The following is an 885,393-nucleotide window of genomic DNA, read 5'->3' as shown; positions in this document are numbered from 1 at the left end:
TGGAGTCCCTCAGGGTTCAGTGTTGGGTCCATTGTTGTTTTCTGTATGTATAAATAATATTGATGATGGTATATCAAGCTTAATGTCCAAGTTTGCAGACGATACAAAGGTTGGCAGGTTTGTTAAGGACACTACTGATGCTATGCTGCTGCAACAGGATCTGGAAAGGTTGAGCAGATGGGCTGAGAGGTGGCAAATGAAGTTTAACATTGACAAATGTAAAGTACTATATATGGCAAACAGCAACCCCAGAGCAACGTATCAACTCTTTGGTACTACATTGACAGTGGTAGAGAATGAAAAGGACCTGGGAGTAATTGTGCAGGCAGATGTGAAATTCTCTGAGCAGTGCAGACGGGCTGCAAGAGTAGCTCATGGTGTCTTATCAATGATATACAGGAATTTCTCTAGCAGGGATAGGGAGGTGATTATTCCCTTGTATAAGGCAATTGTCAGGCTGCACCTTGAGTACTGTATACAGGCCTGGAGGCCTCATTTCAAGAAAGATGTAGAGCTGCTGGAACGAGTACAGAGAAGGGCAACAAGGTTAGTGAACGGAACAAAGGATTGCTCTTACGAAGAAAGGCTTAAGTTTTGCAAATTACAGTGTCTGGAGACTAGGCACCGATGAGGTGATCTGATAGAGGTGTACAAAGCCTTGAATGGTTTGAGCATGCTCAATGCTGATGAGATACTGCCTCTTGCTCAGAATAATCACCTGAGAGGGCATAAATTCAAATTGAGGAAAGACAGATGTAGGATAGGTGTGCGGAAATTTGCCTTTAGCCAGCGGGTAGTTGGTTGGTGGAACAGACTTCCATCCCTTGTTGTGGAAGTTGATAGCCTAAATAAATTTAAGGCTCAGCTGGACAGGTATTTCAAACGAACGGAGGGGTAAAATGGAAGTTTTTTTTTTTTTTTTTGGCTGATGCTGCATAAGCTTGCTTTCTTGCATCATATGCCTCTACTAATGATAATGCTAACGCTAAAGTGGGATTTACTCAAAGCGGTAACTACCATCAGGGGTAAAGGGAAGAGTTTTTGCTTTCGTAAAGGTGACTACGGTGGTCTGAGACAGTATTTAAATTCTATATAGTGGGACCAACTGATGATGTTACCAATTACAAATTCAAAATGGGCGGCATTCAAAGAATTAATCTTAGAAGCTACTAGGCTTTACATACCAACTAAGAAATATTGTTCAAGGTTTAGGTCTAAATGGATGTCAGATGAACTAATGAGACATGTGGCAGAGAAGAAAAATGCATGGGATACATTTAAATAAATGGGTTACATGAAAGCCTATGATAGATATAAGCTGGTCTGTAACCAAGACACAAAGGAGATTAGGTAGGCAAAGGCAGATTATGAGAAATCTTTGGCAAAGGATGCAAAGAAAAACAGCAAAAAGTTCTTTACCTATGTAAACTCTAGAAGGAAAGGGTTGAATCAGATTGGTTCACTGGATATCGATGGTTCAACTGTTGATGATCCTGCTCAGGTGGCTAACAAACTAAATGAATATTTTGCTTCTACATTCACACATGAGAAATTATTCAGGGATGGGATCTAGCATCTGGCAGTGAGTCAGATGATTTTGTAATAACTGAGAGGAAAGTGGAGGAGAAATTGTTGAAGATAACCATAAAAAAGGCACCTGTGGTGGATGGGATCTATCAAGTTAGATTAAAGGAGGCAGCAAAGAAAGTAAGCAAACCCTTAGCCATAATTACAATTGCTTCCTTGGACTCAGAGGAAGTACCCATGGACTGGAGATGTGCAAATGTGACCCCAATTGACAAAGGAGGATTAAATGGCGACACAAGTAATTATAGACCTGTTAGTTTAACTTTTGTTCCAGGGAAATTATATATTTGATATCATATATTTGGATCTTAGGAAGGCTTTAGATACTGTTGCACATGGAAGACTGCTGCACAAATTGGAGCAGTGTAGCATTGGAGGGATGGTTGAGTGGGAGAAGACAGAGAGTGGTAATCAGTGTACACTGCTCTTTATAATGGATTAATGGATATATAATGGATTAATGTTATTGGTCCCTCAGGGTTCAGTGTTTGGTCCATTGTTGTTTTCTGTATTTATAAATGATATTGATGATGGTAAATACAGTATATATAAGTACAGTATATACCATCATCAAAATCATTAATGTTCAAGTTTTCAGACGTGCGAAGGTTGGAAGGGTTGTTAATGACACTAACGACAGCACACTGCTGCAACATGGTCTAGAAAAGTTGAGCAGATGGGCTGAGAGGTGGCAAATGAAGTTTAGCATTGACAAATGTAAAGTACTACATATCAATCTCAGAGTAACGTATCAACTCTGTAGTATCACACTGACAGTGCTAGAGAAGGAAAATGACCTTGGGGTATTTGTGCAGGCAGATATGAAGTTTTCATGGTGTCTTGTCAATGATATACAGGAATATTTCTGGCAGGGATAAGGAGGTGATTATCCCTTTGTATAAGGCAATTGTAGGATAGATGTGTCGAAGTTTGCTTTTACCCAGCGGGTAGTTGATAGGTGGAACAGACTTCCACCTTTTGTTGTGGAAGTTGATAGCCTAAATAAATTTAAGACCGAGCTGGACAGGTAATTGGAATGAACAGAGGGGTGAAATGGGAGCGGTTTTTCTTCTTCTTTTTTTTTTTGGTGATGCTTCTTGATTTCTTTCCTCTATTAATGCTAATGCTAACTTGGACATTAAACCTGATATAACTTCATCAATATCATTGATAAATATACAAAATACCAAACCCTGGGGAACTCCACTAGTAACATTTGTCCGCAAAGAGCAGTGTCCATTGATTACAACTCTCCATCTCCCACTCAAACATTCCTTTATCCATTGTAGCAATTTACCCTTAATGCCATACCAGTCCAATTTGTACAGCAGTCTTCCATGTGTAACAGTATCTAAAGCTTTCCTGAAATCCAAGTATATGATATCAGAATTATTTTTGGCATTCAGTTCCTTTGTGACCACATCATGGTAGCCAATCAAATTGGTCTGACAAGACCTCCCTTTAACAAACCCATGCTGTGTCTTAACTATTACTGCAGTCTTGTCTAGATGATCCTGCAATGCTTCTTTAACCAGTGATTCCATTATTTTCCCCCAGAACACAAGTTAAATGAACAGGTCTATAGTTACTTGTGTCACCTTTTAAACCCCCTTTGTGAATTTGTGATACATTTGCACACCTCCAGTCCATGGGGACTTACCCTGAGTTTCAGGAAGCTCTCATAATTATGGCTAAGGGTTTGCTCACTTCCTTTGCTGCCTCCTTTAATATAACTGGATAGATCCTGTCCATGCCTGGTGCCTTTTTTTTTATGTTTAACTTCAACAATTTCTGCTCCACTTTGCTCTCAGTTATTACAAAATCACTTAGCTCCCTGTTAGAGTTTGATAAACTTCTGGCACTCCCCTCATTGAATAACTCCTCATGTGTGAATGTAGATGCAAAATAGTCATTCAGTTTATCAGCTACCTGAGCATGATCATCAATAGTCAACCCATCTATGTTAAGTGGTCCAATCTGATTTATCCATTTCCTTCTAGATATTACATAAGTAAAGAACTCTTTACTGTTTTTCTTTTCATTCTTTGCCAAAGATTTATGGAGGTTCTTGGATTTATGGAGATTCTTGGAGAAGAGCATTCCGTTTTTTAGCCAATCATTTGAAACTATCTTATGTATGTAGTCCTGATGGAAGTCATTGTAATGTCTGCCACGAACAGGATCGTGTCTTTGTCCATTTTTCATTTTTCTTCAGCCTATGTGAGTGCGATCTCTTTGTTGAGCCCTCAGTGTTGTGTTTTGTTTGTCTGTTTCTTATGGCTTCTTAGATTGGTGCCATGTTTTTTTGGAAGTAATCCCACAGATTCTTGCGCCTCCGTAGCCAGGTGGGAAGGAGCAGCAGTGCGTAGCACACACTTCTTGATTAGACCGGGGTTCGAGCCCATCACCACCAAATACGGAGGATGCGGAAAGGTCAAGGGAATGACCACCGCATATTCCCGGAGCAATATGGCCTTAGTTGCTAATGCTCCTAAAAAAAAACCAAACAAACAAACAAACAAACCACAGATTCTTAATCGCCACTGTCTCACGTTCACTGAGATCAGTCAATCCTCTCCCTCCTTTACAGACAATGGTCAGTCTCTTGATGGCCAACTTTTAGTGGTGTTGGCAGCTCTTGGTCGTCATTAACCTGGTCGCTCTCATAATCTCCATCAGCTCAGTGTTGGTCCAGTTTATGATCCTGAAGGAGTATGTTATTACTGGGTCTATGGAAATGTTTATGGCTGTGCCTATGTACCTGCCATTCAGCTTTGATTTTAGCAGGCTTTTCAGTCTCTAATGGTATTTCTCAGTGAGGCAGGTCTTGATCTTCTTATGTTTTAACTGGTGAGCATGCATCATCCCCAGATATTTGTATGTCTCTCTCTCTGCCATGGCTTCAATTTATTTACCGGTCTTCAGATGGTATTTCTGTCCGACTATGTGTCCTTGATGCAAACCATGAGTCTTGCATTTGTCTAAGCCAAATTGCATCCTGATGTCAGTGCTAAACTCTTTAGTGATCGAGTGGCTTTTGGAGTTGAGTTTCGGATACAGCATAGAGTTTGATGCTATCCACGTACATCAGGTGAGAGATGGTGTGTACTGGTTCTTTCTCCCTTCTTTTGGGCTATATCCATAGTTGCTGTTATTGAGCATAGTGGCCAGTGGGTTGAACCCTAGACAGAACCATAGTGGGCTCAGTGCATCTCCCTGGAAGATTCCTCTTCCAATGGGTATTGTCATGATCTTGATGTTCTTTACCTTGATGGCAGCTACCAGAATAATTTCATTGACACAAACTCCATAAATACAGGATCATATTTAAACAGTAATTCAACCATTAAAAAAAGAATAAAAATCATGCCTGTTATCATTTTTCATTGTTATAATTCCAAAGCAATGTAAGGCTCAGAATGGCCATTTGACAAAGGCTCTATTTAAAAAGAGATAACCAAAGTTTAATCTCAAATATCTAGAGGGTAACTGATATTAATTGTGTACTTCGAAGAGATATCTCAGTAAAATTTGATCAGACTGTAGTAATGGAAGAAAAATAATCAATTTGACTGAGCTTGCTGGTATCACCATCTATTGGTCTGATAGTATTTGTGGAATTATAGTATGCCATTTGTTTGTAGAATTTGTGGAATGGAAAAGGAGATAACTGTAACTATTTAGAGAGTAACACATTATAAGACACAATGTTGCTATCAAATATAAAATATCACATACCTTCTGGTGTTACTTTTAAATAAAGAATATCACATACAATGTGCATTTCCAGTGCTTGCATTATTTCACACTAATATTTTGAAGTTCCATCTTAATACTAACAGTGGCTGTTGTTAGTATAAATAAATGCTAACAGCAGGCTTTATTTTTAGTGTAATGTAATTTACTGCAGAGTAAACACATTTTGCAGTATATTTATAGTCTTGTAGTAAACAATTTGCTTTGTAAATGGTATAAACTGCTCCTTAAGAATGAATATTGCCGTATAATATATTTCTAGTGTTTAAAAATTTTATTTACATTCATTGTCTTTCAAGATGACTTTTCCAACAAGTCATAAAACAGTGTTTGTGCTAGATCATGGACCTCAGTTTGCTGCTTCATGTAGACAGAATATGGAATTTGACATTTTTACAAAAACTAGACAGCCTGGTATTATTCCTCTAGCTCCTATTGCCAAATCATTATGGACCTGTACTGTTGAGGCATTTATGGAATATTGCCGCATTGTTTGGGATATATATCCTACAGGAAAGTTGGTAAGTTTATAGGTAGAATATTTAATGGTTTCCAAAATTTAAATGTGTAAGTTCAAAATTAGCAGAAGAAATGGTATTTTATAATTATTTTTCATATAGAATAAATATTGAAAACAAAATTTTATCTTTCTATATGCTTATTGCTCTACATCTGAAGATCCTTCAAATCTTATTAAGTTCTTTTCTGAATGTGAATTCGCAAAAGAACTTAGGAATTATCAGGTTCATAGCTGCAATGTCTCTAGTGAATAAGCTAATTGTGAAACTGTACAATTGAAGGATGCTCTGCAGACAATATTTATTTTAGCATTAGCATTAGTAGAGGCATTTGATGCAAGAAAGCAAGCTTATGCAGCATCAGCCAAAAAAAAAAATAAATAAATAAAATAAAATAAATAAATAAATAAAAAATAACCACTTCTACTTCACCCCTCTGTTCGTTCGAAATACCTGTCCAGCTGAGCCTTAAATTTATTTAGGCTATCAACTTCCACGACAAGGGATGGAAGTCTGTTCCACCAACCAACCACCTGCTGGCTAAAGGCAAATTTCCTCACGTCTATCCTACATCTGTCTTTTCTCAATTTGAATTTATGCCCTCTCAGGTGATTATTCTGAGCAAGAGGAAGAATCCCATCAGCATTGAGCATGCTCAATCCATTCAAGGCTTTATACACCTCTATCAGATCACCTCGCTGGTGCCTAGTCCCCAGACACTGTAATTTTCAAAACTTAAGCCTTTCTTCGTAAGAGCACCCCTTTGTTCCATTCACTAATCTTGTTGCCCTTCTCTGTACTCATTCCAGCATCTCTACGTCCTTCTTGAAATGAGGCCTCCAGACCTGTATACAGTACTCTAGTTGTGGCCTGACCATTGCCTTATACAAGGGAATAATCACCTCCTTATCCCTGCTAGAAAAATTCCTATATATCACTGACAATACACCATGAGCTACTCTTGCAGCCCGTCTGCACTGCTCAGAAAACTTCATATCTGCCTGCACAACCACCCCCAGGTCCCTTTCATTCTCTACCACTGTCAGTGTAGTACCACAGAGTTGATACGTTGCTCTGGGGTTGCTGTTTCCCCATATGTAATACTTTACATTTGTCAATGTTAAACTTCATTTGCCACCTCTCAGCCCATCTGCTCAACCTTTCCAGATCCTGTTGCAGTAGCATAGTGTCAGTAGTGTCCTTGACAACCCTGCCAACCTTCGTATCGTCTGCAATTGGACATTAAGCTAGATATACCATCATCAATATCATTTATAAATACAGCAAATAATAATGGACCCAATACCGAACCCTGAGGGACTCCACTAATAACATTAGTCCACGATGAGCAGTGTCCGTTGATTACCACTCTCTGTTTTCTTCCCCTCAACCACCCCTTTATCCATAGCAGCAATTTGTCTCCAATGCCACACTGCTCCAATTTGGGCAGCAGTCTTCCATGTGCAACAGTAACAAAAGCCTTTCTAAGATCCAAGTATATAATATCAAAGTTATTCCCTGCATCTTCAACAATTTCTCCTCCACTTTATTCTCAGTTATTACAAGATTCTCTAGCTTACTGCCAGAGTTGAATACACCTCTGGCATTCCCCTCGCTGAATAACTCCTCATGTGTGAATGTCAATGCAAAATATTCATTTAGTTTGTTAGATACCTGAGCAGGATCATCAACAGTTGACCCATCGATATCAAGTGGACCAATCTGATTCATCCCCTTCCTTTTGAGTTTACATAAGTAAAGAACTCTTTGCTGTTTTTCTTTGCATCCCTTGCCGAAGATTTCTTGTAATCTGCCTTCGCCTGCCTAACCTCCTTTGTAACTTGGTTACAGATCAACTTGTATCTATCATAGGCTTCTGTGTCACGTGTTAATTTGTATGTATCCCATGCATTTTTTTTCTCTGCCATATGTATCATTAGTTCATCTGACATCCACTTAGGCCTAAACCTTGAACAATATTTCTTAGTTGGTATGTAAAGCCTAGTAGCTTCCAAGATAAGTTCTTTGAATGCTTCCCATTTTGAATTTGCTGTTGGTAACATCATCAGTTGGTCCCACTGTATAGAATTTAAATACTGTCTCAGTCCGTCGCAGTCACCTTTACGAAAGCAATAACCCTTCCCTTTACCCCTAATGGTAGTCACCTCTTTGAGCAAATCCCACTTCAGAACACTGTGATCACTGCCACCTAGTGGTTCATTTACCTGCAGATTCTTAATGCATGAAGAATCACTACTGATAATCAAATCAAGAGTATTACTCCCTCTAGTTGCCTCCCGGACATGCTGATGTAGAAAAAAATCATCCAATAAATCCACAAAAGCCTTGCTAGTGTGTGAGTGACCAGCCCCCAAATTCCAGTCAATATCTGGGAAATTAAAATCCCCCATTATAAGACTCTGATTTACTGGCCCACTCTATTTCCCCGTACAATTTCTTATTATACTCATCAGAGTCATTAGGCCTATAGCACACTCCTACTCTCAGTTTTGATCTCCCAATGCTTATGTTACACCAAACTGACTCGACACTGCACTGTCCAGCAATGTTGACTGGCTTCACTTCCTTGGATTTTATGTATTTCTTAACTAATAGCATAACCCCTCCTCCCTTCCTATCCTGTCTATCCTTTCTGTAGACATTGTACTCCCCAAATTCCAGTTCTGCCTTCCTTATATCTGTGTGACACCACTTCTCTGAAATCCCTACAATATCTGCCTTTGATGTTTTGAGCAATACCTCAAATTCATCAAATTTATTTACTAAACTCCTAGCATTGGTGTACACGCAAGTATACATACACCTGTTCTTTTTCTTAGCTACCCTAACACAACTCGTGTGTTTATTTGTACCCCCAATGATTCCCGGCTCATTCCAATAGAAGCAGTACAAGAATCACTTTCAACTCTGCCAGTGGCTACTGTTAATCTGTTTGTCCTTGTATCCCCCCAATCTAGCAGTTTTCCGACCCACCTAACACTGCCTTGATAGCATCAGCAAACATTCTTGCACCCTTTCTATTTAAGTGTATCCCATCCCTGTAGAAGCAATCTCTCCTGTTAACAAGTACAGACCAGGCTGAAAAAAATCCTACCCCTTGAGCCTTGCACAATCTTTCCAGGGCCGAATTGATCGACAGGGCTCTCATCATATACTCCCTCCCATCATAAGAAATTATATATCTCTTTTGGCGGTTACCCCGACTTCTAATCTCTCTTGGCACAAGCACATTACAAATATTGCTTCCTCTGCATCTAAAAAACTTGGTTTCTCTTTCGCTCTCGATGTTACTTTTCTTCCAAACAGCTGTTCATTCTGTACAAATCGCAAATCCGCCCTATCATGGAATATTGTTCCCACAGCTGGGGTGGTGTCCCCAAAACCTCTCTCAGGCTTCTAGATTCCATTTAGAAGAGGGCAGTTAGGTTAATTAATGATTCATCTCTAACAGATTCTCTCCACTCGCTGTTTCAAAGACGTACTGTTTTTGCTGCATGCCTCTTCTACAGATATTTCCATGGGCACTGTTTTTCTGAATTGGCGTCTATAATTCCCACTCTCTCTTTCAAAACAGTCTGAACACATGCCACCACTATTCAACATCCATTTATTGTTCAACTTCAAACTCACAGGTCCAACTTTTCATCTTCCTCATTTATTCATTCAACTGCCGTTTTCTGGAACAACCTTCCTTCATACGTATTTCCTGAAAATTACAGCCTACAGAAGTTCAAGTCCAATGTTAACAAATATCTTCTTTTGTCTTCTCAACCTCCAACCCTCCAACCCAAGCATGGTACTAAGTACTATAGGTTCTAATACCTCTCGTGTTTGGGGTTTCCATAAAAAAAAAAAAAAAAAGAATTACCTTTTCATAGTCAGGCCATGAAATTTTCAATTCCCTCTCCCAAATAAGTATAGAATCAAGTGTACATGTAGGAAGTAAAATGTATATTTTTAATAATGTAAATTTTATGATCACTTTTTGGACAGCATTTGCCTTGCATTGTACAATGTTATAGGATTTCTGGAGTATTTGTGCCAGACTGGATATTGTGTATGACTGTTAAAAATTTCCACAACTGAAAACAGAAGTTTCTGGAAAATTATCTTGTAATTATTGAACTGTAGTGTTTTACATTGTGGTAAAGGGCCTAGTCATGTAGGTTGCTTATTTTTGTATTTAGCTAAGCATTTAGAAAATCATTTGCATTGTTTAGAAATGTAATAGCATACTGTATACTGGCTTTGCTGGGAATAGTGTAGTATTATTATACTCTTAGTTGTGTGTGTGTGTGTGTGTGTGTGTGTGTGTGTGTGTGTGTGTGTGTGTGTGTGTGTGTGTGTGTGTGTGTGTGTGTGTGTGTGTGTGTGTGTGGTATTTTTAAAAAATTAAAAATCATGCCTTCATTTAAATTAGATTATCGTGTCTCAAACAAAGAGAGAGCAGCAAAGCAAAAAGAGAAATGTAATGAGAATGCTTTGGCTTGGGAGAGAATCGTCAATGGCAGTTCTCTTCCAAATCAAAACTACATACAGTGTGCTGCTTACCATCTTTTTGCTCTAAGCCAAAGGGAATTCCTTTATATGCTTATGTTTTATGGCCAAAGGGAATGTCTTCATATGCTTTTTTTATACTGCCAAAGGTATATATATATATATATATATATATTTGTTGCACAGAGTGTGAAGAAGAATGTTAAGCACCAATTCAGCATTCTGATGGGCTTTTATGAATGTCTGAGGAACCGGTTGATGCCCTTAAAGCAATAAAGTTGAGAGAGAGAGAGACAGAGAGAGAGAGAGAGAGAGAGAGAGAGAGATCCATCAGGCACGACACTGGATGCTACACTCAAGCATCACACAAAATACAACAATATCCTACATGGCGGAATGCTCTATTCCTACAGGAAGTATTTATTGTCAAGAAAATGGGAAATATATTTTACAAAAAAAGATTGGTGGAATAGGACAAGGACACATTTTCCATTAGAAAAAGTTGGTGACATTGTGCTATTATGTTTTAAGGGCACAAAATGTGTTATACATGTTGGTATTGGTGGTATTAAGAGTAAGAGATCTGAGCACTTAACAAGTACAGAGTAATGGTGAAGAAAAAATCACAAGTTAGGATTAAATTTGAAAGCGTGCAATTCTATCCAGACAGAATAGGTGGAAGTACTTGATGAGAGCCACATCACTTAATTCAGAAATGGAGAGACTGTGAAAGATTCAAGGTACACTTGAATAGAAGGTATGCAAGAATATTTGCTGGTGTGCTATCAAGGAAGTATTAGGTGGCATGGAAAACTGCTAGTTTGCAGGGGGATATACAGACTAGTAGATTAACAGCACCTGCAAGCAGAGGTATGAGTAATTCATGCATTGCTTCTGTTGGAACATGTAGCAGCCTGAAAAGTAAGATGTGGGGAAGTAAGGCCTTCTGAGGCTCATCATGAAACAGGCACTTACATGGGCTAGTTAGAGTTACTATGAGCAGAAACTGGTGCATCTATTTTTGTTTGTCCACTAAGGTTAGGGATATAGCAAACAAATTTGATGAATTTGAAGTACCTATTATGTTATCAAATGTGAACATTGTAGAATTATTGAATATGGTGAATTTGGATTATCAAATATGGTGAGTACAGTGTGTACAGAAAGAACAGGTAGAATTTGGGGAAGTTATACTCTTGGTTAAGAATCACTTTGAGTCTAAAGCAGTGCACTCAATTGAAGTGGGTGGCAAGTACAATATTGAATCACTTTGGCATGACATAGGCACATGGAAGACAAAAATGAAAGTAGGAGTGTATTATATTCAAATAACTGTGGTGAGTATAATGAACAACTGTACAGACAAATTGAGTGGCCAGTAAATAAGAATGTTTAAGGATGACATCCTTACTGTTTTAGATAAAATAGTTATAAGGGTACATAAACTTAAATTGTAAAAGGATGAGTTGGTTGTAGAACAGATGTGTGAAAATTTGCATTTAGTCAGAGAATAATTGTAGGGAAAATAAATTCCATCTGGGATTATGGAAATAGGTAGTTTTAATATGTTTAAGAATTAGATGATTTATTAGAGGGGATGGACAGGTGAGATGAGTACTGTTTTTTTTTTTTTTAGCTGATGCTCTATAATCCTGTTTAGTTGCATCCTTTGCCACTGCTAATACTAGATGTTTATGCAAAAAAAAAATGCATGGGATGATTATAAATTATCAGGGGACACAGAAGCCTACAGTAAGTATGGAAGAGTTTGGAATTAAATCACTAAGAAGTTTAAACGAGTCATCTAAAGCAGATTATGAGAAGCCTTTAGCTAATAATATAAGAGCATCAGTTAAACATGCAAAGAAGGGTAGTGAAGAGGGTATCTCTTCAATTATATTAAAAGAATTAGCAAAAGAGGAAAGCAAACCCTTTAGCAATAATTATGAGAGCATCCTTAGATTAATGTAAGATCCTATAGATTATAGATTAATGTAAGGTCCTATAAATTATAGATGCCTTCCTGTCCTCCAAGCAGGATCAAAGGGTGAAGAGAATAATTACAGATCTGTAATTTACGTGAGAAGTATCTGTTCAAGGAGAAAATTGTGGAGTCACTTGTTAAAGAAGTAATATGTGATCAATCTAGACAGGAAATGCAATTATATGGCAGTCACAACATGGATTTCTTAAAGGGTCTTGTCTGACCAGACTGACTACTTACTCCCAAACAACCAAACCAACCAAACCTGACTACTTACTATGGTGTAGTAAGAAAGGAACTGGATACAAAAAATAATTTTCACAGTATATACTTAGATTTCAGAAAAACTTTTGACACTGTTCCACATAAAACACTGCTAAACAAACTGGAGCAATGTGGCATTAGGGACTAGATACTAATGGATAAAGGATGGTTGGGTGGAAGACAGAGTAATGATGAATGGGCACTGCTCTAGACTAGTGTTATTAGTGGAATGCTCCAGGTTTCAGTGCTATGCCCATTTTTGTTCTCAATATTTATTAATGAAGATATATCAAGGGTAATATCTAAGTTTTCAAATGATACTAAGGAGAGTTGGGTGGTTAATGACAGTAATCATGGTATGCTTCTCCAAAAAGGTCTATAAAAATTAGGCAGATAGATTGAGAAGTGGCAATTAACAAATCAAGTTAACATTGACAAATTCCAGGTACCAAATGGGTAGCGATAATCCCAGAATAACATACCAGTTGGATGGTACCACAGTAAAGGTGGTGAAGAATGAATGAGACCTACGAGTAATTGTGAAGTCCAACATGAAGTTCATGTAGCATTGCAGACAGGCTGCTAGTATAGCTTTTGCTGTTTTATCAATGATATGTAGCAATTTTTTGCAGCAGGGATAAGGAGGTAATTATTCTGCTGTGTAAGGCATGGTAAGGGCACATCTTGAGTATTGCATACAGGTCTGGATCCTGATTTTTGGAAGGATGTAGATCTCTTGGAATGGGTGCAGAGAAGAGCAACAAGATTAGTGAGAGTTACAAAAAGGACTCTTACCAAGCCAGGGGCTCACATCTGGTGAGTATGGGCTTGGCACACCCAGGGTCCTGAGCTGGATATCATCATTCTTCTCTTTCTTGGTGATTCCCTTCTACTTTTGACTCTCTCTCTCTCTCACGCACACACACACAGTGTAATTCAAATTTTTTTTGCTGGTGTAGCATAAGCCTCAGGCTTCCTTGCACATCATATGGCTAATAATAATAATAAAAAAAGACTGATCAGTTCTGCAAATTGCAGCATCTGGGAACTAGGCACCTAAACAAGATATGATTGAGATGTTTAAGGCTCTGAATAGATTGGGTGAGCTATATGTTGGTGGGATGTATTTACTGTAACTCAAAAAACTCACATAAGGGGTTAAAAATTTTAATTTGAGGAAGAATGGATGGTTGCAGGATATTTGCTTTCACTTAGCAGGCAGTTCTGTGTTGGGAACAAACTTCCATCTGGTGTTGTGAAAGAAGTGAGTAGCTTGAATACTTGAATAAATTTAAGACAGAATTTGGCAAATTATGATGTGGGTTTTTTTTGCTAATATTGTATATGCTTGTTTACTCACATCATTTGCCGACACTAATACTATTTCAATATACTGTTGAAAATCAAATCAAAAATGCATATGCGTTACCAGCATTTGATTTCATTTGTGGAGAAACTTTCTTCTCTCATTGAACCATTCAAGAACTGAGTACTTGATGCCCAAGCTTTAGCTTATTTTCAGCTTAGAAACAAATACTATTATCCACAGTTTGGTCTAAGATGCTCATATTTTTTAAAATTGTATAGCATTGCCCAAATAGGCACATCTGCTTTATATTTCAAAATCTGAGATACTGCCATATTACTTCCATACAATTTAATCCCGTTTCATCGTAATTACCACTTATTCATCCCCTTAATTTTTTAAAAAACCAATTACCTTAAAATTAGCCAATCTCTTATTATTCAAACCATAACAATTGCAGATCGATCAAAGGTGAGTACTGGAAATTTAAACTTTTGCTATTTTTGAATTTATTCCATACACTGCTTGACTGTTGGCTTAAACAGAATACATTATTCATAATTTGGTAGTTTGCTAACAGAAACTACTCCTCAGCTGACGGGAAGTCAGTAAGCTTCAAATCATCTGTCCTGGCAGCATCTCAGATTTTTAAGCTTGTAACAGATTAATTTATTCAGTTAAAAAGATATTAGCGGTTTAGGCAGAACTGTAAATTACAGTATTTGTGTAAGTCAAACATAAGCCCATGCCTTAACACTGAATAGCAGTACTAGTAGTAGTGACAAGTGATGCAAGAATGATGCAAGAATGAAGCTTATAAAGTGCCACTACACACTTTATCCATCTGCATCTTCCAAGAATTTGTTTAGTTTTTCCTTGAATTTATTCAAACCATCTACTTCCACAACAACAACAGATGGAAGCCTGTTCCAACAATCAACTGCCCGCTGGCGAAAGGCAAATTCCCACACATCTATCCTACAATCACCTTTCCTCAAATTTCCTTAAATTTAAAATTTATGCTCATTCATGTGTGTTGTTTCAGCAAGAGGAAGAATGCCATTTTCATTCAGCTTACTCAACCCATTCAAGCACAACACATCAGTCACTTTGCAGGTGCCTCCAGATGCTGCAATTTACAGAACTGAAGCCTTTCTGGGTAAGAGCTCCCTTTTGTTCCCTTCACCAATCTTGGTGCTCTTCTCTTCATCCGATCCAGCAGATCTACATTCTTCCTGAAGTGAGGCCTCCACAGTTGTATAAAATACTCAAGATGCAGCCTAACCATAACCTTATATACAAAGGGATGATCACCTCCTTATCCCTGATAGCAAAGTTTCTGTATAGCATTCTAAAAACTCCATGAGTTGTCCTGGCTGCATGTCTGCACTTCTCAGATAATTTCATATCTGACTGCACAATTATCCCTAGAAACCTTGGCAGAAAACTCCTCTTGCCAAGGGCTAAAAGGAGCAAACATGGCAAATACAGACCATATTGATATGGAAAATGACAATCCAAAGAGACAGAAGACTGATCGGATGGAGCAACCCTACCCATCTTTCTTAATCTTCCAATCTCTTCGTAATCAGCCTATGAACAAATTCCGCTGACATGGAGGATAGCCATTATCGTACCGATCCACAAGAAAGGTGATAACTGGGATTGCAAGAACTACCGTGGCATCAGCCTCCTTTCCATCATTGGAAAGGTCTTTATGAAGATCATCCAGTCAAGGCTGCAAAAACATCGCGAGCAAACCAGTTGAGAAGAACAGGCGGGATTTAGACCCGGGCGAGGATGCTATGATCAAATCTTTGCCATCCGTCAGCTGATGGAGGAGAGGATCCAGTGTGGACAGCGAACCGTCATTGTTTTCATTGACTTTAAGTCTGCTTTTAATTGTGTCCATCGGCCTGCCTTATGGAAACTACTAGAGGTCGAACATGTACCTCGAAAAGTCAACACACTCCTCCCAACTGCATACAATGGTTTAACCAGCCAGGTGCGCATCCAGAACGATTTATCTGAGGAATTTACTATCCAAACTGGAGTCCGCCAAGGGGATGTAGCCTCCCCGTTGCTTTTCAACATCGTGGTTGACGCCATTATGAGGCAAGCATTCAGAAACAGACGGGGCATACAATATGACAAGGATTACTATGTAACTGACCTGATGTTTGCCGATGATAGTGCTATCTTTGCTGGTAATGACTCTGAAGCTACGGACATCTTCTACGACATTGCCCGCATTGCCCGGCCATACGGTTTGAAGATCAATGCTGATAAGACAAAGGCCCTGACAACAGATGGGTCGCAAGCCACCATCTATCTCGAAGGCGTCCAGATCGAGCAAGTGCAGGACTTTAAATACCTTGGGTCGTGGTCCAGGAGAAGAAAGTTGCATCCACCATGGAAATCCACAGCAGAATTGGACAGGCGGCCACTGCGTTTGCCTCGCTCAAATGGTCTGTGGAAGAGGACCAACATTTCCTCAAAGACTAAAATCCGACTCTTCCGGACTTTGATACTGCCCATTCTCCTTTACGGATCAGAAACATGGATTTGTCTCAAGCTAGATTTAAACAAACTTGAGGTATTCCAAATGTGATGCCTGCGGCAGATTTTGGGCATCTCACATCGTGACCTCATCACTAATGATATCATCCGTGCCAGATGCCAACAGCAACCAACCAGTGCCGACCAAATCCAGAAGCGAAGGGGCTTAGATGGTTTGGCCACGTATGTAGAATGGGCACGAACAGAATACCATCCACACTCCTTTGGAGACAACAACCCACCCAATGGAGCATCCAACGGACCGCGCCTAGGAAAACGTGGGCCAAACAAGTGGAAAATGACTTGAAGAGCCGACGTCTTGACCTTAACCAGGCCAGGACTGATGCCATGGATTGTAAAGTATGGAAGAACATCACAGAGCAAGTCCGAAACCCTGCGGCACCTACAGCAGCATACTGGTTGCGTGGCCAACCGCCTCCCCCAGCTGCCAGCTAAGGACCAAGAAGAAGAAGAAGAAGAAGAAGAAGAAGAAGAAGAAGAATCAGCCTATGAATAAATTGTCTCCCTTTGTTATACAGAAACATCTGGAGGGTATTGCAGGATCTCCCAAGATGGTGAAGAGACTGCAATAAGGAGATTTACTAATAGAAACCATGAACCAAAGACATTCTATAAAGCTTTTACAACTAACAAGCTTTGCTGGCATTCCTGTAAAAATATCTGCTCATGCAACCCTAAATTCATCTAAGGGTTTCATATATTGTTCGGATTTATTAAATGTCACCGAGGAAGAAATAACCCAAGAACTGCAGGGACAGAATGTAATTGAAGCAAAAAGAATAATGATTAAAAAAGATAATCAACTGGCACCTACCAGAAATATTATTCTTACCTTCAATACGCCCAACTTACCCTCCGTTGTAAAAGCAGGTTATTTATTTTGTCGCATTCGCCCCTACATTCCCAACCCTTTAAGATGTTATAAATGCCAAAAGTATGGCCACTCTCAAACTGTATGTAGAGGAATTCCTGTTTGCCCCAATTGTGGGTCCTCAGACCACATACAAAGTGACTGTACAACTACAAAAATGACCTGTCCAAATTGCAAAGGTGACCATCCTGCACATTCCAAGACGTGAAAAATGAAAAACCGAGAAAAAAAATAGTAAAATACAAGGTTGAGAACAAAGTCAGTTACCAAGAAGCAAGAAAACTAGTTGCACCAACTATAAACCAAAATATTACCTATGCAAATGCTGTAAAAAAATATCAAACAGTCTTTGTTCAAACTGATGTCACAGTTCCCACTACTAAATCAGTTTCTGATTGGGCTAGAAATGGCCTCGCTGAGTTGCAACCAAGTGTACATAAGCAACAATCCAAGACCTCAGACCAAGCAAATAATACTTCTTTGACAATTCCAGCAGCATCTCCTCCTCCTCCAGTGATTGCTATCACATCCCATATTACAAAATCAGATGCTACCAAAAATATTCAGGACACAACCATGGACACAAATGATACATCTATACAGGAAGATCCCATTTTAGAAATCTATGCTGAAGAAGAAGAAATGGACACTGGTTGGCCAATTTTCCCAAAAAAAAGACAAACCAAAATCGGAACGTCATAAACCAGTCACTTTCAAAAAGCAGTCAGAATCAGCTCCATCAACTAAACACAAATAATGCCTTGTATTTTACAATGGAACTGCAAAGGCTTTCGTTGTAACACAGGTGATATCCAAGATCTAAATAACCATTATTCCCCAGTTGCCCTTTGTCTTCAGGAAATGTACCTAACCTCACAAATTTCTCCTTCGATAAAGGACTATTGTCTTTATCAAAGAGATCGAAATACAGCTAATGCTGCCCATGGCAATCCTAGTAAATTCAAAAATCCCAACTAAATATATCCCACTTCAAACGGAAATAGAAGCTGTTGCTATTCGTATAACTATCCATATTGCATATGTCTTAATCTCCATATTGCGTATATATGTCTTAATCTACCTACCGCCAAACCATACTTACCCTTTAAAAGATCTTGAAGACCTCTTTATACAGATACCTCCACCTCTCTGTATATTAGGGGACTTTAATGGGCACCACCCCTTATGTGGTGCTACTAAATTAGATAGACTGGGTCGACTATTTGAAAGCTTTTTAGAGTTACTAAATCTCACCATACTCAATACTGGTGCACCTACACATGTACAGCTTCCAACTGGACACACCTCAGCAATAGATCTCTCAGTTTGTTCTTCTCCAGTACTGGTCCCGACCATGATACATATTAAGTGATCCTATGGGCAGTGACCACTTTCCAATAGTATGAAACTTTTTGATAGCGCAGACTCCTTCAATTCAATTCTGCAGAAAATGGAAATTTGTCTGTGCAAATTGGGCTAAACTTCAATCATCAATTGCTTTTGATGACTGAAATTGACCTCCAGCCTATTGATAACGTGATAAATTACATCACGTTGCATCTTCTAATGTGGCTAAAGATACAATACCACGATCCAATCCCCCAGGCTGAAAGCATTGTAATTACTGGTGGAATAAGGATTTCACCAAAACTAAGAAAGCCAAAAATAAAGCCTGATGTTTATTTCGGCAATGTCCAACCACACCCAATGTCATTAATTATAAGAAATTAAAGGCAAAAGCACTTTCATGCAAAAGCGTTTCATACAAAGGCAAGCCAAGAAAGAATCCTGGCCTCGTTTTGCATCAAACATTAACAAAAACACTGACATCAAAATAATATGGGAAAAAATTAGACAGCTTTCTGGTAAGTTTCCTACTGTACCTTCTCCAATCCTGTCCTGAGTGAGATCTATCTAGTCCTTAAGATATTGCAAATGCTTTAAGGAACACATTTGCTGAAATCTCAGCAGCATCAGCTTATACCCCATCATTCCAAAGAATTAAAAACACTGCAGAACAGCATTCTATCAACCTGCCTCAGCAAAATCCTTGAAAAAATTGTCCACAGAAGACTCGTCTGGATCATTGAGTTAGAACATCTAATGAGGCATAGTCAATACGGCTTTCGACAAAACAGGTCATGCTTGGATCTCATGGTCAAGGCTGAATTTGCCATTTGTAATGTCTTCATTAAACATAAACATCAAGTAATGGTTTCCATAGATATAGAGAAGGCTTTTGACACCACCTGGTTACATGGCGTACTTAGTGATCTTTACTGTCGGCCTACGGGGCAACCTTCCTATATTTGTGAAAACTTTCCTACATACTAGATCGTTTCAAGTTCAATACCAACATGCCCTTTCAGAAATGTTCATTCAGGAAGAAGGTGTTCCATAGAGATCAGTGTTGAGTGCTACTCTTTTTGCTCTTAGAATAGATTCTATCACTAAACAGCTTCCAAATACAGTAGAGACTTACCTTTATGCAGATGACCTTTCCATCTCCTGCCATTCCCAAAATATGAGGTCTATTGAATGACAGCTTCATATATCACTTAATAAAATACAGCAGTGGGCCAGGCTTAATGGCTATCAACTCTCACTGCACAAAACAGTTGCTATCCATTTTTGTAGACAATGCAAGCTTCATCGCAACCCTGAACTTCATACCTATAATATCTCCATCCCAGTCACCAATAACTTCAGATTTCTAGTATTAATCCTCGACAAAAAATTAAATTTCTTAGATCATATTAAAATGGTAAGTACTTCCTGTCTGAAAAAGCTAAACATACTCAGAGCTTTATCTGCCCAAACTTGGGGGTGCAGATCTTACCTCCCTGCTACACTAGAATGAGTACATTATGCTGGTTTGATTAAATTCAACACAGTGCTTTGAGGATTGCATTTGACGCATTCAGAACATCACCAGCGCACGGTCTCTACACTGATACTCATGAGCCCCCATTAATATTAAGAAAGAAAACACTGTTACTGAAGTATACTGTCAAGATAAAAAGTTATGCCTCGCATCCCATTCAGCCATACCTATTCAATCCGCCATTAGAAATCCTCTGCAGAAATAAACCTAGCATAGTAAAACCAGCTGGTCTTTGCCTTTTTGAACTGATGCAGGTTTGGAATGTTTCTATCCATTCTGTACAACAGGTAGCAACCTGCACTCAACACCATGAGTTCCTCCTCCTATTCCAACCTGTGACACCTTTGCCAATGGGAAAGAATATTTGGCAAACATCAAATGTCAGACAACTTCATGTAGTTCACACTCAAAGATATATTGATTTTTTTCCCAATTTATACAGATGGCTCTAAATCTAATTCAAAAGTCGGAGAAGCTGCAGTGTTTCTGAATACCACTATTTCAGCATCCCTTCCATCTGAATTCAGTATATTCTCAGCTGAATTATATGCAGTTAAACTAGCTTTAGAAAATCTTTGTTGTGACTGGTCTTTAAAATCTGTTATTTACACTGATTCTCTCAGCTCAATCATGCCATTATGTAATTCCTCAGACAAGGTTCATCCTGTTCTTGATGAAATTAGAGACTTATTACTGCAAATCGAAGAATGCCATCAATTGGCTACCTTCTGTTGAATTCTGGCACATTCTGGAATTTTGTGGTGCACTATGGCCATAGTTGTCGATGCGCCTAATAAATCCCAAGACAAATAAACAAACAAACAATCTGGAATTTTGGGCAATGAACTAGCCGATAAAGCTGCAAACAATCCAACCACCTTAGATTTAACAAATATCCCTGCGTTTATGCACCAATCATAAATGCTGCATGCCTATCAAAATGTACAGAACTATGGCACTTTCAAACAAATAATAAACTCTTTCAATTTAAACAGGATCCAAAAATTTGGTGCTCCAGTGTTCGTACATCAAGACAAGAAGAAGTAGTCCTTTCATGGGCAAGAATAGGTCATACCCATCTGACCCACTTTCATTTACTCACAGAAAATGATCTACCACTATGTCCACATTGTTCTTTAAATCTGATTGTTAAACATATTCTCATTGATTGACTGCCCCTACCATAAACAAAACAGAACTTCAACCCTGCTATCACTGGTTAATCTTCGCAAACCATTAATGCTAGAGAATCTGATTGGAGACAAAGCAAATCTTTCCGAATTTTTTAATTGCCTCAAGGAAACTAGAGTTTTTAATCTTTTTTGATTACAGATTTTTCTGACCATACAAGAATATCTGATTTCTTTATATAATAAATGAATAGGTGCATTATAGCCAAAGCAGCTTATGTGCCATTAAACCCCCACAACAACAACAACAACTCTCTAATGGATGATTAGTTTCTGCTGCATCCTTTTTCAGTAGATACCTCTGTGGGCACTATTACATCTGTAATTCCATCACTGTTCTCCAAACCAGCTTAAGCATGTACTTAAACCAGTCAATGTCCAGCTCCAAACTCACAGAACTAACTTTTTCTCTCCCTCTTTATCTTTTCTATTTCTGCTCTATGAATCAACCTTTCTTCACATCTCTTCCAAAAATTACAATCTACAGAAATTCTAGGTATAATGTCAATAATATCTTATATCTTCTCAACCTTTGACCCTTGCACAGTAGTAAGTACTGTAGGTTCTAATACCGTTTGTGTTGGGGATTTTCTCTAAAAAAAAATTTACATCCTGATTTATAATTATTTTTGTGTATTCTTCACATATTCATTGCTTGATTTTTTACAATTATACAGTAGCCCTTGATTTACACTGGTGTTAGGTTCCACTTTGAGGGTTCCATTTGTATCATGGAGTCAATGGGCGATCACAGAGTTAGGTTCCAGGTACCAAAAATTTTACCTACCACTTTGCATCGATTGTTTTATTTTATCAGCATTCTTCATAGTTGTAGTAATAGTCAATGGAGGCATATTCATAGCCCTACACACATTAGAGCAGCTTTCATCCTCCAAATAACCTTAATCCTATTTTCCAATGTGATAAATTGACATGCCATTTTTGCACTTTCATTTGCACTAGGATTCATTAAACTTCTTTTGCAGATACGGCATCTCTTTATTCTATTAAATTAAAAACTTTATAACACGATTGGCAAAAACTGCATATAAAATGATTGGCAAAAACTGCATATAAAACGATTGGCAAAAACTGCATATGGCTATCTCTATTATCTTTCTATACATTAAAATAATTTTCCTCCTAATGATATTTATTCATCTAATGGGGGAAGAGAGATGTGTTATGTGGTAATAAGTAACAAATACAAAAATACTTAATAGAAGCTTGTTTTACTGTGGTAAAACAAACGTATGTTTAAGCACGGTCTATGTTTTTCTATGTCACGGTCTATGTTGTGCTATGTTTTTCTAACCTGACCATGTGATACCATTCTTGATTTCCATATGTAACATATTAATTTAAATAACTAAATGCAACAAGGCATAATATTTTAAGAGTTTAAGATTCTATATAATATCGGTGTAGATACACCTTAGGCAACTCTTAAAGAAAAACTATGATCATAGTGTGAAATGCACCCGCCGATGAAAAGCCAACTAGCTTTGAAACAGTGCCGTCTGGGTGATGGTGCCCACAAAGAAAAAATGACAATAGTCTTTCTCTATTAGTGAAGTGTTACTTATTCGAGGTAGTACAATACATGGCAACTTGTTGTGAAGGATGAGCACAATATGAGATAGATGAGATAAATTTCACACTACGATCGTAGTTTTTCTTTAAGAGTTGTCTGTGTATCTACACCGATATTATATAGATATAGTAATGTATTTATGCATTCATAACTGAGGGAGAGACACACATAGAGTCGAAAGCTTTTGTATTTTATTTTATTTTATCAAAAGAAGCACGCACAGCCCCTTAGTTAATTATTATTTAATTTATTAATTTTATGAAACAACAGGGATTACCTTTATTTTAGATATAGGAAGCTTCTTTTCTAACCAACTCTCCTGGTCCAACGCGCTAATAATTCTTTGGGAAGGCGATATCAATTTTACAAAACATATGGGACATCTTCCCAACTGTCAGAACCGTAGTGTTCAGACCCCTCGGTCTCAACCTTGAGCACTCAAGACTTCTGTCTTCAAACACCATACCTCTGGCAGCAAGGAAACCATTACGTGGATTGACATAAAATTAAATTTTGAAGGTCTAAACCGCTTAATAAATATGATGGAAGAAAATAATCGGTCCATATTTATTAAGCGGTTTAGACCTTCAAAATTTAATTTTATGTCAATCCACGTAATGGTTTCCTTGCTGCCAGAGGTATGGTGTTTGAAGACAGAAGTCTTGAGCGCTCAAGGTTGAGACCGAGGGGTCTGAACACTACGGTTCTGACAGTGGGGAAGATGTCCCACATGTTTTGTAAAATTGATATCGCCTTCTCAAAGAATTATTAGCGCGTTGGACCAGGAGAGTTGGTTGGAAAAGAAGCTTCCTGTATCTAAAATAAAGATAATCCCTGTTGTTTCATAATATAATAGAATATAGGAATTATTGAGCACTTAATAGCTCTCTATTATCAAATCTATTAATTTATTAATAACACAATTAATAAAAATGTTAGCATAATAAATTTCCAACACATGTAAATGGTGTAAACAACAACAACCAACTGAATGCTACACCACATGGACCTTTACCACTCACATACACGAGTGGCTACTTTGAGGGTGGAAAGCTTTCTTGTCTCTGATACGGATGCGCTAATTGCTGATTGGCTCAGATTGTCCTCAATCCTGTGAACAGTGCACAATACCTCGTACAGTATGATGCCAATAAAATTTGCCTGACAATTTTAAACTTTCAATTTATAATAAAAAAATTGCAAAATTTTTTTTAAAAATTTCAAAATAAATTAATAAAAATAAAAATGGCTACATGGTTAGTGATCAGCGCTATTGTGTATCGGTGCAAATCGGACTGACGCTAAGCGAGAACAACCTGTATTTTGAATATTTAAAAAAAAAATTTTTCCCCTTCAACATTTGTCTTCATCCTTTTTATTTCCATAAAATTTCATAAATGCAAATCTGACTCTCTATATTTCTCTTCAAATAAATCGTTTGTACTTTTCACATGAAGCAAATTTTCTGTTTTGATCTCACTTTTTATATCTGTATTCTTTTTACTATGTGGATAACAGTAAATTCAGTTTCATCTTTTTCTTGTATATATTTCTTACACAATTTTGTTGTCATTTTTATTTCCATTTAATAAGAAAAATTTTTAAATGACTGTTTTTTAAGTGCTTAATTTTTACACATTTATTAAACTAAAATTTTTAAAAAAAGTTCAAAAAAGTTTTTAACTCCATTTATAAAGAATTTTATAAACATTTGCTTATAATTAAAGTTAATAAAAGACTGAAAGCTGTTATTCAGTTTCAATCTGTTTGAACCAAAAATTAATTTGTATATCTTAATACATCTTATCCAATTAAACGATTTTAAATAATAAAAGCAATAAGCAGATGAAATGCTTGCCTATATAAATGATTTTAAACTATTTTTATTGTGATAGATTTAATCTTGAAATAATACATGAGAATATTACTGATATTAATTTTAAAAAATTAGTAATTTATAAATGTCAGGAAAAAATTGGAAGATATAATACTCATATACTTGATTTTAAGAAACAAAATATGGAAAAGCTATAAATATATTTAATTCAGTGGGAGAGAAGGTTTCACTTGTGTGAATTTCTCTATTTTGTTAAAATGTGAAAATTTGCATATAATTTAAAGTATATGATATGGGCAGTTTATGTTAATAATATGGATTTTTTTATGGAAATGTGGGAGTTTTTATTGGAGGAGGATTTTTTTAGCTAGAATCTTGTTATCTTTACTACCACAGATCTAATATTCTTAGGTAAACTGATTTTTACATTTTCAAATACTATCTTTTTATTTTCTTAACTTTATAATTAGACATTTGACATTTCAAAGAGCTCTTATTTATTTATTAATTCAATAACACAGTATGATGTATCATCATCCATGTGTTTATAAGGAAGGGGCAGAAATTTAATACTTTTTATATCTGTTTAAAAAAATTGTTTCATTTTATAGATACAGTGTATTGTTAGTGATAACAGTGCCCATTTCTTGAATTCATGGAGTAAAGAAGAACAGAGCTTATCCCATGTAAGTTACAAATCATTTATTGGTTTTTATTATTTGAATATCTGGCTTTTGAACTAGATACCTTTTTTCTTTATTCTTTGTTTTGAAAAGGATATGGGAATACTGCTATTTTGATAATTTTAATTTAATTTTAGATTTTTAACCTAGCCATCAGCATTTCTGAAATATTAGTAAGTCATTCATCAAGTTCTTAGCTGGTTCTCTTCAGAATAGGAAGCTAGTGATTGTTCATAGATGATAAAAAATGTAGATTGTTTTTCATGTACTTCTTTGTCTGAGACCAACTAAGTCAGCTATGTTGTGAAAAAAGCCCATAAAAATTTTTTGGATCAATGATGAGATTTGAACTCTGGTCTTTTTCACCTGTTATGGGAGAAAGGTTATTATAGTAGTTGTGCTACCAGTGAGGGCCTAGTGGATGATTCCTGAGTCTGGGGATGCAGGTGCACATATTTTTAGAGGCCCTAATAATAAGGCAATGAGAGCCCCGGACCAGCAGTAATTTCCTTGTTCCTAGGTCTCCCATGGCCTTAGGAACTCTGGAGCAGCCGTGCCAATGTGCCTCAGTAAATCTGCCTTGGTAGCATTTAGAACAAAGAGAGGAGATTTGTTTATGATTCACCCTCTCAATAACACACTTGTCAATACTATATACACTGGTGTTCAAAGAAAGTGCATCACCCATTAAAATTGTAATTGTCGTCCGAATAACGTAAGTATATGGCAGTATTTCTTACAGATAAGATTGACACACATTGGTGATGACGTAATATTGCATCAGCTGTTACTTTCAGCTATATATGCATGCTCTGCAAGAGTTGTAGTCATTCCTTGCTTGTGTCAGGATGGCGAGTTACGTGCAGTTGATGCCACAAGGATGTTCTTCCCATCATATTGTTTATAGAGTGTCTTGTAATCAGTCGACAGTGAGTAGATTTCTTTCCAAACTCAAGAATACTGGTTCTGCTGATAGGAAAAAAGGAACTGGATGCAAATGAGTCTCTATGCCAAAACAGGACCGTGTTTTGAAATGTTTATGCCTTAAAAACTGTAAAGCTTCTTTGTGTGAGCTGAAAAGAGAATGAGAAGAACAGACAGGAGTGGTAGAAAGGGCAGTAACAGTCAGAAGATGTCTCTTCAAAAATAGACTTGTAGCCCATTGTCCTAAGAAGCCCTTCCTCACACAAAAAATGAAAAGGGACAGATTAATTTGGTGTAAGGAGCATGTCAAATGGACCTCCGAGCAGTGGAAGTCAGTTATTTTCTCTGATAAGAAGAAATTCAACCTGGATGACTCTGATGGGAGACAAACGATTTGCCGTAGACATGGTGAAGAATATTATCCAGACTGTATTGTGTCCACAGTGAAATTCCCTACCAGCCAAATGATATGGGCATGCATTTCGTATCATGGAGTAGGGTCACCTGCAGTTTATAAAAGGTTCTGTAAATGCCAATGGATACCTGGCTATATTGGAAGGCAAATTGCTGCCAACCATTAGAGACCATTTCAACCTGCCAAGTAACTGCATCTTTCAGGACGACTCTGCTCCTTTTCATCGGGCAAAAAGTGTAAGTAGGTACTTCTGTAGTTACTTTAGCTTCATTTCTGCATTAGAGTTTCAACAGTAATGTATTTACATTTGTTACAGTTGAAAAAATGGTTGGAAGAATGGTCTTACTGTTACCGGACTGTTTCCTGGCCAACTGTTAGTTGACCAGGAAACAGCCCGGACCTGAATCCTATAGAGAACTGTTGGCATCGTATGGAATCTGCAGTTGCTAGAAAGAAACCAAAGACCCTTCGTGAACTTCAGGACGCCATAATTCATGTTTGGAACCATAAACTGTCAGTTGATTATCTTCAGAAATTTTTCTTGTTAATGTCATCAGGGGCAGAGGCGGTTCAACTAAATATTAGTTTGCACCTGGTGAACTTTTCATTTTGTTTTCCATTTAAAATGATAAACTGAAGCAAACTGAGGGCTTCTGATAACTTTTCAACAAATATTACTTAGCTTTGCCTTAACTATTAATAAATATCTTTTGTTTATATTTCTATTTGTGATGTTGGTCATTAATGTAACATACCATAGCGAAAATGGATTAGAAATGTGAAATTCCTAGGTGATGCACTTTCTTTGAACACCAGTGTATGCCAGGAGGTAACCGGACTGTGATGAGAGGTAACTCATCACAGTCTGGATCCCTTTTTTGGCATAAATTTAATAACACATCTAGTAACTATTAAGATAACATTTTTATTTCCTTTTATGCAACTTTTAAGAAAGTTGCATTCAATATAACTTATGATCATTTTTTTAAATGTTACATATCAGATTGTTTGTTGTTGTTTGTTATTTGGTTTTTAGGAGCATTAGCAACTAAGGCCATATTGCTCCGGGAGATGCGGTGGTCATTTCCTGACCTTTCCGCATCTTCCGTATTTGGTGGTGACGGGCTCGAACCCCGGTCTAATCAAGAAGCGTGTGCTACGCACCGCTGCTCCTTCCCACCTGGCTACGGAGGCGCCCTACATATCAGATTAAGGGAATTTACAGAAATGCAAAAGCAGAAAAAAATTATTCACACAGGTTCAGATCACTTGTAATCCTTGAAAAATTGTTGGTCATCTGCTATTTGGTGACCCCTTATATATATATCTATTTTTGACTTGATTTCATAATGCTTTGATGTCACTATATTTGTTGCACAGTAATGTAAAATAATTATTTTATCTTTTATAAGAAATATTGCATTTATGCTATGTAAATAAAATTTCCTTTTTTTGCATGCATTTTAGTGGCATAATTATTGTTTTTCCCATAAGCCCCTCTTTTATATAGGACTTAGTTTTGCCAGTCTCAGTTTTTCCAAATAGACTACTTTTCAGGAACATATCCCCCTTTGATTTACTCGGAATTCTTGTACCAGCTTAAGAACTCACGAAGCCCTTAGACAGGAAGATCAAACTGGTTCTCAATGAAAATAAACTGACTTAAACATTTATATAGTATTTGATCCCAATAACTGAGAAACAACCTATATCTTTGTGAACAGTAGAAGTATTTAAAATTCTTTATGTTACGTGTATTTAAGAACGTAATGTGTATTTCTGTTTATTGTATTAGTATTAGTAGTGGCAAAATGTTGGAAGGAACTAAGCATGGAAGCATTGGCCAAAAGAAAAAACAAAACCCTATATTACCTCCATCATTTGCCCAATTCTTTTTAAAATTTACTCAAACTATCCTATTCCACAGTGCCAGGTAGAAGTTTAATTCCACTGACCAGTTACTCTGGCTGAAAGCAAATTTCTACATGTCTGTCTCACAACTGTTCTTTTCCAATTTGAATTCCTTTTCCCTTTTGAGCATCATTCAAAGAAGATTAAAAATGGATAAGCATTTAAGCAACATTGTACATGTAATTTAAATTCACCATTAATATTGAACATGTTGCTGCTTACATTTGTTTTTAACCTGAAGTTTGAAAGAATGTTAGACTACTTTGTTTGGATAGCAAAAAGAAAGACAAAGTTGTTACTAACCTTTGTTTGTTGATATCTATTACATTTGAGGCTATATATTGAGCAAGCACTCTGTTACAAAGATTATATTCTCATGCACATTAATATAATTCATATTTTACTTAATTCTTTTGAAATAAATATATTCTATTATATTGCAACAGATTGAAGTGTATTTTGTATCTGATGAACAAAATGTATAGAGCATGTGAATGCATTGGAAAAGACACTCATGTAATCAGTGTTGTTGAAGTTGAAGGGAAGTAGAACAGCTGAGAGAGAGAGAGAGAGAGAGAGAGAGAGAGAGAGAGAGAGAGAGAAAATTTTGAAAAATGTAACTTCAGTATTTTTTTTTTTCAGTATTGTAGAATTTTTTTCAATGTTGTCCATGAGAAAATTGATAAAAAGGAAGATAAAATGTAGTTTATTTCTATTGATAAAGGTTTATTCAAGTTACAGCCATTGTTACATAAATGAAGTTAGTCAGTTGCATATACATCTAGTATTAAAAGTGGCAATAGATGCAAAGAAACAAGGTTATCAGCAAATTAAAAAAAAAAAAAAAAAAAAACTACCCACCTCATTTGTCAATTCCTCTAATAAATTACTTAATTTTTTCTTAAATTTTTCAAACTATCCACCACCACAATGCCAGATGGAATTTTTTTCCATCAGTCAATCATTCTCTGGCTGAAACAAATTTTAACATTAAAGTTACTCAATCCATTTAGGGTCTTAAACAGTTCAATCAGGTATCCTCACAGATGCATAGTTTCTAGGTGCAGCAATTTGCAGAACTGAAGACCTGGGTAAGAATACTGTTTTATGTCCTTGACTAATCCTGTTGTTCTTCTTTGCATTAATTTCAACAGATCTGTATCCTTCTTAAAATGAAGCTTCAGACTTGTGTGCGGTATTTAAGATGTAGCCTAAACACCTGCCTTATACAACAGGACAATCACTTCATTGGCCCTCTGGAAAAATTCGTGTATATCACTGACAAAGTTCAATGAGCTGCCCTAGCAGTCTTATCCCACACTCCACTTTAAAATCTCATTCTTTATCTAAACCTTGGTTTTCCAATAAATGTGCTAAGGCTGTTCAAGAGAAGAATGTTGCATATCGTAATTGGCTTGTTTCTAATTCTTTAGTTTCATTTTCTGCCTACACCAAAGCTTGCAACAATTGTAAGGCAGTTTTTAATCAGTCCAAACTAGAATTTGAACAGGCTAAGAGTAGAAAACTTGCTTCTTGCCCTAATGGTAGCCGATCATTCTGGTCTCTTGCCAAAGTTATTGGTTGCAACTTTTGCCCATCTCTTCTCCCACCTCTGTCCAAACCAGATGGTTCTGTTGTGTCTTCAGCCAAGGATAAAGCTGACCTGCTAGCATCCCATTTTTCTTCCAGCTCATATATTAATGATCTTGGTAAAACACCTTCCACCATTCCCAACACGCTCCATTCAATGCCTCCTGTGGTCTTCTGTCAAAAGGATGTCAGAAGGATTTTGACGAATCTTAATGCTAAGAAAGCTCCAGGTCCTGATGGTATTTCTCCACTTGTTCTCCAAACCTGTGCTCCTGAACTTACTCCTGTTCCTTGCCGCCTTTTTTTCACTTTCTTATTCCAAAGGTATTTTTCCTTCTGCTTGGAAATTTGCTCATATCCAGCCAGTTCCTAAAAAGGGTGACAAATCCCTCTCATCCAATTATCGTCCCATTGCAGTTACTTCTACTCTTTCTAAAGTAATGGAGAAATCAATTAACCACCAACTCTAAAACTACCTAGAAACCTTCCATCTGATCAATGATTGCCAGTATGGATTCTGTCAGTGTAGATCCACTGGTGATATTCTGGCTTATGTTACCTACTTATGGACTAATTCAATGGAAATGTTCGGTGAAACACAAGCAGTTGCTCTTGACATCTCAAAGGCTTTTGATCGTGTTTGGCATAAAGGTCTTCTAAACAAGCTTCCTTCTTATGGTTTGCCAACTGTTTTTTTGTAATTGGTTATTCAGTTTTCTCTCTGATCGCTCACTGAGGGTGATGGTAGATGGCTCTCTGTCTTCTAACTTCTCCACTAATGCCGGTGTCCCCCAAGGTTCAGTTCTTTCCCCCACTCTTTTCCTCTTGTACATTAATGACCTTCTTCCATTGACTGGAAATCCTATCCATAATTTTGCACACTGCGTTCCACTTTCCATTGTGAGAAACCTTGTCCTGCTCGATCAGCTTCAACTTCTCGAAAATCTGCTACCAGTTCCTTAAATGCTGATCTCTAGGTAATTCTCCAGTGGGGCTATGGGGCTAGTTGATTTCAGTCTTGTCTTATATCTCGCAAAAAGGTTTCTTCTGCTCCTATGCTTATCTTTGGTGACACTCTGATTTCTAGGCAAAATGATATATCTCTTTTGGGGATTACCCTGACTTCTAATCTCTCTTGGCACAAGCACATTACAAATATTGCTTCCTCTGCATCTAAAAAACTTGGTTTTCTCTTTTGCTCTCAGCGTTACTTTTCTTCCAAACAACTGTTCACTCTTTACAAATTGCAAATCCGTCCTACCATGGAATATTGTTCCCACATCTGGGGCGGTGCCCCCAAAACCTCTCTCAGGGTTTTTGATTCGGTTCAGAAGAGGGCAGTTAGGTTAATTAATGATTCATCTCTAACAGAGTCTCTCCACTTGCTGTCTCATAGATGTGCTGTTTCTGCTGCATGCCTCTTCTACAGATATTTCCATGGGCACTGTTGTTCTGAATTAGTTTCTATAATTCCCACTCTCTCTTTTTCAAAACAGTCCGAACACGTGCCGCCACACGCCAACATCCATTTACTGTCCAACGTCAAACTCACAGAACCAACTTTTCATCTTCCTCGTTTATTCATTCAACTGCCGTTTTCTGAAACAACCTTCCTTCATACGTATTTCCTGAAAATTACAGTCTACGGAAGTTCAAGTCCAATGTCAACAAATATCTTCTTTCATCTTCTCAACCTCCAATCCAAGCATCGTACTAAGTACTATAGGTTCTAATACCTCTCGTGTTTGGGGTTTACATTAAAAAAAAAAAAACCCCACCATTATGCCTGATATGTCTTCATTAAATAAATATTGAAAACAAAAATGGGCCTGGTACAGAACCGTGGAGCACTTCACTGATAATATTAGTCCAGACCTGTACCAACTCAATCACCCTTTCTTTTATCCATAGCAGTAGCTAACTCCTAATGTCACACTGCACCAATTTGTACAATAGCCTTTTCATGTGGAACATTATCAAAAGCTTTCCTGAAATGTAAGTATATGCTGCCAAAATAATTTTTTGCAGTTATTTCTTTACCGCATCATAGTAAGCAATCAGATAGGTCAAATGAGATCAGGCCCTTAACAAATCCGTATTGTGATTTCCATATATTGTTTTCCTATCTAGATGGTTCAGCATTACTTCTTTAACCAGTTACTCTATTATTTTCCTCTGGAACAGAAGTCAAGCTTACAGGTCTGTAATTATTCCCTTCACCCTTTGTTGCCTTTGATTGAATTGGGAGACATCTCTAATCTATAGGGTCTCCCATTAATCCAAGGATACTCTCATAATAATGCAAAGGGTTTGCTTACATCTTATGCTGCCTTTAATTTAATTGGATAGATTCCATCAGTGTCAGGTACCTTATTTACTTTCAGCTTCAACAATTTCTCTTCTTCTTCTTATAGGTATTTCTTGAAAATGATCTATAGTCTTTATATTTATCAAAACCATACTTGAATATATTTTTGTTCACGATATTTACCTCAATCTTGTCATCTACAAAGATAAATAATTTATTGTTTGAAAAGTCACAACAAGTAGTCACATTTACAGTATTAATCAGAATTTATTGAGCTAATTTTTAAATAAGAAATTAATTGATGCATTTGCACCAACGACTAACTGATATCATAAATCAGGATATTATAAGCATAACAGTAAGAGTTGAACCAGTAATGTAGTGGATTTAAAAATATAACCACATGTTTTTATTATTTTTGGGTATACATGGTCAAATCCAGATGTAAGTGTTTTGTTTTTTGTGTGTGTATTTTCATTTTAACTCCTACAAATATTGAATGAAGGGATATAAATGATAGATATAAATAAACAAACACGTCACCAGGAAGGAATTTACCAATTAAATAAACTAAATTGGAACATTAGTTTTGATTTTTATATTGCATCATATATTTAATTTGGTAATAAAATATCTAGCATTTCCTTTTTTATAAGCAAACAATTACTTTTTTTTGTAAAAAGTAAAAGTATTTATTTTCCTCTTCTTGACAGATACTGGAGTTGTCTGGATACATTGTCATCATAAACAGGTGAACTTGATTGGTGATGATAGAAAGTAAGTGTTCTTATCGAACCATTGATTAATGGTGACCAGTGGACCCAGGCATGTAATGAAAATAGTCTTCAAACCGTACTCCACCACATAACCTCCTCCAGCCTGCCAAACACCAACAATGTGTTCAGCTGCCATGGCCAACCACCCTACTAACTTTAGTAAAATTCAAAGAAACTACCTCATACTAATGGCTCTAAAACAGATACAGCAGTGAGTGCTGTAGCACTTTCTTCCACCTTTGGTAGTGATATCCCTTTCCAAAGAATACAGTATTTACACTACAGAATTATTTGCAATAAAACTAGCCCTTGACAACATAAGTATCACCATATCAAACAAGCTATAATATATATACAGACTCAAGTGCAGTTACAACCATTCAGTATATTTTTTCTCTCTCTCATCCCATCGTGAAGCAAATCAGATCTAGGTTATTCCTCATCTGAACTTGCAACCAAATAGTCACCTTTTGCTGGATATTGTGTCTTGTTGGCATCCCAGGGAATGAATATGAAGATCATGCTGACAGACAACCTGACTGGACCTTCCAATCACCCAAAGTGCCCTACGCAGATTATAAAAGCATTATTAAAACAGCATACAAGAATTATGGTCCCAATCACAACAAGTTGTAGCGAAATCAAAGCAATAATAAACTCCTGCAAATACAAAATAAACTACATTTATGGTATTTTAGTTTCAGCTGAAACAGAAGAGGAGGAGTGATTCTGGTGAGACCCTGTTTCGGTCATTTCCATTAAAATCTTTTTTTTTTTTTTTAACTTATGGGAGAGAACCCTCCTCAGTGTACAGGCTGCTAGTCCCAGCTGATAATCAAACACATCCTTGAATGTCCCCCAGCAGTCAAATATTTGGAAATCCTGTTTTACTCTTCCATCCAGCTTGCAGGATCCATTAAAACCTTATCACACATTCTTAATAGTGAGATATCCTGACGAATCATTTCACCACTTGAGATGCATAAATTTATATAATAATATTTAAGCTGAATAATATTGAAAACTAGTCACTTCACTGTGCTTTAATAATCATAAATTTATTATGCGTATGCACGCACACACTCACACACACTCGTTACTGCTGCACTTTATAGGGGGACAGCCCTAAAGAAACTATAAGCATGCCTCTTTTTAGGAGCTGTTCAGTGTACAATCAGACCTCTATATAACGAAATCAATCATCTCTTGAAAAAAATTCATTTATACAGAAATTTTGTTATAAAGAAATTGACCTTTTTAACAATGAAAAATACTGTACTTCAACTCAGAAATATGAGAAATAAATCAGAAATAAGTGGGAATGAATAAATTTTCTAACATTTTAAAACAATTTATTAATACACACATATTAAGAAATGACTACTTACATGATGCACACAATATATTAGTACACTTTTAAGAATTATGTTGTAAAATATTTAGTTATTTTTTGTTGTACGCTGAATTTTACTGTACATTGTTCATAAAAATGTTCGCATTTGTTTAAGCACTCAAATATATTTTCTGGCACATTTTCTTCACACTGAAGGCCTTGGCGCAAAGTTTCAAATGCTGCCAACATTTCATGTTTGGAAGGTTTAATGTTGCACTCATTACACTCATCCGTTGCCCTAATTTTCATCCCGCTCATCATCGATATTGTCACTAGTTCTTTGAATACTCTCCAAAATGTTGGAGTCACTCGGGTATTCAGCTACTATGACATTGTTATCAGCTCCTAAAAATTCTTCAAGAACAATTTCTGCACTGATCAAACCTCTCGCTTGGAGTTCGTCCCAACATTGCTCAATTTGTAGCAGTTCATCCCTCTCATTGCTGTTAATTGGCATTTTAGCAAAACCTGCTTTTGCAAAACAATTCTTATAGATATGCACATCCGCAAATCTATAACTGAATCTATAGATTGGTTGGTTTCTATTCTCAGTATAATTTTTTTCAGTATGCGTCTTTGGTAGTGCATTTTCAAATTCTTGATAACGCCTTGGTCCATTGGCTGCAGTTTAGATGAGTTATTTGGTGGGAAGAAAACAAGCTTCACACTTGTAAATTTCGAAATTACCGAGTGAAGGCGAGCAGGGCAGTTGTCGACAATCAATGTGATTTTTCTGTTTTTTTTTCGTCATCTTTTTATCTAAATTTTAAATCCACTGTTCAGAAATTTCACTTATCATCCAAGCATTTTTGTTGTAGTTGTAGTCCATCTCTAATGACTTTACTCCTATGAAACATCGTGGTTGTTTACTTTTGCCTATTACCAAAAGCTTCAGTTTTTCATTACCAGCCATATTTGCACCACTCAAGACTGTAATTCTTTCCTTACTATTTTTACTACCTACACATTTGTCACCTTTAAAAGTCAGTGTCCTGTTTTGCAAACATTTAAAAAATAGACCTGTTTCATCAATGTTGAATGTCTTTGGGCTAATAGTCCTCCATAATTTTTTCCAAACTGTTTCTTTCCATTGGGTACAGTCTTCTTCAATTGCAACCCCACTTTCACCAGAAATAACTTTTTCAAGTAAGCCATGGCACTTTTTAAATTTGTCCAGCCAACCAGAACTGGCTTGGAAAGTTTTATTCCCCAGAAAAGATGCGTACTCCATAATCTTTTCTTTTATTAATAGCCCTGATATCAGCATGTTTTGGTCTCGAATCAACTTCACCCACTTAAAAACTGCTTTGTCCGCATTTTCATACATGTTTAATTTCGCACGCTTCCAATGGGCCCTGTTTCCTCAAACAGTTTGAGAATTGAAACAGTGTTTCAGAATGGCTGACACACTACTGGCAGGGATACCCAATTTTAAAGCGATTTCATCGTGTTGGTTATCCAGTTTTCTCTTTGACTGCTCACTGAGGGTGATGGTAGATGGCTCTCTGCTTCTAACTTCTCCACTAATGTTGGTGTCCCCCAAGGTTCAGTTCTTTTTCTCAAATCTTTTCCTCTTGTATATTAATGACCTTCTTCCATTGCCTGGAAATCCCATCCAGAAATTTGCTGTTGATAGTACATTGCATTCCACTTTCCAGTTTGAGAAACCTTGCCCTGCACAAACAGCTTCAACTTCTTGAATATCTGCTACCAATTCCTTAAATGCGATTACCAGGTAATTCTCCAGTGGGGCAAAGACAACTTAATTGATTGCAGTCCTTCTAAAACTCAGTCCTGTCTTATATCTCGCAAAAAGCATTCTTCTGCTCCTATGCTTATCATAGGACACTCCGATTTCTAGGCAAGATGATATATCTCTTTGGGGATTACCCTGACTTCTAATCTCTCTTGGCACAAGCATATTAAAAATATTGTTTCCTCTACATTTAAAAAATTTGGTTTTCTGTTTCGCTCTCAGCGTTACTTTTCTTCCAAACAGCTGTTCGCTCTCTACAAATCACAAATCCGACCTTCCGTGGAATATTGTTACCAAATCTGAGGTGGTACCCCCAAAAACTCTCTCTGGCTTTTAAATTCCATTCAGAAGAGGGCAGTTAGGTTAGCATTAGCATTAGTAGAGGCATTTGATGCAAGAAAGCAAGTTTATGCAGCATCAGCCAAAAAAAAAAAATAATAAAATAAATAAATAAATAAATAAAAAATAACCACTTCCACTTCACCCCTCTGTTCGTTCGAAATACCTGTCCAGCTGAGCCTTAAACTTATTTAGCCTATCAACTTCCACGACAAGGGATGGAAGTCTGTTCCACCAACCAACCACCCGCTGGCTAAAGGTAAATTTCCGCACGTCTATCCTACATCTGTCTTTCTTAATTTGAATTTATGCCCTCTCAGGTGATTATTCTGAGCAAGAGGAAGAATCCCATCAGGATTGAGCATGCTCAAACCATTCAAGGCTTTATACAGCTCTATCAGATAACCTCGCTGGTGCCTAGTCTCCAGACACTGTAATTTGCAAAACTTCAGCCTTTCTTCATAAGAGCACCCCTTTGTTCCATTCACTAATCTTGTTGCCCTTCTCTGTACTCGTTCCAGCAGCTCTACATCCTTCTTGAAATGAAGCCTCCAGACCTGTATACAGTACTCTAGGTGTGGCCCGACCATTGCCTTATACAAGGGAATAATCACCTCCTTATCCCTGCTAGAAAAATTCCTATATATCATTGACAATACACCATGAGCTACTCTTGCAGCCCGTCTGCACTGCTCAGAGAACTTCATATCTGCCTGCACAACCATCCCCAGGTCCCTTTCATTCTCGGCGCCTCCGTAGCCAGGTGGGAAGGAGCAGCAGTGCGTAGCACACGCTTCTTGATTAGACCGGGGTTCGAGCCCGTCACCACCAAATACGGAGGATGCGGAAAGGTCAGGGAATGACCACCGCACCGGAGCAATATGGCCTTAGTTGCTAATGCTCCTAAAAACCAAATAACAACAACAACAACCCTTTCATTCTCTACCACTGTCAGTGTAGTAACACAGAGTTGATACGTTGCTCTGGGGTTGCTGTTTCCCATATGTAGTACTTTACATTTGTCAATGTTAAACTTCATTTGCCACCTCTCAGCCCATCTGCTCAACCTTTCCAGATCCTATTGCAGCAGCATAGTGTCAGTAGTGTGCTTGACAACCCTGCCAACCTTCGTATCGTCTGCAAACTTGGACATTAAGCTTGATATACCATCATCAATATCATTTATAAATACAGAAAACAATAATGGACCCAATACTGAACCCTGAGGGACTCCACTAATAACATTAGTCCACGATGAGCAGTGTCCATTTATTACCACTCTCTGTCTTCTCCCCCTCAATCACCCCTTTATCCATAGCAGAAATTTGCCTCCAATGCCACACTGCTCCAATTTGTGCAGCAGTCTTCCCTGTGCAACAGTATCAAAAGCCTTTCTAAGATCCAAGTATATAATATCAAAGTTATTCCCTGCATCCAGTTCTTTTGTGACTGCATCATAGTATCCAATCAAATTAGTCAGGCAAGACTTCCCCATAACAAAACCATGCTGTGTCCGAGCTATAACTGAAGTCCTGTCTAGATGATCCTGCAGTGCTTCTTTAACCAGTGCCTCCATTAATTTTCCGGGAACAGAAGTTAAACTCACAGGTCTATAATTACTTGTGTCAGCCCTTCATCCTCCTTTGTGAATTGGTGTCACATTTGCACATCTCCAGTCCATGGGTACCTCCCCTGAGTCCAAGGAAGCTCTCATAATTATGGCTAAGAGTTTGTTTACTTCCTTTGCTGCCTCCTTTAATATGACTGGATAGATACCATCCACCTCAGGTGCCTTTCTTGTGTTTATCTTCAACAATTTCTCCTCCACTTTACTCTCAATTATTACAAGATTCTCTAGCTTACTGCCAGAGTTGAATACACCTCTGGCATTCCCCTCACTGAATAACTCCTCATTTGTGAATGTCGATGCAAAATATTCATTTAGTTTGTTAGCTACCTGAGCAGGATCATCAACAGTTGACCCATCGATATCAAGTGGACCAATCTGATTCATCCCCTTCCTTCTAGAGTTTATGTAAGTAAAGAATTCCCTGCTGTTTTTCTTTGCATCCCTTGCCAAATACTTCTCATAATCTGCCTTCGCCTGCCTAACCTCCTCTGTAATTTGGTTACAGATCAACTTGTATCTATCATAGGCTTCTGTGTCACGTGTTAATTTGTATGTATCCCATGCATTTTTCTTCTCTGCCATATGTCTCATTAGTTCATCTGACATCCATTTAGGACTAAACCTTGAACAATATTTCTTAGTTCGTATGTAAAGCCTAGTAGCTTCCAAGATAAATTCTTTGAATGCTTCCCATTTTGAATTTGCTGTTGCTAACATCATCAATTGGTCCCACTGTATAGAATTTAAATACTCCCTCAGTCCATCATAGTTGCCTTTACGAAAGCAATAACCCTCCCCTTTACCAATAATGGTAGTTACCTCTTTGAGCAAATCCCACTTCAGTGATCACTGCCACCTAGTGGTTCATTTATCTGTAGATTCTTAATGCATGAAGAATCACTACTGATAATCAAATCAAGAGTATTACTCCCTCTAGTTGCCTCCCGAACATGCTGATGTAGAAAACAATCATCCAATAAATCCACAAAAGCCTTGCTAGTGTGTGAGTGACCAGTCCCCAAATTCCAGTCAATATCTGGGAAATTAAAATCCCCATTATAAGACTCTCTGATTTAGTGGCCCACTCTATTTCCCTGTACAGTTTCTTATTATACTCATCAGAGTCATTAGGCCTATAGCACACTCCTACTCTCAATTTTGATCTCCCAATACTTATGTCACACCAAACTGACTCGACACTGCACTGTCCAGCGATGTCGACTGGACAGTGCAGTGTCCAATTCTTCACTTCCTTGGATTTTATGTATTTCTTAACTAATAGCATAACCCCTCCTCCCTTCCTATCCTGTCTATCCTTTCTGTAGACATTGTACTACCCAAATTCCAGTTCTGTATTCCTTATATCTGTGTGACACCACGTCTCTGAAATCCCAACAATATCTACCTTTGATGTTTTGAGCAATAGCTCAAATTCATCAAATTTATTTACTAAACTCCTAGCATTGGTGTACACGCAAGTATACATGCACCTGTTCTTTTTCTTAGCTACCCTAACACAACCCATGTGTTTACTTGTACCCCAAAGATTCCCAGCAGTCTCTGAAATATCCTGCATCTTATTTTCCAGGCTGCTGCTCATTCCAATAGAAGCAGTGCAAGAATCACTTTCACTTCTGCCAGTGGTCCTGTTAATCTATTAGTCCTTGTATCCCCCCAATCTAGCAGTTTTCCGACCCACCTAACACTGCTTCGATAGCATCAGCAAACATTCTTGCACCCTTTCTATTTAAGTGTATCCCATCCCTGTAGAAGCAGTCTCTCCTGTTAACAATGACTTATCTCTAACAGAGTTAATTTAATTAATGACATCTCTTACAGAGTCTCTCCATTCTGTGTCATAGATGTTCTGTTTCTGCTGCATGCCTTTTCTGCAGATACTTTCATTGGCAATGTTCTTCTGAATTGTCTTCTATAATTTCCCCTCCCTCTTTCAAAAGTCTGAACATGTGCCGTCACCAGCCAACGTCCATTTACTGTCCAACTTCAAACTCACAGGACCAGTTTTTTATCTTCCTCGTTTATTCATTCAACTGCTGTTTTTTGCAACAACCTTCCTTCTTACTTTTTTCCTTAAAATGGCAGTCTACAGAAGTTCAAGTATAATGTCAACAAATATCTTCTTTTGTCTGCTGAACCTCATACCCATGCTTGGTACTAAGTACTATAGGTTCTAACACCTCTCGTGTTTGGGGTTTTCATAAAAAAAAGTAGAAGGATACAAACAGGTAGGAATTTCTATAGGCAGACAAGAGATCTGTCTGGAACAGGAAAATACCACTTAGATGTAAGAATGCTATATATCAGGCCTATTACATACCAGTTGTGACGTATGCATCTGAAATTTGGACTATGAGAGAAAAGGATGAAAGCAGAATTCACGGGGCAGAAATGAGATTTGTGAGAAACATGGCCAGAAAGGCAAGATGCGAGAAAGTTAGAAATCATGTGATTAGGGAGAGAATTCAGGTTGAAAATCTATAGAATATTCTAAATTACTCAATTGGACTTCTGCTTAATGAACTCCTTTTATAGCTAATTATTTTGAATTCCCTTGAAAGGTCCTGTTTGAAATGGTTTGGACATGTCAAGGGGATTCATGAGACATGTTTGCCAAGAAGAATGTTTGATTTACAATTAAGGGACAAAAGACCAAGGGGGAGATCAAGAATGAGGTGACAGGACATGATACAGACCAATGTCATTAAGAGAGGAAGAAACTGGAGTGAAATCAATTGATGGAGAGAAGTGCACGGACAGGACATGGTGGCGAGGCTTCATACGCTGACACGTGGAATTGCGGAACGATGACAGATGATGATGATGATGATACTGGGCTGCATTTGCCAATGTTGAAATGAAATTGAAGTTTTAGTGAAGTTTTAGGGTTTTAATGAAATGCTGCATTGGGCCAATGCGACAAAGTAATAGGAAGTGATATTATACATCTAATGAAAGTTACATTTTCAGTCATAAGTTTTCTTCTGCGCTCTATTTTCCCCTGCTCATTTGGATTCAATACTTTTATTCACTCATCACAAGGTCACTAATTGAGACTATATGTTATCTGAAGAAGGAATTAAATAGTTTTTAAACTATTTACAATAGTTCCTTAGAGTTTTTAATGTATAACAGATTCTCCTTCTTAGTTAGGTGGACGTGAATGAACACAGTCTTTTGTAAAGATCCAAAACCTCTTGTCACTGTCTCTGGAGAGGACAATATGCTCTGCAGGCAATAAAGACAGAAAAACATAATATAGAATAGTGTTATTTATGGAACAATATCAATTTTACTTTCCTATGTATTTGGGTGTGGTTATAGAGCTAAATATAGTATAAATTTTGAAAGATAATCAGCAGCTGATTAGTAATTCTATAATATTACTACTTTATAATAATAATAAATATGTTGTTGTTGTTGTTATGTTATTTGGTTTTTAGGAGCATTAGCAACTAAGGCCATATTGCTTCGGGGATATTCCCCTGACCTTTCCGCATTTGGGGGTCAAAAGGCTCAAACCCCGGAAGCATCTGCTATGCACTGCTGCTACTGTCCACCTGGCTACGGAGGCGCCATAACAAATTTAGTAATCCATGATTGAAATGCAAAGTCCATTGGGTATATCTCATATATAATACTAGGATTAAAATAACAATTTACTGAACTAGAATTTCACTCACCCAGCACCCAGAAAGACATGAACTGATTTTGAAATGGTTGCTTATTGACTTGTTTTAGTTCTTAATAAGGTGGTCAGATCATGAAATTAGAATAAAATATCACATTGGTGTTAATAGTAATCATATAAATTAAATTGAAATGTTAATGTTAGTACATCTTTTAATATAAGTAATGATGTAGGTAATTAATAGTATTAAATTTTATTAAATAAGATTTAATAATATTCACCTGTTACTAGTTATAATCTATTGCTAGCATAATTTAAACGCTAAAACAAATACAGATATGAAAATGTTAAGGGTTGCAAATATCACCTCATAATTCTACAATATAACAGTCCATTCTTGCTCTTAGTCAGATTACGAATCTGATTCAAAGATTCGAATTGATTCTTTGAATCAATTTTTTTTTTTCTTTTTGCTGATGGTGCCTAAGCTTGCTTTCTTGCATCATATACCTCAACTAATGCTAATATGCATAACCTTAAAAAAATTGGAATTTTAAAATACCTAGCATAAGCTGTATCCCGAGCATTTTGGATCTGTGAAGTTCTATTGTGTGTTTGTGTGTGTATGTATTTACACACACAAACAAGTAGTAGCAAAAGCTTAAGGTATATTAACCTTCAACTTTCTAAATATTTAGATGGATACAAAAATAATAAATCTGGATAATTAAGGTACTTAAAACTATTCCTTTACTGAAAATTAGATTACACAAAATTTACACAAAATTATTAAAAGAAAATGGCCTGAATTTACAAGCTTACATCACAGATAGCCTCATTTCCAGAATCTAGTTAAGTGTTAAACGAAAATAAAAGATGGCCTCTTACATAGGTTTTAATAGGAATATCAAACTTAAATTGGATGTGGAATTTGTTTAATAATTAGCAGTTTTTGTCACAGATGACCCGAAGTCATCTGTGACAAAAAACCCGAAGAACCCGAAGCTAGATCATTAAAAAAAAAGGAAAGAAACTGTTCATCGTATTTGTAGTGTCATTCCCTTAATGATTTTGAATTGTCTAATGTAATGTTTTCTAGTGAGAAAGAATAATCACATTGTCTTCAATGTATAGTTGAGTCAGCATCAGAGGTAAAGTCATTTTGGTAAGTGGTATCAAAGCAAACAGTCTTACTTACTGTTTTCATTAAGGTAAAATTAGAAATCATTAAGAGTGTCTATCTCTATATGCTCACAATGTCTGCATAGTTCCAATGATGATATTGGCAATATATCTTTCCACAGCACTGGTTTTCTTTTCAGTGGAAATCCAAATATTTTTGCTGTCAACTTCATTCCCAGTTAATTGTGAAACATGAGCTTAAGTGTCCAGATAATTTTTTCTTAATCTCTAACTGGTCATTCCAGAGTTTTTTGAGGATCAAACATGCACTCATTATAAAGTTACCCCATTTATTTTTTTGTACCTTAAAAATGGGCAAAAATTATTCAAAATTGTTTACTTTTTGATGCCTTCTTTATTTTCAATCTGTTATGAACATATCTATAAAAAATCCCTTTTTTATATTAAAAACATATTTTTTTAATTATTAGTAAAACCTGCATGCTTCAATTGGAGGTGCTGCCATAAAGCAAAGCCAGTGCAGTGCAGTAATTGCACAAGAGAGATGGCATTAATTTTAAATTCTTGCATTTCAACACATGCATATAATTACAGTAATCAATCTTGAATTTTTTGCATTTACACAGCAACTATAAGGAAACACTTTTGTTGAAAGGTATGGGGAAGTTCAGCTGTGAGGACCAAGTAGACAAAAGATGGGTCGTTGAAATCATGTGAGAGGCCTCAAAGACATTTTTTCAGTTCTACATTAAAGTACACACACTTCAAATGTTTTCCTTTGTATTTTCTCAGAGGAAATCAGAGGAAATGTGAGCATTAACAAACACTTAGTATGAATTAAGTGAAAACAAACTCGGTAGTCAGTCTTCTTGTCACCAGTCATCCAAATTGCATTTGTGTTGAGAAACAAAGTTCCTCTTGGCAGAAATATCTGCTTATGTGAATATATTTCAACACAACATTGTGCTGTCGGTAGATAATAGATTACCATCAAACTGTGTAACAAAATTATTCAGCCTCTGGTTTTGCCATAAAACAGAAAATAATTGACTGCTGAAGTAAAAAGGCACTTGATTAAAGTAAAAAATAGCTAAAGCAATGTGATATTGCTTGTACATCACTTAAATAGCATGAAATATCAGTAAATAAGAACAAACCATAGGAAATGCAGTTTGTTCATGTGTTTTAGTAGCAGCAACAACAAATGTGGGGATTATAAAGCCAGTTTTTCTATTTCATACAATCATTATTTTGTAAATAATGAACATATTAAATAAAAAATTTGAAATAAAAATTTGATATAAAAACTATGAAATAAAAAGTTTTGATTTAAAAAAAAAAAAAAAAAACCCAAACAAACAAACAGATACTGAGATATTCTACCAATAAATTGTCCAGGTTCAAGAAGGACACATTAAATTTTAATATATTTATTAAATCTTAACAAATATATTGATTTAATCTTAATGTGTTTACAGCAGTGTATACCTGTTCATCTTATATTTATATTTCTTATTTATTTATTTGCTGTTTCATGTTTTCACTGAAAAATACATATGCAAGTTCAGTATAAAAAAAAAAAAAAAAAAAAAATTAGACAAAAATGATGGGGGAAAAGGTACTTTAAGGTACTTTGGAAAAGGTGGGAAAAAAAGGCTTCCGTTTTTGTCTTACAAAAAAACGGAAGCTTTTTTTCCCAAATTAATAGAAATAGGCACTTAGAATATTTTGCTTCAATATCTGGTTTTACTACTATGAAATAAAATAATGTTCTAAATCTTCTGAACAGTGTGAAACATTCTAGAATATTCCTTGAACTCTAGGAATGTTCCTAGAGACAAAAAAAAGACATAATTATTCCATTATATAATGTTTAGGTTACAACTTGAGTGCAGTTGGTCTTCCTCTATAGTGCAATTCACTCAGTGCTTGCTCAGAATTGTATGCACTCTATATTTTGATCCCCCCTGCCCCCACATTTAAAGTTAATAGTGCTATTAGTGCTATTAACTTCAAACACTTTCCATGGAGCTACTAATTAGCAGGAATTTGGGAGCTTCTCATGCTCAAGCATTTTGCAGTTGTGAGCACAAATTTCCTGTGCCCACAACTATAAAATGCTACAGTCACATGCCATTTGCTGCATATTACACCTCTCACTCAGTGGTATTATAGGAGAGAAAGGACCCACTAGAGTTCTAATTAACTGAAGTTTATTGATGTGTTGTTTATAAAACTTCACTTTAGCAATTATCATTGACAAGGAGGTGCTTTTAGCTGCACATTACTTAGTAGCACCAACTCAGCAATGCTGTTTTCAGTTTAGTCTTGATTTACAGAAAATCTGGTTTATGTAGGATGATAGCTGACCTGCTAGCATCCTACTTTTCTTCCAACTTGTATATTGATGATCTTGGAAAACCACCTCCTACCATTCCCAGTACACTGCATTCAATGCCTTCTGTAGTCTTTCATCAAAAGGATGTCAGAAGGATTTTGAACAATCTTGAATCTAAGAAAGCTCCATGTCCTGATGGTATTTCTCCATTTGTTCTCAAAACCTGTGCTCCTGAACTTACTCCCGTCAGTGTCACCTTTCTTCACTTTCTTATTCCAAAAGTGGTCTGCTGACGAGGCTAGTAGGGGCCAGATGTGTTCAAAGCTGCTAAGTGGATTTTTCTTATTTATTGATTTGAAATTATTGTTTTTCTAAAACTTTTGATTTAAATTTAGTAGTATAGCATTATTTTGTGATTTTCTGATTAATTTGGCATATTTTTTCTTTACTCGGCCTTGCAATTGCATAAAAGAATCGGTAAGGGTATCCACGTGTTACAAGTCGCAACTCCGCTGAACGAGAAGTTTTTATCCATATTTAGCCGCTTATTGAATATTTTTTACATCAAATTATTTTTTGTAAGTAGTTTATAGACCTAGTAAGGATCGTTAGTTTATTCTGAATCGAGACAGTGAGATTTGAAAGTTAATTAATACTTAAGTGTCCATAGATTGACCGTTTGTAACTTCCCGCCTTTGTCTTTGTCATACGATCGTTATATATCGAACCTAGATAGCGTTAGTATAGTATAGCTTATAATATTTTCAGTGATCGGTACAATCTATTAAACTTGTTGAACTTCGTTGGCATTTAAATTGTACTTTTAAATAAATACATATACCGACTTAGTTTACAAACGTAACATAATTAATTAATACATAACTGATACGGAAGTTTTATAAAAGGAACTCGGAGATAATTAATACTTGACACTAAAAAATATATATCCCGTTATAACTGTGTAGGGAGACAAGTTAGGGTTATAAACTGAAATTGAAATTTTATTTAAATTAAAAGAAAGATGACTCAGACCAGAGCTGCAAAACAAAAGGCTCAAGCTAATGGAAGTGCTGTGGCTCAGAGGAGAAGTGAGGGGGGCCAGTTGCCTTCTGAATCACAGCCTTCTAAAATGCACAGCTTGCATGATGTTTGTGGAGCATTCAGGAACGGGACATGATATTGCCATGGGGGATGTCTTTGTGTGTGCGCGATGCAAGGAGTGTATCGAAATCAGGCAACAACTCAGCATTCTTATGGGCCTATATGAGAGCTTGAAGGACAGGGTGTATGCCCTTGAAGGAACTAAATTGAGGGGCCCATCAAGCTCTCAGCTGCCCACATCAACGCCAGAGCTTGCACTTGGTCATCGCGCAACACAACAGCAACCCCCAAGGCAGAATGTGCTGGTCCCAAAGGAACTAGTAGTTGTTGGTGACTCTATTGTCACGGAAACGGGGAACATGCTTTGTAAAAAGGATAGGTGGAACAGGACCAGGTTATGTCTGCCAGGGGCAAAGGTTGATGACGTTGTAGAGCTGATATCATCTTTTAAGGGCACAAAAGGTGAAGAGTAGGAGACCGGCAGAATTGCTTAACAAGTACAGGTCACTGTTGAAAAAAAGCCGTGAAATAGTGTTGAATTTGAAAGTGTCTGCAATTCTGCCCAGACATGATAGGAGGGAGTATATGAAGAGAGCCTTGTCGATCAATTCGGCCCTGGAAAGATTGAGCACGGCTCAAGGGGTAGAATTTTTTTCAGCCTGGACTGTACTTGTTAACAGGAGAGATTGCTTCTACAGGGATGGGATACACTTGAATAGAAAGGGTGCAAGAATATTTGCTGATGCTATCGAGGCAGTGTTAGGTGGGTCGGAAAACTGCTAGCTTGGGGGAGACAAAGACGAATAGATTAACAGTAGCCACTGGCAGAGGTGAAAGAGATTCTTGCACTGCTTCTATTGGAATGAGCAGAAGCCTGAAAAACAAGATGCAGGATATTTCAGAGACTGCTGGGAGTTATTGCGGTACAAGTAAACACATGGGTTGTGATGGGTAGCTAAGAATAGAAATAGGTGCATGTATACTTGCGTGTACACCAATGCTAGGAGTTTAGTAAATAAATTTAATGAATTTGAGGTATTGCTCAAAACATCAAAGGCAGATATTGTTGGGATATCAGAGACGTGGTGTCACACAGATATAAGGAATGCAGAACTGTAATTTGGGGAGGTACAACGTCTACAGAAAGGATAGACTGGATAGGAAGGGAGGAGGGGTTATGCTATTAGTTAAGAAATACATAAAATCCAAGGAAGTGAAGCCAGTGGACATCGCGGGACAGTGCAGTGTCGAGTCAGTTTGGTGTGACATAAGCATTGGGAGCTCAAAATTGAGAGTAGGAGTGTGCTATAGGCCTAATGACCCTGATGAGTATAATAAGAAACTGTAGAGTGGGCCAGTAAATCAGAGAGTCTTATAATGGGGATTTTAATTTCCCAGATATTGACTGGAATTTGGGGACTGGTCACTCACACACTAGCAAGGCTTTTGTGGATTTATTGGATGATTGTTTTCTACATCAGCATGTTCGGGAGGCAACTAGAGGAAGGAATACTCTTGATTTGATTATCAGCAGTGATTCTTCATGCATTAAGAATCTGCAGATAAATGAACCACTAGGTGGCAGTGATCACAGTTTGCTGAAGTGGGATTTACTCAAAGAGGTAACTACCATTAGGGGTAAAGGGAAGGGCTATTGCTTTCGTAAAGGCAACTACGATGGACTACAGTGGGACCAACTGATGATGTTACCAACAGCAAATGCAAAATGGGAAGCATTCAAAGAACTTATCTTGGAAGCTACTAGGCTTTACATACCAACTAAGAAATGTTGTTCAAGGTTTAGGCCTAAATGGATGTCGGATAAACTGATGAGGCATATGGCAGAGAAGAAACATGCATGGGATACATACAAATTAACACATGACACAGAAGCCTATGATAGATATAAGTTGATCTGTAACCAAGTTACAAAGGAGGTTAGGCAGGCGAAGGCAGATTACGAGAAATCTTTTGGCAAGGGATGCAAAGAAAAACAGCAAAGAGTTCTTTACTTATGTAAACTCTAGAAGTTAGGGGATGAATCAAATTGGTCCACTTGATATCGATGGGTCAACTGTTGATGATCCTGCTCAGGTAGCTAACAAACTAAATGAATATTTTGCATCGACATTCACACATGAGGAGTTATTTAGCGAGGGGAAAGCCAGAGGTGTATTCAACTGTAGCAGTAAGCTAGAGAATCTTGTAATAACTGAGAGTAAAGTGGAAGAGAAATTGTTGAAGATAAACACAAGAAAGGCACCCGGGGTGGATGGGATCTATCCAGTTATATTAAAGGAGGCAGTAGAGGAAGTAAGCAAACCCTTAGCCATAAATATGAGAGCTTCCTTGGACTCAGGGGAGGTACCCACACACTGGAGATGTGCAAATGTGACCCCAATTCACAAAGGAGGATCAAAGGCTGACACAAGTAATTATAGACCTGTGAGTTTAACTTCTGTTCCAGGAAAATTATTGGAGGCACTAGTTAAAGAAGCACTGCAGGATCATTTAGACAAGACTTCAGTTATAGCTCGGACACAGCATGGTTTTGTTAAGGGGAAGTCTTGCCTGACCAATTTGATTGGATACTATGATTCAGTCACAAAGGAACTGGATGCAGGGAATAACTTTGATATTATATACTTGTATCTTAGAAAGGCTTTTGATACTGTTGCACCTGGAAGACTGCTGCACAAATTGGAGCAGTGTGACATTGGAGGCAAATTGCTGCTGTGGATAAAGGGGTGGCTGAGGGGGAGAAGACAGAGAGTGGTAATCAATGGACACTGCTCGTCGTGGACTAATGTTATTAGTGGAGTCCCTCAGGGCTCAGTGTTGGGTCCATTATTGTTTTCTGTATTCATAAATGATATTGATGATGGTATATCAAGCTTAATGTCGAAGTTTGCACTGCTTAAATGGTGCAAAGATGGGCTGAGAGGTGGTGCAAAGATGGGCTGAGAGGTGGCAAATGAAGTTTAACATTGACAAATGTAAAGTACTACTCGTGGGAAACAGCAACCCCAGAGCAACGTATCAACTCTGTGATACTACACTGACAGTGGTAGAGAATGAAAGGGACCTGGGGATGGTTGTGCAGGCAGATATGAAGTTCTATGAGCAGTGCAGATGGGCTGCAAGAGTAGCTCATGGTGTATTGTGAATGATATATAGGAATTTTTCTAGCAGGGATAAGGAGGTGATTATTCCCTTGTATAAGGCAATGGTCATCCCACACCTAGAGTACTGTATACAGGTCTGGAGGCCTCATTTCAAGAAGGATGTAGAGCTGCTGGAACAAGTACAGAGAAGAGCAACAAGATTAGTGAATGGAACAAAGGGGTGCTCTTACGAAGAAAGGCTTAAGTTTTGCAAATTACAGTGTCTGGAGACTAGGCACCAGCGAGGCAATCTGATAGAGGTGTATAAAGCCTTGAATGGTTTGAGCATGCTCAATGCTGATGGGATTCTTTCTCTAGCTCAGAATAATCACCTGAGAGGGCATAAATTCAAATTGAGGAAAGACAGATGTAGGATAGATGTGCGGAAATTTGTCTTTAGCCAGCGGGTGGTTAGTTGGTTGGTGGAACAGACTTCCATCCCTTGTCGTGGAAGTTGATAGCCTAAATAAGTTTAAGGCTCAGCTGGACAGGTATTTTGAACGAACAGAGGGGTGAAGTGGAAGTGGTTTGTTTTTTTTTTTTTTTTTTTGGCTGATTCTGCATAAGCTTGCTTTCTTACATCAAATGCCTCTACTAATGCTAAAGTGTTTTCCCTTGTGCTTGGAAATTCATTCATACCTGGCCAGTTCCTAAAAAGAGTGAAAAATCCCTCCCATCCATTTATCATCCCATTGCCCTTAGTTATACTGTTTCTAAAGTAATGGAGAAATCAATTAACTACCAACTCTTAAAATATCTAGAAACCTTCCATTTGATCATTGGTCGCCAGTATGGATTCCATTAGTGTCGATCCACTAGAGTTATCTGGCTTATGTCACTCATCTATGGACAAATTTAAGGAAAACATTTGGTGAAACTCAAGCAGTTACCCTTGACATTTCAAAGGCTTTTGATTGTGCTTGCCATAAAGGTTTTCCAAATAAGCTTCCTTCTTATGGTTAGCCAACAGTTTTAACCATTGTTTGTAATTGGGTATCCAGGTTTCCTCACTGCTGGTGAGGATAGATAACGCTCTGTCTTTTAACTTCTCCACTAATGCTGGTGTTTCCCAGGGTTCAATTCTTTCTTTCACTCTTTTCCTCTTATGTATTAATGATCTTCTTCCATTGACCAGAAATCCTATCCATAGTTTTGCTGAAGATAGCATATTGCATTCCACCTTACAGTTTGAGAAACCTTGCCCTGCACAAACAGCTTCAACTTCTTGAATATCCACTACCAATTCCTTCAATGCTGATCTCTAGGTAATTCTCAAGTGGTGCAAAGATAACTTAATTGATTTCAGTCCTTCTAACTCAGTCCTCTCTTATATCTGACAGAAAGGATTCTTCTTCTTCTTCTTCTTCTGCTCCTATGCTTATCTTTGATGACGCTCTGATTTCTAGGAAAGATCATATATCTCTATTCGGGATTACCCTGACTTCTAATCTTTCTTGGTGTAAGCAAAAGTTTTCTCTTTTGCTCTCAAAAGAGAAAACCCAGTTTACTTTTCTTCCAAACAGCTGTTCACTCTGTACAAATTGCAAATCTGCCCTACCATTGAATATTGTTGCCACATCTGGGACTGCGGCATCCACAAAATTTCTCTCAGGTATCTAAATTCCATTTCAAAGAGTGCTGTTAGGTTAATTAATGACTCATCTCTAACAGAGTCACTCTCTTTTTCATAGACATTTTGTTGGATTAAGATGTAGATTAATAGTAAAAAAGTTATGCAGTAAAAGGTTATTTTATTATTATATTTATGATTTTATTTTTTTATTACAAAAAAATCACATTACAGTGAATATCATTTTAATCTAAATATTTTCAGATCCTTGTTAATTTTCCTCATTAAGAATATAATGTAAATTTTACACGAGCAAAATTTTCTTATGAAAAATTCAATACAAAGAATTATTTTCAGTCATCTATGCCTAAAATTTATTCATTTACATATGTGAAAATTATGAATGATACTCATATTGCAAATATAGCTACATTTGGGGGGGGGGTTAGAAGGTATGGTAAAGGAATTCAGTTTCCCACCCTCTGTTGCCTCGCCACCCAAAAAAAAAAAAAAAAAAAAAAAAAAAAACACAGGTGGTGTGAAAGATGATGTGATCTGTAAAATGATGAATTTGTCATTTGTGATCTACCTACTTTTAACTGGCCACTTTTTTTTAAATTTTTTTTTTTTTTATTCTATAACAGAAGTAAAAAATGCTAACTCAATTTGATAGAAAATGGTTCTCTTGTGTTACTAATTGAATTTAGTGCAACTGAATCAACACATTTTTAGCATAAAAGTTGAATTTTTATATTAATGTTGAAAAAAAAAAATACAGTATATATAAAAAAACCCAATAAATATTCAATAAAAAAAAAGTTGTATTAATTTGTGCAAAATAATGATAAATTGTGTTTATTGTAGTGTAGTTTATCAAAATTTTATACGATACAGTATGCTTTCAAAACAATAATGTAGTTTGTAATTTTATTTGTTTATTCATTTTATAGTCAACATTAAACTAAAATAAAGTGTAAATTGCTACTTTTATGTACTTCTTCTTCTTCTTCTTTGGTCCTTAGCTGGCAGCTGGGGGAGGCGGTTGGCCACGCAACCAGTATGCTGCTGTAGGTGCCGCAGGGTTTCGGACTTGCTCTGTGATGTTCTTCCATACCTTACGATCCATGGCTTCAGTCCTGGCCTGGTTAAGGTCGAGACGTCGGCTCTTCAAGTCATCTTCCACTTGCTTGGCCCACGTTTTCCTAGGCGCGGTCCGTTGGATGCTCCATTGGGTGGGTCGTTGTCTCCAAAGGAGTGTGGATGGTATTCTGTTCGTGCCCATTCTACATACGTGGCCAAACCATCTGAGCCTTCGCTTCTGGATTTGGTCGGCAATGGTTGGTTGCTGTTGGCATCTGGCGCGGATGGTATCATTAGTGATGCGGTCGCGAAGAGAGATGCCCAAGATATCTGCCGCAGGCATCGCATTTGGAATACCTCAAGTTTGTTCAAATCTAACTTGAGACAAATCCATGTTTCCGATCCGTAAAGAAGAATGTGCAGGATCAAAGTCCGGAAGAGTCGGATTTTAGTCTTTGTGGAAATGTTGGTCCTCTTCCACAGACACCATTTGAGCGAGGCGAACGCAGTGGCCGCCTGTCCAATTCTGCTGTGAATTTCCATGGTGGATGCAACTTTCTTCTCCTGGACCAGCGACCCAAGGTATTTAAAGTCCTGCACTTGCTCGATCTGGACGCCTTCGAGATAGATGGTGGCTTGCGACCCATCTGTTGTCAGGGCCTTTGTCTTACCAGCATTGATCTTCAAACCGTATGGCCGGGCAATGCGGGTAATGTCGTAGAGGATTTCCGTGGCTTCAGCGTCGTTACCGGCAAGGATAGCACTATCATCAGCAAACATCAGGTCAGTCACATAGTGATCCTTGTCATATTGTATGCCCTGTCTGTTTCTGAATGCTTGCCTCATAATGGCGTCGACCACGATGTTGAAAAGCAACGGGGAGGCTACATCCCCTTGGCGGACTCCAGTTTGGATGGTAAATTCCTCAGATAAATCGTTCTGGATGCGCACCTGGCTGGTTAAACCGTTGTATGCAGTTTGGAGGAGTGTGATGACTTTTCGAGGTACATGTTCAACCTCTAGTAGTTTCCATAAGGCAGGCCGGTGGACACAGTCGAAAGCAGACTTAAAGTCAATGAAAACAATGACGGTTCGCTGTCCACACCGGATCCTCTCCTCCATCAGCTGACGAATGGCAAAGATTTGATCACAGCATCTTTATGTACTAGAAAGATGTAGTAGAATTTATTTGAACAAATAATGTTTAATGGTGGAATGAAATAATGTTCAGGGATATTTATTGTAATAAAATTCGTATACAAAAAATAATTTGTATACTCCTTAGAAATTTGTTAATGAGGATTTACTGTAGTTATAGTTGCAAGGTCTAGAAATTAAGCATCTGTTGGTAGCAAGTAATGTTTATTATAACTTTGGGATTGGGAGGTATAAGTTTACATTTCTGGGCTTTAACTTTAATTTAATTTAGGCCTATTTTCCAGTGTATTATCCCTAATGAAATAAAAATAATGGAATTATTATGCTATAATTCCATTGTTTTTTATTATAAATTGTAAAGGGCTATCAGTAACATAGTAAGGTATTAAATGTATTAAAAACAACCCAGAATCATTTTTAATGATTCTGGGTTGTTTTTAATACATTGATGAATGCAGTTCATTCATCATTTTAATACAAACATGATGAACGCAGTGCAACAACTGTTGCTTGTCAGTTAGAAGTTGGGACCTGGGAGAAGAATTATTAGCAAATTTCAGAAACTTTCAATCCCATTAAATTTTTTTTTTTTTTTTTATGAAAACCCCAAACACAAAGGTATTAAAACCTATAGTACCGTGCATGGGTTGAAGGAGAAGTATGGGGGGGTGGTGCCAGAAACTTTGCTCTAGAGACTAAACATGGGTTTCACCACTTCAAGCCACCAATAAGCTAAGTGGTGGTATTGCATCTAGAATTTTACATACTAATGGGATTGTAAGTCTAGTTGTTGATGTATATTCAAGCATTACACATTGTCAACTATATTCAATCATTAACTGATTTTAATTGTATTTGTAACATAATTTTAATAAGGTATTTTTTTTTTCCCATTATCATGTAGTTAATGATAGAACTAGCAAGAGTTGGAGCACCAGTGGTAGGTGTTAATTCCAGAGATTGTAATATTTTACATGGATTGACTGCAGCAATTGAAGTCTTATGTCAGTGTAGTGAGGTTCAGCACGAGAAAAGAACTTCATTAACAGAAAGTGCAGGCAAAGTAATGAACAGAGGACGAGTTATCTGTATAACTTCAGTAAAGAGGTAATTTTTAATCTTTACTTCAGTTTTTTTTCTTTAAGGGACAATTCTCTTATGTGTTTATATGTCTTACTTTAGAGTTATAGTAAGAAAACAGTTGACTTAGACCACTTTTCAGGTCTAAAGAATGTGTTCCTAGGCAATATTCTCCAGTTCTTCAACAGCCTTGGAATAAACTCAGATAAATTTTTCAATGATAAAACTTAGAGACAACAAAAACTTGAAGAAACCTATTGTCAAGCCAACCTGTAGGATCTACTACAGGTAGATCCTACAGGTTGGCTTGTAGTTTGGACTGTCTCCTCTACAAACATGGAAAGATTGTATATAGATGTGTATAGAATGTTTAATTCTAAACTCCAGCATTACTCCTGGGCCTATGCATTTTTAAATGGGATTCATATATTATTTCATTAATAATACATGTTATATATTGTTATTATGTAAACATATAATGAATTTAAAATAAGATCTGTTGTTCCCGATAGTGTACACCCTTTTCTAGCCTGTAGGGTGTTCAGGGAGAAGAACCAATATGGTTAATAGAGCTGATTTAATGGTAATATTTGTATAATACAGATGTTTTGACACATATATCTTCATTATATATCTCCATTTGTAATTTAATGATTATTTATTAGTAAAGGCCAAAATATATTTATTAGTAAAGGCCATAATTGATAAGCTTATCGAGATTAGCTCAGTGTAAGCAAAGTTTATATGGCTCCAGCTAATAGAGAAGTTTTTCTTAAATTTTTACCATTTTATTGACTAAATTGGCATAATTTATTTTCTAGAAGTAGCTTTATATTCCTAGTTATGATACTTAGTTTACTTTGAAATTAGATAGAGATTTTGTGGGTTATTACTTAGTATCAGTAAAACTTGTACCATTCGAATGGCGCCTCCGTAGCCAGGTGGGAAGGAGCAGCAGTGTGTAGCACATGCTTCTTGATTAGACCGGGGTTCGAGCCCGTCACCACCAAATACGGAGGATGTGGAAAGGTCAGGGAATGACCACCGCATATCCCGGAGCAATATGGCCTCAGTTGTTAATGCTCCTAAAAATCAAAAACAACAACAACAACAACCATTTGAAACTTGCTGCCATTGTGTAGTATCGATACTGAATAGCATTACGTATATCTCAAACTTGATAACTTAAACTAGATAGCGCAATATGTAGCACTGTAGTAAGAATCTGTTAGCTTAGTAACATATTGGCAATTACTCAATTAAATTTATAAATTCTTTTAATTTTTATTGTTAATAAATTTGTATTTAACTGGAAATCATGCCCCAGATTAGAGCAGCAAAGCAACGTGTGCAAAGTAGCGAAAGTGTTGTGGTTCGTGGGAAAAACAAAGGGGGCAATTCTCCAACAGGTCAGTTGCAAAATGTGACATGTTTGCAGATCTTTCTCGAAAAGGACATGATCTGGCCCTGGCCATGGAGGATGTCTTTGTGTGTGTGTGTGTGTGTGTGTGGTAGGTGCAGAGAATGTGAAGAAATTAGGAGCTAACGGAGCATTCTCATGGGTGTCTATGAGAGCTTGAAGAGTCGGATGGATGCCCTCGAAGGAATTAAAATGGAGGCCCATCAAGCTCTCAGCTGCCCAACCTAACGCCAGAGCTCGATCTTTTGCACCAGGTAACACAGTGGCAACCTTCAGGGCAGAATGCACTGGTCCCACAGGAGCTAATTATTATTGGTGACTCAATTGTCAGGGAAATGGGAAATATAATTAAAAAAAAGGATAGGTGGAATAAGACTAGGGTATGTCTGCCAGGGGCAAAGGTTGATGACCTTGTAGAGCAGATATCATCTTTTAAGGGCACAAAAGGTGATATCGTTGTACACTTTGGCACTAATGACATTAAGTGTAGGATATCTGCAGATTTACTTAGCAAGTACAGGTCTATGTTTAAAAAAAAGTTGCAAGTTAGGTTAAATTTGAAAGTGTCTGCAAACCTGCCCAGACATGGTAGGAGGGAGTATATGATGAGAGCCTTGTCAATCGATTTGGCCCTGGAGAGATTGTGCAAGGGTCATGGGGTAAAATTTTCTCAGCATGATCTGTGCTTGTTAACAGGAAAGATTGCTTCTACAGGGATGGGGTACACTTAAATAGAAATGGTGCAAGAATATTTGCTGATGCTATCAAGGCAATGTTAGGTGGGTCCAAAAATGGAATGGGAGGGATTCACAGACTAATAGATTAATAATAGCTGCAGGCAGAGATGGAAATGATTCTTGCACTGCTTCTATTGGAATGAGCAGCAGACCAGAAAGCAAGTTGCTGGGGATTTCAGGAACTGTTGGGAATCATGAAACAAGTAAATACATGGGCTGTGTTAGAGTAACTAAGAGTAAGAACAGGTGCATGCATTCTTGCATGTACACCAATGCTAGGAGTGTAGTAAATAAATTTGATGAACTGGATTGACTGGAAGTGCTGGTTAAGACATCCAAGGTGGATATTGTTGTGATCTCAGAGACGTGGTGTCACTGAGATATAAGGAATGCAAATTGGAATTTGGGCAGTTCAATCTGTTAGTTAAGAAACACATTAAATCTAAGGAAGCGCATCCAGTTGACATAGATGGACAGTGTAATGTTGAGTCAGTTTGGTGTGACATAAGCACTGAGAAAGCAAAAATGAGGGTAGGAGTTTGTTATAGGCCTAATGACTCTGATGAGTACAATGAATAATTATACAGAGAAACAGAGTGGGCCAGTAAATCATAGTGTCTTACAATGGGGGATATTATCCTTGCAGATATAGACTGGAACTTGTGGGTTGGTCACTCTCACACTGGCAAGGCTGAGAAGTGGCGACTGAAGTTTAGTATCGACAAATGCAAAGTACTGCATATGGGTAGCGGTAACCCCAGAGAAATGTACCAACTGGGTGGTATTACATTCAGGGTAGTGGAGAATGAATGAGACCTGGGGATAATTGTGCAGTCAGATGTGAAGTTTTCTGAGTCGTGCAGACAGGATACTAGAGTAGGTCATGGGGTATTGTCAATGATATACAGCAATTTTGCAAGCAGGGATAAGGAGGCGATTATCCCTCTGTATAAGGCAATGGTCAGGCCACGCCTTGAGTACTGTGTACAGGTCTGGGAGCATCATTTTAGGAAGGATGTAGAGTTGCTAGAACGAGTAAAGAGAAGGGCAACAAGACTGGTGAGGGGAACAAAGGGGTGCTCTTACGAAGAAAGGCTTAAGTTCTGCAAATTGCAGCATCTGGAGACTAGGCACCTGTGAGGTGATCTGATTGAAGTGTGTAAGGCCTTCAATGGTTTGAGCAGGCTCAATGCTGATGGATTCTTCGTTTTGCTCAGATTAGAAACATGAGGAGACATAAACTGAAATTGAGGAAAGACAGTTGTAGAATAGATGTGTGGAAATTTGCCTTTAGCCAGCGGGTAGTTGATTGCTGGAACAAACTTCCATCTTTCGTTGTGGAAGTTGATAGCTTAAATAAATTCAAGGAAGAAGTGGATAAATGTTTGGAGTGAATGGATGGGTGAAGTGGGAAGTTTTTTTTTGGCTCATGCTGTATTAGCTTGCTTTCTTACATCATATGCCTCTACTATGCTAGGTCAAGAATATTCTCACCCGTAGTATTTTCTCTCTCTTGCTGGTACAAACGTCTAGTTTATTTGCTGGTAACAATCATCTAGTTTATTTAAAAACTTTGTTCCCTATGGCCAGTTTCTCTTTCACTTATTCCAATCAATTAGGGACAGATTGAAGTCATCCATAATAAGATATTTATGCTTGCTTGCTCCTTCCATCTGTGTGTAGAGATTATTGTACCATTCATAATCTTCTGCTCTGTATATTACTTCTACTCTCATTATACCATTGCTTTCAACTAACCTACACCTATAGATTCTGGGCTGCTTAGCAAAAGCAGCCCAGAATCTATATTTGCTAAGTCATAAGTGACTATATGGTCACTTCTGAATTAGCAAAAGCTCTTGTATGCTCAGGCTGCCTTTGTAAGAAAAATGACCCATCACTCCTATCTTCCCTATAGTTCCTAAATACATTATACATGTCATAGCATAATTTGTCATCTATTTCGAATTCAGCCATTTTATTGACTGCACTCCTGACATTACTGTAGACATAATTAAGTATTCTTTTGTACTTTACTACCCTGACACATTACTTGAAGTTATTCAGCCATGTTTTCCTAGAATTATCTTCCCACTCATTTAAAATTTTGCTACTCTCAGAAGCGCTTGCCAACATTGTCTGTTGCAACAATAAAAAAAAAATTCTTCAGGTGGGTGCAAACATTACTTTGATCTATATTATCAGATAAACATGGATCTATAATTACCCTTCTTCCCCCCCCAACTAATAGTTTTTTTTTTTTTTTTTATGAGAACCCCAAACACGAGAGGTATTAGAACCTATAGTACTTAGTACCGTGCTTGGGTTGGAGGTTGAGAAGACGAAAGAAGATATTTGTTGATATTGGACTTGAACTTCTGTATTTTCAGGAAATACGTATGAAGGAAGGTTGTTCCAGAAAACGGCAGTTGAATGAATAAATGAGGAAGATGAAAAGTTGGTTCTGTGGGTTTGAAGTTGGACAGTAAATGGATGTTGGCTGGTGGCAGCACGTGTTCGGACTGTTTTGAAAGAGAGAGCGGGAATTATAGAAGCCAATTCAGAAGAACAGTGCCCATGGAAGTATCTGTAGAAGAGGCATGCAGCAGAAACAGTGCGTCTATGAGAAAGCGAGTGGAGAGACTCTGTTAGAGATGAATCATTAATTAACCTAACTGCCCTCTTCTGAATGGAATCAAGAAGCCTGAGAGAGGTTTTGGGGGCACCACCCCAGATGTGGGAACAATATTCCATGGCAGGGCGGATTTGCGATTTGTACAGAATGAACAGCTGTTTGGAAGAAAAGTAACATCGAGAGCGAAAGAGAAAACAAGTTTTTAGATGCAGAGGAAGCAATATTTGTAATATGCTTGTGCCAAGAGAGATTAGAAGTCGGGGTAACCGCCAAAAGAGATATATAATTTCTTATGATGGGAGGGAGTATATGATGAGAGCCCTGTCGATCAATTCGGCCCTGGAAAGATTGTGCAAGGCTCAAGGCGTAGGATTTTTTTCAGCCTGCTCTGTACTTGTTAACAGGAGAGACTGCTTCTACAGGGATGGGATACACTTAAATAGAAAGGGTGCAAGAATGTTTGCTGATGCTATCAAGGCAGTGTTAGGTGGGTCGGAAAACTGCTAGATTGGGGGGATACAAGGACAAATAGATTAACAGTAGCCACTGGCAGAGTTGAAAGTGATTCTTGTACTGCTTCTATTGGAATGAGCCGCAGCCTGAAAAATAAGATGCAGGATATTTCAGAGACTGCTGGGAATCATTGGGCTACAAATAAACATACGGGTTGTGTTAGGGTAGCTAAGAAAAAGAACAGGTGTATGTATACTTGCGTATACACCAATGCTAGGAGTTTAGTAAATAAATTTAATGAATTTGAGGTATTGCTCAAAACATCAAAGGCAGACATTGTACGGATTTCAGAGAAGTGGTGTCACACAGATATAAGGAAGGCAGAATTGGAATTTGGGGAGTACAATGTCTACAGAAAGGATAGACAGGATAGGAAGGGAGGAGGGGTTATGCTATTAGTTAAGAAATACATAAAATCCAAGGAAGTGAAGCCAGTCGACATTGCTGGACAGTGCAGTGTCGAGTCAGTTTGGTGTAACATAAGCATTGGGAGATCAAAATTGAGAGTAGGAGTGTGCTATAGGCCTAATGACTCTGATGAGTATAATAAGAAACTGTACGGGGAAATAGAGTGGGCCAGTAAATCAGAGTCTTACAATGGGGGATTTTAATTTCCCAGATATTGACTGGAATTTGGGGGCTGGAATTTGGGAGATTAGAAGTCGGGGTAATCCCCAAAAGAGATATATCATTTTGCCTAGAAATCGGAGTGTCACTAAAGATAAGCATAGGAGCAGATGAATCCTTTTTGCGAGATATAAGACAAGATTAAGTTTTAGAAGGGTTCAAATCAACTAAGTTGTCTTTGCCCCACTGAAGAATTACCTGAAGATCGGCATTTAAGGAATTGGCAGCAGATTTTCGAGAACTTGAAGCTGATTGAGCTGGACAAGGTTTCTCAAAATGGAAAGTTGAATGCAATGTGCTATCATCAGCAAAACTATGGATAGGATTTCCAGTCAATGGAAGAAGGTCATTGATATACAAGAGGAAAAGAGTGGGGGAAAGAACTGAACCTTGGGGGACACTGGCATTAGTGGAGAAGTTAGAAGACAGAGCCATCTACCATCACCCTCAGTGAGCGATCAGAGAGAAAACTGGATAACCAATTACTAAAAACAGTTGGCAAACCATAAGATGGAAGCTTGTTTAGAAGACCTTTATGCCAAACACGATCAAAAGCCTTTGAGATGTCAAGAGCAACTACTTGTGTTTCACCGAACCTTTCCATTGAATTAGTCCATAAATGGGTAACATAAGCCAGAATATCACCAGTGGATCGACACTGACGGAATCCATACTGGCGATCGTTGATCAGATGGAAGGTTTCTAGGTAGTTTAAAAGTTGGCAGTTAATTGATTTCTCCATTACTTTAGAAAGAGTAGAAGTAATTGCAATGGGACGGTAATTGGATGGGAGGGATTTGTCACCCTTTTTAGGAACTGGCTGGATATGAGCAAATTTCCAAGCATAAGGAAAAACACCTTTGGAATAAGAAAGTGAAAAAAGGTGGCAAAGAATAGGAGTAAGTTCAGGAGCACAGGTTTTGAGAACAAGTGGAGAAATACCATCAGGACCTGGAGCTTTCGTAGCATCAAGATTCATCAAAATCCTTCTGATATCCTTTTGACGGAAGACCACAGGAGGCATTGAATGGAGCGTGTTAGGAATGGTGGGAGGTGTTTTACCAAGGTCATTAATACATGAGCTGGAAGAAAAATGGGATACTAGCAGGTCAGCTTTATCCTTGGCTGAAGTGACAACAGAACCACCTGGTTTGGACAGAGGTGGGAGCAGAGATGGGCAAAAGTTGCGGCCAATAGCTTTGGCAAGAGACCAGAATACTCGGCTACCATTAGGGCAAGAAGCAAGTTTTCTACTCTTAGCCTGTTCAAACTCTAGTTTGGACTGATTAATAACTGCTTTACAATTGTTGCGAGCTTTGGTGTAGGCAGAAAATGAAACTGAAGAATTAGAAACAAGCCAATTACGATATGCAACGTTCTTCTCTTGGACAGCCTTAGCACATTTATTGGAAAACCAAGGTTTAGATAAAGGACGAGATTTTAAAGTGGAGTGTGGGATAAAGGATTCCATTCCTGCAAGAATAATTTCACTGACACGATCTGAGCAAACGTTGACATCAGAAGTTTTGAAACAGTAATCAGACCAAGGAAAAGAAGAAAAGAAGTCTCGCAGGTCATCACATTTTGCATTCTTTGTAATGCCAAACAATACAAGTTTGGGAATAGCCATGAGATAAAGGTTCCATTGGAGAAGAGACAATCACCAAGTTGTGATCTGAAGTGCCTAAAGGACCTCTCACTTCAACCTTGTACTTAGAAGGGTTGTTTGTGAGAAAAAGATCAAGCGTATTGGCTGTATGATTAGGATTGTCTGGTATTCTTGTAGGTAAATGAACAATCTGTGCTAGGTCATTAGTAATTGCAAAAGCCTCAGCATCTCGACCTGCTGGGTCGGTGTGACTAGAAAACGGAAGCCAGCTGGTGTTGTGAACGTTAAAATCACCAAGGAAAATTACCTCACTGTTAGGAAAGTTGGACTGGAGAAAGTCAAGTTGCAAAGAGAGGAAGTCAAAGAGCTCCAAGTGATTAGTGGAGTTGGGAGAACGGTAGAGACAACAGATGAATATGACACAATGAGGTAGAGAGATTTTAAGCCAGAGAAGATCAAAGAGAGGAGATTCCAAATTGCCAAGTCTCTGACAGGGAATATCAGAACGGACATGTGCACATTCTTGTATGATTCCTTTCGCCTCAAGTACCACCTTTGAGGCGAAAGGAATCATACAGCAAATAATTTGGACATCTGAGATGAGCAGTGGTTGAATCAACTGATAACTGAGATTCAGTCAGAAAAAGTACATGGGGTTTGGAAGACTGCAAGTGGAAATGGACATCGTTGAGATTGGAATTGAGACCACGTATATTTGTGAAATGAATTAGGAAGTCCTTGGGAGGTTTAGATCTTTTCGCAGATAAGCTTGCTCTATTATTTTGACAATTCATGGTGTATTCAATAGTAAGAAAAAGTGGGTGGGACATGCTGTATGAAGTAATGAAATTTTTGGATATGGCGTACATGTGGTAAGAATATACCCAGATCCTTGACATAACGTGGCCTCGACAATGCTCCCCGCATACACACTACTCAGACTCCCTCCAGTCACTATCTGGCAGAGTAGAGGTAGCAAGATTATACACTAGCTGATCCGGAAGCCTCCTAGAGAATTACCAATAGGTTTGGTCCGGTGTACTATCTAGCGGCCGGCCTGCGAACACCGTTTTAGAGCTGTACCCTCGAAATGTAAGGAATGTTGGATCTCGCCACGACATTCATCATAACCTCAAAAATCATCAATCATACTGCATGATGGAAGAGATAGGGAAGGGTTGGCCGGAACTTAGCTCTAGAGACTAAACATGGGTTCCACCACTTCAAGCCTCCAATAAGCAAAGTGGTGGTATTTCACCGGTTGATGAGAGTCATCTACCACCTAGTACTGCCTGGTAACATAGAGGGGCGGCGTTCCTCCATGTGGTGTGGGCGCCACACCTCGACCCCTGCTTACGTTGGTTCACACCTGGGTGGTCACCCACCGTGTACTTGTGCATGAAGGTTATACCCAGGATTACTAACAGTCCCACCATCGTGAAGGTGCAAGCAGAGGATTTGGCTGTCATAGACCGTCCGGACTTCACCGAAATTGGGTCCACTTGACTTGAGTGTCACCCGAATATCAGTTCCATCAGCGTTTTAGACTCCCAGGTAGCAAGAACAGCTTGTCTGGCATATCTGAGAGAATATCTGTGACAACCTCAAGGACCTTATAGTTTCCTTATAAGTGTGGGTCACACTGATAAAAATCCCCCCCCCTCCAAGAGTCTTGCAGATTCCCTCAAGTCTTGAATTAATTCACAAGGTTTTCAGTGTATAATTCCTCCTATCACGTTTGGGCAGAATTGTTTTGGTTTGTGCAGCTAAAGCTTATGGCTTCCTTGCACTATATGGCTAATACTAAAGTTAGCAGAGGCTCTAGAAGCGGCCAGCATATGGAGGAGTTCCTGGCAAACAGCAGCTTTGTTGTTATTAATCGTCCTAACAATCTTCCCAAATTCAGCTGAACCCTATGGGAGGCTACTCTCAATGCCAGCACGACTACCAGAACCCTTGCCGGCCACTGGACAGACTGGATGGTGCAGGAGGACTGGACCAGCTCTGACCATAGGGCCATCACCTTTACCATGCAAAGATCACTCTACTGAGCTCCAATAAACAGCCTCAAACAGAACAGATACGCAGTTAACAAAGCAAACTGGGATGCAATCAAAGTTGCCATCATCAACAATGCACACAATCTAATAACCGACCAACTACAGAACCAAACCCTGGATCAACACCAACATGCGGTCACAAATGCCATTGTGAGTGCAGCCAATCAAACAATCAAGAAGAGGATTCTGATGCCCGGTGCTGTCCCATGGTGGTCACGAGAACTCGACCTGCTCAGGAGAACCATGAATGAGAAGAGGCGTACCTTCCAAAAAGCCAGACGAACTTGCCCCCCCCCCCATGAGGTAGAGTTCCTCAGGCATCAGTACAGGGAGGCTAGAAACACATACACTGTAAAAAACGCTGTCCTGGGAACATCTGGTCTCCACTGTGGGCAACTCTGGCCCATGGAGCATCATTTACCGAATAACTACAAATAAGCTGCCCAGGGGAGAGGTGGTACCCTCCACCACCACTCCTCAAGGCGCCATGACAACAACTGGCAAGTCTAACCTGGTCATCACACTGACTACTTCTCTTTGCAATAGACTCCTTCAATGGCAGGTGCATGACACAGCCACTACTAGCGACCATCGCCTCATCACTTATCTTATAAAAAACTGTCACCGATTCTGCCATCCCTCATCAAGTGTCTATTCAAGATATTGCAAGATTCTCTACTAAAACAGCGAACTGGGACCGGTTTGACAATGTAATTCAAGATGTTCTTCAGGGCCCAGCTAGCAGCTCCTACCAATCAATGAACAGTGTGCAGAAAACAGACTTTGTGCAGAGTCTGCTTCTCAAAGCTTCTGAGGCTTCCATGAAAGTGTTCTAGGAACCCAAGATCTGTGAACCTGCCTCCGTAGCCAGGTGGGAAGGAGCAGTAGTGTGTATCACATGCTTCTTGATTAGACCGGGGTTTGAGCCCGTCACCACCAAATATGGAAGATGCGGAAAGGTCAGGGAATGACCACCGCATATCCCGGAGCAATATGGTCTTAGTTGCTAATGCTCCTAAAAAAAAAAACCAAAAAACAACCAAGATCTGTACCATGGTGGTCGCAGGAACTCACTAACCTGCCCAATTCTCTGAAGCAGCTTGCAAAGAGTACCAACATAAGCTATTTGGTTTTGTTTTTAGGAGCATTGGCAAGCAACTAAGGCGATATTGCTCCGGGGATATGCGGTGGTCATTCCCTGACTTTTCCGCATCCTCCGTATTTGTTGAGCATGGGCTCGAACCCTGGTCTAATCAAGAAGCGTGTGCTACGCACTGCTGCTCCTTCCCACCTGGCTATGGAGGCGCCACCATGTTCTATGACAAATGATACAAATAAACATTTGGCATCACCGTCACCACGAAATGCAACATATATTTTTGCATTTCTTTCATGCATTGAAAGCTGTTATGGTTATCTTTTGCAAATGTCTGATTAACACTGAATTTCCCACTGCACAAAATTGAAAATCACATCTACGTACAGTATACAAGGCAAAAATGTTAATTTTTTTAGATTTTATGATCTGTGGAATATCCTGCATATATGTCTTCTGAAAAGTCATATCATATGTTTTTTTTGGCATCTTACTAAAAGTCCTTGTATGAGGCTGTCGCAGACATTCTCTCAGATATGCCAGACAAGCTGTGCTTGCTACCTGGTAGACTAAAACGCTGATGGAACTGATATTTGGGTAACACTCAAGTCAAGTGGATCCAATTTCAGCGAAGTTCGGACGGTCTGTGATAGCCAAATCCTCTGCTTGCACCTTTCACCTTATTTGGTTTTTAGGAGCATTAGCAACTAAGGCCATACTGCTCCGGGGATATGCGGTGGTCATTCCCTGACCTTTCCGCATCCTCCGTATTTGGTGGTCAAAGGCTTGAACCCCGGTCTAATCAAGAAGCATGTGCTACACACTGCTGCTCCTGCCCACATAGCTATGGACGCGCCCCACCAATGCAAGCGAAGGACTGAACCTGCTCACATCGTAGAACAGTATAGAGACCGATTCAAAGCAGTCCGCTGTGAATATACTAACAAAATTTACCATGCCAAGCAGAGCTCTTGGCATTCCCTAGTCTTGACAAGGGAATGCCATAGTTCCTGGCATTCCCTTGTCGAGACTGAGGGGAAACGGAATCAGTGGGGTTTAGTTCACAAACTCATGAGGAATAAGCTGTGATCCATGGATGTCATAAACTTTGTTCACTCTAATGACCCATCTGACACTACACACTGGGAAGATACAATCAACCGGATTCTGGATGAACTAATATATCAGGACAACGCCAACTCTGACACTGACATCCACAGGAAGATTGCAGCACAAAATGTTAGCTTCCAGCCAGACATTATGGAGGAACCATTCACAGAGGAAGAAGTCAATGCAGTAATAAAAAATCAAAAAAGGTAAAGCTCCTGGTCTGGATTTTATTGAAGGCAAGATTCAACGTCTCTGAGCCATAGCTCCAATGATACTTCTTCAACTCTTCAACACCTGGCTGAGTGAGGGCAACTTTCTCTCATGTTGGAAGCATGCTAACCTGAGGCTCTTACCTAAGGATCCGACAGGTGCCTTCAAGGCATACCACCCGATTACACTGCTTCCCATTCTCGGCAAGGTTTTTGAGAGACTGCTGCTCTCCCATTTCCAACCCAGATATGAAGCCAATGGTTTGGCATCCTCGCTTCAATTTGGATTCAAACAAAGGTGCTCCACAATTGATGCTCTATCTAAAATTCTCAAAGTGACAGAACAGTCAGATACAACTTATGTATTGGCAATCTTCATTGACTTCAACTGTACCTGGAATTTCTACCACTGCCCCAAAACTACTTCTCTAACTGCAAGGTCATCAAAACAAAATATTACTGCATCACTCGACATCTAACCCGAGGCTGTCCCCAGGGCTCCGTCCTGGGGTCAGCTGTCTGGAATATGATACTCTACGACTGGCTCCTGAGGGACCACCCACACACTACTCAGCTTTCTTATGCTGACAACATGGTTATCATCGTCAAGGGCCCCAACCGTGCCACCATAGAAACCCAGGCTGCAGTCGTTCTCTATGCTCTGTCTGTATGGGCCGCGGAAAATAAACTGTCTCCACTGAGAACAGCAAAACCCTCCAATTGAAAGGCAAACTGGACTTCTCCAGACCTCCTACCATACGTTTTAATAGCCGCCCACTGAAAAACTACTGATCGGTGAAGTACCTAGGAGTAATTTTGGACAACCGGAGAACTTTCATCCCCATATCCAAGCTGTCAAAGAAAAGATAAAAAATTACATCACTATGTTAGCATGCTTTACCTGCAAGGACTGGGGTCTTAAAGGACCAACTCAGCGCCTTCTGTATTCAGCAGTATTCATACCAATTGTCACATATGGAGCTGCGGTATGGTACCGCCAAATGACTATATTGCACGTCAAATTCAGCAAATTCAACGACTTATGCTAGTACAAATGACTCTCGCATGTAGAACGACATCAACTGCCATCTACAGGTACTAACATGCTGTCTCCCCTTTGACCTCCATGTTGCTTTTATCGGATTCTCTTATGCTATTAAGAAGAATAAGGAAGCAGAATTCCTCTCTATTCAAACCCATACCGATACCGATATCAAACAGGAACATAAACGTGTGTGGCTAGAATTAATAAACCTATGGCAAACCCGCTGGAATAACTCCACAACTGATGAAACTACTAAACTTTTCCTTTCTGCTGTAACCTACATCAACAAACAACGTTCCACTTGGTTCTTCCCTAACGTCTATGTTTCCTTCCTATTAACTGGCCATGGGTCCTTCAAGAGATGCCTTCTAGAGTTCGGCCTAGTTGAGGATGCCCTCTGTACCTGCAGAGAACCCGAAGACTGGGACCACATGATTCACTCATGCAATGTATACTTAGACCTAAGAACCCAACTACTCCTAAACCTCCACACTACATCACTTCGGCCAGAAACCAAGTTATTGGAATCTAATGATGATTTTCATGCACTGACCAGTTATGCCAATGAGGTCTTTTGTCGTCTCTGGCATCACGTGCAACTCCCTAACACTCCTCCTGGATAACCTCCTCCACACAGCAACTGATACCCAGCACCGGAAACGTCCAGTCATGAAACTGCAAATTGCGGCCAGCCCTGTCGATGCCGCTCCGTGATTCTCCATTGTGACGATCCCGGACTCTTTAATTTAAAATTTACCTGTTCTCTTCTCCCTACCCACAGTCCTTCTCCAGGACTCCCACAACTGCACCTAGCACTCTTCCTGCTCCTTTCACCTGGTGGAATTCCTACGCGCTGTCATACCCCGCTATCTTCCACTTTCCTGTCTCTTCTCTGCCAGTCAAACAACACAAATCACACTACTCACACTGACTCTATATCTCTCCTTCTATATCTCCACTATATCTCTGCTTCTGCTTCTTATGCATTCTCCTTCTAGAGCATTACAGGTGGTGCATAACGGTATAAAATTGACTTCTCAATGCTCCGCTCCTTTCCATACAACCAACCTTTACATTAATAGAACTGCAAGAATCATTAAATAGATCTCCCAACAGTGCTTCAGGGCCAGATGGTGTTCATTACATTATGCTAAAGCGTTTACATGAAGAGGACCTGTGTACCCTGGCCCTCCCCACTCTCGCTCCTGCAGGAGTGTGGACGGCCCGTCAGATGTCTTTTAACTCCCTGGTCTGGCTCCTCTATGGACGGATGCTGGGAGGTTCCTTCCTGGTGATTGCACCTCCCATTAACGAAGAGACCAGTCAAACAACACAAAACACACTACTCACACTGACTGGCTTTACAATGTTAACAGAGCACTTAATGCGGATTTGTGGGAAACCACGGGAACCGCATAACAATAACACTATGTCCACTATATCTCTGCTTCTGCTTCTTATGCATTCTCCTTCAAGAGCATTACAGGTGGTGCATAACGGTATAAAATTGACTTCTCAATGCTCCGCTCCTTTCCATACAACCAACCTTTACATTAATAGAACTGCAAGAATCATTAAATAGATCTCCCAACAGTGCTTCAGGGCCAGATGGTGTTCATTACATTATGCTAAAGCGTTTACATGAAGAGGACCTGTGTACCTTGTTGATTTTCTACAATCGGATCTTCTCTGAAAATGCCTATCCTTCTTCCTGGTGGCATTCCTTCATTATCGGCATATCAAAACCAGGCAAAGATCCTTCCCTGATTCAAAATTATAAGCCAATATCTCTTGTGAGCTGCATAGGGAAAATTTTCGAAAGGATGGTTCTTACAAGGCTCAGTTACATCCTGGAGTCACAGAATCTCCTTCCAGACCATCGGTATGGAGTTTGGAAGAACAGATCAACGCTAGACATGCATATCAAAGCTGAATTTCATATTCGAAATGCCTTCATCATGAGACAACATCTAGACCTCTTTTCAAGATCTATTTAGATCTTGAAAAGACATTCGACACTACTTGGTGTCACGGTATTATAATGGATCTTTACCATCTAGGTCTAAGGGGACAGTTGACTGAAATAATTCAAAATTTCTTCCTACGATCTAGTTGTTACATCACAGTACATAAGGATTCCTTAATATATCATCATTCAAAATTTCTTGTAACTTAGGTATTTTCAGAGATAAAAAACGTACTCTCTACATCTCACATTCAAGAGGAAGGCATGCCACAGGGTTTGATACTTAGTCCAATGCTATTCACAATTCGAGTTAGCAATATGACATCCCAAAAAACATATGTATGCAGACAACCTTACCTTTTCCTGTTAGTCTAAAAGTATGAACACCATCGAACAGCAGTTCTAACTAGCCATAACTAAAATAGAATCCTGGGCTTCGCGGAATGGTTATTGACTGTCAGAAAATAATTGCACTGCCACTCACTTCTGCAAGCTATGGGCTCTCCATCCTGATACTGAACTAGAAATAGACAAAATTCCAATCCCACTTGTTAATACCATTAGCTTTCTTGGACTGATATTGGACAACAAACTAAACTTTCAAGCTCACATCACTCATTTAAGAACTACTTGTCTAAAGCATATGAATGTACTTCGATCAGTCTCATCCATGTCATAGGGAGCTGATCGGTATACCTTACTACACATGTACAAGTCCCTAATCTATTCATGCTTGGATTACGGTTTTCTAGTATATGACTCTGCTAGGGTAAGCACATTAGAACGACTTAAAATATTGCTGTTCTCAATATGCTGCTAAGATCCGAAGTCTCCCTTCCCATCCTTGTTGGGAGTACCTATATAATACCTGGTGGAATTCCTTTTATGAAAGTAAGCCACATGAAAACCGACCTGTGTCCCCAGACTTACCAAATATGAAGAACTTCTTCATACTTGGAATGTTGATCTAAGTGACATTTCTGAGGACACCACTCTTCCTATACGACCTTGGTTACGTTTTCATACCTCTGATGATGACTACTTTCTCTGATAGGGAAAGGATGTTTTAGCTCTTGCCCATATCAGACAGTTGCATGCAGCCCATGCCAACCTCAACTGCAATTCCTGTGCAATATACACTGACGGATCGAAAACTGAAAATGCTGTAGGTGCCGCAGCAGCAGTTTTCCCGTCATTTACCGTTACAGCCTCATTACCAGCCACCTGCAGTATCTTCACTGCTGAGCTGTATGCCATAAAGCTTGCACTTGAACAGATTGTTGAATGCTCTATTTCACCAGCCCTAATCTGTACTGACTCTCTCAGTGCAGGCTTTGCATTAAGGGAGAATTTCTCTGCCTGTCATCCTGCATTGAAAACTATTCACTATCAGTTACTCTCGTGCGAAGAGTCCAATCAATCAGTAACATATTGTTGGGTACCGGGACATTCAGGAATTCTGGGAAATGAGTCTGCTGATCTTGCTGCTAAAAAAACCTCTTAACCACATTCTCACAGCGTTTTCAGGTTCCATATACAGATTACAAGCCTGTAATTCACCAGGCATGTTATAAAAACTAGTCACGAATCTGGCAAAGTAGTACCAACAACAAACTTTATCAGATCAAACAAAAACCAGACTGTCTTGATTCAGACAAAATAGATGAGAAGAAGTTGTATTGGCAAGACCGAGAATTGGGCATACTCGTATTACCCACCTGTTTTTATTATTGGGAGATGATCCACCCCAGTGCACATCCTCTCAGACACAACTTACAGTTCACCACTTTCTTGTAGACTGTCCTCTTTATTTATCGATCCGTTCGAGTACCTTTCGGTTATTCAGCAAATTAGACGAATTCCAGATTTTATCTCATTTTCTTGGAAACCATGCAAACATAGAAGAATTATTAATATACTTAAATGGTACTGGCCTATAAGCAAGTATATAATTAAATTGTTAAAAGTTATATGGATATAAGAAATAAACTATGAACTGACACAATGGCCTTGATAGCCCTTGTGTCATTAAACTTAATAACAACAATAACTCCTGGATGAATGTTTACCCCTCACACTGATACTTACAGGTTAAAATTATTATTATTTTAATTATTTATTTATTTTTCATCACTGCTTAAAAGATATATGGAATTCCTTTTCAGTGATGATAAAATGCGGTCTTTAGAAGAATACTTTAAAGATGCTTTAATTCAGCATAACAAGCTAGCATCAGGATCCGATAGGTAAGTATTCCCTCCTGATATAATAAAAAAAAAAATTTCTGTTAATTGCAGTTAGTCAAAAATAACTGCAGAGTGAATTAAAAATAACATTTATTTTTAACATTTATTGTTACTTGTTATTAGATCTCAAAGAGCTTGCATATAAATGTTAAAAATAACATTTATTTTTAACATTTATTGTTACTTGTTATTAGATCTCAAAGAGCTTGCATATAAATGTTTTCTGTTATTGTGTCATCATATTATGCTTATGATGACAGTTGTTTTAAATCTCTTGTCACCTGGAAATGTGAAATTCTGTTTGTATTCAGTTTACGCATGTATACAATTTTGGTCCTTTGACCCCCCCCCCCCACCAGATCTGTTGATGCTACTAATAGAAATTTCTCAGATGTGAACCAACATAGACAGAAGACAAGATGTGGATTCCATACTCCTGCAGAGGAAAGTTGGTGGTGGTTGTAATAGATGTTAGATGATTCTCATTACCCAGCATGATACCATCATAATGATTACTGCAAGTATAAATCTATTATTACACACACACACACACACACACACACACACACACACACACACACACACACACACACACACACACACACACACTTGACTCGAATCTCTTCAGCCAGATAATATAAATGAGTTAAATGTTTAATTATGTTCTTGAATTACAAAAGCCACTGTCTCCAAAAGTCACTTGAATTACAAAAGTCAAATTCTATGTCTACATATTTACTGTAGATTTTTTTTTTTTTTTTTTTTTTTGAAAACCCCAAACACGAAAGCTATCAAAACCTATAGTACTTAGTACCGTGCATGGGTTGAAGGAGAAGTATGGGGGGAGGGGGGATGCCGGAAACTTTGCTCTAGAGACTAAACATGGGTTTCACCACTTCCAGCCTCCAATAAGCAAAGTGGTGGTATTTCACTGGTTGATGAAAGTCATCTACCACCTACAATATACAATTTATTCGCAAGAGAGGCTAGTGGGAGCCAGACGTGTTCAAAGCCACTAAGTGGATTTTCTTATTTATTGATTTGAAATTATTGTTTTTCTAAAACTTTTGATTTAAATTTAGTAGTGTAGCATTATTTTTTGATTTTCAGATTAATCTGGTGTATTTATTCTTTACTCGGCATTGTAATTGCATAAAAGTCATTGGTAAGGGTATCAAATCCACGTGTTACAAGTTGCAACTCTGCTGAGTGAGACGTTTTTTAGCCATATTTAGTTGCTTTATTGACCAATTGTTACATCAAATTATTTTCTATAAGTAGCTTATAGACCTAGTCAGGATCATCGAGACTGCGAGATTTGGAAGTTAATTAATACTTAAGTGTCCGTAGAGTTACCGTTCGTAATTTGCCGCCATTGTTACACGACACAACGTTACATCCCGAACTAAATAGCGTTAGTATAGTATATAATATAATATTGTCAATTAATCAGTAAAATCTATTAATTTTTTTAAACTTCGTTGTCAATTAAATTTTACTTTTAACTAAATACATATAATGACTTAGATTACAAACGTAACATAATTAATTAATACATAACTTGATACAGAAGTTATATAAACGGAACTCGTAGATAATACTTGATACTGAAAAATATATATAGCATTATAACTGTGTTGGAATACAAGTTTAGGGTTATAATTTTGTACTGAAATTGAAATTAAATCGAAATCATGACTCAGACCAGAGCAGCAAAGCAAAAGGCTCAAGCTAATGGGAGTGCTGTGGCTTAGAGGAGAACAGAGGGGGCAGTTGCCCTCTGAATCACAGCCTTTTAAAATGCACTGCTAGCATGATGTTTGTGAAGCAATCGTGGTACGGGACATGATATTGCCATGGGGGATGTCTTTGTGTGTGTGTGTGTGCGCGATGCACAGAGTGTAACAAAATCAGGCGATAACTCAGCGTTGCTATGGGCCAATATGAGAGCTTGAAGGACAGGGTGGATGCCCTCGAAGGATCTAAATTGAGGGGCCCATCATGCTCTCAGCTGCCCACATCAATGCCAGCACTTGCACTTGGTCATCACGCAACACAGCGGCAACCCCCAAGGCAGAATGCGCTGGTCCCACAGGAACTAATAGCTGTTGGTGACTCTATTGTCAGGGAAACAGGGAACATGCTTTGTAAAAAGGATAGTTGGAACTGCACCAGGGGCAAAGGTTGATGATGTTGTAGAGCGGATATCATCTTTTAAGGGCACAAAAGGTGATATAGTTGTACACATTGGCACTAATGATATTAAGAGTAGGAGACCGGCAGAATTACTTAACAAGTACAGGTCACTGTTGAAAAAAGCCGTCAATTAGGATTGAATTTGAAAGTGTCTGCAATTTTGCCGAGGCATGATAGGAGGGAGTATATGATGAAAGCCTTGTTGTTCAGTTGGGCCCTGGAAAGATTGTGCAAGGCTCAAGGGTAAAATGTTTTCCAGCCTGGTCTGTACTTGTTAACAGGAGAGACTGCTTCTACAGGGATGGGATACACTTAAATAGAAAGGGTGCAAGAATATTTACTTATGCTATCGAGGCAGTGTTAGGTGGGTCGGAAAACTGCTAGCTTGGGGGGGGGATACAAGGACTAATAGATTAACAGTAGCCACTGGCAGAGGTGAAAGCGATTCGTGCACTGCTATGCTAGGAGTTTGGTAAATAAATTTGATGAATTTGAGGTATTGCTCAAAGCATCAAAGGCAGATATTATTGGGATATCAGAGACGTGGTATCACACAGATATACGGAATGCAGAACTGGAATTTGGGGAGTACAATGTCTACAGAAAGGATAGACAGGATAGGAAGGGAGGAGGGGTTATGCTATTAGTTAAGAAACACATAAAATCCAAGGAAGTGAGGCTAGTCGACATCGCTGGACAGTGCAGTGTCGAGTCAGTTTGGTGTGACATAAGCATTGGGAGATCAAAATTGAGAGTAGGAATGTGCTATAGGCCTAATGACTCTGATGAGTATAATAAGAAACTGTACAGGGAAATAGAGTGTGCCAGTAAATCAGAGAGTCTTATAATGGGGATTTTAATTTCCCAGATATTGACTGGAATTTGTGGGTTGGTCACTCACACTAGCAACGCTTTTGTGGATTTATTGGATGATTGTTTTCTACATCAGCATGTTTGGGAGGCAACTAGAGGGAGTAATACTCTTGATTTAATTATCAGTAGTGATTCTTCATGCATTAAGAATCTGCAGATAAATGAACCACTAGGTGGCAGTGATCACAGTGTGGTGAAGTGGGATTTACTCAAAGAGGTAACTACCATTAGGGGTAAAGGGAAGGGCTATTGCTTTCGTAAAGGCGACTACGATGGACTGAGACAGTATTTAAATTCTATACAGTGGGACCAACTGATGATGTTAACAGTATATCCAAAATGGAAAGCATTCAAAGAACTTATCTTGGAAGCTACTAGGCTTTACGTACGAAATAAGAAATGTTGTTCAAGGTTTAGGCCTAAATGGATGTCAGATGAACTAATGAGACATATGGCAGAGAAGAAAAATGCATAGGTTACATATAAATTAACACATGACACAGAAGCCTATGATAGATATAAGTTGATCTGTAACCAAGTTACAAAGGAGGTAAGGCAGGCGAAGGCAGATTAAGAGAAATATTTGGAAAGGGATGCAAAGAAAAACAGCAAAGAGTTCTTTACTTTTGTAAACTCTTGTAGGAAGGGGATGAATCAGATTAGTCCACTTGATATCGATGGTTCAACTGTTGATGATCCTGCTCAGGTAGCTAACAAACTAAATGAATATTTTGCATCGACATTCACACATGAGGAGTTATTCAGTGAGGGGAATGCCAGAGGTGTATTCAACTCTGGCAGTAAGCTAGATAATCTTGTAATAACTGAGAGTAAATTGGAGGAGACATTGTTGAAGTTAAAAACAAGAAAGGCACCTGGGGTTGATGGGATCTATCCAGTTATATTAAAGGAGGCAGTAAAGGAAGTAAGCAAACCCTTAGCCGTAATTATGAGAGCTTCCTTGGACACAGGGGAGGTACCCACAGACTGGAGATTTGCAAATGTGACCCCAATTCACAAAGGAGGATCAAAGGCTGACACAAGTAATTATAGACCTGTGAGTTTAACTTCTGTTCCAGGAAAATTAATGGAGGCTCTGGTTAAAGAAGCACTGCAGGATCATCTAGACAAGACTTCAGTTATAGCTCGGACACAGCATGGTTTTGTTAAGGGGAAGTCTTGCCTGACCAATTTGATTGCATACTATGATGCAGTCACAAAAGAACTGGATGCAGGGAATAACTTTGATATTATATACTTGGATCTTAGAAAGGCTTTTGATACTGTTGCACATAGAAGACTGCTGCACAAATTGGAGCGGTCTGGCATTGGAGGCAAATTTCTGCTATGGATAAAGAGGTGGTTGAGGGGGGGGGGGAGAAGACAGAGAGTGGTAATCAATGGACACTGCTCATCGTGGACTAATGTTATTAGTGGAGTCCCTCAGGGTTCAGTGTTGTGTCCATTATTGTTTTCTGTATTTATAAATAATATTGATGATGGTATATCAAGTTTAATGTCCAAGTTTGCAGATGATACAAAGGTTGGCAGGGTTGTTAAGGACACTACTGACGCTATGCTGCTGCAATAGGATCTGGAAAGGTTGAGCATATGGGCTGAGAGGTGGCAAATGAAGTTTAACATTGACAAATGTAACATACTACATATGGGAAACAGCAACCCCAGAGCAACATATCAACTCTGTGGTACTACACTGACAGTGGTGGAGAATGAAAAAGACCTGGGGGGTAATTGTGCAGGCAGATATGAAGTTCTCTGAGCATTGCAGACGGGTTGCAAGAGTAGCTCATGGTTTCTTGTCAATGAAATACAGGAATTTTTCTAGCAGGGATAAGGAGGTGATTATTCCCTTGTATAAGGCAATGGTCAGGCCACACTTTGAGTACTGTATTCAGGTCTGGAGGCCTCATTTCAAGAAGGATGCAGAGCTGCTGGAACGAGTACAGAGAAGGGCAACAAGATTAGTGAATGGAACAAGGGTTGCTCTTACGAAGAAAGGCTTAAGTTTTGCAAATTACAGTGTCTGGAGACTAGGCATTGGCAAGGTGATCTGATAGAGGTGTATAAAGCCTTGAATGGTTTGAGTATGCTCAATGCTGATGGGATTCTTCCTCTTGCTCAGAATAATCACCTGAGAGGGCATAAATTCAAATTGAGGAGTAGGGTAGATGTGCGGAAATTTGCCTTTAGCCAGCGGGTGGTTGATTGGTGGAACAGACTTCCATCCCTTATTGTGGAAGTTGATAGCCTAAATAAATTTAAGGCTCAGCTGGACAGGTATTTCGAACGAACGGAGGGGTGAAGTGGAAGTTTTTTTTTTTTTTTTTTGTGGCTGAAGCTGCATCAGCTTGCTTTCTTGCATTATATATCTCTACTAATGCTAATGCTAAAGTACAAACATTATCTTTTATATTAATCTTTTCATTAGCTTCAGATCAGGCATTCCTTCAAAACTTAGGTTTGCTCACCTTTCTAGACAAAGATATAACTTATTGCTTCCTTTGCATTTAAAAATAATGAAATTTTTTTCTTTTATTGCAATCAGTATACTTTTCTGAATATTATTATTTCAAGAACATTATTCATCTTCTGAATAGCTGTTAACCCTGAATCTTTTATCTGTCCTGTCTTGGCATGGGCAGATATATTGTACTCACATATGAGTTGTAGATGTCCTTAACACTTTTCAACCGTTGGTGCTATCCAAAAGAGTGTAAATTTATTAAGGAGTGACTTCCATCTCATAAAAACTCACTTCAATAGTAACATATTTGGGTGACTTGTATTGGATTGCCTTTCTCTTGCAAGTCCTGGTTTCCTATCATGACAGGCACTGTGCACCTTTTATTTGTAGCTCTTAAATGTTATAATACATTAAATGAAATTTTTATGGTACAATTCTTCTGTATTGGTATGATAATTATACTTCTTTCTTCTAAAGAGGTAGAATTAGTCTTATCACATGTATATTAACCATCTAGTACTCACACACACACACACACACACACACACACACTAGAGACCTCATTTTAGGAAGGATGTAGAAGTTGTTTGAGCAACTGTACATTCTTCAGATGGGTTTCTGATGTTGTATGTGACCCCTCTCTCTCTTTAACCAGATGTCTAAAAATGGCAAGCCATGGTCTTTCTTGATTTTTATGGCGAATTTTAAAAAAAAAAAAGGCGATTTGCTGTTAAGATAGGTTAGAAATGTCATTTCGGTACCTCGCGGGATTACTGTGAGGATGTCATCCCTGTATCTATGCCAGAGGATGATGGGAATGGGTGGGGGGATTGGTAAGGGAATCGGTTTCAGATTACTCCATGACCAGGTTTGCGACGTCTGGACCAATGGTTGAGCCCATGGCTAGGCCTCAGGTTTGCTTATATACACCGTTCTCGAACATGACAATGGAAATGTTAAGACATAGCTGTATTGCCTCACAGATATCCGTGATGGAAAGTTTTGTCCTGTCACATAAGGTGTGGGCGCATTCAAGTCGGTGGCGGACACTATCTATTTCACATTATATGGTGATGCAGGTGTATAAGGAGGTGACATCGTAGAAGATGAGGAGGTCACTGTTGCTGTGGATCCTTAAACATTGTATGAGTTCCTCTGGCTGGATTGGATTGTGAAGTGTGTTCGGCCCACCAGTGGTTTGATGACAGTGGTAATGAAGTGAGAGAGTTCGTAGGTAGGGGATGTCCATGCCAAAAATGATTGATCGTGGGGGGGGGGGGGGAGAATGTCCATTTTATGGATTTTTGATAGACTCTAGAAGCAACCCCAGTTGCAGCCAATGGCATGAGATTCCAGTACTGTTTTTTGCTTATTTTTGCCTGGTTAAGCCATTTCCTCAGAAGAGTTCATCTTGTTTTCTAGACAGAGTAGAGAAGGTGGACGGCACACCTTGTATGTCATGTGATCGGCAAGTTGTTCCTAAGCTTTCGCCTGGTAATCCTGTTTATCCATAATGACAGTCACGTGTCCTTTATCTGCAGGCACAATAATGTCAGGATTGATCCAGATTTCTTTCAGGTGATGGACTTGTTTCTTGGTGACGCTTGGTTTGGCCTTTTTGTCGATCTTATTAAATCAAGTGCAAAGTGTGTTAGTTGTCTGACAGCACCAGGGGTTTCCCCCATCTCCACGTTGTGTGCTCTGTTTGTGTAGCACAGAACTCTGTGAAGGCCAGAGATTTAAAAAGTTAGTGGGGAGTGGAAGGATGTGTAGTGTTGTGTACTGTTGTTCTTCTGACCATTTAGCCATTGGGCCCCTGTTGGGACCCAGTTACCACACTTGGCCCCGGGGAGGCAGGTCAGGTACCCAGTAGATATTTGTACTCTGGCAGTCCCTGCCACCTAGTTTCCAAAGATTTCAGTGGCAAGGGCCTATGTGAGAAAAAAATATATAAATATAAATAAATACATAAAAAAAAAAAAAATAAAAAAATAATAACTAAATAAATAAAAAAATAAATAAATTTAAAAAAATAATAAAAAAAGAATAATAAAAAAAATATAGAAAGGGGGTTAACACTAGAATATAAAAGGCCAAGAGTAATATGTAAGCGTGGTTTAAATTTGGACATTATTAATTTATAAGTTGTGTGGGGTGTACACTGCGAGATAGACAGAGTAGGGGAGGGTGAGTTGAAGGCTGGGAGGAAAACACAGAGGTATGGGCACGATAGAGAAGGCAACCCCAGAAGTTAGTGAGGCAGCCCCAGGCCACACCTGATGGAGGAAGGGGTTCTTAAGCTGGGTGCAGGGGGAGGAGACAGGAACCAATCTCCCCCTGGTTGGGGAGGAGAGTAAGAGAAAACCAGGCTAGAGTGCTTGGTTTGATTGCCAATGTGGCTTGTGGCAGAAAAGCTGCTGATGTCTCCAGTGTCTGGGTTTTGGAGTCTTCAGTGGGATCAGGTACTGGTTGATCTTGCCTGGAGATTCAGTTACAGATATCAGCCCGATGGAACTTGGATGAAGCAAGTGAATTTCAGTTCAACTGAGCTTCGATGAGATCAGTGGTTGATGCTACTGGAGAGGGTACTCAGAATCTGTCTCAAGTTATTGCTCTTTGTGGTTTAGGCTCCTTAATGTTCTTTGTCTGTTGAAGACATCATGTGCAAAAGTGAAGTATTTATAATTGTCATGGGTATGAATTAATATATGTTCTTGGTCCTTTGGCAAATTAATAATCTTTGTGATCAAAATAGATCTCAAGTCTTCATAGTCAGGACAGTCATACATTATATGGTGCCAAGATTCGTCAGTGCCTCAGTGGCAGCATGGATCATATGTGATGACCAGAGACGTTAATTTTTCTTGTATCGACCTGTGGCCTGTTAGGAGGTACATTATGTACAGGCCAGGGTAAAACTAGCTTGGGGCTTTTGGGAACGTGAACATTATTACTTCAGGGATGAATTTCTTTGTATTTGCTCCCTTAATGGATGTTGCCCATCTGTCTTGCCAGGCTTGCTGCAGGTGAGCGAGAAGGTGCCTTTTCTCTGTCTTGCGATTGATTGCTGGGTTGGTGGTGAATCCAGCGGTGGTAGTGAAGATTCCTATGGACAGATGATACAACATGCTGCATCTAATTATTTCAAGATCTAGAGGGAGGACTCCAGTGAGGACTTGGAGAGCAGGAGTGCTCACCGTGCAACAGGCTCTGGTGATGGTAAGTAGTATTGCTCTTTGAATGGTGGCTAATTTCTTCTGATTTGTGACAATAGTTGCCCGATGATACCAGACCCCTGCAGCATATGAGATGGCTGGAATAAAGACTGCTTTGTAAAATAGGGCTAGGGTACGTCAGTTTAGACTCCAGTCCCTGCAGGTGACCCTTGCCACCAATGCTGTGTAATTTCTTATCTTCTTTTGGATATACTGTAGGTGTGGGAGGAAGGACAGTTTTGAGTCCAGGGTTACACCAAGGTGCTTAAGCTGGGTGCAGTGCTTGATGGTTGTGGCATTGATCTTAATCTGTGGTGGTCTGGTTGAGCTTAGGTTCCCTTTCAGGAGGATGCTGGAGGTTTTCTCAGCCGAGATTGTCAGGTTGTGCTGGGTAGTCCACTCCTGGAGGAGCCAGAGTGCTCAGTTAGCAGAAATTTCAAGCTGGGCTCTTGAGCTGGCAGGCATGGAAAGGATCAAATCGTCTGCATAGGCTTAGGACTTAACATGCCCAAGATCTTGATTTAGGAACTCATCCAGGACCATGTGGTCCTAGGACCTAGCCCTGTGGGCATCCCCTGTGGATCTTTCTGATCACCCTGGGAGTCTCTAGATCTGTCACATAGATAGCTTTTAATGCAGGAATAGAGATTTTGAGGAATCTGTGCTTGCCTGAGCCTGCCAAGGATGCTCAGCCACCAAAGAGAGTCGAACGCTTCGGCAAAGTTGACTGCAATTGCAAGGAAGTATTTTTCATGTGTGGATTGAGCAGATGTTATCAGGTTATTTAGTGCGTCTACTGTCGAGTGCCCCTGACGGAATCCATACTGGTTGTTGGCCTGTAGATTTCTGTTTGTATAATACTTGTGAATCCTGAAGAAGATTAGTCTCTCAAGGAGTTTGCTGAGAACAGTTAGAAGGCCGATTGGTCTGTATGATGTTGGCTGTTGTGGCGGTTTATTCGGATTCTTGAGAAGAAGTCGAAGATCAGCTGTCTTCCAATCAAGTGGAATGGATCCTTTTGCCAGACAGTAGTTGAAAAGGTTCAGCAGTAAGTATGGCATGTAGGCTGCTACTCTTTTGACAATCTTGGGCTCCAGAAGGTCAGGAACTGGGCATTTTCTGTCCTTGAGTTTCAATACTGCCCGATGAAGTTCCTCCAGGGTGAAGGGCTCTTCAATTTCTTGCGTGGTGTAGCACTCATTGGAGGTACACAGTTGGGTTTGTATTTGTGTGAGGTCAGAGATTGGTGGCTGGAAAATGGTACTGAGTATATTATTAATTGACTCCTCCCAGTTAGTGGTTAATGCGCCTTGTGGTGTGAGAGTGGTTGTCAGAACCTCTACTGTGGGGAGTTTATTGGTGGTAATTTTATATAGCACCTCCAAGGGTCGGCATTCCCAGTTGATGCCACCAGATGCTCCCAAGATGTCCTTTTCCTTTGGCGGATTAGAGCTGTATAGGTGTTCCTGGCTATTCTATATTGTCTCAAGACCTCCACCTCTGGCTGTGACCATGATCACCTTACTCTTTGAAAAGCTTTCCTTTTACTGTTTACTTCTCTGCGGAGGCGCTGCAGCTCTGGGGACCACCAGGGAACAACGCTGGGGAGCGGATTTTTTCATTTAAAGGTTGTGGTACAGGCGTTTGTAATGACCCTGGTAACAGTTCGCTGGTGCATTTCTGGATCCAGCAAGTTACAGTCCCCCATCGGGAGTTGCATGACAGAGATGTCCAGAGCTGCTATGAAGTTGTCCCAGTTAGCATTTTCTGTTTTAAATCTGTTCAATGTGAGTTTAGGATTCAATGGTTGCTGTTGGATTCTGGACATTTGGAAGGTTATGTTCAGTGGTCCGAGGTGGTCCAGGCCTCCTGGACACACCAGCCAGTGATGTAGCCAGCCAGCCATCTGTCTGCTAGCCAGGGTGATATCAATATTTGATTCCCAGAGAGTAGATGAAAATGTTGGCAAATTGTGTGGCCTATTTAATATTGTAAACTGTGAATTGGAGATAAACTCTTCCAATTGCTGTCCATTGCTGGTGCCACTATGGTCATCAGACCCCGCAAACCAAGCAGGAGAGCGGCAGTTTAAATCCTCCCCCACGATAATTTTCTCATTGGGAAAAAGGGCCACTATGTTTTTCAGATAGTTTATTGTTGGTAGAATATCCTCTCCAGGTCTGTTATATATAGAAACAACATAAAAGGTTCCAAGGGGACCTATGACATGCAGGCACACAGCCCAGGATATGCAGAGACTTGATGGTGGTGAGTTCTGGGTTCCTGACTACAATTGCCACCCAGGGAGTCCTATTATCTGCTTGGATTATTTTGTATGCAACTGGGTAACCACACACCTGTTTGGCATGGGTATAAGGTTCTTGAAGGATCATGATGTCGATATTTTCCTCATTTGCAATTACTTTTAGCTGGTCTGGAACTACCTTGGCCCGCTGCGCATTAAGTTGGATGAATTTGATCTGTTGGGTGTTGAACTGTTTAAGACGTAGGCCCATAATCAGTTCTACTTTGTTGTGCTCGTTTTGCGGTTAGATAAACTGGACAACTGTTGTCTCTTATTGAGTGATTATGAGGAAGTTTTGAGCTTTTGCAGTTGGCGCAGACCGGCTCGCTGGTTTTGTTGGGGCAGTCCTTATACTGATGTCCCTTCTGGGCACAGTTCCCACAGGTTGACGCAGCTTGAGTGCAGGTGTGTGGTGTGGCCAAACCTGCAGCAGTTGAAACACTTTGGGACTGTCACATGTTCTTTAAAATGATGGCTGCCCCATTCTCTCTTGATTTTTTATTGTATTCCAAGCTGGTGGGATTAACTCCACCACCCAATTGACATTATTATTTGACTTTTTATGAAATTTTGGCTTATTAAGCTCTTCTGGGACCAAGTCAGGGTGAGACGCTTACAGGTTACGGTAGTATAGTTCCTCAGTGATTTGCATAGATGTGGAGTCCTTGCTGATATCAAATATGATTATTGAAGGGCCTTTTTTCTTCGGTTGTTCTGCAGTAAGGCCAGTTGAGATGGCAGGATTTTTTATGATGTCTTCTATTTCTTTTGATGTCTCAGTTTCGATCAGTACCCCAACGTTTCGGGTCTTCCTGATCAATTTAATTCTTGTAGTTTTAAAGTGTTCCTTCAGTTTATTGACGACTGTATTCTTCACTTCCTCGCTAGTCTTAATTTCTTGGTTGCCAATAGGTTTTAGAATAACTAAATTTGGGGTTTTTAGTAGTGTTTTCCTTTTGGTTGTCGGTACAGAGGCTTCATTACTCAGCTTGGTAGCAATCCTCAGTGCATCTGTGTACAAACGCGGGCACTGTTGCATTTGGTTTAGCATTAGCATTAGTAGAGGCATTTGATGCAAGAAAGCAAGCTTGTGCAGCATCAGCCAAAAAAAAAAAAAAAAAAAAAAAAACCCACTTCCACTTCACCCCTCTGTTTGTTCAAAATACCTGTCCAGCTGAGCCTTAAACTTATTTAGGCTATCAACCTCCACAACAAGGGATGGAAGTCTGTTCCACCAACCAACCACCCGCTGGCTAAAGGCAAATTTCCGCACGTCTATCTTACATCTGTCTTTCCTCAATTTGAATTTATGCCCTCTCAGGTGATTATTCTGAGCTAGAGATAGCTCAGATTATTCTGAGCTAGAGATTCCTCGTGTCTCCATAAAAGCCTCTAATTTGGCCGCAGCCTTCTCGCATTCGATGTGCGTATTCAACAATAAGTATTCGATATTTGACTAGATGGTAATTATCTTTCCTCTCAGGGCTGTAGTTATGTGATTACTGGAGTCAATCATAAGGTTCTCCAGTTCCCTTCAGAAAGTTTTGACCCGGTCCATGATAGGGTCATCAGGGGGAGGAGAGTTGGATCCGGCGCCGTATGATTGTCATGAGGTGTATTTGGTTGCTCTTGAAGCTCTACAAGGTTGCTGTATCTTGTAGTATCAATGTTTTTCCTTCCTGCCATCTTCTGGGTTATTGGTTTCGTCTAATCATGACTCCTCGACAGACAAGTCCACAGGAGTGAGAAAGATTAGGTCACTTGTTACGCTGTCTCTCTCTGTGTTGTTTTTCCCAGCAGTTGGGTCGCTGCTTTTGCATTGGCTACAGACATATCTAGATCGAGCCGTGGCATTAATCTTTGGAATCGGTCTTCCAGAACAGCACTCTCCCAGGGTTCTTTTGCAGGGGCCATTACAAATCAGAAAAGTTTTTATATTTTTACCGCAGCAATCGCAAGTTTGTTTGGTTGCATGACCAGACATAATTATTAAAAGAGGGGGAACTTGGCAACGAACAGATGGTTAAATAGCACTTCCGTCGTGGCAGAAGGCTTCTGCAATTTTTTATATATATATATATACACATATATAACTACTGAAAATTTTATATAGTTTCTAAAGTTCCTTTTTTCTAGTTTTTGACTGCCAGGCAATAAAATCACTTCTTACACTATGAGGACGTAGTTTGTCATTCAGTTAATTTTAGCATAGCATAACACGACTTTCCCTTCTTTTAAGTACCCCAGTGGGTAGTTGTTCTACGCTACAGAAAAGACAACATAAACAGACCACCTGCAGGTTGACCTGATTAGGGAGAGGTGGTGATCTCTAAGACGCTGATCAGCATGACCTTGTACTGGATAGCATTTCGCTGGCTATTATGATTGAAGGGCTTGGCTGAAAATGGCAAGATATGCATTCAAGTTTTTAAATGGAAAATAAAGTTGTTTACCTGATCATTTAGTAGGAGCAACTTGCCTCAGGAACAAGCACGCCAGAAACTGAACCGCTGGATACCAAAAACTTGACAAGATGTTGAGATGTACCCTTTAAACTATTCATTGAACAGGAGCATAAAAATATGCGACCGCACAGGCAAAACCGTACCACTGGACCTCAATCTTATTAAATCAATGGCCTTGTAATGATGTGCTTCCATTGCGGTTTTTTCATTTAGTCTAGAGAGGATGGCTTCTACACCTGGATTTTTATTTACAGCCATCATTATGTCTCTTGTCCGTAACAATGAAAAAATCATTATATATGCAGACTAAATAAAAATTCAACACATATCGCTTCCAACAATCACCTTTAGGCTACAGCCATTTTGTTTGTTTTTTAGGAGCATTAGCAACTAAGGCTATATTGCTCCGGGGATATGCGGTGGTCATTTCCTGACCTTTCCGCATCCTCCGTATTTGGTGGTCATGGGTTTGAACCCCGGTCTAATCAAGAAGCGTGTGCTATGCACTACTGCTCCTGCCCACCTGGCAACGTAGGTGCCAGCAGCATGTATTAATAATAGTCTCATCAACATCGCCTCTTACCTCAAACAGTGTGGACTCTCAATCAATCCACAAAAAACAAAACCAGTGGTGTTTTTCCTCAAACCAACCCCTACAGTAATAGCTTCAACAGCCGACGGAATTGTAATATCTGCCACTCCTATCCATGCAGATTTGGGAATTGTATTTGATCCAAAACTTTAATTTTATGCTCATGTAGATAAGCTCATGTCCAGAGCAGTCTCTCTTCAATAGGCATCTAAACAGCAATTAATCTATGTAAGGATCCTCAAATAATTAGGAAATTCATTAGAACAGTAATTTATACTCCACTCCTCTATGCTGCTGAAGTGTGAGAATCAGCAGCTACTACAATGAAGAAGCGAATCCACACTGCATAATTCTGGCTCCTTAAGTGGGCTAATCAGAAAGCTTGTCTCCCACCACAGGACAGAACTACAACTTTAGCTACTTCACTGGGGATGGAGTGACTACCTGATATTATTGAAGTACAGCAACTGGTAGCCACAGCTAAGATGGTCACAGACCAAATCTCAGCACTGTCCTTTTGGGATTTGTGTTACAGTCGAATACCCAAGCCAGAATGTCCGTCAATCCCGACACTCTGCTTGAAGCATCGGAGACTTCATATCTCAGATCACTTCTTCCCAAATCAAATACTAATGGAAGTACAGCACCTTGATGCCGACTTGAATAAGTTTTGCACCAATAAAGCCTATAAGAAAGAGGCCTTAGCAACCAGCTTAAATCCCAGAAGCCAATAAGAACAAACTCGTGCTCCTCTCCACACCATCTACCAAGCTCTCCTGTGCTACAACAGTACTCGTTTGCTACATGTGGGGTCGAAGTCTCACCATATCCATGCATCTTTAAACAAGAGCTCATTGATGCATCTCCACAGAAAAGATATGTGCCATTCATATATTATATATATTGTAAATATAGCCTTATGCAATACAGAATGTAAATACAGTTAATACTGCATTATGTTGAAAAATCATGATAACATGTTACATTTATTTTAATTTTTACTTTTTATATCATTGTGTACATTATTAATTATTTAATTCTGATGTGAGCCTTTGGCCATGACGGGGAAGTTGCAACTTTACTTATTTATTACATTGTATTCGTCTAGTTGCATTAAAGGTTTTTCCCTCTCTTACTGTTATTCTGAATTTCATAAATGGCATTGACAAAGGATAGAGGGTATGATGTCAAACTTTGCAAATGATGTAGTAGTAGTAGTAAAGGCATGTGATGCAAGAAAGCAAGCTTACGTAGCAAAAAAAAAAAAAAAAAAAAAAAAACATTTCACACATTCATTCCCTCTAAAAGTTTTTCCAGTTCCTCCTTGAATTTATTTAAGCTATCAACTTCCACGACTGATGAAAGTTTGTTCCAGCAATCAACTACCTGCTGGCTAAAGGCAAATTTTCACACATCTATTGTACAACTGTCTTTCCTCAATTTGAATTTATGCCCCTCAGGTTCGTAATCTCAGCAAGAAAACGAATTCCATCAGAATTGAGCCTACCCAACCCATTCAAGGCCTTATACACCTCATTAAGATCACGTCGCAGGTGCCTAATCTCCAGACACGGCAATTTGCAGAACCTTGGCCTTTCTTGGTAAGAGAACCCCTTTGTTCCCCCTCATCAATCTTGTAGCCCTTCTCTGTACTCGCTCAAGCAACTCTGCATCTTTCCTAAAATGAGGGATGTGAGTAGTGCTCCTTCAGGATAACCTGGATGGACTTAACAGATGGTCAGAAGACTGGCAGGTATGTTTTTATTCAGGAAAATGCACTTGTGGAACAACAACTCCAAAATAACTTATACATTTAGTAGAGTTGAATTAAAAACTAGAGATAGATAGGGAGTTGGGATATGGATGGACATGAACATGAAGTTCTCTGTGACTTCCATCAAAGAGAAGGCCCATGGTATCCTATTAACAGTATATATCAAACATATGCTTGTTGACACAGGCAGGTCATAGTAATGCAAAATTTGTATTTCTTTAATTTTATGAGGCAATTGTACTACACTCGACTGACATCTTGTGGAAATTCAAAGGTCATCTGAAAACTTGAAGTTCACACTGGAAGAATATTAAAATTCAACCTGATGTAATTGTAATAGATATTAAATTAAAGTTAAAATTCCAGTCAAATGAATTGTAATAATTCCAGCATGACTGGGATTAGCTTATTATATAAATTTATTCAGAAAATTGCATCACAAAAATTCAGCAGCAACTAGATTCTCTGTACTTCAGAAGTCATTAAGATAAAGAATAACATATTCTTCTTTGTACTGTGTACAATAGTCATACAGTAATTAGGAGTTTGATTTTTACTTAAGTCATCTCTTCATTTGCCATGTATTAGGATCATTTTGATAGCTCTTTTTCTTTCTAAAACTACTGCTTTTGCTGGTTTATTATTACCATTTTATTGGTTTGCTTTTTTGTATTTTTATATTTAGATTAATTTTTTCACATATATAATTTTTTTGCCACATAAGTAGCTATAAAATATTTTAAATAATTAAATTATTTTATGTAATTTTTTTTATATATCCCAATCTGATTCAAATTTCATTTATTTCCTTATTTGGTATATATCTCACATCGTAAGACTTGAGTTCATGTCATTCCCACCACCATTTGGTTTCCTCTAATGCTTTCTGCTTTTCATGACTAGATTCTGACTTTCACAAAAGGAGTCATACGACCTGTGTCATTGTACTATGGCTTCACACTTATGCTAGCAGTCTATCCTTGATATACGGATAGACTGCTAGCATACTTGTGTTTATTTTGCAATAGTAAACTTGCAAATTGATCAACATTTATAAACATAATGTAATTAACTAAGTAATTTCAATAAGATAGTATATCAGTATGCACACAGTAAAATTGTCACTCTCAGCATTTAATTAGTGTCTGTAATTTTCTTTTTTTCAGCCTTATGCCAGTCCACCATTGTGAATTGATAATGATCCATACTTTTTCTGTCAATGAAGATAGCACAGTAACTTCAGTTTCCAAGAGGGAGGTTTGTGCCGACATATTTCCATTAAAAAAATAAAATAATTCTTATGTGGTTAGGAAATGATATATATAGTTAATGTCCATTGAGATAAAAAAAGCACTCTTATACTAGGTGAATTGGGAAAAAATATAAAATATTTTTAATATTTTTATTTGATACTTATATATATATATCATTTACAAGTATAAACAGTTTAATGTTGATATTATGCTTGTAGCTGATGAAGAATCAATAGAAACCTTTCAACCCCAATCCCCATGATATAAAAAAAATTCTTGATATACTTATACACACACTGAGTGGCCACTTTATTAGATACACTTACTTCTTTTTTTTTCATGAAATTGCTCCTCCAGCAATAGCATAATGTGTTTATATGATGCAGAATGTGATCTAAATCAGGTATCCAAGGGTGCTGTATGTGTGTAATTCAGTGTTAGAATGGGAAAATCAAAAGATTTCAGTGAATTTCAATGTGGCACAATAGTGGTGCCCGGTGTAGTAATATAAGTATCTCTGAAACTGCAACCCTGCTGTGTTGCAGTTTCAGAGATACTCATGTCAGTACATCTAGTCTTTTTAGTGGGATGGTGCACAGATAAATTGAAATGGAGAATAATAACAAATGAAACACTTTAACTGGCATACAGCATAATCTGTCTTTAATTTCATAAGGGACTACAGATTATCCTCAGATGTTTTGTAGTACTTCATGTGCCATTTCTTCAGTGATTGAATTGCTGCCATTATTACCATGTTAGCTTCATACACTAAGGCGTACTGTGGATGCAGGAAGTACCACAAAATGTCTGAGAATAATCTAGTTCTTTAAGAGATTAAACAGTATAGATTAAAGAAATACTAAATCTTCCTTAAATTTATTCAAACAACCCACTTCCACAACACAAGATTGGAAGTTTGTTTCAATGATTAATTACTCTCTCGACTGAAATCAAATTTCCCCACATCTATCCTGCAACTATCCATTTTCAGTTTAAACATATATCCCCTGAACAAGGGTAAGGATGCCATCAGCATTTAGTTTACTCAATCCATTCAAAGCCTTAAACACCTCTTCAGATCACCTTACATATGCTGTAATTGGTAGAACTGAAGTCTTATTAAAAAAGAGTACCCTTTTGTGCCCCTGACCGATCTTGTTGTTCTCTTCTCCTCTCTTCCCAACACATCTACATTCTTCCTAAAATGAGGTTTCCAGAGTTATATACAATATTCGAGGTGTGGCCTAACCATTACCTTATATAACAGGATAATCATCTTGTCCTTACTGATAAAATTCCTTTATGCCACAGGAAGAACCCCCATGGGCCTAGCAGCCTGTCTGCGATGCGTGTATTTCTTGTTACCATTGTACCTAGTTCTCCCCTTTACTGGAAACAGCAGGGTGGGAGGTAAACAAGATTTATCTGATGAAGCTACATTTTTCCAATCCATAACAGCCCAATGTTTGTGTTCTCGAGCCCACTGTAAACATATATGAGTACTGTCTTGTTTTTGGCTGACAGGAGTGCAGCCCAGTTCTGTCATTGGCTGTGATGTCAGTTTGTGAAAAGATATAAGCTTATTAGTTATTATGATGTTGTCATGGTAGCTAATCAGATTGGTCAGACAAGATATCCCCTTAACAGATCCATGCTGTGATTACTATATGATGTCATTCTGTCAAGATTATCCTGTATTTCTTGTATCTTGTGAACTCCTCTGACCATGTGGTTGTCCCATAGTATAAACAGAATTTATTATTCATTTATTACTTGTATAATCACAGACTCCATTATTTTCCTAGAAAAGAAGTCAAGCTTATAGGTCTTTAATTACTCACTTCATCCTTTGATCACCCTTTGTGAATAGTAGGGACATTTGCAATATGTAAGTGCCTCCCCTGAATTCAAGGCTGCTTTCATAATTTCTTCTTACCCAAAATTTCTCATAATTTTTCGCCATTCTCCAGCCCTGCTGCAGTTTTTATGTATGACTATATGTCAGGGTATTGAGATTGGTCCAGTAACCAAATCAAATCCAGTCAGTGGAGGTCAACAAGCATTGTGCAAAGTAACGGAAAAGGCACTGTCTGTCATGTAACAATCCAGTACCTCTCTGATTACTACAACAATGGTAATCAGAGAGGAAAGCATTTCACAACTCATCACACCTTGTCACAAATGATGCCACAGCAAACCACCAAACTGCTCCTATCAGCAAAAAAAACAAGTACATTGGGCTCAGGAATGCCAGCCCTGGATAGTTGTGGATTGGAAAATGTAGCTAGTGCAACAAATCCTGCTTCTTGCTGTTTCAGATAACCTATTGATTGAAGTACCAGAATATGATGAAAATATCACAAGTTAGACCCATCCATGGAGGTGGTGTATGAAGTGTCTTCTTCATGGTGCAGTTCATCAGTGGAGCAAGGTTTGGATGACACAGTTATCGGGAAATTGTTTCTGATCAGGCCTTCATTGCTGCGGTGTATCCCTCTGCAAGCGGGTTCTTCCAATAGGATGATGTGCCATGTCAGAAGGCCAGAACTGTATAAAACTGGTTCCAAAAATTATTAATCATTTATTTAAATATAAAAATTCGAGGTACATTTTGACTATTTCCAGAAGTTGCAATAAATTTTAGAAAATTTTCCATTGTTTTGCTTGAATTGTATATTATTCATTTTGCATCTGAACTTTTTTTAACTCTGTATTCCTTAAAAATTTTTTATGAATTTTTTTTATTGCTTGTATTGATCCTGACCATTATTTTTTTCAGATTATTATGATTTGCTGTATTGCTTTTTGTACTAAAATGACTTATTTTTAAGCCTCTTTTAGGCATTTAATTCATTCATTATAATAAAGTTCTCATAGTTTACTGTAATGAAAGTTAAACTCAAAAAAATTAAAATTCAGAATTAATTTATAATTTTCCAACTTTAGTTTTCAAACAAGTTTCTTAAAGTTAGAATCATGTGTTTAGTACACTTCCAAAAATGGATGATTTACAGTGGTTTTTTTTTTTTTTTTTTTTGACCTGATAAGCAATTATATTGACATTATAATGCTAAATCATAATATTCATAATAGTGATAAAGGTTATTTTTAAAAATTAACAATAATAAATTTCACAACTTTCAAATTTCTCAATTTTCACAAATTTCAAAGTATTTTCAAGTTATGATTATGCACTAAATTTAGATGCCTATATCATGCAGCCAGTAGAGATTTCTGTTTTGAATTTATTTCATCTAATCAGTTTCATGTACGATGCACCTAAAACAAATACACTGTGATTGTATTATTATTATTATCATAGTATATTATTTTATTTTATTATTTTCAAAAAAACAACCCACTGAGTTAGCAGCCCATTAGTTATGTAGTGTGAAGAGGAAAAGGCCAAACCCTCCAGCATATGACAGCACGACAAAACAAATGGCCCTCAGTTCCCAGCAGCTTTCACTCTCCCTCTTACGGCGGCGAGAGGATCAGAGTGGAAGCAGAGGGTGCTAAGAATCTTTGGGTACGACCAGGCTGCCATGCACAGAAACTGAACTTGGCCTGTTATAATGTAAGATCACTCATTGGCTGAAACAAGAAGAAGAAATGAATCACTTATAAGTTTATCAAGTGGAAATCTGCTGTACACCAATGGAAACAGTGAAAGGAGTGAAGGTGGAGTTGGCTTTCTGGTCCATAAAGATATAAAAAACAACATTTTGGAATTCAAAAGTACATCATCAAGGGTGTCAAGACTAATATTCAAGATTTCTAAGAGGTACAAGCTAAAGATTATAATGATTTATGCACCAACATCGAGCCATGATGATGAAGAGGTTGAAGAAATGTACACCGAAATTGAGAGTCTTCTAGATGAGCAGAAAAGCCACTACACTATTATTATGGGGGACTTCAATGCTAAGGTTGGAAAAAGGCAAAACATCGCAGAAAGAGGAACTATAGGAAATTTTGGAATTGGTGAAAGAAATAAAAGAAGTGAAAGACTTGTGGAATTTGCAGAATCTCGAGGACTGTCAGTAATGAACACTTTTTTTCAAGAAAAGAGTGAACAGAAAGTGGACATGGAAGAGTCCAAATGGATTAACAACTGGTGAAATCGACTTCATCCTCACTAACAGAAGATATATTGTGAATGACGTTACTGTCCTGAATAAGGTAAATGTTGGAAGTGATCACAGAATGGTAAGATGCACACTTGATATAGATGTAGGAAAGGAAAGGAAAAAACTGACTCAAGTAAATAATCCAAAGGTCTTTGAGATAACAGAGGAGGAGAAAAAGCAGTATGTACTGGAACTTAAGAACAAGTTTGAGCTTCTGCAGACTGCTCAGGACCAAGATATCGACAAAGAATATTACAACTTTCTGAAAGTGATAAAGCCCAAGAAACCTATAGGGAAAAAGAAATCCAAAGAAGAAAAAATTAGTCAAGAAACACTTGACATGATGAACTGAAGATGACAAATGAAGAGCAAGAAAAACACTGACAGGGAGAAAATTGAGTATACTGAGTTATGCAAAGCCGTTAGAAAGAGACTCAGAGAGGACATAAGAAGATTTAACACAAGAATAGTAGAACAAGCATTAAGGGAAAACAAAAGGTTTAAATCAGCAGCCATGAGCAGTAATACAGAAAGACAAATGATACTGAAACTGAAGAATAGTAATGGTGTACTTATAAACAGCAGAGAAGGCATAATTCAAATAGCAGAAGACTACTATAGAGAATTATACAAGGAGCGAGGGAATGATGCCAGCAGTGGGGAAGATGGATTGCAAAGTAGCAACACATACGACATACCCGATATTCTTCCTGATGAGGTAGAACATGTATTGAGGAAAATGAAGAATCAGAAAGCCCCGGGGGAAGATGAAGTTACTGTAGAGTTGTTAAAATTGGGAGGAAGAGACATAACACAAAAACTGGCAAGGCTCTTCACAAAGTGCATTAGAAAAGGTGTGACGCCTAAGCAGTGGAATAATGCAATCATAGTTTTGCTGCATAAGAAAGGAGATAAATCAGAAATTGGAAATTACAGACCAATTAGCTTGTTATCCCACATCTACAAGTTGTTCACAAGGGTCATTACTAACAGATTAGAAAGAATACTTGATGAGAATCAACCGAAAGAGCAAGCTGGCTTTAGGACAGGATTCTCAACTATGGATCACCTTCACGTAATATCACAGCTAACGGAGAAAGCAAATGAATATAAAACACCATTATGCTTGGTATTTGTGGATTATGAAAAGGCATTTGACTCCGTACAGCATAAGGCAATGTTTCGGGCACTGGAAAGACAAGGCATAGATACCCCATATATTATGATTTTGAAGAAAATATATGAGAGTGCTACCTCCTTTATTAGACTAGACAAAGACAATAGGAAATTTAAAATCGAGAAAGGAGTTCGACAAGGAGACACAGTATTTCCGAAGCTGTTTACTGCTGCCCTTGAGGAAACTTTCAGAAGATTAGACTGGTCGCAGAAAGGAGTCAATGTGAACGGAGACTACCTAAACCATTTACGATTTGCAGATGACATTGTGGTCATAAGCGACGATCCCAAAGAATTAGAGGAAAATCTTAATCAGTTATGCACAGTTAGTAAGGATTTTGGACTAAAGATGAATATGGCTAAAACAAAAGTAATGATGAACAAGTATGCCACGGAAAGGGATATAATGATTGAAGGAGCAGTAATTGAAAAGGTGGAGTCATATACTTATCTGGGACAAGTTATTAGCTGTAATAATGATAAATGGCTGGAAGTCAAGAGAAGAATAAATTTTGGATGGATAGCATTCAGGAAATATAGTCACATACTGAAGAGCAATATCCCAGTTTGTCTGAAATGTAAAATAATGAACCAATGTATACTCCCCACCATGACATATGGAAGTGAAACGTGGGCACTCACCAAAAGAATGGAAGAGAAGCTGAGAACTACACAGCGAAGAATGGAACGAATTATATTGGGAATCAGACTGTTAGATAAGAAGAGAAACACATGGATTAGGCAGCAAACTCAAGTAAAGGACATTCTTATCAAAACTAAAGAACTAAAATGGTCTTGGGCAGTACACATAGCTCGAAGATGATGACAGATGGACTAAGAAAATAACAGAATGGTACCCAAGAGGAGCTAGAAGAAAACCTGGAAGACAAAGCTGGAGATGGATAGATGAAATTCATGAGTTTTTGGGTAGTAAATGGATGGCCAGTGCTCAAAACAGAAGGAACTGGAAAGTTGCTGGAGAGGCCTTCATCCTGCAGTGGATTGAAAATGGCTGATGATGATGATGATGATGATAGTTATGCAGGTATTATAAAGTTATTGTGTGCATCGGCAAAAAACTTCTTAAAAACCTAATATTATTAATGGAATATATAATTAATGGAAACCTAAATCAAAAGCTTGTAGCTGCATATTTGAATTTTTTCCTCTGTCAGTAATGCTGTAATACCAAACTACCATATTTTGTAGTGGTAATAATTATTAGATATAATAAACATACTGCATTGGCATCATTTAAGCAAAGTTTGCGTAAAAGACATCATAACACATGTCATATTGCAAATGTCATGAAGAGATTTGCAATAAAATAGGGCATGCTTTTTCACCATGAAAAAGCAGAACTTCCCCGAAAGGAGATACATACCACTGTTTATTTTCATTAGAGTGCCGCCTCCAAAGTGGCACCATTTTTGTGATTGTTGTTTGGAAGACTGCTGCACAAATTGGAGCAGTGTGGCATTGGAGGCAAATTGCTGCATGGATAAGGGGATGGTTGAGTGGCAGAAGACAGAGAGTGGTAATCAATGGACACTGCTCAACGTGGACTAATGTTATTAGTGGAGTTCCTCAGGGTTCAGTGTTGGGTCCGTTGTTGTTTTCGGTGTTTATGAATGATATTGATGATGGTATATCAAGTTTAATGTCCAAGTTTGCAGATGATACAAAGGTTGGCAGGGTTGTTAAGGACACTATTGACGCTATGCTGCTGCAACAGGATCTGGAAAGGTTGAACAGATGGGCTGAGAGGTGGCAAATGAAGTTTAACATTGACAAATGTAAAGTACTACATATGGGAAACAGTAACCCCAGAGCAACGTATCAACTCTGCGGTACTACACTTACAGTGGTGGAGAATGAAAAGGACCTGGGGGTAATTGTGCAGGCAGATATGAAGTTCTCTGAGCAGTGCAGACGAGCTGCAAGAGTAGCTCATGGTGTCTTGTCAATGATATACAGGAATTTTTCTAGCAGGGATAAGGAGGCGATTATTCCCTTGTATAAGGCAATGGTTAGGCCACATCTTGAGTACTGTATACAGGTTTGGAGGCCTCATTTCAAGAAGGATGTAGAGCTGCTGGAACGGGTACAGAGAAGGGCAACAAGATTAGTGAATGGAACAAAGGGTTGCTATTACGAAGAAAGGCTTAAGTTTTGCAAATTACAGAGTCTGGAGACTAGGCACAGGCGAGTTGATCTGATAGAGGTGTATAAGGCTTTGAATGGTTTGAGCATGCTCAATGCCAATGGGATTCTTCCTCTTGCTCAGAATAATCACCTCAGAGGGCATAAATTCAAATTGAGGAAGGATGGATGTCGGATAGATGTGCGGAAATTTGCCTTTGGCCAGCAGCAGGTGGTTGGTTGGTGGAACCGACTTCCATCACTTGTTGTTGAAGTTGATAGCCTAAACAAATTTAAGGCTCAACTGGACAGGTATTTCAAACGAACGGAGGGGTGAAATGGGAGTGGTGTGTTTTTTTTTTTTTTTTTTTGGCTGATGCTGAATAAGCTTGCTTTCTTGCATCATATGCCTCTACTAATGCTAATGCTACTCATCAACTGGCAGATAGGCACCCTGAGTGCAAAATTTGACATCCCAGTTGTCACTTGACTCCCCAATATGATAGATGCTAAAAGGTGTAATAAATTTAACCTCCCTGTAAGACATGATATATAAGCATAAATGCTCAAGCTACAGGAAGGAATACTAAGAATAAATAGCAGTTCTCTTTCTGGGCAAGTGCTACTTTTTTTGAGTGCGGCAACTCATTCCAAGTCAGTTAGTCACTTGGCTTCCCACTATATGCTAATTACAATGCAAGAAAAGGCCAAGTGAGTGAGTGACCTTGAGATGCATGTTTTTTTTTTTTTTTTTTTTTTACCTGCTGTAGTGTATTCTTTTCTATAGCTTGAAGGTTTATGCTCTGGTTTTATATGGAGTTTCAGTTATTAGCTATAAAAATAACTTTTTTAGGTACTGGTCATTTTTGCACATTCAGTTGCAATAACTTTCACACTCTTTATAGCATAACTACCAATAGATATTCTTATTTAGAATTCTTTTACTCAGTCTCAAATATTAATAAAAAATTCTGTATTGATATTATTTTATAAAAAGAAACTGCCATGTTTACAGAGGTGATAATTTCGTAATATAAATTGTCTCATATATATACATGGTTATGTAGGTACATAATCATATCTGAAACAAAATCAAAAGTTTTGAAAGTTTGGAGAGACAAGTCTCCTAACTTTCAAAACTTGTGGTTATCTTGGAACAGGTTTAATGAAGATGAAAGAATAGATATGAAAATAAAAAAATAGAATAGGTAAAGCAGCATAGGCAACCAGGTAAACAAATTCATCTGGAATAAAAGAAAAGTTAGCAAGATGATTTTTTTTTTTTTTTTTTTTTGTTAGTTGTTGGCGCATCATCTTCTGTGGCCATATTGCACCTCCCAAGGTTTTTGCATTTTCTACTCTGATCCAAGCCCGAGGCGGGATTCGAACCCGTGACCTTTGGGTTGCCAGGCAGGCACTTTACCCACCCGGCTAGCCTGGTGAGCAGCAAGTTGAGTAAAAATTAGTTGTTTATAATGTTTAGCTCTTAACACATTTTTAAATACAGCCACTCTCCGACTTACGTAAGGGTTGTGTTCCGGGAAACAAGTTTAATTTTACATAAGTCGGAATTTCTCTAAATGCTTATGCAGCACTTGCAACTATGCATGCTGAATTTGATTGAAGTGAAATGTAATAGAATTATTTATTCAATTTTTTTATCTCATGCGCAGGAAAAATTACAAAAGTCTACAAAATTACAAAAATTTCCAAATTATAAAATTACAAAAAACTATTCATTTTAGGCCACCCAAATAATGAAATTCATCTGCTGTGCTGTGTGTTTTATGTCTGTTAATTGTGTGTGTGTTATATAGTCGATTTGTCTGTTTTGCTGGGTGAAAAACCCCATTTCTGGGGATTATAAAATTAAAAAAGACAGAGGAGACAGGCATCTTTTGAGCATCCTTGCCAGAATTAACTCTCCAGGTGATAAGCACGCCACTGCAGAAGTTGAGGGCTATGGAGATTTAGAAGGGGTTTTTTTCAAAACATCACAAAATTTCTCTGCAGCTGCAGAATTGGCACTGACAACTTCACCGCATATCTTAATATTTTGGAAACCAGCGCGATGCTTGAACCTATTAAACCACCCGTTGCTTGCCACGAACTTGGCTTGGGGTTTGCCTTACTTATCCTTAATATCTTCATAAATACGTGTTGCTTTTGCTTGAATGGCCATTGAACTCAGGGGCACTTGCCACTTAATCTCATTTTCCATCCATATTATTAATAGCTTTTCCATCTTTGATACAGCATCTGAACACTGTTTTGTGATCACTGTTGATCTTAAATGCGTTGATCCTTAAAAATGTTTTCTTATATGCACACTGGCCCTTAAAATAGTATTCACTGTTGAAGCAGCGAGACCTAATTCCATGCAATAGATGACAAACTTTGTCCTGCTTTGTAATTCTTAATTAATCATCTTCATTTCTAAATCAATTTTGTTTCGTTTTCTAGCACTACCAGCACTTGCACTTTCCATTGGTCCTTTTCCCTTCTCAGACCAGGGTTAGAGTCCATGACCACCAAATACGGAGGATGCGGAAAGGTCAGGAAATGACCACTGCATATCCCCGGAGCAATATGGCCTTAGTGGCTAATGCTCCAAATAACAACAACAACAACAACAACAACAACCTTTTCCCTTCACGATTGTAATAAGTAAATAGGAATGAAGAGAAGATTTTGAAAATTTATTTATGTTTTTTATATGAGCATCGTTGCCAGAAGGGGAACTCATTTCATCATAATACCGTAACGTAAAAACACGCAGAATTCCAGTTATTGGTATTATTGCAAATGCAATAAGATCGAGTTTACTATCCATTTATAATAGATTGTGCTAACAATCTATTATAAAAATCTATTATAAAACCCCAATAAACCAGAAAGTGCAAATTGTTTTTGTTTTATAGTAGTAACCTCCAGAAATGTGTTTTAGAAAAATATCACAAAGGCATTCAAAATTGATTCTTATAACAGAACATATGATAACGATGAGAGTGTAGTGCAATTTCCATTATAAAAATGCTATTTATCTCTCTTTTAGATTGATAAATAGCTTAGTTATATAGAAAAAATTTCAACTTCTGACGTCTTGGAACGAATTACCAAAAAAAAAACCAATGTGTTATTGGGTTCACATTGCGATATTTTGACAATACCTCCATTTATTCCTGTGGAATTAGATAGTATGAATCAGAGCTGTACTACTCAATATGTTCTACGTTGATAATAATATTAATAAAATAATAAGAGGAGTTTACCTCAAGTAAGTGTTCTATGCACTATATTGAGGTAAACACCTCTTATTATTTTACTAATTCCTGTGGAATGCAAAATCGCCTTCCACAATTTTTTAAAGTTTGCACCAGCCAGCAAAAATTTTCGCAAAGTCGAGTATTACGTAAGCCGGGGAGTGCCTGTATTAGAACTTCTTAGGATTTATTCCGTTATTACAATGGTTCTCTCAACCTAATATCAAAAAGTCATTCTTTATTCTTTTTTTTCCCCCCATTTTCTTCTATTTTCCCAATCTCCATCCACCAGTCCTCTTTTATTCATAGCTGCTCTCACACCCTCTATCCAGGTCCTTCTTGGTCTTCCTCTCTTTTTTCTTCTCAATGGCATCCATTTCATGATTCCTCTGGGTAATCTGTCATCCTCCATTCTCTTCACATGGCCAAACCACTCCAATCTATTTTATCAATGATGGTATTTTGGACATTTATTGTATTCCTTATCATGTCATTTCTAACTTTTTCAGCCCTAGACTTTCTTGCTGATCTTTGCCAGAAACCCATCTCAACAGCCAATAGTTTATTTTTTTGTCTTTCATTTAAGGTCCAAGTCTCATATCCATCTAATAATATACTTTGTAATATCACATTATATATTTAATGTTTAGTTTTGTTAATAATATTTTTATTCCATAACACAGAATTGAGCATTCCTGTGATCTTTCTACCTACACTCAGTTTCCTGCGCAGATGATCCATCAGCCAAAACAATTGCACCCAAGTATTTAAATTTCTGTACAGTTTGACCTGTATTCCATATATTCTAGTTACTAGAAGCATATAAAACATGGGGGCTGACAGTAAATTTTAATAAGACAGAGTACATGAATCGAAATGAGGATGTTCTAGATTTATATGGAATACAGGTCAAACTGTACAGAAATTTAAATACTTGGGTGAAATTGTTTCGGCTGATGTTTCTGACTATGTAATTTGCATCATCATCGTCATGTGCTACCACAACTTGGTTGTCTGTAAACAGTAGATTGTAAATGTACTTATTTTGACCAAGGGGAATACCCATTGAACTGCATTTCTGTGACCACGGTCTTAGAACAACTTCCAGGTATTGCTTAAAGAAAGTAGGCGACAAACAGCATCCTTGAAGTAGTCCTTTTGAAGTCTTAAATTTTCTTGATAATTTTGAACCAATTTTAATACAGTATGTATTGTTCTTGTAGATTTTTCTAATTATATCAATTAATGGCTAGCTTATTGGCATTTTTTCCATAGCCTTCCACAGAAGATTTCTTGGCACATTGTCATATGTTTTCTCTAAATCTATGAACAGCATACCTACATCTTGTTTTATAGTCTGACATTTTTTCAGAATCTGCTTAACAGTGAATACAGGAGCTATACATAAGCACCAGTCAAAAAGCTACATTGTTCCTCAGAAATTATAACCTCTTGTTCCAGTTTTGATTTTATCACTTTCCCAAATAGTTATAGAGGTCATAATGCAAATTCCTCTATAGTTGGAGCATCTTCTTTTATCATTTTTCTTAAAAATTAATGTAAGTATCCGATTGCCATCTCATCTGCTTCATCGCCATCACATATTGAACAGTCGAGTTAGTAGATTTATAACTCTTTGACCTCCATATTAATTCCACCTGGACCTGGTGCTTTTCCATTTTTTTGCCATTTTTGTTTCCAGTTCCACTTCTTTAATTTGGATGTTCAATCCTCTTTTCATGACAACTGTCTCTGTTTCAGTTTCTCTATATTCCTCTCTTCCTTCGTTCAATAGCCATTCATAATAATTTACCCATTCCTCCACATCTATCATTTCCAGTCTAGCATTTTGCTTATGAGGTTTCCTTAAACTCTTCAATACTCTCCATGCCTCTGCAGATCTTGTACATCCCAGTTTGCTGTTCACTTCAACACATGGGACTCATTCTTTACCTTGATGACTTCTGCCTTCACTTCTTCATTTTTTTTTCTTTATATATTTTTCTGTGAACTTCACTTTTTGAACTCAGCCATCTTTGGTATGCTTTTCTTTTTTTTCCATTATTAATTCCTTAATTTCCATGTTCAACCAATCATTTTGTTTCATCTTTTGAGATTTTCCTATTGCGTCTCTAGCAATTCTTTCACTGTTTCGTTTAGGTATTCATATATGTCTTTTGCACTCTCCCCGTAGGTTTCATCTAATTCTTGGCTAATCTTTGTTGATACAAACCCTTTCAGTTTCAGAAAGATTCAGTTCCAGAATTGAATCTTTCAGTGACAAGTTGTTCATTCCTCTCAAAGTCTTTCTTCCTTTTCTGGCACACCCATGGGAACAACATAGTCTTCACCAAAAAGTGATCAGAACCACAGTTTGCCCCTCTCTGGGCCCTAACATCACAGACAAAAATTGTGTTTGTTGTTTAGTGATTGCATAATCAACTATTGATTTTAGGCCCTTTGTTTCTAGGAACCATGTGAACTTAGGAATATCTCTATGTTGAAAGAAGGCATTACTAATCCTCAGCTTATATTGAGAGCAAAGTTCTATCAGTTTTTCTCCGTTATCGTTCTTTACATTTTCTCCATGTCTTCCCACCACTTCATTGTCTGCAGCTTGTCCCACTCTTGAGTTCAAATCCCTCATTATGACTTCCTCTCTGCAATGTGGAATTGCTTCTATTACTTCTGACAGGTTTTCCCAGAAATTTTCGTTAATGTCCGTAGGAGACTCATTACTAGGAGCGTATACTCCAATAATAGTAATTTATCTTCTATATATTTTAATTTCAAGTGTCATGATTCTTTCATCAACAAAGCTCCATTTTTCAGTAAACTTTCTGAGATTTTTGTGAATAAGAACAGCCACCCCTGCCTTGGCTCTGACATGTCGGTCGACACCAGGCCAAAGGAAAATATATTCTCCAGTCATTTCTTCACCTCTCCCTTTCTTCTTTGTTTCAGCTAAGACTGCCACATCCAATTTATATTTTCCCAATTCCAATAAAATTTCATCTTGTTTTGTACTAACTCCTTGTACATTTCAGCAGCCAAAATTCATAAACCTTTTCCTTTTGCCAGTTCAATTCCTATTTGTCTGTCCAATTTTTTTTCTCTGTTAGGTCTTTTAGCATTGAAAGGATGTATTATGACGAATGGGGAGCTGGCCCATTGCATCAACCTCCAACCTGGAGGACCAGGTATCTTTTTTTCATCTGGTCTCTAGCTACAAACCTTTCTGGCTTGGGAGCCCTCTACCGGTAGCAAGCCCCACCACCACAACAAGGTAAAGATACCATTGGTGGAGAATATTAGAACTAAAAGTTGAATATTAAAATGTATCCAACTAAATCTAAATTTTTAACTGTGGTGTTGAGAGTTGAATTAAATCCTGCCCTGATGTAGGTAAGTGGTTGGGAGTGAGAAGCACATGCTCTTTGAGTGGACTATGGTTCACACTCACATGACTGCTAAATATGATTAACGTTTGTATTCATGGTTTATTATAAACTCTTCTGACCATGTAGTTCAGTCAGAATATAAACAAGAACATATAGAGCCAACCGGGCTAGCCAGGTGGGTAAAGTGCCTGCCTGCCTGCCAACCCAAAGGTCGCGGGTTCGAATCCCGCCTCGGGCTTGGATCAGAGTAAAATGCAAAGACTTTGGGAGGTGCATTATGGCCATATTACAAATATGCAAATTGATTATTAATGCTTATATGAAAGGGTGTAAAGGCAAAACCATAAATACAAAGAAATGACTGACTAGCAGTTAGAAGATATTTTAACAACTAGCATATTGATCTAGGCTTTAAGAATTGACATTCTGTACTTTATAGCACAAAGAAATGCAGCATGTAGATAATTGATTAGCTTCAGTACATTTAAAATATTAAATAAATATTAGAAAACAATTGCTTTTGACATATACAGCTGAAATCTACAAAAAAATGTTTGTTTTCCAATTCATCATTTCTGTAAATGAATGTTACAGTGATGTTGAACAGATATGTTGTGTAACATATAATTTATTTGTACAAACATCTTTGGTCAGTAGATATATTTCCTTTTATAGAATCACTTTAAGCACATTCTCAAATTTTAAATTTTAAACAAACTATTTCAACATATTTTCTTAGTGTTACTGGCATTTAACTGCAAGTACCACAAAAACTACTATAAAGTTAATAAATTAAACTAAGTAAGCGAGATTTAAAATAAGATACTTTGCCATGTTAAGTTTTTTAAGTAGTTTATTGGTATGCAAAGAACAGTTGGAAGAGATAGACCAAAAACATTTCCAATAATTAAATAAAGTAGCTATGTTTTGGATTTCAGTATCGAAATCTGTTTTCATGGTTCGTTTTTTGATTTTGGGAGTTCTAAAACTTGAAATTGTACCATTAGAGGGAGAGAGACCAAAGAGTTTCTCAGTTTGGTCTCCCCCCCCCTTTAGTGGTACAGTTTGGGCTCCCAAGTCAAGTTTCAGAACTCGTCCCAAACCTGGGACTAAAGATGAATTTCAATACTGAAATCCAAAATGCAGGCATTTTAATAAACTTTTAAAATGCTTCACTTGGAAAAGTCTTATTTTAAATCTTTCTTATTTAAAGGATATAAATATTATATGTTCTTTATCCTAACATTTTAATGTTAGGTTAAAAACCATATAGTATTTATATACTTTACCTTCCATAATCTACCTCCTTTTACTTGTTTTTAATATCATTCTTAGCCATTGTTAACATACTTTTTATTCTGGTTTCCTTTAAATTTTATGCATGCAGTGTATTATAGTTCCTCCTGATGAACTACCACAGTTCAAAGTAATTTATAGCTTCAACTTCTCAGAATATCTACTACTCATTCCTTAAATGCTGATCTCCAGATAATTCTTCAGTTGGGCAAAGATAACTTAGTTATTTTTGATCGTTCTAAATCTCAGTCATGTCTTATCTCTCTCAAAAAGGATTCTTTTGCTCCTATGCTTACCTTTGATGACATTCAAATTTCCAGACAAGATCACCTATCTTTATTAGAGATTACCCTGACTTTTAATCTCTCATGACATAAGCATATCAAAAAGATTGCTTTCTCTGTATCGAAAAAACTGGGCTCTTTCTGTTGTTCTGATCATTACTTTACTTCTGAATATCTACTCACTTTGTACAAATCTGTCCTGCCATATATTATTTCCACCTCTGGGGCAGTACCCCCATAACCTCTCTGAGGCATCTAGATTCCTTCAAAAGAGGGTAGTTAGTTTAATTAATGACCTGTCCCTTACAAAGTCTCTCCACTCTCTGTCTTATAGACATTCTGTGTCATCTGCATGCCTTTCTATAGACACTTCCATTGGCACTGTTATCCTCCCTCTCTCTCTCTCTCTCTCTCTCTCTCTCTCTCTCTCTCTCTCTCTCTCTCTCTCTCTCTCTCTCTTCCAAACCAGTTAGAACACATGTTGCAACCAGTCAGCATCATTTCCCTGCTTAAAACTCACAGAACCAACTTTTATTCCTTCAACTTCCATTTTTTTCATGTTCTCTTCCTTCAACACACACACACACACACACACACACACACACACACACACACACACACACACACACACACACACACACACACACACACACACACACACACACACACACAGTACTGAGTACTGCAGGTTCTAATACCTTTTGTGTTTAGGGCTTTCATTAAAAAAAAGTTCCTAATTTATATTTATAACATACAGTGTATTAGGTAGATTAGTGTATATGTAATGTGTCTGTTGTCTTCACCATATCTGTCTGTCCATATCCAATAATTTGGGTCCTACTTGATGGATGGATTTTTATGAAATTTTTTATTTGGGTCTTTTAAAATGAGACCCAAATCTGGCAATTATTATTTCTTTGTTTATATATCTTGACTCTAGCAGATGGATTTTCATGAAATTTTTATATTTGGGTGTCTTAGAACGATTTGTTGAGCCTTTCCAAATTTAATTAAAATCAGACCAGTATTTAATTAAAATCTGCCAATTATTGTTTCTTTGTCTGTTCATCCACATGTAATAACTCGACTCACAATGAATATAGTGAAAATTTGATGAATGTTTTATCAAATTTTCGCTATATTTTGATGTGTTAGAATGATTTGTCACCCCTTCCCAAATATCATTAAAACTATGATAATAGAAATCCAGCAATTATTATTGTTAGTATTATTATTATTTTTTTTTTCATGCATATTATGTAGGTTAACCATATACTGTATATTGTAGTTGAAGCACTGGTGCTACAATATGTACAGTATATAGTTGGTCCTTTCATTATTTTATTTAATTTTATTGTTATGAATCATGAATTTTTACTATTTGCCAATGTGCCTGAAATGTAACATGATGCATATGTTAACTTACTTGTTCTTGAGTTAGAATAGACACAATTAGAGAATTTGACTGAGTGATAAAAATAAAATGTAATTATATAATTTATATGTAATGACAAGTTTGGAAGTAAATTATATACATGTTTTCCCTCTTAAAAGTTTAGATTCACATTGAACAAAGCCAAATATAACTTCTTTTTTTTTTTTTTTTTACGTTTATGGCTTGTTTATGCTCATCACATCCAAGAATATACTTTCTGATGGGTAAGGGAGTCATTTTGCAAACCTTAGCATTTGTTTGGCACCTTTGGAGACACTTGAAGAACATTTAGACTTGACAACCAATTTCCGATTTGGAAAGCAACCAATTAGGGACTTTAGGATAGTGATGCTGACCCAGGCCGATCACTCTATGTCGCCAACATAATAACCCTATACCACACCACATCATATAAACATATTCACCACTACACTGATTGGCTCTTTTTGGGTACAGCATCTTCAAAAACACTGATGGGGTTGGCATAATCTGGCTCGAGGCCACTCTCACACACACAGACACAAAAAATAAATAAATAAAACTGCATCTATACAATATTATTTGCATGTTATTATTAGCATTAGTAGAGGCATATGATGCAAGAAAGCAAGCTTATTCAGCATCAGCCAAAAAAAAAAAAAAAAAACAACACACCATTCCCATTTCACCCCTCCGTTCGCTCAAAATACCTGTCCAGTTGAGCCTTAAATTTGTTTAGGCTATCAACTTCAACAACAAGTGATGGAAGTCGATTCCATCAACCAACCACCCGCTGGCCAAAGGAAAATTTCCGCACATCTATCCGACATCCGTCCTTCCTCAATTTGAATTTATGCCCTCTGAGCTGATTATTCTGAGCAAGATGAAGAATCCCATTGGCATTGAGCATGCTCAAACCATTCAAAGCCTTATACACCTCTATCAGATCACCTCGCCGGTGACTAGTCTCCAGACTCTGTAATTTGCAAAACTTAAGCCTTTCTTCGTAAGAGCAACCCTTTGTTCCATTCACTAATCTTGTTGCCCTTCTCTGTACCCGTTCCAGCAGCTCTACATCCTTCTTGAAATGAGGCCTCCAGACCTGTATACAGTACTCAAGATGTGGCCTAACCATTGCCTTATACAAGGGAATAATCACCACCTTATCCCTTCTAGAAAAATTCCTGTATATCATTGACAAAACACCATGAGCTACTCTTGCAGCTCGTCTGCACTGCTCAGAGAACTTCATATCTGCCTGCACAATTACCCCCAGGTCCTTTTCATTCTCCACCACTGTCAGTGTAGTACTGCAGAGTTGATACGTTGCTCTGGGGTTACTGTTTCCCATATGTAGTACTTTACATTTGTCAATGTTAAACTTCATTTGCCACCTCTCAGCCCATCTGTTCAATCTTTCCAGATCCTGTTGCAGCAGCATAGCGTCAGTGGTGTCCTTAACAACCCTGCCAACCTTTGTATCATCTGCAAACTTGGACATTAACTTGATATCCCATCATCAATATCATTCACAAACACCAAAAACAACAATGGACCCAACACTGAACCCTGAGGAACTCCACTAATAACATTAGTCCACGTTGAGCAGTGTCCATTGATTACCACTCTCTGTCTTCTGCCACTCAACCATCCCCTTATCCATAGCAGCAATTTGCCTCCAATGCCACACTGCTCCAATTTGTGCAGCAGTCTTCGATGTGCAACAGTATCAAAAGCCTTTCTAAGATCCAAATATATAATATCAAAGTTATTCCCTGCATCCAGTTCTTTTGTGACTACATCATAGTATCCAATCAAATTGGTCAGGCAAGACCTGCCCTTAACAAAACCATGCTGCGTCTGAGCTATAACTGAATTCTTCTCTAGATGATCCTGCAGTGCTTCTTTAACCAGTGCCTCCATTAATTTACCTGGAACAGAAGCTAAACTAACAGGTCTATAATTACTTTTGTCAGCCTTTGATCCTCCTTTGTGAATTGGGGTTACATTTGCACATCTCCAGTCTATGGGTACCTCCCCTGAGTCCAAAGAAGCTCTCATAATTATGGTTAGGGGTTTGCTTACTTCCTTTGCTGCCTCCTTTAATATAACTGGATAGATCCCATCCACCCCAGGTGCCTTTTTTATGTTTATCCTCAACAGTCTGTCCTCCACTTTCCTCTCAGTTATTACAAAATCATCCAGCTCACTGCCAATGTTTACTTTACCTACATCATTCTCCTTCATGAATAACTCCTCATGCGTGAATGTAGATGCAAAATACTCATTTAGATTGTTAGCCACCTGAGCAGGATCCTCAACTGTTGAACCATCAATATCCAATGGACCAATCTGATTCATCCCTTTCTTTCTTGAGTTTAAATAGGTAAAGAACTCTTTTCTGTTTTTCTTTGCATCCTTTGCCAAGGATTTTTCGTAGTCTGCCTTTGCCGGCCCAATCTCCTTTGTGACTTGGTTACAGACCAACTTATATCTATCATAGGCTTCCATGTCATCCATTAATTTGTATTTATCCCATGCATTTTTCTTCTCTGCCACATGTCTCATTAGTTCATCTGACAACCATTTAGGCCTAAACCTTGAACAATAATTCTTAGTTGGTATGTAAAGCCTGGTAGCCTCCAAGATTAGTTCCTTGAATGCTTCCCATTTTGAGTTTGCTGTTGGTGACATCATCAGTTGGTCCCACTGTATAGAATTTAAATACTGTCTCAGACCATCATAGTCGCCTTTACGAAAACGAAAACCCTTCCCTTTACCTCTAATGGTAGTTACCTCCTTGAGTAAATCCCACTTCAACACACTGTGATCACTGCCTCCCAGTGGTTCATTTATCTGCAGATTCTTAATGCATGAAGAGTCACTACTGATAATCAGATCAAGAGTATTGCTCCCTCTTGTTGTCTCACGAACATGCTGTTGTAGAAAACAATCATCCAATAAATCCACAAAAGCCTTGCTAGTGTGTGAGTGACCAACCCACAAATTCCAGTCAATATCTGGGAAATTAAAATCCCCCATCATAAGACTCTCTGATTTACTGGCCCACTCTATTTCCCTGTACAATATCTTATTATACTCATCAGAGTCATTAGGCCTATAGCACACTCCTACTCTCAATTTTGATTTCCCTATGCTTATGTCACACCAAACTGACTCGACACTGCCCTGTCCATCGATGTCGACTGGCTTCACATCCTTGGACTTTATGTGTTTCTTAACTAATAGCATAATCCCTCCTCCACTCCTGTCCTGTCTATCCTTTCTATACACATTGTATTCCCCAAATTCCAGTTCCGCATTCCTTATATCTGTGTGACACCACGTCTCTGATATCCCAACAATATCTGCCTTTGATGTTTTGAGCAAAAACTCAAATTCATCAAATTTATTTACCAAACTCCTAGCATTGGTGTACACGCAGGTATACATGCACCTGTTTCTATTCTTGGCTATCCTAACACAACCCATGTGTTTACTTGTACCGCAATGACTCCCAGCAGTCTCTGAAATATCCTGCATCTTGTTTTTCAGGCTTCTGCTCATTTCAATAGAAGCAGTGCAAGAATCACTTCCACCTCTGCCAGTGGCTACTGTTAATCTATTAGTCCTTGTATCCCCCCAACTAGCAGTTTCCCGACCCACCTAACTCTGCCTCGACAGCATCAGCAAAAATTCTTGCACCCTTTCTATTTAAGTGTATCCCATCCCTGTAGAAGCAATCTCTCCTGTTAACAAGTACAGTCTAGGCTGAAAAAAATTCTACCCCTTGAACCTTGCACAATCCCTCCAGGGCCGAATTGATCGACAAGGCTCTCATCATATACTCCCTCCTATCGTGTCTGGGCAGAATTGCAGACACTTTCAAATTCAACCCTAATTCATGGCTTTTTTTCAACAGTGACCTGTACTTGCTAAGTAATTCCGCCGGTCTCCTACTCTTAATATCATTAGTGCCAACATGTACAACTATATCACCTTTTGTGCCCTTAAAAGATGATATCCGCTCTACAACGTCATCAACCTTTGCCCCTGGCAGACATACCCTGGTCCTATTCCACCTATCCTTTTTACAAAGCATGTTCCCCGTTTCCCTGACAATAGAGTCACCAACAACTACTAGTTCCTGTGGGACCAGCGCATTCTGCCTAGGGGGCTGCCTCTGTGTTGCCTGATGACCAAGTGCAAGCTCTGGCGTTGATGTGGGTGGCTGAGAGCTTGATGGGTTCCTCAATTTATTTCCTTCGAGGGCATCCACCCTGTCCTTCAAGCTCTCATAAAGGCCCATAACAAAGCTGAGTTGTCGCCTGATTTCCTTGCACTCCTTACATCGTGCAAACAAAAAGACCCTTGGCAGTATCATGTCCCGTACCCGACTGCTCCGCAAACATCAAGCAAACAGTGCATTTTAAAAGACTGTGATTCAGAGGGCAACTGCCCCCCTCAGTTCTCCCCTGAATCACAGCACTCGGATTAGCTTGAGCCTTTTGCTTTGCTGCTCTGGTCTGAGTCATGATTCCGATTTAATTCAATAAAATTTTAAAACAAAATTAAATCCTTCAATTCATTCTCTTCATTATACTTCATTCTCTGCATTTTCTCTCTGAGATTCCACAATTTAACCTGTATAATAATGGATTGCAGATAGGCAGTTCCTGCAATCCATTATTATAAGGTAGATCTTCCTGTCTACCTTATGCAGGAACTTCCTAGTACAATAAATAAAAAATAATAATAATAAATAAATAAATAAAATAAAAAAATCTACTAACATTTGACATAGCAAGTCCTTTTTGTAGAGTTTAAGCACCACTGATTATTTCATTTGTTTTTTTGTTTTTTTTTATCTCCACTTGGAATTACATTATCTATATCTTTCTGTAATGTAATCTGGTTTTTCTTGACGATAAATCTCCATATGATGGGATTCACATCACATCTGTACTTAGTACCCTGAAGAATGTTAGGATCTCTGATAACCTCCTCACTGTACTCAATAAAATTTTTCAGGAAAGACAGCTCCTTGTAGAGCAACATGGTCTCTCTCGGTCCTTTACTGTCTTCAGAGGATTGCACAGGGTGGTGTTCTGTAAACAGCACTGTTTACAGCTGCTTTGAAAACTCTGTTGGCAAATTTCCAAAACATGATATTGTACACTGATGATCTGAAGCTCTTCATTCATTCAGATCAGCCAGAACAAGCACTATCGGTCCAAAGAGTTGCAATAAAATAAATCTGAGATAAACACCTTCCTTCAGTACATTAGATTTGAGCTAAATGCCGAAAAATCTGCCCGATTGAGGTTTACAAAGAGAAGAATAAACGCAATGCAAGTCTCTATATATGGACATCAAATCAAACTTGTCAACTCTCAAAGGGACCTTGTTTTCATCTGGGATTCAAACCTGTCTTTTCTGGAGCACTTCAAGGAAGCAAGAAACAAATTCTATGCAGCCCTCTGGTCTGCTTGACAGGAACTGATTGGTTACGGCTATAATGAACTAATAACTAGATTTGTCCAAACTTGTGTTGTACAGGTGGCTCTCTATGCATCAGAAATCTGGTGCCTCTCCAATCTACCTACAGCCCCTCCGTCCCACCTACAGCAGTTCTTGGGGCTTCAGTATTGGCTTCTACAATCCCCCCAATAGAGCTTCAGGACATATCCTTACTATCTCTAGGACTATACTACATTCACTGCATGGAATATTAGTAAAGGCCTCCCCTTGGAAACAAATCATTACCACTCGCAATATAATTACTCTCTCCTAGCTAATTTCAGGTAGACTAGATGCTCTCAACATAAATAGCCTCATCTATGATCTGACCTGCTCTCAACCAAATCAGCTTCCTCAGTCATATGTCCCCAGCAAACACGATTGGACTCCTGAATGACCTAAATATTAGCCCTGACGTGATTTGCTTGGAAAAGGCCTACAGATCAAAAATTTTTACAATGGTCTGTTTTCCCAAATTTCTGGAAATCTGCCATCTTAAGAATTCTGTTGAAACCTGGCAAGTCTCCTAGTCTTCTCCGGTCTTATAGACCTATTGCTTTATTATCTAATTTCAGTAAGATCCTAGAACGTTTGATCTCATATAGAATCCTGGCTTTGCTTCAGGACACAGACAGCTATTCTAGTAATCAATATGGATTTTATTCTGAAGTTGGTGCTCTTGTTACTCTTCTGAATTTCCTTAATGAATCATCCTGGCAATTTTTATCAACATCGACAATGCCTTTGACTCTCTTTGGTGAGAGAGTGCTCTCGAACATCTTAGAACTCTGAACTACCCTGCTAAACTATACAATCTTATTAGGAATTATTTTTCAGACAGTTTTCTTGGAAAGTCTTACGTGGAAGTCCGCAAGGAACTGTTCTTGGACCCTTGTTTTGGAAACTTGTTCTCACTCAGTGGTTGCTAAATGTTTTCTCAAATTATTCATCAGTTGCAAGCACGAATGATTTAGTTCTTTTTTATGGAAATTCCCACCATTCACTAGAAGAAAATGTGAATTCTGTCATTCAACAACTTTCTAATTAGTCAACGCTTAACAAACTTACTATTTCTCACAGTAAAACTTGTATGATGGTCTTCAAAGGCATCCTTTTACCAATTTGCCCTCCTCTCTATGTCCACGCTATGTTTGAGAATTCTAAGCTTATTTTATGTGAGAGTTTGAAGGAGATTGGTGGTAGTAAATCTTCCAGGGACCACGGTGTGAAGGTGGCATACATTATACCTATATACATTTTATACAGATATATCTACAAATATATACATCTATTAATATATCCAAAAATTTGGCTACTCCGAAATGCCTGCAGTAGCTTAGCCACTTGTACTGCCCACTCCAGTGATCATCCATTGTGGAAAACTGAAAAAAAAGTTTCAACAGATCAGAACTGTACATTTTCTGCTGATATACTATCTAGACTTAGGTGCCTCCATAGCCAGGTGGGAAGGAGCAGCAACAGTGCGTGGCACACGCTTCTTGATTAGACCGGGGTTCGAGCCCGTCACCACCAAATACGGAGGATGCGGAAAGGTCAGGGAATGACCACCACATATTTCCAGAGCAATATGGTCTTAGTTGCTAATGCTCCTAAAAATCAAATAACAAACAAACAAACAAACAAACAATCTAGACTAGAAGCTTTATTGGGAGCAGCAAAGTGGAACTTGATTTATTGATTTAAAATGATTGTTCCTTATAACTTTTGATTCAAAAGTAGCAATGTAGTAATTATTTGTAATTCTCTGATTAATTTGATACATTTGTTCTTTACTTGGCCCTTGTGTTGTATCGATAAGAATGTTCGAACTTTGCTGGCATTGTTTTAGTATTGATATAGGCAATACTTGGCGGTTTCTACACAGTCATGTAGCAGCATAATCAGTATTAGTAGAGAGTGATAAACTATAATTTATAGCAATACATACATGTTTTAACAAGTTAACATCATCACATACTATTTATTGTATAATATAAATAGAGCCAGGGGCATTTATAGGGAATGTGGCATCCGGGTGCTAATCACAATTTGGTGCCCCCCTCAAAAAATTTATATATTTTGAGGGGTGCTCCCCTCAAAATATAATGATAATTTATAGCAAAAGTGATACAATTATAATTGTTGATAATGAAATTTACATAATAACAACTAATAAAAAGTATAAATTAATTACAAAAGAAACAGTGAAGTAAAGGTTATGCACACAAATCTTATGTTTATACATATAAATCATATAATAAAGAAGAAGAAGAATACAATAATATCATAAGTAATAACTAAGTAATATACACCATGAATTATCAAACTAATAGAGTAAGTTTTATGCGAAAAGATCTAAGCCTCCCAAACACTTCCTAGTTCATTTCACAAATATACGTGGTCTCAATTCTAATCTCAATGATGTCCATTTCCACTTGCAGTCTGCCAAACCCCATGTACTTTGTTTGACAGAATCTCAGTTATCGATTGATTCAACCACTGCTCATCTCAGTTGCCCAAATTATTCGCTGTATGATTACTTTCTCCTCAAAGATCATATTTGTGCATAAGTCCGTTTCAATATTCCCTGTCAGAGACTTGGTAATTTGGAATCTCCTCTTTTTGATCTTCTCTGGCTTAAAATCTCTCTACCTCATTCTGTCAAATTCATCTGTTGTCTCTACTGTTCTCCCAACTCCACTAATCACTTGGAGCTCTTTGACTTCCTCTCTTTGCAACTTAACTTTCTCCAGTCCAACTTTCCTAACAATGTTCACAACCCCAGCTGGTTTCCGTTTTCTAGTTACACCGACCCAGCTGATCGAGATGCTGAGGCTTTTGCAATTACTAATGACCTTGAACAGATTGTTCATTTATCTACAAGAATAACGGACAATCCTAACCATGCAGCCAACACGATTGATCTTTTAAACAATACGAGGAAACAGGCATGAAGTGAGCATTCTGATGGGCATTTATGAGAGCTTAAAGAACAGGGCAGATGCATTTGTGAAGCAATTAAAATGAGGAGCCAATCAAGCTCTCAGCTGCCCTCAAGCAACTCAGTGCCAGAGCCCTCGCTTGTGAATCAAGTAACACAGCAACAATCCCAAAGGAGGTAGTGATTGTCAGTGGCTCCACAAGGGGGGTGTCAAAATATTTGTATTCACCCAGAAGTAGTTGTAATAGAAATATGAAAAAAAAAATTTTTTTTTTTTGTTTGATACTCTGAAATCTCTATAGCATCCATGCAAATTTTGGTTTTGATCTGACAATTCATTTTTTTTTAGTTCCACATAGTGTTTAAGGATAAGATACCACTGGTGGTTCCCCACAATTTCACCATTAGTACTCTTGTGAAGATTACAGACTCTGTACATGCCAGATCAATGTGTGGTTTTTGTCATGTAGTGTGGTGGTATGTTGTATTTCTGGCATTTGGCCACAGGGCCCCTGTTGGGACCCCACATTATTGTCCACAGCCAATGGAGAGGTAACCAGTTCAGTAGGGATTATTCTCTGGCTAGCTTCTGCCTGGGTCACCTGAGCTTCCTGACTGAAGCCAAGTAAAAAAAAAAAAAAAAATAGTTTTTATTAGAAAAGAGCATGGAGAATATAGTAAAGGAGGGTCAGAATGGGGAATGAAGTACAAGTGGGCCATAGAATAGATAGTCCACCAAATAATGATAGGGGAAGAGGGAATGGGTTGGAAAGTCACAGCGGCAGTTGTCCCTGTGTGAGTGCCATTGCCCATGCTCAGATGGTGATCCCGCACATCGGTGGGGGGGGGGGGCGAGCCGTGATGGATTTCTCCGAGGATCCTGCACTCAATGAGTGCCTGCAGTATTCCTTCCCCGTGAAGTGGTTATCATGGCAGCTTGTCAGCTAGCTTGTTTTGATCCTGCACTCTGTGGAGTGCTAGCAGTTATCTACCCATGTTGGGGTTAGCTTGGGGGATTTCATAGTCCAGGGCTTCCTACAGCACTCTGCCAGTCACTTAGTGGGAATTTATTCCATGTTCAATGGTGATTGATCAAGGTCGAAGTCACTACTCGGTGTTCCTGTCTACTTTGATGTTCATTCTGTGTCCACCTGGTGGTGAGAACTGCTATGCAAAAGCAATATAACCGCTTTCATCAAGAAACAAGATGTGTTCTTGATTATGAGGGCTATTTTGTATTTCTGTATTCAGCCTTATTTGGTGATCTTCATATGTGGGGCAGAGGTACATTATGTGCTCTCACACCTTGTGATTTCCGCAGTGGCATTGAGGATCTTGTTCGATTCCCACGGTAGTGAGCTTATGCTGGAAGGGCCATGCCTTGTTAGGAGAAAGGTAGTCTGCAGTCTGGGGGTGTACCAAGGAAGAAACCTGCAGCAGGTATGTCTGACTGATGGGAGGAACCTCTTGGTGACAGCACCCTTCTCAGTAGTGTCCCAGCCAGTTTACCATTGGTTTAGCAGGTAGTCTGTGATTCATTTCCTTTCCTGATGTTGGTTATTCGCTAGGTTCAGCTGAAGTCCCATGGAGATTCCTTTTTTCAGCGCTGGAACATGCTGCATCAAATGACTTCCAAGTGAAGTGGCAGATATCCTGTGATAACACAGAGAGCAGGTGTGCTGACTGTATGGCACACCCTGGTCACAGAGAAGACCATGAATTGCTGAATCGAGTCCAGTTTCCACCTGTTGCATTCTAATGTGACTTTGGTGCACCAAATCGAGGCACCATAGCAGACGATGGGCACAAAGATCGCTTTGTATATTAGTGAGAGAGTTCTGTGTTTCAAGCCCCAGAGTCAGCCCTGCTAATGTGCCTAATCATTGCAGAGTATTTCTGTATTTTGGCTAGATACTTCAGGTGGTGCTGGAAGGTGAGCTGTGCATCCAGGTATAAGCCCAGGTATTTCACCTCTTCATACAGGTGGATAAAATTTTTGCTGATTTTCATAACAGGTGGTCTCCGGAGCTATAGCTTTCCCTTGAGCAGAATATATTTCACTTTTTCGCCAAAGATGGTGAGGCGATAAATGGAGGCCCAGTTCTGCAATTTAGTCAGTGCATGTTTTCTCTTCTAATAAAGCTCTCATGTTGGACTGGACAACAAGCACAAGATTGTCTGCAAAAGCGAAGGGACTGACTCCACCGAGGTCCATTCCCAGGAACTTCTCCATAATGATGAACCAGCGGAATGGTCTCAAGACAGCCTTGATACCTTCTGGTGACTCTCTTGGATTTGGTGGTTATCAGGACTTTTCTGTTGGATAGGTAGGTTTCCACACAGTTATATATGTTGGCTGAGACACTGGCCTTGCATTGTATGCTTGGCCACCAGAGGTGGTCAAACAAAGTCGATTAGGATCACAAGTGAGTACTTTTGGTTTGTATTGATTAGACTATTGATCACATCCTCTGTACTGAAGCTTGGTTTAAATCCGTACTGTAGTGGGGGGGAGCAGCAGTTCTCATCCATCCCAATCAAGATTCTTCCATCTGAGAGTAGATTGAGGGCAGTTTGTATTATTGCCAGTGCAGTTGCAATGTCTTCACCTGGATGGGGGTGTAGACATTGCAACTGCACACTCCCCACATGGACATATGGCTCTTGCAGCAGAATCACATAAACCCCCCCCTCCTCCTGGGCTTTTACCTTTATCTGGTCAGTGACCACTCTTGCCTTCTGTGCATTTATTTGTAAAAACTTTATTCCTTGGAATGATGTTGTAGAAGGGTGGCTATCCATAATTGATTCTTTGATGGTACTGGCTCTTCACTTTCTTATAGACCAGACAGTTGACATCCCTAATAGAGTGGTCATATGGGGTCATAGCGTTCTTACAGTTTGCACAAACTGGAGATTGATCCTTAGCGAAGCAATCCTTAAATTTGTGCCCTTTCAGTGCATGACCACATGTAGATGCCCATTGGTTACATGTGTGGCTTGTGTGACCAAAGCACAAACACTGGTAGCATTTAGGAACTGGGATGTGCTCTCTGTATCTATGGCTTCCTCAGTTGATGAAGATCCTGATCTGGGTGCTGATGACCTGGCAGGCCCTTGGGGAGAGCTCAACCACCCAGTTGACAGTGTTGGTGGATTTTGATTTGGTGTAATATCTGGGGATGATATCTGCCCATCTCAGTACCTACCAGAAACTGAGATGATATCTGCCCATCTCAGTTTCTGGTAGGTATGCTCCTAGATTCTTGTGATATATCTCCTCCCTCAGTTCATCAGATGTTGTCTGATCGATGTCAAAGGGGACTATAGATGGCTCCTTTCTTTTGGGAGCTTCAGCCCTCAAGCCATGATTGGGTATATCCGGTTACTCAGGATAGTGAGTGCCTCCTCCCTTGTCTCAGTGATTACTCCCGGATTCCTCGTTTTTCTGATATTCTTGATTTTAATTGTCTTCATCTGGTCTTTAAGGTTTTTTGTGAGCGCTTCCTTTACAGCCTTACTGGTTTCGAGTTGGTTATCCTCTGCTGGTTTAACTAGTATTACATGCGATTTCATTGGTTTCCTTTTTCTTCCAGAAATAGGGGCTTTCTCTCAGTCCTGTAGGTGCAGATTCAGTCAGACCATTCCTCAATGCTTCTGCAATGGAATGGGGGCACTGTTGCATTGTATTTTCCCATACCTGGGTCAGTAGGTCTATTTTTATCTCAAGCTTTTCATTGGTAATATAAAGGTGGAGGACCATTGTCTCCCTCCTGCTGAATAACTATAATATCCATCCTAATCTTAGCTGTTATTCAGTTGAATTGTTTGACCATGTATTTCTCCAGTGTCCTTCGTATGGCAATGATCCAGTCACTGGGGATCCACTTAGAGGTTTCTACTGGTTTTTCTTGTTCCGAATCACCAGAGGATTCTTTAGCTCCTTCCTCTTGTATTTCTTTCAGTGTTGGGAAATTGGTCCCAGATCTGTGTTTGTGCCATTTTTCTCCCTGCTTAGTTTTACTCCTGTTAGCTTTGGAGGTGTCTTCATGTTTGTTCATGATTCACCCTTGCCTTCCTGGGAAGACTTGGCACGATCCTTTGGAGTATTTCCTAGTTCTGAGTTGTTCATTGTGGGTTATGTCAAGATCCAGATAAACAGTCAATTCGAATTACCAAGTTAAAAGTACCTCAGTTCTTCAATAGGCCTCAGCTGGAGCAGAATGGTGTTTACCACAAGTTGGGTCAAACACATGCCAGGTCTAAAGTAGGAATGTGCCACAAAGATGCCGCTTTTTCCTGATATATAACAGAAAGTCTTTATTTTTCTCTTCTTTTATTTTCCTCTTATGCAGTACTCACCAAGTTAGAACAGGTAATGTTTCTTGTTTACAAAGTTTTTCAGAAAATTTTGTTTTCAATGCTCAATTTCTAAGGAAATCACAATTGAAATCAATTCTATGTTGTGAGAACATTCCGTTCAAGTGTAGTCGATTCTATGTAGTGAGAACATTCCGTTCAACTATACAGTATAGTATAGTTGTAGTAAAGTGGGCAGCTGTAGGGAGTTAAGCACAACGTAAACCTTCCCCTTCCGGCACTTAGTAGGGGGACAAGCTTGACCTTGTGTTAAACACCAATGCAAAAGGGTAGCTTTAATAGACTTATCGATAGCAAAAACAAAAAAATAATATAGAACATTATCTAGTAAAAATCAGTGCAGTAGAGGTAACTATCGGATCCAGGATGATAAGATGAAAAATTTGATATCAGTTCATACTACAAAACACAAGGTACAATTTAAAATAGCACCTTATATGAGGAGTTTTCCTACAAGCAGCCTTTCATACTCCCCATGCTCACACAGTTATTCCACTCAGTGCAATACCCTGAATAGGTGAGGAACAGACACTTTTTTTTTTTTTTTTTTTTGCATTTGTGTTTGTGCTAAGTGGACTCATTTTTCACCTAGCACAGACACAAATGAATGAATATTCTGTCTTGATGGAAAACACATTCTGATAGGCCGGTCTTATTTAGGTTTTTCTATATTGGGAATTGTTGCGGTCCAGGTAGTTGTGACTGTCAAGTGGGAGGGTATCTCACAGTCTGGGTGGTAAAAACTTGGCTACTTCTCCTTGACTCAAAGAGCTCTTGAGCAAAGTCACAGAAGGCCATATAGTGTATTTCATCAGAGATGAGTAGATGTTCATCTCCACAATTTATTGGTCCTATCTTTAAAATTAGTATACATTTGTGGGGGTGGTAGTTGGGACAATCATGTGCCCAATCCTCATCTGCTCCTCGGGTACATTTAGAGCCTGGTTGTGTCTTAGTTGACACGGTTTTGCATTCAAGTAACCATGCCCTGTAAGCAAGAAGTCTGCATAGAGACTGGGGGGGGGGGAGAAATAGAGTTACCTGAGAAAGAAATCTCCTAGTGACTTCTCCTTTGGTGGTCTCATTCCATCTCAGAATTCCATTTGAATTCTGTCTGTTTTTAGTTATAGTAAAAAAAATAAATAATGTAAATAAGCAGTATTTGTGAATGCTGTTTGAAGTTTTCATTTTTTTTCTTTTAGTTATCAGCCTTGCTAAGCAGTGAAATACATGGAGCAAAATCAGGACGGAATCTAGCAGCCAAACTAGGCTATTTAGTACAGCAGCATTATAACCTTGCTTCAACTACAGTCACTGGAATACCAATGAAGGTAATTTATATCCAGGGAAGTTGAGAAAAACTTATCTTGTTTCAATTTTATATGTAATTATTTCAATTATCCTATTGGCACTTAAATGAAAACTCTGGCACAAGGAGATCATTTTATTTTTATTCCTTAGAAATTTCTTATAATTATGATAGAGAAATTAATCCTCTAGTGCCATGGTTTTCAACCAGGAGTATGTGTACTCCTGGGGGGGTGGTACCCTTAGGCATTGCATCCAAAATGGCAATTTTCATTTGATTAGTTTTAGTAAAATATTTATCAGCTAATTGTGAAATTTTACTGATTTTGCCGTCTATTTATTTCTGATGCCCTAGAATTTATCTTGCATTTAAGAAAACTAAATGAAAACCAAACTGTCCAGGCCATCATAATGCCAAAGTGAAGTCACATGATTTCTCCATAAATCACTCGTCACTTCATGCATATTTTTGTCTAGTTTAACCCTCAGCAGTTTTTGCTATCCTAACTTCTAGTCGATGAAAGGGTGTCGTGTGCTGTTGTTTACAAAAATTTACTTTGTAACTAATGTACCACACTTGATGAATGGTAAACGAAAAATAAATTTTCTGTTTGTACTCCGGAAAAATTATACAGTCAGACTCCTCTGACCGTGTGGTCATCCCGGTAGCCATATTCTCCTCCAGAGGTAGCTGTTTGTAATTAGTGTTCCACTGAAACACTCTTTTATTGCATTTTTGGCTGAGAGGAGAAATTGGGCGTTTACAGTAATTATTCATTGAAGAGTCCTGTTGTTTACAAAAATGATTAGGCAACTGAATATATCAAAATGAATATACAGCCAATTTTTCAGCTATTTCCCCCCCCTCCAAAAAAGGCAGATGTACAGTAGATAAAGAGTCCCAGATTTTTCTGAGACTCGTATCTACTGTATATCTGTATTTTGTAAAATCTGAATTTGTGCTGGATGAGTGGTTAGCAATGGTTTTTCTGTGTAAATATATTTAATTTTTATTTCACAACATCCAATCATGGATAATTTTTAGTAAGAGATAGAAAGAGAAAGATTTTCTAAGAGAGAACAGAAAATCCTGAGAAAAGATACCAAAGATGAGTCAAAAACACCTCAGTATGATAGACCAAGTGGTGAATATGATAGACCAAGTGGTGAGTGTAATCATGACCATTCACCAAGTTCATCTATGAGCAAATTAGCTCCAGATAAGAACCAGAAAAAACTACAACATTATCAAAATGAATATCTGAAATATGGCTTCTATTATTGGGGTGATGAGCATAGTCCAATCCCTCTGTGTATAATATGTGAACAGAAATGCTAACTCTATGAAACCCTCTCTGTTGATGGGATATTTTGAAAGAAATCGAGACTTGAACGGTAAGTCCATTGCTTATTTTGAATAGAAAAAGAAGTATCACGTAAAAAAATACTTTGTTGGTGGTAAAATCTATTTGTGATTTGTAAAAAAGAATTATCAGAAGCCTTACTGAAAGTAAGCTATTGCATTGCTTGTCAAGGAGAGGACCGTGCTATTCATGAAAATTTGATAATGCCACGTGCTATTGACCTATATGAGACTATTCTAACCCAACAAATCAGCAAAAGTAAAACAGGTGCTGCTCTCTAATGACACTGTAAAAAGAATTTTACTTTGCTCGGCCAATCTTCTTAACAAACTCATTAATAGATTGACCTAGTTATCGCCTTATTTTAACTTGCCACTCAATGAGTTTAACATCTGTTCTAGAGGAAATAAAGGAGTCACTGGTTAAAGGAACATTGCAGGATCATCCAGACAAGACTGCAGTAATAATTCAGACACAGCATGTATTTGCCAAGGTGAAGTCTTGTCTGACCAATTTCAGTGGATACTATGGCATGGTCACAAAGAAACCAGATGCAAAAAATAATTTTCATATCATATACTTGGATTTCAGAATATCTTTTGATAATCATGGAAGATGACTGCTGTACAAATTGGAGCAGCATGGCATTAAAGGCAGGCTGCTACAATGAATAAAAGGATGGTTGAGTGGGAGAAGGCAGAAAGTGTTAATCAGTTTATCTGCTCTTTGTGGACTAATTAGTGGTGTCCCCCAGGGTTCAGTGTTGAGCCCATTGTTGTTTTGTATATTTATTTTTGTATAGTTATTTTTGTATATTTGCAGATGATACAAAGGTTGGCAGGGTTGTTAATGATAGTATGCTACTGCAACAGGATCTAGAAAAGTTGGGCAGATGGGCTGAGAAGTGGCAACTGAAGTTTAACATTGACAAATGAAAAGTACTGCATATGGGTAGCAGTAACCCCCCCCCCCCCAGAGAAATGTACCAACTGGGTGGAGTTACACTCAGGGTAGTGGAGAATGAATGAAAGAGACCTGGAGGTAATTGTGCAGTCAGATATGAAGTTTTCTGAACAGTGTAGATCAGTGTAGATAGGCTGTAGAGTAGGTCATGGGATCTTGTCAGTGATATTCAAGAATTTTGCTAGCAGGGATAAGGAGGTGATTATTCCCTTGTATAAGGCAGTGGTGAAGCCACACCTTGAGTACTGTGTACAAGTTTGGAAGCCTAATTTTAGGAAGGATGTAGAGTTGCCAGAATGAGTACAGATAAGGGCAGTAAGACTGGTGAAAGAAAGGCTTAAGTTCTGCTAATTGCAGCATCTGGAGACTTGGGCACCTGCAAGGCAATCTGATTGAGGTGTATAGGGCATTGAATGGATTGTGCAGGCTCAATGCTGATGGGATTCTTCCTCTTGCTCAGATTACAAACCTGGTGGATACCTTGTTTATGCTCCCCTCAGATTACAAACCTGAGGGGGCATAAACTGAAATTGAGGAAAGACATTTGTCGATTAGACGTGCGGAAATTTGCCCTTAGCCAGCTGGAACAAACTTCCATCGGTCGTTGTGGAAGTTGATACCTTAAATAAATTCAAGGAAGAAGTGATCAAACGTTTGGAGCGAATTTATGGGTGAAATGGGAAGTTTTTTTTTTATTTTTTTGGCTGATACTCTATAAACTTGCTTTCTTGCATCATATACCTCTGCTAATGCTAAAAAGAGCAGTGCCCATTGATAACAACTCTGTCTTCTTCCACTTAACCATCCCTTTTTTTTTTAATTGCAGTAACTTGCCCTTAATGCCACATTACTTTGGTTTGTAGAGCAGTCTTTTATGTGCAACAGTAACAAAAGACATCCTGAAATCCAAGAACAGTAGATTCCAGTTATTTGGGACACATCGGGACTAGTGCATTTTGGCCTGATTCAACGGCTTTCCCAATTATCTGAAGTTTCACGTAAATAGTTAAAAACACAATGGACCCCCGCTTTATAATTGGTTTGCTGTACAATCAAATCACGTTACGATGGACTCACCATAGTAAAGTACTATACGATGTGTAGTAAGCGCGCCGGTCATTTTGATTGCATTTGTGAATTGAATTTTAATTCTATTAAACAGCGATTCTAATTAGCGAAAATAGGAGGAATATTATCCACAGGCTATGAAAATAAAGATATATTAATCACGGATTTACGCTTTATTACCTTACCAATTAAAAAATTATATAATATGTGAAAATCCAAAGAATATACGTGATAATTGGAATAATTAATACATACTGTAATATGTACATATTAACTAGTTGACATTTCTGTTCACTGACATTTGTGGGTCAGAGTTAAAATTTAAAATATTAAAAAGATAAGTAATTAATAACAAAGAACACGACACACACAAATTGTAAGTAACACGATATGCGCAAGTGAGAATGGAGTAGTAAGTTACGAAGCTTTAAAAATAGGAATGAAGAGAAGATTCTGAAAATTAATTTTTTTATATGATTGAAGATTTCATGGAAGTGTAAACACATTTCACCATAATAACCCACAGAATTCCAGCTTTTGTTATTATCGAAAATTCAATACGATCGAGTTTACTATCAGTTTATGATAGATTGCACTAACATAAAACCCCAATAAACAGGTGACTGTTAATTGTTTTTATTGTTTTATGGTTGTGACCTCCAGAAATCTGACCGAATCACGTGATACGGTTGGAGACAATCGTAGGGTAATCTCCAGTGCTGCGGTCTCCTGCCCCGATTAAACGGCATGTTGTCCCAATTAAGCGAAGTAAACCCTGGTTTTTTTCTCGATGAGTTCTGTTTTTTATGATTTGCCCCAAATAAATGGCTGCCCCGATTAACCGATGGCCCAAATAACTGGAATCCACTGTATATGATGTCAAAATTATTTTTGATATTAGTTCCTTAGTCACTGCATCATCGTAACCTATCAGATTAGTTACACAAAACTGCCCATCGACAAATACATGCTGTGATTGTAGTAAAATTGCATGCCTATCCAAATGGTCCTGCATTACTTCTTTAACCAATGGTTCCATTATTTTCCATGGAATAGGATCTACTCATGCTGCCTGTTGATCCCACTTTCTATGAATTGGGGATATATTTGCACATCTTCAGTCCATAGGTATCTCCCCTGGATCCAAGAATGCTGTCATAATTATGGCTAAGGATTTGTTTACCTAATTTGCTCCCTCCTTCAATTCCCTGAAGACCAGAGGTGCTAACAGTGCATTCCCAGTTAAGTCTCATGTAATCCGTTCGTTATATGGAAATTTTTTTCATTCTAAGGAAACTATTTTAAATGTAATTACCAAGGGGAATTGAAAAAATATCATAAAATAGAAAATTTCACTATAAAGGAAGGTTGTTAAACAGAGGTCCGACTTGCATATGTCAAAAAAAAATTTTCCACCCTCCTGAAATGCTGCCCGTAAGTGATGCTTACCTCACCTACCCTCTTGCGGCGGCTCTGCAAAGCAGTTTGGTATACTCATCACAATTATTAGGCCTATAAGACACTCCTCCTCTCAATTTTGTTTTCCTAGTGCTTGTATAACACGAAACTGACTCAACATTGCATAAATTGTTTGGCTAGATTATGTCCAAAATACTTCACCATTGACTCATCAATAGATGAGTCAATGGTGAAGTATTTTGGAAATAATCAATAGATGAGTCAATGGTGTATTGGACAAGTATTTTGGACATAATCAATAGATGAGTCAATGGTGAAGTTAGGTGAAGTTAGGTGAAGTTGAGTCAATGGTGAAGTTAGGTGAAGTTGAGTCAATGGTGAAGTTAGGTGAAGTTGAGTCAATGGTGAAGTATAAAGTTAGGCCAATAATATTCATTATTGGCCTAACTTTATACATTCGATCTTAGTTGCAATTTGTTTATGCCTGATATTGAAATTGATAAAGAAAAGAGAAGATTATCTTGGAAATAAATGCCTCCTGAAACATTTCTGAAGAAGACAACTCCTTGTGCAACAAACCAACAAGTGCCAAGCCAATAATGAGGGATCAACTAGTAATGTCATTTTAAATGCATAATATTGAAAATTGCATAATTTTTCTTGGCCTAAAGAATTTCTAATGTAATTTTTAATTCTTTTAAGTACATTGAAAGAACGTTCTGCCAATGCGTTAGAAACATGTATGGTTAAATATATTTTAAAATTATGTCCACATTAGGAAACGTAGAAACTAGCCCTTCTTGAATTGCTTTATACATTAATAAAGGAGAATTTAAATTTTCATTTTTTGCAAAATGTACAAAGTGGGTAAGTTCTTCCTTAAAAATACTAACGCGATGTCATTTGAATACGTATTTATTAAATTTAAAATAAATTCATTGTACTCATTTGACGAAATTTCTTTTAAGTTGATATTTATTAATATGGCAAAATAATTTAAAATATTTTGATAAGCCTCAACACATCTTTGAATGTCTGATACCAACTGATCGCGGATAACATTCAAACAATTCATTATAAATCCTTGTTTGCCTGCCAATTGCACATCCTCATTTCCATCTCTTTTCTCATCAAAATGTAATTTTCTTTTGCATTTTCACCCTTTGCCTGACTCATAATTTGTATTTTTTGTTAATGCAAAACATTCTGACTCTGTAGTATCAAAAAATTCATTGTTGTTTCGAATGTCTTCTGATATGTACAAAGATAATGATTTTAAAAGATTTACGGCATTGTGTAAATCAGAATTTTTATTTTGAAGACTTTTACTAGTTGCATTCCATCTTTGTAGAATTGCATTCCATATGAAAAGTAAAAGCGTTGTTTCAAAATCTTCAAAGTTTCATATAGCTTTTTTGCTTCTAATTTTGTTACAGGTTTTTCATTACAATCTTCAAAAGTTTTAAATAAAGATTCTTTTATGGCCAAAAAATTCATCTTAACAGCTAAAATTGCATCTGCTCTTGAGGACCATCTTGTAGAACAATTTTTTTTAATGTTACATTTCCTTTTGCAGTTGCTTTCATTAAAATATCCCATCTCTTTGTAGAAGAAGAGAAACATACAAATAAATTTTGAATAAAATTGAAGAAATGGAGTGCTTTTGGATAAGCTTCTGCAGCAGAATTTCTCACTAAATTTAGCCTATGAGCTGCACCAAGGACATAAACTGCAGTTTTACTATGGCTCTTAATCTTCACTTGTAACCCATTGTATATCCCGGACATGTTGGCTGCATTGTCGTAAGATTGTCCTCGACAGTTTTGGATATCTAAACCATATTCCGTTAATTTTGAAGTTATAATATTTTCTAAATAGCTAGCGTCATGCTTTTCAGTATGTGGGAAAGACAAGAAACATTCCCGAATTTTATTTTCTTTATCTAAATATTGTATAATAAATGATAATTGATCTGTGTGACTTATGTCGGGAGTAGAGTCAACAATAAGTGAAAAGTATTTAGCCTGTTTGATTTCATTAACAATTGTATTTCTTATGCTGGTGGCCATTAAATGTATGAATTCGTCACACGTAGTATTAGAAAGATAATTCACCTGTCCTTTACCACATTTACCATAACTTTCTAAGTGGATTTTCAAAAACATATCAAAATTAGCTAAGTATTCAAAGCAACTCATAAAATTTCCTGCACTACTATCATGCCCTCGAAATCCCAACCCTAATAAAGCTAACAGTTTCACAGTCGCAACAACTCTTTTTAGAACCTCATGCCAATAATTTGTTTGTTTTTCATAAGCTTTTATCAACTCTAAATCAATTCTTCCTACACTTTTCAAGTGCTTTACATACACACACATATTTTCCTTATGTTCTTTAGACTCATCATGCCTTCTTAAAATATTAACAATATGTTTCCAATCATTACATCCAGTAACTAATAATTTTTTTTTGATTTAACTGAAAACAATTTGCAAATAAAACAGTACACAGATTTTGTGATTTCTCAAAATATTAACCACTCTCCTTTTTCTGTGGTACCATTAGCTCTATTTAAATAGAAATGGGATTCGTTTAATTTTCTTGTAATGATTTTTCCATCACAATTAAAATTTCGGTTTGAATTTTTAATGTTTCCAAAATTTTTCGGTTTTTCGCGAAGGCAAAACTCAATAAAATCATTTGTGAAGGGTTTGGCCATAAAGCAATATCTTTAGTGTATGTTTTATGTTTGATATTATTTGTATGTATTGCATTCATATTTTTATCATTATTATCATTGATATTGTTTGTATTAATATTTTGATCATTATTATCATTGATATTTGTATTAATATTTTTATCATTGTTATCATTAATATTGTAAACAGTTGCATTGTTGGTATTGTTTTCAGTTTGATCAATAATAATGCCGGCTGATACTGTAGAGTTGGAAGGTTCATTTTCTATTCTATTTTCTTCTGTTTTTCTGCTGTCATCTTTTCGATTTTTTTATTGCTACAAAATCCTGTAATGAGGTTTGTTTCTTTTTTAATTCCGCCTCTTTAATTTTCTGCTTCTTTCTTTTTTGAAACCCTGATTCGTACATTCTTTTCATCACCCTAAAATATTTTTATATTCGTATATTGTATAATTTATTATTTTTTTACTTTATTCAGCTAATCGTTTTTCATAATTAAGTAAAATAATATTTGAATGTACAATGTAAAATAGAAATCCAGTATTCTGCCCCAATTACAGAAAATTTGTTTAAATTAATTGTACATTATCGTGGGAAAGAGCCTGCACCAAATCATGTGTTAGAATTAGTATAAAATATAAAATAAATATTTTAACAACAAAACAAACAAAATACTAGTATTAATACCTACCTCGAATTTTCTCTTTACAGTAAATCCCCGCTATTCACGATATCTGTATTCGCGGTCGCTGATTTAATATAAAATGAAACCTAAAAAAAATATGAATTTTAAAGCGCCGTGAACATTTTCCGCCATAAAAAAAACATGGGCGTGGCTAAAATTATCTTTCCTGGTCAAAACAGTGCTCAGTGGGTGGGGGGAGAGGGGTGACAAAATCGCGAGCGTGGATGTTTCTCGCTAATCCTTGTTTAGTATGTGTTATGCGCTTGTCATGGAAGGTTTCGTAGTTTGCTTTAATTTATATGTTTATAAACTGAATAAATTTATCAATTCATAAATTGATATGCTTACAAAAGTGATAAATCTACCGTTCTGCAGTGTAAAACAGACTTTTTCGAGTGTGTTAATGGAAGAAAGTGACTTTATTGTGGACAAGTTCTTTCTAACCCCTACAAAAATATGGCTACAAATAACAAGGGAAATGTGAAAAGATCAAAGAAGGTGATAACATTAGCGAATAAAATTGGGTTATTAGATAAAATTTCTAATGGTGAAAGTGTCTCCTCAGTGGCAAAACATTATAAAATCAATGAGTCAATGGTACGATCAATCAAGAAATCGGAAGAAAAAATCCGCCGTAATGTCCGTGAAAACACGCTAATTGCTTCAAAAATTTGCTCTGTAACTCGTGATGTTAAATTAGAAAAAATGGAAAAGGCTTAAAATCTGTGGATAGAAGACCAAACTCAAAATAAAATTCCATTAAGTTCACTCATCATTCGTGTAAAGGCACAACTCCTTTATCAACACTTTAGCGAAACTGGTGATAGCACTGGCGGGATGTTTTTTTAGCTAGCAAAGACGCTGGTTTGAAAGATTTGTTTGAAATTTCTAATAAATATTACATTTAATATTAAATCGTTTCTTATTTTCATTTCGATGCCATATGCTTGCATTTCACTATGTACTGTCTATGTACATAGTCATATTATGAAGGTACATATAATACAAACATAGACAAAATTTTAGACTAGTTTTTCTTATATATTTCATACTTTGGACCGGAACTGCATTATTACTGTGGGAGCCATAACTCAGTATTTGCATTTTCGGTATTCGTGGCGTTTCTCTGGAACTAACCCCCGCGAATAGCAGGGGTTTACTGTATTTATTAAACAACATTTGTATCTTATACACTTATTGTTAATACAATAATACACAATACACTTGTTGGCACACACTATGTTGATATCAGCGATCAGCCATATGTACTGTCTGTACCACGGGGATGACATAGCTCGTTATAGTTGTCAATCTTAATATCCCATTCGGGCCGAAGGACCTCCAGCGGCAAAATCAGTGCGGTAGTAAATGATATCTACTACTTATCAACAATAACCAGAGCAAATGTAACCGAATTTTCCGTGTAATGTGATATAGGATTTTAAGATTGACAACTATAATGGCCCGTTTCACGGAGATGGTTTCTATTTTGAAATAAAAACAATAAAATTCAGTTATATATTTGCTATGGTTACTGTTGATAAGTAGTAGATATCATTTACTACCGCGCTGATTTCGTCGCTGGAAGTCCTTCGGCCCTTGTCAGCAGAATAGGGGTGGAATGAAACTCTAAGGTCTGGTAGAAAATACATTACGGGATAGGGTTGTTGCATAGGGCTGGTCTGTATACGGCAATGCACTCTGCCCTGCGCCAAGGTGTTTATATTTCATTTGTTGCCATACGCCCGCATCACACCTGCAATCTAGGGTCCTAGGTTCTGATTTTTTTACTACAAAAATGAGTTTATAGAATATTGATTTGGGGACTTTGGGGCCGCCCTGTTGATGGGGGCCCCAGGCAATTGCCCTTTTTGCCCATAGGATAACTCGCCGCTGCATGGAGTAACAAGTTTATGAAGCTTAAAAAAAAAAGGAATGAAGAGAAAATTCTGAAAATTTATTTATGTTTTTTATACGATTGAACATTTTAGTAAAGGGGAAACACATTTCACCATAATAACGTAAAATCCACCCAATTCCAGCTATCGGTATTTTCACAAATGCAAGAAGATAGAGTTTACTAGCCTTTTATAATTGCTTACAGTAACAGAAAAGCCCAATAAACCGGAAAGTGCAAATTGTTTTTATTGTTTTATGGTCATGACCTCCAGAAACGTGTTTTAGAAAAATATCACAAAGGCATTTAAAATTGATTCTTATAACGGAACATATGATAACGATGAAAGTGTAGTGCATTTTGAATTGGTAACTAATACAATTTTCAAACCATGCTCAAGACCTTTTATATGGCCTTAAGGTTCTTTACCTTAAAATGACATTTTAGAGAGTTAAATAGCTTAGTTATACAGCGAAAATTTCAACTTCCGAGATCTTGAAACGAATTACCAAAAAACAATGTGTTATTGGGTTCACATTACAATATTTTAATGATACTATAGTGTCTCTGGAATTGATTAATATCTTATAGCAGGGTACACTGTATTGTATAGCTACGCACGTGGTTTGGAATGCGATATTTATGAATGTTTAACACGTTCGCTGCCAGTCATGAGGCAGCATGCTATCGTTAATAGCCCAGCACAGAAGGCGGAGACTATCGCCAGAAGCTGACTGTGTTTCCATAACGAAAAAGCTTGAAAATTGGTAACGAAAAATGAAAACAGTTTCCAAAAGATTTGGAGATTCACGCGCCAGCATGTGATAGGCACTGGAAGTCAAATTTGGCTTTAAATGCCGAATCACGCGCTGGCGCGTGACACAAAAGCATAATAATGTAGTTTGTAAATAATAAAACAAAAAACATGGTAACATTAAGAAATACGTTTTATTTCATACCGAACAACTACAGATTATAAATACTATGTGTAAGAATGTTACTTATGAATAATTTTCGCACAATCTAAGCAATAGCTGGGTGATCCTTCACAAACACTGCAGATATAGATTGTATCCTTACGTTTCCCTTCAGAATAGCAACGTTTGCATTGCCTCCTCAATATCTTTCCACCTTTTCTTTCATCCCGTGGTTTGAGCACATGTTCCAGTTCAGGTACATCATGCACAGTATGAGGGAGATCAGATGGCTGTTTCAATAAAGATCTGATCACTGATAAACGGAAGTCATAAAGTTGCACCTTGTTGTGTGAATATTTATTATAGATATGGTGTGCATTGATCATTATTAGTTGCAAAATATGCATAAATATTTTTGTAGGCCACCTAATGGTTTTCCTTTCGCAAGGATAATAGGCAAGCATTTGATCTTGCTTGTCAATGCCTGACATAAACCTATTATACTCAATTATAGGCAATGGTTTTGACTTCAGTTTGCCTCGTTTTTTCTGCATCTCCACCATATCATTTTGGTATTCTGTAGATATGTAACTGACATCTCTTCTGTCCTTCCACTTAGCAATCATTACACCACGGGCACACCTTGATAAAGTTTTCCCTTTCTTCAGCTTTTTTTCTCGAACCTCTTTCGGAAATGTTTTCCTATTACTTCTGATTGTCCCAGTACAATGGGTTTGTCTGTCAGCGAGACACTGAGTAAGTTCATAGCTATTGTAATAATTGTCCATAAATATGCTATACCCGACATCTAACATCCCATCAAGTAAGTTCATGACGACTTTTTGTGCATGTCCTTTTCCACCAGAATCATCCAACATACCGGTATACACTTGAAATTTGATAACCATGCCAGTAGGCGTTATGATCATATATAACTTGATGCCGTACTTATGGCGTTTGTTTTGAATGTACTGTCGAAAAACAAGCCTTCCACGCCACAATATCATAGACTCATCTAAGCTAATCTCACGTCCTGGATAATATATTTCTGACATTCGTGCATTGAACAGATTCACCATTTTTCGAATTTTATATAGGCGATCCCATGGACATACCTCTTTCTTTTCTGGATTTTTTGCAAAATGCAAGGCCCGCAGTAATAATAAGAAACGATTCCTGCTCATGTTATCTGCGAACACATGTACTCCGAACAGCTTATCTGTTTTCCAATAATCTTGTATGCGGTTCAGTCGAATGGTTCCCATATGTAAAATTAATCCTAAAAATACCAGCATTTCATCTCTAGTGGTGTCCTTCCATGCATTTATTCGAGAATGTTCTTTATTTTCTCGGGGAAGAAGTATTTCAGGAGCATAAACATTTGTTTGTGTAATTATTTCATCCAAGATATTGTCGGTAAATAAATGACGAAAGTAATCTATTGGATTATCACCTGGCACGGGTTGCAGCAAAGACTCGGATTTTGTGAAACGAAACTGTTTCATCGATGTTGCATCATTTTCCCACATGACGTTTTCCAACTTACCGGGATACACTTTCCGAATCGTCCTTTGGAGGGATAAAATCTTCGTCATCGTCGTAACTGACGTCACTGGGATATACATCAGATAAATCCTCCTTTGCAATTTCTTCATCTGTAAGAGATTTTTCATATTGCACTTTTCTTCTTTTTGGGCACGATTGGCCTGCTAAACTGTCATCTGCACAACTCATATTACAAGGCTTTTCTGCACGTCACATAACAAAATATTCAACACCACATACAACTACATATAGTTTACATCCTTAACTTGATGCCAAAACAAATATACACAGCAGAAACACAATGCCAACTGAAATTGACAACTTCATACAAAAGTCTAATGAATCCTGCACCCACGCATGATTGGCTACTGGGTAATGATGCCACATCCCGCGCCAGAGCGTGATCGGCTCTTCAATACTGCTACTGCTGCGACATCACGTGCTGGTGCGTGATCGGCAGCGAATGTGTTAACATTCATTTTTTGCAATTAATGTTTTTATTTTCGATTTTGTTCACTTGAGTAAAAAAAACACTTTTAAACCCAGGAACTCGTAAAGCGAGAACTGCCTGTATTGACTAGATGTACAAATCTCTTTATTTCTAGATATTGATCTTTTGACATGGCATTATAATGCACAAGACACCCGAGTCCTCATCCAATGACCAATACATTCTTTCTTGAGAAAGGTTGTGATATCCTATCAAAAGCAATATTGCGATAAAACTTTGCATTTATTTGTTGGCGATAGTAAATTCATGATTGTTTTTGTTGAGTGTATATTATCGTTTGTTCGCATATTGTATAGTCTACGATTTCATCACTAAAAATTTTTCAAATATTTTGGGTGGGAACAAATCTTTTAAGTTATTTTTCACAGCATCTAACTCATTTGTAAAACAATGTTCATTTGTTCTGAAAGGTGCATATTCCAGATGTCTCTTCAGCCATTTTGCTTTTTCAAAATCAAGATATACGTTGAATCACTACCACTTTTATCTTTTGCCACATAATCTTCTTCATTGGTATTTTCAAATGAAATTTCCATAGAACCAGGAATTTTTTTTGGAAATGAATTAAGGTCCTATAAAACATCTTCATAAAACTCTTCACAATCTGTCAACTCATCCAAATTTCGAGGTAATATGCAAATTTCAAAAACCTCATTATCATTAGGTTCTTGATTTGCAATGTCTTTGATAGCTTCCTCAAATCTAGTGTATTTCTTCTTGCCAAAGAAAATCTCCGGTCCCATTGTTGCCTGGTTTATTATTCACTATAAACAAAAATAAAACATGCAATAATGTCTAACGCCCCCATTTGAGGATGGTAAGATATAAACAAAAAAAAAAAAAAAAAAAACTAGAAAACATTTAATAATTAAATTTTGTTCATATTTACAGCATATATTGTGTCTCTAAATTTGAATGTAAAACAAAGACAATCAAAAAACACTTTGTATTAAAAAAAAAAAAAAAAAAAAAAAAATTATAATAACTTCCGTGAGTCATCAGAAAAATAAATCGGCCTCTTGCAACGGTTACAAAATCGGTACTGAAGACATCTGGTGCTGATAGCTGTATATGAATCATTTCCTGATATTTATAGATAAACAATATAGAGAAATATTTCATGGAATTGCGACAGTAGTTTTTTAAAATAATAACATTTTGAATTAGCATTCCCATATGAGTACGCCCGGCGTAAATGGGTTAAGCTATGAACTTCCACAACAACAGATTGAAGTCTCTTCCAGCAAGCAACTACCCGCTGGCTAAAGGCAAACTTCTGCACCTCTATTCTACAACTGTCTTTCCTCAATTTAAATCTATGCACCCTCAGGTTCTTAATCTCAGCAAGTGAAAGTGTCCCATCAGCATTGAGACTGCTCAAACCATTCAAAGCCTTGTACAGTCAGATCACTTCACAGGTGCCTAATCTCCAAATGCTGCAACTTACAGAATTTAAGCCGCTCCTGGTAAGAGAGCCCCCTTGTTCCTTTCAGCAGTCTTGTTCCCCTTCTCTGTACTCGTTATAGCAACTCTACATCCTTCCTAAAATGAGTCCTCCAGACCTGTATGCAGTACTCAAGGTGTAGCCTGACCATTGCCTTATACTATAATCACTTCCTTGTCTCGTCTAGCAAAATTCCTGTATATCATTGACAAAACTCCATGAACTGCTCTGGCAGCCCGTCTGCACTGCTCTGAGAACTTCATATCTGACTGCACAATTACCCCCAGGTCTTTTTCATTCTCCACCTCCCTGATTGTAGTATCACACAGTTGGTATGTTTCTCTTGGGTTGCTGTCACCCACATACAGTACTTTGCATTTGTCAATATTAAACTTCAGTTGCCACTTCTCAGCCCATCTACCTAACTTTTCTAGATACTGTTGCAGTAACATACTGTCTTTACTATCATTAACAGCCCTGCCAACCTTTGTATCATCTGCAAACTTGGACATTAAGCCTGATATACCTTCATTAACATATTGACTGCCAAATTAGAGTTAACTCTTATTTGGCTATCTGGCCCAGGATGCTGCCTACGAGTTAACTCGGACTGGTATGACTTGCTTTTCAGGCACAGTTATGAGTATATTTGTAGCAAATACGTGCAACTGATGGTTTTGGGATAAGAATGAAAAATCAACCATGCCATCAGAAAACAGAAAATTTATTCACAAATACATAAAGAAAAGTGTATTACTAAGACACTACGAAAATAATATTGTTTATTGGTGATATTTCTTGAAGTATTCTTCTACACAAAGAGCAGGATTTTCTTGGCACACTGTACAATAATAGCATGTTTTGCAGCATTTTTTATTCCTTGTGCATAATCAACAGGACTTAATCGTGTCTTTTTTTCAGTTGGTGGTTAAAAAAAAAAAAGGTAAACTGCGGCCATTATCAATCCACTGCAGGATGGAAGCCTCCTCAACAATTCATGTTGAGGGAAATGGACCATAATCTGCCAGGCTGGTCCAGTGCGGGTTTGCAGATCAACCTTATTTAGCAGTCAGGGCTTGAACCCTGGTCTACTCAAGTAGCGTGTGCTACTGCACTCCTGCTCCTGACCATTTGGCTACAGTTGGTAGTATAGCCTCTAAAGAATGAATTTCACGTTTGGACCTAATCTTCTTTGGAACGTTTAGAACTTTTTCTCAAATCAAAATTCAATGAATGTTTCTCTGAATTTTAGAGATTTTATGGTGGAACCTGTAACTTGACAGAAAAAGATGTATGCATAATGTATATATATTTCTAAAATATGTAATGCAATTTTTTTCAGCCATCTGATAGTTTTCCTTAGCGCTGAATAATATGAGAGCATTTGATACAATTGATCTTTGTCAGACATTCCACTATTGTAATCTTGAATGTTCGGTTTTATTAAAATTTTTCCATTCCGGTTACGTACCTTGACCATTTCAACAACATGTTTGTTAGAAATAGTGAGAACTTCCCTTTTATCCCTCTACTTACATACTACAACAGGCCATTTTGTTGCCATGCAACTTCCCCTTTCTTCAATTTTTGCATCGCCAAATCTTTTGGATTTTCTTTACTGTTGGTGCATAATGTTCCACATATGTAAGTTTTTTGAGCAGATAACAATTTCGTCAGAGCAACAGAATTATAAAAATTGTCCAAATATAAACACATCCCTTGTATAAGAAGTCCTCAAGTAAGTATAGCACAACTTCAGCAGTATGACCTATGTTTTGTTCAGTTTCTGATTTTCTGGAAGAAATTTTTATTTTCAGAACAAGGCTGTTGGATTCGCACAGTTCGTAAAGTTTGATTCCGTATTTGTGCTTTTTATTTTTTACGTATTGGCAGAAATTCAGTCTCCCATGCCACAATATCATTGACTTGTTAATACAGATGTTTTTATTCGGTACGTAATTATTGCGCATAACATTATTGAAATGATTCAAAATTGGTCTTACCTTGTATAGCCTGTCAGCAGATTGTAATGTCAGCAAATTATGTCAGCAAATAATATCAGCAAATTATTGTCATTATGTGCGAAGCGAAAATATCGTAATATCAACTGGGATCTATTTTGACTCATAAATGATCATGCACTTGTACTCCAGTAATGCTCTATTGAAGGAAAAGAACAAGGACTCATTTGAACCAAAAGTCCAAGAAACACTGTCATTTCTGAGATGTGAGTGTCCTTCCATCTTGATGACCTGGTATATTTTTGCGATTGTCCACATTTTTCAATTTCTTGCAAAAGCTTATAAATTAGTTTGTTCGTCCACCTCCCAGTTCCGATAATGATGACAACCTGCCACTTTCCCCATAATTCCACTGCTTCAACCCTTTCTCAAGCCTTTTCCCCCTGAAACTGTCTTCATTTATTTTTAAGGTGAATCTAAATTTAAATGATAAAATTATTAATTTTACATTTTTCAACTGTGTAAGTGTTTTATTACGATTATTTATTGTGTTTGGTAATGATTTGGTTACAAATGTGTGTCCAATCTTGGGTGGTCGACACCTAACCCTATTTTTGCCATAGGGCCTGTTGTTTATATTGCATGATTTTGTATTGCACGAGGGTTTCTAGGAACACAACTATCGTGTTATACTAGGACTGACTGTATTTGGGAAATGAAAAAGGAAACGTTTGGGAGGTTTAGATCTTTTCACAAATAAGTTAGTTTTGTTAGTTTGACAATTCATGTTATGTTCAGTAGTGAGAAAAGGTGGGGAGGACATACTGTATGAAATATACAAGGCAAGAATATACTCAGCTCCTTAACATAATGTGGCTTCGACAACCCCCCCCCCCCACATACACACTATGCAGACTCCCTCCTGATGGGATCCTTGAATTCTGATGGGATCCTTCCACTTGTTCAGATTACGAACCTAAGGGGGCATAACTTCAAATTAAGAAAAGACAGATGTAGAATAGATGTGCGGAAATTTGCCTTTAGCCAGCGGGTGGTTAATTGCTGGAACAAACTTCCATCTGTTGTTGTGGAAGTTGATAGGTTGAATAAATTTAAGGAGGAACTGGACAGGCATTTGGAGGGAATGGTGTGATTTTTTTTTTTTTTTTTTTTTTTAGCTGATGCTGCATAAGCTCATACACATGCTTTCTTGCATCACATGCCACTACTACTACTACTATCTGGCAGAGTAGAGGCAGCAAGGTTATATACTAGCCGATCTGGAAGCTTCCTAGAGAGTTACCAATAGGTTTGGTCCAGTGGACTATCTAGTGACAAGCCTGCGAATACTGTTTTAGAGCTGTACTCTCAAAATATAAGGAAGATTGGATTTCTCCATGATGTCCATCATAACCTCAAAAGGCGTCAATCACACTGATGATGGAAGAGATGGGGAAGGTTTGACTGGAACTTAGCTCAGGAGACTAAACATGGGTTCCACCACTTCAAGCCTCCAATAAGCAAAGTGGCAGTATTGCACCCGTTGATGAGAGTCATCCACTGTTGGTTTTCATCTGAGTGGTCACTTTTGGTATGTTATGTGCTATATTTCGAGACTTGCAATTGGTTACTAACAGTCCCATCATTGTGAAGGTGCAAGCAGAGGATTTGGCAGTCACTTACCAACCAGACTTTGCCAAAATCAAGTTCACTTGACTTTTGTGTCACCTGAATATCAGTTCCATCAGTGTTTTAGACTCCCAGCTAGCAAGCCCTAGTTTGACATGACTGAGAGAATGTCTGTGACAGCCACATTGACCGGCGTCTACGTAGCCAGGTGGGAAGGAGCAGCAGTGTGTAGACCGGGATTCGAGCCCGTCACTGCCAAATACGGAGGATGTGGAAAGGTCAGGGAATGACCACTGCATATCCCGGAGCAATATGGCCTTAGTTGCTAATGCTCCTAAAAAAACCAAACAAACAGACAGCCACATTGACCAAGTATGACAAGTGTCTACCTAGTCTTCAATTATGGGTGACTTCAATCTGCTCCTAATTTATTGGAATAAATGGGAGGGAAACAACATGAGGAAAGATTTTTTTAAAATAAACTAGATTATTATTATTTGTACCAGCATGTTAGAGAAAATACTAGGGATGAGAACATAATCATTATTACTCACAAACCAATCACAGGCCTCATCTAGTGGAACAAGTTTGGAAAATACAGAAAGATGTTGTAATATTTAAAGGTAAAAGCACTGGTTTTAATATTAGAAGGGGGGGGGGGTCTGTGATAGTTTAAGGCTCAATATTCCATGTATTAATTGGGCAGATCGCAGAGTGAGGACAAATACATATATATTACAGAATACTTTTAAATCAAAAATCACAGAAGCCACGAAAACACATACGTACCATTAAGAAAATACAGTAAACCCTTGCTATTCGTGGTATCTGTATTCGCGGTCGCTGATTTAATATAAAATGAAACCTAAAAAAAATGTGAATTTTAAAGCGCCGTGAACATTTTCCGCCATAAAAAAAACATGGGCGTGGCTAAAATTATCTTTCCCGGTCAAAACAGTGCTCAGTGGGTGGGGGGAGAGGGGTGACAAAATCGCGAGCGTGGATGTTTCTCTCTAATCCTTGTTTAGTATGTGTTATGCGCTTGTCATGGAAGGTTTTGTAGTTTGCTTTTAATTTATATGTTTATAAACTGAATAAATTTATCAATTTATAAATTGATATGCTTACAAAAGTGATAAATCTACCGTTCTGCAGTGTAAAACAGACTTTTTCGGGAATTGTGAAAAGATCAAAGAAGGTGATGACATTAGCGAATAAAATTGAGTTATTAGACAAAATTTCTAATGGTGAAAGTGTCTCCTCAGTGGCAAAACATTATAAAATCAATGAGTCAATGGTACGATCAATCAAGAAATCGGAAGAAAAAATCCGCCGTAATGTCCGTGAAAATGCGCTAATTGCTTCAAAAATTTGCTCTGTAACTCGTGATGTTAAATTAGAAAAAATGGAAAAGGCTTAAAATCTGTGGATAGAAGACCGAACTCAAAATAAAATTCCGTTAAGTTCACTCATCATTCATGTAAAGGCACAACTCCTTTATCAACACTTTAGCGAAACTGGTGATAGCACTGGCGGGATAAGTTTTTTAGCTAGCAAAGACGCTGGTTTGAAAGATTTGTTTGAAATTTCTAATAAATATTACATTTAATATTAAATCGTTTCTTATTTTCATTTCGATGCCATATGCTTGCATTTCACTATGTGCTGTTTAGTACATAGTCATATTATGAAGGTACATATAATATATACATAGACAAAATTTTAGACTAGTTTTTCTTATATATTTCATACTTTGGAACGGAATCCCTTTATTACTATGGAAGACATAACTCAGTATTCGCGTTTTCGGTATTCGCGGCATTTCTCAGGAACGTAACCTCCGAATAGCGGGGGTTTGCTGTGTTGCACAAGGAGGCTGCCAAAATAGATGACTTCAAAACTGGCCGGCCTAATAGAACAGAAAGAGATAGAATGAGCCAGTTACAGAGTAACGAAAAGTACTGAAGCCTACAACTAGAAGTTGATCTGTAACACAAATAAGATTAGAGAGAACAAATAAGATTAGGGATTAAAGAACAGGCTAAGAGAGCAAAGTATGGAGACTGAATTTTTCATGTATGTGAAAAATTCCTAGTCTCAATTCCTTAACATAATGTGGCCTTGACAATACTTGTATATTGTCAAGGTATTGTTGACAATACCTTCGACAATACGATTCTGTATATTATTTTTACAAAGAAGAGGAAAACAAATTAGATCGGACTCTTGTGTACTGGGTGTGGGAAAGTTTTAGATAACCTAACTGATGTTGCTTATGAATTAAACAGGTACTTTACATCAGTCTTTACTCATGAAAGACCTTTCATGCTGAGAATGTGCTGCACAAATGGGCTACGGAATATGAAATTAGTGATTCCAAAATTATTAGCATTAGTAGTGAAATATGATGCAAGAAAGCAAGCTTATACAGCATCAGCCAAAAAACCCCGCCCTTTTCAATTTCACCTATCCATTCACTCCAAATGTTTGCTCATTTCTTTCATGAATTTATTTAAGCTCTCAACTTCCACAACAACAGATGGAAGTTTGTTCTAGCAATCAACCACTTGTTGGCTACAGGAAACTTTCTGCACATCTATTTTACAACTTTTTTCACTTTGAATTTATGCTTTTTCAAGTGCATAATCTGAGCAAGAGAAAGAAATCCTACCAGCATTGAGCTTGCTCAAACCATTCAAAGCCTTATACACCTCTGTAAGATCACCTTGCATATGCCTAGTTTCCAGATGCTGGAATTTCTAGAACTTAAGCCTTTCTTCACAATTAGCCTTTCTTTTCTTAAGCCTTTCTTTCTTTTAAGCAATCTCATTGCCCCTCTCTGTACTCATTCTAGCACCTCTACATCCTTCCTAAAATAAGTCTTCCAGACTTGTATGCAGTACTCAAGGAGTGGCCTGACCATTCCCTTATACAAAGGGATAATCACTTCCTTATCCCTGAAAGCAAAATTTCTGTATATCATTGGCCAGACCCCATGAGCTGCTCTGGCAGCCTGTCAGCACTATTCAGAAAACTTCATATGTGACTGCACAATTACTGCAAGTCTTTTTCATTCTCCACTAACCTGAGTTGATACATTACTGTGGGGTTACTGCTATCCTTATGCAGTACTTTACATTTGTCTGCAGAATGCTGGAAAATGTTAAAAATGCAGTTGTCAATTCTCAGCCCACCTGTCCAGCTTTTTTACATCCTGTTGCCGTAGTGTACTGTTATTAACAACCCTGCCAACTTTTGTATCATCTGTAAACTTGGATATTAAGCCTGATACCTTCTTCGGTATCATTGATGAATATAGAAAACAACAATGGTCCTAACACCGAACCCTGGGGGAGTCCACTAATAACATTAGTACACGAAAAGCAGTGTCCATTGATCACCACTCTCTGCCTTTTCCCACTCAACCATCCATTTATCCATAGCAGCATCTTGCCCTCAATGCCTTACTGCTCCAATTTTACAGCAGTCTTTTATGTTCAACAGTATTAAAAACTTTCCTGAGATTCAAGTATATGATATCAAGGTTATTTTTTTGTATGCAGTTCCTTTGTTGTCACATTGTAGTATCTAGTCAAATTGGTCAAACAAGCTTTCCCTTTATCAAACCCATGCTGTGTCGGAATTATAACTGTAGTCTTGTCAAGATGATCCTGCATTGCTTCTTTAACCAGTGATACCATTATTTTCCCACAAACAGAAGTTGAACTAACAGATCTGTAATTACTCTTGTCACCCTTTGATCTCCCTTTGTGAATTGGGGATACATTTGTACATCTCTGTGGGGACCTCCCCTGAATCCAAGGATGCTCTCAAAATTATGGCTTTGGGTTTACTTACTTCCTTTGTTGCCTCCCTTAATATAACGGTTAGATCCACCCATTCTAGGTGTGTTTCCTATGATTAACTTCAACAGTTATCTCCTCCACTTTCCTCTCAGTTATTAAAAAATCATTTGATAAATTTCTGGCCTCCACTTCCCTACAGAATTTCTCACATGTGAATGCAGATGCAAAATACTTGTTATATATACTGAAAATACTCTTCATGACTCTTTTAGAAAAAGTTTCAAGCATAAAGCAAAGTAAGGCTCCTGGGGTTGGTCTCACATACCCATTAATTTTGGGGAGGCTGCCATACAGTGTATTGAACTATTGAGGTTAATTATGAGGGCATATTTTGACTCGGGAAATATTCCATTGGACTGGAATTGTGCCAAAGTGTTGCCAATACATAAGAGCATTAAGTCGGTAACTATAGATCGGTTAGTCTGACTTCAGAAGTAAGGGAATTCTTAGAGGCAATAATTATGAGTGCAATCCAGGGACATTTAGATAGATATGGTATGCTGAAAAACCCACAACATGGTTTTGTTAAGGGAAAATTACATCTAACTAACCTAATAAGCTATTTCGACAGTTATTCATGTGCTGGATATCACAAACAATTTTGTCATAGTTTATTTGGATTTTAGCATTGCATTTGATTGAGTCCCTCATGAAAGCTTACTGTATAAGCTGGAATGTTGTGATTTCTGGAAAGATTCTAAATTGGATTGTTGGGTGGGTGCAGGGCAGAACAGAGGGTTGTGATTAATGGATATTCTTGAGATTGTTATTTCTGATTTTTATAAAAAACATCAACACAGGGATAGAAGGCATGATATCAAAATTTGCAGATGACATAAAGATTGGTAGCATCATTAATGATCAGTGCCAAGCAGTACTACTTCAGGATGACTTGAACTGACTTTAAGAATGGTCAGAAAAGTGGCAGCTAATTTTAAATGCAGCAAAATGAATTACACAATTTGTAGGGTTTAATTCAAAACAATAGAGGAAGAAAAGGATCTGAGACTTATGATATGGGCAAATATTTGAGCAGTGCAAACAGACAGCCAGGAAAACCCATGGTATCCTATTGATGATTTATCAGACATTATCCTTTAGAGATAGGGAGGTCATGATCTCACTGTATAAAGCAATTGTAAGACTACATTTGGAATAATGTATCCACAATTGGAAAAGTTATCTGAAAAAATTACATTGAGCTTCTTCTGAGGGTCCAAAGAGTGAGATTGGCAATGGCAATACCATACGAGGGAAAATTCGGATTATGTGGGCTACAGAGCTTGGCAACTAGGCACCTTAGAGGGGGGGGGGGACTCGATTGAGGTTTAGAAGGCTCTGAGAGGGGTTAATAAAATGAATGATGGTGGAATATTCAGTGTTATAAAGAATTCCAGAACTAGGGACCGTAAATTAAATTACAGGGGAAGAGGTTTACACTAGATCATAGGAAGTTTTCTTTTAGCCAGAAAGTCATTGATTACTGGAACAAGTTGTCTCTGTAGACAATCGGCTGACAATCCGAAGAAATTCCGAGATCAGGTGGTTAGTTAACTTCATCTGGAGGGAAGTGCATACTTTTTTTTTTTTTTTTTTTTTTTTGTTTGGTCGGTGCATTAGGAGTGTCTGGTTTTCTTGCACTCTTTTGGTTATTACTTTTATGAAATATACCCTAAGGACTAGAGCACCAAGTAACTGGTGCAAGAAAAATTTCTAAATACAAGATGTGGTGTATCAAGATCGTGTGCTTGCTATATATGCCATGCTGTTAGCATTAATATAGGCATATGATGCAAGAAAGCAAGCTTATATAGCATCAGCCAAAAAAAAAAAAAAAACCCCTTCCCATTCACTCCAAAAGTTTGTCTAGTTCAGCCTTCAATTTATTTAAGCTGTAAACTTCCACAATAGACGGAAGTTTGTTCCAGCAATCAACTACCCGCTGGCTAAAGGCAAATTTCTGCACATCTATTCTACAACTGTCTTTCCTCAATTTGAATTTATGCCCCCTCAGGTTCGGAATCTGAGAGAGAGGAAGAATCCCATCAGCATTGAGCTTGCTCAAATCATTCAAGGCCTTATACACCTCAATCAGATCACTTTGCAGATGCCTAGTCTCCAGATGTTACAATTTACAGAACTTAAGCCTATTTTTGTAATAGCAACCCTTTGTTCTATTCACCAATCTCGTTGCCCTTCTGTATTCGTTCTAGTAGCTCAACATCTTTCCTAAAATGAGGTCTCCAGACCTGTATGCAGTACTGAAGGTGTGGTATATATCTTGTGTAAGATATATATCACACCTTGAGCTGACCTGACCACTGCCACAAAGGGATAATCACCTCCATTTCCCTTCTAGCAAAATTCCTATATATCATTGACAACACCCCATGAGCTTTTCTTGCAGTCTGTCTGCAGTGCTCAGAAATCTTCACTGACTGCACAATTACCCCCAGTATTTTTAATTCTCCACTTCCCTCAGTGTAGTAGCACACAGTTGGTATATTACTCTGGGGTTACTGCTACTTGTATGCAGTACTTTGCATTTGTCAATGTTAAACTTCAGTTGCTACCTCTCAGCTCATCTGCTCAACTTTTGTAGATCTTGTTGCAGTAGCATACTGTCATTAACAACCCTACCAACCTTCATATCATCTGAAAACTTGGACATTAAGCCTACTATACCTTCATCAATGATATTGATGTATATGATATGAAAAATAATTTTCATATCATATACTTGGATTTTAGGAAAGCTTTTGATACTGTTGCACATGGAAGACAACTGTACAAGTTGGAGCAGTATGGCATTAAGGGCAAGTTGCTACAACGGATAAAAGAATGGTTGAGTGCCAGAATACAACAAAGCCCCCTACACACATCTCCGGTCAACTTCGCTAATAACATTACTCCATGAAGAGCAGTGTCCATTGATTACCACTCTCTGTCTTCTGGCACTCAACCATCCTTTTATCCATTGTAGCAACTTGCCCTTAATGCCATACTGCTCCAACTTGTACAGTTGTCTTCCATGTGCGACAGTATCAAAAGCTTTCCTAAAATCCAAGTATATGATATGAAAATTATGTTTTACATCCAGTTCCTTTGTGACCACATTATAGTATTCAATCAAATTGGTCAGTCAAGACTTCCCCTTAACAAACCCATGTCGTGTCTGCACTATTACTGCAGTCTTGTCTAGATGATCGTGCAGTGCTTCTTTAACCACCGACTACATTATTTTCCCCAGAAAAAAAAAAGTTAAAACTAGTTAGAAAAGTTAAAACTAGTTAAAAAAGTTAAAAGTTAAAGTCTGTAATTACTTGTGTCACCATTTGATCCCCTTTGTGAATTGGGGAAACATCCGTATATCTCCAATCTGTGGGGACCTCCTCTGAGTCCAAGGATGCCCTCATAATCATGGCCAAGCGCATGCTTACTTCCTTTACTGCCTCCTTTAATCTAACTGGATAGATCCTATCGGCCCCAGGTGCATTTCTTATGTTTAACTTCAGCAATTTCTGTTCCACTTTGCTCTCAGTTATTACAAAATCATTTAACTCATTGTTAGAGTTTGATAAGCTTCTAGCCTCCTCTACTCTACAATATTCGTAATGTGTGAATGTAGATGCAAAAATAAAAATAATTTTTTTTTTTTTTTTTTTTAAGTATTGTATAAGACAGTAGGTGAAAAAGAGACCCCCATATTTTTATTTTTTATTATTTTTTTTTAATACAGAGGCACATCACATGTTTATGTTTGATTTGTTTTAATATATATTTATCTTTTTTTAATGTCTTAAGTTCATTGTTTGTTTTAATAAGTAGAATTAATAATTACTTTTGACATTTTTATATGATGCTTATTTTCAGAGTGCCTCCCTCTCCTGCTTTTGGCTAATAGGTCTAAGAATGCAATTTTAATTTAATAATGACATGCATAATGTGTGTCATATAATATATACATTGATTACTTATTATTAATTTATAATGAAATGTTCCAGTAATTTTCATATGGAAGACAGATCTTTAATAAAAGTCATCCAAATTTTGCTAATTTCCGGTGTATCACTAAGCTGCTGTGGAGTCCCTATATCAGTTCACTTAATATTTCTCCCCTTCATATAAGTATTCTTGTCTCTTTCTGAGAAGTGGGGCTGCAATATCTGTTTATTTGCAGTCAATTTCCTAGCTGTTTTGAAATTCTAAATCTGGGCAATTTAGTAAGCATGAGTGAATCAAAATAGATATCTATTTTTAAATTTTATCACACACACACACACACACACACACACACACACACACACACACACACACACACACACACACACACACACACACACACACACACACACACACAATTGCCCTATTTTTTTCTAAAGTTTTGAATTGTGCTTTTACTGCAGGAAGAACAAAATGCTAACTCTTCTGCAAATTATGATGTGGAACTTCTACATCCAGCAGCTGCTCATGCAGAAGTGTTTAAAACAGGTAAGTTCGTGCACAAAAAATCAGAAGTTCAACAGTTCACTTTCATTTGTTAATGTAAAGTTAGCTTAGTTTATATATATATATATATATTAAAAAAAAAAAGCTTAAATTGATGTTAATATAAAAATATTATCTTCTGTTATATATTATCAGATCTGGTCTTGAATATGTGTTTGTTCAAAAGGTTAGCATCTACAAAGACATATACCATGTAAGTTGATCATTTGAGCACTAAAAAGCATATAGAATTTTAAGTTTGACTTACATGCCAGGTACAAAATCCTAAGCTTAAATTAAAGGTACATAGGTGTTAGGATGATATGAATTTATACCAGTATATTTACAGATTATCATACATATATTTTTACAAAAAATTACATTGTTTTTCATCTTTCTTTCAAAATCTAAACAAAAATTTTCTCATTTTCATCAGATGAAATCTGTTTATGGAATTCATTAAGAATTATGTTTTCATAATTCTTAACAAATTACTTTATTTACAAGAACTGAAAAAGCAATAGTGTTTTTTGAGATCTCGAAAAGTAAAGTTTCAAGATTGTCAGTAATTTCTCAAGTAAATGTTCTTCCATATGGAGGCATTGTTTGCAGAGAAACCATTTGCAATACCACACAAAATTAGTATATGTAACAAAGCCAAAGGAATGGCTTTGTTACATATTCAGAGCCTCCCATGCATATATAGCATCAATGAGAGTGATGTCACATCATCACTAATACTTCTAGGTTTTGGAATTTTGAACATAATGGGGTGCTGTGTAAGCTTTCTACTTTCTTTGCAGTTTACTGTGTAGTGTAACAAAAAAACACAATATAACCTTTTAAAAGAAAGAGCAGAAATAATTGAATTAAAAAACTTGACTGTGGTTTGTTATACAAATTTTATTGTAACACACACAACTGTGCAAGATGTGGAAGATGACAAAAGGGGGGGGGGGAAGCGACTTATAAGGTGAACATACAAATAAGCACAAATTTTCAAGGCTAAAAATAAAGTTTGACCTATATGCCAGAATATATAGTATAAATTCTTGATGAGGGAATCAACTTATAATATTAGCCAGAAGTAAATAATTCAGTTTTAATTATGAAATTAGACTATGTATAAATATAGTGCAAGCGCATTAGAAATACGTAGCTATATCTGAATAAATCAGAATATTAGTAAAACGGCATTGTTTTAAGTTATTTCATATTATGAATACCTTCATAACGAGTTGCCATGATATTGCACTACCTCAAATAAGTAACGCTTCACCTAAGGAGAAGACTAATGTTACTTATTCTCAGATGGATACCACCACCCAGACGGCACCGTTTTCAGGGCTATTTGGCCCTTCTTCGGTGGGTGGGTACCCGAGTGATGCAATGATGGCAAAACAGTTATGAAGTATAACTCCACAATATGAGAGATGCCTGATGGTGTATCATGTATTTAGACTCTAAAGCATTTAGGGCATAAGCCTCAAGCTATGGGAGTGTCTAGACCAGGGGTGGGCAACCTTTTTTGAATAAAAAGCCATATTCGTTTCGGAAATAGTGGAAAGGCCGCACCAATCCTTCGAACTACTACTTACGAAGTAAAACATACTTAATTATCAGTGTTAAATTTTATTACATATAACTGTAGAAAAGGCAAATAAATTTCAATAAAACATACATATTTACAATATTCTCATCATAATACATCCACCTACATTTTATATGAACACAAAATTTAAAAAAATATAATTATAAAGATAATAAATTATTTTCTAAATTGTTATTCAAATGAAAATTTATAGCAATTATTTAACATTCTCTCCGTGTATTATACAAGAATAATTAGAAAAAACTGTACTATTGTAAAAAATAATTTAATATGAGATAACTAATGAGTTGAAGATTTGATGCTTTGGTGATTGAGTTGTTTACCAAAAAAGATGTCTCACTTCGATTGCACATTTTTAATGAGCTAAACTCATCAGAATGCATTGGTTTCAGCCAAAACATCTTTTTTGATAATTAACTAATGAGATTTTTGGGTTTGTTTTTTATTAGATAACAACTGGATATTAGGCTTCATCTTAGTTGTACGCAACTTGAGTTGGTCTTCTAAATGAATATCAGATGTCTGAGTCCTTAAATGACTTTTAATTTGTGTAAGGTATGAAAAAGTTGATTCGCAACAGTACGTAGTTGCAAAGCAAGACAGCAGTCGACAAGCATGTTGACGTAAATGTGGGTATTCAACTGCATTTTTCAATATTTCAATAGGATCTTTCTTTGTATCAAAAAAAGTCTTTATCATATTATCTTCTCCTAATTCAATTAATTCCATCTGTAGTTCCGTGGGTGCAGATATCAACTAAATGTGGTTCATACGCCAATTTCATTTTTAAAGTATGTTCTTCGAAATCAGAAAATCTATCATTGTATTCTTCAATTAGCATGTCCAATACGGTTAAGTAGTCTTACAACATATTTCTGCTCCTTTAACATATTTTTTAAATGAGGGAAATGTTCCCCAGATATTTCTGATTTAGAGAAAAGAGTTTTGTAAAAAATTAATTTTTTTCGAAATACCTGAATTTTTTTCCACATGTCATATATATATATGTCTTGTTTTTCCCTGCAAATAAACATTTAATTCATTTTGCCTTTCCATAATATCACACAAAAACGCAGCATTTCTACAAAATTCTTCATCTAAAAAATCACATTCTTGTTGTTCTTAGTAAAATTTTTTAATTTGTTCTCGCAAAGCCAAAACTTTTACTAAAATTTGTCCTTTTGATAACCAGCGCACTTTACAGTAATATGGCAAGTCGACATCGTATGTCTCATCATCCAATATAAGCATGCTTTGAAATTGGCGATGTCTTAAAGCGTTTACACGAATAAAGTTAACAGTTGCAACAATTTTGTCCAAAGTATTGCTCAATGTGGAGGATTTAGCACAAAGGCTTTGTTGGTGTAATATACAGTGGAACGAAATTAACTTTTTTAAATTGGGCTTTTCTTTTTTTAACAATGAAACGAATCCTTCTCGCTTTCCTCTTATAGAAGGTACACTGTCCGTGCATACACTCACCAGGTTACCAAGGTTTAGTCCTCTCTCTCAAGGCACATTTCTTTAAAGTTGTTAAAAATAAATATCAATTCCACGAGTCCTTCAGTGAGCGTACCCAAAGCCAGTAGTTCCTCGTAACAATGAAAATCTTTAGTTATAGCATGAATAAAATATAATATTTGAGCAGAGTCATTTCTATCAGTGGTTTCATCTAACGCTATTAAAAAATATACATCTTTAGAGTGAATTATTACCTGAAGTTGTTCTCTTACATTCTGAGCTAATTCATTTGTCTATTAGTTATAGTTTTTCTTGAGAGAGGTAATTGTTTGTATTTGTCAACTTTTTCCGGATCTAAACATCCTACTGCATCCTTTTATCATCCTACTGCATCCTTTTATCAATACATTCTTTTATCATTTTGATGTCACTAAATGGTTTGCCTTTTTTTCCAAGTACATGCGCTATTTTGTATGTAACATCATTTGCAGAAGTTCCTTGCTTAATAAAAGCATCAAAAGCCTTTTCTTTCTTCATTTTTTGAAGTGCAGATTTACGAGCTTCTCCTTCTAATTTTACATATTTATGGTCCTTATGAGATAGATAATGTTGATTTGCATTGTATTTTTTTAATGTTGTTAGTGCTGTATTACATATCAAACAAACCATTTTGTCTTTCAGAGAAATAAGAAAATACTGCATAGTAACGAATGGGCCTGGTGTACTGGGGTCCATGGTTGAGAGAAAAAATAGATACGTATAATGATAACCCAGTTTAATGTAATAATAAAATATATAATAACAGGCAGTAGCTTTCAAGACTAACGAGTCTCTTTTTTAGTTGAAAAAGAGACTCGTTAGTCTTGAAAGCTACTGCCTGTTATTATATATTTTATTATTACATTAAACTGGGTTATCATTATACGTATCTATTTTTTCTCTCAAAATACTGCATCTCCCAATCTTCTTTAAATGTTCTGTTTTCTTCATTTAACTTCCTTTTAACTTTTTTGGACATGACTGGCAATCTAAAAATTAAGCAATTGTTAAATCAAACATAGGAAATTACAGGATTACAAAATTCAAGACAAGAATACATACGGTTGTCAAAATATTCACAGTTACAAATATGCACATAAAAGCAATAGATAAAAAACCACGATGTCACAATTTAAAATTTTAAAATAAAAAACTATTTTCGTCAAATTATTAACTCTGTTAAAACATTTTTTTTTATTTCAACAAACTTAACAGAGGATTAGAATTTTTCTTTTATTAAATAGCTTTCATTTTTTTATCATTTGTGGTACATAAAAATGATTTTTAAATAGATAAATTGAGGGACCCATCAAGCTCTCAGCTGCCCACATCAACGCCAGAGCTTGCACTTGGTCATCAGGCAACACAGGGGCAGCCCCCTAGGCAGAATGCGCTGGTCCCACAGGAACTAGTAGTTGTTGGTGACTCTATTGTCAGGGAAACGGGGAACATGCTTTGTAAAAAGGATAGGTGGAATAGGACCAGGGTATGTCTTCCAGGGGCAAAGGTTGATGACGTTGTAGAGCGGATATCATCTTTTAAGGGCACAAAAGGTGATATAGTTGTACACGTTGGCACTAATGATATTAAGAGTAGGAGACCCGCGGAATTACTTAGCAAGTACAGGTCACTGTTGAAAAAAAGCCGTGAATTAGGGTTGAACTTGAAAGTGTCTGCAATTCTGCCCAGACACGATAGGAGGGAGTATATGATGAGAGCCTTGTCGATCAATTCGGCCCTGGAGGGATTGTGCAAGGCTCAAGGGGTAGAATTTTTTTCAGCCTGGACTGTACTTGTTAACAGGAGAGATTGCTTCTACAGGGATGGGATACACTTAAATAGAAAGGGTGCAAGAATTTTTGCTGATGCTGTCGAGGCAGTGTTAGGTGGGTCGGAAAACTGCTAGTTGGGGGGGATACAAGGACTAATAGATTAACAGTAGCCACTGGCAGAGGTGGAAGTGATTCTTGCACTGCTTCTATTCAAATGAGCAGAAGTCTGAAAAACAAGATGCAGGATATTTCAGAGACTGCTGGTAGTCATTGCGTTACAAGTAAACACATGAGTTGTGTTAGGGTAGCTAAGAATAGAAACAGGTGCATGTATACCTGCGTGTACACCAATGCTAGGAGTTTGGTAAATAAATTTGATGAATTTGAGGTATTGCTCAGAACATCAAAGGCAGATATTGTTGGGATATCAGAGACGTGGTGTCACACAGATATAAGTAATGCGGAACTGGAATTTGGGGAATACAATGTATATAGAAAGGATAGACAGGACAGGAGGGGAGGAGGGGTTATGCTATTAATTAAGAAACACATAAAGTCAAAGGAAGTGAAGCCAGTTGACATCGATGGACAGGGCAGTGTCGAGTCAGTTTGGTGTGACATAAGCATAGGGAAATCAAAATTGAGAGTAGGAGTGTGCTATAGGCCTAATGACTCTGATGAGTATAATAATATATTGTACAGGGAAATAGAGTGGGCCAGTAAATCAGAGAGTCTTATAATGGGGGATTTTAATTTCCCAGATATTGACTGGAATTTGTGGGTTGGTCACTCGCACACTAGCAAGGCTTTTGTGGATTTATTGGATGATTGTTTTCTACATCAGCATGTTCGTGAGGCAACAAGAGGGAGCAATACTCTTGATCTGATTATCAGTAGTGATTCTTCATGCATTAAGAACCTGCAGATAAATGAACCACTAGGTGGCAGTGATCACAGTGTGTTGAGGTGGGATTTACTCAAGGAGGTAACTACCATCAGAGGTAAAGGGAAGGGTTTTTGTTTTCGTAAAGGCGACTATGATGGTCTGAGACAGTATTTAAATTCTATACAGTGGGACCAACTGATGATGTTACCAACAGCAAACTCAAAATGGGAAGCATTCAAGGAACTAATCTTGGTGGCTACCAGGCTTTACATACCAACTAAGAAATATTGTTCAAGGTTTAGGCCTAAATGGTTGTCAGATGGACTAATGAGACATGTGGCAGAGAAGAAAAATGCATGGGATACATACAAATTAATGGGTGACATGGAAGCCTATGATAGATATAAGTTGGTCTGTAACCAAGTCACAAAGGAGATTAGGCAGGCAAAGGCAGACTACGAAAAATCCTTGGCAAAGGATGCAAAGAAAAACAGAAAGGAGTTCTTTACATACTTGAACTCGAGAAGGAAAGGGATGAATCAGATTGGTCCACTGGATACTGATGGTTCAGCAGTTGAGGATCCTGCTCAGGTGGCTAACAATCTAAACGAGTATTTTGCATCTACATTCACGCATGAGGAGTTATTCAGGAAGGAGAATGATGTAGGTAAAGTAAACATTGGCAGTGAGCTGGATGATTTTGTAATAACTGAGAGGAAAGTGGAGGAGAGATTGTTGAGGATAAACATAAAAAAGGCACCTGGGGTGGATGGGATCTATCCAGTTATATTAAAGGAGGCAGCAAAGGAAGTATGCAAACCCCTAGCCATAATTATGAGAGCTTCTTTGGACTCAGGGGAGGTACCCATAGACTGGAGATGTGCAAATGTAACCCCAATTCACAAAGGAGGATCAAAGGCTGACACAAGTAATTATAGACCTGTTAGTTTAACTTCTGTTCCAGGTAAATTAATGGAGGCACTGGTTAAAGAAGCACTGCAGGATCATCTAGACAAGAATTCAGTTATAGCTCAGACGCAGCATGGTTTTGTTAAGGGCAGGTCTTGCCTGACCAATTTGATTGGATACTATGATGTAGTCACAAAAGAACTGGATGCAGGGAATAACTTTGATATTATATATTTGGATCTTAGAAAGGCTTTTGATACTGTTGCACATGGAAGACTGCTGCACAAATTGGAGCAGTGTGGCATTGGAGGCAAATTGCTGCTATGGATAAGGGGATGGTTGAGTGGCAGAAGACAGAGAGTGGTAATCAATGGACACTGCTCAACGTGGACTAATGTTATTAGTGGAGTTCCTCAAGGTTCAGTGTTGGGTCCATTGTTGTTTTCGGTGTTTATGAATGATATTGATGATGGGATATCAAGTTTAATGTCTAAGTTTGCAGATGATACAAAGGTTGGCAGGGTTGTTAAGGACACTACTGACACTATGCTGCTGCAACAGGATCTGGAAAGGTTGAACAGATGGGCTGAGAGGTGGCAAATGAAGTTTAACATTGACAAATGTAAAGTACTACATATGGGTAACAGTAACCCCAGAGCAATGTATCAACTCTGCGGTACTACACTGACAGTGGTGGAGAATGAAAAGGACCTGGGGGTAATTGTGCAGGCAGATATGAAGTTCTCTGAGCAGTGCAGACGAGCTGCAAGAGTAGCTCATGGTGTCTTGTCAATGATATACAGGAATTTTTCTAGCAGGGATAAGGAGGTGATTATTCCCTTGTATAAGGCAATGGTTAGGCCACATCTTGAGTACTGTATACAGGTCTGGAGGCCTCATTTCAAGAAGGATGTAGAGCTGCTGGAACGGGTACAGAGAAGGGCAACAAGATTAGTAAATGGAACAAAGGGTTGCTCTTACGAAGAAAGGCTTAAGTTTTGCAAATTACAGAGTCTGGAGACTAGGCACCGGCGAGGTGATCTGATAGAGGTGTATAAGGCTTTGAATGAGCATGCTCAATGCCAATGGGATTCTTCATCTTTCTCAGAATAATCACCTCAGAGGGCATAAATTCAAATTGAGGAAGGACGGATGTCGGATAGATGTGCGGAAATTTGCCTTTGGCCAGCGGGTGGTTGGTTGGTGGAACCGACTTCCATCACTTGTTGTTGAAGTTGATAGCCTAAACAAATTTAAAGCTCAACTGGACAGGTATTTCGAACGAACGGAGGCGTGAAATGGGAGAGGGTTTTTTTTTTTTTTTTTTGGCTGATGCTGAATAAGCTTGCTTTCTTGCATCATATGCCTCTACTAATGCTAATGCTAATGCTAAATAGAAAAAGTTAAACATGATATATTTTACTTTTTAGATCAAAAAATTTGTATTTTCCTTTTTTAATTATCTGAATAATGTTTCTATATTGTGAAAAAAAAAATAAAGCTTTTTATTATTAAAATGTTTTGAATATTTAATTTTAAAAAATATTAGTTTAAAAGTAGTAGGATTATTTAATGATTTTATTTCATCTTTGTGTGACAAAGGCCGCACATAAGATCTTAGAAGGCCGCGGGTTGCCCACCCCTGGTCTAGACTATGTATAAATATAGTGCAAGCGCAGCAGAAATACATAGCTATATCTGAATAAATCAGGATATTAGTAAAACGGCATCATTTTAAGTTATATCTCATATTGTGAATACCTTCACAATGAGTTGCCATGATATTACACTACCTTGAATAAGTAATGCTTCGCCTAAAGAGAAGACTAATGTTACTTATTCTCAGATGGATACCACCACCACCACCACCCAGACGGCACCGTTTCAGGGCTATTTGTATATGTGTGGGATAATAACTCGACTATTCCCTTGTCCCTATTAAACTTAGAAAAGCAAAAAGGTAGAGGGAAAGTAATAGTAGGAGTGGAAGAGGAAAAGAAACAGTGTAGAAGAATGAAAGGGACAGTAATTCCTTCAACTCACACCACTCAAAAACTCATAAACTCCTCGAATAGGCAACGCTTCCCCAGTGGAGAAGGCTGTTGTTACCTTTTCTTGGAAACTCCAGACATCATCAGGCTTCCCCTGGTGCTGTTTCAGGGCTATTTTGTATTTGTGTGGGATAATAACTCGACTATCCAGTTGTCCCTATTAGACTTAGAAAAGCAAAAAGGTAGAGGGAAAGTAATAGTAGGAGTGGAAGAGGAAAAGAAATGGTGTAGAAGAATGAAAGGGACAGTAACTCCTTCAACTCACACCACTCAAAAACTCATAAACTCCTTGAATAGGCAATGCTTCCCCAGTGGAGAAGGCTGTTGTTACCTATTCTTGGAAACTCCGACATCATCAGGCTCCCCCTGGTGCCGTTTTAGGGCTTTTTGGCCCTTCTTCGGTGGGTGGGTAGGTACCCAAGTTCTATTTGGCCCTTCTTCAGTGGGTGGGTAGGTACCCGAGTGATGCAATGATGGCAAAACAGTTATGAAGTGTAATTTCTGATGCGCTTGCACTATATTTATACATAGTCTAGACCAGCGGTTCTCAAACTTTCTGAGCACACGCCTCCCTTGACCTGTAAAATTTTCTCAGTGCTTCCCTTGAAGTAAAGCATCTATAATTGTGCAATTTGTTATTTTTAATATGTTAATATAATAATTATTAATACTACATGAAATAATAAGCATCTGTAGTTCTAAATTACTAACGTAATTTAGTACTACAACTTCTAAATTGCTAACGATTATTATCAGTAAGTAATCACGGCAAAAACAATACAAAACACAATCGCACACCGCTGAAACCATATTTTCAACCATGTAGCTAATGCTATACTATGCAATCTATCTATATATGTCATACATAGTATGCACCAAATTATATATATTACATTACATCAACATCAATCTTAATTCATCAATCCATTTCAGCAAACTATAATATTTTTTTTCAAAATAAATGTTTATCTCATGTTTATATCAAAGTTAGAGTGAGATAGGTGGAGATAAATTTTTTAAAAAAATGGGTTATAAAATTTAATGTTATGTTATGAAATTTATTTATATATATATATTTTTTTATTTATATATGTTATGTTATGAAAATTACATTTCTGTTAACCTTTTTGCATCTCCTTTTGCACTAGTCCGTGCCTCCTCAGGGAGGCGTGCCTACCAGTTTAGAAATTGCTGGTCTAGACTCTCCCATAGCTTGAAGCTTAGAGTCTAAATACATGATACACTATCTCTCATATTGTGGAGTTATATTTCATAACTGTTTTGCCATCATTGCATCACTCGGGTACCTACCCACCCACCGAAGAAGGGCCAAATAGCCCTGAAACAGTGCTGCTGGGTGGTGGTATCCATCTGAGAATAAGTAACGTTAGTCTTCTCCTTAGGTGAAGCATTACTTATTCGATATCATGGCAACTTGTTGTGAAGGTATTCACAATATCAGATATAACTTAAAACGATGCCGTTTTACTAATATTCTGAATTATTCAGATATAGCTATGTATTTTTGATGCGCTTGCACTATTTTTATACATAGTCTAGATTCTCCCATAGCGTGAGGTTTATGCTCTAAACGCTTAAGAATTATGAAATTATTATTATTAGAAATTCAATAATGCCAGAGAGCAATCTTATATGGTATCAACCAAAAAGTAAATAAATAAATAAAAGGAGTTACTTTTTAATTTCCTGTGAAATACTTAAAATTCTCAAGTTTCTACTTATAGAATGTGTATTACCCTTCTCCCTTTTGGATTATCAAACATAGATAAAAACGTGACAAAACTATTTTTTGTCACATTCATCCCATTCTTTAATTAGCATGATTCATTCCTTGCATATGCTACTAAATTGAAGTATAATAAATCTGCCTTTACCAGCTTAACCTCTTTTGTATACCATGAATTACAGGATTTTATTGAATACTTAGCAAATGTTTGCTTGAAATGGAACATGAATAAAACCAAGTATGTTTGTTTTTTTTTTAGCCAACTTCTCTGCCTTGTTCAATCTGTGCATTAATGAAGTTCAGTTAATGCCTGTCTCTATTGCAAAATTTCTTGGTATAATATTGGATGCCAGTTTATCCTTCACTGAACACTGTAAATATATTAAGAAGAAAGCTCATGTAGCATACTTCAATATAACATATAAGATATAAGAAATTATATCTTATATATGTTAAAGATCATCTTACAAGAATGAATGGAGATTACATATGATTATATCATATGTAATCTCTATTTTTACTCATACCCCTTTAATGTAGTAGTAGTAGTAGTAGTAGTGGCATGTGATGCAAGAAAGCAAGTGTATGAGCTTATGCAGCATCAGCCAAAAAAAAAAAAAAAAAAAATTCACACCATTCCCTCCAAATGCCTGTCCAGTTCCTCCTTAAATTTATTCAGCCTATCAACTTCCACAATGACAGATGGAAGTTTGTTTCAGCAATTAACCACCCGCTGGCTAAAGGCAAATTTCCGCACATCTATTCTACACATCTATTCCGCACATCTATTCTATTCTTAATTTGAATTTATGCCCCCTTTAGGTTTGTAATCTGAACAAGTGGAAGGATCCCATCAGAATTCAGCGTGCTGAACCCATTCAAGGCCTTACACACCTCAATCAGATCACCGTGCAGGTGCCTAGTCTCCAGCCACTGCCAATTTGCAGAACTTACGCCTCTCTTGGTAAGAGGATCCCTTCATTCCCCTGACCAATTTTGTTGCCCTTCTCTGTACACGCTCAAGTAAATCTACATCCTTCCTAAAATGAGGCCTCCAGACCTGTACGCAGTACTCAAGGCGTGGCCTGACCATTGCCTTATACAGAGGGATAATCACCTCCTTTTCCCTGCTAGCAAAATTCCTATATATCATTGACAAAACCCCATGACCTGCCCTGGCAGCCTGTCTGCATTGCTCAGAAAACTTCATATCTGCCTGCACAATTACTCCCAGGTCTTTTTCATTTTCTACCACCTTAAGTGTAGTACCACACAGTTGGTACGTTTCTCTGGGGTTACTTCTACCCATATGCAGTACTTTGCATTTGTCAAGGTTAAACTTCAGTTGCCACTTCTTAGCCCATCTGCCCAAATTATTCAGATCCTGTTGCAGTAGCACACTGCCATTACTGTCATTAACAACCCTGCCAACCTTTGTATCATCTGCAAACTTCGACATTAAGCCTGATATACCTTCATCAATATCATTGATAAATATACAAAACAACAGTGGATCTAACACCGAACCCTGTGGGACCCCACTAATAACATTAGTCCACGAAGAGCAGCACCCATTACCACCCTCTGTCTTCTCCCACTTAACCATCCTTTTATCCATTGTAGCAACTTACCCTTAATACCATTCTGCTCCAATTTGTACAATAGTCTTCCATGCGCAACAGTGTCAAAAGCTTTCCTGAAATCCAAATATATGATATCAAAATTATTTTTTGCATCCAGTTCCTTTGTAACCACATCATAATATCCTATCAAATTTGTCAGACAAGACTTTCCCTTAACAAACCCATGCTGTGTCTGAATTATTGCTGCAGTCTTGTCTAGATGATCCTGCAATGCATCTTTAACCAGTGACTCCATTATTTTAGCAGGAACAGAAGTTAAACTAACTGGTCTGTAATTATTCGTGTCACCCTTTGATCCCCCTTTGTGAATTGGGGATACATTTGCACATCTCCAGTCCGTGGGAATCTCCCCTGAGTCCAAGGACGCTCTCATAATTATGGCTAAGGGTTTGCTTAGTTGCTTTGCTGCCTCCTTTAATATAACTGGATAGATCCCATCCACCCCAGGTGCTTTTCTTACTTTTAACTTCAACAATTTCTCTTCCACTTTACTCTCAGTTATTACAAAATCATTAAGTATCCTGCTACAATTTGATAACCTTCTGTCATTTTCAAACCTTAATAATTGCTCACGTGTGAATTTAGATGCAAAATACTCATTCAGTTTGTTTGCTATCTGAGTAGGATCATCAACAGTTGAACCAACGATGTCAAGTGGACCAATCTGATTCATCCCCTTCCTTTTAGAGTTTATATAAGTAAAGAAATCCTTGCTGTTTTTCTTAGCATCTTTTGCCAAGGATTTCTCGTAATCTGCCTTTGCCTGCCGAACCTCCTTTGTGACCTGATTACAGATTAACTTATATCTGCCATAGTCTTCTGAGTCACTTGATAATTTATATGCATCCCATGCATTTTTCTTCTCTGTTACGAGTCTCATTAGTTCATTTGACAACCATTTAGGCCTAAACCTTGAACAGTATTTCTTAATAGGTATGAAACTTTTAGTAGCTTCCACGATTAATTCCTTGAATGCTTCCCACTTAGAATTTACTGTTGGTAACATCGTCAGTTGATCCCACTGTACAGAATTTAAAAACTGTCGGAGACTACTGTACTCTCTTTTACGGAAGCAAAAACCCTTTCCTTTACCCCTGATGGTAATCAAATCTTTAAGTAAATCCCACATCAGTACACTGTGATCACTGCCACCTAGTGGTTCTTTTATCTGCAAATTCCTAATACATGAATGATAACCAGATCAAGATCTGCTGATAACCAGATCAAGAGTATTACTTTCTCTGGTTGCCTCTCGAACATGCTGCTTGTAAAAAACAATCATCCAATAAATCCACAAATGTCTGGCTAGCGTGTGAGTGACCAATCGCAAGTTCCAGTCAATATCTGGGAAGTTAAAATCCCCCATGATAAGACATTCCGATTTACTAGCCCACTCTATTTCTCTGTACAATTGGTCATTGTACTCATTCAAGTCATTAGGCCTATAACACACTCCTACTCTTATTTTTGCTTTTGGAGTGCTTATGTCACACCAAACTGACTCAACAGTGCACTGTTCATCTATATCAACTGCATGCACTTCTTTTGATTTTATGTTTTTCTTAATTAACAGCATAACACTCCTCCATTCCCATCCTGTCTATCCTTTCTGTACACATTGTACTCCCCAAATTCCAGTTCGGCATTCCTTATATCTGTGTGACACCAGTCTCTGATATCCATTGTAGCAACTTACCCTTAATACCATTCTGCTCCAATTTGTACAATAGTCATCTTCCATGCGCAACAGTGTCAAAAGCTTTCCAGTTCGGCATTCCTTATATCTGTGTGACACCACGTCTCGGATATCCCAACAATATCTGCCTTTGATGTCTTGACCAACACTACAACAGGTAAATCTACAATCTTGTAGTTTTTAGATTTTGAATATTGGCTGCTTAAATTGATCAACTTCAAAACCAAAGAACTGAAAACTCAGCTATCACAAGTTCAGTATATTCTGGTTGCTTTTCGGTGGCTTTTAACATTATTGATGTGACTTGCAATAAATGTCAGATATTGACAACTTTACTAGAGTGGCAGTTATTAGACTGGTATATTCCTGCTGCCTATAGTACTGTTCAACTGACCAGTACTGCATTGTAAGACATGTAAGGTAGCTAAGACAGATCAGTTTTTATTTTTGTAGGTATTAAGATTATTAAATTATATAATATTCAGCCTGACTTATGATGTAATTCCAAATACTATACTTCTGAGATTAAGACCAAATTAGTGACGTGTCAGTGAAATGCTTGTAATGTTTGTTTATCCAAATGTTTGGTTTTGTAGATAGTGTAAATGAATTGGAATAATGATTTTATAGCTCCCTTTTTAAAACCCTGCCATGGTGTTTGGGGTTTTTTGCTCTTCTTTTGTGTTATTTGTATTGTGTATTTATGGTCATAATTTGTGCAATAATGGAGAATTATATATATATATATATATCTAATAATTAAAATAAATATGATATTTAAAATAAAAACATCAGCCAGTAGTACGGCAATAATGCAGAGCGAAACGAAACGTAAAATAATATAAAATAAACAAACAGGGAAGGGAAAGTAGCGGTAGTAGGACAAAAGGGGGTGTGGTTTGGTTCTTCGATATTTCCGCCTTTGCGATGATTTGTATGACGATTGAAATGCAGCGATTCCATGACCATTATTGGCCTCGTGGTCCTCTGTCGATATGGGGCATGATGGTCAGTCTATTATTTTGATATTTTAGTTTTTTGGTAGTTTCTTTAACCCTTTTTTTGGTGATATTTCACGTCTTTTGGAAATGGTACCTTCGAGGGGGTTCCGCTAAATTATGTATAATTGGCATTATTTTAAATTACATCATGTTTTATTAATTGGGTTTAATGACTTAATTGACTAAATTATACAGGGGATTATCGACTACCTTTTGTCCTACTACCGCTACTTTCCCTTCCCTGTTTGTTTATTTTATATTATTTTACGTTTCGTTTCGCTCTGCATTATTGCCGTACTACTGGCTGATGTTTTTATTTTAAATATCATATTTATTTTAATTATTAGATATAATTAGGCATCATGTGGAGGATGTGCATTTGCTGCCTCTAATGATAGCTACATAGCCATATTTATTTATTTTTATCACTTTTACCTAACTTTTACCTCACATAATATAAATTAATGGTAGTAGTGGGTTGTTATGCTAAATAAGCAGCGCCTGTGCCGCCATCTATTTCTTTCCTTTCTATTATATAAGCTGGTTAAGCTTGCATTATGTCAGTGGTGTGGCTCTGATCTAGAGTGCTGTCTGTTCTATAGATTATTTTTCGCTGCATAAGGACCACCGCCATGCAAATCCTTTGCATTGGTTGATCTATCGGAGAATGGGGGTGTGGTTTGGTTCTTCGATATTTCCGCCTTTGCGATGATTTGTATGACGATTGAAATGCAGCGATTCCATGACCATTATTGGCCTCGTGGTCCTCTGTCGATATGGGGCATGATGGTCAGTCTATTATTTTGATATTTTAGTTTTTTGGTAGTTTCTTTAACCCTTTTTTTGGTGATATTTCACGTCTTTTGGAAATGGTACCTTCGAGGGGGTTCCGCTAAATTATGTATAATTGGCATTATTTTAAATTACATCATGTTTTATTAATTGGGTTTAATGACTTAATTGACTAAATTATACAGGGGATTATCGACTACCTTTTGTCCTACTACCGCTACTTTCCCTTCCCTGTTTGTTTATTTTATATTATTTTACGTTTCGTTTCGCTCTGCATTATTGCCATACTACTGGCTGATGTTTTTATTTTAAATATCATATTTATTTTAATTATTAGATATAATTAGGCATCATGTGGAGGATGTGCATTTGCTGCCTCTAATGATAGCTACATAGCCATATTTATTTATTTATTTTTATCACTTTTGCCTAACTTTTACCTCACATAATATATATATATATATATCTATATATTAAAAAAGTTTTCCTCCTAGTGATATTTATTCGAGCCAATGGGAGAAGACGGTGAGACAACTACATCACTACAAATGCAATTAATTATTGACAACTGCCTCCATAACATTCACCAACCTTGTGCACGTGATTCATTGTCTAACATTTGATGTTCCATTGTAACATTTTTTGCATATTAATGAATATTGTATATTTGTAATGTAGTGTAGTATTTTGTAAATATTTTAAATATTTGTATAGTTTGTAAATGTTTCAGTTAAATATTTTGTCCTGTGCTTACGGATGCAATAATATTCCTCATGTATTATCAAACCTGAAGCAAAAGGCCTTTTCCTAAGTGACCTAGTAAATACAGGTAAATAATTACATAGTGATATTGGCTGAAGTCCAGTATAGTATACGCCGGCAGATTCTTTGAGGAAGGCGGCTATAATTGACAGATGAAGGTACCTCCCTTTTCTGATTGTTTTGTGTTGTTGATGAGGGGGGGAGAGGCTTAGCTTAGATATGGTGTTTATCCCTCCATCCCGCTGTTTTAAAATGGGAAAACAAGTTTCTGATTTAAAAACAGCAGCAAATATCAGGGAAAAACACCTTAGGCATATCAACCTAGGAGGACAGTGGGCGAGGAAAGCAGTGGCATCTGCCAATCACTGCTTTGTTTCTGTCCATTTGTCGAAATATAAGAGTCGCAACTTGTCAATCACTGCTTTCCCACTGTTTTGCTTGCCGCCATGTTGGAGGGTGTACACCGTTCTGGAGTTTTACTGTGATATTTATTCGACCTTGAGAATGCCACACACTATAAATGCACAGGTAAATATTACATAGGTCATTTCCTGATTAGATATCGACCGGTGCGTTTTGACGGGTGTGTCTTGATGGGTGTGTCTTTTACGTAGAAAAGATTTGGCTTACTCCGTATACCTCTACATTTTATATAGAAAAGCATTGCTGAGCAAGGGGAAAAGCCCTCTGGTATATATAAATAAAATTCTTCTATGTCATTGACATAATTTCATGAGTTTTCTTAGCAGATTGCCTGCACTACTTAGAGAACTTCATGAGTTTTCTTAGCAGATTGCTAAGCAGATAGCAGATTCCTCTTCATTCTCCAGTACCTTTGCTACCAATTATTTTATTCTGGAATTACTGCTGCCTATGTGCAATTCCAGGCATTGCACTTGCCACAGCTGTGGCCCACAGTATTGGCCAAGTGATTTATTAGTGATTTCAAGTGGTTTATAGAGCTTTTTAGTAATTATACTAGTTTATTGTTTTGATTTTTAACTGTCTTTTACTTAAGGAAACTTGTTTTTCTTTCCCCCTCTCTCTCTCTCTCTTATTCTAATGTTATTAATCTAACCCAATAGTTGCTTGATCACTAAGTGACGCTCTCTTGTAGTGAGGCTAGAAACCTGGAAGAAGAAGAAAAGTAACACTCCCAGGGCTTCGAGAAAAATTTCCTTGTAACCAATTTATAGATAATTTAGGAAACACGAAAGCAAAAAGACAGAAAGATAGATATAGACCTGCAAAAAATGCTGACATATCCTGTCATATCCTAACAAATGCTGACATATCCTGTCATATCCTAACAAATGCTGACATATTATGTTGAATATCTCCATTTATGATCCAAAAAATTTAGAAGGCCTTAGATTTGGATATACTAGTGGAAAAAACTAACCTCAAACACTCATAGAAGATGTTAGCAACAACACTTTTGGAGGAATAAATATCCTTTCAAACTCTCGATGCGTGTTCTCATGTAAATAGTAGTTGGTGTAAGGAAAAGGAGCTTGATCATTTAAACTCATCTGCTCTGCAATTTGAGAAATGTTCCTTTGTGCATAATTAATATTCAATTTGGGTACATCATTATTAGATGGAGTGGCATTGTTGATTGAAGGCACTGCTAAATCCAATGCTCGATTTTCTGTTTGTCTTTTTACGCAATCTCTATAGTCTTTGTTGTCCTTGCGCACTCATTGCTACCTCTGTCTTTATTTTCCTAGGTTAGGTTGCTCAATACTCTCAACAACACTCTGCATTTGACTTTGGCATCTTTGAACACAAGGGCTATAGCAGTGTGGAATTCAGTCCCTTTCACTAATCAGAAAATTGTTGGTGTGAAAACATCTATAGTGGCACCTAACAATGGAATGTAACAAAATACAGATTGCAACAATACAAATACAGCAATATCTCGCTTAGCACGGCTTCAAACAGCACGGGTTTCACTATAACACGGTTTTCAATTATGTTTAAGTCTGTGAAAAGGCCTTTGGTATCAAGTTCCATAATAGTCATAAAATTTATTGCTTTATGAGTATAATGTTCCATTGCCCCGAAAGCTCATGTTTGTTTATATTTTTGTATCTTAACTTATAATAAATTCATTAGTTTTCAGAGGAAGCAAACTTTGACTAAATTTAAGTTGAAAATTTACACTAATAGCCTTGACATGTACTCTACATAATTATATGCTGCATTGTCATAGCCTAGGTACACATACATATATGCTGCGGTGCCAACTCTGTCTCACATGCACATGTGCCAACAGCTCTCCTCAGGCAGTCATCAGCAGTGTGCAACAGTGTTCAGTGTTCCATCCTGACGAGACAAGGTGATAGCTTTTCAAACTTTATTTCACAACTTATTTTTTACCCCTTTAAATATGAACCAATGAGTCAAAAAAGGAAAAATAATGAAAGCGGTGGAGCTGCTAAACGTAAATGGCTTACATTAGAAAAAAAACTTGATATTATCAAGTGCCATGAAGGTGGTGCATCGTATGCTAAAATCGTGCAGAAAATGGAATGAATGAAGCATCAGTGGGAACGATTATTTGAAAGAAGGATCAGGTTAAAGAGCAGGGAATTTCTACAACATCTTACATGATGAAAGTGATAACTAAGCAAAGAAGTTCGCTATTCATTAATATGGAATGTTTTTTATTAATATGGAGAGAAGATTGTAATAAGAAGAGAATTCCTTTGAGTCAAAACATCATTCAAGTGAAAGCCATGAGACTTTATAACACATTCAAGGAAAAAGAAGAAAATGAAGAGGAGGAGACTAAAGAAATATTTACAGCCAGTTGGTTTTTCCGATTTAAAAACTGCATTGGGCTTCACAATGTTCGTATCTCAGGTGAAAGTGTAAACAAAGTCACTGCTGCAAGATTTCCCAGTGAATTGAAAGACATCATTGAAATAGGTGGCTACAAGGACGAACAAATTTTTAAAGTCGACGAAACTTGGACTATTCTGAAAAAATATGCCCTCATGAACTTTTTTAGCTGAAAATGAAAAGGCCCAACCTGAATATAAAGCATGAAAAGATCATTTAACACTTTTATTGGGTGGAAACTCATCTGGGGATTTTATATTGAAGCCTCTACTTATGTTCAGAACAGAAAACCCAAAAGCTCTAAAGGGTTGCGTAAAAAGCACATTGTGTGTAATTTGCCGATCCGGTAAGAAAGCATGGATTACAAGAGAATTGTTTACAGAATGGTTCACAAATTATTTTTTTCCGATAGTTGAACATTACTGCAAAGATGAAGGGATGGAGTTCAAAATTTTTCGATGCTACAAAGACTTGTATGCTGAGAAAAAGAAGAAACAACTTCACCAGACTTCATTATTGAAATACCTAAATAAATATAAAGCTATTTTCTCATCTCTCATTGTTACCTTTTCATTAATAAAATTTTTCCAATATTTTTTATTTCAAATCCTTTTAATTGGTATCAAGTGCAAATTGTTTATAGATTTATTATAATTTGTTTAGAGACTGTTTGTCTGGTACACATTCAATTAAAACCCATTATAATTATACCTCAATCAGCACGGTTTCACATATGGAACAGTTTTGGTACCAATTATCAGTGCTGTGCAGGGTATTGCTGTACTTGTATTGTTACAATCATACTGTTCAAGAAATGACTACAATCAAATGGGTAGGCTATTGGCTTGGATTTTGCTAACCTCTTACAAATGTTGGTTCAGTAGAGTAAGTAGCCAGCATGAGCATAAAACGTTACATCATCCATACTAAATATTTAGGAGTGAAGTATGATGCTAATGTCGCTAACGTTGATTTGGTAGAGTAAGTAGTGGGCATGAGCATAAAATGTTATATCATTAACTTTGGTTCTAGCTGTTCAATTTTAAAACTTTTTTTTTTTTTTTTTGTTGATGCTCTTGAATTTGTGCATCATTTTCTGCTACTAATACTATAATAAAACTTCATGAGGACTATGATATGTTTAGAAGAGACCAAACAAAAATCTGTGTATAATTTTTTGAAAGAGCATCAGTAAGATGAAAAATGTTTTAACATTTAGATAAAAATATCAGGACATGGTGAGAAACAATAGCATAATCAGAAATAATTTTAGGGCAAAGTTGAAACTGAAGAGAAGGATATTTTAGATGTTGGAGTAAATACTTTGATGATTTGCTAAATGAAGCAGCTGGAGACCACTGAAATTGCAAAGAACAGCTAGATTTTAGTCCAGACAGGTGATGCTAAGATCAAATATTTACACGATAACAAATTATAGAAAATAAAAGGGAACAAAACAAGGACCTGTATCGATTTGTTGATCACGTGAAAGTATACAATAAAGTAAAGTAGAATTCTGCTTCTTTTTTTTAGAAAAATATTGTTAAATAGCCTCCTAAGAAAATTCAAAAGTTTACATGAAAATAACATCACACTAAGTTTAAAACTTGGTGTGATGCTGATAATGTGAAAGTAAAAATCAGAACAGTATTATATATGGATGATATTCATATATTATGTAGACAATTATTAATTTTTATTTGATCTTACGGTATAAATTTTTACAATTATTTTTTGCACATGTAGAATGCCATGGAATGCTATTAGAAAGCATGTAAAAGTGATAAAATTCATTTTGATTTTCAATTTAATTGATCAAGAAAAAAATGAAGAGTAGCATTCATGATGTATCGGCAGTACTTGACTGAACAAGGGTACTGGAGGGCATGTGGAATATTAATTCTTAAAAAAAAAAAAAACCCTTATGCAAGCAATTACATGCAATTACTCTTCTTCACGTTCTGTGTTCAATTTGAATATTGGAGACCAACATTTTCCAGACAGCTTTGTCTCTTGCATTGTGAAAAAGTTCTTGTGTTAAGACCCCCCCCCCCATCCATTCTTTGATGTTATTAAGCCAATTTTTTCTTTGTCTTCCTTTTGCCTTTAATCTTTCCTTGCAGGATTAGTCTCTGCAGATCATATTGCGGGCCTCTTATAATATGCCTGAGGCAGGCAGTCTTTCTCCTTGCAATTGTAATTAGTAGTGTTCTTGTTGTCCTTGCCCTCTTAAGGACCTGCTCATTGGTGACCTGATCTGTCCATGGAATTTTGAGAATTCTTCTGAGCATCCACATCCTGACAATTTCCACTTTCACGATTTTCGCATGACCCAGGTTCACATCCATATAGGAGAGTGCTCCTTGTGTAGCATTTGGCTATTCAATATCATTTCTTGAAATCCAGTCTCGTGCCATAGAGGAAGTTCTTAAGATTCTTATATACCTCTTTGGCCCTACAAATTCTGCTCCTAATTTATGTGCCGTGGTAATTTTTTTTGTAAAGATCTTCCCTAGATATTTAAAGCTACTCATTTGTTTGATGTGGGAGTTGACACAGTGTATTTTGATTCTAGGCAATGTCTTTTTGACCATAGTTTTGGTCTTTTTGGCATTAATTATTAAGCCTATCTGTTCGCTGGTTGTTACCACTTTGGTGAGGAGTGTTTGTAGCTTTTCCTCTGATGTTGCAATGAGTATCATCTGCATATTGCAGGTTACTGATAACTGAACCATTAACAGTAATTCCTTCTTTAGAATCTTGTATTAGATCTATAATGGTTTCAGCATAGAGATTGTATAGCATAAGAGACAACACACACATCCTTGCCTCATTCCTTTCTAGATTTATACCCAGTCAATGTTTTCTTCCTCTACAGTGATTGCCACTTCTTGCTCAAGGTATAGTAACCATAGTATCCTTGGGATCAATGTTTAGTTTGTTCAAAAGCTGGAATAGGATATCTTGATTAAAGCAATCAAATGCTTTGTTAAAGTGAGTGAAACGGACAAATAGCTTCTGCTGGTGTTCAGTTGCTCTTTCTGCCAGTATATTCAGAGCAAATATTGCTTCTCTTGTGCCAACCCCCTTTTTAAAACCTATCTGGTTTTTTCCAATTTGTTCTTGAATCTCACCTTCAATTCTGTATAGAATCATCTTCAAGAGTACTTTCATGGAGTGGCTTATGAAGCTTATTGCGTAGTGGTCTACACATTTTGCTGTTGCTGTTGCATTTTTTGGTATGGAAATAAAGATGGATCTCAGAAAGTCAAGGGGTAGTTTCCCTCCATTGAGGATATCGTTGAAAATGTTAATATCGAGGAGCTATTGTTTTCCTCTTGTTCCAAGGTATTTGAGCATTTTGGCTGATATGTTATCAATGCCAGTTACTTTGTTATTGTTCATTGACTTAATCGCTTTCTTCAGTTCTTTCATCAGGAACTTTTGATGTTCACCTTCTGTTTGGGTGTTGTTATTTCCTAATTGTCTGTCCTTGCAGTATAGTTCCCTCAGATATTATTGCCATCTATCCTTTTTCTGTTGCTTGTCCACAATTTACCTGTTGTTTTCATCCAGAATGTGACCTCTTGTGTGGCTTTTTCTTGATGTTTCATAGTTCATTTACTTCTTTGTTTATTATTTCCCTGTCCTCATTTTTCAGATATTCAATCCTTTCACATCTCTCCTCCATCCATATTTGTTTTGTCTTTCTTATTTCCTTTCTAATCAAGCTTTCATACATTTTATATTTTTCTACATCTTTGTTCTTAAAGTTTTTCCTTCACTCTATTAGATCTAGTATCTAACTTGTCATCCATTGCTGTTTGGCTTTCCTTTGGGGCCCTTATCTGCCATTATCCTCTTGAACACAGTCCATTCAGATTCTGGATTCTAGTAGATTGAAATTACTATCCTCCCTCCATTTGCTGTTCAGTTGTAGTTGTGAAGTTGTTGGCGCATCAGCTTCTGTGGCCATAATGCACTTCCCAAGGTTTTCGTATTTTTCTGTGATCCAAGCCTGAGGCAGGATTCAAACCCGCGACCTTTGGGTTGCCAGGTAGGCACTTTACCCACCTGGCTAGCCCGGTCGGCAAAGTGTCTCCCATATACAGGCTGGCTAAATTTTTCTTTGTCCCAGCCTTTCTTTAGTCCATTACTCTTGATTGTCTTTAATTTTATAACCAGCTTTTCTATTAGTGGGCAGTAGTCTGAGCCGATATCAGCTCCAGGATAGGTTTTGACGCTTTTGATTTTGTTTTGGAATCTTTGGTTGGTAATGATGTAGTTGATCTGATTTCGATTAATCTTTGATTAGGCATCATTGGGGGCCTTCCATGTGTATAATCTTCATGTTGGTAGCTTGAACCAGGTGTTCGTAATGACCATTTCATGCTTTTGGCAAAATTCAACCAGTGCAAATTTCCCCTTTCATTTCTTGTTTCCAGTCCAAAAAGACCAATAGTGTTGCCAATCCTGTCTGTTCCAACTTTGATGTTGAAATTTCCCATAACTACATTGATTCCTTTTCTTTTGGCCCAGTTTAGGATGTATTTGAGGTTTAAGATGTCCATTTTAGGATGTCCAGTTTAGGATGTCCATTTTAGGGTGCTCAGTTTAGGATGTCGATTTAAGCAATTGTAAAAATAAAATATTTTTATAACTAAGAGAATACCTTTGTAAATCAGTGCATGTGTTTCATTATTTTTATTTCTTACAACACTTTTATTTACAATAACATTGAAATGGATAAACCCTTCCCACTTCTTTCCAAGGCATACTTTAACATTTAACAAAGTGACTCTTTGTTTTTGCATTTTTGATTTAGCAGAATTCATAGACAGGATTGTTTGACAGTAAACATACCACAGAATGTTTACTGTCGAACATTCTGTGGTATGCACAGAATGGATCTATAGGCTGCATGTGGTCTGTTGTCAATTCCTGCACCACTTGACTGAATAATCCATCATCAAACTGCATATGACACCATTTAACACATCAAAATACCAATATTAGTAGCAACTACTTTACCAAAAAACCTAAACAACATATAGAGCTAACTAACCATTTGTTAGTGCTGCAAATAAAGAAATGGAGGCTTGGAATTAATTTTGAAAAACCTAACTACTGCCAGTCTCATCTGTAGTAAGAAAGTGAAAGCATGTATCTATTACATGAGATGGAAAACTAAGATGTACACATTTCATTTTGCTATGATTTGAAAAAAAAAATTCATTCAAAAGTAAAAAATGAAGAATATTTTGTGCTTCTACACAAGGTGCAGTATGGAAGTATAGAACTTTGGATAGAACTTTGCACGTATGATAGTAGATGTAGGCCACATGTAACTTATTTGTTATTAGTTGTTTTCAACTAAAGAAATACATTTAAAACTAGGTTGTAAAATACAAATTTCATGCAGAGAGGGTTTATTCACCAACTAACATCTCTCAAACACCAGATTTAATTATTATTGCCATTCTATATACTACATGATAACTTTTCCCCCTGTCTTTCCACCTTCTGAAGAAATAGCAGCACCTGAAGCAGTTGCGAGTGGTGGTAATAAGGGGTAACTTGTATTAATTTTCCTATATATGAAAGATCAGTATTTAATTATAAAATAGCAATCAAATTTTACTTTGTTTAAGCCATTATAGAATAGAGTACTCTTTTTAATTATTAAAATATATGGCAATAATGCTTCATAGAAGCTGTTTTATATGAAATTTTCCAGGAGTTATCAACACCGAAGGTGTTCATATAAGTACAGTGAAAGAAGGTCAAGTCTATGAGACAGTAACTCTAAAATGGTGTACTCCAAGATCCAGTTCAGTTGGTAGGTAATATGTTGAGAAATACACAAATTTTTACTGCTCATTTTTTTCAGTAGATTCATTTTTTTAAGCATGTTATATGCACAATGCACCAGTTGTTTTCACCGTGCCATCCTTTTGTCTACAATAACAACTTGACTCCCAATCGACATTTCATTAAATTTTATATTTGAGCTTTAAATAAGATTTGTTGAGCCATGCCAAATTTCATTATCATCAGGACAATAGAAATCTGGCAGTTATTATGTCTTTATGTAATAACTTGACTCCCACCACAGAGGAACCATGATTTTGAGAGCCAATCCAAATTTCATTAAAATTGACCAATAGAAATCTAACAATTATTATTTCTTTTTCCACCCGTCTACACATAATAACTCCAATGGATGGATTTTCACGAAATTTTATATGTGCATCTTTTAGAAAGGTTTGTAGAGCATCTGAAATTTCACTAAAATCAGACCAGCAGAAACCAGGCAGTTATTTCTTTTTTTTTTTTTTTTCATACATAACACATATATATATATATATTATATATTATAACACATATATCATTATATGCATGAAAGCTATGCATATACGGTATATTGGCTGAAAAATGTACTCAATGTACTGCATATTAGCATTAGCAATAGAATCAGTAGAGGCATATGATGCAAGAAAGCAAGCTTATAGAGCATCAGCCAAATAAAAAAAAAAAACATTCCTATTTCACCCATCCATTCACTCCATAAGTTTGTCTGGTTCAGCCTTCAATTTATTTACACTGTCAACTTCCACGATACATGGAAGTTTGTTCCAGCAATCAACCACCCGCTGGTTAAAGGCAAATTTCTGCACATTTATTCTACAACTGTCTTTCCTCAATTTGAATTTGTGTCCCCTCAGATGTGGAATCTGAGCAGGAGATCCATCAGCATTGAGTTGAGCTTCCTCAAACCATTCCAGGCTTATACAACTCAATCAGATCACATCGCAGGTGCCAAGTCTCCAAAGGATGAAATTTGCAGAACTTAGCCTGTCTTGGAACAAGGGGTTGTTCCACTCACTAATCTCGTTTCCCCTTTTCTCTACTCGTTCAAGTATCTCAACATCTTTCCTAAAATTACGCCTCCAGACCTGTATGCAGTACTCAAGGTGTGGCCTGACAAGTGCCTTATACAAGGGGATGATCACCTCCTTATCACTGCTAGCAAAAGTCCTATATATCACTGGCAAGACCCCCATGAGCTACTCTTGCTGCCTGTCTGCACTGCTCAGAAAACTTCACATCTGACTGCACAATTACCCCCAGATCTCTTTCATTCTCCACTACCCTGAGCGTAACACCACCCAGTTGGTACACTTCTCTGGTGTTACTACTACCCATAAGCAGTACTTTGCATTTGTCAATGTTAAACTTCAGTTGCCACTTCTCATCCCATTTGCTCAACTTTTGTAATGCTGTTGCAGTAGTACCATCCTTATTGTTATTAACAACTCTGCCAATCTTTGTATCATCTGCAACCTTTAACATTCAGCTTGATTTACCTTCATTAATGTCATTGATAAATACAGAAAACAATAATGGATCCAATACGAACCCCTGGGGAACTCCACTAATAACATTAGTCCATGAAGAGCAGTGTCCATTTGATACCACTCTCTGTCTTCTCCCACTCAACCATCCTTTTATCCATTGTAGAAACTTGCTCTTAACGACATACTGCTCCAACCTTTGCAGTAGTCTTCCATGTTGAACGGTATCAAAAGCTTTCTGAAAATCCTAGTATATGATATCAAAATTATTTTTTACATCCAGTTCCCTTGTGATCACATCATAGTATCCAGTCCAATTGGTCAGACAAGACTTCAGCTTGACAAACCCATGCTGTGTCTGAAATATAACTGCAATCTTGTCTAGATGATCCTGCAGTGATTCGTTAACCAGTGACTTCATTATTCTGTAATTATTCATGTCACATCTCCATTCTGCTTTGAGAATTGGGGATACATTTGCATTGTACTCCCCAAATTCCAATTCTGCATTCCTGCAATATAACTGCAATCTTGTCTAGATGATCCTGCAGTGATTCTTTAACCAGTGACTTCATTATTCTGTAATTATTCATGTCACATCTCGATTCTGCTTTGAGAATTGGGGATACATTTGCATTGTACTCCCCAAATTCCAATTCTACATGTGCGACACCACTTCTCTGATATCCCAAGAATATCCACCTTTGATGTCTTGACCAGCAGTTCAAATTCATCAGATTTATTTATTATATTCCTAGCATTGTTGTGCATGCAAGCATACACACATCTGTTCTTACTGTTTGTATTTACTTGTTTCATGATGACCCTCCCCCCCCCCCAGCAGTTCCTGAGATCCACAGCAACTTGCTTTTTAAGCTGCTGTTCTTTCAATAGATGCAGTGCAAGAATCACTTTCACCTCTCTGCCTGTGGCTATTATTAATCTATTAGTCTGTGAATCCTTCCAAACTAGCAGTTTTCAAACCCATCTAACATAGCTTGATAGCATCAGCAAATATTTTTGCAAGGCACAGACCACGTTGAGAAAAAATGTACCCCATGAGCTTGCACAAATCTCTCCAGGGCCGAATTGATTGACAAGGCTCTCATCTTGTACTCCTCCTATCGTGCCTGGGCAGAATTGCAGACATTTTCAAATTTAACCCTAACTCCCAACTTTTTTTTTTTTTTTTTTTTTTCAACATTAGCAATAATAGAAGCGTATGATGCAAGAAAGCAAGCTTATATAGCCTCAGCCAAAAAAAAAAAAAAAAAAAAAGACCTTTCCCATTTCACCCATCCGTTCACTCCAAATGTTTGTCTAATTCTGCCTTGAACTTATATAAGTTTCTGACCTCCAGATGGAAGTTTGTTCCAACTATCAACCACCCACTGGCTATAGGAGAATTTCCGTACATGTATTCCACAATTGTCTTTCTTCAATTTGAATTTATGCCCCCTCAGGTGAGTAATCTGAGAAAGAGGAAGAATCACATTAGCATTTAGCCTGCTCAATCCATTCAAGTCTTTATACACCTCAATTAGATCATCTCACAGGTGCCTAGTCTCCAGAAGCTGCAATTTGTAGAACTTAAGCATTTCTTGGTAACACCAACCCTTTTTTCCACTCACCAATCTCAATGCACAAGAATGCACTCTGGTATTGAGTTGGGTTGACAGCTTGATGGGGCCCCCACTTTAATACCTTCAAGGGCATCTACTCTACTCTACTCTTCAAACTCTCATAGACAACCATCAGAACACTGAATTAACACCTAATTTCGTGACACTCTCTGCATAACACACACAAAGACATCATCCTTTTCTAGATCATGTCCTATTCCAGAAAGTCCACAAACATTTCACAAGTTGTGCATTTTTTAGGCTGTGATGCATTGGGGAATCGCCCCCATTGCTTCTCTTCCGAACTACAGCACTTCTGCTACTTTATGAATGTTGCTTTGCTGCTTCAGTCTGGGGCAGGTAATAATTTTAGTAATTACATACAATGTAATTAATAAAAAATGAAAATTAATAAGGTTAATAAATTTAATTGCTTAAATTAATATAATATTCAAGTATATTATACTATACTATACTATACTATACTTGACTATATGATACTATACTAAGCTAATGCTTGTTTGTTTGTTAGTTTGTTCTTTTGTTTTTAGGAGCATTAGCAACTAAGGCCATATTGCTCCGGGATACCCCTCGACGTGGGCACCTGTACATGGTGAGGGGACCTCCCAGTGATGCTGCTGGACTTCCAGAATAGCATCACTGGGATCCAACGCCCACAGCCCAGGTTCCAGGCTTACATCAATGGAATCCGGCATGTTTGCCATGCGCTGCGACCTGTGGAAATTCGGAAAGGGGGATCCTGGTGGTTGAGAGGCCCAGCTTCAATACACCACTTTGTCCCCTGCTTCAACAAGACGGGTGGTCCTGGAAGGCCCGGCTAGGATCAATCGGCTAGTAAGCTCGCCTGCGAGGATCAACTGTGTCAATGCCACGCCCCTACCCTCATGGTCCGAGGGACAGGATTCAGGCTGGCGGCGGTGCGGTTATAGTGTCTGGGTAGCCCTGGTGTTGCACTCCCGAGCGCATTTATTGCATGCCGGGTAGTGGGCGTCCCTTTGGGCTCCGTGGTGGGTGGGGAGCCCGGGCACTGAACCACTTAAAATTTACATGAATCCTGATAAACTTACTTCCTCAGGGGCCCCAACCCAGTCCCTATCTGAAACCATAGACAAAGATTCAGATAGCATTATTGCTAAAAAGAGGCGGCGAAAGGAATTACCATCAGGGCCTGTCCCAAGGTTCTTAATTATGCATTCTACCAATGAAACACCGATTGGTAAAATGTCACCCTTTTTTATTCAAAAAGGGTTAGACGGGTTAGCAGGTTCACCCAAATCAGTTAAGAGGCTTCGTTCTGGAGACGAGGCGCCTCCGTAGCCAGGTGGGAAGGAGCAGCAGTGCGTAGCACACGCTTCTTGATTAGACCGGGGTTCGAGCCCGTCACCACCAAATACGGAGGATGCGAAAAGGTCAGGGAATGACCACCGCATATTCCCGGAGCAATATGGCCTTAGTTGCTAATGCTCCTAAAAAACCAAATAACAAAAAATAACAATCTGGAGACGTTTTTAATTGAAACTAAAAATGACAGGCAATCTGAACATCTACTCCGAACAACATCAATCGGAGGAATCCTATAACAGTGACACCACACAGAACACTCAATTCATCGAGAGGTGTCATTTCGGAGTGGGACCTTCTCGACGTAACCGAGGAGGAAATCTGCTCCGAATTAAAACCACAGGGAGTCATTGCCGTCAAGAGAATCACTGCGCGAAGGGATGGAAAAATTGTTAAAACCAGGAGCGTTATCCTGACTTTTAACTCTCCTAAACCTCCTGACGAGATTAAAGCTGGATACATCAATTGTTCAGTACGTCCATATGTTCCGAACCCTTTACGGTGTTTTAAATGCCAGAAGTATGGACATTCTCAAATGGCCTGCCGTGGAGTCCTTGCATGCGCTCGATGCGGTGCAAAGGACCACGAAACAACAGCATGTTCAGCCGTAAAACCCACCTGTATTAACTGAGAGGGAGAACACCCTGCCTACTCACGAGCATGCCAGAGGTGGAAAGAAGAAAAAGAGATTCAACGGCTGAAGGCAGAGCTAAACATATCATACCAGGAGGCAAGGAAATCGGTGAAACCCCTGAATATCAACAGACCTACCTACGCCCAGAAGGTAGCAGGGAGATGTTCCGTCGGAACTCAGACGGACATGACCATTCCTCCAAAGGAGTCTTTCACTCTCATCGCACGTTATCTCTTAAGTTCTCAAAAACCTGCACAGAAGGACCAATCAGCTGCCACTCCTATATCGGTACCTCCTAATGCTCCACAAGTAACAAAGGTAATTATGAAAGAAAAGAATAAGAAAGGGGAAGTCCCCCCCCCCTAGTACCCAAGAAAAGATGGATGTCGAGCAGAAGGAGGTACCCGAAGATTCAGTCTTGGAACTCTTTGCGAAGGAAGAAATGGACACGGGACAGCGTCCATTCTTCCTCAAAAAAGATAAACCCAAGACTGATAAAAGTAAGCCCTCAGCACCTCGGAAGCCGCCTGATGGACCCACCAAGCCAAAATAATGGCTAAATTCCCACAATGGAATTGTCGTGGATTCCGGCGAAATATTGATGACATCGAGGCCCTCCTGCAAAAGCATGAGCCAGTTTGCTTTTGCTTGCAGGAGACATATCTAAAGGCAAATGATCCCACCATGCACAATATCACATTTTTTCGAAAGGATAGAATTGCGGATGGCTCTGTACATGGGGGAGTAGCTATCCTTGTGGGTAACCAGACCCCAGTGCAGCCCTTGCTAATTACAACTAGCATAGAAGCTGTTGCAATTCGCCTTGCGGTGGGATTTTTATTAACCGTCTGCTCTATCTATTTGCCACCTGGGACTGACATCTCCCAGGAACACCGTGATGATCTTTTAACGCAGTTTCCTCCCCCTTTCTTACTTCTCGGGGATTTTAATGGACATAACACCCTGTGGGGTAGTGCTAACATCAATGGAAGGGGACGAGTCATTACTTTTTTCCACATGCCTACCCGTACTTTTTCTGCCATTGATCTCTCTATCTGCTCCCCTTCTCTACTCCCTTCACTCACTTGGGAAGTGGAGGAGAATCCATACGGAAGTGATCACTTCCCTGCGATAACCTTGTTACACAGTGGGAGACCATGTCTTCCCTTCAGGTTACCACGGTGGAAGATTGATCAGGCTGACTGGACTGCCTTCCAACATCAGGCAAATTTTGATCTTAGCACAGTCAGTCAAGAGCCTATCAATGATGCAGTTAAGTACATCACAGAAAATATTGTTCAAGCAGCTGCGAATGCTGTTCCAAAAACATCTGCCCGGTTTCCACCATTTCCCAAACCTTGGTGGAATTCACAATGCACAGCAGCAAAAAAGGTTCAAAACAAAGCGTGGGGGATATTCCGCCGATATCCTACCACGACCAACCTTATAGCCTTTAAACGTGCACGAGCCAAAGCACGATATATCCGCCGTCAGAGTCAAAAGGAATCGTGGATCTGTTTTACATCGTCTATTAACCAGTCTACCAACTCTAAGGTAGTCTGGGATAAAATCCGGAAAATGAAGGGAAAATATACATCCCACCCTTCTTCAATCCTAGATTATAATGGATGCGCCATTGCAGATCCAACTGCAATAGCCAATTCTCTTGGGGAAACATTCTCTAACATCTCTGCAACATCTTCGTATTCCCCAGAGTTCCTGGTCCTGAAATATAAAATCGAAAAACAGGCACTTAACTTTAAATCTAAGAGCATTTATCCCTACAACGGGGATTTCACTATTCAGGAACTGAAAAGAGCCCTCGCTCTTTCCAAAGCAAGTGCTGTTGGACCAGATGGCATCCATTATGAAACGATTAAACATCTTTCACCAAAATCTATGGATTGTCTGCTCCTTCTGTATAACAGAATCTTTACTGAATGGCAGTTTCCGGACTCCTGGCGAAAGGCAATCATTCTTGCCTTTCCTAAGCCAGGAAAGGATCCAAAAGTCACCACCAATTATCGTCCTATTGCTTTGACTAGCTGTCTGTGCAAAATCCTAGAGAGACTGGTTAATTCTCGTTTAATATCGTATTTCGAATCAAATGACCTTCTCTCCAACATCCAGTGCGGCTTCCGAAGGAACCGGTCCACTTTGGACCATCTTATTAGATTGGAAGCATCCATCCGGGATGCTTTCCTAAAACGCGAACACTTGGTGTCGGTGTTCTTTGACATGTAGAAAGCATATGACACAACTTGGAGATTTGGCATTTTAAAAGATTTACATAGCCTAGGCCTAAGAGGGCATCTCCCCTTTTTTATTCACAACGTTTTAGCCATTCGATCGTTCCAAGTTCGTGTGGGATCCTCACTCTCTTGCTCCTTTAGCCAAGAGGAGGGAGTACCACAAGGATCAGTATTAAGTGTCACGCTTTTTGCCATCAAAATAAATTCCATCACAGAACAACTTCCTCCAACTGTAAACAGTGCCCTCTATGTTGATGACTTTAGCATTTTTTGTCAGTCGTGCAACATGAGGGTTATTGAAAGACAACTGCAGAAAGCCATTGATAGTCTGAATTCCTGGGCACTTGCTAATGGCTTCAGGTTCTCGCCGGAGAAGACCGTTTGCGTACACTTTTGTCGCAAGCGTAATCTTCATCCTGAACCTGAATTAAGGCTCGGACAAAATGCTATTCCAGTAGCAGCGAACACAAAATTCTTGGGACTCATATTCAATAAAAAACTGACCTTTTTGGATCATATTCGTCAACTCCGCACAAAGTGCACACGTGGGCTTAATATTCTCCGCTCGCTCTCCTCTACATCTTGGGGAGCAGACCGATGGACCCTTCTTTGGCTTTACCGTGCACTTGTGCGATCCAAACTAGATTATGGGTCCCAGGTATATTCCTCAGCCAGAGACAGTGTCCTTCGATGGCTGGACCCCGTCCATCATCAGGCCCTACGTATTGCTACTGGAGCATATCACACATCTCCTGTCCAGAGCTTATATGTCGAAGCAAACGAACCACCGTTATCGCTTCGACGTAAGCAGTTGTCTTTAAAGTATGCTTTAAAACTGAAATCCCTGCCAGACCATCCTACGTGGCCATTCGTTTTTGAGCCACAATGGGAAAATTTATACAATACTCGTAAGACTGCCAATCGTCCTTTTGGTATTCATCTCCAAGAGCTACTCAAAGAACTTAATATCAAGGTAGACAAGGTTGCCCAAACATCAAAGCAACCCTTTCCACTCTGGCATGCTCGTGTCCCGGCATGTGACATGTCACTTAGAAACTGGGGAAAGTCGGACACTCCATCATGTGTCTACCTGCAGCTTCATTCAGCACACCGAACTGAATATTCCGACTTCGCGCCAGTCTACACAGACGGTTCGAAGTCAGAATCATATGTGGGATCTGCTGCTGTCTTTACAGACAGCACTATATCGGAGCAGATTCCCTCTGAATGCAGCATATTTACTGCAGAGCTGCACGCTGTAGAGTTAGCCTTGGATCACATTAGTAAATGCTAACACCAACGGTTCATTTTATATTCCGACTCTCTTAGCATGTTACAGGCTTTAATATCTGTGAGATATAATCCTCATCCAGTTCTGTCTAGTATTCAGCAGAAGATTCACTTCCTCCGTGGACGTGAATATGATATCCGCTTCTGGTGGATTCCCAGCCACATCGGGATTAGGGGAAATGATTTGGCTGACGCCGCAGCCAAATCAGCAATTCCCAATAATAACCGGTGCCTGTCAGTCCCCTATACAGACTACAGGCAAATAATACACGAGAAGATACACTCCCAATGGCAGGATTTGTGGAATAGACAGACTGTGAATAAATTATATCATATAAAGCCTGTAATTGAACCGTGGCAGTCTAGTCTGCGCAGGAATCGTAAGGAGGAAGTTGTTCTTGCCTGGACCTGCATAGGACACAGTCATTTAACTCATTCGTTTCTGCTGAGGGCTGATGACCCTCCTGTTTGTGAGTTCTGTGGCACAATTTTAATAATAAGACACATTTTAGTTGAATGTCCAGATTTTAGCAATATCTGTGTTACCGCTTTTAATCATCTGATTGAGCCGTATACACTCAGTCAGATTTTATCTGACAATTACCATGTGTCTGCTATTTTTAGCTTTTTGAAATCAGTAAACCATTTTACCCATATTTAAAAAATCAACTCTTTTAATGTTTCTTGTTTACTGATATTTGCCTTTTACCGTTTATACTTGTTTTTATACTTTGACTTGGTGACCTAATTCGTTAGGCCACTAAAAATTTTATTTTTTAATGACTAGGTTTTGGCGCATTATAGCCTTAGTCGCTAATGCGCCAATAAAACCCAACAACAAACAAACAAACAAGCTCTGGGATATGCGATGGTCATTCCCTGACCTTTCCGCATTCTCCGTATTTGGTGGTGACGGGCTCGAACCCCGGGCTAATCAAGAAGCGTGTGCTATGCACTGCTGCTCCTTCCCACCTGGCTACGGAGGCGCCTTAAGCTAATGCAGCGATATATACTCTGCTATATAGTTTTATGTTATACCTTAGTTATTAAGTTCAAGATATACACTATCAAGTTATATATATTGTAGTGAAGCACTAGGATTTTATGTTTGTTGACATGTGCTGGTTGGAGAAATGAATGGGAAAGTTGACAGCTGTGCAGAAATGCAATTTTCTTGATTCACACAAAATTTATTATACTACGCTAAAAAAAATTTTGGTATAAATCATTAATTATTACTTGTCGCTATTGTACTGAAATTCATACATTAACTGACTTGTTTCTGTATTCTATGACAGTAGCAACTTAAATGACAAAAGGAAAACATTTTTTTTTTGTCATTTAAGATACTCTAGAATTATAAGTACAGGATCATCATGAAAAGACAACATACAGGATCATCAAAAATGAGCCGACCAGGCTAGCCGGGTGGATAAAGTGCCTGCCTGGTAACCCAAAGGTCGCGGGTTCGATTCCCGCCTCGGGCTTGGATCAAAGTACTGCAAAAACCTTGGGAGGTGCATTATGGCCACAGAAGTCTATGCACCAACAACTACCAAAAAAAAAATAAAAAATAAAAAATGATACAGTTTTAGATGTCTATTTTTTAAAGTATTGGGCTGCCATCAGTGAGGATGGTGTTAATGAACATTTAAGACATGCATCACTGGCTGGCGAAATTTTTTGCAGGTTGATGTTACACCCTAGTGGGAAAATTTTATAAGAAAGATGGAGCACACTTTGTGTGGCTTTCTTCTCTATGTGCAGCCATTTTGTCAAGCTTTTTTTTTATTAAACTAGTAGTTTTATTACAGTGTAGATGAATTTAAAGTGAGATTTAATAGTAGAAAAGTGAATGAATTTGGAAAAATCATTTTTCCAAGAGGATGGGGCAAAACCACATATAGCAAAGGCAGTTCATTTCCTGAAGGAATGTTTTAATGATAAGTTCATCTCAACTTGATATTCTAAATTAGCAACAGCAACCTTTTCCAGTTTGTGTGACAAAAATAAGCTGAAAAATAAATAACAATTTGTACATGCCATATTAAAAAACAGACTAAAATTAGTAAACAGTTATTATTGTAATTATAAGAAGTTCATAATACTCGCAAGTTTTTAATGAGAACTTTGTTGCTGCATAATTTTGCATTTTTATGGTCTTAATTGTTAGGTGTGGCTGATAGACCATAAGACAAATTTCTCTTCTTTTTTTCCCTAATACTCATATAAACTATTAATGATGACCACATGCCTGTATATTTTTCTGTGGGTGCCACCATGGCACATGCCATTGGTTCACCATTTGTATTGTATTTTGTAGGTGATATGGGTTTAGATGATCTTAAATGTAATCTTGCATCCTAAGCTTAAAGATGTATTTTAGAAGTTTCATTTTTTAGTCATATTAGCATTATGTGCATAATGCACCAATTGTCTTCACCAATGTCCAGCTGTCCACATGCTCGAACATGTTGCTGTAGAAAACAATCCTCCAATAAATCCACAAAAAAGTCTTCCTAGTGTGCAAGTGACCAATCCACAAGTTCTTTGCATACGTGTATCCCAGAACCAAGGGTGGCTCCTAGGAAAAAGCCCATCTACAACTAGTTAAGCTTGACTTCCAGTGAATGCATTTTCATGAAATGAAAATCCATCCACTGAAAGAAAGAAAGAAAGAAATGCAAAAATGGACATTACATTTTGTGGTGATGATGATGTCTTATGTGCCAAATTTTATTTGTATATTTTGTCGCAGAACATACACACACATACTCTTCTTTTGAGTGTGTTGGTCCTGCAGGCATATTGTTCAGAAATATGATTCCAGATAGTAAAATAGCAAAAAAATGTGATTGTGGAAGAACCAAAACAACAGGCGCAGTTAGTGAAATTGTACGAATAGGGAAAGGAGAGGTAGTGATGGCTCTGAAAACCTGTCATATCTGATTGCAACAGATGGCCGTAATCAAAGTGATTCCAAACAATATCCTATTGCGATAACCTTTTGTAGTAAAGAAAAAAAAAAATCATAAAATCAAAAGCAGCTTTCTTTCAGTTGCCAGCATTGGTAGGTGACGTTACAAGGTACTATATTGAACATCTTCTGAACAACCTCTTAGGTTGTTCAGAGAAGATTCCTTCAGAGAACTGTCTGGACTTTACCTTAACAAATGCACCTATTGTGATGGACCTAAAAACAGGAGTGGTAAGGGTATTAAAAGAGGAGATTGATCACTTGGTATTAATAGGCTGCCCTTGCCATCTCATTAATTTGTATGCTGGAAAAAGGAACTGCATGCTGCCATGTGAAAGTAGACAAGTATTTGATGGACATTTACTATTATCTAGAGAGAGAGAAGGAAAGATAGATTTAAAAAAATTTAATTAAAAAATTTCATTGCATGCAATGAAGTAAAAAAAATATATATATTTAAACATGTATAAACTCATCAGCTATCTTTGGTTAAATGTGAAACTAGACTGACTAGTCAGAAAAACCATATGAGCACCTTTCAGAATTACCAAATTGAAAAGTACAACAAGCAATCACTACTGAGTGCCACTGATTTATATCCAAACCCAGTTCCAAAAGAAGCTTTGAAAGAAGACAAATTAATGAACTCCTCCAAGAAAAAGAACTGGTGAAAGGAATCCCAGAGGCCAAGCAAGCTGATAATTCAAGACATATTATCCCTAGTCATGCAGAGCTTGCTCATGTGTCTCTTGTCTATCTTGAATAAAGCATTTGCTTAATTCTTTCAAAAGTATTATGCTAATGTTTGAAAATCCAAACATAGCTCTTCAATCCAACGTACCTCACGTCCATGTACTGAGGTCATTACTCTTAAATATGTTGAAGGATGTTATATGCAAATTTGTTTTACCAATAGTTTTCAATCTTTCACTTCCATGTTGGAAATTGATTAAAATAGCAGACTATAAGTCAGAAGTATGACTCTGACTCTGTCAAAAGCATTTCTATTTCCAAGATTGTGGAGAGTCTAAAACAAGAAAAAGTTCTGTTTTTCTTGTTCTGTGAGAAAGTACTTTATGACTACATGTGACTAAGTGGTACACAAGTTCCCACTGAAAAATAATATTCTTTTGAATGCTGAAGTAGCAAAAATTTTATCAGTTGGCAGTGCATTGTTTTCAAATTTGAAATTTTTTGTGGAAAAGTTTCAGTACTCCTTTGTGTCATTAAAGGTACAGCAACAGATGTCTTGCAGCATCAGTTAAATCATTTTAAGTGTGCACACCTGCCATATACTATTATGAAGTATTAGAATATTCAGCCTGTTTAAAAAAACGAAAACTGAGTTCAGAACTCCCCTGTCTGGTGAAGCTTTGGAAATGCTTTTGACAGCCAAGTCTGGACAGTAGGACCATTATGCGCAAATGTCTCCCCAATTCACAAAGGGAAGTCATTGGGTGAAGTGAGCATTTATAGACCTTTAAGCTTGTCTTCTGTTCCATGGAAAATAATGGAGTCACTGGTTGAAGAAGTAATGCAGGACCATCTGGTAGTGAATGCAGTTATATGATAGTCACACCATGGATTTGTTAAGGGGTAATTTTGTCTGATAAATCTGATTGGATATTACGATACAGTAACAGTGGAACTGGATGAAAAATATAATTTGGACATCACATATATAGGTTTCAGAAAAGTTTTTGATACTGTTCCATGGGAACTGCTATTCTTGGACTAATGTTATTAGTGGAGCACCCAAGGGTTCAGTGCTGTGCCCATTTTTTTTTTTTTTTTCTATATTTATTAATTATGTTAATGAACATACCAGCCATTAAAAAAATTATTAATTGTGTTAATAAGGCTTAATGTCTAAGTTTGCAAATGATATGAAGGTTGGCAGAGTAGTTAATGACAGTAATCAGGATATACTATTGTAGCAAAATCTAGAAAAATTAAGCAGATGGGCTGAGAAGTCATTCATCTGCCTACCAATATGCAGTAATCCCATAACACACTAAGTGTGTGATACCACACTCAAGGCAGCAAAGAACAAAAATGACCTGAAGTTAGTTGTGCAATCAGTCATGATGTTTTCTGAGCAGTGCAGATATCCTAGATTGAAATCCTAGGATAATCATGGGAGACCCTAAGTGCTAAGCATTAATATTAATTAGCAAAACTTCCACATGGATAGATGGAGTTTTTTCCAACAATCAACCATCCTTCCTCAATTTGAATTTATGCCCTCTCATGTGTGTAGTCTGAGCAAGTGGAAGAATGCCATCAGCATTAAGCTTGCTCAGTCCATTAAACACTTCAATCAGATCACTTTACAGGTGCCTAGTTTCAGTTTGCAGAACTGAAGCCTTTCTTGGTAAGACCACCCTTTTGTTTATTTCTCCAATCTCATTGCCCTTCTCTGCCCTCCATTCCAGCAGATTTACATTCTTTGTGAAATTAGGCCTCCAGATCTGTATTCAGTTCTCAAGGTGCTACATAACCATTACATTGTACAATGGGATAATCACTCCTTATCCCTGCTAGCTAACTTCCTATATATATATATATATCATATACAAAATCCCATTAGCTGGCCTGGCAGCCTGTGTACATTGCTCAGAAGTCATCACATCTGACTGCACAGTTATTCCAAATCTTTTTTATTCTCCACAACTCTGAGTATGGTACTACAAACTTGGAACATTAATCTGCGATTACTGCTAACCACATGCATTTGTACATTACATTTGTTAATATTAAACTTTTAATTGCCACTTTTCAGCCATCTTTCTAATTTATCTAGATCTTGTTGCAGTAGCATACCCTGATTACTTTCATTAACCACCCTGCCAACCTTTGTATTATCTATAAACTAAGACATTAAACCTGATATACCTTCATCAATATCATTAATAATATAGAAGCAACAATGGTCCAGCATTGAACCATAGAAAACTCCACTAATGTTAGAACATGAAGAGCAGTGTCCATCAATAACCACTCTTGTCTTCTCCCACTCAACCATCCCTTTTTTCCATAGCACTAACTTGCCCCTAATGCCACACTGATCCTATGTATGGGACAACTTTCCTGAAATCTGTATGATATCAAAATTATTTTTTGCATCCAGTTCCTTTGTCACTGCATCATAATATCCAATTAGATTGGTCAAAAACAGATTGCCCCTTTACAAATCCATGCTGTGACTGCAGTATAATTGCATTCCTGTCTAGATAATCCTGCATTACTTCTTTTACCAGTGACTCCATTATTTTCCCTGGAAAGAAGTTAAGCTAACAGGTCTGGAATTATTCATGTTACCTCTTGACCCCACCTCTGTCAATTTGGGATACATTCTCACATTTCCTGTCCATAGAGACCTCCAATTAATTTTAAGATTCTCATAATTATGGCTAAGGATATGCTTACCTCCTTTTCTGCCTCCATTAATATAATTGTTTAGATCCCATCCACCCTATGTATCTACCTTTCTTATGTTTAGCTTCAACAATTTCTCTTCCTCTTCCACTTTCCTCTCAGTTATCACAGAATCATTTTGCTTCCTCTTAGAGTTTGATAAACTTCTGGTATCTCCTTCCCTAAAGAATTCTTCATGTGTGAATGTAGATGCAAAATTCCTATTCAGTTTGTCAGCAGCCTAACAGAATCATTAACAATTAGACCATTGATAGTCCCAATATGATTCAACCCCTTCCTTTTACTGTTAATATAATCAAACAAGACTTTGATAAATTATTTTCATCCCATGCATTTTTCATCCCTGCCACAAGTCTCATCTGATGTGTGTGGCGCCTCCGCAGCCAGGTGGGAAGGAGCAGCAGTGCGTAGCGCATGCTTCTTGATTAGACCGGGGTTCGAGCCCGTCACCACCAAATACGGAGTATGCGGAAAGGTCAAGGAATGACCACCGCATATCCCGGAGCAATATGGCCTTAGTTGCTAATGCTCCTAAAAAAAAAAAAAAAAAAAAAACCAAACCATCTGATGTGACTTCCATTTAGGTCTAAGCCTTGAACAGTATTTCTTAGTTGGTATGAAAAGCCTAGTAGCTTCTTCGGTTACTTCCCATTTAGAATTTGTTGTTGATAACACATTATCAGTTGTGCCATTGCATAGAAATTAAAAACTGCTTGAGATCACTCAATTCACCCTTATGAAATCAAAAGCTCTTCCATTTACTCTTGATAGTAGTTATGTCTTTAAGTAAATCCCATTTCAGTACACTGTGGCGCTACCGTCCAGCAGGTTTTTCACCTTTAGATTCCTAATGCATGAAGAATTTCTGTTGATAATTAGATCTTTAGTGATTTGGAAATTTCTATGTGATTATAAGGTGATTTTTATATTGAAAAGAATTCTATGTATTCTTTTCGATGAATACTCCTCCTTCCTCCCCGTGGCAGGGAAACCCTGCAAAAAAAACTCACACTTAGGGATAACTGGAGTAAACATGAGTGATTCAAACATCGCAACCAGGGATTCTAAAGATCTAGCTTCAATGAGTTGGAAAAATTAGAATAACAACATCTTTGTTACCAAAAGAAAAGAAAAAAAAAAAAGGAACATGTCATTGCTTCATGCATCTACACTTATAATCCTTCATTCTACATTAAAAGACCAGCCATTAAAATAAACTATTTTCATTTGCTATCCAGAAACTAGAAAGCATGGCTAGAACATCTAAAATTGTTAACAACTTAAATCAGGCAACATTTTAGTCAAGACATTTAACGCAAAATATCCAGAAAGGCTGCTTCAAATGACAACATTTGGTGGGCTTCCAGTAACGGTCTCTCTCTCCATAATACCCTGGACACATCAAAAGGAGTAATTTCTGAATGGGACCTTATCACCATCTTCAGAGAAGAAATGAAAAATGAGTTGGAAAAATGTGTCATAAGTGTTAGAAGAATAAAGATAAATAGAGATGGGACAGTTACTTCAATGAGAAATCTCATTCTGACCTTTAATACTTCCAGACCTCCTTCATCAGACTATATATTCCAAATCCTCCTGTTGTTTCAAATGCCAAATATATGGTCATTCACAAATGACATGCCATAGAGTTGCTGTCTGTTTCCATGGTGGATCTCAGAAACAAACCAATGAGAAATGCCTGGCCAAGAAACCGAAATGTTCAAACTGTAACGGGGACCATTCTGCCTATTAAAAAAACTATGAATAATGGAAAAGAGTAAAGCAGATGATATAAAGTAGAACATTGTGTTACATACCAAGAAGCCAAGAAAATGGTACTTCTGACTACCATAAGCAGACCTTTCTCTGCACAAATCAGCATACAATAGAAACCCAAATACATTTCACAATCCCCCCCTAGAGAAGTTCATTTCAGACTGGGAACGAGAATTACTAATATTCACTACTAAGAATTACTTCTTCAACTGTTGAAGAAGGAGACAGCAGTCTCCGAAAGCTTCAGGTTTTATCGCTTTTAATCCAGTTTATTTTAGATAATTTTATTGCTTCAGTATATTTTTAACGTTTTATCGTAATTTATTGTAATATTTTAGTCTTCTGATAGTGTATCACAGTATTTCATTATATTCTGTATATTTTATTTTTATAGTAAAATTTTTAATTCCTTGGCTGGTGTTGGTCTTTAATTATTGCAGTATAGAAAACGGAAACCAGCTGGAGTTGTGAACATTAAAATCACCAAGGAAATTACCTCACTGTTAGGAAAGTTGGACTGGAGAAAGTCAAGTTGCAAAGAGAGGAAGTCAAAGAGCTCCAGGTGATTAGTGGAGTTGGGAGAATGGTAGAGACAACAGATGAATTTGACACAATGAGGTATAGATATGATATTTTAAGCCAGAGAAGATCGAAAAGAGGAGATTCCAAATTACCAAGTCACTGACAGAGAAAATTGGATTGGACATATGCACAAGTACCACCTTTGGGGCAAAAGGAATCATACAGCAAATAATTTGGGCAACTCAGATGAGCAGTAGTTGAATCAACCAATAACTGAGATTCTGTCAGAAAAAGTACATGGGGTTTGGCAGACTGCAAGTGGAAATGGACATCATTGAGATTAGAATTGAGACCACGTATATTTGTGAAATGAATTAGGAAGTGCTTGGGAGGTTTAGATCTTTTTGCAGATAAGCTTGCTCTATTAGTTTGACAATTCATGGTATATTCAATAGTAAGAAAAAATGGGTGGGACATGCTGTATGAAGTAATGAAATTTTTGGATATGGCGTATGCATGGTAAGAATATACCCAGATCCTTGACAAAAAATGGCCTCGACAATGCTCCCCGCATACACACTACTCGGACTCCTTCCAGTCACTATCTGGCAGAGTAGAGGTAGCAAGATTATACACTAGCTGATCTGGAAGCCTCCTTGAGAGTTACGAATAGGTTCGGTCCGTTTTAGAGCTGTACCCTTGAAATGTAAGGAATATTGGATCTCGCCACGATGTTCATCATATCCTCAAAAGTCACATCCTCTAAAACACCGTTTTAGAGCTGTACCCTTGAAATGTATGGAATATTGGATCTCGCCGCGATGTTCATCATATCCTCAAAAGTCATCAATCATACCATGATGGAAGAGATAGGGAAGGGTTGAATGGAACTTAGTTCTAGAGACTAAACATGGGTTTCACCACTTCAAGCCTCCAATAAGCAAAGTGGTGGTATTGCACCGGTTGATGAGAGTCATCTACCACCTAGTACTGCCTGGTAACATAGAGGGGGTGGCATTCCTCCATGTGTTGTGGGTGCCACACCTCGACCCCTGCTTTCGTTGGTTCACACCTGGGTGATCACCCATCATGTACTTGTGCATGGAGGTTATACCCAGGATTACTAACAGTCCCACCATCGTGAAGGTGTAAGCAGAGGATTTGGCTGTCACAGACCATCCAGACTTCGCCGAAATTGGGTCCACTTGACTTGAGTGTCACCCGGATATCAGCATTTTAGACTCCCAGGTAGTAAGTACAGCTTGTATGGCATATCTGAGGGAATGTCTGTGACAACCTCAAGGACCAAAGGGAATGTTGTTGGGTTTTAGGTGCATCAGCAAATTAGGCTATATTGCAGCCATTTTCCCATGAGAATATGAACTTATAAGGTCTAAACCAGTCACTGTATGCTACACAGGAAACTACCCTAAAAAGGAAAAACAATAAAAAGAAGCAGGAATATCTTCAAACCTGGCTGTGGACCTCAGAACTCAGATCTGCACAGTGAATGTAAAAAAATGAATAGGAACTATGAAACAGCACATGAGATGCAGTAAATGAAGGAATGACCTGAAATATTCCTGAAGAACAAAGAAATGACAACACAGTAGATCTTAAACAGAAACAATGCTTAACTGAAGAAATTCCAGAGAATTCAAATTTTGGGGCTCTAACCATTTACTGGTTACTTCATTAATAATCAAGTAACCAGTAACCCTTGAATCGTTTGAGCAGGCTCAATGCTGATGGGATACTTCTGCTTGCTCAGATTAAGAACTTGAGGGGGCATAGATTCAAATTGAGGAAAGACAGTTGTAGAATAGATGTGCAGAAGTTTGTCTTTAGCCATTGGGTAGTTGATTGCTGGAACAGACTTCCATCTGTTGTTGTGGAAGTTGATAGCTTAAATAAATTTAAGGCTGAACTAGACAAATATCTGGAGTGACCAGATGGGTGAAATGGGAATTGGTTTTTTTTTTTTTTTTTTTGGCTGATGCTGTATAAGCTTGCTTTCTTGCATCATATGCTTCAATTAACGCTAATGCTAATTATAAAAGATTTCCTTCTCACCACAATTCAAAAGCTTCTTAAACCACACTTTACAATCAGTGCCATGCAGATAGGAAAGTTAGCATTAGCATTTAGCATTAGCATTAGTAGAGGCATTTGATGCAAGAAAGCAAGCTTATGCAGCATCAGCCAAAAAAAAAAAAATAAAGTAAAATAAATAAATAAATAGTATGAATCAGAGCTGTAATACTCAATATGTTCTACGTTGATAATGATATTAGTAAATTAATAAGAGGAGTTTACCTCAATATAGTACGTGGAACACTTCCGTATGATACCCTCCAGAAATTAAAACGGAAAAAACGAAAAAATCGACAACTTACCGGTACATTAAAGTAAAATATAAATAATTAAAGTAAATTATAAATAATTAAATAATCAATTTAACACAATTCAAAATCAATTCAAAACAATTAAAATTCAAATTAACGCAATTAAAAGAATCTAACGAAAATATTCAAAACGATTTTCCTTCCTTAAAACGGAAAAAACGAAAAAATCGACAACTTACCGGTACATTAAAGTAAAATATAAATAATTAAAGTAAATTATAAATAATTAAATAATCAATTTAACACAATTCAAAATCAATTCAAAACAATTAAAATTCAAATTAACGCAATTAAAAGAATCTAACGAAAATCGTTTTGAATATTTTCGTTAGATTCTTTTAATTGCGTTAATTTGAATTTTAATTGTTTTGAATTGATTTTGAATTGTGTTAAATTGATTATTTAATTATTTATAATTTACTTTAATTATTTATATTTTACTTTAATGTACCGGTAAGTTGTCGATTTTTTCGTTTTTTCCGTTTTAATTTCTGGAGGGTATCATACGGAAGTGTTCCACGTACTATATTGAGGTAAACTCCTCTTATTAATTTACTAATAAATAAATAAAAAATAACCACTTCCACTTCACCCCTCTGTTCGTTCGAAATACCTGTCCAGCTGAGCCTTAAACTTATTTAGGCTATCAACTTCCACGACAAGGTATGGAAGTCTGTTCCACCAACCAACCACTCGCTGGCTAAAGGCAAAAAAAATAGCAATTGGAGGCACCGGGCATCGATCCCGGTACCTCTCGCATGCTAAGTGAGCGCTCTACCATATGAGCTACGCCCCTTGTAAGTTATATTAAAACATGTCACAGAATTCAGTTGGAATGAATATTAAACAAAATCCACAGAGTAAGCGATAATCTTGATGCAAACAAACTATTTCAAGCAGCCCTAGATGGAGTGTAAAAAGACATTACATTTTCAAAGAGTGCAAACAACTAGTTCAACCCACACTTAGTTTTCTTCAAAAAACAAAAGTTTCAAAAATGGTAAAAATCAGGACTTGTATCTCCAAAGACATCTACACATCTGTTTTATCAAATTAAAAAAAAATAATAATAATAAACAAGAACATGCAAAAACTGTATGGTAGAAAAAGAAAGAAAGATATTAAAAAAAAAAAGATTGTCACCCTTAGACCACTGCACTTTACTGGATTGGACATCATGCACTTTTGGCACTCCACATGGCATAAACCAACAGGATACTTAAGAAAACAAAAGTAAAATTATGCAGTGGCTTAAAACAAGAAGAAAATAGCTCACAAGGACCTTTATCAATGTTGGAATCCAAACTAGTTGAAAAGTGATTGTAAAAAAACTCATACTCGTAATAAATAAACTCTAATAAAATAATAAGTCCAGTTTCCCAAAAATTTGGTGCAATGTCTGACCAGTCCTCAAATTGAATAATCTAAACTGTTAGGAATTATAGAATATTTGTGATTGGTCTATAGTCCTTGTGCTTTGCAAAAGGATTTTGAAATACTCCTTCCTGAATGGTCACATTGTCTTAAGAGATCAACAGACTTATGGGGCTCTAACCTACTTTCATTTAGCAAGCCCTAAACAGCAAATAAACAACTAGATATAACCTTTTTAGACATTGTAATTGCATGTGATAATGTCTCAGTCCCAGCTCTCTTAGGAAGCCAGTGCCATCTCTAATATTAAAGGAAATATTTTGAAAATACTACATACTATGTTAAAATAAAGAAAATCTTTACACAATACAGTCGATTCCGGTTATTTGGGACACGTCGGGACTAGTGCATTTTGGCCCTATTAAGCAGCTGCCCCAATTATCCGAAGTTTCACATAAAAAAAGGTAAAAATACAATGGATCCCGTTTTACAATTGGTTCCCTGTACAATCAAATCATGTTACGATGAACTCACCACAGTAAAGTACCGTTCACTATACGATATGTAGTAAGCGCCGGTCATTGTGACCACGTTTGTGAATTGAATTTTAATTTTATTAAACAGTGATTCTAATTAGCAAAAATAGGAGGAATATTATCCACAGGCTATAAAAGTAAAGATATATTAAGCACAAATTTACCCTTTATTACCTTTCAAATTAAATAATACATGAAAATCGGAAGAATATATGTGATAATTAGAATAATTAATATTTAATGTAATATGTACATACTATTGTATATACGTACATAGTTCACATTTCTGTTCACTGACATTTGTGGGTGGGGCTTAAAATTTAAAACAGTAAAAAGATAAGCAATCAATAACAAAGAACACGGCACACACAAATTGCAAGTAACACGATATGCGCAAGTGAGAACGGAATAGCAAGTTACGAAGCTTTAAAAATAGGAATGAAGAGAAGATTCTGAAAATTAATATTTTTATATGATTGAAGATTACATGGAAGTGTAAACACTTTCACCATAATAACCCACAGAATTCCAGCTGTCGGTATTATCGCAAATTCAATACGATCGAATTTACTATCCATTTATGATAGATTGCACTAACAGAAAAGCCCAATAAACAGGTGACTGCTAATTGTTTTTATTGTTTTGTGGTTGTGACCTCCAGAAATCCAACTGAACAATCGGAGACAATCATAGGGTAATCTCTAGTGCTGTGGTCTCTTGCCCCAATTAAACGGCATATTGTCCCAATTAAGCAAAGTAAACCCTGGTTATTTTCTCGATTAGGTTCTGTTCTTTAAGATTTGTCCCAAATAAATGGCTGCCCCAATTAACCGGTGGTCCAAATAACCAGAATCCACTGTATTAAGATCTACAGGCCGAATTCTCCATCTCAAGGGATACCCATTCCCAAGGCACATTCTTGTCAGCCACACTTTTTGCAGCTGCACTGGAACCTTTTCTCACTCGAAATAACAACTTTATAACAAATACTGACCAGGTATCAGATCAATCAACAAATATGCAGTATAATAAGAAATTTGTAAGCATATTTAGAGTGTTGAACAATTAAACTTTACACCAGCCGGTATTCAAATAAACAAATTCCAATCTTGCAACTAAAACACTTTATTTACAATAAAATAAAATAAAATACAAGCATATGAAATGAAATAAAATATATAGTAGTCTAAAAAAAACTGATGTGATTTAATTTACAATACAATACAAAAATATAAAATATGATGATAAAAGCGATAAAATCAATTAATAAAATAAAATACCGTAACAACTGTAGCTTTCAGAGATAGCAATCCCCTTTCTCAACAGCATATTTCTGCTGTGTGGCACATCCTTAAGTAGCAGATCCACAGCACTCATCACATGGTTCCTCGGGAGTAAGGCCGGAATTTCCCATTTATGCACCGGAACCGGAAATGGCTCGGGAGCGCGCTAGCTGAAACCATTCATCTCGCCCAAGAACCACGCTTTCCAAGAGGGGATGTAAACATACACCCTTGTCTCTATTAATGGAATTGCTAGCTATCCTAATACGTAAACTCTCAAGCCAATTACGGTCCCAGAACCCCTGTGCATGATCCGCGATGACAGCATCCTCCGGGGAGATTTGATGTTGCTTCTCCCAAAAATGTTCTGCCACGGCAGACTTCCCATAATTTGCGGACTTTATTACATTCATATGCTCCCCCAGACGGTCTTTCAGGCATCGCCCCGTCTCACCTGCATAACACACCCCACAATCCGGGCATTTAATCTCGTATACCACCCCCACTGTTGGCTTCTTTCGCTATGGGGTCTTTGACACAAGATATCACTGTGTACAACCTCCATCCCGGGAGTTGCACACAGCGTATCTGGCACCCCCGAATTACCCGTGCAATGTGGTCTGAAAGGCCCGGATAGTAGGGAATGTATGCAGTGCTCACAGGGGCAAACGGCTCGGTACGGGTGGACTCCGCTCCTCTAATAATTCTGTCCAACACCCTTTGGGGGTAGCCGCATTTCTTGAGATCTGCCGTGACACGAATAATTTCATTATCTCTGCCCTCGGAGGTGCTACAGTGGGACCACACCCTATCGACTAAAGCCTTGACAACACTACCCTTGTGATGGCTGGCTTGTGCCGAGGTATAATGAGTATATTGACCTCGGCACATGGGCTTTCTAAACACCATGGTCTTGAGCCTACAACCATCTCTAATAACCAACACGTCAAGGAATGGTAGGGTTCCCTCTGCTTCCACCTCCGAAGTAAATTTAATAAAAGGGGAGAAGCTATTAAGTATATCAAGTATCTGATCCTCCCTCCCCTTTTGTATAATGGTGAATGTGTCATCAACAAATCTTTTCCATTATGCATGGGAAATTCCAAATCCTCAAAAATTCGAACTTCAAACTCTTCCATAGCTAAGTTAGCCACTATGGCACTAATGGGGGAATCCAAGGCTGTGCCATGGTTCTACTTATACATGACATCTTGGAAAATCATGGTGGTACTGGATAAACAGAACTCCACACCCTCACAAATATCATTAACACTTAGAGGAGACATTACTTAACAAAACATCCTTTTCTAATGCCATTCTGACACACTGGACTCCGAATTTAATAGGGATACAAGTAAACAATGATGTAACGTCAAGAGAAATCATAATGTCGTCTTCTCGTATAGTCTGTCCTTTTATAAAATCCACAAACTCTTTGCTATTCTTGATAACCAAGTTGGAAAGTCCTACTATGGGTGCGATCAACTTGGCTAAGTACCTTGATAGAGCATACGTGGGACTATTGACAAATGACACAATTGGCCTGAGTCGTACACCCACTTTATATATCTTGGGGAGCCCGTAGAATCTGGGTAAGCGGCATCCAGCAGCATGTAATCACCAATATACCTCCTTGGATATCCATCCTGACTTGTGCCAACACTGTGTAAGGTTGTCGTTCCACACTAACCAACGAATTTCTACGGACAACTTTGTACGTAGTGGTATCTTTCAATAATTCCAAAGCTTTATTAAAATATTGCTCCTTATCTAAAATAACTGTGGCTCTACCCTTGTCTGCAGGTAAGACTGTGATTTCATCGTCTTGTGTAAGTTCCCTCAAAGCCCTTTTTTTGACTAGTACTAAGGTTGGAGGGGGCCGACTTGGCCTGGCTCAGGATAGCCGCAGTTCTAATGCGTACTTCATCAGCCTGGATCGCTGGTAACTTATAAACAGCTCTCTCGATGCCCATGGCTATTTCCACGATGGGAGGTTTGTTGGGCATCAGAGCAAACTTGGTGCCCAAGCTTAAAACCCCCTCCTGTTCCTTAGTCGCTTTCTACTGAGATTACAAATAAAATTAGTATTAACATGGTCATGAGTAATCACTGCCTCCTCTAATAATCTGTTAAATTTGCTGATTTGCATCTGTTTATACACATCTGAAACCTTAGTTGTTTTCTCCAAAATTAATTTCATTACCAATGATCGATGTACAGGAGTTATATTATTAACACATTCTAGAGCCAAACCAATTTGTCTTCTGGTAATCCTTAGATCATCATTTAGTGGAAAAGATTTGTTGATGACACATTCACCATTATACAAAAGGGGAGGGAGGATCAGATACTTGATGTACTTAATAGCTTCTCCCCTTTTATTAAATTTACTTCGGAGGTGGAAGCAGAGGGAACCCTACCATTCCTTGACGTGTTGGTTATTAGGGATGGTTGTAGGCTCAAGACCATGGTGTTTAGAAAGCCCATGTGCCGAGGTCAATATACTCATTATACCTCGGCACAAGCCAGCCATCACAAGGGTAGTGTTGTCAAGGCTTTAGTCGATAGGGTGTGGTCCCACTGTAGCACCTCCGAGGGCAGAGATAACGAAATTATTCGTGTCACGGCAGATCTCAAGAAATGTGGCTACCCCCAGAGGGTGTTGGACAGAATTATTAGAGGAGCGGAGTCCACCCGTACCGAGCCATTTGCCCCTGTGAGCACTGCATACATTCCTTACTATCCGGGCCTTTCAGACCACATTGCACAAGTAATTCGGGGGTGCCAGATACGCTGTGTGCAACTCCCGGGACGGAGGTTGTACACAGTGATATCTTGTGTCAAAGACCCCATAGCGAAAGAAGCCAACAGTGAGGGTGGTATACGAGATTAAATGCCCAGATTGTGGGGTGTGTTATGTAGGTGAGACGGAGGGACGACTGAAAGACCGTCTGGGGGAGCATATGAATGCAATAAAGTCCGCAAATTATGGGAAGTCTGCCGTGGCAGAACATTTTTGGGAGAAGCAACATCAAATCTCCCCGGAGGATGCTGTCATCGCGGATCATGCACAGGGGTTCTGGGACTGTAAATGGCTTGAGAGTTTATGTATTAGGGTAACTAGCAATTCCATTAATAGAGACAAAGGTGTACGTTTGCATCCCCTCTTGGAAAGCGTGGTTCTTGGGCGAGATGAACGGTTTCAGCTAGCGCGCTCCCGAGCCATTTCCGGTTCCGGTGCATAAATGGGAAATTCCGGCCTTACTCCTGAGGAACCATGTGATGAGTGCCGTGGATCTGCTACTTAAGGATGTGCTACACAGCAGAAATATGCTGTTGAGAAAGGGGATTGCTATCTCCGAAAGCTACAGTTGTTACGGTATTTTATTTTATTAATTGATTTTATCGCTTTTATCATCATATTTTATATTTTTGTATTGTATTGTAAATTAAATCGCATCAGTTTTAGACTACTATGTATTTCATTTCATTTAATTTTATATGCTCGTATTTTATTTTATTTTATTGTAAATAAAGTGTTTTAGTTGCAAGATTGGAATTTGTTTATTTGAATACCGGCTGGTGTAAAGTCTAATTGTCCAATATGAATTGTCCAAGCCTTGTAGACCTATTTAGAGATATTTAGAGTGTGCTAAAGTTAAATGCAAAAAATCACCTTAAGTGATAGCCTGAAAAAAGAAAGTACAAAATGATATTGAAGTCTCTGAGGATGGCGATCTCACCTTTAAACCACCTTTTGCCTGCATGAAGGACAAAAAACATACTCTGCGTTATTGTCTACCAGAGACAGGAGCTTGTGGGAACTGAGAACGCTATTCTTGCCATTTATTACATTTTGAAATGTGTTATATTAGTACCCCTTTATGTTTCTGCCTTTAGTATCAACTTACCATATTAAAGCTATTTTTGGCCTGGATATTGGCTTTTGAGATGTGTGAATAAGGTTACTGGATATCCCTTCAACATATCTAGGGTCATATTATACATAAACCAAGCATGCAACCCTAGAATCAATTCATCCACATGTGGAATATTTATACATTTACCAGATTGCTTACTAGAAAGCTTGATACTCCACATGTAGAAACCTGCATTATCTGGCCATGGACCAGTGCAACCCATGTTACAAATCCTTCCACTTTATCCAGTGCTTAGCATACTTGACTCTCTGAAAAGATACTTCCAATAAACATGCTGTTCCAATGAATCTTTAATAACCTAAAAATTGACCAAGAAAGGTTTTGTGAAAATGCTGGCTACAGAAAGTAAGTACGGTATTAGATAAATAATTGTTTTTCAGTTCTCGGATCATCTACAATAGCATAATTTGATAACAAAAACAGTACAGCTTCAAATTTTTGAATTTCTGATTCTAATACAACTAATGGGAATCTATTAAAGTGTTCATTTTTCTATGTGCCATTTAAAACTGAAAGAGATTAGCGTAGCAAGTGATAATCCTACTTTATGTAATATATATACCTGCATAAATTCAAATATTTGACATAATATAATTTAATATTTAAATATTAAATATTATTTAATGTTTAACTTCAACTAATTGTAATAAAACTGTAATAACTATATGTAAAATAAAAGATTGTCAGCTACCATGCATCAAGAAATAGTAATTTCAGAATTTTTATATAATTTCAAACCTTTGTTATAATTCAATGTTTATGTATATTTTCTTAAGTTGAGCCGATGTGCACTCTGTATATTCAGTGGTCACTTTATTAGGTATATCCCTACCTATTAGTGAGCAGGTTTCCCATTAGCCTTCAAAAAACAGTCTAGATTCATCATGGCATGGCATGGACTCAGTGAGGTGTCAAAACCATATGCCTCAGGGATGCTAGTCCATGTTGACTTATTTGCTTCCTACAGTTATGATTATTAGCCATATGGTGCAAGGAAGCCTGAGGCTTATGCTGCACCTGCCAAAAAAAAAAAAAAATTCCCGAGTTACTCTTATAGAGAGAAGTAAAGAATCACCAAGAAAGAGAAGAATGATGATGATGATATCCAGCTCAGGACCCTGGGTTGGCCAAGCCCATACTCACCAAATGTGAGTGTTTCAAATTGGATGATTGCAGATATCTACTGTGAAGAGCTCATTTTACTTCGTCCCACAAGTGCTCCATTGGACTGAGATCTGGTGATTGGAGGAGGCCACTACTGTAGACTGAATAATTCACTCTCATGATCCTGGCATCAATTCTTTTAAGGTTTGGCCTTGTGACATAGTGCATTATTCTCTTATACAAATCCATTCTCAGATAGACACACTGCAACCATGCAGTGTATCCATTTGATGCACTGCATGGCTGCAATTTATCAGATGCATATGTCCTGGTTGGAAACAACTTCCAGATAACCTGTAGCATCCAAACATTGCACCTTTACTACCAAGAAGCCTAATGTGCACTACGAAAACATTCTGCACACTGTTATGCTGTATTATTGGTAGTTGGCAGGATGGGTCTATAGACTCATGCATTTGTCATATTTTGGTTTTCCCATTATTGCAGAACAGCAGGAAGTGGAATTTGTCAGACCAAGCAATGTTTTTCCAGTCCCTCACTATCCACTGTTGGTGTACCTGAGCTCACTGTAACTTCTCATTTTCTGCTGATAGGAGAACCTGGTTTGGTTATCTATAGCAAAATGAATTCACTACACGGAACAACAAGTTATCCATTATGAAATGCCTCTCTTGTTATTACCATGTTGTACCAGGTTATTATTTGGCTGATTGTAGCCATTCTGTTACCCTGCACAAGTCTTCTCAGCTTCCATTGGTCTCACATCACATTTGAGCACAGGATCACCACTTGATAGTTGTTGTTTGGTCACAGGACCAATTTTAATCCATCTGAAACACAGTTGCATGAGAAAATCTCAGAAGGGTTGGTGGTTTCTGAGATACCTTTATTGACACATCTGGCACCAACTACCCTACTACATTCAGTCACTTAGATTTTTCATCTTGCCCATTCTTGTACTGAATTGCACACATACAGCACCCCTGTATATCTGCCTACCTGCTTTATATCACATGATATTAACATGATGCTGTTGCTGAAGGAACAGTCAGTTTTGTGGAAAGGGTAGGTGTACATGTAGCACCTCGCAACTCAGATTAAAAATAGCACGCACTCCTGGCACATAGCCATCTCGGTGTTGTTTGCATTTGTAGATAAATAAACAGATAGTAATAATAATAATTTCACTGCTGAAACACACTGTTTTCCCCCCTTATGTAAGTTGCCATCACCCTGCAGGAACCACTTCTTTATGGCTGCAATGACACTTTGCCATTGACAAAGTGTTTGCATAAAGATTACATCCTTCATAGGGCCAAACAGGTGAAAGCCTGATGGCATAGAGTTCGGACAGTTGGCAGGTGCAAAAAGTCAAAATCTGCAGTGATATTCATTGTTAGGTTACTAGCGTGGCGATACTCACATTGTCGTGCTGAAGGAGAAATTTTCCTTTCTTCTTTCTTGTAATTCATATCATTTAGCTTCAGTGTTCCAAATAGCAAGCAGAATTGATCCTATGTCTCCAGTCCAGGAAATTCACAAGGATAACTCAACCCCTCTCTTGTTCCAAATAAGAGAACAAGTGATTTTTCCAATTCATAATAACTGCACAATCATACACCAACCATTATTAACAATATAAATAGTGTTATGTTATATTAAAATAATGATGTAAATAAATGAAATAAATAGAATGATATAATTCCACCAGATAAAACTGATAAAAAGGTAACTGTCTGTACAGTAAAATATGAAATTTTAAACTGCAAAGAATAATTTATAATAAAACAATGTAGATAAAACACAGGATAATAAAACCACTAGAAGCGCTAAAACACTGTAGCTTTCAGAGGCATCCGCCTCCTTTTTCAACAGTGAGGTTTATCGTACGGCACATCCTTAAATATCAGTAGGCTCACAGTTCTCAGCACATGTTTCTATAGGAGCATGGGCAGTATTCTCCCCACGTGCACTGGAACCGGAAATGGCTCGGGAGCGTGGAACCGCTCATCCCATCCAAGAACCACCGCCTCGAAGAGGGAATGAATGCGGATTTCCCTCTGTCTGTTGCTCTCAGAGGAACAAATCTGCAAGCTCTCGAGCCATTTGCGGTTTCAAAATCTATGTGCTGGTTGACAATAACAGGCCCCAGCACATGGGTTAGGCCCATGTGGGGAGAGAGGATGAGGTGCTTGGTTTCTTTAATAGCTTCTCCCCGTTTATTCAGTTTGCCTCGGAGGTGGAAGTAGAGGGTACCCTCCCTTTCCTTGATGTGTTGGTTCATAGGGAAGGCCCTAGGGTGAAAACCAGTGTATATAGGAAACCCATGTGCCGGGGGCCAATATACACATTACAATATGGCACAAACCAACCATCATAAGAATAGTGTTATTAGGGCATTGTTGGATAGGCTCTGGGTCCTATTGCATCACCTTCGAGGATAGAAAAGAAGAAATTAAACGTGTCACAGCAGATCTCAGAAAATACGGCTCTTCCCAGAGGATCATAGATAAATATATCCGAGAAGCAGAGCATGGCCTAAGAGAACCTTTTACACCAGTTGTCACTGCGTATATTCCCTACTATCCGGGCCTAATTGAGCGTATAGCTCGGGTATTGCACAATTGCCAGACATGCTGTGTGCAGCTTCCAGGGCTGAGGTTGCACACACAGTTGTGTCACAGGTCAAGGATCCCATACCAAGGGAATTTACAAGTGGGGTCGTGTATGAGATCAGGTGCCCAGATTGTGGGCAGTGTTATGTTGGTGAAACAAAACGTCGGTTTAAAGATCGTCTGGGGGAGCATATGAACGCGATAAAGACCGCAGATTATGGGAAGTCTGCTGTGGCAGAACATTTTTGGGAGGAGCACCATCAAATCTCCCCAGATGAAGCTGTTATTCTCGACCGGGCACATAGATTTTGGAACCTCAAATGGCTTGAGAGCTTGCAGATTTGTTCCTCTGGGAGCAATACCATTAAAAGAGACAGGGGAATCTGCATTCATCCCCTCTTTGAGGCGGTCGTTCTTGAACGGGATGAGCGGTTCCACCTGGCACGCTCCCGAGCCATTTCTGGTTCCAGTGCACATGGGGGAGAATACTGCCCATGCTCCTATAGAAACATGTGCTGAGAACCATGAGCCTGCTGATATTTAAGGATGTGCCATACGATAAACCTCACTGTTGAAAAGGAGGTGGTTGCCTCTGAAAGCTACGGTGTTTTAGCGCTTTTACTGGTTTTATTATCCTGTATTTTATCTACATCAGGAGTGGCTACTTAATTTGTGATGTGATATACTTTTTTCCTTCAAAATGTGCCGCGATCTACCATCTGAAAAATTACATTGCAAAAGGTGCACAAATCGAGGGATGACTTTATATTTAAATTTTGTCGTGATCGATTGAAATTAAATCTGCGATCGACTGGTAGATCGCAATCGACTTGTTGGCCACCCCTGATCTACATTGTTTTATTGTAAATTATTCTTTGCAGTTTAAAATTTCGTATTTTATTGTACAGACAGTTACCTTTTTATCAGTTTTATCCGGTGGAATTATATCATTCTATTTATTTCATTTATTTACATCATTTTTTTTAATTTAACATAACACTATTTATATTTTTAATAATGGTTAGTGTATGATTGTGCAGTTATTATGAATATGAATATTCCCAACCCCAGAGGCCTATTTGAAGATTTGATTTTTCCAGTGAATAGCCCTGAATTTCTTCGTTATTGGTGAACCCTTGTGTTGCCTTCAGCTTCAGTTTATAGTGGTGTACCTAGGTCCCACCTCAGTGATGGTGCTGTCAAGAAAATTGTTGCCTGTGGTCTTGCTTGTATCAATTTTCTGGTGCAGCATACTACACCAGAAAATTGACACAAGTCTACAGTCTTCGCTCTTTGTGATCTAGCATTCATAGAATTTACTTGGCATCCAATTTCCTCTATCCCAGGTTATGCAGAATTGTTTACATTACATTAAAGACTCCTCTCGCTCTCTCATACATTTTCCGCCACTGGCACTGCAGTGCGAGGATGATGGCCTTGACATGCCCTTCAAACCATTACCTAAAGCACCTTCTGTGCCCACATGGACTGTCGAATCTCCATAAACATTCTTCAAATATCAGCGAATCTCAGTAGGTGTAATGTTCTCTGTATTCAGTAACACACCACTGCTTCATATTCACATTGATGTTGCTTCCATTTTCCCAGACTACTGTTGTCCTACCACTTCATGTGCATTGTTGAAACTTGCAGAATTTTCATCTGACACAACATTTTCTATGCAACATTACACGAGTGGGAAAAACATTCTGAAACATTAGTTTCGGAGTGGCCATCATAGGTATGTATGACCCTGGAGATCCTATGCGTGAAATATGTACATGTACTTAGTCTTAGTCAATCATACATACCTACTCCAGAACAGCAGTTCACAAATGAACTGCTCAAACTGTTTTTTGGTAATTTACTTCTTGATAAACTATATCACCTTGTATATCATAAAAAAAAAAAAAAATGTAAAAAAAAAAAAAAAAAATTGTTAAAAATAATTACCACATTTCCTAGACCACAAGATGCACTTCTTCTTATGGAAGTTGTTTGCAAAGTAAACAATTTCTATAGGAAGCTGCCCTGCATCCTGTGATCCAAAGGTATAAGGTGCATTCTGTAGTGTTTTTGTTTAGCCATGGATGGAGAAAATATGGTCAAAACATCCAGTTAGTCTTTGACAGAAGCTAGCTCTTTTAGTATGTGACCATTTCAGATCTTGGTAACAGCTGTAATTCCAGAAGGATACAGCCAGCTGCAGCTTCTGAACATCTCAATTAACAAACCCTGCACAAGGAGTAGACCAAACAGATGGAGACACCAAATGATGATTTTATACCAACAAGATAAATGAAGTGACCAACAATTTCACAGGTATGTGAATAGGTGAAAAATTCATGGAGAATTAATACAGTTACCAAGTCTTTCACAAAATATGGAACCAGTGTCCTTGATAGCTATATATGCTATCAAGCAATGAATATATCTTCATTATAGCAATGAAGATATATTCTTTGAAGAAAGTGAAAGTTCAGTCTATAGCATTAGTAATGATGAATTTCTACAATGAGTAAAACTCCCTTCTTTAGTAAACACTTTTGAATTTGTGTTTTTCAAAAGTGAAACAGAAATTCAAAAGTGTTTGAAACACAGATAAGAGATTAAAGCACATATTGGAAGGTTTCAAGCCAGGTCATACATTAATGGACACATTTGGAATGACCTTCAGAATGCATGTACTTGTGTGAGACCAAACTGATAAAAAAATATTTATGTATGTACTACTAAAAGAACTAATGATCAACTATTATGAATAATAAAAAGTTTAATTAATCATTTAATGTGAACAGTTAGATGTAATATTTTTTGCATTAACCTTAGTTAATGCATACTCCTTTGTTTTTTGATTTGTCTTGTAGAGCTACAGTATTGCATATGTTCTTACCGTATTACTCCTGTTGATGTCAATAGTAGGCCTTCATCATGTTTGACCAATTTTCTTCTTAATGGTAAACTAAATTCTTTTTTTTCTAAAAACTCAGTTCTTATATATAATTTTTTTTTATATATATATTTAAACAGTGAATTTTTGACCATGCCTTTATTTAGTCATACAGTTAGTCCTCGTATAACACACATTACACGAATTCGATCATCCACGATTTATAAATAGGGGGATGATATCATATATAACACGACCGAATTTGCTTATGCACGATTCGCCTTTGTGTTTACAAGATGTGGCAGTTGAATGTGGAATGACTCCAAATGAATGCAACACGATAGGAATGAAGAGAAGATTCTGAAAATGTATTTATGTTTTTTATATCGGTGAAGGGGAAACACATTTTGCCATAATAACATAAAAACCCACACAATTCCAGCTATTGGTATTATCGCAAATGCAATTAGATCAAGTATACTACCAGTAACAGATTTCACTTGCAGAAATGTGCTTTAGTAAAATGTGAGCTAGTGAGGTGTTAATAGTGTGTCTCTGCCTTTATGGTGTTGTTTATTTAGTTGCTACACAGCTTTGTTTATGTGTATCAAGCGTGCCTCCTCATTTTGTAATTGCACTTTATTCCCTAAAAATGAGTAAAATACTTAAAAAGTGTGAAAAGGAAGCGTCCTGGTGAAGACACTACAGATTCAGAGAGAAAAAGAAAAGCAATATGGATAGACAGAGGCGGACTGGGTCAAAAATTCTTACCCAGAAAAATTTGTAGTGGCCTCATACTAGCATTTATGGCCAAAAGCACACCGGCCTCCATCCTCTTCTGGCCTCCGGCCCACCGGGGTTCCCCCAGTAAGGCTTATGGCCAGTCCGCCTTTGTCGATAGAGAAAAAATAGGAAATTGTGAAAAACTTTGAGTGAAATGAAAACCATGTGATATTGCACGTGCTTCAGGCCTAAATGAGGCAACGCCGAGAATTAGAAAGAATGCAGAGAAAATAAAAACAACTTTCATAGCAGGAATAACTCAAAGTATAACAAAATCCATTAGATCAAGACACAAAGAATTGGAAGAGACGGAACGTCTGTTTGGATAGAAGATCAAACAGAGAACAAGTTTGCTTACGATAGAAGCAAAAGCATTAGCAATATTTTATTACATGATAGTAGTAATAAAATATGTAAGTATTTTATTATGATTATTTATTGTGTTTGGTAATGTTTTGGTTACAAATATGTGTTCAATCTTGGGTGGTCGGCACCTAACCCTATTTTTCCCATAGGGCCTGTTATTTATATTGAACGATTTTGCATTGCACGAGAGTTTCTAGGAACACAACTAACGTGCTATATGAGGACTGACTGTACGCATATTTTCTTATTATACTTATAACTTTTGGTGGTGGTGACAGTAGTATTTAAAAGATTGTTCTTTATGCTCTTGAAAACTGCACATGTATACATTGATAAAATCGGTGAGTTCCTCTTTCTAGCAGAGGTGAAGGATTGTGAACCTCTTAACTATAGCTGCTTTGATTATACTTCTTACATGATTTGAAATGAAATTCAGGAACTTCCTTCAACATTCCATATCTGTTGAGGAGAGGAACCCACTGATTAATTAAATCATATTCCTTCAATCCTATAGCAGGACCAATACCCGTGTATTTGAGTTATAGAATAATCAAAGATATGCTGATTAAGTTCTGCATACTTTCATCAATCTAATTTTGTTTGGAAGTTCTTTTGGAAGTTCTTCAGGCTTTTGGAAGTTCTTCAGGCTGAAGCAAAATTAAGCTGAACTTGTGAGTCATTGATTATTTGAAGATTTTGTTAACAGTTGCTGCTTATACAGACAGCATTCTCATTTAAGCCATCAGGGAAAATTGAGTCGATACACTTCTCAAAGCAAGAAAAGAGATCAGAGAGCAAATTGAGTGGTAAAAATTAAGTTGGTTATGACACTGTTCATTCAGATAAGAAGATGCTATGCCAGTTCTAGATCAGCAAGATTTTGACAGCACTGTTAAAAAATGCTATCATTTTTTATCCCTTTCACCTGTTTTTTAAAAGCATTTATTCTTTAAAGTGTCCTATACTTTTTCCACGGTCTATACAATTAATCTGACGGAATGAACTCCATTTAACTTTCAGTTTCGTAATGGCAGTCAGTCGCCTCCCTTGGGGGAAGTTGTGGTTGAAACGATACACCGCATTTAGTGCCCAGAGCAATTAAATGATGTCAGTCACCCCTCTCCCCGACGGCAAAGGGCAGTCCAGTCCGCGTATGCTTAATTGCTCACAAGTGAAAAGAGCAGATTGTGACTTTGACAGAAGAGCGTGAGAAATTAGACCATGAGACATAATCCCTTGCGAGAACGAAACTAATAAACTCAATGACTGTCATTCTAAAATTCCGTTCGTATGAACATATCGATTTATGTTCGATGATGCGATTTTAAAACAAAAGGAACTGCCTTACACAAACATGGAATTTCCTTTCCTCTCACAATATTTCATTTTTAGTGGTGCCAATTCACAAAGTTGACAGTCCCCAAATAAAGTTCTTTGCCCAGCATTATTGACCTGTGATTCCAGTACAGGTCAGGGCAAATTAAGGGGGGAAAACCAGAGGTATTTATATGAAAAAGGGGAAAGAAAAGGAATCTTTATCTTTGGACAGTCTTACGGTAAGTTTCGAAGTTTCGAGGTTGAAAAAGTGAGAGTGGATTCGTGAAGCCAAGTGAAACATTAAGTCGGCAGAGAGAGAAAGTAAAAGAAGTTAGTCCAGAGTCGTACGAATGGATAGAAGAGAAGGACCAAGAAGTGCCAGGGTCAAACTACCACTTGTCGGTAAGTGAGTTTTTCTTAAACAACATAACCTAATCGCTCAAAGTTAATCATATTTTCCCACTGCCTTTAATTCACACGCACTGATCTCTCTTTTCATTAAAGTCATTCTGACAAATGTATATCTATTTTTATAGTTAGAAGTTAACAGTAAGCACTAATTGCCTAATTAGTTGTTTTAATACTAATTGTAATTGTTATGTTGACAGATGCATTCGTATTCAATTAATGGAACAATTGTATGACATAACTGTCATCAGCGATTGTGAATCAATGTTAGAGACTTAGTGGAAAAGCCACATGAAGAACATTAGAAAACTGTAATACTGCTATCAGCAAGATAATGCTTGCATTCAGTTAATTTACCTATCAATCACATATCAATTATTCTAATTTTTGACCAGTTCAATTATACTCATGTATATGACTTATATGTTAATAAATCTTGTTTTGTTGATCATTTTGCCTTGTGACAATTCTCTGATACACATAATTTATATAATTATTGAGTAGTTTTTGAGTTGGAGTTATGCGGGCTCTAGGTTCACCTTAAGGAGAACCTTTGAGTTAATCACAACGCGATCTTGATGCTGCGGGCTTACTCATATTTAAGTCTGAGTGGGCTTGAGGGTGCAAGATTTTGTCCTAATCCAACTACTTGACTTTCATTTGAAACCCAGGCCTTCTGGAAACACATATTAGCATGCAGCCTTGTCAGAAGCTGAGTGATTCATTGAGAACATTTTTTTAGGCAAACATACACGTTAAAACAGAAGGAATACTGCGGAACAGCACCTTTCCACTGAGCTTGTGAATAGTACAGTGCTATTATATAACAGAATATACAAGAAAAGGTATGATCAGATGCCCACCAAGTTGCATGGAACTGAAGTGAGTAAAAAGGAGATGGAAGAAATTCAGATGACAGTGGAAAAAAATATATGCTGTTTAAGAAAATTATTGAGCTAGATATGAATGGCGAGAAGTGTAAAATTAAAGCTCCTAAGAATAGGAGCTTTAAACCTTTCAACTTCAATGTCTTTAACCTTTCAACTTCAATGTCTTTAACTTCACACATTGGCATTCTAATATCTACAAAAAGATGCATGCTAATATCATTCTGTCTCAATGTACCAGAATAGCCACTATGTGTAATAGCAAAAAATTGATAGTTAGCAATATCAGAAATCTCTACATAAGTTCTGTACAACGAGTTTCCTAAAGCCTACCTGTATTACCATATCAAAAAAGCACTCCTTATTATTGAATATAAAAAGTTGATTAACTACACCATTGATATCAATAATATCATGGCTAACTGATATTCTGTAGCTTTTTTTTTTTTTTCAGTAGTTGTTGGCGCATCGGCTTCTGTGCCCATAATGCACCTCCCAAAGCTTTTGCATTTACTCTGATCCAAGCCTGAGGCGGGGTTCAAACCTGCGACCTTTGGGTTGCCAGGCAGGCACTTTACCCACCCGGCTAGCCCGGTTGGCATTCTGTAGCTGCTAGGCTTGTATGTAATGTATAGTCTATACTCCTGGCCTCTTTGGTGTCTTACAAACGTAGAAAATTTTTACCCACCAATTGGCTAACCAAGGAGTATTTTGATTATTAATTTTTTTATTATTCATTTATTTTTTAACTTTTTATTATTATTATTATTAGCATTAGCATATATGCCTGAGGCTTATGCTGCACCAGCCAAAAAAAAATTCCTGAGTTACCCTGGGGGGGGGGGAGAGATGAATGATGATGTCCAGCTCAGGACCCTGCGTGTGCCAAGCCCATACTCACTGGATGTGAGCCCCTGGGGTAGATATTATATACCACACAACTGGCTTGAACACTGAAGTATGCTCATAGAACTATGTTCAGGGTCCTACTATAGGAACAGGAATAGAAACCCCGAAATGCCCAAGCATGATCTATTTGTGCCTTCTTCCATATTTTTTATGCTTTCTATATACTTTTATTTCTCGTGAGCCATTAGTTTATCTTCCACAATAATTGAGACACTCCTTTTGCTGTAAACAAAGTTTAGCAACTATTTAACACTACTTTGCAAGCTTGTTACTCCTTTCTAACCTGGGAAGCATTACTTCATGTGTTTAATACCTATCTTTATTAAACATTTGTAATTTAATTTAATCTAACTTAGTTTCTAACTGATGACGTGGAGTAGCCATGTAATTTCATTTACTTTACATTATTTTATTTTAATTTTGATTATTTCCTTAACTTTCTGATTTCTTACACATGGGGTCGCTAGCTTATACTATAAATACTTCAGAACAGAGATATTTTATACTGTTTATTACCCTCCACTGGCACCTCCGTAGCCAGGTGCAGCAGTGCATAGCACACGCTTCTTAATTAGACCGGGGTTCGAGCCTGTGACCACCAAATACAGAGGATGCGGAAAAAGTCGGGAAGGACCACCGCATATCCCGGAACAATATGGCCTTAGTTGTTAATGCTCCTAAAAACCAAATAACAAACAAACAAACATACCCTCCACTGCTGTGCAGATCTTCTTTGGGATCATATACCTACTCAACCTCAGTAAGTTATCCTACTTCTTTTTAATCTTTACATTCTGCCTCTGTCAGATGAGCCATTAAATATACATAAGCCTCTTATGATTTAAATTTTAACCCTTATCTTCAATACTGACTTTTCACATGTATCACATGCTGCATATATTTCATGTTAGAAACAGAGGCTGTACTTCTTGCTGTTTTTCCCTTTGATTTCTGCGGCTGGCCCCATATGAAGGCACTGAAATCATAGGACACACAGCATCAAGTACTTCTAATTACTTATTATTATCATCTTTCTCTTCTTTGTTCTCCGTAATTACAATTTCAGTGCCGTTAGCACTTTGACATTATCTTTCTACCTTTATACTCTCCACTTATGTAAATTGTGTATGTATATATATATGTTCTAGATATGATAGAATGTGGTACAGTAAAAATTTTATCGGATTGGCAATGAGGTAGCAGGTTGAGTGAGATTAGGTGCAGTCTGCGAAAGACCTGTGCATCAAAAATGCCCAAGTAACGTGCAAAAGCCCAACGCTGGCACTGTGGCAAAAACCTAGAAGTACAATATGTAATATAAAGTGAAAGTAAAACAAAATGAGATAAAATGTAAAGCAAAAAAGGCAAAAAAAAGGTAGTAGTGGTAGTAACATAAATAGAAATATGATAGATCAAAAATATAAAATAAAATAAAAAGGCAAAATTATAAGTTGTAAAATGTGTTAATTATAGGTTAGTAGATATATTGAAAGGGACTTTTTCTAGGGCTAACCCTCTCCATATATCGGCCCATAATTAACGTGGCTATCTGTTTCTGTTGTCAACTGCCCGCAAAACTAGGTTCGAATATATATATAAGATAGTATGATAGTAATAATGTAGTACCATAATGAATCAAGAAATTTTGCAGTATTATAAAATAAGGGTCGAAAGCTGATAATAAGCAAAATCTAGTAAACTGATCTCTATGTTAAAATTTACAAATAATTCTTCGCTTAATTCAGATATATATATATATATATATATATATATATATATATATATAATGTTTATAAAAATAATAGGATTTAATCACATCACTGAACGAGTAAACAAGCAAGAAAAAGTATTAAATAATTAAACTGGGGCACTACTAGTTATAGTAGAAATACCTGGCAGCCATAATGAAATATAGGCAAATGTGTATTTTCGGTGTATTGGGTAGGAGTGCTGACCTGTCAAATGTAATTACCATGGAAAAAATTGAGAATGCCAACAAGGTAAAAGTAGATAACCTGAAATTAAATTAGATTAGCATAAAAATAATAATGATAAAAAAAAGACCAAACGGAAGGAATAAAATTCAAACATAAATAAAAATAAATATATAAGTTAAAAAGCTAAAATAATGCCATTTATTGGAAAAATGAATGAAAGTTTGAATTCAAAAAGACCAAATACAGTTGAAATTTAAACAAAGCAACCCTAGATAACGGAATAAAGTCAGGTTAATGCCAACTTACAATTTGCTTAGACTGATCGATCGGTGAAGTTAGCTATGTGTGATGATTACAGAGCAACATCGAAGACCTGAAGATGAAAGCCGATAGTTCTCTGTACGGTATATTTATATCAGTTGAAGTAATCCCGAGTGGGGGGGGGGGAGTGTGAAATCATGAAAGTGAACCATACCCATGTGATGGAGAAGTAAGCAATTAAACAAATGAGGCAAAATGTCAGCAAAGGGAGAATCAATGACTAACAAGGTAGTGTAGAAAAGACATTAAACTTTGTTTAAGAAGAAAAAAGGAGCAATAGCAGAGGAATATCATCTCGATATTACTTTCTGCCAGCCTAATTGCACACGAGAAATAAGTTGTAGTAATTAAGGACAGTAAAAAGCAATTGGAAGAAGGGGATTATAGTTGTGCTCAGGTTGTCCGGGGTTGCTAAACCCTCCCATAGTCGGTCCCTGGATGGATTTAATTTAATTCAGGTTATCTGCTTTTACCTTGCTGGCATTCTCAGTTGTTCCCATGGTATATATATATATATATACAGTCCATTCCGGTTATTTCGGACACATCGGGACTAGTGCATTTTGGCCCGATTAAGCAGCTGCCCCAATTATCCGAGGTTTCGCGTAAATAGTTAAAAATACAATGTACCCCCTCTTTACAATTAGTTCACTGTACAATCAAATCACATTACGATGAACTCAACATAGTAAAGTACCATTCACTAAACGATGTAAAGTAAGCACCGGTCAGGCGCCTCCGTAGCCAGGTGGGAAGGAGCAGCAGTGCGTAGCACACATTTCTTGATTAGACCGGGGTTCGAGCCCGTCACCACCAAATATGGAGGATGCAGAAAGGTCAGGGAATGACCACCACATATTCCCGGAGCAATATGGCCTTAGTTGCTAATGCTCCTAAAACCCAAATAACAAACAAGCCGGTCATTGTGATCACATTTGTGAATTGAATTTTAATTCTATTAAACAGCGATTCTAATTAGCGAAAATAGGAGGAATATTATCCACAGGCTATAAAAGCAAAGATATAGTAAGCACAAATTTATCCTTTATTACCTTAACAATTAAAAAATTAAATGATACGTGAGAATTGGAAGAATATACGTGATAATCGGAATAATTAATACGTACTGTAATATGTACATACTAACTAGTTGATATTTCTGTTCACTGACATTTGTGGAAGGCGGTTAAAATTTAAAACAGTAAAAAGATAAGCAATCAATAAAAAGAACACAGCACACACAAATTGCAAGTAACACAATACGCACAAGTGAGAATAACGAGTTACAAAGCTTTAAAAATAGGAACAAAGAGATCTGAAAATAATTTTTTTTATACGATTGAAGATTTCATGGAAGTGTAAACACATTTCATCATAATAACCCACAGAATTCCTGCTGTCGGTATTATCGAAAATTCAGTAAGATCGAGTTTACTGTCCGTTTATGATAGATTTCACTAACAGAAAAGCCCAATAAACAGGTGACCGCTAATTGTTTTTATTGTTTTATGGTTGTGACGTCCAGAATTTCGACCGAACCATGTGGGTAATCTCCAGTGCTGCGGTCTCCTGCCCCGATTAAATGGCATGCTGTCCCAATTAAGCAAAGTAAACCCTGGCTATTTTCTCGATTGGGTTCTGTTTTTTAAGATTTGCCCCAAATAAACGGCTGCCCCAATTAACCGGTGGCCCAATTAACCGGAATCCACTGTATATATATATATATATATATAGAGCAAAAAATTTAAATAAAAATAAAACAACAAACAGGGAGGGGAAAGAAAAGAAAAGGTAAGACAGAAACTGTAGCCAAAAGCCTCCAAATAATTTATAAATTCAGTTAAAATCCAATTCAAAGTAAATTCGTATTAAAATTTAAAATACAAAGCCAATTATACAGGGTGTCTCAAAAATATTGGGACAAACGTTTAGGGGAGATAGATAACATCTAAAGGAATGTGAATCGCCTAGGAACCCATAACCGGAAACATCACGGGAGAGTAGTAGCAGAGGCATAAGATGCGATGCATGCGTGACATCGATGCAGCATGGATTGGCAGACACGGTCAAACACACCTGGAGTTTCGTTGACAGTAGCAGCAGTGCGGACGAGTCTCGCCACGAGATCCATTTCCATCTCCACAGGCGATTCATACACGATAGATTTGAGGGCCCTCCACAGAAAGAAATCAAGGCTCGATAAATCAGGTGAGCGTGGGGTCCAGGCAACGGGTTCACCACGGCCAATCCATCGATGCCCAAAACGCCTGTTCAAATGGTCACGAACACACTTTCCATAATGGGCAGGTGCCCCATCATGTTGAAACCAAATGTTGCGTCTCACATTTGCTGGAACATCGTCAAGTAACCCTGGTAGAACTTGTTCAAGAAAGATCCGATATTTAGTAGAGTTCATGCGGCATGGTAACATGTATGGGCCGACTAAGCAGTCACCGACCATACCTGCCCACACATTTATTGGGAAGCGATGTTGTGCCGCATGGGGGCGCACACCATGTGGGTTGTAGTGAGCCAACACATGAGCATTGTGCTGATTGAATAAGCCTTCCTGAGTGAAATAAGCCTCATCCGTGAACAAAACATAGGCTGGAAAATTCAAGACTTGAACACTTTCTTGGAGAACCCACTGCACAAAAGCCACACGTGCAGGATGATCTTGGGGGAGCAGTAACTGAACCCTTTGGAGATGAAAGGGGTGTAAGGAATCGTTGTGCCAGACACACTGTACACTGCAGCGAGACTCCTAAGGCAGAGTAAACGGCCCGTGTGCTGGTAGTAGGATTATTCTTGACGACATTCAACGCTCTTTCTTCCATGGTGGGAGTTTGCATCGAATGTGATCTGCCTGCACTACTCCTGTTACCTCTAAATGATCCATAATCGCACAAATTTTGATGCACACACGCAAACAAACGGTGGTCCGGTACATGTTCTCCATAAATTCGTTGAGCGGCTCATCCATTGCCCTCTGCTAATCCATACACTAGGTGCATGCCTGCCAGCTCACAGTTCGCATATCGATTACTGCTTGAATTAGTAAACCAGAAATTTTCCCTCTTGCGAACTTATGAACAGCACCGTCTACCGACTTACGGTGACGTTTCCGGTTATGGGTTCCTATGCAATTCACATTCCTTTAGATGTTACCTACCTCCCCTAAATGTTTGTACCAATATTTTTGAGACGCCCTGCTTTTATAGAAATTTAGCGGAACCCCCCCCCCCCCCAGTAAGGTGCCAGTTCCGAGAAACGTAAAATATCACCAAAAGAGACTAAACAAACCACTAAAATAAAACAAAGTAACAAAATAATAGACTGACCATTATGCCCCATATCGATAGAGGACCACGACGCTAATAATGGTCATGGAATCGCTGCATTTCAATCGTTAGACAAATTGCTGCAAAGGCAAACTGATTGAAGGACCCAACCACGCCTCCATCCTCCGATTGAACCACCACTGCAGAGGATTTGAATAGCAGTGGTCCTTATGCAGCAAAAAATAAACTATAGAACAGACTAGCACTCCAGAGCATAGCCACACCACCAACATAATGCAAGCTTAACCAGCTTATATAAACAGAAAAAGAAAAGATATAGATGGCAGTATAGGGCAGCTTTAGCATGTCAATCCCAATACTACCACCTAATTTACATATGTTTGAATATTGACATTATGATAATAGATTAGAAAATAAAGAAAGTACATAAAAGTACTGTCTTACCTTTTCTTTTCTTTCCCCTCCCTGTTGTTTTATTTTTATGTTAGATTTTCGCCCTACAGTTTTGCCATACTACTGGCATATTTTTTAATTTTGATTTTAATTTTATATTTAATATCGGTTATATAGAATTATATATATAAATATATATATATATATTTTTAAACTATGTGTGAAATTATGTAGAAGAATATGGAATATGAGGAATAGAAATAGAAAAAGAGTATTAATGCCATCAAAATAATGATTGAACATTACATCAGTCTGTATATAACCTTATTTTTTATTGTTTAAACTTAATACCAACTGGATAAATTGGAGAAATTGCATTCAACTGGAGCAGTTTAATAAGAATTTAGGATATAAGTATTAGGGGTGAAAACTATACCCATGAGGCCAAAGGGCCAAGTATATAGGTAGCCTAAGTTGGACTTCTTTGTTCTACCCTATAAATAAACATATAGATTATAATAAAATAGTAAAATTAAAATGACGATGTAGCTAAATATTGATATTTGGATACATTGAATGGAACTAACTAGGGCTAGCTCCACTCAATATATCCCCATTAATAATTAGCTTTTTTTTTTTTTTTTTTTTTTTTTATGTAAACCCCAAACTCGAGAGGTATTGGAACATATAGTACTTAGTACTGTGCTTGGGTTGGAGGTTGAGAAGACGAAAGGAGATATTTGTTGACATTAGACTTGAACTTCTGTAGACTATAATTTTCAGGAAATACGTACGAAGGAAGGTTGTTCCAGAAAACAGCAGTTGAATGAATAAACGAGGAAGAAGAAAATTGGTTCTGTGAGTTTGAAGTTTGGAATTTAAATGGATGTTGGTTGATGGCGGTTGCACATGTTCGGACTGTTTTGAAAGAGAGAGAGAGCAGGAATTATAGAAGCTAATTCAGAAGAACAGTGCCCAATGAAGTATCAGTAGAAGAGGCATTCAGCAGGAAGTATGTCTATGAGACAGCGAGTGGAGAGACTCTGTTAGAGATGAATCATTAATTAACCTAACTGCCCTCTTCTGAACAGAATCAAGAAGCCTGAGAGAAATTTTGGGAGCACCCCAGATGTGGGAACAATATTCCATGGTAGGATGATTTGCGATTTGTACAGAGTGAACAGCTGTTTGGAAGAAAAGTAACCCTGACAGCAAAAGAGAAAATCAAATTTTTTAGATGCAGAGAAAGCAATATTTGTAATGTGCTTGTGCCAAGAGAGATTAGAAGTAAGGGTAATACCCAAAAGAGAGATATCATTTTGCCCAGAAATCGGAGTGTCACCAAAGATAAGCATAGGAGCAGAAGAATCCTTTTTGCAAGATATAAGACAAGACTGAGTTTTAGAAGAATTGAAATCAACTAAGTTTTCTTTGCCTCACTGGAGATCGGCAATTAAGAAATTGATAGTAGATTTTCGAGAAGTTGAAGCTGATTGAGCAGAACAAGTTTCTTAAAATGGAAAGTGGAATGTAATGTGCTATCATCGGCAAAACTAAGGAGAGGATTTCCAGTCAATGGAAAAAAGTCATTAATATACAAGAGGAAAAGAATGGGAGAAAGAACTGAACCTTGGGGGACACCAGCATTAGTAGGGAAGTTAGAAGACAGAGAGCCATCTACCATCGCTCTCAGTGAGCGATCAGAGAGAAAACTGGATAACCAATTACAAAAAACAGTTGGCCAAACACGATCGAAGGTCTTTGACATGTCAAGAGCAACTGCTTGTGTTTCACTGAACTTTTCCATTGAGTTAGTCCATAAATGGGTAACATAAGCAAGAATTTCACCAGTGGATCAACAATGACGGAATCCATACTGGCGATCGTTGGTCAGACGAAAGGTTTCTAGGTAGTTTAGGAGTTGGCGGTTAATTGATTTCTCCATTACTTTAGAAAAAGTAGAAGTAATTGCAATGGGACGATAATTGGATGGGAGGGATTTGTCACCCTTTTTAGGAACTGGCTGAATATGAGCAAATTTCCAAGCAGATGGAAAAACACCTTTGGAATAAGAAAGTGAAAAAAGGTGGCAAAGAACAGGAGTAAGTTCACGAGTACAGGTTTTGAGAACAATTGGAGAAATACCATCAGGACCCGGAGCTTTCCTAGCATCAAGATTCGTCAAAATCCTTCTGACATCCTTTTGACGGAAGACCACAGGAGGCATTGAATGGAGCATGTTGGGAATGCTGGGAGGTGTTTTACCAAGATCATTAATACATGAGTTGGAAGGAAAATGGGATGCTAGCATGTCAGCTTTATCCTTGGCCGAAGTGACAGCAGAACTATCTGGTTTGGATAGAGGTGGGAACAGAGATGGGCAAAAGTTGCGGCCAATAGCTCTGGCAAGAGACCAGAATGCTCGGCTACCATTAGGGCAAGAAGCAAGTTTTCTACTCTTAGCCTGTTCAAACTCTGTTTTTTGGCTGATTAATGACTGCTTTACAATTGTTGCGAGCTTTGGTGTAGGCAGAAAATGAAACTGAAGAATTAGAAACAAGCCAATTACGGTATGCAACATTCTTCTCTTGAACAGCATTAGCACATTTATTGGAAAACCAAGGTTTAGATAAAGGATGAGATTTTAAAGTGGAGTGTGGGATAAAGGATTCCATTCCTGCAAGAATAATTTCACTGACATGATCTGAGCAAACAGTGACATCAGAAGTTTTGAAACAGTAATCCGACCAAGGAAAAGAAGAAAATAAACCTCGCAGGTCATCCCATTTTGCATTCTTGTAATGCCAAACAATACGAGGTTGAGAACAGCCGTGAGATAAAGGCTCCATTGGAGAAGAGACAATCACAAAGTTGTGATCTGAGGTGCCTAAAGGATCTCTCACTTTGACCCTGTACTTTAAAAGGGTTGTTTGTGAGAAAAAGATCAAGAAAAAGATCATGTTGGCTGTGTGGTTAGGACACAGCCAACATGCTTGCAGCTAATTGAGCAGAACAAGTTTCTTAAAATGGAAAGTGGAATGCAATGTGCTAGCAATGTGCATGTCCGGAATTCTTGTAGGTAAATGAACAATCTGTGCAAGGTCATTAGTAATTGCAAAAGCCTCAGCATCGTTCTTCTCTTGAACTGTCGATGTGACTAGAAAACGGAAGCCAGCTGGAGTTGTGTACATTAAAATCACCAAGGAAAATTACCTCACTGTTAGGAAAGTTGGACTGGAGAAAGTCAAGTTGCAAAGAGAGGAAGTCAAAGAGCTCCAAGTGATTAGTGGAATGGGGAGAACGGTAGAGACAACAGATGAATTTGACACAGTGAGGTAGAGAGATTTTAAGCCAGAGAAGATCGAAAAGAGGAGATTCCAAATTACGAAGTCTCTGACAGGGAATATAAGAAAGGACGTATGCAAAGTTCCACCTTTGAGGCGAAAGGAATCATAGAGCAAATAATTTTGGCAACTGAGATGAGCAGTAGTTGAATCAAGCGATAACTGAGATTCTGTAAGAAAAAGTACATGGGGTTTGGCAGATTGCAAGTGGAAATGGACATCGTTGAGATTAGAATTGAGACCACGTATATTTGCGAAATTAATTAGGAAGTGTTTGGGAGGTTTAGATCTTTTCGCAGATAAGCTTGCTCTATTAGTTTGACAATTCATGGTGTATTCCATGATAAGAAAAAGTAGGTGGGACATGCTGTATGAAGTAATGAAATTTTTGGATATGGCGTACATATGGTAAGAATATACCCAGATCCTTGACATAACGTGGCCTCCGGGCAAACAGAAACAGATAGCTGAGGCTATCTGTTTCTGTTTGACATTTGACAGTTTTTCTAGGTTGAAATATACTGAGAATTTGCCATGAATATACTATCAGATTAGTTTAATTACTTTAATATACATTAAATTTAGCAGAAAACTGGTAGAATAACTGCTAGCCCAAAAGATAGCAGTGAAAATTAATAATGAAAAATAATGGAAGTGAATCAAGAATAATAAAAGTGAGTATCAACTATAGTTGGTACTCGCTTTTATTATTCTTGATTCACTTCCATTATTTTTTATTATTAATTTTCACTCTTATCTGTCAGGCTAGCAGTTATTCTGCCAGTTTTTTGCTGAATTTAATGTGTGTATTAAAGTAATTAAACTAAATTGATAGTATATTTGCAGTATATTTCTCAAATTCTCAGTATATTTGAACCTAGAAAAACTGGCAAATTGCAAACAGAAACAGATAGCCTCAGCTAATTATTGATGGGATATATTGAGTTGAGCTAGCCCTAGTTAATGTTCTATTCAGTGTATCCAAATATCAGTATTTAGCTACATCATCATTTTAATTTTACTATTTTATTATAATCAATGTGTTTATTTATAGGGTACAGCAAAGTGGTCAAACTTAGTTTATCTAAATACTTGACCCTTTGGCCTCATGGGTATAGTTTTCACCCGTAATACTTATATTCTAAATAAATTCTTATTAAATTGCTCCAGTTGTATGCAATTTCTCCATTTGGTATTAAATTTAAAAAATAAAAAAATAAGGTTATATATATAACCAATATTAAATCAAAACTAATGCTAGTAGCATGGCAAAACTGTTGAGCGAAAATAATAAATTAAACATAATGATTAATCAACAGGGTGGGAGAAGAAAAAGTAACAAGAATAAAACTTGTAGCAGAAAATCTCGAAATAATTTAGAAAATCCAATTAAAAATAATAAATCAATTTTTAAATTTAGAGCCAGTTACTTAAGAATTTAACGGTGCCCCCCCCCCCCTCGTAAGTTTCCAGTTCCAAATTACATGAAATATCACAAATAGAGACTAAACTAACTACAATAAAATAAAACCAAAATAACAAAAATAGACTGACCATTACACCCCATATCAACAGTGGACCACAAGGCTTTATATTTCTTTTCTTAAGTTTCGTATTATATGTTTTTTACTATTTTTCTTAACTACTTCATTATTCTAATATATGTAAATCATATGGTAGTAGTGGGTTTGATGTGCTAATGCTGTGCCCATACCACCATCTATAGTATTTTATTTATTTATTTGTCTATATAAGATGGTTAAGCTTACATTGTATCAGTGGTGTGGCTCTGCTTTGACATGCTAGTCTGTCTGTTCTATATTTTTATTTTTCGCTGCATAAGGACCACCGTTATTCAAATCCTCTGCATTGGTGGTTCGATTGGGGGATCGGATAGTGGACTGATCCTTCGATCGGTTTGCCTTTGCAGCGATTTGTCTAATGATTGAAATTCAGTCATTCCCTGACTATTATTGGCTTTGTGGTCCACTGTTGCTATGGGGTATAATGGTCAGTCTATTTTTGTTATTTTGGTTTTATTTTATTGTAGTTCGTTTCTCTTTGTGATATTTCACGTAATTTAGAATTGGCACCTTACGAGGGGGGGCCGGCGTTAAATTCTTATGTAATTGGCTCTAAATTTTAAAATTGATTTATTATTTTTAATTGGATTTTCTAAATTTTTTGGAGATTTTCTGCTACATTTTTTATTCTTGTTACCTTTTTCTTCTCCTTCCCTGTTGATTAATCATCATGTTCAATTTATTATTTTCGCTCAACAGTTTTGCCATGCTACTGGCATTAGTTTTGATTTAATATTTAATATCAGTTATACATTGGGCATCATGTGAAGGAATATTGCTATCATTAAATATTCCTAAAGCTATCATTAGAGGCAGCATTTTGCTGCCTCTAATGATAGCTTTATATTTATTTTCTTAATTTTCATATTATATTTTTTACTATTTTTCTTAACTACTTCATTATTCTAATATATATATATACAAGTCACCTCCGTACAGTATGCTAATGACTGATCAAAAAGAATTAATCAACTAACTTCTGAAGAAAAGTTGTTAACATTCTAACTTTCTACCTAATATGAACAAACACAAAAAAATAATTTTGCTATTATATACTTGGATTTCAGAAAATCTTGGATAAAAGGGTGGTTAATGACAGTAATCAAGGTATACTACTCCAACAAGATCTAGATAAATTTGATAGATGGCTATGGAGTATCAGTTGAAGTTTAACATTAACGAATACAATTTATTTCATATGGGGAACACTGAAAGGGCAGAATTCATGGGATACCTGGCTCCTCAGCAATGCGACGCTGTCACCCCTCTCTCTAATGGATGAACCCACCACTTGGCAGGTATATAGGTACACTGCATTCATGTAGACAATAATTCAATGTTAGTATGGCTAAATGTTGTGAGTTAACCGACCTTGAAAAAAGGATGATGGTGCTTGATGCATGGGTCACTCTATTGCACTATCCCTGTTCGACAGTATCAAGAGTGTATCGGGAATATGACATTTCCAGAATAATATCTCATCATGGACAGCGCTGTGGGTGGAGAAGGGTGGTGGATGAATGTCTGTTGATGTCTGTCTTGCATCGTTTCAGCAAACCAAAGAGCAACAGTGCCACAAATGACTGCTGACTTCAATGAGGGAGGTGCCAGAAACATCTCCACCAAGCCCATCAGGCGATCATTAGCTGCAGTAAGTTATGGGAGCTCCCAACCCACCAGAGTCCCATTGTTAACATCATGACACAGGACTACACCTCAGCTGGGCAAAAGAACATAGGCACTGGACCTTGGATGATTGGATATGGGTCTCCTTGTATGGTGAGTCCTGTTTCCAGTTATTTCAAGCAGACAGGAGGGTGTGTATCTGGCAGAAACCGCATAGAGCTGTGCACCCGGTCAACAAGGAACTGTTCAGGCAGGTGGACAGTCGGTAATGGTTTGGGATGTGTTCATCTGGCACACATTGGGACCTCTGGTACGTCTGGCACATCTCTGAATGGTCCAGGTTGTGTCCATCCTTGCAGACCATCTGCATCCCTTCGTGATCATCGTGCACCCACAGGGCAATGAACACTTCCAGCAGGACAGTGCACTTCTTCACAGAAACGTGGTGACTAGAACATGGTTTGAAGAGCATTCTGTAGATTTCACAACCATGGAATAGCCTCCCCGCTCACCAGGCACGAACCTTGTGGAGCATCTTCGGGATGCTGTGGAAAGGTCTCTTCTAGCTTTGGATCCTCCACCCAGGAATGCAACGGAATTATGGACAGCAGTGCAGAAAACATGGATGGAAATACCTGTGGAATGCTTTCATGAACAATGTAGTAATCCAGGATTAATGTACCAAGTTTGTACCACTCTGAGTAGTAGTGAAGAATGAAAAAGATCTGGGATAATTGTCTAGTCAGATATGGAGTTCTCTGAGCAGTGCAGATAAGTTCCCATGACAGCTTATGGAGGTTTGTCATACAGCAATTTTGCTAACAGGGATAAGGAGTTAATTATCCCATTGTATAAGGCAGTGATTAGGCTGCATCTTGAGTACAGGTCTGGCAGCCTCATTTTAGGAAGGAAGTAAATCTGCTGGGATAGATGCAGAGAAGGGCAACAAGGTTGATCAGCAGGACAAAAGGGTGTGCTTATTATGAAAGGCTTCAGTTCTGCAAATTGTAGCATCTGGAGACTTGCGACCTGCAAATTGTTCTAATTAAGATGTTTGCGGCTTTGAATGGATCGAGTAAGCTGAATGCTGATGACATCTTTCCTTTTGTTCAGACTACACAGGTGTGGGCACATAAATTCAAGTTGAAGTAGGATGGTTGCAAGATAAATGTGCAAACGTTTGTCTTCAGCCAACAGGTAGCTGATTGTTAGAACAAACTTCCTTCTTCTAGGAAGACTAGGCACCTGCAAGGTGACCTGATTAAGGTGTATAAAGCACTGAATGGGTTATGCACGCTGAATTCTGATGGGATTCTTTCACTGCTCAGATTACAAACATGTACTGTTGTCATATAATTATTACTTTTGCATTTTATTTGATTAACTCATTAATTAATAAAGATAGTTTATGAAAAATCCCTAGAATTACTCTCTAAATTAGTTGGAAGGGCTTAAACATTAACGTAATCTTGGCATGAAGTCTCTAGGTTTTGTTGGGAAAGACTGGGGACGAAGGAGTGGGTTGACTGTTTATATAGGTTGGAGTTGACTTGGTGTAGCCAGTTTGAGGTTGTTATATGGCAAACCTGGTGGATTTTTGTGTACTGGGATAAAACACTAGGATAGAACATAAATAAAACATTCAACATGGCAGAATCAAAAAAGTCCGAAACATCTATACACAGCTTTTCCTGTAGAGGCACATGGGATTTCTTGAACACCATAGTTCTAATGTCAGATTCATCCTGCTCCAGAAGAACCTTTAAAAAAGCCTACTTCATACAATGTTTCAGAAACTCTGTAATCAACAAGAAACAAGTTAACATCCACAATGCTTATTACAACCTATTCCATACAGATATCCTGAAGAAGTTCTCAGCAAAAAGAAGAACCCAAACCTTTTAATAAGAAAAAGAAATCCACTCAATATTTAAAATTTTATTTTTTAAGCCTTAACTTTTTAATAAGCCGTTAATCAACAAATAATAATTATCATTATTGTAATAATCATAACAATTTTAATTTAATTTTGTAATTTTATTTAATTTTAATAGTAGAGTTGCAATACAATCAATTATTGAATACTTCATATGTCAATCTAATAATCCATAACAGAGTAAAAAGCTTTCAAAACCAGGCCTCCTTCCCCCCCCCCCCTCAGAACCATCCTGATCTCTCCATAATATATCTCAGTACCCAAATATGTGCCAGGTTTGCCATGCAACAACCTCCTACAGACTACATCAGGTCAACTCCAACCTAAAAACCTGTCTGTAATCAGGTCACAAAGGAGGTTAGGCAGGCGAAGGCAGATTACAAGAAATCCTTGGCAAAAGGTGCTAAGAAAAACAGCAAGGATTTCTTTACTTATATAAACTAAAAAGAAGGTGATGAATCTGATTGGTCCACTTTACATTGATGGTCCGAGTGTTGATGATCCTGCTCAGATAGCAAACAAACTGAGTGAGTATTTTGCATCTACATTCACACATGAGGAATTATTAAGGTTTGAAAATGGCAGAAGGTTATCAAATTGTAGCAGGATACTTAATGATTTTGTAATAACTGAGAGCAAAGTGGAGGAGAAATTGTTGAAGTTAAACATAAGAAAAGCACCTGGGGTGGATAGGATCTATCCAGTTATATTAAAGGAGGCGGCAAAGCAACTAAGCAAACCCTTAGCCATAATTATGAGAACATCCTTGGACTCAGGGGAGGTTCCCATGGACTGGAGATGTGCAAATGTATCCCCAATTCTCAAAGGGGGATTGAAGGGTAACACGAGTAATTAGAGACCAGTTAGTTAAACTTCTGTTCCGGGTAAAATAATGGAGTCACTAGTTAAAGATGCATTGCAGGATCATCTACACAAGACTGCAGCTATAATTCAGACACAGCATGGGTTTGTTAAGGGAAAGTCTTGTCTGACAAATTTGATAGGATATTATGATGTGGTTACAAAGCAACTGGATGCAAAACATAATTTTGATATCATATATTTGGATTTCAGGAAAGCTTTTGACACTGTTGCGCATGGAAGACTATTGTACAAATTGGAGCAGAATGGTATTAAGGGTAAGTTGCTACAATGGATAAAAGGATGGTTGAGTGGGAGAAGACAGATGGTTGAGTGGGAGAATCAATGGGTGCTGCTCTTCGTGGACTTCGTGGACCACTTGTTCACGCAGTACTCAAGGCTGACCTGACCATTGCCTTATACAGAGGGACAGTCACCTCCTTTTCCCTGCTAACAAAATTCCTGTATATCATTGACAACACCCCATGACCTGCCCTGGCAGCCTGTCTGCACTGCTCAGAAAACTTCATATCTGACAGCACAATAAGGGGGCATAAATTCAAATTAAGAAAAGACAGATGTAGAATAGATGTGCGGAAATTTGCCTTTAGCCAGTGGGTTGTTAATTGCTGGAACAAACTTCCATCTGTCGTTGTGGAAGTTGATAAGCTGAATAAATTTAAGGAGGAACTGGACAGGCATTTGGAGGGAATGGTGTGATTTTTTTTTTTTTTTTTTTTTTTGGCTGAGCTCATACACTTCCTTTTTTGCATCACATGCCACTACTACTACTACTAGTACTATATAAACAGTCAACCTATTCCTTCCACCTCCAGTCTTCCAGAATGGGACCAAGAGATTCTACACCTGGATCGCATTAACAGGTAAGCCCTTCCAACTAATTTAGAGAGTAACTCTAGAGATTTTTCATAAACTGTCTTATTAATAAATGAGTTAATCAAATAAAATACAAAAGTGTAATAATTATATGACAACAGTACATGTAAAGAAGCATAGCATAATTAGAATACTTTGTATTGTACATAATCAAATATCATTATCAAACTGAAAACTTGTAGTAGTAGTAGTAGTAGTGGCATGTGATGCAAGAAAGCAAGTGTATGAGCTTATGCAGCATCGGCCAAAAAAAAAAAAAAAAAAATCACACATTTGCGCCTCCAAATGCCTGTCCAGTTTCTCCTTAAATTTATTCAACCTATCAACTTCCACAACAACAGATGGAAGTTTGTTCCAGCAATTAACCACCCGCTGGCTAAAGGCAAATTTCTGCACATCTATTCTACATCTGTCTTTTCTTAATTTGAATTTATGCCCCCTAAGGTTTGTAATCTGAACAAGTGGAAGGATCCCATCAGAATTCAGCGTGCTCAACCCATTCAAGGCCGTATATACCTCAATCAGATCACCGCGCAGGTGATCTGATTGAGGTATATTGAGGTCTCCAGCCACTGCAATTTGCAGAACTTAAGCCTCTCTTGGTAAGGGGATCCCTTAATTCCCCTCACGAATCTTGTTGCCCTTCTCTGTACACACTCAAGTAAATCTACATCCTTCGTAAAATAAGGCCTCCAGACCTGTACGAAGTACTCAAGGCGTGGCCTGACCATTGCCTTATTCAGAGGGATAATCACTTCCTTTTCCCTGCTAGCAAAATTCCTATATATCATTGACAAAACCCCATGACCTGCCCTAGCAGCCTGTCTACATTGCTCAGAAAACTTCATATCTGACTGCACAATTACTCCCAGGTCTTTTTCATTTTCTACCACCTTAAGTGTAGTACCACACAGTTGGTACGTTTCTCTGGGGTTACTTCTACCCATATGCAGTACTTTGCATTTGTCAAGGTTAAACTTCAGTTGCCACTTCTTAGCCCATCTGCCCAAATTATCTAGATCCTGTTGCAGTAGCACACTGCCATTACTGTCATTAACAACCCTGCCAACCTTTGTATCATCTGCAAACTTCGACATTAAGCCTGATATAAATTCATCAATATCATTGAAAAATGTACACAACAACAGTGGACCTAACACCGAACCCTGTGGGACTCCACTAATAACATTAGTCCGCGAAGAGCAGCACACATTGATTACCACCCTCTGTCTTCTCCCACTTAATCATCCTTTTATCCATTGTAGCAACTTACCCTTAATACCATTCTGCTCCAATTTGTACAATAGTCTTCCATGCGCAACAGTGTCAAAAGCTTTCCTGAAATCCAAATATATGATATCAAAATAATTTTTTGCATCCAGTTCCTTTGTAACCACATCATTGTATCCTATCAAATTTGTCAGACAAGACTTTCCCTTAACAAACCCATGCTGTGTCTGAATTATTGCTGCAGTCTTGTCTAGATGATCCTGCAATGCATCTTTAACCAGTGACTCCATAATTTTACCCAGAACAGAAGTTAAACTAACTGGTCTGTAATTACTCGTGTCACCCTTCGATCCCCCTTTGTGAATTGGGGATACATTTGCACATCTCCAGTCCGTGGGGACCTCCCCTGAGTCCAAGGACTCTCTCATAATTATTGCTAAGGGTTTGCTTAGTTGCTTTGCCGCCTCCTTTAATATAACTGGATAGATCCCCTCCACCTCAGGTGCTTTTCTTATGTTTAACTTCGACAATTTCTCCTCCACTTTGCTTTCAGTAATTCCAAAATCATTAAGTATCCTGCTACAATTTGATAACCTTCTGCCATTTTCAAACCTTAATAATTCCTCATGTGTGAATGTAGATGCAAAATACTCATTCAGTTTGTTTGCTATCTGAGCAGGATCATCAACAGTCGAACCATCGATGTCAAGTGGACCAATCAGATTCATCCCCTTCCTTTTAGAGTTTATATAAGTAAAGAAATCCTTGCTGTTTTTCTTAGCATCTTTTGCCAAGGATTTCTCGTAATCTGCCTTCGCCTGCCTAACCTCCTTTGTCACCTGATTACAGACTAGCTTATATCTGCCATAGGCTTCTCAGTCGCTTGATAATTTATATGCATCCCATGCATTTTTCTTCTCTATTACGAGTCTCATTAGTTCATTAGATAACTATTTAGGCCTAAACCTTGAGCAATATTTCTTAATAGGTATGAAACTTTTAGTAGCTTCCACGATTAATTCCTTGAACGCTTCCCACTTAGAATTTACTGTTGGTAACATCATCAGTTGATCCCACTGTACAGAATTTAAAAACTGTTGGAGAGCACTGTACTCACCTTTACGGAAGCAAAAACCCTTTCCTTTACCCCTGATGGTAATTAAATCTTTAAGTAAATCCCACATCATTACACTGTGATCACTGCCACAAGTGGTTCCTTTATCTGCAAATTCTTAATACACGAATGATCACTGCTGATAACCAGATCAAGAGTATTACTTTCTCTGGTTGCCTCTCGAACATGCTGCTGCAGAAAACAATCATCCAATAAATCCACAAAAGTCTGACTAGTGTGTGAGTGACCAACCAACCCACAAGTTCCAGTCAATATCTGGGAAGTTAAAATCCCCCATTATAAGACATTCCGATTTACTAGCCCACTCTATTTCTCTGTACAATTGTTCATTGTACTCATTCGAGTCATTAGGCCTATAACACACTCTTACTCTTATTTTTGCTTTTGGAGTGCTTATATCACACCAAACTGACTCAACAGTGCCCTGTTCATCTATATCAACTGGATGCACTTCTTTTGATTTTATGTTTTTCTTAATTAACAGCATAACACCACCTCCCTTTCTGTCCTGTCTATCCTTTCTGTACACATTGTACTCCCCAAATTCCAGTTCAGCATTCCTTATATCTGTGTGACACCACGTCTCTGCTATACCAACAATATCCGCCTTTGATGTCTTGACCAACACTTCAAATTCATCAAATTTATTTACTATGCTTCTAGCATTGGTATACATGCAAGCATACATGCTCCTACTCCTATTCTTAGTTACCCTAAAACATCCCATATACCCACCTATTTCAGGATGACTGCCATCCGTCCCTGAAACCCCCAACACCCCATGCCCCAGGTCTCTACTTATTCTAATAGAAGTCGTGCAAGAATCACCTTTACCTCTGCCTACGGCTACTGTTAAACTATTAGTCCTTGTATCCCCCAAGCTATCAGTTTTCCGACCCACCTAACACTGCCTCGATAGCATCAGCAAATATTCTTGCACCCTTTCTATTTAAGTGTATCCCATCCCTATAGAAGCAGTCTCTCCTGTTAACAAGTACAGTCCATGCTGAAAAAAATTCTACCCCTTGAGCCTTGCACGTTCTTTCCAGGGCCGAATTGATCGACAAGGCTCTCATCATATACTCCCTTCTATCGTGTCTGGGCAGAATTGCAGACACTTTCAAATTCAACCCTAATTCTCGGCTTTTGTTCAACAGTGACCTGTTCTTGTTAAGTAATTCTGCCAGTCTCCTACTCCTAATATCATTAGTGCCAACATGTACAACAATATCACCTTTTTGTGCCCTTAAAAGATGATATCCGGTCTACAATGTCATCAACCTTTGCCCCTGTCTGACATACCCTGGACCTGTTCCACCTATCCTTTTTACAAAGCATGTTTCCCGTTTCCCTGACAATAGAGTCACCAACAACTACTAGTTCCTGTGGGACCAGCGCATTCTGCCTTGGGGGTGCGCCGCTGTGTTGCGTGATGACCAAGTGTAAGCTCTTGCTTTGATGTGGGCAGCTGAGAGCCTGATGGGCCCCTCACTTTAGATCTTTCGAGGGCATCCACCCTGTCCTTCAAACTCTCATATAGGCCCATAACAACGCTGAGTTGTCGCCTGATTTCCTTACACTTCTTACATCGCGCACACACAAAGACATCCCCCATGGCATTATCATGTTCTGTTCCAGAGAGTTCGGCAAACATTTCACAAGTTGCACATTTTTTTAGGCTGTGTGCAACTTGTACCACTCCTCAAACAATTCTATCCCCCCATAGGCCTGAAGACAAGGAAACAATGAGTTCCTGAAATGCAGTTTTGGAAACTCACTGTTTTCCCATAAATAGTTTAAATGTTTGCAAATGAGGTGATTCAATTTCTTTAAAACTGTATCATTTCAATAATAAATTACTTAATCTACCATGTGATATAATAGTTGTTGTATCTATCAATTCATTGAGAAATCTTTTTTCTTGGAATTTCTTATAATTCCACTTGCCGTTGTAATTTCAGTATCTTAAGATAATAATCAGGGTGATGAAATTAAATTTTTGAGCTGAAATGCACAAATTGCATTTAATATAAAATAAAAAAATTGTATATCACCCTCCCTCAGTAATGTTATAAACTGCTTACTGATAATTTTCTTCAAATATGCTGGTTAAAATATTTATATTAAATTTTAGGACGCGCAGTAATGTTAGAAATGCCTCGTAAATCCGGATCTAAAGTATTATCTCATATGTTAGCCAGCCATGGAGGAGAGATTTACATTCACACTTTAGGCACAGGAAGATCCATTTTGGAAGATCCTCCTTCCATAAGTGAGGGATGTGGAGGAAGAGTTACAGATTACAGAATCAGTGTAAGTATGTTATCTTATTAATTGGGAACAAAAACAAAGCTATTTAATTATCATTGTTTTAGATATACATGTATGGGATAATTCAAACTGATCTTCTTAATTTTGAAAATTTATTTCAACCAAACCAGTAAAAATACACAAAAAGAAAACTTCCTTTAAATAAATGAACTTTTTTCAAGCTAATAAAGTTTTCACTTTAGACAAGATTCTTGGGGCTTATATTTGATAAGATTGACATTCCCCCAACACATCTGTCAATTGCGGACAAAGTGCACAACGGGGCCTGAAACTCCTATTTGCTATTCCATCTAACAATTAGGGTGCAGATCATTGCACGTTTTTCAAATTTTTCATTTACTTGTCTAGTTTAAGCTAGATTATGGGTCCCAGGTTTATGCTTCTGCTAGAAAGAACCTATTGTGATGACTAGATGGAGACATTTAGAATGCCTCCCTCTCAGAATCTATATGCCAGAACAAATGAACGTCCTTAATGCTTAGGCATGTGTAGTTGTAAACTCATACAACTACATATGCCTACATAACTTTTAATCTCAAATTCCTGCAAGACCATTCCAACTGAACATCTCTGAGCCACAATGAGAAAATCTCTAACACCCATCAGACTGCCAACTGTTCCTTTGGTATTTGTGTGCAAGAGCTATTCTTAAAGATCTTAATCTTGGCATTACAATTCACAGTACTGCTGTGTCCCCTGGGCAACTACTTCCACTATCACTTGCTCATCCATAACTATGCAATTTCTCCATTAAAAACTGGAGACTGGTTTGTACTCTGTTCTCTGTCTTGCAAATGCTGCCCATTGAGCTAAATACTCTGACTTCTTGCCTGTCTTTGCTGATGGTTTGAAGTCATAATCATCAGTGGAATCTGCTACCACCTCCCCAGTTAATACTGTATCTCAGAGTATTCCCAATGAGTGCCTCAAATACTACAGCATACAACAGAGTTGTATGCTATAGTATTTAGTATGGTATTAACCATATAGTGCACGGACACTACAGGCTTTAATGCACTGGCCAAAAAAAAAAAAAAAAAAAGAAATTTAGATTAGAAAATACAAATTATGTATTTCCCTCCTTATGTAATTAATATCCAGTTTACTTTTGAATTTCTTCAAACTATCAGCTTCAACTACTTAAGGAAGCAACTTGTTCCAGTAATCATTGGCTCGCTGGCTAAAAGAAAACTTCCTATAATCTAGTCTGATTCTCTCTTCCTATAATCTAGTCCCAGGGCCATACATTTGAATGTATGGCCCTGGTTCTGGAATTCTCTGTAACAGTGTAAATTCTGCTTTCATTCATTTTACTGACCCCCTTCTAAACAGAACTTTATAAACTTCAATCAAGTTTATAAGATCAATTAGTCTTTCCTCTTACAGTTATCCTTTTGGTAATCTCACCCTGTAAGTTGCCAGTGTTGGACCCTTTCAAGAAGGTCAATGTCTCTTTTCAGATGAGGTCTCCATATTTGGGCAGGGTACAGTAGAATGTCAGTTATCCGGAATGTCAGTTATCTGGAATAATTTGAAAGGCTGATTTTTCTTTTCTCTTATTTTTTTATCAATGGTAGTATAGTCAGTTCTTCTATAACGCTAAAAAAAAAAAAAAAAAAAAGTTAAATCCAATAAAATTGCTAACACAGGTATAAACATCTTAAATTTAATAAATAAATAAATAAATATCACAGTAAATATAGCACTTTACCTTGACAAGATAAGAAGTTTATTTGATTGATATTTCTGTTCACTAACATTTTCTTTTTCTTTTTTTTTTTTGGATTGTAAAATTTAAAACAGTAAAAAAGATAAGCAATCAATAATGACGAACATGGGACATACAAATTGCACTAGTGAGACAAGTTTATAAAGCTTATAAAATAGGAATGAAGAGAAGTTTCTGAAATTTTATTTATGTTTTTTATATGATTGAAGATTTCATGGAAGGAGAAACACATTTCACCATAATATCGTAAAAGTCTACAGAATTCCAGCTATCTGTATTATCGCAAATGCAGTAAGATCAAGTTAATTACCTTTTTATTATTATATTGCACTAACTGAAAAACCCAATAAACCGAGAACTGCAAATTGTTTTGTTTTATGGTAGTGACCCCCAGAAATGTGTTCCTCTGCTCATGCTATTACACCTCACGAAATTTCTGTTTGAACAGAAAAATGTGAGCTCCTGAAAGCATGAGTCAGCCTACAATATTACATGTTATCTTGTGAATACAGCGAATTACAACAGTGTGTCTCCGATCAATACAACTACAGTAAATGGGAAATACAGCTCTCACACATTTGACATTTTTTTAAGCTTCATAAACTTGTATGCATTGTTGCCCAGAGATCTACATTCAGCTTGGTGTCGGGTTTTGCGTTCACCGTGTTACTTGCAGATGAAATTGCGCATGATCCAATGCAAAAATTGTGTTATACTCACATTCTCACATTTATTATGCTACAAGAGTATTTCTGTCTGTGTTTTTTACATTGCATATCTGGTGAAGTGTTGGATTAGGACTAATGGGTTTCCACGAGTGATACAGTTTAGTTATTGCTTCTGTGAATCCAATTTTCCATGACATATTTTCTCTTCATTTCATGTTATGTTTATTTTAGGTCCAGACTCGGTAAGAATACAGCAATATACAGCAATTTGGCAACAAGATTAGTGAATGGAACAAAGGGGTGCTCTTACGAAGAAAGGCTTAAGTTTTGCAAATTACAGTGTCTGGAGACTAGGCACCAGCGAGGTGATCTGATAGAGGTGTATAAAGCCTTGAATGGTTTAAGCATGCTCAGTGCTGATGGGATTCTTCCTCTAGCTCAGAAAAATCACCTGAGAGGGCATAAATTCAAATCGAGGAAAGACAGATGTAGGATAGACGTGCGGAAATTTGCCTTTAGCCAACGGGTGGTTGGTTGGTGGAACAGACTTCCATCCCTTGTGGTGGAGGTTGATAGCCTAAATAAGTTTAAGGCTCAGCTGGACAGGTATTTTGAACGAACAGAGGGGTGAAGTGGAAGTGGGTTTTTTTTTGGCTGATGCTGCATAAGCTTGCTTTCTTGCATCAAATGCCTCTACTAATGCTAATGCTAAATATTGGCCCAAAACTGTGCAATTTATGCACAGTTTTGAACAGAAAAATGTCAACAAAAAGAAACAGTGCTTAAATGGGCAGAAAATCAGGAAGAATGTGATATAATCAAATTGATATTATTGAGGAACTTGAGAGATTTAGCAGCAAGAAAAAAAGGTCACAACAAACGAAACAAAAAATTATCGAACATTGTTTTAAAAAATAACTTTGTAAATTTTTTTTCTACATAAAATTTGCGGTAAAATACCTATCCGAATATATATACATACATATGTAAATATGTGAAATTTTATGTGTAAGTTATTATTATTATGTATTTTTTAATTAAATAAATTTATTTTTTTTCACACTGTTTAAAGTCTTTTTCTTTTACCTTATTTACGGCTCCAGCTAATAGAGAAGTTTTTCTTAAATTTTTGCTGTTTTATTGATTTAAATTGGCATATTAATTTATTTTCTAGAAGAAGCTTTATATTCCTAGTTACGATACTTTAGTTTATTTTGAACTTAGATAGAGATTTTGTAGGTTATTAATTAGTATCAGTAAAGGTATCCAATCCAATCCACATGTTGGACAAGATATTGCAGCTCCGGCTGCAATATCTTGTCCAACATCGCTACGTTTTTAATTATATTTAGCCATTTTATTGACTTAATTGTTATATTAAATTATTTTCTGTAAGTAGCTTATAGTCCTAGTCAAGCTCCTTGATTTATTTTGAATTTATATAGTGATTTTGAAAGTTAATACTTAGTGTCCATAGATTTACCGCTTGTAACTTACCACTATTGTTATACGATACAACGTATATCCCAAACTAGATAGCGTAAGGTTTAACATAAAACTATATAGTGGTTGTTATTTGCTTTTTAGGAGCATTAGCAACTAAGGCCATATTGCTCCGGGGATATGCAGTGGTCATTCCTGACCTTTCCGCATCCTCCGTATTTGGTGGTCACAGGCTTGAACACAGGTCTAATTAAGAAGCGTGTGCTATGCACTGCTGCTCCTGCCCACCTGGCTACGGAGGTGCCTAAAACTAGATAGTGAAACACATAGCACTGTATTAGAAATCTGTTAGCTTAGTATAGTATAGCATTATCAATTAATCAGTAAAATTTATTAATGTTATTAAATTTCATTGTCAATTAAATTCTACTTACTTAAACGGAATCATGACACAGACTATAACAGCAAAACAATGCTCACAGATTCGCCAGAGTGCTGTGGCTCAGGGAGGAATGTGATGTGTTGGAGAATCGTCCCTGGGAAGTGGACGTTTAATATTGTAGAGCAGGTATCATCTTTTAAGGGCAGAAAAGGTGATATTGGTGTACACGCTGACACTAATGATCTTAAGAGTAAGATATCTGCAGATTTATTTAACAAGTACAGGTCAATGTTTAAAACATCTAAACATTGACCTCCAACACATCTAAAAACTAAAAAATTGCACGAAATGTGAAATGTTTGTGGGCCTATCTAGAACAGGATATGATCTAGTCAATGAAGATGTCTTTGTGTGCTAGGTGCAGAGACTGTGAGGAAATTAGGTGCCAACTCAGCGTTATGATGGGCACCTATGAGAGTTTGAGGTGTAGGGTGGATGCCCTCAAGGAAATTAATAAAAGGGGCCCATCAAACTCTCAGCTGCCTAACTCAACACGAGAGCTCACTCCTGTGCATCAGGCAACACAGCAGCAGTCTCCAATGCAGAATGTGCTGGTCCCACAGGAACTAGTTATTGTTGGTGACTCTGTTGTCAGGAAGACTGGGTATATATATTATGCAAAAAGGATAGATGGAACAGCAACGGTGTATGTCTGCCAGGGGCAAAAGTTGATAATATTGTAGAGCAGGTATCATCTTTTAAGGGCAGAAAAGGTGATATTGGTGTACACGCTGACACTAATGATCTTAAGAGTAAGATATCTGCAGATTTATTTAACAAGTACAGGTCAGTGTTTAAAAATAGTCGTGAGCTAGGGTTGAATTTGAAAGTGTCTGCAATTCTGCCCAGACAAGATAGGAGGGAGTATATGATGAGTAATCAGTTATGCACAGTTAGTAAGGATTTTGGACTAAAGATGAATATGGCTAAAACAAAAGTAATGATGAACAAGTATGCCACTGAAAGGGAAATAATGATTGAAGGAGCAGTAATTGAAAAGGTGGAGTCATATACTTATCTGGGACAAGTTATTAGCTGTAATAATGATAAATGGCTGGAAGTCAAGAGAAGAATAAATTTTGGATGGATAGCATTCAGAAAATATAGTCACATACTGAAGAGCAATATCCCAATTTGTCTGAAACGTAAAATAATGAATCAATGTATACTCCCCACCATGACTTATGGAAGTGAAACTTGGGCACTCACCAAAAGAATGGAAGAGAAGCTGAGAACTACACAGCACAGAATGGAACGAATTATATTGGGAATCAGACTGTTAGATAAGAAGAGAAACACATGGATTAAGCAGCAAACTCAAGTAAAGGATATTCTTATCAAAACTAAAGAACTAAAATGGTCTTGAGCAGGACACATAGCTCGAAGACATGATGACAGATGGACTAAGAAAATAACAGAATGGTACCCAAGAGGAGCTAGAAGAAAACCTGGAAGACAAAGGTGGATATGGATAGATGAAATTCATGAGTTTTTGGTTAGTAAATGGATGGCCAGTGCTTAAAACAGAAGGAACTGGAAAGTTGCTGGAGAGGCCTTCATCCTGCAGTGGATTGAAAATGGCTGATGATGATATGATGAGAGCCTTGTCAATCGATTCGGCCCTGGAGAGATTGTGCAAGGCTCGTGGGGTAGAATTTTTTTGAACATGGTCTGTGCTTGCTAACAGGAGAGACTGTTTCTACAGGGATGGGATACACTTAAATAGAAAGGGTGCAAGAATATTTGCTGATGCTATTGAGCCAGTGTTAGGTGGGTCGGAAAATTGCTAGCTTGGGGGGGGGAATTCACAGACTAAAAGGTTAAAAGTAGCTGCAGGCAGGGGTGAAGGTGATTTTTGCACTGCTTCTATTAGAATGAACAGTGGCCTGGAGGATGGGGTGCTGGGGGTTTGGGATTGATGGCAGTCATCATGAAACAAATAAATACATGGCCTATGTTTGGGTAACTAAGAATAAGATTAGGTGCATGTATACTTACCTGTACACCAATGCTAGAAGTATAGTAAATAATTTTGATGAATTTGAAGTGCTGATCTAGGCATCAAAGGCAGATATTGTTTGGATATCAGAGACATGGTGTCACACAGGTCTCTGTGCAGAATTGGAATTTGGGGAGTACAATGTGTGCAGGAAGGGTAGACAGGGTAGGAAGAGAAGAGGGTTTATGCTGTTAGTTAAGAAACACATAAAATCTAAGGAAGTGCATCCAGTTGACATGGGCGGACAGTGCAATGTGGAGTCAGTTTGGTGTGACAGAAACACTGGATAAGGGAAAATGAGAGGAGGAGTGTGCTATAAGCCTAATAACTCTGATGAGTGCAACGAACAGTTGTGCAGAGAAAAAGAGTGGGCCAGTAAATAAGAATGTTTTGTAATGGGGGATTTTAACTTTCCAGATATTGACTGGAACTTGTGGGTTAGTCACTCGCATGCTAGCAAGACTTTTGTGGATTTATTGGATGATTGTTTTCTACAGTAACACATTCGAGTGGCAACCAGAGGGGGGTAATACTCTTGATCTGATTATCAGCAGTGATGATGCATGCATTATGAATTTGCAGATAAAGGAATCACTAGGTGACAGTGATCACAATCTACTGATGTGGGATTTACTTAAAGGAGTACCACCAAGGGTAAAGGAAAGGATTTTTGTTTTCATAAAGGTGATTACAGTGGTCTCAGGCAGCTTTTGAATTCTATACATTGGGATCAACTGATGATTTTAAAAGCAGTGAATTCTAAATGGGAGGCCTTCAGGGAATTTATCTTGGAAGCTACTAGGCTTTTCATACCCACTAAGAAATACTGTTGAAGATTTAGGCCTAAATGGATGTCAGATGAACTAATGAGGCTCGTGGCAGAGAAGAAAAATGTGTAGGATGCATACAAATTTGCAGGTGACACAGAAGCCTATGGCAGATATAAGCTAGTCTATAATCAAGTCACAAAGGAAGTTAGGCAAGCAAAGGCTAAATTACGAGAGATCCTTGGCAAAGGATGCAAAGAAAAACAACAAGAACTTCTTTATTTATGTAAACTCTAGAAGGAAGGGGATGAATTACATTGCTCCACTTGATGTTGGTGGTTCGACTGTTCATGATCCTGCTCAGATAGCTGACAAACTGAATGAATATTTTGCATCTACATTTACAGATGAGGAATTCTGTAAGGAAAGGGAGGACAGAAGCTTACTAAACTCTAACAGGGAGCTAAATGATTTTGTGAAAATAGAGAACAAAGTGGAGGAGAGATTGCTGAAGTTAAACATAAAAAAAGCATCCAGGGCAGATGGAATCTATCCAGTTATATTGAAGGAGGCAGTCAGAAGTAAGCAAACTCTTAGCCATAATTACGAGAGCATCCATTGATTCAGGGGAGGTCCCCACGAACAAGAGATGTGCAAATGTATCCCCCATACACAAAGGGGGTCAAAGGTGAAGCAAATAATGACGGACCTGTAAGTTTAACTTCTGTTCCAGGGAAAATAATGGAGTCACTGGTTAAAGAAATGATGCAGATCACCTAGACAAGACTGCAGTGATAGTTCAGACACAGCACGGGTTTGTTAAGGGTAAGTCTTGTCCGCCCAATTTGATTGGTCATAATGCATGAGGAGTATTGTTGCATCCGAAAGAGCAGGACTAAAATATTTAACTGAGCTTACTAACTATACGAATACAGCAGACTCTCAATTTACCGGGACACTTCAAGATTCCAAATAAAAAAAAAATAATAATAAAATAACCAGAAATCATAAAATTCAAGTAATAAATATAAATATAAAGGTAAAAACAGATGTTTTGTAAGTCGTAAATAAGTGGCAAAAGCGGGATTATAAGTCGTCATTGGGAGATTAGTGTTTTTTTTTTTTTTTTTTTTTTTTTATGTAAACCCGAAACACGAGAGGTACTAGAACCTATAGTACTTAGTACCATGCTTGGATTGGAGGTTGAGAAGACGAAAGAAGATATTTGTTGACATTAGACTTGAACATACGTAGACTGTAATTTTCAGGAAATATGTGTGAAGGAAGGTTGTTCCAGAAAACGGCAGTTGAATGAATAAAGAGGAAGATGTAAAGTTGGTTCTGTGAGTTTGAAGTTGGACAGTAAATGGATGTTGGCTGGTGGCGGAACGTGTTCGGACTGTTTTGAGAGAAAGAGCAGGAATTATAGAAGCCAATTCAGAACAACAGTTCCTATGGAAATATCTGTAGAAGAGGCATGCAGCAGTAGGTCTATGAGACAGCGAGTGGAGAGACTCTGTTAGAGATGAATCATTAATTAACCTAACTGCCCTCTTCTGAACAGAATCATGAAGCCTGAGAGAGGTTTTGGGGGCACCACTCCAGATGTGAGAGAACAATATTCCATGGTAGGGCAGATATGCAATTTGTAAAGAGTGAACAGCTGTTTGGAAGAAAAGTAACGCCGAGAGCGAAAGAGAAAACCAAATTTTTTAGATGCAGAACAAGCAATATTTGTAATGTGCTTGTGCCAAGAGAGATTAGAAGTCAGAGTAATCCCCAATAGAGATATATCATTTTTCCTAGAAATCGGAGTGTCACCAAAGATAAGCATAGGAGCAGAAGAATCCTTTTTGCGAGATATAAGACAAGACTGAGTTTTAGAAGGATTGAAATCAACTAAGTTGCCTTTGCCCCTCTGGAGAATTACCTGGAGATCGGCATTTAAGGAATTGTTAGCAGATTTCCGAGAAGTTGAAGCTGATCGAGCAGGACAAGGTTTCTCAAAATGGAAAGTGGAATGCAATGTGCTATCATCTGCAAAACTATGGATAGGATTTCCAGTCAATGGAAGAAGATCATTAATATACAAGAGAAAAGAGTGGGGAAAATAACTGACCTTGGAGGACACTGGCATTAGTGGAGAAGTTAGAAGACAGAGAGCCATCTACCATCACCCTCAGTGAGCGGTCAGAGACAAAACTGGATAATCAAATACAAAAAAACAGTTGGCAAACCATAAGATGGAAGCTTGTTTAGAAGATCTCTATGCCAGACATGATCAAAAGCCTTTAAGATGTCAAGAGGAACTGCTTGTGTTTCACCGAAATTTTCCATTGAGTTAGTCCATAAATGGGTAACATAAGCCAGAATATAACCAGTGGACCGACACTGACGTAATCCATACTGGCAATCGTTGATCAGACTGAAGGTTTCTAGGTAGTTTAAGAGTTGGCAGTTAATTGATTTCTCCACTACTTTAAAAAGAGTAGAAGTAATTGCAATGGGACGATAATTGAATGGGAGGGATTTATCACCCTCTTTAGGAACTGGCTGGATATGAGCAAATTTCCAAGCAGAAGGAAAAACACCTTTGGAATAAGAAAGTGAAAAAAGGCAGCAAAGAATAGGAGTAAGTTCAGGAGCACAGGTTTTGAGAACAAGTGGAGAAATACCATCGGGACCTGGAGCTTTCTTAGCATCAAGATTCGTCAAAATCCTTCTGACATCCTTTTCACGGAAGACCACAGGAGGTATTAAATGGAACGTGTTGGGAATGGTGGGAGGTGTTTTACCAAATCATTAATACATGAGTTGGAAGAAAAATGGGATGCTAGCAGGTCAGCTTTATCCTTGGCTGAAGTGACAACAGATCCATCTGGTTTGGACAGAGGTGGAAGTAGAGATGGGCAAAAGTTGTGGCCAATAGCTTTGGCAAGAGACCAGAATGCTCGGCTACCATTAGGGCAAGAAGCAAGTTTTCTACTCTTAGCCTGCTCAAACTCTAGTTTCGACTGATTAATGACTGCTTTACAATTGTTGCAAGCTTTGGTGTAGGCAGAAAATGAAACTGAAAAATTAGAAACAAGCCAATCACGATATGCAAAGTTCTTCTCTTGAACAGCCTTAGCACATTTATTGGAAAACCAAGGTTTAGATAAAGGATGATATTTTAAAGTGGAGTGCGGGATAAAGGATTCCATCTGTAAGAATAATTTCACTGACATGATCTAAGCAAACAGTGACATCAGAAGTTTTGAAACAGTAATCCGACCAAGGAAAAGAAGAAAAGAAACCTCGCAGGTCATTCCATTTTGCATTCTTGTAATGCCAAACAATACAAGGTTGGGAATAGCCATGAGATAAAGGAGAAGACACAATCACCAAGTTGTGATCTGAGATGCCTAAAGGACCTCTCACTTTGACCGTGTAATTAGAAGGGTTGTTTATGAGAAAAAGATCAAGCGTGTTGGATGTATGGTTAGAATTGTCCGGTATTCTGGTAGGTAAATGTACAATCTGTGCAAGGTCGTTAGTAATTGCAAAAGCCTCAGCATCTCAACCAGCTGGGTTGGTGTGACTAGAAAACAGAAGCCAGCTGGAGTTGTGAGCATTAAAATCACCAAGGAAAATTACCTCACTGTTAGAAAAGTTGGAGTGGAGAAAGTCAAGTTGCAAAGAGAGGAAGTCAAAGAGTTCCAAGTGATTAGTCGAATTGGGAGAACGGTAGAGACAACAGATGAATTTGACACAGTGAGGTAGAGAGATTTTAAGCCAGAGAAGATTGAAAAGAGGAGATTCCAAATTACGAAGTCTCTGACAGGGAATATTGGAACAGATATATGCACAAGTACCACCTTTGAGGTGAAAAGAATCATACAGTGAATAATTTGGGCAACTGAGATGAGCAGTAGTTGAATCAACCGATAACTGAGATTCTCTCAGAAAAAGTACATGGGATTTGGCAGACTGCAAGTGGAAATGGACATCATTGAGATTAGGATTGAGACCATGTATATTTGTGAAATGAATTAGGAAGTGTTTGGGAGGTTTAGATCTTTTCGCAGTTAAGCTTACTCTATTAGTTTGACAATTCGTGGTGTATTTAGTAATAAGAAAAATTGGGTGGGACATGCTGTATGAAATAATAATATTTTGGATATGGCATACACATGGTAAGAATATACCCAGATCCTTGACATAACGTGGCCTCAACAATGCCCCTTATATACACACTACTCAGACTCCCACCAGTCTATCTCTCTCCACTATCTGGCAGAGTAGAGGTAGCAACATTATACAATAGCTGATCCAGAAGCCTCCTAAAGAGTTACCAATAGGTTCAGTCCGGTGTATTTGTACTAACTAGTGGCCGGCCTGTGAATACTGTTTTAGAGCTGTACCTCCGAAATGTAAGGAAGATTGGATCTTGCCACGATGCTCATCATATCCTCAAAAGTCATCAATCATACTGCATGATGGAAGAGAGATGGGGAAGGGTTTACATACGTATTATCTTGCAAACCCCCCGATCTCTTCACACCTGTTGCTCAAAAAAAAAAAAAAAAAAACATATAGAGTGACGAAATGTTTACTTTGCTTTAGTGCATCGGTTCGATTGTTGTGTTCTGTCGCACCGCGAAAGGACAAATTTTGTTTCATTATTTATATCAAGGATCTCATAATTTTTTTTTATGGTACTTTTTTTTTTTTTTTTTTTTTTTTTTTTGTAGAAATCACAAAAATGATGGGCAAATACATGAGTTGTGCTTTCAATTAAACAAAAACTTGAAAACGGTGCATCCCTTAATCTGGTGTGTATGGGCTTGGCAAACCCAGGGTCCTGAGCTGGATATCATCATCCTTCTCTTCCTTGGTGAGTCCTTGCTTCTCTCTCTCTCTCTCTCTCTCTCTCTCTCTCTGTCTTTCAGGGTAACTCGGGAATTTTTTTGACTGATGCAGCATAAGCCTCAGGCTTCCTTGCACCATATGGCTAATAATAATAATGTTGGTGACCAAACCATACACGAAATTGAAAAAATAAAGAGAAGTTATTAGATTTAAAATCAACATCATAAAAAATAAAAGGAACACTCGAGTAGTGTAGTGCATGATAAGTTTTTTTCATTTTTTATCTTTCGCCATACTTTTTACATAGGTTGCTGAACCTTTTTCGATACAGTAAGTCCATCCCCAACTTACGTAGCTTCGGACTTAGTTACGTTATTTATATTTTTTTATATAACTGTAGATTTCAGTGAAGGGGATATGCATTTCACTGTAATATCGTAAAAACCCACACAATTACAGCTTTTGGTATTAACGCAAATGCAATAAGATCAAGTTTACTACCCGTTTATAATTAGATGCACTAACAGAAAAGCCCAGTAACCCGGAAAGTGGAAATTGTTTTTATTGTTTTATGGCAGTGTGCTTTAATAAAATGTGAGCTCGTGTGGGGTGATAATAATAAGTTTTCGCCTTAACCCTGTAAAGTTCTTTACAGAAAATTTCATTTTGAACATTATCATGGTACATTTACTAGTGACAACGGTACTAGTAAATCTATAAAGAAAAGGAAAGCGGTTGAGTTTGATCAGAAAATTAAAATAATAAGGATGTGTGAAAATGGCCAAAGGTAAACACAATAAAGGAGAAAGACAAAATACAAGAAGTGGTGAAGCGATCGGAACCAATGAAGATGAACAATAATAACCATGACTACGATACACATCAGTTTTTACGGTACAATAACGTGTTTTTTCTTCCTTTTATGTTTTCTTTTCTCATGTGCCACCCCAGCTACTTCACTCCTGTCACCAGATAAAGTTTTTAATTGAACTAATTAAAAATATATAACTATTTTTCTTCATTCTTCTGAGGATATTATGTGTTTTTTTATAATTTTGGTTTATCAGGGATATAGTAGCAATATTTTATTAACCATTCCCGAGTTATGTAAAACTCGACTTACGTAAGAAGTTCTGGAACGTATCTCTCTCGTATGTTAGGGATTTACTGTATTTTTGGATTAACCGGGAAATCAATTTATCTGGGAATATTTTTTTACCATCTATCCTGGAAAATTGAGTGTCTACTGTGTTTAAAATATCTGCAAAACCCGATATATTTTGTATATTTACAAATATACAAAATATATCGGGTTCCTTCATCCGCTGACATTACAGTAGAACATCAAATGATGCCAGGCATGCTCACATATTAAACAGTGAAGCATGTGCACGAGGTTAGTGAACCTCATGGAAGCAGTTGTCTTTCAATGGAAGACAACAATGTAATTATTTACCTGTGCATTTGTAGTGACGTAATTGCCCTGCACTCTTCTCCCATTGGCTTGAATAAATATCATTAGGAGGAAAACTTTTTTAATGTATAGAGAAATAATATATAATACTATTAAAATAAACATAATAGTAAATGTGTAAATAATTAATAAAAATATATAATAGGAACCAAATGCCTTACGTTTACTAGCAACCTTTAGATGAACTTGGAAGCGAATAGCAAGCTAGTGTTTCTACATGACACAAAAAAAAAAGACTAGATGCACTGGAAATCAGGTGGCACTTTGGGAACCAGCCAATGGGAACTTGACCAGGTTGGAGATAACAATAATGTCATCATAATAGTCTGTAACACTGAATAGTAAATGATGTAACTATTTACTGTGTACATTTCAAATTGCACCAAATACACTGGGACTGAATAAACTAAAAAAATAGTTAAGAACATAACTCATGGAAAAGGAGAACGAGAGTAGCCTTGTGCAGGCAAAGTTTTTTTACTGCTCCTGGAATAGAGAAGTTTTTTCTGTTTTATTAGCTTAAATTGGCATATTAACTTATTTTCTAGAGTAGCTTTATATTCCTAGTTACAATACTTAGTTTAAAGTTTAACTTAGATAGAGATTTTGTGGGTATTACTTAGTATCGGTATGGGTATCAAATCCACGTGTTACAAGTTGCAGCTCCGCTGAACGAGAAGTTTTTTAGCCATATTTAGCCGCTTTATTGACCAATTGTTATATCAAATTATTTTCTATAAGTAGCTTATAGATCTAGTCAGGATCTGTAGTTTATTCTGAATTGAGACAGCGAGATTTGGAAGTTAATTAATACTTAAGTGTCCGTAGATTTACCGTTCGTAACTTGCCGCCATTGTTATACGATACACCGTTATATCCCGAACTAGATAGCGTAAGCTTAGTATAGTGTAGTATACAATGAAGTATACTTCATTGTATACTACACTATACTATAGATTAATAGTTTTTACTTCAATCAGTAAAAACTATTAATCTTGTTAAACTTCATTGTCAATTAAATTGTACTTTTTAACTAAATACATATAACAACTTAGATTAAAAACGTAACATAATTAATTAATACATAACTTGATACGGAAGTTATATAAATGGAACTCGTAGATAACACTCGATACTGAAAAATATATATAGCATTATAACTGTGTTGGGATACAAGTTTAGGGTTATAATTTTGTACTGAAATTGAAATGTTATTGAAATTAAATCGAAATGATGACACAGACCAGAGCAACAAAGCAAAAGGCTCAAGCTAATGGGAGTGCTGTGGCTCAGGGGAGAACTGAGAGTAGCAGTGGCCGTCTGAATCACAGCCTTTTAAAATGCACTGCTTGCATGATGTTTGTCGAGCAATTGGGTACGGGACATGATATTGCCGTGGGGAATGTCTTTGTGTGTACGCAACATAAGGAGTGTGAGGAAATCAGGCAACAACTCAGCTTTGTTATGGGTCTATATGAAAGCTTGAAGGACAGAGTGGATGCCCTCGAAGGATCTAAATTGAAGGGCCCATCAAGTTCTCAGCTGCCCACATCAACGCCAGAGCTTACACTTGGTCATCACGCAACACAGCGGCAACCCCCCAAGGCAGAATGTGCTGGTCCCACAGGAACTAGTAGTTGTTGGTGGCTCTATTGTCAGGGAAACGGGAAACATGCTTTGTAAAAAGGATAGGTGGAACAGTACCAAGGTATGTCTGCCAGAGGCAAAGGTTGATGAAGTTGTAGAGCGGATATCATCTTTTAAGGGCACAAAAGGTGATACAGTTGTACATGTTGGCAATAATGATGTTAAGAGAGTAGGAGACTGGCAGAATTACTTAACAAGTGCAGGTCATTGATGAAAAAAAGCCGTGAATTAGGGTTGAATTTGAAAGTGTCTGCAATTCTGCCCAGACACGATAGGAGGGAGTATATGATGAGAGCCTAGTCGATCAATTGGGCCCTGGAAAGATTGTGCAAAGCTCAAGGGGTAGAATTTTTTTCAGCCTGGTCTGTACTTGTTAACAGGAGAGACTGTTTCTACAGGGATGGGATACACTTAAATAGAAAGGGCGCAAGAATATTTGCTGATGCTATTGAGGCAGTGTTAGATGGGTTGGAAAACTGCTAGCTTGTGGGGGGATACAAGCACTAATAGATTAACAGTAGCCACTGGCAAAGGTGAAAGTGATTCTTGCACTGCTTCTATTGGAATGAGCAGCAGCCTGGAAAACAAGCTGCAAGGTATTTCAGAGACTGCCGGGAGTCATTGCAGTACAAGTAAACACATGGGTTGTGTTAGGGTAGCTAAGAATAGAAACAGGTGCATGTATACTTGCGTGTACACCAATGCTAGGAGTTTGGTAAATAAATTTGATGAATTTGAGGTATTGTTCAAAGCATCAAAGGCAGATATTGTTGGGATATCAGAGACTTGGTGTCACACAGATATAAGGAATGCAGAACTGGATTTTGGGAGTACAATGTGTACAGAAAGGATAGACAGGATAGGGAGGGAGGAGGGGTTATGCTATTAGTTAAGAAACACATAAAATCCAAGGAAGTGAAGCCAGTCGACATCACTGGACAGTGCAGTGTCGAGTCAGTTTGGTGTGACTTAAGCATTGGGAGATCAAAATTGAGAGTAGGAGTGTGCTATAGGCCTAATGACTCTGATAAGTATAATAAGAAACTGTACAGGGAAATAGAGTGGGACAGGAAATCAGAGAATATTATAATGGGGGATTTTAATTTCCCAGATATTGACTGGAATTTATGGGTTGGTCACTCATACACTAGCAAGGCTTTTGTGGATATATTGGATGATTGTTTTCTACATCAGCATGTTAGGGAGGCAACTAGAGGGAGTAATACTCTTGATTTGATTATCAGTAGTGATTCTTCATGCATTAAGAATCTGTAGATAGAGGAACCATTAGGTGGCAGTGATCACAGTGTGCTGAAGTGGGATTTACTCAAAGAGGTAACTACCATCAGGGTTAAAGCGAAGGGTTATTGCTTTCGTAAAGGCAACTACGATGGTCTGAGACAGTATTTAAATTCTATACAGTGGGACCAACTGATGATGTTACCAACAGCAAATTCAAAATTTGAAGCATTCAAAGAACTTATCTTGGAAGCTACTAGGCTTTACATACCAACTAAGAAATATTGTTCAAGGTTTAGACCTAAATGGATGTCAGATGAACTAATTAGACTTATGGCAGAGAAGAAAAATGCATGGGATACATATAAATTAATGGGTGACATGGAAGCGTATGTTAGATATAAGCTGGTCTGTAACCAAGTCACAAAGGAGATTAGGAAGGCAAAGGCAGATTATGAAAAATCCTTGTCAAAGGATGCAAATAAAAACAGAAAAGAGTTCTTTACCTATGTAAACTCTAGAAGGAAAGCGATGAATCAGATTGGTCCACTGGATATTGATGGTTCAACAGTTGAGGATCCTGCTCAGGTGGCTAACAAACTAAACGAGTATTTTGCATCTACATTCACACATGAGGAGTTATTCAGGAAGGGGAATGCCAGAGGTAAAGTAAACTCTGGCAGTGAGCTAGATGATTTTGTAATAACTGAGAGGAAAGTGGAGGAGAAATTGTTGAGGATAAACATAAAAAAGGCACCTGGGGTGGATGGGATCTATCCAGTTATATTAAAGGAGGCAGCAAAGAAAGTAAGCAAACCTTAACCATAATTACGAGAGCTTCATGTACTCAGGGGAGGTACCCATAGACTGGAGATGTGCAAATGTGACCCCAATTCACAAAGGAGGATCAAAGGCTGACACAAGTAATTATAGACCTGTGAGTTTAACTTCTGTTCCAGGAAAATTAATGGAGGCACTGGTTAAAGAAGCACTGCAGGATCATCTAGACAAGACTTCATTTATAGCTCGGACACAGCATGGTTTTGTTAAGGAAACTCTTGCCTGACCAATTTGATTGGATACTATGATACAGTCACAAAAGAACTGGATGCAGGGAATAACTTTGATAATATATATTTGGGGAAAGGCTTTTGATACTGTTGCACATGGAAGACTGCTGCACAAATTGGAGCAGTGTGGCATTGGAGGCAAATTGCTGTTATGGATAAAGGGATGGTTGAGAGGGAGAAGACAGAGAGTGGTAATCAATGGACACTGCTCATCGTGGATTAATGTTATTAGTGGAGTCCCTCAGGGTTCAGTGTTGGGTCCATTATTGTTTTTCTGTATTTATAAATGATATTGATGATGATATATCAAGCTTAATGTCCAAGTTTGCAGACAATACAAAGGTCGGCAGGGTTGTTAAGGACACTGCTGACGCTATGCTGCTGCAACAGGATATGGAAAAGTTGAACAGAAGGGCTGAGAGGTGGTAAATGAAGTTTAACATTGACAAATATAAAGTACTACATATGGGAAACAGCAACCCCAGCGCAACGTATCAACTCTATGGTACTACACTGACAGGGGTAGAGAATGAAAAGGACCTGGGGTAATTGTGCAGGCAGATATGAAGTTCTCTGAGCAGTGCAGACTGGCTGCAAGAGTAGCTCATGGTGTCTTATCAATGATATACAGTAATTTTTCTAGCAGGGATAAGGAGGTGATTATTTCCTTGTATAAGGCAATGGTCTGGCCACACCTTGAGTACTGTATACAGGTCTGGAGGCCTCATTTCAAGAAGGATGTAGAGCTGCTGGAACGAGTACAGAGAAGGACAACAAGATTAGTGAATGGAACAAAGGGGTGCTCTTACGAAGAAAGGCTTAAGTTTTGCAAATTACAGTGTCTGGAGACTAGGCACCGGCGAGGTGATCTGATAGAGGTGTATAAAGCCTTGAATGGTTTAAGCATGCTCAATGCTGATGGGATTCTTCCTCTAGCTCAGAAAAATCACCTGAGAGGGCATAAATTCAAATTGAGGAAGGACGGATGTCGGATAGATGTGCGGAAATTTGCCTTTGGCCAGCGGGTGGTTGGTTGGTGGAACCGACTTCCATCACTTGTTGTAGAAGTTGATAGCCTAAACAAATTTAAAGCTCAACTGGACAGGTATTTCGAACGAACAGATGGGTGAAATGGGAGTGGGGTTTTTTTTTTTTTTTTTGGCTGATGCTGAATAAGCTTGCTTTCTTGCATCATATGCCTCTACTAATGCTAATGCTAATAATAAATGCATGGTTTGTTATTATTATGAACCAATATATTGTGACATGATTATGTATTTCAATAACATTTAAAAATGATCTCTAGCTGATATAGACATTTGATAATAGAAAATATTAACAGAAAGGAACATTAACACAAAATAAATGCCAAATAAAAATCATTTAAAAAATTGAAAGATAATATCACAAATATTTAATATTTAAAAGTTATCATTCTTAAAATGAAATTTTAAAACACACAAAGCGTTATTTGCTCTATCCAATCTAGTTGATCTTTGTTTCATGGCAAATATTCCAGATGCAGAAAATTTTGCATTGATGTTGGTTGAATTGTTAAGAGTGCTTTCTTGCATCATATGCCTCTACTAATGCTAATGCTAATAATAAATGCATGGTTTGTTATTATTATGAACCAATATATTGTGACATGATTATGTATTTCAATAACATTTAAAAATGATCTCTAGCTGATATAGACATTTTATAATAGAAAACATTAACAGAAAGGAACATTAACACAAAATAAATGCCAAATAAAAATCATTTAAAAAATTGAAAGATAATATCACAAATATTTAATATTTAAAAGTTATCATTCTTAAAATGAAATTTTAAAACACACAAAGCGTTATTTGCTCTATCCAATCTAGTTGATCTTTGTTTCATGGCAAATATTCCAGATGCAGAAAATTTTGCATTGATGTTGGTTGAATTGTTAAGAGTGCTGTTCCGGGGAAAATAATAGTGTCATTAGCAGTGGCAAATGATGCAAGAAAGCAAGCATATGTAGCATCAGCCAAAAAAAAGAGAGGGAAAAAAAACCCGACACCTCCCATTTCGCCTATTCATTCCCTCCAATAGTTAGCCAAGTTCTTTCTTAAATTTATTTAAACTGTTAACTTCCACAATGACAGATGGAAGTTAGTTCCAGCAATCAGTCACCCATGGGCTAAAGGCAAATTTCTGCACTTCCATTCTGCAACTGTTATTCCTCAATCTGAATGTGTGCCCTTATGTGTGTGTGATCTGAGCAAGAGGAGGAATACCACCAACCTTGAGCTTGCTCAATCCATTCAAGGTCTTAAACCTCAATCAGATCACCTTTCAGGTGCCTAGTCTCGAGACACAATTTGCAGAAGCGAAGCCTTTCTTGGTAAAGCACTCCTTTATTCAACTCACAATCTAATTACCCTTCTCTATGCTTGTTCCACAGCTCCATATTCTTCTTTATATGAGGCCTCCTGGGATAACCCTTATCTCCAGTCGCAAAATTCCTGTTTATCATTGACAAAACTGCATGCACTCTCTTGGCAGCCTGTCCACATTGCTCAGAGAACTGCATTTCTGACTGCACAATTACCCCAAAAATCTTTTTAATTTGCATTATCCTGAGTATAGTACCACACAGTTGGTACATTACTCTGCAGTTACTGCTACCCATATTCAGTACTTTGCATTTATCAATGTTAAACTTCAATTTCCATTTCTCACCCCATTGCCTAACTTTGCTAGATCCTATTGCAGTAGCATACTGTCCATAATGTCATTAACCACCCCACAAACTTAGACATTAAAGCCTGTTATGCCTTCATCAATATCATTAATAAATATAGAAAACAACAACGGGCCTAACACTGAACTCTGAGGGGGAACTCCACTAATAACTTTAGTCCACAAAGAGCAATGTCCATTGGTTACCACTCTCTGTCTTCTTCCACTCAACCACCCTTTTATCTGTAGCAGCAACTTTCCCTTAACACTGGTCCAATTTGCACAGCAGTCTTTTATGTGCAACAGTTTCAAAAGCTTTACTGAAATCAAAGTAAATGATATTCAAAATAATTTTTTGCATCCAGTTCCTTTGTGACTATATCATAGTAGCCAATCACATTGGTCAAACAAGGTTCCCCTTAACAAACCCATGCTGTGTCTGTTGTATAATTGTAATTACATGAGTCACCCTTTGATTGGCCTTTTTGAATTGGGGATGCATTTGCACTTATCTCCAGTCAAGGGACCTCCCTTGAATACAAGGATTCTTTCAAAATAATGGCTAAGGGTTTGGTTACTTCTTTCGCTGGCTCTCTTAATATAATTGGATAAATCCCATCCAACCCAGGTGCCTTTCTTATGTTTAACTTAAGCAATTTTGCTTCCACTTTCTTCTCAGTTGTTTTCAAAATCATTTAGCTAACTCTCAGAATTTGATAAACTTCAGGCATCTCCCTTCCCTAAATAATTCCTCCCTTGTGAATATAGATGCAAAATACTCATTGAGTTTGCCAGTAACCTGAGAAGGTCATCAGCAGTCAAACCTTCGATATTGAGGTACCATTTTGACTAATTTGACTCTTTGCCTTCTTTCTAGTGTTTACATAAGTAAATGAAATCTTTGCTGTACTTCTTTGAGAAATCTTTGGTGTACAAAGAAGTACACCAAAGATTTCTCATAATCTGCTTTCACTTGCCTGACCTCCTTTGTGATTTAATTACAGATTAATTTATATCTACCCTAGGCTTCTCTACCACCGGATAATTTTTTATGTATCCCATGCAGTTTTCTTCTCTGCCACAAGTTTCATCAATTCATCTTATATCCATTTAGGCCTATACCATGAAGAGTATTTCTTAGTTTGTGCGAAGAGCCTAGTAGCTTCTGTGGCTGATTTCTAGAACTCTTCCCATTTAGAATTTACTGATGATAACATCATCAGTCGGTCCCACTGTATAGAATTGAAAAACTGTCTGAGACCACTGTAATCACCTTTATGAAAGCATAAACTTGTCCCTTTACCTTGATGGTGGTTACATTTTTAAGTAAGCCACAAATCAATACAATGTGGTGACTGGCTCCTACTGGTTCTTTTATCTGCAGATTCTTAATGCATGAATAAATATAATCACTGCTGATAATCAGATCTACAGTATTATACCCTCTTGTTGCTTCTCTAGCGTGCTGTAGAAAAGTCATCCAGTAAATCCACAAAAGTCTTGATAGTCAATGAGTGACCAGCCCACAATTTCCACTCAACATCTGGAAAGTTAAAATCTCCCATTATAAGACATTCTGATTTACTAGCCCACTCTATTTCTCTGTACGGCTGTTTGATTTTATCATCACAGTGCTTATATCATACCAGACTGACTCAACATTGCATTGGTTACCCACGTTGACCGGATGCACTGGTTATCCATATTGACCGGATGCACTGACTGATTTAATATACCTCTTAACTAAGAGCATAATGGGCGCCTCCGTAGCCAGGTGAGCAGGAGCAGCAGTGCAGAGCACAAGCTTCTTGATTAGACCGGGGTTCGAGCCCGTGACCACCAAACACGGAGGATGCGGAAAGGTCAGGGAATGACCATCGCATATCCTTGGAGCAATATGGCCCTCTTAAAAACCAAATGACAACAACAACAATAAGAGCATAACCCCACCCCTCCTGGCCTGTCTGTTCTTCCTGTATACATTGTACTCCCCATATTCAAATTCAGCATCATTTATGTCTGAGTGACACCACGTCTATAAAATCCCAACAATGTCTGCACTTAATGACTTAATCAGTACTTCACATACATCAGATTTATTCACTATGCACCTAGCATTAGTATACATACAAGTGTACATGCACATGTTTTGGGGCGCCTCCGTAGCCAGGTGGGAAGGAGCAGCAGTGCGTAGCACACGCTTCTTGATTAGACCGGGGTTCGAGCCCGTCACCACCAAATACGGAGGATGCGGAAAGGTCAGGGAATGACCACCACATATTCCCGGAGCAATATGGCCTTAGTTGCTAATGCTCCTAAAAACCAAAAACAACAACAACAACAACAACATGTTTTGGCTGTTAGTAACCCTAACACAGCCCATGTATTTACTTGTTTCATGATGACTCCCAGCATTTCTTGAAATTCCAAGCACCTTGCTTTCAAGTCTGCTACACTTTCGAATAGAAGCAGCACAAGAATCACTTTCACCTCTGCCTACGACTATTGTTAATGTACGTGTCTGTGCATCCCCCAAGCTAGCATTCCAACTACCTAACATTGCCTCAATAGCATCAGAAAATACTCTTGCACACTATCTATTTAAGTGTATCCCATCCCTGTAGAAGAAGTCTCACCCTTTCTGTTTAAATGTATCCCATCTCTGCAGAAGCAGTATTTGAAATACAACTAAATAGGCAACGCAATGTTAAGGTACTCACAATATGAAATGAAACGATACGATGCCACTATAATAACTTTGGTTAATTTACTACATATAGACATGATGCATTTGTATTAACTCATATGGCTTTAAAAGTGTTAATTAACCTAAATGTTAGTTGTTCATTTACCTCTACAAGGTTGTAGAGGTAAATGAACAACTAGAGGACAATCTTGTAGAATCTTGTTCTACAGTCTTGTATTGTTTTAAAAGATGCACAGATTGTTCATTTACCTACAAGAATAATGGACAATCCTAACCATGCAGCCAGCACGCTTGATCTTTTTCTCACAAACAACCCTTCTAAGTACACAATCGAAGTGAGTGGTCCTTTAGGCACTTCAGATCACAACTTGGTGATTGTCTCTTCTCCAATGGAGCCTTTATCTCATGGCTATTCCCAACCTCCTATTGTTTGGCATTACAAGAATACAAAATGGGATGACCTGCGAGATTTCTTTTATATCTCTTTTGGGGATTACCCTGACTTCTAATCTCTCTTGCCACAAGCACATTACAAATATTGTTTCCTCTGCATCTAAAAAACTTGGTTTTCTCTTTCACTCTTGGCATTACTTTTCTTCCAAACAGCTGTTCACTCTGTACAAATCACAAATCTGCCCTACCATGGAATATTGTTCCCACCCCTGGGGTGGTGCCCCTAAAACCTCTCTCAGGCATCTAGATTCCATTCAGAAGAGGGCAGTTAGGTTAATTTATGACTCTTCTCTAACAGAGTCTCTCCACTCGTTGTCTCATAGACATGCTGTTTCTGCTGCACCTTTTCTACAGATATTTCCATAGGCACTGTTCTACTGAATTGGCTTCTATAATTTCCGCTCTCTCTTTCAAAACAGTCCGAACACATGCCACCACTAGTCAACATCCAGTTACTGTCCAACATTACTCACAGAACCACCTTTTCATCTTTCTCATTTATTCATTCAACTTCCGTTTTCTAGAACAACTTTCCTTCATATGTATTTAATGAAAATTACAGTCTACAGAAGTTCAAGTCTAATGTCAACAAATATCTTCTTTCGTCTTCTCAACCTCCAACCCAAGCACGGTACTATGTACTATAGGTACTAATACCTCTCATGTTTGGGGTTTTCATAAAATAAAAAAAAAAAAAAAGATTTTTTAAAATTTTTTTATGAGAATACAATGGATTTATGCTAAATATCTCTGGAAAATAGCTTCGATTGAGGTATTCGATCTTGTAGTTGAAATTGAGCAATTAGTGTTGGGAGTTAGATCAAACGTTTCTTGCAGGAAAGTAATTAACAGTTTACTTTCTTCCAGTCTGAAGTTAATGTTGAAATCGCCCCTCATGATCATGGGTATGCCGGTTCAAGTATAGCAACAAAACAAAATGAATGAAGTCAATTATATCCTGTATGTCACTGTTTGGAGAAATTAAGACAACCTTTGTATCACTGGCTATTGAGTAACACTTAAGATCCTTGTTCTTAAGTGATTCTCTACAGCTATTACACATAAAGATGATATCAACATCAAGATGATAAATGCAGTGCTGTTATTTGTTGTTGTTATTTGGTTTTTTTTTTTTAGAAGCACTAGCAACTAAGGCCATATTGCTCCGGTGCGGTGGTCATTCCCTGACCTTTCCGCATGCTCCGTATTTGGTGGTGACGGGCTCGAACCCCGGTGTAATCAAGAAGCGTATGCTACGCACTGCTGCTCCTTCCCACCTGGCTACGGAGGCGCCTGATAAATGCAGTGCATATCAGTGGTGTATAGCGTATCTTTAGCAGCTGGTTTCTTTGTGTTGTTTTCGAACAATAGACGAATTCAAATGTAGCATAAAGAACAGAAATAATTTTTCATAAATATCCTTTCAAACTCTCGATGTGCATTCTTATGTAAATAGTAGGCGGCTTAAGGAAAAGGAGTTTGATCATTTAAACTCATCTGCTCCGCAATTGGAGAAATGCAGAGCAGATTACATTAGTCATTTTGCATACATCACTGTTAGATGGAGCAGCAGCATTGCTCGGTGAAAACACTGCTAAATCTAATGCTTGATTTTCTGTTTATCTTTTGTACAATTTTGATAGTTTTTGTCATTCTGGCTCACTCATTGCTACCTCTTTCTTTGTTTTTTAGGTTGGCATCGTTGAACACTGAGCCATAGAGTGTGGCATTCAGTCCCTTTCATTAATCAGAAAATTATTGATGTGAAAACATCTCTAGCGGCACCTAAAAATGGAATATAGCGAAAATGCTGATTGCAACAATACTTGTATTTTTGCAATGAAATGTGACGCAATCAAAAGTACAAATACTTGTATTGTTGCCATGAAATGTGACGCAATCAAAAGTACAAATACTTGTATTGTTGCAATCATACTTCGTACAGTAGTCATACTATTCAACAAATGGCTGCAATCAAATGGGTAATTATTCTATTGGCTTGGATTTCACTAACCTGTTCCAAATGTTGATTCGGTAGTGTAACTAGTGGGCATAAGCATAAAATGTTAGATCGTTCATAACTATGGTTTTAGTTGTTCGATTTTAAAATGGTTCTGATTTTCATCAGAGATGTTTTCACATAAAACATTTTTCATGCATACAGGGTACACACTCGTGTTTTTTTTTTTTTTTTTTTTTGGCCTTATAGTTTCTGATGGGTTTGAGGCCCTGGTGGTTGAAATCCTTTATACAATTTTTATTATACTTTGTTTTGTTTTACAAATTTTAATCTTCAAAAGCATTAGCAATCAGCAGAAACCAGACAGTCCCCCCAAGCATTATGTACTTTCAATAAGTATCTTCAAAAATATTTCTCCTTATTCAATGCAATGCAATGTAGTATAAAATATGTACACTTGTAATTCCATTGTATATTGCCCTTCACTTATGTGTTATATAAAAACTCTAAGTTACTGACGTGAAATGTCAATTATTGAATTGAAAAGAAGAGAAAAGATTTATTTTGATTATTCGAAATATAATTTTTGATATAAAAGCACAAATGTTATTATTTGCAATATTGTTTGATACCTTGCCCATCTTGTGCATATTTAAAACTACTTTTAGAGAAAAAAAGTGAAGAAAGGAAAGGGTTCTTGTACCGTACATGGATACAGAATATTATTATTTGTTGTTAATACCAATTGATAGGTTCAGTATTAAGTTGTGTGGCATATGCAAGAGTAGTCTCATATTTATTACACAAATATATGTGGTCCCACAGTTACAATTTGCATATGTAAGAGATGCCATCTGTAGATTGTAACCATGAGCATTCCATATTCTAATATGGTATTTAGTGATGAGAAATGTCACTGTGGGAGTGAAACTCATTTGCCAGAAGAAGGAATTGTCATAGTAAGAAAAAAATGTTTTTCTCTTATTTTAAAATGCTCCAAATGTGCCCTATTGAAAATCATTATTATTATTATTAGCCATATGGTGCAAGGAAGCCTGAGGCTTATGCTGCACCAACAAAAAAAAAAAAAAAAAATTCTGAATTACCTGAAGAGAGAGAGAGAGAGAGCGAGAGTCAGAGTCAGAAGCAGAAGGGAATCACAAGAAAAAGAAATATGATGATATCCAGTTCAGGACCCTGAGTGTGCCAAGCCCATACTTACCAGGTGTGAGCCCATAATTGATTGATATAAATTATGATTGCTAATTATGATTAGGATTACCATAAATCTAATAAAATATTATCAATAAACTTATTACAGCATAATGTTGATTTTTATCATTTTAGGATTTCGGAGAATTTATGAAACAAAATAAGCTTGGCCCGTACAAACTGCCATCTAGTGAAGCAATTGAACTGCCAGTTGAGAAAGGTGAGAATTTGTTTTAATAAATATTTTTTCTCATTATTCTGTAATATGTAAACATATTCATTTTGTTTTAATTTATTCATTTTCATATTCATATTTATTTTTAAACATATTCAAATAAAAACATATTCATTTTGTTTTAATTTATTCATTTTCATATTCATATTCATTTTTAAACATATTCAAATAAAAACATATTCATTTTGTTTATTTATTTTACTATATATTAATATAAACTTGTTTGTTTCACGTATATGTGGTCTCAGTTCGAGTCCCAGTGATGTCCATATCCACCTATGGTCTGCCAAACACCTTATATTTTCTGACAGAATCAGTAGCCTCAACCTAATTATCTGATCTACAATTCCTTTTTACTTCGAACGTGATGCCTGTGCATATGTTCATTCTGATATTCCTTGTCAGAGACTGACTAATTTGTAATCTTCTCTTTTTGATCTGCTCTGGCTTAAAATCTATCTACCTCATTCTGTAAAATTTAACTGTTGCCTCTATATCGATATCCCAATTGCACTAATCGCTTGGAACTCTTTGATTTCCTTTCTTTGAAGCCCTATTTTCTCCAGCCCAGCTTTCCTTAATAGTGAGGTGATTTTCCTTAGCGATTTTAATGTTTGCAACTCCAGCTGGCTTCAGTTTTCTAGTCACATCGACGTGACTGGTTCAGATGCTGAAGATTTCACAATTATCTTACTCAGCTTTACCCCAGAATACCAGATAATGCTAACCACATACCCAATATTCTTAATCTTTTTCTCTTGAACAGTACTTCAAAGTACATAGCAAGGTTAGTGGTCCTTTAGGCACCTCAAATCTTTAGGCATAGTTGACATAGATGGACAGTGCATTGTAGTCAGTTTGGTTTGATATAAACATTAGGAAAGCAAAAATGAGGGTAGGAGTTTGTTATAGGCCTAATGATTCTGATGAGTAAAATGAACAATTATACAGAGAAATAGAGTGAGCCAGTAAACCAGAGTGGCTTATAATGGGAGATTTTAACTTCCCAGATATAGACTGGAACTTGTGGATTGGTCACTCGCACACTAGCAAGGCTTTTGTGGATTTATTGGATGATTGTTTTCAGCAGCATGTTAGAGAGGCAACAAGAGGGAGTAACACTCTTGATCTAATTATCAGAAGTGATTATTCATGCATTAAGAATTTACAGATAAAGGAACCACTGGGTAGCAGTGAACACAGTGTACTGATGTGGGATTTACTTAAAGATGTAACTACCATCAGTAAAAATTGAAGGGTTTCTGCTTTCATAAAGGCAACTACAGTGGTCTCAGAGATTTACTAGGTTCTATACAGTGGGACCAACCGATGATGTTACCAACAGAAAACCCCTCGACATGGGCACCTGTACGTGGTGAGGGGACCTCCCAGTGATGCTGCTGGACTTCCAGACTAGCATCACTGGGATCCAACGCCCACAGCCTAGGTTCCAGGCTAACATCAATGGAATCCGGCGTGTTTGCCGTGTGCTGCGACCCGTGGAAATTCGGAAAGGGGGATCCTGGTGGTTGAGGGGCCCAGCTTCAATACACCACTTTGGCCCCTGCTTCGACAAGACGGGAGGTCCTGGAAGGCCCGGCTAGGGTCAATCGGCTAGTACGCTCGCCTGCGAGGGTCAACCGTGTCAATGCCATGCCCCTACCCTCATGGTCCGAGGGACAGGATTCAGGCTGGCGGTGGTGCGGGTATGGTGTCTGGGTAGCCCTGGCGTTCCACTCCCGAGCGCATTTATTGCATGCCGGGTAGTGGGCGTCCCTTTGGGCTCCGTGGTGGGTGGGGAGCCCGGGCACTGAACCACTTCAAATTTACATGAATCCTGATAAACTTACTTCCTCAGGGGCCCCACCCGGTCCCTATCTGCAAACAGAGACGAAGACACAGATAGTATTATTAGTACAAAGAGGCAGCGAACTGAAGTACCATCGGGGCCTGTTCAAAGGTTCCTAATTATACACTCCACCGGTGAAAAACCGATTGGTAAAATTTCACCCTTTTTTATACAAAAAGGGTTAGATGGGTTAGCAGGTTCACCCAAATCAGTTAAGAGGCTCCATTCTGGGGATCTCTTGATTGAATCTAAAAATGACAGGCAATCTGAACATCTGCTCCGAGTAACATCAATCAGAGGAATACCCATAACAGTGACACCACACAGAACACTCAATTCATCGACAGGTGTCATTTCGGAGTGTGACCTTCTCGATGTAACCGAGGAGGAAATCTGCTCCGAATTAAAACCACAGGGAGTTATTGCCATCAAGAGAATTACTGCGCGAAGGGATGGAAAACTTGTTAAAACCAGGAGCGTTATCCTGACTTTTAACTCTCCAAAACCTCCTGATGAGATTAAAGCTGTATACATCAATTGTTCAGTGCGTCCATATGTTCCGAACCCTTTACGGTGTTTTAAATGCCAGAAGTATGGACATTCTCAAATGGCCTGCCGTGGAGTCCTTGCATGCACTTGATGCGGTGCAAAGGACCGCGAAACAACAGTATGTTCAGCCGCACAACCCACCTGTATTAACTGTGAGGGAGAACACCCTGCCTACTCACGAGCATGCCAGAGGTGGAAAGAAGAAAAAGAAATTCAACGGCTGAAGGCAGAGCTAAATATATCATACCAGGAGGCAAGGAAATCGGTGAAACCCCTGAATATCAACAAACCTACATATAAGCCCAGAAGGTAGCAGGGAGATGTTCCGTCGGAACTCAGACGGACATGACCATTCCTCCGAAGGAGTCTTTCACTCCCATCGCGCGTTACCTCTTAAGTTCTCAAAAACCTGCACAGAAAAACCAATCAGCTGCCACTCCTATATCAGTACCTCCTAATGCTCCACAAGTAACAAAGGTAATTATGAAAGAAAAGAATAAGAAAGGGGAAGTCTCCCCTAGTACCCAAGAAAACATGGATGTCAAGCAGAAGGAAGTACCTGAATATTCAGTCTTGGAACTCTTTGCGGAGGAAGAAATGGACACGGGACAGCGTCCATTCCTAAAAAAGATAAACCCAAGACTGATAAAAGTAAGCCCTCAGCACCTCGGAAGCCGCCTGATGGACCCACCAAACCAAAATAATGGCTAAATTCCTACAATGGAATTGTCATGGATTCCGACGAAATATTGATGACATCAAGGCCCTCCTGCAAAAGCACGAGCCAGTTTGCTTTTGCTTGCAGGAGACATATCTAAAGGCAAATGATGATCCCACCATGCACAACATCACAATTTCTCGAAAGGATAGAATTGCGGGTGGCTCTGCTCATGGGGGAGTGGCTATCCTTGTGGGTAACCAGACCCCAGTGCAGCCCTTACTAATTACAACTAGCATAGAGGCTGTTGCAATTCGCCTTACAGTGGGATTTCTGTTAACTGTCTGTTCAATTTATTTGCCACCTGGGACTGACATCTCCCAGGAAGACCTTGATGATGTTATAACGCAGTTGCCTCCCCCTTTCTTACTTCTCGGGGATTTTAATGGACATAACACCCTGTGGGGTAGTCTTAACATCAATGGAAGGGGACGAGTCATAGAGCATATGCTAAATGACAATGACCTTTCCCCTTCTAAATACTGGAACAAATACCTTCTTCCACATGCCCACCCGTACTTTTTCTGCCATTGATCTCTCTATCTGCTCCCCTTCTCTACTCCCTTCATTCACTTGGGAAGTGGAGGAGAATCCATACGGAAGTGATCACTTCCCTGTGATAACCTCGTTACACAGTGGGAGACCATGTCTTCCCTTCAGGTTACCACGGTGGAAGATTGATCAGGCTGACTGGACTGCCTTCCAACATCAGGCAAATTTTGATCTTAGCACAGTCAGTCAAGAGCCTATCAACGATGCAGTTACGTACATCCCAGAAATTATTGTCCAAGCAGCTGCGAATGCTGTTCCAAAAACATCTGCCCGGTTTCCACAATTTCCCTGACCTTGGTGGAATTCACAATGCACAACAGCAAAAAAGGCTCAAAACAAAGCGTGAGGGATATTTCACCGATATCCTACCACGAACAACCTTATAGCCTTCAAACGTGCATGAGCCAAAGCACGCTACATCCGTCGTCAGAGTCAAAAGGAATCGTGGATCCGTTTTACATCATCTATTAACCAGTCTACCAACTCTAAGGTAGTCTGGGATAAAATCCGGAAAATGTAGGGAAAATATACATCCCACCCTTCTTCAATCCTAGATTATAATGGATGCACTATTGCAGATCCAACTGCAATAGCCAATGCTCTTGGGGAAACATTTTCTAACATCTCCACAATATCTTCATATTCCCCAGAGTTCCTGGTTCTGAAACATAAAATCGAAAAACAGGCACTTAATTTTAAGTCCAAGGGCCTCTATCCCTACAACGGGGCATTCACTATAGAGGAAAAGAGCTCTCACTCTTTCTAAAGCAAGTGCTGTTGGACCAGATGGCATCCATTATGAAATGATTAAACATCTTTCACCAAAATCTATGGATTGTCTGCTCCTTCTGTATAACAGAATCTTTATTGAAGGGCAGTTTCCGGACTCCTGGCGAAAGGCAATCGTTCTTGCCTTTCCTAAGCCAGGAAAGGATCCAAAAATCACCACCAATTATCATGCTATTGCTCTGACTAGCTGTTTGTGCAAAATCCTGGAGAGACTGGTTAATTCTCGTTTAATATGTAATCGAATCAAATGGCCTTCTCTCCAACATCCAGTGCGGCTTCCGAAGGAACCGGTCCACTTTGGACCATCTTATTAGATTGGAAGCATCCATCCGGGATGCTTTCCTAAAACGCGAACACTTGGTGTCGGTGTTCTTTGACATGTAGAAAGCATATGACACAACTTGGAGATTTGGCATTTTAAAAGATTTACATAGCCTAGGCCTAAGAGGGCATCTCCCCTTTTTTATTCAAAACTTTTTAGCCATTCGATCGTTCCAAGTTCGTGTGGGATCCTCACTCTCTCGCTCCTTTAGCCAAGAGGAGGGAGTACCACAAGGATCAGTATTAAGTGTCACGCTTTTTGCCATCAAAATAAATTCCATCACAGAACAACTTCCTCCAACTGTAAACAGTGCCCTCTATGTTGATGACTTTAGCATTTTTTGTCAGTCGTGCAACATGAGGGTTATTGAAAGACAACTGCAGAAAGCCATTGATAGTCTGAATTCCTGGGCACTTGCTAATGGCTTCAGGTTCTCGCCGGAGAAGACCGTTTGCGTACACTTTTGTCGCAAGTGTAATCTTCATCCTGAACCTGAATTAAGGCTCGGACAAAATGTTATTCCAGTAGTGTCAGACACAAAATTCTTGGGACTTGTGTTTGATAAAAAGTTGACCTTTCTCGAACATATTCGTCAACTTCGTACAAAATGCACGAGGGGACTAAATATTCTCCACTCTCTCTTCTCCCCACGTTGGGGAGCAGATCGATGCGCCCTACTACGGCTTTACCGTGCACTTGTACGATCCAAATCGAACTTAGATTACGGGTCCCAGGTATATTCCTCAGCCAGAGATAGTGTCCTCCGAAGGTTGGTCCCTGTCCACCATCAGGCCATCCATATCGCTACTGGAGCATTTCGAACATCTCCTGTCCAGAGCTTATACGTCGAAGTAAATGAACCACCGTTACCCCTTCGATGTAAGCAGCTGTCTTTAAACTATGCATTAAAGTTGAAATCCCTGCCAGACCATCCTTCGTGGACACCCGTTTTTGAGCCACGTTGGGAAAACTTTTACAATACCCGTCAGACTGCCATTCGACCTTTTGGTATTCGTGTCCAAGAGCTACTCAGAGAGTTTAGACAAGGTTGGCATCACGGTAGACAAGGTTGCAAAAACACCAAAAGAAACTCTTCCACCCTGGCATGCTCATATCCCATCCTGCGACTTTTCCCTTAAGAAATGGGTAAAGTCTGAGACCTCATCATCTGTCTACCAGCAACTCTATGCTGCCCACCGATCCGACTACTTTGATTTTTTGCCTGTGTTCACCGATGGCTCGAAATCAGAGTTGTCTGTAGGATCTGCTGCTATCTTTCCAGATAGTACTATCTCTGGGAAGATTCCCCACGAATGCAGCATATACACAGCTGAGTTGTATGCTATTGAGCTAGCCTTGGACCACATTAAAACTCGTAAGCACCAAAGATGTATGGTGTACACTGACTCTTCAAGTACACTGCAGGCTTTATCGGGGATGAGGTATAATCCTCATCCGATTGTGACACGGATTCAGCAGACGTTACATTCCCTGTTTGAGTGTTCATTCGACATCCGTTTCTGCTGGATTCCGAGCCACATTGGGATCAGGGGAAATGAACTGGCAGATGCTGCGGCCAGATCACCAGAACCACACAACACTTATTGCCTGTTAGTCCCCTATACAGACTACAGGCAGCTAATACAAACTAAATTACATTCCCAGTGGCAACAATCTTGGCATGAGAAAGTCACAAACAAGCTCTATCAGATAAAGCCTTTAATCCAACACTGGCTGTCTAGTCTGCGCAGGAACTGCAAAGAGGAAGTTGTTCTAGCTCGTCTCCGCATAGGACACAGTCATCTTACACATGCTTTTCTGCTGAGGGTGGATGACTGTCCTATGTGCGAGAACTGCAGCACCATTTTAACTATTCATCACATTTTAACTGTTTGTCCACGTTTTAGACAAGAACGTGATTTATATTTTACCGTTTTTAGTCATCCGGCTGAGCCTTATACACTCAGTCAGATTTTATCCGACAATGACCATGTGTCTGCTGTTTTTAGCTTTTTAAAATCAATAAACGTTTTTGCTCATATATAAAAATTTACATTTTATTGTGATTTTCTATTTATTTATCCTTTATACATTTGTTATATATTTTGACATAGTGACCTAAGTAATTGGGTCACTGAAAGTTTAAAATTTTTTATATATGACCTGGTCTTGGCGCATTATAGCCTCAGTAGCTAATGCGCCAATAAAGTCAAAACCAACCAACCAAACCAACCAACAGAATATTCTAAATGGGAAGCATTCAAGGAAATAATCTTGGAAGCTACTAGGCTTTTTGTTCCAAATAAGAAATACTGCTCTAGGATCAGGACCAAATGCAGAATGTCAGATGAACTAATATGACTCGTGGCAGAGAAGAAAAATGCATGGGACGCACATAAATTGTCAGGCGACACAGAAGGCTATGGTAGATACAAGCTGGTCTGTAATCAAGTTACAAAGGAGGTTAGGCAAGTGAAGGCAGATTATGAAAAATCTTTGGCAAAGAATGCAAAGACTTCTTTACTTATATAAACTTTAAAAGGAAAGGGTGAATCATATTGGTCCATTCGATATCAATGGTTTGACTGTAAATGATCATTCTCAGATAGCTGCTGAACTAATTGAGTATTCTGCATCTACATTCATACATGAGGAGTTATTCAAGTAGAACAGGGCCAGATGTTTATCAAACTCTAATAGGGAGTTAAATGATTTTGTAATAACTGAGGGCAAAGTGGAGGAGAAATTGTTGGAGAAAAAGTTAAACATAAGAAAGGCACCTCGGGTGGATGGGTTCTATCCAGTTATATTACAGGAGGCAGCAAAGGAAGTAAACAAACCCTTAGCCATAATTATGAGAGCATCCTTGGACTCGGGAGGAAGTCCCCACAGACTGGAGATGTGCAAGTGTATCTCCAATTCACAAAGGGGGGAATCAAAGGGCAACACAAGTAATTATAGAACTGTTAGTTTGACTTGTTCCAGGGAAAATAATGGAGCCACTGGTTAAAGAAGCATTGCAGGACAAGACTGCAGCAATAATTCAGACAGAGCATGGGTTTGTCGAGGTGAAGTCTTGTCTGACCAATTTGATTGGATACTATAATGTGGTCACAAAGGAACTGGATGCAAAAAATAATTTTGATATCATATATTTGGATCTTAGAAAAGCTTTTGATACCGTTGAACATGGAAGACTGCTGCACAAATTGGAGCAGTGTGGCATTGGAGGCAAATTTCTGCTATGGATAAAGGGATGGTTGAGTGGGAGAAGACAGAGAGTGGTGGTCAGTGGGAACTGCTCTACATGGACTAATGTTATTAGTGATGTCCCTCAGGGTTCGGTGTTGGGCCCTTTCCTGTTTTGATATACCTTCATCAATATTATTGATGAAGGTATATCAAGCTTAATGTCAAGGTTTGCAGATGATACAAAGGTTGGTGGGGTTGTTAATAACAGTATGCTGCTGCAACAGGATCTGGAAATGTTGGGTAAATGGGCTGAGAAGTGGCAACTGAAGTTTAACATTGACAAATGCAAAATACTGCATATGGATAGCAGTTACCTCAGAGAAATGTACCAACGATGTGGTGTTAACTCAGGGTAGTGGAGAATGAAAGAAACCTTGGGGTAATTGTGCAGGCAGATATGAAGTTTTTTGAGCAGTGCAGACAGGCTGCAAGAGTAGGTCATGAGGTCTTGTCCATGATACACAGAAATTTTGCAAGCAGGGATAAGGAGGTGATTATCCCCTTGTATAAGGCAATGGTCAGGCCACACAAACCTTGAGTACTGCATACAGATCTGAAAGCCTCATTTTAGGAAGGATGTAGAGTTGCTAGAACGAGTACAGAGAAGGGCAACAAGAACTGGTCAAGGGAACAAAGGGGTGCTCTTATGAAGAAAGGCTTAAGTTCTGGAAATTGCAGCTTCTGGAGACTAGGCACCTGCGAGTCGATCTGATTGAGGTGTGTAAAGCCTTGAATGGATCGAGCAGGCTTAATGCTAATGGGATTTTTCTCTTGCTCAGATTTCAAACCTGATGGGGCATAGATTCAAACTGAGAAAAGACAGTTGTAGAATAGGTAGAAGTGGAAGTTTGCCTTTAGCCAGCAGGTAGTTGATTGCTGGAACAAACTTCCATCTGTTGTTGTGGAAATTGATAGCTTAAATAATTTCAAGGCAGAACTAGACAAACATTTGGAAAGAATGGATCAGTGAAATGGGAAGGTTTTTTTTTTTTTTTTTCTGGCTGATGCTGTATAAACTTACTTTCTTGCATCATGTAACTCTGCTAATGCCGACGCTCTTTTTCATTGGAGATTTTTTCTCATGGCCATTCTCAGCCTCAAGTTGCAGCAGCAATAGTAGTAGTAATTGTTTGGTATTACAAGAATACAAAATGAGATGATTTATGATATTTCTGTTCTTGTTTTCCTTTGCTGAAGGAAATCTTCTGATTTGCCGAACTCTCTGGAACAGAACATGATCTAGCCAAGGAGGATGTCTTTGTGTGTGTGTGCCAGGTGCAGAGAGTGTCTAGAAATTAGGCATCAACTCAACATTGTACTGAGCATCTATGAGAGCTTGAGGTGTAGGGTAGATGCCCTCAAAGAAATTAATATGAGGGGCCCATCAAGCTCTCAGCTGTCCAACTCAACGCCAGTGCTCACTCTTGGGCATCAGGAAACACAGCAGCAATCTCCAAGGCAAAATGCGCTAGTCCCAAAGGAACTAGTTATTGGCGTTGTAAAGCATATATCATCTTTTAAGGGCACAAAAGGTGATATTGTTGTACACATTGGCATCAATGACATTAAGAGAAGGAGATCTGCAGATTTACTTAACAAGTACAGGTCAGTGTTGCAAAAAAGTTGCGGGTCAGGGTTAAATTTGAAAGTGTCTGCAATTCTGCCCAGACATGATAGGAGGGAATACATGATGAGAGCCTTGTCAATCAATTCGGCCCTGGAAAGATTGTGCAAAACTCAAGGGGTACAATTTTTTTCAGCGTGGTCTGTGCTTGTTAAGAGGAGAGACTACTTCTACAGGGATGGGATACACTTAAATAGAAAGGGTGATGCTATCGAGGCAGTGTTAGGTGGGTCAGAAAACTGCTAGCTTGGGGGGGGGGGATTCACAGATTAAAGGTTAAAAGTAGCCGCAGGCAGAGGTGAAGGTGATTCTTGCATAACTTCTATTAGAATAAGTAGAGACCTGGAGCGAGGAGTGCTGAGGGTTTCAGGGACTGATGGCAATCGTCATGAAACAGGTGGGTATATGGGATATGTTAGGGTAACTAAGAATAAGAATAGGTGCATGTATACTTGCATGTATACCAATGCTAGAAGTATAGTAAATAAATTTGATGAATTTGAAGTGCTGGTCAAGACATTAAAGGAGGATATTGTTGGGATAGCAGAGACGTGGTGTCACACAGATATAAATAATGCAGAACTGGAATTTGGAGAGTACAATGTGTATAGAAAGAAAGGGAGGAGGTGTTATGCTGTTAATTAAGATAAACATAAAATCAAAAGAAGTGCATCCAGTTGATATAGATGAACAGTGCACTGTTAAGTCAGTTTGGTGTGACATCAGCACTGTGAAAGCAAAAATAAGAGTAGGAGTGTGTTATAGGCCTAATGACTCGAATGAGTACAATGAACAATTGTACAGAGAAATAGAGTGGGCTAGTAAATCGGAATGTCTTATAATGGGGGATTTTAACTTCCTAGATATTGATTGGAACTTGTGGGTTGGTCACTCACACACTAGTAAGACTTTTTTGGATTTATTGGATGATTGTTTTTTGCAGCAGCATGTTCGAGAGGCAACCAGAATGGGTAATACTCTTGATCTGGTTATCAGCAGTGATCATTTGTGTATTAAGAATTTGCAGATAAAGAAACCACTAGGTGGCAGTGATCACAGTGTACTGATGTGGGATTTACTTGAAGATATAATTACCATCAGGGGCAAAGGAAAGGATTTTTGCTTCCATAAAGGTGAATACAGTGGTCTCAGACAATTTTTAAATTCTGTACAGTGGGATCAACTGACGATGTTACCAACAGTAAATTCTAATTGGGAGGCATTCAAGGAATTAATCGTGGATGCTACTAAAAGTTTCATACCTATTAAGAAATATTGTTCAAGGTTTAGGCCTAAATGGTTATGAAATGTACTAATGAGACTCGTGACAGAGAAGAAAAATGCATGGGATGCATATAAATTATCGAGCAACTCAGAAGCCAGTGGCAAATATAAGCTAGTTTGTAATCAGGTCACAAAGGAGGTTAGGCAGGCGAAGGCAGATTACGAGAAATCCTTGGCAAAAGATGCTAAGAAAAACAGCAAGGATTTCTTTACTTATATAAACTCTAAAAGGAAGGGGTGAATCTGATTGGTCCACTTGATATCGATGCACTGTTGATGATCCTGCTCAGATAGCAAACAAACTGAATGAGTATTTTGCATCTACATTCACACATAAGGAGTTATTAAGGTGTGAAAATGGCAGAAGGTTATCAAATTGTAGCAGGGTGCGTAATGATTTTGTAATAACAGAGAAAAGTGGAGGAGAAATTGTTGAAGTTAAACATAAGAAAGGCACCTGGGGTAGATGGGATATATCCAGTTATATTAAAGGAGGCAGCAAAGCAACTAAGCAAACCCTTGGCCATAATTATGAGAGCATCCTTGGACTCAGGAGAGGTCCCCACGGACTGGAGGTGTGCAAATGTATCCCCTATTCACAAAGGGGGATCAAAGGGTGACACGAGTAATTACAGACCAGTTAGTTTAACTTCTGTTCTGGGTAAAATAATGGAGTCACTGGTTAAAGATGCATTGCAGGATCATTTAGACAAGACTGCAGGAATAATTCAGCATGGGTTTGTAAAGGGAAAGTCTTGTCTGACAAATTTGATAGGATATTATAATGTGGTTACAAAGGAACTGGATGCAAAAAATAATTTTGATATTATATATTTGGATTTCAGGAAAGTTTTGACACTGTTGCACATGTAAGACTATTGTACAAATTGTAGCAGAATGGTATTAAGGGTAAGTTGCTACAATGGATAAAAGGATGGTTGAGTGGGAGAAGACAGAGGGTGGTAATTAATGGGTGCTTCTCTTCGTGGACTAATGTTATTAGTGGAGTCCCACAGGGTTCGGTGTTGGGTCCTCTGTTGTTTTGTTGTTTCATCAATATCAATATTGATGAAGGTATATCAGGCTTAATGTCAAAGTTTGCAGGTGATACAAAGGTTGGCAGGGTTGTTAATGACAGTAATGGCAGTGGGCTACTGCAAGATGATCTAGAAAATTTGGGCAGATGTGCTGAGAAGTGGCAACCGAAGTTTAACTTTGACAAATGCAAAGTACTGCATATGGGTAGAAGTAATCCCAGAGAAATGTACCAACTGTATGGTACTACACTTAAGGTGGTAGAAAATGAAAAAGACCTGGGAGTAATTGTGCAGTCAGATATGAAGTTTTGTGAGCAATGCAGACAGGCTGCCAGGGCAGGTCATGGGGTTTTGTCAATGATATATAGGAATTTTGCTAGCGGGGAAAAGGAGGTGATTGTCCCTCTGTATAAGAGAATGGTCAGGCCACACCTTGCGTACAGGTCTGGAGACCTCATTTTAGGAAGGATGTAGATTTGCTTGAGCGTGTACAGAGAAGGGCAACAAGATTGGTGAGGGGAATGAAGGGATCCTCTTACAAAGAGAGGCTTAAGTTCTGCAAATTGCACTGGCTGGAGACTAGGCACCTGCACAGTGATCTGATTGAGATGCATAAGACCTTGAATGGGTTGAACACGCTGAATTCTGATGGGATTCTGATCGTAATCTAAACATCCACTTGTTTAGATTACGAACCTAAGGGGGCATAAATTCAAATTAAGAAAAGACAGATGTAGAATAGATGTGCGGAAATTTGCCTTTAGCCAGCGGGTGGTTAAATGCTGGAACAAACTTCCATCTGTCGTTGTGGAAGTTGATAGGTTAAATAAATTTAAGGAAGAACTGGACAGGTGTTTGGTGGGAATGGTGTGATTTTTTTTTTTTTTTTTTTTGGCTGATGCTGCATAAGCTCATACACTTGCTTTCTTGCATCACATGCCACCACTACCACTACTACTACTAGTACTACTACTATTTTAATGAAATTACTTGTCGGGATGAAATCCTGTTTTCCACACTCCACCTTAAACTCTCATCTTTATCTAAACCGTGGTTTTCCAATAAATGTGCTAACACTGTTCAAAATGAATGTTGCATAACACAATTGGCTTACATCTGAATCTCCAATGTTCATTTTCTGTCTACACCAAAGCTTGCAATAATTGTAAAGTGGTTATTAATCAGTCCAAATTTCGAACAAGCTAAGACAAGAAAACTTGCTTATTGTCCAGATGGTAGTCAAATATTCTGGTCTCTTTCTGAAGCTATTTGCTACAATTTATGTCCACCTATAAATTGCTCCCACCTGCATTAAAACCTGATGGTACTATTATCTACCCAGCTGAAGATAAGGCTGACTTACTAGCATCCTAATTTTCTTCAAAAATTTGTGTCAGCTAGTTTGGTAAACCTCCACTACCATTCCCAGTAACTGTGCTCAATGCCTGGGGCCTTTCAGCAAAAGGATGGCAGAAGAATTCTGTTGCTGAAATCCTGATGCCAAGAAAGCTCTAGGTCCACTTCTCTACATGTTCTCAAAATTGTTCTCCTGAACCAGCTCCTATTCTATATTGGGTTTTATAATTCTTATTGTACTGGTGTTTTTTCTTTGCCTAAGAAATTTGCTCATATCCAGGCAGTTTCCAAAACAGTGATAGATCTTTACCATCCAGTTGTTGCCCCAATCCACTTACCTCTATTCTTTCTTAAATAGGGAAGAAATCCATCAGCTGCCAACTCTTAAACTATCTCAAAACCTTCAATCTGGTCAACAATAGCCAGTATGGATTCCATCAGTGTCCATCTACTGTGTGATATATTAGCTTAATTTACCCATCTATGGACAATTTCAATAGAAAGGTTTGGTGGAATTCTTTACAGTTGCTCTTGACATCTCTAAGGCTTTTGATCATATTTGGCTTAGAGGCCTTCTAAACATGCCCTCAACTTATGGATTGCTGACTGTTTTTTTTTTTTTGTATTTGGTTATCCAGTTTTCCCTCTGACCACTCACTGTTGATGATGATATATGGCTCTCATTCTTCTCACTTCACTAATGTTGGTGTTCCCCACGGTTCATTTCTTTCTACCACTTTTTTCTCTTGCATATTAATGACCTCCTTCCATTGGGCAGAGATCCTATCCATAGTTTTGCTGATGAAAGTACAGTGCATTTCACCTTACAGTTTTGGGAAAGCTTGCCCTGCACAAACAGCTTCAACTTCTGAAATATGCACCGGTGGTTCCTTAAATGTTGATCTTAATCCTTCTAAAATTCATTTCTTCCTTATATCTCACAAAAAAGTCTCCTACTCTTTCTTCTAAACAACCACACACTCTGTACAAATCTCAAATCCTCCAAACCGTGGAATGTTGTTCCCACACCTTGGGTAATATCCTCAAAAAACCTCCTTTATTTCAAAGCTGGCAGTCAGGTTAATTAATGACCGGTCCCTTTCAAAGTCTCTCCCATTCTTTATCTCCACTTTATCTGATGATATGGGGTCAAGGTAATGCTTGCTCTCACCTCATGAATTCTTGTTTGTTGCCACAACAGCTAATGTTGATAAATTTCTGAGGGTAGCAATGTTTCAAATGAGAGGAAAGATAAAGCTTGGGATACAAACCTAATTAACTTCAAGGGATGTGTCAGAATAGAAGATTACTTAGTCTCAACTGTGTCGACAATAATGGCAGGAGTGTTGTCAATAAAATGGCTGAGCTTGAACTCGTGGGCTAGGACAACTAATGCTGTTATAATAGGGCTAACAGAAACGTGGTGCCACTTAGAAATTGGTATGACAAGTTCCACTGTAGTATGTATAAATGTATTTAGGAAAGATAGAATGGGTGAGGGATCATGCTTTTTATCAAAAGCAGCCTGAGCACAAAAAGAGCTTTTGCTGAGTCTGAAGTTACATCTGCCAGCATAGAATCTGTATGTTGTGAGTTAGTTGGAAGCAAAGGAACAATGAGAGTGAGAGAATGCTGATATAATAGGGCTAACAGAAACATGGTGCCACCCAGAAATTGGTGATGATGAGTTCCACTACAGTATATATATAAATGCATTTAGGGAAGATAGAAGGGGTGGAGGGGGTCATGCTTTTTATCAAAACCAGCCTGAGCACGAAAAGAGCTTTTGCTAAGTCTGAAATTACATCTTCCAGCATAGAATCTGTATGGTGTGAATTAGTTGGAAGCAAAGGAACAATGAGAGTGGGAGTAATATATATAGACCAGAAGATATTAAAGAATATGACAAGTCTACATGCAGATGGAATGGACAAGCAAGCAGGAATGTCTTATTATAGGTAACTTTCATCAGCCCCAGATTAATTGGCATAAGTGCAAGGGAAACCCATGATGGGGAAAAACATTTTAAAATAAATTAGATGACTATTATTTGTACTAGCATGTTAGAGAAAGTACTAGGGGCGAGAATGTTCTTGACCTCATCATTACTAATGAATCAGATGACATCACAGGGTTTATATTAAAGGAACCATTGTCAAGAAGTGATAATGCAGTCGTCAGTTGGAAGATGAATAAAGATGTTGCAGTAGTGAAAGATAAAGGCATGTGTTTTAACTTCACAAGAGGGTTTACAATTTAAGGTGCAATATGGCATCTGTCAACTGGGTGGATTGCTGAGGGTTGGCGAATACATTTGAATTATGGAATACTTTTAAAACAAAAATCGCAGAAGTCATTAAAGCATACATACCTTTAAGAAACGTAGCCGAGTGGTCAGGAGCGCAAGTAGCACACACTGTTTGAGTGGACCTTTGAGTGCTGTAGCACGCACTCTTTTGAGTGGACCTGGGTTCAAGTCCACGACTGCTAAATATGATTAACATTTGTATTGATTGATTTTTTGTAAACTCCACTGACCTGATGGTCATGCTGGTGTATAAACATGAATTTTTTTTTTTTTTTTAAATATTACAGGAGAACGATACTGAAATGAATGACTGTGGAGCTGGCTGGTTAAATAGAGGAGAAAAAGATAGCATGGGACAGTTACAGAGCAATGAAAAGTACTGAAGCCTACAACTGGTACAAGTTGATCTGTAATAGTACTACAAATAAGGTCAGAGAGGCCAAGGCTGCATGAAAAAGCATTGGCTAAGCAGGCACAGAATGGGGACAAGGAATTTTTCAAGTATGTGAATACAACAAAGAAGAAAGCTAATTAGATCAGACATCCCTCTGCACCGGTCGTGGAAAAGTCTTAGATAACTTAGCTGATGTTGAGGATGAATTGAATAGGTACTTTACATCAGTCTTCACTGATGAAAATGCCTTCATGCTGAAAAGAGGCTGTGTGAGTGAGCCTGAGCCATATGAAATTAGTGATTTTGTAATTACAGATGATTGTTTATTAGAAAAACTTTTTTCATGAGCATAAAGGCAAGTGAGGCTCCTGGAGTTTGTGGTATATACCCTGTAATTTTGAGGGAGAGCACAAACAAGTGTATTGAACCATTAAGGTTAATTATGAGGGCACCGTTGAACTCGGAGGAGATTTCTTTGGATTGGAGAAGTGCCACGGTATCACCAATACATAAAAGCTGTTCTAAGAGTGACATTAACTACAAACCAGTTAGTCTGACTTCATGGTATGAAAAAATCTAAGAGGCAATGATTAAGACTGCAATCCAGGGAATTTAGATAGATATGGCTTTGTTAAGATTAAATCATGCTTAACTAACTTAAACTAATTTTGACTTGGAGGTTGAGAAGACGAAAGAAGATATTTGTTGACATTAGACTTGAACTTCTGTAGACTGTAATTTTCAGGAAATACATACGAAGGAAGTTTGTTCCAGAAAATGTCAGTTGAATGAATAAACAAAGGAAGAGAATGGGTGGTCACCCACAGTGTGCATTTGCATGGAGGTTATACCCAGGGTTACTAACAGTCCCACCATTGTGAAAGTGCAAGCAGAGGATTTGGCTGTCACAGACCGTTCGTACTTCGCCGAAATTGGGTCCACTTGACTTGAATGTCACCCGAATATCAGTTGCATCAGCATTTTAGACTCCTAGGTATGGATTGGAAGAGTCATTAATGATCAGTACCAAGCAGGTTTCCGTAGCCCAGTGGTCAGGAGCGGGAGTGGAGTGCAGTAGCACATGCTCCTTGAGTAGACTGGGGTTCAAGCCCCTGACTGCTAAATACCGTCGATCTGCGAACCCACACTGGACCAGCGTGGCAGATTATGGTCCCTTTCCCTTTCCCTCAACGTGAATTGTTGAGGAGGCTTCCATCCTGCAGTGGGTTGATAATGGCTGCCAAGCAGCACTCCTTCAGGATGACTTGAACAGGCTTCAAAGGTGGTCAGAGATATGGCAGCTATGTTTTAATGCTGCTAAATGTAAGGCCTTACACTTGGGGAATAATAGCAACCCACAATTAAATTATACACTTGGTGGGGTTGAATTAAAAAGAGTAGAGGAGGAGAGGATTCTGCGAGTTACAATATGGGCAGATATGAAGTTTTCTGAACAATGTAAGCTGGCAGCCAGGAAAGCCCATGATGTCCTATCAATGATTTATCAAACGTTACCTTGTAGAAATAGGGAGGTCATAATCTGACTGTATAAGGCAATTGTAAAACTGGAATACTGTGTTCAAATATGGAGACTGCATCTGAAAAAGGCATTGACCTTCTTGAAAGGGTCCAAAGACGAGCACCTCGAATGGTGAAATCCACAGAAGGACGACCGTAAACAGAAAGACTGATTATGTGGGCTTGGCAACCAGGCACCTCAGAGATGACCCGATTGAGGTTTACAAGGCTCTGAGAGGGATTTGTAAAATGAATGAATGTGGAATTCTCACTGTTATAAAAATTGATAGTCACGCAAGCATTTCAGTGTGTGGTTGCATGTTTTTGTGCTCCTGTTCAGTGAATGTTTAAAGGGTTGATCCCAACATCTTGTCAAGTTTTTGGTATCCAGTGATTCAGTTTCTGGCATGCATGTTCTTGAGGCAAGTTGTGCTTACTAAATGATCAGGTAAACAACTTTATTTTCAATTTAAAAACTTGAATTTCACATTTTGTTTTGTTCAGCCAAACGCTTCATTGCATAATAGCCAGCGGAATGCTATCCAGCACAAGGTCGTAATGAATTCCCCTTAATTAGGTCAACTGGCAGGCAGTCTGTTTGCGTTGTCTCCTGCAGTGGACAGTGGCTACCCTCTAGGATACTTAAAAGAAGGGAATGCCATGCTAATGCTAAATTTAACTGAATGACAAACTACGTCCTCATACCATATGAAGTGCTTTTATTGCCTGGCAGTCGAACACTTTAGAAATAAGGAACTTTAGAAATTATATAGAATTTACAGTAATTTTTTCTAAACAAAATTTTGCAGAAACCTTCTGCCAAAAAGGAAGGTTGTCATTTTGGCCGTTAAATGTGCTTGCCATGATATTTTTTGCTGATCCCCCAGTTAATGTCTTTTAATGGGGGATTTTAACTACACAGATATTGACTGGAACTTGTGGTTGGTCACTCGCACACTAATAAGACATTTGTAGATTTAGTGGATGATTATTTTCTGCAGCAGCATGTTCAAGAGGCAACCAGAGAGGGTAAATACTCTTGATCTGGTTATCAGCAGTGATCATTCGTGTATTAAGAATTTTCAGATAAAGGAACCACTAGGTGGCAGTGATCACAGTGTACTGATGTGGGATTTACTTAAAGATATAATTACCGACAAGGGTAAAGGAAAGGGTTTTTCCTTCCGTAAAGGTGAGCACAGTGGTCTCAGACAATTTTTAAATTCTGTACAGTGGGATCAACTGATGATGTTACCAACAACAAATTCTAAGTGGGAAGCATTCAAGGAATTAATCTTGGAAGCTACTAAAAGTTTCATACCTACTAAGAAATATTGTTCAAAGTTTAGGTCTAAATGGTTATCAAAATGAATAACTCTTAACCCCGGGGGCTCACATCTGGTGAGTATGGGCTTGGCAAACCCAGGGTCCTGAGCTGGATATCATCATTCTTCTCTTTCTTGGTGATTCCTTTATACTTCTCTCTCTCTCTCTCTCTCTCTCTCTCTCTCTCTCTCTCTCTCTCTCTCTCTCTCTCTCTCTCTCTCTCTCAGGGGGTAACTCGGGGAATTTTTTTTTTTTTTTTTTTTTTTGGCTGGTGCAGCATAAGCCTCAGGCTTCCTTGTACCATATGGCTAATAATAATAAAGGGAAGGGGATTAATCTGATTGGTCCACTTGATATCAATGGTTCGACTGTTGATGATCCTGCTCAGATAGCAAACAAACTGAATGAGTATTTTGCATCTACATTCACACATGATTTTGTAATAACTGAGAGCAGAGTGGAGGAGAAATTATTGAAGTTAAACATAAGAAAGGCACCTGGGGTGGATGGGATCTATCCACTTATATTAAAGAAGGTGGCAAAGGAAGTAAGAAAACCTTTACCCGTAATTATGAGAGCATCCTTGGACTCAAGGGAGCTTCCCATGGACTGGAGATGTGCAAATGTATCCCAAATTCCCAAAGAGGGATCAAAGGGTGACACGAGTAATTACAGACCAGTTAGTTTAACTTCTGTTCTGGGTAAAATAATGGAGTCACTGGTGAAAGATGCATTGCAGGATCATCTAGACAAGACTGCAGCAGTAATTCAGACACAGCATGGTTTGTTAAGGGAAAGTCTTATCTGACAAATTTGATAGGATATTATGATGTGGTTACAAAGGAACTGGATGCAAAAAATAATTTTGATATCATATACTTGAATTTCAGGAAAGCTTTTGACACTGTTGCTCATGGAAGACTACTGTACAAATTGGAGCAGAATGGTATTAAGGGTAAGTTGCTACAATGGATAAAAGGATGGTTGAGTGGGAGAAGACAGAGGGTGGTAATGGGTGCTGCTCTTCGTGGACTAATGTTATTAGTGGAGTCCCACAGGGTTCGGTGTTTTGTCCACTGTTTTGTATATTTATCAATAATATTGATGAAGGTATATTAGGCTTAGTGTTGAAGTTTGCAGATGATACAAAGGTTGGCAGGGTTGATAAAGACAGTAATGGCAGTGTGCTACTGCAAGAGGATCTAGAAAATTTGGCCAGATGGGCTGAGAAGTGGCAACTGAAGTTTAACCTTGACAAATGCAAAGTACTGCATATGGGTAGAAGTAACCCTAGAGAAACATACCAACTGTGTGGTACTACACTTAAGGTGGTAGAAAATGAAAAAGACCTGGGAGTAATTGTGCAGTCAGATATTAAGTTTTCTGAACAGTGCAGACAGGCTGCCAGGGCAGGTCATGGGGTTTTGTCAATGATAAATAGGAATTTTGCTAGCAGGGAAAAGGAGTGATTATGTCTCTGTATAAGGCAGCGGTTAGGCCAAGTCTTGAGTACGGCGTACAGGTCTGGAGGCCTCATTTTAGGAAGGGTGTAGATTTGCTTGAGCGTGTACAGAGAAGGGTAACAAGATTGGTGAGGGGAATGAAGGGATCCTCTTACCAAGAGAGGCTTAAGTTCTACAAATTCAGTGGCTGGAGACTAGGCACCTGCACAGTGATCTGACTGAAGTGTATAAGGCCTTGAATGGGTTGAGCACGCTGAATTCTGATGGAATTCTTCCACTTGTTCAGATTACGAACCTAAGGGGGCATAAATTCAAATTAAGGAAAGACAGATGTAGAATAGATGTCCGTAAATTTGCCTTTAGCCAGCAGGTGGTTAATTGCCTGAACTGACTTCCATCTGTCTTTGTCGAAATTGATAGGTTTAATAAATTTAAGGAGGAACTGGACAAACATTTAGAGGGAATGGTTGTGTGAAATTTTTTTTTTTTTTTTTTTGACTGTTTCTGCATAACCTCATTCACTTCCTTTCTTGCATCCCATTTTTTTTTTTTTTTTTTTATCTATGTAAACTCCAAACACGAGAGGTAATAGAACCTATAGTACTTAGTACCGTGCTTGGCTTGGAGGTTGAGAAGACAAAAGAAGATAATTGTTGACATTGGACTTGAACTTCTGTAGCCTGTAATTTTCAGGAAATACGTATGAAGGAAGGTTGTTCCAGAAAACGGCAGTTGAATGAATAGATGAGGAAGATGAAAAGTTGGTTCTGTGAGTTTGGAGTTGGACAGTAACTGGATGTTGACTAGTGGTGGCATGTGTTTGGACTGTTTTGAAAGAGAGAGAGCGGAAATTATAGAAGCCAATTCAGTAGAACAGTGCCTATGGAATTATCTGTAGAAAAGGCATGCTGCAGGAACTACGCCTATAAGACAGCGAGTGGAGAGACTTTGTTAAAGATGAATCATTAATTATCAAAACTGCCCTCTTCTGAATGGAATCAAGAAGCCTAAGAGAGGTTTTAGGGGCATCGCCCCAGATGTCGGAACAATATTTCATGGCAGGGCGGATTTGCGATTTATACAGGGTGAGCAGCTGTTTGGAAGAAAAGTAACGCCGAGAGCGAAAGAGAAAACCAAGTTTTTTAGATGCAGAGGAAGCAATATTTGTAATGTGCTTGTGCCAGGAGAGATTAGAAGTCAGGGTAATCCCCAAAAGAGATATATCATTTTGCCTAGAAATCGGAGTGTCACTAAAGATAAGCATAGGAGCAGAAGAATCCTTTTTGCGAGATATAAGACAAGACTGAGTTTTAGAAGGGTTGAAATCAACTAAGTTGTCTTTGCCCCACTGGACAATTACCTGAAGATCGGCATTTAAGGAATTGATAGTAGATGTTCGAGAAGCTGATTGAGCAGGACAAGGTTTCTCAAAATGGAAAGTGGAATGCAATGTGCTATCATTGGCAAAACTATGGATAGGATTTCCAGTCGATGGAAGAAGGTCATTAATATACAAGAGGAAAAGAGTGGGGGAAAGAACTGAACCTTGGGGGAGACCGGCATTAGAGGAGAAGTTAGAAGACAGAGAGCCATCTGCCATCAACCTCAGTGAATGATCAGAGAGAAAATTGAATAACCAATTACTAAAAACAGTTGGAAAACCATGAGATGGAGGCTTGTTTAGAAGACCTTTATGCCAAACACGATCGAAAGCCTTTGAGATGTCAAGAGCAACTACTTGTGTTTCACCGAACCTTTCCATTGAATTAGTCCATAAATGGGTAACATAAACAAGAATATCACCAGTGGATCGACACTGACGGAATCCATACTGGTGATCGTTGATCAGACAGAAGGTTTCTAGGTAGTTTAAGAGTTGGCGGTTAATTGATTTCTCCATTACTTTAGAAAGAGTAGAAGTAATTGCCATGGGATGATAATTGGATCGGAGGGATTTGTCACCCTTTTTAGGAACTGGCTGGATACGACAAAATTTCCAAGCAGAAGTAAAAACACCTTTGGAATAAGAAAGTGAAAAAAAGGCGGCAAAGAATAGGTCTAAGTTCAGGAGCACAGGTTTTTAGAACAAGTGGAGAAGTGGGAAATCATCGGGACCTGGAGCTTTCTTAGCATCAAGATTCATCAAAACCCTTCTGACATCCTTTTGACGGCAGACCACAGGGGGCATGGAATGGAACGTGTTGGGAATGGTGGGAGGTGTTTTACCACGATCATTAATACATGTATTGGAAGAAAATTGGGATGCTACCAGGTCAGCTTTATCCTAGGCTGAAGTGACAACAGAACCATCTGGTTTGGACAGAGGTGGGAGCAGAGATGGGCAAAAGTTGCGGCCAATAGCTTTGGCAAGAGACCAGAATGCACGGCTACCATTAGGGCAAGAAGCAAGTTTTGTACTCTTGGCCCGTTCAAACTCTAGTTTGGACTTATTAATAACTGCTTTACAATTGTTGTGAGCTTTGATGTATGCAGAAAATGAAACTGAAGAATTAGAAACAAGCCAATTATGATATGAAACATTCTTCTCTTGAACAGCCTTAGCACATTTATAGGAAAACCAAGGTTTAGATAAAGGACGAGATTTTAAAGTGAAGTGTGGGATAAAGGATTCCATTCCTGAAAGAATAATTTCACTGACACGATCTGAGCAAACGTTGACATCAGAAGTTTTGAAACAGTAATCCGACCAAGGAAAAGAAGAAAAGAAGTCTCGCAGGTCATCCCATTTTGCATTCTTGTAATGCCAAACACGAGGTTGGGAATAGCCATGAGATAAAGGTTTCATTGGAGAAGAGACAATCACCAAGTTGTGATCTGAAGTGCCTAAAAGACCTCTCACTTCGACCATGTACATAGAAGGGTTGTTTGTGAGAAAAAGATCAAGCGTGTTGGCTGTATGATTAGGATTGTCCAGTATTCTTGTAGGTAAATGAACAATCTGTGCAAGCTCATTAGTAATTGCAAAAGCCTCAGCTGGGTCTGTGTGACTAGAAAACGGAGACCAGCTGGAGTTGTGAACATTAAAATCACCAAGGAAAATTACCTCACTGTTAGGAAAGTTGGACTGGGTAAAGTCAAGTTGCAAAGAGAGGAAGTCAAAGAGCTCCAAGTGATTAGTGGAGTTGGGAGAACGGTAGAGACAACAGATGAATTTGACACAATGAGGTAGAGAGATTTTAAGCCAGAGAAGATCGAAGAGAGGAGATTCCAAATTGCCAAGTCTCTGACAGGGAATATCAGAATGGACATATGCACAAGTACCGCCTTTGAGGCTAAAGGAATCATACAGCGAATAATTTGGGCAACTGAGATGAGCAGTAGTTGAATCAACCGATAACTGAGATTCTGTCAGAAAAAGTAAATGGGGTTTGGCAGACTGCAAGTGGAAATGGACATCGTTGAGATTAGAATTGAGACCACGTATATTTGTGAAATGAATTAGGAAGTGCCTGGGAGGTTTAGATCTTTTCGCAGATAAGCTTGCTCTATTAGTTCGACAATTCATATGGTATATTCAATAGTAAGAAAAAGTCGGTGGGACATGCTGTATGAAGTAATGAAATTTTTGGATATGGAATACACGTATTAAGAATATACCCAGATCCTTGACATAACGTGGCCTCGGCAATGCTCCCCGCATACACACTACTCAGACTCCCTCCTGTCACTATCTGGCAGAGTAGAGGTAGCCAGATTATACACTAGCTGATTCGGAAGCCTCCTAGAGAGTTACCAATAGGTTCGGTCCGATGTAAGAACTAGTGGCCGTCCTGCGAACACTGTTTTAGAGCTGTACCCTCGAAACGTAAGGAATATTGGATCTCGCCACGATGTTCATCATAACCTCAAAGTCATCAATCATACTGCATGATGGAAGAGATAGGGAAGGGTTGACCGGAACTTAGCTTCTAGAGACTAAACATGGGTTCCACCACTTCAAGCCTCCTCTGGTTAAAAAGGATATTGTTTTATTAGGAGACTCCATTGTCAGCGAAACGGAAAATATTTTTTGTAATAAGGATAAGTGGAGTAGAACCAGGGTATATCTGCCAGGAGCAACTATTGATTATGTTACCAACAGATTGTCAGATTTTAAAGGGGCTAAAGAGAATATTATTATTCATGTGGGGACTAATGATATTAAACGTACACGATCTGATGATTTGTTGGAAAAATACAGGACTGTGATGAGGAAATGTCGCGAGCTAGGCCATAATGTCTGTGTGTCTGCAATTCTGCCCAGACACGATAGGAGGGATTATATGTTAAAAGCCTTGTGGATTAACTCAAGACTTGAAGTAATCTGCAAGGCTTTAGGGGGGAAATTTCTATCGGCATGGCCCACACTTGTACGTAGAAGGAATTTGTTATGTAGAGACGGGATACACTTAAACAAAGGTGGTGCAAAAGTTTTTGCCAGTATTATTGAGGATACCTTAAAGGTTCAGGGAAACTGCTAGCTAGGGGGGGGATGTGGGTAATACTGACACGCGTTTATCTGATAATATTGGTCAAAGTAACTCTTGCACATACCTTAAGAGTTCTTATCTGCTACACCAACTGGACATATTATCTAGATGTTCTGGGGGCAGAAACGTTTCACGTGAGCGGGTAGCTAATATCAGGGAAGAGAGCCTAAAAAACTTCAAGGGTTGTGTTAGGGTTGTTAAATATACAAGAACAGTAAATCTTAATTGTTTATACAGTAACGTTAGAAGTGTCGTCAATAAAATGAGCGAATTCGAACTGCTGGTTAAAACAAGTAACACAGACATAATAGGGCTTACAGAGACGTGGTGCCACCCAGAAATTTGAGGATGATGAGTTTAAGTACGGCTTGTATAATGTATTTAGGAAGGATAGGGTAGATAGAAGGGGTGGTGGGGTAATCCGTCTTATCAGCAGCAGCCTGAGTGCGACGATAGCTTTCCCGGATTCAGACATTTCACATGCTAGTATAGAGTCTGTATGGTGTGAGATAGTTGGAAACAAAGATATAATGCGAGTAGGAGTAATCTACAGACCAGGTGATTGTGAAGATTATGTCAAAAGCGTCATAATCTTCACAATCAATGTGTCAATGCCTTATTATGGGTGATTTCAATTTACCTCTAATGATTGGAGTAAATGGGAAGGAAACTCGACATGGGGAACAAAATTTTTAAATCAACTAGATGACTGTTATTTGTATCAACATGTCAGGAAAAGTACTAGAGAAAAGAATATCCTAGACCTCTTCATCACACATGAATCAGTTGACATAACAAAGCTGACAGTAGAGGAACCAGTAGCAGGAAGTGATCACGGAGTTCTACGGTGGATGAGGAGGAGAGAGGTAGCAGAAGTAAAAGGCAAAGGAATGGGTTTTAATTTCAGAAAAGGGAATTACGATGCCTTAAGGTACTACATGGCCTCTATTAACTGGGTAGATATCGTGCAGAAAATGAATACATTTGAACTGTGGTATGCTTTTAAAACATTAATCACAGATGCCTTGAATGTGTATATATAGCATTAAAAAAATACTCCACGAGGAGGGTTCCAAGCTGGATGAATAGTGAAGTTGCACATTACTTGAGCAGAAAAAGGTGGCATGGAAAGTTTACAGAGCAGTAAAAAGTACTGAAGCCTATAACAGCTACAAGGTGATGTGTAATAGAGCCACAGAAAAGGTTCGACAGGCAAAGGCAGTTTATGAAAAATCACTAGCAAACAGAGCAAAGAGGGAGGATAAAGAATTCTTCACATATATAAAAGCCAAGAAGAGCAGGACAAGGTCGAACCTTTACGTAAGGGATAGGGGATAGTATTAAATACACCAGTTGCTGTTGCAGATGAACTCAACAGTTATTTTGCATCGATATTTACAAATGAAAAGCCTTTTGTTGCATAGTGTACATAGTATAAATGTCAGGCGCCACCTGTGCTTTCCGACATCTGCGCCATATGTTCGCTGTGAAGGAATACAGTACTACTGTAAATGCCAGAAAAGTGTTGTGTGTTGTATATGACATATTGCGTTAGGTTCTGTTGTGTGTCCTGGCATTTGGCCGCAGGCCCCCCAGTGGGACTCCACGTTGCCCGCACACACCACTAGGAGGTAGCCAGTCTTCCCATTATTCTCTGGCTTGTCTCCACCAGGGCAGCCTTTTGTGGCAATGGGAAATTGTGGGAGCGAAGTTAAAAAATATGTAATTAATGATATTGAAATTTCGCAAGATAATTTAATGAAAAAACTTTCGAGCCTACAGACCAGTAAGGCTCCTGGAGTTGATGGAATATACCCTATAATCTTAAGGAAGGCAGCAAGTGAGTGCATTGAACCATTGAGGCTAATTATGCGAGCATCGCTAGATTCTGGGGAGATTCCCCTGGATTGGAAAAGTGAAAATGTATCTCCCATACATAAGGGTGGCTCTAAAAGTGAAGTTGGAAATTATCGACCTGTCAGTCTGACTTCAGTAGTAGGGAAAATCATGGAGGCAATGATCAAGGGTGGAATTCAGGATCATTTGGATCGAATTGAAATTCTCAAGGATACTCAGCATGGTTTTGTAAAGGGAAAATCATGTTTAACAAATCTGGTTCGCTAGTTCGGAAGGGTCACTCACGAGCTGGATTTAGGGAATAATTTCGACATTGTTTATTTAGAGTTCAGCAAAGCTTTTGACTCAGTCCCACATGAGCAGTTGCTTTATAAGCTAGAACAGGTTGGAATCACTGGGAAAATCCTTAGATGGATAGAAGGATGGCTTCAGGGCAGGAGGCAGAGGGTTGTGATAAATGGCTATTCCTCAGATTGGGTTGATGTAAGAAGTGGGGTTCCCCAAGGAGCAGTATTAGGACCACTGTTGTTTTTAATTTTCATAAACAATATTGATGAAGGGATAGAGGGCATGATATCTAAATTTGCAGATGATGTCAAAATTGGTAGAGTAGTTAATGATCACTGTCAAGCTGAGCTTCTTCAGAGAGACCTAGATAGACTTCAGGAATGGTCAGAAAAATGGCAGCTATGCTTTAATCCAACAAAATGTAAGGTATTACACCTGGGAAACAGTAATCCGAAAATAACTTATTCACTTGGTGGAGTTCAACTAAACCCAGTACTGGAGGAAAGGGACTTGGGTGTTACGATACGGTCAGACATGAAATTCTCTGAGCATTGTAAACAGGTTGCAAGGAAGGCCCATGGTGTCCTATCAATGATCTATCGAACTTTTGCAGGTAGAGATAGGGACGTGATAATCCCATTATATAAGGCTTATGTTAGACCACACTTGGAATAATTTGTTCAAGTATGGAGACCGTGCCTAAAGAAAGACATCGAGCTTCTTGAAAGGGTGCAAAGATGGGTAACTCGCCTGGTGAGATCGGCAAAAGGGCGTCCTTATGAAGAAAGTCTTCGAATATGTGGGTTGCAGGGTTTGGAAACTAGATACCTTAGAAGAGATTTGATTGAAGTGTTTAAGGCTCTGAGAAGCATCAGTAAAATGAACGAGGGTGAAATTTTCAAGATTATAAATGATGCTAGAACTAGGGGACATAAATTCAAGTTACAGGGGGAAATGTTTAGATTGGACTGCAGGAAGTTTTATTTTAGCCAGCGAGTTATAAATTACTGGAATAAGTTGCCGTCATGGGTGGTAGAGACCGACAGTTTGGCGAAATTCAAAGGTCATCTGGATAGTACTTTCGGGTAAGGGAAACGCATTTCCTTTTTTTTTTTTTTTTTTTTTTATTAATTATTTTTTATTTTATTTTATTTTTTTTGTTTATATCATTGTTTTGTTCGGATTTTTTTTTTTTTTTTTTTTGACTGGTGCAGCATAAGCCATAGGCTTTCTTGCACCATGCGGCCATTACTAATACTAATACTAATAAGCAAAGTGGTGGTATTGCAACGGTTGATGCGAGTCGTCTACCACCTAGTAGATGCTACTACTACTACTACTAGTTTTATGAGTCCAAGGTGCCTATAAATTCTTTTAATTTGTGTTTGCAGGATACTTCTATAATGAGGATTCCGATGATGAGGCCTTTTTAGTGTTTTGTTGGGTGCAACAGTCAGCTTTTAACATTTTTATTCAGTTCTTTAGTTAATGGGTCAGGTCACCATGCTGCCACTATCAGGGAACTGAAGAGTGCATCCTATGTGGTTTGCTCGGCTGCCATGTTAAACCTGACTATTTTGACTGGGGAGGAGCCTCTCCTTGTGTTTCTTTGCTTGTGGAGCACATTCCAACCTATCGTTTCCATATATATGTCTGTCTTCGAGAATTGGAGGCGTCTTTTGACTCCATTTAGACCTCCTATAACCTACTGCATCTTCCGACCAGCTTATTCTCGATTTTCCAAATTTTGACCAAATCCAAAATAACTCAACATGCAGGATATCACTGATCATACCCCAAGCATACTCCATGCAAAAGCCAACACTGACCCAGCAATCACTGATTTACAAGAAGAGACAGGATTTCAGGCCTGGCTCGGGCTCACTGACAAAGACCAATGATGAAGCATCAACGGAACCTGAGATAGCTTTGGACCTCATCATATCTGATGGCATTGTTTTGGAACAGTTCTGACCCTCATAATGCAGCTTGAAAACTTGATGAAGGACTCAAGTAACCATATCACCACAGCTGTTTGTGAAAACATTGTGAACTTCTGTAGAAAACTGGAAATAATTTTACTCAACTAGAGTCTGAAAAGAATGCCACTAAATTAAGAGGCATTCCTACCAGATAGGGGCAACCAAATGATACAGTGTGCTCCTGCCTATGCAGACACACTGAGAAACCCTAAAACTGACAATCTCCAATAAAGGCCCCACTCCTAAATGGAAAACTCTTCTACTGAAAACCGCACCTAGTTGTTTTGAAATCTGCCTCTCCAGACACACCTAAGACTAGTGAGGAAAACACAGTTATCTCTAAACTGAGGTTTCAAGACCATCAGAATAAAATCAATCTGGAAAACCCAGAATACAGGAGTGATTATTGGGACTCACTGTCAAGCCCCAAGAAAGAAAGAAAGAACTGGATATCCTCATCTTTGATGTTGATAAAGACTTAGACCCTTTTGCTATTATTGATGTGCAACTTCCAATAGAACTTCCCAGAAGAAGACTCGACTGACATTATTATCCCCAAGTATCAGACCAACTCGAGAACAGGGAATTCCTCTAACTGGGTAGTGGAACTTACACCCTCTGCCCGGCAAACCCTTTCTAAACAGAACAGAGTATGTATAAACTGAGATAATCATCACTTTAGGGAGCATGTGGCTGTCCCCAAATGCTTTAAATGCTGCCACTTTGGTCATTGGTACAATTGGTACACATACATGTACATACACAATCTGAACTGATCTGCGGCCACTGGACTGAAAAAGGCCATAGCTCTAATTCATGCCCCAATAAGTCATTGGAACCGACATGTGCTAATGGCAATGCCCAGAAACTACCACACATCCAATCAATGCGTGAGAGCAAATAAAGGCAAAGAGTGTTCATAAAAATTGAATCAACTATGGGGACCTACTATAAACAGTTCAACTCTACCAAGATTAAGTTTCTCTAGATTAATGCACAAAGAGCCAGAGCTGTCGCTGGCCAGATTACACAGAAGATAGAAGAAAACTATGACCTTGTCATAATACAGGAACCCTACTCCTATGCCAACAAAGTTCATGGATATCCACTCATCTACAAAATTGTGCAAGCTGAGGGGGAAATCCCCTGGGCTGCCATTGCAGTCTGCAATCCCAACCTAATGGTCACCAGAATTGCACACCTCTGTTCGGCCTGTGCCCTCTGGGGGGGGGGGGGAATTCTACATTGTGTCGATGTACTGCTGATGAGGAGAGCAATCCTTCCGGCAGTGACCTACCATGAAATACCTTGAAAACATCTTTACAGAGTTACCCAATGCCAGGATACTTGTAGGAGCTGATGTTAACTGTCGATCTCCGGCTTGGTTTAGCACTACCCAAGACGTCGTGGCTCAAGGAACAGCCAACACTTGGAGGGATTCCTTACCAATAGTAGTTACACCATACTTACTGAACCAGCTTAACAACCTTACAACATTTGCAAGCTTCCTCTTGGAGGCCACCATCAACATCACTGTCTCTACAAGATCCTTCGCTAGATACCTTTCTGATTGGATAGTCTGTGAGGGCTGGACTAGTTCTGATCACCAGGCGATAACTCTTGAGATATTTAGGTCTGTCATCCAGACTCCTGCCTCCAGGCTGCTGCTACACCGTCGTGCCGTTGATAAGCAAATTGGGAAAACTACAAAGAAAACCTCATCAATTTCACCCAACAACTTCAGGCTGAAAACCCACAAGTCAGAGACCCCGATTACCATCAGAACATCATTACTCATTCCATCGTTCAAGCTTGCAATGCATCCATCAAATGCAAAATCTCCCAGGCGGGGCACGGTTCCCTGGTGGTCACAGGAACTCCAAACCCTGAGGCGTGAAGTGAATCACAAATAATGCACCTTCCAAAGAGCGCAAAGATCATGGCCACAAGTAGAGGTTGACTACATCTGGCAACAATATCAGGAGTCCAGGAACACACATACTACAATGATGAGGTAGCAGATAAAGCTGTCCTGTGAGCACCTGGTTTCAATGATTGGCAACACCGATCCTTTGGGGATCGTGTACATAACTGTGACTATTAAACTCCTCTCCACCAAGACACCGCAAGGACAGATGACTACAACATTGTAAGACTCCATCAATAATATTCTTGATGTGATCTCTAAGCTGCTGGCAACTTTTAATACTCCACAACAAACCCAGCTCTGCATAGAGAACACAGTCTACAGTCTCACCTCACTAGAAGAACCTTTTACTCAGCTTGAGTTAACAACTGCAGCACAGAAAGTGAAAAACAAGGAATCGCTGGGCATTAATCTCCTTGAACTGGAGATCGTAAAAAAATAGAATTCATCCCATATCTGATCCTGAACCTGTTTAACCATTGCCTGAAAGAAGGCCACTTCCCGACTGACTGGGAAACTGCTGTCACGAGCAAAGTTTTTGAGTGCCTGATCCTACAGAGGCTGGAAAAGCAGTACAGTGCACCCAGACTTCCTTCCCAGAACCAATATGGCTTTAAGAGGAATCACTCCACTATTGATGAAAGTATTATTACTACTGCCAACAATTGTGATGATCACAAGTATTTCTTAGTTATCTCAATTGATTTTGCCAGGGCGTTTTATGCACTTTGGTGCCAAGCATCCTCGGCCGGCTGAGGGAAGCCTACCTCCCCGGAAAATTTAAATAAATGCCTCTGAACAGATGGATATCTCACACAAAGAACTATTGTAGTTCGAGCACCCTTCTGCCAAGTGACTTGCCGAGTCTTCTGTGGCTGCCCACAGGGCTCTCAGTTCTTGGTCCCACATTATGGAACATAGTCCTTGATGAATTCCTGAACAAAGATATTGGCAATTTTCCCACCCAGGTGGAAAATCGATGATTTAGTCTTATGCCGATGATTTAGTCCTGATGTTGGCCGCTGACATGAGGGCTCAGCTTTGACCATCCTGCAGGACTGGGCCAACCACAGTCATCTCCATTTTGCCAATGAAGACTTGTTCTATTCTTCTGAGAGAACATTTGCTCCAACAAGACCTATACAAATCAAAATTCAGGGCACTACAATTAAACTAAAGGATCAGATAAAATATCTAAGTGTCCTCCTAGACAAAAACCTCAGCTTCCTTCTTCATCTTACCAACATCCGGAAGAAAGAAAATTCGGCCCTGGTGGCCAGAGTGATGCGCTGGGACTGGGGCTTGAAGAAAAGAACCCACTCACTATTCTACAAGGCAGTGTTCATCCCCGCCATCACCTATACTTCTGATGAATAGTTTAACAGAGGTACTATAGTCACCAATAAAAATAAGCTGGAAACTATCCAACGATCTATTTTTCTTACCATTACCCAAGCCTGCTGCACTGTCAGCTCACATTCCCTGTAAGTGCTGGCGAGCATTCTACCCTGGACCTGGAAGTTATTTGCTGCGGTATGCTCTTCCACCTGAGCAAAGCAAACTCTACCATCTGCAGGGGCTTTACCACTGACCCTCTCATCAATCACAGCATTAAAAGAGGCGCCTCCGTAGCCAGGTGAGCAGGAGCAGCAGTGCATAGCACACGCTTCTTGATTAGACTGTGGTTCGAGCCCGTGACCACCAAATACGGAGGATGCAGAAAGGTCAGGGAATGACCACCGCATATCTCTAGAGCAATATGGCCTTAGTTGCTAACGCTCCAAAAAAAACCAAATAACAACAGCATGGAAAAGAAAGAGCTTCTCACCTTCCTACAGCAGGCTTGGCAAACAAGATGGACTGCATCCACAAAAGGCGTAATAACCTAGAAAATCATCTCTCACATTCAGAATACCTATCCCAGGTCACCGGCATGGTTCTCTCCTGGCCTCCTGACTACACCATCAGAGAGGAAACTCACTTCCCTTGGAATAACATACAACTATCTCTGTCATTGTGGTCTCCAGGAGTGGAACCACTTATTGTTTGACTGTCTCCTGTACGAGTATCTCCGATGTATTCTCATTTCACAGAGTCATTGCCTCCCCAAAGTCAGGAAGAGTGTCTACTGGAAAATGAGGAAGACTACAAAGCATTTTCTAAATTTGCAAAAGACCTCTTTGCCAAATGCAGAACTTTCCCACAGCCATAAAGGGACTAATCAATCCAAACCAATCTCCACAACTTCCTGAGGATGTTCATGCAGGGACTTTCCACTCTGAACCCCCAGAACCATAATTCTGACAAACAAGCTGCACCCAATTACCAGAACCATTAACCCCTTTAAGTGCCAAGGCTCCAAATATCCTCACCGAAGAACCTGACTTGAAACCACCAGATGGTTTCAAGTCAGGTTCCACTTGAAGCAGAAGCCTGTGGCTTCCTTGCACTATATGGCAAATAATATTACTAGTGCACTCTCTTTCTCATAGATGATCTGTTTCTGCTGCATGCTGTTTTTATAGATACTTCCATGGGCACTATTCTTCTGAATTGGTTGGCATCTATAATTCCCTCACTCTCTTCCAAACTGGTATGAACACATGCCACAACCATTTACTAATTATTGAGGTTCTATTTACTGTGTAGCTCCAAATTCACAACACCAACTTTTCTTCTTCCTTGTCTATTCCTTCATTTTCCCTTTTCTGGAATAACCTTCCTTCACATGCAAATATCTTCTGTTTTCTCTACCTTCAATCCATGCACACTGTTAAGTACTGTAGGTTCTAATACTGTTGATGGTGTCATATATATATATATAAACTTGAATTGAGTATGTATATGAATAGTGAAGAGAATGATAACAAAACTGCTTTAACTTCTTTATTCTTTACCATAGAATGGGTGAGCTCAAAAATGCATATAAATCATTGGGAGACACAGAAGACTGTGGGTAGATATAAGCTAGTCTGTAATCAAGTCACAAAGGAGGTTAGGCAAGCAAAGGCAGATTACAAGAGATCTTTGGCAAAGGATGCTAAGAAAAACAGCAAAGACTTCTTTACATATGTTAACTCTAGAAGGAAAGGGATGAATCTGATTGGACTACTTGATAGCAATGGTTTGACTGTTGATGATTCTGCTCATAGAGCTGACAAATAGAATGAGTATTTTGCATCTACATTCACACATGAGGAATTCTGTAGGGAAGTGGAGGCCAGAAGATTATCAAACTAGCAAGGAGCTAAATTATTTTGTAATAACTAAGAGCAAAGTGGAGGAGAAATTGTTGAACATAAGAAAGGCACCTGGGGTGGACGGGATCTATCCAGTTATATTAAAGGAGGCAGCAAAAGAAGTTAGTAAACCCGTAGCCATAATTATGAGAGCATCCTTGGACTCAGGGGAGGTCCCCATGGACGAGATGTGCAAAGGGGAATCAAAGGCCGACACGAGTAATTGCAGATCTGTTAGTTTAACTTCTGTTCCCATGAAAACAATGGAGTCGCTGGTTTAAAGAAGCACTGTAGGATCGTCTAGATAAGACTTCAGTTATTGGAAAACAGGCTTTGAGCTTCGGGTTGCATATCACAAAACTTCCTAGCGCCGACCAACAAACTGAATTAACATAAATTTTAAATAAATTTATTAAAATAAATAAATAATATCTACATAAAATACTAAAACAGATATAAAATAAAAGCGTTAAAATACAATAAAATATATAGTAGTTTTCGAGACGCTGAATGAAAATATGGAGTGCAAGTGCACTCCATATTTTCATTCAGCACTCCATATTTCCATATTTTCATTCAGCGCTTCAAGCCATGAGCACTGGTGGTAATCACGTGAATAGTCGAGGATTTCAATATCCTGTCAGGGATCAAGATCAAATCTCTCGAAAGTTACTGTATATTTTATTAGTTTCGTCCATATTTTATTGTATTTTAACGCTTTAATTTTATATCTGTTTTAGTATTTTATGTAGTTGTTATTTATTTATTTTAATAAATTTATTTTAAATTTATGTTAATTCAGTTTGTTGGTCATCACTAGAAAGTTTTGTGACTGCAGTTATAGTTCAGGCACAGCATGAGTTTGTTAAAGATAAGTCTTTTCTGACCAATTTGATTGGATATTATGATGTGGTCACAAAGGAAATGGATTCAAAAATTTGATATCATATACTTGGATTTCAGGAAAGCTTTTGGTACTGTTGCACATGGAAGACTGCTACACAAATTGGAGCAGTGTGGCATTGGAGGCCAGTTGCTGCTATGGATAAAGGAATGGTTGAGTGTGGTAGTCAAAAACAGAGTGTGGTAATCAATGGACACTGTGCTTCATGGACAAATGTTATTAGTGGAGTTCCCCAGGGTTCAGTGTTGGGGCCATTGTTGTTTTCTGTATTTATCAATGATATTGATGAAGGTATATCAGACAAAACTTGCAGATGATACGAAGGTTGGCAGGGTTGTTAATGACAGTATGCTACTCTATCAGGATTTAGAAAAGTTGGGTAGATAGGCTGAGAACTGGCAACTGAAGTTTAACATTGACAAATGCAAAGTACTGCATATGGGTAGCAGTAACCCCTTAGTAACATACTAACTTTGGGTACTACATTCAGGGTAGTGGAGAATACAGGTGCATATAGAAGCCACATTTTAGGTAGGACCTGGATCTGTTGAAATGAATTCAGAGAATAGCAAGATCAATTAGGGAAACAAAAGGTTACTCTTACTAAGAAAAGCTTTAGTTTTGCAAATTGCCGCATTGGTATTCCCAGTTTGGTCAAACCTATATTGTGAGCCTGTTGTAGCGTGATAACATAGCTTGTGGGAAACACTCTTCATCAAAGTCTGCTAGTAGTCTCTGAGATAATGTTGTTTTTCATTGTTACAGGCTGTCCATTGCATAAACCTTCTGCACCAGCCAGTGCTTCCTTTGAACAAACTGCAAGGTAAATCCAAGTTATTGGAATTTATAATGCCATTAACTGTGTAATTTCATAACTGATAGGCATCATTCAAATGACTGCATCATTTCTTTTTTTCTTACATTAAAGGTTTGGTTTTTTTTTTTTTTTTTTTTACGAGCATTAGCAACTAAGGCCATATTGCTCCGGGATATGCGGTGGTCATTCCCTGACCTTTCCGCATCCTCCGTATTTGGTGGTGACGGGCTCGAACCCTGATTTAATCAAGAAGCGTGTGCTACGCACTGCTGCTCCTTCCCACCTGGCTACAGAGGCGCCCTTACATTAAAGAAATGCTTATAAATGATGTTTGTTGAAACTGCTGTTAACAGTTTCTTTCATGAGTAGTTCAGTGATGCCTACTTGATTTATCAGCTCCAAACACTTTAGTACTTCTGTTAATCATTGTTTCTGCGTGCCACATGATAGCTATTTTGAAATTTTCATCCTAAGCATATTGCAGTCATTTACTTTTCACTTCTCCTATTTCATTGTGATTTCTCAGATCTGTTCATAATTTGTAATATATTAGGCAAACAATATATAATGTATCTGTCATTTAGATACATTAGTTTATCTAAAGGGAATCTATCCCTCGCATTAGATTGTAGGAAGTTTTCTTTTAGCCAGTGAATCATTGATTGCTGGAACAAGTTGCCCTCACAGGTAGTTGAGGCTGACAGTTTTAATAAATTCAAACTCATTATTAATTTGTATTTATTTTCTTATCTACTTGTTCCCCCCCCCCTTTTGCCAGCGCAGCAAAAGCCTGTGACTTCCTTGCACTATATGGCAAATACTGTTAAAAATGCATTATTGGGTCTTATTAATAAAACAAAATGTGCATTCTTGCAATGCTTATCCCACCTTCAATTCAAGGTGATCTGATAGAGGTGTATAAAGCCTTGAATGGTTTGAGCATGCTCAACCCTGATTGGATTCTTCCTCTTGCTCAGAATAATCACCTGAGAGGGCATAAATTCAAATTGAGGAAAGACAGATGTTGGATAGACATTTATAGGTAGAAACCTATAAATGTAGTTTATAGGATACTTGAAAAATAAATTAGTTTGGAGACAAGCAATTATGAATTCCATTTCTTGATTAGCATTAGCATTAGCATTAGTAGAGGCATATGATGCAAGAAAGCAAGCTTATGCAGCATCAGCCAGGAAAAAAAAAAAAATTTCCACTTCACCCCTCCGTTCGTTCGAAATACCTGTCCAGCTGAGCCTTAAATTTATTTAGGCTATCAACTTCCACAACAAGGGATGAAAGTCTGTTCCGCCAACCAACTACCCGCTGGCTAAAGACAAATTTCCAGACATCTATCCAACATCTGTCTTTCCTCAATTTGAATTTATGCCCTCTCAGGTGATTATTCTGAGCAAGAGGAAGAATCCAATCAGGGTTGAGCATGCTCAAACCATTCAAGGCTTTATACACCTCTATCAGATCACCTCGCCGGTGCCTAGTCTCCAGACACTGTAATTTGCAAAACTTAAGCCTTTCTTCGTAAGAGCACCTTGTTGCCCTTCTCTGTACTCGTTCCAGCAGCTCTACATCCTTCTTGAAGTGACGCTTCCAGACCTGTATACAGTACTCAACGTGTGGCCTGACCATTGCCTTATACAAGGGAATAATCACCTCCTTATCCCTGCTAGAAAAATTCCTGTATACCATCGATAAGACACCATGAGCTACTCTTGCAACCCATCTGCACTGCTCAGAGAACTTCATATCTGCCTGCACAATTACCCCCAGGTCCTTTTCATTATCTACCACTGTCAGTGTAGTACCACAGAGTTGATACGTTGCTCTGGGGTTGCTGTTTCCCATATGTAGTACTTTACATTTGTCAATGTTAAAATTCATTTGCCACCTCTCAACCCATCTGCTCAACCATCCCAGATCCTGTTGCAGCAGCATAGCATCAGTAGTGTCCTTAACAACCCTGCCAACTTTTGTATCGTCAAACTTGGACATTAAATTTGATATACCATCATCAATATTATTTATAAATACAGAAAACAATAATGGACCCAACACTGAACCCTGAGGGACTCCACTAATAACATTAGTCCACGATGAGTAGTGTCCATCGATTACCACTCTCTGTCTTCTCCCCCTCAACCACCCCTTTATGCATAGCAACAATTTGCCTCCAATGCCACACTGCTCCAATTTGTGCAGCAGTCTTCCATGTGCAACAGTATCAAAAGCCTTTCTAAGATCCAAGTATATAATATCAAAGTTATTCCCTGCATCCAGTTCTTTTGTGACTGCATCATAGTATCCAATCAAATTGGTCAGGCAAGACTTCCCTTTAACAAAACCATGCTGTGTCTGAGCTATAACTGAAGTCTTGTCTAGATGGTCCTGCAGTGTTTCTTTAACCAGTGCCTCCATTAATTTTCTTGGAACAGAAGTTAAACTCACAGGTCTATAATTACTTGTGTCAGCCTTTGATCCTCCTTTGTGAATTGGGGTCACATTTGCACATTTCCAGTCCATGGGTACTTCCCCTGAGTCCAAGGAAGCTCTCATAATTATGGCTAAGGGTATGCTTACTTCCTTTGCTGCCTCCTTTAATATAACTGGATAGATCCCATCCACCCCAGGTGCCTTTCTTGTATTTAACTTCAACAATTTCTCCTCCACTTTACTCTCAGTTATTACAAGATTCTCTAGCTTACTGCCAGAGTTGAATACACCTCTGGCATTCCCCTCTCTGAATAACTCCTCATGTGTGAATGTCGATGCAAAATATTTATTTAGTTTGTTAGCTACCTGAGCAGGATCATCAACAGTTGACCCATCGATATCAAGTGGACCAATCTGATTCATCCCCTTCCTTCTAGAGTTTACATAAGTAAAGAACTCTTTGCTGTTTTTCTTTGCATCCCTTGCCAAAGATTTCTCGTAATCTGCCTTTGCCTGCCTAACCTCCTTTGTAACTTAGTTACAGATCAAATTGTATCTATCATAGGCTTCTGTGTCACATGTTAATTTGTATGTATCCCATGCATTTTTCTTCTCTGCCATGTCTCATTAGTTCATCTGACATCCACTTAGGCCTAAACTTTGAACAATATTTCTTAGTTGGTGTGTAAAGCCTAGTAGCTTCCAAGATAAGTTCTTTGAATGCTTCCCATTTAGAATTTGCTGTTGGTAACATCATCAGTTGGTCCTGCTGTATAGAATTTAAATACTGTCTCAGTCCATCGTAGTCGCGTTTACGAAAGCAATAACCCTTCCCTTTACCCCTAATGGTAGTTATCTCTTTGAGTAAATCCCACTTCAGCACACTGTGTTTACTGCCACCTAGTGGTTCTTTTACCTGCAGATTCTTAATGCATGAAGAATCACTACTGATAATCAGATCAAGAGTATTACTCCCTCTAGTTGCCTCCCCGAACATGCTGATGTAGAAAACAGTCATCCAATAAATCCACAAAAGCCTTGCTAGTGTGTGAGTGACCAGCCCCCAAATTCCAGTCAATATCTGGGAAATTAAAATCCCCCATTATAAGACTCTCTGATTTACTGGCCCACTCTATTTCCCTGTATTGTTTCTTATTATACTCATCAGAGTCATTAGGCCTATAGCACACTCCTACTCTCAATTTTGATCTCCGAATGCTTGTCACACCAAACTGACTCGACACTGCACTGTCCAGCGATGTCGACTGGCTTCACTTCCTTGGATTTTATGTATTTCTTAACTAATAGCATAACCCCTACTCCCTTCCTATCCTGTCTATCCTTTCTGTAGACATTGTACTCCCCAAATTCCAGTTCTGCATTCCTTATATCTGTGTGACACCACGTCTCTGATATCCCAACAATATCTGCCTTTGATTTTTTGAGCAATACCTCAAATTCATCAAATTTATTTACCAAACTGCTAGCATTGGTGTACATGCAAGTATACATGCACTTGTTCTTTTTGTTAGCTACCCTAAAACAACCCATGTGTTTACTTGTACTGCAATTATTCCCAGCAGTCTCTGAAATATCCTGCATCTTGTTTTCCAGGCTGCGGCTCATTCCAATAGAAGCAGTGCAAGAATCACTTTCACCTCTGCTAGTGGCTACTGTTAATCTATTAGTCCTTGTATCTCCCCCCAAGCTAGCAGTTTTCCGACCCACCTAACACTGCCTCGATAGTATCAGCAAATATTCTTGCACCCTTTCTATTTAAGTGTATCCCATCCCTGATGCCTATTGACACTGAGAATGCCAAAATACAAATCTCCTATGACACAGTATAACCAATATCTCTGCTTTACTGCATTGTACTGTGAAATTCTACATATAACATTGAAAATAATGTTACATGTAAACAAACATGTTTACATGTAACATTGTTTTCAGAATAAACAAACTTCATGTTGTTACATAACTTAAAACATGTTTTCTTTGGAATCATCAAGAGGCTCTGATAACATCAAAATATTGGGTATGATGTATTTCTATTAGGACTCCACCATTTGGCATCATTGATTTGAATCAATCTGACATTGTTATAACTTTGAATCAAAGCCAAAACATTTGTAATCATAACAATGGAATAATACATGTTCTAGATCTTGATAGTATATAACAGAGCTATGATGCTCAATATGTTCTTCGTTGATATTTGTAGAAGAATAAGAGAAATTTACCTCATTATGATACGTTGAACACTTCCATGTGATACTCTCCAGAAATTAAAATGAATAAAAGATTAACACAAAATGATTAGTAAAAAAGCAATTTAAAAAATTAATTAAAATTAAACATAAATTTTTGAAAATCGTTTTTCAAAATTTAGGTTTAACTGTAATTAATTTTTTAATTGTTTTCAATTTATTTTTCACTGTAATCATTTTGCATTAATCTTTTATTCGTTTTAATTTCTGGAGAGTATCATATAGAAATGTTCTACGTATCATATTGAGGTAAATTTCTCTTATTCTTCTACAAATGTTCTAGATCTAAACAATCTGATGACTTTTTTTTTAATAACCGCTTATAAGCCTCAACATTAAAAGTGTCAGTTTTTGAATGGGAGGAAGGGAAAAAAAATTGGCTTTATATCCAAGCAAATACACTAATATTAATTAATGCAATTTCCTGACTATAAGCCCATCAACCCTCAGTTAGTTTTTACGAGATCTTGTCTAATTCTGTTGTATTAACCACCTTGGTTTAATTATTCATTGTTGCATGCCACATTCCTAGTATGAGTTATTTAGTAATATGAATGCCATTATACACACTTGAAGAGTAAATTCATGTGATATTGCTACTATAAGTTAGCAGGGGATAGACAGACTCAGAAAGATTGTCTGCTTAGTCCTCAAAATACCAAAGTCAAACCACACACATTCATTGGAAAATTGAATATGATGTTTTGAATGGCAGCAAAATGTTACTCAAGAAGCAGGAGTTAGTTATGCATCAGTGGAAAGTGTGATAAAAAGGCATAAATATCATCCCCAAAAATTATACTAAGCTCAAGATTAAAGGTAGAGATTACAGTGACCTGATTTGATTTTAATGACAGATTGCAACTTAGTCTATAATGCACCAAATGTGTGTGACAGTGATAGGAAAATATTTAATATGGAAGTGGATATCAATAATTCAGATACAGAAGTAAACTACTCTTTCAGGCAAAAGCTTTTAGGCTTTTATTTCAGTGGTTTAACAGTAACAGACAGTATAGTTCAAGGTATAGACCAGGGGTGGCCGAGTCGATTGCGATCTACCAGTCAATCGCGGATTTAATTTCGGTCGATCACGACGAATTTTAAATATGCAGTCATCCCTCGATTTGTGCACCTTGTGCAATGAAATTTTTGAGATGGTAGATCGCGGCACATTTTGAAGGAAAGAAATAGATCGCATCACAAATTAAGTTGGCCACTCCTGGTGTAGACCATTTATTTGTATGTTGTCACATGAACTGATGAGACTTGTGGCAGAGAATAAGAATGTATGGGATGCATATAAATTATAGGTGTGCATATGTTTATAGTTGATATAAATTACATATGCAGTGGAAGGAAAGTGTTGAATCACTTTGATCCACTAGATATGAATGGATTAAACGTTGATTATTCTGCTCAGGTTGCAGACGAACTGATTGGGTATTTTGCATCTACATTCACACCTGAGGAATTTTTAAAGAATGGAGATGCCAGAAATAGCAGGAAGCTGAATGATTTTGTGATAACTGAGAGGAAAGTGGAAGAAAAATTGTTGACACTAAACATAAAAAAAGGCATCTTGGAGTGGATGGATCTATCCGGTTATATTATAGGAGGTAGTGAAAGCGATAAGCAAATCTTTAGCCATGATTATGAGAGTATCCCTGGATTCAGGAGAAGTCCCTATTTTCTTGAGAGTGCTTTTTGATTCCCCTTTATGAACTTTGGTATCCCAAAGTTCATAAAGGGGAATCAAAAAGGAGACAGGCACAAGTAATTAGATTTATGTTAGCTTGTCTTCTGTTCCAGGGAAGATAATGGAGTCACTGGTTGAAGAAGTAATGCAGGACTATCTAGACAGAATGCAGTTATACTGCAGTCATAGCATGGATTTGTTAAGGAGCGAGCTTGTCTGACCAGTCTGATTTGGTATTATAAAGCAGTAACTAAGGACAAAATAATTTTGACATATACTAAGATTTCAGAAAAGCTTTTTGATGCTGTTGCACATAAGACTGCTATACAAATTGGAACAGTGTGCAAAATCAGAGATCAGTTATCAATGTGCACTGCTCTTCTTGAATTAATATTATAGCAGAGTCCCAGAAGGTTCAGTGCTGAGCCCATTGTTGTTTTCTATATTTATTAATGATATTGATGAAGGCATATCAGGCTTAACATCTAAGTTTGCAGATGATATGAATGTTGGCACGGTGGTTAATTACAATAATCATGGTATGCTGCTGCAGCAATATCTAGACAAATTAGGCAGATGGGTAGAGAAGTGGCAGTTGAAGTTTAATAATTTTGTACGAGGAGCACTAATCCCACATTAACATTTGGCTGTGTGGTACCACATTCAAGACAGTGGAGAATGAAAAAGATTTCAGTATAATTGGGCAAGTCAGATATGACGAGCAGTGCAAATGGGCTGCCAGTACAGCCCATGGAGTTTTGCCAGTGATATACAGCAATTTTACCTGCAGGGATAAGGATGTGATTATCTCTTTGTATAAAGCAGTGGTTGGGCCATACCTGCATACAGTTCTGAAAACCTCATTTTAAGAAGGACATGGATCTTTTTAAACAGGTGCAGAGAAGAGCAACAAAATTGGTGTGTCCTCATCAGGAAAGGCTGCAGTTTTGCAAATTGCAGCATCTGGAGACTAGGCACGTGCAAGATCGGATTGAGGTGTTTAAAACCCTGAATAGATTGAGTAATCTCAATGCTGATGGAATACTTCCTCTTGCTCAGACTACACACATGCAGTGGGGCATAAATTCAAATTAAGGAAGGATGTTTTCAGATCACTTCTGCAGAAATTTGCCTTCAGTCAAATTTGATTGTGGTTGATTGTTGAAATAAACCCCCATCCATCTGGTGTTGTAGAGGTGAGTAGTTTGAATAAATTTCTAGAGCTAGGTGAATAAACTGTTAGAGGAGATGACAGGTGAAATGAGAAGTGTGTTTTTTTTTGGCTGATAATAATAATAATTAGTTTCTTTATTGACTGACGATTGATGATGTATAAGCTTGCTTTCGTGTATCATTTGCCACTAAATAATAATAATTTTACTAATCATGAAATAGTGGGAATTCCCATTCTAAAACCATAATCTGTGGATTACACTGTAGACAGATATTCATGAACATGCCAATGCAGTGCCATATTTTTTTGATGAAACTGTTAACTACCTGGTGGTACAAGACCTGGCAGGTCTTGTGCCACCAGGTAGTTAACATAACAGCCAGATTGTTACGCTCTGTGATGTGTGCCAAATTTCAAATGGAATTTTAAAAAAATTGAAAATTGAAGTGTATAATAGTAAATGTACATATATATTTTCACTTTCTTAAATGTATATGTACATATAATAAGCAGAAATATATGAGTATTCATTCAAGATAGATTTGTGTCTATATTTTTTTTTTGCCTGTGTGTTTTTTTTTTTTTTTTTTTTTGTAATTTTCAGAATTAATTTTTTATAAAAATTAATTCTGAAAATTTTACATTTTTATAAAATTCAGCATTTTATAAAAATTAAAAAGATTCTTATAAGAGAAGCTGAAATATTGGTATAGTCCCTGGACAATTCAAAAACTCCCAAAAGTGTTTCCAGAAATTAAAATGAAAAGTTCCAGCACATCTTCCACAATGTTTATCAGGTGACTTCTACCTGATAAACATTGTGGAAGATGTGCTGGAAAATTGCACTAGCAAAATTCTTTTTACAGCTGAAATTGTTTTTTTGTTCCATCAAGATAATATGCCTCCTCATTTCACCACTATAATCAGATATGAGGACAGCAGGAGGTAGATTATTGTGGTGCAGTTGAGTGGTTAAAACATTGCTGTTTTGCAAACAGATCTTGGCATGAAATTAGATAAAATGCATTTTAAGCATCAAATGTAAATACTGTAAATTATAAACAAATTTTCCTGTATATACATGATATGAATGAAATATAATATAATTATTGAGAATACTGATATTAAAATAGAGATGTTAAGGATAACTGCATTTTTTGTATTTATTTTATATTACAATTTTGTTTTCCAGCAAAGCGGCGATTGTTGAGGCTTACACAATACTGGCCAGTAGTTATTAGTCACACAACTATTTTCAACATGGCATCAGTACGTATTCTTTTAAAATTTTCTAAATGCTTTGTATCAGGCAGCTCCTGGCCAGGTTGCATGTTTGTGCAACCACAAATTATTATTTTTTTCAATTAAATGAAGTTGATATATAATTATAAACTTTTTTAATTATTCACTACTTGCCGTGCCACATGAAAATTTACATTCATTGGTGTATCCATTCACACACAAACATGGCATCATCAGAGCCATACTTATATTACAGTTTGGTTATGGTGCAGAATGTTTGCAATGCAATAGCTCAATCAGTGTTTTGTTAGATATTGTGCAATTTATTGTTCCTTTGCATAGATGAGAGGGAAGCAGAATTTCTTAATTATAAATTATAGCAATTTTATGAATATAGTTTAATTTTAAATTTTGAAACATTATAATTATTATTATTATTGTTGCTCTTATATTATTTCTCCCTGATTGGGGGATTCCACTCCGTGAGGAGTGCTGCTACCAAGTACACAGGGCAGTTGTAATGTCTGGAGTTACACTGTTGGTCGAGGAATTCTCTGACTATTATACAGGTGTTCAGATTGCGACCTTCTCGAGTTCTTTGTAGATGTTCTCTGGGAGACCTATTGCTGCTAGGCTGCTATGTAGAGTCATTAACGACCATCTTGATCATCGTGTCAACCGGTGGTTGACACGATGATCAAGATGGTCGTTACTTCTTGCATATGCCACATCTCCTTGACCTCATGTCTTAGGTTCGTGTACTTCCTAATTTTTTCCTCATGGGTTTTCTGGATATTGCTAGTGTTGGGCACCACTATGTCAATCAAGTAGGTAGCCTTTTCCATTTTGTCCACAAGGGTTATGTCTGGTCTGTTGTGTGGGATGGTCTTTTCCGTTATTATGGCAAAGTCCCAGTACAGCTTGTGGGTTGGGGTCTCTAGTACTGCCTGGGGTTCATACTTGTAGTATGGTGCACTTTCTTTGGTCAGCTGGTATTTCCTCTCTAGCTTCTGATGTATTACCATGGCTACCTGGTCGTGTCTATGAGTGTACTCAGTCTGGGTGATCACCTTGCACCCCGCGGTGATCTGTTGGATCATTTCTGAGGCCAGGTTGCATCGCCGACATGTGTCATCTGACATTCTGGGCTTCTTGGCAATGTATTTTCTACAGTTTCTGGTGTTGATTACCTGGTCTTGGATGGCCAGCATGAATACTTCAGTTTCAGGGAAGAGCGTCCTGCTTGTGAGCCATGCATTTGAAGCAGTGTTATCGATGTGATCTTGATGGAGGTTATTGTAGTGTCTGCCATGGAGTGTCTTCTTTGCTCATCTTTCTAGTTTGTTTCTTGTGCCATCTTGGCCTGGAGGGGGCGCCTCACTTAGGTTGAGTGGGGTATACCACTTATCTATCTTCCTTATGGCCTGGTGGTGGAGTGGTGCTGTGTTGTTCTTGAAGTAATCCTTCAGGTTAACTATCGCTGTTTATTATTATTATTGTTATCAGCCATATGGCGCAGAGAGAGAGAGAACGAGCGAGAATCAGAAGTAGAAAGTAGTCACCAAGAAAGAGAAGAATGATGATATCCAGCTCATTAACCTGGGTGTGCCAAGCCTATACTCACCAGATATGAGCCCCTGAGATTACTCATAATAACAATTTATTCACCCCTTAGCCTTAGAGATGAATTCAGTAGCGAGTTTATGGTCAGAGCCTTTTTTCAGTGCATTCCATGAAGGAAAGGACAAATTAAAAATCATCTAAAACCTGTTCTAAACTTGATTATAGTACAAACTATTAAACATAAAAGTAGGCAATGCACAAGAAGTTTTAAAAAGGAAATGCATGAGTTTTTTTTATGACATCAGGATTACTCTGTACTGCATTTTTTTTTTTTTTTTTTTTTTTTTCAGGAAAAGATCTCTGGAAAAAATCAGGCGTGGGAGTGATAATTCATTTAGTGAATTGTATTAAAAAATGCAAAGATTCAGCAATTCTATTAAAAATGTTCAGTTCTAGTATTTTTTGGTCAGAACATTAATATTGCAGTACATAACAAAAAGTAAAACATGGATTTATTCTTAGATGGGAAATACAATGGGCCAGGAAAAGTTGTTTCCCCTAGCTGTGCTTTCTATAGAAAGAAATTAGTTTCGACATGCAAGATTTTAATCAGATTTTGCAAAAAATTTACTCAAAGCACAGAGTAAAGAACATTTTGTGTTTAAGTATGGTAAACTTGAACAGATGTCTTATTTTTCATTAGTTACTTATTTTTTGTTAATAAATTAATAATTATTATATAATTAATTTATTAATTTAATGAATTCGAAGTACTGATTAAGCCAATAAATGCGGTATAGTAGGGATATCAGATCCATTCAGACATAAGAGATGTGGAATTTAAATATAGTGAGTACTGTGTGTACAGGGAGGATGGGGATAAATTTTCTTGTTGAAGAAGCACATAGAATCCAAGGCCTTGAACTGTCATCACAAACATTCTTTCAGGTATGACCAGATAAGCTTTGCTACTCAGGTGTCTAAAATGCTGATGGAACTGATATTCAGGTGACACTTAAGTCAGATTGACTTAAATGTCACCTGACGAAATTTCGGTGAAGTCCATTTGTTCTGCAATTGCCAAATCCTCTGCTTGCACTGTCATGATGGTGGGACTGTTAATAACCCTGGGTATACCCCTGATGTGAGGGCCCTGAAATGTGAGTATACAGAAAGTGACACCTAGGTGTGAGCCAATGTAAGAAAAGCAGGGGCTGAGGTGTGGTGTCTACACCACAGAGAGGAATGCCATCCCTCTGTGTTACCAGGCAATATTAAGTGGTAGTTGATTATAATCAACTGGTGCAATACCACCACTTTGTTTTTTGAAGGCTTAAAATGATCGAATCCATGTGTAGTCTCCAGAGCAAAGCACCAGCAACCCCCCCCTCCCCCAGATCTCTTCCATCATGCAGTATGATTGATTTTTTTGGGTTATGATGTTCATCACGGTGAGATTAAATCTTCCTCTACATTTTGAGGATATGGATCTAAAACAGCGATTGTATGCCCAGCTGCTATATAGTCCACCAGATCGAACCTATTGGTAGCTCTCTAGGTCCAGATCAGCTAATTTATAACTGCTGCTTCTGGTATGCCAAGTACTGACTGGAGGGAGTCCGAAGTAGTGTGAATCCGGGGGTGGGGCCATTGTCAGGACCACACATTATGTCAATTTTCTGGGTATATTCTTACCATGTTTACGCCAAAACAAAAATATCATTACTTCATACAGCTGTCATCACCACTTTTTCTTACTTTTGAATACAACATGAATTGTCAAACTAATAGAACAAACTTATTTGTGAATAGATCTAAACCTTCTAAAAACTTCCTCATTAATTTCAGTTCTAATCTCAGTGATGTCCATTTCCATTTACCATTTTCCAAACCCCATGTACTTTTTCTGGAAGAATCCCAGTTATTGGTTGTCCAATTTATTCACTGCATGATTCCTTTCTCTTCAAAGGTGGTACTTGTGCTTATGTCTATTCTGATATTCACTATCAAAGACTTTGTAGTTTGAAATCTCCTTTTTTTTCGATCTTCTTTGTCTTAAAATCATCTGTGTGCCTCTATCATTCTCCCAACTCCACTAATCAGTTAGAACTCTTTGACTTCCTCTCTTTGAAACTTCATTTTCTCCAGTCCAACTTTCCAAACAATGAGGTAATTTTTATTGGTGATTTTAATGTTCACAACTGGCTCCATTTTCTAGTCACACAAACCCAAGTGGCCAAGATGCTGGGGTTTTTGCAGATACTAATGACCTTGCACAGATTGTTCATTTACCTACCAGTATACCAGACAATCCTAACCATGCAGCCAACACGCTTGATCTTTTTCTCACAAACAACCCTTCTGAATAGGCAGTCAAGGTGAATGGTCCTCTACATATCTCAGATCACAACTTGGTGATGATCACTTCTTCAATGGAGCTTTTCTCTCGTGGCCTTTTTCAACCTAGTGTTGTTTCGCATTACAAGAATGCCAAATGGGATGATCGCAATTTCTTTTCCTTGGTTGGATTACAGTTACAAATCTTCTGATGTTGACGTTTGCTCAGATTGTGTCAGTGAAATTATTCTCGTAGGGATGAAATCCTTTATTACTCAGATTGTGACAGTAAAATTATTCATGTAGGGATGAAATCATTTATTCGACCCTCCACCTTAAAATCTCCTCCTTTAGCATTACCATTAGTAGAGGCATATGATGCAAGAAAGCAAGCTTATGCAACATCAGCCAAAAAAAAAAAAAAAAAAAAAAAACACTTCCACTTCACCCCTCCGTTCGTTCGAAATACCTGTCCAGCTGAGCCTTAAATTTTTTAGGCTATCAACTTCCACAACAAGGGATGGAAGTCTGTTCCACCAACCAACTACCCGCTGGCTAAAGGCAAATTTCTGCACATCTATCCTACATTTGTCTTTCCTCAATTTGAATTTATGCCCTCTCAGGTGATTATTCTGAACAAGAGGAATAATCCCATCAGCATTGAGCATGCTCAAACCATTCAAGACTTTATACACCTCTATCAGATCACCTCGACGGTGCCTAGTCTCCAGACACTGTAAATTGCAAAAATTAAGCCTTTCTTCGTAAGAGCAACCCTTTGTTCCATTCACTAATCTTGTTGCCCTTCTCTGTACTCGTTCCAGCATCTCTACATCCTTTTTGAAATTAGGCCTCCAGACCTGTATACACTACTCTAGGTGTGACCTGACCATTGCCTTATACAAGGGAATAATCACCTCTTTGTCCCTGCTAGAAAAATTCCTATATATCATCGACAATACACCATGAGCTACTTTTGCAGCCCGTCTGCACTGCTCAGAAAACTTCATATCTGCCTGCACAACCACCCCCAGGTCCCTTTCATTCTCTACCACTGTCAGTGTTGTACCACAGAGTTGATACGTTGTTCTGGGGTTGCTGTTTCCCATGTGTAGTACTTTACATTTGTCAATGTTAAACTTCATTTGCCACCTCTCAGCCCATCTGCTCAACCTTTCCAGATCCTGTTGCAGTAGCATAGTGTCAGTAGTGTCCTTGAAAACCCTGCCAACCTTCTATCGTCTGCAAACTTGGACATTAAGCTTGATATACCATCATCAATATCATTTATAAATACAGAAAACAATAATGGACCCAATACTGAACCCTGAGGGACTCCACTAATAACATTAGTCCCCGATGTGCAGTGTCCATTGATTACCACTCTCTGTCTTCACCCCCTCAACCACCCCTTTATCCATGGCAGACATACCCTGGTCCTGTCTTTTCCCCCTCAACCACCCCTTTATCCATAGCAGCAATTCGCCTCCAATGCCACACTGCTCCAATTTGTGCAGCAGTCTTCCATGTGCAACAGTATCAAAAGCCTTTCTAAGATCCAAGTATATAATATCAAAGTTATTCCCTGCATCCAGTTCTTTTGTGACTGCATCATAGTATCCAATCAAATTGGTCAGGCAAGACTTCCCCTTAACAAAACCATGCTGTGTCTGAGCTATAACTGAAGTCTTGTCCAGATGATCCTGCAGTGCTTCTTTAACCAGGGCCTCCATTAATTTTCCGGGAACAGAAGTTAAACTAACAGGTCTATAATTAATTGTGTCGCCCTTTGATCCTCATTTGTGAATTGGGGTCACATTTGCACATCTCCAGTCCATGGGTACTTCCCCTGAATAGAAGCAGTGCAAGAATCACTTTCACCTCTGCCAGTGGCTACTGTTAATCTATTAGTCCTTGTATCTCACCCCAAGCTAGCAGTTTTCCAACCCACCTAACACTGCCTTGATAGCATCAGCAAACATTCTTGCACCATTTCTATTTAAGTGTATCCCATCCCTGTAGAAGCAGTCCCTCCTGTTAACAAGTACAGACCAGGCTGAAAAAAATTCAACCCCTTGAGTCTTGCACAATCTCTCCAGGGCCGAATTGATCGACAGGGCTCTCATCATATACTTCCTCCTATCGTGTCTGGGCAGAATTGCAGACACTTTCAAATTCAACCCTAATTCATGGCTTTTTTTCAACAGTGACCTGTACTTGTTAAGTAATTCCACCGGTCTCCTACTCTTAATATCATTAGTGCCAACGTGTACAACTATATCACCTTTTGTGCCCTTAAAAGATGATATCTGCTCTACAACGTCATCAACCTTTGCCCCTGGCAGACATACCCTTGTTCTGTTCCACCTATCCTTTTTACAAAACATGTTTCCCGTTTCCCTGACAATAGCGTCACCAACAACTACTAGTTCCTTTGGGACCAGCGCATTCTGCCTTGGGGGCTGCCGCTGTGTTGCGTGATGACCAAGTGCAAGCTCTGGCATTGGTGTGGGCAGCTGAGAGCTTGATGGGCCCCTCACTTTTAATCCTTCGAGGCATCCACCCTGTCCTTCAAGCTCTCATATAGGCCCATAACAACGCTGAGTTGTCGCCTGATTTCCTTACACTCCTTTTGCTATGATAAGGCAAAACATATTCAATGTATAAAACATGAGTTAAATACGTTTTGCTTTAACTACTCATATATAGACACCAAATTCAAATGAGCATAATAAATTTGTTATGTTAAATGCAATTATCTTCTTCAAATAAAAACATGGAAAAATGCCTAAAATTAGTTCTTATTTCATTTTTTAAAAAATGATAGGCCTCTCCATGTTAAAATATAAGAGGTTGATGAACAGCATTACTTTAATTTTTTTTTTTTTTTTGTCTGTGAAAGAATATGGTTTTGAAATAATGCTCATATACAAATCAGTTTATTATCTGAAAGACTTAAAAATATGAAAATCTATGATAGTAACCTTTGACCATGTACACGTATAATTATACAGATGATCATTTCTTATAAATTTTTATTTCACTGCCCAACAAAAAAAAAAAATTTTTTTTTTGTACCTCCATTACAGAAGGTGCAAATTCTAAAAAAAATTGATCCAGTGATTCCAAAAATGTCAAAATTATGTCTCTGTCACATCACTGTCGAAAGATTCAAAATTTTAGTAGTAGCTTAATGAATGACAAATTTCAAATTGTGAAATAATATATTTGCTATCATAAAAATGAGTATTATTCACTTTAAAATACTTAAAATAATCAAATATATAATGTACTACATACATACATTCTATTTCCTTTGAAAAATGTTTACCATTTAAGTTTTGCTTTCGTTCTTTAAGAAATCAGCAGTATCCCAGCAATCTTGGTACCGCTTTAACATCATGGATATGTCCTGATGAAACATTCTTCTTCTCATCATGCACATCTAAGAAGGATGTAGAGCTGTTGGAACGAGTACAGAGAAGGGCAACAAGATTAATGAATGGAACGAAGGATTGCTCTTACGAAGAAAGGCTTAAATTTTGCAAATTACAGTATTTGGAGACTAGGCACCTGCGAGGTGATCTGATGAGGTGTATAAAGTCTTGAATGGTTTGAGCACACTCAATGCTGATGGAATTCTTCCTCTTGCTCAGAATAATCACCTGAGAGGGCATAAATTCAAATTGAGGAAAGTCAGATGTAGGATAGATGTGTGGAAATTTCCCTTTAGCCAGCGGGTAGTTGGTTGGTGGAACAGACTTCCATCCTTTGTTGTGGAAGTTGATAGCCTAAATAAATTTAAAGCCGAGCTGGACAGGTATTTGGAACGAATGGAGGGGTGAAATGGGAGTGGTTTTTTTTTTTTTTTTTTGGCTGATGCTGCATAAGCTTGCTTTCTTGCATCATATGCCTCTACTAATGCTAATCTCCAAATTTTGAATTAAAAAACAAAGATGGGAATGAAGAAAATTAATTTTCAAAGACATTTAGTAGCCATATATTCATAACATTGCAGTAAAGTTGACACCAGACAGTCATAATTATCTACTTTCTTACTTTCAAGGAATCCCTGCACAACAGGCTTTAAATTCACAGGAACTAGTAGTTGTTGGTGACTCTATTGTCAGGGAAACGGGGAACATGCTTTGTAAAAAGGATAGGTGGAATAGGACCAGGGTATGCCTGCTAGGGGCAAAGGTTGATGATGTTGTAGAGCGGATATCATCTTTTAAGGGCACAAAAGGTGATATAGTTGTACAAGTTGGCACTAATGATATTAAGAGTAGGAGACCGGCGGAATTACTTAGCAAGTACAGATCACTGTTGAAAAAAAGCCGTGAATTAGGGTTGAATTTGAAAGCGTCTGCAATTCTGCCCAGACACGATAGGAGGGAGTATATGATGAGAGCCGGCGCCTCCGTAGCCAGGTGGGAAGGAGCAGCAGTGCGTAGCACACGCTTCTTGATTAGACCGGGGTTCGAACCCGTCACCACCAAATACGGAAAGGTCAGGGAATGACCACCGCATATCCCGGAGCAATATGGCCTTAGTTGCTAATGCTCCTAAAAACTAAATAACAAATAACATATGATGAGAGCCTTGTCGATCAATTCGGCCCTGGAGGGATTGTGCAAGGCTCAAGGGGTAGAATTTTTTTCAGCCTGGACTGTACTTGTTAACAGGAGAGATTGCTTCTATAGGGATGGGATACACTTAAATAGAAAGGGTGCAAGAATTTTTGCTGATGCTGTCGAGGCAGTGTTAGGTGGGTCGGAAAACTTCTAGTTGGGGGGGGATACAATGACTAATAGATTAACAGTAGCCACTGGCAGAGGTGGAAGTGATTCTTGCACTGCTTCTATTGAAATGAGCAGAAGCCTGAAAAACAAGATGCAGGATATTTCAGAGACTGCTGGGAGTCATTGCAGTACAAGAAAACACATGGATTGTGTTAGGGTAGCTAAGAATAGAAACAGGTGCATGTATACCTGCGTGTACACCAATGCTAGGAGTTTGGTAAATAAATTTGATGAATTTGAGGTATTGCTCAAAACATCAAAGGCAGATATTGTTGGAATATCAGAGACGTGGTGTCACACAGATATAAGTAATGCGGAACTGGAATTTGGGGAATACAATGTGTATAGAAAGGATAGACAGGACAGGAGGGGAGGAGGGGTTATGCAATTAATTAAGAAACACATAAAGTCCAAGGAAGTGAAGCCAGTCGACATCGATGGACAGGGCAGTGTCGAGTCAGTTTGGTGTGACATAAGCATAGGGAAATCAAAATTGAGAGTAGGAGTGTGCTATAGGCCTAATGACTCTGATGAGTATAATAAGATATTGTACAGGGAAATAGAGTGGGCCAGTAAATCAGAGAGTCTTATAATGGGGGATTTTAATTTCCCAGATATTGACTGGAATTTGTGGGTTGGTCACTCGCACACTAGCAAGGCTTTTGTGGATTTATTGGATGATTGTTTTCTACATCAGCATGTTCGTGAGGCAACAAGAGGGAGCAATACTCTTGATCTGATTATCAGTAGTGATTCTTGATGCATTAAGAATCTGCAGATAAATGAACCACTAGGTGGCAGTGATCACAGTGTGTTGAAGTGGGATTTACTCAAGGAATTAACTACCATCAGAGGTAAAGGGAAGGGTTTTTGTTTTCGTAAAGGCGACTATGATGGTCTGAGACAGTATTTAAATTCTATACAGTGGGACCAACTGATGATGTTACCAACAGCAAACTCAAAATGGGAAGCATTCAAGGAACTAATCTTGGAGGCTACCAGGCTTTACATACCAACTAAGAAATATTGTTCAAGGTTTAGGCCTAAATGGTTGTCAGATGAACTAATGAGACATGTAGCAGAGAAGAAAAATGCATGGGATACATACAAATTAATGGGTGACATGGAAGCCTATGATAGATATAAGTTGGTCTGTAACCAAGTCACAAAGGAGATTAGGCAGGCAAAGGCAGACTACGAAAAATCCTTGGCAAAGGATGCAAAGAAAAACAGAAAAGAGTTCTTTACATATTTAAACTCGAGAAGGAAAGGGATGAATCAGATTGGTCCACTGGGTATTGATGGTTCAACAATTGAGGATCCTGCTTAGGTGGCTAACAATCTAAACGAGTATTTTGCATCTACATTCACGCATGAGGAGTTATTCAGGAAGGAGAATGATGTAGGTAAAGTAAACATTGGCAGTGAGCTGGATGATTTTGCAATAACTGAGAGGAAAGTGGAGGAGTGATTGTTGAGGATAAACATAAAAAAGGCACCTGGGGTGGATGGGATCTATCCAGTTATATTAAAGGAGGCAGCAAAGGAAGTAAGCAAACCCCTAGCCATAATTATGAGAGCTTCTTTGGACTCAGGGGAGGTACCCATAGACTGGAGATGTGCAAATGTAACCCCAATTCACAAAGGAGGATCAAAGGCTGACACAAGTAATTATAGACCTGTTAGTTTAACTTCTGTTCCAGGTAAATTAATGGAGGCACTGGTTAAAGAAGCACTGCAGGATCATCTAGACAAGAATTCAGTTATAGCTCAGACTCAGCATGGTTTTGTTAAGGGCAGGTCTTGCCTGACCAATTTGATTGGATACTATGATGTAGTCACAAAAGAACTGGATGCAGGGAATAACTTTGATGTTATATATTTGGATCTTAGAAAGGCTTTTGATACTGTTGCACATGGAAGACTGCTGCACAAATTGGAGCAGTGTGGCATTGGAGGCAAATTGCTGCTATGGATAAGGGGATGGTTGAGTGGCAGAAGACAGAGGGTGGTAATCAATGGACACTGCTCAACGTGGACTAATGTTATTAGTGGAGTTCCTCAGGGTTCAGTGTTGGGTCCGTTGTTGTTTTCGGTGTTTATAAATGATATTGATGATGGATATCAAGTTTAATGTCCAAGTTTGCAGATGATACAAAGGTTGGCAGGGTTGTTAAGGACTCTACTGATGCTATGCTGCTGCAACAGGATCTGGAAAGGTTGAACAGATGGGCTCAGAGATGGCAAATGAAGTTTAACATTGAAAAATGTAAAGTACTACATATGGGAAAAAGTAACCCCAGAGCAATGTATCAACTCTGTGGTACTACACTTAAAGTGGTGGAGAATGAAAAGGACCTGGGGGTAATTGTGCAGGCAGATATGAAGTTCTCTGAGCAGTGCAGACGAGCTGCAAGAGTAGCTCATGGTGTCTTGTCAATGATATACAGGAATTTTTCTAGCAGGGATAAGGAGGTGATTATTCCCTTGTATAAGGCAATGGTTAGGCCACATCTTGAGTACTGTATACAGGTCTGGAGGCCTCATTTCAAGAAGGATGTAGAGCTGCTGGAACGGGTACAGAGAAGGGCAACAAGATTAGTGAATGGAACAAAGGGTTGCTCTTACGAAGAAAGGCTTAAGTTTTGCAAATTACAGAGTCTGGAGACTAGGCACCGGCGAGGTGATCTGATAGAGGTGTATAAGGCTTTGAATGGTTTGAGCATGCTCAATGCCAATGGGATTCTTCATCTTGCTCAGAATAATCACCTCAGAGGGCATAAATTCAAATTGAGGAAGGACGGATGTCGGATAGATGTGCGGAAATTTGCCTTTGGCCAGCGGGTGGTTGGTTGGTGGAACCAACTTCCATCACTTTTTGTTGAAGTTGATAGCCTAAACAAATTTAAAGCTCAACTGGACAGGTATTTCGAACGAACAGAGGGGTAAAATGGGAGTGGGTTTTTTTTTTTTTTTTTGGCTGATGCTGAATAAGCTTGCTTTCTTACATCATATGCCTCTGCTAATGCTAATGCTAATTATTGCCAAGCTGCTAGTTCAGTAGCTTGTGGCTTTGTTTCAGATAGTGTCTTTGAAGAGTTTCTTTATTTGAGGTCCAGTGAAGCTTTCTTCTTTCAATTTTGCATATGTTAAATTGGGAAAGACTTCCCTTAGGTAGCAGAATCCTCTTCCTCCTTAATCCAGAGCCTTAACAAACTTCTTCATTAATCCAAGTTTTATATACACAGGTGGAAGAAGAGGAACATTTTTTTTTTGATCAACCAAAGGAAAATATTTTATATTACTTCTCCTTGGTAAAAATTCCTCCCTCTTTTCTCACTGCTGCACAACATAATGTTTTTCTGTTTCACAACTGTCCCAAACATTGAAAACAAATCAACAGTATTTTGTGAAACCTCCTTATAGACCAATGTGTAATCCAATTACCATAGGGTCAGAATTATGTTTCTTTCAAGCCAACAGCATGTGGTAGAGGAACTGATGGAAAAGCCAATGAAAAAGGCATATTATTAACTTCAATGATAATTCGTATCCTCTTAGCACACAGCATTATTACAATGAATTATTTAATGTGCTCCAGCTCTGTGCCAGATGAAATTAAGATTTGGAAAGACCCATTAAAATCAGTAGAAATAAAATGAATATTCAAAAATTTCCTAAAGGTCATGAACATCAAGAAAGTTCATTCTCCACCATTCCCAACTTCTCTCGTGGTATACTGGCTCTGCCACCCGCTGCCCATTTGGAAAAATCTGTGAGATTTGATTCTAGTCTCAGAACAAGGGATTTCTCTAATAAATACCTTTCATTTTGGTCCATAACCTGTTCTAGACAGATCATAGTGTTTTCCTTCCACATGCAAGTTTACTGGTATATTAATATACACAGTTTACAGACAGTATATATTAATGGCTCTTGGCCTTGATGAACTAAACTTCCCCCATCCAGTTTTTGTTTTTGATTAATTTATTAGTGGAGAAAAATTCAAATGTATGCTATATTAAAATAGAGGTATTTCTCTTTATAGCAATTAAATCCACTGTTATCTTTAGTCACAAAAGAATCTTTGTCTCCTGATAACGTTATCGAATGCAAAAAAGTAATCTATAATTTAGTTGGAATGGAAAGTAAAGGAACATCTCTTCCAGTTCCTACAATGGGAACCAGAGGAAAAGGTCCTAAGAGGTAAAATTAATAGAATATAATTTCATTCAAAAATTTTTCAGATAATGTAATATTAGTGCCCTGTGCACTGTACTTTGTATACCTATGTGTGGTTACTAATTTCTTTGATTTGCAATATACATGTTAACATATTATTCCACTTATATCATGTTTTTAAAGGCATTTTGATCATTCTTGTTGTAAAATCTATCATTTTAGCAGTCTATGAAGACTTCATCACTAGTCTTCCTAGCAGAGACCAGTTCAGAAGGTTGTGAACACAATCTTTTGCCATTTAAAATAACCTGAAATCTGGAGGTGGGGAGGTATATTTAGGCACTCTAGGGCCCCCTGTATCGCCATTACTCTCCAGATTTACTGGAAAGCAGTGGTGCAGTTGATGATGCAGTTAGTTTTCAATTTGTTTTATGTGAGCATTTTTTCTGATAACACATAGAAAATTGTCTTCCAAAAGTTTAAGTATCTAATTACAAGGTGGTGACTCCTCAACCTTGGAATCTCCAGCAACTGCACCAATACTTCCCCATAAATCCAGCCTTGATTGATGTTGAACTGTCCATTTTCAGTTTGCTTTATTTTCCTAACACAAAAAAATTTCTTTCAAAAAACATAATTAAATTTCTTTTTAATAGTTTATTTACCTAATTACAAGATTGTGACAATATAAAAAATTTGAGAATTCTTGTGCTTATTGTACACACGGCCTTTGTACACATTTGACGTCACATGGAAAATTTTCTTTGCCAATTGGAAATTATAATGATAATATTGTATTGATTAATGTTTTATTTCTGAACTGATAAATGAAATTCAAGAATTTGATGTTTTCCATTTTACTGAGCTTTGTTGCTTGTCGAAAGTGTGGAATAAATGATTAATATTGATTTATTATTCTTTTTTTTTTTTTTTTTTTTTCAATGCTTTATTTTATTTTTATTATTTATTTATTTATTTTTTTTTTTTTCAAATAGATTTGGCACTGCCTATCAGGAGCTAAATTATACAATTATGAAGACTCAATTCTTCAATTAAAATCCTTCCCTTAATGCCATATACCTTATACTTTTGAAAGTATTTGAATACTTTCTTGACACCAGTGCAGTAGTTTCATAACCAAAGTAAGAGTAACTATGGGGTGAACCATAGATAACAGAAACAACCAGGGTGAATCACATTCTTGAGCTTACTAAAGTCACAGAAATTTGGCTTTCAGATCAGCCATTTGTCATTGCATATATGCTACGGTTTGGAGAGCATGTTTGGACCTTCCAAAGTAAACTAAAAACAACAGCCAAGGAATGATTTAGTTGGCTAAGAACCCTTAAGGACTGGTGATCACTGAAAAGAGTTTGTAACTTTAGTTGTCAGAAAAATGATATTTTGCAGACTGTAAGGTTGGCAGTCCTGACATCAAAGGGGTATAGACCAGCAGTTTCCAAAGTGGGCAATACCCCCCCCCCTTGGGGGACAGTGGGATTACTTGGGGGCACTAAGACCCTTGGGGGACAGTGGGATTACTTGGGGGCACTAAGAGGCAAGGGGGAAGCAGGGGATCGCTGGAGGAAGTGGACCCCCCTCTGAGCATGTTCATTGCTTATTTACAATTGACTAAGGAACTGCTAGGGCAAAACACCTTCCTTTTCATATTTAAAAAAGAAAAATGATATCATGCAGTCTGTAAGGTTGGTAGTCCTGACATCAAAGAGGTATAGACCAGCAGTTTCCAAAGTGGGCAATACCCTTGGTCATATTTTCAATTTTTATTGCTCTTATTGCTTTAAAAGCTATTTCCTTTTGGTCAACTGGTTTGTATTTACAATTCAGAGTTAATACCTACTGATTTTCTTAAAAATTAGTTACTGTACATCTGTGGTAAGTGACGGTTTGTACACGTTTGGTAAGTAGTTATATATAAATATTTTATTCTGGTTTTAGTGCAATCATCTTCTCTTCTCTGCAACTTCTTTCCAAGCAAAGAAATAGACTCCAGATTACTAGACATGGTTTAAGACTACTGCTGAGTGACTTTAAACCAGACATTGAGAAACTGGTATTACTTCATCAAACCCATCCATCTCATTAAGAATTTATTGAACAGTGGAGTAGTTACTAAATGTGGTATCTAAGACTCTTGCTAAATGATTATCAGACTTTGAAAAGCTGGTATTACTGGATCGAGTTCATAGTTTTGTGGAATTAATTGAACTAAAAAGTTTTAATTGAGTATTTAATAGATGTGAAATTAATTGTTAATATTTTGAATTTTATTATGTTATGATCTTCCTTGGTGGGTAATGCAAACCCACCAAGGAAGATGATAATGCTTTTTATAAGGTAGGATAGGGGGCGCTGGGGATGAATTTATGGAATAAAAGGGACGGTGGCCAAAAAAAGCTTGGGAACCACTGGTATAAACAGAATGGAGAGTTGAAAAAATGGTAAATGGCTGATAGCTCATGAATTTATGCATATTTAGGATTATGGAAAAATATATATCAATTTTTAAAAAATTTTCAATACCACAAAGGAATTTGTATGGTTTCTCTTTCCATAAAAAAGATTATATTTTTGTGTGAAGAATCTCAATACAGAATCAAGAAGCCTGCTTCTTGATTCTCTATTGTCTCTGATCTAAAGTCTACAGTGGCACTGGCAATCAGTGATACATGATTTGAATTGAATGAACATCCACTCTAAATTCCCCCCACCCCAATCCCAAGTAACTTCCATTCATTTCCAAAACTGAGAAACATCTTAGAAATGAAATTTTATGATGGCTGGAATATAATATAGACTGAATAATTGGATTTTTTTCAAATGAAAACAGAAATTTTACAACTGGAATCTGAAATGTGTGCCAGTATCTCTTCAGGGATTGTATTGAAGGAATTTAAAAAAAAAAAAAAAAAAAAGATGAAGGAATAAAAAGTCACTTAGCTAGAAAAGATATTTTGAACAATCTTTATAAGGTAATTTTAATTAAATATATTAATTCATAATTCTTAAATTCTGCAGAAGGATTTTAATAATGCTGTAGTGCAATTCAGATTTTCTTGTTCCTTTTCAGCTTCATCGGTGTCAAATGTGCCTGTTGATAATTTAACTTGGGTTATTGCAACGACATTGCAGAACCTTTATTTTACTAGCATTAAAACATCATTGCCACATTTTAGACTGGCTGTGAAATTTGTAGCAATATATATTCTGGTTCTTATTGTTTACAATCCTGCACACTTTAATTGTGATCAGTAAATTTGACCTGAAACTTGTAATACCATCATCAATATCATTAATAAAAATTAGAGACAACAAGGGCCCCGAGGGTCCGTACTCTGGTCTATTCAAAACACTGCCCATATATAATCACTTGGTCTTTTTACCAGTTAACCATCCCTTTATGTAGGAGATTCACATGGAGCTGTGTAAAAAAAAGCCTTTTATAAAATCTAAGTAAAAGTTATCTAAAAGTTATTCCTTCCATCCAGTCTTTTTATGACAACTTCGTATACGAGGTGACCACCTTATGCAGTATTACATTGTTTGGACATGAACTTTCCCTAATAAAACCACATTGACTGTTTTTAATATCATTACTATCAAGGTGACTTGGAAAATTTCTCAGCATGGTCTGCTTGTGAACAGGAGAGATTGCTACTACTGCAAGAGACTGCAATTCACGAAGGGAATCAAAGTGTGATACAAGTTTATGTTAGTTTAACTTCTGTTCCAGGGGAAATAATGGAGTCACTGGTAGAAAAAGGAGTAATGCAGGATCATCTAGATAAGGCTGAAATTATATTTCAGACAGCATGGGTTTGTTAAAGAAAAATTTTGTTTGACTAATTTGATTGCATACTACATCATGGTCACAAAGGAACTGGATGCAAAAAATTATTATGTTAGTATCATATTCAGGCATACTCTGCAGTTATGACAAGTTAGGTTCTGTGCCTTTGTCATAAAGTGGATCACTATCTTTTTTTCACTCGCAGATGCATGTGATGCTCGAAAATCGCACACAATTAAACATAGCACTTACCGTTAACACTTCAATTAAATATTAATACAACAGCTTACATAATTGTGAAAGAAAGTCCCTCCACCATGCATTTACGTAAAGGTTTGTGATCTTCAAACTTAAAATGTAAACACTTTATGTTTGGCAGCATTAAATGTATGAAATAATTAGTAAGAGTAAAAGATAGGAAAATTTTAAAATTAGGAGGTTGCAGATATGGTTAAAGGGAAGTGATCATTTTAAAATCTTACTTTTGACAAAATAAATGATAAAAACATGCTTCTGCATGACCTCAATACATTCACTTTGTCTGTACATTCTGCTAGGTGGTGTACAATATAAATTTATTGAAGCAAACCTGAAGGGGATGGCACATATTTTACATCATCTGGATCTTCTTCATCTACAGCTAAATGCTTCCTTGCAGACGATTTGGATGGACTGACTTTTTGTAGGCCTAGCTCAAGAAGGCCTTTCAATTGATGTTGAAGGCTGCTCTAAGCTTTGAGAGGATGAAAGAAGGAATTTATGAAAGAAGGAATCCGTCTTTTATGAAAGAAGGAATCCAATGAAGTTATTGTGGCTCTTCTTTACTTTTCTCTGTAGATTTCTCTATAACAGGCATATTGATCTAAAATACCAACATTTACTTTGGAACTTACTTCAAAATTGGGATCCACCTTTCCGAAAATGGACATAGCTCCTTCTAAAAGCCTAAATGCTTTTAAAAATTTCGTGCAAGTTAATGCACAAAATTTTTAAAAGCATTTAGGCTTTTAAATACCCATTCAGTACATCCTCAGGATGTACTGAATGGGTTTCAGTACATCCTCAGGATGAGAATCCTCTTCATTCCTCCTAAGCTCTTCAAGTTCTTCATTACTTAGGGGCTGTGGATGTGACCAAAACAGTTCAGTAACATCTTCAGGCTCCACTTCTAGCTTTAACTGCCTTGCCATATCTACAATATTTTTAGTAGCCTCTTCAACGTTATTTTTAAATCCTTCAAACTCATCGGTAGTAAACTGAAGATACAACTTCTTCCAAAAGCCTTTTAAGTGTTGACTGTTTCACTTCATCCCATGCATCCCTAATAGTCTTGATGCCATCCAAGATAGTGAAGCCTTTCCAGAATTCTTTTTACTACATTTGCTGTAGGTGTACTTTCAGATTCACTGTCTGTTGCAGCTACAGCCATCAACCAAATGGACCTTGGTCCATTGGTTGAAGCAATGAAGTAGTATTTGCAAGGAGGAAAATTACTTGAATGTTTAGGATAAGGTTATCTAATTATTTAAGGTGGGCAGGTGCATTATCCAAAAGAAGTAAAATTTTGAAGGGAATTTTGTTTTCTGTACTGTATTCCTTAACTGCAGGCACAAAGTAATTTGAAAACCATTCTTCAAAAAGTGATGCAGTAAACCATGCTTTTTAATTTGATTTTCAGTAAACAGGAAAACTGGATTTTGCATAATTCTTTAAAACTCTTGGGTTTTCTGAATGATAAATTAGCATAGTCTTCAATTTAAAATCACCTGCAGCATTGGAACCCAATAAAATGGTTAACCTATCTTTTGCTACTTTAAATCACTTCACTGACTTCTCTTCCTTTGATATAAATGTTCTTGAAGGCATTTTTTTTCCAGTAGAGTCAGATTTCATCGACATTACAAATCTGCATTTCAGAATAATCGCCCTCATCAACGATCACTAGCTCATCAGGAAAATTAACTGCAGCTTCTGTATCTGCACTGGCTGCTTCGGCGCCTCCGTAGCCAGGTGGGAAGGAGCAGCAGTGCGTAGCACACGCTTCTTGATTAGACCGGGGTTCGAGCCAGTCACCACCAAATACGGAGTATGCAGAAAGGTCAAGGAATGACCACTGCATATCCCGGAGCAATATGGCCTTAGTTGCTAATGCTCCTAAAAACCAAATAACAAACAATAACAAACTGGCTGCTTCACCTTGAACTTTAATGTTGTGGAGGTTGCTCTTATGCTTGAATCTATTATACCAGCCTCTACTGTCAGCACATTCAACATCCTCAGCTGCCTCTCCTCTCCTGGCTTTCAGGTCAGCAATGAGACTTGGGGCCTTATTCTGGATGGCTGCTTGGCTTAAGGGAACATGCTGGCTAGTTTAATCATTTATCTAGAACAATTAAAAATTTTTCCATATCAGCAATAATATTGTCAGTTTATGAATTATTGTTGTACTGACTGCTCCAACATCGAGCCATGATGATGAAGAGGTTGAAGAAATGTACACTGAAATTGAGTCTTCTAGATGAGCAGAAAACCCACTACACTATTATTATGGGGGACTTCAATGCTAAGGTTGGAAAAAGGCAAAACGGCGCAGAAAGAGGAACTATAGGAAATTTTGGAATTGGTGAAAGAAATAAAAAAGGTGAAAGACTTGTGGAATTTGCAGAATCTCAAGGACTGTCAGTAATGAACACTTTTTTCAAGAAAAGGGTGAACAGAAAGTGGACATGGAAGAGTCCAAATGGATTAACAACTAATGAAGTCGACTTCATCCTCACTAACAGAAGATATATTGTGAATGCTGTTACCGTCCTGAATAAGGTAAATGTTGGAAGTGATCACAGAATGGTAAGATGTACACTTGATATAGATGTAGGAAAGGAAAGGAAAAAACTGACTCGAGTAAATAATACAAAGGTCTTTGAGATAACAGAGGAGGAGAAAAAGCAGTATGTATTGGAACTTAAGAACAAGTTTGAGCTTCTGCAGACTGCTCAGGACCAAGATATCGACGAGGAATATTACAACTTTCTAAAAGTGATAAAGCCCAAGAAACCTATAGGGAAACAGAAATCCAAAGAAGAAAAAATTAGTCAAAAAACACTTGTCATGATGAACAGAAGACGACAAATGAAGAGCAAGAAAAACACTGACAGGGAGAAAATTGAGTATACTGAGTTATGCAAAGCCATTAGAAAGAGACTCAGAGAGGACATAAGAAGATTTAACACAAGAAAAGTAGAACCAGCATTAAGGGAAAACAAAGGATTTAAATCAGCAGCCATGAGCAGTAATACAGAAAGACAAATGGTACTGAAACTGAAGAATAGCGATGGTGTACTTATAAACAGCAGAGAAGGCATAATTCAAATAGCAGAAGACTACTATAGAGAATTATACAAGGAGCGAGGGAATGATGCCAGCAGTGGGGAAGATGGATTGCAAAGTAGCAACACATACGACATACCCGATATTCTTCCTGATGAAGTAGAACATGCATTGACGAAAATGAAGAATCAGAAAGCCCCGGGGGAAGATGAAGTTATTGTAGAGTCGTTAAAATTAGGAGGAAGAGACATAACACAAAAACTGGCAAGGCTCTTCACAAAGTGCATTAGAAAAGGTGTGACGCCTAAGCAGTGGAATAATGCAATCATAGTTTTGCTGCATAAGAAAGGAGATAAATCAGAAATTGGAAATTATAGACCAATTAGCTTGTTATCCCACATCTACAATTTGTTCACAAGGGCCATTAGTAACAGATTAGAAAGAATACTTGATGAGAATCAACCGAAAGAGCAAGCTGGCTTTAGGACAGGATTCTCAACTATGGATCACCTTCACGTAATATCACAGCTAATGGAGAAAGCAAATGAATATAAAACACCATTATGCCTGGCATTTGTGGATTATGAAAAGGCATTTGACTCCATACAGCATAAGGCAATGTTTCAGGCACTGGAAAGACAAGGCATAGATACCCCATATATTATGATTTTGAAGAAAATATATGAGAGTGCTACCTCCTTTATTAGACTAGACAAAGACAGTAGCAAATTTAAAATCGAGAAAAGAGTTTGACAAGGAACACACTATCTCCGAAGCTGTTTACTGCTGCCCTGGAGGAAGCTTTCAGAAGATTAGACTGGTCGCAGAAAGGAGTCAATGTGAACAGAGAGTACCTAAACCATTTACGATTTGCAGATGACATTGTGGTCATAAGCCACGATCCCAAAGAATTAAAGCAAAATCTTAATCAGTTATGCATAGTTAGTAAGGATTTTGGACTAAAGATGAATATGGCTAAAACAAAAGTAATGATGAACAAGTATGCCACAGAAAGGGAAATAATGATTGAAGGAGCAGTAATCGAAAAAGTGGAGTCATATACTTATCTGGGACAAGTTATTAGCTGTAATAATGATAAATGGCTGGAAGTCAAGAGAAGAATAAATTTTGGATGGATAGCATTCGGGAAATATAGTCACATACTGAAGAGCAATATCCCAGTTTGTCTGAAATGTAAAATATTGAACCTACCCTACTCGAGTTCTCATCCTGACATTCAATACCGCACGGCCTCCAAGTTCTATCAAGGCAGGCTACTTAAACTATCCAGTGAGGATTTACATCTCAAACCCACTGAGGTGTTTTAGATGTTAAAAATACGGCCACCCACAAACAGCTTGTCGTGGTAATCCTGCCTGTGCTTGATGTGGTGCAAAGGACCACGAGAGCAAAGAAAGTTTCCAAACCAAACTATGTAAATTGCCAAGGAGAGCATCCCGCCTACTCAAGAGCATGCCAGAGGTGGAAGGACAAAAAAGAAATTAAAAAAATAAAAACAGAGCTAAACATATCCTATCAGGAGGCCAGAAATGCGTTCAACCAATAAATAGCGGGAAACCTTCATATGCCCAGAAGGTCTCTGCAAAGTGCACCATCGGTATACAAACTGAGATGACTGTACCACCAAAAGAATCATTTACTCCGATTGCACACTATTTATTGCGTTCACAAAAGCCCACCCAAAAAACACAGTCAGCTGCCACTCCTATTTCCATACCTCCTAATTCTCCACCACTACCAAAACCAAGTGGTAAAGAAAAGGAACAACTATCAGAAGAGCCACCTGCAATACAAGAAACAATTGATGTCGAGGAAAAGGAGGTACGGGATGACTCAATCCTGGAACTCTTTGCAACAGAAGAAGATATGGACACAGGTGAACATCCTTTCTTCCCAAAGAAAGATAAAGCTAGGGCTGAGAAAACCAAGCTCTTAGCCCTTCGGAAGGCACAGGATGGACCCAACAAACCTTAGTAATGGGTGCATTCAAATTTCTACAATGGAACTGTCGTGGATTTCGTCGGAATAGTGATGACATCACGGCTCTTCTGCTTAAGCATGAGCCAATTTGCTTTTGCTCGCAGGAGCCATATTTAAAGGTAAATGAGGACCCGTACTTCCTTAATTTTTCAATTACTCACAAAGACAGAACTGGGATTGGACCTGCCCATGGAGGAGTCGCTATCCTTGTGGGCAACCATGTCCCCTTCCAAGCTATGCCACTTACTACCACCACCTTAGAGGCCGTAGCAATTTGTATTAGAGTAGGGTTCCTCCTAACTCTTTGTCCCATTTATTTGCCACCTGGGAATGATATCTCTCAGGCTGCCCTTGATGATCCCATTAAGAAATTGCCACCCCCTTTTTTATTATTAGGGGATTTTAATGGACACAATACTCTGTGGGGTAGCACTGACATCAATAGGAGGGGTCAGATTATCGAGCATATGCTTGAAGACAACGATCTGGTGCTCCTAAATGTGGGTTCTAGCACCTTCTTCCACATGTCTACCCGTACGTTTACTGCAATAGATCTGTCTATATGCTCCCCGTCACTCCTTCCTCTTTGTATATGGGAGGTGGATGATAACATTTACGGTAGTGATCACTTCCCCGTGTTATCCACCCTTTTCAGTGGGAGACAATGCCATCCATCTAGGTATCACGGTGGAAGCTTGATCACGCTGACTGTGTTGCCTTTGGATATCTGGCAACGTTTAATACCATCACAGTCAGTCAAGAACCTATAAATGACGCAGTTATGTACATTACAGAAAGAGTTGTCCAAGCAGCAGCAATTGCAATTCCGAAGACTTCAACACAGTTTCCACGACTTCTAAAACCATGGTGGAATGGAGATTGTGAAGCAGCAGCACGAAAGGCTCAAAACAAAGCATGGATATATTTCGCTGTTACCCCACTACAAATAACCTAATAGCCTTCAAATATGCACAAGCACACTATATTTCAAAGCACACTATGTTAGACGTCAGAGTCAGAAGGAATCTTGGATCCACTTCACTTCTTCTATTTCCCAGACAACGTCACCAAAAGTCTGGAAAATGTAGGGCAGACACATGTCGTACAATATATCGATCCTAGAACATAATGGATATGTAATTGCAGATCCAAATGCAATTGCAAACACTCTAGAGGAGGCATTTACCAAAGTATCTGCCAAAACATCATACACCCCCTGATTTCCTGGCCCTGAAACAAAAAACTGAAAGGTTATCGTTGAAGTTATCTTCAAAAAACTCTGAGGCCTACAACCAACCAACCAACCAACCAACCATTTACAAAACATGAACTGAAAGTGGCACTATCTCTGTCCAAAGCGAGTGCCGTTGGGCCAGATGATATCCATTATGAGATGGTTAAACACCTTTCATCTCATTCTATGGGTCAGCTGCTCTTTCTTTATAATAGAATCTATCTGGAAGACCAGTTTCCGGACTCCTGGCATAAAGCAATTGTTTTTGCCTTTTCTGAGCCAGGAAAGGATCCCAAAATTCTGAAAAACTATCATCCTATCGCTCTGACAAGCTGCTTATGCAAGATCCTGGAAAGGATGGTCAATGCACGGCTCATGTGGTATTTAGATGCAAATGACCTCCTTTCCAAAGTACAGTGTGGCTTCCGAAGGAACAGGTCAACACTCGACCATTTAATACAATTGGAAACATCCATCCGGAATGCTTTCCTGAAATGCGAGCACCAGCTGTCAATTTTCCTTGATATGGAAAAAGCGTATGACACGGCTTGGAGATTTGGAATTCTAAAAAATATCCATAATCTTGGCCTTAGGGGTCATTTAGCCCTTTTTATTAAAATTTTTTTATTAAACCGCTCCTTCCAAGTTCGTGTTGGATCCGTTCTTTCTCGCTCTATTTGCCAAGAAGAGGGAGTCCCCTCTTCAGTTTTGAGTGTTATACTTTTTGATATCAAAGTTAATTCTATTACTGAACAACTTCCTCCAACCGTAAACAGTGCCCTCTTCATCAATGACTTGACCATTTTTTCACAGTCATGTAATATGAGGGTTGCTGTTGTTGTTATTTGGTTTTTAGGAGCATTAGCAACTAAGGCCATATTGCTCCAGTGCGGTGGTCATTCCCTGACCTTTCTGCATCCTCCGTATTTGGTGGTGACGGGCTTGAACCCCGGTCTAATCAAGAAGCATGTGCTATGCACTGCTGCTCCTTCCCACCTGGCTACGGAGGCGCCAATAATATGAGGGTCATAGAAAGGCAATTGCAACTTGCCGTTGACCATGTTAACTCTTGGGCAATGGCTAATGGTTTTAGATTCTCTCCTCAGAAGACCATCTGCATACACTTTTGTTGCAAACGGAACCTTCACCCTGAACCAGAAATCAAGCTCAGACAAAATATTATTCCAGTAGTACCTGAAACAAAATTCTTGGGGCTCATATTCGATAATAAGTTGACATTTCTACCACATATCCGTCAACTGCAGACAAAGTGCACAAGAGGATCGAACCTCCTACGAGCCATTTCATCCAATAATTGGGGAGCAGACTGCTACACCCTGCTCCGCCTATATCGTGCACTTGTCTGTTCTAAATTAGATTATGGGTCCCAAGTGTACGCATCAGCAAGAAACAGCGTACTATGATGGCTAGACCCAGTCCATCATCCAGCATTCGCGTTGCTACTGGAGCTTTCAGAACATCCCCAGTCCAGAGTTTATATGCCGAAGCAGGTGAACCGCCACTGTCCCTGCGACAAAAGCAATTGTCACTAACATATAATATACTTTTAAACTGAAATCCCTGCCAGACAATAATATGTGTACATCCGTCTTCGAACCACTATGGAAAACTGCCACTATGGTATCTGTGTCCAAGATCTCCTCAGAGAGCTTAATATAATGCTAGACAATGTTACCCAGTCACTTCCACCTTGACATGCTTGCTTGCCGTCTTGCGACCTCTCCATTAAAAATTGGGCTAAGGCTATCACCCCATCTTCTTGTCTACCAACAACTCTATGCTGTCCACCGAGCCGAGTACTCTGACTTCTTGCCCGTCTTTACTGATGGCTTGAGGTCAGCATCATCTGTAGGATCTGCTGCCATCTTCCCAAATAAAATTATATCTGGCAGACTTCCCCATGAATGCTGCATATATATGGCTGAATTGTATGCTATAGAATTAGCCTTGGACCACATAAAAACCCACAATTTTTTTTTTTTTTTTTTTTTGTAGTTGTTGGCACATCGGCTTCTGTGGCCATAATGCACCTCACAAGGTTTTTTTGTTTTTTTTTTTGCAGTACTTTGATCCAAGCCCAAGGTGGGATTTGAACCCACAACCTTTGGGTTGCCAGGCAGGCACTTTACCCATCTGGTTAGCCCAGTCGGCAGGGCTATCACCCCATCTTCTGTCTACCAATAACTCTATGCTGCCCACCGAGCTGAGTACTCGGACTTCTTGCCCATCTTTACTGATGGCTTGAGGTCAGAGTCATCTGTCGGATCTGCTGCCATCTTCCCAAATAAAATTATATCTGGGAGACTTCCCCATGAATGCAGTATATATACGGCTGAATTGTATGCTATAGAATTAGCCTTGGACCACATAAAAACCAACAAGAATGAAAGGTGTATGGTGTATACCGATTCCTTAAGTATACTCCAGGCTTTATCTGGAATTAGGTTCAATCCTCATCTATCTTTGACCTGGGTCCAGCAGACGCTACTTTCTCTTTCTGAGTGTTCATTCGACATCCGTTTCTGCTGGATCCCAAGCCACATTGGGATCAAGGGTAATGAACTGGCTGATGTTGCAGCCAGGTCACTGCAACACGACAATACTCTTTGCATGTTAGTCCCCTATATAGACTACAGACATCTAATACATGCAGAATTACTCTCCCAATGGCAACAGTCTTGGGCAGGCCACAAACAAGCTGTATCAGATAAAGCCTGTAATCCAACACTGGCAGTCTAGTCTGCGCAGGAACCGCAGAGAGGAAGTTGTTTTAGCTTTCTGCACAGGACATAGTCATCTTATGCATGCATTTCTGCTGAGGGCAGATGACTCTCCTATGTGTGAGAATTGTGAAACCTTTTTAACTATTTGTCATATTTTAACTGAATGTTCACATTTTAGACATACTAACGTGATGGTTTTTTTTTTTTTGGCTGATGCTATCAGCTTGCTCATCTGGCTGAGCCGTATACACTCACCCAGATATTGTCTGACAATGATCATGTGTCTGCTGTTTTTAGCTTCCTAAAATCAGTAAACCTTTTGAGTGGTTCATTGTTGTAACAATCATTCCATCAATTGTTGTGAAAATTGATAGCTTAAATAAATTCAAGGATGAACTAGACAAACTATTGGAAGGAATGAATATGTGAAATGGGAAGAGTCTTTTTTTTTTTTTTGGCTGATGCTGTATCATCTTGCTCTTTTGCATCATTTGCTAATGCTACAGGGACGGGAAACACTTAAATAGAAAGGGAAAGGTTGCAGGAATATTTGCTGATGCTGTCAAATCAGTGTTAGGTAGGTCGGAAAACTGCTAGCTTGGGGGAAACACACATATATGAATAGATTAACAATAACTGCAGGCAAAAGAGAAAGTGATTCTTGCACTGCTGCTATTGGAACATGCAGAAGCTTGGAAAGCAAAGTACCGGGGATTCAAGCCCTGCTGTGGGTAATCATGAAAACGTGAACTCCATGGTCTGTTTTAGAGTAACTAAAAGTAAGAACAGGTTCAACTATACTTGCATGTACACCAATGCTAGGTGCATTGTAAGTAAATTTGATGAATTTTAAGTGCCGGTCAAGTCATCAAATGCAGACATTGTTGGGATATTAGAGACATGGTGTCACTTGGATATATGGGATGCAGAAAACAACTGTACAGAAAAATAGAGTGGGCCAGTAAATCAGAATGTCTTATAATGAGGGATTTTAACTTTCCAGATATTGACTGGAATTGGTGGGGGGGGGGTCAGTCACACACTAGCAAGACTTTTGTGAATTTATTGGTTGACTGTTTTCTAAGGTGCCTCCGTAGCCAGGTAGGAAGGAGCAGCAGTGCGTAGCACACGCTTCTTGATTAGACTGGGGTTCGAACCCGTCACCACCAAATACGGAGGATGCGGAAAGGTCAGGGAATGACCACCGCATATCCCGGAGCAATGTGGTCTTAGTTGCTAATGCTCCTAAAAGCCAAATAACAAACAAAACAAACGACTGTTTTCTACAGCAGTTTGTTAGACAGGCAACAAGAGAGCAATATTCTTTATCTGGTTATCAGCAGTGATTCTTCATATGTTAAGAATCTGCAGTTAAAAGAACCACTAAGTGGCAGTGTATTGATCTGGGGTTTAATTAAAGATGTAACTATCATCAGGGGTAAAGGGAAGGGTGTTTTATTTCTTAAAGGTGACTACAGTGGTCTCCGTTTTTATTTCTGTAGAGTGGGACCAATTAATGATGTTTCCAACAACAGTTTTAAATGGGAAGCATTCGGGAAAACAATCGTAGAAGCTACTAGACTTTTCATACCAACTAAGAAATACTGTTCAAGGCTTAGACCTAAATGAATGTCAGATGAACTGTTTAGTCACGTGACAGAGAAGAAAAATGAATGGGAGGCATATAAAACTATCAGGTGATACATATAATAGATATAAACTAGTCCGAAAATCAAGTCACAAAGAAAGTTATGCAAGCCAAGGCAGATTACGAGAAGTCTCTGGCAAAGAATGCCAAAAAAAGCAGCAAAGACTTCTTTACTTATATTAACAGTTGAAGGAAGAGGGTCAAATCACATTAGTCCACTTAATATTGGTGTTTTAACTGGTGATGAAGTTGCTCAGGTTGCTGACAAGTTGAATAGGTATTTTGCATCTACAATTCACTCATGAGGAATTATTTAGGAACGGGGATGCCAGAATTTTATCAAACACTAACAGCAACCTGAATGATTTTGCGATAATTGAAAGGAAAATGAATGAGAAATTGCTGAAGATGGGCATAAAAAAGTGCCTGGAATGGATGGGATCTATCCAGTCATATTAAGGGAGGCAGCAAATGAAGTAAGCAAACCCTTATCAATAATTACGAGAGCATCCTTAGATTTAGGGGAGGTCCCCATGGACTGGAGATGCAAATTCATAAAGGGGAATGAAAGGGTGACATGAGTAATTATAGACCTGTTAGCTTAACTTCTGTTCCAAGGAAAATAATGGAGTCACTGGTTAAAGAAGTAATGCAGGGCCACCTGGACAGGAGTGTAGTTATATTTCAGTTACAACATGGGTTTTTCAAGGGAAGATCTTGTCTGGCCAATTTGATTCGATACTATGATGCAGTAACAAAGGAAATGGATGCAAAAATGATTCTGATATCATATTCTTAGATTTTAGGAATGCTTTTGATACTGATCCACACAAAACACTGTTATACAAATGGGAGCAATTTGGTGGCACTAAGGGAAAGTTTCTGCTGTGGATAAAGGGGGATGGTTAAGTGGGAGGGGGAGGAAGTTATCAGTGGACACTGCTCTTTTTGGACTAATGTTATTAGTGGAATCCCACAGAGTTTAGTGCTGAGCCCACTGATGTTTTCTGTATTTATTAATGTTATTAATAAATACAGAAAACATCAGTGCACTACAGTCCTACACTGCAACCCTTTGTATATGATACAAAGGGTTGCAGTGCAGTTAATGGCAGTATAGAACGTATGCTGCTATAACAAGATCTAGAAAAATTAGACAGATGACAATTGAAGTTTGAGAAATGCAAGGTACTGCATATGGGTAGCAATAATCCCAAAATAACGTATCATCTGTGTATGGATCCAGATGATACACTCAGGGTGGTAGAAAATGAAAAAGACCTGGGAGTAATTGTACAGTCAGATATGAAGTTCTGTGAGCATTGCTGATAGGCTAGCGGGCACAGCTAATGGGGTTTTGTGAATGATATACATTAATTTTGCTAGCAGTACCTGGATAGGGGCGGTGTTTCTCCATGTGGTGTGGGTGCCACACCTCGACCCCTGCTTATGTTGGTTCACACCTGGGTGGTCACCCACCATGTACTTGTGCATGGAGGTTATACCCAGGATTACTAACAGTCCCACCATCGTGAAGGTGCAAGCAGAGGATTTGGCTGTCACAGACCATCCGGTCTTCACCGAAATTGGGTCCACTTGACTTGAGTGTCACCCGAATATCAGTTCCATCGGCGTTTTAGACTCCTAGGTAGCAAGTACAGTTTGTCTGGCATATCTGAGAGAATGTCTGTGACAACCTCAAGGACCAATTGAACATTGACGGTCTAATTTGCACAGGAACCATAAAGAGGAAGTTGTTCTAACTAGGCCCCACATAGAACTTGACGCAGAGCTATCTGCTGAGGGCATACAATCATCCTATTTGTAGAAATTGTGAGACCATTTTCACAGTCCGTCACATTTTAATTGAATGTACATATTTTAGTAATGAACATCATTGGTGTTTTACCCATCCGTCTAAGTTTTATATGCTCAGATTTTATCAGACAATCATGATGTGTAGACATATTTAATTTTTACAACTTATTAATTTATATAATTTAATTTAATTATATAATCGGATAATCACTTCCTATTTCCCTTATAGCAAAATTCCTGTATATCATTGACAAGACACAATGAGGATTCCAGTCAGCTTGTCTTCACCACACTGCTCAGAGAACTTCATATCAGACTATACACAATTATATCCAGATCCTTTTCATACTATGATTTTTTAGTGTTTCTCACCAACCATTGAAGTAAAAAAAACGAAAGACGAAAAAACCAAATTCTTAAAATTTTAATATTTACAATAAATTTATTTACAAACAAAACAAAATACCATATTACTGATGATAGCAATTTTAAAATAAGACAACTGTGATATACAGTAAATATACAAGGTGATAATACAAATACCGAATTTAAAATACAATAAAATATACTAGGTTAAAAGCGCTAAAATATTAACTGAAGCTTTCAAAGGCCTCTGCCTTCTTTCTCAACAGTGTATTTCTATTCTGCGGTGCATCATTAAATACCAGCAGGTTCCTTTTCATTTTCCAATGTAGTACCACAAAGTTTATATATTTTTCTGTGATCAGTACTCTACATTTATCAATGTTAAACTTCACTTACATTCCACAGCCCAGCTGATTTTTCTAGATTTTTTGCAGCAGCTTGCCTTTGTTACTATCATTAACTGTCCTGCAAACATTTGCATCATATGCAAACTTAGACATTAAGCCTGATATACCTCATCAATATCATTAATAAATACAAAAAACAACAATCAGCCCAGCACCAAAACCTGTGGAACTCCACTAATAACATTAGTCCACGAAAAGCAGTGTCCACTGATAACCATTTTCTATCTTCTCCAACTCATCCATCACTTTTCCTTAATGTGACACTGCTCCAGTTTGTATAGCAGTCTTTTATGTGCAAAAGCTTTCCTGAAATCCAAGTATATGATATCAAAATTATTTTGTGCTCCCAGTTCCTTTGTCACTGCATCATAGTATCCAATCCAATCAAATCAAATTGGACAGACAAGATTTCCCCTTAACAAACCCATGCTGTGACTGAAGTATAACTGCACTCCTATATAGATGGTCCTGCATTACTTCTTTAACCAGTGTAAGATTAACCAGGGACTTCATTATTTTTCCTGAGACAGGGAAAAAATAATGGAGTCACAGGTTAATCTTACAGGTCTAATTATTCATGTCACCCTTTAATCCAGCTTTTTCAATTGGGAATATATTCACACATGTCCAGTCCAGGGGGTGCTCCCCTAAATACAAAGATGCACTCATAATTGTGGCTAAGGATATGCTTACCTCCTTGGCTGCCTCCCTTAATTTAATTGAATAGATCCCACTCCCTTTTTTATGTTTAACTTCATCAATCTCTCTCTCTCTCTCTCTCTCTCTCTCTCTCTCTCTCTCTCTCCTGTAGCACATGCTTCTTGATTAGACCGGGGTTCGAGCCCGTCACCACCAAATATGGAGGATGCAGAAAGGTCAGGGAATGACCACCATATATTCCCGGAGCAATATGGCCTTAGTTGCTAATACTCCTAAAAAAAACCAAATAACAAAGGAAAAATCTCTCTCTCTCTTTTTTCCGCTTTTCTCTCAATTATCGCAAAATAATTTATCTCCCTGTTAGTTCGACTTCTGGTATCTCCCCCGCTCACTAAAGAACTTTTCTGTGAATGTAGATTCAGAACACCTATTCAGTCTGTCAGCAACCTGAGCAGCACCAATATGATTCAACCTCTTTCTTCTGCTGTTAATATAAGTGTAGAAGTCTTGGCTGTTTTCCTTGGCATTCTTTGCCAGAGTGTTCTTATAATCTGCCTTGGTTTGCCTAACCTCCTTTGTGACTTGATTTTCAGACTAGTTTATATCTCTGCCACATGTCTCGAAGATCATCTGCATCCAGAAATACAGTTCAGGGTAAAAGCCTTGAACTGTATTTCTTAGTTGGTATGAAAAGCTTAGGAGCTCCTATGATTGCTTCCCATTTTGAGTTTGTTGTTGGTAACAAAATTAGCTAGTTCCATTATATAGAATTTAAAAATGTGTGAGACCAGTGTAGTTTCCTTTACAAAAGCAAATACCCTTCCCTTGATGGTAGTTGCATCTTTAAGTAAATCTCCAACTCTTAATTTTTATTTTCCCAGTGCTTAAATTATCAGTACACTGTGATAACTGCTGTTTAGTGATTCTTTTATCTGAAAATTCTTAATGCACGAAAACTACTGCTGATAATCAGATTAAGAGTATTGTTCTCTCGTGTTGTCTCTCTAACCATGATGTAGAAAACTGTTATCCAGCAAATCTACAAAAGTCTTGCTAGTGTGTGTGTGTGTGTGTGTGTGTGTGTGTGTGTGTGTGTGTGTGTGTGTGTGTGTGTGTGTGTGTGTGTGTGTGTGTGTGTGTGTGTGTGTGTGTGACCAATCCACAAGTTCCAGTCAATAACTGGAAAGTTAAATACCCAATCCATTATAAGACATTCTGATTTATTGACCCACTATTTCTCTGTACAGTTATTCATTGTACTCATTACAATCATTCAGCCTATAACACACTCATACTCCCAATTTTGTTTTCCCAGTGTTTATATCACACCAAACTGACTCAAAATGCACTGACCACCCATGTCAACTGGATGCACTGCTTTAGATTTTGTGTACTTCTTAAATAAGACCATAACCCATAACCCCTCCCACCCTCTCTTCACCAATAATATCTACATCCTGTGGGATCTTTGCTTTGTGTTTTGAGGATTGCTGCTGCTTTGCTTGAAGTGCAAGTGCAAACTTTGGCTTTGAGGTAGGCAGCTGAGAGCTTGATGGACCCCAACAATTCCTTTGAGGGCATGCACTCTGTTCTTCAAGCTCTCATAAATGCCCATCAGAACCTAATTTATTTTTTGTTCGTTTCATTTTTTGCATGTGGATCATGCAAAATTGTCTATTTAAATTTTCAGCTGTGTGTAATTATCCATTTTCTGTCTAAAAATCTACAAAGTGACTCAATTTGGTTAAAATCATCCTGTATTTTACAAATAAGGATGGTACTTAGTGGTATACTTATACAATTAAAGTTTATTCTGTAAAGTGTCCTGTCAGTAATTCATACTCCAGTCAGAAAATCTAAATTGAGGGAGAGGAATCGGGGATAAACAACATTTTGCAAAAGGTAGGAAACTTGCATTATATCTTTTTTGAACATTTATAGGTAAGTTATTAAATTCTTTATAAGTATGAAATAATTTTCATGTACTTTATTAATTATACTGTTAGAGAGGAGCAATATCGAATGTTATGGAATGAACTTGAAGTTTTCATCCGAGTCAACTGTGTTACTGCAGAACATCGTAGCATTCTTGACTGTTTACTGGAATGCCGAAAACCTAACAGTGATAGTGACAGCAGCAGTACCATTAATAATAATAAGTTGCAGCAGTCTGCATCTTCATCAGCTTCTTCATCAGTTGCAAGTAATTTAATGGCAGGTGTAAAGAAAACTGCCGAGAAAATATTTGTCAAAGAAGAAAAGATGGATATTGAACCCAAAAAAGAAGAACAGTAAGCAAAAAATTTTCTGATTTTTAAATTATGATAATCATTTTTGTTTCATTGATTAATTGAACTCAGCTTACAATTTGTGTTATGCATTATTATATTATGGTGTTGGTATGTAATTTATATACTGATGTATAAAGGCAATATGTTATTTATATTTTTATGTTCATCATTCTTTCAAAATTTATGTGAAACATAACCATAATTGAAATTAAGGAAACAGAACAGTAAACTCTTGGTATTTGCCGTTTTGTATTCAGTGTTTCAGTTATTCGTGGTTGTTTTTTTTTTCTTTTAATAATTTTTTTTGTTAAGAAGTTGCAAGCTGTTAAAAATTGCCACTAGAATATTCAGTAATCAGTTAACTGCTATTAGTTATCAGTAGACTACAGATTATATGCAATTGCATATGTGCATATGCAAATGCATATTGTGGCCATTGTAGTCATTAGTGCATATAAATGCATATAACATGAATATTACAAACAATACTGCATATTGCTTAACTTGATAATTCTTTCAAATGTTGATCTAAGTAACAAGTCACCATGTTGCAATTAAATTGGCATGGGATAATATTTCGCTGAGCATGGGAAAATTTCTCAGATCAGCATGGGAAATTTTATTATTAGTAATTGGCCACACGGTGCAAGGAGGCCTATGGTTTACGTTGCACCAGCCAAAATAAAAATAAATTAATAATAAGAAGAAAATTTAAAAAATAATAATAATAATAATTAATAAGAGAAAAGGAAATGGACAACCTATACATTTTCCTCCTCCCTTGGGTAATTATCCAGCTGACTTTTGAATTTCCCCAGGCTGTCAGCCTCTACCACCCATGTGGATTAAAGCATAGCTGCCATTTTTCTGACCATCTCTGAAGCCTATCTAGGTCATTCTGAAGAAGTTCTGCTTGCCAGCAATCATTAACTATTCTACCAATCTTTACATAATCTGCAAATTTAGACATCATGCTCTCTATCCCTTCATCGGTGTCATTTATGAAAATCAAAAATAACAATGGTCCTAATACTGATTCTTGGGGAACCCCACTTCTTACATCAACCCAATCTGAGGAATAACCATTTATCACAACCCGCTGCCTCTGGCTCCTGCCCTGAAGCCACCCTGCTATCCATCTAAGGATTTTCCCTGTGATCCAATCTGTTCCAGCTTATAAAGTAACCACTCATGTGGGAATGAGTCGTATGCTTTGCTGAAATCCAAATAAACAACGTTGAAATTATTCCCTGTCCAGCTCTTGAGTGACCCTGTCAAAATAGCTAACCAGATTAGTTAAACATGATTTTCCCTTTACAAAACCATGCTGAGCATCCTTCAGAATTCCATTTCTATCTAAGTGATCCTGAATTCCACCCTTGATCATAGTCTCCATTATTTTCCCTACTACTGCAGTTAGACTAACCAGCTGGTAATTTCCCACTTTACTTTTAGAACTGCTCTTATGTATTGGAGATACATTGGCACTTTTCCAATCCAACGGAATCACTCCCAACTGCAGTGATGCTCTCATAATTAGCCTCAATGGTTCAATGCACTCACTTGCCGCTTCCCTTAAGATTATAGGGTAAATGCTATAAAATCCCAGGAGCCTTACTGGCCTGTAAGCTCAAAAGTTTTTTCATTAAATAAACGTAAAATTTCAACATCTTTAATTACATTTTTTTCAATTTCACTTCCAGAATTTCTGATTGACGTGAAGGATTTTCTTCTGTAAATATTGATGCAAAGTGACTGTTGAGTTCATCTGCAACTCAACAGTTCAGCTGGGGTATCTAATATTATCCCATCCATTACATAAGGGTCCGATCTGGTTTGTCCTCTTCTTTGCATTTATATATGTGAAGAATTCCTTATCCCTACCCCTCTTTGCCAGCGATTTCTCATAATCTGCCTTTGCCAGCCTAACCTTTTCAGTGGCATTATTACAGATCAATTTGTAGCTGTTATAGGCTTCAGTACTTTTTATTGCTCTGTAACTTTTCTATGCCATCTTTTTCTGCTCAAGTAATCTGGCAACTTCATTATTCATCCAACTTGGAATCCTCCTCTTGGATTATTTTTTTTTTAATGGTATATAAGCATTCAGGGCTTCTGTGATTAATGTTTTAAAGATATGTCATAATTCAATTATATTCGCTCTCTGTGAGATACCTACCCAGTTAATAGAGGCCATGTAGCATCTTAAACCGTCGTAATTTCCCTTCCTGAAATTTTAATTCATTCCTTTGCCTTTAACTACTGCTGCCTCTCTCTCTTTCTCTCTTCATTGTCCATCATAGAACTCCATGATCACTTCCAGCTACTGGTTCTTGTACTGTCAGTCCTATTATGTCATCTGGTTTATGTGTGATGATGAGGTCCAGAGTATTTTTTTGCCTAGTACTTTCCCTGACATGTTGATATAAATAGTAATCATCTAATTGATTTAAAAATTTTGTCCCCCATGTGGAGTTTCCTTCTCATTTGCTCCAATCAATTAGAGGCAAATTAAAATCACCCATAATAAGACATTCACACTTACTTGCCCATTCCATTTGTATGTAGAGGCTCACATCGTAATCTTCACAGTCACCTGGCCTATAGATTACTCCCACTCTCATTATACCTCTCTTTCCAACTATTTCACACCATACAGATTCTATACTAGCATGCGAAACATCTGAATTGGGAAAGCTTTAGTCACACTCAGGCTACTTTTGATAAGAAGCATAACTCCACTGCCCTTTCTATCTTCCCTGTCCTTCCTAAATACATTATACATATCATACTGAAACTCATCATCTGTTATCTCCAGGGGGCACCACATTTCTATAAGCCCTATTATGCCAGCATTACTTATCCTAACCAGCAGTTCAAATTCACTCATTTTATTGATGACACTTCTGACATTACTGTATAAACAATTAAGACTTAATGTTCTTGTATAGTTAACTAGCCTGACACACCCCTTAAAGTTATTTAAGCTCTCTTCCTCCGGCATTTGCTACCCACTCATTTGAAACACTTTTGCCCCCAGAACATGTTGCTACACTGTTCAGTTGTGGTAACAAACAAATACTCTTGAGGTATGTGCAATAGTTAATTTTACCAATGCTATCAGATAAACGCGTATCTATATTGCCCTTGTTTCCCCCCCCCCAACTACCAGTTTCCTTGAACCTTTAAGGTGTCCTCAATAATACTGTCAAAAACTTTTGCACCACCTTTATTTAAATGTACCCCGTCTCTACAAAACAAATTCCTTCTAACTTGAAGTGTGGGCCAAGCTGATAGAAATCCCAATCCCCCCCCCCCAAAGCCTTGCAGAGTCCTTCAAGTCTCAAGTTAATCCACAAGACTTTCAGCATATAATCCCTCCTATCATGCCTGGGCAGAATTGCAGACACATAGACATTGTGACCTAACTCGTGACATTTCTTCGGAATGGTCCTATATTTGTCTAACAAATTGTCAGATCATGTATGCTTAATGTCATTGGTCCCCCAAGTGAATCAGGAGTGCATCACTTGGTAGGTTGCTAGAGTCTTGAGTCCCTGACGAGCTTCCAGTTACATTATTCTCGAGAGCAAGCACCCGTTTTTTTCAGTGACTCAAATTGTTCTAGCAATGCACCAAATTGTAACTTAAGATCAGTGCACTCCTTACAACAGTGACAAAGAAAAGACTCTCCAGATGAGCTAGAATTATCCACTAGGTTTGGGTAAAGTACCTGCCCGGCAACCCAAAGGTCGCGGGTTCAATTCCCGCCTCGGGCTTGGATCAAAGTATTGCAAAAACCTTGGGAGGTGCAATATGGCCACAGAAGCCGATGCGCCAACAACTACCAAATCAAAAAAAAAAATCCACTAGGTCGACCTTGGAATACATGCCACAGGTTCTGCAAAGGATAAAATCATGACTCACCTGGAAATTGCCATCGGCTATTTATGTATGAGTCATGTACCCTCTGAGGAAGTGTTGAAGGCGACTCTTGTAATAACCATGGCGCCTCCGTAGCCAGGTGGGAAGGAGCAGCAGTGCATAACACACGTTTCTTGATTAGACCGGGGTTCGAGCCCATCACCACCAAATACGTAGGATCTGGAAAGGTCAGGGAATGACCACAGCATATCCTGGAGCAATATTGCCTTAGTTGCTAATGCTCGTAAAAAATAAAAATAGCAATGTAATAACCATTATAAAATTTACTAATTATTAATAAAACAAACTTTCAAAAAATTATATTTATAATATAAAAAAATGAATCAAACTATTATGGGGAAAAGAAAAAAACTTATTAAAATTTTGTAAGATCCAAATCTTACATTAAGTTGATGTTATGTTTATATGTGTATATTTTTATTGTTTTGGAAAGAAAGAATATGGTATAAAAAATATGAGACTTGTGTCTTGTGTTAAAGGGAGGCAATCAGCAGACTCCTTGTAATTTTGAAAAAAAGGAAAGAAATATGTTTATTTCTGGTGTTGAGGGAGCACCACCGGTAGAGAGTAGGTAATAGGGAAAACATTAAAGGGGAAAGGAAATAAGCTGTTTGAGAGTAAACTGCACAACACTTAGTAAACATGAGAAAAAAGTTGGGCCAAGTAGTACCATCTGATGATCTTCAAGCAAATGAAGTAGTAGGTAGTATGTCAAAATAGTGAAAACGAAATGAAAGAGACTGAGCAATTCCAGATCGTAACGCGTAGCAGGCACTTAACCGGGGTGGGTAAAGTGCCTGCCTGGCAACCCAAAGGTCATGGATTTGAATCCCGCCTTGGGCTTGGATCAAAGTACTGCAATAACCTTGGGAGGTGCATTATGGCCACAGAAGCCGATGCGCCAACAGCTACCCAAAAAAAAAAAAAAATAAATAAAAAGATCGTAACGTAAATATGAAAAAACCCCTTACTACACTGTCAGAGAGTGGAAATCTGGTAGACATAGAAGACTCCAGTGGGGAATCGCTGTTCTAGAGTTGCAAGAGGACAGTGATGAAGCATCAAAAATAACAGATAAAAGGGACTGCTGATAAGTGTTGCCCGGCAAGTGGCAGAGATAGAAAACAACTGGGAATTCCATGGGGAAAGGGTCCCGGAAAGAGATGGTAGTATGCAAATTGAGAAAATATTGCTAGAAAGTGAACAAAAAGAAAATAATAAATAAAATAAACGTGTAAATACTCCACAGTTTTATTGCTATTTTGCTATTCATTCTCATGCTATAAAACTACATCAGATAAGACATTTTCGGTAAAGAAGCCAAAAATTAAATCTGTTAGAAAACTTTGTATGAAAATGTGGATTGCCAATCACAGAAAGGATTTTGCTATAGATGGCATTATTGTGTTCTGTGTTGTTTGCGGAAAGATCATTCCAAGCAAGAAAAAATTCCAAATCAACCAACATCTGAAAACAGCGTCGCATATTATGGCCAAGCAAAGGAAAAGTAAAAAAAAATTTCCAGAGCAGTCACTTTTAACCAAGCCACATAATTCAAAAAAAGAGAAAAGTGATTTTGCAATATTCCTTTCAATAAGTTAAACAGAGTCTTCAAGCAATTTTTGAAAAAATATTGTATAAATCAAAATATTCCAGACAAATTTACCTTGAGAAAGAATTACCTTAATGCTATTTATGATGACATTATTCACAAAATTCATCAAAATATTAGAGAAAACTACATTTGGATGTCCATCAACAAAATGACAGATGTTTGTGGCCACTATATTGCACATTTTATATGTGGGAAATTAAATGCAGAACTGCATTAGCACATACCATTATAGTGATGCAATCTTTTTGCATCTTATATCCCGGTGCTGTATATTCAGTCATTGAGGCCAGTGTCTTCCAATTAAGGTAGACACTTGCCTTCCAGTTAAGGTCAGTATATCACAGTTGTATATTTGGTCTTTAACCAAACTTCAATCAGCTATTTCCTTCTGTAGTTTTTCATGATAAACAGAAATTGCTGCACTATCTACTTCTCACCCTGAATCAACAACTGTTGAAAAAACATCAAAACTTAAATTTGTTCAACCATTCAATGTTAGCCTTGAATGAAGGATCTCCGCCTAGTTTTTTTATTGATTTCAGTGGCTTTTTTGATTATTATATGTCCCAGCAATGGAATTCTGTGGCTACATTTTTGAACAAACCATTGAAATATTACAGTATCCAATTGTTCATTTTTAGCAAGCTTCATTGTTTTTACAACTTTTAACATAACCATCAGTGGTAACACCATCAAAAGTTACCTAAGCAACAGAACCATCAAAGTCACCGCCCCCCCCCCATGGCACACTCTCCAGGCATGTCCATTGGGGCTGCCCTCAAGGTCTTAGTCCTTGGCCCACTACTGTGGAATATTGTCTTGGACCTTTCTTAACATCGATCTCCATGAAGTACAATCTCAGGCATTTTCAGATAATCTCATTCTGATGATACAGGCAAACTCAAGAGCCGCGTTAGAGGTCCTTGCAAATTGGGCCCTGACCACTCTCCAAGAATGGACAAACGGAAATCAACTCAAAATATCCCCCACAAAAACAAACTTCATCCTACTAAAGGGATGCCTTGATCTTAGGCAGCCTCCGCATATAAAAATTGAGCAGGAAACTATCAAATTCTCCACCCAACTGAAATACCTAGGTGTAATATTGGACCAAAACCTGTCATTTCGGGACCATCTGAAATATCTCCATGAAAAAATAAGACGCTACGCAGCCATGGTTGCCAGGGTCATGCGTAAAGAATGGGGCTTGAAAAAGTGAGTCCTCCAACTGTTCTACAAAACTATCTTCACTCCGATCGTCACCTTCGCATCCGCCACATGGTTTCAAAAAACTACAACAGCAGTAAACAGATGTATCACAGACCAAATTCACAGATCCATCCTCCTAACCATCACTCGCGCTTGCCACACGGTGAGCACCCATGCTCTGCTGGTGCTCGCCAGCACTTTTCCGCTGGACTTAGAAATCATACAACGTGGCCTACTGTACTACCTAGACAAGGGTACCCCACAGACTTTTCTCGAGTTCACTATTGACCTAACCAGCAACAGAAATGTGGAAAAGAAGAGGATACAAACTCACCCCCAGCAGGCATGGCAGGAAAGGTGGAGCAACTCTCAAAAGGGAGAGATCACAAAGAAGTTTCTACCAATATTGAACAAAACTACCCAACCTCACCCAACTGGTTCTCCTGAGGTCTACAGAGGTACGTTAAGAGTAACGTACCTCTTAACTGGACATGGGGTGATTAATGCCAAACTGTCTCTACTTGGGATCCAGGATGATTCAACTTGCACTTGTGGGGGGCTGGAGAGCTGACAGCACCTCATGTATGACTGCAGGCTCTATGAAGTTGTTGTTATTTGGTTTTTAGGAGAACTAGCAACTAACGCCATATTGCTTCGGGGATATGCGATGGTCATTCCCTGACCTTTCTGCATCCTCCGTATTTGGTGGTGTTGGGCTTGAACCCCGGTCTAATCAAGAAGCATGTGCTACGCACTGCTGCTCCTTCCCACCTGGCTACGGAGGCGCCACTCTATGAAGAACTATGTGGTGTTTTACTCACCAGAATCCACAACTTACCACAGGGACAAGAACATCAACATCACCTCCTAGACACGAAGGAGGAGTATCAAGCCGTCTCAGATTACGCACAGGCACTGTTCGCGAGGAGGAGAAACCAAATGGCCGCAGCCCACAACCCACTACCATTATAACCAAAGAACATCTGTTCTTCAGCTCGCTTGGACTGGGACACCAGAAATGACCCACCCCCCAAGAATTAGAAAACTCAGGAAACAAACTATACCAAAATAAATTAACGTGGATGGGACCCGTGTCCCATGAAAGACAAATGGAGATGACTACCAAACTTAGACACCCCACCAGCTGGGTCTAGTAGTAGTAGTAGTAGTAGTGGTGGCACATGATGCAAGAAAGCAAGTGTAGGAGCTTATGCAGCATCAGCCAAAAAAAAAAAAAAAAAAATCACACCATTCCCTCCAAATGCCTGTCCAGTTCCTCCTTAAATTTATTTAACCTATCAACTTCCACAACGACAGATGGAAGTTTGTTCCACCAATTAACCACCTGCTGGCTAAAGGCAAATTTCCGCACATCTATTCTACATCTGTCCTTTCTTAATTTGAACTTATGTCCCCGTAGGTTGGTAATCTGAACAAGTGGAAGGATCCCATCAGAATTCAGCATGCTGAACCCATTCAAGGCCTTATAGACCTCAATCAGATCACCGCGCAGGTGCCTAGTCTCCAGCCACTGCAATTTGCAGAACTTAAGCCTCTCTTGATAAGAGAATCCCTTCATTCCCCTCACCAATCGTGTTGCTCTTCTCTGTACACGCTCAAGCAAATCTACATCCTTCCTAAAATGAGGCCTCCAGACCTGTACGCAGTACTCAAGGCGTGGCCAGACCATTGCCTTATACAGAGGGACAATCACCTCCTTTTCCCTGCTAGCAAAATTCCTATATATCATTGACAAAACCCCATGACCCGCCCTAGCAGCCTGTCTGCACTGCTCAGAAAACTTCATATCTGACTGCACAATTACTCCCAGGTCTTTTTCATTTTCTACCACCTTAAGTGTAGTACCACACAGTTGGTACGTTTCTCTGGGGTTACTTCTACCCATATGCAGTACTTTGCATTTGTCAAGGTTGAACTTCAGTTGCCACTTCTTAGCCCATCTACCCAAATTATCTAGATCCTGTTGCAGTAGCACACTGCCATTACTGTCATTAACAACCCTGCCAACCTTTGTGTCATCTGCAAACTTCGACATTAAGCCTGATATACCTTCATCAATATCATTGATAAATACACAAAACAACAGTGGACCCAACACCGAACCCTGTGGGACTCCACTAATAACATTAGTCCACGAAGAGCAGCACCCATTGATTACCACCCTCTGTCTTCTCCCACTTAACCATCCTTTTATTCATTGTAGCAACTTACCCTTAATACCATTCTGCTCCAATTTGTACAGTAGTCTTCCATGCGCAACAGTGTCAAAAGCTTTCCTGAAATCCAAGTATATGATATCAAAATTATTTTTTGCATCCAGTTCCTTTGTGACCACATCATAATAACCAATCAAATTTGTCAGACAAGACTTTCCCTTAACAAACCCATGCTGTGTTTGAATTATTGCTGCAGTCTTGTCTAGATGATCCTGCAATGCATCTTTAACCAGCGACTCCATTATTTTACCCGGAACAGAAGTTAAACTAACTGGTCTGTAATTACTCGTGTCACCCTTCGATCCACCTTTGTGAATTGGGGACACATTTGCACATCTCCAGTCCGTGGGAACCTCCCCTGAGTCCAAGGATGCTCTCATAATTATGGCTAAGGGTTTGCTCAGTTGCTTTGCCGCCTCCTTTAAAATAACTGGATAGATCCCATCCACCCCAGGTGCCTTTCTTATGTTTAACTTCAACAATTTCTCCTCCACTTTGCTCTCAGTTATTAGAAAATCATTAAGCACACTGCTACAATTTGATAACCTTCTTCCATTTTCTATGTGAACAAGACACACTCCTAAGAACTGGAAGGCTTAAGAAATAAACCACACTAAGGTAAAGGACTAACATGGACGGGACCCAGGTCCCAAGGATGGCAACTCGGACATGACACCAGATTGGACACCACCAAAAGGGTCATTGTATAGTTTTCCTGCAGACGCTTGTTGGATATTTTGTTTGTTGCCATGTGCTGGTTGAAAGATTGAATCGGCAATCTAGGAGAGGTGCAGAAACAAAATTTTCTCAGTTCATTCATAAAAGTAATTTTTTTTGCAATATAAGTCATAAATTATTACTATTTGCTGACATGCCCGAAATGTAATGCACTGTATACATTAACTAACTTGTTTCTTCCGCTTCCTCTCTGTTATCACAAAATCAGTTAGCTCCCTGTTGGAATTTGATACACTTCTGGCATACCCATCCCTTAAAAATCCCTTGTGTGTGTCACTGTAGGTGCTAAACATCTATTCAGTTTGTCAGTTAAATCATTCATATCTAGTGCACCTATGTGATTTATCCTCTTCCCTCTGGAAGTCTTTGCTGCTTTTCTTTTCATTCTTTGAAAGAGACCTTGGTTATGTGCCCTAGTTTTCCTAATCCCCTTTGTGACTTGATTACAGACTAGTTTATATCTACTGTAGGCATTTGTATTAGCCGATAATTTATATGCATCTCATGCATATTTCTTCACTGACATGTGTCTTATCAAGTCATCTGGCATCATTGTCTAAGCATCAAACAGTATCTCTTAATTAGTATAAAATGTTTAATAGTTTGTATAATTACTTCCCTGCATGCTTCCCATTTAGAATTTGCTATTAGTAACATCATCAGATTGTCCCACTGAATACAATTTAAAAACTTTCTGAGACTACTGTAATCACCCTTAGAAATGCCCTTTCTTTTATGCATGACAGTAGTTATGTCTTTAAGTAAATCCCACATTAGTACAATGTGATCACTGCCACCAAATGGGTCTTTTTCCTGCAGATTCCTAATGCATGAAGAATTGCTGCTGATAATCAAACCAAGAATATTGCTTACTCTTGTTGCCTCTCTAACTTGCTGCTGTAAAAAACATTCATCCAATAAATCCACAAAAGTCTTGATAGTGTGGGAGTGACCAATCCACAAGTTCCAGTCAATATAAAAATAACTAAAATCCACTATTATAAGACATTCTGATTTACTGACCAACCCTCGTTTTCTGTACAGTTGTTCATTGTACTCGTCATAGTCATTAGCTTATAACACACTCCTACCCTCATTTTTGCTTTCCCGGTGCTTATGTCACACCAAACTGACTGAACATTGCACTGTCCACCCATGTAAACTGGATGCACTGCCTTATATTTTATGTGCTTCTTAACTAAGAGCATTACCATCTTGCTTCCTTTCTGTCCTTTCTGTATACATTGTATATTCCCCATATTCAAATTCTGCATCCCTTATATCTGAGCAACACCACATCTCTGATATCCATACAATCTCTGCATTTGATGACTTAATCTGTACTTCAGATTTATCAAATCTGTTTACTATGCTCCTAGGATTAGTATACACTTAAGTATACGTGCAGCTGTTTTTACTCTAACTATAATGCAACCAATGTATATACTTGTTCATTGAGGACCGCTGCAGGCTTGAAATCCCTGACACCTTGTTCCAGGTGTCAGGGATTTTTGCTGCATGTTCCAATAGAAGCAGTGGAAGAATCATTTTCATTTCTGCATACAGCTGCTACTAGTGTATGTATCACCTTCTCCCATGACAGCACTTTTCTGACCCACCTGACATTGCCTTGATAGTATCAGCGAGTATTTTGTGAAAAATTCTATGATTTGAAAAATTCGACCACATGTCTATCTCCTGTTGTGTCTTGGCAGAATTGCACATACTCTCAGTCCTAACTCACAATTTTTTCTTAATATTGTCCTGTATTAGTTGAGTAAATTCTCAGATCTCCTACTCTTAATATAATTAGTACTACGTACAACAATGTCATACTTTGTGCTCTTAAAATTGATGACCTACTCTCTGTCATCATTTTTTGCTCCAGACAGACATACCGTATTGCTTCTTCCTCCATTCCTTTTTACAAAACACATTTTCCATTTTCCTGACAATAGAGTCACCCCAACAAGAGCTAGTTCCTGCAGGACCAGCATATCCTGCATGGAGAATCTCATGCCATGTTGTCTGAGTGTAGTCTCCAGCATTGTGCTCTGTAGCTGAGTGCTTAAAGGGCCCTCTTTATAATTCTTTGAGGACATGTACCCTGTACTTCAAGCCCCCGTGGAAGCTCATCAGAATGCTGACTTGGCAACTAATACACCTCACACACTCTCTACAATTGTAAGCACACAAACACCCTGGCTGTATCATTTCCCACTACAGATAATTGCAAAAACCCACAATTATCACAACGAATGTAGCTATGATTCGGCAGAGACGTACATGAACAGTTCTCTCCTAAGCCAAATCATTCCTGCAACTTTGAGCCTTTTGTTTTCTGCTCTTGTTTGAGCCATGATTCTAGTATAAATTTAATTATAAATTAAAATTAGCATTAGTAGAGGCATATGATGCAAGAAAGCAAGTTTATGCAGCATAGCCAAAAAAAAAAAAAAAAAAACCCCTTCCCATTTCACCCATCCATTTGCTTCAAAAGTATGTCCAGTTCTTCCTTGAATTTATTTAAGCTGTCAACTTCCACAATGACAGATAGAAGTTTGTTCCAGCAATCAACTACCACTGGCTAAAGGCAAGCAAGAAGAAGAATCTCATCAGCATTGAGCCTGCTCAAACCATTCAAGGCCTTATACACCTCAATCAGATCACATCACAGGTGCCTCGTTTCCAGATGCTGCAATTTGCATAACTTAAGCCTTTTTTGGTAAAAGCACCTCCTTGTTCCACTCACCAGTCTTGTTACCCTTTTCTGTGCTCTATCCTTCCTAAAATGAGGCCTCCAGACCTGTATGCAGTACTCTAGGTGTGGCCTGACCATTGCCTTATACAAGGGAATAATCACCTCCTTATCCCTGCTAGCAAAATTCCTGTATATAATTGGCAAGACCCCTGTGACCTGCTCTGGCAGCCTGTCTGCACTGCTCTGAAAATTTGATATCTCACTGCACAATTACCCCCAGGTCCTTTTCATTCTCCACTACCCTGAGTATGGTACCCCACAGTTGGTACATTACTCTGGGGCTTACTGCTACTCATATCCAGTACTTTGTCAATGTTAAATTTCTGTTGCCATTTCTCAGCCCATGTGCTCAATTTTTCTAGATCCTGTTGCAATAGCATACTGTCATTAACAGCCCTGCCAACCTTTTTATCATCTGCAAACTTGGACATTAAGCCTGATATACCTTCATCAATGTCATTGATAAATATACAAAATAACAATGGGCTCAGCACCGATACCTCCGGGACTCCATTAATAACATTAGTCCACAAAGAGCAGTGCCCACTAATTACCACTCTGTCTTCTCCTACTAACCATCCTTTTATGCATTGTAGCAACTTGCCCTTAATGTCATACTACTCCAATTTGTACAGCAGTATTCCATGTGTTCACTCTCCCTCTTACGGCAGCGAGAGGATCAGAGTGGAAGCAGAGGGTGCTAAGAATCTCTGGGTACGACCAGGCTGCCATGCCGGAAACTGAACTTGGCCTGTTGTAACGTACGATCACTCATCGGTGAAGACAGGATATTAGAGCTGGAAAAGGAATTAGAAAATGTGAATTGGAATATCATCGGTTTGGCTGAAACAAGAAGAATAAATGAATCACTTATAAGTTTATCAAGTGGAAATCTGCTGTACACCAATGGAAACAGTGAAAGGAGTGAAGGTGGAGTTGGGTTTCTGATCCATAAAGATTTTAAAAACAACATTTTGGAATTCAAAAGTACATCACCAAGGGTGTCAAGACTAATAATCAAGATATCTAAGAGGTACAAGCTAAAGATTATAATGATTTACGCACTAACATCGAGCCATGATGATGAAGAGGTCGAAGAAATGTACACCGAAATTGAGAGTCTTCTAGATGAGCAGAAAACTCACTACACTATTATTATGGGAGACTTCAATGCTAAGGTTGGAAAAAGGCAAAACATTGCAGAAAGAGTAACTATAGGAAATTTTGGAATTGGTGAAAGAAATAAAAGAGGTGAAAGACTTGTGGAATTTGCAGAATCTCAAGGACTGTCAGTAATGAACACTTTTTTCAAGAAAAGGGTGAACAGAAAGTGGACATGGAAGAGTCCAAATGGATTAACAACTAATGAAATCGACTTCATCCTCACTAACAGAAGATATATTGTGAATGATGTTACCGTCCTGAATAAGGTAAATGTTGGAAGTGATCACAGAATGGTAAGATGTACACTTGATATAGATGTAGGAAAGGAAAGGAAAAAACTGACTCGAGTAAATAATACAAAGGTCTTTGAAATAACAGAGGAGGAGAAAAAGCAGTATGTACTGGAACTTAAGAACAAGTTTGAGCTTCTGCAGACTGCTCAGAACCAAGATATCGACGAGGAATATTACAACTTTCTGAAAGTGATAAAGCCCAAGAAACCTATAGGGAAACAGAAATCCAAAGAAGAAAAAATTAGTCAAGAAACACTTGTCATGATGAACCAAAGACAACAAATGAAGAGCAAGAAAAACACTGACAGGGAGAAAATTGAGTATACTGAGTTATGCAAAGCCATTAGAAAGAGACTCAGAGAGGACATAAGAAGATATAACACAAGAAAAGTAGAACAAGCATTAAGGGAAAACAAAGGATTTAAATCAGCAGCCATGAGCAGTAATACAGAAAGACAAATGATACTGAAACTGAAGAATAGCGATGGTGTACTTATAAATAGCAGAGAAGGCATAATTCAAATAGCAGAAGACTACTATAGAGAATTATACAAGGAGCGAGGGAATGATACCAGCAGTGGGGAAGATGGATTGCAAAGTAGCAACACATACGACATACCCGATATTCTTCCTGATGAGGTAGAACATGCATTGACGAAAATGAAGAATCGGAAAGCCCCGGGGGAAGATGAAGTTACTGTAGAGTTGTTAAAATTGGGAGGAAGAGACATAACACAAAAACTGGCAAGGCTCTTCACAAAGTGCATTAGAAAAGGTGTGATGCCTAAGTAGTGGAATAATGCAATCATAGTTTTGCTGCATAAGAAAGGAGATAAATCAGAAATTGGAAATTATAGACCAATTAGCTTGTTATCCCATATCTACAAGTTGTTCACAAGGGTCATTACTAACAGATTAGAAAGAATACTTGATGAGAATCAACCGAAAGAGCAAGCTGGCTTTAGGACAGGATTCTCAACTACGGATCACCTTCACGTAATATCACAGCTAATGGAGAAAGCAAATGAATATAAAACACCATTATGCCTGGCATTTGTGGATTATGAAAAGGCATTTGACTCCATACAGCATAAGGCAATGTTTCGGGCACTGGAAAGACAAGGCATAGATACTCCATATATTATGATTTTGAAGAAAATATATGAGAGTGCAACATCCTTTATTAGACTAGACAAAGACAGTAGCAAATTTAAAATCGAAAAAGGAGTTCGACAAGGAGACACAATATCTCCGAAGCTGTTTACTGCTGCCCTTGAGGAAGCTTTCAGAAGATTAGACTGGTCGCAGAAAGGAGTCAATGTGAAAGGAGAGTACCTAAACCATTTACGATTTGCAGATGACATTGTGGTCATAAGCCACGATCCCAAAGAATTAGAGGAAAATCTTAATCAGTTATGCACAGTTAGTAAGGATTTTGGACTAAAGATGAATATGGCTAAAACAAAAGTAATGATGAACAAGTATGCCATGGAAAGGGAAATAATGATTGAAGGAGCAGTAATTGAAAAGGTGGAGTCATATACTTATCTGGGACAAGTTATTAGCTGTAATAATGATAAATGGCTGGAAGTCAAGAGAAGAATAAATTTTGGATGGATAGCATTCAGGAAATATAGTCACATACTGAAGAGCAATATCCCAGTTTGTCTGAAACGTAAAATAATGAATCAATGTATACTCCCCACCATGACTTATGGAAGTGAAACTTGGGCACTCACCAAAAGAATGGAAGAGAAGCTAAGAACTACACAGCGAAGAATGGAACAAATTATATTGGGAATCAGACTGTTAGATAAGAAGAGAAACACATGGATTAGGCAGAAAACTCAAGTAGAGGACATTCTTATCAAAACTAAAGAACTAAAATGGTCTTGGGCAGGACACATAGCTCGAAGACATGATGACAGATGGACTAAGAAAATAACAGAATGGTACCCAAGAGGAGCTAGAAGAAAACCTGGAAGACAAAGGCGGAGATGGATAGATGAAATTCATGAGTTTTTGAGTAGTAAATGGATGGCCAGTGCTCAAAACAGAAGGAACTGGAAAGTTGCTGGAGAGGCCTTCATCCTGCAGTGGATTGAAAATGGCTGATGATGATGATGATGATGATGATTCCATGTGTAACAGTATCAAAAGCTTTCCTGAAATCCAAATATATGATATCAAAATTATTTTTTCCATCCAGTTGCCACACAAACTAAAAGATGAGATTATTCCAGTGCAAGTTATTACCAATTTTGTTACATGTTATGCTGTTACATTTCTTAATAATGCTACTGCCTTAATTTTTCACTAAAAACAAAAAAAAAAAAAAAAAAAAAATTACATAATTAGAACCATCAAGCTACTTATTTCCTATAGTTAAAACTTTACAACTTACTAATTATGGGATGATATTGCTGCCGAATTTGCCGATAATAAAGGCTACATGATTATTAAGTTGAAATATCGATGAATGTACCTAGGACTATTAAAAATGTTTACTGCACACAATTTAGTGTTACTTAAGTAAAGCATAGCAAAATTTTTCAAAGGAACTTATCAATTTTGAAGAACTCATTCTCCCAACTCCACTAATCACTTGGAACAATTTGAGTTCCTCTCTTTGAAACTTGACTTTCTCCAGTCCAATTCTCAAAACAGCAAGGCTATTTTCCTTGGTGATTTTAATGTTCACAACTCCAGCTGACTTCTGTTTTCTAGTCACACACATCCAGAAGGTTAAGATGCTGAGGCTTTTGCAGTTCCTAATGACCTCACACAGATTGTTCATTTACCTACTAGAATAACAGACAATCCTTACCTTTAAAAACCCAGAATAACTCACTGGGAAAACCATACTCTCTCCACATGATATTGCTAACTGTAAACCTCATTCTCGATTTAAATAAGATTTGAGAAATTATTTCAGTCAATGGGAATTAAACTCAAACCTCTCCAAACAAGTGGTACATGATAATTCAATGTGCCAATTGAACTGCCATGGAGGACTCAGGTAATCAGCTCGAGAGAACATTGTCCATGTACAACAGTAAGGCAAGTCATAGGAAGGATGTTTTCTAAAGCTTTTGCACAATATTCAGTCAGTCTTTTTACTCATATTGAACATATTATTATTATTATTATTATTATATTATTTCTCCCTGATTGGGGATTCCACCTCGTGACGGGTATTGCTACCAAGTACACAGGGTGGTTTTTTGTTATGTCTGGTGTTACTGTTGGCCAAGGAACTCCTGACTATCCCACAGGTGTTCAGGATTGCAACCTTCTGGAGACCATTGTAGGTGTTCACTGGGAGACCTATTGCTACTAGGCTGTTATGTAGGGTCTTTGGCACCATACCTGTGGTTGACACGATGATCGGGATGGTCGTTACTTGTTGCATATGCCACATATCTTTGATTTCCTGTCTTAGGTTCGTGTACATCCTGATTTTTTCCTCATGGGTTTTCTGCAGGTTGCCAGTGTTGGGTACCGCTATGTCAATCAGATAAGTAACCTTTTCCTTCTTGTCCACAAGGGTTATGTCTGGTCTGTTGTGTGGGATTGTGCTATCCATTATTATGCCGCAGTCCCAGTACAGCTTGTGAGTTTGAGTCTCTAGCACTGCCTGGGGTTCGTACTTGTAGTATGGTACACTTTCTTTGATCAACTGGTATTTCCTCACTATCTTCTGATGTATTATCCTGGCTACCAGGTTGTGTCTATGAGTGTACTCAGTCTGGGTGATCACCTTGAATCCCGTGGTGATGTGTTGGATCGTTTCTGAGGCCAGGTGGCATCGTTGACATGTGTCATCAAACATTCTGGGGCTCCTTGGCGATGTATTTTCTATAGTTCCTGGTGTTGATTACCTGGTCTTGGATGGTGAGCATGGATCCTTCAGTCTCGGGAAAGAGTATCCTGCTCATGAGCCATGCATTGGAATCAATTTTATCTATGTGATCTTGATGGAGATCATTGTAGTGTCTGCCATGGAGAGTCTTCTCTGCCCATCTTTCTAGCTTCGTTTGTACCTCCTGGTTGGAGGGGGACTCCTCGCTTAGGTTAAGTGGGATATACTGTTTGTCTGTCTTCCTTTTGGCATGGTGGAGTGCTGCTGTGTGTTTCTGGAAGTAATCTTTCATGTTAACTATCACTGTCTTCTGTTGCTCAATGAGGTCTATCAGGCCCTTCCTCCCGGGCAATTGTGAGTCTCTGTACAGCAGATTTCAAGCTGTGTTGGCAACTCTTGGTCATCATTGTCCTGGTCTTTCTCATGATATTCTCTAGCTCGGTGTTAGTCCAATCTGTGACCCCAAAGAAGTATGTTAGCACTGGGACTTCGTAGGTGTTTATGGTTTTAACTGTGTTCCCTCTGTTCAGCTTTGCTTTCAGCAGGCTTCTAATGGTATTTTTTGCTCAGGCAGGCCTTAATTTCCTTGTGCTTTAACTGCTGAGCCTGCATCATCCCCAAGTATTTGTAGGCCTCTCTCTCTGCCATGGCTTTGATTTCTTTACCACTCTGCAGCTGGTAGTTTCGGTTGACTAATTTTCCCTGACACAATCCATGGGTCTTGCATTTGTCTAGACCAAATTCCATCCTAATATCATTGCTGAATTCTTCGGTGATCCTGAGTAGTTGCTGAAGGTGCTTCTCGGTTCCCTGTTGAGTTTAATGTCATCCATATACATCAGGTGGGTGAGGGTGTACACGTTCTTCCTTCCTTCTTTAAGGTTATATCCGTACTTGCTACTGTTCAGCATGATAGATAGCGAGTTAAGTGCTAGACATAACCACAGTGGGCTCAGGGCAACTCCCTGAAAGATTCCTCTCCTGATGGGGATTGGCCAGGTTGTGATGTTTTCGACCTCAATGGTGGTGGTACTCCATTTCGCCATCATTTCTCCTAGGAAGTTTGTCCCTATCGGATTGACTTTGTAGATGTTCAGCGCCTCTATTAGCCAGCTATGAGGCACAGAGTCAAAGGCCTTGCGGTAATTGATGTAGGCTGTGTACATGTTGTGGCACTTCTTGTAGGCTTGCTCCATAACTGCGGCATCTATGGTTAATTGCTCCTTGAATCCTGTGCTCAACTGCTTGCATCCTTTCTGCTGTTCGGCCATTATGTTCTGGCTCTCCAAATGGTCTGATATCTTCCTGGTTATGCAGCTGGTCAGGATCTTGTACATTGTTGGAAGGCAGGTGATTGGCCTATATTTTGCCGGGTTTCTTGTATCTTCATCTTTAGGCTTCAGATATGTGATTCCTTGAGTGAGAAATTTCAGGATTGTCTCTGGGTGCTTTATCATTCGGGTGAACTGCTCTGCCAGGTGCTTGTGTGTGTGTGTGTGGAAGTGAGCTTCTTGTACCAGTAGTTGTGGACGTTATCTATTCCTGGAGTTCTCCAGTTATGAGAGTTCTTGATCATATTTACTTCTTCTTCCCAAATCTCCCACCCTCTCATTTCTTGTACGTCCTTGGTTTTCTTGCGTTCTACTTCTATCCAGGTAGCTCAGCTTTTATGTCTTACTTCCCTGCTCCATATGTTTCCCCAGAACTCCTCAATCGTCTTCTTCTCGGGTGGTCCATTCCCTTCTTTCCCGTCTTCTCCGAGATTCCTGTAAAGCCTCTTTAGTCCTCATCGAAGATTCGGTTGTTTATTTTCCTCTGGGAGCTCTTTGTATCGGCGTAGTCTCTTGTGAGTGCAAGGAAGTTCTGCCTCAATGTGTCCAAGTATTCTCCTATTCTCTGATTTTTTGTTTCATGTTTGCTGTGGACGCTGCCTCTCTTGAGGATGCTCTTCACTTTTCCAATTAATTTCTTACTCCTATTGCCCCGTTGGTACGGGTCAGTTGGCCTATCTCTTGACTCTTAATTCTTCGCTCTTCTGCTGAAGTCTTCTTTTCCAATCTGTTTTTTGGTTCTTCTGCTGCTGGTCTCTCGCTTCTCTTCCATTAATCCTTGTGGCTGCTGCCACAGCACAATACACGGCTATGTGGATGGTCTCCAGTGTTGCACCATTGCTATCGAGGTAATGCAGTATTATGTGCCGATTCAGGTGGTCTGTGACTCTCCATAAGGTTCTATTCGGTCTCTGCTTCGGTATCACGTGAGTCTTTGTGGGGTCCATTCCTTTGAATTCTGTTAGGGCCTTCTTCCACTCATCCTCTCTTCTGGATATCATGAACTCATCTCTTTCCACTTCAGCTGCTGTGGATTGTATATTATCTTGCTCTTCCACCTCTGGTTCCATTCTTTATCCTTTGTAGTAGATCGCTCACGTCCTGGTGATTTTTTTCAAAGATTGCAGGAGCTATCAGGTTCTTCGTGACAATGGTCCTTCTCTGGTCCGCTATTTGGTGACCTGAATATCCGGGAATCATTCGAGTCACTTGGTATGTAGTCTTGCCCTGTAAGTTGCCATATCGGTCTCCAGCTTTGTTATTTCGTAGTATGCTTGCATGATGTACGTATTCATTTTGATGCTCCACTTCGTATGTTGGCATTTTTTTCCCTTCCTGGGTGGTCACCAGCGCAGTTGCACAGGAAGCACTTCCAGTTGGTGGGGCTGGATGGTCTTGCCCTTCTCTTTTTGCCATAGGGGAGACAGCACCACTCGCTCTACTGTCTTCCTCAGGAGACCATCTCTGAATTTTCAAACCGATCCCTCTTAATAAGGCCTGAATGTGAGTGACTTTATCCTGCGACACACCCAATGCAGTATGATTAATATTTCTCATCGACATTATCCATCTATGGAGGTGGACCTGTTTAGCTTCGGCCTATGTGCAGTGGTAGTTCTTGCAAGTGACACCAGGTGGCACCACAATCTGCCTTAGCTGCCACTCCAACCTTAGGGTAGGTAGGTACGTTGGAGCAACTTTCATGGTGTTTATTTATTTTATTAATTTATTACTATTATTATTACAATTTCTTACTCCTATTTCTTACTCCCAGCTTGATGGAGCCGCGTTCACTTCTGCCAAGGCAGTACTCGAACCTGGGTCCATCAGGCTGATAGTCCAGTGTCATAACCACTGGGCCATCGCGCCCCTCATTATTATTATTAGTAGTAGTAGTAGTTGTAATAGCAGCAGCAGCCATATGATGCAAGGAAGCCTGAGGCTTATGGTGCACCAGCCAAAAAAAAAAAAAAAAAAAAAAAAAAAAATTTCTGAATTACCCTGAGAGGGAGAGTTGGAAGTAGAAGGGAATCACCAAGAAAAAGAAGAATGATGATATCCAGCTAGGACCCTGGGTGTGCCAAGCCCATGCTCACCAGATGTGAGCCCCTGGGGTTAACTTATTGAAATTATCTATATAGAGTAATATTCAAAATTTTAACCACGCATGAAAATAATTTAAACAGTAGTTCAAGTTTACAAGGAAAAAGTCACAGATTCAGCAGTCATCATAAATTAAAAATTTTGATCAAAAGCAGTACGCTATAATCTCTACATTGTAAAAAATGTGATGATTAATAAAATAGTATTATCATATTCTCATGAAAAGAGTTTGTTATTCTTTTTTCACATTTTTTCATGGCAGCAATTAATTATCAGTACAGCAGAGAAAATGTGGAAATTGTATTCATATATCTCAATAAAAGATTAAGGTTATAATATAAAAATATCACATACAAATTGTTGGTGGATGTGCATCATGTGCTTCCCCCCCCCCTCTAATGAACATCCATTCTTATTTAGAAATAAAGTCAAAGAGGCAAATACCCAAGATGACGAGCACTTTAAATTTCCTTCGTTGAAGAAGATGCGAACTAATACAGAAAATTTTCGGCCACGATCTTCTGGTCCACAATCAGTTCTTTCTCTGTGGATGAACCGGATTAATTCTGAGCATGCCAAACATCACATGGAATTTGCTGGAAGAATTGCAACTGGGAATGGAATTGCTAAACTGTATGCAAACCTAAATACAGATGGGTAAGTTAAGAAACTAAGAATAGTGCTGCTTTTTTTTCTTTTCTTTTTTTTTTGTGAACAGTGTAATTTCTACATGCTTACTCAAATTTGAAAGTTTGATTACACCACCCAGCATGGTTTTAAAATGTTTGTAAACTAATAGCTGTTTTTAACTCAATTTTTTACACTAATTTCAGATTTTTTTTTTTTTTTTTTTTTTGCCATTTACCATTTTTTCATAAATTAATGAAGTTGATGTCATGAGTTGTATTATTGAATGTATTAAGTTAGGAGTAAATGCTGGAAGTTTGTAAACTAAATCTTCACTTTGGCAGCACTGCCTTCGGTCATTTGTTTCTTAACCTGCTGTATTGAGAGCTCCATACAGCAGTGTTTATCACTGTGAGCTCGGGTAATTTTAGAGGTTATTGTGTCAAATTTGTGCTGAAAAGTGAGTAAAATGTCTTCACGCAAGTGTTTGAACAATCCAAACTTATTTTGTTATATTTGTGAAAGTTATGTAGTCCTCAAGCAAAGAAAAGATATTACAGAATTATAAAAAACATGTATTGTGCTTATTTTAGAATGAAACTCAGTGACCAAGATAAACAATGGGACTCCACTTAAAGTTTGCCAAACCTGTGTTGAAGCATTGAGATTGTAGAAAATGGTAAAAAGAAGGCTAGGTCATTTGCAATTCCATATGATTTGGCAGGAGCCTACAAACCACTGTGATGACTGTTACTTTTGCTTAGTTAATGTAGAGGGAGCAATGCAAAGAACATTGTATATCCTAATATTCCATCTGCCATTAGACTTGTCCCACATGGAGATAACCTGCCAATTCTATGCCCTATACTTATATTGGAGAATGTAGGCAGAGAGTGCTGAAAGTGAAACTTCTGTCAATGAAACTGAAGTCTACATGTGTGTAGACATTGAGTCCAGCTGTTTTCACAGCATAAACTCAACTGTTTTCACCTCTATGGTCTGGTGAGAGATTTAAATTACCAAAGAAATCTGCAGAACTCCTTGGTTCTGACTTAAGTCAAAAAATCTTCTAGCACATGGGATGTTTTTCTCATGATACATGAGAAAAGCATCCCATGTGCTAGAACTGGTTCCCTACTTTTCTGAGGACGATTTTGTGGTTTATGTAAACTAATGAACTATTTAGGAATTAGTTACAATCCTATGCAGTGGATTGACTTATCAAAGAGAAGTGTAAAGGTGTGTTGCTCAATGAAAATAAATATTAGAACTTGAAGAAGTTTTTGACAAATACTAAGTATGAAGAACACGGTTGGTTGGTCTATGCTACCTTTTAAAGGATAAGCATGTTATTTGGACAGCAATCTGGCTACACAAAAATGCCTTGCTTTTTGTGTGAATGGGACAGTTGGGCAAGGAGTAAACATTGGGATTTTAAGGTTTGGCCAAAGAGGGGGCAGTTTGTTGCCTGGATCAAAGAATATAGTTTATAAATCACTGGTAGACCCCAAAATTGATGTGCAAATGTATCCCCAATTCACAAAGGGGGATCGAAGGGTGACATGAGTAATTACAGACCAGTTAATTTAACTTCTGTTCCCGGTAAAATAATGGAGTCACTGGTTAAAGATGCATTGCAGGATCATCTAGACAAGACTGCAGCAATAATTCAGACACAGCATGGGTTTGTTAAGGGAAAGTCTTGTCCGACGAATTTGATAAGATATTATGATGTGGTTACAAAGGAACTGGATGCAAAAAATAATTTTGATATCATATATTTGGATTTCAGGAAAGCTTTAGACACTGTTGCGCGTGGAAGACTATTGTACAAATTGGAGCAGAATGGTATTAAGGGTAAGTTGCTACAATGGATAAAAGGATGGTTAAGTGGGAGAAGACAGAGGGTGGTAATCAATGGGTGCTACTCTTCATGGACTAATGTTATTAGTGGAGTCCCACAGGGTTCAGTGTTGGGTCCACTGTTTGTATATTTATCAGTGATATTGATGAAGGTATATCAGGCTTAATGTCGAAGTTTGCAGATGATACAAAGGTTGGCAGGGTTGTTAATGACAGTAATGGCAGTGTGCTACTGCAACAGGATCTAGATGATTTGGGCAGATGGGCTAAGAAGTGGTAACTGAAGTTTAACCTTGACAAATGCAAAGTACTGCATATGGGTAGAAGTAACCCCAGAGAAATGTACCAACTGTGTGGTACTACACTTAAGGTGGTAGAAAATGAAAAAGACCTGGGAGTAATTGTGCAGTCAGATATGAAGTTTTCTGAGCAGTGCAGACAGGCTGCCAGGGTATGTCATGGGGTTTTGTCAATGATATATAGGAATTTTGCTAGTAGGGAGAAGGAAGTGATTGTCCCTCTGTATAAGGCAATGGTCAGGCCACGCCTTGAGTACTGCATACAGGTCTGGAGGCCTCATTTTAGGAGTGTAGATTTACTTGAGCGGGTACAGAGAAGGGCAACAAGATAGGTGAGGGGAATGAAGGGATCCTCTTACCAAGAGAGGCTTAAGTTCTGCAAATTGCAGTGGCTGGAGACTAGGCACCTGCGCAGTGATCTGATTGAGGTATATAAGCCCTTGAATGGGTTGAGCATGCTGAATTCTGATGGGATCTTTCCACTTGTTCAGATTACGAACCTAAGGGGGCATAAATTCAAATTAAGAAAAGACAGATGTAGAATAGATGTGCGTAAATTTGCCTTTAGCCAGCGGGTAGTTAATTGCTGGAACAAACTTCCATCTGTCATTGTGGAAGTTGACAGCTTAAATAAATTTAAGGAGTAACTGGAAAGGCATTTGGAGGGAATGGTGTGATTTTTTTTTTTTTTTTTTTTTTTGATTTTTTGACTTTATTTATTTATTTATTATGTTTTTTTTTTTTGGCTGATGCTGCATAAGCTCATACAGTTGCTTTCTTGCATCACATGCCACTACTACTACATAGTTCATAAATCACTGGTAGACCCCAAAACTGTCCTCCTTCCACATCAAACTGGGTTTGATGAAACAGTTTATGAAAGCTTTACCTCAGGAAGATTCCTTCTTCAAATTACCTTTGTCTTAAATTCTCATCAATCACCCAAGAGAAGCTAAAACAAGGTATTTTTGTTAGACCTCAAGTTTGCAAACTGATAAGGGACCGGGATTTTGAGAGAACAATGGATAAAAGAAAAAAACAGACAGAACTTCTTAGGGAACAAGGATATAGTTGAAAATATGTTGACAAATTTCAAGAAGCTTTGCTGCAAGATACATTTTTGTCAAGGTACATTTTTTATGCTCCCACATTGACTGCTTCTCAGAAAATCTAGGATGTGTTAGTGACGAACAGGATGAGAGGTTTCACCAGGACATTAAAGATGTGGAAATGAGGTACTGGGGGAGGTGGAATGTCAACATGACTATTGCTGGATGCTGAAAGGGACTGTAAAGTAGAAGGATCTGCAGGACAAAGAAACGAAAATTTGACCCAATGTAGATTGGTTATTAAAATGAGAGGTGAGTGTTTAGTGGACTTTCTACCTCTCTCTCTCTCTCTCTCTCTCTCTCTCTCTCCTTTTTAATCGTATTTTCAACATGTATTTAAATATAAAACTCTGATAAAAATGGCATTTTGTTATAATTTCAGTGCACAAATTCTGCCAAAATTAATAAATATTTGTGAAAAATCAAATTATTTTCTTTTGTGATTTTTTAAGAAATCTAATGTGATGGAAACAAACAAACAAGTCATTTTTGAAATCAGCATTAGAAAATTACTCAGAAATGCCCTTTTACGAGAAAACATCAATGATTTTTTTTTTCAAAATGCAGAGTTATGTTTTATTATAAATTCCAGAACCAATGTATGTGTACAGAAAAGAGTTATCTAGTTGTCACAGAAAGGCTGAAGTTTAACACTCAATCACTAACTTAAGAGATTTTTATTGTCCACATTTAGTTTTAATAAACATGCTGTACATTTCAGTCTTGCTTTTTTTAAGTTATTTTAAAACAAGTAATATAAAAAAAAATTTTGAAGTCAATTCCTACTTAAGTCAACAAAGAAAAATTTTATTTTGGTTACTTTTTATTACATAATTACAATTAATATAAATATGTATATACATATGACAGAATCACAATATTAAGTGGCAAAATAGAAAGCGAATTTCCTTGCAATTTTCCATTTTCCTTTCTATATATGGTGTTGGACTATTATTTTTATTCACATGTTTGATTTTCCATTTTGTTCCCTCCTTGACTCAGACTAGAACCCAGAATGAAAAAAGAATCTGAAAAAGAAATTTTTTTCCAGCGATCTACACGCTTCGCCACTGACGGTATTTATTCCTAAATTTATATCCTGCTAAATATCTTATATAAGAGAAATTTTTTTCTCCCATATAAAACTAAAATTAATTAATTAAATTTAATTAATGAATTAATATTTGAAAAAACTGTATTAACATGAAGTGTCATCCACTACAAGTTTAAAAAAATTTATTTGAACTTGAGTGGATGAATAAAAAGTATTTTATTAACGATTGAAAATTTGAACAAGATATATAAATATATATAGGGAGAGTGTGAACTAATAGTAGGAATTGAAAAAGAGACGTTATACATTATATTACTATGCTGGCAATAAATATTAATCATGAGCATCAGTATTAGTAGAGGCATATGATTCAAGAAAGCAAGCTTAGCTTAGCAAGCAAGAAAACATCAGCCAAAAAAAAAAAAAAAAAACCCTTTCCGTTTCACCCATCCATTCACTCCAAAAGTTTGTCTAGTTGAGCCTTGAATTTATTTAAGCTGTCAACTTCCACAACAACAGATGAAAGTTTGTTCCAGCAATCGACCACCCGTTTGCTAAAGACAAATTTCTGCACATCTATCCTACAACTGTCTTTCCTCGATTTGAATTTATGTCCCATCAACATTGAGCTTGCTCAAACCATTCAAGGCTTTATACACCTCAGTCAGTTCACCTTGCAGGTGTGTCCTTATACATCATCTGCAAACTTGGACATTAAGCCTGATATATCTTCATCAATATCATTGATAAATACAGAAAACAACAGTGGACCTTACTAATAACATTAGTCCATGAAGAGCAGTGTCCATTGATTCTCCAACTCAACCATCCATTTATACATTGTAGCAACTTACTCTTAATGCCATACTGCTCCAATTTGTACAGTAGTCTTCCATGTATACTACTACTAATAACATTAGTCCGCAAAGAGCTGTGTTTGTTGATTCTCCCACTCAACCATCCATTTATCCATTGTAGCAACATGCCCTTAATGCCATACTGCTCCAGTTTGTGCAGTAGTCTTCCATGTGTAACAGTATCAAAAGCTTTCCTGAAATCCAAGAACATGATATCAAAATTATTTTTTTCATCCAGTTTCTTTGTGACCACATCTAGTATCCAATCAATTTGGTCAGCCAAAATTTCCCCTTAACAAACCCATGCTGTCTCTGAACTATAACTGCAGTCTTGTCTAGATGATCTTGCAGTGCTTCTTTAATCAGTGACTCCATTATTTTTCCCAGAACAGAAATTAAACTAATAGATCTGTAATTACTCATGTCACCTTTTGATCCCACTTTGTGAATTGGAGATACATTTGCACAACTCAAGTCTGTGGGGACCTTCTTACTTCCTTTGATACCTACTTTAATATAACTGGATAGATCCCATTCACCCCCCAGGTGCCTTTTTATGTTTAAATTCAACCATTTCTCCTCCACTTTGCTCTCAGTTATTACAAAATCATTTAACTCGCTGTTAGGGTTTGATAAGTTTCTGGCCTGCACCTCTCCACAGAATTCCTCGTGTTGAATGTAGAGGCAGAATACTCATTCAGGTGGTCAGCTACCTGAGCAGAATCATCAACAATCAAAACATCAATGTCAAGTGGACCAATCTGATTCATCCCCTTCCTTCTAGAGTTTACATAAGTAACAAAGTCTTTATAAGTGAAAGTTACATTTTTTTTTTAGTGTCCAGAATGAGCCCACTAGTGTAACTCAGATCACAACTTGATGATGGTCTCTTTTCCAGTGGAGTTTTTCATATCTTTTCTTCTTTGTTTTCATCACATATTTTTACTCTCAGTCGTGTGGCATTAGGCATTATATGAATGAAATGGGATAATCTGCTTGATTTCTCTTTCTCTGTTCCTTGGTCAAGCTGCTTTTTTAAATCTCTGATCCTAATATTTTCTCAAATCATGGCAACGAAATTATCCTTGTAGGGATGAAATCTTTTTTCTCTTACCGTCCTGAACTTTCATCCTTTATTTAAACCTTGGCTTTCCAATGAATATGCCAAGGCATTCAAGGTAAGAACATAGCATGTCATAATTAGCCCATATCCAAATCTCCATCAGCACTTTCTTCTTACAATAAATCTTTCAACAATTGTAAACAAATTATAAATCAAAACTTGATTTTGAAAGGACTAAGATTAGGAAAACTGACTTCTTGACCAAATAGTAGTTCTTTTTTTTTTTTTTTTTTTTGTCCTCACCTCTTTCCGATTATATATATGAGGTCAGCATTTTTACTGTTTTGGCATGAAATTTTTACAGCCGGATGCCTTTCCTGACGTATAACCCCCACCCTTTATCTGGGCTGGGGTTATGCAGTGGTCATTCCCTGACCTACTGCATCCTCCGTATTTTTGGTGGTCACGGGCTTGAACCCCAGTCTAATCAAGAAGCATGTGCTCCAGCCCACCTGGCTACGGAGGTGCCGCTCAGTCTAGCTGAGCCTTTTATTCTTTGCTCAATGCTATTGCAACTTTTATCCATCCATGTTTCCATCTCTGTTACATTCTGATAGTTCTGTTGAATCCTCATCTAAAGATAAAGCTGACTTGTTGACATCTTACATCAATGTTTTTGATAAATTTCCACCTGCCATACTAAATACATTCCATTCATAACCTCCCTTAGTCTTCAAACAGGAAATTAGAAGAATTTTAAACGATCTTCATGTCAAGACGACTAGGTGTATCTGTACTCCTGTTTTGTGTCACCTTTTTTTATGCTGTTATTCTGTTGGTTTTTTCTTCTTCCAAAAATTTGCTTATAACGAGCCAGTCCTTGAAAAAAGATCGATAAATCGCTCCCTTCTAATTATCTTCCCAGTGCAATTATCTCAATTCTTGCTATCTTGAAACCTTCCATCAGCGTCAATTCACTAGTGATATTCTGACTTACATTATTCATCATCTTCGGATGAGCAATGAAAATGTTTGATGACACTTGAGTAGAGTTACTTTTGGTACAGTAAAACGTTAATTTAATGAACTATATTGGGGGGGGGGGGTATTTCTGTTCACTAGGTCTGATTATCTGTCAAACTGAAAAGAAATACATATAGTCTCCAGAATATGTGAATTGAATATATTATCTCCAGAATCCATAGTCTCCTACAGAATTTTATGAAAAAGTGCTGTACTACAATATAGCATTACAACATATACAATAATATAGCATTACAACATATACTACAATATATCATTACAACATATACTACAATGTAACATATAGCATTTTACTTCAGTCGTGGAGTAAAGCAGCTTGAAATTTTGCTGTATTGTATAGTGACTAGAGCTTATTCTGAGTGTTAATAGCTTCTGAGTACCCACATTGCACATTCAGATGACTCTACTGATGTCTGACATACTTGATGGAAGGTGATGGGGAAAAAAATCCTGGCTTCTGTGTACTCTACATTATTTTGAAAATATTTTAGCTGAAAGCATATACCAGTGGTATCCAACCTACAGCCCGCAGATAATTTTTATAAGGCCCGCAGGGAAAGTGAAATAAAACAGCATCGATCTCCACTGCGTGTACAAGCATGAAAGCGTCCAGCTCGACTGTATCACACGTGTACATGTGGTTCACTGCAGTCATATGTACGCTAAATACAGTTATGTACTTTGATATAGCTTGTTCATTGCATTGAAGTAATTATTAATTTATATTGAATTAAAAAAAAATTATTCTTAAAAAAAATTTTCCAAAAGGCGAAAATCAATTTGGAGGGTCGTGTTTGTGATCCAAGGTGGACTGAAGACTATTTCTTCATTGATTACCATGAAAAAGCAGTGTGTCAGGAGGCTGTCAGTTTTTAAAGAATGTAACACTGATTCCAATTATAAATCTTATGATCAACATAAAGGAGTGCTGCGAAAAGAAAAGTGTTCAAAGTTACAAAACAAATTAAGAAAACAACAAAACATACTGAAAACATATCAGTCAAGAAATTTATCAGCTGTACGTGCCGGTTATCAAGTTACACATTTCATCACTTTTGAAAGTAAATCGTTCAGTGATGGTGAATTTGTTAAGCGTTGTTTGTTAAAAGTTGTGGAAGAAATTTGTCCAGAGAAACAAACAGTGATACAAGACATTAGTTTGTTTCGACAAACAATTATGCGAAGAGTAGAAAATATTGGAAAAAATTTGTTCGAACAACTTTTGGAAAACATAAAACATGAAATATTTTAGTGTGGCACTGGATGACAGCACTGGTGTAAATAACACAGCCCTACTCCTCTTCTTCATACGTGGAATTAATGATAATTTTGTACCAGTTGAAGATTTAGTTGATCTACAGAGTATGTGCGGAACAACTATAGGTGAAAATCTTTGCCAATCTATCGAGAAGTTAGGATTAAATATTAAAAACCTGGTAGGAGTCATGACTGGCAGTGCAAAAAATATGATTGGTAAAAATGTTGGGGTTATCGGTAGAATAACCAAGAAAATGATAGATATCGGAGCTGAAACTCTAATTGGAATTCTGCATTGTGTATGAAGAAGCTCTTTATGGGAAAGCATTGGATCTCCGACACGTTTTGAATGTGGTTATTTCAAATGTAAATTTTACAAGATCACATGGCCTTAATGTGGCTGTTGAGACATCACCGAATGTTTCAACACAGAAAAACAGAAACCAATAAAACAACTATCAAATATGGAGTGCCTGTTTGATCTTGCAATTCATACATACATTTCTAGTCATTTAAATGCTCTTAATTTAAAACTAAAAGGGAAAGGAAAATTTGTCTAATTTGTCTAAAATGTTGGGGTTATCAGTAGAATAACCAAGAAAATGATAGATATCAGAGCTGAAACTCTGATTGGAATTCTGCATTGTGTACGAAGAAGCTCTTTATGGGAAAGCATTGGATCTCCGACACATTTTGAATGTGGTTATTTCAAATGTAAATTTTACAAGATCACATGGCCTTAATGTGGCTGTTGAGACATCACCGAATGTTTCAACACAGAAAAACAGAAACCAATAAAACAACTATCAAATATGGAGTGCCTGTTTGATCTTGCAATTCATACATACATTTCTTGTCATTTAAATGCTCTTAATTTAAAACTAAAAGGGAAAGGAAAATTTGTCTAATTTGTTTGGTGACATCAAATCATTTCAGAATAAGTTGTTATTATTTAAATCCCAGTTGAGCAAGATAATTTAGTTCATTTTGAATGTTGTACCGAGCTAAAGGAGAAACACATTTCCAAAGAATCGTTGCCTTTCGTAATTACAATTACGTTTTGACAAGTTTGAAAGTTGATTTTCTGATATAAAATCCCATGAAAAAACATAAAAATTTTGTTTGAGAACCCATTTACTTCAGTGGCTGAAAACTACAATCCCAGATTGGAACTTGAAATTATGGATCTTCAAGCCAAAATATAATTCAAAAAATGTATAAAGACTGCAAAAATAAACTATTTGAATTCTACAAGGCTTTCCCATCTGAAGAATTTCCGCTAATAAAAGAAAATGCAATGAAAATGGCTACTTTTTTTGGATCATTGTATGTTTGCAAGCAGATTTTTTTTTTTTATGAAAATCCCAAACATGAAAGGTATTAGAACCTATAGTACCATTCATGGGTTGGAGGTTGAGAAGACGAAAGAAGATATTTGTTGACATTACACTTGAACTTCTGTAGATAGACTAATTTTCAGGAAATACGTAAGAAGGAAGGTTGTTCCAGAAAACAACAGTTGAATGAATAAATGAGGAAGATGAAAAGTTGGTTCTGTGTAAATGGATGTTGGCTGGTGGCGGAACGTGTTCGGACTGTTTTGAAAGAGAGAACGGGAATTATAGAAGCCAATTCAGAAGAACAGTGCACATGGAAGTATCTGTAGAAAAGGCATGCAGTAGAAACAGTACATCTATGAGACAGCGAGTGGAGAGACTCTGTTAGAGAGGAGTCATTAATTAATCTAATTGCTCTCTTGTGAATGGAATCTAGAAGCCTGGAGAGGTTTTGGGGGCACCACCCCAGTTGTGGGAACTCTATTCCATGGTGTGGAGGATTTGTGCTTGTGCCAAGAGGAATTAGAAGTCAAGGTATTCCCCAAAAGCGATATATCATCTTGCTTAGAAATCGGAGTGTCACCAAAGAAAAGCATACAAGCAGAAGAATCCTTTTTTTGCGAGATGAAGACTGTGTTTTAGAAGGATTGAAATCAACTAAGTTTTCTTTGCCCCATTGGAGAATTACCTGGAGATTAAGGAATTGATTGCAGATATTTGAGAAGTTGAAGCTGATTGAGCAGGGCAATGCCATCAAACTGGAAAGTGGAATGCAATGTGCTATCATCAACAAAACTATGGATAGGATTTCCAATCAATGAAAGAAGGTCATTAATATACAAGAGGAAAAGAATGGAGGGAAAGAATTGAACCTTGGGGGACTCCAGCATTAGTAGTGAAATAAGAAGACAGAGAACTATCTACCATCATCCTCCATGAGCGGTCAGAGAGAAAACTGGATAACCAAGTACAAAGAACAGTTGGGAAACCATAAGATGGAAACTTGTTTAGAAGACCTTTATGCCAAAGACGATCAAAAGCCTTTTAGATGTCAAAAGCAACTGCTTGTGTTTCACTGAACTTTTCCATTGAATTTGTCCATAAATTGGTAACATAGGCCAGAATATCACTTGTGGATCGACACTGATGGAATCCATACTGACAATCGTTGATCAAATGGAAGGTTTCAAGGTAGTTTAAGAGTTGGCAGTTTAATTGATTTCTCTATTACTTTAGAAAGAGTAGGAGTAATTGGATGAGAGCGATTTGTCACCCTTTTTAGGAACTGGCTGGATGTGAGTAAACTTCCAAGCAGAAGGAAAACCACCTTTGGAATAAGAAAGTGAATAAAGGTGGCATAAAACAGGGGGGGGGGTAAGTTGAGGCGTGCAGGTTTTGAGAACAAGTTGAGAAATACCATCAGAACCTGGAGCTCCATCGAGAAATGCCATCAGGACATAATCTTCATTATGTATTGAGATTGTTGTCACAAACCAAATTTTGAACAATTATTTAAAAATATCCAGCCTCAATCATCTCGTTATACGTTAAGTTTTGTCCATTAAATGTTATTGTGTATTGTGCTTAATAAAATTTTTGAATATTTCAGTTTTAGGTCTTTTAATTCTGTTTGAAATAGCTCTTCTATCAAAGAGCTTATGGTTTAGCTTCTGTTTTTGCAACTGGGCAGTCAATTTTTCCTGCAGTCACTCTGATGCTGGAGAACTTTCTATTTAATGTCACTCAGATGCTAGATAGTTTTCTCTCTTTTAGTACTGGAGTTCTCCAAGGGTCTATTCTTTCTATCATCTTTTCCTCCTGTATATTAATGACCTTTTTCCAGTGACTTGAAATCCTCTTCCTAGTTTTGCCAACAATAGCACACTACATTCCACCTTCCAATTTGTGAAACCCTGCTGTACACAGACAACTACATTTTCTTAAATATTCACCATTAGTTCCATTAATGCTGATCTCTAGATAATTCTCTGGGTTTACAGATAACATGTTTAACTGTAATCCTTCAAAAACAGAGTCCCAGTTGCTCCTTTGCTCATTTTCTTTAACAAGACTGATCTTTCTAGACAACATCATATATCTTTATTTGGGCTAGGCTCTCTTGTCATAAGAATATCACAAATATTGCTTTCTCGTTTGCTCTCAGCATTACTACTTTTCTTCTAGATAGGTAATAGCTCTCTACAAATCTATCTTACCATGGAATATTGTTTTCACATCTGGAAAGTGTTGTGCCAAAACTCTCTTAAACTCCTAGCCTCACATCTAAAAACAGGCAGGCAGATTAATTAATGATCTAAACTATCCCCACTCTATATCACATGGACATTCATTTTTTGCTGCATTCCTTTCCTACAGATATTTTGATGGGCACTGAATTCACAATCTGCACAGTTCTTTCACCTTCTTACAAACCAAACTAAACATGTGCCTCAACATCTACTCGCTGTTCAATTCAGGATTAATAGAACTAACTTTTTTTTCTCCTCCTCATTTATCCTTTCTATCTCTTTCCTTTGGATTAACATTCCTTCACATGTATTTTTTGAAAATTAGTCTGCAGAAATTCAAATCCAGTTCCAACCAGTGTCTTCTGTCTTCTCACCCTTCAACACACACCCACCCACCACACACACACACACACACACACACACACACACACACACACACACACACACACACACACACACACACACACACACACACACACACACACTTTAGTATTATAGGTCCTAATTCTTTTTAATATTTTAGATTTACAATAAAAGAAGTAGATCCAGTTTCCATTATGTTCTCTCTCTGCATTTGTCTTTGAATGTATTGTCATGTGTGATTTGTTAAAACATCCACATCTGTTGATCTAAGAAGTTTGTCTTTCAATTATTTCTTTAAAACTTCTGTTTATTCCGCTTAACTGATCTTCTTGTGAATGAAAACTTGTAATACCAATAAAGAACACATCTCACTGTTTTGAGTGGAGATGAATTTTAATGCTAAAAGATTTATATTACATTTAAGTTATGGAAAACCATTCTGAACATGTGCCTCTACACATGTTCAGATTGGTTTTCCTACCTTTTGCTATTCCCATCTTTTGGAAGTCTTCTAAAAAAGAGGTTAGAAGTTTGTTTGTTATTTAGTTTTTAGGAGAATTAGCAACTAAGGCCATATTGCTCCAGGATATGCGGTGGTCATTCCCTGACCTTTCCGTATCCTCCGTATTTGGTGGTGAAGGGCTCGAACCCCGGTCTAATCAAGAAGAGTGTGCTACACACTGCTGCTCCTTCCCACCTGGCTACGGAGGCGCCAGGTTAGAAGTGGTGAAAATAGCAATATAAGTAGTTTCAAACTACTCATATTGCTATTCATCTGACTACTCATATGATTTTCAAATAACTTATTTTGCTTTTCAAATTGATTATTTTTCTTTTCAAACTGTAACGTAAAACGAGTGTCAAACCAAAAAGTAAAACATACAACTCACTACCGAGTGGTACTGTCTAATTTTCAAATCCACCAACAACAAATTGTCTACCGACAGCAAATTTAAAATGGGAAGAATTCAAAGAATTAATCTTGGAAGCTACTAGGCTTTTCATACCAACAAAGAAATATTGTTCAAGATTTAGGCCTAAATGGATGTCAGATGAACTAATTAGACATGTGACAGAGAAGAAAAATCCATGGGATACATATAAATTAACATGTGACACAAAAGCCTATGATAGATATAAGCTGGTCTGTAACCAAGTTACAAAGGAGGTTAGGCAGGCGAAGGCAGATTACGAGAAATCTTTGGCAAAAGATGCAAAGAAAAACAGCAAAGAGTTCTTTACTTATGTAAACTCTATAAGGAAGGGGATGAATCAGATTGGTCCACTTGATATCGATGGTTCAAACGTTGATGATCCTGCTCAGGTAGCTAAAAAACTAAATGAATATTTTGCATCAACATTCACACAAGAGGAGTTATTCAGGGAGAGGAATGCCAGAGGTGAAGTAAACTCTGGCAGTAAGCTAGAAAATCTTGTAATAACTGAGAGTAAAGTGGAGGAGAAATTGTTGAAGATAAACAGAAGAAAGGAACTTGGGGTGGATGGAATCTAATCAGTTATATTAAAGGAGGTGGCAAAGGAAGTAAGCAAACCCTTAGCCATAATTATGAGAGATTTCCTGGACTCAGGGGAGGTACCCATGGACTGGAGATGTGCAAATGTGACCCCAATCCACAAAGGAGGATCAAAGGGAGACACAGGTAATTACAAACCTGTTAGTTTAACTTCTGTTCCAGGGAAAATAATGGAGGCACCGGTTAAAGAAGCATTGCAAGATCATCTAGAGAAGACTTCAGTTATAGATCGGACACAGCATGGGTTTGTTAAGAGGAAGTCTTGTCTGACTAATTTGATTGGATACTATGATGTGGTCACAAAGGAACTGGATGCAGAGAATAACTTTGATATCATATATTTGGATCTTAGAAAAGCCTTTGATACTGTTGCACATGGAAGCTGCTGCACAAATTGGAGCAGTGTGGCTTTGGAGACAAATTGCTGCTATGGATAAAGGGATGGTTGAGTGGGAGAAGACAGAGAGAATTTTGCTTTAATTGAGAGTGATAATCAATGGACACTGCTCTTCGTGGACTAATGTTATTAGTGGAGTTCCTTAGGGTTTAGTGTTGGGTCCATTGTTGTTTTTTGTATTTATAAATGATATTGATGATGGTATATCAGGCTTAATGTCCAAGTTTGCAGATGATACGAAGGTTGGCAGGGTTGTTAATGACACTAATGACAGTACACTGCTGCAACAGGATCTAGAAAAGTTGAGAAGTTGGGCTGAGAAGTGGCAAATGAAGTTTAACATTGACAAATGTAAAGTACTACATATGGGAAGCAGTAAGCCCAGAGTAACGTATCAACTCTGTGGTACCACACTCAGGGCCGGTTCTGGTAGGTGTGCAGTACGTGCATGCACGCAGGGGGCCAAATCCCTAGAGCGGCCGATAGTGCACTTTGAAGAAAAAATTAAAATGTAATTTAATATTATTTTAATATAGTGGTTGGCAATGAAATAGCGAACGTGGCATTGTTAATAAATAATATTGTATTCTCTAAAGACCCATTCACAATGAAAATTAAACATAAAAATAACGTAACGTAACAAACGTTACTGTAAAATTAAGAGGTCATACCAACATTCACAATGGGAACATTAACATGACTGTAAACATATTTGGTAACCATGGAAACACAACATGCCCTTCTTTCCTACTTCAAAAAAATAATGTTTGCATGATGACGGATGATATAGCTGTGCAGTTTATGGTTATAAATAATGCCGAAGCATACATGTTAGGTGTTTTCATCTGAATATCATGTGCAAGCACAGGCGATGGTGGGACCGTCCTATGAACCAGAGAAGGATTCAACAATGGGACTTTCATAACCTTTACAATTGTGTCTTGTTTTAAGCCACGTAAACAAAAGCATAAAAGCTTGGAGATTGCAAACTTTCATGTTAACATCTTATGACTAAGTTTAAGTGTAACCTTAAACTTAATCATAAGACTTAAGGTTACACTCAGTCCCGGATTAAGATCCGTGACTGACCTGGCCACTGCAGCAAAGAAAAGTCATTGTCATGTTCCTGGAACCATTCCATAGCAATTCGGGCTTTGTGCACTGGCACATTATCCTGCTGGAAGTAACCATCTGACAGGATAAACTGCCAACATGAACGGATGAACTTGGTCTGCAACGATATGATATTCAGATGCGAATCTATGGCTATCAATGGCCCCAACGTGTGCCAAAAAAACATTCCCCACACCATAATAACTGCCCCCACTACCTTGCACAGTAGTCGTCAGACATGACAGGTGGCGCCTCCGTAGCCAGGTGGGAAGCAGGAGCAGTGCGTAGCACACGCTTCTTGATTTGACCCGGGTTCGAGCCCGTCACCACCAAATACAGAGCATGCGGAAACTTCAGGGAATGACCACCGCATATCCCGGAGCAATATGGCCTTAGTTGCTAATGCTCCTAAAAACCAAAACACAAACAAACAAACATGACAGGTCAATGAATTCATGTTGGTTTCGCCAAATTCTGAGCCTCCATCAACATGATGCACCAGGAACTTTGACTCTCAGACCAAGCAACTGTTTTTCAATCCTCGATAGTCCAGTGCTGGTGTTGCTCTGCCCACAGGAGGCGTGCCCTCTTGTTCTTCATTGATAACAAAGGTACGCGATGTGGCCATCAACTGTTGTAACCCATTCGTGACAAAGTGCGACTAGTGTTCCGTTGTGATATTTTGTTCTGCGCACCAAGGTTGTATTCTGACTTGATGTGCGACATTGTGGCCCGTCTGTTTGCTTGCACAATTCTAGCCATCCTCCTATGACTTCTCTCATCAACAAGCGATTTTCTTCCACAGGAGTGCCGTTAAGAGGTTGTTTTCTGTTCGTTGCACCATTCTCGTTACACCCTTGAAATGGTGTGCGTGAAAAGTTCAGCAGACCTGCCTTTTCAGAGATGCTTTGCCAGCACATCTGCCACCTACTACCATGCCATGTTCAAAGTCTGTTATATCACGCCTTTTCCTCATAACTGATACTAGAAAGGTTGTTTTCTGCTGCATTTTTATCCACAACTGTGGTCATGTGACTTTCAACGTTGTGGGAAAAACCATTTGTGCACAGCAGGGGCATACCCAATAAAGTGGCAGAACATTGTATATGGAACGGTCATAAAAACATACTAGAAGGCTCCTATGGCCCCAACTTAGGTTAGGTTAGGTTATGAATATACTCGTGATCCATATTGATAGGGCAGCCAAATATCTCTAGCATGCAGGCGGCTAACAGCCCAAAACTGGCCCTGACCACACTGATAGTGGTAGAGAATGAAAAGGACCTGGGGGCAATTGTGCAGGCAGATATGAAGTTTTCTGAGCTGTGCAGACAGTCTGCAAGAGTAGCTCATGGTGTCTTGTCAGTGATATACAGGAATTTTTCTGGCATGGATAAGGAGGTGATTATCCCGTTGTATACGGCAATGGTCAGACCACACCTTGAGTACCATATACAGGTCTGGAGGCCTCATTTTAAGAAGGATGTAGAGCTGTTGGAACAAGTACAGAGAAGGGCAACAAGATTAGTGAATGGAACAAAGGGTTGCTCTTACAAAGAAAGGCTTAAGTTTTGCAAATTACAGTGTCTGGAGACTAGGCACCTGCAAGGTGATCTGATTGAGGTGTATAAAGCCTTGAATGGTTTGAGCATGCTGAATGTTGATGGTATTCTTCCTCTTGCTCAGAATAATCGCCTGAGAGGGCATACATTCAAATTGAGGAAAGACGGTTATAGGATAGATGTAAGTTGTAGGTTATAGGATAGATGTGCGGAAGTTTGCCTTTAGCCAGTGGGCAGTTGATTGCTGGAACAAACTTCCATCTGCTGTTGTCGAAGTTGATAGCTTAAATAGATTCAAGGCTGAGCTTGACAAACATTTGGAGTGAGTGGATGGGTGAAATAGGGGGGGGGGTTTGGCTTATGCTATATATTGCTATTGCTAGCAATGTACTGCTCTCCTCTTCTGCTGATCGCTTGGTCACTGGTTGGCACCGCTCCTGCCCCCACGTGGCGGGGTCGATAACCTGGAAGAAGGAATTCCCTCTTTCAGGGCTAAAAGGAGCAGCGATGGATTGCGATGCATATCCATCGCTAGAGCCTACAGGCTCCAGACCTGTGAACTCTGATTCAGAGCATGACTTGAATCGTCCAAAGAGACTACAGACAGAAAAGCAAACTACAGACATGCCAGCATTTCTTATAATGCATTCCTTATCCACACAACCTGTTGGCAAGCTATCGGCTTTTCTAATACAGAAATGTTTAGAATCGGTTGTTGGATCTCCCAAGTTAAACGTCTCCAATCTGGAGACCTTGTAATTGAAGCTTCTAAGCCAAGTCACTCAGAAAAATTGTTAAAATTAGCAACTTTTAACAATATTCCTGTGTCAGTAACATCCCATAACGCTCTGAACACCTCTAAAGGAGTTATTAGCGAATGGGACTTGCTAATTGTGTCTGAGGAAGAGATCATTCAAGAGCTTAGTGAACAAAAAGTGACTCATGCACGGAGAATTATGACAAAAAAAGATGGCAACCTATTACCCACAAGGTCCATTATTTTGACATTCAGTACTCCGAATCTCCCATCTTATGTAATAGCAGGTTACTTAAACTGCAAGATTCGACCTTACATCCCGAATCCCATTCACTGCTTTAAGTGCCAGAAGTACTGCCATTCTCAGATGGCATGCCGAGGCGATGCTGTGTGCCGTATTTGCAGCTCCAAGGAGACTATACAGCTTCCACTCCCACTTAACCAAACTGTAAAGGAAGCCATCCTGCATTTTCTAAAGTGTGTAATCTTTGGAAAACAGGGAAAAAAAATCCAGAAGTATAAAGTGGAGCATAAAGTCACATACCCTGAAGCAAGAAAGCAAATAATGCTAACCATGCCTAGCCGATCATATGCATCGGTCACCAAAAATAGCCACTCAGCTACAACCCAAACAGATGTCTCCATCGAACCGAATATTTCCTTTGCCACCTGGGCCAAAACTGTGCTAACTTACAATAAGAAAACTACAGTCAGTGAGACCAGCAACACCCCAATCAGCATCCCAACTGATGCTATCTCAACTTTGCCTGAAACAACAAAATCAGCTACTATTGAAAACCAGAAGAAAGTGAAACCACACATTAGCAACATGGAAATGGAGGTTCAGTCAGAGGATTAAGACACAGTACTAGAGTTACATGCTAATGATACCATGGATACAGGATGCCCAACCTTTCCCAGAAATGAAAAATCAAAACTAAGCAGACAGAAACCTTCTCAGCAAAAACAGTCAGATCAATCTTCCTCAAATAAATCCAACAAATGAATAAATTCCTTCAATGGAACTGTAGAGGATTAGGAATCAGTAATATGGATGACTTGAATGATTTACTCATACAAACTAAAGCAATAGGTGTATGTTTACAGGAAACCTTTTTATTACTACAAGTTTCTCTGAAAATTAAAAATTATACTATGTTTAGGCGAGACATGGATTCTGACACTCCTGCTCGTGGTGGGGGTGGCTATTCTTATCAAAACTAACATACTGTCAAGACATCTCCAACTACAAACCTTCTTAGAAGTTATAGTAGTTCGGATAGCAATGGGAATATCGTTAACCCTTGCATCCATTTATATCCCACCGAATTATCCTTGCTCCCAGACTGAACTTGACAATCTTATCAGACAACTGCCACCTCCAGTCTGTTTATTCGGCGATTTCAATGATCACCATCCATTGTGGGGATCTTCCACCATGGATAGGAGAGGACAATTAATAGAAATATTCCTGGATAACCATAACCTGACTCTGTTAAATTCTGGCTCTCCAACTCATATCCAACTACCTACAGGTACTACATCAGCCATAGACTTATCCATATGTTCAGCATCTCTTTTTCCAAGCATGGAATGGTTAGTGCTAAATGATCCATTCCACAGTGACCATTTTCCTATCATCAGTTCAGCATATCAATTCAAACACAGACGGTGTCATGTCCTAAAGGCCGTACTTCTTGGAACTTTCATAAAGCAGACTGGAAAAACTATTCAACTTGTGTCCTACTTGACAAACTATATGTACAACAAAAACATATTGATTACATTACTAGCCATATATTATCTGCAGCAGAAATTTCCATACCAAAATCTGATCAGCTCAAGCATGTACACCAAAATCAGTGGTGGAATGAAAGATGCTCCAAAGCGAAGCGAGAAAAAAACCATGCCTGAAACCAGTTTTGCAAATTTCCACCTACCTCCAACCTAATTATGTACAAAAAACTCAGAGCCAAAGCAAGACAAATTAGGAAGACAGCAAAACATGACTCCTGGGTTAAATTCACCTCAGCCATTAACAAAAATACTGACACTCGAATCATTTGGAAAAAAATTCAAGCTCTCAATGGGAAATTTCTACCGCTGCAATCTCCGATAATACAATGCAATGGGCAGGACTTGTCCTCTTCAACTGACATTGCAAATGCTTTAGCCGAATCTTTTTATAACATTTCTGCCTGTTCCTCTTATGTGATCTCCTTTCAACGCAGTAAAACTGATTCAGAACGTCATAAGTTTAATTTCGCAACTAGACGTTTACTTCCGTATAACCAGCTGTTTCCTCTATCTGAACTGAGAGAATCTTTGAGCAAATCTCCGAACAGCGCAGCAGGACCAGACGGCATTCACTACAGTATGCTGAAGCATCTGTGTGAAGCTAATCTCGGCACACTATTACTCTTTTATAACCGGATCTTCTCAGAAAACATGTATCCTCTGTCATAGCGTCATTCCTATATTTGTGCTATTCCAAAACCAGGAAAAGATCCTTCTCTAGTTGAGAATTACAGACCAATATCGTTGACAAGCTGTTTGGGCAAAATCTTTGAAAGGATGGTACGTAAGAGGCTCACCTGGATTCTAGACTCCGAAAATCTCCTTTCTGATCACCAATATGGCTTCCGTAAAAACAAGTCCACCCTAAATGTACTTGTAAAAATTGAATCCAACATTCGTAATGCCTTTGTCAGAAGGCAACATCTAGTGATGGTCAAACTGGATATTCATAAAGCATTTGACACCACATGGCGTCATGGTATTATTAAAGATATGCATCAGTTGGGGCTGAGACATCTCCCTTTAATAATTCAGAACTTTTTAAAATTGCGTACATTTCAGGTCCAATATAAAAACATGCTGTCAACATTTCACATTCAAAAATAGGGTGTCCCGCAGGGTTCCATATTGAGTCCAACCCTATTTGCAATTAGGATCAACAATATTTTGGAAGAACTTCCAAAAACGATTGAAGTATACATGTATGCTGACGATCTCACCATATCCTACCAATCGCAAAGCATGAATACTATCGAAAGACAGCTACAAATTGCTTTAACAAGAATTCAATCCTGGACCTTTCGAAATGGATATCATCTCGCTGAACAGAAAACCACTACCACTCATTTCTGCAAACTTCGGTCACTTCATCCTGATTCAGAGCTAAAGATAAATAACGTGCCAGTTCCTCTTGCTCACACTGTCCGTTTCCTTGGCCTGATACTAGACAGGAAACTGAAATTTCAAGCACATGTGGCCTATCTTCGAACCATCTGCTTGAAGAAATTAAACATCCTCCGGTGTATGTGTGTCATCCATGTCATGGGGCGCTGATCGTCATACCCTCATCCATCTTTATAGAGCTCTCATCAGGTCTCGCTTGGACTATGGCTCTCCAGTATATGATTCAGCGAGGAAAAGTACTTTAGAACGACTAAACACCATCGAGCACTGTGCTTTGAGAGTCGCTCTAAGCGCATTCAGAACCTGTACATCGAAGCTCATGAACCTCCCTTACATCTTCGCAGAAAAACATTACTTCTGATGTATGCTGCAAAAATCCGTAGTCTGCCCTCTCATCCTTGTTGGAGATGTCTCTACAATACTGAAAACTAGTAATTTTACATCAGTAAACCTAATGAAAACTGACCTGCTCCACTTAGATTTAAGGAACTGGCTCAATCATGGAATATATAAATCAGCAATATATTTCAGGACAAAACACCACCAGATCCACCCTGGAAAAATATCTGTGCAATATATGATGACTACTTTCAACAGTGGGGAAAGAACACACTGTCTCCTTCCAATATCGCACAGTTACATGCAATTTACACTCTTTCTAATTCAAACGCATGTGAAATCTATACAGATGGATCAAAAACCGAGACCCAAGTAGGTGCTGCTGCAATCTTCCAGTCATTTAGCACTTCTGTCTCATTGCCAATAGAATGCAGTATCTTCACTGCTGAGCTCTATGCTATAAACTTAGCTCTGGATCACATAATTGAACATCTAATTCCATCTGCTTTAATATACACTGACTCACTCAATGCTGTCTCTGCCATAAATACTAATACCAACTCCTCTCACCCTGTAATAAAACAGATTCATTCTAAGTTACTTGCCTGAAAGGAATTGAACCAAACTGTGACATTCTGCTGGATCCCAGGACATTCTGGAATAGCTGGGAAAGAAAGAGCAGATCATGTAGCCAAACAACCAGAAGCCACTATTTCGCAGACTTTTCAAGTTCAATATACAGATTACAAACACGTTATCCATAAAGCATGTTATAACAGCTGGTCATTAATCTGGACAGGTTATCCAGGAAATAAACTCTATCAAATAAAACCGGAACCAAAGCTGTGGCACTCCAGCTTCCGAAAAAACAGGCGAGATGAAATAATTTTAGGAAGGCTAAGGATTGGGCATACTCACCTCACTTACCTGTATCTATTAACTAATGACAGCACTCCTCAATGTACATCATGTCAAGTACAATGGCGCCTCCGTAGCCAGGTGGGAAGGAGCAGCAGTGCATACCACACGCTTCTTGATTAGACTGGGGTTCGAGCCCATCACCACCAAATACGGAGGATGCGGAAAGGTCAGGGAATGACCACCGCATATCCTGGAGCAATATGGCCTTAGTTGCCATTGCTCCTAAAAACCAAATAACTAACTCACTCAAGTGCAACTGACCATTCGCCATTTGTTAGTGGACTGTCCCCACTTTCAAAATATCTGCTTAAACACCTTTAAATCAATAGCTAATACACAGTCATCAATAAATTTATTACAGATTCTGGGAGATGATTCTAATGAAAAAGAACTATTTACTTTCCTAAATCGTATAGGAATATATCATAAAATATAGTTATCAAAATTAAGCTAATATTTCATATTCACCATTAGAAAGACACGATATGGCCCTAGCAGCCTATGTTTCGTTAAACTCAGCAACAACAACAACAACAACATCCACAACAACCGATAGAAGTCAACTTCCAGCAATCAACCACCTGCTGGCTAAAGGCAAATTTCCACACATCTGTCTTTCCTCAATTTTGAATTTATGCCTCCTCAGAGGGAGAAACCCATTGGCATTGAGCTTGCTCAAACCATTCAAGGCTTTATACACCTCAATCAGGTCATTATGCAGGTGTCTAGTCTCCGGACACTGCATTTGCAGAAGTTAAATCTTTCTTGGTAAGAGCAACCCTTTGTTCCCCCTCATCAGTCTTGTTGCTGTCTGTATTTATTCTAGCACAGCTCTACATCCTTCCTACTGCAGACATGTATGCAGTACTCAAGGTGCGGCGTGACCACTGCCTTTTAATCACCTCCTTATTCCTGCTAGCAAAATTCCTGTATATCATTGACAAGACCCCATGAGCTGTTCTAGCAGCCTGACTGCACAATTATACGGTCTTTTTCATTTTCCACTAGACTGAGTGTAGTACCGCACAGTTGATATGTTACTCTGGAGTTGCTGCTACCCAGATGGAGTACTTTGCATTTGTAAATATTAAACTTCAGTTGCCAGTTCTCAGTCCATCTGCCCAACTTTTCTAGATCCTGTTGCAGTAGCATACTGTACTGTCATTACTGTCATTAACAACCCCGCCAACTTTCGTATCATTTGCAAAGTTGGACATTTGGTATGGGCTTGGCATACCCAGGGTCCTGAGCTTGATATCATCATTCTTCGCTTTCTTGTTGACTCCCTTCTACTTCTGACTCTTGCTTTCTCTCTCTTTCTCAGGGTAACTCAGAATTTTTTTTTCGGCCAGTGCAACATAAGCTTCAGGCTTCCTTGCACCATATGGCCAATAATAATAATAATAATAATAATAATAATAATAATAATTAAGTCTGGTATACCTTCATCAGTATCATTGATAAATATAGAAAACAGCAATGGGCCCAACACCGAACCCTGGGGGACTCCACTAATAACATTAGTTGACGAAAAGCAGTGTCTACTGACTACCACTCTCTGTCTTCTCATGCACAGAACCATCGCTTTATCCATAGCAGCTACAGCTACTTGTCCTTAATGTCATATAGCTCCAACTTATAAGTAGCCTTCCATGTGCACCAGTATCAAAAGCTTTCCTAAGATCCAGGTATATATCAAAATTATTTTTTGCATCCAGTTCCTTTGTGACTGCATCACACGAGGGGTTTCCGAAAAGTAAGGTACGACATTTTTTTTCTTAATAATGGTGAAAGGGAATGAGATGAAACACGGTGGACAGATAGACCCATTAATAAACGTTCAAAAAGACCACCAGTGCAGTGTTGTGGTACTGTCACCTCACAGCAGATTCAGTTGCAAAATGGTTGCTACCATGCGATTGTGATCCAAAACAGGTGTTCATGAAGTTATTCACTTTTTGCAAGCAAAAGGGTCTTCACCAAGTGACATTCACTGTGAACTGGTTGCTGTGTATGGTGAAAAGGTGATGACAAAGAAGCAGGTGTGTTTTTGGTGCAATGAATTTAAAGTGGGCTGTGTTGACATTGAAGATCGATATCGGGTGGGCAGGCCTTCATCGAGCAAGACAGATGACTTTTGCACATAAGGGCATCATTCTTGAAAACAGGCAAGTGAAATTGTACAAATAGTAAACATGAGTAAATCGACTGTTCATGATGTTCTTAGCTTTTGAAAGGTGTGCTGCTGCTGGGTGCCCCGACGATTGTCAGAGGAGGACAAAGAAAAACACATGGGGTTGTGTCTGGAGAACCTGTTGTGATACAATGATGAAGAAGAGGATTTTCTTGCTCACACAGTCACAGCAGACAAAACGTGGGTTCATCACTTTACCCCAGAGAGCAAACAAGACTCCATGACCTGGAAACATCCACAATCTCCTGTGTGCAAAAAATTCAAAACTGTTCCCAGTGTCCGAAAACTCATGACCACAGTGTTCCGGGATCGCCAGGGCGTTCTGTTGGTGGATTTCTTGCCGAAGGGAGGAATAATAAGTGCACAGCTTTACTGTGCAATGTTGGAAAAACTGGAAGCCAACATTCAACGCAAATGACCAGGACTCCTAACAAGCGGCATGATTTTGTTGTACGACAATGCAACTCCACACACTCCCCACACCACTCATGAGTGGTTGCACCATAATCATTGGGAAACTCTGCCACATCCCCCCCCCCTACAGCCCAGACTTAGCACCTTCAGACTTCCATTTGTTCAGCCCTCTGAAAAAAATACCTTTCAGGAAAGCATTTCACCATGGATGAGGAAGTTCATCAGGTGGTGCGATGTTCGTTACTGCATGTGGCCACAGACTTCTTTACTGGTATTGATAACCTGATCCATTGTTGGGATAAGTGCATCAATAAAACTGAAGACTTTGTGGAGAAGTAGTGCATGTTCACTAATTTCTTGGTGTGTAATTTCTAACTTTGTATTATTAAACATCATCGAGAGAAAAAATGTGTTACCTTACTTTTCGGAAACCCCTTGTAGTATCCAAACAAATTGGTCAGACAAGGCTTCCCCTTAACAGTCCCATGCTGGGTCTGAACTATAACTTCAGTCTTGTCTAGATGATCTTGTAATGCTTCTTTAACCAGTGACTCCATTATTTTCCCCAGAACAGAAGTTAAACTTACTGGTCTATAATTACTCATATCACCCTTAGATCCCTCCACTTTGTTAATTGGGGATACATTTACACATCTCCAGTCCGTGGGCACATCCCCTGAATCCAAGGATGCTAGTTATTACAAAATCATTTAGCTCCATGTTAGAGTTTGATAAACTTCTGGCTTCTACTTCTCCACAGAATTGCTTGTATGAATGTGGATGCAAAATACCCTTTCAGCTTGTCTGCTACCTGTGCAAGATCATCAACAGTCGAACCACCGATGTCAAGTGGACCAATCTGATTTATACCCTTCCTTCTAGAGTGTACAAAAATAAAGTAATCTTTGCTATTAGAAAGAACAAGAAAAGCAATATGCTTTAACTGATTATCAGCAATAACTGTTCGGCTATTAAGAATCTTCAGGTAAAAGAACCACTATGATATTGTACAGTGATCATAGTGTGTGGATGTGGAATTTATGTTAATATACTGGTAAACGGAAGGGATTTTGCTTTGACAAAAGTGGTTTCTATTTGGTTTTCACAAAGGTGATCTTACAGTTTTTAAATTGTTTTCAGTGTGCCAACTGATGTCATCAAATACAAATGGGAAGTGTTAAATTAAGTAATCATACAAAGTTTCTAAGCTTCCAACTAAGAGATGTTGTTCAAGGTTCAGATCTAAATGGATGTCAGATAAACTGATGAGACTAGTAGTGATGAAGAAAATATATATGGGATGATTATACGAGAAGGGGTATGAAAAAGTTCATACCCTTACCTAGAAATAATAGCCCTATTCCTTCACAGGAACTTTAATCCTTTTCTGTGTACTCTCCATGTATAGTAACACATTTCTCCCATCTATGGATCAGTTGTTTAACGTCTTGATCATAGAAGTCCGCACTTTTTTTTTTTTTTTGCATAAAACTATGATTCCACTTCATTGATGACTTCCTGAGACGAATGAAAGCGGCACCCACACAATGGTTTCTTAATTTCTCCAAACAAGAAGTCGTCCGATGGTGCTAGGTCAGAAGAATAGGGTGGGTTCACCCTAAAAAAGTTCTCAACATCTGCATTACACAAATCCAACAGTTGGTGAGAACATTGCATTCGACATTGCTTCTGCAAAAGCATCAGCAATCTTGGAACACATCGTGGAGACCTTAGACATGTGCAGATGGTCATGTAAAATGCTGTGGACAGACTCATAACTAATTCCCACTGCATTTGTGATGAATTGAATTGTCACATGTCTGTCACTCAGCACCAGCTGCTCAACCTTTACAACAGTTTCACTGTCTGTACATGTTGATGGTCTTCCTTCTCTTCGCTCGTCAAAGACACTTGTACAACTGCACTGAAACTCCCATATACAACTTTTTAGTGTCATAGGATGGACAATTTTGCCCATACACAGCTTTCATTTCTTTGTCAATTTCCTGAGCTTTCTTGCCCTGCAAATGCAGGAACTTGATCACTGCTCGATACTCCACTTTGTCAACCATAGCGTCCTTCCTCAGAAAAAAAAAAAGAAAGTGATCAGAATGATATTTCTGTTCACTTTCAGCCTACGGGAATGATATTTCACATGTTAGTTATTGAATATGTAGACAACTTATATTAAAATCAGCATCTTCCTACTGATGTTTTATCTAGGTCAGGGTACGAACTTTTTGATACCCTTCGTAAATACTAGGGAACACAAGTCTAAAGGAGTTAGGCATGTCTTTGGCTAAGAATATAAAGTAAAAGTAAAAAAAAAAAAAAAAAAATCTTTGCTTATTTTAACATTAAAAGGAAGGATTATGAACCACATTGCTCCATTGATTGTGAATGGCATAACTACTCGTGATATCATACAGGTTGCTGACAAATTGATAAATACTTTGAATCGACATTTCCATATGAAAAAATGTTTATTGTGACTTTAATAATTTTGTAACAACTGAAAAGAAGCTGGAAGAGAAATTGATGCAACTAAAAGAAAAGTAGCTGGCGCTGATGGAATCTAGCCAATTATTATTATTAGCAGCCATAAGATGCAAGGAAGCCTGAGGCTTATGCTGCACCAGCCAAAAAAAAATATTTTCTGAATTACCCCGAGAGAGAGAGAGAGAGAGAGTGAGTAGAAGGGAATCACCAAGAAAAAGATGATGATATCCAGCTCAGGACTCTGGGTGTGTCAAGCCCATACTCACCAGATGTGAGCCCCTGAGGTTATTATTACTATATTGTCGTTTGGTTGCAGCAAAAGAGGAAATCAAATGATTAGTTCTATAGTAAGAATTGGCAATAAAAGTGGATATTTTTTTTATTAAATATATATATATATGTGGCTGGCATAAGGTTTGCTTCTTTGCATCATTTTTCTGATACTAATAGTCAGGTGCAGCTGTTCTTTTGTGTTAGTTATTATTCATTTTCTTCTGGAATTTCATGTACATACTGCACAAGTTAATCTCCTAACTATACCCAGTTTTATCTTGTATATAATTAAAATGTTGATAAACTTTAGCAATTCTGTTTATGTTTTGTTTCCAAACTGCGATTAGTTCATTCATGAAACAGCCAAGATGTTTATTTGAATGGATCACTAGAGACCAACTGCTGTCTGAGGAGAGAGAGAGAGAGACCAATAAGTCTTGAAACATGCTTTTATAAAATTTACACTTTGAGAATCGGCCATTTATCTAAAAGTAATAACAAAGAAAATTGTGGAAACACAGTCGTCGTTTATAAGACTATACTTTTCAATGCAGTTAAAACTCTGCAGAGTTTAAAATAATTGTAGATGAAAAAAAAAAAATCAAACAAAAAAAAATAACAAAACAAGGTAGTTTTGTGTTTTAAATTGTATGAAGGATAGCTTTCACTTGCTTCATCTTTCAACTTTTCTGTTAAAGTATCTGCCAAGAAGAGGAAATGTAGATTACCCATACTTGTTTGGTGTTTTGTATGTAAGACTTCTCTTGGAGTTCAGAATGACCTTTCTACAACTAGTTCTAATTTCTATGTTTATAATTCAGTAATTTCCCATTTGTTTGAAGAATTTTTAACTCTTCTGATCTGCTTCCATCAGTGGTATATTGGTGCCTCCATAGCCAGGTCGTCAGGAGCAGCAGTGCGTAGCACACGCTTCTTGATTAGACCATTGTTCAAGTCCGTGACCACAAAATATGGAGGATGCAGAAAGGTCAGGGTTAGCAACTAAGCATTAGCTTAGTTGCTAATGCTCCTAAAAACCAAATAACAACAACAGCGGTATATAAATGAACAGAGTCCACATTCATACTGGCAAGTATTGAGTCCTTTTACTAATTGTGAGATTTAGAGTTGTCTGATATGATCTAATTATTTTTATAAGACACAAGTTTTGTCCTAGACTTTTCTTACTTCTGCCAAATTTTATGAATTTTTTGTAAAATTTACTAAAAATCCTCGCTTTTACACTTTCAGGATTTTCCTTTATCAGAAATTCACTGAGGTTTTTGTTTTACTTTTCAAATAAGTATTTTTGTTATTTTTTTCTAATATCGACCAACCCAAATATTGGAATCACAATAGCTATAATTATGTTTATAGATAATATTCACAATAAAATAAATCCATAGGTTAACTGCATATATTATTTTTTAAAATTGCATAATGAAGAGTTTTGAAGGAAACTTGTCGTGAAGCAGTAATTTAATGTGAGCAAATTACATAAAACATTACCAAACTAAACCAACAATTATCTGTTTGTTCAACTAGATTTTATTTGCTACACTGCTTCTTAAATAAATAATTTCTCGAGGAAGGAGAGAAATTGTTGTTCTCGGTGATTCTATTGTCAGGGAAACGGAGAACATATTGTGAAAAAAGGATAGGTCAAACAGGACCAGGGTATGTCTGCCAGGGTCAAAGGTTGATGACATTGCAGAGCAGATATCATCTTTTAAGGGCACAAAGGGTGATATTTTTGTACAAGTTGGCACTAATGATATTAAGAGTAGGAGACCAGCGGAATTACTTAACAAGTACAGGTCAATGTTGAAAAAAGACCGAGAGTTACGGTTGAATTTGAAAATGTCTGCGATTCTGCCCAGACACGATAGGAGTATATGATGAGAGACTTGTCGATCAATTTGGCCCTGGAGAGATTATGCAAGGCTCAAGGGGTAGAATTTTTCTCAGCCTGGTCTGTGCTTGTTAACAGGAGAGACTGCTTCTACAGGGTTGGGATACACTTAAATAGAAAGGGTATAAGAATATTTGCTGATGCTATCAAGGCGAAGTTAGGTGGGTCAGAAAACTGCTAGCTTGAGGGGGGATGCACAGACTAATTGATTAACAGTAGCCGCTGGCAGAAGTGAAAGTGATTCTTGCACTGCTTCTATGAAATGCAATTGAGCAGCAGCCTGGAGAGTAAGGCAGTGGGGATTTCCAGGACTGCTGGGAGTCATAGTGGAACAAGTAAATACATGGGCTGTGTTAGGGTAACTAAGAGTAGAAACAGGTGCATGCATGCAGTGCTAGGAGTATAGTTAGTAATTTTGATGAGCTTGAAGTGCTAGTCAAGATATCAAAGGCAGATATTGTTAGGATATCAGAGACGTGATGTCATGCAGATATAAGCAGTGCAAAAATGGAATTTGAGGAGTACAATGTGTACAGAAAGGATAGACAGGATAGGAAGGGAGGAGGGGTTATGCTGTTAGTTAAGAAACACATAAAATCTAAAGAAGTGCATCCAATTGATGTTGGTGGACAAAGCAATATTGAGTCTGTTTGGTGTGACATAAGCATTGGGAAAGGAAAAATGAGAGTAGGTGTGTGTTATTGGCCTAATGAATCTGATGAGTATAATGAGCAATTGTGCAGAGAAATAGTGGGCCAGTAAATCAGGGTGTCTTATAATGGGGGATTTTAATTTCCCAGAGATTGACTGGAATTTGTGGGTTGGTCACTCACACACTAGCAAGGCTTTTGTGGATTTATTGCAGAGTTTTCTACAGCAGCATGTTCGGGAGGCAACTAGAGGGAGTCATACTCTTGATCTGATTATCAGTAGTGATACTTCATGCATTAAAAATCTGAAGCGGGATTTACTCAAAGAAGTAACTGTTATCAGGGGTAAAGGTGACTACAGTGGTCTGAGACAGTGTTTAAATTCTATCTGTGGGACCAACTGATGATGCTACCAACAGAAAATTCAAAATGGGAAGCATTCAAAGAATTAATCTTGGACGCTACAAGCTTTCCATACCAACTAAGAAATATTGTTCAAAGTACATATAAATTAACAGGTGACACAGAAGCCTATGATAGATATAAACTGGTCTGTAACCAAGTTAAGACAGATTACGAGAAATCTTTGAAAGAAAAGACAGATTATGAGAAATCTTTGGCAAAGGATGCGAAGAAAAACAGCAAAGAGTTCTTTATTTATGTAAACTCTAAAAGGAATAAGATGAATCAGATTGGTCCACTGGATATCAATAGTTCAACTGTTGATGATCCTGCTCAGGTAGCTAACAAACTAAATGAGTATTTTGCATCTACATTCACACATGAGGAGTTATTCAGGGAGGAGAATGTCAGAAATGAATTAAACTCTGGCAGTGAGCTAGATGATTTTGCAATAACTGAGAGCAAAGTGGAGGAGAAATTGTTGAAGATAAACATAAGAAAGGCACCTGGGGTGGATGGGATCTATCCAGTTATATTAAAGGAGGCAGCAAAGGAAGTAAGAAAAACCTTAGCCATATATGTGAGAGCTTCCTTGGACTCAGGGGAGGTATTCGTGGACTGGAAATGTGCAAATGTGACCCCAATTCACAAAGGAGGATCAAAGGGTGGCACAAGTAATTACAGACCTGTTATTTTAACTTCGGTTCCAGGGAAAGTAATGGAGGCACTGGTTAAAGTATTGTAGGATCATCTAGACAAGACTTCAGTTATAGCTCAGACACAGCAAAGGTTTCTTAAGGGGAAGTCTTGTCAGACCAATTTGATTGGATACTATGATTGGATACTAAGATATAGTCAGAAAGGAACTGGATGCAAAAAATAATTTTGATATCATATATTTGGATATTAGAAAGGCTTTTGATACTGTTGCACATGGAAGAATGCTTCACAAATTGGAGCAGTGGCATTGGAGGCAAATTGCTGCTATGGATAAAGGGATGTTGATTGGGAGAAGACAGAGATTCGTAATCAATGGACACTGCTCTTCGTGGATTGATGTTATTATTGGAGTCCCCCAGGGTTCAGTGTTGGATCCATTGTTGTTTACTGTATTCATCATTGATATTGATGATGGTATATCAAGCTTAATGTCCATGTTTGCAGACAATACAAAGGTGAGCAGGGTTGTTAATGATAACTAATGACAGTACACTGCTGCAACAGGATCTAGAAAAGTTGAGCAGATGGGCTGAGAGGTGGCAACTGAAGTTTAACATTGACAAATGTAAAGTACCGAATACGGGAAGCAGTAATCCCAGAGTAACATATCAACTGTGTGGTACTACACTGACAGTGGTAGAGAGTGAAAAGGACCTAGGGGTAATTGTGCAGGTAGATATGAAGTTTTCTGAGCTGTGCAGACAGTCTTCAAGAATAGCTCATGGTATCTTATCAATGATATACAGGAATTTTTGTAGCAGGGATAAGTAGGTGATTATCCCCGTGTATAAAGCAATTTTCAGGCCACACCTTGAGTACTGAATACAGGTCTAGAAGCCTCATTTTAAGAAGGATGCAGAGCTGTTGGAACTAGTACAGAGAAGGGCAACAAGATTAGTGAATGGAACAAAGGCTTGAGTTTTGCAAATTACAGTGTCTGGAGACTAAGCACCTGTGAGGTGATCTGATTGAGGTGTATAAAGCCTTCAATGGTTTGAGCATACTCAGTGCTGATGGGATTCTTCCTCTTGCTCAGAATAATTGCCTGAAAGGGCATAAGTTCAAATTGAGGAAAGACAGTTGCAGGATAGATGTGTTGAAGTTTGCCTTTAGCCAGCGGATGGTTGATTGCTGGAACAAACTTCCATCTGTCGTTGTAAAAGTTGATAGCTTAAAGAGGATTCAAGGCAGAACTAGACAAATATTTGGAGCGAATGGATGGGTGAAATGAGAGAGAGAGAGAGAGAGAGAGAGAGAGTTTTAGGATGTGTTATATAAGCTTGCTTTCTTGCATCATATGCCCTTGCTAATGCTAATTCTTTAAACAGACCAGAATTCAAATAAAATGCAGGAGTACACTTCAGTTTTAAAATGTCAAAAACTGGGTCTTTGCTGTGAGGAAGTAAAGAAGCTTAATCTTTTGATATCTTGTTATATCAATGCCTGGTTTTATGCAATATAAACCAGGCATAAAATATACTAACATTAACCCTTTCAAGAGTACATACATAAATGTTTTTTGTACGTGTGAGCTCTGGATAAGTAAATTTAAGTTTTCCAAGTTCCAAGGATGTTCTGATAATTATGGTTAAGAGTTTGCTTACTTCCTTTGCCAACTCCTTAAAAGGTGGTGTTATCCCTTTGTATAAGGCAATGGTCAGGTCACCTTGAGTATTGCATACAGGTCTCGTCGCCTCATTTTAGGAAGGATGTTGAGTTGCTTGAGCATTTACAGAGAATGGCAACAAGATTGGTGAGCAGAATGAAGGGGGTCCTTAAATGGGTTGAGCATGCTGAATTCCGATGGGGGTTCTTCCACTTGCTAAAATTACGAATCTGAGGGGGGATTAATTCAAATTGAGGAAAGACAGTTGTAGAATAGATGTGCAGAATATGGCTTTAGCCAGCAGGTGGTTAATTGCTGGGAGGAACTGGACAGACTTTTAGAGGGAATGGTTGTGAATTTTTTTTATTTTCTTTTGCCGATGCTACATAAGCTCATACGCTTGCTTTCTTGCATCATATGCCATCATTGGTACTACTACTACTATTTCCTCATCATTATCATAATTGGCCATTTTCAATCCACTGCAGGATGAAGGGCCCCCCCTCAATAACTTTCCAGTTCCTTCTGTTTTGTGCAATGGCCACCATTTACTACCCACAAGCTCTTCAATTTCATCTGTCATTCTCTGTTGTTGTCTTCCAGGTTTTCTTTTAGCTCCTCTTGGGTAGCAATCTGTTATTTTCTTAGTCCATTTGCATTCATTTCTTTGAGCTATGTATCCTGCCCAAGACCATTTCAGTTCTTTATTTTTTATAAGAATGTCCTTTATTTGTGTTTGCTGCCTGATCCATGTGTTTCTCTTCTTATCTAATCAGTCTGAATACAAATATAATTCGTTCCATTCTTCGCTGTGTAGTTTTCAGCTTCTCTTCCATTCTTTTGGTGAGTGCAAGTCTCACTTCCAACAATTATGTCATGGTGGGGATATACAGTTGATTCCGGGTATTTGGGACACGTCAGAACTAGTGTATTTTGGCCCGATTAAGCAGTTGCCCCTATTATCCGAAGTTTCACCTAAATAGTTAAAAATACAATGGACCCCCACTTTACAATTGGTTCATTGTACAATAAAATCAAGTTATGATGGACTCACTATAGTAAAGTACCGTTCAATATACGATATGTAGTTAACGCCGGTCATTGTGATCTTTAGCATTAGTAGAGGCATATGAGGCAAGAAAGCAAGCTTATGCAGCATCAGCCAGAAAAAAAAAAAAAAAAAAACTTCCACTTCACCCCTCTGTTCGTTCGAAATACCTGTCCAGCTAAGCCTTAAATTTATTTAGGCTATCAACTTCAACAACAAGGGATGAAGTCTGTTCCACCAACCAACTACCCGCTGGCTAAAGGCAAATTGCCGCTCATCTATCCTACATCTGTCTTTCCTCAGTTTGAATTTATGCCCTCTCAGGTGATTATTCTGAGCAAGAGGCAGAATCCCATCAGCATTGAGCAAGCTCAAACCATTCAAGGCTTTAACACCTCTATCAGATCACCTCGCCGCTCCCCGGTGCCTAGTCTCCAGACACTGTAATTTGCAAAACTTAAGCCTTTCTTCATAAGAGCAACCCTTTGTTCCATTCACTAATCACCTTGTTGCCCTTCTCTGTACTCGTTCCAGCAGCTCTACATCCTTCTTGAAATCATGCTCATGTGTGGCCTGACCATTACAGTACTCAAGGTGTGGGCCTGACCATTGCCTTATACAAGGGAATAATCACCTCCTTATCCCTGCTAGAAATATTACTCTATATCATTGATAAGACACCACGAGCTACTCTTGCAGCCCATCTGCACTGCTCAGAGAACTTCATATCTGCCTGCACAATTACCCCCAGGTCCTTTTCATTCTCTACCACTGTCAGTGTAATAACACGGAGTCAATATCTTGCTCTGGGGTTGCTGTTTCCCATGTGTAGTACTTTACATTTGTCAATGTTAAACTTCATTTGCCACCTCTCAGCCCACCTGCTCAACCTTTCCAGATACTGTTGTAGCAGCATAGCATCAGTAGTGTCCTTAACAACCCTGCCAACTTTTGTATCGTCTGCAAACTTGGATATTAAGCTTGATATACCATGATCAATATTATTTATGAATAGAGAAAACAATAATGGACCCAACACTGAACCCTGAGGGACTCCATTAATAACATTAGTCCACGATGAGCAGTGTCCATTGATTACCATTCTCTGTCTTCTCCCCCCCCAACCACCACTTTATCCATAGCAGCATCTGCTCCAATTTGTGGAGCAGTCTTCCATGTGCAACAGTATCAAAAGCCTTTCTTAGATCCAAGTATATAATATCAAAGTTATACCCTGCATCCAGTTCTTTTGTGACTGCATCATAGTATGCAATCAGATTGGTCAGGCAGGACTTTCCCTTAACAAAACCATGCTGTGTCCGAGCTATAACTGAAGTCTTGTCTAGATGATCCTGCAGTGCTTCTTTAACCAGTGCCTCCATTAATTTTCCTGGAACAAAAGTTAAACTCACAGGTCTATAATTACTTGTGTCATCCTTTGATCCCCCTTTGTGAATTGGGGTCACATTTGCACATCTCCAGTCTATGGGTACCTCCCCCCTGTGTCCAAGGAAGCTCTCATAATTATGGCTAAGGGTTTGCTTACTTTCTTTGCTGCCTCCTTTAATATAACTGGAGAGATCCCGTCCACCCCAGGTGCCTTTCTTGTCTTTATCTTCAACAATTTTTCCTCCACTTTACTCTCAGTTATTACAAGATTATCTAGCTTACTGCCAGAGTTGAATACACCTCTGGCATTCCTCTCGCTGAATAACTCCTAGTGTGAATGTCGATGCAAAATATTTATTTAGTTTGTTAGCTACCTGAGCAGGATCATCAACAGTTGAACCATCGATATCAAGTGGACCAATCTGATTCATCCCCTTCCTTCTAGAGTTTACATAAGTAAAGAACTCCTTGCTGTTTTTCTTTGCATCCCTTGCCAAAGATTTCTCGTAATCTGCCTTCGCCTGCCTAACCTCCTTTGTAACTTGGTTACAGATCAACTTATATCTGTCATAGGCTTCTGTGTCACGTGTTAATTTATATGTATCCCATGCATGTTTTTTTCTCTGCCACATGTTTCATTAGTTCATCTGACATCCATTTAGGCCTAAACCTTGAAAAATATTTCTTAGTTGGTATGTAAACTATAGTAGCTTCCAAGATTAATTCTTTGAATGCCTCCCATTTTGAATTTGCTGTTGGCAACTTCATCAGTTGGTCCCACCATATAGAATTTAAATACTGTCTCAGACCACCATCCACCTTTACGAAAGCAAAAACCCTTCCCTTTACCCATGATGGTAGTTACCTCTTTAAGTAAATCCCACTTCAGAACGCTGTGATCACTGCCACCTAGTGGTTCATTTATCTGCAGATTCTTAATGCATGAAGAATCACTACTGATAATCAAATCAAGAGTATTACTCCCTCTGGTTGCCTCCCTAACATGCTAATGTAGAAAACAATCATCCAATAAATCCACAAAAGCCTTGCTAGTGTGTGAGTGACAACCCACAAAATTCCAGTCAATATCTGGGAAAGTAAAATCCCCCATTATAAGACTCTCTGATTTACTGGCCCACTCTATTTCCCTGTACAGTTTCTTATTATACTCATCAGAGTCATTAGGCCTATAGCACACTCCTACTCTCAATTTTGATCTCCCAATGCTTACGTCACACCAAACTGACTCGACAATGCACTGTCCAGCGATGTCGACTGGCTTCACTTCCTTTGATTTTATGTGTTTCTTAACTAATAGCATAACCCCTCCTCCCTTCCTATCCTGTCTCTCCTTTTTGTAGAAGTTGTACTCCCCAAATTCCAGTTCTGCCTTCCTTATATCTGTGTTACACCATGTCTGATATCACAAAAATATCCGCCTTTGATGCTTTGAGCAATACCTCAAATTCATCAAATTTATTTACCAAACTCCTAGCTTTGGTGTACACGCAAGTATACATGCACCTCTTCCTATTCTTAGCTACCCTAACACAATCCATGTGTTTTCTTGTACCGCAATGACTCCCAGCAGTCTCTGAAATATCCTGCATCTTGTTTTCCAGGCTTCTGCTCATTCCAATAGAAGCAGTGCAAGAATCACTTTCACCTCAGCCAGTGGCTACTGTTAATCTATTAGTCCTTGTATCCCCCAAACTGAATTGAATTTTGATTCTATTAAACAGTAATTTTATTTAGCGAAAATAGGTGGAATATTATCCACAGGCTATAAAAGTAACAATATAATAAGCACAAATTTACCCTTTATTACCTTACCAATTAAAAAATTAAATGATAGGTGAAAATCGGAAGAATATACGTGATAATCAGAATAATTAATACATACAGTAATATGTACATTTGTACTAACTAGTTGACATTTCTGTTCACTGACATTTGTGGGTGGGGTTAAAATTTAAAAAAGCAAAAAGAGAAGCAATCAATAACAAAGAATGCGGCACACACAAATTTCAATTAACATGATACGCGCATAGTGAGAACGGAGTAAGAAGTTACAAAGCTTTAAAAATAGGAATAAAGAGAAGATTCTGAAAATTGATTTTTTTATAAGATTAAAGATTTCATGGAAGTGCAAACATATTTCACCATAATAACCCACAGAATTCTAGCTGTCAGTATTATAGCAAATTCAATCAGATCAAGTTTACTATCCGTTTATGATAGATTGCACTAACAGAAAAGTCCAATAAACAGGTGACTGCCAATTGTTTTATTGTTTTATGGTTGTGACCTCCAGAAATCTGAACCTCGTAGTACAGTCAGAGACAATTGTAGGGTAATCTCCAGTGCTGCAGTCTCTTGCCCCAATTAAACGGCATGTTGTCCCAATTAAGGAAAGTAAATTCTGGCTATTTTCTCGATTGGGTTCTGTTTTTTATGATTTGCCCCAAACGGCTGCGTGATTTTTTTTTTTTTTTTTATGAAAACCCCAAACACGAGAGGTATTAGAACCTATAATACTTAGTACCATGCTTGGGTAGGAGGTTCAGAAGATGAAAGAACATATTTGTTGACATTAGACTTGAACATATGTAGACTGTAATTTTCAGGAAATATGTATGAAGGAAGATTCTTCCAGAAAACGGCAGTTGAATGAATAAACGAGGAAGATGAAAAGTTCGTTCTGTGAGTTTGAAGTTGGACAGTAAATGGATGTTTGCTGGTGGCGGCACGTGTTCAGACTGTTTTGAAAGAGAGTGGAAATTATAGAAGTCAATTCAGAAGAACAGTGCACATGGAAGTATCTGTAGAAAAGGCATGCAGCAGAAACAGTACATCTCTGAGACAGCGAGTGGAGAGACTCTGTTAGAGAGGAGTCATTAATTAACCTAATTGCACGCTTCTGAATGGAATCTAGAAGATTGAGAGAGGTTTTGGAGGCACCACCCCAGATGTGGGAACAATATTCCATGGTGGGGCGGATTTGCTATTTGTACAGAGTGAAGCTGTTTGGAAAAAAAGTAACGCAGAGAGCGAAAGAGAAAACCAAGTTTTTTAGATGCAGAGGAAGCAATATTTGTAATGTGCTTGTGCCAAGAAAGATTAGAAGTCAGGGTAATCCCCAAAAGAGATATCATTTTGCTTAGAAATTGGAGTGTCACCAAAGATAAGCATAGGATAAGAAGAATCCTTTTTGCGAGATATAAGACAAGACTGAGTTTTAGAAGGGTTAAAATCAACTAAGTTGTCTTTGCCCTACTGGAGAATTACCTGGATATTGGCATTTAAGGAATTGGTAGTGGATATTCGAGAAGTTCAAGATGATTGAGCAGGGCAAGATTTCTCAATATTGAAAGTGGAGTGCAATGTGCTATTGTCGGCAAACCTATGGATAGGATTTCCGATTAATAGAAGAAGGTCATTAATATACAAGAGGAAAAGAGTGGGGGAAAGAACTGAATCTTGGGGGAACAACGGTATTAGTAGAGAAGTTAGAAGACAGAGAGCCATCTACCATCACCCTCAGTGAGCGATCAGAGAGAAAACGGGATAACCAATTACAAAAAACAGTTGGCAAACCATAAGGTGGAAGCTTGTTTATAATACCTTTATGCCAGACACAATCGAAAGCCTTTAAGATGTCAATGGCAACTGCTTGTGTTTCACCAAACTTTTCCATTGAATTAGTCCCTAAATGGGTAACATAAGCCAGAATATCACCAGTGGATCGACACTGACGGAATCCATACTGCAATCGTTGATCAGATGGAAGATTTCTAGATAGTTTAAGAGTTGGCGGTTAATTGATTTCTCCATTACTTTAGAAAGAGGAGAAGTAATTGCAATGGGACAATAATTGAATGGGAGGGATTTGTCACTCTTTTTAGGAACTGGCTGGATATGAACAAAGTTCCAAGCAGAAGAAAAAATACCTTTTGAATAAGAAAGTGAAAATAGGTGGCAAGGAACAGGAGTAAGTTCAGGAACACATGTTTTGAGAAAAAAGTGGAGCTTTAGCATTAGTAGAGCCATTTGATGCAAGAAAGCAAGCTTATGCAGCATCAGCCAAAAAAAAAAAAAAAAAAGAAAAGAAAAAAAGAAAAAAAATAAATAAATAAAAAATAACCACTTCCACTTCACCCCTCTGTTCTTCGAAATACCTGTACAGCTGGGCCTTAAACTTATTTAGGCTATCAACTTCCACGAAAAGGGATGGAAGTCTGTTCAACCAACCAACCAACCACCCGCGGGCTAAAGGCAAATTTCCCCACGTCTATCCTACATCTGTCTTTCCTCAATTTGAATTTATATCCTCTCAGGTGATTCTGAGCATGAGGAAGAATCCCATCATCATTGAGCGTGCTCAAACCATTCAAGGCTTTCTACACCTCTATCAGATCACCTCGCTGGTACCTAGTCTCCAGACACTGTAATTTGCAAAACTTAAGCCTTTCTTCTTAAGAGCACCCCTTACTAATCTTGTTGCCCTTCTCTGTACTCGTTCCAGCAGCTTTACATCCTTCTTGAAATGAGGCCTCCAGACCTGTATACAGTACTCTAGGTGTGGGATGACCATTGCCTTATACAAGGGAATAATCACCTCCTTATCCCTGCTAGAAAAATTCCTATATATATCATTCACAATACACTATGAGCTACTCTTGCAGCCCATCTGCACTGCTCAGAGAACTTCATATCTACCTGCACAACCACCTCCAGGTCCCTTTCATTCTCTACCCCTGTCAGTGTAGTACCACAGAGTTGATCCGTTGCTCTGGGGTTGCTATTTCCCATATGTAGAAATACCATCAGGACCTGGAGCTTTCTTAGCATCAAGATTCGCCAAAATCCTTCTGACATCCTTTTGACGGAAGACCACAGGTGGCATTGAATGGAGCGTATTGGGAATGGTGGGAGGTGTTTTATCAAGATCGTTAATACACAAGTTGGAAGAAAAATGGGATGCTAGCAAATCAGCTTTATCCTTGGCTGAAGTGACAACAGAACCATCTGGTTTTCACATAGGTGGGAGCAGAGATGGGCAAACGTTTCGGCTGCCATTAGGGCAAGAGACCATAATGCTCAGCTGCTATTAGGGCAAGAAACAAGTTTTCTACTCTTAGCATGTTCAAAATCTAGTTTGGACTGATTAATAACTGCTTTACAATTGTTGCAACCTTTGGTGTAGGCAGAAAATGAAACTGAAGAATTGGAAACAAGCTAATTATGATATGCAACATTCTTCTCTTGAACAGCCTTGGAAAACCAAGGTTTAGATAAAGGACGAGATTTTAAAGTGGAGTGTGGAATAATGGATTCCATTCCTACAAGAATAATTTCACTGACATGATCTGAGCAAACATTGACATCAGAAGTTTTGAAACAGTAATCCAACCAAGGAAAAGAAGAAAAGAAATCTTGCAGGTCATCCCATTTTGCATTCTTGTAGTGCCAAACAACACGAGGTTGGGAATAGCCATGAGATAAAGGCTCCATTGGAGAAGAGACAATCACCAAGTTGTGATCTGAGGTGCCAAAGGACCAGTCACTTTGACGGTATACTTAGAAGGGTTGTTTGTGAGAAAACAATCAAGCATGTTGGCTACATGGTTAGGATTGTCCAGTATTCTGGTAGGTAAATGAACAATCTGTGCAAGGTCGTTAGTAATTGCAAAAGCCTCAGCATCTCAACCAGCTGGGTTTGTGTGACTAGAAAATGGAAGCCAACTGGAGTTGTGTGACTAGAAAACAGAAGCATCTGGAGTTGTGAACATTAAAATCACCAAGGAAAATTACCGCACTGTTAGGAAAGTTGGACTAGAGAAAGTCAAGTTGCAAAGAGAGAAAGTCAAAAAGCTCCAAGTGATTAGTGATTAGTGGAGTTGGGAGTATGGTAGAGACAACAGCTGAATTTGTCACAGTGAGGTAGAGAGATTTTAAGCCAAAGAAGATCGAAGAGAGGAGATTTCAAATTACCAAGTCTCTGACAGGGAATATCGGAACGGACATATGTACAAGTACCATCTTTGAGGCGAAAGGAATCATACAGCGAAAAATTTGGGTAACTGAGATGAGCAGTAGTTGAATCAGCCGATAACTGAGATTCTGTGAGAAAAAGTACATGAGGTTTGGCAGACTGCAAGTGGAAATGGATATCGTTGAGATTAGAATTGAGACCATGTTTATTTGTGAAATGAACTAGGAAGTGTTTGGGAGGTTTAGATCTTTTCGCAGATAAGCTTGCTGTATTAGTTTGACAATTCATGGTGTATTCAATAGTAAGAAAAAATGGTGGGGGACACTGTATGAAGTAATGAAATTTTTGGATAAGGCGTACACGTGGTAAGAATATACCCAGATCCTTGACATAACGTGGCCTTGATGATCTCCCCCCCCCATATACACTACTTGGACTCTCTTCAATCACTATCTGGCAGAGAGGTAGCGAGATTATACACTAGCTACTCTGGAAGCCTCCTAAAGTGTTACCAATAGGTTAGTCTGGTGTTCTAACTAGTGGCCGGCCTGCAATCAACATTTTAGAACTGTACCCTCGAAATGTAAGGAAGATTGGATCTCATCATGATGTTCATCATCATCACCTCAAAAGTCATCAGTCAAACTGCATGACGGAAGAGATGGTGAAGGGTTGACCAGAACTTAGCTCTGGAGACTAAACATGAGTTCCACCTCTTCAAACCTCCAATAAGCAAAGTGGTGGTATTGAGAATCATCTACCACCTAGATTAACCGGTGGCCCAAATAACCGGAATCCTCTGTACATTGGTTCATAATTTTACATTTCAGACAAATTGGGATATTGCTCCTCAGTATTTCCTGAATGCTATCCATCTGAAATTTATTCTTCTCTTGACTTCCAGCCATTTATCATTATTACAGCTAATGATTTGTCCAAGATAAGTATATGAATGCACCCTTTCAATTTCTGCTCCTTCAATGATTATATCCCTTCTGTGGGATACTTGTTCATCATTGCTTTTGTTTTTATCATATTCATCTTTAGCCCGAAATCCTTACTAACTCTGCATAACTGATTAAAATTTTCCTCTAATTCTTTGGGATCATGGCTTATGATCACAATGAAATCTGCAAATCGTAAATGGTTTAGTTACTCTTTATTCACAAAGACTCAGCCACAAGCGCCAAGCTATTTTTGTTGTGCAACATGTAGTGATTTTCCAAGTGATTTCATTGTTTTATTTCTAGTACCTTTCATATTCTCAGTTCATTGTAAGTGGGTTTGTACTTAACAGATTTTGAGTAAGAAACAGAAAGGAAAATCACCTTTTTCTTAGTATATATAATCTTTCACTAACAAACTATCCTCTCCAGCCACTTGGTCACTAGGTGGTACCGCTCCTGCCTCAATGTGGTGGGGCGGTAACCTGGATGAAAAGTTATCCTTTGGGGAAAAAAGTAGCAACCATGGATATAAATAACTATCCACCTCTAGAGCCCTCAAGCTGAAGACCAGACACATCCTCTGATGACCTGAACCAACCCAAAAGGCTTTGAAGGGAGCACAGTGACTTGCCAAATTTTCTAGTAATGCACTCCCTGTCCACCCAGCCTGTGGGTAAGTTATCAACATTTTTAATTCAAAGATATTTGGAATTCATCGCCGGATTACCAAAAATGGTGAAACAACTGCAGTTAGGAGACCTCCTGATCGAAATAGCTTCCTCAATACAATTCTGAATGGCTGTTAAAAACAACATTTGGTGGGCTGCCAGTATCTGTTATTCCCCACAATACCTTAAATTCTTCTAAAGATGTTATCACAGAGTGTGATCTACTTGATGTCTTTGAGGAAGAATTAGTTCAAGAATTTAGCAGCCAAAAAGAGATGGAAGTCTCATTCCTACTAGATGCATCATTTTAACATTTAGCACTCCAGAATTTGCCATCCACAGTAAAAGCTGGCTATTTAAACTGCTGAATTCGCCCATACATCCCGAACCCTTTTCATTGTTTTAAATTCAAAAAATATGGCCACTCAGCAGACATGCAGAAGGGATGCAATTTGTCCAATTTGTGGATCAAAAGACCATACACAAGCAGACTGTTTGGCCTCAACTCCTGTTTGTCTCAACTACAAAGAAAGCCACCCTGCCTTCTCTTAATCATGTGAAATGTGGGAAAAAAAAAATCGAAAAATACAAAATTGATTATAAAGTCACATATCCTGAGGCACAGCACACAGTCAAGTTATGTTGACTGTGTCCAGTAGATCCTATGCATCTCACACCCGGAACTATTAACTGTAGTTCAAACAGTTGTGTCAATACCACAGAATGCCTCTCTGGTGAACTGGGTTAAAACAACTCTGTCAACCTCTGGAAAAGACACACCTAAAACTAAAACCAGTGAAGCCACCAGTACTCTGATTAGTATCCCAAATGATAATCCAGTGGTCTCAAATGACACTGAAAAATTGAAAACTGCTAAAGACTTAAAAGAAAACTGAACCACCCACCAACAGTATAGAAATATGGAAGATTATGAGGAACCCATCCTGGAACTTATGCCAACAACACTATGGCTACTGGACATCTCTATTCCAAAAAAATGGCTACTGGACATCCATATTCCCGAAAAAAATGTCCTGCATACAAAAAACAGTCAGATGAATCATCCTCAGCTAAACCTATATAATGCACATCATACAATGGAACTGCAGCAGTCATTCAGATGACTTAAGGATTTACTCACTCAATTTAATGCCATAGGTGTATGCCTCCATTAAACATTCTTGTCGCCAAACGTTTTGCCAAAATTTTTAAAGTATATCGTGTACAGATGAGATAGGAGATCATAATTTTCTGCATGTGAAGGAGTAGCTATTCTTGTTAATTCTAACGTTCCATCGAGGCCCATCCAATTTGTAATTGACTGAGTTCTTAGAAGCTGTGGCAGCTCATATTGCAGTTGGTAATTAATTTACCCTTGTTTCTGTTTGCTATCCACCACCTCTGCTATTTCCCAATTCAGAACACGACAACCTCCTTACACAATTCCCAACACCAATTTGTCTTTTTTGTCACTTTAATTGCCACCATCCATTTTGGGATCCACCACAATGGATGCAAGAGGCAGATTGATTGTAGAATTTTTGAACAATAGTGATCTGAATTTACTAAACACTGAATTTCCTACTGTAGCTTACCTACTTACCTACAGGAGCTACTTCTGTAATTGACTTGTCAATTTGTTCACTAACTTTTCTAGATCCTGTTGCAGTAGCATACTGTCATTAACCACCCTGCCAACCTTTGTATCATCTGCAAACTTGCACATTAAGCCTGATATGCTTTCGTCAATATCATTGATAAATATAGAAAACAACAATGGGCCCAACACTGAACCCTGTGGGGACTCCATTGAGGGACAGAAAGTGGTAATCAATGGACATTAGTCCATTGATTGCCACTCTCTTCTCCCACTCAACCATTCCTTTATTCATAGCAACAACTTTCTCCACAACAAGGGAAAGTTGTGGAGAAAGGTGTGAAGAATGGTGTCGCTATGGGGACTCCGTTGAGGGACAGAAAGTGGTAATCAATGGACATTAGTCCATTGATTGCCACTCTCTTCTCTCACTCAACCATTCCTTTATTCATAGCAACAACTTTCCCTTAATGCCACACTGCATTAAGGGAAAAAAAAATTATTATTTTATACACTGAGTTCATTTGTGACCACATTGTAGTATCCAATCAAATTGGTCAAACAAGACTTCCCCTTAACAAACCCATGCTGTGTCTGAAGTACAATTACAGTTTTGTCTACATGATGTTGCATTACTTCTTTAACCTGTGACTCCATTATTTTTCCCGGAAAAGAAGTTAAACTAACAGGTCTGTAATTATTCGTGTCACCTTTTGATCCCTTTTGTGAATTGGGGATACATTCATACATTTCCTGTCCATGGGGTCTCCCCTGAATCCAGGGATGCTCTCATAATTATGGCAGATGGTTTTGAGAGTGGTTTGAGGATGTTTAGAGATGAGATCAGCACTTTCATTTTCCGGAATGCCAGAAAGGCCAGGAATACAGAAAAATCTGATTGGACACACTGCAGGAAAATAGCTGGAAATGAATGTATTTCAAAATAGGATGAGAAGATGAGAAATTCTTCCTTATGGCAGAGACAGCACTGAGGGAGTCAGTGTAAAATTATGGCAGGTGAAATGAAAATCTCAATAATGTTACTAGGTACTAATTTGATGGCATATAATTCAGCTGTAAAGATGCTAATTGTAATGAAGATGTAACCATAAGCAAAGAAAAAACTGTAGCACACCCACTATACTGGCAGTCTTCAATCCATAGATTTTATAGGCATGGGAGTTCAGAGTAGTGCAAGCTGAGAGTGCAACTGCCTGATATTGCAGTGAGGTACAGTTTTCTTCCTCTGCTGGAGAAAATGTGTTATAACAAGAGGCAGAAATGTATGTCGAAGGTATAACAAGTGCAGCTGTGTCCTGAAAAATATCGCTTAAATTGATATTCCAAATCTGAAAAAACTCTTTAATCCCAAGTGAAGCAGGTCTATTTTCATTTGGCTTGCACTCATAGAACAAATCCCACCAAGTAATATAAAGGTACTCCCAACTGGGATGCGATAGAAGACTCTAGATCTTAGCAGCGTAGCGGAGCAAGCCAAAAGTCCTGAAGGCACCCACGCAGTCCTCAGAGCACTGTGCTGGATGACATTTAGACGTTGTAGTAGTGCTCCTGGCAGAGTCATACACTGACAACCATAATCTAGGCGTGAATGGATTTAAAGTTCTGTAAAGATGCAGTAGAGTATGCCAATCAATTTCATGTCATGGAAGAGTATATGTCTCTTCCATGACATGGAAGAGACTGATCAAAGTATACTCAAATGTTTAGACATGTAGTTCTTAAATGAGTGATGTGAGCTTGGAAGTTCAGCTCACACTACTCTGAACTCCCATGCCTATAAAAACTAAGTACAGTAATACCCCGACTTACGCTACCCCGACTTACGCGAACTCTGAGTTACGCGGTTCTTGATTTTTTCGTTTGGCAACGTTGCCGCCCACTATCTTCAAGGTCGTTTTTCATATGTTATCGATATACGGTGCGACGGCGGAGAATGAGAGCGAAAGATGAACAAAATTCAACTTTGCTGCTTTTATGTTTTTTATATCAGTGAAGGGGAAACACATTTCACCCTAATAACGTAAAAACCAACACAATTCCAGCTATCGGTATAATCGCAAATGCAATTAGATCGAGTTTACTACCAGTTTATAACAAATTTCACTAGCAGAAACGCAACTGGACTTTTATTGTTTTATGGTAGTAACCCCTAGAAGTGTGAGGTGTTAATTAATAGTGTATCTCTGCCTTTATGGTGTTGTTTATTCAGTTGTTACATGCACGCAGCTTTGTTTATGCATATCAAGCGTGCCTCCTCGTTTTGTAATTGTGCTTTATTCCCTAAAAATGAGTAAAATACTTAATTAAAAGGTGTGAAAAGGAAGCGTCCTGGTGAAGACACTGCAGATTCAGAGAGAAAAAGAAAAGCAATTATCGATAAACAGAGGCGGACTGGATCAAAAATTCTTACCCGGGAAAATTTATAGTGGCCTCATACTATGGTTTATGGCCAAAATCACACTGGCCCACCGGGGTTTCCCCGGTAAGGCTTATGGCCAGTCCGCCTCTGTCGATAGAGAAAAAATATGAAATTGTGAAACGCTTTGAGCGAAATGAAAGACCATGTGATATTGCACGTGCTACAGGCCTAAATGAAGCAACGGCGAAAAGCACATGACAACTGCAAACTTGACAGGTTGAAAATTGAAAACGGCTCAATTGTAAAGGGCTTAAAAATTTTAGAAAACATAGACTCCAACGTAGAACGCGTTATAGCTACAAAGCAAGGAATAAAAAAAATTATTAGCTTGCTACGAAGAAATTCTGCGTGAAAAAAAGAACGCGCTGTGTCGTCAGACGAATTTGTTAGATTTTATGAAGCCATCGACATCGAAATAACTTTTTAACGTAAGTAATTTGTTTTTTTAATACATATTTTGTATTAATATGTATAAAGAACTGCAATTTTATTAATATTTTTCTTCTAAACTAGTGTTTATGTTAGTCCTTGGTCCCAATTAAGCAAAATTTATATGTATTTATATGCAAAGTTGTACCCCGACTTACGCGAATTCGACTTACGCGATTTTCGTCGGACCCACCTATCGCGTAACTTCGGGGTATTACTGTACTGCATATGGGTAGCAGTAACCCCAAAGTCACATACCAACTAGAAGTACTACAATCAGTGGAAAATGAAAAAACCTGGGGGTAATTGAGCCATCAGATATGAAGTTCTCTGAGCAGTGCAGATAGGCTGCCAGAAGAGCTCATGGAGTTTTGTCAATAATATACAGGAATATTGCTAGCAGTAAGGAGGTGATTATTCCATTATATAAGGCAATGGTCTGGCTACATCTTGAGTACTACACAGTCTAGAGGTCTCATTTTAGGAAGTATGTATACCTGCTGGAACAAGAAGGGCAATGAGCCTGATGAGAGGAACGAAGGAGTGATCTTACCAACAAATGCTTTAGTTCTGCAAATTAGTATTAGTAGAGGCATATGGTGGAAGAAAGCAAGCTTATACAGCATCAGCCAAAAAAAATCAATTTCACACATCCATTCCCTCTAAAAGTTTGTCCAGTTCCTCCTTGAATTTATTTAAGCTATCAATTTCCACAACAAGAGATGCAAGTTTGTTCCAGTAATCACCTATCTGCTGGCTAAAGGCAAATTTCCACCTATCTATTCTACAACTGACTTTCCACAATTTGAATTTATGCCCCCTCAGCTTTATAATCTAAGAATCCCATCACCATTAAGCCTGCTCAAACCATTCAAGGCCATATACATCTCAATCAAATCACTTCACAGGTGCCTAGTCTCCAGACACTGCAATTTGCAGAACTTAAGCCTTTCTTGGTAAGAGGACTCCATCGTTCCTCTCGCCAATCTTGTTACCCTTCTCTGTACACGCTCAAGCAACTCTACATCCTTCCTAAAATGAGGCCTCCAGACCTGTATACAGTACTCAAGGTGTCTCCTGACCATTGCTTATACAAAGGGATAATCACCTCCTTATCACTGCTAGCAAAATTCCTGTATATCATTGACAAGACCCATGAGCTGATCTACTGTCTGTACTGCTCAGAAAAATTCATATCTGACTGCACAATTATCCCCAAGTCTTTTTCATTCACCACCACCCTGAGTGTAGTACCACACAGTTGGTACATTACTCTGGGCTTACTTTTTTTTTTTTTTTTTTTTTATATGAACCCCAAACACGAGAGGTATTAGGACCTATAGTACTTAGTACCGTGCTTGGGTTTGAGGTTAGGAAGACGAAAGAAGATATTTGTTGACATTGGACTTGAACTTCTGTAGATTGTAATTTTCAAGAAATACGTATGAAGGAAGGTTGTTCCAGAAAATGGCAGTTGAATGAATAAATGAGGAAGATGAAAAGTTGGTTCTGTGGGTTTGAAGTTGGACAGTAAAGGGATGTTGGCTGGTGGCGGCACGCGTTCGGACTGTTTTGAAAGAGAGAGCAGGAATTATAGAAGCCAATTCAGTAGAACAGTGCCCATGGAAGTATCTGTAGAAGAGGCATGCAGCAGAAACAGTGCGTCTATGAGAAAGCGAGTGGAGAGACTCTGTTAGAGATGAATCATTAATTAACCTAACTGCCCTCTTCTGAATGGACTCAAGAAGCCGGAGAGAGGTTTTGGGGGCACCACCCCAGATATGGGAACAATATTCCATGGCAGGGCGAATTTGCGATTTATACAGAGTGAGCAGCTGTTTGGAAGGAAAGTAACGCCGAGAGCGAAAGAGAAAACCAAGTTTTTTAGATGCAGAGGAAGCAATATTTGTAATGTGCTTGTGCCAAGAGAGATTAGAAGTCAGGGTAATCCCCAAAAGAGATATATCATTTTGCCTAGAAATCGGAGTGTCACTAAAGATAAGCATAGGAGTAGAAGAATCCTTTTTGCGAGATATAAGACAAGACTGAGTTTTAGAAGGGTTGAAATCAACTAAGTTGTCTTTGCCCCACTGGAGAATTACCTGAAGATCGGCATTTAAGGAATTGGTAGCAGATTTTCGAGAAGTTGAAGCTGATTGAGCAGGACAAGGTTTCTCAAAATGGAAAGTTGAATGCAATGTGCTATCATCGGCAAAACTATGGATAGGATTTCCAGTCAATGGAAGAAGGTCATTGATATACAAGAGGAAAAGAGTGGGGGAAAGAACTGAACCTTGGGGGACACCGGCATTAGTGGAGAAGTTAGAAGACAGAGAGCCATCTACCATCACCCTCAGTGAGCGATCAGAGAGAAAACTGGATAACCAATTACTAAAAACAATTGGCAAACCATAAGATGGAAGCTTGTTTAGAAGACCTTTATGCCAAACACGATCAAAAGCCTTTGAGATGTCAAGAGCAACTACTTGTGTTTCACCGAACCTTTCCATTGAATTAGTCCATAAATGGGTAACATAAGCCAGAATATCTCCAGTGGATCGACACTGACGGAATCCATACTGGTGATCGTTGATCAGACGGAAGGTTTCTAGGTAGTTTAAGAGTTGGCGGTTAATTGATTTCTCCATTACTTTAGAAAGAGTAGAAGTAATTGCAATGGGACGATAATTGGGACGATATTTGCAATGGACGATAATTGGATGGGAGGGATTTGTCACCCTTTTTAGGAACTGGCTGGATATGAGCAAATTTCCACGCAGAAGGAAAAACACCTTTGGAATAAGAAAGTGAAAAAAGGCGGCAAAGAATAGGAGTAAGTTCAGGAGCACAGGTTTTGAGAACAAGTGGAGAAATACCATCAGGACCTGGAGCTTTCTTAGCATCAAGATTCATCAAAATCCTTCTGATATCCTTTTGACGGAAGACCACAGGAGGCATTGAATGGTGCGTGTTGGGAATGGTGGGAGGTGTTTTACCAAGATCATTAATACTTGAGCTGGAAGAAAAATGGGATGCTAGCAGGTCAGCTTTATCCTTGGCTGAAGTGGCAACAGAACCATCTGGTTTGGACAGAGGTGGGAGCAAAGATGGGCAAAAGTTGCGGCCAATAGCTTTGGCAAGAGACCAGAATGCTCAGCTACCATTAGGGCAAGAAGCAAGTTTTCTACTCTTAGCCTGTTCAAACTCTAGTTTGGACTGGTTAATAACTGCTTTACAACTGTTGCGAGCTTTGGTGTAGGCAGAAAATGAAACTGAAGAATTAGAAACAAGCCAATTACGATATGCAACATTCTTCTCTTGGACAGCCTTAGCACATTTATTGGAAAACCAAGGTTTAGATAAAGGACGAGATTTTAAAGTGGAGTGTGGGATAAAGGATTCCATTCCTGCAAGAATAATTTCACTGATACGATCTGAGCAAACATTGACATCAGAAGTTTTGAAACAGTAATCCGACCAAGGAAAAGAAGAAAAGAAGTCTCGCAGGTCATCCCATTTTGCATTCTTGTAATGCCAAACAACACGTGTTTGGGAATAGCCATGAGATAAAGGTTCCATTGGAGAAGAGACAATCACCAAGTTGTGAACTGAAGTGCCTAAAGGACCTCTCACTTTGACCGTGTACTTAGAAGGGTTGTTTGTGAGAAAAAGATCAAGCGTACTGGCTGTATGATTAGGATTGTCCGGTATTCTTGTAGGTAAATGAACAATCTGTGCTAGGTCATTAGTAATTGCAAAAGCCTCAGCATCTCGACCTGCTGGGTCGGTGTGACTAGAAAACGGAAGCCAGCTGGAGTTGTGAACATTAAAATCACCAAGGAAAATTACTTCACTGTTAGGAAAGTTGGACTGGAGAAAGTCAAGTTGCAAAGAGAGGAAGTCAAAGAGCTCCAAGTGATTAGTGGAGTTGGGAGAACGGTAGAGACAACAGATGAATTTGACACAATGAGGTAGAGAGATTTTAAGCCAGAGAAGATCAAAGAGAGGAGATTCCAAATTTCCAAGTCTCTGACAGGGAATATCAGAACGGACATATGCACAAGTACCACCTTTGAGGCAAAAGGAATCATACAGCGAATAATTTGGGCATCTGAGATGAGCAGTAGATGAATCAACCGATAACTGAGATTCTGTCAAAAAAAGTACATGGGGTTTGGCAGACTGCAAGTGGAAATGGACATCGTTGAGATTAGAATTGAGACCATGTATATTTGTGAAATGAATTAGGAAGTCCTTGGGAGGTTTAGATCTTTTCGCAGATAAGCTTGCTCTATTAGTTTGACAATTCATGGTGTATTCAATAGTAAGGAAAGTAGGTGGGACATGCTGTATGAAGTAATGAAATTTTTGGATATGGCGTACATGTGGTAAGAATATACCCAGATCCTTGACATAATGTGGCCTCGACAATGCTCCCCGCATACACACTACTCGTACTCCCTCCAGTCACTATCTGGCAGAGTAGAGGCAGCAAGGTTATACACTAGCTGATCCGGAAGCTTCCTAGAGAGTTACCAATAGGTTCAGTCCGGTGTACTAACTAGCGGCCGGCCTGCGAACACCGTTTTAGAGCTGTACCCTCGAAATGTAAGGAATATTGGATCTCGCCACGACGTTCATCATAACCTCAAAAGTCATCAATCATACTGCATGATGGAAGAGATAGGGAAAGGTTGACCGGAACTTAGCTCTAGAGACTAAACATGGGTTCCACCATTTCAAGCCTCCAATAAGCAAAGTGGTGGTATTTCATCGGTTGATGAGAGTCATCTACCACCTAGTACTGCCTAGTAACATAGAGGGGTGGCGTTCCTCCATGTGGTGTGGGCGCCACACCTCGACCCCTGCTTACGTTGGTTCACACCTGGGTGGTCACCCACCATGTACTTGTGCATGGAGGTTATACCCAGGATTACTAACAGTCCCACCATCGTGAAGGTGCAAGCGGAGGATTTGGCTGTCACAGACCGTCCGGACTTCGCCAAAATTGGGTCCACTTGACTTGAGTGTCACCCGAATATCAGTTCCATCAGCGTTTTAGACTCCCAGATAGCAAGTATAGCTTGTCTGGCATATCTGAGAGAATGTCTGTGACAACCTCAAGGACCAATGCTACCCATATGCATTACTTTGCATTTGTTAATGTTAAACTTCAGTTGCCAGTTCTCAACCCATATGCCCAACGTTTCGAGATCCTGTTGCAGTACTGTTGTTACTGTCATTAACAACCCTGCAAACCTAGGGAAAATAAATGCACTGCCACTCACTTTTGCAAGTAACAGGCTCTCCATCCTTATCCTGAAGCCATTTATCAGCCCATCTACCTAACTTTTTTATATCCTGTTGCAGTAGCATACTATCATTAACCACCCTGGCAACCTTTGTATCATCTTCAAACTTGGACGTTAAGCCTGGTATGCTTTTGTCAATATAATTGATTGATATAGAAAACAACAGTGGGCCTAACACCAAACCCTGGGGGGGGGGAGTCCACTAATAACATTAATCCACAAATAGCAGTGTCCATTGATTACCACTCTGTCTTCTCCCACTCAGCCATCCTTTTATCTATTGTAGCAACTTACCCTTATGCTGCATCTGAACTATAACTGCAGTTTTGTCGAGCTGATCCTGCAATGCTTCTTTAACCAGCAACTCCATTACTTTCCCCGGAACAGAAGTTAAACTAATGGGTCTTTAATTACTTTAACTATTTGATCCCCTTTGTGAATTGGGAATACATTTGCACATCTCCAGTCATGGGGACTGGAGAAGTGCAAATGGAGATGTGAAATTGTGCTTTCATAATTGTGGTTAAGGGTTTGCTTACTTCCTTTGCTGCCTTCTTTAGGTGATTTTCTTATGTTGAACTTCAACAATTTCTCCTCCACTTTGCTCTCAGTTATTACAAAATCATTTAGCCCTCTGTTAAATTTTGATAAGCTTCTGGCCTCCACTTCCTTACAGAATTCCTTATGTGTGAATGTAGATAAAAATACTTTCACTTTGTGCTACCTGTGCAGAATCATTAACAGTTTAGCCATCGATATCAAGTGGACCAATCTGATTCAACACCTTCTTTCTAGAGGTTACATAAGTAAAGAAGTCTTCAATGTTTTTCTTTGCATCCATTGCCAAAAATTTCTCGTAATCTGCTTTCGCTTGCCTAACCTCCTTTGTGACTTGATTACAGACTAGCCTATATCTACCATAGGCTTCTGGGTCATCTGATAATTTATATGCATTCCATGCATTTTTCTTCTCTGCCGAGTCTCATTAGTTCATCTGACATCTGTTTAGGCCTAAACAGATGTCAATCCTTGAACAGTATTTCTTAGTTGGTATGAAAATCCTAGTATCTTTCAAGCTTATTTCCTTGAATGCTTGATATTTAGAATTTGCTGTTGGCAATATCATCAGTTGGTCCCACTATATAGTGTTGTGTCTTTATATACATGTCTACTTACATATCGTCGTTGATGTTAGAAAACCTCCTATGTGACCCAAAATGTGTTCTTGACATTTTATCACTGGATTCAGAAGTTTTTTTGCTGCATAACATGGTGACTACCTCCTATGTTTTTAAATTCTGTACAGTGGGATAAACTGACGATGTTACCAACAGTAAATTCTAAGTGGGAAGCATTCAAGGAATTAATCGTGGAAGCTACTAAAAGTTTCATACCTATTAAGAAATATTGTTCAAGGTTTAGGCCTAAATGGTTATCTAATGAACTAATGAGACTCGTAATAGAGAAGAAAAATGCATGGGATGCATATAAATTATCAAGCAACTCAGAAGCCTATGGCAGATATACGCTAGTCTGTAATCAGGTGACAAAGGAGGTTAGGCAGGCGAAGGCAGATTATGAGAAATTCTTGGCAAAAGATGCTAAGAAAAACAGCAAAGATTTCTTTACCTATATAAACTCTAAAAGGAAGGGGATGAATTTGATTGGTCCACTTGACATTGATGGTTCAACTGTTGATGATCCTGCTCAGATTCCAAACAAACTGAATGAGTATTTTGCATCTACATTCACACATGAGGAATTATTAAGGTTTGAAAATGGCAGAAGGTTATCAAATTGTAGCAGGATACTTAATGATTTTGTAATAACTGAAAGCAAAGTGGAGGAAAAATTGTTGAAGTTAAACATAAGAAAAGCACCTGGGGTGGATGGGATCTATCCAGTTATATTAAAGGAGGCGGCAAAGCAACTAAGCAAACCCTTAGCCATAATTATGAGAGCGTCCTTGGACTCAGGGGAGGTTTCCACTGACTGGAGATGTGCAAATGTATCCCCAATTCACAAAGGGGGATCGAAGGGTGACACGAGTAATTACAGACCAGTTAGTTTAACTTCTGTTCCGGGTAAAATAATGGAGTCACTGGTTAAAGATGCATTGCAGGATCATCTAGACAAGACTGCAGCAATAATTCAGACACAGCATGGGTTTGTTAAGGGAAAGTCTTGTCTGACAAATTTGATAGGATATTATGATGTGGTTACAAAGGAACTGGATGCAAAAAATAATTTTGATATCATATATTTGGATTTCACGAAAGCTTTTGACGCTGTTGCGCATGGAAGACTATTATACAAATTGGAGCAGAATGGTATTAAGGGTAAGTTGCTACAATGGATAAAAGGATGGTTAAGTGGGAGAAGACAGAGGGTGGTAATCAATGGGTGCTGCTCTTCTTGGACTAATGTTATTAGTGGAGTCCCACAGGGTTCGGTGTTAGGTCCACTGTTGTTTTGTATATTTATCAATGATATTGATGAAGGTATATCAGGCTTAATGTCGAAGTTTGCAGGTGATACAAAGGTTGGCAGGGTTGTTAATGACAGTAATGGCAGTGTGCTACTGCAACAGGATCTAGATAATTTGGGCAGATGGACTAAGAAGTGGCAACTGAAGTTTAACCTTGACAAATGCAAAGTACTGCATATGGGTAGAAGTAACCCCAGAGAAACGTACCAACTGTGTGGTACTACACTTAAGGTGGTAGAAAATGAAAAAGACCTGGGAGTAATTGTGCAGTCAGATATGATGTTTTCTGAGCAATGCAGACAGGCTGCCAGGGCAGGTCATGGGGGTTTTGTCAATGATATATAGGAATTTTGCTAGCAGGGAAAAGGAGGTGATTATCCCTCTGTATAAGGCAATGGTCAGGCCACTCCTTGAGTACTGCGTACAGGTCTGGAGGCCTCATTTTAGGAAGGATGTAGATTTACTTGAGCGTGTACAGAGAAGGGCAACAAGATTGGTGAGGGGAATGAAGGGATCCTCTTACCAAGAGAGGCTTAAGTTCTGCAAATTGCGGTGGCTGGAGACTAGGCACCTGCGCGGTGATCTGATTGAGGTGTATAAGACCTTGAATGGGTTGAGCACGCTGAATTCTGATGGGATCCTTCCACTTGTTCAGATTACGAACCTAAGGGGACATAAATTCAAATTAAGAAAAGACAGATGTGCGGAAATTTGCCTTTAGCCAGTGGGTGGTTAATTACTGGAACAAACTTCCATCTGTCGTTGTGGAAGTTGATAGGTTGAATAAATTTAAGGAGGAACTGGACAGGCATTTGGAGGGAATGATGTGATTTTTTTTTTTTTGGCTGATGCTGCATAAGCTCATACACTTGCTTTCTTGCATCAAATGCCACTGCTACTACTGTGTGGGAAAATGTCTGAAAATTTCAGACATTTTGCCTAGAAATTATGCCTTGTGCATATAATGCACAAGGCATAATTTCTTATGGGGGGTTTAGGTAATTAACTATATATTATCGGTGTAGATACACCATAGTTTACCCATAAATTTGAACTACGTATGTAGTGTAAAGGCATTGTTTTAATTGTATCTCATATTATGGGTGCCCTCACAACGAGATAGCTGGTATTGCACTACTTCAAATAAATAACACTTCTCTAGTAGAGAAGACTACTGTTATTTATTTTCAGTGGATACCACCACCACGCAGATGATGTTTCGAAGCTAGTGGGCTTCATCATCAGTGGGTGGGCAGGTACCCTGGTAATACATGCCACCACAGTTGCGAAGTTATTTCCACAATATGAGAGATGCTAAATAATAATATAAATAATAATGTATTAGAAGATGAAATGCACAAGGCATAATTTCTTATGGGTTTAGGTTAATTATATAATACGCCATGGTAAACTATGGTGTAGATACGCCATAGTTTACCCATAAATTTGAACTACGTATGTAGTGTAAAGGCATTGTTTTAATTGTATCTCATATTGAAAATAAATAACAGTAGTCTTCTCTACTAGAGAAGCATTATTTATTTGAAGTAGTGCAATACCAGCTATCTTGTTGTGAAGGCACCCACAATATGAGATGCAATTAAAACTATGCCTTTACACTACATGGTGTATCTATACCGATATTATATAGAGTATAAATGTATATTTATTTATTTAAATGTTAATAGCAAATGGTTCAGTAAGATAATGCTATGTTATTTTTTCAAATTCGTATAATATTATTCTTGAATTATGTCTTTTTGCTGCTGAACTAATTTCTAAATGTAGTCTAGGAAAAAAATTTGTTTTCCAGACTACTTTGAAATCTGCTTTACTCATTCAAGTGCAGATTTCCGAAGAATTCTAAAATCTTCACTTAATAAATGAAAATCTGAAGTATAATTTATAAAAAAATTTCTGATTGATATTTCTGATATGAAAATATATCCTATTTACACTTTATTTTCAGGGAAAGAGAAAATACCAAATGAGACATTGATTTTAACTTATGGCACAACAGTGACAGAATTTTCTTTAAGAAAAAAAGCAATAATGGACAAGACAGAATTTTGTGTAGTAAGTGTTTTTTTTTTTTTTTTTTTTTTTTTTATTGGGAATGATGCTAAATATTTATTACCAGTTTGGAGATTAATCAGCGGAAAATTAGAAATTGTCTCTTACTGATCAGAATAACTGTTACACCACTGGAATTACCACATAAATTTATTGGAGTGTGGTATTTATTACAGTAATCTTCTGGAAAGTTGCATGTTAACAATCAGAGTTAAAATTTTATAAAGGTTTTTTATAAAAGAAATACTATTTTAATCTTGTATATTCTGCCATTGAAAAGTTTTTTGCTGTGTATATAGCAGACTCTTCCCTCAGAAATCATTTGAAACATTTTAAGATTACTCAGTTAATCAATGAAAGTGTCAAAAAACAATGTTTATAGTGAATCCTGTTGTTGAAATGACAAAAGCTTTACTATCTCAAGTCTTCGGATGTTCGTAATCTTAACTGCAGGCATTTCTTATAGCCATACTTTTATCAACATCCATTGCACAAATATAGGAACTGAAGGGCAAACAGGTCAGTGTCTCCCACCAGCAGATTTCCCTGTGGACTAAAGAATAATATTGCAAAATTGGTCACCCTGCCTGTCGAGTTTTTCTTTTCTTTACTGTGAAAAATTCCTTTAGGATATAACCTTTTGTGTTATTAACCCTATATATACCATTAAAGATTCCCATGGAGGATATCATTTAAATAAAAATGTGGACATTATGTATATACAAGCTGTATATAATGTGTTAGTGAGAAAGAGAGAATTTATCACAGTGTGTGGTGGTTTGGGTTGTACACTTTATCTCCACCTGCAAATAGTTGCAGTATTTATTTGGCATTTTGTTATGTAAACAGCAGTCATGTCAAAAATAAGCTGTTTTCATTAACCAGTGACACCTAAATTTTGCTAGCTATTTCAATAGATTAAACTTAAACCTTGTGACAGAAAGTTACCCCGCCTACTTTTTCAAAGAAAGGGGGGAAAAACTTTAGTCACATATATTTTCTAAGCCACACTGGGAAAAAAAAAAAAAAAAACATCTAGTGTCCAGAAATATGTTCCTTGAAAGAAAGAATAGAATTACTTATCCAGCCATATAAAATAGCTTATTTCATCCTTCATTATCAGTCCAATTTCTATGTTTATCTCGAAATGGTGTAATGACTAAAAGATTCATTCTTGTTCACTATAATCACTCTCCATTAATAAAAACATCAAAAATCAACCATTTTGGTTTTTAGTATATTCATCAGGTAGTAAGTTCTGTCACACTTTCTTAAACAAGAAATTTGACTAATATCTAAGCAAAGTAACATTAAACTTCTTTTAATAACATTTCTTATTTATACATTTAAACCCCATCCCTTCTGGGTTTTATTAACTTTAAACACATACATGATTGTGGAACTCTTTTCCTAAAATACCCCCAACACCACATCCTCTATATTTTCACACTTAGATTTTCAGACATTGATTTCTATTAAGAAATCATCTATTTGTTAGAGGTAGTACACAAGTTGACTCATCAAGATTGCACATCAGAATACATAATTATTTCCAACAGTTAGTTATAATTTTAGTAATTTCCTTCTGATCATAAAACTAATGCAAGCAGATTTTTTACTTATCTCAGTTGCACACATTTATGGGATAAGTCATTTACTTATTCCATAAATGTCAAATGTAAATTAACATAAAAACATTATGTAAAACACATATTTTGCATACTTGGTTCTCTCCAAAATTGATCCATTCATGGAAAATGAGGTAATAATAAAATTATATATAAAGTTGATTAAAAAGCTTTTATTTTAGTTTTCAACACTGTACAATCTAGTCTCTCATTACACACATCACACCTCTTCATTTTAGCAAATATTTTTCTACAAAGATGCTCCTGAAGTTTTTAAAAAATAGGAAGAAATCACCAGTGACCAAGGATTTTGAACCCCTCCCTCTGTGATTGAAATACTGCAATAGTGAACTTGTCCCATCAACCTAGGCAAAAAAAACCAAAGGAAAACAATAATAAAACTAAAATTCTGGATATTTGTAAATGTAAACCATACTATATTCAACAAAAAAAGTATGTATCGGACAAGCAAAATTTAACTTTTCATTTTTAAAAAATTAATTATAATGCCAATAATCAAAATGGCAAACAGTTTATACAGGTTCCACCAAAGTAATTATTTTAGTTTTGCATTTCAAGTACCTTAATTTTATGTGTGACTTTTTATTAACTTTTTTTCAAATGCAGTCATATTTCTTGTAACATATACTATGAAGAAAACTACTGGAATTGGTGAATCCTGTTATAGAGCTTTCTGATTATATAAGTGCCAGATAAATATATTTTGAAATATGAAATAACTCTCTCTTGATATGCAGATCCATCACCGTAGTTATTTCTCCTCGGCTCATAGTTTTTTGTTTTTTTTTTGTGGTAGTTGTTCTGAATGTCTGCAGTTTAAAGTTTCTCCTAAAATAACTCAATCTTATTACTCTCTATCCTTTCTCTATAAAGAAGGATACAATTGTTTAAATTACTTATGCATATGTTCTCTTGATTGCCATCTTTGGTGTGGTGATTAGGTTGAATTTTTGTAAGAGCAAGGCATGTCTGCCAGGGACAAAAGTTATGATATGTAGAAGAGATATTGAGTTTTAAGGGTACAAAAGGTGATGTTGTTGTACACATTGATACTAACAATGCTAAGGACAGATCTGTTAGGATTAGATTTGAAAGTGTCCACATCTATGCAGTGATTTACACGATGAGAGCTTTGTCAATCGATTTGCCCCAAGAGGTACTATGCAAGGCTCATGGGGTAGAATTTTTCTCAGTGGCCTGTGCTTTTTAACAGAAGAGAGTATTTTTACAGAAATGGGATACGCTTAAATAGGAGGAGTGCAAGAATATATGCTGATTTATTTATTTTGTGTCGGAAAGTACAAGAAAGCAAATAGAGAAATATTCAAATGTTAGGTAACACATAATCAAAGCTAAAAAAAAAAAAAAAAAAAGAAGAACCAATAAACAAATTGCTAAATATCATACATAGCAACACATAAAATAAAAAGTCTGGAATAAGTTCTTTGCACAATTTCTGTCCAGAAACAGGCCACTTCAATAACATTCTCTGTTGCCTCCAAGAGATCAAGCATGGTGCAAGGGGGCAGCTGATAAGATATTTTGTAGTTTGTTCAGTCCACATTCACACTCATGCAGAGTTGAAATTTGGGGTTGGATACCTCATTTCTTCAGGTTGTCCCTGGATCTACCCATGCCAGTTCTAAGATGGTTGAGTGATCGCTAAACTTTCCATCCGTACAGATGCCTGGGGGGTAATTTTTCTTGTGGGGCCATCCAATCTTTAGTTTGTTCACTTCTGTCTCTCCATTTGATAATGCAGGCCAAGGATGGTGTAGTAAGCAGTTCATTTGTAATTTGAGAAATTCTCTTCTTGATTTGAGTCTTTGAACAGAAAGTTGTTGTTCGAACATTGGGCGTAATGGATTCTCCATCACTTTTTGTAGTTCGGTGCTTGCCTGTATCTCTCTTCTCACATCCGGTGGTGCAATACAAAGGGTGTATAGCTTCTCGACTTGAGTAGCCTTTAAGCAGCCAGTTATCAGATGGCAAACTGTCATTTAGTGGTACTTTTACCTTCTTAATATGTGTGGAATGGTACCAGACTGTGCTGGCATATTCGGCACCTGAATAGCATAATGCCAAGGCAGTCTTCTTAAGATATTAGGCTATATACCCCATTAGGAGTTTAGCAGTTTTTTTAGAAGATTGTTGCATGTAGCAACCTTCTGTTTAACATTTTCACAGTGTTTCCTGTATGTTAAGGCTCAGTCTAGCGAGACACCCAGATATTTTGGGGTATCGCAATGTTTCAAGACAATATCCTGCCACTTAATGTCCAACCTTTTGTTGGCGAGGTGGTTTCGCAGGCGGAAAGCATAGACCTGAGTCTTTGTGGGGTTAGGTACCAGCCGATTATTTTGATAGTAGTTTGAAATTCTTGGAGTGCTGCGGCCAGTTTACTCTCAATCTCTTCAAAACAAGTTTCCCTGTGCAACCAGAGCTCGGTCATCTGCATAAATGAAAGATCTAGTTTGTGTAGGTAATGGTTGATTATTTGTATATATGTTGAAAAGGATCGGTGACAGGACGCTACCTTGCAGTAGACCATTAGGTTAGGTCCTCCATCTGCTTCGTTTACCCTGGAACTCCACAAAGAAATGGCAGTTTTGTAACAGGGTAGCAATCGTTTTAGTGATGTTATTGTCTTTGATCATTTGTTGAATCTTATACAGTAGTAATATGCACAAAAAAAAAAATTAATTTTTCACTGTTGGAAGCCATCCTCGATATGGTGGGTTAGATTAAGGATTTGGCTAGTGCAGGACTTTCGTGGTCTAAATCCTGCCTGTTCTTAAGTAAGTTTCAGGTCCACAAAGGGTGTAAGGCGGTTCAAAAGAATACACTCAGGGTTTATATAACTGACAGAGCAAGGCTCTGTCATTTATATAGGTCTATAGTTCATTGAGATGTTTTCGTCCTTCCTTGTTTTAGTATAGCCGTGACTTTAGATTTTCACCATATCTTGGGAATCTGATATTCTTTGAGGCGGGTGTTAAATAGGTAAACAACCCACTTCCTGGTTCCGACTCCAAAGTGTGTAATTTGTTCATTTTGGACATCATTTAATCCCGCAGCCTTCTCCTTCTTTAACTCACTGAGTTCATCAGGAGGAAGGTTCCTGACATTCCTGGTAGTCTGAATTTTCTTCTTTATCTTTTCATCCATTCATCTTTTCATGTGCAATTTGGTTAGCCGTTATGTTCATATGTTCTTTCAGGATTGTAGGATCATTGTTGAGTTTTTCTATAAGTCTCCATTCAGCATGGAGTCCTTTGACATGTCTAGGTTCTCCAGGAGATGAATCCATTGATTACTTTTCTCACTTGCCATGCCCATCACTAGTTGATCTCCAGCCTCAATATCAAATGGGTTGGCCTCAAAAAGTTATGTATATTTCCGGAACAACTTGGTGGTTTCATCAGAGAGTCCAGGAACATATGCTGCCCTACTACATCAAGTACAGAGAGTGGTAATCAATGGATGCTGCTCTTCGTGGACTAATTGGACCTGCTGTTGTTTTGTGTATTTATCAATGATATTGATGAAGGTTTATCAGGCTTATTGTTCAAGTATGCAGATGATACAAAGGTTAGCAGGGTTGGTAATGGCAGTGTGCTACTGCAACAAGATCTAGAAAAGTTCAGTAGATGGGCTGAGAAGTGGCAACTGTAGTTTAACATTGATAGATGCAAAGCATATGGGTAGAAGTAACCCCATAGAAACGTACCAACTGTATGGTACTACATTTAGGGTTGTAGAAAATGAAAAAGACCTGGGAGTAATTGTGCAGTCAGATATGAAGTTGCCAGAGCAGGTCATGTCAATGATATACAGGAATTTTGCTAGTAGAGAAAAGGAGGTGATTATCCCTTTGCAATGGTCAGGCCATGTCTTGAGGCCTCATTTTAGGAAGGACAAAATAGCTTGAGCATTTTACAGAGAAGTGCAAAAGGCTGGTGAGGGGAACGAAGGAGTCCTCTTACTCAAGGCTTAAGTTCTGTAAATTGCAGAATCTGGAGACTAGACAACTGCGAGGGGATCTGATTGAGGTGTATAAGGTCTCGAATGGGTTGAGCACACTGAATTCTGATGGAATTCTTCCACTTGCTCAGATTACGAACCTGAGGGGGCATAAATTCAAATTGAGGAAAAACAGTTGTAGAATAGATGTGCGGAAATTTGGCTTTAGCCAGCGGGTAGTTCATTGCTGGAACAAACTTCCATCTGTCATTGTGGAAGTTGATAGCTTAAATAAGTTCATGGAGGAACTGGACAAACTTTTAGAGCAAATGGATGTGTGAAATTTTTTTTTTTTTTTGCTGATGCTACATACACTTGCTTTCTTGCATTACATGCCTCTACTACTACTACACATTCTCTTGGTATACTTTCTCTAGAGATACTTTTGAGAGCTTCAAGAAAGGAGTTGTAGTTATCTGGAGTTGAGTTAATTATATTAACTGCATTATCCAACACGGTGGCAAAATTTGCCACCCTGTTGCAAAAAAAAAAATTGGGACCAAAAATGGTCCCCTTTTATGGCATTTAAAGGGAACTATTTTTGGAGGAATGTAGCAAAAATATGGCACATAATGGTTCTATGCTGCATGTGAGGGATTGAGCCACAGACAATTTTTGCACACTGTTGTCCAGTGGTTTCGCTTACAAAGGCAAGATCAGGGTACAACCAGATAATCAGGGTGTACTATTTTTCTAACATGCTGAACTCAAATAATGAGAAACTGCAGTCCCTTTGGGGGGGGGGGAGATACATAGACTAATGGAATAATAGCAGCTACCAGTAAAGGTGCAAGAAATTCATGCACTACTTCTATTGGGACATGGCAAGTTATTATTTGATTTGAAAGTGTCTTCATTTCTTCCAAGATACAACAGGAGTGGGTACATAATGAGAGCCTTGTCAATCAATGTGCACCTGGGGAGACTGTGCAAATATCATGAGGATGGCAAGTTATTATTTGATTTGAAAGTGTCTTCATTTCTTCCAAGATACAACAGGAGTGGGTACATAATGAGAGCCTTGTCAATCAATGTGCACCTGGGGAGACTGTGCAAATATCATGAGGATGGCAAGTTATTATTTGATTTGAAAGTGTCTTCATTTCTTCCAAGATACAACAGGAGTGGGTACATAATGAGAGCCTTGTCAATCAATGTGCACCTGGGGAGACTGTGCAAAGATCATGAGGTACATTTTTTCTCAGAATGGTCTGTGTTTGTTAACTTTATAGTGATAGGATACAATAAATAGAAGGACTACAAGAAGCAACAGCCTGGAAAGCATGGTGTATAGGTTACAAGGCTGCTGGGATCCTCACAGGACATGCAAATATGGTTGTGTTAGGTCATCAAATGGAGACATGGTGCTCACACAGAAGATTCAGAATTTGAATCTAGAAAGGGGAGGAGGAGTTATGAAGCACATAGGATCTAAGACAATGCCCCCAGTTGAAATGGGTGGCTAGTGCAGTGTTGAATCAGTTTGGTGTGACATAAGTACTGAGAAAACAAATGACAGTAGGAGCGTGGTACAGACTGTGATGAATATAACTAACAACTATACAGACAAATAGAGTGGGCCAGTAAATGTCTTGTAATGGAGAATAACCAAGTTCTAGATATTGATTGGAACTTGTGAGCAATGTTCTTTTTAATTTTTATTTAGTGCCTGTGTGCACTAAATTGAAAATGTGAAATTAATTTTTAATATGGTCATTTTCATAACTACTATTGTATTTGCACATTTCTACAGAAAATAGGAGCTACTTTGCTTTTTGTTGCAGATAGACAGGAAATTAATATGAATATTGGTTTATTCTTATGTCATGCAAATTATAATGCAAATAAATATAACTACAGTCTGTACAGTGTATAAATAATTTTATTCCTTTATATTTTTCTCTCACTCCTGTCTTTGGGCATTTGCCCATTCTGTATAAGCCTTACCTGTGCAAACCTCTATCCAGTTGAAAGTTTTTAATTCTCATCAGCACATCCAAATTACACTCTCCTAAGTAATTTCTTAATTCGTTTTTGAGTGACTTCATTAAGCTACCCCGTTTATAATCAACACTGGATGCTAGAAAAGTTCCCCAAGGTCACAAAACTTCATTTTGAAATTAAAATGTCACAATATTAGCAAAGTTTATAACTAGTTTGCATTTAATTTTTTCATGTATAACAAATTTAAAGTCATTGTGCTGTTTAACTATGACATCATTTACAGCTAAAAAGGCTTGGTATTTTAAGCATAAAGCATTAACTTTCTCAATGCCATAGATGAAGTCACACTAAGCTATTGCTGAACATCAAAGGCTGACCATTCTTGTACTTCATCTGCAGGAAACCTCTCTCAAAACAGGCTTATAAAAATTAACAGAAAACTCATATCCACTGCAATGTTTTCTTTCCAGCTTTTGCTAAGCAAAGCCTTAATCTGTCACTTCATAAAACATTATCACTAAGATACTGCTTTCTTAATTTGCTCAGTTTGCCATATGCAAAATGAAGTGCATCAAGCAGTGTCAGGCCACGCCATTGCCAAAGCTTACACAATGCACCTAGTTCTTCTAAAACATCATTCAACACTTGTTAACTTCTTATGGCAGTATTTTGAAATGGGATCATTCAATTTATCTTCCTCAAAACACTCGATCAGCCCCTCATAATTACTGATTATTGCTTGCAGTGCAAAGTGTTGGATAACTATCTGACTTCAAATCAATGGACACTACAATTCGTGGACTAATGTTATTAGTGGAGTCCCTCAGGGTCCATTGTTGTTTTCTGCATAAAGTATTTAAGGGCAATCTGAAAGCAACAGATTCATTTTCAGAAGCATTGATAACAAAGGCTAAAGTTTATATCACAATATAAACTTTAGTTTCCCCCCCCCCTTTTTTTTAATTGCACCAGTTCAGGTCAATCTCTTTTAACCTACAAATTGTTAATGTATTGCCCTGAGCAAACCACGTGCACAAGTTATAAAAAGTGATATATTATACTTCATGCTACTCAAGCAACTTAATAAATCAGTTAGGATCGGCTAGGTAGTGATGAGTAACGTGGTTAGTGAGGGGAACAAAAGGAAAGGTTTCAGTTCTGCCAACTGCAGCAGCTGGATACCAGGCATCTACAAGATCTGATTGAGGTGTTTAAGGCTTTGAATAGTAGCTCCATGGTAGTTATATCCTTCCTCTTACCACACAAGAGGGGGCACAAATTTAAACTGAAGAAGGATAGTTGTAGCATAGGTGGGTAGAAATTTGCCTTCAGTCGACAGATATTTGAATAAACTTCCATCTGGTGTTGTGGAAGTGGGTAGTTTAAATAAATTCATGGAAGAACTAGACAAAACAAATTATTAGAAGGGATGGATTGGTGATATGAGATGTTCTGTTTTTTTTTTTTTTGTTTTTTTTTAAATGGCTGATGCTGTATAAGCTTGCTTTTTTGCATCATTTTCCACTAGTAAAACAGAATGCAAAAATTTTATTACAAACTCCTCACGGTAAACAGAATTGTTATGATTACCAAGTTAATTTTCTCATACATTTAGTTGCTAAATGCAAGTCTTATGAGAGTTATGAAGCTGATATCATTGAGATATGTCTTTGTTTATTTAGTTGTTGGCACATCGGCTTCTTTGGCCATAATGCACCTCCCAAGGTTTTTGCACTACTGTGATCCAAGCCTGAGGCGGGATTTGAACCTGTGACCTTTGGGTTGCCAGGCAGGCACTTTACCCACCCTGCTAGCCTGGTCGGCGATGTCTTTGTAAAAAAAAAAAAAACTGCTGCACAAATTGGAGCAGTGTGGCATTGGAGGCAAATTGCTGCTATGGACAAAGAGATGGTTGAGTGGGAGAAGACAGAGTGGTAATCAATGGACACTACAATTCGTGGACTAATGTTATTAGTGGAGTCCCTCAGGGTTGTTTTCTGCATAAAGTATTTAAGGGCAAAGGCCTCATGCTACGAGGTAGAATGACTAATATGTAGGTTAGTGCAAATGCATCATTTTAACATAGCTATCTAGCCTAATTGGCATCATTTTGGTTATATCCAATTAAATCAATTTAATGAATTAATTTAACTACTTTGGTAGCTAGCAATTTTAAAATGATGCATTTGCACTAACCTACATATATGTTTTCTGTATTTAAATTATATTGATGATGGTATATCAGGCTTAAATGGTATATCAAGTTTGCAGGCGATACAAAGGTTGGCAGGGCTGTTAATGACAGTACACTGCTGCAACAGGATCTAGAAAAGTACTAGCTGTACTTTACATTGACAAATGTAAAGTACAGTAGGCCTCGCATAACGCGAGTTCGATTAACGCGATATTCAGTTAACGCTATTTGAAAAATGATACCACTTTTCACTTTACACAATGCAAATTTCCAGTTAACGCGATCTTTTTTTTTTATGCGATAGTTGAAAAATATTTGAATCGCTCGTTAAGCTTACCGCGAGTCGTACAGTCAATAAACAAACGTTTGCCTGCTGCCCGCCTCGGTGTGTTCCATCAACCATCAAAAGAAGACGTGTTTGTCTCCTGCTAATAAAGTCAATGCAGACTTGCATTTAAAAATTCAAATTTTTAAATGAGCCAGATGAAAATGTTACCGCGAAGGAGATAACAGTAAAAGAATTAGATGAAATCTTTCGTATCGCATAGAATGTCAAATGAAAGGTTTGATGTTCTCTGCGATATTTATTTTGCCAGGGGCCAGAGAAGATTGTTGTTGGCTATTGGAAATTGACTGATGAAAAGAGAAAGTCAACACTGTTCAAATATTTCCACAACAGTAATTTCTTCATTGTGTATTTTATGTCAGAGGTTCCCAAAGTTTCTCGATTCATGGCGCCTTTAATGTCTCAGTAATTTTTTCAAGGCGCACCCAGACCAAAAGAAATACCTAACAGTTTCATTTAGTAGTTAGGTCCAAACAATGAAACTGTGAACTACCTCAAGCTAGTAGTTTGCACGGTGTCCGACAGATATCAAGTATCGCTGTGTTTCCCTCGAAAATTTAAAATATTCCACGGCGCACAGTTTAAGAACCGCTGTTTTATGCAATAAACATTTAATTCCATAATTATTTTCATTATCTTTTACATTATATACAGTTAAAAAGTTATTTAAAAGGTATTTTTAAAATTCTTTATGGACATTCCAATAGGTCAAGGACCAATTATAATTTTTCCTATTGGTTATTATATTCGATTAACGCGTTTCCGTTTTGCACGATGCGCTTCCGGGACAAATTAATCACGTTAATCGAGGCCCGCCTGTACTACACATGGGAAGCAGTAACCCCAGAGTAACATATCAACTCTGTGGTACTACACTGTGGTAGAAAATGAAAAGGACCTGGGGGTAATTGTGCAGGCAGATATGAAGTTTACTGAGCAGTGCAGACAGTCTGAAAGAGTAGCTCATGAATTTTTCTAGCAGGGATAAGGAGGTGATTATCCCCTTGTATAAGGCAGTGGTCAGGCCACACCTTGAGTATTATATACAGGTTTGGAGGCCTCATTTTAAGAAAGATGTAGAGCTGTTGGAACGAGTACAGAGAAGGGCAACAAGGTTAGTGAATGGAACAAAGGCTTAAGTTTTGCAAATTACAGTGTCTGGAGCTAGGCACCTGCGAGGTGATCTGATTGACGTGTATAAAGCCTTGAATGGTTTGAGCATGCTCAATGCTGATGGGATTCTTCCTCTTGCTCAGAATAATTGCCTGAGAGGGCATAAATTCAAATTGAGGAAAGACAGCTGTAGGATAGATGTATAGAAGTTTGCCGTTAGCCAGCGGGTGGTTGATTGCTGGAACAAACTTCCATCTGTTGTAGAAGTTGATAGCTTAAATAGAATCAAGGCAGAACTTGACAAATATTTGGAGTGAATGGATGGGTGAAATAAGGGGTTTTTTTTTTTTTTTTTTTGGCTGATGCTATATAAGCTTGCTTTCTTGCATCATGTGCCTTGCTAATGCAATGAGCAGTTATTAAATAACATGCTCCATGGCAACAGTTAAGTTTCAACTGTATAATAAATCAACAACATGCGTGGTTTATCTTTAACAAATCTGAAAAACATGCACAAACTACGGCTGTATGTAGCATTATCAAACGACCATCTTTAAATTCCATTTAAATACTATGCTTTATAAAAACATTCTATTCTTCGTCCCTCTCCCCCCCCTTTGTAGGCATTGTCATTGCTCTCTGTCACAGCACACAATAAGGTATACCCAACTTAGCACACTGTTTTTGTGAGAGAAAACTTGCATGCTAACACAGCGAAAGACACTGCATTGGCCACAAAAAAAAGTATAAAAATGAAAGGTAAGTGTTTTTCTTCAGTTTATTAATTTCTTGTGCAACAGTATCAATCCTGTATGGTATAGGCCACAGTATTTTGACCTGTATCATACCAGCACTTTCATATTTGGTTTTCCAGTGCTTATGTCACACCGAACTCACTCAATCATCATCATCCATTTTCAATCCACTGCAGGATGAAGGCCTCTCCAGCAACTTTCCAGTTCCTTCTGTTTTGAGCACTGGCCATCCATTTACTACCCAAAAACTCATGAATTTCATCTATCCATCTCCGCCTTTGTCTTCCAGGTTTTCTTCTAGCTCTTCTTAGGTTCCATTCTATTATTTTCTTAGTCCATCTGTCATCATGTCTTCGAGCTGTGTATCCTGCCCAAGACCATTTTAGTTCTTTAGTTTTGATAAGAATGTCCTTTACTTGAGTTTGCTGCCTAATCCATGTGTTTCTCTTCTTATCTAACAGTCTGATTCCCAATATAATTTGTTCCATTCTTCGCTGCGTAGTTCTCAGCTTCTCTTCCATTCTTTTGGTGAGTGCCCAAGTTTCACTTACATAAGTCATGGTGGGGAGTATACATTGGGTCATTATTTTACGTTTCAGACAAACTGGGATATTGCTCTTCAGTATGTGACTATATTTCCTGAATGCTATCCATCCAAAATTTCTTCTTCTCTTGACTTCCAGCCATTTATCATTATTACAGCTAATACTTGTCCCAGATAAGTATATGACTCCACCTTTTCAATTACTGCTCCTTCAATCATTATTTCCCTTTCCATGGCATACTTGTTCATCATTACTTTTGTTTTAGCCATATTCATCTTTAGTCCAAAATCCTTACTAACTGTGCATAACTGATTAAGATTTTGCTCTAATTCTTTGGGATCGTGGCTTATAACCACAATGTCATCTGCAAATCGTAAATGGTTTAGGTACTCTCCATTCACATTGACTCCTTTCTGCGACCAGTCTAATCTTCTGAAAGCTTCCTCAAGGGCAGCAGTAAACAGCTTCGTAGATATTGTGTCTCCTTGTCGAACTCCTTTCTCGATTTTAAATTTGCTACTATCTTTGTCTAGTCTAATAAAGGAGGTAGCACTCTCATATATTTTCTTCAAAATCATAATATATGGGGTATCTATGCCTTGTCTTTCCAGTGCCCGAAACATTGCCTTATGCTGTATGGAGTCAAATGCCTTTTCATAATCCACAAATGCCAGGCATAATGGTGTTTTATATTCATTTGCTTTCTCCATGGCGCCTCCGTAGCCAGGTGGGCAGGAGCAGCAGTGCATAGCACATGCTTCTTGATTAGACCGGGGTTCAAGCCCGTGACCACCAAATACGGAGGATGCGGAAAGGTCAGGGAATGACCACCGCATATCCCCGGAGCAATATGGCCTTAGTTGCTAATGCTCCTAAAAACTAACAATAACATAGCTTTCTCCATTAGCTGTGATATTACGTGAAGGTGATCCATAGTTGAGAAACCTGTCCTAAAGCCAGCTTGCTCTTTCGGTTGATTCTAATCTGTTAGTAATGACCCTTGTGAACAACTTGTAGATGTGGGATAACAAGCTAATTGGTCTATAATTTCCAATTTCTGATTTATCTCCTTTCTTATGCAGCAAAACTATGATTGCATTATTCCACTGCTTAGGCGTCACACCTTTTCTAATGCACTTTGTGAAGAGCCATGCCAGTTTTTATGTTATGTCTCTTCCTCCCAATTTTAACAACTCTACAGTAACTTCATCTTCCCCCAGGGCTTTCCGATTCTTCATTTTCTTCAATGCATGTTTTACCTCATCAGGAAGAATATCGGGTATGTCGTATGTGTTGCTACTTTGCAATCCATCTTCCCCACTGCTGGCATCATTCCCTCGCTCCTTGTATAATTCTCTATAGTAGTCTTCTGCTATTTGAATTATGCCTTCTCTGCTGTTTTTAAGAACACCATCGCTATTCTTCAGTTTCAGTATCATTTGTCTTTCTGTATTACTGCTCATGGCTGCTGATTTAAATCCTTTGTTTTCCCTTAATGCTTGTTCTACTTTTCTTGTGTTAAATCTTCTTATGTCCTCTCTGAGTCTCTTTCTAATGGCTTTGCATAACTCACTCAATGTTACACTGCAACCTCTGTCAATATGTATATTTTAGAATCCAAGAGCATGAACTCCCCTGTAAGTCCCTTCATCTCTAATCTTCCTATAATGATAATTTAACCAATATTTCAATTTCTTCATCATTAACTGATATGCCACTAGCATAATATATAAGCAAGTAACAATACACGTGTTTGTGTTTTTACTAACTCTAACACTGCCCATATAATTGCCAGCCTCTCTTGTAATCCTCCTGCTTATGTCTGTCATCAAACTGCTAGTCTGTTCAACTTTGCAAACTAGCAGTTGTTACCACCTAATATTCCCTCAAATTCATTAGCAAATATTCTTGCAAATTTAGCATTAGCATTAGTAGAGGCATTTGATGCAAGAAGGCAAGCTTATGCAGCATCAGCAAAAAAAAAAAAAAAAAAACCCACTTCCACTTCATCCCTCTGTTCGTTCAAAATACCTATCCAGCTGAGCCTTAAACGTATTCAGGCTATCAACCTCCACGACAAGGGATGGAAGTCTGTTCCTCCAACCAACCACCCGCTGGCTAAAGGCAAATTTCCGCACGTCTATCCTACATCTGTCTTTCCTCAATTTGAATTTATGCCCTCTCAGGTGATTATTCTGAGCTAGAGGAAGAATGTCATCAGCATTGAGCATGCTCAAACCATTCAAGGCTTTATACACCTCTATCAGATCACCTCGCTGGTGCCTAGTCTCCAGATACTGTAATTTGCAAAACTTAAGCCTTTCTTCGTAAGAGCACCCCTTTGTTCCATTCACTAATCTTGATGCCCTTCTCTGTACTCGTTCCAGCAGCTCTACATCCTTCTTGAAATGAGGCCTCCAGACCTGTATACAGTACTGTAGGTGTGGCCTGACCATTGCCTTATACAAGGGAATAATCACCTCCTTATCCCTGCTGGAAAAATCCCTGTACATCATTGACAATACTCCATGAGCTACTCTTGCAGCCCGTCTGCACTGCTCAGAGAACTTCATATCTGCCTGCACAACCACCCCCAAGTCCCTTTCATTCTCTACCACTGTCAGTGTAGTACCACAGAGTTGATACGTTGCTCTGGGGTTGCTGTTTCCCATGTGTAGTACTTTACATTTGTCAATGTTAAACTTCATTTGCCACCTCTCAGCCCATCTGCTCAACCTTTCCAGATCCTGTTGCAGCAGCATAGTGTCAGTAGTGTCCTTGACAACCCTGCCAACCTTTGTATCGTCTGCAAACTTGGACATTAAGCTTGATATACCATTATCAATATCATTTATAAATACAGAAAACAATAATGGACCCAACACTGAGCCCTGAGGGACTCCACTAATAACATTAGTCCACGATGAGCAGTGTCCATTGATTACCACTCTCTGTCTTCTCCCCCTCAACCACCCCTTTATCCATAGCAGCAATTTGCCTCCAATGTAACACTGCTCCAATTTGTGTAGCAGTCTTCCATGTGCAACAGTATCAAAAGCCTTTCTAAGATCCAAGTATATAATATCAAAGCTATTCCCTGCATCCAGTTCTTTTGTGACTGCATCATAATATCCAATCAAATTGGTCAGGCAAGACTTCCCCTTAACAAAACCATGCTGTGTCCGAGCTATAACTGAAGTCTTGTCTAAATGATCCTGCAGTGCTTCTTTAACCAGTGCCTCCATTAATTTTCCTGGAACAGAAGTTAAGCTCACAGGTCTTTAATTACTTGTGTCAGCCTTTGATCCTCCTTTGTGAATTGGGGTCACATTTGCACATTTCCAGTCTATGGGTACCTCCCCTGAGTCCAAGGAAGCTCTCATAATTATGGCTAAGGGTTTGCTTACTTCCTTTGCTGCCTCCTTTAATATAACTGGATAGATCCCATCCACCCCGGGTGCCTTTCTTGTGTTTATCATCAACAGTTTCTCCTCCACTTCACTCCCAGTTATTTCAAGATTCTGTAGCTTACTGCTAGAGTTGAATACACCTCTGGCATTCCCCTCGCTGAATAACTCCTCATGTGTGAATGTCGATGCAAAATATTCATTTAGTTTGTTAGCTACCTGAGCAGGGTCATCAACAGTTGACCCATCAATATCAAGTGGACCAATCTGATTCATCCCCTTCCTTCTAGAATTTACATAAGTAGAGAACTCTTTGCTGTTTTTCTTTGCATCCCTTGCCAAGGATTTCTCGTAATCTGTCTTCGCCTGCCTAACCTCCTTTGTAACTTGGTTGCATATCAACTTGTATCTATCATAGGCTTCTGTGTCATGTGTTAATTTGTAAGTATCCCATGCATTTTTCTTCTCTGCCATATGCCTCATTAGTTCATCTGACATCCATTTTGGCCTAAACCTTGAACAATATTTCTTAGTTGGTATGTAAAGCCTAGTAGCTTCCAAAATTAATTCTTTGAATGCTTCCCATTTTGAATTTGCTGTTGGTAACATCATCAGTTGGTCCCACTGTATAGAATTTAAATACTGTCTCAGTCCATCGTAGTCACCTTTACGGAAGCAATAACCCTTCCCTTTACCCCTAATGGTAGTTACCTCTTTGAGTAAATCCCACTTCAGCACACTGTGATAACTGCCACCTAGTGGTTCATTTATCTGCAGATTCTTAATGCATGAAGAATCAATGCTGATAATCAAATCAAGAGTATTACTCCCTCTAGTTGCCTCCCGAACATGCTGATGTAGAAAACAATCATCCAATAAATCCACAAAAGCCCTGCTAGTGTGTGAGTGACCAGCCCCCAATTTATCAGAATTTATCAAAGATCTGTTTCTAACCTTTAGTTTGCTGCATGCTAACAATCACATAACAGCTGTTATGCGATATGTAAATAACACATTTGTGCCTTCCATTTGAAAATGCTTAAAAATATAAATGCTATGAAATAAGCATTTATAAAGCATTTTCATCAAATGTTGACAAAAAAAGGGGGTGGGGGAAAGCTGGCTTACTGGAGTGACATCAAATGATATTTTAAATCTTGAACGTCTACAACTTTCTGATTAACTTTAAGAATCACTTTCCTTGCAATTATTTACCTTAATCTATTCCAATATCATTGCTCATCTCTTTCACAAGTAAGTTTGCCAAATATATGGGTTCACTCGCCGGAGTGAATTTCTTCATTGAACTTTTAAAATTTGTATTAATGAAAACTTAATTTGTTCTTATTTATAATACATCTAGGTAGATGTATTATAAATGAATGAAATGAGTGGTCTGAATGAAATTGAGTTCATATATGTGCACAAAGTGGTGGGAGTGCTGTGGCTCAGGGGAAAACCAAAGGGGGCAATTCTCCAATGGATCACAGCCTAAAGAAATTTCAAACTTGTGAAATGTTTGCAGACTTTCTGGGATGGGACATAATGTTACCAAGGGGGATGTCTGTGTGTACTCGATGTAAGCAGTGTGAAGAAGTTAGGCACCAATTCAGCATGGTTATGGTTGTTATGGGCTTTATGAGAGCTTGAAGAACAGGGTAGATGCCCTAGAAGGACTTAAATTGGGGGACTCATCAAGCTCTCAGCCCATCTCTTGAACTTTTCCAGATCCTATTGCAGTAGCGTACTATCATTACTGTCATTAACAACCATACAACCAACAGCCAACCTTTGTATCATCATGACTTAGACAATATGCCTGATCTACCTTCATCAATATTATTAATGAATAAAGAAAACAACAATCGACCCAACACTGAACCCCAGGGAAATCCACTAATAACATTTGTCCACAAAGAGAAGTGTCCATTGATTACCACTATTTGTATTCTTCCACTCAACCATCCCTTTATCCATAGCAGCAACTTGCCTCCAATGCCACACTGCTCCAATCTGGGAAGCAGTCTTAAAAGCCTTAGCAAGATCCAAGTATATGATATCAAAATTATTCTTTGCATCCAGTTCCTTTGTGACCACATCATAGTATCCAATCAAATTTGTCAGACAAGACTTCCCCTTAACAAACCCATGCTGTGTCTGAACTATAACTGAAGTCTTGTCTAGAAGATCCTGAAGTGCTTCTTTAACTAGAGCCTCCATTATTTCCCCTGCAATAGAAGTTAGACTAACAGGTCTGTAATTAGCATTAGCATTAGTAGGGGCATTTGATGCAAGAAAGCAAGCTTATGCAGCATCAGCCAAAAAAAAAAAAAATAATAAATAAATAAATAACCACTTCCACTTCACCCCTCTGTTCGTTCGAAATACCTGTCCAGCCGAGCCTTAAACTTATTTAGGCTATCAAATTCCACGACAAGGGATGGAAGTCTGTTCCACAAACCAACCACCCGCTGACTAAAGGCAAATTTCCGCACATCTATCCTACATCTGTCTTTCCTCAATTTGAATTTATGCCCTCTCAGGTGATTATTCTGAGCAAGAGGAAGAATCCCATCAGCATTGAGCATGCTCAAACCATTCAAGGCTTTGTACACCTCTATCAGATCACCTCGCTGGTGCCTAGTTTCCAGACACTGTAATTCGCAAAACTTAAGCCTTTCTTCGTAAGAGCACGCCTTTGTCCCATTCACCAATCTTGTTGCCCTTCTCTGTACTCGTTCCAGCAGCTCTACATCCTTCTTGAAATGAGGCCTCCAGACCTGTATGCAGTACTCAAGGCATTGTCAAAGTATTGCCTTACTTATACAAGGGAATAATCACCTCCTTATCCCTGCTAGAAAAATTCCTATATATCATGACAATACACCATGAGCTACTCTTGCAGCCCATCTGCACTGCTAAGAGAACTTCATATCTGCCTGCACAACCACCCCCAGGTCCCTTTCATTCTCTACCACTGTCAGTGTAGTACCACAGAGTTGATACGTTGCTCTAGGGTTGCTGTTTCCCATATGTAGTACTTTATATTTGTCAATGTTAAACTTCATTTGCCACCTCTCAGCCCATCTGCTCAACCTTTCTAGATCCTGTTGCAGCAGCGTAGTGTCCTTGACAACCCTGCCAACCTTCGTATCGTCTGCAAACTTGGACATTAAGCTTGATATACCATCATCAATATCATTTATAAATACAGAAAACAATAAAGGACCCCATACTGAACCCTGAGGGACTCCACTAATAACATTAGTCCACGATGAGCAGTGTCCATTGATTACCACTCTCTGTCTTCTTCCCCTCAACCACCCCTTTATCCATAGCAGCAATTTGCCTCCAATGCCACACTGCTCCAATTTGTGCAGCAGTCTTCCATGTGCAACAGTATCAAAAGCCTTTCTAAGATCCAAGTATATAATATCAAAGTTATTCCCTGCATCCAGTTCTTTTGTGACTGCATCATAGTATCCAATCAAATTGGTCAGGCAAGACTTCCCCTTAACAAAACCATGCTGTGTCTGAGCTATAAGTGAAGTCTTGTCTAGATGATCCTGCAGTGCTTCTTTAACCAGTGCCTCCATTAATTTTCCAGGAACAGAAGTTAAACTCACAGGTCTATAATTACTTGTGTCAGCCTTTGATCCTCCTTTGTGAATTGGGGTCACATTTGCACATCTCCAGTCTATGGGTACCTCCCCTGAGTCCAAGGAATCTCTCATAATTATGGCTAAGGTTTGCTTACTTCCATTGCTGCCTCCTTTAATATAACTGGATAGATTCCATCCACCCCAGATGCCTTTCTTGTGTTTATCTTCAACAATTTCTCCTCCACTTTACTCTCAGTTATTACAAGATTCTCTAGCTTACTGCCAGAGTTGAATACACCTCTGGCATTCCCCTCGCTGAATAACTCCTCATGTGTGAATGCCGATGCAAAATATTCATTTAGTTTGTTAGCTACCTGAGCAGGATCATCAACAGTTGACCCATCGATATCAAGTGGACCAATCTGATTCATCCCCTTCCTTCTAGAGTTTACATAAGTAAAGAACTCTTTGCTGTTTTTCTTCACATCCTTTGCCAAGGATTTCTCGTAATCTGCCTTCGCCTGCCTAACCTCCTTTGTAACTTGGTTACAGATCAACTTGTATCTATCATAGGCTACTGTGTCACGTGTTAATTTGTATGTATCCCATGCATTTTTCTTCTCTGCCATATGCCTCATTAGTTCATCTGACATCCATTTAGGCCTAAACCTTGAACAATATTTCTTAGTTGGTATGTAAAGCCTAGTAGCTTCCAAGATAAGTTCTTTGAATGCTTCCCATTTTGAATTTGCTGTTGGTAACATCATCAGTTGATCCCACTGTATAGAATTTAAATACTGTATCAGACCATCGTAGTCGCCTTTCGAAAGCAATACCCCTTCCCTTTACCCCTAATGGTAGTTACCTCTTTGAGTACATCCTACTTCAGAACACTGTGATCACTGCCACCTAGTGGTTCATTTATCTGCAGATTCTTAATGCATGAAGAATCACTACTGATAATCAAATCAAGAGTATTACTCCCTTTAGTTGCCTCCCAAAAATGTTGATGTAGAAAATAATCATCCAATAAATCCACAAAAGCCTTGCTAGTGTGTGAGTGACCAGCCCCCAAATTCCAGTCAATATCTGGGAAATTAAAATCCCCCATAATAAGACTCTCTGATTTACTGGCCCACTCTATTTCTCTGTACGGTTTCTTATTATACTCATCAGAGTCATTAGGCCTATAGCACACTCCTACTCTCAATTTTGATCTCCCAATGCTTATGTCACACCAAACTGACTCGACACTGCACTGTCCACCCATGTCAACTGGATGCCCTTCCTTAGATTTTGTGTTTCATAACGAATAGCATAACCCCTCCTCCCTTCCTATACACATTGCACTCCCCAGATTCCAATTCTGCATTCCTTATATCTGTGTAACACCACATCTTTGTATTCCAACATCTGCCTTTGGTGTTTTGACCAACACATCAAATTTATTCATTGGGGTACACGCAAGTATATATACACCTGTTCCTATTCTTAGCTACCCGAACACTCCATGTGTTTACTTGTTCTGACTTTCTCTGAAATCCTTCGCACCTTGTTTTCCAGGCTGCTGCTCATTCCAGTAGAAGTAATGCAAGAATTACTTTCACCTCTACCAACAGCTACTGTTAATCTATAAGTCCATATATTTTTCCAAGCCACCTAACACTGCCTCGATAGCATCAGCAAATATTCTTGCACCCTTTCTATTTAAGTGTATCTCATCCCTGTAGCAGCAGCCTTTCCTGTTAACAAGCACAGACCAGGCTGAGAAAAATTCTACCCCATGAGCCCCATCAGTTCTCCCCTGAGATTTTTGCTTTGCTGCATGATTTCCATTCAATTCAAATGCAGGAACCAGCACAACCTGATTTCCTCACATCAAGCACATGCAAAGACATTCCCCTTGGCGATAACTCCACAAACATCAAACAAGCAGTACATTTCAAAAGGCTGTGATTCAGAGGACAACCCCCCTCCAGTTTTCCTGCATGATTTCAATTCAATTTCAATTCCGATACAATTAAAAATATAACACTAACTCTATTGTCAGGGAAACGGGAAACATGCTTTGTAAAAAGGATAGATGCAACAGGACCAGGGTATGTCTGCCAGGGGTAAAGGTTGATGACGTTGTAGAGCGGATATCATCTTTTAAGGGCACAAAAGGTGATATAGTTGTACACGTTGGCACTAATGATATTAAGAGTAGGAGACCGCCGGAATTACTTAACAAGTACAGGTCACTGATGAAAAAAACCGTGAATTAGGGTTGAATTTGAAAGGGTCTGCAATTCTGCCCAGACACGATAGAAGGGAGTATATGATGAGAGCCCTATCGATCAATTCAGCCCTGGAAGGATTCTGCAGGGCTCAAGGGGTAGAATTTTTTTCAGCCTGGTCTGTACTTGTTAACAGGAGAGACTGCTTCTACAGGGATGGGATACACTTAAATAGAAAGGGTGCAAGAATGTTTGCTGATGCTATCGAGGCAGTGTTAGGAGGGTCGGAAACCTGCTAGATTGGGGGGATACAAGGACTAATAAATTAAAAGTAGCCACTGGCAGAGGAGAAAGTGATTCTTGCACTGCTTCTATTGGAATGAGCAGCAGCCTGGAAAATAAGATGCAGGATATTTCAGAGACTGCTGGGAATCATGGGGGTACAAGTAAACACATGGGTTGTGTTAGGGTGGCTAAGAGGAAAAGCAGGTGCATGTATACTTGCGTGTACACCAATGCTAGGAGTTTAGTAAATAAATTTGATGAATTTGAGGTATTCCTCAAAACATCAAAGGCAGATATTGTTGGGATTTCAGAGACGTGGTGTCACACAGATATAAGGAATGCAGAACTGGAATTTGGGGAGTACAATGTCTACAGAAAGGATAGACAGGATAGAAAGGGAGGAGGCGTTATGCTATTAGTTAAGAAACACATAAAATCCAAGGAAGTGAAACCAGTCGACATCGCTGGACAGTGCAGTGTCAAGTCAGTTTGGTGTGACATAAGCATTGGGAGATCAAAATTGAGAGTAGGAGTGTGCTATAGGCCTAATGACTCTGATGAGTATAATAAGAAACTGTACAGAGAAATAGATTGGGCCAGTAAATCAGAGAGTCTTATAATGTCGGATTTTAATTTCCCAGATATTGACTGGAATTTGGGGGCTGGTCACTCACACACTAGCAAGGCTTTTGTGGATTTATTGGACGATTGTTTTCTACATCAGCATGTTCGGGAGGCAACTAGAGGGAGTAATACTCTTGATTTGATTATCAGTAGTGATTCTTCATGCATTAAGAATCTGCAGATAAATGAACCACTAGGTGGCAGTGATCACAGTGTTCTTAAGTGGGATTTAGTCAAAGAGGTAACTACCATTAGGGGTAAAGGGAAGGGGTATTGCTTTCGTAAAGGCGACTACGATGGACTGAGACAGTATTTAAATTCTATACAGTGGGATCAACTGATGATGTTACCAACAGCAAATTCAAAATTTGAAGCATTCAAAGAACTTATCTTGGAAGCTACTAGGCTTTACATACCAACTAAGAAATATTGTTCAAGGTTTAGGCCTAAATGGATGTCAGATGAACTAATGAGGCATATGGCAGAGAAGAAAAATGCATGGGATACATACAAATTAACACGTGACACAGAAGCCTACGATAGATACAAGTTGATCTGTAACCAAGTTACAAAGGAGGTTAGGCAGGCGAAGGCAGATTACAAGAAATCCTTGGCAAGGGATGCGAAGAAAAACAGCAAAGAGTTCTTTACTTATGTAAACTCTAGAAGGAAGGGGATGAATCAGATTGGTCCACTTTGATATCAATGGGTCAACTGTTGATGATCCTGCTCAGGTAGCTAACAAACTAAATGAATATTTTGCATCAACAGTCACACATGAGGAGTTATTCAGCGAGGGGAATGCCAGAGGTGTATTCAACTCTGGCAGTAAGCTAGAGAATCTTGTAATAACTGAGAGTAAAGTGGAGGAGAAATTGTTGAAGATAAACACAAGAAAGGCATCTGGGGTGGATGGGATCTATCCAGTTATATTAAAGGAGGCAGCAAAGGAAGTAAGCAAACCCTTAGCCATAATTATGAGAGTTTCCTTGGACTCAGGGGAGGTACCCATGGACTGGAGATGTGCAAATGTGACCCCAATTCACAAAGGAGGATCAAAGGCTGACACAAGTAATTATAGACCTGTGAGTTTAACTTCTGTTCCTGGAAAATTAATGGAAGCACTGCAGGATCATCTAGACAAGACTTCAGTTATAGCTCGGACACAGCATGGTTTTGTTAAGGGGAAGTCTTGCCTGACCAATTTGATTGGATACTATGATGCAGTCACAAAAGAACTGGATGCACGGAATAACTTTGATATTATATACTTGGATCTTAGAAAGGCTTTTGATACTGTTACACATGGAAGGCTGCTGCACAAATCTGAGCAGTGTGGCATTGGAGGCAAATTGCTGCTATGGATAAAGGGGTGGTTGTGGGGGAAAAGACAGAGAGTGTGGTAATCAATGGACACACTGCTCATCGTGGACTAATGTTATTAGTGGAGTCCCTCAGGGTTCAGTATTGGGTCCTTTATTGTTTTCTGTATTTATAAATGATATTGATGATGGTACATCAAGCTTAATGTCCAAGTTTGCAGACGATACGAAGGTTGGCAGGGTTGTCAAGGACACTACTGACACTATGCTGCTGCAACAGGATCTGGAAAGGTTGAGCAGATGGGCTGAGAGGTGGCAAATGAAGTTTAACATTGACAAATGTAAAGTACTGCATATGAGAAACAGCAACCCCAGAGCAACGTTTCAACTCTGTGGTACTACACTGACAGTGGTAGAGAATGAAAGGGACCTGGGGGTGGTTGTGCAGGCAGATATGAATTTCTCTGAGCAGTGCAGATGCGCTGCAAGAGTAGCTCATGGTGTATTGTCAATGATATATAGGAATTTTTCTAGCAGGGATAAGGAGGTGATTATTCCCTTGTATAAGGCAATGGTCAGGCCACACCTAGAGTACTGTATACAGGCCTGGAGGCCTCATTTCAAGAAGGATGTAGAGCTGCCGGAACGAGTACAGAGAAGGGCAACAAGATTAGTGAATGGAACAAAGGGGTGCTCTTATGAAGAAAGGCTTAAATTTTGCGAATTACAGTGTCTGGAGACTAGGCACCAGCGAGGTGATCTGATAGAGATGTTCAAAGCCTTGAATGGTTTGAGCATGCTCAATTCTGATGGGATTCTTCCTCTTGCTCAGAATAATCACCTGAGAGGGCATAAATTCAAATTGAGGAAAGATAGATGTGCGGAAATTTGCCTTTAGCCAGCGGGTGGTTGGTAGGTGGAACAGACTTCCATCCCTTGTCGTGGAAGTTGATAGGCTAAATAAGTTTAAGGCTCAGCTGGACAGGTATTTCGAACGAACAGAGGGGTGAAGTGGAAGTGGTTATTTTTTATTTATTTATTTTACTTTATTTTTTTTTGGCTGATGCTGCGTAAGCTTGCTTTCCTGCATCAAATGCCTCTACTAATGCTAATATCCCAATAACACTATATATATATATATATATATTTCATATAATATCGGGGTGTAGATACACCATAGACAACTCTTAAGAAACTACAAAGTAGTTGTTGTAGGCATCAATTTGCTCTTTCTCATATTGTGCTCTGCCTTCACGACAAGTTGCCATGATATTGCACTACCTCGAATAAGTAACGCTTCAACTAATAGAGAAGACTATTGTTACTTATTCTCAGTGAGTACCACCACCCAGACATGTTTCAAGGCTATTGGCCTATCATCAGTGGGTGGGCAGGTACCCTGGTATTGCAGACATGACGACCCAGCTGTGAAGATAAACACACAATATGAGAGATGCCAAAATGTGTATGTGACAATATTTAAAATAACTAAATGCACAAGGCATAATACATTAAGAGTTTAATATCTATATAATAGCGGTGTGTAGATACACCATACAACTCTTAAGAAACTACAAAGTAGTTGTTGTAGGCATCATTTGCTCTTTCTCATATTGTCCTCTGCCTTCACGACGAGTTGCCATGATATTGCACTACCTTGAATAAGTACCCTGCCCACCCACTGATGATAGGCCAATAGCCTTGAAACATGTCTGGGTGGTGGTACTCACTGAGAATAAGTAACAATATTCTTCTCTATTAGTGAAACGTTACTTATTTGAGGTAGTGCAATATCATGGCAACTTGTCGTGAAGGCAGAGCACAATATGAGAAAGAGCAAATGATGCCTACAACATCTACTTTGTAGTTTCTTAAGAGTTGTCTATGGTGTATCTACACACCGATATTAAACTCTTAATGTATTATGCCTTGTGCATTTAGTTATTTTAAATATATATTTCAGTATCAAGTTTTATCTCCAACTGAGTTACTTTATATGAATTTCGTATCTCGTATCAAGTTATATGTATTAAGTTATAAAGCTAAATGTTATTAAGTTTGACATTTGTAAAATCTAAGTAGTTATATGTATTAATTTAATAAATTTAACTATCTATTGCCACCCACATGGTTCGAACTCTTTACCTGAGGCTGACTAATTCAGTCAAATTAGGAAGAAAGCCAAAAAGTGTCTCTGCCGAAAGAGGTTGTCAGAAAAGACAGAAAGTGTTAATGTTTGTCATATAGATAATAATGAAACCAAAATAAAAAGTATTTAATTTCTGAAGCACGGGCATTGGAAAAATCAGCTAACACACTAATGGTTTATGTGACACAAACCAATACTAGCATGTTGAAGCAAACAACAAAAATAAATATCATGTATTGTTTACTTGGAATTATTAAAATTAGAACTTAAAACTACTCAAATAAAAGTTTGCATATACAGTAATACCCCGAAGTTACGCGATAAGTGGGTCCGACGAAAATCGCGTAAGTCGAATTCGCGTAAGTCGGGGTACAACTTTGCATATAAATACATATAAATTTTGCTCAATTGGGACCAAGGACTAACAAAAACACTAGTTTAGAAGAAAAATATTAATAAAATTGCAGTTCTTTATACATATTAATACAAAATATGTATTAAAAAAACAAATGACTTACGTTAAAAAGTTATTTCGATGGCTCATAAAATCTAACAAATTCGTCTGACGACACAGCGCCTTCTTTTTTTCACGCAGAATTTCTTCGTAGCAAGCTAATAATTTTTTTTATTCCTTGCTTTGTAGCTATAACGCGTTCTTCGTTGGAGTCTATGTTTTCTAAAATTTTTAAGCCCTTTACAATTGAGCCCTTTTCAATTTTCAACCTGTCAAGTTTGCAATTGTCATGTGCTTTTCGCCGTTGCTTCATTTAGGCCTGTAGCACGTGCAATATCACATGGTCTTTCATTTCGCTCAAAGCGTTTCACAATTTCATATTTTTTCTCTATCGACAGAGGCGGACTGGCCATAAGCCTTACCGGGGCCAGTGTAACCCCGGTGGGCCAGTGTGATTTTGGCCATAAACCATAGTATGAGGCCACTATAAATTTTCCCGGGTAAGAATTTTTGACCCAGTCCACCTCTGTTTATCGATAATTGCTTTTTTTTTTCTCTCTGAATATGCAGTGTCTTCACCAGGACGCTTCCTTTTCACACCTTTTAATTAAGTATTTTACTAATTTTTAGGGAATAAAGCGCAATTACAAAACGAGGAGGCACGCTTGATACGCATAAACAAAGCTGCGCGCATGTAGCAACTGAATAAACAACACCATAAAGGCAGAGATACACTATTAATTAACACCCCACATTTCTAGGGGTTACTACCATAAAACAATAAAAATCCAGTTGCGTTTCTGCTAGTGGAATCTGTTATAAACTGGTAGTAAACTCGATCTAATTGCATTTGCGATTATACCGATAGCTGGAATTGTGTTGGTTTTTACGTTATTATGGTGAAATGTGTTTCCCCTTCATTGATATAAAAAACATAAAATCAGCAAAGTTGAATTTTGTTCATCTTTCGCTCTCATTCTCCGCCGTCGCACCGTATATCGATAACATATGAAAAACGACCTTGAAGATAGTGGGCGGCAGCGTTGCCAAACGAAAAAAATCAAGAACCGCGTAACTCCGAGTTCGCGTAAGTCGGGGTATTACTGTATTTAAAAAAGTAATGAAAGTTTCAGCCATTAACATTATTTAGCAAATAATGTGCAGCAGTTATTTTGGATAAGGGCAAGGACTTCACCTGTCAGGTCCTATACAAGTGCTACCGGGTGAAAGCAGATTATTTAATTTAATAAAACTTCTTTATATTAAAATATATTATTTAAATGAAAACTGGTAAGGATCACACCTTTTAGCCTCTACTGTCCAGTTTGGGATTAAAAAAGCATAAATCCTGGGAAAGTCAGATCCAGAAGTTGTTAATGGATGTAGGGCATATTTTATAATATATATACCATATTATTAGTTTTTGGGGAAGATTATGGTAAGAGTACCATAATTATCTCTTACCATAATTATCTCTGGGTATAATTATATTAAGAGATATAACCAGATAAATCTATGGAGAACGCGTAGGGGAAGTATGTTATATATAAACAAAGAATAGTATACAAAAATGTATCGTTGTATACCTACAATTTGGGCTTCTTCCGGGGTCAACCACCCAAATTGAAAGGAAAAAACAATAGGGGGGTTCTGTTTCTGTAATAATCAATGTGCACTAAGACAAAATAAATCTTGAGGTTATATAATAAATATAATAGAAATTATATAATGCATAGTGCACATTGGTCATTGTTGACCCAGCAGAGAACAAGGGATATGAAGTTGAAAATTAAATAAAGAATAAAGCAGGTTTACCATGTCCAAGCAAAAGAAACTCTTGCAGACTTTACTGTAGTCAAAAAAGGAAATGGATTTGGGTATAAAGTATGGCCCTCTAGTGTGAACTGGAAAATGGTGACCCTTGTGTGTTGGATGTAAAAAGTGTGGAAACGTCAGTAATTAGCAAATTAGTTATATATTAAGTTAACGTACATTGAAACTTGGCAATAGCAAAGTGAGATGAATGGCTAATGGAATACGAGTAACAGTACCTGAACTCCAAGAAGGCGGAGATATAGTAGAATACTTAGAAGTAGTTTCTTCTACATCCTCAGATTGCCCTAGTAATTTCAGAGAAATAAGAACAAAGAGTATAGGATAGCTTCAAGACTGATGCAAGATATAAAGTTAAGCCCTGGATTGCAGGCCCATTCCTATAGTAGGACACTGAGCTGTCAGTATAAAATGATAAGTTTTTGTATAAGTAACATACTTCACCTACACATTCTCCATAGATTTATCTGGTTGGTATATCTCTTACTATAATCTTCCCCATAAATGAATAGTGTGTGTGTTTGTTATAATTAATAATAATGATAAGTTGTAGTGAAAAATCGTAACGTCTAATGAAGAACAAAAAAATTAATAATATACCCAGCAACCATAATGAAATACATTAGGTAAGTGTATGAGTAGGGGTGCTACACCTGTCAGGTGTAGTTACAATGGAAAAAATAATTATTAAAAAGTGCCTGAAAAATAAAAACAATTACATAAAATAAATGAAAATATACAAATAGTACTTAATGTTATAGATCCTATAGATTTTAACTACATTATCAAGGAGCCAGCAGCCAAAGGAAATACAGCAAAAAGCAAGACCTCTGTTTCTGCTATGATATATACATAGCAGACAAAGAGTGAGCAGATGTTTTGCGAGTGCAGTAGCACACACTCTTTGAGTGGACCAGGATTCAAGCCCCTGACTGCTAAATATGATTAACATTTGTACTGATTGATTTATTGTAAACTCCACTGACCTGGTGGTCGTACCAGAGTATAAACAAGAACATATATCACAGCTGACCCAACAGAGACCAAAAAGAAAAGGAATAAAAAACAAAACAAATATAATTCTAAAATAAATAAAAGTAAAAAGCTAAATTTAATACCAATTAAGTCCAGTTAAAGAAAACTTGAATGAAGAGCAGCAAACAGCCCAACTTAAATTTTTACATAACGATGAAAGATCACTTAAAAAGGAAACATCCTGATAAAGTTGGTAAACAGTGAATATTTTAAAACAGAATTTTGAGCAACACATTACACTGTTACTTCCTTATTTAAGAAGCACACACAAACAAATGACAATGGAATCTGTTTTTTAAAACTGCAGAAACATTGCAAAAACTGGTAGTGCTCATAAAGTTGCTGAGACTGTTATACGACCTACATTAGAGACTGTAATTTCAACAGTGATGCATCAAAATCCTTCCAGTATTTTAAAAACATTGCCATTGAGAACGATTCAATTCGAAAATGAATTGATGAGATGTCAGTTGACATGGAAGACCAGCTAATTGCCCAACTAAAAACAAGAAAATTTTCTATTCAGATTGATGAATCCACAATTACTGACAATAAGGTGCTCCTAATAGTATATGTTTGTTATTTTGATGATGATTGTAAATTGCAAAAGAGATGTTGTTTGTAAAATTTATAGAAAATGACTGTACTGCAGCATCCATTTCTGCTGCTGTAAAAACATGGTTTTATGAAAAACAAGTACCATTGGAAAATTTAGTATCTTGTGCCACTGATGGTGCTACCTCCATGGTTGGAAGACAAAGGTTTTATAGCCCACCTAAAGAAAGTGTGTCCCGAAGTTCTTGCAATACACTGCATTGTGCATCGACATCGTCTGGTTGCAAAAAATATTAGTCCAGTTCTTTATCAATCTCTCAGTATAGTTATTAAAACCATCAATAAAATAAAGTCACGTAGCAAATATGATAGTCTTTTCAGAAAATTTTGTGTTGATAATGAATAACAGTGTGTGAGGCTTCTTTTTCATACAGAAGTCAGATTAGTTTTTTAGAAAGCAAAGGAGATCAGAAAACACAAAAACAACATACTATATGGCTTGGATTTTTTGGAAACTTAATGAAGTATCGCTTCAACTTCAAGGGAAATATTTGAAAGAAATTTAATGAGAAAACTATTTCATGGTATGCAAGAGTTAGCTGAAATCAATGAATCTCTCACCAAGAATGATCTTAAGAATTATTCAAATCATTTACATTCTTTAAAAGGTGAAATGAAAATTAGTTTTTCTTATTTATTTTCTTTTGAAGTAAAGCAAGCCATGGATGTTAGATCCAATTGGATGCGATGCCAGGTCTGCTAGTGAAGAAATTCAAGGACTCATTGAATTAAAATGTAATGAAGAATGCATATATAAATTCAAAAATGGTGGAATGGCTGAGTTGTGGAGATTAAAAGCAACTAAACTTCTTTATCCAATAATGTCGTCTGAAATGGCCAAAGTACTTCTTTGTTTTCCATATATTATATGGTTGAAAGTGGTTTTGTTCAGCAAATAAAATATTAACAAAGGAAAGAAACGGAATAGATATATATTCGAGAGGAGAATTAAACTTACTAACATCATAGCAAACATTCAACTTTTAGCTAAGAAGCATCACACTTAGAGATCCCATTGAATAAAAAGAGTAAGTACAGTAAACCCTCACTAGTCCAGATTAATTTGGGAGGAGAGGTCATCCAGATTAAGCAATAATCTGGATTAGTGAAGCAAAAGATAGCCCTAAAAAAAAAATAAAAAATAATAATAAATGGAAAATTTAATGATATAGGTAGTGCTGATAAAAATAAATAAAAAATATCAATGTAGAGCCTTTATTTAAAAACTATGAAAAGACAATACATTTATACATTAATAGATGGATAAATGTATTGTTTTTTTATACATTTATCAAGTGGTACTGGTGTGCGATGCCAATGCGAACAGAATTTTTAATATTTCGATCTGGATTATCCAACATCCAGATTAGCGAGGGTTTCTGTATAAAGTATTTGCTTGTTTAAAATTTCTTGGGGGGCGATTAGGAAAAATAATTATCTAAAAAAACCCTTTAAGGGAGCGATAATTTAAAAAAAATTGAGAAACACATATACAAACACACACGTGCGCAACATACATATCTTTTAACAATTTCTAATTTAACTTGGACATAGGTGAAACTAAACTGTACTACTTGCATCTGTTGCTATTTGTTGTTCTAAAGATAGTATGGAAGGACAGTTGCTGCACAACGAAATCCAAGGTTACCAGCTGATGTATCTGGAGTGTTCTGGCTTCGAGCTGCACATCTGTATCGATAACAGTAACTCTGTCCAATAAAAATTTATTTTAAAAACATTGCATGTTGATTAATTAGAAATCCACATCTGAAATAATGAATATGCAGGAAATGAATGAAGAATGAAAAACATTTCTGGTTTGCATCTCTAAAAGTGAACAAGTAACTCACATTAATTTGATGTTTATAACTACAACTAATTACAAATGATAAAAAGTGAATAACTTTGTTAAAAAGTCTTGTATTACAAATATCAAATTAATCAGTAATATTTTCCAAAGTCAATGATGCAACTGTTTGTTTCTCGCTTGTTACAATTTGATTTCCTCCACCCAAGTTCATTCATCATGGTCATGTTACATTCATACAATTAACCATTTATTTGATAGACTTTGGATTTAACAAATAAAAATAATTGTAATTGGCACCAGAGTGTATTTTGAGTGCTTGGAAAACTGGGAACTCAAATCACAGTAGTCACTAGTAAACATCCCAGTCTAATTTGGATATGCTTACTATTATACTGTTAAGTGCCCTGTTTTTTTGATTTTTTTTTATTATTATAACCTCACAGTGTACCATCATGGGCCTGAGAAAACTGGTGAAAAGAGAAAGTATGATGTGGTGTGCAGGAATTAAACTTTTAAAGAATGCATTTTCCATGTCTGTGTTTTAAAAACCAATATCAGATATTGTAAAATGCAAGGCTGGGCTGGAGTTTGACTCCAGATTTGCCCATACCTGCACTGCCACCAGCTGTCCCTTGAACCATGAGGGTGGAACTATCTACTACCAACGAATAAAATCATGATATATAAAAGCTTGTTTTTTACTGTTTAAATATTTAATTTCTGCTGCATATAAATGGTCTTGAAAAAAAACTTTCGATTTAAAGGAGAATTAAACAATAACAGATACCCCATTGGTCCATTATATGAAGAGTTTACTGTATTTTCTTTGACTAGAATATATATGAATAATAATAGTGTAGACCACGGAACCCTAGGGTTCTGCAATAAAATTAGTTTTTGAGCTCTAATTAATAGTTTAAAATATGTATAAAAAATTTATTTAAATAAAGTTTCAAAAATTATTAATATTCCATAGGGAGAGGGGACCTATGCACAGACTCTGCACGGCTCGCATTTGTGGAAAATAAAATCCGTTTAGTCTAATGGTGGATGAATGAATCGAATACTTGCATTCAATTCTCCCACCATTAGTTGAGTCATATCCCCTAACAAAATCATCTGTAGTGAGGTGGGGTACAGCATATGAGTGGGCATATCAGTCAGAGATTGGTGGTGTTTTGCACTTCAATCATTTTGTGATATCTTATGTACTTTTCATATAAAAATAAAGTGGGCATTGTATTAATTTATAATATTATGATTGTGTATACCCCAAATTAAAATATCATAGATCGTTGTTTGAGAGAAAGAATTTTAAAAAAAAAAGTGTAGCAAGCAGTTCACATGTTTCTAGTGACAAGGAGACTGGTAAAGTGGATACTGACAAAAATACAGATCAAGGCACTAGCATTACTTGCGTAGCAGAAGAATCGAGGAAAAGGGAAATGTTATTTGTCAATACTAAAATATCGCTAAGTCATAAAAAATGTAAATATGACTTGAGTTATTTAATAATCGGATTTGTGACCACAGGAAATCCCAAGGCCCCCAATGCATTATGTATATTATGCAATAAGATCTTATCAAATAGTTCGTTAGCACCAGCTAAATTGTGCAGACATTTTGAAATGAACCATTCAGAATATAAAAATCAAGATGTCAAATTTTTTGAAAGAAAACTTCTCTTGACAAAACTAAACATTTTATGTCAAAAATGTTGTCAGATAACGAAAGGGTAACAATGGATTCCTACAAAGAAAGCTACCGTATAACATTCGCAGGTGAAGCACAAACAATTTCTGAAACTCTCATAAAACCATGCATCAAAGATGTTCAGTGTATGTTTGATGAGAAATCCTGTCAACAAATTGATAAAATTTCTTTCTCAAATAATACAGTTTCATGCAGATTTCATCATGATATGGCTGAGGATATTGAACAGGAACTTATTTTAAGACTTCAGTCTTGTGATGATGAGTACTCCTTACAATTATATGAGATAACGGATGTTGCAAACCTATCAATTTTATTAGTTTTCATTCGTTATTACTATAATAATTCTATTGAAGAAGACGTTACTCTGTGAAGATTTATAAACCAATACAACAGGAGAAATGATATTTAAATGTGTCAACAATTTTATGAAGACTCGTGGAATAAGTTGGGAGAAATGTGTCAACGTATGTACTGATGTGGAAGTCAATAGGACCTGTGAAAGGTGTAGTAACACGAATTAAAAATGTTGCTAAAACGTGTACGAGTAGTCACTGTGTTCTTCATAGACATGCACTGGTTGCTCGAAATATCCCTTCATCTTTAAAATGTATTTTAGATGAAGCAGTGAAAATTATTAACTTTTGGAAAACATGACCATTAAAAACAAGATTATTCCAAATTATATGCGAAGATATGGGCAGCAACATACATCTTTGCTGGTACATACCGAAATTAGATGGCTGTCACATGGCAGAGTTCTTGTTAGATTATTTGAATTATGAGAAGAGCTCACCATATTCTTACACAATGACAAATTTCTATTAGCAGATCACTTTAGAAACATTTTGTGGTTGTGTCAAATTGCTTATCTGGCAGATATATTCAGAAAATTGAATTATGTTTCTCTCTCCCTTCAAGGAAAAAAAGTAAATATTTTCAACACAAAAGATAAATTACGATCATTATTACGAAAGTTACAATACTGGACCATGGCCGTTGAAAAAAATAATATTGATCCATTTCCAACTTTAAATGACTTTTTACAGGAATTGAACTGTGAAATTGATGAGGAAAATTTGAAAAGAAATTATTTCTCATCTAAAATCAATAACTGTGGCAATAAATGAACACTTTCCTCTATTAACTCCTTCCCAGAACATTTTTTCCCGGATCGACTTTTTTTATTTTACAGATTAAAAGTATGCATCATGCGAATACTCACTGTATAGTTTTTTGTGTTTTTTATTAATTTTTTTGTAGAAAATACATGGGAGTAATTAACCCATTTGGGCTATCCCAAGTTATATTGTGTACGCCAAAAAAAAAAGTGTGCAAATTATACAGATTTTTTTAATAAATTAGTGCTTGAGCTAAAAGAAAGGCACAGAAAAAGTCTTCATTACTCATTATATAAATAAATTTAAAAAATCAAGTGGAACGCACAAGCAGTAACACGCGGCCACTACAAGTGAACAGGCAAGGTAAGCATCGCTTACAGGCAGCAGTTCAATAGGGCGCCGAAATATTTTTCAATATTGTTTATGTGAATTATTTTCGTGGGTTCAGTATTCTGCATTTAGGACAGCAAAATTATATTTTGCTTATTGGCAGCAGAGGAACACGTGATACTGTTCTGACATTGCTGTACAATATAAGTAAGGTAGTAGATGACTTTCATCAACCGGTGAAATACCACCACTTTGCTTATTGGAGGCTTGAAGTGGTGAAACCCATGTTTAGTCTCTAGAGCAAAGTTTCCGGCATCCCCCCCTCCCCCATACTTCTCCTTCAACCCACGCACGGCACTAAGTATACTATAGGTTTTGATACCTTTCGTGTTTGGGGTTTTCATAAAAAAAAAAAAAAAAAAAGCCAGTCATTTGCTGCCAGGCATAAGAAAATCCTGAGAAAACTCGGGATTTACCTGCCTAATGCAAAATTAGCCAGATAAATGCCAGAGAAAATATGTTTCAGTCCTAAATTTGGAGGTATTATTGTCTGCTTCGAGTATTATTGTATCCCGAGATATTTCGTGTAGTTCCAAATAACTTTTAAAACTAAAAACAAGATATCTCGGGATAATCCATGAAGCAGTTAAAAGATGACAATAACTATTGGGTTTTCAATCCTTTCAATATTAAAGAAAAACCAGAGGACCTATCTACTTCAGAATATTAAAATCTCATCGACCTGCCATCAAACAGCCAGATAAAAGTTAAATTTAATGAAGTTTCATTAAATGAGTTTTGCTGTGACTTAAAAGAAGAATATCCAAATTTATTCAAAAAGGCAATTCGTTGTTTGTTGCCATTTAGTACCACATATTTGTGTGAGAGTGGATTTTCACTCTACACTGCAACAAAAACAAAATACAGAAGTAAGTTGGATGCCACTCCTGATATTAGAATTCAGCTGTCCACAATCAAACCATTTGAAAGAATATTGAAAGAAAAGAATACACATTAATTACCAGTTTGAAGGATTAATTATTCTTCACATTAATTACCAGTTTGAATTAATAATATTTGCTTTTCCATTATTAATCTTTTTTTTTTTTTTTTTTTTTTTGTATTTTCAATAAATTATTTTTGATTTGTTGTTTTATTTATAAATCAGTAAAAATTGTCAGAGTTGCAAAATTTTTTATCAAGGTGAAAAGGGTTTTGCAATTAAAATAAGTTAGGGACCGCTGGTGTAGACAAACTAAAGAGGACTTGGAAAGGGATTATCTTTCTACTTCAGAGATCATTATACAGTCTTGCCCTGTAAATTTCAACCATTTACTACTGATCTTGTTAACTTTAAAGGAAAGTACTTTAAACATGTTCTGCTCTCTCCCTTCCCCATACTAAAATGTAGAAGTCTCGTTGCCAAACTTTTTAATCCTCACTTTCTGTGCTGGTTCTTCATATGGGCAACAATTAACACATTCTCACTAATCTGGTTACCCTTCTTTGAACCCTTTCTAGAAACTGTCTTTCTGCGAGTATAGTTCTCAGACTTGAGAACTATACTATACTTGAGAACTATAATCTAAATGTGATCTCACGATTGCCTTACATAGAATGGACAATTACATCATTTTCCCTAATTGTGAAGGTCCTGTATTGTGATATTGTATATATCATAGAACTGCATACCATGTGCCTTCCTAAGTATCAGCTTAACCTTACTACAACCCTCCATCTCTGAATAACAACTACACAGTAGATCTGGGAAGGTTAAGACAGTTGCACAGAAAGATTACTGAAATACCGAGGCTGAAAGTCTATGAGCTTAAATCTGTAACCCATACTGGCTTCTAACTACTACTACCACTGCAGGCCAATGGATTTGTATTGTCATGTCTGGACTAGTACATATGCACACGGAACTTTTGGGCACCTCTCCACACCCCTTGATGTGGGCATCTGTATATGATGAGGAATCTCCCAGTGATGCTGCTAGTCTTCCAGATTAGCATCACTAGGATCCAATATCTACATCATAGGAATCCAACATGTTTCCCATGCACTATTATTTCCATGGAAACTATTAAAGGGGGATCCTGGTGGTTGAGTGGGCCCAGCTTCAACACACCACTTTGGCTGGCCCCTGTTTTAAAAAGACAGGGGTGCTCCTGGGATGAGTCGCCCAGAATCAACTGTGTCAATACCATGCCCCCCACCCATCCTCATGGTTCAAGGGACAGAATTCGGGCTGGAGGCAGTGCAGGTATAGTGTCAGGGTAGCTATGGTGTCCCACTGTTGAGCACATTTATTGCTGGCCAAGTAGTGGGCATTCCATTTGACTTCCGTGGTGGGATGTGCCTGAGCCCTGAACCAAAATTAAAAATACTATGAATTCTGGTAATATTTCTTCTGGGACCCCAACGCAGTCCCTTATCAGAAAATAAAAATTGAGAAACAGACAATGTCAATGCTGCAAAGAGACCCCAAACTAAAGTACAGTCAGGTCTCATTCCCTGATTCTTGACCATTCTGTCTACCAACAACCCTATGCTGCCCACTAAGCTGAATACTCTGACTTCTTGCCTGTCTTCACTGATGGCTGTTATTCAGAGTTGGGTCTGCTGCCATCTTCCCTGATAACACTATATCCAAGAAAATTCCTTACAAATGCAACTCAGCAGAGTTGTATGCTACAGAATTAGACTTGGGCTACATTAAAACCCACAATTACCAAAGGTGTATACTACAGGCTTTATCGGGGATGAGATGGCAGCAGACCCTACGACTCATGGGCACATATATCAGGAATGGATATATCTTTATCCATTCGTGACCCAGCTCCAACCTTTGTTATGTTCTCTTTCTGAATGTTCATTCAACATCTGTTTTTGCTGGATGAAGCAACACTGGGATCAAGGTTGTGACAACCTGGCTGCAGAGAAACCGTAATCTGTTAATCCCTATACAAACTATAGGAAAGGAATACACTCCCAGTAGATTACTTTCACAATAGATTACCCTTCCAGTAGCAACAATTGGGCAGGTCACGAACAAGCTATATCAGATAAAGCCTGTAGTGAAACATTGGAAATCTAGAGTATGCAAGTACCACCACAGAGAGGAAGTTGTTCTTACTTGCCTCTGCATAGAACCCAGTCATCTTATGCATTCATTTCTGCTGAGGGCAGATGACTCCCCCTATGTGTAAGCTCTGTGATACCTTTTTAACTGTATGACATTTTATTCAAGTGTTCACATTATAGACACAAACACGTTTTCCATCTTAGTACTTTTAGCTTTTAGTCATCTGACTGAGCTTTATACACCCAGTCAGATTTTATACGACAATGACCATGTTTCAGCCATTTTTAGTTATTTAAAATTATTAAAACTTTTCACTCATATTTAAAATATACCTTTTTTTTACATATTGACCTAATTGATTAGGTCACTGAAATCTTAACTATTATCTTTTATATGACCTAGTTTTGTCACCTATAGTCTTAGTTACTAAGCAGCAATAAAACCCCAACCAGCCAACACCTCTCCACAACAATTGTCAAAGGGTGTCCAAATAATTTGGTCATATACTTGTAGTTTATAACTATGAGATTTTTTTTTTATATGCTAAAAATGTTAAGTGCAAGTATTATTTATTATAATTTAAGCATATACTCCACTCCAGACTGCAATGTTCCTCAATCCTGTGGATTTTTCAAAGGTAAGAAATGCAGGTAAGTAAACAATACAGAACAAGTTAGTTAATGTATGTATTACATTACCGGCATGTTATCAAATAGTAATAATTCATAATTTAAAACAAAATAAGTAAACCCATCAACATGAAAATTTGTTACAAAGATTCCTAAAATACTCTAAGCAAGCACTGAAATTTTGAAATAAATCAGCACTCCAATTCCAAAATTTATAGTAATATTTCTGTAGGTAAAACTGGGGGGAAATGCTATGAAATTCGAAGTGAACTTAGAACCATCTAGGGGGGGCCAACAAAATATATGTTGAAAATTTGGTAGCTTTCCACATTTCTGTTATCAATTAATGCAAAAACACTTCAGTTTATGCTGGTTTTTTTTTTTTGGGTGGGGGAAGAAATGAGGGCCATGAAATCGTAACTGGATCTGAAATTTTCTAAAGGACCAACAACACATAGGTTGAAAATTTGATCTAGATCCAACTTTTCATTCTAGAGTAATGTGTGAAATATACTTTCATTTATATGAACAGATTTCTCTGGTGGGGGGGGGAGCTATGATTAATCTTAAAAGTTTTTGAGGGACCAACAAAACATGCTGAAAATGTGGTATCGATTGAACTTTTTCTTATTAAGTTTTTTAAATTTTATAATACAAAGGGTACTAGGAAAGTTTTGTAATATGACGCAACAATGAATCACAGGAAGCTGCTTGTTGCTGCATGTTGAGACATGTTCATACGTGCATAGTAGCTGCCACGCCAAGTCGATGGGCTCAGTTATTCATTAGTAGTGAGAGTGTAAAGTGCTTGCGATGGCATCGTGGTCACGAAATGAGATAAGGACAGTTTTGCGGTATAATTTCGTGCGTGGTTTAACCATAGACCAGTGCTTAGAAGGAATGACTCTTGCACTAGATGATGGTTGTCCACATCGTACAACGATATTCAGGTGTATAGAGAATTCCAAAGGGGAAATTTCACTCTGGAGGATTCTGAGAGGCCGGGAAGGCCACGAACGTCAGTTACGGAGGAAAACGTTACTGCTGTGAGGAAAATGCTTGATGAAAACAGGCGAGTGACCTACCAACAGATAGAGGATACTTTGGGCCTAAATGCACCAGCAATTCGTTTGATTCTGCAAGATCATTTGCACGTGAAGAAACTTTGTTCTCTCTGGGTGCCGCATCAACTGACTGAAGAGCAGATGACACGACGTGTGACTTGGTGCCGGGAGATGTTAAAAAAGTTTGATAAGGGACAATCTCGGTATGTGAACAACATCGTGACAGGTGACGAGACTTGGCTGTACTATTACGATCTGTCGACCAAGGCTCAAAACAAAGTTTGGGTCTTTGATGATGACGACACAACCGTAATTGTCAGAAAATCCCGATCTGTAAAGAAGAAAATGATAGCTGTATTTTTAAAATCGAGTGGAATTGTGGAACGTGTCGTTTTGGACATGCAGAAGACAGTCACAGCTAAGTGGTATACTGAACAATGCCTGCCTAAAGTCATTGGATCTATGAAGAACCTGCGGCCAAAGTCAAGAATGGACACCTGGTACCTCCATCACGAAAATGCTCCAGCTCACTGCGCCAAAGCCTGCACCGAATATTTGACCACGACAGGACTGAAACTTCTCGAGCACCCTCCCTACAGTTCAGACCTTGCTCCCTGCGACTTTGCACTGTTCCCGCATGTGAAAATGAAGCTAAAAGGGAGGCGGTTTTCCAGTGATGATGAGCTTCTACGGGCTTGGGACAACGAGTGTGCTTTACTCCCTAGTGAAACTTGGCAGAACTGGTTTAAAGATTGGTTTCGGAGGATGGAGAGGTGTATTGAATGTAGAGGAAATTACTTTGAAAAAATTAAATAAACAAAGCTGTATTGCAAAACTTTCCTAGTACCCTTTGTATTTACTGCTTTTTTGAAATGATGGTAGAGGAATGCTGTAGGAAAATTATTGCATAGCAATTTATCATGGAGTTGTTTAATGTTGTCAGCAAAGAGACTGTCACTATTGCATATTGTTGCAATTTAGGGCTTTAACCTGACTTTATCCCATAATCTACAGTTACTTGGTTTAATTTTTGTACCATATTGGTCTTTTTGATTTCAAACTGTTATTCTTTTTTCTTTAATAAGGTTTTATTGGCATTATTTTAGTTATTTATTTATTTATTTTTATGCCTGAATTTTATTCCTTTCTTTTTGGTCTCTGTCGGGTCGGCTATGATTTATACATTTCACACGTGTACATCATAACAGAAACAGAGAACCTGCTTATTGTGGTGGCTCCTACAGTTTTGGCTGCCGACCCTTTGAAGAAGTAGTTAAAGCCCTAGGAGCCACTACTTTATACATACATATATATATATATATATATATATATATATACAGGGTGTTTCAAAATTATGTATACACACTTTAAAAATTTATATTTTATAAACAATATGCACCAATTTAATTTTCTTAAACTCATTTTATAGCTTAAAAATAGACAATTTTTTTTACAACAATTTAATTTTTGTTTTATTTATAGACACCTCTAAAACAATGGAGAGTACCCAATTTGAAGAAAGAAAGAAAGGCAATTATAAAATGGTACTGGAAATATGAAAATGTCAATGAAGTTCAGCATACTTGGAAATCAAGATATGGAATGAAAGCACCATGTTTAACAATTACTTGTTTGCAGGATAAATTTGAGGAGTATGGAACCATTCAGAATATCACTAACAGCATGTTATTTCCTCAAAGCGAGCATTTCGCCTTTGCGGCGATTTGTTTAGCGTTCAAAATGCAGCGATTCCCTGACCATTATTGGCCTTGTGGTCCTCTGTTGAGATGGGGCATAATGGTCAGTCTATTTTTTCTATTTTTGTTTTATTGTGAATGGTTTAAATCTCTGTTTGGTGATATTTACATAAATTTGGGCCTGGTGCCCATCAGAGGGGGCACCGCTAAATTTCTATTTAATTGGCTATAAATTTCAATGAATTAGTATTCGTATAATTAGATTTTCAAAATTAATTTAGAGTTTCCGTTGCAATATATTTTTATTCTTGTTACCTTTCTCTTCCCTCCCTGTTAGATTTGAATCTAAGTTTAATTTTGTTTTTTCGCTCTTGTCTTGCTGGCATTATTTCATTTTATTAATTTAAACCTTATTCTAATTTATATGACTATATTTCAGGCATAGTGTAGAGGAATACGCTTTTTGCTGCCTCTGATGTGTGCTGTACCCTCCTTTTTATTTTTATTAAGTAATACTTCTTTTCCAACATTATTTAAATATAATTATGTCACATGATAGTATTGGGCGAATTGCTAACGCTGCGCCTGTACTGCCATCTATAGTTTATTATTCGTTTATATAAACGGGTTAAGTTTACTTTTGTCAGTAGTGTGGCTTTGTACTGGAGTGCTCTTGTCTGTTCTATTTTTGATTTTCGTTGCATCAGGACCATCGCTGTTCAATTCCCTGCACTGGCGGTTCGATCTGGGGATCGGTGTGGCGCACTGATCTTGCGATCGTTTTGCCTTTGCAGCGATTTGTTTAGCTTTCGAAATGCAGCGATTCCCTGACCATTATTGGCCTTGTGGTCCTCTGTTGAGATGGGGCATAATGGTCAGTTTATTTTTTCTATTTTTGTTTTGTTTTGTTTTATTGTGAATGGTTTAAATCTCTGTTTGGTGATATTTCACATAAATTTGGACCTGGTGCCCATCAGAGGGGGCACTGCTAAATTTCTATTTAATTGGCTTTAAATTTCAATGAATTATTATTCGTATAATTAGATTTTCAAAATTAATTTAGAGTTTCCGTTGCAATATATTTTTATTCTTGTTACCTTTCTCTTCCCTCCCTGTTAGATTTGAATCTAGGTTTAATTTTGTTTTTTTGCTCTTGTCTTGCCGTACTGCTGCCATTATTTCATTATTTTAAACATTATTCTAATTTATATGACTATATATATATATATATATATATATATATATATAGACAGGGAGAGAGAGAATCAGATCGAAAAGGCAGAAAATTGAGTGGGGGTGCTGCAAAATAAAATAAATTATTTAAGGGTGCCGTTATTAAAAAAAGGTCGAAAACCACTGCCTTTATCCATAGCAGAAATTTGCCTTTAATGCCATACTGCTTCAACTTGTACAATAGTTTTCCATGCACAACAGTATTAGCATTAGCATAGGCATACAATGCAAGAAAGCAAGCTTATGCAGCATCAGCCAAAAAAAAAAAAAAAAACGCATTTCACATGCCTGTTCAGCTCAGCCTTAATTTTATTTAGGCTATTAGCTTCCACAACAAAAGATGGAGGCCTGTTCCACCAATCAACTACCCGCTGGCTAAAGGCAAATTTCCACACATCTATTCTACAACCATCTTTTCTCAATTTGAAACTGTGCCCCCTCAGGTTCTTAGTCTGGGCAAGCAGTAGAATCCCATCAGCATTCAGCTTGCTCAACCCATTCAAGGCCTTATACACCTCAATCAAATTGCCTCACAGGTGCCTAGTCTCCAGGCACTGCAATTTTCAGAACTTAAGCCTTTTTTGGTAAGAGCACCCCTTTGTTCTCTTCACCAATCTTGTTGTCCTTCTTTGTACTTGTTCTAGCAACTCCACATCCTTCCTTAAATGAGGCCTCCAGATCTATACACAGTACTCTAGGTGCAGCCTGACCATTGCGTTGTATAACGGATACAACGCAATGGTCAGGCTGCATATATCATTGTCATGGAGTCTTGTTGTATATATCATTGCCATGGAGTCTTGACAAGACTCCATGACCTGCCCTGGCAGCCCGTCTGCACTGCTCAGCAAACTTCATATTTGACTGCACAATTACCCCAAGGTCTTTCACTTTCCACTTCCCTGAGTGTAGTAACACACAGTTGGCATGTTTCTCTTCTGTTATTGTTACCCATATGCAGTACTTTGCATTTGTCAATATTAAACTTCAGTTTCCACTTCTCAGCCCATTTTTCCAACTTATCTATATCCAGTTGGAGTAGCATACTGTCTTTACTGTCATTAACAACCCTGCCAACCTTTGTATCATCTGCAAGCTTGGACATTAAACCTGATATACCTTCATCAATATCATTGATGCAGCCCAAAACTAACACCAAATGCTGGGGAACTCCACACAACATTTGTCCACGAAGAGAAGTGTCTATTGATTACCACTCTCTGTTGTCTCCCACTCAACCATCCCTTTATCCATTGTAGCAACTTACCCTTAATGCCATACCTCTCCAATTTGTACAGCAGTCTTCCATGTGCAACAGTATCATAAGCTTTCCTGAAATCCAAGTATATGATATCAAAATTATTTTTGGCATTCAGTTCCTTTGTGACCATATCATAGTATCCAATCAAATTGGTCAGACAAGTCTATAATTACTTGTGTCGCCCTTTGATCCTCCTCCTTTGTGAATTAGGGGTCACATTTTCACATCTGTAGTCACTTGTATCACCTTTTGAACCCCCTTTGTGAATTGGTGATACATTTGCACACCTCCAATCCATGGGGACCTCCCCTAAGTCCAAGGAAGCTCTCATAATTATGGATAAGGGTTTGCTTACTTCCCTTGCTGCCTCCTTTAATATAATGGATAGATCCCATCTACCTCAGGTGCCTCTCTTATTTTAACTTCAACAGTTTCTCCTCCACTTTGCTCTCAGTTATTACAAAATCATTTGGCTCCCTGCCAGAGTTTGATAAACTTCTGGCATTCTCTGCCCTGAATAACTCCTTGTGCGAATGTAGATGCAAAATGTTCATTCAGTTTGTCAGCAACTTGAGCAGGATTCAATAGTTGAACCATCAATATCAAATTTGACCAATCTGATTCATCCCCTTCCTTCTAGAGTTTACATAAGTAAAGAACTCTTTGCATCCTTTGCCAAATATTTCTCGTAATCTGCCTTTGCCTGCCTAACCTCCTTTGTAACTTTATTACAGACTAGTTTATATCTACCATAGGCTTTGTGTCACCCGATGATTTATATGCACCCCATGCATTTATCTTCTCTGCCACAGTCTCATTAGTTCATCTCACATCCATTTAGGCCTGAACCTTGAACAGTATTTTGTAGTTAGGACAAAAAGCCTAGTAGCGTCCAAGATTAATTCCTTGAATTCTTCCCGTTTAGAATTTGCTGTTGGTAACATCATCACCATATAGACTTTAAAAACTGTCTCAGACCATCACAGTGATCTTTATGAAAGCAAAAACCCTTCCCTTTACCCCTGACGGTAGTTACATCTTTGAGTAAATCTCACATCATCACCACACTGTCACCTAGTAGTTCCTTTATCTGCAGATTCTTAATGCATGAAGAATCACAACTGATAATCAGATCAAGAGTATTACTCCCTCTGGTTGTCTCTCAAACATGCTTCTATAGAAAACAATCATCCAATGAATCCAAAAAACCTTGCTAGTGTGCTAGTAACCAACCCAGAAGTCCCAGTCAATACCTGGGAAGTTAAAATCCCCCATTATAAGACAATCTGATTTACTGGCCCACTATTTCCCTCTACAGTTGTTCATTGTAATCCTCAGAGTCATTAGCCCTACTCTCAACTTGGTTTTCCCAGTGCTTATGTCACACCGAACCGACTCAATACTGCACTGTCCACTCATGTCAACTGGATGCACTTCCCTAGATTTTATGTTTTTTCTTAACTAACAGCATAACTTCTCCTATCCAATCCCATCTATCCTTCCTGTACACATTTTACTCTCCAAATTCCAGTTCTGCATTCCTTATATCTGTGACACTGTGTCTCTGATAGCCCACAATATCTGCCTGTGATGTTTTGACCAGCACCTCAAATTCATCAAATTTATTTACTAAACTCCTAGCATGTACACCATGTACATGCTAGGAGTTTAGCATGTGTACATGCATAGTTCACTCCTTGGTGTACATGCAACTGTTTTTATTCCTAGTACTCTAACACAGCCCATGTATTTACTTGTTCCACGATGGCTCCCAGCAGTTTCTGAAATCCCCAGTAACTTGTTTTCCTGGCTGCTGCTCATTCCAATAGAAGCAGTGTAAGAATCACTTTCACTTCTGCCAGTGTCTACTGTTAACCTATCAGTTTTCCAACCCACCTAACACTGCCTCGATAGCATCAGCAAATATTCTTTCACCTTATAGGTTCCTTAAAGGGACCTGTATACCTTAAAGTTTCAGGGAAACTGCTAGTTTGGGGGGGGGACAAGGTTTATAAAGATATGCACCTATCTGATATAATTGGTCAAAGTATGTGCAAGTGTTGGGTTTGTTACCCCAACAGAACATATTAACAAGGTGTTCTGAGGGAAGAAATGTTCCAAATGAGCTGATAGCTAATGCTAGAGAAGTGAGCTTAAATAACTTTAAGGGCTGTGTCAGAGTAGTTAACTATTCAAGAACACAAAGTCTTAACTGTTTATACAGTAATGTCAGAAGTGTCTTCAATAAAATGAGTGAATTTGAACTGCTGGTTAGCACAAGTAACGCTGACATAGTAGGGCTTACGGAAATGTGGTGTCACACGGAGATAGGGGATGAGTTTCAGTATGGTATGTATTTAGGAAGGATAGAAGGGATGGTGGGGTCGTGCTTCTTATTAAAAGCAGCCTGAGCACTATGAAAGTTTTCCTGGATTCAGACATTTCACATGATAGTATAGAATCTGCATGGTGTGAGATAGTTGGAAGCAAAGATATGAGAGTAATCTACAGGCCAGGTGATTGTGAAGATTATGATGAGAGCCTCTACATGCAAATAGAATTGGAAAGTAAGCATCACTGTCTTATTATGGGTGATTTTAATTTGCCTCTAATTGATTGGAGTAAATGGGAGACAATTTTTAAATCAACTAGATAATTTTTATTTGTATCAACATGTCATATAAAGTACTAGAGAAAAGAATACTCTAGGCCTCATCATCACCCATTAACAAGATAGCATAATAGGGCTGACGACAGTAAAGAACCAGCAGCAGGAAGTGTTCACGGAGTTCTACGGTGGATGGTGAAGAGAGAGGTAGCAGCAGTAAAAGGCAAAGGAATAGGTTATAATTTCAGAAAAGTAAATTATGATGCCTTAAAGTGCTACATGGCCTCTATTAAATAGATAGAAATCTCACAGAGGGCAAATACAATTTAATTATGGTATACCTTTAAAACATTAATCACAGAAGCCTTGAATGCTTATCTCTCTCTCTCTCTCTCTCTCTCTCTCTATACATTAAAAAGTTTTCCTCCTAGTGATATTTATTCAAGCCAATGGGAAAAGAGGGCGGTGCAATTCGAGCCTCCATAACGTTCACCAACCTCGTGCCCACGTTCGCTGTCTAATACATGACCATGACCAGCATCATTTGATGTTCCATTGTAATGAAAGCTTATGAAGGGACTTGATATAGTTTGTATATATGTAAATAGTTTAGTATTTTGTAAATATTTTAAATATTTGTATAGTTTGTACAGGTGTGCGTGTCTGGAATCCGTGACATTTGATTTGCTAATTATACTTACTAACGTAGTAATTAACACAATGCCATGACCTAGATTGGCAATCACTGATTCTGAAAAAATGATGCTGTCATGTGTCTTCACGGAAATATAGAGAGAAACATGCTGAGAGGTTACGAACTTATGATAGAATGACAACGGAGCGAGTGGAAAATCAACGCTACAGGAAGCTAATATGGACGAAAAACAGGCTGAAACTCGGCAAACTGTTAAACGGCTCAGACATAATGTAAGATCTTCAGACGATCCTGATAAAGAAGAAGCCACTGGAGTATGATATTGCAATTTACGTGATATGGTAGATGAATGTCAACATTACGGTGAACTCAAAAGAGCGGCACATTCACGTTGTCACAGAGGGAGTCTCCACGGGTTGCATAGTGGTATCATCACCATCCTCCCCACGCTGGTTGGAAAAAATCCAGGTTCAAATCCTGTCGATGATGCAAGGAACTTTAGTGGCTTTTTTCACTCCGTGGCTGAGTTAGTTGGTCTCCGGCGTAGATAGCAAGGTCCCCCCCCCCCCAAGAAACTGGGGTTTTTTCGTCCAGCAAAGCAGGCAAATCGACCAGAGAATATGCAATTTTCAGAGACACAAATACGGTTTTGTGTATTAAATTATGGGTAACCCTAATAAAATAATTTAAATTTAATTTGTCATGGCAGAGAGGTATGTTTTCCAATGGCAAATACCTATCCAGATGCTTTAAAGACTGTTGTTTTACAACAAGGAAAAAGTGAGAAAACGTTTGCGTCTACAACAATCTTTACACCTCCATGTCTTTTAATGCCGAAAACACAGATTTTCAAGGTGGTGGCGGCCCTTATATAATACAAGGAGGTGTCATGGTGAAAGGAACAAAAAGTTTAATGTCCATTAGAGACGTTCCAAAATTCAGCCAAATCTACATTTATGACGACGGAGAAGCAGTAATGAAATGGCCTAAAAGAGTGAAAAGGACTGATGTCTTGGAAATCATTCAAAGTATAATGAACGAAAACCCATACACGAAGGTGTTTAAAACCCTTTATGAAGTGCATGAATCTGGCGAAGACAAAGAAGTGTTTGGCATTCTACAGCAATCCTAGAGACCACCCACAAATTTACAACAAACCTACCTGTAACGAACTGGCTTCTATTATAGTGTCAAAGGACGGAGAGTTGTCAGAAAAGATAGGCCTGCAAGTCTATCCGACAAGCAATCAAGAAAAACAAGATAATGAGTTTGAAATTTCCTCATTTAGACCCGATATTTTCCAGTGGAGAAACGGGATGGAGTTACGCACTGAAACAGAATGACCATAAGGAGAAGAAGGCTTACAGTATTACGTGAACAGATTGACATTCCGAAAGGACTAAAAATTGAATCAGATATTGTATTTGAAAGAGGCTCACTCGGCATTATATCATAATGGCTCATCTGAAAGTAGAGAAAAGTCGATTGTTTTATATAAGGTGTAATCAAAATAAGATCAGTGTGGAACATATGTCTGGGGTCAAAGAACACGTTCTAAACAGTCTATTGAACTTGACAGATCCTTTCAAATTAGGAAAAGCCATAATCCTCCCTTCAAGTTATCCATCAATGGTCTGACCCCTTCTGGACTTCCACCTCACGATCTGCAGTTGAAAGAGGGCTGTTTGGTGATGCTCATCCGGAATGTGGGTTGTGTAATGGAATCTGCTTGATCGTAAGGCAGATACAACGAATCATTCTCTACTGCGAGATCCTCACCGGCGACAAGAAAGGAGAGATTGTGCATATTCCTAGGATCACCTTAGACATGAGAGGGAACACAGATATGCCTTTTGTTCTGAAGAGACTCGAGTTCCCTGTCAGAGTAGCATTCGCAATGACAATAAATAAGTCAAAGGGACAGACTTCATCGGATTGTTCGTGGTCGATTGCAGAGATTTCATATTCGGTCACAGACAACTATATCTAGCTCTTTCGAGATCCACATACAATGGGCTGACAAAAGACCTAAACTTATAAAGAATGTTATTCAAAGATACATTATGAATTGAGATGAAATCTGTTTTGTAACAATAAAAACTATCACTTAGCTCTAAAGTTTTCTTCCTTAAATCCCTTGATTTCAACTTCCTTGAACTAAAGTGATGTAAATGGAATAAAAGACCTCAGCCTAAAGCCACGCAAAAAAACAAGCAGGGGACAGAACCCCCAGTATACTATTAAAAAAAAAATACTCCACGAGGAAGATTCCAAGTTGGATGAATAAGGAAGTTGCTTTTGATTGGGTGGTAGAGCAGAAAAAGATGGCATGGAAAAGTTAGAGCAATAAAAAGTACTGAAGCCTATAACAGCTACATATTTATCTGTAATAGTGCCACAGAAATGGTTAGGCTAGTAAAGGCAGATTATGAGAAATCGCTGGCAAAGAGAGCAAAGGTGGGGGATAAGGAATTCTTCACATATATTAATGCAAAGAAGAAAAGGACAAACCAGATTGCACCCTTATGTAATGGACTTGGGATAGTATTAGATGTCCCAGCTGAAGTTGCAGATGAACTCAACAGTTACTTTGTATCAATATTTACAGAAGAAAAATCCTTTATGTCAATGACCATCACTGGACTCGGGAATGATTCTGTTGGATTGTATGTGAGAAATTACCAGCCGGTCAGTCTAACCTCGGTAGTCGGAAAAATCATGGAGACAGTGATCAAGGGTGGAATTCAGGATCATTTGAATAGAAATAGAATTCTGAAGGATACTCAACATGGTTTTGTAATGGCAAAATCATGTTTAACTAATCTGGTTAGCTATTTTGACAGGGTCACTCAAGAGCTGGACTTAGGGAATAATTCTGACATAGTTTATTTGCATTTCGAAAAAGCATTTGATACCACATGAGCGTACTACATAGAGAAAATCCTTAGATGGATCGCTGGATGGCTTCAGGACAGGAGGCAGAGGGTTGTGATAAATGGTTATTCCTCAGATTGGGTTGATGTAAGAAATGGGGTTCCCCAAGGATCAGTATTAGGGCCACTGTTGTTATTGATTTTCATAAATGACATCGATGAAGGGATAGAGGGCGTAATGTCTAAATTTGCAGATGATGTAAAGATAGGTAGAGTAGTTAATGATCACTGCCAAGCAGAACTTCTTCAGAGTGACCTAGACAAACTTCAGGGATGGTCAGAAAAGTGTAAGGGGAACAGTAACCCCAAAATAACTTATACACTTGGTGGAGTTGAACTAAGATCGGTAGTGAAGGAAAGGGACTTGGGTGTTACGATACAGTCAAGTTCTCCGAGCATTGTAGACAAGTTGCAAGGAAAGCCCATAGTGTCCTATCGATGATTTATCAAACAATTGATAGTAGAGATAAAGACGTCATAATCTGATTATATAATCCAATAATGAAATCAACTTCATCCTCACTAACAGAAGATATATTGTGAATGATGTTACCATCCTGAATAAGGTAAATGTTGGAAGTGATCACAGAATGGAAAGATGTACACTTGATATAGATGTAGGAAAGGAAAGGAAAAAACTGACTCGAGTAAATAATACAAAGGTCTTTGAGATAACAGAGGAGAAAAAGCAGTATGTACTGAAACTTAAGAACAAGTTTGAGCTTCTGCAGACTGCTCAGGACCAAGATATCGACAAAGAATATTACAACTTTCTGAAAGTGATAAAGCCCAAGAAACCTATAGGGAAAAAGAAATCCAAAGAAGAAAATATTAGTCAAGAAACACTTGTCGTGATGAACCGAAGACGACAAATGAAGAGCAAGAAAAACACTGACAGGGAGAAAATTGACTATACTGAGTTATGCAAAGCCATTAGAAAGAGACTCAGAGAGGACATAAGAAGATTTAACACAAGAAAAGTAGAACAAGCATTAAGGGAAAACAAAGGATTTAAATCAGCAGCCATGAGCAGTAATACAGAAAGACAAATGATACTGAAACTGAAGAATAGCGATGGTGTACTTATAAACAGCAGAGAAGGCATAATTCAAATAGCAGAAGACTACTATAGAGTATTATACAAGGAGCGAGGGAATGATACCAGCAGTGGGGAAGATGGATTGCAAAGCAGCAACACATACGACATACCCGATATTCTTCCTGATGAGGTAGAACATGCATTGGGGAAGATGAAGTTACTGTAGAGTTGTTAAAATTGGGAGGAAGAGACATAACACAAAAACTGGCAAGGCTCTTCACAAAGTGCATTAGAAAAGGTGTGATGCCTAAGCAGTGGAATAATGCAATCATAGTCAAGACTCTGTAATTTGCTGCATAAGAAAGGAGATAAATCAGAAATTGGAAATTATAGACCAATTAGCTTGTTATCCCAAATCTACAAGTTGTTCACAAGGGTCATTACTAACAGATTAGAAAGAATACTTGATGAGAATCAACCGAAAGAGCAAGCTGGCTTTAGGACAGGATTCTCAACTATAGATCACCTTCACGTAATATCACAGCTAATGGAGAAAGCAAATGAATTAAAACACCATTATGCCTGGCATTTGTGGATTATGAAAAAGCATTTGACTCCATACAGCATAAGGCAATGTTTCGGGCACTGGAAAGACAAGGCATAGATACTCCATATATTATGATTTTGAAGAAAATATATGAGAGTGCTACATCCTTTATTAGACTAGACAAAGACAGTAGCAAATTTAAAATCGAGAAAGGAGTTCGACAAGGAGACACAATATCTCCGAGGCTGTTTACTGCTGCCCTTGAGGAAGCTTTCAGAAGATTAGACTGGTCGCAGAAAGGAGTCAATGTGAACGGAGAGTACCTAAACCATTTACGATTTGCAGATGACATTGTGGTCATAAGCCACGATCCCAAACAATTAGAGGAAAATCTTAATCAGTTATGTACAGTTAGTAAGGATTTTGGACTAAAGATGAATATGGCTAAAACAAAAGTAATGATGAATGATGCCACGGAAAGGGAAATAATGATTGAAGGAGCAGTAATTGAAAAGGTGGAGTCATATACTTATCTGGGACAAGTTATTAGCTGTAATAATGATAAATGGCTGGAAGTCAACAGAAGAATAAATTTTGGATGGATAGCATTCAGGAAATATAGTCACATACTGAAGAGCAATATCCCAGTTTGCCCGAAACGTAAAATAATAATTATTATTATTAGCCATATGGTGCAAGGAAGCCTGAGGCTTATGCTGCACCAGCAAAAAAAAAAAATTCCCGAGTTACCCTGAGAGAGGGAGAGAGTCAGAAGTAGAAAGGAATCACCAAGAAAGGGAAGAATGATGATATCCAGCTTAGGACCCTTTGTGTGCCAAGCCCATGCTCACCAGATGTGAGCCCCTGGGGGTGAATCAATGTATACTCCCCACCATGACTTATGGAAGTGAAACTTGGGCACTCACCAAAAGAATGGAAGAGAAACTCAGACTGTTAGATAAGAAGAGAAACACATGGATTAGGCAGCAGACTCAAGTAAAGGACATTCTTATCAAAACTAAAGAACTCAAATGGTCTTGGGCAGGACATATAGCTCGAAGACATGATGACAGATGGACTAAGAAAATAACAGAATGGTACCCAAGAGGAGCTAGAAGAAAACCTGGAAGACAAAGCCGGAGATGGATAAATGAAATTCATGAGTTTTTGGGTGGTAAATGGATGGCCAGTACTCAAAACAGAAGGAACTGGAAAGTTGCTGGAGAGGCCTTCATCCTGCAGTGGATTGAAAATGGCTGATGATGATGATGATGAATCCAATTATATAAGGCTACTGTTAGACCACACTTAGAATGCTGTGTTCAAGTACAGAGACTGCACCTAAAGTAAGACATTGTGCTTCTTGAAAGAGTCCAAAGATGGGTAACTCACCTGGCGAGATTGGCAAAAGGGCATCCATATGAGGGAAGACATCAAATGCTTGGAAACTAGACACTTTAGAAGAGACTTGATTGAGGTGTTTAAGGCTCTGAGAGGCATCCCAAGTAAAATGAATGAGGACAAAATTTTCACGGTTATAAATGATTCTAGAACTAGGGGCCATAATTTCAAGTTATGGGGAGGGAGAGGTTTAGAGTGGATTGCAGGAAGTTTTATTTTAGCCAGAGAGTTATAAATTACTGGAATAAGTTACCTGCATGGGTGGTAGAGGCTGACAGTTTGGAGAAATTCAGAGGCCAGCTGGATAATTACCTATGGGAGGAGGGAAAGGCATAGGTTGTCTGTTTCCTTTTCTCCTATTCATATTTTTTTTTCTTTTTTCTTTTTTTTTTTTTTTATTAGCATTAGCATTAGTAGAGGCATATGATGCAAGAAAGCAAGCTTATTCAGCATCAGCCAAAAAAAAAAACACACCACTCCCATTTCACCCCTCCGTTCATTCGAAATACCTGTCCAGTTGAGCCTTAAATTTGTTTAGGCTATCAACTTCAACAACAAGTGACGAAAGTCGGTTTCACCAACCAACCACCCGCTGGCCAAAGGCAAATTTCCGCACATCTATCCGACATCCGTCCTTCCTCAATTTGAATTTATGCCCTCTGAGGTGATTATTTTGAGCAAGATGAAGAATCCCATTGGCATTGAGCATGCTCAAACCATTCAAAGCCTTATACACCTCTATCAGATCACCTCATCGGTGCCTAGTCTCCAGACTCTGTAATTTGCAAAACTTAAGCCTTTCTTCGTAAGAGCAACCCTTTGTTCCATTCACTAATCTTGTTGCTCTTCTCTGTACCTGTTCCAGCAGCTCTACATCCTTCTTGAAATGACGTCTCCAGACCTGTATACAGTACTCAAGATGTGGCCTAACCATTGCCTTATACAAGGGAATAATCACCTCCTTATCCCTGCTAGAAAAATTCCTGTATATCATTGACAAGACACCATGAGCTACTCTTGCAGCTTGTCTGCACGACTCAGAGAACTTCATATCTGCCTGCACAATTACCCCCAGGTCCTTTTCATTCTCCACCACTGTCAGTGTAGTACCGCAGAGTTGATATGTTGCTCTGGGGTTACTGTTTCCCATATGTAGTACTTTACATTTGTCAATGTTAAACTTCATTTGCCACCTCTCAGCCCATCTGCTCAACCTTTCCAGATCCTGTTGCAGCAGCATAGCGTCAGTAGTGTCCTTAACAACCCTGCCAACCTTTGTATCATCTGCAAACTTGGACATTAAACTTGATATCCCATCATCAATATCATTCATAAACACCGAAAACAACAATGGACCCAACACTGAACCCTGAGGAACTCCACTAATAACATTGATGTCCATTGATTACCACTCTCTGTCTTCTGCCACTCAACCATCCCCTTATCCATTGCAGCAATTTGCCTCCAATGCCACACTGCTCCAATTTGTGCAGCAGTCTTCTATGTGCAACAGTATCAAAAGCCTTTCTAAGATCCAGATATATAATATCAAAGTTATTCCCTGCATCCAGTTCTTTTGTGACTACATCATAGTATCCAATCAAATTGGCCAGGCAAGACCTGCACTTAACAAAACCATGCTGCGTTTGAGCTATAACTGAATTCTTGTCTAGATGATCCTGCAGTGCTTATTTAACCAGTGCCTCCATTAATTTACCTGGAACAGAAGTTAAACTAACATGTCTATAACTACTTGTGTCAGCCTTTGATCCTCCTTTGTGAATTGGGGTTACATTTGCACATCTCCAGTCTACTCAGGGTACCTCCCCTAAGTTCAAAGAAGCTCTCATAATTATGGCTAGGGGTTTGCTTACTTCCTTTGCTGCCTCCTTTAATATAACTGGATAGATCCCATCCACCCCAGGTGCCTTTTTTATGTTTATCCTCAACAATCTCTCCTCCACTTTCCTCTCAGTTATTACAAAATCATCCAGCTCACTGCCAATGTTTACTTTACCTACATCATTCTCCTTCCTGAATAACTCCTCATGCGTGAATGTAGATGCAAAATACTCGTTTAGATTGCCACCTGAGCAGGATCCTCAACTGTTGAACCATCAATATCCAGTAGACCAATTTGATTCATCCCTTTCCTTCTTGAGTTTAAATAGGTAAAGAACTCTTTTCTATTTTTCGTTGCATCCTTTGCCAAGGATTTTTCGTAGTCTGCCTTTGCCTGCCTAATCTCCTTTGTGACTTGGTTACAGACCAACTTATATCTATCATAGGCTTCCAATGTCACCCATTAATTTGTATGTATCCCATGCATTTTTCTTCTCTGCCACGTGTCTCATTAGTTCATCTGACAACCATTTAGGCCTAAACCTTGAACAATATTTCTTAGTTGGTATGTAAAGCCTGGTAGCCTCCAAGATTAGTTCCTTGAATGCTTCCCATTTTGAGTTTGCTGTTGGTAACATCATCAGTTGGTCCCACTGTATAGAATTTAAATACTGTCTCAGACCATCATAGTCGCCTTTACGAAAACAAAAACCCTTCCCTTTACCTCTGATGGTAGTTACCTCCTTGAGTAAATCCCACTTCAACACACTGTGATCACTGCCGCCTAGTGGTTCATTTGTCTGCAGATTCTTAATGCATGAAGAATCACTACTGATAATCAGATCAAGAGTATTGCTCCCTCTTGTTGCCTCACGAACATGCTGATGTAGAAAACAATCATCCAATAAATCCACAAAAGCCTTGCTAGTGTGCGAGTGACCAATCCACAAATTCCAGTCAATATCTGGGAAATTAAAATCCCCCATTATAAGACTCTCTGATTTACTGGCCCACTCTATTTCCCTGTACAATATCTTATTATACTCATCAGAGTCATTAGGCCTATAGCACACTCCTACTCTCAATTTTGATTTCCCTATGCTTATGTCACACCAAACTGACTCGACACTGCCCTGTCCATCGATGTCAACTGGCTTCACTTCCTTGGACTTTGTGTTTCTTAACTAATAGCATAACCCCTCCTCCCCTCCTGTCCTGTCTATCCTTTCTATACACATTGTATTCCCCAAATTCCAGTTCCGCATTCCTTATATCTGTGTGACACCACGTCTCTGATATCTCTAATACCTCAAATTCATCAAATTTATTTACCAAACTCCTAGCATTGGTGTACATGCAAGTATACATGCACCTGTTTCTATTCTTAGCTACCCTAACACAACCCATGTGTTTACTTGTACCGCAATGACTCCCAGCAGTCTCTGAAATATCCTGCATCTTGTTTTTCAGGCTTCTGCTCATTTCAATAGAAGCAGTGCAAGAATCACTTCCACCTCTGCCAGTGGCTACTGTTAATCTATTAGTCCTTGTATCCCCCCCAACTAGCAGTTTTCTGACCCACCTAACACTGCCTCGACAGCATCAGCAAAAATTCTTGCACCCTTTCTATTTAAGTGTATCCCATCCCTGTAGAAGCAATCTCTCCTGTTAACAAGTACAGTCCAGGCTGAAAAAAATTCTACCCCTTGAGCCTTGCACAATCCCTCCAGGGCCGAATTGATCGATAAGGCTCTCATCATATACTCCCTCCTATCGTGTCTGGGCAGAATTGCAGACACTTTCAAATTCAACCCTAATTCACGGCTTTTTTTCAACGGTGACCTGTACTTGCTAAGTAATTCCGCTGGTCTCCTACTCTTAATATCATTAGTGCCAACGTGTACAACTATATCACCTTTTGTGCCCTTAAAAGATTATATCCGCTCTACAACGTCTTCAACCTTTGCCCCTGGCAGACATACCCTGGTCCTATTCCACCTATCCTTTTTACAAAGCATGTTCCCCGTTTCGCTCACAATAGAGTCACCAACAACTACTAGTTCCTGTGGGACCAGCGCATTCTGCCTAGGGGGCTGCCTCTGTGTTGCCTGATGACCAAGTGCAAGCTCTGGCGTTGATGTGGGCAGCTGAGAGCTTGATGGGCCCCTCAATTTATTTCCTTCGAGGGCATCCACCCTGTCCTTCAAGCTCTCATAAAGGCCCATAACAACGCTGAGTTGTTGCCTGATTTCCTTGCACTCCTTACATCGTGCACACACACAAAGACATCCCCCTTGGCAGTATCATGTCCCGTACCCGACTGCTCCGCAAACATCAAGCAAACAGTGCATTTTAAAAGATTGTGATTCAGAGGGCAACTGCCCCCCCCTCAGTTCTCCCCTGAACCACAGCACTCCCATTAGCTTGAGCCTTTTGCTTTGTTGCTCTGGTCTGAGTCATGATTCCGATTTATTCAATAAAATTTCAAAACAAAATTAATTCCTTAAGTTATATCCCAAAACAGTTATAACGCTATATTTATTTTTTCAGTATCTAGTGTTTTCTACGAGTTCCCTTTATACAACTTCCGTATCACGTGTACCACTACAGTTATGTATTAATTATTTGTTCGACCAAGTCATTATTTATATATATATATATATATATATATATATATATATATATATATAGTTAAAAGTACAATTTAATTGACAATAAAGTTTATCAAGATTAATAGATTTACTGATTAATTGATTGACAATATTATATTATGCACTATACTACACTAAGCTTATGCTATCGTGTAAAAATGGCGGGAATTCATGAACGGTACTTCTACGGACTCGTAAGTATTGATTAGCTATCAAATCTCGCTATCTCAATTTAGAATAAACTAAGGATCCTGACTAGGTCTATAATCTGCTTATAGAAGATAATTTGATATAACAATTGGTTAATAAATCGCCTAAATTTGGTTAAAAAAAAAAGACCTCTCGTTCAATTTGTAACACGTGGATTTGATACCGTTACCGATACCTACAAAATCTCTGTCTAAGTTAAACTTTAAACTGAGTATCGTAACTAGGAATATAAAGCTACTCTAGAAAATAAGTTAATATGACAAAGCTAATAAATCAGAAAATAAATCAGGAAAAACTTCTCTGTTCCAAGAGCGTCGAAGAGCTTCGTCCGCACAGGCTAACCTCGTACCCAGGTTTATTTTTATTTTTTGGCTGGTACAGCATAAGCCATAAGGTTTCCTTGCACCATGTGGCCACTGCTAATACTAATTTATATAATTTATATAATATTTATAATATATTTATAAAATATTTAATTAAATATTATATAAATTAATGAAATGAGTGAGGAAAAAAAGCTGTTGTTTTCATGAAAACTGAGTTGAATGCTTTGGTTTGTTTGTTTGTTTGTTATTTGGTTTTTTGGAGAATTAGCAACTAAGGCCATATTGCTCCGGGATATGCGGTGGTTATTCCTTGACTTTTCCGCATACTCCGTATTTGGTGGTGACGGGCTCGAACCCCGGTCTAATCAAGAAGCGTGTGCTAAGCACTGCTGCTCCTTCCCACCTGGCTACGGAGGCGCCGGATGCTTTGGAAAGACTCAATAAAGGTGAGTCTAGAAAAATTGCTTTGAATTAAACATAGGTAAAACAACAACGGTAAAAGACTTGGTAATAAAATTATAAAAAATCTAGAATTATTTTGCCCTCTGTTTCACAAGGGTAGTTCCCACTCCATTCCTACTCCAATTAGTAGTCTCATAAAAGCAGCAAAGAAAAGTCTTTGGTCTTAGCCAGAAAGTTTCACAGCAAGTAACAGATGGCTTGGATGTTAGAAAAATGAATTGAGTTTTAGTGGGAAAGAGATCATCTACTGATCAGCCTGCTGCTCAAAAATTTACAAAATATTTAGGGTCGTTTATCAACAGAGAAAATCTGATTGGAGAATAACTCTACAATCATCATTCTTCTCTTTCTGTGATTCCTTTCTACTTCTGATCCCCCCCTCTCTCTCTCTCTCTCAGGGTAACTTCGGAATTTTTTTTTGGTTGGTGCAGCATAAGCCTGGCTTCCTTGCTGTTGTTGTTATTTGGTTTTTAGGAGCATTAGCAACTAAGGCCATATACTCCGGGGATATACGGTGGTCATTCTCTGACCTTTCTGCATCCTCCGTATTTGGTGGTCACTGGCTCGAACCCCAGTCTAATCAAGAAACGTGTGCTATGCACTGCTGCTCCTACCCACCTGGCTACGGAAGCACCAGGCTTCCTTGCACCATATGACTAATAATTATATGGACAAAACATGTCTAAATTATTATTTTTATTTTTGCATGTTACCTATAAAAATTATGACAAAAAATGGAGCCTATGGCACCAGGATGCAGAAAATTCAAAGAAAGAATCACTGCAGCTGACTGCAACAATGCAAGTGGAACATACAAATTGCAGCTTTTTATTGTTGGTAAATCAACTAATCCTATAACTTTTAAAATTATAAAATTATCATCTTTACTAGCACTCACAAAAATCAGCATAGATGGACTGAATTATTCAGAGAATGATTCAGAGTCCATCTCATGAATTTTTACCTTCTGTAAAGAAACTGAAGAACATAAAACTTACCTGAAAGCAAGAGGCTATTCTTTTTCTCAGTAACACTCCTTCTCACCCAAATTGTGAGAAACTTAAAAGAGGGGGGCCATAAAGGCCATGTTTTCACCATTGAATGTAACATCCTTTATTCAACCTATGGATCAAAGGGTTCAAGAATGTCTAAAGACAACATAAGCAGAGTTTTTAGTTCGATATTATAAAAATAAAGAAACCACAAATATAGGTCTTATATAATTGTTAAAAGTTATCAACATCAAAGATGTGTTTACAATGCACTAGCAATAAAATTGCAAATCTTGGAGAAAACTGTGGTCTGAGGTTGGCAATGCTAACGAAAATCCTGAACTATGAGAACATGATGAAGAATACAGTTTATTAACTGATATACATGCAGATGAAGATTTACAGCAAGAAGACATGTTAATTCAGCAATGTTTTCAACAAATTGTCACTGATTTGTTGAAAAAATAAATTATAGATAAAGAAATCATACACCACAAATGGAAGAAACAAATGGAGCTAAACATGAACATGAGGGAAGAAACAATCAAATTCAGAGCTAAAAATTTCTTAGAAAAACTTTTTCTGCAATCACCAATAAGTTTATAAAAAAAAAAAAAAGTGGAGGAACTATGCCACAAAACATCACATTTCATTATCTAAGTGAAAATCATTTACATAAAATCAAGATAGCTTGATTTTATGTAAATGAATGTATATGTTTTAAGTGAAATTAAAATTCTTAAGGTTATGTATGTATATACAATAAACCCTCAATTTAATGGACTAATAGTGGAGAAGGGGTGTCTGTTAATGCCGAAAGTCCATTAAATCGAAGTAACCTGGGGGGGGGGGCATTTTTAATTGTTCTTAATAGATAGTATGAATCAGAGCTACTCAATATGTTCTACGTTGTCAATACTACTCAATATGTTCTACGTTGATAATAATATTAGTAAAATAATAAGAGGAGTTTACCTCAATATAGTGCGTAGAATACTTTCGTATGATACCCTCCAGAAATTAAAATGAAAAAAATCGACAACTTACCGGTACATTAGAGTAAAATATAAATAGTTAAATAATCAATTTAACACAATTTAAAACAATTAAAAATCAAATTAACGCAATTAAAAGAATCTAACGAAAATATTCAAAACGATTTTCCTTCCTGAAGCTGACAATGCTTTTCGACCGTATGTCATGATCACAGGAATGAAGAGCATTGTCAGCTTCAGGAAGGAAAATCGTTTTGAATATTTTCGTTAGATTCTTTTAATTGCGTTAATTTGATTTTTAATTGTTTTAAATTGTGTTAAATTGATTATTTAACAATTTATATTTTACTCTAATGTACCGGTAAGTTGTTGATTTTTTCGTTTTAATTTCTGGAGGGTATCATACGGAAGTGTTCTAGGCATTATATTGAGGTAAACTCCTCTTATTATTTTACTAATTGTTCTTAATGTAAAAGAAAAAAAAAAAAAACTAATACAATATACAGTACTGTACAATATAAAATTATGTTGCAATTTGGCTTTTAATTTACGGATATCAGAAACTTTTTTTTTTTTTACAGTGTAAATTTCACAAACACGTGCTACTGATATGCCTCGTTCTAATTTCTCAATTAGCTCTAATTTCTGTGCCATATTTAAGTTCACATGCTTTCTTTTAACTCCTCTATCACTTGATGCCATTTTAAATTGTTCTAAGGATTGCAAAATTATTTAATAAATAAAGTCACAATTCAGAAATCACAGAAACACTGTACACAACTTGACCGCAAGATAGCTTGAGGCAGACTGAGACCGAAACAAAGCGAGTCGGTAGACCTGCAGTTTAGTGTAATGAGTCTGTAATCTGGGAAAACAGCTATTTCAGAAAGAATAAAAAACAATTTCCTGAATTTGATTATAAAAATAAAAGTAATAGGTAATTATCGAAACAATAATGGAAATAGGTAATTATTATTAATTTTTAATAACACTGAAGTTTTGTATAACCTAAAAAAATAATATGGTCGAGATTAATATGTACATTATTCTATTATTATTTGTCCGGTCTGTTAAATCTGAAATCCATTATATCGGGGTCCGTTAAATCGAGGGTTTACTGTGTGTATATATATATATATATATATTTTTTTTTTTTTGATTCCCTGCTTTAACTTACCAATTACATTGGATAAGAGGGCTTCTATTCTATATAATATTTTAACTATCAACCTTGAATAACTGTACAAAAAGTCTACTGGGAATCTTCTGTGGAAGTCAATTTCATGATACTATAATGTAATATTTCTGCCTGTTTACACTTTTGTAAACAGGCAGAAATATTACATATGGTAATAAATATTACATATTACATACAATAAAATCTTACCATACTACCTATGGTAAGATTTTATTGATTTATATTTATATATGTAAAACAGCTCAATATTTATATAAATAAAACAGCTCAATTATCAACAAAATTGTTGATAATTGAGCTGTTTATCAACAATTTTTCTACTCACCTTGTGGCACATATATGATCCACCTTTCTTCACCTTATCTGTTCCAGTAGGGGGTCCAGCCTGTAATATAAATCAAATAAATATAAATTATATTTTGTCTATCCAGATTTAGTTTATAAGAATTAGCATGAACCCACTGCCAGACATTTTTTTTTGCACTATTATGTCTATTCAACATTACCTTTCAAGATAAGTTCCCCTCAGTTTTATTATTAAAAATTTGAGAAACCTCCAGTGAATATGAACAAGGTGATCCATTAGTGTGAGCATGAGATTTTGCAAACTGTCCAGTGGGCTAACAGTGGTAAATCTAATTACATGCTAAATTATTAAGCTTTTCTTCTTATAAAAGCTGTATTAAAAATAAAAATGATTTACCCTTTGCCCTTTTCAACTTTTTACTTTCAAAATATGGAGATCAGGTATTTGTAAGCAGGGGGTAAACAGGAAATTTTGGGAACAAAACAGGCAAAAAAAAACAATTTTTTTTGCTAAAAGCAAGAATTTTTAGGAGATTTTTTGTAAAGTCCACACTGCACTAAAAATTAATCACTGGAAAAATACACATATCATGTGAAAATACAGCGATATGGTCATTTACCAATACAGTATGCTTTTAAACATTAGCCTATCTAATTTCAGTCTGTGGATTTCCATTTAGATATTCTATTAGACTTGAACTGATTTTAGATTCTTCAAGAAAGATACTATTTCAGACTTTGCCCTTTTCAAAAATATTGAGTCAAAGTTTTGTTAATAACAGTGGCACTACTGTTCAGAGTTGGCTGGCAAGAGCATTTCGAAATCTTCACCAGAAAGAGAAGAACTGAATTCAGTTGTTTTTTTTTTTCTTTTTTTCACCTAATTAAATCTTATCTTGCACACGGGAAGGGGGGGGTATATCCAGGGTTGCTACATCATGAAGATGCAAGCAGAGTATCTGGTTGATAATTGGCTGCTAAATCTTTCCACAGTAGCCCTACAGCTAGTTTCATAATTTCTTCCTGAGCTTTCTCTTCTCGGCATATGATCTGTTTCTTCAATAATGAGATAAAGCTACTCTCTTTATCAATAGAATATCAAATAGCTTCATAAATCACTAACTGCCAAATATATTGCTATGTACACTGCTATTGACAAGGCTGCCATTGTGCAGCTTCTACCCTCCTAAATCTCCAGCAAGTTAGGAATATATAAAATTACATCGGTTTTCCTCATAATATGATATCCACTATCTTTCAGTACCATTCTCACCTTACAACAACCAAGAAAACATCTTAACTAAATACTTGATCATATTCAGAACATGCTGACTTATCAAGCTAAGGATATGAAAGCTACTGGGTCCCTAGCCATGTTATCATACCTGGAAATTAAAGTGCTAAACCTTTCAAATAAATAAATTACCTATGGAACCAGCTGATACCTCTTTTAAAATTCCTTTTACTAGCTACAAAGCCTTGTAATCAGTTGAAGTATAAATCAATGAGAGAACAGCTGACAAAGTCAAGGAAGCAAAAAACTCATTCAGATTAAACTGAAGGAGTTTGTTGCCTCCTCTAGGCTTGACCATCCAACTTCCACTCAAATAAAAAAAAAAAAAAAGATACCATGCTTACAAGACTAGCTGAGTTGTACACACTTTACTCACTTTTACCTCCTTTCTACCTCAGATCCACCTTTGTGTCTAAACTGGCATACTCAGAATCTAATCTATCACAGTTTACTGTCCTCTTTATAATACAGTATGGCAAACCACATTCTTAATACAGCCCAAATTACTTCTACTTTGAAACTAATCTTGGAGGAGAGATTTCATATAAATGCAGTGTCCACTTTCCAAAAAAAAAGTATAGCATATGAATAACCTCTAAACTTGACTGAAAGGTTCCTATACTGGAAACCATAATCATACAAGTACTTATTCTTTGCATATATAGAGCAATTCAAAAAGAATGATACATTTTCATATGTTTAATGTGAAGTCTGTCTACAATCATGTAATATGCACCAATTGTTAATAAAACACTGAAAGTTTGATTGAAATTAATGTGGGAAAGTGCTTCACTCTTTCACCACCAGGGATGTCCTTTTAACAAAAATGGCAACTCCACAACAATTCTACATCCTGCAGTTTGCAAAGACGACATGTGTGACAGTGGCCTAACAGACATTCCGTACACATTTGGAATTGATCTTCCAACTAAGAGGAACATTTACCATTGGTACACACAATTTGAGGAAAATGGTTGTATCTACAAAAGGAAAAACCACTGGCCATCCTCATGTGTTGGAAGAGAATGCAGACCAAATTCAACAAGCCTTCCAGTGAAATTCATGGAAATCAACATATCAGGGCAATCACAAAACTTTCTAGGGACAACCGACAAACTGAATTAAAATAAATAAATAATATCTACACAAAATGCTAAAACAGATATAAAATAAAATAAAAGCATTAAAATACAATGAAATATACAGTAGCTTTCGAGACGAAGTGCCTCTTCATCAACTTAGTCAGTGAATGGTGTATTGCAGTAAATATATGTTGGTTAAAACAGCAAAAGTCAACTGAGCAGAATTATGTATACGTGACGATCCGGGCGTGTCGGAACATCTTGGTAGGATTTTGCGTCTCACCACATACGATATGTGCAACTTCTGGGGAGGAAGAAAATTACATTCTATTATTTCTAAGGTAAAAAAACACCCGTTCCTCCTCTCCTACGGAGTGGTTCCGGATATTGTATTACATGTCCAGATTGTGGGGGATGTTATGTAGGCGAGTCTGCCAGGAGATTGAAAGATTGGGTTTCTGAACATGAGGTAACTCTTTCAACCACTAATTTTGAACGCTCCGCTGTCGCTGAGCATTATTGGGGTGAGCAGCATAATTTTGATCACTAATGGGATATTGAAATCGTCAACTATTCACGTGATTACCACCAGCGCTCAAGGCTTGAGGCACTGCACATAACTAGCAATAATAGTACCATGAATTGCAATAGGTAATGCACTTGCACCCCATTATGGAATCTACTGTTTTGCAGTGCGATGAGCACTCGCAATCATCATGTATATGTAATTCTGGTGTCTAGCGACACCAGATTCATGATCATGCCCAATTGACTTTTGCTGTTTTAACCAACATATATTTACTGCAATACACCATTCATCGGCTAAGCTGATGAAGAAGCACTTTGTATCGAAAGCCACCGTATATTTTATTAGTTTTGTCCATATTTTATTGTATTTTAATGCTTTTATTTTATTTTATATTTGTTTTAGTATTTTATGTAAATATTATTTATTTATTTTAATAAATTTATTTTAATTCAGTTTGTCAGTTGTCACTAGAAAGTTATGCAACCCGAAGCTCAAGGCCTGTTTTCCAATATCAGGGCAAGTTACATTTGCCCCAGACAACAGTATGGCATGTTCTACACAAATGATTATCCATGAGAAATTCCTGTTGCAGTTGGTACAATCCCTAAAACCAAATAAAAGTTAAGTGATATGATGCAAGCTGACATGGAAGATGAAGAATTTGCAACCTGCCTGACCTTCAGACATCTCACTAAAGCAGTAAAGTGAATCACCATAATGTGCACATCTGGGGCACTGAAAATTCATATCACATCGTAGAGAATGAATGGGATTCACCAAAAGTGAACGTCTTTACACCTATTTCACAAGAGAAGATCTATGGCTCATTTTACTTCATGGAAAACATCACAAGGAATTATTTATCAGAATAGGATGATGAACTTGCTTTTTACTGCGAGGTTTTAATAATTGCTTTTTTGTTATTGTTGTTGGAATCCTTTGGTTGCCATCTAGTGGGGGTCGTGCCTGTTGTTGTGTTGTTGAACATCTTTGTTTCTTTCATGAGACTGTGTCAACTTATTAGTGTGGTTCACGATGTGGTTGGCTCCAGTTTCTTCCTGTGCCTATTTGCCACTTGGTTTTATTTTCTTCTTCCCATCTTGACTCTCAAGTGATGATCCATGCTGTGGAAGACCTGCAACATCAATTCAACCTGCAAAGACCTGTACTCCAGAAGTTGTTCACAGCATGCACAAAATCTGGTAATGAATGATCAATGAGTGACAGTTCGGTACTCATCCAGCATCTGAATGCTTGCACCTTATAATAATGGACATTCTTGCTATGTCAGCACAATGAATCCCAAAGTGGTTGACAGCAGATCCAAAACACAATGAAGTTATCAAGTCAAATGAATGTTTACATTGTTTTCAAGCAGATTCAGAAAATTTCCTTTGCATGTTTTTGACCATGGATGGAACATGGGTCTATCACCTTCAGCCCCAGAGACAAAGGAGTAGTCCAAACAAGGGAAACAGCTCTTCTCCCCCTCCAAAGAAACCCAAGGGGATTCCTTCTGCTGGAAAGGCAATGGCATTGGTTTTTTTGGATTCTGATGGAGTTAGAGGATTACCTTCAGAAAGCCAGACTGTTACAGGGATGTATTACACAGGCCCTTGAGGCATTCACATGAAAACATCAAAGACAAACACCGAGGAGTCTTGTTCCACCAGGACAAGATGCCTGCTCACAAGTCTGTCATTACCATTGCTGCAATGCATGAGTGCTGCTTTGAAATCTTGGACTTTGACATTCCCCATATTCACCAGATCTAGCACTACTGAACTTTCACCTATTTCCTAATTTGAAAAAATACGTAGCTGGCATCCATTTTGCCACTGACAGCGTTGTCACTACTGCATTGGATGCATTTCTGGAGATCCAAGAGAAAACTTTTTTTGCAGCTGGAATCAATGCATTGCAGCATCAGTGGCAAAAATGTATTAACTCCAAAAGGGACTTTGAAAAGTAACATGTTACCAGACTCCTCAAATAAACCCTTCATACTCAGATCAGAAACTTTTCTAACACCCCCTCATATCACAAAGTATGGTAATACACTATGTAGCCATTATGAAATATAAACAGAAAATTTAAATATGAACACCATTAGTTGCTTTACATACATCTAACTATGGCTTACAATACCGGGATCCCGGTCATTTTTTTCCGGTATTGATACAAAAAATACTTGTTTTTCAGTATTAATTTAAAAAAAATAATTGTTTATAATTTAATCACATAAAGGTTATAAAATCATCTTTATGTGATTATGACATCATTATCTCTACTAGTAAATGTTCGATAAATCAGCAATAGGACACCATGCAACATTGCAACCTGTCCACAATTCTCGGACAACTTCATGTCTGACCGTATCGTAACTCCCAAGTCTCTCCCGTTCCTCCACTACTGACTTTAGTTCAACTCCACCAAGTGTATAAGTTATTTTGGGGTTGCTGTTCCCTTGCATTTTGCTGAATTAAAGCATAGCTGCCACTTTTCTGACCATCCCGGAAGTCTATCTAGATCACTCTGAAGAAGCTCTGCTTGGCAGCGATCATTAACTACTCTACTGATCTTTACATCATCTGCAAGTTTAGACCTCATGCCTTCCATCCCTTCATTGATGTCATTTAAGATAATCAAAAACAACAGTGGTCCCAATACTGATCCTTGAGGAACCCCACTTCTTACATTAACCCAATCTGAGGAATAACCATTCATCTCAACCCTCTGCCTGGTGCCCTCATGCCATCCATCTAAGGATTTTCCCTATGATTCCAGCCTGCTCCAACTTATAAAGTAACCAGTCATGTGGGACTGAGTCAAATGATTTGCTGAAATCCAAATAAACAATGTTGAAATTATTCTCTAAATCCAGCTCACAAGTGACCTGTCAAAATGGCTAACCAGGTTTGTTAAACCTGATTTTCCCTTTACAAAACCATGCTGTGTATCCTACAGAATTCCATTTCCATCTAAATGATCCTGAATTCCACCCTTGATCATTGCCTCAACGATTTTCCCTACTACTGAAGTTAGACTGGCCGGTCAGTAATTTCACGTTATACTCCTAGAACCACCTTTATGTTCCAATATACACCAATTCAACCGAATCTCTCCCCGAGTCCAGTGATGCTCTCATAACTAGCCTTAATGGTTCAATGCACTCACTTGCCGCCTCCTTTAAGATTATTGGGTATATGCCATCAACCACAGGAGCCTTACTCGCCTGTAGGTGTGAAAGTTCTCATTAAATAATCATTTGAAATTTCAACATCATTAATTACATGGGCTAAGAAGTGGCAACTGAAGTTTAACCTTGACAAATGCAAAGTACTGTATATGGGTAGAAGTAACCCCAGAGAAACGTACCAACTGTGTGGTACTACACTTAAGGTGGTAGAAAATTAAAAAGACCTGGGAGTAGTGCAGTCAGATGTGAAGTTTTCTGAGCAATGCAGACAGGCTGCCAGGGCAGCCTGTCTGCATTGCTCAGAGAGTCATGGGGTTTTGTCATGGGGTTTTGTCAATAAAAGGAGGTCATGGGGTTTTGTCAATAATATATAGGAATTTTGCTAGCAGGGAGAAGGAGGTGATTGCCCCTCTGTATAAGGCAATGGTCAGGCCACGCCTTGAGTACTGCGTACAGGTCTGGAGGCCTCATTTTAGGAAGGATGTAGATTTACTTGAGCGTGTACAGAGAAGGGCAACAAGATCGGTGAGGGGAATGAAGGGATCCTCTTACCAAGAGAGGCGTAAGTTCTGCAAATTGCAGTGGCTGGGGACTAGGCACCTGCGTGGTGATCTGATTGAGGTGTATAAGGCCTTGAATGGGTTGAGCACGCTGAATTCTGGTGGGATCCTTCCACTTGTTCAGATTACGAACCTAAGGGGACATAAATTCAAATTAAGAAAAGACAGATGTAGAATTGATGTGCAGAAATTTGCCTTTAGCCAGCGGGTGGTTAATTGCTGGAACAAACTTCCATCTGTCGTTGTGGAAGTTGACAGGTTAAATAAATTTAAGGAGGAACTGGACAGGCATTTGGAGGGAATGGTGTGATTTTTTTTTTTTTTTTGGCTGATGCTGCATAAGCTCATACACTTGCTTTCTTGCATCACATGCCACTACTACTACTACATTTTTTTCAACTTCACTTCAATAATATCTCATTGAGACAAGTGTTTTTTTACATAAATATCAATGCAAAGTAACTGTTGAGTTCATCTGCAACTTCAGCTATGTTATCTAATACTATTCCACATCCATTACGTAAGGGTCCAATCTGATATATCCTTCTGTTCTTTGCATTTATATATGTGAAGAATTCCTTAACTGCACTCTTTGCTCTCTCCCAGACTCAGTAAAGATACTATAATGAAAATTACACTTCGCTTAATAAAACGTCTTTCTCCTTCAGAAAATGATGAACATAATTCAACCATGGAAGACCAACATGGAACAGAACATCAGTGTTCCGCAAATTCTTTCCAAAATAAGAAATTGCCTGACTCCAATGAGATTTTAAAAGATGAACTATTTTTTTCTAAAACAAGTTCAAAGCCTAGAAAATATGGACTGAGATCGTCTATGATTACCTCAGTACAATAGTACCAGAATAGAACCGATAGGGCATTTTCTGCCACTAATCAAATACTGTATGTACCAAAATTAGATCTATTTTAAACGATCATACTATTGATTGCTTATGTTTCTTAAGAGCTCACTTTATTCGGACAGGTAGTGTGGATGCTTAAACTAAACTTTGCAGTAATAATATGTATTTTTTTTTTTTGTTTTTAGAATAACTGTATTTTAATGATTTTTTTCAGAATATTTATTATTGCAATAAAAGTTTATTTAAAACATGAATTCAAGTAATTACGGTACTTGTTTTTTTCCTTACTTTATTGCACCTAATTATCATCAAAATTTATTGAGAAAAATGTTTGTTTTTGGAATACCGGTTTCATAAATTGAAAATATCGAAATACCGGTATTGTAAGCCCTACATCTGAGGTATAATTCAGTTGTCTCCCATGCATGTGCCAACATGCCTTGAGTAATTACAATTATCCAAAATATGTTGGATAACTGTAGTATAACTTATATTCTTCCTTTTAACTTCTATAACAATGTCACTTTTGAGAGCACACTTTGTTCTTTACATTAAACCTCAAAAAAATCGAAAGGACTGAGATTACGTGAACAAGGAGGCCAAGTTTTCTTCTGCCTGTCCACATGACACCACAAAGTACACTAATATTCTTGTAATCTCTGTCTTTTGAACCTCTCTGATCCTGGAGTAAAAAATTTTCTGGAGTTTCTCATTGTATATGAAGATATGTGATATATCAAAAATATTTTTGGAGATTCAATGCAAGTACTATGAAGTCCCTGACACATTCAACTGTCTTTGGTGGTGCAGATAATCATGAACTTCTTTAATGCGCTCTAAACTACCTGCTTCTTTAAACCTCCTCATCCAGGCTTGAATTAATGGTATATTTGGTAGGTACTTTCCGTGTGATGAATAACAATTTCTTTATATGAGAACATCCAATTTTTTGTTTATTTTTTCTTGAATCATTATATTTTTATTTCTAGATGGCACATGTGAAAAACTAATATCTGGTGGCGAAAAATCCTTTGCAATAACATATTTTTCAAAATATAAATTCAGATTTTGGCACCTTGTAAAAGCTTAATAAGTAAAATTCATAATATTATGTTAATTATAATTTAAAATTCACTTTACCTAAGAATTTTACATAAATATACAAATTACAAAAATCTTTTGTAACTTGTCTATTGATTAAATAAATACTTATTTGATAAATATTATTTTTCAAATATTTATTTGATAAACATTACTTCATAACATTTATCAGATATTTCATATAACAAATAACAGAATGTTCCTGAAGAAGCATGCTGCTATTTATTTTAAATACATGCTGTAACCCTCACTGCCTACTTCAATGTTTGTTGTATAGTCAGTGAATGACCTGACAACCAGTGATGAGATATCCACAATATGTATGATGCTCAGTGGTGCAATAAGTTAAAACAAGTAAATTTAAGGAAAAAAATCTCAGGTATATATCAATTATAAAAACATTTATTGTATACATAGGGCAATATCCTCTGTTTTGTACAAAGCCACAAGCAAACTAAGAAATTAAGAAACTAAGTTTGGTATGAAATGCAGCAATCTCATATTGTGGAGGCATGAATTAAAGTGTAGGTGCAATAACTAGGCAATGTGGTGACCTGCCTTTACAATATGAAACTGCTGAATTTTATAGCAAACTTAGTTTTCTCATAGCCACGTACAAAATTGAGACTACTGTATTACTTGTATTCAATAATGTTTTATAGCTCTCATATACCTGAGGTCTTTGCCCTAGATTTTCTTGAGTTTCAACTTTTTCTATCATTTAGAAACTCACATATTGTGGATATAACTCATCACTGGGTTACCAAGTCACTGATGGTATCTACTTGCCCATCAATAATATGCCAATAAGCAATGAAACAGGCTGCATGAATAAGGGCATGCATTTCAAATAAATGGAAATATATTTCTCCATTTGGAGTAATACTTTTCATTTGAAGTGCAATATCAAGGCAATAGTGACTGCATAAAAAAACTGAGGCTATTGTCCTACCTGTATAATGACGTTTTACAGTTCTCCTATGCCTAAGATGAAATATAATGATAATTATGATGAAAGAAGAGTGAAACTGTACTTACAGGATTATGCTGGAATTCACTAGAGTGATCGACTGTCCACCAATCACTTGTCCATTCCCAAACATTTCCTACCATGTTCTTAAGACCATATTTATTAACATCAAAAGCAGTAACCTAAAAAAAATAATAACAAAATGGGTAAGAGAGAGATATAAGCATACGTTCCGTTATTATCCTAGGAAATATCACTCATTTCCTAGAAAATGAGTGATACAATAATTTTTCTCTCATAAAATACTTCAATTTACAAATATGAATGAAGATTTGGAACTTTATTTTCAAAGTGGCACAACAATTCAGACACAGTAAACTTTCAGAAATGCTGACAGATTAAGAAATAAGATAGCTTCAAAGAAGCATATCTAAAAGCTTTACTTAAAAAATAGCTGTTTCTTTTTTTCAAGAGAATTAGAGCAAACCCAGGGTTTGCTTTAATTCTCTGTTGAATTTAACTCTCATAATTTTATATAAATATATCTGAAATTCACAATATTTTATAAGACTCATATAAAGTATATGATTCTTAGACCATACGTCAAAAATTCACTGAAATACCGATTCTTTAATTGTTTACTGACTTTTGGATCCCCCTGTATATTACTTTAGTGTAGTATTCTCAATTACTGAATTTTAACAGAAATCATGCCTCAGAATAGAGCAGCAAAGCAAAGGGTTGAAAGTAGCTAGATTGCTGCATCTCAGGGTGAACTGAGGGGATGTAGTTGTCCTCCGAATCATAGCCTCACAAAATGTACTGTTTCGTTGATATTTGTAGATCTTCGAACGGGACAAGATACAACCAAGGGAAATGTATTTGTGTGTGTTCGATGTAAAGAGTGTGTGAAGATATTAGGCATGAACTCAGTATTCTGATGGGCATTTATGAGAGCATGTGGATACTTCAAAGGAATTAAGTTGGGGGATCATCAAGCTCTTAGCTGCCCACCTCAATGTCAGAGCATGCACATGTGCATCAGGGGGAATGTGCTGGTCCCATGGGAGATAACTATTGTTGGTGACAATAGTTATTGTCACCAACAATAACTATTATTATTGTTGTTAGGGAAATAGGAAATATATTGTACAAAAAAAGGGGCCAAAGTTGATGCCACTGTACGGGACATGATACTGCCAAGGGGGATGTCTTTGTGGTGCGTGATGCAAGGAGTGTATCGATATCAAGCAACAACTCGACGTTCTTGTGGGCCTATATGAGAGCTTGAAGGACAGGGTGGATGCCCTCGAAGAAACTAAATTGAGGGGCCCATCAAGCTCTCAGCTGCCCACATCAACGCCAGAGCTTGCACTTGGGCATCGCGTGATACAGAGACAACCCCCAAGGCAGAATGCGCTGGTCCCGAAGGAACTAGTAGTTGTTGGTGACTCTATTGTCAGGGAAACGGGGAACATGCTTTGTAAAAAAGATAGGTGGAACAGGACCAGGGTATGTCTGCCAGGGGCAAAGGTTGATGACGTTGTAGAGCGAATATCATCTTTTAAGGGCACAAAAGGTGATATAGTTGTACACGTTGGCACTAATAATATTAAGAGTAAGAGACCGGCAGAATTACTTAACAAGTACAGGGCACTATTGAACAAAAGCCGAGAATTAGGGTTGAATTTGAAAGTGTCTGCAATTCTGCCCAGACACGATAGGAGGGAGTATATGATGAGAGCCTTGTCGATCAATTCGGCCCTGGAAAGATTGTGCAAGGCTCAAGGGGTAGAATTTTTTTCAGCCTGGACTGTACTTGTTAACAGGAGAGATTGCTTCTACAGGGATGGGATACACTTAAATAGAAAGGGTGCAAGAATATTTGCTGATGCTATCGAGGCAGTGTTAGGTGGGTCGGAAAACTGCTAGCTTGGGGGGAGACAAAGACCAATAGATTGACAGTAGCCACTGGCAGAGGTGAAAGAGATTCTTGCACTGCTTCTATTAGAATGAGCAGAAGCCTGGAAAACAAGATGCATGGTATTTCAGAGACTGCTGGGAGCCATTGCAGTACAAGTAAACACATGGGTTGTGTTAGGGTAGCTAAGAATAGAAACAGGTGCAGGTATACTTGCGTGTACACCAATGCTAAGAGTTTAGTAAATAAATTTGATGAATTTGAGGTATTGCTCAAAACATCAAAGGCAGATGTTGTTGGGATATCAGAGACGTGGTGTCACACAGATATAAGGGATGCAGAACTGCAATTTGGGGAGTACAACGTCTACAGAAAGGATACACAGGATAGGAAGGGGAGAGGGGTTATGCTATTAGTTAAGAAACACATAAAAACCAAGGAAGTGAAGCCAGTCGACATCACCGGACAGTGCAGTGTTGAGTCAGTTTGGTGTGACATAAGCATTGGGAGATCAAAACTGAGAGTAGGAGTGTGCTATAGGCCTAATGACTCTGATGAGTATAATAAGGAACTGTACAGGGAAATAGAGTGGGCCAGTAAATCAGAGAGTCTTATAATGGGAGATTTTAATTTCCCAGATATTGACTGGAATTTGGGGGCTGGTTACTCACACACTAGCAGGGCTTTTGTGGATTTATTGGATGATTGTTTTCTACATCAGCATGTTCGGGAGGCAACTAGAGGGAGTAATACTCTTGATTTGATTATCAGCAGTGATTCTTCATGCATTAAGAATCTGCAGATAAACGAACCACTAGGTGGCAGTGATCACAGTGTGCTGAAGTGGGATTTACTCAAAGAGGTAACTACCATTAGGGGTAAAGGGAAGGGTTATTGCTTCCGTAAAGGCGACTACGATGGACTGAGACAGTATTTAAATTCTATACAGTGGGACCAACTGATGATGTTACCAACAGCAAATTCAAAATGGGAAGCATTCAAAGAACTTATCTTGGAAGCTACTAGGCTTTACATACCAACTAAGAAATATTGTTCAAGGTTTAGGCCAAAATGGATGTCAGATGAACTAATGAGGCATATGGCAGAGAAGAAAAATGCATGGGATACTTACAAATTAACACATGACACAGAAGCCTATGATAGATACAAGTTGATATGCAACCAAGTTACAAAGGAGGTTAGGCAGGCAAAGGCAGATTACGAGAAATCCTTGGCAAGGGATGCAAAGAAAAACAGCAAAGAGTTCTTTACTTATGTTAACTCTAGAAGGAAGTGGATGAATCAGATTGGTCCACTTGATATTGATGGGTCAACTGTTGATGATCCTGCTCGGGTAGCTAACAAACTAAATGAATATTTTACATCGACATTCACACATGAGGAGTTATTCAGCAAGGGGAATGCCAAGGGGGGGGGGGTATTCAACTCTAGCAGTAAGCTACAGAATCTTGAAATAACTGGGAGTAAATTGGAGGAGAAACTGTTGAAGATAAACACAAGAAAGGCACCCGGGGTGGATGGGATCTATCCAGTTATATTAAAGGAGGCAGCAAAGGAAGTAAGCAAACCCTTAGCCATAATTATGAGAGCTTCCTTGGACTCAGGGGAGGTACCCATAGACTGGAAATGTGCAAATGTGACCCCAGTTCACAAAGGAGGATCAAAGGCTGACACAAGTAATTATAGACCTGTGAGCTTAACTTCTGTTCCAGGAAAATTAATGGAGGCACTGGTTAAAGAAGCACTGCAGGATCATTTAGACAAGACTTCAGTTATAGCTCAGACACAGCATGGTTTTGTTAAGGGGAAGTCTTGCCTGACCAACTTGATTGGATATTATGATGCAGTCACAAAAGAACTGGATGCAGGGAATAACTTGGATATTATATACTTGGATCTTAGAAAGGCTTTTGATACTGTTGCACATGGAAGACTGCTACACAAATTGGAGCAGTGTGACATTGGAGGCAAATTGCTGCTATGGATAAAGGGGTGGTTGAGGGGAAGAAGACAGAGAGTGGTAATCAATGGACACTGCTCATCGTGGACTGATGTTATTAGTGGAGTCCCTCAGGGCTCAGTGTTGGGTCCATTATTGTTTTCTGTATTTATAAATGATATTGATGATGGTATATCAAGCTTAATGTCCAAGTTTGCAGATGATACAAAGGTTGGCAGGGTTGTCAAGGACACTACTGACACTATGCTGCTGCAACAGGATCTGGAAAGGTTGAGCAGATGGGCTGAGAGGTGGCAAATGAAGTTTAACATTGACAAATGTAAAGTACTACACATGGGAAACAGCAACACCAGAGCAACGTATCAACTCTGTGGTACTACACTGACAGTGGTAGAGAATGAAAGGGGCTTGGGGGTGGTTGTGCAGGCAGATATGAAGTTCTCTGAGCAGTGCAGACGGGCTGCAAGAGTAGCTCATGGAGTATTGTCAATGATATACAGGAATTTTTCAGCAGGGATAAGGAGGTGATTATTCCATTGTATAAGGCAATGGTCAGGCCACACTTAGAGTACTGTATACAGGTCTGGAGGCCTCATTTCAAGAAGGATGTAGAGCTGCTGGAACGAGTACAGAGAAGGGCAACAAGATTAGTGAATGGAACAAAGAGGTGCTCTTACGAAGAAAGGCTTAAGTTTTGCAAATTACAGTGTCTGGAGACTAGGCACCAGTGAGGTGATCTGATAGAGGTGTATAAAGCCTTGAATGGTTTAAGCATGCTCAATGCTGATGGGATTCTTCCTCTAGCTCAGAAAAATCACCTGAGAGGGCATAAATTCAAATTGAGGAAAGACAGATGTAGGATAGACGTGAGGAAATTTGCCTTTAGCCAGCGGTTGGTTGGTTGGTGGAACAGACTTCCATCCCTTGTGGTGGAGGTTGATAGCCTAAATAAGTTTAAGGCTCAGCTGGACAGGTATTTGGAACGAACAGAGGGGTGAAGTGGAAGTGGGTTTTTTTTTTTTTTTTTTTGGCTGATGCTGCATAAGCTTGCTTTCTTGCATCAAATGCCTCTACTAATGCTAATGCCTTTTAAGGGCAAAAAAGATAATACTGTTGTACATTTTGGCACTAACATTAATAGTAAGAGATGTGAGGACTTAACAAGTACAAGGAAATGTTGAGAAAAATTCATGAGATTGTGCAAGGTTAACAGGGTAGAATTTTTCTCAGCATGGTTTGTGCTTGTTAACAGTAAGGACCACTTCTACAGAGATGGGATACACTTAAATAAAACTTGGTGCAAGATGTTGTTGTTGTTTTGGTTTTTAGGAGCATTAGCAACTAAGGCCATATTGCTCTGGGCTATGCGGTGGTCATTCCCTGACCTTTCCGCATCCTCCATATTTGGTGGTGATGAGCTCGAACCCGGTCTAATCAAGAAGCGTGTGCTACGCACTGCTGTTCCTTCCCACCTGGCTACGGAGGCACCTTGGTGCAAGAATATTTGCTTATGCTATCAAGGCAGTTTTAGGTGGTTCAAAAAACAGCTAGCTTGGGGATACATGGACTAATATATTAACTATAGCCACAGACAGAAGTGAAAGTGATTGTTGCACTGCTTCTATTGGAACATGTAGCAGCTTAGAAAGCAAGTTATGGGGAGTGGATTAAAGGCATGCTGTGGGTCATATTGGAACAAGGAAATACACAGGCTGTGTTCAGGTAACTAAGAGTATCAACAGGTGCATGTACACAAATGCTAAGAGCATAGTAAATAAATTTGATGAATTTGAAGTGTTGATGAATATCAATGAATAACAAATGCAGACACTGCGGGGATATCAGAAACGTGGTGTCATTCAGATATAATGGATGCAGAATTTAAATATGGGGAATAACAAGGTAAACAGAAAGGACAGACAGGTTGGGGGGGGGGGTGATTATTCCCTTGCACATAAAATCGAAGGCAGTGCATTCAGTTCATGTGGGTGGCCAGGGCAATGATGAGTCAGTCTGGTGTGTCACAAGCTCTGAGAAAATAAATATGAGTAGGAGTGCATTATATTCAACTGCACACAGAAATACAGTGTGCTACTAAATCAGAATGTCTTATAATATGGGATTTTAACTTTCCAGATATTGACTGGAACTTGTGGGTTCATCACCCATACACTTAGCAGAACTTTTGATTGATTTATTAGATGAATGTTTGTTACAGCAGCATATTAGAGAGGCAACAACAAAAAGCAATATTCTTGGATTTAATCATCAGCAGTGATTCTTCATGCATTAAGAATCTGCAGCTAAAAGCACCCCTAGGTGGCAATGATCATGTAATAATGTGGAATTTCATAAAGATGTAACTACTATTGAGGATAAGGGAAGGGTTTTTGCTTTCGTAAATGAGACTACAATGGTCTCAGACAGTTTTTAAATTCTATACAGTGGGACTGACTAATGTTACAAATTCTAAATGGGAAGCATTGAGGGAAATAATCATAGAAGCTACTAGTCTTTTCATGCTAACCGAGAAATACTATTCAAAACTTAGATCTAAATGGATGTCAGATGAACTATTGAGACACATGGCAGAAAAGAAAATACATGGGATGCATAAAAATTATCATATGATACACAAGCCTGTGGTAGATATAAACTAATCTGCAATCAAGTTACAAAGGAAGTTAGACAGCTAAGGCAGATTACAAGTCTCTGGCAAAGAATGCCAAGAAAGAGCAAAGACTTCACTTATATTAACAGTAGAAGAAGAAAGGGCTGAATCACATTGGTACACTTAACATCAATGGTCTAACTATTAATAATACTGTTCAAAGTTGCTGACGGGCTGAATAGGTGTTCTGCATCTACATTCACACATAAGGAGTTCTTTAGTGAGGGGGGATACTGGAAGTTTATCAAACTAACAGGGAGCTAAATTATTTTGTGATAAAAGAGAGAAAATTGGAAGAGAAATTGTTGAAGTTAAACAAAAAAAAAAAAGTCACCTTGGGTGAATGGAATCGATCCAATTATATTAAGAGAAGCAGCAAAGGAGGTAAACAAACGTTTGGCCAAAATTATGAGAGTTTCTTTATATTCAAGAGAGGTCCCTGTGGACTGGAGATGTGTGAATGTATCCTAATTCACTAGGGGAGGGGGGGATCAAAGGGTGACATGAGTAATTACAGATCTGTTAGCTTAACTTCTGTTCCAGGAAAAATAATGGAGTCACTGGTTAAAGAAGTAGTGCAGGGCCATCTAAACAGGAGGGCAGTTATATTTTATTCACAGCACGAGTTTGTTAAGGTGAAATTGTATCTGAACAATTTGATTAAATGCTATAATACAGTGACAAAGGAACTGGATGCAAAAAAATAATTTAGATATCATATACTTGGATTTCAGGAAAGCTTTTCATACTGTTGCACATAAAAGAGTGCTGTACAATTGGAGCAGTATGTCATTAAGGGAAAGTTACTGCTAAAGGGATGATTGAGTGGGAAAAGACAGAGTGGTTATCAATGGTTTTGGTTTGATTTGGTTTTGATTTTATTGGTGCATTAGCTACTAAGGCTATAATGCGCCAAGACCAGGTTATCAATGGACAATGCTTTTCATGAACTAATGTTATTGGAATCCCACAGGGCTCAATGCTAGGCCATTGTTTTCTATATTTATTAATGATATTGATGAGGGTATATCAATCTATGTCTAAGTTTGCAGATGATACAAAGGTTGGCAGATGGTTAGGAACAGTAATGGAGGTATGCTGCTACTGCAACAAGATCTAGATAAATTAGGCAGATGGGCTGAGAAATGGCAAATGACGTTTAACATTGACAAATGCAAAGTACTGCATATTGGTATCAATAATCCCAGAGTAACTTATCAACTGTGTGGTAGTACTACACTCAGGCTAGAAAAATAAAAAGGACTTGGAGTAATTATGCAATCTGACAGAGCCGGAACTAGGCAATCCTATGCCTTAGGCAAAAGTAATACAAGTATGCCCACATTATGTGCAGGTAGTCAATCTTTATGAATTTATAAAAATTACTACTACAACAATCTATGATTTGCATATATTTATTAATAATATAATTTAAGCAATACAATGAACATAACAAAACAAAAATATCAAAGAAAAAGAAACTTACAAATATTCATTTATACCTACAGAGACTGTTTCTATATAAATTCACGGGATATAGTATAGTTTATAGTATATAAACTTTGTAGTTTATACTACATAAACTACAAAGAAATACATATAACTAGAAAGAAATTAAAAATTCACAGATATCTTATGTTCATATATCTAATATAAAAATCATAGAAACAAAATATTGCAAAATCTAGTACTTTTAAAATTATAACATAAACGAAAAATATGCAATGAAGATGTATTATTTTAATTTAATTATTCTCGCTTTTGCCATGGCAAAATCGTCAATAATTTTATCATAATTTATGTTTATGTTTGTGCAACCTGATTTTCAATGGATATAATTGTTGGTTAGTTGTTCTTATCTAGTTGTTGACCTAAAGTAATTTTAATCAATTTAAATTTACTGAATATTCCAGCTTTTGGATTCCTAATCATCTCATTTGAACCTCTTAATACAAGATCATTTTTTGCACAAAATAATATTGCATCATCAATAAGTCCAGAATGTTTTAGACTCTTTTTCCATTGATTTCCATATTAGAATGTGTTCACAGTGTTCTCCAACAAATTTTCATGACTTGGAAAGCATCAATATAAGTGTTTCCAAGAGGAAAAGCCTTTCTTTGAATTGACTAGTGAAGGCACATTGCAAGTATTTTTGTTAGTTTCAAATAAAATGCATGGGAAACAATACAAAGATTTAGTTTCTTTGGAGTAAATCAGCCAATTTCTGTGTATAAATTCACCGTTAGCAAGTTATTTTTTTCAAACCACTCTATAGAAAATCAACGCCCGTCCTCAGATAAAGAATAATGAAAATCTGCATCTTTGCCTTGATCCGGTCCATTTCTATTAAAAGCATCTTATTTTATGAGACGTATTCGCTTTGCAAGAGGCGAGATTATTTAAGTTCAGAATAATATTATTTTCATTTTTTAAAACCTGAGGTGATTCATACTTGATTTTCTGAATTATGTGCCTCTGTTTCGCTACAATTTTCTTCAGTTTCAGGAATGACTGAATTGCAGCTAAGAGGGTTTCATTAATTGTGGTCAGTGATCTCCACTGGCACAAGCCATTTTTAAAAATTATCTGACAATTTCTTTGCTGCTGCTGCTTCTTTCAAAATTCTGCTCCACTTGGTCATTTGAACATTTTATTCTTACCAATAATTTATAAATTTTAAATTTTTAAGGATTTTTTATTTTAATTCAATTTGGAGCACAGCTAAATAAATAATGTAATTTATTGTAGACATGTAGACTAGAATTCTAGAACATCTTGTTTCAATTTGTGCATATATTCAATTTGAAATAAATTTTAGTGTATAAACACAGCGATATTTTAGTAGCTACCATTTACTATTTTGCACGATATACTTAGTGCTCTAAAGGAAAAATTTAACAAGAATGCTAAATTTTTTTAATAAGTTAGTATATTACACATATTTTATTGCACATACAGTATTGTAACATTTTAGAAAATAATTAAAATTTAATAAACAAATAAAAAAAAAAGAGTAATGGTCACTTTTTTTTTTTTTTTTTTTTTTTTTTGCCTGCAAAAAAACCATATATGCAGCATTCGAAAACCCACTTAATTGTAGTTGACTGTTCATTCTGGAGCTATGTGACTGCTATGTATGATTAGTAAAAGACAAACTCGATAATACATTATTTTAAATAGGAGTTTGCTCACAATCTGCATTTTTGTAGTATAAAAAAGTATTTTAACAAAGAAAATGTTCTGCTCAAAAAATTACCAAGGGGAACCTTGGTAATTTTTTACTCAAAGTTTACTCAAAAATATTTAACAAGGAGAATCGCACCCTCACAATTCAATTACTGTGTCTAAAACTCATTTTGGAAATGAGACAAAAATCGAATTCTAAAACATATATTTTAAATAATTAAATATAATTTTATAACCTATAAAAATAAAATATATGGTTACAGTTCAACTAACGAAAATTAAGTACATAAAAGAAAGGTTTGTTTATAACAATTTAATAAAACTTACTTTCTTAACATGGAGACAAAACAACTGAACAACAAAATTTAAATTAACACTATAGTTTCTTTTAACCTGCGACTACACTCATACTTGAGCACTTGTGCAATTCAAGCGAAATACTCACCAACTGGCTACTGTAGGATTAGATAGTACTGAAGGACAAGCCAAAAAGCTTAGAAGCGTGATGTCACAAAATGAGCTGTACTTTATGGAAATTTGTAATTGGAGTTTCTATGTTATTTTTGAAATTTGTAAATCACTGTTTCTCCCTGATATTTTTTTTACACAAGTGATTATAAATCCCAAATTTATAATTTTTTTCAATCTCAAAAAATCGCAAAAATTTCTGGAATCATATGTAGCATGTACAAAGATAATGCAGTATTTCTTTTAATGAAATTTTTATTTTTATTATAAACAAAGAATACAGGCTGACCACAGGTAGAGGCTAGCTATTATCCATATCGGGAATAATCTTCTGACTGGCTGCAGAAAGCAGTTGACTTGTGCGACTTCTCGATATGTGGGATAGGTGGCTGCATAGTTTTATGGGCACCACTTACGTTGCGGAACAGGAATGCCTTTAATCCTCAATTCGCACTTTCTAATTGCCTAAAGGCCAGAGGTGAGAACAATGCTTACAAAGTTGTCTCTCGTAATCCGTTCATTATATGGAAATTTTCTTCATTCTACAGAACCTATTTTAAATGTAATTACCTAAAGGAATTTTAAAAAATTCGCTATAAAGAAGTTTATTAAACAGAAGTCTGACTGTAATTAAATCAAAAATGAAGCAATATTAAAATACATAACCGGTCGTTGTTATTTGTTATGTTGTTATTTGGTTTTTAGGAGCATTAGCAACTAAGGCCATATAGCTCTGGGAATATGTGGTGGTCATTCCCTGACCTTTCCGCATCCTCTGTATTTGGTGGTGACGGGCTCGAACCCGTCTAATCAAGAAAGCGTGTACTACACACTTTCTTGATTAGACTGGCTATGGAGGCGCCACATAACTGGTCAAGTGAGCTCTTAAAATGCTGTGCCTGTGGTTGAAGTCCCACTCACCACACCTTTGCAATCTAATATGAAGTTCTCTGAGTAGTGCAAACAGGCTGCAGGAGAGATCATGGGCTTTTGTCAATGATATACAAGAATTTTGCTAGTGAGGATAAGGAAGTCATTATCCCATTGTATAAGGCCACATCTTGAGTATTGCATACAGCTCTGCAGGCCTCAGGCCTCATTTTAGACGGATGTTCCTCATGATGAAGAGAAACAAGATTAGTGAGTGGAACAAAGGGATGCTGTTACCAAGGTAGGCTTCAGCACTGCAAATTGCAGAGTCTGGAGCCTAGACACCTGCAAAGTGATCTGACTGAGGTGTTGAACAGCTTGAGAAAACCTAATGCTAACAAGATTCTTCCTCTTGTTCAGACTATGTATATAAGGAAGCATAACTTCAAATTGAGGAATCATGGTTAATGATTGAGAATGGATGTGCAGATGTTTGCTTTCAGCCAACATGTCACTGACTGCTGAAACAAACCATCTGTTATAATAAATTCAAGGAAGAACTAGGCAAATTATTAGAGGGGGGATAGATAAGTGAAATGGGAATTTCTTTTTTTGGCTGATGCTGTCTAAGTTTGCTTTCTTGCATTATTCTCCAAAAATAATATTAACACTAAGCCCACTTTTCTGGCTATTTTCTCTGAATAGCATCATAAAATCACCATAGAAGTGTTTTGTAGTACTCTAGGTTCACTGTTGGACCACACAGGACATATTGTAGTAAAAAAAAAAAAAAAAAAAAAAAAAAGGTTAAACAATGTTCACATTTTATTGAGTCTTTTGTGCATTTTTTTTTTTTTTGAGGTCTTGCAGAACAGAGAGTCTTCTACAGCAGTATTTCCCAAACTGTTCCATAAAAAATGGTAATTAATAATTTTTAAAAAAATAATAAATTTTGCATATAAAGGTAATGACATCTACGAAAAAGTAGCAATGCAGTGGTCTAATATGCCATTCATATCGATTTAGCCTGGAGTACACGGGTTGAGGGAGAGGGCGAAGCGAACTAATATCATTCAGACACAGCATGGGTTTATTAAGGGAAAGCCTTGTCTGACAAATTTGATTGGATACTATGATGTAGTTATAAGAATTAGATGCAAAAAATAATTTTGATATCATATACAATCAGTCCTCATATAGCATGATAGTTGTATTCCTAGAAATCCTCGTGTAATGCAAAATCGTGCAATATAAATAACAGGCCCTATGGGAAAAATAGGGTTATGTGCCGACCACCCAAGATTGAACACACATTTGTAACCAAAACATTACCAAACACAATAAATAATCATAATAAAATACTTACATATTTTATTATGACTATTATGTAATAAAATATTGCTAATGCTTTTGCTTTCTATTGTAAGCAAACTTGTTTTTTTTTTGTTTGATTTTCTATCCAAACAGATGACTAATTCTTTGTGTCTTGATCTAATGGATTTTAATTACACTTTGAGTTGTTCCTGCAATGAAAGTTGTTTTTATTTTCTCTGCATTCTTTCTAATACTCGGCATTGCCTCATTTAGGCCAGTAGCACGTGCAATATCACATGGTCTTAATTTCGCTCAAAGTGTTTCAAAATTTCATATTTTTTCTCTCTCAACAGAGGCTGACTGGCCATAAGCCTTACCGGGGAAACCCCGGTGGGCCGAAGGCCAGTGTGATTTTGGCCATAAACGCTAGTATGAGGCTGCTACAAATTTTCCCGAGTAAGAATTTTTGACCCAGTCCGTCCCTGTCTATCCATATTGCTTTTCTTTTTCTCTACGAATCTGTAATGTCTTCACCAGGCTGCTTCCTTTTCACACCTTTTAAGTATTTTACTCATTTTTAGGGAATAAAGCACAATTACAAAATGAGGAGGCACACTTGATACACATAAACAAAGCTGCGCACGTGTAGCAACTGAATAAACAACAACATAAAGGGAGAGACACTAACACCTCACATTTTACAAAAGCACAATTCTACGGGTTACCACCATAAAACAATAAAAACTATTTCCATCTGCGTTTCTGCTAGTGGAATCTGTTATAAACTGGTAGTAAACTCGATCTAATTGCATTTGCGATGATACCGATAGCTCGAATTGTGTGGGTTTTTATGTTATTATGGCAAAAAGCTTTTCCCCTTCACTGATATAAAAAACATAAATACATTTTCAGAATCTTCTCTTCATTGCTATCGTGTTGCATTCAGTTGGGGTGATTCCGCATTCGACTGCCGTTTCTTGTAAACACAAAGGCGAATCGTGTATAAGCGAATTCAGTTCGTGTTATATATGATACCGCTCCCCTATTTATAAATCATGTATGATTGAATTCGTGTAGTGTAAACACGTGTTATGTGAGGACCGACTGTACTTGAATTTTAGGAAAGCTTTTTACACTGTTGCACATGGAAGATTACTGTACAAATTGGATCAGTATGTTATTAAGGGTAAGTTGATACGATGGATAAAAGGGTGGTTGAATGGGATAAGACGGTGGTAATCAATGGACGCTGCTCTTCATGGACTAATGTTATTAGTGGAGTCCCACAAGGTTTGGTGTTGGACCCAATGTTGTTTTGTATATTTATCAATGATATTGATGTAGGTATATCAAGCTTCATGTCAAAGTTTTCAGATGATACAAATGTTGGCAGGGTTGTTACTGACAGTAATGGCAGTATACTACTGCAACAGAATCTAGAAAATTTGGGCAGATGTGCTGAGAAGTGGCAACTGAAGTTTAACATTGACAAATGCAAAGTACTGTATATGGGTAGAAGTAACCCCAGAGGAGCATACCAACTGTGTGGTACTACACTTAGGGTGGTAAAAAATGAAAATGACCTGAGAGTGACTGTGCAGTTGGATATGAAGTTTTCTGAGCAAAGCAGACATGCTGCCAGAGCAGGTCATGGGGTACTGTCAATGGTATACAGGAATTTTGCTAGCAGGGAAAAGGAGGTGATTATCCCTTTGTACCTTGAGTACTGTGTATAAGTCTGGAGGCCTCATTTTAGGAAGGATGTAGAGTTGCTTGAGCATGTACAGAGAAGGGTAACAAGATTGGTGAGAGGAACGATGGAGTCCTCTTACCAAGAAAGGCTTAAGTTCTGCAGATTGCAGCGGCTGGAGACTAGGCATCTGCGAGGTGATCTGATTTAGGTGTATAAGGCCTTGAATAGGTTGAGCATGCTGAATTCTGATGGGATTCTTCCGCTTGCTCAGATTACGAACCTGAGGGGGGGCATAAATTCAAATTGAGGAAAGACAGTTGTAGAATAGATGTGTAGAATTTTGCCTTTAGCCAGCAGGTGGTTAATTGCTGGAACAAACTTCCATCTGTCATTGTGGAAGTTGATAAATAAATTCAAGGAGGAACTGGACAAACTTTTAGAGAGAGAGAAAATGGTTGTGTGAATTTTTTTTTTTTTTGCTGATGCTACATAAGCTCATACACTTGCTTTGTTGCATCACAAGCCTCTATTACTATAACTAAATTTACTTCCTTGTATAAAATTTTTTTGATAATAATTAGTATTTTGAAATATCATTACCATGGATTTGTGGTTGAAAAAAAGAAATTTAAAATGAGAAGCAAGTACTTCTAGTATTGCAACTGTGGTCAATGAAAACGAACACAATTTTGTAATACTTCAAAATGAGGATGAATAATCGCAGCCTTTTGTGCCCCAAAACTAAAAGACCAAAACGAAAGTATGATGGCAGTTATTTGAATTTCAGCTTTACACGTGTTGGAAATAAAGATGCTCCTGATGCCCAGTGCATTATATATAATAAAATATTAGAAAACAGTTCTTTGGCTCCCACTAAACTTGTTTTGTAAGTGTTCCATAAATATATTGTGAGATGAAAAGTGTTCCGTGACTAAAAAATTTTGGGAAATGCTGTTCTGCAGAGAGGACTAGGCATCTCTTTCTGGATCACAAATAAACATTTACAATTTATTACCATATACTGATGGAAGAAACAAACCATGGATCAACAATAGCACACTGACAAAGATCCAGACATGTCAGAACTCACTGCTCTCTGTGATCATCAGTGAGGATGCACAATACAAACCTGGCCAACATTTTAAGTACACTTACTTTTTTTCATGAAATGGAGCACTCCCTCATTAACAGAATCACATATTATTACTCTGCAATATAAAGTGGATGAACAAATACATAAGATGCTAGCAGTATGAGTGCAATTCAATGCAAGAATCTATTAAAATTCTAAATTCATACCATTCATACCATACATAAAATTCTAAATTCATACCATTCATACCATACATAAAATTCTAAATTCATACCATTCAATTTTTCTCTTTTAAAAACCACTGTACATTAAAACCAGCAAGAAATGCATAAAATAAAAAGGAAGCGTTAGGTCACATTTCCAACATGAGTTATTATATGTCTTGATCTTTGTCAGTGTGCTATTGTTAATCCATGTTTTGTTTCTTCCATCAGTATATGGTAATGAATCATAAATATTTGTTTGCTTGCATACTAATATAAGCACATTAATAAGTATTGCTGCATTTTTCTGATGCTTTTATGCTTTATGCTATTATTATTATATCATAATATAACAAGTCAATACCAAACAAGAATTTATGAATAGCAGCAATAAATAAGTTAAGTAATGTTATGCATAAAATCATATTTAAAATTTTATAAAATTGACCATTTTAAAATATTCATTATTAAAAATGGTATTTTCTAACCATTAATTTTATAATAATAAAATTCTTTAATGCACTAATGATCCCAAGTGAAGAACAGTAACCTCTTAAACACATTCACTGCTGTTGATGCACATATATATCACAGAAGAACAACACAGAAGTAATGTGCCATAATGCAGTCATTCTTAAGTGGTCAATGAACAAGTGTTGTAAAAGAAAAGGCACATGCAATTAACAACTGCTCATTAATGGCACACTGATTGGATTACAGGCTATTTACATTATAGTTGGTTTTTGCTTATCAGCTGCACTGTCTGGAGAGAATTATAAAGCTGTATATGTGGTTCACAGTTTTGTTTTTCGCTTGTGTTGAAGTTAGTTTATGCAGTTTGGCACATTTTCAAAAAGAAAGAAGGGTTAATTTTTTGAAGATAACACTTGCTCAATTTTTAATTCTTTAGCACAGTGTTTCTCAACCTGTGTGCTGCAAGTACGTTTCAGGCATGCTATGGAAAATGCAAATAAAAAAAATTAATAAATCCAAGTTTTATAATAAAAATTAATTCAAATAAAAAATTTGTTTATTTATTTATGCTGCACTGATCCCAGCAGTCAATGTGACGTAACATTTTGATCCCTAGTACTAGGAATCAAAATGTCATGTAACATTGACGTCACATTAAAGGTGAACAGATATATCTGTTCACCTTTAATCCGTTATTCAGTCATTCTTATCATTTGAGAAACTCTCCCAGGTACCCTGCAGTTGTATAAGTGCAATTTGTAAGGCAGTATAGTAAGAAATTTCCTTTATGTTTAAAAGTACTTTTTGTGTTTTTATATCTCTAAACCGTCATATTCAGTTAATTCGTATAGAATAGATATTTTCAATTAACTGTATTAGTACATTCTAAAAGTAACTTAATTTTTTTAGAAATTATTACCGATGGATAAATTTTTAGTGAAAGGAAATCAGAAGAGACAAATTGATAACAACAAACTTGGAGAAAATGACAAAAACAAAAACGAACAACCATCAATGTCAAAAAAGAAGAAAATATGTTGTCATAAATATGTGGTGATTATTTGGAGATAGGATTTTCGTACACTGGTACCCAAGATTGTCCTCTACCTTTATGTGTGGTATGTGGTTTAAAATTGTCGAGAATCAATGGTGCCAATTAAATTGCAGCATCGTTTTTCTATGAAACACAAGAATTTATCGTCCAAAACTATGAAATATTTTAAAAGACTGCAGGCTCTACTAGAAAACAAGGTACAGAATTTTATAGTATGTCTAAAATATCTGATATAGCTCAAGAAGCCAGCTATTTAGTAGCCAAACTGGTGCCAAAAAAAAAAAAAAAAAAAAAGAAGGAAAAAAAAGAAATCTCACCTGATTGCAGAAAGGCTGATTTTACCAGCATGTGGGGTAATTGTGAAAAGTATTTTGGGAGAGGAAGCTGGAAAAGAAAATAATGACAGTACCACTTTTGAACAGCACAATTAGCAGGTGTATAAAAGAAATGTCCGATGATATTGAAGGACAAGTTGTCGCACATATAAATAATTTTGGGCAACAGTTTGCATTGCAAGCAGATAATTCTACAGATATTAGCAAGAAAGCCCAATTAATAGCAGTTGTCAGGTTTATCGAAAACGACACAATTATTATTTTTTTTATTTTTATTATTATTTTTTTATTTTTTTATTTTTTTGTTGTAAAGAACTCACTGAAAGGACAACCAGCCAGGATATTTTTGAAGTAATGAATAATTATTTACAAAAGTGCGGTATATTTTGTGGAAGTCGTGTGTTGGCATTTGTACCAACAGTGGTCCCGCGATGACAAGAGCACTAAAAGGATTTGTAAACTTAGTAAAACAGCACAATTCAAATATTATTACAACACACTGTTTGTTATACACAGACAAATTTTAGTAGTGGGGAGTCGTACCCAATTTAAAAATTGTACTTAATCAAGTGGTTAAAATGTTCAATTATATCAAAACTAGACCACAAAAAAAATACATATTTTTGAAAATTATGTGAGGAACTAGAAGGAAATCATTTTTAATGCATACTGAAGTTTGGTAGTTATCAAAAGGTAATGTACTTATGCGTATGTGTATGTGGGTCGGAAAACTGCTAGATTGGGGGGATACAAGGACTAATAGATTAACAGTAGCCACTGGCAGAGGTGAAAGTGATTCTTGCACTGCTTCTATTGGAATGAGCCGCAGCCTGGAAAATAAGATGCAGGATATTTCAGAGACTGCTGGGAATCATTGGGGTACAAGTAAACACATGGGTTGTGTTAGGGTAGCTAAAAAAAAGAACAGGTGCATGTATACTTGTGTGTACACCAATGCTAGGAGTTTAGTAAATAAATTTGATGAATTTGAGGTATTGCTCAAAACATCAAAGGCAGATATTGTGGGGATTTCAGAGACGTGGTGTCACACAGATATAAGAAATGCAGAACTGGAATTTGGGGAGTACAGTGTCTACAGAAAGGATAGGAAGGGAGGAGGGGTCATGCTATTAGTTAAAAAACACATAAAATCCAAGGAAGTGAAGCCAGTGGACATTGCTGGACAGTGCAGTGTCGAGTCAGTTTGGTGTGACATAAGCATTGGGAGATCAAAATTGAGAGTAGGAGTGTGCTATAGGCCTAATGACTCTGATGAGTATAATAAGAAACTGTTCGGAGAAATAGAGTGGGCCAGTAAATCAGAGAGTCTTATAATGGGGGATTTTAATTTCCCAGATATTGACTGGAATTTGGGGGCTGGTCACTCACACAGTAGCAAGGCTTTTGTGGATTTATTGGATGATTGTTTTCTACATCAGCATGTTCGGGAGGCAACTAGAGGGAGTAATACTCTTGATTTGATTATCAGTAGTGATTCTTCATGCATTAAGAATCTGCAGATAAATGAACCACTTGGTGGCAGTGATCACAGTGTGCTGAAGTGGGAGTTACTCAAAGAGGTAACTACCATTAGGGGTAAAGGGAAGGGGTATTGCTTTCGTAAAGGCGACTACAATGGACTGAGACAGTATTTAAATTCTATACAGTGGGATCAACTGATGATATTGCCAACAGCAAATTCAAAATGGGAAGCATTCAAAGAACTTATCGTGGAAGCTACTAGGCTTTACATACCAACTAAGAAATATTGTTCAAGGTTTAGGCCTAAATGGTTGTCAGATGAACTAATGAGGCATATGGCAGAGAAGAAAAATGCATGGGATACATACAAATTAACACGTGACACGGACTCCTATGATAGATACAAGTTGATCTGTAACCAAGTTACAAAGGAGGTTAGGCAGGCGAAGGCAGATTACGAGAGATCCTTGGCCAAGGGATGCGAAGAAAAACAGCAAAGAGTTCTTTACTTATGTAAATTCTAGAAGGAAGGGGATGAATCAGATTGGTCCACTTGAGATCGATGGGTCAACTGTTGATGACCCTGCTCAGGTAGCTAACAAACTAAATGAATATTTTGCATCGACATTCACACATGAGGAGTTATTCAGCGAGGGGAATGCCAGAGGTGTATTCAACTCTAGCAGTAAGCTAGAGAATCTTGTAATAACTGAGAGCAAAGTGGAGGAGAAATTGTTGAAGATAAACACAAGAAAGGCACCTGGGGTGGATGGGATCTATCCAGTTATATTAAAGGAGGCAGCAAAGGAAGTAAGCAAACCCTTAGCCATAATTATGAGAGCTTCCTTGGACTCAGGGGAGGTACCCATTGACTGGAGATGTGCAAATGTGACCCCAATTCACAAAGGGGGATCAAAGGCTGACACAAGTAATTATAGACCTGTGAGTTTAACTTCTGTTCCCGGAAAATTAATGGAGGCACTGGTGAAAGAAGCACTGCAGGATCATCTAGACAAGACTTCAGTTATAGCTAGGACACAGCATGGTTTTGTTAAGGGGAAGTCTTGCCTGACCAATTTGATGGGATACTATGATGCAGTCACAAAAGAACTGGATGCAGGGAATAACTTTGATATTATATACTTGGATCTTAGAAAGGCTTTTGATACTGTTGCACATGGAAGACTGCTGCACAAATTGGAGCAGTGTGGCATTGGAGGCAAGTTGCTGCTATGGATAAAGGGGTGGTTGAGGGGGAGAAGACAGAGAGTGGTAATCAATGGACACTGCTCATCGTGGACTAATGTTATTAGTGGAGTCCCTCAGGGTTCAGTATTGGGGCCTTTATTGTTTTCTGTATTTATAAATGATATTGATGATGGTATATCAGGCTTAATGTCCAAGTTTGCAGACGATACGAAGGTTGGCAGGGTTGTCAAGGACACTACTGACACTATGCTGCTGCAACAGGATTTGGAAAGGTTGAGCAGATGGGCTTCGAGGTGGCAAATGAAGTTTAACATTGACAAATGTAAAGTACTACATATGGGAAACAGCAACCCCAGAGCAACGTATCAACTCTGTGGTACTACACTGACAGTGGTAGAGAATGAAAGGGACCTGGGGGTGGTGGTGCAGGCAGATATGAAGTTCTCTGAGCAGTGCAGACGAGCTGCAAGAGTAGCTCATGGTGTATTGTCAATGATATATAGGAATTTTTCTAGCAGGGATAAGGAGGTGATTATTCCCTTGTATAAGGCAATGGTCAGGCCACACCTAGAGTACTGTATACAGGCCTGGAGGCCTCATTTCAGGAAGGATGTAGAGCTGCTGGAACGAGTACAGAGAAGGGCAACTAGATTGGTGAATGGGACAAAGGGGTTCTCTTACGAAGAAAGGCTTAAGTTTTGCAAATTACAGTGTCTGGAAACTAGGCACCAGCGGGGTGATCTGATAGAGGTGTACAAAGCCTTGAATGGTTTGAGCATGCTCAATGCTGATGGGATTCTTCCTCTAGCTCAGAAAAATCACCTGAGAGGGCATAAATTCAAATTGAGGAAAGACAGATGTAGGATAGATGTGCGGAAATTTGCCTTTAGCCAGCGGGTGGTTGGTGGGTGGAACAGACTTCCATCCCTTGTCGTGGAAGTTGATAGCCTAAATAAGTTTAAGGCTCAGCTGGACAGGTATTTCGAACGAACAGAGGGGTGAAGTGGAAGTGGTTATTTTGATTTATTTATGTTACTTTTTTTTTTTTTTTTTTTTTTTTGGCTGATGCTGCATAAGCTTGCTTTCTTGCATCAAATGCCTCTACTAATGCTAATGCTAATGTGCGAGCTATGTGAGGAAAGGCTCATGTTTTTTTCACTGGAGCAATCATAATTTTGTGATTATTTAAGTGATGAATTTGATGCTGCAAATTAGCTTTTCTAGCAGATTTATTCGTGCAGCTAAATAAATATCAGTATGCAAGGCTCATAGGAAAATTTACTCACTCCCACTGACAGGTTGTTTGACTTTAAAGAAAAGTATATGGAAAAAATATGTAAATGAAAAAATTTAGAAATGTTTCCCTTGACTGCCAAAACAAATTATAGTAAAATAATTTATGTAATAAGCAAAACATTAGAGCTGTTAAAGACAAAAATTGAGCATTACTTCCCATCCCTTGATGGCAAAAAATATTTGTGGGTAAGAGGCCCATTTGTAACAAGAAACCTTCCGACATTAGAACTTTGGAATCTGCAAGAAGAAGAATTGGCCGAGATCCGTAATGATCAGTTGCTGGAAATTCACTTTAATAACACTGATATTAGCAAATTTTGAATCAAAATTCAAAATGAATATCCATAAGTTTCTGAAAAAAGCAATTAGAATTTTATGGCCATTTTCCACTTCCTACTTGTGTGAAACAGGGTTTTCTGCTTTAAAAGAGATTAAACAAAAAAAAAAAAAAAAAAAAAAACAGAGAGAGAGAGAGAGAGAGAGAGAGAGAGACACTAAAGTCGGTAGAAGTTGAGCTGAGAGTAAGCCCATTCGCAATAAATCCTCCTATTAAAAACTGTGCTTCCCATCAAACCCAGCTGTCTCACTGATTAAAATGTTATAATTGTATATTTGTTTGTTTTTATATAATTATGTTAATTTTTTCACATATTTTCTTTTAAATTATGCAATTCATGTATGTTCAAAAAATAATATTAAAGCATTTAAAACAAATAATAAATGTATTATTAAATATACCCAACAGAAATAAGTTCCAGTTTGTGAATATATATATATATATATATATATTTTTTTTTTTTTTTGTGTTATTATTATTATTGTTAATGTCTAATTGATTTTTTTTATTTTATCGCTTGCTACGTTAATGCCATTGCCCTGTGGCAATTGGACTATTATACGTGCTTGATGTATATTTTTTATTTTGATTGCTTAGATTACTTAAATTTTTCTGGTATCTATTTTCTATAGGGTATTAAGGTGTATAATGAACAGGAGATTTAGTTAGCGTTTTTATTCTAACCTATTCCTGGGGGTCTGTAATGGTATTAAATTATATAATATATAATGAATTTAGTGTTAATTATAATTATTTTAACATTAATTAATCATCATACAATTCTAACTAACTAACATTCCCTCACCTGGTCATCTATCCGCTACTTCATCGGGGGCTTTGAATGGATCGATAGCCAGTTTTAAAGGAATGTCTCATAATTACCCGTTTCTGTTATCTCCTTACCAGTTTTTCCTTAGCAGTGAGATTATTTTGCTCTTTAAGTCTATTTAATTAATTGAATATGGATATTTTTATTTCAATTTGTCTTTTCGTTTAATTTTAATTTTTGAAAGTATTTTTATCTTAACATCGGATTCGGCAAACTGGTAGAGGGGAAACAAAGCCCAACGGGTAATTATCGGAATAAGCGAGTGGAGTTATACTTATCTGTCCGGTGGTGGTCTTTCGGTAAATGAGGGGTTTGCCCTACTCATTGTTTGTTTTATCACTGGTTTGGTTTTTGAGTGCGCAGCCGCCTATTGTTGCTTGATATTGTTGTAGGGTGATGTTTTTGCAAGTCATTCGATGAGTGGGCTGATTCCTACGTCAGCCGGGGTGGGGCTGAGTCCGGGGTTTTTTTTTTTTTTTCCGGTTTTTAATTGACTCCATGGTGAAAACTTCCGTGACATTATGGAAAACACTAAAATGTTCCTACCTATCCAAAACAGTAATATTAAAGTCAGATATAGTTTCACAAAACCGATAGGCATAACCATGAGTAACTATAAAAACACAATCAAAAATATGAATAATACGGAACAAATATGCCACTGCCATGATAACAAATATAGAAAATACATAGATCCACATCACAAACACATCATCACAGGCGATCTCAGCATTATAGAGGATCACACACTTAAAGAAATAATGGAAAAAGGAACAAAATTCAGAACCAATAGCCCAACCAATTTATTTAGCACACGTAAATCAATAAACAAGGATCTACTGCAATTCACTTTGAAAACTGCACACAAATTCAACACACCTATTATTATTATTTTTTATTATTATTATTAGCCACATGGTACAAGGAAGCCTGAGGCTTATGCTGCACTAGTCAAAAAAAAAAAAAAAAAAAAATTCCCGAGTTACCCTGAGAGAGAGACAGAGAGAGAAGTAGAAAGGAACCACCAAGAAAGAGAAGAATGATGATATCCAGCTCAGGACCCTGGGTTTGCCAAGCCCATACTCACCAGATGTGAGCCCCCGGGGTAGAAGCATTCCAAATATGGATAAACAATACCACAGAAAAAATCATGAATAAAATCCAAGGGGTCCTAACAATAAAGAATCACATCAAACAATACAATCTGAAAAGCATTAACCACAAGAAGAAAGAACTACAACAGAAATTCGTTATAACGAACACAGACAAAGCTAGCAACAATTTTAGCATAATATGCAAAAGGTTTTACATAGACACTATTAAAGAAGAAATGGACCACAGTGAAACATACAAACAAATAGTATCCACACCTAACAGCATCAATAAGAAGATTATAGCACTACACAAAAAACTAAAACTGAAATTAGAAATTACAAAATACCCAATCATTTACTGGATCCCAAAATTCCACAAAATACCCACCTCAAAATTATATTCAATGAATTAACTAGCACCAAAATAATCACCAGCAACAAAACATACCTAGAATACATCCAAAACAAAAACAATAAGATAAGAAGCATATACACCTATGACTTCCAAAACCTATTTACTAGCATACCACATGAAAATCTGATTAAAGTCCAATTAGTCTACTTTCAAAACCACCAAAATAGTTTAAAATGTAACAAACAATACTGGTACGATCTAATTAATCTCAACGTCAAAAATAACTACGTAAAGATGGGAAACAGCATCTACCAACAGACCAGAGGGATAGCCATGGGATCGTGCTGCTCCAACGCGATTGCCAACCTATACTTACACCACTTTGAAAATGACATCACAGAAGAAATCAACATATTTAGATATATCAATGACGTCCTAGTCATCAACCATGACAGTTTTGAAACACTAGCCCAAGTAATCTACCCCACCGACCTCAGCATAGAACGGACCAACCAAAACAGCAACCTACAAGCATATTACCTCGACAGTCAGATCACCATCAACAACAACAATATCGAAACTAAACATTATGATAAAAGAGACCACTTCAACTTCCCAGCTATAAAGCTAGTCCACTGGGACAGCAACATTGCAAAACACATATATGGAAACACAATTAGAAACCAAATAACCAGAATAATAAAAACATGCAATAATGCAGAGAACACAACAGAAGCAATTAACAAACTTATAAAAACACTCACAATAAACAATATACCCTACAATTATAGCAAACACCACATAAAAGCGGCCACAATTATGAATATCAAAAATCAAATGTCTAAATCATAATGCAATATCAAAATTACCTAAATTAAGGTCCGTATTTCTTACGCTCAGAGGAGGCTCGTCCTCTGACCGCACTATAATCCGGCTTCCTATATTAACGCACCCAATTTTTTATAAAAATTTGCACGCAATGAGACACAAGGTAACATTCACTTTACAGGAGGCTGCAAATATGTAAATAGCTATCCCCTAAGACAATACGGGCTGTTATGCCTTAGAAAAGCTATACCGGCCCAGTCCAAAGGGATAGCAATAACAATTAATGTAAATAACAAACCAACTCGTGTAAATAACAAAAAACAACGCTTGTAAATAACAAACAACCAAAACATGTAAGAATTTAATTTTCACCACGGAGTCAATTAAAAACCGGAAAAAAAAAAAAAAACGCAGACTCAGCCCCACCCCGGCTGACGTAGGAATCAGCCCACTCATCGAATGACTTGCAAAAACATCACCCTACAACAATATCAAGCAACAATAGGCGCGGCTGCGCACTCAAAAACCAAACCAGTGATAAAACAAACAATGAGTAGGGCAAACCCCTCATTTACCGAAAGACCACCACCGGACAGATAAGTATAACTCCACTCGCTTATTCCGATAATTACCCATTGGGCTTTGTTTCCCCTCTACCAGTTTGCCGAATCCGATGTTAAGATAAAAATACTTTCAAAAATTAAAATTAAACGAAAAGACAAATTGAAATAAAAATATCCATATTCAATTAATTAAATAGACTTAAAGAGCAAAATAATCTCACTGCTAAGGCAAAACTGGTAAGGAGATAACAGAAACGGGTAATTATGAGACATTCCTTTAAAACTGGCTATCGATCCGCTCAAAGCCCCCAATGAAGTAGCGGATAGATGACCAGGTGAGGGAATGTTAGTTAGTTAGAACTGTATGATGATTAATTAATGTTAAAATAATTATAATTAAAACTAAATTCATTATATATTATATAATTTAATACCATTACAGACCCCCGGGAATAGGTTAGAATAAAAATGCTAACTAAATCTCCTGTTCATTATACAGCTTAATACCCTATAGAAAATAGATACCAGAAAAATTTAAGTAATCTAAGCAATCAAAATAAAATATATATATATATATATATGAATATAATGGTGATTGAAGTGTGCCGCAAAATTTTAGCATTTTTAAAAGTGTGCCGTAACAACGAAAAGGTTGAGAAACACTGCTTTAGCATATAAAAAAATTAAACATAATTCCTATGTGCGTCTACTGATAAAATTGTGTTAAAAAGTTTTCCTATAAAAACTTTAGCCTAAAGGGTTAGCACAAATACACTGCCTGAGCTATCAGAACTGAAATGTGAAAGGGATGGAGCATATGTTGAAACTGATGACATTGAATCAGCTCTTTATAATATGTCACCTAATACTGAAATAGAATTCAATTCAAGTGATGTGGATTCTGAATCTACCTAGTATAAATACATCCGGTGATGTTAGAACACTACAAATAACAGATGCTGGTGTTACTTGACATGATGATCCTTCACAGATGAAATGCCTTCCATTTACTAAAATGTAGTGCATGCTTGTTCTACTTCCCGTCTCACAATGATCCAATTAGTTACTCTGAGCTGCTTGCAACTCATGAATTTTATCATTTGCTTGTGTTTTTTTGTTTTTTTTTATGTGAACCCCAAACACGAGAGGTGTTGGAACCTATAGTACTTAGTATCGTGCTTGTGTTGGAGGTTGAGAAGACAAAAGAAGATATTGTTGACATTGGGCTTCAACTTCTGTAGATTGTAATTTTCAGGAAATATGTATAAAGGAAGGTTGTTCCAGAAAACGGCAGCTGAACGAATAAATGAGGAAGATGAAAAGTTGGTTCTGTGGGTTTGAAGTTGGACAGTAAATAGATGTTGAATGGTGGTGGCACATGTTCGGACTGTTTTGAAAGAGAGAGCAGGAATTATAGAAGCCAATTCAGAAGAACAGTGCCCATGGAAGTATCTGTAGAAGAGGCATGCAGCAGAAACAGTACGTCTATGAGAAAGCGAGTGGAGAGACTCTGTTAGAGATGAATCATTAATTAACCTAACTGCCCTCTTCTGAATGGAATCAAGAAGCCTCAGAGAAGTTTTGGGGGCACCACCCTAGATGTGGGAACAATATTCCATGGCAGGGCGGATTTGCGATTTATACAGAGTGAGCAGTTGTTTGGAAAAAAGTAACGTCAAGAGCGAAAGAGAAAACCAAGTTTTTTAGATGCAGAGGAAGCAATATTTGTAATGTGCTTGTGCCAAGAGAGATTAGAAGTCAGGGTAATCCCCAAAACAGATATATCATATTGCCTAGAAATTGGAGTGTCACTAAAGATAAGCATTGGAGCAGAAGAATCCTTTTTGCGAGATATAAGACAAGACTGAGTTTTAGAAGGGTTGAAATCAACTAAGTTGTCTTTGCCCCACTGGAGAATTACCTGAAGATCGGCATTTAAGGAATTGGTAGCAGATTTTTGAGAAGTTGAAGCTGATTGAGCAGGACAAGGTTTCTCAAAATGGAAAGTGGAATGCACTGTGCTATCATCGGCAAAACTATGGATAGGATTTCCAGTCAATGGAAGAAGGTCATTAATATACAAGAGGAAAAGAGTGGGGGAAAGAACTGAACCTTGGGGGACACCGACATTAGTGGAGAAGTTAGAAGACAGAGAGCCATCTACCATCACCCTCAGTGAGCGATCAGAGAGAAAACTAGATAACCAATTACTAAAAGCAGTTGGCAAACCATAAGATGGAAGCTTGTTTAGAAGACCTTTATGCCAAACACGTTCAAAAGCCTTTGAGATGTCAAGAGCAACTACTTGTGTTTCACCAAACCTTTCCATTGAATTAGTCAATAAATGGGTAACATAAGCCAGAATATCACCAGTGGATTGACACTGACGGAATCCATACTGGCGATCGTTGATCTGACGGAAGTTTTCTAGGTAGTTTAAGAGTTGGCGGTTAATTGATTTCTCCATTACTTTAGAAAGAGTAGAAGTAATTGCAATGGGACAATAATTGTATGGGAGGGATTTGTCATCCTTTTTAGGAACTGGCTGGATATGAGCAAATTTCCAAGCAGAAGGAAAAACACCTTTGGAATAAGAAAGTGAAAAAAGGCGGCAAAGAATAGGAGTAAGTTCAGGAGCACAGGTTTTGAGAACAAGTGGAGAAATACCATCAGGACCTGGAGCTTTCTTAGCATCAAGATCCATCAAAATCCTTCTGATATCCTTTTGACGGAAGACCACAGGAGGCAATGAATGGAGCGTGTTGGGAATGGTGGAAGGTGTTTTACCAAGATCATTAATACATGAGCTGGAAGGAAAATGGGATACTAGCAGGTCAGCTTTATCCTTGGCTGAAGTGACAACAGAACCATCTGGTTTGTACAGAGGTGGGAGCAGAGATGGGCAAAAGTTGCGGCCAATAGCTTTGGCAAGAGACCAGAATGCTCGGCTACCATTAGGGCAAGAAGCAAGTTTTCTACTCTTAGCCTGTTCAAACTCTAGTTTGGACTGATTAATAACTGCTTTACAATTGTTGCGAGCATTGGTGTAGGCAGAAAATGAAACTGAAGAATTAGAAACAAGCCAATTACGATATGCAACATTCTTCTCTTGAACAGCCTTAGCACATTTATTGGAAAACCAAGGTTTAGATCAAGGACGAGATGAGATTTTAAAGTGGAGTGTGGGATAAAGGATTCCATTCCTGCAAGAATAATTTCACTGACACGATCTGAGCAAACGTTGACATCAGAAGTTTTGAAACATTAATCCGACCAAGGAAAAGAAGAAAAGAAGTCTCGCAGGTCATCCCATTTTGCATTCTTGTAATGCCAAAGAACACGAGGTTGGGAATAGCCATGAGATAAAGGTTCCATTGGAGAAGAGACAATCACCAAGTTGTGATCTGAAGTCCCTAAAGGACCTCTCAACCTTCGACCGTGTCTTAGAAGGGTTGTTTGTGATAAAAAGATCAAGCGTATTGGCTGTATGATTAGGATTGTCCGGTATTCTTGTAGGTAAATGAACAATCTGTGCTAGGTCATTAGTAATTGCAAAAGCCTCAGCATCTCGACCTGCTGGGTCGGTGTGACTAGAAAACGGAAGCCAGCTGGAGTTGTGAACATTAAAATCACCAAGGAAAATTACTTCACTGTTAGGAAAGTTGGACTGGAGAAAGTCAAGTTGCAAAGAGAGGAAGTCAAAGAGCTCCAAGTGATTAGTGGAGTTGGGAGAACGGTAGAGACAACAGATGAATTTGACACAATGAGGTAGAGAGATTTTAAGCCAGAGAAGAGATTCCAAATTGCCAAGTCTCTGACAGGGAATATCAGAACAGACATATGAAGTACCACCTTTGAGGCAAAAGGAATCATACAGCGAATAATTTGGGCATGAGATGAGCAGTGGTTGAATCAAACGATTCTGTCAGAAAAAGTACATGGGGTTTGGCAGACTGTAAGTGGAAATGGACATCGTTGAGATTAGAATTGAGACCACGTATATTTGTGAAATTAATTAGGAAGTGCTTGGGAGGTTTAGATCTTTTCGCAGATAAGCTTGCTCTATTAGTTTGACAATTCATGGTGTAATCAATAGTAAGAAAAAGTGGGTGGGACATGCTGTATGAAGTAATGAAATTTTTGGATATGGCATACACGTGGTAAGAATATACCCAGATCCTTGACATAACTTGGCCTCGACAATGCTTCCCGCATACACACTACTCGGACTCCCTCCCGTCACTATCTGGCAGAGTAGAGGTAGAAAGATTATACACTAGCTGATCCGGAAGCCTCCTAGAGAGTTACCAATAGGTTCGGTCTGCGAACACCGTTTTAGAGCTGTACCCTCGAAATGTAAGGAATATTGGATCTCACCACGACGTTCTTCATAACCTCAAAAGTCATCAATTATACTGCATGATGGAAAAGATAGGGAAGGGTTGACCGGAACTTAGCTCTAGAGACTAAACATGGGTTCCACCACTTCAAGCCTCCAATAAGAAAAGTGGTGGTATTTCACTGGTTGATGAGAGTCATCTACCACCTAGTACTGCCTGGTAATATAGAGGGGCAGCATTCCTCCATGTGGTGTGGGCGCCACACCTCGACCCCTGCTTATGTTGGTTCACACCTGGGTGGTCACCCACCATGTACTTGTGCATGGAGGTTATACCCAGGATTACTAACAGTCCCACCATCGTGAAGGTGCAAGCAGAGGATTTGGCTGTCACAGACCGTCCGGACTTCGCCGAAATTGGGTCCACTTGACTTGAGTGTCACCCGAATATAAGTTCCATCAGCATTTTAGACTCCCAGGTAGCAAGTAAAGCTTGTCTAGCATATCTGAGAGACTACCTAGTAGTCTCTCAGATATGTCTGTGAGAACCTCAAGGACCATTTTGTTGAAACCAATACATGCATTAGTCATTGTATCTCAGCTGCTTATAAAAACCAACATGTACATAGCCATTGTATCTCAGTTGCTTGTCGAAAAAAACACATACATTAGCCATTGTATCTCAGATGCTTATAGAAACCAAACACATACGTAGTCATAGTCATTGTATCTCAGTTGCTTATAGAAACCAACACATACGTAGTTATTGTATCTCAGTTGCTTGTCAAAACCAACATATATATATATATATATATATATATATATATATATATATATATATATATATATATATATACAGGGTGTTTCAGTTAAACGTTTCAGAACTTCTAAGAGGGGTAGGGTACATCCTGACAACTCGAAATCATATAGCAATGTGGGGTCGGAAATGCTTTCCTGAAGCGGTGTTGTACACAGAAGCACCATAAAGAAAAGAGACCGTAAGTGAGAAATCGTTTTAATAATACATGAAAAGAAGCAAAAGGTACATGGATTAAAGTAAGTGTTCGAAGTTTCTTCCACGGGCTACAATGCACGCCTCACATCTCCGACGCATGGACATCCGAACATTCTGGAATACTCCAGGCGAATTTCTTCGGCAGCTACTGCGATTCTTGCAACCAGCTCCTCACCATTGTCAACAGGGGTGTCATAAACTAGCGATTTCATATGACCCCAGAAATAAAAATCAAGACATGATAGGTCGAGTGACCGAGCAGGCCAACGCACGGGACCACCACGTCCGATGCACTGTTGACCAAATGTGACATCCAGGTAGTTACGAACATCTCCGCTATAATGGGCAGGGGCTCCATCGTGTTGGAACCACATTGTCTGTTGCGTCGATGCAGAAATCTGTTCATCTCTCAAAAGTTGTGGCAATACTTGCTGCAGAAAGATCAATTAGATAGGTCCGGTTAGACGACACGGTAACAGGTAAGGTCCGATGAGGTGATCTCCCATAATACCGGCCCATACATTGACCGAAAATCGAATCTGTGCTGCACGACGTCGTATTGCATGCGGGTTCTCGACCGCCCAGATATGGTCGTTATGCGTGTTGAAAATTCCTTCCCTTGTGAAGGATGCCTCATCGGAAAACAACACTTCAGCAGGAAAAAGGGGATTTGTAGCACATTTTCCAAGGTACCACTGTGCGAAAGCAATACGAGGTGCATAATCCTCCGGTTGCTGTGTCTGGACACGCTGCACGTGAAACGGATGCATGTCTTGTTCTCGGAGAATCCTCCAGACGCTGCAATGGGAAACCCCGACTGCGTTTGCTATACTTCGTGTACTCGTTATTGGATTCCCCTGTACATGCTGCAGCACATTCTGTTCTACGGCTGGAGTCCGTGCTGTTCTTACCCTGTCCCTGTGAGCTCTTTCAAATGAACCTCTCTCAGCTAACCTCTGGTGCAGTCTTGCAAAGAAATTATGACTGGGAATACGCCTCGTCGGATATCGTTCCGCGTACAAACGCTGTGCGGCTGGCCCACTACAATTTGCAGACCCGTACGCCAAATGCATATCAGCTAACTCTGCGTTCGTGTAATCATCCATCCTACTAACTTGGCGTTCTTGTTCAAGAAATTCGAAATTCGCCTGGAGTATTCCAGAATGTTCGGATGTCCATGCGTCGGAGATGTGAGGCGTGGATTGTAGCCCGTGGAAGAAACTTCGAACACTTACTTTAATCCATGTACCTTTTGCTTCTTTTCATGTATTATTAAAACGATTTCTCACTTACGGTCTCTTTTCTTTATGGTGCTTCTGTGTACAACACCGCTTCAGGAAAGCATTTCCGACCCCACATTGCTATATGATTTCGAGTTGTCAGGATGTACGCTACCCCTCTTAGAAGTTCTGAAACGTTTAACTGAAACACCCTGTATATATAGCGCCATTGCACATGAAGCAGGTGTAAAAACTCACAAATAAATGAATAGAAAGATATCAGTGTCAAGGAAATTAAAATTTTCTTTGGATTAGTTCTTCACCCACAGGAACAATTTGCACAAGAATTCAAGATTACTAGAAAAAGGACCCACTAATTTGCAATGAAATGCATTTCATCATTTATGGGCAGAAAAAGAAAGATTTTGATTAATAATGGTATGCCTGCACTTTGCACAAAATCTCAAAGAACTGCGTACAGACCATCTTTATAAAATCAGACCTTTATTAGACCACCTAAACAGCACAATGATAAAAATTTATTATCCTAGAAAACAGCTGTCACTAGTTGAATCCATGATCCTCTGGAGAGGCCATCTACTTTTTACACAATATATCTAAAATAAAAGACCCAAGAATGGAATAAAACTGTACATGCTGAACAAGCCAAACAGTCTTATACTGAAGTTCTATACAGGAACACCAGATGAGATGGGAGGAAAAGGAGATGCTGCAAATGTAGTACTGAAACTTATGGAAGAGAAAGTGCACATTGCACATTCTTTGTATAAGGATAACTTTTACAATTCTTATACTCTTGCAATACAATTACTCAAAGCAAGACATTCTCTAATGGCACATTACATGCTGTCAGAAAATTCAAGAATGTCTCAACAGAAAAGCTTTAAAAAAAGGGGGGGGGGGGTTAAAGTATATGCAGTTATACCCAAGATGTGGCTGCTTCAAAACAAAAAGACAACGGAGACATTCTGATATTCCTACTGAATCTCAACCATGAAATAGTAGGTAAGAGACAAGAGATGCCAAACAAAAATTAAGACCAAAGCCACTGCTGAATGCAACAAATATATGTCTGGAGTCAATCAAAGACCAAACAATCTCTTACTATCCATGTGAAAGAAAGACCGTTTTGTTGGTACAAGGAACTGGCAATTCATATTTTTCAAATGATGCTACTGAATGCCTTTCACCTTTTTCAATAAGGACCCAGGAAGAAAAATTAATTTGTATGACTTTTGCCTTGCTGTGGTAAGACAGAATGCCTCACAAGGTTGGGGATACCCTAGTACTCCTTCACAGATTGCTGTTAATAGAAGAACATTTTTCACACACTTTTGAAATTCCCTCTAAATACAAAGGGACATGTAATACAAAAGAGATGTCACTCATGCCTTCAGTCTGGCTTTTGACAGACCGATTATATAACTTTTTATATCTTATCATTTTATCTTTCCTTTTGGAAAGAATGATTATTATCATAAAGATGATGTTTATAATAATAATAAACATAAAGTGCTACAGTGAAATATAAATTGACGTTGAATATGTAATATAATTGATCAATACTAAATCAAAAATATTTTCTTACAAAAACTGTGGTGGTTTAATTCAAAATGTTTGTTTGTTGTTTTTTTTTTTTTTTTTTTTCAAAGCAACTAAGGCTACAAGGCCTAAGTGTATTGTCTTTGAATCACATGTATTCTATGATAGCAAACACAGTCCTGAATAGACTTTCACAGTGGGCTGAAGCGCACAAACTAAAGGTATCACCCAGCAAGACAAAAGCCATACTCAAAGGTAAATTAAGTGATAACAGACCCTACAACCATAATAATTGAAAACAAACTAATAACATATGAAAAACACTAGAAATACCTTGGTCTCACTGTGGATAATAAACTTAATTTGTACAGCATATTCAGTATACTAGAGACAAAGTATGGAAGTTTGTTGACCTTATTAAGAGAGTGATGCACTCATATTGTGGGGGGGGGGGGCCTGAGAGGTAAGGCTTTAGCTTTATCAACTCTTTATAAAAGCATCTTTCTCCCCATGGTAACGTATGGTGCCACAGAGTAGACAAAACACTAATCAGGAAAAAACTGGACTGCAAAGGTTGATTGTACTGACTGTCACATGGCATTGAACCACTTCAATCTGTGCCCTGCAAATCATCACGGGTAACCTCCCAGTGGATTTAGAAGTTGTTTATTGGGGATTATCCTATCACTTAAGGAAAGTTACCTGCAATAATCCTGAACATCACAATCAACCCAAGTAATAAGATAAAATGGCTCAGGTAAAGAAAGCCTTCACGAGAAGCACGCAAAAGTTCGATGAAATTTACCGGTAAAAGTACTTTGCTGTAACGGCATTTGTATTTTTGCTCACTCGGTAAACAGGCAGTGGGTGTTATCGGTCTGGAGTAGAAGTTGAATCCCACGGGAGCTTGAAACCCTCACGAAGTGGAGGGGGAGTAGCTTGACCTTTTTTCTTTAGAATCACTAATTGAATTAACTAATTGAATCATGAACAGTCATATTGGAAGTTCTGGCATTGTAAAAAATGTTCGTAATGTAGTTTCACCGGTGAACTTTTTCAATGTTTGCCATGCTTCTCGTATGGGCTTCCTTTGCCTTTTTTTTTTTCTTAATAAACAATTTATCCACTAGTCCACCAGTGATTCAAAAGAAAAAAGGTCAGGTTACCCCCCACACACACACACACACACACACACTTCGGGAGGGTTCAATCTCCCGTGGGATTCAATTTCTACTCCTGACCGATAACACTCACCGTCTGTTTACCGAGCGAGCAACAATACAAATGCCACTACGGCAAAGTACTTTTGCCGGTAAATTTCATCGAACTTTTGCATGCTTCTCGTGCAGGCTTTCTTTACCTTGGCTGATAAAATAAGAAAAGAAGTGCTTCAAAATCTCGATGGGATGTTTACGGCAACTTATCCCCAACATCAAGAATCTAGACACGAGGAAATATTCCTGGTTTGCTCCAGGACTGAATGTCATTACAGGCCAGGCCCCTTTAGCCAAAAATTACACTCCCTTGGGCTAGCAGATAGCCCACCCACAGTGTATTTGGAGAGAAGAGAGACATGGGAGCATGTCTTACACTGTTATCCCAATTATGATCTCTCCAGGAAACTACTGATTTCTAGAACAGGACCACTATTACAGAAGGTAAACACTACCTACTCACTCAGAACAAATACAACTACCTATCAAGTTCAAGAAGTATTCACTACAAGAAGCAACAGACTAAGATAAAACGTGCAATTCCAGCAAGACTACAACGGAACTGATGAATATCCACTCCTTACAATAGCCAAGGGAACCCTTGCACTAGCCAACATTTGATTTATTTTAATTTTTTTTATTTATTCTTTTTAATTTTTATTTATTTTTCATTTTAATGTTTATTTAAAAAAAACACTTGACTCTTAAAAATACTGAAGAATGATAAATCAAAATCTGGGAAAATATTATAAATTAGACTAACAGCACATGGAATGCACTCTCTCTGAAATACAGGCATTGGTGAACATTTTAAACAGCATTTAACTGGATTACTACTTCTAATTCTATTGAGAAAAAAAAATCATAAATTAAAAGATTTAATTAGTAACACAGTGCTTTTACAAACAACATAGTTTGTTCATGTACTGTTGTTCTGTATCCAGAACAACAGTACCATAAATCTGGATCTATTTTGAGTGATTTAACAGGTGAAGAGCAGAGAATGGAGAAGCATTAGTTGATCAGCTAAATTAGAGCTGCATGTTTGGCATCAAAGTCAATTTAGCTCTGACTCTTGCCAATAGAATCCTTGCCATTTCTCTATATAAGAAAACACCCAATATCTAAGTATTGAGATATTGGGTGTTTCTGTATTCAGAACAACAGTACCATAAATCTGGATCTATTTTGAGTGATTTAACAGGTGAAGAGCAGAGAATGGAGAAACGTTAGTTGATCAGCTAAATTAGAGCTGCATATTTGGCATCAAAGTCAATTTAGCTCTGACTCTTGTCAATAGAATCCTTGCCATTTCTCTATATAAGAAAACAACCAATATCTAAGTATTGAGTTTTAACAATAAAATGGCTGAAAAGAGTTTTATTTATTTTTTTTTTTTTTTTTTTTTATGAAAAGCCCAAGCACAAGAGATATTAAAATCAATAGTATTGAGTACCATGCATGGGTTGAAGGTTGAGAAGACAAAAGAAGACTTTAGACTTGAATTTCTGTAGAGTGTAATTTTAGTGAAATATGCATGAAGTGAGATTGTTCCACAAAAATGGAAGCTGACGAAATAAGAGGAAGAAAAAAAGTTGGTTCTACGAGTTAAGTTGAACAGTAAAAGGATGCTTACTGATTGTAGTATGGTTCGGAAGAGAGAGTGGGAATTATAGAAGCCAATTCAGAAAAACGGTGCCCATGGAAGTATCGTATTTCCCCGTGTATAAGATGCACCTTAATTTTGGGGCCCGAAATTTGAAAAAAAATATATGACAAAGTTATTGAACTCAAGGTTTATTCATCATAAAATTCATAAACTCCTCATCACTGTCAAAACTCCCATCCATTAGCTTGTTCTCATCTGTGTCCGATGACGAATCACTGTCTTCATATATTACCTCGTCCTCAGTTCCATCTATGGCATTTGAAATGCCACACTTCTTAAATGACTTGACAACGATCTCAATCTTGATATTATCCCAGGATATTTTCACCCAGGTACAAACTTCTCCTATAGTTGGTTTCTTCACTCTTCCTGCTGGTGTCAAATTGTCCCCAGAAGACTTCATCCATTGGTTCCATTCGTCTCTCATGGCAGCTTTGAAGGGTTTGTTAATGCTGACATCAAGTGGTTGGAGCTGGGATGTCAAGCCTCCAGGTATGACGGCAAGTTTTGTTTTTTTGCTCTGCAGCAATCTTCTTTGTATTTTTTGTTATGTGTGCCCTAAACTGATCAAGCACCAATAGGGCAGGTTTGCATAAGAGCCCACCTGGTCTCCTGCTCCAAACTTTCTCAAACCAGATCTTCATCCCATCCTGATCCATCCAACCCTTGTCATGAATGTGGACAATCACTCCTCGAGGAATGTCTTCTTTTGGCATTGTTCTGCGTTTGAAAATGAGCATAGGAGGCAGCTTAGTTCCGTCGGCACAACAAGCTAGAACAACTGTATAATGGCTCCTTTCATGTCCACTTGTCTTCAAGTTACAGTTTTCACCCCCTTCTTATCAACAGTTCTGTTACTTGGGACATCAAATTGAAGGGGGACTTCGTCCATATTTGCAATCTGTCCCAACTCAAACTGATGTGTCTTCCAAAATTGAATGACAAAACGATGAAATTCGAGGACCTTCTGCTCATAGCTTTCAGGCATCTTTTGGGCAAGTCTGGTGCGTGTACGCATGCTTAGTCCATTCCGTTTCATGAACCTAAAGCACCAATTGTGTCCTCCTTTGAAATCGGTAACTTCTTTTTCATCAGCAATTCTTCTTGCCTCATGCTGAACCATCTTTGTGGACACAGGAATTCCAATTTCCCTTTGCTCTTCAATCCCCTCTCTAAATCAGGCCATTTTGCTGACTTGCCTCTCATGGCCTTCTTCTGCCGTGGCGTTTTCAGTAGGGTTTCTTCTTCCCGTAGCCAGTCTCGGATTGTTTTCTCAGTTGGAGGAGGACCAAACTTACGTTCAGAAGCACGATTTCCATTCACTTTTGCAAACTGGATCACTTTTAACTTGAATTCAGCACTGTATGAAAATCTTTTCTGAGCCATTTCTGAGCAGAACGTGGCAAAACATAACCTAATATACTGGTAACAAGTGCGAAACAATGAGCGCAAAGACAAGTGCGAAAAAGTGGGAAATGCAAGTAAAAAAATCTACAACCACTGTATAAGACGCACCCAGTTTTTAGACCCCAATTTTTTTGAAAAAAGGTGTGTCTTATACATTGGGAAATACGGTATCTATTGAAGAGGCGTGCAGCAGAAACGAATGTTTATTAAACGGGGAATGGAGAAACATTGATAGAGATAATGCATTAATTAACCTAACTACCCTTTCGTGAATGGAATCTAGAAGCCTAAGAGAGGTTTTTGGCACACCCACCCAGATGTGGGAACAATATTCTATGGTAGGGTGGATTTGCAATTTGTACAGAGTACAAATTGAGTAGCTATTTGGAAGAAAAGTAACACCGAGAGTGAAAGAGAAAACCCAGGGTTTTTTTGATGCAGAAGACAGGACAGGAGAGGTAAAGGAGTTATGCTCTTAGTTAAGAAGCATATTAAATCTAAGGCAGTGCATCCAGTTGGCATGGGTGACGAGTGCGATGTTGAATCAGTTTGGTGTAATATAAGCACTGGGAAAACAAAATTGAAAGTAAGAGTGTGTTACAGGCCTAACGAATTTAGTGAGTTTACTTTTTGGTCTTTACTTTGGAAAATTTAGTAAGTTTAGTGAATTTACAGAGAAATAGAGTAGGCCAACAAATCAGAATGTCTTATAATGGGGGATTTTAACTTTCCAGATATTGAATGGAATTTGTGGGTTGATCACTCTGACACTAGCAAGACTATTGTGCATTTCTTGAATGACTGTTTTTATACAACAGCGTGTTAGAGAGACAACAAGAGGAAGCAATACTTTTGATCTAGTTATCAGCAGTGATTCTTCATGCATTAAGAGTCTGCAGGTAAAAGACCCACTTGGTGGCAGCAATCACAGCGTACTAATGTGGAATTTAATTAAAGACATAACTACCATCAAAGGTAAAGTGAAAGACTTTTGCAATTGTGACTAGTGGTCTCAGACAGTTTTTAAATTCTGTGCAGTGGGACCAACTGATGATGTTACCAACATCAAATGCAACATTAAATGAGTGTATTCAGGGAAGTAATCAAAGAAGCTACTAGGCTTTTTGTACAAATGAAGAAATACTCTTTAAGGTTTAGACCAAAATGAATGTCAAATGAACTATTGAGACATATGGCAGAGAAGAAAAGCATGGGTTGCATATAAGTTATCAGGTGATACAGAGGCCTACAGTAGATATAAATTAGTTTGTAATCAAGTCACAAAATAAGTTTATCAAACAAAGGCAGATTATGAGAAGTCTTTGGCAAAGAATGAAAAGAAAAAGAGCAAAGACTTCAATGCTTATACAGGAATACCTCACATAGCCCGGTTTAGAAATTGAAAAAAAATTAACTGCGCTATGCACCAATACATTTGATATGTATGTACGTATTATAATGCCAGCACGTAGGCCAATGCGTTATGGATTCAAGGCCATGCTGACTGTTGTCACAACTCCCATTATATACGGACTCTGCTAGCTTTGATAGATTAGTAAGCACTCTAGATTCCGAGCGGTGAGGTCATTGATTGTACCTAAGCTGTACAAATATTTTTCGCTGTGTATTTTTATTAAAGATTATTTTTTAAAAATGTTACACCTTTATACGCAGATATGAGTGGAAAAAAAATAAATGTAATAGTGCCAAGTGTTCTTCTAGATCCAAACGTCGAACGAGGTATGAAAGTAAGGTAGGCATTGCAAAATGACATTCGATGTTATAAAGAGATGTATGGATAAAAAGAAAAAAAAAAAAAAACTGTGCAAACTAAGCTGATCAGTTATTTTTCAAAATAAAAATACAGTATACACTTCACTTATATTCTTTTGGTATGTACATACTGCAATAAAAATCATTTGTACTATATTTACTAGTATCTTTCATTTTTATCATTTTAGTTTCTTTTTTTGCAAGAATTTCATATGCATGAATTTATAGTAAACAAACACCTATATATTTTTGCAACTCGGCCCATATAATCAAATTGTCGGAACACGTTACATTAAAATATATACTAATAATACCTCGATCAGCGTGGTTTTGCATAACACAGTATTTTTTTTTTTTTTGGCACAAATTAACCATGCTATGCGAGGTATTCCTGTATTAACATTAGAAGGAAGGGGTTGAATCACATTGGGCAACTTGATGTCTATGCATTAACTGTTGATAAGTCTGCTCATGTTGCAAAGAAAATTTAATAAGTATTTTGCATTCTACATTCACACATGACAAATCCTTTAGGGAATGGAATGCAGAAGTTAATCAAACTACAACAAGGAGCTAAATGACTTTGAGATAACTGAAAGGAAAGCGAAGAGAAATTGTTGAAGATGGACATAAAAAAGGCACCTGGGGTGGATGGTACATATCCAATTATATTAAAGGAGGCAGCGAAGCAAACCCATAGCTATAATTATGAGAGCATCCTTGGTGGATTCAGTGGACAACTCTGTGGACTGGAGATATACAAATGTATCCCAAATTCATAAAGGGGGAATCAAAAGGCGACATGAATAATTACAGCCCTGTTAGCTTAATGTCTGTTCAAGAAAAAATAATGGAATCACTAGTTAAAGAAGTAAAGCAGAACTATCAGCAGCAGTCTTGCATCATAGTAACCTGAGAGGTTACTATGATGCAACTGGATCCAAGGTACTGGATGCAAAAGAAAATTTCGACATTGTGTTATTGGATTTCAGGAAGGCTTTAATACTATTGCACATAAAAGACTGCTGTACAAACTAGAGCAATGGGGCATTAAGGGAGTTACTGCTATTTGTATGTTTGTATGATGCTCTTTGTGGATTAATGTTATTAGTAAAGTTCATCATAGTTCAGTGCTGGGGATCTTTGTTGTTTTCAATATTTATCAGTTTTTGTTGTTTTGTTTGTTTGTTATTTTGGTTTTTAGGAGCATTAGCAACTAAGGCCATATTGCTCCGGAGATATGCGGTGGTCATTCCCTGACCTTTCTGCATCCTCCGTATTTGGTGGTCACGGGCTCGAACCCTGGTCTAATCAAGAAGAGTGTGCTACACTGTTACTCTTGCCCACCTGGCTACGGAGGCGCCTATATATATATATATTTATCGGTGATAATAATGAAGGTATGTCAGGCTTAATGGATTAGACAGAATGAGGTAGAGAGATTTTAAGCCAGAAAAGATCGAAAAGAGGAGATTCCAAATTATCAAGTCTCTGACGGAATATCAGAACAAACATACACGAGTACCACCTTTGAGGTGAAAGGAATCATACAGCAAATAATTTGGGTAACTCAGATGAGCAGTGGTTGAATCAACCAATAACTGAGTTCTGTCAGAAAAAGTACGTGGGGTTTGGCAGACTGGAAGTGGAAATGGACATTGTTGAGATGAGAACTGAGACCATGTATATTTGTGAAATGAACTAGGAAGTGTTTGAGAGGTTTAGATCTTTTCGCAGATAAGCTTACTCTATTAGTTTGACAATTCGTGGTGTATTCAATAGTAAGAAAAAGTTGCATGATGGAAGAGATCGGGGGGGGGGGACATGCTGTATGAAGTAATGAAATTTTTGGATATGGCATACACATGGTAAGAATATACCCAGATCCTTGACATAACATGGCCTCAACAATGTCCCCCCATGAGATAAAAGCTCCATTGGAGAAGAGACAATCACCAAGTTGAGATCAGAGGTATCTAGAGGGCCACTTGCATTAAACATGTACTTAGAAGTGTTTGTTATTTTGGTTTTTAGGAGCATTGGCAACTAAGGCCATATTGCTCTGGGTACATGCGGTGGTCATTCTCTGAACTTTCCACATCCTCCGTATTTGGTGGTCACGGGCTCGAACCCCAGTCTAATCAAGAAGCATGTGCTATGCCTCCTTCCCACCTGGCTACGGAGGTGCCGAAGTGTTGTTTGTGAAAAAAAGATCAAGCGTGTTGGTTGTATGGTTAAAATTGTCTGGTATTCTGGTAGGTAAATGAACAATCTGTGCAAGGTCATTAGTAATTGCAAAAGCCTCAGCATCTCGACCAGCTGGGTCTGTGTGACTAGAAAATGGATGCCAACTGGAGTTGTAAATACTAAAATCACCAAGGAAAATTATTTCACTGTTGGGAAAGTTGGACTGGAGAAAGTCAAGTTTCAAAGAGAGGAAGTCAAAGAGTTCTAAGTGATTAGTGGAGTTGGGAGAATAGAGGCAACAGATGAATTTAATGAGTTAAAGAGATTTTAAGTCAAAGAATATCAAAAAGAGGAGATTCCAAATTAAGTCACTGACAGGGAGTTTAGAGCAGACATATGCACAAGTACCACTTTTGAAGCAAAAAGAATCATACAGCAAATAATGAGCATTTGTTGAATCAACCAATAATTGGGATTCTGTCTAAAAAGCACGTGGAGTTTGGTAGACTAAGTGGAAATGGACATCACTGAGATTAAAACTGAGACCACGTATATTTGTGAAATGAAGGAAGTGTTTGGGAGGATTAGATCTTTTCGCAGATAAGTTTGTTCAATTAGTTTGACAATTTATGGTGTATTCAGTAGTAAGAAAAGATGGTGTGGGGGGGGGGGGGACATGCTGAATGAAGCAATGAAATTTTTGGATATGGTGTACACATGATACCTCGACATCTGCCAGAGTAGAGATAGCGAGATCAGACCGAACCTACCAATAGGTTCGGTCTGATGAACTATCTAGTGGCCAGTCTGCAAACACTATTTTAGAGCTGTACCCTCAAAATGTAAGGAAGATCAGAGCTCACCATGATGTCCATCATAACCTTAAAAGACATCAATCATACTGCATGATAGAAGAGATCAGGGTGAAGGGGTTGCCCAAGCTTCATTCTGCAGATTAAACGTGGGTTCCACCAGTTCAAATAAGCAAAATGATGGTACTGCACCAGTTGATGAGTGTCATCTACATTTGGAGAAATTAATATACATAAAATTGGGTGAACTTGGCAGTTTGATTAGGTGTGAGAAGTGTGAGAAGAGATTGAAAACAAGAAGAGATTGAAAAGAAGAGAAAACAAGTGTGAGAAGAGATTTTGATTACTGAATTTCTAGTTTAACCATCTGAGCAACCAATCCTTTGTCACTGAGATTTATTTTTTGATCAGAAATCCAGCTAATCAAATTATTCATTTCCATGTAAGAACAGGAAATATAAACTAATTTGCAAAAACTGTTTCTGAACATATACAAAGTGTCCACTTTATTTGGTACATCTAGTGATGGGCATAACTGAGATTTTGTAATAAATTATTTCAATTATAGCAAATCATTCAATTATTTCAACTATAAAAAATCATTCAATTATTTCAACTATAAAAAATCATTCAGTTATTTCAATAATAGCAAATCATTCAATTATTTTGATTATAATGATCATTTTAATGATTCATTCAGTTATGAAAAATAATTATATAATTTGATTATTGTCGATTAAATGATATAATCAAATTATGTCATTTAATTATTTTATTCAATGATATCATATGATCATTTCATTCAAATGACATAATTGAATGATTGGTGGTTAGTAACTAGTAATCATTTAATTATTTTGTTATTTGAAATCTCTCGATTACTCATCACTCAGTTATGCCCATCATTAGATACCCTACTCTTTTCATGAAATAGAGCACTCCTACAGTAACAGCATGACATGTTTGTAACAAGTGATATAAAGCAGGTGAACAAATATATATGGATGCTGCATTAGCAGTAGTAGAGGCATTTGATGCAAGAAAGCAAGCTTATGCAGCATCAGACAAAAAAAAAACCCCTTCCACTTCACCCCTCCGTTCGTTCGAAATACCTGTCTAGTTGAGCCTTAAATTTATTTAGGCTATCAACTTCCACAACAAGGGATGGAAGTCTGTTCCACCTACCAACCACCCGCTGGCTCAAGGCAAATTTCCGCACATCTATCCTACATCTGTCTTTCCTCAATTTGAATTTATGCCCTCTCAGGTGATTATTCTGAGCAAGAGGAAGAATCCCATCAGCATTGAGCATGCTCAAACCATTCAAGGCTTTGTACACCTCTATCAGATCACCTCGCTGGTGCCTAGTCTCCAGACACTGTAATTCGCAAAACTTAAGCCTTTCTTCGTAAGAGCACCCCTTTGTTCCATTCATTAATCTTGTTGCCCTTCTCTGTACTCGTTCCAGCAGCTCTACATCCTTCTTGAAATGAGGCCTCCAGGCCTGTATACAGTACTCTAGGTGTGGCCTGACCATTGCCTTATACAAGGGAATAATCACCTCCTTATCCCTGCTAGAAAAATTCTTATATATCATTGACAATACACCATGAGCTACTCTTGCAGCCTGTCTGCACTGCTCAGAGAACTTCATATCTGCCTGCACAACCACCCCCCAGGTCCCTTTCATTCTCTACCACTGTCAGTGTAGTACCACAGAGTTGATACGTTGCTCTGGGGTTGCTGTTTCCCATATGTAGTACTTTACATTTGTCAATATTGCACAGTTCAGTGAAAAAGTGTGTAAGGTAAAAGATTTAAATGACTTTGAAGATAGTTGGTGCTAGTATGAGTATCTTGGAAACTGCAACTCTACTAAGGTTTTCTTTTACAACTATCCATATCCAGCCACAGTCGATCCTATGGTTGGAAACAGCTCATTGGTGTGAGGCCAACAGAGGCTGACAAGATTTGTGCAGGATAACAGAGGCTGACAAGATTTGTGCAGGATAACAGAAAGCCTACAGTCAGTCAAATAGCAATCCAGTACAACAATAGTAACTAAGACATTTCAGAACACTCAACTCTTCATACCTTATCAAGAACTGATATTGCAGCCAATGAGCAGAGAAAGTCAAAAAAAAAAAAAACAAGTGGAATCAGGAATACTAATACTTGGACAGCAAAGGATTTGAAAAACATTGACTGTCAGATGAATCTTGGTTCCTGCTGTTCCATGCTAGAAAGGATCAGAGGATCAGAATATAAATAAATAAATAAATTTTCTGTTTATATTTTGGGATGACTTCATAAGGTCAGAAGAGTTCTCAAGATAGAGAGTAGAAGAACATTATATTGTATTATATATACAGGGTGATTCACTACCAGTGCGACAAACTTGCAGGTGTAGGAGGTACAAAGACGAATCGGAATCACATAGCATTGCATGGTCCGAAATGCCTTCGTCATACGGTAGAGGACATAGAACGGGGAGGTCGCGTGAACAGCGATCTCGCTGGAAGTCAACATTTGCGAACCGTTTCTGTTGAAGAAAGCAAAAGTCCTCTGGAGTGGATAATCCGCAGGCTCCAATGATTGGATGCGTTGCAGATGGTATGAACTCATTTGGTTTGGTGACAGTATCCTCCATACAGTGGACTGGGAAATACCCAATCGTTGGCCTATCGTCGTTCGCTCTCAATTCATGGTACCTCTCGTGAAACAACCAGTCTCACGTAACCTTCTGTGCACACGTGCAAAAATCATATGATGAGGAGCACGCCTGTGCGGGAAATGTTTCTAGTACAAGCGCAGAACGGCGTGCCCGTTACAGTCCGCACTCCATATGCAAGGTGCATGTCGGCCAGTTCAACATTTGAATACTCGTCCATCCTACTGCCTCGGGAACCGGTTCCCAAATGCTGACTTCCAGCAGGATCACTGTTCATGCGACCTCCCGTTCAACATCCTCTACCGCATGACGAAGGCATTTTGGACCCTGCAATGCTGTGTGATTCTGATTCGTCTTTGTGCCCCCTACACCTCCTGCAAGTTTGTCGCACTGGTAGTGAATCACCCTGTATATAGCGAAAATAGTACGAATCTATTGACCCATCTCTCGGGTGTTAACAATACACCCTGATAGGATGGGTCCTATGTGGTGACAGTGTAATGATGTGGGGAATGTTTTCATAGTACACATTGGACCCCTTGATACCAGCCTCTGCTGGTAAAGGAACCAAATGTGCACCATGAAATATCTGGATGCCATATGTCAGTGGTTCCCAAACTACTGAGTCTTATGGATCCCTTCAAAAATCAAAAAAAGATTTGCAAATCCTTATACAGCAATACCCCGCTTAGCACGGCTTCAAACAGCACAGGTTTCACTATAACACTGTTTTCAATTAAGTTTAAGTCAAAAATTTACTGTACATATTAAAACTCATTCAATAGCCTAGACAGGTACTATGCATATATACTGCGTTGTCATACCCTAAGTACGGTACATATATGCTGTGGTGCCAACTCTATTGTCTACCATGCACATGTGACAATAGCTCCTTTCAGACAGTCAGCTGCAACGTGCAGCAGTGTTCAGTATTCTTAATTCCATCCTGACGAGATGACATGATAGTTTTCCAAACTTTTCATTTCAAAATTTATTTTTTACCCCTTTAAATATGATCGAAAATATATCTGCATCTTGGCTAGAAATCACTGCCAACAACATGCGTTCTATTTGACAGAATGTTTTGCCCTATTTGGTAAATGATTTCACTGGTTTTGAATCACAAGTTCAGATAATTGCCGAAAACATTGTGAAGGGCGGAAAAGACATGGGATTTGACTGCACTGACTCACATGCAACTTATGATGCAACTCTCCTTGAAATTGAGAAGCAAACTGCATATGCAGAAGAGGAAAACAATTCTGAAGTGCCACCAAAACAATTTTCAACAGAAGAACTGGAGAAAGTTTTTTGGGGGGGTTGACATGGCAGGCAAGGTGATTATGAATGAAGATCCGAATGTTGAACGTAGCATCAAGATACAGCAAATTTTACAAGATGGGATTCGATGCTACAAAGACTTGTACGCCGAGAAAAAGAAGATGGCTTCACCAGACTTCATTACTGAAATATCTAAATAAACAACTACTTTTTTAAAGCTTTTTTCTCATCTCTCATGATGTTACCTTTTCATTAATAAAATTTTTGCAATTTTTTTTTAATTTCAAATCCTTTTAATTGGCTATCAAGTGCAAATTATTTATAGATTTATTATAATTTGTTTATAGACCGTTTCTCTGGTATGCATTCAATTAAAATCCATTATAATTATACTTCAATCAGGACAGTTTCACATAACACAGAATAGTGTTATGTGAAATCTCTCTCTCTCTCTCTCTCTCTCTCTCTCTCTCTCTCTCTGTGTGTGTGTGTGTGTGTGTGTGTGTGTGTGTGTGTGTGTGTGTGTGTGTGTGTGTGTGTGTGTGTGTGTGTGAGAAAGAGAAAGAACACTGGGTTTTCTGAAAAGAAAATTCAAAGTTTTATGTTTAAAACAACTCAACATTATTCTTATTTTTGCATAAACATATAATAATAACTTTATCCTCAATTTGCTATACATAATTATTTGCTTATATAGCAAATAATTTATATTTGCTATATAAATTATACAACTAATAATTTACCAGTTCCAGAGGGTTCATTTTGCAGACCTCCTGGAACTGGTATACAGACCCCCAGGGGTTCAAGGACTCTAGTTTGGGAAAGGCTGCCATGTATTATCTACCAATTGTTTCCAATCAGCACATCTCTTCACAGCTTCAGTGTATCCACCTGCAAATGGACTCTTCCAACAATATAATGTACAATGTCACAAGGCCAGAATTGTACAGAACTGGTTCTAGAAATGTGAAATCTTCAGCCTACTACAGAGCCTCCCCAGTGAGGTGGAACAAGCTCTACTCTTCATATTAGAGATATAGAGCCATCCAATTTTGCAACAACTGTGGGAAGCAATTAAGTCAATTTGCACCAGCATCACTTTGGCAATCTTTTGACACTTTGGGGAGTCCATGCTATGACAAATCTAGGCTGTTCTGATAGCTATAAAAAGGAGGATTCATTAGCCCTCATAACTCACAATTAAGTAAGTGTACTTAATAAAGTGGCCACTTGGTGTCTTTTAAATGTAGTCAAGACTTTTTTTATCTAATTTCTAAGAAGAGCACAAGTAATTATTTAAAATACATTATTGAATTTTTGCAAAAAAATTATGAAAAAACATGCATCAACACACTTACTGTAGCTGTACCAATAAATCCATCTTCTCCCGAATCATTTTTTGGAAATTCTCCTTGCCAAATATTCATCTGATGTATGCCATTTGGCATCAACTTGTTGCCCCAAGGAAACAACCTAAATCGGTATACAGAGCTGCACAAGAGTATCTTTATGTACACATATACATACATACATACACACACACACACACACACACACACACACACACATATATACACATATAAATACACACATATATACATATATGTATGTATATATGTGTCTGCCAGGGGCAAAGATTGAAGACATTGTAGAGCGGATATCATCTTTTAAGGGCACAAAAGGTAATATCGTTGTAAACGTGGGCATTAGTGCCAACGTGTACAACAGTATCATTAGTGCCAACATGATATTGTTGTACACGTGGGCACTAATGATATTAAGAGTAGGAGACTGGCAGAATTACTTAACAAGTACAGGTCACTGTTGAAAAAAAAAAGCCGTGAATTAGGGTTGAATTTGAAAGTGTCTGCAATTCTACCCAGACACGATAGGAGGGAGTATATGATGAGAGCCTTGTTGATCAATTCGGCCCTGTAAAGATTGTGCAAGGCTCAAGGGGTAGAATTTTTTTCAGCCTGGTCTGTACTTGTTAACAGGAGAGACTGCTTCTTCAGGGATGGGATACACTTAAATAGAAAGGGTGCAAGAGTATTTGCTGAAGCTATCGAGGCAGTGTTAGGTGGGTGGAAAAACTGCTACCTTGGGGGGATACAAGGACTAATAGATTAACAGTAGTCACTGGCAGAGGTGAAAGTGATTCTTGCACTGCTTCTATTGGAATGAGCAGCAGCCTGGAAAACATTATGCAGGGTATTTCAGAGACTGCCGGGAGTCACTGCAGTACAAGTAAACACATGGGTTGTGTTAGGGTAGCTAAGACTAGGAACATGTGCATGTATACTTGCATGTACACCAATGCTAGGAGTTGGGAAAATAAATTTGATGAATTTGAGGTATTGCGGAAAACATCAAAGGCAGATATTGTTGAGATATCAGAGACGTGGTGTCACACAGATATGAGGAATGCAGAACTGGAATTTGGGATGTGCAATGCGTACAAGAAGGATGGAGAGGATAGGAAGGGAGGAGGGTTATGCTATTATTTAAGAAACACACAAAATCCAAGGAAGTGAAGCCAGTCGACATCGCTGGGCATTGCAGGGTCGAGTCAGTTTGGTGTGACATAAGCATTGGGAGATCAAAATTGAGAGGAGGAGTGTGCTATAGGCCTAATGACTCTGATGAGTATAATAAGAAACTGTACAGGGAAATAGAGTGGGTCAGTAAATCAGACAGTCTTATAATGGCAGATTTTAATTTCCCAGATACTGACTGGAATTGTGGGTTGGTCACTCACACACTAGCAAGGTTTTGTGGATTTATTGCATGATTGTTTTCTACGTCAGCATGTTCGAGAGGCAAGTAGAGGGAGTAATACTCTTGATCTGATTATCAGTAGTGATTCTTCATGCATTAAGAATCTGCAGATAAAGGAAGCACTAGGGGCAATGATCACAGTGTGCTGAAGTGGGATTTACTCAAAGAGGTAACTACCATCGGGAGTAAAGGGAGGAGTTTTTGCTTTCATAAAGGCGACTACAGTGATCTCAGACAGTATTAAATTCTATACTTAAGGTTAGAAAGACTTAAATTATACAGTGGGACCAACTGATGATGTTACCAACAGCAAATTCAAAATGGGAAGCATTCAAAGAATTTATCTTGGAAGTTAGTAGGCTTTACACACCAACTAAGAAATATTGTTCAAGTTTAGGCCTAAATGGATATCAGATGAACTAATGAGACATATGGTAGAGAAGAAAAATGCATGGGATACATATAAATTAATTGATGGCATAGAAACCTATGATAGATATAAGCTGGTCACAAAGGAGATTAGGCAGGCAAAGGCAGATTACGAGAAATCTTTGGCAAAGCATGCAAAGAAAAACAACAAAAAGTTCTTTACCTATGTAAAATCTAGAAGGAAAGGGATCAATCAGATTGGTCCACTGGATATTGATGGTTCAAATGTTGATGATCCTGCTCAGGTGGCTAACAAACTGAGTATTTTGCATGTACATTCACCCATGAGGAGTTATTGAGAGAGGGGAATGCCAGAGGTGAGTTAAACTCTGGCAGTGAGCTAGATGATTTTGTAATAACTGAGAGCAAAGTGGAGGAGAAATTGTTGAAGATAAACATAAAAAATGCATCCGGAGTGGATGGGATCTATCCAGTTATATTAAAGGAGGCAGCAAAGGAAGTGAGCAAACCCTTAGCCATAATTATGAGAGCTTCTTTGGATTCAGGGGAGGTACCCGTGGACTGGAGATGTGCAAACGTGACCCCAATTCACAAAGGAGGATCAAAGGGTGACAATTAATTATAGACCTGTTAGTTTAACTTCTGTTGCAGGAAAATTAATGGAGGCACTGGTTAAAGAAGCACTGCAGGATCATCTAGACAAGACTTCAGTTATAGCTCGGACACAGCACGGTTTTGTTAAGGGAAAGTCTTGCCTGACCAATTTGATTGGATACTATGATGTGGTCACAAAAAAACTGGATGCAGGGAATAACTTTGATATCATATAATTGGATCTTAGAAAGGCTTTTGATTCTGTTGCACATGACAGACTGCTGAACAAATTGGAGTAGTGTTGCAGTGGAGGCAAGTTGCTGCTATGGATAAAGGGATGGCTGAGTGGAAGAAGACAGAGTGGTAATCAATGGACACTGCTCATTGTGGACTAAGGTTATTAGTGGAGTCCCTTAGGATTCAGCGTTGGGTCCATTGTTGTTTTCTGTATTTATAAATGATATTGATGATGGTACATCAAGCTTAATGTACATGGGTTGTACATTAAGACGATATCGTATCGTCTGCCAAGTTTGCAGACGATACAAAGGTTGGTACGGTTGTTAAGGACACTAATGACAGTACATTGCTGCAGCAGGATCTAGAAAAGTTGAGCAGATGGGCTGAGAGGTGGCAAATTAAGTTTAACATTGACAGATGTAATGTACTACATGTGGGAAGCAGTAACCCCAGAATAACGTATCAACTCTGTGGTACTATACTAGCAGTGGTAGAGAACGAAAAGGACCTGGGGGTAATTGTGCAGGCAGATATGAAGTTTTCTGAGTAGTGCAGATGGTCTGCAAGAGTAGCTCATAGTGTCTTGTCAATGATATACAGGAATTTTTCTAGCAGAGGTAAGGAGGTGATTATCCTTTTGTATAATGCAATGGTCAGGCCACACCTTGAATACTGTATACATGTCTGGAGGCCTGATTTTAAGAAGGATGTAGAGCTGTAGGAACAACTACAGAGAAGGGCACCAAGTTTAGTGAATGGAACAAAGGGTTGCTCTTACGAAGAAAGGCTCAAGTTTTGCAGATTACAGTGTCTGGAGACTAGGCACCTGTGAGATGATATGATTGAGGTGTATAAAGCCTTGAACGGTTTGAGAATGCTCAATGCTGATTCTTCCTCTTGCTCAGAATAATCACCTGAGAGGGCATAAATTCAAATTGAATTTAGACAGATGTAGGATAGATGTGCGGAAATTTGCCTTTAGCCAGTGGGTAGTTGGTTGTTGGAAGATGTTCATCCTTTGTTGTGGAAGTTGATAGCCTAAATAAATTTAAGGCTGAGTTGGACAGGTATTTGGAATGAACGGAGGGGTGAGATGAGAGTGTTTTTTTTTTTTTTGGCTGATGCTGCATAAGCTTGCTTTCTTGCATCATATGCCCTGTTAATGCTAATATACATATACACATAACACATATATACATATGCACCATACACACATACGCATACATACATATGCACCTTACATATACGTATACATACATATGCACACACATACGCACCACACACACACACACATATGAACCACATACATACGCAGCACGCACACACATACATACACAGCACGCACACACACACACATACGCAGCACGCACATACATACGCAGCACGCACACACACATACATACGCAGCACGCACACACATACATACGCAGCACGCACACACACATACATACATACGCAGCACGCACACACACATACATACATATGCAGCACGCACACACACACACACATATGCAGCATGCACACACACACACACACACATATGCAGCACACACACACACATGCATACATATGCAACACGCATACATTTTTTTTTATTTACCCCAAACACGAGAGGTATTAGAACCTATAGTACTTAGTACCGTGCTTGGGTTGGAGGTTGAGAAGACGAAAGAAGATATTCGTTGATATTGGACTTGAACTTCTGTAGATTGTAATTTTCAGGAAATACGTATGAAGGAAGGTTGTTCCAGAAAACGGCAGTTGAATGAATAAATGACGAAGATGAAAAGTTGGTTCTGTGGGTTTGTAGTTGGACAGTAAATGGATGTTGGCTGGTGGCGGCACGTGTTCGGACTGTTTTGAAAGAGAGAGAGCGGGAATTATAGAAGCCAATTCAGAAGAACAGTGCCCATGGAAGTATCTGTAGAAGAGGCATGCAGCAGAAACAGTGCGTCTATGAGAAAGCGAGTGGAGAGACGCTGTTAGAGATGAATCATTAATTAACCTAACTGCCCTCTTCTGAATGGAATCAAGAAGCCTGAGAGAGGTTTTGGGGGCACCACCCCAGATGTGGGAACAATATTCCACGGCAGGGCGGATTTGCGATTTATACAGAGTGAGCAGCTGTTTGGAAGAAAAGTAACTCCGAGAGCGAAAGAGAAAACCAAGTTTTTTAGATGCAGAGGAAGCAATATTTGTAATGTGCTTGTGCCAAGAGAGATTAGAAGTCAGGGTAATTCCCAAAAGAGATATATCATTTTGCCTAGAAATCGGAGTGTCACTAAAGATAAGCATAGGAGCAGAAGAATCCTTTTTGCGAGATATAAGACAAGACTGAGTTTTAGAAGGGTTGAAATCAACTAAGTTGTCTTTGCCCCACTGGAGAATTACCTGAAGATCGGCATTTAAGGAATTGGCAGCAGATTTTCGAGAACTTGAAGCTGATTGAGCAGGACAAGGTTTCTCGAAATGGAAAGTTGAATGCAATGTGCTATCATCGGCAAAACTATGGATAGGATTTCCAGTCAATGGAAGAAGGTCATTGATATACAAGAGGAAAAGAGTGGGGGAAAGAACTGAACCTTGGGGGACACCGGCATTAGTGGAGAAGTTAGAAGACAGAGAGCCATCTACCATCACCCTCAGTGAGCGATCAGAGAGAAAACTGGATAACCAATTACTAAAAACAATTGGCAAACCATAAGATGGAAGCTTGTTTAGAAGACCTTTATGCCAAACATGATCAAAAGCCTTTGAGATGTCAAGAGCAACTACTTGTGTTTCACCGAACCTTTCCATTGAATTAGTCCATAAATGGGTAACATAAGCCAGAATATTACCAGTGGATCGACACTGACGGAATCCATACTGGCGATCGTTGATCAGACAGAAGGTTTCTAGGTAGTTTAAGAGTTGGCGGTTAATTGATTTCTCCATTACTTTAGAAAGAGTAGAAGTAATTGCAATGGGACGATAATTGGATGGGAGGGATTTGTCACCCTTTTTAGGAACTGGCTGGATATGAGCAAATTTCCAAGCAGAAGGAAAAACACCTTTGGAATAAGAAAGTGAAAAAAGACGGCAAAGAATAGGAGTAAGTTCAGGAGCACAGGTTTTGAGAACAAGTGGAGAAATACCATCAGGACCTGGAGCTTTCTTAGCATCAAGATTCATCAAAATCCTTCTGATATCCTTTTGACGGAAGATCACAGGAGGCATTGAATGGAGCGTGTTAGGAATGGTGGGAGGTGTTTTACCAAGATCATTAATACATGAGCTCGAAGAAAAATGGGATGCTAGCAGGTCAGCTTTATCCTTGGCTGAAGTGACAACAGAACCATCTGGTTTGGACAAGGGTGAATAAGTAAATTTTCTGGTGGACTGCAGAACTTACAGAGTTAAGAAAAGAATCTTTTAAATTTCTCTCCTACAGGAGAGCAATTTTAAATTAAGGAAAAAGTTTCAGTGTCAGAGAAGGTATGCAAATTTAGATCTGCTCTCTGTGTATAAATAATTGTATAAAGAAAAGAAGCATCTGTATGTTAGAGCAGTCAGTAGAACTAAGATTAACATGTGGAAGAAGTTTGTGTAGGAACAAGGTTCTCGAGATCCATGGAACTCCTTTTTTAAAATTATAATTAACAAGCATAGTTTAACAGATATAACTTGCACTATTGGTGCTTGTAGTAACCAGACACTTACTTAGACCGAGTCTGTGAGTAAAATCTTGGATGATCTCTTTCCAGTTTGAATAGATGCATGTACAGAACAACAGATACAAATAGTATTGGAGAATGGCCAGTATGATTCAGAAGAGCTGGAGGAAAAATTTACCTTAAATGTTGTTGTTGTTATTTGGTTTTTAGGAGCATTAGCAACTAAGGCCATATTGCTCCGTGATATGCGGTGGTCATTCCCTGACCTTTCCGCATCCTCCGTATTTGGTGGTGACGGGCTCGAACCCCGGTCTAATCAAGAAGCGTGTGCTACGCACTGCTGCTCCTTCCCACCTGGCTACGAAGGCGCCTCCTTAAATGAGATAAAAGAGGCCATGGACTGTGCGAAGGAGAGTAAGTCACCAACCCTTGACAAAGTGGAAGTTATTATTATGAAAAAGTCTTTTCAGCTAAAACCTGAATTGTGTGTAGAATTCTATAATAAATGTATGGAGGAGAGTGCCTTCCCATCTTGCTGGAAAGAAGCTCAAATTAATTTGATTGTTAAAAGTTTAGATCAAATATTAAATGAAATCAGCCAAATGTTAAATCAAATCGGCTAATTGCTCTGCTCCTGGTCTTAGGAAAGGTATATGAACAGTTATGTGTAAACCAATATGGATTTAAACAAGGCTATTCAACTGAGGATGCAATATATACGTTAGTTCAGACAGTGGAGCAGAGTAGTTGTCGATATACTCTAGAGATATTTGTAGATTTTAAAGGAGCATTTGATTGGCTATGGTAGGAAGGTATCCTTGCCAGAATTAGAAGAACTGAATTTTCAAATAAGTTGTTTATTGTATATAAGAAATATTTCTCTGATAGAGAACTAGTGGTTAAAACTAAATATGCTAAGATAACTAAGAAAGTATATTGTGGGTGTCCACGAGGCTCGGTGATTGGCCCCTTTGCATGGAATATCATATCTGATGAGTTTTTAAATCTCTATACCTTAAGTAGAAATTATAGTGTATGCTGATGATTTAGCATTGGTTATGCAAGGAAATGCTAAACCTCAGATTGAGAAAAAAAAAGCTGAAGAGACATTAAAATTTTTGGAGGAATGAGCAAAAATAAATAAGTTAGAAATTTCTAAGGATAAGACTGTTCAGATGTTACTCGGGGGCAAGTTAAGTATGAATCGGGCTCCATCTGTGAGGCTTCAGGGTGATGCTATCCGATATGTTAAGACTACAAAACATTTAGGAGTAATGTTGGAAGAACAGGTCTTTTTTGTGGACCATGTGAGATTTTTGAAGAATAAAATTAGAACTTTGTACGCCAAGCTCCATAGGATACTCCAGTCAGCCTTTACTACCAGAGTACCAGCTGACTGGAGTATCAAAGGTAGATCAATAAGTCTAATATATGAATGTTTATTTGTGTCCATAGTCACCTACGCTTCAGGGTACACTGAGTGCAGAAAGTTGTGCTACAAAAATATTTATTGCAGACTCAAAGATTTGCTTTGGAATAACAAGAGCGTGTCAGACAGTCTCCTCTGAGGCCTTACAGATTATATCTGGAAGGATTCACGTCCAGTTCCTGGTTCTATTGGCAGGAATGTTGTATTATACAAAGAGAAATGTAAATAAAACAATAATGGGATTAACATCATGTCCTGATATAGAGAGACTTTATTAAAAATTTGATGTTAAGTCAGAAAAGAAGCAATTTTTAGATTCTATAATGGGGATATGGCAAGAGAAATGGGAACAAACTGAAAAAGGATGAACAACTTTTATATTTGTACCAAGAGTTGATATTATAGATGTTAAGAGAAAAACATGGTTGCAATTTGGATTAAATGCAACATTCCTGCTCACGAGCAATGGATTGGCATTAAGGTAGAAACAACTTAGGCTAATGAATAGTGAGATATGTGCTTGTGGGGCGCCTGAATCATCTGAACATGTCATGTTAAAATGTCACTGCTACCTTGATCTGAGATCTAAGTTGGAAAGATCTATCAGCATACTGGAGAGAGAAACACTCTGGGTTTTATTCACCAACAGATGTCTATTTTCTTATTTCAATAATTACGTAAGTGCAGTATTTAGGAGGTGACATGCTTTAAATCTAAATAGTGGAAGCCTGGTTCTAGTGCCAGGGACAGAAACTCAGATGATTGAGATTGGTGGACACGATTAAAGTCAAATTTTCTCTCATCCAAGGCTAAGCAGCTGAAATTTACTAAAGTTGTTTGATTTGAGTTTATTTGATGTTTATTTTATTCAAAATTAAATGAGTTCTAAAACTTAAGAATTATATCCTGTTAAGTCCATAACCATGGATTGGCTGTGGCTCAGAGGATGGCTGAGCTTAATTTATAAAAAATACTTAGCACTTATACCATACCAAACTGATCTTGCATTGCACATCTATGTCAACGGGATGCCCTGCCTTAGATTTAATATTCTTCTTAACTAAGAGTATAAACCCCTTCTCCTTATGCTACGTCACTGTTTTGCAGGCATTATATTCTGCTATGTTATGAAAAACTGAGCAACAAATAGAGATCTCACCAGAAAAGCAATCAGAGTAGGTGTGGATTATGTTTTGAAACTTCAGTGGGAAACTTACTCCATATGAATGAAGACCATATCATTGGAAGGTAAAGATCACAGTACTGAACAGTTTGTGGAATCTCTCATAGACCTCAGAACTAAATATAATGCACTTAAGCTTTAGTTAGATTAAAAACTGCAATGGAATTGCCTGCTTATGAGAAAACAGGAGTTCTCAGCAGTGCGATAAAATGCTGTGGCAAGTTTCAATTCTATCTCTGAGGAAGAGTTTTGTTCTGTAAGGGGAGGTGGGCATGGATGAGTGTTAATCTGTTCTTGCCGAACAATGGGTGTCCAATCCACATTACAGCACTGTTAAAGCCCTGAAAAAGACTAATCTCCAGCTTCCTCCTGACATGCTAAATCATGATCTTTAGCATTAGTAGTGGCATGGCATGTGATGCAAGAAAGAAAGCTTATACAGCATCAGCCAAAAAAAAAAAAAAAAAAAAAAAAACTTCCCATTCACCTCTCCATCTGCTCCACAAGTTTGTTCAGATCTCCCTTGAATTTATTTAAGCTATCAACTTCCAAAACAACAGATGAAAGTTTAGCCAACGAGTGGTTGATTTTTCCAGCAATTAACCACTCGCTGGCTAAAGGCAAATTTCTGCACATCTATTCCACAACTGTCTTTCCTCAATTTCAATTTATGCCTCCTCAAGTGGGTAATCTGTGCAACAAGAAGAACTGTATCAGCATTGAACTTGCTCAAATCATTTTAAACACCTCGATCAGATGCCTAATATCCAGATGCTGCAATTTGCAGAACTTAAGCCTTTCTTGATAAGAGCCCCTTTGTACAGAGCTAGAACTGGTACAGAGCCCCTTCTCTGTACCAATTCCAGCAGCTATACATTCTTCCTAAAATGAGGCCTCCAGACCTGTATGCAGGCGGGCCTGACCATTGCCTTATACAAAGGAATAATCACATCCTTTGTATGTATGTATGTATGTATGTATGTATGTGTGTGTGTGTGTATATATATATGTGTATATACTATCATTGAATTATATTAAATATTAACATAAATTAAATTGTAATAAAGTGAATAAATAAATAAATAAATAATTAGGCGTTCATTAGAGGCAGCGACATGCAATTCCTCCATATGAAGCTGAAGTACATCCAATATTTTAATTTAATAAAATAAAACATATGCCAGTAGTATGGCAAAAACTGTAGAGCGAAAATTAACATAAAAATAACCCAAATAAACAAACGAACGAAAAAAAAGGATAGACATAATAGTAGCCCGATAACCCTTGTATAATTTCGAGTTTTAAATCCGATTAATAAAAACTATACAAATTTTAGGATAATGCCAATTATATAATAATTTAGCGGTACCCCCCCCCCCCCCGAGAGGTACCAGTTCCGAAAGACGTGAAATATCACCAAAAGAGGGTTAAAGGAACTACCAAACGATAACAAAATCAAAATAAATCAAAATAAATATAGACTGACCATCATGCCCCATATCGACAGAGGACCACGAGGCCAATAATGGTCATGGAATCGCTGCATTTCAATCACTATACAAATCGTCGCCATGGTGAAAAGATCGAAGTACCAATTCATCCTCCCTCCTCCGATCGATCCACCAGTGCAGAGGATTTGCACGGCGGTGGTCCTTATGCAGCGAAAAATAAACTATAGAACAGACAGCACTCTAGAGCAGAGCCACACCACTGACATACTGTAAGCTGAATCAGCTTATATAAAAGAAAAAGGAAAATATATGGCGACACAGGCGTTGCTAAATTAGCATATCGACCCATTACTATTGAATTATATTAAATGTTGACAAAAGTTAAATTATAATAAAATGAATAAATAATCAAGCATTCATTAAAGGCAGCAACTTGCAATTCCTCCATATGAAGCCGAAATATATACTATCATTGAATTATATTAAATATTAACATAAATTAAATTATAATAAAGTGAATAAATAAATAAATAAATGGTAGTTCCTTTAACCCTCTTTTGGTGATATTTCACGTCTTTTGGAACTGGTACCTCTCGGGGGGGGGGGGGGGGGGGTACCGCTAAATTATTATATAACTGGCATTATCCTAAAATTTGTATAGTTTTTATTAATCGGATTTAAAACTCGAAATTATACAAGGGTTATCGGGCTACTATTATGTCTATCCTTTTTTTCGTTCGTTTGTTTATTTGGGTTATTTTTATGTTAATTTTCGCTCTACAGTTTTTGCCATACTACTGGCTTATGTTTTATTTTATTAAATTAAAATATTGGATATATGTGTATGTATATATATATATCTATATATATATATATATATATATACAATCGGAGCTCCATATAACAAAATCAATCGTTTGCTTGAAAAAATTTGTTATACAGAAATTTTGTTATAAAGAAATATGACCTTTTCAGCAATGAAAAATACTGTAATTCAACTCAGAAATATAGGAAATAAATCAGAAATAAGTGGAAATGAATAATTCTAACATTTTAAAACAATTAATTTATTAATACACACATATTAACAAATGACTACTTACATGATGTGCACAATATATTAGTACACTTTTAAGAATTATGTCATAAACTATTTGGTTATTTTTTGTTGTACACTGGATTTTACTGTACATCATTCATAAAAATGTTTGCATTTGTTTAAGCACTCAAATATATTTTCTTCACACTGAAGGCCTCGACACAAAGTTTCAAATGCTGCCAACATTTCATGTTTGGAAAGTTTAATATTGCACTCACTGCATTCATCGCCCTCGTTTTCATCCAACTCACTGTCGATATTATCACTAGTTCGTTGAATACTCTCCAAAATGGAGAGTATTGGAGTCACTCGGATATTCAGCTACTGTGACATCGTTATCAACTCCTAAAAATTCTTCAAAGACTATTTCTGCACTGATCAAACCTCTCGCTTGGAGTTCGTCCCAAGGTTGCTCAATGTCTTGTAGCAGTTCATCCCTCTCATCGCTGTTAATTGGCATTTTAGTAAAACCTACTTTTACGAAACAATTCTTAATCGTTGTTTCCGTCATATCTTGACTCCACACTTTCGCCAACTCTGATATACACATCCGCAAATCTATAACAGAATCTATAGGATGGTTGGTTTCTATTCTCAGTATAATTTTTTTTCAGTATGAGCCTTCGGTAATACATTTTCAAATTCTTGATAACGCCTTGGTCCATTGGCTGCAGTTTAGATGGAAGGAAGGAAGGTGAGCAGCGCAGTTATCTACAATCAAAGCGATTTTTCTGTTTTCTTTTATCATCTTTCTATCGAAATTTAAAATCCACTGTCCAAAAATTTCACTTATCATCCAAACTTTTTTGTTGTAGTCCAACCTAACGACTACTCCTTTAAAACATGGGTGTTTTTTTTTTTTTATGAAAACCCCAAACATGAAAGGTATCAAAACCTATAGTACTTAGTACCATGCATGGGTTGAAAGAGAAGTAAGGGGGGGGGGTTTGCCAGAAACTTTGCTCTAGAGACTAAACATGGGTTTCACCACTTCAAGCTTACTTTTTGCCTATTACCAAAATCTTCAGTTTTTCATTACCAGCCATATTTGCACCAATCAAGACTAATTTTTTCCTTCCTATTTTTGCCACCCACTTGTCACCTTTAAAAGTCAGTGCCCTGTTCAGCAAACATTTAAAAAATAGACCTGTTTCATCAACGTTGAATACATAGTCCTCCATAATTTTTTTTTCAGAACTGTTTCTTTCCAATGGATAGTTTTCTTCAATTACAACCCCACTTTCACCAGAAATAACTTTTTTGAGTAAGCCATGGCACTTTTGAAATTTGTCCACCCAACCAGAACTGGCTTGGAAAGTTTTATGCCCCAGAAAAGATGTGTACTCTGTAGCCTTTTCTTTTATTAATGGCTCTAATATCAGCATGTTTTGGTCTCGATTCAACTTCACCCACTTAAAAACTGCTTCATCCACATCTTCATACAGGAATCGTTTCGCGCACTTCCAACCGGGTCCCGTTTCCTCAAACAATTTGAGAATCGAGATACGGTTTTTCAGAATGGTTGACACACTACTGGCAGGGATACCAAATTTTAAAGCGATTTCTTTCTTTTTAACACCCCGATCTACACTATTAAGCACTTCCACTTTTCCCACTACACTCAAGGATTTCCTCTTAGACATTGTAAGGTTACACATACAGCAGTAAACAAAACTGATTTACGGACCACTTGTACCTACCATACAGACACGGGTGAAATTTAGTGAAAGAATGGATGACTCATTTCTGCAAAACAACAGATGAATTTCCGGAATAAAGGGAAATCACTCTCTCCTAATTCTCTAATAGGGTGATTGCAATAGAAAACAGGTTGACCAGAACCAATGTCTATGTCAGAAATATTCCTTAATCTTTGCCAATGGCTGCTGTGGACATACAGATAGCAGTTTCCCAGCACAACTTCTCAGTACAGTTAAGGCATTATGGACAACACTAAATTTTGGAATGCTCTTAAGAATTAAACCCTTTAGCTATTAAAAGCTCATGTGATTAATTCTTAATCCTTTTAGCTCTTAATTTGTGCTTTCTACAGCATTACTCTATTGCCTAAAGGCCAGAGGTGGAACAATGCATACCCAGGTCTCTCAAAATTAGTTCGTTATATGGAAATTTTCTTTGTTATACAGAAACTATTTTCAATGTAATGACCAGGGGGAAATCAAAAAAGTTCACTATATAGAAAAATTCATATATGGAAGTTTGTTAACAAGAGGTTCTACTGTATATACAAAGTTCCTGTATATCATTAACAAGATCCCATGAGCTGCATTGGAAGGCTGTCTACACTGCTCTGAAAACTGCTCTGAATTCATATCTGATGGCACAATTACCCCAAGATCTTTTTCATTCTCCACTAACCCTGAGTGTAGTACTGCACATTTCTCTGGAGTTATTGCTACCCATATGCAGTACTTTACATTTGTCAATGTTAAACTTCAGTTTCCACCTCTCAGCCCATCTGCCTAGCTTTTCCAGATCATGTTGCAGCTGCATACCATTGCTACTGTCATTAACAACCCTGCCAAACTTTGTATCACCTTCAAACTTGGACATTATGCCTGTTATACCTTCATCAATATCACTGATAAATATAGAAAGCAGCAATGGTCCCAACACCAAACCCTGGGGGACTCCACTAATAACATTAGTCCACGACAAGCAGTGTCCATTGATTACCACTCTGTCTTCTCCTGCTCAACCATCCTTTTATTCCATAGCAGCAACTTTCCCTTAATGCCATATTGCTCCAATTTGTACAGCAGCCTTCTGTGTGCAACAGTATCAAAAGCTTTCCTGAAATCCAAGTATATGATATCAAAATTATTTTTTGCATCCAGTTCCTTTGTGACCACATCGTAGTATCCAATCAATTTAGTCAGTCAAGATTTGCTCTTAACAAACCCATGCTGTGTCTGAACTAAAGCTGCAGTCTTGTATAGATGATCCTGCATTGCTTCTTTAACCAGTGACTCCATTACGTTCCCCAGAACAGAAGTTAAACTAACAGGTCTGCAATTACTTGTTTCACCCTTTGATTCCCCAATTCAATCATAAGCAGCACAAGGAGGTGCAGGATCCATCCTAGTCTGTTCTCTTTTCATGTTGGTACTGAAAGCTGCAACCTGGTTTGTTTTCTAGTCATTAGCACAAGAAGTCCCTTGATCATGCAGCAGTAGGAGCTGCATTATGACACCGTAGTAGCTCACATCTGAGCAGTAGTTCAGTCACGTGTCATAAGATTAGTTCACAATTATAGTAGTTCAGACATCATTTGGCACTTGCAGATATTATATACTGTTATATATTGTTAAATTTGTTTAAACTTCTAATCTTATATATTGTTATGTGGCTAAACTGATCCTGTTGCCAGCTCTTTATATGCACTGTGACTACTGATCTTTCGTTTTATGGGGCTCCTTCTACTGCAGGATCATACCATGAAATCTGTGAATCTGCAAACAATAAACTTGATTAATTTGCAAATTGTTAATAGAACTTTGTGCTGCAATGTGATTACCTCGTTATGAGTATTTATCTGCACCTGCCGCATGATGCCTGAACTACAACATTTGGACTGACCAGATGTGAGTTACTACAGTGTCATAATGCAGCACCTTCTGCTGCTGCTGACTGACCGAACTACTGCACAATCAAGACACTTCTGCTAATGACTAGAGAAAAACCAGGTTGCAGCTTTCAGTACCAACGTGAGAAGGAACAGACTAGGCTGGATCCGCATCTCCTTGTGCTGCTGGTGATTGAATTACTAGAGTTGTGACACAGCTACTTGTATTATGCCATGATATAGCTCCATGCAGCTAGCTGATTTGTTCAGTAGCAATAATCAATGATACTATTAATCTGTATTTGTATGATATTATCTATACAATAGTATAAATAAGTGGCAGGGTTGCCACAAAAATTGGCTGGGACTACTTAGTATAATAAAAAAAAAAAAAAAAAAAAAAGGAAACAGGTGTGCTGGTCAGATGAGTCAAAATACCTGGTGCAGCAGGCCTGTGTGTGTGTGTGTGTGTGTGGAGAAAGCAACACAAGTCGACAGATGCAACATGCATGGTGCCCAATATATCCAGGCAAGTGGCAATAATTGCATGTTTTGCTGGCAAGAACTAGGTTCACCTGGTGCATATGGACCAACATTTCACTGGTAAAGTCTACCAGTAGCTCTTAGGAGACAATGTGTACCCCCATGTTGCATTTTTTTTCCAGACAGACAGAAATGGATCTTCCAAAACAATGTGCTATATCATTGAGCCTGCACCATGCACAAGTGGTTTGAGGAACACAATAAAGATATTATCCATCTTGGCTGGCCTCCAATTTCACCAGCCTTAATCTGGTTTTATTGTGGAGTTGTGGGATGTTATTAAAAGGAGTTTTAGAACAGGAAGTGAGGCATATGTACATACAACCATCATCTATTCTGACACTGTGGAAAGCTTTGCAGGCAACATGGCTGCAGATTCCTATAGACATCATCAGACATCTAGTGGAGTCAATGCCTAGGTAAATAGTGGCTGTTATTCATGTGAATGGTGGCCGAACATGGTATTAGTTAGGTTGTCATAATTCAATACATAATTCAGAAATGTATTGCATCTATACAACTTAATGTATAAGCAATATTTGATTCATTCCAAAAGTCAAATTTGCTGTGCAATTTAGGTTTCAAAAATCTCTCAATTGCAGCAACGAGCAAATTCCACCCTGTTATGTCTAAGAATTAAATTTAAAATATTTTTGTTCACATATTCCTGCAAGATAATATTCTTTGTAGGAGACACAAAAAGACATTGATTACTATACCAACAAGGTAAGCAGATGAAAAATATTGAATAATAAAAAAACAAAAGCTGAAGAGTGAGTAAAAAATGCAACAATAAATACTACACAGTGAGTTGCAAAGTGCAACGTTTCTACCTCTAAAGCTTCAAATTAATATGAAATAAATAAATGTCCCTTGCAAAGGGAATGATTTCTCTGAAGTAAACAAACTGCACAATAAACAATTCCTAATATTTAGTCTCTATCATCCCTTTACCAAAACCATGTGGGACTCCACTAATGTTATTAGTGGAGTCCCACAGGGTTCGGTGTTGGGTCCACTGTTGTTTTGTGTATTTATCAATGATATTGATGAAGGTATATCAGGCTTAATGTCGAAGTTTGCAGATGACACAAAGGTTGGCAGGGTTGTTAATGACAGTAATGGCAGTGTGCTACTGCAACAGGATCTAGATAATTTGGGCAGATGGGCTAAGAAGTGGCAACTGAAGTTCAACCTTCACAAATGCAAAGTACTGCATATGGGTAGAAGTAACCCCAGAGAAACGTACCAACTGTGTGGTACTACACTTAAGGTGGTAGAAAATGAAAAAGACCTGGGAGTAATTGTGCAGTCAGATATGAAGTTTTCTGAGCAATGCAGACAGGCGGCTAGGGCAGGTCATGGGGTTTTGTCAATGATATATAGGAATTTTGCTAGCAGGGAAAAGGAGGTGATTGTCCCTCTGTATGAGGCAATGGTCAGGCCACGCCTTGAGTACTGCGTACAGGTCTGGAGGCCTCATTTTAGGAAGGATGTAGATTTGCTTGAGCGTGTACAGAGAAGAGCAACACGATTGGTGAGGGGAATGAAGGAATTCTCTTACCAAGAGAGGCTTAAGTTCTGCAAATTGCAGTGGCTGGAGACTAGGCACCTGCGCGGTGATCTGATTGAGGTCTATAAGGCCTTGAATGGGTTGAGCACGCTGAATTCTGATGAGATCCTTCCACTTGTTCAGATTACGAACCTACGGGGACATAAGTTCAAATTAAGAAAGGACAGATGTAGAATAGATGTGCGGAAATTTGCCTTTAGCCAGCGGGTGGTTAATTGCTGGAACAAACTTCCATCTGTCGTTGTGGAAGTTGATAGGTTAAATAAATTTAAGGAGGAACTGGACAGGCATTTGGAGGGAATGGTGTGATTTTTTTTTTTTTTTTTGGCTGATGCTGCATAAGCTCCTACACTTGCTTTCTTGCATCATGTGCCACTACTACTACTACTACCAAAAATCAAGAGGAAGGTGAGTTATATCCAGGTTTATTCCTTCTTGGCACAAAAAAAAAAAAAAAGAAAAAAAAAAGGGGGGGGATATAAATAGGAATGCATTTTAAATGGAAGAATTAAAAATGCATCACATTTCACAGAACTGACTATGAGGCCAGAAGAAAATAATGTTAAAAACAGAAGACACACATATAGATGTATTAATTACATAAAATTATTGTTTGTTTGTTATTTGGTTTTAGGAGCATTAGCAACTAAGGCCATATTGCTCCGCAGATATGCAGTGGTCATTCCCTGACCTGGGAATGACCTTTCCGCATCCTCCGTATTTGGTGGTAACGGGCTTGAACCCCGGTCTAATCAAGAAGCGCGTGCTACGCACTGCTGCTCCTGCCCACCTGGCTACGGAGGTGCTGAATTATTTTGAATGCACGTAATCTCTCTCTCAAAGTAACTTATTATTTTTTTTTTTGGCTGGTCCAGCATAAGCCTCAGGCTTCCTTGCACCCTATGACTAATAATAATAATAATAATAATATTTGTTTATTTCACATTTAACTCGAAACTTTGAAGGTGTAAAGACTGCTCCTTACTACAATATATTAATTATACAGAGAAGCGCACAAAAAAATACAACAAACCATCAATTCTGTGGACCTTGATTTAACAGCCAAAAAAAAATTTTGACTAGCACCAGAGTATGCTCTGAATGTGTTCATGAGATAGGCAAAACTGAGAACTAATGAGTCGTGACAGCTGCCAGCAAGTCTCTCAGTCTGTTTATGGATATGCTCACTATTATATCATTAAGTGCTTATCTTTATCATGTTTCTTTATTATAACCTCACTTACAGTGTATCACTTAGTGTCCCCTAAGAAAACTGATAAAAAGAGAAAGCACACCCATTGAAGTGTTGTGCAGAAATTAAAACTATTAGAGAAGTTAAGCACTGCTGCATCTCTTTCATACATCTGTAAGGAACATAGCACGAAAAACCAAATGTGTTAAAATCAGATGTTTCAAAATGCAAAGCTAAGTAAGCTTAATACATTTTTAAGACATCTAACTCAAAAAATTCGCCATCATCTCAACTTTGGCTTCTTAACTCTGATTCTCTAAAGTTTTTCTAGGCACTACTACAGTGGCGGACAAAAAAACTGCACCACTTGTGAATTTTGCAAATAATGTGTTTTGCACTGCATTGTGAGTGCAGAAATGTTTGAAATGCATTTGTTAGATGGGATATACACCAATGAGCCAAAACATTATGATCAGCAAGTCGTTATGCAAATCAAAGCAACTGCATGTGAACTACGTCACGTGCATGGGTTGGGACATGGTATAAAAAACACCTGTTACTGAGCTCCATTAATTAGTTTTACCCTTGTTCTTCAGATGAGAAAGGCAACGGACTTAAGTGAGTTTGCCAAAGGCCAAATTGGAATGGGCAGACGACTGGGTCAGAGCATATATGAAACGTCATGGCCGGTGGAGTGCTCACAGTCAGCCATGGTTAGTACCTACCAAAAGTGGTCCACGAACTGCCGATGAGATGTTGGACGACCATGGTTCATCAATGCTCGAGGTGAGTGAAAGCTCTCCCAGATGGTACATGGCAACAGAAGGGTGACTGTGGCGCAACCCGCCAGTAATTGGAATGCTGGTGACAGGAGTAATGCATCACAACACACAGTATATCGAACCCTGCTGAAAATGTGGCTGCATAGCCACAGGCCACTCTGAGTGTCCATGCTAACCACGGTTCACCTGCGACAGCGCCTACAATGGACATGCAAGCATCGAAACTGGACCTTGAGTGATTGGAAGAAGGTCATCTGGTCCGATGAACCATGTTTCCTGTTGCACCATGTGGATGGCTGGGTACGTATGCGTCGTTTACCTGGGGGAAGTGATGCCTGGGTGCACCGTGAGACGAAAACAAGCCAGTGGCAGCAGTGTCATGCTTTGGGTGATGTTATGATTTTTTTTTTTTTTTTTTTTTTACCTGCTGGGATACCCTGGGTCCAGTCATCCATGTGCCGGGAACTCTGACGTCTACCACCTACCTAAACATTGTTGCTGACCAGGTACAACCTTTCATGGCAATGGTCTTCCCCTCTGGCGGTGCCGTCTTTCAGCAGGATAATGCACCATGCCACACAGCCCAGATCTTTCGAGACTGGTTCGCAGAACATGAGGAAGACTTCCAGGTATTGCCCTGGCCTCCAAATTCCTCAGACATCAATCCCATCGAGCATCTGTGGTTTGTGTTGGAACAGCAATTCCGATCTGTGGCGTCTCAACCACGGCCCTTACAGGAGATAAAGGGTCTGCTGGTTACGTGTTGGTACCAGATACCACAAGACACATTTAGAAATCTTGTAGCATCCATATCTTGCCAGGTGCGAGCTGTTTTGGCTGCACGTAGAGGACCAACATCATATTAGGTAGGTGGTCATAATGTTTTGGCTCATCGGCGTATATATATATATCTGTGAATGAAATCCAATAAAAAGACTCCCCGTGATACACCTGATTGCCATTAATATCTTCCCAAAGGGTAAAATGCATAATTAATGGATATATAAGAAATCATGCAAATGGCAATCATGACAAACAAACATACATTTTATTGCATTTACATGTACAAACTGAAATGACAAGTTAACGTAATAGTATTATGTACTGTAATTCAGCAAAATAAGTCCTCAATATTTTGTTGTTCCTCCTCAAGCTGCAATTACAGCCTTCTGGCATAGAGCAATTACAGCAACAATCTGGCATAGAGTTAATCAACTACCAGCTATACAGTTGCCCAATTTCATGGTACCAGACCCTTACAATGCTCTCCTGCAGCTGAAACTTCCTTGTTGGCTTCTTCTGAGCAATTTTAGACGACATTATGTACCAGCAATTTTCAATAGGGTTCAAACCTAGACTGTTGCTGGGGATAGTGCAACATTGTAATGCCAGCATTTCTGAGGTATGACTGCACCTTAAGGGAGAAAAACGAGGGAAAACATTGGTGTAAGTAGGTTTTAAGCCTTGTGAGACAAGAAGACAAACTCATCATTAAATCTAAATAGCATAAACTTACCAATTTTACTGCGTTGAAAAATGCAGTTTGGGATGTCTGTGTGGTGATCCCTAATAGCAGGTTTCAGGCACTCCTCCAAGATAGCAGTGTAGATTTCTTCATTCACCATTCTGTTAATAAACTTAATTTGCCCCACCCCTTTGCATGTTATGTATCTCCAGACCATCTGACCAGCGGGGAACTTTACAGTCGGTGTTATGCAGTCAGGATGGTATGCCTCCTATTTTCGTTTTCTGACATATCGCTTCCCATCTGAGCCATTCAGGTTGAATTTCAATTCGTCAGAAAAGATGACAGTGTCCAATTGCTCTTTTGTCCATGAAACATGCATATTAGTCCATAAAACATGCATAGCATAAAACTTACCAATTTTGCTGTGTGACAAAATTCAAGGTGTTGAGTCCTGCTGAAAAATGCAGTTTTTGATGCCATGTTATTAGGGATCACGTGTGGTGATCCCTAAGAACAGGTTTCAGGCACTACTCCAAGATAGCAGTGTAGGTTTCTGCATTCACTGTTCTGTTAATAAACTTAATTCGACCCACCCCTTTGCTTGTTATGCATCCTCTGACTGGCAGGGAACTTTTACAGTCGGTGTTATGCAGTCAGGATGGTATGCCTCCGATCCGATTTTCATCTTCTGACATAACACTTCCCATCCAAGCCATGCAGATTGAATTTCTGTTCGTCAGAAAAGATGACGGTGTCCCAATGCTCTTTTGTCCATGAAACATGCGTTTTAGCCTAAGCAAGTCGCTTCTTCCTCATTTGTTTGTCAACAAAGGCAGCTTCCTTGGGCCGAGAGGCATGCAGACTACATTCCAAAAGCCGTCTTTGGATAGTTCATACACTTGTTTCATCACCAGAGGCCATTTCAAAGTCCAGTTTTAGATCAGGAGCACTAGCATGGCAATTATGAAGGCATAGCCATTTCAAATATCGATCTTGGGAAGGCATAGTCACTCTCTTACAGCCTGATCCAGGTCTTCTTTTCACATCACCGGTTTCACACTTTCATTTCATTTCAACACCCAGGATACTGTTGACTGGTGGCAGCCAATTTTATCGGCAATAGCACACATAGAAAGCCCTTCCTGGGACAGAGCAACAGCTACACTTTTTTTTCTTGATGTCAACTGAACATATGGGGCCATGCTTACACCTCCACAAAACAGGATACTAATGAGCGTGTATACCCTTCCAATGCTGTATTTATAGAAATGGCTGATGCAATATCTTGCAATTACTGTCTGATGCAATAGAAGCATTATCTGACACAATACCTGTGCTTTGCGACAAAAAAAGTCTGTAATCAAACAATACCTTATACGTTTCACTACAAACGTTACTTTTTTTAAGGTGATGCAGTTTTTTTGTCCACCACTGTATATGGCCATGGTAATTTCTATATACAGTGGACCCCCACTTTATGATTGGTTCACTATATGATCAAATCACTTTATGATGGACTCTCCATAATAAAATATCATTCACTATACAATATGTGGTAAGTGCCAGTCATTGTAATCACGTTTGCAAATTGAATTTTAATTCTCCTGAATGGCGATTCTAATAAGTGAAAATAAGAGGAATATTATCCATAGGCTATAAGAGTAAAGATCACAAATTTACACTTGACTACATTACTAATTAACATAATTAAATAATGTGAAAGTCAGAAGAATATTTCCACAGGTTAGCAAAATAAAAATAAATTTATGCTTATGTACATAGCTTAATTAATATGTACTGTATATGTACTTACTAACTAGTTGATATTTCTGTTCACTGACATTTGGAGGGGGGGACGGTAAAATTTAAAACAGTAAAAAAGATAAGCAATCAATAACAAAGAACACAGCACGCACAAATTGCAACTAACACGAAACGTGCAAGTGAAATATGGAGTAGCAAGTTTATGAAGCTTAAAAAAATAGGAATGAAGAATAGATTCTGAAAATTTATTTATGGTTTTTTATGATTGAAGATGAAGGTTAAACACAGTTCACTATAATAATGTAAAAACCGACAGAATTCCAGCTAACTGTATTAACGCAAATGCAATAAGATCGAGTTTACTACCCATTTATAATAGATTTCACTAACAGAAAAGGCCAATAAACTGGAAACTGCAAATTGTTTTTCTTGTTTTATGGTAGTGACTTCCAGAAATATGCTTTAGAAAAATATTACAAAGGCTTTCAAAATTGATTGTTAAAACTAAACATATGATAACAATGAAAGTGTAGTGCATTTTAATGATTTGAACTGTTTTTTTTTTAAATTAAAGCAGCTGATTCCACTAACCAGTGATCATGTTAACCAGTGCCTACTTATTTCCCTTTTACAATGGGATGGGCTTACCACTGTCTCCGACCAGACCACACGGTCCTTCCTCTCAGCCAATAGCAGTGTTTGTAAACATGTTTGCTGCATGTTCTGTTTTTGCATCCTTTAGTTGAAGTGATTTTTTGTGTTGAGCTTTAACTTAATCAATTAAATTTTTAATGAATATGTACAATTTCCATTATAAAAATTACCTTTTAGAAATAGCTTAGTTATATAGCAAAAATTTCAACTTCCAAGGTCTTGGAACGAATTACCAAAAAACAATGTGTTATTGGGTTCACATTATGATAATTTCATAATACAATGGTGTCTCTAGAACAAATTAATATCGTAAAGCAGGGGTCCACTGTACCGGGTATCAACCAAATAAAAACTTGATTTTTATTGTTTAACTTTATTTCAGGTTTATATATATATATATGCAAAGTAATTATTTAAATTGTCGATTATATGGGATATAAATGGTTATGGAAAAAAAAAAAACTTCCAATTTAAAGCACATCTGGCAATAACAAACATCCTATTAATCTGTAAAATTAAGGGTATACTGTACTTATTAATAGGATGTTTGTTATTGCCAGATGTGCTTTAAATTGGAAGTTTTTTTTTTCCATAACCATTTATATCCCATATAATCGACAATTTAAATAATTACTTTGCATATATATATATATATATATATATAAAAACCTGAAATAAAGTTAAACAATAAAAATCAAGTTTTTATTTGGTTGATACCCGGTACAGTGTAATATTTAGTGTAATATTCTAAATATTTAGATAATTACAAAAATAAACAAATCTTGAAAATTAGATACTTTAAACTATTCCTTTACTACAAATTACACATTTGTTAAACTAAAAAAAAAAAATTAAAACAAAAAAAAAGGATGTGCAGAATTTACACGCTAACTAACCACAGATACAGCAAAAGAGGTTGTATCAAAGGGTTTGTTAATTAGTTGTTTAAGGGATACCGACTACTTTGATCATAGTACTTAGCTCATGTGGTTTTTTTATTATGTCTGCACAGCATAATTTACTTAAATGCCATGCAATAGCATGTAAAACCCAAGAAAAAGTAAAATTAATTCTGACTAAATTTTCCTATATTTGTCAGTTACAGTTTTAATCAGCAACTGATTAAAAGGAATACTGATAATTAATAATTAAATAAATACTAAATAATACAGTTTGTAGCATTATGTTTGGAATAATTTGGAAATTATGCACATTTCTTGCTTGAGGATGACTTCAAAGAGAAGCTGACTTTATGTCAACTTCCATCATATTGAGCATACAATTGGCAAATGTATGCTGACTTAAGAATAATGTAACAAATTTATGTAAACATTAAAGAAATAAGAAATGTGTATAATTTACAAATTATTCCAAATATAATGCTACAAACTTTATCGCTTAGTATTTATTTAATTAAACAGATAATACATAAATATTATTGTTCCACACATCTCAATAATAATAAAGGATGTAGTGTTATTGAAAATCATCACTGCATGCAATTTTCAGAGATGTCCCTCTCAGGAACACCTAGTCATCCCATTCACATCAGATGTCAGTGACAACATCATGAAACTAGCCTAAAATTTCAAACAGACGCAGGATTTCCCCCCCCCCCCCACACACACACAAAAAGAAATATCTGTTGTAGCATCTAACATAAACTACATTGTTTTCCCATAAAATACTATTAGGGAAAATACATATGAGACAGTATCAAATTATACATTATGATATACTTTGTTAAGTTTCAATCACGTACTATTAAAAATCTTTAATGAAAACCTGATATATGAAAGTGAAAAAAAGTGCCAAAAATATATTACAATCAGTATATTCATAACTATATCATTTTCCCATAAAATACTATTAGGGAAAAAAAAAAAATGGGATGCAAACAAAAGCAACATAGAAAAAGGCCACACTGGTTCTTCAGATCCTGCAATCCACTCCTAGCCTTGTGACCTCAAATGAAACTTCACAAAAACATGTCACGTGTATAAATACATAAAAGTTCAATTAGCATTAAATGCTAATTGAATCATATGCATGCCCCTCTCTCTTTAAAATAAACAGTTGAAATAAACAGTCTCTTTAAAATAAAAAAAAAAAAAAAAACAGTATATGTCAATCTGTGTTCCAGTTCCAACTACACAGGTTTTCTAGTAAGGTAGTCAATAAAATAACAAACTACAATTACCCCAACATCCACAGTATTCTCAAACTCCAACTCAATTATATCAGTATCCTCAATCTCCAACCAATGAGAGAATTCTCAACCCAATCCTCGAACAGATTTCCACAAGGCAATCGCCATCTCACAGCCTCATCACAGTTCCTGCAGCTGGACCACTTGTTCGTGGAAAATAGTATCTAGATACATTTATTTCAGGAGTTATTAAATGCTCATTATGTTCTTAAAGGTGTGTGTTGTTATTGTATTAACTGGATGTTAATAATTAACAATCATTTTAGTACTTTAGTGTAACACAGAAATGAGACAGCACAGCTCTCACAACTAATTAAAAAAAATTATTTTTCCTATAGGCAAATAAGCAGATATACATAATAAATATTTATCTGCTTCATATGCACTTGAATGCTTCTAATCACATAATATTAAAAATCTTTAATGAAAAGCTGAAATAATAAAGTGAAAAAAAAAAGTGCCACAAATACAGTGTCTCAAAAATACACGGCATAACTTCAGGAATGAGTTCCTCATATGTACACAATAAAAATATTTTATATCAACATAGTTCCGGAAATGCTTGATTTCCGAGTTTTGAAGGTTTGTCTATGACACTTAACTGTTCACATCACCTTATAGTAATTGTTCAAAATGTCCACCTTCTGCCTGAATACAGGCCTCACATCGACGTCTCATGGACTCACGAAGACGATGCCAAATTCCTGGCATGTTTCGTTTTGTCTCACAACCTGCCACAGTTCGATTGCGGAGAGTTTCCACATCAGCTACCAGAGTCGAATACACCAATGACTTTACATGGCCCCACAAGAAGAAATCTAGTGAGTTTAAATCAGTTGAGTGTGGAGGCCAGGCAGTTGGTACACCCCTCTACTTCAGGAGTCGTAGTTCTGGTCGTCCCATGGTCACAAAGGCGGCAATGGATACCTTCAAACGTTTTCCTGTCTGGACATCTTCGTGCTGGGAACCTTTCGTGGTACAAACGATGAGCCTCCAGTGTATTGCCGTCCGCCAAACCATACATAAAGTGCATATCCGCTTGCTCCTGATTTAAGTACCAGATTCTGTCAGTACCTTATGATGAAGGAAATCACCTGCGGGAGATAAGACATTCCGGTTAATAACTCGGGAACCAAGCATTTCCGGAACAATGCTGATATAAAATATTTTTATTGTCTACATATGAGGAACTCATTCCCGAAGTTATGCCGTGTATTTTTGAGACACCCTGTATATTAAAATCAGTAATTAAAATATATTAAAATCAGTAATGATTTATCTTCATGGTATTCACATGTATCCAACTAATTGTACTATTATCTAGGTGCAAACTACCTGTTGTGCAAACCACCTCGACAAGCATACTCCCATTCAGCCTCTGTGGGTAGGCGTTTCTTTGCCCATACACAATAGGATACTGCATCATTCCATGAAACATGCAAAACAGGATGGTCTAACCTGAAAAGTTATATGATGAAGTTTTTAATAAAAAATAATTCTTTATTAAAACTACAAATTTTGTGTAGTCTAGGGGGGTGAATACTATTAATATTTGTGTGCTCCCTACAGGTTCCAAATATATCTAATCAAAGTTAACATAAATTAAGAAGTGAAGAAAAATTCATTTCTGATAGCAAAAAGCAAGGGGAAAAAAAAAAAGAATATCATCACATTCTTTTATTAAGCGGCATGGTGTTCTTTGACAAGGAAATTTAAAATATGGATTACCCTTTTCTCTGTTAATTCCATTCTCTATGAATGATTTTAATACAATTTTAATAGTGAACAATTTTAATATTTAGTATTAAAATTATTCACACTAAAACATCTATGCAATAATAAGCCTAACTTTACTTTTACTTTTCATTAACAATTTGCCATTAGGCAGTGCAACTTAACAATGCTGGAAACTGTGTATCTCTTGTGTGTACCCTGCTTATATAATATTTTAGGCTACGCTATTACAGTTTTCATTAATGGAATCTTTAATCAATATTAGGCAGCATGCCCACAATGGGATATAAATTTAAATTGAAAAAGGATGGCTGCTGATTAGAGGTGGAAAATCTGACATCAGCCAGAGACTGGGAGGTAATTGATGGAATAAACTTCTACCTAGTATTGTGGAGATAAAGTTTAAATTCATTCAAAGAGGGTTTTATTCTTCTTTGTACCAATATTAATATTTATGCCAAATAGCCTTAAAACCATTATAAATAGCTAATTTTGTCTTTTGACCGATTTCTCTTTTGCTCCAAATGAACATTCTATCCTACCCTATCTGCTTTACTTATTCTATATAATTCCATCTCTAATCTTCAATTTTCAACATTATTCCTAGATATGCAAAAAATTACTAAATTGTTTCAAATTTTAAATTTGAAATAATTTCCACTATAAATTTCCGCGTCTCTCTCTCTCAACTTTCATAACTTATTTTGCTTTTGTATAACTAATTTTCATGCTCAATTCTCTACAACTTATAAATAATTTATGCAAATTATTGTCATTATTTGGTTTTTAGGAGCATTAGCAACTAAGGCCATATTGCTAGGGAATATGCGGTGGTCATTCCCTGACCTTTCCGCATCTTCCGTATTTGGTGGTGACGGGCTCGAACCCCGGTCTAATCAAGAAGCGTGTGGTACGCACTGCTGCTGCTCCTTCCCACCTGGCTACAGAGGTGCCAATTTATGCAAAGATTCCTGAAGATATTTTGACTATTTAACAGACAATATCATCTGCATATAATAATAATCCAATTTTTATATCTCCCATGCCATACTTTATCAGTAACCTGCATTCTTTTATCAAATATTCCATGAAAATTATAAAAATAAATGGAGCCTTGTTCTACATCAGAAAATGGTTTAATCATAAAACCATTTTCCAATGCTTCTTTCAATCCTTACTGCAAATTTGTCATTTTTATACAAACTTTTTATTCCCTGTAAAACATTATTCCTTCTAAAATTTAAGAGAGCAGATTTCTAGTACTTTAACAAATCCTAAATACAAGTTTATGTTCCCATAACTTTTCTACACTTTCTTTCTCTTACAAATATTTATTCTTGGCTTTCCCTGTTTAACCTAAAGCATGGCTATTCTTCTCCAGTTACATTTCAACAATACAGTATAATATCTCTAACCTTCTTCTCAAAGATATTTCCATAGATTTTACCTATGGTAATCCTCTCTAATTTCAACATTCAAGTTTATTTCCCTTTCATGTATTACTATTAGCAATGGTAAATGATAAAGAGAGTCAATCTCACACAGCAACAGCAAAAAAAAAAAAAAAAAAAAATTCACGCATCACCTGTCCATCCATTCTAATCATTATTAGAATGAGACAAGTTATAATTTATATAGTTCTTCCTTATATTTATTCATTCTACCACTTCCACAAAACCAAATGGAAGTTTTTTACAACCATCAACTACTCACCTCAAAAGCAAATTTCCACACATCTATCCTGCAGCCATCCTTCCTCAATTTAAATTTATGCCCCCTCACGTGTGATGGCCAAGCAAGAATAAGGATGACATCACCATTTAGCTTACTCAATCCATCCAAAGCCTTAAACACTTCAATCAGATCTCCTTGCAGGAGCCTAATTTCCAGACAGCAAATTGCAAAACTGAGGTCTTTGTTAGTAAGAGTATCCTTTTATTTCCCTCACTAATCTGTTGCTCTTTTCTGCACCCATTTCAACAAATCCACATCCTTATAAAATAAAGTGTCCATATCTGTATGCGGTACTCAAGATGTGGTCTAAACATCATCTTATACAACAGGACAATCATCTCTTCTTTATGCCTGCTAGAAAAATTCCTGTATATCACTGAAAAAATCCCATGAGCTAGCAGCCTGCCTGCACTGCTCAGAGAACTTCACATCTAATTACATTATCCTTGAGTTGTTTTCATTCTCTGCTATCCCAACTAACCTACCACACAATTGGCACCACCCTCAAAGTAATGGGGAATGACATACCACACTCAGTGGTATGTTATTCTGGGATTACTCCTACTCATATGCAGTACATTGCATTTGTCACTGTTAAAACTCATTTGCAACTTTTTCAGCCCATTTGCCTAATTTTTCAAGATATTGTTGCAGAAGCATACTCTGGTTACTGTCATTAACACTCTGGCAACCTTTATATCAACCACAAACTTAGACATTTTGATATGTCTTCATCAATATCATTAATAAATACTGAAAACAACAGTGCGACCAGCACTGTGCCCTGGAGACTCCTCTAATAACATTCTTCAAAGAAGAGCAATGCTCACTGATAATTACTCTGTCTTTTCCCACTCAATCATCCCTTTATCAATAGCAGTAAGTTGTCCCTAATGCCACAATTTGTTCAGCAGCCTTTTATATGGAAGTATCACAAGCTTTACTGAAAACTGAGTATATGATATAAAAATTATTTTTGTGCATCCAGTTCCTTTGTGAATGCTCCACAGTATCTAATCAGACTGGTGAGACAATATTGTTCCTTAACAAGCCCATGCTAAGATTGCAGTACAACTCCATTCCTGTCTAGATGTTCCTGCATTACTTCTTTAATCAGTGACTCCATTATTTTCCCTGGAACAGAAATCAAGCTAACAAGTCTACAATTACTCTTCAACTTTTATTCCCCTTTGTAAACTGGGATACATTTGCACATCTCCAGTTCATAGAGAACTCCACTGAATCTAAGAATGCACTCATAATTATGGCTAAAGGTTTGCTTATTTAACCCTTTTTCTGCCTCTTTTGATATAATTGGATATATCCCAACCACCCCAGATGCCATATTCACATTTAACCTCAGCAACTTCTCTTCCACTTTCCCTTTAGCTATAACAAAATCATTTAGCTCTCTGTAATCTGATTTACTTTTGTCATCTGCATCCCTAATAAATTCTTCAAGTGTGAACATGGATGCAAAATATCTATTCAGTTTGTTGGAAATCTAAGTTGGATCATCAGCAGTTATACCATTCATGTCTAGCAGATCAATGGGATCTCTTACCTTCTTTCTAGTGTCTACATAAATAAAGAAGTCTTTGCTACGTTTCTTACTAGTCTACTCTGCATATGTTACCAACAGTAACATACGCAGAGTAGATCACTGGAACATATGTGTTCCAGTGATGCTCTTTTTTGGCAGTTCACCATACAGCAGTACAGTAAGACCCCCCGTATCCGTGGGGGATACATTCCAAGACCTACCATGGAAGGCTGAAACCGCAGATATAAGCTAACACCTGCTGACCCCATATATATAACTTGATTTTCTCGTACCTACATGCGTATAATAAAGTTTAACTGATAAATTAAACACACAGTAAGACATTACCAACATTAAATATGGTAATAATAAAGTACAGCAGACTCTCAATTTACTCGGATTGGATTAACCAGAACACTTCAAGACTCCAAATTAAAAAAAAAAAAACAAAAAAAGAAATCATAAAATTCAAGTAATAACTAGAATAGGTATAAACAGATATTTTGCAAGTCGTAAATAAGCAACAAGAACCGGCGTTATAAGTCGTCATTGGGAGATTAGCATACCTATTATCTTGCAACCCCCGCTGTCTTCACACCTACTGCTCAAAACAAAAAAAATAAATAAAATAAACAAAAAAGAGACCAAATGTTTAATTTGATTTAGTGCGTCGCATCGATTGTTGCGTTCTGTCACACCTCAAAAGGACAAATTTTGTTTCATTATTTATGTCAGGGATGTCGGAATTTTTTTTTTTTTTTTTTGTTTAGAAATTGTGAAAATGATGGACAAACACAAGAATTGTGCTTCGAAATTAAACAAAAACTTGAAATTATTCAAAGGTTTGAAAACGGTGCATCAGTTAAATCTCTAAAGAACCATTATAATGTTGGTGACCAAACCATACATGACATTGTAAAAAATAAAGGGAAGCATCATATTGGACATGCGAGTAGTACGTGTTAAGTTTTTCCGTTTTTTTTCAGTGGTTAACCATGAGTAACTGAATCAGAAGATACGGGAGCACAACTGTCTATGCAATTTAAAATTTTGACCTGTTCATCTTTGCAAGTTCATAATGCAGCCCCACATAAACTGAAAACTGCAGCCATTATCAACCCACTGCAGGATGGAAGCCTCCTCAACAATTCATGTTGAGGGAAATGGACCATAATCTGCCACACTGGTCCAGTGCAGGTTGGCAGATCGACCGTATTTAGCAGTCAGGGGCTTGAACTCTGGTTTACTCAAGGAGCGTGTGCTACTGCACTCCTGCTCCTGACCACTCGGCTACGGAGGCCTTTGCAGCCCCACATAGCTTTAATTAATTTTAGAAAATTAACCACACGATATAATGTTCTTCCTTAGGAATTAATGGTACCCTCTACTGCTTCCTTTACTCTCAACTAGCAGCTCATGGTGCTTCACAATGGATCATGTGTTCAGTGGATTGCCTGTCAGTTCATACTGCTGCTTCAGTTCTTCAGTAGTGGATGTTATTATATTACAATTACAAATTCTTAAAATAACAGGTTCGTATATCTTCTTTTTTTTTTTTACTGGCTTTTATGTTTATGATTTTGTAGCACGAGGGACGATCATTTAATTAGCGGACTAGTGCAAGATTTTATGCTTACCCCAAAAACTTTCCATAACTGCCACTACAGGAGCTCTCCCTGATCGCTACTGAGCCAACTCTGTGTGTGCATACTAGTACTTGTCGAGCAGGTGTTACGTAAAGAGAGTTTTTTTTTTTATTAATGTGTCACTGACAATCATTTTAAAGCAAGTATCATGTTGGAATAAAGATTGAACAGGGATATGTAATTCATTATTGTGTCAGACTGGACTTAAATGCTTTGTAAACAGTTAAAGAGATGAATGAAGTTATGGTAATGAGTGTCTTGTGTCTTGGTAGGACAGCCATATTCTGGTGTGACCGAACTTTCCTCATGTGAAGTAGTTTCTCCATCAAGACAATGCCAAGCCCCATATGGATACTGCACAGGCAGTGATCACTGCCATAGGTGCTGAGGTTTTTCCACATCCCCCCCTTATTCACTGGACTTAGCTCCGTGTGATTTCCTCTTGTTTCCACATCTGAAGAAAGCTCTGAAAGGCAATGAATCTGACACAATGAGCAGCAATGGAAACACTTTGCAGTCTTTAGAAAAATGGTTTGCAAGAAGCATTTAACATATGGGTACAATACAGGCAAAAGTGTGTAAAGTTCAAGGGAAGAGTATTTCAAGAAGGAGAAATCCACAGAAGATTCAGATGATGACAATTAAAATAAGGTCTTGCACCAGTCCGCAAATTAAATGTTCATCCCTTGTACATTGCAGGGTTGCCAAAGATTGGGCAAGGACTACCCAATACAATAAATGAAAAGAAAAAAAAAAAAAAAGTATACCCAGCCAGAAAGAGAATTTTAAAATTTATCACTAGTCAAATGAGACATCCTAGAGGCAAAATATGGAACTATAGCTTTGCACAGCATCAGTCAGCTTCAAGGCTGGTCAGATGTAATGATGCATCCCAACGTTTTGATACAGCTGTGATATAGTGTACTTTGCAATCATTTCTAGAAGTTCAAATAGTAAATGCTCTTTTTTCTTTTATTGATATTCATAATTAAATATAACTTTTAAAAAATATTTTCTTATTAGCTTAAATCCTGCAGTTATCTTTCCAATAAACAACATAGTGCATCTTCATTAGCTGTTACAGAACAAAACAGTATAAACAGTCTTTATTTATGTACTGCAGAATCTCAGAAAAAACCCCAGTGCAACCCTTCAGCATAAAAATTAAGCACCACTGAATTATACAACAAGAAAGTGAAGAGTGGACATTGGATGAGGACCCCAGTCCGTGATTCTCTCCATGAGCCTAGCTTAGGAGGATTTCTTCTTTCAGACTCTTTCGCAATATGTTCTCATTTCTGGCACTTATCATTTACCAATAGTAATACACATGTTGCACTATAATACTGCATTTTCAATTCTCAGTGTATCACTTTGAGTTTGACCCTCAAAAGTAAAGCTAATTTAATTATGGAGGACAATCCTTTCAGTAATAAAATTAATATAGTTAACAGGCTAAATTTCATCAGAGCTGATTGCAAAACCTATCTTTAATAAGATTAATCTAATCAAATAGAAAGACTTTTTTACTGCAATGATCCCAATCTCCTTAAAAAATTTTAATCCCAATCTCCTTATTTTTTCTGAATGAAAAAATAAACATCAAACAACTTTTCCCTCTATGGTAGTAGTAGTAGTGGCATGTGATGCAAGAAAGCAAATGTATGAGCTTATGCAGCATCAGCCAACAAAAAAAAAAAAAAAAAAAAAATCACACCACTCTCTTCAAATGCCTGTCCAGTTCCTCCTTAAATTTATTCAACCTATCAACTTCCACAACGACAGATGGAAGTTTGTTCCAGCAATTAACCACCCGCTGGCTAAAGGCAAATTTCCGCACATCTATTCTACATCTGTCTTTACTTAATTAAATTTATGCCCCCTTAGGTTCGTAATCTGAACAAGTGGAAGGATCCCATCAGAATTCAGCGTGCTCAACCCATTCAAGGCCTTATATACCTCAATCAGATCACTGCGCAGGTGCCTAGTCTCCAGCCAATGCAATTTGCAGAACTTAAGCCTCTCTCTTGGTAAGAGGATCCCTTCATTCCCCTCACCAATCTTGTTGCCCTTCTCTGTACACGCTCAAGTAAATCTACATCCTTCCTAAAATGAGGCCCCCAGACCTGTACGCAGTACTCAAGGCGTGGCCTGACCATTGCCTTATACAGAGGGATAATCACCTCCTTTTCCCTGCTAGCAAAATTCCTATATATCATTGACAAAACCCCATGACCTGCCCTGGCAGCCTGTCTGCATTGCTCAAAAAACTTCATATCTGACTGCACAATTACTCCCAGGTCTTTTTCATTTTCTACCACCTTAAGTGTAGTACCACACAGTTGGTACGTTTCTCTGGGGTTACTTCTACCCATATGCAGTACTTTGCATTTGTCAAGGTTAAACTTCAGTTGGCACTTCTTAGCCCATCTGCCCAAATTATCTAGATCCTGTTGCAGTAGCACACTGCCATTACTGTCATTAACAACCCTGCCAACCTTTGTATCATCTGCAAACTTCGACATTAAGCCTTATATACCTTCATCAATATCATTGATAAATATACAAAACAGTGGACCCAACACCGAACCCTGTGGGACTCAACAAATAACATTAGTCCACGAAGAGCAGCACCCATTGATTACCACCCTCTGTCTTCTCCCACTTAACCATCCTTTTATTCATTGTAGCAACTTACCCTTAATACCATTCTGCTCCAATTTGTACAATAGTCTTCCATGCACAACAGTATCAAAAGCTTTCCTGAAATCCAAATATATGATATCAAAATTATTTTTTGCATCCAGTTCCTTTGTAACCACATCATAATATCCTATCAAATTTGTCAGACAAGACTTTCCCTTAACAAACCCATGCTGTGTCTGAATTATTGCTGCAGTCTTGTCTAGATGATCCTGCAATGCATCTTTAACTAGCTACTCCATTATTTTAACCGGAACAGAAGTTAAACTAACTGGTGTTCTACTTCTCTGAAGAAGAAGCTTATTAAACAAGAGTTTAATAATTCTGATAGAGTCACTTTTGTTCATATGAGGAGAATCAGATTTTCTTTCTCTATCTGAAGGGGGTTGTCCTTCCCTCCCACCCAAGAGTGTCTTCCTGGTTCTACTTTCTTTGATATTTTCCACGATATATCTTTACAATTCTGACCTTAATGGCTCTTCTCACTTATGCAAATAACATGAAAGTGTATAATGAAATCCACATGCTATGAGACTGTGAAAGGTGAGGTGACATTCTATCAGTCATTTCATTGCTGGTTAGACAGAAGATAACTTTTCACCCTTAATATTCACAAATGCATAATACATTCACTTCATAATATTCATAAGAAATTATTTTTTTTGTATGATTATAAAATAAATTCTCAATAATTAAAAATTCTCAAATGTCAAAAAGAACTCTTAAAATGATGAATTTAGGAGTTCTTTTTTAGCATATTTTCACTTACTAACCCAAAACTTTTTCAGCCTGGTCTGTACTTGTTAACAGGAGAGACTGCTTCTACAGGGATGGGATACACTTAAATAGAAAGGGTGCAAGAATGTTTGCTGATGCTATCAAGGCAGTGTTAGGTGGGTCGGAAAACTGCTAGATTGGGGGGGATACAAGGACTAATAGATTAACAGTAGCCACTGGCAGAGGTGAAAGTGATTCTTGCACTTCTTCTATTGGAATGAGCAGCAGCCTGGAAAATAAGATACAGGATATTTCAGAGACTGCTGGAAGTCATTGGTGTACAAGTAAACACATGGGTTGTGTTAGGGTAGCTAAGAATAGGAACAGGTGCATGTATACTTGCGTGTACACCAATGCTAGGAGTTTGGTAAATAAATTTGATGAATTTGAGATATTGCTCAAAGTATCAAAGGTGGATATTATTGGGATATCAGAGACGTGGTGTCACACAGATATAAGTAATGCAGAACTGGAATTTGGGGAGTACAACATCTACAGAAACGATAGACAGGATAGGAAGGGAGGAGGGGTTATGCTATTAGTTAAGAAACACATAAAATCCAAGGAAGTGAAGCCAGTTGACATCGCTTGATAGTGCAGTTGGGTCAGTTTGGTGTGACATAAGCATTGGAAGATCAAAATTGAGAGTAGGAGTGTGCTATAGGCCTAATGACTCTGATGAGTATAATAAGAAACTGTACAGGGAAATACAGTGGGCCAGTAAATCAGTCTTATAATGGGGGATTTTAATTTCCCAGATATTGACTGGAATTGGTGGGTTGGTCACTCACACACTAGCAAGACTTTTGTGGATTTATTGGATGATTGTTTTCTAAATCAGAATGTTCGGGAGGCGACTAGAGGGAGCAATACTCTTGATTTGATTATCAGTAGTGATTCTTCATGCATTAAGAATCTGCAGATAACCACTGGGTGGCAGTGATAACAGTGTGCTGAAGTGGGATTTACTCAAGGAGGTAACTACCATTAAGGGTAAAGGGAATGGTTATTGCTTTCTTAAAGGCGACTACAATGGTCTGAGACAGTATTTAAATTCTATACAGTCGGACCAACTGATGATGTTACCAACAGCAAACTCAAAATGGGTAGCATTCACAGAACGTATCTTGGAAGCTACTAGGCTTTACATACCAACTAAGAAATACTGTTTAAGGTTCAGGACTATATGGATGTCAGATGAACTAATGAGACATATGTCAGAGAAGAAAAATGCATGGGATACATATAAATTAACATGTGACACAGAAGCCAATGATAAGCCAATGAGAAGCCAATAAGTTGATCTGTAACCAAGTTACAAAGGAGGTTAGGTAGGTGAAGGCAGATTACGAGAAATCTTTGGCAAGGAATGCAAAGAAAAACAGCAAGGAGATCTTTACTTATGTAAATTCTAGAAGGAAGGGGATGAATCAGATTGGTCCACTTGATATAGATGGTTCAACTGTTGATGATCCTGCTCAGGTAGCTAACAAACGAAATCAATATTTTGCATCTACATTCACACATGAGGAGTTATTCAGGAAGGGGAATGCCACAGATGAAGTAAGCACTGGCAGTGAGCTAGATGATCTTGTAATAATTGAGAGTAAAGTGGAGGAGAAATTGTTGAAGATAAATACAAGAAAGGCACCTGGGGTGGATGGGATCTATCCAGTTATATTAAAGGAGGCAGCAAAGGAAGTAATCAATCAGTTAGCCATAATTATGAGAGCTTCCTTGGACTCAGGGGAGGTACCCACAGACTGAAGATGTGCTTTGTTAAGGGAAGGTCTTGCCTGACCAATTTGATTGGATACTATGATCTAGTCACAAAAGAATTGGATGCAGGGAATAACTTTGTTATTATATATTTGGATCTTAGAAAGGCTTTTGATACTGTTGCACATGGAAGACTGCTGCACAAATTGGAGCAGTGTGGCAGTGTGGCATTGGTGGCAAATTGTTGCTATGGATAAAGGGATGGTTGAGTGGCAGAAGACAGAGTGGTAATTAATGGACACTGCTCATCGTGGACTAATGTTATTAGTGGAGTCCCTCAGAGTTCAGTGTTGGATCCATTGTTGTTTTCTGTATTTATAAATAATATTGATGATGGTATATCAAGTTTAATGTCCAAGTTTGCAGATGATACAAAGGTTGGCAGGGTTGTTAAGGACACTACTGACGCTATGCTGCTGCAACAGGATCTGGAAAGGTTGAGCAGATGGGCTGAGAGGTGGCAAATGAAGTTTAACATTGACAAATGTAAAGTACTACATATGGGAAACAGCAACCCCAGAGCAACGTATCAACTCTGTGGTACTACACTGACAGTGTTAGAGAATGAAAAGGACCTGGGGCTAATTATCAGGCAGATATGAAGTTCTCTGAGCAGTGCAGACGGGCTGCAAGAGTAGCTCATGGTGTATTGTCAATGATATACAGGAATTTTTCTAGCAGGGAAAGGGAGGTGATTATTCCCTTGTATAAGGCAATGGTCAGGCCACACCTTGAGTACTATATACAGGTCTGGAGGCCTCATTTCAAGAAGGATGTAGAGCTGCTGGAACGTGTACAGAGAAGGGCAACAAGGTTAGTGAATGGAACGAAGGGTTGCTCTTACGAAGAAAGGCTTAAGTTTTGCAAATTACAGTGTCTGGAGACTAGGCACCGGCGAGGTGATCTGATAGAGGTGTACAAAGACTTGAATGGTTTGAGCATGCTCAATGCTGATGGGATACTGTCTCTTGCTCGGAATAATCACCTGAGAGTGCATAAATTCAAATTGAGGAAAGACAGATGTAGGATAGATGTGCGGAAATTTGCCTTTAGCCAGCGGGTAGTTGGTTGGTGGTACAGACTTCCATCCCTTGTTGTGGAAGTTGATAGCCTAAATAAATTTAAGGCTCAGCTAGACAGGTATTTCGAATGAACGGAGGGGTGAAGTGGAAGGGTTTTTTTTTTTGGCTGATGCTGCATAAGATTGCTTTCTTGCATCATATGCCTCTACTAATGCTAAAACTAAAATCAGCCTCTTCTAAACTGGGATTTCTTGAAATAATTTTTAAAGATTCTGACAATGTATAGTTTGTTATGACTTTTAAAGCCTTTGTACTCCCAATATTAGATTATGCTTGTCCAATATGGAATCCATTTTCTAAGATATGTTAGAGCATGCAGCCATTCTTCCTAATGTAATGAATGGATTAAATACGATGCATGCAAAATAGGAAAAGGCTTAAAAATGTTCAACCAATAGCAAAGATATCACAAACAGTGTGCAAGCACCTTGCATGACTCACAAAGAGTCATGCAAGGTGCTTGTTGAACTTCAAAAGTGATGTCATATCAGTAATTCAGTCACCCCACTATCTTTGTCAACAGATTTTTTTTTGGTTTTTTTTTTAAGGTTTTCCATTTATATAAAGTCTGTGGATATTACATTTCTCTTGATAGCTTCTGCATATCAGGCTCTACTAAAAAGAATAGATTAATATATTTTTCTGCACATTGATTAACAAATTTTTCTGCATATCAGGCTCTACTAAAAAGAATAGATTAACAAATTTTATAATAATCTCGATGAAATTTTTTGCTATTCTGAAAACTGTATATTGTTATTTTGTCGTAAATTTTGATGCAGTATATACTGTATTGTAATTTTTTGTTACATATTTATGAGCATTGCTCTACACTTTAACTTGTAAATAAATATTCAAAAATCTAACAGCTAGTCACAAAATTAATAATCTAATAACTTAATGATTTAGCACATTCAAAACTCCAAATAACCAGAATGATTTTTCATATTCATATGAGCTAAAAACATTTGCCACACAGCACTTAAGAGATAAAAACAAATTTAACATACTGCAGTACAATGCTGATGAGAGCCTGCAAATGTTTCTATGCGATTTCAATACTGTTAACATGTGATTAAAAATGTAAAAGTAATTACAACAGTTCCATGCCCAGTTCCACTTGAACTAAAATTTAAGGAAAGTCACATCAAGTACCTTATAGTGCCAACTCTCACATTCATACTCAAACTATCAAATCACCCATATTACATGAATAATATGCCCAACAGGTCTGAATAATAAAATATATTAGTAATCTGTTGATATGTCTATCAAGGGTTCATAAAATATTAATCAAACAGCTTTTATACACTGGTCTATGAAATATTCCATTATGGTGACTAAATGTAAATAATGAAAAAATAAATAAGTAATTAAAAATGGCATCTATAAAATTTTGCAGCTGAAAATGGTAATTACTCATGTGTTACTTTTTTTTTTCCAGCAATAACAACTTGCCAGTGGTTCTGACAAATTGGTAAATCCATAAAATAAATAAATTAAATTAATTACCAAACAATCTGTTAAGAAAAATCCACAGGATTAATAAAATAATACCTTTCATTGATGCTTGAATCTGGTCCTTCTGGATGTTTCCAATCTGCATCTTTTACAGGTAACCACCATGGGGCAGCTGCTACCTGTAAGAAAAATAATATTCCAGTATTTAAACAATTTGATTTACTGCCAATATACCACATTGATCATTCACTGATTTCTGATATATATATATATATATATATGATTTATATCAGATTAAAAAAAAATATATATATATATATATTTTTTTTTTTTTTTTTTTTGAGAAAAACCGTGCAGGACACAGCTGCATGGTTTTTCTCATTTTTTTATTAATTAAGAAAAAATCTTTAAGAAATTCATCCAGACTTTACAAGCAGGGATGAGTAGTACAATGTAACCCTATGTCATATGAATATTACATACAATAAGTTTTCCTGGGAATATAATGATTGGTCTGCTTTTACTGAATGCACTTTTACTGAAATGCATTTGTGCAATCACTTCAATAAGAATTTGTTAATTTCTGCAATAAGTATCTGATTACACAAATGCATTTTATGACAACCAGCAACCTAATTTAATTCTTAAATTTGAAAATAGATGAAGTTTCATTAATGCAGTTCTTGAGTTAATACTCTGCTTTTTCTAGCTTCTTTACTTTTGAAAATTACAAATTTGCAGTTTAATCCACCTGTGATGAATTTTTCTCCTCTGTTATTCAACTTCTCTTCGTTTCAGCTGAATTTTGTTATTACTTCTGCTAAATAATATTTTGTTTAAAAATTTTGAATTATTTTGTTATATCTTTCATAACTAAAATTTTTTAATGCATGCCTAGTTGCCACAAAAAAAAAAAAAAAATAACAAAAGGTCAATTTTCCAACTGTGAACGTTAACCCTGATGACATCATTTGCCATTATCAGTGGCAAATAATGTAATTCTTCAAGAGATATTAAGTTCTTCAACATCATTTTGCAAATTTAGGACCCCAAATCAATCAATCCACTGTAAGAATTTTGTTTTGGTTCAATATTAATACCCCTTATGCTGTTTTAGTTTATTGTATGTTTAACAAAATATTTGTTCTAAAACAATGCAATATAAATACAAACAGTAAAGGCATACATGATGACTACAGAATTCTTTGAATTAAATTTATATGTAATTCACAATTGTTTCATATTTGAATCAGAGCAAAACTTTATTAATCAACACCTGCTAAACACTCAAAGCATTGCTTCTTTTAGAACAGCAGTTCTCAACCTGTGTGTTTCAACACAGCTTCTAGCAACACATTACTGTGTTGCTAGAAGCTGTGAAGAGTTCATGGATAGTGTCACGTAGATGACACATGTACTACAATTTTAAAAGAAGTAAATTTATAATATATAAAATAACATACATGTTGAATAAAACTATATTAGAAGCTTATAATATTTTTATGAATAATAACTTTAATTAAATAGTCCATTGCATGCATCATGTGAAAATAGTCTGTTGATTGTGGGTGTTTTTCACAACAGAAAAAAGGTTAAGTGCTGTTTCAGCCTAGGTAGCTTGATAGCATGATTAATAGAACTGAACAGGAGCAAAAGGAAATAGCTAGAGCACATAAGATATTCTTGAAAAAAATAAAATAAACAAAACCTCAAACTATTTACAAATAAATAATGACATATTAAATGGAATGACCAATAAAACCTTCCAGAGACATTTATTAAAGCCAAATGAATTTAATATTTAGTGGCTAAATAAACTAAGAATGAAATGAAAAACAAACTTCCTAATATACAATAACATCAAAACTTTAAAGTTCAGTTGAGGTTTCATTGTCTTTTTGCCTCATTAAGGGAATCAGGGAACATAAAGAAAATCATGATCCATCATTATAAAACAAAAGGTAAAGTATGCATACCAAAAATTGGACTCATCCCAGTGGAAGTCAAACTTATCTTGTCCAAAGTGCAATAGGTTCAGTCATGTATGAAAACAATGCTACTTACTTTTTCTGACATATTGTTCATCATAAATTTGTTTACATATGGAAACACATTACAGGAACTCTGTGACTTATGTAGGGATTGCGTTCCACGTAATGCTACGCAAGTCAAAATTTCCCCCATGCTTGTGCAGCACTCGCAGCTATGCTCACCGAATTGATTGAATCAAAAAAGAAATGTCCGATGAACATGTAAATAGAATTATTTTTGGTATTTATTCAATTTTTTATCTCATACGCAGGAAAAATTACAAAAGCGTGCAATTTAAAAAAATTTCAAAATTATAAAATTACAAAAAGAGAGGAGACAGGCATAACGTCGGTAAGTTTTACCTCTCGAGCATCGTTGCCAGAATCAATATCTTCAGCTGATAAGTACGCTGCTTCCGAGGTCGAGGACTGTGGAGATTTAGAAGAGGTTGGCCACTCAAACTTACAAAAGAACATATTAATGGATGACTGGACGGTGGCTTTTTTCTTTTCATCGTAGATTTATTTGTAGCAAGCAAGCATATCATTCACCCCTCTGTTAACTTTTAAGAATCATTCGCTGTTAGGATCCATCTTCTCAAACCTCACCACTGCCGATGTAATTTCACAAAATGCCATTGCCATCGCTCTGGTGATGAAGCATCTCGGCTTCTCATTTGGTTCACCTTGAGCTTCATCAGCATTTTCTTCTTTCACTATCACTGCCTGCAAGTCAATAATTCTTCAAATAGGCCTCTGGGGTTGGGTATACTCATACTATGATTTTTAGTGTTTTCCACCAACCATGGAATAAAACACAAGACGAAAAAACCCAAATTTTTAAAAAATTTTTAATATTTACAATAAATTATTTACAAACCAAATATTACTGATAGTAATTTTAAAATAAAACAACTGTGATATACAGGATAATAATAAAATGCCGAATTTAAAATGCAATAAAATATACTGGTTAAAAGCGCTAAAATACTAACTGAAGCTTTCAAAGGCTTCTGCCTTCTTTCTCAACAGTGTAATTTCTGTTCTGCGGTGCATCATTAAATACCAGCAGGTTCACGGTGCATCTCACGTGGACGTGTACTGTTCCCGTCAGAACCGGAAGTGGCTTGGGAGCGTTTCAGGCAAAAACGTTCATCCCCTCCAAGGATTACCGCCTCAAAGAGGGGATGAATACGTGTGCCCCTATCTCTATTTATATTTTTCTCAGTAGAACTAATTCTCAAGCTCTCGAGCCACTTGCGGTCCCAAAATCTATGCGCCCGATCAGTGATGACCGCTTCATCTGGGGAGATTTGATGTTGCTTCTCCCAGAAATGTTCAGCTACGGCGGATTTGTAAATAATTTATTGTAAATATTAAAAAAATTTTTAAAAATTTGGGTTTTTTTGTCTTGTGTTTTATTCCATGGTTGGTGGAAAACACTAAAAATCATAGTGCAAGTCAATAAGTTCTTCATTAGATAATTCCTTCTCTTCTTCCTCTATTAACTTCTCCATGTCTTTGGCATCAACCTCCAACTGAAGTAGCTCTGCAACCTTTACAATCTTATCTGTAACCTCTTCATATGATTAGTCTATCCTTTGAAGCCTTTTACGTGCCGTGGGCATATTTTCTTCCATGCACCATTAAAACAACTTTTAGTAATTTCTGCCCAGGCCTTATTAATGTTTAAGATGCCGTGGTAAATATTGTAAGATTTCCAAAAGTCTCTTAACATAAAATTTTTCTCATCATGTACTGCAGACAATGCATGAGCAAATGTGCATGAATAGTATGCTTTTATATTCAAATCTGCTTTTATATTCAATAGTATGCTTTTATATTCAATGGATGAGTGAAGTCGTGTTTTGTGGTAGAAATATGACTCTTACATTCGAATTGAAATCATTTAGATGCGTAGGATGACCAGGAGCATTATCCGATAGAAACAAAATCTTGAAAGGAACATAGTTGTGTTTAATTTTTCAACCTCTGGAATGAAGAAGCATTTGAACCAATCCTCAAAGAGTAATTTGTTATCCATCTGGTTCGATCGGAAATGCATGGGTAGGGTGGCTTTATTGATGCCCTTAAATGCATGAGGATTTCCAGAATGGTACACAAGCAGTGGTTTTAATCTGTAATCTCATGCTGCATTAGCCCCAAGCAAGAGCATGGCCCTATCTTTTGAAGCCTTGAAACCTGGCATTGTATTTTCCTCTTTGGCAACGTACGTTTGATCCGGCATTTTTTTCCTGCACACACAACCCTCTGCATTCAAGCATTTTCAACCCAAAGAAATATTTATGTAGTACGCCACCACATGATCACTGCTTGGGTGTTCGCACACAATACTATCTAGAATAGAGCATACTGAAGAGTATCCAACAACAACAAGAAAACACCCAGCCAATAGCAGTCCGCTATGGTAGCTTAATTGGCATGATACATCTCAGTCTGTCACTTGTTTAATGAGGTCTGTATTTGATTCCATCAATGAGGAACATCTAAAGTTCTCTTCAATCACAGCTGAAGTTAACTGATTACGGGTGGAGGGGGAACAGAGTTTCCCAACTAGTTATTCTAGGTTTCTTAGCCAATGCAACATGCAAATCAGCCCATCCAATGAACACACACATTTCTAATTTTAACTCATAGCTATGGAAAATCTTTTATAGCTGCAAAAACTTACATAAGTTATCTTTCCCTGAATCAATGAACTTAATTTGCCACTTCAAGCTGCCAATACTGCACTGTGATTGAGGTGGAGTCAAAAAAAGTTCTGTAAGATAAAAAAAAAATTACAGTTCTGTACCATATGCTTTGAAAAAATGCCTCAGAGTACTCTGGTAACATTCATAATTCTCTATAAGAAAATGAAATGAATCTGGACCACAAATTAAAAAAAAATATTAAAGAGTGTCTGAGGTTACTACAAGTGAAATGAAATGGTTTTCATACTGAAATGAAATGTCAGTATGAAAACCCCAGGGGCTCACATCTAGTGAGTATAGGCTTGGCATACCTGAGGTCCTAAGCTGGATATCATCATTCTTCTCTCTCTCTCTCTCTCTCTCTCTCTCTCTCTCTCTCTCTCTCTCTCTCTCTCTCTCTCTCTCTCTCTCTCTCTCTCAGGGAAATTCAGAAAATTTTTTTTGGCTCGTGCAGCACAAGCCTCAGGCTTCCTTGTACCATATGGCTAATAATAAAGTCATGTGGGTGATCAACAAAAAATTCTGTTAGTGAAATGCAATAAAGAATATCAGAATAACAGTTACATTTTTGCTGTTTTATTGACTTAAATTGGCATATTCATTTATTCTCTAGAAGTAGCTTTATATTCCTAGTTACAATACTTAGTTAATTTGAATTTAGATAGAGATTTTGTAGGTTATTACTTAGTATCGGTAAGGGTATCCAATCCATGTGTTGGACAAATTTTTGCAGCTCCAGCGAACATTACGTTTTTAATTATATTTAGCTCTTTTAGTGACTTAATTTCCTATGGAAATTAAGTCAATAAAAGAGCTAAATATAATTAAAATTATTGACTTAATTTCCTATGGAAATTAAGTCAATAAAAGAGGTGACTCTATTGTCAGGGAAACGGGGAACATATTGTGAAAAAAGATAGGTGGAACAGGACCAGGGTATATCTGCCAGGGGCAAAGGTTGATGACGTTGTAGAGCGAATATCATCTTTTAAGGGCACAAAAGGTGATATAGTTGTGCACGTTGGCACTAATAATATTAAGAGTAGGAGACTGGCAGAATTACTTAACAAGTACAGGTCACTGTTGAACAAAAGCCGAGAATTAGGGTTGAATTTGAAAGTGTCTGCAATTCTGCCCAGACATGATAGGAGGGGGTATATGATGATAGCCTTATCAATCAATTCGGCCCTGGAGAGATTGTGCAAGGCTCAAGAGGTAGAAATTTTCTCAGCCTGGTCTGTGCTTGTTAACAGGAGAGACTGCTTCTACAGGGATGGGTTACACTTAAATAGAAAGGGTGCAAGAATATTTGCTGATGCTATCAAGGCAGTGGTAGGTGGGTTGGAAAACTGCTAGCTTGGGGGGATACCCGGACTAACAGTAGCCACTGGCAGATGCGAAAGTGATTCTTGCACTGCTTCTATTGGAATGAGCAGCAGAATGGAAAACAAGATGCAGGAAATTTCAGAGACTGCTGGGAGAAAACTGCAGTACAAGTAAACACATGGGCTGTGTTTGGGTAGTTAAGAATAGGAACAGGTGCATGAATACTTGCATGTACACCAATGCTAGGAGTTTGGTAAATAAATTTGATGAATTTGAGGTGTTGATCAAAACATCAAAGCCAAATATTGTTTAGGATATCAGAGATGTGGTGTCACATAGATATAAGGAATGCAGAAATGGAATTGGGGAGTACAATGTGTACTGGAAGGATAGACAGGATAGGAAGGGAGAAGGGGTTATGCTATTAGTTAAGAAACATAAAATCCAAGGAAGTACAGGCAGTCGACAAGGCTGGACAGTGCAGTGTCGGGTCAGTTTGGTGTGACATAAGCACTGGAAAAGCAAAATTGAGAGTAAGAAGTGTGTTATAGGCCTAATGACTCTGATGAGTATAATAAACAACTGTACAGAGAAATAGAGTAAGCCAGAAAATCAGAGTGACTTATAAGGGGGGATTTTAATTTCCCAGATATTGACTGGAATTTATGGGTTGGTCATTCACACACTAGCAAGGCTTTTGTGGATTTCTTGGATGATTGTTTTCTTTAGCAGCATGTTCGGAAGGCAAATAGAGGGATTAATACTCTTGATCTGATTATCAGTAGTGATTCTTCATGCTTTAAGAAACTGCAGATAAAGGAAACACTAGGTGGCAGTGATCACAGTGTGCTGAAGTGGGTTTTACTCAAAGCGGTAACTACTATCAGGGGTAAAGGGAAGGGTTTTTGCTTTCGTAAAGGCGACTACGGAGGTCTTTTTTGTTAGTTGTTGGCGAATCAGCTTCTGTGGCCATAATGCACCTCCCAAAGTTTTTTTTTTTACTCTGATCCAAGCCCGAGGTGGGATTTGAACCCACGACCTTTGGGTTCACAGGCAGGCACTTTACCCACCTGGCTAGCCAGGTCGGCCTACAGAGGTCTGAGATAGTATTTAAATTCTATATGGTGGGACCAAGTGATGATGTTACCAACAGCAAATTCAAAATGGGAAACATTCAAAGAATTAATCTTTGAAGCTACTAGGCTTTCCATACCAACTAAGAAATATTGTTCAAGGTTTAGGCCTAAATGCATGTCAGATGAACTAATGAGACATGTGGCAGAGAAGAAAAATGCATGGGATACATATAAATTAACATGTGACATGGAAAAATCCCATCAGCATTGAGCATGCTCAATGCTGATGGGATTCTTCCTCTTGCTCAGAATAATCATCTGAGAGGGCATAAATTCAAATTGAGGAAACACAGTTGTAGGATAGATGTGTGGAAGTTTGCCTTTAGCCAGCGGGTAGTTGATTGCTGGAACAAACTTCCACCTGTTGTAGAAGTTGATAGCCTAAACAGATTCAAGGCAGAACTAGACAAACATTTGGAGCCGAGTGGATGGGTGAAATGAGAAGTTTTTTTTTTTTTTTTTTTGGCTGATGCTATATAAGCTTGCTTTCTTGCATCATGTGCTTTTACTAATGCTAATATCATGAAATAATTATAACAAAAGAAACTTACTTTTTAAATTCAATATTTTTTTTTTTAATGAAAAATTCAAAATTTTGAAAATGTATTCACTTGTTATTTTCTACAAAACAAAGATATCTCAATTTCATTGGGGGGAAAAAAGAAAGAAAAATATCATTTTCAAATTTATAAAACTGTATTTACCAAATGACACAATATAAATCATAACTTTATATAACTGCCCTGGCAATTCCATGATTCTGAGTCTCCTCATGACACTCTCCCACCAGATCCTGTCAAATCCCCCTTTCAAATCTAGAAACACTCCCATCACATATTTTTCTAAACTATATTTTGTGCTGTTCACCACTTCCTTTATGGCATCTTCAGAGGACCTTCCTTTCCGGAAACCAAATTGTCTCGTGGAATATAGATCTCTTCCTTCATATAGAAGCATAATACACCTGGCTATTAATCTTTCAGATAGTTTGCTAATAATTGGCAACAATGATATGGGTCTGTATGAACCAGGTTCCGTGACATCCTTATATGGACTTTTTATTAGTATTTTAACTAATGCCTCTCCACTTCCCAGGAACACACTCTATATGCATGAATATACATAGATCGGGGAGTATCCCCTGACACTTCTTTGCAAATCTAATTATCACCTCTGCTTCAATCGTGTCCTGTCCTGGTGTTTTCCTTTTCTTTATCTGTTTTACTGCTTCATTTATTATTATTATTAGCTACATGGTGCAAGGAGGCCTGAGGCTTATGCTGCACCAGCCAAAAAAAAAAATTCCCAAGTTACTCTGAGAGAGAGAGAGAGAGAGAGAAGTAAAAGGGAATCACCAAGAAAGAGAAAAATGATGATATCCAGCTCAGGACCTTAACTTCATCTCACTAAAAGAAATCTGCTCATTGCTTCCTAGATACACTTTATTCATATATCTAACTTCCTTTTGATAATCACTTTCATCTTGCTCACAGTCCTGAGGAAACATTACTTAATATTCCATGTACACTCTCTTTCCAACCCAAAATACACTCTTGCCTAGATGTCTTTATTGTAAAAAATATTTTGTCCAGTTTTATTTTATCTAAGTTTTTATAGGGTAATCCTATATATATCTCTATTACACACTTCTTCCACAAAATTTTTCCAGGCATTTTGCTTGCTTCAACATATTAACTGCACATATTCTCTCCTTTTTTGAATATATTTCCTCTTAAATCGCTCTATTTAGTCTTCTATTATTGCAAGTCTAGCATTCTGAAACTGTCTTCTTAAGCTGAAAACTGCTTCTCTTGACTGTGAGCTCTGCATTCCACCATGGCACTGCATTATTACGTCTTTTCTTCCTTCTCGTAGAGCCACGTGAAGCTTAACAAGCATGTCATTTACAATCTTGGCTTTTTCCTCTGCCCCACTGCCATTCCAAATTGCTTCTTTTTCATTCATCTCTTTCTTAATCAGCATTTCAAACTTATTCCTCTTCATTGTTTTAATAGCATACTGATCCAATTGATATGCCATCTCTCTCTCTCTCTCTCTCTCTCTCTCTCTCTCTCTCTCTCTCTCTCTCTCTCTGTCCACTATCTGAAAGCTGATACTGCGATGATCACTAGTTGTCAACCCACACTGTACCTTCCAATTCTCAATTTTTCTAACCAATGACTGTGTTACCAAGGTCACATCAATATTCGACTCTCCTATTACCATCAAATATGTGGATGTTTACCCAATTTCATTAATTACTTGCAGTCTAGTAGTCTCTATAGTTTCTGCAAAAAATTCACCTCTGGAGTCTGTCACAGGGCTGCCCCATACAGCAGAATTATAATTTGTCTCCAACGGTATAATCACCCCTGTCCAAACCCAGGACAGAGCAAGCCCCTTCTATATAATGCAAATATGGCTCCACAACTTCAGTAAAGTGACAGGCGCCTCCGTAGCCAGGTGGGCAGGAGCAACAGTGCGTAGCACACACTTCTTGATTAGACCGGGGTTCGAGCCCGTTACCACCAAATATGGAGGATGCAGAGAGGTCAGGGAATGACCACCGCATATCCCCGGTGCAATATGGCCTTAGTTGCTAATGCTCCTAAAAGCCAAATAACAATAACAGTAAAGTGACAATATATGCTGATTAGAAAAACTATTCCTAAGGCACACATAATTTCAGCACTCACACAATTCTGTTATTTGTATAACCACAAATTCTGAGTTTCTTATAATAATGGCCTGCACAATCTTATAATTTAAAGGAAATCCTTTAACAACGTCTTTCCTGACATATGGTTCCTGCACCAGGAGAGCATCAATGTCCTTTTCCTCCATTATCTTTGTTAACTGCAAGGAAACATCATATGCTGTCCTTGCATTTACTTGTAGAAACTCCACCTTTCCAATCAGACTCATATTCAGCCATATTTAAAGTGAGCAGATCCTTAGCATTCCAATGCGGGACATCTAGGAGTGGGGATTTTCAACCCCCCCTAGAAACAATATACACATATTTTTTTATATATAAAAAATATTCACATTACAAAATATAAATTAAATAAATTGACTTCTTTGAACTAAACTTATAAAATAAAATATCAAACTTCTTTGAAAATATATATATATTTGACCCCAGAGGCTCACATCTGGTGAGTGCGGGCTTGGCACACCCAGGGTCCTGAGTTGGATATCATTATTCTTCTCTTTCTTGGTGATTCCCTTCTATTTTCTCTCTCTCTCTCTCTCTCTCTCTCTCTCTCTCTCTCTCTCTCTCTCTCTCTCTCGCTCTCTCTTTCTGGGTGGTTCAGAAATATTTTTTTTTGGCTGGTGCAGCATAAGCCTCGGCTTTCTTGCACCCATATGGCTAATAATAATAATAATATATATATATATATATATATATATATATATAGTGTACAGCATAAAAAAAAATATATACAGTAAACCCCCGCTATTCGCAGGGGGTGGGATCGCCAATATGGCTGCCGTTGTGAACAGACGTGTGTTTCATCGCTCCGCGAAATTTCAGTTTAAAAAATGTGTTTTACTTCCGTCAGTGCCATGAAATGTATCCTCACTTGAAGACAAACTGGACTGGATTCCGCTGGTGAGAAACTTTTGCCTATATATTGGGAATTTGGTCAGGTTGAAGCGTTATTTATCTGTATCCTTTGTTGCCAGACCGCATGGTCACCATGTCGCTGACAACAGGGCTATAGAGAGGCTGCCGATATAACATGGCGGCCGCGTTTCCACCTGACACCTTGACTGGGGAGGTGCCCCAACTAGTGCAAACTGAGCAGTTGTTGTGCTCTATCAATCTGTGCCTTTACCGAATAATATCACCAAAGAAATATGACTTTAATGTGATCCCCCCCCCCCCACCATAAACTCCCCATGGAGAAAGAGAGAGGCTATCTTTGCACCTGTGCTTCTACCAGAAATCTGAATGCCATGAGCGTCTTCGCCGCTACTAGATATCCCGCTGGGAAGGTAGTCCCGTCCTCTTAGGAGCATTTCTATATCCGGCGTTCCCCCCCCCCCTCCAAGTGCTGTGGGGAGACCCCAAAACTTCCACAGTCCACTGTGTGCCTCCAAATACACCCACGAACTTGTGGTTGGCATCAATCGCCATCATTTTTAACAAACCATCTAACCCCAACATTGTGAACCCGATTAACCGAACAGTCCCGGTAATCCGGAATCCACGGATATGGAGGGGAAAGACAAGCACAAACACCCCCTGACAGAGACACAAAATGATGACCCCATCATTATTGATAAACTGGAGGATATAGAGGACACCCGACCTGGGACCCCCCCAACCAAGCGGAAAACCCGCAAGCGTGTGGTTCCCGAACCGGACCGCGAAACACGATCTCGGGTTGAAACAAAAGAACAGCCAGAAGCCAATGCATCGCAAAAAGAAAGAAATTATGAAAAACAACAAGAACTATGTCTGGACCATACCATACCAGAGGGCTCCGTATACGAGAAAACTCTCTTTCTGAAAACGGCCCTCGAAACCATTTTTAAGGAGAATCCCAGTAGGATATCGTCTGGCCTGAGATCACAGATTGTCACCATCTTTCACAAGATGGAGACAATTCTGCATGACACACATGTAGAAAATGAGAGAGCCATCACACGGCTACACGCCTACATCGAATGCGGGGCAAGACAAATGCCACAGCGCGCCCCGACATATTCTGCAGCGCTGAGGACCAAACCTGCCACTACTACTGTCAACACCACCAAACCGGCACCCAGGAAGACACTGCTCCCTACTCCACACCTCGTGATTCTCAAACCTACAACCACCGACACTCTTAAAACTAGCGAAGAAGTCAAGAAAAAGGTCATTGACTCCCTAACTCAAGAGTTTAGAACGGCTAAAATCAGAGCCATTAGGAAGACCCGAAACACAGGGGTGATAATTGAGACTGAAACCAAAAGTGATGCAGATCTCATTATCAATAACTCCAAGATTCCGACGCTTGGACTCTCTGCTGAGCTGCCCAGAGAAAAAGGCCCCTCCATTATCATATTTGATATCGACAAAGACCTGACTCCTACTGCCATATGTGAGGAGATATATATACGCAACCTCCAGCAAGACTTACCCGATAGAGACCATACTACCCTACTAATGCCCAAGCACCAAACCAAGAGTAGGAATGACAACCGGACAAACTGGGTGGTCGGACTGGCCCCTGATGCATGGAAACTCATAACAAAACAAGAGAGACTATACATCAAATGGAGCTCACATCGCTTCAGGGAGCACATTGCCGTGCCAAAGTGCTTCCGGTGTTGCCGATTCGGCCACACCACTCACACATGTGCTCAACGGGAGGCAACCTGTGGACACTGTGCTGAGAAAGGGCACAACTTTGGAAATTGCCCCAACAGAGAAAATGATCCAGTCTGTGCAAATTGCAAGTGGCAAAAGCTTCCCCACGCACATTCAACCAGAGATAACAAATGCCCTGTCTATATTAAAGCAAGAAGTGCCCAACAACTAAGAATCCATTATGGGGACTCTGCCTAAAAGACATAACACCAGTTGCATGAAATTCCTCCAACTTAACGCACACCGAGCAATTGCTGTAGCTGGACAGATCAGACAGAAGGCTGAGGAGGAAAACCTCGACATCCTCCTGCTACAGGAACCCTACACCTGTGCAGGCGCTGTCCGGGGATATCCACCTAACTACAAGATCGTCCAGGTGGATGGCGCAACCCCCTGGGCTGCGGTGGTGGTCAGGAATCCGGATATAACGGTCACTAAGATCTCGCACCTGTGCTCTGAGTGGGCCTCCTGTGCACACATCGTCTCCTCCCTAGGGGAACTCTATGCGATCTCACTATACTGCCATCCAGGGGAGGATATCCTTCCAGCAATTCAGTACTTACAACAAGTCCAAACTGAACTCCCAGGAGCAAAAATTCTTGTCTCTGCTGACCTCAACTGCCGCTCGCCCCTGTGGCATAGCGAGACTCCGGAGCGCAGAGGCTCTAGAAACGGCCAGCATATGGAGGAGTTCCTGGCAAACAGCAGCTTTGTTGTCATTAATCGTCCTAACAACCTTCCCACATTCAGCTCAACCCTATGGGAGGCCACCATCGATGCCACCATGACTACCAGAACCCTTGCCGGCCACTTGACAGACTGGACGGTGCAGGAGGACTGGACCAGCTCTGACCACAGGGCCATCACCTTCACCATGCAAAGATCACTGTACCGAGCTCCAATAAACAGCTTCAAACAGAACAGGTATGCAGTTAACAAAGCCAACTGGGATGCGTTCAAAGTCGCCATCATCAACAATGTATACAATCTGACAACCGACCAACTACAGAACCAAACCCTGGATCAACACCAACGTGCTGTCACCAATGCCATTGTGAGTGCAGCTAATCAAACAATCAAGAAGAGGATCCCGATGCCCGGCGCTGTCCCATGGTGGTCGCAGGAACTTGACATACTCAGGAGAACCACGAATCAGAAGAGGCGCGCCTTCCAAAGAGCCAGACGAACTTGGCCCCCCCATGAGGTAGAGTTCCTCAGGCAACAGTACAGGGAGGCCAGAAACACATACACTGCAATGATCAGGCAACGGAAAAAGCTGTCCTGGGAGCATCTAGTCTCCACTGTGGGCAACTCGAGCCCATGGAGCATCATTTACCGAATAACTACAAATAAGCTGCCCAGGGGAGAGGTGATACCCTCCACCATCACCCCCCAAGGCACCATGACCAACAACTGGCAGGACACCATCAATAATATATTAAATGCCAATTTCAAACCAGTAGAAGGAGACAACACCCATGAACAACAACAGATATGCCAGGCCAATGAGGCCTACCAGTCGCCCCAGGTAGAGGATCCCTTTACTAACCTAGAACTCCAAATTGCCATAAACAAAATTAGAAACAAAAGAACCCCTGGACTCGACATGCTTGAGCCAGAACTGGTCAAGAAGGTGGCCGAATTTACCCCGGACCTGCTCCTGGAACTGTACAACCACTGTCTTCACTCTGGCGCATTCCCCTCAGATTGGAAAGCATGAAACTAATTCTCAAAAATCCAACTAAACAGCCACATTTACCAGAATCCTACCGACCAATTGCACTCCTCTCTGTGCTCAGTAAAGTGCTAGAACAACTGCTCAAACAGAGAATCGAAATACACTACTCTACAGCAAATCTTCCTGCCAACGGACAATATGGCTTCAAGTCAGGAAACTCCACCCTGGACCCACTGGAGCGCATCCTGAACATGGCAGAAAACTGTTCACAGAAATATCTACTTCTCATCTCTATCGACTTTGCGGGGGCGTTCGATGCCCTTTGGTGGCCGAGCGTCCTCGCAAGACTCAGGGCAGCTCATCTGCCGATAAATCTGTACAGCTGCATAAAAAGCTACCTGAGCGGAAGAAGGGTCTTAGTTCAGGCGCCATACTGCAGGGTCGAGCGCCAAGTACACCGGGGATGCCCGCAGGGCTCTGTATTGGGTCCCCTCCTGTGGAACTTTGTCTTGGACGAGTTTCTCCACCTCGACCTAGGGGACGTACAAGCACTGGCGTATGCCGATGACCTTTCCCTGGTGCTAGCCGCAGACTCAAGAGCCCAAATGGAAATTCTTGCAAACACAGCGCTAACCAAACTCCGAGAATGGACGGAAAGGCACCGTCTCACAATCTCGCCCACCAAAACTCAATCCATCCTACTGAAGGGTTACCTAACCCCAACCAGACCACCACAGATTAGAATACAAGACAGAACTATCAAGCTAGTTACTGAACTGAAATACTTGGGAGTTATCCTGGATAGGAACCGGTCGTTCACTCCACACCTAAAGTATGTGCAGAATAAGATAAAAAATTATGCAGCCATGCTCGCCAGAGTTACACGCCGAGACTGGGGGCTGAAAAGGCGTACTCTGGCGACCCTCTATAAAGCAGCAATCATCCCGGCAATCACATATGCCTCTGGCGCATGGTACCACAAGGCCTCAACCGCGGTAAATCGCCGACGGCTTGAAATTATACATAGACCGATCTTATTGACCCTCACCCGTGCATGCAAAACAGTGTCGACCCACGCACTGCAAGTGATTACAGGGGCTCTGCCCCTCGACCTCGAGGCTACCCAAACAGGCATGCTGCAGCAGCTTGGACGGGGAAAGGTTACAACATATCTGGACCATACAACAGATCCGACAAGCAATTGGAAAGCCGAGAAGAACAAGCTTCAAATCTACCTCCGATCAATCTGGCAACAGCGCTGGACAGACTCTGATAAGGGAGAAGTCACGCGAAAGTTCCTTCCAAATCTGGAGCAAGTGTACCCTATATTTCCGACATGGTTTTGCCCCGGACTGCATGTCACCTACCTCCTTACAGGACACGGAGCAATCCGTCACAAGCTTCATCTCCTTGGAATCGCAAACAATCCTGCATGTGCCTGTGGCTCCCCCGAAACCTGGGATCACCAGATGCATGAGTGTGAACTGTATGATGATCTACGTGCCCAGCTGATCACACAAGTGCGCTGCAACCCCAAAGACCAGGAGCACCACCTGCTGGAGGATGGGACAACCTACAAAGCCTTAACTGAATTTGCTCAGAGCCTATACACTAGACGACTAACCCTTCCACTGCCTCCAAATCACGAACAACAAGGACAAATGTAGTACTCCACGCACTCCAAATCTGAAAGCTCCATGATCAAGTGGAAACTTTTATAATTCCATCCATACCAGATTACTGGGGTAGGACCATTAAATATCCCAACTCATCACCAACTATAACCAAACGGAACACGTGTCACAGGAGGAGTATGGGGGGAGAACCTCCCAATTCTACCCCAGTGGATAACGCTGGACATCATGGCAGAACTGAAACTCACCTCAACCATACTCACTTCCTTTTCTCTGCAAATTGACTCACCGACGGGACATGGCTCCCAAGGGCAACCTCCAAACAAAAGAGCAAGCACAGCCTCCGTGCACAATATACGACCCGGACTTGCATTTCGGTTGACAGATCCATTCTCCCAAACAACAATGGAATCCGCCCTAATGGACAATAAATCCTACTCTTCCAAATATCCATGGACGGGACATGGGTCCCCTGAGCGACTACTCAACAAATGCTGCATTAACTGCACTGAATTGACAGACTTATTGAACCTACATCTCCAGCATCAAATGGACCAGGATTTGCTTCTTGAATACTCAGTCTTGACCTACAGACGGAGTATACACCAAAAGCGGCGAGCAGCCCTCTACGCATTATCCTATGGATGCTAAAATCTGATTTAACTGGACGGGTCCCATTTCCAAAGAGCGACCTCCAAATAGGTGACCAAACTTGGCTCACACGGACATCAGAGAAGAGGAGTTAAATCCTACAAGTGGCTCAATCCTACTAGTCTATACCAAATGCCACATGAACAAATCGCAGTCTCTGCATGCACGCCATATTGGCGACCTGAGCCAGCTCCCTTGCCTGTCTCAACTATTCCACCCCTCCCCGGTGGGTGGGGGAGGTGACGGTTCCACCGTATCCCCCCCACGCGCCACCCCCATTCTTACTCTCTGGTGGGGCATGGGCTTGCCCCACTGTAAACTGGAGCTGTCTTCTCTATCGGCTCCATGTCTCTGCCTTTCCCCCCCAGTCTTCAATCTACTCCCCACTCTACCTGCACGCAATGCCCCACACAATCTAAAATCACCTTCGCCCACTACTCTCGGCCTCCCATTCCTAGCGCCTCCCTGCCACGCAAGCGCATAGAGGGTGTGTATATATGTTTGTGTGTGGCATGTATATGTATATATATATATATACACCTGTGTGTGTTTCATATGTATGTATATATATATATATATATATATATATTTGTTTATATATATATATATTTTTTTTTTATTTTTTTTTTTTATTTAAAGGTCCTAGCCACTGAAATCTCAGGAAATTAGGTGGCAGGACCTGCCAGAGTAAATCTTAGTCGACTGGTGTTTCCTGGTCTGCCTCCACGGGGCTAAAGTGGGGCAACGTTGGGCCTCAGTAGGGGTCCAGCGGCTAAATGACCAGATGAACAACGGTACACGACACTACACATGTACAATATCCATACACTTTTGAATCTCTGGCATTTCCAGTAAACTGGCACACCCATCACAATGCAAGCAATGCGGAGATGGGGGAAACCCCTGGTGCCGCTTGACACCAAACACACTTTACTTCACTTTACACTTTATTCGCAGGGGGTACGTTCCTGAGAAATGTTGCGAATACCGAAAACGCGAATACTGAGTTATGGCTCCCATAGTAATAAAGGGGTTCCATTCCAAAGAATGAAATATATAAGAAAAAACTAGTCTAAAATTTTGTCTATGTATGTATTATATGTACCTTCATAATATGACTATGTACATAGACAGTACATAGTGAAATGCAAGCATATGGCATCGAAATGAAAATAAGAAACAATTTAATATTAAATGTAATATTTATTAGAAATTTCAAACAAATCTTTCAAACCAGTGCCTTTGCTAGCAAAAAAAAACTTATTACACCAGTGCTATCACCAGTTTCGTTAAAGTGTTGATAAAGAAGTTTTGCTTTTTCACGAATGATGAGTGAACTTGACGGAATTTTATTTTGAGTTCGGTCTTCTATCCACAGATTTAAAGCTTTTTCCATTTTTTCTAATTTAACATCACCAGTTACAGAGCAAAGTTTTGAAACAATTAGTGCGTTTTCACGGACATTATGGCGGATTTTTTCTTCCAATTTCTTGATTGATCGTACCGTTGACTCATTGATTTTATAATGTTTTGCCACTGAGGAGACACTTTCCCCATTAGAAATTTTAGCATTAGCATTAGTAGAGGCATTTGATGCAAGAAAGCAAGCTTACGCAGCATCAGCCAAAAAAAAAATTAAATTAAATAAATAAATAAAAATAAATAAATAAATAACCACTTCCACTTCACCCCTCTGTTCGTTCAAAATACCTGTCCAGCTGAGCCTTAAACTTATTTAGACTATCAACTTCCATGACAAGGAATGATTCATCCCCTTCCTCCTAGAGTTTACATAAGTAAAGAACTCCTTGCTGTTTTTCTTTGCATCCCTTGCCAAAGATTTCTCGTAAGCTGCCTTCGCCTGCCTAACCTCCTTTGTAACTTGGTTACAGATCAACTTATATCTATCATAGGCTTCTGTGTCACATGTTAATTTATATATATCCCATGCATTTTTCTTCTCTGCCATATGTCTCATTAGTTCATCTGACATCCATTTAGGCCTGAACCTTGAACAATATTTCTAAGTTGGTATGTAAAGCCTAGTAGCTTCCATGATAAGTTCTTTGAATGCTTCCCATTTTGAGTTTGCTGTTGGTAACATCATCAGTTGGTCCGACTGTATAGAATTTAAATACTGTCTCAGACCATTGTAGTCGCCTTTACGAAAGCAATAACCCTTCCCTTTACCCCTCATGGTAGTTACCTCCTTGAGTAAATCCCACTTCAGCACACTGTGATCACTGCCACCTAGTGGTTCCTGTATCTGCAGATTCTTAATGCATTAAGAATCACTACTGATAATCAAATCAAGAGTATTGCTCCCTCTAGTCGCCTCCCGAACATGTTGATTTAGAAAACAATCATCCAATAAATCCACAAAAGCCTTGCTAGTGTGTGAGTGACCAACCCACAAATTCCAGTCAATATCCGGGAAATTAAAATCCCCCATTATAAGACTCTCTGATTTACTGGCCCACTCTATTTCCCTGTACAGTTTCTTATTATACTCATCAGAGTCATTAGGCCTATAGCACACTCCTACTCTCAATTTTGATCTCCCAATACTTATGTCACACCAAACTGGCTCGACTGCACTGTCCAGCGATGTCGACTGGCTTCACTTCCTTGGATTTTATGTATTTCTTAACTAATAGCATAACCCCTCCTCCCTTCCTATCCTTTCTGTAGACATTGTACTCCCCAAATTCCAGTTCTGCATTCCTTATATCTGTGTGACACCACGTGACTGATATCCCAATAATATCCACCTTTGATGCTTTGAGCAATATCTCAAATTCATCAAATTTATTTACCAAACTCCTAGCACTGGTGTACACGCAAGTATACATGCACCTGTTCTTTTTCTTAGCTACCCCAAACACAACCCATGTGTTTACTTGTACCCCAATGATTCCCAGCAGTCTCTGAAATATCCTGTATCTTATTTTCCAGGCTGCTGCTCATTCCAATAGAAGCAGTGCAAGAATCACTTTCACCTCTGCCAGTGGCTACTGTTAATCTATTAGTCCTTGTATCCCCCCAATCTAGCAGTTTTCTGACCCACCTAACACTGGCGCGATAGCATCAGCATATTTAAGTGTATCCCATCCCTGTAGAAGCAGTCTCTCCTGTTAACAAGTACAGACCAGGCTGAAAAAAATTCTACCCCTTGAGCCTTGCACAATCATTCCAGGGCCGAATTGATTGACAGGGCTCTCATCATATACTCCCTCTATCGTGTCTGGGCAGAATTGCAGACACTTTCAATTTCAACCCTAATTCACGGCTTTTTTTCAACAGTGAATTTTTTCAACAAAAATTGAGTTATTTTGTCTAATAACTCAGTTTTATTCTCTAGCCATATTTTTGTACGGGTTAGAAAGAACTTGTCCACAATAAAGTCACTTTCGTCCGTTAACACACTCGAAAAAGTCTGTTTTACACCGCAAAAAGGTTGATTTATCACTTTTTAAGCATATCAATTTATAAATTGATAAATTTATTCAGTTTATAAGCATATAAATTAAAAGCAAACGATGAAACCTTCCATGACAAGCACACACACACTGAACAAGGATTAGCGAGAAACATCCACGCTCGCGATTTTATCACCCCTCTCGCGATTTTATCTCCCCCCACCCACTGAGCGCTGTTTTGACCGGGAAAGATAATTTTAGCCACGCCCATGTTTTTTTGTGGCGTAAAATGTTCACGGCACTTTAAAATTCACATTTTTTTAGGTTTCATTTTACATTAAATCAGCGACCGCGAATAGCGGGGGGTTTACTGTATATATATTTTTTTTTTTCAAAGAAATGCTGAAATTCAGTATACGGTACTCCTCGTGTTACACTATGTAACAAACAGACGGTTGCGTGAAAGATGTGAGAACTGAGAAAAATAATTGTAATTAGAAGGGAAAAAAAAAAAAAAACACTTATTAGAGGAGTTGTGTTTTTAATCAATTTTCATTTTTGTTTAGTGAAAAAAAGTTTTTTTTTATGAAAAGAAAAAAAAAAAAGGTTAGGTTTTTTCTGTGAAATAATTAATAATAATAAATCTTTTAACACTAAAAACAAGATAAATTAAATATTTTTCCGCTGAGTGAATATTTTTTAATAATTCTTCCTTATTTGCTATTTCTTCGTAAAATTTTTCACAAGAATTAGCAAAATTGCACTTAACTTGTAGTATTGCTTTTGGCATTTCTACGGTCAGTTGTGTTTTTGTTGATGTCCACAGCTTATTTACTACCAAAAAAACTCTCCGTTGTACCACTAATGTTTGCCATTAAGTATGGAGGCTACATGTCCAATCCGGGACAGTTTGCAATGCAGGGCAAATGAGTGGAATATGGAACGTCTGGTCACTTTAGCCATATTTCAATTTTTTCTTCATAATTTCTAGCTGCTTTACATATTTAGAACACATTCTATCTTTAACAGAGTGGTCCACTACTTTACTCTTAATTTTGCAGTTAACACAGACTGGACTCTCATTCTTTTTATCACATTTTTAAATACATGCCCCTTCCTGGCACAGTGACCACACTCATTGCCCTTGCAATATTTAGATACATATCCATACGCGAGACATTAAAAGCACTTGAGCCCAACAACAATATCCTGTATTCTGTACGAGGACCAATTAACATACAGTGAGGCCTCGGCTAACGATGACATCGACATCTGATATTCTCAGGAACTGATATATCTTCCATATGATCTTTTATTTTAAGGACCAATGATATTTGCAAGTACCGATGGCTTTCCGATATAGTTGGAACGATACATGGGTGGAAATTTTCAGACGCATGCCGCACAGAATATCACTTGTACAGTTGTTCCCATCCAATTAGTGTCTTTGTTATTGCTCAACAACGTTGAACAATAACAAAATTTTTCGAGTGCTTCGAAAAAAGGCGAATATAAAAAATGTTGAAAGGCATCCAGTGCTGATAAAAAAAAAAAAAAGCAGCTGAGATCGTTAAAATTTAATTCCAAGAGTTTGTTGATCAGGAGGGTTATCTTCCCCAGCAGGTTTTTAACATTAAAGAAACTGGCCTCTTCTGGAAGCGAATGCCCAGAAACTGATATACCTTCACTAACGATGAGGCTAGTTTACCTGGGCATAAGTCTATGAAAGATAGGCTCACTCTTCTGTTGGATGCCAATGCATCTTGAGATTTTAAGCTGAAACCTTTGCTTGTGCATCACTCTAACACTCCCAGAGTATTTAAACAACAAAAGGTTGACAAAGGCATGCTGGGAGTGTTTGCGCAGCAGCAAGAAGGCCTGGGTTACAGGATATGTCTTCAATGAATGGGAGCGTGAAGTTTTCTGTCCTTCGGTGAAGAGTTACCATGAGAAAAATAAGCTTCCTGTGAAGGCACTGCTCCTGCTGGATAATGTGCCAGGCCATGATCCCAACCTTGTTCAATCTCTTGAGGCACAATTTGACTTTGTTCAAGTCAAATTTTTGCCACCCAACACCACTCCTGTTCAACCAATGGACCAGCAAGTGATTTCAAACTTCAAGAAAATCTACACCACAAAAATGTTTGGAGGTCAAAGTTCAACATGCTGGACTGTGTGAGGCTCATTGTAAGTTCCTGGAATGATGTTCCCACCAGGTGCTTAAATTCAGCCTGAAAAAACATCTGGCCTTTAATTATCCATAACGTTGACGGATTTGAAGATGATGGTGCTTTGACAAATGATATTGTCACTCTTGGTAAATCAATGGGTCTGGAGATTGGCAAAGAGGATGTGAAGGACCTTATTGACGCTCATGGGCATGAGCTAACAACAGAGGAGCTATGAGAGTTGGAGAAAATTATGGAGTGACACTGGAGAGGAAGAGGGAGAAAATTACAGAGAGTGACACTGGAGAGGAAGAGGAAGAAAAAACTACCCAAAGAGTGTCAGCTGAAGAGTTGAAGACTATCATTTCTTGTTGGGAGCATTTAAAAGAAGTGGCAAAAAACACCCCGACAGTGAAAACACTGAACTCATAATGTGCAAAATGGAAGACAAAGTCATTTCTTACTTCAGCAAGCTACAAAAAAGTTGTCAAAAACAGTCCACTTTGGACAGTTTCTTTGCCAGTAGTAATAGCAAAAGACATCTTACGTTTGATATAGTTCCACCACCACTTCACCACCATTGAAATTTAAATTTGATACCAAAAAATATTTGTGGGTAAGAGACCCATTTGCAACAAGAAACCTTCCAATGTTAGAACTTCTGCACGTGGAGGAAGAATTGGTTGAGATCCATAGTGACCAGCCACTGGAAATTCACTTTAATAACACTAATATTAACAAATTTTGAATCAAAATGAATATACACAAATTTCCAAAAAGGCAATTTAGAATGTTATTGCCATTTTTCACTTCCTACTTATGCGAAACAGGGTTTTCTGCTTTAAATGAGATTAAACAAGAGAGAGAGAGAGAGAGAGAGAGAGAGAGAGAGAGAGACTAAAGTTGGTAGAAGAGGAGCTGAGAGTAACTCTATCCACAATAAATCCTCATATTAAAAAACTGTGTGCTTCCATCAAACTCACTGTCTCACTGATTAAAATGTTACAATTGTATATTTGTTTGTTTTTGTATAATTATGTTAATTTTTTTACATATTTTCTTTTAAATTTCATGCATGTTCAAAAAAGAACATCAAATCATAAATATATTATTAAATATCAACAGAAATAACTTTCGGTTTGAGAATATATATATATATATATATATATATATATTTTGTGTTATTATTATTATTGTTAATGTCTAATTGATTATTTTTAATTTATCACTTGCTACGTTAATGCCATTGCCCTGTGGCAATTGGACTATTATACGTGCTTGATATATATTTTTTTAATTTGATTGCTTAGATTACTTAAATTTTTCTGGTATCTATTTTCTATAGGGTATTAAGGTGTATAATGAACAGGAGATTTAGTTAGCGTTTTTAGTCTAACCTATTCCTGGGGGTCTGTAATGGTATTCAAATTATATAATATATAATGAATTTAGTTTTAATTATAATTATTTTAACATTAATTAATCATCATACAATACTAACTAACTAACTTTCCCTCACCTGGTCATCTACCCGCTACTTCATCGGGGGCTTTGAGCGGATCGATAGCCAGTTTTAAAGGAATGTCTCATAATTACCCGTTTCTGTTATCTCCTTACCAGTTTTGCCTTAGCAGTGAGATTATTTTGCTCTTTAAGTCTATTTAATTAATTGAATATGGATAGTTTTATTTCAATTTGTCTTTTAGTTTAATTTTTGAAAGTATTTTTATCTTAACATCGGATTCGGCAAACTGGTAGAGGGGAAACAAAGCCCGACGGGTAATTATCGGAATAAGCGAGTGGAGTTATACTTATCTGTCCGGTGGTGGTGGTCTTTCGGTAAATGAGGAGTTAACCCTACTCATTGTTTTTTTTATCACTGGTTTGGTTTTTGAGTGCGCAGCCGCGCCTATTGTTGCTTGATATTGTTGTAGGGTGATGTTTTTGCAAGTCATCCGATGAGTGGGCTGATTCCTACGTCAGCCAGGGTGGGGCTGAGTCCGGGTTTTTTTTTATTTCCGGTTTTTAATTGACTCCGTGGTGAAAATTAAAGTCTTACATGTTTTGGTTGTTTGTTATTTACAAGCGTTGTTTTTTTTGTTATTTACATGAGTTGGTTTGTTATTTACATTAATTGTTATTTACATGAGTTGGTATTGCTATCCCTTTGGACTGGGCCGGTATAGCTTTTCTAAGGCATAACAGCCCGTATTGTCTTAGGGGATAGCTATTTACATATTTACAGCCTCCTGTAAAGTGAATGTTACCTTGCGTCTCATTGCGTGCAAATTTTTATAAAAAAAAAAAAAAAAAAGGTCCGTATTTCTTACGCTCAGAGGAGACTCGTCCTCTGACCACACTATAATCCAGCTTCCTATATTAACCCACCCAATTTTTTTTTTATAAAAATTTGCGCGCAATAAGACACAAGGCAAAGAAAAAATGTAAAAGGCTTTAAAGCTGTGGACAGAAGACCGAACCCAAAATAAAATTCCGTTAAGTTCACTCATCATTCGTGAAAGGGCAAAACTCCTTTATCAACACTTTAGCGAAACTGGTGATAGCACTGGCGGGATAAGTTTTTTAGCTAGCAAAAGCACTGGTTTGAAAGATTTGTTTGAAATTTCTAATAAGTGTTACATTTAATATTAAATTGTTTCTTATTTTCATTTCGATGCCATATGCTTGCATTTCACTATGTACTGTCTATGTACATAGTCATATTATATAGTATGAATCAGAGCTGTACTACTCAATATGTTCTACATTGATAATATTAGTAAAATAATAAGAGGAGTATACCTCAATATAGTGCGTAGAACACTTCCGTATGATACCCTCCAGAAATTAAAACGGAAAAAACGAAAAAAAATCAACAACTTACCGGTACATTTGAGTAAAATATAAATAATTAAAAAAAAAAAAATGATTTAACACAATTCAAATCAATTTAAAACAATTAAAAATCAAATTAATGCAATTAAAAGAATAACGAAAATATTCAAAACGATTTTCCTTCCTGAAGCTGACAACGCTTTTCGACCGTATGTCGTGATCACAGGAATGAAAATTACCGAATCGGGATAAACCTGATACTTAAATAGAGATTATTTGTCTTCACGCATGCGCGTAAAGGTCCACGCATCGGAGATCAAATATGGCCGCCGAACATTAACAGAATTCACGTGTAATTTAATTTCAACGGTTTCTGCAATTAATAGTCGCGTATAATTACGTTGAACGTTAAGTATTTTGGTTTCGTTAAATAAAAAAGTATGTTTTTCGTTAATGGCATGAAAAGCTAATTCTGATGCTGCTGAACGAGAAGCACGAACTGAGGCTTCATGTTGATTTACACGAATATTAAGAGAAAAACGGGTCGAAACCTGATAAGACGAATTGCAATCACCGCAAGAAATGTTGTATACCAGATCATTAATTTGTGTTGCGAACGCTGAAAGAACCGAGCGATTGTTCAGTGTGTAACTTCCGTATTGGCCTAGCTACAATTTTAAATTCGGTATCTTTAAAGAATCTGTTAAGTTGTTTGTGCCATATGGGACAGAAATAAAGTATTTTTTGATATTACTATTGTTGATTGGTGTAGTATTTTGTATCCTATCCTTAGCTTGTACCCTAATTCGGTTTATTGTGGTAATGGAATAACCCCTGTTTAAGAATCTGCTAGTCAATATTTGTATTTCTGAGTCCAAAGCAGATTCCGTCGTTGAATATTTATAGGCATTAAGAAATTAATTAAAGATAATCGATCTTTTGTAGGTGAACGGGTGATAGCTATTATAATGTAGAAGCATACCGGTGTTTGTAGGTTTTCTATAGATGCTAAATTGTATTTTATTCGAGTCCCGGGTAAGCGTGAAATTTAGAAAGTTTAATGACTTAGTATCCGTATCCTCCCTTTCCAATGTAAATTTGAGTCTAGAATAAATATTATTAAACGAATGTAAGATGTCTTGGATAGCATTACTATCGGTAATAACTAGAACATCATCTAAATACCTCCCAACCCTTCGAACCCGTATCACATACTAAATAGTATGTGATACGAGTTCGAAAAGGTGTTAAATGTATCTGTTCAATCGTTGAGATAGACCTCTGACATTAAGCCACTCAGGCTCAAACCCATTGGTAATCCAAAAATTTGTTTGTATACCTTGTCTCGAAAGGTGATGTAGTTAGCTTCAACTAACAGTTTAATTAAGTGAAAAATTTTCTTAATAAGTAGCTTCGTATAATTAATCGGTGTCGAGATTTTATTTAACATATCCCATATAATATCTAATGTGTATTCAACGTTTACATTCGTATATAATGAGGTAACATCTAGTGACAATAAATTGTCATTGTCGCCGAGTCTACAGTCTTTAAGCTTATTAAATAATGTATTGTAGTTCTTAATCCCAAATTGTATTACCTGTCTAAAGGATTTTATAATGTTATATACATGTGTGGCTAAGGATGAAAATGCCGAGTTCCTGTAGGAAACAATAGGTCGAATAGGAAACCCAGTCTTGTGTAATTTTACCTGACCGAAAAGTGCAGGAATATTGTATGTTCTGGACTTCAATTCCTTTAACTGAACCATAGTAATGTAGTCATTTTTTTGATACGTGGTTAACGTTTTATTGTATTGATTGACCAAATTGGTAAACAGTGCCGGGTCTACTTCACGATAAGCGGAGGTATCTGATAGAACTGAATCTAACTTATTAATATAATCATGTTTATCTAGTATTACCACTGTATCTCCTTTATCTGCCCTCTGTATAATAATGTCCTTATTTCCCCGAAGTTCTCGTAAAGCTGAACTGTCATGTGTATTCAATTTAGGAAGTCGCATTTCTTTTATGTTATTCACTACTTGGTTAACTTGTTGAATAAATACATCTTTTTGTGGAACATTACGAAGTCCAAATTCAATATCAATTACACATTGTTTTTTAGGCAGTTTTCGAGGTGGTAAATTATAATTTAGTCCTTTGGATAAAAGTGAAATCTGGTCCTGTGATAGTGTACACGAGGAAAGATTTGTAACCTGTTGATATGTCGGTTCGTTGGATAATTGGTGAGGAGGTGTTCGTGAACTAGCTAACATATTCTGTGGTAACACGTTGTGTGTCTGTGGGGGGGGATGTCACCCAACTCGTATGAACTTGGTCGCAAGCCCGCGACAATGTGTTAGAATTCGTATGAACGTGTCTTAACCTATCCGATAATGTTTGCAACTTATTAACGTGTTTGTTTTTTATTTCTAAGGCCTGTGCTTCCCGTCGCAAATCTATGGAGGTCTTCAATACAGACCAATCATTCGGATGTAGATATTTTTTTAATTTATCGCGAAGCTTCCTAACCTGAGAAAGGTATTTTTGTTTATTCGAATATCGAGATTTTAAGGCAAGCATAACAATATTACGGATGTCGCCAGTGTTAGTTGTTTTATGCCTGAAATTTTTTGATTTAAATTCACCCTGGCAAACTTCGGAACGATGTTGTTTTGAAGGCAATATTTTAGAAAAGAAATATGGTAACTTTGGGCCGAGTACCTTAGTGTAGATTTAATGTAATTTTGTACTAAGCCATTCAAAAAAAATTCCATAGTTGTGTGTATCGATTATTTACTGCTGGAGAGACAGGAAGTGAATGAAATAGTCAATGAGAGTTTAAAAATGAATTAGATAGTATGAATCAGAGCTGTACTACTCAATATGTTCTATGTTGATAATATTAGTAAAATAATAAGAGGAGTATACCTCAATATAATGCGTAGAACACTTCCGTATGATACCCTCCAGAAATTAAAACGGAAAAAACGAAAAAATCGACAACTTACCGGTACATTTGAGTAAAATATAAATAATTTAAAAAAAAAAAAAAAAATTTAACACAATTCAAATCAATTTAAAACAATTAAAAATCAAATTAACGCAATTAAAAGAATATAACGAAAATATTCAAAACGACTTTCCTTCCTGAAGCTGACAACGCTTTTCGACCGTATGTCGTGATCACAGGAATGAAAATTACCGAATCGGGATAAACCTGATACTTAAATAGAGATTATTTGTCTTCGCGCATGCGCGTAAAGGTCCGCGCATCGGAGATCAAATATGGCCGCCGAACATTAACAGAATTCACGTGTAATTTAATTTCAACGGTTTCTGCAATTAATAGTCGCGTATAATTACATTGAACGTTAAGTATTTTGACTTCGTTAAATAAAAAAAGTACGTTTTTCGTTAATGGCATGAAAGGCTAATTCTGACGCTGCTGAACGAGAAGCCCGAACTGAGGCTTCATGTTGATTTACACGAATATTAAGAGAAAAACGGGTCAAACCGTGATAAGACGAGTCGCAATCACCGCAAGAAATGTTGTATACTAGATCATTAATTTGTGTTGCGAACGCTGAAACCTGGAGAGATTGTGCAAGGCTCGAGAGGTAGAATTTTTCTCAGCCTGGTCTGTGCCTATTAACAGGAGAGACTGTTTGTACAGGAATGGGATACACTTAAATAGAAAGGGCACAAGAATATTTGCTGATGTTATAGAGGCAGTGTTAGTGTTAGATGGGTCGGAAAACTGCTAGCTTGGGAGGATACACAGACTAATAGATTAACAGTAGCCATGGCAGAGATGAAAGTGATTCTTGCACTGCTTCCATTGGAATGAACAGCGCCCCGAAAAACAAGATGCATGGGATTTCAGAGACTGCTGGGAGAAAATTGCATGACAAGTAACCACATGGGCTGTGTTAGAGTAGTTAAGAATAGGAACAGGTGCATGAATACTTGCATGTCAGTTTGGTGTGACATAAGCACCGGAAAAGCAAAATTGAGAGTAAGAAATGTGTTATAGGCTTAATCTGATGGGTATAATAAACAACTGTACAGAGAAATGGAGTGGGCCAGTAAATCAGAGAGTCTTATAATGGGGGATTTTAATTTTCCAGATATTGACTGGAATTTGTGGGTTGGTCACTCACACACTAGCAAGGCTTTTGTGGATATATTGGATGATTGTTTTCTACAGCAGCATGTTTGGGAGGCAACTAGAGGGAGCAATACTCTTGATCTGATTATCAGTACTGATTCTTCAAGCATTAAGAATCTGCAGATAAAGGAACCACTAGGTGGCACTGATGACAGTGTGCTGAAGTGGGATTTATTCAGAGGTAACTACCATCAGGGGTAAAGGGAAGGGTTTTTTTTAGCATTAGCAGAGGCATATGATCCAAGAAAGCAAGCTAATGCAGCATCAGCCAAAAAAAAAAAAAAAAAAACCACTCCCAAATCACCCCTCCATTCATTCGATATACCTGTCCAGCTGAGCCTTAAATTTGTTTAGGCTACCAACTTCCACAACGAGGGATGGAAGTCGGTTCCACCAACCAACTACCTGCTGGCTAAAGGCAAATTTAAGCACATCTATCCTACATCCTTTCCTCAATTTGAATTTATGCCCTCTCAGGTGATTATTCTGAGAAAGAGGAAGAATCCCGTCGGAATTGAACATGCTCAAACCATTCAAAGCTTTATACACCTCTATCAGATCACCTCGCCAGTGCCTAGTCTCCAGACACTGTAATTCGCAGAACTTAAACCTTTTTTCATAAAAGCAACCCTTTGTTCCATTCACTAATCTTATTGCCTTGTTCAGTACTCATTCCAACAGCTCTACATCCTTCTTGAAATGAGGCCTCCAGACCTGAATACAGTACTCAAGGTGTGGCCTGACCATTACCTTATACAAGGGAATAAATAATCACCTCCTTATCCCTGCTAGAAAAATTCCTGTATATCATTGACAATACACCATGAGCTACTCTTGCAGCCCGTCTTCACTGCTCAGAGAACTTCATATCTGCCTGCACAGTTACACCCAGGTCATTTTCATTCTCTACCACTGTCAGTGTAGTACCACAGAGTTGATACGTTGCTCTGGTGTTACTGTTTCCCATATGTAGTACTTTACATTTGTCAATGTTAAACTTCATTTGCCACCTCTCAGCCCATCTGCTCAACCTTTCCAGATCCTGTTGCAGCAGCATAGCGTCAGTAGTGTCCTTAATAACCCTGCCAACCTTTGTATCGTCTGCAAACTTGGACATTAAGCTTGATATACCATCATCAATATCATTTATAAATACAGAAAACGATAATGAACCCAACACTGAACCCTGAGGAATTCTCTAATAACATTAGTCCACGATGAGCAGTGTCCATTGATTACCACTCTCTGTCTTCTCCCCCTCAACCATCCCTTTATCCATAGCAGCAATTTGCCTCCAATGCCACACTTCTCCAATTTGTGCAGCAGTCTTCCAAAGTATTAACAAAACCATGCTGTGTCCGAGCTATAACTGAAGTTTTGTCTAGATGATCCTACAGTGCTTCTTTAACCAGTGCCTCCATTAATTTTTCTGGAACAGAAGTTAAACTAACAGGTCTATAATTACTTCTGCTACCCTTTAATCCTCCCTTGTGAATTGGGGTCACATTTGCACATCTACAGTACATGGGTATCTCCCCTGAGTCCAAAGAAGCTCTCAAAATTATGGCTAAGGGTTTGCTTACTTCCTTTGTTGCCTCCTTTAATATAACTGGACAGATCCCATCCACCCCGGGTGCCTTTTTTATGTTTATCCTCAACAATTTCTCCTCTTTCCTCTCAGTTATTGCAAAATTATCTAGCTCACTGCCAAAGTTTACTTCACCTCTGGCATTCCCCTTCCTGAATAACTCCTCATGTGTGAATGTAGATGCAGAATACTCGTTTAGTTTGTTAGCCATCTGAGCAGGATCCTCAACTGTTGAACCATTGATATCCAGTGGAATAATCTGATTCATCCCTTTCCTTCTAGAGTTTACATAGGTAAAGAACTTTTTCTGTTTTTCTTTGCATCCTTTGCCAAGGATTTCTCATAATCTGCCTTTGCCTGCCTAATCTCCTTTGTGACTTGGTTACAGACCAGCTTATATCTATCATAGGCCTCCAATATCACCCATTAATTTATATGTATATCCCATGCATTTTTCTTCTCTGCCATATGTCTCATTAGTTCATCTGACATCCATTTAGGTCTAAACCTTGAACAATATTTCTTAGTTGGTATGTAAAGCCTAGTAGCTTCCAAGATAAGTTCTTTGAATGCTTCCCATTTTGAATTTGCTGTTGGTAACATCATCGGTTGGTCCCACTGTATAGAATTTAAATACTGTATCAGACCATTGTAGTCACCTTTACAAAAGCAAAAACCCTTCCCTTTACCCCTCATGGTAGTTACCTCTGAGTAAATCCCACTTCAGCACACTGTGATCGCTGCCACCTAGTGGTTCCTTTATCTGCAGATTCTTAAAGCATGAAGAATCACTACTGACAATCAGATCAAGAGTATTACTCCCTCTACTTGCGTCCCGAACATGCTAATGTAGAAAACAATCATCCAATAAATCCACAAAAGCCTTGCTAGTGTGTGAGTGACCAACTCACAAATTCCAGTCAATATCTGGGAAATTAAAATCCCCCATTATAAGACTCTCTGATTTACTGGCCCACTCTATTTCCCTGTACATTTTTTTATTATACTCATCAGAACCATTAGGCCTATAACACACTCCTACTCTCAATTTTGATCCTCCAAAGCTTATGTCACACCAAACTGACTCAACACTGCACTGTGCAGCAATGTCGACTGGCTTCACTTCCTTGAATTTTATGTGTTTCTTAACTAACAGCATAACCCCTCCTCCCTTCCTATCCTGTCTATCCTTTCTGTAGACATTGTACTCCCCAAATTCCAGTTCTGCATTCCTCATAGCTGTGTGACACCACGTCTCTGATATCCCAACAATATCTGCCTTTGATGTTTTGAGCAATACCTCAAATTCATCAAATTTATTTACCAAACTCCTAGCATAGATGTACACGCAAGTATACATGCACCTGTTCCTATTCTTAGCTACCCTAACACAACCCATGTGTTTACTTATACTGCAATGACTCCCTGTCTCTGATACCCTGCATCTTGTTTTTCAGGCTGCTGCTCATTCCAATAGAAGCAGTGCAAGAATCACTTTCACCTCTGCCAGTGGCTACTGTTAATCTATTAGTCCTTGTATCCCCCCCAAGCTAGCATTTTTCCAACCCCCCTAACACTGCCTCCATTGCATCAGCAAATATTCTTGCACCCTTTTTATTTAAGTATATTCCATCCCTGTAGAAGCAGTCTCTCCGGTTAACAAGTACAGACCAGGCTGAAAAAAAATTCTACCCCTTGAGTCTTGCACAATCTTTACAGGGCCGAATTGATCGACAAGGCTCATCAGATACTCTCTCCTATCGTGTCTGGGTAGAATTGCAGACACTTTCAAATTCAACCCTAATTCACGGCTTTTTTTCAACAGTGAGCTGTATTTGTTAAGTAATTCCGCCGGTCTCCTACTCTTAATATTATTAGTGCTAACGTGTACAACTATATCACCTTTTGTGCCTTTAAAGGTGATATCCGCACGTCATCAACCTTTGCCCCTGGCAGACATACCTTGGTCCTGTTCCACCTATCCTTTTTATAAAGCATGTTCCCCATTTCCCTGACAATAGAGTCACCAACAACTACTAGTTCATGTGGGACCAGTGCATTCTGCTTTGGGGGTTGCCGCTGTGTTGCATGATGACCAAGTGCAAGCTCTGGCGTTGATGTGGGCATCTGAGAGCTTGATGGGCCCCTCAATTTAGATCCTTCGAGGGCATCCACCCTCGAAGGATCTAAATTGCATCGCGTGCACACACAAAGACATCCCCCATGGCAATATCATGTCCCATACCCGACTGCTCCACAAACATCAAGCAAGCAGTGAATTTTAAAGGCTGTGATTCAGAGGGCAACTACCCACCTCAGTTCTCCCCTGAGCCACAGCACTCCCATTAGCTTGAGCCTTTTGCTTTGCTGCTCTGGTCTGAGTCATGATTTCGATTTAATTTCAATAAAATTTCAATTTCAGTACAAAATTATAACCCTAAACTTCTATCCCAACACAGGTTATAACGCCATATATATTTTTCAGTATCGAGTATTATCAATGATTTCCGTTTATATAACTTCCGTATCAAGTTATGTATTAATTAATTATGTTACGTTTGTAATCTTCGTTATATGTATTTAGTTAAAAAGTACAATTTAATTAACAATGAAGTTTAACAAGATTAATAGATTTTACTGATTAATTGACAATATTAAATTATATACTATACTATACTAAGCTTACACTGTCTAGTTCGGGATATAACATCGTATCGTATAACAATGGCGGCAAGTTACGAACGGTAAATCTACGGACACTTAAGTATTAATTAACTTCCAAATCTCGCTGTCTCAATTCAGAATAAACTAAGGATCCTGACTAGATCTATAAGCTACTTATAGAAAATAATTTAATATAACAATTGGTCAATAAAGCGGCTAAATATGGCTAAAAAACTTCTTGTTCAGCGGAGCTGCAACTTGTAACACGTGGATTTGATACCCTTACCGGTACTAAGTAATACCTACAATATCTCTATCTAAGTTAAACTTTAAACTAAGTATCATAACTAGGAATATAAAGCTACTCTAGAAAATAAGTTAATATGCCAATTTAAGCTAATAAAACAAAAAAACTTCTCTATTCCAGGAGCAGTAAAAACTTCACCTGCACAAGGCTACGCTTGTTCTCATAGTGTCTCATAGTGTCTTACCTGACCGTTTTTGCTTTTGTAAAGACTACTATGGAGCTCTGAGACAGTATTTAAATTCTATACAGTGAGACCAACTGATGATGTTACCAACAGCATATTCAAAATGGTGAGCATCCAAAGAATGCTTGGAAGCAACTATGCTTTTCATACCAACTAAGAAATATTGTTCAAGGTTTAGGCCTAAATGGATGTCAGATCTGTAACCAAGTGACAAAGGAGGTTAGGCAAGAAAAGACGGATTACGAGAAATCTTTGGCAAAGGATGCAAAGAAAAATAGCAGAGTTCTTTATTTATGTAAACTCTAAAAGGAAGGAGATGAATCAGATTGGTCCACTGGATATCAATGGTTGAACTGTTGATGATCCTGCTCAGGTAGCTAACAAAACAAATGAGTATTTTGCATCTACATTCAAACATGAGGAGAATGCCAGAAATGAATTAAACTCTGGCCGTGAGCTAAATGATTTTGTAATAACTGAGAGCAAAGTGGAGGAGAAATTGTTGAAGATAAACATAAGAAAGGCACCTGGGGGTGGATGGGATATATCCAGTTATATTAAAGGAGGCAGCAAAGGAAGTAAGAAAACCCCTTAGCCATATATATGAGAGCTTCCTTGGACTCGGGGGAGGTACTCGTGGACTGGAAATGTGCAAATGTGACCCCAATTCACAAAGGAGGATCAAAGGTCGACACAAGTAATTACAGACCTATTAGTTTATCTTTTGTTCGAGGGAAATTAATGGAGGCGCTGGTTAAAGAAGCACTGCAGGATCATCTATACAAGACATCAGTTATAGTTCGGACACAGCATGGTTTTGTAAAGGGGAAGTCTTATTTGACCACTTTGATTGGATACTATGATGTGGTCACAAAGTAACTGGATGCAGGGAATAACTTTGATATCATATATTTGGATCTTAGAAAGGCTTTTGATACTGTTGCACATGGAAGACTGCTGCACAAATTGGAGCAGTGTGATATTGGAGGCAAATTGCTGCTATGGATGAAGGGATGGTTGAGTAGGAGAAGACAGAGTGGTAATCAATCGACACTGCTCTTCGTGGACTAATGTTATTAGTGGAACCCCTCAGGGTTCAGTGTTGGATCCATTGTTGTTTTCTGTATTTATTAATGATATTGATGGTATATCAGTTTTTTTGTTTTTTTTTTTTGTGCTAGTTGTTGGCGCATCGGCTTCTGTGGCCATAGTGCACCTCCCAAGGTTTTTGCAGTACTTTGATCCAAGCCCGAGGCGGGATTCGAACCCGCGACCTTTGGGTTGCCAGGCAGGCACTTTACCCACCTGGCTAGCCCGGTCGGCCTGGTATATCAGGCTTAATGTACAAGTTTGCAGACGATACAACAAAGGTTGGCAAAGTTGCTAATGACAGTACGTTGCTGCAACAGGATCAAGAAAAGTTGAGCAAATGGGCTGAGAGGTGGCAACTGAAGTTCAACATTGACAAATGTAAAGTACTGCATATGGGAAGCAGTAACCTCAGAGTAATGTATCAACTGTGTGGTACTACACTAACAGTGGTAGAGAATGAAAAGGACCTGGGGTAATTGTGCAGGCAGATATGAAGTTTTCTGAGCAGTGCAGATGGTCTGCAAGAGCAGCTCATGGTGTCTTGTCAATGGTAAACAGGAATTTTTCCAGCAGAGATAAGGTGATTATCCCCTTGTATAAGGCAATGGTAAGGCCACACCTTGAGTATTGAATACAGGTCTGGAGACCCCATTTTAGAAAGGATGTAGAGCTGCTGGAGCAAGTGCAGAGATGGGCAACAAGATTAGTGAATGGAACAAAGGGTTGCTCTTACGAAGAAAGGCTTAAGTTTTGCAAATTACGTTTCTAGAGACTAGGCACCTGCGAGGTGATCTGATTGAGGTGTATAAAGCCTTGAATGGTTTGTGTATGCTCAATGCTTACGGGATTCTTCCTCTTGCTCAGAATAATCACCTGAGAGGGCATAAATTCAAATTGAAGAAAGACAGTTGTATGACAGATGTGTGGAACTTTGTCTTTATCCAGCGTGTGGGTGATTGCTAGAACAAACTTCCATCTGTCTTTGAAGAAGTTCATAGTTTAAATAGATTCAAAGCAGAACTAAACAATCATTTGGAGCGAGTGGATAGGTGAAATTAGAAGATTTGTGGGGGGGGTTTGTTTTGTTTTGGCTGATGCTATATACGCTTGCTTTCTTGCATCATGTGCCTTTACTAATGCTACTGCTATTCAAGAGAAAAATAGTGAAACATTTTTCATCACCAAATAATACTAATCTCAATCTCATTACATATTAAAAACAAAGATGAGCTGAAATGTTTATTTGCAATACACAAATCTAACAGATGAAAATTAAACATCTGTCTGGCAGTAATTCTGCCAAATTCTGAAAACCTGCATCTTCTTTTGATACACTCATATATTAGAAATAATAAACATTATCACATAAGGCATAATGTTAAGATTTCTCATTATATGTAGTACAAATTATGAACACTGAGTGTACAGTTTAAGTCATGAATTTAATAATAAAATAGGAGGGCCTATCAAAAAGTTCTGTTCCAATATTAAGAGTAGTGCTCACCTCATGTGAAATTCACTGCATCACCTGCATTAAATCATCTGTCCCACCCATTAATTCAAGGGCATGTATAAAATCCTCTGTCACAGTTTTCAATGGCTGATTTTAAAGAACATCTGTACTGTGTGTTTGTGTGTATTAAGTTCTGCTTTTAGCTCAGGAAAGCAATTCTGAAACAATGACACAATAAGCCATTCAACAAAATTCCAAAGGTTTTCAAAATCAAAACGCAGCAAATGCAATCAAATGTATTATTTCAAATGTTTAGTAATTTTTTTCAATGAAAAATACCTAATTAATAAGTACCATGAGTACCCACACATATGAGTCAGTTAGATTGAAATGTTAATAACAATGAAAAAATGGCAATTAGCTCCATCATTGGGAGAATGCACATTCCTATACTGCCCTGACTGTAGCTGAATATCTACAACTGGCAAAATTCAACATTCAATATATAGCTAGTAAAATTCAACATTTCTGTGGTACCACATTCTCGCTTAGTTTGGCACCCATTTGATTTCTTCCTCCTTCCCAAACTGGATGCTCAACTTCAATAGAGAACAATTGACAACAGGGAGGACACCATTTAAAAAAAAAAAAAAAAAAAAAAAGAAAGAAAAGAAAAAAAAAATGCTGAAATCTATTATAAAAAATAAAAAAAAATTCTAGGCATCTGTTGACTGAATCTTTTTAACAAAGAATCCTTTGACTGGATAAGGCATTTCAGTCAAAGGAAAACTGCACTGATGTATTATTGAATTAGTGTCCGAACCTTTCAATAGTTCCTTGTATATTGATTGAAATTGATTATAATTCAGATTATATTCACATTAACTAAAGGAAATTGAAATACTTACAGCTTGTGTTATAATTTCCTTTGTTTTTTTGCTAATCAAGTTTTCCAAAACAAACGAATCTCCAAACTTTTCAGCCTAAATAATTAAAAAAAACAAGCATGAGGCCAACTGAGTACAAATTGTAAATTAGAATAAAAATTACAATTATGCCATTTTTAATTACTAATACATTTATTTTACTCTTAAAATGCAGTGGAGAAGGGGTGGATTAACTTCACAAAAGATAAGATATCTTTCTAAGTCTATATTGTATTAGTATCAATAGTGGCAAATGTTGCAAGAAAGCGAACTTATAAAGTATCAGCCAAAAAAAAAAAAAAAAACATTCACCCATCCATACCACCAAGAATTTGTCTAGTTCTTTCTTGAATTTATTCAAACAACCCTCTTCCATCCAAACCAACAGTAGATGTTTGTTCCAACAATCAACCACCCAAATTCCCACATATCTATCCTGCAACTGTCTGTCCTTTCTGAACTTGAATTTATCTCCCTTCATGTGTGTAGTCTCATCAAGATGAAGAATGCCATCAACACTGAACTTACTCAATCCATTCAAAGCCTTAAACACCTCAGTCATATCTACCCCAGACACTGAAATTTGCAGAACAAAAGCCTTTCTTGGTAAGAGCACCCTTTTGTTCTCTTTACCAAATTGTTGCCCTTTCTTGCACCCATTCCAAAGATCTGCATCCTCCCTAAAATGAAGCCTCCAAACCTGTATACAGTACTGAAGATGCAGCCTAACCATGGCATTGTACAAAGAGATAATCACCTCATTGACAAAAGGCTGTGTGAACTGCTCAGAAAACTTCATATCTGACTGCACAATTAACCTCAGGTCTTTTTCAGTTTAATGTTAATCTTGCATTTGTCAATGATAAACTTCTACTGATATTTTTCAGCTCATCAACCAAATTTTCCTAGATCTTGTTGCAGTAGCTCACCCTAATTACTATCATTAACCTCCCTGCCAACCTTTTTATTATGTGAAAACTTAAACATTAAGCCTATATATATATATAAAAAAAAATTTTCTTGTTTATACTCTGGCACAACCACCAAGTCAGTGGAGTTTACAATAAATCAATCAATACAAAAGTTAATCGTATTTAGCAGTCATGGGCTTGAACCCCAGTCCACTCAAAGAGCATGTGCTCCTGACCATTCAGCTATGTCAGGCAATATCATTAATAAATATACAAAGCAACGATGTGCCCAGCAATGAATGCTTGATGACTCCACTAATAACATTAGTCCACAGAGAGCAATATTAATCAATAACCACTATCTATCTTTCTTCTACCACTCAACAGTCCCTTTATCCATGCCCTTAATGCCACATTGATCCAATTTGTACAGCTGACATTTATGTGCAACACTACAAAAAGTTTTCCTGAAGTCCAAGTATATAATATCAAATTGCTTTTTTGCATCCACTTCCTTGATTATTGCATCACAGTATCCAATCAGATTGGTCAGCCAAGTTCACCCCTTAACAAATCTATGCTGTGACTGCAGTATAAATGCATTGCTGTCTACATGGCCTGCATTACTTCTTTAACCAGAGACTCCATTATTTTACTAGGAACGGCTCTAGTAGTAGTAGTAACAGAGGCATGTGATGCAAGAAAATAAGCGTATGAGCTTATGTAGCATCAGCCCAAAAAAAAAAAAAAAAAAAAACTTATTTCATACATTCATTCCCTCTAAATGTTTGACCAGTCCCTCCTTGAATTTATTTAAGCTATCAACTTCCACAATGACAGATGGAAGTTTGTTCCAGAAATTAACCACCCACTTGGCTAAAGGCAAATTTCCACACATCTATTCTACAACTGTCTTTCCTCAATTTGAATTTATACCCCCTCAGGTTCATAATCTGAGCAAGTGGAAGAATCCCATCAGAATTCAGCGTACTCAACCCATTCAAGACTTTACACGCCACAATCAGATCATCTCGCAGGTGACAGTCTCCAGCCACTGCAATTTGCAGAACTTAAGCCTTTCTTGGTAAAAGGGGCCCTTTGTTCCCCTCACCAATCTTGTTGCCCTTCTCTGTACAGGCTCAAACAACTCTACATCCTTCCTAAAATGAGGCCGCGACCTGTACGTAGTAGTCAAGACGTGGCCTGACTATTGCTTTATACAAAGGGATAATCACCTCCCTACTAACAAAATTCCTTTAAATCATTGACAATACCCCATGACCAGCACTGGCAGTCTGTCTCCATTGCTCAGAAAACTTCATATCTGTCAGTTCTTTTTCATTTTCTACCACCCGAAGTGTAAGGTACCTCCGTAGTCAGATGGGCAGGAGCAGCAGTGCGTAGCAGCACACGCTTCTTGATCAGATCGGGGTTCGAGTCCGTGACCACCAAATACAGAGGATGCAGAAAGGTCAGGAAATGACCACCGCATACCCCCAGAGCAATATGGCCTTAGTTGCTAATGCTCCTAAAAACCAAATAACAACAACAACCCGAAGTGTAGAACCACACCAGTTGGTACGTTTCTCTGGGGTTAACTCTAACCATATGCAGTACTTTGCATTTGTCAATGTTAAAATTCAGTTGCCACTTCTCAGCCCATATGCCCAAATTTTCTAGATCCTGTTGCAGCAGCACCCTGCCAACCTTTGTATCACCTGCAAACTTCGACATTAAGCCTGATATACCTTCATCAACATCACTGATAAATATACAAACCAACAGTGGGCCCAAAACCGAACTCTGTGGGACTCCACTAATAACATTAGTCCACAAAGACCAGCATCCCTTGATTACCACTCTCTATCTTCTCCCACTCAACCACCCTTTTATCCATTGTAGCACTTACCCTTAATACCATACTGCTCCAATTTGTATAGTAGCCTTCCGTGCACAACAGTGTCAAAAGTTTTTCTGAAATCCAAGTATATGATATCAAAATTATTTTTGTCATCCAGTTCCTTTGTAACCAAATTACAATATCCAATCAAATTTGTCAGAGAAGACTTTCCCATAACAAACCCATGCTGTGTCTGAATTATTACTGCAGTCTTGTCTAGATGGTCTTACAATGCATCTTTAACCAGTGACTCCATTATTTACCCCGGAACAGAAGTTAAACTAACTGGTCTGTAATTACTCATGTCACCCTTAGATCCCGCTTTGTGAATCAAGGAATCATTTGCACATTTCCAGTCTATGGGGACTTCCCCTGAGTCCAAGGATGTTCTCAGGATGTTAAGGTAAGAGGTCTGTAATTACTCATATCACCTTTTGATCCTCCCTTTGTGAATTAGGGATACATTCGCACATCTGCAGTCCATAGGGACCTTCCCGGAATCCAAGGATGCTCTCATAATTATGTCTAACAATTTGCTTATCTAGTTTGCTGCCTCCTTTAATATAACTGGATAGATTCCATCCACCCTGAGTACATTTCTTGATTTTTTAACAACCAAGAGGAAAGTGGAAGAGAAATTGTTGAAGTTAAAAATAAGAAAGGTACTCGGGGTGGATGGGATCTATCCAGTTATATTAAAGGAGGCAGCAAACTAGATAAGCAAATTGTTAGACATAATTATGAGAGCATCCTTGGATTCAGGGGAGGTCCCTATGGACTGCAGATGTGCGAATGTATCCCTAATTCACAAAGGGAGGATCAAAAGGTGATATGAGTAATTACAGACCTCTTACCTTAACATCCTGAGAACATCCTTGGACTCAGGGGAAGTCCCCATAGACTGGAAATGTGCAAATGTTTCCCCAATTCACAAAGCGGGATCTAAGGGTGACATCAAGTGGCCCAATGTGATTCAGAATAAAATCATAGAAGTCTTTGCTGCTGTTCTTTGTATTCATTGCCAGGGACTTCTCATAATCTGCCTTAGCTTGCGTAACCCCCTTTGCAACACAATTACAGACTAATTTATATATACCATAGGCTTTTGTATCACCTGATAATTTATATGCATCCCACTAATTTTTCTTGTCTGCCACAATTCTCATCAGTTCTTCTGACATCCATTTAGGTCTAACTAAGCCTTGAACAGTATTTCATAGTTGATACAAAAAGCCTAGTAGCTTCTAACATTAATTCCTTGAATGCTTCCCATTTAGAATTTGCTGATGGCAACATCATCAGTAGTCCCAATGCACAGAATTTAAAAACTGTCTGAGACCACTCTAGACCCTTATGAAAGCAAAAGCGTTTCCCTTTACCCTTGACAGTAGTTAAGTCTTTAATCAAGTTCCCCATTAGTACACGGTGATTGCTACCACACAGTGTGTCTTTTACCTGTAGATCCTTAATACATGAAGAATCGCTGCCGATAACCAGATCAAGAATATTGCTTCTTCTTATTGCCTCTCCAACATGCTGCTGTAGAAAACAGTCATCCGATAAATCCACAGAAGTCTTACTAATGTGTGTGAGCAACCAACTGACAAGTTCCAGTCAATATCTGGAGTTAAATTCCTCTATTATAAAACAATCTGATTTACTAGCCCACTCTGTTTCTCTGTATATTTATTTGGTATACTCATCACAGTCATTAGGCCTATAACAAACACACTCCTATTCTCATTTTTGTTTTTTTCAGTGATTATGTTACACCAAATTCAAGAGGCTCACATCTGGTGAGTATGGACTTGACGCATCCAGGGTCCTTAGCTGGATATCGTCATTTTTCTCTTTCTTGGTGATTCCCTTCTACTTCTGACACTTGCTCATGCGCTCTCGCTCTCTCTCTCTCTCTCTCTCTCTCTCTCACAAGGTAACTCCGAAATATTTTTTTTTTGGCTGGTGCAGAAGCAAAAGCCTCATGGCTTACTTGCACCATACGGCTAATAATAATAATTAGTATTAGCCACACAGTGCATGGAAGCCAACAAGCTTTTGCTGCACTTGTCATAAAATAAAAAATAATAATAAATTAAATAAATAAAAATAAATAACACTATAAAAAATAAAAAGAAAATAAGTAATATGTGTTCCACTTCACATAGGTATTTAACAGCTGACCTTAGAATTTCCCCAAGCTGTCAGCCTCAACTATCCCCAGAGGTAACTTATTTCAGTAAAGAAAATATTTGGAAACAGAGAGAGCACACAGATCAGAATGTCTCATTATGGGTAAATGAAACCTGGGTTTCATTTCCCCATTATATATCCCAGACATAACACAAAGATAACATCTGGACAGAATGACAACCTCAGAAAACCCAACTTTAGTGTAACTACCAGACAAATCCCCTTCTACATTGTATACTAGTCCTCTGATACTAGTGGAGTGTCTCACCTGAAAAACCTCTTTATACCTGCATTGCTATGAAATAACACTTCTATCAAATTAAAATATACTTTGTTAGATGCATATATATTTATAATTTATTTTTAAAATAAATAATTTTATAATGAAAATAATCTGTAAATTGCTGAAACACTTAACTTCAGTCACTATATATACAGGGTGTCTCAAAAATATTGGTACGGACATTTGGGGGGAGGTGGGTGACTTCTTAAGGAGTGTGAATCGCATAGGAACCCATAACCGGAAACTTCACCGTAAGTTGGCACACGGCGCTGTTCATCAGTTCAGGAGAGGGAAAATTTCTGGTTTACTCATTCACAGTAGTCACTGCACGATGAGCATGCATCGATATACAAACTGTGAGCTGGCAGACATGCACCTAGTGTATGGAGGCGCCTCCGTAGCCAGGTGGGAAGGAGCAGCAGTGCGTAGCACACGCTTCTTGATTAGACCGGGGTTCGAGCCAGTCACCACCAAATACGGAGGATGCGGAAAGGTCAGGGAATGACCACCGCATATCCCGGAGCAATATGGCCTTAGTTGCTAATGCTCCTAAAAACCAAATAACAAACAACAACCTAGTGTATGGATTAGCAGAGGGCCCACACGGTGTGCGCCCCCATGCGGCACAACATCGCTTCGCAATAAATGTGTGGGCAGGTATGGTCGGTGACCGCTTAGTCGGCCCATACCTGTTACCATCCCACCTGAGCTCCGCTAAATATGGGATCTTTCTTGAACAAGTTCTACCAGAGTTACTTGACGATGTTCCAGCAAATGTGAGATGCAACATTTGGTTTCAACATGATGGGGCGCCTGCCCATTATGGAAGGTGTGTTAGTGACCATTTGAACAGCCGTTTTGGGCATCGATTCATTGGCCGTGGTGGATCCGTTGCCTGGCCCCCACGCTCACCTGATTTATCGAGTCTTGATTTCTTTCTGTGGGGCCCTCAAATCTATCATATGTGAATCGCCTGTGGAGACTGAAATGGATCTCGTGGTGAGACTCGTCTGCGCTGCTGCTTCTGTCAAAGAAACTCCAGGTGTGTTCGACTGTGTCCTCCAATCCGTGCATGCGTTGGTGTCACGCATGCATTGCGTCTCATTTGGAACCTTCGAGCATCTGTTGTAACATCATGAAACGCATCCATCTCTTACTCCATTGTTAATATTATGTCAAATAAATGTTTGCCACTAATTACTGTCTTGTGTCATATCTGCTTCTTGTGCCTCTGCTACTACTTTCCCCGTGACGTTTCCGGTCATGGGTTCCTATGTGATTCACGTTCCTTTGGATGTTACCTTCCTCCCCTAAACGTTTGTACCAATATTTTTGAGACACCCTGTATATATATATATATATATATATATATATATTTTTTTTTTTTTTTTTTGCCAAATTTTCAGAAAAGTAATGTTAGCTTTCCTCCTGAAGTTTTCAAAAAAAGGTTCAAGGAATTGAGGCTTATGCAGTTTCAGCTTTGTATCTCTATTTTATATAAATGTCTAATTCTGTTCTTAAATCTATATAAGCATTATATTTGTACTACATGTTGCGGTAATTGATTACACTTTGGTTAAAAGATTTTTTTTTTTTATATATACAGTGTACCCCTGCTTCGCGATTGGTTCACTATGCGATATGTGGTAAGTGTCGGTCATTGTGATCACATTTGGAATAGAATTTTAATTCTATTAAACAGTGAAACAAAAATATGAGGAATATTATCCACAGGCTACAAAAATAGAGATCACAAATTTACACTTTATTACATTACCAATTAACAAAATTAAATGATACCTGAAAATCAGAAGAATGTTTTCCACAATTTATCAAAATAAAAGTAAATTTGCGCTTATGTACATAACTTAATAATACATACTGTAATAAGTACATACTAATTGATATTTCTGTTCACTGACATTTTTTGGGTTTTAAAATTTAAAACAGTAAAACAGATAAGCAATTAATAACAAAAAACGTGGCACCCACAAATTGCAACTAAAGTGATATGTGCAAGCATGATACGAAATAACAAGTTTATGAAGATTAAAAAATAGGTATGATGAGAAGATTCTGAAAATTTATTTATGTTTTTTATATGATTGAAGGTTTCATGGAAGGGGGAAGCACATTTCACCATAATAACCTAAAAACCCACAGAATTCCAGCTATCGGTATTATCACAAATGCAATAAGATTAAGTTTACTACCTGTTTATAATAGAATTGCACTATAACAGAAAAGCCCAATATATGTATAGGAAAGATACGTATGAATGGAACTTGTGTGGTGTGCTACAGATTACATGATCGAGTACAGTGAGTCTTATATGGAACTGGATTGGACAAGTTGTCTTGTTATGGAAGATTATTTCAACTTAACTCTAATCATCATCATTCAAATAGGTTATGCTAATGTTGTGTAGATCACAGTAGTAGTGCAAATCAATCCTCATAAATTATGGACTTTTCATACACTAATTTTCTCCCTGCTTTTTTTTTTATGAAACCCCCAAACATGAAAGGTATTAGAACTTATAGTGCATAGTACCAAACATGGGTTGGGGGTTGAGAAGACGAAAGGAGATACTTATTGATATTAGACTTAAATTTCTGTATACTGTAATTTTTAGGAAATACTTGTGAAGGGAGGTTGTTCCAAAAAAAATGGAAGTCGAAGGAATGAGGAAGAAGAAAAGTTGGTTCTGTGAGTTTGAAATTGGACATTAAAAGAAGGCTGGCTGGTTATGGCATGTGTTTGGATTGGTTTAGAAGGCTTGAGGGGAATTATAGAATTCAATTCAGAAGAACACTGCCTATGGAAGTATCTGTAGAAGAGTCATGCAGCAGAAAAAAACATCCATGAGACAGAGTGGAGAGACGTTGTGAGAGATTATTTGTTAATTAACTGAACTGCCCTTATTTGAATAGGGTCCAGAAGCCTGAGAGAGGTTATTTGGAGCAATGCCACGAATATGAGAACAATATTTCGTGGTAGGGATTTGTACAGAATGAGTAGCTATTTGAAAGAAAAGTAATTCTGAGAGCAAAAGAAAAAACCCAGTTTTTTAAATGCAAATGAAGATATTTGTGATATGCTAATGCCAAGAGAAATCAGGATCAGAGAAGGCAGGGTATTCCCTAATAGAGATGTGTGCTCTTGTCTAGAAATCTTGAGTGTCATTGAAGATGAGCATAGGAGCAGAATCCTTTTTGCAAGATATAAGGCAGGGCTGAGTTTTAGAATAATTGAAATTAAGTAAATTGTGTTTTCCTACTGGAGAATAACACTAACACGGCTATCAGCAGTTTAAGGAATTGATAGTGTGGATATTCAAGAAGTTGGAGCTGTTCGTGCAGGGCAAGGTTTCTCAAACTGGAAGGTGAAATGCAATGTGCTATCAGCAGCAAAACTATGGATAGGATTTCCGGTCACTGGAAGGTCATTAATATAAAAGAGGAAAAAAAGTGGGAGAAAGAACTGAACCTTTTGGAACTATAGCATTAGTGGAGAAGTTAGAACACAGAGAGCCCTCTACCATCACCGTCAGTGAGCAGTCAGAGAGAAAACTGAATATCCAATTACAAGAAACAGTTGGCAAACCACGAGATAGAAGCTTATTTAGAAGACCTTTATGCCAAACATGATCAAAAGCCTTTGAAATTTCAAGAGCAACCGCTTCAGTTTCACCAGACTTTTCTATTGATGTGTCCATAGATGGGATCATAAGCAGTGGATCAACACTGACATAATCCATACTGGTGATCATTGATCAGATGGTAGTTTAGGAGTTGTGGTTAATGGATTCCATTACTTTAGAAAACTGTGAAAGAAAATGCAATGGCACGATAATTTGATAGGAGGGATTTGTCACCCTTTTTAGGAACTGGCTGGATATGAGCAAATTTTCAATCAGAAGGAAAACACCAGTGGAAACAGAAAGTGTAAAAAGGTGACATAGAAGAGAAGTAAACTCAGGAGCACAGGCTTTGAGGACAAGTGGAGAAATATCATCAGGACTTAGTGCAGGGGTGGTGAACCTATGGCGCACATACAAATTTTTTAGGCATGCGGATTTCAGGGCGTCCCAAAAAAAAATTTCAAACTTCGAAACAACATCATTCCAGGAATCCACCTTGAGTTGTGGACCTGCACATGCCTGCCCATTCTCTCTGCCAGGCATGGAGTGATTTGTTTGAAGTCGGAGTGGTGGGACCTACTGAAGAAATTCTGACAAAATTGTGTGATTAAATGTCTTGAATATTGCCTTCCGAGGGGCATGCAAGGGTAGTTTTTCCAAGATTTATCCAAATAGAAGCAAGTTTTCTACTCTTAGCCTGCTCAAAATGTGTTTGGACAAATTAAGACTTTTTCATTGAATTTGTCCATAGTGATTTAGTGTATGCACAAAATAAACCTGGAGATTTGGATTCAAGCCAGTTGTGATATGCACCATTCTTATCTTGAACAGCCTGAGTACTTTTGTTGGTAAAACCAAGTTTTAGATTAAAGATGATGTTAAAGCAGAGTGTGGGATAAAGGATTTCATCCCTGCAATAATAATTTCACTGACATGATCTGAGAACACTTATCAAAAGATTTAAAATAGTAATCCAACCAAGGAAAAGAAGAATAGAAATCTCACAGATCATCCTGTTTTGCATTCTTGTAAACAACATGAGGTTGAGACTGACAACAAGAAAAAGGTTCCATCGGAGAGGAGTCCATCACCAAGTTGTGATATGAGGCATCTAGAGAACCACTCACGTCGACTGTATGCTTGGAAGGGTCGTTTGTGAGGAAAAGATGAAGAGTGTTGTCTGTGTGGTTAGGATTGTCTGGTGTTCTGGTAGATAAATGAAAAATCTAAGCGAGAAAGCTTCAGCATCTTGGCCATCTGAAGTTGTGAACATTAAAATCATGGAAAATTACTGTGCTGTTAGAAAATTTGAACTGGAGGAAGTCACGTTTCAAAGCAAGGGAGTCAGAGTTCCAAGTGATTAGTGGAATTGGGAACATGATAGAGGCAACAGATGAATTTTATGGAATGGGTTAGAGAAATTTTAAGCCAAAGAAGATCAAAAAGAGGAGATTCCAAATTACTAAGAGTCTTGAAATTTCAAAACTGGAAATGGGTGTTTGGTTGTTTTTTCTGGAAGTGACCAAGTAAAAGAACACGGTGTCACTGTCATTTTGAATAAGGAATGTTCAAGGTCTCTTCTTGGATACAAACCTGTTAATAGTAGAATGATGACAGTTAGACTTCAGAGCCAGCCAGTAAATCTCACAGTTTTAGTTGCATATGCACCAACATCCACAGACGAAGATATGGATGTTTATTATGAAAATCTCCAGTCAGCTCTTGGGTGATTTTAATGCAAAAGTGGGCAAGACAGTTTCTTCTAGTCCGGAATGTGGTTGGTTTGGTCTTGGCATTAGAAATGAGTTGGGTGAAAATTTAATTGAATTTTGTCATCTGAACAGGCTTGTCATATGTAACACCTGCTTTCAGCAGCACCCGAGAAGGCTCTACACATGGAAATTCCTGATCTTAAAAGAAGGAATCAGATTGATTATATCCTTATGCAGCAAAGGTGGCATTCCAGTGTAATCACAGCAAAAACACTTCCTGGAGCAGATTGTGGCAGTGATCATCAGCTACTCCACATCGTTCTCAAGCTGAAGCTGAAAAAGATCATGAATAAGGTTTTCCCTAGACGATTGGATGTAGAAAATATTTCAGACGATTATATGCTTCAAACAGGCAATCGTTTTCAAGCTATTAGAACTAGATGACAGTATGCTGCCTGAGGAAATGTGGGAAAATACAGAAAGCATTATTAAGAATTCAGCAAATAGACAGATTAGAGAAAGGTCAAAGAAAGGCCAGGACAAACAGGATTATATCAATCAAAAGTGTAAATAAATTGAATACCACAACAAACAAAACAACACTAAAAAGATGTATGATGTAATTAAATCCTTAAGGCAAAAGTTCCAACTAAAATTTAATGTAATTAAGGACTCCAAAGGGAAAATTTTAACAGAGAAGAACACAATCAAATGGAAGGTGGAAAGAATACTGTGAGCAGCTCTTCTGAGCACCTGCTGGCACTAATGATCTGCCACCCCCTTTTCAAGAGTGTGATCATGAACCAGTACCACTGAAGGAAGTGATAGAAAAAGCCATTGGAGAACTAACGTGTGGCAAGTCACCTGGAATTGATGAAATCCCTGCGGAATTGATTAAAGCTACAGGTGTGAAGGGCACAGAGTTTTTTCATAAAATGATTGTAAATGGGAAACGGGATGGTGGCCATCAGATTGGAAGAAATCAATTTTCATCCCCTTACCAAAAAAAAGGAGATCTGAAAATTTGCTCAAATTACAGGACTATTAGCCTAATTTCTCATGCTAGCAAGATTCTTCTTAAAATCATATTAAACAGAATCTCAAGAAAACTTGAAGAAATGCCAGAAGAGCAAGCAGGTTTCAGAAGGGGTAGAGGAACCAGAGATCAGATCTTAAGTCTACGACTGATTATTGAAAAATGCAAATAATTCAATGTTTCCATTCGTTTTGTGTTTTATAGATTATGCAAAAACATTTGATTTTGTTCAACATGAGAAACTATGGGAAACGATGACTATTATGGGTTTCCCAATCCATATAATTCAGCTGATTAAGCTACTGTACCAGGAACAGGAAGGAACTGTGAGAACGACCATGGGAAAGACGGACGTTTTTACAATAGGTAACGGTGTCAGGCAGGGCTGTATTTTGTCACCTCACCTTTTTAATCTTTATGCTGAAGATATCATGCATGAAGCTTTGGAAGATTTAGACTGGCATCAAAATTTCAGGACTGAGGATAAACAACCTTCATTATGCAGATGATACTGTGCTAATTTGTAATTCTAAGGATCATCTTAATGAAACTCTGAGGAGAGTATTTGAAGCAAGTAAGAAAAAAGGATTGTTTCTGAATGTGTGTGAAATTAAAATTATGGTGATTTGTGATAATCTTGGTTCCAGTAAAGTGAAGGGTAATGGGCAAGATATTGAAGTTGATGAATTTGATTACTTAGGGTCAAGAATAAATAAAAATAGTAACTGCTCAAATGATGTAAAGAGACAACAGGCAATTGCTAAAACATCGGCCGCTGATCTGATAAAATTATGGAGAGATCATGATCTGTCCCTAAAGACGAAACTGAGAATCATTGATTCGTTAATTTTTCCAGTTGCCACTTATGGATGTGAAGGGTGGAATCTGAAAAGAGTTGACAGGAAGAAAATTGAGGCATTTGAAATGTGGTGTTACAGGAGAATACTGCATATTTTTTACTTGGATCGAAGAACAAATGAATGGGTATTAAATAAAATTAGCAGGCCTAAAATTCTTCTTCATAGCATCAACAAAAGAAAACTCAAGTTTTTTGGTCATATAGTAAGAAGGGAAAACTTTCTGTTGAAGAATATAATGAAGGAAAAACAGAGGAAGACCTGCAACTAGGTGGAAGGATGGGATCAGTGAACTTCTGGGCATGACACTTTGCAATGCTGCTCATAGAGCACACAATTGATGCAGTTGGAGGAATTTGTTGGTGGCCACAACAGCTCCTCAGGGAGATATGTGACTGGAAGAAGTCTCTGACAGGGAATTTCAGAGCAGACATGCACAAGATAACCTGTGAAGCGAAACGAATTGTACAGCAAATAATTAGGATTTTTTTTTTTTTTTTTGATTTGGTAGTTGTTGGCGCATCGGCTTCTGTGGCCATATTGCACCTCCCAAGGTTTTTGCAGTACTTTGATCCAAGCCCGAGGCGGGAATCGAACCCGCGACCTTTTGGTTGCCGGGCAGGTACTTTACCCACTCGGCTAGCCCGGTCGGCAATAATTAGGACAACTGATAATTGGGCTTCTGTCAGAAAAAGTAAGTGGGGCTTTGGCAGACTGAATAAAAATGGACATCATTGGGATTGGAACTGAGACCACATATTTTTGAAATGAAGCTGGAAGTGTTTTTTTTTTATGAAAACCCCAAACACGAAAGGTATCAAAACCTATAGTACTTAGTACCGTGCATGGGTTGAAGGAGAAATATTGGGGGGGGGGGATACCGGAAACTTTGCTCTAGAGACTACACATGGGTTTCACCACTTCAAGCCTCCAATAAGCAAAGTGGTGGTATTTCACCGGTCGATGAAAGTCATCTACCACCTGAGATATAGATATTTTCATGGATAAGTTTTTTTCTATTAGTTTGACTATTCATTGTATATTCATTAAGAAAAAGTCAGGAGGATATGTTTGAAGTACATGTTGGACAAACAACTATAGAATACTAAATATATTAGTATTCTATTTTTATCCCTAAACCCTAAATTCATGCATGGCGAAGAATAGAAGGAAATTAATTTCCTTCTATTCTGATTACATCTTATGTGGATGCAGTTATTCTGGAAAAATATTTGAGGTAAGAGATTTCCTGACTTGAAATATAATCTTAAGATCCCATTTATTATATTTAGTATTCTATTTTTATTTTTGATTTGGTTAAATTTCAAAACACTGATTTAAATTCAAAATGGGAACTTGGTTCTCTGCAAGAGAAAATCACAGTCGTATAGCATGTCCGATTTTACGAATATTAGCGAGTCTCGATCACATAAGTTGTCTATCCAACATGTCTAGTAAAGTTTCAAGACAACAGGATTCCCATAATGTTTTTATACGTTGTTAAGTAATGAAATTTTGGGATATGATATACACATGGCAAGAATATATCCAGCTGCTTGACATAAGGTATAAGGTATGTTCGTGTCAGACGGCACCTGGGATTTCTCCCATCTCCGCGTGTGTTTCGCTGTATCGAGGACAGTACACTGTCAAGACAGAGACTTGAAAATGTGTGGGTCGTGTCTGTGCAGTGTGATATGTTGTGCCCATTGTTTATCCGGCTTATTGGCTGCCAGGCCCCTAGTGGGGCCCGACGTTGCCCATACCCTGCCACGTGGAGGCTAGCCGGGTGTATCCAGTATCACAACAATTTGCTCTGGCAGGTCCTGCCACCTAGTTTCCTGGGATTTCAGTGGCTAGGGCCCATTTAAAAAAAAAAAAAAAAAAAAAAGTTTATGCATTTGACATTAATGCTTAATGGGATTGCTGTTAGGAAATCGCTGGTTAGGGTTGAACACTAAAGAGATGTGTTAAAGGCCAAATAGGTCGGGCAAAATTTTTATGTTATTAAATTTAGACATGTAACGCTAGATAAAAGCTGATAGTGTTAGATATCTTAGAGATTTGCATAAAACCAGTAGAATTTAGACGTTGGTTATAATTTGGCGGCATTGTTAAGGGGTGTACTTGGTCGATTTAGTGAGAGAGAGAGAGGGGGGGAGATTGAAGACTGGGGAGGAAACAGATAGAAGAATAGGGACGGATAGAGTAGGCATCCCCAAAGAGGTCAGTGGAGACGAGCCCCACCAGGCGAAATATGGGGGGTAGGCAGGGAGGAGAGGAGACAGAGATCCGTCTCCTCCATTCCCTGCCTGGGGATGGGGTTTTAAAGGGAACCAGGTTAGAGTACCCAGTTCGGATCGCCAATGGAGTGTTGGCAGCAAAGCCGCAGAATGTCTTCGTCGGTGTCTTGTCCAAGGAGTGTCGAATCTGGTATGAAGGTCCAGCTGCCCATCCCGCTCTGGGGGTGGGATATGTTAGCTGGCAGTGGGGAACCTACCAGGTGAAGGGGGGGGAGACACACACATTTACTTCATTCGTAATGTGCATTCTCACTCTACTTGCATTCTTTTTTTTTTTTTAATTTATTTATTTATTTTTATTTTTTTTTTTATACTTTTTTTCTTATTTTATAATATTTTTTTTTTTATTTATTTATTTTTTTATACTTTTTTCTTATTTTATAATTTTTTTATATATATATATATATATATATATATTTTTTTTTTTATTTATTATTATTATTATTATTTTTTTTTTTTTTTTTTATTTCACTCAACTCATTCATCTTTTTCTCACACACCAGGAGGGGATGCAATGATGGGTAGCGTAAATTTAAATACTAATTAAAACCAGGGTTAGTGTGTACTTAACTTAGCATTTGTGGTTTGTGTTCTTTTCTCTCACGCTTGCACTTTTATTCATTCTTCTAGCTCTCATCTCATTTATTCGACTCTTTCTTTCTGCACTGCACTCTCTGGGCACCGCAACTTACTGTTATTCTTCAGTTGTGGTGCAGGCCTAGCTGCAAGGTTTTTTTTTTTTTTGCAGGCCAGGGGAGAATGCAGTGATAGTGTTTATGTGGTTTGTAAATGTTTGTTGGTACAGTATATATGAAGTAATGTAAGTTATTTTTAACTTTGTATTCTTTCGGCCAATTACATTTGCTCTTCTGCTCACTCCCATTCACTTTCTCTGCATGCATTCCCATCCCCCTCCTCCTGCCGACCGGGCTAGCCAGGTGGGTAAAGTGCCTGCTTGGCAACCCAAAGGTCACGGGTTCGAATCCCGCCTCGGGCTTGGATCAAAGTACTACAAAAACCTTGGGAGGTGCACTATGGCCACAGAAGCCAATGCACCAACAACTACAAAAAAAAAAAAAAAAAAAAAAAAACCACCCCCCTCCCCTACATTGGTTTGGGGCCCCAGGTTCCTACACATGGCATGGTAGTCATGGGGAGTTTTGTTATGTCAGGTTTCTGTCAGGGTGCAGAATACTGCTATCCTAACAGTTTTTAAGTCATCATCTGGGCGTGGTGGGCAATTTTACTATTGATTATTGTTTAATTGCTGGGGGGGCTGAAATTGCTCTGCGCATTTCGAAAACTTTCTGTGTGAAAGATGTAAAAGCTTTATAATTTTGCTCTTCTATGATGAAGAGATGTTCTTCTCCCCTGGGAAGGGGACCAATCTGTGCTATTAGCTCTGTTCTGGGGATGTCATATACAGGCATACCTCGAATAACGAATAGGATGCGTTCCACGAAATTACTTCGTTAAGCGAAACTTCGTTTTCAGAGGTAAAAATACTATGGCCAGAATAGGGATACGTTCCTACGTAAAGAAAATGAAAAGCTTTTTTTTCGAACAAAGAAAAGTTTTATTAAATAAACAGTCAACTTACATACAAAGTGAAATCACATTTTAAAATATGAGTCTAAAGTTGATTGCTTATGCTTTTTTTTCTCTTTCATTTAACAATTGCCCATATGGAGTTATTGCATTTAACACTGATCGCTTAACAATAACACTTCTTCCTAAATCAGGATCATTTTCACTAAAAAAATTTAAAACGTTTTCAATGTCATTTAAGCACCTTTTTAAATCTTTGGTTGTTAACACTTTTTTTGGCAGGAACTTCTTTAACTTCGTCTTCATTATCTTTGTCTTCGTTGCTAACAAGGTTTTCTAAATCTTCCACTGAAAAACCATCATCTTCTGCATTCAATAAATTTCTAACATCCTCTTCATCGACATTTTCGAAACCTATTGATTGAGCCATCTGGATAACTTCATTTCTAATTTCTTGGATGTTATTTTCTTCTTCTAGTACAACTTCTGGCCATATTTTGTGCCAAACTCCATTTAAGCATTTCTTAGTGACTTCTTTCCAAGAACTATCAATGTTTTCAATTGCGTTTTTAATGGTGTAGTTTTTCCAAAAAGTTTTAACTGTCATTTCCTCTTTATCCTCTAGTTCAGTTAAATTGCTTAATGTTCGACGCAGATAATAAGCTTTAAATGATGCTATTACTCCCTGATCCAATGGTTGAATCAGGGAAGTTGTGTTTGCTGGAAGAAACAACTTTGACAGGAATGCATGTGTCCAACGTGTTAAGATCAGTAGGATGTCCCGGAGCATTGTCTAACAACAAAAGAGCTTTTTCTTCAAAGTTGTTTTTTTGACAATACCGTTTTACTTCAGGACAAAAGTGGTTAACAAACCAATCAGTAAATAACTCCTTGGTAACCCACGCTTTTCTATTTGCTTTCCATATTACAGGTAAATTCATTTTTATGTTACCTTTTAATGCCCTCTGATTTTCTGAATGGTAAACTAATAACAATTTTAATTTATAATCGCCAGAGGCATTTGATCCAAAGAGTAACGTTAAACGGTCTTTGGCTGCTTTGAACCCAGCAGCTGATTTTTCTTCAATAGAAATGAAGCTTTTTGTTGGTAGCCGTTTCCAGAACAAACCGCTTTCGTCAACATTGAACACCAAATTTGGAAAATTTTCATGTTCAATTATTTCCTTTAGTTTTTCTGGAAACTTATTTGCAGCTTCTCCTGTTAATTTTACACTATGAATCCTGGCCCGTTTTTTAAATTTCTCGAACCAACCACGAGAAGCCCCAAAGGTTTCCGTAATTTCTTCAGTTTGTTTAGATTTCAGGTGATTAAACTGGAATATTTTTTTTTATGTTAAATGGGGCTTGAAATTGCCGACTTTGTTATATCGAAGCTTCGTTATCAGAGGTAACGTTAACCGAGGTATGCCTGTATTATACATTCATAGAGAATGTGTGCCCAGTCTTCACTTTCGCCACAGATGCAGTTTGGGTCATCAGTCAGGCCTAAGGAGGTTAGTTTCGCCTTTAGGGAGCCGTGCCCTGTCAATATAAATGTTGTAAAAAATCCAGGGGCATACCACTTAGGTGGCTTTGGGCTAACCATTGACACCAGTGGCAGAAACCGTTTGGTGACCAGACCTCTGGTTTCCTGCTCCCACTTTGTTTGCCATAGCTCGTGGAGCTTTGTGGCTATTCTTTTTCTTTCATCATCGAAGGTATTGGTTGTATCAAGGGCTATCCCCAGAAATTCTGTGGGTATGCCCTTTTTAAATCTATAATATAAGCCTCTTTTGGCTACTTCCAGGTAAAGTGGGAGAGTTCCGGCCAGCAACTGTAGTGCAGGTGTGCTTACTGTGCGACATGCTCTGGTAATAGTGAGTAGTATTGTCCTTTGTATCGATTCTAATTTATTCCTATTTCTTACTATGGCCGAGCGGATGAACCATGCACCGGCTCCATAGGTGATAACAGGCAGGAACATTGCACGGTATATGATTGCCAAGGTCTTTCTTTTGAGTCCCCAGTCTGCCCAACTGATCCTGGCAATCATACCTGCATAATTTCGCACTTTCTTCGCCAAGTAGATCAAATGGGGGTAAAAAGTTAATTTTGAATCAAAGACCACTCCAAGATATTTTAGTTCTGTTACCATTTTTATAGTGATTGTGTTAATTTTGATTTGTGGACGTCTTCTCATGTCCAAATTACCTTTTAGAAGTATTTGTTTGGTTTTTTCAGGCGATATTTTGAGCATGTGCATTTGTGTCCACTCCTGCAGCTGCAAGAGAGCGGCATTTGATCTTTGCTCTAAAACCACTCGTGAGTTGCCTTTTACAAGGAAAATCATGTCATCTGCAAAGGCCAGGCTTTCCACGGGGCCCAGATCCAAGGCCAGAAATTCATCCAGAACAATGTTCCAAAAGAAAGGGCCAAGGATTGATCCCTGCGGGCAGCCTTTATTCACAGGGCGTGTCAATTCCTGGAACCTTGTACGTACTGAGACACTTCTGTCTGTAAGGTAGCTGTTTATTACCTTATAGAGGTTTTGTGGGGCATTTGCCTGGCGAAGTCTCCTAAGGACACTAGGCCACCACAGTGAGTCAAATGCCCCAGCAAAGTCAATGGAGATTGCCAGCATATATTTCTCCTCAGCTGCTTGACATAACTTGGCCTCAACAATGTCCCCCCCCCTTCCATATACACATTACTTGGACTCCCTTCAGTCACTATCTGGCAGAGTAGAGGCAGCTAGATTATACACTAGCTGATCCGTATGCCTCTTGGAGAGAGAGCTACCAATTGATTCAGTCTGGTGTACTGTCTAGTGGCTCACCTGCGAACACTTTTAGAGTTGTACCCTTGAATTGTAAGGAAGATTGAATCTTGCTGTGATGCTCATAACCTCAAAAGACATCAGTCATACTGCATGATGGAAAAGATGGGGTGGTTCCAGAGCTTTCCCCTGGAGACTAAACATGGGTTTTGCCACTTCAAGCATTCGGTGAGCAAAGCAGTATTTCATCAGTTGATGAGAGTCATCTACACCATTTGGTATTGCCTGGTGATACAAGAGGTGGGGCTGCATTCTTCTGTGTGGTGTGGTCACCAAACCTCCTCTCCTGCTTTTGTTGGTTTACACCTGGGTAGTCACCTCCAGTGTACTATATGCCATATTTTAGGACTTGCAAATGGGAGTTATACCTAGGGTTACTAACAATCCACCATTATGAATTGGTTGTTGCAGAATGACTGGACTTAGCCTAAATTCAGTCCATTTGACACAAGTGTCACCTGAATACCAGTGTTTTATACTCCATGTTAGCAAGTCCAGCTTGTCATACACGAAAGAATGTCTGCGACATCCTCAAAGACCACAGATGCTATCCTGTTTCCTACTAGTTCTTTAACCCTGCCCAAAGTAAGCTTGCTTTTTCTGTAATGCTTGTTTGAAACCATCAATCTTGGTTTGCGTCTAGGCCTATTATCATTTATTTTTGCTTTGCTCAGCTAATTTCCCTTCTATATTCCCATATCATCTTTTCGTAGCATGCAAATCAGCCTGTAAACACAATGGATATAGATGTAATACACAATGACACAATACAGCCGAAGTTGTTGATGTGCCTCGATCTACCTAAAACCCAACAGCAGCAACCATCTTATCCCCTATGCAGTCCAGATCAGGTGATGCTAGAGCATCTAATTCCTATTACCTGGTCCCGTTCCCCATGCCTGATATGGTAACTAAGGCGTTCAACAGGCCCCTAGGCTAAGAGGTCTAAATAAATTTTTTTTTTTTTTTTTTGGCTGGTGCAGCATAAGCCATAGGCTTTCTTGCACCATGCGGCCGTTACTAATACTAATACTAATATTAATTTCATAGAAAATTAGTATAACATATGGTTAGTATATGATGAAGGAGGTGTTATCCCTGTGTAAAACGCGATGGTTAGGCCACACCTTGAGTACCAAATACAGGTCTGGTGGCCTCATTTTAGGAAGGATACATCCTTCCTAAGGCTGCAATGAGTACAGAGAAGGGCAACAAGATTGGTGAGGGGAACAAAGGATTGCTCTTACCAGAAAAGGCTTAAGTTCTCCAAATTTCAATGTCTGGAGACTAAACACCTGTGAGGTGATCTGATTGAGGTATATAAGTCCTTAAATGGTTTGAGCAAGCTCCATGCCGATGGAATTCTTCCTCTTACTCAGATTACACACTTGTGGGAGCATAAATTCAAATTGAGGAAAGAGTTGCAGAATAGATGTGTGGAAATTTGCCTTTAGCCAGCGGGTGGTTGATTGCTGGAACAAACTCCATCTGTCGTTGTAGAAGTTGATAGCTTAAATAAATTCAAAGAACAACTGGACAAACGTTTGGAGTAAATGGATGGGGAAATGGGAAGGGGTTTTTTTTGGCTGATGCTGTATAAGCTTGCTTCCTTGCATCATATGCCTCTAATGCTAATGCATGTTACCCACAAAATGTAGAATCCAAGCATTGTTATAGAATGCCTAGGCAATGTGTAGAATTCCTGGCAAATATGAAATAATCTTTTCTTTATCGTCCTGTGATACCATTATAACGTGAATCACAGTTCCAGCTTTTATACAAAAGCACACTAGGGAAAAAAAACTGCTCCTCATATCTTACTGTTAAAATGAATATATATATCTCTTATAAGTAGTAAATATGATATTAAAAAATGTTTATAACATGCAAAAATATATTACAATAAATTTTTACATCCACAATATCCTTATTTTATTTCTCAAATTTTCTCTCCATAAATAGAATTCTATTTTCATCCATAATATGGTCCTCTTTGAATTTTGTATACAGAGATCATTTAGTAAAAATATTTCCTGTGACTCACTTTTCTGTATATAGTATTAATAAGTGCACTGGTCCAACTTAATCCTGCCTCAGAAATTCAACAGCTGAAAAAAAAAATAAATAATTAATTCAAATTACATAAATAAATTAATTACTGTGTGAAGGCAGTCCTGAACCAGGCTATGACAACCCCACTTGCATGTTTGTGAAGATACTGTACCCATCAAAACCAATCGATGCAGTTGTGAATATGTTTGTGCAATGTAATCTTGAGATGTGTTGTTTCAGTTGTGATCAGCCTCTTAGCCTAGTGGGCAGCAGAGTATACCAGCCACTGGTTTCCACCCTTGGCCCATGGAAGTGGGCCAGACAGAAACCAATGAGCGAGTAGAAGCATTCCAAAGGTATCACGTAATTATAAATCCCACCCTATTATCCATGGAACAGGATAATAGGCAGTCATCCAAAGAAGATAAGGTCAAGAAAAAGATTGCACAAGGTTGGTGCTAACAGTATTCAACTAGGGATTTATTTTATACTATTAATTATTTTATTTAATTTTTAAAATGTGAGTCCTGGAATCGGATTCAGGGTCATGATGTCCATGTTATAAGAAAATACATTTAAGAGGATGAGTTTTAGATCATTAATGATATATTTAAAAAATTATTTCTCAAATTTTGAAAAGTTCAAATTATTCAAATTATTCTCAAAGCAGACAGCACGGTTTTTGAAACAAACAAACAAACAAACAAACAAAAAATCTGTTCAGTGCAATTAAGGAAACAGTACACTATGGTAAAAATCTCTGTCTACAAAAGTCAAAAAGACCATATTACAAATAGAACCATATTCATGTAAAAAAAATTTATAAATAAAATAGGGATATAAAAATTTATAGTAATATTTTAAAACAAAATACAGTACGTAAGGTGAAAAATTAATATACAGTATAAATACACAAAAAGATAAAAATAAAAAGTTTAAAAAATTCTATATGTTACGAACATATTAGTGGGAAATGCATTTAATAGATGTAAAGTGGATGGAAAGTCCCAAAAGTTTCTTGTTATAAGTTTTTTTTTTTTTTATATTATATTTAGTACTTATGACAGATATACCTGTAACCCCTCATATAACACAGTAGTTTGGTGCCTACAAAATCTCATGTAATGTGAAACCATGTTATATGGTACTAAGAACCAGTACAAAAAGGGGAGTTATGTTCCAAAAGCTAACAAAAATACACTTTTTTTTTTATATAACTATTGGAAACTTAATTTTTATAGTAGTAATAACTTAATATTTTAATTTTATTTTTATAATAGTAGTAACTTAAATACTAATAACTGAACAAACATCTTACCTCACAAACTGTGATACTTATATGTCAGATAATGTAAGTTCATTTAATTTTCTTCCTCTTGATAGTTGCTAAGCACAATTTCCTTTCCAGCATCTAGATTTCATGTACCTTCTGCTCTCTTTAAAAGTCACAATCTGCACGCTTCTAAGTCACAATGTTTTATGGTCTCAAACAAGCACAAGTTCAGTAGCACAGAAACTAACCCAGGGATCTCCCAACAAAATACAGTGGACCCCTGCTTAGATATAAAGCACAAAATTTAACTTTATTACCTTTATTACCAATTAACAAAGTTAAATGATATGTGAAAATCGGAATAATATTTTCCAGTTAGCAAAATAAAAATAAATTTACGCTTATGTACATAGCTTAATTAATACGTATGTAATATGTACATGCTAACTAATTGATATTCTGTTCACCGACTTTTTTTTTTGTTGTAAAATTTAAAACAGTAAAAATGATAAGCAATTAACAATAAAGAACATGGCTCGCACAAGTTGCAACAAACACAATACGCACAAGTGAGATATGGAATAATGAGTTTCTAAAATTTTATTTATGTTTTTTCATATGATTGAATATTTCATGGCAGGGGAAACACATTTCACCATAACTTGAAAACCCACAAAATTCCAGCTATTGGTACCAGAGCAAATGCAAGAAGATTGAGTTTACTACCCATTTATAATTGATTACACTAACAGAAAAGATCAATAAACCGAAACTGCAAATTGGCTTTTTTTTTTTTTTTTTTTTTTTTGTTTTATGGTAGTGACCTCCAGAAATGTGATTTAGAAAAATACCATGAAGGCGATAACAATTAGCGAGTCAACAGCAGGGATTCAGAAAAAGGAATGGAAATGTAACATAATAGCGGGGTTTTCCCAACACAAAAGGTCAAAAATACCGTGTTATGCAAGATTTCCGGTAATTCCCCAACTGTGTTAGAGTGAAACCATGTTACATAAGTACTGTGTTGTATGAGGACTGCCGCAATTTTCAAACCATGTTGTAGAAGTACCATGTTAAAAGGGGGGTTGCCTGTGTTTTTAACAGCGAGATAAAGGAAGCTGTAATTCCACCCCCCCAGTATGTCTTTGTATAAAAGTCAAACGCTATCACAGGACGATAAAGAAAAGTTTACTTCACGCTTTGCCAAGCATTCTGTACAATGCCTGGATTCTACACTTTACCAGTAACATATATATATACAACAATGAATGAAATATGAATATAAAACTGGATGCAATGGCTCGTATAGCTCAACAGTCCTATGAGAAATAAAGAAAAGTAAGAATAAGAGAATAGCAGTAACATTTAAAAGGTGAAAACCTAAATATGCTATATACAACTGAAATAAAATTAAATGAAAATAATAATCGGGTAAAAGAATAGATTAGAAAAATTATAGATATCAATAATGATGTTATCATAACTGGGAAGGGCAGGGTTGTAAGATTTTTGAAATTAACAGTCTACGCAATTTTCTATTGTACTTCATTCATAAAATATATACTAGATTTGATACTAGAGAGCTATTAAGTGCTCGATATTTCCTATATTCTATTATATTATGAATCAACAGGGCTTACCTTTATTTTTGGTATAGGAAGCTTCTTTTCCAACTCTCCTTGTGACAAGGAGAGTTGGAAAAGAAGCTTCCTATACCAAAAATAAAGGTAAGCCCTGTTGATTCATAATAATAAAATATATACATACCGTTACATGTATATCTATATATACACCTTTACATATGTATATCATTGCATTATAGCTGCTTTGTGCTTGAAGATGCTATTTCATAACCTATGCTGTCCTTCCTTTTCTACCCTTACAGTCAACTATACCCCCCCCCCCCAATAAGCACACATTTTCTTTTATTACTACAAAATTATATATATATAAATATACAGTAGTCCCCCTTATCCGCAGATTCGGTTTCCGTGGTTTCAGTTACCCGTGGTCTGAAAATATTAAATGGAAAATTCCAGAAATAAACAATTCATAAGTTTTAAATACAGCATATCCACACTGTATACATTACCCACCCGTTAGTCACTTAGTAGCCATCTTGGTTATCAGATCGACTGTCGCTGTATCGCAGTACTTGTAGTAGTAGTAGTGGTGGTGGTGGCATGTGCTGCAAGAAAGCAAGTGTATGAGCTTATGCAGCATCAGCCAAAAAAAAAAATTTCACACAACCATTCCTTCTAAATGTTTGTCCAGTTCCTCCTAAAATTTATTTAACCTATCAACTTCCACAAGGACAGATGGACGTTTGTTCCAGCAATTAACCACCCGCTGGCTAAAGGCAAATTTCCACACATCTATTCTACATCTGTCTTTCCTTAATTTATTATGGCCCCCTTAGGTTCATAATCTGAACAAGTGGAAGAATGCCATCAGAATTCAGCAGGCTAAACCGATTCAAGGCCTTATACATCTCAATCAGATCAACACACAGGTGCCTAGTCTCCAGCCACTGCAATTTGCAGAACTTAAGCCTCTCTTGGTAAGAAGATCTCTTCATTCTCCACACCAATCTTGTTACTTCTCTGTACACTCTCAAGCAAATCTACATCCTTCCTAAAATGAGGAGGCGACCTGTATGCAGTACTCAAGACATGGCCTGACCATTGCCTTATACAAAGGGACAATCACCTCTTTTTCCCTGCTAGCAAAATTCCTATATATCATTGACAAAACCCCATGACCTGCCCTGGCAGCCTGTCTGCATTTCTCAGAAAATTCGTATCTGACTGCACAATTACTCCCAGGTCTTTTTAATTTTCTACCACCTTAAGTGTAGTACCACACAGTTGGTACATTTCTCTGGGGTTACTCCTACTCATATGCAGTACTTTGCATTTGTCAAGGTTCAACTTCAGTTGCCACTTCTCAGCCCATCTGCCCAAGTTATCTAGATCCTGTTGCAGTAGCACACTGCCATTACTGTCATTAACAACCCTGCCAACCTTTGTATCATCTGCAAATTTCGACACTAAGCCTGATATACCTTCATCGATATCATTGATAAATATACAAAACAACAGTGGACCCAACACTACACCCTGTGGGACTCCACTAATACCGTTAGTCCACGAAGAGAGCACCCATTGATTACTACCCTCTGTCTTCTCCCACTCAACCATCCTTTTATCCATTGTAGCAACTTACCCTTAATACCATTCTGCTCCAATTTGTACAGGAGTCTTCCATGTGCAACAGTGTCAAAAGCTTGCCTGAAATCCAAGTATATGATATCAAAATTATTTTTTTCATCCTTTGTAACCACATAATAATATCCTATGAAATTCCTTTGTAACCACATAATAATATCCTATGAAATTCCTTTGTAACCACATAATAATATCCTATCAAATTTGTCAGACAAGACTTTCCCTTAACAAACCCATGCTCTGTCTGAATTATTGCTGCAGTCTTAGTCTTGTTTAGATGATCCTGCAATGCATCTTTAACCAGTGACTCCATTATTTTACCCGGTACAGAAGTCAAATTAACTGGTCATGTAATTACTCATGTTACCCTTTGATTCCCCTTTGTGAATTGGGGATACATTTGCACATCTCCAGTCCGTGGGGACCTCCCGAGTCCAAGGATGCTCTCATAATTATGGCTAAGGGTTTGCTTACTTCCTTTGGAGCCTCCCTTAATATAACTGGATAGATCCCATCCATCCCAGGTGCTTTTCTTATGTTTAACTTCAACAATTTCTCCTCCACTTTGCTCTCAGTTATTACAAAATCATTAAGCACCCTGCTACAATTTGATAACCTTCTGCCATTTTCAAACCTTAATAACTCCTCGTGTGAATGTAGATGCAGTTTGTTTGCTATCTGAGCAGGATCATCAACAGTCGAACCATCGATATCAAGTGGGCCAATCAGATTCACCCCCCCCTTCCTTTTAGAGTTTACATAAGTAAAGAAATCCTTGTTGTTTTTCTTAGCATCCTTTGGCAAAGATTTCTCGTAATCTGCCTTTGCCTCCTAGCCTTTGTGACTTGATTACAGACTAGCTTATATCTGTCATAGACTTCTGTGTCGCCTGATAATTTTTTCTTCAGTTTCAGGAGTCTCATTAGTTCATTTGATAACCATTTAGGCCTAAACCTTGAACAATATTTCTTAATAGGTATGAAATTTTTGTTGGTTGCCCGATTAATTCCTTGAATGCTTCCCAGAAGCGGATTAAGGTCGGTTGAGGCCCCGGGCACAGAAGAAAATATTGGATTGGGCCCCTTAAAAAAAAGAGAGAGAGATAGGGAAAATAAAAATGCATGTTAGCCATTTTTTTTAAATAAAAAAAATATGTACTATTAATCTTTTAATTTGAATATAATATATGCATTATATTATATTCGCGTCTTTTTTCAGCCCCTGATAGATGTCATTTCATTTTTCTAGCTACCACTGGTAGCCTACCAATGAAAAGAAAAATATAAAATTTAATAGTCTGAATGATTAGAATACTAGAGAAGAGATTTTTTGTTATAGTGCAATAAATTAATGATTAATTAAATTCAAAAATTATTCATAAACTACGAAAATCCAGGCGCTGATGTAACAACAGGAATTAATTTTATCTTAATATAATTTCAACAATATACGATATACGTGTATTTGCAAATATCGTAAGTCTGCACAGCAGGAGAACCTTTGTAAGTACAAAGTAGCAAATACGATTCTATTGCTCCGATGAGCAGTAGCCTATGCAGGGGCCTATGCAGCGTAGTATGTGTATAGTATGCAGTGTAGTAACGAAATAATGAAAATAAGCGAATATAAACATACTATCAGGTTTTACCGCCTATTATAAACTTGTACGTAATTAAAATTGCACATATGAAACCAAACTTGGTGTCATTAGAAAAAAAAAGTGTAAAGTTGGGGTTTTAAGGGCCCTTCAGAAGTCGGGGCCCAGGGCGCGCGCCCTGTGCGCCCGCCGTTAAATCTGTTTCTGATGCTTCCCACTTAGAATTTGCTGTTGGTAACATCATCAGTTGATCCCATGGTAAATAATTTAGAAACTGTCTGAGACCATTATAGTCACCTTTGCGGAAGCAAAAACCCTTTCCTTTACCCCTGATAGTAATTATATCTTTAAGTAAATCCCACATCAGTACACTGTGGTCATTGCCACCTAATGGTTCTTTTATCTGCAAATTCTTAATACACGAATGATCACTGCTGATAACCAGATCAAGAGTATTACCCTCTCTGGTTGCCTCTGGAACATGCTGCTGCCGAAAACAATCATCCAATAAATCCACAAAAGTCGTACTAGTCTGCGAGTGTCCAACCCACAAGTTCCAGTCAATATCTGGGAAGTTAAAATCCCCCATTATAAGGCATTCTGATTTACTAGCCCACTATTTCTCTATACAATTGTTCACTGTACTCATTAGGCCTATAACACACTCCTACTCTTATTTTTGCTTTCACAGTGCTTATGCCACACCAAACTGACTCAACAGTGCACTGTTCATCTATATCAACTGGACGCACTTCTTTTGATTTTATGTTTTTATTAATTAACAGCATAACACCTCCTCCTTCCTATCCTGTCTATCCTTTCTGCACATATGAAACCAAACTTGGTGTCACGTTGTACTCCCCAAATTCCAATTCTGCATTTCTAATATCTGTGTGACACCACGTCTCTGATATCCCAACAATATCCATGTTTGATGTCTTGACCAACACTTCAAATTCATCAAATTCATTTACTATACTTCTACCATTGGTATACATGCAAGTATACATGCACCTATTCTTAATTACCCTAACACATCTCATATACCCACCTGTTTCACGATGACTGCCATCAGTCCTTGAAATCCCCAACACCCCTCGCTCCAGGCCGCTGCTTATTCTAATAGAAGGAGTGCAAGAATCATCTTCACCTCTGCCGGCAGTTACTTTTAATCTTTTAGTCTGTGAATCCCCCCCCCAAACTAGCAGTTTTCCGACCCTAATACTGCCTCGATAGCATCTGCAAATATTCTTGCACACTTTCTATTTAAGTGTATCCCATCCCTGTAGAAGCAGTCTCTCCTGTTAACAAGCACAGACCATGCTGAAAAATATTCTACCCCTTGGGCCTTGCACATTCCCTCCAGAGCCGAACTGATTGACAAAAGCTCTCATCATGTACTCCCTCCTATCATGTCTGGGCAAAATTGCAGACACTTTCAAATTCGGGTTACTTGTGTTCAAGTAACCCGAATTTGACTTAATAAGGAAAGAAAAAAAAATTTATGCTGAGGTTGCTATGATCTATGGTAAGAATGAATCTTCTGTCCGTGAATTGCGAAAAAGGAAAAAGAAATTCATGCTAGTTTTGCTCTCACACCTCAAACTGCAAAAGTTATGGCCATAATGCATGATAAGTGCTTAGTTAAGATGGAAAAGGCATTAAATTTGTGGGTGGAAGATATAAACAAAAAACGTGTTCCAATTGATAGCAACGTGTTTCGCCAGAAAGCATTGAACTTATATGAAGACTTCAGCAAGGGATCCCCTGAAACGAGTGACACCAAGCCATTTACTGCAAGTATGGGATTGTTACATAGATCAGGAATAGGTTTGGACTGAAAAATATAAAAATTACCGGAGAGGCTGTGTCTGCCGATGAAGAAGCTGCTGTCACATTTCCAGCAGAGTTGAAGTTGATTAAGGAGAAAGGATATCATCCCAAGCAAGTCTTCAATTGTGATGAAACCAGGTTCTTCTGGAAGGAGAATGCCCAATAGAACTTACATTCATAAAAGTGCAAAGGAGGCACCAGAGCATAAAACATGGAAGGACAGATTAACTCTGGTACTATGTGGGAATGCTGCAGAGCACATGATAAAGCCAGGCATAGTGTACAGAGCGAAGAACCTACGCGCTCTCAAAAACAAAAATTATCTGCCTGTGTTCTAGCAACATAATCAGAAAGCATGGGTGACAGCCATCTTGTTTATGGAATGGTTCCACCAATGCTTCATCCCAGAAGTGAAAAAATACTTGCACACTTTGGAATTTAAAATCCTATTAATAAGAGACAAATGCACCTGGCCATCTTGAATCTGTTTGCTATGAAAATGAAAATGTCGAGGTTGTATTTTTACCTCCAAATACAACCTTAGTTATTGTTGTTAATCTTTAACTGTGTCTAATTTATAAATAAAAAATTTTTCATAGGTGTGTATGTATGTATAGGAAAAAACATAGTAGAGTAAACCCCCGCTATTCGCGGTCGCTGATTTAATATAAAATGAAAAAATGTGAATATAAAAAAAATGTGAATTTTAAAGCGCCGTGAACATTTTCCGCCATAAAAAAAAACATGGGCGTGACTAAAATTATCTTTCCCGGTCAAAACAGCGCTCAGTGGGTGGGGGGAGAGGGGTAACAAAATCGCGAGCGTGGATGTTTCTCGCTAATCCTTATTCAGTATGTGTTATGCGCTTATCATGGAAGGTTTCGTCGTTTGCTTTTAATTTATATGCTTATAAATTGAATAAATTTATCAATTTATACATTGATATGCTTACAAAAGTAATAAATCTAACATTTTGCAGTGTAAAACAGACTTTTTTTTTGAAGAAAGTGACTTTATTGTGGCAAGTTCTTTCTAACCGGTACAAAAAAAAAATATGGCTACGAATAACAAGAGAAATGTGAAAATATGAAAGAAAGTGATGACATTAGCGAATAAAATTGAGTTATTAGACAAAATTTCTAATGGTGAAAGTGGCAAAACATTACAAAATCAATGAGTCAATGGTACGATCAATCAAGAAATCAGAAGAAAAAATCCGCCGTAGTGTCCGTGAAAACACGCTAATTGCTTTAAAAATTTGCTCTGTAAATCGCGATGTTAAATTAGAAAAAATGGAAAAAGCTTTAAATCTGTGGATAGAAGACCGAATTCAAAATAAAATTCCGTTAAGTTCACTCATCATTCGTGAAAAGGCAAAACTACTTTATCAACACATTAGTGAAACTGGTGATAGCACAGGCGGGATAAGTTTTTTTGCTAGCAAAGGGGCTAGTTTGAAAAATTTGTTTGAAATTTCTAATAAATATTACATTTAATATTAAATTGTTTCTTATTTTCATTTCGATGCCATATGCTTGCATTTAACAATGTACTGTCTACGTACATAGTCATATTATGAAGGTACATATAATACATACATAGTATGAATCAGAGCTGTAATACTCAATATGTTCTACGTTGATAATAATATTAGTAAATTAATAAGAGGAGTTTACCTCAATATAGTACGTGGAACACTTCCGTATGATACCCTCCAGAAATTAAAACGGAAAAAACGAAAAAATCGACAACTTACCGGTACATTAAAGTAAAATATAAATAATTAAATAATTAAAGTAAAATATAAATAATTAAATAATCAATTTAACACAATTCAAAATCAATTCAAAACAATTTAAATTCAAATTAACGCAATTAAAAGAATCTAACGAAAATATTCAAAACGATTTTCCTTCCTGAAGCTGACAATGCTTTTCGACCGACTGTCGTGATCACAGGAATGAAAATTACCGAATCAGGCTAAACCTGCAACTTAAATAGTAATTATATGCCTTCGCGCATGCGCGTAAAGGTCCACGCATCGGAGATCAAATATGGCCGCCGAACATTAACAGAATTCTCGTGTAATTTAATTTCAACGGTTTCTGCAATTAATAGTCGCGTATAATTACGTTGAACGTTAAGTATTTTGGCCTCGTTAAATAGAAAAGTATGTTTTTCGTTAATGGCATGAAAGGCTAATTCTGACGCTGCTGAACGAATACGAACTGAGGCTTCGTGTTGATTTACACGAATATTAAGAGAAAACCGCGTCGAACCCTGGTAAGACGAGTCGCAATCACCGCAAGAAATGTTGTATACTAGATCATTAATTTGTGTTGCGAACGCGGAAAGAACCGAGCGATTGTTCAGTATAGTGTGTAACTTCCGTATAGGCCTAGCTATAATTTTAAATTCGGTATCTTTAAAGAATCTGTTAAGCTGTTTGTGCCACTGTTCAACATATGGGACAGAAATAAAGTATTTTTTGATATTACTATTGTTGATTGGTGTAGTATTTTTTATCCTATCCTTAGCTTGTACCCTAATTCGATTTATTGTGTTAATGGGATAACCCCTGTTCAAGAATCTGCTAGTTAATATTTGTATTTCTGAGTCCAAAGCAGAATCCGTCGTTGAATATTTATAGGCATTTAGAAATTGATTAAAGATAATCGATCTTTTGTAGGTGAACGGGTGGTAGCTATTATAATGTAGAAGCATACCGGTGTTTGTGGGTTTTCGATAGATGCTAAATTGTATTTTGTTCGAGTCCCGGGTAAGCGTGAAATTTAGAAAGTTTAATGACTTTGTATCCGTATCTTCCCTTTCCAATGTAAATTTGAGTCTAGAATGAATATTATTAAACGAATGTAAAATGTCTTGGACAGTACTACTATCAGTAATAACTAGAACATCGTCTAAATACCTCCCATAGTATGTGATACGGGGACGAAAAGGTGTTAAATGTATCTGCTCAATCGTTGAGAGATAGATCTCTGACATTAAGCCACTCAGGCTCAAACCCATTGGTAATCCAAAAATTTGTTTGTACACCTTGTCTCGAAAGGTGATGTAGTTAGCCTCAACTAATAGTTTAATTAAGTGAAAAATTTCCTTAATGGGCAGCTTCGTATAATTAATCGGTGTCGAGTTTTTATTTAACATATCCCAAATAATATCTAATGTGTATTCAACGTTTACATTCGTATATAATGAGGTAACATCTAATGAGAATAAATTGTCATTGTCGCCGAGTCTACAGTCTTTAAGATTATTAAATAATGTATCGTAATTCTTAATCCCAAATTGTATAACCTGTCTAACAGGTTTTATAATATTATATACATGTGTGGCTAAGGCTGAAAATGCCGAGTTCCTGTAGGAAACAATAGGTCGAATCGGAAATCCAGGCTTGTGTAATTTTACCTGACCAAAAAGTGCAGGAATATTGTATGTTCTGGACTTCAATTCCTTCAACTGAACCATAGTAATGTAGTCGTTTTTACGATATGTGGTTAACGTTTTATTGTATTGATTTACCAAATTGGTAAACAGTGCCGGGTCCACTTCACGATAAGTGGAGGTATCAGACACAACTGAATCTAACTTATTAATATAATCATGTTTATCTAGTATTACCACTGTATCTCCTTTATCTGCCCTCTGTATAATAATGTCCTTATTTTCTCGAAGTTCTCGTAAAGCTGAACTGTCATGTGTATTCAATTTAGGAAGTCGCGTTTCTTTTATGTTATTCACTACTTGGTTAACTTCTTGAATAAATACATCTTTTTGTGGAACACTACGAAGTCCAAATTCAATATCAATTACGCATTGTTTTTTTGGCAGCTTTCGAGGTGGTAAATTATAATTTAATCCTTTGGATAAAAGTGAAATCTGGTCCTGCGATAGTGTACACGAGGAAAGATTTGTAACCTGTTGATATGTCGATTCGTTGGATACTGGGTGAGGGGGTGTTCGTGAACTAGCCGACATATTCTGTGTTAGTGCGTTATGTGTCTGTGGGGGGGATGTCACCCAACTCGTGTGAACTTGGTCGCAAGCTCGCGACAATGTGTTAGAACTCGCATGAACGTGTCTTGAACTATTCGATAATGCTTGCAACTTATTAACGTGTCTGTTTTTTATTTCTGAGGCTTGTGCTTCCCGTCGCAAATCTATGGAGGTCTTCAATACAGACCAATCGTTCGGATGTAGATAATTTTTTAATTTATCGTGAAGCTTCCTAACCTGGGAAAGGTATTTTTGTTTATCCGAATATCGAGATTTTAAGGCAAGCTTAACAATATTACATGATGTCGCCAGTGATAGTTGTTTTATGCCTGAAATTTTTTTTATTTAAATTCACCCTGGCAAACTTCGGAACGATGTTGTTTTGAAGGCAATATTTTAGGAAAGAAATATGGTAACTTTGGGCCGAGTACCTTAGTGTAGATTTAATGTAATTTTGTTCCAAGCCATTCATAAAATCTTCCATAATTTTGTGTATCGATTGTATACTACTGGAGAGACAGGAAGTGAATGAAATAGTCAATAAGAGTTTGAAAATTAATTAGATAGTATGAATCAGAGCTGTAATACTCAATATGTTCTACGTTGATAATAATATTAGTAAATTAATAAGAGGAGTTTACCTCAATATAGTACGTGGAACACTTCCGTATGATACCCTCCAGAAATTAAAACGGAAAAAACGAAAAAATCGACAACTTACCGGTACATTAAAGTAAAATATAAATAATTAAATAATTAAAGTAAAATATAAATAATTAAATAATCAATTTAACACAATTCAAAATCAATTCAAAACAATTAAAATTCAAATTAACGCAATTAAAAGAATCTAACAAAAATATTCAAAACGATTTTCCTTCCTGAAGCTGACAATGCTTTTCGACCGACTGTCATGATCACAGGAATGAAAATTACTGAATCAGGCTAAACCTGCAACTTAAATAGTAATTATATGCCTTCGCGCATGCGTGTAAAGGTCCATGCATCGGAGATCAAATATGGCCGCCAAACATTAACAGAATTCTCGTGTAATTTAATTTCAACGGTTTCTGCAATTAATAGTCGCGTATAATTACGTTGAACGAAGTATTTTGCCTCGTTAAATAGAAAAGTATGTTTTTCGTTAATGGCATGAAAGGCTAATTCTGACGCTGCTGAACGAGAAGCACGAACTGAGGCTTCGTGTTGATTTACACGAATATTAAGAGAAAACCGCGTCAAACCCTGGTAAGACGAGTCGCAATCACCGCAAGAAATGTTGTATACTAGATCATTAATTTGTGTTGCGAACGCGGAAAGAACCGAGCGATTGTTCAGTATAGTGTGTAACTTCCGTATAGGCCTAGCTATAATTTTAAATTCGGTATCTTTAAAGAATCTGTTAAGCTGTTTGTGCCACTGTTCAACATATGGGACAGAAATAAAGTATTTTTTGATATTACTATTGTTGATTGGTGTAGTATTTTACTTTAATGTACCGGTAAGTTGTCGATTTTTTCGTTTTTTCCGTTTTAATTTCTGGAGGGTATCATACGGAAGTGTTCCACGTACTATATTGAGGTAAACTCCTCTTATTAATTTACTAATATAATACATACATAGACAAAATTTTAGACTAGTTTTTCTTATATATTTCGTTTGGTGTTTGTTTGTTATTTGGTTTTTAGGAGCATTAGCAACTAAGGCCATATTGCTCCGGGATATGTGGTGGTCATTCCCTGACCTTTCCGCATTCTCCGTATTTGGTGGTGACGGGCTCGAACCCTGGTCTAATCAAGAAGCGTGTGCTTATGCACTGCTGCTCCTTCCCACCTGGCTACGGAGGCGCCATATATATTTCGTACTTTGAAACGGAACCCCTTTATTACTATGGGAGCCATAACTCAGTATTCGCGGCATTTCTCAGGAATAGCGGGGGTTTACTGTATATATAGGGTTTGGTACTATCCACGGTTTCAGGCATCCGTGGGGCCTTGGAACAAATCCCCTGCGGATAAGAGGGGGGGTGAACTACCGTATATAAATAAATGAAAGTATGATTTGGATGTTGGGGAATTACTCAATAAGCAAAAGCCTGTGTTAGCCTGAAAATCTGGCATAAATCAATGCCAGATTTTCAGCATAGATTCTGTTAGTCCCTGGAAAGTTTTACAATCAATTCCAATTCCATAATAATACCCATTTCTCTCCCCATACCACAGAACTCTTAAATGTCATTTGTTAAAAACTATTCAAGAAGAAAAAGTTGGATCAACACTAAACTTTCAGCACACATTCTGTAGTTCCCTGAAGAGAACAAGTGCAACTTCACAGCACCTCTCTCCACTATTTTCATAGTGGGAGCTATGAACACAGTCTCCCCACATCAAAAATACTGAACTGCTTCTTTGGCAAAAAATTTGGAAAAGCAGTTCAGACCATATTTGAAATTTCGGAACTTACTTAGAACCTTTGCGTTAATTGTGTCAAAGGAAATCTCCAGATAAAGAAATTAGACAGTGATGATAATATACTGAGTGGAATCAACTTTTTATTATTATTATTATTATTAGCCATATGGTGCAAGGAAGCCTAAGGCTTATACTGCACCAGCCAAAAAAAAAAAATTCTGAGTTACCCTGAGAGAGAGAGTCAGAAGCAGTAGGGAATCACCAAGAAAGAGAAGAATGATGATCCAGCTCAAGACCCAAGGTGTGCCAAGCCCATACTCACCAGATGCAAGCCCCTGTAAAGATATAACTAGTTTTAAGAGTAAGAGGGAAAAAATTTTGCTTTCATAGAGGAGACTACAGTGGTCTTATGCAGTTTTTAAATTCCTTTCAGCAAGACCAACTGATGATGATATCAACTAAAGATTCCAAATGGGATGAATTCAGAAAATCAAGCATAGAAGTCACTAAGCTTTTTATACTAACAAAGAGATACTGCTCACAATTGAGAACTAAATGGATGTCAGATGAAGTATTCAGACAGTGGCAGAGAAAAAAAATGCATGAGATCCTTATGCATTTTGTATGCAGAGTAGTAGGCCTTGCTAAATGCAAGGCATACTACTGCAGCAAGGCCCAGAAAAATTAGGCAGATGGGCTGAGAATGGTAATTGAGATTTAATATTGGTAAATGGATGGTACTGCATATGGGCAGCAGTAATCCCAGGATAAGATACCAATTAGGTGGTACCACACTCAAGGTGGTGGAGAGCAAAGGAGAGCTGGGGGTATTTGTACAATCTGACTTCTCAGATTTGTACAATCTGATTTGTACAATCTCTAATCTGTGCAGACAGGCTGCTATAACAGATAATGGGGTCTGTCAGTGATATACAAGAATGTCACCAGCAGATAGGCAAAGATGATTATCCCATTGCATAAGGCAACAGTTAGGCTGCACTTGAGTACTGCAAACAGATCTGAAAGCCTCACTTTAAGAAATATGTGGATTTTTTTGAACAGGTGGTGAGAAGAGTAACCAGATTTGTCAAGAACACAAAGGGGTACTCATCGCATAAACTTAAACTTCGCTTCTGCATATTGCAGCGCTAGGAACTTACGCACCTGCAAGGTGACCTGATTGAAGTGTTTAAGGCTCTGAATGGATTGAGTAAACTTAATGATGATATTCTTACTCTTTCTTATACAACACACATGCACATAGTGGTACAAAAACTTAAATTGAAAAAGGACGGGTGCAAGATGAATGTCTGCAAATTCCCTTTCAGCCATACCGTAACTGATTGTTGAAACAAACTGCCATCTGGTATTGTAGAAGTAGATAGTTTAAAAAATTTAAGCAAGAATTGGACATATTATTAAAGGAGATAGAAGGAAACATTACATCAGCGCTGAGATTACTCGGTGAGATGAGGTGAATAGTATTTTTTTTTTTTTTTTTTTTTTTTGGCTGATAATGTATAAGCTTGCTTCCTTAAATCATTGGCCACTACTACTAATAATAAATTATCAGTGTATATAGACACCTGCAAAAATTCAAACTAGTTTGCAATCAAAGAGGTTAAGCAAGCCAAGGCAGATTATGAAAAGTCTTTTGCTAGGAATACAAAGAATTCTTTGTAACTATAAGAAAAGGGATGAACAACATTAGCCCACTAGATATCAATGGCATAAGTATAGATGATTCTGTTCGGGTTGTTGATACACTAACTATATATTTTGTACCTATATTTACCCACAAAGAGGTTTTATGGATGAAAGTACCAGCAGCAAACTAGGCTATAACTGGGAGCTAAATGATTTTGTGATAACTGAGAAATGGAAGAGACATTTAAGTTAAAAGTAAACAAGACATTTGGGACTGTTGAATTTATCCAATTATATTAAAAACAGAAGAAAAACATAATTATGAAACCATCCTTGGAATCAGTTCCCCATACATTACAGAAGCGAATATGGCTCTCCTTTCCACAAAGGAGGAAATGAGTAATTACAGACCCATACACTTAAGTTCTATTATATAGAAAACAATGGAGTCGGTGGTTATAGAAATACTGACGGATCATCTGGATAGGAATGAAGTTACACTGTAGTCACAGCATGGATTTGTTAAGGAGCGATCTTGTTGGACCAATCTAATTGGATACTACGATGCAATAACAAAGGAACTGGATACCAAAGAGGCAGTTGCTGCTATGGATAAAGGGAACAGTTGAGTGGTAGAAGGCAGACATTGGTTATAAATAGGCACTGCTCTTCTTGGACAAATAGTATAAGTAAAGTCCATAAGGGTTCAGTGCTAGGCAACTTACTGTTTTCAATATCATTAACGATATTGATAAAAGCATATCATGCTTATTGTCAAAGTTTACAGATGTTACATAAGTTAGCAGGTTGGTTAATGGATAATATGGATAAAGGGAACAGTTGAGTGGTAGAAGGCAGACATTGGTTATAAATAGGCACTGCTCTTCTTGGACAAATAGTATAAGTAAAGTCCATAAGGGTTCAGTGCTAGGCAACTTACTGTTTTCAATATCATTAACGATATTGATAAAAGCATATCATGCTTATTGTCAAAGTTTACAGATGTTACATAAGTTAGCAGGTTGGTTAATGACAAGAATCAAGACAGAACTGCAACAAGACCTGGAAAAATTAGGCAGGTAGAAGTGGCAACTGAGATTTAACATTAATAAGGACAAGGTAATGCATGTCGGCAGCAGCAAGCCCAAAATAACATACCGATTAGGTGATGCCACACTCAAGGTACTGGAGAGCAAAAGAGACTTAAGAGTAATTGTATAATCTGATATGATGTTCTCTGAGCAGTGCTGACAGCTCATGGGGGGGGGTGTCAATAATATACAGCAACTCTGCCAGCAAGAATAAGGAGGTGATTATCCCATTATAAAAGACAATAGTTACACCACAACTTGAGTACTAAATGCAGGTCTGGAAGCCTCATTTTAAGAAATATGTGGTTCTCTTAGAAAGGGTGCAGAGAAAAGAAATCAGATTACTCAAGGCCAAAAAAAAAAAAAAAAAAAATGCTGGTTGCAAAAGACTTCAGTTCTGCAATTATAACATTTGGAAACTAGGCACCAAAAGGAGAACTAATTGAAGTGTTTAAGTCTTTAGTATTAGTAGTGGAAAATGATGCAAGAAAGCAAGTTAACACATCAGCCAAAAAAAAAAAATTGGCCAATGTGCCTAATAAATTCCCAAACAAACAAAACAAAAAAAAAAAAAAAACCCAAATCAATTGTCTATCTAACAAAAAAAAAAAAACCCAAAACAATTGTCTACTCCTCAAACAATTTATCTAGTTCTTACTGAAATTTATTCAAACTATCCACTTCCACAACAACAAACTTCTGCACATCTATTCTCCAATCATCCTTTCTCAGTTTTAATTTATGACCCCTCCTGTGTGCAGTGTGAGCAGGAGGAAGCATTATATTGGCACTGAGATTTCTCAATCCATACAGAGCCTTAAACACCTCAATCAGATCTCTAACAATCTCCAGATCAGTCTAGTCTCCAGATGCTGCTGAAGCCTTTCCTAGTAAGAGCACCCTTTTGTTCCCCTCACTAATCTTGTTGCTCATCTCTGCACCCACTCCAATAGATCAACATCCTTCCTAAAATCAGGTTTCAACACCTGTATGCAGCACTCAAGATGTGGCCTGACTATTGCCTTATACAATAGGATAATCACATGCTTATCCCGCTAGCAAAATCACTGTATATCATTTACCCCATAAGCTGTGCTGGCAGCCTGTGTGCACTGCTCAGAGAACTTCATATCTGACTGCACAACTACCCCCAGATCTTTTTCAATCTCCATTACACTGAGTGTAGTACTGCAGAGTTGATACATTAATCTGGTATTACTGCCACCCATATGAAGTACCTTGTATTTGTCAATGTTAAACTTCAACTGGAATTCCTGAGCCCATTTTTCTATATTTTGTTGCAGTAGCATACCTTGATTACTGTTGCTAACCATCCTGCCATGTATTACACCTGATATACATACCATCATTAATAACTACAGAAAACAATAAAGGGTAAGCCACCGAATCGTGGAAAAGTACACTAATTGCATTAGTCCATGAAGAGCAATGTCCACTAATAACCACTCTGTCTGCTTCCACTCAATCATCCATAGAATTGCAGTAACTTGCCCTTAATGCCACAATTCTCCAATTTGTGAAGCAGTCTATAACAGTATCAAAAGCTTTTCTGAAATCCAAGTATATGATATCAAAATTATTTTTTGCCTCCAGTTTCTTTGTTAGTGCATCACAGTATCCAATCAGACTGGTCAGACAAGACTGCTCCTTAACAAGCCTATTTTGTGACTGCAGTATAACTGCATTCCTGTCTAAATGTTCCTGCACTACTTCTTTAACTAGTGACGCCAATATTTTCCCCCAGGAATAGAAGTCAAACTAACAAGCTTATAATTACCATGTCACCTTTGTTACCCCTTTGTGAACTTGGTACACATTTGCACATCTCCAGTTCAAAAAGGCATCCCCTGAATCCAAGGATGCAGGGGATGTCTTTATAATTATATAATATATGGCTAAAGGTTTACTTAATTACCTCTTCTGTTGCCTATCTTGATATAATTAGATAAATCCCAACCACCCCAGGTGTTTTATTCACATTTAGACTTAGCAACTTCTCTTCCACTTTCCTCTTATTTATCACAAAATCACTTAGCTCCCTATTAAGAGTCTGATAAAGTTCTGGCAGCCCCTTCCCTAAATAATTTCTCCTATGTAAATGAAAAGTACTCATTCATTTTGTCAGCAACTTGGGCAGGATTGTCAACAGTTAAACCACTGATATCAAGTGGACCATGTGATTCATCCCCACTTCCTTCCAGTGTTTACATATGTTTACATGCTTACAGTGTTTACATGCTTTGTCAAAGAATCTGATAATTTACCTAAGCTTCCTAACCTCCTTTGACTTTATTGCAGACTAGTTTATCTACCATAGACTTCAGTAGCACATAATTTATATACATCCCATGTTTTTTTCTTCTCTGTCACTACTCTCATTAGTTCATCTAACATCCATTTAGGTCTAAACTTGAGAAGCCTAGTAGCTTCTATGATTATTTCCCTCAATGCTTCCCATTTAGAATTTGCTATTGGTTACATCATCAGTTGGTTCCACTTTATAAAATTTAAAAATTGTCTGAGATCACTGTAGTCACTTTTATGGAACCAAAATACTTCCCTTTATCCTTGATGGTAGTTAGATCTTTAGGTTAATCCCACAAATGTATTGAGAATGCTGATGGCATCCTTACTCTTTCTCACACAGCACACAAAAGGGTGCACAGACTTAAATTAAAAGGGTATGGCTGGGTTTGTTGTTTGTTTGTTTGTTTGTTTGTTATTTGGTTTTTAGGAGCATTAGCAACTACAGCCATATTGCTCCAGGATATGCGGTGGTCATTCCCCGACCTTTCCGCATCTTCCGTATTTGGTGGTGACGGGCTCGAACCCCAGTCTAATCAAGAAGCGTGTGCTACGCACTGCTGCTGCTCCTTCCCACCTGGCTACGGAGGCGCTGTATGGCTGGGTGAAAATTTACTTTCTGCCAGAGTAACTGTTTGCTAGAACAAAACTACCATGTGGTGCTGTGGAAGTGGACAGTTTGAATGGACAGATGAGTTAGGTAGTATTTTTATTTTTTTGCTGACATTATATAAGGTTGCTTTGTTGCGTCACATCTGGTGAGTATGGGCTTGGCACACCCAGGGTCCTGAGCTGGATATCATCATTCTCTTTCTTGGTGATTCCTCTCTCTCTCTCAGGGTAACTCGGGATTTTTTTTTTTTTTTTTGGGTGGTGCAGCATAAGCCTCAGGCTTCCTTGCACCATATAGCTAATACTACTAATAATAATAATAATACTAATAATAATCATAGCCACGTTTTGCAAAATTTAAACAGCCACAGCTTCAAGTTTATATGAACTTTTTTCATTTTCTTCAGGTCAGTGGTTCAATCCAAAAAAGTACAGCCTGCATTATAAAAATGCCTATACAAATATTTACATTATTGTACCTTCTAGTCTACTATAATTAACAAGGAAAGGTTTATTTGTAATAAACTTAAGGGAATAAACTGCAGAAAAAACAAAAGAAAATTATGAAAACGAAGCCCAGGAATATACCTTTTGGGGATATATCACCATATCACTTTGTGTTAAAATTCTCAACTGTATTTTAAACATATTTTAAATTCTCTGCTTTCGCTTTTTTTTTTTTTTTCTTTTCCCACAGTTTTTTTTTTTTTTTTTTCGTGATTAAATATATGTATAATGAATGGGCTGGTACACCCAGGGTCCTGAGCTGGATATCATCATTCTTCTCTTTCTTGGTGATTCCCTTCTACTTCTGACTCTCTCTCTCTCTCTCTCTCTCTCTCTCTCTCTCTCAGGGTAATTCAGAAATTTTTTTTTGGCTGGTGCAGCATAAGCCTCAGGCTTCCTTGCACCATATAGCTAATAATAAATAAATAATAAGATCTGATAACCATATCTTCTCTGCACGTAAAAAAAAAAAAAAAAACAACAGTTGAATAACGCGTGAATATCAATAGTATACTTCAAAATAATCAGTTATTATTCACGATGATAGTGTAACATAATCATTTGAAAATACTATAATTATACCTCAGTGACAAAGTGAGTGTCTCTAACAAAAATTTCAAATTCTGAGTTACTGACTTCATGTTTATCCATATAGAAATCATTTATTTGCACTTTCCTTGCTGGGGCTTCTCCATCTGCGGTGAATACAGGATTGTCAGTACCCATAATGAATGTTCCGCCCTTAATGAACACCATCTGATTAGTGCGACTATTTCCATATAATGGCAAATCAGCCGAAATACTTTCACTTCCTTTCGCCTGAGAATGTAATTCTTCAGCTGGTAATACTCGTTCACTGTTGGCATCATCAAATGCAGATTTTTCATTGCATTTTCTGTCCGCATCAGCAACTAATAGATTCCGCCGTGAAATATCGGAACAGCTACAAGCAGGTGTTTCTGGCGTTTGTTTCTTTGATTTTAACGAATCGCAATTATACTCTGATGAAATATGACAGTTCCATAATACCGTTAAATGAACAAATACCACAAACACATCACAACGTGGCACAACTAGCATCTCGCGAAACGAAATTATAAATACAGCAGTATCACTACTTCTGCTCCACAGTATCTACTACTCTGTGTTCTGTTCTATATAGTTCGCAAACGAATCGATTCTTAGAATAAACTTCAGGCTTGGGAATCGAGGCAGTAGACTCCTCGTGACGAGAAGAATCGATTCACGGATATACTCCAGTTTACGGGTACACTATTCTGGCTATTCAGATAGCTGATATCTGAACGAGTACTTTGCAACCATATTCAGACATGAGGAGTTTTTAAGGGAGGAAAATGCCAGAAGTTTATCAAACTGTAACAAGGTTTTACCCCAGGGGCTCACATCTGGTGAGTATGGGCTTGGCACACCCAGGGTCCTGAGCTGGATATCATCATTCTTCTCTTTCTTAGTGACTCCTCTCTACTTCTAATTCTCTCTCTCTCTCTCTCAGGGTAATTCAGATTTTTTTTTTTCTTTTTTTGGCTTGTGCAACACAAGCCTCAGGCTTCCTTGCACCGTATGCTAATAATAATAATAACAATAATAATAAATTAAATAAACCACTGGACATAAGCCGAAACTAAACAAGTCCACCTCCATAGATGGATGATGTCGCAGAGAAATATTGTTCATACTGCATCGAGTGTGGGGCAGGATAAAGTCACTCGCGTTCAAACCTTAGGCAGAGGGGTCGGTTCAAAAGTTGGAGACAGTGGAGCAAGTGGTGCTGTCCCCCGTAAGGCTACCACAAGAGAAGGGCAGGACCATCCAGCCCCACCAACTGGAAGTGCTTCCTGCGCAACTGCGCTATTGACCACCCAGAAAATAAGAAAACGCCAACGCATGAAGTGTAGCATTGAAATGAATACTTACATCATGTGAGCATACCATGAACTAACCAGGCTAGAGAACGATATGACAATGTACAGGTCGCGACTACATACCAAGTGGTTGGAACGATACCCACATATTCAGGTCCCCGAACAGCGATGTGCAGACCAAAGAAGGACCATCATCACGAAGAACCTAATGGCTCCTGCCATCTTGGAAAAAATCAACAATGATGTCAGCGACCGACTACAAAGCACAGAATATGGTCAATGGAACCAGAGGAGGAATATCATACCATGGAACAAAAGGAGGAACAGCAAGAAGAAATACAACCCAGAGTACCTGAAGTGGAAAGAGACAAAGTCATGATATCCAGAATAGAAGACGAGTGGAAGAAGGCCCTAACAGAATTCGAAGGAATGGAGCCCACAAGAACCCACGTGATACCTAAGCAGAGGCCAAATAAAATCCTGTGGACAGTAACAGACCACCTCAATCGGCAAATAATGCCACATTACCTTGACAACAATGGAGCAACGCTGGAGGCTATCCACACAGCCGTATACTGTGCTGCCATAGCAGCTACTATTAGATTTAATGGAAAAGAAACGAGAGAAGCCGAAGAACCGAAAACAGAAGTAACCACCAGCTTGAGAAAGAAGACTTCAGCAGAAGATAGAACAATTGAGTCAAGATAGATCAGTTGACCCAGTACCAACAGGGTAAGAGAAGTAAGAAATTGATTGTAAAGTTGAAGAGCATCCGAGAGAGAGAGAGAGAGAGAGAGAGAGAGAGAGAGAGAGAGAGATAGCATCCAACAGCAAACATGAGACCAGAAATCACAGAGTAGGAGAATACTTGGACACACTGAAGAAGAAGAACTTCGTCGCACTCAGCAAGAGACTGTGCAGATACAAAGAGAGCTCCCAGAGGAAAATAAACAACCGAATCTTCGATGAGGACCAAAGAGCCTTTCAAAGGTAAAAGGAGAAAGCAGAAAACGAACCACCCGAGAAGAAGACGATTGACGTTTGACGAGTTCTGGGGAAATATCTGGAGCAGTGAAGTAAGAGATAACAGGATAGAAGTAGAAAGGGAGAAAACCAAGGACATACAAGAGATGAGAGAGTAGGAGATTCGAGAAGAAGAATTAAAACACCCGATCAGAAATACCCACAACTGGCGAAGCCCAGGAACTGATAACATCCACAACTACTGGTACAATAAGCTCACCTACATACACAAGCAGCTAGCAAAGCAGTTCACACAATGATAACACACCAGGAGACAATCCCGAAGATTCTCACCGAAGGAGTCACATATCTCAAGCCTAAAGACGAAGAAACAAGAAATCCTGCGAAATAAAGGGCAATCACCTGCCTCCCAACGATGTACACGATCCTGACCAGCGGCATAACCAAGAAGATACCAGAACACTTAGAGAATCAGAACATAGTGGCCGCAGAGCAGAAAGGATGCAAGCGGAGGAGCAAAGGATGCAAGGAGCAATTAACCATAGATGCCGCAGTTATGGAGCAAGCCTACAAGAAGCAACGCAACCTATACACGGCCTACATCGATTACCGCAAGGCCTTCGATTCCGTACCTCAAAGCTGGCTAATAGAGACCCTGAAGATCTACAAGGTCAATCCGATAGTGACAAACTTCCTACGAGAAACAATGGTGAAATGGAGTACCACCATTAAGGTCGAGAACATCAAAACCCGGCCAATCTCCATTAGAAGAGGAATCTTTCAGGAGATTCTCTGAGTCCACTGTGGTTCTCTCTATCACTCAACCCGCTATCCACCATGCTTAACGGCAGCAAGTATAAATATAACCTCAAAGAAGGAAGAAAGAACCTGTACACCATCACCCACCTGTACACACAGGGATGACATCAAGCTCTACGCGGCAACCGAGAAGCAACTCCAGGAACTACTCCGGCTCACCGAAGAATTCAGCAAGGACATCAGGATGGAATTTGGTCTAGACAAATGCAAAACCCACACACTGAACCAGGAAAAATTAGTTGTCCAAAACTACCAGCTGCAGACTGGTAAAGAGATCGAAGCTGTGACAGAAGGATAGACCTACAAATACCTAGGGATGATGCAGGCTCAGCGGTTAGAGCACAAGGAAATCAAGAAATGCCTGACCGAAAAATATCATCAGAGACTCAGAAGCCTGCTGAAATCAAAATTGAACGGAGGGAACACAGTTAAAACTATAAACACCTATGCAGCTCCAGTACAAACATGCACCTTCAGGGTCATAGATTGGACTAACACCGAGCTAGAAGATATTATGTGAAAGACAAGGACAATGATGACCAAGAGCAGCTAACTCCACCCAAAGTCAGCAGTGGAGAGACTAAGAATAGCTCGGAAAGAGGGAGGAAGGGGCCCGATAGAGCAACAGAAAACAACGATAGTTAACCTGAAGGATTATTTCGAGAACAACACAGAACCATTCCACCAGGCCATAAGGAAGATAGATAAGTGGTATACCCCACTCAACATAAGCGATGAACCCCCTCCCGCCGAGACGGCACAAGAAACGAAATTAGAAAGACGGACAAAGAAGACACTCCATGGCAGACACTACACCTCCATCAAGATCACATCGATAACACTGCTTCCAATACATTTCCAATACACAAGAGGGACGCTCTTCCCCGAGACCGAAGGATTCATGCTGGCCATCCAAGACCAGGTAACCAACAGCAGAAATATACATCGCAAAGGAGCCCGGAATGTCGGATGACACATGTCGATGATGCCACCTGGCCTCAGAAACGATCCAACACATCGCCGCAATACCAGTTGACTAAAGAAAGTGTACCATACTACAAGTACGAACCCCAGGCAGTACTAGAGACCCAAACTCACAAGCTGTACTGGGACCGCACCATAATAACGGATAAGACCATCCCGCACAACAGACCGGACATAACCCTTGTGGACAAGATGGAAAAGGCTACTTACCTTTTCACATTGATATAGAGATGCCCAACTCTAGCAATGTCCAGAAAACCCACGAGGAAAAATATAGGAAGTACACGAACCTGAGACATGAGGTCAAGGAGATGTATGTGGCATATGCAAGAATTAACCACGATCCCGGTCATCGTGTTAACCACCGGTATGGTGCCAAAGACCCTACTTAGCAGCCTATCAGCAAAAGGTCTTCCAGAGAACACCTACAAGGAACTCCAGAAAGTCGCAATCCTGAACACCTGTAGGACAGGTGTTCAGGATTGCGACTCCTCGACCAACAGTAACACCAGACATTACAACCACCGTGTGTACTTGGTAGCAATACCCATCACGGAGTGGAATCCCCCAATCAGGAAGAAATAACATACCAGCAATAATAATAATAATAATAATAATAAGGTGATTAGTAATTTAGTAATAGCTTAGCGCAAAGTGCAGGAGAAATTGATAAAATTAAACATAAGAACGGCATCTGGGGTGGATGGAATCTAACCAATTATAAGAAAGGAAGCGGCAAAGGAACAAAGGTGTTGCTCAGCCACAATTTTGAGGGCATCCTTGGACTCAGGGGAAGTCCCCACGGACTAGAGATGTGCAAATGTATCCCCGATTCACAAAGGGGTTATCTAAGGGTGACATGTGTAATCACAGGCCAGTTGGTTTAACTTCTATTCCGTGTAAAAGAATGTAGTCACTGGTTGAAGATGCATTGCACGATCATCTAGACAAGGCTGCAGCAATAATTCAGACACAGCATGCATTTTTTAGAGTTAAGTCTTATCCGATAAATTGGATTGGATACTATGATGTGGTTACAAAGGAACTAGATGAAAAAAATAATTTTCATATCGTATACTTGAATTGCAGGAAAGCTTTTAGCACTGTTGCACATGGATGATTACTGTACAAATTGGAGGAGTATGGTATTAAGGGTAAGTTGTTACAGTGGATAAAAGAGTGGTTGAGTGGGAGAAGACAGAAAGTGGTAATCAATGGACGCTGCTCTTCGTGGATTAATGTTATTAGAGGAGTTCCGTAGGGTACGGAGTTGGACCCACTGCTGTTTTGTGTATTGTTCAATGATATTGATGAAAATTTAAAAGGCTTAGTGTCGAAGTTTGCTGATGACACAAAGGTTGGCAGGGTTCTCAATGACAGTAATGGCAGTGTGCTACTGCAACAGGTTCTGGAAAATTTGGGCAGATCGGCTGAGACGTGGCAACTGAAGTTTAACATTGGCAAATGCAAAGTGCTGCATTTGGGTAGAAATAACCCCAGAGAAATGTACCAACTGTTTGGTACTACACTTTATCATCATCAACAGCAGCAACCATTTTCAATCCGCTGCAGGACGAAGGCGTCTCCAGCAACTTTCCACTTCCTTCTATTTTGTGCAATGGCCATCCGTTTACTACCCACGAAGTCGTGAATTTCTTCTGACCTTCTCGGTCGTTGCCTTCCTTATTTTCTTGTAGCTCCTGTAATGTATACTCACCACCATGACTTATGGAAGTGAAACTTGGGCACTCACCAAAAGAATGGAAGAGAAGCTGAGAAGTTGGGTTTGTCCCCAATGGAGGAATGTGCGGTGGGATGCCGGAAACGGGGTTGCATGTAGTACTCCATTGTCCATATTATGCAGACATAAGGTTTCGACTGGAGCGAGGGACGCTCACTCTGTCAGAAGATAATTTAAAGGAATTGTTTATGAGTAGAAGTGCCTTTATGCACTTCACAGAGTTTGTAAAAATAACTTATGCAAGAAGCAAGGCAATGTGTAACACTAGATTGTAGAGACCTACCTCCTCACGGTGGGGACGGAAACTCGTGGTGACGGTGTAATAGACCATTTCCACCGTGAGGCTAAATGGTCAAAGTTATGTAACAACTAACAAAGTTTGTTGTTTTGGGTTGACCTATAGTGGTCTATGTGTTTTATAGAAATTTCACCAACTAAACTGGTAGCATAGAACACGAATGAAAAACCAGTTGCATATGGGGAAGAACCCGGGAGTCAACTTGAAAGGAGCTCACTCAAATGACAAATGTAACGAAATGGCGGGGATGGGGGCTGGGCCGTGGTGACCAGGTGTTGCTACTTCCCAAACGAAAGACACTACTGCCAACTCCGCATTTGGTCATCCTTCGACCAACCTCAACAGAAGGACATGCCACCAGTGAAGCGGTAAAAAACGCAGTCATAACGAAACTAGCAGTAGACCTCAAAAGGACATCTTCTAAGACCCAGATACCGGCCGAAAACATAACAACACACCATATCACTACACTTACACATCCAACACACTACATAAAAATGGCCGGTTTGGGCATAAGCTTATACACAAGATGTACTACGGCGGCTGATGGGGGAACCCTGGGATCCGCCTCAACAACACAGGAACATCCCCTGAATATCCCCTGTAACGGAGTGGAGGGGGAAATGAAAAAATCAAGCGTTCGCAGCAATCAAAACAAACCGAAGACATTCAGATCTTAACGGACCAACTGAAGGAGCTGGAAGACACACGGTCCGCGGCCCTCTCGACCAAACGAAAGAACTGGAAGCCGCCGATGGTTGTCATGTTGGGACGAGAAACCCGTTCAAAGACTGAGGAGAGGGAGCCACAAGAGATAAACACAAAACAAAAGGAACAGCAGGACCCGCCTCTGAATCCTACACTACCAGAGGCCACTGTATATGAAAACTCTCTCTTCCTCAAAAGGGCCCTGGAAAATATTTTCAAAGAACACCCAAACAGAAATTCTACTGGACTCAGAGCCCAGATAGTAACTATATTTAACAAAATGGAGACCATTCTCGTGGATACCTATTTAGAGAGAGAAAGAGCCACTACATCCGAGCATACATGGAATGTGGGCAAACCAAATGCCACAGCGCACGCCCACATATGCCCAAGCGCTGAGGACCAAAACACAGGGACCTCCAACAATGAAAATGCAAACTGTACCCAAAGGAAAGACACTACTGCCAACTCCGCACTTGGTCATCCTCCGACCAACCTCCATAGAAGAACACGCCACCAGTGAAGCGGTAAAAAACAGTCATAAGGAAACTAGCAGTGGACCTCAAAAGGACCAAAATTAAATCTGTCCGGAAAACACGCAATACAGGCGTAATAATTGAAACCCTAACACAGGAAGATGCCCAAAAAATAATCGCAAACCTAAGAATGCAAACCCTTGGTCTGGAAGCTGCATCCCCCACCCAAAAAAAGAGGACCCAGCATAATTATATATAACACTGACACTAACCACGCCACAAGATGAGTTATATGCAAAAAACCTACAGCAGGAACACTCGGATGCAGACCCAACAACACTAATAATCCCAAGATGCCAAACCAAATCCTGAACAGGCAGTACTACCAACTGGGTTGTAGAGCTGTTGCCAGCCGCCTGGAAGACCAGAGTGTAGAGTGTGTTTAGTGTCAAATGGCACCAGGGGTTTCCCCCATCTCCGCATAGTATACATTGTGGATGTGGAACAGAACACTGTCAATGCCAGAGGTTTAAAACAGTATGGGTTTTGTATATGTGTAGTGTCGTGTACCGTTGTTCCTCTGGCCATTTAGCCACTGGGCCCCTAATGGGTTCCAACGTTGTCCACACTCTGCCTCGTGGAGGCAGATCAGGTACACCAGTATTATAGTTATTTACTCTGGCAGGTCCTGCCACCTAATTTCCTGAGATTTCAGTAGCTAGGACCTAAAAAAAAAAAAAACGCTACAGATAGGGGTCAGCCAAAAGGATTACTGATTATGCAACTGATGTTGTTATTACGTTTTTGAGCATAGGGCTCAGGCAATTTCGAGATGGTTCAGACGCTGGTTATAAGTTAGAGAAGGGGGGGAGACTGAAGGCTGGGGCGAAAAGACAGAGATAAGGGGTCCATAGAGAAGGTGACCCCCCAAATCAGTGGAGCAGGCCCATGCCCCACCAGAGGGAAAAGAGGAATGGCGAGGGCAGGCGACAAGGGGTAACTTCCTGCTGCCTGGGTGGTTGAGAAAAAGAACCACGCTAGGGAGCGTGGCAAAGGAAGCTTAATGGCAGCAGCTGAGCTGTGCTTTGGAGTGTCATAGCTGGGACGAAGGTCCCAGCTATGACACTCCCATCTTGTCTTTTTTTTTTCTTCTTCAGAGTCTGGCAAGGCTGTCACACTTGGGACTGTACGTAATGTGCCCCACCCGGTGTATACTTGTCACTACGAGTTCGGAGCTTTCAGGTCTGGTCGTCAAGTGTGTGGTTATCACTAGACTGTGTCACTAGTACGGGTCTCACCGTGGATTTGTCCCTTTTGTTAAGTCAAAATTAGAGATGTACGTACACTGCAGTCTGACTTGGGGGCGGTTTCTGGGCTTCTGTCCATTTAGTCACTGTGTCAGCAGAGCTGCATAATATCACAATTTGTAAAGAGTCTAAATCAGGAAGGTCCAAAACAGTGTTATCATTCATGGAACAGAGGTCCCATCCCAATAACGATGGTAGTCATTGACAGTCCAGCTTGAAATTGATCCAGCAGAGCTACATAATATCACAGTTTGTAAAGAGTCTAAATCAGGAAAGCCCAAAACAGTGTTGTCATTCATGGAACAGAGGTCCCATCCCATTAACGATGGTAGTCGTTGACAGTCCAGCTTGAATTTGGGCAAGACGAGTTAATCAGGTGTACGTTCGTTCCAGCGGTAGGGATCTTCTTCTTGTGAAGAGCTCCTAGCAGTATTGCGAAAAAGCCTTGTTCTCTCTGTCGCTGTCCAACAAGTAATGCTCCTGGAGTTTTGGATTGAAGTTAATTCTGGTAATCAGAATGCAGCGAAGGTCCTCATAAAGGGCAGTCATACATTAGGTGAGACCAACTCTCTAGCTCTCCACAATGGGAGAGGGGATCATCAATAATTCCAAGACTTGAGACTTTGGCTCTGATGGATACGTGACCTTTTAGCATGAAAGTTGTGTACAGGCCGGGAGAGAACCATGAAGGAGACTTGGGATATACCTTGTTGATATGTGGAATAAATTTCCTAGTGATATCTCCTTTAGTAGAGTTAGCCCATCTATCTTGCCATATCTGCTGTGAATGGAGGCTAAGGCGCTTCTTTTTCAGCAATCAAGTTATTAGTGGGATCAATGGTATTAGGTAGGTGCGGGGTCTGACAGCACCTGGGATTTCTCCCATCTCCGCGTATGTTCTCTGTATCGGACAAGCCAGAGATTTAAAAATGTGTAGGATATTATTATTTTAGGGTTGCCCGTAAATAAATACATTAACCCGTATTTGTGTCTGTAAATTTCGTATGTTCTATGGTCGATTTGCCTGTTTTTCTGGACGAAAAAAACCCCATTTTACTGGGGAGAAAAACCTTGCTATCTACGCCTGAGACCGACTAACTCAGCCACGGAGTGAAAAAAGCCCATTAAAGTTCCTCGCATCATCGACGGGATTCGAACCCAGGCCTTTTCCACCCAGTGTGGGGAGGACGGTGACGATACCACTGTGCTACCCGCGCAGACAAGTGTGTGGGATTTAATTATTATTATTTTAGGGTTGTCCGTAATTAAATACATTAACCCATATTTGTGTCTGTAAATTGCGTATGTTCTATGGTCGATTTGCCTGTTTTGCTGGACGAAAAAACCCCAGTTACTCGGGAGAAAAACCTTGCTATCTACGCCTGAGATCGACTAACTCAGCCACGGAGTGAAAAAAGCCCATTAAAGTTCCTCGCGTCATCGACGGGATTCGAACCCAGGCCTTTTCCACGCTGTGTGGGGAGGACGGTGACGATACCACTGTGCTACCCGCCAGACAGTGTGTGGGATATGTACTATGTAGTTTGTTGTGCCCATTGTTCGTCCAGCCTGTTAGCCGCCGGACCCCCTAGTGAGACCCGACGTTACCAATACCCGCCACAGGGAGGCCGGCCGGGTGTTACTAATATTTGTACTTTGGCTGGTCTTGCCACTTACTTTCCTGGGATTTCAGTGGCTAGGTGTGGTCCATGAACGTCATCGATGTGCCTTTTGATAGTTGGTAGAGGAGCCCGCAACGTATCACCTCCAGGTCCAAAGGAAGGGAGCCTACCAGCACCTGAAGGGCATGGGTGCTGACAGTACGGCAGGCCCTGGTAATGATGATGAGGATAAATCTTTGAATAGTTTCGAGCTTCTTTCTGTTTACTGCTATTTTTGCTCTCGGATACCATATCCCTGCAGCGTATGTAATCGCCGGTAGAAATACTGCTTTGTAGAACAGCGAGAGAGTGCGGCGGTTGAGGCCCCAATCCCGACGCGTAACTCTGGCGACCAAGACAGTATAGTTCCTTAACTTTGTCTGCAGGTGTTTCAAATGTGGGAGGAATGTAAGTCCTGAATCCAAGATTATTCCTAGATATTTCAGTGTGGGATAAATTGCCAGGGTTAGATTTGGGTGGGGGGAGTAGAGGGTTTTTTTTGTTTTTTTTTTTTTTTGCTCTCAGACTTGGGCGGCTTGGGGGTGGGATTGCTAGCGCCCTCTGGTCTAGCACTTCCACCGGAGGGTGCGGGAATTTTTTGTGCACAGCACACAGTACAGTTCGCCTTTTGAAGTTGCCTTCTCCACGTTCATAAGGACGAGCATCAGGTAGCAGTTATCCTAGGTGATGACTGCTCTCTGGTGGCTAGATATCCTGTATAAAAAATTTTAAATTATTATTTTAGGGTTACCCATAATTAAATGCATTAACCCGTATTTGTGTCTGTAAATTGCGTATGTTCTATGGTTGATTTGCCTGTTTTGCTGGACGAAAAAACCCCAGTAACTGTGGAGAAAAACCTTGCTATCTACGCCTGAGAACAACTAACTCAGCCACGGAGTGAAAAAAGCCCATTGAAGTTCCTCGCGTCATCGACGGGATTCGAACCCAGGCCTTTTCCACCCGGTGTGGGGAGGACGGTGACGATACCACTGTGCTACCCGCGCAGACTAGATATCCTGTATAAGGATAATAAAATCAAGTATATTAGGTGGATTTGGACAAATATCTAGGGGCCACCAAAGACAATAGACAATAGACCAAAGACAAACGCCGGGGCGTTTGACACCCTCTGGTGGCCAAGCGTCCTCGGCAGGCTCCGAGTGGCCAACCTTCCAATCAACCTATTTAAGTGCATATGTACATATCTATCCAACAGATCTGGCAAAGTCATTGCTCGATACTGCACAGTAACAAGATAAATTTACAGAGGATGCCCACAAGGCTCCGTTCTAGGCTCACTTCTTTGGAACGGGGTCCTGGACAGATTTCTAAATCTCAATCTCGGAAATGTCACATCCCAAGCTACGCAGACCACCTCATTCTGATGCTGGCCAAGGATAGCAGAGTAAATTTGGAAAATACAGCAAACCGAGCGCTTGCCATACTACAACAATGGGCCGATCGAAACAACCTAGCAATATTTTCAGCAAAAACAAGCTCTATCTACTCCGGGGGACACTGGTTGTCAGGAGACCTCCCCAAATCAAAGTAAATTGGACCAATATCAAGCTCACAACAGAAATGAAGCACCTCGGTGTCATTCTAAACAGAAATTTATCCTTCACCCCCCCCCCATATAAACTACCTCCGGAACAAAATTAGAAATTTCTCCTCTCTCTCTTTGTAATAATCACACGTAAGGACTGGGGTCTGAGGAAAAAGACCCTGGCCCTCTTCCACAAAACTGTCTTTCTGCCTTTTTTAAAAAAGCGACAACCGCAACAAACAGAAGAAAGCTTGAAAATGTACAGAGATACACTTTGCTCATGAGCTCCCGAGCCTGCAACACGGTCAGCACTCATGCACTCCAGGTCCTTATGGGAGCACTTCCCCTGGACTTCAAGATAGTTCACTGTGGCCTCCTCTACAACCTTTATAATCTACTGGATACCTGACCTGCCTCCTCGTGGCAAAGTGTGGGCAACGGCGGGTCCCATTAGGGGGCCCAACTGCTAAATGGTCAGAAGATACAACGACATCACACTACAGAACAATACCCATTTACTTTTTAAATCTCTGGCCTCTACAAAGTACTGTGTTTCACAAACAATGCATACAACGAGGAGATGGGGGAATTCCTGGTGCCGTTAGATCCCAAATTCTTTACAATTTACCTAAACATCATTGCTGACCAGATACACCATTTCATGGCAACGGTCTTTCCTTCTGCGGTGACATCTTTCAGCAGGATAATGCGCTGCCACATCGCCCAAATTGTTCGAGAGTAGTTCCTTGAACATAAGCAAGACTTCCAGGTATTGCCCGGGCAATACCTGGAAGTCTAGCACAATGAGAGTTTTAATAGACCCAGGTTGGAAAACGTGCCTGGGACAGGCGCCAGGAAGCAGCTGCCCAGGGGTGATTGCTTTCTGGTGGTGAGGTGGCCTGAATATAATGTTCAGGCCACCTGAAATATTCATAGAGTACATGTTTGATTATAGTTTTTATAGGTGGATTTGGACGAGAATCTTGAGGCCACCATAGAACAGAAACAAAGATGAAAATGAAGGTATTGCCTGGGCATCCAAATTCCACAGACATCAATCCCATCGAGCATCTGTGGTTTTGTTGGAACAGCAACTCCAATATGCGGCTTTACAACCACGGACCTTACAGGAGTTAAAGAATCTCTTCGTTACGTGTTGGTACCAGATACCACAAGAGACATTTAGAAATCTTATAGCGTCCATGCCTCGCCGGCTACGAGCTGTTTTGGCTGCACGTAGAGGACCAACATCATGTTGGTCCTCTACGTGCAGAGGACCAACATCATGTTAGGTAGGTGGTCATAATGTTTTGGCTCATCGGTATATATGGGGTATCTGTGCCTTGTCTTTCCAGTGCCTGAAACATTGATTTTTGCTATATGGAGTCAAATGACTTTACATAATCTACAAATGCCAGGCATAATAGTGTTATATATTCGTTTGCTTTCTCCATTAGCTGTGGTATTATGTGAAGGTGATCCATAGTTGCGAATCCTGTTCTAAAGCCAGCTTTCTCTTTCATCAAGTATTCTTTCTAATCTGTTAGTGATAACACTTGTGAACAAGCTAATTGGTGGGATGTGGGATAACAAGCTAATTGGTCTATAATTTCCAATTTCTGATGTCTCCCCTTTCTTATGCAGCAAAACTATGACTGCATTATTTCACTCCTGAGGAGTCACACCTTTTCTAATGCATTTTGTGAAGAGTCTTGCCAGTTTTTGTGTCATGTCTCTTCCTCCCAATTTTAACAACTCTGCAGTAACTTCATCATCCCCTAAGGCTTTCTGATTCTTCATTTTCTTCAACGCACGTACTACCTCATCAAGAAGGATATCGAGTATGTCGTATGTGTTACTAATTTTTTATGCATCTTCCCCACTGCTGGCATCATTCTCTTGCTCTTTGTATGATTCTCTGTAGTAGTCTTCTGCTATTTGAATTGTGCCTTCTCTGCTATTTATAAGTACACCATCGCTATTCTTCAGTTTCAGTATCATTTGTCTCTCTGTATTATTGCTCATTGCTGCTGATTTAAGTCCTTTGTTTCCCTTAATGCTTTTTCTACTTTTCTTCTGTTATACAGGTCTGGAGGTCTCATTTCAAGAAGGATGTAGAGCTGCTGGAACGGGTACAGAGAAGGGCAACAAGATTAGTGAATGGAACAAAGGGTTGCTCTTACGAAGAAAGGCTTAAGTTTTGCAAATTACAGAGTCTGGAGACTAGGCACCGGCGAGGTGATCTGATAAAGGTGTATAAGGCTTTGAATGGTTTGAGCATGCTCAATGCCAATGGGATTCTTCATCTTGCTCAGAATAATCAGCTCAGAGGGCATAAATTCAAATTGAGGAAGGACGGATGTCGGATAGATGTGCGGAAATTTGCCTTTGGCCAGCGGGTGGTTGGTTGGTGGAACCGACTTCCATTACTTGTTGTTGAAGTTGATAGCCTAAACAAATTTAAGGCTCAACTGGACAGGTATTTCGAGCGAACGGAGGGGTGAAATGGGAGTGGTGTTTTTTTTTTTTTTTTTTTTTTCGCTGATGCTGAATAAGCTTGCTTTCTTGACTCATACGCCTCTACTAATGCTAATGCTAATGCTAAATCTTCTTATGTTCCTCTCTGAGTCTTTTTCTATTGGCTTTGCATAACTCAGTGTACTTAATTTTATCCTTGTCAGTGTTTATCTTGCTCCTCGTTTGTTGTCTTCGGTTCATCATGACAAGCGTTCCTTGACTAATTTTTTTCTTCTTTCGATTTCTTTTTACCTATAGGTTTCTTGGACTTTATCACTTCCAGAAAGTTGTAGTATTCCTCGTCGATATCTTGGTCCTGATCAGTCTGCAAAAGGTAAGGTAGTAAAGTTACCACTTATGGTAGTAAAAAATGAAAAAAAAAAAAAAAACTTGGGAGTGATTGTGCAGTCATATATGAGGTTTTCTCAGCAATACAGACAGCTGCCAGAGCAGATCATGGGGTATTGTCAATGATACACAGAAATGAATTTTACTAGCAGGAAAAATGAGGTGATTATTCCTTTGTATAAGGCAATGATCAGGTCACAACTTGAGTACTGCGTACAGGTCTGTAGGCCTCATTTTAGGAAGGATGTATAGAGAAAGGCAACAAAATTGGTCAGGGGATTGAATGGGTCCTCTTACCAAGAAAGTTCTGCAAATTGCAGTGGCTGGAGACTAGGCACCTGCCAGGTGATCTGTTCGAGGTGTATAAGGCCTTGAGTGGGGTCTTGGTGGAGACGTTTCTGGCATATCCCTCGTTGAAGTCGGCATTCCATTCCATTTCCATTTATTTGTACACACACACTTATTACATATATACACACACACACACAATATTTACCAGAAGATATATATACAATTTTATATATATTAACATTCTCGTTACACATATATAAGACATTACATTACACCTCCTGGTGCACTTCGTACGTGCCCAGAGTCAAGAGTGGCTCCTAGGCAAAAATTACTATCAAATTACTATATTAGTGTTACCCGTAAATGATTACATTAACTCCTATTCGTGTTTGTAAATTGCGTGTGTTCTCTGGTCGATTTGCCTGTTTTGCTGGACGTAAATAGCAAGGTTTTTTCCCTCAGTTTCTGAGGGAAAAAACCTTGCTATCTACGCCTGAGACCGAATAACTCAGCCACGGAGTGAAAAAAGCCCACTAAAGTTCCTCGCGTCATCGACGGGATTCGAACCCGGGCCTTTTCCACCCTGTGTGGGGAGGACGGTGACGATACCACTGTGCTACCCACGCAGACTGGCTCCTAGGCAAAAGCCCATCTCCACCTAGTTCATCTGTTTTGGCGCAGAACCTTAACAAATCTAGCCTAAAAACAAGTGCGAGGTATTTTACCACCGCCAATATAAGACAGCTGTTGCCCGGTCCCCTTCTCTAGGCCCGGGTTTACATTATGTATTTGTGCCGAATGCACAAGTCCCGCACCCACCGGATGTAGTGCAATACCAGTGGATGTCAACAAATGAATTACTAGTCGAGAACTTCCACAAATTATCCTCAGTTACACCCACTAATTATTATATTAAACAGATATATAGAATACTGTTTTTTTTAAATATGCTCAGAGCCTCTGAATTACTGAGAACCAAGAAAACAATATATAACATACATCTTTACAATAACAATTGGCCAAAATCAATGCAACATTAATTAACATAAATCAACACAAATAGCAATCCAATAAGTCAAAACAATAACAATTAACTTAAATCTTCTGTTTACACTTAAATCTTTTGTCTTTTGGTCATTTGTGAAGTCAATTCCCAGGAGAAGCTGAAGTTCTTAGCTGAGTCCTCAATATGAAAACTGATCCTGAAAAGGTTTGCAGAGCAGTAAAGTTATTATAGTCTTCAACTATTTACATTATTCTCCAATAAGTTTGGAACCGCACACATTAAATCCGTTCTAAGTTGAGAGTACAATGGACAGTTCAGAAGTACATGAACCCACATTTCATATTCCCCACATGTGCAGTACGGATCAGGTTCCGGGCCACACTCAAATAACTTAGCCCGGAGGGACCCATGTTCTGTTAGCAGATAAGAAGTTGCCATAGGTCTAAACCATGAAATAACTCCAGGGATTGTTGAGAATTCCACTTGCGCAATATACTTTCTTGTTACAAGCCCAAATTTGCTGTCATCCCATCTTTTTTGCCAGACAACAGTAAATTCCCTCCAAAGCCTTTAGTTCTCCCTTTTAAAGTCGCTGGCAAAAAAGTCGCTGGTGTGTGTGTGTGGGTTAACGTCAACCTCAGGTTAGAATACGCTCGTTCCCAGTAAAATGCAAAAGGTGCGCACCTGTATACTGTCTGGTGGGTCAGGTGCTGCAACACCTATCTCTCAGGTGTGTGATGCCATTCTGGTGGTTTACTTTGCAGGGCATCCTTGCACTGAAAGCCTTCTACTTTCTCTGGGTCTGAGTGGGCCTCTCAGCACAGGAGCCCAACCTTTTACTCCCTCCCTACCTCCCTCATCAAGAGGATGCCTTATTTCCCCATTCTCCCAACTACCTCTCTTATTCTTACTTTTTTTAAAACTTGGTTTCCGTCAGGAAGCTCAGGCAACCCTTGCAAAGTCTAAGAGATCGATGGACTACCTGGCTCACCTCCCTTTGGTGGTGGCGAGCAACGTGGAGTCCCACTAGGGGCCCTGCGGTGAAATAGTCAGAACAACACAACACACACTTCTGGCATTTACAGAGTTCAGTTACTTCACAAGAGTACTGATAGTGCAGTTGTGGGAAACCACCAGTGGCACCGTACCCCCAACACTATGCTACCTTCCACGCCGATTTCTCTGGATATGAATTCCATAGATCATCTCTGCAATTACGTGGATTGACAGATCCGGGTTTGGATCCTCTATCACAGACTTACAGATCTACTGGGTGCAATCTCCTGGCAACATGGTACAACAGAATTCCTTTGTAGAATCCATGCCTCGCCTTGTGGCGGAAAGAGGAGAACATACCCGCTATTAAGTAAGTGGTTATAACGTTTGAGAGCCAATTCATGAGTCCATATGTAATATGTCCACAAATTGCATGTGTTGTCTGGTTGATTTGTTGTGCTAGCGAAAAATCCGAGTTTCCGGGGAAAAAGCTTGCGATGTACACCCGAAATCGACTGACTCAGCCACGTTGTAAAAAAAAAAGGACCATAAAAATTGTGTGTGTGTGTGTGTGTGTGTGTGTGTGTGTGTGTGTGTGTGTGTGTGTGTGTGTGTGTGTGTGTGTGTGTGTGTGTGTGTGTGTGTGTGTGTGTGTGTGTGTGTGTGTGTGTGTGATAATATTTTGAGAGCCAACTCATCTGCCCACAAATTGCATGTGTTCTCTGGTTGATGAGAAAAGATGAAAGATGGAAGATGAAAAGAGAAACAGTGATTAATCTTGAACCGATGATTAACGTACAATACAAATTTCACTGTTTAGTTTGTAAAACCAGGCGTCGCCGCTACAGGGTTAAAAATAAATAACTGGTGGGTTGCACGAATCTGTAATCTGAATAGAAGTTGCAGCTGCTTACAATAAATATTGGCATTAATGTCCCTCCAAGCGATAACGAGTTTTATTTCATAATTTCAGCAAAATCTGATTTCTTGGTTGTTTTTATGCTTCCGTTGCCACCCCCCCCCCTTAAACATCCATCCATTCACTATTTTACTTGATCCCATTCTTCCAATTCTGTGTGAAAAGGTCTTGTATATATTCTCATCAAGATGGGAATGTGCTTTTGTTCATTTTATGATTTGCTTAGTTTGTCTCTGGCAATGGTTTTATGGATTTATCTCCCAGAAACTTGGCTTTTTCATCGAAATAAACTGTCCGAATACTACAATCCAATTACAAACACAACATACCGACATGTTATGCTGTTTCGGCACTTAAGTTTAACACAGTTTAACTCCAAAGTTACTCAACTATATGTTTCTTCTTCTTCTCCTTTTTGCTTCTATTTCTTCTCCTTCTACTTTTTTCTTTTTGCTTCTACTTCTTCTCCTTCTACTCCTTCTCCTTCTACGTTTCCTTTTGCTTCATATTCTTCTTCTTCTGCTGCTTTCGTTCCCCTCTAGAATTACTTGTCTCCATATTTATTTCCTGAAAATAACAAACCAGGCTAATGCAAATTTACGTCAACAAGTTTCTTGTAACTTCCCAATCCTCAATTCGTCTTCCGTACTGGAGTCCTACAGATTTTAACTGTCTTTTATGTTTGAAGTAAAAAAGAATGGACGAAAATTATGATATTAATTCATGCATAATTGGTTGGGCTATTTTTAAGAGAGGGGTAGCTTAGACCAGCCTTGCCATTTACAAAGAAGGCTTAAGTGGCGTTATAATATTTATAATTTAACAATGTCATTGGTTAGTGCATCTGCATCATTACTACATAGTTGATTTTTTTAGACAAATCGAAGTTTGTTCACATTGGCATCATTTATGGTAACATCTGATAATGTAAAATCCTTCGCAACAGTTGCCCTGCTTATAGTAACGCTTCCCGTTAAAGAAGACTATTGTTACTTACCTTCAGTTAAATATTCAGGCTGCACTGTTTGTAAATGTGTGTGGGATAATAAACACTGTTATCTGCATCTCTGTCACTATTAGACATAGAAAAAGTAAAAGGTCGAGGAAAGTGACAGTAAGAGAGGACGAAGAAGAAGAAATTCTGTCGAAAAAGGAAAGGATCAGTTACTCCTCAAATCTACACCCACTCAGGTAGTTCTCTCATAAATCCCTCGAATAGGCAATGCTTCCCCAGTACCGAAGACTGTTCTTACCCATTTTCGGTAACGAAGGATACAATCAGACCTCTTCCCCCAAACGGCACCGGTTCGAAGCTTCTTGGTCTCTCATCGGTGGGCAAGTATAAGGGTTGACAACCCAGTTGTGAGTTATTTACACAGTGTGAGAGACGCCAAAAGGTGTGCTTCTTATACGTCTATTAAACTGAAATTAAGTAGCTGTTGTCGTTGTTATTTGGTTTTTAGGAGCATTAGCAACTAAGGCCATATTGCTCCAGTGATATGCGGTGGTCATTCCCTGACCTTTCCGCATCCTCCATATTTGGTGGTGACGGGCTCGAAGCCCCGTCTAATCAAGAAGCGTGTGCTACGCACTGCTGCTCCTGCCCACCTGGCTATGGTAAGTAGCAGTAGTCTTCTCTAATAGAAAGTGTTACTTATTTGAAGTACAGTATAAGGAGGTCAACTTGCTGTGATGGATTTCACATGAGATGTTACAATAACGATGCCAATGTACAAACTTTGTACATTGGCATCGTCTAAAAAATTTTGTACATTGGTCTCGTCTACAAACTTTGTCTAAAAAAATTCAACTATTTAGTAATGATGCAAATGCACTAACTAATGCCAGAGTTTGAAGCTTTCTGCCCTAAAATATTATTAATTTAACGTCTTTAAATCATTGCTTTATGATGCATTCAAAAAATGAAACGAAAGACAAATCAGAAAAAAAAAAAATTTAATGTTTCATAATTCGGTCTCTTATTTTTCTTATTATGAAAGTCATAGCACATAAAATTCTATGTAGCAGTACTCTTGAATTTCCCAATTATATCCCGTCAGTTTTGCAAGAAGAATTAGTCATCACATTCAGCATTTAAAAAGGCTGGAAATGAATAATGTCATACTGCACCCTAGACACCTGACATCTATTGTTAACGTTATATTGAGATTTCTCTACGTCGTGCTTGAAATGATGCAATGGTTCACTGCAGCTGTGGTACATTCAAAAGGTTTCCGTTAACTCTATGGTATAAGTTATCAGACGCATTTATGTATGTATTAGTTTACTTTTTTCCCTTGCAATACAGCCATAGTTACGAAACGTCGAAAACTCATAAACACATAAAGCTGCAATAGCATCCATACCTTGATTACAATCAGTGAACAATTTATTAGGAACATCATCCAGAAAGAAATAATGATCTAGGACTTCTAGGTCAGTGTCGGTTAGACATTTTCGTTCGTGTAGCTTTAAAGCCATTTTAGAAAACCTTAACTACTAAGTGAAAGAAATCATTATATATCATATGAAAAAAAATCATGTAAATAGTTATTTACACTGAGCGATCACTGAATTATGACCACCCCTATGAAAACTCAATGCGATCCGTTTACCACGTGAGGTACGAGAGTGCGGAGTTAGTCGACTTACGTAGCATAGATAAGGTGTCAGGGGTTCAGCAGGTATATAAGGTATAAGGTATGTTCGTGTCAGACGGCGCCTGGGATTTCTCCCATCTCCGCGTATGTTCGCTGTATCGAGGACAGTACACTGTTAAGCCAGAGACTTGAAAGTGTGTGGGTCATGTCTGTGCAGTGTGATCTGTTGTGCCCATTGTTTGTCCGGCTTATTGGCCGCCTGGCCCCTGGTGGGGGTTCAGCAGGTAGTAAAATTCTGAGCGTGATGGGTAAAAGGAAGGATTTATCGGACTAGTGACATAGTGTTTTTTGACAAGCGGCACCGGTGCTTTCGCACAACTCCGCATTTGGATGTCTTGTGAAGTAAGACAGTACTGTCAAGCCAGATAGCATATGTTAGTGTATGTTCATGTTTCCTTAGTGCGGGTTATGTTGTTCATCTGGCCGCTTAGCCTAGAGTCTGTGGAGCACCACAGACCGCTAGTTACCGTCACTGGCACTGGGAGCCGGACCAGGTAAGTGCGAACTCTGGCGGGCCAACCCTGGGGTTAGCCTGAGCTTCTCAGGGAGGGCAGGATTTATCGGACTTTGATAAAGGACAGGTTGTGGGTGCTCGACGAGCTGGTGCCTCGATTTTCCAAACGGCTGAACTGGTGGGGTGTTCGAGAGCCGCCATAGTTAAAGTGTGTTGTGTGACCATTTTGGAATCAAAACGGTCAAACAACGACCCGAAGGCAAAATTGCAAAGGTCAGCGAAAGGTTGATGTTAGAGGTGAGGGCCGGGTCCGACTACTCGTACAGGCGAACAGGTGCAGCACTGTTGAAGAGTTGACTACCCAATACAACATGGGCCAAGACGGAACAATATCTAGCATAACCATGCGTCGCACGCGCGCACGTATGGGCTATACCAGCAGACAGCCCCTACGGCATCCTCTCCTAACCAAGGTTCATCGGCGTAAAAAAAGACTCGCCTGGTGCAAAGAGCATGCAATTGGACGTTAGAAGACTAGAAGGTGTGCTGGTCGGAGGAGTCAAGTTATTTACTCCACACCGTGGATAGTTGTGTTCGGATTTGGTGCAACAACATGAGGCTCTTCATCCATCATGCATGGTATCAAAAGTGCAGGCCCATGGAGGCGGTTGTATGGTGTGTGGCATATTTCGCTGGCAGGAACTTGAACCTCTACTGCAAGTGGAACAACGTATCAGTGGTCTACGCTATCATAAACTGTTGCTAACTGTGTACACCCCGCTATCTTACACTTTTTCCCGAATGACAATGCGCCGACCCATCGGGCACTTTTTGTGAAGGAATGGTTTGAGGAACACAGTTCTGACTTCCAGCACATCGACTGGCCTCCGAACTCCCCCATATTAATCCCATAGAGCACTTGTGGGACACTATGGAAAGGCATATCAGGCGTCTAGATATACCAATAACCTTCATACTTGCATTGCAGACCTATTACATACAATTTGGTTGGCCATGCCTCCCGATCGCTTCCGACATCTTATCGATGTCATGCCATGTGGGATAGCTGCTGTACTGAGGGCAAAAGGAGGACCTAAGCAGTATTAGGTAGGTGGTCATAATTTAGTGATCACTCAGTGTACATTAACAAAAAAATTGTTTTAATATTTCTGAACACTCCTCAAATAGGCCTGGTGAGTGCAATGATGCCATTCAACTCAGGATTTCTAAACTAATCAATACCATGACTCCCAGGTCGGCTTTACAGTAGCAAAGTGACGCAGTTGCTCCACGGCCCTAAGATCATTGGAAAATTTTGGAAAAACTCAATTGCTGTTGGTCGGGGAGGGGAACGGACCATAGTTTTGCGCGGCTCTAAAAATATGTGCGGAAAGGTCTCGGATTACCTAAATTTCATGAAATTTCTAGTTATCAAATATAGTTGCTCAGCCGTTGAGAATTTCCATTTGGAAGTACACTGGTGTTCAAAGAAAGTACATCACCCGTTAAATTTGTAACTGTCGTCCGAATAACGTAAGTATATGGCAATATTTCTTACAGATTGCATCAGATAAGATAGACACGAGTAGGTGATTACGTAATATTGCATCAGCTGTTACTTTAAGCTATATAAGCACGCTCTGCATGAGTTGCAGTCATTCCTTACTTGTGTGTCAGGATGACTAGTTACGTGCAGTTGACACCACGAAGAAAGAGTGCTATTGTTTCTTCACTTGAGGAAGGATGTTCTTCCCGTAATATTGCTTATAGAGTGTCTTGAAATCAGTCGACAGTGAGTAGATTTCTTTCCAAACTCAAGAATACTGGTTCTGTTAATAGGAAAAAAGCAACCGGATGCAAACGAGCCTCTATGCCAAAACAGGACCGCGTTTTGAAGCGGTTATACCTTAAAAACCGTAAAGTTTCTTCATCTGAGCTGAAAAGAGAATGGGAAAAACATACAGGAGTGGTAGCAAGTGCAGTAACAGTCAGAAGACGACGCCTCTTCAAAAATGGACTTGTAGCCCGTCGTCCTAAAAAGAAGCCCCTGCTCACACATAAAATGAAAAAGGCCCGATTAATTTTGTGTAAGGAGCATGTCAAATGGACCCCACAGCAGTGGAAGTCAGTTATTTTCTAGGATGAGAAGAAAGAAATTCAGCCTGCATGGCTCTGATGGGGGGGGGGACAAACGATTTGCCATAGATGTGGTGAAGTATGCCATCCAGACTGTATGATGTCTAAAGTGAAATTCCCTAGCAGCAAATGATATGGGGGTGCATTTCGTATCGCGGAGTAGGTCACCTGCAGTTTATAAAAGGTTCCGTAATTTCCAATGGATACCTGGCTATATTGGAAGGCAAATTGCTGCCAACCATTAGAGACCATTTAAACCTGCCAAGTAACTGCATTTTTCAGGACGACTCTGCTCCTTGTCATAGGATAGAGGGCGATTCAAGCCTGCCATGACATTGTGTTTGTGTGCTCCTGCTTTTGTTGAATATATCTACCGATCTAGGCCACCTTACTGAAGAAATGTCACCTCGCTTTTGCGAAGTATTGGTAAGTTTAGTGATATAAGTTTGATAAAGATTGGTATAGGGGTTGTTAAGAAATAAGCAGATGAAAATTTACAGACTAGTAATTTTTTTTTAATGAGCTCTCTCCATAGACTTTCAATGGTAATTCTGAAAGCACATGGTATACCTAAGACTAATGTGGCTGACTACCTGTAGTGTAACATAGGAAAAGCATTGGCAGCCATTATACTTAGAGAAGCAGCCAATAGGGAGTCATTGATGTTTTTGGAAGGAAAACTTTTTTCGTAGTGGCCATCTTGTCTGTAGCGCCATCTACATAGAATAATTTAAAATAATATAATTGAAATGGAAAATATAAGACCCTCAAAGTGCTATATGAGTGGACAGTATTCTCATACGACTATATAGAAATATACCGTAAATTAGATGTGGGCTCTTTTGGTATTTTTGGGTGTGCCCTTTGAACTCAAATATATCTTCACCTATTGGTTGAATTGGGACCAAACTTTGTACAGAAATCCCCCTCCAAATTACTCAATTTACATAATTATTTTGGTGCCACCTGATAGCTAGAACGGAAGTTACAAAACTCATTATTTTGCAATTTCAAAAAATTCATGCAATTTTTCATCCAGCTGGTTAGACAGACCATAGTTTTCCAGTATATAAAAACTTTATATACTGTTATTTTTTTGAAAGGTTATTGGTAAGTAATTTGAATACAAGAATCAAGACCAGAAGAATAACTTGAAAGAAGATAAATTCAAATTGGAGCGATACAAAATATTTTAATTTCAGGGAAGACTGGAATATTATTTTAAATTATATACAGGGTGTCTAAAATTTATTGGTACAAACGTTTAGGGGAGGTAGGTAACATCTAAAGGAATGTGAATCGCATAGGAACCCATAACAGTAAACGTCACCGTAAGTCGGTACACGGCGTTGTTCATCAGTTCACGAGAGGGAAAATTTCTGGTTTACTCATTCAAGCAGTAGTCGCTGCACGAAGAGCATGCATCGATATACGAACTGTGAGCTGGCAGACATGCATCTAGTGTATGGATTAGCAGAGGGCAATGGACGACCCGCTCAACGAATTTATGGAGAACGCTTCCCAGACATGTACAGGACCATCGTTTGTTTTCGCGGGTGCATCAAACTTTGTGCGATTATGGGTCATTTAGAGGTAACAGGAGTAGTGCGGGCAGACCACGTTCGACGCGAACTCCCGCCATGGAAGAAAGTGTGTGAATGCCGTCCAGAATAATCCTACTACCAGCACACGTGCTGTTGCCTCTGCCTTAGGAATGTCTCGTTGCAGTGTACAGCATGTCTGGCACGACGATTCCTTAAACCCCTTTCATCTGCAAAGGGTTCAGTTGCTGCTTCCCCAAGATCATCCTGCACATGTGGCTTTTGCGCAGTGGTTTCTCCAAGAAAGTGTTGAAGACTTGAATTTTCGAGCCTATGTTTTGGTCATGGATGAGGCTTATTTCACTCGGGAAGACTTCTTCAATCAGCATAATGCTCATGTGTGTGCTCACGACAACCCACACGGTGTGCGCCCCCATGCGGCACAACATCTCTTCGCAATAAATGTGTGGGCAGGTATGGTCGGTGACTGTTAGTCGGCCCGTACCAGGGTTACTTGACGATGTTCCAGCAAATGTGAGACGCAACATTTGGTTTAAGCATGACGGGGCGCCTGCCCATTATGGAAGGTGTGTTCGTGACCATTTGAACAGGCGTTTTGGGCGTCAATGGGTTGGCCGTGGTGAACCCGTTGCCTGGCCGTGGTGAACCCCCACGCTCACCTGATTTATCGAGCCTTGATTTCTTTCTGTGGGGGGTCCTGAAATCTAACGTGTATGAATCGCCTGTGGAGATGGCAATGGATCTCGTGGCGAGACTCGTCTGCGCTGCTGCTACTGCTACTGTCAAAGAAACTCCAGGTGTGTTCGACCGTGTCCGCCAATCCATGCTGCATCGGTGTCATCGCGTCTCGTGGTGGACCTTCGAGCATCTGTTGTAACATCATGAAATGCATCCATCTCGTACTCCATTGTTAATATTATGTCAAATAAATGTTTACCACTAATTACTGTCTTGTGTCATTTCTGTTTCTTGTGCTTCTGCTACTACTTTCCCGTGACGTTTCCGGTTATGGGTTTCTATGCGATTCACATTCCTTTATATGTTACCTACCTCCCCTAAACATTTGTACCAATATTTTTGAGACACCCTGTATTTTGTGTGTACTGTTTAACTCATCAACACAACACTATGGATTTTAGTGTATCACCTGTGCATGATTCTAATGGGGACTTACCTTCGTCGGTTGCAGAAAAGCCTACTAAATCAGCTAGGAAAAAACATCCTACCGTATTAAAATTAACAAGAAGTGATCAGAACAATTCGGCAATGATAAATCTATTTCATCTGCTTCTGATCCCAGTAGTTCTGACTTGTATAAAAATCCAAATCAAAACAAAGACCTCAGTGGTACTTTCAACAATGACCAAGATTAAACAAGCACTCGGAGAGTTTTTATCTGCAGATAGCAGCAAAGTCTCTAAGGCAGCCTCAAACTATATACATCGTTTGTGGTCAGACTTGGAGTCACTGACGAATGCATTATTGATCGACAATGAACGATTGAAAGTAAAAACATCAGAATTACAAATACGCACTGAGATTTTTCACCATCTAATCAAGGACCAACCCAAACAGTGTACCTTTGCTGAAGCAGTTAGAGGATCAACTGCTGCTGCAGCAGGCATTCAACGTACTGAAAATATTGTACATAAATTTAGAGGAGAAGATGAACAATTACAAAATCATTTTTGTCAACTTCCTTTGGACGAAGGTGTTATTCCCCATCAAAATATAACTTTAATAACCCTAAAAACATCATTAAATTGAGACCTAATGCCGATTCTCAAATTTCATCCAGTCAGGATGTTAGAATTAAAGTGACAGAGGTGTTCAAAAAAAAAAAAAAACATCGAGATATTAAAATCAAAAATGTGAGGTTGCTAAGAAACAAAGGTCTCTTAATTGAAACTACTAACCCGATGGATGCAAATAAAATTAGCAAAATGACGCAGCTGACAAATGCAGGTTTGGCTATGGACAAACCACGGTTACTAGACCGCACGATTTTAATTTACGGTGTGCTGAAGGAACATACAAAGGAGGATATTTTAGAAGATTTGTTTATAAACCTAAAAGATCATGGGTTTGAACAAGAGGAAGTTAAAAAAGGTAAAACGTTCAGATTTAATTCAGGCTCTGGAAATAAAATAACAAACTGAGTAATAGGATTCACCCCTCACCCCCAAAAATTTTTAAATGCTTAATACAGAATGATTGTATCTTTCTTGACTTCATTTCACATAAATTCCGTCGTTTCACAGTGGTCACTAAATGTTTCCGCTGTCTGGCCTATGGCCATTCAGCTTTAAATTGCACACATAAGACCGTGTCTTGTGGCCACTGTGGAGACGGTGGACATGTGTTTGCTGAATGCACGCACAGGGAAGAACCTCCTCGGTGTGTCAATTGTAAAAGACGCAACAGAGATTATCAGCATTCAGTCCGAGACAATAACTGTCCGGAGTATTAACGAGCTGTTGAACTAGTAAACCAGAAAACTCATAATGAATAATACGGCCACTACAAATTTTTCTAACGTTGTGGGTGTGAACTTTATAAAAATACTGCAAATAAACTGGCAGCGTTCACGAGTGGCCATGGAAGAAGTAAGTGTGGCGATGATTGAAATAATTATGATCTTATATGTTTTCAAGAACGTTATTATTCGGCCCAAGTAGGGAGCTTGATTCACAGGGTTATGGGATTCCCGTTATCCCTCAGAATTGTTCATTCTATAGAAACCCCTCCTAAAACTGCAACAGTAATATGCAATCATGAATTAGTAGTGACACCCATCTCGGGAGAGTGTACAGACACTAACTTGTCTTCTGATCTCGTCTCTAATTATTACTTTTCATCTAGTTTCTCTGTATTGCCCTCCGTCAGCAGATATTCAAACGTCCTTACAGCAACTGGATCGTATATGCACAAAATTTGCTTCAGGGAATTTAATTATATGCGCTGATTTCAATGCCAAATCATCTTTTGGCACAGCAGAAAATCAGACAACAGAGGTTCTACTGTGGAAGATTTAATATTGTCTTACAATTTAGTAGTTCAAAATTTGCCAAACAGACCTTACACATTCTCGTTCTTAAAAGAAACATCAAACATTGATGTAACTATCACCTATGTTAAACTGGACGAACAGATAACTAATTGGAATATTCTACCATCACTTATTAACAGTGATCATAATGCTATAGTATTCAGTATCAAACCCACAGTTAGAAATGCGGATCTACAGCTGGTGGACTTGAGAAGATATTCTATGGAAAAAATTAAATGGGACATGTTTAAGAATTTTTTAAATTTGTTCTTTCGTCCTGAGGTGGCTTCTACTTTAAATTCCTTATCTGCCATAGAATATTCAAACTATGTTCAGTCACATTTATTCCTTGCTATGAGCTACTCTGCTAAACGTAAACAATCCAGACGCTCATCTGTTCCCAGGTGGACTTCGGAACTTACTGCATTAAGAACCCAAACCATGAATGATAGGAAAACTTACCAACGAAGCAGGCACCAGGCAGACACTGATGTCCAGAGACTGAAACAATAATACAGTGATCTAAGGAAAAGGCTACATAAAGCCATCACAGATACAAAAATTGAATGTTGGCAAAACTTTGTTCGTAACACGGGAAACACCGAACCGTGGGGTCTAGTATACAAGATTTCCAGGAACAAGTTAATCTCCGGAGACATATATAACACTGTTATAGTGGACGGACAAGAAACCACCGACAGGTATTCTACTGTTGATACTATTGTAAATAAGCTTTTTCCTCAAGACAATCTAGAGGATGATTCTCCCAAACAATCAGAAATTAGGAGAGACAATGAACAATATATTGGAACATGTGACGTCAATCCTTTTACTCTCGTTGAACTAGGAATAGCTGTTTCCAAACTAAACAGTAAAAAATGTCCAGGGATGGATCACCCCTGAATAGAAAACCAGATAATAGTCAAATTTTATGACCTATTTCCCAATATCCTCCTCAATCTCATGAACAAGTGTTATATCGAGGGAGTCTTTCCAAGACTGTGGAAGATTGCCCTACTTAAAGTTTTACATAAGCCTGGGAAGTCGACATCTAATCCCAGGGCATACAGACCACCCTCCCTATTGGCAACTTGGAGAAACTTTTTGAAAGGCTGCTCTCTCCAAGAATACAAAAAATGTTAATCAATTAATCAGTTCGGGTTTAAAAAGATTCTTCAACAGAAGATGCCATTGCCACCCTCAAGAACTATCTAGAAAACTCCCAAGCTAATTACGTGTTGGCAGTGTTTATTGACTTTGAGGGGGCTTTTGACACGGTATGGTGGGAGAATGCCCTTGTGTCAATGCGCTTGGGAAGATGTGACAACTATACTTATAGAATCACCAGGTCCATTAGAGATCCTTACACATCCATTAGAATTTGTTCAAAACTCCTAGTGTATTCAGCTACAGTTTCCCGAGAATGCCCTCAGGGATCGGTATTGGGGCCTCTCCTCTGGAACGCAGTCTTAGATCAGTGGATGACAGACCACGAGGAGGCTATGAAAATCGCTTACGCCGACGACTTAGTAATTGCTGTTGAGGGCCATTCGAGGAGGATACTCGAGGGGAAAATGCAAATTACATTAAATCATCTATTTTTTGTATGGACCAAACTTAGCAAACTAAAAATATCACCAACAAAGACCAAATTTATGACCTTCAAAGCTCATTTTAACTATAAGCGACCTCTTAGGATCTTGATAGACAACTCTCAAATCCCATATGTATCCCAAAACCAATATTTAGGCATCCTAAGCGATGATAAATTATGCTTTCTGCCCCATGTATGTAAACTTAGAGATAAAATAAGGGATTTTACTGCCTCAATAATAAGAATATCAAGGAAAGAATGGGGACTTAGTAAAAGGATCCTGTTTTTATATTATAAAACAATATTTCTGCCAATAGTCTCATATGCGGCAACCATTTGGTATCACAGAGTCATAACCGTTAAAATGAAAATGAAACTTATTTTTCTTCAAAGATCCATGTTATTATCTGTTTTAAATTCCCCTAGAACTGTACCAAACAACGCATTACAAGTCTTAGCAGGAACCATTCCCCTGGATCTATATCGTATTCAAGGGGATGACAGGTCTGCTTAGGAAAGGTTTGGCGTCGGAACTAATGGGAATAACACCTGATCCAGTGAACGAGGTCAAACAAGAGAAGAAAAGATTGTGGGAACATCTGACATCTGTGGCAGGATCGGTGGAATGCCAGCGAACAGGATCCCTTCACCCTCGAGGAAATTAGATGTAGGATGTACAGATGAATTATTAAAGAAACATATACTAAGATTATTTGTTTAGGTTCTCAGCTGGTTGGAAGTCGCAGATCGGATGCTTCGTTAGAACTCTAATGGGAGGATATACAGGGACCCTTAGGTGTTAACAGGATTCTCAAAAGAAAGCTGAATGGTTCTGAGGGTGATACCTGAAATTAAAAACTAAGCAGCTAAATGGAAACATAGTTTACAAGCATAATTTCTTCTGAAACTTATGCAGTTATAAGTTGTGTGGTCTTAAGTGAGATCTAGATCTGTGACCATATAGATGAGAACTACCGCATACACAAACTTGAAAACTACATGAACTTAACGAAACGTATTTTTCACAACGAGAACTTTTGTAAGTGAAAATACCCCATTTTCTTATCTATGGACTATCATTGGAATTCCAAATCATACACAAGTTAGGATTCTCGGTAAAAAGAGAATAATTAGAAGACTTCAGCAACTAGAAGAGAACCACCTGAAGAAGAGTTTTAAGACTTATGCTGGCCCAGAACGGAGAAGACTACTTGGACTGACTTCTTTCTTGAATGAAATCAAACTGGGACAGTTCAACTTGTGACTTCATTTGAAAATAAGAAAATGTACTGAGAATAACTGAACTGTGGTGAAAAAGACTAAGTTCCTCCTTTGTGAATTGGGGATACATTTGCACTTCTCCAGTCCGTCGGGGACCTCCCCTGATTCCAAGAATGCTCTAATAATTATGGCTAAGGGTTTGCTTAGTTGCTTTGCCGTTTCCTTTAATATAACTGGATAGATCCCATCCACCTCAGGTGCCTTTCTTATGTTTAACTTCAACAATTCCTCCTCCACTTTGCTCTGTTATTACAAAATCATTAAGCACCCTGCTACAATTTGATAACCTTCTGCCGTTTTCAAACCTTAAATAACTCATGTGTGAATGTAGATGCAAAATACTCATTCAGTTTGTTTGCTATCTGAGCAGGATCATCAACAGCGGAACCATTGATATCAACTGGACCAATCAGTGTGGACCAATTAGAGTTTATATAAGTAAAAAAATCCTTAGTTTTCTTAGCATCCTTTGCCAATGATTTCTCCTAATCTGCCTTCACTTACCTAATCTCTTTTGTGACTTGATTACATACTAGCTTATATCTGCCATAGGCTTCTGTATCGCTTGTTAATTTATATGCATCCCATGCAGTTTTCTTCTCTGTTACGAGTCTCATTAGTTCATTTGGTAACCATTTAAGCCTAAATCTTGAACAATATTTCTTAATAGGTATGAAACTTTTAGTAGCTTCCACGATTAATTCCTTGAATGCTTCCCACTTACCATTTACTGTTAGTAACATCGTCAGTTGATCCCACTGTACAGAATTTAAAAACTGTGTGAGACCACTGTACTCACCTTTACGGAAGCAAAAACTCTTTCCTTTACCCCTGATGGTAATTATATCTTTAAGTAAATCCCACATCAGTACACTGCCACTTAGTGGTGCCTTTATCTGGAAATTCTTAATACACAAATGATCACTGCTGATAACCAGATCAAGAGTATTCCTCCCTCTAGTTGCCTCCCGAACATGCTGATGTAGAAAACAATCATCCAATAAATCCACAAAAGTCTTACTAGTGTGTTAGTGACCAACCCACAAGTTCCAGTCAATATCTGGGAAGTTAAAATCCCCCATTATAAGACATTCTGATTTACTAGCACACTCTATTTCTCTGTACAATTTTTCATTGTACTCATTCGAGTCATTAGGCGTATAACACACTCCTACTCTTATTTTTGCTTTCACAGTGCTTATGTCACACCAAATTGGCTCAACTGTGCACTGTTCACTATATCAACTGGATGCACTTCTTTTGATTTTATGTTTTTCTTAATTAACAGCATGACACCTCCTCCCTTTCTATCCTATCCTTTCTGTACACATTGTACTCCTCAAATTCCATTTCTGCATTCCTAATATCAGTGTGACACCACGTCTCTGATATCCCAACAATATCCACCTTTGATGTCTTGACCAACACTTCCAATTCATCAAATTTATTTACTATACTTCTAGTTTGGTATACATGGAAGCATACATGCACCGATTCCTATTCACCCTTACACATCCCATATAATCACCTGTTCCACGATGACTGCCATCAGTCTCTGAAACCTCCAGCATCCCTCGCTCCAGGTCGCTACTTATTCTAATAGAAGTTGTGCAAGAATCACCTTCACCTCTGCCTGCGGCTACTTTTAACCTTTTAGTCTGTGAACCCCCCTTCCCACAAGATTGCAGTTTTCCGACCCACCTAACTGCCTCGATAGCAACAGCAAATATTCTTGCACCCTTTCTATTTAAGTGTATCCCATCCCTGTAGAATCAATCTCCCCTGTTAACAAGCAGAGACCATGCTGGAAAAAATTCTCCCCCTTGAGCCTTGCACATTCCCTCCAGGGCTGAACTGATTGACAAGGCTCTCATCATGTACTCCCTCCTATCTGGGCAAAATTGCAGACACGTGATCCGATTGAGGTGTATAAGGTCTTGAATGGGTTGAGCACACTGAATTCTGATGGGATTCTTCCGCTTGCTCAGATTACAACCTGAGGGGGCATAAATTCAAATTGAGGAAAGAGAGTTGCAGAATAGATGTGTGGTAATTTGTCTTTAGCCAGCGAGTGGTTACTTGCTGGATCAAACTTCCATTTGTCGTTGTGGAAGTTGATAGCTTAAATAAATTCGAGGGTCTGGTCAAATTTTTAGTGGGAATGGTTGTGTGTAATTGTTTGTTTTTTTCTGATGCTACATAAACTCATACGCTTGCTTTCTTGCATCGCATGCCTCTACTACTACTATCCGATGGTTTTTTCCGTTCAGGCGGGCCTTGTTCTCCTTCTGTTTTTAACTGCTGTGCCCATATGATTCCAAGGTATTTGTAGGTTTCTCCGCATGTAATGGCTTTGATCTCTTTACCATTGTGCAGTTTGGTAATTTAGGTCGACTTATTTTACCTGATGCGATCCGTGGACCGTGCATTTGTCTAGACCAAATTCGACGTCCTAGTTCACTATTAATATTATTAAAATGGTACACTTGGTACCACTGTAACCCTGAAGCGGTGTGAGAACCGGACCAGAAATGGATGTTTTGCTAGAACCGGAGGCTTAAAAAATTTACGGTTCCATTCCCTAATATCATTTTTTTTTTTTATTTATTTTAAATGTTGCTTTAATTAAATGTCCCCAAGAGGGATCTGAGGTTTCGATGTAGCAACCACAGAGATGATAGCAACTATGATAAACGTAACGTGATGTTTATAAGTGGAAGTTTGATGATGGGGGACGTATGCAATGATGAGCCTACAGGTGATATGGATCTGTTAATGATGAATGAAAAGTTCGAACAAATTTCGCTGAAAGATGCATTGAATCTCGAAAATTACAGACACGCAGCACATTGTTTCATATATGCTCCAGCTCCTAACAAAAAAATATTTCAAAAATATGAAATGAATACAGCCGTGTTGGTATGTATGTATGTATATACTGTGTATATATATATATATCGCTCACTGGCAGCAATAGTGGCTTAACTCAAAAGTCGTAATTGTGAGATAATCGATGAGAAAAATTTGGCTTTTAAAATTAGTTTCTTTAGAAACGAAGAAATTATGTGATTGTTGAAATAGTGATTCATCTTATCATGTTGATAACCAGGTAACCAGAATTTCAAAAATTTAATCCCCTCTTTTGAGTTTCCACTATTGCACCAACAAATACTCAAAATTTGTGACTTGAGTCTCATAAAGATCGAGGGTAATTAGGATGAACAAAAAAAAAAAAAAAAAAAATATATATATATATATATTAAAAAAGAACTTTGTTCATATATAAACCCAGGAACATATATGAACTACATTTTAATCTTTGAGAACAAAATTGTGACAAAGCAAAAATAAGAACAAGAAGTTTGTACCGAATTACTGGTAGTAGTAGTAGCAGCAGCATGTGATGCAAGAAAGCAAGTGTATGAGCTTATGCACCCTGTATCTGCTATATCCCTTCATTCCCCTCACCAATCTTGTTGCCCTTCTCTGTACACGCTCAAGTAAATCTACATCCTTCCTAAAATGAGGCCTCCAGACCTGTACGCAGTACTCATGGCGTGGCCTGACCATTGCCTTATACAGAGGGACAATCACCTCTTTCTCCTTGCTAGCAAAATTCCTATATATCATTGACAAAACCCCATGACCTGCCCTGGCAGCCTGTCTGCATTGCTCAGAAAACTTCATATCTGACTGCACAATTACTCCCAGGTCTTTTTCATTTTCTACCATCTTAAGTATAGTACTACACAGTTGGTACGTTTCTCTGGGGTTACTTCTACCCATATGCAGTACTTTGCATTTGTCAAGGTTAAACTTCAGTTGCCACTTCTTAGCCTTCTGCCCAAATTATCTAGATCCTGTTGAAGTAGCACACTGCCATTACTGTTAGTGATGTGTGATTAGTGTCATTAACAACCCTGCCAAACTTTGTATCATCTGCAAACTTCGACATTAAGCCTGATATACCTTCATCAATATCATTGATAAATATACAAAACAACAATGGACCCAACACGAAACCCTGTGGGATTCCACTAATAACATTAGTCCACGAAGAGCAGCACCCATTGATTACCACCCTCTGTCTTCTCCCAGTTAACCATCATCCTTTTATCCATTTTAGCAACTTACCCTTAATACCATTCTGCTCCAATTTGTACAATAGTCTTCCATGCACAACAGTGTCAAAAGCTTTCCTGAAATCCAAATATATGATATCAAAATTGTTTTTTTGCATCCAGTTCCTATGTAACCACATCATAATATCCTATGAAATTTGTCAGACAAGACTTTTCCTTAACAAACCCATGCTGTCTGAATTATTGCTGCAGTCTTGTCTAGATGATCCTGCAATGCATCTTTAACCAGTGACTCCATTATTTTATCCGGAACAGAAGTTAAACTAACTGGTCTGTAATTACTCGTGTCACCGTTCGATTCCCCTTTGTGAATTGGGGATACATTTGCACTTCTCCAGTCCGTGGGAACTTCCCCTGAGTCCAAGGATGCTCTCATAATTATGGCTAAGGGTTTGCTTAGTTGCTTTGCCGCCTCCTTTAATATAACTGGATAGATTCCATCAGCCCCAGGTGCATTTCTTATGTTTAACTTCAACAATTTCTCCTCCACTTTGCTCTCAGTTATTACAAAATCATTAAGCACCCTGCTACAATTTGATAACCTTCTGCCATTTTCAAACCTTAATAATTCCTCATGTGTGAATGTAGATGCAAAAATACTCAGTTTGTTTGCTATCTGAGCAGGATCGTCAACAGTCGAACCATCGATGTCAAGTGGACCAATCAGATTCATCCCCTTCCTTTTAGAGTATATAAGTAAAGAAATCCTTGCTGTTTTTCTTAACATCTTTTGCCAAGGATTTCTCGTAATCTGCCTTCGCCTGCCTAACCTTCTTTGTGACCTGATTACAGACTAGCTTATATCTGCCATAGGCTTCTGAATCGCTTGATAATTTATATGCATCCCATACATTTTTCTTCTCTGTTACGAGTCTCATTAGTTTGTGGTGTACAACAAGTAAAAATTTGGAAGAATTTAGTCATTTTTATAAAAATCTAATCCTTCCGTAAATCAACTTTTAGACTTATAAAAACAGGCATGACATTTTGGAATTGTGTTATTGTTCAACAAACACTGGGGGTCACTGCTTTTTCTAAATTGGAATGGAACTCTTGTAGGCTTTTTTTCAATTCGAAATCTATAAATGATTCCAAAGATTTATTGTTTTACTAGCTTTAATATTAACTGATTTATAATTGTCCTCTTTGTATGCTGTTTTTCTACTTTAAAGATAGTAGTAGTAGTAATAATGGCATGTGATGCAAGAAAGCAAGTATGAGCTTATGCAGCATCAACCAAAAAAAAAAAAAAAAAAAAAAAAAAATTACACAACAATTTGTCCTCCTTAAATTTAAATGGACAAACTGGACAAACTTAAATGTTTGTCCAGTTCCTCCTTAAATTATTTAACCTATCAACTTCCACAACGACAGATGGAAGTTTGTTCCAGCAATTAACCACCCGCTGGCTAAAGGCAAATTTCTGCACATCTGTCTTTCCTCAATTTTAATTTATACCCCCTTAGGTTCATAGTCTAAGCAAGTGGAAGAATCCCATCAGAATTAAGTGTGCTCAACTGTTTCAAGGCCTTATACACCTCAATCAGATAACTTTGCAGGTGCCTAGTCTCCAGCTGCTGCAATTTACAGAACTTAGCCTTTCTTGGTAAGAGAACCCTTTCGTTCCCCTCACCCTTCAGAAGCTTATAATGCTGCCAGGTGTGGATATTGCCATATCTATATTTTTTCTTGGTCATTAATGTTATAACTATCTTAAAAATATATTGTGAGGCTCACAAATATAATTGGTAAATTTTTACAAACATTTAAAAAAATCATATTTTTGTCACTTTATAGTAACTAAAATAAAACAAGCAATACAAGTAGATAAACTGCTCTAATATAAATCAAAAGGAAAATTAAACAAGAAAAAATTCACCCAATTGGTTTGCCCATCCCCTCTCAAAATTCCCAGACTTTTTTAAATTTATTCAAACTACCTATTTCACAGGGTAGAAGTATATTTCAGCTATCAGTTACTCCAGCTGAAATCAAATTTTGGCACATCTGTTCTACAATCAACCTTTTCTGATTTAAATAATTCCTTTTCTGTGTTCTAGAGAAGTTGTAAGGATGCATTAAATATTTCAATCAGGTTACTTCACAGATTTTTTTTTTTTTTAAATACCAATCCTGAAAGGTATTAGTGTTAAATCTAAATTTCTGTAGATTGTCATTTTTGGTAAATATGTATGAAGGACGATCATTCCAAAGAAGTGGAAGGTAAATGAGGAAGAGAAAAATTTGTTCTATGAATTTGGAGTCGAGGAACATTTTTGGACTGTTTTTATTTCTGCTATATGCATTTTCTACTTCTATTGTCCATATCTATGATACAGTACAGGTTAGTAGAGAGAGAGGTGACATGGCACATTATAACCGTAGTCATTTTTGCACCATAAAAAACCAAACAACCAAACTGAACGAAAGAGAGAGAGAGAGAGTGAGAGTTTGTAAGAGATGATCAAGAATCATTAATTAACCTGATACCCTCCTCTGAATAGAATTGAGGTGCTTGAGAGAGGGTTAAGGGCTTAAACTGCACATATGAAAACAATGAGAGATGTGAGATGACTAGTTCTCAGATGTTTACAGAACTCAGTCTTTCTTGGTAAAAGTAGCCTTTTTGTGCCACCAGCTAATACTTGAAACACTGTAGGCAGTGTAGTGTATTCAAGGTTCAGCCTAACCATTGCTTTATACACTGGGAAACCACCTCCTTGTCCCTGCTGACAAGATTTCATGGTGTCAATGACAGAACCTCATGAGCTGTTTTAACAGCCTGTCTCTATTTCCTTGAGTGTTAAACCACTCAATTGTTATTCTTAGATTATTGCTACTCAACTGCTGTACCTTACATTTATTAGTATTAAACCTAAATTGTCACGTTTTACTCCATCTGTCTAATTTATCTAGGTCTTGTTGAACTAACTGAGCACTTATATAGATTGGTGTGTCTGTCTTCTGCACTTGAACCAGCAACCAACTATAGAGCAGTTGACAGCATTTGTGTAGTTGATTATAGATATCTCCAGTAGCCTTCTTTCTACACAACAAGAATTCAGTAACAGTACTTTGGTTCTAAGCAAGATTTATGGAGGCAGCCATATTATTATTATTAGCTATATGGTGCAAGGAAGCTTTAGGCTTATGCTACACCAGCCAAAAAAAATTTCAGAATTACCCAGTGAGAGAGTGAGTGAGAAGTAGAAGGGAATCACCAAGAAAGAGAAGAATGATGATATTCAGCTAAGGACCCTGGGATCACAACCTGCAGCAGTGCTACCTGTGGGGAGATGATGTCATCAGCATGATAAGAAGCAGGAAGGGTTTATCTCCACAGTGTATTAGTAAGTGCTATAGAAGATTTAAGGCCAGATTTTCAATGGCCCTAAGCTATAACATATATGAGGCCCTTCTCTCTTACAGTTCACCTGTGACAATATTAAAAAAGGATTTTTTAAGATGGAGCGAGGCCTTAAGCTGTAGCTTGTTTAGCTTATATGTAAATCCAGCCCTGAGAACAGTGTTTCTCAGATTGTAGCCCATGGACCCTGAGGATCCATAGAGATGCTTCAGAAGGTTAGGGATAATGTCTGAAATTTGTGTTCAGTATTTAAAAACTGAAAAAAGTTAGAGCATGGAAAGAATATTGTTATGTGTGGATCCACAAAAAATTTGAGGAAAGCATGCTTTAATAAAGCCAGCTTGCTGTCAATAATTGCACCTAACAAATGCCATTCAACATGTGCATATAATTAGGCATAAAACCTGATTCATAGATTTTTTACTATTTGCACTTATGACATGCACAAATAGGTGAAAATAGTCTTAGGTCTTATCAATCTCACACACCTGCCTCAGGGCTAAAAGACTGCATAAAAGAAAATTAATATTAACTATTAAATGTATGTATCCTTTATGTATAAATAATGTTATCAATTATCATATAATTGTCTAGCTGTTTGTTTTTGTATTTATTTTCATTAAAACTTAAAGTTGAAAATGTATAATTCACAGAACAAAGTAGTCATTGTAGGAGAGACTGTTTTTACAGGGTTGGGATTCATTAAATAGAAGGCATGCAAGAATATTTGCTGATGCTATCGAGATAGTGTTAGGTGGGTCGGAAAACTGCTAGCTTGGGAGAATACATAGACTAATACATTAGCCTATGAGAGGTGAAAGTAATTCTTACACTGGTTCTTTTGAAACAAGCAGCAGCCTGGAAAGCATGTTAGGGATTTCAAGATTGCTGGGGTCCTCGTGAAACAAGCAAATACGTGGGCTGTATTAGGATTACTAAGAGTAAAAGTAGTTGCAGGTATACTTGTATATATACTGATGCTGGGAGCATAGTAAATAAATTTGACAAATTTTAAGTACTAATCAAATCATCAAATGCAGACATTGTGGGGATATCAGAGACATTGTGTCATTCAGACATAGGGGATGAAGAATTTTAATATGGGGAGTACAATGTGTACAGAAAGGGTACAGTGTTCAATATCTTGTGGCTCCAGGGGTTTCCCCAACTCTGATGTAACTATTTTTCTTGGAAGAGAACTTAAGTCATGGATAACAGGTGAAGGTGAAAAAGGTGGATGGTGAAAAGACTTCCGCAGGAATTAGAAGATAAAGGGACAGAAAGGCACTCCTGTAAAGGCAATCCACCCTCAATGGGAAGGGGGCTGTTAAGAGCAGAGAGAGAGAGAGAGAGAGAGTTTAGGGTGATAGAGCCCACCAGGAGAAAGTTAGGGATGTGGGCATGGCCGTGGGGAAAGTAGGAGGTTAGTCTTTGGGCAGGCCTGGACAACCTGCGGGCCACATGCACCCTGCCACATTATTTTTTGTGGCCCCACCCGCCAGATGATTTTTATGCTATTGACTACATCAGTGAGAAATCGTTCACTAGCTGCACCAGGCACGATAAATAACGAGAAATATAATACTACACCAGCTGTATTTCCCCGAATCCCCACCACTCCTTCCCTTCTTCGAACTGGAAACTCTTCAGATGGAATAAATTGATTTACAGTGCAACAATGAATTAAAACACTTTCGTGCCACGACATCAAAAATCAAGTTTTACAGCACATATGTGACAGCAGAAAAGTATCCCAAATTAAGATTTTTTGCACAAAAAATTGTGAGCACCTTCGGATCCACGTACATCTGCGAAACTTTCTTTTCAAAAATAAAATTTATTAAAAGTAAATCTCGAGCTTCAACAACAGATGAAAATTTGGAAAATCAATTAAGATGTGCAACTATCAATATTAAAGTAGATTTTAAAAAATTATGAGTGATCGCAAAGAAAAGCAAATATCTCATTGATGTAGACATATAATAAAAATGAATGAATAAAATAAACTTTTATAGCACTGGATTTTTAATTTTAAAAGATTGTTTTATTTTACGTGTGACCCGCGGAAAATTGTAGTTTTGTCAAGGTGGCCCGCAGAACGATTTGGGTTGGACAGGCCTGTCTTAGGGCCAAAGTGCCTTAAGTGGGGGTTCAGATCACCATCTTGGTTGCTCGGTCAAAATGAGACATCCCACATTGGTCGAGCCAGCTGAAACCAGTGTCAGCATCCCACATCTTGCTGCCTAAGAGAAGGAAACAGCATGGCATCAGCAGGGCAGTGGAGAGCTTTCAAGATAGGTTGCCATGAAAACACAATAAATCCATACCAGTCTAGCACACAGCTATCATTCATACATGTATACAAAGCACAATTTGTTTTTTATTTTAATTTTTTAAATGTATATTCAGGTGCACAAGTTTGTTTGTTGTTTGGTTTTTAGGAGCATTAGCAGCTAAGGCCGTATTGCTCTGGGGGGATATGCGAACGTTATTCCCTGACCTTTCCACATCCTCCGTATTTGGTAGGCACGAATCCCAATCTAATCAAGAAGCGTGTGCTACGCGGTGCACAAGTAACCATAGCACTGACACAGTTGTACTCACTCATCATTTGCCTGTCTCTTACTCCCTCTTGAACCTCAGACCAAACAGCACCTGAATAATAACATATAAAGCATGATGCAACATTTTTTTTTTAAATATATAAGCCACAACATTAACTTGATTATCACAGTTTACACACATGACCAATTCATTCATTCATTCTACAGTTACACACCTTAGCCTGCAAGGAAAGCTTTTTTATTTTAAATGAACATATATTTAGGGTGCACAATTAATTAAAACATTAAAAAAGTCAATTGGACATTCTCATTCAGTCAACAATGTTTATTTTCATTTGTCACAGCACTTTGAATGGCATGCACAACCTTTTTTTTTTTTTTTTTTTTTTTTTCAGGCTAATGTTGGATAAGCAGGTTGGACTTGTATAGCATTACTATCTAATTGGTAAGGTCAAGCCTGGAGGCAGATCAGCCTGAAGGTTTTGGGGCTGAGTTATATATTACCATATGCAGTTTACTAGTTCAAGAGGCATTTGTATTTTGTCTAAGGTTCTGCCTTCTTGTTTCAAATATAGTTTGGGCATACTGTGTGAGAGCTTTTTAGTATTCATCTTCAGTGATAAAAGAGGTGTTCTTGATCTGCAGGGAGTGGGCCAATCCTTGAGATAAATTGGCCTCGGGGGTTGTCATAAATCTGACACGTATAGCAAGTGTTTCCAATCTTCAGGTGCACCACAAGCGCAGTGTGGGTCATCAGATAAGCCAAGGGTAGGAAACTTGGCTGGCCCTAAAGTACCCGTGTTCTGTTAATTGTAATGTCATGTACAGTCCAGGGGCAAACCAGGAAGGTGATTTGGGGGCAACTATTGCTGCACTGGGTCTGAACTGTCCTGTCACCTCTCTCTTTGTGGTCTGTTTCTAGTTTGTTTGCCACTGTCATGTAAGCTCAATGACAATTCTTTTTCTATTTGGGTAAACTGCCAAGTCTAGGATGATACCCAGATGTTCAGTGAGCATAGCTTTTCTAAGTTTATAATAAAGACCTCGGCGTAGTATTTCCAAATACAAGGAGAGAGTACCTGCCAAAACTTGCAGGGCAGGGATACTCACCATACTGCAAGCTCTGGTTATAGCCAGTAGGATTTCTGGCTATAACCAGAGGTTTCTTAATTTTTATTAAGAAAACTCTGGTTATTAATTACTAATTTTCTTTTAATTCTATCTGTTGTGATTCTCTTATACCAGATTCCAGCCTTATAAGAGATGAATGGAATGAAAACAGATTTACAGATCAGTAAGTGTTTTCTTTTTAAGTCTTAGTCAGATCTGGAGATCATGGCTGAATAATTCCTAATTTTCTTAACTAGGTTGTCAATATGGGGATAGAAAGAGAGCTTGCTATCAAAAATGATATCAAGTTATTTTAATTCGTGGACCTTGATAGAGGTGTCTTTCAAGGTTCTTATGACAGGTGATATAAAAAGATCACCTGTCATAATCAGTTTAGTTTTTGTTGGATTGGTTTAGTGTTTTATAGAATTGGTTTAGTTTTTTTTTTTTTTCTGGAGAAATTTTTAATTTATGGAGTAGAGTCCACAGTTGCAGTGTTTGAAGAGTAAGGTCTGCCTTAGATGGGTGTTCACCCTCACAATGATAACAAGATCACCTGCAAAGGCATCCACAGGGATCAGGTCCTTGTTGAGGAGCTCATCAAGCACTGTGGTCCAAAAGAATGGGCTCAGCACAGACAACCTATTTTCACTGTCCACATGTTTCTTAGTATCTGGTACAAACTATTACATTTCTATTATCAAGACAGATACAGATAGTACTGTACAGAGTAATTGGCACATACCCTGGTATAGCCTTCTGGGAATACTAGACTACTACAGGGTGTCAAAGGCACCAGCAAAATCTGCAGAGATGGCTAGTATGTATTTCTACTGTGTTATTTGCTGCACTTATTAGCTGTTGCATTGCATCTCCAGTTGAGTGGCCTAGCTTGAAGCCAAATTGTTTGTTAGACTGCAAAGATGCTGGTGGTCAATTAGCCGGCATAATACCAGTCTCCAATGGAGCTTACCCAGCACGGATAGCAGAACTATTGGCTGGTAAGATCTGGACTTGGTACCACTTACCGAGTCCAGATCTTATCAACTTCTCTGGATTTTTTAAGATTAGCCTCAAAAGTTCCTGTTTCCATAGGGTGGAGAATACCCCATGGGCAAGGCAAGATTATAGAAATGAAGTAGTGGGTCTAGGAAGGCTGAAGAAAATTTAACAGTCTCCACCTGCAATAAGTCTAGTCTAGGGCATTTGTTAATTTTTGTGTGGTCTAGAGCAGCCTCTGTTCATCCTGGGAGAAGGGGAGGGGGTAAAATTTCAGTAGAGTGATAGGCTAGGTTATTATTACATATTTCCTGCTAGGCTGGAGTCAGAGCTGTGTCGTCATTGCATAATAGAGTGTCTAAGATGTTATTCACAGTATCCTCCCAAGTAGGGGTAGGGTACTAGCTGTAGTTGTGGTTACTACCTCGCCTGGCAGAAGCTGGTTAGTAACAATGTGGTATGTGACTTCCCAAGGGTCGGCATTACCAGTTGTCCCAATCAGCTGTTATTATTATTAGCTATATGGTACAAGGAAGCCTGAGGCGTATGCTGCACCAGCCAAAAAAAAATTCCCCGAGTTATCCTGAGAGAGAGTCAAAAGTAGGAGAGAATCACCAAGAAAGAGAAGAATGATGATATCCAGCTCAGGACCCTGGGTGTGCCAAGCCCATACTCACCAAGTGTGAGCCCGTGGTTGCCAGGACTCTTTTCCTGCACCTTATAAGAGTTGTGTATTTGTTTCTGAGTGTGTTGTAGGTTTCCCTTAGGGCAAGGGTTGGAAACCTGTGTAATTGGCACATACACACTATTACTATCTTTGAGCATGTAATTGTGGCCCTTTTTACATTTAGCCCACATGAAGCACAATTTGAAATGGAGTTGAGGATTTAAAAATCAAGGACATGTGGAGTGCAAGACTAAATGCCTTAAAACTGATAGCGAGGATTTGGAGAGGCAAAAGGCTGCCCTTGCAATTTTACACAAATGGACGGCGATAGATGCATTGAAAGAGCAAGACCAAATTGTGTTCGATGCTTGGAGCACCTTACTGGACAAGTATATAAATTTGAAAATATTTGCATTTGGACTTCTTAGTTTTTTGTTCGATGTATTTCTGTGGGCAAATATTTTTGACTATGAACTACATTAAAAATAAATCAAGAAACCGTCTGAACAATGCAAGTCTCTCAGGTGTTTAAAGATGAAAATTACGGCATACTCGTGTGATATTGAGAGACTCACTCAAGTTCAGCAGCAAAAGTCACATTAATTTGCACCTGATTGGATGTTTGTTACGTTTTTCAGTATTAATAAATAATACACCTTCCCACTCAATTCCATTTCTTAAAAAACTTGCCCCCCCCCTCTCCCAGCTTGAGCTGAGGCTCTTCACTCAAAAAAAGTTGCTAACCCCTGCCTTAGAGCATTAATCTCATTTTCAGGTCAGATGGTTCTTGCTTACTGAAAGTTTTTCCTTGCCTGGTGGATCCTTCGCCAGAGGGTTTCCAGCTGGGGGGGGGACCACCAGGGGACTGCATTTTTCTACATATATGCAACATGTGCATTTAGCATTACCTGAATTATTTTTATCAGGATGACTTAAGGCAGAATTCTCTGCAGTGATTCTCTTAGTGTTTCCTGGAAGGTATTCCCCATTAGTTTTTTTTTTGATATTGTACCTTGTAATGACATAATAAGGAGAGGGAGGCACCAGTTAATGAACAAGGTTAAAGGTGGTGGCCCTGTGATCAGAAGTAGTTCAGGCATTGTGGACACACCAATTTGTTATTTTAGAAGCTATGGAGGCAGTTATTCCTCCAAACTCCTATTCCCATACACCAGCAGGCAATGTATTTTAAATCTTTGTTCACCACTCAGTGAAACTCTTCCACCTGTTTTCAAACAGGGTTCCCCACTGACAATGTCTTTGAGGCCGCTACATTATTATCATTAACCATATGGTATAAGGAAGCCTGAGGCTTATGCTGCACCAGCCAAAAAAAAAAAAAAAAAAATTCTGAATTACCCTGAGAGAGAGAGAACAAGAGTCAGAAGTAGAAGGCAATCACCATGAAAGGGAAGAATGATGATATCCAGCTCAGGACCCTGGGTGTGCCAAGCCCATACTCACCAGATGTGAGCCCTGAGGTAATTCCAACACTGCTTAAAACACCTTAAGTGTCAGTGCCGTAAAGTAGCAGTGTATGCTACTGATTAAGATGTTCAGCTGCCTAACCTCCTTAAATGCCTTTTAAAATTATCTATTCTTTCTACTCATAGCCCTTTACTTCCCACTTTTAAGAACTCAAAGGTCTCTGCTCTGTCTTTTTTCAATTGTTTATTTCCAAAATCTAATTCCAATCATCGTTTCTCAGACCTGCCCATGCTTCTGACAGGTCTGAGAAACATATTTTCACTAAAAGCAATAATTTGTAAGACTGTATGTCTTAAAGCACCGAGTGTTCAATGGGCTTCTATGAGGGCTTGAAGAATAGAGTGACTGGTGTTGGAAAATTTAAAAAAGATACCATTCAAACACATTGCCACCCAGCACAACCCTAGAGCCCACATTCAGGCAACACAAGGCACAGTGAGATCCTCCATGGCAAAGTGTGCTTGTCCCACAGGAGGTAGCTGTTATCAGTGATACGAATTGTCAGAGATATAGGATATATGTTTTGTAAAAATAATATGTGTAATAGTTGTAGTAGAAGAGGCATATGACACAAGAAAGCAAGCATATGAGCTATGTAGCATCAGGGAAAAAAAAAAAAAAAAAAAAAAACAATTTCAACATCCATTCCCTCTAAAATTTTGTCCACTTCCTTCTTGAATTTATTTCAGCTATCAACTTTCACAATGACAGAATGGCAGTTTGTTCCAGCAATCAACTATCCCCACTCGCTAAAGGTAAATTTCTGCACATCTATTGTACAACTGCCTTTCCTCAATTTGAATTTATGAACCCTCAGATTCGTAATTTGAGCAAGAGGAAGAATCCCATCAGAATTCAGTGTGCTCAACTCATTCAAGGCCTTATACACCTCGCAGGTGCCTAATCTCCAGACATTGCAACTTGCAGAACTTAAGCCTTTCTTGGTAAGAGGACACCTTCACTGCCCTTCTCAGTACTCACTCAAGCAACTCTACATCCTTCCTAAAATGAGACCTCCAGACCTGTACACAGTACTGAAGGTGTGGCATTGCCTGACCATTGCCTTATGCAAAGGGATAATCACCTCTTTTTCCCTACTAGCAAAATTCCTATATATCGTTGACAATACCCCATGACCTGCTCTGGCAGTCTGCCTGCACTACTCAGAAAATGTCTTATCTGACTGCATAATTACTCCCAGATCTTTTTCATTTTATACTACCCTAAGTGTAGTACCACACAATTGGTATGTTTCTCTGGGGTTACTTCTACCCATATCAGGAGTGCATTAAGGTCGGTTGAGGACCCGGGCGCAGAAGAAAATATTAGGCCCCCTTAAAAAAAAAGAGAAAGACAGGGAAAATAAAAATACATGTTAATCATTTTTTTAAATAAATAAAAAATATTATGTACTATTAACGTTTTATTTCCAATAAAATTTGAATATAATATATGTATAATATAATTAATAATAGCATAATAATAATCACAAAGTTTTGAACTAATAGTTGAACATATTATAATTGAACTAATATGTTCAACTAATTTGTTGGGGTTTTGCGTGGGCCCTTCAGAAGTCGGGCCCAAGGCGTGCGCCCGCCGTTAAATCCGCCTCTGACCCATATGCAGTACTATGAATTTGTCAATGTTAAACTTCAGTTACCACTTCTCAGCACATCTGCCCAACTTTTCTAGATTTTGTTCCAGTAGCAGCACACTGCCATTATCAACCCTGCCAACCTTTGTATCATCTGCATACTTGGACATTAAGCCTGATATACCTTCATCAATATCATTGATAAATATACAAAACAGCAGTATGCTCAACACCGAACCCTGGGGGACTCCACTAATAACATTAGTCCACGAAGAGCAGCGCCCATTGATTACCACTATCTGTCATCTCCCACTCAACCACCCTTTTATCCATTGTAGCAACTTGCCCTTAATACCATACTGTTCCAATTTGTACAGTAGTGTTCCATGCACAACCGTATCAAAAACTTTCCTGAAATCCAAGTACAGTTATGTCCCCATATCCGCTGATTCAGTTACCTTAGTGGTTAACCACGTCAACCACAGAAAAAAAAACAAAAAACTTAACCCATACCACTCGCGTGTCCAATACGATGCTTCCCTTTATTTTTATGATGTCGCGTATGGTTTGCTCACCAACATTATAATGGTTCTTTAGAGATCTAATGGATGCACCATTTTCAAACTTTTGAATAATTTCAAGTTTTTGTTTAATTTGAAAGCACAACTCTTGCATTTGCCCTTCATTTTCGTGATTTCTAAACAAAAAAAAAAAAATTTCCGAGATCCCTGGCAAAAATAACGAAACAAAATTAGTTCTTTTGCGGTGCAATGGAACACAACAATCGACGCGATACATTAAATAAAACTAAACATTTGGTCTCTTTTTTTTTTTTTTTTGTTTGTTTGTTTTGAGCGGTAGGTGTGAAAACAGCAGGGTTTCAAGATAATAGGTACACTAATCTCCCAATGACTACTTATAATGCAGTTTATTTATGACTTGCAAAATATCTGTTTATACCTATTCTAGTTATTACTTGCATTTTATAATTTCTGGTTTATTTTTTTTATTTATTTTTTATTTGGAGTCTTAATGTGGCCCGGTTAATCTGCTTCCCGCTTAATCAAGAGTCTGCTACCTGGATCGTTAACATTAAAATTTAAAGTGAAATTCGAAGTTTCGGGTTTCTCTGAATCGGAATCCAAGATTTCTTTAACTGCATCTTCTGGTGACATTATGGTGAGGCCAGTTTCTTCTTCATTAGATACATCAGTTTCTTCAAACTTATCTTGTTGTACTGTTCATTCTTCAGTGTTCTCCTCTGAAGTAGAGGTGCTCGAAGTGCTTGCTTCGTCAAAACTTTCTGTTCTTTGTTTCTTAACAGTTACTGTTGGTGGTACTGAAGTCAGAAATTTGTTCAGTGATCCGGCTAATTTATGTTCGATTTGTCCTTGTTGTAATCATCTTTTTTCTGTTTTGAGCTCCAGATAACTTATTTGACGTTTTTTCCGACATCTGGGGTTTAAATTACATATTATCTAAGAAAATTTTTTTTTTTTCAACAAAATATTTCCTATTTTTACAAAATACATCATTTTTGCAACAATGTTATAAATTTTGCAACAAAAAATATATTTTTTTACAAAATATAGAATTATACATACAGTGTTTATTCTATAAATTCCGGGAAGTAACTTGCACTTTGTTTCAACTCAATACGACTTATTTTATTTATTTATATTTAAGAATAGGTATAATTGTGAAGAACCAAAGAAATACAAGTGAACAGTCATAGGGTTAACTATTGAATGCCTGTCTTATACTTTAACACATGTTTAAATCTATCCCCGAACTAAAAATCATACAATGCCAGCTTTATTGTCTTTATCTCATTCTTCGGTATAACCCAAACATCATTTTCGAGTGCTAAGACATTCAACAATGTTACGGGTCTGGCGCCAGCTGCCCCAGTCTACGAAAGTGTTGCTCACTCAACACGGCTATATCAACACGACTACATTCAAAATTTCAGTTCGGCATTAAACACATTGGGGTGGCGTGGCACGTGGCATTATTTGCATTACTGAAAATAGTCAAAACAAAAGTCATTTCTGAGAATGCGGAATGCATGGATCACACTCCGCATTCTCAGTTCAGTGCATCACTGATATCGACACACTGAACATGTTGAAACCTGCTTTGACGCACCACTCATGAAGCGGTACGTCAAAGCAAAGCGGTTAATCGGTTGTTGAGTTTACTGTTCATTTTTTATCGCCTTACTGTTTATTTTAAGTCATGCAATCTATGTAGTAAAGTTTTACTTCATGAATAAGAGCATTATATAAAAATTTGCTATTATTTATCGTCTTGAAATGGCGCCCTTCCAGATCAGGCGCCTTTGTGGGCGCCTGTTGTGCCCCTGCCACCGTGTTGACGATACTTAAGGGCACAACCTGCACACGGTGGCCCTGGTTTCTGCACCTAGCACAACAAAGACATCCTCCTTGGCTAGATCATGTCCTGTTCTAGATAGGTCTGCAAATATTTCACATTTCACACTTTTTTTTAGACTGTGATGCGCTGGAGAATCATCCCCTTCAGTTCTCCTGTGAACCACAGTACTACTGCTCCTTTGTGCTCATTGCTTTGCTGCTCTAGTCTGGGTCATGATTCCATTTAAATATAATGTATAATTTAATTAACAATGAAATTTAATAAGATTAATAAATTTTACTGATTAATTGATAATACTATACTAATCTAACAGATTTCTAATACAGTACTACGTATTTCACTACACTTGGTCATCAACTTACAACCTATGCGACTTACGACCACAAAAAATAAATAAATAAATGATTTTTTTTTTTTTTTTGGTAGTTGTTGGCGCATAGGCTTCTGTGGCCATAATGCACCTCCCAAGGTTTTTGCAGTACTTTGATCCAAGCCTGAGGCGGGAATCAAACCCGCGACCTTTGGGTTGCCAGGCAGGCACTTTACCCACCCGGCTAGCCCGGTCGGCGAATAAATTAATAATAAATCAGGAAGTCACTATTGAGGACACCCATAACTCAGGTGAGGAGGCACATCGATGATGGAAGGCCTGAAGACACCACCAGGCACATACACTCTGTTGCTCTCTCTCACATACACTCAGTCGCTTTCACGCATCTGTTGCGTGTGGTGTATTAATTAAAATTCTACTGAAATACCCATAAAATGTTTAGTAAAAGGAAAATGCCTTCATCTACATATATGCCACCTAAGAAGTCAAGGAAAACTATTGATTTAGAGTGTAAAATGAAAGTTATCCAGCAGTATGAAGGCAGAAAGAAAGTGAATATGACAGCACGTGACTTGAAGTTATCACATTCCACGGTATTGACGATACTTAAGGACAAAGAAAGAATTTGGGAAGCTGTGACAGGTTCTGCACCTAAGTCTACAATTTTAACCAAACAACGACAGGGACCCATCCATGAAATGGAGAAATTGTTGTTTATGTGGATGGAAGATTTAATACAAAAAAATACACCCATGAGCCTTCACACAGTGCAAGCGAAGGCTAGAAATTTGTTTCAGAGTTTAAAATCACGTGCCGGAGACGATTACGCAGAAGATTTTCAGGCTAGTACTGGGTGGTTTAAGCGTTTTAAAAAAAGATTTGCTTTGCATAATGTACATGTCACAGAAGAAGCAGGAAGTGCAGATGAAGATGGAGCCAAAAAGTTTGTTGATAGTTTCGACTCTTTAATCAAAGAAGAAGGTTATCTACAGGAACAAATATTCAATGTAGATGAAACTGGCTCGCATGCCTAATCATACATACATACACCAAGAAGCAAAAAGGATGCCGGGATTCAAAGCTTTTAAGGATCGATTAACTTTGTTGCTTGGTGGGAATGCCACGGGTTTTAAGCTGAAGCCTTTTCTCATTTATCATTCAGAAAACACTCGTGCATTTAAACACACAACAAGCACACATTGCCCATTTACTACCGTTCAAACCCTAAAGCTTGGATGACTCAAGCACTGTTCGAAGACTGGTTCATGAACTGCTTCATTCCCCCAGGCTCGTGAATATTGTGCAGAGAGAGGTATCCCTTTCAAGATTTTATTGGTTATGGACAATGCCCCTGGCCACCCCCCCCTCATCTGGACGACCTTCATCATGATGATAGAGTGGTTTTTATGCCACATAACACAACCGCTCTTATTCAACCCATGGATCAGGATGCTGTTTCAGCATTCAAGGCTTGCAATATCAGAATGACATTCGCACAAGCCATCGAAGCGATAGATTCTGATGCTGATTTATCTTTGCAAGACTTTTGGAAGCAGTACAACATTCTTCAGTGTATCAAGAATATTTCGACTGCATGGGAATGTGTAACAAAGAATTGTATGTTGGGAATTTGGAAAAAGTGTCTAAAATGTTATGTGAATACTACATTTGAAGGATCTCAAAAAGGAGAGGAGCTGGAAGTGATTACAGAAAAAATAGTTAAACTTGCAAAAAATCTTAAATTAGAATGTGAAATAGAAGATATAGAGGAGTTGCTAGATTGTGAGACAAAAGAACTTTCGGATGAAGAGTTAGTAGTAGTAGTAGTGGCACCTGATGCAAGAAAGCAAGTGTAGGAGCTTATGCAGCATCAGCCAAAAAAAAAAAAAAAAAAAAAAAATCACACCATACCCTCCAATTGCCTGTCCAGTTCCTCCTTAAATTTATTTAACCTATCAACTTCCACAACGACAGATGGAAGTTTGTTCCAGCAATTAACCACCCGCTGGCTAAAGGCAAATTTCCGCACATCTATTCTACATCTATCCTTTCTTAATTTGAACTTATGTCCCCGTAGGTTCGTATTCTGAACAAGTGGGAGGATCCCATCAGAATTCAGCATGCTCAACCCATTCAAGGCCTTATAGACCTCAATCAGATCACCGCGCAGGTGCCTAGTCTCCAGCCACTGCAATTTGCAGAACTTAAGCCTCTCTTGGTAAGAGGATTCCTTCATTCCCCTCACCAATCGTGTTGCTCTTCTCTGTACACGCTCAAGCAAATCTACATCCTTCCTAAAATGAGGCCTCCAGACCTGTATGCAGTACTCAAGGCGTGGCCTGACCATTGCCTTATACAGAGGGACAATCACCTCCTTTTCCCTGCTAGCAAAATTCCTATATATCATTGACAAAACCCCATGACCTGCCCTAGCAGCCTGTCTACATTGCTCAGAAAACTTCATATCTGACTGCACAATTACTCCCAGGTCTTCTTCATTTTCTACCACCTTAAGTGTAGTACCACACAGTTGGTACGTTTCTCTGGGGTTACTTCTACCCATATGCAGTACTTTGCATTTGTCAAGGTTAAACTTCAGTTGCCACTTCTTAGCCCATCTGCCCAAATTATCTAGATCCTGTTGCAGTAGCACACTGCCATTACTGTCATTAACAACCCTGCCAACCTTCGTGTCATCTGCAAACTTCGACATTAAGCCTGATATACCTTCATCAATATCATTGATGAAGGTATATCAGGTTGATTGAATTGGAAGCACAGAGAGTGTCACAAGAAAAAGCGAGAGAGGAAGAAGAGAAAGAAGAAGAGGAGCCAGAAAAGAAATTCATTGCAAAGGGTTTATCAGATTCTTTTTCACAACTGAATAAAGCTCTCGCCAGTTTCGAAGCAATGGACCCTAATGTCGAACAATTTACAAAGGTTGAACTTATCATTCAAGACGCTGTGCATTGCTATCATGAGATATACGAAGAAAAAAAGAAAGAAACTGTTCAAATAAAGCTCAGCATGTTCCTCATCAAGAAAACATCTCCTACCTCAACCCAAGAACATGACCCTGACGATCCACAATCCAGCACAAGCAAAGATTAAAAATTGATTTTGTAAATTTCATTTGTATTAATTTTTACATTAATTTTAGATTGTATTTTTGTGTTTACAGTTTTTCATATTATGTACAATATAATTATAGATTGTAGTTTTGTATTTTTATAAACAGTATGAATAATAAACCAATTAAAATGTAGAGAACGTTTGAATTTAACCTCATAGAGAGAGATAGCCTAGGCGTAGAAACAAAGGTATGTACAGTATTGCTAAGTAAAAGATAAAAACATTACTGTATTTAAAATGAAAAATAAAAGATGATAAAAATTTAAAAGATTATAAAAATAAATTATAAAGATGATAAAAAGATTAGAAAGGTTAAAAAATACTGTTAATAAATATATGGCCGACATACAACTGGATCGACTTACGACCTGTCAGTCAGAATAGAAGTTGGTCGTAAGTCAACGACCAACTGTATTTAGTTTTACATTAAACCTTATGCTATGAAGTTTAGGGATTTATGTTACGCTATTCCGTATCGCATAACAATGGTGGCAAGTTACGAACGGTAAGATCTACAGACAGTAAGTATTAGCTACCTAAATTCAAATGAATCAAGGAGCTTGACTAGGAGTATGAAGCTACTTATAGAAAATAATTTAGTATAACAATTAAGTCAATAAAACAACTAAATATATATAAAAACTTAGTGTTTACCGGAGATGCAGAAATGGTGGCCAACACTGTAATAACCTTGTACCCATATTGTTGGTAGTAAACGAGTAACTGTATGGATATACAATATGGGCCAATAAATCAGAATGTCTTGTTGATTGCTGGAAAAAACATCCATCTGTCATTGTGGAAGTTGATAGTTTGAATAAAATCAAGGAGGAACTGAACAAACTTTTAGAGGGAATGGATGTGTGAAATTGTTTTTTTTTTTTTTTTTTTTTTGGCTTATGCTACATAAGCTACAACTTGTATCTCACTACAAGGAAGAGGATAATTACATTGGTCCACTAGATGCAAATGGTTTAACTGTTGATGCTCATGTTCAGGTTGCTGACAGACTGAATGGGTATTTTGCACGTATATCACACAGGAGGCATTTTTCAGGGATGGAGATGTAAAGTGTATCTAGTTCTAACAAGAAGAAGCTAAATGATTTTGTGATAACCAAGAAGAAAATAGAAGAGAAACTGTTGAAGATAAAAAAAATATATATATAAAAGTAAAAAGAGACAGTGAGCATAGATGGAATCTCCAATTATATTGAGGGATGTAGCAAAAGATGTAAGAAAACCTTTCGCCATAATTATGAGAACGTCTTTCAGGGAAATCCCTTTGAACTGGTGATGTGGAAATGTATCCCCAATTCACGAAGGTGGGATTAAAGGGCAAATAAGTAATTATAGATCTGTTAGCATGACTTCTGTTTCAGGGAAAATAATGGATTCTCTGGTTAAAGAAGTAATTGCAGGACTATCTGTACAGAAATTCAGTTATACTGCAGTTGCAGTATAGATTTGTTAAACTGATCTTGTGTGACCAATCCGATTGGATAGTTTGATACAGTAACAAAGGAATTAGATGCAAATAATTCTGACATTGTATACTTGGATTTTAGACAAGATTTGATACTGTTGCACATAAATGCTATGGATAAAGGGATGGTTGTGAATGGGAGAAGACAGAGCAGTTATCAGTTGGCACTGATCTTTGTGCACTTATGTTATTAGTGGAGTTACACAGGTTTTATTGATGGGTCCATTGTTGTTTTCTGTTTTTAATAATATTTATGAAGGCATATCAGGTTTGATGTCTAAGTTTGCAGATATGAAGGTTAGCAGGGTGATTAATGAAGTAATCAGGGTATGCTAATGCAGCTAGATCTAGAAAATTTATACAGATCAGCTGAGACATAGAAACTGAAGTTTAATATTGAAAAATGCCAAGTACTGTATATGGGTGGCAGTGATCCCAAATTAATGTACAAGCTGTGTGGTGCCACACTCAGGTAGTGGAAAATGAAAAAGACCTGTGGATAATTGTGCAGTTAGATATTAAGTTTTCTGAGCAATGCAGACAGGTAGCTGGAACAGCTAATGAGGTTTTTTCGATGATATACAGGAATTTTGCCTGCAGAGAAAAGGAGGTGATTATCCCATTATATACAACAATGGATAGGCCACATTTGGAGTACTGCACACAAGTCTGGAAGCTTCATTTTAGGATGTGGATCTGTTGGAATGGGTGCAGAGAAGGGCAACAAGATTGGTTAAGGGAACAAAAGGGTGATCTTACAAAGAAGAAGGCATTTCTGAAAATTGCAGCATCTGGAGATCAGGCTCCCATGAGGTGATCTCATTGATGTGCTTAAGGCTTTAAATGGATTGAGCAAGCTCAGTGCTGATGAAATCCTTCCTCTTGCTCAGACTACACACATAAGGAAGCATAAATTAAAATCAAGTGGTTACAGGATTGATGTGCAGAAATTTGGCTTCGTCCAGTGAGTAGTTGATTGTTGGCAACTTTCACCTTTTTTTTTTTTAGAAATTAGAAATCAATCATCTGTCCAGGTGATTGATGCTTCTGGGTAGCCAAGTGGCCAGAACATAACAAAAGAACCACACACACACACACACACGCAAACCTATACTACTCACATTTCTGGCCCTCTTACATAAATTGAAAGAAGAAATAGATAAGCTATTAGAAGGGATGGTCAGGTGATATGGGAAGTTTTTTTTTTTTTTTTTTGGCTGATGTATAAGTTTTTTTTTTCTTGCATCATTGCCACTACTTGATACTCCACCATTTCATTTTCACAGAGCTCATAAATGACGGACAACACACTGGATACGTTAAGCAGTATAGATGCATAACACTAGTAACTATTCCTTCAAAAAGAAAAAAAAAAAAAAAAAATTGTACAACAAATCCCCTGAATGAGACACACACAAGATTGTAACTCCTTTAAATTCACTGCCTTCTCTATATGAACATTTGAATGATCAGGGGAACAATATACACAATTATTTCATTTTATCCCTGAGCATGAATACTGCCTCATTCAACCAAAAATTGTCTGAAAATCGTGCGTTCACATCTATCTGCAGTTTAAACCGTTCGTTAATCTACTCACCTTGGAAATCAGGTTCGCATTCATTCATACTGTGGCAATATACAGAACACTCAGATCTTTTAAGAATGCTGTATGTTTGCTAGCTGATTCTAGCCTCACAAGTGACTCACCTTGCCAATTTTCATGGTGATTATGCAAATCACTACAATACTATATCAGAATTTTGCTCACCTATTGATGAGCTGGGTCCTCTCAAATCTTTGATTCTACAAATCTTGCACATTACTGTACATCTTGAATTTATCACGAATTCTTGAAATTGTTCTTTGTGATGGTGGTTTTGGGACAAATTCTTTATCTTCACTATCTTTGAACTTCATCAACTGATATGTACCCAGAACAACCTCGAAGCCTTCCAGACCTTCGCAGCTGAGGTATTTGCCTGGAGGAGGACACCGATCGCCAATCACCGACGTGGAAATCCCAATCATTAACAATGTCAATGCCAACTGAAAGTCACTTCTACTGACTGTTACTTCAATGCAATTTTTTCCCCCCCTCTAACCTGCATTCTGCACTGTTTCGGGGGCCTGCCCTGGAACTAGGAGCAGCCTTTGCTCACTTTTCTCTTTCTCACTCTGTCCCGTGCAGGATAGAAAACCACTCTCTCATTTTTATCTTTCTCTGCTACTGGCACCCCGACTTACATCTTCCTCTTCACTGTAGCCAGGGTGTGGGATTAAATTTATTTATTATTATTTTTTATTTCTTTAATTATTATTTTTCATTTATTTAACTTTTTTTTTTCATTATTTAATTTTTATATATATATATATATATATATATATATATATATATTTTTTTTTTTTTTTACTCGCACTCTGTTCAGGCACCTGAGACTTAGGCTGTCACTGATGCCAGACAGCTCTCTCTCTCTTTTTTTTTTCTTATCACAGGGAATTTTTTATTTTTATTTATTTTATTATTTTTTTTTTATTTATTTATTTAATTTTATTTATTTAAAATACAATATATTTTTTTTCACCATGGGGAATTATTTTTTTTCCACCACGGGGATTTTTTATTTATTTTATTATTTTTTTTTTCACCACAGGATTTTTCCCCCCTCTCTCTGGAGTGAGAGGGGGAATCCACCCCCCCACCCCCCGAGAAATCTGGCCCACTTTTTGGCAACATCAGGTTAGTCTTGTATTTGAGACAGTACGTGCTCCATTGGGACTGGCTCACCTTCCCAGAATCATCTGTCCAGGTACCGTCCTTCACAGAGAACCCCCCCCCTCGAGAAATCTGGCCCACCTTTTGGCAACATCAGGTCAGTCTTGTATTTGAGACAGTACGTGCTCCATTGGGACTGGCTCACCTTCCCAGAATCATCTGTCCAGGTACCGTCCTTCACAGAGATACGAGGTGGAGATGAACTCGCGTTCTAGCAGCCGCCCCTTACAAAAACACATGTCTTTGAACTTTAAGGTTTTTCCTAAGAGCAGTCAACTGGGATGCCTTAAACAACTCCATCAATAGAGACTTTCCAATCCACGATCCTCTCCAATATGAAGAAGCAACACCAGAAGAATAAAGTGAAGTGCTGTAATATAAACAGCAATTTGCAGAGTCTCGTATAGAGCAGCAAGAAAGAAAGTCCCATGCAACAGACTCTGTGCAGGGTGGAACACGGAACTTATGACATTAAGGAGGAAAGTCCATTGGGCACGAAAGCAATATCAGAACAGATGAAACAGGCCAGCAGCAGACACTGAAAGGCTACACAGAGAATACTAGAATAAAAAGAACACGTACACCAAGGCAATAGCAACTAGAAAGCAAGAAACCTGGGCTACATTCATCCTAGAATCTGAAAATTCCCTAGGAGTTACTGTATAAAATCACAAGGGCAAAAATCTTCACAACAGATATCTCTGGCACTGTCCTGGCTGACCAAAATGAAACCACCAACTGAACTGACTGTCAGCGCCATCACAAATAAGCTCTTCCCAGACAACAATCCTCAGAATGACTTGCCAGCACACAAAGCATCCAGAAGAAGAAAGCCAAATATATATAACACAGGCCCAAGCAGAACCCTTCACCAGCCTGGAATTGAATCAGGTCCTCAAAAAGGTAAATACTAAAAATACAAAATACTAAAAAAATGCCCAGGACTGGATTTAATTGATCATTTATTGTACAATAAATGCCTCCAACAATCAAACTTTCCAAGCAGCCTTCCACAGCCCTGGAAGGTTGTGCTGCTCTGCCTGATACCAAAACCAATAACAAACCCTCGTTCATACAGACCAATTCCCCTGCTGGCAAACACGGGCAAGACCTTGAAGAGACTAATGGCCATCTGAATCACGAATCTTTCTTTCCAAAGGTATGATTTCACCTGCCCAATATGGATTCATCCAGGGCAGATCATGTGAAGATGCTCTCTGATTTGATCCTACATCTGAAAACTTCGCAATCCAAATACGAACTCTCTCTGTTTATTGACTTTGAGGGGGGCCTTCAATAATGTATGGTGGAAAAGTGCATGGGGAGCATCTTCGCACAGCAGAATGCCCAAACAATTTTTACTGGCTGTTCAGAAGCTACTTCTCACAATGCACAATAATAATTAAGTAAAAATACCACCAAGTCTTAGAGGGGAACAGGCATTCTGTGTGTTATCAGATACTCAGTCTAAAACACTGATTTAATACAGATGGATCCAATACCTTTCTATTTCAGAAGATTTAGGAGAAGTCTGGTTGGCCTGCCTCCCTAAAATCCATTCATGCACACCTTCTCGATGGTAAGCCTTGTTACGTCACTTAGATGACAACGAATATGTAGAGTGGTTCTCTTCAAGAAGGCTGGTCAGCGTGAAGTGGAAAAGACCAAACCCTCCAGCACACGACAGCACGATGAAACAAATGGCCCTCAGTCCCCAGTGGCTTTCACTCTCCCTCTTACGGCAGCGAGAGGATCAGAGTGGGAGCAGAGGGTGCTAAGAATCTACGACCAGGCTGCCATGCACGGAAACTGAACTTGGCCTGTTACAACGTAAGATCGCTCATCGGTGAAGACAGGATATTAGCACTGGAAAAGGAATTAGAAAATGTAAATTGGAATATCATTAGTTTGGCTGAAACAAGAGGAAGAAATGAATCACTTATAAGTTTATCAAGTGGAAATCTGCTGTACTCCAATGGAAACAGTGAAAGGGGCGAAGGTGGAGTTGCCTTTCTGGTCCATAAAGATATAAAAAACAACATTTTGGAATTCAAAAGCACATCACCAAGGGTGTCAAGACTACTACTCAGGATTTCTAAGAGGTACAACCTAAAGGTTATAATGATTTATGCACCAACATCAAGCCATGATGATGAAGAGGTTGAAGAAATGTACACAGAAATTGAGTCTTCTAGACAAGCAGAAAACCCACTACACTATCATTATGGGGGACTTCAATGCTAAGGTTGGAAAGAGACAAAACAGTGCAGAAATGGGAACTATAGGAAATTTTGGAATTGGTGAAAGAAATGAAAGTGGGGAAAGACTTGTGAAATTTACAGAATCTCAAAGATTGTCAGTAATGAACACTTTTTCCAAGAAAAGGGTGAACAGAAAGTGGACATGGAAGAGCCCAAATGGATTAACAACTAATGAAATCAACCTCATCCTCACTAACAGAAGATATATCGTGAATGATATTACCGTCCTGGACAAGGTGAACGTTGAAAGTGATCACAGATTGGCAAGATGCACACTTGAAATAGATGTAAGAAAAGAATGATATAGATGTAAGAAAAGAAATGAAAAAACTGACTTGAGTAAATAATACGAAGGTCTTTGAGATAACAGAAGAGGAGAAAAAGCAGTATGTACTGGAACTTAACAAGTTTGATCTTCAGACTGTTAAGGATTGAGATATCAATGAGGAATATTACAACTTTTTGAAAGTTGTAAAGCCCAAGAAACCTATAAGTAAAAAAAAAATACAAAGAAGAAAAATTTAGTCAAGAAACACTTGTCATGATGAACCGAAGACAACAAGTGAAAGGAGAAAATTTAGTATACAGAGTTATGCAAAGCCATTAGAAAGAGACTCAGAGAGGACATAAGATTTAATACAAGAAAATTACAACAAGCATTAAGGGAAAAATCAGCCATGAGCAGTAATACAAGAAAGACAAATGATATACTGAAACTGAAAACTAGCAATGGTGTACTTATAAATAGCAGAGATGGCTTAATTCAAATAGCAGAAGACTACTATATAGAATTATACAAGGAGTGAGGGAATGATGCCAGCAGTGAGGAAGATGGATCGCAAATTAGTAACACATACAACATACTTGATATCCTTCCTGATGAGGTAGAACATGCATTGAAGAGAATAAAGAATCAGAAAGCCCTGGAGGAAGATGAAGTTACTGTAGAGTTGTTAAAATTGGGAGGAAGAGACGTGACAAAAACTGGCAAGACTCTTCACAAAATGCAATAGAAAAGGTGCGACGCCTCAAGAGTGAAATAATGCAGTATAGTTTTGCTACATAAGAAAAGGGATAAATCAGAAATTGGAAATTATAGACTTGTTATCAATTAGCTTGTTATCCCATATTTACAAGTTGTTCACAAGGGTCATTACTAACAGATTAGAAAGAATACTTGATGAGAACAACCGAAAGAGCAAGCTGGCTTTAGGACAGGATTCTCTACTATGGATCACCTTCACTTAATATCACAGCTAATGGAGAAAGCAAATGAATATAAAACACCATTATGCCTGGCATTTGTGGATTATGAAATGGCATTTGTCTCCATACAGCATAAGACAATGTTTCGGGCACTGGAAAGACAAGGCATAGATACCTCATATATTATGATTTTGAAGAAAATATATGAGAACACTACCTCCTTTATTAAACTAGACAAAGACAGAGGAAATTTAAAATTGAGAAAGGAGTTTGACAAGGAGACACAATATCTCCGAAGTTGTTTGCAGCTGCCCTTGAGGAAGCTTTCAGAAGATTAGATTGGTCGCAGAAAGGAATCAATGTGAATGGAAAGTACCTGAACCATTTACGATTTGCAGATGACAATGTAGTCATAAGTGATGATCACAAAGAATTAGAGGAAAATCTTAGTCAGTTATGCAGAGTTAGTAAGTATTTTGGACTAAAGATGAATATGACTAAAACAAAAGTAATGATGAACAAGTATACCAAAGAAAGGGATATGATGATTGAAGGAGCAGTAATTGAAAAGGTGGAGTCATACTTATCTGGGACAAGTCATTGGCTGTGATAAAGATAAATGGCTGGAAGTCAAGAGAAGAATAAATTTTGGATGGATAGCATTCAGGAAATATACTCACCTACTGAGGAGCCATATCCAAATTTGTCTGAAACGTAAAATAATGAACCAATTTATACTCCCCACCATGACTTATGGAAGTGAAACTTGGGCACTCACCAAAAGAATGGAAGAGAAGCTGAGAACAACACAGCAAAGAATGGAACGAATTATATTGGGAATCAGACTGTTAGATAAGAAGAGAAACACATGGATTAGGCAGCAAACTCAAGTAAAGGACATTCTTGTCAAAACTAAAGAACTAAAATGGTCTTGGGCAGGACACATAGCTCAAAGACATGATAAAAGATGGACTAAGAAAATAACAGAAGGGTACCCAAGAGGAGCTAGAAAAAAACATAGAAGACAAGATGGAGATAGACAGATGAAATTCATGAGTTTGTGGGTAGTAAATGGATGACCATTGCACAAAACAGAAGGAACTGGAAAGTTGCTGGAGAGGCCTTCATCCTGCAGTGGATTGAAAATGGCTGATGATGATGATGACCATCAAGTCCATTCTGCACCGGTTCCAGGGTCTGCCCTGGAACCGGTGCAGAATGCGGGTGGAACAAGGTGGGCCCAGTTTCAGGGCCTGCCCTGGAACTGGGAACAGCCCTGGCCCACTTTCTCTTCTTTTTCACTCTGTCCTGTGCGGGATGGAAAACCACTGATTTCTCCCTCCCCTGCTGGCACCCCGACTTACCTCTTCCTCTTCACCGTAGCTGGTGTGGAAGATTAAATTTATTTATTTTTTGCACTCTGTTTCGGCACCTGGGACTTGAGTGTCGCTGGTGCCGGACAGTTCTCTCTTTTTTTTTTTTTTTTTGCACCACAGAAATTTCTTTTCCCTCTCTGGAGTGGACCCCCAGAGAAATCTGGCCCACTTTCCCATGGTGTGGACGAGTACCCAGAATCATCTGTCCAGGCGATTGATGCTTCTGGGTGGCCAAGTGGCCAGAACATAACAGAACACACACAAACCTATACTACTCACATATCTGGTCCTCTTACAGTGGCACTGTCCTTCACAGAGATACAAGGCAGAGATGAACTCACATTCTACGAGCCACCCCTTGCAAAAATACATGTCCATGTCTTTAAACTTCATACTCATTCCCAGATCTCCAGTATTACTTTACAATTTCTTGGCATTGTTTAAACATTCAGCCCCAAATTCTTATGCTTTGTATTATGTATAGTATTTTCTTTTGTTTTAACAACTAATTGCCTTCTTTTATCAAAAAAAAAGTTAAGTTCGGCTATAAATACGTGATTAAATATTTGGTGAAAATATGTGATTAAAAATTTTTGAAAATATGTGATTAAATATTTGGCGAAAATATGTGTACATCTTTTTTGAGACACTATATATATATATATAATTTCCACATATTTTTTTTTCTTGTAAGTACACAATCACACTGTATGCATTTAGGCAGTTATTTCACCAAATTCCTTAAAATTCAGATGCAGATGCGATTTGACGGTATGCTTGGTTTTCCTGGAGGACTTATTGTTGAGGGTCAAGATATCATTGCTGGACTTAATCGAGAACTTCATGAAGAAATAAATTTGAATTATAGTGCTTATCCTATTCTTGATAGCTATCATGTTGTATCTCATGTGGATCATTTTCAGAAATTCTGCTTCCACTTTTATAAATTACCTTTGACATTAAGCCAGTTTCAGAGTATTGAGAAAGATATTGTCAATGCCAGAGATTATGGTGATGAGGTAAGATATTTGCTTCATTTATTAATGTTTAATACTTTTACTATTAAAAACATGTGCAAAAGTTTTAAGTGTAAATTTATTTTCATTGCTATATATATACGCACGTTTCTACTTGTTCAAACTTTTTTTTTTTTTTTTTTTTTGGTTTAGTTGTAGATTGTTACCTATTATTGGTGTTTTTCATATAAGTATTAGTGTTCATACAATTCTGCTCATGAAGCTAGCCCAATTTAGATCTTGATTCCACATGGCCTATGACACAGAAACTTACAACAGAAACGAGTAAGTATGAGGCATTACATCAAATGGGCTGTCAATCCACTCAAAGCCCCCAATGAAGTAGGGGATTGGCGGCCACGTGATGAAATGCAATGTATTATATTATTTAAAATAGTATTATTATATAAAATTGTACTGTTATTAAGAATTAGTAATTATTTTTGCTACAGATAAAGAAAAAATTTCATCAGTAAATTGTTAAGAAAAAATTCATTATCATTTAGCATTATACTTCTTAACTTAAAATATATAGGCCATGCGGAATCAAGATAACCTAAATTGGGCTAGCTTGATGACCAGAATTGTATGAACACTAATAGGTAACAATCTACAACTAAACCAAAAAAAAAGTTCGAACAAGTAGAAACGAATATATACTGGCACGTATAATGTCTAATTGGCCTAATGGCATTAACGCTGCACAAAAGAATACATAAATCTAAAAGAATACATACATCTAAACGGATTAATAACATAAATGCTAATAATAATTATATATATATGTGTGTGTGTGCAAAATATATTACCTTGTATTTTATATAAATCATCTTATTTATACTCTGGCACTCATTTCTCCCTCCCCTGCTGGCACCCCGACTTACCTCTTCCTCTTCACCGTAGCTGGTGTGTCAGTGGAGTTCACAATAAATCATCAATACAAATGTTAATTGTATTTAGTAGTCATGGGTTTGAACCCCAGTCCACTCAAGGAGCACGTGCTACTGCATTCGTGCTCCTGACCACTTGGCTACATTAGGCCTATACTGGTGGGTTATATATAGACAAAAGGGAGCATTCCTATAATAGAAAGGGTGCAGTCATTGAGAATGAATTGTAGTTAACACAATTGGCAAACAAGGGGACCTCAGAATCTTTGAATGTGTAATGCTTCTAAATGCATGGAAGGCATATACCAGTATTTCTACAGCAGTTGAAAGGGAGGAATGTGCAGGGACAACAGATGTGGGAGTATTCGTGGAATAGAAGAAGCTAAAATGTAGCCAGTCAGTACAAAACCTTGTCTGAAAGGTAATAGTTGATATCAAAGGAGAGTGGAGAATTGCGGGGAATGTACAGGCCAACTTTTTCATTAGAGAAATAATACTTCAGTTTTTAGGAACATGCATGAGGGTTATTTGACATTTATAGCCTCTAGAAGGAAAATATATTTATGGTGTGCATGTGCTTGTTTTTTCTAGTAATTTTAACCTTTATATGACGAACACATCCAAAGTTATAGCTCAAAACTTGCACTTTTCTTTTAGATCATTGAAGTTCGAGCCTTCGTAAATGGAAAAAATTGAACACTGAGTCATAAATGGTATGGCTATTAAATAATGAGACTGCATCTGCAGCCACTGCACACCGGTTGACCTTGAATGTGTTTGCAATTCTGTCCAGGCACGATAGGAGGGAATATATAATGAGAGCCTTATCGATCAACTCAGCCCTGGAAAGATTGTGCAAGCTCAATTTTTTTCAGCCTGGTCTGTACTTGTTAACAGGAGAGGCTGCTTCTACAGGGATGGGATACACTTAAATAGAAAGGGTGCAAGAATATTTGCTGATGCTATCGAGGCAGTGTTAGGTGGGTTGGAAAATTGTTAGCTTGCAGGGATACAAGGAATAATAGGTTAACAATAGCCACTGGCAGAGGTGAAAGTGATTCTTGCACTGCTTCTATTGGAATGAGCAGCAGCCTGGAAAAAAAGATGCAGGATATTTCAAAGACTGCTGGGAGTCATTGTGGTACAAGTAAACACATGGGTTGTGTTAGGGTAGGCAAGAATAGGAACAGGTGCATGTATACTTGCATATACACCAATGCTAGGAGTTTGGTAAATAAATTTGATGAATTTGAGGTATTGCTCAAAACATCAAAGGCAGATATTGTTGGGATATCAGAGACATGGTGTCACACATATACGGAATGCAGAACTGGAATTTGGGGAGTACAATGTGTACAGGAAGGTTAGAGAGGATAGGAAGGGAGGAGGGGTTATGCTATTAGTTAAGAAACACACAAAATACAAGGAAGTGAAGCCAGTCGACATCGCAGGACAGTGCAGTGTCGAGTCAGTTTGGTGTGACATAAGCATTGGGAGATCAAAATTGAGAGTAGGAGTGTGTTAGAGGAATAATGGCTCTGATGAGTATAATAAAAAACTGTACAGGGAAATAGAGTAGGCCAGTAAATCAGAGAGTCTTATAATGGGGGATTTTAATTTCCCAGATATTGACTGGAATTTGTGGGTGGTTCACTCACACACTAGCAAGGCTTTTGTGGATTTATTCGATGATTGTTTCTACATCAGCATGTTCGGGAGGCAACTAGAAGGAGTAATACTCTTGATCTGATTATCAATAGTGATTCTTCATGCATTAAGAATCTGCAGATAAAGGAATCACTAGGTGGCAGTGATCACAGTGTGCTGAAGTGAGATTTTCTCAAAGAGGTAACTACCATCAGGGGTAAAGGGAAGAGTTTTTGCTTTCGTAAAGGTCACTACGATGGTCTGAGACAGTATTTAAATTCTATACAGTGGGACCAACTGATGATGTTACCAACAGCAAATTCAAAATGGGAAGCATTCAAAGAATTTATCTTGGAAGCTACTAGGCTTTACATACCAACTAAGAAATATCGTTCAAGGTTTAGGCCTAAATGGATATCAAATGAACTAATGAGACTCGTGACAGAGAAGAAAAATGCATGGCATACATATAAATTAATGGGTGACTTGGAAGCCTATGATAGATATAAGTTAGTCTGTAACAAAGTCACAAAGGAGATTAGGAAGCAAAGGCAGATTATGAGAAATCCTTGGCAAAGGATGCAAAGAAAAACAGAACAGAGTTTTTACCTATGTAAACTCTAAAAGAAAAGGGATGAATCAGATTGGTCCAATGGATATTGATGGTTCAACTGTTGATGATCCTGCTCAGGTGGCTAACAAACGAAACGAGTATTTTGCATCTACATTCACACATGAGGAGTTATTCAGCGAGGGGAATGCCAGAGGTGTATTCAACTCTAGCAGTAAGCTACAGAATATTGAAATAACTGGGAGTAAAGTGGAGGAGAAACTGTTGAAGATAAACATAAAAAAGGCACCGGGGGTGTATGGGATCTATCCAGTTATATTAAAGGAGGCAGCAAAGGAAGTAAGCAAACCCCTAGCCATAATTATGAGAGCTTCTTTGGACTCAGGGGAGGTACCCATAGACTAGAGATGTGCAAATGTGACCCCAATTCACAAATTACTGACACAAGTAATTATAGACCTGTGAGTTTAACTTCTGTTTCAGGAAAGTTAATGGAGACACTGGTTAAAGAAGCACTGCAGGATCATCTAGACAAGACTTCAGTTATAGCTCGGACACAGCATGGTTTTGTTAAGGGAAAGTCTTACCTGACCAACTTGATTGGATACTATGATGCAGTCACAAAAGAACTGGATGCAGGGAATAACTCTGATATTATATATTTGGATCTTAGAAAGCCTTCTGATATTGTTGCATATGGAGCAGTGTGGCATTGGAGGCAAATTGCTGATATGGATAAAGGGATGTTTGAGTGGGAGAAGACAGAGAGTGGTAATCAATGGACACTGCTGATCGTGTAATTACAGCATCTGTATTGTTCAAGGTTTAGTTATTAGTCTTATTAGTGGAGTCCCTCAGTGTTTAGTGTTGGGCCCATTGTTTTCTCTATTTATAAATGATATTGATGATGGTGTATCAAGCTTAATGTCCAAGTTTGCAGACAATACGAAGGTTGGCAGGGTAGTGCCATTAAGAACACTAATGGCACTACGCTGCTGCAACAGGATCTAGAAAGGTTGAGGAGATGAGCTGAGAGGTGGCAAATGAAGTTTAACATTGACAAATGTAAAGTACTACATATGGGAAGCAGTAACCCCAGAGTGATGTATCAACTCTGTGGTACTACACTGACAGTGGTAGAGAACGAAAAGGACCTGGGGTAATTGTGCAGGCAGATATGAAGTTTTCTGAGCAGTGCTGGTGGTCTGCAAGAGTAGCTCATAGTGTCTTGTCAATGATATACAGGATTTTTATAGCAGGGATAAGGAGGTGATTATCCCCTTGTATAAGGCAATGGTCAAGCTACACCTTGGGTACTGTATGCAGGTTTGGAGGCCTCATTTTAAGAAGGATGTAGAGCTGTTGGAACGCATACAGAGAAAGGCAACAAGATTAGTGATTACAAAAAAAAGCTTAACTTTTGCAAATTACAGTGTCTGGAGACTATGCACCTGCGAGGTGATCTGATTGGGGTGTATAAAGCCTTGAATGGTTTGAGCATGCTCAGTGCTGATGGGATTCTTCCTCTTGCTCAGAATAATCACTTGAGAGGGCATAAATTCAATTTGAGGAAAGACAGATGTAGAATAGATGTTCTGAAGTTGCCTTTAACCAGCGGGTAGTTGGTTGGTGGAACAGACTTCCATCCTTTGTTGTGGAAGTTGATAGCCTAAATAAATTTAAGGCTCAGCTGGACAGGTATTTGGAATGAACGGAGGGGTGAAATGGGAGCAGGTTTTTTTTTTTTTTTTTTGGCTGATGCTGCATAAGCTTGCTTTCTTGCATCATATGCCTCTGCTAATGCTAATGTCTCCTTCGTTTTCTACCAAGTCATGTTTCAACATGCTCAGTCACTTTGCAATTAGACAGGTTTTCATCATCTTGCATTTTTAGCAGTTTTCTGGAAAAGTGACAGACAAAAGAATCAAATAACGAATCAACCTCAAATTTTTGACAAAATAAAAAATCACCAATTGAAAGTTTGCAGTTGTTATGTCAAGTTTATGGGGAAGATACTATGTCAAGAGCTTATGTGTTTGAATGGCATAAAGATTTTTAGAAGGAAGAGAGAGAGAAAATGTGGAAGATGATGACAACCAGGCTGTCTGGTTTTCATGAAAATGTGGCCTGGGTAAGGACATTGATTAGAAGTGATCATTGTTTAAAGTATTAGAATGGTTCTAGTAATTTTAACCTTTATATGGTGCACATCAGGGGCTCACATCTGATGAGTATGGGCTTGGCACACTCAAGGCCCTGAGCTTGATATCATTCGTTTCTTTCTTGGCTATTCCTTTCTACTTCTGACTCTTGTTGTTCTCTTTCTCTCTCTCTCTGGGTAATTCAGAAATTTTTTTTTTTTTTTGGCTGGTGCAGCATAAGCTTCAGACTTCCTTCCACCATATGGCTAATAATAATAATAACATCCAAAGTTATAGCTCAAAACTCAATATGAACAAAGAAACAGTTACACAACTATTAACTCAAAATTTAGGCACGAGAAAAGTGTGTACCAAGATGGTGCCCGAAATTTTGAATGAAGATCAAAGAATGACAAGACTCAAAGTTTGTGAAGATGTTTTGAAAAAAAATTGAAGATCCAGACTTTCTGAGTACTGTAATTACTTTCGATGAAAGTTGGCTGTTCCAATACAACTCAGAAACTAACCACTGCCTTATACAGTGGGATTATGAACACCCTATCTCTACAGGATAACATTCAATATATCATCGATAGGATGCCGTGGGCTTTCCTGTTCAGAAAACTTTCATATCTGCCTGCATTGTAACTGCCAGATCCCTTTCCTCCTCCACTGTTTTTAATTCAAACCTACCAAGTGTATAATTTATTTGTAGGTTGCTATTCCCAAAGTGTAAGCATTCAGACTGAAGGAGTGCCACTTGGCACTGATCATTAATGACTCTGCCAATCTTTGTCATCTGCAAATTTTGACATTACACCTTCTATCCCTTTGTCGATATCATTTAGGAAAATGAGAAACAACAGTGGTTCTTCAAGGACCAGTCCTTGAAGAACCCCACTCCTGACATTACATCAAACTGAAGAATATCCATTAATCACAACCCTCTGCCTTCTGCCCTGCAACCACCCAGCAATCCATCTTAGAATCCTACCAGTAATTCCATCCTGTTCGAGCTTATACAGTACTGTCTCATGAGGGGACCAAGTCAAATGCTTTGCTGAAATCCAAATAAACTATGTTGAAATTGTTCCCTACATTGAGCTCACAAGTAAACTGTGTCAAAATAGCCTTCTAAGTTAGTTAAACATGATTTTCCCTTAACAAAACCATGTTGTGTTCCTTCAGAATGCCATATCTATCTAAATGCCCGTGGATTACACTCTTAACATTGCCTTTTAAAATTTTCCCTACCACTGAAATCAGACTAATCAGTCTGTAGTTATCAACTTCTCTTAGAACCGCTTTTATGTATTTAAATAAATAAATAAATTTTCTGTTTATACTCCGGCACGACAACCAAGTCAGTAGAGTTTACAATAAATCGTCAATACAAATATTTATCGTATTTAGTAGTCACAGGCTTGAACCCCGGTTCACTCAAGGAACGCGTGCTATGCACTCTCGCTCCTGACCACTGGGCTACGTCAGGCCTATTGGTGATACACTGGCACTTCTCCAATCCAAAGATGCCTCATAATTAACTGCAGTGGTTCAATAAACTCCCTTGCGCTCTCTCTCAAAACTACAGAGTATGTGCCATTAACTCCGGGAGCATTACTTGCCTTTAGGCCAACCGTTTTTCTTATAATCTTTAATTACATCACTAATTTCATATGGCTCAGCCTCACTCACACAGCCCGTTCTCAGCATGAAGGGTGTTTCATCAATAAAGACCGATGCGCCTGAGGCTTATGCTGCACCAGCCAAAAAAAAAAAAAAATCCCTGAGTTACCCAGAGAGAGAGAGAGAGAGAGAGAGAGAGAGAGAGAGAGAGAGAGAGTCAGTCAAAAGTAGAAGGGAATCACCAAGAAAGAGAAGAATGATGATATCCAGCTCAGGCCCCTGGGTGTGCCAAGCCCATACTCACCAGATGTGAGCCCCTGGGGTTGACTCACTAGTCGTAATATTTTTCTAAAGTACATTTCTGGATGTCACGACCATAAAACAATAAAAACAATTTGCAGTTTCCAGTTTATTGTTCTTTTCTGTTAGTGTAATCAATTATAAACAGGTAGTAAACTCGATCTTCTTGCATTTGCTATAGTACCAATAGCTGGAATTGTGTGGGTTTTCACGTTATGGTGAAATGTGTTTCCCCTTCCATGAAATATTCAATCATATAAAAAACACAACTAAATTTTCAGAAACTCATTACTCCGTGTCTCATTTGTGTGTATCGTGTTTGTTGCAACTTGTGCATGCCATGTTCTCTGTTATTAATTGCTTATAATTTTTACTGTTTTAGATTTTACAACAACAAAAAAAAAAGTCAGTGAACAGTATATCAAATAGTTTGTACTGTATGTACATATTAATTAAGCTACGTACATAAGCGTAAATTTATTTTTATTAACTAGAAAATATTCTGCCGATTTTCACATATCATTGGTAAGGTAATAAAGTTAAATTTGTGTTTTATATCTTTAAAGCGGGGGTCCATTATTTTGTTGGAAGATCCCTGGGTCATATTGAACTTCTGTGCTATTGAACTTGTGCTTGTTTGAGACCATAAAAATTTGTGACTCCGAAGAGTGCAGTTCGTGACTTTTAAAGAGAGCAGAAGGTACACGAAATGTAGATGCTGCCAAAGAAATTGTGCTTAGCAGCGATGAAGAGGAAGAAAATTAAATGAATGTACATTATTGGACATAAATATCACAGTTTGTAAGGTAAGACGTTTGTTCTTTTATTACTATTTAAGTTACTACTATTATAAAAATAAAGTTAAAATATTAAGTTACTACTACCATAAAAATTAAGTTTCCGATAGTTATAAAAAAAAAAAGTGTTTCTTGTTAGCTTTTGGAACGTAACCCCCCTCTTTGTACTGGTTTTTAGTCCCGTATAACACGGTTTTGCATTACACAAGATTTTGTAGGAACCAAACTACCGTGTCATATGAGGGTTACCTGTACTCAGACTTAATTCATATGTACCTAACGAAATATCATATACTTATATTCTGGAGTATAACTCTACCTTTCAAGTACTAAAAAATCTAAAATTTTAAAGCCGACTCTTTCAACCATCCAAACTTCCTCATGAAAGTGAACAAAAACCTTGCTTGAAACTTTCTTTTTTATTTTCAGCATCTGTTTTATTCTGAACATAGTCATCAGTTTTAAACAAACATATTACTAAAAGCAAATCTTCAAGATTGTCAATTTCTTATAGCAAATATGCTTTCACATTGAGGCACTGTTTGCAGAGAAATGAATTTACATTACAATACTAAAAAGCAATACAGAATGGCTTGGTTACATAATCAGATCTTCCCATAATCAGAATGATGACTACTAGTGTACATATACTAGTAGCCATCAGTAACAGTAATGTAACATTATAACCAATGTGTATAGGCTTTGGTTTTGTGGCCAAAAAGCATAAATGAGTACTAAATATCATTCCTGTACAGTACTCAAACCATCCAAAAGTAAACTTTGATAAACTTAACAAAAGTAAAGTTTATCAAAGTAAACTTTTAAAGAACAAAAATAATTTAATTAAAAAGTACACAGTGGTTCTGAATGCAAGATTTACTGTAATACACCACTACATGAGATGTAAAAGATGATTGTTTAAAGGGAGAAGGGTGACTTATGGCAAATATATAATTAAGCACAAATTTTGAAAGCAAAAAAAAAAAAAAAAAAAAAGAAGTTGACTTATATGCCAAAGAGTACAGTAACCATCAGTAGCAAAACTAGAAATATTGAATCCCCATCCTTCCCTGCTGCCTGCACAATTTGCAAGCAGGCTCATCTGTGCTCATTAAAAACTTTATGATACCAATGATGGCAGACTTTGCAGAATGGTAGTTTTGCTACTGTGTGCCATTTAAATATATATAATCTAGAATTGCCTACTTAAAAATTGCTCTGCTATAAATACTATTTCACTTGAATTAAAATATTTTATTTCTTTTAGACATTTGGACATTTACGTGTGCCACTATATACAATGGAGGATGGATATAAAGGATTCCCTGCATTTCTAAAAAATCATTTTATTGGTTATGCTAAATATCAACTTATTTATACTCTGGCTTACTTAAAAATTATGCCTGTTAAAGACCTGGCACAGTTATTAAAAAGGAGCCTATAACAAAATTCTGTTAGAAAATAATTCACTGTCAGTTTTTAATTCACAGTCAGTGAAGCAGGAGTTAACTGTCATACTAGTCTATTAAAAATCAGATTATACATGTACATTATATATAAATTACAATAAGATACTGTACTCTGAATGTATTAAAAGTGGTTTTAGGAGTGCATGTTTTTTTTGTTCTCATATATATTAGGATAAACTTTTAAAGGTGGAACCGAAATGCTTAAAAATACTAGAGTAAAATCCAGATATGGTGAACGTGTCAAGAAGTGTACTATTTTTAACTCCTCTGTATGGAAACAAGAATCTGGCTTGTTTTAACCTGAACTAAATTTTGTTGTACAGAAACTTAGTTCTAATGAATATTATAGAAGAACCAGTATAATTTTTTAGATTAGTTCTGCTGCTCTTGAACATACAGAAGCAGATGGTGGTTCTTACTTTCTTCCCTATTTTACTTATCAATTTTAAATTGTTTGTATATAACATACAGACACTACAATTGTAAATTACACACTTCATGAATATACAGAAGCAGACAGTGGTTCTTAATTTCTACTGTATTTTACTTATCAGTTTTAAAATCAATTGTAAATAAAATGACAATGCTAAAAGTAAATATGTTTGCAACCAAAAATTGTTCTGCTCTGTTTGTAAGCTAAATATGACTAATTACTTCCAAGTTTTACACCTATTCGTTTTAACTGTGAATACAATTGTTAACTGTATTTAGCAGTCACATGAACTTCAACCATGGACAACTCAAATAAGTATGCTACTTCACTCTTGCAGTTGACTACTGGGCCACATCAGACCAGGTAGGGCAGAAGACTTGAAATCACGAAAACGGTAGTGTTGCTTTTGTTAAGGTCTAATTGCCCCTTTTTATTTTTTTTTAATGACCGTGTTGGTTGTTGTTGTTGTTATTTGGTTTTTAGGAGCATTAGCAACTAAGGCCATATTTGCTCTGGGATATGCGGTGGTCATTCCCTGACCTTTCCGCGTCCTTCGTATTTGGTGGTGATGGGCTCTAACCCCGGTCTAATCAAGAAGCATGTGCTACGCACTGCTGCTCCTTCCCACCTGGCTACGGAGGCACCGAAAGTGTTGGTACTTTGTAGGTTCCATTCTGTAGGAGAAAAAAATGAAATGAGAGAAAATGCCACTTCTCTCTAAATGTCCCTGGATTGTACTCTTCATCATTGCTCAAAGATTTTCCTTACAACTGAAGTCAGACTAACTGATCTGTAGTTACGGATTTCACTCTTAGAACTACCTTCGTGTATTGGCAATATGTTGGCACTTCTCCAATCCAAAGGAATCTGTCCTCAGTCCATTGATGCTCTTATAATTAACCTTAATGGTTCAACACACTCACACAGATTCTCCTCAGCACAAAGTGTCTTTCGTCAGTAAAAACTGATGCAAAATACCTATTCAGTTCATCAGCAACATCAGCTAAGTTATCTAAGACTTTTCCATACACACATTGCACAAGGGTCAAATCTGATTCTCATCTTCTTCTTTGTATTCACATACTTGAAAATCTCCTTGTTTGCATTGTTTTATCTCTTAACCATGCTTTCTCATATTCAGCCTCGGCATCTTTAACTGGTGACTCCATTATTTTACACAGAAAAGAAGTTAAATTAACTGGTCTGTAATTACTCTTGTCACTCTTAAATCCCCTTTGTGTATTGAGGATACATTTGCGCATCCAGTCCGTGGGGCTTCCCCTGAGTCCAAGGATGCTTTCATAATTATGGCTAAGGGCTTGCTTACTTCCTTTGCCATCTCATTTAATATAACTGGATAGATCCCATCCACCCCAGGTGCTTTTCTTATGTTTAACTTCAACAGTTTCTCCTCCACTTTGCTCTCAGTTATTAAAAAAATCATTAAGCACCCTGTTAAAGTTGGATAAACTTCCCGCATTTTCCTCCTTTAATAACTTCTCATTCCTCATGTGTGAATGTAGATGCAAAATAATACTCATTCAATTTATCAGCTATCTGAGCAGGATCATCAACAGTCAAAACATTGATTACAACTGGACCAATCTGATTCATCCCTTTCCTTCTAGAATTTACATAAGTAAAGAACTCTTTGCTGTTTTTCTTTGCATCCTTTGCTACAGATTTATTGTAATCTGCCTTCACCTGCCTAACCTCCTTTGTGACTTGATTACAGGCTTGCTTATATCTGCCATAGGCTTCTGTGTCACCTTATAATTTATATGCATCACATGCATTGTCTCATTAATTCATCTGATATCTATTTAGGCCTAAAGCTTGAACAATATTTCTTAATTGGTGTAAAAAGCCTAGAAGCTTCCACGATTAATTCCTTGAATGTTCCCCACTTAAAATTTGCTGTCGGTAACATCATCAGTTGGTCCCACAATAAATAATTTAAAAACTGTCTCTGAGACCTCTGTAGTCACCTCTATGGAAGCAAAAACCCTTCCCTTTACCCCTGATGGTAATTATATCTAAATAAATCCCACATCAGTACACTGTGATCACTGCCACCTAGTGGTTGCTTTATCTGCAAATTCTTATACACGAATAATCACTGCTGATAACCAGATCAACAGTATTACACTCTCTGGTTGCCTCTTGAACATGCTGCAGAAAACAACTATCCAATAAATCCAGAAAAGTCTTGCTAGTGTGCAAGTGACCAACCCACAAGTTCCAGTCAATATCTAGGAAGATAAAATCCCCCATTATAAGACATTCTGATTTAATGGCCCACTCTATTTCTCTACAATTGTTCTTTGTACTCATTAATCACTATAACGCACTACTCCTATTTTTGCTTTTCCAGTACTTGTCACACCAAACTGAGTCAACATTGCACTTTCCATCTATGTCAACTGGATGCACTAACTAGATTTTGTTTTTATTAATTAACAGCATAACCCCCTCCTCCCTTCCTATCCTGCCCCAAATTCCAATTCTGCATTCTAAATATGTATGACACCATGTCTCTGATATCCGAACAATATCTGCTTTTGATGTCTTCACCAGCACTTCAAATTCATCAAATTTATTTACTATACTTCTAGCATTGGTGTACATGCACCTATTATTCTTAGTTGCCCTAACACAGGCCATGTATTTGTTTCATGATGACTGCCACAGTCCCTGAAATCCCCAGCACCCCATCCTCCAGGCCACTGCTCATTCTAATAGAAGTAGTGCAAGAATCACCTTCATCTCTGTCTGCAGCTACTTTTAACCTCTTAGTCTCTGAATCACCCCAACTGACCCACCTAATGCTGCCCTGATAGCATCAGCAAACACTCTTGCAGCCCTTCTATTTAAGTGTATCTCATCCTTGTAGAAGCAATCTCTCCTGTTAACAAGCACAGACCATGCTGAGAAAAAGTACCTCATAAGCCTTGCACAATCCCTCCAGGGCCAAATTGATTGACAAGGCTCTCATCATATACTCTCTCCTATAGTGTCTGGGCAGAATTGCTGACACTTTCAAATTTAACCCTAACTCACAACTTTTTTTCAACATTGACCTGTACTTGTTAAGTAAATCTGTTGATCTCCTACTCTGAATATCATTAGTGCAAACATTTACAACAATATCACCCTTTGTGCCCTTAAAAGATGATATCTGCTTTACAACATCATCAACTTTTGCCCCTGGCAGACATACCCTGGTCCTATTCCATCTATCCTTTTTACACATTTCTTCCTGAAAAAGTGCACCTGTCTTACCTGACAATAGCGTCACCAACAATAACTAACTCCTCTGGGACAAGTGCATTTTGCCTTGGAGATTGCCACTGTGTTGCCTGATGCACAAAAGTGAGCTTTGGTGTTGTATTGGACAGGTGAGAGCTTAATGGGCCCACATATTAATTTCTTCAAGGGCATCTACCCTACACTTCAAGCTCTCATAAACGCCCATCAGAACTCTGATTTGGTGCCTAATTTCTAGACACTCTCTGCACCTAGCACACACAAAGACATCCTCTCTGGCCATTGTCAGTATTTCAGTCATGGTATATAACTTTCTTCATTACTGTAACCAAAATTTTATCAAAAAACTAACTCAAACATTTTACAGGGTGTACAAGTGTCACATTGTTAACATTTAAATCATTTAAATTTAACTGAGAATCCACATAATTTTCATTACCATTTTAAGAATATCTTCCTTAAAGCTCTATTACCCACTCTGTCCTTCTCTTAAATGAATTATTTTATGTTTTGCATTTATGCTTTGTATCTGTACTACTGCATTAATACATGTTAAAAAAACGTATACAGTAGACCCACGCTTTACGATATTAATCCGTTCCAGAGAGACTATCGTATTGTGAAAATATCGTAATGTGAACCCAATAAATTTTTTTTTTTTTTTTTGATAATTCGTTTCAAGACCTTAGAAGTTGAAATTTTCACTATATAACTAAATTATTTATCTCTCTAAAATAGAGATAAATAGCTTTGTTTCTAATGGAAATTGTACATATTGGTTTAAAAAACTTGATTAAAACACAATGTAAAAAAATCACTTCAATTAAATATAAAAACAAAACACACACACACACACACAGCCAACACGTTCACAAATGCTGCTATTGACCAAGGGCAAAGACCACATGGTCTGGTCGGAGACAATCTTAAGCCCATCCTGTCATAAAGTGAAATAAGTAGGTGCCAGTTTTTTTTGTTTTTTTTTATGTGAACCCCAAACACGAGAAGTATTAGAACCTATAGTACTTAGTACCGTGCTTGGGTTGGAGTTTGAGAAGACGAAAGAAGATATTTGTTGACATTGGACTTCAACTTCTGTAGATTGTAATTTTCAGGAAATACATATGAAGGAAGGTTGTTCCTTCCTTCATATGTATGAAGGAAGATGAAAAGTTGGTTCTGTGGGTTTGAAGTAGGACAGTAAATGGATGTTGGCGGCATGTGTTTGGACTGTTTTGAAAGAGAGAGAGAGAGAGAACGGGAATTATAGAAGCCAATTCAGAAGAACAGTGCCCATGGAAGTATCATTAGAAGAGGCATGCAGCAGAAACAGTACGTCTATGAGAAAGTGAGTGGAGAGACTCTTTTAGAGATGAATCATTAATTAACCTAACTGCCCTCTTCCGAATGGAATCAAGAAGCCTGAGAGAGGTTTAGGGGGCACCACCCCAGATGTGGGAGCAATATTCCATGGCAGGGCGGATTTGCGATTTATACAGAGTGAGCAGCTGTTTGGAAGAAAAGTAACGCCGAGAGCGAAAGAGAAAACCAAGTTTTTTAGATGCAGAGGAAGCAATATTTGTAATGTGCTTGTGCCAAAAGAGATTAGAAGTCACGGTAATCCCCAAAAGAGATATATTATTTTGCCTAGAAATCGGAGTGTCACTAAAGATAAGCATAAGAGCAGCAGAATCCTTTTTTGCGAGATATAAGACAAGACTGAGTTTTAGAAGGATTGAAATCAACTAAGTTGTATTTGCCTCACTGGAGATCAGCATTTAAGGAATTTGTAGCAGATATTTGAGAAGTTAAAGCTGGTTGAGCGGGCAAAGTTTTTCAAAATGGAAAGTGGAATGTAATGTGCTATCATTGGCAAAACTATGGATAGGATTTTTAGTCAATGGAAGAAGGTCATTAATATGCAATAGGAAAAGTGGGGGAAAGAGCTGAACCTTGGGGGACACTGGCATTAGTGGAGAAGTTAGATGACAGAGAGAAAACTGGATAACCAATTACAAGAAACAGTTTGCAAACCATAAGATGGAAGCTTGTTTAGAAGACCTTTATGCCAAACACGATCAAAAGCCTTTGAGATGTCAAAAGCAACTACTTGTGTTTCACCGAACCTTTCCATTGAATTAGTCCATAAATGGGTAACGTAAGCCAGAATATCAACAGTAGATCGACACTGACGGAATCCATACTGGCGATCGTTGATCAGATGGAAGGTTTCTAGGTAGTTTAAGAGTTGGCAGTTAATTGATTTCTCCATTACTTTAGAAAGAGTAGAAGTAATTGCAATGGGATGATAATTGTATGGGGGGGGGATTTGTCACCCTTTTTAGGAACTGTCTGGATATGAGCAAATTTCCAAGCAGAAGGAAAAACACCTTTGGAATAAGAAAGTGAAAAAAGGCGGCAAAGAATAGAAGTAAGTTCAGGAGCACAGGTTTTGAGAACAAGTGGAGAAATGCCATCAGGACCTGGAGCTTTCTTAGCATCAAGATTCATCAAAATCCTTCTGATATCCTTTTGATGGAAGACCACAGGAGGCACTGAATGGAGTGTGTTGGGAATGGTGGGAGGTGTTTTACCAAGATCATTAATACATGAGCTGGAAGAAAAATGGGATGCTAGCAGGTCAGCTTTATCCTTGGCTGAAGTGACAACAGAACCATCTGGTTTGGACAGAGGTGGGAGCAGAGATCAGCAAACGTTTCGACCAATAGCTTTGGCAAGAGACCAGAATGCTCGGCTACCATTAGGGCAAGAAGCAAATTTTTTCTACTCTTAGCCTGTTCAAACTCTAGTTTGGACTGAATAATAACTGCTTTAAAATTGTTGCGAGCTTTGGTGTAGGCAGAAAATGAAACTGAAGAATTAGAAACAAGCCAATTGCGATATGCAACATTCTTCTCTTGAACAGCCTTTGCACATTTATTGGAAAACCAAGGTTTAGATAAAGGACGAGATTTTAAAGTGGAGTGTGGGATAAAGGATTTCATTCCTGCAAGAATAATTTCACTAACACGACCTGAGCAAACATTGACATCAGAAGTTTTGAAACAGTAATCTGACCAAGGAAAAGAAGAAAAGAAGTCTCGCAGGTCATCCCATTTTGCATTCTTGTAATGCCAAACAACACAAGGTTGGGAATAGCCATGAGATAAAGGTTCCATTGGAGAAGAGACAATCACCAAGTTGTGATCTGAAGTGCCTAAAGGGCCTCTTACTTCAACCTTGTACTTAGAAGGGTTGTTTGTGAGAAAAAGATCAAGCGTATTGGCTGTATGATTAGGATTGTCCGGTATTCTTGTAGGTAAATGAACAATCTGTGCTAGGTCATTAGTAATTGCAAAAGCCTCAGCATCTCGACCTGCTGGATCGGTGTGACCAGAAAACGGAAGCCAGCTGAAGTTGTGAACATTAAAATCACCAAGGAAAATTACTTCACTGTTAGGAAAGTTGCATTGGAGAAAGTCAAGTTGCAAAGAGAGGAAGTCAAAGAGCTCCAAGTGATTAGTGGAGTTGGAAGAACGGTAGAGACAACAGATGAATTTAACACAATCAGGTAGAGAGATTTTAAGCCAGAGAAGATCAAAGAGAGGAGATTCCAAATTGCCAAGTCTCTGACAGGGAATATCAGAACGGACATAAGCACAAGTACCACCTTTGAGGCGAAAGGAATCATACAGCGAATAATTTGGGCATCTAAGATAAACAATAGTTGAATCAAGCAATAACTGAGATTCTGTCAGAAAAAGTACATGGGGTTTGGCAGACTGTAAGTGGAAATGGACATCGTTGAGATTAGAATTGAGACCACATATATTTGTGGAATGAATTAGGAAGTCCTTGGGAGGTTTAGATCTTTTCGCAGATAAGCTTGCTCTATTAGTTTGACAATTCATGGTGTATTCAATAGTAAGAAAAAGTGGGTAGGTGGGACATGCTGTATGAAGTAGTGAAATTTTTGGATATGGCGTACACGTGCAGGAGCGGTTTAAGGTCAGTTGAGGCCCCGGGCGCAGAAGAAAATATTGGGCCCAAAAAAAAAAAAGAGAGAGAGGGAAAATAAAAATACATGTTAACCATTTTTTTAAATAAATAAAAAATATTATGTACTATTAATGTTTTATTTCCAATAAAATTTGAATATAATATATGTATAATATAATTAATAATAGCATAATAATTATCACAAAGTTTTGAACTAATAGTTGAACATATTAGTTCAACTATTAGTTGAACTAATATGTTGAACTAATTTGTTGGGGTTTTGCGTGGGCCCTTCAGAAGTCGGGCCCAGGGGGCGCGCCCACCATTAAATCCACCTCTGTACACGTGGTAAGAATATACCCAGATCCTTGACATAACGTGGCCTCGAGAATGCTCCCCGCATACACACTACTCCGACTCCCTCCAGTCACTATCTGGCAGAGTAGAGGTAGCAAGATTATACACTAGCTGATCCAGAAACCTCCTAGAGACTTACCAGTAGGTTCGGTCCAGTGCACTAACTAGCGGCCAGCCTGAAAACACCATTTTAGAGCTGTACCCTCGAAATGTAAGGAATATTGGATCTCGCCACGACGTTCATCATAAACTCAAAAGTCATCAGTCATACTGCATGATGGAAGAGATAGGGAAGGGTTGACCGGAACTTAGCTCTAGAAACTAAACATGGGTTCCACCACTTCAAGCCTCCAATAAGCAAAGTGGTGGTATTTCACCAGTTGATGAGAGTCATCTACTACCTAGTACTGCCTGGTAACATAGAGGGGCGCCGTTCCTCCATGTGGTGTGGGCGCCACACCTCGACCCCTGCTTACACCTCGACCCCTGCTCGACCCCAATTGGTTCACACCTGGGTGGTCACCCACCATGTACTTGTGCATAGAGGTTATACCCAGGATTACTAACAGTCCCACCATCGTGAAGGTGCAAGCAGAGGATTTGGCTGTCACAGACCGTCCGGACTTCGCCGAAATTGCAGTTAACGTGATCACTAATTAGTACAATCAGCCACTTTATAGAATCTAATTTCAAAAAAACCACTTAAAATCACTACACTACACTTTCATCGTTATCATATGTTCGGTTATAAGAATCAATTTTGAACACCTTTGTGATAATTTTCTAAAGCATAATTCTGGAGGTCACCACCATAAAACAAAAACGATTTGCAGTTTCCGGTTTATCGGGCTTTTCTGTTAGCACAATCTATTATAAATAGGTAGTAAACTCTATCTTATTGCATTTGCAATAATACCGATAGCTGGAATACTGTGGGTTTTTACGTTATTATGGTGAAATGGTTTACATTATTATGGTTTACAAAGCTTATTTTTTAAGCTTTGTAAACGTTTTACTCCATATCTCACTTGTGTGCATTATGTAAGTTGCAATTTGTGTGTGCCGTGTTCTTTGTTATTGATTGCTTATCTTTTTTACTGTTTTAAATTTTACACCCCCCCCCCAAAAAAAGTCAGTGAACAGAAATATCAACTAATTAGTGTGTGCATATTACAGTATTAATTAGTCATGTAAAGTAAGCATAAATTTATTTTTATTTTGCTAACCTGTGGAAAATATTCTTCCTATTTTCGCTTATTAAAATCGCCATTTAATAGAATTAAAATTCAATTCTCAAATGTGATCACAATGACTGGCACTTACCACATATCGTATAGTGAACAGTATTTTATTATGGAGAGTCAATCGTAAAGTGATTTGATCATATAGTGAACCAATCGTAAAGCAGGGATCCACTGTACTGTAACCACTTTACATTATTGCACATGATTTTTTAAATGTTCAATGACCAAATATTCAGTTACCTGGACCACCCTTAGTCTTAATTAACCAGAATAATCAGTGGGCAGTCTACTATATGTTTCTCATGTTTACAGAATTAAATTGTCACAAAACCATTGTAAAAAAAGTAAAGCACTAATTATATCCCTAAACTATATGCAGCAACTTAATTAATGCAACAATTACAGTTATACCTGGCAAGGGGCAATTTTGCTACCTGAGTACCAAGATACTCTAACAATCAAATTAAAATAAACCCTTAACAGTATAAAGACAACTTCCTGCTCAAGGAAGAAGCTGTCACCCACCAAAAGAAAGTGCCTTTGTAATAAAGCTAAATTGTCACATTTTAATATTTAAATTTTATTAAAAAAAAAAAAAACACACAACAAAATGAGGTACACTGATTATTTTGGCTAATATATATATGTGTAATAATGTATATCAATTGAGTGAAATGAAGTTCTCTGTTGACATAAAACACTAACTTTCTTGAGTCATGCTGAAAAGCTTCATGAATCCTATCAACTGAAGGCTTTCCTGCCCCTAGAATGGCACAATAATTTCTTAAAACTGTTTCAACCCCTCTCCCACTGAATTTTCCAAGTGCTTTCTCTCCATATTCCAACTGGTAACATCTTTGCATTTTAATGACAGGTTTAAACTCCCAATATTCCAACACAAACTGCTTTCTGCTGCGGTGGTGCTATTTTGAAATTGAGCTCTTTCAATGCTGTCACCTAGCACTAAGTTACAAGTTCTGCAAAACTTTGAGTTGTTCTTTACAAGAAGATGAACTGTTTCTCTTTATCTAGTGTACTTTTCTTTCTACAGCAGTTTATCATGTGGTAAATAATGTATGCCCACCTAGTATAAATATATATTAGCCATATAATGGTCTCATTGTACTTACAGAAATAATTGCCATATTTTAATAATATTTAAATTTTATTATTTTTTTAATTCTATTATTAAAATATATATACAGTATATATAAAAAATTGAGTCCTCCACAAAGTGTATGAGACTATAATTCAAATTATAGTCTCATACACAAATGTATGAGACTATATCTTAAACTTAGCCCTTAGTTGTGTGGGGTTAGTATGGTCCCATGAATCCCTTCTATTCCTAAAGTAGATATTGCTAAAGATGCACAATGACTCCTTAAGTCTACTTGCATAGAATTATATATGCAAGTAGCCAATTATCTGAACATACACAATTTATGTACATTTACTATTTTGGGACTGAAACATTATTTTATTATTTAATCAAGTGTGATATGCTATTCAGTGTTGAAGAGGGTAAGCAGTGACAGAGAAAATTAATCAAAGAGTAACCACAGTAGCTCATCTGAACTAAAAATTAGAGAATTATGACTTACCAGATAATTCAAACGTTACTAATAAAGTAAATAAAAGGACAGAATTAGAAAACAAATCCAGCTTTAATTACTGTATTAACCAAACACCACACCATAACTGCTATCTCATTGGATTGTAAGGGTGTGCAAAAAAACATGCTACAGCTGTCCTACAGGCTTTTCTGTATTTTTCTGGTAAGCATGTTAATTGAATTCCATATAACAAATAAACTTATATAAATAATATTTCAGAAAGTGAAAGAAACAGCTATTACAGAAGACGAAATCCAATATCTCCTAGGTATTTTTTTTATGTCAGGTGTACTGTGTACTAAATGTATCTCACTTAAACTTTGATGATTTGTTGTCCAACAATGGCATGATAATATTGTTTAAAATACTGATAAAATGTTTTCACTCACAATATTACCAAAAAATGTTTTGATAACATAGTAAATCAAGAAATGCACAAAGAAATACAGGCAGTATATCAGAAAATTAAGTGATATATTATCTGATAAATTTTTGAAGGATTATAACACTGCTTGAAAAATTTGCTGTTATGTGGACATAACCCATTTAACTAACATATATTCCCCAACAAACTAAATAATACAGCATAAAAGTTTTTGCTATGGTTTATGCTAACATTTATTATTGTTTGGGATATATATAGAGATACTTAACAAGATGACCCCTCATAAATATAATAAACCTGAAACAATTATAAAATGACTAATTACATTGATTCGAAATACAAAGAGGGAATGCTACAATTGGTGCAGACCAATTGCAATTTCACTTACTTCTGATTATAAATTAATCTTTGCATTATACAAAAATAAAACAGAAATAACCGCAGGATTTATTCCCAGTAAAAGTGATATATTAGGCTGCAGATTGTTCAGATTTAAAAACCAGCTGCCCATGTGGGGGGGGACAGTATTCTGCTTTCAAGTTTTCATCAAAATAATAATAAAGGTAACAATACAAGAGAGGTGGGAGGGTACAGTGGATTCAAGAAGCTATAAATAAATATATACAATGTCATAAAAGATTATTGCAATAGAGTTTTTTGTTTTAGTAATGTGATGTAAAACAAATTATAAGGATTGATTCGAGACCCAAAAATAATGAAAAAAATTCATAAAAACATGTCTGATTCTGAATGCTTATGGAGCTCTGGCTATTTGAATTTTAAAAAATGGCTATGGAGTTTTCAATAGAACGGGAAAAAAATTGTAACCGTTCAGAATCAAGTTTTTGAGGTCCTCAACTGATCCTGAAAGTACAGCCTACATGTTATCAATGAACTGATTAAAATGTAAAAATTGTAAATTCTTTATACATAAAATATATATGTGTGCAAAGTTAGTCAACTGAATTGTAAATGTAAATAAATTGTTTTAAGCCACAAATTTTTCATTTAAATTACTAAATATATCATTTTTGAATTCAGATTGATTGTTTTACTAATTAACTTCTTTAAATGATTTAACATGCTAAATAATGAGATTTATAAATCATGATGGGGAAATATGAGTAATAATGACCCATAGCCTAAGCTATAATAATTTTCATAGCTGCACCTAACTAAGGGTTAAGAATAACATAGATAAAGCCACTGATTAAGATATACAACAGAAATCAAGTGTAATAAATATCACATTTCTCCTATGAAAATATTACAATTCACAAAGTTTAAACTTGGCTTTTTGAAAGTGTTACTTAAAAAAAAAAAAAAAAAAACCACATCTGTGAAATTTCTTGATGCTAAGAATTAGAGCGAAGGCTGTACCCATGGGATATATAATCCTGAAAAACAAAAAAATAACAAATTCTGTTTTAATACCATAGACTTAAAAAAACTTGTTACTATGCTAAAAACTCTGGCATTTAAATGCTTCTATATAAAGCTCTACTGGAAAATTTTTAAATATAATTAAACTCAAGTTTTTAAATTTGAAATTTATTCTTTATGGTTCTGAAACATGGATACCGAAAGAAAGAGACATTAATAGAATACAAACTGCAGAAATTAAATTTTTAAGATATGTTAAAGGATATACAAAATTAGATAAAATACCAAACGTAAATATTAGAAAGGAATTAAAGATTTACTCAATTAATGGAAAAATTATAGAATATAGACAAAGATGGAAAGAACATGTAGAAAATAGATTCCCTAAATTAGCTTACACATATAGAGCAAAAGGAAAAAGAGACAGAGGAAGACCAAAGAAAAGATGGGCAGACCTCTTCGAGATCGGAACAGGTGGATCCCTAATCCACGAAGAAAGATAAGATAAATTTATTCTAAAAAATAGTTCTATAAAATTAAGTAAAAAAAAAAAAAAAAAAATTTTAATCCAAAATGTTATTATACAGCTCCCCATCCACCACAATCAGAATATTTTTATCATGTGTTTTGTTAATTCAAACTATTCTTCATTAAAACACAAACACATAATATAGTGTCTCCTGGGCTAATATATTTAGTACACTTTGCTGCATACCATATGTGCTAAACCAATCTAATTCACTGTGACTGTCCATTTGTTCTTAAAATAAGTCAGTCGATATTACAATTCATTAAAGGTGCACTTTATCAAGTGCATCTTTTGTTTCCTTTTTTTTTTTTTTTTTTTTTTGCAAAACCAAAAGAATTTAGAGGGCAAATGAAAATGTGATTTTAATTGTCTACATTTAAATTATATGCCATCATGTGTGTAAATTTAGAGACTGGCTATTGATGATTTTACTAAATAATAGGGCATGCTGGCTGTCCTGTATATATGGAGCAGCAACAAAATGGAATTCACGGTGATTGGTGTATCCAAGCTAGGGCAACATAATGCTATTTGGATTATTATAACAGAAGGACCTCTCTACTCTAGCAAAATATCACGTTCGCAAATATATGAATAGGTAATGTGTACAGACAATGACATATGGCATGCCTGATTAAAAACACATCTGAAACCTGTATAGCATCCCATAACGGTTCTACATTGTAGGGTGGCAGATCTACACACCTGACAGTCCATTTGACCTTGCCCCCCACATGTTTGATGGGGTACAGATCAGGCCTATTGCTCTGTACATATTTTTTCTGTACAAAATTGTTCAAGGGATGACACGTATGTTATGCATGCTGAAAAAACCTAGATTAACTTGTAGAGGAACTCTATTCCTATTAGATCGCGTAGTATTGACATTTAATTAATTTAATTTATTGATTTTATTAATTTAAAATATCATGCCTCAAACTAGAGCAGCAAAACAACGGGCACAAAGTGGCAGGAGTGCTGTGACTCAGGGGAGAACTGAGGGGGGCGATTCTCCAACGCATCAGAGCCTAAAAAAATGTGCGACTTGTGAAATGTTTGCCAAACTCTCTGGAACGGAACATGATACTGCCATGGGGGATGTCTTTGTGTGTGCGCGATGTAAGGAGTGTAAGGAAATCAGGCGACAACTCAGCATTGTTATGGGCCTATATGAGAGTTTGAAGGACAGGGTGATGCCCTCGAAAGATCTAAATTGAGGGGCCCATCAAGCTCTCAGCTGCCCACATCAACGACAGAGCTTGCACTTGGCCATCACGCAACACAGCGGCAACCCCCAAAGCAGAATGCGCTGGTCCCACAGGAACCAGTAGTTGTTGGTGACTATTGTCAGGGAAACGGGAAACATGCTTTGTAAAACGGATAGGTGGAACAGGACCAGGGTATGTCTGCCAGGGGCAAAGGTTGATTACGTTGTAGAGCTGATATCATCTTTTAAGGGCACAAAAGGTGATATAGTTGTACACGTTGGCACTAATGATATTAAGAGTAGGAGACCGGCAGAATTACTTAACAAGTACAGGTCACTGTTGAACAAAAGCCGAGAATTAGGGTTGAATTTGTAAGTGTCTGCAATTCTGCCCAGACACGATAGAAGGGAGTATATGATGAGAGCCTTGTCAATCGATTCGGCCCTGGAAAGAATGTGCAAGGCTCAAGGGGTAGAATTTTTTTTCAGCCTGGACTGTACTTGTTAACAGGAGAGACTGCTTCTATAGGGATGGGATACACTTAAATAGAAAGGTGCAAGAATATTTGCTGATGCTATTGAGGCAGTGTTAGGTGGGTCGGAAAACTGATAGCTTTGGGGGGGGATACAATGACTAACAGTTTAACAGTAACCGTAGGCAGAGGTGAAGGTGATTCTTGCACAACTTCTATTAGAATAAGTAGACCTGGAGTGTGGAGTGTTGGGGATTTCAGGGACGGATGGCAGTCATCCTGAAATAGGTGGGTATATGGGATGTGTTAGGGTAACTAGGAATAGGAGTATGTATGCTTGCATACATACTCCTATTCCTAGGAGTTAATAAAACCTAACAATGTATGCTTGCATGTATACCAATGCTAGAAGTATAGTAAATAAATTTGATGAATTTAAAGTGTTGGTCAAGACATCAAAGGCAGATATTGTTGGGATAGCAGCGACGTGGTGTCACACAGATATAAGGAATGCAGAACTGGAATTTGGGAAGTACAATGTGTACAGAAAGGATAGACAGGATAGAAAGGGAGGAAGTGTTATGCTGTTAATTAAGAAAAACAAAACCAAAAGAAGTGCATCCAGTTGATATAGATGAACAGTACACTGTTGAGTCAGTTTGGTGTGACATAAGCACTGCGAAAGCAAAAATAAGAGTAGGAGTGTGTTATAGGCCTAATGACTCGAATGAGTACAATGAACAATTGTACAGAGAAATAGAGTGGGCTAGTAAATCGGAATGTCTTATAATGGGGGATTTTAACTTCCCAGATATTGACTGGAACTTGTGGGTTGGTCACTCACACACTAGTCAGACTGTTGTGGATTTATTGGATGATTGTTTTCTGCAGCAACAGGTTCGAGAGGCAACCAGAGAAAGTAATACTCTTGATCTGGTTATCAGCAGTGATCATTCGTGTATTAAGAATTTTCAGATAAAGGAACCACTAGGTGGCAGTGATCATAGTGTACTGATGTGGGATTTACTTAATGTGAGATTTACCCCTGATTAAAGATTTAATTACCATCAGGGGTAAAGGAAAGGGTTTTTGCTTCCGTAAAGGAGAGTACAGTGGTCTCCGACAGTTTTTAAATTCTGTAGAGTGGGACCAACTGACGATGTTACTAACAGTAAATTCTAAGTGGGAAGCATTCAAGGAATTAATCGTGAATGCTACTAAAAGTTTCATACCTATTAAGAAATATTGTTCAAGGTTTAGGCCTAAATGGTTATCAAATGAACTAATGAGACTCATAACAGAGAAGAAAAATGCATGGGATGCATATAAATTATCAAGCGACTCAGAAGCCTATGCCAGATATAAGCTAGTCTGTAATCAGGTCACAAAGGAGTTTAGGCAGGCGAAGGCAGATTACGAGAACTCCTTGGCAAAAGATGCTAAGAAAAACAGCAAGGATTTCTTTACTTATATAAACTCTAAAAGGAAGGGGATGAATCTGATTGGTCCACTTGACATCGATGATTTGTTGAAGTTAAACATAAGAAAAGCACCTGGGATGGATGGGATCTATCCAGTTATATTAAAGGAGGCGGCAAAGCAACTAAGCAAACCCTTAGCCATAATCATGAGAGCATCCTTGGATTCAGGGAAGGTCCCCACGGACTGGAGATGTGCAAATGTATCCCCAATTCACAAAGGGGGATCGAAGGGTGACACGAGCAATTACAGACCAGTTAGTTTAACTTCTGTTCCAGGTAAAATAATGGAGTCACTGGTTAAAGATGCATTGCAGGATCATCTAGACAAGACTGCAGCAATAATTCAGACACAGCATGGGTTTGTTAAGGGAAAGTCTTGTCTGACAAATTTGACAGGATATTATGATGTGGTTACAAAGGAACTGGATGCAAAAAATAATTTTGATATCATATATTTGGATTTCAGGAAAGCTTTTGACACTGTTGCGCATGGAAGGCTATTGTACAAATTGGAGCAGAATGGTATTATGGGTAAGTTGCCACGATGGATAAAAGGATGGTTAAGTGGGAGAAGACAGAGGGTGGTAATCAATGGGTGCTGCTCTTCGTGGACTAATGTTATTAGTGGAGTCCCACAGGGTTCGGTGTTAGGTCCACTGTTGTTTTGTATATTTATCAATGATATTGATGAAAGTATATCAGGCTTAATGTCGAAGTTTGCAGATGATACAAAGGTTGTCAGGGTTGTTAATGACAGTAATGGCAGTGTGCTACTGCAATAGGATCTATTGGGCAGATGGGCTAAGAAGTGGCAACTGAAGTTTAACCTTGACAAATGCAAATACTGCATATGGGTAGAAGTAACCCCAGAGAAACGTACCAACTGTGTGGTACTACTCTTAAGGTGGTAGAAAATGAAAAAGACCTGGGAGTAATTGTGCAGTCAGATATGAAGTTTTCTGAGCAATGCAGACAGGCTGCCAGGGCAGGTCATGGGGTTTTGTCAATGATATATAGGAATTTTGCTAGCAAGGAGAAGGAAGTGATTGTCCCTCTGTATAAGGCAATGGTCAGGCCACGCCTTGAGTACTGCGTACAGGTCTGGAGGCCTCATTTTAGGAAGGATGTAGATTTACTTGAGCGTGTACAGAGAAGGGCAACAAGATTGGTGAGGGGAATGAAGGGATCCTCTTACCAAGAGAGGCTTAAGTTCTGCAAATTGCAGTGGCTTGAGACTAGGCAACTGCGCGGTGATCGGATTGAGGTATATTAGGCCTTGAATGGGTTGAGCACGCTGAATTCTGATGGGATCCTTCCACTTGTTCAGATTACGAACCTAAGGAGGCATAAATTCAAATTAAGAAAAGACAGATGTAGAATAGATGTGCGGAAATTTGCCTTTAGCCAGCGGGTGGTTAATTGCTGGAACAAACTTCCATCTGTCGTTGTGGAAGTTGATAGGTTAAATAAATTTAAGGAGGAACTGGACAGGCATTTGGAGGGAATGGTGTGATTTTTTATTTTATTTATTTATTATTTATTTTTTTTTTTTGGCTGATGCTGCATAAGCTCATACAGTTGCTTTCTTGCATCACATGCCACTACTACTACCTGAGAGTAAGAGAATGTACATCATATAGCAGCCTCTTCACATGCTTGTCACATGTAACACTATGTGCCAACAGCAGTAACACACACACACTGTTGACTGCATTTACCTGGGCATGCTTTTATTCCTGTGATGCAGTGCAGTCCACTTGCTCCATTACAGATAAATAGAGGGTTTGTCCTATGATGGGAGATTTTAACTTTCAAGATATTGACTGGAACTTGGGGCTTAATTAATCATTCACACAGTATTAACAGTTTTGTGGGTTAACTGGATGACTGTTTTCTACACCAATACATTACACAGGCAACAAGAGAAAGCAATACATACTCTTATTCTGATTATCAGCAGTGACTCCTCAGAACTATTAGGTGACAGTGATCACAGTTTATTGATGTGGGATTTACTTAAAAATTGCAACTCCTTTCTTTTCCTTTGTGCTTGACAGTAGTTGCAATTTTTAAGTAAATCCCACATCAATAAACAGTGACAGAGGAACACTCTGAGAACACTGTAGTCACCTTTATGAAACCTTATGGTTTCATAAAGGTGACTAGTGTTCTCAGACAGTTTTTAAATTGTATGCAGTGGGACCAACTGATGTTGTAGCAACAATAAACTGGAAATCGAAAGCATTCAGGGAGAAAATCATAGAAGCTGGTAAGCCTTTTATACCAATTAAGAGATAGTGATCAAGGCTTAGACCTAAACGGATGACAGATGAAATGATGAGACTCAGAAAAGAAGAAAAATATGAGTTGCATAAAAAGTATCAGGTGCAAAGTATCGGCTGCAGTAAATATAAACTAGTCAGCAGTCAAGTCACAAAGGAAGTCAGGCAAGCTATAGCAGATTACAAATCTCTGGCAAAGAATGCAAAGATAAACAACAAAAACTTCTTTACTTATATAAGCACTAGAGGGAAGGGAATGAATCACGTCGGTCTGCTATATATGAATGGTTTAATTGTTAATGGTCCTACTCAGGTTGCTGAAAAACAATGGATATCGTGTATCAACATTCACACAAGGAGTTTTTTAAGGATTTGATGCCAGAAGTAACAAATTCTGACAGGAACTAAATTTTCTGTGCAGTGAAAGAAACAGGAAAGAGAATTTGTTGAAGCTAAAGATAATAATAAAGGCATCTAGGATGGATGGATGGATGGATCTATTCAATTATATTAAGAGAGGTGCAAAAGAATAAGCAAACCATTAGTCATAATTATGTGACCATCCTTGGATTCAGGGGGAATCCATATGGATCAGAGATGTGCAAATGTATCTGCAGTTCACAAAGAGTGTATTCACAATTCACAAAGGGTGATATAAGTAATTACAGATAAGTTAGCTTGACTTATGTTCCAGCAAAAATTATGGAGTCACTGATTAAGGAAGTAACACAGGACCATCTAGACAGGAATACAGTCATACTGCAGTTGCAGCATGGTTTTTTCATGGTTTTGTGAATCTTGTTTGACCAATCTAATTAGATACTATGACACAGTGACAGAAGAACTGGATGAAATCTATATGATGTCAAAAATCATTACCATATAGATTTCATAAAAACATTTTACTGTTTCACGTGAAAGACTGCTATACAAATTGGAGCAATGGTATTAGTGGCAAGTTACTGCTATGGATAAAGGGATGGTTGGGTGGAAGACAAAGAGTGCTTATTAGTGGGCCTATTCATTAATGATATTGATGAATGCATATCGGGCTTAATGTGCAAATCTGCAGATGATACAAAGGTTGGCAGAGTAGTTAATGACAGCAATCAGGGTATGCAAGAACTAGAAAAATTGGGCAGATGGACTGAGAAGTGGCAATTGAGGTTTAACATTGACAAATGCAAGGTACTGCACACGGATAGTAGCAATCCCAGAAAAACATACCAATCGTATTGCATCATACTCAAGATAGTGGAGTATGATGTATTGCATCATACTCAAGATATTAAAAAAAAAAAAAAAAAAAAAAAACTGAGGAAGGGGGGTAATTGTGCAGATGAATATGAAGTTCTCTCAGCAGTGCAGATGGGTTGCTAGGCCAGCTCATGGATATTGTAAATGATATACAAGAATTTTGCAAGCAAGGATAAGGTCATTATCTTGCATAAGGGAATGGTTAGGCCACACTTTTGAGTACTGCATCCAGATCTGGTGGACTAATTGTAGGAAGGGTGTGGATCTGCTAGAATGGATGCAGAGAAGAGCAGTGAGATCAGTGAGGGGAACCAATGGGTACTCTTACTTGAAAGACTTCAGTTCTGCAAACTGCAGCATCTGGAGACTGCGAGGCATCTGTGAGGAGATTACATTGAATTGTTTAAGGCTTTGAATGGAGTAAGCAAGCTGAACGCTAATGGCATTTTTCCTCAAAAACAACAAGGTTATAGTGTGCAAGGTTATATGTAGGGGAATAAATTCAAATTGAGAAAAGATAGTTGCAGGACACTGCATGGAAATTTGCCTTCAACCAGTGGGTAGTTGGAACAAACTTCCATCTGGTGTGTAGGTTGAATAAATTCAAAGAAGAACTTAGAGAAAACTATTTAAGAAGATGGATAGGTGATATGAGAAGCATTGATCCCCCCCACCACCACCACCAAATATCTGTATAAGCCTGTGATCTAGGATCATTTGCCATCACAACCTTGGATCACTATTACTGTATTTGCTGGCTTATAAGATGCACTTTTTTTCCTTATAAATAACTTTAAAAAAAAATCGAACTCGCCTTAAAAGCTGAAAAGTGGAACATGCGCAAAACCGAGAGTTAACGTATAGTAGTTAACTACTATACATTAGTACATTTTTTAAATAATTACCAGGCTGTTGTTGGAGTAACAAGTGAATTCCAGTTATACATTTAAGCCCTAATCAGTGGCAGACACATCAAGACGGCAAAATTATACTATTGGATTTAAGCTAAAAGTAGTACAATATGCCAAAGAATACGGAAACAGAGCAGCAGAATGGAATTTCGGACCACCGTCTACTGAGAAGATGATTTGTCAATGGAGGAAGCAGGAAGTTTTATTACAAGAAGCTGATAAAAGTGCACAACCTTTGTAATATTCCATCTAAATGGCCAAATTTGGAAGAAAACGTGTAGTTGGATAATGGAACTTAAAAGATGCAGTGAGAAACCAAAATGATAGTAGTAGAAGCACAGAAACAAGCAGCTGATATTGGGATACACGACTTTAAAGGAACTGAATCTTGGTGTTACTGCTTCATGAAAAGAAATGGGGACTAAGGTAAAGAAAGCCAACATGAGAACAATGAGAAACGTCGAATAACTTATGCAGAAAATTAGTTTCCCGACACCGGACTCTAGTGCTGCTTGCTCGGTAAACAGACGGCGGTAGGTGTTATCGGTCTGGAGCCGAAATTAAGAAGGATATATTGATTGACAGGTAGGCATGGCAAACGATGAAATTATTGGTGGTGGGCGACAAACAAGCTACTGTGTAGTCATTGGTTGGCATTATAATGTGTATTTATGAGTAAAGATTTGTTATTTGGTTTTTTTTTAGGAGCATTAGCAACTAAGGCCATATTGCTCCGGGATATGCGGTGGTCATTCCCTGACCTTTACGCATCCTCCGTATTTGGTGGTGACTATGAGTAAAGAACGGTGCATAATAGTTTTGTGATGAACGGTAAAAAGATAATAGTAGCGATGAATCTTTTAAAGATGGAAGAAATTTGTAAGGAAAATAAAACATTGGTTGATTTTTTGATGAAAACTAAATTAATAAAGTTTCGTTCTGTTCATTTTTATGTTCTTCATTATGTTTTTTTCTCATTATTAAAAGCAGATTTTTAGAGTTCATGAGCGTTTTTACTATACTATTGATTTAGGTTTGGTTACGAAAAAAGGAAAAGGTTTCTTTATTTTTCATTATATTTCATAACCTAACCTTAAAAATAAAAGTACAGTAATAAAAAATTAATATTTTGTTAATAAACAATTTATGCACTAGTCTACCCATGATTCTAAAGAAAAAAGGTTAGTTACCCCCTCCATTTCAGGAGGGGTTCAAGCTCCCATGGGATCCAAGCGGAGTAACCTGACCTTTTTCACCATTAGGGCATATTATTGAACAAGAAAATAAAAATACAGTCATAAAAAAATTAATTTTTTATGAATGTATTTCTAAATATGACTGATTCTAAAGGAAAAAAGGTTAGGTTACCCCCTTCGCTTCGGGAAGGAGTCAAAGCTCCCATGGGATTCAAGTGGAGGTAACCTGACCTTTTTCACCATTAAGGAAGACATTCATTAGGGCAAGTTACCATTAGTGCTTCTGAGTGCTACTAAACCGATGTTATCGTGTGTTGTGTTCACACACCAATCAGCACATGGTTTGCCACACCTACCTGTCAATCAATATATCATTCTCGACTTTGCTCCAGACCGATAACACCTACCGTCTGTTTACCGAGTGAGCAGCACTAGTCCAGTGTCAGGAAACTAATTTTCAACGTAAGTTATCCGACATTTCTCGTCGTTCTCGTGTTGGCTTTCTTTACCTTCGTCGAAATGGCGAAGGTAAAGAAAGCCAACACTGAGCTATTCTAGTTCTTGTGCATAAATGGTTACATTTATGCACAAGAACTAGAATAGTCCAGAGAATGCCTGCTGAGTATGAACAGAAAATATTAGGTTTCCATAAATTTGTCTTTAATGCTAGAAAACGGAGCAACTACCAACTTAGCCAAATTGGGAATATGGATGAAATTCCATTGACTTTTGATGTGCCATCCAATAAAACAATAAAACTGAGAGGGCAAAAATTTATAATTATTAAAACCACTGGACATGAAAAGACACACTACACCACAGTTTTAACTTGTGCTGATGGGACCAAACTTCCCCCAATGTTAATTTTTAAAAGAAAAACTTTACCGAAAGATAAACTGCTGGCAGTCTCTTGCCTGTATGCACATCATGTTTCTGGAGATCAGCAGGAGGAGTCTGTCAGTAGGTAGGAATTCAATCTCTTTGTAATTTACCTTAGATTTCCTGTTTTCTATTGCAATGGCAATTCAAAACTTAATACTTTAGAACCATAACTGGCAAATTGTAATATTGGTAATTGTAATATTCTAAATCATTCAAATTTGTAATCCTTTCTATTTTCTGTTGAATATTTTGGATATTTTACTGATGGACTGATTTACTGATTTTTTTTTTTGGATATCAGTAAAATATCCAAAACATCACCCTAATGTATAGTAATGCAGGTGAACAGCCTAATAAACTATATTATTAATTTTATAACTGTAAAGATAAATGGTTTGTGATATGGAAGGGTCGGGGTATGGTTTGAAAAGATGAAAAACCCTGCAAGATCATGTGGTTAATCTGACCATGCATAATTAACTATATAATAAATATACATTACCTCAGTTTTCATTTGATTGCTTATACGTTTTCTTCTTTGTAATTTCTTTGATTCAGCTTCAGGAACTGTTAAAAATTAAGATTATGAAAATAAAGATTCCTGAAATGTAGAAAATATATCAAATAATTTTCATATATAAGATTCTCATGTAATAAATACTGGGAACAGAATCTGTATCTTATAAGCAATACCAGGGATGGCCAGCATGTAACCTACTGGCAATTTTTGGCCTCTGGCAGCACTTTTGATGGCCTGTATGGTTTTCCAGAGAAGCTATTCAAGCTCACTGTTGTGGAATAGAGAGAAAAACAGGGAATCAGTTTCAACAGGAAATTGAACAAATGTTTTACTGTGTGACAAACATTTTGTTCAGAATTAAAAGTAATAATACTGATATGCAAAAACTTAATATCTTTAGTATATTTTTTGGAGACTTCAAAGCTTTAGAAAAAAACATTTCACTCTTTATTAATCCATTCTCTTTGATATAAAAAAAAAAAAAAAAATTCTCCAAAATACAATTAGTAACATGAACATTCAGATTCACCATCAGAATCATTCAGGATGTTTAACAAAATTTTGCAAGATTTGTGCCCAACCTCCCCAACATATACATTTTTTGAAAATATGTTAACACCATACATCATTATTTATAGATTATTTTAAGTTATTTTAAGTATGGTTCCAATATGTAACCATACAATTGAAAACAAACATTTTACACAATTTAAACTCTGAATGCTAGACATGTTATGGTTCTGGTTTTCCAAGACTACGTTTTCAATACAAGAGAAAACTAATTTTATAACCGTGATTTGAAATATGTTCCTAATTTTATAATTTGAGTTATGATATGGCAGAGTATCATAGATTGCATGACAGCACAGTAGTTTGATGTAAATCTACCATATCATATCTCACTAGAGAATAAAATTAGGAACATTTCGAAACATATTTTAAAATTAATTTTAAAATTATTACTAAATATAATAACCACGTGAAATTAATAATATAGTTTATTAAGCTATTCGCCTAAACTACTATACATTAAGGTAACATTTCAGGTATCATACTGATACCCATCATCAGACTGTGCTGCTGACAGACTCCTCTTGCCGATGCTCCCGGAAATCTGATGTGCATACTGATTTTTGGGAGCATCGGCAAGAAAAGTCTGTCAGCAGCACGGTCTTAAGATACCTGAAACGTTACCTTAACATACAGTATACTGGTATACTGTATAAATTACTGGAATAAGTTGCCTACATTGGTGGTAGAGGCTTAGAGTTTGGGGAAATTCAAAGGTCATCTGGATAGTACCTTCGGGTGAGGGAAGCGCATAGGATGATAGGTTTAATTTCCTTTTCTTTTATTAATTATTATTATTTATTTTTTTTTTATCATTGTTTTATTCGGGGTTTTTTTTTTTTTTTTTTTTGGCTGGTGCAGCATAAGCCATAGGCTTTCTTGCACCATGCAGCCATTACTAATACTATACATTAAACGAATAGCTTAATAAACTATATTATTAATTTCCCATGGTATAAGTGGTATTATATTTAGTAATAATCTTAATGGAAAACAACCATGTAATGTCCTTCCCTAACTATAATTTTAAAATATAAAATTCGTTTCCTCCTCATATTCAAAAGTTGATTTTCCTAGAATTTTTTCAAAAATCCTAGTAAAATCATCTATGAAATAAATTTCTTAAATAACATAATTTATTAACTGTCAGGACAACTGCCCTAGAAAAATATACTGGTTTAGTCGTGTCCATCATATGGCCACTCTAGTATTTCCAACACACATGTATGATCATAATTACAGCTATTGAAATAAGATGAGCCACACAGAATTATTGATTCGTATACACAGTTCATATAACAAATCACAATATGTATGCCAGATAAATTAAATAATGAATACAAATTATGCATTACAGAAGCTCTTACAATAAATAAATTAGAAGATAAGCATACATTAAATGCCAGACCTCCAGTGGAATTTTTGGATGTCTGGAGCTTAGAGAAATTAAGTACTCCCAATCAATCAGGAGCAAACCTCTTCATTCTCCTGATTCTTCCAAGTTTAAAACTACAATACCACCAATCTCACACATAAACATTACAGCAATTAAACACAGGGTGTAACTTCAAAAAGAGTGGTTCCTTCTTGCCATCACATACATGCTTAATTATTTTCTCATTTTCATCTTCTTTCCTTTTGTTTCTGTATATTGTTCCTGGTGTTTTAATCTTGATACGCTTATTAAAACAAATTTCCCTAAAAAATCTTATATAAATACTGAATGCTTGAAAACTATTTTTTTGAGATTTAAGATTTTTTGACATCGAAGCTAGTCTTTGCTAGCTTCGACACCATAATCATCTAAGCATTGCTGCTAATATAAAAAAAGCATAGCACCTTCTATGCCAAAATATTTTTAAATAAGAAAACTACCAGATATTACTGAGGAAAATTCACATTTTCCACTGAAAACAAGAGAAAAAAAAAAAAAAAAGGCATAAAGGTCCTCCCCTGCCAAATGTTTGAAAAATCTTTTCATCAGAATTAAATGACCTGGTGTTAATTACTAGCTATCTAGAATCACAAAAAAGTAAACATTTCTTCTCTTATTGCAATACAATAAAAAAAATTACTTCAAACTCTTCAACAGTTCCTGGCCAGAACAGGGAAGGGAAGTTATAACTTCATTGTTACAGAAACAAAACTGGACATCACTTTGTTCACAATGCCATACATTTTTTGTGACAGTATACATTCAAACTCAAAGAGCACATGCACACAACCCAATGACCACAGCTTTGCAACTTAACTAATGGATACTCTAACTTTTCTCTCAATTTTTTTAAAAACTAATCCAAATATCATTACCACTTTGAGTTACTGCATTAAAAACTGGCTATTGCAGTAAGATATAAAAGTTAACGAAAGTAGTTCTTTTACTTTCATAGTATTAATCAAGAAGAACTTGCCTCTCTACATGACATAAAAAAAAAAAGTATTGGTTCTGACTTTGGATATCATTTATCAGGCCAAAATTTTATATATATTTTTTTTCAAAATGCAAAAAGGAAAATAGACTTGTATGATTCTCATTTTTTCTGAAAAAACTATTCCAAAAACACCATTCACAATTTAACTTTCCATTCAGAATCTACAAAGATTCTAGAAATCAGACAAAATTTTCTGACAGAGTCCCAGTTATCAGCTGATTTACCACAGCTCATCTCAGTTGTCCAAATTATTTGCTGTATGATTCCTTTTGCTTCAAAGGTGGTATTTGTGCACATGTCTGTTCTGATATTCTCTGTCAGAGACTTAGTAATTTGGAATCTCCTCTTTTTCGATCTTCTCTGGCTTAAAATCTCTCTGCTACATTCTGTAAAATTCATCTGCTGCCTCTATCATTCTTCCAACTCCACTAATCACTCCGAACTCTGACTTTGTCTATTTGAAACCCGACTTTCTCCAGTCCAACCTTCCCAGAAAGAGGCTTTTGCAATTACTAATGATCTCATGCAGATTGTACATTTACTTACGAGAATACTACACAATCCTAACCACGCAGTGAACATGCTTGATCTTTTTCTCACAAACAACCCTTCTAAGTACACGGTCAAAGTGAGTGGTCCTCTAGGCACTTCAGATCACAACTTGGTAATGGTCTCTTCTCCAGTGGAGGCTTTCTCTCATGACCAATCTAAACCTTGTGTTTTTTGGTATTACAAGAATGCAAAATGGGATAATCTGTGAGATTTCTTTTCTTTTGTCAGATTACTGTTTAAAATCTGACATAAACGTTTGTTCAGATCGTGTCAGTAAAATTATTCTTCTAGGGATGAAATCCTTTATTCCACACTTTACTTTAAAATCTCATCCTTTATCTAAACCTTGGTTTTTCAATAAATGTGGTAAGCAAGAAAGTTGCATATCGTTAATTGGATTGTATCCAAATCTCCAGGTCCATTTTCTGCCTACATCAAAGCTCGCAACAATTGTAAAGCAGTTATTAATCAGTCCAAACTAGATTTCAAACAAGCCAAGAGCAGAAAACTTACTTCTTGTCCTAATGGTAGGCGAGCATTCTGATCTCTTGCCAAAGCTATTGGCTGACTCTTTACCCATCCCTGTCAAAACCAGATGGTTCTATTTCCACTTCAATTAAAGATAAACCTAACTTGCTAGCATCCTATTTTTCTTTAAAGTTGTATATCGATGATCTTGGTAAACCACCTCCCACCATTCCCAGTACATTCCATTCAATGCCTCCTGTGGTCTTCCATCAAAAGGATGTCAGATGGATTTTTAAGAATCTTGATGCTAAGAAAGCTTCAGGTCCAGATGGTGTTTCTCCACTTGTTCTTAAAACCTGTGCTTCTGAACTTACTTCTGTTCTGTGTCACCTTTTTTTGACTTTCTTATTCCAAAGGTGTTTTCCCTTCTGCTTGGAAATTTGCTCATATCCAGCCAGTTCTTAAAAAGGGTGACAAATCCCTCCCATTCAATTATCGTCCCATTGCACTTACTTCTATTCTTTCTAAAGTAAAAGAAATAAATTAATCACCAACTCAAACTTTCTAGAAAACCTTCCATCTGATCAATGATTGCTAGTATGGATTCTGTCAGTGTTGATCCACTGGTGATATTCTGGCTTATGTTACCTATCTATGGACATATTCAATGGAAAAATTTGGTGAAATTCAAGCATTTTCTCGACATTTCAAAGGCTTTTGATCGTATTTGACATAAAATTTATGCCATATATGATCAAAATGGTCTTCTAAATACACTTCCACCTTATGCAGTAGTTTCAACTGGGATGCCGCAACAACATTCATTATATAAAGGTGTACAGTATCTTTTTAATTTGTGGTGATCTATAATTGATATTTATTTAGTATCACTATATAAAGAATAAAATTATTATATATATATTTTGTATTATGAATTGTAATTTTGTTTATAGTTCTATTATTATAATAACTATCATATAACATATATATTTTCAATATTAGATATACTGTATATATACACTGAATGATAACTGAATTATGACCATCTACATAATACTTCATAGGTCCTTTTGCCCTCAGTACAGCAGCAGCTATCTAATGTGGCATTGATTCAACAATATGTCGGAAGCGTTCAGGAGGTATGGCCAACCAAGATGTGTATAATGTGGTCAGTAATGTAGGTATGGAGGTGATTGGTGTATCCAGACGCCTGATATGCCTTTCCATAGTGTCCCACAAGTGCTCTATGAGATTGATATTGGGGGAGGAATATTCGGAGGCCAATCGATATGCTGGAAGTCAGAACTGTGTTCCTCAAATCATTCCTGCACAACAAGTGCCTGATGACTCAGCATATTGTCATCTTGGAAGTCACCATCGCCATTTAGGAAAAAGTGTAACATAGCGGGGTGTACACAGTTGGCAAGCAGTTGACGATAGTGGAGACAACTGATACGTTGTTCCACATGCACCAGGGGTCCAAGTTCCTGCCAGCGAAATATGCCCCACACCATAAACCACCTCCACCAGCCTGCACTTTTGATACCATGCAAAATGGATTAAGAGCCTCATGTTGATGCCAAATCCATACAAGACCATCCATGGTGTGGACTAAATAACGTGACTCATCTGACCAGCACACCTTCATCAAGTCTTTCTAATGTCCAACTTGCATGCTCTTTGCAATAGGTGAGTCTTTTACGCCAATGAACCTTGGTTAAGAGGGGATACCATAGGGTCGTCTGCTGGTATAGCCCATACATACAAGCATGCAACATATGGTCATGCCAGATATTGTTCCGGGTTGGCCCATGTTGTATTGAGTAGTCAATTCTTCAATAGTGCTGCATCTGTTTGCCTCTACGAGTCATCAGACCTGGTGCTCACCTCTAACATCAACCTTTCGCTGACCTTTGCAGTTTTGTTGTCGGGTCGTTGTTTAACCATTTTGACGCCAACCTGGTACACTTTAACTACGGTGGCTCTCGAACACCCCACCAGTTCAGCCGTTTAGGAAAATGAGGCACCAGCTCGTCCGAGCACCCACAACCTGTCCTTTATCAAAGTCCGATAAATCCTTCCTTTTACCCATCCTCTCTCAGGTTCGGAATTTTACTACCTACCGAACCACTGACACCTTATCTATGCTATGTAGGTCGACTAACTCCGCACTCTTGTACCTCATGGGTTTGTTTGTTTGTATTGAGGTTTAATGGCGCATGGATGTACCTCATGGGTCAACGGGTCACATTCAGTTTTCATAAGGGTGGTCATAATTCAGTGATCACTCAGTGTGTATATACAGAGAGAGAATCGGATCTAACAGGCAGAAAATTTGATTAGGAGTGCCACAAAATAAATTAAATTACTTAGGGGGTGCCGTTATTAAAAAAAGGTCGAAAACCACTGATCTTATAATTTGCCAACTGTAACCGGGTATCCAGTTTTCCCTCTGACTGCTCATGGTGGGTGATGGTAGACGGCTCTCTGTCTTCTAGCTTCTCCATGGTTCAGTTTTTTTTCTCCCAGTCTTTTCCTCTTGTATATTAATGACCTTCTATGGACCACAAATCCTATCCACAATTTTGCTGATCAGAGCACATTGCATTCCACCTTTCAGTTTGAGAAACCTCGCCCTGCTCAAATATCCACTACCAAATCTTTAAATGCTGATTCAGATAATGCTCCAGTGTGGCAAAGATAACTAAATTGATTTCAATCCTTCTAACACTCAGTCCTGTCTTATATCTTGAAAAAAGGATTCTTCTACTCCTATGCTTATCTTTAATGACACTGATTTCTAGGCAAGATCATATATCTCTATTGGGGATTAGCCTGACTTCTAATCTCTCTTGGTATAACCCCAGGGACTCACATGAGTATGGGTTGGCAAACCCAGGGTCCTGAGCTGGATATCATCATTCTTCTTTTTCTTGGTGATTCCTTTCTACTTTCTCTCTCTCTCTCTCTCTCTCTCTCTCTCTCTCTCTCTCATTGCTTCCTCTGCATCTAAAAAACTGGATTTTCTCTTTTACTCTCAAATTTACTTTTCTTCCAAATAGCTGTTCACGCTGTAGAAATCGCAAATCTGTCCTACCATGGAATATTGTTCCCACAACTGAGGTGATGCCCACAAAACCTCTCTCAGGCTTCTAAATTCCATTCACAGGATAATTAGGTTAATGACTCATCTCTAACAAAGTTTCTCCACTGTCTGTCTCGTAGACATTGTTTCTGCTGTATGCCTTTTCTATAGATACTTCCATAGGCACCGTTCTTCTGAACTGGCTTCTATAATTCCCGTGCTCTCTCTCTCTCTCTCTCTCTCTCAAAGTAGTCTAAACACATGCTGCAATCAGTCGACATCTTTTTACCCTCCAACTTCAAACTCACAGAACCAACTTTTCTTCTTCCTCATTCAACTTCTGTTTTCTGGAACAACCTTCCTTCATACTTGTTCCTGAAAATTACAATCTACAGAAGTTAAAGTCTAATATCAATAAGTAATGTCTTTCATCTTCTTGACCTTCAAACTTATGCACCATACTAAGTACTATAGGTTCTAATATCACTCGTGTTTGTGGTTTTCATTAAAAAAGAAGAGACAAAATTCTTGAATAATGCATACACTACAAATAGATATGATTTGCTTTTAGAAAAAGTATAGGAAAAATTTTGTAAATGTATTTGTATACATAAATCAGGATATACATTACCATCTGAATTCCTCATAAGTAATTTCTTATCTATTTGTGACAGAGGACTTGATATCTGTGATTTTAACGAGCGAATTCTGGAACTATAGTCTAAATCACTGGTATCTTCATCAGAAGAATAAACAGTTAATCGCTTGCCCCTAGTTAAATATTCATTGGTTGTCTCTGAAACAAAAGAAGTTGAACTATTTAAGAACCAGTAATATTATTTAAATATTTGTAGAAAACTAATTTATACAAATGGTATGACTAGATGATAAAACTTGCACTGCACACTATACATTAAGAATGAAATTTATTCTGGCACTGACAAACTACACAGCACTATTGAATAGAACAAGGCTAATGTTTTAATGAATAATATCCATTTCAAAGCAACATTAATCCTCCATCTGTTGTATCCCTAAATTGAACACAAATGCCTGCATTTATTTGATTTTTTTTTTTTTTTTGTTATCTTTTGAATAGACTTAATAATCATTTGAGAACAACCTTTAATATTACTCATTTTCCTCTCCCCTTTAATATTATTCATTTTCTATATCCCTCTTCCCTACCTCAATTTCCAACTTTTCATCCAGCAACTGCATCTTGCAAAAAAAAAAAAAAAAAACATTTACAGAAAAATATAAATGAACCAAGTTGTAGAATCTCACTGGTGCAGATATATTACCTATAATTCATTAATTCCAGTTAATTCCAAATAAAAAAAAAAAAGATAGATACAATCACTCATCTCACATCTATTAAATGCCAAACAAACAGTTTATCATTCATAAATCTAGTAAATCAAACAAAAAATACATCACCATTTAGAGAAAATTTGTGTCAAACAGTAAATGGAAAGATATGAGTTTTAAAAAAAATAACAGAAAAAAAGTGCCATCTGTCAAACATGACATAACAGAAGGGAAAAAAAAAAAAAAAAAAAAACCTACAAAACTTGTGTATAAAATGCTAAAAAGTAGGTCCCAAGATATGGCAAATATAAAAATCTTGTCCATGATTAATAGTTTTCCTGCAGATCATAGGAATGCAAAGTATGATAGCTACACATATCAACAGCTTAGGAATGTGAATGAGGTGCACCCACACTGAAATCAGGTTTTGTTAAACTGGTATCTGCACTCATAAGAAGAAATAGAATGGAGGACAAACCCTTAATGTTAAGCTCAACATGAAAAAGGACTACACAAAGATTGTACAAATAAACATTAAGGGTTGTGTGCCCCCACTCACACCACTTTTAAGCTGTTGATATTTTTGTAGTTGAAATATTTCCTGTATTCCTGAGAGTGTAATCTACAGATGACCTTTAACTATGGAAAAGTGTACCATATATTCACTATATCTCTGCACTCATACTTGGTGCAAACCAAATTTCAAGAGCCTGCAGAAGCAGTATTCAACTAATGGTATGTACACCCTGGGGTACACGAAATGCTTTCAATAGGTAGGTACACTACCATATGAAGTTGGTTTTACTGAAAAATTATCTATATATTTTATTTGTAAAAGAATAAGAGAAATTTAGTTGAATATGATACATAGAACACTGCTGTATGATACCTTCCAGAAATTTCCGGAGCATATCATACGGAAGTGGTCTACGTATCGTACTGAGGTAAACTTCTCTTATTCTTTTACAAATATTGATATCAACGTAGAACATAATGAGCATTACAGCTCTCGTTCATACTATATTTTTTTAATACTATATGCTAAATTTATCTGTGTTCATCATGCATTTGTATTAATTCATCAGTTCATCATCAGTACAATAAATGGAATTATGACATAGAATACTATTCGAAATTAATCTGGGGACAAGTTTTAAAGGATACAATATTCTTCAAGAATATTGTAAATATTGTTAACAAAAAAATTTCAATACTACTGCTCTATAGTACTCACTTATATGGTTTTCAGAATGTATAAGTGATGGGAACAGTGATAACAGCGTGAATTCACTAATACTCACCAACTCAGTGTTGTTATGGGCCTATATAAGAGCTTGAAGGACAGGGTGGATGCTCTCAAAGGATTTAAATTGATGGGCCCATCAAGCTCTCAGCTGCGCACATCAATGCCAGAGCTTGCACTTCAACATCATGCAACACAATGGCAAACCCCAAGGCAGAATGCACTGGTCCAAAAGGAACTAGTTGTTGTAAGTGACTATTATCAGAAAAACGGGGAACATACTGTGCAAAAAGGATAGGTGGAACAGGACCAGGGTATGTCTGCCAGGTCATCAATGACATCAATCATGTCATCAATCTTTGCCAGGGGCAAAGATTGATGACTCTGTAGAACAGATATCTTGTAAGGGCACAAAGGGTGATATTGTTGTATATGTTGGCACTAATGATATTAAGAGTAGGAGACCGGCAGAATTACTTAACAAGTACAGGTCACTGTTGAACAAAAGCCGAGAATTAGGGTTGAATTTGTAAGTGTCTGCAATTCTGCCCAGACACGATAGAAGGGAGTATATGATGAGAGCCTTGTCAATCGATTTGGCCCTGGAAAGAATGTGCAAGGCTCAAGGGGTAGAATTTTTTTTCAGCCTGGACTGTACTTGTTAACAGGAGAGACTACTTCTACAGGGATGGGATACACTTAAATAGAAAAGGCACAAGAATATTTGCTGATGCTATCGAGGCAGTGTTAGTGTTAGATGGGTCAGAAAACTGCTAGCTTGTGGGGATACAGGGACTACTAGATTAACAGTAGCCGCTGGCAGAGGTGAAAGTGATTCTTGCACTGCTTCTATTGAAATAAGCAACAGCATGGATAGCAAGGCAATGGGGATTTCCAGGACTGCTGGGAGACATAGTGGACAAGTAAATATATGGGCTGTGTTAGGGTAACTAAGAGTAGAAACAGGTGCATGTATACTTACATGTACGCCAATGCTAGAAATATAGTTAATAAATTTGATGAGCTTGCAATGCTAGTCAAGACATCAAAGGCAGAGATGTGGTGTCACACAGACATAAGCAGTGCAGAATTGGAATTTGGGGAGTACAATGTGTATAGGAAGGATAAACAGGACAGGAAGGGAGGAGGGGTTATGCTGTTAGTTAAACACATAAAATCTAAGGAAATGCATCCAATTGATGTTGGTGGACAATGCAATGCGAGTCTGTTTGGTGTGACAATCACTGGGAAAGGAAAAATGAAAGTAGGTGTGTGTTATACGCATAATGAATTTGATGAGGTATAATGAGCAATTTGCAGAGAAATAGAGTGAGCCAGTTGTTATTTAGTTTGTAGGAGCATTAGCAACTAAGGCCATATTGCTCCGGGGATATGCAGTGGTCATTCCCTGACCTTTCCATATCCTCCGTATTTGGTGGGCACAGGCTCGAACCCCAGTATAATCAATAAGTGTGTGCTATGCACTGGTGCTCCTGCCCACCTGGCTACAGAGGTGCTGATGGAACAGTAAATCAGAGTGTCTTATAATGGAGGATTTTATTTTCCCAGAGATTGACTGGAATTTGTGGGTTGGTCACTCACACACTAGCAAGGGTTTTTGGGGATTTATTCAATGATTGTTTTCTACAGCAGCATGTTCGGGAGGCAACTAGAGGGAATAATACTCTTGATCTGATTATCAGTAGTGATTCTTCATGCATTAAGAATTTGCAGATAAAGGAACCACTAGGTGGCAGTAATCACAGTGTGCTGAAGTGGAATTTATTCAAAGAGTTAACTACCATCAAGGGTAAAGGGAAGGGTTTTTGCTTTCGTAAAGGTGACTACGGTGGGACCAACTGGTGATGTTACCAACAGCAAATATAAAATTTGCTGTTGAAAGCATTCAAAAAATTAATCTTGGAAGCTACTAGGATTTTTCATACCAACTAAGAAATACTGTTCAAGATTTAGGCCTAAATGGATGTCAGATGAACTAATTAGACATGTCGCAGAGGGAAAAAAATGAATGGGATACATATAAATTAACAGGTGACATAGAAGCCTATGATAGATTATAAGCTGGTCTGTAACCAAGTCACAAAGCAGGTTGGGCAGGCAAAGGCAGATTACGAGAAATCTTTGGAAAAGTATGCAAAGAAAAAGAAAACCAGCAAAGAGTTCTTTACTTATGTAAACTCTAGAAGGAAGGGGATGAATCAGATTGGTTCACTTGATATCGATGGTTCAACTGTTGATGATCCTGCTCCGGTAGCTAACAAACTAAATAAATATTTTGCATCTAGCTTCACACACGAGGAGTTATTTGGGGAGGGGAATGCCAGAGGTGAATTAAACTCTGGCAGTGAGCTAGATGATTTTGTAATAACTGAGAGCAAAGTGGAGGAGAAATTGTTGAAGATAAACAAAAGAAAGGAACCTGGGGGTGGATGGAATCTATCAAGTTATATTAAAGGAGGCAGCAAAGGAAGTAAGCAAACACTTAGCCATAATTATGAGAGCTTCCTTGGACTCAGGGGAGTTACACAGACTGTGAAAATGTGACCCCAATCCACAAAAAAGGATCACAGGGAGACACAGGTAATTACAGACCTGTTAGTTTAACTTCTGTTGCAGGAAAATTAATGGAGGCACTGGTTAAAGAAGCACTGCAGGATCACCTAGACAAGACTTCAGTTATAGCTCAGACACAGCATGGGTTTGTTAAGGAGAAGCCTTGTCTGACCAGTTTGATTGGATAATATGATCTAGTTACAAAGTAACTGGATGTAAAGAATAATTTTGATATCATATATTTGGATCTTAGAAAGGCTTTTGATACCATTGCACATGGACTGCTGCTGAATAATTTGGAGCAGTGTGGCACTGGAGGAAAATTACTGCTATGGATAAAGGGATGGTTGAGTGGGAGAAGACAGATCAATGGACACTGCTCTTCATGGACTAATGTTATTAGTGGGGGATTCATTGTTGGGTCCATTGTTGTTTTCTGTATTTATAAATGATACTGATGATGGTATATCAAGCTTAACGTCCAAGTTTGCAGACGATACAAAGGTTGGCAGGGTTGTTAAGGACACTGATGACAGTACGCTGCTGCAACAGGATCTAGAAAAGTTGAACTGATGGGCTGAGAAGTGGCAAATGAAGTTTAACATTGACAAATGTAAAGTACTACATATGGGAAGCAGTAACCCCAGAATAACGTATCAACTCTGTGGTACTAGACTGACAGTGGTAGAGAACGAATAGGACCTGGGGGTAATTGTGCAGGCAGATATGAAGTTTTCTGAGCAGTGCAGACAGTCTGCAAGAGTATCTCATGGTGCCTTGTCAATGATATACAGGAATTTTTCCTAGCAGGGATAAGGAGGTGATTATCCCCTTGTATAAGGCAATGGTCAGGCCACACCTCGAGTACTGTATACAGGTCTGGATGTCTTATTTTAAGAAGGATGTAAAGCTGTTGGAATGAGTACAGAGAAGGACAACAAGATTAGTGAATGAAACAAAGGGTTGCTCTTATGAATAAAGGCTTAAGTTTTGCAAATTACAGTGTCTGGAGACTAGGCACCTGCGAGGTGATGTGATTGAGGTGTATAAAGCCTTGAATGGTTTAAGCATGTTCAATGCTGATGGGATTCTTCCTTTTGCTCAGAATAATCGCCTGAGAGGACATAAATTCAAATTGAAGAAGGACGTGCGGAAGCTTGCCTTTAGCCAGTGAGTGGTTGATTGCTGGAACAAACTTCCATCTGTCGTTGTAGAAGTTGATAGATTAAATAGATTCAAGGCAGAACTAGACAAACATTTGAAGCGAGTGAATGAGTGAAATAAGCGGGTTTTTTTTTTTTTTTTTTTTTTTTTAGCTGATGCTATATAAGCTTACTTTCTTGCATCATGTGCCTTTGCTAACAGGTGCATTTACAGAGCACTGGCCACTTAGCATTAGCAGAGGCATATGCTGCAAGAAAGCAAGCGTTTATACAGCATCAGCAAAAAAAAAAAAAAAAAAAAACACCATTTCACCCCCCCATTTGCTCTTCCTTGAATCTTATTAAACTATCAACTTCCACAACAACAGACGAATTTTTTTTTTCCAGCAATCAACTACCACTGGCTAAAGGAAAATTTCTGCACAACTGTTTTTCCTCAATTTGAGTTTATGATCCCTCAGGTTCGTAATCTGAAAAAGAGGGAAAATTCCTTCAGCTTTGAGCCAGCTCAAACCATTCATGGCCTAATACATTTCAATCAGATCACCTCACAGGTACCTAGTTTCCAGACACTGCAATTTGCTTAACTTAAGCTTTTCTTGGTAAGAGCACCCTTTTGTTCCCTTCACCAATCTTGCTGCCCTTCTCTGTACTTGTTCTAGCAACTCTACATTCTTCCAAAATTAGGCCTCCATGTCTGTACACAGACATGGAGTATAAGGCAATTGTCAAGGTGTGGCTTGACAACTGCCTTATACAAAGGGATAATCACTTCCTTATCCCTGCAAGCAAAATTCCTGTATATCATTGACAAGATCCCCATGTCCTGCTCTGACAGCCTGTCTGCACTGCTCAGAAAACTTCATATCTGACCACAAAATTACCCCCAGGCATTTCACAATGCTGAGTGTAGTACCATACAGTTGGTACATTTGTTTGGGGTTACTGCTACCCATATGCAGTACTTCAGTTGCCACTTTTCAGCCCATCTGCCCAACTTTTCTAGATCCTGTTGCAGTACCATACTGCCATTAACAACCCTGCCAACCTTTGTATCATCTGCAGACATCGACATTAAGCCCGATGTTTGTTTGTTATTTGGTTTTTAGGAGCATTAGCAACTAAGGCCACATTGCTCCGGGATATGCGGTAGTCATTCCCTGACCTTTCCGCATTCTCCGTATTTGGTGGTGACGGGCTCGAACCCCGGTCTAAACAAGAAGCGTGTGCTACGCACTGCTGCTCCTTCCCACCTGGCTACGGAGGCACCATTAAGCCTGATATACCTTTATCAATATTATTGATAAATATAGAAAACAACAATGGGCCCAAAACCGAACTCTCAGGGACTTGCCTAACATCAGTCCACAAAGAACAGTGTCCACTGATTACCACCAGTTGAGTGGGAGAAGACTCTGTCTTCACCCACTCAATGATCCCTTTATCCATAGCAGAAACTTACCCTTAATGCCATAATGTTCCTATTTGTACAGTAGTCTTCCATGTGAAACAGTATCAAAAGCTTTCCTAAAATTCAAGTATCTATCTATACATTAAAAAAGTTTTCCTCCTAGTGATATTTATTCGAGCCAATGGGAGAAGAGGGCGAGGCAATTACATCACTATAAATGCAAATAATTACTGACAACTACCTCCATGTTCACCAACCTCGTGCACGTGATTCACTGTCTAACATTTGATGTTCCATTGTAATGTTTTTTTGTATATTATTGAATATTGTATATTTGTAAATACCATAGTTTAGTATTTTGTAAATATTTTAAATATTTGTATAGTTTGTAAATATTTCAGTTAAATATTTTAGTCCTGCTCTTTCGGATGCAACGATATTCCTTATGTATTATGGAACCCTGAAGCAAAAGTCCTTTTCCTAAGCGACCTATGTAAACGCAGGTAAATAATTATACATAGTGATATTGGCTGAAGTCCAGTATTGTATACACCGGCAGGTACTTCGATGAAAGCAAGGAAGACTGTGATAATTGACAGGTGAAAGCAACTCCTTTTCTGATTGTTTCGTATCGTCAAGGTGGGGGAGGTTTAGCTTAGGTAAGGTATTTATACCTCCATCGCACTGTTTTAAAAGCATTGGGAAAACAAGTTCGATTTAAAAACAGCGGCAAATGTAGGGAAAACACCCTAGGCATATCAACCTAGGAAGACAGTGGTCGGGGAAAGAAGTGGCATCTGCCAATCACTGCTTTGTTCCTGTCCATTTGTCGAAATATGAGAGTCACAACTTGTCAATCACTGTTTTCCCAATGCTTGCCACCATGTTGGTTCCTCATGTGTACACCACTCTGGAGTTTTTCATATTTATTCAACCTTCAGAATGCCACGTGCTACAAATGCACAGGTAAATAATAATGTAGGTCATTTCCTGATTAGTTATCGACCAGTGGGTTTCCACAGTGTCTTTTACATAGAAAAGATTTGACTTACTACGTAAGTCAAATCTTTGACGTACACAGAAAAGTGGGGGTGGGCGAAGCTCCCTAGTATAATATTAAAATTATTTTTTTGCATCCAGTTACTTTGTGACCACATCATAGTATCCAATCAAACTGGTATGACAAAACTTCCCCTTAACAATCCCATGCTGTGTCTGAAGTATAACTGCAGTCTCGTCTAGATGATCCTTCAATGCTTTAACCAGTGACTCCATTATTTTCCCCGTTACAGAAGTTAAACTAACAGGTTTGTAATTGTAATTATTCAAGTCACCCTTTGATCCACCTTTGTGAATTGGGGATATATTTGCACATCTCCAGTCCATGGGGACCTCCCCTGAGTCCAAGGATGCTCTCATAATTATGGCTAAGGTTTTGCTTACTTCCTCTGTGGCTTCCTTTAATATAACTGGATAGATCTCAATTTCACCTCCTCTTTTCTCTCAGTTATTACAAAATCATTTAGCTCCCTGTAAGACTTTAATAAGCTTATATCCTCCACTTCCCCAGAGAATTCCTCATGTGTGAATGTAGATCGTTGAAGTTGTCACAGACATTCTCTCAGATATGCCAGACAAGTACTTGTACTTGTCTGGCATATCTGAGAGAATGTACTTGCTACCTGGGAGTCTAAAACGCTGATGAAACTGATATTTGGGTGACACTCAAGTCGAGTGGACCAAATTTCAGCAAAGTCCGGGCGGTCTGTGACAGCCAAATCCTCTGCTTGCACCTTCACGATGGTGGGTCTGTTAGTAATCCTGGGTATAACCTCCATGCAACAAGCACACGGTGAGTGACCACCCAGGTGTGAACCAATGTAAGCAGGGTCGAGGTGTGGCGCCCACACCACATGGAGGAATGCCGCCCCTCTGTGTTACCAGGCAATACTAGGTGGTAGATGACTCTCATTAACCAGTGCAATACCACCACTTTGCTTATTGGAGGCTTGAAGTGGTGAAACCCATATTTAGTCCCCAGGGCTAAGTTCCAGTCAACCCATCTCTTCCATCATGCAGTATGACTGATCACTTTTGAGGTTATGATGAACATCATGGAGAGATCCAATCTTCCTTACATTTCAAGGATGCAGCTCTAAAACGGTGTTCGTAGGCCTGCCACTAGTTAGTACATCAGAACGAACCTATTGGTAACTCTTTAGGAGGCTTCCAGATCAGCTAGTGTATAATCTTGCTACCTCTATTCTGCCAGATAGTGACTGGAGGGAGTACGAGTAGTGTGTATGCTGGGGGCATTGTCGAGGCCACGTTATGTCAAAGATCTGGGTACAGTAATACCCCGACTTACGCAGTTCTTGATTTTTTTCGTTTGGCAACACTGCCACCCAATATCTTCAAGGTCTTTTTTCATATGCTATTGATATATGGTGCGACGGCGGAGAGTGAGAGCGAAAAATGAACAAAATTCAACTTTGCTGCCGCATGAGCTGCACACATATACAAGAATTTGCATTCCAACTGTCATATTTATATGTGTGCATTCGAATTCATGCTCAACTTTTGTCGGAAATTACATCGTTTTCACGAATAAAAAAAACTTTCCAGGCTTTAAGGTTTCCAAAGACCAATTGACAGTGATGGTTAGCGGGAATGCAGCTGGTGATTGCAAGTTAAACATCTCTTAATTTATCGCTCCAAAAACCCAAGAGTTTTAAAAAATATATCTAAAATTAGCTTACCAGTGATTTGGAAGTCAAATCATAAAGCTTGGGTGACAGCTTCCGTTTTTGAGGACTGGTTTGGTCACCACGAATCTAAACAGATTCCATTTTAAGTGATGCTTCTTATTGACAATGCACCCGGTCACCCTCCTGCCACCCTAATTAATTTCGACTGTGTGAAAGTTGTGTTTTTGCCTCCAAACACAACCAGCTTGCTTCAACCGATGGACCAGGGAGTCATCAAATCATTCCAGACCTACTACACGAGGCGTTCGTTTGCACGTCTGAATGAAGCTATGAGACAAAATAGTGAGATATCTGTTAAAGACTTTTGGAATCAATTCAATGTTTTAGATGCCGTAAGAATCATTGAAGAATCTTGGGATGAAATTCACAAAAAAAAACATTGAATGGTGTCTGGAAGAAACTGTCCATTTTTTTTTCAAAAACGAGACGAAAACAACGCCAGAAACTGATCGTGTCGCTCATGTGATAGAAGAAGTTGTTAATTTGCCAGGCAATTAGATTTGGAAGTCAATGGTGATGATGTCAACGAGCTGTTGGATTCACATAGTGAGGAGCTGACAATGAATGAGATCATAGAGATGCGTGAGCAAAACGTCACTAAATTATCCGACACTTCAGACCCAGTTCCACCAGAAAAGCACATGACAATTGCAAGCTTGACAGGTCTCAGCTCAATTGAAAAGGGCTTAAAAATTTTAGAAAACAGAAACTCCAACGAAGAACGCGTTATAGCTACAAAGCAAGGAATAAAAAATTATTAGATTGCTACGAAGAAATTCTGCGGAAACAAAGAAGTCTGTGTCGTCAGACGAATTTGTTAGATTTTATGAAGCCATCGACATCGAAATAACTTTTTTACGTAACTCATTTATTTTTTTAATACATAATTTGTATTAATAACTGCAATTTTATTAAATATTTTTCTTTTAAACTAGTGTTTTTGTTAGTCCTTGGTCCCAATTAAACAAAATTTATATGTATTTATATGCAAATTTTTACCCCGAGTTATGCGAATTCGACTTAAGCGATTTTCGTCGGACCCACCTATCGCGTAACTTCGGGGTATTACTGTATATTCTTACCACGTGTACGCCATATCCAAAAATTGCATTACTTCATACAGCATGTCCCCCCCCCCACACTTTTTATTACTATTAAATACACCATGAATAGTCAAACTAATAGAGTAAGCTTATCTGTGAAAAGATCTAAACCTCCCAAACACTTCCTAATTCATTTCACAAATATACGTGGTCTCAATTCGAATCTCAATGATGTCCATTTCCACTTGTAGTCTGCCAAATCCCATGCACTTTTTCTAACAGAATCTCAGTTATCGGTTGATTCAACTACTGCTCTCAGGAGCCCAAACTATTCACTGTACGATTCCTTTCACCTCAAAGGTGGTACTTGTGCATATGTCTGTTCCGATATTTCCTGTCAGAGACTTGGTAATTTGGAATCTCCCCTTTTCGATCTTCTCTGGCTTAAAATTTCTCTCCCTCATTCTGTAAAATTCATCTGTTGTCTCTACTGTTCTCACAACTCCACTAATCACTTGGAGCTCTTTGACTTCCTCTCTTCGCAACTTGACTTTCTCCAGTCCAACTTTCCTAACAGTGAGGTAATTTTCCTTGGTGATTTTAATGTTCACAACTCCAGCTGGCTTCCGTTTTCTGGTCACACCAAACCAGCTGGTCGAGATGCTGAGGCTTTTGCAATTACTAATGACCACATAATACTGGACAATCCTAACCATACAGCCAAACACACTTGATCTTTTTCTCACAAACAACCCTTCTGCCAAATCCCATGCACTTTTTCTAACAGAATCTCAGTTATCGGTTGATTCAACTACTGCTCTCAGGAGCCCAAACTATTCACTGTACGATTCCTTTCACCTCAAAGGTGGTACTTGTGCATATGTCTGTTCCGATATTTCCTGTCAGAGACTTGGTAATTTGGAATCTCCCCTTTTCGATCTTCTCTGGCTTAAAATTTCTCTCCCTCATTCTGTAAAATTCATCTGTTGTCTCTACTGTTCTCACAACTCCACTAATCACTTGGAGCTCTTTGACTTCCTCTCTTTGCAACTTGACTTTCTCCAGTCCAACTTTCCTAACAGTGAGGTAATTTTCCTTGGTGATTTTAACGTTCACAACACCAGCTGGCTTCCGTTTTCTAGTCACACCGACCCAGCAGGTTGAGATGCTGAGACTTTTGCAATTACTAATGACCTAGCACAGATTGTTCATCTACCTACAAGAATACCGGACAATCCTAATCATACAGCCAATACGCTTGATCTTTTTCTCACAAACAACCCTTCTAAGTACAAGGTTGAAGTGAGAGGTCCTTTAGGCACTTCAGATCACAACTTGGTGATTGTCTCTTCTCCAATGGAACCTTTATCTCATGGCTATTCCCAACCTCGTATTGTTTGGCATTACAAGAATGCAAAATGGGATGACCTGCGAGACTTCTTTTCTTCTTTTCCTTGGTCTGATTACTGTTTCAAAACTTCTGATGTCAACGTTTGCTCAGATCGTGTCAGTGAAATTATTCTTGCAGGAATGGAATCCTTTATCCCACACTCCACTTTAAAATCTCGTCCTTTATCTAAACCTTGGTTTTCCAATAAATGTGCTAAGGCTGTCCAAGAGAAGAACGTTGCATATCGTAATTGGCTTGTTTCTAATTCTTCAGTTTCATTTTCTGCCTACACCAAAGCTCGCAACAATTGTAAAGCAGTTATTAATCAGTCCAAACTAGAGTTTGAACAGGCTAAGAGTAGAAAACTTGCTTCTTGCCCTAATGGTAGCCGAGCATTCTGGTCTCTTGCCAAAGCTATTGGCCGCAACTTTTGCCCATCTCTGCTCCCACCTCTGTCCAAACCAGATGGTACTGTTGTCACTTCAGCCAAGGATAAAGCTGATCTGCTAGCATCCCGTTTTTTTCTTCGAGCTCATGTATTAATGATCTTGGTAAAACACCTCCCACCATTCCTAACACGCTCCATTCAATGCCTCCTGTGGTCTTCCGTCAAAAGGATATCAGAAGGATTTTGATGAATCTTGATGCTAAGAAAGCTCCAGGTCCTGATGGTATTTCTCCACTTGTTCTCAAAACCTGTGGCTCCTGAACTTACTCCTGCTCTTTAACACCTTTTTTCACTTTCTTATTCCAAAGGTGTTTTTCCTTCTGCTTTGAAATTTGCTCATATCCAGCCAGTTCCTAAAAAGGGTGACAAGTCCCTCCCATCCAATTATCGTCCCACTGGAATTACTTCTACTCTTTCTAAAGTAATGGAGAAATCAATTAACTCCCAACTCTTAAACTACCTAGAAACCTTCTGTCTGATCAATGATCGCCAGTATGGATTCCGCCAGTGTCAATCCACTGGTGATATTCTGGCTTATGTTACCCATTTATGGACTAATTCAATGGAAAAGTTCGGTGAAACACAAGCAGTTCCTCTTGACACCTTAAAGACTTTCGATCAAGTTTGGCACAAAGGCCTTCTAAACAAGCTTCCATCTTATAGTTTGCCAACTGTTTTTTGTAAATGGTTATCCAGTTTTCTCTCTGATCCCTCACTGAGGGTGATGGTAGATGGCTCTCTATCTTCTAACTTTTCCGCTAATGCTGGTGTCCCGTAAGGTTCAGTTCTTTCCCCCACTCTTTTCCTCTTGTATATTTATGACCTTCTTCCATTGACTGGAAATCCTATCCATAGTTTGCCAACGATAGCACGTTGCATTCCACTTTCCATTTTGAGAAACCTTGCCCTGCTCAGGCCTCCGTAGCCGAGTGGGCAGGAGCGGGAGTGCAGTAGCACACGCTCTTTGAGTAGACCGGGGTTCGAGCCCCTGACTGCTGAATACGGTCGATCTGCCAACCCGCACTGGACCAGCGTGGCAGATTATGGTCCATTTTCCCTCAGCATGAATTGTTGAGGAGGCTTCCATCCTGCAGTGGGTTGATAATGGCTGCACTTTACTTTTTTTACTTTTTGCCCTGCTCAATCAGTTTCAACTTCTGGAATATCCGCTAAATTCCAACCTCCAGATAATTCTCCAGTGGGGCAAAAGGCGCCTCCATAGCCAGGTGGGAAGGAGCAGCAGTGCGTAGCACACGCTTCTTGATTAGACCGGGGGTTCGAGCCTGTCACCACAAAATACAGAGGATGCAGAAAGGTTAAGGAATGACCACCGCATATCCCGGAGAAATATGGCCTTAGTTGCTAATGCTCCTAAAAACCAAATAACAAACAACACAACACAGTGGGGTAAAGACAACTTAGTTGATTTCAATACTTCTAAAACTCAGTCTTGTCTTATATCTCGCAAAAAGGATTTTTCTGCTCCTATGCTTATCTTTGGTAACACTCCGATTTCTAGGCAAAATAATATATCTCTTTTGGGAATTACCCTGACTTCTAATCTCTCTTGGTACAAGCATATTACAAATATTGCTTCCTCTGCATCTAAAAAACTTGGTTTTCTCTTTCCTTCTCGGCATTACTTTTCTTCCAAACAGCTGTTCACTCTGTATAAATCCCAAATCTGCCCTACCATGGAATACTGTTCCCACATCTGGAGTTGTGCCCCCAAAACCTCTCTCAGGCTTCTAGATTCCATTCAGAAGAGGGCAGTTAGGTTAATTAATGACTCCTCTCTAACAGAGTCTCTCCACACACTGTCTCATTGACATACTGTTCCTGCTGCATGCCTTTTCTACAGATACCTCCATGGGCACTGTTCTTCTCAGTTGGCTTCTTTAATTAATTCCCACTCTCGCTCTCAAAACAGACCAAACACGTGCCACCACCAGCCAACATCCATTTACTGTCCAACTTCAAACTCACAGAACCAACTTTTCATCTTCCTTGTTTATTCATTCAATTGCCGTTTTCTGGAACAAACTTCCTTCGTACATATTTCCTGAAAATTACAGTCTACAGAAGTTCAAGTCTAATGTCAACAAATATCTTCTTTCGTCTTCTCAACCTCCAACCCAAGCATGGTACTAAATACTATAGATTCTAATACCTCTCATGTTTGGGGTTTTCATAAAAAAAAACGAAAGAAAAATACAAAATTCTCATTCAATTTGTCAGCTATCCGAGCAGGATCAGCAACGGTTGAACCGTTGATATCAAGTGGACACTTCTTTCTATATGGTGAAAATGATTTCTATCCCCTAGGTTTTGCACCTAGGAGTTGGGCTTTTGGTGGGGGGGAGTGATCAGGATGAAAGATACCTAGGAATTTTGACACAATCAAACATGAAATTTTCCATGCAATGTAAACAGATGGATTGGAATGCCCATTAAGCCCTATCAATGATATATATATATATAGGACCTTTGCAATGGGAAAAGGATGTAATCATTCCTTCATATAAGGTGATGGTGTGACTGTATTTAAAATATTGGCAACCAGGTCTGGAGCCATACTTCAAGAAAGTCATAGGGCTTCTCGAAGTGGCTCAAAGAAGGACAAGCAGCAAACTGGAAAATAGTGCTAATCAACATTCATACGAAGAACAGCTTAGAAAGTGCAGGCTGCAAAGCCTAGTTATTAGACATCTTACAGGAGATCTAATGGAGGTATACAAAGCCCTGAAGGGAATCAGTAAAATGAACAAGGAAGCTATATTGTTCTCTGGTAAATTCACAAAGGAGGATCAAAGGCTGACACAAGTAATTATAGACCTGTGAGCTTAACTTCTGTTCCAGGAAAATTAATGGAGGCACTGGTTAAAGAAGCACTGCAGGATCATTTAGACAAGACTTCAGTTATAGCTCGGACACAGCATGTGTCCGAGCTATTTAAGGGGAATAGTTAAGGGGAAGTCTTGCCTTACCAATTTGATTGGATACTATGATGCAGTCACAAAAGAACTGGATGCAGGGAATAACTTTGATATTATATACTTGGATCTTAGAAAGGCTTTTGATACTGTTGCACATGGAAGACTGCTACACAAATTGGAGCAGTGTGACATTGGAGGCAAACTGCTGCTATGGATAAAGGGGTGGTTGAGGGGGAGAAGACAGAGAGTGGTAATCAATGGACACTGCTCATCGTGGACTAATGTTATTAGTGGAGTCCCTCAGGGCTCAGTGTTGGGTCCATTATTGTTTTCTGTATTTATAAATGATATTGATGATGGTATATCAAGCTTAATGTCCAAGTTTGCAGACGATACAAAGGTTGGCAGGGTTGTCAAGGACACTACTGACACTATGCTGCTGCAACAGGATCTGGAAAGGTTGAGCAGATGGGCTGAGAGGTGGCAAATGAAGTTTAACATTGACAAATGTAAAGTACTACACATGGGAAACAGCAACCCCAGAGCAAAGTATCAACTCTGTGGTACTACACTGACAGTGGTAGAGAATGAAAGGGACTTGGGGGTGGCTGTGCAGGCAGATATGAAGTTCTCTGAGCAGTGCAGACGGGCTGCAAGAGTAGCTCATGGAGTATTGTCAATGATATACAGGAATTTTTCCACCAGGGATAAGGAGGTGATTATTCCCTTGTATAAGGCAATGGTCAGGCCACACCTAGAGTACTGTATACAGGTCTGGAGGCCTCATTTCAAGAAGGATGTAGAGCTGCTGGAACGAGTACAGAGAAGGGCAACAAGATTAGTGAATGGAACAAAGGGGTGCTCTTACGAAGAAAGGCTTAAGTTTTGCAAATTACAGTGTCTGGAGACTAGGCACCAGCGAGGTGATCTGATAGAGGTGTATAAAGCCTTGAATGGTTTGAGCATGCTCAATGCTGATGGGATTCTTCCTCTAGCTCAGAATAATCACCTGAGAGGGCATAAATTCAAATTGAGGACAGACAGATGTAGGATAGACGTGTGGAAATTTGCCTTTAGCCAGCGGGTGGTTGGTTGGTGGAACAGACTTCCATCCCTTGTAGTGGAGGTTGATAGCCTAAATAAGTTTAAGGCTCAGCTGGGCAGGTATTTTGAACGAACAGAGGGGTGAAATGGAAGTGGTTTTTTTTTTTTTTTTGGCTGATGCTGCATAAGCTTGCTTTCTTGCATCAAATGCCTCTACTAATGCTAATGCTAATGACTCACCAATAAGTTAACTGCCCATTTGTTTTAGAGATAAGACTGCTATGACAGCATGTCTCAGGACTAACTGGTCCCTTATCCAATAACAGGTGGTTTCTAGTGGCATCACGCAGAGAACAGTTGTAAAGAAGTTGTTCATTGTGAGCTGTCGTGCAGGATATGAAATTAAAATTTTTAAAGTTGCATGTTAAAAGATGCAATACTTGGGAGGCTCATAACAGGGCAAATTTGTTAAACTGTGAGAAATAAGACCATTGCTCTCCATGCAATTTAAATTTTGCTCACAAAAACAGATGAAAGAACAAGATAATCATTATAAATGTTTACAGGTGAAAATAAGTTTAGTTGTTTGTGCTTGATATTCACTGAAATGAACTACTATAAATCTGCTCAACCACAAGTATACCTCTAAATCCATAAAATTTTAAAATCCGACACCTCAATCTCCAAAGGTGATTTAGAGTATTTACAATACTCAAATGATTCCATTTGCAGCATTTTAATCTTCATTCTTTCAGCAGTGAGAGCTTAAACATATTCCAACTACTCGTCCATATTCTAACTCAATGGACTTCACTCCAACTAGCATTTCACCCGAAATTAACTAAATGCATAACCTCTACATCATTAGCAGTCACTATTTTACATATTAGGTTATCATCCTTTTTGTGCCAAAAAGTTTGATAGCATAATGTATATAATATGAAATGCTGTCCTTTTGCACAATCCGGCAAAATCATTACTTTAATTACAAATGCCCTTAAAATTAAAAGTTTCAGAATTTAAAAAAATTCTGAAATAAAAAAATCTTGGAAACTCAATTTTGAAGTTTTTGAAATTTTTCCTTTAATTAATACTGAAAAGTCATGCAAATATACAAAATTTTTGGGCCGACAAGTACATTTTAAAATTTGACCAATGCATGTGAATAAAACTTTGTTTTATTAACATACATTGGTATTAACAAACATACAGATCACAAATTTGTTGACGACGAAAAACATCAACTTCAATATTCAAAAATGGCTTTGTTTATTATTAGCATGCTGCCTTCTTATTTAGAGTCACCCATGTCAATATGACTATAAAATTCACTCTGTTTCTGTAGCAGCTAGCTTGTTGTTATTGCTTGAGGGATTTTTGGCACAACAACAAACTTGGCTATAATGCAAGATACACCAGGGGCTCACATCCAGTGAGTATGGGCTTGGCACACCCAGGATCCTGAGCTGGATATAATCATTCTTCTCTTTCTTGGCAATTCCCTTCAATTTCTCCTCTTCCTTCTTTCCTCTCTCTCTCACGGTAACTTGGGAATTTTTTTTTTTTTTTTTTTGGCTGATGCAGCATCATCCTCAGGCTTCCTTGCACCATATAGCTAATAATAATAACAACTGGCAACATCGATATGACACCTTGTGCTTAGGACATTCTGGTGGCCTGTTTATTTGTGTGAAAATTATGATTGATGCAAACTATATTATTGACTTAATATCTGCTTCTTCCTTGCAGGTGTTCCCTGCAAAGTTTTTTATTAAAGGAAAAACAATGCCAAAATGAGTTCTGAATAGTCTGAGATCCTCTGGAATAATGCAAAAAATATAAAATAATGCAAAAAAATATATGTGAATCTGTAGTAAAATTGAATCATTTTAATAAATTAAGTACAAATTTTTATAACTCTTTATACAAGGGTATCCATTTCAAACAAAACTCTATATATGCAGAAATTAAATAATACAGCTCTTAAATTTGAAATAACTTATTAATGATGCTTTTATACATTAATCAGAATAAATGCTGGAAATACGCACCATGTGTACATAAATATGCATCTACACTTGTAGATACATATTCATATTGTGTGCCATTCACCAAAGTGTCACAAAGTGTATATTTGGGATAGAGATTATTCTGGATTTATTATTCTGTTAAAGTTCCTCCTATAATTATGGATTCTTGCTATAGACTTTATTTTAACATTCCAACAAAAAATAATCCACAAGGAGGGTACTGATTTCATTAAATGTAAAATTACACAGCCAGCTTTGCAATTTCACATTCTTATACCTTTGTCAGACTTCTGAAGTTCACGGCCAAATTGAATGAGACATGTAAGCAGCCTAATTTTTTAGTGCCCTATGACCACCCCACATGACAATTGACACTACTTTTTCACTTACTGACTTCCTTAGAGAATTCTTAAAAGCAAATTGAACTTTGGTTAATTTTGACTCTGTTAACACAGGTTTAGCGAAGCTATGTTTTGCACCATGAACACTACCTTTCTGTCAAAAATGACTAATAAAATGATGAATGACAGACTTACTAGGTGCCTATTTGTTTGGAGGGGATTCTTGAAAAGCATAGTGACACTTCTTATAGAATTAAAACTTGAAAAAAGCTCAACAAATAACAGGTTCTTGGATAAACACATGATGCTCCATTTGAAGTTAAACTGATAATACGAATCAGTAAACAAATGCTGAGCCTTGCCTTACTCACTACATTTACTCTTAATGACATTAAGATTAGATCTACAGATTTACTTAACAAGTTCAGGTCAATGCTGAAAAAAAGTCATGAGTTAAGGTTATATTTGAAAGTGTCTGCAATTCTGCTCAGACACAATATGAGAGAGTATATGATGAAAGCCTTGTCAATCAATTAGACCCTGGAGGGATTGTGCAAGGCTCGTGGGATAGATTTTTTCTCAGCATGGTCTGTGCTTGTTAACAGGAAACACTGCTTCTACAGGGATGGGATACATTTAAATAGAAGGGATGCAAGAGTGTTTTCTGATGCTATCGGGGCAGCATTAGGTGGGTCAGAAAACTGCTAGCTTGGGGAGATTCACAGACTAAAAGGTTAAAGGTAGCAGCAGGCAGGGGTGAAAGTGATTCTTGCCTGCTTCTTTTAGAATGAGCAGCGGCCTGGAGGGCAGAGTGCTGGGGTTTCAGGGACTGGTGGGAGTCACCATGAATCAAATAAATACATGAGCTGCGTTAGGGTAACCAAGAATAAGAGAATAGGTGTATGTATACTTGCGCGTACATACAATGCTAGAAGTATACTAAATAAATTTGACGAATTTGAAGTGCTGATCAAGACATCAAATGTGGATATTGTTGAGATATCAGACGTGGTGTCACACAGATATTAGGAATGCAGAATTGGAATTTGGGGAGTACAATGTGTACAGAAAGGATAGACAGGATAGAAGGGATTATGTTGTTAATTAAGAAAAACAAAATCTGAGGAAGTGCTTCCAGTTGACATACATGGACAGTACAATGTTGAATCAGTTGAATCAAACATAAGCACTGGGAAAGCCAAAATGAGAGTAGGAGTGTTATAGGCCTAATGACTAATGAGTACAACGGACAATTGTACAGAGAAACAGAATGGGCTAATAAATCAGATTGTGTTATAATGGGGGATTTTAACTTCCCAGATATTGACTGGAACTTGTGGGTTGGTCACTTGTACACTAGGAAGACTTTTGTGGATTTATTGGATAACTGTTTTCTGAAGAAGCATGTTCGAGAGGCAACCAGAGAGGGTAATACTCTTAATCTGGTTATCAGCAGTGATTATTCAGGCATTAAGAATTTGAAGATAAAGGAACCACAAGGTGGCAGTGATCACAGTGTACTGATGTGGGATTTACTTAAAGATATAATTACCATCAGAGGTAAAGGGAAGGGTTTCTGCTTCCGTAAAGGTGACTACAGTCGTCTCAGACAGTTTTTAAATTCTGTACAGTGGGACCAACTGATGACGTTACCAACAGCAAATTCTAAGTGGGAAGTATTCAAGGAACTAATCGTGGAAGCTACTGAGCTTTTCATGCTGATTAAGAAATACTGTTCAAGGTTTAGGCCTAAATGGATGTCAGATGAACTAATGAGACTCATGGCAGAGAAGAAAAATGCATAGGATGCATACAAATTATCAGGTGATACAGAAGCCTATGGCAGATATAAGCTAGTCTGTAATCAAGTCACAAAAGAGATTAGGTAAGTGAAGGCAGATTAGGAGAAATCATTGGCAAAGGATGCTAAGAAAAACAGCAAGGACTTCTTTACTTATATAAATCCTGTTCGGATAGCTGATAATCTGAATGAATATTTTGCATCTACATTCACACATTCACAGAGTTAAGGGAGGAAAATGCAGGAAGTTTATCCAAATTTCACAGGATGCTTAATGATTTTGTAATAACTGAGAGCAAAGTGGAGGAGAAACGGTTAAAGTTAAACATAAGAAAGACGTCCGGGGTGGATGGGATCTATCCAGTTATATTAAAGGAGGTGGCAAAGGAAGTAAGCAAACTCTAAGCCATAATTATGAGAGCATCGTTGGACTCAAGGGAAGTCCCCATGGACTGGAGATGTGCAAATGTATCCCCAATTCACAAAGGAGAATCTAAGGGGATACATTTGCACATCTCCAGTCCATGGGGACTTCCCTTGAGTCCAACGATGCTCTCATAATTATGGCTTAGGGTTTGGAGTTGGGCCCACTGTTGTTTCGTATATTTATCAATCATATTGATGAAGGTATATCACACTTAATGTCAAAGTTTGCAGACGATACAAAGGTTGGCAGGGTTGTTAATGACATAATGGCAGTGTGCTACTGCAACAGGATCTAGAAAATTTGGGAGGATGGGTGGAGAAGTGGCAACTGAAGTTTAACTTTGACAAATGCAAAGTACTGAATATGGGTAGAATTAACCCTGGAGTAACATACCAACTGTGTGGTACTACACTTTAAGTGGTAGAAAATGAAAAAGACCTGAGAGTAATTGTGCAGTCAGATATGAAGTTTTCTGAGCAATGCAGACATGCTGCCAGAGCAGGTCATGGGGTATTGTCAATGATACACATGAATTTTGCTAGTAGGGAAAAGAGGTGATTATCCCTTTGTATAAGACAATGGCCAGGCCAACCCTTGAGTACTGCATACAGGTCTGGAGGCCTCATTTTAGGAAGGATGTAGAGATTCTTGAGCACATACAGAGAAGGGCAACAACATCGGTGAGGGAAATGAAGGGGTCCTCTTACCAAGAAAGGCTTAAATTCTGCAAACTGCAGTGGCTAGAGACTAGGCACCTGCAAGGTGATCGATTGAGGCAATAAGGCCTTGAATGGATTGTTGTTGTTGATTTGATTTATTGGTGCAAGGACTACTAAGGCCATAATGCACCTATTACAATATTATTTAGGAGAGGCTTGATAAACAAAATAGCAAGGTTGATTTAGATTAGATGGAATTTGTTTATTGTTCTCAGGAAGGTAAAGAGATCATTTATATCTGGTCGGTCTCTGAGAATTTTCTGTAAAGTAGGTTGATTTGAGGAACATGGATGTGAAAAAGCTGTTTGTCGTTCTCTTAAGTATAATGGGCAATCAAGAATAAGATGTTTTACTGTAAGTGGAGTTTGAAGTTGCTGCATAGTGGAGGATAGTTCTGTGTGAGTAGGTAATGTGAGTTAAGTGGGTATGCCCAATCCGCAATCTAGAAAGTACAACTTCTTCCTTCCTATTCCCTCTGAGGCTTGATGTCCACAGCTTGTGATCGTTTTTAATTTGGAATAATTTATTGGTTTTGTTCTCCTGCCAAATGAACAGCCATTTTTTCTTACGGCACATTGTATGATGTGTTTGTAATCGGTGTAAGGAATCTGGATGTCTGATGTTATGAGACTCACATTCTTGCCGGAAAATTCTTCTTTTTTTTTGCCTGCGATTCCAGAACATCCAGGAATCCAACAGAAGATTATTTTTTGCTTGTTTGTATGAAGCTGCACTAAATTTATTTGAATTTGTTTTAAATAGGGGTGACTCAAAGGAAGTTCACAGTGAACAGCAGATACAGTGCTTAAGGAGTCTGTATAAATTATGGTTTCGGGGTATGAAGACTGTTTTACATTCTTTAATGCCATCAGGATAGCATACAGTTCTGCAGTGTAACTACTGCACTCCAAAGGAAGCTGATGAGATATTGTTAAATTTGGCAGTACTGCAGCTGCACCTACTTTAGTGTCTGCCTTGGAGCCATCTGTGTAAATTTGAGTGTAACAAGAGAACTGAAAGGAATGAGCTGCATGAATCTGCTTAATATTGCAATTTTGAAGGGTATGCTTTCCCCATTGTTGGAAATGTTTATCAACATTTGCCAAGGGTATTTGCCATGCTTTCATTTGGAGTTATGTTATCCATATTTAGACCCCAAGATGTGTTTAAATTCTGTAATCTAATGCAAAGGTTTATTTTTATACAAATTATCCCATTTTGGTGTGAAAAGATATTGCCATATAGGATGATGTTGGAAACTTCTGATCTTAGCTGCATAATTTAATAGCAGCACATGCTGATGAAGGAATGGGGGTGGTTCATGTGCTTCTGTATAGAGACTCTGAACTGGTGATGTACGAAACGCTCCTAGGGTAATTCAGAGAGCATTGTGAGGTACAAGATTAAGCCATTTTAATACGCTCTGTCTTGCTGAGTCATATACAGGAGACCCATAGTCTATTCTCAATCTAATTAGTGAACAGTATAGGTGTAGCAGCATGTACCGATCAGCACCCCACGACATAGCAGAAATTGCCCTAAGTAGATTCAGCTTTCGTAGACAGGTTTGTATGGATATGCTTAATGTGCTCTAAATAACTTAATTTTTTATCCAGAATTATTCCAAGAAATCTAATACTTTGTTGATAAGTAATTGGATAAGAATCAAGTTGTAAATCGAGATCAGGATGTAGTTTTCGTTTACGACAAAAAGTGTATTGCTGCTGTTTTTTGCTTTGAGAGTCGACAACCATTATTTTTTGCCTACTGAACAAGTTTGTTAATTGTGCCTTGAAGCTGTCTTTCAATTACATGCATGTTTTGAGAGTAACATGAGATTTCCAGATCGTCTGCATACAGGTATGTTTCCACTGAGTCAGGAATTCACGTGGTTACTGAATTAATCCTGATGGAGAAGAGCAAGGCACTAAGCACAGAACCCTGAGGGGACCCCCCCCCCCTCTTCTTGCACAAATGTCTGCAAGAGAGCAGAAAGAAAACATACTTGAAAGGACCTATTGCTCAAAAAGTTCTGGATAAATTTCGGAAGATGACCTCGAAGACCGGATTCATAGAGATCGTGAAGAATCCCATATCACCAGGTTGTGTCGAAAGCTTTTTCAATGTCAACACATATCATCACTAGGTGTTCATTCCTGAGAAACGCATTTTGAATATTTCCTTCAGCTTTCACCATGAGGTCAAGTATCGATCTTCTTTTTCGAAAGCCATATTGATTTTGACTTAGGATATTTTCTGTCTCTAGGAACCATGTCAATCTGGCATTAATCATTTTCTCTAATGTCTTTCCTAAACAGCTGGTTAAAGCAATAGATCTGTAATTTGATGGATCAGTATGGTCTTTTCCTGGTTTTGGGAACGCTAGTACAATGGAATGACACCAGCTAATAGGGTAGTAATCCTCAAGAAAGATTCTATTATATAGTTTCAGAAGAGCAAACTGTGACTCTTCACTCAAATGACATAACATTACGTAATAGATTCCATCAGGGCCAGCAGCACTGTTTTTTGATCGTAAAAGTGCACTGCTTAACTCTGTCATGGTAATGGGTACGTTATACGGAAGCTGGCGTGTAGTATTGAAATTTAGATTATATTTTTCTGCCCATACTTTATGTGACTGAAAGGTTGGATCATATGCAGTTACAGCTGAAAGTGTTTCAAACATTTTACCTAAAGAATCAGCAATTTCGAGAGGATTACTGATTTCTTTCCCTTTTAAAAGTAGAATCGGAGTAGTTATAGCAGGGTATTTTCCATTAATTTTTCTCACTTTATTCCAAACTGTTTTGATGTCTGTGGTTCTGTTTATAGAGAAGGCATATCGGGACCATATCTCTTTTTTGCTTATACGTTGAATATAACGAGCTTTAGCTCTTGCTCTTTTAAACTTTATCAGATTAGTTTTGGTTGGGTTTTTACAAAAAAAATTCCAGTATTTATTCTTCTCTTTTTTGGCATCCCTACAAGTAAGTTTTGTTCCACCGTATTTTTGGGTGGAAGCGGGCTTTGATAGATGATTTGGGTATAGCAGATTCTGCGACTGCCATTATTTTCTCAGTGGTGCAACTTACCACAGAATCAATGGTGAGAGTCTCCAATGGTTTGAAAATCTAAATGTGCCAGTGTTTGATATTTCATCCAGTTAGCTTTGTCAAATTTCCAGATTGTTTTTATTTCAGTTTGCGGTGGAGAGTTAGTTGAAAATGTGCATAATATTGGAAAGTGGTCACTGTTACGTAGGTTGTCAGTAAGTATCCAATCAATAAATAAGTGGAAACAAGTTTGGTGAGCATATTGAAAAGTCAATTCCAGAAGTTGACCAGGAGGAGAAATGCATATATGTGTGACTGCCATTGTTTAACAACGTTAAGTTGTGCCTTTCAAGAATTTTTTCAATCAGTTGACCTCTCTTATCAAGATGTAAAGAACCCCATAAGGGGTAGTGCCCATTCCAGTCACCCAAGATACAAAAGGGTGGTGGTAGCTGAGTGACTAAATCATCTAAATCAGCAAAAGTGTAGGAACGATTGGGTGAAAGGTATAAGGAAACAACTGTTATTGTTATCCCGACCCTGACTCGTGCAGTGACTGCTTCTAATGTTGTTTTCAGAGGGATAGGTCTGAAAGTTCTGGCATTGACTAGCAGTGCTATCCCTCCATGAGCTATATTAGAGTTGTTCCTATCTTTTCTAATCATTATATGATGTTTTATGCTTATAGATATTTGGGGGGGGTCAGATTTGTTTCCTGTAGGTAAAGAATAGCAGGCTTATATTCTGTAAAAAGATCATAAACATCATTTAAGTTGGCTCAGAGTCCGCGACAATTCCATGCATTATTGAGTATTATCAGGTGTATCTGTTTGCTTACGGGATGCAGTTTGTTTATGCTTGTCTATTCTTGTTTTTTCTTTTTTTGGGAATATTGGTCTACTGATATCCATGTTTTCCTCTGCATGTATTTCGAGAAGTGTATCATCTTCATGTGATTTTGTATCAATGTCCATGATATCAGTTCGAGATTTTTGACTCTCTCCTTCAGAACTTGTTTTATTGGGTGCTGTACAGAGGTTTTATCTGGCGGTATTGTCAGTGGCGTGTTTACTGAAAGACTTTTTTGCTGTTGTGTAGAGTTTTCTTTCAGTGAGGAAAGGACTGACCTTGCCCAGTCAGATATTGATATGCTTGGAGTAACTGAGCAATCGGTCTGTACTGTTAGAGAGCGCTGTGGCTTTTGCACAACTGATACATAAGAAGGCGATTTAGTGGACACTAAAAACTGTTTCTTTGCCTCATGGTATGGCACTTTGTTTTCAACTCTGTACTTTTGGATATTTTTTTCCCTCTGCCATTGGGTGCACTCCTTTGAGTATGCCAAATGATTTCCTTGGCAATTTGGACAGCACTGCGTTTCAGTAGTGCAGTCTGTGTTCTTTTGAACCACAGGAGACACAGGTGGTAACACCTCTGCAGACTGCTTGTAAGTGCCCAAACTTCTGGCACTTAAAACAGCGGACTGGGTTAGGAATGTATGGTCTAATTTTACATCTCAAATAACCACCTTTTACGGTTAATGGCAGAGTTGGTGTACTGAATGTGAGAATCACTGTCCGAGTAGGAGTAAGTACTCCATCTTTCTTGATGACTATTCTTCTCGCATGTATGACATTTTGATCGTTTAGTTCTTGAACGATCTCTTCCTCTGAAACGTTTAGGAGATCCCACTCCGCTATTACCCCTTTAGAGGAGTTTAAGGTGGTATGTGGGGTAACCTTTGTGGGAATTCCACCAAATGTAGATATTATAAGCAGTCTTTCTGAGTGTTTATGTTCACTCATCTCAACTAGGTCTCCAAATTGGAGTCTTCGGACCATTTTTGGAGGGCCAACTACACTTTCAATACATTTCTGTATTAAAAATGGGGAAACTTACTCGGTGGGTTGTCTGTCAAGGAGTGCAGAATTAGAAAAAGAGGAGCAGGATTTTCAGTTCCTTCTTTTTTCTGCCTCTTTGCATTGGATGTAGCTATATCATCCCTGGTCGATGGAGTTGGATTGAGAGATTCGTAATTATTTCTTCTGTTGCTATCCATCCATGAGCAATGTTACTTTTTGCCCTGGGAGAGCGAGTTTCTTCTCCCAGGTTACCGGCCCCGCCACGTGGAAGCAAGAGCTGTGCCACCAGTGACCAAGCAGTTGTAGAAGTTAATTGTTTGTTATTAATAAAATATATATATCTCAAATAACCAGCATCTAATAAAAAAATAAAGAAAGGTTGTTTTCCTTTCTGTTTTCTTACTTAATACTTTAAGCACAGAACAACTGGAAGTAAATAAAACAGAAAAGGGCACTAGCAAACAAATACAACTTTTTCTTTAATAAGAGCACTCTATAAATCACTGAGAAAATCGCTTGTCACTCGGGGCCCTTGAATGGATTGAGCATGCTCAATTCTGATGGGATCCTTCCGCTTTCTCAGATTACGAACCTGAGGGGGCATAAATCAAATTGAGGAAAGACAGTTATAGAATAGATGTGCAGAAATTTGCCTTTAGCCAGTGAGTGGTTAATTGCCGGAACAAACTTCCATCTGTCGTTGTGGAAGTTGATAGCTTAAATAAATTCAAGGAGGAACTGGACAAACATTTAGAGGGAATGTATGTGTGAAATTGTTGGGGGGGGGGGGGTTTGGCTGATGCTACACATGCTCATATGCTTGCTTTCTTGCATTATATGCCTCCGTTACTATTTGTAAGAGCCCTGTCGCTCTCATCTTTTATCTCCTCTTGCTCAGCACAGCAAAAGTGGTATCTCGCTCTCTCACTCTGTTGTGTTGCAGGGTAGCCCCCTTCCGTTCTTTCCATGGGCATTGCCCCTTCTGACATGAATGGAGCTTGTCCTGGATAATTAAGGACAATAGCTTCGTATACTCTGGTTTCTTAATAAGAATATTGATTTTCTCATTAAGAAATACAGTTTTAGCTACGCACTGTGATTACACCAAAGGACTTGTTAATTTATAAGACCCTTGTTGCAGCAAAACTTTTCTGGTTCTCTTACTTCAAAATGACTCTGGTGTTTTATGAGAATGTTGACAGAGGGAAGCACACGTTTCAAAAGGAAATAAACATAACATTTATTCAATGGTAAAGAAAGCTATACAATCAGTTATTCTTTCATACATCATCATTTTCTATATATGTGTGATATATGTTGTTTCTAAATCTAAACATCTGTTTAGAGAAACAAGTACATATTTGTGGTTATGGTTATACTGCCTATATATGTATGTATATTAGTATTGTCACTATACTAGTATCATGGCTCTTAAAGATTAATTATTGCTAATGACAGCTACTGTACAACATCACTCTATTATGAGAGCTACTAGTTATATTATCAATACATTAGTCGGGCACACAGCTATAGGTGTAACCTCTCCTCATTTAGACTTACCCATTATCAGCAATCCTTTTGGACATCTGAACCAATGCTAGTACCCACAGGAACCTTCAACCATTGTTAGTCCAATACCATTGCTGTTTCTTGACTTTCCCTAACTAGTGTTTGTGTACTAAAACTAATTTGTAATTGGGTAATAGAGGTTTCTTGCCTCTCATAATTGATTTACATATATTTGTGTTAATAGAAAGGATCCATCATGTCTAACTCATATGTTGTTACTTAACGTCATCTATTCACTTATACAAAACAAAGATTAAACTAATCGTTGTTTTCTTAAACAAAATGCCTCTCAACTTCTTCTATCGAATTTCCTTTGTTTCTGACCCAAAACATGCTTGTGCTCGTCTCTTTAGGTTCTCTGCTCTCCTCATATGTACCAACAGGGTGTTAGCTGTAGATATCCTTCCTTAGGAACGAATGACCAAGACCTTCGGCTGGAACTATCTTCGGCTCTCTTGGGTTTAGGAGTTTTTCCTTCGCCTAATCTTTCACCTTTTTCCTAACTTCAGCTTGTCTCTCTTCTCTCTTCCTATCATGCCTCATGGGTCTGCTTATATATGGAGCTCCTTTTCATTACGTCAGATATGCAGAATAAATCTGAAACCCATTAATGTGCTCGACATTTCCTTTTTAGGAAATTTGTAAACTGATCTCATGAAACTAGTCTATACTTCAGGATCAGAAAGGCAATTTTATAAGTCTAAGGGTGAGAACCCTGCTATCTTATCTAAAATCTCTCCATCTCCAATTACTATCTGCACTCTACCTATAGCCATATACATGCACATTGCAATTCCCACAGAGAGAAAAGCCTCACACTGTTTACAACTTTTGCTCACCTATTGACCTGCAAGCGGTTTTCCCCGAGAATCGCTTCTCTGCTTCACCTGCACACATAGATACCTTAGCGCCTCGGTTCCAAAAAGTTAGTTATAGCGAAAATTTAATTGTTGATTACATTATACACTTTGTATCTTTTTGAATTACATCTCGCTATAACATATTACACACATATTTGTATAAAATTCCAAAATTTAAAAAACTCTTTTTATCCCCTAAACACAGAGTTTTGTTTTAAAAGGATAACTCTATATCAAGGGTGACCAACTGAATTTGTGATGCGATCTACTTTTGTTCTTCAATATGTACCACGATCTACCATCTCATGAAATTCATTGTGCATGGTTAAAAAAGTTAATCAACACATATTGAAAAATGCTGTTTATAAATTTTAAAATTAAATACAATTCAGAAATCTTATTTTAAATTCATACGTATTTAAATTTAATTTATGTAAAGTTTGTGTCTTCGTGTCATCAGCCAAGCTTTAAAATTGGGGATATAAGGCCAACCGTAAAGAATCTTCTGCATGCAAGTCCATAAGAGTAGAGCAGATCTTCGTCTTAAAATACAAAAAGGCGGATTCATGTAGATATGTGGCAATTACTAAATGGCTGTGCCAGAAATGAACAGGATACACTTTTCTGCTGGATCCCAGGACATACAGGGATTGCTGGAAATGAAGCAGCAGACAAGTCAGCAAAAGAAGCTATACTACAGATCGGAGAAGATATATCAGTGCCGTATTCCAATTACAAGCCTGTGATACGGCATACTTGCCAGTTGCAATGGCAAGAAACTTGGAACCAGCAAACTGAAAACAAATTATACCCAATAAAGCCGAATATTGAAAACTGGGTTTCTAGCACATAAAAGTTGAGAAAAGAAGAAAATGTACTGGCTATACTAAGAATCAGACATACCAATATTATGCACGCTTTCTTCTTGAGAGCAGAAGAATCGCCACGATTTCAGACTCGTGACACTATCCAGTCAGTCCAACACATTAATAGACTGTCCTCTTGATAAGAAATATATTGAACAATGTAGCTGCTGATAACGATCTTGCATATTTGCAAAATGATCGAATTTTTTTTCTTTGAGATTCTTAGCCATTGGAACCAAAAAAAAAAAAAAGTTCACTGCATTTTTTTTACATTTGAATACTTTTCCCGGCAAACATATTTCCAAAGGTCTTTTTCTGATTATCTGACTTTTAGGAAGATATCATTTCGCAATGTAATAATTTCATTTTCAAGTAATATTTTCTCCATGTAAAAAATCTCAATGATTTTTTTCTGCAATTTGTTTCGTATCTAAATCGACATTAAATGGATAAGAAATATATTGAACAATGTAGCTGCTGATAACGATCTTGCATATTTGCAAAATGATCGAATTTTTTTTCTTTGAGATTCTTAGCCATTGCCAAAAATTGATATTTATATGCAGAAATACTACCAATCATGTCACTACATTTTTATTTTTTCCTTGTAATTCCAAATTCAGATCACTTAATTTACTGGTAAAATCTGCCAAAAAAGCCAAATCACACAACCACTCCGTATCTTGCAGCCTGCTGATAATCATCTCCTCCCCTTTGATCAACAATTTTTTTTAATTTCATTCAACAAATTTCGAAATCTCTGTAGAAATTTACTCCAACTCAGCCACCTCACATTTGTGTATAATATCAAATCTGGTTCATTTTCATCGAGTTGCATTTTGAAAAGTCTTTTGAAGAGATTGTCCTCTGATGGAATTCACGATTTTGAAAGCTACGTCCATAACACTTTTAGTATTTAATCTTTTGCTGGCTAACATTTGTTGGTGGATGATACAGTGGTAACTCAAAAAATCTTGGAATTCATCATCTTGGCACAATGCAATGAATCCGTTAAGATGCCCCGTCATTGCTTTAGCTCCATCTGTTGTTATTGATATGAGCTTAAATGGTGGCAATTTATTTTTTTTTTTTCAATAAAATTTTTGAATGCGTTAAAAACATCAAGACCTCTAAGTTCTTTCTTTTAATGAAACCATACTCAGCAGTTCTTCTCTAGTGGCAGAATCATCAAAAACCATATGAAGAAAAACGAGCAATTCAGCTGTATCACTGACGTCTGTAGATTCATCCAGTTGTAAAGAAAAGGAGACAATTAGCAATATGAGCACGCAATTGTTCACTCGCATTTTTACTAATTTTTTCAATGCGTCGCATCACAGTATTTCGAGATAATTGCAGATCTTGAACAGCACTTTTAATTTCATTTTAGTTCTTAACATTTTCAAAAAGCAAATCTGTTATTCCTAAAAATGCGTCTTTGATGAACTGACCATCAGAAAATGGTTTGCATTTTTTTGCAAGATGACAACTCACTTTAAATGATGCTACAGTTACTGCTTTAAATTGTAAATTAGGTGTCATGAAGAAATGAAGAAATTTTGTTGTGCAAATCTGAATTTAAGTTCTTTTAATTTATTTTATTCTAAGGTCACTATTAGGCTGAAAATTCGATTGGTATTTACCATGGAGTGTTGAGGTGCCTTTCTAAATTTACTATTTTGGGTATAGCCATGGAAGCATTGCAAACGAAACAATAACATTTTTCGTTTATCATTACAAAAAAGTATTATAGTTCCACTCTTGACGAAAACATCTGTTCATTATGTTTCTGCACCAAAGCAACTAAAGCTATGAGGAATCAGTGTACTGTATTAATAAAATGAATATATTATATTGTCAGTCTGCCCAAGTTTTTGAGGGAAAAAGCTGTACAACTCTCACCTGAAACCAACACTGACTTGGCCAAATCCTGAAAAAAAAAAAGCCTATAAAAATTCCTTCTCTGCTTGAAGTGTAAAATTCAACTGTGCATGTGCAATTATGGTGGAGGGCAGAGCATGGAAGATATTATGCCTTTCTGGATTCCAAAATTAGTGATGTTATGAACTACTTATGACAGTTCATAACAGAATCAGTCGCAGATATGAAATAAAGTGAATAGCCTCAGAGATCCTGTTCTCCAGATGTTGAAACATTTGAATGCAACCCAAGAATATCAGCGTGGTATACAGACAAGGAGGCTGGTATACTGTATACATGTTGTTTGTTAAAGAATTTTAAAAAAAAAATAAAAAAATAGCTGAAATTCAAGAGCAATCTGAAACCACATTATGTGCAGCAACTGTTCAGGAAGATTATGATCATGAAATTTTAATTTCATTTTTGATGTGCATTTTGCCTATTGACAAAGCCACATCAGTGGCTTTGTCAATAGGCAAAATGCACATTACAAAAACTGAAAAACAATAAAAAAAAAAAAAACTGTAAAAGATTTAAAAAAAAATAAATAAATAAGCTCAAGCTATCGCAAGAGCACAGAAAACAATTTTTATCAAAGGGGGAAAAAGGTGAGAGCGATACGTATCCAATACTGGCTAGACAAAAAGTACCCTGGCAGATGGCTTGTCAACAAGGTCTGACAAAATGGCCAGCAAGTTTGTTATGTTTGGTATTTGGTTTTTAGGAGCATTAGCAACTAAGGCCATATTGCTCCGGGATATGCGGTGGTCATTCCCTGACTTTTCCACATCCTCCATCCGTATTTAGTGGTGACGGGCTCGAACCCCGGTCTAATCAAGAAGCGTGTGCTACGCACTGCTGCTCCTTCCCACCTGGCTAAGGCAGTCTTGAGCGAGGGTTGTGCAGTTTCTCACTCCTGGAACTCAGGATTTTCATCAAACAAAGGCGAAAGAACCACAGAATACATGCAGTTTACAGACCATTTTCTCTGATGCCTCATGGCTTTAGCTGCTTTTGCAACAAAAAAAAACCAAAATAACCACCTGAGCTAATGTGCTTCTTGAAAACCTTTTGAGAGAGTTAGAAGTATAAATTTGCTATCTAGAAATTGTTAGATACCCTTACCGATACTGTTCTCTGTGCAAAGTTAATGTAGTATGTTTTGATGTAGTATATTTTGATAGTGCTGCATTTAAAATGAGCACTTACTCACATAATGATCAATTATCATTAAAATGGCCAGCAAGAAGTCCCAACCTCTCACTCCTGGAACTCAGGATTTTCATCAAACAAAAGGCGAAAGAACCACAGAATACATGCAGTTTACAGACCATTTTCTCTGATGCCTCATGGTCTAGTAGTAGTAGAGGCATGTGATGCAAGAAAGCAAGCAAATGAGCTTACATAGCATCAGTCAAAAAAAAAAAAATTTCACACAACCATTCCCTCTAAAAGTTCCATTCCCTCTAAAAGTTCATCCAGTTCCACCTTGAATTTATTCAAACCATCAAACTTTCACAATGATAGATGGAAGTTTGTTCCAGCAATTAAACACCTGTTGGCTAGAGGCAATTTTCCGCACTCTATTCTACAACTCTTTCCTCAATTTGAATTTATGCCCCCTCAGGTTCGTAATCTGAGCAAGCAAAGAACCTCATCAGAATTCGGTGTGCTCAACCCATTCAAGGACATATACACCTCAATCAGATCACCTCGCAGGTACCTAGTCTCCAGCTGCTGCAATTTACAGAACTTAAGCCTTTCTTGGTAAGAGAACCCCCCTTCATTCCCCTCACCAATCTTGTTGCCCTTCTCTGTACACACTTAAGCAACTCTACATCCCTGCTAAAACGAGGCCTCCAGATCTGTATGCGGTACTCAAGGCATGGCCTGACACAAAGGGATAATCACTTTTTCCCTGCTAGCAAAATTCCTGTATATCATTGACAATACGTCACAATCTGTTCTGGCAGCCAGTCTATATTGCTCAGAAAACTTCATGTCTGACTGCACAATCACTCCCAGATCTTTTTCATTTTCTACCACCCTAAGTGTAGTACCACACAGTTGGTACTGTTACTCTGGGATTACTTCTACCCATATGCAGTATTTTGCATTTCTCAATGTTAAACTTCAGTTACCACTTCTCAGCCCATCTGCCCAAATTTTCCAGATCCTGTTGCAGTAGCACACTGCCATTAACAACCCTGCCCACTTTTGTACTGTCTGCCAACTTCAACATTAAGCCTGATATAACTTCATCAATAACATTGATAAATATACAAAACAACAGTGTGCCCAACACGGAACCCTGTGGGATTCCACTAATAACATTAGTCCACAAAGAGCAGCATCCATTGATTACCACTCTGTCTTCTCCCACTCAACCACCCTTTTATCCATTGTAGCATGATTTCTACCAGTAACTCTTTACTCTTAATACCATACTGCTCCAATTTGTATAGTAATCTTCAATACACAACAGTGTCAGAAGCTTTCCTGAAATCCAAGTATATGATATCAAAATTATTTTTGCATCTAGTTCCTTTGTAACCACATCATAATATCCTATCAAATTTGTCAGACAAGACTTTCCCTTAACAAACCCATGCTGTGTCTGAATTATTGCTACAGTCTTGTCTAGATGATCCTACAATGCAACTTTAATAAGTGACTCCATTATTTTAACCAGAACAGACAACAAACTAAAACAGTAAAATAAAGTACACTTTCTCATTCACACTGTAAAAGCCATCATCAGACATTCAAATAATTTTTCTACTTTTTACAAGTAAAACAAAATAGAAAACAATTTTTTAAACCAGTACACAGGACTTACACATGTTACATTAAAATTGTAGTACAGATAACCCTCGTATAACGGTAGTTAGGTTCCTATAAAATGTTGTGTTGTGCGAAACCATGTTATACAGGACTAAGAAAAAGTACAAAAAAGGGGGTTATGTTCCAAGAGCTAACAAAAATATACTATTTCGTTAACAAACATTTCTATATTTCTTGTATCTTCTGCTTTCTCTAAAAAAAAAATCAGTAATCTCGTTTTGTTTTTTTTGCTTGATAAATCTTTGTGAATTTCATCATATGGAACTAAGCATTTTTGAAGCTCCCTTTTGAACTTCGGGTTCCTTTCATTCAAGAATCTGCATTCAAAAAATAAGATTCTAATTGCTCAGCTAACTTTATGCCTTCCTATATGCTTTTTTAGTGTAAAATTTGGAAGTTTAGAATTTTCATCTGTGCTATCATCCTCTGAATTGATTTGGTTTTACCTTCGATGCCATTTCCCCCAAATCCGCTTCGTCGGCCTCTTTTTTTACCATTAATTCTCGAACGTCTTCAGTAATCTTTTTTTTTTTTTTTTTTTTTTTTTTTTACAGTCGATTCCAGTTATTTGGGACACATCAGGACTAGTGCATTTTGGCCTGATTAAGCGGCTGCCCCAATTATCCAAAGTTTCACGTAAATAGTTAAAAATACAATGTACCCCTTCCCCTTTACAATTAGTTCACTGTACAATCAAATCACGTTACGACGAACTCACCATAGTAAAGTACCGTCCACTATACGATGTGTAGTAAGCGCCGATCATTGTAAACACGTTTGTGAATTGAATTTTATGATTATTATTATTATTAATAGCCATATGGTAACAAGGAAGCCTCAGGCTTATGCTGCACCAGGAAAAAAAAAAAATTCCTGAGTTACTCTTAGAGAGAGAGAGAGAGAGAGAGAGAGAGAGAGAGAGAGAGAGAGAGAGAGAGAGAGAGAGAGAGAGAGAGAGAGAGTCAAAAGTAAAAGTAGAAGGGATTCACCAAGAAAGAGAAGAATGATGATATCCAGCTCGGGACCCCGGGTGTGCCAAGCCCATACTCACCAGATGTGAGCCCCCAGGGTTAAACAGCAATTCTAATTAGTGAAAATAGGAGGAATATTATCCACAGGCTATAAAAGTAAAGATATATTAAGCACAAATTTACCCTTTATTACCTTACCAATTAAAAAATTAAATGATATGTGAAAAAATTCGGAAGAATATACGTGATAATAGGAATAATTAATACGTACTGTTATATGTACATACTAACTAAACTAGTTGACATTTCTGTTCACTGACATTTGTGGGTGGGGGTTAAAATTTAAAACAGTAAAAAGATAAGCAATCAATAACAAAAAACACGGCACACACAAATTGCAAGTAACACGATACGTGCAAGTGAGAATGGAGTAACAAATTACGAAGCTTTAAAAATTGGAATGAAGAGAAGATTCTGAAAATTAATTTTTTTTTATATGATTGAAGATTCCATATAAGTATAAGATTCCACATTTTATCATAATAACCCACAGAATTCCAGCTGTCGGTATTATCACAAATTCAATAAGATCGAGTTTACTATCTGTTTAGGATAGATTGCACTAACAGAAAAGCCCAATAAACAGGTGACTGCTAATTGTTTTTATTGTTTTATGGTTGTGACCTCCAGAAATCTGACCGAACCACATGGTACAGTCGGAGACAATCGTAGGGTAATCTCCAGTGCTGCGGTCTCCTGCCTCAATTAAACGGCATTTTGTCCCAATTAAGCAAAGTAAACCCTGGCTATTTTCTCGATTGGGTTCTGTTTGTTAAGATTTGTCCCAAATAAACGGCTGCCCCGATTAACTGGTGGCCCAAATAACCGGAATCCACTGTATTATTTTTTTAGGAGCATAGGCGACTAAGGCCATGTTACTCTGTGTATACTGTCTATGAATTGTGTGTGTGTCCCGAGGACAATTTTCCATTTTTCTGGATGAAAAACCCAAGATCCTGGGTGAAAAAACCATGCTACCCTTGCCTGAGCCCGACTAACTCAGCGACATTATGAAAAAGACACACAAAAATTCCTCCCTTCATCGACGGAACTCTAACTCGGGTCTTTTCTACCCAGTGTGAGGAGGACAACGATTCAATCAACTGTGCTGCCCAAGAGGGCTTCAGTAGTCATATCATCAAAACTTTCCTCTCCTACCGACATAGCAAATTCTACTATCGCACCTATTCCGTTTTCTGCCGGTTCGACCATATTTCCTGAATGAACTGACTCTGGCCATACATTTTTCCACATACATTTAACATTACCAGTTTTACTTCTTTGAGAGTGATAAAGCTATGATTCTGATACAGTCCAAAATTGAGAAATGTTTCCATGCCACAATTACTTCAATAGATTCGGAATCAATTTTTTTTAAAAATCTATTGCAAAGATTTTCTGATGTAATGAGTTTTAAAGGTGGATATAATGCCTTGATCAAATGGCTGAATAAAAGAAGTTGTATTAACCTAGTAAAACTGTGGTGGTAGAAACGTAACTTCAATCTTTGGATGGCCTGGCTATCCATTTGGATGCTATCCAATAGTAATAAAACTTTAAAATCTATATTTTTCCACAAGTTCGACAAGCACAAGTTCAATAGCACAGAACATAACAAGGGGATTTCCCAACAAAATAAAATACAGTAAACCCCCGCTATTCACGGTATCTGTATTCGCGGTTTCACGTATTCGCAGTCGCTGATTTAACATAAAATGAAACCTAAAAAAATGTGAATTTTAAAGTGCCGTGAACATTTTCCGCCATAGAAAAACATGGGCGTGGCTAAAATTATCTTTCCCGGTCAAAACAGCGCTCGGTGGGTGGAGGGAGAAGGGTGACGAAATCGCGAGCGTGGATGTTTCTCGCTAATCCTTGTTCGGTATGTGTTATGCACTTGCCATGGAAGGTTTCGTCGTTTGCTTTTAATTTATATGCTTTTAAAATTGAATAAATTTATCACTTTATAAATTGATATGCTTACGAAATTGATAAATCTACCATTTTGCAGTGTAAAACAGTGTTTTTTGAGTGTGTTAATGGAAGAAAGTGACTTTATTTGGACAATTTCTTTCTAACCCGTACAAAAATAACAAGGGAAATGTGAATGTGAAATTATCAAAGAAGGTGATGATACTGACGAATAAAATTGAGTTATTAGACAAAATTTCTAATGGTGAAAGTGTCTTCTCAATGATAAAACATTATAAAATCATTGAATCAACAGTACGATCAATCAAGAAATCGGAAGAAAAAATCCGCCACAGTGTCCATGAAAACGCGCTAATTGCTTCAAACATTTGCTCTGTAACTCGTGATGTTAATTTGGAAAAAATGGAAAAAGCTTTAAATCTGTGGATAGAAGACCGAACTCAAAATAAAATTCCGTTAAGTTCACTCATAATTCGTGAAAAGGCAAAACTCCTTTATCAACACTTTAGCGAAACTGGTGATAGCACTGGCAGGATAAGTTTTTTAGCTAGCAAGGGCGCTGGTTTGAAAGATTTGTTTGAAATTTCTAATAAATATTTCATTTAATATTAAATTGTTTCTTATTTTCATTTCGATGCCATATGCTTGCATTTCACTATGTACTGTCTACATACATAGTCATGTTATGAAGGTACATACATAGACAAAATTTTAGACTAGTTTTTCTTATATATTTCATACTTTGGAATGGAACCCCTTTATTACTATGGGAGCCGTAACTCAGTATTCGCGTTTTGGTATTCGTGGAATTTCTAACCCCCGCGAATAGCGGGGGTCCACTGTACAGGGATTTCTCTTCTTTTTTTTTTTTTTTTTACTAGCAAATTAACAGCGAGGATTCAATAAAGAGAGGAAATGTTGAAAAATTACATCCAACATTTACCCCGAAATTACCCCACAGAAAAACTCAAAAATATCCTGTTATGCGAGGTTGTCTGCGTGTGTAGCACAGTGGTATTGTCACCACACCGGGTGAAAAAGGCTACGTTGATATCCGATCGATGATGCAAGGCACTTTAATGGGTTTTTTCACTCCATGGCTCAGTTAGTTGGTCTCGGGCGTAGATAGCAAGATTTTTTCCGCAGAAACTGGGAATTTTTTGTCCAGCCAAACAGGTAAATCAACCAGAGAACACATGCAATTTACAGACAGAAATACTGGTTTATGTATTAAATTACAGATTACTATAATAATTTGTTATGCGAGGTTTGCAGAAATTTATCAATCGTATTAGAGTGAAATCGTGTTGTAGAAGTACCTTGTTATACAGGGGTTGCCTGTAATATAGTCTGAATATCAATCAGTAAATATTATTAATAAATTTACCTTGTTTATGCAAATTATTCTTGATTTCTAAAATATTTTCATTCATCTTGTTTAAAAGCATACTGCCATCCTTGTATGTGCAAGAAAACCACATAAGAACACCTAATGCAATTAAAACACAAATATAGCGACACATCCATACTCTGTAATACACAGGTCCCTAAAAAAAAAAAAAAAAAGTATAAAACTTTATGCAATGTTAAATGTGTCTATAATGATTTAATTGTACAAACTAGTGTTTATCATTAAAGTGACACATACCTACAATTCCAACTTTTAAATATTTTCCTAGAAAAGTATGAAAAGTAAAACTAGAAGCAATACAACTATATTTTTTCATTTTTGATAAGAGTATTTTAATTAGCAGGGGCAAACATGTCAATTCTCTGAATTCAACACAACGCCACAATTGTCCAAATACTGATACAGGAAAAAACAGGCAGTACATGGTGGTTTCCATGTAGTTGTAGAGGCACATCACCATTATAAGTGTTGTTATCAGCTCCATAAATGATAAATCTATAGCAATAAAAATGTGCTTTTATAACATAACTGTATCACACATTACACATACATACAGTATAATTATGTTATCTACTATGCAGTACATAATTTAATTTAAAATTATGTGGTCAAATAAGCAGGGTTACTGTATTGTTATTATTTTTGTATACCTTAGTTGTGTGTTGTTTTAAATTTAGACTAAAATCATGCCTCAGACTAGAGCAGCAAAGCAAAGAGTTCAACGTATTAGGAATGATTCTGCCTGGGGGAGAATGGCTGAGAGCAGTTCTCCTATGAATCAGGATCATACATGCATCAATTGCTCCCTCTTTACTAAGCTACCATTCAGCAGAACATGATACAGATAGAGAATGCCTTTGTATGTGTTTAATGCAAAGAGCATGAAGAGATTAAAACAAAAATCAGCATTCTGATGGGCTTATTGAGGGCTTGAAGAATAGGGTTGGTGCCCTAGGAGGATTAAAAAAGAGGGGCCGATCAAACACTTAGCAGTCCAGCTGAATACTAGAATTCATGCTCCAGTATCAGACAACACAAGGACATCATCTAAAGGAGAAATCCATCTTGTTTCAAGGAAACAGGAAATATATTGTGCAGAAGTAACAGCTGGAATAGGACCAGAGTATGTATATATGTCTGTCTGCCATGGGCTAAATTATGCCAATTATGACTATTTTATGCCCATGGGCATAAAAGGTAATATTGTTATACACACTGGCACTGAGCTAAGGATTTAATTAACAAAAATAGAGCAAAATTAAAAAAAAAAAAAAAGACATGAGATAGGATTTAAATTGGAAGTGTCTGCAATTCTGCCCAGACACGATACGAGGGAGCACATGAGAACCTGATCAATCAATTCAATCCTGGAGAGACTGTGCAAGACTAATGAGGTAAAATTTTCCCCAGCATGGTCTCTGCTTATTAAGAGAGGCTGTTTTTATAGGAATGGCATACATCTCTATAAAAGCAGCCTTTCCTGTTAACTCCATGTGTGCTAAGTGCACACTGCATCAAGAAATTAGGCACCAACTCAACATTCTGATAGGCATCTATGAGAGTTTAAAGAATAGGGTAGATGACCCTCGAAGGAATTTAAATGGCAGGCCCATTAAATTCTCAGCTGCCCAATTCAATAACACAGCTCACTCTCGTGCATCAGGTAACATAGTGACAACCATCAGCAGAGGATGAGCTAGTCCCACGGGAGCTAGTTATTGGCAATGAATCTATTGTCAGTGAGACAGTAAATATATTGTGCTAAAAGGATAAGTGGAATAGGACCAGGGTTGGTTGTTTTCAGTTTTATTGGCGCATCAGCGATTAAGGCTATAATGCGCCAGAACCAGTTCATGAAAAAGAAAAGATTTCTTATTTCAGCTACCTAAAAAATTAGGTCACTACGTCAAGATGTACAGAAATAAGGATATGTAAAAAGTTTATAAAGACAGTAACTTTTAAATACATGTAAAAATATTTAAACATTTTAAATAGCTAAAAACAGCTGATAAATTTGCATTGTCGGATAAAATCTGACTGAGTGTATAAGGCTCAGTCAGATGGCTAACACTGATAAATGCAAGGTACTGCATGTGGGTAGTAGCAATCCTAAATTAATGTACCGTATGGTATTAGTACTATATTCAGGATAGTGGAAAATGAAAAATAATTTGGGGGGTAATTGTGCTGCAAGATATGAAGTTCTCTGAGAAATTGAAACAGGCTGAGCTGACAGGGCAGTTCATGGGGTTTTGTCAATGATATACAGGAATTTTGCTAGAAGGGATAAGGAGGTTTATCCCATTGTACAAGACCATACCTTGAGTACTGCATCAGGTCTGGAGGCCTCATTTTTGTAAGGAAGTATATTTGCTGTTACAGGTGCTGAGAAAAGCAAAGAGATTCATAATCACTCCTGATAATCGGATGAAGAGTATTACTCCCTCTGGTTGTATCTCTAACATGCTGCTGTAGAAAATGTTTCATTATGAGAGGATTTTAACTTTACAGATATTGACCGGAACTTGTGCATTGGTCATCTCACAATAACAAAAAGTTTGGATTTAATGGATGACTGATTTCTACAAAAACTTGTGACAGAGGCAACAAGAGAAAGCAATACTCTTAATTTGATTATGAGAAGTAACACTTTTTTGCATTAAGAATCTGCAGATAAAGCCCCACCAGAAGGTGGTGATCATAGTGTATTGATGTAGGATTTACTTAAAGATGTAACTACTGTCGAGGACAAAGGAAAGAGCTTTGACTTTCATAAAGGTGACTATAGTGTCTCAGACAGTTTTTAAATTCTATGCAGTGGGACCAACTGTTGAAGTTTAAGGAAGTTATCAATAGCAAATTCTAAGTCGGAAGCATTCAGGGACATAAAAATAGAAACTACTAGGATTTTTATACCAATTAAGAGATACTGTTAAAGGCTCAGACCTAAATGGATGTCAGATACACTACGTGTGGGATGCATATAAATTATCAGGTGATACATTAGCCTATGGTAGATACACCGTTGAGTCAAAATATTATGACCACCTACCTAATATGATGTTAGTCCTCCATGTGCAGCCAAAACAGCTTGTACCCAGCGAGGCATTGACGCTACAAGATTTCTAAATGTGTCTTGTGGTATCTGGTACCAACATGTAACCAGCAGATCCCTTAACTCCTCTAAGGTCTGTGGTTGAGATGCTGCAGATCAGAGTTGCTGTTCCACAGATGCACCATGGGATTGATGTCTGGGGAATTTGGAGACCAGGGCAATACCTGGAAGTCTTTCTCATATTCCATGAACCAGTCTCAAACAATCCAGGTGGTGTGGCATGGCACATTATCCTGCTGAAAAATGGCCCTGCCAAAGGGGAAGACTGTTGCCATGAAAGGGTGTACCTGGTCAGTAATGATGTTTAGGTAGTGGTAGATATTACAGTGCCCGGCACATGGATGACTGGACCCAGGGTATCCCAGCAGAACATCGCCCAAAGCATGACACTGCCGCCACCAGCTTGTTTTCGTCCCACGGTGCATCCAAGCACCATCACTTCCCCAGGTAGACGATGCACACATACCTGGCTGTCCACATGGTGCAACACGAAACGTGATTCATCAGACCAGACAACCTTCTTCCAATCACTCAAGGTCCAGTTTCGATGCTCGCTTGCCCATTGTAGGCATTGTCGCCAGTGAACTGTGGTTAGTATGGGCACTCAGAGCGGCCTGTAGCTACACAGCCCCGTTTTCAGCAGGGTTGGATGTACTGTGTGTTGTGACATATTACTCCCATCACCAGCATTCCAATTACCGGCAAGTTGCACCATGGTCGCCCTTCTGTTGCCACATACCATCTGGGAGTGCCTACGCTCACCTCGAGCATCGATAAGCCGTGGTCATCCAACATCTCGCCGGCGGTTCGTGGGTATTCCCTCCTTGGACCACTTTTGGTACTAACCTCGGCTGACCATGAGCACCCTAAGAGCCATGCCATTTCAGATATGCTCTGACCCACGACGGAATTGAACTTTCGTTCAGGTGCCGTCCTACATAAGATACTATACTATACATGCTCTGACCCAGTCGTCTGGCCATTACAATTTAGCCTTTGTCAAACTTGCTTAAGTCCGCTGCCTTTCCCATCTGAAGAACAAGAGTAACACTGTTTAACGGAGCTCAGTATCAGGTGTTTTTTATACCGTGTCCCGACCCGCACACACGCTGTAGTTCACCTGCAGTTGTTTCGATTTGCATAATGACTCGCTGGTCAATGTTTTGGCTCATCGGCGTAACTACTAGTTTGTAATCAGGCTACAAAGGTCAGGCAAGTTAAGGCAGATTACGAGAAATCTCTGGCAAAGACTTCTCTATTTACATAAACACTAAAAGGATGGAAATGAATCGTGCTGGTCCACTAGATATGAATAGATTAGCTGTTGATAAACCTGCTGAGGATGCTCACAAACTGAGTAATTGGTCTGCATCTACATTCACACAGGGGAAATTTTTTTAGAGAAGGGAATGACAGAAATTAATCAAATTCTAACAGAAGCTGAATGATTTTGTGATAACTGAGAAGAAAATGTAAGAGTAATTTCTGGAAACTAAATGTAAAAAGAGGCACCTTGGCACTGGATGGGATCTATCTAGTTATATTAAGAGAGGAGACAAAAGATGTCAACAAACCTTTGGCCATAATTACAAGATCATCTTGGGATTCAGGGAAGGTCCCTATGAATTAGAGATGTGAAAATGTATTCCCAATTCACAAAGGAAGGTCAAAGGGTAAAATCAATAATTACAGACATATTAGCTTAACTTCTGTTCCGGGGAAAATAATGGAGTCACTAGTTAAAGAAGTAATGTAGAACCATCCAGATAGGAGTGCAGTTATACTTCAGAAACAGCAAGGATTTAAGGGACAATCTTGTCTGACCAATTTGATTGGATTCTACGATACAGTAACAAAGGAATTGGATGCAAAAAATAATTTTGATACTGAATACTTGTATTTCGGGAAATACCTCAGCTTTTGATACTGTTTCATATAAAAAAACTTTGCACAAATTGGAGCAATGTGGCATTAAGGGCAAGTTAATGCTATGGATAAAGGGATAATTGAATGGGAAAAGACAGAGTTAATATCAATGAGCACTAGTCTTCATGGATAAATGTTATTAGTGGAGTCCACAGGGTTCAGTGATAGGCCCATCGTTTTTAATATTTATTAATGATAATGATGAAGGCATATCAGGCCTAACGTCTAAGTCTTGAGATGAAACAAAGGATGGCAGGATAGTTAAGAGATCATGATATGCCACTGCAACAAGGTATAAATAAATTAGGAAGATGAGCTAAGAAGTAACAGTTGAAGTTTAACATTGACAAATGCAGTTACACATAACTACTAAATAAAAATAAATGCACAAGGCATAATACATTACGAATTTAAATTTACTATTCAACATTCACTGAAATACACCATTCTTGATTCGTAACTGTAAATTGCAAATCGATGCCACTCATTGCAATTTACTATTATGAACAAAGAATTGTGTATTTCACTGAGTGTTCAATAGTAAATTTAAATTCATAATGTATTATGCCTTGTGCATTTACTTTTACTTAGTAATTATTACTATGCACACCCCTGCAGCATCTCTCATATTGTGGAGTTATACTTCATAACTGGGTTGGAATGACTGCAACATCAGGGTACCTGCCCACCAACAATAAGCCAACAAGCCTTGAAACGGTCCCATCTGGGTGGTGGTATCCACTGAGAATAAGTAACAATAGTCTTCTCCATTGGTAACGCGTTACTTATTACAGGTAGTGCAATACATGGTAACTCATTGAAGATAGTCACAATATGAGATACAATTAAATCAATGCCATTCATTGCAATTTACTATTACAAACAAAGAATGGTGTATTTCACTGAATGTTCAATTACACATAACATACTAACTGTGCAGTACTATATTAAGAGTAGGGGAGATTGAAAAAGATCTGTGGGCAACTGTGCAGTCAGATATGAAGTTCTTTGAGCAGTGCAAAACAGCTGCCAGGGCAGCCCATGGAGTTTTTTCAATGATATACAGGAATTTTGAAAGCTGGGATAACAAGGTGATTATCCCATTGTATGAGACAATGGTTAGCCAGAAATTGAATACTGCATACAAGTCTGGAAGCCTCATTTGTGAAAGGATGTGTATCTGTAAGTGCATGTGCAGAAAAGGGTGTTCTTACTAGGAAAGTCTTCAGCTCTGTATACTGCAGTGCCTCTGGGAACTAGACACCTGTGAGGAAATCTGATTGAGATACTTAACACTCTGAATGTATTGAGTAAGCACAATGCCGATGGAATCCTTCCTCTTGCTCAGACTATGCACAGGGGAGAGGGGATTGGCATAAATTCCGATTGATAAAGGATGGTTTCAGAGTGTGGAAAGTTGTCTTCAGACAGTGAAGAGTTAATTGTTGGAACAAACCTCCATCTGGTGTTGTAGAATTAGGTATTTTAAATAAATTCAAGGAAGAACTAGACAAGCTGTTATAAGAGGAATGGACAGGTGATGTTGGAAGCATTATTTTATTTAAATTTTTTTTTTTGGCTGTATAAGTTTGCTTTCTTGCATCATTCACTACTGATATTAATATGCTTTATATATATGAATAAGTATGGTATCTTTGAAATGCTACATCACCACATTAGCATTAACATAGGCATATGATGAAAGAAAGCAAGCTTATACAGCATCAGCCAAAAAAAAAAAAAAAAAAAAAACTTTTCCATTTCACTTATCCATTCGCTCCAAATGTTTGTCTAGTTCTGCTTTGAATTTATAAACTGTCTGCTTCTACAACGACAGATGGAATTTTGTTCCAGAAATCAACCATACAGATAGATATGCATATTATCCTTTCTCAGCTACCATTATTTCAAATATGTTAGCTCTCACTGCTTATTCAGTTAGGATGGAATGCAGCCAATTCACTATGATTCTATAAAGTTAAACTATCTAATAAATTAACTGCAGTAATAATATTCTTAATACAAACAAACACGTGCCTGATCTAGCAGGGGAGAGGGGATTGATAAAGGATGGTTTCAGGATAGATGTGTGGAAAGTTGTCTTCAGACAGTGAAGAGTTAATTGTTGGAACAAACCTCCATCTGGTGTCTACAACACCAGATGGAGGTGTTTCAACTTGTAATTCGTTTATCTTATTATTAAAGAATTTAACATTTATTGTTTAGCCACAATTTATTCTCACAATTTCGGAAAGCAGTCTAAGCCAAAATTATCAGATCCCAGCAATAAACCCACTTCAAGCTGCCTTATTCTATAGTTCAATAGTACAAGTGAGAAAATGCCTGAACATGCCTTTCTAGGTTTCTAAATTTAATTTTAGTTTTAACTAGTATAAATGAAATAACTATATTGCTTACTGAAGAATCAAAAAGAATCCTCCTTTCCATTTCTTCTGGCATACTCAGTTCACTTATTAGTTTCTCTAATAGGTAATTAACCACCAGAAGTAAAAACAGCCAAAAACGTGCAGCATTTGTCCGCTGTGTAGACGTTAACAAGCACGCTAAAAGAACAGAGGCTACAAAAAAAGCAAGTGAATAAAACCCAGTTAGATGAGCCAAAACAAGTCTTTCAAACTTGGTAAAGCGATTAAATATTTCAAAGATCATTATGCTTTGTTCTTGTGCTGCGGCTTGGTATTCTTCAAATAAGTTACGAACATTTTCTTTCGACTTTTCCAAAGCCTTATTCAAACTTTCACCGTTTTTCAGTAACTGTTGCTGTTTATTTAATGACGTTTGCTGTGATTTTAAAATTTCTTCCTGTATCTGTCCACTTACTTCTAACTGCTGACTAACCTTTGCCGAAGCATATGACAGTTTCAAGATAGTGTCCTCTGTTTCTTCTTGCCACACCTGATTTTGTAAAAAGAAGCAAATGCTTTGAGTATGAGTAAAAAATTCAGTATAGGACGCCCATGCTCTATCATCCATGTTTTTTGTACATTCTGATATTTCTACATCCTTTGGACAACCATAAGAATTAAAACCCGCTTTCTTTAAATGGCAATTTGCAAATGCAAGAGCCAAACGACTTTGAACTTCATCTGTAAGGTGTTTGCATCCTTCGTGAAGATCTTCAATTGCATTTTTCCAACAGGACCCATATCGTGAAGATTCCTGGTTCGTAACGGCATATCTCCTTCTTCCTTCTTCAATATCTGATGAAAATAAGTATGTAACTCTTCCTTCATGAAATGATCCATCCCTTAATAAACAAGATAAAAGCACAAATACATAAATAACAGCAACACTTCGATGGCACAAGAAGCATGGCATTGTCAATATTTCATATTTTGATGAATGAGCGTGAGTGAAAGAATTCAGAATACTGATACACAAAACGGCACCAGAAAAACAATTCAAGCAAAACTTCACAGTACAAAAGTTGATCAGAAGCAAAATAATTTCACACAAATTGCAACACACGCTCCTCCAAACAGAACTTATTCGGGAAAACCGCGTGAAAACAGTGTCGGGTCAAGATTGGCTGAGATTAATTGATTGGCTAAGATTAATTTCGTCTTAGTTTATCATTGGTTGTGAGCATGGGAGTTAAAACTGTCATAATTGTAAGCCAATAGGATACAATTAAAAAATGCGAAGATTTTCCTAGGACAAAATTAAATAAATAATAAGAAAAAGGACACAAAAACAACATGAGACTGCAAATTAAAACTTGTAGAAGCATGCCAGATTGATTTCAGAATTTACTTTCATTTTTTGGAAGGATTTAGTATCAAGTAAAGATTTTCCAAAATTTGGGAAAAGGGCATTAAAAATATTTTTTCGTAGTATGAGTGGTGTTAATCACCAAAGCAACTAAGGTTATGTATAAGGGGTTAAATATATTGTACAGTATCTGTAAATTCTATGTTTGATCGGTTTGCCTGCTTGCTAACGAAAAACCCAATTCCCAAAGATAAAACCTGTACCGTACGCCAGAGATCGACTAACTCAGTCATGGTTTGAAAAAATTTCTTCGCGTTATTGAAGGGTTTCGAAACCAAGTCGACAAACCACGGTGTAAGAGGGCGGTGATTATAACGACTGTAGTTTTTTTTTTTTTTTTTTGCGTTGACCTCAGTTTTTTACACGTTAATTAAAATCAATTTAACTGTCGTTTATACTGAGGTTCTTCGCTGTTGAAAGTCAGGATGCTACATTACTAATATTGCTGCAACGAATAAAACATTAAAACTCTGAAGGACTAAAACCGCTAAGAATTTAAGACAAAACCGTAATGCTACTGGAGCTATTAATTATAGAGTACCGCATAGCCTTAGTCTGTAGGTAACATTAAGTCAACTAAGTTTGCTACGAAGTGCATTGATCTCGTACAGTGGAGGCCTTCCCCGTGAATTCTCCGGGTATTGCATTGCACACTTGAAATAAAAAGCACTGCTCCACTGAAGAAGTATGGTGTTGTTTATTTAAAATGTATACCATTTCCCATACTCAGATTTTGATCATGACTTCAATTTGTGTGTGTGTGGCGCCAGAACAACTACGCGGCGTCAGTCTGTACTGCGTTTGCAAATTGCAAATACAGTATTCTGTGGTCGATTTGCCTGTTTACTGAACGAAAGACCAAAGTTTTTTTTTTTTTTTTTTGGGGGGGGGGGAACAAGCAACTTAGTTAGTTTCAAACCTTGCCTGAAATCGATTAAATCAGCCACGTTTTGAAAAAAAAAGCTCATAAAATTCGAACTTGGGTCTTTCCCAGGCAGCGTGGGGGTGATAGTTATTATATTCACTGTGCTACTACGAGGGATGGGCTTGAAATGGAAAATTTTCCAAAACGCAACGCTCTTCGGGATACTGTCCTCCTCACAAAAAAAAAAAAAAAAAAAAATGATATTAGGGCCCCATGTCAATGATTACGTCTACCCATATATTTATTTTGTCTGTAAATTTCGTGTGTTCTCTGGTCGATTTGCTGGACGAAAAAAACCCGGTTTCTTGGGGGGGGGGGGACCTTACTATCTACGCCTGAAACCGATTAACTCCGCCACGGAATGAAAAAAGCCCACTAAAATTCCTCGCGTCATCGACGGGATTCGAACCCAGGCCTTTTCCACCCAGTGTGGGGGAGGACGGTGACGTAACCACTGTGCTACCGGCGCAAATACTGTTCTCCTCACACCAGGTGGATTTTCCACCCGGTGTGCGGAGGACAGTGATTTCACTCGCTCCGCTACCTGAGCGGCATTCTTATAATATACAATATATATTTAGTTATCACACAGTGGCTTAATAATTTACAGAAGATGATGCAAATGCGCTACAGAGGATGCAATCGCTCTCCCTCCTTGATCTGCCAGTGTATGGAATGGTGTACATTTTAAATAAATAGCAATATACTGTTCCAGCGAAAAAAATGTTTTTAGAGTGTGTAGTGCAATACTACAGCAACAAGTGACAAAGGTCTTTCACAAACTGACATCAAGGCACACTGTACCAAAATTAGTTGTTCACTGGTATGTATAAACTGATGGCAGACGTTACTTAAACAACGTTTCATTAGTGAGATCAACCAGCATCTCTTAGGACAATTCACTGCTGTAGGCAGTGAATTGTCTCCTAAAAGATGTTGGCTGACCTCACCAGTGAAACTTTGATCCATATGCACCAGGAGCCTATAGACAGCAAAACATACCCCATATTAAGTAACCTTCATCACCTGCTTGATAGTGGGCACCATGAATGATGGATCCATGATTCCGTGGGCTTGTGTTGCTTGCGCCAGACACAAAGTTATCCATCAGCATGTTACTCTCGTACTACTATTTCGACTCATTCGACTAGCACATTTGTTTACAGTCCTCCTGTGTCCAACAGGCACGTTTTTGACACCACAAAATTCGCTGCTCACGATGATCAGCAGCGAGGAGAGTGTGTCCCTTGGGTTGTCTGTTGTGAAAGTGGAACCGCATATGTTTGGGTGCGCTGCGCATCGTTATTTGAGATATTGTTCTTGCAATACCTATATTGTATTGAAATGTCAACTGTCACAGAGTGATATGTTGAACCCATACAACACGCTGCTTCCTTCGCTCACCGCGAACATCCGTATTGCATAATGCTTTACAGTTCTGTCGGAAGATGTGCTTTGCCACATTTGACACCATTCTTTGTACACCTTAACCACAGTGGGCCATTAGCAACAAGATGTGCCATTTCTGAAATGGAAGCACAATGCAGACATTTCAGTCCTTTTCGCATATATGCCTTGCTTTATATGAAATGAGAATTTATATGTGTATTTAACTGCTTAAACTGCAGTACATCCACATAGAAAGAACGAACGCAGACTGGATCCCAAAATTAGCCTTTAACTACAAACCTACAGGCAAGAGAGAGATTGGGTCGACCAAGACAACGATCGCGAGATCAAGACCACCTCCAAGAGCTACAACGGAACAGGTTTTAAAAGACCTAAGCCGGACCAAGTAGTAATAGTAGTTGTAGCATGTGATGCAAGAAGGCAAGCGTATGAGCTTGCTTTTTTGCAGTGGCTGGAGACTAGGCACCTGCGCGGTGATCTGACTGAGGTGTATAAGGCCTTGAATGGGTTGAGCACGCTGAATTCTGATGGGATCCTTCCACTTGTTCAGATTACGAACCTAAGGGGGCATAAATTCAAATTAAGAAAAGACAGATGTAGAATAGATGTGCGGAAATTTGCCTTTAGCCAGCGGGTGGTTAATTGCTGGAACACACTTCCATCTGTCGTTGTGGAAGTTGATAGGCTGAATAAATTTAAGGAGGAACTGGACAGGCATTTGGAGGGAATGGTGTGATTTTTTTTTGGCTGATGCTGCATAAGCTCATACACTTGCTTTCTTGCATCATGCCACTACTACTACTACTACTACTACTACTTAAGTCTCTCCTGGTAAGAGGATCCTTTCATTCCCCTCACCAATCTTGTTGCCCTTCTCTGTACACGCTCAAGCAAATCTACATCCTTCCTAAAATGAGGCCTCCAGACCTGCACGCAGTACTCAAGGCGTGGCCTGACCATTGCCTTATACAGAGGGAAAATTACCTCCTTTTCCCTGCTAATAAGTTCATGATGATGATGAACTACAGTACATTCCATTGGGCAAATTTCAAATTAATCCTTTAGAAAAGTGACTTGGATGCTACCATCAATTATCTGGACCAAATTATCATATATATCACCGCAACAGTTATTAGAAGCTGAAAAAAAAAAAATTGCCTCTTTGCTCATCTAAGCAAATTTTAAAATTGAAGATTTATCTCTGCAATCTGAAACGAATAATACTTGTGAATAATAATACTAGTTTCTCTTAGCCAGCGAGTTTGTTGATTACTGGAAGAAGTTACCTTCGCAAATAGTTGAGCTGACCATTTGAAGAAATTCAAAAGTCAACTAGATAGTTATCCGCGTGAGGAGAGAAGTGCATAATTTGTATTTTCTTATCTACTTTTTCGGTCGGTGCAGCAAAAGCCTGTGGTCTCCTTGTACTACAGTATATGACTAATACTAATAGTGTCAAAGAGACAGAAATTTATGAAATTAATACCAGGGTATTAGATGTTGTAGTTGAATATTCATCTTTACCTGCAGATGTAATGGATCTTATTGCATATATATATGATTATGCCCCTCATAGTATTTATTGTGAGGCTGAACTGATTTGTGATGTTGATATGTTGGATTATGAGTTTGCAAAGGAATATACAATTATTAATGTATGTAATTATGGGGAAACTCAAAAGTTAACCTAAACAGTAAGTGTTCAGATAGCAATAATGTGTTACAGAGTTTTCCAGATAATTGTTTCTCCTGAATATGAGTATAATTTCCTTCACTGTGATAATCAGGTTACAACATGATTTGCATATCTGTAAATTGCAACTGGGAAACACTGATATTGTCAGCAAACAAGAGAAACCACTCTCTTCAAATGTGATCATTCATTAAATGAGTTGACAAAAGGCAGATGAGCTGAGAAATGGCAACTGAAGTTTAACATTGACAAATGCAAGGTACTGCAGATGGGTAGCAGTAATCCCAGAGTAACGGACAAATTGTGTCATACTACACTCAGATTAGTGGTAAATGAAAATGACCTGGGATAATTGTGCAGTCAGATATGAAATTCTCTCAGAAATGAAGAGAGACTGCCAGGGCAGCTCATGGGCTTTTGTCACTCACATATGGGATTTTTGCTAGCAGGGATAAGGAGGTGATCCTAAACTGTGTTTGGGATCATCTCGTGGAACATGAAGGGTTGTTATTATTATTATTAGCCATATGGTGCAAAGAAGCCTGAGGCTTACGCTGCACCAGCCAAAAAAAAATTGAGTACCCTGAGAGAGAGAGAGAGAGAGAGAGAGAGAGATGTAGGAGGGAATCACCAAAAAAGAGAAGAATGATGATATCCAGCCCAGGGTTGGCACACCCAGCCTGGGTGAGCCAACCCTGCCAAAAATCCTGCTAGCAAAAAACCCAGGACCCTGGGTGTGCCAACCCATGCTCACCAGATGTGAGCCCCTTGGGTTGTGAACAAGTGTTCCGTGAAAAATCGTAATTAATAATTAAAAAATAAAATAAATAATTTTTTGCGTATTTGTAGCATACACAACTTTTGAATCATTATTCTTTCTAACATTTTTTTTTTTTCTGGTTATTGATATAGTTGCATAGACTAATAATCAAATAGACCGCGGAATACTTTATTTTGGCGGACTTTTGCATAGAGAAGTAGGCATAGAGGTAATGACATATACGAAAAAGTAGAAATGTAGTGATATGATATGCCATTCGTGTGCGATTTAGCCTAGAGTATATACCGGTTTAAGGAGAGGACGAAGCTACCGATATTAAAACTAAACTCACTACCTTGTATAAATTTTTTTTTGATAATTATCAGTATTTCGAAATATTATTATTAAAATAAATAACCATGGATTTGTATTTGAAAAAAGGAACTTTAAAACGAGAAGCAAGTATTTCTAGTATTGCAACTGTGGTCGATGAAAATGAACACAATATTGTCACACTTCAAAGTGATGATGAACAATCGTAGCATTTTGTTTCCAAAAATCCGAAGTGAAAAAACAGGAACCAACTAATAAAAGACCAAAACGAAAGTATGATGGTAGTTAATTTGGATTTTGGCTTTACATGTGTTTGAAATAAAGAAGCTCATGATCAGTGGTATATTCGGGCCGGAACGACGTTCCGGTACTTTTTTCTAAATGTCATAATAGAAAATCATTAAATTTATACACCTAATATTATGAAACAATGGCATAATCAAAACGGAAGGAGAAATAATATCTATTTTATCCATTGCTACTACAAGATTTAGCCCTGATGTACGACGTATTGTTTGGGCTATCGATTCTTTCAGAGTCATTGCAAAAAAAGAGATACGACAATAGTATATGCAGACAAATTGATTCGTCGTACAATTCGTTACTTGGAATTTTTAAAAGATCCTCAAAAAAGGAAAAAAGTTGTTAGAAGCTTCAAATGCTATTGAAAAAATGCAATTATTTTCAGTAACATTAACGGACAATAACAAAGTAACATTAATTCATAGAAATCAATTTCTAAACACTATTATTCATACGAAGCATAGGCTGAGCGTTAGTACAGATTCTACTGAATTTACTGAAGGAATTTCAACTTCAGACATTTTAAAAGAGCTGCGAATTCTTGAACCAAGCGAATGCCCATCTGAAATTTATCTTGCATTTGGAGAAAATGAAACAGAATCTCTCTGTAAACGTTTTAATTTATCTTTAACAAAATGTTTGAATGCCTACAGGGATTATTTAGCTAATGGTGGTCGCAGCGTGCCCGCAGAATTGGAACATTTAAAAATGTATTCCAAAATTATAGCTTGCAGTTCTTCTGAATACGAGCGTGGCTTCAGCAGTATGAATTTAATATAAACTGAGAAAATATCCCGTATTCTTGTCGAACATGTGGCAAGTTTGTTGTTTATTAAACTATACGGTCCACCATTAGAATTATGGAATCCAAATTTTTATGTCCGAACTTGGTTGGGGTCTCATCGTTCTGCTGTTGACCAACAAACAAAAGGGGCAGTCACAGAAGAACACGTAATCGATCTTGCATGGGAATTTCTACGATTCTTCTGAATAGTATTTTTTATATTATTTTGGAGTTTTTGTTTTCATTTTTTTTATTTTCTGATTTTTATATTTTTGTCTTTGTTTTTTACTTTTGAAATTTTTATAAATAAATACTGAATAATTAGTTATAAATAAATACTCAACAAATATTCTAATCTTTGACTTATTTATTTTTGCAAATGAAAAAAGCCTAGATAACTATTTGTAGTTAATAGACGAACGTTCCGGTACTATTTTTTTTTTTTTTTTTTTTAGCAATACACCTCTGCTTCTGATGCACAGTGCGTCGTATGTAATACAATATTAGCAAACAGTTCTTTGGCTCCAGCTAAACTTGTGTTGAGTAAGTGTTCCGTATATATATTGTGAAATGAAAAGTGTTCCATATATATATAGTGAGATGAAAAGTGTTCCGTGACTAAAAAAAGTTTGGGAAACGCTGCCGGGGATAGTGGTTGTACAGGCCATTTGGCCACCGCTGTGGCGGTTAGAATCAGAGTTATAATATGTTATTACTCCTCTGTGGCTGGAACAACATCTTGGAGATCGGTGTGATAATTTAATATTTAATTTTTGAAAGTGCGCATGGTATACTAGCTAATGCTGCTAAAGGATAATGCTACCACTTCGGAAGCAAAATATTTAAAATAGTAATATTCAAAAATTTATGCACCAAGTCTTCCAAAGCCGTAATATTTCACGTTCATGAAAATATGCAGTCGTTTTAATTTTATTTCAAATTACTGTATAAACTTGAGTGTTTTATCCAGTACCTTTTTTCTGACCATACAGTATGAAGGTGGCTGTGTTTCGAGTTTAAGAATAAAAATAATCATTACAAGTAGCTCTACAATTTTTTTTTTTTTTTATGTATTTGAAATACTTCACCCAGGGTCCTGAGCTGGATATCATCATTCTTCTTTTTCTTGGTGATTCCCTTCGACTTTCTCTCTCTCTCACTCGGGGTAATTTAGAAAATTTTAGTTTTTTTTTTTTTTTTTTGGCTGGTGCAGCATAAATCTCAGGCTTCCTTGCACCATATGGCGAATAATAATAATATCCAATTCGAATGTTGAAAATTACGATACTATACTTGAAAAACCTTAACAATCCATTTTGCATGAGCCCCTGTGGCCTAATGGATAAGGCATCGGTCTCCTAAACCGGGGATTGCGGGTTCGAGTCCCGCCAGGGGTAGGAGTTTTTTTTTTTTTTTTTAATTCACTATTTTTTTTTTGTTGGATTAGATATACGATATTGAATACACCAGCACCAATACAGACTTAAAATAATACACTAATAAAAATAAACTGAAATGGAGGAAAAAGCATACGGTATTCATATTAAAGGTACTTGTGTGTAAAAACGTCCCTGTGAAGATTAGTGACCATTTTCATACATGTATTTCATATTACTACTTATAACTACCGTTATTAAAACTCTTCCATTAATTGCGAAGTTGTTAGTTCATTAGCATCTTCGGAATTAGTGGGAGGTTTAGCAGTGTCGAAACTATGATACCGCAGTCACCCGAAGAGTCAGGCAGTATGACTGCTCCGTGTGGAATGGTTATTAAAAAGCAGGAAGAGTCCATCAAGAAATCTTGCATAGGGTCCAGAATTTGTTTTTAAGCCTTTGTATTTTACAAATGTATTTTTTCTCAAAATAATTGACATAAGAAACTACTGTATCAATAATTCAACGTAGCGGTAAGTAACACCAGTGATTATTATTATTATTATTTAGCCATATAGTGCAAGGAAGCCTGAGGCTTATGCTACGCCAGCCAAAAAAAATTGAGTACCCTGGCAGAGAGAGAAAGAAGAATGATGATCTCCAGCTCAGGTCCCCGGGTGTACTAAGCCCATACTCACTATATGAGATCCTTGGGTAATGTGTAATGCTATCGTAAATAATACTTATTCATATCACTCTACCAGATTTAAAAAAAAAAAAAAAAACTACCACATAATTTAACTTTGTGTGTTCCCGAGAGCACATGTGGACACCAAAGTCATAAACAGAATGGAATTTTCCCCCAGGCGCAAAAATGTCAGATTTTAAATAATAATACAGGGTGGGAAATATAATACATGATGCTATTTACTGAGAGGTGAACTACTAGTTTGAATGATTCAGTTAAATGCCATAAATAGTGTCATACAAATATAATTAACCCCAGGGGCTCACATCCCTTCTACTTCTCTCTCAGGGTAACTCAGGATTTTTTTTTTTTTACTGGTGCAGAAAAAGTCTCAGGCTTTCTTGCACCATATGGCTAATAATAATAATAATAATAATAATAATATTAGTAGTAGTAGTAGTAGTAAAAGAATATATGGCTAGCCCTGTATATACTGTATTTTATTTATTTATATTTGTATTTATTTATTTTTATTTGAAATACCGAAAAATGAGTGAGCGAGACAGGCATTTTACTATATTTCATTATTTATTTGTTCATTGTTAATTTATAATGGGGAGACTAAGATGCGCAAAATTTTTATTTTGCCCCAGGCGTGGGGGTATATCTAGTTTCGGCCCTTGCAGTCACAAAAGTTTCAAAACAAGCTGTATGCACACTTTGCATTCAATTTGCAAACAACTTCAAGAAAGAGGACTTAATGTCAGAAGGTCCATTCTTTGTGTTCTCATTAGTCCCTCGCTGGACAGTCCAACTGAGTTGATACAGAAAACACCGTCTCTGGAGTCAAGACTAACAGATCAATGACTTCAGAGACGAGTGACAATTCAGTCTTGAAACTGATCTTCAAGATATTCTCATCTAGTGAGGACGTGGAACATGCTCCCATACCTCTAATATCAAAGAAAAGAAGAGCTCTCAGGGCTGTGTCTGATGGTCTGTAATTAGCATCACGATGAATGGCAGCGCTGATGTTAACATTTTTGAAGACTGCTAAAAGGTATAGAGATTATATCCTTGAGCCCTATATGCAGCTTTTTAAACATTCCATTCACCCTACATTCATTTTTATTGATGATACTGCTCTTCGACATAGGGAAAGACTAAGCTAACTGACAAATTCCTTCGAAGTGAAGATATTCTTTGGATGGCGTGGCCTGGATCTGAACTCGATTGAGCATATTCGGATGTTTTAGGGCGACGAACTGGAGTGCCTCGACCTCTCTTCAGAATCTGCCATGCGCCAAGATCTGCTTTTGCAGAGAAGATGTATTCATTGGGTAACATTTTCTTTACCTGGTATTCTACCTTTTTTTTCACTTGAATTTTAATTAATTATTCATACCTAATACGTTTCTCCATATCACTATGCTTATCATTATCTCTTTATGTGCCCTCGCAGGTAGTTATCTAGCCAGTAGTTATAATCGCCGTCGTCCTACATTGAGTGGTAAAAGACGGAGTTCGAGTTGTTCAGTTCGAATTCCGTCAATGAGGAAAGAAGTTTTTATCGGCTTCTTTTTACAGCATGGGCCAGTTAATAGGCCTCGGGGGAGAATAGCATGTTCTTCCCCCCGCGCTCGCCGGAAACTCTTATTTTTCCTCCAGAAAATAGACAAACAAATCACAGATTCCGCTCAGTTTAGAGACACAATATACTGATGCCTCAGAGACTTAATTGTTTTGACACTTAACACACATGCACACCCCTTGAAGCCTTTATTGTTAACAGTCCAGCGTAGTAAGTTATTTGATTTCATTTTAATTTGTTCTGCGGATTTATTTCTTCATTTTTTTATTTTTTTCTCTTCGCGATGTGGACTTCTTTACCTTGTCACAGACAAACCGTGGAATACACGCAATTCACCAACACGATATACTGATGCCTCATGGTCTTTGTTATTCGACATAAATTCTAAACAACACAGCTTAAATATTAGAATCCCGATCTCGGTCAAACAAAAAACAGGATGCCTGGTCTCCTCAGTTATAGTGGACTTCTCCTTAGAGTGTTATTGTTAGGAGCATTAGCAACTAAGACCATATTGCTCCGGGGATATGCGGTGGTCATTCTCTGACCTTTCCGTATCTTCCGTATTTGGTGGTCACGGGCTCGAACCCCGGTCTAATCAAGATAAGAAGCGTGTGTTACGCACTGCTGCTCCTGCCCACCTGGCTACGGAGGCGCTTCTGCTCAGAGTATAAGCTGCACTCGTAATAATGAATTCCTACCACAGTGTATTATCATATTTCGCTTCCTTATCATTTTGTCATTTTTTCATATGCTCAATGGTGGCATGCCAAGAAAACTTTCAAATTTTCAGAAAATTGTTTTTAAAAAACTTTTCCAAGTCATGAATTGTATCTGTGGGGGCTTCTTGGCGCTACACCCCAGGTCAGACATCCTATAATTAAAACATCAAAAGAAGCTGAGGGCCCCCGAGACTTTTTCTGATATCTTCCCAATCTAGCCTGACTCTCATAATGTTATACTGTATTTAAATGATGATGAAATTTTCATGATAATATCGGTTATCGCTAGAATTCTGGCTTCTTGTCTGACCTGAGGTCTATACCTAATATAACCATAGCCTTAATAAAAAGATGTATATTCTTCTCTTTTATATATATATATTTTTTTTTTTATTTATTATTTTTTTTTTTTAGGTGTTGGTGCAGTTGCTTAATTTATGCGAAAATGTACTGGTCACGAGACTTTTTTTTCTTTAACAGTTTTTCAGTTCAACAGCTCTTTAAAAACTAGTTCCAAAGTTAACCTTAGAACTGCAGATGGCTTTCATCACGAAAACCAATTGAAAACTTAGTCCTGCATTAAACAGCATTCAATCTCGCTACTGTGTACAACACGGATTTGAGAGGTGAAAATTAAAAAAAATATGACAGAGGGTCACAGTAAACTTGTTATGCTGGGAAAAGATCACGAAAATAAAGAGAGGATGAGAAATGCGTGCGAGTTGTTCGCGTGCAGTAGAAAACGGATAGCACATTTTGTTTCGAGACATTTTCCAGGTGCCAGCAACCTCAGTCGTGATAAGATAACAGAAATGTTGTTTTTCTAGTAATACTAGTTTATAGTGTTGAGAAATTAAGACTTCTAGATCTTTTTATTTTTGTACTATTATTAATTATCATCCGTTTATAATTTTTTTCTGAAGTATTAATAATAATAAAATAAAAAGAATGCCGAGCAGTAAGGGAAAGGTAAATGAGTAAAATGGTGATTATCCCACTCCGCCACCCTGAAATTATTCTAAAAACATGTTTTTGCACTTCTGCCTTATCCAAAAACAGAACAGTTTTTCTAAGCGGATATCTCTCCAACCCTGCGCTTCATCAAACATTTGGTGAGATGAACACATTTATTAACCATGAATAAATTATGAAAAATATAAAAAGAAACTTTCAGTCAATCTCACACAAACAAAACACAACTGCATCAAATTTTAAAAATTAAAAATCACCTATTGAAGTGGGGACGTATCAACCACTTTAAAGACTTTAGTTGAAACTTTATTTGTTAGATGGCGCGCTTCTCACATGGAGATGGATGTTTTACGTGAGAGGCGCCTGTATCTTTATCTTAGCTGATTTATATTAATAATAGTACAGTATTAGCAAAATTATGCAAAAAAGCAACTTTAAGCAGCATCATACCAAAAAAAAAAAAAAAAAAAAAAAATATATATATATATATATATATATATATTTTTTTTTTTAAATTCGTTTAATCCTTCTTTAAATCTATTCAAACTTCCTAAATACGCAACACTTCAACACAATAATCAACAATCGATTATTGGAATAAACCAAATTTCCACACTTCTATGCTGCAACCATCCTTTTTTCAATTTAGATTTGTATCCCCTTTCTGTGGCTCCTGAGAAAGAGCAAATATGCTGTAAGCATTTAATTCACTCAACCCTTTTAAAGCCTGAAACACCTCATTCAGGTTCCTAGATTCCATATGTTGAAATTTAGAAAACTGGAGTCTTTCTTGGTAAATATACCATTTTGTATTCCGCAAATAATCCTGTTGCTCTTTTCTTGACCTTTCCTGAAAGATATGTATCCTTTATAAAGTGAAGAGTCCACACCTGTATGCAGTAATCAAGATGCCTCCTATAAGCATCTTGATTACTGCATACAGGTGTCTCCTATAAGCCTGTCTACATTGCTCACAGAAAACTTCATTACGGATTGTACAATTATTCCCATTTTTATTATTACTATTAAAAAAAAAAAAGCTTTTTTTCCTTTTATGGGATTTTTTCGACCAGTGAGGGGTACTAGTACCAAATGCATGAAGTGGTTTGTTGTGTCCGGTTACTGTTGGTTGAGGAACTCTCATACTGTCCTGCAGGTGTTCAGGACCGCAGCTTTCTGGAGTTCCATGTCAGTGTTCTCTGGGAGGCCTATTGCTGCTAGGTTCTTATGGAGACTCTTTGGCACCGTCCTGGTGGTTGACATGGTGACTGGGATGATCATTACTTGTTCCATATGCCACTTTGACTTCCTGTCTTAGATCTGAGTATTTCCTGATCTTTTCCTCATATGTTTTCTGGAGGTTGCCTGGAGTTGGGCATCGCTACGTCGATCAGTTAGGTAGCCATTTCCTTCTTGTTGATGAGGGCTATGTACAGGATCGTCTTGTTGGTTATTACGGCTCGGTGCCAGTACGGTCTGTGAGTAGAGATCTATAAGTACGCCCTGAGGTACGTAATACAATGAATTTTCTTTGAAAAGCTGGTATTTTTGGTCTAGCTTCTGATATACACTGAGTGGACAGAAATCATGGCATACCTACCTAGTAATGGGTAGGCTCACCTTTCGACCAGATAAGGGCAGTCAAACGGCGAGGCATTGAGTCCACTAGTTCACGAAAGCATTCCTTGGGTTTTTCCATCCATGCTGGCTGCACCGCTGTCCATAATTCCGTCGCGTTCCTGGGTGGAGGATCCAAAGCTCGAACGGTCCTTTCCTTTCCACAGCATCCCAAAGATTTTCCACAGAGTTCGTGTCCGGTGAATGGAGAGGCCATTCCATTGTGGTAAAATCTGCGGAATGCTCTTTGAACCATGTTCTAGTCAACAGGTTCTGTGGGGAGGCGCATTGTCCCGCTGGAAGAGTCCATTAACCTGTGGTTGCATGATGACCATGAAGGGATGCAGATGGTCTGCAAGGATGGACACATAACCTGGACCATTCAGAGATGCGTCTAGACGTACCAGAGGTTCCAACGTGTGCCAGTTGAATACGCCGCAGACCATCACCGACCATCCCCCCTGCCTGAACAGTTCCTTGTTGACATGACGGGTGCATAGCTTCATGCAGTTTTCGCCCGATACACACCATCCTGTCCGCTCGTTATAATTGGAAATGGGACTCATCGGACCAGGAGACCCGTCTCCAATCATCCAAGGTCAATGCCGACTTTCTTTCGCTCAGTTGAAGCGTAGAGTCCTGTGTCATGGTGTTAGCAATGGGTGGGTCGATGGCTCCATAACCTATTGCAGCTAATGATCACCTGTTGGTCTTAGTGGAGACATTTCTGGCACCTCCCTCATTGAAGTCGGCTGTGATTTGTGCCATTAACACTCCGGTTGGCTGAAACAATGCGAGACAGACGTCGACGGCCAAGTTCATCCACCACCTTTCTCTGTCCACAGTGTTCTCCAAGATGAGATGTTATTCCGGAAATGGCATGTTCCCGATAAACTCGACACTGTTGAACGGGAACAGTGCAATTTCTGTACCACCTCCGCGATAGAGTGACCCATGCGTTGGGCTCCACTATCATCTCTCTTTTAAAGTCAGTTAACTCACGACGTTTATCCATAATGACATCGAATTACCGTCTACGTGAATGCAGTGTACTTATATACTCGCTAAGCAGTGGATTCGTCCATTAACGAGAGTGGGGTGACAGCGTCGCGTTGCCCAGGAACCAGGTATCCCATGAATTCTGTCCTTTCAGTGTATTATTCTGGCCACCTGGTCGTAGCTGTTCGTGTACTACGTCTGGGTGATCGCCCTGCATACTGCGGTGATGGGCTAGATTGTTTCTGGGGCCAGTTAGTATCGTCAACATGTGTTATCTGTTACATCAGGGTCTTTGGTAAAGTGTAAAGTGTGTTTAGGGTAAAACGGCACCAGGGGTTTCCCCCATATCCGCGTAGTTTACATTGTGGGTGAACCAGTTGACTGGAAAAGCCAGAGATTCAAAAGTGTATGGACTTTGTATATGTGTGATGCCTTGTACCGTTGTTCATCTGGTCATTTAGCCGCCAGACCCCTACTGAGGCCCGACGTTGTCCCACTTTCGCCCCGTGGAGGCAGACCAGGTACTCACTAGTATATAGTTCACTCTGGCAGGTCCTGCCACCTAATTTCCTGAGATTTCAGTGGCTAGGACCTAAAAAAAAAAATATCGCGTACGCGTCGCGGGGAGCGCTAGAAGTCCAAAATGTTGGGCAAAATTAATTTAGATTGGTGATTTTAGATTGTCTGGGGCATGTTCACGTTGCTGTCAGATAGAGTGGGGTGAAGGCTGAAGACTGGGGGGCAGACAGACAGAAATATGGAGCCAAAAGGAAGGCAACTCCAGTTTACAGTGGGGCATGCCCATGCCCCACCAGAGGGAAGAAAAAGGGTGGCAGGGGGAAAGGGGACAACAAACTGTCCCCTCCCTGCTCTGCCAGGAACAGGTAAGACAGTGAGCCAAACAAGGGAGCTGGCTCAGGTTGCCAATGTGGCCTGTGTGCATGAGTGGGAGCAAACCAGACCGTAGGGTCAGGTCCACACCATCCAGAAAAACTTGAGGCCCAGCAGAGGCGATCCAATGTTGGTTTGGCTGAATAGGTTGTGCAAAATGTCACAGTTAGGAGTCATTCATGGGACTGTTGTCCCGTCCGGTAGTCAATGTTCGGGGAAGTGGAGTTTTGTCACTTCTCATAAGAGTTCCAGTTTTGTCTTGCATGAAGGATCAAGCAGTCAAACCTGACATCTGGTTGGGGGTTTCTGAGAAGCTTTGTTTGACACATCTATTCGAAGTTTGCAGGTAGAGGAATGGTCAAGCGTCTAGCATACAGGTTCTGGGCAAACTTGGTGAATGCTATATATGAGGCTTCATCTTCCAGTAAGTGGTGTTCCCGGTTTTTGGGATGAAGGCGCACTTGGATGATTAATTCAACACGAAGATCTTCATAAAATTCGCAGTCATACATCTGGTGTCCCCAGGTCTCCACAGAGCCACATGCACACATTGGGTTGTTTTCGAGTCCGAGAAGGTGTAATTTGTCGCGGATCGCTCCATGTCCTGTTAGGAGATACGTGCTGTACAATCCAGGGCAAAGCCATACCGGATACTGTGGGTATATTTGTTGTAGATCGGGGAGGAACCTCCGCGTGACTTCCCCTTTTGTGGAGGTCGTCCAGCGCTGCTGCCATACTGATCGCAAATAGATCTGGAGTCTTTTCTTCTCCACTGTCCGATTTGCAGTTGGGTCTGTGGTGTGATCCTGGAAGGTAGTTGGATTTCCGCATCTAAGCTGCTGTAACATGCCTAGGCGAATCACTTCAAGATCAAGAGGGAAGGTCCCAGTGAGTACTTGCAGCGCATGAGTAGATACAGTGCGGCACGCTCTGGTGAGGGTTAATAAAATCGGTAGGTGAATGATGTTGGGTAGCCGACGATTTACCGCCGTAGAGGCCTTATGGTGCCAGACACCAGAAGCATATGCAATCGCAGGGATAATGGTTGCTTTGTAAAGTATTGCTAGGGTTCTTCTTTTCAGCCCCCATTCGTGGCAGGTAATCCTGGCAAGCATGGCAGCGTAGTTTTTCATTTTCTTCTGGATGTATTTTAAGTGGGGTGTAAATGATAAATTTCGGTCCAGGATCACTCCTAGGTACTTGAGTTCTGTGGCCAACTTGATCGTTCTGTTGTAGATTTTTATCTGCGGTGGTCTGGTAGGAGTTAGATATCCCTTTAGTAGGACAAATTGGGTTTTGGTGGCAGAGATATTAAGGTGATGAGTTTCAGTCCACTCTCTTAGTGTAGAAAGTGCTGAGTTGGCAAGCGTTTCCGGTTGTGCTCTTGAATCAGCAGAGAGGATTAGGGAGAGATCATCTGCGTATGCGAGCGCTTACACGCCCCCCAGTTCCAGGGAGAGGAACTCATCCAGCACGTAGTTCCATAGGAGGGGACCCAGTACAGGGCCCTGAGGGCAGCCCCTGTGTACCTGGCATTCAACCTTGCAGTAGGGAGCTTGCACTAGGATCTTCCTATTGTTTAGGTAGCTCTGAATGCATCTATATAGGTTTGTTGGCAGGTTGGCAGCTCTTAGTCTTGCGAGGTTGCTCTGCCACCAGAGGGCATCGAACGCCCCTGCAAAGTCCACAGAGATGAGAAGAAGGTATTTTCGTTGGCAGTTTGACGCGGCATTCATGATATATTCTAGTGCATCCAGAGTGGATTTCCCCGTTTTAAATCCGAATTGTTTGTCTGTTGTTAAATTTGCTGCGGTGTAATGTACTTCAAGCCTCTGTCTAAGAAGTTGTTCCAGGACTTTGCTGAGTACAGACAGAAGGGCTATAGGTCGGTAGGACTCCGGTATATGTGGCTGCTTTGATGAGTTTTTTATGATTAATTTTATGCTGGCTACCTTCCAATCCGAGGGGAACCAGCCCTGACGAAGACAGTGGTTATATAAGTCTAATAGCAAGTTCGGGGCATACTCGGCCACCTTTTTTACCAGTTCCGGTTCAAGCATGTCCAGTCCTGGGATTCTTTTGTTTTTTTATTTTTTGTACGGTAGTTTGTAAATCTTGCAGAGTGAATGGTTGTTCCACTCGGGCCGATTGGTAGGTTTTGTTGGCGTGGCACAGCTGATGCTGTTGAGGTGTGTTGTCCTCTTCGATGGGTTTGAAGGTGGCATTGAGAATGTTGTTGACGGTGTCGTGCCAGTTGTTGGTCATGGTGCCTTGTGGGGTGATGGTGGAGGGCGTAACCTCTCCCCTTGGTAACTTGTTTGTGGTTTTTCTATATATGATGCTCCATGGGTCTGTATTGCCGACTGTGGAAACCAAATGCTCCCAGGACAGTTTCTTCCGCTGCCTGATCATCGCAGTGTAGTTATTCCTGGCCTTCCTGTATTGTTGTCTGAGGGGTTCAACCTCAGGAGGAGGCCAGGATCGCCTGGCTCTTTGGAAGGCACGTCTTTTCCTGTTCATATCTCTCCTAAGTAGGTCAAGTTCCTGCGACCACCACGGCACAGCGCCTGGCCGGGGGACCCTTCTCCGGATCGACTGGTCCGCTGCTTGTAGGATGGCGTTAGTGACAGCATGTGGTGTTGATCGGGGGTTTGGTTGTTGAGGTTATTGGAAAACAGGTTCTCACTGTTCCTAATTATGGCTTCTTTAAAGTTGTTCCAGTTGGCCTTGTCAACGGCATATCTGTTGAGTTTGTAGCTGTTTGTTGGAGTCCGGTGAAGCGATCTGTGCATCGTGAAGGTGATAGCCCCGTGGTCTGAGGAGGTCCAGTCTTCCTGCACCGTCCAATCACTCAGGTGCCCAGCAAGGGATCTGGTAGCCATTGTTACATCCATAGTGACCTCCCAGAGAGTGGAACTAAATGTGGGGAGATTGTTTGGTCGATTTAGGACAACGAAGCTGCTGTTAGCCAGGAATTCCTCCACATATTGGCCATTCCTGGTTCCTCGACGTTCAGTAGTCTCACTATGCCACAGTGGCGAACGACAGTTGAGGTCCGCAGATAGGAGGATTCTTGAACCCAAAAGTTCCGTTTGTACTTGATTTAGGTATTGGATGGCTGGTTGGATGTCTGCTCCTGGGCGGCAGTACAGAGAGAGAGATGATATATAGCTCTCCCAATGGAGTAACAATGTGAGCGCAGGCCGCCCACTCCGAGCACAGATGTGTTATTCTTGTTACAGTTATGTCGGGATTCCTGACAGCCACAGCAGCCCAGAGGGTGGCTCCCTCTACCTGAACAATTTTGTAGATGAGTGGGTAACCCCGGACAGCACCCGCGCAGGTGTAGGGTTCCTGCAGCAGAAGGATGTCCGGATTCTCTTCTTCAGCTTTTTGTCTAATTTGACTAGCTACGGCAATAGCCCGCTGCGCATTCAGTTGAAGAAATTTGATACAGTTGTTATTGTACTAACTTTTAGGGAGAGTTCCCATAATTTATTCTTATTTGTTGTGCACTTCTTGCTTTTACATATACCGAGCATTTGTTGTCTCGAACAGAGTGCGTATGGGGAAGCTTCTGCCACTTGCAGTTTGCGCAGGCCGGTTCTTTTCCTTTGTTCGGGCAGTTAGCATAGTTGTGCCCGTTCTCGGCACAGTGTCCGCAGGTTGGTTCCTGTTGGGCGCACGTGTGGATGGTGTGGCCGAATCGGCAACATCGGAAGCATTTTGGCACTGCGATGTGTTCCCTAAATCGGTGGGAGCTCCAGCATATGTAGATCCTTTCTTGTTTTGTGATGACTCTCCACGATTCAGGGGTCAATCCGACCACCCAGTTGGTCGAGCTGCCATCCCTGGTCCTGGTTTGATGTTTGGGCACTACTAAACTTTTGTAGTCTCCGTCGGGGAAGTCTTGTTGCAGATTTCGCATGAAGATTTCTTTACAGATTGTCTCCGGAGTCAGATTCGGGTCTACACCAAATATGATGACTGAGAGACCTTTTTCTTTAGGAGTTTCCGCCATGAGACCGAGTGTAGGGATCTTGGTGTTGTTGATAATCAATTTAGCGTCTTCTTTATTTTCCGTTTCGATTATCACACCAGTGTTTTTAGTTTTCCGTATGGAGCGGATTCTGGCTGTTTTGAATTCCTGCGTTAGCGAGTCAATAACCTGTTTTTTTTTTTTTTTTTTTGACTTCTTCACTTGTTTTCAGCGTATCTGAGTTGGTCGGTTTGAGTAGCACGAGATGTGGGGTGGGGAGCAGCGTCTTCCTAGTTGCTGATTTTGTGGTTGTGGTGGTGGTCATGGTATCGGCAGCAGTGGCGTCTTTATGCCTCAGCGCTTCAGAATATGTCGCGGCGCGCTGTGGCATTTGACTTGCCCCGCATTCTAGGTAAGCATGAAGTCGAGTGGTGGCTCGCTCACTTTCAAGGTACTGGTCATGTAGTATTGTTTCCATCTTGTGGAAAATTGTCACAATTTGAGATCTAAGTCCGGCGGACACACTGTTTGAATTCTCCTTAAATATATTTTCTAATGCTGTTTTAAGGAAGAGGGTCTTCTCGTAAACAGTTCCCTGTGGTAGGGCAGAGTCGAGGGGTGAGTCTTGCTGCTTGTCCTCATTGGTGTTCTTTTGCACCGAAGTAGCTTCTGGCTGTTCCCTGTTCTCCGTCTTGGAGCGCATTTCGCGTTCAGGTATTGGAACATTTTCTTTGCGGTTTTTCCGCTTCATTGGGGGGAGCCCGGATGGGATGTCCTCCCCCTCCTCCTGCAGGTAAACGATGACAGGATCATCCTTCTTCCTCTGCAACTGGTTATCGCCGTTTTTACCTTGTTTTCCCTCCATTTTTAGTGTAATCCGGTCAATAGAGAACAGTTCGGATTATCGGGGGGTTACACCTCTATTCCTGGATTGGGCTTTGGGAATGTTGACGAATGGTGTTTTCCACAAGTCTGTGGTGTAATTTGGGGGTTTCTAACGAACTTTTGAAATTTTGGGCTATTCCCCACTGACAGTTTGGGGGGGGGGGAAGAGAACAGCCAAGTGCAAAAATATCCCTACAAGGTCGGGATTTTTTTCTTTAGGGTGTTCCCCTTATCTGCAAAGACAATGGTGGCATCAGATTTGCTGTAATGTGTTTCAGAGCATTGATGGGTCCTCACCATGGAAAGTCTATGGTCGGGGGGGGAGAAACACAAAAATCATTTCTTTGGTTAAAATTGCAGAGTTTGGTAGGAAAAGTTGAGACACGTTCCCTGTCCAAAGTTACTATTGCAGCACGTTGAAGCACTTCCCAAGTCAAGGGCCAGATCCTAGCGCGGCGGCCGCGTTATACCGGAGCACTTCTCTATTCTCCCTCCTCGAGCCGCATGATGACCATGCAGGTCTCGCAAACAAAGGAAAACAGAGAATAACGTTAGTATCTGGCTAATTTCCCTAAAAGCAACCAAAAATTTCTCACCTAGACACTCCTCAGATGACTATCTTCAGGTGGAGACACAATTTGGAATTTTAGCTGCAATTTAAACACATATTTACGGAACGTAGTTACGTGCGTCCGAATGTAGAGGCGGCCATATTGGCTCTCGGTTAAACGAGGCAGTCAGCGATTCCTGAGTTAGGCCTAACAATATTACAACGGTAATAAACTAATATTAACAGTTTACGAAAGCTATTAAAATTTATAGCCAGTTAGGGAATAACTTACTGGCAATTTCTCGACAACAACTGAATTAAATAAAGCACAATGAATACATTAGGATATTAAATGAAGTGCAGCATACTAAAACGTCAACTGTACTAGCAACGACACTAGCGACCTCCTATCTTTGATAATGAAATTCCTGTAGTTCCTGGTGTTGATTACATTGTCTTGGATATCGAGCATGAATCCTTCGCTCTCGGGGAAGAGCCTTCGTGAGCCAAGCATTGGAAGCCATCTTATCTATGCAGTCTTGATGTAGATCATTGTAGTGTCTTTCTCAAACATCTTTCTGTCTTAGTCCCCTTATTGATGTTGACGTTGTGTGCCGTTTGTTTATCTTTCTTATGGCTTGGTAGATTGGTGCTGCGTTTTTCTGGAAGTAATCCTGCAGGTTCTTAATTGCCTCTTGTTCAATGAATCCCCTATCTCCTTTATGCGGCATGGTCAGTCTTGATGGCCGAATTCGACTGGCATTAGCGCCTCTTGGTCATCCTGGTCGTACTCAATCTTCTCGAGCTCGGTGTTGATGCAATCTATGACCCAAAGGAATACGTTAGTACTGGGACTGCATAAGTGTTTATGGCTGTGACAATGTTCCCACCATTCAGCTTTGATTTTAGCAGGCTTCTCAATCTCTAATGGCATTTCTCTGTCAGGCGGGCCTTGATCTCCTCGTGTTCTAACTGGTGGGCCTGCATCATACCCAGATATTTGTATGTCTCGCCCTCTGTAGTGGCTTTAATATCTTCAATCGCTGGTAGTTTCGTTGGACTGGATGTCCTTAATTCAATCCATTGGTCTTACATTACTTATAACTTCAAAGAAGGAAGGAAAAATCTGTATACTCTCTCCCACCTGATGTACAGGGATGACATCAAGCTCTACGCAGAAACCGAGAAGTAACTACTCCAGATCACCGAAGAATTCAGCAATGATATCAGGTTGGAATTTGGTGTAGACAAATGCAAGACCCACAGATTGCATCAGGGTAAATTCGTAGGCCGAAACTACCAGCTACAGAATGGTAAAAAGATCGCAGCCGTGACACGGGGAGAGACCTTCAAATACCTGGGAATGATGGCTCAGCAGTAAGAGTACAAGGAAATCAAGGCCTGCCAGACTGAAAAATACCATCAGAGACAGAGACTCAGAAGCCTGCTCAACGCAAAGCTGAACGGAGGAAACAATTAAAGCCATAAACACCTATGCAGTCGCAGTCATAGTGCTAACGTATTCCATAAATTGGACTAACACCAACCTCGAGGATATCATGAGAAAGATGAGGACAATGTTGACCAAGCGCCGCCAACACCACCCAAAGTCAGCAGTGGAGAGACTGACAATAGCTTGGAAAGGAGGAGGAAGGGGCTGGATAGACCCCATTGAGCAACAGAAGACAGCGATATCTGACCTGATGGATTACCTCCAGAAAAAAAAAAAAACAGCCGCGCTCTACCAGGCCATAAGGAAGATAAACAAGCAGCAAACCCCGTTCAACCTAAGCGAGCAGTTCCCTTCCGCTCAGAGGGAATAAACGTAGCGAGAAAGATGGGCAATGAAGACACTCCATGGTAGACACTACAATGACCTCCATCAAGACCATATAGATAAAATGGCTTCCCGTACATGGCTCACGAGAGGGACACTCTTCCCCGAGACTGAAAGATTCCAGCTCGCCATCCAAAACCAGATAATCTACACCGGGAACTACAGAAAATACATCTCTAAGGAGCCCGGAGTGTCAGATGACACATGTCGACGATGCCACCTGGCTTCAAAAGCGATCCAACACATTACCGCAGGATGCAAGGTGATCATCCAAATTAAATGCACTCGTTGCCAGGATAATACAGCAGAAGCCAATGAGGAAATACCAGTTTATCAAAAAAAGTGTACCATATTACAAATACGAACTCCAGGCCTTACTAGAAACTACAACCTACAAGCTGCACTGGAACCGCGCCATAATAATGGAGAAGACATTCCCGCACAACAGACCGGACATAACCCTTATCGACAAGAAGGAAAAGGCTGCCTATCTGATTGACATAGCAGTACCCAACACTGACAACCTCGCGAGGAAAAGATGAGGAATACATGGACCTTAGACAGAAGATCAAAGAGATGTGGCATATGCAACAAGTAACGATTATCCCGATCATCGTGTCAACCACTAGTATGGTGCCAAAGACCCTACATAACAGCCTAGCAGCAATAGGCCTTCCAGAGAACACTTATATGGGACTCCAGAAAGCCGCAATCCTGAACAAATGTAGGATAGTCAGAGATTTCCTCGACTAACAGATCACTGCCAAAGATGGAACAAAGGGAAGAGGTGGTCCTCAGTAGGAAATATGGCCAACCCTAATGTCGATGCAGACTTCGCACCGCCTGTCTATACTTAGAACAATGATGTTGATAAGTCCTTGCGGTAATATCGTCCATTCCTCTGTCAGCGCCATCTTCAGCTGGTGAACATTTTCTGGTGGGTGTGGACGTGCCCTAGAGCGTCCCATATGTGTTAGATGGGATTTATATCAGGTGAACGGGCAATCCATACGAACAATGTCCTCACTTTCCAAAAGCATATCAACAGCTGCAGTGCGATGGGTGTGGCGTTATCATCCATAAACACGAACTCGGGGCCAATTGCACCTCGGAACAGAGGTGGGGAAAATTACCTCAGTACAGTAGCGTTCACCAGTTACAGCACCGCCTTCCAGTATCTGGAGTTGTGTACGTCCATCCAAGATAACGCCTCACCAGACGAGAACACCTCGACCGCCATATCGATCCCTTTCAGTGATGTTTGTGGAGTGATACTGTGTGCCAACCTCTCGCCAAATTAGCTGACGTCAAGAATCGCTGATGAGACCGAATCTGCTCTCATCAGTAAAGAGTACCTTAAGTAAAGATTTTGTGGTTGTAACTTTAGAAATAATGTTGGTCCTTAAGTTTTGCACACCAGTGTAATAGTAATATAAAATGAATTAGCTCTAAAACACGTCCCACCATCTAGCTTAAAGCAAAAAAATAAAGTAAAGAAAGAAATTTCTGCTACCCCAACAACAATCCTTATTGAGGGAATTATCAGGTTCCCTTCTTGCCTTATAATCAAAGAAACGTACAATGTGGGAAATATTCTGGAGAACACCTTCAGAGATAGATTAACTCCTGCATTTTTTTTTTTTTTTTTTTGCATCACTGCTAAGAATACATTTAAAGCAAGAAAATCATTAGTTCCTTTAACTGAGTATGCATTTTATATATTTAACAAACGAGTGTACAGCTCTTGTATTTTATTTCAAGTGTTTTCGATAAATGGTCGGGAATGAAAGCGAGAAAAGTGATTATATTTTGGTTCACAAGGCCAGCTCGGTGCTCTGTGGAGCATCGTAGATGGCAGAGATGTCAGCAATAACTTGGACTATATCCAAGCCTCGCGACAAGTAACAGTACTGGCGCTGTAGTTAAAATTTTCTTCCTCCCACTTTTACTCTGCCTCTTTCTACATTAGTATTTTTTATTTAAAAAATTACTCAGCTTTAGATTCAGAGTTTAAAATAGAATTGAGCGCATGTCCGCATCTATCAGATTTCCACGGACCTTGAGGTAATTTGAAATATCCCAACGCGCAGTGTTTAATGAACTATTTTCAGACATTAAGATAGGCACTCCATAGAATTTATGGAAATTTATGAAAAACAACATGTGCGTAGCACTGTAGTAGTAGCTACGCTACTTTTCTTCCATTCGAAAAGTTCTGGGCTCGCTTCCTATTACCAGACCAGAGTGATTCATTACCGTCGAAAAACTTCTGTAAAGGACTTGCAAATAATGGCGTGTTAATCATTCTCGGGTGGAAGTCTCAATAGAAGTGCAATATACTAATGCTTCAAAGGCTGGTTGGCAGTTATTTGAAACAGCCCAATAGACACACACTTACTACTGAGAGAGAGAGAGAGAGAGAGAGAGAGAGAGAGAGATACAGCATGGATCCCAGGACTAACAGTCACAATCAGTGGCGTGTCCAGGTGTCATCGTAGGGGGGGGGGGGCATGGTGACCAGGGTTTTGAGTTTTTGATCGCATCCTCCCTTTCTTTTTCTTTAATTTCAAATTTTTGGTTAAGAGGGAATATGCCCCTTCTGCCCACCCCTGAATACGCCCCTGGCCACACTAGAGCCTCTTCTATAATTTATGGCAGACACCCCCCCCCATCCACAACACGCTGTCTGGGCCTCTGGAAAGCTGACCAGCCTGCAACATCCTCTCCATACTTCGAGAACATCCCTGTAAAAATGGTAATGTCATATGATCGAGAGAAAAATCCTTTTTTATTTTTTTTTTTTTTTGAGAAACTTATTTTCTTACTCTTAAATTCAATGCAAATTAATTAGCATTGATTTATAATCTTCATATTATTGGACGTTACCAACAAACGTTGAAGTCCACACAATTAAGTTATTTAATATAAGATCAATTAGAGCGAGTTTTGTAATGATAGCCATCAGGGAAAAATAATAATAATAATGAACCAAGACCGAGACCGTTGTTTATACATTTTTTATTTCACTTTTTAAATTTCAAAAAGTGAAACACAGACTCCGTGTATAAAAAAAAAAAAAAAAAAAAAAAAGTAAAGTGCAGCCATTATCAAACCCACTGCAGGATGGAAGCCTCCTCAACAATTCATGCTGAGGGAAATGGACCATAATCTGCCACGCTGGTCCAGTGCAGGTTGACCGTATTCATCAGTCAGGGGCTTGAACCCCGGTCTACTCAAAAGAGCGTGTGCTACTGCACTCCCGCTCCTGCCCACTTGGCTACTCCGTGTATATTTGCAAGCACATAATATATTGATTTTATCCAGAAGTGGAAAATAACAATCAATAAAATGGTTTATTGATTGTTATCTTCCACAGCAGTGTTGCACAGCGATAATTCCCAATTATCATAATGCCCTTCTCCTCACTGAGAAGGGCATTACGTTGCTATAAAAAAGAGGGAGAAGAGGTAAAGACAATACTGAAACAATATACATAAACAATACACAAAGAACTAGCGCGATTTGTCCGAAATAATTCGCTTTAACAATTTTTTGGCTTGAAAAATATGTATCCCCGCTTTCTCTTTAAATCGTGAAGCTGTGATAATCAGTAATGTGGTTAATTTAAATTACAGTTTTTCAAGATTGGCCAGTAAGCATTTGACAGACTTCATTTAAGCAATTTAGACAGCGCTCATTTTTAGTGAAACTATAAGTGTAATACAGTTTACACAGTGAGCTACCGCATTCGTATCGATATATTTTTCATCGTGAGGTTTCTTAATTAAATATTAAATGTTTTTTTTTTTTATACTTAAAAAAAAATTCACGCAGCAAACAATTTTTTCAACCTCAATTCTTTGTGGCTGTAACATCGTAGAACCGAAAATTCCCAAATGAAGTGCTATAGTAAGGTCCTGTCAAAAACTGGGGCAAGTTTCCTTATTTTCGGAATGGCTTCCATCGTGTAACCTTGCAGAGAAGTCTTCAGTGACGCAGACATCGCCTTCGTCACTTATAACATTGCTTTACAAGAGTACTACAACGGTATTCTTGGCAGGACCTTATTTAGACATTCAACAAAAAATGAAACCGTAAAAAGACATGAAAAATTCCCTTTCATCTTCACAAAACCATTTTGTGTCTTCCAAATGTAACTTTTTCAGTTGTGAAAATGACGAAATCTATTTTTATGAAAATCGTGCCGAGGTTGCCTGTCTGTCTACCCTTTCTGTTAATGAATGATAAGCCGTATGAGCTGAATTGAATCGAATAAAGATCTAACTTTTATTTTGATTTTAATTAATTTATTTGTGGTTAAAAAGAATCGCTTGGACCATTATACTAGATTAAAAGCTTATGAATTACTCGTAAGAAATGCGCATTAGATAAAAATAAATAAACTCATTTTATATTTATATTCCGGGACAGCCACATAGTGTCAGAGCGTATAACAAAAAATTTATTTTATTTTATTAGAATCAATCAAATTTTAATTTTTTTTTATTTTTATTTGATCCCATCTATCAGTTCCTTTGAATGACATAACAAATTGTTTTATTTCAGAAATTAAGGAGATATTAAGGTTTAACTGTGAGTTAAATATACTGTGCAACAAAATGAAAAGGCAACACAGAGAATTTAAAAAAATTAAAAGAATCTAAAAATAAGTTTATTACATTAAAAAAAAAAAAGAAGTTAAATGTTTGATTGCTAGTACCAAAATAATTATGCAGCTTCACTTATTTTGATAGTTCATTGAAAAATAACATTTTCTAAATTAGTCATAAGTCTAATTCCAGAATAAGTCGTTTGAAAAGTATATCTCACTTAAGGCTATAAGAATTAAGAAATTAATTCTATTTGGGGAGGGGGAAAAAGTAACGATTATAATGTAAATACAGATGACGTTTCCTGTTTTCACCATACGAGAACAGCACATAATTTTAATAATCATTTACTGAATAAACATTCTGTAGGACCTCAGGAAATACCCTTAACTTTCCTCTAATCTTTTGAAAACGTAGTATATATGTTGTATATTTCGACAAATAGTTAAAAGAGGATTTTAGTCGATTAAAATGAAACCATATATCCACAATTTTCTTAAAATGGTTATAAACTGGAAATAATTAACAATCGAACAGTTTAAGATTTTGTTAAAATTTAAAATGTTTGAATGTTAAAAACTATCCCAATATTTAAACTGACACTATCTTGGGTGTCTTTGGACACTATCTTGAGCTTTACATGGGTGTCTTCCCAACGAGCCCATGATGACTACCCTCCCCTCTCTCTCTCTCTCTCTCTCAACAATTTATTTACTACCAAGATTAATGGACAAAGATGGATGCATGTCATTTACACGAACTTGTCAAGGGCATACAATAATCGTAATTTGCTAAAAATTACGCTTATTGCAATGTTATATGGATGTAATCAATTGTATGGCACTAATCCTGTAATAGACTGTATAATCGATTACATTTTCCACAGACTATATCAAGTAACTTACCTTAATACTTAAAATACATGTGGACATGTGTTTTTGTCAAGGGCGGCTCCTTGAACGTCAGTTCATATCCGCCTCATATCTGTGTGAAGAACAGTATCATCACTACAAATGGGCCAGATATGTGTGTGTGACGGAGGTTTGTGTGTATTATGTGTGTGTTCTGTTGTTCTGTTCTGACCACTTGGCTACCCAGAAGCATCAGTCATCTGGACAGATGATTCTGGGTACTCGTCCACACCACGGGAAGGTGGGCCAGTCCCAATAGTGCTCGTGATGTCTCAATTCGAGGCTTTGACCCACCTGATGTTGCCAAAAAGTGGGTCAGATTCCTCTGGGGGGGCCCACTCAAGAGGGGGGGGTCCCGCGGCGTAAAAAAAAATAATAATAATAAAATAAAAGAGGTTCCCCTGACGTATTAAAAAAAAAAAAGAGATTCCCATGGCGTATTAAAAATATAAAAAAATAATAATAATAAAATGAAATAAAAAAAGAGAAATTCCCGTGGCGTATTAAAAAAAAAAAAAAAGAGATTCTCTCTCTCTCTCCCCCTCTTTCTTAATACGCCACGAATTGGAAAAAAAAAAAAAAAAAAAGTTGAGATTTATTCATCTACAACAAAATCTATTGTTTTATAAACTGGTGAGGACACAGCCAGACAGTTCGTCATAAACATCAAATTAAATGTCAAGTTGGGTTCAAGCCAGAGGCGTGAATAACTGCTGTCATCTGAGACTGTACAGGACTTCTCATAAAAGCTTCTTTTGCAAAAGACTGCAGCGCTCGGTAATTATCAACATCCTGCACCAACACTCTTGACCAGTGGAAAGATTAGGCACTGGTTCCCTAAGCCTGGCCCTAGAATCTGTATAGTTTGGGCATGGCTACAGTACATGTTGCCAGTCTTCATCCTCTCCACACTGACATATAATTTCATGTTCATCGATCCGTGACCAGTCAGCAAGTATGAAGTAAACATATCCATACTGAACCAAACATTCATCTTCTTGTGCATCAATGTGTAGGCCTCGGGGAAGAATTTTCTCGTAACACAGCCAACTGATGAAGTTTCCCATCTAGATTGCCAAAGGTTTATTAGTTTATTCCAAATTATTTTACGTTCATGTTTGACATCCGAGTCTAAATGAATTGTGATTCCAAAGAGTTCTGAGGGAATTTTACGTTTTAGTCTATAGGTCAATCCTCTGTAGATCACGTGTAAGTCGAGAGGCAGAAAACCCGCCAGGATCTGAAGTGCGGCCGTTGAGACTGTGCGGCAGGCTTTCAGAACACTAGTAACATTATTCTCTGAAGTGTCATCAATTTAGCTTTGAACTTTACAATTTGGACCCTATGGAACCATGCGGCTACAGCATAGGCCACCACAGGGACAAATACAGCTGCATAGTAGAGCCTCAAGGATCATCTGGAGAAGCCCACTCATTTCGAGAAACTCTAACTACAGCATTGTTTTGAACAAATTTTGCAGCAAGGCTTGACAAATGTGCTCCAAAATTCAATTTTAGTCATTAATAACACCCAGCAATTTAGTTTCTGTGACTACAGGGATTTGAGCATTATCAATTTTACACGTAGGTGGACGCCGGATGTCAACTTTACCCCCATGAACCATGATCTTGGTCTTGGAAGGACTTATCTTCAATTTATTTTCGTGGGTCCAAATCTGTAGGTCTTCTAGGACTATTCTAGCTGATGCTTCCAAGGCAGATCTTGAGTTGCCGCTAAGAAGTACTGTTAGATCATCGGCGTAAGCCATTATCTTGGTATTTTCAAATGTTCTCTTTATCCAGTCCTGTAACACTATGTTCCTTAATAATGGCCCTAAGATGGATCCCTGAGGACATCCTCTAGAAATTTGACGTAGAATCTGGTTATGCTTGGATCTGACTCTGACGAGTCGGTTTGTAAAGAGCTCTTGACACAAGATATAACTGTTTAGGGCATTCTGCAGAACGCAGACGTTCGAGGGCACTATCCCACCAAAGGGAATCGAAGGCACCCTTCGAAGTCTATGAATATAGCCAATGTGTATTTGAACGGAGAGTTTTCAACATGGCAAATAAAATCTACAACGGCATCCTCACAAGATCGACCTGGAGAAAACCATACTGGTCTTTTTCAAGGAAAAGAGAGTTCAACCTTAGGGCAACTAGGCGTTCCAACAATTTCCCCAAATTGGCCGATACGATCTGGGCTCGTCTGGGGGATTGTTGGGCTTTTTAATCAATCTCAGAAGAGCAGTTTTCCAGAGCTCCGGAAAGTGTCCTTCCTCCAAGCATTTGTTAAATAACTGTAATAGAATTTCAGGTTTAAGTTTTGCAGTCTCCACAATAAATATATTCTCCAGCCGGATATTTTCTTATATTGATCTGTTTTTTAACTGTCTCTAATTCTGCAGCAGTAAATGGTTCAGAATAAGAATTTGATATGTACAAGGAGTTTGCAGAGTGAATACCTCTATGAATTTCAGTATCACAACCCGAGTCATCAATCGGAAACAAGTTGTCAAGTACAACACTTACAGACCCAGACCAGTTTTTAGTCTCGACACCATTATGTACAATAGTTCCAAAGACTTCTTTAGTTTTAAGTTTGTTTCTCATAATTTTGTACAATAGTCCCCACAGGTTAGCGTTCCCTGAGTTTTGAACAAAATCGGACCAAGTTTCCTTTTTTTCTAGCTTCAATTGCCCTAACATATTTCTTCTTAAGATTAATATACCGACTATGGAGTACCTCGACATCGTCAGGAGACAAATGTCTATGTCTCTGGTAAGTTCTACCCGCTGTTGTTGTTATTTGGTTTTTAGGAGCATTAGCAACTAAGCATTAGCAACTTTCTCTGGGATATGCGGTGGTCATTCCCTGACCTTTCCGCATCCTCCGTATTTGGTGGTGACGGGTTCGAACCCCGGTCTAATCAAGAAGCGTGTGCTGCTCCTTCCCACCTGGCTACGGAGGCGCCTAGTCCTACCAGCTTGGTGAACTTGTATCCTAACGGCAGACAAGTCCGAAGACCACCAAGGGCAAGTTTTCACATTAACACTTTTAATACTTAAAAGACAAATTGCGTTTTTCATGGAATGTAATAGGACTCATCCTTGAGGCCACTATCATTTAATATTTATGTGAATGACTTTGCTCTTGTCGCGTATAAGAGTAAAACTTTTATTTTACACAGCAGTAACATAAAATTAATAACGTTCTGTAAAAAAATCAAAGAGATTGTATAAGTTTGCAGAATTCTTTGACTCTTTTGTCGTTTTTTGCAGAAGTATACCTTAAACATACAACAATGAAAAGTTTTTCAATAAAGTCAAAAAAGTTTGGAAAGTACTAGTTTAGAGGATGAATTATGAATTATAATTATTTATCCTCTAAAAATGAGTATCATCAAAAATTTCCGGCTGTCGACCCTTGAAACATACTTTTCGGATGATCGGTTCACCTGCACAGCAGGAAATTTTAGAAGGTACTTATTTTTGGGCCTCCTTCCTACAACTGGGAGGTTCGCGGAAATTTCGGGATAGCCCCATGGGGAAAGACGGTATTGCGAGACTTTTCGAACGAATAACTGGGAGAAAGTGAGCTTCGTCCTTGCCATTCGTTGTTCCGCGTTTTTCGTAGGAATGTAGCTGATTGGTAAGAGGAAAGCTGCCACCCCTGGATACAACTGTATAGAGTACAGTATTAAAAAAAAAATTAAAAAAAAGAAACCCTTTGTCATTAAATTTCTGCTGGAAAATAATGAAAAAAAAAAACAGAGAGCTGTTCCACGCCGCCACACCACTGTTGCCTCTCCACGTTATCTTTTGCAGCCAGGGTTTGCAGTGGTATTCAGGAAAAATAGATTGACGAAAAGAATGATGCTAGCAAGCTTCATTTAAAGAACCAAACAGCAGTGTGCTACCAGTTAACGCTGGATTTCTTTAAAACAAGATGCTCGCTCTATGATCAACGATGAACTCGCCGTGGATGGTTGCCTGAGCCGTACAATGGGCTCAGGAAATCATCCAAAATCTAAGAATAGGCTTTCACGAATCTGCCCCAGCCTTTGCTAGTAAACTCCCGAGAACTAGTGATAGTATATTCAAACCTGCAGACAAGTTAGGCGGTAGTTATTCAATCTCCAGCTGTGGGAGGTACCCCCCTGTGAGTGTTATCCCGTTTTTTTTTTTTTTTTTATTATACCCTCACAACAACATGCGAACCGGCCGTGAGTACACACTTGTATAAACACAATACGCGGTTGCAATATGGTTTAGATGGCGATATTCCATAAAGCCAACAAGAATAACAAACATTCAGGAAAAGGTGTGTTTATCTTGAATTATGGAGTGCCATACTGTGTTGACGGTTGTAGTCAATGTACCGAACCGTTATCACCTACATCCGGGGCTGCCGCATGCCTATGAGGCCCCCCCCCAAATGGCTAAGTAATTGTAGACAGTTATTTTAATATATTTCGTAATGATCAATGAATACATAATAAAATATATTTTGGAATTTAAATACTACAGCTATATTCTAACACCTTAAAACAAAAAATGGTTTTTAATCAAAATATTTATCATACTATTACCTTACTACATAAATTATAATTCATCTGCCAGCTCAGCTGCTTCCACTTGTCCAAGAGCTGGCTGCCGACTTCAGCATGTATGTGGAGAACAAAATGCATCGAAAACGCATCCTGTATCGGGTTTTCTTAAATAGAGTCCTTTTTAATCATTAGGTATCCCAGTTCTGCCGACGTCATCGGTCAGTTTCTCTTAGCTTGCACAATATTATCGTTTGTGATCATTCATGAAGATAAAAAATCACTGACCGATTCAATTCCAGGCCATGTAATTCTGACTGTGTTTCAGATTAACTGTTCATCAACTCAGTTTGCTTTTAATGTTAAGTTATGCTGTATAAATATATATATTTTTTCTACTTTCATTTATTTCTATGGATACTTGACATACTTGACATGAGGGAATGTTGTTTTGAAGGCCTATGGCCTATTTTATTTATAAAAAATACTGACACATTGAGATACGGTACTACAGAATTCAAATTGTTATATTTCATGTCAGATGTTTTTCCTCACATTAATACGAAATTTCAAAGAGTGCATTCGAAAATATATGGGTGCTGGTAGGGGTAGGGAATATAATAATAATAAAAATAAATAAATAAATAAAAAAAAATGGTGTGAAACGTAGTACAGTGTGTAATAATGAATCCTTTTGTCGCATCTTTTAAAACTTTAATTTTTTGATTCAAGCTTATCTTCCTATAACCGTATTTACAATTTGAGCTACACAGTTTCATTCGTAATTACGAACAACTGGCAAATTATAATTTTTCGTTCAGGCATAGATGAATTAAAAAATAAAAATCGTCGCGAATTTTTCGTCAAAATTATTTTGTTCAAACGAGACTCACAGAGCACTAATAATAAGGGAAGCTGTCGGGATCTAGAAATACTGTGAAAATTTTTGTTAAAAATGGTATTATTCGCTGAAAGAGGACTTTACTATATTTATAAATTAACAAAAATAAATGAATGCACAAAATGCTTTCATAGTTTGCTTGTTCTTCAGTCGCGTTATATATTTATTTATTATTATTATTTTTTTTAACTGTCATAGCTTTTTGGGGAGCTACTCCGTTTTTTTGCATGTGCTATTCTTAATATAACTGTTGGGTGTATTACGTTGTGGAATCCTGTTGCCATGGGTGAAATGCGAGATGACAGGAGAGAGAGACAGAGAGAGAGATTTTCTCTCACTTTAATTTAATGCAAATAAAAAATCAAAAAATTATTTTTTTACTAATGGATAATTTCACATTAACAATGGAAAAATCAAATTAAATCTTTTTCAGCACCATGACTTGTAACTACTAATATTTCATAGCCATCGTAATAAACTATTTTATAGTCTGCTTCCAACTGTTATTTATTTATTTATTATCATTATTATATATTTATTTTTTACTCTCGTTTATCCGGTAACTAAATATACAAGGTATATATTACTGATTTTCAGAAAGATATTTTAAAAATGTGTCATCGTTTTGGATCCTCGTTATACAATCATTCGCGTGGTTTCCCGCATCCCTTTCTCTTTAGCAGAGTGGCTTTATTGGTGGCCTTGTTGTTTCACCGGGATTGCGCAACAACCCAGTGATGTCAGAATCTAAACTTGCTCTCTCAGTCAATCGTCTGACGTGTAAGGTATGTTCAGTAACCTGCGTTCTGACATTAAAGGAAGATGTTTAACTATTTGAAAACAGTGTTAGCGAACTTGGCTATTCTAAACATCGTGACTAAACTGCCACGCATATAATTATTTTGGAATGTTCTAGAACGCACTTAAGAGCATATAAAAACACCTCCCGAACAGCTTCGTGAATAGAAACCTGACATCAAGTGACTGCGTTACTACTCTTTGGATTGTATCTACTTGTGAGAGGTATCACCTTTGATTCTACAGCCATGATTTTGTCTCGCGGTCTTCTGTCCTCTCTACTAGGTCCTGACTGGTGGGATCTTTTGGAGTTCCCCTCTCGTATAATCGATCGAAAATTTGGTCTTGAACTAACAGACTTACTACCGTCAAAATTTTACCAGCACTTCTATGGCAGCCCGCGAAGTCAAGTAAGTGCGCCAATTTCCGAGATGAAAAGCGACAGTGAAAAGTTCCGAGTGATGCTGGATGTGAGCAACTTTTCTCAGGAAGAAATTTCGGTCACCACAAAGGATAATAACGTGACGATCCACGGCAAGCACGAAGCAAAGGCTGACCTACATGGCTCCGTTTCCAGAGAATTTACGAACAGTTACATACTGCCAGCTGAAGTAAAATCAGAGAGTGTCGTTTCTTACCTGAGTAGCAGTGGCCTTCTCACAGTTGAAGCCCCTAAGAAACTTGCAGATGTTCCAAAATCTAATGAGAGATTCATTCCAATCAGACTGGAAGAATCGTTGCTGAGTAATGGAAAGAAAGAAAATTTGGGTTCCACGTATGTTTTAACATATCAGGCCACCAAGAAGACTTCCGAAAAGTCTTGTAATGAAAGAATAATCCCAGTAACACTAACAGATGTCGGAAAGGTGAACAGTGCGAGTTCAGAAAGTATTTCAAATGAGACTTCAGAGAGCTCAAAAGCCAATGAAAGGATAATTCCAATAGCGTTGGAAGAGTCCACTCTTACAGACGATAAAAAGAGTGAAGAACAGAAAGAAGAAACAGAAGAAATAACAATAGACTGATATGTCACTGATGGCAAACAGTTATATTGTGGTTGTCTGCTTCTGTAACTTGATATTTCGGTAAAATATTTTTATTTGATAAGCCATATTTAATTTCTACGCAGTTTTTGTATAGTAATTGCCAGTTTTATAATTTTTGCTATTGTAATAAATTTTTTTATTAAATAAACTAATGTTTGTAATGTTTTTATTAATTGATATATTAATTGGTTCTTGACAGATTTCATGTCTGAACAGCATACATACTTTGCCAGTTAAATAGTTTTCTGTTTAACTGGCAAAGTATGCATGCTGCTCAGATGTGAAATCTGTCAAGTACCAATACAAGAGATGTTTTTAGTTAGAAATTCCACACAGTTAATTCAAGTTTAGTCTAAGAGATATAAAATTTTTGGATTCCTACACAGTTAACGTTTTCTGATATAAAACATGATAATTGTACCTGGATTAGGATTTTTGTATTCCTACAGTTAACTCATTTATAATTTTACTTGAACCAAAAATAAAATTACAGATTTTTTTGGGAACGGTTTTATAAAATAACATTAGCGTTACTAACATTAGGGTGCCCTAGAAACACCAGGGAAGTGGAAACTCACTCTAGCTTTTCTGGATGGATTCCGGAAATGCCCCTATTTTTCTCTTTTTATTTCCAGAATTCGTCTTGTCCCGATTTTCATGAAAATCTTGTCAGCCTGCACTAAACAGTTTCGAAAGGAAGCCTGCTCCAAAACGGATCAGCTCAGACTTGAAACTCAACATATCTCTTTATCAGCTCAGACTTGAAACTCAACATATCTCTTGATCAGCTCAGACTTGAAACTCAACATTGGTATTTATTAGGGCTAACTCAGGACTTATGCTGAAGTCCTGGGTTAATCGCACTCTGAAACGGGTAATTGCCAGATCTTGCCCATACATACACTACCACAAAAAATGCAAGTCCATTGTTAACTATTGTGCTGGCTGTATATCGACTACATTAACACAATTGCAAGAAAGAAAAAAAAAAAAAAATCGCTCGTTGACATTTGCTTTGTCATGATGTTCTCTATTTTCATCAACATGCATTGTGACAATAAAATAAAACAAAAAACATCTAGTTAGAAAAGAGGAATTCTTAATATCGGGGTATGACCCCAGAGGGCTTTAAAAAAAGCGTACAATTGTGGCAGTGCCAAGTTTACTCAAGTGCCAGCTAAGAATGTTAGTTGGCAACGATATGAATGACACGTGTGGAAAGACGAGAAGTCGAGGTTAGCAGGTCAGCATCCTGGATAACAATCCCAGTCACTGCTGCGTTTCTGCCATGATTGGTTCTGGAGGTCATCACATTGAAGTATCGTTTCAGACGAATATTCTTGGAAGAAGCCCGAATTCCAAATTACACCCTCTTTATTTTGGCAGCCGCAAACTACAGACCACCTCTTTGTACAGTGTATCAGGTTGCTAAAAAGCTCAAATAAAAATAAAATGAATAAAAGATTTTTTATTTTATTATTATTTTTTAAATTATGTTGAACAATTTTACGTGATATGATATACATTAAAAGAAAATAGACCAACTCATTATTCCCCAATTCTTACCGATATTTGAAATGAATGTCTTTAGTTACAGGTGGCCATAAAATTTCAAAATTTCCGTTGTCGTTGACGTGCAAACCTTCTTCGCGGCCTACTGATGCCTCTGCAGTTTTTACCGACAGCTTGTGAAGTATACAGTTCATTATTTTATCTAATTAGAATTCTGAATGGAAGTCGTAAACACACTTTTTACGCATTATAACAGATATTTTACGTTATATGTTCATATTAAAAAGAGCAGATATATTATGGATATTTACCAGTCTTTAAAATATATATATATATATATTTTAATTTTATGTTTTATTAATTTTCTCTTGATTTCAATCGAAATGAATATAACTTGAATAGTATTACCCAAAACGAGAAATTGGACTTCGATTTAGTCCCACATAAAAGTCTAAAACGGACTCGCGTGAAAGTTCATTGATATATTCATACCATTACCTATGGATATGGCGAATGGGAACGGCAATCCATTCCGAGCCCTGTAAACAATATCACTGCCAAAAACTAACCTTTAATTTTTAAAATAAAGAAAAATAACTCCTTTATGTCGCTTTAAAAAATATGTGTGTATATATATATATATATATATATATATATGAAATATGAAAACAAAGATGTGGAAAAACAGGAAAAATAAGGAAAAACAGTACGTGTACCTGAATGCGCAAAGCAGCAAAACAGGATACATGTATATAAATAATATAAAATAAAAATATATAAAAATAAAATAAAAATATAGATGGAGAAGTTATTAAACACAAAATGCCGAGCCTAGTTGAAGAAAAAAGAGAAAAAGAATGTTAAGATCCTATAAAAAAAAAAAAAAAAAAATAATTATTAAGTAGAATTAAATCCGAATTAATGCCGAATTAACAGGCCAATTATATGTACAAAAGCTGAAAGAAAAAGAGGGGAGGGTGATAGAGATAAAAATTATAAAATAAAAATTATAAAATAAAAATTAAAAATTAAAAATTGGTACATAGATCAGGTATTTCATCAGGGGGCTACACCTGATCATGTACCAAACACTGTGTTTCTATGCAAACTCATGTTGATGGAGAAGCTGAAGAAATGAAAAGGAAATAAAAAATATAAAATTTATTTTTTATAAAAATTTTTTATAGCTCCAGAAACATGAGTGAGGTAGCCCCAACGCAGTGTATTTAGATTAATAAATTAAGTAACGTAGTGTATTTGGAAATAAATTGAATAACGCAACCGCAGTGTATTTAGATTAATAAATTAAGAAAATTGAGTAACGCAGTGTATTTGGAAATAAATTGAGTCGATAGTATGTAAGAACGCCAGTTTAAATCGAAAGTATGTAATAAATAAATAAATAACAAGGTAGCGGTATAGAAAAAGGAAGCAATGCAAGGTAGGGGAGGGAAAAGAAGTTAAAAATACAGAGGCGAAGATAGTGAGAAAGAGGAAAGTGAGAATGTCCGAATCACCCTCGTATTACACTAATAGTTCAACGGACGGAAAAACGAAGAGTAGAAAGTAGAAAGATGTAAAGAGAAGGAAAAGAGTTTAAAGGATACTAGGCAAGCTGGGGGTGTAAGTACCCAACCTCATAGAGAGGGCCTTGGCTGTGAGAGTGTTAGTAGAAGTGGAAATTAATACCGCTAGCTTGTATTGTATATTTTACGAAATAAAATAAAATAAAAATATGAACAGGAGGAAAATTAAATACATACGATAACTGGCAGAAACAAGTTGAGTGAAATATAATTAAGAAATGACAATAAAATATGCAATCATGATTAATAAGGTACAATTATGTGAATATGATTAATAAGAATGGAATGCAAACAGAGGGAAAACTATGACAACGATGGTGGAGTTGCTCAGAAGAGAAGAACTATGGGAGCCCTCTGTGGTCAAAATAAAATAGAGAAAATAAAAGATTGGACATAAATAATTATTGATATTAAATTACGAAAATGAAAAGAAAACTTAGGAAGTGAAAGAACACGAACATCGTTCTAATAGAAGTTATAATAGAAGTCAGTAATGACTTCTATTATAAATAATTTTATTATAATGACTTCTATTATAATAGAAGTCAGTAATGACTTCTATTATAACTTCTATTAGAACGATGTTCGTGTTCTTTCACTTCCTAAGTTTTCTTTTCATTTTCGTAATTTAATATCAATAATTATTTATGTCCAATCTTTTATTTTCTCTATTTTATTTTGACCACAGAGGGCTCCCATAGTTCTTCTCTTCTGAGCAACTCCACCATCGTTGTCATAGTTTTCCCTCTGTTTGCATTCCATTCTTATTAATCATATTCACATAATTGTACCTTATTAATCATGATTGCATATTTTATTGTCATTTCTTAATTATATTTCACTCAACTTGTTTCTGCCAGTTATCGTATGTATTTAATTTTCCTCCTGTTCATATTTTTATTTTATTTTATTTCGTAAAATATACAATACAAGCTAGCGGTATTAATTTCCACTTCTACTAACACTCTCACAGCCAAGGCCCTCTCTATGAGGTTGGGTACTTACACCCCCAGCTTGCCTAGTATCCTTTAAACTCTTTTCCTTCTCTTTACATCTTTCTACTTTCTACTCTTCGTTTTTCCGTCCGTTGAACTATTAGTGTAATACGAGGGTGATTCGGACATTCTCACTTTCCTCTTTCTCACTATCTTCGCCTCTGTATTTTTAACTTCTTTTCCCTCCCCTACCTTGCATTGCTTCCTTTTTCTATACCGCTACCTTGTTATTTATTTATTTATTACATACTTTCGATTTAAACTGGCGTTCTTACATACTATCGACTCAATTTATTTCCAAATACACTGCGTTACTCAATTTTCTTAATTTATTAATCTAAATACACTGCGGTTGCGTTATTCAATTTATTTCCAAATACACTACGTTACTTAATTTATTAATCTAAATACACTGCGTTGGGGCTACCTCACTCATGTTTCTGGAGCTATAAAAAATTTTTATAAAAAATAAATTTTATATTTTTTATTTCCTTTTTATTTCCTTTTCATTTCTTCAGCTTCTCCATCAACATGAGTTTGCATAGAAACACAGTGTTTGGTACATGATCAGGTGTAGCCCCCTGATGAAATACCTGATCTATGTACCAATTTTTAATTTTTAATTTTTATTTTATAATTTTTATTTTATAATTTTTATCTCTATCACCCTCCCCTCTTTTTCTTTCAGCTTTTGTACATATAATTGGCCTGTTAATTCGGCATTAATTCGGATTTAATTCTACTTAATAATTATTTTTTTTTTTTTTTTTTTTTTTTATAGGATCTTAACATTCTTTTTCTCTTTTTTCTTCAACTAGGCTCGGCATTTTGTGTTTAATAACTTCTCCATCTATATTTTTATTTTATTTTTATATATTTTTATTTTATATTATATATATATATATATATATATATATATATATATATATATAAATATATATATATATATATATATATATATACTGTTTGTAAAAGAATAAGAGAAGTTTACCTCAATATGATACGTAGAACACTTCCGTATGATATTCTCCAGAAATGAAAACGAAAACAAATTTTAAAAAAATCGAAAATCTTACATTATAGTAAGAAACAATTAACAATAATTAAAAATCAAATGAATACAATTAAAAAATAATTTTAACTCAATTAAAAATTAAGTAAAAAATTAATTTAACGAAAAAATGCAAAACGATTTTCCTTCCTTTATATACTTATACTGTATATATATATATATATATAAATACTGTATATATAAGTTGACAGCTATAAGTGAGTGAGGTTTGCTATATATAATATACTATCATATCCAGTTTAGGTGCAGTAATGCTGCTTTAATGACACGAATCCCGTGACTCCACTCGATTTTAATGCCATTAATCACTAATATTACTATCATTAAGTATCATTAATTACTACCATTAATCACTAATATTACTATCATTAATTATCATTAATTACTACCATTAATCACTAATATTACTGTTATTAATATCACTATTATTCCGATTAAATTTATAAATGTAAATTAGCAATATTATTTTATGCCTGAAAACTTGGTAAGATTTAAATTTTATTAAACATAGTAAATAAATATTGAAGAATAGATGACATTTGGCCTTGACTTCATCTTCAAAATTTATGAACACAGAATAAATTCAGTTGATCGATATTTTCGTCTGCATCGAGGTGAGAAAACAGTAGTATTTTCCATTGCCGTGGTGAGTTTATTGCGGTATGATCATAGCTACGTATCCTAAAAGCACGTGTTCTAATTTACGGCGCACATTGAAACATTTCAACTATTTTAGACAAGAAATATTGTAGATTTAATTATATAAATACATTGAGTATTGTGTGTAGTTAATTGTAAAATATTCATATTCGTTTGAACAGTTTTAGTATTAGTAATTAATAAGGAAGTCTCAAAGGCAGTTATCGGGATTTTTAAACAACTGCCATTGCAATTTCCGGGTCTTCCTAGCGCAGAATTACATTTCGATCATGACATCTCACACACAATTGCTTAATGCTCGAAAAACGAAGCCCTGATGGTTTTTTTTTCTTTTTGGAATGGGTCATTTCTCGACAATTCACCCGCTACTACGCATGTCGCCGGAAATAGGATCTGAACATGCCGCTTCCTTCCTCCTTCCATAATGGTGTTCTGTATTCTAATTATAAAAGCTTCTTTTTAAAACAAAAAAAAAAAAAAAAAACCAAAAAAAAAAGTTAAAACATGACGAAAGGATAATCATCTAAGTAGAGCGAACGAAAGCAGACTGCAAATACAAGACGTTATTCTAATAGGTATTCAGAATCAAGATATTATTCTAATGAGTATTCAGATTCAAAAGATTATTCTAATGAGTATTCAGATTCAAAAGATTATTCTAATGAGTAGTTCTTAGCGTATTTTTCTAACTGTTTTTACCAATTATGGTGTGGTGGTTGTAGTCTCTCTCTCTCTCTCACTCACTCACTCACTCACTCACACACACACACACACACACACACACACACACACTTCTGTTCTTTTTAAAGAGTTTGTATATCTTCACAGAGTAACAAGGGGGAGTTGAACTAACATTTATGGGCCGCCCTACATAAGACACAACACATATCCACATTGTCCACATTGCTGATTACGAATTCAAGTAATTGTGATTATTTGTGTTGTTTTGAGGGCCTGTTGGCTTATCGACTACTCTGGCACAGTGCGGAGAATATATGTGTGTTCATAGAAGGATCTGCATGCTGTCCGCTGAATATCGGAAACGACAAGAAGGAGAAGAAGAAAAAACCTTGAGTTATTTCAGTTTACTCCCTAAGGGCTGTGTTTAAGCAATTCTCCAGTCTCAGACGATATTCGAAACTGGATATTACTTCAGATAAGCGAAACGTGTTTCTCACAATACGTCATGCAGTTTGACACGTGCATATATGCTTGAATTTATCGGAATTGATGCTTGAATTATCGGAATTGATATACTTTTGAGATAAAATAGATACACTCGTATATGTATATTGTATTTAATCTTTTTTTTTTTTTAATATTAATGTTTCCGCTTGGCAATATTTTCCCGTTCGAGCACTGGTAATATGGCTGTTTAACCTAGCACAGTGTTTCTTAAAGGGTGTGCCGCGTCACATTAGTGTGCCGCAAAATTTTCCAAGTGTGCCGCGAAATCTTAAAAAAAAACTAGCGTCGTTTTTATTTTAACATCATTGTCCGAATATTTTATTTTGGTTGTAAGAATTGTTTGCATAACACAAATATAATATAAGTATAAATAAAAAAAATTGTTATTTTTCGTTCTATTTATTTAATTTAGAAATTTCTTCTTCTATGACTACGTAGGTGTGCCGCGAAATTTTTCTTCTTTGGAAAATGTGCCACGAGAGTAAAAAGATTGAGAAACACTGACCTAGCATTACCAATTAGCTTTGGCAACGTCAGGTTAAATTGAAACAGAGTACAGTTGTCAACAGTGAAGTTATTTTGGTCTACGCCTAGTGCACCAAAAAAGATTCACGTGACACGTCTCTTCCTAGAGAAAGATGCTGTTTACTTCGGAAAATGACGTTACGCTGCCGTCCTCCTCACTCCGAACTATTAGGAAAAGACATTCAAGAATGTCTTGAGTTTCAATAAACAAAGGAATAAAAGAATCCCCAAAAGTTCGGCAAAATGAATGTTCTGAATGTTTAAATGAATGCTCGTAAAACTTTCATATGATTTATTTTTCGCTATTGTTATTAATTTAATTTTTCTTTATTGTTTTTAATGAATAGATCGGTGAAATGGGAAGGCTTTTTTTTTTTTTTTTGTTGGCTGATGCTATGTAAGCTTGCTTTCTTGCATCATGTATTCCAGTGAAGAATGCTAATTTGATATTTCTTTTTATCGTTATTAATTTAAATTTATTTTATAAATAAATAAATTATCTTTATTGTATTATACCACAGTCCGTCATGGCAGACACGCCAATTACATTTAAAATAGAGTATAGTACTGTATTAGATTTTTTTTTTTTTTTCCAAGTTTGGTTAGCGAAAACTAAGAGAGAAAATTGATCTAGTATCACTCAGAGAGACAGAGAGAGAGAGAGAGAGAGAGAGAGACGTAACTAAGAGTTTGCCATCTACGGCCAAATATCAGAAATGCGATTTCTTTTGGTTAGTTTTTTTAAATTAAACTATTATTTTATTCATAATTAAAGTATTTTAATTAATAGATAACACGGAAGTTAAATTTGATTGAACAAAAGAAGCAAATATGAAACAATTACAGACAATCACGTGATTCAGATTTGCATGAGAATTATAGAGAATAAATAACAAAGCTGCTGATGGGGTAAGACGGGCGAAAGCTGATTATGAGAAAGCACTAACAAAGACAGCTAAAATTGGGGAAAAGGAGTTTTCTTCTCATTTGTCAATACGAGAAAGAAGAGAGCAAATCCAATGGATCCCTTAACTAGTTGCATTGGAAGGTCCATAGAAAACCCAACAGAAATGGCAGATGAGTTGAACAGATAGTTCTCATTGATATTTACGGTTGAAAGTAAGCTCGAAACTCTGGGGGATGTTAAAGTATCAGACTGCAAAATAAGTGATATAACTATTCGACAAACGTTTGTTAGAAAAAGCTGCTGAAATTAAAGGAGGGAAAAGTGCTATATATTCAGTTGTAATTAAAAAGGTAGCATATGAGTGTATCAAACCACTGCACCATATGTCCAGCTCCAATCACTTTCTTGCCCCAGCTACTGCTTATAAATGTACTGATGTGACACCTCATAATCCTGCTTTTCAATCACTTTCAAATAACAGTATAATTCCCACCAGGCCTAATCTGTTGAGGTGTTCAAAAGCCTAAACAAATAGATCAACACCTTATAAAAATTCCTTTTCAACTCACCCTTAGAATTTTCTACCAAAATGTCTGGAGTCTCCGAAATAAGCTTGAAACCTTCGAACTCTTGTTGTATAACAGCGTGGATGTAATTTGTCTATCAGAAACATGGCTTGAGCCTGACCAGGAGTCAATAGCATGAGCTCCGGTCGCTGGATTTTCATCGTTCTTCACATCAAGATCTCAATCTAGAGGCGACGGTGTTGCCATCTTCGTCAAAGATTCCAACTTGAAATTTGTGCACGTCACATCTAGAGACTCATTATTTTATGAAGCAATACTCGTGACTGTGAAGTTTAATGCCTGTTTAATCGATTTAGCGGCTTATTATAATATTGCAACAATTGACGATGCTACCGGCTGGATAATGAGTAAGTTACACCCTTCTGCTACTCACATTATCTGCGGCGATTTTAACCTTCCGCCATATCTGAGCCCTCTCCTTCAGCGACTAATGAACAATCTCTGTCCATTAAAGTTCACGATTATCAATGAGGAGCCAACGAGAAACACTAATCGTCTCGACTTGATTCTATGTTCTGGCATTTGCAGAGTCGACATTCACCAGAAACGTCCTTCAAATCAGATCACGACCCAATTGCATTACTTCTTGTTCTGCCTATGCCCAGTTTCAATTGCCATAATACTGTGGAAAAGAAAATCATATTTTCTCCCACTTTTCTTGATCCCAAAAAGTGCCTCGAGGTAGCACAGTCTATTCCATGTCATGTGCTTGATGGATGTGATCCAATCCTCACAGTTGATCTAATCACAAGATGGATAAATACAGTCATTTTCTATGCGTCATCCAAAACCGTACTCATGTCTCCAAAGACTAGAGCTCGGTGGACCAAAGATCTAGCGCGCAGGTTCCACAACAAGCAGTACCTTCACAGGCAATGGAAAATCTCTGGCACAACCCAAGATCGGATCCTATATTCCAGAGCAAGAGCTATTTTCAACAGACTCAAGGCATCAGCCATAAAAAGATACACCGATGCTACCTTGTCTAAAGGAAAAACGCCATACTCATCTAGACACAGTCTCATTAATTCGAATCTTGATCTAGATAACTGGATGGGCTACATTTCAAGATTCAAAGCCAATTCCGCTTCTGCAGAAATTCCTCTCCAAAACTCTCAATTTGCTCCTACTGCTGACCTTTCCATAATTTCCATTACAAGGAAACAACTGATATATGGTATTAACTCCCCGCGTCCATCTAGTACCGCAGGCCGACATAAGATACCTCATTTTATAATTAAGTGCCTTAGCCCCTACATCCTAGATGCATTGCTCTCAATCTACAACTCTGTTCTTTCTACACGAGTTTTCCCTCCTCAATGGAATGAATACTCTGAGTCCACTGCCTAAGGTTAAAGCGCCAACAAGCCTAAAAGACCAATCTCCACTTCTTCCACCCGCCTCAAACTTCTTGAAAAGGTACTCCTTCCAGCATTAACAAACAGCTGATGCCACAGAAACCGAAATAGTTCCATTTCGCAGTCGCAAATAGATCCACCATAACAAACCTCATGACCGCACAGACATCAATTCTTCAGGCCTTGGAAACTAAATCCGAATTAGCTATTGTGTACGCCGATATTGAAGCTGCTTTTGACAGTCTAGAAGTCATAGCCCTTCTCAGTCTTCTGCAATTCTTCTTCAGGATTAATGGAGACCTACTAGCTTTCTTGAGGAACAGAAGTGTCCACTTCACAATGAAGAAGACCCACTTTAGGAAAATCAATGTAGGAGTCCCACAAAGTGGCGTCCTGTCTAACCTTATTTTCTCAGCCATTCTAATTCCTTTCATGAGTCCCCGTGATGATGCTCTAATATATGCCGATGATATAAAGTTTCTTACCTTAATCCCACCGTCTGCAGACCCAAAAACAATTACATCTTCAATCACAGAGGACTTGACCGCTCTTTAAACTTACTTGAAGATGTTTGGATTAAACCTTAACCCATCAAAATCTGCAATAATGATTTACTCATTTAAACAGCAACCAACAGTAATTCCAGGGGCGTGTTCAGGGGTGGGCAGCGGGGACATGTGCCCTCCTTAACCCTAAATTTTTTTTGAATGCCTCTTGCTTTCTAAAAAACTCACTGGTCGCCATGGCCCCCGCCTCGTTACGATGATACTTGGATACGCCACTGAGTAATTCAACCATCAGTTTTTGGTACTCTCATCCCTGTGGTTACCTGCCATAAGGACCTCGGTGTCTATTTTGATCCGAAACTGAAATTTGATGTTCACACAGAATACCTCCGGAAGCGATTTAACGCCCTACGCTGGAGACCGAAGTAACACTTACTTCATTCCAACGATGTCGCAACCACTACCAGATATCTTCAAACCACTGTTTATCCGGTTATTTTATACGCTGCTGAAATTTGGGCATCTGCGTCACCCTAACTTCAAAAACCGGTGTTCTTGTGTGAATATTGGACCCCGAAATGGGCCACAAATAAACATAGCCGACCCCCCCCACCAGTTGAGAACAACTGACATGGCCGTGCAGCTAAATGTACCCAGGCTTCCTTAAGTTAATTGACAGCAGACGTTTAATGACTACAGTAAAAATGTACACAGGAGTGATAAACGTCCCAAACATCTGGGATTTCTGTCAGTGGCACAATCCTCTGCCATCCTTGAGATCAGACCCTACACTAATCCTCAAATACAACCGGTTAAAACTGTGTAATCGTTTTCTACCTGCCCAGGCACTCCCCAAAATTCAGACACTGCTCCGTCTTGGAGTTAACCTGCAGAAAACGGCTACCGACTATAAATATCGCAGCCATTCTCCTCGAGTGGATCGCATCTGTTTAACTGGGATGAATTCTTCCAAACTGTGTTACGATGTTCAGTTCTGTTTCTCTTTATATTTTCCTATTTATTATAATTTCATTTTTACATGTTTTAACTTTTGTGTAACTCATAATTTCCCACGTAACTGTTATTTTTACCAATTTAATCACATGTATCATTCCTTAATGTAAAACTTTTCCTTAGTGTAAAACTCCTGGCCATGTCGCCGTGATGAGAATTATTGTTTCTAGTACTTGTACCGTACTTAGCAGCAATATAAGAAGTTTATTATTAATAAGAGACACACATTGAACTCCGAAAACATTCCTTTGGACTGGACAAGTACAAATGTCTCCTCAATACAGAAAGGTGGTACCAAACAAGTTACTATAGAAGATCATGGAATCTATGATAAAGGATGTCATTCAGGACCATCTCAACAAGAACGGTATCTTGAATAGATCGTAGCGTGGGTTCCTTTAGGGCAGATCATGCCTGACCAGCCTGGTAAATTACTATGATGTAATCATAGTACAGCATCTCTCGCGTGTAGCACAGTTGGTACAGTATAATCACCGTCCTACCTTGCATGCACGTGTTGGCCCTAATGATATTAAGAGTAGGAGAACTGAGGACTTCCTTAATAAGTACAGGGCAACTTTGGAAAAAAGTCGCGAGTTAGGATTGAAATTGAAAGTGTCTGCAATTCTGCACAGACACAATAGGAGGGAGAACATGTTGAGAGCCTAATCAATCAATTGGGCGCTGGACAGAATGTGCTAGGCTCATGGGGTAGAATTTTCTCAGTGTGGTCTGTCCTTTTTAACAGGAGAGACTGTCTTTACTGGGATGGGATGCGCTTGATAGAGAGAGGGAATCCAAGAATATTTACTAATGCTATTGAGGCAGTGAAGGTTGGGTCGGAAAACTGCTAACTTTGGGGTGGAAGGGTACACAAACTAATTGATTAATCAGAACCGCAAGCAGAGGTGAAAGTGATTCTTGCATTGGAACATGCAGCAACCTGAAAAGCAAGGTGTAGGGTAGGAGTCACCAATTTGCTGACTGCTGAGTTTAAATATACAGTTGGAGCTCTGTTTAACGAACTTTATTTTAATTTCAAGCATGCAGACCGCGATAAGATATTTTTTTTCTAATACGGACCCCGATGAAAACTAATTGGTGACCCCTGGTGTAAGGATTTCAGGCAGTGGGTCATCATGGAACAAGTAAATACATGTGCTGTGTTAGGGTAACTAATAGTAAGAACATGTGCATGTGTACTAATGCGAGGGGCATTGTAAATAAATTCGATGAACTTGAAGTATCGATTAAATCATCAAATGCAGACATTGCAGGGATAGCGAAGAAATGGTGTCGCCCAGACATAAAGGACGCTGAATTTGAATATGGGGAGGAGGGGGAGTACAATGTATACAGGAATGATAGACAGGACAGGTGGGGTGGAGGGGTTAGTTAAGAGCATATTAAATCTAAGGCAGTGCATCCAGTCGACATGGTTGCCCAGTGCAATTTTCAGTCAGTTTGGTGTGATATAAGCACTGAGAAGAACACACGCAATTTACATACAATATACACGGAGCAATATGGCCTTAGACACTACTTTCCTAAAACCGTACTACAAGAACAACAACAATATATAAGCACTGATAAAATAAAACTGAGAGCAGGAGTGTGTTATAGGCATAATGAGTGTGATGACTATACCAAACAGCTGAACAGATAAATAGAATGGGCCAGTAAATCACAATATCTGATAATGGGGGAATTTAAACTTTCCAGATGTTGACTGGAATTTGTGGATTGGTCACTCACACACTAGCAAGACTTTTGTAGATCTTGGAGGACTGTTTTCTACAGCAGCATGTTAGATAACACGAGGGAAACAATACTCTTAATCTGATTATCAGCAATGATTCTTCATGAATTAAGAATCTGCAGATAAAAGACACACTGGGCGGCAACAATCGCAGTCTAATGTTAGTTATTTGTTATTTGGTTTTTAGGAGCATTAGCAACTTAGGCCATATTGCTCCAGGATATGCGGTGGTCATTCCCTGACCTTTCCGTATCCTCCGTATTTGGTGGTGACGGGCTCGAACCCCGGTCTAATCAAGAAGCGTGTGCTACGCACTGCTGCTCCTTCCCACCTGGCTACGGAGGCGCCAAAGTGTGTACTAATGTGGAACTTATTTAAGGCATAACTACTGTCAAAGATAAAGGGAAAGGCTTTTGCTTTCATAGGAGTGTCTACAGTGGTCTCAGACAGTTTTAAATTCTATGCAGTGGAAACAATAAATTCGAAATGGAAAACATTCAGGGAATCATCATAGAAGCTATTGGGCTTTTCATACCGACAAGGAAATACTGGTCAAGGCTTAGACCTAAATGAATGTGAGATGAAGTATTGAGACATGTGGCAGACAAGAAAAGTGCATGCGATACATATGAATTATTAAGTGATTACAGAAACATATGGTACACATATAAATTAGTCTATAATCAAGTCACAAAAAGTGACTCATAATCTGCCTTAGCTTGCCTAACTTCCCTGGGAAGTTAGGCAAGCTAAGGCAGATTATGAGAAGCCTCTGGCAAAGAATGCAAAGAAAAGCAGCAAAGACTTCTATGCTCATATTAACAGTAGAAGAAAGGGGTTGAATCACATTGGGACACTTCATGTCAATGGGATAACTGTTGGTGATCCTGCTCAGGTTGCTGAAAATTGAATAGGTATTTTCCATCTACATTTACACATGAGGAATTGTTTTGGGAAGGGGATGCCAAAAGTTTATTAAACTCCAATGGGGAACTAAATTACTTTGCGATAACTGAAAGGTGGAAGATGGATTGTGGAAGCTGAACATAAAAAAGGCACATGGGGTAGACAAGATCTACCCAATCATATTAAGAGAGACAGCAAAGGAGGTAAGCAAACCCTTAGCCATAATTATGAGAGCATCCTTGGATTCAGGGGAGGTCCCCATGGATTGAAGATGTGCGAATGTATCTCTAATTCATAAAGGGGGATCAAAAGGTGGCCGGAGTAATTACAGACATGTTAGCTTAACATCTGTTCCAGGGAAAGCAACAGTCACTGGTTAAAGAAGCAATAGAGGACCATCTGGACAGGAGTGCAATTATACTGTAGCCATAATAGTCATAGCACGGATTTGTTAAGGGGCAGTCATGTCTAACCAATCCGATAAGTTACTTGATACAGTGACCAAGTCTGGATACAAAACAGAATTTTGATATCTTATACTTGGATTTCGGGAGGGCTTTTAATATTATTGCATATACTGTTGTACAAACTGGAGCAATGTGGTATTATGGGCAAGTTACTGCTATGGATAAAGGGATGGTTAAGTGGAAGAAGACAGAGTGGTTATCAACGGTCACTGTTCTTCGTGGACTAATATTATTAGTAGAATCCCCCAGGGTTCAGTGCCAGGATAATTGTTGTTTTGAATATTTATTAATGATATTGATGAAGGTTTGTCAGGCTTAATACCTAAGTTTGCAGATGATACAAAGGTTGGAAGGGTGATAAACGACAGTAAATGATGGTATTCTACTACAATAAGATCTAGAAAAATTGGGTCGATGGGCTGATAAATGGCAGTTGAGGTTTAACATTGACAAATGCAATGTACTGTATATGGGTAGCAGTAATCCCAGAATGACTTATCAACTGTGCAATACTATACTCAGCGTAGTGAAAAATTAAAAAGATCTGCGGTTAATAGTGTAGTGCAGACATGCTGCCAGGATAGCTCATGTGGTTTTGTCAATGATATACAGGAACTTTGCTAGCAGGGATAAGAAGGTGATTATAGATTATACCCTTGTACAAGGCCATAGTTAGACCGCATCTTGAGTACTGTGCTGTATACAGGCCGAGGCCTCACTTTAAGAAGGATGTTGATCTGCTGGGACGGGTGCAGAGAAGGGCAACCAGATCGGTGAAGGGAAACAAGAGTGCTCATACCTAGAAAGGCTTTAACTCTGCAAATTGGAGCGTCTGGAGACTAGGCACCTGCGGGAGACCTGATTGAGGTGTTTAATGCCTTGAATGGATTGAGAAAACTAATGTTAATGACATTAGCTTTCTCTTGCTGAGACTATACAAATGACGGGGCATAAATTCAAGTTGAAGAGGATGATTGCAGGATAGATTCGGAAGTTTGCCTTCAGGCAGGTGTAGTGATTGTTGGAACAGGCTTCCATCTATTTAAGAAAGAACTAAACAAATTATTGGAGGATGTGAATGGGTGAAGTGTGCTTTTTTTTTGGCTAATGTTATATAATCTTGCTTTCCTACTATTACTACTGCTATTAGTACATCGGGTGGAAAAGACCTTTGTTCGAATTTCGTTAACGATTGTGGGAATTTTTATGGACCTTTTTCACAACGAGGCCGAGTTAGTCGGTCTCAGGGAAGGGTGGAATTGTTCCCTCTGCGGAAATTAGAGTTTTTTTTTTTTTTTGTCCAGCAAACAGAGAAATCGACCAAAGAACACGCTGAGTTTATAGACATTATATTTACGTACCATGCAATATGGTCTAAATCGCTGATGCGCCTAGAATCCTGTAATAACAACAGCAACGACACTAAGCAGTTGGATGCAGGTAACAATTTTAATAATATATATCTAAATGGTTGGTTGTGGTAGGGTTTTAGGCGCATCAGCAATTTAGGTCATATTACGCCGTATATAATTTATCTGTAATTTACGTATGTTCTGTGGTCGATTTGCTGGTTGCTAGGAAAAAAAACCCAAGCTCCCGGGAGAAAAAACCATGTTACCCTCAACTGATATTGATCCAGCCACGTTGCGAAAAAAATTCCTCGACATTGACGGGATTCGAACTCAGGTCTTTTCCTGCTATGCGGACTGGAGAATTTGACATTGGCGTGGGTTTGCTGTGGGATTGTTCAGTGGGAGATGGCAGAGAGTAATTGTCGACGGGCGCTGCTCTTCACAGATTATGTTATTACTGGAATCCCTATGGGTTCAGTGCTGGCCCATTGTTGTTTTCAGTGTTATTAATGATATTGATGAAGGTATATCAGGCTTAGTTTCTGTGTTTGCAGATGATGCAAAGTTGGCAGGTCGGATAATGACAGTAGTCAGGGTGAGTTACTGCAACGGGATTCAGAGGGATGGGCCGAGAAGTAGCTTTTGAGGTTTGACATTGAAGCATGTAAGTGTTGCATATGGGTGGCGGTGGTCTCGGGTTGATGTGCCAGCTGTGTGGTACTACACTCAGCATTATGGAAAATGAAAAAAAAGACCTGGGAATGGTTGTGCAGTCAGATGTGGAGTTGGAAAAGGCCAGAGTTCGAATCCCGTCGATGACGCGATGAACTTTAATGGGCTTTTTTCACTCTGTGGCTCTGTTAGCCAGTCTGAGGCATAGATACCAAGGTTTTCTCCGCAGAAACTGGGGTTTTTTCGTCCAGCAAAACATACAAATCGACCATAGAACACGCAATTAACAGACATAAGACACACAGCATGGCAGATGAATTTAATTATTCCGGCGGCCTAAAAATAATAGTTTGTTTTTTTTTTTAGTAGTCAGATGTGGGGGTTCTCTAAGCAGTGCGGGCGGGCTGCCTGGAGAGCTCATGGAGTTTTGTCAGTAATGTGCAGGAACTTTGCTATCAGGGTTAAGGAGGCGATTTTCCCTTTGTTCGGCTGGGCCACGGTTGGACTGCATCTTGAGTGCTATATACAGTCGTGGATGCCTCATTTTGGGAAGGATGTGGATCTATTTGGAGCGCGTGAGGGGGAAGGCAACAAGATGATTATCCCTTTCAATGAACTAGATTATGATGAATAAGCTGGAGATAAGAAATTCAAAGGTGAAATATAAGTAAATCTTGGCGCGAAAATCTTCCTTCATTTAAGCAAAGCCTTCGACAAGGTAGTCCATCAGAGACTAATCAACAAACTGCATCACTATGGTCTCAGAGGACAGGCACTAAATTGGATTGAAAACTACTTGGAAGGTAGAGAAATGTCCGTGACATTTTAAGGTAAAACCTCATATCCTTTCAAGCCTGAAATTGGTGTCCCACAGGGTTCATCCTTAGGCCCGCTATTATTTCTTATCTACATCAACGACCTGCCAAGCACCCTTGGAGACTACCAAATCAACATATTTGCAGACGACATAAAAATCTATAAAGCAATTCGCAGTACCAATGACTGCATCATCCTAAACGAAGCTCTTCAACGAGTTATTCAGTGGCTGAAGGAGAACAAAATGGCAGTCAATGAAAACAAGTGTGAGCTGATGAGCTTTGCTAATGCACACAAGAAAAACAAACTTAATTTTTCTTATTGTATCAACAACAAGGCAATCAAAAAAGTCAGTACAGCCAAAAAGTTAGGTATCTTTATTAAAGAATCATTTTCCTTTGATGTCCCTGTCTCTAACATTGTGAAGGCAGCTAGCAAAAAACTAGGTTTCCTGAAAAGAATTAACCGAGACTTCAATCAGTTGGCACTTTTCATCTTTCTTTACAAAATCTATGTTAGGCCAGCCCTAGAATTTTCCTCCCAGGTCTGGTCTCCACATGTTGCTTACCAAAAATTAAAAATTGAAAATATTCAAAAAACAGCAATCCAGTACGACTGCTTTAAAAGTGGCCTTGAATACAATGAGAAATCCTACCAAGAGTGGTGTGTATTCTTTGGACTCGAAACGCTGGAAAAAAGAAGAGATAAAGCCGACTTACTCCTTCTTGACCAGCTGTTAAATGGTACCCTGAATTGCCCTCATCTCGTCTTACAAATAAATTTCAACGCTCCGACAAGAGCGTTAAGAAATCATCCACTGCTGAAACCATCCTATGCGAGAACAAATTATGGATACTACAACTTCTACAACAGGACTGCAAGATCAATGAACAAAGCAAATATTGAGATATTTGACACCCCCTTCCGGACACTTCAAGAGGCAATTGAAATTGCTAACCTCGTCCGTTACCTGACTTAAAATTGCCTATTCTTGCAAGTTCTAAGACTCTGATTGTGTAATGTGTGTGAAGAAATACCAGTGCTCTGCCTTACTCCTACCTGTTCACTTAAATAGGACGGATGAGTCCTACTTTTATTTATTTAGTTTTATTTTATCTGTACATTTCAATTCACTAGTCTTCTTATGTACATTTACTTTTCTCTTTACGTTGGGAAATGTATACTCCAAGCGCTTCTGCTTTGAAGCTGTGTAATAATGCTTTGTAGCTGCACCCTCAGGCACGTTTGTTTGCTGTTTTTGTAGCTGTTAATAATAATAAATCGTAGGGAGAGTAGCCTGTGAAGTGATAGTGGAGTGGAGGGAAGTGAGAGGATTTGGACTGATATAGTTTGGAGAGTGGAAAGATATGGTTGATAAGTAATGAGTGCTGTCTTGAAAAGAGAAGGCGTTCTTGAGAAATACGGAAATAATGTGGTTTTAGGATATCTAATCATGTTTTAGCCGTCCACACTGTTGTAATATCCATTATTAATAAAATGAAAGAAAATTCAAAATAAAAGTCTATAGGTGCTTACATGTCATTATTTGAGACGCTGGAAAATAGGTCAGAGAACAGCCAAGAACTCCAGTTTAGTAAAGGCAATTTTGCTCCGGAGAATCGTCCTCGTAATCAGATGGAACGTCAGGAAAGGTCACTTTCAAAACAATATTATGCTAGAACTAATCTGAAAAAAAAATTCCTTTTCATTTACATTATTCAAATTCATTATAATGACTGATCAAATTCATTATATATATATATATATATATATATACACTGTTCTGCCGCTTTATTAGGTACACCCCTGCTGTGCACACAAATGGTTTGTCCCACAACGTTGCAAGTCATGACCACAGTTGTGGATATAAATGCAGCAGAAAAACCTTTATAATATCAGTTAAGCGTACAAACCTTAGCAAGAATGGGGGAAAAGGAGTGATCTAACGGACTTCGAAAGTGGCATGGTACTAGGTGCAAGACGTGCTGGACAAAGCATCTCTGAAACGGCAGTTCTCTTGAACTTTTCACGCACCACAGTTTCAAAGGTGTATCGAGAATGGTGCAACGAACAGAAAACATCCTCTCAACGGCACTAATGTGGAAGAAAATCGCTTGTTGATGAGAGAGGTCAGAGGAGGACGGCTAGAATTGTGCAAGCAAACAGACTTGCCACAATGTCGCACATCACGTCAGAATACAACTTTGGTGCGCAGAACAAAATATCGCAACGGACCACTAGTCGCACTTTGTCGCGAATGAGCTACAACAGCGACGGCCATATCGCGTACCTTTATTATCAATGAAGAACAAAAGAGCACGCCTCCTGTGGGCACAGCAACACCAGCACTGGACTATCGAGGATTGGAAAACAGTTGCTTGGTCTGACGAGTCGAAGTTCCTGGTGCATCATGCTGATGGAAGGCTCAGAATTTGGCGAAAATAACATGAATCCATGGACCCGTCATGTCTGACGACTACTGTGTGGGGAATATTTTCTTGGTACACGTTGGGTCCATTGATTCACGTCTGAATGCCACATCGTACCTAAACATCGTAGCTGACCAAGTGTATCCGTTCATGTTGACAGTTTATCCTCAGTCAGATGGTTACTTCCAGCAGGCTAATGCGCCGGTGCACAAAGCCCAAATCACTATGGAATGTTTCCAAGAACATGACAATGACTTTTCTTTTCTGGAGTGGCCCGCTCAGTCCCCCCCATCTCAATCCTATTGAACATCTTTGGGATGAGCTGGAAAGGGCTGTTCGCTGCAGGCCTACACTTTCGTTTCTCAAGGAACTGAGTGACACACTGCACAACGTTTTCAGCATCTTGTTCATGCCTAGTCATGCCTAGACGAATTCAGGCTGTTTTGAAGGCTAAAGGAGGCTCAACACTAATAGGTAGGTGTACCTAATAAAGTGGCAGCACAGTGTATTTGAAGATAATTCAAGCAGACAATACCAAGATGGATTTAAAGAAACGACAAAGAGTTCTCTGTTTCTGTACTGATCAATATCTGCTAAGATATATAAATTCAGAGATTAAGTAATTTGAATCTAACCCAATTAAAGGTAGTTAATTTTTTTTTGGAATCAAAAGAAAGATAGTATAAATGTAAGCATATATTGAACATCGTTGACCCATTGGGTCCATTGTTGTTTTCTGTATTTATTAATGATATGTTTTTTTGTTTGTTATTTGATTTTTAGGAGCATTAGCAACTAAGGCCATATTGCTCTGGGGATATGCGGTGATCATTCCCTGACCTTTCTGCATCTTCCGCATTTGGTGGTCATGGGCTAGAACTCCGCTCTAATCAAGAAGCATGTGCTACGCACTGCTGCTCCTGCCCACCTGGCTACGGAGGCGCCTATTAATGATATTGATGATGGTATATCAGGCTTAATATCCAAGTTTGTAGACGATACGAAGGTCGGCAGGGTTGTTAACTAATCACGGTACGCTTCTGCAACAGGATCTAGAAAAGTTGAGCAGATGGACTGAGAGGTGGCAACTGAAGTTTAACGTTGACAAATGTAAAGTGCTGTATGGTACTACACTGACAGTGGTAGAGAGTGAAAAGGACTTGGGGGTAATTGTGCAGGCAGATTTGAAGTTTTCATATCTGTGCAGACGGTCTGCAAAATTAGCTCATGGTGTCTTATCAATGATATGTCAACCAGATAGGTAGCCTTTTCCTTCTTGTCCACAAGGGTTATATCCGGTCTGTTGTGCGGGATTGTCTTATCCGTTATTATGGCGCGGTCCCACTACAGCTTGTGGGTTGGGGTCTGGGGTTCGTACTGGTAGTACGGTACACTTTCTTCGATCAAATGGTATTTCCTTGCTAGCTTTTGATGTATTATCCTGGCTACCTCGTCGTGTCTACGAGTGTACTGAGTCTGAGTGATCACCATGCATCTCGCAGTGGATCGTTTCTGAGGCCAGGTGGCATCGTCGACATGTATCATCGGACACTCCGGGCTCCTTGGCGGTGTATTTTCTATAGTTTCTTTTGTTGATTACCTGGTCTTGGATGGCGAGAATGAATCCTTCAGTTATTATGATTATTATTATTATTGCTCTTGTATTATTTCTTCCTCACTGGGAGTTCCACCTCGTGACGGGTACTGCTACCAAGTACACAGGGTGCCTGTTATGTAGGGTCTTTGTCACCATACCGGGGGTTGGCACGATGATCAATATGGTCATTACTTGTTGCATATGCCACATCTCTTTGATCTCCTGTCTTAGTTTCGTGTGCTGTACTTCCTGATTATTATTATTAATTTAATTTTGGCTGATGCAGAAAAAGTTCGTAAATTGGTATTAATTAATATTATTTAGTACTTAGTATTAATTAGTAAATTAGTATAAATTCGTATTAGTAAGGCTGAATGATTGTTTGTTTGTTTGTTTTAGGGTTTTATGGCGCATTAGCATCTAAGGCTATAATGCGCCAAGTCAATAGGCTGAATGATGAAATCATTCTGCCTTAATACTAATTTATTCAATTTCTAAATTATAATTTAAGAAAGCAATTGATTATAATAAAAATAATTATTATAATATAATTATAATTCAACTAATATTGTTTTAATTAATTTATTAATTAATTTTGAAGTTTAATTTTTATATATTTATATTAATTATTTTTTAATAACTCCGCTGCGTGTGAATGAAGTCCATAAACTTTTCTTGCATCATTGTTGGGATTCGAACTCAAGCGTTTTTCACCCGGTGTGGGAAGATGGTGATTAGAACCACTGTGTATGGACAGCCGGAAAGAGCAGAGTCGTGAAAAGGAGGATGCACTAGATGAAAAGTGAGAGGAAAAAAAGTTTCTGTGTCCCTACAGAAAGTGGCTCCAATATTGTTATAATAAAATATAGGGGAAAGCTTTTCAAAATCAACTGTGTCACCCCTATCCAGGATACCATTATGTCAATCTTCTTTCAGGCTCTGAGATAAGACTAAATACATGGAAATACAGTAATTGTTATAAACTATGTTGAAAAGATTGAGAGAGAGAGAGCATTAATGCAGTAATTGTCTCTCTCTCTCTCTCACACACACACACACACACACACACACACACACACACACACACACACACACACACACACACACACACACACACACACACACACACACACACACACACACACACACAAGCAGAAATTTTCTATTAAAAAAAGGAAAGAACGATTACATTTGCCAAGAGATGTTTTCCATAATTCTTTCACCGAGTTGTGGTATATATTTAGAAGTGACGTTGGAAAAACGTGGCTAGCAGTCATGCCTCCGAGCGTTCTAGGCCACGTTTGCGTGATATCCAGCAGCGAAGTTTCTGTAAATATCTCGTCTCCGTCTATGTCCGTGATGTGGGGTGATATAAAAGCTTTCAAAAACCGGGAAACGAAAACATCGCCTAGAGCTCTGGACTAGCGACATACCGCAAATGGCTCTTTCTCGTAGTGTGCCCACTACTTTGGTTGGGCGTGACTGGTGGGATATTTGGGACTTCCCTTCCCGCATTATGGATCAACATTTCGGTCTCGGATTGGCTCGAGATGATCTCCTTCCTCCAACACTCTACCACGGCTTTTACCTTCGTCCTCGAAGGCAAGATCTTGATCTTAAAACCACGGGTGTATCCGATGTGAAGAATGATCCGGATTCGTTTCAAGTAATGCTGGATGTAAGCCACTTTTCTCCTAAAGAACTTTCAGTGAAAGCCACAGATGACTGCGTTGTGATTCATGGCAAGCACGAGGAGATAGCTGACCAACACGGATTCATAACACGGGAATTTACTCGCCGATATATGCTACCGAAAGGGATAGATGCGGGAAGTCTTGCTTCCTCAATTGGTCCTGAAGGGGTTTTGACTGTACAGGCGCAAAAGAAAGCTGTGGAACCACCGAAACCTAATGAAAGAGAAGTTCCAATAGTTTTTAAAGAACCTCCAACAGCCATCAGTGGAGCAACACCAGCCTCCCAGGAGGCATCAACTCCAGCAGTACCAGCAACCCAGGAAGCACCCGCAACCCAGAAGGTACCCGCAACCCAGGAAGCACCCGCAACCCAAAAAGTACCAGTAGCCCAGGAAGCACCCGCAACCCAAAAAGCACCAGCAGCCCAGGAAGCACCCGCAACCCAGCAAGTACCTGCTACTCAGGAAGTACCTGTAGCCCAGGTGACACAGGTAACCCAAGAAGCACAGGAAGCCAAATGAAGTTTCTAGATATTTTGTTGTATGTCGTCAGATAGTGATAGGAATCTATGCTTGATGCGCTAATGTTCCTGCCAGTGTACAGTGGCTGATTAACTGTTTATTCCTACCAGTGCAGCAGTCCAGTCATTAGACAATGTATATAATACGTTTGATTTTAGACCGTAATAAAATGTGTGCCTACTTTCAATCTTGGTGTCCAGGAACTAATATTTTCATAGAAATTCATCTAAAGTTAGTTTTTACAATAAATTCTGTGAAGACTGCATGTTCTTATTACCCTTGTTAACCATTGCTTTGAATTAATTTTTCCTTTGTGAAAACTTTTTAAACATTATTATGAAGTATGATCATAAAATTAGAACTATCTAGAAATTATTAAATTAGAAATTTACTAATTTCTAGATAATAATTACTAATAATTTAATAATAAATATTCACTAGAAAATATTATAATTATTTTATGCAATAGCTCTGACATTGCATAAGACAATAAAAAAGTAGTACTAATGGAATAGAGATAATAATTATTGATAATCAAAGGCTATAGTTCTTTTTCAGAACTTTTAAAATATGATGCAGATGGCATATTTAAAATAAATTACATTTCAACGAGCAATTTTAAACACAAATAAGTTTTTTGAATTAAAAAAAAAACAAAACAAAAAACCTCAGTATCGCCCTCTTTTTTTTGGTCGTCTGCGTGTTTATCAAGAAATATGTGAAGAAAACATGCAGGTATTTTAAAGATGATAAATAAAAACATTAATGAGCATTTTTTTGTTACCTACTTGCTATTGTTTTCATTATCATGGATTTATATATACAGAGTTTATTCATATATAGACCACCTACATTTCAATAGATCTCTCAAAACGATAAAGGCAGAACTATGGATCAGCAAAGTGTTTTGCATATTTTTAAAGGTAGTGTGATTTGAATTTATTCTATATTACTGTGGTTTAGATTATTTTGTTTTATATATTCATTATTAATACAATGCACGAAGTTTAAAATATCGAATTAATATAAATGGGATCCTTTCAAATATACTTCTCTTAACATTTGAACGAGCTGTGATTATTTATTTTATTTCCTTTGGCAACACGACATGAATCTCGTTTTTCACATAACACTAACTTATAGTGTTGTTTACAGGTTATATGTCAATCACAAATAACATATAAAAAGGGGAAAAAATCACGTTTCCATTTTTATACATCCCAAGGTAATAACATGAAAATTGTAGTGATTATAAAATACATGCTTAAAAACCTGTCTATATCTGGTTCATCGTCATTCGAAGCATTAGCAGGTTTGGACGATCAAATTTTAAGCTGGAGATCGAAAAACATTTCCTCTTGGCATTATTTCTGGCAGGTCTGGAAGCGTCAGTAAGAAAAATTTCATTTAATGGTTTGTATCGTGGAAGAAATTTATTAATAATGCCAATACTTTACTTTTTTTTTACTATTTCAATATGGCCACTTGATAATATGAGTTTTGAATGTTGTGATTCTACACAAAGATGTGTAAGAATATAAGTATGTATTTTTAACTGATTTATTTTTTATAAATTTAGAACACTTAGAAGTTATAGTATGTCTTAAAGTACTGTTTTATTGGACTAAATTCAAAAATTTAGTCTTAAATTTTTTAATTTAAATTTAGAATTATTTACTTTAAACTCTGGCAGCCCGATATTTGAATAAAAGAACAGTTCACTGAACGTATAATTTGCAAAAAATCGCCGGTTATATTTAGCGGTTTCTTTGTTGTTACGGTTTGTAATGTTAAAGCACGGGTGTGCTTGAGGAGGGGGGAGAGCACCGGTAGTGGTCTCACACGAGCCCATTAAAATTTTGGGATTATTCGCGCCCCTTGTTAAAAAAAAAGTTTTTATTAATTTAAAAGGTAATATTTTAACAGGGGACGATGATCTATAGCCGAAATTCTCGAGCGAGCTTCTTGTTAACAAACTGGCAACACACCCCTGCGTAAAAGGCTATTTACTACGGTATGTAATTCTTTTTCAGCATTATTCAAAATACCTCTGGGGTTGCGTTTCCTAAATAATCCATAATGATATTCTAATATTGTAACGCGTAGTTTTTCCAATGTTGACTGCACTGGTATAGGAAGTGTTCAGCTTATTAGTAGCTATTAGTATTAATCTTTTAGTAGCTACGGTATTAGTCCATTTATAGTATAGTACAGCTGAATTATAGTGTAGTGTAGCTGAATTATCTATTCGGCTTTTAGTAACTGCCATTTTACAGCGATATCAGAGAAATTGTTATAATGGGCTGCTCTTTCAGTAAACAAGATAAAGATAGTAAATAATAATAAAAAGTAATTAGTTTGTCTTTATTTCAAGCCTAAACAATCATTACTTCTTCATTTTTGTTAATTAAGGTAAATGATTGTTACTTTGACAAAAATTAAGAGTTCACTGCGTTCTGTTCTGGACACGAGAATAGAAGTTTTCTGATCAGTGCAGACAGGTTGCTAGCTCTGTTTGTGGAGTTCTTTCAATGATATACAGAAATTTTTCCGGTAGGGACATGGAGGTATTAGCCCATTGTAAAACAGTGGTTGAGTTGGTACTGCATACAGGTCCGGAAGCCTCATTTTAAGAAGAATGTGGACCTATTGCAACGGGTGCAGAGAAGGGCAACAAGATTAGTCAAGAACACAGAAAGATATTCCTACCATGAAAGTTCTGCAAATTGCAACGCGGGGAAACCAGGCACCTGCGAGGAGACCTGATTGAAGTGTGTAAGGATTGAGTGAACTAAATGCTAATGGCGTCCATACTCTTTCGCAGACACACATAAGGCAACATAAACGTAATTTGGAAAAAGGGTGGCTGCAGGACAGATGTGCCTAAATTTGCTTTCAGCCAGAATTAATTGTTGGAATAAACTTCCATCTGATGTTAGAAATAATTTGAATAAATTTAGCGATTTAGGCAAATTATTAAGGGGAAGGATGGAACAGATGAAATGGGTAGTTTATTTTTTATTATGTTATTTTTATTTGTTTGTTTATTTTTGCTGATGCTGCATAATTTCTCACTATTAATACTAATACAACTTGCACCCCCTACCCTTTTCTAGTGTGATCAATTGAGCATTGGCTTCATTTTAGACTCATCTATGAGGTCTCATCACTGAATTTGGGTGGTAGTGTATTGCATGATATTATGGTCTATTTCACACGAATGAATTGCTCCGTACGATTCATTTATAGGTCTATTTATTATCTGAAAATTATCTGAACATCGTTACGGATCCGATACACCCGCCAACGTTGCTTGTTTGTCTTTTATGGACATGGGTATTTTCAATATGGCAGTGCACTCATCTATTGCACAAGGTGTGTGAAAGAGTGGTTCTAAGACCACAAGCAAGACAAGGTTCGGCACTGGCCATTTAGCTGAATACATAGATTAAATAAATAATTAATTTATAGTCCGGGACGACCCCACAGTCAGGGAAGTTCACAAAATAGAGAGAATACAAGAAACAGCACCGTATTTAGCAGTCAAGGGGTTGAACCCCGGTCACCCAAAGCACGTGCACCCTCACCCCCGAATACTCGACTGTAGGTACTTATTTGACTGTATTCTCAGTCGAATAGGCCTTACAGAGTCTTAGATACCATGGTTCTCTCTGCTGCGATCCACTTAGCATCATAGGATAGACTGAACAGTAACCCACAGCTGGGACTGATCATGAAGTGCTAAGATGGACGATAAAGAGTGAGGTCTCTATTAGGCCAGCATACATAGGCCAGTAAGTGCGAGTGCAGAGAGGTTTCAATCTCAGCAAAGGGAACCATGGTAATACAGTACAGGTAAGAGGAACACCAGAGGGGGGGGGGAATGGAATAACTTTGCAGCTACAACACGAAAGCCAGGAATGGACATACACTCCCGCCAAAACGTTTGGAATCACAGCGTATGGCAATCGTTTTCTTTAATTTTTTTTGAAATTAACTATGACAATGTAAGGTTTAATATAAAAAAACAACACACTACAAAGTATTTTAAGATTCTTTATTAAGCATTGAAAAGTTTACAGCAAAAAATATTGAAATGATTAATATTATTAACAACTATGCTGATTTTTCATCAAAATATCTTCCACGAGATTTTATCACACGTCTGCCTTACACAGACGTAGCATTCTGGCGATCAATTTTATAATAATGTCGTGACTAACATTATTCCAAGGGATCTGCAAAGTTCCCCATAATTTTGTGAAGATGGGCGGATTTGACGGTCTAGATGTGATCCCATAAAAGCTCTGAGTTTAAGTCAAGCAGTTGGAGTGGTCGCACCATAATTTGCAATACCGCCTCCTGTTGTTTTGTTGCTAGAAAGTACCTGCATAGAGTAGCGCTGTGTTTTGGGTCATTATCTTGCTGTAATATAAAATTCCTTCCACAAAGTCCAAGTCCAGAGGATATTGCATTATGTTAAATAAAAAATGTTTCTATAGCCTTCCTTTCTTAAAATTCCTTCAATTCTGACGATGTCACCCACTCCAGATAAGCAGTGGCGGTTCCATCACAATGGCTGTAGGCACTAAACAGTGTAGAACCATTTTTTCTTCGATTGATCGTCTCACATAGTTTATGTCCAATAAACTATGTTCATTTGTCCAATTTTTATGGTTCTTAGCCAAAGCCAACCGTTTCTTTAGATTTTTCCGGTTTTAATAATAATTTTCAGACCGCTACACGACCATGAAGTCCTGCTTGTTTCAGACGAAGTTTTCAGTGGATGTCGATACGGGAGTTTCGCTGTTCCTATTGAACTCAGCTCAGTGCTCAACTCAGTACAATCACTATAGCACCAAGTAAAAGATTCAGCATTTCCCAGTCTTTGTTCTACAAATTTTAGGTGATTACTTATGCTTCCCCAGTCAGAGCACACATGTAAGAAGTAGAAATTTTTTTTCGGTTTTCTTTGTTTTCATTACTGAGGAAGGTTGCAAGGCTGTACTGAAACGTTTGATATAATTATTAATTTATTTTTATATTCACTTAATTTTAAAATTAACCAATTTAGATGACACAGAAGTGTTTCTATTACCGTTAATTGATTACCTGCATTTTTAAAGCATGTCTTTCTGTTACGTTAGAATGCACTTACACAGTTATTTATTTATAATTATTATTTTTATTTTTTTTTAAATAAACCACTATTCTATATATAGGTGCAACAACAACAGTCGTATTGGAAGTTAAAAGTTAAAATATAGCTGTTTCAAACGTGTTGAAGCTGACCTACTATATGGCATTGCACGTACAGCTTAGTAAAATAATGAAGATAAAACGTACATTAGTCAGTGTGTGTTTTACAAATGACGTAAGAAAGCCAGTACAGTACAGTACAGTATAAGCTCACAAATAATAAGTCAATTTATTCTATCCGCATGTCACCACAATTTTAGTGTAAAACTTTGGTAACACAAAGTGAATGATGTGGGTGCCGAACTTCTTCCTTTCCAACTATGCGAATCGATCGCTTTTTCTACTAGAACACGTGGAGCAGCTGCGGTTGGTGCTAGGTTTCATACGAAAGGTCAGTGTGTAGATGCGATACCTGCAGTCACATCGGGTGTGTTACAGTTACAGGAAAATCCAGTGTTGTTTGTGTTGTTTATTTATTTTTAAATTATGCCTTTTTCTCGCAGTTTTTTGCCAATGTTTTTGGGACGAGATCTGCCAGACATGAGGAAAAATTCTGTGCCTATAAGTGATTCCAGCTTTGATAATATAGTAGCAGACGAAGAATTTTGGCTTAGAAATCTCTCTTCGTGCTCATGTAATAAATTTGATCGCCATCTCAGTACGGGAATTATCGGTGTAAGGAACGAGAAAGATAAATTCCAGGTGATGGTTGATATACGTAATTTTTCTTCTAAAGATATCTCAATAGAAATGGTGGACAATTTTATGATTATTCATGGCAAACACGAGGAGAAGCTCGACGAACATGGTTTTATTTCCAGAGAATTTACCCGTCGTTACCTTTTGCCTAGAGATATACAAATAGAAACACTTTGTGCTTTTGTAACCTCCGAAGGTATATTATATATACGCGCAAACAAAAAAACTCTCGAAACTTCGAGTAGTGAAAATTTTATTCGCGTAGTGTTAGAAGAAGAAGAATTACCAAAAGGGCAATTTCAGAAAACTGAATGCAACGAAGAATTGAACAGGTTGACAAAAGAAACAAATTGATAATACTTTGGTATGTTTTTAATTCTTTCAAATGTACATATCTTCTTGCTCATTTTATTTGTAACATATCTTCTTGCTCATTTTATTTGTAACATATCTTAAGCCTTTACAAGTTAGGAAACTTTCCTTATTGAATCACTTTAGCATGCTATCTTCTGGTTAAATAAACAAATAAACTGAGTACGTAAAAAACGATTAATGGAGCATGTATCTTTGTATTAATGTGATTCTTTCCAAAAAATCGTTATCAGGAAAAAAAAAAAAAAAAAAAAAAACGCATTAAAAATGTTCCAGATTAACTGTTCCTTCACTTCTCCGATCTTTAAACAAGGACATATGGGGACATACCCCACTACCTCAATAGTTATATTCCTCGGCTTATTTTTCCCAGATATATATATATATATATATATATATATATATATATATATATATTTTTTTTTTTTTTTTTTTTTTCGGTTATCATTTTAAAAGAAGTCATCTGCAGTTATTGTGCATCTCAAATTGAAACTGCAAATTGTGTTTATTTTTTATTCTATCCAAATTTGTTTTCTAAACAGAAGATATCGGATAATTAGCATTAGCAGAGGCATATGATGCAAGAAAGCAAGCTTATATAGCATCAGCCAAAAAAAAAAATAAATAAATAAATAAATAATAAAAAATAAAAAATACTGTTCTCGTTTCACCATCCATTCACTCCAAAAGTTTGTCTACTTCAGCCTTGAATTTATTTAAACTGCCAACTCCCATAACGACAGATGGAAGCTTGTTCCAACAATCAACCATCCGCTGGCTAAAGGCAAATTTCCGCACATCTATTCTACAACTGTCTTTCCTCAATTTGAAATCATGCCCCCTCAGGTTCTTAATCTCAGCAAGCGGAAGAATCCCATCAGAATTCAGCATGTGCTCAACCCATTCAAGGCCTTATGCAAGTATCTCAATCAGATCACTTCGCAGGTGCCTAGTCTTCAGATGCTGCAATTTTCAGCACCTAAGCCTACCTTGGTAACAGCAGTCCATTGTTCCACTCACTAATCTCGTTGCCCTTCTCTGTACTCGTTCTACCCGAGGGGGTCACATCTGGTGAGTATGGGCTTGGCACACCCAGGGTCCTAAGCTGGATATCATCATTCTTCTCTGTCTTGGTGATTCTCTCTCTCTCTCTCTCTCTCTCTCTCTCTCTCTCTCTCTCTCTCTCTCAGGGTAATTTAGAAATTTTTTTTTGGCTTGTGCAGCATAAGCCTCAGGCTTCCTTGCACCATATAGCTAATAGTAATAGTAGCTCTACATATTTCCTAAAATGAGGCGTCCAGATCTGTACATAGTACTGAAGGTGTGGCCTGACCATTGCCTTATACAAGGGGATAATCACCTCCTTATCCCTGCTAGCAAAATTCCTGTATATATCATTGACAAAATATCCTATCCCCATGAGCTACCCTTGCAGCCTGTCTGGACTGCTCAGAAAACTTCATATCTCTCTGCACAATTATCCCCAGGAATTTTTCATTCTCCATTACCCGAGTGTAGTACCACACAGCCATATATTTAATAATATGTTGGCATTGATTACGAACAATAATAAGCTAGAGGTTTGTCCACATATTTATTTATTATAACTGATTGTGATTCAAGACACATGTCTTGCATCATATTCAGTTATGTTGTTACAAACACAACAGCGTTCTGTAAAGTTTAATTTTTTATTAGTTTACTTTCTTTATTGGAACTAAAAATCATGAATAAGAGATTTGTTTGATAAAACATACACCACTTTCTAATAATCCTCCTTTTTATTTGCAATTGTATACAATTTGTGAACATCACTTAGTTACGGGAATTACTGCTCTTAGTTATTTTGATTACTGCAAAATTGTAATTTACCTGCTCTCAGCAAAGCTATATTTAGCTCCTTTTTGCTGCTCCTCTAAATATAACTACAAGTATCTAAAATCGTTGTACCCTTCCAGTTATGAACAAAACATGTATTTATTCAAAGCAATTAATATACTTGTCCACCAGTGACTATAACGACTGATTCAATGCGTGCAAGGTTCAAATTAGTGGAAAACTTATTAGTGATATGGTGCAAGGGAGCCATAGACTCTTACTGCTCCAACCAAAAAAAAAAAAAAAAAAAATTCCTTGAAAAGTGTTATTATTCTGTTACTATTTTTTTTTTTTTATATAAAAAATAAATTTAGTATTTTTTAAAATATATTTTAGTGTCGCCGTGATGAAAATTATTGTTTCTAGTACTTGTACTGTACTTAGCAGCAATAAAGTTATATTTTATTCTGATTTACTTTAATTATTCATCTTCTTCCCCTGTACTTTATGCAAACAGAATGTTTAATTTGTCCTTACTCACAAATTAAACTCAAAAATCTTTATACATAATATTGAAAAATCTACACTAGAAGCCTAGCGGCTTGATATTTCGATATGAGCCTTCTGTCCTTAATTCAGTTCTTGTCTTTTGGCCATTGGTTAGAGGTTTTATGTCTTGAAGAGTCGTGTTATTGCGTTCCAATAAAGGATAATTTAATTTAATTAAAATGTCTCATGACTTTCTACTTATTACTGATAGAAAGCTGGTGATATTGTGCTCTATTCCTTTAAAGCATTTGTGAGGTCTAATAACGAAGAGATCCATCCTCTCCTTACTTTAATTCTCCGCTCCATGCCAGTGTTCTGGTATTGTTTTCTCTTCATATTTAACGTGTTTTACATTTAATCGGCAGGCGTTAAAAACGTTTGTGTTAATTTTCAGATATTAATAAAATTCATGTATAATAATATAACAATGTTTTTATTTTATTGATAATAATTACATATCGGTTACTGAAAGTATTGGTCTGTTATGACCAAAATAGGATATATAATTTTTACATTTAAAAGATTTTGTTCACGACTAAATACACCATCTATAGTTGTTCCATTACGTGTAGGATTTATCGAAAGATCTGATGACATGTCCAAGTTGAAGAATGTTTTCATAAATGTGCAGAAGTCTTTTCTAGCCTTACGGTTTAATTGTAAAGAAAAAAATTACATTCAATCTGAAAACACCAGGCGACTTGAAACCAGATGCGTTTTCGAATTAATGTATTTCTCAGTTTCCGAAAGTTTGTTTTTTTTTTTTTTTTTTTTTTTTTGTATCTTAAAACCTTAATATTTCTGTTTCTAAATTCCTTAGCTCTCCAACAATATGCTATACGTCCACATTATCCCGTTTATTACGGGAGAAAAATTCCTTGATCACATATTCATATTTTCCACTATTTTGGAAAAACTATAGCAATTTTCAGAGGTTTGAAAGTTTTTCCTCTAGTATAGAGCTAAGATGACGCTCCATGCAAAATTTCATTAAATTTGGTCCAGTAGAAGATAAATAATTCCCACAATACAAGTTACAATAATTCGCTTCTGGCGGAAGCTGAAAATGATGTCACTTCCGTAACGCTTTTCGCATGATGGTTTTTCGTTACAAAATTTTTGGAATAACGCCACTACAAGCGTTTTTAACATCAAAAGTTTTCCTCCTAGTGATATTTATTCAAGCCAATGGGAGAAGAGGGCGAGGCAGTCAAATCACTACAAATACAATTAATTATTGACAACTGCCTCCATAACGTTTACCAACCTCGTGCACATGCTTCACTGTCTAATGTTTGATGTTCCATTGTAATGTTTTTTTTGTATATTAATGAATATTGTGTATTTGTAAATAGTGTAGTATTTTTTAAATATTTGTATAGTTTGTAAATATTTCAGTTAAATTTTTTAGTTTTGCTCTTTTGCATGCAACAATATTCCTCATACATTATGGAACCCGAAGCAGAAGGCCTTTGGCTAAAATCCATTATTTGGGTAGCACTTATCTCTGCGCAGTGGGTGTGATTGTAGAACGGAGTGATTGTACCTTTGAGTTCTGTGATTGGGTGATCATTGTAATTGCGTTTTGTTTGTGATTGTTTTGTCGTTGAGGAGGGGCCACTTAGCTTAGGTAGGGTGTTTATCTCCCCCATCCCACTTTTTAAAATTGGAAAAAGTGTTCCCAATTTTAAAACAGCGACAAGTGGGGGGGATAAACAACCTAAGCATGTCAACCTAGGAGGAAAGGGGTCGGGCATAAACAGCGAGTAGCATCTGCCAGTCACTGCCTTCTTCTTGACTTTTAGTCGAAGTATGGAATGGTACCCAAAATCTGAATTTTTACCAGGCCTTTTCCTACGCACTGCTGCTCCTGGCTACGGAGGCGCCCGGCCTTTTCCTAAGTAACCTATGTAAACGCAGGTAAATAATTACATATTTATTCGACCTTGCGAATGTCGCACATGACAAATGCACAGGTAAATAATTACATAGGTCATTTCCTGATTAGATATCGATCAGTGCGTTTCGACAGGTGTCTTTTGCGTAGAAAATATTTGACTTACTCCATCATACCTCTACATATTACGTAGGAAAGCATGGACGGGATTTGGCGAGCAAAGTGAGCAGGGGGCGGAGCCCCTTAGTTAACATTAAATGTAATGTTTAACCGCGGTTATGTAAACTTTTCTCGCTTGCATTTTTTGATGTAGATGGTAGTACTTCCACTCTTTTTTTGCTAATAAAACCCACAAACTTGAATGACTAATAAACTATGCAGTTGTAAGAAACGCCGACAGTGTTTGCCACTTCCTCTTCCGAGTTGCTGTGGCGAAATCGTCCTGGCATTTTTCCAAGCACGATCACCTTTCGCGCAGTCGGACAGTGATCAGTGCAAACCTGGCCACATGCGTCGATTCATCGTAGGCGCCGAATGGAGTTAGACAGTTATTTTGAACTGAACCTGTAATTTAGTTTTAAAACGTGATAATCGCTATTATTATAATCAGTTATAAAATCTTGTCGCTTTTATAGAATCGTTTTATGGATAATTTAATAAATTTATATTATAGTTTAATTAAATTTATGAAAACATTTTTTATAATTTATATTTTGATACATAGGCGTCGGAACACTAGTTACAATAAGTTGCTTCATGGGTGGTAGAGGCCGACAGTTTGGGGAAATTCAAAGGTCATCTGGATAGTACTTTCGGGTAAGGGAAGCGCATAGGATGATAGGTTTAATTTCCTTTTTATTTATTTTTTATTTTATTATTTTTTTTTATTAATTATTATTATTTAGTTATTTATTTTATTTATTTTTTTTGTTTTTGTCATTGTTTTGTTCGAATTTTTTTTTTGGCTGGTGCAGCATAAGCCATAGGCTTTCTTGCACCATGCGGCCGTTACTAATACTAATACACTTGGGTGTAAATGTGTGTGTACGAACGCGTGTATACTGGGGATTTCATTAAAAGGCACGGCCGTCTACTCCCATATTTTTAGGTTTAAGCTCATTTTCGTCTGGATCTTTTTTGTCATATTTGAGCTAAAATTTTTGAATTGATATTAATATTGGACCTCGACAATGCACTGGTCCAATTCATCAGGCTACCGCAGAGGTTCCCAAACTTTCTCGGTTCACGGCGCCCTTAGCGTCCTAGTAATTTTTTCACGGCACCACTAGGCCAAAAGAAATACCTAACACAGTGGTTTTCGACCATTTAATATATATCTATATAATAATTTTATTCTTTATATAGATGTACTAAATAAAGATCAATTATAGATCACCACAAAATTAAAAAGATACGGTACAATGGATATCTTACACCTTTTTATAATGAAATAAATGTATAAATTTCAAAAAAAAAAAAAAATTAAATTAAATGATAATAATAACTTTAAGTAACTTAAACCGAAATTACACGGCACCCCAAGAATGTTGTTGCGGCACCCTAGTGTGCCGCGGTACCCCGGTTGAAACCACTGGGCTACCGATTACCCCTTCGGTAGCCTGTTGAATTGGAGTATGAATAATAAATTCAGAATTTCTTCTAATAAGACTGTAATGATGTTATTGAAAGGTAAACTGGATTACAGGAGACCACCCCGTTTAATTATTAATAGTAAACAGATACCTTTGGTGTCTCAGGTCAAATACTTAGGTATTTTGTTGGATGACAATTTATTCTTTACGCCCCACCTGGAATACTTAAGTGGTAAAGTAAAGAAATACACAGCCTCTATAGTCCGGATTACCAGGAAAGACTGGGGGCTCGGTAAAAGGGTCCCCAGTCTTTACTATAAGGTTATTTTTTTACCTATTGTAGCTTCCGTTGCCTCTATCTGGTTTAAGCGTGTAAGTAATGTCAAGTTTAGAAATAAGCTGAATTCATTACAGCATATTATATTATTAACAACTCAGAGTGTGTAAAACACTATCGACTAATGCCCTTCAGGTGCTTGCTGGGGCACTCCCCTTTGGTTTATATATTGTATATAGAACTTTTAGTCCATTTTTAAGGAAGGGCAGACAAGTTACAATCATGGGAATTACTAATGATATTTTAATTGATCGGAAGAGACAGGAAAACATATTTTATTGAAATTGACAGGAATATGGCAAGAGCGTTGGCACCAGTGTGATTGGCGCTGTAACTAGGCTTTTTATTCCTGATGTATGTTTTAATATTGAAATAAACATAATAAATGGTTCTTTCCCTGCATGGAAGTATCTTATATAATCACAGGGCATGGCTCGCTTAAATATAAGTTTATATGACTTAGGTTTGGAGGAGGATCCTTTCTGTATATGTAGATTACCTGAAACAGGGGCTCATGTTTTTTGACTGTCCTCTTTATGAGGAATTTAGGCATAATTTAGGATCAGTTATACCAGATTTTAATCGAGAAGCTGAAGCTCAATGTGTGCAAGGTTCAGAGAATTTTTCAGTATTCCAGGAATTTTATAGAAATGTATTTAAAAAAGGAAACAGCTATGTGTACTGGTTAATATAGATTAGAACTGTACAGTGTTTTTTTTTTTTTTTTTTTCCCTCCCCCCCACAACTTTGCTTGGAGTTTTTTTTTTTTTTTTTTTTTCAATTGCTTTCGCAGGCATCAGAAAGAAAACTAATGAGGGATTAAACCCTTGCAGGTTGTGTTTTTTTGTTTTTTTATTCTTATATTTATTTTTCTTTTAAATTTATTTATTTATTCCCTCCCTTCTAAACTCGTTTGAGTTGGGTTTTTTTTTTTGCAGGGATCAGAAAAAAAAACTGATGCGGGATTTACATTATGGGTTTGGTGTTTTTTTTTTTTTTTTTTTGTAGGCTTCCAGGTATGGGTATTGCACTACCTCCAGTGGATTCTAGTGCAGAGGCCGGGCCCTCATGTGCGTAGGGATAGGCACCAGATTCTCAGGTGGTGCCTGCTCCCTGGTGGCAGAGAGGCCTGTTTTAACGTGAATACATCTTTCAATTCAGAACAGTACTAGGTGGGTACGAGACGAAAAGTTGAGTGTAACGAAATCATTCGATAAAGTTTGGCTTAATAATTTCTAAATTATTAAAGGTAACCAAACTGATATCATTCGATAGTTGAGGGAATAAAGATTCGTCAGTGACCAGATAGCGCGCCGCGCCACATGGGTGGCAGTGGGGGGTCCGCCATTTTCTGTACGATTCGCTTCGCTTTGGAAACTTCCACCCAGTGTAACTTCGCACTCGATTGTGGTACGACGCTCGTTTTAGGGTCAATCAACAGCTCTCATCGATATCTATCGGTTTAATGCGAAATAATTAAATTTCAATACATGTTGGTGAGACAATGTGAATTGAAATGGTGAAATTTCTAAAATTTTCCAATGTCCGCCTATACGCGCCAGAAATATGTCGAACGCATACGACGGGAAAGAGCAGCTCGTCAGCTTTCCAATAATACCCCAATGTCTGGTTCGGAACGAATAAGGAAGTATCGGGAGCGAAAAAAAATGGAAGCGGTGCAAGCACTTCAGCGGCTGCGACGCACGAACCCATGGGTATAAGTGACTATGCCACCGCTTTGGAAGTTGGATTGGACGAAATGGGTGTGGATTTCGGAAGATCGGTGACAATGGAAGACCACTGGAGGTCGGCGAGGGAGCGTTTCGAGAGCACGTTTGTGAACAATCCATTCGGTCATAAATGTGATGTGTGTGTGTGTGTGACAGACTATGGTTTCTGCGAGACCTGAAGCCACTGAAGTCAAAAAACATGTTACTGCTCCATAACAAGTTCCCGGGCGAAGCGGTTGCAGATTTCAAGTTGTGCAGTGCTTGCAGAAAATCACTGGACAGCAGTAAGATTCCAAACTTGTCGCGATCGAACGGTTTCAAGTATCTACCAAAGCCCAGCGGACTGCCACCATTGGACCCGATCAGTGCACGGCTGATTTCACCACATTTGCCATTCATGCAGATCCGCAGGCTTCGTTACGAGGGCAACTACGGCATAGTGGGTCAAGTCATAAACGTGCCAGTCGATGTGAACACTATTGTGCAGCAGTTGCCCCGGCGTTTGGACGACGATCACGCTTTCAACGTGAATATAAAGAAGAACTTGATATTAATATTGGACCTCGACAATGCCAATTCATCAGGCTACCGCAGAGGTTCCCAAATTTTCTCGGTTCACGGCGCCCTTAGCGTCCTAGTAATTTTTTCACGGTACCTCTAGGCCAAAAGAAATACCTAACACAGTGGTTTTCGATCATTTAATATATATCTATATAATAATTTTATTCTTTATATAGATGTACTGAATTTCAAGGCTTGGCATCGTTACTTGGTGGATCAACTGTTGTACAAACATTACAACGATTATTCCCTTGTATAAGGCAATGGTTAGGCCACATCTTGAGTACTGTATACAGGTCTGGAGGCCTCATTTCAAGAAGGATGTAGAGCTGCTGGAACGGGTACAGAGAAGGGCAACAAGATTAGTGAATGGTACAAAGGGTTGCTCTTACGAAAAAAGGCTTAAGTTTTGCAAATTACAGAGTCTGGAGACTAGGCACCGGCGAGGTGATCTGATAGAGGTGTACAAGGCTTTGAATGGTTTGAGCATGCTCAATGCCAATGGGATTCTTCATCTTGCTCAAAATAATCACCTCAGAGGGCATAAATTCAAATTGAGGAAGGACGGATGTTGGATAGATGTGCGGAAATTTGCCTTTGGCCAGCGGGTGGTTGGTTGGTTGGTGGAACCGACTTCCGTCACTTGTTGAAGTTGATAGCCTAAACAAATTTAAGGCTCAACTGGACAGGTATTTCGAACGAACGGAGGGGTGACATGGGAGTGGTGTGTGTGTGTGTGTGTTTTTTTTTTTTTTGGCTGATGCTGAATAAGCTTGCTTTCTTGCATCATATGCCTATGCTAATACAAACTGGGAAGCATTCGACGACAGTAAGGTGATGGAGAGCGACTGCCCCATTGAATCGATGGAGCCAGATTCGGGCTCTGTCGATTCATTCAGCAATAGAATGTTGCTGAATATTCCTTCATTCAGCAATAGAATGTTGTATCTATCGATCCCTGCTGCAATACTCGAAAAGCATAAAGAAAATAATCCCCAGTATCGAGCCAGACCTGCATACGGCGATCATCATCACCGGTGACTTCAATGTCGATGTGTCACGAAACCGATCACTCCAGGACAATGCAACGAGAGTTTAATCTCACTTACGTTCAGTATTTTTTGATCTGACTTTCGCCAGAAACTTGGTTGTATCTTGTCTACCCTTTGTATCTTATTTCTCTTATCATAGACCTATGATAAATAAAATTGTAATCGATTATTAAACTTGTTTTCGTTTATTTACACTTGCCAACACATAATTCAATCGTGACGTATTCACGTAAAACCCCTCCGGCCGTGCTCCGACACAGCCACACCCGATTTTTTTAAAAATTTTATTTTATATAACATTTTACAGGGCCTGTAGTGTAAAATGTTATATAAAATAAAATTTAAAAAAATCGGATGTGGCTGTGTTGGAGCACGGCCGGAGGGGTTTTACGTGAATACGTCACGACAGTGGATCATGTATTGGCAAGTGTAAATAAATGAAAACAAGTTTAATAATCGATTAAAATTTTATTTATCATAGGTCTATGATACAAAGGGTAGAATACTTGAATACAGAATATACAGGTAGAGATGGACGTTAGTCTGGGTGCCACCTTAGACAAGTACATACATAAAGAATAATGTTAAAATGAAGATTGATGCAATAAATCGCCATATGTTTAAGAGTGTAAATATTCTGTATAATACTGGTGTAAATACACAATAGAAAACTCTTAAACGGAAAAACTACGTTTGTAGTTTGAAGGGGCATCATTTTATCTGTATGTCATATTGTGCTCCTCCTTCACGAGTTACCATGTATTGCACTACCTCGAATAAGTAACGCTTCACCAAAAGAGAAGACTATTGTTACTTATTCTCGGTGGGCATCACCACCCAGATGGCACTGTTTTGAAATATGGTATGGGATAAAGTTCTCGGTTATCCTCATACTATCCTGTTAGACTTAGAAAAGAGATAAAGATGTAGGAAGGTGATAGTAGGAGGTGGAGGAAGGAAATGCCGTTGAAGAAAAAAAGGGACAGTTGCTCCTTCAACTCACACTCAAAGCTCATATATTCCTCGAATAGGCAACGCTTCCCCAGTAGAGAAGATTGTTGTTACCTATTTGAGGAAATAGTGGCCATCAGGCCCTCCCCCATACGGCACCGTTTTAAGGCTTGAACCCTTCATCGGTGGGTGGGCAGGCACCCTGGTATTGCAGACATGACAATCCAGTTGTGAAGATAGTCAGTCACACAATGAGAGATGCCAGAAGGTGTACATGATGATGCTAAAATGAAGATTGATGCAATAAAGCATCAAATGTTTACGAGTGTAAATATTCTATATAATATTGGTGTAAATACACCGTAGAAAACTCTTAAACAGAAAAACTACGTTTTTAGTTTGAAGGGGCATCATTTTATCTGTATCTCATATTGTGCTCCTCCTTCACGAGTTGTCATGCATTGCACTACCTCGAATAAGTAACGCTTCACCAAAAGAGAAGACTATTGTTACTTATTCTCGGTGGGCACCACCACCCAGACGGCACCGTTTCAAGGCTTGTTGGCCCTTCATCGGTGGATGGGCAGATGATGCTTTATTGCATCAATCTTCATTTTAACATTATCATGTACACCTTCTGGCATCTCTTATATTGTGTGATTATCTTCACAACTGGATTGTCATGTCTGCAATACCAGGGTACCTGTCCACCCACCGATGAAGGGCCAACAATCCTTCAACCGGTGCCGTCTGGGTGGTAGTGCCCACCGAGAACAAGTAACAAGTCTTCTCTTTTGGTGAAGCATTACTTATTTGAGGTAGTGCAATACATGGCAACTTTTCGGTTTTTTGGTTTTTAGGAGCGTTAACAACTAAGACCATATTGCTCCAGGGATATGCGGTGACCATTCCCTGACCTTTCCGCATCCTCCGTATTTGGTGGTCACGGGCTCAAACCCCGGTCTAATCAAGAAGTGTGTGCTATGCACTGCTGCTCCTGCCCACCTGGCTACAGAGGCGCCGCAACTCGTGAAGGAGCACAATATGAGATACAGATAAAATGATGCCCCTTCAAACTACAAACGTAGTTTTTCGTATGGTGTATTTACACCAATATTATATAGAATAATGAAATTTATAGTTGTTTGTTTGTTCTATTCATCAGTCTTTACGCTTGTAACACTCCTATTTTAGTCAGTATTGTTACACAAAACTGACTGGACATTGCACTGGACGTCCATGTTGACTGGATGAATTGCCTCAGATTTAACATACTTCTAAACTAATAGCAATAACCGCCCCCTCTTGTCCTGTCTGTCCTTTCTGTGCACATTATGCTTTCCAGGCTCAAACTCTGTATCCCATTTGTCTAAGTGACACTATTCCAATATCCCTAGTGCCTGCATTTGAAGACTTAATCAATACCTCAAATTCCAAGGTAGTCAGTGTACTTAATGTCTATATAAAATTTAACATTTCATTAAATACTTAAAATTGACATCAATTTTAAATATTTAAAAACTAGATTCAATTAGTCACTGAAACAGGAAAAAACCTGGATGTAAGTTAATAGTTATTCCAAATTCTCAAAGCATTTTCACACTGAACACAGTGAAACATTATTTTTATATATAGAATAAATTAGTGTTAGTGCAAACATCGCAGACAGTGAAGTAGACCCTGGCTGCTTCATGTGTGTAGGGTTAGGCACCAGTTAGCAGATACTCAGGCGGTGCCTGCTCCCTGGTGACAGAGAAGCCTGTTTTTTTTTTTTTTTGTTATACAGGGTGATTCACTACCAGTGCGACAAACTTGCAGGTGTAGGGGGCACAGACGAATCGGAATGACATAGCATCGCAGGGTCCGAAATGCCTTTGTCATGCGGTAGAGGACGTTGAACGGGAGGTTGCATGAACAGCGATCCCGGTGGAAGTCAGCATTTGCGAACCAGTTCCCGAGGCAGTAGGATGGACAAGTATTCAAACATTGAACTGGCCAACATGCACCTCGCGTATGGAGCTGCGGACTGTAACGAGCGCGCCGCTCTGCGCTTGTACCAGGAACATTTCCCGCACAGGCGTGCTCCTCATCATACGATTTTTGCACGTGTGCACAGGTTACATGAGACTGGTGGTTTCACGAGAGGTACCATGAATCGAGAGCGAACGACAAGGACGCCAGACAATGAGGAGAATGTCCTACGTCTTGCAGAAGGCAATCCGAGTACGAGTACTCGAGCGACAGGCCAACAATTGAGTATGTCACAATCCACTGTATGGAGGATACTGTCAACAAACCAAATGAGTTCATCCCATCTGCAACATGGCCAATCATTGGAGCCTGCGGATTATCCACTCTGGAGGACTTTTGCTACTTGGTTTCTTCAACAGAAACGGTTCGCAAATGCTGACTTCCAGAGAGATCGCTGTTCACGCAACCTCCCGTTCAACGTCCTCTACCGCATGACGAAGGCATTTGACTCTGCAATGCTATGTGATTCCGATTCGTCTTTGTGCCCCCTACACCTCCTGTAAGTTTCTCGCACTGGTAGTGAATTTTTTTGTATATATACACACAAAAAAAAATTCTATTTATACTCCAGGACGACTACATGCTGAGAGTTTAGAAGAAACAGCAGTATTCAGGGGCTCGAACCACCTTCATATAAATATAATAGAAAGTACGGCCCACCGACACATGTGGGCCGTACTTTCTATCGATTAAGGACCTAAAAATAATGAACCAAGTTTATATGAATGTACTGTGTAGTAATCAGGCGACACAGAAGCCTATGGAGATATAAGCCAGTCTGTACTCGAGTTACAAAGGAGATTAGGCAAGAGAAGGCAGATTACGAGAAATCTTTGGCAAATGATGCTAAGAAAAACAGCAAGGACTTCTTTACTTATATAAACTCTAGAAGGAAGGAGATGAATCAGATTGGTCCACTTGATATGAATGGTTCAACTGTTGATGATCCTGCTCAGATACCTGATAATCTGAATGACTATTTTGCATATAAATTCACACATGAGGAGTTATTAAGGGAGGAAAATGCCGGAAGTTTCTCAAATTGTAACATGGTGCTTAATGATTTTGTAATAACAGAGAAAAGTGGAGGAGAAATTGTTGAAGTTAAACATAAGACACCTAGTATGGATGGGATCTATCCAGCTATATTAAAGGTGGCAAAGGAAATAAGCAAACCCTTAGCCAGAATTATGAGACAATGTATACAGATAGGATAGAAAGGGAGGAGGGGTTATGCTATTTTAAGAAGCACATATAAGGAAGTGCATCCAATTGACATGGGTGGACAGTGCAATGTTCAGTCAGTTCGGTGTAACAAGCACTGGGAAAGCAAAATTGAGATTAGGAGTGTGTTATAGGCCTAATGAGTAATGGGCCAGTAAATCAGATTGGCTTATAATGGGGGATTTTAACTTCCCAGATATTGACTGGAACTTGTGGGTTGGTCACTTGCACGGCTTTTGTGGATTTATTGGGTGATTGTTTTTTACAGCAGTCTGATTGCCTCTTGTGAACATGCTGCTGTAAAAAACAATCACCCAATGATGAGATTATCAGTAGCGATCCTTCATGCATTAAGAAACTGCAGATAAAGGAACCACTAGGTGGCAGTGATCACAGTGTGCTGAAGTGGGATTTAATCAAAGAGGTAACTACCATCACGGGTAAAGGGAAGTGCTTTTGTACAGGTGACTATGATGGTCTGAGATAGTACTTAAATTGTATACAGTGGGACCAACTGATGATGTTACCAACAACAAATTCAAAATGGGAAGCATTCAAAGAATTAATCTTGGAAACTATTAGGCTTGTCATACCAACTAAGAAATACTATTCAAGGTTTAGGCCTAAATTGATGTCAAATGAACTAATGAGACATGTGGCAGAGAAGAAAAATGCATGGGATACATATAAATTAACAGGTGACACGTATGCCTATGATAGATATAAGTTCGTCTGTAAAAGTCACAAAGGAGATTATACAGGCAAAGGCAGATTACGAGAAATTTTTG

At 38.1% G+C, this 885,393-nt stretch overlaps 4 protein-coding genes, 1 non-coding gene and 2 pseudogenes across 6 annotated transcripts; 5 read left to right on the top strand and 2 right to left on the bottom strand.

Moving 5' to 3' along the window:
- The first annotated feature begins 5,642 nt into the window (after positions 1–5,642).
- On the top strand, positions 5,643–414,930 carry asun (integrator complex subunit 13 asun). The gene is made up of 16 exons (XM_090371642.1): positions 5,643–5,864; positions 25,501–25,575; positions 54,722–54,924; positions 72,090–72,170; positions 89,242–89,332; positions 120,481–120,609; positions 146,960–147,044; positions 171,997–172,098; positions 205,634–205,723; positions 231,026–231,204; positions 257,731–257,815; positions 302,456–302,532; positions 315,256–315,413; positions 335,412–335,696; positions 357,375–357,611; positions 414,854–414,930. The coding sequence occupies exons 1-16, from the start codon at positions 5,643–5,645 to the stop codon at positions 414,873–414,875; spliced, it is 2,121 nt and encodes a 706-aa protein (XP_090227768.1). The 3' UTR covers positions 414,876–414,930.
- Positions 414,931–416,684: 1,754 nt separating this feature from the next.
- LOC150086876 (formylglycine-generating enzyme) lies at positions 416,685–654,536 on the bottom strand. 2 transcript variants are annotated; one of them, XM_090371641.1, is made up of 9 exons: positions 653,980–654,536; positions 611,569–611,643; positions 574,340–574,422; positions 561,120–561,242; positions 534,552–534,666; positions 486,852–486,965; positions 477,202–477,261; positions 446,638–446,780; positions 416,685–416,950 (listed from the first exon to the last, which is right to left on the bottom strand). In XM_090371641.1, the coding sequence occupies exons 1-8, from the start codon at positions 654,475–654,477 to the stop codon at positions 446,670–446,672; spliced, it is 1,179 nt and encodes a 392-aa protein (XP_090227767.1). In that variant the 5' UTR covers positions 654,478–654,536; the 3' UTR covers positions 416,685–416,950; positions 446,638–446,669. The 2 variants fall into 2 exon arrangements, with proteins under 2 accessions (XP_090227767.1, XP_090227766.1); XM_090371640.1 differs by having other exon boundaries at positions 446,650–446,780.
- Positions 654,537–687,221: 32,685 nt separating this feature from the next.
- Positions 687,222–726,016, top strand: LOC150086875 (U8 snoRNA-decapping enzyme-like). Its single transcript, XM_090371639.1, has 3 exons — positions 687,222–687,539; positions 716,271–716,537; positions 725,774–726,016. The coding sequence occupies exons 1-3, from the start codon at positions 687,324–687,326 to the stop codon at positions 725,948–725,950; spliced, it is 660 nt and encodes a 219-aa protein (XP_090227765.1). The 5' UTR covers positions 687,222–687,323; the 3' UTR covers positions 725,951–726,016.
- Positions 726,017–738,631: 12,615 nt separating this feature from the next.
- LOC150086874 (uncharacterized) lies at positions 738,632–804,900 on the bottom strand. Its single transcript, XM_090372307.1, has 5 exons — positions 803,964–804,900; positions 796,481–796,640; positions 757,136–757,300; positions 749,380–749,444; positions 738,632–738,673 (listed from the first exon to the last, which is right to left on the bottom strand). The coding sequence occupies exons 1-5, from the start codon at positions 804,882–804,884 to the stop codon at positions 738,632–738,634; spliced, it is 1,353 nt and encodes a 450-aa protein (XP_090228433.1). The 5' UTR covers positions 804,885–804,900.
- Positions 804,901–812,869: 7,969 nt separating this feature from the next.
- Positions 812,870–812,942, top strand: TRNAR-CCU (transfer RNA arginine (anticodon CCU)). The gene has a single exon. It is a non-coding gene; the product is annotated as a tRNA-Arg (tRNA).
- Positions 812,943–839,446: 26,504 nt separating this feature from the next.
- LOC150086872 (alpha-crystallin A chain pseudogene) lies at positions 839,447–840,635 on the top strand (annotated as a pseudogene).
- A 23,015-nt stretch (positions 840,636–863,650) lies between these two features.
- Positions 863,651–864,780, top strand: LOC150086871 (alpha-crystallin A chain pseudogene; annotated as a pseudogene).
- Positions 864,781–885,393: the final 20,613 nt, after the last annotated feature.

Source organism: Mastigoproctus giganteus, chromosome 4, assembly GCF_048544385.1.
Source record: "Mastigoproctus giganteus isolate SK-2022 chromosome 4, ASM4854438v1, whole genome shotgun sequence".
NCBI lineage: Eukaryota > Metazoa > Arthropoda > Arachnida > Uropygi > Thelyphonidae > Mastigoproctus > Mastigoproctus giganteus.
Note: the sequence above shows the minus strand (reverse complement) of the source record. Positions and strands in the feature narration are given on the sequence as shown.

Excerpts from the sequence above, each read along its gene's own strand:
- asun (XM_090371642.1), top strand. The coding sequence starts at position 5,643 with ATGACTTTTCCAACAAGTCATAAAACAGTGTTTGTGCTAGATCATGGA. Across the intron at positions 147,045-171,996 it reads TGCAGAAGTGTTTAAAACAG|GAGTTATCAACACCGAAGGT; the intron begins GTAAGTTCGTGC and ends GAAATTTTCCAG. Across the intron at positions 257,816-302,455 it reads TGAACTGCCAGTTGAGAAAG|CAAAGCGGCGATTGTTGAGG; the intron begins GTGAGAATTTGT and ends TTTGTTTTCCAG.
- LOC150086876 (XM_090371641.1), bottom strand. The coding sequence starts at position 654,477 with ATGCTAGTTGTGCCACGTTGTGATGTGTTTGTGGTATTTGTTCATTTA. Across the intron at positions 574,423-611,568 it reads AGGAAATTATAACACAAGCT|GTAGCAGCTGCCCCATGGTG; the intron begins GTAAGTATTTCA and ends TTTTTCTTACAG. Across the intron at positions 486,966-534,551 it reads GATTTATTGGTACAGCTACA|GTTACTGCTTTTGATGTTAA; the intron begins GTAAGTGTGTTG and ends TATTTTTTTTAG.
- LOC150086875 (XM_090371639.1), top strand. The coding sequence starts at position 687,324 with ATGTTTATAAGTGGAAGTTTGATGATGGGGGACGTATGCAATGATGAG. Across the intron at positions 687,540-716,270 it reads AAATGAATACAGCCGTGTTG|ATGCAGATGCGATTTGACGG; the intron begins GTATGTATGTAT and ends CTTAAAATTCAG. Across the intron at positions 716,538-725,773 it reads CCAGAGATTATGGTGATGAG|ACATTTGGACATTTACGTGT; the intron begins GTAAGATATTTG and ends TATTTCTTTTAG.
- LOC150086874 (XM_090372307.1), bottom strand. The coding sequence starts at position 804,884 with ATGCCATGCTTCTTGTGCCATCGAAGTGTTGCTGTTATTTATGTATTT. Across the intron at positions 796,641-803,963 it reads GGATTCTTTTTGATTCTTCA|GGACCTGTGTATTACAGAGT; the intron begins GTAAGCAATATA and ends TTTTTTTTTTAG. Across the intron at positions 749,445-757,135 it reads ACTTATGAGGAATTCAGATG|TTCCTGAAGCTGAATCAAAG; the intron begins GTAATGTATATC and ends AATTTTTAACAG.